The sequence below is a fragment of the Colletes latitarsis genome, chromosome 1 (assembly GCF_051014445.1).
Source record: "Colletes latitarsis isolate SP2378_abdomen chromosome 1, iyColLati1, whole genome shotgun sequence".
In the NCBI taxonomy this organism is placed as follows: domain Eukaryota; kingdom Metazoa; phylum Arthropoda; class Insecta; order Hymenoptera; family Colletidae; genus Colletes; species Colletes latitarsis.
The window spans coordinates 49,653,132-50,806,564 of record NC_135134.1 but is presented as its reverse complement, the minus strand read 5'-3'; the positions used below and the strand labels follow the sequence as shown (position 1 = coordinate 50,806,564).

General features: G+C 42.8%; 23 protein-coding genes, 1 long non-coding RNA gene and 1 pseudogene across 55 annotated transcripts; 10 read left to right on the top strand and 15 right to left on the bottom strand.

Moving 5' to 3' along the window:
* Nucleotides 1-67,367: 67,367 nt before the first annotated feature.
* LOC143344987 (uncharacterized) lies at nucleotides 67,368-158,180 on the bottom strand. The gene is made up of 3 exons (XM_076771643.1): nucleotides 157,485-158,180; nucleotides 139,325-139,510; nucleotides 67,368-67,478 (listed from the first exon to the last, which is right to left on the bottom strand). Exons 1-3 carry the CDS (start codon nucleotides 158,178-158,180, stop codon nucleotides 67,368-67,370), a joined length of 993 nt encoding a protein of 330 aa, XP_076627758.1.
* Nucleotides 117,165-117,266, bottom strand: LOC143345713 (5S ribosomal RNA; annotated as a pseudogene).
* A 73,784-nt stretch (nucleotides 158,181-231,964) lies between the features above and the next one.
* On the top strand, nucleotides 231,965-423,195 carry LOC143344976 (uncharacterized). The gene is given in 14 exon segments (XM_076771633.1): nucleotides 231,965-232,045; nucleotides 235,188-235,207; nucleotides 244,702-245,376; nucleotides 375,948-376,014; nucleotides 413,950-414,025; nucleotides 416,816-417,024; nucleotides 417,175-417,224; nucleotides 421,309-421,413; nucleotides 421,501-421,696; nucleotides 421,755-422,104; nucleotides 422,209-422,482; nucleotides 422,562-422,717; nucleotides 422,843-423,007; nucleotides 423,088-423,195. Coding segments are annotated over 14 exon segments (2,532 nt in total).
* Nucleotides 423,196-423,494: 299 nt separating this feature from the next.
* LOC143349271 (uncharacterized) lies at nucleotides 423,495-427,526 on the bottom strand. Its single transcript, XM_076780425.1, has 2 exons — nucleotides 427,432-427,526; nucleotides 423,495-425,356 (listed from the first exon to the last, which is right to left on the bottom strand). The coding sequence occupies exon 2, from the start codon at nucleotides 425,348-425,350 to the stop codon at nucleotides 423,920-423,922; it is 1,431 nt and encodes a 476-aa protein (XP_076636540.1). The 5' UTR covers nucleotides 425,351-425,356; nucleotides 427,432-427,526; the 3' UTR covers nucleotides 423,495-423,919.
* A 1,061-nt stretch (nucleotides 427,527-428,587) lies between these two features.
* Nucleotides 428,588-430,902, top strand: LOC143342252 (G-patch domain and KOW motifs-containing protein-like). Its single transcript, XM_076765963.1, has 5 exons — nucleotides 428,588-428,911; nucleotides 429,023-429,383; nucleotides 429,463-429,566; nucleotides 429,670-429,977; nucleotides 430,189-430,902. The coding sequence occupies exons 1-5, from the start codon at nucleotides 428,772-428,774 to the stop codon at nucleotides 430,689-430,691; spliced, it is 1,416 nt and encodes a 471-aa protein (XP_076622078.1). The 5' UTR covers nucleotides 428,588-428,771; the 3' UTR covers nucleotides 430,692-430,902.
* Nucleotides 430,903-431,052: 150 nt separating this feature from the next.
* Nucleotides 431,053-433,711, top strand: LOC143342318 (omega-amidase NIT2-like). The gene is made up of 6 exons (XM_076766056.1): nucleotides 431,053-431,098; nucleotides 431,190-431,336; nucleotides 432,147-432,331; nucleotides 432,422-432,590; nucleotides 433,061-433,294; nucleotides 433,477-433,711. The coding sequence occupies exons 1-6, from the start codon at nucleotides 431,053-431,055 to the stop codon at nucleotides 433,566-433,568; spliced, it is 873 nt and encodes a 290-aa protein (XP_076622171.1). The 3' UTR covers nucleotides 433,569-433,711.
* Nucleotides 433,712-433,835: 124 nt separating this feature from the next.
* On the bottom strand, nucleotides 433,836-457,222 carry LOC143342307 (uncharacterized). Of its 2 annotated transcripts, XM_076766043.1 has the most exons (5): nucleotides 456,935-457,222; nucleotides 449,324-449,533; nucleotides 447,715-447,863; nucleotides 440,787-441,003; nucleotides 433,836-434,854 (listed from the first exon to the last, which is right to left on the bottom strand). In XM_076766043.1, the coding sequence occupies exons 2-4, from the start codon at nucleotides 449,406-449,408 to the stop codon at nucleotides 440,833-440,835; spliced, it is 405 nt and encodes a 134-aa protein (XP_076622158.1). In that variant the 5' UTR covers nucleotides 449,409-449,533; nucleotides 456,935-457,222; the 3' UTR covers nucleotides 433,836-434,854; nucleotides 440,787-440,832. The 2 variants fall into 2 exon arrangements, with proteins under 2 accessions (XP_076622158.1, XP_076622149.1); XM_076766034.1 differs by having other exon boundaries at nucleotides 433,836-441,003; nucleotides 456,935-457,219.
* A 6,125-nt stretch (nucleotides 457,223-463,347) lies between these two features.
* LOC143344967 (katanin p60 ATPase-containing subunit A-like 2) lies at nucleotides 463,348-466,053 on the top strand. Its single transcript, XM_076771623.1, has 8 exons — nucleotides 463,348-463,407; nucleotides 463,569-463,639; nucleotides 463,990-464,169; nucleotides 464,278-464,545; nucleotides 464,638-464,806; nucleotides 464,897-465,009; nucleotides 465,191-465,390; nucleotides 465,690-466,053. Exons 1-8 carry the CDS (start codon nucleotides 463,348-463,350, stop codon nucleotides 466,051-466,053), a joined length of 1,425 nt encoding a protein of 474 aa, XP_076627738.1.
* Nucleotides 466,054-466,151: 98 nt separating this feature from the next.
* Nucleotides 466,152-468,105, bottom strand: Smn (survival motor neuron). Of its 2 annotated transcripts, none has more exons than XM_076762791.1 (6): nucleotides 467,936-468,105; nucleotides 467,269-467,451; nucleotides 467,027-467,141; nucleotides 466,628-466,922; nucleotides 466,403-466,473; nucleotides 466,152-466,334 (listed from the first exon to the last, which is right to left on the bottom strand). In XM_076762791.1, the coding sequence occupies exons 2-6, from the start codon at nucleotides 467,350-467,352 to the stop codon at nucleotides 466,276-466,278; spliced, it is 624 nt and encodes a 207-aa protein (XP_076618906.1). In that variant the 5' UTR covers nucleotides 467,353-467,451; nucleotides 467,936-468,105; the 3' UTR covers nucleotides 466,152-466,275. The 2 variants fall into 2 exon arrangements, with proteins under 2 accessions (XP_076618906.1, XP_076618829.1); XM_076762714.1 differs by lacking the exon at nucleotides 467,936-468,105 and adding an exon at nucleotides 467,652-467,860.
* On the top strand, nucleotides 467,739-473,480 carry Fdx2 (Adrenodoxin-like protein 2, mitochondrial Ferredoxin 2). 3 transcript variants are annotated; one of them, XM_076763069.1, is made up of 5 exons: nucleotides 467,739-467,879; nucleotides 471,206-471,711; nucleotides 471,974-472,086; nucleotides 472,331-472,463; nucleotides 473,017-473,480. In XM_076763069.1, the coding sequence occupies exons 2-5, from the start codon at nucleotides 471,563-471,565 to the stop codon at nucleotides 473,105-473,107; spliced, it is 486 nt and encodes a 161-aa protein (XP_076619184.1). In that variant the 5' UTR covers nucleotides 467,739-467,879; nucleotides 471,206-471,562; the 3' UTR covers nucleotides 473,108-473,480. The 3 variants fall into 3 exon arrangements, with proteins under 3 accessions (XP_076619184.1, XP_076619030.1, XP_076619111.1); XM_076762915.1 differs by having other exon boundaries at nucleotides 467,751-467,883; XM_076762996.1 differs by having other exon boundaries at nucleotides 467,753-467,879; nucleotides 471,177-471,711.
* A 93-nt stretch (nucleotides 473,481-473,573) lies between these two features.
* Nucleotides 473,574-514,604, bottom strand: LOC143340409 (uncharacterized). 2 transcript variants are annotated; one of them, XM_076762357.1, is made up of 5 exons: nucleotides 514,267-514,604; nucleotides 491,802-493,765; nucleotides 480,406-480,491; nucleotides 479,981-480,105; nucleotides 473,574-479,187 (listed from the first exon to the last, which is right to left on the bottom strand). In XM_076762357.1, exons 2-5 carry the CDS (start codon nucleotides 492,767-492,769, stop codon nucleotides 478,639-478,641), a joined length of 1,728 nt encoding a protein of 575 aa, XP_076618472.1. In that variant the 5' UTR covers nucleotides 492,770-493,765; nucleotides 514,267-514,604; the 3' UTR covers nucleotides 473,574-478,638. The 2 variants fall into 2 exon arrangements, with proteins under 2 accessions (XP_076618472.1, XP_076618562.1); XM_076762447.1 differs by lacking the exon at nucleotides 514,267-514,604 and adding an exon at nucleotides 500,179-500,280.
* Nucleotides 514,605-516,618: 2,014 nt separating this feature from the next.
* On the bottom strand, nucleotides 516,619-521,099 carry Ubqn (ubiquilin). Its single transcript, XM_076782765.1, has 7 exons — nucleotides 520,533-521,099; nucleotides 520,221-520,419; nucleotides 519,829-520,117; nucleotides 518,917-519,618; nucleotides 518,626-518,755; nucleotides 518,221-518,344; nucleotides 516,619-517,970 (listed from the first exon to the last, which is right to left on the bottom strand). The coding sequence occupies exons 1-7, from the start codon at nucleotides 520,632-520,634 to the stop codon at nucleotides 517,894-517,896; spliced, it is 1,623 nt and encodes a 540-aa protein (XP_076638880.1). The 5' UTR covers nucleotides 520,635-521,099; the 3' UTR covers nucleotides 516,619-517,893.
* Nucleotides 521,100-521,673: 574 nt separating this feature from the next.
* Nucleotides 521,674-526,847, bottom strand: Smg5 (Smg5 nonsense mediated mRNA decay factor). The gene is made up of 8 exons (XM_076782713.1): nucleotides 526,594-526,847; nucleotides 525,377-525,599; nucleotides 525,119-525,289; nucleotides 524,756-525,024; nucleotides 524,276-524,456; nucleotides 522,460-524,179; nucleotides 522,047-522,382; nucleotides 521,674-521,970 (listed from the first exon to the last, which is right to left on the bottom strand). Exons 1-8 carry the CDS (start codon nucleotides 526,665-526,667, stop codon nucleotides 521,903-521,905), a joined length of 3,042 nt encoding a protein of 1,013 aa, XP_076638828.1. The 5' UTR covers nucleotides 526,668-526,847; the 3' UTR covers nucleotides 521,674-521,902.
* A 902-nt stretch (nucleotides 526,848-527,749) lies between these two features.
* On the top strand, nucleotides 527,750-532,166 carry LOC143343672 (centromere protein I). Its single transcript, XM_076768812.1, has 15 exons — nucleotides 527,750-527,906; nucleotides 528,147-528,272; nucleotides 528,352-528,501; nucleotides 528,588-528,676; nucleotides 528,887-529,017; nucleotides 529,096-529,276; nucleotides 529,365-529,474; nucleotides 529,540-529,694; nucleotides 529,957-530,157; nucleotides 530,237-530,343; nucleotides 530,441-530,632; nucleotides 530,741-530,865; nucleotides 530,935-531,052; nucleotides 531,176-531,346; nucleotides 531,429-532,166. The coding sequence occupies exons 1-15, from the start codon at nucleotides 527,855-527,857 to the stop codon at nucleotides 531,501-531,503; spliced, it is 1,983 nt and encodes a 660-aa protein (XP_076624927.1). The 5' UTR covers nucleotides 527,750-527,854; the 3' UTR covers nucleotides 531,504-532,166.
* Nucleotides 532,167-532,299: 133 nt separating this feature from the next.
* Nucleotides 532,300-540,969, bottom strand: Ints3 (integrator complex subunit 3). 4 transcript variants are annotated; one of them, XM_076768775.1, is made up of 10 exons: nucleotides 539,354-540,385; nucleotides 538,348-538,946; nucleotides 537,698-538,259; nucleotides 537,330-537,525; nucleotides 536,713-536,878; nucleotides 536,091-536,636; nucleotides 535,922-536,015; nucleotides 535,476-535,843; nucleotides 534,831-535,398; nucleotides 532,300-534,619 (listed from the first exon to the last, which is right to left on the bottom strand). In XM_076768775.1, exons 1-10 carry the CDS (start codon nucleotides 539,426-539,428, stop codon nucleotides 534,545-534,547), a joined length of 3,249 nt encoding a protein of 1,082 aa, XP_076624890.1. In that variant the 5' UTR covers nucleotides 539,429-540,385; the 3' UTR covers nucleotides 532,300-534,544. The 4 variants fall into 4 exon arrangements, with proteins under 4 accessions (XP_076624890.1, XP_076624900.1, XP_076624880.1 ...); XM_076768785.1 differs by having other exon boundaries at nucleotides 536,713-536,851; XM_076768765.1 differs by adding an exon at nucleotides 540,668-540,969 and having other exon boundaries at nucleotides 532,416-534,619; nucleotides 535,922-536,636; nucleotides 536,713-536,875; nucleotides 539,354-539,913.
* A 1,262-nt stretch (nucleotides 540,970-542,231) lies between these two features.
* LOC143343680 (stress-induced-phosphoprotein 1-like) lies at nucleotides 542,232-545,517 on the bottom strand. Its single transcript, XM_076768824.1, has 5 exons — nucleotides 545,288-545,517; nucleotides 544,834-545,043; nucleotides 544,589-544,742; nucleotides 544,412-544,512; nucleotides 542,232-544,325 (listed from the first exon to the last, which is right to left on the bottom strand). Exons 1-5 carry the CDS (start codon nucleotides 545,309-545,311, stop codon nucleotides 544,086-544,088), a joined length of 729 nt encoding a protein of 242 aa, XP_076624939.1. The 5' UTR covers nucleotides 545,312-545,517; the 3' UTR covers nucleotides 542,232-544,085.
* Nucleotides 545,518-548,513: 2,996 nt separating this feature from the next.
* Nucleotides 548,514-706,286, bottom strand: Su(tpl) (Suppressor of Triplolethal). Its single transcript, XM_076768800.1, has 10 exons — nucleotides 705,396-706,286; nucleotides 659,274-659,321; nucleotides 571,982-572,106; nucleotides 571,175-571,291; nucleotides 569,390-569,626; nucleotides 568,559-568,629; nucleotides 568,289-568,498; nucleotides 566,808-567,744; nucleotides 566,378-566,555; nucleotides 548,514-566,277 (listed from the first exon to the last, which is right to left on the bottom strand). Exons 1-10 carry the CDS (start codon nucleotides 705,525-705,527, stop codon nucleotides 566,053-566,055), a joined length of 2,280 nt encoding a protein of 759 aa, XP_076624915.1. The 5' UTR covers nucleotides 705,528-706,286; the 3' UTR covers nucleotides 548,514-566,052.
* A 584-nt stretch (nucleotides 706,287-706,870) lies between these two features.
* Nucleotides 706,871-707,988, top strand: LOC143343686 (uncharacterized). The gene is made up of 2 exons (XR_013080000.1): nucleotides 706,871-707,085; nucleotides 707,359-707,988. It is a non-coding gene; the product is annotated as an uncharacterized LOC143343686 (long non-coding RNA).
* Nucleotides 707,989-714,122: 6,134 nt separating this feature from the next.
* Nucleotides 714,123-921,310, bottom strand: Unc-13 (unc-13). 8 transcript variants are annotated; one of them, XM_076768715.1, is made up of 22 exons: nucleotides 920,737-921,310; nucleotides 915,124-915,908; nucleotides 807,635-813,099; nucleotides 807,306-807,556; nucleotides 784,626-784,669; nucleotides 781,649-781,739; nucleotides 769,547-769,624; nucleotides 763,032-763,251; nucleotides 756,954-757,074; nucleotides 747,863-747,969; nucleotides 724,678-724,819; nucleotides 723,711-724,157; nucleotides 722,971-723,121; nucleotides 720,564-721,298; nucleotides 720,013-720,234; nucleotides 719,476-719,928; nucleotides 719,272-719,403; nucleotides 718,955-719,180; nucleotides 718,250-718,402; nucleotides 716,536-716,640; nucleotides 716,304-716,466; nucleotides 714,123-716,218 (listed from the first exon to the last, which is right to left on the bottom strand). In XM_076768715.1, the coding sequence occupies exons 3-22, from the start codon at nucleotides 812,625-812,627 to the stop codon at nucleotides 715,921-715,923; spliced, it is 9,132 nt and encodes a 3,043-aa protein (XP_076624830.1). In that variant the 5' UTR covers nucleotides 812,628-813,099; nucleotides 915,124-915,908; nucleotides 920,737-921,310; the 3' UTR covers nucleotides 714,123-715,920. The 8 variants fall into 8 exon arrangements, with proteins under 8 accessions (XP_076624830.1, XP_076624789.1, XP_076624812.1 ...); XM_076768674.1 differs by having other exon boundaries at nucleotides 807,306-813,099; XM_076768697.1 differs by lacking the exon at nucleotides 747,863-747,969 and adding an exon at nucleotides 740,366-740,472 and having other exon boundaries at nucleotides 807,306-813,099.
* A 48,657-nt stretch (nucleotides 921,311-969,967) lies between these two features.
* LOC143343644 (uncharacterized) lies at nucleotides 969,968-1,084,963 on the bottom strand. Its single transcript, XM_076768745.1, has 16 exons — nucleotides 1,083,849-1,084,963; nucleotides 1,054,617-1,054,646; nucleotides 1,048,573-1,048,675; nucleotides 1,045,466-1,045,712; nucleotides 1,015,634-1,015,757; nucleotides 994,770-994,889; nucleotides 992,165-992,334; nucleotides 990,910-991,103; nucleotides 990,443-990,475; nucleotides 989,731-989,849; nucleotides 989,401-989,587; nucleotides 989,093-989,290; nucleotides 986,547-989,000; nucleotides 986,357-986,460; nucleotides 986,078-986,280; nucleotides 969,968-970,165 (listed from the first exon to the last, which is right to left on the bottom strand). Exons 1-16 carry the CDS (start codon nucleotides 1,083,868-1,083,870, stop codon nucleotides 970,061-970,063), a joined length of 4,413 nt encoding a protein of 1,470 aa, XP_076624860.1. The 5' UTR covers nucleotides 1,083,871-1,084,963; the 3' UTR covers nucleotides 969,968-970,060.
* Nucleotides 1,084,964-1,107,564: 22,601 nt separating this feature from the next.
* Nucleotides 1,107,565-1,114,326, top strand: Pink (WD40 repeat domain-containing protein pink). 2 transcript variants are annotated; one of them, XM_076765275.1, is made up of 6 exons: nucleotides 1,107,565-1,107,763; nucleotides 1,108,024-1,108,134; nucleotides 1,108,252-1,108,485; nucleotides 1,108,893-1,110,847; nucleotides 1,111,103-1,111,220; nucleotides 1,111,323-1,114,326. In XM_076765275.1, the coding sequence occupies exons 1-6, from the start codon at nucleotides 1,107,677-1,107,679 to the stop codon at nucleotides 1,111,575-1,111,577; spliced, it is 2,760 nt and encodes a 919-aa protein (XP_076621390.1). In that variant the 5' UTR covers nucleotides 1,107,565-1,107,676; the 3' UTR covers nucleotides 1,111,578-1,114,326. The 2 variants fall into 2 exon arrangements, with proteins under 2 accessions (XP_076621390.1, XP_076621398.1); XM_076765283.1 differs by lacking the exons at nucleotides 1,107,565-1,107,763; nucleotides 1,108,024-1,108,134 and having other exon boundaries at nucleotides 1,108,352-1,108,485; nucleotides 1,108,880-1,110,847.
* Nucleotides 1,114,327-1,115,154: 828 nt separating this feature from the next.
* On the bottom strand, nucleotides 1,115,155-1,132,840 carry Cpsf6 (cleavage and polyadenylation specificity factor subunit 6). 11 transcript variants are annotated; one of them, XM_076765348.1, is made up of 12 exons: nucleotides 1,132,678-1,132,837; nucleotides 1,130,872-1,131,096; nucleotides 1,130,562-1,130,789; nucleotides 1,128,690-1,129,172; nucleotides 1,128,130-1,128,174; nucleotides 1,127,358-1,127,484; nucleotides 1,126,940-1,127,053; nucleotides 1,126,193-1,126,473; nucleotides 1,125,673-1,126,006; nucleotides 1,125,138-1,125,402; nucleotides 1,122,242-1,122,322; nucleotides 1,118,320-1,121,049 (listed from the first exon to the last, which is right to left on the bottom strand). In XM_076765348.1, exons 1-12 carry the CDS (start codon nucleotides 1,132,732-1,132,734, stop codon nucleotides 1,120,881-1,120,883), a joined length of 2,409 nt encoding a protein of 802 aa, XP_076621463.1. In that variant the 5' UTR covers nucleotides 1,132,735-1,132,837; the 3' UTR covers nucleotides 1,118,320-1,120,880. The 11 variants fall into 11 exon arrangements, with proteins under 11 accessions (XP_076621521.1, XP_076621463.1, XP_076621471.1 ...); XM_076765356.1 differs by having other exon boundaries at nucleotides 1,125,673-1,125,970; nucleotides 1,132,678-1,132,834; XM_076765369.1 differs by lacking the exon at nucleotides 1,132,678-1,132,837 and adding an exon at nucleotides 1,132,298-1,132,634.
* Nucleotides 1,132,841-1,133,694: 854 nt separating this feature from the next.
* Nap1 (Nucleosome assembly protein 1) lies at nucleotides 1,133,695-1,139,902 on the top strand. 6 transcript variants are annotated; one of them, XM_076765483.1, is made up of 9 exons: nucleotides 1,133,695-1,133,810; nucleotides 1,135,393-1,135,592; nucleotides 1,136,366-1,136,652; nucleotides 1,136,738-1,136,891; nucleotides 1,137,509-1,137,646; nucleotides 1,137,760-1,137,907; nucleotides 1,138,001-1,138,120; nucleotides 1,138,244-1,138,345; nucleotides 1,139,352-1,139,902. In XM_076765483.1, the coding sequence occupies exons 2-9, from the start codon at nucleotides 1,135,437-1,135,439 to the stop codon at nucleotides 1,139,384-1,139,386; spliced, it is 1,140 nt and encodes a 379-aa protein (XP_076621598.1). In that variant the 5' UTR covers nucleotides 1,133,695-1,133,810; nucleotides 1,135,393-1,135,436; the 3' UTR covers nucleotides 1,139,387-1,139,902. The 6 variants fall into 6 exon arrangements, with proteins under 6 accessions (XP_076621598.1, XP_076621603.1, XP_076621581.1 ...); XM_076765488.1 differs by lacking the exon at nucleotides 1,139,352-1,139,902 and adding an exon at nucleotides 1,138,557-1,138,868; XM_076765466.1 differs by lacking the exon at nucleotides 1,139,352-1,139,902 and having other exon boundaries at nucleotides 1,138,244-1,138,868.
* A 148-nt stretch (nucleotides 1,139,903-1,140,050) lies between these two features.
* Nucleotides 1,140,051-1,144,023, top strand: LOC143341987 (N-acetylglucosamine-6-phosphate deacetylase). Its single transcript, XM_076765452.1, has 7 exons — nucleotides 1,140,051-1,140,708; nucleotides 1,140,820-1,141,094; nucleotides 1,141,293-1,141,422; nucleotides 1,141,535-1,141,623; nucleotides 1,141,735-1,141,879; nucleotides 1,141,951-1,142,127; nucleotides 1,142,188-1,144,023. The coding sequence occupies exons 1-7, from the start codon at nucleotides 1,140,498-1,140,500 to the stop codon at nucleotides 1,142,370-1,142,372; spliced, it is 1,212 nt and encodes a 403-aa protein (XP_076621567.1). The 5' UTR covers nucleotides 1,140,051-1,140,497; the 3' UTR covers nucleotides 1,142,373-1,144,023.
* LOC143341979 (uncharacterized) lies at nucleotides 1,142,832-1,152,713 on the bottom strand. Its single transcript, XM_076765440.1, has 18 exons — nucleotides 1,152,647-1,152,713; nucleotides 1,152,197-1,152,511; nucleotides 1,148,761-1,148,887; nucleotides 1,148,621-1,148,678; nucleotides 1,147,743-1,147,813; nucleotides 1,146,785-1,146,961; nucleotides 1,146,476-1,146,574; nucleotides 1,145,517-1,145,615; nucleotides 1,145,351-1,145,449; nucleotides 1,145,166-1,145,264; nucleotides 1,144,997-1,145,095; nucleotides 1,144,785-1,144,883; nucleotides 1,144,609-1,144,707; nucleotides 1,144,384-1,144,482; nucleotides 1,144,210-1,144,308; nucleotides 1,144,018-1,144,122; nucleotides 1,143,484-1,143,743; nucleotides 1,142,832-1,143,309 (listed from the first exon to the last, which is right to left on the bottom strand). Exons 3-18 carry the CDS (start codon nucleotides 1,148,867-1,148,869, stop codon nucleotides 1,143,226-1,143,228), a joined length of 1,755 nt encoding a protein of 584 aa, XP_076621555.1. The 5' UTR covers nucleotides 1,148,870-1,148,887; nucleotides 1,152,197-1,152,511; nucleotides 1,152,647-1,152,713; the 3' UTR covers nucleotides 1,142,832-1,143,225.
* Between the last annotated feature and the right edge of the window lie 720 nt (nucleotides 1,152,714-1,153,433).

Here is a 1,153,433-nt window from a genome sequence, read left to right as displayed (position 1 = left end):
TTGCGTGATTTCGAAGGGGACGAGCGGACGATTCGAAGATGACTTTTATAAAAGTAGATAGTTACTAAAAGGCTTTGTGAAATGAAATGAAATACCGATTTAAAATAGAAGTCATCGACTCCCGGTGGCGATCGGAACGCGTCCTTAAAAAGCTCGAGGTCTCCCAGCGATTGGAATTTTTCTTGCCGCGGTGGCATTTGCGGAGGCGGAGACCTTGAAGTGGACAAAACCGTGGCGATCGCGATCGCGGTAAACGATCGTTCCCAGCGTCGACGAAAAGTGGAACAAAATAATTTAGCTGCGATCGGGGACGTGCTCTCCTGGGAGACACGAACAGCTGCAAGAAAGCGGGAAGAAAAACGGCCAAAGATGATTGACACTAAAGGTCCGTTTTCACGCAAAATCTCTCTGACTCAATCGAAACCTATTCCAACTCGTGCAACATATTATATGCAATTAAAAACTCCATATTAATACGCATATTTCGAATTCTTTTGCGACTCTACGTTAACCATCGCGTTGTTCTACATTTCGAAACAGGTTTCACAAAGATATCAAGCTTAACAACACGATTTTCCTCGATATTGTTCCCAAAGTTATCATCCACCAATTCCTGCAACTGCATAAGCAAGACAAACTAGTAGTATACAGGATGTTCGGGCACCCCTGAGAAAAATTTTAAAGGGAGATTCTAGAGGCCAAAATAAAATTCGTTAAAAAGTTATTAACGTCTAAAGTTTCATCAGTATTGAATTTTTTTCTCGAAAATGCGCAGGATTTCGGGGGTATGTGTAATGACCAAAAATGATTGTAATTGACCCCTGCAACCGAAAATAATTTTTCCAAAACGATTAAAAATTTTTTTTTTCCGTCGAAAAAATTCACACCTTCTCGAATTTTTTTCTAGAAAGTAGGTAGGATTTCGGGGGTATGTGTAATGACCAAAAATGATTGTAATTAACCCCCGCAACCGAAAATAATTTTTCGAAAACGATTTGAAATTTTTTTTCCCGTCATAAAATTTCACACCTTTACGAATTTTTTTCTTGAAAGTGGGTAGGATTTCGAGGATATGTCTATTCACCAAAAATGATTATAATTGACCCCTGCAACCGAAAATAATTTTTCCAGAACGATTAAAAATTTTTTTTTTTCCGTCGAAAAAATTCACACTTTCTCGAATTTTTTTCTAGAAAGTAGGTAGGATTTCGGGGGTATGTATAATGACCAAAAAGGATTGTAACTGACCATTGCAACCGAAAATAATTTTTTCAGAACGATTTGAAATTTTTGTTTTTGTTGAAAAATTTAGACACCTACTGCCTGTCGATTTTTCTTAAAAATTTGTTTTTCATTTTTAATAAGTTTGTTTGACGTTCTACAGAAAAGTTGTCTAATACTTTTCTGTAGGTACCCATGAGTTATACTTCAGAAAAAAGTTTCACTGAAATATATTTACAATCGCAGGAGTTATGGCTGTTTGAAAATTGGACCATTTTTATAGGGTTTTTCTCATTTTGCGGGGTCAAGGACCAACTTTTCGAATATTTTTGCGATTTGTACATATTCTCCATCAAAATACGCGTAGTTTGCTTTTCTAAACATTAAAATCGTCCAATCCGTTCAAAAGTTATGACATTTTAAAGATTCGCATGTAATTTCAGGGAAGCATTTTTGGCTTCACATTAGATTTTCGGCAAAGAATTTTTTTCTCGAAAGTGGGTAGGATTTCGGGGGTATGTCTATTCACCAAAAATGATTGTAATTGACCCCGGTAACTAACTATAATTTTTTTAGTACGATTTGAAATTTTTTAATTACGTCTAAAAATTTCAGTATCTACTCGAATTTTTTTCTTGAAAATGCGTAGGATTTCGGGGGTATGTGTAATGACCAAAAATGATTGTAATTGACCCCCGCAACCGAAAATAATTTTTTTAGAATTATTTGAAATATTTTTTTGTCGCCAAAAAATTTCAGCACCTACCTGAATTTTTTTCTCGAAAGTGGATAGGATTTCGGGGGTATGTGTATTCACCAAAAATGATTGTAATTGACCCCCGCAACCGAAAATAATTTTTCCAGAACGATTTGAAATTTTTGAATTTATTTATTAATAACTTTCCAACGAAGCCTCCATCAATAAATTGGTATTCTTGATTTTCGACTTATTTTGGCCTCCAAAATCCCTTATTATAATTTTTCCCAGGGGTGGCCGATCACCCTGTATACCTCCCTCGATAACGTTCATGACCAGCGAACGTTAACGAAGGTCGTATTTCTTGCAGCTTCCCAAATACGAATCCAACGTGGAAATTGAATTTTTTGAAGCAACCGAGTCTTTCGTACGCGCGTTTGATTAACGCAGCTTCGAGAGTGTGGTCTCGGAATGCTCACGGAATCGTCCAAATAGCAAGAATGCGGGTCCCGGGCGTTTTTGCGGTCTGACGGGGCCGCGATCCTCGACTTCCGACGAAATTGCCCTGCTCCGGGTGACACCGCGTCGCGTAATGGCCGGTTCGCGTCGCATTCCTGCACGCAAGCCCGCCAGGCGACACTTTGCCTAACGACAGGTTCCGGCGATCGACCGCGGGGACGACGAAACCGCCGTGGATTCGTCCGTCGAGGATCGCGATCACGCGACACACCGGTCTTTTAATAAATCGAAACGCCACCCCCGGTCACGTTCCTCGGTCTCGAAAATATAATATTACGTCTGCGCACCGGGGCCAGCTGTCGCCCCGATCGTGTCGCGCAACAGGATTTAATTCTGGGTTTTGCTTTCCGTGGAAGGGCCGGGACAGCGAAAACGAAGGAGGGAGTTAATTTCGGGTTGCTTTTTGCGCCGGACCCCGGAGAGAAATTGCGTCCAACTTGGCCTCCGAACTCGGGGCTGGGTGGATGGAACGACCACGCGAATGTATGTAAATTGAACGATACACTGTTTCAATCGTTCCTCGATCCGGTCCTCGAATTATCTCTTCGGGGTTGCTCGAGTGTTTCTCGACAGGGCAAGGTGGAGTTACCGGAGCTGAATTGTGTGTTTAACCCAGAAGGAACGGTCCCCGTCGTAGATAATTGCGAGTATAGTAGAAGCTCGATCATTGCGGGAAATCGGACTCGAGGATGCTTGCAATGATCGGGGCAACCAGTGTAATTTATCGCCAGGGCGTAGCGTCCCCAACCATGCTTCTAGCAAAATTTGTATTCGGTAACGAATGAAACGGTTCTATCGTTCGAATAAAATTTTGCTCTCCGTCGATGTTCAGGATACGCGTCTAGAACACGGGGCGATGGAGAGTAAATAGGGGTAGAGAGTAAATATCGAACTATTTTCTAATCGTCGCAACACGTGCGGTTTCACATCCAGGGGTACGATATTTCTTGGTATCTGTTCGCTACGCGACTCTAGACACGACATTACATACTATAGTAGTGGTTCCCAACAGGTGTGTCGTGACGACAGCGGGGGCGTGCCAGGGAATTTGTTATGAATTAATGAAAAGCCTTCGAAGGAGTTCCTGACGCTCGCAAATGCCACGGATAATACGTTTACGCCATCCGTTATTATTCGAAACGATCGTCTTTGAAAGCTTTGCACCGGGAGTTGTCAAATAGGAAAAGAATCGCGTACCTCGAAACGTTTGACCGCGTACTGGATAACGGAGGTTCGGATGGCGGAGGTAGCCAGGGGCGCATCAATCAAACGAAACTTTCCAACTCGTTCAGTTGAGCGCGTCTTATCGCAAAAACCCATCGAATCGTCGGCAACACGATCAATTAGTCTCGAATTTCGTCGAAAATGCAACAGGGTGCACCCTTTCAACGCGGAATTCCGGAACGGCAACAGACATGGGTGGTCGGGAACGACGGCGGCGGCTTCAAGGAAGTGTCTCTGGACGCTGTCAACTTGGTTACCTATGAGAAAATCGAGCGAGAAAGCGGTTGTCGCCGGCTGTCAGCCGCGTAATCGCGCGCCGCGGAGCGAAAATAGTTGACGCGTCTGCGGGTCCGACGCGACAGATGTTTCGCGTCCCAACGACACTCTTGTATTTCTGTCCCACCCAGTATAAACAAGCCGCGCCGACGATCGCCGTCCCGGAATAAAACGCTCGCCACCGAGACGGTGGGTTCGTCGATCGACGATCGATGATGCCCCGGCGCCTCCGCGCTTCCTGGATCGTTCCTCCGCGCAAAAAATCGCCGGATAAACAAAATCGATCGCGAGTTTACGAACATCCACGATTCTTCCCTTTTCCAGACGTGCGTTCGATTTTATACAGGGTGTTCGGCCACCTCTGTGAAAAATTTTAATAGGAGATTTTTTTTAGGGACCAGAAATGATTGTAATTGACCCCCGCAGCCGGAAATAATTTTTCCAGAACGATTTGAAATTTTTGAATTTAACAAAGCCTCCATCAACAAATTGGTATTCTTATTTTGGCCTCCAGAATCCCTCATTAAAATTTTTTCCAGGGGTAGTTGAACACCCTGTATACGAATTTTATCTGTGCCATATTTCGACTTGAAGATCGCCCTCGAGAATAACAAAGGAACTAAGATTTTGTTGGTCTACATTCCCGATTTTGTATTGTGAATCCTATAAACTCTCTTCTATTAGATTTTCTGAGACGGAGAAAACCTTAATTGTTCCTTTTTTTTAAACGGAACGTTTAATCTGTCCAATTTCTAAAAGTCTCCGCCACGCAGGACCATTTTCATGAAACGGCTTCCGGTAAATCGCGTCTAACGCAGAGGATTGATAAATCTGCAAACGGTTTCGCGGCGCTCGGAGGGAGGGTCTCCGGATTCCCGCAACCGTCGTTACGAGGTAACGATAGGATCGCGATGGTCGCGTTTCAATGATGGGACTTTTTGCGCGATTCGGAAAACGGCCCCGGCGGATGCAGATGGAGCCGGTTACGCCGGCTGTAATTAACAAGGCTGGCTTTGTGGTGTTTTGTCGCCGGCCGCGACACGCCGTGACGAGGGTGGAATTTCTGCGTCCATCGGGGGGGGACCCCAGACTATAAAACGTTCTTTGTGTCCACGGTGCAACCGAGACCGCGCGCGCTCGCCACCAGAGACAAATGTAAACATTCTCGCCGGCCACCGGGGCCCCGGAGAGTCCTCGAAACATCTCAGCGCAAGGATTACGAGTCACCGGACTGTAAACCAGCCTCTGGACCATTGAACCTGTCTGCGTTCGAGTCGCCTAACACGTGACACGTGACAATTCCTGACACCAGACCGTGGTCATCGCCATTCTTCATCGATTGTAATTAACGCCAAGCAGATCTCTGGGGCATCGAATCTAAAAAAATACTACGTTACTCTTCTCGCGGAAGAGTTCACGAATTTTTGTCAGCTTCCAGGAGCATTTTGACGAGAGATTCTGGATCCGGTGATTCGTCAGCGCCTCGAGGAAGCTGGCGAACATGTGTTTGCTTCGGAGGAGTCGGCCGTTCGAGTGTCATTATAATTCGTGTTCTCGGCTCGTGTTCCCCTGGGCCGTGGCTCTCCGTGCATTGTAATATCAATGACACGGAAATAGAGTCCTCGAGACATCCCGCTGAAGGGAGCGTGCTCGGGTCCGGCGCGTTCAGCCTCTCGGAAATATCCACTTTCGAGGGCGCGTCTCGGATCGAGTCTCCCGTCAAGAATCGCTCGTAATTTGTTTTCTCGAGCCCCTCCCGGCCGATCGTTCGCCGTGACCGTGGGTTTGTGTACCGATGACACCAGAAATAGATGCGAAAGGGCTGCGAGACCGCGACGATAACGTAAACAAAGAGGATTCTTGCCCGATCGGCCTCGATACGATTTTTACACACATCTTTCCACCATTTTCTACAATCTTAACCCTTTGCACTCCACTGGCGACGCTACGGCGACAAACATAATACGTACCATAGCTCGATTGAAGTTTCATTTATGACGACACAAACTGAATTTAGAAAATATATAAATAAAATTTAAGTTATAGGTATTCATATACATGTTTATGGAAAGAAGAATGTTTTTTTATTTTTAGAAATCACATCACATGATTTAATTTGGTATTGCTAATCGTTCATATTAATAAATACTCTCGGAGTGCAAAGGATTAATATATCACCCTGACGGGCCCAAAACCAGCCATATTTATTTTTTAAGTACCTCTGGAGATATAGAGAATATTATCGAGAATAGGTGCACCAAGTTTCATTATGAATAAACATTAAAAAATTGTTTCCAAAAGTCTCTGTTTCAGAGCATAGATTTCCTGTGAAAAACGCCACTAATTCAGTTGTAACGAGAATTTCTTCGTTCTTCTAACTGTTACGTAAAAACAATTCATTCGTATGCTTCTAATTCTAAGTCAGTATTTGATGTTCAACTGAGTTATATTATATGGAAATGGTCAGAAAAGAATGAAATCGAGACTCTCTGTATTTAAAAGTGTTGCACGCAAAAATTCGTGGCTATAAAGTAGGGATCCAAATCGTTGACGCGTCCTACATAAAGCGTTATAGTTAAACGGAAGCGGCGCTATACACGCCGCGAAGACGGAAGAGAAACGCTCGCTCGCGGACAGTTTTATTTACGAAGCGACGAGTCGATTCCGTATACAGCCGCGACGCGTGAACGCCACACGAGAATTCTTGTTTAGAGTTCCTCGAGCCCCGTTTCTTTTTTTGTAAACCATCGACGACGGAGTCGCGGAAGAAACACCAGGGGAATAAAAGTTCGCTGGAGAATTGTCGCGGATAAAGTTTCGACCGAGATGCCCGTTTCCTTCGATGCTAAAACATTTATGAATCCTCTTTGGAAAGGCATTCTTGCACCGTAGCGGAGGTATAAATGAAATATTACGAATTACGAGTTTTAGGAACTGTTCTCGATAGTCAAAGGTTCATTTAGTATTCGTGGATACTAGAAATCGACGATGATTGTTAGCTTGGTGAAAAATTGCATTGTACGATAAGGGTGTCGCGATCGAAAATGGATGAAGTTTCGAAGGAGTGCAGCGACGAGAGGAAGATGCAGAGAGTCCCACGATAAAGACCTCGTTCCCAAGCGTGGTAATTATTAGGATCGCGGAGGCCACCCGCGGCGTCGGACACGAATTCCAAAAGCTGATCGGCGTACGTCTTTCAGAAACGGGAGGCACGACTACCCTTTAATTCATCGAGAAAACCCTTGAGATACCGCCACCAACTTCTACTAGGTGCTTTCGAGTTACTATCGCAGACAGTAGAATTGGAGTCTTATAAAAATCTCCACCCGAATGACACGCGTGTCTTCGATAGAAAAAGAAGGTCTCAAGGGGCACGCAATCTGTCACACTGTCTCGTTACACTATTATCGGGGTAGTTTCAAAGTTTTATCTAACACATTGACTGCCACGTCACCCAAACATAAGGAGCTAAAACAATTAATTCTCAAGACCAGATGTCAAAGAAAATAAATCTAGATAGGAGTCTTGAATTTTAGTCTGTCAACAAACGATGGGTATGGTAGTTTCCAGTTGTCTGAAGCAAAGTTTCGTTTTAACCAAAATAACAATTTAAGAGTAATTTCTTTCAAGAAAGTTTAGGGAACGTTGAATCGACGCCCTCCGGGAAGGCACGAGAGGGCCCAGAAGGGCATAATTCATCGCAGGTCCGAGGGTCGGCGGTCGATTTCTCGAAACGAATAAAACCCAGCATTGAAAATCGAGTTGAATCGCGGCGGAGGGGAGGACGGGAGAGTCCCGGTAGCCATTTGTCAGGCGACTTCGGGGGCTACCCTCGTCGGCGCGGCATCCCCTTGGGCAGGGGCGCGACGATTAAAAGACAAAAGGTTCTCGCCGCGGTTCTTTTCGGTCTTCGCCTCGCGTCCCGGGGTCCATTCAGCCGCAGAAAAGGCCGCGGACAATGCTCGACCCTGGCTGCTCGTTTCGAGTTCTGTGTTTTAACAGTGTTTCCAAACACTCCCACCGTCGCTACCCCACGGGTACGCTTAACGTTTCGGTGTTTGTTCGCCCTGTGCTTTTGTGGCCACGAACGCGAGGCTTCGAGCCCCTTATTTTCTGGCAGCTACCGCCACGTTGGACCACTGCACGATTATTATCCATAAATTGTAAAGACAGAGACTTGATTAAATATTATTCTAAATCAGTCGAGAGAAAATTGGTTAAAATAGGAGACTGTCTTATCCTGGACCAAAGTATTAAAAGGGATTAATATTAAAATAAATGTCAATATAATTACCATTACATGATCTACGCACTTTCGAGAAAAAAATTCGAGGTGCTAAAATTTTTAGAAAAAAAAAAAAAAAAAATACTAAATTGTTCTGAAAAAATTACTTTTAGCTAGGGGGGTCAATTACAATCATTTTTTGTGAATAGACATACCCCCGAAATCCTACGCAGTTTCGAGAAAAAAATTCAGTAGATGGACAAGTATTTCATCGAAATTAAAACATTTCCAATCGTTCCAAAAAAATTATTTTTAACTTGAGGGGTCAATTACAATTATTTTTGGTGAGTAGACATACCCTCGAAATCCTAGGCAGTCTCGAGAAAAAAATTCAGTAGTTGGATAAGTATTTCGTCGAAATTAAAAAATTTCCAATAGTTCCAAAAAAATGATTTTTAGCTGGAGGGGTCAATTACAATCATTTTTGGTGAATAGACATACCCTCGAAATCTTACGCAGTTTCGAGAAAAAAAATTCAGTAGATGGACAAGTATTTCGTCGAAATTAAAAAATTTCCAATCGTTCCAAAAAAATTATTTTTAGCTAGAGGGGTCAATTACAATTATTTTTGGTGAATAAACATACCCTCGAAATCCTAGGCAGTCTCGAGAAAAAAATTCAGTAAATGGACAAGTTTTTCGTCGAAATTAAAAAATTTCCAATCGTTCCAAAAAAATTATTTTTAGCTAGAGGGGTCAATTACAATTATTTTTGGTGAATAAACATACCCTCGAAATCCTAGGCAGTCTCGAGAAAAAAATTCAGTAAATGGACAAGTTTTTCGTCGAAATTAAAAAATTTCCAATCGTTCCAAAAAAATTATTTTTAGCTAGAGGGGTCAATTACAATTATTTTTGGTGAATAAACATACCCTCGAAATCCTAGGCAGTCTCGAGAAAAAAATTCAGTAAATGGACAAGTTTTTCGTCGAAATTAAAAAATTTCCAATCGTTCCAAAAAAATTATTTTTAGCTAGGGTGGTCAATTACAATCATTTTTGGTGAATAGACATACCCTCGAAATCCTAGGCAGTTTCAAGAAAAAAAATTCAGTAGATGGACAAGTATTTCGTCGAAATTAAAAAATTTCCAATCGTTCCAAAAAAATTATTTTTAGCTAGAGGGGTCAATTACAATTATTTTTTGTGAATAAACATATCCTCGAAATCCTACGCAGTTTCGAGAAAAAAATTCAGTAGATGGACAAGTATTTCGTCGAAATTAAAAAATTTCCAATCGTTCCAAAAAAACTATTTTTAGCTAGTGGGGTCAATTACAATCATTTTTGGTGAATAAACATACCCTCAAAATCTTACGCAGTTTCGAGAAAAAAATTCAGTAGATGGACAAGTATTTCGTCGAAATTAAAAAATTTCCAATCGTTCCAAAAAAATTATTTTTAGCTAGAGGGGTCAATTACAATTATTTTTGGTGAATAGACATACCCTCGAAATCCTAGGCAGTCTCGAGAAAAAAATTCAGTAGTTGGACAAGTTTTTCGTCGAAATTAAAAAATTTCCAATCGTTCCAAAAAAATTATTTTCAGCTAGAGGGGTCAATTACAATCATTTTTGGTGGATAGACATACCCTCGAAATCCTACGTAGTATCGAGAAAAAAATTCAGTAAATGGACAAGTATTTCGTCGAAATTAAAAAATTTCAAATCATACTAAAAAAATTATTTTTTGCTAGAGGGGTCAATTACAATCATTTTTGGTGAATAAACATACCCTCGAAATCTTACGCAGTTTCGAGAAAAAAATTCAGTAGATGGACAAGTATTTCGTCGAAATTAAAAAATTTCCAATCGTTCCAAAAAAATTATTTTTAGCTAGAGGGGTCAATTACAATTATTTTTGGTGAGTAGACATACCCTCGAAATCCTAGGCAGTCTCGAGAAAAAAATTCAGTAGATGGACAAGTATTTCGTCGAAATTAAAAAATTTCCAATCGTTCCAAAAAAATTATTTTTAGCTAGAGGGGTCAATTACAATCATTTTTGGTGAATAGACATACCCTCGAAATCCTACGCAGTTTCAAGAAAAAAATTCAGTAGATGGACAAGTTTTTCGTCGAAATTAAAAAATTTCCAATCGTTCCAAAAAAATTATTTTTAACTAGAGGGGTCAATTGCAATCATTTTTGGTGAATAGACATACCCTCGAAATCCTACGCAGTTTCAAGAAAAAAAATTCAGTAGATACGCAAGTTTTTCGTCGAAATTAAAAAATTTCCAATCGTTCCAAAAAAATTATTTTTAGCTAGAGGGGTCAATTACAATTATTTTTGGTGAATAGACATACCCTCGAAATCCTAGGCAGTCTCGAGAAAAAAATTCAGTAGTTGGACAAGTATTTCGTCGAAATTAAAAAATTTCGAATCGTTCCGAAAAAATTATTTTTAGTTGCACAGGACAATTAAAATCATTTTTGAAGGAGTTTACGAGTTCCTAGAGAATCGGATGTCAATTGTCGATCCTCCAGCGACGAATTTAATCGAAACGAGAGTGAGCGGAGGTTCGCCACCTGTCCAGCGGCCACCGCCCGGGGGGGTGGGCCGCCTCTAATTTCGTACGAAGCCACGAGCAGAGACAAAGGGAGCAAGGGAAAGAGTCTGGCGGGCCGCTTGACAAGTAACAACGTCCGAGGAACCTCTTCTCGAGCATCCCGGGGTTTATCGGAGCTTCCTCGCCTAAAACGAAATCGCGTCTGGCCGGGGGCGTTTGGTAACGGGACAGTCTGCGTACGGCAGCGGAGTGGAAACCGGCGAGATTAATCTAAATAGCCCCCGCAAAAGGTAAAAGAAGAGCACCGCGGAGGAATTATTAGAATAATGGCCAGCTCCGAGAGACGTTCGGGAGAGAGCTATGGTAATGCGGACTAGAGAGGGACACGGCTTGCACGGATCCACCGGGATAAGCGTTCCAGGAGATGGCGCCCGCGGCCCTGGGACCTTGCCGGAGTACGGTCCACGCCAAAAGGGACCTGCACAAGCCACCTACGAGACAGGAACGCGATGGAAATCCCGGGGAATTGCTTCTTCCTCGGGGGTGCATCGTTGATTGCAGGCTCGTAGCGGCCCACCGGAGTACGAATAAAACGCGTGCACGCTTTTCTGCGATTCCGCTCGCGCGGTCCGATCGGTTGCAGCGTGTCGTTCCCGCCGGTAGTTGTCTTTACGATTGCGGTAACCGTTCAAATTGCCGGTTGTTCGGGGCTTAAGCTGCCCAGGAAGCCGGCCACGGAGTTGGAGAATAAAGATTAAGAGGGCTGCTTTGATCTCGCGGCAGCCCTTTGAGGGGCACAAGTGGACTCGCGCTCCGAGGTTCGCTCGGAAAAGTTTATCGTACCTTCATCGTTTCGTTCGAAAACTTTTGGAAGAGAAAACCATGGACCAGCTGAAGAGATTCGAGAAGAATCGTACGTAACGCGGAGTTAAATCGATTCTTCGCTGTTAGAGCGTTTGGTAGCTACGAACGGAACAGACGATAACGTCGAGCCTTTTTTCCTCCGCCACCCACGCGTTTCCAATCTAAACGAAACGTTACATATTTCCTACGTCCCATTTACCGTACGTCAGCTCGTAGTCGGTTGTTCCGTAACTTCCAGCATCGTTTATGCCAGATACCCTTCCCGCGATCCTAGCCACTCGACTCGAAGACGCGGAAACTTTAAATCTCACTTCCCCTAAATTAGTGTATACGTAGTATTGGAACACGTGTGTGCAATCTTTGGAAATTACTGATTTGAAAAGGTCCTTGCAGTCGTACTTGGAGTTAAGGTGCCATTTAAGCAGTTAGGGGTAGATAATTGACAAGAAGATGACCTCAACTGTACTTCTATTTTAACGACCTTCTGTAGTCGATGATTGCAACAGTATCCTCGTCTTTTAAATAGAATATGACGTAACCCAAGCTTCGTAAAATATAATAAATTTGTTTGCCTTGGTAGGAAGGCATGCTGCAGCGAAAGCGAAGGAATTCGAGGGGGAGAAACGAAGGCACCGATCGCGGAGAGCCTCTCAACAGTGGGACTCGAGGAGGAATCTGTAACCAGGGTGGCACGGTGCATCAGGCACTCTTGTGGGTGGCTGTACGCCGAGAAGAAGGTGGACAAGTTGAGTCCTGGGTCTCTGAAAGCGTGGGCGGGGCGGAGCACGCATAGCTCCCGGCCTCTTCTCTTCTCTTCCCTTCTTTTCCCGTGTGCACCTCGTCTACCTTCGCTACCCGACGTACAGCCACCTCCTCGAGCTCGGATGTTATATGTGCTCTCTCTCCGTGCCCCTTTCTCCATTCCGCCCACCCCACACACACGCCCGCCACCCTCTTCCTCGATCCTTTTATTTCCACCTTGTATCCAGGCTTCCACTACCGTTTTTCTCTCTTTGTTGTCTTCGCTAGAATCGACGATGACGTCGGGGCTTTAATGCTTCCAGGGCACAACCGACCACGAAACGTCGCGAGAGGGTGTACGCGCCCCCAGGGTACGAGATTCTTTCTGGCTCAACCCCCTGTAATCGAAATAGTCACGAGTGGAATAGTCCTGGTGGGAAGCTTTAGTTTCGTATCTTTAGTGTTTCTCAAACTCTTTCTCGATCTTCTACAGTAATTTGATATGCTTATACACGTGTTAAGTTGCATTTTCAATTTTCTGTATTAATAAAGATAGATTCTGCAAACACCAGGATCTAGACACCAATCAAACACCTGCACCTCGCTAGCCAACTTCTCACCGGTCCACAGTACAATTATAATAGAATCGTTGAACTCTGAATGTTTTATTTATAATGAGAAAACTAATTAGCTGTACGAAGCATGTTACGTTAATACAGGATTACGTTACTCCTGACAAATGGAAACATTTCCCCATTAAATGGAATTTATTTCCACTCAACGATGGTTCCCTCCGCCATACGTAAACTCTGACGATCCCCGAACTAGGAATAAAGATCCATTTTATTTGATTTCTGACCGCAGAAGTTTCGTTGGCTGTACGGTTAGTTATCGTTGGGGCACGATTCTGTCGGTGGTTTCCGTGTAACGCGGATGGCCCCGCGAGTCGAAAAGGGAAGACGCGAGCGCTGGCGAACAGCTGATCGCTCGATCGTGGCTACCTCGCGTGCCGAGGCGAGCGATTACGCAATTAACATTCGGTTTAATTACCTCTTCGTGGAGCTTAACGGCTAGGCAACGGGTCCGCCCGTTGCCCCGGTCACCGCCGGCAGCCCGTTCCTCTCGCGGAAGCCTGCCGCCTTCTCGTGTTGCTCCTCGTTAGCCAGCCCCGACACCTGGCCAGCTTTGCGCTCATTTATTTATACGCTGGCCGCGGTGTAATTGCGCCGGAGTATCGCGGCCGTGACGGTGACTCTCGGCCCGCTATCCGGTTTCGCGGGTTCCCGGCGAGAACAGTCGCGAACTCCGGGGTCCTTTTTATTCCTCCACTTCGTTAGAAACTGTCTCGAATTACAGCGTGGATCGCCTGCCTTGCATTTCTCGAGAAACGAACTCTTAAAGGGAACCGTCTCGTCGACTACCGATTTTGTACCAGACTTCTTATAAAATATTCGAAAGTGGAAAGAATTATAACACGTTGTTATGTACCGCGAACACCGTTCGGTTGCGTTACGTAATCCATTGTAACTATCGCAGTTCCGTTGAATTTATAATTCGCGATGAGCATGCAAATTATCTAGGTTATAGCAGCGTAAGCTGTGCCTTGCGTTTCCACCGTAACTGCGTATTTATCTTCAATTCTGCGTGTCCATATTCCTGTTAATCCCCCGATGCATATTGCATACAAACTCCGGCCGCGGTAAATGGCGTGTTACTATTATTATCGCTAAATAGCCCGTCGATGTTTAGGCTACTTTGGCTTAGCGTTATAACTCGGATTGTGCATTTTCAATTCCTACGTTTTTCCCGCGGAGTTCGATCTCCGTTGGCAAACGAGCGCGTGGAAGGGGAAAAATCGAATTCGGGCCGACAGATACGGCTAGATAAAATGTAACCTTTAGGGGGGCCCGGAGATCGATTTAATATAGCTGGCCGGAGCCGGCGAACTCCAACTTGGGCAATCCTGGCGCACGGACGGAAAGAAGTTGCGCCAATTCCAGGCTTGTCCCGATTGTTTCGACAGTTTCGGTTTGTAATAAGAATCGCCCGATATCACGAACTCACGACCACTGTAAATAAACTAGAAGCTTCTCGTTTCGTTCACCGTTCTACGAAACACGACCGCCGCGATGGTCATAACGCTGCGTTAATTGGAGGAACTTTTTGATACACTGACAGCCTCCAAAATCGAAAGACGCGGAACGGTGTCGATCAATTAAAAAGCAGCGAGAAGGGTTCGCGAGCGTTGGAACGAGATCGAAGAGCGAGCCACAAGCCCCCGGAGGTGAGCCAAAGGCGATGCCTCCCTTCCTTCAGGGGGGGCCTCTGACGTAATCGAAGAAGCCCAGGCCGGCAGATCACAGATTAAACAACACTCGAGTCCTTCTCCTCGATAATTACCCAGGCCAGGGTAATTGCTGCAATCCGGGAACGGCACGCAGTTACAGGCAGATAATTCAGCGAACGGTGATTCCGAGTCAGATTGCCCGGGCAGAAGTTACGTTACACGGCGCGCGCCTCCACCAAAGTTGGAATTGGTTGAGCCAGGAAATTCAGAGGGAGACCAGGGACCCCTCCCCTGGTGTACCGTTCTCGCCCCCCTCCTCATCCACCCGCGGAACACGATCCTCGTGAAATCGAGGCTGAGGATTACGCGATTCGCACCTGCGTGCAAGGGACACGTCGATTCATCGCTAAATTGTCTTTGCACGAGGGTGAGGCGATCCTATCGAGCGCTCGCGATTCCGGAGTAGCGTCCGAATTAAACCCCCGACTCCTAATATCAAGACCGAATCGCAGTTCGTGTTACTGGCCAGGGTTACCTGTACCTTACGGGCAATTTCTAATCGTCGATGTCGACCTCTGGCGCTTACGATGATTGCTATGGTTCGACTATCCGGTGAGTAATACAGTGTTTCGAGAAGTTGAGACTCGAGGAGAATCAGTGATGATTCTTAAAACGAACCCGTGGATTCGCAAGTCGAACATTGCTATCCTTTCGACTTGGGGGGAATGTAGTTCTTGTGATGTATTCAGAAAAGGTGGCATGCAATAACCAAACTCACTATCACTTTCTCTATACAGGGTGTTCGACCACCACTGAGAAAAATTTTAATGGGGGATTCTAGAGGCCAAAATAAGACGAAAATTAAGAATACCAATTTATTGATGGTGGCTTCGTTAAGAAGTTATTAACGTTTAAAGTTCCGACCGTACTGAATTTTTTTCTCGAAACTGAGTAGGATTTCGGGGGTATGTCTGTTGACCAAAAATGCTTGCAATTGGCCCCCGGAACTGAAAATAATTTTTTTACAATTAATTAAAAATGTTTTTTTCGTCGAAAAATTTAAGCACCCCTGTCGATTTTTCTTAAAAATTCGTTTTTGATTTTTAATAATTTTGTTTGACGCCCTACAAAAAAGTTGTCTAATACTTTTTTGTAGGTATCCATAAACTCTACTTCAGATAAAATTTCATTGAAATATATTCACAATTGTAGGAGTTATGGCTGTTTGAATATTGGACCATTTTTATGGCGTTTTTCTCATTTTGCGGGGTCAAGGACCAACTTTTCGAATACTTTTGCGATTTGTACATATTCTTCATCAAAATACGCGTAGTTTGCTTTTCTAAACATTAAAATCGTCCACTCCGTTCAGAAGTTATGGTGTTTTAAAGATTCGCATGAATTTTAGGGAAGCATTTCTGGCCTGAAATTATATTTTCGGTAAGGAATTTTTTTCTCGAAAATGGTTAGGATTTCGGGGGTATGTCTATTCACCAAAAATGATTATAATTGGTCCCTGCAATCAAAAATAATTTTTTTGGAACGATTTGAAATTTTTTAATTTTGACGAAAAATTTCACACCTTCTCGAATTTTTTTCTAGGAAATGGATAGGATTTCGGGGGTAGGTCTATTCACCAAAAATGATTGTAATCGACCCCCGCATCCAAATATAATTTTTCCAGAATGATTTGAAATTTTTGAATTTAATTGTTAATAACTTTTTAACGAAGCCTCCATCAACAAATTAGTATTCTCGATTTTCGTCTTATTTTGGGCTCTAAAATCCCGCGTTAAATTTTTTCTCAGGAGTGACCGAACACCCTGTATATATTTATTTCACAAAATGCAATCGTACTGTGTCGCGTTCGACTGCCTACTTATAACTGCGAACATACACCTCATCGACTGTCAACTGTCTATGTTACCCTCAGAATATATTACAATTCTTTATAAATATCTGTTGATGTCGAATTTTGTCTCTGCTGAATGTGCCTGGATATGTTTATTTTAAGAATTATAAACGCTTTGCTGCCTTAGACACCAAGATATTGGATAGTCCATCGAGCGCTTGCGAGAGAGACAAGAGCGTAGCCCTCTGGCGGCGAGTACGGGAGGCGTCACCACAGAATCATCACCGTACAGACAAAAGTTTGACGAATTGAAACAGTGCACGTGGCGAACAAATCACTAACTTTGCAATACTTTAACGATTCACTTGCCAAATAAAGAGCAGGACGTCCGTCGAGTGGCGTTTTCCCGACGCTTTATCTCGCGGGTATTCTCACGCCGAATAACGCTAGAAAGTTAACGAAGTCTCGCGTGCAAACGAAAGGGGGCCGCGTCCCCCCGGCAAGCACACGGCAATTTACCGAAATATTTTCCCGAAGGTAGAAGGGTCAGAAAATAAACAAGAAACGACTAAATACAATGTATCACGGTCGACGTGGACGCGGACGGAGAAAGAGCTCGCGTGAGCTAGTCCTCTCGCATGGAACCCTATAATTAAAAGCGAGCAACGTATCTGTCATATCTCAGACTCGTCCGAGCCACTCTAGTTCCATCCGCGCGGATGCTCCGCGCCGCTTTCACCGTCGTCGTTCTTTTTTTCTCCTCTACGCCTACTTTACGTTTTACTCCCAGGGCCAGCGCGGTAGAAAATTGCTAGAAATCACCGGCGTTATAAAAGTCGGGTGATTTCTTTCACGCGTCTCAGACGGATGACCCGAAATTGTTCCAAAGTCGATTCCGTAACGATACACGCGAGCTACGTGCTTCCGGAGGCCTCTCTCGAGTTTCTCTTTATGCTTAATCGCGAACGATGGGTGCTGATAGGGCGAATTAGAATCTTTTTCTTCCTATTTCTAGTAGCTGGTATACAGCATTTGGTCCAACGATTATTTCCAGCAACGCAGAATGGCGACCGATAAATACCGATTCGGCAACGCGGCGCGAAAAAGCGGCTCTAAATAAATAATGGATCGCACTTCGCCGCCACGGCGAAGCACCGATCGATCTTTGCGCTAATGTATTCAGCCTCTCAAGGATACAACCGGGCCGAAGACAATATTTTTAGGTTTGGCTTGGTCATCAGTTTGTAATTAAAAGTTCCCCCGATGGGACCGCGGCCGGGGCCCCGTGTCATTATTTCGAACCGCGCGGCGCCAGGACCCAGTATCTCATCCTTCTCCTAAAACACAGCGTGGACCGTTGGATCTATCCACCGGGTGTCGAAAACGCTCGTAGACCGAAGGTGCGCGATAATTATAACAGTTCGAAAACGGAAAACTATAATTATATACTACAGTAGAATCTGTCGAGGGAGTAATTTCCAATGGGAGGTATCTATGCACATTTCTGGAAAACAAACCCTCGTAGAATTTCTTCGGTCTAGATACTAGGCCAAACTATCGTCAAGAAGTAATATCACGAACGAGAGAAAAAATGTGTCCAGATTTAATTTTAAATAACCCTGACATTTTTGCACTGGTTACCCCCGCGAGAGGGTGAGACCACTTCTCAATTACCAGGATTCGAATCCATTCGGGTACCGCGACCAAGGAGAATAAGATCGTCGCAATCAGCCCCGGGACCGAGGCAAACGAGTTTCTGGTCGAAAGGACGGGACCACCCCATCGTAAGGGATCGAGATCCAGAGCAGCCGGGAACACGGCGTAGAGATCGCGCGCGGGGTGCGTGTCTAGAGGCCTTCTTTAAAAGCGTATACGCAGAGATGGGCGGAATGCCGGGCAACGTTTTATTTACGGCCGCTGGGACAGTTTTTAATTTGTTCTCCGGTCGGTCGGACGGGGGATGTCGGCGAAGGGAGAGAGCGCGAGCCGGGGACGCGTAGGATGAAAAAGGAACGAGGAGGACTAGCTCTGCTCCTCGGGTCTTTAAGGAGTTTTCGACCTGTTAGTCGTTAGAAGCCGAAGAGGCGTTTCTACGGTGTTGTGGCGCAGCCCCGGGGCAGTCGGGGGGCCGCGGAGCAGGAGGGGGGGGGGGGTTACGCAGGGCGAAGAGGCGGCGGCCGACGCTAATAAATCCTTAATTATAATTGCGCGGACGCGTGACGAGAATAACTCTTTGATTTAATTATCGGATCGTCGGTCGTTATTGGCGCTCGCCGATCGACCATTGGTCTTCGCGGCTTCTCGCTGTCGAGCCGGGGGTCAGCGGGTCGCCTGGCCCCCGGGGTGGAAGGATTTTATCTCATCTTTATGTTTGTTTAATTTGCCCAAAGTGGCGACCCTCGCGACCGGCCGCCAACGATAACCGGTGACCGAACGAGCGCCCGTATCGCCGATGCATGGGAATTAATCCGTGTCGCGCGGCGATTACACCGTCGTCGAGCTTAATTTAACGAGCCGTCGCTTCGATTGTCACAATCGTGTCGCCCCGGTATCTAGTTTTTTTTTCGCGGACCGCGTGACGGTCGCGTAAACAGATACGACGATCGAAGCTTTCCGTCGCCGGTCGCGCGGAACCATTACACATATTCGCCTTTCGAGGAATTTCTGCGCCACGAACGTAAAAACATATCCAGATTAATTTTAGATAATAGATTCGTTGATTTTAATATGACAAGACCCATAACGAGTCAGACTCGTCGTTGTACAGCAAGGGGTAAAACAAATATTAACGAAGGTTCCGCCGAACGCGCGTCTCGGTTTAATTAATCGTGGAAACGCGCGTTTCGTAATAAATCCCTTACGACGGACACGATATATTACGACGACGAGGCTGACCGGTCGTAAAAAACACCGACCCCACGGAACGCCGTTTCCCCGCGCGGTCGGCCATTCCGAGTTATTTTCTAGATCATTAGGCGACACCTTTTTTACGCGCGTCCAAACGATCCAGGGATGACGCTCCGCTCGGACTGGGCCGGTTAATTGCCAGGCGTGGCGGTCCAGGACTAGGTTTCTCCCTTCGGAGGGGGACCGTCGGGGGCCCAAATGCCGCGCGCGAATTGTCTTCCTGCCTCGTCAATTCCGCCAGCGTCGTCCGTGGTAATTGAGAACGGGTCCGCTGCCCGTGGCCGGCGGACGGCTATTTTTTATCATTACCGGGAATTCGGATCTGTCAAGATGTCCTGGGCCCGTGGTTGCGTTAATTACGGTCTCTGGGCCCCTCGCCAGCGCTGGAATAATTATAATAATCAGGGGACACGCCTCCCGGCTCGGTCCCCTTCTCTCTCTATCCACGTGGGTCCGTCTGTCGGTCCTCCCGTGGCTAGAGGGACAGCTAGCCCGGGAGTTTTCGGTATCGCGGCATCGGTTCGGCACCGATTCGACTTCGGCTCCGATCCACCGAGTGACAGGGCCGCGTAATTATTATTTGCTCGATCCCCGGGCCCCTCCTCCGCCCGATCCTCTTGTTCTCCGATCCGTAGCGCTCGCTGTCAGTCGGATTGCGCAAAAACTAATGCGCCTAATTGCCCCTCGTTCGCTCCGCGTCCCGTGATCGTGGTCCCTCCTCGCTCCTCTCACGATCGATTCGCGCTTCGGGCGATCCACCGACCAGAAGGATCGGCCGCGACGTCTGCCCCCAGCCTGGCCTGACCTTTTCTGTCTCCGCTGATTTACGACGACCGGCTGCGGCCAGAAATCGAACTGGAGCGATTTCGACGACGGGGCGGCTTTAATTACGGGGCCTCGTCGGGCCCCGAACGGTTCTTCCGCTTTAGGAGCCCGGCCAGATCGTACGATGGCGGAAACCCGAGTTTTAAAACAAACTGCAATTGATCGTTAACGAACCCAGTCGTCGATCGACGTAACATTTTCAAATACCTATGTCGAAAACAAAAGGAAACGTTCCTAATTCCTAATTACGTCAAGCAATCCTCGAGCAACACACATGTATACGCACACAGTCGACTGATCGTCTCCTTTAGGCGCTTGTAATAGTAAAAGGGTAAATCTTTAAACCAGGTGTCCTTGTTTCGCGTATCCACGAAGGCGCGCGAGCTTTCCCAAGCTCTGTGCCGTCAAAGGGGCCCGGTCGGGCCCATCAGTCGCGAGAGGAGCTCCGACGAAGCGACGACCTTAATGAAAACCACTGGGCCCACTGTCATTAAGGGGTCCCCCGTTCCCTTTCTCTCGGTCCTGCGGTCTTTGTTTCATTGGCTGGTGTCGGGGGCCCGGGAGCGCGGGCGCGCGGTCCGAGGGGGAGGAGCTGCGGGGGTCCGAAATCGTCTGTCATCTCCGAACGACTAATGGTCGCTTCACGCTGCTTCATTATATTTTCTAAATGTAAATTCGTACACGGTCCCAGGGCCTCTCTGTCTCACCGGCGCAGCGCCCGGAGGCCGGGGGGGTCCTTATAAAACTTGGGACTCTTTCTCCGCGCGTTGCGAACGGACCGTGGGGCCCGAGAGGGAGGCACTGGGTCCACCCGCGGGCTAGAGTCGCGCATCGTTGATTGCAGGCGACAGTTTATGGTCCTGTCTCGTCCTGCGGACCAATTAGCCCCCTAGCTTCCAAGAACAGGCCCGCGGACCCCCCTCCCGCCCTGCGTCTGGCGAGTCTCTACGGTCGTTTTATCATTTTACGGCCCGACGCGAGCACGACCACCGTCTCGAGCTTTTTTTACGGCGCGAGAAACAATCGACGGTTTGCTCGCAGCTTAAAAACGAAAAGTGCATTGGACACACACTGTAGACAACCGTGTAAATATATTTCTGAAAATTATTACCAGCAATCAGTGTGCTCTTCGAGACAGGTGTTAGGATTTGTTTAAACGTTATTTTTGGTATCGATCTGGTCTAAACTTTTGCCTTTCTGTGCCTTAGGAGGTTTTCCCTAATGTCAGCCTTTAGCTTGATTAGTGGCCCACGATTATTTCCGAGTCGATGGTTTTTGCTCCCATTTGTCGCATATGGTGAAACCTTCGAGAACCAGTTTGCCTTAATGCAGTAGAGACGCGTCGTTACTTACACAAGCCTATAATTATTTTTGGTGATCCGTATCTTAATTTTAGTGGGTCGGTATTTATAATATAATTTTCGAGCTTCGACGTAAGCGGATTTTAGTTTCGGAGTTGGAAAAAAAAGGTGCACCGTGAATTTCGCTTCTAGTTTCGATATTAAAGTTGCTAATGGGGATATGTACAGCCTTAACTTTTGGGGGAAAAAGAGAGCTAAAACGTTGGTCGAAACGTGGGATTATTTCTAATAAAGTACAATTCCACGCTGGCCACGAATTTCACGTTTATTCCGCCCCCGATATTTCGAGCGTTGTCGGTAGAATTTATTTTCGTAACGTTCTTAGCCCTAGAGTTATAATCCGCGCTGGTAAATTGTTGAATCAACCTGTTTTACAAGATGTAATCTCGTTGACATCGCATCCAACATCCTGGACCTGGAATTTCCTTATCCGACGTTGCATAACGAGACTTCATTACACCCGGACAGCTTCTTTCGACGAGTAAATAAGTCATTAATTATATTTTATTCTCGTTCACCGGCGATCGAGAAGAGCCTCGAATATCATCGCTGACAGGCATCGCGATCGCTGCATTAAAAAGTATTCCTAGTTTCACGCGTCGTTCCTCTGATAGCCGTCGAAAATCAAGGCAAATTGAACGAGCCCCGGCCTTGCGTAATTGCCGCAGTCCCGTGCATCATCGCACCAAAAATAAACGACATCTGTTTCACAGTGTTCGATCAACGACGAATCAGAATCCCATTCGATCCTTCTTAAATTACACCGGTGCTCGCCCATTAAATTATTAACTACAAATTATGGAAGAAGAGACTGTCAGCTCCGAGCACACCTCAAACTAATGACTGTCAGTCCTCTAGCAATAACGATCTTATCGCGAGTAGTTAGACCAGTCTGTGTAAACTCCATCGAGTGGACATTATTCAAACCAACGAGACGCGTCGACGATGTCTATATCTTGCGAAAGAAATTGATAATAAAATTTATTTCTGTACTCTGCGTGCTGTCGAACGTAAACTATGGAACGCTGTCAGGTTTGAAGACCGCACTGATTAAAATAGATTTCATTTTAAATCGAGCGTTAGAGAAGACAGTCCCATTTCCGAAATAGGGACTCGAGGGGCCTAGCGTCGCCAGCGAGCAGGAGGAATGCGCTGGGGGAAGAAAAATAAAAGGAAACTGCGGAGGTGGGGTGAAAGAAGAAGAAGAAACGAAGGGGGGAGGGCGAATCGCCCGAAGCTTGGTGGACGATGCGTCGCGGCTATTATCGGGCCCCGGTCTTTTTGCGAGGCGGACCGATCGGTGGGCCATTGTCTCGAGATGATTGCAACACGTTCGGGGCTGCTTAAAATATAGGGACCGAGGGCCCCCTATCTCTGTCCCCTTTCCTTCCAATTCGGGCCTCCCCTCCTTGGGGCCGCTCGAGCTGCAGCAGAAGCGGGCCCCGACCGGGCCACAGAGACACACACGGAAGGGCGGGCACCTGTGCCCCCTCCCCCCCACCCCCCCGCCACCGTCTACGTCGATGGAGAATATGGGCCCTGGTTAATGGGATCGCCCTGGATCGTCGTCCCAATATCCCTTGTTTTTGTTCACCGACTCCCCCTTTGTTTTCGTAATGGCTGTTGCATTCTCGTGGATTTCGTACATTCTGTATTGTTCGTACGATGCAACGGACTTTTCGAGTGGAATTAGATGGGTAGCATTATTTTCGTGGTCAAGAAGACAGATTTCGTAGATATTATTCGTAAACGATGTTCGAGTTCCATAGGGGCCTGATTCTCGATCAGGGCGCAGGGACACGCAGCACGGGGGGCGGTGCCCTTAGCCGAAGGAGATAGGGAGACCTCTGGTTAATGGGATCGCTGTTAGCGATGGACCCAAGACGCATCGAATCCCTTCGAATGTACGACGAAGGTATTATCGAGACCCCAAGAAATTAATCCCGAAAGGTATGCGAATCTAATTGGTCAACATTTTTACTGCACTGTTTCACCCTCGTTTATATCGACGTAAAACTCCTATGCAGAAAACCTTGCTTACAAACATTTTGCAAAACTGTAAGTGTTTCTCGTTAAAAAATTACCCTTAATGACTCTACGATATTTAATTTCGAACAACGTTTGAATGGAAGTAAAAAGATGTTTTATAGGAACGTTTTTGTCGCGTTTCTTCTAGAATTTTAGCCCGAATAATCGTATACGCGGTCGTCCAATACGGCTACCTAAAAACTCGCGAGAGAATCGAATGGCCATCGCTATCGTGGTGCCCTACGTCCCCCCCCGGGGGCCCCTCGACCGCCCAAAGGCCCGACTACTCTTTTCTTCGCTTCTCGATTCCGCTCGTACCGGACCCCTGGGAGAGTCTCGTGGGCTACCTCGACGACAACACCCAATGAACGACCGCAGAAAAACTCAAGCAATTTGAGACCCTCCGTTGCTTATTACCAATCGCCTCGTCAGTCACAAATTGGCTTGCCGGGGCCCCGGACTCGGCATACGCGCCCCCTTCGGGTCTGCCTCTCCCTCCGCCTTTTCGTTCCCTTATTCCGCGGTCTTCTTCTTCTTTTCTGCGCGTTCCTCTTCGCGGCTCCTCTCGGAGGCGCTACCACACACGCGGCCTGGGACCCGAACAACCGCATTTGCAAGTGAGATTGAGTACGCCGAGGTTGACGAGACGTTCGCACGTTCTTTCTCGCCCGAAAACCTCCACCCGAGAAACTATCGCGCTTCCAGAACTCTCCTCCCTTTCCTTGCGTTCCCCTTAATCCGCTTATTGCCTTACCTCCCTCCTTCGCGAAGATATTTACACGTCTGCCGGCTATTTACCCCGCCTAAAGTTGTTTTCAAAATTACGCCCGACATATTTATTTGCGTTATCGAATTTCGTGAACACATCAATTAACGTAACGAAATTCACACTGATACCTTTGGTAATATTACTTATAGAACTCCACTTCTTTAACCAGTCTACCCGTTTTCTCTTTTGCTCTTCGCGCTTATCATTTGTTTTATTTGCTCTACTGTTTCTTACACTTGATTATAGTTTCGTGGGTATCGAAAATTATGTATATTCCGGAAGATTCAGGGAATCGTGTATTAATATTCGCGAGAGGAAGGAACGGATCAATCAATTACCAGGAGGAGGCGGAGGGGTCGAAGGCGAACCGTAAATCCGCGACAATGTAGAGCGTGTACCCTTCTGACGCGCCGGCCGGGATCCCCAAGATGACAAACCAGGGATTGGCCAAGTTATTATTGGTTATTGATCGGTTATTTATTCAAATGAATGCAGATTACCGTGGCGGGTTTTCAATGCGCGGCCAGTTAGCGAGCGCAATGAATAAATTGCTACCGGGCGCGCTCGCGCCGATACTTAGCGTCGTGGCCCTTCAAGGTCCGACGTTTAACCGATACAGGCCCGCGCCGCTCGAAATCCACCCCGTCTCTATACTCGTTCTTTATTTCTATACTTGGCACTCGCACGGGAACTGTCATCGAAGTACTGATTTACTCAAACTCGTTAGAAAGAATAGTACGTATCAATACTCAGATTCGTTTCAAATTCAAAGTCGATCAATGTCGAATTTCATACGTAGAAAAATCGTAGTATAAACTGTCACTCTCTGCCTGCGTAGTCCCAGGTTAGAGGACTCAAGCGTTCATTGGAGGTGCATCGATGGGACTAGTTAGCTTACAGACTAGAATAGAGACTGTAGTTTTCAATAATCAACTTAGACATAACGAAACGAAAATTCGTCGAGATTCTAGATGGAAACACCGAGGCAGAAAACGGAGGCGCGAAGAGCGTCTGTTCCAGGGCCGAGGTGCCCTCGCCGCCCCCCTGTCGAATCGCTGACGGAGCCCGACACAGAAGTAACCGTCCCGAGGATCGCAGCCGGCGTGCATCCCACGCGCACGAATTAAAGGCTGCGCCTGGCTGGTTAGTCTTGATTTATCCCCGAGCATCGGTCTTCCAGGTTCTTTTGTTTCGTCGCCAGACCTAACCCCGTCTATCCCCGACGCCTTCCAACCCCGTGCCGTAATAATCCCGCGAGAACTCGGCCTAACAAATGCGCTGTTTTCAGTGCGCCGTGCGCCCAGTCATCCCGCGGGACCTCACGACGTGCCAGCCATTAGTCTAACCAGGAAACGTGATGGAAGGGTTCCCTGCGTGCCAGCCTAACGCCGGCTAACAAACATTGTTGTGACTTCCACGGGGTGAAACCGGGTATCCGTCATCCCGGTGATCTCACCTGCCCTCCCCCTCTGCCGCCTTTTCTTCCATCGCTTCGCAGTCGATCTTCGGGGGTCCTCCCTCCTCATCGTCCACGTGTTTCGTCCGCTCGGCCGTTTCGTTCCTCTCTTTTCACCGAGGTGTTCCACGGGGCCCCGGAGTCGTCCTCATCCACAATCACCGACGCATTGTCGGCCTAAGAGATTGCCCTCTGTGCCCGAGAGTTATGCGGCTGGAGCGGCTACGCCTCCTTCGGGACTCGAACGGACGCTTCTGGTGCCCGGTAACCTGTTGTTTCACGAGCCCTCGCCGTCATTGGTAGACCGCGATCTTATACGCAGCGGGGCCCGAATTCGTGCTACGATAGATTGCTGGAGATTACTATTACGTCCCTGTTGACGCTAGATCTACCGGAGGGGCACGAAATCGTTGCATCGTTCGCGAACAATGGAAACGATTTCGAAACGTCAACACACTTATCTGGTGGTCTCTATTATTTGCCGATGATCTAAACGCCCGAAGCTGAGTCACTAGACGTGTCGAATCCACGGCCACTCCTATTCGACATTGCCATCTGCGTGACCTTTGTACCGCGTCATCATTCGCTATTTTAAAAGGATCCCGTTGTCAGACCAAACATTTGGCTACCAGAGGCTTTCCTTTAAGAGTAGACGAAACTCGCGTATATCACCTGAAAGGCGATTTTCCTATCGAGATATTAATAGAGGACAATGGAGGCCAAGCACAGCGACCGGAGGAGAAGCGTGAGTCGTCGAACGCGAGAGACAGAGAGGGGGGGGAGGAGACGGTCAATAAAGCAAGGGGACGCTAATTAGAGAGCCATTAAAACGATAAACGATGACACGCAGTTGACGCAGCTCGAACGACATGCCGTTAGTTGTGTCTTCTTGGATAACCCCGGCTGATAAACTCCGCCGATACTCCACCTCCCGGGCCCCTCCTCGAACGGGAGCGTTTCGCGAACAACGACGGTAGTGTCAACGCACGTGTCTCGCATCAGAGCGAATCTCCGTCCAGCTTTGCGGCGCGCGGACTCGCGGTTTTTGCTTTCGGCCAGAGAAAACGTCGCTGCCTCCGTCGAGTGAACCCCCGTGACCCTTGTCCTTGACCGGGGAATCCGGGGACCGGGCGACAACCGAGACGCGACGACTAATTTCGGAACGCGATACGCGAGATCCGCTCCAATCGAACCGTCGATAGCTACTTGGGTTTATAGTTTGCAAGGTTCTTGAGACTAATTCATATTAGAGCAGGAGGCACGTTGAATTTAACGAACGTTCGAGGTCTACTAGAGGTATATCGTAGAAGATTGGTCTGCGTTATAGTAGACTCTCATTGCATGCTGATTGATTTTGTATCAGAAGTGTATTTAGGTTTTGGAGTATCATTTCCTGATATAGCAGGATATAGGGCTTTTTCTGTATGTTGGTTGATACTATAGCTAGAGTGTGTTTAAATTCTCGAAAAAACGTAGACCTCTTTAGCAAGCAATAGAGCAATATAGCAACCTGCATTCGTGTTATAGCAAGTGCTGTATAATGGACTCGTGAATCTGTCAGTAGAGTTTCGACAAACTCCTCAGATTTCTGACGTTTGCACTTCTCTTTGCTGGAGTAAGATCGGTTCAAACTGTTTGGTGCCATTACCGTTCGTAATAATTCATTTCGAAGGATCGTGATGGTTAAATTGGAATTCCATCGAGGAGCATCATCCTCGAGCAGCTCCCAAAGTACTCTTCCCGACGTTTTCCAGGTCGTCGATAATCAACGGCGGAAGACAGAGGGATAGAGGGGGCCCCGGAATGACTATGCCGATTATTGAAATCTCAGCGATCGGTCTCGCACGGCACCGAAGGCGCCGCAATTGTTTCGAAGCGAGAGCGGACCGGTCACTCATCAATATGGAGTAGCCGAGTGCCCAATCCGGCGGCAGCCCTTGGCCAGCCCTTTTGAAGGTTACGAGGCGGGCAGCGGACTGTCATTCCTTTGATTGGCTTTTAGAGAGGTCCACCTTCTCCCCTCGGCCCTTTGTTTCTCGTCTCTCTCGTTCCACCGATTCCACCTCGGTCCCTCCGGGTTCTTTTACTTTTAATCTGCGAGCGTTTTCGGCCCGACGAGGGACAGCGGCCTTTTTGCTCCCGACGGTAGGGCCACGTCGTCCTTTGCATGCATCGCGGCGCTCGTATCCATCAAGGTATCACTCCATCCCTCCAGATATCGCTGTGTCGACGCTCCGGTATCCATCGACGGGGGTCGAGAGTTGTTCGCTCTTTTGTCTCGCCTTTCAAATGCTCGAAAAGTAAAATGTCTTACTTACGTACCCGATAGATATTACAAAATATCGTCGACCATTCGAAGAGTCTTTATTCGAGAAGGAGTAAATGGTAACCCAACGAGGCCACGAAATCATCCGCGCCAGCGAGCAGCGGTCGTCGATATTCGAATGCTCGAGAGATTGGACGCGTATATTCGTATCGGGAACGGACGGTTCCCGCTTGGTCGACTAGAAACACCAACCATCTGGCAGGCCTCCATCGCGTTCGATCAGTGTGGCGCCATTCCGGGGGCGCGCGTTTCTTTTCTTCGACTGACGGGATTCCGTGTAATCGCGTAGCGGGCGCGTGCTACGAAAAAGATACGGATCTCTACGCGAACCATCACCCCGTTCGACGGCACGGGCCAACCTTCCCACACCCTGCGACGAGCCTACCTGAAGCCACCTACCTGGTAACTATGCTAACCTTGATAAACCTCTCGGCCGACCGCGGTTACGTCGACCAGCCCGGCCCTTTGTCCTGCTCGTCAAACACGTGTACGTTTCAGCGAAGGACGGGTGTTAAAAAGAAATATGGATCTCTCGAAATCCATCCTTTGGATTCCCTTTTCCCGCTGCCCCCACGACCGATGATTTCTTGTTCTTCTTCGGCGCTCCGCGGGGTTGCGTGTCGATTCTTTTACCATTTGTCCAACCACCGACCTCGGGATTATTAATTTAGATAACGAACGTCTCCCTCGAGATTTATGGATCCTCCACTTTTGGAAAATTGTGTAAAAGAAGTAACATAAAAATGCTTTATCGGCGACGCATCGAACGGATCGAATTAATTTCGAACAAGATTGGAATTAAAGACGTCTCGTACACGAGATATCTCGTGACCCGTACGCGACGTGTTAAAATTCAATTACTACCTCGTCAGTTTCCCTTCTCTCTCCTAAATAATTGAAAGACTCGGGAAGCAGAAGCGCCATCGGTGGCGATACGGCAATTAAAACCCCAGACGTATTTCCGTCATCCCCGACAAAGCGACCGGGGCGGCAAAAACACGCGTTGCGCCGGCGAAAAAGGAAGAAACGGTCCGTCGGGGCAATCAGGATCGCGCCTCGATAATGGAACGTTAAAAACGAAGTGCTCGATCCGCAGCTGCTTGGCCGGGTTGACGGCGCCCGAAAAAAAGAAGCGCCTCCTTTCAGCGCGACGCCGGGGCCCCGCGACGCCGTTCCTCGCGCGAGTAATTACTTCATCGGCGCCGTGGCGGAGCTGAGAAAGTCACGAACAGGGCCAGGTGACAACTCGATCCCATTTCGCGGAGTCACTCTTCTCGAGAATCGAGGAGTAGAAAGAAACGAGACGAGTTAGACGCTTAGGGGGGATTCTAACGATGTTATTACATTATATTCGGAGTCTCAGGGATCTATATTTTCTATTACTTTTAAATAGAAATGCGTCTATAGAGATATAGTTCGTGGAGAATCTGAAGCAAATTACGAATATTCTGAGCTAGTAAATTTTAGTGATTTTCATTGAACCACTATAGACTATAGATCGTACCATGATGAAGTTAGATATTATTGTTCCGCCATTAATGGGCAGTTCATTATTTTCGGAGTCTCAGGAATCTATATTTTCTATTACTTTTAAATAGAAATGCGTCTATAGAGATATAGTTCGTGGAGAATCTGAAGCAAATTACGAATATTCTGAGCTGGTAAATTTTAGTGTTTTTTATTGAACCACTATAGACCATAGATCCTACCATGATGAACTTAGATATTATCGTTCCGCCATTAATGGGCAGTTCATTATTTTCGGAGTCTCAGGAATCTATATTTTCTATTACTTTTGAATACAAATGCGTGTATAGAGATAAAATTGTTTTTTATTTTGGGATTCGTGGATTTGACTTGGATTTATAGCTCGTGGAGCATTTGCAGCAAATTACGAATATTCTGAGCTGGTAAATTTTAGTGTTTTTTATTGAACCACTATAGACCATAGATCGTACCATGATGAAGTTAGATATTATCGTTCCGCCATTAATGGGCAGTTCATTATTTTCGGAGCCTCAGGAATCTATATTTTCTATTACTTTCGAATACAAATGCGTGTATAGAGATAATATTGTTTTTTATTTTGGGATTCGTGGGTTTGACTTGGATTTATAGTTCGTGGAGCATGTGAAGCAAATTGCGAATTTTCTGAGCTAATAAATTTTAGTGATTTTTATTGAACCACTATAGATCATAGATTATACCATGATGAAGTTAGATATTATTGTTCCGCCATTAATGGGCAGTTCATTATTTTCGGAGCCTCAGGAATCTATATTTTCTATTACTTTTGAATACAAATGTGTGTATAGAGATAATATTGTTTTTTTATTTTGGGATTCGTGGGTTTGGCTTGGATTTATAGTTCGTGGAGCATGTGAAGCAAATTGCGAATTTTCTGAGCTAATAAATTTTAGTGATTTTTATTGAACCACTATAGATCATAGATTATACCATGATGAAGTTAGATATTATTGTTCCGCCATTAATGGGCAGTTCATTATTTTCGGAGCCTCAGGAATCTATATTTTCTATTACTTTTGAATACAAATGTGTGTATAGAGATAAAATTGTTTTTTATTTTGGGATTCGTGGATTTGACTTGGATTTATAGCTCGTGGAGCATCTGAAGCAAATTACGAATATTCTGAGCTAGTAAATTTTAGTGATTTTCATTGAACCACTATAGACTATAGATCCTACCATGATGAACTTAGATATTATATTGTTCCGTCATTAATGAGCAGATCTTTTGGTGGAATTTGACCATCGATCGAGGCTTTTTCGTGTCTTATTCGGTACGTGACGAGGTGGTAGAGTGAAATTCCGAGGCGGCAGAAGTTGTTCGTCGGTCGCGAGACCAGAATGTTTCCATCGGCCGAGAAGTATGCGGTCACGTCGACGGGACGACTAATGACGCCACGAGAATGATCCAACCCCATGCGGCTCGACCGTGTTGCGCAGTCGTCGGCTCGAACAAAAAGAAACCAGGTTGACTCGACCTGGAGTAAGGTCCGCGCCCCCTGGTGACATTTCCCATTCTTCTCGGCACGCCATTACCGGGTCAAAGCAGCCGCCCCCGCGGGACGCCGTCCGCCGACTCCCCCCCCCTCTCCCAAACCCCTACCAAGCCCACTTTCCAGCTTTTCTTCGAGAATATTCTTCGGTCGGTCCAGCTCTCGATGCCTGAATTCGTGGTCATCGATATTTCTTCCGCCTTTGAACGTCCCCAGTCTCTTTCTCCACGCTTTGGCGGGGAACAGGGTCCCACGGTACCCACGTATCCTTACTATCGAAAATTGTGTCGAGCTGCTCGATTTCCCCCCCCCCGAAGACTTTGACTCGACCTGACGAGAGGTTCAAAGGTTTTCAGAGGGGTAAAAAAAATCGAATTTTTCGGAAAATCCGCGAGTCTGGCTCGATTAAACCCCCGACGCGAGTATTTACCATTCAGCTGTCACAATGGCGCATCCATCAGCGTTAACCGAGCGGAGGAAGCGGTTTTATCAGCCGCGGATCGAGTGGCGCGAATCACTTGAACAACCAGCGGCGAAACACCGAGGCAGCGCGGTTGTACGCGTCGTATCCGCGTTGGTCCACGGGGTGGAGGAGAGGAGAGGAGGCATGGACCTCGTTCTCGTTCGTCGGCATAATAATACAGACGGCACGGAGCCGCCGGCTCGAAAAGCGAAAACCGCGAGCGACTCGCCGCCGGTGAGGAGCGGTAATGCATGCGATTATGCGGATCAATGAGCTATGGCCCTATTTATGGCTCTATCAGTCGACCGCTACCAGGACCCTCCGTTTCTCCTCTCTTTTTCCGCGTCGATGCTCCTCGCGTGACCGTTCGCGGATTCTGAATCGAATCCCGCGATAACATCATCCTCGAAAAACGCTGGTAAATGAAGTACAGCAAGAAATGATATTCGTATCTAATAGCAAAACGTTCGAGAAGCATTGCGTAGAATTTAAGAAACCAGGCCTCGTCCTGTCGAAAATTAAAACCGTCGGGGCGGTAAATGGCAGCCATAATGATAAGTTATTATGCAAATCAAGTTATGCTCGCAACAGCTTATAGCTGCACTTCCACATTGTACCGTAATTAACGTGTAATCCTTAATTCTTATTATATTAGTTCTATTACCCCCTACGGATCACTGTGTACAATTCCGGGCGTATCATTATCGCGTTAAGACGCTTCTCCCGAGTAAAAAATATCGAAACAGGAAAGACGTTGACAGTGGGAATCCCAGAATTCTAAATGTCCAATTTTATCGTATCCTGTCGTTTTTTGCACGTTACCACGAGCAAAGATCGTCAGAGTGTTCTCGGTGAAAAATCAAAAATCAAACAATTTCGCGTTACGATCCCGGGACCCCTTTAATATCTTTATTATACGAACGATCCTAATATCTTAATATTGCCCGCGCAGGGTGGTGCGCGAGTTACACGAGGGTCTAATGGTCGACTCAATTAAGACACCATTAGACCCGCAGCATTTACATGTTAACGATAATAGCCGTCACGATACATTCCCTCGGAACGATGTTCCGTGAGGCGCTCGGGCGTCCGGAAGTGTACGCGTCGCCGAGCGGCTGGTATAATTTCTTTTAATGGGGCCCCGAACCCTTCCGGGCACCGATACCCGGCCACCAATTTGCGAATCTTGTCTCGCGCGGCGGCATTAGCGGAACACTTTGTTGGTTCTCTTAATTGTCGACCGGCCAAGTACACTTTTACGATCCCCGGCGCATGCCCTTCCATCAACCAGGAACGAAGCCACTTCGTTCGTTCCCCCGAGATAATTAGCGATTCTTTGACTCGGGACTGCCGCGTTTCTATGAATTCCGAGATCGTGAAACTCCGACCCGGGAACCAGAGAACGCGTAAAGATTCGCGGCCAATCGTAACGTTCCTCTACACCTCGGGGGTTGGGGAAATTTTGCTTATTATTTAATCCATCGGGAGGGCGAAAGTTCGGAATAAATTACCTCTGCAATACGCAAGACATACTCCTTTTGCATGCTGATCAACATTATAGCAAGAGTGTATTTAAATCGTCGAATATTACTTCCTAATATAGCAAGATATAGCTCCCTCTTAGAGCGTGTTTAAATCCTCGAATATTACTTTCTGATACAGCAAGACGTAGACTTCTTTTTGTACGTTGATTGATTATATGAATCTTGATCTCCTCAGATTCCTGACTGCACTTCTTTTTGCTAACGTAACATCAAATCGAACTGTTTGCTGCCATTACTGATAGATATTCGTAATAATCCTAACGTTTCTCCTCTCCAGCTCAATGGCGGGGAAGTTTTGCGTATTATTTTAATCTATCGAGGGGGGCAAACGTTCAGAAATGACCTCTGCAATATGCAAGAATTTTTCTATGCTAGAGTCAACAGTTAGGGGATGAAATCAGAAGAATTGTCCCAAAATTGTTAATTGCACGCTACGGTTTCGATAAAATACCGAATGAGCAGACCTGTAACCGTGTCCCCCGGGGTCGATGCCATTAGTGGTTTCCGCGCGGTTTCAGGGAAAGCACGGTCGCAGAAAAAAGGAGAAACATTGATGGAGCACAATTTATTGGAGGGTAAAAAAGTCGTATTACCCGTGGATCAATCGAGAGCTTAACGATCGCGCGTTCGCTCGCCGATGGACGATAATTTCAAACGGCCCTTAACGAGCCACTCTGCCCGCTGAAAGTGCGTCAGGTGCAACGTAGGTGTCGTTCCTCCTTTTTGCGCAACCGGCTTTGTTAACACGCAACGCGGCCCACGCTGACGCACCGAGATTATTGTCAGCGGCGAACAATGGCCATCGGGACGTTGTCTCCTGCTAATCGAGCGTCGCCGCGCTAATTATCGAGTGCTAATTGAGTTGCGCCCGCTCGCCACACCGCCCGCGGCGTTCTGCGCCTCGAAATCTGTCTCGCCTCTGCTGGATGGAACGATTCCACCGGGAATAGAATTTTCTCCTCGAAAAAAACAACGCTCATTTTTTAATAATACTTGTAAATCTGCGATACGTTCCTTGGATCGTAAGAAGCTCCACGGAGGGCTAATTTTATTTATTTAATCACGGGATTAATTAGCAAAGAAAGAGATACTAATATAGAGAAAATCGAGTGTTATGAAGTGAAATTAAATCATGTGCAGAATCCATGTTCGATGGTGTTCTATGTGAAATAATTCAGAGCAAAGTAGTATTCTGGAAGATTTGATTATCGTATTTTTCGAAATTGAACTATAATTTAATTAACGACACGAAAAATACGCAGCCGGGGGCGATCGTGACACCTTGGCGAGCCGGTTATCGATGAATAGGAATCGAAAACGCGGGCGTGGGTGTAGGTTTCCTCGTCAGCGCTTATGCAAAGCCTCTGACGGTGGTGCAGTCTCCGCGGTCCTTGAATAATGCATACGGTATTCGCGCGTCCGAACGAAATATACGCGAACGTTTTGGCGAGTCCGCAGGTGGAACCGCACGGTTATTAGGATGATTTATACGAGGTGGACTGTCGGCTGGAACTCGAGGAGTCCGTTCGCCAGTCTTACTTCAGGGTGGCGTGTCCACCTCGACGCCGTCCGCCTCCCGGTGATCTCCCCTCGGGCCCCTGCTAAGTTCTTTAAGTATACACTATGTGTATACCTAAATTCTCGTTTAAAACTCGTGGCGTTTGTCTCGCGGCTACAACGCGTCGCGTGAACGGTCCGAGGAGCCACGGAGGAGGGCACACGTCGCCCTTAAGGAGAGTCTCTTGATCGATCGGGCCCCGAAATTAATTTCTTTGGGACGCTTGAGGGACAGTGCAACTATTTAATTGAAAAGGAAACGCGAGAAATAGGGAGAATATCAATTGTTTATTAAACAACGCGAGTTTCAATGGCTCCATAACAAGACATATGTGGGTGACATGATTTTCCACTAAGGAGCTAAAAGAATTCTAGATAGGACTCTTGAGTTTTAACGAGTCTGTAAAAATAAAGAAAGTTTCGTTTTCGTGGGCAATTTGAGGAGTTTGGTCTGGCAGCCAACGTGTTAATTGGAGCTTTCTGCGTTTGTATGGTGAATTTTACGATCGACAATTTATCGAAATTGCGACACATGAGCGTAAATTTCCAACGTCGAGAAATATGGGTCTCGTGTACAGTGCGAGCAGTCGTCACGAAAGAAAGGAAAACGAAATACGGAATATGGAAGACGGAAGGGGGTTGAAGAAATGTGGCGCGAAGAGGGTGGCACGCCGGGGCAACGCTATCATTAGAGAGGCCTGCAAAGGCGGAATGGAAACAACACTGTATGGTAATACCGATGACGCTTACGCACGCTTATTACCGTAATACTGGATAATAATTGCCAGTTCTGCCAACATTCATCAAGCGACGTCCGGGCTGGCGTGAACGTCGAAATGAAACGTCCACTTTGCGATATTGTAACCGAGACTCTGAAATCATCGTGTTTTAAACCGTCATTGGGATACGCAGCTATGGGAACGATAATTATCGCCAGGATAAACAGAAAATAATAATTCCTTCGAATCCAGAGTGCACAGAGCGTAGGAATCTTGGGAAATAAATTGCACGGGCCGCGAGCCCTGATCAAAATCGACACGGATACGTTCGCTTATCGGATTCGAAAATACGAGCGGCGAGCGGAGCTGTTAATCCTGGAAAGTCGGGGGTTAAGCAGCTTGAGAGCTCGGAGAGAGTCGAAAACACGCGTAAAATTGCGCGGGGATTTGACCCGGTGAAGTTATTAATGCTCGCAATATCGTTACCTTGTTATTTAAGGGATTCGCGGTTCGAGGAATTAGTGGATCGCTGGCGGAAAATTAAAAACGCCGATGATTCGATTGGAATTCGAGTGGACCCAAAACACGAATTGCAATTTTAGACGTTAGAAAGTGACATGGATCCTTATTGTGACTGTAAAATATAACAAACCTTCTCCATACTTTATTATTTCATTATAATTAACTCAACCAGGAACTACGGCAGAGGTTCTACTTAAATAAATAAGCAACGGTGATCCTCTTCTTGCACAGAAGTTGCGGAGGAATCGCGAGATATTTTAAGGGTAGTTGAACGACATCTTTTCTATTTGGACTCTATATTGTCCTAACATTTAACTAGGAACTAGAATAGATCCCACCTACATAATAAACTAATAAATAACAATGTTCCAACATCGCAATACTAGGGTCCTCATCTTGCACAGAAGTCGCTGAGAAATCGTGAGATGTTTTAAGGGTGGTTCAAAAATTTTTCTATTTTTCTGGAGACTATATTACCTTAATAACCCAACCAGGGGTTAACAAAGGTCCCACCTACGCAATGAACAAGTAAATAAATAAATAACGATGTCCTTACATGGTGATCGCAGGGTCCTCTTCTTGCATAGAAGTTGCGGAGGAATCGCGAGATATTTTAAGGGTAGTTGAACGACATCTTTTCTATTTGGACTCTACATTGTCCTAACATTTAACTCGGAACTAGAATAGATCCCACCTACATAATAAACTAATAAATATGTTCCAATATCGCAATAGTAGGGTCCTCATCTTGCACAGAAGTCGCTGAGAAATCGTGAGATGTTTTAAGGGTGGTTCAAAAATTTTTCTATTTTTCTGGAGACTATATTACCTTAATAACCCAACCAGGGGTTAACAAAGGTCCCACCTACGCAATGAATAAGTAAATAAATAAATAACGATGTCCTTACATGGTGATCGCAGGGTCCTCTTCTTGCATAGAAGTTGCGGAGGAATCGCGAGATATTTTAAGGGTAGTTGAACGACATCTTTTCTATTTGGACTCTATATTGTCCTAACATTTAACTAGGAACTAGAATAGATCCCACCTACATAATAAACAAATAAAAATGTTCCAACATCGCAATACTAGGGTCCTCATCTTGCACAGAAGTCGCTGAGAAATCGTGAGATGTTTTAAGGGTGGTTCAAAAATTTTTCTATTTTTCTGGAGACTATATTACCTTAATAACCCAACCAGGGGTTAACAAAGGTCCCACCTACGCAATGAACAAGTAAATAAATAAATAACGATGTCCTTACATGGTGATCGCAGGGTCCTCTTCTTGCATAGAAGTTGCGGAGGAATCGCGAGATATTTTAGGAGTAGTTGAACGATATCTTTTCTATTTGGACTCTATATTGTCCTAACATTTAACTAGGAACTAGAATAGATCCCACCTACATAATAAACAAATAAAAATGTTCCAACATCGCAATACTAGGGTCCTCATCTTGCACAGAAGTCGCTGAGAAATCGTGAGACGTTTTAAGGGTGGTTCAAAAGTTTTTCTATTTTTCTGGAGACTATATTACCTTAATAACCCAACCAGGGGTTAACAAAGGTCCCACCTACGCAATGAACAAGTAAATAAATAAATAACGATGTCCTTACATGGTGATCGCAGGGTCCTCTTCTTGCATAGAAGTTGCGGAGGAATCGCGAGATATTTTAGGGGTAGTTGGACTCTATATTGTCCTAACATTTAACTAGGAACTAGAATAGATCCCACCTACATAATAAACTAATAAATGTGTTCCAACATCGCAATAGTAGGGTCCTCATCTTGCACGGAAGTCGCTGAGAAATCGTGAGATGTTTAAAGGGTAGTTGAACGACATCCTCTCTATTTGAAGTCTACATTATCCTAACAACCTAACCAGGCATTAGAAGAAGTCCCACCTACATAATCAACAAATAAACAACGATGTCCCAATATCGCAATAGTAGGGTCCTCTTCACAGAAGTCGTGAAGAATCCTAAGATGTTTTGAGGGTACTCCTACCAATCCAACCAAAGACTAAACGTGGTTCCACCACCGGTAACGAACGGATAAATAAATAACGATGTCCCCCGACATGGGGGATCGCGGAGTCCTCGTCTTGTTTGCTGTAAATTTGATTATTCTTTTTCTTTTTTGTTCCGCGGTAGTTGTCGAGTGAGGTCGGTCCGTCGGTAGTCGGGCGATCGGGGAATTTCCGGCGATGGGGTCGTTACAAAACTTTTAACGGGTTCGAGAGGAGGTGCTCGAGAGCTCGCGGCAGCCTCGGTTGCAAGTTTCGCGTTGCCGCGGCCGAGCCGCGTGGCCGCCGCCCCCGCGGAGTGCATGCCCAACTTTCGAAGAACAAAATCAATTATGGAACGGTCGTTTTTATGCGCCGCGAAGTAGAGTGGAGAGAACACCAACCGGGGGAGCGGGTGGGGGAGGGAAAAAGGAGAAGAACGACGGCGGGGCCGCGTGATTATCGGTCGAACTTGCTGAACTAAGGTAATTCGCCCTTGGCGGGGGTCGACGCGTATTTGGGATTACCACGAGGATTATGCGCGGCAGGTTTTATTTTTCTACGCGATGGAATAATGGACCCCGGGGCCGGACCAACGGTTTTATCGACGTCGGTTAATCCGTCCGCGATTATCCCGCGGAGTCTTTTCGCCAGCGACGTCTAGACGAGAACTCTTTCGACTCGTTTTTTACCCTGATTAATATCCCGGGATGCTGAGATTCGCGTTTTTTTGAAGAAGAAATTCGGTACGTCGCGATACTCTCTGTCTGGTGATTGCTTTCTCCCCCGTTTTGATCGATCGTGCAAATGGAAACGGGGCAAAAGTAATCTCGACGAGGGAAGTTGCTTTTGGAAGACCTGTAGAGTCCACGTGGCCTCTGTGTCTTTGCATTACTCGAACGCGAAGAGAACTGCACTTACGACGCTTGTTATTGTATCTGACGTGACTCACAGTCCGGAGACCTTGAAAGGTCAACTAATTACGGTCCCAATTGTATGGAACTCGATTCCTAGACGCGTGGATATTCGATATTTAGAATTAGTAGAAAACAACTGAAACTTCGATTGCAAGTGCGAGGGGCGCGGCCGTAGCGATCTTATCTATCATTATTCTCGGTACAATGGAGGGCATTGTGGCATAACGCCGATGGAAAAACAGTACGTTATGGCAGCGGTTGTCGATAAACTCCGATCGACGCGAGATTCAATTCCCCCGGTGACTAACTTTCGTTATTAACGATTACCGACCCAATTTGTCAACGTTAACGGAATACACCGTGCATGCTATCCTTCGGTGATTTCGTTTCTAAATAAAAAATTTTAATATTATTACCGACTATAGCGGCTCGCAGTTGCGTTAAACGTTGAAACGTTTCATTTCGAGTCACGGAATACGGAAGATTCGAATCGATCGATTAACGTCCCGAGGTTCATCAGCAGTAAAGGAACTCGAGCGTTACGCTAATCACCGTTGCAAGGGGTTCTGGATCTAATTTGCGAGTGTCTTAGATCGGTCGACTCGCCAGCTGGATACGTACGACTCGTGGCACGCAGCTCTCCGGACAGCATGTGCTGGCTGGAGATAAGAGAAATTATCGTTAAAAACACGCCAGCGTGTCCGCTCCGCGTTGCCGGCTCCCTCATTTCCCTCGTTCGTACTTTGGGGGCCTTGTAAGCGGTCCCACTTAGCTTTTTACCGGCGAGTCCGGGCGCAGTCGAATCAAAGCCCATCGGCCATTATACGAAAGGACAAGGGTGACCGTCGACATCCGTAATTTCGTCGCGTTCGACCACGAATATGGCGCAAGAACCACGGGGAACGACCTCTTTTTCGTCCCTCGAAAAGCTTATAAGCCTGTCCACTTAACTTTATTACTGGCCGCCGCGGCGGTCGTTGCTTTCTCTTTATGATACCCGCAATAACGACATTCTTGTCAGAGTGGGAATCGTGCATCCGCCAGATCGAATTAAACTAAATGGAATCGAATCGATTCCGGGATAAAATAAATCCGATATTAATTAACCTCGGTGAACCTTGATTGGAAACATGCACCCTGTTAATCGATTCCGAGAGGGGGGGGGGGGGGCCTCGATTTCATTTCGTTTTCCAGAAAAATGTCTCCAAGTACGGAAACACCTTTCCGTGAAAGAACTGGCGAATCCCGGCTCGAAATAATCGAGAACAGAGGGCAACGGAGGTTCGAATTAACGATTCTTGTAGTCGTCCAGTTCCCACGATTCTATTCACGCAAGTTCATCAATCCCCGGGGTTCGTGCATTACCGTTCATCCCGTCAAAACAGCGGCGATTGATCGCCGCGGCCGCTTCGTTATCCCTCGACTTCCGCCCACTGCGTTGATTTATAGAAACGCGAAAGTGATAACGACTGGTGCTAAGCGTGCCACACCACGACGTGTCGCAACGCGCCGCTAATTGCTGGCAACGCAGTCCACGAAAGAAACGGTACCACTGTTACTAGACAGTTATTAACTGCGATCGACGGTACACCACTCAACGTTCCCCTTTATGGCCGTCTCATGCGAAATTACGCGGCTTCCCATAGGCGTAGCGCCGTTCCCCTACGTCGAATCTTCGCACGTTTCGCGAAAAACATTTCGAACGCTGGCCTCGACGACTCGATCGATCGAAAATACCCGAAATCCTTCGAGCATTTTGCCCAGAGACGTAAACAGGCAGCGCTGAACTGTCGAACAGCAACGAACGAGGTCGTTCACGGAGAGTTTCGACGACATCTACGCCACTGCGCGATGATAATGCGAGCACAAACGGATCTCTGTCCGAGCCCATCCATAATACATCGCTCCAGGCACGTTCTCCCGTTTTTTGTCACTGAATACGTTGACGGATGCGTGAAAGGAGCCCGAAGGACCCCCGGTTTCCTCCTCCTCGCGAACCAACGCAAATTTGCGGGCCGAGAATCGTCGTCGAGAGAATTTTGCAACGGCTATACCCGATTGTGCAAACGACGAAACCCTCGAAGGAACCAGATTTCTATTCCTGATAATTCTAAACGCCTTCCAATCGATAGTAATCGCGATATGGAAGTAACAATCTCGCGCGAAGCCACTCGAAACAATTAGAAACTTACGTTTGATATTTCATATTACTGTGCACCAGATAAGTGAGCATGATCGAGGTGTGGTAACGCGAGAGCATTGTATCTTATTTGTAGGCAATTCCGTACCAATCACATGTTCCTATTAATAGTTTGCGATCGATGGATAAACGAAGATAACCGACCCTCTAAAGTTCAACTGGTATTATAATATTACAGTGTTACTTTCGATTACAAAATCAATTTTTTTACGATCGTCGACGAGCCAGGTGTCGAAAATTTTGGGCGCGAAAGACAGAGAGAAACCGTCGAACGATTTTGACGTGGAAATCGCGTCGAGTTGCGCTAAGTGAAACGATAAGTTGCTGTAATAACTGTTGCGATATCATCGACATCATTAATTATCAGTTTCCCCATCTCGTCGACCGCATCAATGAAATTTAACGCAATCGAACGATTAAATGAGCGGAGCGTTGAACCTGATCGTATCGTAAACGAATTACCGGCAATATTATTTAGATATCTGACAGGTTACTAGACGAACGACGTGCCCGCTGGCCGATAGAATCCTGGCGTTACAAAATCGCATAATTCGCGACTCGATCAAACTGGAGCGATCGATTGCACCCACGATATTGTCTCGAAATTTTTTAATTGGAGATAAATTCCATAAGACGAACCCTCGAAAATTGATCTCTTCGAAACAGATAAGGGAAAGTGTTGCATTCTTCTCGAGACCACCCTCGAGTGTCGCAGTGTCGTATTCGAAAGCGATAAATTTCCCAAAAGACAAGTCTTTGGGGCCCCTTTTGGGAACACTTCCAGCATCGAATCTTCGCATTATCAAAGAGACCCAGTGACGCCTTAAATCATCCCGGTTAACGTCTAACTTCAGTGACACGAAGCGAGCCCCACTCGACCGTGAAACGAGCCATGTAAACAGAACCTAAATCACCCGAGGAACAGCCATGGACGTCCGTGCACGGTGAAATAATAACCGACTCAACAGACGGGCCACTGTGTCTCCCCCGCACCCCAAGTTCTTGTCAACGAACGACCCCTCGAGCTGCTTAAGTTTCCTCGAGGTAAGCTCGAGGGCCGTGATATTCGTCTGTCCTCGGTAACACGAGAACCACGTCGCGATACCCACCCTCGCAGCGACGTTTGCTTCGACGCGAACCTCTCCGTCGACGAACACCCCTCACGCACGCTTCCTCATTCATAAATTGATTCTAAAATCGCTATCTTGGAATCTAGGTTCGATGGAAATCGATGGAATCTGCGGGAGGGGGAAATTAAGGCTCGTAAATATATTTTAGTCATTATTCGACTGGTGGAAAGTTTAAATCTAAAATTAAAAAATTTTTAATCTGAAACCTAGATTCTAATTATACAGGGTGTTGGGTCACTCTTGGGAAAAATTTTAATGGGGGATTCTAGAGGCCAAAATAAGACGAAAATCAAGAATACCAATTTGTTGATTGAGGCTTCGTTAAAAAGTTGTTAACGTTTAAAGTTCCGACCGTACTGAATTTTTTTCTCGAAAATGCGCAGGATTTCGGGGGTATGTCTATTCACTAAAAATGATTGTAATTGACCCCTGCAGCCAAAAATATTTTTTTCAAAACGATTTGAAATTTTTTTTTTTCGTCGAAAAATTTAGGCAAATTATTAAAATTTTTCATTTTTAATAATTTTGTTTGGTGCCCTACAGAAAAGTTGTCTAATACTTTTGTATAGGTACTCATGAGCTCTACTTCAGAAAAAAGTTTCACTGAAATATATTCGCTATTGTAGGAGTTATGGCTGTTTGAAAATTGGACCATATTTATGGGGTTTTCCTCATTTTGCGGAGTCAAGGACCGACTTTTCGAATATTTTTCCGATTTGTACATATTCTCCATCAAAATACGTGTAGTTTGCTTTTTTAAACATTAAAATCGTCCAATCCGTTCAGAAGTTATGACGTTTTAAAGATTCGCATGAAAATTCGGGCCAATATTTCTGGTCAGAAATTATATTTTCGGTAAGGAATTTTTTTCTCGAAACTGAATAGGATTTCGGGAGTATGTCTGTTGACCAAAAATGATTGCAATTGACCCCCGCAACTAAAAATAATTTTTCCAAGACGATTCGAAAGTCTTTTTTTTCACCCAAAACTTTCAGCACTTACTCGAATTTTTTTCTCGAAAGTGGGTAGGATTTCGAGGGTGTGTCTAATGACCAAAAATGATTGTAATTGACCCCCGCAACCGAAAATAATTTTTTCAAAACGATTTGAAATTTTTTTTTCCGTCGAAAAATGGCACACCTTCTCGAATTTTTTTCTCGAAACTGAATAGGATTTCGGGGGTATGTCTGTTGACCAAAAATGCTTGCAATTGTCCCCCGCAACTAAAAATAATTTTTCCAAGACGATTCGAAAGTCTTTTTTTTCACCCAAAACTTTCAGCACTTACTCGAATTTTTTTCTCGAAAGTGGGTAGGATTTCGAGGGTATGTCTAATGACCAAAAATGATTGTAATTAACCCCCGCAACCGAAAATAATTTTTTCAAAACGATTTGAAATTTTTTTTTCCGTCGAAAAATGGCACACCTTCTCGAATTTTTTTCTCGAAACTGAATAGGATTTCGGGAGTATGTCTGTTGACCAAAAATGATTGCAATTGACTCTCGCAACTAAAAATAATTTTTCCAAGACGATTCGAAAGTCTTTTTTTTCACCCAAAACTTTCAGCACTTACTCGAATTTTTTTCTCGAAAGTGGGTAGGATTTCGAGGGTGTGTCTAATGACCAAAAATGATTGTAATTGACCCCCGCAACCGAAAATAATTTTTTCAAAACGATTTGAAATTTTTTTTTCCGTCGAAAAATGGCACACCTTCTCGAATTTTTTTCTCGAAACTGAATAGGATTTCGGGGGTATGTCTGTTGACCAAAAATGCTTACAATTGACCCCCGCAACTAAAAATAAGTTTTCCAAGACGATTCGAAAGTCTTTTTTTTCACCCAAAACTTTCAGCACTTACTCGAATTTTTTTCTCGAAAGTGGGTAGGATTTCGAGGGTATGTCTAATGACCAAAAATGATTGTAATTGACCCCCGCAACCGAAAATAATTTTTTCAAAACGATTTGAAATTTTTTTTTCCGTCGAAAAATGGCACACCTTCTCGAATTTTTTTCTCGAAACTGAATAGGATTACGGGGGTATGTCTGTTGACCAAAAATGATTGCAATTGACCCCCGCAACTAAAAATAATTTTTCCAAGCCGATTCGAAAGTCTTTTTTTTCACCCAAAACTTTCAGCACTTACTCGAATTTTTTTCTCGAAAGTGGGTAGGATTTCGAGGGTATGTCTAATGACCAAAAATTATTGTAATTGACCCCTGCAACCGAAAATAATTTTTTCAAAACGATTTGAAATTTTTTTTTTCCGTCGAAAAATGGCACACCTTCTCGAATTTTTTTCTCGAAACTGAATAGGATTTCGGGGGTATGTCTGTTGACCAAAAATGCTTACAATTGACCCCTGCAACTAAAAATAATTTTTCCAAGACGATTCGAAAGTCTTTTTTTTCACCCAAAACTTTCAGCACTTACTCGAATTTTTTTCTCGAAAGTGGGTAGGATTTCGGGGGTATGTCTAATGACCAAAAATGATTGTAATTGACCCCCGCAACCGAAAATAATTTTTTCAAAACGATTTGAAATTTTTTTTTCCGTCGAAAAATGGCACACCTTCTCGAATTTTTTTCTCGAAACTGAATAGGATTTCGGGGGTATGTCTGTTGACCAAAAATGATTGCAATTGACCCCCGCAACTAAAAATAATTTTTTCAAGACGATTCGAAAGTCTTTTTTTTCACCCAAAACTTTCAGCACTTACTCGAATTTTTTTCTCGAAAGTGGGTAGGATTTCGAGGGTATGTCTAATGACCAAAAATGATTGTAATTGACCCCCGCAACCGAAAATAATTTTTCCAGAACGATTTGAAATTTTTGAATTTAATTGCTAATAACTTTTTAAGGAAGCCTCCATCAACAAATTGGTATTCTTGATTTTCGTCTTATTTTGGCCTCTAGAATCCTCTATTAAAATGTTTCCCAGGCCGAACACTCTGTATATGAAATAAAATGAATAAATAAATGATTGGTAGCCCTCCCGAATATAAATACGAGTGCAAAGGGTTAATTCGTCCATTGGAAACGCGGTAAGGTGGTTCCAGAATAACGTATCGTTGCAGCGTGGAACTTCCGTGACGCGCGAGACGCTATCGCGGGCGTAGAAAGTCCGTGGCGAGTAGAAAGAATTCGGTATGCATTCGTGGAAACGATAAGTGGGCCCGGGATGTCACGAGAAGGGGTTATCGTCGGAGACGACGACGGCCTATGACATCGATCACTCCGTGTCGCTCGATGAACTCGGTATCGCTTAACATTAATTATTATTGCCTGGCCGACAGTTTTCGTGCGCGTCGTCGCGATAACCACGATAATCCCCGCGACCGGTCCGTTCGCCACGAGCGTCACGAAAATCGAACCGAGCTCCCATTGTGCTCCCCCTCACAATAGACACCGATACTTGCGTCAGCGAGCGCGCCAAACGCCCGTAAATTTGATCGGTATCTTTCCTCGAACCGTGCTCCGACTTCCACCTCGGAATTATCACCTGCCAAAGCCCCAGCAATTTCTCCGCGATGTTTGTTCGATCGACTCTCGTGACATTTATACGACGCTACCCGTCGACAAAAGCGAAAATATCCTTTCTTTTCATGGTAAAAAAAACAAATCTAATAGCCCTCTAGAGTTTCGGCCTTTTTCTATTTCGTACGCCACACGGAGGACAGTGTTTTTGCAAATGACTTTCTTATTAACCCTCATTTGAAAATTTATCTAATCCTCCATGTACCAAAGTCAACGTTAAGTAAAATAATTCGGTGGAGGGTTAACTCTCGGTCGATTGGATTTCTGGTAAACGTCCGCGGCTCGACCGTAGCTATTTAGCTTTTCAGCCATTCTCGAGCTATTATCTTAGAATGTTGGACACCGTGCAGAGCTGTAGGCGTTGAAAATAACAGAGTCGGAAGCCACGGGTACATTCCGGGGCGACTATATCCGTCGGGACGTTGGAATTCCAGGCTGTTCGCGATCGGGAGTCCCGGAGAACGCGAAATAGGAAATACCTCGACAAGCAGTAGCCAAATAAACCTAGTCGAATGAAAGGTACATAATCGGCGAACGTATACCCGGCAGCAACTCGAAAACGGCCTACTTCGCAGCACCTAATATAACACACGGTTCGATCGCGCGACCAGCTTTATGGCGTATACAGACCGTCGCCGCGGCTGCCGACACTTCGCGGGATAAACTCGTCTTGACAGAGTGCAGGTCCCCCAGGAAACGGCCGACAACGAAAATCCCGGCACCCGGAGAATTCCTTTCCTCGAGCGTCCCGCGAACGGGGGGGGAGGAAAGAAACCGAGATCAATTTTCCAGCATCCTCGAGGACCGTTCGCGGTGGTCCTCTCGAGATACGATGAAGATCCTCTTGACTCGCGGTCCCTTCCAGGAACAGAGTTTGGCCAGATGCTCCGCAGCCCCAGGGAATCCGTCCAACGAATATCTGTTCGATTCGGGAACCATTGTTTCGGGGTACGTCCAGTTCATGACCGGGGATGCTCGTTGTTATTAATACTGGAACTACCAAAGCAGTCAAAGTGATCCATTCGTAATTTACTTGTAAAAAATTTACAGAAATCTTCTATAAGAGTGTGTCTAGCGTTTTAATTTCTTTGGTAGAAGTAAATACACTATTACTGTTGGTAGATCTAATGTTAATGATTAAGCATGTGGATCGTTCGAACGAAGATTGAAATTTTTCTAATAGGATTTAACACGAGATATCTACAAATGTAGAAGTTTAAAACAGAAGCTTTAATACATTCACTGCCAGATCAAAACCGTACAATATTCTGCAAGACTAAAATTTCGATTTTAGACCATTGTAACCTACATAATCTAAAATTTGTTTCAGTACTTATTTTTGTAACTTTGCTGAAATTCATAAGTCTTGTACAAATTGATTTCCCTCGACATCTCAACGTGAGAATTCATTTTTCTGGTCCCATAGTGGTAAATTCTGTATGGTTAAAGTGTTAAAGAAGCTTATTTGTAGAATTGGTGAAATGGGAGCTTTGTAGAGGGCTGTCTCAGCCCCTAAATAATTCGTATCTTGCTTTAAGTATTCCTCATATTTTTGCATGTGAATTTTGCAGTTTTTTGTAATCTCGATCCTGGAATCTAGGTTCAATGAAAATCGCTAAAATCTACGGGGATACTGAATTATTCCCTCCCGCAGATTTCAACGATTTCCATTGAACCTACATTACATTTTACATTTACAATTTCCACCAATCTAATAACCATCAAAATACAGGGTGTTCGGCCACCCCTGGGAAAAATTTTAATAGGGATTCTAGAGGCCAAAATAACACGAAACCCACTTTCGAGAAAAAAATTCGAGTAAGTGCTGAAAGTATTGGGTGAAAAAAAAGACTTTCGAATAGTCTTAGAAAAATTATTTTTAGTTGCAGGGGTTAATTGCAAGCATTTTTGGTTAACAGACATATCCCCGAAATCCTACCCACTTTTTAGAAAAAAATTCGAGAAGGTGTGCCATTTTTCGACGGAAAAAAAAAATTTCAAATCGTTTTGAAAAAATTATTTTCGGTTGCCGGGATCAATTACAATCATTTTTGGTCATTATACATACCCCCGAAATCCTACCCACTTTCGAGAAAAAAATTCGAGAAACTGCTGAAAGTTTTGGGTGAAAAAAAAGACTTTCGAATCGTCTTGGAAAAATTATTTTTAGTTGCAGGGGTCAATTGTAAGCATTTTTGGTCAACAGACATACCCCCGAAATCCTATTCAGTTTCGAGAAAAAAATTCGAGAAGGTGTGCCATTTTTCGACGGAAAAAAAAAATTTCGAATCGTTTTGAAAAAATTATTTTCGGTTGCAGGGGTCAATTACAATCATTTTTGGTCATTACACATACCTTCGAAATCCTACCCACTTTCGAGAAAAAAATTCAAGTAAGTGCTGAAAGTTTTGGGTGAAAAAAAAGACTTTCGAATCATCTTGGAAAAATTATTTTTAGTTGCAGGGGTCAATTGCAAGCATTTTTGGTCAACAGACATACCCTCGAAATCCTATTCAGTTTCGAGAAAAAAATTCGAGAAGGTGTGCCATTTTTCGACGGAAAAAAAAAATTTCAAATCGTTTTGAAAAAATTATTTTCGGTTGTAGGGGTCAATTACAATAATTTTTGGTCATTACACATACCCCCGAAATCCTACCCACTTTCGAGAAAAAAATTCGAGTAAGTGCTGAAAGTTTTGGGTGAAAAAAAAGACTTTCGAATCATCTTGGAAAAATTATTTTTTTTTGCAGGGGTCAATTGCAAGCATTTTTGGTCAACAGACATACCCTCGAAATCCTATTCAGTTTCGAGAAAAAAATTCGAGAAGGTGTGCCATTTTTCGACGGAAAAAAAAAATTTCAAATCGTTTTGAAAAAATTATTTTCGGTTGTAGGGGTCAATTACAATAATTTTTGGTCATTACACATACCCCCGAAATCCTACCCACTTTCGAGAAAAAAATTCGAGTAAGTGCTGAAAGTTTTGGGTGAAAAAAAAGACTTTTGAATCGTCTTGGAAAAATTATTTTTAGTTGCAGGGGTAAATTGCAAGCATTTTTGGTCAACAGACATACCCCCGAAATCCTATTCAGTTTCGAGAAAAAAATTCGAGAAGGTGTGCTATTTTTCGACGGAAAAAAAAAATTTCAAATCGTTTTGAAAAAATTATTTTTAGTTGCAGGGGTTAATTGCAAACATTTTTGGTCAACAGACATACCCCCGAAATCCTACCCACTTTTTAGAAAAAAATTCGAGAAGGTGTGCCATTTTTCGACGGAAAAAAAAAATTTCAAATCGTTTTGAAAAAATTATTTTCGGTTGCAGGGGGCAATTACAATAATTTTTGGTCATTACACATACCCTCGAAATCCTACGTACTTTCGAGAAAAAAATTCAGTACGGTCGGTTAATAACTGTTTAAGGAAGCCTTCATTAACAAATTGGTATTCTTGATTTTCGTCTTATTTTGGCCTCTAGAATCCCCCATTAAAATTTTTCCCAGGGTTGGCCGAACACCCTGCATACACGCACATGTAAGCAGTAACTGAAAGAAAACATTGTAAAAAGGGTCCCTAGAATGAAATACTAATGGAAATATATGTAGAATAATAAAATGTAGGATGACTATATGGCGACATACGAGTGCAAAGACGTCGAATAAAATTTTATAACCACTATTATGCAACATATAACCTACCAAGTGACTATCAATTGATCGAACGAATTAACCCTTTGCACTCGTATTTATATTTGAGAGGGTTACCAATCTTTTATTTTACAGCCACATTTAAGCAGAAACTAAAAGTTTTGTAATAAGAGTCCCTAGAATGAAATACTAATGTAAATATGTGTACAATAATAAAATGTAGGACGACTATATGACGACATACGAGTGTCAAGTAACTATTAAGAATAGGAAAAATTTAAACACAATTATGGAAACATCGCAGGGCCACGAAGGGTTAAACGTTGAATCACGAGAGATTAACCGCGAGAATGGAACAGTTTTCTGTTGGACGATCCATCAAGCAACCACGGTCGACGAAAGCCCTCGGTTCTTCCGGCGTTATCTGTTTACAGGAAGACGATATTCTATTAAAGCGGGGCCAAGTAGTGTCACGTCGGCGCAAGCGTCCCCGGAGAATCAACCCTTTGCCGGTCCCTGCATAATCCACGACCCCGTTGAGACGAACGAAATTAGAGGCCCCTCGATCCGGCGCCAGGGGGAGAGAGAGAAAGATGATTTAGGGCAGAATTATCAGGAGGAATCCAATAACGAGGACCGCGGAATATGTACCGCAATGAATTAAGATTCGAGAGACCGTCCCCCGCCGCACGCTTTGAACAGTAACGAACGAGAATGGACTGTTGGATCGCCCGGAGGCAAATTACCGAAACACACGCGGGACCAGCGTATTTGCGATAAGAATTGGCTCGCGGGATCTGAGAACGAGGGGGGACGGGGAATTGCGGCGGAAAATTCTGACTGAAAATGTTTCAAACGCTTTATTTAGCGTTGCAACGCTTCGAGTTTCGAATCTCCCGCCTCGTGTAGAGCGCCAGTTTACCTAGATGGCGTTGGTGTTGCACGTACGCTTCTAATGTTAGGTTAAGAGTATTTAAACATTTGGGCATTTAGAGTTATCAATTATACTCTTACTTTTCATCCGCAAAAATGATATAATCTCCCCTTTCCGGTTTAATTAAGCTATTCAATATGGCGTACGCGTAGAAACGCTTACGTAAGAAGCTCGCGAACGTGCAGAAGATAAGCCCTTCGACTACGAGCGTTACCCTACTTTTAGCCGGGGCAAGAATTAACAATGCAGAGACCGATACGACGGAAAAGTATTCCGTCAATTATTATCAATTACGAAACGTCGGGCGGTGTCGTAATACGTCAAAGCGTTCGATTAAATAACGATTTCAGGTCGTTTGCTTTTCGAGGAATTCTCCTTGTCTCGATCCTTTTGCAACGATCTCCGCAAGCACGACGGGCACCTTATCGCGTACACGTTTCTGGGTATAGATTATGATGCAATAAAACGCATCGTTTATGGATGAACTTTATTAGCTCGTATTCCAGCGTTCCATTAAGTGTCCCAATGCGCGGAACGTTGCGCAGCACCGCGAAGGAAATATTTACTTCGACGAGGTGTCAATAAAATTTTCCGACCGTTTAGAGAACGGATGTTCTACCGTTAAACAAATTCCCGTGACTTTGAACGCCGCTATACGGGGGTTATGCGAGAAGATGGCTGCTCGATCCATCGGAAACAGACCGAAGCTAGGCTCTTTGACCCAAATAAAAAATGATCGCTCGACGTAGAAAAAATTTCTCGATCTCTCGCGCGAAGCTTCGTCCGGATGCAGGAATCGGGAAATAAAAGGACCGAAGTTGTTATGACAGTCAGCGGCGGGCCATCCATCACCGAGATTTGGTCTCCACGGGCCGGACCACGGACCAACTTATCCAATATTTAAGGTTTTGTCCCTCGCGGCCGGCCTGATATATCACTCGCATTAATATATATTTGCGGGGGAGATAACTCCGACCACGGCCAGGGGGCCCGAGGGGGGGGGGGGGGGGGGGGGCCGACCAGTCGCGCGAACGACGGCCAAGATTCGCAGCCTCTTCGCGAATAATGGATGCAGCGTTATTTATTGCTGCCCGTTCGGAAAAATGAATCCGTTCGCCAATGGGGGGCGTCGGTTTCCCTAAAAATTAATAAACTTCGACGACGCTCAACCTTTTTAAGTTTCTTATTTATTGCAATATTTATATATGTATTATTTGGACTTCTAACGGGCGATAATATCGAGGATACGACGTCGATTCGATTTCTGGCGCGATTTAATCGCCCGTGGTTCGTTTTCGCGAATTTTCGAGGATCGTCGAAGTGAAGGGCGCACGACGATCTACGGAAGTTGTAATTGCAGGGTACGAATGTAACAGGGCTCCCGGGTTGACAAGAAACGCGCCGATGCAAAATGGACGCGCGTGATCGGCCGAACGAGGAATTCTTCGGGGCCAATTAGGTTGTCCGGGGGGACGATAAAATGCAAATCGTCGGCGATGCTGCCCCTTCCGTTTACGAGACCCTTTTCCCGTCGCTTCTCTTTTCTTTGCTTGTCGTTCGCTTCCTGAGGACTTCAATTTTATTGGCCAAGAAACACGACGGGCGCGCGATTAAATTACCAAGCCGACGCAACGGTAACGAGAATGTGGTCGTAATTGAAATTGGATACGGTAAACTGCGGCGTACGGTCGAGGGTTGCAGTTTAGAAAATGAAACTTTCTCTGGAAACAGGAAACTAAGCGCGCGGATGAAGCTACCCCGCGATGGGAACAGTAAAAAATTGTATAACATTACACCTACCGTCGGAAATTTCGTTCTGATGCAAAAATTTCGTCGAGAAAACGCTAATTACCACCCCGTGGAATTGAAAATCACTCGGAGTATTCCAGCCGCGTTGAACCGACAATCCCACGAATAAATACGAATCGTAAAAGGTTTATTACGCGTGTCATAATTCACTTCGATCGTTCTTGCCCGCGTTTAACCTGACGATATTAAGAATAAGTTATCGATCCTCGATCGGGAGTATCGTTAGCGGCGTGTCTCTGTGGCTGCGGATCGCGATTTTTGCGATACGATTGAACCGTGCCCGCCGTTAACGCGGCCCATAAATCTGCCATCGGTGTCTTAAATAATAAGGCGAGAAACCGATCGCGTAAAACGGTCAATTTCATAAGCAAATCTCGCGACGATCGTAAAAGTTTCTTTCGCGATTCGCGCCGCTTCCGAGACGACTCGATTTACAGTGACGCGCGAGACCCGCGGCGCCGTAACGAAGTCCGCAATAAAAGATAAATGATCCGACGAAGTAGTTTATTTGGGGAACGTATCGTTTCCAGAATTTTATAGACTTACACGATCGTTAAGCTGAAAATCAACCGGGCACCCGTGTCTTCGATTCCGCGTCTCCGTCGTTCTCTTTTTCTTTTTACCTTCGATCTTTCCGAGCCGTGGTTTATTTACTTTTCTCCGATCGTCGTTCCACGGCGCGTAAAACGCCATTTATATTCGCGATCGACGTCTTTACGCTTGTAATCGATACGTTTTACATTTTTAACGCGTCTACGGAATATTGCGATAAAAAATCGCGAATTCTGCTATGCACGAACCATCGAGTCTGCTTTGTTGGGAGACGTTGGATAGGGTTGGACTCGCGTACAAGGGAAACTCTGTTACTGCAACGATACGGAGGAAGAGTGTGTTTAATCGAGAACAGAACCACGGTTCACGGGAGTCTCTAGGAGCTTGCGTTTACGTTTGTACGCGATTCGACACACTGTCTACCGGGATAAAGATTTTCCACCATCGGTAATCGATAGCTCAGTACGCGACTTGGTTCGATCGCGAGGGCCCCACTTCCAGGGGTTGTATTTTTGTTTCGAGGGACGGATCCACGCTCCGGGGAAACGTTCAATCTGGCTGGCAAACTAACTCAATTATCCGAATGATAATGACGCGGATCGCCGGCGAATATTACAAAGCAGTGCCGTTTTTCCCGCGTTCGTTCTCGAGTTCGTCGAAGAAACTCGACGGGCGTTAATCACGCGATGCTATTCTTTTTTCCAAATTGCACGGGTTACGCTAAAATTGTTGGCTTAAACTTTGAGCTGCGTGCGGTATTCGACCGGGCGAGGGAACGATTATGAAGCAAAAACGCTCCGGTTCGGGCGACCACACGCGAAACTAACGTCAGCCAGTTTGTTGCTCGCGCGAAAGTGGAGCAATAGGACCAAAAACGTCTCCCTGAAAACACGTGATGTATCGACGCCTGACAGCTCGGGGAACCGGGCCGTAACGTCGCCCAACGAACCGATTTTAATACTAAATTATTAGAGAAATTACAGTCGAGGTGGGGGCAAAATATTCCTGGTTTACGGTACGCGTCAATTTTACGCATTCAGATTCTAAACTTAACGTTATAGGACTCATAAATATTATTTAGCAATTTATGTTGAATTGAATTGATGTAACGATATGGATGTGTACTCTAATTAAAAGAAAAACTGCATTTCAATGCAACTGTCAACATAGCGAATTATAATAAAAATATGTGCTATCGAGACTAAGTAAACATGTCTTAATAATGTGTTTTGCGTCTTCTCGAAATTCAACGGAAAACATACCGGTGTCGGAGGTTATGGATTATTAATGACAGCTGGAAGAGAAAATATAATGTTGCACAAAAGATACTAAGACGCATGCAAAGCGCCAGGGAAGAAGAGATCGAGACCATTCGGCACACGTATCCGTTTACTATACGCGATGGAAAGTAACATTCGCAATAATAAGCATTCGCCACCAGCTGTCCATGTTAGCCATTTACTTAATTACAACCATCATCCTCCGTGATCCATATTACGTGCCAAACATGGCAAACACGAGTCGCACTCGTAATACAAATTACGGTGGAAACCTGACAGGAACGAATCTCGCGGCAAAACCAACTGCTCTCCGGCGTTATTGCTTAATATTTAACGTTTTTCAAATAAATTAGCCTCGGCGAACTTTCTTCTCACGATTCCTGTCTTCTAGCCTGTTAGCGATGGCGTAATGGGCGCTCGTTCACCCACTGCGATTCGCAAATTAATTCTAAGAATCGAAAATTGAACGAGCAGTGTTTCGATTTCGAGGACAATGTCGTTTCGTATTTTCGGTTTGTTTAATCTCGACTGGCGGGACACCCTGTAGAGCCGTGTTATACGGGAGCTTACTGTACAATTACTTCGACGTCAAACGTGTCGGGAGAGAGAAAGGGAGGCTTCATAATTCCATCGCGGAACAATTTCCACTTTGATCCTTCGGCATAAGAAAGGGGATGGGGGGGGGGGGGGCTAAAAAAGGAACCGAAAGGAGCTACCAGGAGGATTCTTCGGGGGGCCGTGACGCAGCCTCGAACTCGTTAAGGTCGTCGGGCAGAAGGGCTGGCTGTGTAGCTCGAAAAGCACCGGACATAACGCTAACGCGGCGCATACAAACGGCCGCTAATGGCGCGGATAGCTTTTGTTGTTTTTAATTAACCCTTTCTTTTAAGACGACCGGGGGGAACGGTAAAGCCGGGGTGGAAAAGGGTTGAGAAGGCGCTCCTTTCCTGCCTTATATACCCTTCGCGTCCCGCGGGGGATGTAAATATGCCGGGAATTGCACCTAGGAGACAGCCTCGCCTCCGTCGGTTCCCTGCAATTAAACCTTCATCTAATTAGCTCGACCGATTGCCGACGGACCCCGCGGGATCGACCGGAAAGTGATTTTACCTGCTGAAGAATTTCACCCGTTAAGCTCTCGAAGGATCCGTAGCACGGTCGTCGGGACCGTGTTTTCCATATTTTTAATTAGGAGGTACGAACACATTTTTAAATTAACGGCGGCTCGGCGTTTCAGGAATAATAAAGAACACAGAAGTTTCGCTTTGTTAAGACCTTGGATGGTTCGTTGGACGAAGCTTTCTGGGTTTATAGAGTGTAATAGAAGCTATCGGTTTTTCTCGGTTATTTCGTGTGGCTGTTCGAGCCGAGGACAAAGCGTCGGAGCGAGTAAAAAGGAGGAGGTTCGACCGCAGAAGAGGAGAGGACGTTGTGCGGTCAACGGGCTCTTCTCGAGATTAATGTGTCGCCTCCTATCACCGGTGATTGACAGCCCCGTGACCGCGACAAAGCGCCGACTCTCCGACGCGATTCCTCGTCCCTCTCTCGCGGCCATCTTTACGCTTTTGCAAACGTTTCTGGAACACCTCGTTTCGACACTAAAATTCCTGGATTACGTTATATATTTCCGTTGGGGCTGGTCGGTGCTTGGGAGGGATATTTAAATAAAATTGCGGGTCGTTTATTTTGCGTCCGTGTCGCCAGAGAAGAGGCAATCAATCCCAGCGCGGCAGATAAAGTGTCCGTCGCAAGAATTAATTACCAGCGAGTTAAAATAAGCTTATCAATCGCTCGATAAGGGGAACCGTTTCGGTACATTTCTCGCAATAATTCCATTCCAAGCGTATCGTCGTCACGTTCGCCGACGACGGACGATTAAGCGAGAGTGCTTCCTCCGATGTGCGCGCAAAACGACCGCCAACCGTGGAACGCGTCTTGTTATTGACACGGTTACAGACAACGAAACTCATCCTAGTCTATCTTAACCCTTTGCACTACGAATTATGTTTCAATTTTATTACCAGCAGCTGCCAAACAAATTCAATTAAATAATGTAATTTTCAAGTGTACGATGTCTCTTAGGTTTGGACTTGAAAAAATGCTAAGTCACATTCGACGTTGGAGTGCAAAGGGTTAAAGAACTCTATATTAAAGTATTTAAAAGGATCACAAATACCTTTACACTCAGTCAAGATCTACTCGACTATTAACTTCTTTTGCACAACAGATTTCAAAAATCATGTTCGAATCGGGAGTAAATATCAGTCGTACGAGAAAGTTAAACCTGACAAGCGACTCAGGTGATATAACGCTGGTTACAAGAAGCGTATAATTATTGATAGCGTTTACCAGAGTAATGCGAGGGAAATATATCATCGTGCGTATAAAGTGCGACGTCTATCTCGACGAGTGTGCACGCGAATGTCGCCGTGCATGGAATCTGGATTTGCTCGAGGTGTGTCGCTGTTTAAAAAGAAGCAACGTTGCCCGGTTAAGGGTAGCTTCGATCCCGTTATGATACATTTCGCGGGGGTCTGTTCGAATTTCCTTGCCGCTGGAGCACGTAAGAGGAATATCCGATCGCGGGCAGCGACGTTCGCAAAAACTGACCGCGCCTGACAAATGCTAGGGGAGGCGTAGCCGGACGTCTTTACGGATGAGAAACGGACGTCGGGGTTATCCGCGTTATTAAGTGCCGCGTTTCCAGCAGGAATAGCGCCATTTGTTTGGCCCGATATCGTTCAGGCTAATTCGCGTTTCGCTCGACCGGCCCGGACAAGAAGGTGTTACCGCCATTCTTGTGGCGTCCCTCACCAAACGCGTCCTTCTTATTCTTATTCCCTTAATTTCAGACTGTTGGTTGAATTTTTGATTAGAAGGCAGGATCGCCGTCAAAACTGTGATTATTTAATCGTTGCAGTTTGAAAAAAAAGGAAACGTATCGGCTGAACTCTTTTAACGAGAGGATGGGTCGTGAATTGGATTTATAATATTAAAATTAAAGATACCAAATGTTAGAACGACAACCAAGTTAAATAATTTCCACAGAAAGTTGTCTGGTCAGCGTTTACGTTCGATCTAGGCGTTCTACCAGGCTTACTCCCTTAATTTTAGACTGTTGCGTGAATTTTTGATTAGGAGGGAGGATCGCCGTCAAAACTGTGATTATTTAATCGTTGCAGTTTGAAAAAAAAGGAAACGTATTGGCTGAACTCTTTTAACGAGAGGATGGGTCGTGAATTGGGTTTATAATATTAAAATTAAAGATACCAAATGTTAGAACGACGACCAAGTTAAATAATTTCCACAGAAAGTTGTCTGGTCAGCGTTTACGTTCGATCTAGGCGTCCTACCAGGCGTACTCCCTTAATTTTAGACTGTTGGGTGAATTTTTGATTAGAAGGGAGGATCGCCGTCAAAACTGTGATTATTTAATCGTTGCAGTTTGAAAAAAAAGGAAACGTATCGGCTGAACTCTTTTAACGAGAGGATGGGTCGTGAGTTGGGTTTATAATATTAAAATTAAAGATACCAAATGTTAAAACGACAACCAAGTTAAATAATTTCCACAGAAAGTTGTCTGGTCAGCGTTTACGTTCGATCTAGGCGTCCTACCAGGCTTACTCCCTTAATTTCAGACTGTTGGGTGAATTTTTGATTAGGAGGGAGGATCGCCGTCAAAACTGTGATTATTTAATCGTTGCAGTTTGAAAAAAAAGGAAACGTATTGGCTGAACTCTTTTAACGAGAGGATGGGTCGTGAATTGGGTTTATAATATTAAAATTAAAGATACCAAATGTTAAAACGACAACCAAGTTAAATAATTTTCACAGAAAGTTGTCTGGTCAGCGTTTACGTTCGATCTAGGCGTCCTACCAGGTTTCTAGAACGTTCAATTCGAGTTTCAGACGGAGATGCTGGCGAACTAGCTTGGATTGCACAGAGGAGGATCGAGAAAGCGGGGCGCAGGGACTAAAGTGGAAGAGATTTATCGGTTCGGCGTGTCGTGGGCCGCGGAATACGGCCACCCATCCGGCCGATCGCATCGCGATAAGCACATTATTTAATTACCGTGAGTAATTATCGATTATTACACGGCGCGGCCTGTCCCGGCGCACTGTCCCGCCATTAATTTCACGAACGATCGGACGAAACACTCGTTACGCAGCACTCTTTAATCGGCCGGACTCGGCCAACCGATCGCGATTCGCCTTCTTCGCGCTCCTCCTTTTGGGACGCTACGGGGCGACAGGAAGCATTCCTTTCCCTCTTATTTCGCTCGAGCCACCGAGGGTTGCGCCTATAAATCACGGCTTCGAGGAATCGAGAAACCGGCGACCTCGAAAATTCAACGACCTTGATCGTAACCCGATCCCAAACCGTGCAGAAGCCTTCGACGCGTCCTCTGCAATTTCTCCAAGACGAATACCATTCCGAATCGCGTTCGCGTAATAAATAGTGTCGGTTTAACTACTATCCGAGGACCACCCTCGACACTGAGTCCCGTGGAGTCGCAATCCCGTGGAACGCGCGGCAATTCTCGGGATTAGGATTAAATATTGATGGCCAGCTTGATACAGATTAATGTGGATTCGCCGTAGGCTCGATCCATTCTCGCGACCCGAGAGTGATTTGTCTCTCCGGTGTGCTCGCCAAAAGGAGAGACAGAAAGCAACCCCTCTATCGTTCGCCCCGAAGGAGAAAGAGGATCGCCACCTCGGACGTTCCGCAAGATCGTCGAGGTCCTCTTATCTCCTTCGTTTCTCTCTTTATCTCCACGGATTCGCCACGGACTCCGCGATAGTCGCTCGACCCCGTTCCACCCTGTTATGATGAACCGTGTCGCTCGGGGAGGCCGCTCGGAACGAGATACGCCCTCCTCGGGGAATCTATTAGCGCGTCAGGGTACCGGACGCCAGCTTATTTACTCTCGCGATAACGTCGAATTACTTCCAAAGCGAACACGGTCCGGCCAAATGAAAAATTCTCCTCGACGAGGCTTTTTCCAAGATTCAGCGCGTCCATTCTCTTTGTCAGATTTTGGACGCAAGGTTTCGCAGGTTGCGTAACTCCATCTGTTGTTATATTATATTCGGTATCGAATTATATCGAAATATTTGCGAATATTGCATTTATTAATTTTCAACGAGACTCGAACTGTGGGATTTTTCATACGGGGGTCCTCGAAACTGTACTGAAAATATCGGAGAAGGTTTCTATATATTATTCTTAAAGTTTCTAAAAAATAGGGTGTCCGGCCACCCCTGGGAAAAATTTTTGTTGATGGAGTCTTCATTAAAGTTATTAACGACTAAAGTTCCAAACAAACTGAATTTTTTTCTCGAAAATGCACAGGATTTTGGGGGTATGTCTACTCACCAAAAATCATTGTAATTGACCCCCACAACTAAAAATAATTTTTCCAGAACGATTTGAAATTTTTTTTTTCCGTCGAAAAATTTCACACCTTTACGAATTTTTTTCTCGAAAGTGGGTAGGATTTCGAGGGTATGTCTAATGACCAGAAATGATTGTAACTGACCCCCGCAACTAAAAATAATTTTTCCAGAACGATTTGAAATTTTTTTTTTCCGTCGAAAAATTTCAGCACCTGATTTTTTTTCTCGAAAGTGGGTAGGAATTCAGGGGTATCTATAATGACCAAAAATGCTTGTAATTGACCCCTGCAACTAAAAATAATTTTTCCAGAACGATTTGAAATTTTTTTTTTCCGTCGAAAAATTTCACACCTTTACAAATTTTTTTCTCGAAAGTGGGTAGGATTTCGAGGGTATGTCTAATGACCAGAAATGATTGTAATTGACCCCTGCAACTAAAAATAATTTTTCCAGAACGATTTGAAATTTCTTTTTTCCATCGAAAAATTTCACACCTTTACGAATTTTTTTCTTGAAAGTGGGTAGGAATTCAGGGGTATGTATAATGACCAAAAATGCTTGTAATTGACCCCTGCAACTAAAAATAATTTTTCCAGAACGATTTGAAATTTTTTTTTTCCGTCGAAAAATTTCACACATTTACGAATTTTTTTCTCGAAAGTGGGTAGGAATTCAGGGGTATGTATAATGACCAAAAATGCTTGTAATTGACCCCTGCAACTAAAAATAATTTTTCCAGAACGATTTGAAATTTTTTTTTTCCGTCGAAAAATTTCACACCTTTACGAATTTTTTTCTCGAAAGTGGGTAGGATTTCGAGGGTATGTATAATGACCAAAAATGCTTGTAATTGACCCCTGCAACCGAAAATAATTTTTTCAGAACGATTTGAAATGTTTGACTTTAATTGTTAATAACTTTTTAACGAATCCTCAGTGAAGAAATTGATATTCTTGATTTTCGTCTAATTTTGGCCTCCAGAATCTCCCATTAGAATTTTGTGGCCGAACACCCTGCATATAAAAATCAATCTTCTTAATATGAACTCTCACCCTTCACCTGTGTAATCACAGAATCGAGGATTCAACTGTGTATTGGAGAATGAGATAATTGGTCTCTAAAGCGGATAGCATTTTTGCTAGTTAACTATCTTACGAACTTAATTGTCTAGTTCACAACCCCATAATTTTCTATAATAATATTTAATTCTATTGTCGATGGACCAAACGAAGGACTGCGATACTATTTTTAAATTCGAGGCGAATTTCGCGATGAGATTCCGGGCGCGAGATCCGAGGCGTTCGTGGGTCTTCCACGGGCGGGCTGACGGTTTACGGAAGGCGTCGCGGCGCTCGCGGGGTCGCGGGGAAGGGTGTCGGCCACGGGTCGACGCGCGTGTCGTCGCTCGAAGGCGGCAGTGAAAATGGTTTGTGCCAGAAAGTCTCGGATAAGTTAAACACGGGCCGCGGTCCGGGGGCGTCGTAAAGCGCCGCGGCGCCTTCGTGTTTACGCGGAGACGTCGAGGCCCACCAACCGCGTCATCCCTTTCCATCGACACTATCTGTTCCGTCTCCCTTTCTCTCCCACGCGCAGTCAGCTCGAGCCACAGTCGCGTCGTCTCCCTCTACTTATTCCGCGTCTATTTTCGACCGCGTGACAAATCTTCTATGCCGGCCGGATTTATCGAGCGACATTCTGGCCCGTGCCGCGACCATATGGTAGCCACGCGGGCTATTTTCGACCACGAGGTGCGATCCCTGCCTCCCTTCGACAAGTGTATCCACTCCGATCGCGAAGGAAACGCTCAGGTACACCCAAACCGCTCCCAAATCTCCCCAAACGCAGATTGGAACAAACGATTTCTTCTATTCTTCGTAGTGATTCGATCAATTTTGAAAAATGACTTATAATATCGACATTCACACTCTTGAAGAACCATGACAAATTAAATTGAATGAAAATGTAGTTAACTTACTGTTTGTTAACGGGGTGCTTAATGTTTAGATTTAATGTTATTTCCAGAATACTACGTCGTTTTGAATTATTTCACCATCGAACACTTTATGGCTTCCATGACCCTTATAATCGTTCATTCACGTGAATACTGCACACGGTTTGATCAATTCTATCTCCTTGTAATTGTTCACAGAGAGACTCAAACTTCATATCATTTAATTTCTGTTTACCTTTGTTACGATCTTCTATACTCGTGTCTCTGTATTAATGGGTATTTAACCCCGTGAATAAATAAATAATTTAACCCGTTGAGGCGGTATTTATTACAGGGTTGTCGTGGAAGAGCATCAAATTTTATTCTGCACGTTATTCCACCATACCTCTATGAAAATTAATTCTTAAAAACTATTAGAACCAACGTTTGAAATAGGATGTTCGTCAACTGGCAACTGCTATATTTAAAAATGTCTGTGAAGTGACCGAAAGAAGAAATAATTTTGAAGGGTGAGGAAGCTCCCAAAGAGATGGAGGACTGTGATTTACGAGCGCATATTCCGTCGCTGGAATTTGTCAGTCGTCCAGTGGATGTTCGTTCGACCTCTCGATATCGATCTTCCTTTGTACGCGTGGCTAGGAATCGAAATCGAGGCGGGGAAGAAAGGAAGGGCCGCGTTCCCTTCGCCGCGGAGAAAAACTAAGTCTTAATAAAGCCCAGCAAAGATAAATTGGTACATTAGCATCTCGGTCCTGTGATTCATGGTGACGTTTCTCCGGGCAAGGGAATATGATGTATCGTCGTTAACATCGGTTTCGTATTAGAACAAATAGAGGCGCGTTTCAGGCCTTAAAAGCCGCGACCTTAATGGGGTGAAACGCACCCCCTTCAGGAGAAGCTCCCGCCGGCGGAACGTTGTCGCGGTGACTTGTACTTTCGTTGGCCATCTGGTCGACGGCCATTGTTTCTCCGCGGTCCGTGCAATGGGGGGAGAAAGGTGATTATAAAAGGGACGCCTTTTCGGGTCTAACCAGAGACAACGGCGGTGGAAATTTCACACAAATTCACAGTGGCTAAGATTTCAAATAAAATTGCGTATACATTCGCGCGTGTTTCGTACGGAGTTCGGATTTCCATAATGGTTTCCGCGGAACCGAATCCCCGCTAATCGTTTCCGGGCCACAAATCACCTGGCCCCGTCGCGATTCTCCAAACAACGATTTGTGTCCCGCGTTGGTCGGCAATTACCCGGCAAATTTATTCGGGTTTCACGTGTAAACGCGCGAGCGTAAGATTCGACGTCTCGATATTGGCGAGAGACCGCGGGCGAAACAAAGGGCGCGACAGGGGGTGAGCAACCCCCGAACCAGGCGTAATTCACGGTTTGCCGGTGCATTTATTAACCGGCGCGCCGTGTCACTCCCGGCGACGCCTATTCCGATGATTTATCGTGCACGCGCCAAGACGCGTAAATCCCTTCCTCGCAGGGCCAGAGTTCGTCGGGCGTCTTCTGCTAGCCCACGGGCCGCCCTTCGTCTTCCAGCTGCCGTCGAATCGACGCTGCAGATGGAAACGCAGATGTTTCAGGTCGAAACTTTCAACCCTGTCGCGCGGTGCCTTCCTTCGCGCGCCCAAGGGCTCACCTTCGAACTTTTGGTAATGTCCTTTTAATAAGGGACTCGACGGAACGACCAGAAAATAGCCTTCGAAACGACTATGAAAAGTGAGATTAGTGATCCCATAGATTTGGGAAAACGACTGGGAATGCTATTTTCTATTGTATAGAGTTTGATTGTTCTTTGTTATATTTCACACACATCACTAAACGTAAATAAATCGTCATGGAACGTTACACTGTGCACCAACCTGTACTCGAGTTCTGTTCGACCTTGTTTTCGACGCCTGATTTCTCGAGGAGGAGAACTGACCCCCGATATCATGCGATCTAACCCCGTTAAACTTTCTCCTATGGGGGTTTCTAAAAAGTGAAGTTCGTGTCAATAAATCACAAACGATTGACGAGCTAGAAAACAATAGTATAGCCACCGGTTAACTGTGTCGAAAGTGCTGACGAGTATAGTCGTCGAGCACAGAGTAAGTGTCGCTGTTGAAATATTGCATCAAAAAGATAGGTTTATTTTATAAAACTCGTATAAAAATATTAGTATACTCGTCAAACACAGTTAACTGGTGAATGAAATAGAACCCTGATTATGTAATAGTGTAATAGAAAATTGGGTAAAAGATATTGTTTAAATGTAATACTTAACTTTTATTATTGCACTCCCATTACTAGCTCCTAATGCTTTCACCGTGTCAGTGAATTCAGGATTGCTGTAGCGAGACGTGGTTACGATTCGACCGATACAAACAGACTGAGGACAAAAGCAGCCGGTAGTCGTACTACCGAAGACGGAATATAAACATTACAGAGGACAACGGACACGAAAGCGTAAACGAAAACGATCATGCCATGCGAGGGCTTGAAACAATTTTCGAACTCGATTTCCTCGTAAACGAATGATATTCCTCTTTTATCTTTACCTAAGAGTAATAATATTATTATTTCGAAAACGGGACAAAGATAGGAGTTACAGGGCCATCGCAAACTCACCCTGTTCGAGGGAAATAAAATCTCGCCAGAGAAGTGAACAGAAACGTATTTGAGGGAACTTTCGCTGTTCCGCGAAGTAAATCTGGAATTTTTGCGTTAATAACTGGAGTCTCCGCCGCAGCCTCGTAGCCATGGGAAAAGTGGCTCGTACCCTTTAAGGCCAGCACGCGAAGCACGCGTTGAAAGAGTAAAATTCAGTCAGGCCTCGTACGTGCATCTAATAAATAGTTGGAGGCCGGGGCGATTAACCGTCCGGGGCGCTGCAGAATTTCTTTCTGCTCCTGGTATAACCTTAGACGAGCGGATACGCATACTTTAAATTCCGTTGCCCCTCCCGGATAATGCAGAGAGCGAGCAATTTCGCCCGTAGCCGGCCAAGGGAAAATCTACCCGAAGTTCGTCCCGTTCCAATACTTTACGTGCCTGGAAACCAGTCATCTGCGTCGTTAATTCGCGATCCACGATCCCGCACCAATTAACTGTTTTTCACCGGCTGTCCAGGGCCCCGTCCGCGACCCCTTCTCGATCCATCGCGTGCACCGCGATGGTCCTCGATCGTAGAGCCATCGATTACGCTCCGACGATGATGGCCATCGTTCCCTTCGTGCCGCCCCGTTCGAATCTATAAGCCTCCGTCGTTTTCTTTTCTAATTTCATACCGATTCTGCAGCGCCGCGGACGTTACACGATACGAGGCAAAATATACGGAAACACGCGTGAACTGCAGCAACTAACCGCGAAAGAAGGGAGTCCAGCATCGATTATCGCCGAGAATATTTCGATTTAAAAAGATTCGCGATAAAATTGTGGTACGACGATATCAAGGGGGGGTCGGGTGGAGGCTCGAGGGACGAAAGGATCATTAGCGGCGGACGGGTGAAAACTGTATTGAAGCGGCCCTCTCGAAAAGACAGACACGTCCCATCGATATAAATAAAGTATCGGGGAATAGAGGAGAGTCGGCGGCTGACACAGCGACGGGGCAAATGAAAAATGCCGAGACGGACGATCAATGTAAATATATTCATGACGTGGGGTGGATGCTCGCGGCACGGGGATGCCAGATATACGTACACGCATACGCGCGGGGTTTTATAGGATGGGGCTCGGGCCCGAGAGGACTCGATGGCACTTGGACGGCACATAATTCACTCTTTGGCAGCTCATTACAATTTAAAAAGGCCTTTGTCAGAGTGTACACTCTGACCGTGATTTCTTACGAGCTCACGACTTGCTCGCGCGTCAGGGGCCTGTCACCTTCGGGACAGCGAAACGAGCCTTCCTCGAGGACTCCTCGAGGACCGCGTCCTTCCACGAACGACCACCGAACTCCTTAATTTGCCCACCGAAACTGGACCTCACCCACCCACTTCCTCCGATATTTCTAGTTTAATATCGTTTCAATTTTCATTCGATCGTAATTAATTATATGAATTGTGCTTTGCTGGATTACTCTCGTGAAATTAAATTGCAGGATAACTAACAATCTAAACAATCAATTCTCAAGTTGAAACGTTAAAGAACATAAATTTGAATGGGCTTTATAAATTTGACTGAAGTTACGAAAATAAGTACAAGTAGTTTACGATTGTCTAAAATCGAAGTGTCAGTCTCGTACACAATTGCACGGTTCTGGACTGGCAGTGAACGCGTTAAACGCAACGAAGGAACGATTTGTCGTTCGTTTCGACGCGACAAAGAACCAACGACGATTTTTTACCGCGGAACCGGTCCGCGTTAAGAACAAAAGAAGCAGCGACGAAGCCTCGACCGCTCGGTATTTCTAATTTCCAGTCGAAAGAGAAATGACTCCGTTGGCGTTTCAGAGACCGATCCCGAACGATTCCAGGGATCGTCTTTTGTGAGAGCGATTTTGATGAATGGCACCGGATCCGTCTCGACGCAGACGTCGCGCGAACCATCGAAGCGATCGGACGAGAAAGAAGAATCGGAGCTACCCAGCGATGCTACGTTTAGTTTTCATTTCCTCAAATGCACGAATCGCACAAAAATAGACTATTCAACGATAACGATAATACGAGAAAACTTTAAAGAACCAAATCAAATGATCTAAAGACTGATCAATAAGTAACTTTCACGAGGAAAGACTCTGCTGAGAGTTCTGCATCTCTGAAAGCCTCCATCTAAGCTTGTTAGATAGATAGACTGATTCCATTTGTTCGTTAAACACGAATCTTTCATCCACGTCCGCGTGGAAACCCGAAAATATAAGTGACCGTGTCGGGACAGCTTTCAAAATGATCCTGAAGAGTCTGTCGAGGGTTGAAATTCTCTGTTCTTCAGGGAGGCTGTATTCTGGCGACCTGTCTTTCTTTCTGACAACACGGAGGGGGGCAAGAGGAAGAGGTTCACAGGAAAATGCAACTGCGTCCCCGTGGGACCAGAATTGATATGTATTCCGCGGCGCGTCCAATCTATCGCGGGTCAAGCAGCCGGAATTTTAAGCACGATACACACCGCCGTACATCGAGATCTCCCCCCACATCGACAAAGAGGGTGCTTTGTGCCCGTAATATACGCGGTGTCCAGATCAATTTTTAGTAAGGTTGTTTCCTTCGATAGATACAAGCATTTTTTAAAATAGGAAGCAGAGGTGTCTAACATTTAACCCATAAACAATCTTCGACTAATACATCAAAATTCAATAACTCTTGAATCATGTATTTCTTGTTCTTTAACCCTTAAGTGGATTATTGGGGCTCTCCACAAGTTTAAACTAATATTGTATAATATAGGTCAATTATTTGAAAATTTATGTAATTTTTATTTACCAATTTGTCACTGAGAGGCCACCGAAGGGTTAAAGTTTCGAGATCAATCTAAGACTAATCGTGACTTTCGAATGACGAAGCGATGGAAAAAAATTCTACCTCACGCGTTGAAATTACACTTTTCCAAGAACCACCCTGTTTCTTCGATTACGATTGTCCCGAGTTTAGCAGTCAGCGACGAACGCCCGGCCAATCGGTTCCGCCATACATTTGTAAAACTTACGAGGGCGTAAAGCTCGCCCTCTTATATACGACCGATACGTATGCATACACGCTCAAATAGTTGCGAACGGATCGCGTGCGCCGACACGGAGAAGGGTGGAGCGTTGCCCGCCAAGGGACGACCACTGGTCATCGTTGGAAAATTGAATTTCGTCCCTGAGGGCCGCTCGGATGAAGTATGCTGACAGTTGGAAAATTTGCGTTTAACCGTGTGCACGCGACCCCTTGCAAAATCTTCCACGACCTTGGAAGACGGACCCTCGGAATCCGTGGGTCTTGGATTTCTTCGTTGGGGGCGTTAAAAAAATTTCTAATTCGAGTGTTCCAGCATTAGCAAATTTACAGATACATATTACTCCTTTTTATTCGCGGGAAACTGTATTTCGAAGGGTGTAAATCAATTTTAAATAAATTCTACTTACCGTGGGGCACCCATCCGTGATGGCACTTCTCGCAGTACCGGATATGCTGCTTTCCAGGGGTGAACGAGTCGCAGGAACAGCCATTGATGGTGCACCTGATGGACTGAAACAGAAACGCAGTGACAAGGTTAGGTGAATATCGAAATCAGAAGGTCACTCTCGCTTGGCCAAAGAGTACACGTTTGTTTAATGCGACAGTTTGCACCGGAGTTTGGGTCGAAAGGGAGCAAGAAAAGGCGGGACGTCTTGGGGGTGAGTTTTATTCGCGGACTTTCCGTTAGGAAATATCCCCGGACAGTTTGGCGCGGATTAAAGGATCGTTGCCACGGGCTGGTCCGGGGGGAAAAAAGGGGGTGTGGTATTTTGAGTGACCGTTTGGCATAACGCCACCCCAGAGGAAGCTCGTAAGAGACGAGGCCGCTCGTCGGATTTTAAGGAACCGTGAATATTTTCCTGCCCTTCGGCGCGAAATTAACCCCTTGGGAGCCACCATCCAATCCGGCCCCCGCGGCTGAAAGGAGGCGAGCAACCTCCTGGATCGGGTATTACTTTATGTACGCGGCGGAAAAGTTTATTTTCCGCCGTTCGGAGTTACCTACAGGTATCCCTGGACCCGCAGTGCCTCGTCGCGACCGAAACAGCAGGGGCGGGGGAGGGAGGGAAAGTATTAATTCCTCCTCTTCCATCTTTCACGCGTTCGAAAGTTGCCCGCTAACAAACACGGGTCTGCACTAAGGGAAACTTTCGATCCTTATTAAACCGGACCGCCATCTTCATCGGGGCTGAGAGACACCCTTGCTGATCGATGGAAAATTTATCTTTAAAATTAGGCGATATTAAAGCAATTATCGCAATATTGGCGATGAATTCGATCGATTACGATTGTCATTTCTTGCAATATTCAAGGAAATATTTCAGTCTGAGTTATTGCGAGGTGATCGTTGACCTAATATTATACACAATAAGGCAAGTCCATCAGCTTTGCGTTAGCTCGATTATTTCTTCAAATATAAATATAGTATTCCATATTACGAGCACTGAGGACCTCAGTAAAAAAAAGCAAACATTTCCTAAACCGTTATTATATTTAAAATTTGACTGTTACCAGTCGAAAGAGCACAAATTTTCCTATAAATTTATAATATTTAAGTATTTATTTCCACATCAGGACAACTGGCCCAATATTCACGATTACAGATTCATACATCCAGTGTGGAGAACTGGAAGAGCTTCGTAGATCTACTTTTCAAAGCGGAGAAACAATTTAAGTGCCACAGTACCATAAACTGGAGTGTAAAAGGTAAACGAATTTTCGAATCGCACCTTTCTCTGGAACAAAAGAGTCCAGTTCGCCATCGCGTTGTTTTTTGTCGAGGGAGATTAGAAATGTAATCAGCCGGGATCGGTGTACGGCCAATAACCGCGAAATGCAAATGCGTTTCATTAGCTCGCGGAACAAGCCGATTAATCACCTCGAGGGCCGTTTTCAAAAACGTCGAATTGATGAACTCGTCGGCGCGCTGGCAGCTTTGTCGTCGTTTCAGGGCCTAATCGGAAGATATACGGCCGCGAGGGATATACAGAAGCTGCTCGCGGCGTCCTTAAGCGGGCAGTATTAAGCGGAGTAACGTCGATGATAAAACGCCGCGCGGCGGCGGAGAGCCGGCAATAAATGTTTCGTGGCTCGTAAAAATGTTATTGCCTCCCGTACGACGCGATAGCAGAAGACAGTGCGCGAAACGGGCGAACGGTATGCAAAAGGAACGAGGGACAACCTTCGTGTCCTCGAGGACACACGCTCCAAGCGTCCTTTACCTCGAGGATCCAGCTCCACAGAATTTCCTTCTTCTTTCTCTCTGAAAAATCATTACTGGAACCTCCTAAATCGCGTTGAGGTTGGCCATCGCGTGATTTTTAGACCCAGATACCACCCCCCCGTTAAAATCGACGAATCTTAAATATTATTATGTTAAATAAAGCCCAAGATGAGTGGTGATATTATCGATAAAAATTAATTCCAGCGTGTGAGACGCCCTCGGAGAAATCTAATTTCGTTCTGCTTTTTCTGTGAAAAATCATTACTGGAACCTCCTAAATCGCGTTGAGGTTGGCCATCGCGTGATTTTTAGACCCAGATACCACCCCCCGTTAAAATCGATGAATCTTAAATATTATTCTGTCAAATAAAGCCCAAGATGCGTGGTGATATTATCGATAAAAATTAATTCCAACGTGTGAGACGCCCTCGGAGAAATCTAATTTCCTTCTGCTTTTTCTGTGAAAAATCATTACTGGAACCTCCTAAATCGCGTTGAGGTTGGCCATCGCGTGATTTTTAGACCCAGATACCACCCCCCGTTAAAATCGACGAATCTCAAATATTATTATGTTAAATAAAGCCTAAGATGAGTGGTGATATTATCGATAAAAATTAATTCCAGCGTGTGAGACGCCCTCGGAGAAATCTAATTTCCCTCTGCTTTTTCTGTGAAAAATCATTACTGGAACCTCCTAAATCGCGTTGAGGTTGGCCATCGCGTGATTTTTAGACCCAGATACCACCCCCCGTTAAAATCAACGAATCTCAAATATTATTCTGTTAAATAAAGCCCAAGATGAGTGGTGATATTATTGATAAAAATTAATTCCAGCGTGTGAGACGCCCTCGTAGAAATCTAATTTCCTTCTGCTTTTTCTGTGAAAAATCATTACTGGAACCTCCTAAATCGCGTTAAGGTTGGCCATCGCGTGATTTTTAGACCCAGATACCACCCCCCGTTAAAATCGACGAATCTCAAATATTATTCTGTTAAATAAAGCCCAAGATGAGTGGTGATATTATTGATAAAAATTAATTCCAGCGTCTGAGACGCCCTCGGAGAAATCTAATTTCCTTCTGCTTTTTCTGTGAAAAATCATTACTGGAACCTCTTAAATCGCGTTGAGATTGGCCATCGCGTGATTTTTAGACCCAGATACCACCCCCCGTTAAAATCGACGAATCACAAATATTATTCTGTTAAATAAAGCCCAAGATGAGTGGTGATATTATCGATAAAAATTAATTCCAGCGTGTGAGACGCCCTCGGAGAAATCTAATTTCCTTCTGCTTTTTCTGTGAAAAATCATTACTGGAACCTCCTAAATCGCGTTGAGGTTGGCCATCGCGTGAGTTTTAGACCCAGATACCACCCCCCGTTAAAATCGACGAATCTTAAATATTATTCTGTCAAATAAAGCCCAAGATGAGTGGTGATATTATCGATAAAAATTAATTCCAGCGTGTGAGACGCCCTCGGAGAAATCTAATTTCCTTCTGCTTTTTCTGTGAAAAATCATTACTGGAACCCCTTAAATCGTGTTGAGGTTGGCCATCGCGTGATTTTTAGACCCAGATACCACCCCCCGTTAAAATCGACGAATCTCAAATATTATTCTGTTAAATAAAGCCCAAGATGAGTGGTGATATTATCGATAAAAATTAATTCCAGCGTGTGAGACGCCCTCGGAGAAATCTAATTTCCTTCTGCTTTTTCTGTGAAAAATCATTACTGGAACCTCCTAACTCGCGTTGAGGTTGGCCATCGCGTGATTTTTAGACCCAGATACCACCCCCCGTTAAAATCGACGAATCTCAAATATTATTCTGTTAAATAAAGCCCAAGATGAGTGGTAATATTATCGATAAAAATTAATTCCAGCGTGTGAGACGCCCTCGGAGAAATCTAATTTCCTTCTGCTTTTTCTGTGAAAAATCATTACTGGAACCCTCCTAAATCGCGTTGAGGTTGGCCATCGCGTGTTTTTTAGACCCAGATACCACCCCCCGTTAAAATCAACGAATCTCAAATATTATTCTGTTAAATAAAGCCCAAGATGCGTGGTGATATTATCGATAAAAATTAATTCCAGCGTGTGAGACGCCCTCGGAGAAATCTAATTTCCTTCTTCTTTCTCTCTGAAAAATCATTACTGGAACCTCCTAAATCGCGTTCAGGTTGGCCATCGCGTGATTTTTAGACCCAGATACCACGCCCCCGTTAAAATCAACGAATCTCAAATATTATTCTGTTAAATAAAGCCCAAGATGAGTGGTGATATTATCGATAAAAATTAATTCCAGCGTGTGAGACGCCCTCGGAGAAATCTAATTTCCTTCTGCTTTTTCTGTGAAAAATCATTACTGGAACCTCCTAAATCGCGTTGAGGTTGGCCATCGCGTGATTTTTAGACCCAGATACCACCCCCCGTTAAAATCAACGAATCTCAAATATTATTCTGTTAAATAAAGCCCAGGATGCGTGGTGATATTATCGATAAAAATTAATTCCAGCGTGTGAGACGCCCTCGGAGAAATCTAATTTCCTTCTGCTTTTTCTGTGAAAAATCATTACTGGAACCTCCTAAATCGCGTTGAGGTTGGCCATCGCGTGATTTTTAGACGCAGATACCACCCCCCGTTAAAATCGACGAATCTCAAATATTATTCTGTTAAATAAAGCCCAAGATGCGTGGTGATATTATCGATAAAAATTAATTCCAGCGTGCAAGACGCCCCTGTGACTCTTTTAAAGACTGTGAAGAGTGAACCAGAGAAATCTAATTTCCTCGAGGGATCGAAAGCTCAGGATGTTCGGCAAGATGACTCGAAAAGGCAATTCCCCGGGGTCTTGGATGCATAAAAACCGGAGACGAGGACTTTGTTTTATGCGAGAGCAGCCACCCTCCCTTGGCAGGCGACCGCTAATATCGCCATATAATCTGTCGCCGTTCCGAATAAATAACCCGCTGCGTGGCTAATAAAATTCGCTGGCTGCGAAATTTTGTCTGCCGGTACGTTCAGCGTGCGAACGTTTCGAGACGACAGAAGATTTCCCGCGAATACGGTTCCACGGTGGCACGGGACGCTGTCTGTATAAAGACACATGGCCGACCGTGGTAGCTCGCGCGTCGCTTCATTTGTCTTTATATTAGCTCCACGCGCCGCTCTAACGCTATAACGGCGACGACTCCCATCCCCTTTCGCCACGACGCCATGACACCTCACAGAAACATCTCTGGCGCGGAACCTTTCCTCGCGAAAGGTGCACGATTCGGAATATCAACGACAGAGCAGCCTCGTGGATCCGTAATATCTTCATTTTGAGAAGGACGTGGTCTGTTATTACATTATAATTAATCCTTGCTTAAATTAAGATTCTTCTTGGGGAGACACAATCTGTTATTATATTACAGTTAACCCTTGGTTAAATAACGATTCTTTGAAGATCTTCCTTCTTGATACGCAACAGCAATAATACGTTACATATTCTCTTTTTCTTTTTGGATAAGACTTGAAAATCGTACGAACGTCGTCCCAATATTTATAAAACCATTAAGTTTTAATGCCAGCCAATTTGATGAGAGTTTAAGGACGAACCTAGTTAAATTGTTTTCCCTCCCTGTCAGTCGAAATTCATTAATAAAAAACGTCGAAGTAAATGGCGAAACGACAGTGTTGGCGTACGCGTAATTAACGGTACACAAGGTGCGCGCAATCTCGATTTTCCAGACACGTGGCGTTACACGCGCTTCTCATTGTGTCGCGGCGTCGAAAAAGCCTCGCGGCACGCGCGTCGAAATTAGCGCCCGGGCGCCGTGGCAGCCGCCTTTTTTGCCCAGGAACATCCACCGCAGCCGTCACTTTCAAAAGACCCCTGTTGACGATCGATTCCCGCCTGTCGTTGATCGTGATCGATCGCCCCACCCTCGGACCCTCGAGTGTTTTCAGATTTTCGAAAGGGGAAGGAGGGACCATTGAAATTCCCTGGCAAGTCAATCACGGTACACGATCCTGGGCCTAAGATAACGTTTATTCAATAATTTACGATGAAATTAATTTCCTTTTTCGCTCACCGGGTATATCATGTGGCCCGAACAAACCGTTACGAGGCTGGTTTCTCAGAAACCAACAAACATGTATTTGCTTTCTCTAATTAAGCGGTGTGAGAGTCACGAAAATATAGTTTTCCGTTGTATATTGACTTTTATTTGATAGTCCATCTCCTGTACCATTAGTGTCAATCTCAATTTTAGGATTTGGGATGCATCGCAGGATATCACGACCAATGAAACCCCGAACAAAACGCGTTCGATATCGAGAAACCGGTGATGGATGTTACAACGTATTAGAGAACGATAATTAATTGCACGAATATGGATTACACGAATTACGCGAACGTATATTTCCAGTCGATAGCACCGGGCATTGATGATGATCGTCATCATTATAATCGCGACCGTACCCACGGCACAATGGCCACTGCGTATTGTTAAACATATCGCACGAACGGAGAAATTCCGATTCCGCGTGTAACTCGATAACAAGAGAAATCGAATTACATCGGGGAACAGCGACGGGGCAGAGGGAATTTGTCAACTACCGATAATAATAAAATACGAAAAATGAGTTATTTGAATTTTGAACGGCTCGACTATCGAGTAACATTCGAACCGTAACCCTGTTGATATTCGACCAGAATTGTTCGAAAAGAGAAAAGTTCGAGTTCCGGTTTCGCTATGGACGCGAACACAGCGGAGGCTGATCTGCCTAAAATTCGGTATACCGTTGTTCGAGTTGTAGCCGATTTCAGGATTGATTACACACAGAGAGAGAGAGAGATAGCGAGGCATTTCGAGGCACGAAAGTACGAAAATTCGACAGCACTCGGCGACGATGACGTCGATCCGCTATACCGCGGCCAAATCTGCCCCGGCGGATGTACTGCGCTCGTGTTTAATGAACGCAGCTAATCCCCCACTACCCCTTCCTCGATCTCGTCCCGTTCGAAATGCAACGCTAACAGCGGGCTGCGACTTGTTCATCGTTTGCAAATTAATTTGACCAGCGCGAATTAAACCTCAAGTATAAAGCCGGTCGAGCGGCTCGCGTCGACTGTTCCAACCCCCTGTTAATGAGTTCGAGGGTTTAAGCTGGTCTCTGCGTTTCGCTGATCGGATCCCTCGTCCCGTTTCCCAGCTTGCACCGACGAACTACCCTCGTTTCGACCGCTCTGAACCGAATTCGTTCCATAAAATACAGGTGACATCGGCCATTACAGGATTTATCGAAATATTAATATCACTTTGGTCCTCGAAAAATTCGGTAAAATATTTTTACAGCAAACGCTTTGCACTCACTCGAAACTGCGATGTAAGATATGGGTCAATTTTTCTGTATTTTGTCTCGACTGTCTGCCCATTGCTAGCTGTTTCTACTTACTTTATTGGTTTGTACACTTTTATAATACAGTTGTATGATATATGTAAAAGTCTCATTGATTGCGTATGTTATGAGATATTTCTTTGTATTTTGACTCGATTGGCTTGTCTGCTTGTTGGTTTGCACACCCTTTGATATAATACAGTTGTATAATATGTGTAAAAGTCTCATTAATTGCGTATGTTATGAGATATTTTGTATTTTGACTCGATTAGCTTGTCTGCCCATTGCTCGCTGTTTCTACTTACGCGAATGGTTGCAACCATTAACGGGGTGACTGTGTAATTTATTTTAATTAGTAGAGAATCGAGAATAGTCCTGAAGAACCTTGTAAAGCCACGATCGAAAGGGTTAATCATATTATTTTTATACTCGAAACTATGATGTAAGATATCGGTAAATTTTTCTGTATTTTGACTCGACTGGCTTGTCTGTCCATTGCTCGTTGTTTCTACTCACGCGAGTGGTTGCAACCATTAACGGGGTGACTGTGTAATTTATTTTAATTAGTAGAGAACCGAGAATAGTCCTAAAGAACCTTGTAAACCACGATCGAAAGGGTTAATCATATTATTTTTATACTCAAAACTATGATGTAAGATATCGGTTTTTTCTGTATTTTGACTCGACTGGCTTGTCTGTCCATTGCTCGCTGTTTCTACTTACGCGAGTGGTTGCAACCATTAACGGGGTGACTGTGTAATTTATTTTAATTAATAGAGAATCGAGAATAGTCCTAAAGAACCTTGTAAAGCCACGATCGAAAGGGTTAATCATATTATTTTTATACTCGAAACTATGATGTAAGATATCGGTAAATTTTTCTGTATTTTGACTCGACTGACTTGTCTGTCCATTGCTCGCTGTTTCTACTTACGCGAGTGGTTGCAACCATTAACGGGGTGACTGTGTAATTTATTTTAATTAATAGAGAGTTGAGAATTGTCCAAAGGAACCTTGTTATGCAGTTTCTTGGACGACGAGCCTAGGAAATAGTTTGCACGATTCCCTTGTAAAGGCACGATCGATCGAAAGGCAGCTTTCAATCGCATAGCTGGCTCGTTACGCGTAATGCACGGGCGTCGTTTCGATGTCCCACTAACGGGAAAGAAGCAATCGGCACCCCCGTCGATCGGTTAAACCGCACTGACGCGTGTTCGCGTCGGGGAAACGTAACGGGGGTGAAAAAGAGGAGCGCCGTTCCTCATCCAGATACGTTTTATGTGCGGCGGAATAATGAAATGCTAACAGCCCCGGCTACGCTTAGCATATTGTCGCGGCCACAATGGCAATTTGCGTGATATATCTGCCCGTTTTCTCGGGACGCGTTCAAATGTACCGGAATTAACTGGACGAACGGCTGCGGAAGAGCCAACCGGTTGCCAACGAAATCCCAAGAATAAATAATTCTTCCCTTACGCGAACTCGCGTGGGGGATGAAAGTTCCGTCAGATTTCTCTCTCGATGGAACACGATCGTTTAAAAATATCCAATCGACCCCTCGACGGTCGAATATTTTTCTACAAACGTTATTTCGACGACTTATAATTATAAATAAAAATTGAAATTATTCCCCCCTTCTGGCAGCATTTGAATCATGACCGCGAATTGATAAGTCCAAATATTATTTGCCATAACGGTACACGCGGAGAAAGAGAGGGTGGAGACCTGCGTGGACGATAAATATCGCGGCGACGACAAAATATCGCGAAATAAGAAAGGTTCGCCGGCCCCCGGGGGTTGACAGACGGCACCCCCAGGAGCACTAAGTCACGGGCTATGCTAACTTTCGCCCTGACCGGCCCCCCTCTCTATTTCCGACCGATGAAATAATATCACCCCGATTGCCGCCCCTGATCCATGTAGCGTAAAACGTCCCGGACGCCTCGGGGGCGGAACGAGGGATTCCTCGACCACGGAAATCGCAAAGGGACGTATATCTCCCGATGACGTGCGATTTTTGAGCCAACAATTTCCCTACAAAACGTTTCTCCTTCGCCCGAAACTCTTCTCGGGGGGTTCTTACATTAAGGGGTTAGGTAACTCTAGCGGTATGGAGAACAAGGCAATTTTTTAAGCTACAATGAAGAAAAAATAAGCAGTCAATTATCCTGAGACTGTGCACTGTAATTTAGGTATAACAAATATTGAAAGAAACCCTTGACAGTGTTTAAAGAATATTTGTAATTAAGCCTACACAGCGCCATGTTCCCGAGCCACTTCATTTTTTTATGCCTAACTGGTGTGCAGGATTATGGTGAAATATTCCATTAGCTATGATAAAAGCCCTTAGCATTGACGATGAGACATTTCAATTTGTATAAAAATGAACAATTTGGCAGATATTTGAAACCTAAAATCAAATTCGATCAAAAATCGAGTTTTTATTATTAATAGTTTGTAAAATTATTAGACAATTTTTTAAAAAACGGATCGTCAATGCTTAGTAAATATAATAGTAAAGATAACTGTAAATTTCCAAAGCAATTGATTGATTAGAACTGGAGTAATTCTGCACACCGTTTTGTAGAACATAGTTCCGAGGAAAGTGCATTTAAAGTTTGATATAAGCAGATATACGTCATTGTTTGAGGCCCTAAATTTTCAGCAAAAACATTGTTCCGACACTGGGACCTTCCGCATAACGATTTTAAGGCTTCAAACTATTATTTAAGCCAAAAAACAAAATATCGAACTTTTCAAAATTTTACGAATCGATGAAAATAAACCGTGCGTTACCATAGTGCGTAGTACGCATCGAGGAACGCGAATAAATAAAAATACTCGAGCTCTGTCGCTCGTCAGCGATGTTCTCAATTAAAAACGCGCCCCGATATCCGGCGATTCGCGATATTAAATCTCCCGAACGCGAAATATCGGGGCATTGTTCTCCTTATCGCATTAAAAAAGAAATCCTCGGCGCGTGGACGAGCGGGACTCGTGGCGCGATCGTCGTTTTATGGCTGAACCCGTAGGATTAAGTTCTCCACCCTCTCTGCCCGCGGTCGGTCACGACCCTCGGTTATTTTTCGCATTGCCCGGCAGCTGTAATAATGAGATTTAAAAAGCACCCTCTTGCCCGGCTACCTGTCGGCGCGCGAGCGTAAACGGCGAGCACGGAAACAAAAAAGGGAAAAAGAAAAGGGATCGAGTAATTTTCTACTCACCGAGGACCATTTCCCACGGGCACCGGGTATACCAGGGTTTTGCGGTTTTTAACAATTTTCCTAAATAATTGAGACTTACGGCCGCCTTTGCGTCCCAAATTATAATTGGCTTCCGAAGAGGAACCGCACAATGGGACTGTCGGCGAACGCTAATAGCGGCGACTCGAATGGAAAACCACTGAATGGAATTTTAGCGACCGAATGACCGTACACATTTTGCTGGAGAAAGTAGCGAACTTCACACAAGCAAGCTGCAATGATTTATTAACGTTCTATTACACCGTCTCTGCTTATACGGTCACTATTATTTGTAAACCGTATTTGTAAATATTAGAGCATTGTAATGTGAATATAAAAGAATATTATATATGTAATAAGAAGAAGATTATTTAATCATTCTCTGGAATCAACACATTTGATGCATTTATGAATTGTTTACTATTTAATAAATAAAGACTTTTCAATTACTGTTGGACGTAGAATTCATTTCGGTGACCATGACACGCACCACCCCTTCGATGGGTAACAGAGTTCCATGGAAATCGTTAATAAAAATAATCGCCACGTTCCAGGGGGTTCCACCAGCCACGGGGTTGCAAATCAGAGCACACTGAGGCGCGATTTGGCAAAGGAAGACCGTAATAATAATAATCGTAACGCGATATCGAATCTCTTCCTCGCGAGACGGGGTGGATTGGTCGGGCAGCTGCCCGCGGCAAGGATCGACGAGATCACGGCGCCCATCTTGGCCCAGGGTCGTCGAGGGGCGGCCAAAAAAATGACTAGACATTTTAATAGAGCGAGTTTTCATCTATCGACCCTTTTTCATCGGCAATTTCCGATTGAGTCCCCCGGGGGATCGATCGCCATTGTCTCGGCTTGACTTTTCATCTGCCACACCTTGCGATCCTTCGAACCGTCGACGAAAATGAACGGTAATGGAGTAATGGCCGATGGAAGCCGTTCCTCCGACGGGAAATACTGCCGCCACACGCGACACGTGACACTACGAGCCATAACCAGCGTCGGGAATGGGGCTTTTACGTCGGGAAATACTGCCCCTTAATCGCTTTAAACGAACCACTCCGATCGGACGTAATCTGGTGCCGTTAAGTGACCTTTCCTTGTGTGTGGACGAAGGGGTTGGTCCCCGGGCGCAAAACGGGGAAAACGTTATTGGCTCTCGCTCAGGAAATTAATTTTCTCCCGATAAGTACGCGACAATTTAAAGAAATTAGATTGGAGTAGATTTAACGAGCACGATAAAGTTGTGTCGCTACTATACAGGGTGTTAGGAAAAATTTTAATTGGAAGATTCTAGAGGCCAAAGTAAGAAGAAAATCAAGAATATCAATTTCTTGATCGAGGCTTCGTTAAAAATTTCAAATTGTTCTAAAAAAATTATTTTTAGTTGCAGGGGTTAATTACAATCATTTTTGGTGAATAGACATACCCCCGAATTCTTACGCATTTTCGAGAAAAAAATTCCTTACCGAAAATACGATGTCTGACCCTGACATTGCGATTCCCCTGAAATTTCGAAAAGTTTCAAATCGTTCTGGAAAAATTATTTTCGGTTACGGGGGTTAATTACGATCATTTTTGGTGAATAGACATACTCCCGAAATCGTAAGTACTTTCGAGAAAAAAATTCTTTACCGAAAATATACTGTGTGGTCAGAAATTTTTGTATAACTTTTTAACGAAGCCTCAATCAACAAATTAGCACGGATGTGAGAACACCCTGAATAAATGTAGATATTTTATAAAAATACTGTTTGGGTTGCTGTTTCGTTCGCGAACCCTTCCCTTTCGATTCCGAGAAATTTTTTATTTATTATTGGGCGTGATCCATCGTTCCGCCTTTGAGGATACGGCGGCTGTTTATTCGTTTTGGCACCGTGATTCCCGCTTCATTATTATAATTAACATCGCATCGAGGAAGTTTGCGCGACGGTAGTCTGGATTTCGTCAATTTCAGCAAGTAGCACTCAAAGCCCCAGTCGCGGAGGCTCGGATGGCCGATGGCTGATGGCTTCCTGACACGGGACGTCCTTTCTCGGTAAACGTGCCTTCTGCCCCGCGAACGGATCGTGACTGCGAACCTTTCGATCGGTTACGCCCATCGAGAATGATTAGGCGCCGTCGAATCTCGCGAAGGACGATCAGGCGCATCGACTATGACCTCCGAGGAAAGTTCCAAGGCGACCAGACACCGATTTACCCTTCCAGAAATAGACAAAATTATTTTCGATTTAGCATAGAATTTAATTCGGACGGTGGATCCGGAATTTAATCGTCAAATGGCGTCCGTCGAGCGATTTGCTTTATTTCAGTGGTTCGTGGAATTCGTTGGTCGCGGTGGAAAAATGTTCGCGGCGCTCGAACAGTGAATGATCGACGGACATCGATCCCGGACAACGCCGACGACTGCACACATCGGAGTTCTCGCGAGTAGAAAGGTCCTCGATCGAAAGGAACGTGTCAGCGGCTGTGAATAAATAATAACCGGGCGGCAATTACAGAATTCCAACAGAATTCCCGCGGGTGGAGCAAGGACTACGAACGGATCGAAAGGTCGTCGATGGAGAATGCGCCGTTTACCACAGAGATTTTGCACGATTCTTTACGTGAAACTCTATTGGTCGTTTGACATTATTTTCATGGTTTTGAATCTTCTGTTTCGAGGCGTTTGGATAAAAATTGAAAGTTTCTGGACACCAGGGGACCTCTTACAAGCTTTATTTGTACGATAACGCGTTGCAATTAACACATCGTCCTTAAAGTGGAAGTCGAGTCGCAAAGGCGGGAAATTTGAATCGTAGATAGGAAATTGTCGATATCGCGGGATCGTAGATGGAGTCGGTTCGTCTGGATCCTGCGGGGGATCGATCGCGAGCGTGAGTATCCCGGGACACGGTCGTTCTCAGGAGAGCCGCGCTCCAGAGGGAGTCGAGGTTTCTCAAATAAATCGGAATTTCAAAAGGATATTAAGGATGCGACGGGGCCAATAAGTTCCGCGGCTCGTGTTCGCCGCGTCGAGCATGCTCGGTCCCCTCCGATGAGTTATGAACGTCCCGCGGTCTTGTCTTTCGCGCGTATTGCACGCACACACGAACCTTCGAGGGCCTGGACGCGCGCTGCGTGCACGTGCGCCGCGCTAAACGAATAATAAACACGTGTACGTCTATGCGTAATAGACGCGGCTGCTTATACTTCATTGGCCGCGGCTACACGACCATAACTCGCCCGTTCCTCTTCTGGATTATTCGCCAGGAACAACACATTTTTATATCGACTAAAAAATTTTAAAAATCATTTTCCAGTTACCAAGTATACTAACGGTCAGTTAAATGGGAGCTGTGCTACAAGTTACACTCATTGTAAACTGGAATTGTATTCTACTAAGATTTCAGGTTTCAATTTTAATCGAGATCGTATTTCACATGCAAGTTGATATTGAAATTGTCCACGACCAACAACCCAGAAACAACACATTTTTCTATCGACTAAAAATTTAAGAAAATCATTTTCCAGTTACCAAGTGTACCAACGGTCAGTTAAATGGGAGCTGTGCTATGGCAAGTTACACTCATTGTAAACTAGAATTGTATTCTACTAAGATTTTAGGTTTCAATTTTAATCGAGATCGTATTTCACATGCAAGTTGATATTGAAATTGTCCACGACCAACAACCCAGAAACAATACATTTTTCTATCGACTAAAAATTTAAGAAAATCATTTTCCAGTTACCAAGTGTACTAACGGTCAGTTAAATGGGAGCTGTGCTACAAGTTACACTCATTGTAAACTGGAATTGTATTCTACTAAGATTTCAGGTTTCAATTTTAATCGAGATCGTATTTCACATGCAAGTTGATATTGAAATTGTCCACGACCAACAACCCAGAAACAACACATTTTTCTATCGACTAAAAATTTAAGAAAATCATTTTCCAGTTACCAAGTGTACCAACGGTCAGTTAAATGGGAGCTGTGCTATGGCAAGTTACACTCATTGTAAACTGGAATTGTATTCTACTAAGATTTCAGGTTTCAATTTTAATCGAGATCGTATTTCACATGCAAGTTGATATTGAAATTGTCCACGACCAACAACCCAGAAACAACACATTTTTCTATCGACTAAAAATTTAAGAAAATCATTTTCCAGTTACCAAGTGTACCAACGGTCAGTTAAATGGGAGCTGTGCTACAAGTTACACTCATTGTAAACTGGAATTGTATTCTACTAAGATTTCAGGTTTCAATTTTAATCGAGATCGTATTTCACATGCAAGTTGATATTGAAATTGTCCACGACCAACAACCCAGAAACAACACATTTTTCTATCGACTAAAAATTTAAGAAAATCATTTTCCAGTTACCAAGTGTACCAACGGTCAGTTAAATGGGAGCTGTGCTACAAGTTACACTCATTGTAAACTGGAATTGTATTCTACTAAGATTTCAGGTTTCAATTTTAATCGAGATCGTATTTCACATGCAAGTTGATATTGAAATTGTCCACGACCAACAACCCAGAAACAACACATTTTTCTATCGACTAAAAATTTAAGAAAATCATTTCCCAGTTACCAAGTGTACCAACGGTTAGTTAAATGGGAGCTGTGCTATGGCAAGTTACACTCATTGTAAACTGGAATTGTATTCTACTAAGATTTCAGGTTTCAATTTTAATCGAGATCGTATTTCACATGCAAGTTGATATTGAAATTGTCCACGACCAACAACCCAGAAACAACACATTTTTATATCGACTAAAAAATTTAAAAAATCATTTTCCAGTTACCAAGTGTACCAACGGTCAGTTAAATGGGAACTGTGCTACGACAAGTTACACTCATTGTAAACTGGAATTGTATTCTACTAAGATTTCAGGTTTCAATTTTAATCGAGATCGTATTTCACATGCAAGTTGATATTGAAATTGTCCACGACCAACAACCCAGAAACAACACATTTTTCTATCGACTAAAAATTTAAGAAAATCATTTCCCAGTTACCAAGTGTACCAACGGTCAGTTAAATGGGAGCTGTGCTATGGCAAGTTACACTCATTGTAAACTGGAATTGTATTCTACTAAGATTTCAGGTTTCAATTTTAATCGAGATCGTATTTCACATGCAAATTGATATTGAAATTGTCCACGAAAACGAAAGTTTCCTTTCAGGCAACTGGAAACTACCCTAATTTCTTGTTGAACTTATTCTTACATCGTTAAAATTCAAGAGTCCTATGTAGATTTTTCTGTAATCGATCATCGAGTCAATAATCAGTCAATTGCTCGTTGTTTCTACTTTATTTGTTTGTCCACCCTTTGATATTATACAGTTGCATAATAAGTGTAAATGTATAAAATATCATGCACGATATGTGTATCCAAAGTTCGGTCATAGCGATGACAAGATTCGTTCGAAGATCGTAGATTTATTTTCTTCACCATTTGGACTTGACAATTAATTGTTTCAGCTCCTCGGTAAAAAACTGACGTGTTAACGAGTCACAAGAGGGATTAGAACTGGCTACCTGGACGGAGGATGTATAGTGGCGGTTGACGAGCGTTATTAAAACACACGTCGAGGCGTGATTATCGCCAGGTCCGTACACACCTGGAGCTCGATCGTCGGGGCTTGTAATTTATCGCGATAGCAGCGAAGTACATCGCGGGGGAAGATCGATCAGCGGCACTGGGTTCGCGAGTCCGCGCCCCGAACGGTGGGGTCAGAAGGGCGAGAAGAGCCCTTTTCGGGACGGGGCCCGAACGAGTGTAACGCCAACCCCGACGCTGGGGCCCAGTCGATGCGTGATATATCGGCTCGTAAAAATCCCCCGGGAATAAAATATCTCCGTTGGATCTCGGGGCGAAGGTCGGCGTCGCCGAAAGGGCCCCTCGCCGCGGCGCACCGCGTTTATGGGTGACCAGGTACACGTATGCAAGGCCCTCGCGCACGTACCCGTAGGTGCGAACATTGTTAACAAGTCCCGTATTTTATACACTCCCTCAAGAAACAACCGACTGGCTGCTGCCAAGGGGATCATCCAGGGGTGCTCCGTCGAACGTTAAACTAGAAGCCTCTGTGACTTTCGTGAAACCTTTTACCTTGGATCTCCCCGGAAAGCTGCAAGTTCACAAACATATTCCCAGTAAAATGTTTCGAACGAAAATAAAAAAATCGTGGGATTAAAATCGCGATAAATGCTGAGGCTGCGTTTTCCAAACGGTCGACGTTGAGATTGCTCGTATTTTTGAAACGCGGTTTGATCGTTCAACGGTATAAAAAAAAAAGACTCAGCTTTTTCGCGTGCGCTATTTTTAATATTTGAAAGCCCCCTTTTCGAGTTAAGAGACGTACACGTTTGAATTTAGACGTCGATCTGGCGTCAGGTACGCAATGAACGCCGATTCTTCCCGGCCCTCGCGACGATAAATCTATCCCCCGGTAACGTTTCGCGCGTTCGAGCGAATTTCACCTGGACTACGGTCAGATTGTCAGCGAGGTTGGAAAGTTGATGATGGTATTCGAAAGCCGCGACTTAGATAAGATGCGGCATTGTCCCGGCCGTTCGCGTCGATCGGCGTTGAATGCGGCGCGCGTCGCGATTGATCGATACGATCGCCGGTCGCGCGGTGCCGTGAAATCTTCGAGACGCATAAACGCATCCAGGTCACTCGTCGCATAAATCGCCGGGGATCGGTTTAACTTGAATAATCGTAACATAAATAAAAGGCAGCCGCGTCTGGCCGGCTACGAGCCGACGTCCATTAACGCGCGTTAGGACGACGTTAATCCGCTGAAACGTATTTAAATTCCCCCGCTTACGCCACCGCGAGCGGACAATGTAAATAATTCTTGATCGATCGGATATCGATTGCTGTTCCGCGAGAGGACGATCGCGCATTTACATATAGATAGCGCTGTCAATGTAAATTATTACGGCGATAACCGACAGGTATATCAATTTATCCTCGTTTCGCGTTCTTTGTTTCTCTTTTTTAAGATTTCCGTCCGCGGCCGTGGCCGGGGCGACGAGAAAAAAATCGACGACAACGATCCTCGCGAGGAGAGGAATTGAGAACCACCTCCGGGGTCGGCGACGATATTTCCAAAGGCTGTTACACGAGCCGGCCATAATTTCAAGCGTAAACACTGATTTGGCACGAGCACCGCTCGCCACGACGGCGCTCTTTTTAACTGCGCGTTATGGAACAATGAAGTCTGTTTACCGTGATTAACTCCTCGCGCGAACGAGAGCAAAAGCCGACCGCGGCCATCGATTCACACTTCGCCGCGGCGAGCAGCGAACTTTAAACATCGACGGGATGAGTCACGGGTGCCGGGAGCCTCGCCTCCACGGGGAGGATGTTACCTTTCGACGATGCTCACCACCCAACGGGGGAATTAATTTTTATGGCAAAATTATTTCAGCTGTTGCAAAGCTTTGATATCCATCTGCACTATGGGCATTTCAAAACGCAATCGCGGTAACGATCGGGTAACCACAGGGTGTTCCCTAGCATATGGAACTAGATTCTACACATGAAAACGATAAAAAAAGTTCATATAAGCATACGTTCTATTCGATCTTGTCGAGTTACGGCGAGTTTCTTCTTTAATTATAAAGAAGGCACTTCCTCATGTATACCGATTCCTACCATGAACGGTTAAATGATCAGTTTCTTTGTTTTTCTCTTTTACGAGGCAGGTTTATTCGTAAGATATCCTTCTCTTTTATGTTAAACAATTTTTTAATTTTCATCGGATAGAAGATAAGACGCCATTGAAAATGAATTTTGTTCCAAGTCGATATCGTAGTTAGTTTTAGAGAAAACAATTATTTAAAAAAAAGTGCTGGCTGGTAATTATGTAAGCGTTTTGTATACAAATTTAAACTCATTTTCAATTAAATAAACAATTTATAATCAATAGGAATTGCTGAAACTTCTTTGGGTATGTAGAGTCAAAGTAAATGTTAAAATAAATATAGAAGATAATATAAATAATAATAGTTGATGTGGTCATCGGATAGGGGATGAAATGCCCTTTAAAATGAGCGTTTGTGAGAGTCGATAGCTTTATTAGTTCCGGAGATATAGCGATTTTAGTTTCAAGTCGATGCGGCGGCTAGTTTCGGAGATAGTGTTTGTTTACGTTTCATTGTTGCGCGCGCGTGACACTAGTAAACAGTGCGTAGTAAATTCTTGGGAATACTACGCCGGAACTAGGTCACGGCAGTCACGTACGCGGGGTAGGTCAGCACCAAGCACGTGCGACAAGGAGGTCCGACTCCGCTAGACGAAGACAAAGATAGTCGAATTAAGAAAAATTACCTTTTACATAAATTACGATATCTCGAAAACGGGAAGTCCGATCGTCAAAATTCAAAAAGCACTTTAAAGGGGAAGGTTCACAGCCGCCAACAATGGTTCAATAATTAATAAAACACTAGTAGTTTCGGAACTGCACGCGTCTAAACTTTTACTATTTTTAATACGCGTCAATGGCCTTTTCTAAGGCGGAAAGCGGAATTTAAAAAATTACTTTTTACATAAATTACGATATCTCGAAAACGGGAAGTCCGATCGACAAAATTCAAAAAGCACTTTAAAGAGGAAGCTTCACCGCCGCCAACAGTGGTTCAATAATTAATAAAACACTAGTGGTTTCGGAACTGCATGCACCTAAAGTTTTAATATTTTTAATACGCGTTAATGGCCTTTTCTAAGGCGGAAAGTGGAATTTTAAAAATTAACTTTTACATAAATTATGATATCTCGAAAACGGAAAGTCGGATCGACAAAAACCAAAAGCCATTTTAAAGAGGAAGCTTCACCGCCGCCAACAGTGGTTCAATAATTAATAAAACACTAGTGGTTTCGGAACTGCACGCGTCTAAACTTTTACTATTTTTAATACGCGTCAATGGCCTTTTCTAAGGCGGAGAGCGGAATTTTAAAAATTAACTTTTACATAAATTACGATATCTCGAAAACGGGACGTCCGATCGACAAAATTCAAAAAGCACTTTAAAGGGGAAGGTTCACCGCCGCCAACAGTTGTTCAATAATTAATAAAACACTAGTAGTTTCGGAACTACACGCATCTAAACTTTTACTATTTTTAATACGCGTCAATGACTTTCTCTAAGGCGGAGAGCGGAATTTTAAAAATTAACTTTTACATAAATTACGATATCTCGAAAACGGGACGTCCGATCGACAAAATTCAAAAAGCACTTTAAAGGGGAAGGTTCACCGCCGCCAACAGTTGTTCAATAATTAATAAAACACTAGTAGTTTCGGAACTACACGCATCTAAACTTTTACTATTTTTAATACGCGTCAATGACTTTCTCTAAGGCGGAGAGCGGAATTTTAAAAATTAACTTTTACATAAATTACGATATCTCGAAAACGGGAAGTCCGATCGACAAAATTCAAAAAGCACTTTAAAGGGGAAGGTTTACCGCCGCCAACAGTGGTTCAATAATTAATATAATACTAGTAGTTTCGGAACTGCACGCGTCTAAACTTTTACTATTTTTAATACGCGTCAATGACTTTCTCTAAGACGGAGAGCGGAATTTTAAAAATTAACTTTTACATAAATTATGATATCTCGAAAACGGAATGTTGGATCGACAAAAACCAAAAGCCATTTTAAAGGGGAGGCCTTGGTGCTTCTAACAATGGCTCAATAATTAACAAAACACTAGTGGTTTCGGAACTGCATGCACCTAAAGTTTTAATATTTTTAATACGCGTCAATAGCCTTTTCTAAGGCGGAGAGCGGAATTTTAAAAATTAACTTTTACATAAATTACGATATCTCGAAAACGGAAAGTCGGATCGACAGAAACCGAAAGCCATTTCAAAGGAGAGGCCTTGGCGCTTCTAACAATGGCTCAATAATTAACAAAACACTAGTGGTTTCGGAACTGCATGCACCTAAAGTTTTAATATTTTTAATACGCGTCAATAGCCTTTTCTAAGGCGGAGAGCGGAATTTTAAAAATTAACTTTTACATAAATTACGATATCTCGAAAACGGAAAGTCGGATCGACAAAAACCATAAAGCCATTTTAAAGGGGAGGCCTTGGTGCTTCTAACAATGGCTCAATAATTAACAAAACACTAGTGGTTTCGGAACTGCACGCATCTAAACTTTTACTATTTTTAATACGCGTCAATGACCTTTTCTAAGGCGGAGAGTGGAATTTTAAAAATTACCTTTTACATAAATTACGATATCTCGAAAACGGAAAGTCGGATCATCAAAAACCATAAAGCCATTTTAAAGGGGAGGCCTTGACGCTTCTAACAGTGATTCGATTATGGATAAAACACTAATAACTTTGGACCTACACGCGTCTAAACTTTGACTATTTTTAATACGCGTTGCTAGACTGTTCTAAGACAGTGGAAACTAAAGATTCTCTCCTTTCGTCTTTGCTATACATATATTTCCTATTTACATCGGAAGTGGGCAAATACGTGTTAAAGAAGAAGCTCGCCATAACTCGAGACATACGTTTGTAAGAACTTTTTTATTGTTTTCATGCGTAGAATATAGTCCCACATGGTACGAAACACCCTGTATGATATCCACCGGTGAAGAACGTATCGACGGTCCATCGGTATCGGGGAGAAACGAGGGGTGGAAAAAGGGGATCGAGGGTTGAGAAAGACGCTGGGGGCGGAGGAGAGCGATGCTTGGCCGGCACGCAGGAGGCCTTGGGCGCGAGAGGATCGACGAGCACTTACCGTCGACTCGCTTTATTTTACCGAAGTGCTTCCGGTTATTCCTCCCTCCCCCTGGTCGGTCAGGAGGTTAGGTTAAGGAGCAACGGCGGAGGCAGCGTTTCGACGCGACGCCCGTGCACCCGGGGGATGGAAAAGGGTTTCACCGACGCGGAGAGCAGACGAGTTCGGTTCTGTTCGGTCTGCTCGGTTCGGAGGAAGGGGGCGGCGAGAAGCAGGAGGACTGCGAGCCGTGGCGGAGGAGAGGACAGCGGAGAAGAGGTTAGAAGAGGAGAAAGAGGACGGAGAGGGTCGAAAGGGGATTGCTGCCTCCTGCACACTGGCCCCCGGGGGCGGGGTATTGATCCGGAGGCGGCGGCGGTCATCCGGCCGCTAATTAAATGCCAATCGCCAACCTCACCCCCTCCGTCAACTTCCCCCGCCATCCCCCCGTCCCTCCTTTGGCCGGCAGACTACCTAGCCGTCACCCCCACCCCTTTCTACACTCAATTCACCCTCTACTTGCTCCGCGCCTGGTCTCCCGTCCCCTTTGAACTCACGCGCCACCGCCATATCCTGCGATATCGCCATATCCTGAAAACCCAACCCTCGCCGGTCGTCGTCGTTTTGTTTCAGCCCCGACGATCCCGCTACTCGCGACAAGGCTAACCTTTATTTTGCCCAACGCGACCGCACCCCTCTTCCTGCGACTCCTCGTTCGGCGAACCAGCCACCCCTGCGGGAGGGTGTCCTTTTCATTGTTCGTCACGAGTCGTTATTGTATCGTAGATTCGGGACCGATTACAAGCTCGAATGGCGGAAGTTCTTAGGTCGAAAGTGGCGCAAGGAAAATAAAATATTTCTTCTCGATGTTTACGAGTAATTATGCAGAATCCGCGTAAGATACGGACAACAGGCAAACTTGGTTTTATGCAAACGGCTCGACTGCTTCGGCAAACTGCGCACATAATTCATCCCCTTTTGCATATTTCCCGCGCTCTCGCGAATAAATCGCCCTTAAAGAGTTTTAAGGAAACCCTGTAAACGTCTATCGATACAATCAGATCATTGCAACTTAATGAATCCCTGCAGATCTAACCGACAACAATACTTCATTCTGTAGCGATGATTATTGATTGGTATGGCTGAGTTTTTGCGTTACATAATAAAAGTTTTACCGAAAGTAATTCCTACGATTCTGATCGTTTTCATCGTCGTTTCGTCACACGATTTAGGCTCGTCTGTGTTTGACCCTTGCCAGGCGTCACGTGATAACGAGCGGACGAGGCCCGGGCCATGCATCATGCGCGCAAAGATACCGGAAAAAATATGGGAAGGGCTGCTGTTAATCTGTAGACGTCCACAGGAGAGAGGACCAAGGCGAGATACAAGCTTTTCGTCTCCTCGTGATTTACTCGAGTACTTTGCGCAGACGGCAACGAAGTAAACCAGTCACGTTCGGATGGAGTTTGGTGGATTCCAAAGGGATCGAGGGAGAGGCAGGGAGGGGGAACTGGCCCCGGATAGCCAGGAGGGATCAGCTGTGTTCTTCCCGAAAGTGGAGTCCCATGGGAAGTCAATCAACCGGCCTTTCTTCGTCTGCCGCGAAGGGGTGACTCGCGATTCCCGATCCCGCAGAAGATTCCGTTTGACCGAGCTCGTCGATACCTCGGTCAGCTTTATATTCCGCACCCGAACGTCTTCCCGTTAACGATTATCGCTCGCAGAGCTCCGGTACACCTCGCAGAATATCGTTTCGGAAGGATACAATCGATGTTGGTACATTGAGAAGCAAAGTAAACACTATCAGCTTCGATGGACCACTATTTAAACGCGAAAATTCTCAACGTTACACTATTTACATACGTAACACATCCCATCTTAACTTTGTTCCAGTAACTGATTCTTCCTGTACACAAATACAGAGTATTATTACACATGAAAGCAACAAAAAAGTTCGTATAAACACACGCTGTTTTCGATGACGAGTTGTATGTTGGTACAATTGTTTGGAAAGATATTAACCCCTTGACGTAAGATTTAATGTAATTTTTCAAACGTGTACTATTTAATTTTGTTCAAATTTGTTCGTACAAGGAATGGCCACGAGATAGAATAGATTTACGAATAAATCGTGAAAGTAAAAATGTGTTGATTTTAATGTATAAAACTTAATGACCAGCAAATGAATGAATTATGCTTATCTCACTGCTTACAAACAGAGCTCAGTATCTCAGTATTTATCAATGATAAAACGTCTCCAGGCCTGTGTTCAGATGCAAGCAGCTCATTTCGAACATTTATTGCGAAGGTGTCATAACTCGAAAACAAGATCGAATAGAACGTATGTTTATACAGGGTGTTCGGCCACCCCTGGAAAAAATTTCAATGGGAGATTCTAGAGGCCAAAATAAGACGAAAACCAAGAATACTAATTTGTTGATTGAGGCTTCGTTAAAAAGTTACTAATGTTTAAAGTTTCACCCGTACTGAATTTTTTTCTCGAAACTGAGTAGGATTTCAGGGGTTTCTCTGTTGACCAAAAATGATTGTAATTGACCCCTGCAACCGAAAATAATTTTTCCAAAACGATTTGAAAATTTTTTTTTCCATCGAAAAATTTCACTTCTTTTCGAATTTTTTTCTCGAAAGTAGGTAGGATTTCGAGGGTATGTTTATTCACCAAAAATAGTTGTAATTGACCCCCTTAGCTAAAAATAATTTTTCCAGAACGATTTGAAAATTTTTTTTTCCATCGAAAAATTTCACTTCTTTTCGAATTTTTGTCTCGAAAGTGCGTAGGATTTCGGGGGTATGTTTATTCACCAAAAATAGTTGTAATTGACCCCCTTAGCTAAAAATAATTTTTCCAGAATGATTTGAAAATTTTTTTTTTCATCGAAAAATTTCACTTCTTTTCGAATTTTTTTCTCGAAAGTGCGTAGGATTTCGGGGGTATGTCTATTCACCAAAAATGATTGTAATTGACCTCCGCAACCGAAAATAATTTTTTCAAAACGATTTGAAATTTTTTAATTTCGCCTAAAAATGTCAGCCCCTACTCGAATTTTTTTCTCGAAAGTGGGTAGGATTTCGGGGGTATGTCTATTCACCAAAAATGGTTGTAATTGACCCCCTTAACTAAAAATAATTTTTTCAAAACGATTTGAAATTTTTTAATTTCGCCGAAAAATGTCAGCCCCTACTCGAATTTTTTTCTCGAAAGTGCGTAGGATTTCGGGGGTATGTTTATTCACCAAAAATAGTTGTAATTGACCTCCTTAGCTAAAAATAATTTTTCCAGAATGATTTGAAAATTTTTTTTTCCATCGAAAAATTTCACTTCTTTTCGAATTTTTTTCTCGAAAGTGGGTAGGAATTCGAGGGTATGTCTAATGACCAAAAATAATTGTAATTGACCCCCTTAGCTAAAAATAATTTTTCCAGAACGATTTGAAAATTTTTTTTTCCATCGAAAAATTTCACTTCTTTTCGAATTTTTTTCTCGAAAGTGGGTAGGAATTCGAGGGTATGTCTAATGACCAAAAATGATTGTAATTGACCCCCGCAACCGAAAATAATTTTTCCAGGACCATTTGAAATTTTTGAATTTAATTGTTAACTTTTTAACGAAGCCTCCATCAACAAATTAGAATCCCCCATTAAAATTTTTCCCATGATTGACCGAACATCCTGTATGAACTCTTATGCTACGGGACACCATCATGTATCGCGCGTACGCGAAAAGAAGGCTAGCGTCGACATCCCCACCGTACACCCTAATCTACCAGTCTTCTTTCCGCGTAAGTACAGTACTCGATACAAAAATCGTACAAAACGATTGCTCGAGGTCTGACTTATCCGAACGAGCAGCGTTGTAGCTCGACGAACGTAGGGGTTAATCGAGCACAAGTTATCCGTCGAGGACGAGGAAGCAACGTCACCGGGCGATCATCGATTCCGCGAAAGTGGACGGGGCACTCGTGCACACGCGGATTCCACACACGCAGCTATATTAAATCGAATGCGAGCGCTTCCGAGGCAACTGGCTTTTTCAGAAGCGGGGCTCTCCCATTGGCGGTCGAGTAGCCCCTTCTTTATTCGAGGCGGTGTTAATTGGCGCGGAAGTAATTAAGAGATGGCCACCCCCGGGGGTCCCCCGCCTACCCCCCGCTCGTCCCTTGTCCCTTAGCCCCGCCAACCCCCTTTGGCTAACGAGCGAACGTTGCTCTGGGAGATGGCAGCGTCGTGATTAATAACAAGGTCCTCTCCAAACCTTGGCGCGCAGCCTCCGCGTCGAAAGGTTGTAGGTGAAATTCCTCTCGGTGCGCGCGAGCCGCGACTCCGCGACCGCTACGAGAAAGGATTTTTTCCCCTCTCTGCCTCCCCCCGTTCTGTATGTATATACACGCCTGTCTCTCGTTCTCTCGATCTCCTCTCTCTCCTCCGTTGTCGTTCCACGTTCCCCGTATCCAGTAATCTGCTCATCGATCACCCTCCGGTTAACGTGTCCGCGCGTTACCTCGGGAATCGACCGCCCGAGAAAAATGCACGCGCGCGGTTATTACGTTTATAATTGGGATTTCGTGTTTACGAGTCGACGCCCCGAGATCGATCGCGATCGAGTCGATCGTGGCGAAAAATTGGGGCAAGGTTGTAAATTAGAAACGCTAGAGATGGCCGGGGAATAGATGAAATTACTATCGGGGTCAAGCTTCGACATTAGCGGAGCAATCGCGCAATTTTCCCGGTCGGGCTACCGAAGGATTAATGTCAACGCGGATTGCGATCGTGCCTGATTATCTTCGTTTAGAAAGTATTCTAGAAAGGAATCGACGACCTTGAACACTTCGAAACGAATTAATTATTATCGTCATCCGATATCGAAGCGAAGAAATAGATTTGGTGGACGATAACTGAATTTTAATCGCCGACAGAGAGGATCCGGAACCGTATCGGAGCTGGCGAAGCGCCGCGCATAAATGGCGCGTTCCAATTTTCAAATTCCGCACCCTACGCGCCACGGATGCCAGCGCGGATATTTTTGCTCGCAATTCGGAAAAGAATTCGACGCTGCTGCAACGTCGAAAAATTTCGATAGGCTCGCGATCGACGAGCCTGACAGCCCCGTTTTCTTTAACCCCTTGTCGTACGATAACGAGTCTGACTCGTCACAATTATGAGGCTTCTCACCAAGTATTATACAGAGTATTACTGGACAAGTTGGCACCGTCGGGTAGTGGGTGATTCTACGTACAAAAATAAGTCGAAGAAAAGAAAAAAAATCGTTTGGAAATGTGTTGGTAATACCTTTATTATTACTCGGTATTAAGAAGTGCTGTATCAAAACTTGCAGATGTTTTACGACCATCAGATTTATGGTAATTACGAAACGCACTGTACTGTTCTCTGTATCACCCTTTAGTTTGGATGTCAGAATATAAACATTATATTTTGATCATACTACGGCTTGAAACAATTTTCAAGCTCGATTTTCTCGTAAACGAATGTTATTCCTTTTTCTCGGCTTATTTTCGTACGTAGAATCCATACCACCCATTATTTATACATTCACGAGGTATTCGTAAAGGAAATCTATTCATTTTCGTGGCCATTCTTCGTACGAACAAAATAAAATTGAATGGTATACGTATGAGAAATTACATTAAGTCGTACGTCAAGGGGTTAACATTCCTCCCACGGTGGGAGGGAAAAAGGAAGGAATTGTCTGGAGTACCGGGGATCCAGGGCCGTCTTCTAATCGGTACATCGGACGAAATTGTGGCCCCGGTTATTTCGTCGATCGGGAGGATCGATCGAGTGCTGGAGGGCAGTCGAGTGGGAGTCCGATCGAGAATAGGATCTCGGAGGAGAGCTAGCCGCGTACCCCGGGCGAAACGTAGACACATTTATATATCGATCGGATATTTATGAAGATTCGGGAAGAACGAACGATGATCCGCATCTGCCGCGCCATTAGCCTATCCCCCGTAGCTGGGGGCGCCAGGTGTGACCTCCACGGCTCCTCTGACGACGAAGAGCCGCGATAATCCGTACAGCCCCGTCGATCCTCGCCACGGATTGAGATTGATACCACTGTGTGGGAACCGTGCCTTTGTTACAGCGACCTGCTCTTACAGTCAGGTGAAAGAAATCATTGGCATTTTTCTGTAACCAGTCATCTCTGGCGATCTCTTTTCAGAGAAAACGATGATTTTGTTATGATTTTGTTTTCGTTAATATTGCAATTTACATAGAAAATGTTGACTAACTTTACGCGCGACGAATGTAATCGTCAAACACAGCTGACTAGTTAAATATTTATACGCGAAGAAAATCCAGTTGGTGCCTTTTTGTTCAATCATCTACTACCAGTTCGAGCACACTTTCTTACGAAATACTTCATGGAAACATATCTTTTTTAATCACTTTAAAACAATAACATCGTACATCCAAATTCTTTGCTGACGAGTGCAAAGAGTTAATTCTTCGTGTTTATTCTATATTTTAAGTAAACCTTAAGCTGACTGTAATAGAGTATTAAATTATTTGAGAGGCCATTTCCTCCGGCCAGGGGCAATTAAATCTAGCCGGTCGATGAAGGGAACAAAGCAGGCTCGTAGACACGCGTCCATCCCGACGTCGTACGAGAACGGGGTCAAGAATTTCCTCGTAAAGCACCGCCCTTAATCACCGAGCGAGGTAGAAGGGTGGTTGTCCATCGCCGCGCAGGAAATGACCTAGTTGCATCCACGCGGTAAAAAGATTTGTCGAGGTAACGGCATAATTTAGCTGCTTATCGACGCGGTCGCTTACAAAATGGCCCTGTTGTAGGTACGCCAGGCGGTTTTCCCCGAGGCGATACGCCGATCGAAGCCTCCTGCACGCAACAGGCGAGAGAAAGAGGCCCCCCTACCGAAGAAAACGGCCGGGAGGAGTCCTCGTCTCGGGAAAATCACGACTAATAGACGCTGTGTCGTCATAATTCGACGCTGATTGCCGGTCGTTGTCGCTACGACAGTAATTGACCATTTGCCTGTCAGGGTAATCGACGTCGACTCTTTCTTGGACGCTTCCTACGCGACAGAACACGAACAAGACACTGGCTTACAATTTCCTTGAATTCTCGAAACGAATGAGCTCTGATATTGGTCGAGTTTTCGACAATATTGCGTAGAATGTAGAATAACACATTTCTGCACGACCCGTTATCGGGAATAACAACGTTTTCGATATTTTCTCCAATAGTATACACTGCAGAACCCTTCTGACTAAATACAGTTTGCACAGAAATACATCCAATCTAGGTTAACCGTTGGCTGAACGCACACACGATACAGAACGATAATAAAAGCTGTTCTACATTTTCCAGGTCGTAACCACGCCAGGAAATTGTTTAGATAACGTAAAAGAATTTCTAACTAAATCGAACGACGAGGTGTTGATTCGCGCAGGATAAATCGAAGGGAAACGGGTGAATCCCAGATTTATACTCGAGAGAGGGATCGATCGTTGAACGACGGAACGCGAGGGATCCAAGGGGATAAGAGTCGTCGAAGAGAAAAGACGGAAGAAAGGGCTCGAAAGGGATCGTCGAAGAAAGAAGAAAGAGTGATTATACGATCTCGTTGGAATCCCCCCCCCCCCCCCACTGCCGTCCATCTTTTCTGTTTGCCTTTATTCCCTTTCTCCCTTCTTCCTCGTCTCGTCGGGCTCCTCTTCGCGAAGTCATTCCAAGATTTTGGCGCGTCATTTCCCGTAATGCGATATATACCGACGAAATCTCGAGCATCACTCCGTGGCTATTAATCTATTGGCTGGGCTCCAAGGCCAATGCACTACTCGATATACATATTCAATGACGGGATCGTTTGTAAAAGGCCACTTCCTGCGCGACCGGATCGCTCCACGATTTTTCGGCAACGACCCTTAATGGCCAAACTATTCCTCTTCCTCCATCCACTGTCACAGCGTGGTTTGTCACAGAAACTGACAAACTTTTATTTATATTCAGACTTTTGGGTAACGATGGCCTACTATGGTGGTGCTCTCGCAAGCGCTCGACCGATTTCCCAATATCTCAGTCGTCTAAGGCAGGGCCTGCTAGAAAGCCTTTCTTACGAGTCCACTAGCAGGCCCCCTTCTTTCCTTTTCTATTCTCCTACGATTCTCACGAGTATACAACACAGTTTGTTAGGAATCTCAGCCTAAATATTACGATTTAAGTTCCTAAGAAATAGTTGAAAATATTTTGTATCGAGCATTTAACATCACGTTTGCACCATCGTCGTCCATTCTCCATGATTAGTCATGAATAGGTAGAATTTTATTCGAATTAAATAATGAACGAGACCAACGCACAGAGGAATGTAATCCTCGCTTCTACTCGATTTGCTCGTTTAAATTTGTGTTTAGAGCGAAGCCACCGGGCGAGGATCGTCGTAGACGTCGAATCGCGACCCTCCCGTGACCGATTCACCCTCGCGACGGATGCTTACGAAGCAGACGTCAAAACATTCGTGAAATATGAGGGTGAGAGAGCCGCGGGAAGATCGATTCGACGCGGGACCCTCGGACGAAGGAGACGAGTGCTCGCCGAGGTGGTTCTTATTGTTAAAAGCCCGTAATAGATTATGCATTAAACGCGAGGCAGAATAGGAGAGATAGCGTAACAATGGATCAACCGCCGGCCCCCTCGGGGACCCCGTCGTACGTCATCCGTCGATCCTGAGATCATTATTATCCAGGGAGTACACCCGCTTCCTTCCTTCCGTCCTTCTCGAAAGACTCGCGTCACGTTTCGCGATCCGTTTCGACGTTTCGACGCCCGACGTGACCGGGAAACCGAAAGCCCCGAGAAACTTACCGAGACGCGACGACGCGTCTTGCGAAATAATCCCGTGAAAAAGGATCACGATCGAGTCGTGCCGCGATTGGGACCGTCTCTGAAAAAGTTGCAGCCTCGTTAGAGGTTCAACCTTGACCGTACGTCGACGTAATCGCCATTAACGATTACCTTATACGCCAGACACACCGGTGAATCATTGCTTCTATTAATTTCAAAATTGAAAAAAAACGAGACAGTCCCAGGGAGTTACTTAATCTCGCGGGTTCTTGATGCTCCGATGCGCTCGAACAATGGTATTCGCACTTTCCATTGCGTCTAATCTCGGTGAAAGCCGGAGCACTTCCACTCGGGGACCGTTTAAGAATCGCTACAAAACTGTACAGGTGGTAGCAAATCGTGAACTGGAGGGCTCAAAATGCAAAATGGGGTTGCTGGGGGTTGCTTCGACCATTTAACTACTTTCCTCCCAAGGAACCATTCTCGTTAGATTAAACAATGGATCAAGCGTGTCCCCTTTTGAAAGTCGAGGTTCGCAGAGCGTCGGTGTCTCGAGAGGAGATCGCAGTTCCGCTCGAATTACCGGCCATTTGGTCGTCGCGGAGCGCAAAAATAATGCATGTAATCTGGCCCGTGAAGCCGTTTGACCTCTCGTCCAGGGTATAAGGTCTAACCCTAGCATTACCAAAATCTCCCGGGCCGGGATTGAAGGTCCCGGTCGAGGGGACAGAACCGGACCAAGGGATAGGGATGAAAGCGCGATGGAGGAGGACAGAACGAACCAGGCCGCGATCAGGAGAATTACGGGCGAAAGCGACGCGACTCCATATGTGAGACATTACGCGAACGTGTAATTTCACTATTACGGCTAATCTGTTGACATTAGAGAACAGTCGGGCAAATTGTTGGGGTCCCCGGATCCGGATCGACGTCCGCCGCGGCTATTATGTTAAACAGTTTAAACTATTCTCCGAGCGGGCCAAACGACCACCGCCGGCTCACGGCGACGACTATTATTCTAATCTGTTCTGCAGGACGATGTGTGTCTTTAAACGCGGCGCTCACGGAGCCACGGTCCTAATCACCGTCCACCGCGCCACCCCCTTTCGAACCATCGATCCGCGGACCGATCACGCAAAATTCGCGTACGTGTCCCGGCCACTCTACGGTAATTTTCGACGATGGAACGTTTGGCTAGAACCTAATTCGTGGCAGGGGTCTCGCTAAAATTTGGGACGGGCAGCCGTTCGGTGGGCCTTTTGTATCGGATCTCGCGACGCTCGCTCAGGAACGTATCGTTCGAATTGGATTTCGAGTACGTTAAAATTAAGGGCGCTCCTTGCGTGAATCTATATTACGCCGATAAAGAAGAGGAAGAGGAGGGCAGGATCGCGATAATAACAAGAACGAGAATAAGAAATCGTTAACCGATCGGCCGTTTCGAAAGGAGGCAGCCGCGGTGACGGCCGACAGCTGGGAGACGGGCGCGAAACCACGATCCACGGGATCGAAAAACCGCATCTCTCTATCCCGCCGGGTTTCATTGTCGAGTCGTTACGTCACTCTTGTCGCTTCCACGGGGACGCGTCACGGTAACGTCGATTGTCGACAGTCATCGGGGACGATTGAGCGCCGCGACCTTCGCGCAATTAAAACCCCTTGAAGTTTCACGCGTCACCGATGAAAACGGTTGACAATGTCGACGCACGATGAATAAGCTTTTAATGTAACGGAGACCCGGGGCAGCTTATCCCCGTGGATTCCAGGCCCCGGAACCTGCGTCCTCTCCGTTCTACAGGCCGACTCAAAGCCCACCATCCGCGGTACTTTCGGCGTTAGATCCAGCTTCGAGCACCAGAAGATCGAAAGAAGAGATACACTTAAACTTCTACGAGCAGGTGGCTTGAAGGAAGAGACTCTTGAAACCGCTGTTCCGTAATTGACAATACATTCCCGACGAAAGATCGCAGGAATAACCTTTTCATCGGATGGGAAGAGATTAGCTTAGACAAAATGAATTGGTATCCGACAATCTAGTTACCCCGTACGTAAACTCTTATTATCCGTGCGAGTAATCATTGGTAGAGAAATCAGAGAACTACTATTATAGAGACTGTCCATTTATCTGAACCGTCTTCTTCTCCGACAGGTTCGTCTAAATAGATTTCTACCGTAGTAATAGAGTACCACTGTAGTCTGCAATCCTTAACCCCTCGACGCGACGAACGCACGGCGCAACGACCCACAAACTTTCGCTGGCGCAACAAACTCTTCGATTCGAGGAACAGACGAGCTTTGGTGCACAAGAACGATACATATTTCCGTCTTTTTTAATGAGTTTTCTTTGCTATTGCAAACGAAATATATTGTACGGACGTGAGGGGGTTGGCAATCGACTTTTGTAAAGTAAACACCAAAGAAAATTTCTTTTCATTTGACTTCCACATTTCCACAATTCACACTATCATGTCCACAACGAATGATAAAAGATGGCGGTGAGGAGCAGGTGGAATTGTTGGATCGCCCTGTACCCATTGAAGGAAGAGTTCGGCGCGTCCCGAACGTCGACAACGCGGAGGAATTGGTGATTAATGATTACGGAGTTGTTCGCGAACGCGACAACCGGGCATTTTCAATGGCGCGTCGCGGGCAACAGTTGCTGGAGGACGGTTAGGTCGTTCCTAATAACTGTTCCTCGCAACCGGGTGTCGGTGTCCCGGATAATTCCCTCGTTAATCAAAAAGACGAGTTACGACGACGTCGCGGTTGTCGCGACGGGATCGAACGATCACCAGGAGGCAGAGGCGACGTCGTCGCCGCGACTACGGGATCGACGTTTGCAAAGGCGCTTTGACGTTTCCGAAGGCTATGTTTCGCAGATGGCATTTATTAACTTACACGCGCGGTGTTTCGAGCCGAGCAGCTGTTTTCGGGCCCGTTTTCGTCGAACCAACACACGCCATTTTTTACCGTCACAGGGTAACTGTACATTTATGAACACGTTAGCACCCCGTAAAAAGTAGTTTCGGAATTTTGAACAATTCTGCGGAAGCGAAGTTCGAGAAGAAGCTGATTTTAGACACGTGTGAAGCAACAATGGACGCGGTCGAGGCATAAATTACGGACGATTGCTGGCATCGAAATCACCGTTTCGCAAGGTGACAAGCCAGGATTCTTTTTTGGCGCCCGGAATTTTTTTTTTCCACCGAAATAAATAATCGTATTTAGAGTTAAAGTAAACAATGATAATTCGGAGTAATATTCCAAATAACAAAACCGCTTCGTAATTTTTCACTGAAAAATATCCCCGTGGAAGAAAACAACTACTATCGAGATATTTCGTTTGAACGAATTTTTCCGATATTTGCGCGTCGATATTACATAATCAGTCCGTTTTTACGACCAAAGTTTCCGCGAAATTATATTCCAACGTGGAATGATGCGTTCCATTACCGTTCCACGGCTGCATTTCAGCTCTTGCCGCAACGTAATCCTGAAATAATATTTCGAAACTGCCCCCTGGCCTGCAGTTATTTTTCCAATCGTATTACGCCGGGGCTTACAGCTCTGTGCTCTCTAAGTGTGATTCGTTTTTCGAACACGGACGATCGTCGAATATTTGTTTGTTTACCTGATCGATAAAATGGGCGATTTAAGCGAAGTTTACTTTTTTCTAATCGCGAAAGCTAAGAAAGTAAAGGGTCCCCGACGTCCCACGCCGTTGAAAGGAAGGCGCGGAGAATAGACAGAGCGAGGAGAGTGTGAAGCGTGAAGACGGTTAGGGACTCGTTAGCTCGAATGATAAGTCGGAGCAATTTCACAGCTTGAAGCGCCGACAAAACGGACGAACGGATGCCACGGGAGACCCCGAAGAGAGATTCCTCTGAAACTTTATTCTTTGCCACCGTTCGAGTCGAAATGGAAGCGTCGATGGGACTGGCCGCTTACACAAAGCACCGCCGAGTGTTTGGTCTCGGATGAAACGCGATTAATCGAGATCGATCTTCGGCTAAACGAACGAGGGAGGAACTACAAAACGAACCCTTCGAGTCGTGAAGCGACGTCAACGTTGGTACGCGTTAACAGAAAATACATTAACCCCCTTTGAAAAACACTGGTACGAATCAGTGATTTAGGACTCTGCGTTGGGAGAATGTCGAAGAATTCCGGTTCTTTTTATAGCTTTAAAAATCGTATCATTATTCACGATTACGAAACGCGTCAAATTCTCTCTTTTTTACGCTGCACCGCAGGCCCGAAAAGATTAAGTTTCTACGTTGTGGGTTTGAAAAGGTTACGATCACTGGTTTAGACGTTAAAGAGTACTCGTCAGAAATGGAAAGGTCTGCCCATCGAACTTGGAATCGCAGCCTTGAATCGTGTCGATGCAGCGGCGCGCAAACTTCGTCGAGTTTGACCGGCCTAAGATTCTTAAAAATATATACCTGATGGAGAATTCGAGGTCTGAGTTGTGCACCGCTGCGGGATGCGTACAACCGAATTTACGCCGATTATTTCGTATTACGAAACTTGGAACCTTGATCCGAGATTTGGATCCTGGTCTGCGAACTGTCTGGCGCGCAGACGGACGATTGATGGCGAATCGTGATGTCGAATGATCTCGAAATGCGTCCCTGGCTGGAGACGAAGGATAATCGTCAGCCACTTTCAAGGTGCTCGTAGGATTTAGTCTTGCAAGCTATTAGAGGATACTAATTTTTAGAGGATACGAAACGATCAATTTCTTGAACGCGTAAGTGCATACGTAGTAAAGCGTTTTGACAAACGTTCGAACTAAATTCGAAATCACGACATAGGATACAGAACGCGTGTTGCAGGTGCATTATTGCTCATAATTATTCGAACACTAATGAGCTTTATCTTTACTAGGATCGCTTAATTACACGGTTTTGAAGTTAACACCCTATTATCGTAAGATAAATGTGTTTCCTAGCGCTTCCGTGTCGCATAAATAGAAAATGGAAAAGAATACTCGCGGCGTTCGTTCGAAAACTGCTGATTGTTCACTCCTACGTATTACTCATTATTATAAATTGCTCCTTGTTATTCGGATTATGTCTTCATTTGAAATTGCAATTACGGGTCGTTCCCTTGCAGTACAGACATTTCTCAGAAAAATACGCAGGAATATCGCGCGTGACTGTTATGAATATTGAAATCGACCCCCGCGTCGGTGTCGATTACCCACGCGGTCGCGTCATTTTCGTATCGAAAACGAATCCTAACGCGCCTAAAATCTCAAGAAAATCTGTTTCGAAGCGTTAAATAAATCAAAGGGAACGTTGCTATCGATTAAACGGCGGCGTTTCAAGGATTCGAGATTAGATTGAACGGCGAGCCGCTTCGATCGTCCAATATCCGGTTCTCCCCGGACAAGTTGATTTTACGATCCGAAACGTATACCAGCTTTGAGCGATTAACAGCTTTTCAACTATTCTTCGTGCAACGTTCGAGCAGTGTTTAAAGGCAGATGGACTACCGGCGTCCAGGATCGGACCGTAACTCTGCTTACGCTAGTTTTCCGACTGCTGGCATTTAAATGGCCGCTGGCGAGCGTGTCCGTTTAAATCGGAGCCTCGATAGACGGAGGTCGAACCGTCTGCATTCGAGTTCAGAAAAACGGGCATTAACGAGACACGCAACAAAGATCGCTGCCCGGGATCATTAATACGCGAGAAGAGCAGCGGTAGATCCTCGTCGTTTAATTGGAAGCCTCTTTCTAGGTCGAGGGGCGAGCGCTCGGTCGCCATTAGACAGGTACCGTGAAGAACCGGAAGACTTCGGTGCCGTCTCGTGCTCGAAAGTGAGAACGTAACGTTAAAAAAAAAAAAAAACTAATAGCCCCGGTGCGCCAGGATCGTTTATTACTCGCGGTAAATTACTTGCACAATTTTCTATTGACATTTTCGCGCGGCCAGATATCCATTGTTCACCTATGCGCCGGTTAATCGGTTCTGCTCGCTTTGGTCCGCGCAGTTCGTGATCTTGGATTGATATTTGAGTCTCCGTTAACCTTTAATGAGCGTTACTCGCGCGTTACGAGCAAATCTCGCGGAGCAACGGAGTATTCGTGTACTATAGTGCCGATATCGGGACGTTAAACTTTGCGCTGAATTCGTACGGCGAATATTAAAATATTTTTTTAACTCGTGCAAAAGAAACCCAGGATCCTGATTTTCACGGAGTATCTTTGATGAGGTAAAGGTTTCGGGAATTTTATTTATTAGTTTGTATTTAGCAGTCCCATTGCGCAACGTTGTTCGTAAGCCAAGTGTAATTTAAATTGCAGAGGGTCAATTTAAACGATCTACTAAAATTTCGCGGAAAACTCCTCGGCGTGAAATGATTCACTGGTAAACATCGCGATTCGAACGCTACCAGATAAAGACCATAAATCTCGGCAGCACGAGTTCAGCGTGAATTTTTCAGCCGCGGCTAATAACGACGATTTCCAATTAGTATCTATTACTGGTAACGGGCTTCGAGGCCGTATTACGCTTTGACCCGGCGCGTTCAATTTCCGTCCTATAATTAGATCGGTGCGCCGATATTCTACATAAACAAACGAAACTAAGAGCTTTCGAGCGTCTTTTTTACGCAAATAATTACGACGCGAATATCCAGAGAAGCCTCGAAAAAAAATACTTTCCTAGAGAAACTAAGTTTTTCTTAGTTCCTGTAAAAGAATACGTTTCGTTTAACGTTCAGGTACGAATCGACGTTTTAATAAATGAAAGTTGGAAGACGAGTCCTGGCTCCCGACGGGAGGGAAGGACTCCGCTAGCTCTTGGGATCGAGTTTTACTGCTTCGGATTGATTTACACGACCCGGTCGAGCGGAAGTCGCGTCCCTCTTTCGGCTTGGAAAATCAGCAGATTTCGCTGATTTCTCGATTGACCGCCGCATTAATGATTCTGCCGGTACGATGTCACTATCCTGCTGGAGAGACGGACAAAGAGAGACAGAGGGACGCGGGGGAGGAGAGAGGTTACCAAGTACCGTCGAGTATCCACTTCAGAGAGCTGGGTGGGCTAATTAGCGCGTTGCCTGGCAACCAGACGACGAGTACGATCTGCACTTTGCTCCGTTCCGTCTCTCCTCTCCGGCTCTCCTCTCTTTCCTTTCATCCGACTCCCACCTTTTTCTCCGCGTCCCGGGCTTTTCTCTTTTCCTTGGATCCTGCCCCTGTCCTCCCCCAGAGCCTGGATAACAGAGGCTCTTCTTCGACTCGCGATGAAAAATTCTTATACCGACCGTTTGACCGCGTTTGATGGCGATTCCTTCCACGGGAACCGACATGGCGTATTTTTGTAACAGTATGGCTAACGTGGTATACCCACCCACCCAACCAGTCCTTCATTTTTCCCAACAAACGAATATAACTCGAGAATAAAAACCGTGTTCCACGCGACTGGGCCAGACTGTATCATTAAAACGATTGGAGACAGAAAGGTCACGAGGCAAAATGGTTGCAAACTTCTGCATTCCACGATTCTATGCAATTATCACACAAGTTTAAATTTCCATTTTCTGCTAGCGTTTGCGGAAAGAATGCCTAAGTATAGGTTCGAAACGTATCAATTCCAAGTTTGTGTGCTCGAAACGAGATTACTTGGATTTACGAGTGCTGGATCGTTGCTCTTGGAACCGTGAATCCAGGAAGACCTCGACGCTAGGAAAGTCTCGAGGAATCTCAAGCTCAGACTTTCCTCCGGCGGAGTCTTTTACGGACATCTATATTATCATCGCGGTGCTATAAACGTACTCATTTCCGTCATTAAACCTTTCCCACGCGGTAACCATAGAAAGGAGCACCTGTTCCAGCCTTTCAGCGCGTTGCGTGTACATTCGCGAGCTCATTATGTAATAACACTCGCTGATTCCGGATATCGTCATCGATTCATCGCGAATCCACGTCGCAAAGTTCGTTCCAGTTCCCCTCCGATCTTCACGATCCCACTCGCCGATTCTCGAAACATGTGTCGGACGGGGAACGTTCCCAGGGAACACCTGGGCAGTTTTCGCTTCTACAGGTGAGACGTATTATTTAGAATTTAATGTAGGACCGGGAGATCCGAAAATTGGTCCAATAATGTGCTCGCGAAACTAGGATATTATCCGTTCTTTTCTATCGTCCAAGTGAAAAGTATTTTAACACTTTGACTGCCACGTAATCCATATATGTCTGACAAGACTCTTTACATTGGAACTGACATGGAAATGTCAAAGAAAATAAATTTGAATAGGATTCACAAATTTTACGAAAGTACTACAAGTTTCAAGTTACGTAGTTTGCGATTGTCTAAAATCAAAGTTTTGGCCTCGTAAGCAATTCTACCAATTGTGCTTTAATGTGGTTACGAAAATGATTACTAAATTTTAATTTGTATAGTTTACGATTGTCTAAAATCACAGTTCTGATCTCATGAAAAGGTTTTCAGTGTTACTACGTGAATGTCTATCGAGTACACGACTAGGTGGATATTGTTTGGAGTTTAATTTAGGATAAAGAGATCGGAAACCGGCGGCGTGGTCGGTTTCTTTCCTTCCCCCCCCTGGAGAAGTTGATTCGAAAGCTCGCGAAGGAACGGAGGAACGAGAGAGGAGCCCCGAAGGTGAGGTTGTAAGAAACAAAGCTGAGTGGAGAGGCTGGAGGATGGTCGGTTGAACCGGGTTACAGCATCGCCCGAAGACAGACGCGCTCGGAAACGTCGACAGATCCTCCGGCGGTCGTACAGGTGCGGCCGCGAGAACGCAGCCAGCTCGTAAAGATGCAAATACTCCGAACTGATGGACTCGTCAGCGACTGTCAAAGCGCGATTGCGAGAGGGAAGGGCGTTCCGTATACGAGCACGCTCCCATCAGAGTCCGTTGCCTCTCGCGAAAGAATATTCTGTTGCGGCTGGAAGATAAACAATGAGCCGCAGGAGCCTTTCTACGAGTTCTCGAGAAAGGATCCCCAGTCCTGCCTTCCTTCAGCGACCCTTTCCGCCTCGGTCGACGCCTCGCTCGCATTTTCTGTTTGCTCCGCAAATAAACCCTTCTTGGCCAGCCTCTGTCCTCCACGGGCCAAGACGAACGGTGATTCTTTACGGGAATCGGTCAAGATCTCGAGCAGAACTAGCCGGTATCGTATTTTCCGAACCGAGTTAAATACCTTCGATCGCGTTTGGTTAGGGCCGCGATGGCAAACAGCGCCCGCTGCCTAAATACGGCCATTACTCGTGGAAAAGCTGGCGAAAACTGCCTCGATAGACTTTTGTGGCTAAGGATGGGCTCGAGAGGTCGAATCGTGGGGAGCTCGATAGCGCGCCGTTTGAATTTGCCGCGTCGCGACTCGGGTGGCAGCACCGGTCGAGCAAAGATGGACGAAGGAATAACTTCTATTTCTAGGCTAACGTTTCGTATCTTTGCAAGTTCCCTTTGGAAATTAATAGCGCTAGAGATGTTTGTTAGATTCTTCTCCTAGCTCGAAACGTCGTTTTACCGAGTCAACCCGTTGTCGACACATTTTCGACGGCTTCCGCGTCCCCGACAATCGGCCATCGCGACACGGAGGATCTTTATTTAGGCCCCGACAGAGCAAACACAACACCTGGAACGAGCCAGACGTGGCTTTCTGGCGTTCCCCGTTGATCCCCGGTTGCCTCCGTCCCTACGTAAATAAATAAAACGGCGATTTTGTCGGACTCCGGCAAGCAACAAAGATGGAGCGGAGTCCCTCGAGTAATCCCGGCCGGGTCAACGTCGATTGTTGTTTTAAGGGTGTGAAACATGACAGGTGCACAATGAACGGTGATGCTGCAGGTGCGAATGGGACGGCTAACGATGGAACCGTGAAAGCCAGGAATCCTCCGCGTCGCGGGTCCCCCTTCCGTCTCTCTCTCTCACGCGGAGTCGAACGATGCGTGTAACACGAGACAATTTGTGGTCCCTCGCGGAACAAAGATTCCGAAGAATCGCCGAATCACCGCACGTCGCCGGGGGGTACTCGTCACGCCGCGTAAATAACCACTCGGGGTCCTTTTAAGCGGATCGAAGATGATTAAATATCGCGCGCGAGGACTCGTTGCATCGTCTTCTGCGATTGCCTCGGGATTCGCAAAAATTAATAACGTATTGCAATGATAGTCAAGTGTTTCACCGTTTCTCTTTCTCTGTTTACTACATTGCAATGACCAATAATGGATAAAATTGAAATCTTCATAATTTTTCTATCACTTTGTAGAATGGAACGCGAGAGACGATCGGTTGGCGATTCACGGAGGACGCGAGGAGAGGAAGGCGAGGAGGATTGAAAAAATGGAGGGACCTGGTTTATGAAGCACGATACCTTATAGGGCTACAATGTCGTGCGCACGTACCGGCCGAATGGTGAATGCGACCGACGCGGCAATGATAATTAATCAAGCTGAACGCCGTGGTGGCGCCCTCCGTGCAGCGTAATAACAGCGCGAGCTGTGTGGTCCATCCTTGTTCTTCGTCCACTTCGTGTCCCGCTACGAAACAGCTCTTTGAGCGCGGGATTATGCTGACACCCGGTCGTTGCCTGTTCCTTCGCGCGAGAAATTCTAGAAAGGCGGTTCCAGTTTCCGTCAACAGGCCTGCTGGAATATCTCTTCTGTCCCATCGCGCCACCGCGCTCCGGAGACAATAACCCATTCAGCTCGACGCCATCTTACTCCTCTCTCAACCCTTCGACTATAACGCTTGTACTACTATGTACCGTGTACATTTTTATATTTACGAATTAAATTCCATCGTACGAAACTGGCAGATTACTTTTTCAACATCCTTCAAAAATCACTAAAATTTAAATTGCAAGCTTTATCGTATTAGACCATAGTCTCTTGATTTTCATTTATACCCTACAAATCGTTTTGGAAAAATTATTTTCGGTTGCGGGGGTCAATTACAATCATTTTTGGTCATTAGACATACCCAGTTTCGAGAAAAAAATTCGAGTAGGTGCTGAAATTTTTCGGCGAAATTGAAAAATTTCAAATCGTTCTAAAAAAATTATTTTTAGCTAGAGGTGTTAATTGCAAGCATTTTTGGTGAATAGACATACCCTCGAAAGCCTACGCACTTTCGAGAAAAAAATTCAGTATTGGCGGAACTTGAAACGTTAATAACTTCTTAACGAAGCCACCATCGACAAATTGGTATTCTTGATTTTCGTCTTATTTTGGCCTCTAGAATTTTTCCTTATTGCATGAGTAAACTCGGAGACGAGTTCCAAAAAATTATAATTCAAAGCTCGATACATAGAGAGAAATTGAATGTGAAATAAAATAAGAGCACGGAATCGCGATCACAATACAAGGAGATGCTTTGGTTCAACGATCGAAGGCGGCCACGGCTATTCATTCACAGTCGCGAAGACGGAGAGACTCGAGAAGAGAGGTTACACTGTATTCCGACGTGTAATTGGGTCAACGACGCCTCGCAGTGCGTCTTTTAGGGCCGCTTTTGACGTACGAGCGATGCATCTTCTCGGTTGCGCAAAAAAGACCGTGGTCTCCTTCCCCTTCTCGCGGATCGTGCATGAAAGACGCGTTCTCGAAACGGGGAGAAAAAAATACCTACCGGCGGTATCGCGCCTCGAGGGTAATTGATATTAAGCGATCGACGTTGGAAAGAGCCGTTTTGATCAATTTCTCTTTCCGGGTCAGGGACGCGGATATTAAGATCGTCGTTCGTTGATCCCTCCCCAGTCTAAAATGGTCTATTTCTTGAAATTCGAATATTCCAGAAGTTATCCGAATAATATCAACGTAAATGATGAAAACGTGGATGTTGCTATGGAGATTCGTCGCGAGTAAACGGCTGGACGCGCCAATTAACCGGAATCCAGCGGAATCTATTACGATCGGAACGGGTACGCAAAGCACGGCCGATTGTTGCTCCTCGCGTTCGCAGGGAATTCAATTTGCCGGGAGAAAGGTGCGTTCGAGGCTGCAGGTGAAAAGAAGGAGAGTGAAGTAAACGAAGATCGAACGACGGGGGCCGTCGGGGAACGGGTTGCTCGTAAAATTCCTCGGGACTAATTGCCTGCACGGGCTGAACGTGCGCGGACACAGTGACGCGTCATCGCCGTTAATCGCGGGGTAATTAATAGGCGATCGTCGCTAATTGCGCGATCGAATCTCGGGGATCTTAATGGTGCGTGACGTTCGCCGATTTCCACCGCAATGGACCGCCGCGCGGTACATGCGTGAGTCGATTCATTCCACAGGAATCGCTCCCGAGCTGTGTCACCGCGACCAACAGGTTGCGATATAGTAAACGATTGGGAAAGAAAATTTGCAATAATACGTCTTCATTCCGCATCGAATCGGTGAGTTGGATATTTTTAAATGATTCCGTAAAACGCGAGAGCTCCTGGAGCTGCGCCGTGGAGACCAAAATGGCGCCTCAGAAGCACGTTGCGTAGGTTCTTAATTTGAAACACCGCAATATTAAAGAATCGTGATTTTTGCCATCGTTTGTAAAATAATATTCGAGAAAATATCACAGTCTGAGTTTTTGCAAGGTGATCTTTGACCTGATAATATACATGATAAGGTAAGTGCATCAGCTTTGTATTAGCTCGATTATTTCGACAATTGTCGAAATTATGAATTTTTATCTCGTGAACCTACTATATCTAAAAACTTAAGGAACATATAGTGTTCCATATTACGAGCACTACTATGGAAAATGAGGACCTCAGTAAAAAAAGTAAACATTTCGTAAACCGATATATTTAAAATTTGACTGTTACCAGTGAAAAGAACACAAAATTTCCTGTAAATTCATAGTATTTAAGTTTTTATTTCTGCGAGGAAGTGAAACCTGTATACTCTGATATTTGTGTCAATGGAAGGAAACGTGGATATTAAACGCATCGAATAAATGCGATTGCACCTTTACCATGTATCTCTAGTTTGTAAGGTTCGTGCAAAGCGGAGGTCGCGTCGAGGCCGCGGGCGGATGCGAGCCGGAATAAATGACGGCAGGGTGGAACGAAGGAGCAAAAGGAGGAAAAAGGGATACGAGGGAAGGGTTGCAAGCGCGAGGAGCCCGAGAATAAGACCGTGGCAGTGTGGGAGGACGCAGATTACGAGGCTGTCATTCCTCGTATAAGGCGTGAAAGGAGAAGCGTCCGCGGCGATGCAAATTTCGCCATCGCCGTGACAGTCAGGCTCGTTGACAGTCCTACGGTCGGCTGTGTTTGAACCCCCCCCTGTACGCCATCCCGCGACGACAGCTCGTCCAAACGCGCGTGTGTGAAATTTCACGTTGCACCAGGAAACGACACCCGCGGATTAGCATTTATATCTAGGCTCGCTGGGTCGCGAACGATATCGATTCGCGGCAATGCAAATTCGTGGGTCGAGAACTTCCTGACACACCCGTAAATGTCTTCGAACGTCTGGAAATACTAAAATCATTCTATCCAACGCGATATCCTCGACGCGACTTTTCGAAAATGGCTACGTTATCGAAAAGTCGTGAGAAATTTTTGGAAGATCGACGACACCGCGGATCGAAACGACGAGCGTCGAAATCGTGTGTGCACGCTCTTCGTTATCGATGATAACGTGACCGGGCGTAATGCAGAGATCGCGAGGGCAGCGAAGGTGCACGCGGGATCGCATTATCTGAAATGCACAGCTGCCGGTCTCCCACACGGGGTCCTTCGTGGCGGGAAAAAGAAAAACTCCGAGCAGCGATACTGCTCGCGTGATCACACGTGTGGCATGTTAATACACAATAAGAAATTAAGAACGTTCGCCACCCCCCTCCCCTTGCTCGGGGTTGCGTTTCCCTCGCGGTTGGATGGACTTCGCGTGGCCCCGAACTGTTGTTAAACCTCGAGGATGGAAAAAAGGACCGCGTTAATTCGGTAATTAAGATAATTCCGTTAACGGAACGGGCCCTTGAACGGTTTCCTTGCGTTACCATTTTCGCCTGTCCGTTAAACGCGCACGTTAAATGAAATTATTAGGACGCGGCGCGCGTCTTTTCCTTTTTTCCTGACCGTCTGCGCTCTCGTTTTTTGTTCCTGTACCGGGAGGCGCGTTAAGAATTTGCATATCGGGGAGTACGATATTATTGCTTCTTTGCTTCTCGATCACTCTGTTATTAATCCCAAATCGATACGGTGTACAAATTTCACTCGAAGCGGACTTTCGTAAGAGATCTCTGTTTATTTTGTGTCTCTAGGAATGGTTAAAGTGGCACCGTGTCACCCCCGGGACGACGATGCGTTGCATAAACAGAAAAAAGTCTCGGTGGATACGATACAATGGAACCTAAGGAAAAAGGTAAATGTGAAAACGCCCGAGGACGCAGAGGGGAACAAAGGCCGGACTCTGAAGATGGGATCCTTCAGGGGGGGATAGGGGAGACGATTACTCGTGCAAACGTCGACCCGGAAATCTCGATAATGAATGATAGATAGGAACGACGCACCACTGGACGGATGGTAGGAAAAGCTCGTACGTATAATGAGTCCGTAAAAGACGTTCCCGTGCAAACAGAGATTTGTTTAGCGCGGTCGGGACAGCTACCGGTTCGATCAAACAACCTGACCGGACGCTCAACAATGAAAACGTTTTTCGGCCGGTTCTGAGTCCACCTAGCGACGTTCGGGGAAAAAAGGGAGAAAAACGAGGGAACGCGGTCGAAAAGGCAAAGCCCGGGAGCTCCGGGACACGTTAACGACCCTGCAGGTGCTAATTGCGATGGCGGCGAGCCAAGGCCCCGCTCGTTTCTGGACGACGATTCGGGGACAACCGAGCTAAACGCTACGGCAAACAATCCGGAACCCGCGGGACCGTCTGCGCGCCACACAAAAGGGAAAACTCTTAACGCGCACCCTTTAATGGACGCTATCGATGTCGACGCGAAAGGACCACCTTGGGTACAGTCCTGCACAAAAACACACCCTGTTCGCGTCGGAAATTTTTACGTAGTTCCAAAGAAAATTAGAAAAAAAGGATCGTTGAAAGATGGCATCCGTTCCCTTGGATCGTCCCAGAGACGGTAAGATAGCACGAATGACATAACAAGCATTATTCTATCCCGATAAAGCGTGTTTATTAATTACCATTAAACGATTGCATCGTTGAATTATTGCGTCTATTAATCAGGCATTAATCCGCGACGCGAGCAACAGTACCTTTCCGTTCGTTCTCCTGTCAAATTAAGGGAGCCTCGACAAAGTGAAGCTGTACAACAACCCGTTACGCTGTCGGGCCCGTTACATGTGATTTTAACTTAATTAATCTTCCGCTTAATGACCAACCGACGTAACCGGCCAACGAAAGAGATAAACGGTTAACCATACATTCGTGTAACTAGAAATAGTAGCGATACCATCAATAAAAGCAACGGCGATCCACGCATCACTGTTTATGGATGGAAAGTCAAGTTAACGAAGAAGTCGTTCTCGAGTCTTCGCCGGCCGGTCTAATGGAACGTTTATTACGTCCCTTGCATAACAAAAGGAATTGCACGGTGTGGCAATGATTGGCCAGCGGAACAAGGCGTAGAGACAATGTCGAAGGAACGATGATACTTTTTTAAAAATTATCCCCTTTCCGTCGGTGTCTCGTTCATCAACCGCTGACTGTTGCTTTTTACCTTCTAGTTCTATCGATATTTACTCGACAAAGACGCAACGCGTAAAAGTTTGAACGAAAAATACCGCGCGAAATACGCTCGAACGAATTCGGTGGACGTTAAGGGATCGAAATAATAATTTTAAGAAATTTCCACGGTCCAAGATGCTCGGTTTAGGGGAACCTCGAGGGAAGAGAGACGTCTTGGCGTGTTTTCCATTTTTCCAGGTGTTAAAGCCCGAGCAACGGGCACAAACGACAAAAGGAACCACCCGCCGCCGGCATGAATATTCAGGGCGAATTTTGCATTTATTAAAACAACACGGGGAAACAGTTTTATTCATGCCGCTCGCATAATTACCGCGTCTATCCGAATACGTCTGTGTTTTCGGTATCGCGCAGACGGTGGACGCGAAAACGTCGCCCGCGGACACCTTCGAAACAAGACGGTGTCTCGAGAAACGAGACGGAAGTCGTTAATTCGGGCACAGAATGCATAATTATAGAATCGGATACGGGATCTTAATTTTAATTTATACGAGAACCTTTTCCCCCCGCTTCTTTGGCAATTATTATGGGAATAGAAAGAACGTCTAATATAACAAATTAAAATTTTTCTAAAATTCGTGCACTCGCGACGAGCCGCGTGCGGAAATCTCACGGCCCCGTTTACGGAGCGTGTTTCGTAAACGCTCATAGGCGTCGAACGCACGCGGTACAGCGATCGATTCAGCGCTCGTTAGCGCCCGCAGCAGTCAACGAGTCCCAATTATTTCCACTTACAAACCCTCGATGGCGTCGGAGAAACAAATTGTTCCTTGATTTCCTTTAAGATTTCAAGCTCCTGCTATCCACCTGCTACTGAACTCCATCTTGATAAAGAAAATTATAGTGTCCGCGAAGACTGTAATCATTTCATATCTACGACTAATTGAAGCATAATACCGATATCCATAGCTGGCATTTAACGTAAAACGCTCACAACAATGCACATGTGCTGGATCGTATCAACGTTATCGTGACAACAAAGATGTTTATTTAATCTTCGAACTCGAGGTGCTCTTATTTTGACCCTGTAAACCGTACCTCCGACGATCTACGGAACGTTCGACAAAATTCCCACGAAAATAAAACAACTTTCTTCCCATTTTCCGTCGCAGGAAATCGCTCGACACCCGCTAGCGCGCGTTATTCGGCCGCACCCTGTATACGTTCAAAGATCGTCGAGTTCCAGAAAGTGGAAACGCAACGAGCCGAGCGTAGTCCGGCAAAAGAGGAAAAACGGGACCCGAGAAATAATCCGCGTTGCGGTTTAATATTGCCTGCTCGTAATCGCTCGCGTGACACACCTATGTAATATATACCTATCGTACAGCTTACAGTATTATGACTCCGGGGAGATCGCCGTTGCGATTCCGATCTGGTCGTTTGTTTTATTCGCCGCTGAAACGTTACAGAAATCGGCGGCCCGTGGATATGTTCTCGCGTTGGCTATCCGTTCCGCGGCTAGTTGGAATTATTGATAGTCAAATTATCGGTTCGCCAGGCGTAACGGGCACTGGCGAAACTCTTTCCAAAGAAACTTTTCTATTCCAGTCTAATTGCACGTTTGCGAATCGTTTTACTTAATACGGAACGCGAACTGATCTTTCGATACATCCCCGTTCACAATATTTATGAATGTTTCAAAATGCTTCAAACCATGTATGTACTCGATACTAGTGGCTTTGCAGTGGTTGTGAAACTATTTCCAGAATTTAAGATCTCTCATTCGTGAGAAGAACATAGTTTGTCACCGTTGGGGGAAGTTTGTGCAAACAATCTCGATACTAGTGCCTTTGCAGTGGTTGTGAAACTATTTTCAGAATTTAAGATCTTTTATTCGTGAGAAGAACAAAGTTTGTCACCGTTGGGGGAAGTTTGTGCAAACGATCTCGATACTAGTGTCTTTTCAGTGGTTGCAAAATTATATTCAGAATTTAAGATCTCTCATTCGCGAGAAGAACAAAGTTTGTCACCGTTGGGGGAAGTTTGTGCAAACGATCTCGATACTAGTGCCTTTGCAGTGGTTGTGAAACTATTTCCAGATTTGAGGATCTCTCATTCGTGAGAAGAGCGAAGTTTGTCACCGTTGGAGGAAGTTTGTGCAAACGATCTCGATACTAGTGCCTTTGCAGTGGTTGTGAAACTATTTCCAGAATTTAAGATCTCTCATTCGTGAGAAGAACAAAGTTTGTCACCGTTGGGGGAAGTTTGTGCAAACGATCTCGATACTAGTGCCTTTGCAGTGGTTGTGAAACTATTTCCAGATTTGAGGATCTCTCATTCGCAAGTAAAACGAAGTTTGTCGTCGTTGGGGGAAGTTTGTGCAAACAATCCTGATACTAGTGCCTTTGCAGTGGTTGTGAAATCTGTTCCAGAATTGAAGATCTCTCATTCGCAAGTAAAACGAAGTTTGTCATCGTTGGGGGAAGTTTGTGCAAACGATCTCGATACTAGTGCCTTTGCAGTGGTTGTGAAACTATTTCCAGATTTGAGGATCTCTCATTCGCGAGAAGAACATAGTTTGTCACCGTTGAGGGAAGTTTGTGCAAACGATCTCGATACTAGTGTCTTTTCAGTGGTTGTGAAATTATTTCCAGAATTTAAGATCTCTCATTCGTGAGAAGAACAAAGTTTGTCACCGTTGGGGGAAGTTTGTGCAAACGATCTCGATACTAGTGCCTTTGCAGTGGTTGTGAAACTATTTCCAAATTTGAGGATCTCTCATTCGCAAGTAGAACGAAGTTTGTCACCGTTGGGGGAAGTTTGTACAAACAATCTCGATACTAGTGTCTTTTCAGTGGTTGCAAAATTATATTCAGAATTTAAGATCTCTCATTCGCGAGAAGAACAAAGTTTGTCACCTTTGGGCGAAGTTTGTACAAACGATCTCGATACTAGTGCGTTTGCAGTGGTTGTGAAACTATTTCCAGATTTGAGGATCTCCCATTCGCGAGAAGAACAAAGTTTGTCACCGTTGGGGGAAGTTTGTGCAAACGATCTCGATACTAGTGCCTTTGCAGTGGTTGTGAAACTATTTCCAGATTTGAGGATCTCTCATTCGCAAGTAAAACGAAGTTGGTCACCGTTGGGGGAAGTTTGTGCAAACGATCTCGATACTAGTGCCTTTGCAGTGGTTGTGAAACTATTTCCAGATTTGAGGATCTCTCATTCGCGAGAAGAACATAGTTTGTCACCGTTGGGGGAAGTTTGTGCAAACGATCTCGATACTAGTGCCTTTGCAGTGGTTGTGAAACTATTTCCAGATTTGAGGATCTCTCATTCGCGAGGAGAATGAAGTTTGTCACCGTTGGGGGAAGTTTGAAGCTTCCGGAATTGTTTCGCGCGTCTCGATTAGGTAACGTTCGGTTTAGAAATCGACGCCGGTTTCTCGTGGCATTTAATTCGATAATTAACCGCGCGGGATCAAAGGTTCGTCAAATAAGCGGCGCGGTAACGAGCAGGCTAGGATTAATTTAGGCATCGGCGGTGTCGGTGTCGATGTCGGTGCCGGTCGAACGGAGTCGCTTCGATTCCGCGTCATTTCCAACCGGCCGATCCGTGAGAAAGTCCGCGCGCGCCGATCGACCCGACGATAATACCGATGATCGAAATGCATAGGCATGTGTACGCCGCGTATTTCCGCGTCAGCGTTCAGAAACATGTCCATACCGAGGCGCTCGTTGCCCAACGATCCGGGGCCGATCGCCTTCCGAAATTGCTCGTTTCTGAGCGAGGAATTGGAAAATGGAACACGGGACCGATCTTGCCGCGCGCGTACTCTCGGGACAGTGATTGGCGCCGTGTCACGATTGCCTGCGAATTGCCTCGATTTCGCCAACCGCGGTTAGTAATGGCGGATAGTAAATTTCCCGGTCGTGGGGATCTCGCGCGTCTTTGGCAGCTTGAAATCTCCGGGACCTTTCCAATCAAATCACTGAAGGCCCTCCAGTTACGCGAATATGTATCGATATTACAGAACCACACGCTACAATGGTGACTGTAAATGAAAAGAAACCACACCGTGTGTGCAAGTAGTGCTTAATTATAAAACCGATAGATAAAAGAATAATAATGTCAACAATACGCGGTCATCTTGGTACTGACCGCGCCCAACGTTGCTTAACTTCGGTGATCGGACGAGAACCGGTGTTTCCAACGTGGCGTGATCGTTGACAAATTTTATTTTTAATTTAGTCAAAGATAAACCTTCACACGAAACAAGTTCCTTTCATTCATAGCGAGTCACCATTACGATAAAGTTTGTCAGTATCTGTCTACGATCGAGAGGGCCAAGTTTGGTGGAAGAGGAGACGCGTAAACAAGATGTCCGCGTATAGCGTTCGTACGAAGGGCGAGATTAATCGTCGTAGGGGCCGATCGTAGCCGGACGTTTCCTCCGGGCGGTCGATTTCCTGTTCGAGGCGATCCATCCTTGGCGAGGTCAGCCGTCGATCGGGCAGGCACGTCCGCGGGATCTAGTAGAAAGAACCGAGCCACCGCTTGCACGGCAATAAGACAAAATGGCGCGGTCAGGGAGGCTTGTTAATTGCAGTTTAGTGTTCTTGCTCGTAATTAGGTGGACTCGAGCAGCTGGTCGGAGCCGGCTCTCGCACGACTCTCGCTCCGCTCCCGGGATAATTACCAGCTAAGGCATCGGCCGTCATACGCCGAGCCGAGCCGATTCTGCTACCTGTGCCGTGTCCCGTCGATCTTCTGCCCCTCTACTTGCCTAGATCGCGCTTAGATGCGTGATTCGCGTGATACGTTCCCTTCTTTCGCGCCCCCGCTCGACCTCCTCTCGGCAACGCTTTCGGGGAATCGACGCGATCGGTATTTTTTCGTTCTACGCAGGAAAGCTGATTTTTCTACGCCATTTGGCGAATTTATGCAGCCTACAAAGCGACTTTTCAGGGCCATCGGCGCTTGAAAATGAGTCACGTACAGGTATCGCGGATTCCTGATAACGGGGAGTAAAATATCGCGGTTTCCGCTTCCACGGTAAAAGGTAAGTCACGATAGGCCCATTGTTCGCGAATGTGAAAAATGCTAATATACGACCGGGGTGGCGCAGGTGTGAAGTCGCATATTTAAACATCTTATTATATCCCCGGCGATCGGGTAATGTAAGACCGCATTAATTTCCACCCACGGAGGCAAACAATGACCCGGGGTCGACCGCGCCAGGTAGAGTGCTCATTAAAACCCGGGTGGTACCGTTTCTCCGTGTGTTACTCGACGATCAGATTGTACTTTCGATCCTTTCTCCTTCGTTCTTTCTCTCGGCCCGATCGAGAAATATTTGCCTGCCGCGGCTTATTTCACAAGACAACTTATCCCACCGTTCCTCGGAAAAATGGCCCCCCCAAGAGAGCCTGGACGTTAATGCGATCCGCGGTTTACGCGCGCCCTCCTCCGATCTACGCTCGATAATTGGCAGTACCGTTTGATGCGTCTGGTTATCGCCGACTTTACGTATTCACCGCCGTTTCCCAGTTCGCCTGCATTTTCGTTAACAAGCCTCCACGCGAAAACAAAGGCGCGATGCAACGGGGAAAATCATTCTACTCGACTCTTTGCATAGGAAGTGGTCATCTTTAAAAATCAACTTCACGTTTCAACGTGGTTCGACGATTTTCAGAGAGGGTCAAAGATCCCATGGTCTCGATTCGAAAGTACGCGAATCAAGAGTGTCGGGGCAACGCCGCCATTCATAACCCGTTGTCAGAGATTCGTATCTCGATTCGAGCGATCGACGCGCGCCTCGATCGACAGGCTTGTTTCCATTTCGATGCACAAACACTTCTCGCGTTACGATTTAATTAATTAGAGTCCGTGCCACGCGTTACTTACAGACAACCAAGGGAGGAACATTGTACTCGACGGAAAACAAAACCAATAGTTTATACATCATCTCTACGATACTACATTTATACAAGTATTCGTTATCACACCAAAGAACTGTATTCCGTCATCGATTTTAATAAAACGATGACGACAGCTTGGCTATTAAGAGATCTCGTCGAAAGCAATAAACTTCACTTCAGTGGATCTCAGATTCGTAGATCCGAGGTTTGCAACAAACTTAGGAAATAAATCCCCGATAAAAATGAGCGTGGAACGCTGTACTGTGTGCCACGGCGTTCCAAGGATTAATTAGCGCGCGATTAACGAGCGTCGCTCCGGGAACTGTGATTCTTCGACAGGTTACGAATCGGGAGAACTCCCGACAGGGCCGCATAAATTCTGAAATATTATTCACCGCCCGCTTCCTCTGTCAGAAATTTATCTGGCCGATCACCGGGAGGAAACATTAACTCCGCGCGTCAAAATCCCGCTGAAAATCCGCCGCGACTATTAAACCGTGTTTAAGTTAATGGCTCCCACGAGAGGCGTCACTCCGGGGCTTGATTGATCGATCGAAAGAATAAAACAAAGCCAAGGTTACTTTTTTTCTCCTCCGAATACCATCGAGTAGGCGAAACGAACGGATAAGATGGTCTTTCTCGTCGAGAGGGTCCACGGAAATGCTTCTTGTCGCAGACCCGCGTAAGGACGCACGAACGTTTTCACTTAGATTTATTTTCCGCGATGGAATCTATTTTCTACTTGCGACTCTCCTAGGCGCAAGACCTGGTTTATGGACGATCACGGTAGCCTGAACGCGTGTCACACCGGCGAGCAATAATAGCTCGCCACTGGACGGCCAGCGAAACGATTACGCGTCTAGCGTCGTTAACGCGCAGTCCTCTGCGTTAATCTTTTCGAAAGAGCCGGACGATCTACCGGCTGTTAAGTCGGGACGGCTAATGCCCGGAGATCTATTAAACCGTCCGTGACCGATGAGCCGGTGTAACGCGCGGGCTCGCTGCCGCGATTAAATTAAAGAATTACTGGGAACGGGGTTCCTGAAAAATCCAGAGTCCTCCACTGCAACCTCCAGAGTTCGCGGATCTGTCGAAAAAGTGTCTTTTATTTTATTCTAATTAATAGACCTCGATGGTGGCCCAAAGATGTTCTTCTCGGGCGTCGAAAGTATCTAAGAACATATTCCCAATGAATTAGAGATAAAATTCTGGAGTGCTTCTAGGGATCGGTGGCAGCGAGGACGGAGTAAAGAGAACAGTATGGAGGCGATACAGTTACCTTCCGCGACCATTGAGCGACGTTAAACGCCGTTGAAAGAAGTCGTAACAGTATTTACACGATGCATGCGTAACGACGTCATTACCAAGCGGAAGAAAAAAGCCGCCGTAGGAGCGGGAGCGGGCATTTGTCAGCGGGGACGCGGGGGAAAAAATGAGATCAGACAGGTCGGTCTGGGGGCCCCGTTGCCGTTTACACGGCGTTCGACAGTCCCGGACGATCCCGTAGCTCGACGGACAGGTCGGGCCACGTGCAATTTAGCGCGGCGCCATTACTCTTCGCGCGTCCCTCCGTCGAACGGGACAGAGTCTAATTGCGTCGAGCTGTAGAAAAAAAAAATTTGACGTTGCTCGTTAAGCACCCTGCAGTATCTCTAGCCCGAGGGCCACGGATCTCCTCCGGTGCACCTTCGACGCCGAGCGTCTTCCACGACGAAGATGCATTTCCCACGAGGATCCTCCGGGCTCGTTAGACGCTTTTTCGATCGACGCGAACCCTGCCCCCGAACAGCGAAATCGCCGAGGTTTTTTAAATTCCCCTCTACACGACTCAAACTCTGGCACTCGAACTTATCAAACAAAGCATAACCTTTGAGACACGGCGGGAAAAGAAGTTCGATTCGAATGAAGAGGATCGGTAGACGTACCAGAACGTGAAAAGTACCGGTGTTTCCGGGACTGGGAGCAACAATCATCGCAAGCACATTGTAGGCTGGTCGCTGGCGGGCACCCGCTCGAGTTTCTATTCAGACTCGGATCTTCCCATCGTCCCACACCGGACTGCCGGGCGAACGAATGGTATCGGCTAGGAAAAGGTAATATTCTCAGCGACCGAGTGACGAGGGAACAATGACGGCATTGTGCGCGGCGATCGTCTTAAGGGCGCAGCCAGCGCACGCGCGCCGGAAATTAGAAATACCGCGTTCTAACGTTTTCTCGACGGAGCCGTACGGGATCGATCCCACGAGTCGATTAACGGCGTATCGCGGAAAAGGTCGTCTTCGACGCGCGTCTGTGCCCTCCCCCGTCGAATCTGTCCGCGTTAACGAATAGAAGAACCACGCCCAACGCCGTTGCGGACCGTACACCTGCGCCTTCGTTGCATCCTCCGTTGCACCTCGTTAAAGACAAACGCCGAACTTGCCCCCAGGCGTCGGCCGTCTCCTCTGTCCCTATCCTCGTACGCTTCGCCGGCATCCGCGTAGGCGGTACGCCCACCGCGCGATATGGATTGCCGCGATCCACCCTCGGCCGTGTTGTTTTTGCAAACCGATACGCTAATTTGCGTATTGTTCGCCGTACTTTCGATCCTCGAACGCGTCGACCCGGGCCCCCTGATTGCTTCGCCTCCCGCGTCCGACGCTCTCTTATTGGGACCAGCGATTCTTATCCGACGCGTTCCACCACGGTTGTGACTGACAGGAGGGGAGGAGATTATGCATCGTTCGGAGTTCAGAATTTTCACATTATTTTTGGCTTCTTATTCTATCACGCTAAGGACTGAGAAAGATCCGTGGCGACGCCGACAGATGGCGCTCAACCTGTGCCTCTCTCGCAAGTGCTCGAGTGACCACTGACGAATATAGGTATTGGGAACCCAGTAAGACGTACCGACAGGAAAAATGTCTAATAGAAAAGCAGAGTATTTGTGAGTTTGTTGTTCGAGATATCCAACAAATTCGACAAACGGTATGCAGTACGAATGGTCCGGTGAATCCTGGCGTTAATTACACGCTATTGTCCGCCATGTCGCGCAGAGCTCGCCCCCGGAAACGGGGAACGGCGTTCCCCGAGCATTCCGGAATCGCGGCGCGAAAACGCACCGGTGCCGCGGCATTTTTCCGATCCCACGGACGGTGAAACATCCGAGTCGGGTTTTAAAAGCCGATTCCAACATCGGCTCAGCGGCGTCCGAGCGATAATTGCGAGCGGTCCGCTATCAAACGAGGAAGTATTCCCGATGAATTTTCCCAGGCGCAACGCAGCGGGCATCGGTTACAATGTAACGACGCCGGCGTCGATCCATTCCGCCGGATGCCAGGGATTCTAACGGCGGTCTCCCGTAACCCGGTCGAAACTTGGTACACGAAATTCGCGAATCGAACTGGGTTAGGTCCTGGATGCCTTGTACGTTCACCAAGCGTCGTCGTGCTCGCGCGCATTTACGTCCACCGTTCGATCCCCGAGGATTATCCGGCGACTTTTCTTAGATCCCAGCCACAGATACCGAGTTTCATTAAGAGGTTCATAGCCAATTAGCTTTAGTGGGTTCGGGGCCGAGTGATACGGAGCTGCCCGGTAGGAAGTCGTGCCGCGCAGCAATGCAGGAGGAAATCCCCGCGTAATTGATATTTAGGATATTACTCTTAAGAGCCACGGAGACGTGTAATCAGCGGATAACTGTATCCGCCAATGAGCGTAACTTTGAAATTACCACGTGGGATCGTTGCTCGCCGCGCCGCTTCCACGGGCATTAAACAAACGGCCTGTGCTATACTAACTCGCGCACGATGCCCGGCACCGCGGACTAATTTACGTGCCTTGCGATCGCGACCAATTTTTTACAGATCGGACGGAAACGTTTCGGCCTACCCGTGTCTCGCTCCAATCGTAACTCGGGATTCTAAACTAATTATTGTACTATAACCGTGCAGGGGATTAGGAACCTGTTCGATTATTTTTCATGCGCTTTTTGTCCCGGCATAACGAAGGAATAATCTCTGCTAACTCTGAATTAACCGGGGGACTTCTTTGTCCGTGAATACCGTATTAATTCACCGACGAATTTAACGATATCGAGTTCAGGTAATAAAAACTTTCTTTCCAAGGGTGCGGGGCTTAAAAATAGCAAAAGAGGGTGGAGAAGGAAGAAACGGTCCCCTTCGGGGTAGTCCTTAACTTTCCTCGCGACAGGCAACGCTGGGTCTGAGTGTCTCGAAAGCGCAAACGTTTCGATTAGCTGGATGAAAGTTTACAAACTCCCGGGCTCCCAAGACCTTCGAGTATCATCGATACTCGATGGAGATCCTTTTTAAATTTCATCGTGGTATCTATTTAAGTTTCGAACAAATACTGTACGAAAGCTGGTTCAATTTTCATCGAGATTTCGCGCACTAACGACGGGGAACGTCGATTTCCGCGATCGCGCGTATCTCTCGGCCGTTCTTCTTCCCATCGAGGCGAAGCCAGGCGAACGTTGGCCACAAATCTCGCCGAGAACTCGATGACATTTACGAGTAAAGACCATAATAGAGATATCTCTCTGTTTTCTCGGCGGAAAGACGGCCCGAGTTGTATCTTCCATCGATTCGCGCACGCACTTTCGCAAAACGGGCAACACGAGGCCGGGTCCGCGCGCGGTGGTTGCTCGTGTTCGTCCCGAGGGCCAACACGAAACAATGAACTCTGTAATTTTCTCGAGCAACGACGTTCCCCGGGACCCTTTTCACGCGCCACCATAGCCCAGGGCTGCCGCGTTTTTTTTCTGCCAGACACAAAGGCGTCCAAGTCGATCGCCGCGGAATTGAGCGATCAGGGATCTATCCGGCGCTCGATCGCCGCCGCGATCCGACGGAATTTCGCTCCCGAGGAACCGAAAAAGACCAGTCTCCGCGTCTATAACAGGACTCTCCTAACAAATCGTAACCTTGCATCGCTACGAGCTTCCAACGCGAACGAAAAATTATATTTCTACGATCGACCGTCATATTAACGCGAATACTTGGGAGACTTCAATGCGTGGCAGAACTGTAAACTCACTCTCGCGTAAACGGACGACGTTCTCTCGAAACATCGAACGCAAAGTGACCCTTATTGTCTTCGAAATTCCGCCAAAAATTCTACCGAAAGTCGGACAGGCGCTATCGCGTCGAAAATATTTCCCGCGCGGCCTGAAATCGCCCGTAATTTTTACAGCTACGAATCGACGTTTAGCCGGTGTTCGATTTTCAAAAAATAAAAAAGAAAAAACAAATCAATCGCGCTCGGGAAAAAACAAATCGTTCCGCGTCCGCCGCAGCGTCGAGCGCTCTCGATGCGTATTAAAGCCTAGTCCAGTTCTATGAACCTCGCGAAACATTTTGTTTCCCGTGAAACATTCCGGCGGGAATTTCGAGTAAATAAATGAAGGAGCCTCCGGGAGCTGGCGCGTTCGCAAGTTACGCGAAATTGCGAACAACGCGCCGATACGATTAAGCCAGGCGATGAAAAATCGAGTCGAAAAATCGTTCGACCCGCGTCGCGTTTTCGGGACGACGGATCCCCGAGCGACTTCCGAAATTCCAACCGCCCGGAATCGCGAGGCGCGAAACTGTTCCGATCCTCTTCAATTTCGAAACTCCTTGTTTGCTACGCTACGATCGATGTCGGCGTTAAAAATGTTTCGTTCGACAATTGAACGCGAAATAATTTTAGAAGAATTAATTTACAGAAATTATGAAATTTCACGTTTCATAGAATCCTACAGTTTATAATTGGGGATTTCAGAGCAGATTGATTTTTACAACGACTGTATAATGGGACCTCAGAAGTTATAATTAAGAATTAAAAAATTACGAGTGTACGATACGAGAAAAACTCTGGCACGACTACCTAAACAAGTTGCATCAAAGTCATCGAAGAAACGACCACCGTCGACACGTTTTTCGATCCCCTTGAGCAGTGGCAAGAGCGCGATTAAATAATATTCAGCGATCTCCGAGTCTGACAAACGACACGAAAACGACAACGTCGGCTCCGTTTTATCGTCTGTCGTTTCAGTAATCCGGACGAGTTCGTTTCAGTCGCTAAGCTGAAATTAACCACCATAAAATTAACCGATCCGGGGCCCGCGACTACCTTCTACGATCGAATCGCCAAGAAAAGTATTAAAAGTAGCCTTTGGCGATCGATGCGGATTTTTTTTCGAAACGCATCCTTCGCTTCCGCCCTGCGTAATCGCGACTTGGTCGTTCAGGTACGTTCGACACGGTCGATCTTAGCCACGAATCTCGTATTTCTCCAGCTGTTCGATAAACATCAGCCTACTATTCTCTCGTAAAAGCTAGCCAAGTACAAAATAAAACACGAGTCCTCCAACCTTTATTGCGAGACTTAAAACCGGCCACATTAAAACCCACTTTTGCCCTACGGTCGATTTCTGTTTTAGTTATCGCGATGGAGATTTTTCCGAGGCGTACAGATTTGTTGCGTTATTCAATTGTCAAAAACCGTGGCTCGTAACTCCTGAAATTGCCCCAAATTTTCGAGAGGTACACGCTCGAGGTGATTCCACTTTCGGCCGTGTCGTTAATCTCCGTTTAACGACGTCGCGTTTATGCTCGCGCTCGTCGCGCCACGATTTATGCAGATGCAACGCGATTCGGGACACGGACTGGCGATAATTTCATTACCCTCCCGACTAATTATGGGGGAATTAACGCGGCTAATTGCGCCGCCCCGCCATCGATCGAGATCCGATCGACGGATGCTGAAGGATGCTTCGTTAAAAACTGGGCTCCTCGGAGTCCGGGGCCTTTTGGCCGAAACTTCGGTATGCTTTCATTTATTCAACCACCTACGTGGAGTATATAACTACAATATTATGGCAAATTGCTAGAATAGATGATTTCCGTCTGTTTCAAGTTTGTTAAAAATATTGACCAGGACTGACGATCCACTCAATCACTATTGCATCGTTCAAAAACCGTGTGTTTAAACTGTATTTTTGAATTCGCATTAGAATTATCTATCTGATGGGGCTTTTCGTATCTCGACTAAATGAATGAAATAAAATTACGCAGTCGTAAGAGATATCTTTGGCTCTATAAATAAGTGTTTATATTAAATTGCATCGTTCAAAAACTGTGTATTTAAACTGTATTAAATTTGAATTCGCATTAGAATTACTTTTCTGATGGGACCTCTCGTATCTCGACTAAATGAATGAAATAGAATTACGTAGTCGTAAGAGATATCTTTGGTGGTGGCTCTATAAATAAGTGTTTATATTAAATTGCATCGTTCAAAAACTGTGTATTTAAACTGTATTAAGTTTGAATTCACATTAGAATTATCTATCTGATGGGGCTTCTCGTATCTCGACTAAATGAATGAAATAAAATTACGTAGTCGTAAGAGATATCTTTGGTGGTGGCTCTATAAATAAGTGTTTATATTAAATTGCATCGTTCAAAAACCGTGTGTTTAAACTGTATTAAATTTGAATTCACATTAGAATTACCTTACTGATGGGACCTCTCGTATCTCGACTAAATGAATGAAATAGAATTACATAGTCGTAAGAGATATCTTTGGTGGTGGCTCTATAAATAAGTGTTTATATTAAATTGCATCGTTCAAAAACTGTGTATTTAAACTGTATTAAGTTTGAATTCACATTAGAATTATCTATCTGATGGGGCTTCTCGTATCTCGACTAAATGAATGAAATAAAATTACGTAGTCGTAAGAGATATCTTTGGTGGTGGCTCTATAAATAAGTGTTTATATTAAATTGCATCGTTCAAAAACTGTGTATTTAAACTGTATTAAATTTGAATTCACATTAGAATTACCCTACTGATGGGACCTCTCGTATCTCGACTAAATGAATGAAATAGAATTACGTAGTTGTAAGAGACATCTTTGGTGGTGGCTCTATAAATAAGTGTTTATATTAAATTGCATCGTTCAAAAACTGAGTATTTAAACTGTATTAAATTTGAATTCGCATTAGAATTATCTATCTGATGGGGCTTCTCGTATCTCGACTAAATGAATGAAATAAAATTACGTAGTCGTAAGAGACATCTTTGGTGGTGGCTCTATAAATAAGTGTTTATATTAAATTGCATTGTTCAAAAACTGAGTATTTAAACTGTATTAAATTTGAATTCGCATTAGAATTATCTATCTGATGGGGCTTCTCGTATCTCGACTAAATGAATGAAATAAAATTACGTAGTTGTAAGAGACATCTTTGGTGGTGGCTCTATAAATAAGTGTTTATATTAAATTGCATCGTTCAAAAACTGTGTATTTGAACTGTACTAAATTTGAATTCGCATTAGAATTATCTTTCTGATGGGACCTCTCGTATCTCGACTAAATGAATGAAATAGAATTACGTAGTCGTAAGAGATATCTTTGGTGGTGGCTCTATAAATAAGTGTTTATATTAAATTGCATCGTTCAAAAACTGTGTATTTAAACTGTATTAAATTTGAATTCACATTAGAATTATCTATCTGATGGGGCTTCTCGTATCTCGACTAAATGAATGAAATAAAATTACGTAGTCGAAAGAGATATCTTTGATGGTGGCTCTATAAATAAGTGTTTATATTAAATTGCATCGTTCAAAAACTGTGTATTTGAACTGTTCTAAATTTGAATTCACATTAGAATTATCTTTCTGATGGGACTTCTCGTATCTCGACTAAATGAATGAAATAAAATGACGTAGTCGTAAGAGATATCTTTGGCTCTATAAATAAGTGTTTATATTAAAATGCCGACGCGTACGAATAATAATGAAATCGAACCGTAAGGGAAGGCACGATCGAGGAGAGAGAAATCAGAGACGAGATAGTCTCGGTTGCTACGGCCTTCCGCGGGTCGGAGAAGCCGCAGGTAATGCCTAGCCGCGTGTATCGAACTCTCGTCCACGCGGACGCGAAGTCACGACCTACTAATGAACGATTATGCTACAATTTGCCCCGGGACGGCAGCTCTCGTAATTTATTAAATTACAGTGATCCGTGCCCCGGCTCCGGGCATCCGGTAGTCGCCTGTCCCCGTTCCGCGGGTATCGCTTCCCGGCTCGTCGCTTTTCGATTTCGATTACGAGATCTCGCGGCCGATTACCGGGCGCGTCCGCGCGACGATTAAACGAATCCCATCGACGCTCCGGGGGAGACTGGTCCCCCTAGCACACCGTCCGTTTCGATCGTCAATTTTAATCGTTTGCGCGCAGAATTCGCCACGAATCAATTTCTACAAATAAAATCGAAAAAGTCGGGACGATTTCGAGATCTAAAACTATCCTTGCTGGGCACGATAATCGTTTTACTAACTTTTAAGAAAGACAGTGTAATTGTTATTTTCACTCGAGAAGGGGTGGAGGAGCGAGGGAACCGTGAAAAAGGACAACTCGAGGATCCGATTCCCAGTCTGACACAGTGGCGAGGGCAAGGTAGAAACGCGGAGGAAAGGAACGGCCCGAGAAGCGAAACGGACGAGGGGTCGAGAAAGAGAGGGGGAATCGCATTATTATCGGGGGTATTTACGGGAATTCGCGACGGAATCGTTGCGTGTCCGGTGCCGATGCAGTCATAAACAAGGGGCCATTAATTTAGCCACGAAGAATGCCCAATATCCTTCGAATGCTTTTGCGGCGATCCACCGATAGGCAGCTAACGCGCGGATAAAATAAGTTTAGGGGCGTGAAATTGGCAGTAATTTTACAAGCCATAACGATCTACTAAATCTGTAAAATAATTAAGGGCGCAGATGTTCCCGCCGGAGCACCAGACACCGACGTATCCTCCTCCCCCGCCGTCGCTACTGCAAAGACGCCCTTTGCGCCCCCTCCTCCCCCCGTTCTTGTTTCGTCCGCTTCGTTATTTTTTTCAACCACCCTGGACCCGCCGTTCCATCATCTCGACGACGAAATTTTCAAAGCACGGCGACTTCCATCGATTATAATTCGCTAATAAAATTAATCAAACTCTCGTCTCGATAACCTGTGCTTCCAGATAATAGATAAACATTGGTTAAAATTACATGCCAGTCGCCGAAAGGGATCCCGAACGGATACCTAATTTTCACAGCCTGTCACCCTGTCGTAACCCCTTAATCCCCTCGGTGCCAAGATTTGTACGACCATAGGCGTTTCGCCGTGGCTCGTTGCTCCGATCGACCGTACGCACACACGCCAAGGGTTAAGGTTTCGTTTCGTACGTTCAAATATACATTATAAGTTAATGTATGAGAGATTGCTTTAGCCGCTCGAGGTTGCCCGTTTAGTATACCGGTTTCAGACGTACTCACCTGTACCAGGGGGGGGATTTGAAACGTTCGTAATTTTAACTCCGACTTCCAACTATTGCTCCCCGCGTATTACGGGACGAGCCGTATCCGGTTTTGCGAAACGCTCGTTCGAAGAATATAATTTTAGATGGAAAAGAAGCAACGAGACGATCACGCCTTCCGCGTTCCTGGACGATCGTAATCGCGTAATCGCGATCCTTGGCCATGCGACAACCCGACATCGTTCTTCGAGCACCGGTGACAAGATTTATGTCGTTTTAATATCAGAGTATGCGCGGCGATTACCCCGGTTAAACGGCCCGACCTTTTTTATTAAACTCGCGAGGCTAAATAAATAAATAAATTTAAATTAACGCGCGTACGTTATTTTGTACGATTTTTATTTTCGCATCGAAATGTGTGTCTCGCGTTAAATGGGAATATTCGTTGTAAAGTATCATTGCACCTGACCTTAATTGACGATAATCTTCGGTGCACGTTTAGTCTAAGTGGGTAACACCCCGAGGGTAGAAATTAGGGTTCGTTGCTCGTGTCCTTAATAGAACATGTACTCTTCTCGAGTACACGTTCTAAAAGTCCTGGACATTTCCCGATAAAATAAAAATTGATTCTTCAGGACTGAGGTGTAGCGCTCCGACATAGAACAGGGACCATTTCGTATACCATTTATGGTAAACGCTCCAAGGATGCAATGGAAAGGAGGTCGCTGCGTCCTAAGGCAAACCTGAACTGCCGTTAGCAGTTTCGTAGATGCATTCTAGCGTTCGTTCGAAAAATGCATTCTTACAATTTCGAATGGAAACATAAAAATTAAGAGGTGTTTGGAATTATACGTAGCAGCGTACAATGGCGGTACAAATTTGTGAAAAGATCTCGTCGATGGTTCGGAGGGTGGAGGAGTGAATTTGATCGAGAATAGCGGGATCGAGGGTACCGCGACCTCAGAGCAGCGAGCGAACTGTCGCCATCGGTTTCCCAAGGTCCTTGCGCAGGCGAAAACCGGTCACGGTTTCCGGCGCGGCATTTTAATCGCGCGCCACCAGCCTCTCTATCGCTTACGTATCGGTGCTTACCGATCTTTTCCACGTTGCTGGAGGAGGAGGAAGGGAAGGTGGCCGGGCGGTTCTCGGTCGGTTTTTTCGCAACACGCGCCGTATTATTAATGGTGTCACGTATATGCCGGCGCGCACACACCGTCTCATCATGGACAGTAACCCAAGGCACAGGTAGATGGCAAGATCCCGCGGGAGTAGCATTCTTTCCGCTGATAAGAAACGAGGATACGAAATTACGGTGGTCGCGGCGAATTTAATAAAGCCCGAATTAATGTACCGCTGTTAGGCTAAGAAGGTTGTTTTCCTCCGCGGTGCCGCTGCTGGCTGCATCCGATCCGCTTTCTCTACCCCGAATAAAAACTTCAGGGGGATGCGTACGGGGCACCGTTAAATTACGCAATATCCCGTATTATTATACGCACGACCCCGATACACGCGGGGAAAAGGTTATTAGCTAAAAGCGGTGTATTAATTCGAACCTTATCGGCGCATGAAACATGGCCGCGCGTGACCGCCATGCAAAACGCCGCTGCGTTGTCACGCGATATCGCGACGAATTTATTTCACCTTTCTACGATCGTAACTTCGCCCTTTTCTCCAACAAATTCGCTCCATAAATTAACGATCGAAGATACATTATTAGAATCCACGAAAAACGAATCTGATCCGAACGAGATCGAGTCCATCCGCTCTGCGAGATTCCTCGAGCCTCGGGTTCGGGTTCGGGGCGGTCGGGAATCTTCATTTTTCCAAGCTCGACTCGCGAAAGCGTACAATTAGCCAAAGGACGACCACACGCGAGCCTCGTAAAAGCAACTGCGGCCCAGCGCGCGTTCCCGTGGCAATCAGCGCGTTTCTTCGCGCGACAATTAAGCGCGGAAGGACCAACGGGTGGACAAAGACGAGCTCCGGGCCGGACGAGCAGCAAAAACCTAACGGCTAACGATTCCTGGCTACCACACCTTAATGTCAGCGCTCGTAAATTCGGCTCGTTCTATTCTCGGATCCTCGGGCGCCGGACCGACCCCGGCCGGACGATTCTCTTCGAATTTATTTTCTAATTGTTGCTACGAACAAGTTTCTTTAAGCTCTCGTGGCCCAAATTCTGCGTTAAACGTTGAAAAGATAGCTCACCGTGCCGGGGGCTATCGTTTTCTCGGAAATAATTAACGAACCGCGATAAAGTGTCTTCCGTAGGATGAAACGTCGTTCTGTGCGTTCCATGAAGGGACGCGTTCACGAGGAGGCGGCGACATCCAACGCTCGGGCGAAATGACTTATTAGCGCGGTCGGTTTTCAGGCCTCGCGAGAAAGAGGACAACAAGTTCGAGAGGTTATTAGTCGCCAGTTGTTAGTCCTCGAACGATGACGACGCCGATCGGCGACTCCTAGCCTGATTGTGCATCTGTCGACTGATGAACGCACACGGGACGGACGTTGAACCGTTCGCCATTCCATTGACTGATGCGAGCCACTCTGCTATGGTGATTCGAACTTCCAGAAACTATGCGAATAAAACGAACGGGAATAAACGACCGGGGACGCGAGACCGATTTCGTAATCTCCCGTTATTATCTAGAAATAAATAAACTACGAAGATATCGGACAGTGGACATTTTTCTAGAGCGTTTCGTAGATAATTAACACTTTTTGGGGCGATGAAAAATTGCTGATACGAATTTCCAGGATCCGGGGTTCAACGATCGAAGTCAGCGAAGTTAAAAACCCGTTCAGTCGATGGCTGCCGATTTACGGTACCGGGCCGAAGATTGCTTATTAAGGAGCCACGCGAAGCTATGAAATAGAAAGGCCAGTGACAATTTGATAGATTGAGCTTTTTGTCGAGCGAGTCGTCGTTAGGGCTGGCACCAGCGAAATTATTGGGTTTTTTGTTCGACGACCGGTCGAATAACTAATAACGAGGCGCATGCCTTCTTGCTCGATGGTAGACGCTGTCGCTGGTCGGCGACGCTCCCATAGAAACTCTCCGACACCGGCAAATTAGGTTCCCACCGAGCAAACTTCAACGAATCTGGCTTTGAAAAGCACGGAAAGAGGATCGCGCTTCGTCCCGAACCATGCAACGTTCGATTCGTGCACGTTATTGTTTGTTAAATATTTTTTAATTTCATAGATTTTGTTGTGTTTGACACGTCTCTTAAAATATCGAAACACCCAAGAAATAATATTATGTATTCTATCTTGAAGGGATCCAAGATGAAAACTATAGAGCTACAGAATATTAAGAAAATTCCGACGGGACCGGAATTTAATATGGCTCGAAAACACACCCGATAATAGTATTTTATTATCCATTAAGCTACTCCGAGGGAAAAGGATGAGCGGGCCGAAAAATCGAACATAACAATACCTTGCCTCCTGGAACGTCAATTAATTGTGAAACACGAAATCGATCTCGTAAATGACCGGCTTTCGGATTAATTGTATTTCGATGGACCGCTCCTGTCCAAGTTTCATTTGCTCTCGATCGCGACCGTAATTGAAAGTCAAAAGGGGGTGGCCGTACCGGGGGTTTCGTTTAACGGTGGTCACGGCGAATATCGTGGCTTAGAATCGCGTGCAGATATAATCGATATCGCGGTTTAATTAATTTCGTGAAAAAGCTCGTTCGATCGCGCACTACTCGAAACGCGTTTCGTGCGATCGATCTTAACCTTTCCAGCCGAAGTATGCGTCTAATAGGCACGCATGATCTTTCACTCGGTTACCGTGTACTCGCAACGGCCGCCTTTAATCGACGCGTTTCTCCCTCGAGTCTAATTTGCCATTGATTTACGGCCGATTGCTTCTTATCCTGCGTGGTATCGTTCGAAACTGTAACAATTACGCACCGAACGTGTCTTTGATTCACTTGCATCGGCCGCATACCGACGTCGCCATTGTTCCCGGTACTTTTACCGACGAAATCGCTTCGTCTTTGTCTCCGTCGGTGCGACCTTTGCTCGAATATCGCGTACAGCGGTTTGGAATTCGAGATCGTTGCCTCGGGTACAGGGACATTCCACGAACTCGCGCGTACAAATCGAATTTTATGCTCGATGTCGTTCAAAATAGTGGACCTTGCTAACTTAGTTAAGTTGCCTCGCCTATTAGAGGTTACAAAGACCCCAAGAGTTCGTTCGAATAACTTGCATCGAGGACGCAAAACGGAGGTCACGGTGCAGCGTCGTAGGATGCATTTATCCCGATCTCTCGCTTCCACTCGATTTTCTCGCGTCCGTGCGTTTACGATCGATCCTTCGTCTTTTATTTTTCACAATAATCCATTTACCCGCGTCTTTGCGTACGGTGTTTATCCGCGCCGCAGTCGTTCATTAGCGAGCACCGTGTAAGACGAGTCGCGTCGATACGCGTTCAGCAAGGCCCGTTCGATTCCGTTCGCGTGAAACGCGTACATTAACGGGTTTACGAACAAATCGCTCGTTCCTCGAAACCCCCTGTTAACCGTTTTCATTTTACTCGTCTTCAATTTGCCCCCTGTACTTGCGCGCCCTTAAATTTTATCCGCGAACTCGCAGCTGCGTTTCGTCGTTCCCCCCACCTCTGCGAGCTCTCGACTTTGCACGCTGGAATATTTTTACTTTTCGCCGTCCTCGAATTCGGCGATGGAACGCCCCGCCATTAACGCTGGTCGCTGCCAACCGCGAGTTAACTCGCCACTGACGATTCGTCGCTGAAAGCTGGGAGAAATATCAGTGCGAAAATGAAATTAATTATCGGTTGACTCGAAGTAATAGGTAACGGGATGGCCCGATTCGCGGATGGGAAAGAATTCGAATTTGACGAGAGCCACGCGCGCTGAAAATTTACGCTTAAGAACACAATACTTTCCCGATCGATGATCACCGCCTGCTACACTGTTGATCGTCGAATTTCCATACCTGAACCTCGAACAGCATTCAAATTACACGCTCTCGTACGGTGTTAAATTCGTAAGTAGCGCTAACGTTCACGGCGATTTTTTTTTACGGCCTCGCACCTTTTAATAACTCCCGGCGTAACAATTGTCGAATTACCGGGACACCGACGGTACCGAAAAGAGGGGCCGGATCGGCTCCGAGAAATAACAGAATCGCGCGTCCTCGAAATAAAGTTTCCTGGATAGAGTCCCGTTCCCTCGAATGCTTTTTAAATGCTCGAACGAATCCAGAAATCTACATATTTGGATTCGCCGATCGGGCTCCCGGAGTCTCGTCGTTTAATTGCCGCTTAAATTCACATTACACGATGTCAATTACGATTTCACGGACAGTGGCATGCACCGAAAGGAATCCCGGCTACCGGTCGCGTCCGTGAAAGTCGGCTAATAAAAGAGAAAAAATCATTAACTAATCATTAACTGTAACCATTTACCGGGCGTACGGGAGAGATTCAAAGAGGGGCCGACGCGGTGACGAGGCACCGACGACCGGTGACCAACGGCTAATGACGATGACTTTTTGTCGTGTAGCATTTTTTTTATATATTTTTTTTTTCTCTCTCCGCCGACCAAAGCCACTTTTCACTGCACGCCTCGACCGAGGGAGCGACTTCGTCCCAAGCGCAATCTCTAATTACGGTTATTACGAAAATATTTCTTCGGGGCCGATCGGTACTTCCGTATTTTTTTACCCGCTGGATTACGACCGTCTTCTAGTTGTGCCGCGACGCTGGTTATGCTCGGCGTTCTTTTACTTCACCACGTCGTCCACGGCACATCGAATCCACGCGGCGCGATCAAAACGGGCCAAACAAATTTTCGATACCATTTTTAATCGGGATTCTACTCGCGTGGCGCCATCGTTGCTTTCAGAAATGGACAAAATGCGTCTTAAAAATCTATGCAATTCATGGAAATTAAGTGTCCATATCAAAAATTATCAAGACAATAAAGGGGGCAGACGCTGAAATTTTACGACGGAAAAAAAAATTTTAAATCGTTCTGGAAAAATTAGTTTTGGTTGCGGGGGTCAATAACGATCATTTTTGGTGGATATACATACCACCGAAATCCTACGTACTTTCGAGAAAAAAATTCCTTGCCGTAAATGTTTCCCCCGGAATTTCATGTGTATGTTTAAAAAATCATAACTTCTGAACGGTTTGGCGGATTTCGATATTTCAAAATGCAAATAGCGCATATTTTGATGCAGAACACGTAGAAATTCTATGAATGTGACATAAAAATAGTAATGGGGTTCCAGAGCTCCAGAAGTATAGACCGAAAAAATACACTGAATGTAACATTGGATTCGTACAGTTAATTAGTTTTCACGTTAATCGTTAATTATGCAGTAAAACCTTGACAAAAATATTTCTATAAACACGTAATGAGAAACGGAGACGTAGGAGAACCAGAAAAGCACGCTTCCAGTACTTGTCGCGGCAGTTGGACGTGTTTAGTTAATCGTACGCCTCATAGTTTATCGCCCTACGTAAGTTACATATGATTAATGATAATGATCCGGGGAAAAAAATCCGCGAAATTATCGTAGCAGCGCGCGGATGCAATAATGCGATTAATTGGATCGCAAGAGCCGTAATGAGATAAAGGCCTCGCATTGTAAAACACGATCTACCCGAACGGTCTAAGTGGAACATAAAAGTTAATTAATTCCAAAGGGGGTGGGCACTCGATCGAGCCATTTATTATTCTAAATAAGATTGTAAGGTCAGCCGCTAATCTACTCGGGCGGTTTCTCGAACGATACTGGTCTCGCGAAAAGATCGAATAATTTAATTCCACGTTATTTGTGCATCTAACTAAATTCAAAGAAGTACCTAGTCTTTAGGGGTAGCTGAATGTTTGCGGGGACTCTGTCCTGCTCACGTGCAGCGGGCTTATCTTCCGGCCTCGTTGGACGAACTATAGCCAGAAAGCATAGTAGGCGTTCTTGCTCGTACGGGTTCGAAACCCTTAACGATTCCGTGCAACGCGGCGGATCGACGTCGAGATCTCGCCGATGCTAGGGGACTGCAGTTCAGAAGGGTGATTCTTTCGCGCGGCTCGAAAAACGAGTAAAAGTAGAAACGAAGTAATTAGCGTTTCGAAAGTTTCCGGGTCGGGACTGTCGTATCGCGCGCGAAGTAGAACGTCTAATTGCGCCGACGTTTAATTAGATCGTTCGCGCTCGCGGTCCCGGCGCTGCCCTTCGTATCAAACTTGGCCTGTCCTTAACGATACGGATCAGCCTTAATTCACCGCCCTCGTCTGGCGGCATTAATCTCGCTTCTGCGGCCGCCGCGCCGCGGAACGATGGCTAAAATTACCGCGCCCCGTTAATTTAGCGCACCAAAGCCACGCACGCGCTCCTATATGCGCCTGTATATATATATAGCCGCATTGATTGTTTCGCGCGCCCACGATTGTTCCCTTTCGCAATCGCGATCGAGGGATCGCGCGACGCCTCGTTGCCTTTCCACGGATCGAGGGAAACCAATTTCAGGAGCTATTCTGGTCCAAACGTCCACTTTGTATATACTATTCGGTATTCAAGTGAAACGTATATATCTAAGTATAGACAATCTTTTTTTTTTTTTTTTAAATTGCGCAAGATAGGTTTCGGTGGATCCTATGTTTAAGGGTTAAGTGCAGGCTTAAGAAGTAGGCTAGTCCGTAGCGTAACCGGCGTTTCTCCGTCGATACTTATTTGGGATTTGTTACGAAGCAAGGCGGAGGATCGTAAAATCGACGTACGTTCGCGTTTTAGAAATTAGATTGTTTGCTCGCAGTGGCGCGCAACGAAGGTAGCATTTTCTAACTTTAACCGTACAATTTGTCAGATACGCGCGCTTTACGAGCCCCCGGATGAACGAGATTGTTTCCAGAGAACCGACGGAATTTTTGTTACACGTATTTATCGCCACCCGCTTCTGTTTAATCCGGCCGTTTAAGGGCTGTAAACAATTGTTCTCAGCCGCATTCTACGCGCCGTTAAAAATTCCACCCTGCAAACGCGAAGCCCCATCATTGTGCAAAGTAACTGTTGTATTTCTTTCTTTTAGATAACAGATTTATTTAAAATAATATACAACACAACTAAAAATAAACTCAACTTTGTCTCCTCGATGTCTTCCACAACCAAATCCCCTAACAGTAACGAATTCAAGTAAGAATAGAATGTTAAAAAATGTTGTGCCCATAAAGAAATCGTAATAAATATCGTAATTAAAGGTGTTAATTCGATCGTGACTTTTTCTTTAAATTTCGCGAAAATACGCTGTTGCTCGGCTGGTTTCTTGGGGGATTTCGTTCCTTACGTGGGCAGCCGGGCATAAATTATTCTTCGGCTTGTCAGAGCAGCGCATTTAATTGTGACAACGAGATTGATCGCTGCCGCGACTGCTCGGCCCGTGCGCGCCATTAATATCGCGGGACACGATTTACGCGTCGGGATAATGCATAATCGAGAAACAAAAGTGAGCGCATTGAATACACCCGGGACGCCCGGCGTTATTAAGTATTATATTTAAATCATTTGTTGGCGGCAGCATCGGTGCTAACGAGGGGCCGCGACAGCGGCTTAACGACCCGAGCGAGCTCACGCCCACGCGTTTTTATCGTCCCGCGACGAGGATCGTTTCGATCTTGACGAACGACCGCGTTTCTCGCCGCGGCCTTCCACGAACACCGGCGCCGTTGTCACAAAACTGTAAATTGAATATCGACCGGCCGCGGGGTTTCTGTGTCATGTCGTCGACCATTAAACACCCCCCTGCTGCCTCCGCCCTTGTGTTTCCGCGGCTCGAAAATTAGTTTCGTGGCCGACGCGGTCGCCGATCGAACCTCGTCGATCGACCTTCGATGCTCTTCGAGGAACTCTTCGTGTCACGCTTCGGTTAAATTCTGCGACAGGGTTGTTCCTGTCCCTTCGAACGGATATTCCATGTCTACAATAACGACCGTAGTTTCTGATAACTCGACAGTGAATTTCTACTTTTTAGACGCTACGAATCCTCCAAGAAGTTAAATAATTCCTCGAACGGTTTGAAGGAGATTTCACGCGCAATTAGCGGGCGTCGCAAAATATCGCCGATCACGTGTCAGAAAATTACACGTTATAGCAGCGAGTGAAAAATTACAAGACCGCTCTGGCAAAACGACCAGTTTCCACGCAGGTGACAGCGACGCGAGAGGAATTTTAATAACGACACCATAACCGATCCGCGTCTCGGTTCCTCTTTATTCCTGATCGTCGTAGACAGCCCCCATTATCGATCGCTAGATCGCGTTCGATGCAACGCTTTAATCCTGTCCATTTACAATTCCTCCCTGACAACTTAATCTAGCGCTGTAGTTTCACGTCGTAGTTTCGCGCGACATCGACGTTCCACCTGATAAACATACTCCATCAACGGAGACAGTCGGGGAAGCTAACGCGTGTTCCGTGGCTCGTCGGAGGAAACCGAACTTTCGTGTTACGATGCGAATTTCACCGATGTCACCTGTGCCCATCACGGTGGAATTGATTATCAGCCGGACTATGATCGATCTTGTCGGTGGTTCTTTGAGAATCTCGACACCTTTTACTCGATGATGTCTATTTAAATTTTCCTGTCGCGAGAGGACAATTAATTTTTTTTAAATATTGCAAGCTTCACAGGTCTCTGTGCTAGTTAAGGGTCAAGGAACCCCAGCTGCATCTACGCTAAGCGCAAGTATAAAATCTGAAGTAGATGAGTCAGACAATCTCCGAATCATCCGCGTTAATCCATTACCTAGATCTCGATTCGCGCTGAGCGAACCATTTATCCATCTCGCGATTTAAATTCTACGAGCAAACGAAGTACTTAATGGTTGCCAGCTTCTTGCAAAAATAGCGACGGCGTAAAAATATTCTCGTCGTTTCGACACTGAATTTTTCGAGTAATATAAACCAACAAACTACAATTGTAATGTATGATAGAATGGGTCGAATTGGTAAGTTTGTTCACCAGATTTAGGGTGAATTAACTTACGTGGAACGATCGAGAAATACGATTTTAGTGTTTTCGAAACGTCTTACCGTGCATATCGTCGGAGTCTGTCCGTGAATCTTGCTGGAGTCGAAGAAGTCCGGAGCCTTGGGTATCTCCGAGTGCGCCCTGGACGATAAAGGCGACGAAGCGGGGATGCTGCTGGCGTTCGACACATGAGTTGTAGGCAACGGCGCGCCCAGAGGGAGGTCCGGCCGAAAGAAGCACATTGGCCACTGTAACATAAATCGAAACACGTTATTTTGATAAAAAAAGCTAGCCCACCGTAATTAAATCATATTAAACGAACAAGGGCTGAAAGCCAGTTTCGTCTGCCCAGCGATCGACGAGCGTAAAATAAAAACTGTCTCGAACACGACTGTCTTCCGACGCTTTATCGCCCGGATAAAGATCGAGGTTATCGGAACCCTTTGACGCGATCGAGGGTTTTCTCCACGCGTTGGAGGACCGTTCGTCCGTCGTCGATCGTAGAAGAAAAAGATCCACGGACGGCTCTGGACGCAGATAAAGCTTGGATCGCGGTAGGGAGAGCCAGACATTAGTGTCGCCGAGTGAATATGAACCTCTCTAAGATAGATGACACAAGCCCCTGACCCCGTAAGAAGCGCACTCCCTTCGAGGTCGTCGCGCGTGTGGTCCATTGTAAGTGTTCTTAGAGAGGAGCCCGCCAAGAGGATGAAAAGAAGCAACGGCGTGTTCCGTTCACCGTGGTACGTAAAGACCTTTTGATCGTCCTGCTGGATCGGACGACACGAATTCCGCGCGATTATTCCGCTGATGCGTCCCGACAAAACGCCTGGGCCTCGGTGCCCGATGCGATCGCCTCGCGATACAACTCCAACGGGGGGACGCATTAACCCCTTCTCGACGCCATGGCGCGTCGTGGATCTCTTCCGGTGCTTTATTTAAAGAAAACTACAATTGTTCGGGGGAATATCCAAAACAGTTGGGCGGAGAATATTGTAACACCTCCCATCATTTGGCTGTAATAAAAAAACTAAAAAACTCTCGAATTATAGAAGATGGGAGTTCGTTCGAAGAGATGCACCCTCGCGTTTGGTAGATCGAAGTGCATGTAGCCCGTCGCTGGAGGATAGTACGAATCCGTCCGGGCCATGAGGATCTTACGTCACGTAGTGCCGTAATATCGCGTGTTTCGGTTATTTTCGAGCACGAAGATAGAGGAAGCTCGATTGGTCACGACACGGTGGATAGTTAGCGGCCGGGGTGGGGAGCGAGGGGCCACGGTTTCGGGGTGGTCTGGCGAATGTCTCTTGTCGTTGGCTCGCGGGAGTTAACGCCAAAACCGAAATAACAAACTCCTAAACTACGTGAGTTAACGCCGCACCGATTTCGACGCTCTGTTACTTTCTATTTATCGCCGCCATTCTGTACACCGAGCGAACGGCTAGCCGTAAACAGTGCCCGCGTAACGGAAATCGTTTCGCCCGACCTTGCTGAAAATGTATCAACGAAGAACGCCGTTGGACCGTTTCTGACCGGTGTCCCAGTTTCTCGCTTTTCCCCCGAACGTACCGACAGTTTTTAGAATTACGGTCCTGGGACGCACCGAGCGCAACGCAGACAAAAATAAGTCGTAAACGTACAATAAAATTTATTCGTACGGCGAAGAGAACGTTTCGAGAAAATCGATGCTCGCGGACGAGCGCGCATTTTTCCAAGAAAATATTATCCCCTGATTTTGCGAGCATTACGACCATGGAACGAACTCGGCAATTATTTAATTATTTGTACGAAACGATCGCCTCGCCTCTCAAAACATTTGGCGATAGGTCCAGGTTGGGCCTGGAATAAATCCGACACGTGGCGCCAAATATTTTGCGCATGTTCCCTCGTGCACATAAACGAACGAGTAATTAAATCTGAATATTTGTTTGCGGAATAATAAATTATCGACTATGATGTACTTACAGTTTTTTAACGATCGTCCAAGGATTCAGCGAATAATTATAGATTACTACGGCCTATTCTCAAATTAATACATTGTAGTATGAATCGCCGATATCAGGACACGGCACGTGTAATATCGACGGCCTATTTTTGTACGAGTTAGGGGAAACGTGGCGCGGGATTTTTCAAATTCCATCCCCGCGAGTCACCGGGAACAGTCAGCTGTACCCAAAGTAGACGCTTCGCGTGGATCTTATCGGGTCGAAGAAAAATATTTGCCTTGTAATTAATCACTGAGCCCCTCTGCGACGATCTTACGACAGGATTGCCGCGATCATAATCGTGATCTACGAACAGGGCGAGGGGTTATTTCTTCGCCCACCGAAAATAGCAAACGACCGCGTAATTCTTCTGGATACGCTTTTTTTCACAAACACCTAATGTTTTCTATCCGACCCTTTCGTTCCCAAATAATCAAAAAGTCGCGATACTTTCCAGATCGTTGGAACACAAAATTCGCGCAGAGATATTTTTTATTCCAGGTTAACGATAAACAGACCTTGTCTCTGTCGCAACGGGGACAGGAAAAAAAAAATAGGACGAAGATTAACATCGATAAGAGCTGGTCGTTGCTTGCTCTTCAATTTGACCCGGAGAACCCTCGCTTCGTAATCAGTAATCGTCGCTTAAGAATCATTAAACGGGCCCACGGCGTAATTACACGGCAGGACAGATTGCACGTTTCGAGGACGGTGTGGTTATCGATTGCGATCGACGAAATTGATTCGCGAGGCCGAACGGGGATCGGAACGATCGGGTAACTGGATACGACGATGGAAATCGGGAACGAGACGTCTCGACAAAACTCGTACGCGCAATTTAAATGGAGTAAATCCAAATTAAAAAAAAGAGAAAACCCTGACGACACCAGGACCCCAATCGCCAATGGAAATTAAGGAGTATCGGTTTCCTCGTAGCCAAGGGAAGCGACAGTGACGTGCCATCGCGTCGTTAGGGTCCCCCCCCAGCGAGGACTTTCGTAGAGGGTCGGTTACGCGTTTTAGCGAACATTAGGTTCGCGACGATGCAATTCCGCGACAGGGATCAATTTCGAGGAGGACACGCCACCGTCGTCACGGCAGAGCTACGCCTAAAAGCGACGCGGTTCAGGCTCGTGTTCGACCTATGCAAATCCCGCTTGTACACGCTCATCTTTCGAGCAGCGGCACGGGGCGGACATCGAAACCTCGATCGATCCTCCTGCTCGATAATGTCACGGATACCTTGTCGCGGAGGTCGCTGGAATATTTTCCTCGTCGCGATCGCATGCCCGATACCACGAGTGATCTCTTCCCCCTGCGTTTCAGCCAGTCATTTGGCGGACTCTTATGCGAACTAAATACAGCTGGACGCTTAAACCGTGTGTTTGTTAACTAAGCTAATTATCGATAGAACGATCTAGCTCGAGCCCATCGTTATAAAGGAACGAGTCTTGGTAACCTCGACAAGATCGTTTCTGTGCTCGATCATCGCGAAGAACTAGTCCAGGTGGTTTCTGAACTTTTGACATCCCCACTATCCGCGCTCCCTAGAGTTTCTGTGACCTCGCTATATTTCTTCCGGCGAGCGTGCTCGATCATCGGGACCAAACGATCGTTAGGCGAGGCGGGCATCCGGAGAATTCACGCATTATTTTCCGAACGAGGATCGTCAACCCAAGGATACCTAGGCGATCAGGAAGCGGCGACTCCGACAGCTGTGATAATTAGTCCGCGAGCTGTGCAACGAGGAGGAGACCGTGGAACGTGCAAGCACGTCGACGATCATCGCGTCGCTTCATCATCCGCGTCATTAATACATTGCCAGCGACGGTGGAGCGTTAATCTCGGCTGCCACGAAAAACAATCGACCGGCTCATGAAAGTTTCAATGTATCACCGCGTCGCGAAACGCCCGAGACGAGTCCGGAACTCCGTGCCCGTATCTATTTTCGACCCAGCCTCGAACGGTGCTTTTTCATTTCGGACGATTCTTGGCAGATGCCGTGGGACGACGATGATGGAGCGCCGGAGTGCCGGCCTCTGGCGAGCGTGTGGGAAGCACGTGGAGCCGAATATACATTTTGAGGCGTTCGATTACCGCATTTTGCGTTTTGCGAGCCTCGAGTGTCGCTGTCGAGTAGTACTGTGCGTTCGCGAAAAGGTGGCTGGATCCCTCCACTTTGGAGCTTTGCGCATGCGTCGTACGGTGAAAGAGGGGATGGGCGGAGCAAGCGTACTCCCCTGTCCCGCTGGCCAACTTCCGAAGAATGCACAATACCGAATGCGTTAACGACGAAAAGAATATTGAGAGAGCAATTCTGTAGCCCTTATCTCTACGAAAATACTTTACGAACGAATGGGATTCGAGGGAGACTTGTCTCGCGATGACGTGCATGTTAAAATCTGATATCGTCTGATGAATTAGCGGAGTAATCTGTCGCGGAGGACGCAGGTGGAACGGGGCTAACGAGCATGAAATTCGAGGGAGTAAAAGACGGGAGGAGAGACACGCACAGCGACACGATTTTCAATTCAGAGGAGTTAAACGGCCGGTTAGCCGGGTTTTATCTGATAGAGTCCTGACCAGCCGGTGTGACACGGACTTGTCACGCGCGTCACAGGCTCGTGACTCCGCGGCGCGACATCCGACGCTCGCGCAATCCGCTCGGATGTCGGGGCGCGCGTGCGACACGCTACGCGCCGCCCACTTCGTGTCCCGTAATTACCGACGACAAAGCGACCAGGCCATCAGCATAACGTGACAACAGAACGAGCTCTCGCGTCCTGCGGTGCACGGCCACGCACCACGACGACGAATTAATTTGCGCCGAGCACGAGCTCCAGACGATAACGATCGACCGAGATTCTTTTTTTGCAACGACCACGAAGATAACCGCGCCAGCTCGAGCGGGGCAAATTAATTTTCAATTTTCTGGGGCGCGGGTGCAATTTCCTACGAAGGTATATTACAGATACTGAAAAATGGATTTCGGGGATGGCTTTACGTTGCTTCTTCTTCGTTAAATAGAAGAGAATGTAAACAAAATCAGCGATCGGCGGACGGAATGGATTCACGCGATCGGGGCGTTGGCACGAAACGCATAATTCAAGAGAGACTTCAGCGCGGTAAATCCCCGAGAAGCCGAGATTGACGTTTCCCGGCGCGGAACATAATTATTATCTTTCTCGAGAGACATATGGGAAAATGCTAGCGCCAGCGCCGACGCCGCCTCGTCACCTGCGAGCATAATCAATCGAGTGGACGTGAGTCATAGTCGTTGGCCGGCCACCGGGGCCCTGTCGCCTCGAGATTACTTTGTATCGCGGGAAAGCAAGAATTTTCCCCGGAGAGCGAATGGTACCCGGCCTCGGTTATTGGCTATTAACGCGTTGGTCGCTGGATATACTACGGCTATTACAGGCTGTAAGCATAGAAATGGCCGCTTACGGGGGAAAGCTAATAATACGGAGTCCAATGTTATATTACAAATGTAACCACTTAGTCCACTTTACGGGTGTCCGATAAGAGTCGGTCTCGCGAGTACTTTCGACTTCCGCTTCCGCAATTTTCTGCGACGCTGCGGGCCACGCACGCCGAACGATCCTCGCGAGGGAATTAGAGAGGCTTAATGAGATTCGAGCCGCCCACGCGCAAAATACCGCCACGTTCATTTTTCGGGGAGGAACGATAATTGGAGAACGGAAGGGGCACAAGTTTCAATTTTTGTCGAGACTATAATTTCTTTCAGAGTTTTGGGAACTTCTGCCCTCACGCGCCATTTTTAAATTTTGGAATTCGTAATTTACGAAAATTAAATCCCATTGTGCTATGTTTGATATAGTTTACAATTTGCGTGGAGCTTACACATAGTTTGCACTTGTTTTAGCTAGGCCGTTTTATGATCCGTGTCTGATCAAAGCTACTGGACGTCCACATAACGACTGGTCTGTTAACGAACGTAGACATTCGTGAAAGTATAGTTGACACAATAATGACTGTGGTTCGTCAAATTTAATTTCCAAAAAGATTCATTCTTCTACCAAATCTCTGGCAAAAGTCCTACGATTTCGACGCAAACTCGGCGAGTTTCTTCCACTTTGAAAAACTATGGACGACCTTCGGACGACCTTGACGTCTCCATCGATCGTCTATATTCCTCCCGACTCTAAAATTACTGTAAGAGTCATTAATATCGTTTAGGTAATTCATGGCGCGGACGCATCCGCCGCTCGAGTCTCGCTGCAATATTAATCCGCGCGTCGGGGGCGCTAAAAACGGGGAGAAAATTCTCGCGCGAGGCGTACGCGCGTTCAACGAATAAAATGACGAGCAACCGCGCGAATGGACGCTCGAAGCTCGCCAGGTCGTATCCCTCGATGAACAGGATCGGTTTTTCCCTTCTTCCAGACCGCTATCCCCGACATTATAGCATTTCTTATTCACGCGAGACGCGAGCGTGTCCGAGGGACCGACACCGACCCTCCGAGTCGCGTCCAGGTCGTCGACAGAAGTCAGTCGCCTATGAGGTGCCTCTCGTCGAGTCCTCTGTTGCTAGATAATGGCCAGTCCCGGGGTAATAACAAACGAATAGCATCGAACGGTTTCGCTGAAATGGAAACGCGTTTAATGATAGGTCGGGCGCGTTGCACGCGAGGAACAGGACGTCGTTTTTGCGGGGAAAATGAAGAAACGGAGCACTCTTTCCTAGTACGAGTATTTAATATAATAAAAGATTCGCTGTTGATAAAATTGAAGAAAGCTTTATAGGTTATTGATAGATACACAGCGACTGAGGATGTCAAGTTCGCCGGAAGTCACGGTCGAGACACGTTCCTCGGAGTTCAATTAATTATACGCACGAATTATAAGCGGACAATGCTATCGCGAATCTCGCGAGACCCCCGGGGGTGCGCGATGCGACCACACACAACACGCATTAATTCTCCTATTACGGGCATTGTGGCGCTCGTGCATCGGCATTATTGGCATTGTACCTACGCCGCGTACGCCCACGGACGGCCGTTATCGGGTATCGAGCGTCGCGACGTCACTGCAGCCCCACCGTGCCGCTAACGAGCTGTCGTCGCCGTTATCTCTCCAACGAGTCTCCTGATACCGATGTATCCCCCTGTAATCATCGCCCCTTCGAAACACCGTTCCGACGATGTCGACAACTCCGCGCCGGGACAGCCTGACGCGAGGATGGGAAACAGCCTCCTGCGAATTTCGTTGGGAGAGTAATTTTAAAAATGGCAGACGAAACGTGACGTATTTAGAATACTGTGATTTGGAAAAACTTCTCTGAAAGCGATATGCCCAGGGAAACAGCAATCAGAGAAGAAAGATTTGTCATCGTAAAATGTCTGGTTATTTCCAAATTTATCGATTCTGGATCGTGGAAACGTGCAACCTGTTGAGAAGTCGCGCACTAGGGAGAGACCAATGCGAAGAACAAACCGTCGAGGACCGCGAGGGAACCCAATTAAAGCAGCGAACGCGTCCTAATTAACTCCTCAATTACGCGGTTCCCCCTCTGATTTCGGGGCAAACAAAGAAGACCGGTTTCAAGAAGCAGGGTCACCGGGCAACGTCGACAATACGTCCTCCCCCTTCTGACCCGTACGGGGTATCATCCCCCCGGGGCTCCGGGTACACATTATAATTGCGCATATTAAAATGGCGTCACGACTCTGCCATCCATCGAGCCAGCCATCTTTAATCAATAATGGAGCATCAGGGACCATGACAACAGATACCCTTTCCCGGGGTTTCTGTCTCGTGGACCCTTTCGTCTCGCCCTAGCCAACCCTACCCCCCCCCCCCTTCGAAAGGGTTGGAGTCTCTAGCAGAGTTTGGGTATTTCGACGAGCCAAGAAATCATCGCCACGATGGCATAGTTTACCCCGATAAGATATTTAGAGATTTATTTTATGTTTACGTAATCGTTTGAAACATACCAGCCTTCAAAGTTTGCTACTTCTTATATCCAATTTCCGTTCGATAGAGCCGTTTTATTAAACGATAATTTGTATCGAATATTATTTTATTCGGATCAGAGGCGGATATATGGACTGTAAATGGAGGTGGCGAAGGAGGGCCGTTGGCAGAAGCTTGCCAAGCGTAACGGCGTGCGTGGCACGCGCGAACCGAACACGCGTTTCCTCGCACGCATTCGTCGGCTGTCGGCACTCTGCGTGCGTGTCTTGGACGCGTACGAAGCGTCGATCGGCCCCGGCCACGCACCTGTCAACGTGCCATTATACGTCCGGTACTTCTGTTCCACGGGCGTCGCGCGTTGTTCGCGGAAATAATGGCCAGCCGTGATCTACGAGGTTCTCCGACCGTGGCTCGACCGTGGAACTGCCGCAATAAAAGCGCGCCGCGGGCCCAATCGGGGCCCGTTTACGATCCGCGGGCCCGAACGGTGGCCGCGGAAAAATACGCTGCCTCGGTTGTTTACGACGTCGAACCGTTCACGGAACACTGACTTCCCTCTTTCCGGTGCTATGAGAAACTGGAGCTACTCGAAGATTCGAAAATTCGGTGCAAAAGGGGGGATCGAACAGGATTCGATGAAATTTATTTTATAATATGAGCGACTTGTGCATGAGATTAAAATAACATAAGATACGAAGCTATATTTGTTGGATTAAATTCGTAAATGATGAGGAAAAAATGAAAGAGAGAGAAGCTAATTGTTACGCGTTTCTTTATATTGTAAGAAGGGACGTACCAAGATGAATCGAACTTCGTGGCATGCAGTGATTTAATTTTATAATATCCACGTAGAAAATAACGTATCAATTTCGAGTAGAATCGCCATCGATCTCGCTAGGAGCCCGACGCAGCCACCCCGAGGAATTAATTTCCCATCGAGAGTTCTAATTACGGCGAAATCGGCGGAAAGCAAGATAAACGAGTCAATCGAGAAACATGGCGCGTCGGCGCGGCGAGAGACACGGAATTAATAGTATCCGTGGCCAGGAACAAGACCGAGGCCTGGAGATTATCGTCGGCCGTTTAGGCACGGGTTACGACGTCACACGCAACACCGCGATCTTTCCACATATAATTATGTACCGTTCTCGATATGGTAGGTGCAGCGCGGGTCTTCACTCGGCAAAGCGTATCATGCAACATTATTAATGGAATTTATCGCCGGGCAAAAGGCGGTCGAATGGAAACTTTAATCTGTCCGTATTAACGAAGAACGAGAACGATCAAAGGTGATGCGGAATTAATTATCGAGAACGCGCGACATCGACGGCTGGAGGGTGGCTTTACGTTCGAAACAAGAGACGATTTGCAACGATCGTCCCAAGTATTTTTTATCGTTTCGTTATTTCCTAACATCCCCGTTGGTCACGGGTGGCACGATGCTGCGCGCCGTGCAGGAAATTATTAAAAGATTCCCAGCGTCGAGGCGACGACCCAACTTTCCGGTAACTCGAGAAACGGCTAATGTACGCAGTCCCGAAATTAATTATCGTCCCTCGAAACTTGGGAGCTCGCAATATACGGACAAAAGTTTCAGACGACTGCCTTCGAATCCACCCTTCCGCTGATCGGGTTTTGCGATACAAAATGTGAAAGATCGTGGTACCGTGGCCAGGTTTTCGTACGCGTTCTTCGAGCAATTCCGAGGGTGAGGTTGGGGTTAATAGCGGAAGGTCGTAGCGAAATTCCTTGGGCGTGATCGCGGGTAGGACACGAAAAGACGTGCTCACGGTGGAGGAGAACGAGTCAATCGAAGAGGCAGGCCGCGGCGTCGGCTGTGTTAACCCGCAAGATGGGTCGTGCGCGCGGCGAGGGATACGAAATTAATAGTGTCTATGCGCGGGAACAAGACGACGAGCGAGGCATTATCGTCCCTCGTTTGGGCATTGGGAGCGTGTAAAGGCATGATGCAGAGCCGAAGCGGCGCGGTCCAGCTCAAAGCGACGATCCACCATTGCCGGACACGCCAGGGGCGCAACAGCTTGATACATCGTTACACGCTGTTCCTTCCATCCTCCGTCTCTCTCCGCCCTTCTGTCTTCCTCCAACGTTCGATCCATTTCTCCGTCTATCCCGCTAACGGTATTTATTTCTCTTTATTTTACCTCCTCCACCCCTCTCTCTCTCTCTCGCTCTTCGTCTCGTTCCTCGTTTCTCCCTTCCGTGGTCTCTCTCTTTCTCTTTCACCCCGGCGTCGAGGCAGCCGTGGAACAGCGGAGTTGCTTCCTCCCCCTCGACACCCTCGACCTAACCCAAACTCGGCGCCGACGCGGCGCTCTAATACGATCTCACGATCGACGGGACCACGAGCGCCGTAAAGCTCGGTTTACACCGTGCCGGGGCAGCCGCCTACGCGATTCACCCGCTCTTTAAATCGTCCGGCTACACCGCGCCTCCGCGGGGTAGACAATGTCGCGAGACGAACACCGGGCCCCGGGGAGATGAAGTCGTTCCGCGGGCCCAGCGGGTACGAGAAATTATTATTCGCCCGGGGAAGCGCGAAACACGCCGCCACGGACTGTTTAAAGCCGGTACACGGTGTAACCTACGCGACTGTTGCGCCTCTCGCGGCGTCTTTCAACGTCCCCGTACTCCGGAAAGCGATCGGTCGCGCCGGACCGATCGGTTTCTCTGGATTTTCACGCGTTTCGTTAGAGTATTTGTATCGTTACAGACAATATTTATGATTGCTCCAGGTATCGGTAGGACTCGGAGATAGAAGTAAATGCAGCGTCGACGCTAACCGGTCCTATTATTTTTCAAATCGATATCAGTGTTTTAGTATCGTCGAATAGGAGGCGCCTGGGGAGTCCTGAGCCGAGAGAGCCCGAGTTCCATCGCTAGCGTCAGCGCTCGTAAAGCTGAATCGCGACCCTAAAGCAGTCGTTTCGTGCCTTTGTAAAGTAATCGGCACAGAACCCGGCGCGCTAGTCGGATTATAATAATGTTTACCATGCGACTATGACTCCGCGCGGTTTTAATGGCCCCATAAAGAATCGCCGGGTCGTGTTTGACCAGCCACCATATCTGCCTCGTTATGGCGAGAAGAAGGAGAGCGTTAGCCGCGAACGTCGTGCCACGGAGATCCTGCTTACGCGTTGAAAAACTGGAATTGTTAGCTGGAATTGTCCCCTCGCTGTCTCGTTTTATTTCGACGATAAATCGCGACACTGTTAAGAATGTTGATCCTGTTCCGCGAATGATTTATCTTCCACTGTTAACTCGAACCGACTCGCGGGATCCATTCGACGGATATTAACCCCCTGTGTTGACACCCGCGGAGCCCCATTATTTACCAATTAAATATTCTCGATCGCGGGCATAGCGATTGATTAACGACAGCAACCATGGTTACTGTGAAACCGAAAGTAGTACTTGAGTCGTTGAAATTGAACTTTTATAAACGCGAGTGTACTTCTCATGATCTTTTCGTACAGACGAGTGCACTTTGCGCACCACTGCTCTATGTCGCGCGGGTCAACATGTGAGAAGCGTATCTGCCCTCTAAATAGCATCGATTACTCTAATGGCCGTGATCATAATGCCAGCGATCGTCCAGCGCTGGTGGGTCGGTAGGTGTCAGAGATCGTAAAGCATAGTGGCGAACCGATGAACGGCCGTTCCGTGTCTTTCCAACGCAGCCTTGCAAGCGTGGAACCTTAGACGTATTACAATAACGTCGACCGAGCGTTTATGCGGCCCCGTAAGTGGGCTCGTAAAGAATCAATGTATCGTGCATTGTCCACGGTCCCTCGACGCGTAACCCCATTCAATTCAGGACCAAGCGTTTCGTAAAAAAGAATTACGAAACAGCACGTTTGTATTTCGTAGTTGCTCAAATTATTAAAAATTTCGTCTATGCTTTCCGTCGGAACGTAAGATCGTAGGAGTTACGGGGAAGTAAAAAATTTTTAATTTCCATCGATGGGAAGACAACTTCTCCTGAAGAGCGTAGAAAGGGTTAATTAAGGATAATTGCGCCTACGACGTCGAAATTGTGTGAAAATATTTGCTGCCGTGCGTGTTGCTCGATCCGAGCGGAACGCGTGCGTGCCAGGACGGATCCTCGTGGAATCTCCGCGAGATTTTAACGTCGAACCGGACCTCTCGAGAACCAACCGACAGGGGTTAGATACGAGAAAACGCGGAGGAGAAATGCACGCCTTTGCTTGCTAAAAATTCGTGTCGTGGAACGTTTGATTTAAAAAAACGAAGCGATCGAAGAAGACGCGGGTTGTTACAGCGAAATCGGTTGGATTGCCAGCGTTTCCATGGATCGTCGAGTTTACGATAACCAATGGACGGGAAAAGGGGGCATGATGATGTCCTGCGCGTGTTCGCGACTCCCTTCGATGCTGTAATCGCGTGGCTTTACGTGTCACTTTGTAGCGCATGAATAATTAATGGCCTGCGTTTATTTCTCCTGCTCGCTTTACGGCCTCCTGTTTTTCTCTCCCTCGTGGCGATCCTCTTTGATTTCGATACGCGTGTCCGCCACGGGGGGAGAAAAAATCCACTCGATCGAAGACTCCAGCGATATTGCAACTATTAAATCGTAAGGGTAAATTTCTGATAATATATCTGCTGTTGTCTGATACATTTTTATTCTCTAAACCGTAATAAATTTCGTCCTACGACCACCTACAGATCGACTTTACGCGAAACGCGAACGACAGTAGCAAAGATTTACATTGAAAGACGAGGAACGAGGAACACACGGATGCCTGGCTCCGGCAGCGGGCACTTAAATCGCTTTACGATCTAGAAAACACGAGCGGCCCGCGATTCCGGATTCTTTCGGCTGTCGTTACGGCAGAAAAGTTCCAGCGTGGTTCGGGCGGCCGATGGCAGCGAACAAACCTTGTCTAGCACGCTTGTTAACGATGAAAAGCGCGTAGCCTCTGCCGGCGAACCGGGCACAATGGGGCCCAAAACTCGAGAGGCTCGCTTTTTACGTCAGAATCGCGCTCCATTGTGCATCGACGCGAACGAAATACGCGCGCGTACAAACGGGACGTCAATTTTTGAAGGCGATTAAAAAAAAAAAAAAAAAAAAAAAAGAACGGAAACGAATCGTAAAAATTGTATTCGTCGCGAATAAAATTTGGCCAACTCGACCGAGTATCCGCGCCATGTGTTGCGCTCGATTGGACGCCCTACGGGTAGAAAAACGGATCCGGGGGCCCTGGTTACGGACGCATCTGGCGAGCGGAACCCGGTTCGTGGGCCCCGGGGGCCCCCGTTTGGGGGCGGGCAAACGCGTTCTCTTCTTTCGACGGTGTTATTTGTAAATCGACGCGGTTTTGCAAAGGCAGGTTATACTTACGCGCGTCCGTTTAGCGCTCGATGTCCTCTCATTTCGAGCGCCCCGGGCGCGCCAACGCGACGTTTGATATCTTTCTCCAGGGATCGCGAAACGCGAAAAAAGAATCGCAATTAACACGTCACGTCGCGCGTCGGGAGCTTTCTTCTCGACTCTCTACACGCTCCTTCGATTCTCAATTTGAAACGTACTACAAAGTTAGGAGCAATTTTTTTGCAGCCACCGAGTGCGCTGGCCGCGATGGCGGGTCGCCGAGTAAACAGTACGCCGGATGTTCCATTTCGAATCGACGTCGTATTTATGCATCGGACCAGGAATAACCGTTCAAGGTACGCGAAAATTACAAAGTTGGCCGCTAGACCGAGAATAGATGGGCTAATTACGCGTATCGGCGAGTACGAGACGGACGCGCGCGGCGCGATGTTTACAGTTACGCGCGTAATTAAATGTATATAATTATGGAAATTAGTTGGAGGGCTGGACGAGGAGGGAACGAACTGTCGTGACTGCGAAACGAGCCGTTACTTCCGTAACCGTCGTTATTACTGACGAAATTGTTAATCGGGGGTCTTGTAACAGTTCAATTCCGCTGTGCACGGCTTTCAGATGTCTCCGTGAGAAAATGTAACGCGTAAATTTTGTAAAGTTCGCAAGAATTCCTTTCCTATGCTCTCGATCGGTTCTATTATGCAATGGAAAGTCAAAAGTGTTATTCTATGGTAAAGCGGTTCACTGGCGTGCATTATCGCGCAACCGTTTCCCACATGTAAAATAAAAAAGGAAAATCACTCGCGAGGTTTTACTCGAACGCGTTTACATCGAAAAGAAAACACTCTGTTGAAAGTAACAAGTGTCCCACGGTGAAAGGCCGTCGTGACGCGGTTAGGCGTCTACTGCGGGGAAAAGGAAAGATCGGACCTGGAAGGAATCGGGGATCGTATTGGGTCAGACGTTTTAGGACCCGTTCCACTTACTCGCGATATCCCAGTTCTTCTCGACTTAACTAATCTCTCCTTCTATATTTCTACACATTTAATTCCGTCACTCTGAATTCCGTTATCCGAATTCTCAAACAGTTCGAAATAGACGCAACTACGAGCCATATTTAGCCGCAAGAAATTTCGTTTCATCTATCCTCCGTTTCCTTACGCGGTACACGAGATAAGTAAGTGCTGCCATCTCTGGATGGCAGCGGGGCACCTCCGCGCGTACTTTGTACTTCCGGTAAAAATTCTCGCCCGCAGCATCGCGAACCCCCCCCCCCCCCTACCAGTTGAATTTTTCTTCTCTTTCGTAACGGTACGCGAAGCGATTAAGATTATTGCTCAAGAAAAATCAATTACACTAAAAACCATAACAAATTTACTATCGATGTCGATGGACCAACCGCCTCCGGGCCTTTCCAAGCACGGACGATCGAAGCGTTCGAGCTCTTTGCGAGCGCAGGGAACGAGCAGAAAGCGTTCCGACAGGATCTCGAAATCGATTCGCCGTTTCGGACGCAGCTGCGCGATTTCCCGGCGCGAAATTTATAGACTGATTCGCGCCCCGGAGTTATCCGCGACCCGGAGGAAAAGACCGACCGAAGGGATCGGCTTCGATTCAATGCCCTTATTCGCCGCGGGTGTACTTTACGCCGCGTTATCTCGATACAGGTGCGTAAGTCCTACCGGCCGGAAGATGAACGATCGTTAGAGAGAGGAAACGGTATGCAGATGAGGGACCCTGGGCTCCGCTGCAACCGATTGCTTCGGACACTTTCGGCGCGGAAGCTGCTCGTTTTGGCGCGAACGATAGCAACTCGCGCCTTCTCACCGTGTTCGATAGTTCATCGTGCTGGTTCTTGGCTACATTGGACACGATCGTTGGAGACAAATGTAAAATAGCAACAAACAGTGTCTCAAAACTATCCACTTTTGGTATTAAATTTTGTCACTGTTTCTACCTAAACTGATGAACATCTTCGGAAAATTATTCATTATCCATCAAAACTCTGAATCCTCTTAGAAGCACTAGCAATAAACACATGCGCCAGTTGATGTAGCAGCAGTCCTCTTTTTTTAAATTATTTTCAAGAAGTTACCGAAACTTTCTGTTTTACGATTCTTACGTCCTTGCTAGTATGATTTACAAATCTAGCGAACCTACGACTTTATTAGTGAGACGGTTCAGATGGAATATTTAAAAGATTGTATTTATATTTTACTTAGAATACTTATCTTCCAATTCAATGTATGGCCACTGTTGTGCATACAAGGGTTTTGGTAATCGATAAATAATTACGAGCAAACGCTGGTTTCCTGGCGGAAGGGGTGAACGTCTAAGACACGCGAGTTATTTTGAATAAATTTTCGCGAGGGGGCAATTAGAGCCTCTCCCACGTCCGGTGGCGTAATTTGTAAAGTAGCCGGATTACGTCGCGCGTTATTTCGGTACGACGTATTGCATAACCATAGCCAGCGATACCCAGAAGTCATCGGCGGAACGCGCGCCGACGAGACTCGGCAGCACGCGCATCTATTTTCATGCCCCCGACATTATTATAATAATCGTTGAGCAAACCGTTCCGCGCTGGCCCGTTTCCCGGGCCCAGACGGCGCAGAAACGGGGCCTGCGCGCGTCGCCCGCCACCGCCGCGGTTCCTCTCTCCGCGAGGGGGTGGGGAAGAGTCCAGCGAGGCCCGGGCCCCAGGGCCCAAACCGACACGCTCGCGTGTAATCACTGTAATTTCGGTCACGGACCGCCGGTGTAATTTTTTCACCGAACGATCGCGAAGTTTCATTCGATTTCATTAATGGGGGGCCCGTGGACCCCGGGCGGTTATTCGCAGGTCGTGCGACGATAACGCGACGTGACCGACCCGCGACCATTCCATCCCCCGGAAACCGAGTTACACGTCGCTTATTCCTTCGATGGGGGCAAGCCAGGAATTCTGGGCCCACTTTTCTACAATGAAATCTCCAATACTCGAACGAGCAATTATCCAGATACTTCTCTACTTCTGTTCTTTACAGTGGAACTCTATTTATATGAAATACGTGTTAAACTAATTGGAGATTTGTTAAATATAATAAATGTCCTGTGTCTTCCGATCTCTGATAGATGGCAATGTTGTTATATCTCTCACAACACTTGTGTTCGGAAATGCTTAAGTTCGCGAATGAATTTCTTAGTAGTCCCTGAATTCTAACGATAGAACGACATCGAGATCCATCGCGGTCGATCCCATCGCTAACGACGATCCGTGCAGGATGCGTTCTGACCTCGATGGTCGTAACTCGGCTTATTACGTGCGAAATCGAAACGCAGATCCTCGTTTCTCAGTTCAGTTCCTCCGCGCGCGCGCGATTACCTTTCGTCGCGCCACTACTTGGACTGTAACTCGTTAATATCGACACGTACGCGAAGAATACCTTTTGTTCCGTATACGCGGAAGCAAACCGTCGCGATTTTACTTGCAGATTATTTTTAATTGCTCCGGACGTTAATGATCTATTGAACGCCGCTTTCTTCTGCCCGTCCGTGGCGCATTGTAAACAAAAGCGTATGCATTATGCAAGAAGGCGCAAGCACCGCGCGTTTAATCGAGAAACCGACGGATATATTTTAACCAATATTTTACCGCGTCGAGGCCCGCTTGGCGAGCGGCCAAACAGTTTCGCGGGTTCGTAAAGCAAAGAACAGGCCGAGGGCGGTTTTTTTAAACCCCGTCGCGAAAACTCTGCCCGCTTGAAATCACAGTGATTTCCGCCGACGGAACCGTGTCGATCCCTCGTCGGTACCTTTCGATATTCGACTATTCTCTTCTTAACACTTTTACTTCCACGTCACCCATATATATGAAAGTAAAACAATTCATTCTCAAGTTGAAATGTTAAAGAAAAAAATGAGCTTCGTAAATTTTACTCAAGTTACGAAAATGAGTACTACGACAAGCTTCAAGTTACGTAGTTTACAATTGTCTCGTAAACGGGAAAGAGAAAATAAATCTGACACAGTTCTTAAATAAAAATTCGAAAAGTAACAGTTTCAGAGACATTGTTGCGTTGCAGAGTTGATTCGAAGCTCGTTACTGCGACCAGACGCGTTGATCTCTACCATTGTAAATTCCGAAAGGTGCCTATTGTACATTAGAAATCACAATAGCGAGTTACTATATTGGCCTGAGAAACTATTCGCCCGATAGGATGCATTTTAATACCTGACGCGGTTCTTATAATTGCCAGATAAGGATCCAGAGTAATTGGAGTCGTATCGGAGCTTTTTAACGATGAGAAGTGATATATTGTAACGTCCAAGAGTTAGTATAGAAGTCGTTTCAACAGATCATGACCTTTCTCCTAGCTACGTTTTGTATCAGAAATACAACCCTCGGTTTCTTCGACGTCGTAGAGTCGTTGAAATAATTATGAGCGATACTGCGTACAGTTCGACGATGAACTTTCAATACTTCCGTCACAATTTCGCGCGTTAGCGTACTTTGCAACCATACTATAAATACTACAGGCATCAACGATTGGGTCGATCTTCGCCAAAAGAGACTGTTCTCGACGACACGAGAGAACGATGAAGCGCTACTGTTAATTCGAACGGGGTGAATTTCGCGACCCAGTTCGATTACCGTTGTTTGCGCAAAGGCAAAACAAAAGCATTCCTAAAAACCGGGAACAATTGATTGGAACGAAGCAGGATGGAATCGATACCCAACTAGCCAGCCGAAGGGCGTCCACGCGTTTCGGGGTGTCCAACAAATATAGACGCAAAAAATAAATTCTGCCTAAAAGCGTTGCTTCCGCAAAGTTTCGAGCGTGTTTTGGGATAGAATTTCTCTAAATATTCCAGAGATTAGCCCGAATCTCACGGCGCGTTACTCGTTGCAACCCGTTTCGCGATCGTTGAAATCGTTAAGAGACTCACAGGAATCGTTGGGTGCAGTCCGCGAAGGGCAGCTCCGCCCCACTTCCGTTGCCTGTTCTGGTACTGCGGGGCCCTGTAGCCGGCGTTGTTCTGGTGCCCTCCGTACGCCGAGCGGTGCTGCATCGAGGGTCGAAAGGCCGCGTAAGGCATTCCACGGTATCCGGGTGGTTTCCCGTGATGGTAGTCGGCGATCTCGAACCGATGTGGCTCGTGATGGAGGAAACCGTCGCCGTGCACTCTGAATCGTTCGTGATCGCGATCGTGCGCCTCGACTTTGCCCATCGACCTGTCCGGCGATGGCCTGGCGCCGGGGAACGACGGCGGGAGCATCGCCTGGGGCCCGTAGAAGTGCGGGAACGCGTACGAGTTCGGCAGACTGGTCGGTGGCCGGTAGCTCTGCGGCTGGGGCTGACAGTGGCCCGGTACCTCGGCGTTTCCGTCGTACTTGGCGGGAACGATCGGCTTCCGGTCGTAACGATAGTCCTGCCGCGCGGAATGGTACTCGTCCTGGGGCTCGCGCTTCACCTCGAACGCGTCCGTCGTCTCCGTCAGCTCGACTTTGACTCTGACGCGGGCGTCCGGCTCCGTCGAGTTCCGGTCGCCGGGGATCTCGCCCTTGGCGACCAGGCTCTTGGGCGATTTGCCGCGCGGACTCGGGGCCGAGTCCCCGTCGCAGCCCACGCTGCCCTGCTGCATTCTCCGGATGTTCACGCGCGACGCCCTTTCAGCGGTCTCATCGCGCTCCGGACTGCCGTCGATTCCACCGCGCCGACGAGCCTCGTCGGAATCCGAGCGACGGCCGGGCTGTGCCGCGCATCGTTCGACACTGGGACACCTATCCTCTTCGATGACGACACTCGGCCACGCACGAAACTATCCCAAAGAATCGCGTTAATCGTTAGCAGGATCCCTAGCGTCGTGGGGGATGCAACGCATCACTGGCGAACTTCATAATTCGAGAAGAATAGATCGCGACACTGGGTAAATTTCGAACAGTCTTTCCGAGAGAGTCAAGCGTTGTCCTATCTGCCCCGAACATAGGCTACCGCGAAAAGAAGAATCGCTTCCTGGTGAAGTGTCGTTGGCGACACATAGCTGTCAGCTGCAAACGGGTCGACTGGCATTCGGAGTCATTCATTGCCATGGAGAGGAACGCTTCCTCGTCATCGTCGATTAAAGAGAAAAGGACGCGTCACTGGTAAACTTGGAAGAACGGGAGAGATTGGGGTGGCGTTGGAGGGACATGTCGCGTGTAAAAAGTGGCTAGCTCGCATAGAGGCTCGAGCGGACAGAAGCGTTCGACGGCACGCAGTCGGTTGGTAGAAGCGGCGCTCGTATAGCAGAGGCTGGCTCGGTGCTTTTCGTCCGAGTGGAGGGGGTGAAGGAGGGGAGGACAAGGGCGGCGTGACAGTTTCCGTGTCACGTGTCCCCCGACCTTAGGCCCCGCCTACGACTCCGATTTTCCTTCGGCGGTCGGATCGTTACCTGGCCCTGTCGGGGGCCCTTTCCTCCTCCGTCATTCGTCGAGCGTCGGTCGCGCGGGTCGCTTCACTCCGCGCGGGGTGAGACAGAGAAGAAAGAAGAGGGTTGTCACTGGCAGCCGACCCGTAACGGGGATTGTCACCGCGCGCCACTGTTCGGGGGCTTCCTCTCCTCTCCCCAGCCCCCCACTCCACCACCACCACCGCCTCCGCCTCCTACGCGTACGGGTCGTCGAGCGTGAAGCACCGCGACGCGCGTTTTCACCGTCTTCCGCGAACTTTTTTCACGGTGCACTGCTGCCTCGAGAGTCACGGTGGATTCGGCGGCGACCGATGCCACTCTCGGGGGCTGTAACTCGCCTCGAGGGGTTGACGGGACGCGACTACGCGGTTCACCCGTCGCGACGACGACGCCCGGATCGACAGGCACGTCCACGCGGGCCAAATAACACCGAAATCGGCCGGAACGCAGCAGCCATACGTGGTATAAGGATGCCGGATTGCCTCGGTCGAGCTGATCGCGTACGAGTTTCGTTCCACGCAGCGTGAAACTCTTGGCGGAGGTGCGCGGCCACCACCAGCACCCGAGGACGCACGAGTCCGCCCGAACACGCCCGAGCACCGTTATATATCTTCTCTATACCTACGGAGTCGGCCAGCCGGCTGCCTCCCGCCTTCCGCGGTACCTACGCGGCCAGACCCACTTTGTGGGTTCACCTTTTGTCGGGGATATCCTACCGGTGCGCTTCTATTCACGGCTTACTACGTACGCTTACGCTTCTCTTCCCGGCGATGCGTCTACGCAACCTCTCTTAACGCGTTTTCTTCTTCCTTAGGCCCGTAACCCCTTACCCCTTACCTATTCAAGCCAGAGCTCTCCACAAACGTTTCTTTCTATCGTAATAATTCTGGTGCTATGACTTCTGTTACCAGCAATTTCGTTAAAAAAAAAAATAGAATTCAGTATGATAAGTCTTGCAAATCAAACTGATAAATCTTTTAGTCGTACGTGTAAACAGTAGACTGTGAGATTCCACACAGCGAACTATATTACTTTATTATAATCAAAAAAAGGAACAACAATGATAATTTCTAACCCTTCTCTCTAATGTCAGAATTTCACGAGCAGTCTTCCGTAGCATGTGAGAACCGGGTTCAACGATGAATTCTCCATATGAAAACAATACGAAGTACGTTTCTTTTCTCCTCTCATTACCGTTCTATTGCGTAGCGATATTACAGAAACAAGAACAAAGTCGTAAGCAAATTCATAGGTTATGCTCGCGAGCGAGGTGAGAGAATTCCCGCCATTTTTTGCAACGACTAGCGGCCCAACGCAGCGCCACCAACTACGCGATACCGAAATCTATCGATTCGTATCCGCGAAACGAAGCGCGTAAAATAATTCGCGCGCAAGTTCGATCAAGATCCCCCGGTGCCATTTCTGCTACGATTCTAGTTGCCAGCCTGAGAACGAAAGTGTGACCTGCCGTTGCCGCTTCTTCGTGCGATATATCCGCACTCTCACCGTGTTCTCACATGTTTATCGTCCTGTTTGTCTCTCGCCGTGCATTTCGAGCAATTAACGAGTTCCGCTAAAATTGCTCGCGTCCGATTAAAATTTAAACGATTTCGCCAAATCGTCGTCTGGTGGAATTAATATCCTATCGACGTTCTCTCTAACCTGTCTATTACTCGAAACGTGTTCATAACGAAATCAGAAATTACAATTTTGACGTTCGTGATGGATCGGTATTTAAAGATACGATAATCCACGCGTAACGAAATCTATCGTTTGTTTTATTCGACGAGGGCGCCCGTGCGTAATTACTCGCCAACCGCTGCCAACTTAACGGAAAGAAATATCGAGCGTGAGAGGTTAGCGAACACTCCCATTCCATTAAAGCATCATTAATACACGGCAAACACGCCGAGAAGAAAAGAACGATTATACATGAAAGAAACGCGAAACGCGCGGCTCCTTTCAAGTCGCGTACGCAACTGTCAGGCATCTATCGCGAGTTTGCAGTCGCCTCGATCGAACCAATATTCATATTTTTGTATCGATGCTCCGTTTCCATCGGCGAAAGGCGCGGTACTAAAATATTAAAGCTCTTAAAGTGGACGAGACACGAAGTCTGAGACAATATTAAACGCGAGCTTAGTCGACGATGAAAGTATCCGCGATCGACGCCGGAAATGGGAGGTCCATCGTTTCCGATTCCGCGTTACCCTCGGTTTTCGATGAGAACCGGCATTCGCGATTCCGTACGAGCCGTTACACGATATATCAGGTTACATATCCGTTGCGTCATGTAAATTGATACTCGTACACGGCTGAACACCACGGGCGTACATTTATTCGAGTGATAAATTATCGTAACGTCGAACGGTCACGCTTTCAATTCCAATTTCGCTAACTAGATCACCGGGCATCGACTTTGTCGGACGGGGACAGAACGTTCGTACGTTAAACAGTCGCCTAAGTACGCGGCGTTCTGCAACGGAACAATGAACGGACTAACGATCTTGTCGTTTACATGTCGTCCCCCTTGCAGTAAAGACCCATTATTCAACCGTATGTTTTCGTATCTAATTTCGCGTCAAAATCATAAACGTGCACGTTAAATAACAATGGCAATTACGAAGCCATTGGGAAGTAATAAAGATAGTCGGTTGCGTCGACCAAAAATTCAAATATCGAGCTCCATTTTTTATTGGAGCAGAGGGTCGCGTACTCGTTCCATATTCTTAGAGAGCAACTTCCGGCAGACTTACGCGGCTCTCACGAGTAACCGTACGTACTTAAGTCTACCTGTGCTCCGGTTTCCACACAAAAGGGACAGGAACCCTTCGTCTCCCTTCGCTCGATAGTCGAACGGGATTGGCCGAGGACGCGTCCGCGTATATGCACTTTCGCAGCGGGATGACTGGTGAGAGAATTCAATTTCCACCGTCGTTATCGTGCCTCCATCTTCCGCTCGCCTCGTTCGTTCCTCGTTTTTTCTCCGTCCGGACATCGAATCTCGTGCTCGGCGAAAGAGACGGACAAAATTCCGACGTACGTTTACTCCGTTACTCCGAAACGAGTCGAAATTTTTGAATTTTTAATCGATTCACCTTCCACGAACCGGTTATCTCGAATCCAGTTCACAGATTAATAACACGAAATAATAGTTAACCGCTTAAAGACAAATCCTATGCATGTTATATATCCCACTCTACTTAGTTCTCGACCAATATTGATCATTCGCTATGGACTTGCTACTCAGTTTCAGGTGGGATCCAAACTAGCCAGCTACTAAATAGCAGCACAGTAATTCCTGGGTGGTTAACCTCATCCAAGCACCGAACAGCGCTGTTTAACTTCGCCGATCGGTACGGAACTTCCACTTCAACTTCTTTCGTTTAAAGTTCCGTTTGATCACGGAATTATAAATCGCCAAAGATTCCTAACGAAAGTTCCGATGATTTTTCTTATTCCCTGTGTAAAGACTCTTTTATTCGCTCGTACTACGGATTTCTGGTCTCCTAGATGTCGCTAGCCTCCGTACGTGGTCACTCTCCAGAACTGTAGATCAAGTTTTCGAATGATACTTTGTGCGAAAATAATTGTAAACAGGGAGTTCTCATATTGGAAACTTTGACACACTCTGAGTTTTTAAACTGTTATAAAATCGATGTTCGGTCACGTTGGATGCAGGACAAGGGGTTCGCGTAAATAAATAAATAACCTGAAAGCTACTAAAATTTTTAACAGAGCCGAACGAACAACGTAGACGAGTCCTCCGTCGCTGAGTAAGATCGCCCAAGCACGCTAGGAGAACTTATCGCGCGGTAAGGTAAAAATCCACGACGATAGGAGTTGGAGAACATCAGAATCCCGATACCGGTTGACAGCGACGTATCGGGACCAAAAAATCGCCGGACGAGATCGGCCGCGACCTTTAAGCGCGGATGTCGATTTTTCAGCCGCGTTTCCCGCGCGATAAACGCAGTCGAGCCAAGCAAAACGATTATATTTTACGAGTCGGGGAGCGCTGGTCCTCGTTACACAATCGGGCCACGCTTCCCAGCTGTCCGATCGTAGCTCAGGATGGGGGAAACGGTATCGTAGGGCAAAGAAAAACAAGCCCACGTCAAGCGCGTACATCGATTACCGGCTTGTTTAGATTACACGGTGATACTCCCCGCTGAAACAGGCGGATCCTCCGAGAAATTAGTCCTATTTCCGGGGCTGCGCGGCGTCGAGCGTCAGTGACGCGAATTTCTAGGTTACCTTTCGAAAGTCAACGGCTCCGCCATGTGGGAAACACCGGCCCCGTCGACTATGCTACGCTAGAACCGACGTTAACCCTCCGCTTTGGTCGAAGCCATTAAATATAGAAAATTCGGGGAAACCAAGATGACCACAGGTTACGAATCTTTGGGATACTTCCAAACGTTAAAACAAAGAACATTTTCCGATGCTCGAGTTTCGCCACCGACACTGTTCGCGAAATGAAAAGAGGCGTTTTCGAATCCCCGTCTCGCAATCTGTTTTCCAATTCCCGCGCGATAAAATTCCAGCTTCCCATGCTCCCCCGACCCCGTCGAACCCCACGAAAGCCTGTAATTACTATATAGCGCGCGGTCAAAGGACGCCGGACGAAACGCTCGCGAGATACGTGCTATACCGCGAAGAATTTTCAGCGAGGAGCTACGCGGTCGATCCTGCCGTGGAGAGCGTTTCCTGGAAGCGATCGCGAACTGGGCGTGTGTCACCAAGCGGCCCGGGGACAGATCGAGCCAATGGGAAGGTGGGAAGGCGTGGATCCAGGCGGCAGAGGACAGCGAGCGGACGACACGGGAAAGAAGGGGACTCTCGAGCGACACGAACCGTCCCTCCGTCCCTCTCGACTCCTCGGACGCGTCTGTGTCGGTGATCGCGGTCGCACGGTCGTCGATTCGAGCGGTGGGGAGACCGCTGGAGGGGTTGTAGGGGAAGCTGCCGGGCGGTGGGGACGTCTGCGCACGCCCACTCGGACCCTGGTGGGGGACGTCTTGGGCTGCGCGGGTCGCGGCGCATGTGGCGTCCGCTCCTACTCGCAACGAGCTACGCGCGACAGACGCGGACTCGCCGACCGATCGCTCCGAGCCGTTTCACGGTACTCCGTAACGCTGCTTCTTGGCACTTTTTCTTACTCGTGGCCGCTCATACACAAACCGGCGTAAGAAAATAAATATCTGATTGTACACCGAAAACATGTGGAACGTTTGATCTTTGTCAAAGATGAATCGTTCAAGATGGGTTTCGTAGTCCTGTATTGAATTCAATTTAATCCCTGTCACATATAAATTGCATGCTACATATGTCGGAATTAACTGTCGCTGTTCTGCACGATTAGTTACACAGTAACATGTAATCGTTCGTACCGCAGCGTGGTCCAGTTTCGTGACATGCATCGAAATTAATTCAGTTTGCGTTGCGAAATAATAATTCGATCCTGGAATTAATAGCGTATTTTACTTGACGTGTAACTGATCGCTGCTGAATATAGGTCTGTGATTGTTAATTTCCAACTAGAAATAATTTGAACCGAGAGTGCCATCGTAGCAAGGAAGATACTTAATTTTATATTCTACAATGGGAGTCCAGAAATCCGAGCTTTCCGAAAACTAACTTTTCACTGGTTTGATCCTGCGACACTGCAGGTATCTTTGTTCCCCTTTGAATTAAAAATATAATCAATTTTCGCGAACGATCGTATTATTTTGGTCTTTATCTGTCAGCGAGAGCGTGCGCAAACGCGAGTCGGCTCGGTTCTAGTCGGTGGCTATGCGCATAAATTTCCTTACGGGGCTTCTTCGTCATGGATCGTGACCACGGACGTCTACTCGAACAAAATGACCGCGTTCGTTCAAAGAAAACTGCTCTCCGGCGAGAGGAGGACCGAGGAATCGACTCTGAAATTGCTTTTTAAAAATGCGCGGGTTCCCGTAAAACCTCGACTCGGTAAGATTACGCGTAACCGTGGCTTTTTTTATGCGAATCGAACGTCGCCGTATTTCTAGCTTCCCCACCACCGCCGACCGCCACCGATTGCATCGCCGTGCTCGTAGCTTCGAACAACCCGGCGAAAATTCGCTCTTCCGCTTTCGTGCACCAGCTATTTCTCGATCGCCGTGCGTGAAATTACAGATTTCGCCGAACGATACCGCGTACTTACACTGTTGTGCATCCAACTTGGTAGCAAACACAGGAGAAACGGTTCGAATCTTCGCAAGAAACCGACCCCTGGGCAAAAATTGGCAATCGCTTTCGCGTGATGGACAGCCCGGTCCATGAAAGTCCGTCCTCCAGCGATACTTACGAGTCCAGTTAATGCGTTCGACGCGTCTCGGGCGATTGACGTCTCTTAATTGTGGCTTTTCCCTTATCTACTGTCACCCTATCCCCTTGTTCGCGCGCGCTGCGCTAAGTCCCCGGGATTAGTCTCTCTATCACTGACGACCCACGTCGAACGCCTAATCTTTCCCTCGATAGCCACTCGCCTCAGGGGCTTATTGCATCGACCGATTGCTCGATACATTCCGCCGTCCGAAACTCTCTACCCGTTGTCGACAAATATCGCTGTCCGTATCGCTGGCACCGCGCTACGCTGATTCGCCGAATCTACGCCATTCCCGCGGCCCCCTAATTAATCACCGCCAGGTATTACGGATTATCGATCTCCGGATTAACGCGAACCAATCTGTTAAATAGGGAGCACGCTCGTTCGACTTACGAACAGATCCGCGGATCCGCGGCCGTTTCGCGGTTCGACCGTGATTCTCGATCTAAACGGATACCACCAACGTCCGACGATTTTCTGATTTCAGAGGTAAGAGTCGACGATGCCTAGGATGGGTTACACCTCGTTAATAAAACGAGAGTCAGAGACGTGAAATGTAATAACTATTTTTCGAGTCGACTTTGGAGGCAAATATCGTGGCGTAGTTTCGAGGCTATGCTAGGATTTTCGTGAATCCCGGCGATTTAACGATGAAAACCGAGGCGCGTAAGCGAATCCGGTCGGCGTTCGGTTTCGAGCGTGCTCGTTTGCGAGACCGAAACTCGGTCCAGCCATATAGTCGGCGATATTACCGGCGCGTTCACCGAGTTTCTTTTGACACTTGACATTAAAAGTCACGGGTATTCGTGCAACCACGTCCCCGTCACGTCAGGTTGACGGATCGGCGTGCGCACTCAGGAAATTAGGCAATTTCCGGACGGTGCTCGCTCGTGTCTGCGTTTAATAGCGGCTGAACAGTTACCAGTTCGGTGGAGGCAAGCCAGGACGACGAGCGGTATCGTTACGGGGCGAACCTTTCGCATACGAACCTCTCTACTCTCTTCTACGCCAGACGGCCGTCCCATGCTGGATCGATCGCGCCTCCGACTCCCGCTCGTCACGACTTTCGAACGCGTCGCAGTCCCTCGCTCTGCGTCTTTTCGAAATGCATTTCATCGATCCGTACACCCCCTCCCAGGTATCGATGTTTACAATAACACCGTTCGATGGAAGAATTTTTTGCAATGCAAGTGGCAGCTTCGAGGGTAAACAGTTCTGGATGCCTTTGTTCGTTTCGCTGATTCAATTTTATGCGTCCAACCCTTTCACGCGCTATACAATTGCAAGTAATTCCTCGAATCTGTGCTATTTAAGACGTACGATTTACTTTCAAATAATTTGTCGAACGTATACTATACAATTTTGTGTAAATTTGTTCGTACAAGGAATGGCCACGAAAGAGGACAGATTTGTTTTACGAATACCTCGTAAATGTAAAAATGAGTGAGTGAACTCTTGATTGTGAAACTTGACATCAAGAACTTGTAATTTGTTAAAATAATTTGTGGGGTTAATTTCGTTCGTAATACCTTGGAAACATGAAAATATTAGATTCTACGTGCTGCCTTATTATTACGACGAAATGAGTCGAGGAGTCAAAGAAAAATAATGCAGGAAATCGCGAAATAGGGGTTGAAAATTGACGTTTGAGAACTAGAATCGTTAAGAGTCTTGTCATATGGTAGCAAAGACGAAGACTAGGTCCGAGAGCCGCTCCTATCCGAGAGTACGAGAAACAATTCTCCGCCGGCGCGTATCCTGTCATTACCTCCGCAACGCGTGATAAAACGTAAAGGAAAACCTCGAACTGCTCACGTCGAAGCCAGTAACTATAATCTGCGACAGTGTCGTGCAGGCAGGATCGTTAGAAAAGGCGTAATGGAGCCCTGTGCGCACGGTGGTCGGTGTTGATAGCCCGGTACGGTGAGAGCGAATCCCGGGGTCAGCCTCGGGGTCGCTAATGACACACGCAGCCCCGCACACGCACGCTCGATCTGCCACACACGTTCGCTGTACTCCACCACCGTGCACAGCCGCTCCACAGAGATCCAACCTCCTGGCCGATTCGTCAATTTTCTGCGGATAGAAACTCGAATCGAACGCCGCTCGTTCGGCCAAAATAGACTAGCATTAAATATCCGCGGTTCAGACTCCTTTTTTCGATCTTCCTCTACTCGAGGATTCGACGTTTCATAGATTCTCTGGTAAATACTATACCCAGGTTAAATTTCTCGAGTGCCATTTTCAACCAGCGTGGAACACTCAAGATCGCGCAAAGTTACGTTGAGTAGCGGTGATTTCGAAAGGCGAAAAAGCGCGGAGAGGACGATAGGTTCGCGGCGATTATCCTTTTTTCCAGGTCATTTGGTCCCGTTTAGGCGGGCACGGGGCAATGTGGCTGAAAACCACGTAACACGACGCCGCGGCGCGCGTCTGCCCGGCGCTGAATTTCTGAACAATGCCACTCGGTTGGCGCGGGGCGTCGGTGTGCGTCCCGACACCGACGCACCCCGAGGCCCCTCTTTCGCCCCCGCGGGGGATACAAGCGCAAAATAGACGGGCGTCGGAACCGAAACGAGCGGAGCGAGCGTACCGGGAATCATGCGCGCATCCCGTACGAAACGCAAACGCGAAAGCGAAACGCGAATTGGCCTCATCAAAGCGAGCAAACAATGCTGGATGCCGCCGATGGCTCAACAACGTGTGGTTAGCCAAATCACCGTACGGCACGTAGCACACCGATGCACATCGAATGCCGAACAATGCTCGATGCACCGACCCAGGCGCCGTTCAGCGCCGTTCAGCGCCGTTCAGCGTCCCTCTTCCACCGCCTCTCTTTTAACGCCGCCATAGAGGCATTCAAGAACACCGACGCTCCGGCTCGCGATAACCCTTGTTTGTTTTCCTCGCGAGGGACCTTCGCGCCTTGGGGATTATGATTATCCCAGGCGCGAAGACCATCCGCGGCGGACGATTTTTCCCCGCCGATTCCGCTGAACCGTGACTCTTCCGCAGCCGTAACTCCTGCTCGATAATCTTCCTTTTGTTCCCTTTCGTTAAAACGCTTTATGGGAATCGACGATAGCGGAACGCGAGGTGTGTCCGTTGGATCACGACGCACAGTGTGCGAAAACGTACAACGCGGATGAAATGAAGCAAAATGGTATTTTTCTAAGTAACGATTATTGTTTATAGGAGTCTATATCGTTAGTTAATAGTTCAAGGTGCAAGGAATTGTTGGACAGTGGACAAAAGGAACAGATACTTTTAGCAATATACACAGAGAGAGTAAGAGAGTACCGAAGAGGTATGTAAATATACAGGGTGTTTGGCTACCTCTGGGAAAAATTTCAATGGGAGATTCTAGAGGGCAAAATAAGATGAAAATCAAGAATACCAATTTGTTGATTGAGGCTTCGTGAAAAAGTTATTGAAGTTTAAAGTTCCATACCGACCAGAAAATTTTTCGGCAAAAACAAGAAATTTCAAATCGTTTTAAAAAAAATTATTTTTAGCTAGAGGGGTCAATTACAATCATTTTTGGTGAAAGGACGTAACCCCGAAATCCTACTCACTTTCGAGAAAAAAATTCGTGTAGGTGGACAAATTTTATGAATAATTTTTAACAATAATTGTGTGGTCGAACACCTTGCATAAGGACAACTGTGTGACGTCATGCCGTCAAAGTAATTAGTTATAACGCGGAAATGAAGATGTCACGATTAGGGTAAATTATCTAACAGAAATCATCAAAATTAATGAGAAAACCTAACTACGTACAAATCAAAGATCGATTTCATCACTGTGCGACGCGGTGGCCATTGGTTCGGTCCACAGAATCGTCCTGTACAACCTATTCACCGATCAGGTGCGTTCTACAGTCGCTTATATTAACATTTTAGGGCTCCCGTCAAACTCTATGCTCGAAGTTACCCATATCCCAATCGTAAGAAAAACCACGTTTGATTTTAGCTACGCTCGAAGAAGATTTTTATGGTCGATAGTCTGTAACTTGAATAAAATTATGGCTTACCCTGTTCCTTCCAGTATGGTTCTGTCGTGGTCCCCAGTACGTAGGGCTCGCCAGTCCATCGCAGCATCGTTCACCGGTGTTTCAGGGCAGCCCCGCTCCTGGACCACCATAATTAGCGTTAATACAATCGCGTGGATGCGTGCTTGTTAGTTGTTGTTCTCGGAACTCGGGTTTCGCGTACCGAAAGCAACGGGTTTCAATTAATTTCGCAGATGGAAGGAAGCCATTCCGTGTCGTCGACGGGTATCGACGTTGCCCCGCGCATGTGGAGCAGGTCGAGATCGGCGCAGAAGAACCGTCTAATAAAAATGTTAATTGCACGGCTCGTTAGAAGACCCCCCGCAACGTCTGCTAGAAGTTCAGTCGGGGTCGCCTCGCGGGGAGTCCGACAGTATTTGCCTTTAAACCTTTTTTTTTTATTTCCGCCATTTTTCATTCGTTCCTTTTTATTTTCCCTGCGTTTCGAATCCTTCCGTTCGTTCGATTATTTATCATCGGATCGGCTCGTTCGCGCTGAATCTGGATTACGTTACTCCCGCTTCCTAGTTCGGAGGAAACGCCGGCTTAATGAGATCGTTCGATTTGCTCGCGCAGCGATGTTCGATCAACGCTCGCGATCTACGAACGCGTCCCGGATGATCGACGAGATCCGTTTTTCCCACGTGGGCCGATATCGTGCGGTCAATTTTTTCAACGTCGCGACCGATAACGCGCGCGATATATAGAAACGATTTACCGATTACGTTGGCTCTCGAATTTTTCTAGAACTCTTTACAACTCCACGCTAACGGAGAACTCCGAGAGTCTAAAACTCGCCCAACGTTTAAATATCTTTCACGATCTCTCGGCTGACCCCGAAAAGGGTAGCAGAGGCTGGAAAAGAAAGCCTATAGAGCCCGGTTTTTCCTCTTCCTTCGAGGCTTTTCCTCCTCGAAAAGGGGCCTGGGCGTTGTTTTTCCACGGAGGGATGCGCGGACTTTTTTCGTCGGCGGTCGAGGCCGAAAACTCGAGTATCTCGACCCCCTCCCCCTCCCGCACCCCCGGGGGGGAAGAATCTTGGTTCTTTTTGCGACGCAAAGAGTCAACGGGGCGGCGGATGGGTCGAAAGGGCCGGGTTGGGTTCGATCTAACCGGGAAGTCTTTCAGTGGAATCGACCAGACCGCGGAGAGAGCGAAAACGAAAACGGGGCCGCGCGTCCGAGATGCAACGCGTTTTGTTTCTGGCCATTCAGACGTACGTAGACCGCGGCCGACTTAGGCGGTGCACGGTATGTACACACACGGTATCCAGGGGCTCCACAGAGGAACGGGAGCAACGGATACAAGCTAGGAAGAGAGAAAGAAGCCCATTCAGGCATTCAGGCGGTCGAACCCTCCGGGCATCGCGCGCGCCGGACTCGACCCCGGGGGCCCCTCTTTCCTTTTATACATGTTATATATATTCGCCGGGTTTTAGGCGCAGAAAACTAAAAAGCTAATTTACTTTAAAAGTATCCGGGAGGCGAGCGCCTGGGAGAGCGCTTCATCAAACGGGGCGTTTTCAAAAGGCCGCGCGCCACCCCTGGGCTAATGCAGCCAGCGACAGATTGGCGGTGGCCGATTCCGCGCTCCTCTTTCTCTCGCCCCGCCGTCTCTCTCGCGAATGGTCATTTCGCTGATAGCTGAAACCGATAGCGAAAATGTCCAAACGTATCGTGCGCCGGCATAAAGACGTTCCGACCGGAACAACGAACGCAACCCCTCCGCCTGCTTCGTTTTAAACCAAAGCCACCCCGACGGGCCCCCCCCCCGACGACTTTGGAAATTCGTTAATTAATGGACTGGCCACGCGCGACCGGCGGCGTTCGATCATCGAATTTGCGTTCGGTAATTTGCCAAATTGAACGCGCTGGGTTCCGAACCGAAAGTTTCCGCGTTACGTTCGAACGATTGTTCCGCGCCGCGCTACCGGTTCTCACCCGCCGCGATGAATACACTTTTTTTATTCTTTTCGAGGAACGATTAGATTGTCCGCGTCACGAGCGCTTGTCAAACCGCGATTTCGCGATAGGCCTCCCGGCTGGTGAGCCGGTTTACGTAAGCTCGCGATTAATTATCTTCGCTGAAGATCGTGTCGGAGTTAAATCGCCGTCCGTGAAGAGTCGTTCTTCCGAAGCTTGCGTTTCGCGGCTGCTAATAAATCGCGAGCGTATCATCGCGGAAAAGAAGGCCGTGCCGTTTCTATCGAACCGTAAGCAGCCGTTCGTTTCAAATCGTGCATCCCGATTCCGCGTCCCGAACTCCGCGAAACGTTTTCGCTTGCCCGCACAGGAATTGCAGTTGCCTGCAGGACGACAGGAGGACTTCCTCTCTCTGTCGCGGCGTGCAACGAGGCAGTCACGGCCGTTACATAGTCGGTCGCGTTAAACGCGCCATTATACTTGTAAATTCCGAACAATTAGCCGTAATCAAGCACAGGAAACCATCGCAACTGGGTACGCAATTATTTTTAAATAAGATTCCAAGCCGGACTGTTTCGTAGGACTCGGAACGACCGTGATTATTAATCCGTGCCGCGGAGATCGTTAGGCAGATTACACACCGGACGTTGCGCGTTGCACGACCCCGTCCGTTGCCGCGCAGCTGCATCTCGGCTTTGACATCGCGATGATGATCCTCTTTCGTTCCGTTTTCGCGCCCGTTAACGAGCACCGCTCGCCGAATAATTCATGGACTCGCCGTTAAGAAAGTGCCAAGTAATTGCATCCTACGACGCCTCCGTGGCGCGACTCGTACGCGAATATCGACGCTAATTACTATGTAATGCGGGCCCCGATCGAGCTTGCGCGAAATTATCCGGCTTGCGCCGCTGTTTGGATCTTTACGGCCACCGCGCTACCGGCACGATAATTCCCGTTCATTTGCCAACTTCTGTTCTTCTAATGATTTTTGATCGCTCCATTACGCCGGTTCTGTTGCTCGGTTTGTCGCTCGACCGGGACACGAGGGACGCGTGGCAACGGGGACGAAGGTAATCGGCCTCGGGCCGTTCCCCGACAAGAGGAGACGCGCTAATCTCGCTCGACACGCTCAACGACTACACGATAATGAATTATGGAGGGATATTTTAATTGAATGCCCCTCGTGCACACTCGCTCCACCCGGTGGGTCCCAGTTCGCTTTGCTTACACCGCTCCGCGACCGTACAACGCTCGAGGGTGATACGCTTCTTACGAATAAGGTCAAACGTCGTTGGTTTCTTAAAAAATTCTATCCTTCACCTTTGCGTTTCTTTATAAAATAACCATTCTTAAGTCTAAATTCTTACAATCATTTTTGGTCGTTAGATATACACTCGAAATCCTACCCACTTTCAAGAAAAAAATTCGAGTAGGTACTGAAATTTTTAGACGAAATTAAAAAATTTCAAATCATGCTAAAAAAAATTATGTTTAATTACAGGGGTCAATTACAATCATTTTTGGTCAATAGACATACCCTCGAAATCCTAACCATTTTCGAGAAAAAAATTCCTTACCGAGAATCTAATGTGAAGCCAGAAATGTCGGTCCGAATTTTCATGCAAATCTTTAAAACGTCATAACTTCTGAACGGATTGGACGATTTTAATGTTTAAAAAAGCAAACTACGCGTATTTTGATGGAGAATATGTACAAATTGCAAAAATATTCGAAAAGTTGGTCCTTGACCCCGGAAAATGAGAAGAACTCCATAAAAATGGTCCAATTTTCAAACAGCCATAATTCCTACAATTGTGTATATTTCAATGAAACTTTTTTCTGGAGTAGAGCTCATCGGTACCTACAAAAAAGTATTAGACAACTTTTTTGTAGGGCGTCAAACAAAATTACTAAAAATGAAAAAGGAATTTTTAAGAAAAATCGACAGGGGGTAGGTGCCTAAATTTTTCGGCGAAAATGAAAACCTTCAAATCATTCTGAAAAAATTATTTTCGGTTGCGGGGGTCAATTACAAGCATTTTTGGTCAACAGACATACCCTCGAAATCCTACCCACTTTCTAGAAAAAAATTCGAGTAGGTACTGAAATTTTTAGACGAAATTAAAAAATTTCAAATCATGCTAAAAAAAATTATGTTTAATTACAGGGGTCAATTACAATCATTTTTGGTCAATAGACATACCCTCGAAATCCTAACCATTTTCGAGAAAAAAATTCCTTACCGAGAATCTAATGTGAAGCCAGAAATGTCGGTCCGAATTTTCATGCAAATCTTTAAAACGTCATAACTTCTGAACGGATTGGACGATTTTAATGTTTAAAAAAGCAAACTACGCGTATTTTGATGGAGAATATGTACAAATTGCAAAAATATTCGAAAAGTTGGTCCTTGACCCCGGAAAATGAGAAGAACTCCATAAAAATGGTCCAATTTTCAAACAGCCATAATTCCTACAATTGTGTATATTTCAATGAAACTTTTTTCTGGAGTAGAGCTCATAGGTACCTACAAAAAAGTATTAGACAACTTTTTTGTAGGGTGTCAAACAAAATTACTAAAAATGAAAAAGGAATTTTTAAGAAAAATCGACAGGTGGTAAGTGCCTAAATTTTTCGGCGAAAATGAAAACTTTCAAATCATTCTGAAAAAATTATTTTCGGTTGCGGGGGTCAATTACAATCATTTTTGGTCAACAGACATACCCTCGAAATCCTACCCACTTTCAAGAAAAAAATTCGAGTAGGTACTGAAATTTTTCGACGAAATTAAAAAATTTCAAATCATTCTGAAAAAATTATTTTCGGTTGCGGGGGTCAATTACAAGCATTTTTGGTCAACAGACATACCCCCGAAATCCTACCCACTTTCTAGAAAAAAATTCGAGAAGGTGTGAAATTTTTCGACGAAATTAAAAAATTTCAAATCGTTGTAAAAAAATCATTTTCGGTTGCAGGAGTCAATTATAATAATTTTTGGTCAATAGACATACCTCCGAAATCCTGCGCATTCTCGAGAAAAAAATTCAGTACGAGCGGAACTTTAAATGTTAATAACTGTTTAACGAAGCCTTCATCAACAAATTGGTATTCTTGATTTTCGTCTTATTTTGGCTTCTAGAATCCCCAAATAATATTTTTCCCAGGGGGTGGCCGAACACCCTGTATATTCATGCCACTGCATCAATCAAATTCAACATAAGTTGTTAAAAAATAATATTTACGTCAAATTGACGGCTTCCGTAGATCTAGTGTTAACATAAATCGCTGCGTTAAGTTTTTAAAAATTTCCCATGACAGGTTTTCGGTTTCAAGGAGCAAAGAACGACTTCGCGAAAAGGAAAGATCGAAAAGTTTCGGGGATTTCAATTTCGCGAAATGCCTTTTTTTGTTAAATTAGGGTCGAAGTTGCCCCCGTCCAAGGAACGAGCCACTTCGTCATCGGAGAGAGAAGAACCCCGAGACGCCGGGCGTCGATTAAAAGTTTCCGCAAGCCTCCGGACGTTTTGGCTCATTGGCTGCCCTGGCGAACCGAGAGTGACAGAGTTCCGTTCGCGACTTTTTCTCCCCGTTGCTTTTTCACGCGACTTCGCGCTAAGCCGATAGTGGAATTGCCTCGCGCCGTCTATTTCCTTTTGTTCCACCCCAGCCACCTTTTTTGCAACTATGTGGGAAATATATTTCCAACGATCGATCTACCAGAGTTTCTTCGAACTTGTGATTCATTGGGACGAAATGCAGAATTTTAGTGATTGTGTGTCTCTTGACCCTTTCACTGGGGGAACACTCTGATCTAGAATCGTCGCCATTGTTGATTTTAACAAATCGTAATTCGTCCCAAGCGAACGTTTAATTAATATCACTGATCCAGACATTGTAGACTCTAGTACCTATACGTCGAATCGTCAAAGTTTTACGAAACAATGGGTATTCTCGTGGCAATATGGGGAAGTTTGGGCTAATAGACGTCTTCTCCTCTTTAATGTCGGCGAACCCCATGGACCGAAATATCGATCCCACGGTGGAGTATACCCTACGGTTCTGAATTACCCCTACGTAGGAAAGCAAAGTGACGTCATACCATATATCCCTTCACTAGGTCAGTGTGCCGTTCAACGAAACGCAGTTTCCATTAGTTCGTTAATTTTTCATTCGTTAATTCGCCAGGCGTGCGAATAATGTGCTTTCCCCGCGAAAACCCGAGAACGTAATTACTCGACGAAGAGACAAATGTTTCCGTTCCGAACGATTTGCAAGAAACTACCCCCGCAATTATTATAGAAAGAGAAATTCAATTTACGAACGTAACGCGAATTTGTAGAACCTTCGCTAAAATCCTCTCGATATTTGCAATTTTAATCCGACTACGAGGATTTTACTACCGATTGTCTTCCACGGAACAATGGATTTTCGTTACATTCGAGCTTCGAAGCCTGGTTTTCGGGGTTTAATTAACGATAAAATACAATAATACTCGTTGTTTTATTATTCTCCATTGTACTATATCCCTGTCTTTAGTCGCAGAATCCAGGATCCAGGATCCACGTCAATTCCCAGGTTTTCGAAAATCGAATTATGGAGAGGGAACGCTCTCGTCCGATTTCCAATCGGGAATTTACGAGTATGGCTTAGAGATCGATCTTCATGACCGCGGCTCGTACTTACAGGGATTGATCCCCGCAGACGCGAGTAATTTATGCCACGATTTTGCACCAGCGGCGAAATTACAGCGTCGACTTTTATATCGCGAGATTGCGAACAAAGTATCGAAGAATGAAAACCCCGTGCACCACGCTTTCGGTTATTTCGATGGACGCGTAATAGGGTGGAAGCTCGATCGACCGATTTAATGGGTCTGCAGCAGCCTGAATGAATCGAGACTATTATACAACCTGAGTCCTTTGAATATGCAATTGCACTTTTTCTTTGAATCAAGGAAAAATGCAATCACCTCATTTTCCAACTCGAGACGTTAAATTTTCGAGTTTTAAGCCTATTTTCTTTTCACTTCTTACGCATCTCTGCGTTTTCGAGTTCTGACCGTGCACCGAACGGCCTAATAAACATGAAAAATCGTGAGCTCGAGGGTTCGAGTACTTTATTAGCGAGTGTGTATCGCTTGTATAATGACGCGAGCGTGAAATAGTTGGCATTGTATCGACGAATAATCGCAGGGTCCGAGGGTCGGGGAAAAGGTTGGTCCGCGCGAGCAGACATTTCTTATCCCGGATATCGATTGCTCGCTTCCCAGCGGGAACCCTCGAGGCGCGGTGGCACTAAGAAGGGCGCTGGCAAGGACGAAGGGCGAGAAGAAGGGTGTTCTCTTAGCAGGGGCGGTGTGTATCGCGGGGCATTACTTTTATTCCGTGTCATTTGAGCCCACACTCGGCCTCCCCACCCCCGTCGACGAACACGACCCACGGATGCAATAGATTTCTTTCCAAGTGGTTCCTTCTTGGCCCTCGAACCGGCACGACGACGTAGTAAGTCCTCCGGCGTCTCGTATCTTTTACCCCGTCGATACACTCCCGGGGCATCGTCGACTTCCTTTTGTTGTCGTAAATTCGAAATGGGCTGCGGCCACGGGACGCTCGAGGGTCTTCGAGCTTACGCTCTCCGCAACGACTACGTTCCTCCAACCGGTAATTAATCGTCGCTCGAATTCGTCCAGCTTTCGCTAGAGAATTTAGGCTCGAGATACCCTGCACCTGTCCTCTCTATTCCTCCATATCGCTGACCAATTCAAAGTTTCTATATTCCCAGAACGAAACTAGTTTTTTGCCAGCTGCGCGGCCGACAGCATTATCATGCTGAAACGCAAGATTTTCTCCAGCTACCCCATTAGCATACTTCCGAATTTGTTCTTGAATTAACCCCGAGTAACCGGTACTTTCCGCTCGACCGTGAACAAACTTGATCCCGGTGTTTCAGTTATACGCAACACCTGCTCGTAATATTACGGGCCCTCTGCTCGAGATTCCTCCCTTCGAAGGTCGCCAAAGTATTTCCACGCGTTTTCCCCCCCGTGAGTTCAAAGAAGCTCGGAAAAAATTAATTTTCGATCCGAACCGATCGTGTCCAAGGGGTGGTTCGACGAGGAAAACGATTTTATCGCGTTTGAGAACGCGATGGCGGCACGTCGGGGCCCGGCAAAGATAAAAAGGGACGTCTAATCGGCAGTTTCGCGAGTGATTTACCCAGAAAAGCGTGGCACGGACACGTCGCTCGTAAAAGTCCGTCGTTGAATACGCAAATGGCGGGGCAACGGGTACGAGGGGGGAGGGCGGGTAAAACGAGGGCAGGACACGGAGACGGCGGGATCGGTCCCACCGGTGGCAAATCTCGTAACGAGAGCCCGTATCTCGGCGGATCTTTATGGCCAGCAATTACGGGCTGGCAGAGTAGCGCGCGCGCGTCTTGAAAAAAGCTGCGAGTAGCGGCGTGCTCCGACGCTCTATGACCGTGGAATTATATAAAGATGAAAAGTTAATGGCGGTACGGGAGCCGGCGGATCGGCTTCTGCCCTAACCCTCAATCACTGGGGCCTCTTATGACCGCCCGCCACGATCCACCCGGGGAAAATTCTGGCGATCGCGGAGCATGCGACATCAAATATGCAACGCCCTCCGATCTACGATTATGCTCGCGACGCCCACGAGCGCGCCCGACCTCGTCACGCTTTATGGGACGCGGTTTGTCAAACGGAACCATCCCCGAGAACTTGAAACCCGATTCTACGTAAACGCCAATTCGACCTGCGCGCCGGGGGTGGGTTCGTTTCGAATCGATCTGTGTCGAGAACTGGCACTAGTCGATTTTAATTTTCGATTTTCGAGAGATTTTATTTATTCCCGTTAATACGGTGAGAGACACGAGTATAGAATGATGTGAAGTACGAGACTGACTGCGAATAATTACAAGATGCCACGTAAAGAACATTTAAACGATAGAATCGATCGAACCATGTGCAGTATTCGCGTGAATGAACAAAAGATTGTTAGATATTATAGTAGAATATTGTAGGAGTTTCCCACGTTTTTTAACGCCTTCTTCCAGAGTTATCCACATTCGCGAAATTCACACTGTTATCGGTAGAAGCTATCGCCGCAAACGTCGATCGCAAACGTGTACGTAATCGTGCTTATGCATCGGGACGTCGTGGTGGTAATGACGTTTGCCCGTTTTCCTGCCAATTTAAGCCCGTTTCACGCGCCGCGAAGACGCTAATCGCGGCCGCGGATCCCACGCGGTGATTCTCCGCGATGGACGATAAAAATCTTTAGCGCAGGAACGACACGGACTCGTCTTCGATCTTGTTTTATCGGACCCACGACTCGACGAGCGAGAATAAATGGCACGCGAAGTTTCGTTTTGGTGACATTATGCTTGGTATCCGGAGAAGTTCAGTTTCACCTGGACGCGAGGTTTTCGATTTCGCCGGAACGTTTACCGGTACGCGTGACGGGCTGGCGAACGTCGAGTTCCAAGTACCAACTGCCAAGCGACGTAACCTATCGGATAGGTGAATAATAAATGCGCGGGACACGGTCGGTCACGCTAGCCGAGGAACACTGGCTTGTCACTCGAAATGTCAGACGAGACGTCCAATGGGCCTGCGGACTACGGAGCCTATTAATTAATGAACGCCATCCGCCATCGCTGCCGCTGGCAAACATCTGGCCAGACGTACACGACCGACGGACATTTTCTGCGAAGACGTGCCGTGCTACCAGCAGTGCCATCGGTCGTTGCTAATTATACCCACGGAATTACCCTTTCGGGCCCTCGGGAACCGAACCGCCGGGAAAATCATCCGAGATTTCAATTACGGGCTCGATCCGTCGGGAACTGATTGCCACGATCGTCTCTGCGCTCTTCCAGAGAGCTCGCGTGCGATCCTACAGCGTGGGACGAATGTCATTTTACACGATAATTTCGTAGACGATCCAAGATAATTGCAGGGGACCAGCGGAAGGGAGGGAATCCGATCCGAAATTCAATTTAGATTTTTACCATCGCGCGTCAGGGGTCCCAGGGTCCCCGTTTCGCGTCGACATTCGTGCATTTATCGAATCGGAAGATCGAGCGAAAAGTCTGTAAACTCGAGGCGCAACGAAACGCCCCGCGACTTGAATTACTCGTTCGTCTCGCGTACCATGGTGGATCGGCGTAGATCTAATCAAAGATTCTTCCGCCATTAGCTGTCGGCGGTGCAGGGTAAACGACACCGGAAACCGGATGGTGCAATTCCTGGGGCGGCCCGGCGTAGGGACAGGTAACTGCAAAGTCGATTCTCCTCTCCGAGCCGGCTTATTCAATGAGACCTTGGGACCGTCATGCGTCCCGAGTCAGCTTCCGTGAGAAACGCCGGGGACAAAGTGCGCCGCGTTGCCTCCGCGACGGACGGAGAAGGCCTCGAATCGACGCTCGAAACACGTGTTACACGTACGTACGTGTAATGTATGCAGATTGCCCCGGAGTGCCATTATATGTCTCTTTCGCGCGGCCGCGTCCTCTTTTATCCCACCGTCAGCCCCCTGCGTTCTCCGCCATCTTCTCCTCGTCCGCCCACGACCGTCCTCTTCGCCGATCTTGCGGAAACCGCGATAATTAGCCTTCATTACGCAATAATCGCCGAGACGCGCGGCCATCTTCCTTCGGGGCCTCGCACGTCGACCTGCGGACGGCTACTCCGCGGTTCCGACTGACCCAACGGGTTAACAGACTCCTCTCCCGTCGTGCAACTTGCAATTTCTCGAATTCTTCGACATCGGAACAACTTCCAACACACTGATGTCCTCTTCACTTACCGGATTACCCTTTGTATACGTTTGAACTTCGAGAACATGATATTTTGAATACATCTCTCTTCTTTACAATTATACTTCTCGCGTTGGGCCTCTTCCATATAGTAAATAGAATATACATTTACGCTGTTGGGGTTTTAGAGGAATAAATTGACTCATACGCAAACGTTACCCTAACGTTGATTCTTTAGTGTATCGATAACCACCTTTAACCCTTTGCTCTACAATAACGAGTCTGACAGGACGATGAAGCAACACTCGTCACCGAGTCTAAATAAAATCAAATCTGCTCTTTTTTGTGATCGTTTGAAAAGTTATTTCGAATTAAATCCATTGCTACCTCTGACTTTACACAATGCAATTATGGATTATCAAACTTCTAACAGAGTTTTTCGATGGAATCGAACGTCTTTCCCCCCGTAGGAACAGTCCACTTCCGACTACCGATTCGATACGAACGAGATCGAGGGAAAGAGATCACGGGAGAGGACGGTCGTTCGTCGTTTAAAGCGCAACCGGGGCTATAACGTGCCGCGTTTGTCAGAGGTGAGCCCCGAAATACGTAGCCGGCTCCGCCGTGGGCTAGTTAAAGTTAGCGAGGGACCTCCGTATACCGCAGAAGGAGAGCTGCGGGAAGTCGTGAGGACAGAGACGGAGTCTGGCCGCCGCAGATTACTTAGGTAATTGGTAAATACGAGGGTTACCTTCCAGTTTTCACCAAGGGGTTGCCGGGACGGCTACGAGCCCGAAGTAAGATGCCTCGCGGGTTCCCTCCGTCTTATTTCTCTTCCTCCCTTGTCCCTGTCCAGGACCCCGCTCGCAGGATATTCGCTTTAAGGGGGGAAATGAGCCTTAAAATTGTTTAAAGCGGTCGGAAGAAGGGTGCTGAATCCCCTTTTGCGCGGGATGTAGCCCAAAGCCTTGGGGAGGCCTCGACACTTGCCGCGACGCGCGTCCTACCGGATCCACGGATCCGACGATAAAAGTCACCTTTCCGATCGCTGCGATTCATCCCGACGGACCTTTAACCTTCCGGTCGCGAAACGTTCTTCGCGTGTAAATTATTACTACCAACTGACATTCGTTGTTGGTTCACCGACGCAATGGCACAAAGTGGGAGCAGCAGTTCCTCTCGCCTGTATGTAAATTGCGATGGAAATTGGTTATCGGTTCCGCGCATTTTTACCGAACCTTTCGGTTATCCGTATTTTCCCGCGGTATTTATCGGCGATAGAACTGTTTTGATTGATCGAATTATCAGTCCCGAAGGAATGTACCCGTCGAGTATCGGGAAACGCTGAAATACAAACTATTCGACGGGATACCGTGCTCCTTCGACTTTCGAATCGATATCTTACGTTGCATTCGAATACGTTCCGTGCGTGTTCTGTGTTAATTGATTAATTTCTTTCCCGGACGCGGCGGTCGATCGTACGAGAAAGGACGACGAGCGGTCGATTCGGCGAAGCGACAAGATTCGCGGCAGCATCGGTTCGGTGGAAACGGAATGGATTACGAAGGAAGACGGCCGACTTGTAATTTCGTTTTCCTCGTGGAGGCTTCCGGCTCGGCCTCTTAATGAATAGTGATTAATCGCCGGTGCTCTGAGACCGACTCGCTGCCATTAAGCCCGTCAGAGCCGATTCCGTCGAAATAATTACCGGCACTCGGCGAGCAGCACGCACGCGCTAGCTCGCTCGCACACATCCCGACAAATCGCGGCAACACCGATCTCTTCCTATTCGTTCCCGAGCGTGGCTAATTTTTTAATTGGCCCGCCGCGAACCGAGGGGTGCGCGTGCTCGTGTGAACACTAGCGACCGTTCCGATCGTTCGTCAACAATGTATCGCTTTAAGCTCGATTCCCACTGGCGCACAAAGGATGCTTTAACGTCGCATTTCCTACCAACGTCCAAGCAATATCTTTGTTTTCCATTTTTCCTTAAGTAACTGTTCTGGCCCATAATTGCTCACCGCGAGGCCCGTCCCAATTATACCATCAAAAAATGTTAAATCAATAAATAAGAATAAATCCTTTTAAGAGGAATAATTTATACGCTGAGACCGACGCGAGCTATAATTTTTTATCTCGGGGAACTCCACCCACTCGATGCTACGGAAACACAATCTTCCAACGGCTCTCACAGTGATAAATCGACGACTAAAACTACCTAGGATTTTGCTCGTTCTTTCCTTTTTTTTTTTTCTGCGAGCATTATGAATGCGCACACCTACGATCATCGAAGCGCTTCCGCGTGCGCTACCGTGTTACGATCAGATACGATCTGGGGTAAATTATGGAAGAGTTTGTAGATAACGGCAAAAATGATCTATCGATCGAGGGCTTGATAGTCTCGAGGTGTTGAAAAATCCCAGAATAATGAAAATTAGTAGTCTTTCGATACGCGAATGTCTTGTATGCAACCGTCGAATCATTGCGATCTAAATTGTTATTTCGTTCGAGCGTCGAGAATTTTACAATAGATTGGGGGCGAACGGTTGCTTGTCGGATAGTGTGAAATGGGCCACACCTTTCTGCTAGTTTATTGTCTTGGTTGCAGGTGGAGGCGAGTCTGACCACTCCGATGGAGGAATTCTTGGGTGTATCTTTAGGAGGGTCTTGAGGAACTAGGTCCACGATTCCGTGGAACACTCGAGTCACTAGCGAGCGTTAGTGGGACGAGGATATTCTAGAAACGAACTCGACGTGCACTTTTTCGAGAATCTAATCGCGATGTACTTGATGTACAAGGTGTGCAGCAAAAGTTACTGCTGAAAGTTCGGTGTGATATTATTTGTAAAATTTGTTATCGAATAGAATATATCGTAATTTTATACGGTAATATAGATCTTAATGTTCTATAATAGAAATCACATTTATATTAGAGAATAGAAGCTGTATAATATTTACGTTTCCAGGTTGATCGAACAGGTAATTATCAAATGCTCGAACATCCTGTTTGAGAGGTGCACGAGTACCGAGAGCATCACAAGACTAAGCTAATAGAGTAACAGAGCGAATTCAACGAAGAAAGCAGGAAATAATATAACTGATAGCTATGTAACGAGGTAGACGAAAGATAGATAATAGAAACGTTGTCGGGTAATTGATACGTTGCCGAGTTATAAGTCATTTTCATCCGTCTGGAGCTAACCGAATACCCGTATACCTGAATCTTATAGTAACGGCGTATCGATAACAAAATTTTACCGAGACTGTAGTATAGCTATTGCTTGTACCAAAGGAAACTGCCACGGTTTCTGCGCCCTCTGTTCGATTTTCAAAATAAATACGTAATCAATTTTCGAACGAATTTTAACCTGGTGTCAGTTTTTAGCGAAAGCGCGGAAAGGAAAGTAAAGAGTACACGATCCGCGGAGTTTGTATCACCGATTCGTTGAAACTCGCGCTCCTTAGTTATGGCCGATACATTCGATTCTTCACGCATGAGTTCTCGCAAGCGAAGAAATTAATCTCGATATTACAAGCGCCCGAGCCGACTTCCTTGAAACCAGAAATGCACCGAGTGGAAGAGAGGTCACCTGAATTCTTCGGAGGATAACCTCTCGTAAAGTCAACAGGTCGGAACGACTCGCAATAATCAGAAAGGCGTAATCACATTTTAAAAGCCCAATTACTGGTGAGATAGATAGCCACCATTATTACGCCTCGGCCATATTATGCGATATTAACGACGTTGTGAGACGAAACGGAATAATTTTATTGCTCGATGCTCGACCACGTTAATATCGAGGATACACATGGTCGTGAATCAACATTGTACAGGGTGTCGCGCTAGAAATGGCCAGGCTCAATAGCTTCCCTATTCCAAACACTAGGAAGAACAGTTGGAACTGTCGATGAAGATTCAAAGGTACGTTGGGGATTTTAAAATATATTATTGGAATATATCCTTCCCAACGAAGATACACAATTTTCGCGAGCTGCTAGCTGTTATTCAAAGTAACGAATAAATATTGGATTGGCTGATTTCTAGAGACACCCTGTGCATTTGCTAGGGCGCATCTTCTTCGTACGGGTCGCATCTTCGACGCTAATTACTATCGCGATCCCACTCGAGGGAGATCCTCTTAAGAGCTCCCAGATTGATACACCGAGGATCTAAAGCAGGCCGGATATTTCGACAGCTCGAGAGGGTAGAACCGGAAGTAGCTGCGCGTGCCTTTCGATGGAACAGCCCCGGTATATTTATACACTGGAAGAGGGCGTCGTGCCATCCTGCTTTCGTTTCCTATTTGCTCCAGAGAAGATGGACGTCCGAGGAAACGCGAAAGAGTCTTAACAATACGTAATTAAAACGAATATTCTAATCAAATTCCTAACCCAAACTCAACTTCAACGCATGTACCTTGATCGTCTGTACGAAATTACAATTGTCCTTATCACTAGGTACTGTATCGATACGTCTTCTAATATTTCTAAGCACTATTAGTAAAGCTATTAATAATCGCGAGCACCAAGAAATTCGAACGTCTTCGAATCGTCGGGGTACCTTTTCTAGATAGCTAGCATAAACGCTGGCTAGGTCTACTAGGCAAAATACTCTAAGCTCTGTCGACGTTTCAACGAATGTTCACGCGTTTATAACCATTTGCTTACGATCCCAAGGACTCCAGGATCTCGGTTTAAAATTGATCTGGTTTCGAATGGCCGAGAATCTCGTCTCGTCTCGGGTGTTTCCGAGATCTGGTGCTCGAGGCCCCGGGTGGGCAGTAAAAAAAGTACGTGTGTCGTTAGGTAAGAGTTCCGTGGCGTCGTAAATCGAGCGCATCGCGACGCTAAGAGACGATTTGGATCGCGCGGGGCGCGGGGCTCAAGGGTTAACAGGGGCAACAGGAGGGGGGGAGGGGGGCTGTTGGGGGTAAAGGCTCACGATCGAACGGTATTTTATTTACGAGATGCAGCGGCGGCGGGCGTTGCGGGCCCGTACGGGTCGTTTTCCAGTCGAGCGATCGGCCGCGAGTATGAACGCTCCCAAGGATCGCTCGGGCTCTCTAAATAACGCGCCGGTAATAAAAGGATAATGACCAAAGAGAGCGAACCGGTGCCTCGCGAGACCGGCACACGATCGTGGGGCACCGCGAGAGGGGCCAGGAGATCGCAACACGCCCGACAAATTTATATTACTCCGGCGAGTTCGTGGCTTTCGGTAAAACCGCGCTGTTTTATGGTTGATCCTCGGGAGTCGTTACTTTCGCGAACGTGGAATTATCCCTGACGTCCTCTCGCGACTTTCATCGAGGAATTCTCGACGCCCCTGACGATCGTGAAACGAAATCGCGTCCATCTTGGAACCGGAGAACCCTGGAGACTCCCGAGGATACAGTTCGCTACTCGTCGGTCAGCGACCATTCCTTTTCAACTCTTTGCCATCGAACATTTTTCTTTCGTCAGGTCAAGGAGTACACGTTTGGTATTTACAGGCTGGAACGATGTGTTTACGAGCCGGAAGAGCGAATTTTCTATGTAGTCCGTAGATACGGAGAAATAGTTCAGCGGATAAGGTACGAAAAAAACGAACGAATTAAGATAAATGAGATTTATATACCGGCAAAGGAATACGAGATTTCAGTACTGCAGCGACAGCTTATGACGCGGAAGTGAACGGCGTCTCTGATCGCTGGATGGCAGTCTGCAGATGACTTACTCGTGCATTTCCGACACATAATGCGTTAAGGATGTGGGTACGGCTGGCAAATACCAGCTAACTTTCTCCGAGAAACAGTCTAGCCGTGCTCAATGCCAATCGACGCATCGTAATCCCGAAAGAACTGCAATTTATGGGCCGGTGACTTCGAAACCAAGCTAAAATACTCTCAAGATAATAAAACTGAAACGAGAACGAAAAGTTTGGGATTCGTCCAGTTCGAGGGATGAAAAGACTCTATCGTGGAAAACAATAATCGGGTGAACGTAAACGTCGAAGACGCAAGGTTCGTCCTCGTTTCCTGCACTCGCGTTTTCGAGGTTTTCGACGGAGTATTAAAATCCGTGCAAAAAACGCGTTCACCTGTTCCATCGGACGTTCCCTGAAAATTTACGCGAAGTAAGGTTAATTGAGTCGCCGTAATATCGTGACTCACCGTCACGGTATGCGCATCCCGAGTTTATTCCCGGTCAGAATCGGAGTAAATTTGAATGAATGGCCTCGTAATACCGGCGATAATGAGAAAACGCGGAAGGATCCCGTTATCTCGTCGACGATGACTATTTTTCCATGGGAGCGTCTAAGGGAGAGGCGGGCAGGAGCACGCACTTAACAGTGCCTTTTTTTTTCTCTATTAGCCGCGCGCAACAGGTATTTATTATTTTTAACGAGAAAATTGCATTCGCGGCTACGGCCAGATACGGGCAATAATTAATATAGCTCGACCGGAGAAACGGCCGATCGCGTTTTATTTATTCCGCTCCACGGTGCTTTACTTTGTACCGAGTGGATAGTTCGTCGTTCCACGGAAAGGGGATAACCCAAAAAGACGGAAAAACCACGAAGCAGATTTCTAGACGATCTTTAAAATTCCAGAAACTTTACTTGAATCCCAGAATACGGGGATTTACTTTAATGTTACGCTATGTACGGTCGGTTGTCCTAATATGGAATACGTTCCTGATTTGGAACACGGCAATATTGTCATTTGTTGCAACTAGCGTGCATATGTTCGAATTCCAAAGCAACACGTGTTCGTAAAAGAATATCGAAGAAAATACCGCAGTCTGAGTGTTTTCAAAGTGATCGTTAACCTAATATTATACACAATACGATAAGTCCATCAGCTTTGTGTTAGTTCGATTATTTCTTCAAATATAAATATAGTATTCCATACTATACTTATAAAAAAATTATTTTCGGTTGCGGGACTCAATTACAATCATTTTTGGTGAATAGACATACCTCCGAAATCCTATCCACTTTTGAGAAAAAAAATCAGGTAGGTGCTGAAATTTTTGGATGGGAAAAAAGACTTTCGAATCGTCTTGGAAAAATTATTTTTAGTTGCAGGGGTTAATTGGACGCATTTTTGGTCAATAGACATAGCCCCGAATTCCTACTCAGTTTCGAGAAAAAAATTCCTTACCGAAAATATAATTTCTGGCCAGAAATGTTGCCCGAAAATTTCATGCGAATCTTTGAAACGTCATAACTTCTGAACGGATTGGACGAATATAATGTTTAAAAAAGCAAACGACGCGTATTTTAGTGTAGAATATGTAGAAATTATAAAAATATTCGAAAAGTTGGTCTTTGACCCCGCAAAATGAGAAAAACCCCATAAAAGTGGTCCAATTTTCAAACAGCCATAATTCCTACAATTGTGTATATTTCAATGAAACTTTTTCCTGGAGTAGAGCTCATAGGTACCTACAAAACAGTATTAGACAACTTTTCTGTAGGACGTCAAACAAAATTACTAAAAATGAAAAAGAAAGGTAGGTTACTAAATTTTTCGGCGAAAATGAAAAGTTTCAAATCATTCTGGAAAAATTATTTTTGGTTGCATGGGTCAATTACAATCATTTTTGGTCAACAGACATACCCCCGAAATCCTACCCACTTTCGAGAAAAAAATTCAGTACAGTCGGAACTTTAAACGTTAATAACTGTTTAACGAAGCCTTCATAAACAAATTGGTATTCTTGATTTTCGTCTTATTTTGGCCTCTAAAATCCCCCATTAAAATTTTCCCCAGGGGTGGCCGAACAGCCTCTATACTAAGGGCACGAAATAGAAAAATAAGACGTAAGATTGTTTAATAAAAATGAGAACGGCGGTGGCGAGGAGAGCTGGTCGAATTCAGGGTCGGCGATGAAACGATTCTTGGCGGGGTCGTATCAATCGAATCTCGAGGTTGCGTGCTTGAGGTCACGGAGATGGGATGGATGGGAACAAGGCGATCGCCCCTCCCACAAAAAGCGAGCAAAATCGAAGCAGGTGCAATTGCCCGGCGCTCGGTGGGGTGGAGGAATCGTCGAAACAATTATAGACCGAGAGACCGATGGACGGTGGTGTGCAGTATGCAATTCTGTCCGGGGCTACCGTACTTATAATTGCTTCCGAAGCAATAACGTCCCGCGGAAAAATTCCGGCTCGAGACCACGGAAGACGGCATCGCGTGATACCATCCTCCGGGGCTGCGTTTCTACGTATTCGCAACGCCGCTCGTATTTTTACGACTTCCGTCTTTCGGGTCCGTCACGAGGAACGATTAATACGAGCACAGAAATCGGACCCAGCGATCCATCAGGGTGAAACCGCTTCCTGCGTCTGGGGTTAATTGCGAAAATTGTTCCGCGATGATCCTATTTATAGAAACCAACGAAACGCTTATATCGTCCTCGAAAAACAACGACGGTCCCCGCGCGTCGATATCAAAGCAGCAAAATCGAAATCACGCTCGAACGATTACCGAGGAACGCTCAGAAAATGAAGCAACGTCCGCACAATGTAGCGTCGAAACGCACGGCGCAATTACGCCGGACTCGTTTACTTCTACCCTCGATTCTCCTCTTACACGGTCTCGGTTTAACACGACCCAGAAAAGGAGGATCGTACGAATTTTTACTCTCGACGCGGTTACGAAAACCCACGTTGTACCGTGGATGGCCAAATTATTATTTTAAATTACTATTGTTGCTACATGTGCCCGAAATTTTTACTACATTCTTACTCTGCTTGTAAATTCGAGACTCTTGAAAATGATTCGTGCTCCCTAGAAGCAACTGCATCGATACATTTTGTCTATCTGTGCGATGAATATACAACAAACCGTTCATTAACCCTGTACAATGACGCTCGAGCGAGTTCGTGAGCTCGTGAAGCTCCCCGAATCGGTGGTCGACGAGTCAATAATATTTCCATCGATCCTGATTTCCGCTGGGGATGCTGACAAGAGGATCGGAGGAACGTGTCCCGAGAAATACGCGCGAGCTCGTGTCGGGACGATCGTGTGCAGCGTGTAAAAAAATCCCCCGACGGTCGGTCGGCTACCGATCTGAAAATCGTCCGGTAATCGCAGGTTGCTCGGACCACGAGCACAGGCAGCACGGCGATATGCCCGTGCACCGAGAGTGCGTGCTCCTCGGAGCGCAGGCACAAGCGACAATCGCCGGTTCCCAGCGGCTCAGGACGACCTCTCGGCCTCTGGAGAACGGCCGCGCCCACCGCCGCGCCGACAATTGCACCGACTGCACGTTGCACCGACTGCACGCTGCATCGCCACCGTCCACCGGACGGATCGCGGCCTTCCCTTTAACGTCCTGCCCCGTGACCGCCGCCCCTCAACGAGTAATGCCTTCCAACACGGAGATACTTTCGGGCCAACGTGGTTTTTACGAGCTCGGTCCATGCGTCCTCCGGCACCAGAAAAATAGCTCCGAGCAATTTCGACGCCCCTGAGCCTCGATAGAGTAAATGCGCCAATTACCGCGGCGGCAAGCCTCGGTTGCACTTTATTCCACCGTTCGATTTATTATCAAAAAATCGCGACCATTATCGACTCTCGAGCGTGTGCGTTCCGTGTATGTTGATACAAAAGGTATCAAATATAGAATGTGTTCGACCACCCCTGGGAGAAATTTTAATGGGAGATTCTGGAAGCGGAAATAAGACGAAAATCAAGAATATCAATTTCTTGACTGAGGCTTCGTTAAAAAGTTATTAACAAAATTGAATTAAAAAATTTTTAATCATTCTGATAAAATTATCAATTACAATCATTTTTGGTGAATGGACATATCATTCCACCGTTCGATTTATTATCAAAAAATCGCGACCATTATCGACTCTCGAGCGTGTGCGTTCCGTGTATGTTGATACAAAAGGTATCAAATATAGAAGGTGTTCGACCACCCCTGGGAGAAATTTTAATGGAAGATTCTGGAAGCGGAAATAAGACGAAAATCAAGAATATCAATTTCTTGACTGAGGCTTCGTTAAAAAGTTATTAACAAAATTGAATTAAAAAATTTTTAATCATTCTGAAAAAATTATCAATTACAATCATTTTTGGTGAATGGACATATCATTCCACTGTTCGATTTATTATCAAAAAATCGCGACCATTATCGACTCTCGAGCGTGTGCGTTCCGTGTATGTTGATACAAAAGGTATCAAATATAGAATGTGTTCGACCACCCCTGGGAGAAATTTTAATGGAAGATTCTGGAAGCGGAAATAAGACGAAAATCAAGAATATCAATTTCTTGACTGAGGCTTCGTTAAAAAGTTATTAACAAAATTGAATTAAAAAATTTTTAATCATTCTGAAAAAATTATCAATTACAATCATTTTTGGTGAATGGACGTATCCCCGAAATCTTGCACATTTTCGAGAAAAAAATTCATTACTGGCGGAACTTGAAACGTTAATAAATTTTTAACGGAGCCTCCATACACAAATTTGTATTCTTGATTTCCGTCCTATTTTAGCCTCTAGAATCTCTCGTTACAATTTTTCCCAATTCATCGAAGAATTCTCGAACGTGTTGAAATTAATAATTCGATCGAGCCAACTGTTGTCAAACCAGTAGCGATTTTTAAAAGTTGCATTAATTTCGCAGAGTCGTTGAATTAAATTGAGGCTCGTAAACATCGTTGCTAGCGTTCGCGGATGGTATCGAAGATGCTTAAGTACCCTGTTTGTTTCATCTTGTTACGCGAAAGCCGATTTTACTACCCTCGGCGGAATGAAGTTCGACCGTTTTCTGCGCGGAGAAGAATTTATAACACAGTTGAAGTCCCGAGAGCCTTTAAGCGCCTCCCATAACGTATCAATCGCGACGAAAGAAAAATGATCGTAGGTGCAATTATTAAAAAAAACACGTTCGACGAGGAGATCGTTTGGGGTAGATATAATTACTCGTGTCAATGTTTTTTTTTTTATAATTCGGCAGAAAAATGGAACGAATGGGCTTGGAATTCCTCGGTGGAGCAAGGATCGAAATCTCGCGCAAACCGTTACTCGAACCAGCTAGAAAACGTGATGTCTGTTCGCTTGGTGCACAGTGTTGCAACGACGGTCCGTGCTGCGCGTCTACGCGATGCAATTTTCAAGATCTCCGTGCGCTTGTCGAACAAGATAGCCACGATTCATTATCGGGGCTCGATCGTCGTTCGTCGTTTTACTCCCTTGCCGCGTTAACGATCGTAATTTTAGATTAAGCGTAGGAAAATATGTACACCTTTGGGGGATACCATGTGCAATTTCAAACCCGAAAAAATGTACACGAATCGTCGACAGCGAACTCCGTCGCGTCGCTGGATCACATTTACAAACTAGACTGTTATTTGGAATCATAGATCGTATTATTATTCGAGTCTGTTACTCTCCATTTTAAGATCCGTTGAAAATTTACCGATACACCGTTCGTTATAAGTTTCAGTAAACTCGTCCAGCGTTTATGGCGATCATCGAGAAATCTATTACCAGGGAACTTCGACAGGCAAAATTCTACTCCGTGCGAAATCCATCTTTGCTTCTACTGGCAAAACATTTCACGAACCCCCAGCAATTTATTCTATAATTTCGAAACCGCCGACGATCGATGCCTTGCCCCAGCGCCGCGAGAAATAAAGCAATTTTAAAGCGTCGTTTATCGAACCTCTCCTACGCGGCGCAGGAAATGTCGTGGTACGAATCGAGCGTTTGCAACAGTCGCAAATCACGTGGAAACGGTCACTGGAATGGAAATCCACGGATTTTAGGTGTCCCGATTCCGCGATCTCGCCGCGAGTTTCGCAATATGATTGACGCCCGTCGCGAAAACTCTGTGCTCGAGCCTTGTCGTAGCTGGCGATCAGCTATTCTTGCGATACGCGTACATACACGCTAGTTATTTACATTTTACACGGAAACGTTGCTTTAAAAGAGCTCAAACTCGAAGGGAACGTGTCTGTTCATTACTGGTTAATTCTACTTACGTTATTTGTAGATTCACGGTGACAGTCCTGGATAAATATGCTACCCGTCTCTGCTTCGTAGCTGAAAAAGAGACATTTTTAATTTTATTATCGCGGTATAATAAAGTGAAATAATTAAAATAAGAGGCCGACTCTACGAGTTATGGGTCTTAAAAGTTGCACAAAGGCGCGTGTCGTTGGAGTTTCTGTATTTCGGATATTTCGCTCGCGGGTACCGAGTCGGGAATTGGCTCAGGAATTACGTGGCTGGCGAAGTGCTCGGCATTCCAAGAAGCCGCGATCCGTTTGCGAAACGAATACCGTACCAGGACTGTAGAATTCACACGTAATGCCTGCGCATAGAGCATTTTTCCCCCCGTGGTGCACGGAAGCAAAGAGACAGAAAAGTCCAGCCACAACGCGGACGGACGGTGAAAGCAGTTGGAGAGCGATGCGAGCAGAAAATGGCGCGAGTACGGTCGGCGTCCTTTGCCAGGATTTCTCTTTCACTTTGGAAGAGCTTCTTCGGGATATCTGTTTTACAACCCGTGTCTCGCTCTCGAGCTAAATTCCGAACCGAGGGTATACCGTTCGTTACAAAAACGTTTCTAATCGAGACCTAGAGATTCCTAAGGATAGATCTGCTTCAATTTTTGCAAATGTTGCATTCGAACGTCTAGTCCAAGCACGCGAGGAAAAGTGGAAACTAACGACGGTGGTTATTTAATCTCGCGACTTCTTTTCGCCGATAGATCGGCAGTTCGAAGCCAATTAAAAACCAGGGGAATAATTGCGAGGTAGGAATGGCACAATGTAGAATGCGAAATCCTTCTTCGGGAAGCGTGGAAGAAGGGTCTCGGTTTTCCAAGAGCGGCTAACGACGGACGGCTGGTCATTTCAACTTTATTACAAGGGCGTTCTCCTGGCGAGATGAGGGAGACCGCACGGTACTAATGCATCGTCAAGTGCTAATTACAGGCTGCGTTGTGTTTCCCGGTAGTAGCGAGGAATTTTATGAAGGCTGCAACGCGTATCCCTTCGTCGTCCTCCCTTCGACCGTTCCCTTGGTCCTGTTACGCGGTCGAGTATCCATCCACGCTTTTACGACTGCGACTTCGTTTCTTCGATAGCGGGCAAAAACCGAGAACGAGCGTGGCAAATTACGGACGGACAGTTAAATCGACGCTGTGGGAGGATCGAACCGTGACACGCTACAGACGTTGCGTCTCAATATACATTAACGTTAATTCCTTCCTACTCCTCGCGTGGCACTTCCTTGCTATCGCCGCTGGATTCAGGAAAATTAATTACCGAGCAAGAGTCGTTCACTTTTCGCTACCATTATCCACCAGGAACATCTCGAGATCCGAATCTCGATTCGATCTAAATTAGGGCACCCGTCGAACACATATCCAAAGCTACGGTATACATTCCGCTACTTACTGACAAAACAATTCAAGTACGCGACAACAACGCTTCAAGATCTGGGGTATCGAAGTTCCGGAGCGGCGAAATCCAAACTAGAACGCGCAAGGAACGTAGCCAAACAGATGGAAACAGTGGCAGGCGCGCATTCCGCTTCCCGCTACGAAAACATTTATTCGAGGGAAACGTCTCAAGATCTCCGACTCGCGATAGGGTTCGCAAGGTAGTCGCCTCGGGATATTATCGATGCTGTTGCAAAGACCGCAAAGTGGCGGGTGTCCGACGACCAGGAGGGGGGGTGTAAATCCGGGCGTACCGTCGTCCGAGGGGAACGCGTTTCTAGGAGATGCCGTGGCATTCGGCAAAGGGGCAGGCCGTACTGACCGTACTTCATTACCCAGAAGGGCCCCCGAGCCTCACGGGTCATCCGTTATCATTTTTACAACTGCCGCCATTCAACAATGTCGAATAAACTCCGTTAGGTATTGCGGCCGGCTTGGCCCGGACCGACCGGTCCGCTGGGGGATCCAGAAGTGCCGTGCTTTTAAACCTATCGATCGCATCGCGGATCCACGCTTCCGTCCATCCCCCGAAATTTATCGCGTTCTCGTGCCCGGGCCCCCAACTCCCCGGAAATCTTCGTTTTTCCATGGCTTTCCGAGGAACCGATCAACCGTTTCGATGGCACATATCCATCAAACTCACTCAACCAACACACGAAAATCAGCGTAGAGTAAGAACCATCAGCGAATCCGACTACACTAAAGTTTAAATAGTGTTAAAGAACTGTGAAACTGTGTCAAGAACCACCACCATTCGAATCGTGACAGTCTAGTTATTAATAATTTGCTCCGCCAGGATTAGGTTTGATAGCAGAGTATCGTGAGTGTACGATTGATAAAAGTGATCGAATTGCGTATCATCGAGAGTTATTTTCCAGGAAAGATTCTACGAAGGCGTCGTTCGAGGTCGCCGGAGGTTCGAAGGGACCGTGGCAGCACGGTTTCGACCTCCGTGGAGGATCCGCGAGGCCTGGATCAGTCTCGGAACAAAGACGGGTCCTTTCGTGCGTGCGGCACTAACGAGAACAACGAACTCCGCTCGTCTTACTCCCTCATCCGTCTCTCCGTCCCCGGGTGTTCGTCCCTCCGCAGGAGCGGGAGAGGCTGCCGTGGAGTCATTCGTTACGAGGCCGCGAACAAGAGCAATAAACGTGTCGGAGTGCAGTAACGGGTGATACGTACGACGTGAACCCCGGCCCCCTCGACCTTCGCTTTATAGGTCTACTTCGGCACGACCCCCCCGAGACTCGATTTGTCAACTCGTTAGTGGAACTCGTTTAACCCCGGGGCCACGTTTCGTGCCATGGGCGCTGACCGTTCCCCCGTCCCCCGCTCTCCCACCCTCGCTCGATCCTCGTTACTCCTACGCCTAGCTGCTCTTTGCCCTCTCCGGCGCGATATCGTCGCTAAAACCTGACGTTTACGCCGGGCGTCGTGCCGTGACAGTTATCCGGGCGTCTGTTAACTCTTCTGCGTTCGTCGTTACCGGCGACCATTTGCACGAGTTCTCCGTGCGTCGAGACCGAACGAGAATTGTGAAATTCACAATTGCACGTAAGCTTCTGATCACGGTAGCAGCTTGCTAATCATTATGGTCAGGCTAAAGTAACAGCGTTGAACGTGATTAGCGTTGATATTCTCGCGGGATCCCTCGAACAGGCCAAATACCTAATAATACCTCGTTAATACTAGTCTTCCACGACTATAACCCAGAGTGACTCGCGCAACCTTCACTCTACACTCTTCGAATTCGCCTCGATCCTACTGTTACCGTCGATTGTAATTTCCACTCTACTCTAAGCAGTCTACTCTTCTAGCGACGGAAGCAATATGTAAATATGTACGAAAGCAATCCCCGATCGGAGAAAGCTGACGTTCCCCCAGGACGAATCCTAATTCGCGTCTCTGCAGTTTCCTGGGCGAGACCCTCTGTCGCTGGAGAATGTTGCGGAGGATCGTCGGTCGGGGCTCTCTAACGGGGTGCTCCAGTTATAACGGCCCCGGGTGCCACGGTGACGGATGTCGGACCGTACCCCATTACACGGAATAGAGAGCCATTGGTCACTCTGGCGGAACGTAGCTCAAATTGACGAATGGTAATGAGTTCGCCTTGTTAAAGCGACTACGCGCCGCTCCTCTGCTTTCGTGGCTCTCGGCCACCCGGCCGACCCTCGTTCGGGGTCGTTTCTGCTGGAATTAAACTTCGATACACGGCCGCACCTGCCGATGCGCCACGGGTAGGGGTTGCAACGACGATTCATCGCCGATGCAGAGATTAACTGGCCGCGCGAAAAACTCGCCGCGATTTTCGGGGAAAATTACCGCGCGGGAACGTTTTAATCGAAGGGGCTGCCCACGGAAGAAATTGCCGCGATCAAACAACGTATCCGGAGTCTAACAACGATGTTTCGGGGGTCCCATCTTTCGATACCTCTTCGAATGGACGGATGACGAGCTATTCGAACCTGTGACAATACGATCTGCAAAATTACCATTCCTCGTTCGAATTTAAAAAGCGTAGATTCCGCTGACTTTGACGATACTCGGAGACAGACGGGTGGAGGAGTATCCCGTGTCTCATTAGGGTGTTGCGTGTACCGAGATCGCATCGCTGTCGGGGCCCCATTATTCGTTTCGCGCGAATATTTACGAAGGATCGGAGACTTTAGACGAAATTGACATGCGACGATCGTTGCGACCCATCAGTGACGATGACACAGGGATATTAAACGAGGGAATCGACAGTGATGGCTACCCATCGATGGTTAAACATCGGTGTTGTCCCCTGGTAACTGATCGTTTTGTTCGCGCGTCACGTGCCCGTGCAGTGACCCGACAACTATAGAGTCGAATGTTTCTCAAGCCACGATGAAACGAGGAATTTCGTGGATGGCAATTACCTGTAGCACAAAGGTGTCGAGAACCTCAGAAATATACTTTGATTCTCGAAAAGTCTAACTCTTTTCCCCTCGGTAAATAATCCCCAAAACTTTAACGAAATCTCGGATTTCTCGCCTTCCAGCTTCCCCGGAGTAATCGACTGTTCCCGGGAAGGAAAAATCGGAGGTTGGTCAGCGAAGGTAACGTCGATATTCTTCCTCGAGCGTAGGTATGTAAGTAGGTACGCAGAAACGACGGAGGGCCTGGTACGGTGCAAGTCGTTCCTCGGCGGGCGTCCCTGCGCCACCCTGTTATTTTCTGGAGGGCAAATTATCTCGGGGCCGCGGTTGCAGCGTGCTCTCGATGCACTTGCCGCGGCGGCGGCCGGTCCCGTGCATTACCCCGACTAGTTGCACAGAAGAAGTAGCATCTTCGCGCACGTATCTCGAGCCACCACGGTGCATCAAGGCACGTCCTACTGGATTGCGGCTCGAACGATCTTGCCTTAGTGCTACCTGCTCTACGTATCTACGCCTCGACTCTCCCTCGATCCACGATCAACAAACTATATCTTTCCTCCAGATTCTCAGCAGCCCCTCGAATTCGTTTCATTTGCCAGCGAAATTTTAGTAATTTCGTTCCAACTTTGGTGTTTGTTTCGTTCGATGACCAGCACGCGTATTAGCGATCGATTCAGCGGTAAATAGAGACGTAGAGCATATCGGAGACCCGGAGTCGTTAACTATGACGCCGGGTGACCGTGAAGCCTTTCGATCGGGAATTATTATCCTCCGAGGAATTAATCTCCGGTTGGTTATTCTTGTTAGAGGGTTTGATTAGCTACAGACTCTCGCGATGAAAGCTCGGACGCCGATATTGTTGAGCCTTGATTAATGGCGACTCTGTTCGAGCCGCCTGCATTCTTTTAACGCTTGTATACCGTGGAAAATGGAAAAGGGCACGAGTGACCAATTATCTCATCGGTTATTTGAACCGTCCCCCGTCTGTGCGAGCAATTTCGCATTATTCCGTGGCTGGAACCTTTGATAAATAGTACCACCGCAATGGCGGAGATGGGCAATATTTTATTCGAACGATAAATAACCAATAAGGTCAACGTGTAGCTATTTATTCCCGACGGTCACTCGAGGGAACGGCGAAATTTCGTAGCGAAATATTCGATTTCATAATTGAATGTTTTTATTTCCATTTAACGAGCAACGATCCATTTACCTGGGCAACAATTGACAGTGAACAACGACTTTGCAATTAATAGCGAAAACGTTCGAACGCGATGATTAAAGGCGGTCGATTATTCAATACAATTATCGAATGTATTTGTCAAATCGAAAAATGACAGGTTTAATTTTAAACAGGTAGTGGAGCATTATAATTTCGAGTAAGAAACAATTTGGATTTCAAGATGTTTCCCGGCTTCCATGGAAAGAGAACTTTGCAGTTGGCAATCGACCGAGACGAGAATACTGTCAACTTGAAGATTTCGATGCAGAAACGCGTCAGTTCAGACGCAGTAGGTGTCTATCTGCGGTTGTAGGATATTTCTGTCGGAGAGAGCGGACGTTGGTTATCGCCGACGCATGGTCGCAAGCCTGACGCGTGTCTGCAAGCTCTTACTCACGAATGCGCCACGTTCGAATTCTTTTTATTCCCTCTGGAATAGTCGGACGTTTAGATAACGTGCTACCGCTCGTAACAGTGTCCGTTTCATCCGTCTAGACAGAAAGTGTCGAATGGAACGTTCAAGAGTCCACCGTTCCATTATGATTTCACGACGTCGAGATTCTAATTTGGGTCGGGCACTAATACCAGATGGAAGTCGCGAAAAGAATTTTCAGATCTTTCGGACCGTCGTGAGCACGCGTCAAATCGTGGCTAGGCCGTTTCGGAAACGTTACGCCGCGATTTATGTACGCGCATTTGGCTCGATGACGAACGAGTAGTCGTACGAAATCGGTTATTTAGTGTTATATCAGTGTCCATTATTTATTGACGCAGACATTAAAGTGCTCGTGTCTCTGCAGCCATCGAAAACTAGACCACGGAGATACGACATTATCGTTAATGGCTGTACCGAACGCACCGACTCCCATTAGCTCAGATTAGCCTCTAAAGAAGCCGTTAATGCCTCGCGTCTATCAATAGTGCGCGGGTTTCTTTATTGCGATCTTCGAGTCGCAATATTTTCTGAAGCTACTCGATCGCTTGACTCTCTTCCATCGTCGTCAAACTATACTGGACGCGGTGGCGATCTTGGGAGCTTGTTAATTATTGCTTTTATCATTTAAGAATGGAACGCCCAAACGAGGAGAGTTTAAAATTGCAAGCAGAGGCTGTCGATTCACGGAGAGATCGTTGGGAAGCCGTGGGTGATCGCGCGTGGACCCCGTGGCAGCGCGTGCACGTCGTCCCCGTTTTCTTGTCGGGCGTCGCCATCTGACGTCACCGGGGCTTTCATGAAGTGGCGTACGGTCTGCTCCCCTCTGGATATAGGATCAACCCGACGCTTCTTCGTCCCGTCACTCGAGATTGACAGCCCTCGAGAAGACACCGTCCCGGGCCGGGGACCGGAGACGAGTAGAACGGGACGGAGAACGTCCACCGGGACGCGCGATGAACAGAGACGAAGACGGACAGCGGAGGTCAGATAGCGAAAAGTATTAGGACGCCTCGAGACGCCGCACGAGAGCGTACCGACGCTCTGATACGAGCCAGAAGCCGACCGGGCGCGCTCACTCGGAACCGCTTTATCATCTCGTCTTAATTCGGGACTTCAAATATTTATACCGTCGACGGGGTGACCTCACGACACCGTCTCCTCCGATGGGTTCTATTTTTTACGCGGCCACGGCCGCTGATTTATACCGTCTGCAGTTTTAACAAAGTCCCGATCGAACCGGCTCCTCCGTTGTTGACGTTACCGAATTTAGACGCCCAAGGGCCGACGTGGACCTTCCATCCGCTCGTCAACCGCGATCTATCGACGACTCAACGGTTATAAACTATTTCCTCGCAGCATTTTCGAATTATTCTGTCGGCTATCGACTACCGTAATTTACGCAGAAACGAGCGGGGGTGTCAACGGTTTCACCGAAGAGGAAATCAACGGTGCTGGTCGCGTTTTTCTGTTTACAACGGGCTACGTGATCCCAGGGGGGGGTCGAGAATAGCCCTACGGCGGTCGAAATTCCATCGAGCCTGACTTCTCGAGGAATAATAGGAGCGTTCGAGTTCCGAGGCTCTGGCCCTTAAATCCTTATGTCGTTCCAACCCCTTCTCGATCCCCGAAGGGTCGCGGACGTGCGATGAAATCAACAGGAACAACAACCGCCATTGTACGGCCGGGCAAAGGCACTCGGTGCCTCGAGTGACATTCGTGAAAGGGTTGCGCGGCCCTTTCCACCCCTGTTCTCGTCTGGCCAGCCTGTTCTTTCGACCTTCTTCTTCGAGACGTACGGAATCGAAGGGCTCTTAACTACGGGGGCGTCGCCTGATTGCCAGCCTGTTATTGCCTGTCAATTGTTCCGCGTTCCACGTTATTAAATTAATATTAGGGGCAAACTCGTCGCGCCCTCCTGGGTCGTCCGGTTTTTCCTTTATTTCCCGACGATTTCCCAGGGGGATTTCGAACGCGCGGAAACCCTTTCGGGCGCGTGACACTTGCCACGGTCAACTGACCGATTGGATCAAACGACTGACCCTTTGCACGCATAATTCCGTTAACCCCACAACTACCGACGAAGCGAACAAGAATTCTACCTGTCCGAGTGTGAGAAAAGTGACAGTGGGAACCATTTAAATCACTACTGTTTACTTTAACGAGTTCATCGAATCTGTTATCATTCTTTCCACGCGATGGAAAAGCGTGTTCCATTTACACGATAAGTTCACGCGCAGGAAGTAGTTGAGCGTTCGAGGGCGACTACGAAGAAGATCTGTTACTTTATTCGAGACCCCGAGGCATCTGATAGTAATAACGCCTGTGCACTATCTCCGAAAGTCGCACGATCTCGTATTAAGCTTCGTGACGAGGTTGCAATTAATAATTAATGGCTCGGGGAAGGATAAGGAATTGCGTTTCCGTCCCGGGGTCCGCTAGCATACTCATCAGGGCGGCATATCTAGCAGACCTCGCTTGTAATGGATAGGTATCCCACAACAACAAACGTACTGGTTAACGCGATCCGAAGGCCTCGATGAAAATGGACTTTGTAACTCGAAACACGCGCAGGCTTGACTCGGTTGCTTTATTTTGCGAAACGATCGATTACAAGTGAAAGTTTCAACGTCGAACGAAGAGTGGAAGATTTCTCGATGCGTCGCGTTCCCCGTAATTAGGCTCCGGCGTCTCGACGACACAGCCCGAGGGTCTGCTCTCAAGTTCTCGTTTGTAGTAACTAAATGCGTTTGACAACGGAAGCTCGTGTCTCCCCTTGCCGCCTGTCTTAGCCGTGAGCTATATTCCTAGGGACCGTGGAATAATCGCGACTATATGCCTACGCTCGAGAGCCTTCCGTTAATTTGATCACCGTCTTCTTCCTAGCTACGTTCACTTTGAGCCGCGTCGAATACGCTGAGACAATGCTGAGACACGGTTCGCTGCAACAGTGCCTAACGCGTATTTTGACAGAGACGAAGGTTCATGGTCGCTGGGCGCAACCTGCTCCGCAACAGACTCCACAGGCAATCGGGAACCAGTTTTGTCTCCTAATATAATTTATTGCTCTAACTGTATCGTGTTCTTTTATTACTTAGATGGTTGATATTGATCGAGACTGTGTACGAATTTTCTTGTGAACCAAACGACCATTCGAACTTCGTATAAAAATTGATCGGAGCAGAAGAAGAACATTTTGCAAGGTCGACTTATTTCGAACAGAACGCAGCTTTCTTGGCCACGACGCACACGCACACGCACAAACGCGCACACCCACTCGTAGGCAACGATTTACGAGATATCGAGCGTGGCAGGACTATTATACAGCGATACTGTAAATATTGATTTTGTCGAGTATCGTTAGAGAGTAGTTTGGATAATTCGAGTCGAGGAGGACCGAGGCAGCCTGGACCTCTAGGAACGCGGATTCGCCTGAATGAGAGACATTGATGGCCAATAGCGACTAACGATGTTATGTTTAGAATCTGAATACGGAGATTCTGAACGAACAATCGAACGAGTCCGGTTCGACGCCGTGGACGTCAACGGAACGATCTATAGAACCTGACGACTGAAATTCGAATTAACGAGGACTTTAACGACCCTGACTTTTAATAACAATAGCGTGTATTAACGAGGGAAAGTAAGGATAATAATAAACAACGTGGAAATTTAATGTAGATTACCGCTATGGATTGTCGTAACATATTTTGAAACGAAGAACAACGTTTCCCTAAAAATCACCGATTTTAAATCAACTTCGTCTCCGCGTTTTACGGCGAATAATTGAACTTAATTACAAAGAAAATCTCCGGCGGAGAGATGCAGCGTTCGTAAGATTTCCAGCAAAGTTCGAAGGGAAAACAATTCCGAAGTTTGCTCGTGGCGATCGAACGGAGGGCAGGCTACAAGGGTAGTGAAAGAAGCGAAAGAAAAGGAAAAGCTTACGGCGGAGAGAAAAGAAAGAGTTACTAATGTCAGTCACGAACGCAGGACGGAATCTGTTCCAGCTGCCGGCCGTCTTTTAGGGACGTATCCGCTTACCCGTGAAATCTTCGGCCCTGAAATTAATAGCGTCGCATTTTTCTGCGCGAACCGAGAGTGTTACACCGCCGCGTCCCCGACGAGATTCGCCTTGGAAAAATAAGCTCGCGAGAGAAAAGCACGGATGGTGCACGTCGCTTTCCGAACGATACTTCGTACCCCTTGACGCACGATCTGATCCAAAATAATTTTGACCGTTTAATTTTTTTTGAATTTATTCGTACAAGAAAGGGATAGATTTGTTTTACGAATATCTCGTGAATATAAAGACATGAAGAACTTGTGAAAGTGAGTAATAGAACGTGAGGATGGAACGTATAGTCGAACCTATCTTATCGATAACTTTATCCTCAAATATATTAAAAACGAGAAGCTGACTGCCCTCGAAACGAACGAATACGATTATCATCGGTACCTTAACGCGTAGCATGAGACTTTGGGAGTTCGTAACTGTCCCGAAGAAGAGGCTAAATTGCTTCCGTCGCTGGAGATTTTCCCGAAGAGCTAGGCCTCCCTTAATTGCGCCTATTTATGCCCCTTTGCTTCCGTTCGGTCGAAAAGTAGTACGTGACGCGTTTGTAAAGAGAAAAGAGGAGGCTGGACGAAAGAAAGAGAGACGGACAGCCGGACCACTAATGCCCCGTGGCCTCAATCAAGAGCTATACCGTGCTCTCCGCGGCGTTTCCTCTGTTCTTCTCCCGTTCCGAGCACACCACCACCCTGCGTCTCAGGAGCGTATTGATCTTTGGGGGCGCTTTGATCTACCAAAGGGTCTGACCCCCTCCCCGGTCCTCGTCCCGCGTCCCTACGCCCTTTTCCGCAGACACACTCGTACGGGGAACGTCGACGCGAGCATCGACGCCGTCACGTCCCACGCCTAAGTTTATCAAGAAAGCTCCACTTTTTCCCCGATCGTGGTCGCCGCCGCGACAGAAGCGGCCGCGTAATTAGAAAAATGAGTTACCACGGCTCGAAGCGGTCTAGTTAGCGGGCCTCGATCGACGGGAGAGCCAACGAGACGTCAGACATTGTTTCGTCGATGTTTGGGACTCTTGGCGAACGTTCGAGCGTTTTTTTTTATATTTGCAAAGAAATCTCGATCAAAAGCCTTCTCCATCGTATCAATTGCCCTTATAATTTTAAGCAGAGCAGTTTAGGGTGGCAGCGAACGTTTACCCTGGAAAAATCCAACGCGTTTTCGATCCTTAGAAAGGAGAAGTATTCAGGGCCGGTAATGAAATTCCAGGGTGAATTCCAGCCCAAAAAGCGTGTCTTCGTAAACGTTCGACGGAAGTTCCACAATAATTGGCAACCGCAGAGAGGCAATTGCCTCGGGTCTCTGAAAAATAGCGATTCGAAGTAATTTAGCCCCGGCTCGCGGGCCCCCTATAGATCACGACGTTTCGCTCTGAGAATATTTAGGGAGTTAATTGCCGATATATTTTATTAGAACTGCGCGAGCAGCTACGCTGTCTCGTAAATTCCTTTCGCCCGGATGTCCCTGCATTTTAACTTTTACAGGGCTTATCCCGCCCCCCCTCCGCGCCCCTCGCGCGCGTTTCTAATTAAACACTCCGGCATTCGTCTGCCAAAAACTCGAAACTACGCCGAGCACGCCGGAAGCGCGTTCGTTTTCGCGAGAATTTGCGATTCGTTTCGCTCGAAGAAAACGCGTCAAACGGATATTTAACGCTGTCTCTTCCAGAGGCTCCTTTTAAAATCTCGTATCCACCTTTCTATTACGAAAACAATTTTTTCCCCATTCCTTAGAAGTAGTTTTCTTAGAACCTCCTCACTTCTCGAAGCCGTATCTTCAATGTCGTCGAAGAAGTCGGTGAATCGCGGTTTCCGTTGATCTCAGATGCCAATTCCGAGGCACACTTCCGTCTTTCTTAGACGATCGAATCGTTTCGCTTAGAAAACGTATTTTATATCGTTTGTGTCCCTTTCATATTACGTTGCATCGATCGAAGCACGCGTTGCACGGGCCTAGTTTATGTAAATATGGCGACGAGCTAAGTGGTGGCATCGGTTTCGACGTGGCCCCGAAGAATTAGGTAAATCGTGTGCAAATGGCTGGCCGTGACGTTTTCGTGGCCGCACGGTCTTAGGTCACGCAAGGTAGCAGCCAGATATTTGGTTAAATATTAATGACGTCGTTAAAACAACGCATTTGCGGTTCGTTAAACCGGAGGGGCGCGTATAACGACTGGCCGTCGAGGGCTAGCTTCTACGAGCTATTCGGTTAAACCACCCGGCCAGCGATACCAGGGCTCTTGGTTACCTTCCACGGTCCCGTTATATTCTTTACTGTACACCGGTTACATTCTAACGGCGCGATAAAACTTGTGATTAATTCCGCTCGTGCTCCTGTTCTCGATGGGTTCGATCACGAGCTCCTCGTGCACCGAGAAAAGGAAATAGTTGCGAAGACACAACGACACCACCTTTAAATATTTTGTATTTAGTGTTATTCGGGGGATGCAAAATTTCACAAGTTTGTCTCGTACGAGAGGCACGCCCCTGGGAAAAATTTTAATGGGAGATTCTAGATATTTGAACACCCTGTAGATACACCACGACTGTTTAGAAAGCGAAGGAAGTTAGATAAAAAGTTCGACGAGAACTTGCGTCAAATGAGAAGCTATTGCTCTCGCGATGGAGTTTCGAAAGTCTTTCGATTTGCATCTCCTTTGCAGGGATGACCATAAATCCGTCCCACTAAATCCACGCGAAGTTTCTTCGGATCCTCGTCTTTCTCCCCTTCTCTTTCGCCTAAAAACTGAATGTTCGAAAGGCGACGCGAGTATTTCAACTAATAATTTGCCAACGTTCCGTTTAGATTCGATGTGAGTTCGGGGCAGTCGCGAGTGCGTTCGCGGGGAAAAAAGCTTTCAGAATCGCCGATAAAAGGCGGGCTTAAAAGTCACGAAGTCAAGGGTTGAGCATCCCCCGTAAGAGGCAATCACGTTAAAAACATCGGGTCGACCCTCAAAAGCAACTGGTCCTGATCGAAGTCCACTAAACTCGAAAGCTAATCCCGAGGCAAGAGTCCCCCTACCCCGATGAGAGGGAGGACGGGGGTTGTCGGCGATAAAACTGTTGGCCACTATGTAAATTTTCTCGTCCACGCGTCGGCCCGACGAGATTCGAGCTCTCGTTTCGGCGGGGGAAAAAGAAAAATAAGACAAGGATAGCCGTCCCGGCGCGATAAAGTCGAGCGAAGGGCAGATAGGTGATATTTCAAGGGTGGCCCGCCCCCACCGCGAGTTCCTTGGCTCCGTGAGGAAGTAGGCGAGTGGACTAGTTAGGACGGCGTAGGGACAACGAGCATAAATTCTCGAGGAAGACGAGGGATGACCAGCCTGCACGCAAAGTCCCATGATCTTTTTCCACCCTGCTTTCCAACCCCCTCGTAGACCGTCCCTGGCCCATCTGCCTCTGCGATTCCCCGCTCTTGTTCACCTTTGTGGACACCGAGGTCGGTTCATCTCTGTTTTCAGAGAGATTTCAGGCTCGATTTACCCACCCCTCGCGAGTGGTCGAGGGCTCCTCGTGTTATCGGCTTTTCGACGAAGTGGATGGAATTTATTTGATCGAAAGAGGTCTGGATCTTGGTAATTTTGTTTAGATAATATATATTTGCCGTAGATTTCTAAGCTTAAATGCTTAACGATTCGATTCTAGGCTTCGAGTAATTCGCGAGAAAATACTAAAGTCTAAATCCTTTTCTTCACGAAAACTAGAGGCAGCCGAGTCGAGGGAAGAATGCACTCGCGATTCCTGCAGTCTGCGGGATTTCTACGCCATTAAGAGTAGAATTCTTTCAGCGCCTGGAAGTAACGTTAAATGCTAACAGAACGGTCTCTCGACGTCATCGTTTCCAGCCGCGAATTCAGCGTCCATTCAGCAACCCGTGGCCAGCGAATCGAAGCTTAACGAGTGCCCTTTTTCCACAATTAATGTTCCAAGACGCTCGGACGTTCCGTAGCAGCCGAGGAATGTCCCGGGGGGGTTGCTCCGGCACGCAAAGGTCGACAGGACGACGCGGCGTTAGAACGTCACACGGTGGACATTCTCGACACATACCGATCGACTCCGAAATACCAACCGGAATCTCTCCGGACTTCCTAGGTCCTTTCGTCGGACATACTTCGAATTCCAAGACGCCTCCCATCCTTCTTGCTTCCTTCGTCACCGAGATTCGTTCGAGATCGATCGTGAAATTTCGTAACCGCTCAAAATCGCTGAGAAATCAATTCTCGGACCAAGGTCTCGCGAAATAAATTCTTGTGAGAAAGGGGGAGTGATTTTCGGGGTTTTCGGTTTTGGAAAAGGACTGCCTCGTCGTCGAATTACGAGCAATAATTTGATTCGCGGCAGCCGGTCCGTGACTAGAAGTTATTACGAACGAAAGTGGAGCTCGTTTCCGCGAAGCCACGCCGGGACTGTCATAGAATAATACGGAATGCCGTTGTAAACGTCAGTCGGCGACGCGGCGGCGTTGATCGATGGCCACCCGTCAGTTGGCACCACTTTTAATTAAACCGCCCTCAAGATTAGCTCCCCTCTTCTTCGTCCGCGACCCCGACTCCTTGTAATTGTTTTAAATCTCACCCCCCGCGGCCAGGACGGACCCTGCTGGCACTTTAGCCGAGGAGAAAAATACCGCAGCCTGTCAGGGTGACAGATTCCGTAGGCTTCGTCGACGTTTATAGCCACGGAAAGGGGTTGCATTCTATCGCGCAGGATTTCTTTATTTTTCTTCTTAATTTGCTCGAGGATCAGCAACAGAAATTTTTCACCCCCTAGTCATCTTTTTCGAACGATAAATCCGAGTGTAATAATATAAATCTTGAGTCTGAATCTGTCTGGCCATCACTCGCTGTTTCTACTTATTTTAGTGTATGTAAACATCGACGGTGACATACTACTACCTAATCTCCGTCGTTACTATTTTATTATTAGTTGAAACAAATCACATGTATTATGTCTTTGTCTACTTTTACGTTATTCTGATGTGTCGAACAAAGTCGTTGAATGAAAATAAAAGTAGTACGAACTCCCGAATTTTTCAAGTAGACTTTCTCGAGAAGGTTCGTATTAAAAAATTGTACCCCACAGTTTGGATCGATTCCTCCGCGAAGAATCGCGCTACCCTTCTTCGTACACCCTGTATATCTCGATCGAGACGAAGGGATGACCCACTTGCGGAGGTATTATCGATTTCGCAGGGAATGGAAGCGTGGTCGGCTCGTTTGTAGAGCAATTAAGTCCGAGTCGGAAATCACTCTCTAAATGTACGGTCGGGCCGGTTGTTTGAACGGCTTTAATGCGTCTGAAATAACCGATTTTCGAACGACAACTTCGTAAAATCATTTTTTGAACACAGAGACACCATCTACTCGACCCGTTCCTCCGTGACTGTCTTTTTCTCGATTCAATGGAGCAGTATAATATTATTGCACCATCGAATATTACGTGTTTCGACCTTCCAGCGCGTTTCATCAAACCCTCAACCCCCGAAACCACAGTTAATCCCGCTTTCCCCGCGATACTATCAAACATTATCTCGATACGAGCGTAGTCCACTATAAAAATCAATCGTTTAATCGCCGATGCAGGCTTCCTACAGCGAGACGAACATTAATCGCGAAAATAGATTAAGACAAACAGGCAGCAGGTCGTGCGTTCGCATCAGAGCTAATAAGTAGAAGTACGCTGTACGCGGACGCAACATTGTGAACCTCCAGCGAGAACAACTTCCATTAAGATTTATTTCAAGTTTTATCCGTTCCATAAATCAACGCTTCGCTGACCTTACCGCCACGGAAAAGGTAAACGACCCATATATCTCTCGATACTCTCATTTGGGGCAACAATCGCGATGTATTTGGTCGAAATCCAGCTACCGAATATGCACGTTGCAATTTTATATTATATTCCTGCTTCTAAAATAAAGAACTTTATTATATATAATATTTCTTAATTCATTATTTATCGAACCCACCGGATGATCCCGGTAATTTCCATTAACTTTGAAACCAAAAATAAGAATTCGTCGACTTCGATTGCAAAGTTCGCGAGTTCCAAAGTTCCGCGCAATTTTCCGGTAAATATTCTATTTACTCGGTTATTCTAAACACACTGCGCGGAGCTGTAATCCTTCTATCATTTTCGCATCGCGTAACCCTCGCGTTACATCATCCTATTAACCAGCACCGACTCGCGTTTGAAACGATTAACCGTTACTTAATCCTCGCGTCTCGAGTTGGGCTACTGCTCGTCAAAACTACCGTCTAGCCGTTCTCTCTCTCTCTCTCTCCATCTTATTCCCCGGAGAAGTTGGCTAACCGTCGGTTCAGCGTTGCCCTGTCCATCCATAACGTTCGTCGAAACGTTGTAACAGCAGAGCGAGACGAGACGCACGGTAATTGTACGTGGCTAACTTACAGGCTGGGAATGGCCCCAGGGCTGCCAAGTATCATCCGGTTGTATCACCGACGCAACATCCGGCTGCAGACACCGACGGTGTACAACCGACGAAAACCACCCGACTCGAACAGCTATCATCCCCCTTCGTTGACTACAACCAACGCCAGAGAGTTGGGACCGAAGATATTCGATATCAGAGATCGAATCGCGGAAGATCAGAATTTTATTTTCGCCCTTTGAGCACCGGAGATCGTGTTTCCAAATTTTGCATAATTTTATTTTATGTCCCATGATATTTTTAACCGGCGAAACGCGATGTCTGGTTTCGATGGACGCTGCGGAGAGTCGAAAGCTCGACCCAGCTGCGGTCGATAGAGCTATCGATGGCTGCGTTTGACGTCGAGGAAGCACGGGGTCGCAAAGGGCTGTCTATCACCGGCGTGGTCCTTTGATCGACGCGGTCCACAGAGTCGCGATCAAAGAAACGCGGCGAGATAGTGCGGTTTTTCGTGGCCGCGGGTTCGAGTGGCGTGTTTATCGGCACGTCGAGGACGTTGGCCAGACGCCGTTGGCCGGGCGTCTATTTTCGCATCATCCTCGTGCACCGGCTACCTGTCTCGATGTATCTCGCGAGCACGGCCTCCGGATCGCGAACAATAAACAATCCGAGCTCCAAATTCCGTGAAATTTCTTGCAATTATCCACCGTCGAGTATTATTGTTTCATTCAATACAAAATTACCTTGATTTCAGAAGGTAAACAAATCCAAAATTATTATTGTTAGGTGAAAATATTGCTCCAGAAATTATTTCTAAGATACAAGCTATTTAGCACCTCGTCTACAGATACGAACGATCGACGTTCATAAATGTAGTATCGAACGTTTGGATACTTTGGCGAGGTGGGTTCGACGAGACCCGTCTATTTCCAGGGTGAATATCAAGACTGCATGTGCAACGAGAAGCGTCACGACTCCCAAGACAGCAGTTCCGTGGCCCAGCCAGCATCTTCGCGCTCTGCCTCGCGAATTGTTCGCGGTTTATGCACGTCAAGCCGCGGCAATTCGATGCAGCTACCCGTATACCAGCTGCCAATTTACGGTACGCCGTAATGTTAACCCTGCGCCGTTGGCTGGTCGGGTATTTTTGGGGAGAATGCGGTTCCGGAATGGCTGCCCGTAGTCCCGGGCGATAATTACTTGGACTGTGTTTCCGCCAGGAACGGCGATTCGCCTTTGCTATCGCGTTTTCGGAGCTACCGTAAATCGAACGCCCCTTGATGGACTTCCTGGTCTCACGATTAATCCTTTCGACCATACAGGTATTACAACAATTAAGAAATTCGAAAATATATCTGAAAATTCCAGAATTATCGAATACACAACTCTGACCCAGTCAAAACGTAATAAAGATTTCGGTAGGAGAAAGAAATAATTTGATTTCTGATAGTTAATTACTTGAGCCACTATTATTATCCTCACGAAACGTCACTTTTTACTTCGTAACCTTTTATTTGAAGTTCCAAGACACGAAATTTATCATTGAATACGTTGGAAAGACGAACGTGCTCTCAGAATTTTAAACAAAAATTTTTTAGTCATAATTGATGGAAATAACAAAACACGAGCTTCCTCGAAACTCTTCAATTACGAATTCTTTAAAACTTGACACGTTTAAGTATTAATATCGCTCGCCACCGACTTCTAAATGACTTTTAAATACCATCAATTTAAACCCAGAGATGGTTCGAGGGGATAAGAGTCGACTTCCTGCTGCTACTCGAATAAATACTAATTTCAACGGTATCGTAAAAAATTAATCTTCACCGGGTCGATATTCGGTGGCGAATTAAAGAGCACGGAACACAATGTATTAAGCGGGGCAGATGGGATCAAGGACGGTAGTAATAATTTACACGCATGTAAATCGCGAGCAACGACTGCCACTGTCCGCCATTAAATAACATTGTCGATGATACGCTTTAATTTATGATCGGAACGTAATCGTAGCAGGAAACGTATCGGGATAATTAGCCCTTCCGCGATCGGAATCGCCTGGCGAAATTATACGCGTCAAAACAGCCCTTCGTTTCGCCGCGAAAGCAATCGACGATGTTATGGGAATCGTATTACATCCAAATTTCGTTTCAGCGACCCAGTTTTCGTTTTGCACAAGAATATCCGTAAAGATTCGCCGATTATTTTGCGCGTTGTGCAAAAACATAGATGGACACACGACGTCCTGGATGCCGAGCACTCGAAAGGGTTCTTGCAGCCTCCGAACGCGAGTCACTCGAGAGGTCTGTCTCGACTGACTCACGCTCTAAGAAACAATAAACCGCTCACAAGTTTCCGAACCTGGTCCCAAACGTGCCTCGAGAAATTTATATTTCCGTTAGAGAACCAGCCGCCGATTTGTCACGATCGCCTTCGAACAACAAACCGTTGATTAAATTATTCGAGACCGATTTACGAACACTAAAAATCCCACGAAAGAAATATTCTATAATTTCACTTGGATTTAACTCTCTACCGTAATCTCAAAAGAAATTATTAAATATATAAAATATTTTTGAATAAAATAAACATTCGAACCAGAGATTACAGGGTATTATCGAGTAGGCGTTTACTGAAATCGTGGCAGAATCCAGCGACGGGACCCTAATTTTCGCGCCGGAAAATATTAAGTCGACCGTGTTTTACTTTGTCATCTCCGGTTCATCCCGACTGTCAACGGGGCTGCATTATGAATGCGAGGTAATTTAAAATTCATTACAAGACGACGTAGACGCACCCCCTTGGCCTGTCGAGGCATCGTTGTTTCCACCGTGGAGGGGATAATTGTTCGTCACTGAGAACCGTCCCGAAGAAGAGAGACGCCCAGCCAATCTGCCCTGCCCCAGCTTCTTGTTTATTTAAATAACAGAGGGTTAGGGGGTTGGTGAGCTTGGAAATGGATGACTACAAAGTCCCAGACGATCCGCTAGGAGAACGACTCGTGACAACCGAGGGAATCCACCTGCCACAACGCGGAACGTTGGCTGCCACTTTTTCGCCACTCGTCGCGTCCCAAGAACTTCCCTTTTTTCCAGATCGGTTCACGATCCCCACCGCGGGTGATTTTCTTCTTGGAAAACCTCGCGTGGAATTCTTTCTTCGCGATTTCACTCCCACAGCCACGACCCGCTTGTCCCGCAACTATTTGGGGCACGTATGAACGAAGCTGCTAGTCACCCTCGTAGAGCACCGAAGGCGGGAGGGTTGAGATCGATATGTCGGTTACTATCGAATATATTGCAAATTTGTATGGAACGAAACAGTTTTGGAATTCAATTTTCGACAACTTTTGTAGACATTTTTTCTGTAACAAAATTCTGCAATATTGTATCTCGTTCCGATTTTATATTGGGCTATCCTACTTTATATTTCAAGTTCCATAATTTCAAGTGACGAAGTAATGAAATTTGAAATTTCCAAATCAATTATCGGCCGGCGAAGGCCTCGTTCGACAAGTTCCCGTCGAAAGAAGGGAATAATGGAGGGCAGAGGAACACGGTTCAGGGGTGGATCAATCGCACCTCCCGTCCGGGATAGCCTCTTCTTTATAAATGAGAGAACGAAGGGGGTGGACGGGCCTGGGACGGGACGAGTTTCGAAGCTGCAGTTTAGATATTCACCGGTTGATTACCGTCCCGATGGGGTGGGCCCACGGAAAGGGGAATCCCCCGGAGGACGCTAACTCGACAACTGACAAATTAGCCCGCCGCCACGACGACACTTGCAAAATGGGTCGACAAGAAGATGGCCGGTTCGGTTCGAATTTGACGCCGCCGCGGATGAGATTCGGATAGGTAACGGCAGTCGTAGTCAATTTTCACGCTCGACAGGCTGAACGATCTCGCCCCCTTCCGGTTATCGGTCACCCCGGATGAGCCCCACGATCGGAACGGATCCATCGAATCCACGAGATCTTCGCTCGATCGACCTACTTTCCTTAAAAACTCTAATTCACAAGACTCGAAACATACAAATATTATTTCTCAACGTTTCCTCGACTAAAATATGCGATTGGAATAGTGTAGACTTTAAGAATAACTCTAGGAAAAATAGTTGGCATATTTTGCAGCTCTCCATTTACTAATTCCCTGTAGTATTATATCAGTTGGGAAATCCTTTATATGAAACGAGAGGAGGTTGTATTAATCATTCATCAACGATGATTAATTTCTCGTTTTCCTGCTTTCATCTTCGTATATAAACACATTTCAAACTCTTATGTTTGACGTGATTCATTGCTTGATATTGCGTTCATTAGCCCTTTGCGTGCTGCGGGCGCTTACGACGCGTTCGGTCGATCGATCCTCCGCGTGCGACGGACGCCCATCGGCGTTCAGCGAATACTCCCGGTAAGCCTAAACGCGAGACTCACGCACGCAATATACGACTCAAAAAGATATTGCTTTCGTCCTCGATCGCCGATAATTAAGAATCATTTCAGTATCAGTACTTTCGTCCGATATAGTCGGTAAAGTTCACGTGTTAAATATACTCTGTGTATCGCCAGTAACTACAGCAACACGTTGGAAACCGAACGTAATAGTCACACGAGCCATTACGGCTACCAACTTTGCCGGTTCGTCGTCAATTAACATCTATTAAAATTAACTATCATCGCGCGCCGTTATTAAACGAGATTCCTTCCAATTCTCTTCACCTTCGTGTCAAACTTCCACCGTCCGACAGAGGGTGGGAGAGAAAAAAACACGACGAAACTTCGAGGAACTCGGCGTTTCGAGCAATTATCGTTTAAAACGCGGCAACGAGAAATCGCTCAGAAATCAAAAGCGACGTCTCGAGTTCGCGGTTCCCGGTCGGGTGATTTCGAGCGGAGCCGGAGGACCGACGGGGGCGTTTTAAACCCAGGAAATTTCACGTCGGGACCTAAGTGAATTGAAAATAATAAAAAAAAAAGGTGGTACGAGCCGGACAAATAATGTCCAAGAACAGAACGTGGCCGACGGAGGGCGTCGCGGCCAATACTTTTCGCACCGGGCCTCGCAGGGGGTTGAAGGGATTGTTATTCGTGCGGCGTAGAGGCTCGGTGTCGCTTTCACTAGAGTCGGTTACTGATAAACGAGCGGTTTCACCCCCCTCCCCCCTCCCACGCGCTACCCCCTGAATGTAAACTCACCCTTCTTCCCCGACACGTTTCAACCTCGCGTAGACCCGCCACGGTGTAAATCGTTTTCCAACTTAAACGATCGTCGACGACAGACCCGGAATTAATTGTCCTGATTCCGACTTGAAGATCGGTCATGGTACCCGTCGTCGTCGTTAACCCTTTCGTTCACCGCTTATTCACCGGGACAAACTATTGGTTCCTCGAATATTTTCATTAAGAATAATTTCCATCGATTTACATGGAAACCAGAATCTTGTCGAAGGATCGTTTGCAAGAATAAAACGAGTAAACGAACCGGTTCGTAACACTAATATTTCTATAGGGGTTGATGTTTGTCTAGGATTACTTTTTCCGAACGTTCGTGTCGTGAAACTAAGCCACGGGCAAATCGAACGACCGGTGCCCGGAAGAAAAGGTCGTACACGACGAATCGGAGGACGCCAGGAGCTCGTTGGTGAGCGTACGTGAGCGTCTAAAGGTGGAACGTCACGTTCCCCGGAAGACCTCCGGGGAACGATGTCTCAAACGACCACGAGGGAACCACGGCGTGACGCACCTGCAACAAACTCCGTCCCGGTGTAAAAGTATCGACCGTCGGACAAGGGTGGGGGGGGGGGGGCGGTTTGTACGTGGCGCGACGCCCCGGCTACACGCGTGCCACCGGGACGATAACTTTGTCATAGCCAATTTATACAATTGGCATGGCGGCTCCTCCGGTATTTGCCACTGGGGACCCACGAATTTATGGCTAATGTCCCTCCCTCTCTCCCTCCGTCGTACGTCTCTCCGTCCGACCGTGAAAAAATAACCGCCATTCCCGCGCGGGAATGATGGCACGTCGCGATCGACGACCTCCGCGATGCTTCAAACCTGGCAGGACCTGGTCGTCGCCGTGATTAATCGAATGGCTCGAATCTAACCTAAATACTTTTAAATCCAGCGGTATCGCGTTGGGTACCATTTACCACCCCCTGCGCGGTGTAAGAAGCTAAATAATTACAGCAACCTGAGCTCGTGCCGTCTCGTTCGAGTGGATGTAAAAGACGGTAAAGAAATTAATCCGTAGAGGGTCAGAGCAAAGGGCCAAAGAGAAATAATCTCGATTGATATCAGACGGGAAGCAATGTTTGTTTTGATTGCACGGAGGACACATCCCCGGAGCAGACCTTTCACCCTTCTGTAAGGTTCCCCCTTCGCGATTGGTATTCAGCCGGGCGGATCCCCTGGATCCGTGTAACAGCGTGGGGGACATGTGTCACCGAGAACGATAGGTGGCAGCGGCCGGAAATAGCTGTTTAAAATTGCATCGAGGGCCTACCGTTAAAGGCACGTGCGCTTTTTAATGTCCCGACGAATGCTTACGATAATGTCCTTTAAGCTTTTATTAACGGTTAGCAACGGTACGTGGCCCGAATCGCCACGGCCATTCGCATGCGACATCACGAACTGCCCTCGGATATCTCCTTCGGGAGATCTGATAACACGTAAGACATTTATTTTTCCCGACGAACCGCACGGAACCGCCGATTCATTTCGCGTGTAATCCTTTTTGCGAGCACGGGACCAGATGGATTCCATCGCGAGCCTTTCACCGTTCACGGATTTCAATTTTTTATTAATTTTTTAAAGGTTCTTCGACGGTGAACGAACGTTGTTCCGGTGAGAAGTCGAGAGAGGAATGCGAAACAATCTGTAAGCAACGATCCTGACGCGACGCGGGCGAGCTCGTCTCGGATCAATAGGGAGGCAATCCAAAAGAGAAAGAGAAGTGTCCATTATGGCATTAAGCGCGCTAGAGGGTCTCGGGTGGTCTCATGGGGAGAAAAGTTTTGGCAATGATTAACCGAAGTCCGGTCCGAGGCTTCGATGAGTCGATGGAACTCGCTTCGGTTGATTTGTCGAGAATAATTATGTCCCGACGCCAACTTCTTGATGCGAAAGTTACGCTCGCTACTGTTTTCTAGAACCGTGATACACGTAAGCTTTAGACGGAAACGATTAAGGAAATGATTTAAATTTTCACCTTCTATTTCATTGATTTGGATTTTAAATTCGAATAAATTATTCGCCAAGTTATGCTAAGACAAGGACTCGCTACCAAATATCTACGGTTACTCGAACGTACCAACAGAACGATCGGTGGAGGTTATGATCTATGAACCTGACACGTATGGTTTTAAATAACCATGAAATTTCTTTGTAGATCGAAGTCTCCATCAAACTAGCACGCACAAGAATGTCTGGAAACAAGTAAAGAACATAATTCGCAAAAGGAAACGCGACAACTCGAGTGAGAACTTTTCTTAGATTTCTTATTATTTTAACATTGCATATCGATGGTATTCGTTTTCGTAGGCAATACTTCGAACAAGATAAAGAATGCCAATCCCGAGGAAGAAGCTTCTTCTAATTCGCCGATGGATCCCAAAATCTGGGAAAACGATTACCGTGGCCGAACGCCGAGACATAGATTCTAACTCTAGGATTTATAATGAATTTATCTAATAAAAGACCTAGAAAATAACGAATGTAACTTCCTACGATTTGTAATGAAACATTAAATCGATCAACAACATTTACGATCTGTTTCTTTTAGAAACTGTCGCGTTTCATTATACAATTATATATAAAACAGTTGGATAGTTTCTGATGGATTAAACTTCTAATCAGAAATAAGAATTATAAATTAATTCGCCAAATAAGTAATACACTACGATTAGTAATTAAAGAAATTAATTGAGAAATAAAAGTGAACCGATCGCTGGAAGTGAAGCGCGTATAAGTAAATCGAGGCAACGTTGATCTCGCTCGGTTCGACTGGTAAAAACGAGCGACGTGGCTGTCGAAAAAAGCAGTGAAACGAGCTCCGGAAAAGCAGACAGTCTGTCGAACCTATCAATAAAAATCCAAAGAGATCAATCGAGACAGAAAATTCGGGAAACTCGGCCGACTCCGTCTGGTCTATCGTCAAAATTCGCCCAGTTACCATAATCCCGTGGAATTTCTTCGTTTTCGATAGGCAACATGATACGAGGACACATCGGTTCCATCGAGTTTGCACGAGGCATTTTTAACCCCCTATTCCGGAGAAATCTGTCCGCAGGTCAGTAATTTCGAACATTCAGAACATCGAATTCGATGCGTTTCTACGTTTATTATTTCTTTAACGAATGTACCGAGGCGAGAGAACTTAAATAAATAAAATAAAACCGAAGCAATGGTCGATGGTATCGGGCAACTTTCTATTTTCCTATACTTTGTCCCAACGATAAGTACAAGAGTCGTACACGGCGTGAATCGCCGAGGAAGAGGTGGCTTAGAAAGATCAACTGATTCTCTCCTGATCGTAACAATCTTTTAGAACTAGTAGAAACTACCAGAACAACAAGGATAACCATACAAAACTATCGTACCTAATTTCTTAGGTCGAAAAACAGGTTACGTAGATTGTAAGTTTCGCGAACCAGTCTAAACCGTGAAACGCTTATTTCCACAGCATCGGTGAGATACGCGGGCGATGACGATAAGAAGAAAGCGGAAGGAGTATTTTCCTGGCTGAAGGATATTTTCAAATCGGGTGAGAAATTACATTCCTATCCATCGTATCTCGTATTCTAAGCGAAACGAACGAGCGAAAGATGAATTCGAGCAACCGTTTGGTCCCCGATCGAACCGTGCAGTGCTAACGTAACGCTTTGTAGCCGATAGGGCCCACGAAGCGCATGAAACGTCCTCGATTAATTACAAATCCGAGCACGAGGCCGTCCAGAGTCCCGAGACCGTTAAAATCGTCCTCGAAAGTGCAGAAAATCGCGCGTCGATTCTCGGTTGGAAGCACGAACATTTAGAAAATGTCTCCTCGACGAACCCGAACTTGCGCCCTCCGAATCGCGATCTCCTGGCACTGACGCGGAAAGTGGACGCTCCGATTCGTACGATCACGAGTTGCAATCCCAGGGACAGGAAGCCGGCGATCAGAGAGCCGAACATGCCAGAGAAGCAGGACAAGAAGGAGGACAAGAAGAAGAAGAAGAACAAGAAGCCCGTGATACGCACAGACTCCAACGAGCTCGGTGAAAACGTTCCTCTAGTGACCCAAGACGCGTTACGCGACAACCAGGACGTGAACTTCCGGTATCACTGGGGTATCAGGATCCCGGAGGAAGCGCTGACGCTGAGCAAAGAGGTGCACCACCTGGCCAGCGCGAGTCCCGATTACTCCAGGTTGCAGGCGTCCGCGACGTACGACTCGGAGGATCATCGAGCGACGAGTTCCTCGGACTCCGAGGGCAAGATCGACCTACCGGCTGGCCAGGTCGAAGAACAGCTAGAGACGAGCCACTCGAACTTGTCTGGCGACGGTACGGAGCCGGAGATTACGGAATCGATGAGAGAAATAATGCCCAGCGTAATGAAAGAGTCAGAAATCATCGACGAGGATTACAATATTCCCTTAGGGATGGACCTGGACGCTGAGATCTCCGCGTGGAGAGATGTCGCCTTGAAATCCAAGGTACCAAGAGACCCTGCCAACGCGAGATTGGACGACCCCATAGCCGTGGATATGTTCTCCATACGGCCTGAGCCACCGCAGCCTAAATTGGACGTGCAAGCGGTCCCGTCGACCAACGAGGACGCTCTGAAGGACGAAGAGGAGGGGATCGAGACACCCAGGGACGAGAAAACGAACGTGAAATCGATGGACGTCACGCGGTCAGGCAGCCCGCAGGTTCAGAAAACGGACAGCAAGAAGCTGCACACTCGAACGTTCCACGTTTCGCGATGGGGTGTTCACGGTCTGAACAGGAGACCTGGACTTTTGGAGACGTTAGGCGGAAACGTGTTTGCGTTGGAATACTCGACCAGTTCTGATACCAACTGGGGGAGGCTCAACGAGAACGTGTCGAAGGACGTCGAGAGGACCAAACCGAGACACCTGGTCGATACGATCGCCAATCCTGAGGAGGCTACCAACATCGACGCGTCGAAGGTTCCCTCCGTGGACGAGGCGAATCTATCTCGGGACCAGATGAGTTTCGAGAAAAATTCAACGGACGTCGACGGTTTTAACACCATCGCCGAGAGGGAGCTAGAGATATCGTTGAGCCACGCGCATCAGGACACTCGGGGTAGTCACGAATCGAACGTGTCCTCTCAGGAGTCGAGGAAATTCGAGAGCGAGGAGTTTTCCAGGTCGGACGAGTACCAGCGTAGCAGCTTAGCGCAGTACGAGGACGATTTTTATCCTGGATACGAGTCCATGTCCTTGGAACCACCCGGTACGTGATCACTTTACAGGTTTCTTGTGCCTTTGCATAGCGACTGCGTTACACGTGCTACATTTTTAGAGAAACCGTCGACCGATAGGAACAGAGAGGCTCGCTCGAACTTTGCCACGGAAGAGTACGATACCAGCAGCGGGGACGTTTACGACAAAAACGCGGAGGAACACAGACGCATGAATGAGAATTATATTAGAGACGGCGAATACGTAAAGATACCCGGCGATTCCTACCCCTACAGTCGACAGTACTTCAACATGTGGTACCTGAATAAAGAAGAAATCCCCATAGGGTCCTCGTTCGCTAACAACGATATGGATGTTCACGAATCCTCGACAACCGGCGCAAACACCGTCAACGAGATCGATATGCTCCCTCAGACACGGAAGATGTCTCACGACGCTCGCCTGAGGACGGAGGGGGTCACACAGGGCAAAGGTGTGAACGATTAAAGCGATAAGTAACTTTTGTCAACCTATGAAATCTTGGTTCCCTCGTTTAAAGTCAATTCGAAGTGTTTGCAAACTAGAAGAGTCTACTCGTTGGTTTATCGAACAGTGAATTTATGATTTCATAGGAATTCGATCGATTTTGTTGTGCTTTCCTGAACGATGACTAGTCGAATCATTTGCATGAAAATTGTCGTAGCCTTTTGATGATTGTCTCATATTGTTTACCATGTCGCCGAAACGAGAATAAATCGCATTCGATATAGAAACTGATAAAAGTAGCTTGTCCAATGAAATTATCCTTCTTCTACGAACACTTTCGAGTCTTACAGAACATCTTGGGGCCTATTTTCATACAATGCATGGAAAGATTTAACACGACAGAAGAATGGAATAGTACTTATTCTATACACTAATTGCAACTGCTCTTTAGTAAATATAATTATGATTGTTAAGGGAAGGTACTATTACGTTATTAGAAGCTTCCGCAAATAATTGTTTGTTCTAACGTATAAACAAGGAAGAAAAACCTTCCCCCGATAGTCATAATTAAGTTAATTTGTTGCCTCGTAACGCGTAACGGACTAACATTTAACACGCAATCTTAAAGCTATCACTTTCACACTTGATTGTGTTTCGTCTACCTTAGGATATTCCTTTCAGGAGTCTCCCACGGTACCTAGCATAATAATTACAAACTTTAATTCCATTTTACCCTTTACATATAATAAATGCACGCAATGTTTCGATGAGAACAGAAGAAAATGATAGGAGAAAGTCGATGGTGGCAACTGGGTCTATTTTTCTCAGACTTCGCTTTTGTCCGATTCTCTGTTTTCCTGCGATTATTCGTGGCGTATCGGTGTTTCGTAAGACTCGATACCGTTCTATTCGCGTTCTAACGTTTCGATTTGGTGATTTCGTCGACGACGGACCGCGGACGTCGCGCGAATCGCACGCGCGTTCCGTTCGGTGGGTCCAGGAAGTGGAGCCAGAGGACGCGTGAATGCCAGGAGATTAAGGGAGAGCAGACGGGGCAGGCGGATGAGCCGGTTCTGCGTGTCGTCTCTGGATCGACGGGTGGTGCCCGATTGCCTGGGACGCAACGAACCCGAGAAATACGTGTTGGTGCCCGGAACGAACGGTCTGTCCAGCCCGAGCAGGACACTCGTCGACGAGCAAATCGACCACTGGCTGTGCAAGGGCAACGCGCCGCGAAGGAATCACCGATGGACGCGTCGTGACGAGCCATTGTGACTTCCTGGTGAGTCCACGTACTCCGCCTCACGAGTGTCCCCTTCCCGATCGCGATCAACGAGCAACGGTCCCCAACGTAACAAAGATGCGACCTGTACAGGGCTGGGGACGTCTCGGACAGGTCACCTGGACGACTCGTTTACTTTCGGAATAAGAAAAATCTCGATCGAGGCTACGATGTTTACGTTACGTTAGCGCTGGGCGACGAAACCGGACCATTGACGAAATTTCGAACGATTTATACACGGAATAATGTATTGGTTGAGATATTCGTTAACAATATGTCTAATAATAGTAATACATGATAATTTATGTAAACAATCAGCTTGCAGCTTAACCGAATAATTAAACAATTAACTGACGGCGTGCCGGGTGACCAAACGTTTTGTTTCTGAAATATTATAACGGGGTGCTCGATTTCACTTATTTATATCATAGATTTATTTGCAATTTACATAAAGAATACACTCTGATCGCCAATAAACTATAGAATGGAAAATTGTATGTGTTTTTCAATATTTGGTTAATAATATCCAGTTCTGATAATTAAATACCAGAAACTCAGCACGCAACTACAGGAAACCTAACGAATTTGACCACATCTCATAATGGCGACTCACACTCAACCGGGTCTATGTCGAAAATCGACAGTACCGATAAATTCGAGGAGTCGAAACAACTCGTCGAAGACCCTTCGTCACAAGGAGTTTCTGAATCGTTTCCTTCCACCCACGGAGTCAATATTTCTAAACCCCATGCGAAAAACAGTAGGTTTTAATTTCGATAGAACAGGTAATTTAGATGATATTTATCGTTGCTGTTGCAGAGATGAACAAACTGGTGCGAAGACCTAACCTGATCAACTTGACGATCGACGAGAATCAAAACACAAACATGGCGGAAGGTATCCACATCGCGAGAAAAAAGGAATTAATGTGTAAACGTTCGAACAATTTTGTCGAGAATTTACATCAAATAATCTCTTGAGTACTTCTCGTGAACAATTATCGATTATTATTCCGTCGTTCTAGCGGTGAACAAGCAAGAGATCTTGAGAATTTACGAAATGAAAAATTACGCCTATCTTCGTCCCGAAGAAATGAAAAATTTGCATTTCAACGTTCGATTAGATTCCCGTGGAAAAGATCAAGAATCCCCTCCCAGTCAATGAACCGTATCAACTAGTACAAAATTCTAATTGTTCGTGCTTTGTCATTGTAAAACATGCGCGATTAGGTATCTACTTTGTATCGTATAACCTATAAGCTTCGTCTACATTACGTATGCCGATACACTTAATAAAATTATTCATTGTCAATGTTTCACGAAATATATAATGCTTCTAAGTATTACTCACTCATTTTTGTTAGCTTCCCATGTCTCTGTCTAAAAGTGTACTCGAGGTCTGCAACGTAGAAAGGCAGCTTACAGTTTTCACGACACAGGCATCTTGGCAGACATCTTGAAAATCGTACGAACACAGTTCCACACAACCACTGTCCAACTTGAAATAAGGAACGTGGAATTTGGCTATAGCTCGATTGTCTCCAACGCGATAGTTCTCGCCACGCCACGCCGGAGCGTAAACACTTTTAACCTCGGTAAACGTTTTCCCGAAACTTGTTTCTCGAACCGAACTTAACCTTGCAAAGTCCACCGTGTAAACGTCGCGTAGTCTGTTCCATTAGTAATTCCGATCTCCGAGCAACGAGCTTCGCGTAAGAAACGATCGCGAGTGACGTGCATGCGCAACAACCTAACCTCTACGCGACACGAGCTTTGTTCCCGGCCCATCGAAGTGAGTATATTACGATTTTACAACACGATTCACGATAAGGACGACTAGAAAACTTACTTTATCTGTAAAAGAACATCCGCCAAGAACAATTAAATACACTGGTAAGTTATAAATTACGATACAGTACTTTATTTTCGAGCTAAATGCGAGCGTAGAAATTCCGCGTGGCTGACTTCGTTTAAGCAACCGTCGACGACTCGGTAACACTTTACCGACCGATAACCTATTAACCAGCTTTTCCCTGCCAACGCTTACCAACCGGTATTCGATTGAAAATGAAAAATGTTACTAGCAGAGACAAAGTATACGAAGTATAGAATCTGACTGCTCGTGTTATTAAATTTAATTACCGTATATTAACAGAAAGTGGATAATATAGTAAGCACTTTCACAAAATTTCATGTAACATTTCTATGGGTACAACACCCTAACCTCTACCGGGGTCGCTAAAACGTTAATAATTCCACTTTTACAACGATCACTCGTGAGTAGAGTTTCGAGTTCGGTTTTTCACGGTCGTTGATCGTAGCGGAACTCGAAAATATAGTAACCGGTTCCCGAAATTTCCATCGACGATTAAAATCGAATGCTCGTTGGCGGTTCGTAGCATCGGTGAAATTGGCCACGCGCGACTCGAGAGCCCTCTCGATTCCCTGGATCGCCGAGGAGATCGAGCATTAATCCCGACACACACCTGTCGAGTCGAGGATCGTGGAACGCGGGGGGGCACAGGGGGATGATAAGGTGGAGAATGATCGGCTAGGTCGTTGGAGCGGACACGTGTACTTAGCCAGGCAGCGTGCATCCTCCGGGACGGTGAACGTCGGCGTTGTTCGTGCGAACTATCGACCCGGGCGCGAGATGCGTGCCTACCGGTCACGAACGTAGCCGACCGCCATTGCCCGGAGGCTGTTATTTCACCGCCGGCAACACCATCTCCGAATCGTCCACCCTATCTAATCATTCAAATCGCAGCCGTCCTAATCGCGGTATACGCAACGCTGGTCGGTCTTCTTTGGTTCCAGCCCTCGACCTCCGCGCAATAACGCGGCCAGGAATAATGTTAGGTTAGGGGGTCCGACGCCTGGACACAGACAAGGCATACAAGTAGACCTTACGCCTTGCAGATTTTCGTGGCCCAACATGGCCGCCATGTCGATCTAAAAATTTATAGGTGATTTTAGCGTACTCCTCTCGTGAATGTCAGTCGAGAAACTATTAAGACATTATACAGAATGGTCCAGCTAAATGGGAATCCCCTAGAATTCAAATAGGACCCAGTTCGTACGATCGGTTCTATAATTTCTGCGTTTATCCCTACTCGCAACGAGATACTCTGTATTTTAATTCTTTCTATTCGAGCGCGTTTGCATTTTTCTCATGCCAATTAACATGCTCCGTAGTATAATTTAAGATTAAATAACTAATTCAGGATAACGATCCGAGATTAACGCTAATCAAGATTAAGAACTGAACAATAAGAGACAGGTAGGCGAGGCCAAAACGCATATCCGAAAATCTTCTCAAGTGTACAAGTGTTTTCTCGTAAGGATTACGAAGTTCTTTATCGCAGTTTAGAATTACCTAAGGCTGCACACCAAATATATGCGGTACAGATTGACTGAAATAGATCAAGATTCTTCTGTATGATCCCATTTGTAAGTACAACACATGCGAACTAAACGAAAGAAATTACTCGAGTATTATTCGAGCGTATCAAAAAACCAAACGGTCCAAATCCAATTCTGTACCTGTTCCAATTATTTAGAGTACATAATCGTTAAGCATTTAATTTGTGGTATTAATATTTATTTAGTGGCATTCCTCGTTTCTTAATAGTCAATAAAATTGTAGGCGAGTTGTCGAACCTCGATCACGAATAGCTCCGCAAAGATCAATTTAGTATCCTCGTAATTTCGTGCAAGTAACAGGAAACGCGTGTAAACCAATTAGGTAAATTAACACATTATTCGATGCTATTAATTCAGTATTGCAGGATCGAACGCGTCAAATTACTCCGTAGGAACTTTTTAATGTAATTTACCGCATTCGCGACGAGAAAGCGAGCGAAAATTTATAGACCGAACTTATAGATGTACCGAGATAACGCGATGGAAATTGCATTCCTGATCATGAAACGTCAGGAAATAGACTGCTCCGGGGTACCGTGATTACGTGGAAACGACGACCAGTGACGTTATCGTTCCGCGATTCGCTCGTCAGGACGTCCCGTCCTCGATACTTCGTTTCTTTATTCGCGCGACTAACGGCTCCGGAGTAACGAGTTTCGCACGATCGGCACGATGATGATTCCTGTCCGAAGGACTCGGGAGCGGGAGAGAATCGCAGCATGGCAATCAGCGTATCGTTACGTCCGTAGATTTTTACCGATCGCGTCGATTCACCCAAGCTTTTCTTCGCGAGAGAACCGCAGATGATCGAACGGAATCGGAAGGTACCGTTCGATCTGATTTTTAGGACAATCGGCGTCGATCGGCGCAACAGAATTCGAAACGATTGTCGGATAACGAACACGAACTCCCGCAAACTCGGTTCCCCACGTTTATTATTAATCAAACATCCGTCTGGTTAGGATCTTCGACCCAATTCATTCTCTTCCTCTTGTATCGTTGAACTCGAAGACCAAACGTAACGATTGTTACCCAATTTAAGTCTAATTTTCTTGTGGTTACGCAACAGACGTTCCTGAGAGTTGTAGGAAGCAAACGGTGTTCGTACGTTGGTCGTTTGTTCACGGATTCGACGAAAATGTCGCGGGGGCTCTGTTTCCAGGAACCATAATTCGATTCCGCGGCGTTTGATATAAATTTTCGCGTTCGTGCGAGCAACCATAAAAGCTCTCGTCGGACAGGTACCCGAGCTCGGTCTAAGATTGGCATTGGTAGCAGACGCGGTTTTATTTACGACTAGAATCGCTGACTGCTCCGGGTTCGCTCCTCCTTGACCCTCTCCTCTCGTTCTCGCGGGGGTTAGAACGATCCTATCTCCCGACGTGGCCGCGGATCATTCCCCTTCGGAGTCTCTGCACTATAAAAGATCGCCCTATGGTTGTATATTACTCACGCCACCGTGTTTTCACTTGGCGCGGCGATCGGTGCCGATATCATAACTCCTTGTCGTACCGTCGTTCAACCAGCGAATCCGACCGACGACGAGGCCTCCTCCTCGTTGCGATAGCAATGCCGATATACCCGGCAGCCCCGTAACGCGAGGACGAATATCTCGATTAGATAAACTTTTGCTGCCAGCTGACCTTGACGCACCTCTGCTCGAGGACCGAATTCTAGAATAGCTCGAGGACTTTCGGACTTTTCACCTCCGCGTTTCGCTTCCACGAAATACCCGTTATATTCGTTCGAATTATAAATAATATTCAAGCGTTCTCGCCTGTCTCGCGTTGGTCTGCAATGTCTACGAAAGGGTCAGCGTAAAATAGGGACAACGGAGGTTCGATCGCGTACAAAATTAATTTTCTGGAAGGACTACAGTTATTTTATATCGCGGTCGGGAATTGCAGGGCAAATTAAACGGGCGAGACTCGCGTGCGGAGGCCCTGGACGTCGCCTGGTGGACGTCTCGAAGGTTTCATCGAGGCCTCGAGAGACGAGCGTAAAAGCCCGCGACACCGTAAACAAAGCAGCTTCCACGCGTTATTAATAATAACCGGAGAGAGATTTCGGCAGAGCGGCGGACGCGCTTTCAGCGTTTAAGTTGGCTTCGGCTCGTGACGGGCCGGCGTCGTACGAAAACATTCTTCGTCGATTTACTTTCGGGAATTCACGCATAAACGTTGACGTATTTAAGGGAGGCTGTAAACCATCTATTTCGGTGTCGTGCCGGGAATAATCGCACCGCCTCGGATTATCGGCTGCCACGGGCAGACCCGCCGCGTTCCACGACGACCTTCGATGCCACCGGCGTCGCCGATTTTAAGGGGAACGCCAATTAAAAAATTTCTAATTTTCCCACATAATTTTCTCGTAGTTAATTTCGAACGGAAATTCGATCAGCCAGCAGTCGTATTCCCCAAAGAACGCGTTTCTATCGCGAACACTGGCTTCGAAGGAGCCAACGGAGCGAACGGGGGGAAGTCGATCGTGAAATGGAGGAAGCAGGCAGGATCTCAGGATCCCGAGCAACCCGAGGATCGGGCTGCAAGGCGTCGCCAGGGCCTCGAGGCTCTGTTGCAAGTCACCCCCTGATCATTCGGTGCAGCGTTCGCCGCCGCGGTGCTCGTAGTGACATCACAAAAAATCACGGTGCCGCTTTCCGGGCCGGATATCTTTCAATTACCCGTTAATATGATAGGCGGCGGGCGTAGTTGCAAGTCACCGACGCGTCGTTGCCCACAGCCACGCACACACTGGCCACCGCGTGATTAATCGACGTCAACCGCAGACCACGGCGAGCAACCTCCGCAGGGAGTATCGTCGAACGCGTTGACACGTCGTTCCCGTGAATTTACGCCCCAAGAACCACCCCCTCCCCCTCCGAGCTGCACCCCCGAGTCAACCCCCTGACTCTTGCAAATCTAACCGCGAAGCAGACTGCTGCTCGGAACAGTTTGCTCTTTGCATGCTCGACGAACGCTCAACGAATGTTTGACTGTCTAAACTCGAGGATGGCCGCCATTTTTACTTGGGTTTCCAAATTCTACTGAATTCTACGTAGACAAAACGTCTCGGCTCTGGCGCGAAGCAAGTTGCTTTGTCCTTGTTGTTCGAAGAAGTTCGCGAAGGGCGAGCCCGATGATCGATAAGGTCGAGGAAACTTTGACGCGGGGCAATTTTCAACGCGTTAGCGGCAAGAACGCGAATGTGATTTATGATGCGGTTGAGACTTGTTTAGTATTTTTCAGATTCGAAGTTTCCGTGTTTCGGTTTGTTTGTCCGCAGTTTACGAGAATCGGAAAATTTTTTAAATTTTCATTCCAATATTGTGAAGTTTGTTGTGCTCGATATCGTCAATTTCGCGGACAGTTCGCTTCCTGCTATAAACAAAAATTTTAATTTTCTGTGCGCGAAACGTACAAATTGCGGAACGCGCAAATATTTTCGGAAGCGTCGCGCGCCATAAGCGGCCAGTTTATTTAATTCGTTTCGATAGCACTCGGACGACCGAGCATGAAATCACGCGGTGTCAGCGTGAAAAGGGAAAGTCGAAAAAGCGTCCAAGTGGCAAATCGAAATTCCGATACGGCGTACAACAAATTAACGCGATAATTTCATCCTCTTCTTAATCTGTTAATCTGCATCGAACGTATTAAATTTCGCTTCGTAATACGATAAACCGCGTCCATAATTTCCCCGATCCCAAAGTACGGTTATATGAATTTTACAATAGTTTCAAGATTGTTATTAGATATCTAATTTTGGATTCCAAGAGGAAAGTCCTCCGCTGGTATCCCGGTTTTCGCGGTACACGCAATTTGCCGCGATAAAGTCAGTGATCGCGAAAATGCTCGGGTACCCGATCGAAAGTGATTTGCCGTGCATCTGAGCTTCTCGTCGTTTTAACTGACAACTATATTCGAGCGTAACGACCAGCCTCGGAGGACGCAAAGAGAAACGCCGACGGAACTCGCCCAAATTGACCGCTTCGGCGATCGCTTCCTATTCTCGGTTCCTGCAATTTCGCGCGAACACGCGCGCTACGGCGGAAACACGTGAGCAGATCCGAACACGGGTCGGCTAAATACCTGAACTAATTCGAGAGAAGCACGAGAACAACGTGCTTTTCCCTAGCGAGTGACAGGGTGCCGGTGTCGTTTCCCATGATTCGTCCGGGGGCGGTGAAAAACGATTTATGGAGGACACGGTGTCGCCCTCGAGGAGCGCCGAGGGCTCTCCGACACGCGAACCCGAAATAGCCCAGTTTGGTAAACGAATCGCTCGTAAGAACCGCGATCGATGCTTCTTGATATTACGGACATGCTGCATTCCCATTATTATTCGCGACAGTTTTTATTTACGTTGCGTTTGCATCTGGAAATATTTCTATCGTATCGAGTTGTAAACAGAATTTAGAATAGTTGGAAACGAACAAACAACTTTGGCGCACGCATCGAGTAACTTTGTTTTTATTAGAATCAATTAGGAGGATGTAGGAGGAATCGGGAGGTTTGTCGCTGAGAATTTCGTGGACCGATTAGACACGGTTCGCGGGCCCCTAATAATATTCCGGGTGTAATGCAATTTGGTTCCACGGACGAACGGTAAGCACCAAGGCAGAGAGAGAAGTCTGAGACACGATCGGCTTATTCCACTCTGCTGGACGGCCAAGTAACACTGATGTGATTAAGCCCCTTCGCAAATTATGCCATTACACATTAGATAAACGTCTGTTTGACTTCGCCTCTTGGCACTGTTCCTCCGACGATGCACTTAATACCGATTTAAACACGCGCACACGAGCCTCCGCGAGCTTGCGACACGCTGTCGTGAAACTCGCGGAGTTCCTGTTTGAAAACAGGCCGTTTGTTTGTAGAGACCCCGGCTTTACGGGATCTCTGCAATTTGGTTATCTCGTGAATCATCTCGCGTGCCGTTTACCGATGAAAACGGCTTCTTTGAACCGCTCCTCCACCGTTCCTCTGCTTTCTTTTAAGAAAAACTAAATCGAAGGAACACCCAACGATACTTTTTCGATACTATAATTACTCGATATTTTATTCATTCTTCGCCGTGGTAAAAAGAAAATACAATTTCACCGGGGCAAACCGCTGTTTCGTAACTCGAAGATAACGCAGACGATAAGATATATTTGCAAGAATATTATTGGAGACCGTATTGTTTTTCTTAGAAGGTGTAGAAACAGATAATTGCTTCCATTTGTCCGGGGTGGGACGATAGGGCTTGATCAAAGTCGGAGCGCTCGATCATCGAGAATTCGATTACGATCGAGCGTTCGTCACGAGTACAATTAATTCTCGCCGGCTGCTCCGAAGATCGGAAGTTATTGCGTTCTCCTGCCCCGGTTAACGAGGAAACGATTTCGACAAATGCCACGGAAACTCTTCGCAGAATCGTCGTCCACCCTTCCTCGACCGATCGTTTTGTCCTCGAAACGAGACGAACGAAAGAAAGAAATTACGAACCTGTGCTGGCCACCATTACGGAGATTAGAAAGATTCCAACTGGAATAACATCGATCGTTAAGTTCGATGTGTAAGGATGTTACAAAGAACGTTCGAGTCAGAAATTACATAGAGACGGCGGATGACGCATACGAACGCGAAGGTTCTTCTTTTATCCTCGAGGATCCGATAAACAAATTGTCGAAGCGTTCCCGGAACGGTCGTTTTCTGTCGCGCGTAGGCTCGTCGGTTCCTTGGTGTGTCGTGACTATAAACAAGTCGTCGTTAACGTGGAAATAACAGCGGCAGCCCGCGGGCAGCTGTTGGCAGCGTGCCTCTGTTGACATAACTTGGACAAAGTCGTTGACAAAGTCTCTCGTTGGCAGGCTTTCTTTTTACGAGCCCGTTAGACCATTAAGCCCTGATAAATCTCTCTCGGGGAGCCCGACGCGACGGATCGTTACGCACTATTTTCATCCCGGTGTGAAAACATCGTTCGCCCCTTGTCTTTCCCTTGTCCCGTGGACCGCCGCGTGAATTCCTCCCTGTTTGTCAACCCGGTGGCCGCCGCGAGCAAACAAACATTCCGCGCCACCCGTTAGGCGACACACGACCGTCCCCCGGCAGCACGCGCCTTCTGCGCGACGATTATTAATAGTCCCTGCCCCGGCTAACTCTTTCCACGGCACTCAGGGATGGATCGAGGCTGCCTTAGACGAGAGACGATATCGATCTCGAGGGCTGACCGGCTGAAGAAGCCACGGGAAAAATTTTTCGGGGTGCCGGATTTCATGGCTGCTAGGATGTCTGATCGGAATTCGGTTGATGGAAGAGGACTCTCCCGGCTACGACGTTGCGTTCCTGTTCGGTAGCTTGCTCGGTGACTTTTTCGTTTCGAACGAAAAATACCAGTCACGATGGAATCTTTCTCGACAATCGCGTTGATTGGAAGTTAAATCACGAAAGATAATCCGTAGCTCGTTTCGAATGCTCCATACGACCTTGGAGGTTCCTTCGGGAAAATAAGTCCAGATAGACCAGAGCCATAAGTGTGTCGCCGCGAACACCGGAGTCTCGTACATCACGCGGAAGTGGTTGACGAGTGTTTGACTTCCCGAGACCGTACGCTGTCGTTCGAAAATAAAACGGAAACCGTGTACCTCGTTTTCACCCTCGTCTCACTGATTTACGAGCCAAAAAGCACGATAAAGGATTACACGAAGGAATCAGGTCTCGCGCACTTAACTCGCCACAATTCCTAACAGATTCCGACGTTTCTGTTCGCAGACTATGCTCGACGACGCGAGACAACGGCACAGCGACGCCACGGAATGCTCGCCCAAGAGCCTCGCGAAGAAGATCGAAGGGTGCATCGTCAGGTTAGCCATTTGCATTTTATCGTAACACTAAAAGTTCCTCCATTCGTATTTCGTCAACGTAAAAAAAGTAAACTCTGCAACTCGAGTAAAGAGGGGTTGAAAAAGGCAAAGAGACGTCGGGGAAACGTCGAAACCGATCGAGTCGAACGGGTTTCGGTTCTTCGGGGTCGAGAAGGGGTTGAAGGGTCGCGGATCGTTGACCATCCTCGCAGCCCAAAGGCATTCGTTGATTACCGACGAAGGAGAGCCGCGGGATTTTAATTAGCGGCGTTTGCTCTTCGCAAACACTGGCCAATCTGGCTTCCATCGTGGACGCTCGCGCGTGTGTGGAGCGGCCAGCCCGATTTCAAAGTAAAAATTTTGTCTAGAGTCTTTGACTCTTTGCCCGACGCGCGGTTTGTTCTCGAATTTAGCTGGCTTTGTGGCCGCGGTAAAAAATTACGATTTCGCGGCGGACCAAGTATATTTCTCTTTCACGGTTTCCAGCCAACGAGCGAGTCAACGTTCCAGCTTACTAAATTTATTTAAACGATCTTATATTTAAAAACGTTGGCAAACTCGACTCGTATTTTCCTCGTATTTCGTTCCGACTGAACCTAATAGAGAATATTATAAGCTAATTTAGAGAATATATACGAAGCGTTTTCCAACCAGAAGCTCCGGTTTTGTTTTCAAATGGTAGTTTGTCGGTGCGTCGCCGCACCTTGTATCCTTCGCGCGGACTAAACTATTTCAACCAAGAAGGAAGATAGAAGATGCGCTGTCGGTGCTCGTGGCACAAATGACCCCGTCATAGGGAAGAAATCATAGGAAACGTGTAATGCGGATTCCATACCGCAAGAAAGATCGGCGTAACGCCTCGCGGTCGCAAGAAGTCCGACAACCGAGTACTACGAGCGTACAATTCGCTGGTAGCCACTCTGTATCTCGATAAAAACGGCCGCAGATGCGAGAGGATCAACCGTTAGGCGATCGTCGAGGCGTTCTTCGTCTCCGTTCGGCCCAGGAAACGACGGAGGTGACGAGGGTAATATTTCAAAGCTCGTTGAGAGCCGGAGAGGACCCCGCGCGCGGAATGCCGGGAGTAATTTGAACAAACGTACGACAACGTCTCATTTGTCACGCGTGTGACGCGCGAACCGACCGGAGCGACAACGACTACGAGCCAGAAATACCGTCGATGGACACTTTTTTTCCTCTCGCCGTTCATCCGCGAGGAATTCGATCGTAATGAGCTACGCGGTGTCAAAGGGGTCTTATTTCCACTATGAAGGGACAAGGAAGATTGAACGACCGGCGACTTCATTGCGAGCGATTTATTAATACCAGAACCTGTCCAGACTTTGCTCTTAATCCCTCCGTTTCGAAACGATTCAAAAGTCCCCGGGAAAACGCACTTCTCGATTTTCTCTTGACGCTATCAAGCCGTAATATAGATATTAAAAAATACCACGGTGTAGGAAATATGCTCTACGACGTTGCATTAAAATCTCAAATTAGTGGCGGTAATACTTTTCCCGCAAAAAATTCGCGAACACGCTCCCGAGCGAGGATGTCTTTTTAAGTTGTGTAAAAATGTCGTCGCGTATTAAAGTCGTTTCTTCTCGCGACTCGGTGCAATCTCTCCGGAGTACGAGACGATCAGTGTCGGATAAGTAACAGCTCGAAGTAATCGCACGGAAAGGCGGATCTGTCCGTCGCGGAAACTACAAAAACCAGCACCCTTGTCGTGGGTGACGGGGCGATTTCGACGACCCTCGTTTTGTAAACTAGGCGCGAGGGAATTTCGAGCTAAAAAGCGGGTGATTAATGATCGTTGCTCTCTAAAAAGGTCGTCGCGTCCCACGGACCGTCTCTCTCGATCCTGCGGGACCGAGGAGTTCCTTAGGGCTGCTGGCTAGTAATTGATTCCGGATTACTTGTCGTTGACAAGAAACACGACCGTCACGCGATGACTCTTGACATCTCGTCACGCTGTAATCTTGTACGCGTCCCGCCACGCAAACGAATTATTCTGTCGGACCTTTTTACGATACTCTACTCCTTAATTTCCTCCTTCTTCGAGGAGAGATACGTCCCAGTCGTAATCTCCCGTCCGCCAGTTTTTAAGATCCTGCGAGAAAGTCTTGCAACAGTTTATGGTTTGTTTGATAACTTGAGCTAATATTTGTGGCATAGAAAATCTTTGAATCATATCGAATACGTGATGGAGATTTAGTTGAATTTCTAGTGAATTTTAATAAAAAATGCTTACAGGAAGCGTGGTTTGCTTACGATCGTCAAATATATCGCTGCACAACGTAATATTGTATACAGAGATTATGCTCGAACAATGGTCGAATATTCGGAATCATGTTTTGCCAGAAATTGCTTAATTATCGAATCGAATAAAGAGAAAGCGTACGTCTTTATTGCATTCGATCTGGTCGATCCGAAAACCGATTCCACCGTGTTCCACGTAGCGATGCAGCCGTGGAACACCGCGGAAGGAGCAGACTTTCGTTTTGCAAACGTCCCTCGATCAGTCACTGTAATTGGTACCCCCCTCGCGAGACGAATGTTAATATCTTCGAGCGCAGAAAAAAGCAGGAGAACAAATTGAATCACCGGGGCTCCGCGCGCGGGGCAAAAGGTCACTGGAAGAACTCGACCTTGTTCCCAACTCCGCGAGCCAACTGGCTAATAATTAAAATCCTTCGAGCGTTCGTTTTCCGTTCGAAATTAGCCGCGACCGTAACTACTCTCGTTAGGTCGTCCTCGGCACTGGAGGGTGGACGCAACGATGCGGAGCGCGTTAAAAATGAAAAATGCCGCGTCGTTTCTGGGTTACTTCGACGAGGAAGTTTCTCGAGAGTGCTGCTCAAGACTTCCTGTATTCGAATAGTCGAATACTCGAGCGGTAAATTAAAAATTTCATCGCTTTAAGGTCTACGAAGAAAATTAATTTTCGAATAATAGGCGAGCAAGATCGGTACCCCTCCAGGCACAATAATGGTATTGGGCTGCTAATGCCGGGATAATAATATTCGAGTAGCAATGCAGGAATAGTCCTAGCCCTGTTCGCGGGTCCATCGGTATCCTGGTGGCCGGATAGAGCCGCTTTGCATAGCGGTAGACGCGATTACAGTATCGGATTACGTTCCCCCACCTACCGCGTTTCGAGTATTAATGTTCATTTCGCGAACGCATCGCGACGCGGAAAAATTGGGGCGATTTGTGGTCGGGACGAAAGAGATTCCGAGAAAAACTCCCTTCGAACTCGATTTCAGGCGGAACGTCGACCGCAAATCGTTTTCATTTTTCCCGCCGGCGCAACCTGCGCCGCGCGCGTCATTTTCGAATCGATCTTAATCCTGTCTCGGAAGCTTGGCACTTTCGAAGGCGAGAAACTCGTGTTGCACGTTGCTTGACAAACGGAGCAATTTTTCTTAATATTTCTCAGTTTTTACGGCCAGTTTCTTATTCGAATAAAATCTTATCCCGATTCGGACCTGTCCCGTGCGCAAAGGGTTAACGGAAAGAAAAAAAATGTCGCCAAAGCCGGGTGTCTAGTGGCGCGCGATCGCCCGCGTCGACCCGTGCGACGTTCGAGATCGGTTTACACGAATCGAAAAAGTTGCCTCGCGTCTCCGCCGGGGCTCTAGCTGTCAGGGATAAGGACTGAAATAACAGAGACGCATTAGCGTCGCGAGGATCAAAGTGCGGGGAACACCGGCGGAGAGAGACGTTTCGAGGGAGAGGGAAGGAGAAAAACTAAAAAAAAGACGAAAATAGGAAAGCCACCCAGGCTGTCGTGCCCCGTGAGTTTAACGCGTACGTTAATGCCTGTCGACCAGCCTGGACCTCGTCCTCTATAATTAGCCTGTATTGTGTTACTCGCGAGCGGATTATTGCGCTCATAAACCGTTCATAAAGTTTTTCGGCGCGCCCCGTACGACGACGACGTTTGTTGTTGCTCGAACCTGGACGGCAGGCCTGCGCCGCGAGTCACGGAATTCTTCCGATCGTAATTGTTATCAATAAACTTCGCCGTGAAATTCCTACGCGCGACAGAAATTGTTATGAATCGACTTTATCTATGGACACACGCAACCGACCGTGCAATTTGCCCGCCGGTATTATTTTTCGCGTTCGAATCTATTTTTTTTTTTATCTAGGATCGGTGAAAGTTACGAACTTGTATATTTCGGCGTACGCGAGATACGCGAATTTTTATGGATTTAAGATCATAGAAAAATAAGAGAGGAGAGGATTTTTATATAAATTGATATTTTTTGTAACATCGAACTTCCGTTTACGACGAGACGTTTTCGTAGCGCGAGTTTCGTTGGATGGATAGATTCGTTGGCCGTACCGAAAAGGTTAAAACTACTTGACACGGTAATACGCACGTTCTCACGATTCTACAAATACGAGTATGACAAAAACTGTTCTCCGTGCGTGAGCGAGTCGCATCAGTCTTTGACAGTCACGGTCTGGACGATGCGCGTGCATCATGCTAGCCCGTGACTGTCACAGGATGGATACTTCAGCGGTTAATGCTAAAGACACTTCGAACATCTGCTGGCAAGAAATCAAATTTTTTGTTATAATTTTAAAGCTATTGATTGATATACCCACGGCTTACAACACCTTTTTGCTTATTATTACGAGTATGTACATGCACCGTGTCGTGCATGTCTCTATCGTGCCACGTACAAATTGCACAGTTTGACAGGCTCCTCTTCAAGGGCGACTCCTGGAACATCCATCTCAGAAAAATTGAGCAAATATTAAAATAGCTTCGCCAGTCGATATTTTGTTTATGTTTCCTGACTCGCTGAGCGGAGTGTACAGCCTCTATGGACCCCGGGGACCGTTTCTTTCGTTCCATCTAGCCACGGAAGGAGCGCGTCCGTGGGATTTGCGACGTTCGTGGACGGAATCCCATCCGGGCGCGAAAGAACGAGAAACGAGGCGATCCGCGTTTATTTATTTCCGCGTGTAATCCGTGCGTCGTAATGGATCTCGCGTTCGCCTCGACGCGATGCGATAAATCGCGCGGGCACGGTTACACGGGTGCACCGTAAACGAACAGAGAAAGTCGTAATGAGCCCCCGTCAGCCCGGCCAGGAATATTATAAAATGCGCCGCGGTGTATAAATTAAGGCCTGCTTTACCGGGGCAATAACGACTCGAATACAATTCTGATTACGTAATTATCCCAGAGACCTTGTTGTCTCGCCGTGGAAGCACGCGGAACGTAGCAATAAATTTCGACGGGGTTCAACGGACCCCCCTTCTGCGTTTCCCTTTTCAACCAGACTCCTTTTCGACCCTGACACGGTTCAGAAAAGCGTGCCAGGAACCATCGTACACGTGGATAAAATAAAAATAAAATTCCGAGTCTATATAATCGAGTTTTTTCGTTTCGTTTCGACAGGCACTTAAAGCGACGAGCGAGCAATCAAAATTTTTCTAAATTCCGAGCGTTCAGGGCAGAAGAAACGCTATAAGCAATTAAACACGTCGGTTCGATAGAGCAGCGTGATATGGTTTCGTCCAGCGACGGCGATTTAAGGCGGCAATAAACCGAGAAAAACCAGAATCGCGAACCGGGATCAATTTTGTTTTACGTTGCTCGTTCGAGAGACGCCACGCCATATTTTTCTTGTCGCGAACGGCCGTTGAAAGGACCTTGCAAGGGTGCAAAAAACCGGATCGTTGCGTCACCGGGTCGTTTAATGGTAAAGAAAAGACGGCGAGACTGTTATCAAGGATTGTATCGCGACGAACGTTATATCGATGAAAACATGAGCGCGACATTTATACATTATGCTCGGCGTCTACGCCCGCGGCGAGCGAGGCATCCTCTGTCTAGGACATCCTGCAATTTTGTACGATAAATTAACTATACGACTCCAGATACGATAAGTTACGAGCCGAGCGTCGATCGGGATTATTGACATTTTCGCTTGGAATTAATACTTTGTATTCCGCGCGCGTCCGTTCCGTGATTACGCGGCATTTATCCTGCCAATTATGCATAACTGGTTTCGCGAATAATTACGCCATTAATACGTGCTGGCCGTATTAGCCGGCCGAAGAATGCCAGGGAACGAGTCGCGAGCCTTGACATAGAAACGCCTCTTTACGCGACTTTAAAGTTCCACAAAATTAAACGATTAGACTTTCAAAAATCGAACCTTGTCTCTAAAATGTCTAAGCTTCGGGTAATCATCATCCAAGAAATTGATCGAACCTGCTGGATTTCTGCGGGCGGTCGAACGTTTAGGACCAGAAATTCCGGATCCCGGAGACGTCAGTTCCAGAACGCTGTAAACCCTGTGGAGCGTATTAGTCCCAAGATCGTGGATACCAAGATTGTTCAAACGCGTTGATCGATCGATAAGCAAGTTATTTAACAAGGAAATTTCAAGTTCGCTATCGTCCAGCAAGCTTGTAAGTTTAGTAGATTCGCATTACGTTAAGAAAAATGTTCGTAACTATGAATAGGAGGGCACGTGCCTACGTAAACATCTCTTACAGCTTTTTACGAATCCATCGTTAACGCGCGTTATAAACTACCCTGCGCGCGAGGCGAGGGCACCGATCCTGTACATAAATCTCGCTTAGCTTTAAGACTTAAAAGGACAGGGTAAAAACCGTATCCCATAGGACCACGCGTTCCTTCCAGGTCCATTCTAACGAGCTAACTGTAGAAGTAGAAAGAGGGCATCGCGAGTAACCGGAAAGTACATCAGTTACCGATGATCAGCGTTTCCCAGCCACTTTTCCCAACAAATGTACCCCGGCGTTCGAACAAGAACGCTTCGAGCGTGCTCCGAGCGGAGAGATTACACCAGTAGCGAATGTTGGCTCGTTGAGTAGAAGGCCCGATAGCGGTAAGCTCGTTAAGCTCGTGGCTCGTAGAGTCGAGAGGAGAATGACAGTCGGGTCCCGGTGTGGGACCGGTGGAAGCGTGTGTTCGCGGGTAATAAAGTCGCCGGACGTCCAAGCTGAAGTAGGTTTTGTCCTGTACCGATAATGGCGGCACTTCATCAAGGCTCCTCGGCTCTAACCCCTCTTCCTGCGGGACGAAAGCGCGCTAGGTGTACGTGTGTCCCGCAGGAGGCCATCTGTTTCGTCATTACCGCCGGGCAGTAAACCACCTCCCACCCCTCCCCTCTGCTCCTTGTCCACGTCCCACGGGTGATACATCGTGTTTTCTTATTTGCCGGACGTGCTGCGGGAAAATCGTCCGAGAAAATCGAGTGATTTGTCCGGGAGGTGTTAATGGCCGACCGTATACTCAGACAGTTCCTTCGACTCCCGGACGCGTCGTCCTAAGCTTCCCTCTTCTTTCCTCCTCCGGTCACGTACCAGCCACCACACGCGGTATCTTCTTACACGGTGGACGAAATTCCTCCAAGATTTACCGAAACTTGGTGAAAAATTTAAATTGTTGCTCGAGCTCGCGCGGAGACTACTTTGCATAATCCACTCCTCCATCGGAAAAGTCCATTAATCTCCGTCGATCGTAAAAATAGACGATCGTTCGGAGCACCCTTTTCGTCCAACTATTTCGAGGATGACGACAAGTCGCCGGGGAGCGAGGGAAAGGGCGAGAGTACGTCAAGAAGAGCATCTTCGGGAGCCGTGAACCTGTCAATAAGGTGGATTCCGGAGCCGTTCGCCGGTGACGGCCTAAAAGAAGCGCCGCTGGAGGAAGAGAAAACGAGAGCCGATCATCGTACTGACGAGGGGTTCGGTGAGGGCACGAACGGGGGGATGGAAGAGTGGATAGAACGCTGGTCCATGGGATCTCGGAAGCTCGTGTCGGCGTTCTCGGGGGCCGGCGTGACTTGCAGCTCGATTTCTGGCACAGAGAGCTGACGGATGCCCGGTCCCGGTGCTTTTCTTCGAATGCCGTATCGGGACACGATGATGCCAGCGCGCTAGTCATTAGGCGGTATCGCGCGAGAGATCGTTAAGGAGCAGCCTGTAAAAGGAACGCGCCGACGCCGGTGCCTCCTCGCTCTCCTCCGCCCCGGAGAGCTTTGCCCGCTTTCTATCCCGGGTGACGTTATGTAATTACCGTCGATGAAATACACGTCGATCGATGATACCTACCCGGGGGCCCCCGAGTGCTCTTGTCTCGCCGTTTGATCTGGCTGTTTTAATACCTTCGTACGCGGTCGTGCCGGACGCTGATAGCGTCCTCCGCGTCTCATCGTTCCGGTTGCCAGCCGGGGAGCTCCTCGACCCCGAACAAGGGGGATTATTTCGCGAGAAACGAACCATTCTTCGATCGGGTATTAAAATTAGTCTACTTGGGACGAATCTCTTACGAGAACTATAATTTATCCGTTCTACCGTGGCGTACAGAGTATCAATTTTATTTTAACGAGGATGGAATCTTCTCTCTGCCATTCCCAGATCGCTAAAGTTAGGAGATAGAAGGAATCGAAGCTCGAGCGGCAGAGCGTTCGTTGTAGCGGAACGAGGATTTTGTATCATTCTGGGACGCGTCCTTTGTCCGGGTGCCGAGGAATTAACGCACGATTATGCCCGGTGCGTTATACCGTGCCGAATGAAAGGCGCTCGAGACGCTCGGAGGGCACCGACGACGGACTCATCCTCCCGATCCGGTCGAGCCGCTTAATGTCGTCGTCGCGCAGGAATGCCAGGGAGTCATCCATCGGGTATCCATCAACTCCGATACCGGGGCCCTCGGTTCCAGTGGCTGGGTATCAGAATAAAAAATAATTTACAGAAAAGGAAAAAAACGAAGGAACGAGAGAAATAAAAGTAAACTGGTTACATTTGTCGGGACGACGCGTTGGACCGGGCGAGGGACGGGAGGGTGTGGCGTGACAAGAGGCGTAATTACGCTAAACGATTTCCGAGGAGGCCAGCACCGACTGGCTAACGATTGTAAATGCGGTGGCAAGAAGGATAGTCCCTGTCGCGGTGAGCATTGCACCTTTCAAGAGGCCGTTCCACGTCCTTGCCTCGTGTGAATCGGAAGATTAGCCGATTCACGGCGACCGTGGTTCTTGTATCGGTGACTAGAGCCCGCCGGTCACGGTGACCGGATAATGGAACGACCCGCTTTTCGACACGCTTTTCTTTCGCCCTGAAGTCGTTACGCAATCGCGCGAACACCGCCGCCAGCGAGGAGACTGTTGACCGAAGCTGAGTTCGATCGCACCGACGCGACGCTCGAAAAACGAATAGGCGACCCTTGCATAAGCTTTAAACGCTATAAATTAACACTGAACCTACCGACATTTCGTGCATACCCATTCCTACCATGACCAGTCAAACCAGTCTTTCTTTTTCTCTTCTACGAGGCAACGTATTTCTAATTTTTGCAGTATTTGTATAGAAAGTTATGCTTTGAAGTTCATTCGTAAGATATCTTCATCTTTTATGCCGCATGTTTTCTCTTAAACCATGCATTTTAAAAATCTCTACAGAAATATTCGATTTTACTCTAAATATGAAAACTTACAAACTATGACATTTATTTTCAATTAAATGAACAATTTATAGTCCAGTCTTATCGCAAACCAGTCGTATAATCGATAGGAATTGCTGAAACTTCTTTGGATATGCAACGTCAAAGTAAATTGCAAAATAAACATAGAAGACGGCATTAATTATAGTAGTAGTTATCGAATAAAACAATTTTTCGAAATTTTTATTATTGCACTTTGTTCTTCGGAAAGTACTCGTTAGCTTTTGTTCGGAACATTTTTTTGTCAGATTCGTGTAAATGCATCAAATATCGATTGTTAAGATGAACTTCATGTGAAGCGTCAAAGTAAATTGCAAAATAAACATAGAAGACGGCATAAATTATAGTAGCAGATGTGCTCATCGGATAGAGGATGAAATGTCCTTTAAAATGAGCGTTCGTGAGAGTCGATAGCTTTATTAGTTCCGGAGATATAGCGATTTTAATTTCAAGTCGATGCGGTGGCTAGTTACGGAGATATGAGGGTCCGAAGTTTGTTTACATTTCGTAGTGCGCTCGCGCGAGTTCATTCATCTCGCGCGCGTGACAATAGTAACAGTGCGTAGTAAATTCTTGGAAATACTACGCCGCACTAGGTCACGAGAGTCACGTCTCATGTGCGACAAGGAGGTACTACGCGACGCGTCAGACGGAGACAGAGATAGTCGAATTAAGAAAAATACCCTTTTACATAAATTACGATATCTCGGAAACGGGAAGTCGGATCGCCAAAAACAAAAAACCATTTTAAAGGGGAAGGTTTGCCGCTGCCAACAGTGGTTCAATAATGGGCAAAACACTAGTACCTTCGGAGCTACACGCGGCTAAAGTTTTAGTATTTTTAATACGCGTGAATAGGCTACTGTACACGCAACGGGCAGTGAGAGTCGAATTAAGAAAAATTACCCCTTCATATAAATTACGATATCTCCGAAACGGGAAGTCGGATCGCTAAAAACAAAAAACCATTTTAAAGGGGAAGGTTTGCCGCTGCCAACAGTGGTTTAATAATTGATAAAACACTAGTAGCTTCGGAGCTACACGCGTCTAAAGTTTTAGTATTTTTGATACGCGTTGATACACTATTCTAAGGCTAACGGCGAGATCGTAGCGGAATTTTAAAAAATACCTCTTTACATAAATTACGATATCTCGAAAACGGGAAGTCGGATCGCTAAAAACGAAAAACCATTTTAAAGGGGAAGGTTTGCCGCTGCCAACAGTGGTTCAATAATGGATAAAACATTAGTAATTTCGGAACTGCACGCGCGTAATGTTAAACTATTTTTAATACGCGTTGTTAGCCTGTTCCAAGACAGTGGATACGATATTAAACCACAGTCGATCAAATGGTTCGTGTTTTACATTACCGGGGAGGTTGAAAGTTCTCGTCGGCAGCCATCGACGGTGCAATATTTTAATGTAATTTATCCGGAACCGGCAGCAGAGGAGTGGAATTAGTTGCACAACAGCCTGGTTAGCAACTCGATACCCGGGTGGGAAGCGGAAACTTCGATACCTGACAGAACAGCCTCCCGAATTTGGAAACTTCTAAACTCTCTGTTGCAAGCAGGATAAACTCATTCCGTGAAAGACGCTGTACCGCGATCGGTGCTCGTTAAAATGCGTAATTGAACGTCGCAATTTACGAGCGTCAGCAATAAACAACTGGCCGGGCGTTCGAAAAGTTCGCTAACCAAAAGGACTTCGAGCAGGCATTAATGTCAGAGTGGCGAACGTTTCGATCGTCCATCCGCCGGTATAGCCTCGCGGAGGCTTCATTAGCCGACTTTAATTACAGGACGACCAAGATCGTTGTCGCGAGAACAGGAATGGCGGCTGGTTCGATAGACGCCCGGCGCGGACGATCATTTATCATCCCGAAGGCAATTATCGTAATTAATATCGCCGGCGTGGCAATCGTACTCGCGGATGTCGTTGGCGCCGATTTTTCTTCCGCGATCGCCGTGCGGCATCCGTTCAGCGGCACCGATCCACCGTTAATCAACGGATTCATCGAATTGCACCGATCATCGATCGAGCCGGGACCGCTAACCTCCCCAACTCCCTTCGTCGAAAAGATAATCGTTTACGTCTGCGTGGCATTTTATGGACCGTAACCAGGAAACGAATTAAATCGCTGGAAAAATCCGCGAACCGGTTCTCTCAAAGCGTCCTCGTTCGACGAACAAATAGATTAAGCGAGCGGCTTGATTTATTCGTTTCAGATCGGTGTCCCGTAAAATAGTAAAATTTATCGCTCGAACCACGGCAATTCCTTCGAGAGGAAATTGGCGACGATTCCATTTTTCGACAACCCTTCGCAATTAACCGAGCGTCCAAGAGGGCGTCTTCGAGGCGAATTAAATCGCACCCTGGCGTCGCAGTTAGAGGTCACGGGCGAAACTGACGGCAGTCGTTTCACTCGCGGGCCAAGAGGTTCCAGCAATAACATTAATCCAGGACGGCGCGGTGGCCAGGGAGCTCGTCTCCTCGTGGTCGACGTTAGGTCCGCGCAGAGCAATCCCCCGGTGGCCGAGATCTCCTGTGGCCGGTCGTATAAAGCAACCCCGTGGAATGGACTCGCGAGCTGTCTCGGCTCTGTCGCGGTTTGTCCCTAGACGGGATGCGGTCTGGACCCGAACCCTCCGTCCTCCTCCGGCACCTCTGTAATTTTAATAAGCCATATTACGAGCCCCTACCTACGGGAACGGCTTCCTTTTGTGCAGACAAAAGGATCTGTCCTCGGGATAACTCGTAACGATGCTATTTAACTTCTTGACGTACGATTTAATTTCAAATCATTTTTCAAACGTATACTATTTTATTCAATGGCCACGAAAAATAATAGATTTGTTGCAAGGGGTTGAAATTGAAGAGCAAGAGTTGCTTCAAATTTTGTTATATTATTGTGTCAAAGTACGATGTAATTTCTGTTTCAACGTTTCCCTGAGAACCGTAATGCCTCGATTCGTTGGGACAATGTAAAAAAAAATGTCGAAGGGTGTCTCCTACTAGCAGATTAGCGGATTACGCGTTTGTTCTTTCGTTCGTTTAGGAGATGGGGGTCGTTTGGAATAAATGGGATATCGCTTTAATGAATTTCCAGCGGAACGTCAGGAGGCGTCATCCCCAGCGCAGAAGGCAGTTGCTCGGGGGATTAAGCGGGGCAATCTGTGGCATTTTTTTCCCGCAAACGACCAGATTTTTATGCCTAATTAATCGTCGGATATCCGAGGGCGGGGAACAAGGATTACGGGCGAGATTCGCGCGATACCCGTCTTTCGGCGGGGGCGATGCAATGATTTGTGCCCGCGATTAGGAAATTACACCCCTCTTAATTAGATTTTATAGAAACGCCTGCGATAAATCCTCCGGGCCGTCCTCGCCGGGACGATTATTAATCGCGTCTATCGGACCGTGTCGATTGTTAGCCCAACAACGCGTGTAAAAATTAGAAATCAATGTTTGGAACGAAGAGTTATCGAGAACACCTTCTTCGGGGCGACGTATCGAAGTATAGAGAAATTTCATAAAGAAATGAAAGAAACTCGCGACGCCGGAAGCGGAGGAACGAGCAAGGGGGAAGATTGCCCGTAGTCCAGGACAGTTTCCGTTCTAATTTATCAATCGAAGCAACGGGGAACGCTACCGAGCATTTTGATAGCCCTGGAAGAAACTGCAGGAGCCCGAAGTTATCCGCGAACTTTCGAGTGCAGAGCCGGCTGATTTATCGGGCTCATTACTGCCAGGAAAGAGGGAGGACTACAGCAACAGCCACCCCAGCGGCGTGTTTTACAAGACGGCATTAATTGCTCGAATTAAATATGCACCTCTCTCCGTGGCGTAATTTATTTCGGTTTCCTTAAGCGCTTTAAGTCGTCGGGAACTCGCCGCCACGGCATCGCAGCCGTTTTCCACGGACGTTAATAATGGCCCCGTAGGATATTAATTGACGCTGCTTCTGCAAAAAGCTCGCGCCACGCTTTAATCTTGACCGCGGCACGGTTCCTCCTCGGGGACCAGCCACCAGGTCGACACGAGTCTCGAGCTTTTTCTTCAACCCTCTTATATTCTGTAAAATTCTATTTTTGTTTCGACGGGGGTTGAAATCTCTCAGGAACGATACGATACTTTTGAAGATAGATATAAATTAACCAAATGTGGAAATATCGTTTCAGGAACGCCTATGACGAGGAGCGACGAGCCCAGAAGGCGCTCTTCCTGCTAAAGGCGCGCGATCGACGGATCGCTTTCCTGGAGAAACGCGTGGCAGAGCTGGAGGACACTGCTACGTGTCTGCACGAAATAAGCCTGCGAAATTCCTCGGGAACGTCGACCTTGGGACGGAGTAAAGACGTTTCAGACAGCGACACGTCGAGAGACGTCGCGGACAAGAAAATATTCGAAGACGTTTCCTCGGAGCAACTGTCGGTGCCGCGATTGAAATTGTCCGCCTGTTCCGTTTCGAACTTGGAGACGGAGGTCTTCTCCACCCCCGCGATCGACCTTATCCACGAGAAAAAGAAACGTCAGAGTCCGGCGGGAGAGACCAACGACACTGTTGGTAAGATTCTTTCGAAGAAAAGCGAGTACGAGATCGAGGAGAACACGGATTCCCGATTCAAAGGCAAAGATGGTTCCGTGACGACGGACGAGAAGGCGGAAGGAAGCGTTCGTCGTGTTTTGTGCGGGAAACAGCAAAGATCGAGACTGACGAGGTGCTCTTCGAGCGTTCCGTGGATTCGGGGGAAGCACAGTCTCAGGAAGAAGCTTCGCGGTTTCGAGGTGAAAACCGGGAAACGGCTGGAGGAGCTGCCCGCTGGAGACGGACACCTGACGTTCGCGGCGTTCGGGTGAGTAAGATTCATAGTGCGGCCGTTCCCGACGGAACTCGACGCCATTGCAGCGGTTCGCAGTGTTTCCTTCGTTGGTCAGAGGATATTAAAAAATTCTGAACGAAATGTCAACGAATCGTCTCGTCCCTCCGAATTTATCGTTTCGCGTGGGTTGGATCGCGACGCGTTTTCAGCGGGAAAAGTAGTCGGTTGTCGGCCGTTTCCACAACCACCTGTTCAATTATGAGGGCGGTAATTCGAGCCAGAGCGTTCTGCGTCGAATCGATCTTCGCCTGACAAGGTTGGGAAACACTGATCGATCCGGTAGAGCACAGACGTGCGCTCGTAGGATAGATCTGGTCCGAGCTGGGCACGTACCGGACGATTTTTCCCGCTGGCCGGTCGATCCGGGCCCCGGCGCATAGACATGAAAATGCATGTAATTAGCTGAAATTGATGTTGAACGCGAGCGTGGCCGCAATTTTAATCGGCTGTCGTATGATAATTACGCGTGGCGGGCAGCCCTCGACCCACGCTGGATAAATCATCTCTCACTCTCGCTTCGACCGCTACGCTACGCTCTGCTCGCGCCATCGAGAGCCCTGCAACGATTCCCAGGTATTCATTTACTTCGTATTAATCAATGCGTGAAATTGATTACGGCTAGTCGAGGCCCCGTAACGAGGGTTGCCCGATCGGGTGGGGGAGAGAAACGTAGGCTGGGAAAAGAGAGCAGCTCTCTCGTTGCTTCGAGATCGGGGAAACGTAATCTTTGCCCTCCCGTCGCGGCTCGCGCTAGCCACATATCGTACTTTTCCTACCAAATCGTGTCTTTTTTCAGTTTAGAAAGTTCGCTACGTTTTTGATAATTTTAGACAAAGTCTCTACCCTTTGACGGCCATTGTCACGTATATGTGACTTCACCAGTCTCGGTTGGATCGTTCATTACATTTATTGAGTTTGTTCGGGATGTATTACATTTATAACTTTGGTCTACAAACGTTGATCGATCCACAAATCAATTTCTTTGCCATTTGACTCGCTCGAGTCACGAGAAAACCTTCTTAAGATAGAACAGAACGATTCTTGGAGTCAGTTTTAGAACGAACCTGCAAATGGACCGTTTAACCTGTCGTTATTGTTCGAAATCGTCTAAACAATAGAAGGAAATTGCTAGGACAAGGTTCGACGCACCGTGTGGATTTACAAGAGTCGATTTTAACCCCATCCCTAGCTCCATTCTGACTCGTGTTCGTTTTAAAATACTAGTTTTGGTTTCTATAGGAGCTACTTTGATTACATCCTGCAACGAACACTCTACGTTCGTCTTAAGCTGATGGTAATCTTTTGGAGGTTATTAAACGCTCAAGGTTTCCAATTTCTACAAATCTCAACAAACGACTCGGAAAAGTTCGACGTCGAGGGATAGAAAAATTCTCTAGGCCCTCGTAACTTTGAAAGCGACTCGCAAGAGTGCCTTTGCACAGTATTGTTCCGCGATACGTGCAGTTTCTCGGCTCCGAGTCGCGTCGAAAGGGCGATTCCAAAGCGGAGTGCGGATCTCGCGTCGCGTTATCTGCTCGCTCGAATCTCGGGATCGAAGCGTACGCGATGGACAAGCGAGTGGCTGCCAAGCTCGGTTCGCGGCAGCCAGCTTTAATTGGAGGTTCGGCAGCTCGGGTGAAAGAAACGCGAGACGTGCACGGAGTGAAGATGCCACTCGCCGGCGATTCCTCCCGATCACCGGGACGCACGTCGCGCGGACGTCCCGTTAGCTTTGTCACCGGCTGTCTATCCGCCGGGGGGGACCTCTTTTAATGTCCGGCCACAGCGTCACCGAGATTCTGCTAATTGGACGGTATAAATTCGCCGCCGTGCCGGAGAAACGGCAGCCACAGATCGCGATGGACGCTCAGCTCGAAGGGTTTCTCCACTCCGCCATATTATTCCCCTCATAATTGTCCAATAACTTTTTCAAAGAATTATGGAACAAGATCATATTCTCTGGTGTTAAACGCACGTTTATGGCTCGAAATCAGGACGAAAATTAAAACTGTGCAATCGATTTTATTATTCTACGAGATTCAAACATCGTTGAAATATGTTATAACTAGACTGCGGATCTTTATGCAAATTCACAATTTTATTAATAGAATTAGTGACATGGAAGCTTTGTAGTAAATATAATAAGTCACATACGTGAACGTAAAAGTGTTCCCACTGCCAACCACGTACACGAGTACACTTTGATTTATCATTACTCATAAAGAAATAACAGAACATAGATAAACAATGACGCTCAAAACAGAAATGCCAGTGGGAATAAGTTCGTGTAATTTGGGGTTGGAATGGGTTAAAGAAAACTGTGTCGAGCAGCTAGCTTGCATTAAAATGAAAGAATCGACGAGAGGGAGGAAGGAGCACCAGCGGAGAAAAATCGCGGAAGAAATGAATCTGTTCGGAGGAGGAAAGAGGAGATCGCGTTCCGGGCGATCGAGTTAACAGCCGGCGACCATCCACGTGGACGTCCGGAGTCAATGGTCGTTAAATTTAATGGGCCTGCTCGTTAATTCCATATACCGACGGTTTCGCGTACGCAATAACAAATTACGCAAACGACTCGCTCGGTCGAGCTGACACGCTTGTATTTTCATAATATTCGCTCGGAACGTCGTCAATTAAGGTCGTGTGTGCGACCGCCCGGCCCGAAACTCGAGCGAACCGGCGAATTTCGGACGACGGGGATTAATTTTGACGTAGCTACGTCGGCCACGATAACGCTCGTAACCAATATACAGGGTGTTCGGCCACCCCTGGGAAAAATTTTAATGGGAGATTCTAGGGGCCAAAATAAGACGAAAATCAAGAATATTTCTCGGTTGAGGCATCTTTAAAAAGTTATTAAAAAATTTCAAATCATTCTGAAAAAATTATTTTTGGTTGCAGGGGTCAATGACAATCATTTTTGGTGAATAGACATACCCTTGAATTCCTACGCACTTTCGAGAAAAAAATTCCTTACCGAAAATACAATGTCTGACCCTGATATTCCGATTCCCCTGGAATTTCAAAAATTTTCAAATCATTCTGGAAAAATTATTTTCGGTTGCAGGGATCAATTACAATCGTTTTTGGTGAATAGACATACCTCCGAAATCCTACCCACTTTCGAGAAAAAAAATCGGGTAGGTGATGAAATTTTTGGGTGAAAAAAAAAAACTTTCGAATCGTCTTGGAAAAATTATTTTTAGATGCAGGGGTCGATTACAATCATTTTTGGTGAATATACATACCCCCGAAATCTTGCGCATTTTCGAGAAAAAAATTCAATACTGACGGAACTTTAAACGTTAATAACTTTTTAAGGAAGCCTCCATCAGCAAATTGATATTCTTGATTTTCGTCTTATTTTTATCCCTAGAATTCCCCATTAAAATTTTTCCCAGGGTTGGCTGAACACCCTATATAGAAGGTTTCTTCTTTGTAATGAGCGCCTTGCATTGGGTCGTAACGCGCAGGATGCAAGATTCCGCGAGAGAAAATAAATAAAACACTTGTTCTCTCTATTTAATACTCGCAAGTAAAGTGTTCTATCGAGGTAGGCGTCTCGAATGGATCACCGTGTATGTTTACGGAGGATCCAGCTAAATTAGCATCGCGCTATAAAGATACGTCGCAGCGAATACTCGAGGTGATAATGTAAATAAGGACCGCGGGCCAATTTGCGTCTCTGGCACGCGCATAATTTAATTGTTGCATTATGCGGTCCTATAAAGATATTTACGAGCGATCGGCTTCCTAAGAGACGCTGCTTGATGGAAAGACCGGGGAACCGCGATTAACCCATTTTTTTTTTTCCACCTCTTTTCGTCCCCGGCGCGTTCGACCGGACTGTTCGATGCGATCTACGAACACGCGAGGCTCGTAAAGATACGAATATCTTCTTTTTTTTTCTTAATTGTTGCGCGTTAAACCGCGCGGAACGTGTAATTAGCTCGGACGTATCGCGTAAGTGGCGGGGCATTAACTGTTGCCCCCTTTAATTATTGTACGTCTCGAACTATGGGTGTTTAAGAGAAATCTGCGCTCGGCGATACACTCTGCTCTTCTTAGCTAGCGACAAATAAAAATTGCAGATGCGCGACTATTTTTATACTCGCGCTTTTAAGTTGTGCCGCGAAAGGTACATTGACTATAGTTTGCTATTCAAGGCAGGTGCGCTCAAACTAAACAAATTATTCCACGTTGCGACAGAAACATCTACGAGAAAGGATCCTTCGAGATAACTCTAGTTTTTAATCGTGACAGAAGCAATAGTAATCCGAACATATGTTAAGACTGTCTAGAAAATGTAAGAATAATATCGATAATATTTTAAACAAGTACACATTATTAATTGATAGGCTACAGGTAATTTATGAAATGTTTATAATTCTTCTTCCTTTTGATTTTGGTGTTTTTAACAATTTCAATGCAAATTTCAACTTGTTATGTCGAAGAGGAGAGCGTCCTCCGACAATTACTTAACCTCTGGCCCTTGAACGCGATTTCTAGATCGAGCCGTCGATCGACACTGTGCCCAAGGTCAAAGGTTATCGAATCACCGGCTGTCACGAGGCGATTTCGTCACCGTCGACAATTTCGCCGCGCAATGGCTGTCGGTTGGGTATCGAACATCGGATCGCGAGCTGCTCTACGATTTAAAGAGCGTCTTTCTCGAGTCGTGACGACTGGATCTGTTCGATCCCTCGGCCTCTCTCGTTGCGACACTCGCCCGAGAAAGCAAAAATACGGTTTCTGGTCCCTCGATCCTGTCGTTTCCGGGGTCGTTCCTCGTCCAAACGATCGTTCTCCCCGAGATCGAATAAATTATGCAACGTATTCAATTTGTAAAACTAATACCACGAGAGTAGAAGACGAAACTGTCGTTTGCAAATTCGTTTTAAAGAAGATGTCGTCCATTACGTTAACATCGTATTAATTTAGCATCGATGGGAAAGGAGATCTCATTTGTTACAGATATTTTTTATTCGAAAAATCTGCGATCCCATTGAAAATAACAAGATAGCAAGTTTAGCAACACTCCGTCGTAAAAATTTATTGCCTATTGTTCGGCGAAAGATTGTTGCCTGGCGAAAATTCATAGCGTTCGCGGTGAAAAGCAAACGCTGCTGGAGAACTTAATAAATATAATTAGAAGCCGGCTCTTCCCCGGTCGATTATCGATGCATTATCACCGACCTACGAACATTTCAGCAACGAAAATTTATGAGAACGTTGTTCAGACGGTTTCGCGCCGAACAATAACAAGTTAAACGGTCCATTTGCAGGATCGTTCCAAATCAGACTCCAAGGATGCTGCTATCTTCGAAATCACGGCTAACCTTTCTGTGTGATCGAATGTGTCTCGAGAGGCCATCGGCAAAAGGACGAAGGGAAGCGGATTCTTTGGAATTCCTGCGCGTCGATGCCGAGATAATCGGTCATATTAGCCTCTGAAATTAACGAGGAGCGCGGCTGCTCGTCATTGGCGGGGCTAGGAGGCTGGGTTAAAGTAGCCGATACCGGAGGAGACAGCCGCTATCTGCTGGCTGGCAGATTAGCGATCTTTCGAACGTTCCACGAGGACGAAAATGAGCGACGATCGGTGGTTTTATCGCGTCCAGAGGGCCGGGGCCAGACATCGACGAGCCAACGATTTGCATAACCGTCGAACGGGGACGTTGTTACCCCATCGGGACGCGACACGCATCTTGCGTTCCCCGGTTGTATGCAAACTGACGCGCGCAACAAGCTTATCCGCGACCCCGATCGTGATTCATCGATCCGTCGGTCTCTCTCCGTCTCTCGTCTGTCGTGGTTCGCCACCCGGTAGCCGGTTGATCCTCTTACTTTCACGTTCTCTTTCTCTCTTCCTTTCTCCTCCTTAATTCCCCAGATCGGCGAACTAACGAGAACGACGCCGCCGGCGCTCGCCCAGTAAATTACTCGCGCGAGTTCCTAAGAGATCCGCCGTTCAAGGTCCGCTAACGGTCGACCGTTACCGATGGGAATCGGCTCGAAGGACGAAACCTGGAAGGACGAAGCTTCCTGGATCGACGCGGCAACAACCACGCGCCAAAGACCACGCACGAGACCCTAAAACTAAAGATTAATTCTTTCTTAATTAAACACGAGACTTGTACATTTTTAGAATCGATCGCGTAACTCTTCTAACTACTCTTCTCGGAGGAGAGAAATCTTCGAAACAAATGTTGTTCTCCGTCGAAAGCAACAGAGATATTTCAGGGTCCGAAATATGACGTCTCACGCTGTATATTTTTAGTCAGAGTCTAAAGCTGGAAAACAAAATACACGGTTACTGTTTTCGAGACAGAAACAATAACGTCTCTATCTCTGTCAGGCAAGAACATATACATAATCTTGCGTGCAATTTTTTTTTTTAAACGATGGTAATTGAAAATTGTGGCACGCAATGCGGTAAATAGTTAATTCTTGGTGTTAACCGACGTTGACTAATATTGGCCATTAGCCGAGGGCCCACAGTTTCAGATAGGCCTCGTGATCGCTTAATTAGGCTGTTGCACGCTTAACTTGTTCTTCTCCCCTGCGTTGATGCCAATAAAAGTGGCTTCGATTCTATAACGATCGAAACAATCCCCCATCACCATTGACTTTTCTTTTTCGAACCATCCAAGCAAAGTTTCTCGACAAAACGTCCAAAATAAAATATCTATCTCGTATATTGCTCCCGCCGACGGCCCACTTTATATCTCGGTTATTTGTTTACGAGAAAAAGAGGAAACTTATCGCTATTAATTTTCGCTGGATTTTTCGAAAACCGTCGAGCGGTCGGCGCGTGGAGAGGGAAATCAATCATCGAAATCAATTTTCTGATTGGCCTTCCCCGCGAACGAAAGATTTTACACACCGTGAAAGGTGAAAGGAGGCTGACCAATACTTTCGCGCGAGGATGGTAGAACTATCCCGACAAAGTTTATAATTTATCATCGACGCATAAATCTGTACGAATCGAAATCGCGAGTGAGAGGTAACGTTTCCCAGCAGTGCCTCGTTCCTTAACCGTATCTGCTACGGAAAAATTAAAAGGTCTGCGCGATTAATCTATCAGGATCGACGTTCGTTTGCAAACTTTGCCTCCTTTTGCATCCCAACAATGATGCATCGAGCGCGGAAGAAAGTTCGTACAAGCGGGATATGGACGTCCGTTGCATTGTACCGTGTATTCCCGATAATTGAATGCCCCGATGGGAAACGGGAGGCACCGACGCATGAGAAAATACAAGAAGGTCAACCGACTAGTTCCGACATTAAGGCGACGATGTCTCCAGGAAAACCAGTCGTCGATTCCTGCGCGGTGTCTCGCGAGAACCGTAAGAAAGAAAATGATGGACGATTAAGGTCCGCCACTTTCTCATCCTTTCGGATCGCCAGGTTATCGAACTCGAAAAATAAGGATGAAAACCAGATCTATAATTCTCGCGGTCCTTAAACACACCCCTGTCCACCCTCCGAATGATCCATCGTACGCGAACGATGTTTTCCATTCGAAACACTCAGCGTGCTCGTCCGCTAATTCCATGCATTAGCAGGCGGTGCGCGACAAATGCACGATCTTTAGCGGAAAAAGCCCGAGTCGCATCCTCCGGGGAACTCGACGCAAAAACCTGTAGACACGATACAGGTAAACAGAACACAGTGATTGGCCGTATACGGAACACCGTAACTAGCGAGCCTCCAGTTCCAGTTTACTGAATTCGCAAATAAAACCAAGGCTTCGAGGTTGTAATTTTTCGTTTTTTTCAACGACCGGTGGACAATCGCGTTTACCCGTTTGGGGGAAAAGCAGAGCGTCCGTGGCACGAGAAGGAAAGGGGATCGAACGGGTAACCCAAGACGCGATGAGAACACAAGACGAAGACGTCCCGCAGAGACAACTAGCCGGGGAACTAATCACACCGGTGGCTGACGTTCTTAGTTCATCACGAGGACCCAGGGTAATATATACCAGCCCGGCCACGATCTCGAACTAATCTAATATACCCGGTCTCGCTACGAAACACCGAGGACCTGCTCTTCGCGTGCACGGACGTGTTACGGGCGGTACAGTCGACCAAACTAGTCCACTTGCATCGAAATCCCAGGAAATTGGCGAGCTTTGCGAGCCAGCGAGTTTCCATGGAGTGGCTGAACGTTCGTTAGGTTCGAACAATACCTCTACAACTTTTATTTCAGCTCCATTCCGACCGCGGATGGTCGAGTCGCGGCTTATTTTATTCCGCAACACGATTTATAAAGATTAACGAAGGATGAATCGCGTTCGACGCGTCTTCCTTAATTAGTATAAAATGTGAGACTCGTGCCAAGGAATCTCGTTAGGATTATTATTTGCGCATCGAGGCCGATAAATATTTGGTCGATTTTCTTCGCACATCCTACGCGGTGAATCAGAGACATTAATTTTAATTATTTTAAGTACTTTCCACTTAAAACACCGGTTTTACCCAGTCGACGGAACTGGTCCGTTCGCTATGAATCCCAGGAAGATTACCGGGCCCATAAATCTCGAACTCGTTTCAACGCGCAAACGCAAAAATAATACAGGAGGACATTGTAATTTTAAGCATACTTTGTGCGTAACGTACCCGCGATACTAGGCTACAGCGGAGTATACGTAATCCAGAGGGTCTATAACCCTGGAAGAATCTTGCTTTCCTGTACTCGTCTCGAGCTCGTTTAGCGTACTAACTCGACGCTGTTTAACTCTCGCTTTGGAAAACGGAAAACTCTTCTTCTCGTTCGTTGCATCTCTAAAACTGAGACTTGGACGACTTCATCTTCATCTTTCGTTCGGGTCAGAGGGTATATTTTTATTTAGCAATTCGTTCAGAGATCAGACTCGAAATAATTAAGTTCGTCCAGTCTAACAACCGTAATTATTGGAGAACATTCAGTAAAAGTTTGGGGTTGCTCCTCGAAACAAGAATTTAGAATATTATCTAGTTTCGTGACTTAAGAAAGGTGATAGAAAATGAGTAATTTCTTTTGATATCGAGAAAGCTGTAGGATTGGCTATAAAACGTAATTAAAAGCCCGATGACATAAGTTTTGGATCTTTTCGAATCGAACCCGTGCATTTCTCTTCGCGCAGATCGATTCTTCCCACCGTTCCGCGTCATTAAGTTATGAGCATTGAAAACGAGGTATTTCATGTTGCATGTTCGTATTGAATAGCACGATGTTCATGTTGAAATTGTATTCATCACACTGAATCACGTAACATTGATGACCGTGGTTACCGGGCGTCAAGTAAATAATGCGATTTATAAACACGTTTCGTTCGTTTCGTGATAGATTTGCGTGCCGCGCGCCTCTTGCTTCCCAGATTTTGCTTATCAACCGTGTTAGATTCGATCAATTTGAAACGTATCGTAATGATCTTTCCTAATAACGAGAAACTCGGTCGAGTGTAACTGCTACGCGTCGCGAGAACGCGATGAAAAATGCAACGTGGTGAGCTGTAAAATATTTGCGCTATAAATTAAACGTTCACGGCGCGACGTTCGCGCACCTGCTAGGATCGAGCAACATCTTAACGTAAAATATTAAATATTTCGTCGAACATCGCATTCTCGACGATCGTGCTTTCACGTACGTTTGTATAGAATTATAAGGAGAATCATTTAATATATAAAAAAAAACGTATAGTTTAATTAAAAGTAATACACCTGCAGAAAAAATGCGAGGTCTTCGAGTCAACAAATATCGTGAAATAAGCAGATCTTTCCAGGATCGAACTTTCGAAGGGACAGGTATAGATTTAGGTTATTTTGGTTATTTTGTTCGCCCCCCGTCTGGTCGTAGGCGTGGATGGAAGACGAAGGACGGTGGATCGGAGTATCCTGGGCGTTGCAGGATCGAGTGCACCTGAAATTGACCGCGGAAGAACTAGTTTTATCGACTGTACTCGGATACCTACTTAACCGCCCAAGGACAATGGCCGTGCTACCTTCGCAGTGAAACGCTATACACGATTATTTCGAGCGATATATCGCCCCCGTGAGCCAGGCTGCTGGCAAGACGGTAAAAGGACCTTTCGGGAGATCGAGATAGAGCTTATTGTCCCGGAACGACGCCGGGGCAGGTGTGTACGCTTAACAAATCGACCGTCGTAGCGGCGAGGCCGAGTACGACTTTCTTGCGCCTTCTTTTCCTCCGTCCCTCCTCCCTTCCTCTCGGCCACGACTCATTTTTGAGCGAGTTTCCGTAGATAAATCGCCTCTGTCGAGTCGCGGGGATCGCGGAGCGCCCGGAAATTCGGAATCCAGGACACCCGGTGGCCGCGAAAAGAACACCTGCCCGCGTTGATGTCTCTGACGTTTTGAGAGATGCTGACTAATAGGAGGCGAGCTTCTCTCCCCTTAATCGTCCATTGGACGTCGCGATGCAGATAACCGAATTCCGCCACTCGACTCGATTAATTAAATTTTTACCGTTCGACCGTACCACTAGTCTTTTAATAATGTCAACATTTTTTATTCTCGTCTAACGTGCAGTGTTTGTTTCGTTCTGTTATGAACCCTTTCCGAAGGCGCGAATCCTTGAAAGTGGATGACCCGACCTCGGTATCATCCAGGATACAACTGTGTTACTCTCGCTAGAAAGAATTTCATTGTGTCCTTAACTGTGCCTTCGATCGAGGCGTCTAAAAATAGCCGCCTTTGTTGGGAATTAATGAAGATGTAATTAAAAACATTATTCGAAGGATCGTGTACGGGAACCCGTAATATTTGCCCGAACGATAACGCGTGATTTACAAGGATCTGGGGCTGAACTCCTGTTCCGCCCTCGGATTCACCGCGGTGTCGCGGGAACCAATTAAAATCTAGAAAAAACTAAATCCCGTTTACTCGTGGCGCGCGATTAATTCGTCGTCGACCAATTAAGCCAACGATACCGAGGAATTAATTCGATCGCGATTCAGTTTGGAATGGTATCAATTACCCGGTTCCCTCGCTAATTAACAGCCACGCTCTTAATTGATTGGCAACGCGTTGACCTTCGCAGGAAAGTAAATTCGCAACCGCGCGTCTAATTACGCGACGATTCCGCGATGCCTTCCAGAACGGGACAAAATTTTAAATCGCTACGTTTATTCCACAGAATATTTAAATTTTTACTTTATCGGAGGAGGTCAATGGAAATTATATTTCGATCGATGTATGATAAAATTCCTGTAATATAGAAAATTCCATTAACCCCTTAACGCTTATATTTTTCGGGTTGACCAATGATCAATTTTCTGTATTGGACTTGTTAATTACAATATCGTATCTAACGTATAATTTGAAGGAAAACAAATATTGTTATCCGTTAAATCGTTAAATTAAACAAATATCATTTCTCAAAACAGTCAGACTCGGGCATGAGCGTTAAGGGGTTAATGTTCCACAAAGGGGTGGTACAGTCGAATTTTCTAAACGTAAGTTAGAAGTTAAAAATCAAAACTCGAACATCCCTACCCTAAATGGAGAGCAGGTCGAAAGATCGCGTTCATCGGGGGAAAGGGAAACGGCAGACGATACGTATGAGAAGTGTGGGATTTAGTTGGACGATGACGAAAGATAGAAGTACGAACTAATGAAACGAGCATTAGCAGAATGATACGAGACGTTGGTGCGGATCGGGTCGAACACGTACGGACAGAAATTTCGACATTTAACCTCATTTATCTCGAAAGCAAGTATAATACATGACGAAAAGTGTGTTTCTCAAACGGCTCGTCGAGATCTATAATTTGAAGTTAGTCTCGAACGGAGCCTTCGGCCGTACCTCGCCTTTACATAATTAGGCAATTTGTTATATGCCACGTACACTTTCTCCTAATATGCATAATAAAGATATTATAATAATAATAATAATTTCAAGACTCGTTGTCGTTTTACGCGGCTCTTCCCGTGAGAACCGGAGGACGAACGGGATCGACGCGCGGCGAAAGCCCGTTGCAGAAACGTTTTAAAAATCGGTCCAAGTTCTGCGCCGTGTCAGTGATCGATGGAGCGACCGGAAAGTATCGCGGTCGCGCGGCACGGTGCTCGAGAGACAATGCGGGAAAATTAAAACTGTCCTCCGGTTGGCAGAAATTGATTTCGCGGGAGCAGGTGAACGAGCATCGCGCGGCGGGAGAGGTTGCAAAAGTACAAAGTAATCTAGCTCGGAATGCCGAACGTCCCGAGGAGCGATCTACTCCCGAGGAGTGACTCCTCTGCTTTCACGATAACGAGCCACCGTCTATAAATCATAGCTCGGCGAGGATCGTTTCCGTGTAGGCCGCGGCTCGAGAGAGGCTAGGTCCGCGGAATTTTCTGCCCGCGAGTCTAATGGCTCGGCTTCTTCCTTCGGTGGACGTCGCCGCGTTGAAATCGAGCAACGTGGGAGGAAAGAAAATTGACGGACAGATTGGCCAGAGCGCGCATAAACGCCCAATCTTTCGCGATTCTTCGATAAAAAGCGTCGTTGTTAGGTTCCAACCCTTGGAGGTTGATCACTTCGAGGCGCTACGAATAACGTATTTTCGGGCACGTAGAATTATATGAAACTAGTGTGTATTTGTTTTGTATATTATGTATAGTGGAATGAGCATCCTGGAGGCGATTCGAAATGGAAAATGTCCATCTGCGACCCGGAGACCGCTCGTGAAAGGCGACGAGAAAGTTGCGGTCAGCGATGGTACTAATACCGTATCGATACTATCGATACCAGATAGCAAAGTAGCATTTTGTACGAAGATATCGATAGCTGCCAATTACATACAACGCGTACTATCAATTTTCGATATCGACGCCTTGATAACGCCTCGCGAATTCGATCGACGCTCCGCGGAGCATTGTGCACTTTCACGATGTACTATTTTTATTAGAAATTAATGCGATGAAATCACTGGTACCGTTGGCTTATTAAAAGTTCTCTTTCGCCGGTGCTGATAGTTGGGCGGATATTTTTATTTGCCACGAGGGTTGTAAATGAAACAAATAATCGAAATAGCAACTACGACGTGGAGGACGGTGAAATCGTGGAAAAGAAGCGTTCGCGACGTGACTCGGTCCCGCCCACACGCCCAACGCTTATCGAACCGCAGCCATCTGCAATTTAGGGAATTAACGCGGCGTTTTTTCGAGCTAGAAAGTGTGAAGTCGTTACGTCTTTCACCAACATGCGCGGATTTCGCGCGCTGATGGTTGCGTGTCGAGTTGTTGAACCCTCGCGTTCAAAAAAAAAACCTATTCTATTCGCGTGTATTTTTCAAATTTGAAAAACATCAGGGAATCTGTCTGGATTTTGTTGACGATTTTGCTCTTTAAAATACTGGCTGAAAGAGTTTTTACGTGTCACAGCGACGAAAGAAGTCAGTATGTAACTGGTTGTCCAGATAGAGATCGTTTTCGCGTTGCGAGACGCGACGAACGTCGATTTTTGGATTCGAGCCGACGGCGATCCCATTCGCGGAAGTCCGTTGCAAGACACTGGGTGCACGGGAGACGATTTATCAAGCAGCCCGGCGAAGCCAGTCGGGCTCGAAAGATGACTGGTGCATTACAAAGTCCTGCACGCTATGCACCAGAAACAAATCAAGACCGTTGACGATCAGAAGTGACTTATCTCGCGTGGAAGGATGCCTCGATCGCGATCGCATAAATCCAGGTCAAACCGAATGACCGACGCGATGCGCCGGAGATCACGGACGAGCTTATCGGGAACGAGCTTGAAGGGAATAAATTACGCGTTTCCACGTACCGCGGCGAAGGTATTTTTTACGATTGATCGAAAGTGTCAGCGGGATTTCATTTACTGCCGATCAGCGATCGATAAAAGCTCCAAGACTGGTAAAAGTCGTGAAATTCTATTAAAAGAATGGAATAATTCCAGACAGCGATTCGGTGGACCACCCTTTCCCGTAATTGCACGAGGATAGGTTTAATAAATTTTAACCTTTGTTTGGTCGATTAACCAAGGATCGCACAATTACGTGGAACTTGACAATCGAACGTTAAGACTGTCCTTGCGCAAATTACATTTTTTATCAAGATGTCGTATACGTCGTGTTTCCTATGAAAAACGTTGAAAAACATTGATTGCTTCGCTCCGATTTAACAAATAGCAAACCGCAGTATATTTTGTCGATGTAAAGTTGATTTACATCCATTTCCTGTTACTGCACCTGTGTCTATTGCAATTAATATTCTCTATTTTCTTTTACTGCGGAGTACAGTAAATGACATTAATTACTTGGGCAAAAACAACGTGGTTATTGGTGCAGTTGAACGGAATGACATTTCGCGCGTACTTATAGGGTGACTCATTTTAATCTATCGTTATTTCCCAATAAAGTCGTAAAATAGTATCGATAATTTCGCCTCGTTAGACACTGTCGACGCGTGGAATAAATACATGATTCGTTGTTATGGAAATTTGCAATCGATATATCGTTATGCGAACGATCTTTTCAAATATCTTCGATATCTTAAAATTGCTTTCCATCGTTTTAACGTTGATTATCATGCGTGTACGTTGACGTATCGAAATGGATTATCCAGTAGATCGAACGACGGTCGATCGGGGTTAAACGCATCGAAGAAATCGACTCCTGTTCTCCTTTTTTCGTCGCGTGCCTGTCGATGAGCCGCTGGTGACAGCTGACAAAAACTATCGACTTCTTGTTCCTTCTACCATTCCGACTTCGTGTCTCTAACGTTTTATTAAACGCCATGTCACATTGTGCTTGACTGCTTTTCCACGTTCAAGCACTCGCGTGGTGCTCAAGTTACACGATCGGTGGACTTTTAAAGGTACTCGAGGAACATCGACAGAGCATAACGTGTCCGGAATAAAATCACAGGGACGCTCGTACTTAAATTCATCGAATTCTGGCCCTTTCGTTAATTTTCCAATTCGAGAATCGGACATTACATCGAAAACTAAAAATAAATCTAGCAACTCGATGAAATCTTTCAAAGAGCGTAGTCTCTGAAAGATTGGTAAAGAAACGAAGTTGAGAACCGTTATATCCGACTTTCGAGTAAATATTGTTGGGTTTGCGTCCGTCTGCAACATTACCATAGTCAATCCGTCATACGATTTGACGTCCGTGAATGTTAACAGGATTTAACACACCGAACACGATTAGGTGTCTAAAAATTGTTACTTTGTAGAAACGCCTTCGCCGCCTCGAACAACGTATATCAAGGTCATCGACTCTTGGACGGGCCTTAATTGAACATTGATTATATCGTGGTGGTAACTAAAAAGTTTTAACAAATAACAAACGTCGACCGAAACTTTCGCTTCGTTAGTCGAGATGATGCTCGACTATCTAGAAACTAAAACAAAAGAACCCACTTGAATCAATCAATCTTTAAAGTTTCGAATTTTAGTTGGTCCCTCCTTCCGGAGATGTTCTCAACCGCCTCAAGTCTTAATATCGAGACAGTGCCCAATCGGATACAGGAGTTTTTACGCAACTGATTGTGAAATATGAGGGCGGGAGAAAAAACGACACTCTCTAACGGAATGATAAAGAAAGGCGCGTTCGTTGCTCGATCGATCAAATTCCCCGTGAGTTCATCAGAAAGTTATCCGTCGTAAATGGCGTCGAGGTGGGTCCGAGAGCGTCGGGATTACTTAAGCGGGCGCGAAACGCGACGACTTCTGACAGAAAATTCGTCCTGGGACGCGATACGACGTCCTTAAAAGGCGTGTCGCTCCTTGACCCGCGTCGCTGCTCGTCCGTCACGCTTGTCAGCTTTCGGGACACGGCTCCGCAACATATTATACACTCTTTGTCCGTCGAGACGAATTTATAAATTCGGCGAACGGAACCGTGCCTCCCCGGCGACTTCTTGACACGATTAGCTGCTGGAGATCGATACGATCGCGACACGCAGCATCTCGAAAAGCGAGGCCCAACGTTTCCAGTTGGGAATGCCCGATAGATTTATTACAGCGTTGTTTCGTCTCGGGGCACCGCGACAATCGAGAAACCGCCGGAAGGCGATAAATAAAACGTTTTTGAAATGGGTAACGCGCCCCCGTTGCTCCCGCTAGCGTATGTTGGCGGATTACTATTCGTAAAGAGCGAGCAATCAAATAAATCTAAATCTCGCCTCGCGTTACCGGAAGCTCGTTTCAAGGAAGCGATAAAAGTCGAACGAAAAGAAGAGCGGAGAAACGAAATGCAAATGACGGGGGATCGTTTCGCGGGATCCCGGGTAATGCAGCATGCAGGAAGAGGCGGCGAGGAGGCGTCGATAAGTCACTCTTAAACGGAAGTCGCCCGAAACCGGTTATTCCGTTCGCGTCACCCTTCGTACGCGTCTTCAATTATTCCACGGCGATCGTTTAGCGAAAACACATTGTATAAATCGTTCTGAAACGGGGTAAACTGCGTTTTTATGGCCGATCTGCGACGTCCTTCGATTTTTTATCGTTTGTGAATGTTTAAAGGAACTCCGTGCTATTTGTACACTAATTTTCCCGCTCCCCAGCCTCTGCGCTTTCTTCGTTTCCATTGAAATATTGCTCTACACCACAATTTCATCATCGGTTGTGTCATTTATCTAGCCATTATTTAGCCACTCGGTTAAATCGGTTTCGTAGCAACCTCCACAGCCAGGCATATTACGCAACTCGGTAAGCATTTCGTTATTTTCATCGCCGATGTTCTCGCTGATAATTGATTCCTGCGAGGTACGGTTTGATTTGCACCTGTGGATTTTAACAAACAGACAGATTCAACGCCGTGCTGCGATTCGTCTTCCGTACAATTTTAGAAAGAATAGCCGAATCGCGTGATGTAAATTATACGTCGACCGCGAGGCAAGTGGATCTTTCTACGAGGAAAACAATTTGGAAACGGAACGGAATGTTTAAACTCGCAGATTGCCGGAGGTAAAATGTAATATTACAAAAATTGCAATTCATCCTTTCGAATAATATCGCAACGGGAACGTTTGGTCTGACATGGTCATCGAAATAACAATTAGTTGGCTCGCGTCGCGATTGTAACAGTTAGAACGATTCGATACGTAGGGATCCCGCGTGATTTGCGTAAGAAATCGCGATTGTGGACAACCCAGTGACAGGCTCGCAATTTTCCAGCCGATGACGCGTCGTCCTCGATTACCGGACCAAACGAGTAATTGATTCGGCGCGTTTAATTTCACGAAAATTACCCGGCACGCTGACTGGCCGCGTCCGCGAACGCAACGGCCGCTAATGGTTATAATTTACAGAAACGGGACTGACTCGACCGACCGCATAAAGCACCCGAGAACACGGTTCATTATTCAAGAAGAGGCTCGCTGTATCTCTTCGCCGAGGATCTTTAGCCCGGAAGGTGTCTTTGCGTGTTTTCTGCGCCGGCGTGTAACGTCGAAAACTTCCGCTTTGCCCGCGAGACGAGGGGATCCCTCGGTCTGACGCGTTTGCTTGTTCGCGTGCGTCGAGGAAACCATTGTTAAAAGGAATTTTGTTTCCTCGCGGTACCTTATTAATCCCTGGGAATTTTTTTTTTTTTTTAAGTAGGCGTCTCGCTGAGAAAAAAATAACATTGATAAGTGGCAGGCTCCGAACGATAGAAATTATATTTAGGCGGTCGAGGTTCGACGATCAATTTTTCTAGCGTTTCTTTCGAACAGTTAACGAACACGACGAGAGATTACGCCGATTGGCCGAACAAAGAGGGCCCCGATCGCTTGTAAGTCTTGTAACTCGTGATTGAAGCAGCTTTATAGGTACACGCTAGAGTCGTTCCTTTGTCACGACGCGTGTATTCGTACAAACTCAATCGCTATTATTCCCTGCCGGCTGGCCGGTGTAAACCGGTTATCTTGATTTAATAACCGTCGATGTCATCCGAGTCAATCATCGCGATCGCAGGTACAACGCCGCGGCGGCCATCGGGAAGAACGAGGACGGCCAGGTTCCGGTTTTCATGTAACAATGTTTCGCGGGGAGGATATTTTTATACGTTCGAGGAGCGAATTTTTTAGGGAACCGCGTTCCGGTGTTTGACAGCGGGACGTCAGTTCGATAAGATCTGGAAACTATAACGAAAATCGAGACTGGGGGCTTGCTAGCGTTTACGTTTAGTCGTTTAGAATTCGAAGATGTAATTCTTGAAAACTACTGGGATTCCTTGGACCGACCGAGAGACACGTTTTACAAAATTTCGTTTGTTTGATCTTACGCTTAAGAGGTATTTGGCAACGACCTCGGTGGAGCAAACAGGTCGGATCAGCTGGACTGGAAGATCCTCCTACCGCTTTGGAGATCTTTCCTCGTTCGTCCTTGGTCGACGTAGCGGCTGTTCATCGAATCGAGATCTGTAATCGGCCAACCGTGATCCGCCGCACACGGTGACTTCTTTCTAGGAAACAATGTGGCCTCTGTGGACATCCGACTCCGATGATATCTGAGTATCGGTAGGATTTATTTTTTGCCCGGCGATATTTCCGTCCGAATTTTTATTCGTCCTTCTCGAATCCATTAACCCGTCAAGGCTGTCAATGAAATCTACCTGTCCTCTATTATTTACCCCTTCTACACTGTGCCCAGAAGTCCTTCGCCAAAACGAAACGTTATTCCGAGATAAAACAACTCCGTAGATATTAAATAATTCGTTTCATATCTCTATTTATTTTAATAAGTTCCCGAATGTTAGACCCCACCTGGTATGATTCTTGTTTACTATTTTGAACAGTTGATCGATTTGAAATATATCGCGACATTTTCTCATGCCCTTTAGAATTCTTCTATTAAAGCAACACCGAGCGTTATTCGGATGGCATTGAGAAAAGAAATCGTGGGTAGATAGAATCTCGGTTCCTTTAGAAAGGTGGACAAGTCAGAAATACACGGTCAGAGAGCTGTGAATCGTCAATATCCTTTCTCTCGAAAGATAACGGAAGCGACTGGCGAGATCAGATGCGTTCCCCGGGGCCCCGGCGGTCGGCGGGGCTTACAAAAAGCGACAATTTTTCAACGTACCGGAAACACGCACGAAAATTGTGCACGGCGGCGCATGAAATCGCGAGAGACGGGGTCGTGTAGCGTGTTTATCGACACGAACGTTATCGCGGTCGGATCTTCCGCGAAGAGCAGCAGTCGTTCGGGTGGTACCAATTTGTCGTTCCTTTATCAACCGTCATCTGATGGCGACCCGACACCGCGCACGGCCGAATGCAGCGTTACCTTGAAGTGACACCGGCCACAATGGGAACAAAGCGCCGTGGCGTCTTCGCCGGGGTTTTGTTTCATTCCGCGGTGGACAAGCCGCGTTATTTGTCATGCATTTTGACCCTCGCCGATTTCATCTTGGATATTTTTCTCTGCCTTCGCGCGCGAATTCTAAAGACCCCCGGGCCCTCGCCTGCCACTTCAACGTCCGCCAACAAAATAACGCTTGTCCGGGTGTACGCGAACCACCGCATCCGCGCCCAAACCAACATTTCGATATCCAACCTAATTTCCTCCATATTCACCACCAGAATTTTTCTTCTTAATTTCCCTTTATTACTTTTGTCTATTTACAAAAGATATTGTAGGATTTTTGCAATGGAGAATTATGTAACTGGACATCCTTGGAAAAATTTTAATGGGGAATTCTAGAGGCCAAAATAAGACTAAAATCAAGGATACCAATTTGTTGATGGAGGCTTCGTTAGAAAGTTATTAAGAATTAAATTCAAAAATTTCAAATCGTTCCGGAAAAATTATATTTGGTTGCAGGGGTCAATTATAAGCATTTTTGGTGAATAGACATATTCCTGAAATCCTATCCACTTTCGAGAAAAAAAATCGGGTAGGTGTTGAAATTTTTTGGCAAAAAAAGAAATTTTTCAAATCGTTTTAAAAAAATTATTTTCGGTTGCAAGAGTCGATCGCAATCATTTTTGGTCATTACACATACTCCCGAAATCCTACGCATTTTCGAAAAAAAAATTCCTTACCGAAAATCTAATATAAGACCAGAAATGCTTCCCTGAAATTTCATGCGTATCTTTAAAACGCCATAACTTGTGAACGGATTGAAGGATTTTAATGTTTAAAAAAGCAAACAACGCGTATTTTAATGGAGAATATGTAGAAATTACAAAAATATTCGAAAAGTTGCTCCTAAACCCCGTAAAGTCTGAAAAACCTCATAAAAATTGTCTAATTTTCAAACAGCCATAACTCCTACAATAGTGAATATATTTCAATGAAACTTGTTTTCGAAGTAGAGCCCATGGGTACCTACAAAAAGTCTTAGACAACTTTTCTATACGGCGCCAAACAAAATTACTAAAAATCGAAAACGAATTTTTAGGAAAAATCGACAGGGGATAGGTGCTTAAATTTTTCAGTGAAAAAAAAATTTTAAATCGTTCTAAAAAAATTATTTTTAGATGCAGGGGTCAATTACAATAATTTTTGATGAATAGACCTACCCCCGAAATCCTACCCACTTTCTAGAAAAAAATTCAGTACGAGCGGATTCGATTCGATGTCGAGATGTTACGATTGTAATAAGTAGACTGTGGATCTCTATGCAAATGGATATTTTTCTTAATAAAATTAACGAAATGAAAGCTTTGCAGAGGATTGTCTCAATATGTATTTCTTATATTTTGTCATCTCAAGTACATTCTCTACTTTGTGGTGAATTAAAATTCCCCATAAATGCGTAAACATTCGCATTGTAATAAGTATTTCGGGTGTTTCCGTTTTAATCTTCCCACCGTGATCAACATAGCAGTTCAGTGGGTTTGCGTGGATGTCTATTCCGGCTTTTCCCCAACCAGAATATTTCTTAAAGTCTATTTCTTATCATTTTTTGACGTACCGCGATAAAAAGCCACACATCTCGCTGAATATTATTTTATCGCACCAACCTCGAGCGATTTCAGCGATCGTGTCTATCTAGGTGTTTCGACAGAATTACGACCGGTGGTTCTCCCGTTCCGTGACCGCGGAATTGTTAGATCGCGCTCGAAAAGTGGTCTGGGAAATTAAGTGTACTCGAATGACACGATTCTAATGCGGTCGGAACCGGTTCGCCTCCGGTTCCGTGACTCGAAAAGTCGTCGACTAACGTCTTAAGAATTGTTTCGAAGATTAGGGTGCCCGAGCGACACGATTCCGATAAAATTGTAACTGGTTTCCGTTCCGTGACCGAGAAACCGTCGGATCGCGTTCGGGTGAAGTTCCCTCGAAACTCGATACTCGATCCGTTTTCGTTTCGGTGGTAACGAGTTCGTTCAATTTCGATCGTAAATTCCCGCCGGTTTATAATTATTTGTAATACAGAATAGCGATAGGGCGCTATTGTGCGAGGTACAATAGCGTTTCTTTGGAGTTTCTGGCGTCGTATTGGTGGGGATCGGCGGGGCTTGTGCAGGCTCTGGCCGAGCACGCGTGGCCGTCCGCGGTCTCAGCCTCGGGGTACCGCTTAATTGGCATATCAATCCCGGAGGAAACGGGAGATAACCGCGTCGGCGAACCAGAGGCGATCGAGGTCCCGCGGGTTAATAAAGTTACAGCCGCTCGGCGATTAAGCGTTTCGGCTGACGTTCGGGCCGCGTCGATTAATCGAATATGAAAAATCGCGGGCTCGAGCCGTAAACGGTGAAACCCGTAACCGGCGAACCCGTCCTGTCCAAGGCCTGAAATTGATATTGCATACTTCTCGGTCACGCGTGCTGTGGGAAATTAGATAACGGTGCGCCGCGGATGCCATTGTGCCGCGCATTTATTTATTTCCATCCTCCTCCAACCACCCAAACCAGCTACGCGCCTTCACGACCAACAGGGATGGTTACAGGCGTGTAATCGGTCTCAATAATTCAAAGTACGTAAAAGTAAAAATCATAAGATCATGAGTATCTTTCTGCCGTTGAAGTCGAATCCTCTCGATTCCCGTCTACGTATCATAAACAAAAGAGTCATCGACCTGGAGGACGCATTCATCAACTTGATTCGTTTCCAAAAAAGAGAACTCCAGGTGTAAAAGTTCATTCAACTCTTCCATTTACACAGGTGTTCTAAAACACTTTATTTGTTTCCCCATTCCGTAGGGAGGTCAGCGAGTGGCAAACGCACGACGCAAGTAGAAATAACGAGCAATGGACGGACACGAAAGGGGAATCGTACCGAATCGCGGCACCCAATGAATTTTAAACGTAGCTACGATGGACAGCAAGCGTACGTTGCACCTAATGTCACCTACCTAGTCGTTCTCGCAGAGACAGTTCGTGCACCGGGGATTCCACGTATGAAATTCCATTCTTCGTACGCGATCGATTAAAATGCAGATCGAGCCGCGCGTAACTCACCACCGGTTACACGCAACAACGATGGTCGTGTCCGGGCGTCGACGTTATACAAACATTACAAAAGGCCCGTCGCTCGGGCCGAACCGGGAAGAAAATTGACGTCGGTGGACTCGATCCTGCCACCGATATATCTGTTATAAAGTCGTTACGACACGGCCGCGGCGATATCGATACACCGGGTCCGAGAAGTACTTTGCAGAGATACCGATCTGCCGTGCGGTACACGATCCGATCTCGAGCGCAGCAGAGTCGTTTATGGTCTCGAATCGTGTAACAGCGATTCCGATTGCGTCCGCTGTACGATGCAAATTAATCGTGCGTCGTTATTATCCGAGCGACGGTCTCCTTTAGTCGGCTCGATCGCCCCGGAATCGTTACACGCGATCACCCTTTTCAGGCTTCTCTCTCTTTTTTTTTTTTTTTACAGTGCCTGTATTCCTCGATTTATACACCGATCGAGCGCTCGCCGTCCTTCTCTCGTTCCCTGGCCAGGCGATTCGAGAACTCTCTTTTTCCCGCGCGGCGATAATTCTAAACCGAGCATCCCCCTTCCTTGTTTCCGTTAATTGCTCGGTTAAACGCGTCGCGGTGGATCGTTATTTAGAGGCTCTCGGTCGTATTATTGCCGCCGGATCGGTTAATCCTGGAAAGAGGGAACCTCGAAAGTGTGCTTCTAGAAAATTATTCACGCCTTCCATAAATTAATGCAATTCCAAAGATTGTAATTCGAATATCGGGACGATCGAATGCCTCGATAGTTATCGATGTTTCTGTTTGTTCAACACGGCGTAAAAATGTCTTGGCGAATCGATTAAGTAGACGCAGCTGTTGTTCGTATTTCCTTTGTATCTTCATCTTCGAGGAACCGCTGACGTAAATATTCGGCTCGGCCTGCACGAGTGTTTGCACGTAACACTCGTATCTTAATTATCGAAAGGACCGTCTACGATTCGAACCAGTGCTTCTGATATTAATTTATCAGAGGAGCAGCGACAGTTATCGTCGCGAGGCGCAACCCTTCGCAGCAACTTTGCTGCCGCGCCACTTTAGTTGCAATTATAAATGAAATACAGGATACGTATCGGTAATTGCAATCTTGATGACCGTCCTTAATAACAGCATCGGTTGCAATGCATTTTTCATTCCGTTGACGTATTGTCGTGCACGCGGAAAAATATAGTTTTATTTCGCTAATTATACGCTAAACTTATCAGAGCAATACGACTTATGATTACGGACACGTCCTTGTATGCTTCTGCTATTAAACGTTGTGCATAAAAAAGAATCATTGAGGACCAATTGATATCGAATCGCAAGCTCGTAATCCATAAAAAAAGAGTTACGAAACAGATAAAATATTCTAATGGAGCGCAAGTTAACGGTGTCCTGATCTCTGGCAAATGTTCTTTTGATAGTTAGTCCGCGTATATCTCTGAATAATGAAATAATCTTCCACGTCCAGACTTTTTATACCGTTCTTTTCGCCATTGCACCGTCTACAAAATCAGGACTAATGACAGTACCATTTCGATTCGCCGCGCGCAAGACAAATCGTAATATCTTCTTGTAGGTATTCTATTTTTGTAACAGTTGCTGCCCGTCAAAATTATCGTCTTATCCGAGGCACGGGATCTAACGATGCCATTAATCATTCAAACGAATCAGTTATATTACACTGTATAGTTATTTAGTAGCTGTTAAGCAAATGTATCCGTCTTGCCTGGGACGGAAAACCTGAATAACTCGTTTATTGTTGATAGAGAGTTGCTGACACGAGTTGCTCGATTTCGTGTACACGGTGCGTAATGATATAGTTCTTCGTGTGTTTAAAAACATCGAACGGATCGATGTGGACTCTCATTCTCCATTAGTTCATCATCCTCTAAATGCTTTAAGTTGATTTCCATTTACCAATTTGGTAAAAATCAACATTAAGCAAAATTGTTCGAGATTGAGAGTCCACTTAAGGGTTAAATACAGATTTGAATACTGTAAACACGGTCGAATAACAAAAATTAAGGCATCGCCTTTCTCAGGAGTGCATACGTCGATAACTATAGCTGTTTCACGATGCATCGATCTAACGTCACAGTCAAGATCGAGGATCGCTACTCGAAACGCCAAGAAAGAAGGAATCGAGGGATTAATCGGACCGTACCGTTCCCCAGAAGACAATTAACCCCCGGTCGGGACGGTTTAACCTTCGCGGACCGAGGTTCTCGTTCGAGACGCGTATCCAGACCGGCATTAGAATCCGTTCGGGGTGTTCGGGAGAGGAGAAGGCAAGGGTGGGGGACGTTTACGCGCACGATAGCACGTAACGAGCAATTGGCAAGGCGTTTTGTTGGCCGAGCTAAAGCGAGAACACTGGGTATTTTTGAGTAATTACCGGTATCACGCGACGTTGAAGGTGTTACTTGGTTGCAAAGCCACGATCGGAACCCTCCTGAGCAGACCTCCTCCTTGACCCGTCTGTGTGTGCGTTACCGCCCAGTCTGGGTTTCCCTCGTCGCGCCCAACCCCACAGTGGTCGGAATTGAAGAATTCAGTGACATTTTAGCAAAAACTTATTTCGTTATATCAATATCTGGATACACAAAACTGGATGGTGAAGCTGCAAAATTCCTTACCGAATAAAAGTGAAAAGCACATATTACAATATATGACTCTTGTACATTGATGTCTTTATTGTGAAAACATATAATTGTTATCGTAATTTTTCTTAATCGACTTGTATATTAACATTCCTACATTACTGAGATCAAATTCTATGTAATTATTTTCTTTGGTTCAAAAGTTACACAAAAGTGTCACTGAATTTTTTTCAATTCCGACCACTGCGAGCCGCCGCCATCGCGCAGACGGCAGTTAAGCAAAACTTGGAAACTGGTAGTTCGACGGTCGCATGACTCCGATAAACGATTATGCCTTAACGGTCTAGCGGAGGGGCCCCTTAACGACTGGTTGCTTCATTGCTTTCTCACGACACCGCCCGACGACCGGGAGCCCCAGACCCTCGACGACGTCGTGGAAACGGCCCCCGTCACGGCTGCCGATGAGGTGCCAAGTTAATTGATCAAATTGCCCGCAGCTCGAGTGTCTTTTCTAGTTTGATGCCTGCAATCGCCCGGGAGGAGGATCGGGGAACCACAGTTTGTCCCGAGTCATCTGGTTACTTCAAAAACTCCACAAAACATTGAACCATCTTGTTAATCGCAATTTTAAAATTGGACGAGTTGTAAGTTCAATCGACGAGTGACTGTTTACAGTAATCTCAATCCCTAGTCATATGTTAAGAATAGATCGCGATTTGTATGTACGACTTGGTGATTTTCTAAAAGAAACTGAGAGAACTCGGAGGTTGTCACGGTCATTTAAGTGTGAGTCAAAAGAGGAGGATCTCTGTACTCGTAGATAGTTTAATTGTTGGGATCAGAATTCGTAGGTTCGCTAGGTTCGTGAATCATACTTGCAAGGAAAGTCTCTAGCTTCTTAAAAATAATTGTAAACTTGCTGCTACATCAAATGACGTACGAGTTTATTGCTAGTGGGTGCTTCTAAGATCGTTCAGAGTTTTTGCGGATGAAGAATGATTTTCCGAAGACCCACCTTTCAAAGGTGGTGGGTATGTAATGAATCGTCTGGTATTCGATTTTTGACGGGGGTAGGTTTGTAAAGATAATGGCGGACGTAGAGGACGTCGATGGTTTTCGCGTTTGCCTAGCATGCAGCGGCGAAACGGGGCGTACGCAATTGGCGGGAGGCTCTCTGTTGTGGTCTTCCGCGGCGTCACGCATCGTCGGCCACGCCGCAAATCCGCGATATCGCAAGGTGTGCCCGCGCCTCTGCAAATTGATTGCACCGCAGCATCGGGGACTCGACGAGCTCGCTCGTCTTCCAGGCGACCAGAATCCTCTGCAAATACGAGCTTTTTGCGGCGTTCCGCGTGGACCGCGTACCGCTCGTTCCGTTGCCCTCGCGTCTGATTAACTCTTTACCTCTCGCGGAGCGAAACTGTTTTTCTGGAATAGGAACGCTCCGCAGGATAATCCGCGCAAAGTGATTGCGAGCGGTGTTCTTGTTGTCCCGACCGGCGACGCCTTCGTTCGGACTCGAGGCGCTCTTTTTGCAGTGGAAGCCGGTAATTTAGTTAACCGGGAACCTGTTAAGTCGCGCGTTGCGCAAAGCACAACCGTAATACGGCGCTGGGAAATATTGGGTACGATCGTGCACGCGTATTCGCGTTCTTTCCCTTTGTATCGGATTTCGAGGCGAGAAACAACGATGACAGACTTTGTTCCAAAGCAGAGACGCGAGTCTTCGTTGCCGATATCTGGAGCCTGCTTTGCAACCACAGATCGGCGTTTTTCCCCGACCGCGGTATTACGGGGATGAAATCGACCGAGCTCGATCAGAGTCCCGATGGAGTCAGCCGGATCGATGAAAAAGCTGTTGGCATCCGGCGAAACCGATTCCAGCGACAACGTTACGAACGTGTACGCCGGTGCACGTGCACCTCTTTAGCGGTTTCCAATCTTCTCCCTTCGTCCAGCGAATCCGTATCCTTTTTCAGCCGCCCACAACGATGTTCTGTCAAAGTATCGATATTCGCCAAACACAACAAAACGATCGATTCGTTCCTTTAAGACTCGAGGATCCACTCGTCAGGTTTCCCCGTATTCGAAGTTAATATTATCTTAAGTGGACTCTCAATCTCGACTGAACTTTACTTAACATTGCTCCTTATCAAATTGGTAAATGGAAATCAACTTCCCTTCAAAGCATTTAGAAAACAACGAATTAGGGAATACGTAAAGTTTAGAAACCGAAGAAGCTTTCCTGTAAAAACCGAAATTCGACAATTGAGTCGTCCCGAAGAAATCGTTGGCCATCGAGAGGAATTCTAGGCGAGCCAAGATGGCGTTCGTTTTGCATAGAGGTGATCGGATGGGTCGTGGCTCCCGTTTCCTCGTGTTTTTCTCGGCTCCCACGGGACGAAGCTCGATCGCGCGCTCGAGCGGACACGCACGGTCGCTTCTGGCGCGGTCGATCGTCGTCTAGGTATTCCCCGTATTAATTTGCTCGAGCGTGCATAAGACAAAGCGAGCAAAAGCGCGGCTGTGTCGCCTCTTACCGATTGCCCGGCGATGATAAGAGCCCCGGCGTCCCACGGTCGCCCCTTTCTTTCGCTCGCCATCGGCGACTCTCGGTGATCCTTCTTCCGCCTGTTCCTCTCCATCATCGTCGTCCTCGTGGTCTTTTTCCCGGGCGGTCGGTCGATCGTACGGGGCGGCAGGGGGGAGGGGGAGACTCTCCTTTCTTTCGGGAGGCGTTCGTCGCCGTTCATTACGGATGGCTGCGTAGTCGACGACGGTCTTTTGTGCCGTCGCCGGTCATAATGACACCGGGCAAAAACTGTCAATGCTGCCGCGCGTATCGGCTTCCATGCATGCATTAGGAGCCTCTCCTCTACCGGGCTTTCTACGACACCGTCTCTCCGCTTGCCCTCCTGGGCCCCGCCTCGTCGACGACGCTTACCCACGATCGCTCGCTTCCATCGAGATACGAACTGATTCACCAAAATGACCCCTTTCAATTCCTCGACATTTCTTATTTAATGTTACCTAGTCAGAGGCTTGATCTTATAGCTATTATAATAGCCTCCTGTTAAATCATCTTTTGGAACAACTATTGCAAGTAAGATTCAGGATGGATGTCTTATTTCAATCTCAACTGTATTATTTTACTAAATGTTGATTTTGGTAAATGGAAATCAACTTTCCTTTGAAGCATTTAAAAAATAATGAACTAATGAATACTTACATCCACTTAAGGGTTAAATTACATTTACAAGTATACGAAACAAGCCCCAGCTTTCGATTTTCGAATTGTATAGCAGCGACTCGGGGCTCCTAGACTCGGACGCCAGGTCCAACTCTGTCTGGGACGTGCTATACATGGTAAAGGTCCGCGTTAGGGGAGGTTTAATGTTCCCGTACGGTACTCCTGGACTTAATTCAGGTGCAACGGAAGATCGACAGTTCCCAAGCCTCGAATATAACAGCTCATAAAGAATGGGTCATAAATAACCCGGAGTTTCTTGCGTATGACTGTGCTGTCTACGACGATGTTTCGCGCCGTTGCCCAGTCATAATGACACCGGGCAAAAACTGTCAATGCTGCGGGCGTGTATCGCCTTCCATGCATGCATTAGGATCGTTCTCATCTACCGGGCTTTCTACGATACCGTCCGTCGTCACATCATCTTCTCGGACACGGCTGTCTGCGCTCCATCGACCTGGCGTTGCGCGAACTTCCTTTCATCGGGGCACCAATCTACCGTGCTTGGAATTCAGATTTTATCGAAAATTACATACGTGTCATAAGAGAATATTTCAAAAGATACTGCATATTGTAAATAATCTCATTACCGATGGAAATGTAACAATAACGCTCACATTTGATAATAGAACGTATAATTGAGAAAAGTACAGAAAAAGAACACCAAGATCGACTGAGACAGAAGACTGGCTAGGTGTCGCAACTCTGTACCATCAATTACTAGACTAGAACTACTGGAATAGAATTAGGAAGAAATACTCAGAGTGTTATATTCTCATTACCGATGGAAATGTAACAATAACGCTCACATTTGATAATAGAACGTATAATTGAGAAAAGTACAGGAAAAGCAAACCAAGATCGACTGAGACAGAAGACTGGCTAGGTGTCGCAACTCTGTACCATCAATTACTAGACTGGAACTACTGGAATAGAATTAGGAAGAAATACTCAGAGTGTTCCAGGCTAAAAAATGTGTCCAAACCTTTAACTTCGATCTATAATGGAGCAAAAACGGTTTCCAATGGTGGAAGACGCAACGTAAATCGCGACCGTCGATGGAAGTTACATTTGATTACACGCGCGCGGAATCGAGCCATATTTCTTTCGCCGTAGGCCGCTCGAAAACGTTCCACGGGTCATCTAACAGTTAAAATCCCGAAACGTACCCTAAACAAAAGTAATCGACCCGCGATACTCCGTGACAAGGTTTTTCAAACGGCTCGAAAAGCCTGTTACACGGTAAGAAATCCATAAGCTTCTTGCTCCGGACGAGCCGTATTTCTCGATGTATACGAGGCGTCTTGTAAAAAAGTCGGCTTAGAAATCCCGATCCGCACGTCCGCGCTTCGAACGGTCACGCGTTACCGGCAGAAAATTAGATGACAGAAGCACGTTTCCCGTAACGGTACACTGTTGATAAACTGAAGAGGACGGATTGTCGCATTAGACCACGCGGCAAGAAAACAAATTACTCGAAACTAATAATGAAAGCACGCGTTCCGTAACGGTGTGCACGTGTGCGCGTATAAACGAGGGAATCGAGTTCATCGGGTTCGAAGCGTCGACGCGGCAATAAATCGTTCGGATTTGCAGTCGTTAGTCGCGTGATTCGATTAACCATTCCGCGTATGGTTAATGCGCTCCTATCTCAGCGAAAAACTACCGACGATGTTAGGCCACCCGATGCTCGAACTTCAAAAATTAGTTTTCGAACAATCTACTTTACCTACTGGTTCACGATTACTTTCGTACAATTGTATTTCTTTATTTACTCCTTTCGAGGCATTACGTTGATTTTTGAATTCTTAGCCACTCTACTGGTTCCTTCTTCCAAACTGTGCATACATAATAGTGATAAATACGTTTAATTTTAATGATAGAAACACACTAAGACTACTATACTGCAGACTGGTTAGACCAATCTTGGAATACTGTACATGGTTTGATGTTTTCAACCTCCAGGCCCAAATGATAGGCGTCAACGCGCGGTAAACAGACCAGACTGATGCTAAACTGTTTTTTAACGGGGATTATAAGAATCGTGACCAACTCTTGTGGTGTACCGATAGGAATTAAAACTCAATCACGATCGTCATTTGCTGTTACGCGAAGGGGTTAACCCCTTGACGTACGATTCACTGTAATTTTTCAAAGATGCACTATTTAATTTGTACAAGGAACGTTTTCGAAAGAGAATAGATTTGTTTTACGAATACCTCGTGAATGCAAAAATGTGTTCATTTTAATGTATAAGATTTGATGACGAGTAGTCCCATGATTGTGAAACTTGACATCAAGTACTCGTAACGAGTCAGACGCGTCACTGTTAACTATTCAATTCTATCATTTAAATCTCTCTTCAAATCTTCTTGTAATTATAACATTCATAACAATAAATTTTGTTTTTCCGTTTATCTTTGTTGTGTAGCTATCTTAATGGGTATTTAATCCCGTGCATAAGTAAATAGCGAATTTTTACGAAGCTCGTTGCTCGATGGGGACGGTTTACGGGGCGGTAAAAAATGAAATGACGGTGTATTGCGATCTCGGGAGTCGCGCAAGGATCTCGAGGACTTGGATAGGACGTTGAATCGCCGAAGAATGCACGGAAGAAAGGCCCCATCGCACGGTGATTAAGATCCTCGTATGGCGTTCAGCGAGCAAGAAACCGCGGCCGACGCCCGGCCGATTCCCTTTTTGCCGCTCTTTTTCCCTCCCCGGAAAGGATCCTGGCGACCGGCCGCGACAAGAGAGAGGATGAAACGGGACACTGAAAAAACATAGGAAGGACGACAGTAATCGGCTCTGATTATCGAACCCAGCGGACAGATTACGAGGAGGACGGACAACATCTGTTACCCCTTTAGCGGACCTCCTCGGCATTCCGCTCGTGCACGCTTCTCGATGGCGCGGAAAGTAGCTTGAATCCGATGTCCCGCAATTAATTCAATCTATGATCTGCTTCCGAGAAGCCCCGACCATGTCGAAGATTCGTGGAACAGCGGATCGATCAGAGAGAAATTTCGTGGGTCCGAACGGACCCAGTATTCGTCGTATCGAATACTCTGTGCACATATTCCGACAATAGTAACAGCGAACTAGAGTAAACTTTCTTTCGCCTTTCAGAAGAAAACAGTTAATTAGGCAACACGAGAAGCTATTACGTATTCGAAACACGAAAAGTATTGTACTTTCCGAGCGGTTAACTCGTCTAACAATCGATAATATTCGTTTAACTCGACTGCTTTCACCGACGATACAATAATAGTGCAAAGTTCGGATTCGTCGTTTTTGGTCTTGGAGTCGCAGAAGCGACTAGTTAAACGGCCTGTTTATGCACGATCAAACAGCGTCGAGCAAAAAATCATTTTACGTTAATTAAGTTTCTTCTTTGTGTCGGCGCGAGCTCCGTTTGCACGCATCAGGAGTCACTTCTTATTATTTAACGGCCCGTTGCGTTGGTCTTTTTATCGTTTATATAAAAGGGAAAGTTAAAACGGGCTAACATCGTTGGTCGACGTTAAATTGTTTGCGTCTATATTTGTTACCGGTAGAATCAGAATTCGGTTCGTTCGACGAGCACCTGCGGTATCGTTGCCCGGAAGGACGTTTATGACTCGTTCGCGGTTTGCACGGCCGCGACGGCGAACGTGCGGATCGCGCGCGGGACCATTTATTTATCAAACTGAATTACGAGGAACGCGACGTCCCGGATAGGTTTCTCGATAAATTACTCGACGCGCCGGCTGGTTCGTCGGTGAAACCGACTCTAGTCCTTCTTGTTTGTTCTACTCCCTGTTATCCCCTAATCAAGATCAAAAGCTGCTACGCGCGCAAAAAGCCGGGCTCCGGCCACCGTTGCACGGACTTGTTAAGCTTCCACGTGGTAAATTAGTGGCGGGCTCCTTTCGCGTCCGATCGCCGCTGCGACGATGACAAATAACGATAAATGTTCCGGAGGGGCTTTCCTAGATTCCTTTGAATCGATCCCGTAGCTGGTTAACACTTTACTGGCCATAATACGTACCGGGTGTTTGCGTTAACCCTGCCACGTCGTCCACAAATGGGTGACAGGACTTTGGACAAAAAATTACTGAACCCGGATACCCATAATTTCTAAATATTTCTTATACGGGGTGTCTTCTCTAAGAAAAATTTGAGTGGGAGATTCTGGAGGCCAAAATAAGACGAAAATCAAGAATACCAATTTGTTCATTGAGGCTTCGTTAAAAAGTTATTAACGTTTAAAGTTCCATACCGACCGGAAAGTTTTTCGGGGAAAAAAAAAATTTCAAATCATTCTGAAAAAATTATTTTTGGCTACAGGGGTCAATTACAATCATTTTTGGTCATTAGACGTATCCTCGAATTCTGACGCAGTTTCAAGAAAAAAATTCGAGTTGGTGCTGACATTTTTCAGCGAAATTAAAAAATTTCAAATCGTTCCGAAAAAATTATTTTTAGCTAAGGGGGTCAATTACAACCATTTTTTGTGAATAGACATATCCTCGAATTCTGACGCAGTTTCGAGAAAAAAATTCGAGTTGGTGCTGACATTTTTCAGCGAAATTAAAAAATTTCAAATCGTTCTGGAAAAATTATTTTTGGCTACAAGGGTCAATTACAATCATTTTTGGTGAATAAACATACCCCCGAAATCCTACGTACTTTCGAGAAAAAAATTCGAGTAGGGGCTGACATTTTTAGGCGAAATTAAAAAATTTCAAATCGTTCTGAAAAAATTATTTTTGGCTACAGGGGTCAATTACAATCATTTTTTGTGAATAGACATATCCTCGAATTCTGACGCAGTTTCGAGAAAAAAATTCGAGTTGGTGCTGATATTTTTAGGCGAAATTAAAAAATTTCAAATCGTTCTGGAAAAATTATTTTTGGCTACAGGGGTCAATTACAATCATTTTTGGTGAATAAACATACCCCCGAAATCCTACGTACTTTCGAGAAAAAAATTCGAGTAGGGGCTGACATTTTTAGACGAAATTAAAAAATTTCAAATCGTTCTGGAAAAATTATTTTTGGCTACAAGGGTCAATTACAATCATTTTTGGTGAATAAACATACCCCCGAAATCCTACGTACTTTCGAGAAAAAAATTCGAGTAGGGGCTGACATTTTTAGGCGAAATTAAAAAATTTCAAATCGTTCTGAAAAAATTATTTTTGGCTACAGGGGTCAATTACAATCATTTTTTGTGAATAGACATACCCCCGAAATCCTACGCACTTACGAGAAAAAAATTCGTGTAGGTGGACAAATTTTATTGATAACTTTTAACGATAATTTTGTTAATAACTTTTTAACGAAGCATCAATCGATAAATTGGTATTCTAGATTCTCGTCTTATTTTGGCCTCTAGAATCTCTCACTGAAATTGTTTTTCCTGTATACGGAAAAAAAACATCGCCATCGTAGTGGAACCCTGAAAGTTGAACAATCGTCGATGAGTTTTTTAAAATGGGTCCCAAAGTCGACGCGGGTCTGAAAGAATCCTTGCGGTGCGGTTCGATCGAGATGGATCACGGAGCGCCGGATAAAAGGACAAGATCCAAGGATTCAGGATCCGAGCGACACCGAAACGTCTCGCGGCGTCGTCCCGGCGATTTTGACAGTCGCACTGTCCCGCCATGATGAATGAAGGACTCGCGGGGAACGATCGACGTTATCGTAAATCTTTCCACTCGGGGCTATTGTGAAGTCACTCGTCATCCGTTTCGATCTTGTCGCGCGCGAGCGCCGCGATCGAGCAAAGTGAGGTCAGATCGCTATCGGCGCGGAAGAGGAGGGGGCGCCCGGACTCGATTCGAATATCCGATTAAGACCTTTTATATCGTCCGTAAATGTCGTGCAAGGCTGCGAAATCGCCGGGAACCCATCGTCCCCGCGGATCCCTATCCGCTGTCGTGCTTTTAAATCGCGAAAAGATTTTTGGGAAATTTAGGAAAGCGTGTCTGCTCGTGACAGTGCACGAAATAACTTGCGAGAGAACCGATCGTGCTCGAGCGATCCTAGACTCGTACAGCTGTCGGGGAATCATAGTTGCGCCCGTAACGCCGAAGTACAACGATTGCAAACGGAAGAAAGTAAATCCCATCAAGCTGACTTCTCTCTTGTTCGCTAGACCCCAATCAAGCAACACGCGGGGAACACGAAGTACACGTTCGCGAGCGCCGGAACTTCTATTTATTGCATCGCGCGAGTGATCGATTCTCCGCAGCGGGGAACTCGCGCCGTCGTCGTCGTGCTAATTCCGCGGAAATGCGGGCATCTCGAGGACTATTACCGGAGCCTTCCTCTCATTTCCGCGCCGGAACAAGAAAGAAGCTTCGTTAAGCGTGCTCGCCAAGAAAGTTCGTGTCGGGACGCTCGACTTTCTTTCTCTATGGCCGCGTGTTTCTCTTGAGCACCTTTTGGAACTAATTAATTCGTTCCTTGTCGCGCGACAGGGTGAGGATAGAACGCGTAAATCACGGAGTCCGGGTTGATGTTTTTCCGTGTAATTTGCAGAGATTGCGGGGGCGGCCTCGAAAATGGCAAGGAAGTTCGGATCGGATCGTTCGCTTCCGGTCTCCGTGATCGCGACCACGAATCCTGTGTTTAACGCTGTTCCAGGTTGTTCCTTCTATTTCTGGCGACCGTTGGATGGTTATCGCGGAACGTGGAACGGCCAGACACCAAGGTTAGAAACTGCAATCGGGCGCACATATCGATTTAAAACACCCCTTATCGTAATTCAGACGAAATCGCGGACGTACCCTGAGGGCGCGTTTACACTGCCACAACAAGCAGCGCGAGTAGCGACGGGTTTAAGACAGCAGGTTTTAAACACCTTCTATCTTTACATATGCAACTTAAAGTAAGTTGTATAGACACAACGAAAGGACATAACATTGCCACGAGCTCGTATTTATAGGTTCGCAATTTTAAGTTTATAGTGTAAAGGAACCCTCCTATCGCGAAACGTCTCTATTTCATATTCACTCCTCCGGTTCCCCTCTTCGTCGTCCCTCCGTGTTCCGAGACGCTGATATTAACGACACCCGGTAGATCGTAATTTTGTCACCCGACGAACGAAGGAAGGGGTTGTAAGGCTGCTCCTGAGAAGAAACGCGCTTTTAAGGGCGCCTCGGCGCGGCCCCGAGCTAATTGCATGCATTTTTAACGGCGATACGTCCTAATCGCCGACCGGTATGATGGAAACGCGTGCATAAAGCTTTACGCTCGCGGCACCCTGGGGAAAACGATCGAGGGTCGCGCCTCCTCTATCACTGCGCCCGAGCGCCGCTTTTTCTCCGGTCTTTTTATTCTTTCGAGAGCGGAAAGGGTGAAACGGTTACTGCGATACTTACGACGGAACGGGAGTTCCTCGAGGGGTGAGAAAATTCGCATCCACTCTTATTTTTTCCCCGGGATATTAAGGGGGACTGGTATCAATTGTTCTTAACTCGATTCGAGCGAAAGGAGAGTTTACGTTTTTAACGTTTCTTCTCCTGATAAGATTACCAAAATTCTTGCGTCTTTATCGCCCCAGGGGCAGACAGATAATTCCCACGAATGTTTCGGTGGCTTTCAACGGCCAGAGTATTCCCTTACAATAATTTTATAACGTTCAAACGAAGATACGCGAATCTTAAAAAACATTTGCGAAGAATCGAGGCGTCGAAGCAAAAGTCCACGTCCGCGACGGTCGCAAACTTTCGCCGCGGCGAACGGCGACCTATATAAATCGCGCGCTCCTCGTCCAAGGGGATTTAATGGACATTGATGTATCGACGATTCGGGGACGGTTCGACGGCCGTCCACGTGGCGTGATTAACGCCAGGCTGTCCGCGCGGCGACTGTATGCCCTGGTCGTCCAAGTCGAGGGAACCCGCGAAGGCGAGGATAACTCGACAATGACGTCTCACGGGCATTCTGGTGTCGCCGTGTAACGATACGCTCGGACCTTGTCCACTCGTTGGACGATCGTCCCTCGACGTCGGCTTCTTTCTCGCGACGCTCGTGCCCTGTCCCCGGCTTATCGACCTTATTACGTCGCGAACCACCAGCGACCTGCTGGCTGTAACTTAAGGACAGCCCGATCTCGAGCCTCGTTCCTCGCCCGAGTCCCTTCCCGAGGAGACGAATCTTCGACTCGCTGGCCCGTCCAACGCGTATCTCTCGGGTCAACGAACCCCTGACAGGTTCTCCTCTTATTGGAGACAATGTTTCTCGAAGGGATTTATTCATTTACGACTCTTTAGCGCGCGTAGAACATCGAACGTTCGGCCCGTAGAGTCTCGAAGGCGCCAAACACGCAAGTCACCGACGGAACGTTAACCAAACTACGGTTTCCGATTTCGGCAGGGCCCCTTGGAAATATTCCACGGGGAAGGCGTGCACGTGGGGGCCGGGGGACACGCACGCGTAGCGTTCGACGAGTCTCGTTGGCGCTCATTACTCTCTGGTGGCCGGCGTCATTTGTCTCCGGAGAATAATCGACGGAGTCTCTTGAAACGCCGCGCTAAGCCTCGCGAAAGAGAAAATGGCCGTGGAAGGGGGCAGAGTAATGGGGGCTGTCGCTGCGCGGAGTCAACGAGAGCCCTGCAATTATGTAATCGCTGTGTCATTGCGTTAAAGTAATTCCATTAGCTAACGAACGCGCCGTTCGCTGGAAACGAAAAACGTCGGAGAGAGAGAGTTCGACCCCGAAGAACACCGGTTACATTGTACCTCGGGGTCACGTTCTCACCTTCTGCTGTTCCGTCGGCTGCCATCATCCTCCTTTGCTCTCTCCCGATCCCTTCGACGCCGAGTCAATCGTATTGGCGATTTTAATGCGCTGTCGGGAACCCTTGGCCAGCCGAGTCACGCCGCGCACTGGATTCGCGCCTCGAACGACGATCTTGATCGAAACACCGGGTGGAAATTCTTCCTTATTTATTTCATCTTTAATTCTGTGTTGGTTACTCCAGCCCCGGATTTCAAGATTTTCATATCTAAAATATCGCTATAATTTGGATATATTTACGTCGATTTACGGTTCGGAGTCTCCAGTGTCTTGGAACAGACCTACAATGCGTATTAAAAATAGTTAAACTTTACGCGCGCACAGTTCCGAAATTACTAGTGCTTTATGCATAATTGAGCCACCATTAGAAGCAGGGAAGCTTCCCCTTTAAAATGCTTTTTGGTTTTTGGCAATCCGACTTCCCGTTTTCGAGATATCGTAAATTAAATGAAAGAGTAATTTTTCAATTTCCAGTACGATCTCTCCGACAGCCTTAGAATAGCCTATTAACGCGTATTAAAAATACATAAACTTCAAACGCCTGCAGTTTCGAAGACATTCATGTTTTCTGCATAACTCAGCCACCAATAGAAGCGGGGAAGCTTCTCCTTCAAAATGGCTTTTGGTTTTTGACGATCCGACTTCCCGTTTCCGAGATATCGTAATTTATGTAAAGATATAATTTTTTAAATTCCGCTACGATCTCGCCGTTAGCCTTAGAATAGTGTACCAACGCGTATTAAAAATACTAAAACTTTAGACGCGTGTAGCTCCGAAGCTACTAGTGTTTTGCACATTATTAAACCACTGTCGGCAGCGGCAAACCTTCCCCTTTAAAATGGTTTTTTGTTTTTGACGATCCGACTTCCCGTTTCGGAGATATCGTAATTTATATGAAGGGGTAATTTTTCTTAATTCGACTCTCACTGCCCGTTGCGTGTACAGTAGCCTATTCACGCGTATTAAAAATACTAAAACTTTAGACGCGTATAGCTCCGAAGCTACTAGTATTTTGCCCATTATTGAACCACTGTTGGCAGCGGCAAACCTTCCCCTTTAAAATGGTTTTTTGTTTTTGACGATCCGACTTCCCGTTTCCGAGATATCGTAATTTATGTAAAAGGGTATTTTTCTTAATTCGACTATCTCTGTCTTTGTCTGACGCGTCGCGTAGTACCTCCTCGTCGCACGTGAGACGTGACTCTCGTGACCTAGTTCGGCGTAGTATTTCCAAGAATTTACTACGCACTGTTACTATTGTCACGCGCGCGAGATGAATGACTCGCGCGAGCGCACTACGAAATGTAAACAAACTTCGGACCCTCATATCTCCGTAACTAGCCACCGCATCGACTTGAAATTAAAATCGCTATATCTCCGGAACTAATAAAGCTATCGACTCTCACGAACGCTCATTTTAAAGGACATTTCATCCTCTATCCGATGAGCACATCAGCTACTATAATTTATGCCGTCTTCTATGTTTATTTTGCAATTTACTTTGACGCTTCACAGGAAGTTCATCTTAACAATCGATATTTGATGCATTTACACGAATCTGACAAAAAAATGTTCCCAACAAAAGCTAACGAGTACTTTCCGAAGAACAAAGTGCAATAATAAAAATTTCGAAAAATTGTTTTATTCGATAACTACTACTATAATTAATGCCGTTTTCTATGTCCATTTTGCAATTTACTTTTACGCTGCATACCCAAAGAAGTTTCAGCAATTCCTATCGATTATACAACTGGTGTGCGATAAGACTGAACTATAAATTGTTCATTTAATTGAAAATGAATTTGTATACAAGATTTCTGCGGAATTAACTACGGTATCGATTCGAAACAAAATTCATTTTCGATCGAGAAAATGCTCGTCACGATCTGGCGGACGTTGAGCGGAGGAGAGAGTCCGTTTGGAAATCGGCGATTCGAATTCCAGGACGTAGCGTTATCCGGTCCCCGAAAGGCTCGCGCGACTCGTGATACACGGTGTCCGCGATTAAATCAGTGGTCCGCGATGTCACCTTCAGCGGACGCGGTATGCGACGAAGGAATCCTTGACAGGAGGTCGCCGGATCCTCGTGGCCCCCTGCGGCGCATGAATCACCGCGAGTCGCCTCGCCACGGCGCGTCTTGTCGCCCCTCGACCAAGGTGACAGCTGTCAAGCGGCTGGTATACGGCGTGCCGTGCGCCGTGTAGGAGGTACTCGTCTCCACGTGAAATCGGTTCTCTGTCCCCGTGTGTACGTACTAGCGTGCACACGCACTGGCGTAGACACCTGGCAGCTTGAACTCTCCTTTTCCTTTGGAACTTTAATCCCCGTCGGCGAGTGGACTTGGCAATCACCGACGATACGTCAGTACTCGTTTTTGTAGCGTATCGAGGAGGCAAGTCCATCGAAAAGAGAATTTCACCTGTACCTGTCTGTTTTATAAAAAATCGTGAATATAACGCGAGGGTAAACTTAGAAGGAACATAGAATTCTCGTCGACTTCTTCAGCGTTGATTCCATCAGATCGTCGATCGTTATGCTAGCAGATCCTGTTCCAGACTCGCTTTATCGTTAATTCCAAGGAAGTTAAACAGACATAAATATATAAAGCTACTTTTTTGGGCAAAAACGGTTGGTCATTAGAGGCTGTTTCCACATTCCAGCGATACTTCCTGGTCGGAACTCCACCATTTGTTCCTAGGCACGGGAGTCCTATGGCGTATTAATGTCGTAAGTGTTAGTTGGAGATGGATGATGCGACCGGTGGAGAAGAAGCGTAATGTTGTACGCAGGAACTCGGCGATAAAAACCGTCGAACTGTGTTTATAAAATAGAACTCCGCGCACTGGACGCGTAAGACGCGAATTAGAGGTAATGTCGGATGCACCTCGAGCGAGGGTACCGAAGATGACTCGAATCGCGAGTCGAAACGGTTCGAGGGGATCTCGAAAATTTGCTCGAGCAAGACCGTGATCCTAAACGAGGGCGTTTTTGTAATTTCATAGCGGTCGAGAGAACTCTTTAAGTATCATAGGTTCCCGGTGTCTCCGTGCCCGGTCGAAAGAAAACTACTCGTCCAGTATTCGTAGTTGCGCAGCGAATCGCGCACAAGGCGAAGCAGGACGGGTACTTTCGCAAGACTAGTTCTTGCAAGACGAAGAAGGAGGACGGGAAGAAAGGTGAAAAATTTCCCTGCGCTCGTTAACATCCACCTGTGTTCTCGCGCCATTGCGTGAACACACGCGTGCACCAGGCCTGGATCGCCTTGACCCGCGGCCTCGGCTACCTCTGAGGGATGCTCGTCGATCGCCACGCTGTAAACGGGAATTAAGATACTGGGTGACCGGGCATTCGCCTCTGATAACGCTCCTTTGCGTAGCATGTTCTCTCGATCCTTCCACTCGGTACGTTTGTTCGTTATTTCCCTATATTATTTTTGCTACAGAGTAGTCGAGTTATTAGAATCGTAGAATCGAGTCTAGCATTGTTGATATTTCGTCCTGGAGCTACGTAAATATGAATGAAAGCATGACGAGCTGTTTTCTCCGCTTCCAAGTCGCAACAAAGATGATCCTCGCGTTCTATTTTGCGCTTTGTGCTCCGATGCCGGAGTGAAAAGGAATCGCGATGCAGCCCGCGGTCTTTAAAGAAGTTGCAATCAATCTAGTTCGGTTGGACGTCTTTTAAGAGACTCGTTCTCGTAGTAGAGACAGTAGGTATTAAAAGACCTTTTCTGCTAAGTTTAGACTTTATTCGTAAACCTTAAATTCCGCTATTTGTCATCAGTTATCGAGGAAAAAAATGATGTCGTGGTCAAGAGAGTCCAGCGTGCGCCAGATAGGAAAGAATCAATTCCGTTTCGCGGCGTCCGCGCCTTTCGTTCTCCAATCTCGTCGCGGGCACTTCAATTTTCTGCCGGCCGTGCGGTCGATTAAATTTCACGGGTTCTATTCGAGACATCCACTTGGAGCACGAAACAAAAGGAAGAGGCTAATGCCACGTAACGTCGAAGCCTTCCCGTTATCGCGATCGGTTCCGCGGAACAATGTACTGTAAAGGCGACGCGCCAGGGGGCCTAAATAGTAGGACAGATCGGGGCACGGAAACGATCGGGGCACGTCGACGGATCGATCCGTTAGCCGGCGTTGCCCTCGGAATCGACCGTGATCCGAAACGTCCGTGCACTTTGTAGGCCGCGGCAAACTACGGCCACAATGGCCGGTTTCCGCGCGTGGTGCAGCCATTCCGCCGCGTGACTGGCGTTAGGTGTTGCCGCGTCTATCACGGTCGCGTACACGCTGCCACCCGGTAATTTACCGGCGAGACCGCGGTCGATTTCTCCGGGCGATAAAGCCACGCGAGAAGGAGACAAGGGAGAATCGCCGCGGCGAATAATTCAGCCTCGAATCTATTTTCCGCGCGGCGAGAAGACGAGGAGGCGCGGGCCTTGTATCTGGACGTTTGAATCGACCGCGAGACGGACGTGGTCGGGCCCGCTGTCCCTCCGTCGCGACTCACGGTAATGACAGAACGGTAAACCGCTACGGAGTCGTCCCTTGTCACAGCCGTTCCATCCAACTCTCGCCATTTCCGCTCAATAACGTCCGTAATAACGCGTCTAAATGGAAATTCCAGCGAAGAAACTTGCGAGCACTTGCGCGAGAGAGTAGGTCGAGCGTGGCCCTCTGCTGGCAAGCGCGAGAAGCATCGTCCCGTCGGTGTCTCGGGGACTCGTGAAGCGTACGAAGTGCAGAAATAGCGTGTCACCGGGGACGTAGAGTCCTTGTCCACGGAAATTCCGATCGATATCTGCCGAGTGTCTAATAAGCTCTCGAGCCCATCGGCTTCCAGGTGGATTCCCAACGAAGCGGAACAATAGAATCGTGCGGTGACCGCTCACGATTGGCAGCTACGGCGTCTGTGTACCGAGATGACCCTGCCACTCCGTAGAAAGCGACTATGTCATTCTGTCACGAAACTCTCTCCCCCTTGGATCGGCCGTTGGCCGTGTCACCGTTGTACGGCCGCCGGCCACTTCCCGTCCACGTGACTTCGTGACACTCGTTCGGGACCTGCTCTCTCCGTGACCGAACGACCGCGACAATTTCGCGATTTTGTCCGTCGTCGTCGCAATAAATTTCGCTACGAGCCCGACGCGTTGCATGCAAACTGAGCCAACGGATCTTCCAGGAACGTTTCGATCGAGCGCGCCGCCGCCGCCAAAGTGGAAAGCGAAACAAAATTAGCTCCGCGTTTAACGCGTTGATTGAAACTCGTAATATATCGTGTACATTAATCCTAATGGATCGAGCGTCAAGATTCGCTCTGCGAGTCTTGTTTAGTATTAGCTATCAATCGACACTCGGTGCGACGTATCGATTGTGCAACCATTCGAAGAAGGTATGCCTAATTCGCGATGTGGCAACGTTCCGATTAATTCTGTCGAACGTGGGAGGCCTGGTATAATTTAATTTAAAAATCGGAGGAATAATTGAGAACGGGACGTTTGCAAAAAGGATAAAAATAGCGAACGAGCAGCACGGTAGCTCCGAAACTTGTAGAACTCGACTCCGTGCGCCGAAACGTGCCAAAGTACTTAGAAAAGCTCCGTTAGTCCTAAGTTTGGCCGAAGAAAAGCTGTACGACTGCCAGTCACGCCAATTTCATCGACGATCGCAGGTAGCGCTGTCATTAGAAACTCTTCGACGGTAATTGCTCGCCGCGTAGCGTTGCCTAAGCGTTTGGTTTCTGCGATTGCCGCGGCGCGTTTCCTCGTTATCGTTATTTTCCTAAGAACCCGGCGTCGTTCCGCGCCCGGACGATGGAACCGAGCGACGATAAAAGATAAATCTATTACTTTCCTCGCCGCCACGGAACGTCGAAATCGCTCGAGCGAAGCGTCCTGTCTCGTGACTCGCGGTCGTCGTCGATCTCCCGCCTGCTTCGTGACCGCTTCGATTCAACCGCGCGAGTACAATTTAATAATTCTCGACTCGTAGGCTACGGACGCGGCTTTTTTCGCTCTTGGAACGTCTTCGACGAACGCGATACCCTTTAGCCCCGCTTTCCCGATCGTGCCTCGACCGTCGCTTGCGCCACACCAACGAACCTGCGATTACGAAAATCGACTACCGATTCTTTGTTATCCAAGAACTTCGTTCTCCAGGCGATCGAACTTGAAACGATCCACTGGCCACTGTTTCTACTTGGGCGCGAGTGCATACAATGAATCTTTAAAGTCGACAGTCGAGTATCGTCGATGTAATCCTACCGCGAATTTCAAGCGACGGGAAAACGACATTCCATAAGCATCGATGCGAGAGATAAACCAAGTATTCCTCCCTTTCCCATGAAAATAGTCGAAGCGTACGGCGCATTCCTCTCGCGGAACATGAAAGAAAATTCCGCGAACAAATGGCCGCGTCCCAAAGGCGAGATGATCTCGACTCCGGCCGGCTATCGATCGCAGACGGTTTCAGAGCTGTCGTCCTCGGCCGCGGCGCGCTCGTTTTATCACCGTCCGGTGCCGATCTATCGCGATAGATAGAGCCAGGGGCCGTCGATCGACGAAACGTCGAGGAGCGACGGAGAAAGTATCCTTTCAGCTGCTCGAAGGCGTGCGACTACCTTTCTTTACCGGTGCTAGGCCTGTCCACGGGCCAGGTCCACGGATGGTCCCGGAACGTGAGAGCCCCGACGACTCTTTACGACGCCAGCGATCGACGACGCTCACGGTTTACGGCCTGCTTTTCCACGCGACGTCGTAAACGTGCATACTTACGAGCCACGCGGCCCAATAACGAACTCAACCGGAGAATGGCGGTGACACGATCCGCGTCCGTGAATTTCGCGAGCCCTATCCACTCGTGGGAACACGACAGGGGATTCGAAACTGTTACGAAATAGCGAGACTCTTGTGTTCGTTTCTGTAACCTAGTGGTAACGTTGCGAGTGACGCGAAAATGGTAGTGGAAAAATAGGTCGAAAAATGCATTGTGGTAGTATTATCGGTTCTGGGGGTGTAGTCGATAAAATAGAGCACCCTACGGCGGTAGCTACGTTATCGACAGTGTTCTATATTTCACACCGACGGAGTACTCGACCTTGCCGGCCGAGTGGTCTGCTCTACCGACCAGATATTCTGTCTTACCGACTGGATACACCTCGCCCTCGCGGTTTCTTATTACTACTTATGACTTGTTCGACTTGTTACAACTAGGACACGATCGACATCTTGATAGCTTCAATTAATAACATATATACTTGTTGGAGGCCCGATGCGTCGGACAAAGCTGGACATCGTCGACGGTTTCGAGGATATTCGAGCGGTTCAGCCAGCATACAAGGAAAATAAATAATTCCCGGTAACCCGAGAGATCGTTCGGCGACAACCGGTGTATTTATAAAGGAAACGGCCCCGCGAAAGGCCACCGACGCGAGAAAAATATCGAATATCGTCGCGCAAATTGACCAACCAACATTGGAAGCAATCCCGATTATAACGTCGAGCTGTCAAGGGATTTGTGAAAGACGATCGATTCTAGCGGACGTTCCTGGCTCCATGTCACCGGGGCGACGTTCGATACGCAAACGTCGATAGTCACTTAGCGGCTCATCAGAAGCCGGTAATCTTAATTCGCTTATCGGATTATTCGCGGGGCCCGTCGATGAAGATGTTTCCCGCTCGAAAGATAATCCGGTCGGTATGGTAATTCATGAGTGGACGAACGTGTTGTCGTTTCGGCGTGCCCCTGTTCTTCCTTATCACCCTCGCGTTTGGTTCATTCGTATTTTTCTTCTTTTCAAACTGTGCCTGCAACCGGGCTGATAAACGTTTACTCGAACGCGTATACGGCGTCCTGGTAGCTATGTCAAACAGCGCTTAACGTTCTCTGTCACAGCTTGTGGACCCCCTTCAGCGTACAAAACTTAAGTACAAAACTGAATTGAAAATAGTATCAAAATAAAAGTAATGTTTCCTGAGAGGATTAGCGAATAAATGATACGATGCATCGATCTAATTATACAGGGAGTTCGGCTACCCCTGGGAAAAATTTTAATAGAGGATTCTGGAGGCCAAAATAAGACGAAAATCAAGAATACCAATTTGTCGATAGAGGCTTCGTTAAAAAGTTATTAACAATTAAATTCAAAAATTTCAAATCGTTCTGGAAAAATTATTTTCGGTTGCGGGGGTCGATTACAATCATTTTTGGTGAATAAACATACCCCCGAAATCCTACCCACTTTCGAGAAAAAAATTCGAGTAACTACTGAAAGTTTTGGGTGAAAAAAAAGACTTTCGAATCGTCTTGGAAAAATTATTTTTAGTTGCAGGGATCAATTACAATCATTTTTGGTCAACAGACATACCCCCGAAATCCTACTCAGTTTCGAGAAAAAAATTCAGTACGGTCGGAACTTTAAACATTAATAACTGTTTAACAAAGCCTTCACCAACAAATTAGTATTCTTGATTTTCATCTTATTTTGGCCTCTAGAATCCCCCATTAAAATATTTCCCAGGGATAAATAAAGTTACTACGATACACCTATATATTTCTTACTTATTTCACATCTATTGCACAACTGTGTAAAGGTACAGCAACATGTCGATTGAAATCCTCATAAATTCACAGTTTATCATGAAAGGTGACATATTAACTTCTAAAAATATTTAAAGATGTCATCCGGTTCACCTCAAAATCGGCATAAGTCGGTCAATTTTTCAAACTGTTCCCGAAACTTCGAGTTAAAAGAACGTGTGCGTGAAAAAATCGAGTTTCTAGAAATCGGGACGAATGGAGGTCGCGAAGTGTCTTGGGTGAGGTTTCCGTAGGCTCGTAGGACGCGATTTTCTAGCAGAATAGGACGTGGCGAGATAAAGAGGTCGTCGACCAAGAGTAGCGGAAGATTCGCGTCCGATAGCGCGTAGAACCCGAGGGAGCGGCCTGCTTCTCGTATTCGCGGGGCCCCCGGCTATCTGACGTCGCTGTCTCCACGTTCCTTCGAACCATAAGTCTCTCGCGTTCCGTCCCGCAGAAATGACCGGCACTTATCTCTGCGCGAACGCGATCGCCGGGTAACCGTCGTCCGCGGTTTTAATTGCTGGATTTGATGCAGATGGGGTCCGCCTAACGAGCCGGGGAGAGCTCGACCACGAACGATAGCCGATCGCGATCCACGGTTCGCTTTCCACTACCGGTCGCTTTTCTTTTCGTTCGAGGCTCCTGCTGGTGGCTTTCACGACCGGCATAAAATTTCGAATGTCACGCGACGCCGCTCCCTCGGCGAGGCTAATTCACCGTCTATCGATCGCGCGCGTCGATAGCGCCCCGGTAATTGAGATCGATGCGGATCTCCGATGATAAACGGCTCTCCGGAGCGTTTTTTCCGCGACTCGAAAGCTGCCTTGTCCGAGGGCCGCGACGGTTCGCGTTCGCGGTTCTGCACTCGTTAGCCAATCGTGAAGAGGTAATTAGCGATGCTTGTTGCACGCGCGCTTCTATAATTTCACTGTTTGGCAGCGAGATCGGGACCGATAATTGTCAATGCTTGGAAATTCTCAGTCATTCCTTTCAATGTCTTGGAAGATTGCTTGGAATAGAAATAGTCGGGCAGCTGGACGCTTTGACTCGTGTATGGATTTCACTGTTTCTTTGGATCTGTCTCTGGTGCTAACAATCGACGTTCTTAATCCCCTTTTGATGTCAGGTTCCGAAATCATCGAGCTTTATTTATTTGTTTGTTCGTTTGGATTTCACTGTTTCTTTGGATCTGTCTCTGGTGCTAACAATCGACGTTATTAATCCCCTCTTGATGTCAGGTTCCGAAATCATCGAGCTTTATTTATTTGTTTGTTCGTTTGGATTTCACTGTTTCTTTGGATCTGTCTCTGGTGCTAACAATCGACGTTATTAATCCCCTTTTGATGTCAAGTTCCGAAATCATCGAGCTTTATTTATTTGTTTGTTCGTTTGGATTTCACTGTTTCTTTGGATCTGTCTCTGGTGCTAACAATCGACGTTATTAATCCCCTCTTGATGTCAAGTTCCGAAATCATCGAGCTTTATTTATTTGTTTATTTGACGGGTAAACACCCTTTATGAAAAAGAGATGAAGCACAATTACGTGTACGTAAATACACAAAGGAGATTACGAAGTTAGAATAGTGCTTATAACTAAGTGTTCCAAAGACCCCAACGATTCTTTCTCTTGCGCAAACAGAATTGAACGGAATTGAAGAGTATACGTTTGAAAAATAATTTTCTCGTGGGAGAAACTCGCGTTTCGGTGTCCCCCGGTGAACCGTTAGTGGCTCCGTGGGGGGTTAACGACAGAGAAAATTCCTCGCGACTCGTTCGCGCCTCTCTCGTTAATTCGTGTCGTCGTCGCTTAATTGTCCCGGGGGATAATTGGACCGGTAGCCGCGAACACCGGTGACGATCGGGCGATGTCACGCGGCGTTCGCCGATCGAACTCGCTGCGCTCCGGAGAGGCACGGTTCGCGGAAGGAATTTGTATGGGCTCGATATTCAAATGAGAAGTCACTCCCGAGCACGGTGATTTTATCGATTCTACCGATACGTGAATTAATTACACCGTTGGACGAGGAAGCTGGATGGTAGAATGCACGAACCATTATGTAATTGGCGTATATTCTCGAAGAAAATTTTTCAAGTTCGCGGTGTTCAAGGCGATCCATAAATCCCGAATGTTCGAGCGTCTCGATTTCGTATCATTGGCCGTCGATGACACAGCTGGCAGAACAGTCTGGCCGCGGGGCTCGCGTATGCATCGAGCACGCCAAACGCAAACCGATCATCCGACGCTTAATCGGTGAATCGTTAACAGCGGGGCGAGAACCGATCCGCCTTTCTCCGTTTCTCTTCCTCGAGAAGCAGCAGGTTGCACCGATAAATGAATTGTGCATACTCGGGGCCACGGCCTTATCTCGGACCACTAAATCACTCGCCGGAGTCCAACGGTCGAGGATGTATTTCATATTTATCTGCCGAACGAACGGACGGCGGAGCGTTTTCCGGCCTGGGCTGCGCCTTGCTTCCCTCGCAGACGGAATTATGGGGCTGGAATTATTATTCGACCGGTTGACGGAAACGTTAACGGGCAACAGGCGATACCCCGTCCGCGTTTCACGTAACTGGCTGCCAGAGGAAAACTATCTTCGACGTTAATCCTCGTTCCAGCGCACCCACGTCGGGACATTTCCATATTCCATCGCGATAAGCCGGTGACCAGCCGAGGGAAAAACGAGACAGAGCCACACGGCCGAGAGCCTTCGTGGCTACTTTTATTTCGCTCTCTGTCCCGTCTTTTGTTACCAACCCCGGCAAAAAACCTGATTCTAACTCTGCAAAATCAAACGCACGAATATTATGTTTTGTAATCACTACGAGCTACCAAATAATAGCAAAGGGGCGTTAAATTTTTACAGACCCCCAACCCACGACTAAAGAATAGTTTTCGTACTTCCAATTGCTCGTAAGTTGGTCCACGCAACGCGAGACAGGTGATCCAAGAAGATCGTTAGAAGCACGAGATCCCTCGTTTCGATCTGCTCGTCCGCGAATCCACCGAAACCAATCACGGAGTCGTCCAGCGATCGGCGGCTGGTTAATTATGCTTTCACGTTCGCCGAGGCGCGCGATCATCGGCGAAAAATGCGAGACTTTCTTCCAAGATATTTGCGTCTAATGAAAATGGCAGGTGTCTACCGGGCAAAGGGGTACCGTTATAATAGAACAAAGTCGAAGCTTATTACGGGCACGCATGTCGTGAAGGAAATTAAACTGGCAGTTCTCACTGATTAACACTTCGCGGCGCAGTTGTGGTACTTAATAAACGCTACGTGTCGACGTGGAACGGTGATTAATGAATACCCGCGATCGGTCGAAAGTTACGCGGCGAAGTCCGTTGGACGCCTTGCTCGCCTAACCGAGCGCCTCGACGACGTTAAAATCGTGGATCCTTCATTTTCGAAGAAAGCGCGCCAATGTCATCCGCTGTTCGTTAATCGTCCGTTTATTAAACTATATAAATTAAAATTCTTAGAATTTTGAGTCCTATTCAATTTTCTTTTCTTTAACATATCAGCTTGAGATTTAATTGATTTAGTTCCAATGTAAAAAGTCTTGTCAAAGTGTTAAACGCCTTTTGCATTTTCTTGAACTCGAGTGTCTCGTAAGTACTCGATGTTAGATCCGATTTATATTAGAATTTTGGGGGGGTGATATCCAGGCTGAAATATCGAGATCTCGAGAAGCGCGACGGAGGAACCGGAAACGATCGGGAGGCCAGCGCATCGAAACGGGCAGAAAACCGATGCTTTGTCTAGCAATTATCGAGTTTATCGGACTAACCGCGGGATTACGTAAGAAGCCGGACGCGTGGATAATTTACGATAATGGCAGAGGCCATAATTACCGTAGAATGGGAGTCTCTCGAGTTAATTATGCTCGCACAAGCGTATGCTGTAATGGGGACCCTCTTCTTTCCTGCCGGAGCCAATAAACTGTAGTCGCGGGACATATTTTCGTCCTTCTCGTTTACGATCTTAATGCGTACGTTTACGTAAACGGAATCACGAAAGGCAGGTAGTCGATAAGCGGTCGTTAAACGCCGCTCGATGAAATATAAGGTGATTCAAAAGCGATGCCATAATGTCTGCCCGTTCCGTTCTAATTAAGGAGATTCGCGTTTAAATTCGATCGTTGGAAAAGTGCCGGCCAGTCCGTGGCGAAAAGAAAAGAAGCGATCTGACGAGGGAGGACAAAATGGAATTCCAAGCAGCCCCATCGATCAACGGAGGAGCCACGAGGGACAAACGTCCCCGAGGCAGGCGAGGTTAAGGTCGTCGCCCAACCATCAGAATTCCGCGAGCGTTACGCAACGTCGGGCAGATGGGGAAGGCGAAGTCCGGTGTCCCTTCGCGGACCAGCGACGATAAATTTTCATTCCCCCGTTGACCACTCCTTCCGCGCGGGCACCGGGGTATTAATTTTCTAATACGATTTCACCGTCTCGTTACGACTCTGGTCGTTCGACGGCCAAGATCTTCCTCGAAGGTTGCCCGTTCCGTGGCCGTTGCCACTTTGTGTCGTGCCGTACGCGGCGTCGTTAACTTAATCGCCGGGGAATACGACGAGGAAACTTGTTACTCGTCCGCGTTGCACCTGCCCGCCGCGATCCTTTACCCAGCGTTTCCTTTGATAATTTTTTAATTGGTACCGTTCGCGGGATCACCGATCCTCGATGGAAGTCGACTGTGATCTGGTCTAGCTGCTCTGGCCAAAGATAATTATTGCAGATTATTGCAACGTAGAGCCTCGTATGGGCGTCAATGGTCGCCGCGCAAGAAGGTTTGGGGACTTCCTTATTTTTGCCTCGATTGTTGCAGGAATTATATTACTCTGTTGGACTGTGGAACTATTACATAAAGCAATTAAGAGTGAAATTGGTATTCCCTATTCGACGAAAGATTTGATCTCTGTGGAATGGTTTCGAGACGTACAGGTGTTCGAAACACTTATTTATAGGGGAACCTCGATACTCGTAAATTTCTGGATAACGTCACGGATATTAGAGGATGTCCCCGGACGGGGGGAACGTGGACGATCGCAGGTTGAATCTGGATGGAACGAGGAGTAGTTACTAGGCCATCGAGGATATTAGCCAGGCCCGATAAGAAGCGGGTCCAATCAATTATCGCGGTGACTCGCCTCCCAAGAAGCGTGCAGGGCTGTAGTCGCATGGCCATTCAGGCCCGGTGACATCGTAACTCGCTGCTTCCGTGCGTAATTCAGCGCGACCAATGCGTAATGCGAGGCTGAAAGGGGGCTCATTTGTTACGTGGCTGCTCCCGTGGCAGCGAGGACACAAAGGGACCCCGCCAGGGGAAAAAGGCCAGCGATCCGGTAGTCGCCTACGGTACGACGATTTAAGCCCTACGTGCCGGACGTAATCTCGTGTATTTGCCATTTTTTGCCCCCTTTCAATGGGACCACGACGCTTACCGCGTTTTGATACAGCCGAGCGTCGCGGCGGGACCGTGGCTTACAGCCACTTTTATAGAAACTTTCCTCCAAGGCTCCACTGGGCTTCTTTTTAACTCAACCTTTGTTATACAAATTTTCTACGTCTCTCCGCGTTGACAAATGAATTATTGGGCCCTCCACAAGTTTAAACTAGTAATTGTAATCCTCCATTGGTTCATTACTTTCTGAATGCTTTAAAGGAAAGTTGATTTTCATTTATCAATTTGGTAATAATCATCCAGCAAAGAGTTTGAATGTACCTTCCAGGGGAATACAACGATATTATTGTTTTAAAACAGAAAGTGGAAAAACAGATATGTTTGCTTGGAGTATTTACTATCTATTTCGATAGTGTGTTTGAGTTAGTAATAGGTGGTCGAAGAAAAGTTCCCGAGTGCAAAGGATTAAGTAGAATAATCCAGTTGAGATTGAGAGTCCACTTAAGTGTTAATTCGATACCTATTAATTGTCAATCAAAAGTTTGATTCTCCCATACTAATACGTTTCTAAATTCACCCCATAATGAGAATGTAAAAAAAAGGTATATTTACTTCCAATTCGTGAGAAAGTGTGTTTGAGTTAGTATTAGGTGGTCGAAGAAAAGTTCCCGAGTGCAAAGGGTTAAGTAGAATAATCCAGTTGAGATTGAGAGTCCACTTAAGCGTTAATTCGATACCTATTAATCGTGAATCAAAAGCTTGGTTCTCCCCCATTATCAATGCATTTCTAAATTCACCCCATAATGAGAATGTAAAAAAAAGGTATATTTACTTCCAATTCGTAAGAAAGTGTGTTTGAGTTAGTATTAGGTGGTCGAAGAAAAGTTCCCGAGTGCAAAGGGTTAAGTAGAATAATCCAGTTGAGATTGAGAGTCCGCTTAAGCGTTAATTCGATACCTATTAATCGTGAATCAAAAGCTTGGTTCTCCACCATTATCAATGCATTTCTAAATTCACCCCATAATGAGAATGTAAACAAAAGGTATATTTACTTCCAATTCGTAAGAAAGTGTGTTTGAGTTAGTATTAGGTGGTCGAAGAAAAGTTCCCGAGTGCAAAGGGTTAAGTAGAATAATCCAGTTGAGATTGAGAGTCCGCTTAAGCGTTAATTCGATACCTATTAATCGTGAATCAAAAGCTTGGTTCTCCCCCATTATCAATGCATTTCTAAATTCACCCCATAATGAGAATGTAAACAAAAGGTATATTTACTTCCAATTCGTAAGAAAGTGTGTTTGAGTTAGTATTAGGTGGTCGAAGAAAAGTTCCCGAGTGCAAAGGATTAAGTAGAATAATCCAGTTGAGATTGAAAGTCCGCTTAAGCGTTAATTCGATACCTATTAATCGTGAATCAAAAGCTTGGTTCTCCCCCATTATCAATGCATTTCTAAATTCATCCCATAATGAGAATGTAAATAAAAGGTATATTTACTTCCAATTCGTAAGAAAGTGTGTTTGAGTTAGTATTAGGTGGTCGAAGAAAAGTTCCCGAGTGCAAAGGGTTAAGTAGAATAATCGAGTTGAGATTGAGAGTCCACTTAAGTGTTAATTCGATACCTATTAATTGTCAATCAAAAGTTTGATTCTCCCATACTAATACGTTTCTAAATTCACCCCATAATGAGAATGTAAACAAAAGGTATATTTACTTCCAATTCGTAAGAAAGTGTGTTTGAGATAGTATTAGGTGGTCGAAGAAAAGTTCCCGAGTGCAAAGGGTTAAGTAGAATAATCCAGTTGAGATTGAGAGTCCACTTAACGTTAATTCGATACCTATTGATCGTCAATCAAAAGTTTGATCCTCCCCATTACTAATGCGTTTCTAAATTCACCCCATAATGGGAATGTAAACAAAAGGTATATTTACTTCCAATTCGTAAGAAAGTGTGTTTGAGTTAGTATTAGGTGATCGAAGAAAAGTTCCCGAGTGCAAAGGATTAAGTAGAATAATCCAGTTGAGATTGAGAGTCCGCTTAACGTTAATTCGATACCTATTAATCGTGAATCAAAAGCTTGGTTCTCCTCCATTATCAATGCATTTCTAAATTCACCCCATAATGAGAATGTAAAAAAAAGGTATATTTACTTCCAATTCGTGAGAAAGTGTGTTTGAGTTAGTAGTAAGTGGTCGAAGAAAAGTCACCAAGTGCAAAGGGTTAAGTAGAATAATCGAGTTGAGATTGAGAGTCCGCTTAAGCGTTAATTCGATACCTATTAATTGTCAATCAAAAGTTTGATTCTCCCATACTAATACGTTTCTAAATTCACCCCATAATGAGAATGTAAACAAAAGGTATATTTACTTCCAATTCGTAAGAAAGTGTGTTTGAGTTAGTATTAGGTGGTCGAAGAAAAGTTCCCGAGTGCAAAGAATTAAGTAGAATAATCCAGTTGAGATTGAGAGTCCGCTTAAGCGTTAATTCGATACCTATTAATCGTGAATCAAAGTTTGGTTCTCCCCCATTATCAATGCATTTCTAAATTCATCCCATAACGATCGTATCGCGATTTTCAACCACTGTACCGAAGGATCGGATGATCTCTTCCGAGAAACCGTAAGGACGAAAGGAAGCGGTGTTTCGCCGAGAAGATTATCCATTATCGCCGAAAGACCACGGCGGAAAGGTTAAGAGAAGTTAAATAATTTGCCGGCGTACGATCGCGAATTCCCAAGCGGCGAGTTTAGCGCGTGGCGCCGCGTTTAAATGATTTATTCGCGATCGGCCGACACGGTCGCGACAAAAATCGCGCGCATTCTCACGCAGCTTGGGGCTGACTTTTCGATGGAATGCGCTTATACGGGATCGGGAAAGGAGCGATCGGGACAAACGCAAACGCTGGAATTCCTGACGCTTATTACTGAGGAACAATGCGCGGAACTATCCTACCCTTTTACCGCTTCTCGTTATTAGCCGGCGGCGGTCCGAAATGGCAAACGGCTACGAAGGGAAATTCGAGATAAAACAACGATACCCGGATTCCCCGGCGGGAGCACTCAATTAATCATTCGCGGCGACTTTTTCCGCGGACGATAGGTGGATAATTCGCGAAACGCTCCACGGTCTCAGGATTCCTCGAGCTTTCTGAACAGGGCGCGGTAGAACTATAGTTTCACTCTACTTATCCGGAATCTGTGGATCCAAAGTCTAGTGAAACGTCTTCGAATTTGGTGAGGAGGCACAGCTGTAACTCGAGAAGAAGAAACTTGACATCGAGAACTTGTAACGAGTCAAACTCCTCGTTATTCGAACGACGACTGTTCGAAATGAGTTTGTTGGGACGCAGGATGACGATCTGTCCGGTTTGACGGATCGTTTGCGTTCGCTTTTCTTCGTGCAAATTAATCTGCGAAAAGTTGTGGTGTAGCAGGTGATTTTGCAATGAGTTTTGACACGAGTTTTTGGTAACACTGTTTAAACTTTAATACAAAACAATATCTGTACAAAAGTGGTTCGATGATGTAGTGAGTGAAATTTTAATGTCTTCTGTTTGAGTTTTGTTTGATCAATTGGTTGCTGTTATTTTGGGGGAAGGTGAACTGTATGACTTTGGATTGGTCGGTTGTGTTGCGAGGGTGGATCTGAAAACATTTTTGAGAAATGTTGTTCAGTTAAAGCTAGTTTATTGCGGTGATTCGTACGTGATGTGCAGCTGTTGGTAAGGTCAAGTTTTATGGGACGGTTCTGATTGTAATTGCCGAGCCTAAAATATTCGGCTCAACAGAGTTCCTGGAATCAGTTTAGATTTTCAAACGCGTGATCGTTTGGGCGAAAGATTTTAGTCCAAGTCGAACAGCGGTTGTAGAAGGTTGTTGTTTCCTACAAATTTAACAATATGAACGTTTCTTCATGCGTAGAATCTAGCTCCACTACTTTTCTCGTCGTTTTCGCCTGGATAAGTAACAGATCGAACGAAAGTTGTTCAAACGCTATTTTACGATCCACTGTCGCGGAGGCGCGAGATCCCAGGTGGAATTACGTATTCCAGCGACGTAGGAATAACATTTCGAGCAGACGAATGGGTTGCCTAGCGTAGCGCGGATGATTTAGCGCGGACGATGTCACGCGAAGGCGAAATTCCAAGCGGCGAGAAGAGTCGGGGATAGGAAAGTAAAGTGACACGGATTGGCCTGACAACGGGACCGCTCTCTTTCCCTCTCCCTCGGTTCACCCGTGGCCTGTCGCAGCACCCACGACGCTCGAAGCGTGAAAACGCCGGATTAACCTTTGTAATTGTAGAATTATGTGGCGATTAATAACTCGACAAGGCGTGCGTGGGACTGCCGTGCTTTGTGGTTCGAACCAAGCGCGGAGATAATCATCGGTCGTGCCCGGAGCACAGACGATACGTACAACGGCTAACTATCTACACCTATGCGACTCGACAGGTACGCGTACAGGCCGTTCCAGAAACGTTGCGACACGGGGCTGTGATCGATCGATCGATTTTCAGGCTGGGGTTGTCGCGACTTGCCAAGTATTCACTCCTCGGAGCGGATTTTGCAACTTCACTTATACCTGCGGCTAATTGAAAAGCATTTAACCGCAAATCTGACGCTTCGCGGCCGAGAAAATGGCCGTCAAATGGTTGTTTTATCGTTGAATTGAAAACTGTTGGAGAAACGAGGAGGACGACTGCACTGTGTCCAGCGGCGCAGAGATCGATATCGCGACTGCTCGTTCCAGTTGTTCTTAGGGCTCGGTAAACCGGCAATTATTTTTCGATGCGTCCAGTCACGCCCAACCGATCTGCTCGATAATAGCGGGCACCGGTGTCTCATTAAAAGACAACACGGCTCCGAGTGCTATTCGCAGGAAGCCGAAATTTCGGAGATTACCGACGCGGAATCAGAAAAACGAGCCGTATAATCGATGCCTCGGCGCTCGAGGGCCACGATCCCAGCCATTAATTGGACCACCCTGTACAGAACGATCTAGAAACCGTTCGGGATGTCCCGGCGGAGTCTTCGTTCGAGCAATTAACACGTTCCGGCGCACAAAGCTGATCGAAAATGACAGAGTAGGGCCACGGTGGCAGCCTCGGTCGATCAGGCGCTCGAAAAGTTTTCGTGAAGCAAAAATGGACTACGATCTAAGAGCCAGCGAGTAAATTCAGAACCTATTCGCCCCGTTAGATAATCGTTCGCGAACTGTCTCGGCTGCTCGGGTAGAAACGTATCGGTGCACTGTCGTGCATAAATCACACGCGATGTAAATCTAATGCAACTTCTTCCAATGACTCATGCAATTGATTACTCAGGAAATTACCATAAGATTGACCTGTTAATCTCCCATCAAGCGAAACAGGTTTAATTAATACATTATTGCCAATTATATCTGCCCGTGCATCCACGCTGGATCGTTTCTGGTGACTCGGTATTGAAAAGTGACGCGAGCAATTAAGAATAATAATAAGTCGTGTTTCGAAGCTTCCTTCGCTGCTTCTTTGGTCGCGATTGTAGACAGAAACATTGTTCAATCTGTCATCGATAATTCTAATGGACTGCTCGGGTGATTTCTGTGAGGTTTCTAAGCGTTTGATCGTGATGTTACAAAATGTTAGTTGAATGGTCTCTGCAATTTTCTAAATATTACAAAACGCGAGTTTTACGAGAAACGACCCACGCGACGCGAACAGGAAGTCGCATAAAATCGAATCCTCCGGGGAACACGATAATGCGTATACTTAACTAGATATTACCCGAGGGCATCCTCCGCGTTTAAGTCCCTTCAATCACCTTCCGTTAGCTTTCGTTAAGGAAATTTGTAAAACTAACTAAAAATTACCTGTGTAAGTATTCTATTTAAATTCTATTTTGATTCGAGCTAGACAATTTTTATTACAGCCACAAGAGTCTAGAGAACCTTCTGCTGGGGGTCCAAAATGGTACCAGTTTGATTTCTTTAACGAGGATTATTATTAGATTAAAATGGGTTCTGCGTGCTTGCAATTCGCTGTTAGAATTCTGGAACTCAACTGTTCTACCTGAAATTCGAAATATTGCTTCCAATTCTAATGTAAAATCTGAGATTCCAAACATGGAAGCAAAGCACAAATTATTAGCGATTATTATTGGATTAAAATGAGTTCCGTTCCATTCGAGTTGAAATTCGAAATATTGCTTCAAATTCTAATGTAAAATCTAGAATACTACACATGGTAGCAAAGAATAAATTATTACAGATTATTATTGGATTAAAATGTGTTCTGTTCCATTCGAGTTGAAATTTGGAATATTGTTTCCAATTCTAGTACAAAATTTGAGATCCCAAACATGGTAGCAAAGCACAAATTATTAGAGATTATTTTATGAGATTGGATTAAAATGAGCTCTGTTCTATTCGATGTGAAATTCCAAATATTGCTTCCAATTCTAATGCAAAATCTAGGATCTTACACATGGTAGCAAAGCACAAATTATTAGAGATTATTATTGGATTAAAATGAGTTCCGTTCCATTCTATCTGAAATTCGAAATATTGCTTCCAATTCTAATGCAAAATCTAGGATCCAACACATGGTAGCAAAGCACAAATTATTAGAGATTATTATTGGATTAAAATGACTTTCGTTCCATTCGAGCTGAAATTCGAAATATTGTTTCCAATTCTAGTACAAAATCTGAGATCCCAAACATGGTAGCAAAGCACAAATTATTACAGATTGGATTAAAATGAGTTCTGTTCCATTCGAGTTGAAATTCGAAATATTGCTTCCAATTCTAGTACAAAATCTGAGATCCCAAACATGGTAGCAAAGCACAAATTATTACAGATTGGATTAAAATGAGTTCTGTTCCATTCGAGTTGAAATTCGAAATATTGCTTCCAATTATAGTACAAAATCTAGGAACTTACAAATGGTAGCAAAGCACAAATTATTAGAGATTATTATTGGATTAAAATGAGTTCCGTTCCATTCGATCTGAAATTCGAAATATTGTTTCCAATTCTAGTACAAAATCTAGGATCCCAAACATGGTAGCAAAGCACAAATTATTACAGATTGGATTAAAATGAGTTCTGTTCCATTTGAGTTGAAATTTGGAATATTGTTTCCAATTCTAGTACAAAATCTAGGATCCAACACATGGTAGCAAAGAACAAATTATTAGAGATTATTATTGGATTAAAATGAGTTCCGTTCCATTCGATCTGAAATTCGAAATATTGCTTCCAATTCTAGTACAAAATCTGAGATCCCAAACATGGTAGCAAAGCACAAATTATTAGAGATTATTTTATGAGATTGGATTAAAATGAGTTCTGTTCCATTCGATCTGAAATTCGAAATATTGTTTCCAATTCTAGTACAAAATCTAGGATCCCAAACATGGTAGCAAAACACAAATTATTACAGATTGGATTAAAATGAGTTCTGTTCCATTCGATCTGAAATTCAAAATATTACTTCCAATTCTAGTACAAAATCTAGGATCCAACACATGGTAACAAAGAACAGATTATTATAGATTATTGGATTAAAATGAGTTCCGTTCCATTCGAGTTGAAATTCGAAATATTGCTTCCAATTCTAATGCAAAATCTAAGATCCTGCAGATGGTAGCAAAGCACAAATTATTAGAGATTATTATTGGATTAAAATGAGTTCCGTTCCATTCGAGTTGAAATTCGAAATATTTCTTCCAATTCTAATGCAAAATCTAGGATCCCAAACATGGTAGCAAAGCACAAATTATTAGAGATAATTATTGGATTAAAATGAGTTCCGTTCCATTCGAGTTGAAATTCGAAATATTGCTTCCAATTCCAGTACAAAATCTAGGATCCTACACATAGCAAAGAACAAATTATTACAGATTATTATTGAATTAAAATGAGTTCGGTTCCATTCTATCTGAAATTCGAAATATTGCTTCCAATTCCAGTAGAAAATCTAGGATCCTACACATAGCAAAGAACAAATTATTACAGATTATTATTGAATTAAAATGAGTTCCGTTCCATTCGAGTTGAAATTCGAAATATTGCTTTCAATTCTAATACAAAATCTAGAATACTACACATGGTAGCAAAGAATAAATTATTATAGATTATTATTGGATTAAAATGACTTTCGTTCCATTCGATCTGAAATTCAAAATATTACTTGCAATTCTAGTACAAAATCTAGGATTCTACACATGGTAGCAAAGAACAAAGTTGTCGCCAGGTTGAAACGAGCTATAAAGAGTTGATGTGAGAGGGGTAGTAGACGTTTTGGATGAAAGATGGTGGATTTGTATCGTCCTGTAGACGCACGGAGGCTACGTGCGCATGCAACGGGCACAATTGCGCCGGGTAACGGTGGAGACATGGAAGACCAGGATGAATCAATGTCTCGGTAAGAGCGGTGGCAAGCGTGTCCCGGCTACGAAACAAAACCATCAAGGCACGTAACAGGTCGCAGAAGCGAACGCTGCGTGCACCGGGACGCTCGGACCGAAGAGAAACTGCGGGGAAGAGCCGTGATTCTCGTCGCGGCAACACGAGCGGCCGCCGCTTCCGCGTTGATATCCTCTTTGCCAGCGAGACACGTGCACCGCGCGCTTTATACCTCCGGGACAAGTTGCTCGACCAACCTTCCCGTTGCTTTTTCAAACCGCCTGCATTTTGTTTACGGCCGAAGACAGCGGATCTCGGCCTCGCGGACGTCGCTTCTCGCTTCCTTCGTCTCGATTTCGCGAACGCCACAAGCTCAAAACACGGTGAGATAAAATTGATCGAAGACCGCGTGCGAGATCAATGGGTCATTTAAACCCATTCGCAGACAGGAATCCCAGAACAATACTGGGAAGGGAAAGTAGGCATTTTCACTTTCCTCGCTGATCGTCGCATAAATTGACACTGGCTTCGAGAGTACACATCGCGCGCTGATCATCCGTGAACGCATCGCGAGGAACAATGTAATTTCAACGGTAACGATTTTTTTCGTGGAACTTGAACAATATACACGTAGCTGGCGTTCGAAGCGCAGACAATAACGTAAATATACATTTACGGCGTAAAACTGTGGAACAGACGTAGAGGAAGATATTTATTATTTATCGTTTCTATCGCTCTTGAAATGTGTATTGAAAGTTGAGCGTCGTACTAACCGAATCCACGTAGCAAGTAGTATGAGATGGCCATCGGTCGGACGCGTGTAAGTAGAATAAACCGTACTTAATTGCCCGTGACTTCCAGCGATCGTACAGGAATCGAGTCTCCATCTAATAAACATCAAACGTTGGTGATTGTAGCATCGAGGAACCGTCTATCGGACGAGTAGAATTGTACTGTACATTCTTGAGAAGTTGCCTAGAATTACTAAATTCTTAACTCTCCGGTCGATAAAGTAGAGTGGCGCTGTGATCGCATTCTCTCTTTCGAGACGAAGCCAGAGTGGGGCGCCAATCAGAGCCGCATTCCTTCCGCTAGGCAACATCTCGCGGACGCACAGTAGTCGAGCGTGTCCGGCCAATATTTCGATCGCGGGGAAAAATGGCGGGTCCGTCGGGCATTGTGGGTGCTCGAGGATCGCGCGATTCGCTAGGAGCAGCGAGGCGCAGATCGGACATCGGCGATCTCGGCGAGCGATCGGTATCGAGCAGCGTTATTTCTCTAGGGTATCGTCGCTACGCTCCTCTATATCGTCCCCGGTGTACTATTAATCGTCGACTCTCTCGGAGCGCAGACGTTCACCCACGCCGGGAGCCGGCCTCATTAAAGGTAGCCCGACACAGAGAAACGCGTGGCTACGGTCAGAAAGACCGGCGTGGCCGCCGCGCCGCTCGCTCCGGGCTGCTTTATACATCGCGCGGAATTACGCCGCAGAAAAGTCCGCATCCGCGCCGGGACCCCGCTAGTTAAGGCGTTCCAATATTGAGTTACCGCGGCGGCGCTCTCAAACGAACCGGCGAATTTATGTTTGCAAAGTAGCCTCCTTTCTTGCGTCGCCTTTTCTTCGCTCCTCCCAACCACCTCCGCGGGGTCTGGGTTGCTCTCGAGTCACGTGAGCCCTAGGTGACTCGAATTGTTCGTCATTTGCGTGATAAACAGAGTCGTTGAATCGTATTCTAGCGGAGTACCCCCACAAAAATGAAATTCGTCGGTGGAAGCTCCGGCTTTCTGTTGCTGACGAACGAGCTTGGTTCTAGATTTAAGTCTTATTTTTGCAGCAACGTCCGAGTCCTTCCTAGCGTAGATAACTTCCAGCGGCGAGTTCCCTTCTTGCTCCTCTTTAATCTTTGCTTGCCTCCATCTGGCCTCAATTTCTTGTTTTTTCTTCGCCGCTGGAGCTTTCCTGGCCATCGCAAATTCTCTCTTTCAAGGAGAACCGAACCGAGGAATTTATGTTTTCCAAGTCTCTTTTCCCCGGTTCTCTTGGATCTAATAGTCTTCTCCGCGACTTCCACGTTGCTGGGGAACGTGAACAGGCGCGATTATAAATTTGGGGTCTTCTTGTTTGTCCGGAGTCGTTACCTTCCACTTCTATGAAACGTGAGTGTTCCCTGCGGCGATCATTTTATTAACGAGCAGCACGGCGACAAGAAGAAATCAAAATTAGAGGATTAACCCTTTGGGCAGGTCCCAACGCTTTTAAGCGTTTCATTTGAAATTTACATTGACTAAAAAATAGGGCAATTTAAGCAAGCAGAGGAACAAATTCAATTAAATATCTGTTTTATTTACACTACTGTTATATTTTGTAATTTTCAAGTGTACGGTGTTTCTTTGGTTTGGACTTAACATAGGAGTGCAAAGGGTTAAACCTCCTAACGAATACAAATGGATATCTTTTCCAGCGCCCTCGTTTCCGCGTGTCCACGATCTCCCACCCCCCGGTATCGGCGGTTTAGACGGTCGCAATTTTCCCGGTTCGAGTACAAATAACCGTCCCCCTTTCCCTTCTGTCTCTGTCCACCGGCGCGAAATCCGTGTAAGAGTCGCCGGCTGACAGAACAGTGGCCAACGCTGCATCCAATTCCAATAGTTTGCGCGAGGATGGAGCGCGGTGCCGTAAGGACGAGGCCCGAGATCCGATCGGAGAGGCCGCAAATGGTAGCAGCAGCCAACCACGGCGACAAAAGGATCCGGGGCCCCCGATGAGTTTTTAAGGGGTTGCGGGGATAACGCCGCCGATCTCTCTAGCTTTTCGATCGTTATCCCATTTAGGGGAGTCGGATCTACGCGCAGCTGCGACGATTTATCGCGCGTTCTGCGTAAACCCCACGCTGCTATCGATCGTGCCACGATTTTTGGGACCCACACGTACACGGCGCTTCGAGACATTCACCTTCAACGCGTAATAACGTCACGACGTACTGGTAAAAACGATCATAGTATATTTAATAATTAGACCGTGGATCTTCTTGCAAATTCAGATTTTTATTAATAGAAATGGGAGGGGTGTCAGAAAGGAGAAAATAGGGAACCTTCAAAGAAATTTCACTAGAAATGAATAGACACAGGTGTGTACTTTGTAATTTTTTGAATGATCAAAAAGATCAAGAAAAGGAGGAGATCCGGAAGACGACCATCCCTTAATTCTAGAGATAAGAGAGCAGTTTTGAGGTGTGCATCGCCTTCGACTCTTTCGTTCGCGCTTCCCACAGTAGTTCTTCGAGAATAAAAATTGTCCAAACGCGAAACCATAAATTGGAGTAATTTTTAAACGAAAGTGGCCTAGATTTGGGCGAATCGAAGGAGCACGAGCAGTGGTAGGCGCCGTGTAGCAACGAAACGTTGCGAGAACCGTCGTCGCGGTTTCCCAGGTGCGAGCCGAGGCGTCCCGCGTTTCGAAAGCCTCCCGTTCGCGTTTCCTAGCCATCGTCCGCTCCATTATGCTCTTGAATGGCTCGTCAGGAGAAACTAGTCAGCCGCGGCGCGCCATTTTTCAAGATCCCGGCGAAGAAGCGTCGGCATACATCACGCGGCATTGTCTCCGTTGGCCGGGAGCGCGTAGCAGAGTCCTCCAGGCTCGGATTCGAAGCCCCTCTGCCCCCCTACGTGTAATGGGCAGCCCGCGCGTGATATATCGACGGGAAATTAGAACGCGGCGCGGTTACGCGACGATCTTTCCTCTCTCGCGAGCGAGCGGACTCGAACCCGCGCGGCGACTGTCTCTTTAAGGCCGAGAATTACGCAACGCTCGCCGATTGCGTTCGACGCGAGGGGACGCTTTGTGGGTGTTATGAAATAGATATCATGTTCCACGAGCATTTGTACGCGCCACCACGCCGCGGAAACGATTTTACCAGCTATTTTATCGGCCCCTTCTAACCGGCTATTTTCTTCCGCCGGGAGTAATCGACACCCGGAGCTTTTCGCCCGCGTGATCGCTGATCGAACGCCTGCTTGGGAACTCGAACTTGTCGCCGTTATCCCTCCCCACCCTCTCACAAATTATCGAATAAGTTAGTTTCGGTGCACGGCGATCGCGGAAATTTCTAAGCACGTGGGCGACAACGCGAAACGCGAGACGATCCAGCGTTTTTAACCAGGTGGACTCGAGTGGACTCTCGATCTCAACTGAATTATTTTAAATGGAAATCAACTTTCGAAACAATTATTAGTTCGTAGGAGGCTAAGGACAGGGTATGGGGAAACCCCCTGTGCCCAGAGCGTAGGCCGTTTTGTTCCTTACTGGAAAAGGGAAAGCGGCGAAGGGATGGCAAGGCCAAACAGGTCAGGTCATCGAATAACGAGCCTGGTGGCCGAACAGAGATGCCAGATTCAGCACCCGGTGCCCCGCTCACGTCAACGGCATACGATTCGGAATCTCGACTGCCCAGGTATTTTTACTTGCCTTTCCTAGAGTTCATTACTGAACTCTGCAAATTACTCCAGGTTTCTATTTGCCTCTGATGACTTCTGATGACCAGTGCTGACAAAAGTACAGAACTCCCGACAACTTTTGACACCATACAACGACTGTTACTGACTGCTCCTGATTACTGCTTGCCTCTGCTGGACTCTGCTGACCATCGCTTATATTTCTGACAACCTATAACGATTACTACTGACTTCTGCTAACCTCTGTTGGTCTTTGCTGATCTCTGTCAGCGTGTGCTTGTCTCTGCTGAACTTTCCTGGCCTCTGCCGAACGCTACTGACCACTGCAGGTATTTCTGATAATGTATAACGATTAATACTTACTGCTGCATGCCCCTACAAGTCTCTGCTTGCCTTTGCAGGTTTCTGCTTGCCTGTGCATGCCTTTGCTGGCCTCTGCTGAACACTGCTGACCACCCCTGATGCTTCTGACATCGTATAACAATTACTACATGCTACTGATCGCCTCTGCTGATCTCTGCTTGCCACTGCATGCCTCTGCTCGTCTCTGCTGACCGCTGCTGACCACCCCTGATGCTTTCGACAACATATAACGCTTATTACTTGCTACTATTCGCCCCTGGTGATCTCTGCTGGCCTCTGCTGACCACCGCTTATATTTCTGACAACGTATAATGATTACTACGACTCCTGCCTGTCTTCGCTGGACTCTGCTGACCGCTACTGACCACCTCTGATGCTTCCGACAACATATAACGCTTACTACTTGCTACTATTCGCCCCTGGTGATCTCTGCTGGCCTCTGCTGACCACCGCTTATATTTCTGGCAACGTACAACGATTACTACGACTCCTGCCTTCCTCTGTTAACCTCTGCCAGCGTCCCCTGGCCTCTGCTGACCGCTGTTGACCACCGTTTATATTTCTGACAACGTACAACGATTACTACTGGCTACTGTTTGCCCCTGCTGACCTCTACCAACATCTCCCGACGTCAGTTGACCATCGCTGACCACTGCTGACCGTTGCTGACAAATTGTGACACGATGTAATATAATATAATATGTTTATATGTATTAAAGTGTTGTATAATGTAAATCTATGGCAATAAATGATATAATTTCAAAGAATTCTACGTGTTCTCATCATTTTTACCCTTCTTTTCCTATCGAAATCATTCCCTTAGTTATAGGACACTCCGAATCTTTAAAAATTTTCTAAGTTCCCCGGAAAGATTTCAAATTTCCCGCCATTTCAAATTACGTAATATTACGTAACATTACGTAATCTTTGCCGAAAAATTCCGGCCGGCGAAATTTTGAAGAGCTATTACGTAATATTACGTAATTTCCGCCGAAAAATTCCGGCCGCGAGAAATTTTGAAGAGCTATTACGTAATATTACGTAATATTATATAATGTTACGTAATATTACGTAATTTTCGCCGAAAAATTCCGGCCGCGAGAAATTTTAAAGAGCTATTACGTACTATTACGTAATGTTACGTAATGTTACTTAATATTACGTAGTATTACGTAATAAATTTTCGCCGAAAAATTCAGGCCAGAATTTTAGCCGCGTCCTGAAACTTCTTGGAAATTTCAGGGATTCCGAGAAGTTTCAGGGACGTCGGTAAGTTCCAGGGATCCGAGAATTTTCAGGAATTCTTAGAAATTACGTCGTTTCTAATTTGGGAAAGTTGGAGAGGGAAAGAGGGGTAAAAAATGATGAGAATACATAGAATTCTTTGAAATTATATCATTTATTGTCGTAGATTTACATTATACAAAACTTTAATACATATAAACAGATTATATTATATTACATCATGCCACAAGTTGTCTGCAACGGTCAGCAGTGGTCAGCGATGGTCAGCTGACGTCGGGAGATGCTGGCAGAGGTCAGCAGAGGGTGGCAGTAGCCTGTAGTAATCGTTGTACGTTGCCAGAAGTAACAGGAGTGGTCAGTAGCGGTCAGCAGAGGCCATCGGAGGCCAGCAGAGGCATGCAGAGGCAAGTAGAGTCCAGCAGGGGCAAGCAGTAACAAGTAGTAATCATTATAAGTTGTCGGAAGCATCAGGAGTGGTCAGCTGTGGTCAGCAGAGGCTAGCAGTGGCAAGCAGTGGCAAGCAGAGTCCAGCAGGGGCAGGCAGTAGCAAGTTGTAATCGTTATCCGTTGTCAGAAGTATCAGGAGTGGTCAGTAGTGGTCAGCAGAGTCCAGCGGAGGCAGGCAGAAGTCAGTAGTAATCGTTATACGGTGTCAGAAATATAAGCGGTGGTCAGCAGAGGCCAGCAGAGTCTTGGAGAGGCTAACAGTAACCAGTCGTAATCGTTATACGTTGTCAGAAATTCCAGGAGTGGTCAGCAGCGGTCAGCAGAGGCTGTGAGAGACTAACAGTAGCCAGTCGTAATCGTTATACGTTGTCAGAAATTCCAGGAGTGGTCAGCAGCGGTCAGCAGAGGCCAGTGGAGACCTGTTGACAGGAGGTCGGATATTAGTTGTTCAAGATCGAGAAGGGAAGTGTGAGCCTTTCTCTTTCGAATCCCACGAGACGGTCCGAACTTACTATGGGCAGCTTCGGTGAATCGAGAAAGAGTGCATATGTCATTTTGTCTTTGTCGACCCTCCGAGGTCTTTCAGGTCGAACAGCAAAAGTTAGTTACAGCGAAGACTCCGACGAGGATTGTCACAAACACCCGCGTGCGCCCTAGTAACATATCTACAGTTATTAAGAGTGGGAGGTGTTTTATTTTCGGACTCCTGACAACGTCCTTTTTTTACCCTCTATATCCTCCCACAAGTTTAAACTTGCAGCGACCCCAATGAAAACACTTAAGGGTTAAGTGAATATGTTAGGAAAATCGTGGAGACTGTACAGTTTCAGGATTCATGCGAAGAGGGGCCAGAAATGGGGCCCAGTTAATTCAGTGTGGGGCAGCTGTTGACCACTAAGCCACAGATTTATGATGCGTTGATCCGGATTGGCAGCAGAGGCAGTAAAACGCTAGATGTGCAGGTGCCCTTCAGGAATTTACCGACAATGAGCAATTTCTTTGTCCCCAATCCAATAGTTAACGCAGTTAATTAAATTGACATTCCTCGCAGCTATCTATCGATAATTCCGCGTCTCGTAAACTCAGATTTGAAAGTCTTTAACCGTGTGCTTGATGCCGCGAAAAAGTCTAATCCTTAATTTCTTGACCCATTTCTAACGTGTTTCCAGGAGAATTTAGTAAACGTCTTGTGGTACGACGATTATCGTTTTGTTTTAAAGCCATCTTCTTCGCAACTGACCCCGTGTGACCTTCAACATTACTGCAACCACATGTTGCAGAGCCAGGCAGTTTCGTACGACAGACGAAGTTAATGTAAAGAGCCTGCAAAGGTCATCCCCGGGGTTCAAATACGTGGCAAGTTTGAAAAATTGATCCAATCCGCCATATTTCGTTTATCGCGTACCATGGAACACGTATAGGTGTTCCCGTCTTTCAACGAAAGGAGCACGATCGCGTTTTTTAAAATGGTTTTGTCGTTGAAACGACACGGGACGAATCAGTTCCGTACGATCGAGTGTAGCAATCGACCCGTTTAACTGAATTTCGATATCTCGAGACTTAATTTACGGGACAGTTTGGTCACGGTACGACTGTGGCCTGGTATTCAATGATCCACGAACGTATCGAGGTACCGGTCGAGCTTCGATCGAATCCCAATGGACCTTGACGGTTTAGTCACTCGGGGTCACCAGGGCAGCGTAGCTTTCTGGAGCTGTTAACTCCTCAAATCGTTGCCCCGCGACGACTTCGTTCCCGGGAGAACTGGATCCGCGACAAATTATCGAGACACGCGGAAACGCTCGTATGGAAGTTAAACGCGTAACTCATATTCGTAGCCCATTAATTATTCATTATCTAAAGCGCCTTCGATCCCAGTTAGTCCTCCATTAAGATAATCGAGGCAATAATCGACCGAACCGTGTTTATAAATCACAGCGCGTGTGAAAACCGATGATAATTAATTTAGATACGAACTCCGAGTCGTGATTCAAGATACGTGGTTCAGGAGTGATTATTTCTCGGGTGAAAAATCAGCGAAATAATTCGAACGATTCAGAGTATTTCAGAGTACTCTTACACAACTTTTTAATCATATCGAAGAAGAATACATGAATTACAAATTTCCAACGTGTCTACGGCTGACCAGAAAAATGCGATTCTACTTGGCGCGGAACGCGCGCTTCGTTCGCGGTGCTCCCAACGACCTGGCTGCAACGAGACGAAAAGGAACGCGGCTGGACGTGGAACAGATAAACTCGACACGCGTCTCTGGGCCCGTTTGAAAAAGTCCCAGCGTGACCGGGGAGATCCACGAACAGATGACTCGCGGAAGCGTCACCGTGCGAGCGTTAAGAGCGTTTACGCTCGATCGCGAAAAATCTCGGTTTTAATCGTCCCACCGTGTGTACGTATGGTCATCGTTACCTTTCTCACGCTCGAAGCGAGCGGGGACAGCAAACCGAGAAAGTCCCGGAGCCGACGCGCGATTTCTTATGCGCGGACACCGGTTACATCCTGCGCCGCGTTATCTTCTTATTTCACGTACACGCGGCGTGTAAAGCCCGTAAAGTGTCCGGAGTGAGACGCACCACCTGCGAGATCCTCGCGGAAAATGTCATGACGAGTCCCCGCCGCATGCCAGCGTACCGCCTCGATACCGGAAACGACCAAAAACGCCATCTTTCCGCAATTTTTAAGCAACCCGTAAACCTTACACTGCTTTCTATCGGAATTGGTACTTTTTTAAACACATTCACTGCCAGATCGAAACCGTACAATGTTCTGCAAGACCAAAATTTTAATTTTAGACTATTGTAAATTATACAGGGTGGTCCATATTTTAGGTCATAACTCCGTTGTTAATGCATTTACGAAAGGATGGCTCGAAGAGCACTATGTTTATAGGACCTTAGCACGTGCAATTAAGAATTGCATCCTTTCTTTAAATGGAAATCTATATTTTTGTTGCACAGACCATTCTTCATGGCAAAAATATTATTAGTTCTCGGGATATTTTCAAGAAATATCTTTATCGAAGACGCTGCTCAAACGCTTCTCTATTACATTGTAAATATTTCCAAAAACATTTACCTTTCTCGTTGACATTTCTTCGTAAATGCATTAATAACAGAGTAATGGATTGAAACAGTTGCATGGACCACGCTGTATGACCTAAAATTTGTTCTAATACTTATTTCTACAACCTCTGTTAACACTAGATTTACGGAAGCCGTCAATTTGACAACTTATGTTGAAATTGATTGATGCAATGACACGAATACATATTCTACTTAAAAGAAAAATCGTATTTTAAGGTAATCGTCAACATGAAAGGTATCAATAAATATACGTGTTATCAATGCCCGTAAATCTAATGTTAAAATCCACAAATCCTATCCAAATTTATTTCCCTCGACGTGTCAACTGGAGAATTTATTTTTCCAGTTCCATAGTGGAAAATACACCCATTTATGGGCGACATGGCAATCAAAATGTTGAAGTGAAAATAAGGAAAATAGCAGTATTTGGAATGTTACAGTTTCGATTTTTAAAGTTCACATTCTTTTACTTGGATAGCTCTTATCAAACCGATGTTTGACGATCGTGAAAGTTATTAAAAAATTCCGTGGAATAATTTTGCGTACCGCCATGGGGTAATTTGCCGAAGAGCAGACGAGGGGTATGTGAACCGAGCCTAAGCAAACGCAGCGTCGAACCGTTCGTTTTCATCTAGCAGCGCTCCTTGCTCGCCGGCCATTCCACCTGAAAACCAACGATTAACATTCGACCGCATGGACAGCGGGCAAGTTTCACTCGGTCGAGCAAATATTTACGATTCATAAAGCGTCTGTAAGCCGTCTAATTTGCGGGGTGATATATCGTCGAGCGTTCGACAGCGCGTGGTACGTGACGCGCGCGACCGACGCTCGATCTCGCGTGCAAATCGCGACGACAACAATTTCCCGTTAATTAACGAGAATCGGCCGGGTAATATTCGTGCGTACGCGTCGTTTGCGCAATTTCGACGAGAAAAACCCCACCCACCAAACACGATTCACTAAACGCGCGACAATTTTGACCACCCTTTAAATTGGATTTCGCTTTTCTTGCCCTCTGAGGAATTTATTGCACCGAAACGGAATGGAACAGGACTATCGAGCCTCTCGAATCGTACGAAAGTAATCGAAGTCGATCAAGTTCGTATCTTCCGATTGTTCGAATATTTTCTCACTTTGGTTTCTCCGTTCGGTGTGCTTGCCTCGGTTGCTCAACAAAGTCGGCTGTCTTTTATCAATTGCACGGCGACTCGTGAAAGTATTTCGAGATCTGCTTGCGAAAACCGCGTCCGCACGGAACCGTGAAATTCCGTTCGATCTGTTGTGACTAACGGCCGGTCGATTAATATAAATTGTTGCATGTTACGAGTGTCTAATTGCATCGAGAGGATCGGAGCGTAAGCTGCTCGCGGGTACCCGTTCTCCCGTTTCTCTGAGTCACCCGTGGCACGCTGCTAGCGATCTCCCATCGAGTATCTCCGATAAGCCCCGGGTTCGATCGTTTTCTTTTTATCGTTGCTCGTTTTTCCGTTGCGTAAGCGAAACGAGCGCATCGTAACGCGCTTATGTTCGTTCGCGGGATTATCTTCGAGTCGTGACTTTCGAGGCTCGATCGTCGATTTTATGGATCGTTGGCGTCCGAACGGGAAACACCGAGACCTAATTAGAGGGCGATGGGAAAAGGCTCCAAGACTTTAGGGGTTATTCTGAATTCGATCATTCTTTGACATCCACCGAACACAGCTTCGATTCTCCAGGCAGCATTGTGATAGTATCTAAATGTTTCAATAGCATTGATAGATTGGGAGTACCGTGCTCGCCATTAGTCCTCTTCTTGAATTTGTGCGTATCACTGTTAACAAAAAACACATTACCAGCACTGATCGAGCGCAGCATAAATTCTTCCGTATCGCGTCGTGTGTTATTTGTAATCTAGTGCCAGTCTCCTGTCATAATTACGAACCTGTACTATCCTGCTCGGCTGTAAAGAACCTCGAAAATCGCAGAATCACGTTCGAATTGATATCGATTTTATCGTAAAGAAATATCCTAGAATTTCTCTATCGCGCGTTAATACTCGTCGCAATCTGTATTAGAATTCGCGTTAGACAGATTTCTTCGGAGCGACCCCAGTTTTCAGACATCACGGACGAGTAAATCAAGCTTCGTACCGAATTAAAACTTTCTAATAGGAAAAGTGCACGCCAATGGATAACACGTTGTACGATAAACGGCACAGAGGAATTATCAGTCGAACGATTAAATGATTCGTGACTAACAGACAGCCTATCATCGAACCACTTGACGATCTTCTACTTAAATAGAGGAGTTTATAGATCCCTGCTGCCCGTGAACGCGAGGCGAAACCTTACTCTGTAGGCGTCGAGCTTAAGGATAGATCTCGAGTGAAAATTTCGACGAGCATTTCCTCGGAGATTTACGAACGATCGTGGAATAAAATTAAACGCTGTATATGATACAACGTATTTTACGATGACCGATTCCCGAAGTTGCAATCGAGGCTTCGATTAAACTCTCTGGCGCGTCTGAATTCGAGCCACGCGGATCGGTACGAACTATTAGAAAGTAACAGTTTCGATTACGGTGAAAAGTGCAACTCAATTTTAGAAACCTAAACTTTTATCCGTCGCCTCGGGATAAATGGTCGCTGCGGCGCGTATCATTTGTCATTAACACCGGATACAAACGCAGACCGCAATCCTCCTCGAAATTATAGCAAATTGCTACGCGGACCGTGCGATCGAACTTTCGACTAATCGCAACTCTTTCGCAGCGATCGATGTCCTTTCGAAACATTCGCGACTGTGTTGGTAACAGTTTGTATGCTAGTTTCTATTATTGGTTGTTAACTATTTAGATAAATTTTTGGAATATCTCTGGAACTGCAGCTTGTCCAACAAGAGGAGACAGCATAGGGATGATTTTTGGCCGTTTGACAGGGTTTGGACATCGTTGGAAGACGTTTGGAGATGTTTGAAGGACCCAAACTTGCGAACGATCGTGAAAATCGATCGATAGGGTGGTAGGAAGTCCGTTCCCATGGGCGTAGAGTCTGAACACAACGGTGACTGTGTTTGTAACAGTTTGCATGCTGGTTTTTATTATTGGTTGGCATTTATTTGGATAAATTTTTGGAATATCTCTGGAACTGCAGCTTGTCCAACAAGAGGAGACAGCATAGGGATGATTCTTGGCCGTTTGACAGGGTTTGGACGTCGTTGGAAGACGTTTGGTGATGTTTGAAGGACCCAAACTTGCGAACAATCGTGAAAATCAGTCGTTAGAGTGGTAGAAGGTCCGTTCCCATGGGCGTAGAGTTCGAACGCGATGATGACTGTGTTTGTAATAGTTTGTACGCTATTTTGTCCCATTGACTGACATCTATTTAGACAAATTTTTGAAATATCTCTCAAACTGTACCTTGCCCAACGAGACAAGATAGCGTACGAATGATGTTTGAGCGTTTGACGAAGTGTGAACGTCGTTGGAAGACGTTTGGAGCTATTTGAAGGGCCCAAATTTACGAACAATCGTGAAAATCAGTCGTTAGAGTGGTAGAACGTTCATTCCCATAGGCGTAGAGTCCGAACGTGACGGTGACTATGTTTGTAACAGTTTGTATACTATTTTTTGACATCTATTTAAACAAATTTTTGAAATATCTCTCAAACTGTACCTTGCCCAACGAGACAAGATAGCGTACGAATGATATTTGAGCGTCTAACGAAGTATGGACGCCGTTGGAAGACGTTTGGAGCTATTTGAAGGGCCCAAATTTACGAACAATCGTGAAAATCAGTCGTTAGAGTGGTAGAACGTTCATTCCCATAGGCGTAGAGTCCGAATGTGACGGTGACTGTGTTTGTAACAGTTTGTATACTATTTTTTGACATCTATTTAGACAAATTTTTGAAATATCTCTCAAACTGTACCTTGCCCAACGAGACAAGATAACGTACGAATGATATTTGAGCGTCTAACGAAGTATGGACGCCGTTGGAAGACGTTTGGAGCTATTTGAAGGGCCCAAATTTACGAACAATCGTGAAAATCAGTCGTTAGAGTGGTAGAACGTTCATTCCCATAGGCGTAGAGTCCGAATGTGACGGTGACTGTGTTTGTAACAGTTTGTATACTATTTTTTGACATCTATTTAGACAAATTTTTGAAATATCTCTCAAACTGTACCTTGCCCAACGAGACAAGATAGCGTACGAATGATATTTGAGCGTCTAACGAAGTATGGACGCCGTTGGAAGACGTTTGGAGCTATTTGAAGGGCCCAAATTTACGAACAATCGTGAAAATCAGTCGTTGGAGTGGTAGAGGGCCCGTTCCCATGGGCGTAGAGCTGTAACGCGACGGTCGACGGTCTCGGTTCGCCAGGCGGAAATTAGTTTCCGCGGTCCCGGTTCCTCGTGGTATACACATCGCGCTGTAGGTTGATGTATGGGCTACATATCGGCCGAGTGCGTGACCGTGCGTGACCGTGCGTGACCGGGACTCGCGTGCACCATCTCTCCCTTGCGAGTGAGTTGTTCCTCTCGTGGCGGCGGGGACGAAAAATATGTTAACAAGAACCGTGGACGCGCGTAGGGACTTCTAATTCCGCTGTGTCGCTCGGTCTGCCTCTCGCTTTTCTATCTCTAGCTCTCTCTCTCCCTCGCATCTCTTTCTCTCTGTCTTTCGTTTTACCGTTCTCTGTCTCTCGTTCCACGGCGCTCCTCTCACGGGTCAACGCGAGCATCGGCTGTGTACGCTCGCGATGAAGACGTTGCACAGCCCCAACAACGGTTCTTCTTGCTCGATTCTCAATGGAACGCGCATCTTCCGGATTGAATTAATCACGATGGAATCTCGATTATGTTGAGAGGATACTCCTGTCCGGAACACTCGAGGAACTTTAACGAATTCTTTTCGTTCGCCTGCCAGAAATGGAACAAGTCCTCGCGGTAGAGCAATAATAATGTTAATATTCCCTATTTCCACTCAGCTCTGTATCGCGGAGAAAGAAAAAAAATAACTGATCTTTTTCCTGAAAGTCTGGAGCAAGAAGACCTCCTTGATCAATGGCGCGCGAACCGCGGTCCGTTTTCTTTCCTCCAATTATCGGAGGCGTCTTCGGGGTTTGTTCTCGTAACGCGAACCATGGTTGGAGTTTACTTTAATTTCCCGTCTTCTTATTTTTCTCCCGAGCTTCCGACGTTCCATAGTCAAGAAGACCGCGTTAATTGCACGCACGAGCCGGGATCGATCTTCCTCTCCGGTTAACTGCCTTTTTTGCCGGCTCGTTTAATGAATGGTTGAATTTCATCGAGGTTTTTACGTATTTATTATTGGCACTCAACGTTGCGATTACGCGATCGAGGGATCGACGGCGGAAACTGGTTTCTAGGCTTGTTTGCCCTTTTTGGGAAAACCATTCATTCGCGTGGTTATTTATATAACCATTAGAATATTCGTCGTTTATTTTACGAAGTACCAGACGCGTCGATGGGCTTTAGTTGAGCGATCAACATTCTTTTTGTTTGACGATGGTCGATGTTAAATCGAAAATAATATACTTTTGAAAGAACAACAAAGGGTCGCCGCTGTGCTCGTCCAATGCTATGATTTTTCAATTATTCGACGAAACGATCTCGATCTCGTGTTTGGAGTCGTCGATGGAAATCGCTGGGCTCGCGATAAATTTGCGCAGATCCATCTGGCCACACCCAGCGAAGATCTCCGGGCTCCCTATGTTCGGCAGAAGGAGATAGAAAGTTATTTTCGTTATTAACGCGAGTTAGTCACGCGCTCGAAGGGTCAATTCGTAAGGAAATTTAATCGATCAATCACATCGGCGTCGACGAACCCTGCAGCACGATCTACAGTGTGTCCGTTTCAAAAACAACCCTTATCCGTCGCCTCGAAAAAGGGAACCCAAGATAACGGTACTTTCAAACATTATTCACTCCCAATAAGATTCTCGTAACAAATTGTAGTCGAGGAGTGTTAACTGTGAAAAATTGACGATTCCTGCTCGTAATTAGTAAAAGCAGCTTTCTAAAATTTCCTCCGATCCAGTTGCTCCCCGTTGACCCCGTCTCGGATATGCGCGAGTCGACCAGGCGGATTTCCCGTGAAAAAATAAAAGGGAAAAAAAGGGGAAACGGAGGCTAGGCCGCGAAGTCGGACAGCAAACGTCCCGGTTCCGCTTCCACGAGCGTCGAATTCGTTCCGCACGCGTCGCGGTTTTGCATCGGCTTCTGCGTGGAGGCCCCGACGGGGTCACGGGATCGACTTTCTCCAGGTAGGACCGTACAGATCGATAATAATCGACCGTATGGTTAATTGTCCGCCGCGAGACAGCGATCGGTCGCGCGCTACGCCTCGCGGTGAGAGTTCCGCGATCGGCCGCGATACAATTTATGGAAAGATCGGGAAAACGCCGTCTCGGACGCGGCTTTCACCTTCCTTTTTTTCGTTTTCTACGCGCCGCTGCCGCGACCGAAAAGGCAGATCGATTCGACGCAAGTGTTAATTAGCACGCCGCGCCAGAGACCCCGCTAATTGGCGAGAGCGTTTTCAGATACTGACGTCCGTAAACCTGTTCGAAGCCGGGCTCTTTGGAATTAGACATCAATTTAGAGGGTCTTGTATTTCCATTTTACACGCGCAACAGACACCTCTTTTTCCCCCCACTTACTGGACGAAATCGAGGCAAACGTAATCGATCAGAAGACAAACTCTTTAGTAAATATATAAAATGAAGAGGGATCGTTTGGACAAACTGGAGGAAACTTATATCAGGGTTTGACCGTATTGGACGAAGTGTGGCTACCTTTTCTACTTGGAAAGCGTTATACTCAGGAATATTAATCCTCGAAATTGCCGTGAACTTAGGTATTAATTCGATGCAAACATAATGCTCAGGTGTATGGACGTTGACATTAAATTAGAAGATAAATTCTTTAGCAAAAGCATACAGTTACATAAAATATACAGGGTGTTCGGCTACCCCTGGGAGAAATTTTAATGGGGGATTCTGGAGGCCAAAATATGACGAAAATCAAGAATACTGATTTGTTGATTAAAGTTTCAACCGAACTGAATTTTTTTCTCGAAAATGCGCAGGATTTCAGGGGTATGTCTGTTGACCAAAAATTATTGTAATTGACCCCCGCAACCGAAAATAATTTTTCCAGAACGATTTGAAATTTTTTTTTTCCGTCGAAAAATTTCACACCTCGAATTTTTTTCTAGAAAGTGGATAGGATTTCAAGGGTATGTATAATGATCAAAAATGATTGTAATTGACTCCCGCAACCGAAAATAATCTTTCCAGAACGATTTTAAATTTTTGAATTTAATTGTTAATAACTTTTTAACGAAGCCTCTATCAACACATTGGTATTCTTGATTTTCGTCTTATTTTGGCGTCTAGAATGTCCCATTAAAATTTTTCCCAGGGCTGGCCGAACACCCTGTATAAAAGGAAGTGGAATCGTTAGACTCCCGCAACCGAAAATAATCTTTCCAGAACGATTTGCAATTTTTGAATTTAATTGTTAATAACTTTTTAACGAAGCCTCTGTCAACACATTGGTATTCTTGATTTTCGTCTTATTTTGGCCTCTAGAATGTCCCATTAAAATTTTTCCCAGGGCTGGCCGAACACCCTGTATAAAAGGAAGTGGAATCGTTAGACTCCCGCAACCGAAAATAATCTTTCCAAAACGATTTTAAATTTTTGAATTTAATTGTTAATAACTTTTTAACGAAGCCTCTATCAACAATTGGTATTCTTGATTTTCGTCTTATTTTTGGCCTCTAGAATGTCCCATTAAAATTTTTCCCAGGGCTGGCCGAACACCCTGTATAAAAGGAAGTGGTATCGTTAGAAGAAACTGGAGAAACCGTATGGCTACATTTTCTACATGGAAAACGTTACATTTAGGAATATTAATTCTCGAATTTACTATTAACTTTCACTAGCTTAAAATCCGGACGCGATATTAATTTCTCGCGGAGGATTTCTCCGAATCCGGACGTCCTTTGCGATCGACGTTCGCAGCCGAGTAACTTTTACTCGCACCTGACGTTACAGAGGATCCATTGGAGCGGCTGATTTACGTATCTCTGGAAAGTGAGAGTCCACGGTGCTTTTGCGAGCGTGTTAAAGGCCACGCCTGTGGAAGAGAAGCAACGTTTCCCCGTCGGAGAAGTCATGCTCCCATGTTCGTACGCGGCCGCCGCGTCGTTAGAATATCCTTATCTCGCGAAGTCGCCACGGCACCGGCCAACGCTATCCTTTTATGGGATCTCGAGTCCTGTACGAAGGACGCGTTACACCTCGCGCGCGCTTCACGCTGATTTACATCGCGGCTGGAATTCGAGGGCTCGATCCCAGTTTCGGCGAACGGTACAACGAGCGCGAAAAAATATCAAACTTCAATCGAGTCGACCGCGACAGCCTATCTAACGTATTCAACGGAAAAATATTAATTCGAAGTTCATTGAATTTTAGATGCTAAGCGGGGAGGACAAAGTTCAAACGCTGCGGCATAATTGGAGAAAGAGACGCGAAATTCTGACGTATGACGGACAGGAACGGCTAGGTCAGATGCATATCTAGCAGCAGCTGAGTCATTAGAGCGTAACTGGGAGTTAGAGTGGAGTAGTTCACGTAGGCAGATAAGCACGTTGGATGGGAGAATTTTATGAATTAGACAGCACGCACCGGAGTGCCTCCGTTTCTTATTCAGCCATTCAGGCTCCTTGGAGAGCAGTTTGCTAATTAAATTTCCGGGTGGAAAAGAAGCCAGGATAAATCTTCGGTTCGAGTGTTTCGATCGAGTTTCAGACTTGGCGCGTCTGTCCATTAACGACTATTTCTACTTGCTTTCTCACACTATGCCAGATCACGCGTACGTGAACGCGTAGAGTATCGTAAAGTCGACAAAGGCAAACTGTCTTTCTCGATTCTTCGAAGCTGCCCAAAGTGATTTTAGACCGTCCCGTGGTCACATTTGCCTTCTTGCTCTTGAACAACTGAAATCTGACCTCACGTCAACCACATACGATTTGGAATCTCGACTGCCCAGGAGGACTGCCATTTTTACTTTCCGGCCTACGTAGGCTCACATAAGCAAAGTACCATAATGAAAAAGAAATTTTCTTTCAGGCTCTTCCTGGTATCTGCCTCTGCTAGCCTCTGCTGACCAGTGATGACAAAAGTAGAGAACTCCTGACAACTTCTGACACCATATAGCGACTGTTACTGACTACTGCTGGCCCCTGTTTGCTTTTGCTTGCCTCTACTAGTCTCTGCTTGCCTCTGCTGGCCTCTGCTGACCACTGCTGACCATTCCTGATACTTCTGACAACGCATAACGATTACTACTAGCTACTACCAGCTTCTCCAAGCCTCTGCTGGCTTCTGCTGATCTCTGCTTATATTTCTGGCAACGTACAACGATTACTACTGCCTACTACCAGCCTCTGCTGATCTCTGCCAACATCTCCTGACGTCAGCTGCCCTCTGCTGACCACTACTGACCGTTGCTGGCAACTTCCAACATGATATATATGTATTAACATTTGTGTAATATAAATCTACATCAATAAATGATACAATTTAAGTCAGTCTGCTTTTGTCGACTCTCCGAAACTCTACGAGCTCACGTACGCGTGATCTGGCATAGTGTGAGAAAGTGAAATGAGGTGCACCTGAGGCTCCGTCTGGCATCTCTGCGTCCAAATCGGGGATGCATTAATTTGTTTACGATACGAGCTTGTATTGGAGTTAAAGCTGAATATTCTTTGTCTATAACGAGGTTAAGAAAATCGAAAGTTCGCGAGGATTACGCGACGCGATTCGAAGGTTCGGTGTATCTCATAAGTTCCATTAATACGTATGATTGGCCAGAATCACGCCAACCCCGGGGCATCCGGTGGATACGGTGCAGCAGGGGCAGATGTTACGGGGGCCGTGTCACAGCATAAATCGCGAAACGGCCGCCAATTAGCCGGACGCACAAATTACAACGCGCTGAATTAGAAACCGGCCCCGCCTTTCGAGGAATTCTCGTCGATCGATCTCCGGGGCCCGATGATGCTAAAAATACGCCCACGTTGTTCGCGCGCATCAACATCGACGGGGTCCTGTTCGAAATTGACCTATCGAGACCGTATTTAGTTCGTTAACGTTCGCAGCCAATGGCGTCGTTTGTTCCCCGTCGATATTTATACAGGGTGTAGCAACGGATAGCAATCTCGCCTCGCTGCGTACCGTAATTTATGTACCGCCTTATATCTTTGTTCGAAATTGTCGTGAATTACCTTTCGCGCATACGTAACGAGAAACCTGTGCGTTTGGGACTTGATTTTACGGATTTGCCCATCGAAAGTAAATTATTTTCAACCCTCGCCATACAACGACGAGTCTCACTCGTTTGTCATCGAGTTCTATATGGACCGTTTATTTTGAAAGTGGTGCAAGTCCATTTACTTTTGTTTCGAGAAAATTGAATGTTAGCAGATCTGACAGTTAAAAAATATAGGTTAATTATGTGAAGTCTGGGAATGTTTGTACTAATTTATCAATATGTAATTTAATTATATAAATTTCTTTTAGGCGAATTTAACTAAAATAATGTAGAATTTCCAGGCTGCAAATGGACTTACACCACTTTCATAATTAGTCAATTGTAAATATCATTTAATTTCAATTTTGAAATAACAAATATCACTTAAAATATATCTCATATTAATCCAATTTTGTTTATAAATAATAACAAGAAATAAAGTAGGATTAGCATTTTTTATTTTGAACGTTAATTATATTTATATATTGTTAAACTTAACACAAGATATTGGTATTATTAATTATTTATGCTCTTCATGTGGCAGTGTTTTGAAATATTCATGATACACAGGAGGTATATAAGGTAATACCTTATATTTTTCGTATGTAATAGGCTTGGTATCGTGATACAAAGGCGCCAGGGCGATTTTTTCAAATTTTAGCGGTCTTCCCCGACATGTAGGTGATAAATTTAGTCTTCAATTCTGTGTCCTCCATTGATGTCTTATATGAAATAGTATACGGTGCAGTTTTGCAGAATCTCATCCAACATATTTGCAACCAATTTACTTTTCCTCCATTAGTGTTTCTTCTTATCTGTTTTTTAATTGCGTTTTGTAGATTTTTTGTTGAAACGAAATTCTCTCGTTTCATTTCGTGTAAAATAAATTTATTATGTCGCCTACATTGGTTTATAACGTCATAATAATCCTGTGGTGTGTCCAGGAAATTCTTTTTTCGTAATGCCATTTCTATGATACCAAAATCTGCATCGTTTGGAAGATACGAATGTCCGGAGAGTAAAAATTTATGATCAATTACCTCAATGTTATTTTCCAAAGACTGGACAACCCTCAACCACATCAACGCCATTTGTAAATTTCAATTTTGCCCAGTACACGTATCACTATATGCAATAACATAAGTATGGAAATTGGACTTACACCACTTTCATAATCAATGGTTACGTAATTTCTTTTACTGGCAAATTTTAAATTGAACAAAGCATTAGCATTTTTTAAGATATTAAATACTAACTAGTTATAAACAAAAAGTTTACACTAAATTAAGCATAAATCACATCATATCTCATTTTTTTTAAAAAAAAAGGACTTACACCACTTTCAAAATAAACGGTCCATATATCAAAATCAACACAGTTTTACATTCACGATGCACTCGTATTCTATTCTTTTTCGTGGTCTTGTACGAATTTATTTGAAATTAAATCGTACGGAAAATAAAATAGTGAAAATTGAGATTTTCTAGCGTCGTTCCTACGAAACGAATACCTCTGAAATCCATGTAAGGGTGTAATACTACGACAAAATGTTTGGTGCATTTCCCAGTTGTCTGCCCCGTGGAATTGGCTCCCGGAAGACGAGGAAAGTGTCGCTGAGGAAAGTGCATGAGTTGCAGGGCGAGGGAGCCGAGCAGAGACACCGGGAGGATCTCGAGGAAGACGCGAGAGAGTAAAAGGAGGACGAGAGGAGGAAGAAGGGAGACAGTGCGAGGCAGAGAGGAACGTCCACGAGGTGTGGTGGCAGGCAGGTGAGCGCGGGCGTGCCGCGTTTCACGTTGGCATTTGCTAATGGCAATCTCGCGGAAAGAGAGAGAGAAGGGTAGACCGTGTGGCAGAGGAGGGCAAAAGCCTCGGAGGAAAAAGTCATCGGGCGCGTTTATACCGGCATTACCCTTCTTTCTCTTAGCGCCAGGGGCTCGGGTGAGATACCCGGAGAATACGGACGAGCACACCCACCTACGATGGGGCCGAGCAACGATATATTACTCGCGCGCCTCGTGACACCTCACCTGCCGAGTCTCTCCTTCTGCCTCCCTCTCGAGCCCTCCTCGCCCTTCCCGCCCCTCCATCCATACAGGGTGTCCCGCTGAAACCACCATCACCCTCCTCGTCTCTCCCACAAATCAGAATTTTTAATCAACCCATGGCATAGCGGAACATTGAAATTTCTATAATCTCTTAGTTTCACTCTAGAGATCGACGGGTCATTTTCTATTCGTCGCTCGAAATTTCCATCTGGATGTTTACCGATCCTCCAAGTCACCGAAATATTCTACAACTCGAAAGTGTACTATTTGTGAGCTATCGTGAATTACCCAAAGTACAAAAAATTAATCTTTCGCAAAATACATCCACAAAGATTTCCAGCAGTTGTGGAGAAGTATTTAATCAAAGTTAGGAATTGCATTATCGACGATAAGTTGATTTTTTTATTTTCATCCCTCTTCGACGAACCGATCCTACGATCTTGAAACTTTGCACATAGATTTAGTGGACGGAGAGGGCTAAGAGGTTAGTTGGAAACGAAGAGTGGATGGATGGACACCCTGTAGAGGCGGCCTTATGTCGTTCCTCGCGATCTCGCTGGAGGTGGCTTCCCTCCGCGCCAGGCTATCTTTCCCTCTCCGGTTTCTCTCAGCCGGTGCTTCCTCGTGGGTGGATCAGAGCCCGGGGATACGTTCGCAGCCGCGGAACAAAGTGCGTCCCTTCCGCCACGGAGCGCATGGGCCCCCATAAAACGCCGCTTATCCCGGCCACGGACGACGACCACGCTCAAGGCGTAAATCGCGCTCACGGAAACGCGCCGGACAATCACGTGACAAGCAATGAACTTCGAGCACCGACCTTTCGATTTTATTCCTCCGAATAATGCTCGAGACCAGCTCGAACACAATGTACAAAGAGACTCGACGACCTCCGTGCCATGGCAAGTTTCTTTCGCGAGGGAAAGTTCCAAGATAACGTAACTCTTTCTTCCAAGTGTTTATTTATTACGTAAAAGGTACGTAATACGAGTCTAACAGTGGTGTAACTTCAAAACTACAAGTGCACTATTCTGGGAATAGTCGACTCGTATCATTTTGTAGAAAATGGTCTGGAGTTTGTCCCAAGTTCCATGATCGAGGGGTTTCTTCCAAAAGTTTATTTATAACGTAAAAGATAGAAGTTGAACTAATTACATGAGTCTAACAGAGGTGAACTATTCCGGAAATGGTCGACTTCATTTTGCAGAAAAAGGTCCGCAGTTTGTCCCAGATTCCAGAATCACCTTGTACACAGTCGTTCACGCTGAAAATCATGCGTCACTCTTGCTTACGAATTGGTCTGATATGTACAGTATGTACGTAAATGAAACACGTTTATAATTAATGCGAAACCCTGTTGGTACGACTATAAAACGGAACGCGAAACGTAAACTTGCGTAGATTATGGAAAAATGACCGGTCGTAAGGAGCAACGCTATGTAAATTTTACACGATCGCTTCTTAGACCGATCGCTTTCCCTCTACGGATTAATTTGCTTCGTGCTCGGATCAACGATTCTTGTTATTTCAAAACTCGACTTTATCGATCTAATTAACTCGATGTTCAACAAATCCAGAACTCTCGTTTTGTGTACAGATCGTTATTGGAAGGAGAAAAGGATGAAATTAACTTGTTCAGATAAGATCGGACGTTTACGAAGGAAGACAACTGCTATTCTAGCTTATGAAATATCGTGCCATTTTCTTCTAATCTTAACAGGAAGTTTCTTTCAGAATAGTTAGAGAGCGGCTGGTTTTAAATATTCCAATTGCAATTATGCTTTAAGGCCCTCTGTTTTCACATATGATAATGATACATTAATTACTAACCATTTAAAAAGAAACACCGAAAATATTATTACACCGATATCGAAATCATATTTTGTTGCCGCTGAATACCGTATGCGCGTTCGTCTGAAAATTAAATTGATATTCTTTTCGTTTCCCTGACCGAAGTCCCGCAAGGCCACATTGTGCAAATACCCCCGGTTGCGACACGCTCGTAAAAAGCATTGGCGACTCGCCGCCTGGCCGCATTAATCGGTAAATAATGCTTAATTAAATAATCCACGCTGAACCGTTAGAAAACCAAGCGGCTGTCGTAATTGGGCACGCGAAAGAAACCGGCAAGAAACTTATCGCTGAACTAAACTCGACGGTGGAACCGATTTCGTCGGTAAGAAACCTTCTGTTCACGGATAATAGAATTCTACCGTCCAATGGCGAGACGGAGAGATCCCATTAACAAACGAAACGGACCTCAATGAACTTAGATTCGAACTTATCTTTGATTTTACGGTCGTCGAACTCGTTGAGTCGACGATGCATTTTTCTAGCTGGAAAGCCGTTTCAACGCGTCGCCATAAATTCATTTTCGACAGTGCGTTGATTAATGTGGACTAACTGACGTTGTCAAAGGCTCGGTTCAAGTCGGAAAACGCTATATCTGTCTCGTTACCAGTCTCTCGTGCGTGAAGTTGCCAGAACAAGTTCAGATTAATGACCGCGGACGCACGGGGACCAAAACCACGCTACTCTGATACGTCTCGCGTCCTCGAATGTGTCTTGTAATTCAGCGTGGAGGGCTTCTTCGATCGCTCGCGAAGTATTTTAATTATTGTCGTTTAAATCTGGTGGATTTTCTCGCGTCAAAGTTCCTACGGTTTCAACATATACAGGGTGTTCGGCCACACCTGGGAAAAATTTTAATAGGCGATTCTAGAGGTCAAAATAAGACAGAAATCAAGAATACCAATTTGTTGATGGAGGCTTCGTTAAAAAGTTATTAACGTTTAAAGTTCCGTCCGTACTGAATTTTTTTCTCGAAAATGCGCAAGATTTCGGGGGTATGTCTATTCACCAAAAATGATTGCAATTGACCCCCGCAACCGAAAATAATTTTTCCAAAACGATTTGAAATTTTTTTTTCCTGTCGAAAAATTTCACATCTTCTCCAATTTTTTTCTAGAAAGTGGGTAGGATTTCGAGGGTATGTATAATGACCAAAAATGATTGTAATTGTCCCCCGCAACCGAAAATAATTTTTCCAGAACGATTTGAAATTTTTTATTTTATCAGTCACCTAGTTAGATTTTCGGTAAGGAATTTTTTTCTCGAAAGTGTGTAGGATTTTGGGGGTATATGTAATGACCAAAAATGATTGTAATTGACCCCCGCAACCGAAAATAATTTTTCCAAAACGATTTGAAATTTTCTTTTCCCGCCGAAAAATTTCAGCACCTAACCGATTTTTTTTCTCGAAAATGGGTAGGATTTCGGAGGTATGTGTATCCACGAAAAATGATTGTAATTGACCCCCGCAATTGAAAATAATTTTTCCAACAACGATTTGAAATTTTTTAATTTAATTGTTAATAACTTTTTAACGAAGCCTCAGGCAAGAAATTGATATTCTTGATTTTCGTCTTATTTTGGTCTCTAGAATCCCCCATTAAAATTTTTCCCAGGGGTGGCCGAACACCCTGTATACACTGTTTACAGAATAAATACAGATAGTAAACAGGGGTCTATCATAATTTAAATTTCCGAGTTTACGCAGCAATTTCAAAGCGAAGCTATTGGAAATAGGCGGTGGAATAAAAAAAACAATTATAAAAGGAGGAATAACTTTTAACTTAGCTTTTATTTGAAATACTAGGAAAAATTCATTCCGTACCGTCAGACCCAATCGGTCCTATACTTTGTCTAAAGAAGCCAAGCTAGGGGCACAGCTGCACCCTCTTGACTTGTATTTCGAGACGCTAAACGCAACATGCGCGTCGATGGTTTTTCTCACATAAAGAAAATGTTCTCTTTTGGAAGAGAAAAACCAACAGAAGTAAAGCAGACTGTTAGATTCCAAGATTCCCAGGGCCAAAAATTCAAAAGTTACACGCCGGGGGAACCTTGTATCGTCGAAGCTGGTATGGTCACGCACCCGTAGCCGTTGAGAGCCGTCATCGGCTGATCGTCTCTAGAAAGCCGAAGCACGCGATCCGATATCCCGCGAGAACGGTTGCGCAACGCGTGCGAGCGAGGACGGTGAAGATATTAGCAGAAGCGTAAAGAGCACCCATGTTCCCGCGTCGAGTTTCACCCGGAGCGTAGCCGTGGAAAGCGACAGAGAGCGACGATCTAATTCCTATTCTCGGGGTACGCCGCCTCGGGGCACATCGTGGCCGCCCGATGAGTTATGATATGCATACGTGGTCGCGCGAGCGCACGATCGATGCCCCGAGATCTCCTTGTTCGCGGTTCTGTAGACGAGGCCGCGGTCGCTACCTAGCGGCGAATCGATCTCGCGATCGATCGATGGATCGATCGGCTCGTAGACTACCTCTACCGTGGGCGACTCCTTCTTCTTCTTCTTCTTCTTCCTCCTGGTCGCTGGTCCGTTGAAACGTCGGCCATCCGTCACCGATCATTACGCGCCGCTCGGGCGACCGGATTTCAATGTCCTTGTTAAAACCGATGGAGCTCGCGGTGACCTACGACACGCCGCGAGCCGACGAGAAGATCGATGGCCCGACGATTTCGCTGACCTTTCCGCTGCGCGAGCCTCGTTACCATTTGTTGCGATTCCAGCGACCGTTGTCGCCGCGCCTGGAAACTCCGGAGGCAGGAAACCAAGACGTCTTTATCCCGTCTCCATCCCCCCTGTTCTCTTTCACCGACGAGCAACAGCCAGAAAATATCCCTTTCTCGACTAATCAAAAACCGAGCACGTTCTCGTAAACGTCAACAGACTCGATAAAAAGCAATCTCGCGATCGCGAAACTTGGCTAAAGGAAATGAGTTTGAATAGGCTTCGTGAATTTCAAGTTACGTACTTTACAAATGTCTAAAATCGAACTTGGTATATAATAAAACAAGGGACAGGCGGTGCTACGTACTTTACAAATGTCTAAAATTGAAAGTATTAACACTAGAACTACCAAAGTGGCCAAAATGCCCCGTTCGTAGTTTCTAATAAAAATTGTAAAAGAGTTATTCAACTGGAGTTTTGAAAATTTTATTTCCATTGCATTATACGTTTGGTGCAAATAAATACACTACAATTGTCGGTAGTTTTAATGTCAATATAAGAAGGGAATAGCAGACTAGATAATAAAGGGGGTGCAGAGTAAGAGGGCCCGGATTCGAACGAAACGGGGGACGAAATTGATAGGTAATTGGGGAGCAACGAACGAGAACGCGACCGTGTTCGTTATCCTGTTGTTCGTTATACGAAATAACTTTTGCCAGTCGGTGATCGCAGCGGTGTCCGCGTCGCGGGAGATAAGATTCCAGGATCGCGGCATCGGAAGAGCCGCGCGACTCCGTAGCCTGCGGTATCTGCGCCGTCATCTTCGCGGCATTCCGCGTAAAGTCGAAATCGCGTGGCTCGGCGCGGCTCGAAGGCGCTCGACAAGGCGGGGTATGGGAAGCCGGCGACATTTAGCTCGGCAATCGGTAGGACACCTGTGACATTTCATTAAGTGGCGGTCGCACGGCCGCGGCGAAGTAGTCAACGAACCGGGGGACGCGCGGCAAGAGAGGCGAAACGGGCGACAGAGGGGCCCGGAGGGGGAGGAGGAGGAAACCCAGGTGAGGGGAACGTTGGAGAAGGTTGGCGAAAAAAAAGGAAAAGAGTTGGAAGAAACGCCGCTCGGCGCAAAGTGGATTCATTATGCGGTGGCCCGCGGAATCCGGCATTTGCATCGCGGTAGCAGTCGCGATGCTATATACGAGGTGGACGCGGGCATTAGTTTGCGTCCCAGCGTGCCGTGGCACCCATTTAACATCGGTAACGGCGCGAATCGCTGCCCGTGGCTCCGAGACACTCCAACGTCCGACGCGTCCGGCGAAAAATCAGATCCACCGCCATCTTCCACGACCATCCAAAAACACCCTTCGATCCGGAGGCCAGACTTTTGCATAACACTGTATTGCAAGAAATGACGGGAATGTTGTCTAATACTTTCTTATAGGTGTCCATCGGCTCTACTTCCACACTAAATTTCAATAAAATCCATTGACTATTGTAGGAGTTATGACCGTTTGAAAATTCAACCACTTTTATGGGGGTTTTTTCACTTTACAGGGTTAAGGAACAACATTTCGAAAATTCTTAGAATTTCTACGTATTTTTCGCCAGAATATTTGTTATTTGCATTTTGAAACATTGAAATCCTCCAATCCGTTCAAATGTTATGATGTTTCAAACATACGTAGGAACATTCAGGGGAATCAGAATTTCAGGATCAGACATTGTATTTTCGGTAAAGAATTTTTTTCTCGAAAGCGCGTAGGAATTCGGGGGTATGTGTGTTGACCAAAAATGATTGTAATTGACCCCTCTAACTTAAAGTAATTTTTCTAGAACGATTAGAAATTTTTTTTTTCACCGGAAAATTTCTCCACCTACTTGAATTTTTTTCTCGAAAACGCGTAGGATTTCGAGGGTATGTCTATTCACCAAAAATGATTGTATTTGACCCCCCTAGCTAAAAATAATTTTTTTCCACACGCCTGTAACCATCACCAGAATTTAAATATTTAGAAAAGTGAACACACGCTTTGGTCGAAACTGTGATTTCAGGGGACCGGATCGAGAATCTCGTAGACCTTTTACGACCGCTGTAATAATGATAAACTATCGAGCGACGCGATACGTAATCGACAATTAAATTTTTTGCCCGCGGTCACTTTCAATTATAGTTATGACTTCATCGGTCGGTTCCAGGCCCGAAACCCGGAACCCGGAACCGTTTTCTCGATAGAAAAAGATTTCATTGTATTTGCGCGGCGATTACCGTCCGGGGCAAAAATCGCGCGAGAAGGAAACGACGCCAAAGTGGGACTCGTGACAGGATAACTATAGTGCGCAAGGTCTCCGCAAAGTTAATCGTCGCGCAAAAAACAGACGCTTTTTCTGCGCTCCGGCGTGAGTCACTTGTTATTAGCGATGAATAATATCGCGATAATGAGGCGAAAAAAGGTCTGCATAAACACGGCCATTAACAATTTATGTATCGACAATCTGGAAAATTGTATTCCGTTCGATTTGTCCAGATCGAGACATCCAACTACCGTACTAAAACAAGGTCAGTCAGTTACCCTAATATAGAATACGTTCTTAATTTGGAACATATATTAAAGCAATTGTCGCGATATTGCTATTGGCGATGAGTGCAATCGCGATCATCTTGAGTTTTTGCAAGCTGATCGTTGACCTAATATTATACACAATAAGGTAAGTGCATCAGCTTTGTGTTATATATTATTTAAAATTGACTGTTACCAGTCAAAAGAGCACAAAATGTCCTATAAATAATATTCCGTATTAGGGCAACTGACCCTATTAAAAAATTCTATTTCTATTAGACGGCGTGTGCAGGAGTAATCTTCTCGTTAAAATTAAGAAAGGCGAGTGGACGCTGGTTATTAATGTCCGCGCGCAAATGCATCGAAAGCATTCGCGATCGCCAAGGCGTGTCCCCTCTCGCGAATTCCGAATAATCGCGAACGAACGGTCGCGCTGGTATATCGCTCGAATGGTATGCGACGCTAGGGGAGTCGGAAAAATCGGCGCCGGCATTTTTGCGCGCGGCGCGTATTTCCATTGCGCGCGCGCCGAGTAACATCATAAATTTCCGCGGCTGCGTTGTAATTACCATTATTAAGTTCCCGCGCGCGCGCGTACCGCGGCGCGCTTTATCGGCTGGGACTTTTGCGCGCTAAGGTTGCCTCTGTCATTGGCCGAGATGGTACCGGATACCGATCTCCAGATGCTGCTAATTGAAAGCAATACCGGGCGTGTCTTTGGGACGTTGAACGAGTGGAGGATCGCGCTGCCGCGTGTACGGGCCTCGCCGAGGAAACGATTATCTCGGATTTCCTGCACGAAGTTATTCCAACTTTTCAAGGACCGAGCTCCACGACGCTGTAAACTATCGGAACTGAGGGAGAACAATCGCCTCTCCACATTTTTATCCTTCGTCCTCCGGTAGAGGTGCAACCCGATCTAGGCTAACGAAAGAATTGTATTGATTCAAAGTCGACAACAGATTCGTGTACTTCGTACATCGAAAGTGACGGTTACATTCGATATTGGAAGAGAAATATAAAATACGATTGGAAGATGATTGAGAAGGTAACGCAATTGCTCGAGTGCAGGCTTCATTGTCAGAATTCGTCTAATCTGCTGTAAATAATATTTGAATATAATAAAAAATTCTTGTTGGGGAACCGCGTAAACGCGTTGAATGATTTCAACAAGATCTGATGACTCGTGTAGCTTCGAAACTGAGATTCGAAATGGGAAAATTGTGTCTATGGGTCTTTTTGAATGAAAAATCGGCGCGCGGTAGCGAAGATCGCCGTTTGGATCGCTGGTCGGGGCTGTCATTGGCCGGGGCGAGTTAGGGGGCCCCTCCTCTCGAGGTGGCGGTAATTAAAGATATTATCAACGGTGCGTGTCGGGCGCGGAGCACGCGAGACGCGACTCGTACGCTCGCGTAGGTACCAGCGTTCCCGTGGTACGCTCGCGAGCGTACGGAACCATAACCAGTGCATCGCCGTCTCCGTTTGATTACGAAACGGCCGCGGACGATCGCCGGGTTTTGCTTTACGCTTTCTGGGACCGCGGGAACGTCGGAACGTAGCAGCGCGTTGCCTCGCTTTCCTTTGCCTTTCGCGACAGGAAGGAATGGACAAGGTGCACACGGTTACACCGAGCGCCGGGGCTCTTTCAGATCGCGCACCTACTGCACCGCTGGGATCAGGTTTCAACTATGCTCGCGGGAATATCAATCGATTCCACGGAATACGTATTGTGTCGTTCGAATTGGGTAATACCAAGATTAATGCTCAGTGTCACGGACTTGCCGACTCGCCCGGTTCCCTCGCGATTGCGCAACCTTTGCAAAGATACGCGATGGATTCCGGGGGCGCCCGGAAAGGTGGTAATTGGGCCTTACGAAATGCTTACAATGCCCGCTATATTTGCACGTATTTCTCAATTTTGCATAGTACCATGCAAAAGAGTATAGACCATTCTGAACCTCTGAAGGGACATCCTTTGAATGCACCCTCTAAGGAAACGCAACGATATTATTGTTTCAAAGCGATTATATAGGACAAAATACGTAAGCAAAGTGTTGGTTTGTTTCTTTCAAAAAGAGAAAGTTTCCCTTCCTTGGCTGATTTTTCGTCACAGACGTGCCCTGCCAAATGTTTCAAATAAAGGCAAAGTTTAGTTTAAAAAGTATTTGGACTGTATGTTTTGTTTGTATTCCATCGCCTATTTCCAATACAAAGATTGTAAAAAAAGATACGTTTGCTCGGAGTACTTACTGTCTATTTAGTAATAGGTGATCGAGAGCGATCCTTGAAAGAAAGAAACGTCGAGGAACATAATTCAGCGTTTGGGCGTAATTTCAAGGCGATCCGGAGTGTTCCATCGAGCGCGGTCGCGATGAGAAAAACAGGTAAAAGTCACTCGACTGGATTCTCGGCAAATGAAAGAGCCCCGCGTATAATTGCTCGACGATAACGGAGTTCTGCAGAATATTTACATAGAATAGGTACACATTACGCGATTAAATCGTTCAGAATGCTTAAAGGAACTCGATCGTTCGGATGCATTAAAACCACATTCTGGCTATCATGCCAGTCGATTTCTGCGCGATAGATAATTCGAGCTCGCAACGAAACTTGACAACGCGGATGCCCGTCGCTTCCCGAGATCAGATATTAAAAAGAAAAAGGGACCGACCGAAAGGTAAATACCCGTTCGTTCGCGGGGAGGAAAAAGCGAAAACGAGATTGATCAAGGCGGATCGAGACGGAAGAGGATCGCCGAGGGATCGTACGTTTTCAGAAACTCGCGATCGGTAATCTCCGTTCTCCTTTCGCGCGTCGAACGGTGAAACACGCGCGTTGACCTTTCGCAACGTCGAAGATCGAGGATGAGCCGCGTCGCTCGCTGGATCCTCGATCGACCTTCGTATTTGGCAAAGAAACTACGACATTGACCTACGTTCCCTTTCGCGTTTGGTCGACAAAACTCTTGATATCAATGGTCTAACAAATTGAATAAAATTTCGACGACGCTGAAATATTCTCGAGACAGAGATCAAATCAAACTTAATATTTTGTTGTTTACGAACGAATCTGAGATTTCTGTTCGCTGCTAATGAAATGATCCCTCGAATCGTCGGGACGAGTATTGAGCCATCATTGCGGATCCAGGAATCATGAAGGGCGGTTCATAAAACGTGGCTTCGTGGCGCGTTAGGGTTCCGCGCCGCGGTAATTTACAACGCTGGACACCGCTGCCGGTTTATTACCAGGTTGTTTATTTTACGGTTGGTACGCCTGTGCCTTCGATCTGTCTTTCTCCTCTCGTCTCGGGGCCTGCACGCGCACCTTCTCCGACGTTCTGTCTTTGTTCCTCGCGATCGTGCTCCCCGTCTTCCTCGTTCCTTTCGCGGGGCACCCACCGGAACGCAGCCCGACGACGATGGTCCTTTTGCCGTGCTCTCGATGACCCGCGAGCCTCCCCTTCCACCTCCTTCCCAACCTTCCCCGCGATCGAGTAGGCTAAGGAGCCTACATACACGGTTGCTTCGATCGAGAAATTTAGCTCCAAACAATTAACCCTCGAATATTTATAGTTCAGTAATGGAAGGATGAAGTTGGACATTCGAAGCATTTTTCGTCCGAAAGAACAAAACTTTTAGAAATACTCCGTTTCTGTCCGAAATATTATAAAGTTTCTTATTTATTATTGCTCGAGGAAAACACAGCCCATTTGTGGCAGTCGCGTAGCTGGCTCGTTGCGTAGAATACGACTAGCTTGAGCTTGCAAATTGGGTTCTGCTCGTTGGTTGTGTACCGCGTGCAACGATGCCCAAGATCGGCCTCGGACATTGTTTAAGCTTGTATACACGAGGGAGGGAGAACGGAGGCACGGAGGAACGCGGGAATTGGTTATGCGTTTCTGGCGTTCTCAAGAAACGCAAGATTTGTGGTGTTCGGAGGCTCGACCACCCGGATAACTTTATTCCCAAACAGAGGAAAGAATCTCCTCGAAAATAAAAATAATAAAACTATTATTTTTTTATGGAGTTCCCTAAAAAATTCAGTGGAACAGTTCCAAGACAGTGAAAAGTTCCCCTTTGACCCACGTTCTAACTTCACCGGTGACCAGCGCATTTATTTCGTACTGATAATTTTTAGAATGAAATCTGGGGTTCTTCCTATTATCTAGAGTACCTAATACCAAGGTTCCTGAATATTTAATAAAAATAACTCTCCGTCGATCTATGTCGTAAGTTCGAAACGGTGACCAGCACATTTATTTTGTACTGATAATTTTTACAATGAAATCGGGGGTTCTTCCTATTATCTAGAGTTCCTAATACCAGTGTTCCTGAATATTTAATAAAAATAACTCCCCGTCGATCTACATCGTAAGTTCGAAACGGTGACCAGCACATTTATTTTGTACTGATAATTTTTAGAATGAAATCGGGGGTTCTTCCTATTATCTAGAGTTCCTAATACCAGTGTTCCTGAATATTTAATAAAAATAACTCCCCGTCGATCTATGTCGTAAGTTCGAAACGGTGACCAGCACATTTATTTTGTACTGATAATTTTTAGAATGAAATCGGGGGTTCTTCCTATTATCTAGAGTTCCTAATACCAGTGTTCCTGAATATTTCACAAAAATCAGCTCCTCATCGATCTACGTCGTGTGTTCGAAGCGACGGTCACCGGTGACCAGCACATTTATTTTGTACTGATTACTTTTAGAACGAAATTGGGTGTTCTTCCTATTATCTAGAGTTCCTAATACCAGTGTTCCCGAATATTTCACAAAAATCAGCTCCCCGTCGATTTACATCGTAAGGTCGAAGCGACGGTCACCAGTGACCAGCACATTTATTTTGTACTGATTACTTTTAGAACGAAATTGGGGGTTCTTCCTATTATCTAGAGTTCCTAATACCAGTGTTCCCGAATATTTCACAAAAATCAGCTCCCCGTCGATTTACATCGTAAGGTCGAAGCGACGGTCACCGGTGACCAACACATTTATTTAATACTGATAATTTTTAAAATGAAATCGGGGATTCTTCCTATTATCTAGAGTTCCTAATACCAATGTCCCTGAATATTTAATAAAAATCAACTCCCCGTCGATCTATATCGTAAGTTCGAAGCGCCGGTCACCGGTGACCAACACATTTATTTGATACTGATAATTTTTAAAATGAAATCGGGGATTTTTCCTATTATCTAGAGTTCCTAATACCAATGTCCCTGAATATTTAATAAAAATCAACTCCCCGTCGATCTATATCGTAAGTTCGAAGCGCCGGTCACCGGTGACCAACACATTTATTTAATACTGATAATTTTTAAAATGAAATCTGGGGTTCTTCCTATTATCTAGAGTTCCTAATACCAATGTCCCTGAATATTTAATAAAAATCAACTCCCCGTCGATCTATATCGTAAGTTCGAAGCGCCGGTCACCGGTAACCAACACATTTAATTAGTACTGACAATTTTTAAAATGAAATCGGGGATTCTTCCTATTATCTAGAGTTCCTAATACCAATGTCCCTGAATATTTAATAAAAATCAACTCCCCGTCGATCTATATCGTAAGTTCGAAGCGCCGGTCACCGGTGACCAGCACATTTATTTAATACTGATAATTTTTACAATGAAATCGGGGGTTCTTCCTATTATCTAGAGTTCCTAATACCAATGTCCCTGAATATTTAATAAAAATCAACTTCCCGTCGATCTATATCGTAAGTTCGAAGCGCCGGTCACCGGTGACCAGCACATTTAATTAGTACTGATAATTTTTACAATGAAATGTGGGGTTCTTCCTATTATCTAGAGGTCCTAATACCAGTGTTCCTGAATATTTCACAAAAATCAGCTCCCCATCGATCTACATCGTAAGTTCGAAGCGCCGGTCACCGGTGACCAGCACATTTATTTAATACTGATAATTTTTACAATGAAATCGGGGGTTCTTCCTATTATCTAGAATTCCTAATACCAGTGTTCCCGAATATTTCACAAAAATCACCTCCCCATCGATCTACATCGTGTGTTCGAAGCGACGGTCACCGGTGACCAGCACATTTATTTTGTACTGATAACTTTTAGAACGAAATTGGGGGTTCTTCCTATTATCTAGAGTTCCTAATACCAATGTCCCTGAATATTTAATAAAAAACAGTTCGCCATCGATCTACATCGTAGCGCCGGTCACCGGTGACCAGCACGTTGTTAGCTCGAATTCTGTCCCATCGACCGTTGAAACGGGTCTGACGCGGATGAATCCTGTATACCGAAGCTGTCTGCCTTAAACGAGTAACAATCACACATAATTCCGAGGGGTAGAGGATCGTGTACGCGTCTCGTGGTACGTGCGGACATGGTCCGGAGCCGAGCGTATCGGACGCGCGTTCGCGGTCGTATTATGGGGTCAGGTACGCGAGAGAGCTACCTGCATCTCCGGTCGGTGCAGTCACGAGCCGCGCGAGCCAGGAACGGCAACGTGAAAACTTTGCTGCTCGCCTGCCCGGCCGCTTCCAGTCGCGCGTACACGCCGCGCCGACTGCTATCGGCTGCATAGGCGCGGTGGGTGTCGGTGTCGGTGCAATGCCGGGGCGTGTGAACGCTGTGACATATGCGGCGTGTCGCTTTCTTTAATCGCCTCTGGCCGCCAGTGCCTCTACGTACACCGTGCATGCATCCATTCGCCTCGCCTTCCTTCCACTCGACTCTCCTCGATCTCCTCGATCGCGAACGTCGCGCAACCGTGTCCACCGACGGTCAAAACCGACCCAACTAACGTCTATACTTCCGCAAATTCTTCTACCACACACCAGGGCACTATAGCAACGCCTTGGAATCAGATTAGACAACGTGCTGTAACAATTTTTATACGAAGGGGTCAAACACTGATCCGACACGAGGAATATTGTTATTCGAAAAAATAGCAAGCTTCTTAACGTTCAGATATTTTTCAAATTTACGCCCCGAAGGGCGCAGTCCCTTTTTTACATTTCTGAGGAACTTTCGAATTTAATTGTCTTGGAAACTTGATTTTTACCTCGACTTTGCTTGGTTTCTAATCAGCTGCACTTTCGCGACCGATCCTCGTGGCGGGGAAGGAGGAAGCGTCGGGAAATGTGATTTCTCAAAGAGCACCGAGGGAAATTGGAGTCTCCGCGTCGATTTGGATCCCTTTGAGGCTCCTTTCGCGGACGCGGAACGCGGAGCGTCGACTTATCGGGAGTCTCGCGGCGATTTGGATGAAACTGGGTTGCGCGTGTCGCCGGGGACAGCGGGAAAGACGGTTACGCGACGACGGAAATTAAAGTTTAACGTTTGATCGATCGTACGGGGTCGAGTCTCCGGCAACCGACGATCGACTCAAAATTTCCGTTCGATCGAAGGAACGGTACCGATATGAGGGAAGTGGAGCGCAAATATCAAAGAGTTCTGCAACGCTATAACATTTAACATCTTAGGAGTCGGGGCAGCCGGGTCGAAACTTGGCATGAAAGTTAGTTTCTCGAGGCTGTCAATAAACGCTGCATGTTTGAAGAAAATTGATGACCGTGGTATCCATTGTTGTGGGATCTGACGCGAACGTGCGCATTACGATAAACTCTCACGATTGTTTTAAGAACACCGGTACTCTCGTTTGCGAGGTAAAACGCTTGTCATTAAAGCGTGTCCATATTCAGCGCGGACGTCTAACAAGAACGTGTATATCCATCAATGCACGTGCATTTTCCTTTCCTAGAGTTTATCATTGTGTCTCTTACCATGATATAACCGATCCGCCGTCCCAAAACGGACTCTATTTTTGAAAATTACAAAATGCAAAGTGTAAATGTAAGTCGAAGCAGGAGATTTCTATCGGTGAGATTCGTTTGTAATTCCCGAGGAACAAGGCGATTTTATGATTTATCACTTAACCCAATAACTCGTGTACCTTCGATTCTTTCCCAACTCGAGTTCCCCGTCGACGTACCCACGCGGAGCCATCGAGCCGTGAAACCGGCACGCGATTTTTCCAGACGACTTCATCGCGCGGCCCAGGCCAAAGGACGTGGCTGCCCCGCGGACTCGCATAGCGCGAAGTTCCTCGCGCAACGCGTAAATTCGTCGTCATCCATCGTGCCGGCCGTAGTCGACTCGATGCTCGCTCGTAGATTAATAACGCGATAAATTCAACGCTTACCCAGGTGGGCGTGCGAGCCGCGTAGGAACAGGTAGACAGAACTACGTGCCCGAGCCGTTGCAACGCGTTTCACCACCGTGATCCTCCTTTCTTCGCGGTCCCCCCCCGTTAGACAGATCATTAACCAATACCCAATTAACGTCGCCTGGGTTTCCTTCGATCCGCGTGCAACCCACTCGAAATCCTGCCCGTTCCTTCTCTTAAAACTTAAAATCGAGTTCTGACTCAGAGATCGATTCGTAGGAGTCGACTTCTGTGGCTCGATCTTACGAAATTCGGCCCTTACGTGCGCCCGTAAAGTTCAAAGGTGCGTGCGTGGATTTTATTCGAGTCACCGTTCCTCGGGGGCGTCGACCAGTTTCAGTGAGGGCGAAAGGGTATCAAATTGCAAACCTCGGGAGCCTAACGCGGGGGGAACTAGGGCCATAAACTCGGGGCCCAATGGTTCATAATACGAATTATTGTCCGCGGGAGAAAGCGTCTGCGTCTGGGTAACCAGATGCTTCGAAACGCAAACTTTCCTTGCAGCTGGAAGTCGTTCCTGTTCGCTCAAAAGCGTCAACAGTCTCCGGGTTACGCAATAGTCGAGTTAGGATAACCAATGTAACGTCGCCTCGTTAGCTATTCTTTTTATTTTAGACAATTTCTCGATGCTCGAAGACCTTAACCTGCTTCTACCTTACATTCGTTGAACTGATTTAATTCGAGTTCCGATGGGTACCAAACATTCCTACAACAGACAAGATGACATATTTCTCTCAGAAAACAAACAATACGAAAAGTCAGAAGATAACATTTAAACGAAATTTAAGAAACGATCGTAGTGGGTATAATATCGAGGGAATCGACTCGTTCCTTGTTAAAGTTCATCGTCGTCGTGCCCCCCGGATGTGAAGTGTGTTTGGATCTAGATTCCTCGGCGACACTGGGCCTTTTTACGGCCAGATCCTGCAGATGCGCCGGGTCTTAAAAACGGAACGGTACTTTTACGAGCGCTCGCTGGCGGAATACTACTTTTTTCGCCGGAACAAGGAACAGATACGTTCGTATTCGCGAAACAAAGAAAGGGAAGTTAAGAGAAAAGGAACATAGGAAACTGTTTTATCGAGGATGCGCGTTCTCAGCGACACTTAGGATTGATCGCGAGGACAGCGTGGGGCAAGAGACACCCGAGGAGCGAAAAGGCTCAATTCCCGGCCGTAATAGCCGACGCATTATGTCAACCGTTCCCCGGACAACCGTTTATTACGGGGTTGCACCGCGATAAAAAAAACGCATTTTGCATAATGCAAGATAATCAAGCGGGACGGGTTCGGGACAGGTGTGCCGGCGCCCCACCAGACGCCATCATCCTCGTCGTTCTACAGAGTGGACGTGTAAATTAATAATCTATTAGGACATCCTTCCTTCTCTGCCTTCGCTTCATCTCCATTCCCTTCGTTTTATTCCCTTTCGCCTTGCTTCTCGCTTTATCGTCGCCTTCCTCTTCGCTTTTCTTTTTACTTTCGACACCTTTTCGGTCCTGATCCTCTCCTCGCCACCGGGCACATTTCGCCCATTCTTTATCAGACTTCGCGCTGGAGTTAATTGGCCCCAGTCCCACGAAATTAGTTTCGTTTATAGATTCGCTCGGAGGTAGGCTCTCGATCGAAACGGAGCTGTACGCGATTAGTTAAATTTCCCGTACTAAAAATCGACACCGAACGCGCTCGAATCGAACTAACGATGAAAAGAGCGACGAGTAGATCGATCAGCCCCAGATTTATCGGGTGTCGGAATATTTAATATCGAGGGCGGTTGCTCCTGGCCCGTTGGTTGGTCAATTTCCTATGTATTAGCAATGGACTCCTCGTATTTAACTCGTCTGTCCGCAACTCCTACATTATCCGCGTTTCCAGCGCTTCTTGATCGTCGAGGATGCCAGCACGGCGAACGAACGACGCTCCTGGCGACGTATTAACCGGCACGAACCTGGCAGGTTATCGTGCGTAGGTACGCGACTGGCGAAACGTCGGACAACGAGAAAGGATTAAAAAGAAAGGAATTAGTTCGGCCGCGCGAGATGGGAGGTTCCTCTTTCCACGATCTTTCTAATAATCCCCCGGATCGTTCGCTAATTCGGCCGTGACCGCTCGCTGTTACGAATTTAGCTGTTACGAATTTTCGTGTTTGCCAGGCGACCGTAAACACGGCCATCGCGACGAGATCCCCGGCGCATTCAATCGCGCGCCTTCGATGCCGATTTAATCTCGCGGTTGGCATTAACCCTACCGAGTGGCAGGATCGATTAGATTGGATCGACGCCCGGGAGATTTACGTAAATCATCGGGCCCGATCCTATCGATCTTACCGGGGTGTAATTTATCGCGCGACCGGTCGGGTCCCTTGATTTGTCGTTCGCGGACACTCGGCGCGGATACGATTCTCTTTTCTGGCCGAGTTTCGCTCCGGGTGATGCGCGAATAACGACAGTGACAAATTATTGTTGATTCTTTCCCGGCGAATCGATCGGTCTCATCGTTCAACTTGATCTGCACGATGCTCGTTAAATTTTAAATCGAAGAACTTGCTGTTTTGGTCACCTGGCATCGATAGTTTGTTATATTTAGGTTTTATGAAGTACCAAACGCCTTTCTATTGTTTTTTTTATACCTCGTGCGTAAGATACTGTGGTATTGTACTATATACAACATATTAAAATAGTGAATATACAGGGTGTTCGACCACCCCTGGGAAAAATTTTAATGGGGTATTCTAGAGGCCAAAATAAGACGAAAATCAAGAATACCAATTTGTTGAGACTTTGTTAAAAAGTTATTAACGTTTAAAGTTCCGACCGTACTGAATTTTTTTCTGGAAAATGCGCAAGATTTCGGTGGTATGTCTATTGGCCAAAAATGATTGTAATTGACTCCCGCAACCGAAAATAATTTTTCCAAAACGATTTGAAATTTTTTTTTTCCGTCGAAAAATTTCACACCTTCTCGAATTTTTTTCTGAAAAGTGGATAGGATTTCGAGGGTATGTCTAATGACCGAAAATGATTGCAATTGACCCCCGCAACCGAAAATAATTTTTCCAGAACGATTTGAAATTTTGTTTTTTCACCGAAAAATTTAGGCTTTAGTCGATTTTTCTTAAAAATTCCTTTTCCATTTTTAGTAATTTTGTTTGACGCCCTACAGAAAAGTTGTCTAATACTTTTTTGTAGGTACCCATGAGCTCTACTTCAGAAAAAAGTTTCATTGAAATATATTCACAATTGTAGGAGTTATGGCTGTTTGAAAATTGGACCATTTTTATGGGGGTTTTCCCATTTTGCGGGGTCAAGAACCAACTTTTCGAATATTTTTTGCGATTTGTACGTATTCTGCACTAAAATACGCGGCGTTTGGCGTTTTGAACATTAAAATCGTCCAATCCGATCAGAAGTTATGGCGTTTTAAAGATTTGCATGACAATTCGGGCAGACATTTCTGGCTATAAATTATATTTTCGGTAAAGAATTTTTTTCTCGAAACTGAGCAGGATTTCGGGGGTATGTCTGTTGACCAAAAATGCTTGCAATTGACCCCTGCAACTAAAAATAATTTTTCCAAGACGATTTGAAATTTTTGAATTTAATTGTTAATAATTTTTTAACGAAGCCTCCATCAACAAATTGGTATTCTTGATTTTCGTCTTATTTTGGCTTCTAGAATCCTCTATTAAAATTTTTCCCAGGGGTGGCCGAACACCCTGTATTTTAATGAAACTTTTCTCTGACGTAGAACTCATAGGTACCTACAAAAAAGTATTACACAACTTTTCTGTAGGGCGTCAAACAAAATTACTACAAATGAAAAACGAATTTTTAAGGAAAATCGACAGGGGGTAGGTGCCTAAATTTTTCGGCGAAAAAAAAATTTTAGAATCGTTCTAAAAAAATTATTTTCGGTTGCAGGGCTCAATTACAATCATTTTTGGTGAATACTCATACCCCCGAAATCCTACTCACTTTCTAGAAAAAAATTCGAGAAGTTGTGAAATTTTTCGACGAAATTAAAATATTTCAAATCGTTCTGAAAAAAATATTGTTAGCTGTGGGGGTCAATTACAATCATTTTTGGTGAATAGACATACCCTCGAAATCCTACTCAGTTTCGAGAAAAAAATTCAGTATGGTCGGAACTTTAAACATTAATAACTTTTTAACGAAGCCTCCATTAACAAATTGGTATTCTTGATTTTCGTCTTATTTTGGCCTCTAGTATTCCCCATTAAAATTTTTCCCAGGGTTGGCCTAACACCCTGTATACGCATAAGTACGAACGCGGAACAAGAAACGTAGCAAAGATAATAAACGTTACAGAAATCGATATACATCGAAATTGTTTTCACCATTATACCTTGCCGGTAATACTAATACAGCAGATATATAAAGTTTATTTTTAATGTAGAACTAACCAAAGCGTTCTTTAGAAAAACGTGAGTCTAAAATAAAGAGTTGCCCATCTTTCTCTGGTTAAATGAAATTTTTATCCGTATTGAAAGTTTGCCCTCCGGGTGGCCTCCGGTGGAGATAAACGACTAATCGAGCTTCCAAATGACCGATTCGTTTCGCCTATATGTCACGCGCTCGCAAAAAGTGCTGTACAGCAGGTAACACGCGAGAGAGAAGGTGGAGATCGTGTGGGATCGTTTCACGGTGCCCTTGAATGAAACGCCGCCGTGGGGTTATTCGATTTAACCCCGTCGGTTAAATGCAGATCTCGAGCGGCCGTGGACGACATCCACCGGTATGGCGTTTATGTAAGACGATCTATCCGTGATCACGACTTCTAGATCCCGGATGCCCGGTGCTCTTTCTGTGTCGCGTTCGCGATGCCCGTTCTCGCGATCGATCATCGTACGAGTCAATTAATCTGAGTCTCTAATTCGAAATTGCATCTCGAAGAAAAATTCCACGAAGTTAGTTCCGTTAATAATTTTCTTTTCTCTAAACACGATCGTCGACTACGAGACTAGTTGCAAGTTGTTCGTTATCGCGACTCGATGTAGCGATTGTTCCCTCTACGAAGCTTATCGTAACACAGGTTTCTTCTCGACAAGAGTCGTTGTAATCGAGTCTAACGTCGATGGGTGAGACGTAATAATTTTGTAACCAGAGTTCGATCGAGCAATTAATCACAGTGGAAAACAGAACCGAATGTGAAAGCTTTAATTGATCACAGAGAACAAGTTACTCGATAAAATGCTATGGACTCCTTATACAGGTCGAAGTAATAGTATGTAACGCGACGTATGTGAATGCGACCTATAGCGAACCCTGATATTCCCCGATCCGACATCTAATCGCGTTCGTGGCTGAGTTTGCTACGCAAAGCCTAATAGAGAAGTTCTTTCCTTCTCCTTCCTCGCGTCCATCGGTATTAAACGTTACCTCCTTGCGAACAATTATCGAATTAATCAATTACACTCCTTTCAGTTACCCACTTTATTCTGTACGAAGCTCGAGTAACTTTCTTTCTAATCTGAGACAAATTAGAAGCTATTTAACGTTCGCTAGACCCCACTTTTTATCTTTCTGCTTTGTTTCAGGGGATGAAATTTGATATTCTATTGACGTTAGTGCCATTGGTTTGGTATTTTTCGACAATTCTGACACGGTTTTCGAAATAGTTGACCGATTAAAGGGTTAATCGTCGAAACGTCGAGGCTGTTGGCACAGGGACAGCATCTAAGCAGCGTCTAGGAACAAGTGCGCGGCGTGCAGGCCGTGGCAGACAGGAGCCGGGGTAATCGATTCGTAGCGATCGACTTTCAACGTTTATCGGGGCAGTCGATCGTGGCAGGGCCCCGCGGTCGCGGATCTATCCGGCCGTTGAAACGATTTGCTTCGACGGGGACACGGAACGATCCGATCGATCGGTTCTAATCGTCGGGGAACGCTCGCGCGGCCTCTTAATGAGCCGTCCGCTTCAAAATGTCACTAACGCCGCGGTGAAAGCTGAAATTCGAATTCTTCCGGGGACATTTTGCAACGGGCGCGTGCCGCCATAGGTCGACAGGCTCGCAAACCGAATTTCGCGCCTGCGATAAACTCGAATCCCAAATAATTGGAAACTACAAACACAAATTCAACGACCCACGGGTTTGCAATATATGTAACTTATCGAATGACAAAGTCTGGTGAGACTTACTATCCATTGAGTAACCGTTCGAGTCCTGCGAAGCAAAGATAAGTACCTCATAAAAGGGAAATTTACGATCGTTTGCCGCGTTTTCGCGAAATATACCACAAGACTGCTGAGAAACACGTGTTAATCTCACGCAATCGTTGCTTTCGCAATTTGTTTTCCTCGTACAGCCTACTCATATTACCGTCATATTACCTTATGAATATTAAAATATTTCACGAATCGATGACTACCGTTCGTCGCTATATTTATTTCCGTAACGTGAAAATTCGTGAATCCAAGATTTATTCGATCTTAGCCATTCCGGTGAATTTCGTTAATCCCCTGATACGACGATCGGAGGAAGAAGGAAGTAAAGGGGTTTAATGTCGACCATGCTGTTTATTGTTTAATACGCCCGAGCCCCGGGTCTCTGTTCCTTCTGATGTTTCTGATAAACGAACGCCCGATAAATTATTCGTAATCGGTTTATTTCGAAATATTCTCGGGGCCGGTCGAGCCTCGTTCCCGCGGAATGACTCACGCGGTAATCTCTAAGCGGGCCGTAACGCACTCGTAACGACAATATTTCAGCGCCCGTTAAACTGGCCATGTGACACCGATTATTAGATACGGCCGTGAGCAGCTTGCGTCGCGCCTACCAGCGTCGTTACGGCTGACTTATCCGCGGATCCACGCGAGAATAAAGACACCTCGAGGCCTCTTCCACTCGCGGATCAATCGAGAGCCCTAGTCTTCCGTATCCAGTTGCTCGAAAACTTTCCATTCCTTTCTCTATCAAATTCACAAATTGAATTTTTCTTCATTTAAAAACATTACTAAAGTGATATCGCACTGTATTTTATATCTTCCATGTCCAAGGTTTCGAAGGATAGAATAAAGACACCTCGAGACCTCTTCCACTCACGGATCGAAACGATCCTTCCCTGCCTATCAAATTCACAAATTCAATTTTCCTCCATTTAAAAACCTTGCTATAAGAGAGAATAAAGCCACCTCGAGGCCTCTTCCACTCGTGGATCAATCGAGAGGCCTGGTCTTCCGTATCCAATTGCTCGAAAACTTTCCATTCTGTTCCCTATCTATCAAATTCACAAATTGAATTTTTCTCCATTTAAAAACATTACTAGAAGTGATAATCACGCACTGTATTTTATATTTTTAATGTTCAAGGTTTCGAAGGAGAGAATAAAGACACCTCGAGACCTCTTCCACTCACGGATCGAAACGATCCTTCCCTGCCTATCAAATTCACAAATTGAATTTTCCTCCATTTAAAAACCTTGCTATAAGAGAGAATAAAGCCACCTCGAGGCCTCTTCCACTCGCAAATCAATCGAAAGGCCTGGTCTTCCGTATCCAATTGCTCGAAAACTTTCCATTCTGTTCCCTATCTATCAAATTCACAAATTGAATTTTTCTCCATTCGAAAACATTACTAGAAGTGATATTGTACTGTATTTTATATTTTCCATGTCCAAGGTTTCGAAGGAGAGAATAAAGACACCTCGAGGCCTCTTCCACTCACGGATCGATCGAAACGATCCTTCCCTAGCTATCAAATTCACATATTGAATTTTTCTCCATTGAAAAACCTTGCTATAAGTGGTAATCGTATACAGTATTTGATATTTTCAATGTCCAAGGTTTCGAAGGAAGGTAACGACCGATTTCGATATCTCCGGAATCTCCGTTGAAATAATAAAATCCACGCGGGGCTCTCACGATGCAGGCGAAACGATCGGTACGCGACCGAGCGTTCACGATTTTACGCCCGCGAGAGATCGCCGGCACGATGGCAATTAGCCGATAGCCCGGGACGCTCGACGAGAAGGCGGAGAGGATGATCAATGATAATGATTCCTCCGAACGTGATCGACACGCTCGCTGGATCGGCCACGTGTGCCGCGCGGGGACGTCGATTGAACCCGACGCGGCGCGTTCACCGTTTCGATTCCTTCGCCCGATCGTTTTGACCTCGTGCCGATCGATAAACACGAATTCCACGAGGCCTAATCCCCCTATGCACCGACGATTTGCATCTCGATGAAGCGTGTCGAACGTCCCCGGTGATGGCCGCGGAGCACGCAGCCTACCGATCCGTTCGTTGATCCTCTCACGCTTTTGTTTCTCCGTTTCTGACGCACGCCACCACGGAAAAACTATCGACACGCCCTCCGTTCCTTCCTTTTTTTTGTTTTAATATACTGTTACGTTCTCCGTAAATTATACAGTGATGAACGATGATGTGTTGAACGAATTACTAAATTTTTTTACCCATTTTTAACTTCGACTCGCTACCATATTAATATTCGAGCATTCGGTATAAAATACGCCAAATAGAGACCGTTATCGAACGTAAGCTAGTCTCGTGCATAAAAATGGGAGAATGTGTAATGAAGTTTGGAAATTCGACGGGTACGGTGTCCATTATTCGTTCTTTCTGCTCGCGTTATTGTTCGTAATAATTAATAGCGATACGGTATTGTCAGTTTCGAGTGATTTTAATTAATTGGACGTCGATATTTATAAACGCGAAGAGAAGTAGCAGCAACGAGTAATGAACGATGGCGTTAGTCAAATTGTGCCCGGTTTGCGCGTTTTCCAAATCAATTTTCTCCGGAACGAGCCTCCGCGCGCGTGTGAAATTTTATTTCGCATTTTCGATTTACCGTTACGCGAAAAATTACTATTTGTATCGCGCGTTTCGAAACATCCCGCGTACAAAATGAAACACGTGTTTTTAAACGTTCCTACCCAACAGCGGCGAGATTTCCTTCGACGCGAAACAAAACTGTTTAGTATAATCGAGAGGCGATAGAGATCGAACGTAATGCAAATAGCGGATAGACAACGCGAGAGTCGTTCGAGTTGTCAAAGGCGGTCAGAGTCTAATATAAAAATCAAGGTTTACGAAGCTGCGTCTCGGGAGCATGATTCAGGCACGCGTGATGCAAACTTTGGATGACGCAAGATTCAGGTGACGTAGAATTTGAATGACGCAGAAAAAGATTGACTTATAATGAAAGTATTTAGATGGAAGCACCGATGCATTGCGTTGCAATACGCGCCGGCTAACGTAATTTCATGCATGTTAAGCAGCATCTGATCGTGATAGAATACATTTTTATTCGTTTGCTTTTATTTAACGTTTCTATTTCGCAAACGATTAAACGTTGCAGAGAGACAGAGTACAAACAAATGTAGTTTCCGTCGCTGATGTCGGATATTGGACGACGAACAAACGAAGAATGTCCTTTTCGAACGATACACGCAGGTAAACGCGTAATTACAGACGCATTATGGCGTTGTTCGAGATTGAATTAACGGTACGATGATTGATGCTCGTTGCAATTAAATGGCATTAGGCGAGCTTCCTGGATTCCCCGTTTCTACTCCTAAAACTTGTTAAAAAGTTCGTGTAAGCAGTTCGCCGTTCCAACGACGAATGCCCCCTCGATATAAGGAAACGAGTTGCTGTTCGAGTTGCACTATGATTATGTATGATCGCATTGTGTCAAAAGTTCGCACACCGAGATTATGAAATAACTCGATACAGTCGAGTTGGGTTTCGTTTGTTTCTTAATAAAGTTCTCACGTTTACTCCCACGTCCGCGTTCGTTTTAATCGTTCGCTCTTCGAATCGCGGCGATCATGGTATTTCGAGCGAGTCGAACGAATTTTCACGATCGCGGTAGAGGCGTGTCCATCGAATCGGACTCGAGACCGCGAAAAAATCACCCGTGAGCGTTGATTATTTCGAACAGTGGTGCACAAATGTACAAGATGATGATATTAACAACTAAATTAAAAAATTTCAAATCATACTAAAAAAATTATTTATGGTTGCGGGGGTCAATTACAATCATTTTTGTTCATTACACATACCCCAGAAATCCTACCCACTTTCGAGAAAAAAATTCGAGAAAGTACTGAAATTTCTAGACAAAATTAAAAAATTTCAAATCATACTAAAAAAATTATTTACGGTTGCGGGGGTCAATTACAATCATTTTTGGTCATTACACATACCCCTGAAATCTTACCCACTTTCGAGAAAAAAATTCGAGAAAGTACTGAAATTTCTAGACAAAATTAAAAAATTTCAAATCATACTAAAAAAATTATTTACGGTTGCGGGGGTCAATTACAATCATTTTTGGTCATTACACATACCCCTGAAATCCTACCCGCTTTCGAGAAAAAAATTCATTACTGAAAATATAATGTCTGACCATAACTGTCTGTTACCCTGAAAATTGAAACGTTTCAAATCATTCTGGAAAAATTATTTTCGTCTGTGGGGGGCAATTAGAATCATTTTTGGTGAATAGGTACACCGCCGAAATCCTACGCATTTTCGAGAAAAAAATTCGAGTAGGTGCCTACATTTTTCGGTGAAAAAAAAAATTTCAAATCGATCTAAAAAAAATATTTTTGGCTGTAGGGGTCAATTACAATCATTTTTGGTGAATAGTCATATCCCCGAAATCCTACTCATTTCCTAGAAAAAAATTCGAGAAGGTGTGAAATTTTTCGACAAAATTAAAAAATTTCAAATCGTTCTGGAAAAATTATTTTTGGCTACAGGGGTCAATTACAATAATTTTGTATAGATAGACCTACCCCCGAAATGCTACCCATTTTCTGAAAAAAAATTCGAGAAAGTGTAAAATTCAACTTACAAATTGCACGAATATACGTACAGTAAAGTAGATGTGACAGAATTTATGATTTCATCGCTGTTTGCTTCGTGTCTGATTCACTTTATAATCGAACGCAAAAGGGCTCCTCGATTAGTATAACAAAGATCGACGAGCGTTCCAAACAATTATTATTTAATTTTCTTTGTTTGGGGAGTGGAAAATTGCGCACCACTGATTTCGCGGGCGGCAGGCTGGTTCCCGAAGCCGTAGAAATTTCAATCGGCGCGCGTATCGCGGCCCGTAATCGAGTAATCGAGAGTCCGCGCGCTTTGAATACGCCATTGTGCGCGCGCTGCGCGGCGGAGAAAATAAAAAACGCGGACACCGTGCCGTTACGTGAAGCGGAGTCGTGGCTATTAACTCTCGACGAAATTGAACGAGATCCGATCTCGCACTCCCACGCGGGATACGCGCCGCGGAAATATCAACGGCCGTGGAATATAATCTCCGTGACTCCGGGCCGGCCGGTTATCACAGGAACCGGCGAAAAATGTCGCTCGTAAATATCCCCCGGTGCATTACCCGTTTCACAATAGGGGGAACGATCTATCGGGCCAGGATAACGTAAATCCGAAAGGGATCGGTACCGATTATCTCGCGGAACCGCGTTGATATTCCGTTTTAAGTGCACCTTTTCTCCTCGTTCCTCTTTATTTCCAACCAATTCCCCCTTATCTAGCTGGAATATTTTTCGGCCCGGGCGTATACAGGGTGTCCCACTTAGCTCGAACACCTTCGACGCCACCTCCCCGACGATACGAAGAGATCGAGAAAACGAGGGATCGGGAAATGCTATTTATTTATTCAGAATTAAAGTTTCGACGCGACGAAAGTCGCGGCTGGGTCCATAGAATTCTCGGGTCGCGTGGGCCCCCATCCACCTGCGCGCCGCGCACGGAACGGGGCCCGACGCTCGGACATAAAATCATCTTACGCAACGGCGACATGCCCGAGAGAACCTTTCCAGTCCGGCTGCATTACGTGCAAGCCCGGGCTGAATCGGGCCCAGGGAATCGGGCCCCGGCATCCGCGTCGCCGCGCCGGGCTACTCGCGACAAGTGCTCGTACCACTCACCGAGTGAGTCACTTCGCCGTGCTTATAGATAAGCGAGCCGGAGGAAGGCGGTCAGGCCCCGTCAGGCCTGGCGTTCAGGGGCCAGGGAGGGGGCACACGGACGCCCGTGGCCAGACGGAGACCGCGGAAGATGCTGGGAGCGAGAGAACTCGGACTCCGCGGACCACGGACCGATGAAATTTTTATTTAGAACAAACGGGGCCTACTGTTTATTTGAAACGTTGATCTACGATGTTTAAATCTCCGGGAGAGTAAAATAAACGAACGAGGAAGAGACTGGAAAAGTGAGGAACGGGAATGCGATTAATCTGGCCCAAGGGACCCCGGGAGCGCATAAACAATGGCGCGAGCGTTACAATGAGATTCAAATTGCCCCGCGCATCGTCTCGCGTTAATCTGAATTAAATAACACGCGGGATGATTGCGTGCCAGCGCGAAACGACGAGGCTCGAGGAACGGAGCGGAGGCAGAAAAGCGGATGGTCGATGTCAGAAAGGAGGGGAAAGTAAACAGAGAACCGGTGGAAGGGTGGAAACCGGTGAAATAAGACGAGAGAGAGGGCAAGAGGAAACCTGGCGATCGAGACGGAAGAAACCGATTCTTTAAAGAGAACCGTGCACGGTTCTGCAAATAAACGCTCGCGTTGGTCCTTTTAGAAAAGTATCGGTTGGTAGATCTTCCGATAGGATCTAGGGGAGATGCTAGATAGGTGAATATAGTGTTTGACTCATGATTGCGATGGACGGTGCAGCTCCCCATTCATTGGAAATTTTCTTTAGAGGAACCGAACGACGTAAATGAACAGAATAACAAACGCAGAAATTGAAAAGTGGTCTGCTCCGATAAAATTCTGACGTTTTGGTCGACGTTGTAGCATCTCTAAAGCTATCTAGTATTCCAATATCGTTAGTTGTGTCACGATGAAATCGAAGTCGGACGGTGCTTGTCAGCTCCCGATCGACTTAACGAAGAGGAGAAGAAGCATCGACTGAAATACGTATTCCACCGAAACGACCAGCGAAGTCGATCGGAATACGGTGTACACGGCGAATCGGAGCGAAGCAGCGAGAGCAAAGAGTAAAAAGCTGAGGCTGAAGGAGTAAGAAGAGGAGCAAGAGGGAGAGAAGGCGAGTCGAGGGGGGCTGTTGCGTACGGTCGCAGGTAGATAGGTGATGCATTGGCAGCAGCGGTCTCGACGGTGCGGTGCAGCAGCGTGCAGCAAAGTGCATTCGGTGCATTGCCGTGCAAAAGATAGCGGAGGCAACGAGGCGAGAGCGACACGGCCGAGGAGAAGGCCGAGAGAGGCGAGCTGAACAGTCAGCCAGTCAGGCAGGCGTGCCCGATGGTTACGGCAATCACCGCACATGCTCCCAAGCTCCTGACCACGAATAACACAAACGAAACCTTGCGTTCGACTGCTATCCATTTATTGTATCCGCCAAAGAAAACCTCCTACGGCTCCGTGTCCCTGCCGATTCAGCGACGAGCGATCGTTAATTGTCCCCGAGTAATGGGCCGGCTTGTCTTCTCGATCGTTCCGTTCCTCATTGGCGGCATTCGCGTCCGTACCGTTCTGGGACCTTTGATGGATGATTTCGGCTACATTTCGGATGGTATAAATGAAGCAAAACGGAAGGAAAAACGAAATACAGTGAAATTTCGATTATCCGGCATACTCGAGGCTGGGGCAATGTCGGATTATTGAACCTACATATGAACAATTTCTACATATTCTTTACTAAAACACGCGTTGTTTGCATTTTTAAACGTTGAAATCCTCCAATCCGTTCAGAAGTTGTGATATTTTAAACACGCGCAGGAAATTTCAGGGTCAGACTTTACTTTCTGTAATGAATTTTTTTCTCGAAAGTGCGTAGGAATTCGGGAATATGTGCGTTGACCAAAAATGATTGTAATTGATCCCTCTAGTTGAAAATAATTTTTCTAGAACGATTAGAAAGTTTTTTAATTTCTCCACTGTCGAGTTTTCTTAATTCATTTTTGATTCTTAATAAACACAACCAAGGGCAATGTAGTAATAGAATTCGTTAATAAAAAATAAAATATATAAAATTTCTACGCTTATTCGTCAACTGTTTCACGGCCACTGTCACGTATACATCCTTCATCGACCACTTTATAATAATATTCCTAGCATCTTCGTGTGTCCAATTTTAACGATCTCGATACAGATTCTGCTTTGCTAGTTCTTTAGTTAGGAGTTTGCACGGTAGTGCTCGAGTCCCTCGACGTATTCGTGTTCGCGAACGCCTCTCTACGAGCAATAAATCGCATTAGCGTCCAATTCATACGCTACGGGACATTAAAGTACGCGTTGCGTACAACTATTGCTCCCTGAAGCTTGAGATCAACTATCGTTAAATACTTCCAAGCGCGGCCGGTTGGAAGAAAACGATTAAACGACCGTTGCGAGCCGATGGGAGCCGGAGATAAGAGAGAGCACAGTTTGCTCTTACACCGGTCGCATGTAGCATTGTTTCATTCATAAATGGAACTGTTAAACCTGCGCTTTGTTTTCCACTTCGATTCCGCCTGCAATTCTATCCTACGCGAGTCTAATCAATCTCGCTACCAGCTCGCTTCGTGCCTGTTCGTCGTTTACTCCTAGGGCCCTCGTCCTAGCACCTCGCCCTGCGTTCTAACTTTATACGCCGCGGAAGAATATGGCGAGGATACGTCGGTCGTTCGGAGATCGTATTGCAGCGAGGAAGAGTTAAATCAAACTTGAAATCGATCCAGGAATCTTCATCGCGCCGGGTGCCCCTTGCGTTCAAGCGAATGCAACCGAACCGAAACTGCTTTCGATTTGTATTCGACAACTAGCTTCATTTGTCTTTCGTTTGGGCCGCGAAAACGGGAAGAGACATATTTTATTTAGCCTCTTTCAAACAGAGTGCTGCACCGCAACGTAATTCAGCCTCAAGGCCCATAGTATAACTTCGACCCCTGAAATCTTCCCAAATTTAGAAAATAACAGCATGTCAGATCGACCTCGAGTTTCTCTATCCAAGACCACCACCCCCTAGTTTCGATCGTCCATCCCACGACTTTTCCAAGCGCCAATTATAGAATTGTATCCTCCCAAATCTCTCCACTCAATCAGGACTCCTCTAACATGTAATGTTAAGTGAAAATTGCCATCGTAAGCAGTCCGTTCCAACATCGAGACTATAGAGAATCTAGAAAAGCTCTCCTTTAGTATAACTAACTGTAGAATTCACATAGTCTCTTGTAATCGAACATCCACGATACCAAACAAAGTTGAACGCGGAGGATATCGAGTTCTCGAAACGAATCGTTCGAAATTCTCGATCGGATTCCCGAAAGTGGATCCAGCAGACGTATTCCGTAGGATCGGTCGGAAAGAAGCTCGGATGATTCCGTAGCTGGTATTCGCGTCGGTGTGCGTGTGCGTGCCCGATCACGGTGTTAGCGCCGTGGGGCAAGCATCCACCTGCCCGAGCCATACGCCCACGCGGCGGGCGCGAGAGAAACAGAGAGAGAGAGAACTCGTTCGACGGACGTATGCACGCACGGAGCTGAACGCGGCGCATTCTGACGAGAGTGGCCCGCGGGCCTAACTCCGTTACAATGAGAGCTGCTCGTGGCATTCCGCGAAACACGCTGAACACGTCATCGTTCGAGAAGAGCGGCGAGCGACGACCTACGCTCCTGCTGACCGCTGGAGGGGGGGAAACGAGGAGAGAGTGACTAGGAAGACGCGTCGAGACTCGCGTGAGGGGAACAGAGGGGAGGAAAGGGAGAGTGGCTCGAGGAGGGGGCAAAAAATGTCTACTCGGGTGGAGCTACGAAGAAGGGTTGCTCTCGCTGGTGAAAATCAACCCTCTCGCGGATGCTTTTCCCCGGACTTAAAGGCGAAAGATCACGCGGAGCTGCGGACTCGTTAGCGATTCGGTGGACTTTCGCTGGCACGACAAAGGTATGGGAATTAACATGACACTCGGGCATGTCGTACGGAGCTGTACCTTTCTGACTTAATGTGGACGTCGTGAAAGCTAGGCGTGCCACGGAGAATGTTATAGACGCATCCGACTGCTCCAACATGAACGCGATAGTGGATTACCCATTGTTGTCGGTGTCCTCTTTAACCCCTCGCGTTACAGTTTAATTTGTGTCGACGTGTGTGTATGCCACGGTCGTGCGCCTGCGTCTCGAGTATACAACGGAAGCGTAATTAAAATGTTCGGAGAGCCTCTTTTGGACGAGTGAAATTTAAAACAGAAACGACGGAATGTCTATTGAAATCGTTTACTAGGTTTCGGGGGAGCATCACTTGCATGCAAATAAGATAAGCGTTAGAGGCTGGGACGACGAGAGAAATAGAAGAAGCAAGGTAAAAAGATGGAGGAAGAGGTGGCAAAGGTGAAGCAACGTGCTCGATTTTGGTAAACAAGGTTTCTCGATGGAACCGACGGAGCAGAACGAACCGGTAGCTCTCGAGGATGCCAGCAATCCGTAATATCGGTTCGCGGCTGTAACACACGTATTTACAGGATTTAGGCGCGGTTACAGGGGCCGGTTAACGGGGAGAGAGTAACGAGCACCGTGCACGAACGCGGCCGCGATGGAATTCGCGCGATCGCCACTCTCTACCGTTCTATCTTTTCTCCCCGTTCCGATAGTAGCCTCTTTTCATCGCGAAAATGCCTCCTTACGTGTGTTCCGCCTTCGGGGCTGCCCACCGATCCGCCGATTGCTCTGCAGCTCCCCGAACACCGGAGAGATCGATCGATCGTTCGTTTCGTCGCTAAAGATATTTTATTTTTGGAAAATCCAAAACAATAGAAACGCGAGAGACAACAGGAAAGAGCAAACTACTTTTGGAAGCTGGCCAGCCATTTCTCGTTCGTCGGTGGTCGATCGATCGCCGAAAAACGCGTCCGAGCCTCGTTATTTTCCAATTAATTCGTTCCCGATGCGCATATTTATGACACACGTGCCTCGAGAGATCGGGATTTCGCGAACCCGATCCGCGGCGCGTTGGCATTCCGGTCCGAATCTCCCCGAAGGGACAGGCGTTCGTCCCGCTGTCGGCGATTCCACGAATTCATCGTTCCCGTTCGCCTATCACGCGAATCACACGCAGGACGCGATGCCGTCCGAGCCTCGAATCACCGTAATTACCTGTTCGTCGTGCCATCGCGATATCCTGACGTCGAAACACGACGTCCTCCGCGTAATAACCGGTCGAATATAATTCCTTCCGCGCGACACCGTTTTTCAACCCTTAACGACGAAACGCGAAACGGAGAAAGGGACTTGGAAAGCGGAAACCGCCGTCTGTCCGGCGATCGAAACTGGTCTCGAAATGTAATCCGGTTACTCGTTTTCGATTACGATTATAAAGTAATCATACGGTGATTACACGGTGTTACACGGTCGTTACACGCTGTAATGATTTACGATTATGATTACACGGTGATTACATGGCAATAACACGGTAATAACGCGATAATTGCACCCGGTGATCGTATTCGTAAATTTTGTACAATTTTGCTCCCGATCCGAGGGACTCGTTCTTTCTATCCTCCCGCAACTAACTCTCTGATCTGAAAATAATTAACACTTTATCCATAGCTTGGCTCTCCGGCATCGGACCGGTTTTAGCAATCACGCACGATTCCCTTCTCTCGAAGCAGTATAATTTCATTGTGATTTATAATTGTTAGAATGTTATTTAATATAGTTTTCTTTTTTTCTCGCGGTGACCACTGTTGGACACCCAAACGTCAATTGTAACAGTTAACGGTCGATAACGTTGGACTCCCAAAAGACAATTGGATCACTTAGCGATCGGTAACCGTTAGCGGTCGATAAAGAGTTACGGGATCTCGATCGGTAACGCGCGAGAATGAATTCGATCGACCTGGGGGGGAACACCCACGCGAGTGGTCGCGCGTGATTGGGATTCTTTCGAGCGGTCGATTTGAAGTCGAGTCGTAAAGTGTCCCCCTCTCGTCCCGGGGGATCAGATAGAAACGCGAGTCGAACGGAGGGGCCCCGGTGCTCGGGCGTTTTTTCGCCGGGGCAAATCCTAATTGTATCTCGGTTTGCCTGCCACGGATTTACGCGGCGGCCTCGGGGGCCCCGGTGGTTTCCGTTCGGCTTGCGTGCGGAAATCTCGAGGGTGGTCGAGACCGATCGCGGGGCCCGGCCGACCGGCAGAGATGATTCCGTGATTACAAACTCGGGTGCCGGCGAATCTTCGCTTATTCCCTATTAATCTCGGGTACGCGATACGGCACCGCGATACGCCACGGTACCCCAGCCGATGAGTGATCGCCGATACCTTCCGCTCGGGTCAACTCCGACTCGTCTTCGTTATCCTTTCGGAGCTCCTCGCGGCCTCGTTATACCCTCCGTGGATCTCCCATGGAACTCGATGGTTGCTTAATTTCTTTTCTCTAGGAACAAACTGTGGTGCTGCTTTAGATGACCGAATATTGGGAAACCGAGAGCTTGCGAGAGAGACAAGTGGCGTAGCCCTCTGGAGGCGACGCCACAAAACTGTAGATCATTGCGTACAGTCTCCGGGCTTCCGTTTAAATAAAAACGACCGAGGGGGGTTAAAGGAGGCAAGGTTTATCGAATGGGGATCAACGAGGTCCGGCCTTAATCTCCGGTCGGAATCCGCGAAAGGTTATTATCCGGCACGCAACTTATTAACTGTCGGATTCGATGAGGCGGCAGGGATCGTAAATCGGTCGGGACTCTCGTAGGTTACCATGCGGGGTTTAATGTTTGTTTCGTGCTGGCGTATAAGTCGAAAGATTACCGTATATCTGCGGTTTATTAAGATAGCGATGAAACCGGAGGCAGAGCGCGTGGGGCGCGTACGCGTCGGCTGAGACCCCGAGGCTCCGGCTAAAGTCGATAGAATTTTACAATCCGGCGCGCATCGGGGCCGAAAGACTCCCGAGTATCGTATAAGGCGCGGCGTAAACGCGTAATTTGCCCTACGAACCGCGGCGAGAGAGCCTTCCGGCTTCGTCGCGCGTGATCTTACCGCGAGCACGTAATCTATTTCCCTCGAACGGCCCGGCCGTTTAACTTGGCTGTTTCCACGGCTTTCCGCGATCCGTCGTTACGTCACATCGCGAATTTAGATCGCTAACTAACCAAAGTGATTTTTCACGAGACGGAGCATCGCTTGTCTATTATTTATTAAAATGGCCCGAACAATGCTCCTGTACGAGCTGGTTTGAAACGAAGGGGACGGCTGACGTTGCATGACAGCAACCGATTACACCTCAGCGCATTCGCGAGCGCGTTAACGCGTGTTCGAGCGTAATTGACGCGCGGCAACAATATCGTCCTCGTTATGACAATTACAAGCGACGAACGATCTCCGTACGACGTACTTTTCGAACGAAACACCCATTTCGTTTAATCTACTGTTTTCATATATTAATTTGACACCATCGATCCCGAGAGTGGTTCGTAATTAGTTGGGTACAGTCGTTCCAGAAACTGTCGCTTGGGCGCGTTAATTGCGTCTAAGTCTCCCGTAGGTGTTGCGGCGCTGCAACCTGTCGGTACGCTTTTACCGTGGTAATTTATCGGTTCGCCCACGTAAGTCGAGATTCCATTAGTAAGCTTATTAATAGCGCAGGCTACGGCGGAGGATCGCGCGCAACCGCGCGGGAAAATCGTTCCGACGAGGACGACAACGTCCCGGCATCGATCAAACGACCGACGCGCGTTTCAAAATGTCTCGATCGTTGCGAAACGGCCATTAAGACGACGCGGGCACCGGGCATTCATGAATCCGCTCGTAGAAGCAGACTTCCGATAACCGGTGCCTCGATACGTCTGCAACAGAGACGAATTTAATGATAGCGTCGGTGCCTCTAATGATCCAGTAATTCGTATTACGCTGCATGTGTCTATCGAGAGGAGCGAAATAATTGGCGCTGCTCGATGATACGAGATAATCGACTTAAAGGAAGATTCTATTACGGCTGCTAATCGCTCGATGCGGTAATTTTTTTCAAATTAATTTGCGCAAATTTTTTAAATCGCGAAGAAACGATCACGAGCTTCTTCTCGTCTGACCACAACGCGGACCATTTTCCCTCGCTCTGGGCCCCCGGTCGGACTAGTTTGTCGACAGCATCGGCTAGATAAGGTGGCTCGGCGATGATCCGGTGCCTGTATCGCTAAATTGACGCTGATTCTCGGTAAATTACACGCTCGGTTGCTCGACGGTGTCTCCGAAATCGTGACCGCGTCGCGGAGACCGTGGCGAGATAAGAACGCGGCCGAGACTAATGGCGAGCACGAGTGATCCTCGCTTTCAGTGCACGGGTACGTGTGTCTGTGCACGTGCGTGTATCGGGTTATTAATCGTTGGCACTCTCGGCTCGACCGCTTCGAGCAGCGATCCGTACAGACAAAAGGAACAGCGAGATGAACTCGCCGTGACGCACCGTTTCTTCCTCTCTTATTTTCAATTTAATTAAGATCGGCTCTTCTGCGCTTTCGTTTCAATTTCCTGGGTCGCCCCGTTATTTATACGCGCCAGCTACGTTCCTAGCCGCGTTCGAGACAAATTTTTCGCGGCGATCAAGTCCTGGTAATTTCAATATTTCTTTCAAAATGGGGGCGTCGGGGAGACCCGGTGAACCGCGTGTCCCCAGAGATCGTTCGACCAGCGGAGAAAGTGCTTGTTCCGCGAGGACTCTCCCACACTATTTTATTCTCGCTTGGTCGAACACCGGCGCAACGCCCACTCGAAATCGACACGGGTGGTCGGATTTTCCACCCGGCACCTCCTTTTCCGCGTATCCGCCGATCGCGTGACTTGGACGCCGCGCCGCCGTCTTATTATCCCCCGAAAAAAAGCAACGCTAAGAGCCCCGTGAATCGATTAGGTCTCGTTCGTGGCGTTCGACGCGCCGATTGCCGCTATCTTGCGTTGTTTCGGTTTTACGCCACTCGGTAGCATTTGCACGAGTGTTCGTTGAGAAACTAATTAAAAGGGAGAACATGAAAAATGTTGACGGTGTAGCTGGATAATTAATATTACAAAAATCGCGAGAGAGAAGGATGGTACGACGTCGACCAAGAATTTCGAATGACATAACCGAAGGCGACCGGCGCAATTGATAGAAGTCATGCAAGGTTTCATGCTCGATTGCGAAAGCAACGTGAGAGCCAGTGACAACTACGGTCACTCGCGGAGGTGTAGAAAGAGATGTTACGAAGGCTGCTCGCAGCGAAGGTGGAATATCCTCTTCATTTGCATGCGACTGTGTCCCGCGACCAAGCTGCAAACGGACCTGGAGAGTTTTTATCCTTTTAACGCATCGATCGCCTCGTGTTTCCAATCGGGTACGCACCTATGTGGGCCCAGCTCGCGTGTACCGATTCGAACGCACACGCGTTTCCCGTTCATCCGCCGCCCGCGAACGCTGCATCGATTTTACGCGATACGTTGCGTACTCCGGAGAGATCTATCTAGTTCGAAGATGATTTAAACCCCTCGACTCGTAAGTTCTCCGTAGCGGATTCAAACGGGGGCGCGTTTGCATACGACTCGGACAGAGGACGGTGTCCGGAAGTTTATTAATCGAACAAGGGTCGTATACTGTTGGCGGTAACGCGGTATAGTCGTGTCGTAATAGATGGAAGGAGAGCCATCGCGTATTCACGGACTACGCCCCTGTCATTAACCCCGTTCACCCGACCTGGAATCTGGCTCCCCGAAAAAGAATCGCGTCGGTCGCCGGGATCCCGTAACGAGGCTCGGGCTCTCGCCGACAGTCGTCCAGATAACGAGAGAGCAGCGCGAGAAAGAGACGAACGCGCCGGTATCGGAGGGGAAAAACCGGACACGGGGGGAACGACACGGCCGAATGGTCCGTTCGATGGAACGCGCAAGAAAATCACGTCCGTTACAGGTGTTCGGCCGTGTTCCGCGGCGTAATCCGCTCGTACGATCTTATCTGGGGAAATTAACCTTCCGCGGGACCCGAGCAAGTCAGTCCCCGTGACATCCCCCCCTCTCCCACTTCTTCGTTCCCTCCCCTCGTACGAACCGGCACTCGCATACCATCGGTGCATCCATCGTGACGCGAGAGGACATCGAATAACGCGCGGTTTTCAAAGAGGTCGACCGGGGCCACTCCTCCTCGATAATTGCCGACTTCGTAACGGGCTGCGCGGCCGCGACCGCGATCGCTACAGCGCAGCTCGCGCGAGGTGTCCCGATCAACGATGATCCCACGGCTCGGATAAGTGCACGTCGTCCCCTCTGGTGAAAGGGGACTCTAACCCGAATAACACGAATGACAATATATTACTTGGTGCAAAGATGAAGATGATATTACTTGATTGATATTGCTTTTTTGTTCGGTGAAACTTTGATCGATGTATTTCTGAGATTCGTGCGATTGAAACGAGACCAAACACGGTATAGTTTGCGTTTAACACACGACTACGATCGCAGCGACAAAGTACGGTTGTTACGTGAGAGGTGACTTACGACTGATAAGGGTTAATATCGTCCATCGATTTTCCGAGTCTACGAGATTTTACTAAGAGAAACGCAGAGGCTCGAAGAAAGTTTCTAGGGGCTCGACCGTACGTCTCGAATTAATGTACCAGCGTCGGCGGCGCGTTCGATCCCAATTTTTCGTAAGTCAGGATACATCAGTATCGCCCATACAACATCTATCTTACTTAAGATGAGACGCGTGTATCAATGGCGGATCCTTCGTCAATTTTCCTCAAATTAGTTTTACTTTCGCAGCTAGCTGCGCGGAGTGAAGGATCGTCGAGTAGGAAAAAGAGAAGGAAACATAACTGTAGTGCGTTTCATCTTCGATGAGTTAGTTGGCCAGTCGGTAAGGCTACCTAGCGAACCCTGTCTTCGCCTTTTGCGGTCGAAGCTGCTATGGGATAGTTAACCAGCCATGTAGCTATTTCGTACCAGGCATAACGTAAACACCGGACACGCACAAGAACCAGTAATCTAATGGACGATACGCGCGTGTTCGTATCGCGAACCCAGGCGGAATATCGTGTGACGTTCGAGTAAAGCGTTGCAATGGATCTTACAAATTACCAGACGCGACATATGGCCGGGGAAAATAATAATTTCCTCCGGGAATTCGGGTATTTGGAAAAGCTAGCAGGATGTTTACAAAATCAGGTGGGAAAATAAGAAAGGCGAATCGACACGGGGGAGAAACTGGCGAACGAAAGAGGGGAGTTTGGGGGGGGGTCACCGGTTGTTTTCCAAGGGCTACCATCCCTGAAGAGCGCTGTAGGAGTCGGTGCACCGGCGAGTGGCCGGTCAAGTAGACGATTAATTTGTCATGCTCGGCCGTGTTACATGCGTGTACCTCTCTGGTGGCTTGGCACGGCCGAGTGATATTATACGCGCGCGCCAACGATTCCTCATATTACGCGGTCAAACCGTCCGCCATTAATATCGGGTGGGTTCACGGGGCGGCGAAGCGGAGGGGGGTCCGGGACCCCACGTCGGGAAACGCCGTGATTAAATGGCCATTTTTTTCGCCGATGATAAAGGATGCCCGGCTCGATTACCGGCGGACCGGCATTAAAACCAATATAACGAGCGTGCCCAGCGGTGCGCTACTCTTCGCGGCGCGGACGAACAGGATCGGCCATCTTCTTTTCGCCGTTCGCGGCCTTCTTTTCTCTCTCTCTCTCTTTCTCTCTCTCTCCGTCCTCCGGGGGACGTTTCGTTTGCTTTTTTTCTTTCTTTTTACGCTCGTCTCCCGCTAACCTCTCGATATTTCCACGGTTCGACCGGTGACGGCTGATGAACGACGTGTACGAGCCGCGAATGCCTCGTTAGTCAATTAGCCACTCGCTCGCTTTCGTCCAGACATCTGTTTCTTTGAAAACCTGACGGTCGCGGTCGGCTCGCCGTCGCGGGGAGGCGCCGCGATTGAGAGAACGGCTTGCCGCTTTTTTGCGCGGACGATCGCTTCTTCTTTTTAGAGGTTGGGAATCGCGAATGGACGCGCCGCTGGAGCCCGTCGCTTTCCAGCGCCGACGCTTTCAGGGTTGCCAACCGACCGGGGAACTAGGACGACTCTATTCCCCGGATGGCTACCTGATACACTCGCGCACGCTGATGGACACAATTTTTTATAAATAACACTACTGGCCGTCCGCAATTGTGGCTTTATTATAGATACGGATTTATCTTTCATTAACCTCTTAGGCACAGCTGAATGTGGGGCTGGTTTCTTTGTACGACAGAGTTCATTGAAATAAATTACAATTTAAAGATACGATACACCTACTTTAACTTTAACAATTTACTTCGAGAATTAGTAATACAATCGAGTACCATATATTTTAAAGCACGATACGATACGTAGACCTACTGACATACCGAGGTTGAGAATTCTAGAAAATTGTGAGGATACGAATCGACATGTTAAAAAGAGCATCTGGTATATTAACAATTCATACTGGACGCTGGCGTATCAAAAGCAAAGACTGTGAAACAAAATATATAAAAACGATCGTTTAAGCCACTATAGTGGCGCATCGTGTTAAAATCGGTAAATTCTGAGCAAGATCAAGATCACAGTGGGGAGAACTACTCGTTAGAATCCTCTGATTCCTTCATAACCGACTTCGATGGCCGATCCGCGCCCCGAACGGGTGGCAATTTGCATTGTAAGGGAAAAAAAGAAGGGATGGCTACCGCGGACGGTCGGCCAGAGGCCTTTGGATCGCGGTATGCGCGAAATACCGAGCGTGGCTGCACGCACGGAGCGGAATGTCAGTGCACGGGATTCCTCGTCGACGATTTCCTTCGGACGTCCCCGTAATATCCCCCGGTGGAAGATGTATGCGCGCGAAACCCGCGTTCGCTCCCCATGAATCGCCCGACGACCGGGACGCCGATGCTCTTTCTCCGTCGCGGCGAGAATTATCGAGGCTCGGTGGCCGGCGTAGAAATTTACTCGATCCCGGTCCGGGTGATAGACGATGCACGGAAACAGTCCTCTAATCGGCCACTTTGTTCGCGGGGAAATGAGTGGCAATCCGCGTTTCCCGTTCCCCGATAATTGGCCCCGTTTCGTTTAGCCGGCTCGCCGCGCGCTTAATTTGTTTAGCGTGCTTCCGCGAATTCCCTCGCGCTCCGTCTCCATTTTATTTTTCGCGGCAGTTATCGTATCCGAATACGTGCTAAATTTCCAAAATCTTGCGAAAACAATTCAATTTGTCGGAAACCCTGGAAGACGGTGCGATATTAACATTAGATTTACGGGCATTGATGTTTCATGTCGACGATTACCTTAAAATGCGATTTTTCTTTTAGTCAGAATATGTATTCATGTGAAAATAATATTTACGTGTTCTGCAATTTTCGTCAAATTGACGGCTTCCGTAAATCCAGTGTTGAAGAAGTCCCAACCGACCCGTCGACATTCTCCGAGGAGGTTTCGACGGAGGAAATCGCATATGCATTAAGGCCCCGATCCTCCGTCTCCCCGAGCAAACGGACGAGTCAGTCACCTTTAATGTCAAGCGAGAAACGTAAATTCCAAGCGGCGAGAGGTTGACAATTCCTGAACCCGAGCCGGAGAAACCTTCCACCCGGGGCACAGGGGATCGCCGGGTCTCGCTGGCTCCCCGCGCGACGCACACGTCGACGATTTTACGCCCGGTGGTCCACGAAAGGGCAAAGACCGAGTAGTTATTAGCAGAAGATTACCGGGCGCTCGGTCTATTACGCTACACGTTCGAGTGTCGCGTCGTTCTCCGGGGCCGTGAGAGAGCGGCGGTTCGACGATTCCGTCCCGCGGGGCAGAGCAGGAGGAGAACACTCGTTTTCTAACTGCAAACTATCAATCCACGCGCGCTCGGCTTAACCATCCGGCTCGGTCTATGATCCCAGTCATTACCGGCCGATGACGACATTACAGTATCGAATGAACCGAGACTAAACCGGCGAACGAGAATGGCAACTTCTTTTACGCGCTGTATCCTCTCGATGATCTCCGCAAGCGCGGCGGAAGACGCCTCGATGGCCACGCGTTTCGATCTCCGACGTCGACGGTCTTCGCCATTCTGTTACTTCAGGAAATTGTAATATCGACAAATTGATAAATATCGTTCGTTTCCCGTTAACGAAGAGGAGGTAAGAATCGAGTAGCACGCCCGATATAAAGGGAAGACGGTCCTGTATCGGTGGAAGAGCACCAAAGGCGCCCGACGCGGCCAGCAACGCGTTAATCGCCCAATTTTACGGTTATCCAGGAACCGTGTACGACGCGGCACGAAGTAGCTAACTAGATCTTCCTCTCCAGAACGGTATCCTGGTCCGATAAGCAATTCGCTAGATAGCGAGTATATAGGCTCGCGTTATCAGCCTCGACTAGCTATTTACCGTTGTCAAAGCCCACTACGCGAGCCAATACCGCGCCTGTACAGGACGACCGCTGCCATTCCGAGATAATCCTCTCGCCGGTGGTCCCGACAAACACGGAAACGATTCTCTGCGCTCGGACCACTGTCTCTGTCCTATCATTCGCTGGAAAAGGAACGTCCTTGATAGCTCTAGCGACTAGGAAACGGCTTTAAGCCTCGAACCACGTCGAACTCCATTTCGACTCAAAAGGGAATTTTCATTCCCGCTGCATCTGCTTAGAGTCGTCGAATAAAATATCGCTGCCTAGATTTTTCAGTCCGAGAAATTTGTTAGATCCTTCTACCACTGGGTATTTTCTCAGTGTCCAATTGGAAAGTGGATAGAGAAAGGTCCCAATAAAGTATTTCGACCCTTAACGAATGCGACTGCGGAATTTCCGGGTACCTTCGCGTTGAAATTCCAGCGCCGTAAGGTCGGAGCGTTTAGAACCTCTAAATAGCAACCGACGGTCCTGTGTTCTGTTCCCGTGCACATCGATATCGAGAAATTATTCAAATGCGATAGAGGCGGGAAGGGCTGGTGCTCGCATAGTCGTGCGAAAACAGTTTCGGAAAGTGTCGAGCGAGTATCAAGCTCGAAGGCATTAGTAGATGATACGCTATGCGGGGCTATAATCCACGGATTACAGACTAAGGTTACGCGTACTCATTCGACTGCATAATGCACGCAGATCGTGCAGGTCTCCCAAGAGCCGATGATAAGTTCCTTTCCATAGAATATCGTTCGACGGTTTGCTTAACCCCTTCGCGTGGCATTTAGCTGGACGAAATCCAAACAGACTGATGCTAAACTGCTTTGTAACAGAGATTTTAAGAATCGCGACCAACTCTTCTGGCGTACTAACACGAACTAAAACTCAATCACGATCGTCATCTGATAAACAGATTTATAATACAAACTTCGATCGCGTTTTAGAAGCGTTTTAGAAGCTAAATTCTAGCTGCGGACAAAACAATCCGCTGGAACGAGTCCACCCGCACACCCTTCCGAGATTTATATTCCATTAGACCTCTTTCTCCTCGTTCTCCGTTTCTACCGTACGGTTTTCCGGTATCGTCCGGTAAGACTTTATTTATCCACTCTTCGCGTCCCGCGCCCGGCCATAGCTCATTACCGGTTAATTACCGAAGTAAGTCTCCCGCTGCTGACAGCGGCGAGATGCTGCGTGACTCGCGGCACTATGTTTCGCCGGACGGCGTTAAACATAACTGTAGCAGAGCAATCCACGGAGCCGGTACAAATTATCGTACACCTCGATACCAGGTGGAAAACAGTCACTTACGCGAGGAAACTCACCGCGGAATTTACTTCGTTCGAAGAAACTGCAAGCTTGTCGGTATTGTCTGTTCCTACTTTAGCGCGCTTCCCGCGCCCGCTAGTAGATGGCGCTCGACCTGTACCTCTCTCGCAAGTGCTCGATCGACTCACCTCTTCCTACAGTAGCAAGCTACCACAGTGCACATTCTCTAACACTGTGACTATGTTCGATAAATACACGGAGGAACTATGCATCGACCGCGCGCTCGTGGTAAACAGTATTAATTGCGCGACACATTGCAGCACACGCGTCGAGCGGAGCAATTTGCCGAAACGAGCGCGAACGCGAGCACAGAGCGGAGGTTCGATGGAACGTAGCGAAGAGTTTGTTAACGAAGGCGAGGCGAGGCGACGCGCGAGCGCGAAAGCACGAGGGCCCGAACGTCGTGCGCGAGACAGGCCAGCTTGAAATATAACGTCCGGGTAATGAATCGCAACATTCAATTACGCATTAATAACAGGGCGGCGGAGACGGGACGGTCGATTATCTCGCGGCCGGACAATGTGCGAAAGCCAGCGGCTTGTTTTATAACAAACAAACTGACGGTTATAGCCGCGGCCGCGGACAGATACCATAAATACGGAGCCGGGGCGAGCCGACGGGGGCCCGCGCGGCGTTTCTGCATGCGGCGAGGATTTCCTTAATTGATCGGCCATCGACTTCTCCTTCGCTGACAATCTTATCAATGGACCATCGGCGTCGCACCGGCCGTCCGTTGCCCCCGCGTCTAATCTACGATATCTGCGCGCGAGCCGCGTCTCCCACGCCCGGCCGTTTCGTCCGCCTGGAAAGGCAACGCCGAGAAATATTTCCCGCTCGCCGGTTCCGCGTCGCCGGCTCAAATAATTAAACGATTCCTGACCGACGTCTAACGGCCGAGACAGCGCGGAACCGCGATCGTATGTGCGCGCCAACACCGAGCCTCGATGCGCGCGCATTACCAATTGTACTACTATAAGGAACAAAAGTTGCGATCTGCTATTCAGATTCCGACCACGCTCTCGTAATTGTGATTCTGACTACCTTGGTGTGCTAATTATCCCTATACGAGTGTACTATACGTCTCTCATTGTGATTAAAATTTTAATGGGAGATTTTACAGGCAAAAATAAGACGAAAATGAAGAATAGCAATTTGTTGATTGAGGCTTCGTTAAAAAGTTATTAACGCTTAAAGTTCCGTCTGTAGAACGGCAGTCTGCAAACAGCTACGTAGGTGTGATAGTAGTTCTCACTCGCAAGACTGTGAGGCTGTAGAGTTTCTCATGCTGAGTGAGGACCACTATCGTATGCACGCAGCTGTATGCAAGTTGCCTATCTACAGGCGGAAATTTAAAATTTTTTTAAATGACTGTATCGGTTATGTGCAAGTCAGAACAAAGCGTACAGTGAAATAACCCTCCAAAAATGAAGTTTCCCTTAACAGTAAAACTCTATGAGACTCTATGATTGTAATTAAGATCGTGATTAAAGATCCTGGACGACAATCGTATCCCGTCCTCTCCGATCCTCCATAGAGGCGTCGAGTCAGAGTCCGAACAGTCCGACCAATCTAACGGACAAAAGTGTCCAGTGAATCGGCAAGCGTGGGTGATCCGCATTTACCGAGGCACCGTTGCGATCGTAATATTAGCACGTAGGCATTTTCACGTGGACTTATCGCGTCCCCTTACGTGGGGCCGGCTCGTAAACTCGCGGATATTCGCGGCGGCGTGGCGCACAGAGCATTCTTTTAATTACGCCAACGAACGATAGAACCGAGGGACGACAGTCTAGTCGCGCGCGACCTTTCTAACGTCGCCTCGAGTTATAAAGGAAAAGAGTACCTCGAGAGTCCTGGCTAGCGATGGGTTGGAGACACGAACCAAAGATACGTGGATAAGTGGATTGGCTTTGCCCACTTGTGAACAATATAATAAATTCAGCAGATGTGTGCCTTTGCAATTAAGACTCAACAATGTAGTTAGTGAAAACAAGTTCCTGCCTCGTTTTACTTGTATTTTTTATTTGTGTAATACGATAGACGATAATAATTTAAATGTTCGTCGACTCGTTCGAACAGGCGTCCTCGATTTCCTGGTGATTTAAACCGTTAAATCTAGGCTTAACGAGCATTTTCGAAGCTGAAAGGTGCTAAGTAACCGTTTGAAATGCCAAATGTTATTAAAGTCGCGGGTAAACGCACCTGGCGAGTATTTGCATCGTCGTGCACGGGGACAAAGGACCCCGTAATCGTAGTCTTGCTCGTCGCCAGCGTTGTCGCCGTTATCTACGCGAGCCTCGATCGTTTCTCACCGCCTAAGTACATTCATTGGCGTAAGGAGCCTGCCTGTAATCTTGGATGTTAATCGGGCAACATCGACTTGTATTACGGTACAAAGTAATGTTGTAATATAGTACGGCCGGACGGTGAATTAGTTTGGACGTTCGATGAAAATTCAACGCGGCAGAGGCGCTGGCGGGATCGTTTATTAAATGCCCACCGATTAATCGTCTTCCGACTTGCATCAAGTAATCGCGCCTACAATATTTTAACTCGAATAAACGAACATATTCATTTTTTTTTTAATTTCAATAAAAATTTGAAACTTTGAAGGAATACACTTCTCGTTTCGAGATTCCTACGGTGTTAACTCTAATCAGAAATTAAGCTGTAAAAAGTAATAATAAATTTACGAGTGGCAATTACAGCAAACTAGCGCGAGCAACGAAAGAAAAGTCGAGACGTAGATTCGTTTCGAGCGAGAGATAATAACCGCTTCAGTCGGGTAATTAAGTGTTAAATAATTGCTTAATTGAATTTACAGGCACTCTGACGCGTTCGTGCCACGCTTCTGGATCAATTAGGACATTCCAGTTCGCGTGTCCACCGATCGAATGATCGATACTCGACCGTTTCGCGTTGATAAATTCGTTTTCCACGAGTGATACGCGAATCGTCGCGCAACCAGTATTTTAATTGCACGTTTCGAGAACCTGGCTATATAAGAAAGGTCCTGTTCCCTGTAACTTCGACGTTATTTAATTATCGTAATGCTGTAACGTAGTAAGAACCATCGCAGAATTGACAAATATCGTGAATCATCGTCGGTTTTATCAATTTGAGAAGATAGTTTTTAATTTTTTTGTTCCCGATTACGAGTGTTTCACGGGTTTCTACGCATTGCCAAAATAGTGTATGGTTTTTTTTAGATCATCCCGTCCGTGCAACGTGCAGAGAAACCGACGTGTTTTCGGTTCGCAAACGACCAACGTAATTACAGGAGGACCGCGCGTGCAGTTAATGAAACGCGCGAACCTCGGCGATGATTTGCGAACGACGGCTTGTAATAAATAATTACCGAAGCAAGACATCGAACGCATCCTTTTTTTCACGCGATTTTAACGACGCTCGACGCATGGGGAGAGGAAAAAGTAATCATAGCGCGCGGCGTAATGATTCACGGTAAATTCTTTGACCTAGCTTATTACTTTAATTAAGACCGGCGGAACGGTCGAGCGAGTGAGACTGAGACGCGTGACAGACACGGAATGAAACTTTAATCACGTTTATTATCAACGTTAATAAGTTGTTGTCCGTTCCTACTTTACGCGCGGCTTTGTTTTCGACAAAATGAAAACTTCGATATTTTTCTATACAGGGTGTTCAATCACCTCTGGGAAAAATTTTAATGGGAGATTCTAGAGGCCAAAACAAGATGAAAATCAAGAATACCAATTTGTTGATGGAGGCTTCGTTAAAAAGTTATTAACGTTTAAAGTTCCGCCTGTACTGTATTTTTTTCTCGAAAATGCGCAAGATTTCGGGGGTATGTCTATTCACCAAAAATGATTGCAATTAACCCCTCTAGGTAAAAGTAATTTTTTTAGAACGATTTGAAAAATTTTTTTTCCGTCGAAAAATTTCACACCTTCTCTAATTTTTTTCTCGAAAGTGGGTAGGATTTCGGAGGTATGTCTATTCATAAAAAATGATTGTAATTGACCCCCACAACTAAAAATAATTTTTCCAGAACGATTTGAAATTTTTGAATTTAATTGTTAATAACTTTTTAACGAAGCCTCCATCGACAAATTGGTATTCTTGATTTTCGTTTTATTTTGGCCTCTAGAATCCCCCATAAAAATTTTTCCCAGGGGTGGCCGAACACCCTGTATACGTACGATGATAATTAAAGGAAACTGCGAAACTAAGAACGCCTAGGAAATAATTATTTTGTTCAACGACTTTATTGCAGAACAACCGTGTTATTATATATGCAAAGTATCATAAACATTCATTTACCACGACGTGGAATACAAGATCTTGCGTTTGATTTTAAATTCTAGTGTTGCGCGTTACTTTATGGTTTTATTATTATAATGGCTGAGTGCACATTAATTTCGAGCGGAACACGCGAGAGAAAAAAAGAGGCATGCTTGCCCGCAATAAAACAACAGTGATCCCGACGCCTCCGAAAGAAATGACATTGAGAAGAAAATTTTTCTTGCAACATATATTCACCCTTTGCAGCCGTTCCAAATATGAATATAACATTCTTTCTCACCGTCACAACTGAACGATATAATTAGGGAGCCTCTTTCGAGCGAGATTCCCCGTAGTCACGCAATGGAATCCTGTTATAAGTATAAAATTTTCGATGAGACCAGCAACCCGTTGAAAAAGAGAATTATCTGATCGTTCACGAACTGTTACGACCACCGATCGAAAGAAACAGTTAACTTTTATTTTTCAAATTCGTTTCAAAAGTTATTCTCGTGGAAATGAATTATCGCTAGGAACATTTTGTTTTTTAAAAATCGTCCTTCCGGAACCGGCTCTTCGAACTTTGCACGATAGTAGTACCGCGGAAATAATTATTTCAGAATTTCCAATGATACCTTTGGCTTTATCCTTTCCGTCCGAATCTTTTGTTCGCCACTGCAAATGGCGCGATTCACCCTGTTCATTAAGTTCGAATATTACCTAAATTTCACTCCTAAAAGAACTAAAGTGAAATCACCGTCGCTAAAGTGATCGTTTCCTACTTATTGGCTGAAGAATGAAAAAAGAAGATTGCAAACGGGTGGAGAATCGTGGCGATCGCGAGGCTCGGGACGTGTGAACGGGGCCTTGTTCGCTGGGTGGCGGTGCGCGCGCATCTAGCGGTCCCACCGACACCAGCGCTCGGTCCCATGAATATTCATCGCTTTTCCGGCCGTCGCCTGGTACGCGAGCGTGCGTTGCTCCCAATTTGTCACACACCGTGGCATTATCCCATTTCGCTAATAAAGTAATATTACGGGGAAGAGACGTACGGCGCTCGCGCGAACTGATTCACTCTTCGATCCTTTTTTTTTCTTCTTAACTCTGTTACCATGGCGCAATTATGCAACTTAGTAATTGCACGGCGCCTTGCCCGCCAGGTAGCCGTATCATCGTATAACGAGACGCGACTTTATTACCGAGTTCCTTTCGTCCGGCCTCTTCCAGGTGTCTGACGCGGAGAAAACGACGAGTGTATTCCCCTGAAAGGACGACCAACGAAGAGGGTACGACATCGAGACGGACGAACGAGACAGAGACGTCGCTATCTCGCTATACAGGGTGTTCGTCGTAACGATTGCGTGCCTTTCGAACGTGATCTAAAATTCACTATTAACGTGTCTGTCTCAGAAATGGAATGTAAAAAATATTTGTATTATTACACGTTTTGGGACTAACCTGCTGACTTTTTAATTCGTGGACGTCTGAAGCAAGGGAAGAAACATTGAACTTGCTGTTCGTACAATTATAAACTTTGTAGATTTCACAATTTCTTTTTAAGCTTAAACGATCCTTGTTCATTTTTTCATGCGAGTTTAATCGATGTTGCCGTTTACGGCGAAGATTCCATTGCAAAGGGAAGAGCTTCAGAACGGCAATTTTGATATCTCTGACGAGCCACTTTCGGAGCGACCATCTGCGTTTAATGAAGATCAGTTGGAGGCATTAATTCTGGAGGATCCTCGTCGAACAACCCGCGAATTACGTGGTTCGTAACTAGTGGTACAATCGGGTACAAGATTTTATCAAAAAGTATTCGGTTAATTTTGCAAGAACGTTGCGATGAACACCCTGTACAGAGGGAACGCGACTCAGCGTTTGAATCATTTGATTTAACGAACCGGTAACGAAGGAAAATAGCTTAACCAAGCGTTTCGTCTGTGTTGCAGAACGATCGAGACAGGATCCACGCCTGATCGACGAGAAGGAAGACAGGAGATCCAAGACGGTGCCAAGGTAGGCTCTCGAGCGACTTTATACCCTCATTCTTCGTCTTTGGAAGGGTGAATTTCACGTGGTTTTCAATTTGTGAAAAGTATAACGAGAGGCGGAAAGAGCTATCGAAAAATAAACGGAATGGAAAACCATTGAGTATCCTCGCTGATGAAACGTCGCCTGGGTAATTACGTTTTTCTGGGGGCGGTCACGTCCGCTCGTCAAAGATCGTTTCTCGCGACGCAGATAGCCCGCGAGTAACCGCAAGCGTGTCCCGAACCGGTATGCCGGAATCGAAAAAAGCCGCGACAACATCGAGTGCGTGTCGCCGCGATTCCGAGGACACCGATTTCACGGCAGATACATTAATGCGGGCCCCGGACCCGTGTACGTTTATAAGTCCTCGAATAAACTTCCATCGGGACACGCCTCCCCGCTCCACGATAATTTACCGGGCTTTCTAAGAATCGCCGAGCCCACGGGAAACGCACGGAAGCGCTGCACCGATCGAATCGTTCGCGTTTTAAAGAAATATCGCGACATTTTCAGACCCGAATCTTTCCAATAATCGCAACGATACTGAACTTTGTACAGTTTTAACAGTTCTTTCCGGTAGGATCCATAATTTTTAATTAAAAGTTTCTAAAAATTCGTGGGTTCCTCCGGAGAGGCGGACGGGAGATCGATCGTCCCGATTGCGTAATCGGGGCTTTCGAGGCGGCGCGCAAGTCCTCCCCCTCGAAAAGATGCTCCTTTGCCCCGGAGCGCACTTAATCTTATCGCGGTCCGGGCTTTTGTCGGCCGGTTGATGCTTTCACGAAGCTTTCTTATCGGCCCGAGCGGCGCGCACGACTCAGGCTCGGCTCGCTTCCGCTTCGGCCCGGTATCGCGCCGGTATCGGCTCGTTTCCACTTTTGTCGTAGCCCCGCGAGAGAAACCGGTGGAGAAAATGCGCTTTTACCGGCCAACGATACGCGATATCCCCAACAATATTCTTCTCGCTATCGCCGTCCCCTATTAACGACGTGATCGGGCCCGTGTTCCTCGTTCCCGCGATCCTCCCCCAGCTACACGACGTGTTATTCCGCCCAACGCTTTGGCGACTCTGTCGCGGAAGATAATTATGTCGGGAGCCGCTAGAGCGTACGCATTCCACCGGCAACGCGCGTTAACCAGATGTTAAATCAGATTCTAAATAACCGTTTCGATCCTCGTGACCGCCATGTTTGTTCCTCCAGTGACGCTTGTATTCGGTATCTCTACAAGCCGTTATCGAAATTCTTGTTCGAGCTACGTTCATAATTGCGTACGGACGCACAAACGCTGATATTGTTGGTTTCGATTGCAGTCACGGATAAACGTCTGGGACCTCCGAGAAGATTATTAGTAGAATTGAAATCATTTGAGATTGACTCAGTTTGATCGTTCGTCGAGGTTTCGACTTCCCACGGATGGATCGTTGAAACGCAGACGAAAGCAACGTTCGTACGTTTCAGGGATCGTCGAGGAGGTGGAGGTGTAAATTGGGCTTTAAGATGCGTGTCCCTTGGACGGGGTCTGTGCAGCAGGCAAAGGGCCCGGTCGGGCCGGAGATTCACGAATCCAGGAAGCGTGTTAGCCGGAACGTCGCCGTTCCGGCGATGCATCGCGGGTTCAGCCGCATTGTTGCGGACGAACTGAGAACGAAACGGAATCTAATCTGATGGCGCGGCGGGTCCACCTAATGGGCAAGCCGTGTCGGGACACGCACCTCTGCTCTCCTCTCTCGTGTCCTACGCCGAGAAGGCTAAAGTCGTGTTCGCCCTGTCCGATGACGATATCACCCTGACGCAATCGCCATACGTAATGCAGCTCTCTGTGACTGCGCGCGATACACCGGGGATCGAGTGCACAACCCGGACACCGAGCCTAGGGTCAACCTCTGATGGATCTATGGGGCTACTCGTTCAAGGATTTCCCATTCTGTGCTTTCTACGCACGGGTGGTTCGTTCTTGGGAACTCGGGAGGAACCGAAGATCGAATCCTTTTGTGTTCAAGCTCTTGATCTTCTTAATTATAGCTTGTAAGAAACGTTATCGTTGGCGTCGAGGGAAGTGTTTAGGCTAAGATCAAATGCGTATCGAGAGACACTCCGCATCGAACTTTGGTCAACAGAAGTCGTTTATGATTTTTACATAGTATTAAATAAATATAGTGGAATCGTTAAGTTTAAAGTGTCCGAATTATTGAATCTAACCCAGACCTAACCATCCCTGACATCCTTACAAGCTTGAGAATAAGTTGGTAGTATTTGTGCAAAACTACTGAAGACCACTGTGTTGGATTCGACCCCTCCAATGTTAAATTAATCACGGTGGAGTAGGTTGATTGAATTATCAATTGTTTGATAACGAACACAACAGAACTGATCTGCCACCATTCGCCTTTTACAGCGTTAAAGGTTCGAAATTGAATATTTTGCGAACGAGGAAGACGAAGTGAGCGGGGACTGATTCAACCTGACGCGATTCCATGAATCTCGCCCTGGCCCTGTAACGCTGTCGCCTGTAATTCCCGACGCTTTCCACTCTGTAACGGAATTCTCTCGTTGCGGCTACATGGCGGCGAGATGCGCGCCATTTGTCCTGGCCATACCCGGCGCGAGGGAATCTACACTCGTTAGGCGAATAAATTCAATTGGAAAGCCGGCCTTTTTGCCGATAGCGCGACGCGCAATGCGTCTTGGCGACACTGCACGCCAGGCCGTGTTCGCGAAGGCATGTCGTGGCCGACGCCGACACCGGCTACGTACATGGAACCGATGCTGACGAGGAAAAAAGGTGTCTCCTAGCGGCGTCCGGAGGCCTCTACGTAACGGGTAGATTCGATTGAAATTTCACGCGGAAGCCGTGCATCGGGACGGTTTTTTCCTACCGCGTCTCTCGCGTGATCGATCCTGGGAGCGACATGGCAGTTTGAGAAATGGCTCCGAGACGCCTCGATCGGATGCAAGATTAGCGAATCGATGGTAGATATACGGAAGAGATACCCAAGGCGATAGAACAGGCCTGACCTAAATCTAACCCACGCGTACTTCGCTCGCTACGTACGTTCGAGTCATCGAACGTGGAGGATTTTTACAGTCTGGGTCGCTGCAAATGACGGCTGTCAGATTTTTGTCGCCGCGGTGACAAACGATAATTGCATATTGCCCAAGGTCCGTTGGTTCTACCTTAATCCAAAGTCCTAAACGGGGATTGCAAAGTGGAAAAATTGATGGCCCCGATAGACGGAACCGTGTGGAAACCACGGTCTCGCGTTAGGCTTCAACACCTGGCGGACGCGTTAGCTAACGCCGTGTGGCGCGGAGGATCGGAGCCGGCTCGACACCAAATTAGTGACGACTTCGATTCGTGCCGGTGTCGAGAAAGACTGTATATCGGTTCTCGATGGTCCTTTTAAAGATGGAAAGAGAGTGGCGGCAGCAAGGGAGAGGTAGCTTAGCTTCTGCACGCGAGGGCTCCCGGTGGCCGCTTGTCAGCGCTATCTTCGGTTCGCCTCGCGCACGTTTTCATGCCCCCCCGTCTCTCCTTTGGGGTCCTTTTAGCACCGTGGCAACAACATCCTCCTCGCGGAGGACGCGCATCCGTGTCTTTCGGGTGATGTATATCGAGCGGTTGGCGACAATCATCGGCGCGGATGCGCGCTCTCTCACGGAGCCAATTACAAGGATACTGCCGCGCGGGAGATCATTGCGATTTATTTTCTTACCTGGATCCCTCTCGCCTCCGACCGCTGCGAATTTCCTTTTCCCAGACCGATGGTCCTCCATCCATTCCATCCTCGCGTTGGGTGGCGCGGCCTTCTGAAACGAACAGTAGCGCCCGGTTATATGCCAACGTGTCACCCCGAATTTATGCAAAACAATGTAAACCGAAAGCTTTTAGATTTCTCGTCGCAGGGTTGTCATCGACAAGATTTTCCCGATTAATACGTGTCCAAACACGACGTCGTACGGAGGGTTTTTTATCTAGGCGTTGAAGTTATTTTTGCAAAATTTCAAAAATCGTGTTTGGGCTCATTTTCATCGGGAGAACCTCGCCAATTTATCCCTGGTACACGAAGATATAATAAAGCAATATTTTTGTATTATCAGCTCGTTGAATAACCCTCTTCTAACAGCAGTTTAGAGATCGAGCAAATACCTACGTAACTACAAGGTATCTTTAAAGCTATGCAGATTTAATACACGGTAGATATCGACAAAGGTCGCCAGCGATTCAATTTACATTCGTAAGCTGTCACGATAAGACGCTAATACTCGATAATTCCGACTCGTCTATTCTGAAAACATATATTTGAAGTTATTAACGATCCTTTTCCCTATTCCGTTTCGCAAAGCGTGTCAACCGGTATTTAAGTAAGCCTATCGGCAACAAAGCGTTGCTTTTCAACATATTAATACGCGCGCTACCGGTAAGAAGCGGGCAAAGATACGATCTTCGAGTTAAACGAACATGATACACCGCATCCACGTGTCCTGAATGCAATTTCACAGCGAGCCGGCTATCGCGAGCGAAGTAAAGAACTGTATCGCTGTGACGCCATCTCCGGGACCGATTACAATGAAAACCAGAAAAAAAAGAGAGAAGGATGATTGCGAGAATCTTGGCAATCGCCCTGGTGAAACGATTCCCGTCGGAGCAACGCGTCTTCGAGGTTCCTAATCGCGGAGCAAACGAGTCGTGAAGTTCGAAGTCCTCGGCGATGTAAACGGAGAACCATAGAGACGCAATAGAACCACGGTCTGATTACAACGTAAACCTTAGGTGGCAGTAACGACGGTTTCGTTCCCATTTACGGGAAAAACGTTTCTCTCATCGCGTGACCCGGCTGCGCTGTAAGACCGCCGATGCTCGTTGCACATGCACAATGCACACGCACGCGTTACGTACGCGCTTGTTTTCCCGGCGACTCGTTCTCGTGCTCGCGACCACGTTAATCAGGCCCAATTAGAACGGTTCGAATCATCGATCACCTCGCGATTTATTGGATTCGAATTTTCCCGCGAATATTCGTTTATTCCAAAGAAAAGTTGGTGATTACCAAAGCGCGAACGCCTCGTGTCTCTCGTCCAAACAGTGAACGAGTTAACGACCGTTCGTCGGGGAGCCCAGTATCAGGATATAAACGGTGAAATCTCGAGTTCCAAGGATGGTTTTTTTTAATCCGATTGCCGCTCGAACGCGGAACGAGCGTTCGCAAATAAATTGTCCGTGGAACGATTAAATGAATAATTCATTTGTAAATTTCATCAGTTACAGCGGGTTCGTCGCGCTCGCGCTCGAAACGCGATTCGGTTAGAAAACTCTCCGTAACGGAGGGAACAGATGGAAAGCTTCGCGTTATTTCACGTCATTTCGCCATCGTGTATCATTTACCGGCACGGACGGACACGCTAACAGACGTGTTAATGCGAAATACGACGGACGCACGCGACTTCGTCCGTGGCGGTTTTTGCGGTCGCAAGAAAGTAGCGGCCACGCGGCTAATGCTCCGGCATTCGCTGTCCGCAAAACACCACCGGTCTTCTTTGTTCTGCGCTCTACCGCTCTTCTGGTCCTATTATTTTCTCGTATACCTCGCGCGCTTTGGCCCCCTGGGCCCTCGATTACTTCTATCGAACGTAACAAATATTTACGGTTTAAAAATATTTTACTACGAGATGCAGATCGATCAAAAAGTCAGATTTCTAGTATTAAACATTGTGACTGTACGAGTTCCGTTCCCCAACATGGCTAACGAGTCGTAGAAAATACGTAGCTGTTTCAAGGAACAAAGAGAACATTTTTATTCGAAGTTGGAGGATCGATCGATGCCAACACGGCGTTTCGCGTTAGCTGTTTTAAGTATGGAATAAAACGGAATGGCTGGTGGAATTTTAAAATGGCTTCCGGTCTCCGTGACAAGTTCCCAGCGAAAGGGAGCCAAGGGCGACCGTCGGTTGTATCGTTGTAAACGCGGAAATAGCCGAGCGTTATTTCTTTCTGGATCGAGTTAATTGCGGTACGATATATGCATCCGTGGATCACGCGCTCGTATTCATCGCCCTTTGTGCGCGGATGGCGGAATATCGTCGGCGCACACGATCGCGCTTAACGGCACCGCGGAAATTGCTTTTTCTCCATCGCCACGGTGTATGACGCGATCAAGGATGCCCGTGAGAGCCAACGTGTCCCTTGATAAACGTGATTCGCCAACACACGCACACCTGTGCGCGACTAACGTCGCCTTCTCGTTGCACGCGAATCGCGTCTTAACGATTTCCTCGTGTCCTCCCTGGAAAATAATCTCAGCACGCGCGAAGAAATGCCGTCCCGGAACCGCGACGCGTTTCCAAGTGGATTCAGACATCATACTGTATCAAATCGGTAGGTTCGTTCCGTGGGATGGAAGGATCGCGAAAGCAGCGAATTACGGTACGCGGTAATAGTGATATAAATTAGCGTTCGTCTCCTTGGAAATTTATAATTACCTTTTTCTAGCGATATCGTAGAATTTTAAAACTGTAACGTAAGTCGTTTTGGCGTAGAGGCGGAGGTATAATGACACCCGACGGAGCAAAAGTTGCCCCCACCATGCACATGCTCGTCTCACGGCGCGGCGGAGAGAAGAAATCGGTGGAACAAGAAGCGGCAGAAGAGGGAATCGTGTTCGGTGCTCGTAACCATTATCACCGGTGCCCTTCTTCGATAGGGTCGGCACGAGGTCGCTGAAATAGCGACACGAAAGGGGCCCCTAGCGTCGATTTATGTGGCGGCGAGCGTCGGGATCTGCCCGTTGCTCTCTCCGGGACTTCTGAAGCGTCGATACGTACGCGCATCGATGCTCGGACGAGCCAGAACCGAGGCAGACGAGCCTAGGAGAAGTACCGGAACGGAACAAGAGAGAGAAATAGAGTGAGTTTGGGATGGGGAGGCGGAGTGGGCGGACGAAGGAAAGGGGGGGGAGGGCTACGGGCAGATTCACGTAGTTAGATCGTATCGGGGTGGCTGTCTCTGCTTACCGTGCTTACTCTGTGCTTACTGCGCGCACAGCCACTCCGTCTAGCTCCGAGGTATTTGATATTGACTTGCCGAGCCTCGACTTTGAACTCCCGGAGCAACGGGGAGCAACGGAGGCGGGGGCGAGAGAAAGAGCCGGACCGGGTCGAGCCACGTTTAATTAAAAAGCTTTCTGCGCCCCCGCGCCGCTTACTTGTACCCTTACGCGAGCCCGCGATATGTGCGGCACCGATAGTCGACACATCGGTGATACCGGAAGCCCGCCCCGTTGCGTTAAGTACACACCGGCGGGCCCTCACAAAGGAAATGGAATCCTTTACTTTCCGGGATGGAATTAACTCGGCGCTCGACCTGCGCGAACAAGCCTTGATTATTTTAAATCCACCCACCCACCCCCCCTCCGGAGTTCAGAAAATTTCAGACACGAGACGCACCTGCCTGACTCGAGATTTTTCTATCTGCATTAATTATAAAATTTCAAACAGCGGCTTTTGAGAAAATTCTACATTGGTCTGGACTAGAAATTTAAATATATAAGCTTCGTAGATTTAGCTTGATTCTTTTACAATGATTCAGATTTGACCCTGTAATGCGCGAATATTTTATATTTTTGTCGCTCGGTCTCGTTGCGAATTCTTTCGAAAAACACGGTCGGAAGAAGAGGGCTGTTTCGTTTGCTCGCGTCTACGTTGTTTCATCGCGGAAAACGCAAGCCCGGCAACGTTTTCCAGCGATAACAATTATCCACGAGAGACTTCATTACCCATTCGCCGCGAGCAGCTTCTATTCTTTATTTATGGACAAGCTCATTATTTCTGTGCAAGTAAGCATATGAAAAATTCTCCCTCGCGCGCCTCGCCCGCCTTTCCCACCCCCTTTCGCTTCTCTCGTTCTATCTTCCCCCGTTGCTTTCCCCCTATTTTCCCTGTGATTCTCGCCCGACGACCGAGTCGCGGTTTTTATTAAATTAGTCGCCTCCAGCCGCCTCGCGCAACCCCGTTCGCGATTGCCAGAATTCGCAGATACGTCGAACGAAACGGGTCTTTTTCAGTGAAACGCTCGTTAACAGCGTAGCTAAGATATCAAAACTTTTATAAGGTAAGATACAGCACTATATAGGTCGTCCTACGTCCGAATAATTCTAATTCGAAATTGGGTTTATCGTATCCACGATGATCGTTTCGAGTGCACCGTCTCCGTTCGAATGCAAAGAAAGGGAACGCGAGACGCGGAATCGAAGCTGGACAGAAACTCCAGTTTCGTGCTAGGCCGGCGTAGCCAGAATCGCGGGGAGACCGTCTCGGGATCGATCGAGAATCGGTACGAGAAATCTGAGAAATTTCCCGGAACGGTCGGAAGTAACGACACGCCGGAGCAATAAACTAAAGGCCCGTATATCGTAAACTCGGCTGGCCTCGCAATCAGCGAGGGAGAGTTACGTTCGCCGAGCGGTTCCCGACGCCACCGGCACCGATGCGCTTCCGGTACACACATCGGGACGCGCGAGATCCTCGGAACGATCGCGCCGCTTCCAATACGATTGCGCCGGGACGGCCACGACGACGACGACGACGACGACGACCGAATCGCGATAAACGCCGTACCAGGACTTATAAATGACCGGTAAATATTCATGTCGAGGCTGCGTCCGCCGGTGTTATGCAGATGAGCGGCTTGTGTGCATCGCGCGTATTATGGTCCCCGACGCCGGGTCGTCCTCGCTTCCACGGAAGCCGGACTCATCTTTCTATCTACCATCGAACATCGCGACACACGCGCAACTACGTCCCTGCCCTGGATAGTCCTGGCTAGGCCTCGTGTCTCCCCGCCGTTCCACGCTCCGTCACGCCCGGAAATAATTTATCGCGTCGGGATTAATTAACAATTTCATTGTAAATGATCGCCGACAAAATTATATCATCCTTCGTGCCTACGAGCCCCTCGACGACGACTATGGCTGGCTGGACAAACGGAGTCGGAGTTTCGAAATCAGACATGGAAATTCTTTTAATCGTTTGATAATCTCGTTCGATGCTGTCGTCCCTGCGAGAGAAAGACGGTTGTCGGGAGTCGAGGGGGGAACAAACGCCCTTTGCCGTGCATCAGCCAGATTCCAGCTCCTGCAAAATTAAGCGATCCCCCGTTGGATGCCTTTGAGAGCACAGGTGTGCGCCGAGTAACGCGCCATTTGTTTTTTCCCCATCGAGAAATTTGGTTTACTATACCCCCTCGACTATCGAGCATCGACTGCGGAAAGTTATATAATTCTTGTTGCGACGGAGGTCTAAATATGCTTTATTAAAAAGTCACTGGCCGGTCCGCTTCCGGGCAATTTCGTGCGTAGAGAACCGAAGCGTAGGAGGACGGGAACGCGAGAGGAGGAAGAGGGAGGCTGGAAACGAGAACGCGAGAGGGAGGATCGTAGGAGATTAGCCCCGGGAGGCTCCTTTGTGCAGCAATGAAAATGGCTTGTCTCAAAGAACCGCGACGGATACATTTTTAATTACCTCAAATATCACTCGGCGAGCTCGGCCAAGTTTCTTAATTAAATGTCGTATCGCGCCCGGAGGCCGACTTCGGGATCCTCCTTCGAACGGCGAAGAAAGCGGAAGAAAGAGAGGAGCGCCGTCTGCGGGATCGAAGATCCTTTGAGCCGCTCGGTAAATATTAGCTGTATTAATAAACGGGCTCGATCAAGCGCAACGAACGCTGCGCGATCCGAATTGCTATGCCAATTTGCATTGTTCCTCGGCCAAGAATAACAAAGTATCGACGAGCCTGATTTTCAAGATGACCGACGGGGGCTCCGCGGTACTCCCTCCGCTCTTGTTATCTTTATCGATCAAGAAGAAACCGTGGATTACCATTCTAACCCGTTAAAAACGTTCTCTTTATTCGAGTTGACGTTCTATTATTTCTTCGCCAAGTTTCTTCGCCCGGTTTTCGTAATTTCGAGTTTATGCAAAGGGGCAGAACCTCGAGAGAGATTCTACGAGCGAACAACAACGGAACGAACGGTGAACCGATCTAATAGAGAAGCAACAATAAGGTACTCCGGTAGAACGTTAAATTTGTCAGGAATAGGCGAGCAGCGTTCGAAATCGCCATTCAGGAAGCGCGAAAAGAGCACGATGGCTGGCCAGATACGGCCATCGGCGCTCGACTGGCATAAAATCATAACGCAATAATCCTAAACAATTTGTCGGAAATCCACGTGGGGCGGTCGAACGTGAGGGGAGCAGGCTACCTGAGAATTCTCAGGCCGCTACTTATGCCAGTCGTGGAATTCCGCGGTAATAGAATTGCAATATGGCCGGGCACCGTGGGTATATTGGAATATTCGCCGACGCACAATCATGGACTAGCCAAGCGACTGAATTTGAATATAACAACGGCCTCGCACTCATACACACCGGTGGCCGGGCATAAAGCACGACGGATACATATCTACGGTCGAATATTCGCCAGCGTGGCCGCTTAAAACGCACCGGGGACACGGTCGTGTTGCCTCGACTTCTTTTTCTTCACGGACGACGACATCGTGGCTTCGTGGCTTTTTAATCCAGTTCCCCGGGGCACCGATCACGAATCTGCGAAATACGCTCCTCGAATTTCGTCGCGACGGACTCCGACTTAAATAATATTCTCGGTCTAGTATTTCGGAAAAATCCATTCTAACTTTGCTATAATTGTAAGTAGAAAGTATTTTTCAAGAGGAAGTTAGAGATCGCGAGCGGAGCGCAAAGAGAACCGCTACGCAGAGGTAAAAATCCCACCGATGGTTGGGGACGGCGATGGGGTGGAAGGATGGTCTAACATCTGAGTTTCCGCAAATCCGGGAATAACGCACGGTAAATCCTGACTTCAAACAAGGCACAAGTTAGCGGTGTTTGCAGGTCGCCGCATACCTAGCGTGCACCTCTGTCGGATTGCTTGAAAATGCTAGAAATGGGCCGTGTGTAAGCCAGTGCAAACTGGCTGAAGCTACGGTGCCGGCTTGGGAACATCAAATATGAAAGCTCGCAATTATATAAAGCTAAGAGCGGCCTCTATCCGCGAGAGAAATGCAGTGCGAACAGCAAACAGCACGCAAACCGCGTTTCGCGCGGCTCTGCACCCTTTCCTGGCTACGAGGGGTGTACACGACGAAACGCCTGTTCCATTCTTACAAAGGACATTTCTCCCGTTACGAACACCATTGTTTCCCGTTGAATTTAATATAGCGACGAAGAAGCGAAACGAGCAAGTTGCGTTAATAAAAAATATTTAAAAGAAAATAGAAGGAATAAAGTACCAGCGAGTCGAACGGTGGATGGTCGCTTTCGTTTGCTATAATGGATGGACAAAGACGAAAGGGAAAGTCCAAGGAGTAACGAGCAATCGTACCAATAGAACACGCGGCTCCTAAACGCGAGGCGCGATCATTCTTTGTCAGCACGACGTGTCGCAGTCACACTGTGAACCGTGTTTGATCGATGCGATTCAACCTTTGGGCGAACCCGGGGAACCAAGATAATGAAAACAATCCGTTACGTTGGTACCCGTGCGCCCGGACACCGTCAGTGTCAATAATATTGAATACCCCATGGGAAACGATTAACGCGTTCCCTGCCGCGTGGATCACACATGCCCCACTCTCGACTTTCCCTTCAGGTTCTCTCGGTTCTCCCAACAAACACGATTCTAATATTTAGGAAGCTCCGGGAAGTCCAGAAAATTATTTTCAAACATTCCTCGACATTTTGTTAAATCATCGGAATTAATACGCGCGAATTTCGTAGAATCGATGGAGTAAATTATACTCGTTCGCGATAAACGCTGATGCATCGTCTACGAAGAACCGTGTTATTAAGATGGAAGACAAAGACAAAATGCGTCATCTGTCGCCGCGAGTCGCCGAAGCATTCGTTTAGCACGATATGCAGCGAAGGGGATCGTCGAGGCAACATCTCGCCTTGAAATATTCTTCCCACGCTTTTAATAACGGATGACAGAAGTCCTCCCGTTGTTTCGCGCCTCGATAATGTCGGCGAGCCACACGACACGCAGGGAAACGTGGCCGGCTATTAAATCAACGGTGACATCACGGGACACGTGGGAATCGTTTGCCAAGCCGGCCCGCGACAAAGGCTAACGCAACGGCGAGTAATTACAGTTTCCTCATTATTTTCCGTCGCGCGAATGCGGAGCACGTCCCGCGAAAACTCGGTGAAACTCTCCCGTTTGCGTAACAGCATTGTTTAGCGACGACACGCGCACGCGCTCGTACGCGACTCTTAGCAAAACACGCTTTCCTCGTAAACATGTCACGAAAGATTCGTGCGAATCCGTGGGTTAGCGGCGACGAACAATAGAAAAACGAGAATTTACTTTGTTAAGAAACGAGTTTGCATCGATAGTTGCACCTAGGCTTTAACGGCCAAAATTTCTCGATATTGTCGAATTCCTAAGTCGAGCAACGAAGATCCAGAGCGGCGGAAATTTCGGTGTTTTCGGTAGCGGAGGCTCGCGCGTACGATTCTTTCGCGGCTCGAACTTTGACCGATCGTCGACGTGCCTCGCGTGTCTCCGGTTCATCGCGCCAGGTCGGTGCATTTTCGAAATTGCGTAAAACGAAACGAAATTCCCGGCAGCGAGACGGAACGAAACGAGCGGAAGCCACGGCTCAAAGCGACCGCGGAAACCCAAGTTATTCGAAGGGAGCATTCTTACGGGCCGCGATTCAAATATGTCAAATATCTCGCGGCAAGGAAAAATTAAGGGGGTCCAACGTAGAGAACCGCCACCACCCCTCTCTTTCTACTTTGATTAAAGTATGTCGCGCGGTTTTACGCTTTGCCCGTGTAATCAGACTTTTCGACTTGCGGTCCACGGTTCCTTCGTCGGATGCGAGGGTGAATCCGCGATTAAGGGAAGCTTTTCTCCCTTGAATTTTAGAATTGCCTGCAAAGGACAAATACGGGCTACGTCTTGTCGAAATATTAGATCGAATTCCTTCGTGCTTCGTGATATTTTCCGTTGGAAAAAAGTCGAATGTAAAAATAGCGATACGATCGAAGATATTGTTAAAACAAGAGGAAATCGTTGTATAGGGTTACTTTAACTGCAATAAATTGCAGCGTATATTCCCGACATCTAATTAAAGCTGACCGTACAGGGAAAATTTGCCAAACAGAAACACGTTGTAATTCGGGAAAATTTGCTTGGCAGTGTTCAACATTGCCGCAGCGAATCAAGTATTCGAACGTGCGGTGGATTACACCTGGAAATTATTCGACCGAGCGCAGCGTTTCGAACAATGGCCGGTTTCTCGAAACACGAGCCCGCGATAAGCGGCTACAACGCTGAAAACCGTGAATACAATAACCTAAATAATCGTTAGGTAAACAATGGTAAATCGGTGCTGTTCGTTGCAGCGTTGTTTGCACGGGGTTGCTGGCCAACTGCCAATGCGATACAACTCATTAATTTTGAAAGTAATTCCCGGTTTAAAAAAAACACTCGAATCGTTCCCTCGCGGGACGACGAAAATAAGTTTCGTATAACTTTAAAAATTGTAACTAACCGATTAGCAGAACATCTAAACGGTCTTGTCGCCGCAACGAACCGGAAGACGCGTAGGATTAAGCAACCCCGTGATCCCAGGGCCAAACAGAGAGCGAATCAGCCCTCCCGGCACGACATTCCGCCGCGTCGGATTATAAATTATTTAATCAAGCTGGAAGTAAGCGGAAAGAAAATATTTGACCCATTAGGCGGAGCGAGAGGCGAAACGAGGCTGAAAGGGGCGGCGGGGTTTCGGGATAACGCGAAGCCCAAGGAAGAGAAAACAAGGGAGGGCTAGGTCAGGGTGGCTCCGGGCGGTAATAAGAACGACGGCATAGTTTTAACTTCTCTTTTATGCCGGCATTTTCCGCGGAGCTTGGGCTTTGTGCGAATGAAGGCACAAATTGCCGGGACGCGCCTTCTGGGAGACATTGAGACACCGGGGCTCGACTCTCTCGGCTTTTGCCCCGTCTTCGGCGATGTTCTCGACTTACGCCCGCTATCTCCTCCCTCGCTTCGTCGTCCTCTTCCTTTTTCCACCCCAGCCTCCCCCTCCCCCTTTGGCACGGTCGAATCGAGCTACGTAAAAGCTTCGTTGCGTAAGCTTCGCCTCGCCTCGTTGTAAATTCTTATAGTCGGCAGGAAGCCGCCTCGAGTCGACGTTGTTTGTTTCTTCTCGCTTCGGGGAAGTGGATGCCGGGTAGCTGCTCGAGATCCGATTGCGAGGCGCTCGAGGGTGGTTGTTAATTTTTGCGACTTTTACTTGTAACGCGCCGGTGCACGGCGAACTGCATCGTTCTTCGAGTCTGCTTTATTTATTTACCGGTTGTTACCCCGAGGCTTTCGGCGTTTTACGTAAACTTAACATTTTCACGAAATGTCTAGTCCCTTTCAGTTTAACAAGGAGATAATCGGATAAGGGTGGCGGGGAAATAAATGTTAAAATCGAGAACCAGTTCAAATTTACGATACACTGTCGCAGAATTGATTTCAACGAGTATTCTCGTTTCGAAGTACCGGTACTAACGAGCACGAAAAGGAGGAAGCGGAATAAGGGTAATAAAAATGTGGATGCAAGAGGGAAGCCAAGGAATGTCACAAGATGATGGAAAAGGGCCAGGACTCGCGGTCGAGTAATGGATTGCAGCGGCGTGTGTACGTACGGTATGGCCCCGAGATGCACTATCGAATGTTTTATTCATAAGCGTAGAACAAAGCCTGCCTGTTTATCCTGAGGACATCTCGATGTGTACGCAACGCCGCGGTGCTTCCCAGAGCCACGACGAGTTGCACTTACGCGTCCTCTAAGTGCAGTTGCATCGAACGCGCCGCAATGGTAGCGCACCTATCGCGTAATGTCTGCTCCGAATTATTTCCTACGCAGATAACGAGCCAAAATTCTTATTTAAAAAATCAAATACAAATGAAAATAGAGGTTACGAGAATTAGATATTTGAATCAGTTATCGATAATCCGAACAAAATCGTGGACGTTTCCGGTTCCAAAGGAACTCGTTCGCGGACGACGGGCAACAACTTTAAGGAATATACCGGGGAGGGACGACCGTTGCAGCGGCAACCACTTGTGGGTCTCCGTGAATTGCCCTAATAAAAATGTTACGCCGCCTCTGCTTTTTTTCGCGTGGGAGTCGGCCAACTGCCGGCCGAAAAAAGGAGCCCCTAGCAGCCCGGGACGATCGTACTCGTAGATAAACGCGAACGCGGTAGCTGGACCGTGGCCGTATCTTTGTCATTTGTATCTCCACGGGTGCACCCTGGCACCGGATGACAATCAAAGGACCACGCTCGCTTCTCGTTGCGGAGCCACGATGTCCCCTTTCTGGGACGGAGATACATTTCAAAGCGTTATTCTTAGAAGCGCGCCGTTTGCTCCGACCTTTTGCGAGCCGCGGCGATTCTGCTCGCCAAACGACGATCCACCGATTAGGGACGCGAGTATCGGTACCCGGTTGCAACCCCTCGAGTTACAATTTAGTTGGAATATTTTTAAATACCCAGTGTTATTTCACCCCCTTTTCCTGACACGCCACCAGTTACCGAATACCGTGCGTGGATTTCGCCATTCGAATCGTTGCTGGAAGGCGTTAGAAAATAATACGGAGATCAAACGGCCGATACCAGAGAGCCGACCGAGCGACAAAAGATAGAATCGTCGTCTGTTCCCAGTGCGGAGCGTCGTTTCCGGCCGCTAATAAATTCTAGGCCCCCGTGGAAAGGATTGATAAGGCGGAGCGCGTTGGTTGGGAAGGCAACGGGCACAGTCACGGCTCGCGAGCGGTTCCGTGAGCAAACTTCGTCCTCCCTTTGACCTCGTTAATTGTCATATCGCATCTCGAAGCTGAAGCTCTCCGGGTCCGTGGCCAGCAGGACGGTACGGGCGTGGGTGGATCGCAATGATTTACGAGGACCGCCGTTCCGGGGCTCAAGCCGGACTCTAGAGACGCTTCGCTGATAGCGTCAGAGCCACATAAGTCATCGAGACTATACCTAGGGGTCTATCCTTCTCTTTCCGTCTTCCTCCCTTTTTCTTTATTCTTTTTCCCTCGACGGTACCACCCCATCCCTCTCTCTCTCGCTCTTTCGAGCGCCACGCAAACATCCTATTCTTAATCTTCTTTGGTCCTCCATTATCGGAGCCCCGTGCTCCAATTATAACGGCCGCCGATACGGGGAGGGAATTATAATTGCTTTCTCTCCGGTCTGTCGCGCGATGGGAGCCGGATTCTCGCGTGTCCTCGATGAATCGGCCTAACCGAGGGTCCCCGGGTAATTGACAAATATTAATGCTCCGACCCGATGCCCGCGCGATACCGGATGAAGAATCGCGATCCCGAGCGCGAACGACGCTGGAAAAGCCACGTGAACGCGAAAACGTTCAGGCCACGGTAGAAATGGATGGATCCGTCGAGACGCGATCGCGGATTCGAGGGACGCTGAAATTATGATCCGGCCGGGGACGTCGTGTACGCGCGCGACAGTAATTACTACTGATTTATTAAACCTTTGACCTCCGCGGAGATGCATGCTTGCTGGGATTAACGGAACCCGGTCGAAACAACGATAAACCAAACGCATATTTGGTTTATGGTCCGCTCGCGAAATTGATATTACAAGATTCTCGTGCCTTTCTCTTTATGGAAGAACAACGATATTTCTAGTACGGTCTTTGAGCAAAGTTAGAGAAAAAAATCAATAACCGTATCGAGAGAGGGGACTTCCATTTAACAGTTTAATGAGTCTCGAACACGCTTATGGCGATACATAGTTGACAGAAGATAATAAACGATTTGATTAATTTTTCTAACTCTTTTATTTACCTTTTAACTGTGACCCTTCGCGGATAGTCTGAGCGCGGATTCGCCGGGGATTTCGTCGTCGTTCCGCGTGGCTCGCTCTAGATCGCGTTCTACGATCACGATCCAGCGACGTCGACTTTCCCGCGGGAAGGCACCCCGTCGCGTTTCGGAGTTACGTTAACCCGGCCGAATGACACCGTATTAGCATTTTCTAGGAGCGAACTTGCCCCGATCGAAGTACGAAAATTGCGAAACGAGAGAGCCGCTGATAGGCGTGAAAGTATGCCCGACCTCTTGCGTGCCTGATCACGACACCTCGCGTTACCTATTCCACGGTGTCAGGGGCCTCGCGTTAACCTGTTTCATATCGAGGGAAATTAGTTCCTGGATTTACGCTCGCGACGCGCTGGAATTTTCCGTTTAATGCCAACCGGTCGATCGGGCGCACAATTAACGAACGGAGGGTCGAGCATTCGGACGAATCGCTCTGAAACCATGGTAATATATATTATCAAGCGATTTTTCACTCTGCTATTCTCTTCGAACTTGTTAAGTAAACCTCGTAACAAGTATCGTAGATACGGTTGGCTGTTCAATTATGCTCTCCTATCACCCAGCTCGTTCGGTAGATTTTTAATTCCAGAAATAATTAGTGTTAATAGTTACGAGACCACCCCGCTACCGTTATCGTTATTATCGTCTTATCGTCGGTGAACATAGACGTGGCGCGATGCAACGGGTGGGAGGAACGAATCGGGCCCCGGTCGACGTAACGGCGCGATCGTCGATCAAGAGTCAGGTGTAACCGAAGCGGCTAAATAAAGCGTCGTCATTTCCAGCGTGTGTCCCAATTAAGACTGATTTTCTCCGTTTCCTTTCCGGTATTAGTGTCACGGTGAGCGCGCAATCTCGGAATCTACGGTATTGTGTGCCTGGCGGCCGCCTCGGCTCGTCCACTTACGATCCGCGCCATGAATATTACATGCCTTCTTACCCACCGGAAAGATAATTGTCAAGAGCTCTAAATACGGCCTGGAAACGGGTGGACAGAAAATGCATAATACATAACGCGACGAGAAAACGAAAATTTACGACGCGCATGGGCACCGTTCTCCGCGGAACGCGCTAATCTACTGGGTGACTTGCACGAACTGAATTAATTTGTCGTTTCGCGCGGTGAAAACCGTACGCGGGTTACGTATGCACGACGCCCGATTTAATTCGTCACATCCCGCTGACGACGTCGTGAACCTACCGTGTAATTTTTTTCGCGATTAATCTTCGGCGTGCCCACCCCTATCGTCATCCCCCACCGCTTTCAGACACACTACGTTGCCCTACTCAACTCTGCTTATTCTTCAAGACAATAATCGAGGAATCTTTACATAGAAAATTTTTAATTTCTTTTCTTTTTAGGTATCGGTAGACTTTCCCCTATTTTCCAAGAGGAAATAGAGGCAGATACTTTTCAAACGTACTGTGTAATACGGCGCACGAGCGTTAAGGGGCCAAGTCTATTTAAAATACACACGCTCGTGTCATGCATCATTAATTGCCAATGTTAAAATTAAAGCAGCTCTAAAATTTAATTAAAACAGTTTCGATCGGTGACCAGCTACTCGCGAGCGATCGTTAACCAATGATCCATGACGCGTGTACCTTAAATAGAGGTATGTAGTAATAGAATAGTCTACTGTATCATATTGTTGCGAGCCCTGGTCGATCGAGTCTAACGCGATCGTCCTCGCGTCGAGTGGAATTGAATTTTGGATTCTGGAGATCGAGGGGACTGTAGCTGGACTTAATTATGGATCGTGGAGTCCCGTCGATATAATGGCCAGGTTCGAAAACGCCGTAACCGACGGTGCTCGCGTCAGTGTTGATTTATGTCCGGGAAATGGGTCTTTGCCTGCGAGGCCTAGACCGTCCGGAGTTTCATCAGAAAACGGTCGGCCCCTATTAAAAGAGGAGCGCTCTGGTAGCGGAAAGTGGAGACGGCGCGCCTCGTGGCACGGCCAGACATCATAAACTGTTTATAAATCACCGGGCATATACCTGTCATAGGGTTTAACAGATGCGCGTGTGCGCCGGGGACGCAAAAACCGCGGCTTGGATAGCCGTATCTGGCGAGCCACGTACAGATCGTATCGTTTACGCGGATCCCGAGAGCGCCGACTCTAATGCACTCTTATGCACTCTTAACCGGGACCCGCGCCTAGATTTACGTCCGCCGGAACTTGGACCACGCGGTGCACAACCTGCCAGGAACGACGCACAGTAGGCTAGAATTCAATTTTATTAAATCGTTGTGCATCGAATAGCTGTGTCATTACTGCATTACCCATGGTTGTGTTTACAAAAAATCGAAAACGGATTTTTAAGAAATATCGACAGGGGGTAGGTGCCTAGATTTTTCGACGAAATTAAAAAATTTCAAATCGTTCTAAAAAAATTATTTTTAGCTAGAGGGGTTAATTGCAATCATTTTTGGTGAATAGACATACCTTCGAAATCCTACGCAGTTTCGAGAAAAAAATTCGTGTAGGTGTGAAATTTTTCGAGGAAATTAAAAAATTTCAATTCGTTCTAAAAAAATTATTTTTAGCTAGAGGGGTTAATTGCAATCATTTTTGGTGGATAGACATACCTTCGAAATCCTACGCAGTTTCGAGAAAAAAATTCGTGTAGGTGTGAAATTTTTCGACGAAATTAAAAAATTTCAAATCGTTCTAAAAAAAATATTTTTAGTTGCAGGGGTCGATTCCAATCATATTTGGTCAATAGACATACCCCCGAATTCCTATCCACTTTCGAGAAAAAAATTCATTTCCGAAAATATAATTTCTGGCCAGAAATCGTTCCCTGAAATTTCATGTAGATCTTTAAAACACCATAACTCCTGAACGGATTGAACGATTTTAATGTTTAAAAAAGCAAACTACGCGTATTTTGATGGAGAATATGTACAAATCGCAAAAATATTCGAAAAGTTGGTCCTTGACCACGCAAAATGGAGAAAACACCATAAAAATGATTCAATTTTCAAACAGCCATAACTCCTACAATAGTGAATATATTTCAATGAAACTTTTTCCTGAAGTAGAGCTCATGGGTACCTACAAAAAAGTATTAGACAACTTTTCTGTAGGGTATCAAACAAAATTACTAAAAATGAAAAAGGAATTTTTAAGAAAAATCGACAGGGTGCCTAAATTTTACGACGAAATTAAAAAATTTCAAATCGTTCTAAAAAAATTATTTTTAGCTAGAGGGGTTAATTACAATCATTTTTGGTGAATAGACATACCTTCAAAATCCTACGCAGTTTCGAGAAAAAAATTCGTGTAGGTGTGAAATTTTTCGGCGAAATTAAAAAATTTCAAATCGTTCTAAAAAAAATATTTTATGTTGCAGGGGTCAATTCCAATCATATTTGGTCAATAGACATATCCCCGAATTCCTATCCACTTTCGAGAAAAAAATTCATTTCCGAAAATATAATTTCTGGCTAGAAATCGTTCCCTGAAATCTCATGCAAATCTTTAAAACACCATAACTCCTGAACGGATTGGACGATTTTAATGTTTAAAAAAGCAAACTACGCGTATTTTGATGGAGAATATGAACAAATCACAAAAATATTCGAAAAGTTGGTCCTTGACCACGCAAAATGGGGAAAACACTATAAAAATGGTCCAATTTTCAAACAGCCATAACTCCTACAATAGTGAATATATTTCAATGAAACTTTTTCCTGAAGTAGAGCTCATGGGTACCTACAAAAAAGTATTAGACAACTTTTCTGTAGGGTATCAAACAAAATTACTGAAAATGAAAAAGGAATTTTTAAGAAAAATCGACAGGGTGCCTAAATTTTACGATGAAATTAAAAAGTTTCAAATCGTTCTAAAAAAAATTATTTTTAGCTAGAGGGGTTAATTGCAATCATTTTTGGTGAATAGACATACCTCCAAAATCCTACGCACTGTTTTAAATAAAATAGAATGCCTCGTAATATTGTCGCTTATAATACGAGCGTGTAATATCATTTCGTGCAGACCCCGGCTATTAAATTTAATCGCGAACGATTTGTTTTGAGTTCTCCGTTCACAATAAACCACTTTATAAGATCTCAGAGCACCGAAAGTCATTGTCACCGCGATCAGATTGCGCCGGCGACCCTCGGAATTGAATTATAATCCTATGATAATGTAAAAAGACGCGGCAGGTGGACACGCCGTGACCAGGAGCGTCCTCCTCGAACGGGGATGGGCCTGAGTGAAACAACCCCTGGCGAAACAGCAGGTGCGCGAATTAAAACGTGCCTGAAACGCATTCTAAATTAGGATCGTCTAATAATGCGCGAGTAATAACGCGAACTTGTTTTCATCGCGACATCTGTTCCACTGGAAGCGACAAATCCGTTGGAAATTCATTTACGTTATCTTCGCCATCCTGCATAATTGTTTATCGCTGTTCATATGGCGACACGAACGTTTTGAATAATGCATAAAACTTGCAGGGACCATTCGAATTTGCTTAAAAATTCAATTATTCGCGAGTACAGAATTTAATCTCTATAGAGAGAAATTGTTTTACTCGAAATTGATAAAAATATATTTGACATTAAGCGAAATCTCCTAAACTTCTTTTCTCGATTCAGAAGATTCCATAGCGAACGTGGTTCGAAGACAGGCCATTTTGTAACCATGCAATAAATCATTCGAGAAAATACTTTTTCCGGTATTTCCCACTTGCAGACCGAAATCAGTTTCACCGGTTACCTTTATTTCCCGACCGGGAACGGTCCAGCAAACGCGATTTCATTCCCGTCGGAGGCAAAACGGACAGAAATCTGTTCGGGTGGAACGGGCATGTAAATTCGGACGGGCTAAACTTTTCAATCTCTCAGACCTCCGGCGAGCTGACGAATTGCGAACGCCCTCGCTGTGACAGATGGATCTCAGGGTTACCCGGGCCCGCGTCCGCCCCTTACGCGAGCGTTCTTCCAACGGCGAACCGCTAATTTTCTCGGACAACCGCAAAACCGCAAGAATAATAACACCCCCGTTGAAACGGGCCGCATTAAAATGCACCAATAACAATCCTTAACCCAGCAAACCCTGTGATTACTTACGGATAAATCTCGCTGCGGTAGTCGAGCCACGCTCCCGATCTAGGATCTATCTGACCTACTAGTGCGCCACCCCGTCCCTTTCATACATTTTTAATGAAGTCCCTTCTCTCAGGTTTCGACCGACGGACCGCATCGATCATACTTTGACCCTTTCCTCGAGTCCGAAATTAAAAAATGCTTCTGCGTCCTCGCCTTCGCGCGTCGAGTCCATTTCGTGCGAGGATGGGGAGACCAAACTATTGCTTCCTAACCTTCTTTAGGCCATGGCCTACCTAACGTTTGCAATTGTATCAAATTTGAAGCGTTTGATCGTGAGAAAACTAAATTTTGAAGGCATCAAGGAATTAAAGAAGGTCGCGATATTCGAAGGGGGCAGGAAGATAAAGTAGACCGGGGGAGAAAGGTTCGATAAAAAGTAAAGAGAGAGACGTGAGGGTCAGAGGAGGCTCCGAGGGCCACGCGCGTATACGGACACCTGGCACCGCGATCCGTAATAGCTGCATAAATTTCAGGTAATAAACGACGACGCGAAACCCGCCGATGCAATTTCCTCGCAAAAATCGCCGGCTAATCGCCGCCGTTGAGTGAGTTGTTACGCCGCTCGCAGAGGTTTCCTCACAATTTTCCGTCGCTGCTTCGATTTTTTCCCGTCCGCCTCTATTAACCGACTATCCTGCGAACGCGAAGTTCGTTGATTGAACGAACGGTGACTGGGAACAGTGCGCGACCTGGCTTGGCTTACGTTAATTGTGTAATTAGCAGTTAATTACCGGGTTGCGTAATGAGTTCGGATTTTTCAGCGCAAACGTTCGCTGGTACATACCGTGGACCTTTTTCTTGTCTCGGGGTCGTTTATTGAAAGCAGCTCGTTTATGTCGCGGGTGGCAAGTGCATAATTATTTATAAGCGGCAAAGAGAAGAATAATGCCTGGGAATCGCATTAAAAAAAATTCCTGAATCGTCGTTTCGATGGCTACGGGTCTCTTATTAATAAGATGCACGCTCGGTTTCTTTTTCGTATTAAATTGCATCGCGTCTATGGACGCGAGCGGGGGCTTCATTCTTCCGCAGGAACCCAGCTGGACGTCTGTATCTCACGTTTCAATATATCTCAATTATATCGTAAATAAAATATGACCGGCTAGTTGCGTGCGCCCGGTAAATTGGCAGCCGAGGTGTCCGTTAGCGAACCTGTTCTCCCGCCTTCCTCTCCGTTCCTCTTGCTCCACGTCGGAGCGAGAAAGGTGTTCGTAACTTTCAGTATCGAGAGTACTTTTCGCCCTTGAATCGATTTTTCCATCGACACACGATACGCGCCGCGGAAAACCGTATCCTTTCCTCGAAAAGATCCGATTCCGTGCTCCTGCTCCCTCGACTACGCTCTGTACGCTTGCGGGTTACCGTTAAACGATGATTGATTAATGATGGGTTATAGGTCGGAGCTTCTCTTGCTCCTGTTTTCCTTCAATTATCGAGCACGGAATTTAAAAACGGGGAAGGTGAAAAACCAAACTGATGAATTATTATTTATTGTTATTAGTGAGGGGTTGTTCGGAGGCTCGTAGCGTTTCTAACAGGTGAATATTATTTTCAAAAACGTTTAAAATCCTCTTTAATAATAATTCTTCGTTTTAAAAATCCTATAATCCTATAATCGAGGCCCCCAAATAGCTCCTTGAAGGGATTCTCGAAATCGCTGAGCTGTCGGGGAACAATTTGGAAAGTAGGGACGTCGATTAATCGGTGGATCGGTGGTCGAGAAATCGCCGCGTCAAGAAGGAAAATCGATCGCTGTCGGATATTAAAATTTAAGGGTCCGCTCGAAAGTAGGTTATATTGTTGGCACCCCCGGCGGGCGCATCGGTCGCCACGGTTTTATACCCTAGCTGGAAGACAGAAACGAGCTGCGAGGGGTCGGTGGACGTTAAACGCTTTTAAAATTTAACTTTCCGACGAGTTATTCGGCCTCGCGCCGGAAATCCCCGCGAAAATTTACTTTCTTTTCCGTTTCGCCCGGCAACACAACAGATTGCCGAGGGAAATTGCCCTACCCCCTGCGAATCTTCCGCGCATTTCTGACGTTTACGCTTCATCGTGGTCCTGCAACGCGGCTAAATCCGTTTAAGAAGATTCCTGAAACTCGACGCTGTCTGAGATTGCCCCGCGAATTGAAACGATATTTCTCCTTTACGCGTTGCGAAAGGTGACTGGTAACATAATAGCGATAAAAAAAAATAATACCTATTTAAATCCCTGATTAAAACAAGTTTCGAATATAGGTATTTTCGTAAGGCAATAACGAAATTTCTGTAAAGGTTAAAATACCGGTATTTCGCGGAAGCGGGAACAACGCGTTAATTACCGAACTCCCGTCCTGTTTTCCAGCGAAACGCGTTAACAGCCCACGAAATTATCAACATCCACCCCCACCGTCGGCGTGCGATTCCTACGGGTGGCTGGTGTCCCGTCAGCCGAGAACAAACCATTTTCCGCGAAGGTGGCTGTAAGGCGGGCGCCGGAGGGTTAAGGTTATAAATAGTCCGCCTTCGGGAGGCAGTAAAGAAGCAACGGGGGGAAGGGAAGTTGCTCGGAAGAGAACCTTCGGTATGAGAGGCGGGGGAGTGGGAGAGTTTGTCAGCGAGAACCAAATGAAATTGTATTAAAGTTTCACCTCGCGGCACGTGGGACGAGGGGGGTGGAAGGGGCGAGACCGAAGAGGGATGGAAGCGACGCAGGCAACGAGCAAAACGACCTGGCCCAGGATATTAAAGCTTGTCGCTTTAGGACAAAATGAAGGCAAGAGTTCGGTGTTCCAGCCTCCGAACAACACTCCCTCAAGACGAACCGTCCCTTCGGAATATGAGATCCTTCGAAAGATACGCGCCCGTAAACTGTTTTTATACCTTAACGCGTATTTATGCGCCCCGGTATCCACCCCGCGTCAAGTTTTCGATTCTTCGTACCGAATGGGAAAAATTTAATAAACCCGTTGCATACTTTGCTGGAATCTAACCGCGATTCTAACGTGAAACCTGCCCAATTAGCGCCGTCCTGGCAACAAACAAACAACTCCGCGAACTCGGGAGAAAGCTTTCGTTTCCCGCGCGGCGAGGAAAGAGGAAAGAAAGGAAAAAGACGGGAAGACAATTCCGTTTCCCGGTGAATAATGCACGGGGAGCGCGGGCTGCAGCCAGCAGCGACATTATTCGCGCCGTTTCCCGAAGGAAATTAGGAAACGCGGAGCAAACGCAACAACCGTATCCACCCCCGACCCGACAGCGCGTCGGCCGAGTCACAAATGTAATATTCACGGAATAATACAACCCCCGTCCGACGTTTTCGCCGCGCTTTTTTCCTACGTTGAGCTCGCTCGACGCTTTAATAGAAACCGCCGGGTCCGAATACCGACTCGGAATTAAACTATGGAGATCCATAGAACCCGGCAGCCGCGACTCTTCCGACGATTTCGCTCTCTCGCGGTTTCGCCGCGCTACGCTCCACCGAGGATCGTTTTAAAGCGGCTTTTATTCCAGGGTACCAACCCCACGGCCCCGTCCGTGTTTCGCTAATTCAACAAACTGTATCCCCCGATCGCGAGCACTTTGCACCCCTTTTAATTCGTGTTTTATTTTGCGAAAAAGATGGCCGCCGTGGAGGAGGGTTTCTCGAGGACAGGACGGTGTCCCCGGATGAAGGATACCACGGTTTCGTCCGTGCTGCGTTCCGCTAACCGATTTGTCGCTGGTTGTGTACGCGATGGGAATCTGCGGACGCATGCGAGCACACAGGAACGCGCGGGCGTGCACGGACACTTGGCTCGTTAATATGTGGGGATACGGGTCTGATTACGCATAAGCTCGCCCCGGCCCCTATCTCCCCCCCGCATCGGACGCCAGAAAACCTGATACGGCCACGGCAGTTATGTATATCCCGTCCAGAAGTTCACAAAGACGCGAACCGACGTCTCAATTTTTTTTCGCGGAAGATAAGATTGTCCCGGGTCGCCCGGGACGACGCACGCCGCCCGCCGGACGACGCTCCTCCTGGAAGTCGATCCCGCTGCCCGGCATCGTTCATGCTACTACGTGACAACCTTGCAAAACCCCGGATCCGGTGACCGGGTGAAAGACGCTGCTGAACACCTTTGATCCAAGATTATTTTGTTAAAAGAGAAATTGTCGGTCGGACGGGGTACATCGGTCAAACGCGTTCGAATCGAAATGGGGGCCCCGCGGCACGCCGCGGCGGCAATTTCGAAACGTCAGACTCTTCGAACGTAGTCGTATTCGAGCGTGCGTTACGAAAATCCGATCGAAGGAGGTGCAGGGAAGCTATCCCCGGGTTCCGTCATCGAAGAATTCCCGAGCAATTTATTTTTTGCTCGCAAATCATTCTGCCCATTAGCCCACGCAGTACGATGTATCGGGGCGGCGCGGGGCATCCCGAGAAACAAGGAGATGGCCAAGGTGGCAGGAGACGCTGGAAGGAAGGGTAATCCTTCCGCTGATGTGTGTTACGAGGTCCACCCGCCCGCGCACTCATCATCACCGAGATAATGGAGTGGGCGGTACACGGAGAAGAGATGCCGGACGGTTCGGGACCCAGTCCACCGAGGCTCGCAACAAAAACCGCCACTCAACGACCCTGCCCCGACTTGCACGACCATAAAATCATCCTAGTTCTCCGCCACCCCGCCTCTCTTTCTCTCTTTGTTGCCTCCTTGCTCGGCCGACGTTTCTTCCCTCCTTCCCGCAAACGTAACGAACGACTCGACGATCGCGTGCAGGGACCGTGCCTCCTGATCCCTCGCGATGACAAGCCCAAGAGGACTCCTCCTCTTCTTTCTCTGCTCCCTCTGTTTCTCTGATTTCTACTCTTTCGGCCTCTCTCTATTATCTGCGCATCTGATAATCGACCCTCTGTCACGAGTACTTTAGGGGTTCGCCGTTACACAGGGGTGAAATTAACCGGTTGGCTTCGCGGTCCGTGTTGCTACTTCGTTGCTATAATGTTGCAAATCGTATATTCTTTGTTCGAATGTTTCGTAATGCTTTAAGAACGATGAAATTCACGGAGACCTTAAAATTGCAACGGAAGAGATTTGGATATTCTAATATTCGAACGATCAGGACCACTTTGTTTGGATAACAGAACGTTGTAGGGTATTGAGATAATTGGCGTTCGGATATAGGAGGCTTTACTGTATTATCATCTAGGATACAGTCTCGTGCCTTCTTATATGGACATGTACGAACTGATAAGGCGCGTGCATTGTTCGATACGACCACATATTATCTGATACGACCATACATTATCTGATATGATTATATATTGTCTTCTACCGTCAATTTTTGTATCCGATCGTACGTGACGATACGAATATATATTTTTCTGATAATCGTATTCGAAATTCGAATTCTTGGAACGAGACTCGGACCATCCCTAACCCGTATCCCTCCTCGAGCTCGGAAGAAGCGAGTCCTCCGGAGGGAGCAGCCCCTGACAGTCGATCGGCGACTGTCCATTGGCTCGAAAATTTTAATAACCCGAGCAACGATAGGTCGAAAGAGTACGCATGTCCAGTAGAGTGTCACCGCCGCGGCGACACGCGCTGGTGACACACTATTCCTCTTTCCCTCCCACGCGTTACACTTTGCTCGCTCGCTCTTTCCCTCGATTCATCGTGTCCCCGAGCAGGGAGGACCTAGCCTGGGATCCTGTCGAGGGTCTCGCGCAAGCGCCTTCCTCGCCAAGAGGTTAAGAGTGCCCTCCATTCTTCCGCCTTCGAGGTGCACCACCGCTGGATTTGGAGAACGTCTCGAGCAATTAGAGTTAAAGAACTCTTTTCGCCAGGGAGTAGATCGCGGCGCAAGAGATACGGCGGAACTAACGTGGCCTAAGAAAAAGTTAAATTACCGACGATCCAAATATAATTCCTACTTTTGCATTTACCTCCGAGTAAGGAACAATTGTTCGAGTTTCGGTTAGAAGTTTCGATCTTTACAGCTTTTTGGAATTTAGATAATTCATCCACGATTCTCTTTCTTTCAAATTAATATCAACGTCGAAAGACACGCTGAAACGATTATTTCGAGCAAGAGGAACGATGACCCAGACGAAACAGAAAGAAGAAGCAAAGGGTTCAGAGTCGAAAGACGCAGGGTTGGCGCGGGCGGGAGAAGACGGAGGATAGAGTCTGGGGATAAATTCCAAGGGAACAAGAGCATAAAGTAGCATCGACCCGGAGTGAAAAAGGTGGACGATGAAGATTCGCGGAGGACGGATGAGGTGACCCGGGAGAGAGGTACTCGACGGAGTCCAGCGTAGTCTCTTGGATCGATACGAACGGCGCGCGCTGTGTCCCCGTCCGCCATTGGTCATAGCAAAACCTAGACGTGCCTGGTTTTCTCCTTTCCTCTCTCTTGTCCTCTTCACCCTCTTCCGGCCAACCACCCCTTGGACTCTATCTATATCCAGTCGACCTAGCCTCGCTCACCCTTCCCTCTTTTAACTCCTGTCTACTTTATCCTTCTCGCGGACTCGACTAGACTCCATTCCCTCTCTCTCGTTCCTCCCCCTCTTTCGACGATGTCTCTGTTTCCCTCCTTCTAGCTTTTCCTACGTCTTTCTCCCGTTCCTTTTCCACGCCAGGCTTTCACTACTGTCCAGAGCATTTATACAAAGTGTCAATTCGTGGACGATACATTTTTTGACAAACTGGAAATAAAGAGATACCGTAGACCAACTGCCTAAGAACCAAATTTCCTAAAAAAGCGTTCTCTGCCAAAATTCATTGGGATCGATGAGGGTTGTTTTCGACATCGACCCGGAAATAGTTGACGATTTCTCCTAAGCGCAACTTTGTTCCATTGCGGATCGATTAGCATGCAAATGGGAATCGAAGACGCGATGGACGAGCGAACGAATATGAAAACGCGGGGATTACGTTACGGGTGACCTCGACCGTTAATGGCGGAGGTGAACGGGACAGTCCCACGATGACTGTCAACGACGCTGTGCAGGTTGTAAAGAGACGACGACGTCGGTTGCGTAGACGACGCGCGCACCACCAGTCGGAAACGACTTTTGAATATGGATGAGCCGAGGCACAGAAGCGGACACAGTCTCATGCTCGCTACGCGGAGACATAATTGCCTTAATTAACGCTAATATGTTAAGTCGCGCTGGTTTCTTTTGTTCATCGCCGTGCTGCGAGTCGGCGAGGACGTTCAAGTATCGCGAGGCAACCGGCGAACGCGACTAGACGTGATTCCTGCCGGTAACTAGGCTATCCTTATGAGATATCGACGTATGTGTTCAGATCTATGGATAACAGACCGTTCTAATTGCTATAGAAATGGTAATCGCGAGTGTGTCGTGCCGGAGTCGTTGCCGGGAACTCGCTGAACATCTAGGAATACAGGAAATGGTACTTTCGCATAGAAAGAAAGCGTCGCGTGTCGGGAACGAAACGCCCAAGTACTTGCATTATTGTTATCGACGCGGAAAAACAATTCGAATATCGTTTAAGTTAACAAACGAACGTTGTTTTAACTTCATATGAGAAATGTTCAAAATGTGGCCCGATGATTTTTACCGAACACCGATACAATCTCCAATTATTCCATCCGTCTCCTGGAATATTTCCACAATAACATTAATCTTCCTTCAGCTCCCTCCTGCTTCGCGTAACGCATTGTAAGACACTTACTGATACACTGATAGATTACGTTAGTAATCTGATGGTAAGCAGACCTTGTATGTTGATGAACACGATTGTGTGCGTTCACAAATCACCTGCTGTCATCGGCGGAGCACAAAGGCTCGGAGAGAGCAAGTTTGTTTTCAAATTTTAGAGTTCACGGTCGACTTAAGGCCCTCCGTACGAGATGAACGTACAATGCGTGGGAATTACTTTGACGTAATGAAACTGGATGGTAAATTAAAGACTCGCGCGTTATGGAGGAGCCTGTACAGTCGCGACAGGCGGTTTCAGTTGCTCATCCGGCAGCCTCGAATCCGCGACATCGTTCGAGGGTACCGAGGCGTGCCAAAGGGTAAGGAAACGGGCAGACCGGAGCAGAGGACGATTCTTCTTCTTCATCGGGGTGCCTCGAACTGCGTTGGAGAATGCAGATACATAAATTCATGAGCGGAGTAACAACCGGTGACGCCACGCTAGCTTCCGTGCCGCGGCGAAGGCACGGTCGCGCAGCGGCAATCGTATTCATGAACCGACACGGTAATTAGGGACACTAGCTCGCCTCCCAACCGGAAGTCGCCGCGAGAGAATCCTCCCTCCGCGGCTCCGTGGAACACCGCCGGAAATACTTATGCATTCCATTCGTTTCGTAAGAAAACGCGAGCAGTTCGGATCGCCCGAGACACACCGCATCGCCGGGCCCCAAAGTTCGATAAACTCTCGCCGATCCACGCCAAACCCCTTCCACTTCCATACTCCGACATATTGTCATCGTATCGATTAACTAAATAAAATTACTCGGGTATCGAACACCGTAAAAACCAAGTAAAAAGTATTCTAAACGATCTTCCGCGTTGAATTCAATTTTCCATCGCGATATCGGCGACCGAGCGACTCGAATAGTTTAAGAGCGTCGAGAGTGGTACCCGGGCGATTACCTCCGGCTCAATCTTCGACGAAACGTTTCCTCTCCCGGGAGGATCGGTAGGCGCGCGGAAACAACGCGAATACCAATTTAATCCGACGAATCAGCGTCCCGTTAGCCACTCGGAGGAGGTTTTTAATTCGATAACGGGGCGCGCGCTCGGTTCGCTTAGAAAGGAGGATGATCGTGGGACGTTGGCAGACCTAACGTACGTACGTATGGAGAGTATTATATGGGTGGAAGCCAATTATTCGTGCGGCTGACCCCGAAGGCAATGATAACTGCGGGCGGCGCATAATTTTGAACACCACGAGGCCGCCGCGGCAGTACGTAACTCTGCCGGCCTTATAATGAAGATATAACCGAGAGCCGACTGCCGAGACATCTTTACGTCCGAGAATGCTTGGCTTGTTACTCGCTTACGATCCCGAGGATGCCGGCGGTTCCGTCCTTCTTCTCCTCGTTCGACGTCCGGCGTCCTCGGATGGCGGTGGCCAGTTCGATCGCCCCCCATCCCTCGTCTCGTTTCGCGAGTTATCCGGTAATTTCATCTTGGAAAGCATTCGAACCGTCGCGAGCGAAAACTCCAAGCGAAACTGATTAGGAAGTCTTCGGTGACCGACAGATTAATTTTATTTTTGCCATTGGTTGATAAATATCGCCCCCATTCTCGGAGTGATCGACGTTGACCGTTGTTTTCTGCCCCTATGCGGCGGGGGAAGAGCAAAAAATCTCGACGCGAGACGAGTCGATCCCATCGCTACGGCAACCGCGACTCTCGAGCGTTCGTTCTGCGTGACGTCGTTGTTAATCAAAGCCGACGAGCAATAAACGAGCACCGCCATTGCCCCGGCCGTTTAAACGCTGGTCGATGACTGTCCTCGGGATCGCCGATCGATACGACCTTTGGCCCCGCGACTGTTAAACGCGCATCACCGCGCGAGACGATGGTTAACCGGTCGGGTCGGGCTTTCGTTCCCCGAGTTTATGCCACGCTGACGCGTAAACGCTCAATAATGCATAAGAAAAAGAGGGAGATTTATGTTGATCCGCGCGTCCGTACGCCAGACGAGATAATTGTTTGAGGTGGCCACGGTGAAAGGGAGCGACGTGGAATTGATATCGCGTTGTTGAGGCTGCGTGTTGCCGATTTTTACTCGCGACGTGATTTATGGTTCTATGATTGTTACGCTTCGTTATTACGTAACCGATTATTACGTCGGCGTCGGGCAGTTTAGGATCCTGTTTACTAAACAGTTACAAACTGCTGCCCCGAGGGGCGATTCTCGTCCGATTTCGCAAATCAAAGACAAAATACTTTGAACTCCTCGTAACCCCCCCCCCATTTGTCGTCTAGTAATCTCTATTTTCGAGAGAGAGAGGTATCTTCGAAAATGTTTGGAAATCGCTATGGTCCTCCAGTTTCGACCGTGTATCCACCCCACTAGCGCAAGAATTCCATCGAGCCAGGGTGCTGATACGGAAAAACCGTATCTCCTGTTCGTATTCCGCTGGGCGTCCCTTCGACAAATAAATGTTATTCGATATTCCATCCGTGTGTACCTGTTTCGCGGCACCGCAGACAGATTTTCATTTACGGATTGCAGATCGTTGTGCGGGGGATTTAAAACCGACGCGGTATCGCTGTATCAGCGTCGGGTTGAGGGGAGTGTGGGGAGGGGACCGGCCGGTTCGCGGTGTTCATTTCAATACGCCCCTAACTGAACGCTGTTCAATATTGACGAGTTAAACAATTGTCTTTGGAAAACTGAACCGTCCGCGTAACCGTTAATCATCCCCCTTCCCGGTCCATCGTTGCACGCGATCCCATAATAATTCGCGTCGTATACACACGCCGAACGGAGAAAATTCCCGGCCTGTAAATTTGTTAGAGACGCGCTGGTGCAAACGAAAAATATTAAATACTCGCCTGTCGTTTGCTACCGTTCGATCCGCGGGCAAACTGCCGCCGCGTGAATAACGCGAATAACGTTTTTGCATTTTGCGCGTTGCGTTTGGTCGCCGTTCATTGTCTGCGTTTTTACTCGCCGTGACGTTGATGTAAAAGTTTCCCGTATTATTTAACCCATCGATCTGTCGATATATTTTTCTTAACGAAATCAATTTGATGCACCGGAGCTCGTTCGCGACCGTGTACGAACGAACCGTACTACGATTCAATCGTAACAAAATTCCTGGCGTCGGCGGGGGTAAAAAACTAATCGATTTGGCGTGAAATGGCCACGTACTTATCCGTGTTGCCTTTTCGCGATCTTCTTATACCACGAAGGTGCACTCGGTCACCCTTAACGCGTTCAAGGGTTAAGACCCAGCCGGTGGCCAGCTTTCGCACAGTCGTCCGTCTCGTTCGTGGCCGTGGCCGTCTCCTCCTCTTCCGTTTCCCTCTCGTTTTGCTCTCATCCTGTTCATCTTGCGCCGGCCAACAACCTGGCCTGACGGCTGCGCGTAAAATTGGCCGGAACGCATTTTTCCATTAGGCCGGTACCCGAGCCACGTTACAAATTATAGGTGTACTCTCGTTGGAGAGCCCGATGAAACCGGGGAACCGATACGCGCTTGGCGTTTTCCTCCCCCTGCGAGTCCAAAGACCCACCGAACGACGCTTCCGACGATCGTATTATTGCCGGACGGCGCGTTAACAACGGCTAGACGCCAGATTCCGCTCGGAATTAACGCTCGACCCCGCCTGGCCTCCGACTCCACCGCGTCTCGGGACGGATGATTAATCGCGTCGATGAAAGTAGAACGAAACGTTGGACTTTTTCGCGAGACACCGCGTTCGACCGCTCCACGGATAATGAATGGTTTCCAACGACGAGACAAGTCGAACGAGACGCGTACAGAGCACACCTGTACAACAGGGACCAAAACTGTCGAATTTAAATAATATTACCCGATACGATTTTCAATGAACAATTAAATATTCTTAGACTGAATTTCCTGCAAATAATGCAGTCATAACGGGGATTTGATCGTTCTTCTATCTGTAATGCAATGAATACAAATGCATTCGACTGCCCCTAATTCAATAGAAGTGAAACTGGTTTTACTTGTTCGCAGATGTCTGAACATTATTATTGGCGTATCTCTACGTACTTTTACCAAATAATGGATGCACCATTGCACATGTACGCCAATAATACAAGTTGAACGGGGCACACCTGTATAGCAGGGATCAAAACTGTCCACGAATTTAAATAATATTGCCCGATCCGATTTTCAATGAACAATTAAATATTCTAAGACTGAATTTCCTGCAAATAATGCAGTCATAACGGGTATTTGATCGTTCTTCTAACTGTAATGCAATGAATACAAATGCATTCGACTGCCCCTAATTCGATAGAAGTGAAACTGGTTTTACTTGTTCGTAGGTGTCTGAACATTATTATTGGCGTATTTCTACGTACTTTTACCAAATAATGGATGCACCATTGCACATGTACGCCAATAATACAAGTTGTACGGGGCACACCTGTATAGCAGGGACCAAAACTGTCGAATTTAAGTAATATTGCTCGATCGGATTTTTAACGAACAATGAAATATTCTTAGACTGAATCTCGTGCAAATAATGCAGTCATAACGGGGATTTGATCGTTCTTCTATCTGTAATGCAATGAATACAAATGCATTCGACTGCCCCTAATTCAATAGAAGTGAAACTGGTTTTACTTGTTCGCAGGTGTCTGAACATTATTATTGGCGTATTTCTACGTACTTTTACCAAATAATGGATGCACCATTGCACATGTACGCCAATAATACAAGTTGAACGGGACGTGTACAGAACACACCTGTACGGTAGGAGTCAAAACTGTCCACGAATTTAAATAATATTGCCCGATCCGATTTTCAATGAACAATTAAATATTCTTAGACTGAATCTCCTGCAAATAATGCAGTCATAACGGGGATTTAATCGTTCTTCTATCTGTAATGCAATGAATACAAATGCATTCGACTGCCCCTAATTCAATAGAAGTGAAACTGGTTTTACTTGTTCGCAGATGTCTGAACATTATTATTGGCGTATCTCTACGTACTTTTACCAAATAATGGATGCACCATTGCACATGTACGCCAATAATACAAGTTGAATGAGACGCATACAGAGCACATCTGTATAGCAGGGACCAAAACTGTCGAATTTAAGTAATATTGCTCGATCGGATTTTTAACGAACAATGAAATATTCTTAGACTGAATCTCGTGCAAATAATGCAGTCATAACAGGGATTTAATCGTTCTTCTATCTGTAATGCAATGAATACAAATGCATTCGACTGCCCCTAATTCAATAGAAGTGAAACTGGTTTTACTTGTTCGCAGGTGTCTGAACATTATTATTGGCGTATTTCTACGTACTTTTACCAAATAATGGATGCACCATTGCACATGTACGCCAATAATACAAGTTGAACGGGGCACACCTGTATAGCAGGGATCAAAACTGTCCACGAATTTAAATAATATTGCTCGATCGGATTTTTAACGAACAATGAAATATTCTTAGACTGAATCTCGTGCAAATAATGCAGTCATAACGGGGATTTAATCGTTCTTCTAACTGTAATGCAATGAATACAAATGCATTCGACTGCCCCTAATTCAATAGAAGTGAAACTGGTTTTACTTGTTCGTAGGTGTCTGAACATTATTATTGGCGTATTTCTACGTACTTTTACCAAATAATGGATGCACCATTGCACATGTACGCCAATAATACAAGTTGAATGAGACGCATACAGAGCACATCTGTATAGCAGGGACCAAAACTGTCGAATTTAAGTAATATTGCTCGATCGGATTTTTAACGAACAATGAAATATTCTTAGACCGTAACGACGAATCTCGAGGACATTCAGCGCAACGGTCGAATATGGAGCAAACAGAATAAAACGTACTTTTGTTTCATCGAGTGGCATTAATAGCCCGAGCCTAATTATTCGGTGGATCATAAAACCGACCTTTACGATCCATCGACGCGTACCGCATCTCGCGTTGCGTGTCTCCGCACGAAACAGAAACGTAATTGAATCGGACGTCGTGCAATCAGTCAGAGACGCAATAAAATCACTTATCGTTAGAGCCGACGTAAATGTCGCTGTTAAATTACAATTTAATGCCGTTCGCGAGTCACGAGCTCCGGGGCCCCGTTGCCCGGCGACGGATCGGTTCGCGCGGATTCCGCGGAAAACCGGCAAATGCGATTTTAATGTCAAGCGGACCGCGTTTTCCACGGGCGTGTCTCTAACGAGCCGGCTCCGATCGCCCCGCGGCCACTTTTGCCATTTTGTAACATTATATTCATCCGCGGCCCGACGATATTCACCGCTATTCCGCGGCGCGTCTATTATAAATACGAGGTGACCCAGGCAGAATCGCGTACAAGCCGCGTAGGTCCACTTCGAAACGGAATTCTACGACTCCGTTTGCTTGGCCGTTTGAAAGTGGCTCGGCCGGCCAATCGGGATTTCAGCTCGTCCGAGTTGAAATGAAATATTTGTGAAAGCGGTCAGAGGGGGGGGAGGGGGATCCGAAATGCAATTATCCTCCACCGCCAATATTTACCAACGCGTTTAAACTCTCTGACGTTTTAATTCGTAAACGCGATTGTTATTATTATCGGTGCCCCGCGTATCCTTTGCCGCGGCGTACGGTTCTTTCTCGTAGTTAACGTTCCGTTTCCTATTGTTTCTCGCAAACACGACAACATAGTTAACTCCGTCCTGTAATCGATGTTTCGATCATTTTTACGTCTATTTGCTGACGTTGCATCGAAGACTCCGCGTCGAAGAGGTACAGTTTAAATTATTAACCGTTCAACTTTTTACACCTTAATCGCCGTAGATGCCTCGAACGTTTCTTTTTCTAGAAACGGAGCAAATTGCAGTGGCTTCGTTTCAAAAGGCGTGCAATATTGCAGAAGCAATCCTATTTCTAATCTATCCTCGTCTGTCCGTTATTTTTCTCCGGACAAATCGTCGCACGGTACTCGCCGGCGAAGAAAAAATAATCAAGAACGATCGGGAATGGCCACTTTCACAAGAAACTTGCTACGTACTCTTCCGATTTCGAGATTGCCCACTATTCAATCTTGCGAGTAATTTTCAAGATGACTCGCAGCTTTCCCGGCGCGAAAGCCATCGTGAATAAAAAATTCAGTAGAGGTATTATTATTCTAAGTAACGAAGTCTTCTTTGCCATACGAAATTATAATTAAGAGATTCGTTAAAAATGACATTCCTCCGCCCCCTTAGCTGAACACCATAAACGAAGAACGACGTCCTAAATTCGATGAAACCGTAACCTCACATTTTTTTTACGATTAATAAAGCATCTAAACGCAATTTTACGCGCGACTTAAAAACGTGGCTCGCGTTAATGACACTGGAATGAAAATATGGGTTCGCGGGGGGTCTGGAAGCGAGAGCCAAGGCGTGTACCGAGTGGCACTGATTTAAGGGGAGTCCACGCATTAAAACTGTAACGATCCCGTCGGATTTTAAGCGAACGAAACGCGACGCGGGTCGTTAGGGTGGTGTCTCGGTCGCGTTAACGACGAAAATCTTTCCATCCCCTTTTTTGCTTCGACGCCGGCCAACCGGCTCCTTTTCCGATGGAACTTCTTACGGGCAACGCGCCCTATCCCCGACTAAAAGGATTCGACAATAAACAACGGTGAGTCTCGAAATTAGGCGCGCTCGGTTACACCCCCTCGCCTCTCCTTCATCCCCCGTCTAGGACGATGCATTAACGATGTCGCGAAAGTTCAGAACAACAGGGCGAGGGTCTTTTAATTTTCACGCCTGGGCGTATCGAATTCCACCATAAATCTGTGGTTACTGAACGAAATTACTGCTCTTTGGTCTGCAAACTATTTTGACTTATTTGGTATACGAAGCAATAATCAAGAATGCATTCTTTTCAAAGTTACTCGCATATGTATAGTTCGAGAATGCAAATGCTTGGTCGAGCAATACATTCTTTGTTGAGAGTCAAAAATTACGAAAACAGCTATCCCTTATCCTCTTTACTAAATTCATTCAAAATGGCTTCGATAAGTTTGTGTAACCGCAAAGGAAGCGCGTCGACGTTGACGTAAAATAAGAGTTCAAAAGTTAAAGAGCAGTCGTTTCGTTTGCAACAATTTCTCCTTTTAAAATCGAACGCGGAAGGGTCGATTTCGTTGGGAATGATCGTGGTCGCGTAAAACGGGCCCAGTCTACCGTTCAACCGTGACCAGGTCGTTGTTGTTGCAGAGAACGGAGAGGAGTGCCGTGGTCCAGGAACAGAACGTAGCGTCCGTGAACGCGCAAGAAGCGCGCCTCACCGCGGGTAAGTGTATCTAATTACCCTTGCCGTTTACGTCAACGATTTCCAGTGATTTACGGCGAAATTGTACCGACGACCTTCGGTCCAGCGGGTCTACGGTTCCGGGAGGGAGGGCTGGCGGCGAGAGGGGAAGAGGAACGAATCAGCTAAGCGGTCCGTGGCTAAAAAACGCTAAAGGATTCGGTCATTTATCACGGCGCTGCTGCCCCCGGGGCACCACGGGAACGAAAAGGGGAGGAATATAATCCGCTGGACAGACTAATCGCGGACTAACTATCCACATATTATCTACAATAATTTCATGCTGCCGTGACCAGAGGGGGGGGGGGGTCCTAGCTTTCCGAAGACCGTCGCGTATCGACACGAAACTCCTTCTTTTCCTCTTTGACCGACAGTCATTTTTCAAATTTATTTATCTCAAATTGCATCAGCGTACAGCCGATGCTAATTGAAAGGCAGAATTTTTAGAAGAATTTATTACACTGTATAGAAGCTCGCCATCTTTATGGAATGTTAACTTATTCCGTTAATTAACAACAGTTTTGTTGCTCCACCGTTTGCTATCGAGGTATACGAGTCGTAATCGAGGTTCGATAAAACGACGGACTTACAAGTGTCCAGCGGTATTACAGAGTCCGCTCCCCAGTTATTAATTTAATCTCTAGTGGTGCAATCGCTTTTAAATTTCATAGTATGGGTTTTTAAGTGAAAAAAAGGTTAAACCAGGGAACGTCGATTTCTTTATCTCATTAATGGGACACTTGTTAATATGGAAATTGGTCTTCGCATTTTTGCGACTTACCCGGAGAATATTGTAAATTCAGATTTATTGCTACGGAATTTGAAACCGGTTTTGGTTTGCCATTTTTTACCCGACCCAGACCCCCGTATAATTTGTTAGAGATTGTTTGGAGTGTTTTCTGCGCGAGTGACAAGTTTTTCCAGCACAGACTCGGTAATAGCGTTAATTGTTAATGGGAGAAGCGTAACGCCGAGGACACATTTTTGCCCCGCAAGAAAGCAGTTTTACCTATGATTGCTCTAAGAGTAATAGCAGACTAACTTAGTAATTTATTCTTGGATACCCTAGACCACCCTGTTCTGGTCTTCTCAAAAAACAAATGGTAGTAATTAGCTAAAAAAGTAATGCATAATTTCTCGCGGTAGGTAGGACAATAATAATAGAGCGAAACATTTGCGTAACTTAATTTTCTCGTAATTGGCTGGACAGCGATTCACTTTTTCGTAAATTGTAATTTCTATAACTGAGATCTAGCAATCTTACAATGGCCAACAAGGTTGTTTGCCCGATTCAAAAATAAAGCCGAGATTTACCGCCTAAATAAGAAATAGAACAAAACGGGAGATTTTGTTCCTTCGATTTATGTTCTCTTTTTTTTTTTTTAATGAAGAAACCCCCGAATATTCCGCCTATCAATTCAGTCTGGGATCAATTTACAGAGTGCACGTTACGGTTTCGGTCAGCGAAACTCCGTTCCCCGACTCGCGTCAGGTTATTTTTGCAGGCTGCGGTCCGCGTTACCTGCCCGCGCAAATATACAGCCCGGTTCGCTGCAATTTTGAAGCCTGTCGCGCGTAAATAAAGCCAACTCGACCGTGGAAATTAATTAGCGTGCCAAGGGTTAAGGCGTAGGGAGAATTCACCGTCGCCGTTTAATTGACAAACAAATTTCATTAGTCGCTCGTAAGTTGCGACCCGAATAATTGACGACAGTTTATCGACCACGACTGCGATCGTTTCGCTAACGACCAACGCGTTTCTAAAACGGTGAACGACAATCGGCGACATATGGATGATCGTTGCAGATCTACGCGTTAGGGTAGACATTGTAACGCCTTAAAATTACAGTGTTGCCGAACTCCATCCATCACAATCGGGCCCATGGGACCCACGGTCGCTGGAGTACCGCCCCAACGTTTAAGTCGTTAGCAATTTCCTGCACGGGACTATTTTCGGGCCCAAATTCCATATGGTCCGATAATACCCGATAATACGGCCACGATGGTGATCGGAGAAAGGATGTTCGTCTTGTCCCTAAGATCGGATTATCCGTTCCAACCCTCTCTTTTGTAGAAATTTCGCGTATCGATTCGCTGTTTCGCCCCGATTGGGGACGCGCCGTGCAGCTTCGATCACTGTAATTTCGATGGAATCCCCTTTGTTTAAGTAAATGCTTCTCTAGAAATTGTATAGAAGCTGCCCTCCGCGGACGCGTATCGGTTCTAATTTTCAATTACTTGCGACCAGTTCTCGGTAAACGCGATCGGAATTAAAATAGGGCCTAGCGAGACACCGAAGAGAACGTTTTGTAAATTCGATTGTTTATCGATGCGAAGCTTGCATCGAAGCAGAGGGATATCGTTTTAAAATGGGTTTTTAAAAATAGTACATGGAACGCAAGATCTATTTTTAACGAGCTATCAAACGTAATAGCTTTCTTTTTAAACGTTCGAGCGATTTAATTTGATATCAACTTACCGATACGACGAATAAAGCGGTCGAAAAGGATGGAAATAACTGCACCAGGTGGCAGTAGCACTCGGATCACCTGCGGACAACGTACTCCTCCGATAACGCTTCTGAAACAATATCGAACGCGTTAGAATATTAAATGAAAATGAAATTATTAGAAATAGAAAATAATTTTCGAGAATTTACTTACCGAGTGAATCTCGGTATCCCTTGAATTTCTGAAGAAAGATAAATGAGCAACATAAAAAGAAAACGAAATCGTTATAAGCGTTGCGGTGATAAATGTTACATTTTTTCAGTTAGAAAAATTGACCCAGAAACGAAGGCTACCTTTACGCAAACGTCCGCTACCGAACCACAGCCGAACGAGAAAATTTTGCGAATTAACGAGGAACCAGCCAGCGTGAACGTTTATTTAGGACGAACAAAATCGTCAACATTTTGGAACATCGAAGAGGATCCCGCGCCTCAATGGCTGATCGAAGAAGCTCTTAATAGAGATATTGAGGTACGAGGATTTTCACCAAATGGAAAAGTAATTTTGTATGCGAAACAAAACAGAAAAAGAAAATATTACATTGCTCGCGTATTATGGTTAACGTTTATTTTCCATTTTTGCTCTCCCACGTAACATCGACGTCGAATCGAATCGAATCAGCGCAACGAGCGATGGACAAAGGTAGAAGCATCGCCCAGCAAGGAGACCGAGTGAGTTCGCAGGGAATAAAAGCCACGGTCGAGCGTTTTTAATAATCGAAAAAAGTCTGGTAATTTTTTTATCCGTGGGAAATTCGCGGGAAAAATGCCAATACGATTGTTGCTGGATTAATGAAATTTCAACGGAGAACGGTGTACACTGTACGGCGAAGAGTATGTTCAATGATAAAATGGAATTTACAAAAATATCCGATAAAATTCCGGCACGTAATCGCATCATACTGCCCCGGGGGAGGCGTCTGGTATTTTCGACTCTTCGTTTCCGTGAATTTTCAAAATAATAAGAACGACGGATCGCGTGTCAATCGTAACAGAATATCGTTTAATAATAACGACAAATAATATTACAATGTTTGGTACATCGGTCTAACACTGGTCGAGGAAGACATTTTATTTTAAACAAAATTCTCCGGCTAATCCGGCTGGTCATTCCAAATAAACTACTAATGTTTAGTATCTTATTTAAATAAAAATAGTCCTGCTTCCGAGCTCGAGATTTCGATTGGAATAATGAGAAATGAGTATTGAAACAAGTCGGTATAGTAAGTGAACGTTGAGGCCTTCTATACTACAACCGCGTGACTAAAAAGATCTCCAGCGACACGCAGGATAAAACACAACTTCCATGAGGCATGTTGCCGACCATGTGTCGCACAAACTACAGTACCGACTACTGACAAAATTACGTAATAAAATTTAATTACAGACGAGGTGTAGGAGTAGATCTTTCACCACAGACGAGGTATACGCGTAGATCTATCAACTTATGGATTTCCGCGGCCCAATCTGACTGCCATACCGACCTGAAAATTCGGAGGTGATTTTAGCGGCCTCTTCTCATGGATGGCGGTCAGTTGAGAAACTATTCGCTGAATTAGTTGAAGCAGCTGTAGTGTGCATAAATATATGTGAGTTGATTATAGATGGGATTAAAATTAATTTTTGAATCTGTTGGTAACGTTGCAAATGACACGAAAATGGTAATGGGGTTTCGAGACTCCATAAAAATGGACCGAAAAAATAAATTGGGTGAAAGATCTACTCGTATACCTCGTCTCTGATAATATTCTAGAATCTTTGATGAATCAATGAGAATCCAAACTATCCTAGCGAAGAAGCTCTATATTTACGATGACCTATGCAAAGCGGATCGCAGCCAATTTGCTAATATTATTTAGATTTTAATTAATAACTGCATTACCCAGCTAAGAGTTATACGATTATTAATTAAACGTTAAATAATATTACCCAGGTCTCACCACGAGGAGGTTGCTGCGAGTGGAGACCCGAAGGGAGATAGATGGAATCAAAGTTCCATCGATCTCCCTTTTACATCCTTAGAAACTAGATTAGTCGTGCCAAGTAATTATTTTGTTTAAAAAGGGATGAAGCTAAATTGTTGGAGACGCGACGCGACGCGATGCTGAACCGTGCAGCAGATCTTCGGATCGAATCGACACTACCCTTGGTAGATTGATTTCTATTTCTAGAAATCGATCTATCATTGGCAGGCGACTAGATCTTTCGGACAAACTGGACGGCCGATCACATGTTTCGTTCGACGAAACAGTGGTGACCAAAGCAAGAAACGAGAGAACGAGTCGAGAGAAGCTACTTGTTAAATAATTACTTGGCAATATTGGGAGACGCATACAATAGGGACTTAAAATTAACGTCGAAGCTCAAGTCTAGTCAAGTGGAAGCTAAAATTCGGACGATAGAAAGAAACAAAGTTCCTTTTACCAAGCAATTATGTGATTAAAAAGAGGGATGAAGCTAAATCGTGGGATACGCGACGCGACGCGACGCGATGCTGTACCGTGCAGCGGATCCGAGGATCGAACCTACTGCCCTTGCTAACTCGATCTCAACAAGAAAACAGAGAACTGCAACTCCGAATCGAGGTCTCCATTTCTCCAACGCAACCCGCCGGGAGCCCGAAGGACCCGACTTAGGCTGTCTGACAAAGAGAGAGTACCTGAGACGGTGTCGACTTCCGCTGGAAGGTATGCGTTTCCGCAGAATACGGAAACTCCACACCTTCCAGCGAAGTGCCGTTTTCCCTCAACCAAGCTTACCAAGGGAAGGCGATTAGATCTTTCGGACCAGATACACGGCCGATCACATGTTTCAATCAATGAAACAGCGGTGATCGAAGCTAGCAACGAGGGAACGAGAAAACGAGAAGCTACTTGTTTAATAATTGCTTGGTAGGACGCGGAAATATGTACAATAAAGAAATCTTCGACGTTAATTTTAAGATTCGCGACGAAGCTTAAGACTAATAGACTTAGAATTAAATGTCCCTCGGCGGTTGTGGCGTCTTACTTCGATGTCCCTGCGAATAATCCGAGACTAAAATTGATACACATATTAGTGACATACGAAAGGAAATTAAATAAACACCATGCAAACTAGACAAAGCGATGGAATAATTAGTTGTGCTGATGTACCTAAGAGTGAGAATCTATAAGATTCTCGATGTTAGACCTACCTAAGGAAATGTACAAAATTTACACATAATAAAAATAAAGTATTCTACCTATAGTTGCGTAACGAGAGTATAATGTCGAAGTAAACTAGCAAACGATTACGAAAATTATCTCAAGAACCATACAGATTTCAAAGACGAACAAAAACAAAGATTGACCAGAATTGAAAATCCAACGATGACATCAAGGAATGAAAATGTCCAAGTAAAATAGCAAACGATTACAAAAATTTATCCCAAGAACCATACAAATTTCAAAGACGAATAGAAACAAAGATTGACCAGAATTGAAAATCCAACGATGATATCAAAGAATGAAAATACCCAAGAATTAAACAAAATATCTTAACAAAATAGAACAAGAATAGAAATCTCATTCTAATTAGTGACATCGAAATTCATAAAATAATATACAAACAAAATACATAAAATAATATGCAAACAAAAATGGTACATGATCCAACACAATTATACCAATTCAAAAAATAAGGCAGAAGTAGAAATAGAGAAAAACATAATAACCAGATAAAACCGGGCAGTAAAACAACATTGAATTATGACCAAACAAATAAAATAAACTGGTCAGTTTTGTGATAGTAATATAAATAAGTAAAGTGAGCTTACTACTTGTTGAGCATTAGTTACCATTACCAAGGGAGCACCAAAGGTCCAGCTGTAACATAAGAAACGATTCGTAATTTAGCAAAAGCGATGAACAGTTCCATAACGTTCAATTGGTATCAAACGACAAAATAGAAGTGGGGAGAGCAATTTTAAATAGTTCTTACCAGTGGTCATCACGGTCCGGCACTGGTCAGTAGTGGTCAGTAGTCGGATGTGCACTGGTCAGCACTGGTCAGCACTGGTCAGTAGTGGTCAGTCCTGGTCAGTCCTGGTCACTCCTGGTCCCCAGTGGTCACCGCTCCACGAATGGTCTGACTCAGACCCGCGAGACCCGTTCCCCCTGGATGCTCCAGGGGTACTGAAGAATTTGTCCAGCGGTAGTCGTCGAGTGGGGAAGTCGAAGAGTGGGGAGACAGTGTCAACGTGAAGAGTTAAGAATCGCTTGGTCTAGAGAACAACGCTATTTCGATTGGTCACACTTCTTGACCATTTCTGGATCTTCACTGGACAGCTGACCTTGATGCCAACCTCACTATTGACCACCAGTGACCATAAGTTAACGACCCATTAAACCCATTAGGAAGATTAAAGTCTTCTTACGAGGATCCCCTTACAATTTGATGCATGATCTTTTTAACATTTTGTTCCACTTTGAAAGAGTGTATCTCATGTTATAAGACACTCGTGGTACAGGGATAGCGTTCATCCCACTAACGATAGGTCTATTCTTTACCTCGTATTTGTGTAATAGGTATACATAGGTTGGGAAATAAAAATGCATTTCTAAATCTGTTGGTGATGGGGTTTCGAAACCCCAGAAAAATGGGCCGAAAAAATACATTGGGTGAAAGATCTACTCGTAAAACTCGTCTGTGATAAAATTTAATTTCGCAGCCGACTATCGATATATAATATAAATAAATGGAAAATATACTAATTTAATAATCGACGTAATATTAGGTACGAAACAATCATATTGGACCTCGAGGCTCAACTATCTCGCGCGAAAAAGGACCTCGACGAAGCTCTAACGATAAAATCACTCGCAAAAGAAAAATATAAAAGGTTTCCAATTTAGTTTGATCACGATGCAACTCAAAGCTACAATTCTTAATACAATCGAAATAGATCGTATCGTTGATTTCTCCATAGATCTATGGAGAGTGTGAAGACGGAAGCTCGCAGAGAGATCGAGATGTTGCAAGAGAAAATTGTGCGTATTTGTACGTCCGTTCTGGAAAATTTCGGTCCTCGCGCGCTGGTCGAGAAGAATGGTAGCAATTACCAAATCAAACGTGGCAAACATTTAAAGTGCCACGAGAAGATTTCGAGTAAACTGTACAAAAAGGTACACGCTTGAACATAGAAACGCCATAACCGCGATAATTTCGTTTCGATTTTGTCAGCTGCGGATGGCAGTGGCGAAATCGAAGAAACTGAAACGGGAATTGACGTCGGTAAGGCGGGAGCTGGAAAACAAATCGAAGAAATACGAATCGATCAGCAAGTGCTTCGACAGGCTGAAACAAGAGACTGATACCGCCGAGACGAATTTGAACAAACTCATATCCGAGAACCTCGAGCTCAAAAAGAGTATGGAGTACACGCGGGAGTGGATGGAGCACAATGTGGGAAAGGAACATCACGAGAAAACCAACGCCCTACATTTTCGAGACGCGCAAAGGAGCAGGGAACTAACGAACCTGAAGAAGAAGAGCGAAGAAGACGTTGCAACCATCGCACAACTTCGTAATAAGTGAGTTTAGATTTCGTGAGAACTTCAGTGTTCTCCAAAATGGCGGACACGACGCTTAGAACGAGGTCACGAATGGAACTTTGAATTTTAAGTAAATACTTCAGGTTACTGCGATCGGAATCAGCGAATGCCAACAAGGGATTTTTATTAAACAGTTACAAAAGTCAATTGTCAGATCTGAACAAGGAGAAAGGACAGCTCTTGTCGAAGATAAGCAGCTTGGAAAACGAGATCACCGTCGTGAAAAACAACAATTCGCAACTAAAAGCAAAAGTATACGTTACTAATCAATCGATTGATTCGCTCTTATCGATTAACCGTGTTTAACAGATTTCAGTTTTGAACAACGAGAAGTCGAAGACAGACATTACGGAAAAGGTAAGGACGTATTTACGATAATAATGGGACATTTATCCTCCAAAGGGTCACGATTCGACTAATTTGGAAATAATTACAGATGGAAATGCAATGTGCTAATTGTAAGAAATGCGAGGAAACAGTGCAGCAGGAAGCTAATCTCATAAAAGCTGGCTACGAGAGTACGATCAAATCTGTAAAAACGAAAATGATCGCTGCAGAAGATCAGAATATCGAATTCTCGAAAGCTATAAAGGTCGATTTAATATCGTTAATAAAGGGTCGCGATTCCCCATTTTAATATTGTAAAATCCGAAGATCGTTTCAAAGAATGAATTCCTATACCAACAAGTTTACTTATCCTATATTGCTTTGAATTAGAATTTTTTGAAGAGGGTTTACGACTATCGTGACGGCCACGAAACACAAAGAAGTTCAAAAGAGGACGAAGCTAGCGAAAAAGAGGCACAAGAGACTGCGTGTAGTATTTTAAACATGTCACCGGAAGAACTGTCCGGCTTTATCAATGGAAAAACACCTAATTCGGTAACTCAATCATTCATATTCCTTTTTTCACTGAAAGTTAACAAATTTAATGGTTTATAATACTTAAAAAATTCTTATAGATCAACTCTTGGATACTCGAATTGAACCGAATAATCGGGAAACATAATTTCTCCGAGAATTTATCGAAGTTCTTGTTCAAAAAGACAATGAAAAAGATAAAGACGTAACAGAGGATCGAAAGGGCACCGATTCCATAAATATTTTTCAAAATCGTTCAACTGTATATTAAGAAACAAATGTACAATATGGTAAAAAGTTAAATACACGATTCTAATGTCTCTGTCTACGATCTCGATCAATATAGAGATTCAGTGTGTATAAAAGCAGTATAAAAACGATTGGAAACCGTCACCTACCCTGTAAATATTTTTCATTGATCCCCCACATCAAAACCCGATGTTAAAAGTATTTGAAGGAATTCAAAGTAGGTAAGTTTCTTTAGGCAATGTATTTGGTACAATGAAGAGTAAATGTATAAAACTACTACGATAAAATAGTAGTGAATATTAATACGACCGACGTTCCTCTTTAAATAAAATGCGCGAAACGTCGCGTATAGCATGTTTATAGTTCATAAATAGCGATAAGTACGTAGGAAAAGTAACGGAGATACCGCGGATCACAATACGTTTTATCATACTTCGCTTTAATTTTTAAAGCAAATTCGGTAAAAACAGTCGTCGTTAATTTCTATAAATAGGCTGCAGAAGCACCGAACTGGGCCAAAAAGAAAACCTCCAAAAATTAGAATAAACGCGATCGTACAACAACATTTTCCTAGCTCCCTAGATGATACACGATCATACTAAAATTCGCGGCTAAAGTTTCATAGAAAAAAATAGTATCTTTTCGTCCAGGTGTGTAAGTATTAAAAAAAAAAGAATTCGGTGTTCAATTGTCGCTCTGGAGCTCGCTGGAGCCAGTGGCATCCGGCGCCTTTTGCAGCTGTGCGCTCTGGAATCTCTCGTAACCGTTGCTATCCCCGAATATCTTCCTTCCAGGGATCCTTTCGTCGTCCTTCACGCTAACCTCGGTGCCGATCTGCACCGGCCAAGGTAATTTCCCTTCGTTTCTAACCGACACCTGATTAGCCAGCTTCCTGTCGTTCTGATCGAACGGATCGTTATTGCGGAGGCTCTCCAGCGTCGCCTTGCGTCGACTTTCATCCTCGGGATAAGGATAGGGTCTGTCGACGAAGCTGGATCTCTTCGAATAGGAATCGTAGCCGTCGTACAGGTGTCTGTACCGATATCTGCTGGGGTCCACGTTACCTGGGATGCGTTTGTAAGTCCCGTCCCTCGAGACAGGCGTTCTGTTTGCGTCGTAGGGTCTTGGATAGTTCCTCAGGTCCACCGGTTTCCTGACGATCTCTGGAAGCGTCGCGTAATAGATGATCCTCTTCGGTTTCGGCGTCGGTCTGCTCCTTCCGTAGAGGTCCAGATCCTCGTCCCTGTATCGGTCGTAGTAGTAAGAATAATCCTGAGGCATACGCATGTAGTATTCTCTCTCCATTCTGTAGCGATCGGGGTAGTAGTAGCTGTACCCGCGACGGTAGCTCAGAGGATCGTAGTCTCGTTCCCTCGCGGCGTTCCTGTACCAGGGGAAGTCGTACTCGTCGTAGCCTCTAGTCACCGGCATGTCCCGGGCCTCCCGGTGATCGTAGCTCCTTCTATGATGACTGGTCACGAAATCCGCCCGCGGAGCGTGGTAGCTTCTCGCGTTAGGACTCTCCTCGTCGTCCACCGTCTGTTGGATCATCTGGTCCAAACCACCGCGACGCGAGAACTCTATGGAGAGCGGCTGGGTCGACCAGGAGGTCTCCGGTGAACTCAAACGGACCTCCCGAACGTTCTTCGCGCTCGCGATCTGCTCCATCTTCGTCTCGTTCTCCGCGTCGCGTCGAACTCTCGCCACTTCCGGCCCGTCTTCGTTGTCTTCCGGCCGCAGGAACGCCATCAAGATTCCCGTTTCGACGTCCTCGAGCCCGTCGTTCGAATCATCGCGGTTCTCAAGGAACCGTTCGAAACGATGGCGCGAACTTTCGATCGGTAAAAAAGAACGCTCGGTCGGAGGAACGACGTTCGACTTTATCGACTCGGTCTTATCGAATTTCGAGGCCCTCTGAGCGTTTTCCGGCGGGTCCAGGCGACCGACGCCGCTCACGCTGCGTACTTCGAAAGCGGAAGCGTCCGATCGCGGCCATGTTGGATGACTCCAATGATCGGTCGTTTGCGGAACGACCTGCCATGCTTTGCCTATCCCCGTCGCGTTGATTGCCGACAGCAGAAACAGCAACGGGTATATTCTCAGGAATAGGCGCATGTTTATCTGAAAGAAACGGAAATTATAACGATCGTGCAGAAATTAAACTCGGGCTTGAGAAATATTTAATCCTGTGTACCGAAGCTCGTTTGATATTGTACGGAATGTAGATCGAAGCTTCTGACGATCGAATGGCGAGACGCAACGACGCAGAAACGATCGTTGGTTTAAATAAAGCATGAATACCAATCGGAGCTTTCACCGAAACGACGAAACTGTGAAAACACGACGACGGACGTTTAATGACCGTTCCGTCCGGTAGCCACGCGGTCAGATGAGATCGTCCTCGGCTGTAGAACCGTCAGTGTCCGATTCCCCATAACAAATATAATTTCCCCAGCCGTTTCCGCGGTATTATACCGAGTTCCGGGCAACACGTAGATCCGGTCGCACGATTGTTCACTCGACTACATTTACGGTGGCATTCTTCCCCGCGAAATCGAACTAGAATTCGAGTTGCTAATAGAATGTGCAACCGTTCGCGCTCTACACACGAAACAACGAGAGTTCAATGCACCATCGAACTGGATACCGATTCCGGTTATGAAATTTCGAGCGACAATGGAACCACGCCAAAAATTCCACTGTAACCGTGGACAGTGTGTTTTCCATTGATATCAGAAACTAACACGTTGCTGGTGCAAAATGAACTTTCATATTTATACCGATACTCTAATGTTTCGCACGCTCTTGTAACCATAAATCCATTCTGCTGCCATCTGATAATACATAACGTATTGTGTGAGTTTATTTCACCGAAACAATGTAACGTTCTGGTAGTTTGGAGATTATTATTTGTGACGACTGTCGAAGAATGGATGATGGTTTCGGAGTCAGGGACGTGGACCACTGGCGTACGAGGAGGAAAGATGAGGTACAAAAGTATGGGACCGATATCACTAGCGGAATAGAAATCACAGTTTATTTCGAGTGGTCCGGTCAACGGCGATACGACAACTGAGCTCAGTATCGAAGCGTTTAGGTTCGGTTCGATTCGAAACGGAGCAAAAAATTTATCGCACGGTAAACACCGGTGACCGTCGAGACGGTAGTTTACTGGCCTAACCGTCTCGCGCGTCGCGTCTGTTATTGTCTTAATAACGGCGAATCCGAAACATCGACGAAGGCGGATCGGTTCCGACCGGTATTCTGTCTTTGTCATGGTCTCTTAGCGTGCGCCTCACACGGTTTGCAGAACGTCAGGCTACGGATATACCCTCGAAAAAAAAACAAGGAAGTAAAGAATAGGACTTCTTGCGTTGCCATAGCGGAACAAATCTTTAGGAGGATCTTCTCCGTTAGCATCGGCATCACACGGTTCTACTCTCTGTTTTACAGTTACCAGTCGTTCCGGGACCGTTTTACTTTGCAATTACATTTCGGTCGGTTCCTTAATTGCCAGGTCTGGGATCAAGATTTCGACGATGGAGACAGATAAAAAACGACTCCGAAATACCGTAACGTCGCTGGAATTATCTAATTGCTTGCTCATGGCGATGATTTATCGAAATAGCGGCGAACTTAGCTACGAGACTACGTTGTTTAAGAAACATAGACTTTTGAATCCCCCTTTACACAAAATACGAGTTTTTAAAATATCAACAAAGACAAATTACACGAGCCCTTTATTAACTTTGTTTACTTGTAGTTAACATCATTGTAAAATAATGAAAAGTTTTAAATTTCGGGTACAAGTTGTAGGACCACTTATAACTCGGTGAATAAATGGATAAATGAAAAGAAAATCTGCCTTCCTGTGTAACTTACGACAAAAAGAAATCGACTCGACAATCGAGGGAGCAAATTTACCGAATCAAAATAATTTAAACAAATTAGATGTCTATCGATACCGAGACGTGGTTAAAATAAAATTAAGATTTACGACAACGTTAAAATAATTTATTAAACTGATCGTCTGTCAAAACTGAGGGAAACAACGCGAGTTCCATGCATGGTCTACGCAAAAAGGAATTGATTTGGGATTTCGAGGAATCAATATAAAATTAACGGAAGGAACGTACCGAATTTCGAAGCAAGTAAAAAAACAAGTCAATTGTTAAAATCGAGAGAAATGGTTTTACCTGAATACCAGAGTGTCCGCGGCTTCCGAATGTCGTTGACTGTCCGAAGCTACTACGATTACTACGCTCGACGAACTACGGCTTCCCGGTTTACCCCGGCTTCGTATCTGCATACCGTGCTCTTGTAGCTACTAAAACACGCTCACCCCTCTACCTGGATAGACCTTAACTACCGTTCTCAATTGGTCGCCGTTTTTAACTGTAATTCTTGTACCGAAAGATAGGTAAGTAAATGGCTTCCTCCGAGACGCGCCAAGAGGATCGAAGAAAATCGTTCGGGCAAGTTTATCGAAACGAGCAGAGTAACGGGTTAACGCGACATCTTTAACGGTGGAATTCTGGAAAACCAGTTTCCTGGAACGTGCAACAAGAATCCTATAACTTTTTCCATTGTACGTGCAGAAATATGCCGATTCTGGCACACCGCGATAACACGTTGCTCGCTATAATCGGTGCGCTATGTTTTTCGAACATTCTGGGAGAGGAAAACTTGGGTTGGGTCGTAACATGACCTTATTCGCTGAACCTGAATAAATAAACAAATTTCAAGGGTAAAGCGTTTCATTTATACGTGTGTGTAGGTACAAGGGATCATCTTAAAATGAACGATGAAACTTTTGTTGTATATTCTACTTGCTGTAATAATAAAAATGTTATCAATGTAGAAGCAAATCGGTTTCACTTTGTGTATCCGTGAAATAATTCGCTGGGTGTAAAAAAAGAAATAGAGAGTACACAGACAAAAAATAGAATAGCCCTGAATGAATTGCGAGCAACATAATACATAATAGCGCTGTCATGCGCCGCGGTGCATAAATTAGGGTAGAATCAAACGTCTGTAGTACAAAGATAACAATAAATAAAAGTCCTTCGCGGTACCAACAATTTATTATGTAATGAATCCTAAATATAATCAGAAAACATTGTTGTTTACATTTCATAGAGAACTAATGTCAACTAAAATTGTCACCAAAGCTTCCAATTCGTTTAAATCAAAAAATTGTCCAATTACTTACCGGAAACATTCCTTAAGGTACGTTTACACGCGGTTCCAAGGGAAATGTTCGTTCCATGTGAACGTATACTATTGATCCATTAAACAAAAATACGAACTGCTCACTATACATCACTAGTAGGTTACAGTAGGTTAGTGACTTTTGAACGTTACGTTTTCGTGTAGGTTCATGGACGTATCACTTGAACAATGTTTAAATAATTCTCAATTTACTCTAAATTGATTACTGAACCATGGTCGTGAATCAATGTAAATAATTTAAGTGGATATTTATTTATATTTTAAATGTATCGACTGTAGACACAGTCTTCTGATTACAAAAAAAATGGCAGAAGAAGGAAAGAAGATTTCCTTTGGCTTCGCGAAGTCCCTTAAAAAACCTGTTTTAAAGAGTATCGTGCCACAGGAGCAAAAAAAGATCGATTACATTGAGTGTCTCGATGAGAAAAATATTAAAGTAATAGGGTAAGTTAAACGGTAATAACTAACACGAATACCTAACCTCAACATAACCTAAAAAAGTAACTACACATTAACTGCTACAAAAGAAATCTTCAGAAGCGTTTCTTATTTTAGTAAAGAAGAGAAGAAGGATGAACCTCTTATTATACCTCTACTGGGTTCTAAAACCTGGCACGATAGGATTGTCAACAAAATTGATGCTGACATTTTTGAACCTAAAGCGGTTAAGGAGGAACCGGTGGATACTAAGCAGGAAGAACAGCCAGAGTTGACAAATGGAAACACATTGTCAAAAGATAGTGTAATAATAAAGCAGGAGCCTGGGGAGAATAATGAAAATAAAGTTGTTACTTTAGAAGAGCAGGCAGCTAAAGAAATTATCGAAGAACTTAAATCTAACGAGAAACAAGAAACTAAAACAAATTCTTTGACTTTGCCAATAGTAGAAGATCAATCATTAAGAGGCAAAGAACAGGTAAAATTAGCAGTTGAATTGAGTATGTTATCATTAAATATATGTATATTCTACTATTCTACTAGTTTCATTTTTTCAGTCGTCGTTAGAAGATTATGAAAAAATTCCTGTAGATGCTTTTGGAATAGCAATGTTACGAGGAATGGGTTGGCAGCCTGGAAAAGGCATTGGGAAAAATGAAAAGTATGCTCTTTGTTTTAAATAAGATTGTATGTTTAATACATATATTGTAAGATAATTGGAGAGCATACTTTCATTCTGTTATTTCTTATTATCATTGCTACAGGCTTGTGGCCGCTGTTATACCAGAATTACGTCCAAAAGGCATGGGCCTTGGAGCTGACAAAGTAACATCTCAAAAAAAAAGTAAAGATTCTAAAAAACCAGACGAAGAGCTCAAAATTGAGAAGGGAACTTTCGTAAAAATCATAGCTGGAAAACAAAGCAATAATTATGGTCAGATAGAGGGATTCGATGACGACGCGGGAAGACTTATAATAAAACTGGCTCTGGGAGGAAATTCTATATCCGTCAATGAATTCATGGTGCAGCCAGTCACTAAATCGGAGTATTCGAAAAATGCAAAAGTTCTAAGTTAGTATGGATAGTTAACTTTCACCAAGGGACTTTTGAAACAAAAAAATACGCTTATATTTATACGAAAATACTGATATAACGAATTTTTTAACGGTATTATAAATATCGAAAGATTTCATTAATTGTTTTAAAGGTCTCTCAATTATTTACAAAAAGTTTGATAAATATAGAGATTTTAGCCTTTAGTGTTTTATGGGGTTGATTTCAGATGCGAAGAAATACGAAGAGTATAAAGATAAAGAATCTAAGGAACTCAAGCATAAAGCAGTTAAAAAGAAACGATCTTCTTCCGAACATTCTGAAAGTAGCGACGACGATGATAGACGTAATGTTGATGGAAAAAGAAAGAAAAGTACTAAGCAAGAAAAGGACAAACATAATAAAATAGATGACAAAAAATCGAAAAGTCGGAAAAGATACTCGGAATCCGTCAGTGATAACGATAGCACTAGCGATCACGGGAAAAAAAAGAAAAAAGATAGAAGCAGATCCAGTAGCAGTGATTCGCACGAATTAAAAAAAGCGAAAAAGTCTAAGAAGTCAAAGAAACACAAAAAACAAGACAGTTCACCGGAAAGAGCAAGCAAAAAACATAAGAAAAAAGATAAAGAGAGAGAGAAAACGAGAGATAGAAAATCGAGAGATTCGACGGAGAAACGAAAACATAAAAAACGAAGAAGATCAAGATCTCGATCTTCCAACAAACGATAACACTTTTCGGGAACGTACTCTATTATTTTACTTTCGCGATGAATTGTACAATTTTGTTTATACACATTTTGTAATAAAACTTATTTTTACAAAATTATATTTTCTTTCTTACCCTTAGCTAGAAAATTACGAAACGCAGAGGTACATTAATGTAAGTTCGATTTTGGATATTTAAGTTATTATTTTAAATAACCACTTTACAAAATTGTATAGTGATAATTATTTGACAGATTATTGTCTATATTTGACTTGAAAAGGTTATCTACGAACATTATCATAAACGAGTTATTTCTAAATGTAGTTTGCTTACGTAATACCTGATATACCAAGTAAGCGTTCATACATAACCTGAAAAAATATCATGCTACGCGCAAACATCGTAAAACAAGGATTACGGACAATGTCGAGTATGTATGCTTACTTTTTCTGGAATATTGCTGACGAGACACAATAGAATATGCTACAGAACGTATTTAATTTTGCCAACATTTTTTCCAGCATTTCGTTTGGCGCTAGTACAGCTCGCCGTTGGCGAAAATAAATCTACGAACATTGCGCGAGCGGTTTCGTTCATCGAACGTGCGAAGCAACAAGAGGCTGACATTATCGTTCTTCCTGAATGTTTCAATTCACCGTACGGAACATGTAATATCTGTTTATTAATTCTTTATACTAAATTCGACTAAAAAGAAGGAAACAATTCTAAAAACGGACAAAGTACTCACCCTATCAGCTAAGCTTTCGCGCGCAAATTGGAAGTAGGACATTGAGTGAACAAGCGGGACCATGAAACATTTGTCTTCGATCCCTTTCACAATTATCATATTTCTTGTCAAATACTCACTTTTTATCACACTAGACACTTCACAGTAACGAAGTAAGCCCATCTTAGTAATTTTTATAGATATTATACGATACTTAAAGCACTTTTGGTGGAGAGAACACATTCGTACGAACTACCCTTGCCTGCGTTTCGAAAGCTACTGACGAAGTCGTTGAGTGACGAATCTTTTTTCGAAAATTCGCGTAGAATGAGATTCAAACTTTAATGATTTAAATAATCAGGGAATACAATTTAAAAATTATCCGAATATTTAACTATTATAAATATTATGTAAATATTTAACATGTTAAATATGGAACTAGTTTTGACTCATTTCCGTTTAGGCGGCAAAAGTACAGGAAGTGCTTATGCGTATAAACAAGACAACGAATTAAAAATCTCATTTCTTTTTTAAATGTTTGAATAAAATGTGTAAAATAATATAAAATATTTAGAGTTTTATTAATCATTGTAGTTGAATACTTAAATTTATTATGCCCAAGCAATAAACTTGCACTTACCTTTACTACGACACAATGTATACGTATAAAGAAGAGTTGCAAGTTTTTGTAATAAGTATATACATATATAAAGAGTTGATAGGATTTATTGATTCATATTTTCGAACGCAGCACATTTTGCAAAATACGCTGAGAGCATTCCGGATGGCGAAACCAGTGTTGCATTATCAGAGGCAGCCAAAAAGTGTAGCGTTTACGTAATCGGTGGTACGATACCCGAAAGGGAAGCTAATAAATTGTACAATACGTGCACTATCTGGGCGCCCGATGGAACTCTGATAGCAAAGCACAGGAAGGTAAGCAATTTTTTAATTTTTCTTAATTTTCTCCCATCGTAAACACTGTACTAAACAATCGTCTCGGGAATTTATTTTTTCTGTTACCAGATGCACTTATTCGACATCGATATCAAAGGGAAAATGACTTTTCGCGAAAGTGATTCGCTAAGTCCCGGCAATTCGTTAACAACTTTCGAGGCGAAGGGCTGCAAGATAGGCGTTGGCATCTGCTATGATATCAGATTCGAAGAAATGGCACGTCTTTATCGGAACAAAGGTACGGTCATCGTTGCTGTTATATTCATGCTCCAATTTATTATTCAGAGCACATAAGATATCATGTACGTATCATGTAATCTCATCGTCACTGGAGCAAGTTTTAGTGGATTGAAACTATTCCGTTACGTCATCTTCTATACACATACCGCATTCTGCTATTCTCCGTAGTATGGAAACAATTTCTTGTACATCCGTTGTTCCGACACATTTTATACCTTCGCAATTATTCTTTGTTAACTGAACTAATAAAAAGACTCTTACGGAGGACACGGAGGGAGAAAAAGTTATAGCAATAATTCTACGTCGAGTTGACCTTAAAATAAAGTTAAGCCCGGTAAAATATGACGACAGGGCTGCTTCGATATAAGACCCGCGTAGGGGTTAAAGTAAGTCGTAGAACGTGGTCCGAGAAATTACAGGGTGGCCGGGGTATTCGGAGTGTACATACTTCCTGTTTCTCTGGGTCAGGTTGCCAGATGCTGATATATCCAGCGGCATTCAATATGACCACGGGACCATTGCACTGGTCGTTGCTGCAGCGTTCCAGAGCAAATGACAATCAATTATATGTCGCTTGCGTATCACCGGCTCGTGGTTCTCCGCCCGGTTACGTCGCGTGGGGGCATACCCAGTTAACCAACCCTTGGGGAGAAATTCTTCACGAGCTAAATGCCACCGAGGACATGCTAGTCGCCGATATAGGTAATTGCCACTTTACACCGATACACGAGACCCGTCATTTCACTTATTTTCACTCTTAATCAACGATCGACGTCCTCTGCTCTGTTTCGATGACGCCATTTATTATAAATTCCTCTGGACACGGCGGGAAAGTGGACGTTGCTAAATTCGCAGATAAATGTACGATCATTCTTTTCTTTTAGATACGAAGGTCGTAGATGAAGTGAGGACTCAAATACCCACGTTCGCTCAGAGACGCACCGATTTATACGATACCGTTTGGAAGAAGGACTAACGCAACTAATTTTAAGCATGCTGGAGAACTACATTCGCAAAAATACTTTTTACATTTGTATTAAATAAAGCACAAAGCATATACAATTGAAACTTACCTGGAAATGACTTCAGAGGATGGATAGGTACATTACTAAGCAGGGTTCTGATTTATTAAAGAATGAACTTTCTTTTACTTGTAATAATCAATAAATGAATTTCTTCTCATAACTTGTATCCAAACACCAGAACCCTGCCCCAAGAACACGATGAAAGACACCAACCCGCGTCGTTTTCAGTATCTTTAATATCGATCGAATGAATTATTATAATATTTAATGGGTTCGGAATGATTACTCATACATAAAAGGCCCCTCGATGATAAAACGATGTAATCACAATTAAAGGTAGTTACGTATCATAGCAATATTAAATCTATCGTCTAAATGTTTACATTGAAGTAGATTAATATAATTCTCTTTACATGTAAACGTTAATTTAAAGTACAAGCTTAGAGAAATTGGTCGATTAATCACGATTAATACACAGTGTTCTCGACGGAAAAGTCAAAGAGCAAAAATGCGACGGCGCTCTAAACACGGAAACGCCACGGCTGCTCGAGAAAGGCAAGAGAAACACAAACCATCCAGTTAATGGTTCCATCGACGAATTAGGGTTAAAAATGACCCGGACCGTCGCGTCGACGCCAAAAGCCTTTCCTATCAGACTCCGCGAAATTACGGCTTCTTTCGGTGCCTCCGTCCGCCGTTCTTTGTTGCACGCGTTACGTATCGTTGCCAGAAAACTCCTCGCGAAAACAGAAGCAATCGATTCGAGTAACGAACGTCCCCGAACGACATAGTGCGCCCTAAAAGTCAAGCGGCCCGGAATTTAACGCTTCCCTAACAGCTTCGATCCCGGACTAATCGCGGACCGCGTGACTCTTTGAACTTCTTACAAATTACGGGTACGATATCTTAATCGAAAACGAGCTTAAATATCGAGCACGAACGGCTCGCCTTACTTTACATTTTTAAATAAAAAATAAATACTCTGGGCGACCTCGCGCTCGCGCGAAGCCTTCGTTTATTTTCTTTAAAAGCCGACCCGCCATAACCTACTCCCTTATCGTTGCTTTTACTTTAAATCTGCAATGCGTCTATTTACAATTTAAATTTACCTCGACCATCCGTTGAATCGACAGCCCTTTATAAATACCTAATGAATGCGGAACGTGCCTACTGCCACGTGGAAAACTCTCTCAATTTTGGCACACGTGATCGTCGATTCCATCGAGGCATCGCGTTTCTAAAAAAAAATCGACGAAATCGCTAAATTAAATTGTCGTTTAAAAATTGAAACGATGCCCCAGAGCATCGACGATCGCGTATACTGCTTTCGAGGACGTTTCTTTTCGCCATTTGTCTCCCTTTTCCCCTACAACGGATGCTCACTTTCCATAAATCGTAAGCGAAAGGATAAAGATGGACTATTGTCGCAGCATAATTCACGTTGGGATTTAAGCTCGGACTGGATTTGGACGCGTCTTCGTAGTGGATGATTAATTAATACCCTGTACGAGGAGCAGAGGATCTTAAATTAACACCAATTACTCCGATAGTTTTTAAACTTTCTAACAGTGTACCGATATTATCGCACCGTCTAGACGAAACGAAAACCAATTGTAAAAATCTGCCAGGAATTAAAATACCAGTTAGCGTAAATCAGAGCAAACGCTCGTCGTTTGCAAAGACCTCGAAAGTCTGACTTAACAACCCTAACAATCAAAACGTTTCGATACTATACATCGTATGAAAGTGTCGCTGGTGAAGTCGTATCGTTAAAATCTTACTGTTTCTGAAAGAAACTCTAATACACATCGAGACATACAGATCGTATACGAGATAAATATGCTCCAGGAGTCTATGTGTATGGGCACAGGAATGGAATAAAATTAATTCGTCGTAGAAATTTTTAGGAAGTACTTAACGTAACGTCGAACCACACGCACAGACGATGAATTCTTCTCGTTCTCGATCGCGTTTAGTCGCGTTCTTTCGTTTTTATCGCCGATCGCAGTTTGTTTAATTAAACGTCCCTTTTTACGTCTAATTGCAACGAGTAAAATTCGTTTGAAGTTTATCAGTTCGCGTGGGAACGTGTACAGGGAAATGGAATAAACTCAGGGGCCGTGAGTGCCGAAACATTGAGTCCCGCGACACCTGCCTACGGCCTTGCTCTTTTATTTTCCCGCGAAGCATGGACGAATTAAAATTGCTGCGCACCGAGCAAAGAAGGGTGCTCGACGAGCGTGGGCGTGAAAACGACAAAATCTTTGCCGAGCAAAAAGTCGAATTGAGTGGTAGACGAGTGTACCGCGAAGTTTACTTCATCTTTCGTCCATTTCTCGCTACCCACGCGGCTCGAAATAACGAATAACAGTTTAAAAATATACTGTTATTTCAAAATGTCTCCGAGACTTTGTAATTTCGATGTTATCGTGATGATTCGAGAAAAATTATTAAAAAAGCTCCCCTTTCGCTGTCTCCTCTGCAAGTTAGATCGTCGGTACGTGCATCGCGGCAGAAATGAAAATTTAACGATTCAAGGAAACCAGTTATTCCCGCGTTAGCGCAGCCTCGAACGATTCATCGTTCGCAAAGGAAATTCGTTGTCCGGTCGATAGAGTCAGAGGCGATGTTCATTCCTACGGCTAAAAAATTCAGCTCCCGCGAACCAGGCGAATTCGAATTATGCATGCACACATGAATAAAACAGGAACGCGAAGACTTCTTTTTTCCCCCCTCCCACCGGTTTCATACACAATTTAATATTTTAATTTCGTCGACGAAACTCGGATTTTAACGACTTCCCGGACCTTTTAGAGCAATTAAAATTACGCCCGTCGCGAAAGAAACGTAAGTATGAATAACGCGACATAATTACTGTAACCGCGGTCTTAACATATTTCGGCGAACGACGACGCCGCGAAACAACGAAACTCCATTTTCGTTAGTGGTTTAAATTATTACGCGGCGAGTAATAATTTCATCAATCATTCGTATTAGTCCCGTTTACGATAATAATCGAATAATACTCGTCGCGTAATTGCCACTGGACCGCTCTAATACAATCGGCGAGCTGTGTGCGTAAATAATAAAGCTCCCGTATGATTAAACCGATATGACATAAATAGAGGTCTGTTTAGTTGCAGTTCGTTAAAACATTAACTGACAAACTTCGTCGTCTTAAAGTGGGTCAGCGGAGATCAGTATTCTCGGTCCTTGAATAAAGTTTTGCGTATCGTGGCCGAATCTCCAAGATATATAATGTTGAACGTCAGACTAGCAGAAAAATTCGTTTCAACGAAATTCTGACAGTTGAAAATAGTTTCGCTAACTCTGATATTCAATAGCGTGTATCAAACGTCGCGCTTAAAAATCATGCACGGCGTTTGACGCCTCGTAACCGGATTTTAAGGATGCATCGAGTCCACGATACGTAATTTGACCTGTATTAGCAATCCAGTCGCTAAATATTATTCAACGTTCTGGTTTAGAACCGACGTAGATCGTCGTCCACGCCGCGATTGGCCATAATTGCGCCGACCATTAACGCGAATGAAGCCGAATAGTTGCTGAAAAGAAGCTCGCGATGAATTACTGCAAAGTAAGACTGCACTCTACGTTCGCGGAAAATCTTCGTGCGTCATCGAGAAATCGCCCCCTCCCGTGATTAGCATCGATAATGACACCGATAACGCGGAAAGGAAAGATTCGTTAACGCGGTACTTAACTCGTACGTAACAATATTATTAAAATTGAGTCCGCTGCAACCCTCTCTGTACTTAAAACTCTATGTTATACATATATTCAATGGATAATCGCTAGACTTAGTCGAGCATGTGCCTATACTTCGTCGATATCTTCTCTCGATAAGGATGGACGAGTGCACAGCTGCGCCCGATTAAATATGGACACATGCCATCTTCGTTTATACGTCCCCTCCGCGAGACTTAATCCCTTTAAAGCTGAGTTTTTCGAAATAGACCCAAAGCGTAACTTCGTCGGGCAGAAAATACAATTTCCGTATTTTTTCAATTGTTATCTCAGGATTCCCTGCGTCCCACGCACATACTTCGAGCGAGGCGACAAAAAACGCGTTTACGACCCCTACTCTCAAAGGATTAAGTCCGTTCCTTCGATCAATCTTCGAGGCTCGGTTCGCCAAGGTACGTTTAAACGCTTAGTATTATCTACATACGTCTCCTTTTGTATCGACGTTGTGGGTCCTACAGGTTTATTGTTATCGTTTGAAAGAGTTCTCGTAGCCCTGGTATCGCGATTGCCTTCCCTTCCGTCGCGTTCTCCACCCTTCGGGAATGCTATGTTCGGCCATCGGAAACACGTAGGCCGTCGAACGAATGGATGGATTGATCGGAATTAATTAAACGATCCCAAATTCCGTCGTCTTCAACTGCTGAACGAGTTCCTCCGTCGAGCAATGCGTCCAGTTGCCGCGAACTTCGAGAAATCTCGCGTACTTGCGACCAAACTTCGAGAAACGAGACGCTTAGAGCGTGTTCCGCGCAATTGCGAACGTGGCTTTGGATTTAGACTTCTCGCGACGCTTTCTTACAGCGAAATCAATCTTCATCCGACTCCTACTCTTTGAAAAAGAACGCTGGATATCGGATAGAGAACGATCGAGTAGAAATGAATTTGTTTAGAAATCTTATCAAGCAGCAGCGACCCTCAGTCGATCGACGAATTCAAAGCAGAAACAAAGAAATAAAACTATACAGAAAATTCGGGATATATTTCATTTTGATCGTATTTTTGAATATCTTTATTCCTTTCTTTTTAAAAAAAAGTAAACTTTCGACTTATTTTGTGATCGATAATCGTAAGTGTCGTGGACTGAGAACCACTGCCCTGGGTGGAGCTCGGTTAATTGCGTGACACGAATAATTTCAGGATAGGGTAAATGAAACCGTACCAGGGAGCTATTAACCGCGTACCTGCGACATAATTATAGTTACAGAGAATGACGTTTAATTTGCTTACGCGGCACTCAAATCGCAACTAAAGCCACGAGAATGGATCGACAAGTGTTCCGAGGTGCAAAGGTATCGAAACAATTTTAAAAATGAGGATAGTAATGTACATTGTTACGGAATTAGGCCTGCGACATTGTTCGACCATCGCGTTTCTAACGTAAATGATAAAAATACAAAGTGACGTTCGATCGTCGCGATCTTGCGGTCACGTTTCGGAGATTAAAGCGTCTCATCTGCTCGGATTAAACGAGGATCGTCTCGTTACTGTCCAACGGGACACGTCCATCTTCGTTCTCGCCATCGCGAAAGTTATACTCGACGCTGTGAACTATATCGAGCGTCGAGGACCAAATTTCTACTCGTTGTCGCCGCAAACTAATAGTAAATCTCGCGTGCACGATCGTCGAATCGGAATCGAGACGGTCGAAGGAAAAAGATTTCGTGTGTTCCGTCCAACGAGAAGGGTTAGCAAACAAATTCACGTTATACACATGTGCGATATAATACCTCGTCTCGTTGGACGAAGTATAGTTTCACGAGTACAACTTTCGAAACCACATAGAAATTCGTCAATTTTATACAGATTTATTTTCTGCAACGTCTCGTCTTGAGATTTGTTTCTTTTTTTTGAGTCTTTTAGTCCTGTTATCCATGTGTGGGTGACGTAGGAGTCAATGTGTTAAGCTTCTTGCATAAACGTTGCTCGTCGAACGAAAGTATTTAAAAAGGGATCTTAAAAGGGTTGATAATCACCCAACCGTGGATAGCGGAGCTGAACTTTAAAAGTGGCTGACTGTTAAAGCGTCAAACTCGGTGCTCGACGAACCCCGGCCTTTCCATCCGATGATCTCGATCGAGATTCGACCAGAACCGCCTCGAACGAGCCTTTCGACGGAAGGATATCGCTACTCGACGAAGCTCTGCCTAGTGATGGGAACGATACTTCTCGATCATAGCCAAATTCAACTTTTATTTATATTAAAAATTATAATTCGTGCTGATCGAGACTTAAAATAACAGTTGACTTTTATTTTTTTTTTAAATTCTGTTCGAAAATCACTGTCATCTTAACACTTTCGTAAAACATAGACACCTTACCATATTCTAAGGTTAACGACGGACGATTCGAATAAACATACTTACGAATATATAAAAATACCGAAGAGAGAACTACACACTGGAAGGACTTTAATCTCGAGCGATGAAAAAAATAGGTCAAAACTAGCTTCGACCATACTTAGAACATTTGATTCTGTTTACTAGAGTATCGATTATCGATAGCTCCTCTGTCGTCAAGGTACTGGCACCACCTAGCAATATATCCGGCGCGTATCGATGTTACGCGTCGATACCAAACGCTTTAACCCTTCGATCCATTAACACGCTTAGGAGTACTTCGTCGAACGATCGTTGACAAATTTCGCATCAGTCCCATCACTGGCAACGTTCGTCGTCGACGAACAATCGTTTCCATGCGTTACGTCTCGCGACGTTTATCACAACTTTATTATATCGCTCAAATGAAAAAATAAAACTTTCTGAAACGCAACTCTGCTCGTGGCCGCCCTCCGAGGGCTAATTACACACTCTCGACGCCCGCCGGCTATGAAACGCCTCGTTCACGAGGATAACGTTGTTAACCGGGACTTCGTCGAGGAAGGCAGACGACATTCTCCGGGCGAAACCTCGTCGCGACTTAAATAACTGGGTCCCTTCGCGAACAAAGTTCGTTGGAAACGGTTACTCAAAAAAATAAATCAACCAACTACGAAAGGAATCACGAAGAATCTAATAAACAAAAACCTTGATAAAATTGTCGCGTTCTTCCTCGATCGTAATCGATAGACTAAACGCGGCGTTTCATCCCCAGCACGCTATACCCCCCAGAGACGGGCAAAACTCTCATCCAGACGCAAAATTCCGAATAACAAACAACAAGAAAGGTGGGTGAACTTTCTTAATCAGACGTCGATGTATTTTAAATAAGCTTCGCGTGCCATTTGCATTTGCTCTAAGAAGCTTATATCACAGTACACCGCACGTACAAAAGATGAACATTTTACCCGTTGTTTGTCCCGGTAAAAATTACGATTGTAATTATATAAATTATCGTTCAATCGAAATTTCTATTCGTCGTTTGTTTTTCGAACGAAATTCTGCCCATCTCTGGCTGAACCGTACCTTTCCTTACTCCTGATGGCCGTGTTCACCGTCGTCGCCGTCGAAACTAGAGCGCCTTCAGCAGGGCGATCACGCCGAGCAGCCAAACCGTCCCGTACTCCTGGATCCTCGAGGATCCAGCGGCGATGATCAGATTCGGCCCGGTCCAATCCGCGTCCGAGTCGTCCAGACACTCGAACTCGCAGCAACGCTCGCCGACTCGAAACCTCTCGCATTTCTGCAGCATAAGATCGATTGGTCGGTCAATCGCCACGCAACGATGCTTCCGCTCACGGAAATCCAGGCCACGATAATAGGGAACGGACGAAACAAGACGTAATTTTCCAGTCTTTAACCCTTTCGCTCCGGAGAACGTCGAAATTTCCATAGACGAAAAATCAACAATAACGAAATCGCGCGGAATGCATCGTTTATCGAGAAAATTTCATTTAAATATCTAGCGTTACGAACAGACGGTGCTCCATCCCGTTGGAAGTATTTTAAATTGCATCGCGGCCGAATCGAGAATCCGATAGGGAAGGAAGCGTGAATGTCAAGAAATTCCGATATCGTCGACGCGAATATATTTTTTTCTGATGCGAGAATTCTCTCAAGTTGGCGCTATAACGTTCGAATTGAGCTCGATTAAAAAACGATCGGTACCGGATCGCCTGATTATTTTTTTGCGAAATTCTTTCGAACGCGTAAAATTTATGACCACTCGTATCGATGCTCTTTAAGCATTGCCAGTTTTCTACTAACCCAGTTCCACGTTTACGTACGTTCAAAAATATATTTTCACTTGCAATTTTGCCTTTCGAAGCAAACGAAGAGCTAATTCGAAAAGCTAAAGTTAAATTCGAGAATCATTTTACAACATTTTTACTCGTTAGTGTCTTCTTCGGTATTGCGAGAGAAAATTAAAAGTGACATTGCGAACGTGAAATTGATTTTAGCGATTTCTAATGGATTCGGCGCAGCTTTTGCGGAATTAATTAGTCGGCTATGAATCGTTACGGACGTTCCTGGGTTTGACACGCCGCTTCCAACGGTGGTTAAACATGAAACGATCAATTCCCTTTGTGCATCGGATGGAATAATATCGAAAGACCTGCGAGGGAAGTTCGCGTTCACGAGACCCTTGTTTCAGAGGTCGTACGTAAGACGAGTATTCTAAACGGGTCACGCTGTAAAATTCGTCAAGAAAAAGATCCACTCGCGAGCTAATAAACACTGCTACTCGCGGTGTTCATCCGTCAGCCATTGTTGGTTACGAGTCTCGGGGCGTATTCCCAAATGTTCCAAAGGCATTATGCGAGCATCCAGCATAATCAATCGCATCGGTGCACACGTCATTCATCTTCTCAGTATATTATCGCGAAGGCGAGATATCGATGTCGTGATGTGCATTCAAGAGAATAACATTTTCAGGTCGTTGGGTATTCAAGAGAAAACTCGAGTGGCAACACATGGGCGCACACGCACCCACACATCGTTGTCAACACCTATGGATACTTGGCTCGAAGCCTGCACTTCGCTTTAAGCTAACTCTGAACTCGGAGGGATCTCTGGATACCGAGTGGCGGGATTGTCCGTACGGACAAGAAGAAATAAAAATGTTCGAAACATATCAGGCCGTTCTATGTACCTGTTTCCCGCCCCAAAAAAGGCTCGACGCTGCCGCCGTTGCTGCAGTCCGCACAATTCATCCGCAGTGGCCTCGTATCTTATTGTGCATTTAATCGTCGACAACTGCGCGAAATTAATCGCAATCGAAGCGATGGAGTATGTATAGGGCGCGGAAAAGAAATGCAAATAGGGGTGGGCTGTCGAGGGATATTCTTCGCTGCCAGAAAGTTTCAGAAAGAGCCCTATTGTCCGTCAGGCACAATAGACACATTGCCTGGCATCTGACAGACGTTTAAAATTAAAAATAAATATAACGTCCCTCTCAAATTACGAACAAAAAGAAATCGAACAAACACGAAACCAGAAAGTTTCATCGAACTGAAACACGGTTCGTGCGTCGTGTTTTATCCTATCTATTTCGAAGCGAGCCGTGTAATAAAAACCACGGTGGAAAAAGACTGACAGCCACGGCGATAATCGAGAATTTAAAAGTGTAGCGAAAGGGTTACGCGAACGATGGGAATTTACGATGACGGGTGCGCGAGGCACCGCAATATCGCGTTCTATTTTCGTGGAAACTGGCACGAAGACGCAAGGAACTGCTCGACGAAATCGGCCGAGCCAAAGCGTATCGTGCAGGTATCGCGGGCTCTGCGTCGACGGGCACGCAACTGCCAGTTTCGTCGTTTCTTGTAAACGGTAGAAAGATATTGTAATTGCGCGAGATTACCATAAAACTCGTCGCATGCTGGGGGGCTGCTGGCCTGGATATCGTGCAACTGGAACAACACGCGTACTACGTGATTCGGAGGCGTTCAGGCGGAAGTTAAACGATCGCACCCAGCCCAGATAGCGAACCCTACTCCGCCATTTTCAGCTTTATACGGAGATATCTCTCGTTTGTTCATGTCGCGACGAAACTATGAAATAAAAACGAATCGGTTGAAATTGCTAAGCAACAAGTAGAAATGCTTCTTGTACGAGAATTTCAATTTTCGTTTACGAAAAGGTTAAAAATATTTACGCACGCGACTCATTCGCGCGTGATCCGAACGCCCACGTTAAAGTATGATTATTCAACGTTTTGCCTTTTGAAGCTCGGCGTCCATATATCCTCATGAATATTCATATCGAAGAGAAAGAAATCAGTGTCATACATATTTTCAATGACTCGACGTCACGGGTGTACGTTTTGTCGAATTAACCGACTGTGCAGAGGAATTTTGATAAAATCCGCCTGACATTCGTTAAAACGTATCGCGAAACGTGTCAATGGCAAAGGACTTTGTACGTACTAAATGTCAAAGTAATTTGACATCGGACTGTCCACGATTAATTTGAAAGAATTGCTTTTCACGCGAAACGAAATCACGTGTTTAGGTGTAATACGCCGTTAGCTGTGACACTGTGTGCTCCATATCGATCTTGCACCCTTTTCCACGCAAACACGGGAATTGCGTCTCAAATTGAATTCACGGTCCAAACATACCGGCGCTGACGTTTATCCCTACCAATTGTTTAAAAACGACGAGCACCGATGAGACTGAAATGTGTTTAGATACTATTGACGTCACCATTTACGTCACGAATACATTCCCTCCTATGGAACCGTTAAATGAAACAATTACGAACGGTTCGAGACTTATCGTGACACGCAACTGGTATATCGATGTGCGTCGATTAAATCGCGTTTGACATCCGTTCGTAATTGCTGTCAGAAATAAAATAAGCGACGATGTTGCGTGCAATAAATATTTCCGAAATTTAAAGGATAGAAAATTGTGGAACTTGATGCTTGAGTTTTAAGGGTAGCTGTGTGTAGCTTCGTAATTTCAATATCAGTTTGACATTTAAACGCAATGCTCTGGAATTCATACGTATCGATATTTTGTAATGAATATTCCATTGGATCAATTCCGTTACTAACAGTGTCCAGCGACGTTTGCATAATCTCTCGATACACGTGTAATCTTCCTATTGAAAATCGGATTACATTGATTAAGCTCAGAAACAAGAAACCCGTGAGAGATGCAGTCCATTAGGACTAGAAATTTCTATTACAGTCTCTCGTTTCGATATTACGTTACTCTGTTTCGACCTTTGCTGAACGCAAGTTCGCTTCGAAACGAACTTTATACTCTGCTCGAAACAGTTAGCTGTTTTATCTCATTTTATTTACACCCTTTCTACAAATTACCAACGATATGTCCGCCATTCTGTGGCTGGAGACACTGTCGAGCAATACTTTCTGTCGTTAAAGTCTTCACTGGCCACTCTGTGGATTTGAAGTCGCAATAGTTACGGGAGGCGTCGGAGTCTCGCTAGGAAAAAGATCTCGTTAGGGGCTCGACGATGTCACGGCAAGTGAAAATTTAATAAAGCGATTACCGTGTTACCAGCCTCGGTAATCGCGTTACGGCAATTCGTAAATAAGTTAGTTTTCTGTTTACGGAAACGGTGAATCCCTTTAGTCACGGAAGCACCTTCCATCGGTCCCCGACCGGAAATAATCTTAGTCCCGACGGTTATTTAAAATCGCACCGTTCGAATTCGCGAGCAAGTTTACAAAATTAAACGACATCTTCTTTTTATTGTCGCAGCAAACATTGCAACATTCACCGGCAAATATTTGAAGAGAAAACATTTACGTTCATCGAGATTTTATTTCCTGTTCTCAATTCTGCAGAGGAAATTTATATTGTGAGAATAATTGCTGATTCTATCTTATGAAAACTAAATAGTAAGAAGTTTGATAGTACAATATATAAACACAGTTACCCATAAAAGTTGACGTAAAGCAGAGAAAGAAATAATTTACAAGTTAAAGATTTACAGACGTAAATTCAAAGAAATTTTTTGTTATTCCGCGAATTCTTTACAGGGCGTAACGTAAAAAATTTCAATATAACTTTGTCTTTGACAATACTAAAAACTCGAGGCCAAAACGTCCGGGTCGCGACTCTCCAATCGCTTTCAATTAAATATTCGCGAAAACCGATCGGAAAGTTTCGCGTTTTCCAATTAACGTTTTCCGTCAAATCAAAACTCTCGACTTTCCATCGTCGCGAGCTTTGAACTTCATTTATCCGTTTTCAGTCTCAAGCATCTGAAAACCTTTCATGTCCAGGAGTGGCAGGAACAAGTTTGCGTTTAAAACGCATTTAAAACAGAAATCGACCGAACGTTGCGGAGGGGGCGGAGGGGAGTGGATAAAAAAAAGGTACGCGAGACGGGTTTGAAAAAGCGCGTTATACCGCGGATATTCTGTGCGTGACGTTCGCGAGATTGCTGAGATTTAAAGTTACACAGAGAACCGGACGAATTTCCACGGTGAAAACGTCGTTTCCATTTTTGCAGCCGGATACAGCGACGTTTCGAGTAATTATGCGATCGGCGGCAGAAACTCGCACGTGGCACGAAAACGTCCGGACGCTTTGTTACTGACAAACGTTCGCCGCGATCGGGAGATAATTTTTAATAAACGACGCGTGAAAGGAACACGACCGCGGAGTTCCTTCGGGAAATGCAAATGAGAACGCGAAATGGCGTTTTGATTAATGAGAATCTCCCTCGAAATGGTACGCGGAGTCACGCCATTGGGACGGTTTATTAGGGTTTCGCCCCAAAAATTAATTATAGCTTTTCACGACGCGTCGGTGAACGGGAAGCCAGATAAAAATTATTTGTCGCAGCCCGCGCGAAAAGAAAACAGCGCGATTGACAGCGGAGACACGATGGGTCGAGTGGACTCTCTAATTCGCGATTTAATTAAATTATCCGGCAATTTCATGGGCCGTGAGCTCAGAAACGTCGAGCTTTCGAGGGCAAGACGTTCTCGTCCCCTTTAGTCCGCACGAGTGGCGAGTAATTGACCCGTTAATTCGCAGATATTTTTGCGACGATTCAACGAGCCCGCACGGCCGGAAACCGAGGGCGTCGAGGATCCGGGAATTCTCATCCGCGAAAGCGAGCTCATTAAAATCATTTACACCGGTCGCATCCGTGTCGCGTAATCGATTCCGCGCGCTTCGATGCGGCGTGATTTCGTCACGCTTCGAATAACATTTCTCTCTTTCGTACGTTTTTCGCGCCGACCCATATGCAGCCCCGTTCATTAGTCCGTATTTCGACGAATAATAAGCGAAGAGAGGCGAAGAAACGCGAGAAATGGGAAAAATTCAGGTCCCCGCGTCTAAATATCTCGTTCCGGCGTATTTGGTTTCGATCGTCGTCGAATTTAATTGGTCGCCAGTTAATAACAGTCAGGAAAGGAATAGAATCGATTTCACAGATATGTAATACGATAATGTAGAAGAGATTTCATGATATATTGAAATCGATTGACTCGATTCGGAACGCGAAATACCTTGTATTCGAAAGATTGCCGGAGCTTAGGGTTTGAAGAACGCGGTTGACACTCGAGATACCAGCGACTGAATGGAGTATAAAGGCAAAGGTAAATAATAAAATGGTTAACCCAGTTCTGGTTATAGGTGTACATCGATCTCCTTAATAACTTCGCCACTCCAATTATAATAAAATATTTCCGTGAACAGATCTCAGCAGAAACGAAGACATCCTTATAGAGAGTTCAAGGAACTGGAACCACGTCGTTAACCCTATAAATATGCACCGATGCTTGAAAAAACTTCAAACGGTTTTAATCAAATAGATAGTTTATAAAACAAGGCATCAGTCCGACATCAGTCGAACTTTAAACGCGTTTTTCTCGAAACTACATTTTTCAGAAGGATAGGAGGGGTAACTCAGACATTAATAGTCCAATTGACGTCATCTTTTGAGCGAACTTTCCTTTATAGCGTGCCCGTAGCCGGAACCAGGATAATACTTTTATCTTCGTCAATTTTTTTTTTTATACTTGAACAAAGAGCGAACTTCTATCCAAAAGAATCGATTTTTGTATTCTGAAAATTTTCAATTTGTCCTGCTTCGCAAATTGAAAGTCCGCGAACGATTATAAAAAGCTTTGTCTTTTTTAACTAGCTCGATTTTAAGCGAACGTAATTTTTTCACCGTAAAGGTTCTTTTACCCTAACAAAGCATGTTTGAAGTTTTAATTTTCGAAACTTTCACGGGATATTCTGCACGTTTTATAAAGAAATAATCGAGTCCTTGAACCTCGTACCTACGTCGCCTCCTAAAGGATCGAAATATGTTCTCTCGAAGGGAATTTGAAGGTCCTTCCGGAAACGTGGCACGCAAAAATTCTTTGAAATCTCGCTGGTGGCTGGTAAAAACATTTCGAAAGAACTGTTCAGAGTGGGTGGGAACTAACATTGACTCGAATGGTTATACTTACATAGGGTGGCGAACAGTAGATGGCTTGACACCACATTGGCTCCGAATGATAGCAGACGCAGAGACTGCAAACCGCAGGTCCTGGCACATAGAGGAGACCGTGCCTAACGATGCCACCCTGGAAGTCCGTGCAGTTCTCCTCCAAGGCGCCTGAAACGATTTCCCCCTGAATACCACTGTAATACGATCGTCCGCGGTGCACTCGCAAAGGCGAACTTTTATTCGTGTCCTCTGCATTGCAGTTACACGGTTGCGGTTCTAAGTTCAACTAGTCTTCCAAATATATCCCGTGTTCGTCAACAGTCGAGGTCGACTGTACCGTAAACCCCGCGAAGAACAAAAAAATAATAGTTGAAGAAAAGTTGTAAGTAACGCCAAAATTCCGGAATTTTTCCTACTGGTCGAGTCCATTGTTTTCTTAACTTCATTACGAAAAAACTTATTCCGTTACCGTGGTAGTATTCGTACAACACGATACGTGAGTTCGTGAGTTTTATTTTTAAAAAAATTACGAATAAATTAGATTACGGAGTTACGGTGAAGTCCAGAATGGTAGGAGGATACTGGCCAGGCCACGGTGTGTTTCCGTGTCAGAGGCTATTTTCTGTAAAATTTTTTTCATGCGCGCAAGAAGGTCTGGAATTTTTTAAATTTCACCCTCCGACATTCCGAATTTCGCGTAAACATTTCACCGCCATTATTCTTCTCTATCAATATTTAATTCCTTGGAAAGAACAGGCGAAACCCCACTGCGACACGTAATTCGTAAATCTATGTCAATGTCCAATTGATATCGTCATCTTCCAAGGAACGGAAATATTTAGTCGAAGACCTACTCTTATTTTTGACTAGGACAAAAGACGTCAGAATAATTAACGCGCGTATAAATGTCTCTTCACCGTTCAAGATTGAATACTACTCCCCCAATACGAATGAATAATAAACTGAAAAACATAATGTTCTTCTTCGTGTCTACCCAACAATTAATGATTCAAACTACATCGAGAACGATTCCAGTCTCTCGAAAGGTTAATAAATAATTACTGCGAACAACAATCCTCGTGATAACGTTCCCTGGCCATGTGCAACGTCGATATTGTTCGATATATCCGGCAGAAAGTCAGCCGGGTAAATCGATCAATCGACGAGGCAATCGACTGTTCCAATCGAAGTAGATTGGATTTACAGTTTATGTACACGCGCGTACGTCACTGAAAACTAACAATTGATGAGTGCCCATTGGTCAATGAAAAACGAGGCACGTATTGTTTTATCACTTTCCAATCTCTCAATGAAATTGACGACCCACGCGCTGATTAATAAATTAAAAGATAAACATTTCATAAATGAAATTCTCTAACAAAACGTTTAACAGATGATCTCTGCGAGTCTTAATATATGTGTAATATAAACTATCAAAAAATATAGACACAATACAATTATAATTATTTGAAAAAAGTAAAAATCAATAAATATAGTTAGATCGGGGCACAAGTCGTTTATACGAGTCAGAGATCATAATGTACGGTTTGTTTCGATAAATGTGGGCCGATGGCGTATCGGGAATTCTTGGCAATTTCGCGTCTGATCGATCGCATAGTTCTACTCACTTGTCCTCGAGGGAAACATGAGAACGGCGAACAGGCAGAAAATCCAGGCGAGGATCCTCGAGTGGAGACTCGAAGATCTCTTCATGGTCCTCGATTGTCGTTGCGAAAGGACGAAGCTGCCGAGTGATTCGCAGCTGTACCGCTGGGAATCGACGAGCACCGACTATTCCAGCAACCTCCGTCCACGCACTGCAGCCAGAAGCATGTTATCTGCTCGACAGAAATCAGAATAACACGTTTTCCTCATCGTCGAATCAATTTCGCGTGGGACTCTACTGATTGATCCTAACGTGGCATAATGGTCGCGCGCGACCTTAACCGGCAGTTTGATTGCCCCTAAATGACTCCAATTATCGCCTGGGTTCTTTCGTGGCTAAGTTCTTACAATGTAAAACTAAGTAAATATATCGTTTGCCACGACTATGTTATTGTTACGATATTTCATTGAGATATTCCCATTTTCTCGCCTAACGTCTCTGTAAAACATCGAAAGTCCTATCTATCCGAAGAACCAGAGAAGATTACACGCATTTATCGTCCGAACAGGCTGTATTCCCAACAATGTAAATTTACATTTCCTCTGTACAACCATTTTTAATCGCATATTCGTTCCAATATCCCAGGTTTACAGTATCAAGTAGTCTTCCAAGCAACAAACGAAATATCGACATCTTCGAGTGCAACTCTATTCCAACTGAACGACTCTTCCAAGGTATTGATTTAATGTTCGACTTTACAAGTGCATATCGAACTTGTTACCACTCGATAGCTCGTTTGTTAGAATAAATTTCGCGTGAAATCAACGAAGCACTTTGATTCGCGATCGGCCCTCGGAGAGTCGGCAGTATTTCTCCTTAGAAAGAAATACACCAAAGTTTTCTCGGTTACCTTGCTTATAAATCGTAAAAGTATAGAGTCCGATGCAACAAATGTCTAAAAATTCGCAGCCATTAGTTCGGTGAAATTTATTTCCCAACTTTGCGTTTATTAAATCTATTCTCTGCTTACAATCGTGTCGCCAGTGTTCACTGCGCTATGTTGCTTGTCTTATACTAATTGTTTGCGTTTGCGTAATAAGATTGTGGCAAGGTTGGCAAACAGCCTTTGGCTGTACCTCTGCTACTGTGCAAATTATTCTTGTATACCAAATCGTAACTACTGTTTATAATAACAATACAATACTAAACTTTCATCTTCTTCTTGTGCATAGCACCCTATCGTTCAAATTACGTTTAAGGTAAATTATAAGTTAAGGATCGAGTTCGATTAGGTTGCATACTGAACAAGTTTTCATTCCTTCTAAAACAACTAATTTCATTTACTACGTCCGTGTTACTCGTTACTGCGTTTGTCCGTTGAAAGAAAAGCTTTTCGACGTAACCGGACCATCCGCGTTTAAAAGTAATTCAAACATCTAATATTGGACGTTCAGTTCGCGTTTAAATATTCCATTATATTAGTTGGTGTCTACTTGCTAGTCGCTCGGAGATGTGCTGCCGCAACGATTGCCTGTTAAATTATTTAGCGCTGCACGCCATTTGCAAACGTGTCGTAACTGACGCGAGCACGCGACTGCTGTGAAAACATCTGCGAACGCGTGACTATTAGTTGTGGAATTGCAGTACGAAGGCACGAGTAATAAATATTTATCATTGCATCAGTGGATATTTGTCGAGGTATCAATATCGCGGAATATTCGTTTCATCATTCGAGGAAAGTTTAATCGCAGCCAGCCGCGTGTTTCTTTAAAATCCGTCTCTTTTATCGTTTTCCCCCCTCTTTGCGTGCAGAGTAAAACAGTTTCCGTGACAACGAGAACGCGGAAATAAGCGTGCTGGTGATTCTGCAACGCGACGACGCGTTTTCGTTGAATCAAAGTCGTTGGAGAAGGCTCGACGCTTCTCGTTTCTTTCTGGTTCTTTGCTAGGGCACATCCAGCCACGCGACATTCCGTAAAACACTTTGAAACGCGAACGAGAGATTAACTTTCGCGGCTACGGAGACGCCCTTTGTAAAAAGTTTCGTTCTTTTCTCGATGTTAATTTAACGACCGTTTTCGACAGAGACATCAAGCTGCTCTCGATTAATCTCGTTAGCGAAGAAGAGAATATTTATTCTGGATTTCGAGAACCAATTCTGCCGACGCTTTTGACGATAGTCGTACGCCAAAGTTAACAATTTATTCGTTTCTGTCTCTCGACGAATCTTTTTACAAAAGCACCGACCGTTTACTTAGTTTCCGTAATGAGAACAGGAGAATTCCCGACTCGAATTCCAATTAAATTCTCTGATTTTCAGATTTAATTGGTCTTTTGGAAGGTGTGGGTTAGGTTACATGGTTGGTATACGTTTAAGTATTCGCGAATTCATTAACGCATTTACTGCGCTACGTGAAATATGCGATCCATATTTCATTCGACTCTTGCTGTATCTGCGTCCCAAGTATACAAACTCGAGCAACTGAAAAGGTCTACAGACGCAAAGAAAACAGAACATAAAAATTCAAGATTCTGTCGACCACGTGTTTGACACCATTATCTTAAAAAATTATTAGACAAGATTTTGAGAAGCGTTAAAATTTGTTCCAGTAAATATAATCTTTTTCTGTGTTCTGAATCTCGTTTGTAAATACCAGATTCTTCTACATGCAACTGATCGAAGTCGCAGCAGTTGCGTCGACGTTTACATAATACGTTGAATCGTTTGGTTTCGAAGAAAGTTCTTGTAAAACCGACGATAATACCATTGAACAACGGAAGCACTCTGACACAAAACTCTTACAAATAACAATGATGAGATTTATGATAAATGTAAGTATCTCTGCACGTCGTCTTTAAAAACAAATATGTTTTCAGTTCATTAGCGACGAGAATATTCATTGTATAGGTCTCTTTGCGTCATTAACAAAAAAAAAGTCTATTCTAATGATGATATTGTTATTTTAAGCCTTCGCACATCGACGTTTCCGCGCAATGGTCGATCAGCAACCTCGATTTATTTTTACGTCGCGTAAAACATACTGAACAGGATAATAGTTGAGAATATACCGTCTCATAATTCATATAAAACAAATATTACGTAGCTTCTGCCCTAAGACTAACAACGAGAATTTTTCTATATCGATACACGAAAGTTTGATAGTCATCGTTTCTTTTAGATTGAGTTTTAGTATTTTACATTTTTTAAGGTTCGTACAGCGTGTTTCGAGGCTTTCTCACCAAACTGCGGAAGTATACTTTACAAGTGAAAACGAGAGAAAAGTATTACACGAAGGTCAGCTATAAACACTTTTCTACGAAGTTATAAGCAACTATTGAACGCAACACGAAATAGGTAACAACGGCTTTTCCGCTGCAGAATATGAAACATCGATCGTGTTTGTCCTACCTTGCGTATTCGCATGATGTTTGACGTCCTGAAAATCACGATCAATTATTATCGATGGAAAACGATATCTTTGGATCCTCGTCTATAAAGTTAATCAAATACTGTAAAAGAAAATAAAGAAATATACATATAACATCAACTATCAGACACACTGAATCGTTTCAAACCAGTAAACATCAAGCAAATACGCAAATGCGATAAACGCGATCGATCTTTCATACTCCACAGTGAAAAGTTTGTTTGTTACCTACATTTGTAGCAAACCGTTCATAGTTGACCTTCGCATAATATTTTCTTCGTATGTCCACTTATAATAATAAACTCCTGCAATTTCACAGGAAAAGCCAGGGTCTGAGCGTTCCCGAAGAGGGTCACGCAATCTCGCGATAGAAACTTTGAATAATTAAATACTTGCACGCCATTCTGCTAATGGTTAATATTACAAAATTTCACGTTGCTTTAAATTTATCTTGCAAAGAGAAAGCAGCTCGTAACGCTCTATTTAAAGAAACTTCCTCGATACAAAGTGAAGGACGCGATCCCTCTTTCTACTTAAGTTTTAAACACGAAGTATCGAAGATTCGATCAATCGTTTGTTGTCTTCTTTCGTACGTAATATATTTGTAATTACTAAATAATCAGTTCACGATAGCCCTTGCAGAGTCGATGGCCTGCCATCGAGTACGCTTTAAAATTCCCTACGGGACGGAAACTCGCTTGAAATTGCTGGGGATCGTTGATCCATCGTCTGATTAAAAAATGGAATTACACGCGTACACGTTCGCGAGATCATGCACGAGCCCCAGCCTATATGTGTGTGTGTACAAACAGAGCCTCGAACTGGCCAGCCTTTGAACTTACAAGGGTTGCAGTTTGTACGTTAGCCTAATGCCACGTCGAGTTGCACGTAGGTTCGCGTGATTGCTGCCATATCTATTATTTACGCGTCACACATTCGCGGGGCAAACACGTCTACGGCCGGGCAATATTGTTTCTGCACTTTCGATGGCGAGAAATTTCAAATACAGAGCGAATTGTTCGAAACAAACCACCTAATCACCTAATTATCTTCATTAGTTACGACGGTACAATGGAATAATCCATACGTACATCATCTCGATCCTATTAACCCTCCATATAAACATAACGGTTCAAAGATAAACATTGACAGCCGAGATATAAATTCGAACGTTATTTTTAATCAAAATCGCAAATAACTTTTGTAAACAGATTACTGGTTATGCAAATGCTCTAAAATAAACCAAATATGAAAGTTATTTCGAAAGTTTCACAATTTTAATAAGTCGTATTTAATTATTCCCGACTTTCCAAGTATCAAGGTGAGGCTCGTTCGATATCAACCCGCGAAAGCAAGCTATGTCACGGTCATTAATTAATTCCGTGTATTATTTATTGTTTCATTAACAAGTCGGCGCGTTACAGTAATTGCTGGCTTCGAAGAGCAAAGTTCGAAACACGTCCCACTGATGATTCTACTGTTTAACAAGAAACTTTCGAATCGTATGGATACTTCTTAATCAAATTGTCTGTTTAATGACATTCCGAACGATCTAAAATGCGAATACAGTGTTACAATGTCGTCCAGAAACACTATCGGAATAATAAATACTTGTTTGTATGGAAACGTCACTTTTAATACCGCTTCGACGGAAAACAAAGGGTGCAAAGAGTGCATTAGGGAACGTGAACAATTGATACGTGGACCGTTTGCGAATCGAGTGTTCTGCAAACACAGAGAATAATTGAATAGTAGTGAGATTTCGCGCGTTTGTTCCGAGATTTTTCACATTTATCAATATTTTTAATCTTGCCTCGCGATAAAGCAAACTATTCGATGCAGAATAAACGATACTGAGATTAATTATAATTAGGCAGAAGCGAGCGTTGATTATAAAACTTGTAATATTTGCCAAAAAGTATATTCGTAACATAGTTCGTTCCATCGCGAGTCGAGTGCTGCGCAAACAAAGAAAGTTCACGAAAAGTGCGGGAAATTTAGTTTGTTTAATGCGAGTTTTGTGAATTTTCTAATCGAAAATGTTCGACTTTTGCATATTTTATTATTTCATTATTAAAGAACAAAAGAATTTTACTGTTCAATTAAATTGTTTCGTATATAAACGAGCACGTTGCATTGTCTTTGAGTTTTTATATCGTCTCGTTAGTGCATGCTTTCTGTTTTACCGCTCTCAAGAATGTAGTCGAGGCAGAAAGTCAATAAGTCTAGTTGGATATGGTACGTTTTCCAGATTTATAGCTCAACTTGAGAACGTGATTGTACGTGCATAGCAAAATTTCGCAATAAAAACGAAGAAAAAGTGGAGCAAGCATATGCCACCGAGTGGAAAATCTTTAACATCGCAGAACGTTTGAATTGAATTAAAGTCAGACATTAATCGTTACGATCACATGTGAAAGCAATCGAATCATAATTAAAAGAGTAGAATAATTCATACATTTTGATTCTGTGTAAGCGTCTTACGAATGGTAACCGTGTCTGACTTATGCTCGACTATATCACTGAATCGTGGCTGCCACTTAGTAATCAAAGTCAATCAGCGGTCTTAATCAAGTCCGACGAGCCAAAAATCTTATTAGTATAATAATTCCGTTCTAACTCCATTTAAAAAAAATATCGATGCCTTTCTACTATTTTTCTTAACGAATACAATTGTTTTCTTGTAGACAAATGGATTCTTTCATAAAAGTATTGTTCGAACTTTCAATTGGGGCGCAAAAACTATTTTCTGAAGAATTTTTTTATTCTTTTGTTGTAAATGTCACGCGAACTATTCATTTTTTCGAAATACGAAAACAATACTCATAAAAAAAGAATTACTAAGAATTACTACGATTCCTCAACGTTGGATAAATAATGTTAAAAAAGTATCCCGCCATACATTTCTGAAATATATTTTAGCAGACTACGTAAGAAGCGAAATATAAGAAAGAAAAAGAAATAATTAAGAACTCCTTTTTCAGTGGCAAGAGCAATTACGGCGAACGTAGATTTTATTCCTCGACCTATTCGTTTGACCCACGTTGAAGGACATTATAACAAATTCACGATGTATGTGTACCGTAATTACAAAGTCTATATTACACTTTTCAATTAAAATGAAATCCTCGCAAGGTAGAAACGTAAAGTCTCGTATTTTTTAAAATATTTTTCCCATTATTATTTTTAAACAGAGATGTAACCGTTCGTGACCATCGAAAAAATAATCATTCCCGTACAAAATTAACCCTGAAACTAATGGAAAAATTATCTCGTAGCGGCGATCGACTAATTACTTTCCTAAAATAAATTTCCCTCGTTAGCAGATTGAATTTTCAATAGGTTTTGTTGCTTTGTACGTATCGCTGGTCGCGGTTCCTTTACCACTCGACGCTCGAAAACATACGCGCTGTCGACAGCAACAGTACTATATGTGGCAACCCACCCTACACCCACAACTTTCGTCGCAGATATACTGAATTAACGTTTCGAATCTGTCGCGCGCGCGTCGACGCCTACATTCAAACGAACTTAACTGGTCAAACAAAATAATTGTCAAAACAAAAATTAACCTGACACGGTCCTTGCTAATTCATTAACATTCGAACTTTGTACGTCGAGATTTTACGCGATAATTGAATAATGTATTAAATTTATACGTAAATAAGTTTCGCGAATAATGTCACTGGCTTAGGAAAAGTTCTATATTAATTCTTTAAATTTTCCTGGGATTTAAATATACATAAAGGGAAATCAACCCGATTAATAAAGAATTATCATTATTATAGTATCAGTATAAGTCGTTTGGCTCCTACGTCGCATGTTTACAAAATTATAGATCTCCATGCACTCGATAAATTTAATATTTCCTCCGAGAAATCCTAGGTGGACAAAATTTATTCAATTTTATTCAATCTAAAACTTTCTTCATAAAAAAAGTTCCACAACCGTTTCGAGCTCCAATTTGAATATAAACGAACGCGTACCTCAAAGAGCATGCCATCGACGAATATAATACTATAATCAATGGACGCTCACTCGTTTAGACCACCGAAGTTACAATTTTCAAGAATTCCACGAGTCGAAAATCCTGATTTATTTCACTCGTGCCCCCCCACGCGTGCTCTTTACGAACAGCTGGGTAATTTCTCGTTCCAAGGTTAAACGTGTCCATAAATTTGGCGAAAAAAAAACGCAAAAATTACCTGTAAGGTGCATCACGCTTCCTCCGTGCCTCGTGTCTCCGAGTCCATGTGTTCCACAGCGGTCGTACTCGCAGAGAGACTGTTCGCGCGCAATTGAAGCAAGACTGGTCTCGTTTCCGGGCGAACACGAACACAGTGATCGACAAAGGCCCTGTCGATCTTGATCCAAGAGAAGAACGGTGATCGGTGGGCCTGGGTTGTCGCGAGGAAACGTGGACCGCGATTTGGCTCGACTACAGGCGCGCTCGGTGGTCAAACAGCGACTGACTGAAGCGAACTCTGTCGCAGTGTGAGGCCACGGGCCGCGTTCGCGGGTCGATCGAACACGTTCTGCGCCTCTCCTCGGCACCGGCGTCAAAGCCACCCCCGACGGCCGCAACGCACCGGTGCAACCGATGCACCTGCAACTCCAAAACAAACCGTGTCTTCGGGGAACTTAGCGGTCGTTGTTTCGAGCGGTCCCATCCACCGACGACCTTGAATCGTCTGCTCAAGTTCACCGTTTTCGATCACTTTTTTCTTACGGAGAACCAGTTTATTCGATGTTAAACAGCACCGACCACGAGTCGATTTCCTAAAACAAAGCATTGTCGAACGCATCGATCAATCGGAAAAATAGAACGCACGAAGCGTATCTTACGAAATGTGGCGCAATTAAGGGGGGAAACTCGTGTAAAATGGTAAAACGAGAAGTGATCAACATTTTTTTACAGCATAAGTGTTTGGTTCGACCATCTCTGGGAGAAATTTTAATGGGAGATTCTGGTGGCCGAAATAAAACGAAAATCAAGAATACCAATTTGTTGATTGAGACTTCGTTAATAACTTTTTATATGCTGGATAATTGGACTATATCTACATATGAAGTGATAAAAACGAGGTATATAATCACAGATCTCTGGCCACACGTTATATTTGCGGTAAGGAATTTTTTTCTCGAAACTGCGCAGGATTTCGAAGGTATGTCTATTCACCAAAAATGGTTGTAATTAACCCCTGCAGCTAAAAATAATTTTTTTAGGACGATTTGAAAATTTTGAAAAAATATTTGTATCTTGAAATATTAAAGAATATATATGGAAAGTGGCGAAAAGTTTCATCAAACATTTATGCTGTAAAAAAATTGTCAAATACCACGTTTAATTTTACCATTTTTCGTAAGTCTTCCCCCTTAACAGAATAAAAGAATCAGACCTGAAGAAACAGCAGCACGTGTACGAATCGCGTATAATGCCAAGGTTGTCCTCGTCCTTTCTTCAGATAATTGCTAGTTAGGTAACCAAGTAGCAATTTATTGGTCCATGGACGTCTGAAACAAACAGTAACCAAGAGTAAGCGCGGTCCTGATAACATCGATACTTTCTAAAAGGATACGATTTCAATTAAGAAATCGATGGACTTTGTTATAATTTAAAATCGACCGATACAAGGCATCGAAGTTTGGTCTAAACGTAACATCATGTTTGAGTTAGGGCGTAATTATAAGTTTCCTGAGAAGACAGTATAATATCCAAGTTTTTGTTTGATGGTTAGTTCTTCCGAAACTTCGTCTCGATTTACCCGGCGTCGAAAACGCGCAAATTAATCCATCTTGGAGGAAAGCAACTTCGTTTACTCATGATCGCAGTTTCGTTATGTAAACAGCTTCACGAAAGATTTTTTACTTATTTCTACAGACGCCATTGCAACTTTAAATAATACTAGCTTCAGCTGGAAGCAAAATGGTCGAAGTAGAAAGCAGGGCGCTTTCAGCATGGCGCAGTGTAATTTGCTTCGTTCCTTCGACGGCACGAAAAACAATAAGACGGAGGAGTCACGTAGGACACCGGTTAGCGATATAATGTGCTTCTTTACCGAGAAAGAAACTACGAAGAATGAAAAGTTTAATTAATTGATCGCGATTTCACCCTGCACGGATCAAACTTTCCACCGCTCCAGTTACATTCTTCGCGTTCTATGGGCGAAAGGAATCAATTCTGTCAAACTGCTGGTCGAAGGAACGTAAATCAAAATTGATTGGGGAATGGAGTTGCTCTGTTCTCCGTTTTTATTTCGTCTCCTCCCAGCTACTATCTAAAATTGACGTAAGAGCTTTTGTAAAACGGGTCAAAGTCGATGGGGAGCGTATCGAAAATTCTACCGTTTGCTGGTATAATGGGGCTTGAATCGAGTTTCGTACTTCTTAGGGCTTTCGAACGAGTAGAAGCACATTATAATGGAAAAAAAATTGTTTGAATATCTCTCTGCACGGTTCTGGAGTTTATTGCTAATATCTGTTTCGAAATCCGAGAGTTATCGTCCTGAACTTATGTTTGTTTAACGCAAAATATAATTGGTTTGTGTGAAAATTAATTTTGAAAATTCGTAGGACATCGAGTAGAATCGAGTTGGCGCGTCTGACCATATTCGACTCTTTCTACTTGCTTTTGTATTTAAAAGCATGGATCGTAGTATGATATTATCGGATATTCATCGATTTCTCTATATTCTAACTATTGGATCTAAAACCAGTTAAAATAAATAATGACATTCCACTGTCAACGTTTGCAAACGCTAATGCAAGTAGAAATATCAACCGATGGTCGGACGCGTTAGCAAAGACGTACTCGATCGCGTGCCCGACGAATTTTAAAAGTTAATTTTCTCGAAAGATCGCGATTATACATTTTCAATTTATACTAATAATTAAGCGATAAACTTTTATTTTCTGTTTCTTTAAGTTCATTCAATATCTTCTTTCATATAACGAAAATACCACGTAATTCACGATGTATGTTAATTAAAATCCTCCCATCGATCCGTTATTGTGCTCTACCTAAAATTAAATGAAAATTCATTCCCCCGATGTACCGTTTGAAAGGAAATAATTTCCGTGTTCGATAATACAACATTCATAATTAGGAGTGGTTCGAAAGAATGGATCGTTTCTGTTGTTCAATGATCATAATTTATCTTCCCGTGCAAACTCAACCTGCGAATATACATATTCAGTCCATTTATTGCTGTTTGCAATTTGCGATCCCTATTATTCGCCGATGAATGCAACATCTTATGCAACGCGCGTAATACGTAGAAACCTCGACAAGACGCCAACGTACACGATTTCATATTTCTTACTCGCAGCCATAGAACGAGCGCCTGCAGTCGACTTAATTAGCTGGAAATATTCGCGCAAGTGGTTCTTAGCAAATTAAAAATTACGACGCAGAACGAACCTTCGTATCGCGTAATTTTTACAAAGTACCCGTCGCTCGTGTATTATTCACCCGTTCGTTGAATTTAATTCCCGGATGAAACGCGCAATTTGATCGGCCGATTCCTTCAATGACGACCGACAACACGATATTTGGAACCGAGAAAGGATGATTGGGCTTACCCGTTTCAATCGGTTGTGGTTAATTGGCGGCAACGGTAATAATTCAATATCCATCCGGGTAATAATTGAGTACTCGTCCAGGTATAGGTTTAGCACGAAATCCTGGTATCATAGTTCGACAGAAACCTATCGAAACTCGATATCGATTTCGTTACGCAAATTTATTAACAGAAGTCGACGGAATAGACAAACTCGCACTTTTCTGTTTCATTCTCGGTGCTAAGAAAGATGTAATCTTTTGTTACAGGGGTCGTTCAATAAGTCCTTAGGAAATCTAAGACCTGGCGTTCGTAGCATCGAAAATGATTTGTTTTTAGCAAGCATCATGGCTCACTAGACAACTGTCAAAGTTTCAGTTATATCCACCACATGGTTTCATTTTTATCGTTGATCGAAGCAAGGAACTTCCTCTTGCATCAAGACAATGCACAACACCTGTGCAATTTCGATGGCCAAAATCATGGAATTAGTTCGAATTATTACAACATCCACCGTATTCACCGGATTTCGTCAAACAAAATTACTAAAAATGAAAAAAAAATTTTTTAAAAAAATCGACAGGGGGTAGGTGCCTAAATTTTTCGGCGAAAAAAAAAAATTTCAAATCGTTCTAAAAAAAATACTTTTGGCTGCAGGGGTCAATTACAATCATTTTTGGTGAATAGACATACCCCCGAAATCCTACCCACTTTCTAGAAAAAAATTCGAGAAGGTGTGAAATTTTTCGACGAAAAAAAAAAATTTCAAATCTTTCTAAAAAAATTATTTTCAGTTCCGGGGGTCAATTACAATCATATTTGGTGAATAGACATACCCCCGAAATCCTACCCACTTTCTAGAAAAAAATTCGAGAAGGTGTGAAATTTTTCGACGAAAAAAAAAAATTTCAAATCTTTCTAAAAAAATTATTTTCAGTTCCGGGGGTCAATTACAATAATTTTTGGTGAATAGACATACCCCCGAAATCCTACCCACTTTCTAGAAAAAAATTCGAGAAGGTGGGAAATTTTTCGACGGAAAAAAAAAATTTCAAATAGTTCTGGAAAAATTATTTTCGGTTGCGGGGGTCAATTACAATCATATTTGGTGAATAGACATACCCTCGAAATCCTACCCACTTTCTAGAAAAAAATTCGAGAAGGTGTAAAATTTTTCGACGAAAAAGAAAAATTTCAAATCTTTCTAAAAAAATTATTTTCAGTTCCGGGGGTCAATTACAATAATTTTTGGTGAATAGACACACCCCCAAAATCCTGCGCATTTTCGAGGAAAAAAATTCATTATGGGCGAAACTTGAAACGTTAATAACTTTTTAACGAAGCCTCCATGAACAAATTGGTATTCTTGATTTTCGTCTTATTTTGGCCTCTAGAATCCCCCATTACAATTTTTCCCATGGATGACCGAACACCCTGTATGTATATACACTCCTCGACTACTCAATATCCCGTCGTCCAAGGCAGAGACTGCTAAAAAGTCTTACCGATGAGCTTCTCGTATGGAGATCGTCTATCTACGCGTGATATCGTATCGAGGAGTCCGTTAGAAGCCCCAGGGGAAGCCCCGGAGACTCTCGTAACGTCCCACGGAGAAGAATATCCGGGGGCTAGTTGCCGCGACGAAGAGTTTTTAAAATACCCAAGGACGACGAATGTGGGGGAGCAGAAAGAGACCAGGAAACAGAAAGAATACGTTAACTTTGACACGCGGACCTGGCAGAAAAGGGGAAACTAGAGATGGTAAACATTTGGGAAAGACTTGCTTTGTTTGCTTTGATAATAAACTCGAAGGAAATGGAAATTTCCTCCGACGCTATATCGTTGCGATATGTACCGCGAGAGTGGAGTGAATAAACAGCCCTCGATTGTCTTTCTTAATAATTACGAAGGAACAGAAAGATCGTTAATTTTCAGTTGCTACAACTGTGACCCAATGCGGGGAGAATGAAAGGGCGTACGTATACCGATCGCCTGCAAATTGGACTGTTGCCATCTGTGATTGTCACCGATATTATCGTTCAATTATAGGAACAATCGACGCGAAACGAGCCGCTGGAACGCCCGCATTCAAAGTCAATCAACACGCCCCAACGCTCTTTAAGTCCTTTTCCCTTAACTTTCGGGCTCTTTGTGAGCCTTTATTTTCAATGCAGGTTAAATCCTTTCGAAACTACTATTCCAACGCGAATCGACCTATTTTTATTGTGCCCATCCGACGCATGGCGTCCCGTCGAGTCCATCCTTTTCACCCCTTTCATCCTGCATCGTCTCTTCGTTCGAGCGAGGACCCTTTCGAGCACTCGATAACCGTTGCGTGACTGGTGCTTCCCGGTACTAACGAGAGAAGTGCCCCAACTGTCTTTGATTTCATTAAGCTTTTGTCAAATAACGATGCACAGAATCGTGTGCGTGGAATACGAAACGTATAAACGATTAAATGGGATCCTGGGCCCTGAGATCGATTCTGCAATCTCTGTTAAAGACTGTATCGTTAACGAGCAGAAGATTCTGTAAAGAAATTCTGTTGCTATTACATTATATTGACTTAAACTATCGGAGGAAAAACTATTGCACCGTCATCCCCCGGCAGAACGTACGCGTTTGTCGAGAACATTTGATGACCCCGACTCGAAACTATGCCGCCACAAAGTTCTTTTCGATCATACATGATCGAGGCGTCATCTAGCGTCGAAGACAACGGACTATTTCTCGACAAACTTGGACGTTCTGTTCGTAGATAGTAGTGCAATCGTTCGTACAATGGCGCACTTTTTTAATATTAAAATAAACTGGATTAAATTTATTAAATAGACCAACGTATACAATTTTAAGTTAATATATATTACAAGTTAAATAATTAAATGTACAAAGTACTGATACGCATCACGATCCAAGAATTCAAGTTCTGTCGCCATAGCGACGAATCGATCGTGTTCTTTTCAAACAAGCGTTCGAGAAACAATTGACCAACGAGGATTAAATCTTTTTTACAATAAACGAGCGACAAAACCTTGTTCGATTACAGAACTTGAAACATCATGAACAGCTTGACGTTAGACGGATACGCAGATTGCGTTAATTACAATCTGAAAGAGAAGGTAAGAAAGATAATCTAGTTGTCGCATGGCCGTTGAAACACGTGTTTCAGAATCATTTATACCCGAATTAAAAGTTTCATTAACGTTTTACAACTGCCTCAATATTACACGAAACGGGATTTAATTTTAATTTTTTAACGAACGCGTTAATTCTGAATCAGGAGAACAAACGTGCTGAAGAACAGCGTCGACACCTTCTTCATCTTATAGTAGCCTATCTGGAAAATCAGAGGTAAATACTCGTGAAATTATAGTTTCTTGTCTTAAAATCGAAAGCAGCCAAGACGAACATAGCACTGATTTTATCTGTCTTAGTTGTTTTAATTGCAAAAATGAACCACAGAAACGCAATGGCGTCGCACGTCTGCATTTAGCCGTAAGGTTCACGATGTTTCGAACAATAATTAAATACTTTCCGACATATAACAAATAATATATTCAAAAAAGAGAACGAGGAATAATTTGTTCCTGATACTTTTCCCAAACAAGCCGATACTTTTGTCGGTTAACGACGATAGTAATTAACGAGAAGAGTACTAAAATCGAACGAAATGTAAGCTATAGAAAATCCATCGTTTGCAGTTTGACGGAATCCGCCAATACGCTTATAACAGAAGCACGTTTATGCCAAAACATTCAGGTTTGCGATAACGTGGATCTGGAAATGATTCTTCTGGAATACAACAGTTATTACCACATGAAATTCAACAAATACCCCATTCTGTGTAAGAGAGTCGAATCGTCCGGTAACAAGAACGTAATGTAAGCAAATATTTATTGACCGAATAGACTCTTTTATATCTCTGACACTCGGATATTTCGCTTTAACATTGTTTAATTTGTCACGAATTACAATCTCGAATTTTACAGAGAAACCAAGAAGAAATCCAACCAGCATAACAAGGCCAAGAATAAAAATAAGACAAGAAAGGAGACAGACCTCCAAACAACCAACTCTGATTCCAATAATGATATCAACGACGCAATCACGGTGAAGTCGATTTTTCACAACGAATGCGATGATGTAGCTGCCACGGTAAATGCTCCTCAACAATCATACTCTAAGATATCGAAGTCCATCGAAAATCTCTACACGACGGATTCCGAATTGCACAAGATGGCCGAGGTGATCTCGAAAGTAAGTCCTATTCGAAGCCAGGGCGTTTCGTACGTTCGATGCACGAGAGATTTTGATTAAAAAATTTCATTTCAAATTGTGCGCTTACGCAGGAAATTGTGCTAACAAATTTTAACGTTCACTGGGATGACGTGAAGGGCCTCGAGGATTGTAAAACAGCCATAAAGGAGGCCGTCGTGTACCCCTTGAAATACCCCTTTTTTTTTAACGAGAAATTTCCCCCTTGGAAAGGTATTCTACTCTATGGACCACCCGGCACAGGTAAACTACGATTGTTTCTTCGTGACAGCAATTAGGACTTTTACTCTAGAATATTCACAAAAAAAAAAAAAAAATAAAAACGATAAACAGGTAAAACCATGTTGGCGAAGGCGGTCGCAACGGAGTGCAATTGCACGTTCTTTAACATAACAGCCAGCTCGTTGGTCAGTAAATGGCGAGGCGATTCCGAGAAATATATTCGCGTAAGTTAACTTGCGTCCTTCTATCAAGCTAGTAACTTCCTTGTCGAGACTAGAATACCTCGACAAATAAAATCGTAATTATAAAAGGTATAGCCGATTAGGAAGGTCAAAAGTGTCCCTAAATCAAATTCATCTAAAACTTAAATCACAATTTACTAATACACGCCATTAAAACGGACAGGTTCTGTTCGATCTTGCCTACCAACGATCGCCCACGATTATCTTTATCGACGAAATCGACTGGATAGCCACGGAAATTGAGAATAGTCCATTATCCGAACCAGCAAGAAGATTTAGAGCCGAACTTCTCTCTAGGCTGGATGGAATAACGTCTCAAAACAATTCGAATATTGTTCTAATGGCCACCACTAATGCCCCTTGGTGAGTAGAAGCAATGCAACCTCGACCAAAATAGAGCATTTTAAAAATAATTTAAAAAGTTTTGCGTACCTGTATACGTATATGACGGGGGTGACGAACTTCACCGAGAACTATAAGAGTGGGGGTATGGCCCACGACTGGTGCCAGTTCATTGTCCCTGATGTACTTACGGATTCCACCTGAAACATTAGATATATAGAACTTGAAATTTGATTTACGTCATAACATTTTAACATTCTTATCCGTCATAGGCATCCTTAAAACAAAACTTACAGTTACAATTTTGTCTTATATATTAGGAACATAGATGCAGCTTTATTAAGGCGCCTGGAAAAACATGTTTACGTATCGTTGCCCGATTCAGATATTCGATCCCGTATGTTTGCGTCTTATATTTCACAAGATATAATGAAGTTGGAAAATATGTTAGATATGATTAACAAAACGAAATATTATTCTGGTGCTGACATAAAAATGCTTTGCAAAGAAGCGTGGATACTTCAAGAAACTCCGATTTGGATACGTCATGAGAAGAAAGAAGTATCCGCGTTGAAAACAAACTATGAAATCACAGATTTTAATTGTTTGGAACTAGCGCTAACATACGTGAAGCCCACAGCAAACAAATTAATATCTAAGTACACTACATGGAAAAATAATTAACAGAGATGAACTGACATATTTTAAAACACAAAGTTATTTTTACTTCTCTCGTTTGATGTTACATTCCATAGATGTCCTAAGAAGGAAATAACCGAAACTACTGTACTTTATTTGTTTATTATCAATTAATAGTAAATCTTAATAAATAAACACGTTCGTAATTCTTGTTCTATTGTATTATTTTATAAAAAGTATATTCAGAGTAGAAAAACATTTATACAATCAGCAATTTTTTCTTTTCTCCTGATTACTTCTCGCTTGTTTCAAACCATGATAATAACCTGCGAAAGAATGAAACGCGATTGATTAAAAATGTAACTGCTGTGGAAATTAATTATGAAATAATTACCTGTGTGAAAACCACTGATGTACCAAGACATTAACATACTCGAAAGTGCATCTGCGTCGTTGTCTGGAAGCCTGAAATGTTTCTTAATTAAAATTACATGTAATTGCCTGACTGAGATTCGAAGTTATTCAATTTCACACGTGCTATGTTAATTTTATTAGGATTTTTAGAATTTTCTAATAATATAAGCCAGTTTGCACAAAAGTACCTAAATTTTGTACTTACTTAGCCATCAACTGAGGTGGTAAGGGCGGTGCAGGCGGCATCATGTCTATCATTGAATTGAAAGATGATCCAGGCACTGAATACTGCTTGTCCATTTTTATTTCTTCCCATTCGCAATCCATTTTTTCTCCATTAGATTTTTTAGAGTTTGCAATTGTAGGAAAACTTGTTTCATCAATATTTGTATTGTCTTCATTTTTTTCTGCCAGAGCCGCTTTTTGCTGAGCTATTTGTCTTTGCAAACCTTCTGATTCTAAAAGAGAACTCATATCTACCTTCTCCGTGTTACCATATCCTAAACACATTGAAACAAGTTTCATTGTTACAGAAATCTATCTATTATATGCAATGTATTTATTAATTTTATTCTATTCGAAATAATCAGTTTGGAACCATTACCTACAAATTTCACAATACAAGTTCCACTGTTCTCAAATATCTTTGAGATTATAGCTTCATAAATTTGTCCATCCTCTGAGTACACTGCACGACAGGGTGCCCCAGTGATCCATTTCTGTACAGGCAAAACACATTTACCAATTATTGTAATTGGTAAAATAAGCACGACGATTTCAAGTTATTAACTTGATAAGTTTAAAACTGTATCTTGTATCGGAATTCCGATATAATAAAATCATAACCTTATATGGTTTATTTGCATGTCGAGATTGTATACAATTCTGTGACTTTTGTTTGGACTGCAAATTTTGAATGTCCATGCCCATTCGTTTAGTGACTTCCTCCTTTGCTAAATTCACTGCTTTATCGTACGCTTTTATCAACGCACTGTCATCCCAAACATCTTCGTTATCCGCATTTGTACCCTTAGAAACACAAATAAATATTGCGAAATGTATTCAAACATATTACTTCCCTTCGACAAAGCATTTATTTTTGTAAGACTACAGAAATCAGTAATTGCAATATTTTTTGCATTGTATATGTATATAACTAAAATATTAGTTTTATACAAGCTTTAAAAATATTGTAACCTCGATCCAATATTTAAAAACAAGTGCCATACATTTCCGTTTCCCCGGACAAAAAGCACATTATCGTCCGCCATTTTATACAAGCAAATTCATCCGAGTATCAAATTTATTCTCAAAAAATTTTCTGTTACATCAATTCAAGTCTGACAAACGGTAAACAATGGTTGCACTAAGGTCGATGGTAAATTACAAAGACGATAATTCTTAGAAACGGTTACTAGGGATGCGTTCTGTTAAGTTGCATTAAGATTCGTTTTCACGTATGTACTACTATTCGTAAATTTTATAGTTTAAGGTTATCTGTAGGTCAACATACACATAATTAAATTTGCCTTTTTGTCAGTTACGATAGTCTAGTAATTAATATATATCGTTCCATTTAAGAAAACGTCACGATTTTGAAATTTTGAAAAACGTCATTCTGATATTCTTTCTATCATCGAAAATAAATGAAATATTTAAAATACTCAAATTAGGTGAAACACCCTGTGCATGTACTACATACAGAGTGTTTCTTTTATTTTGCAGATCCTAATATTTTCGTTATTTTTGCTAGTACAAAATACTTTGTCAGGACAAATTTGTTTGGTTTCAGAACTGAGAATATTATGATTTATGTTTCTTTCTCAATGTCATTTTTCCCGAATTTTCAATTCAACGTGACTTTCACCATTGTTCGCTATATGATGAACTCTACATATTGAAGGTTATGAATGCGACAAGTTCAAGGCTGTCTCGTGAATATCTGAATTTCTACATAAATTTACAATAAATTCTCTTCTTTCTTTAGCTTTCGCAGTGACATTTATTGGTAAAAAAAAATAACTAAAGTAATACAATCTAAAAATATAATGTAACATGACAATATAATTAATAATATTGTACGACCGAAATTCGCAGTTGAATCGAGCGAGGACAAAGAAAAGTTAGATTGGTACATAGTCGTGACTTTAGTATACGAGCCAATCACAGTCAAGAACAGCTTCCACGCTCTTCTAATTAAAACTCTTTGTTCCAAGGTAACTTAGAGAAAGACCAAAAAAGAAAAGGGTTAGCATGCAACCCGTGCCCGAATCCAGTATCGTCATCTGGGCTGCATAATTTGTTTCATTTGAGGGGTATATGGCTCAATTCACGTTACCCCTTCTCCTTCACGGTGAGCTTCTAGTTGTCACACGACCGAAACGCTAAATGGTACATACATGTGTAGGTTATATGTCCGAAATTCGTTCCCAAAACTTAGTGATACATATTTAAGAAGGAATAGTCAGTTCGTTGGATCGATAATTTATCATAGTATTCAGGTATCGCGGAAGTATTACCAGATCATTGTTATTTCATAGCGATTCATACAACTCGTTGTCCGAGGATTAATCACGTCGAGGTTAGATGTTTCGAAAGGTTTAAACCGCTCCTTTATGATCGGTGACAAAGTGGTTGTGCAAACGCCATCTAATGTTTCAGCCGTGTGACAACTTGAGAAAAAAGGGGATAGGTTTGACGTGCCATATTCCCCTTAAATGGATCGAATTAATGATACACGCTCGACTCAAACGATTCTGCCCAACTATCGTTTCTACACGAAAGACGTTAAATGCGTTTCAACTTTCGATTGGTAGAATACGAATCGCCGATTTTGTTCTGCCAATCGGCAGACAGAAAGCAATTAACGCTTTCCGTGCACTTAGAATGGTATAAACAAGCTCGTTTCAACAATATCGTCGGGGTTAAAGTGAGAAAGTGAGGGCGAGTGAGATACAATGGCATCTTCGTCAAATTCCAGAGAATGGTGGGGATAATACGCGACAGTTAAAAAAACAGAAATTGCGCAACTTGAGAAACAGTACTGCGTTTGTGTATCATTAGTATATTTCCAAAGTTAGAATAATTATCAAAATCATGGCATTGAATCCTAAACGAAGGATACAACATTCGTTTGGCGAACGTTTACAAATTGTGCAGAAGCTGAACGACGGTGCGACTGTTGCTCAGCTTGCAGCCGAATATAGCGTCAACAAGAGAACTATATATCGATATCGAAAGAACGCAGCATCGCTTCGACAAGTCTCGGAAAGGCTGAACTCTATGGATTTCAAAAAAAGACCTACAGTACAATACAAAGATGTAGACGCCCGGCTACACACGTGGGTATTAGAAAGACGAGCATTAGGAGACAAAATAACCGATAGTATTATGCAGGAGAAAGCTAAAGAATTGCACGAGGAATTTGGCGGTACATCGAATTTTGCAGCTAGCCGCGGTTGGCTCGAATGTTTCAAAAGGAGACACGGTATAGGACGTAGGGGCTATCGAAAAAAGGGGTCTGAAGCAAACGAATCAACTACGAATAGACTTATAGACGAATTAGCGGGAGTATTGTTCCAAAAAGACGTTTACGAAGAAAATGTCTATAATATGACTGAGACTAGTTTAATGTGGAGAGTTCTTCCGCAAAGAATATTGGCTGACGATGAACGGCCGACGGATGAGAAAAGAATGAAAACAGAACGCGTTACCGTGGCGCTTTGTGCTAATATCACTGGCACGCACAAACTGCCACTACTTTTCATCAATAAATACCCAAATCCGAGAGCTCTGAAGCACTGCCGACACATTTTGCCGGTAGTGTATAAAAGTCAATATAACGCTTGGATGGACGAAGATATTTTCAACGATTGGTACACGAATCATTTCATGCCCACTGTTTGGCAGCATCAAGCACAGGGGCGACGAATGGGGAAAGTGATACTGTTGGTTGACAGCGGTTGGGAAGATATACTTTCTCAACAAACAGAGGAAGATTCCCAGGCGAAAATAATTTTTTTACCACCCGATAGGACTTCGATGGGTCGGGGTGTCATTGCAGAATGTAAACAACTGTTTCGACATAAATTACTCCATCGGGTATTTCGGTGTTACGATGGAGTTAGGCAATTTTACGCGGATTACGATATAAAAGACTGTATCGATTTAATTAGCGACTCGTGGAATGACGTAACGGCGGCGAACATTAAGAATTCGTGGGGGAAACTTTTGTGTCAATCGCCCACGACCGGAGACTTTGAAAAGCAGGATTTTACAGCCAATATTCAACAGGAGTCCGAACAATTCGCGATAAACGTTACATTCGAAGAAATAAAGGAATGGATTTCTGAGTGCGAGCAAGCAGAGTCGTCCGCCACAGAAGAGGACACAGTCGAAGGACCACATTGTGGAATAGAGGAAGAAGAAATCGATCATACATTTAATAACTTGGCGATGTGGGCGGAAACGGAACCTAAAGTTATTAACGTTCATACGCAATTTTTAATTGATTATTATAATCAAAAATAATATTCATACACAGACAGTTAAGCATGTGTTATAACATTTATTTTTATACCTCTCCTCTGACCCTCGATAGACCTAGATATATCGGATTTGGTATTATGTTTATTCTAAAAAACTTCATCCATCCGATTATTGTGATTTTATAACGATAATGTAAAAATGCAAAAACATATTATTTTTCTTGCTTCGGTGATTCATTAATTGAGTTTTCGATCGCATATACGTAGTAGATAACACGGGGCTTGTTTCGTATAAGCTGTTCCAGAAAGTGACGGGGATAACTGCGCAGACAGTATAAAAGACAATATAGACTGGACCTGCGTCAACTTGACAGGCAATATTTGTTGAAGACCTCGGAACATACGCTGATATTAGTTGCCCCCTGGTGGCAAGTCGGAAATACCTTGTCATTGAGCCTGTGGCACGTGCTTAGTACACGTCACACGTGGTAGGAAGTGTTTCATAACCTACTGTTCAAAGAAGCTCAACAGTATCGTATTAAAATGTGAAAGTTTCTGTACGAAATTCGATTCGGTCGACTAGTATTCTCCGTGATTCCTTCACAGTTGTTAGTGACATTAATCGTACATTTATGGTATTCTAACAGTGAAGAATGGCGGTAGTAAATAAATTTCAAAAGTTATCAAGATCGATTCTCGGTATCGCTTCGAGTTATTCAAAATACAAAAACGATACCTTGTTGCCCCTTTTATTAGCAACGAGGGGAACTTCGACTACGCCAACGCGTTCGGAGAAAGAAGAGTAAGTAATGTCGTTTTTCTTTCGTTTTATTTAGCATCTTTCCAGTGTTAGGTACCGATATAACAATTTGAAGAGATTGTGCGATATTATTTCATAAACTTCCTCGATAGTGTTTCAACGTTTTGACGTTTTCCGTTACGAGAATCACAGCATTTTTTAAACAGTAGGAATTTGATTTTTTCATATTCTACAGAACAGTTGTTGCAATAATATCGTACAAAATAATTTATGAAATTGTTAACTGTATTTCACTCATTCTCAGAGTGAATATAACGTTTGTTAAATCAAGTGGGGAGAGAATCAAAACAAAAGGCAAAGTGGGTGATACTATCTTGGATATTGTAGTAAATAATGAAATAGATCTAGATGGCTTTGGTAAGTACACATAATTTTAACAATTTTTCATGATTTTCACTCAATGCAAATTTGTAAACATATGCTTTGAGATTTATTGTGTAAACCTTAATTTCTAAGGGATTGATATGTGCTCAAATTTTAAAGATAATTATATTATTGCACATAGAAAGGGTCATGGTGTTTTTATTGTTTCCTCTATTTTATCGATAAACTATATTTCTTAAGAAAGATAGTTAATGTTAACATTATAGAATTTATGTAGGTGCCTGTGAAGGTACATTGACCTGTAGCACGTGCCATGTAATATTTTCAAAAGAAGTGTATGAGAAGCTTCCTGGTAAACCGACAGATGAAGAATTAGATATGCTTGACCTAGCATATGAGGTAACTGACACGTAAGTTGAGAATAGCAAAGAAATTTTATACATTTTACTTTTATATATATAATATTAATCCATTGAAAATATTATTTTTTTATTGTGCTTTTATTAATGTTTCATTCCCTTAAGATATTTGTGTGATTCTGTTGTCAAGTAATCTCCTAAGGCGGGGGGCACACGAGCGTCGAAACGACGTCCGTTTTTATGTCCTTCCTTGTCTTACAATTGAAGAGACATAGGAACGCCGATCGTGTCTGTCTTCGTTGTTTTCAATTGCAAGACAAGGAAGAACATAAAAACGCACGTCGAATCTTTACTTTTCTTTGGTCAGATCTTATGAAAGTAAGATCACAGAGTTGAATAAATTTTCGTAGTTTTCTATTCATGCATTTACATTCATTGGAATCTGAATGCCAATATTAACCTACTTGTAGAAGAAATTGAATTTCAAGTGTTATTTAATGAATTCTATAGAAAGTGTCGCATATTTATCAATACCTTATTTTATTAAGCAATAACTAATAAATTTCAAGAATTTTATATCGAGTTTTCCAATTATTGGTTCCAGGTCACGACTAGGCTGCCAAATAGTAATGACTAAAGAACTAGATGGAATTGAAGTAAAAGTACCATCGACGCTTAACGACCAAAGAGCGTGACGATATTTTATCATAGCTCTATAAGAATTTATATGATTATTCTGATGTCAGCCGCTGAAATTTAAAAATTAAATATACAAAATAAATAAATTTATTCTTTAATATAAAGCTGATGTACATATTGTAGCATATCTGCAATATTTTGTATGTAATAGTAAGAGCATGCAAAGTTAAAGATTTGTTACTCGTACGTTGCCACTGTATAAAACTAGTATAAATACAGAGAGACTAGAGTCTTTGTTTTTAGTACATCTTAAAATTAAAATCAAAATATAAGTCATATGTTTATCATACATAATTTACTTATGCGGTAAAATTTTTGTATAGTTGCATTCTGAATTTCCAACATTGTAAATAAAGTTACTCCAAAGACAAGCTTGTTGTGATTTTCTTTTCGATTTCCTTTGTTTAAAATTTTCGACTACTTAAAAATGTGGTACTTACTTTTTTCAACGAATTTCATGTTTTAAAACGTCTACTAAATACTTGATAGAACTTGAATCCCCATTATTTGTTCAGAATAATTTATTTTTTTCTTAACTAGGTACATACTGAATACATCTATTAAATTGGTATTTTGTAAGTACCAGTACATAAAGCTAAAACACTTTTGTACTATGCATGTTATACATGGACCCAACAAATAATTTAACTCATGTATTGTCACGTGTTGCGTGTAAAATGTTCTATTGCTACACTACTTACAGATTCGGTATAAAGTATACATTACGTTGTTATGAAATGTACATATTTTCATTTGCTTACTCTACCCAGTTCAAATATAACTCAGAATGTAAGTGATATATCTATATATTCTGTATCTTTTTATATACTATTTACACACGCAAGAGTCCGAGAATCATAGTGGTCTATGTCGGATACAACACATTTTTACAAAATCATGCTTTTGTATATTGTTTAGAAAAAATTCAGCCTTCCTGTGTTTTTTATTTTTATCGATTTTAATATCGAATTAACTTCAAATTTTTTTATTTACACCACTATGGATCTTAGTCCCTCACATATCGACCCGACCTCTATAAACATCACTTTAACAATACTTTGTAAAAAAAAGCTAATGCGAAGTTGTCGAATTTTTATGTCATAAAAAATCATTAACTCTTTTTTAAATGTTTCTTTGAACGAATCGGGCATTGCAATTACGATTAAACAATGGAAATTAAAGTACTCTCGACACTCTCTATTATACAAAATTTGTCCACGTAGTGTCGACAATTGTAAAGACAATAAACACCTTGTAAACATTTACCCTGTTAAGCAACGATTTATCGAAAATCGTAACACGTTCGCTACCATCATTCGGTTTAAAAACGTCCATCATAGGCCGCCTTGAATTCGTAGTGATTTTATTTAATATAGTATATGCGTTTAACTATGTACAAATAAAATTTATTAAACGGGCCAACAGAGTATTTTGAATGTGTCGAACATAATGTGACATTGGTCTTCTACATTATTTGTTTATATGGATATAAAAGAAAAAAATAATTGCAGTTACACGTATGTAACACATGGTAGCGAATGTGTTAAATTACAATGGAAAAAAAAATTTCAAAATAAATGTATGGGAATATCGAAACAAGACGATGAGACCTGGAAAGATCTAAACGAAAAAAAGGTCGAAAAATGTTGAAACATAGACTACTTACAAAAACAGTTACGAAATATCCAATTAACTTGCATTTATTTATTATTTATTATGTTATACCGAGAGGAAGTAGATTATCGTTAGTCGTATCAAACTCTCGTATTATTATTATGCATTTATATTTTTGCAATTATTTTGGTATAATATTTTGATATTGCGTAATCACAGCTGTATTATAAATACATACTTATGACTGTGTTGAAAATTTGACAAATCTAGGTACATGCGTCATTTGTAAGATTAGAAAATCACAAATTTTTATGACAGGCTTATTTAGGAGACCTATAATAACTGGCCTTTTCCTTCTTTTGTTTGTTTGCGAGTAGTACATGTTCTTAAATTCTTCGATTTCTGTTTTTTTTTTAGATCGTCGTATGTATTCAAATACATCGAATCGTATTTTTCCGAGTCTTGCGTATCGAATGATCATTGATTTTTCTTTTTGTTTTACACTTAACTAAGAAAAATTATAAATATGCTCACGTACAAATAATGTTCAATAATTCAAAAATAAACACTCTACTAATAAGAAAAGAAGATATATATATATATGATATATATATATATATTGTTATTCTTATAATTTGCTCTATACAAAGAATTGATTGTCTTTTACAGAGGGCACATGCAACAAAATGTATTTTTATTGCCGTTCGAATAACTCTAAGCGTTTAAGTCTAAACTTATATCGGTCTCCAACTTAGTATTTGTAATTATTGGAAGCGATTAAGCTATAGCCTGCATAAAAAAGGAACAAACACAAAGTATAAACGATTAAATAGTAGAATCAAGATGATTTACATTCGATATAAATCTGATGAAGTTCAAATCTCAAATTATCGATTGCCACGGTCTGATGACACGTACGTTTGCATACATTGTACGAGTAATACAATAATTCTACGTAGTTTTAATGCGATGCGTGAAATTAAGCTGATAATTGTAAAAGAAAATTAGAAAAAAATGCATACAATAAAAAACAAACATACGTTTAACCCCTTCGTGCACACGTCAGTTTGTTTCAACTTCAGCTTCTTTTAACCTCTAAATTAAGTACTGTATAATGTAGATTGGTTTCTTGGTCGATTCACTATTGCATTGAAAAATCACACTAAATACGATTACAAGTACCAGCCTCAAAGAATAAACCATAAAAGGAAAATACACAACTGATATTGTAACAATATAAATTGACTGAAACGATGGCGAACAATTTGATCGTCACGAAGGGATCAACTCGTTCGATAAAAATGGATTCACTCTATTTTTAATGGAATGCCCTTAATTATTTGTCAACCAACGACTCAGCCTTCTATACTTCGAGATTTGAACTCTGTAAAAGCTTCTTACACGTACGCTACGAAGAACTTGTAATCGCATGATCGCGCGATAGTCAGAATCCGAAAATCTTATTCTTTCGTGAAAACGAAAGTAACCTAGGACTAGAGGTTTCGCATGATTAATAATAATAATAAAGAAATGGCAAGATCCATGCGGGTATAAATTAGTTGTTTTTTTTTTTATGTGCAGACGTATCGTTTCCGATCCATGACAGTCAACGAGCAACTTCGATATTTTTAACAATTTTCTTTGTAACAATTTCGAATATTCAACTTGTTAGAAATCGACTTCTTAATCAATTTTGTAATTTAAGCTCGTCGTACGTAAAACGTTTATATTATCTTGCAAATGCCTCATTATTGTAATTCTTTCTTTGGAAACGGTCACTCGTTGTTCTCCCACGCCAACCAATAAATCAACTTTGCTGATTCCGTTGCAAATCGTTCGAAAGTTCCGGAACGTGCAACGAAGTTAAACGTAATTTTACAAATAATGTTTCTGCTCCAATGATACGACTCGACAAACTGTAACTTTTCGTAACTCAATCTACAACTTTTCCTTTTTAATTTTAAGTTGCTTCAGAAGAATTCAATTACAGTAGTACTCGCTTTCAAGACCGATATATTTTCCCCAGATTCAAGGATTCATTTCCTTTCAGCAAGTCGTGAGACTTCTCTGTTTCTCGCGTTATATGCTGTCATTTTGTTGCATTTCATTTTTTTTTTTTTTCACTGATTGTTGTCTACGAACTGGGATAGAAATTTTATAGATGAATAACTCTGAATTACTGATTTTAAACTGAAAGGATGCCATAAAAGTCATGGCATAACACACGACTTACATTCCAGCCTATAACATTTTAAATATTAACTTTCTTTTCATATAAAAATTTGTAAACCCTTTCCAAACACGAATAAATATATAAGCAAGATTATAAACTAAAATACTTTGTAGTTTCTTTACAAAAATCACAAGTACAGTATTCCCACGCTAGTCGACTAAGTCTTGTCCCCGCCGAAAAGATGCAGGAGTCATCTCCACCTAAATTTTTTTCTTTGATGTGGGATACTCGTCGATTTGCAGGGTCGGCAACTGTGGATCTAAAAAAACTGGCTGGCTGACCTTGAAAGCGACGCCACGTGGCAGCTACTAATGCAAATTATACAATTTGTATATATCTCATTGCATCTTTATAAAAGGATTATCGATAGATTGGTGAGACTGGTCAGACTATTTTTAATTATACGTAGTTGAAAGATATTTAGAAACAATTTAAATACATTATAATTAAAAATAGTCGAAACGAAGTCCCGTTTAAACTTATTTTGATCAGAATGAAATGGATAGATTAAAAGCAGCAATACAAAAGGAACGACCATCGCTTGTATCCTCAAAAAATGACATTCCTAGATATAGAAAACAGGCGTGGAAGTGTTAATTAATATCGGGAAAGTTATTAAATATGGTACTGTCTCGTTTCTTGCACCAGTCTGCGTCATGTCTGGGATCCGTTGGTGAGTTTTCTTCTCAAGAATCAACGGTTCTTTCACACAGATACGTCTTCGTGGTAGAAGTTGCCTCGTCACTCGTCACTGCCACAAGGTCGACTTTCCTAAAAACCCTTAACTTCTGAGAGCAAGACTCTTCAATAGACCCCAAGTCTTAAGGGATACTTGCGACGGTCTCACCACTACCACTGTTTATTTTCTTTTTTAACTTGAGGGACTATCGACTCGAGTGACCGGCAGCTGTGTAATTAAAAATCCATTTGAGCGGCTCGTTCGAGTTCGATCGGTTTCGAACATAAAGTCTCGCCCAAATGTCTCCGCAAGAAATCTGGCCGACTCGGTTTGATTGAAAGAAGAGGACCAGTACTGTACTATTGGGAGACGCAACTTTGAGACACTAAACGACGCACAGTAAGACAAGAGAACATCTGGCAAAAGTTCAAAATGCGACAATTCGAAAATCCAAAGGTTACAATATATTCTAATAGAATATAGCTTCTAAATTCAGCTCCTGGAGTATTAAAATGTATTTCTGAAACGTCCAGTAGATACTTTAGCGACATTACAAACTACACATGCTACAGGACGCTTGAGTTTATGTCTATACTAATATCGTTTATCGTTGCTGCACCCTACACTGTCGTATTCTTCGTTACGCGATCGATTTAGCCAATAATAACCAAGAACCTGAAAGTCAGTCATTTAGTTTTGGGGGTGTAGTGTCTCAACATCTCGTCTCCCAATAGTACCAAGGTTCTAGAACGGTTCAAATATCGTTGTTACTTTACCCAATAAAGATTCCCGAGCAACGCCATCTTTTTCAGGCTTCAAATTAGAGTGGATCCTCAAACGAGGGACTACTGTATTACCTATTGTTGACTCGCGCGAAAGGGGCAACCCCTTAAAGTCTTCCGATTCACTGTCGATGGACAGATTGCGAGGATCATTGGTCGCAGCGACTGGATCAAAGTAAAAGATCGCGGCGGCACACTGTTGAGGCTCCGGACTCGATCCTAGACCAGAGTGGAGAGTTCGTGGGGGCTGTTGGTGGTCGCGGCGCTGCTGAGATCCAGGGTGGCCGCCGGAAGTCCAGGGCTGACGCTGCCGCTGGCTTCTCGCGGTAGATGTTGCGACCTGTTCAGCTTGTTCCCCGGACTCGGTGGCGACCTGTCCCCGGGCGTGTCCGGCGGCGTGACGATGTTCCTGTGGCTGCTGACGTTCAGGTGATTGTGCGTCGCCGCCATTGGAGCCGGCGATGAGAGCAACAGGGGCGGTGACATCGACACGTGCCGATGATGATGGTGATGATGATAGTGCTGGTATTGCGCCGCTCGTCCGTGCGTCGGATGGTTACTGGCGTTCGTTGGGCCCGTCGGGGGGCCGACTTTCGTCGCGCAGCCCGAGTGGTGCTGCATCGTCAACGGGCCGCGGTGCTGTTGCTGTTGTTGCTGCTGCAGATGCGGCTGGCCGGTCTGATGCTGCTGGAGCTGCTGCTGTCGCTGAAGCTGGACCGCCGCCTCGCACTGTTCGCGCGCCAACGCCTTCACGGCGTTCGTCTTCTCCTGGAAACGAGGACGAGCAACGTTAGTAGGAGGCATGAGAAATCGCGAACGCCTTGGGAAACGTGTCCGCGACGGGCATGCCCGGTTCTATAGGTAACGGGTCGCCAGGGATTCGTGATGGGAATTAAAAGGTGCTTACGGTAAACGCGATATCGATGGGAATACCGTGTTCGATGCGGTTCACGTAAACGACTTAATCGAGCCTTATAGCTAGGGATGGGATCAACATTCGACACAAACACCTAAAATATCTCCGTTGCTTTTAACGACGAGACGAGACGTCCAAAGACGAAGGCCATACTTTACGATCCCATATAACGAACCGATACGAACAATTAAAACATTTTCACCTTTTCCGGTAATTACGGAATACATTACGGAATAAAGCACGAGGATTTATTTGTTGACTCTAGCTGGTAATTCTCACGCGGGTCAATCGCTTCGTATAATACGCGGCAGTTTGCAAACACTCGAAAATAGATACACGAGGTACGAAAATACACGCGAATTATGCGTACAGTTATTTATAAATCCAGTTCCGCGCTGGAATGCTCACGGACTGCCGTGCAGCGCGTAAATAAAAACCGATCGGTGATATTGACCGTTTGATATGCTAATAAGTCGCGATCGTGATTCCGCGTGATACCACTTTCCGGAAAATTATGCAAATACGAACGCCATTTCGTTACAGCAAATTTTACACAGTTAACAATATAAAGAGTTTTCGAAGGGGAACTATCTATGAATTATTTATAATAATATCGTGAGGTTGTGGAACAAAATAGATTCTTACCCTCTGCCACACGAAGACGTTGTGGACCATGGCGCATCCACAAAATACGATGCCAAGCCCAATGAAAACCGACGTGACGATAGCCGGTGTCGAATGAAACTGGATGAACGTGTATAATATCATGCCTGAAAATATTTCCAGACACGTCATAATACATACTTAATGCAAAAATGAGAAATTAAATTAACCGAAAATAAATACATTTCTACGTTTAGTACTGTAGTTCACCGTATAGTAGTAAATATGGTTTCTGTCGATCGAACGTTTCAACGCTAAATTTAAAACGCGATTCTAGGAACATTCGATGTATAGTATCGGACAATCGAGGACACTTACATAACTTTACAAGCCTTACTCTTCTTTCTTAAATAATTTGAATTAATTTTTAATAAGAACGATCCATAGTTAAGAGACACGTTTCTTACCAGTTAAAAAGACAGGAATGCTAATGAAAAAGCCTCCGACAGCGCATATGCGGCTGATGGACGATTTTTGCAGGTACTTGTTACTCCTGAAACAAAGAAAAATCAACGGAAAAGTGAATTTCGCAGTTCCACGATAATTGAACGAGTTATTTATAAAGGAACAAGTTCCAGTCGGCCAGTCCGTCGCATCTCAAATATTATCATTAACAGAACGTGGAATTCCAAGCGTGAGGTTGGTCTCGACGACGATTTTTTGGTAAACACAAATTCGTACCTTCTTGAAGACCACCAGAATCCAGAATCGTATAGCAAAGTTCAATATGGTACTTGTAGATTAAAATTAAAATTGGGTCCTTGACGATACTGTAATAGAAATAATAATTCCAAGGGAGGGGATAGAGGATCTATTCCGTGGATCTTAGAAGTAGACGTAAATTTATTATTGCTAACAAAATGAACACCATACGGTCGGCTATTGCGTTTGGCCAACCGCAAGTGGACTAATTTAAGCCGTGACCACAAATGCTTTCGCCGCAATTGGTACTTTTCCCCGCGCAACCATCGTAGCCACTTAACCCTGGAGTTAATTTTATTTTCGTGGAATTTGACTATAGCAAGGTCGAGGAAAGAATTAACTCGTTCGACGTGGGCTCATCCACGAAACGCAACTTCCATCGTCATGTACGAACAAAAATACGCGCGATAGGTTCGTTCCCATCACTACTTTCACCGATTACTGTCCGAGTCCGAGGATTCGAGTCATCGGGCAAGGAAACCAGTGGAGTTTCGACTCCCAAGTTGATTCTTTCGTCAGCCTGACTGTAGTATCGCGTTTCCCCTATCATCAGATTTCTCGACAGCGGATCGTCCGTGGAAGTCTGGTCGGACGTCCCGAGCAAATTTATGGTCGCGATGGAAACACGACTCGATGAATGTTTCTCAGCCGCGACTAATCTCTGCTCTAAGAACACTGCTGCCAGAGAACCGTTTCTTGGAATAATCTTCCTCGATTAGTCGTAAATATCTCTACGACGCCCTTAAGTACCCGTATGAGGGCGATTCTCCCTTCTTATATCGTGACACGCTCCGGGTGAGACAACAACGAATCGTTCCCAACGCTTCAATTGGACCTAATTAAGTCCCTGTTCGCGAACGTTCGGTTCGACGTTCTTGGTAACGCGTAAAAATTTCATTCGATCGTTCAAATAATAACGATCAGAAACTGTACTTTACGAACAGATAAATTGTTATGCTATTATTCGAATCAAATTTTGCCCGTCTCCGGATCGGAGCTCATCGGTAAAATATAGCACGTTTAAATGGAATCAGTGAAAGTGTTTCCGATGCGAAACAGCTTGTCGAGTGTGTCTACGAGAACGACTGGCTCGAATCCGTTAAGTACAACGATGAAAGTTAATGAGGATCGCTCGGTAAAGATTAGAAGTCAGAAGTCACATCCAACTTACGCCAAAGTTTCTCTTCGAAGGATCCTCGTCACGTTTCGTTTACGTAAATTCATTTCGTTACGGAGATTAATAAAGGCGCGTTCCAGAAGCCCGATAAATCGTTTACGAAATTAGTCTTTCCAGGCGAGTAGCCGATTTCTTTGGAAGAGTCGTCGCCGGGTTCGAGTGTCTATCGAGTCGAGTCGCCGGTTCTCGAACAAAAACGGACGAATCCTCGGCTACGTGCTGATTTTAAACAAGCCTCATTCGAACGGGCACAATGAGAAATTCCCACGAAGCCGTTGCTACCACCGTTTTCGAGGTCGGCGACCTCTTTGGATACGTTTCAAGTGCACCGTACCAATGAAATCATCCTAGACTAATTCCTACGACTCGGCTTTCCGCGAGGCGGCCGCGTAAATTTAACCTTCCGCGTTTAGGTATTCCTGTCGCGGTTCCATTTTCCGCTTTCGATCGTCTTCCCGCGAAACTCCGTGATGCAAAACCGTCCCGTAAAACTGATGCAACGTCTCCGGAGGATGGGAACCGAGGAGAGTGACTCGTAAATACGCGGTGTCTCGTTAGTAACGAGCGGAGTAAATTTGCATTCGATATTTTTCTCCAAATCGAGTCACGCCAATTTTTCTCCCAACTCGATGGGGATCGTTTAAAAAAAATTCCCCGACAACCGTAGAGGAACGCGAACCAAGCAGCGTCGAGTGGCTAACGAATCGCGTGTTCGTTGACCATCGAGATCGAACCGGTGATTTTAACAGTATTAGACGGTTCTTTGACCCGCATTTCGCGTCCAACAAATGCTCTATTAATCTACACATTTATTACGAGCGAAGTTGCCTGGTTACAAGAACGTTCAAACGTGTACAGAGTGGTCGGCCATCCCTGGGAAAAATTTTAATGAGAGATTCTAGAGAAAATATCAATTTCTTGATTGAGGCTTCGTTAAACAGTTATTAAAAAATTAAATTACATAACATCAAATCACTCTGAAAAAATTATTTTTGGTTGCTGGGGTCAATTACAATCATTTTTGGTGAATAGACATACTTCCGAAATCCTACCCACTTTCTAGAAAAAAATTCGAGAAGGTGTGAAATTTTTCGACAAAATTCAAAAATTTCAAATCGTTCTGGAAAAATTATTTTCGGTTGCGGGGGTCAATTACAATCATTTTTGGTGAATAGACATACCCCCGAAATCCTGTGCATTTTCGAGAAAAAAATTCTTTACCGAAAATATACCGTGACTTTTTAACGAAGTCTCAATCAATAAATTAGTATCCTTGATTTTCGTATTATTTTGGCTTCTAGAATCTCCTTTAAAAATTTTTCCCAGGGATGGTTGAACACCCTGTATATGGATCTATTACTAAAATATATTTTATTTTTATTTTTATTCGTAATTGACCGGCAAAGTCTGCGAAATATCGTTAAAATCGGTGTGAAAAGAGGAGCTGGTCGTTTGAGATTCCTCGAGAAGATTATGATCGACCCAATATTAAAAATCCCGTCGACGCTGCTGAACGATTTGTCACCCCCAAAGTGTGATTAGGAGTAGCGGGCGTCCGGGGCCGCCGCCATTCAACCGGATCTCGTTGATCTTGCTCAAGCAGGAAGAGTCCCTTGCCCTTTGATTTGGTACGAGGTTTCATTCATGATCACAAGGCGGGTGCGCGCGACGACACAGACTCCGACAAAACCGTCTGAGCCTATTCAGCCCGCCGTCAAATAGTTTCGCTCGAGGAGATGAATGGAGATAAGGATCGACGGAGAAGCTCTGGACCGCGACAATGATATTTGGTAAATCCTCTCGCATCTTTCCCGCCTGAACCAGGAAGCCACCGGATTTTCGAGGCGCGCGAACGCGTGTTCCCCGCACGACGTAGCGTTTTTCCTTCTTTAATGATTAATGTGGGAACGCAGACTCTTGACTTAAGGGGTAGCCGGAGCCTCAGAATTTTAAACATCGACCCTTCTTCAGCCTCGCATTCCTAGGAAGTGAATAGAGCAGTGGTTCTTAGACTGGTGATCCACGGACGCCGAGGGCACCGTGGATGTTAAGAATAATACGAACGAAAACCTTTACATTGTCTTTTTTATAATGATCAAGGACTAGAAGTTATATAATTCTATTCTCTAGTTCCTAATCCTCGGAACAGCGAGTATTCAGGAAATCCAAATAGAACGGAAGGAAGGAACGAATCCGTGGAAACATTGACCCAACAGCGGCCAAGAACGAAAATACCCTTAAAGCTCATCTATATTCGCTGGATGCATCATTAATTGACCTCAACGACTGCATTCGCGGCCCAAAAGTCACTGACCGATGATCCTTTTGACGGATATGCGGAAAATCACGTGTTACAAGGGGTATGGTTGCCTTCGTTTCCGGAGAACCACGCTCAGCCAGCACGCGTATAACAATTTACCTCGGAGATAGACGAGTTCCAAGATTAATGCTTCCACGAGCTTCATTATTCTGATTCAGGGGCTGGGACTCGGTCTCGTGGAATCGCCAGAGAAAACACAAGGTCTACGAAACACGGTTACAAACGGTTTCGCGTAAGAAAAATGATCGAAGGTGGATTGTGGCAACGTTAAGACACGAGGCTGAATCCAACGTAGATTCCTTGCTCGATATCGCGGGGTTTTATTTGAACAAAGTATCGTCGTAGCGTGTACGCAGTCGTAGTTGGAGAAAATGCGGGCAGCCTCTTGCGAAATGGTTCGCTGCGCGAGCGACAAGCCCACGGAGCAACGCCCAAACGAAACCCAACGCGGAATCGCATGAAACGAGACGCCTAAGATCAACTATTTGCGTCTACGGAATGAAAGGAAAGACGTCTGACGCTCCAGGCTAGGCTGACTTTAGGCTAAAATAACCTAGGTAGATACTCGAGGGTCCCGGGGGCAATATTTTTATTGCCATTTGGTCGGGGTTCTTGGAACGATCGGTACGTAGTTTGCTTTTTATCGGACTTTTCTTCCCCAAGAAAATTGGACAGCCTCCAGATCCACGCTGTATATCGACGTTTCCGTAATCGAAAATGTCCTGTTTACGAAAAGGTAAAAAAGTTTACGCGACGAATTAGAATGGTTTCGTTCCTCGCGACGCAATCAGGACGTCGCGATCGGGATGCACTTCCGGCCAGAAGCCACGCGATACGATCGGTTCGATCGCGCCACGCCAATTTCCGCGTTGGAAGCGCATCGATTTCCGAAAGATTCGACGCGAACGGGGATGGAAAAAAGTTAGCGAACCGAACCGGAAGTCGATCGGGATAGAATCGATATCGCGGCAGCTGCCAGGGAACATTATCCAACTGTTACGCGGCGATTCCAAGAGCATTTTCTATTTCACACGGATAACACTTTAATAACGAAAGTTATTTGTTTCTTGTGCGAATTATCGGTTCGTTGCATGAATTATTTATTCTAGCTGCATTATGTAAATCGTACAAATTAATGCCATCGTATAACATTATCGTTCGAATGAATTATTACGAAATCGTATGCATAATCTGTTCCAACTGGTTTCTGCGAATCCTATAAATTATACGACGCGAAGTACCGCAAGTCGAAAGTAACTTGTTCGATATCGTTTATTATTTAGGAGTGACTCAGAAGTGAAACTGACTTATTTAATTGTACATAAATTACAAGCAGTAACTGGTTGTCGTTATCAGTTATGAACGAACGTTCGTTCGAAGAAACGTGAATCTTTATCGTATTTTTTTTTTTAAGGTCATCGATAGTTTACCGATCATCTTAGCACTTGGTATAACGCTATAGATATTTAACGGACATTTAAAATTAATGATTTGATACCGAAGTCGATTAGACTAATACGAAACGGTACTTTACGTGTTGAAAAGCTCGAAGAAAATGATAGGGAACGACGGAAACGTATCGTCGGGCGATAGGCTTCTAAATGATCGTCGCCAGACGACACACGACGGAACGAGAATAGCATCGCGGATCGGCATTTCCACGGTGTGGATCGTAAACGGTTACTGGATGATGGATCATACGGGTGGATCGTATGGACTACCGTGGATGATGGATCATACGCATGCAAGAGTGAAACTCCGCCGATGCCTTCCGACAGGTGCTGTAATCGTGTCGGGTTAAAAGAAACTAACAAAGTCCTGAACATTGCGTTCGCACGATGATCCGGAAATCGGCATTTCGTGACCAAAATTCAATCTTTGCAAATTCAATCAAGGCAAATGTATACTTCCTTATTTATATTGCAAAAGATTGACGAAACTATGGATAATTATTATAATAAAGACTATTTTTAAACGCGTGTAAGGTCCGTGAAATAATTTCTGATGAAAAAGATTAGGATATTAAATTAGCTAACTGCAAGAGAACTATAGGTAATTTTTTAATAAATGGGTATAGTTTTCTGTGGCTCCAAGGAAGAAGAGAGGTCGTGGAACCTAGGTACCCCAAGAATTTTCATTCGTTTCATCGTTTTACCCAGGTGGAGTAAGGAAAGAGGAGGTTTAATGACTCCGAAATTAAGGGTGGCCGTGGAACCTTCCTAAGGGACGACAAAACCGTTACAGAACGACCGACTCGCACCTGTTCCTCGGCTAGACCGGTGTAACCGAGGCATTGTGCGCTTTACGAGGCTTCGACACCGTGACCGTTTCCTGACGCTTCTACCGAACCAAGTACAAGGTAAGTCAATAACAATCCCCGTCAGAAGTAACTTCTCGTGCAGAGTGTTTTGCAGTGAGTGTAAACCTGTGGTAAAAGGTAAAACCTATTTTACCTTTCCTAGCAGCGTTGGACAGAAATTATCTAAAATTCGATCTACTTGCAAGTTACACAGCGTGTGTCGCCTAACTATCGTCCCTTTTCGAACGATATCGTAGACATCGGGAAATATCCAGCAGGGATAGAACGAGATCGAGAGGGAGAAAAGGACGAGCACGAAGAAGGATTGAGTCATTATTACAAGACGTTACAAAATTTACGCGTGCAGGGTTATCTGATCCCCGAATTTCACACTGTGCCAGTGATCGAAGGGACGGGGCACCGGGATATGGCGCGACGGGATCCGAATGATCCGTAACTCGGAGATTTTATCTGTCATTAAAAAGTCCATCGCGTCCCGGTCGCGTCATTCGTTTTTCATCGATGGCCCCGGGTTTAACGTTACACGCGTGTCTGGTTTCTGTTCTCGGGCGGTTTCGTGCGTCAGACCGCGGACCCAGCACACGCGTGGATCTCCTCGGACTTCATCCCTCTTTCTTCTCTCTTTCACTCTCCGTTTCTCGAGTGTACCACTTGGCATTCCACGCCTTCTCGAATCTGGCGTCTAGAAACCTTTTTTTTACTCTTTCTCGGGACAGGGGAAACGGAATAAATTTGCCGGCTCGCGACCGGGCTTTAACGCAGTCGGATCTACGGAACGCAAGCTTCCGACACGACGATCGGGGTAAATCTTTAAAAGCGTGTAACGACTAATTACTGCGCGACTACATCGAAACACGTTTCGTCCGACTCTCCGTGAGCCTACGATACCCATTGACCTATCTACGCACTTGCGTTTCCTAAAAATACTGACACGCATTTGCAATCCACCCTGTACATCGTATCCAGCTTTCACTCGTCTTCGAGTCGAGATTGTCCGGCCAAAGGTAACCGTCAGTCTGTGAAGTGGCATTGTTACGAGAAAAGAAGCGCCCTCGGGTGCGTAGACACGCTCTCCGAAAGCACCGACGACTTTAATGGCAGGTTCCAACAACCGCGCCGAGTCGTTGTCGCTCCAACGCTGTTTCGGCGTTCGTTGAATGGTTTTCCTACGAACGAGGGAAAAAGCGAGCCACGAAACTCGCAGAGAGCCGGAGAACGAAAGACAAGCGGCTCGGCTAAGTGCCAGGCTCATTACTTAAATGGTTCGTGATAAGGGATCTCTCTTTCCGTTCGCCGAACACAGTCTCCGAATCACGACGGCAAAATGGGTGAAATTTGTATTCGAAATACTAATAAAATTCTTAATCGATTCAACGGTTCGTTTTTTTACCATCTTTAAATTATGAAATTGAAAATTGCTTCCGCTTTCGCGCGATGAAAGAGTTCTCTATTCAGGGATCCAGCGGAATCTTGGAATTGTCTGGAAAGCCCGGAGCCAAGTCGACGAACGATAACAGTGAATCGTGACAGCGAACACGGGGCTGCAATTTTTAATCGTCCGCCATATCTCGTCCGGCCAGGTACGCGCGGAAGCATTTTGTAAGCAGTCGGTTGGATGTAGGTTCTGTGATAACACGGGTTAAAAATAGGTGTCGCGGGACGATCGATAGCCGCAGTTATCAGTCAAGTCGACCTATTGTTCGAAGAAAAAAGAAAAAAAAAGAAAATGGAAAACGACGGAATCGTTTCCACGACGGTTCCGTTTCATCGTTCACCTGGCGCGGATCCGAGAGAGATTTCCGCTAGGAAGACGATCCTTAGACAATTATTAAAATTTCTTTTTAATTCTAGAAATATATTTTTAACAAATGGCACGACAGGATGTAGCAACCACCTGGAAGGTGGACATCGATTTCGATTATCGGAGCAGGTGTTTCGAAGAAATCTCAAACGACAAAACAAATCGTATAAAATTCCACGTCGGTTGTCGACTTCCCATCGTTCCACCGAAATCTATGTATCTTCTTTTGGTTTGTCGCTCGATTCGACTCCTCTTGTTATGCAACCTGTTCCGACGATTCTTGGTGCAACGTTTGATCGTAGGGTTAGTAACAAAGTTGCCACCCATCCGGTTTCCGGTCCGGACAGGCCGGTTTTTCCCTTAACTCGTCGGTTGCTGATCAAATCTCGCAAAAATCCGGTCCCCGTTTAAAAAATGTGGTTTATAAATGGGAAAAATGGTAAGGAAACTGTGCAACTTATGCAACCGATCGTACGTTTCTATAAACAATTAAAAATGGTACAGCGTGTTCGCATGCTTGCGCAAAATTCGCACGCGCGTTTTGTCGTAAACGGACATTGTTCCCGAGCAGAGTCGCGTATTATACGAAGAAACTGCATTTTAATTAACAGTATTTCTAAGCAGAGAAGAGTTCCTCTGCTCCTAAATCTTATTCTATGCTAATTTTATTATCTCAAATCGCAGTGCCCGACACGACCGCGCTTCGAAGATCAAAAGCTAATTTCACTCGTCCAACCGTCGTTACTTTCCTTTTCTCTGTGTTATTTGCTCTGAAAACATCGTACGAGAATTTCTTGGTGGCGAATCTGACGCTAGCATTATGCAAATATTGCTGTAACTGCACACGTGATTCGGTTTACGAGCATTTCGAGCAATTTTACTACGACCAGACTCGACACTTTGTCGACCGTATCAGTCGTGTTTGAGCAATCGTATATTATTATCCAGGCCGATGTGTATAACAATTTAGGTCGAACTGTAAAACAGCTCTATTTGCAGAAACTTACCTTTTCACCTTGCTTTCGTAGGTTAAAGGTACCTAATATGATCTAGCAAAAGTTAAATTCATCTCAAAGTAAACACGAGTTACCGATTAAACAGATTCCAGACGTTTAAGACCATTTAAATCCACTTGCAGGAAATTCGAACGAGAGAGGTATGTACGTAGCATTACCTGGTGCAGCATAAAAGAGAAGATAAGTATGTTTTCAGATCTTTCACATCGTATCCTACTTAATGGTAACGTTATTTCTATTTCGCGATACGCATTCACGCCCATTTCGTTACCACGAGCGCGAAACAAGGTTCAAATTATACGCTATAACTCGTAAACCAAACATTTACCTTACATCAGATTTATGTTACCCGAAAAGGTATTAGACGAGGTATAATTGAGGCAGTTGTTCGTTAACGACGATCCCGACTCGTTGCAAGTTCTTTATTTCGTCTTTCGCGATTACGAGGCCGCGCTCGCGAAATCTAATATTAATTGTTCATAATTTTCACAGCTAAAATGCAAACGAAAACAACGACTCACGCTGGTATGTAGAGCAGAAGAATGGGTTCGTGCGTATTGCAACAGGAACTTAGATCGGATACTTATCTATCGAGATAAGATTCTAAACGTACCGAAGATAGTGTTCCCGCAACAACGCCTATCCATCTTCATTCCCGAAGACGGACTACTTTCTTGAAACATGTTCGACGCAGTCGAATACGTTTTCAGCGCCGCGGCCCGTGAAAGGAAATTAAATAAATTGAGCAATAAATTGGAATTTTCTTTCTACCGCTCAGCTCCAGCGATCGGTCTACGAAAACGTTCTCTTATTTCACGTTTTAAAATCTATTTAAAACTTCCAGCGGATGATACCCGGTTGGTACTGGTAGCAATAAACAGAGCAGGAAGCAATTATACGAATTTATTGGAATATCAAGCTATGCATTTCAATAAATTTATATAATTGTTTCCTGCTCTGTTCGTTGCTCTTATTGCCGAGCGTATTCTATTCTATTATTATCAGGCGAGGAAAATAGAGCATTTCGGTTCAAGGTGCGTCACGAAACGCGTATTGTGTTGCGCGTGTGGGCCTCGCGTCTGGTAAAAACGGGTCACACGTACGGGGGTTAAAGTGACTTCGATGCACGGCATACAGGACGTGCATTTTTGCGTTTCTTCTTCTCGCGGCGTGAGAAGAAACACTAGACAGCTACGTTCCGCTGATATATCGCGCCGGGATACGAGACACCCGGCGTTTCAGCGCGCGGATAGGGCACGCATGGATGACTGGGAACTCTCGTTCCGGGCGCAAGGATAATCTTGATCGAGGACGTCGGCAACGATGCGTGATTATATAAATTAATGATAATCGGTCTTCGAGCGTCGGGCCTATGAGCATCGTTTCCGTTTCTTTCCTGCCTAGGAAAACCTCCGCCTGCCGGCTTACGCGCTTTCCTCGATCTTCCGTCGCGGATAGTAACGACAAACTATACATACGCGCAATTATCTCCGAGAAAATTCAACGTGCAAACACTTTTTCACGAACGCGATGCGTTCTCCAAGATGGCGCCCCGACTGCAACGCGCGTACGACGTTGCGCGACAAAGAAACGAATCGAAACGAACGAATAAGCGGCACGCGGCCTTCCAATGCCAAAGGATCTCTCTCCGGAGGCAATAATGTCGGTTCCGCGAATCGTCGCGCGCGTTTAGCATCCGCGTCGCGATTTTGCGCGCTCGCGAGCTCCCCGGACGCGGCAAAAGCCAACGTAAATTATATCGCGAGTAAAAGAAAAAGCCCACCGGACAACCGGCGCACAGAATCCCAGACACGCACGGTTACGCGCTCGCACACACGCAACGAGTTCTCTCGCGTCTACCATTTCAACGAAGCGTGCACCGAGCGTGCATCCACCTGCACAGCGCGAGTGCATCCCCCCGGTAAGGTTGCCTCGATAAAAAAGTTAACGGCCCGCGTTTAAAGGATTTCGTAATGACGCGCCGCGGCCGAGAGGTCGCGAGGAACATTATCGCGCGACGGTCGTTTCGAGCCCGGCGTATATGCTCCTTCTTATTGCGGTTAATTAATTACGGATCTTAGTTGCCGGCGGTCCCATTTGAACTGAAAAATAATTGAACTGGATTCCAGCGTGTCAAAGTCGCGTCCGGGGACCGCGGGTTACCGGTCCCCCTCACACCCCACCGTCCCCCCGTTGGTCGATCGCTGTATACGACCACGCCATTTTGGTTCGTCGGTTCGAGCGTTCCTCGCGACGCCTGACGAATACCGATATGACATAATCAATAAGACGCTCGTTAACCCTTAATAGGTGCTCGTTGTTCCTTCCTCAAATCTCGACAGTCGAGAAAAGGATCTCATTTACCAAAATCAACATTAAGTAAAATAATTCAGTAGGGATTGTGAGTCTACTTAAAACATCAAAAACTAGCTGCTGAATATTAAATATTAAAGAAGAAGCTACTCACCAGTGTCCCTGATACGAAGTCTTGACGAGCTTGACGGTGAAGAGGAACTGTATGGCGCAGACCAGAAGGCAGCACAGATTTAGGGAGAGGGCGAGGGCGCACAGCGCCAACGTCACCTCGTACACTATCGTGTACTCCTCCGGGCTGATCAAGCTACTCGGCGTGACCGTTAACGGCGAGATCTTCAGGAGGAAGATCAAGGAGAGTAGCGCCAGCAGCAGGGACACCAGACACAACAGACCGAGGCTGGTGAGGGTCTCTTTGGCCCCGGCCTCGTAGTCTTTGTGGTTCCTGGACAGGGACGAGGACCAGGAAGCGTTCAAGGGGAACGCGGTGGAACCACCACCGCCGGCTAACTGTCCACCTGCAGTCGCAGCTTGAAGCACAGGTGCTGGGGAGGGTGTCGTTTGACTGGGTAACCTGGACAGCCTGGAGATGTCGAAACCTCCGTTCACCTTGGGCCTGTTGTCCTGGTGCAACGGCACCTGCGACACCGCCGTTTGTCCCAACGCGGTCGTCACGTTGTTGTTGTTGTTGTTGTTGTTGTTATTGTTGTTGTTCCCGCCAGCCACGGGACTGACGCTGTTCACCGAGTGCTTCGACGTGGACAGGGTAGAGAGGTTCAAGGCGTGGGAGTGGTTCAGTCGTTGCGAGAGATTGTTCACGCTCAACTGAGAGTGGTTCAGCGGGTGTCTGTGCGTCGAAGACGGCGTGGTCGCGGCTTGGTGGGTGTTCACCGGCCTCTGCTGCGACGGATGAACCACCGAGTCGTAGACGTCGACGCCCCGTCCGCCGTTCGGCGCGCGTACCGTCCCGCTTTGGCTGTAGTGCTGGTCCTGATGAAGGCTGGAGTGATGATGGTGATGATGGTGGCCGCCGTGCAACGAGCCCGAGCTCGCCTGATAGTCATTGTGGTGATGCCTGGAGCCCGCTGACGACGGTTGCCCCGTTAGGATGTGCTTCAGCATTACTCGACACGCTGGGTCGCCGAGAGGAAGACTGCGCCTCTTCCTGCACCTCTACATGGCGCCACGCGTCGCGGTGCCTCTCTTCAGGGACTTTCAAACACGGGACACCCTTTCCTAAGACGCGAATCGATGGGTTCTCGGGACGATTACGTTCCTGGGCTCAAGGAGTTGCTGCACACCAGCTCCACCATGGCGACGGCGTTCATCAGGCAGCCTACATAGCCGCCTTCGCGCTCAGACTTCGTGGAAGCATCTCGAGCGCGAGGGACGCGCGGGTTCATCGACAGAGAGCATCGTCGCCGGGGACATGATCGCACCAGGGGTCCAGAATTACTGTTCGTGGTTCCGCGAATATCACTCGAACGGGGAGCAAGAAGCGTCCGATCGTCCTAGTCCTGCGACCGGGCATTTGTCTCTCATCCTTTCGGCTCACTTCCTCGACATTCCAGCTGTCTTATTAACACGTCCGCGATTTCCGTCGCCCCTTCCCCCATCCACCGTTTCTTCCACCGGTCACAAAAACTCGTCGACGTTGTCCGACATCAGGTGGAACGCACAGGAAGCGACATCGGTACGCGGATAATTGCGTCCAGGGTTCGGTCGCTTCCTCAAACCGACGAACTGGATTCGCCTCTGTCTTTCAAAGTCGGTTTACGCCTTCGGCGAGCGAACGATGCTGCCGCGACGGGAAATACCGTCGTATCTACGAACACGGTCGAATCCAGTTTTTCCGCGTATCCTTTAACGGTCGTTTCCGCTCTGGGTTCCAGCGATTCGTCGACGCGCACGACCCCGGGGACCCTTTCGGGGAGGGACGGAGTCACTGGAGACACGAGTCTTGGCGGCGAAACGAAACCACGATTAAGGCATGTTTAAATTTGCGGGACGACCTTGCCGATGAGAATAGCGGTTCGTTAGGGCGGCTGCAACCTCGGTCTGCCTCTGTGTCGATTTCCAGCGAGCTCGTCAGCCGGCATGGCTTCCGAGATGGTCCCTCTGAAACAGTCCGAAGATAATAATTAATGAACCGTCCGACCGTAAAAAGAAGGATAGATACCAGCCACAATCTACCCCTTACCCCTACCGTGACCCATTTCCATATCTCGCGTAGGGTCCCTTTCGAGCTTTTATCTCGTTCGAGCCGAACACGGGAAGTTCTGGAAATACTTTCGAGTTTCCGTGCGTCCGTAGGAATTTTCGTTCCCTACGGGGGAGTATCCTATTGGAGTTTTTACGCGCTACCGTACAAATTTAAGTCGCATTAAAATTATATTACGTACGTCGATAGATTCCCACCGAGCGTTTCGGGAGACGATAAAAAGTTACGAGCGCCGCGTAAGTCAATAAACAACCAGCAAATTACAAGGTGGGTTCTCATGGCGCGGTTGCATAAAGTTACGCGTCCAAATTACAGCATCGCGAGGCGCACGGGGAGGGGGACACGGTGGCAGGTTACTTCCTCGAGTAGTCGAGCGGTATATTTTCCGGTCGTTAACTTCCCCATAATGGGATATTAAAGAGCCGGGACGTTTATATCTGCCGCGACGACTCTGCAATTTTTCAACCGTTTATTATCAAATTACCGGTACGCGTATCATTTCCACGACGAAAATGTAACGACGGAGTCGTGCCCCCAGTCGTGCATTACGCTCGCAAGTAGCGCGATATGGGGCATGGAGTCTATCGTATATTGCTTTTTTTTTTATTAATTGTTATTCACGAATATTCCGTCTTGCCTCTCTTTCGCCTTCTCGTTCGACGAAACGTGCAGATCACGCGAGAACTTCGCATTCCGCGAATCATCACGCGAAAAGTCGTCGATTCGATCTTGTGTGCCATGCACCGTAGGGGTAGCGATTAAATCGGCAGGATATACTTTATTGGCTATTCCGTTATTACAGGCCGTGTGTCTGCGGGCGAATAGTCATTATGGATCGATGAACTCGATTGTAACGCGACGCGCCTTTGGATCGTACGGAGAAAACACGCTTCTGTGCTGCGTTCACAATAGAACCTGCTGTCGTCCTTCGAGCGATCCACGCGGATCGAGGGACGGCTTCGATCTTCGAGACGCTGAAACGCTCGGCGAATCGACGCGAATCGCGGAAAACGCGAGAGAATCCAACGTTTTCCACGTCCGTGTTTTCATCGTAATATAGGTCACACTGCATTGGACGATATTGATCACGCGATGCGTGCGTTTTCCATGCCTAGAAAACTATCGTTCGATCAATATTTATTACCTGTTTTAGAAATTTTAGAGCTCCTGGTAACAAATTTAAGTAATTGAATTTTTAAAATTCAAAGAAAATACGTTCTTGGAAGATGAAAACAGGACTGATCTATCCTCCAATTTTCCACCAACGGTTCGATTATTCTATTCTCGAAACTAATCGCTCTATCGAAGGGTCAGTTGCAGTTCTTTCTCGCTTCTTCGAACGAGCCTCGCTTTAATACCGTTACCCTCGTCCACTTAGAGGCCCGCAACGCTCGAGTTGAGCCGCGTTTCGGTCGTACGAGCCGGAAGATCGAGGCTATTCTCTCGTCTAAAATCGATGAATGGAAACGGTGCACGGAAGACATGCAAATCCCAATGAAATATTGATGTTCTTCCAAGCAATAGCGACAGAACGTAACAGGCCAGTCTACGATTGTACCGTTCGCGACGCTTCTGTTGCTCGCTTTCGAAGAAACCGACTGTTCTTCCGCCTCGGGCCCCCAGTATGCTAACGCGTTAACTATAACACGCGCCACCGATGAGATCATACCGAGTTTCATCCTATTACCAAATCGAGTAACTTCCTGCGTCTCGAGATGTAAAAAAATTAAAGATAGCGCACTCGAGCTGCTTTTTGTTTCGCTCGGAAGTGTAGATAGAGCCCTTATCGAGCTCTATATACGCAAAGTAGATCTCCAAACTTGATTTTAATTACGAGTAACGCGAACGTGTACCAGCACAAGCAACGAAAAGCAACAGTTGTGGTTTTTTTTTTGCAGCAACGTACAAGCACTTCCTTCGATCCAAAGCCGCGAAAGTCTTCGAACGGTTGCGGCCTCGATTTATCCGTAATTTCAACGCCAGGCAACGCAAATTGTTAATGCAACACCGAGCTTAGACAAAAACGAACGCGGCGTATACGTAAAAGGAAAAGCGTCGTCGATGCTTAAACGCCGGATACTATTATCGTCAGTTGACCGATAAGGAGATACTAGTTCGAACAGTGGCGTTTCAAGATCACTCGAGACTCGCGTCGCGAATCTAAAACTTTTCTGAGATTTAAGGCAACGTAAAGTCTGATTTGTATATTTCGCAAGTGGTTTATCAGTTTCTGAATCACGCTTATTAACACGTAGGATACTTGTTAAATAATGCAGTCGATTTTTGACTCGATTAAAATACCGTAGATAGCAACTGACCGCCTAATCAAAGCAATCATAACAGCGTGACTGCGTTAGTTATGATTATAGTTCCGATCCAGTTTCTATCTCTAAGTATTCGATCAATTAACATTGTAACTTTAGTTAGTCTCGTATAAATAATTCTTCCGTTAATATATCACTTACCTACAGACCAAATGACCGAATTAAAAATAATACAAACTGTGTTTAACGTGTACCGTTCCAACTCCTATTAGGGATTTAACAAGTACTCTATGCGTGAATTTAAACCGACCGAAACGAAAAATAATAATGGTAAGTACAGATTCTAAATTCCACTTCTAATTATAATTTTCTGCGCCTGAACTTTTCATGTTCTCTTTCAGAAACATTATTCACCTGGAAATTACCCAACACGATCGCGTCAATTGCAATTTCCTCCGAGTCTCACGTATCCTCTCGCTACGGTGCATAATTGAAACAAAAATTATAAACTATAATTACTAATCCAGTTCTCTTGATCTAAACTCTACACGAGTTCGCTAATTATCGCGTTGCACTATTTAATTTAGATTAGACAGGAATAGGTGCATGAATAAAAACAATTCTAATTACAATTAAACTTCAGTTAAATGCTACGTGCGTTGCCTCGTTATCGCAATGATGATGCTGCGAACCAAATAACAAAAATTAATAGAAACGTGTTTTTCTACGCTTCGAAATTCGTATTGTTGCTTTTCGAGGCGACTGTACGCGATTTAAAAACCGAAAATACGACTTTGCAACGCGAGTAAACGTCGACCGCTGTATATTTGTCACAGGATCCCTTCGTCGAATCGCTCGGGACAGAAATGGGTTAACAAGCTACGTCTCCGCGAACCGCTTCGACCGATCGAAACGTAAATTAACAAGAGACCATTTGCAATAGCGGTTTCTCGGTCTTTCTCCATCTAAATCGTCCATATTGGCTCGTTAGCGCGACGTGTACGCCTCCGTTACCCAAGGCGTCTCTCGTCACCCAAGGTCTGCTCAACGGTTTTGGATTTTCACCCGGGTAACATGACTCGGGTTCCCGCGAATCTCTGGACCCCCTCCCCCCACTGCTCCAGTCGCAGGTCCCCCTTCATCTGGCCGCGATGTTCCAGATCACGTGGCACGATCCTGAACCGCAAGGATCTGCGCAGCGAAGGAGAGCGAAGAAGGAGAGCCCGAGAGAGGCGGCACGGAGAGAATCTACACGAGGAGAGGCCGTTGTCAATAGCCAGACTTGACTCATAGAAACGGGTTCCGCTCGCATTCCGGACGTCCAGCCTGCCGTGGTCACGCTGGGCTTCGGGTCCAAGCTCACCACGCCGTATCTATACATATGCATATACACCTATATAGCGCGACTCAAACGCCATTTCTAGCTTTTTTATTCGATACCTCGGGGAACACCTGTAGTCCACCGAGCGGTCTTCGTTCGAAACGCCGCGGATTCGCCAACCGATCGCCTCGAGCGGGACCTACGGCCGTCCTTTCGACTCCCTTCGAGGCTCTGTGCATAGTTCCTAGCAAAATTGGACGGCTCGAAACTTAAAACAGTTCGATCGTGATGAAAATATCGTCAAATCGATGACCTCGGAGGCCTTGCCTTTTTACAAAGACCAGAGTACGCTCCATCGTCGCTAGAGTGAATTTAGATCTTGGTATTTTCTAATCGAAAGCCACAATTTATAAACGATAAACTATACAGAGGCGTGGGAACGCCGGAATTTTTTCCAACGATTTCATGAATTTCCTGAATCCGGGCCTCGGATACAGGAACATCGCGTTCTTCGTTTAATTTACGATACGTCAATTTGCTATTGAGAACCGACAACTATCACCGGTCCTCCGGTCCTAATTAGAATCTGCGCTTTTCCTGTCCATAAATAACCAAACTGAAAACTGCCAAGGCCACGCGGCGTGAAAATCCCAAATCTCCGAAATAACGAGAAAGTCACGTCCGTGTCGTAAAGTTGGAAACCACGTTGCGAACGTCAACCGAACCTTTTCGATGACGGCGCCAATTCGGAGTCGCGGTAAAGAAAAAGGTCTTTTCTTACGTAAGATTTTCCGTACAGCCCTCGTTTTACGAACTAAAGAATGAGAAGAAGGGTGTTCGGGAGTGAGACATAGAGTTCGAGTGTGAAATTGTGCAGAACGAGTTAACTTTAAGGTATCCCGTTTGAATAATGCATCGGATAATAAACATATCGTGTTATTCGATGCATTATTCCAATGCATTGTACGCTATTCCCATGCTAGATTTCGCGAGACACCCTGTAGAAGCGCTTGCACGTGCATCAAGTACAAACGAGTGCCATACATCATTTTCGCGTTAAAATGGCAAACGACGAGAATGGTTTGCTCGTTGCTCGTGATCGCGTCGCGAAACATGATAATTTTAACACTTCGAGGACGTAACTTCTCGCACGTGAGACAACCTGATTCGCGTATCGATACAGATTTCGTTACATTGGGGGGAAAAACGCCATTGGCCAGACCAATGTTCCTAGACACCGAGTAAAAAATAGCTATAAAAGTACCGCGTTTGACGATTTCAATTCGTTCCGATCTATCTAATCCCTGCTCTGCAAACAGTGCTCGATTGGCTCACGGTACACGCAATATACATACATTCATGGCGTGTACCGTTTGGAGAAGTGAATCGAAAGAACGTAATCTCCGATCTTCATCTTCTCGATTCGTTCCTCAGGGTCCTGTGCTCTCTTCATTATACCAGACAGAGAGGGAACGAGACGTGGTATCTTACGTTCTTACGAAACCTCTATTTACGCGCCAATTTAACGCGCAGAATCTACGGAACGATTGGAAGACGATGAATCAACTCGATCCGGTTGCTGCCAGAACGAATGTGTCACGAACCTATCGTTCTTCCCCCGTCGTACGAGTTCTTTCGCCAATATTTCTGTCAAAATCTTTCGTTACGATTCGCGAACCCTCAAAGAACAGGTTTCCTTCTCTTTTGCAAACGTTACGTTCGAGCCCGTCGCTCTTCCTCCCGGTTTCAAGAAAAGAATACTCGAGAAAGTCTCGAAACGTCTTGCACGACTGCGACCGAGAGCCTTCAAGATTTTGCACATTCCCGGGAGTCTTCAAAGCGTCGAACGTCTCAGTAGTCTCGAAAGTCTGGAAGTCCTAACAGTCTTCGAAGTCTCAAAGGTCTCGAGTGTCTATTAGAGATAGAATCTTCTTTGTATCTCTAATAGCCTCCAAGATAGTATCGGATAGACGAATCTTTCGAGTATAATTTCATCCTTTAAAATTGAACCGGCGAGTCCGCGAACGGGCACCAAGTGTTCGGTTATTCGTAAATAAAATTGGCCCGGACTCCGACTACAGCGTGCGCTCGTCTCGACTTCATGGTCGTTCCTCGCGAGGAACCTTTGAAATTAATCGATCATTAACGCTGGACTCGAATTGCTTCTTTCAAGCGCGTCCCGACGCGGTACATTGTCTGGGCCCTCGGTTCGCTGAAAAGTTCACTCGCGAACAATGCGTCCTATTCAACCACGAGCGTGTGTATACAGCCGCGTGTGATTTATGTTGGTTCCTGGCCGTGCATCCACCGGCTGGAATTAAATTACTTTCACGGGGCATTTGCCTTTGTGAAATCGATGCGATCTTTTTTGAGAGGCGTAATCTTATTATTAACAATATGCGCCGGACGTCCGTGTTTCATTAAATCGGACAATACGGGGCCCGAGGACCTGGTACAGTCGATCGTAAAAACAATAATTAAGCTCTAATTAACGACAGGGATAATTGAAGGAGCAAGCTCTCGATACGAACGTTCCCAAAATCAAAATATATCGCTTCCTCTATTAAGTAAAACGAGGAAATCTTCCTGAAACAAATCCGCCATTAATGGATCTAAGTACCCTGTTTAAATCATTAGGCGCGCGATCCTGTGTTTTTTTTTTTAAAAGAATTTCGCTTCTGATTTCCACTTCCACCGCTAAAAATGTTACACAAACTGTACGCACCTATGGTTCCACGTGGACAGTCGATTCCAAAACACACGAATCACTACTTTGACCGACGCGTGAGAATCATTTCTGCGTGTCCGTCGACGCCCACGCGTCGTGTGTGTTTGGCAAATGGACGGGGAGAAACGATAGGAGGGGGGGCGAACGAGACGGAAACCACAGTGCAAGACGGCGAATTTGTGAAATTGGATAAAACTGGCTCGGATAGGACTTCACCCGTCATCGAAGAAACCCCTCGTGGCGAATAAGCTCGTAATAATTCTAGCAACGCGTCCGTGGATCCAGAAAAGCCGCTCTCGCGTAACTCGAGCTGCTTTTTCTCGATTTCCTTTAACGCGCTCCGCCAGTCCGAGAAACTCGTTTCTGCGGAGCTCGTGGTCACGGAACAAGACCTCTCAACATGCATTGTTCGAAATACAACGCCAAGAATAATATTCGAAAAGAAACGCGCAGTCGTCTCGGGCCAACATTTTATTCGCGAACAACGAATACAAATTTTAGATTCATTCGAAAACTAACTTCCACGTACGTAGAAAATACATACTGTTGTTATTATAAATTTTATACAGGGAGTTCGGCCACCACTGGGAAAAATTTTAATGGGGGATTCTAGAGGCCAAAATAAGACGAAAATCAAGAACACCAATTTGTTGATGGAGGCTTCGTTAAAAAGTTATTAAGAATTAAATTCAAAAATTTCAAATCGTTCTGGAAAAATTATTTTCGGTTACGGGGGTCAATTACAATCATTTTTGGTGAATAGACATACCCCTGAAATCCTACCCACTTTCTAGAAAAAAATTTGAAAAGATGTGAAATTTTTGGGTGAAAACAAAGACTTTCGAATCGTCTTGGAAAAATTATTTTTAGTTGCAGGGGTCAATTGCAAGCATTTTTGGTCAATAGACATACCCCCGAAATCCTACGCAGTTTCGAGAAAAAAATTCGAGGTGTGAAATTTTTCGACGGAAAAAAAAATTTCAAATCATTCTGGAAAAATTATTTTCGGTTGCGGGGGTCAATTACAATCATTTTTGGTCAATAGACATACCCCCAAAATCTTGCACATTTTTGAGAAAAAAATTCAGTACGGGTGAAACTTTAAACGTTAATAACATTTTAACGAAGTCACAATCAACAAATTAGTATTCTTGATTTTCGTCTTATTTTGGCCTCTAGAATCCCCCATTAAAATTTTTCCCAGGGGTGGCCGAACACCCTGTATATTATCCGACGCTATATTTTCATGCTTGTAATTTATATTGTACAGAAATAGTTGCTGATAGGTTTCTGAGACACGGTTGTATTTTATTTAGAACGACGATCGTGTATTAAAAATAATTATATAAACAAAATGACTGTTCTCGACCGCGAAACATACGGAAGTATCGTTGGAATAAATCGTTACGAAACGACTCGATACTGAAATTTTTTATCTCGAATGCCTTGAATAGCTTATACTGTTCGAATCATTTCGCCCGAGGGAAGTACACGTTTCAAAGATGGTAATAACACGTTTCGTTTCAAGGTCGCGCGTTTATGGCATCCCGCGGAGCCGGGAAGCTAAAAAATCTTCGCAACGCTGAAAACTTAGAATTCAAAGCTCGTGATTCAATTAGAACCCGGCGTATTTAACGAACAGTATTTAATTGCATTTTCTATTTCCACTTTCTTTGATTACAATTTCTGTATTTCGCATTCCCCTTGGAGCTACGACGCGTTGCATCCGCGAAAAAAGATTCCACACCGCATTGCATATTATATTAATTACAAAATCCTATATTCGTTTACATACAATATTACAGTTAAGAAATTATGCTGTTAACGTTATTACATACAACAGATATTTGTTTGGACCGTCGTTCCAAACGTCCATTTATCATTCGATCAGCACCTGCCTACCCGATTAAGAAATGATATCACTGACGTTTTATGGCGTGTACACAATCAAGCCATTCTGAAGCGTCATTACGACCGAATACGTTACATGTGCCACCATTCACCTGTTGTGTCCGCGTCGAGTGCGAGTTCTGTGTAACAGTTTCCTCGTCGTTGCGTGTACGACATAATACAATATAATTTATTCGCTCTACGTTTACCTACTTCGAGGAAACTCGATATTATCGCAACAGCACGAGAATCCCTCCTAAGGCTGCATCCACGCAATGTTCCCCATTACAAGTACACGATGGACGAAATTCGTGGAAAGAATTTTGTGGCAATAAGCTAACAGACACTGTAATTTCAATCGAACATTTGTCCAACGAAAAAGAAAACCAGCGTTCAACAAGAATAACCACCACGAAAATGTGGTATATACTTTAGTAAGGTGGCGAAGCAAGTACTGATGGTAACCATTACGATTGAATGGACATTTTCTGGGTGGTCTATCGAGCTAGCCACCGTGTTGCAAAGAGTTAAGTCATCGGCAATCGTCGCCTCGCCAAGACGAGCCTTTTTTTTCGTTGTACACACGCATAACGCGGTTCAGAGGTTACGCATTCGACGCATTAGAAGCTGAACATCTCGAAAACTGTTGGTATTACGATAGTTGCGCGGCACAGCCTCCGTCGTTCGATTCGAAAACATCAAAAATTTCTGGAAAATCGAGGGGAAGGCTTTAACATTGGCGAAACGTCGTAAACTTTTTCCAGGAGGACCTAGATTGGCTTTCGCGAGGCGCAAGAAAATATAAACGAACCTCGAAGACCGTTGGCTACTTGTAATATTGACGAAACGTCGTAAACTTTCTCCGTCGGACCTTAGGTTGGACTCCAAAGACCCGGGGATCGCGTTCGACGAAAAAAATACGCGAGAAGCATCGTCGTAGGAATCTCCCGAGGACGCGAAGGTGCCGTCAGCTGGCTGCGATGTCGATAAAACGTTAAACGCTTTTCCGAAAAGGGGTCCAGGGGGTTTTAGAAGCCTCGAACGGTACTAACTGCAGGAAGTTATGCTCGCAGGGGTCGCGGGGGCGACGGTAAAATTGTCAGCGAAGCCTTGTGGCGTTCCACGAGCGCGGAAAAAGGAAGGACGGCGTTTTCCGGTCGCGACAGACGGTTTCCCCTGCCTTTCCGCGTAACGGGGGGTGAACGACGTAATAGGAACTGGAGGAATCCAAGCAACGACGCTAGATCAACTGCAAGGTCAATGATTTTCCGAGCGGACCGATGAACTTGCGCTTCGCGGGTACATGCACCGGAGTGCATCCGCGGAGAGCTACGACCAGAGAGGGAGAGAAAGAGAGAAGGCAAGGTCGTTGCCTAGATAACAGTTGCGAGGTACAGTTGGCTCGCATGCCTGAAACCATAAGACCAGACGTAGCAGAAGGGAAAGGACTTTGGGGAACGCCGCGAGGCCCTGCGCGACATGAATTATTTTTGCCCATCGGGTTCGACGATTTCCCAGCGTTACGCGCGCAGAAACAACGGGAGCACATCGGGGTAGAGATGGAGATTAATATTGGGATGCAAAATGTTACGATGAAACGAGAAATACGATGGAGGCCCCCGGAGAAAAGCTGGGCAGCCTTCGAGAACTTTAATGAGATAACCTGAGAGATCTGAGCAACGAGATAAGGTCGAGATATCGCCTATGTCTATAAACTATCTTCCGCGGGTCGTTCGATACTGCTTAAAAGAAGCAAAGAACAAGGTACATTCGGTTTTAGCGAGACTTTACGTGTTTACTAAGGGACGCTTATTTCTTGAGCCGTGGTCAGGGTAAACAAATTTTCTGTTCCACTCTCACCATGAAAATTATGTTAAAATTACATTGATTCGTTAAGTTACTTTATCGAGATTCCTATTACATCATGGTACCCCATGGGACGGATCTCTCGAGCTCCCAAGCAATACCTGTTCTGCTTCTTACCTCAATCCGATCCGTAACTATCATGTTACTCTACTAATGCTCGCTCCACCCGTTTACAATCGTCTCTCTCCACTTCTCGACGACTCCTGATACAACGATTCGTACGAGAGAAAAATCGAACGAACGGATGAGCCTTTATTAACGACCGAGGTCTTACGATTCTACGTGAAAGTTGCCTCGGCGACACGCAATTTCGAGTTATCCGGATGGAACAAAACCATACGTCGCGTGACCGAACCTCGTTATTTTTCATCTAATGGTTTAATTATCTTATACTTCGTTCGCAATAAAACTCCCTGGCTATTGTTTGATCGTGACGCAACAGTTCATAACGCACGAACCTTCCACGTCCCACCGAACAGACAATAAAGATTTCCGTGGGTGTAATTCTGATTTCGATTCTGGTACAGCGCTTTCGCAATTTATTCATTGTTCGCGGACTTCGGAGTTTCCACGTAACATCTACTTTTCGTCGACGTTAATAATTGCTTTTCAAAAAATCCGGCACACTGCCTTGTATCTTCGATATCCATATAAATATTCTGTTCGTTTTTACGAATTCCATTATTCGGTTCGCTCTTTACCCACTCCATCGAGTTCTGGCATCGGATATCTCGCGTATCTCTTCCAATTTGATCGCTACATTACAGAGTCCTCGTGTAAAAGCACACGAGTCACGAGACAACCCGATATTAATCGTCCTATTTCTCATTCCTGAAAACGAGGCTATCCGCAGTCAAAGTGATTCATGAAACCAGACTTCAGTATTCGCTGCGTCGCGGTACCGGCTTTCCCAATTCCAAGCCTCCTCAACCAAATTCCAGTATTAAATCACCGTCGAGTCGCTAAAAAATGCGACGCGAAAGTATCGAAAGACGGACGGTGAGCACCATTGTTGTCTAGATCGGTGATTCTTGATCCGAGGTGTACGAACACCCGAGGGGATCCATAGATTAGCCGTTTATTTTCATCGAGACCTCGAAGACAACGATTCGAATGAAATATTCGATGCTTCTTCCCTTCTATTAACTGGCTCTTTAAGACGCGATGGTATACTGTTATAACGGAGAGTAATCGCGCGATCGTACATAAATGCTTCTTTCAATGCAGTCGCGAAATTGCATCCACGGCGGGCAACACACGCGCGAGTCTTTCCTTGCTACCTGCTGGCTCGTACAGCGGCGTCAAAGCAAGTCGGAATCGCTTCAAGCGTATTTCCCTTCCGACGAATTCGCCCAGTCATTCCAACAATGTAGTTACCTGCATCAATATCTCCCCCTACCACCCTTGCTGTGTTTTTGCCAACGTTTACACTCATTATACTCCTTCGCGGAGGCACTTATCCCTCGAATAATAAATGTCTTCCCGCTCTCCCACGAGTTCCCTCTTCCTCGTGTTTGTTTCCCGAATGCCATCGTACGATAACACCGACATCGATCACCGGTTTGTGCGGGCCGCGATGCATAATGGCGGATTCGCAGGAGAAATTGGCAAATTGCAGATTTATTCGACTGCTTCTCTCGATCCCGAGAACCGTCTTCGATCTGGCTGGATCGTTCAACGCGAACGACTTTAATGGTAGACGACTGCCTAAGTGTAGAACTTTTCTGACTCCGATCGAAAAGGAACTCCCCTTGCTCCAGGACCAAATGTTGGGTAGAAAGGTCTGAAATTTCAGGGGATGAGGTAGAGAAAAATCGGGGGAAAGAAGGTTACATTATCGGCGCGATATCTCTGCTCATTCTCTTTGGTCTGGCCCCCATGCTTGGGAAGGACGACCAGGCCCAGAGTGATGTAAGAGAGATGTACCTACAGGGTGCCTCTTCTTCCTTCTTCTTCCTCGTCTTCCTTCGCTGTCCCTGGCGTCTTCGTCCTCCGTCTGAAACCCTCCTGGCTCGAATCGTCTCTCTTCATCCTTCGCGTGGATCCATTTGCTTCTTTCTTTCTGTTTCACGCTGGCCCGTTCGAAGGAAGCGCTCGTCCAGCCCTGGCCCGGTTGAATTTAACGTGGCAGGTGCCTGCTGAATGGACATTGGGCTCCGGTTTTTCGTTTCTGCTCTCTCTCTCTCTCTCTCACTCTCTAGTCCACTGACTTCTTCTTGCTTCTCTCGCGATCATCCTCCTTCTCTGTCTTCCTATGCCCAGCGTTTTCCAATCGTCGTACGATGGGGGAAAACAACCAAATTCTTGCGAAAATCAAAAACTTACTTTAAGGAATATTTAAAAAGTTTACAGTCGAAAGAAAACGATACTAAATATCGATCTTAAACTTATTACGTATTTTGTCACGCGTTCGTTTATTTAAAATGCAAGAGACGTTCCCGGTTCCTAGTTTTTCATCGAGTTCGACGTCGTTTTTGACTGATTTCAATGTGCTCGCTGTTCCAGCAGCACCTCGTCCAATTCATCTCGTCCTCGAAGAGATCTTCGACAGCCACGAAGCGAAAAATCGCGAAGAACAACGATCGAACTGGTGGAACTGGTGAACGCCGGTTTCGCGACTCGCGTCTCCGCTTCAAAAGGGCAAGAACTGTACGACCGGCGTGCTTCTGATCATTTACAGGGAGAGTCACTCTCGTTGACGAGTCTTCGCGTTACTTCTTTTTCCAACGAGTGGTCTCTCCAATCCCTTCTCCGATTCCTCGCGAATAAGTCAAGCGTCCAACGACGCACAATGGGACACGGAACGATCTCGATCAAAAGATTTTTCGTAACGTCGTCGATTAACTCTTTTTTTATTATCGAATTCGTTGCTCGGTCGGAGTAACGTTTTTGACAAAAATTCAAGTCTGATACGGGCACGTTAGGCCTGAAAAGAATATACTGAGTGGACAAGGGCCCGGTTCCCTAGCCTACTCTTTCACTTGCCGAACCTTAGCCTAATGCGACCGTATCGCGGATGGGAAAGTAAAGCACGTGCGGAGGACGCAACCGGCCCCGAGCAAAGGTAAAACGACGCCGTCTCGGCAGAATAGTGGGAAAAAAAGGAAAATTACAAAATTACAGCCGGACCCCGGACCGCACAAGTCGACGACACACGAAGCAAGAGTACTGGCCGACTTCCCGTAACCCTACGTTTCGCAGGACTTTGAAAATTTACGGAATACATTCTTAACCCCTAACGCCTCTTAACCCGCGAAAAATTATCGGTAATCTTTACTGGATTCCTTTCAAAATTTGTCTTCTTATCATCGATTTATTTTATCGAGCAAAGAAGAATTAGATACGCGTAAGAGGGAATCAAAGTCAACAAGAACAAGAAGAATTTATCTTCTTAACACTTTCGCGGACAAAACGGTTATGACAGTAGACAACCAAGCGTCGTTTGGGGACAAGCTGCAGCTGCTCTGGTTATACGCGTTATAACTGTTGGATCGCGATATTGTGTCCCGCGATGGGTCACTGTTTTCTTTTCAACGACCGAGGAAATAGGTAATAAATCTCAATCGTCTCAAAGATGGGACTTGGTACAGTTAGATCATACGCTGATATAAATTTTTGGTTTCTTTGAAAATTCGAACTGCTAAATTTCAAATCTGGCCCACCGTGTGGCCCCTCGGTGCGATCACTTTTCATTCCGCTTCCGTTTCCCTTTCTCTCGCTAGAACTTTTTGCTTCGAACGCTCTAGGCCGGTGCACGCGAAATGTCGTTTCTCCGCTGTTCGAACGATATTCCGTGTGATAACGTCGGTCGAACGATATTTCATTGTCAGTTACTGTGCGCCCGGATTAAAGAGAAAGGCGCTTCTTGCAACACGCGTGCATTAGTTTTCGGGTTGCCACCTTCTCGCATAATACAAAAACCAGGGGATCGTTGGTAATAAAATCGGTGTATTAGAAGACAGTAAACTGATAACTTATACCGTCATTTCTTGCGATGTGTTTTATTTGACGCGCGGTTCCGTTCTGCATCGAATAACAACGAGAATATTGTTTCCAATCAGCGTTGGGCAAAAGTTATTTACGAGGAACGAATCGAAGATCACCGCTAAACTAATCAACGTAATCCATAAATAATGTTTGACGTTTGCGAAACTAACGTAAAAAGTAAATAATTCGTCTTTGGGAACGGATAATATTACCGCGAGAAATACTCGACGTCGAGTTTCAAAACCCAATGCTGATATTTTAAATTAAGCCATCTGGAAGACCGGAAGTAACTAAACAATGAGCTCAGAGTTGGGATTTAATAGGAGCCTATTTTTACCACTGCTGAAACTACGCTATTCTTAATATCAATTTTCTGCACTTGCTAAGAGGAGATTAGTCGAAACAAGCAATTCTAAAACATTGTTTAATTACACTAGATTAAATTCGCGTTTACTTTATTTTCCAAAAATTTGTAGTATTTTATTGACTCGTCGTTGGGCCCGTAGCAGTTACTCTGAAAGGACTCAAGGTCGAATAAGTGTTTCGATCCAAGGCCAGATCTCGGTTTCCTCGATTTTTCAGCGTTTTATTGGAAATACGGGATGCGTGCGTAACCAACGCGTACCTCATAAATTTGAAGCCATTACGCTTAACAAGCCTGATATTCCTTTCTCTACCTTAAACTATTACTTGCAATACTTATCCTTAAGTATTCATACAGGAAGTACATATCGAATGCTAACGATCGCCGTTCGACCGTAACTGGAAAGTCAAGGAACCTCGTGACCGTCGCAAAAATATTTCTTTTTAAGAAATAGTTGCATCATACAGTGCAATCGCCATAATTGCAATACTGAAACCTATTCGCGCAGTTGAAAGTAATGTACTATTCTTCTTTCGAAGGGTATCGTTTCACATTTAGAATAAATAACTGTTTAATACTCTACGTATTTATACAGCTAAGAAAATGATTGGTAATCGATTCCGCGGCCTTTAATATTAACGCACTAAATTAAAACACACCCTAAAGAATTCGAAAATCAATTTCTAACGTAAAAACTAATTGACGTTATGAAATTATATAAAATCACACAAGGCATTAAAATAATGAAAGAGAAGTTAATTATCTTAATTTTTTTTCTCGCTGCTAGATCATATCGAAACGATCGCTCGAACTAATCGTAGCAAAATATCGATTAATTTTTTGCTTGTTTCAGTTTCCCTTATAAAATACTCCGACGGCGCTTTCGTTTTACGCGAGCTTATTTTTAAAAAATTTACTTACACGTGCAATCTTAGTTATCGCATATTTATGCAGATTACGTAGACTCGCGAAAAGCAAAAGTTAAGGAACAAATTGCACGAGTTTTCCTGAGTTTTTATTAGTCGTTCGTTATTCGAATCGAATTCTGTCCATCTCTAATCGAAACCGACGCACGGAAGAGTTGTTGGCTATCGTCGCGACACGCATAATTCGTCTCCTCTTCGCTTTTCGCCGTTTTCACTATTTCCTAACTCGAGAAGTCGCGACAAGCCGTTCCTCGTAAACGACGACGTAAACCCGTCGGTGTGCTTTAGCCTCTTAATAGTCCGACCTTGAGCCAGAACTAAGGAGTGCCTTTGCTACAGCATAACCTTCGTATACCTTCATCAGCAGGGCTCAACCTGCGACTGACAGCGTATTTTTGTTTCCTTCGCTCCACGCTAATTAAATTGAGGAATTCTTCTTGTCTCATTTCGAAATCTTTGTTCACGAATGATCCGTACGTATCGTTACGCGCGCGGACTGAAGATAAGCAAAATTACCGATTCGATATAAATTTATTACTTTCGTGCTATAAAAATTTAAACAGTTCCTTTACCTTCTCCATTTTACGCACTTTTCTCGTGGCTTCTATTGTTTTTAAATACTGTTTCGTATGAGTACTCTGATTTCCAACTCTCCCGTGCTTTCGTCTAAGCTTCCATTGAAACAACGTACGAGTAATTAATGATGAAGACCTTAAAAAAATAATATACTATCTATGTAGGTAGATACAATACATTTAATCGATTAAACAAAAAATCGTTTGAAAATAATACTAATACAAAAGAATAAAATAAAAATTATACGTAAATAAATTTTGTCATTAAAAAAGTCCTTTGGATTTCCGGTAACTTGACGGATTACACGTCTGATACTCTCGAAGAGCGATAATATAATTGTGAGAATCTTCGATCCCTAAACTGGATTACACCGTAAATGCCAGACAAGGTCGACAACTGCGTAATACTCGTCAAATCGGGGCGCTCTTTCCAAACAGGAAATACGAGATTAAACTTCTCCATATAGGATATGTAAATATAACATCGTGCTGCAGATTCTTCGCCGATAAAATGCCAGAAAATCGAGGGAGGTTCGACGAAAGCGACGCGCGACGAACGGAAACGGAAGAAAAGCTGTGCACGGTGATCTCTAACGCTCGAACTTGTCCGAAGACAAATTAATCTTCGCTCTGCGATTCAGCAGCGTGAGATGGAATGCGTTCGAGGGAGTAACGGGTACAAAATATCCTGCGTACACGAATCGCGAGGCCACCTCTCCTCGCCGTTCCAGGGACGACGTAAGCCATCGAAAACCATGGGCAAACTTTCCCATTATTCGATCAAACCTCTTATTTAACCCTTTCGATGTTAAAGCCGGACAGCGTACGCTCGAAACACGAAGTATACCAAACTGTTCAACGCGTACCGACAAACGGTTCGATGAAAACTTTTTAGATTGCGTGGGTGGACGAACAGACCGAAACGTTTAACTTTAAAATCTATTTTAGTATTAGAATTTGAAAAGGTTCTGTAAATAATTATTTCAAACTGTTGTACGAAAGTTCCGATCAAAACTGTGTCGACTGTAGGGCCGCGTGAATTTTTACTTAAATCGATATACGTGGTTCGATATAATAGTTCTGAATAACTATTTTAAGAACCTAAACATACAAGGTATTCGGCCACCCCTGGGAAAAATTGTAATGGGAGATTCTAGAGGTCAAAATACGACGAAAATCAAGAATACCAATTTGTTCATGGAGGCTTCGTTAAAAAGTTATTAACGTTTCAAGTTTCGCCCATAATGAATTTTTTTCCTCGAAAATGCGCAGGATTTTGGGGGTGTGTCTATTCACCAAAAATGATTGTAATTGTCCCCTACAACTAAAAATAATTTTTCCAGGACGATTTGAAATTTTTTTTTTCGTCGAAAAATTTAGGCACCTTTCTAAATTTTTTTCTAGAAAGTGGGTAGGATTTCGGGGGTGTGTCTATTCACCAAAAATGATTGTAATTGTCCCCTACAACTAAAAATAATTTTTCCAGGACGATTTGAAATTTTTTTTTTCGTCGAAAAATTTAGGCACCTTTCTAAATTTTTTTCTAGAAAGTGGGTAGGATTTCGGGGGTACGTCTATTCGTCAAAAATGATTGTAATTGTCCCCTACAACTAAAAATAATTTTTCCAGGACGATTTGAAATTTTTTTTTTCGTCGAAAAATTTAGGCGCCTTCCTGAATTTTTTTCTCGAAAATGCGCAGGATTTTGGGGGTATGTCTATTCACCAAAAATGATTATAATTGCCCCCCACAACCGAAAATAATTTTTTCAGAATTAATTAAAAATTTTTTTTTTCGTCGAAAAATTTAGGCACCTACCCCCTGTCGATTTTTCTTAAAAATTCCTTTTTCATTTTTAGTAATTTTGTTTGACGCCCTACAGAAAAGTTGTCTAATACTTTTTTGTAGGTACCCATGAGCTCTACTTCAGAAAAAAGTTTCATTGAAATATATTCACAATTGTAGGAGTTATGGCTGTTTGAAAATTGGACCATTTCTATGGGGTTTTTCTCATTTTGCGAGGTCAAGGACCAACTTTTCGAATATTTTTGCAATTTGTACATATTCCCCACCAAAATACGCGTAGTTTGCTTTTTTAAACATTAAAATCGTCCAATCCGTTCAGAAGTTATGACGTTTTAAATATTCGCATGAAAATTCGGGCAGACATTTCATACACCCGTATAGTATAACAGTTTCGAAGCTCTAAAACAAAATGACTGGTTCGGGTGCACTTGACTTGGTTTCGCGTTTCTCGAATTTTCTTTATGGAGTCCTGTTAAATTAATCGATTGCTCCTAAGATATTGCAGGCATCGTACAGTCAAGCGATAAATCAGGCGCTCTACATACATGTAGTAGAGTTCGTGGCATTTAATACAAAGAGGGCACACCTTTGCCTGCTGCAGATTGGACAACATATTAGCTAATTTCTAACCTCGTAAAATAAACTACCCAAAGGGTTGGTGTTTCATGATATTGTATGCTTTCTATTACCAAGTTCACCAACCTCTGGGTTCTCGTGGAATAAAATCCCTGGAAGCTTAATATTTTATCTATTGTTTAACCTCTATTATCATCTTCGTGGTTATTTTCGAGGTTTTGTGTACGTTTATATTTATTAAATTTAAAAATGTATAAATTATTGATTGAGTTAATTTTGAAGATCAAAATGTGTATTCAAAATTTCAATTGTAAAATAAAAATATTGCTGTCGACTACAGGTTCAGAGTCTTAATTTCATTAATTACTTAACACGTTGACTGTCATGGTAGTCTAATGAATTCGTTAATTATTATTCTTCATTGGATATACTTGTGCATTAATTTCATTAAATCTAATTTTGAAAAGTAATGAACACGAAAAAAGGAGTTGAGAACCCCTGCATTAAGGACCCCGTACTTGAAGAGAAATGAGAACGAAAACGAGTATATGACACGACAGTTATTAATATATCAATCCCTAATAGATATACATAAAAAAACCACGCGTAATATGATATAATTTCCATAACTAGATGCTTCAAGGCGTTCGAAGGCGAAAACTAGGTTATCACAGACGTACTAAATCGCGTAATCCGTTGCAGATTCAATGTCTGCGCGTCTTCGTGCCATAAGCAGGAAGAAATTGTTCGAGCAGAGTTCGACACGGGAATACGAAACGCGACAAAGAGAGTGAAGTTATGGCAATGACGTAAGAAACGGGCTAATCTTGTACGTGACCCCATTATTTATGCCAACTGTGAACCATTTGCCTGGAACAGCATCTGCCCGACGCATGGCTAAAATTCTTTAACCCTTTTCACGCTAAAATTTCTACGACAATTGATCGACTGTGTCCGCTCGTATCGATAATTCATTCGAGACATTAAGTACAGTACACTCCCATGATATACTATCGTCTCGTTGTAACGTTAATCATAACGTAATCGTATAATACAAACTCGTTTCAACGCTGACAATTTTATTCTTTTTTTTTTCAAAATTAACGACTTGGTTAAACTTTCTTTCTTACCAGATAAGATTTATCAATAATTACTTTCTCGTTATGGTACGTAAAACAAGAACTATGAAATGAACTGTAACAGTGCAGGGTGTTAAAAATACTAACCGCCAGTCACCGCATAAGACCAGCGAGCTACATAACACCAGATGGTGTTAGGTGCCATTCAGCGACCTTTCGTTCAAATAAATTGGATCATTGTTCAAATCCAATCTCAACAGATAACAATGTTTTTAACGTGTACTGCAAATCTGCTTACATTAAATTGCACCACATTATTAATTACATCGATATTCCCCACTAACGAGATCTTTAAAACGTGCTAACTTTCAGAAGTTCTTTTAAGAAACGGTTGGCGCCTAACGTATTTATTGATCGTATCTCCATGCGTAAAAACGTTACCTTTCTTCACGCCACGAAGGTGACACGTTTCCAACGAAATTCGTTTAACACTCACGAACTACTAAATAGGCAGGATGTAAACCTAAACAGAGCACAAGAATCGAACGGTTGAGAAAAGTCGTTAAAAATGATAAAAAAAGCGGTTAAACGTATCGACAGTTTGGTCACGTGATCCCACTAACGATCACATTTTTAAAAGTCAGTGCTGGAATAATATTGGATCGACACAGTGTCGACTTCGACGCGTGTCTAATCATTTTTCAATGTGCATTTCATCGATTTCGATTCATTGCTGCATCAACGATTCACAACCCAATGTGTTAGCTAAAATTGACTGCAGAAGATCGTGCGCAGTAATCGCTGAAGAATTTACTTAGAAAACCACGACGCATATTTGAATCGCACAACCTAGAGAATCGGTCGAACAGAAATTTTGTCGGTGTTTCTTCGCGACGAGAAATAATCGCGCAGAGTAGGGTTAGAAAGAAGCCGTAAAATGTAAGGGAAAGGAAAAAGGGCCCGTCGAGATCCGTCCCTGGCCTCGGTAAGCGAAACCGGGCGGGCTGCTAACTCACCTCGTGCCACATTCCGCTGGCTCTGCCAACGTTTTCGACGACGAGAATGCACCGCGTGCAGGGTCGGGAGCACCACCTTTTGCACCAAACAACACACCTGCACCACCCCGGCGCGGCACTTTTGCTCTTTTCGAAAATTCAAACGCGCACGTGAGAGCTCCAGCGGGCTTGCATGCCCGCAACGCGATTCGTCCGCGCTCTGTTCGCGCACACTCCAACGGGTTTTCTCGTAACTCACACAAGAAACGTCAATCGACCGTCGTGCTTACTCGATAAGCGGTATTACGCTACGAAGCCGGCGTTATGATCCAGTCAGACGCACACTACCTACAAACCGTGCGAGCGATCAACACAGACTGAACGCCGCGCCAACCGACTGATCGTACCACGGTGCAGTTCGTTGATGATGCGTGGAGGGGATGCGCAGATCATCCTTTCAGTGTACATACACGAAAGTATTCCAACGCTTACATTTATACATTCCAACTAATGGAATATATGTCAAACTGAAACATATGACATACGATGATACATATAACGAAAAATTACATAGTTAAGTAATTTTAATGGGAAATTGTCCCATCGTTTGTTTCTATAACAATCCTAAGTCTATTTTCTTTGGAGTAAATTTCTTCTAAGTCAACCTTCTCAATGTCTTCTGCTACTGTCCTTTCTTGTTCATCAATTTCTTCAATTTTATGCTCTTTTTAACATTGTGTTTGTAATGCTGGTCTGCACATTCGCTACTATGTAAGAACAATCTTTTAAATTAATTTTTGTATACTACTCTATTACTTTTTCTTCAAGATTGTGTTGAGATGTAAACAGAATTCTTTTTTTGAGCAACTTTTTTCTGTATTGTCGCTTAAAGCACTCGACGACTTCTTGAATTGACGGTTGTACGAATGAAGTTACATTAGGCGGCAAAAGCATCACTTATGTAAATTCGTCCTTCTCGTTAAAAGCATTGCAAAAAATTGGTAAATAATTGACTTATCTAATTGAGTTCGTTCAAGCTCATCTATTACGTCACGACTGTTAGCATACCCGTATTCGAGTACATCTTAAAGTTAAATTCGTCGTAAATTTATTCGTAAATCAGAATTCATTAAAGGATGAATGAATCTAAAATTTTTACTCGTTATTCCTGAAGAAAATTTGCTTCACTTCACACATTTATTGTTTTATTAAACTGGCATAGCAACCAATTAAACAAGTATTTTGATATATTCATATCTTTAAAATGTAATTTAGTTACCGACTGTTACGTGAATGCATAAAACTAATAGTTCTCAGTTAGAGTGCGCCGCAATCGATGCTTCCCGCCAAAATATTCTTTTGTTATATCATCGACTCTACATATATTTACTTACAAAAATTAAAATATATCCAAGAAAATTCTAAATTAAATAACAAAAGATATAATTTCCATAAAAATTTTCATTTCCACCGAAAAAGAGTTAAACACTTAAGTACACGATATAAAATAGTATTCAATTGTACATCTACTATACTAGTAATAAAGTTAATACTATAGTGCTAATAAATCATTTAATAAAGTAGAAATTTCGTTATATACGAAATAATCTGTAAAAAATTTAATGAATCGTGCATTCAAAAGCCTCGATAATAACTATAATAACGGAAGTGTATCGTTAAATAAGGTTAATTGTTGTAAATTGGAGTAGTATTAGTATCATACGCACTTCGAATCTTCTTCTTTCCAACGGAGATATGATTTTGGAAAATAAGACAGTTTTTCATAGGAATAAATCAGGAGAATCTGGAAGTAATGTAAGTGCAGAATTTCTTGTTTTGTCACAATCCACTTTACTGATACTGCAGACATCTCACGTTGTCACGTAAAAAAAACTAATTTCTTTTTTCCTGAAATAAAGCTTAGTTCTCAAATATTTCCTAAAATTTCAGAGATAATCATATCAGTTACTTTATAATAATCACCTTGTATATCCGCCCATATTCTTATAACAATCTTATTTTTTATGACAAACTAATAACGAATTTTTAATATATAATTATGTCACAATTATAAGAAAAAAATGTTATATAAACATAGGTTGTTTAAAGCTTTATTCAGAAGTTACAACAGACCTATGTTCATGTAACATTCATATAACATTTTTCTTTATGTTTAAACCCAAAGAATACACTGACAAAGTTTGCCAATTAAAACTTGGGACACCCTGTATAATAAATTTTACATAGGTTCCAGTCTATGTTATTTCTAAACATATTATTATGTTTAATACTCGCGTATCATCCACTTACAATGTATATCACTAAGGTAACTGAATAATATCTTAGACGTACTTGATAGTTAAAATTCGTCAATATGAATCAACCATAATTTTATTTTGTCATATAATCGCTTGTACAGAATACCTTGTTTAATGAAGTATACTGAATACACATAAAAGTTTATTATAATGCGCATGGATATTCCTGTAATCGTACATCAATCAAAAGTAGTAAAATTATAATTGTTTTTTTCCTTTTTCATCAATAAAGATAATTTACAACATTTACCATTTTTTCTTTCAATATATCTTAAAAGCTAACCGACGATTACATTTTCCAATTTAAACACATTTACATGTGACATCTCGTTAAATCGATTTTTCCGCGCGTTTCTCTATATAAACAACCTACACCATAGAATTCTCGATCATCACGCTACAAATCGCTAAATTTGTATCTTAAGACATGTAGTGCACAGTTACTTTTTTTTACGCATACAATAAAGACTAAGAAAACAAAAAAAGGTAAAACAATGTGCGTCGGCATAAAGATGAAACAAAAAAAAATTTCGCTTCTCACCTGCCACACGTACAAAACTTACATGGAAAACATTAATGAATAATTGAATACGGTTCCACTTTAAGCAGAACGAAGAATTGAACTATGATTTACATTAGCTCGAAGTTTTTAATTCGTAGTCTCGACAAGTCATATTCCTATATATCGAATGTTATTTAGTTAATTGATAATTACCCATACCCCCGTTTCTTTTGCAAATATATTAACGTTTCATGCAATACATTTACTAGAGTGATTATATTACGTTTAAGCAAAACAAATTATTCTCCATGAAAATTTGTAATCAACCGAACAAGCCAGAAGCATCATACTTATTTAACGGCAATCTATTTTCCATGCAGGTTCCATTGTTTCTAAGAAACACCATCAACATAATAACAAAGAAGGACACATCCCCCGTATTACAATCTAATAATATAAATCTTCTTGAACGTGTGATGAACAAATTTACACCGACGAAATACATTAACAGAGCTACTTAGTACTTTCAGCACATCGAGAAAACGTACAGAATAAAGAATTAATCTAGAAATTTCGAGAGTGAAACATGTGAACAAGTTAAACATTTAAATACCAGTACTTGTTTTTATCAAGTACGACCAAGTACCAATCCAAAATAAAAATGCATGTTGAACGAGTCAGTAGCGTGTATTCTGTCAAGAGTTGGGGTAGAAGTTTATAATTTTCTGACAGCCAGTTACCTCAAATATCTCTCACCACGCCTGTTGTAAGAGGTAAATAAGGAAAAACTAAAAATAGTAATGGAATAACAGTATTGCATATGGGTGGTTAGCTCATAGACACTTGTCCATTAGACAGTAGCCGTTCAATAGCAGCGTTTATATCTCCGAATGTGGCAATTAATGCTGAAAACGACACCAAAATTTTTTATAAATATTATATATTAATATACCATCGATAATATTAATTTTCTGTTTCTACTAACACGAATTAATTAATAATTGAAAGCATATTTCTTAATTTTAAAATCAATTGTGTTATAATTGTTTGTTAAAAAAATGTACCAAAACTATTAAATAACTAAAAGCATACCAATATTAAATACTTAGAGGTAAAGATGATGAAATCAGGTTTGAAGATTATACATATCGTTACCTTGTAAATTAGCGTCTCTATTAACAAACCCCATAGCCGTAAGCTGTTCTAACTGTGCTCTATAGCGCTCTTCTGGTGGAGGTACAGGTAGGCCATCCACTCCATCTAATGCCATCGCCGTTACCTGACAAAAGTAAAATTACTAATTGGCTCGTTTATACATTATTCACGAACTAACAGACTGCTCACACGATACGGCCATTTTACCTCCAGCACAACGCATGATGAAAGCTTATACACGTCACAGCGAATAGAGGTTAATTCATACATTTCAGAGCTAAACATGTTACGAAAATATAAAAAGGTTTTAACGCTGCTTTTAGCTATTACCGATTCGATAAAATGACCGAATCGGTCCAGAAACCGTATCATGTGAACGGACTGTAAAGTAAACAAAATATTTACCATGCGTGCCATAAATTGAGAGAATGGATCTTGCTGATTTGTATCCGTCGTTGGTTGCGTAGTTGGTGCACTTGGATTTGTCGCACCTGTATTTGGTGCCGTTGGTGCAGGTGGTATAGTCATACCCATACTAGAAAAAATTTACATTGATAAACTTTTAAACGTGACTAACTTTATCATTGGTAAAACTATAACATAAAATAAAAAAAAATCTTCATTTTTACGTTTCGTTCTTTTGATTTGAGGTTAAAAGATGAATTACAAAAACTAAACATGTATGTAATAACTTACTTTTCAACAAGTTCTGGAGCAACAGTATGTAATTGTTCCATGCCTTGTTGAATTTGCATAATGGCAGCTAAAGCATCAGGATTTGTAACAACGTTCTGAATTTGGGGATTCTGCATTTGACGAATGAATGCAGGCATCATGGCTCGCATTTGTTCTTGCATTTGTGGATTTCCCCGAAAATACGGATTTGCAGTAATCACCCTAGTGGCTATAGCTGGATCCGCTGCCATAGCTTCCAGCATAGATCTCGTGTACCGAGCTTCCAACATGTTTCGCACCATCTGCGGATGTCTCATAATTTGTCCCAAAAGACTTCGCGCCTCTGGTGAATTTAATAGAGCTATTCTTTCCAGTATGTCCGGAGCTGTCTGCTGTTCTGACTCCGACTCGTTGCTCTGACTCTGAGTCTGAGTCTGACTCTGATTCTGATTCTGATTCCAAGGATTTGGCAATGGATCCCTGTTTTCTTGACCCTGCTGCGGGTTAGTCTGGCCTTCTTGGCTACCGTTATTTTCCAGCAATGCTGTAAAAGGATTACGCTCGCTGATTGCAGCTGCAAGCATAGGTTCTTGAATATCGCGATACATGCGACGAAGTGCACTATAACCACCAGGAATGCTTTCCAGATTAGATAAAGCTCTGTCATGGGAACGCATTAATTCTTGTAGCATCGACGGACTGCGCGCCAGCTCCATTGTTTGTCTAAAAGAATTTAAACATTTATCACATGGCTACTTTCACACTGATTTTTCATATACGGTGAGTGAGTCCTTATGTTACATGAATTTATAGGCGCGCGGTTACGAGAGACATGTAAATTGTTATTTCATTTATAATTTTGAAGGATACCGATTGTGTAAGCAGAGGACTTTCTATACAGTTGTAGTACATTTTGGATAAATCTGTTCTTACCTCAACAGTTCTGGATTATTCAGCATATGACTGATTTCTGGATTGCGTTGCATCAGTTCTTGCATTTGAGGATTAGATGTTACCAAGTTACGCATATTCTCTGGATCATTCATTAGACTTTGCACCAAGGGATTATCTAGTACTTGACGCATCGTTTCTGGATTTGACAATAGTTCACGTTGCATACGTTGCTGCAGATCGATGAAATTAGCTGATCCCATACCAAGAGATCCCAGTCCCAGGAGACCTCCTAAACTGCCCAATCCAAATGGACTGGCGTTTATATCAGCTAAATGTAACAAAAACAAGGAAATGTAAATCTTTCACAATGATAGCATAGCATTTATGATAAATGAAGTTGTGATTGGATTCCTAACATATCACATTCTTACCTTGTGGTCTCTGAGAAGCAGTAGAGTCTTGACTTTGACTGGAAGGTGTACGCGGCGCCTTGATAACCAGATGAACCGTCAAGCCATCCTTGACATTATGTGTACCCAGTGTTTCATGATCTTTCATAATCTTCCCAGCAAAGATCAGACACAACTGTTCTGTTAGAGCATTAAACTTCTTCGCAACTGCATCTTTAAACTGTAAATTCCGGGAGAAAAAGTTTATTGAAGTTAACCCAACAATGACAAACGTAAGTAAACGATAAATCCCGCCTTTGAATAAATGTACAAATACAGAATTAAAAAACTTACATCCTTAATGCTCGCATCCTCCTCGATTTCAATGGTTTGTTTCTCTTTTGGCGTTTTGACGTTAACTGTGATTTTCTTCCGAGTATCCTGGCCTTCTGCCATCTTGAATCGGTAGATGACTCGTTACTTTCGACGCTTTCGATTCTCCCTCGTCGAGGGCCAATTGCGCACCACTTTTCACGAATGCTACAATTCTTTTTCGCACAACGGAAATTTCGTCCGCAAACCCGTTCCCAAAGAAACTACGCTCAATTTTGTTAACAAGTTATTCCAAAGAACCATAAAGATCACATAGAAGGGTCAACTTGAGCAGCTATTCTATGCTAAGCCATAATGCACGAGACGACAAAAGTACACGATGTGTCAACGCGTTGGTGTATAGTTTCTTTGCGCGCCGACACGTAATGCGTTTCCTTAAAAAAACGGTTCTTTCGTTTTTCTAGAAAGTACTTGCTAGAACACGTGAATTTCAAAACGACAATCTCATGCACAAAATAATTGATATTATTTACGAAAAACCACAAATCATTTTAGGTTAATAGATTATGTCGTCCTGCCACTATCGTAACGTTAAAACACTAACTAGGCGTATCCATGAACGTCATGCACGATATAACTAGATATGTACCGCATTATTAAAAAATGATGTATTTTATAGAAAAATTGTGAAATCCAAATAAAAATACTACACTTAGATAATAACGCGATAAAGACGAAATGTGTGTTATAAAAAATATTTTAACTCCATTTTGTCATCGAAATTCTTAAATTTTGAAATTAAGTCTTCGTCTAGTTTCCCAAAATATTGTTCCTAAAGGGCACTGTATGCGTATGTATTACTATACCATAATGATAATAGTGTCATAATTACGTCATGATTCATTGCAAAAGTATTTCCTTAATACGTCGTGTTTTACTGTTTTAAATATTATTAATGTTATATTATTGTTGCATAATGTATTTTAATGATAATAACATTACGTTTTGATGCTATGTAAACTCATCTACTCGTTCTCATCTTTTTTTTTTTGTCCAATGATTCTTCCGTATTAAAAACATCGCGATGGCGTATTCACTTTTATTGAAAAATATTTAGTGAAAAATACAGCTTTTTTTTAAACATAAAAGGCAATACGAGCGATTAAAAGGAAACCATTTTATTGTTTAGAATTCTTCCATGAAAAAAGATATTAAAGTTCCATTTTGGTTATGTTGTAGGAGAACCATCGATTTTCCTTTCTGGGTTTCCAGCCCTCTCAGACTCGCCCGCTCAGCTGACCGTATTTGCAGCTCTCAAGAAGGGTCAAGTCTTTTACTTTCACTTCAGTATGAGGAAGAAGCGGATGATCATCTTCATTAGTCCGATATGCTCAACCATGACTTTTACTCGACGCCTTCCATTTTGTATGAAATGACTCTATGTATTCGATATTGACGCCTATAATTCAATACCACATTGGACATGTAACAAAAGTTTTCTTACTCACTGATAATAAGGAAAAAAAAAAATTTACCTGCACTCTTTGCCAATCCATTAGGACTAAAAGAAAGGATTCTTTTGTCATCTGGGCTGCAACCTGTTAGCAATGTCACAACTGGTGTTTCTGCATCGTTTGTAATACCAACTTTCGTCTGTTGCGTAAGGTAGTGGCAACATTCGATAATTTGGAAAAATAGCCATGCTTCTTTATCTTTTGGCCTCGGTCCTTTTATGTAGGGTAACGTTAACCTCTCGTGAGGTCTTTGGGCTCGCAGGAATCTCGAACCTCGCTTTAATTGACCTTCCAACCATCGTGTTGCTTCTCTTGCACGGCCACTAATCCGTTTTACTTCGTCCAAAGCTGAAACGACTAAAAATAATACACGCGTTATTTTCATTTTTAACTAGAAAATACCATAACAATTTAAATATTTTTACACCGCTTACCAACACTAGGAATTACAACAATGAATTTCTTAGCATACACTAAACGCTTAAGAGCCGGTGTATGCTTTGCTAAAGCTTCGTGGTCTGGCACTAAATATGGAGACATAAGTCTAGATCTTAAACGAGTCTCCAGAGCACAAACTTCTGCTTTCAACCATAACTTTCCCATATGTCTCATCAACTTTCCACGCGAGTGATCCATTTCCAAATCCTTGCAGTTACCCTTTGTTACATTAGCAGCGTTCACATCGATCGTTATAAACATTTGTTTCGTTGGTTCGTACTTCACTCCGGCATCTTCGACAGAATTAAGGAAGTGCCCAAATTCGATCAATTTCAATGCCCTCAGCAAAGTTTCCTCCCGTTTATTCATTTTATGTTTGTACAGTATTTTCCAATTAAGCGACTTCTGGGCATCTTCCAACAGATTCAATCCTCTTAAATCAATATCTTCTGGCAATGGAATAATTTTAATACATTCCTTCAGTTTATCTACACTTGACAAAATCATGCTATCGTTCTTACAATTTTCTAACATCTTCGTATCGATGTTAATTAAATTCAATAAAATCGTAACGCGTTTCAGTAAAATCCGTGAACTTTTTCCACATATCCTTATGATATCTGGATTACTCCTTAACCAGTCGCAACATATTTTAATAGATGCGAGTATTTCTTTTTCAACCAATACGTTCAATACCTCCTCCGGGTTCAAATCTTGTTTTTTCAATTGGGCAATGTACGTTACTCTACCCGAGGATCCATTACTTTCTTCGAACGTAGTATTAGAATTAGTTACCGCACTTCCAGAATTAGTCACGGAATCTTTATCGTCGAGTTTTTTGTCTATTTGGGCATCGAATGCTTGTTCGCCGTTTTGTACGTGATCATTGATGTTATCGGTTGCTTCAACTTTTGTTTCCGTTTCCACGTGTCCATTAAGTTTCTTTGTTTCAGACTCGACTGTAATTTCTTTCTTTGCTCGCATACTAGAGCCTTCATCGTCTGTGACATCTTCCGATAATGCATCCTCTGATAAAACGTTTCCTTCGCTCAATACATCGTCCTCTGTCTCGGAAACGTCTGAATTTATCTCATCGCTGAAAGATTCAACGTCACTCGCGTCCGAATCACTGCTATTTCTTCGTTTTCGTCGTCGAAGTTTTGTAAGCAAACTTTTAGTTTTATCCCAAGTTTTCCGCGTACCATTATGAACTTCCCCGTTATTTTCTGCGTTTCTTTTTTTGGAAGATGTTTTATCGTCATTTTTATTCATAGGCTTATCAATTTCGTTTGAATTTGACTTTAGTTCTTTCATTACATCATTCTTTTCTTCGGCATTTACGGGTGTATTATTACATTCGTTATTTTGTTGCATTGATTGCTCATTTGACTGTAAAACTTCCGTGTTTGGTAACGGCACATCTATAAAAGACTCCTGTAGTCTTGTTATTGTAAATTGTACTAGTTGAGATAATATTGCCAATGTTATAGCGACCACACCTTGTACTTCGCTAGATTCTTTGCTTTTTAATTGAGAAATAGACATCAAGCATATAGCTACAATCTTAAATATCATGTCATCTGTTAAATAATTTACATGCCCATTTTTGCAGTTTTGAAGATACACTTCAATACTGCTTTCTTTTTCATTGTAATCTGTATCACTTGGTTCAGGTTGTTCCATACTCAGACAAGTTTCGATGCTATTTAAGAGATCCTGTGAGAAACGCAACGACGTATACATAGGAAAATAATGCACAAAAGTATAAAATTTATCAAAAATTTACACGTTAATATGTATTCATTTACATACTTGGCATTCCTGATTTATTCGGTCAGAATTCGGTATATCATAATCCCATAATTGTAATAAGGAAAATAATCTTGATACGCACATGTGTGTAGTGCGCTTTTCATCTGTGCAAATAGAATGAGTAACAATGGCTCTCTTTAAATTTCCTTCTGCTCCTTCAAATGGTTCAGTACATAAAACACTGGAAAGTAATTCTTATTATTCTAATTAGTTCTGTATTTTAGTTAGTCTAAAGTCATTTACAGTAATCCTTACAAAACATTTGTTAAAAATATCGATATAAGCGGCAAAAGTATAGTAAAGCTTTAGAAAATAATGATGTGTTGTAGAAATTTTATATATATGAAAAAAAAAGATATAACCTAGAAAGAATAAATGTTTCTGTATTTCTACAGTTGCAAGCAAACAATTGAAATTACTACAAAATGAAACAAGAAAATAACATTTTTACTCGAATATGAAATAAAAAGTTATTCCAACCATCTCATGTAGTGGTATACTGCATCAAGACCATAATTTTTATTGCCTGCTACAGTGCCCAATTGATTATGTGGTAGTCCAATATTTGGATCAATTGCTATAGCCATTTTGTAATATCTCTTCGCTATCATTGGATCCCAATATGGATCTAATTCTAATTTGTATCTAGCTAAATCCCCAAGGCATACCAAGCTTCTATGTATTAAGCGCATAACACACTGTTTTATTTCTTCTGTATGAACTTTAAATTGACTCATCTTGTTCTTTGCCTTTGGAAATATAAAAAAGAATAATGAAAAACTAGATTAGTTTCATTGTATATAATATTCGTTATAACTGATATTTTACACAATAAAAACTCACACTCGACAAACCAGTTTCATTTTGCATAAATGCAAAGTCAATAGCACCAACCAAATCCAAACCATATTCTGATTGTAGTTTCAGTATTAGGTGATGGTAAAATCCCACTCCTACTGCTAAATGGACAGATAACACTGCTTTTTCTGTTTCTGTCCATACATTACTTCGGCTCTATGATTACAGTTGGTAATTATAACATCTTTGCAAAAAGGATAATGAAGTGGATTTTATGATACACATTTGAATAAAAATGAATACCTTTCTCAACTTTTTAGCAGCATATACAGTATCATAAAATGCTTTCCTCCATAATAACTCCTCAGTTTTACGTGCATACCCAATAGGATCTTTAATTATTAACCTTACACAATAATCTTTAAGCTTTGCTCGCAATGTTTCCCCTGAAGGGGTAAATAAATCTGTTACTGTTAATGCACGGCTTTTTTGTTCATCTAATCTTTTGGCAATATCCGTTATACCCCTATTAATCAAATAAATTTTGAATCATTAATTGCATATATATTTGCTAAAGGTTCATATTATTAACAGCATATATACACACATAATGTATAAAAGTTATATAGCACAATAATAGATGACTCAAACCCATAAAAGACAATGAAATAATAATTCTTATATTACATTTCAACATCTACAATATGAATCATACAACATAATTAAGTTAATATTTCTTTGATTCAAGCTACCTATTTAGAGCATTGACCACAAGGGAATATAACCTAAGAATTACTACTTCACTATCTTCTATGACCTTGAATAATCTATTATTATACTTCATTGAAATCATCTTGATATCAAATGTTGTATAAAGGTTACAAAAATGTGGCACCCCATTTACAAAAGTCATGGTAATCTCTAGAACTCTATTATTTTTTCATCTACAAAAGATCTATTCTCCTATAATTTTCTATCACTAATTTGCATATTCTAATTTAATATAAAACTCAGGTAAAGTATATACAATAATAGAAGGAATAACCTAAATTCTATAATATATATATTCACATTTATTCATTGATAATGTTGATAAAATGTCTATCAATACTATCACATTACAAAGAGGTTGAAAAGAAACAGTATTTAAAACAAAAAAAAATAACGCAATAACAAAATTATCGTATTTTTATCATGACACTGAAGCTTAATTTTTATACTTATAAATTTGTTACATATCCATTGTTAGTTTATTTCGAATATTGGACAGGACAGTATAAATTATTCAGAAGTCGTAAACCAATTGCATAATTGTTCATCGTGAGGATTTTCTATGAGACGGAAGAAAAGAGCTACGCATAAAAGCGCGCCAATAGAAGATCGTACATAGATAGAGGTTATGTTAATGCAAAGTGAAATTGCGACACATCGATATCTCTTAAAAATGGGTTTTCTAGTGTAATGGGGGATTGGTGACGTAAATGAGAAGAATTACGATCTCGTGGAAGTTTTAATATTACTTGTGCAAACGTCTTGTTTGTTCGAGGCAATCAGACGTTCGGGCATCTGCTGCAGTATTATAGGTCCTCCTCATTTTGCTTCGATCATTTTTCACTTCCTGGCCGCTTCGTCATTATTCATTTTCCCGCGGTCTCCTGACACGCGCACCTCCGTCCCACGGTAAGAAAATTCGACATTCGCCCTTGCCTACCTCCAAAAACCTCCCACGAACTGCAGAGCTCAATACAATTAAAGGCATGCACACGAACATACAGTTTGTTCAACGGTTGTCGCAAGGAAAATCATCTGGAAATCGTTGCAGCAGTGTTACCAAATAATACGTTTTCGAACTATGGAGTGCACCACTTTAGAACAATTACAATTTAATAATTTATAAACTAGAACAGTAACACTAATGAAGTTCATTATAAAATTTTATCAACTGTAAGATTAACTTCAAGAATATCGAATGTTGAAATATTAATTAAAAAATCTGTAATTATATTATAGTGTATTATGGTCAAGAATAAACCATAGATGAGATATACGATAAACTGGACATTTAATGGAATTTCCTGTTTTACGATTCAAAGGACTCAAAGCCTTAAAGTATTCTAACTGACTTTAACCCCCTTACCGTTTTTATGTCATAATTCAATGTTATTGATTCAGAGCACTATTACCAATAAAAAGTAAAACGAATAACTTCAGAAAATAATCTATATTTCGCTTACTAAATAACATTATTGCAAAACTTCTTTTGTAAATGATGAGTCTACGAATACTTATGAGACTGACTGTACATCTATATCTATATACTATCGTTTCGATGACATAATATTTCAAAACATTTAGTTTCTTTAAAGGTAATAAAACGACTATTTAAAAATACCGGTATTTTATCGATACTCGTAATACCGATTCAATCTTTGGATATACTTCTTTAAATGATCATATCTACCCACTCGTCGTTGTCGTGTGCAAAAACCCGCCAAAACTGATTTCCATAACGTTTGGGTGTTTCATGACACTAGGATTTTGATTGGTGGAATGACGCTAAAAACCAATGAGAATCACCAATGTCATTTCATAAATTAGAAGACTTTCCACTATTTAATGCATTCAATGCCTCATTATATACACACTACACAGCTGACACACTACAAATGTCCGTATGCATGCAGCGAATGTACTATGCACGTGTTATACTGTGTTATGAACTTATTACACAGTAGTGCAACAGTCAAATTGGCATTTCATATTTGAAAAAATGTAGCAGCGATGATTAACGAAGAAAGGAATATTTGTTTAGAAAATTTGAAAAAACTAAAACGTAAGCGAGTAGGAAAGAAACCTACAATAACATTTTCTGTCAACAGAAAATTACAGACAATGAATTATTATAAATAAAGAAGTTGATATTGCTTGAAGTTTAGAGCTATACGTTTACGTTTTATTTTAAAAGGACTAATTATACTTGGAAACAGTATTAGTTATACCTCAAGCAGTATTACTTGAAGATTCTACATTTCTTTATTTTCGTTCTATTGATGTTTGAATCATATTTTTTTAGTTAAAGGAAAAGGTTATCAGGATTTTGAGGAGCTATTAAACACATTACAAGTGTATGCAACATCGCAAGGACTAGAAAATGAAGATATTAATTTGTTAGCAGATATTATTATAAACAGTGACTTAAGTTAGTATATTTTAAATGTTATAGAGAAACAAACAACAACGTTTTGATAAGTGAATAAACTAAAGAAAATGTTTAATAGGTGCTACTAAAGAGGTAGGCTTAATAAAATGTCTAGTTCCAAGATATAAGGTACCTGAAAATACTTTCAAATTAATTACTACTTGGTGCTTAACATCTGTGAATGACTTGCCAATTTCTGTGTCTATTGCTGTTATACAATGGATAGTTGGTAATATTATTTTCATTAAGTCATTAAATAAATTTAAGCATTCAACTACTTTGATTATCCATTGATATATATATATATGCTTTTAGGTTTATGGAATTATCAATTAGTAGATCAAAAAGTTATAAACATGTACTATACTGTTTTCTTTTATGTGATGCTGAAAAAGGAAAAACTGGTAATTATATTAATTAATTTATAAGTACACATATTTCAGAATCTATGTTGATGTGAACAAATAGAATTGAAATGTAGTATGGATACAAAATTTTAAGTTTCCAAACTTCTATTTATAAATTAAAATTGGACACATTTCATATGCAAAAATTTTAACTGCAATGATTATATTATAATTACATTACAAAAAGATTGTTTATTAATGTTTTAGGATAGGCATATAGCACGTCTTATTTATGTATTAACAAAACCAGATGATGTAACACGCAGAGATGTATCCAGACTATTAGTTTTACAAAAGAAGTATTCAAAACCTCAAGTGCATATAACTGCATTGCTATCGTAAGTAACCATAATTACAAGTGTTCTATCAACAAAATTTAATATCTAAGCATAAAATTTACATACAACATATTTCAGATTGTTCAAGACCTATAAACCTGAATTAGTTCCTGAAACAACTCGGTCAGTAAATATAGAAAGTGTGTGGAAACCAATACCAGAAATTCTGCAAAAAATGTTTCAAAATGCCAAGGATCGTTTAGAAAGTCAAGAAAGAGAAGACATGCATCTTCAATCATATGACTGGACAAAATTTCAGGTAACAATGCAATAAATACAAAATCCATATGAATATATTTAAAAAAAAAAAATTATATATATATATACTTTTTAATGCACTTTAATAGAAAATGAGAACAAAAAAAACGATACCACTGGTACCATCTGTAAATTACTTTCGTATTGGTTCTAGTATTTTCAAAGAGAAAGATACAAAATCCATTTTCGATATTTCTAGGTAAATACTCAATTTGTTTTAAATAATTTGTTCATGAATACTTCTCACATAATAAAATATTTCAGCATGGAAGAATTAGGATCATTGCATTTTAGCATGGAATTGCCATGTAATGCCATATCTCTTTTAGTTAATACAGCTGGATATCACCTTCTAACATTTTCGGATTTCCACTATCAAAGTAGATTTTCTTACAATCTCTATAATACGTTGATAAGAGGTATATATTAACATTATACCGACCGGTAGCCTATTAATCGGCTTTGTTGTTAGATTTAATTATCCTGTAATAACAGAAAGCGAACAATATAGTAAGGACTTTCACAAAGTTTAATTTAACGTTTCCATAGGTATAAAGAAAAAGCGCATATATTCCCGCGCGATAGCCTAGGGTCAACCGCTACCGGTCGGTGAAGTATTAAGATTTTGAAAATTTGCGATATGTTTTAACAAAATTAAACTTAATCGCTTTTTTATGTTAGCATTCATACTAGAAAACGAGAAATTTCCCGATGAAGAAATCAATGCATTACTCGATATGACTGCAGAATTTTCACGTTATATGCAACAGGGTATACCTGTTGTAAATCGTTTCCTCGACGAGTACTTCTATTTCAATACAGGAGAATATCGATCGAAACTTCTAATTTTATTACAATGGATGACATCAGCATCTATTAGCGGTATATTATTAATAAAATAACATTAATTATTAATTGACGTGTTATTCTGACCTATATTGTAAAAGCGCAATGTTTACAGATTTACAGGAAAAAATATTAATATATGTACAAAATATGTATTACGAATCGTCGTTAACTGAAAAATGTGAAATTATCAGAACTTTAAAAATATTAATTACAAATTTGGTACGTCAAATAGTAGATTGTTTTGTTATCCGATTATTTAACCAGGATTTTTTTTATCATACGCGAATTGCTCATATTAAAACGCTATTTATTGTAGTTTGTTAATGAAGGATTTGAAGAATGCAGTCAAGAGACACCTACGCCATTTTTAGGACAAATTCCAATGAATAATTTGAGGGATGTTGTTCTCATTTTTACTAAATTCTTTCAAGATCTTATCGTGTCTGGTTTAAATATACACTCTTATCACACTTTATTACTTTCAGAAGCGTTGTTATTTTATAATCAGGTATGTAATAAAATTAAACAATGATATAAATGAAAATATGTTTGTGTGATTATACATAATAACAAAACGTTTGTCATTAAATTATCTGTTTTCATTTAATATAATTAGATTTGTACATTGGAAAATCGAAGTTCTATACAGTTCTTCACAGTGGCACCTCCCGCAGTAATTTATGGAAGTTTTGTTTCAAAAAGTTGTACGATTTTATCAATGACATGTAGTTTGTTATTAAGGTATTTGTTTTTTAATTTCTCTTTTTTACGTCTAGAAAATGGTTTTTTAATGTCAACATTTTATTACAGATATCATGATATGAGTTTGCACTTTATAAAACGTACACCAGATGCGTTATTGGAAAAAAGAATCGAAACTGTATCTGTTTATATTGAAGATATTTTTGGCGTATTATGGCATGATGAGGTATGTAAATACAAAAGTAACATAAATCACAAAATAATAAGAAATATTAATATATTACGTAAAATAATTTTCATATTTAAAAAACTACGTATCTGGATACATTTTTTTTTTTTTTATTTTTAGTTATTCACAAAACAACGTAAAAAATACTTTTTAAAGAATCTTCCGCACGAAATACTAAAAGAGTTCGAACACTGTAAGATAAATAACCATTTAAATATTCTTCATCACTACGCAGTTTTGCCTTATAAATATGCATTAAAAACAGCAGGACTTGATATATGTACAAAAGAGGTGAAAATTTTCTTCTAAAATAAAGTACAAAAGAGAAAGTCTAAACAGATAATCGTATAAATAATTACGAAATTTTTTATAGGATGCTATGAATGTTGCTTTACAGTATTTTCCAACCGTGCATAAATTTCTTACTACATTTCAAACTGAAGTATAAATATATATATACAATATTAAAAATATTGTGGAGGTACAATAGCTTACAAATTTTATATCAAATATACAACCTTTTTATATTTTTATACTTGAAATAAAACCATGTATTAAATAAAAAAAATTGTTTTAAATATATAACACGAAAAAATAATAAAATGTTACCCCTCGAAACAATACGGTTGTCCCCAGTTTTCAAGAGCAAGAAAGAAAGGTTAGCACTCGCCTTCTTTCTCGATTTCTCGAAGTTGCGCGAAGTATCGAGTTTACGTAACATGGCTCGTGCAGTAGAATATTTCGACAACTTTAACTGTGACACGAAAATGCATTGAGTGGAAAATCTATACTGTACCTAGTCTGTGGTTCCATTAAATGATCCATTTTGCATCTTGCCTGTAATCTATAGAATTTTGATTGTTTCCAAAACAATTACTTTCTCGATATTCCTGCTTTAGTTTTAATTTCAAACGCTATAAGTGGTGAAGTCACATTGCCGTTTAAACCGATGATATTGAAAGTGATAGAAATGGCGAAGTCTCACCCCAATCCGAGTTACATTAACTAAACGTCACATGCAACGTCTACTATATACTTTGTCTATGGTTCAACGAATACTGTATTCACGGAATGTCTTATTTTCGTTGAATTTATCGTTGATACATCAAATCTTGTACATTGATGAACGAACGATTACTTTAGTATGCAAATACATGAAAAGTTAAACACTGTCTGCATTATGAATAAAAACGTAATTGTTCGGTACAGAAGTTAGGATACAAGCGGAAAAGAAAAATTAAGTGAAAGAGGAAACGAACAGGAATCACGTGTTTACTTCCGGTAATTTTTCGATGTATTTACATTTACGTGTATTCTGTGTGTACAAGATCGTTAAAAACATTAAATGTTTATGCTCGCGTTACGATAATATATTCATGTATTTACATGTGTATTCGTGTGTACAAGATCGTTAAAAACATTAAATGTTTACAGGTCTATTTTTTTTCGTATTGCCCCGCGCATCGTTAGTTTCGCTTTTGTCCATCTGTGTTTTCAACATCTTTCTCTCGTTCTCTCTTCCTCATATACACACACTCTATCACTCATTTTTGTTTTTATCGTACATTAATTTCACGTGTTTAATCATCCGCCACATTTTAAATATTTTTCACATAACGCCGCAGTTTATGTACAAGTAGAAAAGACCTAATAACAATATCGACTGTCATACCTTATACATACACAAATACAAATGGCTGGTTACGTGCATACACTATGCGCGTAACTGAAAAACACTCTTACCAACTGATACGCCAGATTTCACCTTATTTTTCTTATTTTTGTCGCAATTGCTTACGGATACTCGATAAAATTAGACTCATGCAGAAATACACTCTTTGTGAAAAAAAATCTCTTCAATGTCGAAAATGTCTCCGCGCACGTTCACATCCATACATCATACACATACACACGTTTCCGTTCTTTCTGGTATGTACAAACTAGAAAATACATAACGCAGCTACTCACGTGTACAAGTAACCGATTTTACAGGAAATGTACAGAGGTAAACGATACTTCACCCTTACGTTTTCTAGGACTTAAGTGTACATGACGCCTGGTTCTATACTTATGGAAGGTGTCTTAAATGATGTCAAATCAACGAATCGTGGGAGTAACGCGACAATAATCTAGGTAACAATACTAAATGATAATTAACATTAAATTCGATTTACAAAAAATACTAGGGAAAACTCTTTATAAATTGTAAATCACTTTAAAGACTCAGATATAATTGCGCGTCGGGATACCAGGATGTACATGTATCTCTCTCTCTCTCTCTCATTCACGCTCTCTCTATTTCTCACTCTCATTCTCTCTGTGAATGTAAATACATCGTAAACACTACGATTAAAAAGAGGAATAATCGCACTTTTTCAGCTAACGTCAGGTAATTCGATCGTTCGCGTAAAACGATTAATAGCAATGTAAAAAGATTCGCTACTTTGAACAAAACGATTCTTAGAAAAACAGACAACCTTCCATCGTGCAAAATATAAAAGTTCTTGCGTCTTGAGAATGATTATGCTTTACTAAGCGCAGACGTAAAATACATTTGGTCATAAAACTGTACGCTTCTTGCTGGAGCAAGGGCGTTCTTGATACATCCTTGATCTCCCGCAGAAGGTCCTTAATCCTAATAAAAAGCTATCAACGATTCGTACAAATTGCGTTCACAGTTTATGGCAACAAACGTAACCATTTTCCCCCTCGTTAGCTATTGTGTGAGACGCGAGAGTCTTATTAATAATTATCGTACAATGAACAGAACAAAATGAAATAAATTTCGCCAATACGATCTTTTAATGCCATACTAATCGCAAAACTAATAATAAAATTAAGCACAATCGTGCTTGCAATCTTTGACGTCTACCACAAGGTTGCGTGTGGGCGACTGATTTTTTTCCTTTTCTAGAAACAAAGTGATCGCGTAAAGAATTTTCGTCGTGTATCGCTTCACCCTTCACAATGTTGCCAGATTCAATTTTAAAAATCTTAAATTTATGCATTCATACATTTAAGAGTATATCAAAATAATTTAATTCGTGACTAGTTTTGCCCCTTGGTAACTTTATCTGACAGATACATGATAGCTTCGCAACTTCGAAACAAAGTCCAGAGTCGATTTGTCACAAGCTGATCTGTCACATGCATTTACCTAGAAAAGCTATAACCAGTATTTATAAATTTTCTTCTCGTTAAATATCACATGCATTCTAAATCTGTTTCGCGTTAGAATGCGCTCGACACAAATAACAAAATTAATGGAAATAGAGTCTGGCAACGTTGCTAATATACTGTGGCTGCGAAATATGTGCAAGATCCTTGTTATCGGTACGGTTTCGCATTTTCTCTCGACATACACTATATTTACAAGTCGCGCTAAATAAATCTATTATATATACTATATTATCTTACTATTCTTAAGGCTAGTTTAGCTTGCTGCACACACGTGACGTGGTCCATGTGACATTTGAAGACACTGGGTGGTCAGTCGCTGTCAGAGCCCACAGCATTAATCTTTTTTCTCTTTTTTGCTTGCTTTAAATTCACAATTTCCTCTTCCTACATTATAAAGATTAAATTATAGTATACATTAAAACACTCCGCGACAAAATTAATGGAGCACTTTGCAATCATCTGAAAGAAGCTTCGTACGACTATTCCGTATAATATTAAAAAATTTTTAAATTTGTTTTCTAAAGCAATTATGAAGTGTTCCTTTAGCTTTGTAGCAGAATGTTTATTATATGTTCCAAGTTTAGTAAATGCTTACCTCGCTGCTAGACGTACTGTCAAGATGATACCGAGGTAGCGGCCTTTTAGAACTAGACCTTTCCCTTGTATTAGCACCAGTTTTCCTATGTCCTTTCGCACCACCGCCGCCTCCAGCTGATGCCGCCGCATGTTTTCGTGCTGAGCTCGTTGGTGGAGGTGGAGGAGGTTCGTTTTCTTCGTTAACTTCCGCGAGGGCAAACAGATCTCCGTAACTTTTCCTTAAAGAGTCGCTACTAGCTGCTTGTGCTTGTTGCAATGCTCGTTGCATTCCCTCGGAATGATAAAGCTGTAATTCGGCAGAGGACGTACAATGTTGTCGCAATTGATCCAAATGGCCGAGAACTTGTTCGCCGGAAGGCGGACCAGGTTGTTGATTGTGCTTGCCGCCTGATCGTTTCCGTTTGTTTGGACTGGTAGCGGGATAACGGGTACTCAAAAGATTCGCAAGTAGCTCTCCAAGTTTCTCTTCGTAATCGCGACACCAGTAACGTAGTGTCGCTACAACGAACATATCTCCGTCCACATTTTGTCGTGCAAGCAATTGTCGCAGAAGTTCTAACGTTGGCCTATACGAAATCGTTAACGTTAACATAGTTCTACGAACTTTAACTTCGGAGTATCCTCTAATCACTGATTTACTTACTTTTCTTGTTTAAGCATAAACAATATCGACGTGAGTGCTTCCGCGTGATCACGAAATTGTAATTTAGTTAAAACAGGCAGTACGTAGTCGATCGGGAAATCGTGGGCAAAAATAAGTTGCCAAAAACAATATTGCTCGAAGGTTTCCCAATTTAAACTAGCTGTCAATAGTGATGTAAATGATTCCTTTTTTAACATTTTTAGGTGTCCCTGCATTATTTGACAGACTAATTCCTGTAGTTGACATGCGTCAACTGTCGATACAACCAAATGCAAGAGTTGAACATTCCCAAGGGCAACATTTTGGAAACCCGTATATACATCAGGCACAAGATAACACAGCATGAATATGTTGTCTTCATGGCAGAGCTGTAAAAGGAATTACGTATGTATTTTATAGAGACAAACGCAGAATATATTAATTTTTAATTTTAAGAACTTGCGTACCTTTAGATCTGACACTAAGCACGCATCCAATTTCTTTTCTCGATGTGTGCAAAAGTCTTTATAAACCGACGCTTTAACGTCGTTTAATACATTGCTAAAACAACAAGAATAATTTAATATGAAATACGATCGTTTCTTACATTTGTGTAACTTGTATTCCGTTACGAACCTTGGTTCACCTTCTCGCTTTTCTTCTTCTTTGCCCCAGACTTTTAAGAAGTAAAGCAGTAGGTAACCTATTCTTGATTGTATAGTTTGTATCTCTGCAAGTACTCGAGCTAACAATTTCCGCCTATTGTCTTCTTCTTTACATAACTGAAACTGGTTACGAAACATAACAAATAACGGCGTGCTTATACTATCAGTCAAGGCTTCTTCGTTCAAATTATCCGTTGGAAATATTTGAGATGTAATTTGTGACGATAAGATCGTTGATATACAAGAAGCCAATGATGGTATCGTTTCCGCATCTATTTCATCTTCTACAACCATTTGTACTATCCTTTCCATTGTTTGACACCTCACTTCATTGTCAGTTTCACTGTGCAAGCTTTCTACAGCAGTCCTTAATTCTTCTGGTTCTAAAATTATGTTTAACTGCGTCGTAATATCTTCTTTCTTCACAACACAATTTGCATTTTTTTGTTCGTTTTTTAATTTCACATTTGCTAATGGAACGTCGTCTTCATCTTCTTCTTCAACTTTAGTCACTATCCTGTAATATTACCGCGTATTTTGATGACGTTGTAAACTTCACCGCAATTTTACTTCGAAGCTAAAGAAATATTTACCTTAATGGCATTTCCTCCTCTTCGTCGCTGAAAGCCGGTTCCGGATCTTGATTTACATGATTATTTTCAACTGTTGTGTTTCCTGTATTCTCCAATGGGGCTCCTGGTGTCAGGTCCTTACTAAGTTCCTCCATTTTACCTGAATATATCGGAACCTTATTTCCTGCTTAAAAACATCATGCAAAATCCGAAGTTAGTAAGCATTGAATGTGCTTGTAAGCTCGAGGAAAGTGTGAAGAATAAAATCTGTTAAAAAATATTGCTAAAAGATAAATTTTAACACATTCGGTACGGGTGCATTCTACGAATGGAGGGTGCAAAATGGCCGTGAAAGCACTTCCGCTGAAATGAAGTAAATGAATATTGACGACTTAAATGACATAATACTATTATAGCCAACGTCCGTACCGAAAGGGTTAGGTTTATATGTATATTTACATTTAAGAATTGTGTGCATTTGTAGATATTTACATATATGAGTGATATTAAGTGAGGCACCAATTTTAATATGTAATATGTACACTTATTAATTTCGTGTGGAATGTTTTAATGTTTGGTGCATTATTTTGTGATAATCTACAATGAAATCTGCATGCAGTATTGTATAATAATTTTACCGGGATCTGCATTAGGTGGCAAGCAGAATTCCTTAAACGTCTCCCTTATTTTACTCCTTAGTTCGCGGTCTAACTTGGGACTGTCGAATAGTGGATAAAGACTCGGCAAAACTCGTTTTTCCAAAATTTGTCTTAATGATGAAAAAATTCCATTCCTCACTTTTTCTGTTAAAGGAGGATAGAAGTTTGGTATTATCTGTAAAAGAAAACACATTTAAATAGGTGTACACACAAAATTAAGTAGCTACTAGAGGTGTACGACAATCCGATGGTCGGAACAGATCGGGAAAAGATCATTTCGGGTTCTCAGACATCTCTAGTAGCTATAGCTTTTGTATTATGTCATTAAAATTAATTAATTTATTTACCCTGCATAAAAAGTCTAATAATGTGGCAGTGACTGGTGGATGAGACCTCATAGAATTGTGCATGACAAGAATTGCAGGTTCAATATTCATAATATTATCTTTCTCTGGTTCAAAAAATAACCAATCATAAAATAAAGCCAATTTGGCATTACTTGCAGCCACAGTTGATGTGCAAGTAGTAAACAACCATCCTATTACTGCCCAACGCGGAATAATATCTGAACACAACAACTCGTTCGTCGGATGAATAACACCAACAATAAATCGTATAAGATCGCATCTTAATGACTGTGATTCAGGTGTGGCCAGGTACTGTCTTTGGAACCAATCTTGGTACCGTTTATGATTACCAAAACGCACTTGACTCGTTAAGAACACTAGTTTCCTTTCCATATCTGGTGTAAGTCTTGATTGTAGAAACCTTCTAGAAGTTCGAGTTTGTAAAAGTTGAAGAACTCCATTAAAATTCGGACAAAGAGATTTTGGGCTAAGAAGCATATCCTTCCAGAGTGTTTCAAATTCTGAAATTCTTGCCACATTTTGTAATAAGCGTACCAAATCCCTAGAAATGTAAAATGTCATTTTATTAGCTTCACCTTTATAGTAGCTGTCAGCATGAACAAAAAAAATTTTTTACAAAAATTATGTACCTTCCAATAACTAGACAGTCAACCATACGTTCTCTTATTAGAGATACAGTGAAGGTAACTTCTTTTTGACGCAATCCAGATAGGTGAGGTGCATTATGATCTTCTATTAATCGCAAATAGGTGTAAACAATAGAGGCTACTAAAAAAGGAAACTTATCCAACCAAGATCGGTTTTCTTGAAATATGTCTAAAAGTGCATCTACTAAAAACAAATTTCTTGGTGAAATATCTCCACCAGCCGCATGCCTTAACAAACTTAAACAAAGGTTATCCACACTAGCTACACTGGTTCTTATCATTTCTCTCAGTAACCATAGTAACTGACTTCTGGTTACATCGTTCAATCGCAGGTATCTTTCAAGCACTAATTGATTAAGATGTCCTAACACAATTGCAAGACCATCGCGTGTAATTAAAGTCAAGTCTCTATAACTTTTTGCAGCACTTTGAGGATCTGTCAGAATAACTACTAACAATCCCAGTGACACTTCTTCGTGTGTTTTATCTTTACACACAGCATTGTTCAGAGTATCATGGGCTTCTTTCTCTGACAGGCCTGCAGTCAGGTTTTGAAGCACTGTATAACATCTGTCAAATTTCTGAAAAAGAAATAAACAAATAGTTAATCGTCGATATCAAATGATAATAATAAGAAATTAAAAATTATGAGTAGAATACTGGTAAATAATAATTACACAAGATTTGTTTACGATTTTACAATTCGTACTACTGTGAAAAACGGAAAACATGCATTTGCATCGTTAATAAAGATGTTTAGACTCAAGCATTGAAATACAGGTCGTTGCTGGAATCTTGGCAATTATCGTTCATCAGTAATAGACATGTATCAATTTCATAATTATGTAAATGATTCGAATATTGCCGCTAAGACGCGTGGTTCGACGTGTGGCGCCGCACGGTCAGCGACGTGCGCGACCGTCGCAACAATGGCGGAGCCCCTCGCACCCGATACGTATCCAGTGACTATTTCAAATATTTATGTTACCTCTTCCAAGTCGTCCTTATTCTCTATGCAACTCGTGCTGAGTAGCCGGGACGCGGGAGTTTTCGTTTGTTCCATTGCTGCTGGATGGCCCGCGGCCGTCCCGTGAACGTTATTCTAGGCCCTGTCGAGCCCTCAGCCCTCAGCCCTGTGCCCCTGGCCGCTTGTGCTCGCCTCCGTGCATCGTGATCGTCTCACTGCCTGTTCGTTTTCTATCTCTCTCTTTCCCCACTCTTCGTCTCTCGCGCGGTCTCTTCACTCTGTTTATTCCTTACCACGGACCACCCCGACTCTCTGAACTGTCCGATGCGATTGCGCATTGATACATGCGCCTCGTCGCTTCTCGGCCTCGCTTCGTGACGTGATCGTTCCCCACCACCGTCGCCAATCACCAACTTGACCAATCACTGCCCACCAACCCGTACACACTGGTGGACAATGGTGGGGGTACCGTAGAAAAGTAGTGCGACTTACAGGAACGTATTTATTAAGGGTGCGAACTGAGAGGACGGTCACCTCAAAGTGTCTGTGAACCTCTTGACCAGTTCGTCCGCCGTGCCAAACTGCGTATGAAAGGGTTTAAGACTTCTCACGTTTAAACAGTTGTTTTCAGATGTCACACGATCATGTATCGATTAGTCTTTTTTCTGCGGGTATTATGGAATTGTATACACACGAGTGCCACTCGTCCGTGGATAGTTCATTACGGTAAAAGCCCCAACGTTTGTTACCAATTAAATTCGTAGAAATGTGTTGCACTAATACGCAAGGATCATCGCGTGATTCGATAACATCATATATTATACCGTGTAACGGATAATAGTAATTGTTTTACGTGTTAGTCCGTTGATTTTGCGGAATGTAGAAACGAACAAATTCCAGCAAACTGTTGCATATATTTCGAAACTTCTCAAGAGGAGTAGAATTTACAGTTTGAACGTACGTAGTTTTCTTTTTAATATTCAAATAGAATTAACAAATTGGATAACGTAAAAATATCATAGGAAGAAAGCTACTAATGAAAAGTATGAAGTTTACTGAGAATAAATGTGATCGGTACCACGAGGTCATCGGCATCGCGACTTCAAATTACGTTGAACTTTATAAAAATAACTCGATCTTTGTCGCAATGACAAATACGATATAACTGTATAATCATGTTTTAGAACTAATCTTGTGTCATTCCTATTAAAGAGCGAACATTCTAAGGAACAAACACGAATGACTTGTCTTGGGAAAAGTTACGTGAAAAATTATGAAAATTTTTGACACTCGGGCGCGTAAATCTATCTCGTCGCTTGCTATATAGACACGAACCTGTGGCATCAAACTGCGCGTGCGCATATCCTGTGCGAACAAGAGCCAGCCGACTAATCGCATTGGGTGCCCCAGCCACGCTTCCCGCTTTTCGTTTCCTCGTGTTGCTTTGTGAACTTTACGTTCTTTCCGTATCCTGATCGTTTTGTGGTTGCGTACTTCGCACGAACGTACTGGGATTTGCGCATTTGCTGTACTCGTACCGAGTTAAAGACGTTTCGTTGGATATATGCAGTTGCTTCACACCGATACATCCGTGCACGTCAACCTAACCCCCAATAAGTGCAAGAGCCACGGACCTGACATTCCATTACGATGTATAAGGCTTTCCTCCAGGTATCCGTGGTGCTACAACCCTGTTTTCCTTTCTCTTTCTTGTACTAATGTTCGTTTCATAATCATTTTTGTTCCATTTCACTTATTAGTTTTTCTTTCTTGGTTACGATATGATTCGAGGAAATCTAGTCAAAATTAAGTTTTTCCAGATATTAAAATGTTACCGTTTTGTTTCCGTAAACATTGAATAAGATTAGGAAACAACTATGTATATCGTTTGATTTCTATATCAATTTTGAAGGCTGTATAAATAACATATGCTCAGCTGTTGTATGAATTTACAATTAAACCTGATTATAAATATAGTTTTCGGAATATTCGACTCTTAAATAAATTTTCACACAATCTTAAACAGAGTTTTCGTAACTAGGTATCATAAACTGTTTCGAAGAAAATAGTTTTGTTCACACTGTGTATGACTAAACCCCATTTTATTGGCCTGTAGTCATACGTATAATTTTACTTTGAACATGTGTTCCTGTGGTACTGTACAACTTAGTAATATAAATTTCTTTACTATAATATAATACACTTAAATGGAAGAAATAATATAATGATACGGGCAAATTAAATATTACTCGTTCGAAATCCTAGTGTAAAAAAGTCCAATATTTCCCAATAATTTCAAACACAACCCACAGAAGCGTACCGCTCGAAAGTTTTGCGAGAAATGACCAGACAGTACGTTCTGCGATGCTTACCTACTTGTAAACGTCAATGAACGCATGCGTATGAGTCCCGCGAATAGTCTCATCAGGATCGTATAAGATGGAGACAGAAAAGAGGGGAATGAATATGTATATCCAAAAATGTTATAAAAATCATTTTCCTCGATTTTACTAGCAAAGCCTCACACTAGTCACAACAGTTCCCCGTAAATGATCCCTTTCAGTTACAAGTCACAAAATAATAAAAAAAAATCAATCAAATGTTTTAACATATAAAAGAATATAATTGCAGAACGGATTTATTGATTTTTTAATATCTTATGCAAACTTGTCAGTTTATCTATTTCATCAACGTTCAGAATTACTTTTTATCGAAATTAACGTTATACATGTTCATTAAAGAATTTCATCTATCTTTTTAACTTTCTTGCGCTGATCTATCGCGCTGTTGAATTGCCATTACGTATTTTAATCACGCCATATAAATGTACATTAACTAATACGCGTTATAAGAAAGCTGACGTGATGTACTAGGTAGATTGAAATGTAACGTTCAATAATTATGGGAATGTTCTGTATTTTCGCTTTTATTGAATAATTAGCCAGGCTCGTAAACAGTTCGAAAGAATATGTACTTAAGTAAGTAACAGCTTGTACATTTGAATTTACACTTAACGAGCTCTCTGTGATCTTCGGATAACTGAGTCTTGAGCACCTGGCGCACAGCCAATGCGGTTGCGAAAAAACGTGTTATCGCTAACATCTCTCGCTAAGACGCTTACTATTTTCTTTTGTGTTTCGTCTCGTAGAAAACTATTTTAGGGTATTTCATGTATAATTACGGAATTTGACGAATTCGTATAAATGTAAGAAAAATTCTCACTGTGCCGGTAAAACCGAACAGCCCTTCCAATTGCAGTATGTAAAAATTATAAATTTTATTACAAATTTTACGGATTTAATACGCGTAAAAACGTTTTTTCGTATAAAGGTTATAAGTCCCAGTAAACGCTTTAGTTAATTGTAAGACGCTCTTAGTAAATTGATTTGAAGATCTAACAATGTGCTTGCTACAATATTGATTCATTCAATAGCATAATTCTTCGGTATTGATATGATAATACCATGCATAATAACAGGTTATAAATGGCAGAGCGTAATATACCGATGTTTGCCAGATTCGATGTGGTAACCATTGCGGTTAGGCAAAAACATTCATTAATCTATATAAAAAACGCATCGAGATAAATGAATTCGCGTACATATTTTAGGACATTACAATTTTTAGTTGTATGCACTTATGAAACTGTACTACGAAGAATGCTAGTGCTAATACATAAATATCTCGGTCAGTTAAGAAATATTTCAGTTAAATATTAGGCGTAATATAGTAATTGAATTTACATAACAATTCAACAAAATAATTAAATATATATATATGTCTCTATACAACACTATTAAACTTTTCAAATTCTATATATATGTGTAATTTGTTTATAAATAATTTATTTTGTATATTTCTACGAAGAAGTATCTAATTAAGTGATTTGTTAATGTATATATGAATTTATAATATTAAAAATCCTTGTCTATTAGTAACATTGGAATTTCTAATTTGTTTTAAAGGAGGAAAGATCAGTATAGTTAAGTGAAAAATTTGAAATTGTTGATTGTATATTATATCGTGAAGATTGGTAATTTTAATAAAAGGGTGATGTATTTTGTGTATTAGTTTTGAGATTCAAAGAACGTACTTTATCCTATATGAAGGGATCAAACAACTCTTAAATATTTGATTGTGATTAGTTAGAATCTGTTTGTGTTTATTAAATGTAGAAGTGTAGAGTTTTTAAGTTCAAGAACGAGATAATTCGTTGTATATGAAAGAGAATAACCTTCCAATAATTGGATCCTATAGTATAGTATATATGTAAAAATGTTAATGGCAAGTTTGTTGCCGATTTTGTTTATACGTTGAAATATTTTATATCATTAAATATTGTTGCAATTCGTATAACAAGCAGAGTTTTCGTCTCAATTTAGAATTTAGAAATATTTGTACTAAATAACTGACAATTATATTTTCATTGTAGCCTTACCTCCTATAATATATCTTAAACAGTTTGAAATACAATTGTATTTGCAACAGATGGACTTGATTATTAACTAGCGGGTTTGGTTTGCAATACAATTTTTTTAACATAAAATATAAAAAAGTGTGCCAAATCTGCACACAGTCTTAATATTTTAACATTATTTAACAACTTAAGTATAAAATGTAAACAGTGTGTATATTTTTCTGCCAATGCAATAACTGGTCGTAAACATTCAGATTACCTGAGATGTTAAAAAGTGTACGAATTTTAAATTTTAATTACACAAAAATGCATATGTATAATTAGTATCAAAACACACTATGATCTTCCTCTTTTAAATCTTTGTCGCGCTTGCGCTTTACTGTATTTTGGATGTTTCTCCTTATCATTGTTCATTTCAGTATCATCATCATATTCTTCTTTAGCTTCACCGAACAAATCCACTGGTGGGTCCAAAAGTGATTTTCTTTGACACTTTACAAAATAGCGAAATCCTTTTGCAATGCTAAAACCTAGCATTGCTATAGACATTGTTAACAAGGCCATCAAAAGGGGATGCTATATTCAATGATAAAAAAAAACTAATTGTTATAAATATTTAAAAAATTTTCAATTTTTGTAAATAATAATGTGGGCATATATACCGTTAATGTAGGTTTATTTGTAAAAACATAATCAGCAATTACAACCACTACTCCAAGTATAATACCAACACCAGCCCCAAGCCAAGGTATCTGTTGATCAGCTATAAAATAATACAGTATTACAGTCTCATGATAAACATTTTCAATGTAATAGTTTTCACTTTACACAGATAATACCTTGTTTATCTTTAATTAATAACCTGGATACTCTGTTCATTGCTTCTAAAATTGTTGGTTCATTTGGCTTAAGAGATAATGCTTTATTATAAGACTGAAGCGCTTCACTAAATCTAAATGTTTGTGATTCTATTTCACCTTTCCTAAAATAACCCTGTACAAAGATTGTATTAGTTTTCCATTGTGTTTTTCATTGTTTCTCATTTATGTCCATATAAAAAACATTAATAAAAATATGTATCTACCTTGGTCCAATCAGGTTTTAAGTGAATTGTCATTAAAGCATCCTCCATTGCAAAATGATATTGTTGCAATTTTAAAAAGGCAAATGATCGATTGCTATATAAAGAATAATTTTGTGGATCAAGTTTGATTGCATGTGTGTAATGAAACATAGCCTCTTCAAATTTTTGTTCTTTCACACATGCATTACCTCGTTCCTTGAGGCTTTGAACCTTCAATGAAATCATAATAATATAAGAAGAGAAATACGATATTCTGTGTCTTACACTCTATAACATCAAATTCTAATGATAAAGTATTTACCATTAAAATATGTATTACAATTCCAAGTTGATTTGTATTTATAATGAATCATTTCAAGTCTCAATAATGTTGTATATTATTTAAAATATTACGTTGATATTGATTAAAGTGCAGAAATATTAAAGTTCAGGCAGATAATCTACAAAATCTTACCTCTGCTTCTTGCGTACTCGACATATTTTACAGTAGACTTCGAAGATAGGTTATTTAAAAAAAAGTTTCACGAATTATTATCTAATTTACTCGTTATCATTGTCCTTCAAGTAACTTCTAAATAACCCTTTATCTATCAAAGATAGTCAACAATAAGAAGCAACCGCAACACCTGCCATGTCTTTCGAACCGGTAGGTGCATGCGCACCGACATTGGCATGCGATACTGCACTGCGCATAGTCCTCCACCCGTCGTCAGATCAGAGATGCCAGATTCAGCACCCGGTGCCCTACTCACACATGTCAGATCACGCGTACGTGAGCTCGTAGAGTTTCGGAAAGTCGACAAAGGCAAACTGACACATGCCCTCTTTCTCGATTATTCCGAAGCTGCCCGAAGTAATTTCGGACCGCCTCGTGAGGGTCGAGAGAGAAAGGCTCACATTTGCCTTCTCGCTCTTAACAACTGAAATCCGACCTCACGTCAACGGCATACGATTCGGAATCTCGACTGCCCAGGTATTTTTACTTGCCTTTCCTAGAGTTCATTACTGAACTCTGCAAATTACTCCTGGTTTCTATTTGCCTCTGACGACCTCTAATGACCAGTGCTGACAAAAGTACAGAACTCCCGACAACTTTTGACACCATACAGCGACTGTTACTGACTACTCCTGATTACTGCTTGCCTCTGCTGGACTCTGCTGACCATCGCTTATATTTCTGACAACCTATAACGATTACTACTGACTTCTGCTAACCTCTGTTGGTCTTTGCTGATCTCTGTCAGCATGTGCTTGTCTCTGCTGAACTTTCCTGGCCTCTGCTGAATGCTACTGACCACTGCAGGTATTTCTGATAATGTATAACGATTAACATTTACTACTGCATGCCCCTACAAGTCTCTGCTTGCCTGTGCTTGCCACTGCATGCCTCTGCTCGTCTCTGCTGACCGCTGCTGACCACTGCTGAGCACCGTTTATATTTCTGGCAACGTACAACGATTACTACTGGCTACTGCCACCTCTGCCACCCTCTGCTGACCTCTGCCAACATCTCCCGATGTCAGTTGACCATCGCTGACCAACGCTGACCAACGCTGACCATCGCTGACCACTGCTGACCGTTGCTGACAAATTGTGACGCGATGTAATATAATATAATATGTTTATATGTATTAAAGTGTTATATAATGTAAATCTATGGCAATAAATGATATAATTTCAAAGAATTCTATGTGTTCCCATCATTTTTACCCTTCTTTTCCTATCGAAATCATTCCCTTAGTTATAAGACACTCCGAATCTTTTAAAATTTTCTAAGTTCCCCGGAAAGATTTCAAATTTCGGAATCCCTGAAACTTACCGGCGTCCCTGAAACTTCTCGGAATCCCTGAAATTTCCAAGAAGTTTCAGGCAGCGGCTAAAATTCCGGCCTGAACTTTTCGGCAAAAATTTTAAAGTGCTATTACGTAATATTACGTAATATTACATAATGTTACGTAATATTACGTAATCTTTGTCGAAAAATTCCGGCCGCGAGAAATTTTGAAGAGCTATTACGTAATGTACTTTAAATTTTTGCCGATAAATTCAGGCCGGAACTTTTGCCGCTGCCTGAAACTTCTTGGAAATTTCAGGGATTCCGAGAAGTTTCAGGGACGCCGGTAAGTTTCAGGGATCCGAGAATTTTCAGGAATTCTTAGAAATAACGTCATTTTCAGGAATTCGCAGAGATTCCTGGCGGCGGGAAATTTGGAGAGGGAAAGAGGAGTAAAAAATGATGAGAATACATAGAATTCTTTGAAATTATATCATTTATTGTCATAGATTTACATTATACAAAACTTTAATACATATAAACATATTATATTATATTACATCATGTCACAAGTTGTCAGCAACGGTCAGCAGTGGTCAGCGATGGTCAGCTGACGTCGAGAGATGTTGGCAGAGGCCAGCTTAGGTCGGGAGATGCTGGCAGAGGTCAGCAGAGGCTGGCAGTAGCCAGTAGTAATCGTTGTACGTTGCCAGAAATAACAGGAGTGGTCAGTAGCGGTCAGCAGAGGCCAACGGAGGCCAGCAGAGGCATGCAGAGGTAAGTAGAGTCCAGCAGGGGCAAGCAGTAACAAGTAGTAATCGTTATAAGTTGTCAGAAGTATCAGGGGTGGTCAGCTGTGGTCAGCAGAGGCTAGCAGTGGCAAGCAGTGGCAAGCAGAGTCCAGCAGGGGCAGGCAGTAGCAAGTTGTAATCGTTATGCGTTGTCAGAAATAACAGGAGTGGTCAGCAGCGATCAGCAGAGGCCAGCGGAGGCTGGCAGACGTCAATAGTAATCGTTACACGTTGTCAGAAATTCCAGGAGTGGTCAGCAGCGGTCGGCAGAGGCCAGTGGAAACCTGTTGACGGGAGGTCGGATATTAGTTGTTCAAGAGCGAGAAAGGAAGTGTGAGCCTTTCTCTCTCTACTCCCACGAGGCGGTCCGAAATTACTTCGGGCAACTTCGGAGAATCGAGAAAGAGGGCATGCGTCATTTTGCCTTTGTCGGGTTTCCGAAACTCCACGAGCTCACGTACGCGTGATCTGACATAGTGTGAGAGTGCACCTTCGGTGCCTTTCTGGCATCTCTGCGTCAGATGTGGCGTGTTGAAAGAATAGAAAAAGAGACAAAAGAAGACGCCCGCCTCTTTTCCCAATGCTCGACGTCCCCTCTTTGAATATTGTCGTTGAAGAGATGACCTGTGCAAAAATGGGTCAACGAACTTCAAAAAATGAGCACACCTTTACATACGTTCCAAAAAGGAGGATGCAAGGTAACTAGCTGATACAGAATAAATCATGGGCTAATGAACAATGTTCCGGCTTTATAACCTCTTATCCGAATTTTTTAATTTTCTATTCATTATTCTATATTGTTATCTAACTAAAAATTTGTTCTCTATCAGTCGAATGAATCTATTTATGCGCATAATCAAGCGACGTTTTATAAATTTCTTGTTTGGTACTTTCATTGACTTTAAAACTGATTTCAAGAAAAAGCTGGAATGTAATGTATAGAAATTAACCTCAATACTTAAAACATGATACTTGTAAGACACGTATGGAAAATTTAAATAATAAGACGTCTGTATGTTTAGACACGTATGTATGCTGTAAATAAAAGTTAATGATTTATATAACCTATACAGCGACGAAAAGAATGAATAAAGGTAAATTGAAAAAGACCGAAATTTTATCATCATTTTAATGTTTGAAATTCTCCATTTCATACAAATTAAGTGGGGGCATTATAATACAAACTTAAAATATATACATCGATATTTCGTGAAACTTCTCAAATAGCTATGCAACTTATCCATCAATCCGTAATCTATAGATCTCTTTCCTTATTATTGATTTGTTTTCTTTCTTTTTGTATAGTTTTTTCTTGCTCGAACCTACTTCGTAATATACTGTGCAACGAAACTGGCAAGTCATTCGAATAAATATTTTTTTTTTTTTTTTAATTAACCGCCGCCAGAATTCTAACCACGGCCGATTTGTTGTATTTTGGTAAAAGCGTCCATAATATGGAGAATCGGATGCGAGTTCGTTTTTTTATTTAATCGGTTCGTCCTTTGACATGGACTGAATCGTTCGTATTTTAATATTTTTTTTCTCGTTCGTTGGTAACATTCTCGTCGACGAAACGACAGGCACTGATTGCGAGTGTCGAAGTTATTAATCTGGATCGATTATTATTTACATCGATCGTTCGAAGGACGATCGTTTATTGCAGCGTTGTTCACGATAAAGTTTCTTAGCTTACGAAGCTTCTTTCACTCTATCTCTAGTTATTATTCCTACTCACAGATGGACAAAATTTTGAAAAGAGGCAGGCATCTAAAGAGATACAGAGAACAGGGAAAATTAGTATGGTACGCGACGCAAATCTATTGTTATTACAACTCTGCTGACGATACGTATATTCTGCAAGTTGCATTTAGTAAGGGAAAACGAAATTAGGAAGAAAGGAAGTTTAACCTCGATCGCGTGTTAGGAAAACGCATCCTGTTTACGTAGGCCCTTTTAGGATAAAAACTGGCTCGGGATAATTTCAAGGTTGCTTATGTGTTTCGAAGAAAAACAGATGTCTTCGCGCCTCGAGTCGACAAGCATTTTACAAAACAGAAACCTTAAACCTGTTAACTAAGGCGAATATATACGAAGCATCCACTTACATTACATATGTATGCACGAATGCCAGTTGCTCGTCGCGTTGTACATATGTGCACGTTCACACAAACATAATACGGCTGGCAGAAGGGGAATAAAGCTGCGTAAGGGGATCGATGTACTCGTGAACAACACTGGTTTACCGTGAAACGTCATTCGAATATGCTCGCGACTTCTTCTCTTTCTTTGGATGGCTGAATTGTTCGTTTTCTACGTCCCGTCACGGTATACGCGACGAGGAATGAATTTTAGCGAAAATGTAATAGATGCAAGGACACTTTTCGCAATTAATATTCATTCCTCGTCGCGTAATACGCGAAAAAAGAATCGACGCAGCGGACAGATTAAGAATTCTTACGATTATTGAAGGACAAGCGGCAACGTTCACATTTTCGTCAAGTTGGTGTATTCATTATTGCCCAAGTGGGACGGAAGTCACGGATGATTTGGCACTCCTTGTTTTCGTTTTCTAACGTCTGTGCGTTCTTTCTCTTCCACTTTTCATTTGCGTGCCGTTTTTTTCGTTGAACCTCTCGTTTAATAACATTTACTCAGAGACGGGCAGAATTTAATAAAAAGTTCAATAGCGATTTATTTGACTAAACAGTTGCTCGGATAAACATTCATTCGATTCGATTATAATTTTTCTATTCGTTATTCAAAATCTTTAGACAAGGAATTTTGCCCATCTCTGCATTTAACCAGTAAACGTTCCAAGACGTTACCGGTTCTACTACGTTCAAAATGCTTCTTCCTTAAGAACCAACATACGATACTTCGGTTCTTCGATTCGATTGAACGTCAACGAAAGCATGAAACGATTTTCGAACGTAGACTCGAGCATTTCGTATCCGTTTGTTATAAAACGGTTTTCGTTACAGGTTAAAAACGACGGAATTCGATCGATTGGTGGCGACAACGGGATACACACCGTGCACGAAGAGCACGATAAAAATGTAACGGAAAGGAGCAGGCGTGGAATGAAAATTCGTTTTCCACGCGTTCGAACGCGATCGTGGGACTCGATCCGATTCTCCATTGGCATGGCCCGCCCCGAATCACGTGTATACGTTTTTCCCTTATGCACAACCCACATCAGTATTGTTACTCGTTACTGTAAATCGTAAGTGTAAATTGAATTTTTTTTTTTTTTTTTTTTGTCCACGCTTAAAATACATTTTATACATACTCCATCTACGCTCTCGCATATAGTCGTCGCCATATAATCGTCGTTCGTATCGATAAATCGTCAAGCGGTAATCGTCACCGAAAAAAAGAAAACACAATGTATCGTATATGTATATCGTAGGTTGTTCGTAGTAAAATCAACCAATCGGCTTATAAACTCGCTCTCTTTCTCTCCGCTCGTAAGAGAGCGTCTCAAACTCATCCTTCTCTTTTATCACGCTCGTGTGAATCATAACTTCGTCGCTCGCCGTTCTTTCTTTATCTTTCTCGTCGTGTTATATGTGGTTTTTCTTTTTTTTATTCTTTCTTTTATTTCTTCGCTCGATACTTTCACGTAATATGTATTTTAAAACCACGTACGTCTTTTTTATTTTTCTCTCTCTCCACATAAAAACAGAAGCACGCGGGGAGACGGCCGGAAGCGCGCGTGAAACAGAATCGTATCAAGGAAGCGGAGGAAGTTGTTTTGCGCAATAACGTTCCCGGTTCTGTGTGCACCTCGCACCCGATAACAACAAACCGGAGAGTCCGCCGCGGAAAAGGGATCTCTTTTTGATATTCGTGTTTCGTTTTACGTACATCGTCGAACATAACTATCGGCACAGAGCTGTTCTCGAAACGAAACTAATTGTAGAAACTATTTGACACACAACTGAAATCCGAATACGATTCATTTTACGTTCAAAACCTAAAAGAAAATATGTTTCTTAATAAATGCACAGATATCTCGCAATAACGATATATCCGTTTTCTCTTTTTTTAATTAGATTCGAATGAGAAGCGATAAATCTATGTTACAGTAAAAATAAAATGGTGATAATAATTCCTTTCGTATCTACGATTAGTTTTATCCGAGAATCATTCTGTTTCGTCGCATATGTTCGGCGCTGCGTATCGTATTCGTCGACGACTCGAGAATGTCGTACCAGGCACGTTTTTATGTTGCTTGGTCCGCGCGAGAGATCACTTTTCTCCAGTGTATGCACACCCAGCTTCACGGATACATACTGCACAGAAGTAATATGTTTTCCCTTTTCCAGTCTTTCGCAGAGCCAAGATGTTCCATTGTGTCGGATGGCATCAAGAAATGTATGAAAAGGGGGAAGACATAGTCTCCTCAAGCGGCATAAATCCGTGTTACCTACTGTACATACAACACCGACATGCTACGCGATGACATCCGTGGGGAATGGCCGTAGATTCGAAAAACAGAGGTACGAAAACCCGTATTTTTTTAATATTACGATGAGCACGCGATTACTGTACCGTTTACACGTAATTATCTCGATCATAGTCAAAAACATTGTCTCAGCATCGCGACCGAAATTTCAGTGGAATGTTTTCCATTTCATGCACGCCCAAGAAATATTATGAAAATTGAAATTTTATTCGAACAAACGACGAATGGGAACGACGTAAATATCCTCGTCCATTTATTAGATAAGTTATCGTAAACAGCTTTTCGAGTTTTTAAACGATTATATTGTTACGTATGTCCGTGAATGAGGCCACTTACTTCGGACCAATTCTATATTTACTCGTGACGATTATTCGATCGAATAGTTATTTGATATATATGTAACTATAATTTATAATTAGAATTCAAATGGCCAAAATTAGGGATGAAACGAATACTGTGTATTTGTAATAGCATTTTTACCGACTTAAAATTAGAACTTTTAATGTCTTGAGCGGCTTCCTCGTTACAGTCACGCGATCCTCCGATTATTTCGAACAACGTGTCTCCTTCGCTTGCGAAAATTATTACATCGTACACGCCCACGTACGTAACAGTCGTGTTTATGCTACCTAGACGTTTGTACTATTTGGATAGAACACCTGCTTGCACTATCCGAATGATATGATTGCACGAACATCGCGCTACTCGATTTACATGTTCCCCTTTGCTTACGCAGTGCAAACATACGCGCTTAAGCAATCCAAATAACAGATATATTCGTTCTCGCTGTTTCATCGTACGTGAGCTTATACTTTGCGAATTTCGATTGGTTTAAAGATGCGGTTACGAGTCTTCGATGCTGAATACACTGTCAGCCACGTTGATAAAATTCGATCGGAAAAGTTCTTTTTCTCTTTTTCTTTTCTTTCACGTAAAACGTTTATTTCTTATGCACTCGTCGTTTGGATCCAAGGATCATTCCCCCAGGACGATCGATCGCGCGTTATCACTTTTTGCGAAGACGAAATTTGTCTAAGCAGGTTAATAAATCTCGAACCGCAACATTGCACGTCCCAGTGTAAACTCTAGGATAATGCAATCGAAAGATTAACATACTTAATAACATTAATAATAATAATAATAATAATAATAATAATAATAATAATAATAATAATAATAATAATAATAATAATTAGGTAATTGTAATAATAGTAATAATTATATAATAATTGGCGGAAGAAGAACCGGGGGAAAAGAAACAGAATGAGAAAATGGAATCAACAGAGAAAGGGAAGAAAAAAAAAGAAGAAACGTTTGTCCGTTCTTTTCCCCCCCTCGTATATCTCACGGTATCCCAAAGTCGGAAAGAGATATACGAATTTCTCTTTCCTATCATTGCGAAATCATCGATGTGTGTCCCCTCCGTCGTCGATAATGTTCCACGCGTTCGTTCATCAGTGCCCTCCATTCTCGCCAACAATATTTAAATTCCTCTCTTTTATCCACGTTCTTTGCCATTTGTATATACTTTAATTAGTGAATATAATATACATATATATATTTATATATTTATATTTATATATATATGCATAGGTAATAATTGCAAATACAACTATGTAATGAATATACGAGCCTTTGTCAGGGGGAGCAATGCAGTCGTCGTCAATAAAAAGAGTCACGGGTTACATTATATACCTATGTACGAACGGATCCTCTCTCGTGGGACCGTCCCTACCGCCCTGCGTATGCATTTTCTGTACGTGTACGAGTGTGTATTGTTGGTGGTGCCCTCTTCTCGCTCGTTCGTCCGTCGGGTCGCCGCGAGTGCGACACGAAGGACGGAAAGAAAAGCAGCGAAAGGGAAAAGGGGGGGAAAACAACGCGTTTTTGTTCCTCCGTCGTCGTTGTTCCACCCTTTCCCCTTCCCTCTAAGAGGCAACGCGGAAAGGGATCACCGTACGGGACCTCCGAAGGACAACGTTGTCTCTCGAAGGACACAAAATGTTTTCCAGGCGCTCGCAAACGCATTCGCACGTATCGCATTAAGTCACGATTTTAATTAAATTCAGTCGTTCAAGTACGCGAGGCGATATACACACATTTAACAAGCGCTTCAGAGAACGTGTAAACGTTTCCCGTATTTCCTCGATAGTACGCAGCCAGAGACCGGCCTCGTAATCGTCCACGAGGGCAGAAGGCAATAATCATCTCGACGGAATCGGTTTTATCGGCACGTCGGTCGTCCCGATCACGCGACCGGTCCCCTCATTCGTTTACTTTTTTATTTTATTTATTTATTTTTTTGTTCTTTTTCGCTTTTATGATTCGTTACGAGCTAACCCTTAGTTTGATATGGGCGATAGAAATCATGCTTCCTCGTTCTTCTTCGTCCTCCTCGTCTTCACCGTTTTCGTTTCTGCCACCGCGAGATCTCAGTGTCGTTACGCGGTTTCTGTACTCTCTCTTTCTTGCGTAGCGCGAAGCTTCGTTTCTCTTTTTCTTTGCTACGACGCTCGAGCACCTTCAGCCGCAAGCCCCTCGGGTAAAAAGAGATTTTCGTGATCGGGCGTTCTTCGATGACCTCGATGCGGGAGGATCGAACAAGAATCTACGAGAGAACCTCAATTGGTTGTAAGATCATTATCGGCAACGTCGTGGGTCTCTGATAATGCAATTTGTTGTGAAGAAACGATCGTTCGATAGCCCCCGTCTGGTCATCGTGGAAGTCGCACGATGCACTCGAGCGAAGTTTGAACTCACTCGGTGCTTATGATGTACCATTAACTCTATTTGTGTACTGTACAACGATGTCGCATGCTTGTGTCATCGAGATTAATGAATAGTATGTACAAAAAGATCACGATCCGTTCGCGACTAAATCTCTTCGAATATCGTACGTATGCCTTTTTATTCGACACACGTGTCAATTCTTGAATTCTACATCCAACGATTATGCAACTACGTTCTATGTTTCTCGTTCGCAGGATCGATTTATACGTGCCGAGAGGTTAGTTCGCACGACGCGAAAGTATAATTAACTAAATGTTAGAATCGACGTTGTTCTAATTGTTACAATTATTTATTTCCTTTTTTTTTGTTTCGGCGTGCGCGCAAATCGTACATTTTTTCCCCCACAATTTCTATCGATATCCAGAGTACTTGTACGAACACCTACGACGATCTTTCTTTACCAGTGTTCCGTTCGTAACAACAAATCATTCGCGTCGTGTCGGAGAAACTATCGTTTCGTCTCGGTTACCGAACCAAATCAGACAACAAACATGGAATCAACAAAAGGGGAAAAAGGCGATGATCAACGGCGCGTCATTCATCCTGTCGCGAACCTGTCGGTCCAACAATGAGAAATCTGCTTCATCGAATCACCATCGAACGAAATCTATACGCAACCTACGTGTTACAAAATTCCTAGCATCACAGTTAGAAAATATAGTACTACGCGATAAACGGACATGTATACCGCCCTTCCGGTAACTCACTCGTCTTTTAAGGATCTACGATGTTAATGTTGAAAAATAATAATAACAATACTATGCAACGTTCCATAAGACGAAAAGCTGATTTAAACAAAAACCACGAGAGACTATTCCACGAGTATATACAAATACGAAACAATTTATACGAGTCACCGTTGCATATGTATATAAACAGCAATGAACCATTTCACAATTCTATATGCACTATATTTACAAAGAAAAAATGTATAAAGATATCAAATAAAGTAATACAAATAAAAATACATTTAAAAACTCGGAAACGTACGAAAAATGAGTGAAAAATATTCTTACAAAAGGAAACTATCGGTTAACCTGCTGAGTTGTCTGTGTCTATATTAGTAATATCGGTTCAAGATTAGTACTGTCCGAAGGTCCCGTCGATAAAACAAAATTATAGCAAAAATTTGAAGGGGAGTGTCCACACAATAGTTTGGTCACGTGACGAGTTAACCTCCAATTTCGTCGTCTCATGGAACGTGCTATAGCAACAATTTTTGAGCGCGAATCACTCGCCGGTGCCCTCGTATAATCTCCCCATTACGAACAACGACGAACCGTTTAAGAACTGTAACGATAAACGAATCTAGTTCGAGGCACTCGTTCGAAATATTTCTCGAGACAGGTATTATCAAAGAATCGCGTGCGATCGTTTCTGAAAACGTTCTTCGTAAGGATTCGCGCTGCGAGTTCGATGTGAATCCAATGTTATCGCGATGGCTACGTGTCTCTCGATGCCTCGCATGCTCGCGCGAAGAGGGAAAAAAGAAATCGCCGACTGGAGATCCTTTTTGCCGACAGAATTGCGACACCGGTGTGTGTCGTTCGTTTTCGGTAGCAGCCGTACGTATATACAAAACTTCACGGCACAGAACTAGTCGCGCGATCTATACACCAATTAATTAACTACTTAATGCACTTCGTTCGTACGTATTTGGCACGGTGTGGCACGTCGCGTGTATAACCGGCTAGAACCGTTAAATGCGAACAAAAACGAAACGTCTCTTGTTCGAAGGTGCAATCCCGTCCAGCCTATTGCTTATGAAAATCGGAGATCGAATCGAAAGAGCCTGGCCAGAAAATTCTAACGTACGAAAATAGTCGTATATCAAAGCGTGCGTCCTTTTTATCGGGAGATACGATATCTCCTACCACGTGCATTTCTTCAAACCGATGAATAGAAAGATGCGCGTAACCGGAAATCGGATATCGTGTATCGAGACAATCTTTTATATTTGATCTCGCTTCTTTCTCCTTTCGAATACGAATGTTTATTCGTCGATATTCGCGCAGCCAAGTAGGCGCATTAAGCTGCTATAGCCGTATTGAAAAAAAAGCCTTCGCGCGATAGAAATTGAAAAGCGAACAGGGGCGAATTCGTGTTCGAAACAGCGGAAGAACTTTTGTTTCCGTCGCTAAACCAACGAACAGCCTCTATTGCCCGTCACTCGACAGAATTATTTTCCAGTTCAACGAATTTATTGATCGTTTGTGCATCGATCCAACGTAACCTCTGTTGGTTATTTTGGCAATATCCAATGTTGTAGTTCCGTAGTCGTGAATCATTACAATGGACCTAACCTTAGAATATAGTGGTTGCGTGCACGTATTGCTGAATACATTTTGTCGTTAGGTAGTGCGACAGTCCGTATGTCGTTGACGAAGAAGCTCGACCATATTTATTCGTTGACAGTCCGTGCATATTTGTTTAGGAAAAATGTTTTAGATGGACATTTCGATGCTAATAGCGTTAGAATTCGAACAATGCAGTGCTCGACGATAGTTTACGAAAATTGCACGCCGAATGGAATAACATCGACCAGTCGACTCTGCAGCGCTGCTATAGCAACACGTTTCTAGTTACAAATAGAGAGAAGAATATGAGCTTCGCGCATCTACTATCGAATAGTTTTTGTAGCATTTTGAACTTCTAATAACACGTCTTGCGGGTCGTTTCGATTTTCTGATTAAATCGTTCTCCTCGCTTGGCTACGCTTCGATTACGATGAAACACAGCGGTCATATAAGATGTTACGCAACGAGAAATTTTTCTGTCCGACAGGGACGGTCGAAAGAGACAGTGAAGACGCAAAATGGAAGAGGAGGGAAAAGACGAAGAACCTACCAAGAGCCTTGGAATGACACTAATCAAATTTTATCGGAAATTTGGTCATCGAATAAACGAACCTTTGATAGTCTATGAACGAATTTGTTTCAGTCTCTGTTAGATGTTTCAAGCGGAAGTCCATGTGTTCTCGATGATATGGATAACTATTGCAAATTAAACATACCGAGTATCGACGTTGGAGAATAACCACGAAATACATAATTAACAATTACGAATGACATGAACGGTCACAGGCTCTGTAGAAGTATCGAGTGTTCGCGAAATATGTTTCGTTAATTGGGGAAAGACTGCAAGAAGTTTCGAAGTTTCTCGCGAGAAGAATGAACGCGATAGAGACCTCGTTCGCGAAGGCCATGCTCGAAGGATCATCGAAGCGTCGGGTCGTTCTTCGATCGATAAACGAACTCCCTTGCTCTTGACATTTTGCGACTATGGGCAATGAAGGTATCAACGATTCGACATTTGGACAGAGAAAGAGACTGTGAGCAGTACAGAAAGATCGACAAACACCAACGATGCCCACGTAAGAATGTACTTAACCTTAAAACCTACACGCGGCACACCGTCTCGCTTCGTTTTTACAGTTTCACTCGCCTAATACGCGATAATTATTCTCATTAAAAATTCGTCTAAGTGTATGTCCCTCCGATAATGATGCGTTCCGTGGCGCAAACGAGGAAGAAATGGAAATAAAAACTACCCTTTGCGTTCGACGCTTTTTTATTCTTTTTTTCTTTTTTTTTTTAATCATTTCTTTTTAACCAAATGTCGAAGCAAAGACAGTTTGAGAGTGTTTCCTTCCTCGTCGGCGCGTTTGCATGTATTGGTATCATTCACGTAAGAAATAATGCACGTAAAATTACACTAGGTATTATTGTATATATATATATACACATATATATATGTATATATATGTATATATATAGATATAGATATATATTTTTTTATATTATACGTATATATATATATGTATAGTCCTTTACTCTCGCTTCGCTAGAATTGGCACTTGGATTTTCTGTTTTTTTTTTTCACCCTTAAAACTTCCAACAAATCAAGAAAGAGTGAGTGAGAGGGAGAGAGAGAGAGACAAAGAGTTCGAGCATTTTTTTTCTCTGATGTCGTAGGCTCGCGCAGGTCGATATACTTTGATTCGCGAGAACTTTATCCTCTATTGTTTCTACTTCGAGTTAAATATCACTCAACGACATTTAACCGATAAGACACTACGTGTGTGTGTTTCAATGATCGGCGATAAGCGTGAATCGCTTTCCGCGATCTCGTTGGTTCAACGATCCATCGATTATTCGTTTTTATCTACGTAAACGTGACATTCTGTGCGCATCGAGGTTCGCAGAAATCAGAACGTCAAACGATAAACTCCGCAACCGAAAGAAAAGAAGGCACTACGTTTGCTGGGGCCAACGCAATAGAAGTTTCAGTCCGACCGACCGTATTATAGAATTACAAAAAGAAAGAAAAATATATGTAAAAAAAAAAAAAAAAGAAGTAAAAACGGAGTGAAAGTGAGGGACCGTCGTTAGTATTTAGAATTTTGATTCGTTTCAAAGGGTCGGAATAACGACCTCTAGTCTAGACGATACTTAACGATAATACATCGAAACGCGTGACCGTCGATCGCGATACGCGTTAAACTACCGAAGACATACTACGAGAACTATTTCTGACCGCAATGACGCTATTGGAGAAAATGTACGGGGAGAAAACGAACTCTCTCGGTTCGAACGGTTCTTCTATACTCGAAGCTTGTCGCAACGGAAACGATAACGAAGCCACGATGATCGAAAACAATCGTTACGAGTTTATCAAATGCATTGTTAAGAGCACTTACATTCGCGAAGACGTTACTTTCTGTACAAACTGTGCGTCCCGACAGTGTCGCGAGGAACGTTCCGCGAGCTTGAAGGAACTTTTATCGGACAAGCCTGTGAGGTTCTTCGTCTTCGTTTCGAGCATCCCTATGAGCATTCGTACGTCGAACAATCGTCGAATCTCGTTTTAGAAACGCGGCGTACACTAGAAGCACGTTTATTGCATCGTTTACTTAAGTCGCACTTGGAACACCTAGTATCTCCTACAATGTTCTTTGAGTGTCGTTCGGCTCAGTCTCTTTGGCACTGCTATACTCTTGTTCATCGATCGAGCCATCGAAAAGATGGATTGCTCGCGTGTCCACGGAATCGTCGAGAATCGCGGGACGATCGATAAATGTTTTACACTCTTAACCGATACTGTCGCAACCATTTTGTTGCGAGTTACATATACGGGACGATAAAAAAAAACATGGTGGTCGAGGACTCTAGGGGTATACAGTAATCAGAAAAATAACAAAGAAACACGCAGTCGACATAGGCCTTCGAATCCATCTCGACGATACACTAAAATCTGTTTTACTTTCGAGAATCAATCGTATACGATCTACCATTACGACGCGCAGGTTGACCTGCAACACTCGTTTATTTCTTTAATAGAATTCTAATTCTACGCCACGAAGATCTTAAGTACGCGTTGAAATGAAAGGTAGACGCTTCGAATACGTAGAAAGTCGAAACTCTCTCCTCAAATAATCATTGTCTTTTTATTTTGTCCCCGTCGATGTCGATTTCTAGACCTATGTTGATTGAACATTTATTGTCTATTCGTGAGAGTACGATATGCCCCGAAATTCTTCTTCGTCTTCTTTCTTGGATCACGCATACACTCGTTTGAGAAGGATAGTATAAACATTTCTCGTAGACTACTTAATTCGATCTATTACGCTTATTTTACTATCGGAACATTTGATAGCGATCGAAGTAATTATAGTTTTATTTGCATCGAGCGTTCTTACACGCGCGCCTTGGCGAAAGGGTTAACACGCGTTAATTGCCATAGCGGTTAAATACGTGCATCGCATGCAAAATTGCGTACTATTTGTGCAACGTTACGAAGTTAAAGGACACTGACGAGTTTTCGAATGTTTGGAAGAATTGGGTAAAGCTGATCGATCATTAAAAGTTCTTCAATTTGCGCAAAGGGAAGTTAAAGCAATATATTTTATTTTAATACGACGAATTGTTATGTTTGTATTAAGGAAATTAATTCTTGTTAATTTGTGGCAATAGACTTCCAAGGAATTTTCTGATGTATCGGAGGAGCTACCCCTTTAAAATCTTGAAAATCAGAAATATTCTATCCCTGGAAAGATTAGAAAAATTCACAAATTTAATATACCAATAAAACAACTCGGACAACCACCGTTTTACGTGGTTACTTGATCATTTCAGACAAAGTTTTATTCCGTATGTCACGTACGTTGCGGAATTTATTAATTTCGCGCGCTATTGGCAATCTACGCGTGAACGTTACACAAAAGGAAAAGTTTACGATGTGTATGATTTACGGACAAACTTTCTTTTTTTTTTTTTTTTTTTACTGAACCATCGTACACCGAAGTGGATATGTATGGCACAGCATGACAGTGTTGAAAACGACCGGGGAATGTTTTTTTTCTCCCTTTTTCCATGACTGCTTTTGTTTCCTTGTTTTGGTTTGCAATACGAAAGTTTGTTGAACTTTACATTTTTTTCTTTTTTCTGTATATTGTTTGTTTCTCCCATATTCGCCGGTTTTTGCCAGAAAAAAAACGGTGAGTGTAATGAATGAAGAATGAAAAGAAACGCATAAATTAATATTTCATAATTTTTATTACATACTTTTTTTTGTTGTTGTTGTTGTTTGTAAATGCAAGGAAAAAGTGAGCAAAAAATAGGATACCTATATTATTTATATCTACAAATCGGAACGTAGTCCAATTTATAACAACGAAATATATTAACCAATTCCTGTACCTTTAATTACAACCCATATATTCCGACGTATTCGATTTTACAATTCTCAATTTAACTATGAACACACACACGATAGATTTCAAAATCGTACATATATAATATACGATTTTATATATATATATATATATATGTATATTTACTTATTTATAATAGATATAGTTTTCTTTATATATATATATAAAAATAGGTTAGCATATTTATCCTGACGTTCTTTCCTGTGTGCTTTGCATTTCGTATAATTCGTTGCAATTAGTAGAGAATAGTTGTCAACACTGTGCCATGCATTCCAGAAGCGCTCGGTTAACCTTTTTCTCCGCGACATAAAAAAGCCAGGCGTTTTTAAAATTATCCCATTCGTCCGTGTGAAATGCACTTTAACGTTTCAAAATATACGCAAAGCCTTTGGACAACGTACAACATTTCTTCGATTGACATTTTTCAGAAGAACGGAAACATAACCAACAAACACAGTAAGGGGGATACGGAAAAACGAACGAGTCGATAATTTAAAAATCAGGTAAAATCAAAAAAATATTGTTTTTCTTTTTCTTATAATTTTTATACCCTGGATAAGAGTACAATCATAAATGAAAGAACTCTCCACATAAATAAAACAAAATTTCAAGTATCATTGAATAGAAAAATGTCGAACTGTCGATGCTCTACAACGTTCTAAAGAACTATGGTCCAAGTGTCTTTTGTAACGTAACAACTATTAATTTACTACGTCGCGGAGCGAACAAATTCGCCTCCATTGTAATCGTTGTCGCGAACGTGTGAAATCTATCGTATCGGGAGAATTTGTTATATAAATAACGCGAGGGGCTCGAATAAAAGAAAGAACTAAAAACGCAACGTGACGATGCGCGATAAAATTTCAGCGACAAACGTAACAGGGACCCCCTTTCGTTCTACACGACCCACTTCGATCACCGTCTCATGACCAATCAGCAACTTGTCGAACGTAGAATCGTCGATGATAATTGGAAACAATTGGACGAGATCCGATCGATCCCGGAATACTAATGATCATCGATGTCTAATTCTACGATTCTATCAAGCATACACAGTAAACGAAAAAAAGAAAAGAAAGAAAATAATAAATGTTTCGCATGCTTAAACGAAATGCGCAAAATGATTCAAATAACGTATAATCGCCTCTCGGATTTCTTTCGCATACACATCGGAGCGAATCGTAACAAACAAAAAGAAACAGAATTATTAAAACGATCGTGGATCGAATATGCGAGTTAGTCACGTCTGTGATGATCGATCGCATGCAGGAAGAAAGTTTAAATGTGTATCGTAAGAGTGTAAAAACCTTATCGTTTAAAACTATGGATGTACGGTATCGTGGATTATTCCATTGCTTGGCTCGCGATTAGTTAATTAATGAGAACGCGTCCAGGAAACAGATCGTTTCGTCGAAAACATTCACGAACACGCCGAATCCGCTAGGTTATCTAGCTTTACGATGTTTTCTTCTCTATAATTAACGATGTATGCGCGAATACAGGGTATTCCATAAATTGTGGGCATAATTCCTGAGGCGTCTTCAACGCACTAAAATAATAAAACAAGTTCGTACAAATATTTATCTATAATTGCAGAACAAGTCCAATCAACTAACCATTAATGGCCATTCCCGCCATATTGTCTGATTTTGTTCCACTTTACTATACCAATTTTACTTAACGTATTTACTCGTGAATTATTTTGCCGTATTTAGTTTATCAAAACTTTTAGTAGCTTCTTAAAAAACAGGCGGGAGCCTGGTACAACGTAACAATGGCTATCGTTTTAAACAAGGTCGGATACGAAAAATTTTTACATAAACTTTTTCTATTATATCTGTGTCTTGAACATAACCTCGAAATAATGCCCATAGTTTACGAAATACTGCACGTGTTACACCGAATCAATGCTAACCGAAGTTCCCTTTTCCATCGTCTCTCGTCTCTATTCGACCTATCGCTAAACTTGTTCGACCAAGTGCAAATGCTTATTGAATGTGAAACAAAACAGCACAACCAAGAAAGACACTCGTATTTATCGTATACGAATTGAAAAGGCAACGTCGACTAAAAAACAGAAACCGCAATCAAGAACAATAATAATAAAACGCACGTATATATAGCAAAAGATTAAAAGGACATCAGAAACATTAACGTCATAAACTTTCGTTACACATTCAATGGAAAACATTGGCTTTACAGGCTCGACCTTTAATTACACGTCGATACTTTTGGGAGTGAATCTAGACTGTAAAACAAGAGAAAAATGTTATGGGGGATAGTACGTTATTCGCGCTTTGTTTTCCAAGTTACAACGACTTAAAAAAGAAGTATTTTATGAACTATATGTTATATGTACATTAATAATTGGAGCATGTGTATATATTCAGTCGTCAATCCAATATATCGCTTCGGGAAGAAGCGATAGGCAGCATTCGATCATAGAATGCTTAATATACTACTCAATATAATTAGGGGTTCATATTTCTGGATGGAACGAATCAAATTTCAGAGATGAAATCAGTATTTGCGTATTTAAAATGTAATATTTGTACTGAATGTCTTATATACCATACGCTAGAGCTTTTAAAGTGATTTGGTAAGCGATGAAGTTATTCAAGTGGGCGATCTCCCAATTATTTTGAGCAGCGTGCTTAATCTCATCGATGGTAGAAAAGAAATTTAACAATCTCTCTATTATTAAGTATTAGATTATATGGCGACGCGGCGCCTGCTTTTCTTAAACGTGTCGTAACTTGGAGAATAAAAACCTTGGGCATCCTACGTTGACGTAACATTCTTTTCTTGTTTCGTGCTCCAGATTTAGTACGCTAAGTATTGACGCGCAGTTACAAATCACCCTGTATATATCTCTAACATATTCTCTCTTCGTTCGTCTCGTACGAGTTCTAGGTCCTAACGCAGCCTCGCGTGTACCTATCCTACCTATCTATCCGAACAATATAATATAATAGCAATAGCGTTGATAATAATATTAATAGTATTCATCGCCATAATAATAATTACACGAAGAAGGTATTACTTGCACGCGAAGAAAATTGGCGCACCTGTACATTGTATAACTATGTTATATCGCCGGCGACGATTAATAATTACTATGAAACTTGTAAGTCTCGTTATCTTGATACCATTACTTTTCTTTTTTTTTTTTTTGTATTTTCATGTTGCCGCGTGTAAAATCTTTGCAGTATCGATGACGATGGCGCTGAGCATTCTCCCTTTCAATGACTAATTTGAAATAGTAAAAAATGGGTCTACCTTAACGTACGATATACACAACCGGAATCACTACGAGCGATCGCGCGGATTAGAAGGGGTCGCGGGACCCTCGACTTCGACGCAGTCCTGCTTCACTCGCGATCGGTTGATTTGCTCGGTTATATATCACTTTATGGCAGGTAAATCTAAAAGAAAAGAAAAGAAAAAAAAAACAAAAAGAAACTGAATCCTCAACATCATGTTCGTCCTTTATCCTTGTCTGTTGTCTCTCGCGCGATCGATTCTCAAGTTGTGCCATTCTTTACTAGCGAAGGTAGCCCGAGTCCGCGACACAGGAGCGGGCCATGGTGAAGAAAACAAAGAACGAGGAAGTAACAATTGAATCGTTTTTACATTCGCGAAGCGTAAAGGTCTCTCTCTCTTGCGATAAACTATATTTAATCCACTTTACTCTTTCTCGAAGGAAAAAACACGAAACATATGGAAACGTTAAATGAAGAGAAAAAAAAAGAAAAATATGAAGGAAAGATAATGGCGAGCCGCGGCCGCGGATCGTCGTTCACGATCCTCGCGGACCGGCGCTCGTTGGACAGTCTGTGTGCTAGTCTCGCTTTTTTCCTCCCGGCGGAAAAAAGAAGTATAGTCTCCTCAGGACGTGGCACGTGATAAGCCCTTACTACCTTTTTGGACCCTCTTCTCGCATTCGCATTTGTTATCATCTTTTTTATTTTTCGTTACTTTAATCTACGTACTCTTAAACTGGACGACACACTTGGACGTGCGCACGGTAAGTAACTTATCGTAGAGTTAATTACTGCCTTCTCTTCGTTTGCCTTCTTTAATCGCCTTCCCTATTATCTTCCCCTATCGTCGGAGAACAAGCTCAGAAACATCGGCGTACGTTCAGCTGCGCGTGGTTCGTTAACACACCCCGACTCTCCGCGAATGCCCTTATCTCGTTTTCTCTTTTCGGATGGATTTTTTGTTTCCTTTTTTTGTTTTTGTTTTGTTTTGTTGATGATTTGTTTGTTTGTTGCAAACGTACCGATTGTCGTAAAGCCTTCGTCAGTGGTTAACCGGTTTGGTCAACGGTAGCAGCAAACGCGAGCGTTTTTCTCTTTCTAGCTCGCGGCTTGGCGCAAGTCGAAGAGATCGCTGTTCGCGCCAAGTCAAAGCGACGGTGTGATATCTTCGACCTCCGCGGGGGTTTTACAGCGTGAAGGTATTATTCTTTTTTTTTTTTTCTCTTGCGATGCGATGTGAACATCTTGCAACCCCGGCTCAGAGTGCTTGACTGTTTCGGCGATAGAACCCAGGAACCATGTGGACCGTAAGATCAGCCTTGGAACATGCCGAGAAAATGCAAATTCTGCGACAACGGAGACAGTAGCGTACCGACAACCGAGAAAAGGTAGAGGATAAGAGGCGGCCTTTTCAGTTTGTGTCAGTAGTGCAAACTGTCCATCTCCTTCATTTCGTTGCTACCGTCGGCGCTGTTCCCGGACGCCGCCATCATGCTGCCGCCACAATTCTGCGTGTCGTACTCGAGGACCAGTCGTTTGATGTGACTCAACTTCTCGTGCAGATAGTGAAACCGACGTTTCGTCTCTTTGTGCACGGGATCCCGTTTGGTTTCGTTATACTCGTACAGAATTTGTTGCCTTATTTCCTGCAAAAGACGAAAAAAAACAACAAAGAACAATATAGATCATCCCCGTTGAAGATCAAACAGCAGCAGTGGATACTTTTAAGAGGAATGGACGTAGTACCTGATATTCCTCCCAGTTTCCAGAGGCCTCTTCTTGTTTCAATCGTTCCTGAAGCTGCGAAAACCGTTTAGAAACCTTCGCCACTTGAGCATGCAACCTTCGATATTCTTCGTAGTCCGCGTTGAATTCCGCCTTGTAACGTCTTCTCTGTTCTGAGCTGCTTATTGTCGTGTAGTACCTGCACATAATTCAAGATGCTCGAGATGGCAGAAATCCAAAGTGCAAAAACAGGATTACGATCAATAGTAGATTCATAGAATGTACCTAAACCCTGACCCCTTTAAGGGTTGAAAAGCATCGCGTATCAAGTAATAAATACAGTTGGTAAACTAAGAGTGGCTCTGGACCATAATCAGTGTCACGAGTCTGACACTCTATTGCGAGCGTTAACAGCGATTCTCTACACTATATTTCTCGTTGGGAGACTCACGTGAGGTAGTCCGGATACTCCGATGATTTGGGACTCTCCGGTAAGTCGAGGCTGCAGGTGGAGGTGGTGACGGTGCTGTCCCCGGTACCGGTGTAATCGGTGCCAGCCAGGTCGTTGTAGGTGTTGCTGCTGGAACCGCTGTTCCTTTTCTTCGACTCCCGGTCCCTGTCGCCTCCGCGACCCCTGTCGTTCCTGTCGCTCCTGTCTCTCCTGTCGGCTAGCACGCCGTTCGAACTACCACTGTAACTACCCGTACTACCACCGTCAGTCACGGCACTGGGCATCGACCGGGCCACGAAATCCACGGCCGCGATGGTAATACTATCAGAAACGACCGTCGTGGACTTGGCGGCGTGATGATGACGACCGCTGTTCAACGAATTACTATGGGCTACACTACTATGAGAATTATGGCTGCTGGTCGCGTTGCTGCTGGCGTTGCTACCGGACGATGTCCCAATGATCGCGACGCTGACGTCCCGGTGACCGGTCCGGTTGTCCTCACTGTCACTGGTGGGCGTCGTGCACGGTTTCCCGCTCCCGTAGCTGCCACCCCGTAGCACATCACTGTTCGCTGTTCTTTCGGGCCTGTAATCGCCGCGGCGATCACGCTGATGCTGCCTCTGGTCCCAACCGTCAACCACACCGGTGCCACCACCACTGCCACTAGCACTACTACCGCCGGCTCCGCCGCCGTGAACTCCACTAACACTGTTACTATTATTACCACCACTACCAGCCGTCCTTCCGTTCTCCCCAGGGTTCGACGAGCCGGAGCTTGGCTCCGGCTTCTTGCAACGGGACACCCGTTGCTTCTTCGTGGGCAGTCCGTCGTTACCTTGAAAGTAGCCCGGCCGTTTGGCGCTCAAAGAGGGTGGCGGCGCCGTGATAGCCGGAGGAGAACCTGGATGAGTGGAATTCGGCGACTGTCCGCTACCTGTAACGAATAAAAACTGTGTCAAAGATGGGGTTCAAGCTTTCGTAAATAATGTGTATCAAAGAAACCAAACAACTACACGGACTAACGTTATCCACCGATTTTGTTTGGATAAATCCGACAGGGGGGAGGATTAGCAGTTTATATAATCGGGTTGGTTCGCATAATGGAAACGCACTGATTGTCTCTATTACTTTCATTCTGATAATCAGCGGTCTCGTTTAAGTAAGTGGATTTAATCATTTAGCTTATTAGTAACGTTTCAACCTCTGTGAACTGGGGGAATGACTTGCGAGGATAGTAGTTAATACTAGTAATACAAAACATATACTGAAGTATTAATGAGGGTATATAGGATACTGTATGTTTCCTTTTCCTTTAAGATCTTTAAAAATCTGTGCTTTCCATCATTTAATGTATTATTATAAATTTACAGAATGTTTAATAGCTTAATAGCTTAATAGTGATTCGGAGTATTGTATAAATATTAGAAAAATATATACGAACTTTCAGTATTGTACATATTGATAAAAGTGAATCGTACCGCTAGATCCACCGTCGCTGGAACCAGGAGGCGTAAGGTTCTGAGGTTTCCTTCTTTTCAGCATCGCCTTCTCCTGCTCGGTGTAGTAAGGCCAGTCTTCCTGCACGTCGTTCCAAACATACCTTTGTAAATAATACGTGTTATCCCTCATGAAAGCCACCTGCTTCAGGATCGTCGTCATGGCGCTACGCTCGCGCTCCTTTATACCCTCTGGAAACGATGCGCGGATTAGACAATTGCCAATTTTTAAGCCTCAGTTTCGATCCTTACCTCTATTTATGCGATCATACAATTCAGGCTTTTTGTACGGCCTCAAAGCGAGGAGATGTATGAGCCTCTCCCTGTCGATCAGAAAAGACATTCTATTAGTCAGAAGCTGCAATACTCTTGCGCGTGTTTCAAATTTCAACCACTGATGTTTCGAAACCAAAGCAAATTACAGGTTTCTTACTCAACAGTTGAAGAATTTCTAAACCGATACTTTACTTTGACAAAGGTAGGGAAATACAATTTTCAAACAAAAGATAATGCTGGAGATCTTAACCCTTTCGTTCCTATTACGGTAGAACTCCATTTATCCGAACAGATTGGGGACCAAGGCGGTTCGAATAACCGAATGGTTTGGGATAATAAGAGGTTACGGATCATTCCTTCTACCACTGTTTATTGATTCGTATAATACACGAGTATTATACGTCAGCAACATGATCGGGAGAATCAAGCACCCGTAACGACATTAGCTTCGTTAAATGGAGTTCTAGTTTATATTCATACCGCTTACGTGCTTAGAACCATTTTATAAATTGTTTTATAGAATCTTTTCGAAATTATTCGATTGGTACGAAAGAAATTTTCTCTTACAATGCTTCGTTCTCGAGATAACCGTATTTGATAACCTGGTTACGCGTCTGTTCGCCTCGACGTTCAACTCGAACCGTATGCGAGCCCCAACCATATTTTGGACTCGATTCTCTCGAAAACGAAGCCTCGTACGGAAAAATTCTATTCTTTCTTTTCGACTTGTTTTTTCACGAAGAATCACCCTCTGCCCAGTTGCACGAGGAATAACCTAATCGAGACGCGTTATCGGCAGGAACTTACTTCAACGGCCTGCGCATGACGTCCGAGACCTTTTTCTCCGGTTGATTCCTGGCTGGCGGAGGATTACTGACGGCTGGTTTGTAAGAGGAGGAAGACAGTCTGGGCTGACTGCCGAATGTTGGAATGCTCGTCGATTCCCGATGCCTCGAGTTCGATGGAGACGGTATGGGCCTTCCGGACGCTTTCACCTTCACCTTGCGCCCGATGTCCGGCCCGTTTGCCTTGATAACCCTGGTGCTGGTACAGGTAAAGAGAACGAACGATAAAAACGTTACCGTAAAGAATAGTTTTCTAAACATACTTTCGATACTTTCATCCAAATTAATTAATTTCAAGTCTTTCTTCGAATACTTTCTCGAGATCAATTATTGCACCCAGCAACTTTGTCTCAAAAGAAAAAGAACACAAATATCAAAATCAACAAAACTACAAAACCGAGTTTCTAAACGTGCAAATCCCGGAAAATTTCTTTAGCGAGCCTTGCAAGGATTCTTCTCGTGTTCTCGAACGCGTTGCGCAACGGGGGGCTGAAGATGCGGGGAATATTATAACGCAGAAGCGAGCACGACGCAGCGAATAAATATTCGTAATTAAAATTTCCAACCGTCGCGGATCGTCGCAAGTTTAATAGATGTCACGGGTCAGTATCGAACAAAACAATTCGTCCCCGAGCAGTTTAAAGAGACGATCTTCGACGCTGGTTCTTTCTGGACCGAGCAGGTTCACCCGATAATTCGTCGAATCATCTTATGCCTGGCAAAAGTGATTAATCGATCCCCTTTGACGCAAGCACCCGTGCCACGGAACGAAGCCCGACGTCGCTTTTGTTGTTACACGCGCCATTACGTAACCCGCTGCCGGTCGGATAATAATTCCTATTCGACGTCCGGGGCTTAGGCGAAGCGCTGGTGCAATGCTCCCCCGGCGGACGCCAATAGAATTTACGGCATTATCGGGGCTTTCGTTCTTTCCCTGTTCTTTTTTTTTTTCGACGTGGAAATCCGCCCCCGTTACGTGATTCGTTCGCGCGAACTGTGCCACGACGAACGCGGCGCAAAAACCGGACGAAGGGTTCCATCCCCGTGACGATGTCGCACTTGTAAGGCGCTCTTGGCCTTGACCGTGACGCCGTTAAACAAATTAGTCCCACCGACCGACCGAATCGATGAAAAATTCCGACCCTTCCAGGGGCAACGTACAACATTCACTTACGCATCAAACTTGAAGATTTTACCAAGGGTGTAAAAGCTCGTTACGTTTGGCAAACACTTTCTCGTAGAAAGTTTAAAAATTGGAGATCATCGTGATCGTTATTTTGAGGTTTTGTGGAAGGGGAAAGAAAAGGACAGCCTTGGACGTCGAGATATCGTGAATCGACCCCCACGGTTATGTAAAACGCACTTACGCGAAACGCATGCTTTGGGAGTTATTTGAGACAAGTTCCGTGACTCATCCTGCGTAAATAATAGCCGCAACCGTGCGCGTGAAGTTCTAAATATGCGCACGATGGACGGCGGGCATGCGAAACTCCGTTAATTTCTTTGGAAACGAACTTTCGACATTTAATTATCAAAGGATCGCGGTGAACGTCGGGTCGATAAAAAGCCACGGGGTTCGAGTTGTTTACGAAGGTGGAACGCGCACGAATATGACACGGAGGGTGCTCGAAATAGATAGAACGACCGTAAAGAGGGTCGATAACGACCGAGCGAAAGAAAAATCGGCCTCGTTCGAGGATCGATGGGTCGAACGTACGACGACCGCCTTCTCGAAAGGGTGACTTACCATTTATTCTTGTTATTCTCCTCGGCGACGGCCATTCGATGCCTGGTTGTCTCGTACACGTCGTCGTTCGCCTGTATCCGCATTTTGCACGGCAATGCGCCAAGACTCTCCAGACTCCTGTGGCAAAGAGAAAAAAAAAATTACGCCGATAAAGAATCCGACGGGGTCGCCCGTAATCGATCGCCGTCGATTATGTAATAAATTTTGATCGAACACTGGGGTGCAGCAACTGGGCGTATTTAAAGTTTTCAGAGATCCGTGAACAACCGTGTACTTGAGATTACAAGTCTAACAATATTATTTAAATATAAGTAAAATACTAGACTTGTATGCAAATGTACAAGTAGATTATAATTATGAGGATAAGGATAATAACGCTCATTTAACGTTAGAACTACCGACGATTATAGTGTATCGTATCAAAGAAATTAAAGCGATAAATATGCGAAGGAATGTATAAGGTAATAGAAATATATGTTTATTTGTTCTCTTGTAGAAATTACGGTGAACTTGCAAAAATCCTGTCGAGTAAATTTTATTCGGCTCTGCCCAGTAATTTCTCACAGTTATAAATCACGAATGGGTCTCTGGTAGTTCTGGCGTTAAATATGAATAGAAATAAATCGCGATTAGAAGGTAAGATTGAAACGTTCGCGTTTGATGGAGTTGTGCTCGTGCCAGTTTCTTCGTTTGTTTTAAATTCGTCGGTAAACACGGTAGAACCACGCTCGAGCAACCGTTACGATAACATCGGTAGCACATGGTAGGAGACGTTGAAATACAAAGGTGGAAAAGGGGGTTACTCACTTGGGGCCGGTCTGCTGGATGCATTCGAAGCCACCCTGAGGACCCTCGATGTCCTGGTTGCCGGAAAGGCTGAACGTGAAGCCCGCCGATCCATGGCTGGATTGCGTGGATGGAAAGGAGAGTTGCTGGAATCAGAACAACCGTCGGTTACTCTCTATGCGACTTCATCCCGCTAATAAGGTCGCATTAAATTACGAAACAGCTCCGTTAGTGTACCTGCTCGTGTACGTGACACGACCCGCCATATATCTATTCTCATATACCTATAGCCGCGGCTACCTAACCCCGGGTACATGGAGCCATATGCCGCATATGTATCCCCGCCTCTTCGTCTATCTATCTATTTATCTATCTGTCCGAGCCTTTGGAGTACGATTCGTAAGTAGGATGTAATCCTTCTCGAGTTAACGTTGCACTCAAGGATCCCGCTTCCCCCTTAAATCGCCTTCGCTCGTACGCTTAATTCGTATTTTCCATTACAAACGGTGCAATAATTTTAGTCCACCACGGCGATGCTAAGCCTTAACGCTAGATCTTCGTCGATTTTACGGGTTTCTATATCCAAAGTTACGGAACCGATAAATATTATTTGCTAGCAATTTATGTTGAATTCGATCCACGTAACGATACGAATATATAATTCAATTTAAAGCAAAAACCGTATTTTAATGTGCAACGAATGCCCGCGAGTCTGGCGTTAAAATAGTATGGAACAAATAAGTTCCTATAGAGGGAAATAAATGATAGAATGCGTCCTTAAGACGAGTTTAGTCGAAAATACGTCGGCGATGAAATTACAAAGGATTCAATTTACTGGTGTATGAGGGGGAGATGGGAGGGGATTAAAATTTCTCCGACTAGTTCGCGCGCGTCACCTCAAATTGCACCCAAACAGCGGTGATTAGAAGCGCTCTGTCAAATTACAGCAAGATCCAAACATAATTTAACTCCGGGGCTGGACGCTGGTGTTCGCCGGTTTCTCGTTCCACCATAATTTCGTCGGATAACAAAGGGCTCGTTTCCCCGGGGTTGGTGGTTATCGGCGCGCCAGATAATCCCTCGCGCGATCAACCCTTGCAACTAACGCGCGAATGCATTTATTCGTCGGCGACGAACAGAGGATCCGTCCAGTTTACAGAATCAACGCGTAACGCGCGTGTAATCGAGATACACTCGATTACGATGCTTCGATATTTCGATGTATTAATCGTATGGGTTCGACCAGTGATCGAGAGATTGATATCCTGGAGTCCTCATCCGGTTTCGAATGATTAATATTCCCCCGAAGTTTCAGGCTTGGTTTAGAATTTAGGGGTTATATAAATTTATTCAGATTGATTCGACAATCTATCTGTGTATTTACTTCGACAATGTCGATTGTCAATTGTATGTACGTATAAATAAATATCTAGTTTGCTATTGAAGGAAAGTATTGAATAGACGGTTGAGGAGTATACAGAGTGTTTGGCCACCCCTAGGAAACATTTTAAGGGGAGATTCTAGAGGTAGAAATAAGACGAAAATCAAGAATACTAATTTGTTGATGGAAGCTTCGTTAAAAAGTTATTAACGTTTAAAGTTCCGCTCATATTGAATTTTTTTCTCGAAACTGAGTAGGATTTCAGGGGTATGTCTGTTGACCAAAAATGCTTGCAATTGACCCCTGCAACTAAAAATAATTTTTCCAAGACGATTCGAAAGTCTTTTTTTTCACCCAAAACTTTCAGCACTTACTCGAATTTTTTTCTCGGAAGTGAGTAGGATTTCGGAGGTATGTGTATTCACCAAAAATGCTTGCAATTGACCCCTGCAACTAAAAATAATTTTTCCAAGACGATTCGAAAGTCTTTTTTTTCACCCAAAACTTTCAGCACTTACTCGAATTTTTTTCTCGAAAGTGAGTAGGATTTCGGAGGTATGTGTATTCACCAAAAATGATTGGAATTCAGCCCCGCAACCAAAAATAATTTTTTCAGAATGATTTGAAATTTTTGTGAGCAGGAAATGTCGCCCTCAGATATGTACGAGAGCTACCACACACTCAGTGACATTTAATGTAATCTAAAGCGTACAAAACACACGTGGCCTGAAGCAAATATTAATTTCTGCTATTATTAATAAACCAAACACTTTAAAAGTGAAGTCTCGATTCAGAAATTTCAACGCCTCCAACGCTTCTTAAAATGATTGTAAAGGAAATGGACGTTTCAAAGTTCTAGGTCAGCCATATCGGAACTTCCTCGGCGAATATAAAGTCTGTGATCCAACAGTCACATAATATTAGCTGTAAATGATGACTAGACGTCGCGTGATGCGTCCAGAACGACGCAGCTTACGCCTGCAGGCCTCCAGACACGATTAACTCAAAACCCCAGCCGTGAAAGCCTAAAAAGCCTTGACTATCAGTTCCGCCACAGACTAACCCAGACCTTCGTGAAAAAAAAAAACTGCCAGTCGAAGGAGGTCAGGGTTATCGCGATTGTCCCCAATTTCCTATAGTTCGTGCCGTCTACCGACGTGTACAGTGTCAATAAAGCCAAGCAGATTTAATTGCAGGTGCGCGAGAATGTTGGCACGCGTTCGCTCCGCGCGTGCAGTATTAAAACATAAACGCTCCTCGTCGCGATGAAAACCACACCCGTCGATTTAGAAACAGCACCAACGAGCTTAAAATTCGACTTTCCATTCGGTCTCGATGCAAATCAATTTTAACAAATTACATTCGAAGCGTTCTCAATTTCTATATATTTTTACTTCGTACGAAGAAACGTTTCGAATTAAATTTCGTCGGCAAGATCCTATTTTCTTCGCGCTGGTAAGACAGGCTAATCCAGAGTCGAGCCATCGGCATTAACGATTGTCCGAGAGAACAGTTGGGTCCATTCATCACCAGTCTTTCATACGGTATTTTTACATCATTATTAAGAAACACGCGTATTATACGTCGTTTCGTAGATGATGAATCACTCTGTTGCATAATTGATCGCGCTGAAAATAAATACGTATAATTCACGACATATCCATTGTAACGATGCTCGTTAGTTTACGACCTCGTTAAACAAATCCGAACGCGAAATTCGAATTTCGCGTCGATCGTCGAATTTTAAGGTAAAATCAGAAATGTCAGCCAATTTATTCCAACAGGTTTTATCCACAGCGATCTCTGTCGAGCACGCGTACAGCAGCGCGTGTTTTACCGTTATTTATTTAGGGTGCTCGTGCTCGTGTCACGGATCACTTACCGCCGGTCGCACTTTTCGATAGGTCAACTGGTTAATTAAAAAGCTTGAGTCAGTGCGCTGGAAAAGGCATTTATTTCCACGGTGTTACCGCGGTTTCTGGCAAACTATATCTTCGCCTCTGCTATCGCCTCGGTCAGGTCAAATGCTATCTGCTCGGTGTTCCGTTACGATCGACTCTGCATAACTTAATCTGTTAAACCTCTTAAGATCTCCGATTGCCAGAGCTGCAGTCGTTTCGAGCCTAGTTTCACCGACGTACACTTCTAAGCGTCTTATAGACTCCCAGATGTGGACAGCCGCTGACGTGGATCCACGGAGAAGGTGACAACCAGCAATCATCGTCCGTCTTGCGAAAACTGTTGAACCGATCTTAAACGATCGTAGAAAGCACCAAGATGTACAGATGCTACTTAACTGTGAGCGTATATGGCCGTAAATGATTCTATTCGATCGTTAAGAGCCAACGAGTAGTCGACGATGCTTGTATTCGTAGGAGCGGCGTGTTTACTTTGATACACGAGCACCAAGGCCATAAATCTAACCAGAGAGGTCTTGTATAATCACTATTAACCGGCGAAACTTCGGATTAAGAATGGCGTACGATGCTTTCATAACGAGCGCGGAAAGAATGGAAATAATTTTCTAATCATTGGAACCATTTTCTTCCGTTCCATTGATATACAAGGTGTTTGGCCACCTCTGGGAAAATATTTTAATGGGAGATTCTAGAAGCCAAAATAAGACGAAAATCAAGAATACCAATTTAGTGATTGAGGTTTCGCCAAAGAGGTAGGTCCCTAAATTTTTCGACGAAAAAAAAAATTTCAAATCATTCTAAAAAAATTATTTCTAGATAGGGGGGTCAATTACAATCATTTTTGGTGAATGGACATATCTCCGAAATCCTACGCATTTACGAGAAAAAAATTCGAGTAGGTGTCTAAATTTTTCGGCAAAAAAAAAAACAATTCAAATCATTCTAAAAAAATTATTTTTAGATAGGGGGGTCAATTACAATCATTTTTGGTGAATAGATATATCCCCGAAATCCTACGCATTTACGAGAAAAAAATTTCTTACCGAAAATATAATGTCTGACCATGAATGAATGATTCCCCTGAAATTTCATGCATATGTTTAAAACATCATAGCTCCTGCACGGATTGGAGGATTTTAATGTTTGAAAATGCTAACAACGTGTATTTTAATGGAGAATATGTAGTAATTCTGACAATGTTGGAAAAGTTGTTCCTTGACCCCGTAAAGTGAGAAAAACCCCATAAAAGTGGTCCAATTTTCAAACGGTCATAAGTCCTACAATAGTGAACGTATCTCATTGAAATTTAGTTGTGAAGTAGAGGTGATAGATACCTACAAAAAAGTATTAAACAATATTTTCGTACAGTCTGTATACTTGCCACTGCACGATAATTAATTGTACTTTTTATTATACTTTAATCGCGTCGAACCTACTTTCTTTTCAGAATTCTTTTCACGATCTTGAACAAATTTTTCATCCGCGAGCCATTTACGAGCCAGCTTCCCCCGAAATTAAAAAGACTTCGTTTATGAAAAATTCTATGAATCTCGGAGTAGTTGCAGAGTCGCGTAAAGATTTCCCACGCGTCGCCATCGCGTGCTCTCGTTAATTAATAATCGCGCTATGTCTCCAAAACTGTTCCTCGGCCCTCAAAACGTCCAAAATAATACCAACAAACAAATCATCACGGTTTTTATCAATTACGTTACTTAAAAGCTCAAGAGCCTGAAATTGCATCCTCAACAATCTTATGGCGATATTCGACGATTCTAAACAGTCGTTAATATTTATTATACTCGTGTGAGTGTAAACGTTACGATCGTTTCTTCGTTGCAATTGGCTTGGAAATCGTAGAATTCCGAAAAGTTCGTAATTATCGGGCCGTCGAAACGACGCGTTGAAGTATTTATCGAGTGCAACGGGTTAAATAAGGAGGGATTAAATACCTCGGGCACGTAAGTTATATTTAAACACTGATAAATCGTGATGCCAAGTTTAACTTTCTCGTGATAATTCGTTCCAAAAATACGCGTCCGTGAAAACGGCACGTTTTATCGGCCGACGAGCGCCAGAACGGCGTCAACCAATCGTCGTAGGCGATCGTCGATTCGCAACCCCTGCGGCGGGATAAATGATAAGTATAGCTCGATGCGTTTCGAAACAATATTTTGTCAGTTGCGTAGCGCGAAAATAACGACCGACCAGTACACGCGTCGACGCGAAAATAAATCTTCGTCGTATGATTAAAAGCATCCGCGAAAGCGGGTTAGAAAAGCGGGGTTCGCGTGTGCAGCGAAGGTCGATGCAGTGAAATTCTCAGTTTCGAGCTGACGATGCGACGAACGATGCCGTCGAAACGCCAAATGGCCCGGGACGAAACTTTTCGACGCGACGATAGAAATCTACGAGACCCGTGTGGGAAAACTGTCTTGGCAAAGAATTATTTCTACGGGGCTCGTTTATATCGGAGAATTTGGATCGATGGGTCTCCTTGAGGAGAGGGGGGTGTTCCTTTAACGCCTGCTTCAACTACATCGGGAATTTTAATTTTCAAAAGGCTTTTTTCAAAAGGATTTTGGTAATCTTCGAAAGTATCGAAATTAGAGAGGGTTTGGACAAATCGAAATTTAAAGTAAAAATAATCTAGCCAAGTTTAATATTACAGATTACTTTTTTTTGGTTGTTTAGTTGTCTTGATGCCCCCAGTTGTCTAGATTGTGAATGTTTATGCATTTATAGGAAATTTTAATTCTCAAAAAGCTACAGAATACGTAAGATACGGATTATTTTATTTTGGAGTTGAGATAACCCTCTATGAAGCTCCCATTTCCCATGTATGGAAATATGTATGGTATTAGAACTTTCCTCCCTCGCTAACAGGAATAATTACCGAAAGAACGAAAGAAAATTACAAAATATGAAATAGACTTTGGAAATTTTTTTCTGCACGATTTTACAATAAACGGTACATCGAATATATCTATAGATGCCTGGTATTAAAGTGAATAAAAAAATGAGTCGACACGTTCAGAAATATAAGTACAATACGCGACTCTACGGTTCCAATAACATAAAGAGTCGCCTTCGCTCGCACAATCGAGATTATCACCAATTGCGTAAACTTTCTCATTATCTTTCATATATTTTTGTTTTCACAATTGTGTCACACGATTCTTTGTTATACAATCGCGTCCACGGACGTTATAAATATACCCCAGCCGTGCGCAACATTCGACGAACAAAGACGAGCAAATCGTTCGACGTTGCAGTGGTGGAAAATCGCAAATTACACCGAGAACCGTATTCCGCGAACCCTGCGTTCGATAAGCATACTTTCGTTCCTTTTGCGAATATCATACGCGTTTCAGTTTTCGCCAAGCTCCTCATACATATTCGATAAAATAACGAGAGTAAGGTAAATTAAAAAATTACCTTTTTTCACTGGATAGCAATTAATTTTTGCCAAAACACAACAGCCTGCAAGAATTAATTTCAATTCGAAAAAAGGACTGCATGAATTTATTCCAATCCACGTTATAGATTCCTCGCGTTTTTATTGATGGAAATGGGAGCTTCACAGAGGGTTGTCTCAACCCCTATAATAATTCGTATCTTTAGAATTTTTAATATTTCATACAATCGATGATGAACACGTGTGGGTTTCGATCTTTGTCCTGTGGGTTGCAAGAAACCTGGCTTTCATGCTTTCGAGAATTAACAGTTCGCTCGAAACAAACAAGAGTGCAGATGCCCGTTTTTCGCCGATTGAATTTCATCGAAAGTCAGCGAGCCACGACCGAGGTACGTTTCGCAACGTCGAATGGTACCTCTGCCTCCTTGGCGTTACCCCTTCGATCCTTTCTCTTCCTCGATTCCTGCGAAATCCTTTCTTCTTTTCGCGGCGTAACGCCTCCTGACATTTCGGAATCGGTCAACGGTCCGACGTTTTTCGGCCGAGACGCGTCGAAAGCGGCAATTAGAATCGATCACGGTGCATGGTCGCTCGCGAAACGACGATGGCCGCGTGACCTTCGCGATGCATCGTCTGAAAATTAACGATGGCCGCCGGAACGATCGAGAAAACGATCGACGCACGGCCAGCCTCGAGGGAACACTTTTAAAATCAAATTTTATTCTTCACACGAACGAAATATTCCTCGAACCTGGATTAAAAAATTGCAATACCATTTCTCATGCTAAATTCAACGCACAGAACGGGATTTTTCGCGAACTGAAAACTTCTGAAATTTAGATGTTAACAAAAAAGTAAATCTGGATAGAACTCGCGAACTCGAGAAATGTAAGAAGCGTGGTTTCAAATTTCTTGAAAGTGAACATTCTTAACACTTTTCGCGAGTGGTTCGCGCGCGGAAACACCGGATCGAAAATCGTAATGCGCTTGCGAAACGCTCGTTCGCATGACGGTGCAGCGAGTTCACAACTTGCAGCAAAGGATATTGCGGCTTTCGATAATTTAACGCCGCCGCGGCTCTCGCGGGACGCTTGTATTCGTTTTCTTCAGGGCGATACGAAACCGGTCCTCTCGCTGCGCCGGTGACGAAACTACGGTCACGAAATTATGACAGAGACGTACAATTTCGGATATCGATACAGCGTAGCGTCCATTAACGCTTCCACTGCCACCCACATACGAACAACAGGAGGACTCGTGGACACTCAACAAATTAACTTTCTAGTTGAGATTTTGAAGGAAAGAAATTTTAACGAGGCTGCAAAGATACGTAATCCAACGACACCCTCGAATGTTTAAAATTTTCTTTTTTTTGCTGTTTTATTTTACTTAGTATTAGTACCTAACAGTCGTACGTATTAGAGTTCATGCTTGTCTTTATCTTCTGTTTTCGATTAAAATAGGAGATTTTAATTCTCAAAAATATAAGAAATACTTAACCCTCGAGTGTGCTCTCAATATCAATTGAATTGTTTTACTTAATGTTGATTTTCACCAAATTGGTAAATGGAAATCAACTTTTCTTTAAAGCATTTAAAAAATAATTGACTAATGGAGGATTACAAAAATTTTCAAATAATTACATTGACATATATTAAGCAATTATTAGGTTAAACTTACAGTGGCCCCAATAATCCACTTAAGAGTCAAAGTAAGATACAAATTATTATATTTGGGGGTTGAGGCAGCCTTCTACGAAGACTTCGTTTTATAAATATTCGAAAATTGATTAATAATAAGGAAAATAAAAATGTTGTGAAAGTGTTGAAAGTTACGTGGGCCATTTTTTATATTTCAAAGATGGATCCACGTTAAAATTCTACGACAAGCACATTCCTACGGTAAACCATCGATGAGAATGGATCGAGGGAAGAAAAGGGTTATCGGGGAAACGATGACAAGAGACAATCCGATCCGTAATCTTCGCGAAGGAAGGGATACTTTTCTCACGGACGTTCCCGTATCGAGGACACGGAGGATACTCCCCTCTCTTTTTGCTTGTTGAACGAAAGGTTGAACGCGAGAAGGCGATATGAAAGTTTCGTGAAGGGAGCAAAAGCCATTCGTTAAAATTTCACTGCGCGGAAGGTCGAGTGTCTCGTGTCACTTCGAGCAGAAAATATCCTGCGACGACAAATGGAGCGCTCTTTTATGTGTCCAGGGTGTCATCTTCTTGCAGCAGACACGTCGAACGCGCTGCTCGATCCCATAGATCCCTGCACTCGAGCATTATTACCCGTAACAGTGGTCTTTCAACTCTTATGTACACTTTTCTACATTGCAATGTATAAAAAAAGAAATTTTCTTTAGTGTACTTACGACTTCTACTAAATAAATCATGTTTGTCTTCTTTGCAATCGCTCTAAAGATATGAGTAAAAAATGGCTTTTGAAATATTGTTAATTATTCTGAAAATAATTATACGCTTGCTGCCACAATACCATAAGGTACGAATAAGTCTAAAATAAGCTTCGAACGCTGATTTAACGATTCTACGAATTTTGTAAAAATCCATAATTCTTTGTAGGTACATACAGGGTGTTCGGTCGTCCCTGGGAAAAATTTTAATGGGGGATTCTAGAGGCCAAAATAAGCCGAAAATCAAGGATACCAATTTGTTGATGGAGGCTTCGTTAAAAAGTTATTAACGTTTAAAGTTCCGCCCGTACTGAATTTTTTTCTAGAAAATGGGTAGGATTTCGGGGGTAGGTCTATTCACCAAAAATTATTGTAATTGACCCCCGCAACTGAAAATAATTTTTTCAGAACGATTTGAAATTTTTTTTTCATCGAATAATTTAGGCACCTAATTAGATTTTCGGTAAGGAATTTTTTTCTCGAAAGTGGGTAAGAATTTGGGGGTATGTCTATTGACCAAAACTGCTTGCAATTGACCCCTGCAACTAAAAATAATTTTTCCAGGACGATTCGGAAGTCTTTTTTTTCATCCAAAAATTTCACATATTCTCGAATTTTTTTCTCGAAACTGAGTAGGATTTCGGGGGTATGTCTGTTGATCAAAAATGCTTGCAATTGACCCCTGCAACTAAAAATAATTTTTCCAAGACGATTCGGAAGTCTTTTTTTTCACCCAAAAATTTCACATCTTCTCGAATTTTTTTCTCGAAACTGAGTAGGATTTCGGGGGTATGTCTGTTGATCAAAAATGCTTGCAATTGACCCCTGCAACTAAAAATAATTTTTCCAAGACGATTCGGAAGTCTTTTTTTTCACCCAAAAATTTCACATCTTCTCGAATTTTTTTCTCGAAACTGAGTAGGATTTCGGGGGTATGTCTGTTGACCAAAAATGCTTGCAATTGACCCCTGCAACTAAAAATAATTTTTCCAAGACGATTCGGAAGTCTTTTTTTTCACCCAAAAATTTCACATCTTCTCGAATTTTTTTCTAGAAAGTGGGTAGGATTTCGGGGGTATGTCTGTTGACCAAAAATGCTTGCAATTGACCCCTGCAACTAAAAATAAGTTTTCCAAGACGATTCGGAAGTCTTTTTTTTCACCCAAAAATTTCACATCTTCTCGAATTTTTTTCTCGAAACTGAGTAGGATTTCGGGGGTCTGTCTGTTGATCAAAAATGCTTGCAATTGACCCCTGCAACTAAAAATAATTTTTCCAAGACGATTCGGAAGTCTTTTTTTTCACCCAAAAATTTCACATCTTCTCGAATTTTTTTCTCGAAACTGAGTAGGATTTCGGGGGTATGTCTGTTGACCAAAAATGCTTGCAATTGACCCCTGCAACTAAAAATAATTTTTCCAAGACGATTCGGAAGTCTTTTTTTTCACCCAAAAATTTCACATCTTCTCGAATTTTTTTCTAGAAAGTGGGTAGGATTTCGGGGGTATGTCTGTTGACCAAAAATGCTTGCAATTGACCCCTGCAACTAAAAATAATTTTTCCAAGATGATTCGAAAGTCTTTTTTTTCACTCAAAAATTTCACATCTTCTCGATTTTTTTTCTCGAAACTGAGAAGGATTTCGGGGGTATGTCTGTTGACCAAAAATGCTTGCAATTGACCCCTGCAACTAAAAATAAGTTTTCCAAGACGATTCGGAAGTCTTTTTTTTCACCCAAAAATTTCACATCTTCTCGAATTTTTTTCTCGAAACTGAATAGGATTTCGGGGGTATGTCTGTTGACCAAAAATGCTTGCAATTGACCCCTGCAACTAAAAATAATTTTTCCAAGACGATTCGGAAGTCTTTTTTTTCACCCAAAAATTTCACGTCTTCTCGATTTTTTTTCTAGAAAGTGGATAGGATTTCGGAGGTATGTGTATTCACGAAAAATGCTTGTAATTGACCTCTGTAACTAAATATAATTTTTTCAGAACGATTTGAAATTTTTTAATTTAATTGTTAATAACTTTTTAACGAATCCTCCATCAAGAAATTGGTATTCTTGATTTTCGTCTTATTTTGCCCTCTAGAATCCACCATTACAATTTTTCCCAGGGGTGGCAGAACACCCTGTATAATACTCCAACACATAAAATTCCTTATATTGCAAGTGCCATACCGTGTAAAAGAAGTGGGTCTTGCATGCATAAGTGTCGTCTACGACGGTTACGTAGCACCAAGCGCGACAATGGCACGATTTATAGTTTTTGTCGTAAAAAGAAAAAACCTGACCGAGGTAATCGTTAATAATTCCTTCCTTGCGTCGTTAATAATTTCCCAAAGGCGATGATTCAATGCGAACGCGCGAAAATGCTAATGGCAAATAGGTTGAGCCGTCGTTGTAAGCATGATTCCTTGAAATTTGGAATTGAAATAACCTGTATTACATTTATCGAGGTCTAGGTCGAAAGCCAGACGCGCTGACTAGAGCATATAAAGGAGGCCAACCTATGGCGAACAATTTAAAACGCGATAAAAAGATAAAGAGTGTAAACTTCGTCCATGAAACGGTCGTAATGTAGGCGAGTAATAAAAACTAGAACAGTTTTGTAAAATCTGGGAAAGAGAAAGACGCCAAAGGTAATGCTTCGCACGAATCTCTATGTAAATCAACGTTTTTCAATGTAAAAACATTTTATATTACTTTTCCGGGTTAATCGGAGTTTCGCAACGCGCGGTCAAAGCGAAAGCAACGTTTGTCTCGTTTATTTGACAACTGGCAGTTACGCAACGAGGAATAAACGAAACAAACGGGGCGATGGAAAAATATATGTATCGAGGTTTAATTGTGTTTCGTTGTGTATTTCGTTGGACAGAAATGAACGCGTAAAAAAAATACCGCTCGCGCTCGCAGGATGGAAAGATGGACCCTTTTACTTTCGCATCGATGGTTTCGAATGCACGGGGAACGCTTTTGCACTCGATGCAGCTGACAAAGAGCCGTGAACGGCGTAAAGTCGAGTGGTCTACGCTATCAGAGGCCCCGATAAAAACGCGATAATCGCGACAGTGTTTCCAGGCCATGAAAGGAAAACGCGAATCGCCGACGGGATAATAATAATCTCTTTCCAAGCAAAACGTAGACGAAGACAGAAGAGTTTGTTTAAATCTCAAGTGATGCTTGAGACTGCGTAACGGTCCCTTTCCATAATCACCGACGCGTGCACTTGCAGATAGACTGCTGAAGATCGCATCGGAATAATCCGACGGAATATTAACATCCTCGATGCAAAGTGTCGCGAACAAAAGACGCCAAATTAACCCTTTACAGCACCGCTCGATTTTCAGCTCGCGTTTATTTTTCATTTACCGCGAAGCACAAAATATTTCTTAGAAGGCTAGGCTATCGATAAGACTTCGAAGACTGTTCCAACTACAACGAAGAAAATTGTAGGATAATTGTTTTCCGAACTAAAATGTTTTCGGTTGCAAATAACGATTACAGAGCAATAACGCTATCGTTGTCTCGCGATTGAAACAATAATACGGTTATCAGAGAATCCGTTAACAATAGCTAGATATTAAAAATTGTAATGCAATTTAGATTCCATTATCTCTGTTTATTCATGACCTATTGTATGCTTTTTCAGCAGGCAAAAATAATTCAAATCGAGGAGGGTTAAAGTATAAACTTGAATTTACCACACAATCCGTCCAACGCTTTATATACCCATTTGATCGCATGGAACGTAGGCTCGCGATGATTAGTTAACGATTTGTAATAATTATCTTGCTACAACTATTAAATACGTATCTATTGCGCAATACTCTGGCACATTAACCAGTAAGCGTGTTATTAAATAAATTGAGCAGAATCGAACGATAGGGTATAATTTAAAACAAAAGCATAGTATTTTTCGTAGTGTTGAATACGCAGACGGTACATCAACAATGATTTAATGCGTAATGGCTGCCAGATAAAGACTATTAAAGAACCCATAATTGAGCTCGATAAAAAGAATTTATTGATAGACAAATTATCATTATTGCTGGTCGTAAATGTACTGGATAACAGCGAAGAAATACGTACTCGTACGTTACAATGTTGCAACACGTTTAATTTATCGAACAGATATAACAGTATAGCGAACAGTTAAATTACATTTATTGGATACGCGAAAAATAAAATGTTTTACATAATTCCTCGTATATGTGGCGGGGGCGGATCCAAATCTATAAATAAATAATTAAAAAAATCCCAAAAACCAGCAGATCAAATTCTAAACCCACTTATAAGCTAAGATAAAGCACTCTAATAATTCAATATCATAGAACGATGAGTATCGTGCGACGTCTGTTCGCAGACAGTGTGTGTGTCATTGTTACGCAAGGCGAATTATATTCGTACTTAATATTATGCTACGAACAGCTTAACATTGGCATTCCGTTTTAATCGCGCCCGACAATGTTACAGACATTCGTGCAAACGGAACTCACATGACTAAATAATAGGTTGCACGAGGCTCGAAGATTAAAGTTAATGCTAATCGATGCAGCTCCAGCGACCACGGGTTGCAAATGCTCGAATATCGTAGCAACCAGTCGCGAGAATTTACACGTGTTTACCGGCGTATAGTAATCACGACTTTGCAGCGTTAAACGTACCGTGCTGATACTTACTGATAATCAAGTTCATGCAAATGCACGAAGAACAAAAGCTGCTGGCTGAGAAATCGAGCTTTGGTTGCTTTCATTATGTACTTCGATAGCAATTTTTTAATTTTATTTGAGCAAGTTATATCGATGTTGCACTCGTCGAGTCTAATATTTTAAAATTAATGTTACAAATTTATTTATATGATAATTTAATTCCCGAATACCTCCGAGTTATCATTTAATAACAACAGGAACGAATCGAGTTCGTATATTATACTTAAATTCAGTGTATCGCGTCAGAGTGGTTATTCTTGTCATGAAATTCGCTTTCAACGTATCAAAGCACGGTTGTTTCTCAAAAACTCTTTCCCATTGGCGGCATCCTCGATACACGGGGCCGTTCTTTTTATCTCGACAGTCGGTCTGACCGACGTAAGTACGTACTTTCCGCTTTCTCTAATGCGCGTTTGATTTATACGCACGCTTCTCACCATAAGCATCATTATCATAATTTTACCAGCTTGGCCAACTGTTGCATTCTTGATAATAATCGGGAACTTTCGAGTGCGCCTTTGTGTCCATCAGGGATCCCAGTCTCATAATTTCGTTAATAACTCCGACGACTTAATTAAATTTCCATTTTAAGTAATCCTCCCTTTTAGCCTCTTTCGTTCTATGCTGCGGCTACGGGTTACCAACTTATCTCGAATCGGTAGAAATTAAATCACTTAAGCCTGGGATCCAGTCGCTTATAAAATTTCTATGTACATTCAAGTGTTTTTAATCATTTTTCTACACCCTTTAAATCTTACGCTCGAAGTACATAATATTTTTGCGCCTGGAAAGGATCATCTTGCTGTTACAACCAAAGAATATCAAACTTCTTTTAATATTAATATTGGTCCGTTATAGACACGAGCCAGATCGCCCACCTATTCGCGGTGCCAGCTTCCAAATGTATTTCGGTGCTTAAGGCCGCAACAGCTGAGAGACGAGCCGCGATTGCTCGAATATTGCACGAATACGTAATAAAAACTCGCAAACACCACCGGAACGAAGCTCGGCAAAGCTCTCCAAGCGGTTGCAATTTCGAAGAAAATTTGTCCACCCTTCGATGGGGTTCAAACCAACGGGAACCATCGCGTAATTGGGGCGTAACGAAAACGATACGAGGCGTTAAAATAGGAAACCGATTGAGAAAACACACCGTACCGTTCATCTTTTCGCGTATTTTGCACGATGATCGACGATGGAACGAATTGCAAAGATTGCATCACTGGGATCGAGGCTGTGGGAACAAGTCCGATTTAGGGGATGACTTTAAAGCGTCTTCCGGTTCAACGACGCTTCCAAAGGAATAAACGACGATGAACTTCGCGCGACAACGCGTTCCGCGATGGCTTTTGTGAAATTTCTTTTGCTCTCCTTTCGGTCGCGCCACGCATAGAAACATGAAAGCGAACGTCGATCGACGCGGCGGCGTCCATTGTTCTCCGACGCCGGTGCACGCCTTGTTGCGGCGTCTCGGTCTTAATGACTCTAAGCAAAGCAAGAAACACGCGTTGCAACGCGAAAAGTAGCAAATGTAATTTAAATATTAACTTTATAACCGAACTGAATTTTTATTTTATTCTTCTTACACTTTCCATTCCGAATATTAATTCCAACTGACATACGCACGTTCCCCATTGTTATTTTAGGTCAGTCATTCTCTTACAATTTTACTGTAAACATGCTCGTGCTGTCTATAGCTTTCAACTTTATTCAACAAGCAATTACTCTAGATACGAGGGATGTACGAATTTTAATTTACGTGACTGGATAAACCCTAATCCGAGTCTCGAGCTATTATCCATAGTTTGGATTCTATTGCATTTCCTTACTTTTCTTCTCGTTGTCTAATTAATAGGCATCTCAATGGCCCAAACGATAATGCAATTAAAGTTATCGTCGGTCTCTGCTCCTCGCTTCGGTGGAGCAGCGATTCTGTGAATCCAGGAACGATTAAAATAAACGTATTCGAGGCATCGTTCGTCTCTTAAAATAACTGCTCTTCCAAACTCATTTAAGTATTTTTACGCTCAACGCATCGCCTGTTTGACGCGAATTCCGTTTCTTCGTGGCGGTTCGAGCTTCTCGTCGCGTTTCGGTAATCTTTTCGTTAAAAGTGTATGAGAATTAAAGTTTTCTTAGTTACGAAATTCTATTTAACTCGTATCAACTTGTAAAACCAAGATCGCGTATCGAGTGTGACATACGGCGAGAGACATATTAATCCTCGATGAAATTGCAGGTCGCATTGGGTCACGCGTTTTTGTTAGCGTTCGAAAGGTCTGTGACTAATCGACACTGTCCATATTTTCTCTACTCGTGCATACAATTTCGATTAATTCGTCCCGATGGTTTCCGCGTAAGTCAAGAATTCACTGTGTTACGTAATATAATTAATTTGTCATCTTACCAGTGACCACCGTGACGTATAAATGAAGTTACATCTCTATTTATTGGAAGATTCATATTTAAAAATATTCTTCGTTCCATTTTTTTTACGAGACACAAACAAAATTTCATTTTGTCTCGGACTATTAATTTTTGTTCGAAACTTCATTACGATCCAATGAATAACTGCATGACTCCTGGACGACGAGCTGTCCGCGGTCGTTGCCGTGCAGGTAATGCGTTAACCGTGTCGTCCACGAGCCGAGCGCGAATTCGTCGAGTCGCGAGAGTGACGCAACCCTACGGGCGAGCAAACATGCTCGTCTTTCGACGGGGGGACCAAAAATGAGAAAAAGAAGCGCGGGAGCGAGGAAAATAAGGTTTCCTTGAACGCTCGGTCCACGTCTGACCCGAATAACGCAATTCGGGAACAGGTCTGACCAGACGGGAGACTCGCGATAGACGAGATCCTCGAAGAGAGTGGCTTTCGCTGCCAGTCGTACGTCGGGTGCGCGATAAGAGATCAAAAGGAGGAAAACAAGAGAAAAAACGAAGCTAAAATTAACATCCAGCGTGTAAGTCGGGCTCCAGCTATACGCAAAATATTATTCGAACTGTGGATAACCAATAAAACCAACGTATAACGATTTATGCGAAGAAAGAAATTTAACACCACGTTCACTGTCCGGCCTCTTAACGGCGTATCCAAGAGCGTGGAGCTATGACCCGTATACGAGTCATGGACAGTGAACGTGTTAAGATTAGTTTTATGGTCATTTCTGGCCAAGCAGTGCATCCAGGTCTTTTTCAACGGACCGTACGTGCCCTGGATAAAAGTATCCGCGGAAGATGTACGGGGGGTCCGCCGTTGGCTTCATATTTCATCGGTCTTTCGTTATTCGATTACGTCACGTGCTACCCATGGGGCCTTTGACTCGGTTTCTCGTGGCTCGGCGATGGATCACGGGGAACTTTTCTCGTACGCCTCTGTCTCGATAAACCGGAGATTCGACCAGCTTCTCCGTTAAATGGCGGACACGAGGAAGGCGCGCCAGACGGGTCTCGATTATTACCAGCGAAATTTAATTAAGCACGAATGAGGCTATTCTCCGTTGGATCCCCCGACAGACACCGTACAACGCCGTACGAGTTAACCTATCAACGCGTACCATTCCAAAAATAGACCAAGCAAATTAAAATAATATCTTTCCTCTGAAACAAAAATTAAGCTCGTCATCCTTTATCGTTGAAACATGTCGACGCTTCGATGGTCGTCGGGTATGCGTGACTCTAGCTTTTCAGGTGCTGTGTCACCGTCCATTCAGCTTATAACGCTACACACACAGCGTGTAAACTAGCTCTTAAAGAAACATTTCTAATATCGAATCAGTATCCTATCCATGTTTACAATACTTTCCATGGTCCACGAAAGTCATCGAGTTTCGTAAAATTTATTAACTGGTTAAGTTTGTCTCTCGTACATAACCTCCAGAAATCTTTCACGTTATTCTTGGTAATATATTCTTTGTATAATTATCTGGAACGTGATCCTAACCGAAATGTAGTTGTAATCGAGAAGAATTGCGACTTGGCGACAATTCGGGAACGAAAGGGTTAAGATGGCGCTTAACGCTCGGAGTGGAGCGTGCACCCAGCGTCCCGACGAAGAGAACGAGCAAGAAAAAAAAAAGAAAAGACAACAAACGTAACCGCGATCGGGTGTCCCTGGCTGAGGATGAAGCGGCATTTGGCACAAGGTCGGCCGCGTATAGGTGCACCTTCGTTTTTCGCTCGCGCCGCGCGCGAAATAAACAGCGCGCTCGCGCGCAAAGTGACTTCACCGTCGCGTATTTTCGCGTCCCCTTTCTCGCCCGTTCGCCGTTCGAAATTCTCGAGCTTCGAGCGAAACGCGCGTCACGTCGTTAATTAACGTTACACGTTCGATTCGCGTTAACGTACGTTCCTGCACGCGCATCCACGGCGCAGAAAATAAATCGCGCCAAGTGAAAGTAACGCCGCGCACGCTAAGAAATGACGATCCGCCATGACACCTTGCCCCATTAACCCTTTCGTTCGCACTGCATCCAATATGGCGACGCGCTCGCGAACACCGAACGACATCTATCGAGTCCACCATTTCAACTAGGGCTAACAATCCGTCGAATTAACCGTATAATATTCTGCAAAAATAAAATTTTGATTTTGCACCGTTGTAAACTAGATAACTTAAAATTTGTTTCGGTATTTATTTTCGTAAGCTTGTTAAAATCCACAAATTCTATCCAAATTTATTTCCCTCAACGTCTTAACTTGAGAAACAATCCTGTCATCCGTAAACCTAACCCAGAAATATACTTGTTGAATTTATAAAATTTTTAACTCGTTCCTAGAGTAACGTTTATTTGTGTCTCCGATCCAAGGGGAATTTTACACGAATAGAATTTGCTCGATTCGGATATCGGGAGAATTGAATAATGCAGAGCGGTACGTGGATGGAAAAACTTTGGAAAGCACCGCAATAAACGGTTATTTCGGTCGCGGGGAGCTTTCCTGGCGTCGCGCGATATCACGTTCCGATGGTTGCGCGTAATCGAGCGATTACGGTAACGCGTGAAAAATGATACAATTGCGCGGTCGCGGGGAGAGCGTGGTCGCGCGGCACTTGAAAGTTCACGAATTAAATCGCATCGAGTGAAAGCGAGCGTTGCGACACGCGACATATAAAATTCGCTGCGAGGGGCTAGGATTTAAGGAAGTCCCTGAGTAACGCGTCTGCTTTCACGACTAATTTATAACTATCACGTACGACGGGGGTGAATCGCATTACCTTCGTTTCGCATCGCAGTTTTACTCTTTCGTTCGTACGGTACGAAAAACGACTCGTTCGAGGGATGAGACTCATGTAAAATTACAGCATAAGTGGGTGTGGTAATTGGGGATAATTAATATAGTCGAGAGATCTGGAACCTAATAATATACTGTGTTTGAAATAATTAGTTAAAGGTGGCGAACTGTCAAATATCGTTTTTCAGTTCACCATTTTACACGAGTCTCCCCCCTTGAAAGACGTAATTTATGCTGTGAGGGACCCTTTAAAAATATTAATCTCGTTTTTCGAGTAAGTTTGGAATACCTGATGAACACAGTGGATTTCTACGGTTTCGTTCAAGATGGGCCCGCGTTCTGGTGGCTGGAGGGGGTAGATAGGGACTCACGCGTTCCCCCACTCCTGGAGGTTGCTCGCGCTGCGCTGGCAGGGACCCTGTTCGCTTACGTCACTCGGCACGACTCGACCACGACTGATGCTGCCCAAACCGAATGGGGAAACCCAGCGCGAGGAGCATCGGAGTGGGGGAGAAGGCGCGAGTTCTCCGGGCGCCATAGAAACTTCCGAGAGAGACGAAAGCAACGGAAGCCGGAAACACACGATTGGTCCCGTAAAAGGAGTCGATAACAAGATCGAGATCCTATCGATTCGGGTGTTGGCGCCGTTGTAACCGTTAGCGTCGCCGACTTACGAAGCCCCCGCGAATCGGTTTACACGAACGTCAGGTTGCACGTACAAGTTGATCGCGGCGCGGATCATCCGGTCGTTAGGGGAATCGCGTTAGATGTAACAGCACGTTTCTATGGGCTCGCCTTATGACGAACGACGCGGGCAACGCGTTCCAGAAGATCTCCGAAAATGGTACTTGATCGATTCCGGACTCGTTCATAAGCGAAAAAGTGGACGCTCGTTCGTTTAAACGTCTTATTACCGGGTTCCTTACATTTTTCATCGCATTCTCGAGCCGCGTGGCAATTACACCCGTATAATTAGTTTAAACTCTTAACTTTCATGTTATCAATCGAAACAAACACGCCCGACGCTCCGTATGCAACTTTCTCGGTTCTCGGTCGAACTCGTTACGATATGTTCCAAACTGATTCAATCTGATTGCCGTTAATAAGCAAAATCTGAAAAGTGAGAGCACCCGAGCACGCAAATCTATCGCGAACTGAATGAAACGCGTTCGGTGTACCGCTCGGTATTACGTGATTTGGTATGATGAACACAATTTCACCGCGAAGATCGAGATATCGGATGCAACTTTTACAACGGTTGGAATTTTAAGGAGAATCCGAACGTTGCGTTTTCTCAAACTAGGTGGAAGAGACGTGTACCGCGGATCGAGGAGCACCCAGTTACCGAAGCTGTTTATCCGCTGAAAACTCGATTGGAACCCCGGGAATCGAACGAGTCCTTTAACGATCGCGCGTTCCAGCTCGTCGTTAACTTTTAACGTCAAAGTTTCGCAACAGTTCGCGGCCGCGAGCTCGAATCACGGATTACGCAACGGTAGCCCCAGATCCGGGCGCGAGCAATTAGAAACTCCTCGGGTGCGTTCATCGCCGTTATCGGTTTATTAAACTGCAGTTAGAAAATTTCGACGTTTCTCGGATCGTTTCGCAACCGCAGACCGCGTTACGACACAGTGGGAACCTTTTCGATCGATTTTACATAAACTGGCGATACGCTTTTAACCACTGCCCTGTCGTGATTCGACCCAAAACATGCAACATTTTATTATCTCCACTTTTCCACCGTTATTATTTGTCGTAAACGTGTTAAACATCGAAATACACCGGAATATAATTACGGTGCACGGATGAACTTTGGGTCGGGTTGTAAAACAGCTCGTGCCCTTTCACCCTGTTCGATCAAGTTCTCTTACGTTGCCTTGTTTCATTCAAAAAGAAATCTTGAGGGAGCCAGGCAGTCGGAAAATCGATTCTTTATCGAAAGTAATACTATTCAGAAATTACAGAGTTTCGAGACGAAAGGCTTAAAATAATTTGGATGATGTTTTAAAGTAGTTCTGCCCATTTATGAAGACTCGAGCGATTGCTGGCTATACACAGAATGCAAACAAAAGCTTTAATAATTTAATCTGGAAAATTGCCCCTGGAAAAAGCAGGGGTTATTTCGAGTATTTTGCCATTTAGTGCATTCGATTTACTTCATCTAGAGTGGAGAAATCACTGCAAAATAAAGATAATTTCTATTTGTTTACGTTTTAAGCTACCAAAGTATCGTGTGAGGGAAATTACTTATACCTAACCGTTTTTTTTTTTAACAAGCCCTTACAAGAAGGCTCAATCCGACTGCCTGGTTCCCTTAACGCACCGACGAGGAAGCTAGCCTAAAAACACAGAACTTGGAGTGTTTTTTGGGGCCCGAGTTCCTTCGAAATTCTATCCGAGAGACGAAGGCATGCGTCGTTTTTCAAGAGACTTAGCCTCGACGAATTAGTATTCCCTGGCCGGTGAGGACCTAGACCCAGTATCGTGGAATTGCCTAATACACAGCAGTGTGGCAAGTAATGCGGGGAATTGGGTTAGAAAGTGGCTGGCGGCGTTCGCGAACGAAAATACGGCCGACGAAAGGGAATCAGGCGAACCGAAAGAAACGACCGACAAATGGAACGAGAAACGATGCGATCTCGTCGGGAAACGGGACCTCGTTTCCCGCGGAACGATTCCTCGTTCCCCGTTTCCGCTCTCGATGCCTTCCGGTGGGAACGACCGACGGAATTAGCATCTGCGTCGCTTTGCAAAGAGTACCCCGCGTTTCTTTCGAATTATTCTCGTACCAGAGCCTGAAATCTCAGGAAAATTACGAACGCAAAGTGTCGTCACCGCCATTAATCGAGCAGCGTGTACGAGAGACAGGGTCAAGGCGATACGCGTCTCGACGTTCTAACAGGTGTATCTATCATCGTCGACTTCTAACGACATTGCGTTCCTTTTTTCACAGACTCATCGAAATATTCTTTCATTTAACCTTTGCCAATAAGATCCCGTTCGTTCGTGGGGAAATAATCGAGGATCGAGGACTATTTCGAGAAGTCGTCCGGAACACGTGCCTAAATTGTCGAATCTGTTTCGCGTGGGAACGAGCTTAATACGGAGCAACGCGAAACGCGTGGCAACTAGAACACGAGTCTCGTCGATGCTCCCGATAATGGCAGACGCGATGACTGTCGGCCGCATGCGGAATGAAGCCGATTCGGGAACGCGGCACAATTTAAAAGTGTCGACCGTAGACGCGCACGCACTTCGACGCGTGATCCACGGTGCATAACGCTCTGCTCGATGTGATTATGGCAACTGGGCCAGCCTATACAGGGTGCAAAAGTGCCCTGATACCATCCAACGCGCCTTCGTTTTTAAATAACAACGCTTCGAGGGAGTCTTACACTGTAAAACGCGTTTTTCCATGTTCTCTTTGCTATTTTTTTGTAAAGAGACTATGCAATTTCTTGCATCGACGTTTCGCATATATATTTATCACTGTTTCGGTAATATTCACAAATTTTTACGAGAAACAGTCAAAATTAGAAGACCTCAACACGTTGACTGCCGCGTGCACTTTTCGTGGTTTGCCCATGGTATCAATAAAAATGTGTTATTTACAGCAGATAAGGTGAGTTGTATAATCATGTTTAAAGCATCGTATTGATATTTACTCTAATTATATATTTTTATTATCGGTCGCGTCGCCGGTCACCGATGACCCCCACGTGTTAACCCTTATATCAATAACCAAAATAGTCACAGTTGATCAATAAGCGGGGTTTGATTTACATATGATTTTACTTCAATATTTTCATTAAATTCTTCCTTACTACTGTTTTCAAAGATTATAGCAAAGAATAGAACCATGTGAAATGATATATGTACACTATCAGAATCGACGAAAGAAAATTAGTTTTAGACATTCCTGACCTCCCTGATGGAATTTCGTTCTACCTTTTAACGCTATAACTCAGCTCGGTTACACCCTATCCACGAACGATTGATTTCCCGCGTTGCAAACGTCGGGCTGGAATCGCGCGAACGTCGACGATTCTTCGAATTCCAACTTCGGTTTTCGTTCGACCGATCCACGTCGACGTTCCATCGTTTCCGTCGATGGAGGATTCGCCGAAATGTGGCGGTGCACGCGAAATTCTGCATCCGTGGTTTCCGGATCCCGCGTCGAATAGCATCGAGAGCGATTTGTATCGCAAACAGTGATGTAATTACACACGAGAGCTCAGTGGCGTCTCCGGAAGAGCTCAAAGGGCCCTAACAAAGTCGTAGAAAAATTCGAGAATTTGATTCTTAAAAATTGTAAATATTAAAGCTCAACGAAACCAAAGCGAGTACGCAGATAAAAACGTCGAGCAAATATAGCTCTTTCGCGTATTTATCGAATACGTTACGCTCGACGGTATGACTTGTTTCGCTGCTGACGCGTTGCTTTTGGAAAACGTAATTCTGGGAATTGGATTACAAGCGTTTCGTGCGATCGATCGGATATCGATCTGTTTGCGTGGTTGGATCGCACGATTGTTTGCACGGAACAGATAACGAATGCGAAACAATCGGAAGAAAGCATTCTTTCGAAATAAGAGTTCATGGAATATCCTGTCCACCGTGCATTATTCATGCTTTTTCAATAATTGTATTGGGTCAAGGAATTATGATTCTTGGGCAAATAGCATCTACTGGCACGTTGACATCGTTGTTATTTACTCGAACACTCAATTCCATTTATTAATTCAATTATTTTCATTTTTATTTCACGCTGTACCGACTACATTAGTCCTTGTGTAATATTGTTTATAAATCAATAAAACGAAATATACGTAGTTTACTATTCAGCTACTTCGATAATTATGGTATCGGGAAACTTGGATTTGAGAGACGTGATTTCCAGTTAAATGGTTGAGAGCTCGACTCGAAAAGTTTCGTTTCCAGAACGTAACGACGAAACGCTGGTTGGCCGAGAGCGTGGAAACGTCAGGTGAGAGTTTGCATGCGACTTTTAAAAGCGAATCAAGGAAACGGTACTTCTATATAGGGTAGCTGGGAATGGGTTAAGTGACATCGACTACTGTTTATTAGTTAGTTGAATGTCTCAAACTGCGATCACCGAGAGAGAAACTAACTTCGCGAGCGTGAAAGCTTTCCCAGTGACGCACGCTGCGACCCCCTCGCAGTTCAATCCAAACGAAACTCTGGTAACGCGATGAAAATGAATAGCGATCGTTCGAACGAGGAGCCTGAAAGTGATTCTGGCGAAAAAAAATGTGAAAAGAAGCTATATCCATCGCCATTCCTCGAGAAATATCGTCGAAACATTTATTCCTCTTGGTGGACAAACCAAAATTACAATGTACTTTCACAAAGTATAAATAATACATTTTTCTCCTTCCTTACGACTTCCTAAATAATACTGTTTTATAATAATTACAACTCGAATTATAGACTGTATATTGAACGAGTAATATTTCGTGTCATTGGAAGAAAAACGTTTCAATAATTTTCAGTAAATCCTGGCTTATTTGCGACAAACGATTCGATTGGACCGTATTTAGCCAGGTGTCCAAAGGAAACTGAGATTTCTGGCCGCGTAACCGATTCGTAACGGGGAAGGAATCCGCGCAAAGGTGGTCGCGGGGGCGGATGGAGCATCGCCGACCGGAAGACGCCGACCGGACGCGCGAAGCGTGGCCCCCGTGCGCGAAATCTCGCGCGCGGCTGGATTAAAAGCTCCTCTTCGCGCGTGGCTCGCGTGTGATTCACCTCGTCGCGCGTTCGCCGGCGAGAAGAGAGGACCTACTCTATAAATAATGCGTTTTCTGACTCATCGACCGACCAATGTGCCATCGGGCTGCCGAATGGCCTCTAAAATCGCCGCGGCCTTTCGCCACCCGTCCGTTTCCAACCACCATGTCGATGAAGAAACCGATTTCCATGACTCCAGCGACGAGGCTTCTGTGGCCTTTTCGCGTTTCTGCGTTCGAAACCTCGTTCTAAGGTACTATGCGTCCACGAAAAGAAGTTCAAGCAAAGGAATGTGGGTCTGATTGGTGCCTGATACCCCACTTCGCGTTGGTTGGCCATTGCACGCGCTGTCCTCATTGGCTAACGGGTAATACTTCGCTAACCTCTGTACCGTTTCGCGAGTTCTCGTAAATGCACAGTTACTAATCTTTATAATGTAGGATTCAAAGATAATTGTATTTGAAACAAATATACAAACTGTTGGTTATCGCTTTATTTTTGGAGGTGCGAATGGTTGGTTATGAATACAATGTATAATGAATACTGCTCCGTATTTAGATGTCCGTACGAAGGTAAGGATTCGACTGACTCATACGGTGTGTGTTGACCTGCCACGGTATACTAATTATGTACGAAGGCGTTGGTGCTTTCCTACACGAAAAAATACCTTCAACCCTTTTGCAAATAAATTAACACTTAACAAAACTATAGCAAAAATTATTTCCCGCACTTTGGAGGTGCCTTGTCGCATTTCGAGAGAAAGTTTGATCCAAACTGACGACAGTCCCATCGGAATGAATTGACAAACACGAGTTACTTTTAGAGTTGCACGAGAATTCCTTCTCGAGACTATTACTGTACCCGGGGTCCCTGGAGTTTTCGCGTCCTCGGTTTCTTCGAACGAGCGTACGCGGGTCAACGTTCACGTTGATCTTAATACCTATTCTTTCCAGAGCACAGGATTGCGACAGGAGACGCAATTAGTCCAATGGAGATGCGATCGGGTTGCGTAATCGCAGAACAAGTCATTTTACACGGTCGCCTAGTTCGGCCACGGATCGAGCGAACGCGGTTTCGTGACACGGCGATGGTCGACGCGCCCGATTAGTGTGTCAGTAGGTTGCCGATTCCAATTGCGAGTCGGCCAAATTTGGCGCTGGTTCGAGGTCGGGGCGACGCGTGCCCGCGTCACGGCACTGCGTTTGGCGAAACGCGACCACGCGTTCGTTTTCGAACGATGACTATTGATGGTAAACGATAATCGGTTGAAAAGGAAATGCCACCGCTGCGCTTTGGAAACTCTTTATTTATATCGCGTACCGTTTCTTTTCTTTTTTAAATTTTTAATTAGCATACCGTCGACGCTCAAAGGACTCGGTTGTTTATTGAACGCGAAGGTGCGCGTAATCTTCCATTAGCACGCGATCGTTCAATTTCCTCGGGCGGTAGATTTCCACGATTCGTCCCACACACGCGGCCGACCACGGCTGTATCAAGCAACTAGAGTTATTACATTCCCGCGTTTATAAATTTAGCGCCATCGTCGCTTGAGCGTTCCCCGTGCCAGAGGGCCCGATAAACAGTCCGCCAAGAAAACACGTTTCGAGTTGCTCTCGAGAGGGAAATGTGTAACTGGCTGTCGCGCCGCGAGTAAAAGCCGCCTCCGTCAGCTGCCAATAATTTGCACACGAAAATCTCGACGACGACGGGGCGACGTGATTACGAGCCCGTGGAAAATGAATCGGTTTTACTTTCGCCTCCAAGTGCATTTCACGTTCGTAAGCAGAAGCTAATTAAATAAATAGTACGTTTCGTTCGCTGACGGTTTCGACATGAGTCCGTAAAGTGAAAATAAAAATGATATAACGCGAACGCGAGCCGTGCAAGTAAACAAGACGTAAACTTAAAATGAAACAGATTTAAAAGTTAAACAGCTGAAATATTATATTTGCGTTAAATACTATCGACGTACGATAGACGATTCAAAAATCAGATAAGATTACCGGTACCGGTATCGCCGTGACCAAAATAACTTATCATCGATGATGTGTTTCCTCTTATTTGTGATTCGAAATTTTTAAAGATAATCATCCAACAATTATATTATATCGAATGCTCTGCAACTTTGTTAAACTATCAGCTTATTGTTAGTCGAGAACCATTGTCTACGATCTGTTTGTTCAACTTCTAGTCGCGTAATCTGTACTGACTCGAGGAAAACCACTTGGTGCTAAACGAACGCCAATTTCACAATGTTGCACAAGGTAGACGTTGTAACACATAGTCGTCAAGTATCCACGCAGCATTTCTACCCAAACCGATAACGATAAAAGATTATTCGAGGAATCCTACGTCATCCGGCTTTGAGCGAAACTGGAAGAGAAAAATGTGACGCGAGCGATAACTGGACAAAGGGCAGAACACTTTTTATTATTATTCCGTAGGAGAGATTAATGTTAGATTTTCTATTCTCCGTAATTGATTTATCGATAGGCAAAGATAACGCGTAAGCTGAAAACGCACGTTCATCGCGTACCCTTATACCGTTTCGGTACCCAGGAATTAATAGTGTCATTCGTAACGCGCGTGCAGCAATAATGATGCAATTGTAACGACTAACAATAGGTAGCCAACGAATAATTAATAGTACCGCTTATTCAGTAATGGTCGAACGAGTAATTGGTAGTATGCATCGGTCGTTCAATAAATAACCAAGTATAGCGAAACAACCATAAATAATAACTTTCAGTCGGTAATCCATTATCGTCCCCGCCCTTGTGCCACTTCGTATAATTTTTCCATACTGTAAAACTCATTTCTCGCTGTTTCCGTATAACAATCGCGTATAATAATACAAAATTTATACAAGGAAACGATTTTCTTAGCTCTCTTAAATCACGTAAGTATTTTTACATGTTTCACTACCTGTAATTGAACTTTATTCCTTCCTCGAACTACCTGCATAATACTCTTTTCTAATGGCACGAACGCTTCAAAGATTCTTGACGAAGACGTATTTAATCCCCGGTAGACGTAGCTTTCCCATTCTCGCTAACGTTATGGTACTTTCCCAATGAGTAGATTAATTTGCGTCCCGTTCCCGTACTTGGACTTGTACGGCTCGCGTTTAATCGAGTCCCTGTTGTTCTTAAATCATCTTTCGAAAAAAATTTGCAAATCACCGTTCCACAAGGACACGGTCAGAATATTTAAATAGTTCCGACGGTGGGTATTCGAGCAACGAAGGTTCGTATAAGGAAGTTCCTATTGTATGTACAGTGAACCCTTGATTCTACGACCTCCTCAAGTTTCTAAAATATTAATGAGATGCATCATTGTCTTGCTCCTATTCACGTTTCTCCTAAACATTCAACAAGTGTACACGAGATTTATTATTTAAATGCGCGTTACATAATCTATGTATTATATTCTAGAAACGTTACTACGATTTATTATATACACGGTGTTCGGCCACCCTTGGGAAAAATTTTAACGAGAGTTCATCGATTTCTTGACTGAGGCTTCGTTAAAAAGTTAATTAACAAAGTTAAATTAAAAAATTCCAAATCATTCTGAAAAAATTATTTTCAGTTGCAGGGGTCAATTGCAATCATTTTTGGTCAATAGACATACCCCCGAAATCCTACTCAGTTTCGAGAAAAAAATTCGAATAGGTGCTGAATATTTCGGGAAATTAAAAAATTCCAAATCAATCTAAAAAAATTATTTTTGTTGCAGGGGTCAATTACAATCATTTTTGGTCATGAGTCATACCATCGAAATCCTACCCAGTTTCGAGAAAAAAATTCGAGAAGGCGTGAAATTTTTCGACAAAATTAAAAAATTCCAAATCGTTTTGAAAAAATTATTTTCGGTTGCAGGGGTCAATTACAATCATTTTTGGTGGGTAGACATACACTCGAAATCCTACCCAGTTTCGAGAAAAAAATTCGAGAACGTGTGAAATTTTTCGACAAAATTAAAGAATTCCAAATCGTTTTGGAAAAATTATTTTCGGTTGCAGGGGTCAATTGCAATCATTTTTGGTCAATAGACATACCCCCGAAATCCTACTCAGTTTCGAGAAAAAAATTCGAATAGGTGCTGAATATTTCGGGAAATTAAAAAATTCCAAATCAATTTAAAAAAATTATTTTTGTTGCAGGGGTCAATTACAATCATTTTTGGTCATGAGTCATACCATCGAAATCCTACCCAGCTTCGAGAAAAAAATTCGAGAAGGTGTGAAATTTTTCGACAAAATTAAAGAATTCCAAATCGTTTTGGAAAAATTATTTTCGGTTGCAGGGGTCAATTACAATCATTTTTGGTGAATAGACATACCCTCGAAATCCTACTCAGTTTCGAGAAAAAAATTCGAATAGGTGCTGAATATTTCGGGAAATTAAAAAATTCCAAATCAATCTAAAAAAATTATTTTTGTTGCAGGGGTCAATTACAATCATTTTTGGTCATGAGTCATACCATCGAAATCCTACCCAGTTTCGAGAAAAAAATTCGAGAAGGTGTGAAATTTTTCGACAAAATTAAAAAATTCCAAATCGTTTTGAAAAAATTATTTTCGGTTGCAGAGGTCAATTACAATCATTTTTGGTCAATAGACATACCCCCGAAATCCTACTCAGTTTCGAGAAAAAAATTCGAATAGGTGCTGAATATTTCGGGAAATTAAAAAATTCCAAATCAATTTAAAAAAATTATTTTTGTTGCAGGGGTCAATTACAATCATTTTTGGTGGGTAGACATACACTCGAAATCCTACCCAGTTTCGAGAAAAAAATTCGAGAACGTGTGAAATTTTTCGACAAAATTAAAGAATTCCAAATCGTTTTGGAAAAATTATTTTCGGTTGCAGGGGTCAATTGCAATCATTTTTGGTCAATAGACATACCCCCGAAATCCTACTCAGTTTCGAGAAAAAAATTCGAATAGGTGCTGAATATTTCGGGAAATTAAAAAATTCCAAATCAATTTAAAAAAATTATTTTTGTTGCAGGGGTCAATTACAATCATTTTTGGTCATGAGTCATACCATCGAAATCCTACCCAGCTTCGAGAAAAAAATTCGAGAAGGTGTGAAATTTTTCGACAAAATTAAAGAATTCCAAATCGTTTTGGAAAAATTATTTTCGGTTGCAGGGGTCAATTACAATCATTTTTGGTGAATAGACATACCCTCGAAATCCTACTCAGTTTCGAGAAAAAAATTCGAATAGGTGCTGAATATTTCGGGAAATTAAAAAATTCCAAATCAATCTAAAAAAATTATTTTTGTTGCAGGGGTCAATTACAATCATTTTTGGTCATGAGTCATACCATCGAAATCCTACCCAGTTTCGAGAAAAAAATTCGAGAAGGTGTGAAATTTTTCGACAAAATTAAAAAATTCCAAATCGTTTTGAAAAAATTATTTTCGGTTGCAGAGGTCAATTACAATCATTTTTGGTCAATAGACATACCCCCGAAATCCTACTCAGTTTCGAGAAAAAAACTCGAATAGGTGCTGAATATTTCGGGAAATTAAAAAATTCCAAATCAATCTAAAAAAATTATTTTTGTTGCAGGGGTCAATTACAATCATTTTTGGTCATGAGTCATACCATCGAAATCCTACCCAGTTTCGAGAAAAAAATTCGAGAAGGTGTGAAATTTTTCGACAAAATTAAAAAATTCCAAATCGTTTTGGAAAAATTATTTTCGGTTGCAGAGGTCAATTACAATCATTTTTGGTGAATAGACATACCCTCGAAATCCTACCCACATTCGAGAAAAAAATTTAGTATGGGCGAAACTTTAAACGTTAATAACTTTTTAACAAAGCCTCGATTAACAAATTGGTATTCTTGATTTTCGTCCTATTTTGGCCTCTAGAATCTCCCATTATAATTTTTCCCATGGGTGTTCGTACACCCTGTATATTTATAATAATGTATTTAGATTTGCCCCTAGGAGAAAAGAAAAATTTTTCTTGTCACTACTTGATCGAGGAACTACTGTGTGTAATTGTGTACTTCGTCCAGAGCAATTATATTAAGAAGGAACGTCTTCCTGAAGGCGTTTGTGGTTTAAATTGAGCGAATTAACGAACGAGTTCCAGCGGCAACGAGGAAGAAGAGGCTGAGGGCGCAACGGCGTGGGAAATAATAAGAAAAACGATTATCGATGACCCGCGCTAGGGGTTAAAAGGATTCAACGCGTCAGTCTGCCGGAGAGTTCTTTGCAATTCAATTCGTGTTGGCTGGCCGCGGTGCGCGCCTTTTGTGTTCCGTCGTCGACCACATGACTGTGACGTAAGCCAATGGAGGACTCCTTCCCATGGAAATCGAGAAAGGGGAACCCCACGACTCTTGGAACGCTAAATCTCTACGAACTCCGCGCGAAAATCCCAACGAAAACGTGACCTTTCACCCCGTCACTCGCCAACGTTTCCGATAGAAACGTTACAAACATTTGTTCCGTCGAAAGAAAAAACGTCCAGCTTCTGGACACAAAGATCAACTTTTTTTTTAAAGAGGAATTATATAGTTCATTGCTTTGAAAGATATTGTAATTTTAATACTGTGTATCTTCACTTGTAACGTACTGCTAGTCACAAAAACATCGAACCCGCGTACTTTCTTAAAGAAACTTGTTTACTAAAATTATGCAATTAGCAATTTTTATCGAAACGGGTCCCACTTGAATCAATAATCTTTCAAGATATGTTTGACAATTTTTCAATTCCCCGACGGTAGGAGTTGGTCAATGTTTATACAAAATATGTGGACAGGTGCGTTCTGACGTCCTCAACTTTGCAAAAACGTTACCCAACTAAGGAATGTTGTAGCGACCTGAACAAGCGGTAATCGCTCGCAGCAACGTCTAGGTTATGTAATGGATGAATTAGTCGTTGCCGCGGCTTAGAAACGATCGAATTTGATATTGTCGAAGCTTTTAAGAGTTTAGTCGCCAACCTAATTTCGAGTTTCGATAAGTCTAGATCGCTGCGAATCATTTTCGGGAATAAATTCCGTCGCCCTCTGTTCCGAGCGGCAGAAAACGATTTCATTTACCAACATACGGTAACACCGACCGGGTCAATGCTCCACGAAATTTTCCGTTCGCCGAAGCGAAACTTGCAAACACGAAGAGTCAGTCATGTTTTACAACGTACTGCTAGCAATCGCTTTGACGTCACCGTGAGACAGTAGCGAAACGCATACACGATACAAATATACATATATATATATATATATATAAAAGAAACAAAGAAATTCTCTCGTGTGCACCTGCTGCAATCGTTTCCAAGGATCGGGAGAACAATGCAGGAAACACGCTTTATCCAAACGCACAGATGTCGCGTTAAATTACGTCTTCGGACGCGTAGGGCAGGTTATTCCCCGTTTCGTGACATCCAAGTATTCCTATCTCGCGGAGTTATCGATCTGTTTGGTAACGTACCATCGTTCTCGTGCTCGTGATTCGTGCGCAGGAGCTCGTGCCGAATTGCAAGCTGCGCTTCTGTTCGCGAGTGTACGTGCACAGATAACGACATGTCGCGCGACCGATACGCGAAACCATACCAAGAAACCAAGTTATCGCGGCTTAGCCAAATATACTTATTTTCGTGAAAAGAAATATCGAAGTTTGCTTTTTTCTTCTTTGTCTTTCGACTGGCTTTCCGTCTTCGTCTCCGATAATGACCGAGACTCGGGACTCGGATACAACGCAAATGCCTTTTTATTCTATATCGTTTCAAACGTGCCACCAGATTTTACGTACCACTGCCTTTCGACGCGTGACCTACCACGATGGTCACTGATGGCCGACGTTACAAACTTAAAACACGTTAACGAAATATCCCTAGGCATCGAAACCTGACGCGGCAGCCAACGTGCTGATCTGGAATAACTTTGAGGTTAGGTTGAATAGCGATGCAGCTCGTCATCGTGTGAGCATGATTTGACGTTCGAGAAATTCTTAGTATCGCGAAAAACCTCGGGAACGTAACCGACTTATTCGCCACGACTGGAAGACAAGCATGAACAATCCAGCTACGACGAAAACTTGAGAACACGGCCGAATTTAGAACTCAAGGCTGTAATCTCGCTCGTAGAATTAATGATAATTAAAAGAAAGTTACCCGTATTGTAGTCAGGGATTATATGCGTATAAAATTCGCGTATGCGTCCCCGAAATAAGTACGCTTAGAACGATCCTAACCTCTTTCTACGCTGCTTTTAACAATTGCTACCATATTGTTCGCGGAACAACCATCGAATTAAGGTTCGATTGAATTTCTCTCGCATCGTTCGAGTCGAGCATAGGTAAAAATAGGAGAGAACAACCTCTAACAGCCAAATGATACATCCGATCCAAAGCATTCGATGAAAACGATCGTCTTGAGTCGTCGAGCGATCGTTATCGTTGTCTCCGTCCATCCAATCAACGGGCTCTACGAGAGAGCAAGAGACAGAAAGAGAGAGTTAACGTACGTTCAACGGCTTTTGAAGCTGACGCGATCGTGTTGGTGCCAGTCCGTAAATGTGAGTTGAATCTATGTAGGTACGTCCTTCGTATGCCCGTGCCTGTCGTTGTTTGCCAAGCCGAGCGTAATGTTGACGAGGAAGAAGGGGGCAGAGGGAAAAGGAGCGGGGGAAGAAGGAGACAGAGAGCCCAGGAGGGAAAAGGACAGGGCGCAAGTTTTACGTACCCGTGTTCCACTTGGTTACAAAAGACCATTTTCTGTCGCTTAACGTGAAACGGTATTAAAGTTATTTAATAAGAGCCACGCGTTTTTTTCCCCCCTCTCGAAACACAGCTCGGTACGCAACAGGAGACAGACTGTACACTTTCACGTGCTGCGCCGTCTGGAATGAACGATATTAACTTCGTTCCCGAAGCATGCAAGTCGAAAGTTCTGCCAACCAAAGGAACGTTATAAAATTATATTCGAAACGGCTTTGTGCAAATCCACGCGAACAGACCGATGCTTTAAATACGTATCTCGTTACGACGTTCGCGTTTATCTTGTCGCTTTTACCGCGAATTTTTACGTCACGAACTATATAATTGATTGCACGGCTATAACGTTTCGTGTTTAACATGTCGGCGAGGCGTGACTAAACTGTAAAACAACTCCGATATTATTATTCCCATTAAATTAAACGTAGAAATATGTTTAAAACGTGGGGTCTAACTTGCATGTTGCCGGATAGCGAGCAGATGGCGCTGTTAAACGGTTAACCGTTCGGTCACATTGTTCTCTTTAAATTCTATTTCAAGTTTCATACAAAGGATTACGGGGCTAAAAATATCTCGTCGATTAACCCCTTCGCTAACGAATTAATCAACGGTAGGAAAATACCCCTGTATTGTTTTTAATTTATAAATATATGTAAAAATTGAATAGAGGTATCTTACAGAATTGTACGTTAAGGCTAAAAATATTACGTGCAATCTGTTTGCCGATATCTGAATCGAGAGAGAAATAAATAAAAACTACATCAGTGTTTCTCAAACTCTGTTAATCATGGTACGCTTTTTTTTGTAAGTGCTGTTACAACGTGTAAAATACGGCCATAATACAGTACACCGTGGTCTGATCGATTACTGGACTATGCCAGCACATTAATAATCAACAAGAAATAATGTAGGAACTTGTAACGATACAAATATGTAAAATTTATTTTATTCTTTTTCATGGAACATTGGTTTACGTTACACAAGGAGGCAGTTTGGAATACGCTGTTCTAGATACACTCTGCCCCAACAACGTATATCAATCTCTTCGCCGAGAGTGTCCAGAGGCGATAAAGTAATTAATCACCGATGGATGATAACGGTTATTTGCACGATTGCACGCAGATACGCGGCTGCGGTTAAGAAAGCCAACAAAAGACAATGCTCGTTGCAGGTGTCGGTTCGGATAAGTACAGTGACCAACAAAAGTAATTAACACGGTCGAGTCATCGAGTTATGCGTAGGTTGGAAAAATGTACATTTTTTTTTCGAGAATATAATTCAGCTGCAATATAAATACACCATGAGCAGTGAATGTTAAGCGACTGTATAATAAAATGGGTTAGTAAGCCCAGCGATATACTATATGCGCCGTGACCTCGCGACAGATTCAGCGCCCTCCAGTAACTACATGACAATATGGTCACTCTGCACGCGTAAACGGATCGAAAGAATACAGTTTTTTTTTAACATTGCATGTAATATTGCAGGGTTAATATTATGTTAGATCTTCCCCGATCTGCGTGTAATTTGGCGACAAACTGCAGGCCGTGCCAATGCTTCTGTTACACGTCGACCCTGAACAGTTCGTGAAACAGAGTCGTCGATGAATCGCTGGGTGCCGCGAATCGTGTGCGAGCGTTCGAGCGCGCATAGGTCGCGCGAAAGGGTGGGGGATTCACGGAGAAGAAGAAGAGAGAAAACGTGAGGTAGAAACGCGCGGACGGAGGTACGGTGCCAAGGTAAAGAAAGTGAATTTCCGTTTTCTCGGCGTTCCGTAGAAGGCCTCGGCGAGCCGGAAGTAATTACGATCGGATTTCTCGCGGCGAAGACTCCGCTTTTGCCACACGAACGAGAACTCCGTCGTATCGTGGCCAGAGAAGCGTATATACAGGTTACGATCCATCACGGCTAACGACTGCCGGGAAATCGGTCTTCGATATGCCTTCTCGCTCGGTATCTACGTCTCATCTGTCTCTCCGCGAGCGACCTTTCCTTTCTACCAGTAAAATCGAACCGCGAGAAAGGCAAATCCACCGGAGGCCGGGGATGTTCGATAACGAATCGATTCCCTGGAAAATCGATCTCTTCCTTCGGCGATTATCGATTCTATAAACCGAAAAAATCGCCACGGATATACTTTGGACGATACGATCAGAGGTTTCGTAGTATTAATCGCCGTGATCGCGTTTCTGGGTTGAAAGCGAACGCGCGAGTGACGAAACTCGCGAAACCGATGATAAAGCGAAAGCTAAGGCGAGATAAAGACACGATAAGAAAACGTTGAACATTTACAGCGAAACAAAAGTAAGCGTGTTCGTGTAAGAACAATTTCATACGTAGATTCCATAAAAGTCGTTACGCTTCGGTGGACGTTCCTCGCAAGTTTCTTATTAGAGGGAACAAAAAGACGAAGGAGATGGAGGATAAAAGCAGAATGCTCGTTTTCCAGAGCCCTCTGGGGCGACCCACTAACTCGTTCCGTATAGAATCCCCGTAAATAGCGCGCGGTTTAGTCGAGAGAGTTTCTCCTCGATTTCGTTGTACCGATGCATCGGTGCGCGGCCAATGCGACTCGCGACGACTCATGCGCGACAAATTATTACGTTTGTGCATTCGCGTGTGCACACAGCGATTCTTCGACGATATCAAGTCCCCCCTCCCTCCCTCCCTCCCTCCCTCCTCCCTGTGTCCCCTCCACGTTGACTGTTTGCCCGTGTCCGCTGGCTGTAACGTTCTTATTATTATCCGCGGCGCAACACCAACGTCCACGATTGCGCAACGTCTTTTATTAGCAGACTCGCGCCGGGGCGGTCGCGAAATCGTCCCGATCGTTCCTTCGTTTGCGAGTTCCACCCGTTTGCCCGAGCTATTCGGGCTCCGCAGAAACGCGGATACAATGCGACCGTTACAAATTTAGACGTCTCGAGTGGCCGGTGATGTCTAGGTCGCGATTAACTTTCGCACCGTTCGCCTTCGGGAAATCTCTTCGAGGGCAACTCGCCACTCCGACGGTGTTACTCTTATATGGTACACACCAGGGCCGTCACGAAGGCAAGGGCAAAATGGGCACGCGCGCCCTTGGCCGTAGACGCTCCCAAAGTAAAATTAACAGAGTCGAATGAATCGATCTAAATGGCTTTGCAATTATTAACGTAAAATATAAAATCAAAATATTTGTATCGCGGTAATGCGTAAGGAATATACGACGAGTTCTGTTCCCATCGTTGCCCTGGGCGACAACGCTCGTCTCGCTAGCTCACAGTCAGTGGCGAATTTAGAAGAGGCCAAAGGGGAGGGGCAGGCTATAAGAAAATTGAGAATTCCAACCCTAGACGTAAATAGAAATATTAACATTTGTCAATACCTGTACACTACACCTGTGCGCGTAATAAAATTTCTCAATTTCTTATCTGCTCCCGTTCCTTCGATTTTCACAATCTTTCGAACAAGTGGCTAAACCCTTTATCCCGAACCACTTATATCAATCTATACACACATCTGTTCTCGAATATCTAACTTATCTCTCCGTATCATTTCAGGTTAGGCGTAACAGGAGCGCAGCTGAGCCTCGCCTTTACCGCCACTCCATATATGTACTTTCCGTCGAACGGTATAATAAATCCGATATAAAATCTTCCGAGTACATCCCCGGTCGAGATTCCACCAGTCTCGAGCGATTACAACGATGACTAAACACGTACGACCGATAGCGAACCGTTTAAAGTTCTTTTCACGGTGAACGATTCGCCATATGGTATGCGACTTCTAAGGACGTTGCGGATCAATGACGTACCGAGCGTCGGCTACTAGCACGTAGCAATTGCACGCTAATGCCGGAAATCCCCTATGAGTCAGTGGGTCAGTATATTTTCCGTCCGGTGTTCGGTGTCTCTGTCGGAGGACGCCGTGAGTTTTTTTCCGCGACAGTTCACCTTGAACGACGGCAAAAAGAAGTTGAAATCCTCGAGAGGCAGTGCTCCGGAGGACCTTGGAACCGATGCACGGTCTGTCGCTACCACACGCGTCGTGTTCGTGCGCGAACGAGAAGCGCACGTGCCTGTGTGCGAACGAGACGCGCGACAAACATATGCGCATAAAACGAGATCTCGGATCGTGGTAGATGATCTTTCCGCCTCGGAAAGTATGCGTCCACGCCGCATGGTGGCCGTTCTATATAATCGTCAACAGTCTGCCGGGGTCTCGATCTAATTACGAAAACCCCCGAAACCGTTAAACGCCACAATCAGGCTTCGTCGGGTGCCAGGTTATTACGTTCGAGTCGGTTATCCTCTCGATTGTTTGTCTCGAATGATCTATACGCGAAGCCGTCGTAGGCATGCGCATCTGCAGTGCACGTGTCCCCCCCTCCCCCTCAATGACGTCACCATTCCTGTGACGAGGGCAACGTTCTACGCGTGCGTGCCACCCATTTCTCTATGACGATACGAGCAGTCGGTGATCCAACTACGTCATTTCTTTACCAGTCATCGAAATCGATGACCTACCGTAAACAATTCGCACGCGAGCCTCTTTTCTCGAGTCGAGTTCGCTATCCGTTCACGTGCTCGAGAGCCTTCTTTTTCACTTTTCCTTCGCGGCACCTGGACGCCAGGCGAGCGGCAACTCCACTGCAGGGGGCTTTCCCCCTTTTTCGAACCATTTCCTGCCGTTGCCTCGAGCCAATTTACCGAGCAGTATCGTTGCCCTCGGAGTCGAAGATACGCCTTAGCGTCTACCTCGGAGCCAGTCCGCGAGTGGCTGATTTCACCAGCTGTCGGTTGCCTTTATATACCCGCCAACCGTGTCACGTGACACTCCACCACCCAGTGGTACTCGATACGCGCAGAACCGAGTGCAACGGTGTGCGCACGTACACACCACTACCCAGATACGCGAGGCTTCGACTCGACTAACGGCGCAGCTAACAACGCAGACTGTGCGCATCGAGTGCAGCCACGAGGTTTCGCGAGCGCGTGCGCTAGCAACAGAAAGAAACTGCGCAGGGGGGGGGGGCCGTGCGTTATGCGCACACGATGCAACAACGATGCACAACGTTTTAAAACGTCGAAATGCTGGTAGAAATTATAAATTTACCTAGAAGAGCCTTACGTATCGTTTCAAGGAGCGTTTTATACTTAATTATTTTTTGCACAATTTTCGTATCTTAAACAAATAATCCCCCGTGTACCTTTGTCGCGAGAAACGGTGACTCGATCGTAACGACGTTGAAGCTCTTACGTCTATGGCTGTTTCTAATAACGGTAAACGAAATTAAGGCACGGTCGTAGATGCTCCGTTACGACACTCTGATTACAAAGAAGTTTCAATCTTAATTATGAAATCCGATTGGTTGATTTTTAGCCAGGAAATTTCACGAGGCAATTTAAACTTTCTCTTCGGCTCGAATAATCGGGGAAACGAAGCGCAATCCTTCTTTAATACGAATTCGAGTAGAACCGGCAGACTATCCTCTGTGTAAAATAGTAATTTCGAAAGGATTACGAGAAACGGTAAAACAGTGAAAAAAAAAGAGGCAAAGAAGGAAGATGATGAGAAGAAGTGGGTTCGGGTTACGCTGTAAACGACCTTAAAGGCGGGTCGAGGAAGGCGCAGACCGTTGCGATAGTAACCTACATAGCGCCGGCAGGCACACTGGACTGCTTAGGCTTGTTTACAACGAGACGATACCACTGAAGACGACGAGTCGAGTTACGGTTATGAATCCACCGAGCTCTGATTCTCACATCCACGCGTGACCGATGCACCGTCCATTTATGGTTGACACGACTGTCATTGATGCTCCTGACACGTTACCCGGAAAAACGATCTACTATTAAATGGAATTCTCTGTATTCTGACAGTTTATGAAATAAACTTAAATAGATTGATGTTCTTAAAATGTCTGAGTATGATTTAACCCAGTTACTTTATCATAGATGCCATGGAATAAAAATAATATACAGGGTGTTTGGCCACCCCTGGGGGAAATTTTAATGGCAGATTCTAGCGGTCAAAATAAGACGAAAATCAAGAATACTAATTTGTTGATGGAGATTTCGTTAAATAGTTATTAACGTTTAAACTTCCGCCCGTAAGGAATTTTTTTCTCGAAAATGCGTACGATTTTGGGGGTATGTGTAATGACCAAAAATGATCGTAATTGACCCCTCTAGCTAAGAATAATTTTTTTAGAACGATTTGGAATTTTTTTTTTACCGAAAAATTTAGGCAACTATTCGAATTTTTTTCTCGAAAGTGGGTGGGATTTCGAGGATATGTGTAATGACCAAAAATGATCGTAATTGCCCCCTCTAGCTAAAAATAATTTTTTTAGAACGATTTGGAATTTTTTTTTTACCGAAAAATTTAGGCAACTATTCGAATTTTTTTCTCGAAAGTGGGTGGGATTTCGAGGATATGTGTAATGACCAAAAATGATCGTAATTGCCCTCTCTAGCTAAGAATATTTTTTTTAGAACGATTTGGAATTTTTCTTTTACCGAAAAATTTAGGCACCTATCCGAATTTTTTTCTCGAAAGTGGGTAGGATTTCAGGGATATGTCTATTCACCAAAAATGCTTATAATTGACCCCTGCAACCAAAAATAATTTTTCCAGAACTGTTTGAAATTTTTTAATTTAATTTGTTAATAACTTTTTAACGAAGCGTCAGTCACGAAATTGATATTCTTGATTTTCGCCTTATTTTGGCCTCTAGAATCTCCCATTAAAATTTTTCCCAGTGGTGGCCGAACACTCTGTAGAAACTTGCAAGGAACAATACTTTTGTTCGCATTATACAGTTTACAAATTTAACATCAGCCATCAGTATCAGAAGTACCAGTTACAACAAATTGCAGCGCAACGCATTATTCAACGAACAAAGAAATTAACGTTTGAAGTGATTGCCAATATGTCATTTTTCGCCTCAGCTGTGTAAATGTTCACGTTTATGAATCGTCGACAGATAAGTTCTGTCGCGGATCGCGTATCCGCGCGGTTATTTCTATTTTTTCGTTGCGCCATATTTTCCCCGGTAAATTGTTTAAACACAAAAACCAACGGCAACGATATCGACAGACACTTTGAAATATGGCGATAACGAGGAACAGCTGAAACAATTTCGAAGCGAATAAATTTTCGCGCAAACAATAACGTGACGTCAGCTGCAGGAATCCTCGATGCAAACGCTCTGCAAATCGAATCCTGTGATTAGATGGTGCACGCGTTCGAAAGCGGAACAAAAATTGTAATGCGTCAACGCGACTCGATGCTATACACACAGGTACGTTTACGATGATTATGCAACGCGTTCTGTTTACATATGTAAGTACGTGTGCAGGACAGTTGCTTTCCTATTCGATCCTGTATCGCGTAAAACAGTGATTCTAATTGTTTAGTAATAATTAAAGCTATAGCCGTTCATCTTTGATAACGTTACATTAAAAATATTTCTTTTTCGAGAACCAAAGAAGACTATTTTTTTTTACATAATTGTACATGACGAACAATTACATTTCGTGCATTAACAACAACTAATCTGTATCTGTGATTAGAAATCGCATTTGTAATTGTAATTATTAATCGTTGAATAGATTATATGTTGTTCAACACTGGTTTATCCACGCAGAGATTATCGATAATCCTTCAAGAACGATGAATTCATTCGTATGCGTGATGCAAATCGGATGGCGATATAATCTAATATTTAAATAGTACAAATATATGAATATTTTATTTCTCGAATAATAATATTGCAAATGCAAGCATGTTCTTGCCCATATTCCCATCAGATTACAATAAAGGGGAAACCGGATATTCTAAGAGCGCCATATTTTTTCTTTCTTATCGAAGAACGAGAATTCATGCCGCATCGATACTATCGAGGCTTCGGATCACCAAGTGAGGCTAGGAACGACAAAACAGCTTGCGCCATATGTTACGCGTTGCAACCTCCTCTTTCCTTGTACACAGTTCTTTCGAGACACTTTTCGGTTTGTTAACTCGAAAAATCGTTAACTTAAACAATTGCACTTTCTCGAGCAAATAGAGTAACTCGGTGAAAAATATTTGCACACTTTGCGAGCGAGAGCAATCAATATTTGCTGTTCACAAATTACTTCACGCCGCCTGATGCTTATTGTTACGTTCAAAAATATCCTTTCTGAAAAAATTACGTTGCAAACACCCCCTACCCTTTGAAATAAAATACGAATGCGAATAAAGCAACTGACAAAGAAAATTCCACCCATTCTGAATTTTTTTCTCGAAAATGCGCAGGATTTCGGGGGTATGTCTACTGACCAAAAATGTTTGTAATTGACTCCCGCAACCGAAAATAATTTTTCCAGAACGATTTGATATTTTTTTTTCCCGTCGAAAAATTTCACACCTTCTCGAATTTTTTTCTAGAAAGTGGGTAGGAATTCGAGGGTGTGTCTATTGACCAAAAACGATTGTAATTGTCCCCTGTAACTAAATATAATTTTTTTAGTATGATTTGAAATTTTTTAATTTCGTCTAAAACTTTCAGTACCTACTCGAATTTTTTTCTCGAAACTGAGTAGGATTTCGGGGGTATGTCTGTTGATCAAAAATGTTTACAATTGACCCCTGCAACTAAAAATAATTTTTCCAAGACGATTTGGAAGTTTTTTTTTCACCCAAAATTTTCACATCTTCTCGAATTTTTTTCTCGAAAGTGCGTAGAAATTCAAAGGTATGTCTATTGACCAAAAATGATTATAATCGAGTCTCGTAACCGAGAATAATTTTTCTAGAACGATTTGAAATTTTTGAATTTAATTGTTAATAACTTTTTAACAAAGCCTTCATCAACAAATTGATATTCTTGATTTTCGTCTTATTTTGGCCTCTAGAATCCCCCATTAAAATTTTTCCCAGAGGTGGCCGAACACCCTGTATTTCCTTGACCCTTTTATCTAACAGCGTGACATAATTTCCGAAGGCCTCGACTGTTTAATAGGAGGCGAACTGGAACAATGGCTTCCATCTACGAGCGACTTCGAGTAAAGTTCATAAATCCCGTTGTGAACTTTATTTATCCAGCCAAGGATTACTGACTCATTGCAATTTAATGATAGGTTGCGTCGATGATAACGAACAACGTGATAAGTATTGATAAGGTGCGCATATTAAGTTCCATAGAAGATTTTTAGGCCCATTAAAAGCGATAGCTGGCCTGCATTATCGACGGACGACAACGTCGCGGCGAGGAGAACTTCCGATAAACAGAAACGTGTACTTTGCACGCTGTCACGCGATTTTCCAGATTATTGTTTACACAGCAACAGGCTCTTTCTTTCTGTATTGTTTTTCTCTTCCTCTTTTTGCTCTTTATCTCGACAGGCGTTTAATCGCGCCAGGCTGATAAACAGAAACGCTTTATCTTCGTCCCGAGTGGAATGCCTCCAATAGACGATAAAAAGCGCCCGTGAATGTCTTCGAAGACCACTGCTTTGCATTTTAAAGCCGTTCTATTAATAAAAGTATCAGGTTCGCGTAACCCTGAATGGTGGCACAGGTTGAATCGAGTTTAATACGTTCCGCAACCGCGAACGATAAACGTTCGAAATCTTTCGAAATTTTATCGTATAAATTACAATACGTGCAACACAGGGCTAATCCCATGTTAGAAACTCCGTACAATCTATGTTCTCGAGATTAGATTTCGCGTTGAAAGGCAATAAATATACTTTTTTGCGCGCGTTTAAAAATAAAATAAAAATTCCACGGTTCGGGAGAACGATCAATCTTTCGACCGCTGTTCGGTGTTCCCAATGCTATTCGGTTTTTGAAAATTCGAAATCTCGCGAGAAATTACGAAAGATAGTTTCGAAACGATGAAAAAGAGACTAAAGGACGCGCAAGGACGCCGCTCACGCGTTTTACAAAATTATTTCGACCGCGTTGCGATTCGATTACGATTCCCGTTCGAAAATAAACTTTAATCATCCGATCGGAAGGTAAGTGCAATATTTAGCATGACAGAGGCGGCATTAAAATGAGCGTGGGCGTCTGCACGGACCCGACGATAGAAGGGATGCTGCTCCGCGTATAATCCGACAACGAGGCGCCGTCTGACGTCATCGACCGTCAATATTACACCCTTTCAGGGTTCTCCACCCTTCGCAGGACCGACCAACCCCTTTTTACCGTGCTCCGTCGTGCGTTGTCGCTCGTTTACGTGACGTCAGAAAATCGTAACAGGTTGGCACTCTCGGATTAAAATCACTACGCGTACAAAGTACCGTCGTACGGTCGCCATCTTGAAGCAAACGGAGTACGCGTAATTCGAACACTACAATTTCGAGGGTAGAAATAATATTCAGGATAATCAATACTTGGAATCTACGCTCCTTACGTTTCACTAGAGTCTTCGAATATTTTTAAAAAATGTCAAATCATTCTGAAAAAATTATATTCGATTGCAGGGGTCACTTACAATCACTTTTGGTCAATAGACATACCCCTGAAATCCTACGCATTTTCGAGAAAAAAATTCATTACCGAAAATACAATGTCTGACCCTGACATTCCGATTCCCCTGAAATTTCATGCGTATGTTTAAAGTATCATAACTCCGGAACGGATTGGAGGATTTTAATGTTTCAAAATGCAAACAACGCGTATTTTAGTAAAGAATATGTAAACATTCTGACAATCTTGGAAAAGTAATGCCTTGACCCCGTAAAGAGAGAAAAACCCCATAAAAGTGGTCCAATATTCAAACGGCCATAACTCCTACAATAGTAAACGTATCTCATTGAAATTTAGTAGGAAAGTAGAGCTCATGGATACCTACAGAAAACTATTAAACAACATTCCCGTACAGCGGCAACCAAATTTATTAAAAATCAAAATGTTCTTCGAACTCGACCAATTGTATTCAAGATTACTTCGAACCACAATGCTAGCAACAATTTACGCGTAATTTTCTTCGACCGACCCCATTATAAATTGGCCTTAATTTGGCCACCGTATATATAAATAATGCATCGAGTCAATCAACGCCGGTATTTTTATGTATTTAGCTACTTTAGCTCGAATCGATGCAACGATCGACCCGGTGCCGTCGTCCATTTTCAACTTTCTCCTCTTTTTTGGAAAGCGTTATTTAACGTAGACGTTAATTGACCGGTATGCCCGACGACCGTTGCTCCGCGCGATATTGAATTCGTTTCGTGCATTTTTCCCAGTCGTTCTTTCGCGACACGTAACGGGCTGTTGCGAAATCGCCAGGCCCCGGCATTACCATAGGCGTCGAAAAGCGCGTCTCGTTTCCCACGAAATGTTAATCGCGTCGCACCTGGTCATCGTCGAAAAAAGAAAAAAGACGAACGAGGAACACGCACACGCTACCGGCTCGACACAATGGACGATAATTCTTTCCTTTCGTACGCCTTAACGCAAATTTATTTCGCGTTTAATCGCTGCACTCCGCGCATTTCGATACTTTCGCTCCAGTACTTCGTACACATTTAACGTTACCATTACGCAAAATTGACTGTAAATTGAAAATTTCTTAAATTTGTTTTTCGTCCAACTTCCAACGTTTTTTCGAAGTACCTTTTCGCGTACGATGCAGTATCGGGTTGGTCGCTCGACGGCCGAGTAAAATTGTGCCAGGTGCCTCGATAAATTTCACGGGCAAGGGAGCGACGGCGCCTGAGCGGAAGAGGACTTTCTCGTCGCTGTTAATTAAAGCTTCCGATGACAAAGGAAGCACGGAAGAGTAACGAGTCCTGTCAAACAATTTGCCGGTAATTTCACGACGATGTCGGATCTCGAACGGGGAACGGAGACGTCGAGGAGGCGGCGGCGAGCGAAAGACGAGCGAGGCGGACGACGACGGCCGTCACAAAAACCCCCGAGCGTGGATCCTTTGTCGACGCGTTGCGGCGTCGCGTTTATTTCAGTCGGGGCGTCGCTATTTCTAGCGGCAACACCAGATCGAATATGCTTTTTCGTTCTGGTGCGCGACGAGTGACTCTCTCTTCCTCGACGGCCGTCTACCCGTCTCGCTTTGTCGCGTTTCGCTCGTGGCGTCCTCCTCTGCGTGCGATCCTCTCTCGGTTCGTCGCACAAAAATACGGGCAAAGAGAAAAGGTAGGAGGACGCGGCGGAGATCAGCTGTGTCGACCAACGTATAAATAATTCCTCGGCCCACTTCCACGGGCGCAACGCAAAGGCTAGTCGCAACCGACGGCGACGACGTACCGCGACGTCATCCGAGGCGCGTGTAAAACGTGCACGATGGTGTTATTTAATGCTCTGTCAAACCGCGGTTCCTATATTTCAACGACCCTACCCCGGTCCTTCCTCCCCCACTCGCGACGGACACGCACCCGGAGTAATTACACACTGTCACAAGAGAGGACAATAAGAGAGGTCTGGGGTGTCCTAAATCTTTAGTCAGAGATACCCGCGTAAGAGTCTTCTCAAGGTTTTAATTTTACGCGTCAATTTGACGCATTCAGATTCCAAACTTAACGTTATAGGACTCATAAATATTATTTGTTAACAATTTATGTTGAATTGAATTGATGTAACGATATGGATGCATACTCTAATTAAAAGAAAAAACTGTTTTTCAATGCAACTGTCAACGTAGCGAATTATAATAAAAATATGCATGTCCGTAAACCTAGTGTTAAAAGTGATAGAAAAATACCACTTTTTCAACGTTGACAGCCGCTGTCACGTGTATGTGACTTCACCGTTCCCAGTCACTGTGCCATCATGGATGCAAGTTATTACGTTTCTGTAGGTTCAATTTCTATATTCCAATTAACGCGGTTCATTGAATATTGAAACGCAAAACTCTGTAAAAATTCTTTTTTTTGTCGATACAAACTCTTATTCAATGGAGTGCATTACGCACCGTCACAAGAACGTAGAAAGAAAGAACAATAGGAGAGGATTGGTCTGGGTTAGGGTTAACTCTTATTATATCATTTTGAGAGAGGACCATGAATTTCATACTAGTATGAAGAGGTAATCCTAACGACAAGAAGGTTTAAGAGGAATGTGGTACAAGGAGTAAGTAGAATGTGGACTATAATGTTTGGTCCAATACTACTCGACAGGGAAGGCTTTTTTTCGCTGGATAGACTCCTAGGTGATATTCCAATCGCCTGGTTTCATGATTTACTATCAAGTTCAAAATAATTATATTTTATGTTAACTCTCTATGTGGTGGCTGAACAAATAATTTATATAAGATAACATAGAATTAAAATTAAGTAAGAACGATAAAAATAAAATCTTTACTAAGATTTGACAGCCTCTGACTTTCTAGTATTTGACGCGAATCTTTGGTAACGAGCTACTGGCGTTATCGGTGGTCATCTGGTGGCGGATGTATGGAATGGAAAATTTTGCTTCTTATCGACCAAGGCTCACCTCTTATCAGCCATTTTATATATTCGACACCAGATGACCACCGATAAGACCGGTAGCTCGCTGCTAAAGATTTTACTTGAATACTCCTGACGTCAGAATCTGTAAAATCTTATTGTCAGTGGCGTCTATGGCAAGGTTTACTGGGTCAGTCTTACCGTCGAGTTCAATTAATTTAACTCTTTCATTTTGAAGTTCTAAATATGGAATAAAATGTGTGATTAATCAGAGACACGATTACTTCCAGATACTTCCAGAGTTAATATTTCGAAATGTTACATTTGAAAAATTTCCACCCCGGTTTCTTTAGAAAATAATTGTCGAGCATTTGGGTATTCCCGAGAAAAGTTTCTCACAATCTCAAGAATTTTAGAAAACATTATATATTACACGCGTGCCTATGTAAATTAATACACACGTTCGTGCCAAATATAAAACCAGTTAAGGATGACTTTCGATCATCGACTGAGAAAATAAATATTTCTGACGCAACAGTAAAAATAACTTCAAGTTTAGAAAGCTCAAACATTCATTATTATATGCAAAACTAGAATCCACCGAAGCGACGAGTCGATAAACTGTTTTTGCATTCTTTGAAAGATGCTTCTCTCGCTTCTGTGACGATGTATTTAGAAATTCATTGAAACCTTGTTATAACCTTTGGTTTTCATAGACGCCAGAGGGAATCGAATCGGTTACTTACGACTCGAGAAGTGCCTGCTGTAAGTTGCTGTTTTGCTTACCTGCAACAGAGAAAACAATTTCGCGTCAGTACATTAAATTCAGAGCAATTCATAAATAAATGTTGCGGAAAATAATGTTCGATAAACGAATCTAAAAATTTTATTCGTTGTTTATTGAATAGGAGTTTCCGATCGATCGGTCTCGTTCTTACAATTCGCCTCTCCGCGTTCGTGCTACGCCAGGGATGTTATTAAACTCGTTGAACTATACGTGCAAACAACCGAAGACAAGCCATTCAACGATCAGGATTCTCCTAGAAACAGTAATTACGCGTTAATTATGCGCACGCGGGACCCGTGCAAAAGGTCGCCTCTGTGAGAACCCACTGGTAAACGGTCCCGATGATTCATTCTTTTATCCTCGATTTTCTCCGCCTGATAATCCACAGTATGCAGGTAAGTATAGCGTTGGGAATGAAACTACTCGGTATCGATTCCTAATGCAACGTGCTCGCCTAATCTTTGTGTGAATTCCCAGTCACATTCATTTCTGTAAACACTGCGTCATCCGTGCCCAAAGAACCCTGCGTCATCCTATACTTAATTAGGGAAACAATAAAGGCCACAGTGAATACGTACAGCGGCGCTTATCCGGGACAGGTCGGGGGACAGGACGGCTCGAATAACTGAATGGTTCGGATAATAGCGCGGATTATCCCTTCCATTGCTGTTTGTCGGTTTATATACGTAATAGAAGTTACGTAGAAGTATTTATAAGATACAAAGTTTAAATGAAAATGAAAAATAATATGGTGCTTCGTATTAAGGGAGTATTGCTGTTTAGACTGTCATTTCTTTGGCTTTTGTGATTTTTTTTTTAACGACAGGTAGGTTGTTTTGTACTAACATTTTGCAGGAATATTTATTCGTCTTATAGGTATGTACAGTATTTTTTTTATCAAAAAATATTAAAAATTGCGAGAGCTATAGCTCCTTGTTTAAAAAAACGCATTTAAATTGGCTTGTATGATATTTCAAGATCTAGCAGACCGATTTACTTCAAATTTGGAGAGAATATTCAGCAGACACGCCTTTATCGCTGGAACTAGAGATTTAAAAGTAGAAATTTGAAACTTGAAGTGTCGCTATTTTTTTATTTATCAGGATTTCGACTTCTCCCTAGTTTCTGTTATAACTACAACGTTCCTTATGAAGATACTTTAGCCCCCTCTGTTTCTGCACCTTTTCCAGAAGAGCCATTAAATAAGAAGTTATAATTCCCACGATTTTTAATATTTTTCCATGAAAAAAATATTGTACATGCTTATAAGATGAATAAATACATCTACAAAGTTTCAGTACAAAACAGCCTACCTATCATTAAAAAAAAATTACAAAAAGGGCCGTAAAATTGAGCAATATCAGCAATATCTCCTTAATTTAATAACGCGGTTTGTCGTTTAATTTTCCGCTAGAATTTACGGAGATGCTTTCATTAGCTCACCGTAGCGTTTGAAATCGTGGATATCAACTGCCTTTATCTTCGAGCGCGTTTCGATACTCTCGAACGGAGCGCTGGATTATCGAATCGCTCCGATACCGTAAGTATTGGATGGGCGAGCAATCGACGCCACCAGGCTTCGTCGGGAAAACTAGCAAGAGCGGTGGGGGAGTGTGGATGGAAACGAGAAGAAAGCCAATTGGCAATGAGATTTCTCATTGCTAAATAAGGACAGAACCGAGGCGACGATCGAGAATTCGGAAATCGGTTGCCAGCGGAATGTTGCCCGCGATCGGGCGTCATACGAGACGGTCTCTTTGCGAATAAGCCAAAAACCCGAGAAATTTTTGGATCGCGGAAAGTATCATTTCATTCCCAAAAATAAATAATCACGACAGTTCGTTTTCGTCACTCTCGAGAAGCAATCGAGGCGATGCCAATGAATTACCGTGCAATTATTTAAAACACACAGAGAAGTGCTTCTTCTTCCATGAAGAATGTCGATGTTGGTGAAAATTATATTGTACGAAATTTTATCATTGCTGTTCGAAAAGCAGCACCAATTTCCAAGAGATATAATTTTTCGTGCACGTGGTTGTCTCGCTGATTTTAACAAAACAAAAAGTTGCAAACAATCATGGTGCAAGAACCTGATAGAAAACTGCAGGACGCATTCAGATGTTGCGCACGGCGCATAGCAATGGTGCATAACGCGTTTCTGGTTTACTGCTCCTTTACTTTCAACGACACCATTAGCGACGTCGATTTGCATTCGCATGGCCTTCAGAAGGTATCGGATAGATCTGCAAATGAACAGCTAACGAGGAATTGTACAAAATGGAGTAGTAGGTGTTCGCGTGCAACGTTTACCGATGTTACGTCAATCATTGCTTATTCAGCGCGATCACGGGTTCATATTTCAAAAAGCAAAACCAGATGTAGAGACGCGTACACGGGGCGTGTAATAAGTTCGAGTACATGGAATTCGTTTTCTAAAAAAAAAAAAAAAAACCGAACGGTTAGGAAACTCGGTGGAAAATTGTCCGTTTATACAGCACATTAAGAAAAAAACGAGATTAATATCGTTTGGTTCGGAACGGAAGCAATTAGGAAGAAAATCGATCGACGTTGAGAGGAATAATAAACACAATGAAAGATAGGTTACTTTAACCGTGGAAATTTTCTCTTTGTTACATTACATTTTTTATTTACCATCGTGGCAGTATTTATTATGACTGGATGGTATTTTCTAGTGCAATTTACATACGCAGACGTTTATTAATCTTACGGAACGATCGACGAGATTATATCCGAGTCGATTTAGGAATTCGATTGTAATATTTTTAAACGCTCGAAGGAATAAATTCAAATTACAGAGACTCTAGTAACCAATACCGATCGCGATTAATATTCGCGTGAAAGTTATCCAGGATAGAAGTTGTTCAAACGAAATGAGATACAAGCTCGTAAGATGTAAACAATGGTAGGAAGATGCACGAAGACCGAAAGAGGTACAGTGAAACTCTCCCATTGAAAATGTTTTACTTCTATCGTGCATTCCACTTTTGTATTCCGCGGCGGCGCCGACGCTGCCAATAAAAAGGAAATCCTATTCAGAAAATAAGACTAGCAGCCGCGCATTCCAGTCCCGTGGAAACGGATCGTACCAACACCTGCGGAAAATAAATACAATACGTAAACTGTCCGTCCAGTTTGAGGTACGCCGAACAAACGTTACGAACGATTCACCGTTCGTCTGCGTACGATCGTCGATAAGATATAACGTCGCGTTAATTGCCCGGGAGAAAGAATTCCGATAAAGTTAGTCGCCTATAAAGAAACGCAGCGCGATAGTAACGAAGCCAAAGGAAATTCGTGTATGGGGAACAACGGTATGGCGAGCTCCATTGAGTGTAAAGCCAGCAAGGTAACGGTTTCCGGGCAAGGATGTGGCACAGCCTACATACCTTCGGCACGATGTAGGAGAAGGAGGTGGTAGAGGAGGAAGGGAGACCGCGGCCAGAAGAAAAGAAAAGGAAAGAGGCAGCAGCCACCCGGAGGCAGCGGAGAAAGATACGACGTCGAGAGGAAAGAAAGGAATAGAGACGAGAAAGAAAAAAGAAAAAGAAATGATCCGCCACTGGCCACACCGACGAGCGATCTTTCGAATGGCTTTTGGGTATTTTTCGTAGTTCGAGGGAGCTTCGTTCACCGCCAGATACACAAATGGCTGACCGCGAGAAGAGGATATCCGGTTACTTCCGAGACATCGACTGATTTTTTTTTTTTAATTTTTACACCGTGATACCGCCGTTAGAATCGGGCGAACTTCACGGCTAACGATTGCAAATTTTAGATTCGTTCGCGAATCGACTTCCGGTTGCATTTCGTTCGTAACTTGTGGAATCCCATTAACGGATTTTTCGAGCCTAACTAACGAGCGAATTCAGATGAATGAAATTACGACTGGAATTCTTGGGCGATTTCGGCTTGGAAGTTCACCGAGAACAGAAAATTAAATATAAAATAAAAACGTGTGGTATTCCTTTGAATTCTGTAGGAGGGAAATCACACTTGCAACGATAGTTATTTTTATGGACTAAACGTTCCCAAGGCCAGCAAGATTACTTTCCATGTTTCCACTTATCATAATATCAAGTGTGACTATGCTCAACCTGGCCACTATCGAATGCAGGTTGCAGGGACTGTAAGCTGTCGGAGAAGTATAGAAAACTGATGACTTCTACAATTTTAATAAAAATTAAAACTTTCCTATACGACGAGTGATTTTAATGATACAGAATCACTGCAACCTGCGTGTACTAAAAATGTGACAAGTATTTTTGTAATTAATACATTTTGTTGAAACTTTCAGGAGTTATATGTGGATAATATTAGAATGTTTTTCTCCCGTGTTATCGGAGAAATTGCTAGAGAAACACACACTTGTAATAATAAAACGAGAACGATTAGAATTGTCTTAGGTTTCGATAGTTTCGAGGTTTCGATCGTCCCGCCCTTGCTAAATATCATTTACGTTAACATCGGTGGCAGAGAGGCAAAGATGGTGGTCGGATTTTCAGCGTGAGCCACTGTAATTACATATGCACGGGAGTTCGAACCCAGCAAGATGGTCACGCACGAATTTTGTCTCTGTCCAGCGCACGGAAAAAAGGAAATACGCGGCAAGAAAAAGACAGGGAACGAGGCGAGCACCGTGCCGACTGACATGTTTCTTATGCGCGCGGAGTTCTGCAGTGAAAGGAAGTATAACGCGGCTGGTACATAGTTACTTAATCTCCGTTTGACAGAAACGAGGTCATTTTTATCGAGGCCCTCGTGGAGTCGATGCGAGAGTCCACCGCCGCCGCCACGGCGCGTTCCCGTAAAACGATTCTAATCGTGTGAGAGCCGCGTAACAGTCGTCCATCTTTCTCTTTCGCGACGAAACAGACTCGCGCTTTATTTCGACGTTATTGTCCGCGAAGCGACGTTACGCGTAATTACGGTTCTTTCGTGAGAAGAACGCGCCCATGCGTTCGCTTTCCAACCCAACCTCAAAGGACGCGTCTCCAAACGACCTTAAACACATTGTCAATTGTTCATTACGCTTCAACGCGACGGTCTGTAACATCGTTCCTCCTCGATTCGGTAATTTGTACCAGTTACGGGGCACGATTAACAACAGAATTAAAAAAACAAAAACTTGACTATACTCATCAATAATCTAATCTGTAGTAATTTAGTTTCAACGATTGGAAATGAAACTAAAATTCACTTGGTAGTTTGGATTATCTTTCTTCGAGCAATGGCGGACTTTCTAAGCGTCGAGCGATTGAACAATTATGACGTCATCGAACATAAACGCGCGTAATTTTCTTGCGCACAAAAAAGAAGGTATTGCGGAGGAATGCAATTACTTTGAAAACGACGGTAGATTACGAGGATGGTTATTAAGCTTGAAATTATATTTCGTTGTGGGCATCGGTTAACAAATTAAAGTTTCGAGCTGGCTATCGCAGGTTCGAAGATAAATATTGTTCAAAAAATGAGCATCGATCGACGAGAGGAGAACAATAATTTGGCATTTGTACGTCGAGTGAAATCGAACGAGCCGATCGTAACTTCTCGGTCGCGACACGCGATCTCGGTTAAAATTAATCTCGTTGCTCCCGCGAGGATCGAGGCGACCGAATTCGAAGCCCGTCTCGCGAAACTCACGAAAAAATTCCCCCGCCCCGATCGCGATAAATTCTGTTCCCCTTTTTTTTTTTTTCGCGGTCGCCATTAAATTTGTTCGTTGCTGGAGGTGAGGGCCGACGAGTGCAATACACAAGAACACTTTCGCCGACGTGCTTGCTTTTCCCTCCTGCCGATCTATAAGTGCGTGATCTCCCCCCTCCCCCTCCGTTCCCTTTACACTCAAACTCCCCTACTTCCCCTCCCCATTACCGACAAGTTGCAGGCTCTTTAACCGAACAGAAGTATCCCTTCCCTTTGAGAGACCGTCTCCCACCCCTTGTTGCCGTCGCCGTTTCCCTCCGAATCACGCTTCGTCGTTCTTTCTCTCGCCACCCGTCTCGTTCTGGCTCCGTTTCTTTGTCCCTGTCCCTCAAACGACTCTCCTTCTCCCGTCGCTTCTCAAGAATCCGGATCTAGTCTCAAGGTTTACATAAAGGAGCTTGGACGAAGCCCCCCGCTTTTCACCGCGTGCAATGATTAGCTTCGTTCTCCGCCGAACATTTTCTATTATATTTCGTTTGAAGACCCGCTAACGATCCTTCGGGGTTTCCCCGACGAGCCAGCTATACAGGGTGTTCGGTCACCCCTGGGGAAAATTTTAATAGAGGATTCTAGAGGCCAAAATAAGACGAAAATCAAGAATACCAATTTGTTGATGGAGGCTTCGTTAAAAAGTTATTAAGAATTAAATTAAAAAATTTCAAATCGTTCTGAAAAAATTATATTTAGTTACAGGAGTCAATTACAAACATTTTTGGTGAATAGACATACCCCCGAAATCCTACCCACTTTCTAGAAAAAAATTCGAGGTGTGAAATTTTTCGACGAGAAAAAAAAATTTCAAATCATTTTGGAAAAATTATTTTCGGTTGCGGGGGTCAATTACAATCAATTTTGGTGAACAGACATACCCCCGAAATCCTACTCAGTTTCGAGAAAAAAATTCAGTATGGTCGAAACTTTAAACGTTAATAACTGTTTAAGGAAGCCTTCATCAACAAATTGGTATTCTTGATTTTCGTCTTATTTTGGCCTCTAGAATACCTCATTAAAATTTTTCCCAGGGATGGCCGAACACCTTGTTCTACGCCGTTTACTTTTTCTATCGAAATTAATATTGGTACGTGCTTGACAATTTTTATTTACGCACAGTAACTTGGAAAATTGGAACGATCGATTTATTAAATGATTTTCAGAATAATTTAAGCAAGAGATCGTACCAAAAGACGTTCACCGTTACTGGGAAAATTTTCTACACTGTTTATCTTTTCTATCAAAATTAATAATGTGGACAAAAGTATTGGTACAAGCTTGAAAATTTGTATTTGTGCATACTAGTTTGGAAAATTTAAACGATTGATTTACCAAATGATTTTCAGAATAATTTAAGGAAGCAATACCGAAAGGGATTATTCGGAAAATTATACTGAAAATTATTTTATTCAACGACCTCGTTGCACGGATTTAGAGTAAAGTAAAACGTTCGTCTACGACGGTAATCGAAAATGTAAAAACGAGGCGTGCAAAGGTGAAGTACACCTGAAGTTTCGTTTGCAAAATTGACTTCAAATTATGTAATTACTACGTTACGACACGTACACTGTCTGGCAGTTTGCGCAAGAAAGACGCTATAACAGTAATAATAATAATTTCGCCTTATCAAATCACTGCTTTTATGCAACAACAAGAGATGTGGCCTAATCGCGCCCGTAAGACACAGTGGGATTGAAACAAACATGAATACCGTTGTCTTTTACAAGCGAAACTCAGGAGGAATTGTAGATACATTTTATTTATTCCGATGTTTTTAATGATCTCTAATAAAACGGAATGCAGGGCAAAAGTGAAAGAATAAATAACAGATTATGTCACTGCTCGGCACCATCTGTTTTACAACCAAAACTCTAATTATATTTCATTATATAATTCAGATCTCGTCTATTACGTTGGATTGCAATTTACTGTACGATGGTTTGCACTTTCACGCTCTCCTGGAATTATTATATCGTTTAAAAACATTCGTAGATATCACGTGGCGCCGATACAGAGGCAAGACAACAACCGCTTCCGGTTCCCCCTGCGGTCCAAGCTTCTATTTTTATTCGACGAGCAGTTACACTTTCTTTAACAGTTTGTCGTTTGAAATTTGTATCCGTATAAAAATGTCGACCACTTCTGTGTTACGTCGGAGTAGTTCTACCGGGTGTTTCACAACGAGCCAAGTACGAAAGAAGCAACGAGACTCGGACCGTTTACCGAACGATGGAAAACGAGCTGCTCTCTCGCCAGGCTACCATTGCGACACAATAGCCAGCCAAGTATATATATTTATATGTATATATGTACGCATATGTAGAGAGATTACTTTCTCTGCAGTGCAATCGCGATACGCAGGGTATGTAAACGGCGATATGTGCTCCGAAAGCGGCTCGATTTTAATTGAGAGCCTGGTCAAGAGACGGACGAGGGCTGAGAACCGCCATCGTAACTTCGTTTTCGTCGGTGCGCCTTCAAACTCGGACACGTAACCACGATATTATCGAACGAGTCCCTCGGTCTGCCAATTTCAATGAAAGTATCCAAACGTTTCGACATCTCCTCGCCCGGCCTGTATTTTTGTCCTTTTACACTCTCGCCTAACGATACACGGATTCCCGATCGCGTTCATTAAGAGGACCCCAAGGACTTTGCGTTTCGTGCGTCGAGAAAGCCAACTTTTTTACGAGCCAACAATCTTCGGAACGTCCCGACAAAATTTCACGCCCAAATTCTCAACGCCAACCAAGTTGAAACTTGATTTCGAATGTAACAACAATTTTCAAAGAACCTTCCAATTGTGTCGCGATGACTGAATATCATTAATGAAAATTTGTATTCATTGGTGCAGTCCACTCCCTTGCAAAGGTCAGTACTACCTGAGGACACTCGTTTATTACACCCCCCGAGCGTCTCGTTTCTATTTTTCCGAGCCTCAAAGCTCGGTTAGCAGAACACCGTCCAGCTAAGAGCAGCATTTTCGTTTTGTAAAACTACATTAATTAAATACATACCCCGGTCGAAACTCTGTTGTATTTATTTAGCAGATAAATATTCAACAATTGTATTGAGAATTGGCAAAAAATTGAAAACAAAAAATCGCCGATCAAGCTGTTCCTCTTCCGTTATAAATGCCCGAAGCTAACCCTTGTTATAGTCGTCGAATCGTAAAACTGTCCTTAAACGCAACGCGAACGACTTTTATTGTTCGATATGCACGACGACGGTCGTAAAACGGATAAAAATTCATACGTGAATAAAAATGTCTTTCTCCTTGTTTAAATAAGACAGACGCGTTTTGCGGAAACGATTCTCCATATTTTTCGCGAACGTCTGCACACGTCGAGCGAAACTGTTTACGAAGGGAAATAATTAACGACTACGCACGGAGATTTATCTTGTTCGATCGACAGTTTTATCTCGCTGTGTTTTACGAGGTCTACTCCTTTGGGACTAATGTGACTAATGGGGGGGCTTTCGAAACGTTTAGATTAAGTTAGAGGCTCTCGCGAATTTTTCAGAAATGTTTACATTCAACTTATAAACGCGGCTCGGCACGATTCTCGATGGAATTTTTTATTTCAACAAAAATGTTTGCTAATGTACAGACAAATGTATTCTTTTTAAATTAACGGTATTTTGCACAGCTTGTCTCTAAATAAAATTATCTAACCGCTAAATCTTAATAAACAATCGACTAGATTACTGCTGAATGACGATATTAACAACATTTTTAGACGAACACGTCCATCCGACATTGACACTGGTCGACTATTATCAACGCGGTACTGCTTTTTTTCATCTTGCTCAGGGTTATTAATATGCAAAAGAGAAACGATTACGATTAATACATTTTACGGCAGATACGCCGCCATTTATCGACACTTTTTTCGTGGTCGTTTATCGCGCAGGTCGTCAGCGAAGGCTGACCTCCTCGGAACTTAGAAAGGAATGTTTTCAGTGGTCAAGAGCGAGAGATTAGATTTCTTAATTTACGGTTATAAATAGACCGATAACCGTCTCGATAAACGGTAGATTCGACCACGAACGATGGGTCTCTACCTGGTACTTTCAAAATTTTCAAATCAACGTAACACTGGACCATGAAGAGCAAGGACTCCGGGGGAAAAAATCGTACGTGGACGAGGTGCAATAAACTTCTCGCGATACGCAAAGCGATTGCAGGCGCTGCCAAATCTGTTTCACGCCATTTCTCGTAAGGTCATCTTCGAATCAAAATCAATTTAACCGACCGAGGCCGTCGAATAATACATTTCCTTCGCGAGCACATCCGCTGGCAAGACTTTTTAATTGCGAACACGAGCTCGAAAATTTGAATATTATTTATGCAACTTGCTACATCTGTATCCAGGCCGCGTGTTAAGCAACTTGAAGTCAGTCTTCGCACACTTTTTCAACTTCGAAAAGCCAACGGAAGGCAACGCGTAACTTAATAAGCCTTCGAATGTGTGTTTTTTTTAAAACGAATTTCGTATTTTATTTCCTTGTTTACGCGAAACTTGGTCAATTTATTTGACCTACTGAGCGGCGGGGATGGAGGACCTTGAGAGGCCAATTAATTTCGTTTCGACAATAAGTACGCTAATCCCTCGTCAACGTTCGCTGCTTCCTGTAATCCAACGATTCCTGGCTAGCGTCCACGTTATCTGTGCTCTGACTGCCAACTGACCATTATTACCATTATTTTAACCAACTCTATTATTTATCTAAAATATCATTATTCGGTATATTGACCTGACACAATCGTTACGCGCGTATACACGTTGCGACATCGAATTATAGATTTGCGAGCTTCCAGACGTCTGGTCATCGATCTCCTTAGTCTTTCGACACATCTAGGTGTTCTCCGGGTGACCAGACGTCTCCAAGCTTGCATCTCCATGCGAGACGGGTATTTAGAATATCTATCGCGAACACGAGCATGTACAAGTTGAACACGAAACTCTTCGTAACTTAAAGGCAAGGTTAAATTGGCCATACGTGCGTACGAACTTGTCTCATTGTTTTCAACGGCATTTCTCACATATTAAGTTACGCATAATGAATCTACGAATGCCTTTTCAACAGTAACAAACTGTAGTCGGAGAAATTACACGATCGCCGGCGTGCGTCAAAGCTAATACGCGATTACATAAGACGCCGCAATTATCCGTCGATAATGTCGACTTAGCTTCGGTACAACTTCGATAATAATATTTCTGCCATTTACGAAGGAAACCTGGAAAAGTTTAAATAAAAGATTGCGCGATAAATTGCTTACTTTTCGAACGTTACCGTAAACGTAAGTATTTTTAAAATTCGTGGAACGTTCAAGTATACCAGAGTGGTCGGTTCAAAGTTCTTCGCGGTTGCTCATTTTTCATCTCCCGAAACTAGACGGTCCCATTAATGAGCAGAAAATACGATTCGTGAAACCAATGATGGACCTTTCGGAAGCTGCCTTAATTATGTCCGATTCTCTCGTTCTTGTTCCTCGCGAACGTTATGAAAGTCAAATTAGCTTCGCGAGCGATTTTTCTCGCGCGCAAAAACCCGAATCGACGCGTTCGAGAGCAACTTTGTCACCGAACACCGATTATTCTCGCGAATCCAGTCGAATAAATTCGAAGGAAAGCGTTCGACCTCCAAACTTCGACGACGTAATAAATCTTTGGTATCGCGAGACGTCGTTACCGCGCAGAAATTGCTTTCACGGGGGCCGACGACTTCAAGAGTTTGGCGTTCGCCTGGATCCCCAAACGAGAGTTCGTGCATACGTTCATCCATTAACCTCCTAACAGGGAAATTAATTTTTCGCAACGAGCAATTTTTCTTCGCGAACGACAACTTATTATCCGGTCGTCCCGCGAGTCGACGGTTCTTCACCTTTCGTGACCCCGTTTAAGTAATTTTTATTTCTCGTAGCCTTTGTTTTTATCGCAAGCAATCGATTCCAAAGCGGAAACGTACCGAGCTTTTTCGTTCCACTCGTCAGGATCTACAGTTTGAGGAAAAAAGTTTATTTCAAAACGACTATGAGTGTAAGATTTGTTTACACTAATCGCGACCCCCGTATTCTCAGACCGGTTTCATGGGCCTTCAAATTTCAAGGTTTACTAATATAACAGTCGTAAAACTAAGCAATAAACGTTTTTCTTACCGAATTCCGACTGTACAGAGCTGGAATCAGTCGATCATTCTCTCAAACAATTATTTAGCACTTACGATTAAATATTCTACGGCTGTTGTATTTTAATCTATCTTAGCGCCACATTTAAATTAATTTCTACCACTTTAGTTTAATAATCGTCCATAAATTTTTTCAACGGCGCGTAAAGAGTCGTAGGTCCGTTAACGAGTCCTTAAAAAGACATGAATTTATATTTAGACGAGCATAGTTCAGTTTTTGCAACCATAAACGTTTCGACCTTGACGCTCACATCCTTTTTAGTATAATTTGAGCACACTCTTTCATTGAACCCACAAAATTAAGAAACAACTCAACGAGAAGAATTTACACGTCTCGTACGTTTCTATTTCTTTTTATTCAGAGTCGTTAGTTTCTGACTTTGGTTTGTTTGTCGGAGGTGCAAAGGGCATGAATCAAATATTCCGATCGATCAGGATCACTGAAACGTAGGTTCTCGCGATATTGCGCAGCCACTTACTATCGTTACGTATCGCCTCTTTGCTCCGTTCGCCGGTTTGTTTGTTTTACGGACAGAAAGCGCAAACCTGTGTAGACTGTTTGTTTCTGTCTCGTGCACGAAGGCGAGCCGATCTGGCTTTATCAGGCAACACGGAAGGACCGTCCAGGTATAGTTAACGAGGAGAGTGAACGAGGTATGTCGAGAGCGAGAAACACTGAACGGACAGCAAGTGAGCCTCGACCTACCTGCGTTCAGCAATCGTCAGCCGAAAGCGACAAGACACGCGCGCGAGTTCAAATTTCATCGATTACGCAAATTTTATTTTCCATTTTTACGTCACCGTCACCATCATAGCGTACCGTGCTATCCTATTTACCGCCCCGTATATAGATTAGGCTTAATAGCAATCAAGGTCAGTGTCAAAGTAATCCCCGCGTCGCACCCTGCAACTAACTTTTCATTCAACGCAATCTAGATCGTTAGGTAACTTTCAGTGAAATTAAAAAATCTAGGCTACCGAATTACAACTTTCCTTTCGAACACTTGAAACAGAAACGTACGTACTTGCAAAGTTGCACGAACGTTGAGGACTCGTTTCGTCCAAGTTGATGCAAAGTTATGAAATTTTTAAACAGCTCTTCGCTCGGAACCGATTTTAAAATTCCAATTACTTTCCAATTAATTCGCTCACGTCCAAGAAAACATGCAAAATGTAATGAATTCTTGACTCTGCATAATTATTCAATCAATTCGGTTTATTTCAGTAACAGCTTGTGTTACTCGAGCGCAATAAATTTTGCAGCAATTCGCGATAAGTGGACCAAAAGGGGCTCTCTTTTGCGAGAGAAATTTTCGTTCTGCAACAGCGGTCTGCAACCTGTTGCCAATTTCGTGCACGGTGCGGAGTAATACGGTTAGAATATTAAAATAAATTTCAAGATTATGTGAAAATGGTTATTTTATGAGAAACAATATCAACGAAAGCAATCTCGAGATAAACGCGTCAAGTATGCGCGTTTGTATTGATCGCGTCCACGTCATCGACTCCTGACAGACACATTTTCCGCGGAAAACACGTCGGAACCGCTGTTTGTCCCACTGACACACAATTTAGCTTCCCGTCGCATCGGATCAAACGTATTGGACGTCGAACGATCGACGTTGGCGCACGGTTTGTACCGAAAAATCGGAAAAAAGTAATTTTCATTCGCTAGTAATTGATCGTACAGGCCACGATTAAGTATAACCTTTCGTACAATTATAAGCGTCGAAACGGGATCTTATTGCAAAATAAAAATTAGAGAATTTAGAGAAATACTTTTAGTAATGTTTCCTTTCGTTTTTCGGGGGGTGCAAATGGCCCATCGCGAGTCGTTTCCATCCACAGGTCGTCGACTAGGATCTCTCGACCCGTTGGCCATTTTGCTCGCAGGAATGGCGAACGGAAGAAAGTTACCGTCCGGTTATTTTGCTTACGACAGCGAATTCTAAACCACGGGGTCAGATAAGCGCGATGTTTCCTTTTGCATTAATTTGCCCCATCGGACGGGGACTTCCCCGGCGGCCACGAAAACACGCAAACGCGATAAGATAGGGAAGACCGAACGACGAAAGGCATCGCGCGCCGCGTTTTCCCGGTGTCATCGTGTTTCACGACGACAAAATACCGTAACGCGACGCTCTTAGGTTTCGATAACGCGGGCCAGGATGTTTTCGTGTGACGATAAGTTCTGCAAGTTCAACGAAGGCGTTGGATAAGTCATGAAACGAAATACTTCCTCCGGAACTCGACAACGAAACGGGGCGAATCTACCCCGTGAAACTTAAAACTTGGACTACGGGCTGTAAAAGTAACTATAGTGGCTTGCCTCGACTCGATTAATCGGCAAAAAAAATGAATTTTGGTCGTGCAACAGTCGCTCGTTTACAGAAACAGCTGTTCTGGTAGTTTGTGTAATCCAGATTTCGTCACATAGTAAATAAAGTATTGCTGTTAAGGAGGTAACGGATCTTTCATTTCTTTGTGAGAATTGCTTCGAATGTTATTTGAGTAGACATAGACATATTTGTGTAGATATCGCTCATCATTCATCCCCGGCAGACTTTCTTTCCCCGTTACGCCGAGCAATGGCCAGCGATGGGATCGAACTTATCGCGAATCATATCCAAACACGAGGATAGCAAGCTTGGTGGATCAGAAGCAACCCCAAACTGTTGATTTAAAACAGAAACGACGGTGAGGGTACGTCGAATGCTCCGACGATCGTGTTCGAAATAAAAATCGTAATCGAAACTTCAAAGCGCGCCATTGTTGCGCAAAAGTAGGAAAGTTGCGGTTTTCGATCGAACGGAGCTCGTCGAAAAATTTGGAAACAGTTTGGTACGCTTTGCAGTTCGTTGCCCTTTCCGTTACAATGATTTAGAAACTTCGCGGTTTGGAAATACCTCGCGGGTTTCCTACTTCTAATCAATTTTGTCCACGCGTTTGGGCTAGATTGCGCGAGGAAGCTAGAACACGCTATAATATGTTCTCGCGATCTCACGCTGACTTCGGAGTCAGGCTCGAGCCATTTCTTCCGGAATGGTAGCTCACTTTCCTTTTAAATAAAAATAAAGTTTCGCGCAAAGAACTTGTTAACGTTCTACAGACAATTGCGAAATTGTGGCGCGGATACTCGTATTGTTAATATTTTAGTAACGACGCCACTTCCCAGAAAAGAGTTCATTAAATAGTGTACGTAGGCAAGTTGAAATCGTTTCAAGAATTTTAATTGCATTGCATTACGATTTCACGCTGTACACTGGGTATTAGACATTGAAACCTCGTGGAGATTCTTTAATTTTCCATGGAATTTAACGAGACAATTATACAATGCCTCGAAAGATGCTCGCGAGCGACGAACATCTTTCCAAGTTCGACGATATTTACACTAGAAATGGAGTGATTTTATCTCGAGTCGGATCCAAATTCACGGTGGTGATTCATGCGATGAACATCTTTCGAGGTTCGATGATATACTAGGAGTGGAGTGATTTTATTTCGAGTTGGATCCAAATTCACGGTGGTGATTCATGCGATGAACATCTTTCGAGGTTCGATGATATTTATACTAGGAGTGGAGTGATTTCATCTCCAGTTGGATCAAAATTCACGGTGGTGATTCATACGATGAACATCTTTCGAGGTTCGATGATATTTATACTAGGAATCGAGTGATTTTATGTCCAGTTAGATCCAAATTCACGGCGGTGATTCATCGACGATGAGAATGAGAATGAGTTAGTTTATCGAACTCCCCGGAAAGGTTACGCAGAGTAGAATCGCGCGAGCATGGGAATCTGAAGGATTCTAGCGCGGATTAACGCCCCTGGATCGTTTCGTTCCCGCGGGGGTGGAAAACTCAGGCTAATTCGATGCGGAATAGCCACGGGAAACCCGGGGCGCGCGATTCCATTCGCGATCGAGCGTTAGCGCGCACAATGAGCGCGAGGCAGCGGGTTCGCCGTCGCGGCGGCGAGTGAAAGTCATTCGCCGGTAATGAATTCGGAATTTCAGTAACTATGCAGAGTTTCGAGTGGAGTCGGGTCGAAGAGAGACAGGCAACAGGTTCGAAAGCCAAGATTCGAGACGCGGTTGGACGTGGAAACGAGGCGGAATCGAGGAGACGAACGGAGAAACGAAGGAAAACGAACGATCGGGCCCAACGACGCGGAGGAGGAGTAGGGCACCGAAGAAAAGGAAAGGCCCCCGACGGGTAAAAGGAAGAGAAAGAGACAGAAGGAGAGCGCTCTCGGGCCCAGTAGGAGGGAGAAGGAACGAAGGAGACATTACGTGAGGCGCGGAGAGGCACGCGCGCGTGCGAACGATCGTTTCTACCCGCGCTCGCACGATCGCTCGCGGAATTTCCGGCCTAAATCGTTCCCGCGGCGCAGCTCGTACGACCTTGCGAGGATTTCACTCGAGGACTCGGAAAGCGAGATACGGGGGAAGCCCCTAGCGTCCACGCGCGGACCCAATTCCGTACCCCCGTTGGGCCAGGCCAGGGCCTACTCGATTACTTTTACCCTAGAATCAGTATTTGAAATTGGGGAACGCCGTGAACGTTACTCGGTAGCAATTTGGGTTGAATCTGATCGATGCAAAGGCATAAATGTGGGTTCTGATTAAAAGAGAAACGGAATTTTGATGTAACTGGCATGCGTCCCTCTCTAAGAGTGCTTGGGCAAAGATATTTGATCGCTTTGTTCCATTTTCGTTGCTACCGTGCATATTTCTAAAGAGACGACTTGTTACAATCGATGGTTATAAATACCTGTGACGATTTCTTTGGCAATTAACCGTGGGATTCGACAATGGCAAATTTCTGTGACTTACCTGAAACAAAAAGAGAATATCGGAGTTAGCGAGAAGGAAATCGTACGATTACAAAGCTCTCCTCGAGAAGCTCTCATCCTCGAGAGTTCTACGAGTGGACACCGGGGCTGTGTCTGCTCGTAACAAACGTACGCCGATTAAGAATTAGAAAGGAAGCTATTTCAATGGTAATGGCCGATCAGATAGGCATACCGGGCTTTTCGATAACTGTATTCGCAGCATTCGAATGCTCGACGTAGCAAGGCACGCGGTCGTCAAACTTTCCTTGGAAAGAAGGGACCAGACGCGTCGTTTCCCGAGACGGTACGCTTCCGGTTTTACGCTTATATTTCTTTTATTTGCCGCCCGTAGTCACCGCTCCAGACCATCGATCGCGCCTCTATCCGTTTCCAGATGTCTGAGAAACGAGAAAAATACGTATATTCTTGTTATCAGTATTATTACGTTTAGAACCTCGATGGAACATGACAACAAGAAAGCTACTTTTCTGTTGCTTAACAAACCATAAAATCGAGTCGAAATATCGCTCCGAACGAAGTTAAGAAATCGTTTGTACGTACACACCGTTTAGAAAGTATTAGACAAAATTAACGGTTGCGTCTGTTGATCGATTTAAGGCTCGCAGTAATATCGTTTATGTGCGTGTACCGTGCCACCTGCGGTATGTTAAAAAGAAGTACGTAAGTGGCACCTGCTACCGTGCGTGGGATTTTTTTGCCGCGAGGCGTTCGTTGGTCAAGTGGCGAGGAAATCGAGCGATTTTTAACGCAAGTTTGCATAACTCGATATTAAGATTAACTTAACCGCTCGAACCTAATTACATAGCCGACATCTACTTAAAACTTTGCGTTATGCATTAAATATCATATAGTTGTCGACGTTGAGCGACCTCGTTCTATTATAATCGCTATAGTTGCCAATTGATAATTTTGTTCTGCAGTTATCTTCTAAAGGCATCGCTCGTCGCAGTTCTTACTTTCTATTTCGATGCCTACCTTCGCGCAAATTCTGTTCCACTTTGCGTACAAACTTTAATACATAGGTATAACCCTCGTAAAACTATGCTCGAAGTGTCTTCTCGTCACAATCATCCACGTTGTCGAGTTGTTACAAGTCACTACCTACTCAGAACTTGGCAATAAGTTATTCTTGTACGTTCGAACTCGGTCTACTGCCCTCCTACGTTGTTCAATTAAGGAACACAGGTATTAAACAAAAAATATACAAATCTCGAAATACGATGCTACCTCTTGCATCAAAATAAGAATTACGAAGATACATTTGGATATCGCGCACAACTTTTTACTTCTGCGCTTCAAGGTCTCTGAACGTTACGCTTTGACCAGCATGCATTTAAATAATTACATAATAAAAATCGAGCACTCGAACGGTTAGTATACTGGGTATTATTAGAACAGGAGTAAAACCGAAGAATGAATGGAGGATACCTTCATGGCGCACCGATTCCAGCGATGTTCGCGAGATAGTTGCCACGGAAGGAACTGATCGGTCGTCGTAAGCGAAGGCAACGAAAGCCACTGGACCATTTGAGCGTCGCGATCGATTAGGCAAACAGGGTGTCGCGGATTAGACGGGGCTACAAAGATGAAAAGAGGACCTGTTGGGACGCGATCGATAAGTGTTTCATTCCTCCCTTCGCGTCCTATCGGCGATAATTAACGACGACGCGCCGTGGCGTCGTCGATTTAGAACGCTCCGTCGACGCCGGATGCTTACGTTTTTCAAGAACGCGTTGCCCAAGAGTAGCCTCTCCCACGAAAGGAAGTTTGTCCTCGATTAATTATACCAACTCCGATCGACGTTGTGCACGGGTCATCGAACAGACTCGTCGCTCCCGATATCCTTCACGACGATCAACAAAGACGATCACTTCTGAGGCTCCTCTCTTCGTTTCTCCAATAATAGATACCGCTACTTTCGCGTTTGACGATTCTAACGGCACGTCGGCTAACGATTATCCGAAAATCTGCGTAACGGTACTCGACTGACGTAAACATTCTCTTTTAAATGACTGTCGTCAAGTTCTGAAACGAGCTGTTGGTTCGAATATCTGCTCGATATTGTGAGAAAACGAAGCAGATCGCAATGACGTTTGGAATTCAAATCTGGGTTATAAGGCGACCGATCAATTATTGGAAGAGGAACTTGTTTGGGGTATCAACCATATAATGTACGATATCTCATTTAATTTTGATTTTATGGTGAACACGTTTATGACAAAAGTTATTGCGAGTCAAATTTAGAAGCTTTCTTCTCCTATAGAAATTTTTGGTAAAGTGACTGGTAGCGGAAATATCGGTCCCAATCTTCGAGACTTGTTTGGGGCATCAACTATTTAATGTACGACATCTCATTTAATTTTGATTTTATGGTAAACATGTTTATGACAAAAGTTATTACAAGTCAAATTTAGAAGCTTTCTTCTCCTATAGAAATTTTTGGTAAAGTGACTGGTAGCGGAAATATCGGTCCCAATCTTCGAGACTTGTTTGGGGCATCAACTATTTAATGTACGATATCTCATTTAATTTTGATTTTATGGTAAACATGTTTATGACAAAAGTTATTGCAAGTCAAATTTAGAAGCTTTCTTCTCCTATAGAAATTTTTGGTAAAGTGAATAATAGCGGAAATATCGTTCTTTCGAGACTTGTTTGGGGCATCAACTATTTAATGTACGATATCTCACTTAATGTTAATTTTACAGTAAACATGTATATAATAGAAGTTGTTCTAAATCAAATTTGGAAACTTTCTTCGTCCGTACAAATTTTTGATAGAATAGTAATGGAGTCTCTCTACAACTTCGAATCTATTAAATACAACAAATTTAGGGACGAACATCCCCCGAAGGTGAAGCTCTACTTACGCGACAGAAAATCAAGTGAAAAATGTACGTATTTAAGGTGGAAAATAATGCTTGTATTCAGACGATATTTCCCGTTCCGAAAATCGTTGAATAATTCAGCAAGTTTAAAATAAGCTTCGTACGGTATCGCGAATATTTTCGAGGGAAGTTTGCTCGCGAAGTTCAAGTCCGGCGTAGTTTTATTTCGATCTCGGTTTATCGTTGACCCGTCGTCCGACTTTGGATTGCTCCGAAGACTGATAGTCAACGGAACGCGATCGTTTATACCCCCAATTCGTCGCAGAAAATCGTTTCCCCCGCGCTCGCGGTTGTTTCAAAGTTCTCGTCGAGCCGCGGAGCGTGTAAAGAATGGTCGAATGGTAAATCCTCCTCGAGGGTTGAAATATTCATGCGTTCGTTCGGAACGGGGGGTTCTCGATGCAACTGGAAGGCACGAGGGCGCGCGTGCTGGGCAAAGAGGAAACTAGAAAAGGGGCCAGAAGAGGGAAACGCGCAAAGAAACCCTCGACCGAGCGCGGAGGACAGAGGAAGAAGCCTGCAAAGGCTGCGGACAGAGACGGAGAAAGAGACGGGACAGGGATTAAAATAAAAAAAAAAAGAAAAAAAAACGGGACAGAAGAGGCCTTTGGCCAGGAAAGGGAAACAGGAAAAACCGAGAACAGGAACGGCAGAAACGAGACAAAGATGGATGACTGGGCGCGAACCAACCGGAGAGGGTTCAACCCCTTAAAGGGTCTGCCAAGTTTCGTGGTAAAAAGAACGAATCGATTTGTACGGAATAATTTATAATGGCGTACCCGACGCCCCGCCAATTTCTTTGTACGACGATAATTTCCAACGTCTCTCGCGTACAGGCAAAAAAAGAAACGCAGAAATTTCTGCGACGAAACGAAATATTGTGGTTAAATTTTGAGAGGAATGGAAGAACCCCGTAAGAGAAACGGGGAAAACTGAATGTAGAGTGAACGGTGGCGGTGGTTAGGAGGGAAAGGAGAGAAAAAAAAGAACGTAAAGAAGCACCCGGCGAGGTAGACAACGCGCAAGGGAAACGGCCGTGCATATTTCATGCAAAATCGTCCTCTGCCTTCGGTCGGAGGCTTGCGTGCAGCACGTGCTCTACCCGCCGATAGCTCCCGTCGGCGTCGTACCGTGGAAAGCACTTGTGTGCGCCTTCAGCGAACTCCATACCTCGAGAGTCTACTGTAAGCAAGAGCCGGTGCATCAGAGAGGAGCGAACTTTACGAGCCTCTCCACCGAGAGCCGTTCCTTCCATCGCGAACCTCGGGGTACCTGACCCGTGTTACGGAGGGAGAAAAATTGTTTTTAAAGCGCAAAGTTTGACAACGCACTCCATCCGTCCCGGAGGAAGGCGATACTCGTTAGACGGGAGCTCGCGAACCGAGTATATTCGGTCGATAACGAATCGAACGTCCGTGATTAGATAGCGGTTGGCTGAATCATGATCTCTGAAGAGCCTTTCGAACCAGAGAAGTTGCCTTCAAAGCGCAAAGTACGATAACACGAGCCCATGGGAGCTGCAACGCTCGTTCCGTGAGGTTTGAGAACCGTTTGGTTGCTCGCTAATTGAATGATCAGCAAGATTGGATGCACGGACGATAGATCGCGAACGGGAGGTCAAGAAGGGAACGTTCTTGAGTGTTTCAGAACGAAATATTTGGCGGAGGATCTAGAGTTGTCTAAATAATAAATGTACTGTATAAACTGCAACGTGGTTCGATCCCGTGGATTTGAGAGTCGAATGTTTGATCAATGACTGATCGATCTGTTGTGAATTACGATATCGGAAACCAAAGAATGGGATACGATAGTAGAGGCTCCATCCATAGATCGGTAGGATTAAACGTATAAGTAAGTAGATCGCGAAGATTATAATTTAATATGTTACTTGCAACGAGATTTCCTCGAAAGTGGAAAAGTTTAATAAATAATTGACCGCTGATAGAGATTACAGGTGGCTCAAGTATACTGCTCGCAGAATTCGTTGCTTACAGACGGAAAGTATGGTAATTTAATCCACAATATCGCAACGTCAATCCGAAGATTTCACTCCGGAGAATTTATGAACGCAATATTCGATCGATCGATCAGCAGGATTAGGCGTACGAACAACGCATCGAAAGCGAAGTTCACAGACATCTGATCAACGGTGCTGGTAATGATCTTTGCGGAGAGACAAATTGCTTTCGAGGTACGATGTTTGACAGTACGCGATACAAACGGTAATTAAACACTGGAGCTGATGCCTGTTTGTTCTAATAAAGTGAATGTTATGCTTATCTTGTGTTTTTTGTGATTTCATAAGCGATAAAACTGAAACGCAATAAAACGGAGGTATATTTCTCTCAAAATAAACATGTTTGTGATTCCATTTCACAATGTTGCGTCGAAATGTACTTCGATAAAAAGTAGCTAAAGAATCCAAAGTGTTAAACAGTGTACTGGAAATTGTGAAAGGATAATCGAAGCAAACTATTTACATTCCCATTCTCGCTAATCGATAAATTGCACTAATCGTACAATATTGTCTATGGCAAGCTAACCGTAACCGTATTATCTATACACCTGGACACTGATCAAACAATCGGTTGGGTAACCAGTTGATCCGATATTCGGGCATCCGGTATAACCGGTTACATCCACGACGCTAATTAATTCCTGTGTCTTCAACAGATGTCTAGAATTCGTTGCGTCTAAGGTATCTAAGAATGTGAACTGGTAAACATCAAAGCGAAATCCGACGAATACCATAATACTTATCAATTTTCCCACGAAAAGAACGAAAGAACGCGTTTCGTTGCTGTACAGTTCACGGAGAATTCCCATTAAGAACGTTGGAAGAACTTTGTAGTTGTATTTTCTAAATAACATCCAACTTCGAGTTGCAATTTTTATAAAAATTTCTTGTACGTTTAAAAGTCAATAAATAGAATTACAAAAATTCCAACGAATGAACACGCTTTCGAGATGGAAATCGTCCCTCGCCAGAGACGTCCGTCACTTTTAAATCCGATTTTCCGTCCCCCGGGCACCTTTTCGACGTCATCGATTAGCAGCTCTAAATCTCATCGCTCGAGCGGTTAATATTCATGAGAGACGTCATGCATACTAAGTCAAACGCTTAGAAGCAGTTCCCAAGGAACAAGTGCGAACCGTTACTCAGTCGTCGGTTGCTTATCCGTCCAAAAAGAAATCGTGTTCCCCGTACAGACACCGGAAGCAAATGGACTACAGTTGCAATTACGTTATCTGTAATCATTATTTCACGAGAATTCTGTACCAGTGGTTAGATTCCGATCTACAACCGGGCTGTTGGTATTCCTGTTCTCGGGAGAGCGCAACAGGCAAATCGACGCTGTATCTATCGCCGATAACGCCATCATCGAGAAACTCCTACCCGAAACGTTGCAACGCGACCAAAACAACGTCAAAATAATCGTAATAAAACAGATTATAGCGAACGTACGATTCGGAAAAGAAACTGTGAAATATTTTAGAATGCATTCGGATGGAAGAACGATCTAGGAAAAAATCATAGAAAAGATTAGACTCTCTACGATTTCAGAATGGTAATGGCGAACTACGAACCGTGGCAACCACCATTATACACGCTTCAGGGACCACGATTATCCACTTGCAGTAAATTTGTTGAGATTTAAAAAACACTGATCCACCTGACCTCTCCGAAAGATTCGCCAACAGAGACTCTTGATAACTCCCGGTGCTCTATATTGTTCTGCTAGAAAATATGGAAGTCAGGCCATTGTCGAGCGACTAAAGAGAGATTTGCCATTCACGTTTGCTAGTAACAGGTTCTACGATCTTGCTAGCGACGATGTAAAGAGATCGTTTATTTTTCCAACGTGTTTATCGATGCTTCGAATCCTGAAGATCGAAGTTGCTCGGTTACAAGCGTTTGGCTATCGAAACCAATTTTCAGACTCGCGGCGAATAAAGCCTGACGGGGTGTCCGCCTTGAATAACGAGAAATTAAAAAAAAAAAGGTTTGTAGAATGGCGCGTGGATTCGCGCGCTCGCGTTGTGCCCAGTCACGAATGAGAATGAAATCGAACGACGCTGAAACCCGAGTTCCACTCGAATCCGAGATGATATCGGCCGGTTCGAAGCGGGTAATTTCGATGTGTATATCACACGAACGAAGGGAATCCAGTTTTACAGGTTTAAGATCGTTCGGTAGAACCGTTCCCACGTCACGACCACTCCAAGATACACACTCGCAAGACTAAAGATAGGACTCGCGTACCAAATTGCACCGTCCTGGGATCCGATCCACGATTCATCAGGACGCGCAGTGGGCCAACGTCTAATCGAAAATTAATATTTATCGGAAGGAGGTTCCCCGTTCGGTGATTTCATCGTGCAATTTGGTAACAGAACGAGCCCCCAGCGAGACTTCAGCGCGAATTTTTGCGTTACGACGCGCGCGAACTGGGTCAGACGATGTCCTATAACAACCTTGATTACGAACCGATCTTTACGGTGTCTAAAGATAGCAATGCTCGAACGATCGAACAACTATTGTCGACGTTATGCACTTGCGTAATATTCTCGGACTGTCAGATCGCTTGTCCTCGAGTCGAAGAAGGCTGAACGCGTCCTCCGAAATATTACGAAGTTTCAATCGTTTTCGAAGCTAAAATTGTACACCCTCGATACAGGGAGATATAGATGTCTCTAATTAATACCGCGATTGCCTGTTCTATATTTTAGATACGATTTATAAATATGGAGCACACGTAACAGGTTTTCGTTCGTAACTCGTACGAGTTTTTCGTGTAAAATTGCACGGCGTGAAGAGCCTTTAATTTCTGGCCTGAGCTACCTCAGATAGCTGGTCAATAGATAAGATTACTTGCGATACGATGGCTTATGAATACTTTATAAGTCAGAAACAGATAGATAAAGCTATAAATAATCCACGACAAAAACACGAATATTTTATGTATAGTTTGTTTTCATCGAACTGGATACTTCGTATTTACTACAGAATGAAAATTACAATATTACAGAAATTGAGTTTTCCATTGAAACAAGTATATCGATCGAGGGTTAAAATTTTTAGCAGCACTTAAATTGTGAACATGAAGCAACTACGGAGTCATTTGGAACGTATTTATTCTAAAATTCCAGAATGCTGTTTCATCGCATGACAAGCAAAACATGTTTTCGATATTATTTCTGTCGCTTTATTACCGAATGGACAACTTTTGGAGGAAATTGCAGAACCAGAAACAAAGGCGTTAAAAAATTCATACTGCAGCACGGGAGGAAGTGTTTGAGGTCAGCCAGAAATTACGACGCATTGCACGGACTATTTACAAGTTTACGTATTAATATCTTTAATATATGTAACACGACATGTAAAAGCAAACCTGTCGTTTCCAGCCGCTGACCGCACCTAAATCTCTAAATATAAATCGGTTGTAATTAACTCGTTCAAAGGTATTAAACATCGTTACGCGTATTCCAGAGTTTAAAAAATTTAAATCCCCTCTGTTTCGAAGATCACGAGTACCAGCACCATGGAAAGTTCCTTGTTAAACTCGAAAAGCATCGGTATGACGCAATTCTGTTATCGTCTCTTACGTAATCATATTATTGTGATTGTAGCAACATTCGCTGTTTGCGTATTGTGTGGCTGTATTGCCATAGATTTCTATGTATCTATAATTCGTCAAAGTTAACTATAAAATAAATATTTGTGTCGCCCATATTCTTGGCAGAAAATTTTCCCGAGTTAACAATGTATTTATAACGAGCAATTAAATCGAATACAAAATATTAAATTATCATCGTTTGCGCTCCTCTGTACCGATGTTTTTTCTCCTTTATTTAATCGTACGAAGATTCACTGCCATTTACCGTATTGTAATATTTGTATACGTATAAATTATGTTATTTGCATTCGCCGCGAGATAAGATGTATTAAATCGTTTTTATTCAATTTTTAACTGCGCGCGCATTGGTGTTTACGATCGAAAAAGTTACACAGCCTGTAATTGCAGAATTACAATTCAACTACGTTAAAAACAGTCGATTAAAGTAACGCGAAAAAAACATTATCTGCTCGAGAAAGATATTAATGACGCAGATAAAATAAATATTTGTATACTTCTCTTCGGTGTACGCGGTATGCACATACATTACGCACACAAGTATCAAAATAAGATTAGGTTTACAACAGAAGCGCAACAAGTTTTATATATATTTTTTTTAATAAAAGCAATCGATAAGGCCAACAAGTATACAAATTTATTCGTAACATTTCTTCGATTAGTTGTTTTTATCCGTTCGTCGTCGACTATTTCATCCCGTAATTGACGTTTTTATTTTCATTCGACGTCACATCAGATTTTAATCCTAGGCAAGAACTTCGCCCGTTTCTCGTTTACGTTCCGTAGAAGATCCCGAAGCAAACTCCGCCTCATCGAGTTTGTTGCTTTTAAAATTAAATAAATCTCTTCGTCGAATCAAACAATTTTCCACGTCGTTTCGTCATTTCGCGGAATCATTATTTTCAGCCAGTTTGCGCGATTTCGAAACTCAAGCATCTAATTTCTCTGACGCCCCGCGTGGCTTTACGAGCTGGCAAGGGGATATTCACAGCCTGGCAAAGGCCTTTGGGAACCAGTTTCGCCAGACATCTCGCTGTGCGTCTACAGAATTTTTTATTCTGCCTGTTGACCAAATGAAACGATGCCTTACTTTTTATTTCGCCTCGAGTCCTCTGTATTAATTTAACGTAACAATAAAAAGAACACTCTCGGAAGGTTGCAGGACACGTTCGTTCGTTTGTTGATGATCTGCCGTGGAAAGATCGCAGAATGATCGAAAGCGATCGAGGATGGAAGATTACCTGGGCTGGTGCGCGCTGGGGATAAAATATTCGCCAAGGTGCAACGATGTGATTCGACTCGAGATTTATTTACGTGTTTATTTACGAGAGTCGTACACTCTGTATTTAATTCGCGAACAAACATTAAATGCAATTCGAAGTCAGAAAAGTTTATTTAATCTCGAAATCACGCGTTCACGAATACGTACATTGGTCGAGCTTATTGTATTACAATTTTTCCATAACTCTACAACGTGCTGTTTTAAAGATCAGAATTATAATTTCAAACGTACGTCGAGAAATTTTTCAATCAAAATTACGATAATTTTCCCTGCTGATAACCATACGTATTCTCCGTGCACCATTTACATACGTGATTCGATGCTCGAAAATTTGGTGGTTTTGTTTGAAGAAAAATAATCGAGGCGACGACAAAGACGTACGATAGAACACGATACCGAATAGCAATGGTGAGTTTCATTCAAGATAGTCTTTCGGATAACACACGGGCTTCGGTGACATTGGCAATCCAGAAAATAAATCCGTTCCATCGCGGTGCGAGATAACGTTGCTACAGATACTATGTATGCAACTACAATTGCAAAGAAACGCGCGATGCATATCAGCGAAGTATGACTGACGCTTTCATGAGTTTCTAACAGGCATATCGAATGCGATACGATGCAACGATACGCGCGATAAAAGAATTTAACATTTTGAATGGGAAATTATTAATAAATTCTTCGAATAATAATAGATACATTAGACAAATTGTTCTCATAATTCACAGATAAAACATCTGAATTAAAATTTCGATTAATTCCATCTGCGCTTGAAACATTAATTCGATTCTAAAATATGAAGATAAATCGTTGCGTGAGACGAGTCACCGGAAAACAGCAGGTTTCGTGTAACGTACTTCGAATTCCCGACAAATTTGAATACGAGAAGGTCCGACCAAGTCGATTCCAATCGAACTTCGCGCGTTAGAAATATTGTCCACTCGAGACACGACCGTCTTCGTCTCGTAACACGAACAACCTATTATGGAGACGTCGTTTCTCAATTTATGCATATTTCTGTATCCATCGGGTTGTAGTTGCAAAACAGGTATTCGTGGTTTGCTTCCTTTCTATCGTCGCGAACCTGTTCCTTTTTCGATTCTAAATCAAAGGCGAAAGCAACAATTTGACACACGCAGAGAAAGCAAATTGGCCGTGTAACGCGTCTAAGGGACCGTCGTTATTTGCGACAATAATTCAACCCGTGAAGTCACACTATCTTTAACAACCATGAAGCAGACTAGATACGGGCCATTGCTTTCCGCCGAACGTATCAACGACTGCCTGTAAACGTTTCACGTGCATAATATAAAGGAGCTATTAAAATACGATTTCCTCGGATCGTTTCGCGCGCTCAAGCGCCCGACGATACTTTATTTTTCCGGAAGCGCGAACCGTCTCTTCAAGGCCGAAGTCGCGCGTCAGAAACTTCTTTATATCATTTATGCAACCTTCGTACAGCGTTTCTAAACAAAACCCACCGTCGGGAATTAACAGTTAGGGCGAGCCCGTTTAATACGTCCTCCACAAATTACTTAATCGCGGCGCATCTTCGAGGCAGAACACGAGAAGCTCACGTATAACTGGTAATTCAGGATTGAGAAATGTCAGCCAAGGAATGTGCCTTTATAAATAGAATCCAGCAATTTAGAGTCACTTTATTACTGAAAATTCTGTCACAACTGTACCAAAACTTTTGCTTCGGCCATTAGCGACGAACACCACTTGCGACAGTGTTTCAATAACGAAACGATGAAACTCCTTCGTACGAAGAAAAATATAAGAGAAAAAAAAGGACAAAGTGAAATGCAACGTGTTAATATTCTATTCGGTTCGAGCCTTTGTGCGTCGACGGAAAAGAGATTACGTTAGTTTGTTAAATCGGTTTGTCTGCATAATGTAAACGTAAGGTCGCGATATTATAGGGCACGTCACGGGCGCGAAACCGCGTGAATGAACGGCGAACGAAAAAGGGAGGGAAAATTAATGACGAGGAGCGCAACACCCGCATATCGCCTACGTGCGCGCAAGGCCGCAACGATAAAGATACACCTATATAGCCACCTCCCGCATTCGCGGCTTGCGGTTCCTGTCCGTGGCAACGCGGTTCGTTATGGCACGTTTCCATGTGGCCATAAAACCAACTGAAACGATCCTGGGATAGGGCAGTTTTCGGCCTAAATCCTGTTATACAATGTCCTGCACCCCTTTCGAGCCCGAAAGGGTGTCGATAGGGGAATCGAACGCTCTTTCAATGGATTCCGGGGTCCCTCCGTTTCTCCCGTATCCGGTTATATGGGCAGATCGCTTTAATCAAAACGCCCAAGGCTATTTTATGCCCCTCGACCAACTAATTCTGTACAACTTTCGTTGTACGATCAAAAATTCGATGCAGATGAGATTTCCAACTATGCACGACGTAGTCTAATCGTCTAACATCCTCTGTTTAATCTCCCTGGCCTTCCTTGGCACGGTAATGATCCTCAAAATGAACGTGATTCGCAAGTTGAACGTTTCTAGCCCTTCGACACGAGATAATATCGGTGTGCATGAACATCTGATCGATGAAAGTTTTCAGAATTTTTTAAAAAGTTATTAAAAAATTTCAAATCATTCTAGAAAAATTATTTTTGCTTGCAGGGGTCAATTACAATCATTTTTGGTGAATACACATACCCCCGAAATCCTACGTATTTTCGAGAAAAAAATTCGAATTGGTGGACAAATTTTTCGACAAAATTAAAAACTTTCAAATCATTCTGAAAAAATTATTTTCAGTTGCAGGGGTCAATTACAATCATTTTTGGTGAATACACATACCACCGAAATCCTACGCATTTTCGAGAAAAAAATTCATCACCGAAAATACGATGTCTGACCCTGAAATTCCGATTCTCCTGAAAATTTCCTGCGTATGTTTAGAACATCATAACTTCTGAACGGATTGGAGGATTCCAATGTTTCAAAATGCAAACTACGCATATTTTAGCAAAGAATATGTAGACATTTTAACAATGTTGGACAAGTTGTGCCTTGACCCCGTAAAGAGAGAAAACCCCCATAAAAGTGGTACAATTTTCAAACGGCCATAACTCCTAAAATAGTGAATCTATTTCATTCAAATTTAGTTGTGAACTAGAGCTCATGGATACCTATAAAAAAGTATTGAACTACTTCGAACCGCAATACTCGCAACAATTTACACGTAGTTTTTTAATGGACCCCATGCGTTTATCATTTCTCGCGCGACAGAATCTCGAAACTCCACGGAACGTCGATCGTTCCGTACAACTAAGATTCATTTCTAGAATGCTCGGTACGCAAACGCTTACGCGACAATTCCCGTGCATTTCTACATCGTCTTTAATTTTCACATTCGCCGCATTCCAGCGTTAAGAATTTCTCGACACTTGCATAATAACTAAAACAGAATCCGAGATTCTGCAAGAGCATATTTCCACTTCGAACGTGACGTAATCCCGGCACGGCTTCTGCCAAAAAGTTTTGCTCCCGATTTTACTGGAGCCGGCTGCGAGCTCGAGCTTTATCGGATATCGAATAAAGCGAAACGACTGTAAAGACTTCTCGATGTTTGCAAATTGCGCACGAACCTTAACGATAAAGTTCGAATACTTTCGATCGCGAGTAACGTGTAATTTGTTAAATTATTATTATATTCTCTATCGTTCGAATACTTTCGTTGCTGGTTGCGCGCTCTCGCAAATTTCTACGCTAGAAAACGAGGCAAAAGTAAGTCAGAAAAACGATTCGGAGAAGCGCGCGGTTCGGTCGAGTGCCCAAGAACTAGAAATCCTAAGGTCAAAGTCTAATTCGCCTAACGGTGGACGAGGCAGGAATATTTATGCTTCCCCGCTACCGAAATGGCGACCGAAACGGAGACGGAGGACCGTGTCCACGGGTTCTCGCGGCGCGAGTACGTCAATTATTTCGGGGCGATCCACTTTTCATTGTGGTGCTTAGGATTCGACTGTTAGGATGGCAAAGTGGGTCGCGCGTAAAAGTAACTGTTACGGCAGCGATGTTTCGCGCCGGTGGCGGTAGACTCGATGGAATATCGCCATAAGCGAAAAGAAACGCGTGTGCGTGCACGCGCTAGGAGGAAACGATCGCCGAGGAAAGACAATAAAACGCGAGAGATCGACTTCCGGTGGACGCCGGATACAGAGGCGATTCCCGGCTCGCGTTTTACCTTTTAATCGCCGCGAATCACGAGACTACGGCCCCGACAACCGTTCCCACGCGAAACTCCATGCTCGAGCTTGCCGCGGAGGAGTCAATGAATTCCATACTAATTAACGCTCGTACAATCAAATCGATGGAATCGATCAGCGAAGGAAAAGACAACGAACAAAGATTGTACACAATGTGTTAGAAATGAAACGACAAGTCTCTTTATCCTCTAGAGTCCTGGGGCAATTCATATATCGCACACAAGGACCTATCGACTCTCGTGGTATTAAAAAAAAATTGTGTCGATATCGCCAATAGCAATATACAGGATACCCTGGAAACTGGGGCACGCTGTGGTTCTATATAAGCAGAGACATAATACGAAAACTACATAGAGGCAAAAGATGAATTTTCTTATCCTATGTATATAATATTACACGATGCGAATCTCGAGTATTTCTGATAGCCAATTTCGATCGCGACAACGTTGACCACCACTGTAATAATATGTTGGTCTCGAATGTGTTAACACGTTGACTGTCCGCTGACCCACATGTGGGTTAGGTCGGTTTTGAGTCGAGAGTCCGCTGTATACAGAACAAATATTGCCCGTACGGGCTCTGAAGGATTTTTAAAAATCGTGAGACACGCCTACGTTGCAAAGACAACTATAGCGATGAGAGAAGATAGTACTTGTTATGAAAATCACCATCGAATTGCTCCACCCTTCCATCGTGTCTCCGTCCGGTCTCGAGCTAGCGACACGATGAAAGGATCTACTGTTATTACGTGGAAAAACAGACATATAACTACGCAAGGAAATTTCTTTTGTAGCACGAGACTTTAGCATGGGTTAGAAACGACCCAGAAAATTGCTCGTGTTTCGTGAAACATTGACGTTAGCGTCGATCTCGCGAAGACCTTCCAACCATGAATTTGTGCCAAGTTACAGCAACCGGAAGCGTGCTGATATGTCGCATGCGTTAAGAGTTCGTGGCAGCAACTACGTATCCATTACCCTAACTATCAGACGACGATCAATTTTACAACATGATAGAGCACCGTCCTCGTCGGAGAAATTAGAGATTTCGAGGCGGCGTGTACCTTGGACTCGAAGACGTCGCGCGAAATGATAGAGTCTCGAGATCAATGGAAGATAGATAATAGCAACTGCGGGTGACGTCGATGGGGACGATTTCCTGGGTAGAATCGCGTTCTCGACAGCGCCCCCGCGGAGCTCTCGGGAAAACCAAAGGCCGCGACGGCGTGTGTCCCGACGGAGCCAATAACGCTCCATTCCCGGATAAAATATACATACAAGCGGGCAGCAAGAAACCGAGTGAAAGGCAACAATGTGAAGGCGAGCGTGCGCACGCGGTCTACGTATGCTAACAACTACATGCAAAAGGCAGTCGAGTATCGTTCCGAGTACAGCGCTTTACGCGGCCCGACGGCGCCCGCGCGCGGAAAATTATACTTCGAGAAGGGACGCTGTCGACCGAGAGAGACGCGAACGATCGCGAAGAACGAGGACGGGGATAAACTTTGACGAGTTCGAGGAGAGCGGCGACGAGGGAGAGCAGTTTCAACGAGAGAAAGACAAGGAGGGGGTGAACGGTCGACGACGAGTGCGTTCGAAGAATAAAAAAAAAAAAACTCGGTTGGTCTCGGGGTACCGAGCGTTATTGTTGCACGTGAAATCGTTGGTCGCGCGTTGCGCATGCCCACCAGCGTGCACCGGACAGGTAGAATACGGCAGATCGAGGCAAGAGGTCGGTTCTCCCTGGACACGTCAGCCGCGACAAGGACGTCCACTAAATCAGCGAATTATATCGGAATAATACGTTCTAGAGAGACGTTTTCCTTTATTCGGAATACACTGTCGCTTAAAACAATCGGGACACTTGCTTGAAACGTTGTCCATCTGTTATGAGAAAGATAATCTTTCTGGGGAGGGGTCGCTACGACGAGGCCGCCATGTTGGTTCCTCTGTGCCCTGAGCCAGAGTTGGGTTAGGTCTGCGTTAGTAGATTATAATTAACACCGTAGACAAAGTGCAATTGAAAAAAACGTAAACACAATTAGTTACCGTTTCGGGTTCCGTTAAAAAAACTAAAATTTGCCCTTCGAGGAGTCCGTAGGGAGTTACGAGAGACCCTGGTACGGAGAATGCACTCTCATTTGCATGTTCTTCCGTGAAGTTTACTACTCGAAGGTAGCAAACAAGAAAGGAGCCGATACCTCGTTGATCCCTAATTTGTTATTTCTGCGGTTTCGAGGCACCGAGAACGCAAGAAGCGACCGATTCGCAAACATTTATTTAGTCGTTGAAAATAAAAGCTTACTTTTTCTTTTTTTCTCTTCGTTGCACGGTACCAGCGATAACGCGACGAAGTGAAATACCGTGTTCCGCGTGTAATCGTAAATCGACCACGGTCGGGCGAAATTCGTCCGGTTCGCTGAGTACGCGTTACTTTTTATTGCGTCTCGCGGAGGTACACGACGAACTTCGGAGTCGAGTTACTTTACTTTCCTGCATGTAATAATCGGCGTGCGCGCGTTCGCGTGAAAGTTTTGTGCGGTTAGTCGTTTACATCGTGTAAGACAGATAAAATATCGCTTTTAGAGGTTTCCCCGGTTTGGATCCAATACTTTCTACGCTCCCGAATTCCGACGCGTACAAACCGCGACGCGCACGCTTGCGCAACTTTCGACCCTGTGTAATTCCACGATCTCGACCGATGCACGAATTCTACCTCTACTCCACGGCGATTCAACGATCCCTCTACAGTTTCTATCTCCAGAAAAATTCATTTTAATACAATCCATAGAACTGTCGTTTTTTAACATTGTTCGACCATGCAAATAAATAAACCTATGTATATGTGTGTGTTAACTGAATTTGACTTAAAATACCAATTTTAAAAAGGACAACTTTTACACCCGATATTTTGTTATTTTCACAAGATAGATATTTGTTGTAAATACGAGCTGCACAAAGTTCCCAAGGAGGGTTAAATACCGAATTCGTGAATAATTAACAACGTGGCCGATTGAGCTGACGAAGTTGGCGTGACCACCTAACCCAAACCGAGCGAGAATTCCGAAACGAGCAACAAAGTAGAGACCAAGAGGCTCCGATTGGGGGACGCGAGAAGATCGAGAAACAGGTTGTTGGGAATTCCACGAGGCTTCCCATATAACACCTTGCATCTAAAAACATAGACGCGTAACCTCGAGGTACACCTTGCGCGACGTTATTATCAGACTTCCCGCCAAAACTCCCCGTCGAATTTCGAACGTACGTTTGAAACATATTTTACAATAAGTTCTACGAACACTGTACCGTAGATCTAGAGTCGTACGATTTGTTAAACTCGAGGAAAGCGATTTGCACACGCCTGACCTGCAACAACGTCGGAAGTATAAACAAACGGTTCGTGACACGCGACACAGGTGGTGCATGGTTGAGTGTAACGACCTATAAATAAGCAAATATCACGGCTGGAAATAAAATACGAAGGTGTCAGGGCCGGCGGGATCCATTCCGGCGCGTGTTTGGTTACCCGCGTCGTCGACGGGACGAAAATCTTGCAGAACCGAGGCGCGAGAACGAGAGGAACGACGAAAAGAGGGGGAAAAGATTAGAAGAGATGGGATTTCCGAAGACGAGGACCGTCGCCGAGAATAGCCGTGCGATAAACCACCGCGAAGAAAGGGGAATGGGCCTCTTCTTCGGCGAAAAGAAGAAAAGAGCAGAGCCGGTCGGGGGTGGCTGCTGGATACTTGAAAATAAAAAGAAGAAACGCGGATCGGGTGTCTGTTTATCGAGAAAATATAGGAGGCTCCTGTTGGTCCGTGATCATAATTAGTTGTCTTCGCTTAAATATTTTTGTTACGCGGTTATAATAGAATTCTTTCTGAAAGTGTCACTTCGGGGGTTGTATTTGTACATTGAAATAAATAAAAAACGTTACGATCGAGCATTTACAAAAGTGTCTCTTCGTTAAACAGACGATATTTATCGTAGCAACCAATTTCGAGCAGCGCGCGAATTGAAAGAAATTCGATATTCGAACAGTAACGTGTAAACGCTACGTCCGCGAACTATTTTTGGCGATCTGTCAATATGTTTTTAACGACGCAAATTATCGAATGGTTGGAAGGTCGCTGGACGTGCAGTTTCACCGAAAAGAAAAGAACGTAATCGACCCAGATCGCGCACAGCCGAATTCCCGTAGCGGCAGGTAAAAGTCCTTCCGGTAAGTATATTTGATACAACTATTTTTAGCGACGCGTACCCAACGATTACTTTCTAGAACGTCGGCGTCTCTTTTCCAAGGATTCCGGCACTGACTCAATCCGCTTCCAAGAAGGTGTCCTTAGAAAATAATTTTCCAACCGCCGTAGGCGAGGACGACCCTCGGGCTGCGCGTCTCGTACCGCGCGAAAAGGTCAACGTAGAAGCATCGATCTTCGGGGGATCTGCCGGAGTGGAAGCCAGTCAAAGGTCAGGACGAAACGTTGGCGTATGGTGCAGGTAAATGGAATCAGTGACTCGAACCGCATCCTTGACGCACTCGAGATATCTCGCGAAAACTCTGACGCCATCCACAGCTCGCTCGAGCAAGGTCTGCCCGCTCCTGATAATCGTGAGCGTTCTCCTTATTTATCATAATTCCATAATAAAGTACACGCAATTCTTCCAGGACGTGACTTTGTATATACAGGATTGCAGATTATAAAAGACGTCTATAAATTTTTCGAATCATGGTTAAAATACGTCGAAGCTTCGGGAGTGAATCTACTCGTTTGCATACTAATTCTATAGTTTCGAGAATGCACGGACGCGATATGTAATTTTAGGTTGTAATTCCACGTTGTGAAATCAGAATGCGAATGAAACCCACCGAGGAGGCTGCTGTACGCCTCTTCTGCAACGTGAATCAGCGAAGACAAAAGAGGAGGAGAGTGGGTGCAGTGTTTCGTGTATGAATACACTGGCTATGAATCGAGAAATTACACCTGTAGCCACCGTATGGAAATTTCGCGATCTACAAAGCGACCTAAAATTTTATTTAGTTTTTATTTTAATTTTCTCCGCAACAGGTGATTCCGAATTTGTTTTCCCGACTCGGTTTTAACGAGTTTCGTCGAGCTTGGTCACGATCGCCCGAAACGGAATAACGAGAAGAGACGCGACGATGGCAGAGCCACGACGGGTCGATCACCTTCTTTCCGTCACCGAAAAAAGATTTCGAATCCGTGATAAACAGCGAAGGCGCCGGAAAGGACAGGGCGTCCAGGGGCGAGCAGCTTTTACGAACCGTTCCACCGAGACGTCGAGGCCACTTTTTCGGCTCTGCATAAATAAACGGGGTCTATTCAGGCGCTGTTACGGTGTCCACGTTTCTTTTTCGAAATAGTCGACCTTCCTAAAATACACCGGTGGGGCCCAGCGAAACGTCCATCGCGGCCAGCGGACGATAAAGCTCGAGATCAAAGCGCGATCGCGAGGCCAACGGAAACAAACGAATACACGGCGTTTGAAGGGTTACGCCATCTTGCGACCCAAGGTAGACGACGTTCTAGATAACAATTTTTAATAGGGATTGAAGAAAGGAACGATAATTTATCTGATATTATATGTATACCTTTGTACCTACACTTAGTGTGCACTATAAATTGCTGAGAACTTGGCAAAGTCTTTCTTTCATATTGAGAAATCAGATTGCGTTTGGCGATATCTGTGAGCTTTATGGAGCAATTGGACCGTTCCAAGCAATTCTGGCGCCGATAGTAAGTTTCGCGGTTCCGGTTTGCTTTTCGATTTGATTTTACTGCATCCAATGACTACCGACCATCGAGACTCGGTATTTTGCAATTAAAACGATCGATGGAACAGTTAATCGAAGAATTAATCTCAGATCAGATTTATTGTCAATAATAGTAATAATTAGTAAGAGAAAAGCGTCGAAGAATAAATTCGTTCGGATTTTTCCGTCTCGCAAAGATGGCGTAACTCTTTAGTAATCGCGACGATCGTCGACGGCCTAGCATCTTTTATCACGCAACGAGAATCAATATCCTGTAAGATCAAGGCCTTCGACGTGACAGTCTTGATGAATCGACGTGCACCTCTAATTAAGATTGCGATAGACCGCACATCGAGAGCCAGATAACGCTAGACGATAAGCCGGTATCGCGCAGTAGACGAGAAAACAAAGTGATGTTTAAAACAAAAAAACGTCGATCCACGTTCGATCGGCGTGAAACTTCCGACGAAGGTGGACAAAATTCTCGTCTCGGATACGAATCTCGAGCAATGAATAAAACATAAACAACTTTTTACTCGCCACCGATCGAATACAAACCAGAACTCTAATTATAAAATATTACGATACGAGCGACCGACTGATCGTTGTAGTTATCATTTATGGCGATACAATTTTACACAATTTCTTTATTGCACCCTGACAAAATGCTCTTAATCCACGAAGGGTTAAACGGTACTTAAAAAATCGGTGACTTCCAGATCGATTCAAGGAAGGATGCGTATGCCGGAACCTAAAATGAAGGCATTGAAGTTCAGCCTCGTTATCCGATCTCCGGCGGTGCACAGCCTTCGAAAAATCGGCTGGCAACCTCTCCCATTCGCGTGGATCGCCAAGGACCCCCGGGGGCAGTGCGTTTCGCGGCGATCCGAGAAGGGATCGAACGTCGAACAAACGAATGGACGCTCGGACGAATCAACGAACGGCGAGCAACGGGAGAAAATGGTGTATAACCTTGCTCGAACGACCTCGATCGCCTTCACCGTAGTAGAAACCTTCGTTGCGCGGCGTCGTGCTTAGCGTCTACGGGCACGCGCGATATCGACTACAGGGATCCATCGATCCCGTCACGAAATGATCTCTTTCGCGCCTTAACTCGAGACCCGTCGATGATGTGTCGCCCCCCGCTCGTCAATCCCGTTTCTTCCTCGCGAAAGATGGCTTCCATCCAAACGTCCACCCCTCCACGAGATACCACACCGCTCGAGAGGCGAAACTCTTGCATGGAACCTTTGATGTTCGTCCCCTGATCCGTTCTTTGTATCCACGCGCGTGTCTCCGGTGCTTTTTATAAAAAAAAAGAGGTTACAGAAGCAGTGTAAACCACCAGGATATTACAAAGAGGAACTCTTTTTTCAGTAATTTGGTACCAAACGACTTAATTATTATTTTATTTCGAAATATAGGAAGGCAATATTACGAAGAGTAATTTTTTTCTGGTGGTTTGTCATCAAATGATATTACAAATGAAACGAGATTCTTCGCAGGGTCAAGACTTTGTTCCTAGATCGCTAGAAATTCCGCGTACTATCCGTGGATCCTCTCCGCCAGGTACACGCTCTGTTTCAGATTTTTCTAATGGTCTTCGAGTCTACTCCACACTTTACGCGTAGTTTGGCGCGTGACCGATTGTTTTAAAACTCGCGGCAAATAGATCGCGAGTTTAATACGTTTACGCAAGAGAAGAAAAAAAAAATGACAATTTAATAGAAGTTCCGAAAGTACGAAGAAACATAGGAGCACGAACAATTCCAGGAATATTATCCCGCTAACGGTCCAGTCATTCTTACAAAGAATGTTTGCTTTTCCACGGAAGCAACAAACCGCTCGTCATAGTTCTCGTAAACGTAGACGTTCCCGTCGATTTGTTCGCGTAAACAGTTCCCGATCGAGAAAAAAAGCTTAACGAAAATCTCCTTTGAGATATCACGTTCCAATTTCTAGAATCGCGCGCGTCGAAGCTCGCGAGGCGTTGCAACAGAGCAAAATGTCGTGCGTTCGCGAGCGCGGATCCACAGTTGCGTCACACTCGGAAGCGTAACGACGGTTTACACTTTCGAATTAGACGCGCAATCGGGAGCGTGCAACCGAGTTTTCGTAACGAATCGTCAAGGTGTCCTGGATCGCGATGGAGAAGCTAGCCGGAAAAGTTCCGAGAAAAGCGACACGCGGACGTCACGCGCGCTAAACGGCGGATTCCGCGGAAAACGTAAATCGCGAGAGCTCACGTGTCGCTCAGCTGGCGATACCGAGGCCGATTTTTTCCACCCGTACGCGCTCGCGTGCGTAATCGCGCGAACGCATCTTTTTCTAAGTCCTGCACAGATTCTCCGAAGGATTGCGTGGAATCGCGCGGGAGTTCGCGATTTCCGCGAATTTTTCTGCTCGAGGCAAACTCGGACAAATGGATTGCCCGGTTTTAACGAGAAACATTATCCACATATGATTTTATTTAGTGGATAGGTTTTCTTGGATTTTCAGAACATTCTCAATTTGTTTCTTCTACTGTATACAATAACACAAACTGAATTAACAAAATAAACGAATGAAATGTAAGTGGTAAGCTTCTATCTTCAAACTTTGTAGGAAGAGGACCGTAAAATTGCCTCCAAGTTGCTAAAATAAAACCAAATAATTTCCACGTTGTGTCGCCGCCATAATCCCGCGCGTCAACACGAGCGAAAGAAAAGAAACTTCTCAAACGTAGGCAAACCGTCGTGCAAACGATTAAGATAACTTTCTTCAAACGCATTAAGAACAACGAGGCCCCCGGTGTCCTCGTGGGACCGGAAACAGCATATTCCATTATCGGGACGAAAAACTATCCCCGATCCCAATTTACTTTGTCGATTACGAGTGTATCGTCCAACCGTTACAATCTCTGGCACACACGAACGATTCGACAGAAGTCGAAAGCCTGTACGTGTCGTCGTAGCGTCACAAAGCGAATATTTAAATAATAGAAAGCGACATTTCACTTACCCCTTCGTTTCCTAGGAACTGTATAGTAGGGTTCTGGCTGGTCTTGTTCTGAAACAGAAAAACAAGGTCCAAATTGATTTTACTGAATTCGTCGGAAATGCTGGACGATTAGAAGAGAATCGAGCGCGTTAAAAGAATCCATTACGCGATAATTCGAGTTATTGGATAAGTATTTCCATCTAACTTCCACTCGAAGATATCAGACGTTAATTAAGGATGTGTATCTTTTTAGTATTATCATTTTTCTTTGTAGTATACTCAATAAAATTGAGATTTCGAAGAAAGCTTTCATCGTAATATTTGTATGCATGATTTATCTTTATTTTCATGCAGTATAGTTGCCAATAGATTTTTGACAAAACTAGTAATAACGAATAGGATATAAGGGAAGGGGTATAAGTACGACAGGCTGTGTTATTCGCACATTAGCAGAGAAAAGAATGTAATTAATTGGTGTCAAGAGACCCATACTTACTTTCGTAAGCGACAAAGTAAAATGATGTGTTTCTCTTAAAATGTCTAGATGGCTCGTGAAAGTTAATAAGACTTAATAGCGAACATCTGATCCGACCATTAGAAAGAAAGGTTAATCCAATTACTGTCCTGTGATTAATCAGTGTCGTCATATCCATTATTTATGAGTAACTTCTCTCTAAAATTTTAGCTTCGCAATAGCGAAATTTGCACTGCATACTGGTAAGTTGTTCTCGTTTTTGAGCTCCTCTCGAATGCTTTGCAAAATGGAGTCTCACAATATTTATTTAAAAATCTGTACAAGCCTTACAAAAAACATAAACAGAATAGTAGCAGAGAAAGCAAAGCGAGTAATTGCTTTTGCAAGTCTCGGAGTAAAAAATCGAAGATTGACGACTGTAGTTTGTGTTTTTTTTTGGTATCGTTTTAAACTCGACGTTTACCTCGAACGTGGAAGTTTCCTTTTCTTTCGGGGGGAGTGATTCTGAAATAATTGGAAAATAATTCTAGTGTCTCGAGGAGGCTCGCGTAAACGATACCAAGTTAACGAGAAGAAAACGCCAGGTACATGGTCGAGCACGATCACGCGTATTTGCATAACACGCGTTGGCACTCTGGCAGAAAATTCTGGTCTCATTCAACCGGGGAAAAAGGAAACGCTCTCGTGCTTTCCAGACGCGTGCGCGCGTGCTTGCACCAGCATCCTCGTTACGTGCCCTATCGTCGACACGTGCACATAATTCGATGACAACGTGTGATATAACGGAAATTGCGCCGTCCCGAGCACCACGAATTTCCCAAAATTCTTCGTTACTGCTCGACAGAAAAATAAAAACAGAACGGGCCAAAAGTTGAATCGGCGAATGAGTTTCGTAGAGGGTTGTCTCAACCCCTAAGTAATTCATATCTTACACGACGTATTTCTTATAGTTTTGCGTATCAAGTGTATTCTGTATATACATGACAACGACATACAGCGAGACAATAAATAAATTTCGAAACGCACAGCCAAAAGTTGAATCGGCGAATGAGTTTCGTAGAGGGTTGTCTCAGCCCCTAAGTAATTCGTATCTTACACGACGTATTTCTTATAGTTTTGCGTATCAAGTGTATTCTGTATATACATGACAACGACATACAGCAAGATAATAAATAAATTTCGAGACGTACAAGTCCGTCTCTGGTCGTGAAACTTTTTAGTTCGAATGCCTGGGACTCGTAAAAATAAATGACGGTGGGATCTTGTAACGTGAAACGTTTCCCGTGTTACATTGTGCATGTACGACGATTTTGCGTCGCGATCGTTTGGAAAGGGAAAGTCCACGGTAAAAGCTTCGTGTTGCCTTTGATCGCCGAGCACGACGAAGACGCCCGTAAAACCGGGATGTGCTCCGATTGGTAATACCCTCGATAATCGATCGTATTCGATGATGATGCACGGAACATAGAACATACACCGTTTACAAGGAGTGCAGTTTAAGTAACATTGTTTTAAAATTTAACCTCGACGGAACACGTTTCGAATAATAACGAATATCGGCCGACAGACGATCTCCAATTTTAATGGAACCGTTTCCTTGTAAAAAGAATTTTGTACAAAGTCTAAGGATCTGGAAGGAAAGAACACCTGATTTGGGCCAAATAATAATTTGATGTTTTCGACGAGACTTCGGATCGTTTAGCGTTTCGATAAGAGTACAGAGACGCAAGACACGTAATTCCGTGTTAAGGATGCGTGGAACATTGCATCCGTCGTTGCTGCACGAGCGGACCTCTCACATTCTCGATTGCTGTCCTTCAAAACTAATACCGACGCGACGCTATTAAATCTCACGCCTGAAGCGACGCTCCTCCGTCGCGCGCGTCAAAATACACGCGCGAGCATTGACGTACGTATATACTCTTCGTGTTTCGGTCGCTGTCGCGATTTAACAAGATTTAAAAGCACCGGGGCTCAGAGCTGGCGACCGAACCAGACGCGAAGAAAGACAGAGAGAACGAAAGAGAACGAGCAAATAAATTAATGACGCAAAAGACGACCCATGCTCGGGGCCGTTAAATGCTTCGAACGTGAAACATTAACGCTTCGTAGACCGCTCGAATTCTGCCCCGTCGAATGCATCTTAACCTGTGGTCTCCCAAGTCCGATGTACTGGACGACGAAGTAAAATTTTCGCCCGAAGCAGTGGCTCTCAAAGAACGTTTACGTTCGATCACGAGACAAAGCAATAATTCGTATCTTCGTTTCTGTTTAATATTCATAGAATTTGGGCTCCTAGACGAGCTTGGAACGATCCTCCGAAAAGGGCGATTGTATTCCAATAATACGAATCACGGAAGTCGGCGGAAAGGAAACGCTCCTGATTTCATAGATTTAATGTAGTTCGTTTCCTCGTCGAGCTCGTTCATTTCGCCGTCGATATCCGGCTTATTAACGTGATTACGAACTCCCATTATATCGGATTATTTCCACTATATCGGGGGAAATAAATTCAAACAACGACGGCGTTATTAGTACTTTCATTCGATAATTCGTTTAATTATCGCTTTAATCGTGCACTATTTATTTGTTCGCGAACTCGCAGAGGCGGAAGCGCACCGTCGTCGACTGGATTGTTCAACTTTTTGCCCGGTTAATTACGCGCCGCGTTCGTTACGTTTATTCATTGCCCGATAACGCGCCGATCAGGCAAACGGTGATTCACCGGCTCGCGAGTTAGAAAACATGTCATTTTTAGGAGTTGCGAGTCTTGCAAAGCAACTATTGCGAGCAGGTGTGCAACGAGTAGATTAACATTTTCAGGTTATGCTTAAAATTCACGGCTGTACTTGGCCTTTGCGCAAGCACGTAATTACTCGGGCACGAAATCTACGCCTTCTACCAAATTATGCAACGACGACGTTAAAAACGAAATTGTTTCGAACCGTTAGCGAGACAACAAAAACATTCTGCACTCCCAACTTGGGAAATTTTTCAACTACCTACCCGATCATCGATTGGAGTTCATATTTATATTGAAAAACCACTTTGTATATTTCGTTTGATCTCCGCAAAGGCTAACAAAGTCTTGGTTTAAAAAATGTGCTGGTATCGTTTAACGAATCAATTTTATACAAATTATCAAAGAATCGTGGTATGAAAATTATTCGAGCTTCCCCCACGCGGCAATTTTATGAAATAACCCGACCTTCCAACCCCTTTACGGTGAATTGAATAATCTTCGTGTCGTAAAAGCTGGCTTTGCCTTGTCCGTCTCCTAAACACGTTTTTTCAATGGGAAACGAAACGTTTACAACGCGCCTCGAGCGGCCACGCCTCTGCAATAATTTCTTTTCACCGAAACCTAAAACAAAAGTTCCATTAACGCGAAGTAGCGGGCGAAACTTCGTTCTTGCCACCCGTTGAGCGATTCAGCTCGTTGCTTTCATCCGGTTACCCCGACGGGGAATAAAAGACGAAGGGGGTAGAAGGTTTACAACACCCGTTCGCAGACTAAATTCGTTTTGCCGGACGTGTTTCGCGTGTAAAGAGACGCAACAATGACGCGAATTTTACTGCAGTTAGATGAGCCGAATTCTTCACATATTTATCAACTTGGAACAGAGTCAGGCAAAATTGTTATCTGATTAGACTTGCCACGATACGTGCAATCGCTTTGCACGATAATTGGACAGTTATTGCACCCTTTTATTAGGCAATTAGTCGGTAAATATAACGCGGTTAAGTGTAATCGTATCGTGACAAATGTAATCAGATTCAAATTGTAAATTCAAAATGGTGGATTCTATATAGTCCAATTTTGATCAAACTTGGTAGTTAGGGATTTTCGAGGTTGCTAATTAAGACTGCGACCATACATAGATTCTAAGCGAAAATATGTGTAAAACGATGCACGAACGGCAAATTAATAAATATCAGTCGTTATATTTATGCAACTAGATTTGTTATAAGTTGTACGATCTCAATGCATAGTACAAAACGTTTCCTTAACATCTTGGTTAGAGTATAGGAATTAATTAACTCGGTGATTTACGGAGAAATTATCCAGCTGCTTAATACATTTAAAATAAATTATAGGTCGCAACTTTGCGCTTTCCTAAAGAAATTAAACCAATGTAATTGCAAATAGGATCGTTATAGTAATTAGTAACTGCTATGGGTTCTCTCGTTTTGAAAGAAATATAACGTAGAAACCTATTTTATACTTTTTCTAAGAGGATGTGATATTTATTGTAATTAGGATTTTACAGACAGGAGCCGCACTCTAAGACAAGTGGACCGTGTCGTTTCTTAAAAATTAATAAAATTACGGAAGCACGTGGAACCATATTGAAAAGAGTATAATCACGCATCGATAGCGACGAGTAAACAAAAATTTAAGATACAAAACTTTAAATATGTTAAATCGTAAAAAATAATATCATCCGACTCGGTACAAGTTTTTCAACGTATCTGTTTCATGCTTTATAGAAAAGTGTGTTAAGTTTAATAACACCCATTCTTTATAAATGTTTCATGCTCGAAAGTTTAAAAACACAACGACTGAATAATACGTTTTTCTAACGATTAAACACAACGCTATGCATTCGATAGCTGTAAACTGTTTTCGTCGTAAGCGTCTTCCGATATTCTTATCACAGAAAATGTTTAAAATCATTGTATTACAATGTAAGAATTTACCATGTACCTAACGTTTTATTCGGCGAACAAAGTCGTTGAATAAAGGAATACAGGAATAATTATTCGCGGATCGTCGATGGTAACTTGTGACTTGAACGACTCACGATCGTCGAGGAAATGGAAGGGAAATTACGTGAGCAGGAAACGAGACGTCGATCGGAAGCAGCTTGAACGAATAATTCGTCTTCCAGTCAGTGGAGACGGACGCTGCACGATGGTTCTACAACCTGTTGAACTTGGTTTTTAAAGGCACTCGGGGACTCGATCCTTGGTCCCTTGATAAATTATTCCTCGACGCCGGAGAGACGCGGGACGCGCGCATAATTTAACACGGGATCAACGTCGATTCGATCGACGACACTTTACAACTTCCTTCCCGATAATGCAGACAATTGAAACGGAAGTGAAAATAGTAATTTTATCGATTGGATCACACTCCACCTTTTTAGCGTAACCGTTAACCCCTTCCCTCGGGGTTTATTTTCAAACGAAAGTAATCATTTAATTTGAATGCACGTTTCGTATAAATGAATCTAATTGATTTCTTGAATTTGATATACGGATCACTCGAGGGACTAAGGGGGCTAGTAGAGTAACGATTCGTAAAATGAACATCGTTTCGTTGGAAGGGGTAGAAACGTTCATTTTACGAATCCAGACCGTGTCTGGAAAATTCTGAAAAGTTCCATCGCTCGAGTCGACGGGGTCCGATTGATTCGTTGCAGTACGCCGTAGGGGAAAGCAAAGTAAATTTATGGGTTGGCCGTTCGCGAGGTGCCGCGAACGCGAAATCGTAAAAGAAACCTAGCTCGGTGTCGGCGCGTCAACGTTTGATGTGTCCGGTTACATAAACGAACAGCCGCGTTCATGCATTTTGCATCGCATCCCGAGGCTCGCTCGTAACACCGCGGCCGACCACGAAATTCTAATCGGACACCGTTCGAGTGCTGGCTTGAAAACGCGCGAACGTAACGAGACGCAACGCGGCATTTTGCAACGATCGCGACCATTGCTTTTTGCCGTACGGAGACGGATGGCGGCGGGGCAACGAAAAATGAACAATGAAGAAAACACGAGTCACAGCGAACGCTTCGCGACGCGCGTAACGGATTTACCGTTTCCAACGACGGTGTCTAATTCTTGGAAAAGGAATGCGGAATTTATAATGTCACCGCGCGGCTGCCGTGGCAAGACAGCGCCGCGGTAATTGAGTAATTAAACGTAGGATCGCGCGTGGCGGCTCAGGACGAAGGAACAGAAAATGGGGGAGATTCGTGCTAAATTGACCATCTTAAAGCGTGCTTGGAACGTGGGACCATTTTATACAGTACCAAGTAAAAAAATGGACTTTTTTAGTATTTCAACAGAGAGCAAACCAGTACCAACTATCAAGAAGAACCACTATCGTATTAACTTTGGACCAAACAAAAGGGTGGATTCGACTAGCCGTTTGTTTGTACCAGAGTTTGAGGAAGTTGGGGAAACGGTCCCCCATGCGTTTCAGTTAACCGGGATCGCTAATGTCTAATATCGAGCAACTCGGAATTTTCTGAAGGAAGATACGTTTCCTCGATATCTGGGTTACCAATAATCGACCCCATAACCTCGTGAACCCGATTTGGCGTAAATGGAGTCGCGCGTGCCAGGGACGCATCATCGATCAATTTTCTCACGAACTCCTAACCCCCTGATCGAATATCTAACTTCCATTGTATCACCCTTCCCCCGTCGCCCACGCGTCGGTTGAAACCAAACTCGTTGCGTGTGCGTGAGGGGGGGGGGGGGGGGGGGGGCGTACGATTTGCATGAGGTTGGACGAGCCGGAGCTCGACGATCGTCGCGGAAAAAAGCAATTCGCCAAAAAATCGCCTCTCGGTTCAATTAATCGGTCGACGCGAGCGTGGTTGCCGGCTCGCAACAGGTAGGCAACGCCACCACGTTGCTACTAGGTATCCAGCGTCGAGAAATTCGGCAACGCCGCCAACTGGTTCACTTTCTCTCGGCCGGCGAACTCGCAGACCATTCTGGCTCCCCTAACCCCTCTCTTATGACGCGTGTGTTCTCCCGCGCACGCATGAACGAACACTGACGCTCTTGCGGGATCGCGCGCGCCACCTCGCGGCCCTGTGTGGGCGTGCACGTACACGCGACGCGCGCACGTCGTCGCCGAAACGCCTTCACGCAGTCTAGATCGTGACAAATCGATCCATAGATCCGGGTACGAACCGCGAACACCGGATCTCGAAAAGATCGGATCGATTTCGCTCGAATCCGTGTCCTGGAACTCCTTTAGACCGGTGTTCTCCAAAATTCTGGGCTGGGCCTTGCAGAGAAACATTTTTATATCGGTATTATATCGGATAACATGATGCTTTCTTCAGCCAATCGCCATTATGAAGCACGATCTTCCACGCTGCGCTTTCTTGCGGTACATATGGTGCACAGATACTCATTTCGGAGCAGCTGGCCAAGAAACCTTTTCTAAGAGGGTCGAATACCGAGAACCTTGCGAGCCAGAAGGCGATGACGAGGACATCGTGCAAAAAATTGTCAAACCCAGTTAATTTTTCGACCATCAAGACAATCCTTTTGAAGTAATTTTCCGAAGACTCGAAGGTTTAAGGAAATTTATAAAAGTGAATTTATTGTCGCGTTGAAAGTAGGTACACCTCTCGAGCTGCTTCAGCTGAACGCGTGCTCGATGCAGCAGGAGTCGCAACATTAACGTTACCGCGTCGAAGTTAGGCGCGCGAACGTAACATATGTCTTTGCTGTCGTACGTTTTGAAAGAACGTTAGACCGTACGGATAACTTTACGGTGGAATATAATTACGACGCTGTCGTCGGCGTAAAATTCCGATTTTACGATCATCGGCTTTGCCGCGGCGTACTGCGACAATCCGCGTTAATTGGACGCGCGTCGAATCGCTGTTCGATCCCCGACGAATTACTCCCGACACGAGCGCGTGCAGCGATCGCGTGCGTCCGATGGCTATCGATGGCGATTCCAAACCCAGTTTCGCGATCCACGGGGGCCACACGCGTTCCATCGAGGGCGGACAGGTGTCGACCCGAGCAAATCGCACTTCAAAAACCATCCGAACGTATCACTATTTTATATTCCGTTTGTAGTTGAACGATTGAAAGTTTTAGCACGTTGTAATCCGGTAGCTGCGCATCCACGGAATACTCTTATTCGTCGTCGAATACGGAATACGCAATGTACTTGTAATTGCCAGGTCGACGAATGCGGAATATTTTACCATTTCATGTTCGATAATCCCTTATCAGCATCGTAAAAGAAATGAACTTAAATACCAGCGATTATACGCGAATTGAAAGCGAAAGAAGAAAGTAATACGAAAAATTGAAGACGGATACGTATAATATCTCGATCGCGACAAGTTTTTCGCCACGTTTGGCAAGCGAATAACGCAGACCTGTGCCTAAATGGAAAGTGAAACAAAATTAGCTCCGCGTTTAACGTGTCGCTCGCGAACCCTACGCTTCTCGTCAAGTAGACCACCGATCCAGGGTAAATATTTATCCTGTGCGATAAGTGAGAAACGCGACGGTCGATTTCGTGGATCGGGCTATCTCGAGATCGTTCCAAGTTCCACGCGTCGCGAGCACGAGGCATCGATAACGAAAATACAACTAATTGCTATGCTTTTAAGCGAAACGACGTACGCCGATACCGAAAAGTCGTTTTCGTTCGTAACAAGCATCATCGATAAGACTGTTTCGGAGCGATCGATAACTATTATCTGTGATACAACGTCTCTTTTCCTCCAACAGCCACCATTACCGTGATTTCTACGCGATCTAGAATGCGTATAAACAAGTAGGGGTATTACGGTGTCGTTTTTATCGGGGTTCCCGCGCCATTTTTATCTCAAACGTTATGTTGGACGAGAATTAATAAAACGCGATACACGTAGCCGATAAAACACGTTGCTTAGTTAGCATTTCCAGTGGTATTTAAAACCTATCATAATCCCGCGTCGATACAACAATACCCGCGACGCGATCGCGGCGTTCCAAAGAGCGTATATGCAAATTATTCGCCAAAGAAACTACTTTTACTCGCACGTGCATCCCCGCCGATACTCGCACGGCGATGTTAATATCCGTGACGATGGGTTCTAGCAAACACGCTTAATTTCGAGCGCGTTTAAGCATTTTTATTCTTCATTCCGCCTCGAACAAGTTCATTGAAATATGGATAGAAACGACGCGAAGCAGACTCGAAGGATCCAGGACACTGACGGTGCCGTAATCAGAGCGATTAGGCGTGGCCGCGATAAGCACACCATATTCCGAGGTCGTTGCTTTAACGCGAGATAAATTGTTTCTGGATCTAGATCGATCCGTCGTCACTTTCGACGAGACCATTTGGAAATATGTCATTTTGAACGTCAACGATGGAACGTATCGTACGAATCGAAATTTTATAGGGGAAATTAACGTTTATATTTCTCGGGGGCACAAGCAGCGATGGATTGGATTTTTGGAACAAAAACGAATTCTGTAGGAAATTAGAATGAAATTCTGTTAATTACCAAGCGATGAATCTCGAAACGTTCAGCTCTTCTCGCGGACTCTCGCAATAATTGCTCGAATTAATTAGACGACATTGTTCGAACGATGGAACTATCCACCACGTTCTAACGAGAGACGATCATTTATCAAATTAACAAACCAAAGAAATACGTAAGATCAGCAACTTCGAGACGGTTAGATTTAACTTTCACCATAGTTCATAATTCGTTTATTTCGCGTCACAGATGACTTTCTAATTCGACTGCTACTTTTATTACAATTTCACTGTTTTCCGTGTGATTTATTGCATCCGATCGACTCGAAGGGAGAAGCCTAACGATACGCAAGCATATAAATTAACGCGTGCACGATACGCGTGTACGTTACCCTTTGTGCGAAGATATTGTTCGCCTAATCTGAACTTTCCTTTTGACAGTGCGTGTCAGTGTTTCTTCGAGCCGCCTTGTTTTTCACCGATTTGAATTACAAGGCGTAGCGCTGTTACTTTATTGCATCTGTTCGATAGTTTACCACTCGAAGGCTTCGAAAGCAAACGGAAACAAAAACGTTCGTTCAGCGACGTGGTCGAATTAAGGAGATCGCGCGAGAAAAATTACGCTTCTATTAAACGTTCCAAGCGATCAGTCATGCTTCTTCTTAGATCCCGTTCCTTTTATCTCTGACGTTTTTATATACCATACGTTCCAAGTAAATAAAACATATTTTCCAGGCATTAACAGGTCGTCAGGACATAAACTTCGCTAATAACGCTCGGAAGAAGCACGAGGTACGAATAATTTTAAAGTTAAATACTCCGCGGCTCAAAATTCACGTTTCGCGCGATAGTTATGGATCCATAAATTGTTTTCTGGAGATAATCCAAAGCTTGGCGTGGAAATGTTGCGGTTTATATTCGTACGGACTATTTTCCGCCCTTCGCGTACGGTAATTATACATTCAACGTAATTCTGAAAGATGAAAAACAGAATCGAACAAGAACGGTCGATGCGACGAAGCGTACCGCGAAGCGCCAAGCTGTTATTTTCATCGAAGACGTGACCAGATAATTGTCGACAGACAAACGACGCGTTGTGACAAACTCCCAGCGTTCACAATGAACCGTAAAGCGACCGTAAAATTCAATTAACGACCACGCGCCGCAAACTAAATGTCAAACGAACCCGTTCGGCTTTGCCGGTAAAAATTACGCCCGGCAGTTCGATCAATCGATTTCAATCGATTTCCAGGTCAAACGAAATGCACGGCGAAAGGACTCTGTCCCTCCTCCTTGCTCCGTGCATTGCGACGATCGGTATGCTACGAGGAATACATACTTAATACGCTCGAGCAGCGTGAAACATTAAAATTAACGCTCTCCTCGATAGTGCAAAATTCAATTACCGAGAATAATCTCTGGAATTTCGCATTACGCTTCTGTCGCTTTCGACGTTCGTTTAACGAGGCTTTAAACGCTCGACCGTTCGACGCGCTATGTTTAAAAAACGATCGAACACGGAGATCGATCGGAATCGAACGACCGTCGAAACTCGAGCAATTTTAGATTCTTAACGAAAAAAAATTAGGTGAAACTCGGGGAAAATAATTACGATGGAAATCCATTTATTGGAAATTTTATTTGGCACTCGACTATCTGAACTTTTCAATTCGCTTATCTAAACGTAAACTCCAATTATTTGAACGATCCAGTTACAAGCGATGCAAACAACGATAGGTTTTCATTGATAAAATTTTAAGAGGATTTCTCTATCTTTTTTTAAGATTTTATAATTGTTTAAATCGACCTTGTCGCTCGTCAAAAATGAAGACGAAAGGGGAAACGAAGAACGAAAGCTGGAAACACAAACCTGGAAAGTGGAAACACGTCTGGGTTAACGAAGCTCATTGTTCTGGTCTTTCAGTGAAATCCGAGCAATGTTGCTTTTGCACTGTTTGCATTGTTGCTTGGACAGCGACTCGAAACTCTATCTGTTCTCAGTTAAAATACAAAGAAAGAAATTCCAGCAAATCTGTTGCAATTCCAGAATCATCTTTGTGTATAATCGATTCAAGGAAGAAAACGAAGCGTTTAAACGATTAAAATATTAAGAAATCAAAGAAGAAGGTTCAAAACTATAATTTTACAAATTTGTTCTTTTGGATTCGCCCTTAAACGAAGCATAGAAAATAATTATTTCACGTCGACGCGTTCTAGACAGAAAACAAAAGCTTCGCGGAACCGTTCGAATTTCGTAAACACGTACACGCAGAAATATACTCGGCGTCGTAAATCACTGGAGTCAGCGAGCTCGAATTGACCTACCTAGGTTACCTTATGAAACTGTTAATACGTATAATGGACAGTGTCTACTTGGCAAGTTTCCATGCTACTGCGAACCTCGTCGCTTTCCATGCAAACTTCCGTCTTCGTTAAAGAGCGCGACGCATTGCTGACAGAAAAAAAAAAAAATGTAATCGAAAAAAGTGCAACAACTTCTATTGTCACGCTTCCTTTTTTTCTACGTTCCTGTGTCGTTTAAAATACCTTTAAACGAGTAATCTTTTACAGGATAGATTTATCGTCAGGTTTTTCCAATCGAGTGTACATTGGTTTCAAAATCACGCACCACCACAAATACATTTGGGTCGACACCAATCAGGTTGCTCATCCAACCGTATTCTGCTGCCAGAAGCTATAAAGAATGGTCCTGGATGAGTTCGCGACGAGCTAGAAATTCGTTTTGTCGCTCGTAAAATTTAGCCCTATTAATCGTTAGCTTGTTAGTTAACTTCTTCGAAAATTCTCATTTTTATTCGCAAGCTTTGGATAATATATTTGTCTCTTTTCAACCCCTTCGTACGTAGTACAAATATACAGTTTTCGATGCACTTGCTCCGATCGTTAAAACCCTATTCTCGCGTATAATTTCTCACAATACAGGAGTAATATTTGGAGTCTGATGGGCAGTAATGGCCGCCAGGAGGTCGAGCGATTTATTATCCAGGTAAAAAGATAATAAACTCCTGGAAAGGATAAGAAAAATGAAACGCACCGCGTAGAAATTCCGGTCGCCTGCATCGGTTTTCTAGCCTCTGTGCAGGATATCTAATCGGAGCACGGTCGGTCCTGGGCTACAATGGCGATGTCCTTTTTTCACCCGGGGTCACCTTGCGAGGATCCCGAAGGCGGTAAAAGAGGAGAAACGAAAACCGGACAACGGGGGAACCATTATTCTTGCGTTACCTTCTCGAGGGTGAAAGAGAAACACAGAGGCGGCCGTGTGGCGAAGGATGGTTTAGGGGTGTAGGTACGAGGGTGTCTCGTTTTTCCGAGTCGAGGATTCCGAATCACTCGGGTGCCCTCGTCGACTCGGTTAAACCGTAAGCTGGATGAGGGGTCTGTATCAACGCGCAAAGAACGCCGCGTCGGTGTCCTCGACGCTTCTACCTGTGTGCATCGGTTTGGCCGAGTGTGCGACGTTCCTGTTTACGTGGCGAGTACCACCTGCCTTATACGGGTGTATTATTCCGCCTTGGCCCCGACAATTCACACGGGGTGGCGTACACTCGGCGAGCCTCTTTAGAAACGTCATGTGCAGAGAGCCCTATCTTCGCCACGGATCGAAAAGTCCTTTGACCGCGACGGGGAACCGTGCAGACTCGCGACACACGGTGACTCGATATTGGATTCTTCGAGTGGGGTACATTCTGGTTCAGTCGTTTCGAAAAATCGATCTCTCGAAGCTTAAAATCACGAAAATATGCTCCTGAAATTTTTCATATCTCTAGACGATCGGAACTGATATGCACGGGGATATTAACGAGCGTATTATTTAACTTTCTTATCGTTAATTGTCACGAGACATTGCGTGCGATCAACTAACAATGAACCCCAACGCGAGAGAAGCATCTTTGGTGCGAATGTTCGCGTCCCGAAACAATGTTATCGTGTTTTTTTGTCGAGCACGAACATCGAATACCAGCGGGACTAGAGTTTATTGCTTTTAATTACTCGCTGTGGAGTATTTTTTTTTAAGTAAATAGAAGTTCGTATCGTTGTTCGTATTGCGATGCAAAGAATCGTGTATTCAATTTAAAAGGTGGAAATTGTGCAGTATGAATAGCTACGTGCCTCGAAGTCGTGTAAATATCATATAAATATTTATGTATTAATACATATTGATTCGAGATTACACGGTTAAATATTGAAAGAAAAGAAAGAACGAACGGTTTCGATCCTTGGAAAAAAATGTTACGAACGAAGTATAATTTTCCAAGAGATTCCGTCTGTTTATTTAGGAAAGGGGGCTTCTTTCCGACACGAGGGGTGGTTTTTCCTTCGAGGTCATAAATCCTCGTCGAAATCTTACCTCCCGGGTCGGATCACTGATCGTTTGTGCAAAGTTTCATCGAAGTCGGTGCCCGACGATTAACAAGCGTTCTCTTGTCAGTTCGATCTGAAACTTCAGACTATGCATACAATACTACCAGCTCGTACTTGAATCTCATTGTCGCGCGCGTCGTGGTCATTGTTCCCGCTAACGCGCGGAAATTCGATCGTTTCTTTGTGGCGAGGCACGGTAGTGTTTACTCCGGTCTTTAAACCGGACTGTCGGGGAATTAATCGCTGAATACGTTTGCATAAAGCAGCGTTTATGCTCTTTTAAAAAACGCAGTCGCGAAAGGACGTACGAAGGACTCGACGCGATCGCGTATTACCTCTCTGACGACTCAGTTCCGACGGAATAAACGCGCTAAAGAGTCGATTAGCACGTTGTCTCTCCCGGAGTCTATTGTCCGCCATATTTCAAGGCCCCGAGGGCAATTTAAAAATTACTGTTAATATTTGCACACCGCGGTAGGCGTATTTATCGCTAACGTTGGAAAGGTCCTTTTCGACCCACCACCCTCGATGGAGATGATAAACAACTCCCTTTTCTGTATTTTATATTTTGAAAATTGTATTGGGTCGTAGACAATATTTACAGAATAAGGCAGAGTTATATGATTTTTGTCACGTTGTGATTTTGGTAATTTTCCGAATGGGTCACGGTTTACGCAAGACACAGTGGTTACGTTGCTTCGTTGCAATAATTCAGTCCGCGGAATTATCTCACAATGTTAAATAATGCGATTTATTGTTTACTGGCCTGCAGTCGACTGCCGCGATATTGAAATCAGCGGAACGACTCGCAGTCGCTCGCGCAGCTGGCGGAAAAGGGTGAAAACGACCAAAACGGTTCGACGACGAAGAAAAAAAAAAGTCGTAGCCGCGATAATAAAAATCGTCGTCGAGGGAAAACAGTCTGCTTGGAAACGAGCAGTGTTCGGTAACGAGCGAGGAGACCGAACGATAAAACTGTAGTATTAATTCGCCAGATAAGTGCAATCAGAGACGAAGTAGCAAATAAACACGAGATTACTGGCGTTGTGAGCTCGGTCGCGCGAGACAACTACACCCTCCCCCGTTTACCCTCTTATTATCGTGAGACGGGAGTTTGTAATAACGTTATTAATGCCGGTGGGAACGCGGTGGCGGCGGTCGACCAGCATTTTTCGTTCCAAGTATTTTAATTCGGAAGTTCCGCCGTGGAATATTTCGGACTCCGTGCTGCCGGAGGAATGTTTACTGCATAGAATGCCTGCACGATAATTATCGACCTTTTTCCCCCGAAGCACGAGGAGAAAACGAGCCTTTATACGAAACGTAATGTATGGTTCTAAAACATCCGACTACCGTTCGTGGACGTTCGATTACGCAATGTTTAATTACCACGAACTCTTGAAAGGAAAAACAATCTTTACTCTATTGTATATTTGCACCAATAAATGAAATTTCTGGGAGTTGAACACCCTTTGAGAATAATATTTCAGCAAATGTATGATATTTAGTTTGTCGCTAGAAATTGTTTAAGTCGTATTTATATATATATTTACAGACACGACTCGCTGCTAATATGCGGTAAATCACTCGAGGAATTTTATGAGCCCACGCCGTGCAATAACGCGTACTGGCCATCGGGATACTCGTTTACGACCAAAAGAAAAAAAAAAAAAAAAAAAAAACATTTCGATGAAAGTGACGAGGGTCGTTCAATATTCATCTGGGTCATCAATTTAGCGGCTAACAGTCCAGGGAAAGAATACAAAAAGATAAAGAAGAGAAAACGATGAATAGTAAGTGTTTCGTTCTAGATCGGTTCGTGGAGTATGCCGATGAGATTACCTCGATATTCGAACGAAGGATATAAACGAAGTAAATCATCGGTAGACAATAACTTGCAGTAAATAACGCTGGGCGTACGAATCGCGATATAAAACGAGCCATCAGAAATTATTACATATAATGGAGGCTGAAAGTAGCTACAGTAGTACACTTTGCATATCTGGGAACGATGGCGATTTTTTTTTTATTTTTCTATGCTTTGACCTTTTTTTCTTTATCTCGAACTAAGGTCGATGTTCACATAAATTGTTCGAGAGCAAATGGAATAAACCATGCGACCCAGTCATCGGCCTACCTGCATTCGCTGGATACTAATCGCGCCGATGAATCATTCGTCAATGAGAATTAACAGTTTTACGCTTTTCGTTAGACCTTCGTAAGATTGTTACCAACGAATCGACGATGTTCTCTCGATAAAAATGAGTGCAAACACGACCACGTTCGGACCATTTGTAATTATACATAATTCTAATTTTTTTAGAAGCGATTCGAACAACCTATACACAAAAGTTGTCCAAACAGGTCGTGTTTGGGTTCATTTTCATCGGATAAACTTCCCCGATCCACTCGCGATACTTTTACCAAGGTACAACGATGAATGAACAAACTGTTGTTTTTAAATGACTCATCCTGCATGCAAAAACAATCACATTCGCCCGAGGCCGCGTGAATCAACGCGTCGTCCTTGCTGAGCAAACAAAAACCGACAACTCGGTTAAAAGAACCATGAACGAAGCAATTTTTTGCACAACAATTTGCACAACGATCGTTAATACGATTGTTTGTACGGTGATTTGCAAAGGGAATGGAATTATTATATAACCTGCTGCACGACGTGGCCACGTTAGGCGAAAGGGCAGTGTTTACATCTACGCGGGGCAAAATTGTTGCATACAAGCGGAGAGTACTACACCGATCAATATAATATTTTTATGTGCTCGCTAATCAACCGTCTGGATTTCGAAAATCACGAATAACAGGATCTTAAATATCCATCGCTTCGGATGTCCACTCGAATGGAGCGGAATTTCGTTAGACGCGATCGTTAACGCGTGCATTACGAAACAAGAGATAAGCATCGAGTTTACGTTCTAATCGGTTTTCCACAAACTGTTTTAATTAATATTAAGCTCGTACGTACGTTATTTAATTATTCTGCGCGACGGTTCCTACATACGTACTGCTATTAATACCATTATCTGCATCGCGTAATCGCGACTCACCCGTTTTAACGATGACGATACAAATTTTCTATTTCTCTTTTACTTTTACAGATTGCCTCTCCGATTACATAATTTCTGTGTACAATTTTTAACAAATTTTCGACTCGAAACGAACCAACGAATAATCTTCTTTGTCGCGTCCAGAGCTCGGTTAGCGATTATTACGCGAAATTAGCAACGTTCTCCGACATTTCGCACGAGCGACTACAGTTATTCGGGCATTCTTTCCAGGCGTTAGATTAGATTTCACCGTAGAGATTCTCACACAAGCTCGTCGTTTTAAATGTCCATTTAAATAATTCGCTGGGAACCCGTTCGAACGGAACACGTTCGGGGTTGGCCGTAGGCCGCGTAATGTCTTTTATTCGTTATGCACCACGCAAAAACTCTCCCCTAATTTTGCACAACTTTCCAGACGTTCGTCGAACGATCGCGTCGCGACCTTTACGATACGCGAACGGAACAGAAATCGAGAACTGCCGCGATTATAGTCGCCCGACCGAGACGACTGGCACTTTCGTCGGGTTAAACTATCGTGACGGATGCGCCTTGGAAGATTCAGTCGCTCGCTACCGTTCAATAGACTGTCGAGAGAACTTGTCTGTGCTCGAGGCTCCATTGTTCGCCAGTTCGCGGCGCGTTCATCGCCCCTGAGCGTTGAATTCTTTTCCGTTCCCGGACCAAATTCCCGCCAAACTTCGTCGAACAAATCTTAATTAGAAGCTGTCTTGTCGTCGCGAGGACGGATCTGTCGTCTCCTCGAACGACGTCCGGAAGCTACACCGAAGATTCCGTCGCTCTTTCATCAACGTTCGCGACTACCAACGGTATTTAATCGAGAATCTTCGTTGATATCCATTTATTCAAATTATAGCACGTCAAATAGAAGTATCGTTCCCAATGTCGGTCATATTAAAAAATATACAAGTTTAAAACGTAGGCCATCAGTGACCACCACTTCGTCATTTCGATTACAACTCAAGGGGAAACACCGACTGATTTTATTTGACTGATTTCAGGGTGGAAATTCTTGCTGGAGAAGACTGTATCGACGGTCGTCGAAAACAGATGCTGTGCGTGGCAAGATTTACGACAGAATCGATCGAATCGTGGAAGAAATTGTGGATATGGGGGATAAGACGGGGGGTGAATTCGAGGTACGAATTTTGGAGATATTCAAGAACTAATAGACATTGACAAAAAATTGAAATTTCCATGCAGTTGTATCTAGTGTATCCTTTCTTTCCCTGAGATAAACCCACCCCTCCACCTTCTTTCTCTCCACAGTCTATTCTTCGGTTTAATGAATATTGCAACTAACATACAATATATTATGTGTATATAAATCTATGAATTTTCTTCTCTTTATGATTTCCCTAAGAACGCTCGTCTTCTTTAACATATTTTAATGCAAAGAACACAATGAGAATACATACAGCATGAAAAATAAGACTTCCGGTGAACAATAGGCTATTGTATTTAAGTTTTTGGGAAGTTACAAATCACAAACCACTAGCATATTCGAAATCTTGGCTTGGCAACTGCCTCAAACTTCCAGCCCGCTCTATCGCGTACATTTTGTCTGAAACCGTTTCGTATTTGAAATATCAACGCAACTTCGACAAAAACCACAGTCAAGGCGATTTTGCAACTCTCGGTGCTTCGAGACTGTACCGAATAATATTCGTTGCGTATTATACGATTAGGAAATTTCAGATATCGTGAGATAATTTCTAGTTCCTTTCAGACGCGTTACACAGTTACGAAGTACAAGACGAAAGCACGTGTCAGAAAGCTAGTCAGCCGCATCGACGCTAGCTGCCTACGATTTATCGCTTTGGACGGATTTTTGTCGCTACGTTTCAATAGGATCTTCTCCGTATCGTTCTCGAACGTTCGAACTATTATTTTGCGCAAAAAGGTCTCGGTTTTTCTTCTGCAAAAATGGCGTAACCCTTAACTCGATTCGATGCATTTGCGTAACTCCTCTCGTCGGTCTGAGTCAGGACCGCGGAGAGACAGCATCGATTACGCTTGAGGTTCGATTAAACCGCGAAAGTTGAAACGTTCGTCAGTTCGGTTATCCGTGTTTCTCCGGGCAATTTCTTCTGTAACGACTCGATGATTTTTATTGCATCAGCATGGGCGTGCTTGGCGGACAAGTCTTACGTAAGGCTGCTCTTGTCTTATACGAATATATTGTTTCCAGGATCCGAGAGGTCGAAACTCTCGAAATAAAATAAACGATGATTCGTTCGACAAATGGCCGAGAAAAATATTATGCTCGTTCGGGGCTAATTAGAATTAAAGTTTCGTTACGTTATCGTATTTATCGTTTCGTCCATGGTCCAAGACGTAATTAAAGACGGATCGCGAGCGGACTCTTTTCAAGAATCGTAAAAATTCCTGAAGAATGGAAACTCTGCTCGCCGAATGCTACGTTCTCGGCTGATATTGCCATTATAAATATTCTTGGCTTCTTTTGAATGCGTAACCTTCGGTCATCGTGACGCGACGATTTTCTACCGCTAACCGATTACGACTCGAATAACAAAATAATATTGTTTTAAACTCGTTTCGGTTACGAGAGGCGCTGATAGATCCTTTCCTTCGGAACGCAAACAGCGAGGTCTGACGTCATTGTTATTATTATATCGAATTAATCGCGATCGAAGACACGTTTGCGAGCCGCCGAGGTTCGCGGGGAATAAACAAGATCGAGGGATCTCACGTAATTGCGTTTGTCTCTCGATTCATTGTGACAGACTCCCACGCGAATCGGGGTTTTCCGTGTCCAGAACGAGTGACGTTAACGCGGCCTCGAACGGTCGACAGACGAAGATAACGCGAAGACGACGACGACGACGACGCCGACGAACCCAGGAGCCGCGCGTTATCGATTCGTGGAAGGAGACGCCGGTTGCTGCGGTTTCCACGCGACGTCGACGTCGACGCCGACGCTGGACCAGCCACCATCAGACGTCGGACGCTGGTGCGGCTTGTCAGTCGAGATTCGACCACATCGACGACGCAAATGATGCCCGCGATGACGAACCGACGACGCTTTGGGTTTTCTCCGACAACACTGAGAAACTTTGCTTTATTTACGGTTCCCCGTTAGTCATCGATCTATTTATTTCCACGACAGTCCGTGCAAGTTTTTAATTTAGACATTTTCCAATTTTAGACCAGTTCGTCCGTTCATTCAAATCCAACAACGGATTTTTTAAACAGAGATTTCAACGAAAAACGGTGACAAAATTTAAAGATCTCTCGTATTTGTTCACTATTTAATAGCACGTTGTATATTTGTTATTAATTTTCTTAATATTCAGGGTGGTCGTAGCGAACCTCTCAACCATTTCTCCTATCTAGATTTATTTTGTTTACAATCCAATCTTGAGAATTAATTTTTTCAGTTAGTTGAACACTCAGAAAAATATCCTCGTCCATAGACTGATCGTATACATATAATTTTTGTATTCGAACTTTACACTTACGCTGAATAGTTTTCGAGGTCTCGGGACCATAATGGCGGCGTATCTTGCATAAGTGGTCGGCGCCAGGCGAAAGGTTCTCCAAGTATTAATGCAAACGTATAATTTATGAGAATTCACGTATTCGTTCATTGTTCAATCAGTGTTCGGTTGATATCTAAACTAACTTATTGAACCCGAGGAAAAAGTCCAGTTAGAAAGGCTGGTTCGCTAAATTACAAATTCGATTAACGCGGTTCGCCATGAAAAGCAAGTTCGATTCCGCGCATTATCGGTCCGCGAACGGAAGAACAGGTTTGTAATAAACCAGATTGCAACGTACGCGTGATCATTATTATTTGCAGGATCGCGAGGATGCATTTATACTTTTGAGCAATTTCAACGACTTCTCGTTTTAACACTGTATTAACAAAGCACTGAATTACGGTTAAGCACGTTCGTTCTGACAAATTAATTTTATCGTGGCACAGGGTTAATCCCCGTTCGTAACTGAAATGAATAAGGCAATTGGCGATTACGGGAGTGTTGTAAACGAAGCAAACGAAACGCGTATAGCTGTTTGCGAAATTACAAATTCTACTAATGGGTAGTTATTACGAGCAAGCATTATTCTTTACGCTGTCGGTTCGAGCGTCCAAATGAATCTCGAAAGTGCAATCGTGGAGATACTTTCGAGCAACTCAGTGCAAATGATCTTGCCCTTTAAGACTTTAAATAAGATCAGATCTGAGATTGTGCTTCTTTATGGTTACCGTGGTCAACGAAGGTGTTGAATGCGCAGAGTTAATGCAAAACTCTTGGCGGTAACGAGCAATAGAAAACGTATAAAAAAAAAAAAATAAGCTAGTAACACAAATTGCAAGATACTAAGCATGTATTTACCAAGTGACTCACGTATCGTGTCATGTAGATTACGCTAAAAGGTGGATGACAACTCTTCAACAAAATTTAATTTATTGCGATAAGCGTGATCACTCCCACGTATGCGGTTTGTACAGCTGGATTCGCCGCAAGTCGTTCGATGAGTCTCACAGTACAGGATATTTCATTAACGCCGTCGTTGAAACGTAGAGATTAATTAATTCCAGAAAATAGACAAGTTTCACATTGTTTACGTGTACCTGACAGTACGGAAAACATTATGACAACAGGATGAATCACTTGATCGATTGGTTTACTCGTTTAATTGAATGCTGTGACTGTCACCGAATGCACAAACGACCACATTTAGGCTGTAAAAATGTTAACACATAGTTCTAGATAAAAAGAAAATGCAAAGAAATTTGGAGTGAGAAAAATTGTAATTTCCAAACCAACGCTAGTATATTAAATGATCCCAGAAACAAGATTCTCGTTAAAAATTATACTTATTAGATCGTCGATTAGACTACCGATTGTGTCTTACACAGCGATCAAATATTTATCTATCGTATGATGAACCAGGTAAGATATCAGGTCGCGGAATAGGATTTTATGGGCGTAAAAATTGTCGTACGATTTTTCACAAAATTTTTTATCACTCCGAAGATATCGATACTGCTAGCTCGAGTGCTGTGTAACGTGACTACTGAAAGATAAGATGGGAATCAAATAACTATACTTTTCCTTTCCCTAATTTTCTGCTCCGTTAGGAAACACTGTTCGCTATTAAGATATACCGAAGCATAAATGAACCAAGGATCAGACCACTTAGGAAGTCGAGCGAACTTCTAGAGTTCAAAGAACGCCATTTGCAAACAGAGATAAAATTATGACTTCCTGTTTTCAAGGTACCCTCGATCGTTCGGACTTAAGATACCGATAAAGCATTATATAAATCTAGAAATTTATCGTGTTATTTTTGTATAATTACTTTTGTTGAAACTGTTACTTTTCCATCGTCATTTAAAAACGACGCGAACAAGCACAAGCGCTCAATTACTATCATCGCGGGGAACAATCGCAGATAAAAGGAAATTAAACTTCTTGGAAATATCAGTGACACTATCGCAAACTGTTTCTAATTAAATCACGTAACACGCAATTTTTCGTTTAAGAGAACCGTAATTTAAAAGCAACCGTACATCGTATCGAGACGTTGAACTAGTCTGATGGATGTTCGATGTGATCTTTCCAAAATGTTTATTTTCTGAGCAAAGTTGTTGCATGAAAAATTAAAAAAACCAGATATGTTTGCAATGGAGTTTTAGGTAGTATTATGCGGAAAAGAGGAGGAGTCGCGTACGAGGAGCCAGCGGCGATTTCTGACACGCGTGGGCGAACGGGCAGAAATGTCACCTCGCGACAGACACCCTGTAATTCGTCACGCCGCGGCGTTTCACAATCGCGGCGCCGTATTTAACATTTTAACGATTTACCCACGTACCCGTGTACACGTATTTGCGATCGGTATCGCCAACCCGAGAGCGGTTCGAGAGAGCAGAGTGAAAGGAGCGTTGCAAATTAGATAGAGGAACCGAAGCAGAAGGAGAGAGGTTGGGGGAGATAGGACAAAGCACTTTGTTCGTTTGATGAACTTATTTGCTTGGCATCGATCCGCCCCCGAATTTAGTTTGGGCCTGTTGACGACAAAACGGTTAACAGAGGACCAGGTCCAAACCGAGAGTTCTCTGCTTCTGTTCGAATTCCGCGAGAAGCATTTAATTACGATAAAATCGTGCAATGCAGATAGTTCGTCAAAGTTGAAAAATATAATTCGATCAAATTTAAAAGAAACGTGGACTTTCTCAGAAATAAAAATTTATATTTTTTCCGATCGTTAAACGGTAGAAAAGATTTTTTTTTTGTAGATGTTTGGAACATTTGGAGCAAATAACGAAGCTCTAATCTATCATAATTATCTTAGCATGTTCGCCGATAGAGTCCCATGCACGTGACACTCCCATTTCTCATGAGAAATCAAAGTCACGTATGCGTGACACAGATTATTTTTTAGTAGCCTAATTCCATATGTGTCTGTTAGCCTGGTTAGTACATTTATTTAAAAATTTCTCTCGCAAACATAGTAAAGAAATTTATGGTTCTTAAAATTTTTCGTTGCAGCACTGCCACCAACGAGTGAATTGATATAATTCATTGAGCGTTACGAAACTGTTAACAAACGGTCAATAAAGTCACGCTATCGGATAATGAATATTTGCTACATGCTAGATTAGTCCCAGGCGAGAACTATTAGGATTAAAACACGCTGTAATTCGTAAACAAAGTCAGATATATCGAGAGGCTTACATAAACTTTGCTTATTATTTTCGTGGATCGAATTAAATCTCGAAGCTATGCAAACATCTTCGCACTTGCTTGAAAATATTTTTATCGCTACGTCCGGGATAAACTTTTTTTGCTATTAAAAATGATGAAATCTAAATGAAAAGAGAGACACATTGGCACGCGCAATTGGCCTCTAATTGGTAGCCAGATAAACGCCACGCTCGTGAAAAAAAAATTCTGCCGTAAATTAAAGTCTAAGAAACTCAGTCCACGTTTCTAATCTCGGTTCCTCAAGTTTCTCGCATACGCATACTTTTAAAACATTATTACAATCATTTCTGCGGAAGTACCGCAAAGGATTCGTCTCTGTTAATTCTACAAAACGAGAATCGAATATTAATTTCGCATATTGCGTCCCCTTCGATAATGGCGACCGTGCGTCTGCAATAATCAGACTTTTTTCCTATCGGCCCGTACTACCTACACTGATTACACACGATTAGAGTTGGAAATTACGTTACACAATATAAAACATCGTCATCCGTTTCTATCTTATCTAGGTCTCAAAGTTGATTTCGTATTTCCTAACGATCAGAAAACGCACGACTGGCGGTCCATTACCGATTGCTTCCTGAATTGCAAGCTGATGGATTCTTTTTTCGATCGATAATCCAACTCTGATAATTCTAAACCAGAGGAAACCCTGATACTTCCCTCCTGAAGCTAGATCCCTGATAATTTCAATATAATCTAATGGAGATTAATTTCACAGAAAATGGTCCATCAAAGTAAGAGAAATAGTACGCGAGGAATCACAAAATTACAATTTAAGTGAAGATTTAGCGTGAGTCTTGTGAATTTTTGTTGGTAAACTGTTCGAGTGCTTGACTAGTTTCGAGAATGAAAATTGCACCCGTTACCAGAAGCAGCTAATCGAACCTCCAGTTTCCCGGATGCGTCGTCGATTTTGTTGCAACGATGGGCTATTTCAGACGTTACTCGTTTATTTTTTAAATCGAAATATGCAAACAAGAAGAACGAATGACCCCAGAACGGGTTGCTGTTCCGAGGAAGGGAACACTGAAGGAAACAGACGTTTAGAGAAGAGTTAACGAAGATCGAACGATAACGCCTGCCACGGATGATATTTTGCTATTCGATCGGTTTTAAGTGATAGACAAGACAAAGGGACGGTAGATGGTGGCGATAGTAGACCCGTAGAAAGTAGAGAAAACCCTAGAAACGGCGAAGCAAGCGATACATTAGCGGAGACAGGAGCTCGAACACCATCTGGAGCACCCTCCCAGTTCCTCGTTCATCAACCCACTATTTTCATGATTCTTTTACATTCGAGTCTTCCGTAAATACTGATACAACGGTGTATAAAACTCAGCCGTGATATTACATCGAAGAAAACTAGAATCTCTTCGATTACAGTCGCTCACGGGCGAAAGTAGTAGTGTACATTCCAAATATTGTACTTTCTGGTACCGACTAATGCGTTAACAAATATTGTACCGGCAAAGACAGTTTAAAACCGTCAGATAACTGGATACGGCGTAGACTTAGCGATTGAAACGTCTTGTCGCCGGTCGCTGTATTGAATTTTGGCAGGAAGGCTCGTTATTTATTCCAACGGTCGTTGCAAATTCGATCGACGAGCATCTTTCGCCTCCTGTCGCGAGAATTACGTTACAACGCGTTCCATTACGCGAAACGCGATTCCTCGTCTCGCGGGTCGCTGGTTCGCGACGAGATAACGATCGTCCGCCATTATCGTTCCCCATCGAGAACACTTTAGCGCACGACAGTTTCCTCTCTTTCCGTGGAATCGAGAGGCGTTTCGTAAGTGTCGCAAGGCCGGGAAAAAATTGGGTTCACCCCGATAAGATCCCACAATCTTCGCGGTCAAGCGAAGAGATATCTCGCTGATAACGATTCCGTTCCTTTTAACTCGTCGATCGATACGGTGGCTGTCGAATTTCAGAAACTTGACGGAGCTAGAGAGGTCAGGCGTTTCCTCGTCGAGAACTTTCCCCGAGTTAGCTGTAAATTAACGTATAATTCGTGTCCTCGTGCTCTCGTTCCGAGTACTGCAACTTACACGTGTCACGAATCGACGGAATTTGCATCGTATTACAATTTCAAATCGACGACTGTCATAAAATTAATTTTCATTTCTGTGTTATTTTAATTACTTTCGTTGCCTGTATTGTACAGTCGCTCGTTACGTCCTCGTTTTATGCGCCCGTTAAACGGTTCTATAATGAAAGTACGAGGAAGCAACAAAATTTCTCGAATTCCGGAAACATCGACGATTACTACGACGATGGAATTCGAATCAAGGTCCCCAAGCTTCTAAGGTTAAGGGCCTCCGCGGCGTTGAATAAGTTAGGCGATTTTTAACGCCGTATCGGCTTGAAACTTCTGGACCTAATGGACGTTAAAAGTATAATGCCTCTCTCCATGATACTAACGGAGCTAAAACGGTGTTAATGGTACGTTGCAAAATTTATTAGAAATCTCTCGCGAGGATTTTATTGTAAGCGCTAATGAAGCTCCTTGGAGGAAAGAAAGCAACCCCAATTCCTCAGCGTGCTCCTCCGTGTCATTGCAACCAGAACAGATTAATCTGGTACTTTCAGTTCCGAGAAAAGAAACGAACGACTCGACAAATGGATTATCTCTGTTCCGTACTCGAATAACGACGACTGCGTTTCGAACATCGATAATGCTCGTTTGGGAATATCTTATTAATTTCTTAATTCCGGAATCTTCGACATCGAGTCATCGTAGAATTATTTTCTCATTTAGCGAAGCTATCCATCTCGTTCGAAGCATTTCTTTTATTCGTTTGCGTTCATTAAGAACGATTTCCAGATTCGTTCGAGCCATTAACTCCGTGGAACAACAGAGTCGTAAGGAAAATGTGAAGCGAGGGTCGCAACCTGTCGGTAATACAAAGTAACGGAGCAAAATCGTTGTTACGCGACAGTCGAGTAGACAATAATTCCATTAAAACGTTAATTCTTGAATTATTACTCGGAGGCTGCGAATTTTGAATCGACGTATAATCGTTTAGACCTTTAAGAGTGATTTCTAGATTCGGGTAATTCGCTGTCGATGCACGACGAGCGGAGAAAATTTAAGGCGATTGAGATACACGCTCCTTTTACATAAATGCAAAGTGACGCAACAGAATCATCGTTCGACAATAGTCGAGGCTCGACTTTTTCGTTCGCCAGAAGACCTCGATAGACGAAAGGCGTCCCGATCTTCGACCCAACACGGGATTCTTCGTGAAATGGCACTAGGCACCGATCGAGCACGATCGTTATTCGCGCGGGCCACAACGTACGCTCGCAAAGTGCATCAATGGCAGGCATTTCTCCGACGAAACGTGGTTCAGCATTTTTCAGGGCTTTCCTTTGTGGTAAAACGTTCGTATCACGGGGCGAAAACACCTCAGATACTTTGAAACATATTTCGTTAATACGAAACGATTCATTTATCAACTATATTTTAATACGCCCAACAGTTCCTCGGATTAAGTAGAAAATGAACGTTCACCGGGAGGCTCAAAAGTTGTTTTCACCCCTTTAATCAGGTCGTTAGCCAGAGATAATGGACGTGGAATATTTTCCGTAGGATCTACATCACAACGAGGCGTCATCGTTGATCGTAATTCGGGGATACCCACCCTTGCAACCCGGCATAAGTTTATGGCGCGTTCGTTGCTTATGACCATGGTGTGTAATCCGGCCCATAAATCGCCGAAGAATTCCCCGGATAATTCTCGTGGAACTCCTAACGATCAGCACACCGTCTAGCAATAAAAAAAAAAGTTTACTGCCGTGCAGCGGTGTCGAGGACGACGCGATTCCTGTCACGAGGATCTATTATTGTACCGCGCGATTAATCTCCTCGCTGCCGCGAGTTCTCGCGGAGATAACGCAACCGGATAAAAAAGAATACGAGATGAACTTGAAACAACGCTGTTGCGCTCTCGTCGGTGTGTTTCAATCGCGCATCGAACGACACCTTTCCTCGAAATTTGCTCGTCGAGTTCCCATCAAATTGCACGATCAATAGAAACGGGCAACTGTAACCCAACGACTGAATTAAGAGCCTTCGAGGATCGAGGATTCCATTGCCTGCACGTTGCAACTAACCGAGACCTGGACGCACGCGAAACTTTCGACTTTCATCGCGTAAAATTCTACGGAGTCGAAAAATTTCCTCACTTCATAGAGGCATCTATTTGCAAAAATATGATACTTCAATTAAGATACGAATAGGGGTTGAGACGACCCTCTACGACGCATATAATACTTCAAGTAAGATACGAATTACTTAGAGGTTGAGACGACCCTCTACCTGACCTAACCCTCCATCACCAAAAGTATGAATTTGCTTACGTCGGAAATGACTTAACCCCTCCGAGTTAAAAAAAAATAAAAGAAGGCAAAATCGATGCCAACTTGGACAAAATTCTTTTCCAGGATATCCACTGTTTCGAATTTTCGTCCGCGACCCGGTGAACGAGTTGTTTTTGTTATCGCATCGTTCGCGTCGGGCGCGCAAGAAAGTTTCTTCCGCGGCGTGAAAAAATGTTAAGTGAATGGTCAGCGGCGTATTAGAGGCAACGACACAAGCCGTGACTTTCCTTCGGGGCCCCGGCCTTAACGCGTAAATCATCTCGCAGAAATTTCTTCGAGCATGTCCGACCTGTTTCCATCGAAAGCCGGAAGCGAAGATTGATCGGGGCTGCACGGTGTTCCGCGTCCGATTACGCGATACGAGCCCAGCGAGAAGAGTTTCCGTCGGAATTCGCGTTTTCGAACAGCAGGCAAAACCGCGAGCATGAGACAGATTGTATAAGAGTGCCGCAATTAAACGCTAATGACGTCTTTCTCCGCGGACGATCGTCTAATGGCTTAATTTTACGCGAGCCCGTGCACCCGTAAGCCATTTTTACGTAATCCGTACGAACCCCCGGAGCGTGTTCCAGGAACATCGTTTCGCGAAAGGAACGAAAATTGCTCGACTTTTAAATAAACGGAAAAACTCGATCCGGAGGCTCCAAAGAAGGACGCGTACGCGTAACGCGCGGCGCATTTCGTTTCTGCTACTTTTTTATTCGAAATAGTTGCGAGAAACTACGAAAAAGGTATTTGCTTTGCTTTGTTTCGAGCAATAATCCATTCACCATCGCCGGTATAAATCTTACATTTGTCACGAATTCAACTTATTTACTACATTCTATTAATTTAATATTACCGAATCATCGCCGATTTAATTGAATTTTTTACCTTCTTTCTTGATAACGCAAAGCTCTTGCAATTTTCAAGAAAGCCAAGCTAAAACTGAATCGGGAATATCAATTTTCTATTCACGATTTTAAGGATACACTGTTCATAAATGTAGGTCGTTGCGGTTCATTCCGGTAATTAAAGGTAGACCCGATAATTCTATAATCCGTGCACGGAGGATCGGTACACGGTTGCACGGGACGACTATGCTTCCTAAATGAATTACCAAAGGCCCCGAAAAGCCGATACTAATCCGGGGTTACGCGTAAAATTTTATTACCGCCACGGGGGTGGCTGAGAGTAGCAGTAAACGTGGCCAACGATGTCGCCTCTTTAATCGGTTTTTCCGAAAATTGGCTTCTACCGATTCGAGACAGGATGCCACGATCGCGACACGGGGTAGCATTAAATCCTCTGACTCGACGTTCTCTACGTCGTTCAATTTGTTGTCCCACCTCGTGTACAGCAATCGCGTTAGACACCCTAATGATGCGGGGGAGCAACGAAACAAGAGACGAAGAATGATAGCGTGGAGCAGAAAGTGATAGAATAATCAACTGCCTTATTTAATTGTTTGAAATTGTACACGCGTATGTTACGTTCTGGAACGAAGAATCGACGGTGAGTCGAATTCGAGAAGACGATATAAATTTGCCATTGAACAGAGTCGTTTTGTATGTACATGTATTGTATGGCTCAACAAGTTTAACATCCCAAGAGCACTGACTTGAACATGGAAGAGCGAATGATACGAATGAAACTAAGTTTGTAGCACGATTCAATACCGTTCGAAAGTGATACAACTAAGAAAGTGTGACAAGGGTTCAAATATCTTGTTTACCTTTTAGAAATTGTACACATGTTCTAGAACGAAGAATCGATGGTGAGTCGAATTTGAGAAGACAATAAAAATGTGTCATTCAGGAACATAAATCTATGTTTCTGTTGATAATATGAGCCCAGGTACAAATATCGTTCTCGAGGAGAGTTACAGCTTTTCTTACCAGTTTTGTGTTAGTCTCGACGCACCGAGTTTATAAAGGATTTTTCCGTAGCGTCGGACGAGCGTTGAATACTCCTATTGACGGAGTTGCTAATTAAGGTGAGAGAAACTTCACAGAGTGAAAAGAGCGATCGTTTTTCACGGAACAAGGACAGAGAGATGGAGAATCGAGCGACTGGACACAGGTAAAGACCTCGCGTACCGTTATTAAGGTCGTTAGCTCATAGCAATAAACCGAATTAAGGTACAGCAGGAACGGGTACCGAGCAATTGTCTTCCATCGTATTGTAATAAACTAAAATTATTCATTAGTCGTGTTACCATTTGGGATCGTTCGGTTACAGGAACGCGCGAGTATTGGTAAAAAGTAAAACACGCTCGCGTTGGGCAATATTACAGATTAGAAACATGATCCGCCGGATATGATTACCGTAATTATAAACCGATCAAAGGGATCCTAGGAATTGCTACTATCGAGAATGGAAAGGCCGCGAATTATACTTCTCTTCTTCAAAATTACAATCGCCAAGATTGCGTGCCCTGGCGTGCTCGTGTAACGTTTCAATAAACGTATCGGCGAGATCAATAAGAAACTCTTTCCTGCGATAGATCCGCGACGCGCAATTCGAAACGCAGACGTAATAATGCAATAACTGGAATATGCATCGTTGTGCATGAATTTCAGTCTAGACTACGTGGATAAATAATCTGCGCAGTCCCGGGAGTCTGTGACCTCGTTCAGAGACAAAAACTCATGTTCGCTGCATCTACTGCATCGCGCGCAATGCACTGCTCAACATCATATCGTCCGGTGAAAAGTTACGATCCACAACGCGTGTACTCCATCATATTTTTTCGACAAGACTACAACGTTCTTTTTACCGATTCTTTTAAAGAATGACTAATAAAACAAAAAAAAAAAATAAATAAAACGCACACGCCTTTCTAATAGCAAGACTGCGGTAAACTTCGATCCTCCAACTTGTAGCATAGTTGCAACAGGTTTCTTTATCTTCGTAACCTTTCCAACCGAACGATTCCAGTCTCCCAACAGTATGCTTTTAGTCACAGATTGCAAATGCACTCGACTACGTCTTAATATTATTATTTGTGGATATATACGTACGTACGTTTCCCTTTATTTGTAGTTCGTAACCACTATGGCCTTACGGCCACCTTTACTTTGTACGTACATCGAACAGGACTAGGATCGTACCGAGCCAAGCTTATTACTATACTTACTATCCGAATTACTTTACTATCCTCCGAGATACACTAATCCTACGTTGCATTTTGCGACCTCGTGCAACGATTTCGACGCAGCACAATTTCCAAAGACCACGCACCGTTAACGTTCGGCCGAGCGGACGGTTAGGCGCGGGAAAATAATTAGATTGGGTCGCAGAACTACATATTTCAACGCGTGCGTGTATTCTAACGGGAAAAGTCGACGGCATTCGACGCGAACCGGAGTAAAAGCAGAGGGAATCCCGGGGACTCCGGCAACGAGAAGCCACCGAATCCCTTTTTTATAAACAGCCCCTTCCTCGTTCGAGCTAGCTCGCGTAATTAGGCTCGCGTAACTCTACCTAGATAGTGTTGCATGAAAACAGCTCGACAATTATATTTCAGCCAGTGGACGACGCGTTCGATAAAGACGGTGAACCGTGGAGGGAGACGCGTTCCCAACAGTGTATAACGACTACCGCTTCGACCGATAATGATAGCTCGATTAATAACATCGCCTTCTAACGCGCGCTAATTAAACGTCTCAATAGTCACGTTGGTCGCTGTACGCGTTCGAGTTCGAATCTCCGGTCTCGTTTTTAGTCGACCAACCTCGATCCTCGTTTACCAAAAGCGAAATCGGCGAATTTTCATCGGAGTTGGACAAATTTCCCATTAATTTGCAAATCATTTTAGGTACCTTTGGAAATCAGAGCGACGGTCAGAAGCTAATTTCTGAAATTTGTATTTCTATTCGACGTAGTCTGGATTGCTTATTAGGAACGGTGAGTCGACTCGATCGACGGAGATTACTATTATTAGGATTATATCTTTATAATGCAATCGCAAGAAAGCGCGCAAACGCAACCACAAAATTATCGCAAGCAATGAAAGTGTAATTATGATAATATAAAACAGAACAGCGACGCGTCTCGATCAGGATCTATAATTCGCGGAGATTGTTATTATCACAGTGTCTTTATTACGCAAGTACTAGCGCATATATTATAACGAAGATTTTGCATTAACGCGCAAAGGCGTGGTTCGCTTAGAAGCTGCCTCGAAACCTCGATGTTATTATGCGAGATTGGAGTGGAACTAAGAACATATATATGGACGATACTAACGACACTCAAAAATAATATCGAATCTGGTCAGAGTAAGTTAAAAGAACACGGTTTTCCGGAACTGGAGAACTATGATAGCGAGATGTTATGTAGAACAAGAAACTTGGAATTTACAAACAGGTACGATTTCACAGATTAATGTTTCTCAAACTTTTCCAACCGCGGAACAAAGTATACACGATTGGATAGATCAACAAGCCCCTACCCATAATTAATCCCTCCCTCTTTGGAGATTGATCGTGTTTTATCATCGAAAGCTATCGATGCTGCACCAGCTGACTAAAAATTTGACGAACGAAGCTAAATATTTTATTCTGGCAACACCACTCTATAGAAATCGTTGTTCGTTTGAATTTTGCTACCCTAGGGACCCATTTTCGCGAGGTTGGGTTTTAAGAAAATGCCACTGGAGGGATAAATTTTTTCGATCGTCGTGTAAGAGTAACCTTTTCAAGTCAGATGGAGCGTCGAGTTCCTGAGCAAGTGCAACGGCCTTGAGACGAACTCTCCCAGCACCCGACGTCCTTAGAGAGAAAGGACGTTCTCGGAGGCCTTCCTCGGAGAAAGCATTTGCTCGCGAAATAACTGCACGAGACGCACACCGACGCAGCCGTCGTATTAATGACATTTTCCCTTCACCGAACTTTTTAATACGCTCCCGATCGAGAGAAAGAGAGAGAACCGTCGACGTAACTCCAGCGCGGATCGACGCTTTCGATCGACGGGTCCCAGTCGCTTCCTACAATCGATTACCCGATTTCCGTTCGTTACTTCGTGCTCCTATCTCCGCCATACTTTCGCTCATTGGCGCTGCCACGAGATCCTTACGAGCGAATTATCCGTCCAATTCCATTCAATCGTTGCAATCTGTAACCGAGTAATCTAGAGGGGAAACGAATTGCCCGTATGGTTCGTTGGGTCTGGATTTCATTCTGCATCTTCTATTTACCGGAGTGTATTGCTCTAAGTAATTCCATTATACACGCTGGTACGGGGGATTCGTTTGTTCGTTAACTGATTCTTGTTCCTCCAAAACATGATATATTTAGTTGAGCGAATAGGACGAGCGTTAAAGTTACTTTATATATGTGTAATATTATTTTATATTATTGTAAATCTTGAGAATCGCCGCAAGATCGGAGAGAAATGATTTTCCGAACAATCTCAAAAATTGTGCCCCGATTTTTCGTTAAAAATGAAAATATCGAAAGCTACAATTTTTTTTTTTTAGAGCGTTATACATCGAAAGCGGTAGATGCTCTGTAACTAGCACAAGTGCGAACTTAATTAATAGATAACAATTTGATAATCTAATCTCGCGAGTCAACTATCTGACGTGACCTCATAGATAAAGAGAAACGAGTCTAGTCTGATTTCGATTTCACTTATATTTTAAACAAATTTTAAACGAGGAACAGCATTGCGAAACTCCATGGATCTCTTGTGAAATTTCTAAACTTTCGTGGAATTGTATAATCGTTGCTATGCTCCTCTCGAAGCGTGCCAAATACGTGTTAGTAACGATAAATGCATTGTTTTAACGTACAGTTTCGCAAAGACTCGAAACACGAGGCATTGGAGCACTTCACGTTATTCGAGTTTATGTTTTTACTCTGTAAAATAGAGGGTGTTCGGCCACCCTTGGAAAAAATTTTAATGGAAGATTCTAGGAGCCAAAATAAGACGAAAATCAAGAATACCAATTTGTTGATTGAAGCTTTGTTAAAAAGTTATTAACGTTTAAAGTTGCGCCTGTAGATAGGCAAACTGCGTACAGCTGCGTACGCGTGATAGTGGTTCTCACTCAGCATGAGTTGTTCGCAGATTGCCATTCTACAGGCGAAACTTCAAATGTAAATAACTTTTTAACGAAGCCTTAATCAACAAATTGCTATTCTTGATTTTCGTCTTATTTTTGCCCCTAGAATCTCCCATTAAAATGTTTCCCAGGGTTGGCTGAACACCCTGTATATCGTCAAAACGAATCCCGACCTTTCGTTAGCGCGATCTAAACTAATTAGCGCGGAGATTACTAAAAATACTTACTACCACATATTTACTGATCGAAACGTCTAGCACGTCGTTGAGCTCGCTGTGCCAGAATGCACAATAAAGAGCTCGTCAAAATATTTAACACTTTCTGTGTTAAGATCTATTATAATTACACGCAGCACACCGATCGATTCGATGTTTATAAATATTTTTAATAGCCAAAATAATTCCCACAACCAAGAAGAGTTCATCACTTTTCTCCTACCTCATATAGGCATAGTTAAATATCCTCTAAAAAAAAACCCGAAAACAGTGGTCTATCGTTAAAACGAGGCACGTTATTCTTTCGCGAAGATTGCTCAGGGAGAAGCTAAAACCCCGTACATGGCGAGTAAATTGCACACGATGGGGTTAATTCCAGTATATCTGGCAATAAAAGTACCAATTAAAAAGCTTCCCAAGTATAATTACACAATGTATTAACGACGTCGCCAAGCCCGTCTCGCTCTTTCCCGCGAAAACCTCTAATAAACGATCGCGACGGCGCGGCGCTTCGTTAAATCGCTTCCGGAAGCCATTAATATCGATTTCCATTACGCGGAAATTCGCGACGGCCTCAAGGACGGGGTAATCTCGACGCCAATTCCCTCTCCGGCGCAGCTGCAAGGACGCTTCTCCTCGATAGAGTTTCCAATCGTGTTACGGGGCCCATCAAACCTCGCTGGATGGAGGCGGACGGTGAAAAACAAGCGAGGATAATAAGGACGGACGGAAACGCGACGGCGCGGCGACTGGCATCGACGGATCGCGCGATTTCGAATCTCGCGGGCTCCTCGATCGTTTCGTTTCGAAGGAAACCGCGATGGAAGTGCGTTTATAAACGCCGGAGAGGGATGATTTCACGCGTCGTCGAGCCTGTTCGAGCCACCTGACCGCGCGTCGATGATTATTGGCCTGGAATCGCGCGAAGAAAAAGCGACGGAACCGCGGGGATAAATGGAGAGAAAAAACCAATCGAACGAAGACAGGTCCGGAAATAACGATTCGATCATTACTTACCGTCCACTTTTACTTGGACGTTTTTAACCCGTTCAGAAACATATGTAAACATATAAGATGGATATGTACTGTATAGAAGAACTCTAAACGTGAAAACTGAAAGTCATCCTGAGCCTGTTAGGCAAAATGAATCTATAAAATAATTAAAATAGATTCTATTGTTCGAGTTGTGCATGACTGAAGATAACGTCCAAGAACGGGTGTAAAATCGTGGCAATCGACGCGTTAAAGCGCCGCGACAGCCAACAAAGACTCGCGTTAGAAATACTCGGAGAAAAGGAAGGAAAAGCTCAATCGAGAGAGTAGAAAAAAAATTTCTTTCGAGAGGAAGGAGGGAATTAAAAAGACAGCCAGGCAGTTTACTCGAGAAAGAAGCTTCGCGAGTGCATTCTTTGTTGCGGGTCTCGCACGTTTTTCGCGCCAACTACGGGAAATTTATGGTCTGAAAGGCTGCAACTGATACAGTGCGACGACGCCACGCGCGTAAATAGACGCATTCCATGCACGACTTTAACATATATCCTGCATACTAGTCGCTGAAATATATCTCGCGTTCAACGGTCCGCTTTCGTCATAATGCGCGAAAATAAATCAAACACGTACGATTGGGTTTTTTAATAAACGCAGCCAACAGCGTGCGCGCTCGCCTTGCAAATTTCGAACGAGGAATCAAACGTGAAAACTTTTCGGAGCACGTTTTAATAAATAAGAAAAGCGACAGAGTATCGAATCTCGTCAGCAAAAGTGTCCCATCCGACGTCGAATGGCCCGTCGCGAAAAAAGGAAAACTCATCGAACCGCAAACTGTTCGATATGAATCGATACCGGTTGCTTTTCGCGGAATAAAAGTCACGTCGAAACGAGAACATCTACGATCTTTCAAATTGCCATCGTCGATATCTCTCGAGCGTTATCGTCTACTCGATGGGTTCATAGCGAGTTTCATCGAGACTATTGGATCGTTACAAGCACGTCTGAGTTTATTCAACCCCTCGCCTTGTAATATCCAGACGAATCAGCGGGGACTATCGCTCGAATTTTAAAAAATTTCTCTGCATTTTGTACTGAAAAACTCGTAGAATTACTCGGTAAACAGAAAATGCAACTATTGTTTTCCACTCGACCTGCTCGCCAGACGTGTCTCTCTTTCACACAGATTGCTATCTTGCATATTTAGAAGTCCGGACAACTTTCTCAAAGAAAAGTAACTAGCAGAAAGAAAGTGCAGAAAATGTATTCAAAGCGTTCGTTGCATCCAAAAACCAAGCCTTTTCGATCCTCGATTTTTTATTCTTGCAAGAAGGTTTGACAAAACCATTTTTAAACTTCTGAACGATACAGGGGGTTTGGCCACCCCTGTGAAAAATTATAATGGGAGATTCTAGAGGCCAAAATAAGATGATAATAAAGAATACTAATTTGTTGATTGAGGCTTCGTTAAAAAGTTATAGAAACATTTCCGGCTATAGAGTATATTTTCGGCAAAGAATTTTTTTCTCGAAAATACGTAGGATTTGGAGGGTATGTGTATTCACAAAAAATGATTGTAATTAACCCCCGCAACTGAAAATAATTTTTCCAGAATGATTTGAAATTTTTTAATAATTTTTTAACGAAGCCTCGATCAAGAAATTGATATTCCTGATTTTCGTCTTATTTTGCCCTCTAAAATCTCCCATTAAAATTTTTCCCAGGGGGGGGGGGCGAACACCCTGTATAACGTTACGAGCTTTCCTCCGCATGATCAGGATGCAATTAAAAAATCATCGTCGGTTACACGAACGTGACTGCGGTTAATGGGAACCAAAATTTCTAGTATTCGTATTTCGTTCCTATCTTTCGTCGATCGGTTCGTTCGCGTCGCGTTTTCGCTCTCGTGAATCTCGAACAACAAGTGCCAGCAATTCCGTTGCCGTCCCGCGATTTCGTTTTGTTTTGTTGGCGCACGCGCTCCGTTCCCGTACCTTTTTGGTCGTTCGAAGCAGGTTTCTAAATTCGTTCGAACGGAGCGGAGTGCGTCGAATAAAATGGGGATCGAAAGAAAGGAAACGGGGGACCGAGCGCGGTTGCCAGGAAAGAGAAGCCCTTATTTCTATGTGAATTTCGTCGGACGCGCGTGAGACGAGCAGGTGAAGACGATGGGTCCCGCTTTCCAACTATCGTTTTAGGCGATTCAGGTAGAACGAACGTGCCGAAAAACTCAATTCGCTTCTCCGTTGATAAATAGTCTAGCATTTCAGGTGTTGGAATCGACCAACGTGAATCCGTATTAACGTTCGTCAATTTCCATACGTTAATTTCATTTAATTGCGTAACGATACGCGATTGCATCGATGCATCGCAATACCATGTTAATTGCGCATAAATTTAAACGGTATTACACGAGCTGCTCGCGTTTAAAACGTAATGTGTGTTTCTTCCGAATCTCCGGACGCTTCGTTCCTTTCGATCGATGGCAACCGACGATAATTTGCGGAAAAATCGTGTTCCTCCAGACACGGTCGAACACGCTGCTGATCAAAGTCGATTCTTATGGACGATTAGCAGTACGAGAAAAATTTCGATCGATCTCGTCTGCTGTTACGAGCCAAAGGAACATCCACGACCTCGCGAACCAGAGACGAAAGAGACGCGAACTGTTGATTCTAATAGATGAGCAATTCCATTCATTGATTATTTTAATTATGAAATAAATATAGAGTTTCTATTATATGAATAAATTTCTGCCCATTTCTGGACCACAGATTTATCGTACAGGCTGCAACGATAATTTATCAATTTGACGTACGTTGTTTTCCTCACGGAACGCCTCGTTCGATAAACATTGCCAAACAGTAGTTAAACGAACAATCGCACTGTCGAAAAAGTTTCCGAGCATAGGTTGCAAACACCTTTGCACAGAATTATAATTCTTGCAGAAGCTCCGGATACGCTTCCTTGTAATTTAGGAAATGAAAACTAGCCAAGAGTTAAATCATACGAATACTATGGGTAGCTGAGTGTTGCAACACCTTGGGAAGCCAAAAAGTAGCACACTAGCACACACTGATGGCTTAGCTTCTTGCTCCATCGTTAATTTCTTAACGAGCGTCAAAAAGGTACTATATCACTCGCGGCGCCGTGATTAATGGCACCTGCTTTGAATCTAAATCAGTACTACACGCTATATTGCCACTAATGCGTTGCAATACAAAAAATCGACAATACAAGACAAACGTACTCCGTACTGCACTTTCTTTCGTGCACCTTTTGGAATCCTCTTAATTTCAAAACAACCTGATACGAAAGAAGCTCGAATATTTTTGGAACAAACATTTTCACGTTTTCAGTCTCTGAAGAATCTAATCAGCGAACTACGGAACATCCGACGCAACAATACTGCGTTTCTCCAAACGATCGTATCGGGTTTTATCCGTCGATCATTCGACGCAAAAAACTTCGGTAGAAAGCACGGGTAGTCGAACGAAGGAAGATAACGAACGATCGAAATTGCTTTGAAAATTCGAGATCGCCGCGTTTGACATTATTCTTCGAAATCTGCGCCTCCTCCTCCCCCTGGATACATCCAGACGCCGTCACTTTCACTCGGCGTAATTTATTCTAGATCGCGATTAAATCGCAGATATTTGGCGCATGCGAGCCGTCCGCGGCGAAATAAGAATATGCATGGCGGCGACGTTACGAAGAAACGCGCGCATACGCGTTCTCAACGTTGTAATGACACTGAACGGGCGTAATTACATTTCCGGAACGCGTTCCGCGCTCGGGATCGTTAAGTTTCACGCTTCGTACGTACGTACGACGTTCGTGGATCGCATTATCTAATCGGGCTGATAAGCGCTCGTCAAACAGAGGGGCCCAATGACGAAGACGAACCGAGGAAAGCCGAGGAACGACGCTGGGAAATGGCGAGGAAAGTGGTGAAACAAATACATACGTATTACGGAGGCGGTGGAAACTTTATACGATCACCGATAAACAAATTCAGTCAGAACGTTGGGAGAAGATAAAGATCTGTCTTGGTTGTCCACTGGCGAACCTCCTTGGACGCCCTTTTCCAGACTTACTTTTACTTTTCGAGACCCCAAGCTTCGAGAAAATCAAACTTTTTCGAAAGACGAGAGAGAAACTTGCTCGAAGCATCGTCGAGAAAGGCCGATTTCTATTTCGAACGAACGCTTCAAAGCGTTTCCGAGGATCGGAGGCGCGAAAACTCGCGGCACTCGGGAGTCACAATAATCGGTGGCAACGAAAACAACGATCCGTTTCGGTAGGTTTGATCGAAAACGCCGTTCGTACGGTCGCGACAGGCGTTTGCTTGCGTTCGCGATGAAACGTCCGCGATCGTCGAAACCGACGCTTTCTAAATGTTCCGCTCGTTAAAAATACATACACGAGTGTTGCTTCGCTCTCGAACTCGTATCATTCGACGCCAATGCGAAAGCAAGAATCCAAGATGATTGATATACGCCGGGGCTCGAACGATTAAAGGATTGCTTACGAAATAGTTATCGTTTGATTAAGTTTCAACATCTGTTTACACCAATAGAATTCATTGCGTCCCCCAAATGTTGGTCGTGAATAATTCTCGCGAAAAATTAAGATAGAATTAGTCGATACGAGCATTTGTCCCAGATTAATGTAACCGATAGTGGAATGAAACGCTTTACATTCTTCGTGAATAACTTTATTTTATATTGATCACGCTGATACTTAAGAATGTATCGAATCAAAGGATTCGTGCATATACTGTCACGGTGTACCGAGTCGTTAAAAATACATGCTGATTGTATTAGTATCGATCAATTCTATCCTCGTGCCTTCTTATGTAAGCTATATCTCCCTTGAAAGTGTAACTATATTAAGAACAGAGCGTATTTCTTTCGCGTTTCTCGTATTGCACGAGAGAAACGAAACTGCTGGTTCTTAATAGTTCGCCATCGGTCGAACCGGCGCCATTCCGGGACGCCTTAATTCGAATCACGCTCACAGGCAATACTTATTCTCGGTTTGTAAAATTTCCAGCCGTCTGCGCGGTCGGTTCCCCCGGATCGTTATTCAAGTTTCGAAGAACAGCTGTGCTACTCAAAGGGGGCCCCACGCCTCTTTTCTTATTGGGTTATGCCACGTACCCGGCCCAAACTGGCCTCTGGGAGAGTCCAGGCCCCGGAAGGCCTGTGAATCTCGTTGCTTTTTAAAGAACGATGACCCGCACATGTTGCTGAATACGCGTTCCTTCCTTCGAAACGATTTTCGCGTTCTCGAGCCTCAACGAGCTAATCGCGAAAATGGTTTGCGCAACAAGCGACTTTAACAACCCCCGAATTCAAAATGAAACTAAAAAAATGTAAGGAACAGTTAAGTTTCACAAAGAAATCCTCGAGATATATTCTCAACTACGTTTCGCTTTCCTCTGGGTCGAATTTTCTTTTCGATTCTAGTTTATTCTTGCTCTCGTCACGTCGCGTGGGTTACCAATAATCCGCCAGTCGCCGGAAACGAAATCCGTTGTCGAAATAGAACGGCAGTTGTTCCCGTCGATTCCGAACTTGCTCGAACTGAAGGGGCCGAAAGACGCGAAGAGTCCGACAATAATCGGGTAATTTTAATCACTGTCGAAACTTTTAACGAGTGCTCTACTCTTCGTTCTAATATCGAAGCAAGAAGGAGATGACCGGAAACGAAACTATAAAAAATTTAGGGCAACCACTTTCCCATTCTAATCGTTGAGAGTGATTAAATAGTCGACGGAGAAGCTCGGTAGTAAAATATGCAGGAAAAAAGTGATCGTTGAAGAATAGTTACGAGATGAGTGAGTCGAAAGCGTGTAACTTCGGTTCCCAAAAAGTAGGTTCGTTCTTGGGCATCCAGCGTTCCCCTGCCATCTTGAAACAACACCAATCCCAGAGACCCGAATTTAAACTACCCCTGGACTACCTAGGGACGAGTCAGGAAAAGCTCGATTTGCATCTCGAAATGGTTGGGGCATTCTTGTCCATTGTATTCGTTCGCATGCAGACGTTCGTGATAGAGTCTTGATATTCAAGGTCAGTATCGTCGTTAACACGCGGCTCCCTGGCCTGAATTACTTGATGGCCGCAAAACTGCACTGCCACCGTCTCCTCGGCCCCCCTCGACCCACTCTCGCTCTTTCTTTATCAGCAAACGTTGCGTATTTTCCCCGTTTGCATTCGAGACGGTACCCTACGGTGTTCTCGGCGCGTAGGTGCAATATACAATCGCGGTGCAACTGTTATGCAATCGCATCGGGGACACGGGGACCAATTTCGAATTGTGCCGAGTCTATTCAAACCCCAAAGACAAAAAATCAAATGTAAACACTATTCGTTCGATCTCGACGCGAGCTGGTCGAGCAATCTTCGATCTTAGAGCCGAGAAATAAGAAAATATGTTATACAACAAATTGATTTGATGGTAAGGAAAGTCATAACAAACGATTTATCGCGTAAACAACGTTTCTCGCGCGTAAGTGCATGTTTTCCGCGAATAAAATTTATTTACAGGGAAAAAGAGAAACGCAAAGCTTCGCGAAGTTACCTGATAACAGGAAAGATAATTGTTTTAAACGACGCTAAGCTGAATTACCAAGATGTACGATACCGTTAAATATATGTATTCGTCGTTAATTTACTGATAAGAATTTTTCGAAGAAAGAATCGGAATTTGAATAAGAATTTTATATCGATCGACGACTGTTCGCTTGTTTGTTTTTATTCGAGCGAACTGTTGCTTCTTTGTTCAACCCTCTGCGACCAACATTATATTCGTGTGCTTTCGATTCGATCGATCGGAATATATTTAATCATACTCGCGAACATCGTGCAGTTTATACGTATGTTGTTATTTTAGTGTTTGAGGCTTATCTTATCAGACGGTGGCGCATTACATAATAAGCATAAAATATTCCTCTGTGGAACGTACGTATCGATTCAATTTTATATGGAAATGTACCTGGGGTTCCACGAACGTGTACCAATTGTAATAAAATTCAATGTCGAGCCGATCTCGTTAAACCGACTGAGAAACAGAGTTGCAAATACCGAGCTCGTCTCGATACAGGAACCCACGAAGAATTAAAGAGTTCCAGAAATTCGCTGTTCTAACGACAGAAACGCTACGGAACGAAGTCGTTTCACCGGCAGATACACCAATTATGGTTCAGCATAAGTCGAGACAAACGCATTTGACGTCTGAACGTTAGAACAATTTGCGTTTCCGCCTCGGCGCACAAAAGCGCCGTATGTGCCTTCGTTAACGAATTACGCGTTATTCGGTCGAGAAAGGCAGACAGAGTTTGCATTCAACAAATTCATTATAGCCCAAGGATAGGTACGTTCGTATAATTTTCCAATTTAAATACGTACAAATACAGGATGTTCGGCCACCCCAGGGAAAAATTTTAATGGGAGATTCTAGAGGCGAAAATAAGACGAAAATCAAGAATACCAATTTGTTGATGGAGGCTTCGTTAAAAAGTTATTAACAATTAAATTCAAAAATTTCAAATCGTTCTAAAAAAAATATTTTTGGCTGCAGGGGTCAATTACAATAATTTTTGGTGAACACACATACCCCCGAAATCCTACCCACTTTCTAGAAAAAAATTCGAGAAGATGTGAAATTTTTGGGTGAAAAAAAAGACTTCCAAATCGTCTTGGAAAAATTATTTTTAGTTGCAGGGGTCAATTGCAAGCATTTTTGGTCAATACACATACCCCCGAAATTCTATCCATTTTCGAGAAAAAAATTCGAGAATGTATGAAATTTTTCGACGAAATTAAAATATTTCAAATCGTTCTGAAAAAAATATTGTTAGCTGTGGGGGTCAATTACAACCATTTTTGGTCATTACACATACCCCCGAAATCTTGCGCATTTTCGAGAAAAAAATTCAGTAAGGTCGAAACTTTAAACGTTAATAATTGTTTAACGAAGTCTCTATCAACAAATTGGTATTCTTGATTTTCGTCTTATTTTGGCCTCTAGAATCCCTCATTAAAATTTTTTCCAGGTTTGACCGAACATCTTTTATACGTACTATTCCAAAGTTGGGTTACGACAAAAATAAATAAACAAAGAAATGTATTGATTTCGAATAGAATAAAAAATTTTAATTATCAACGGTTCGTGTTTCTTTGACTCGTCGAGTTAGAATAAAGCGCCCGATGGTTATTGGTAAATCCATCGAAGAATTATTGTATGCGCGCACCGGTTGTGCAAATTACACGTTCGACAACGCGAAACTAAAAATATTTATCCGCACGAAAGGACCGCGAGAGCGTGCGAGAGCTTCGGTACGGTTCGCGAGTATAATACAGCCGCTTCCTGATGTGGAACGAATAAACGCTTTACCGCATTCCGATCGCAATTTCGCGGATTCTTCGAGCATGCCGCTGTTTATCTGCTTTTCAAACTGTTTGCGCTTACGAAGCAAAACTTTTGCTCGGCTACGATGCGCGAGCGTCGTTGGAATCGGAAAGAAAAACACCGTGACGTTTCTTTTAAATCAGGAATTCTCAACGGGGGTCATATGCCCCCCTCCCCCTCCCGCGATGGGTCGCGTTCGATTTCTTGGGGGCCGCGAGACGGAGAAAAAAAAGATCGAGATGCACTGTTTTAAATAAGAGTCCGCCATCTTAACGCGGCATTTACAGAGGATAACGAGAAAACTACGCTACGATCTATGGTAATTTAACATCAAACGTCCTATTTTACACTAGGTTATTGCGTTATTCATAAACGTTGGCCAGCAGTGATTAAGATTTCTGTGCTCAACCCTTGCGTCGGAATTTGTGGACGCGCCTAAAGTGAATTTCATGCAAATTCGAACCAACGGTAAATATCTGCGCGGAATATAACGTACGATTCGTTAAATATTTAATGTGTACGTTTAGTCTACATTTTTTATTTAATTCGATGAGAATATTCTCCGGTAACATTGTTTCGAAATAATCTTAATTCCGCAAAGAGTCTGTATTCTTGATTATATGATTTGTACGGATAATAGAACATTTATCAGACTACGTTTAATCGAGTAAAAAGCGTAATTGATGGTATGTCGCGGATAGCGTTGACCGAACACTGAATCAATCGCTAATCGATATGTCCGGTAACATATGGAAAGGGAAATTTCACACTCAAGTTAAAAAACTGCAGATTTGTTTGAAATTTCGTGCACCGAACGAAGCAATATCGATTATTTTTTAAGCTTTATGAATCGAGTCGATGTCCACGTTTGAACACGCGTTGCGGGGGAAAAACCAACGATAAGCAACGATCCATGCAAAATCCGTGCAGATATTGTTCCATTTTTTTTCCATTCGACGAGATTTCTTTTCTACTTTTTTTTTTTTTAACATTACAGGTTAGTGTCGCCGATACGTGCGAGCCAAAATGTTACATGCACCGCGCTTGGCTTTAATGCCGATATTTTGACGAAAGGCACGCCCCTTTGACGACTTTACTTTCGAATCTCGTCCAAGAGGTTAGGATATATCGGATGGTGCAAGAATCAGCGATCGTGGTGATTTTCTGACGCTATCGCACGATCATACTCATGCCTTTTTCCCCAACAAATCCTATGAAACGTTTGTAATGTAAACGCAATGTTTCGCGAGACCGAGGAGAGCAGATGGTGGCCAAACATAACCTCTACGAAACTACGAAGTCACTGTCTCCGGGTGAAGCCAAAGAACGACTACCTTTAAATATCAACCAAGCCAGAGACGACAGGAACAACTAAAGAAAAAGCTAAGCTGCACAGAAATCATGCTTCGCTAGTTTAAAGCTGGCGACTACTGATAGATTATACCTGCGATGATTATCTATCTTCGCGACGTACGAATGCGAAAAAGTAACGCGATTCTCGATAAGTTATTCAGACCGGACTGTTTTTACGATGGAACGGAGAAAGCGGGCTTTTCGAACAGACACTGGAGCAGTCTGGAAGTCGATCTAACAAGCTAACTGCCTTGTCAGTCCTCTTATTACGTAATGTCGTTGTCAAACCATACGGATACATCGTAGCGATGCAGTCGAACGAGTCAAGATCGCGAAAAGAACCTTTGCGACGTTTTGAAACTGAATCGCGTTCGATTTTTGCATTAACCGTGCCCGAACAATGGTGAAAAATTGTGTTGTAGTAACCAGCTGCTACGAACCAACGTGGCCTCGTATTCGTTCGTTCTAGGATCTTTTCGTACTGGTTTCAACGACGCCGTAACACTTATCTCGGTTCGAATAATTAACGTTCGCGGTAATTTGAAAAAGCAAGGATGGTAGTTCCCTTCGATGGCCGCGGTAACGAAATTCCACACGAAATATGGCGAGCGAGTTGACGATCGAGTATCTCTTTCCTTGGCACGACATTACGACACACGTACGCACATACACGGCCGCTTCGTGACGACGTGCAGAGGCGCGCACATACACACCTATACACACGCGGAGCCACAAGCTCGCGATCCTAGCCTATACATAAGGAAAAAAAGAGACCGAGACGAACTGCCTTGAAATAAGAATAGGATTTACTCACCCGATTCCTCAGGAAGTCCTCGATGGCACGTTGCGCCGAGTCGGTGAGCTTCACAAAGATCAGAGACTTGTTTTCGTGAAAATTACTGTGCGACGACAAACCATACTGGACACCTGCCACCAGCGCCGCCATTTCTCTGTCTCTCAGCAGCGGGTTCTCTCTCGCACACGTCTCCCTCGTAAAAGCGCACACAGCTGACGACGTCCTTGTTGGTTAAACGAAGCACTTTTTTTACCTTTATGTTTTACTCCGCGATACGAAACGGCGCATACTATATTGGCGAGAAAACACTTGTCGCGGCGATATTTTCACCCATAGAACAAAACGAGTAAAGATGGAGAGAGAAACAGAAGGGAAGAGTAAAAAAGAAGTTAAAGAGACAGAGAAAGACATACAACCCCCCCGAAATAGAGGATTCTCTCACACTGCCCCGCAGCTCTGGCACACACGCGTCTTCTCTCGTTTCTCGACGTATATTTTCCTTTTTCTTCACGCTCTCCACGTTTGCCACTTCTTTACGCGGTTCGTTCTCCTCGTCACGCTTCGAAAGTGGTAGCACCCGCGCGTAAACCACCCTCTCGCACGTTCCTGGTCCTCGTTTCCTCTCAACCGTCACATATTAGCGCGCCGACACGTCTCATTTCAGATTTTCTCGCGATTGGGTACGTTGGAGAGAGAGCAGCGCCCGTCGTTTCGCCGTAAGGAACTACACAACTACACTTTCGAACGACCACCTGGTAGGCGGGGCTTACGGGAGAACCGTCGACCAATCCCGATTCGTGTTGAGATAGCGTACGACTGTCGACCCTACCGTCCTCATGCGGTCGCAGTCAACGATCGACTGATATTGCTTGCCTGTACCGTTTCGTTTCTCGTGTACTACTGGTGCCATCTGATTGTGGACTCCCGTAAGTTGCGTACAACAATACTTTCGAAAAATAATATAATGACCTCATCCACAAAATACAACTTTATATATGCGACACACTTTATGCAGGATACATTTATTGTATGTATAAACATAAAGCAACTATTTGTCTTCCTATTTTTCTCTGATTATTCAACAGTACATGTGTAATACTAGTTACATTAATCGCTTTTATCCATTTTATATACTTTACATTCGTTTGTGTAATATATATTTTGAAATTCATACGTTTACAGTCTTCCGAGTTTCATAAACTCTTTAGTAATGTTATTATTTTAATTAGTACGCAATTTGTATTATTTTGTATTTATCCTAGGATTTTTTGTAAAAACACTACTGAATTTGTTCACCAAATAGATCGTGCATGTCGTATTGAGTTTTTCACATTGTGGCAAATCATAAATTATACGTTAATTGAGAATTTACCTACTTCACTTTACTAAAATAAATATCCCTAGACGAGGACGAATCATAAACGCAGGCAAAAAGTCGGACCAATTGAAAACGTGATACGGGAAACTAACGTAACATAGCAGTATAATGACGCTTGCCGTAGCGTTGTTTCGCGTTCTTTAATAATCGAAAAAATTCTGCGAAATATGATACAGAATATTGATTTAATTAGAATGTTTTTCTTTAAAAGTTGTTCATTGTTCAGATACCGATTGTTTTTCATCGATTTTATTACATAATTCAAGTACGCATCACTCGATAGAAGTAACGCTCTGGCTTCCTTATTTTCGGGGCTTATTGTGTAAAAAGGTACAGCAAAGAGCAGAGATAAATGTATATGTTAAATCAACAATATCAAAATTTACTTACATATATTGCAAAATAGGGAGTTCTGAACATATTTTCTAAAGTATAAATGTTAATCTTTTCAACATTTCGTTAAAACTGTATCTAAATAACGGCAAAATTTATATTTGAATATGTCCAAATTATTTCTATCGTAAACCATTTACGACTAATAAGTATTTGTACCATGGTATAATAAGCGATATAATTTAGCATTAACTAACGTTATTTTTGCAGGAATAGTATGCCCATCGCCAAAGAAAAGCAAAAGGAAAATGCGAAATAAGAAGCTTTGTCATGTTGCCTTCTGTTTGGAGCAGTTCTTTGCCAAGCTTAATATTATTTGTTAGTATGGTATACAATCATTTCATATATACATTATACTTGTAAAAATATATAATGTTGGATTATAGCGAATGGTGGTATTTGTAGAATATCTGCCCTAATGATTATGTTGAAGCATATGTATTTCATTTCATCTCACATATTTTTCTATTAGAAATAGCTACTAAATTCTATTTCCCTTTTGGTTAGATTATGGCAACTCTAACCTCAAAAAAAGAATATATATATAAGTGCCTTAAAACATAAGTTATATGCAATTTTAAGTTAATTTTAATTTGAAATTTAATTATCTTTTTTTATTTATTGCGTTTCTTTATTTTAAATATATTGTACCTCTTTACATCGACATTCATTCAACGCCATATTCTTAATACCATCAATTCATCTACTTGTTTCTCAAATTTAATTTTTCTATTAAAGAAAGTTTCTAACTTTTCTTTATAAGCAAATGTATATAGTTAAAATATTTAGTTGCGCAAGGACTGTGGAAGAGGGTATTCGAGTAAAATATTTTCACATCGATAGGTTTTGATGATTTATTAGAGTCCCTGGATTACCTTCCCTTGAGGCAGCCCATTCCAATAAGAAAGCCATCCTTTCTCTATCTCTTAATATTTACCATCTTATATCGCATACACTTTTTGTTCCGCTGTCCATTTAAGAGCACCCTTTGGATATGGTACATTTATGCAAATGAGGAACGAGAAAACTGTGCGAACGGACAACGGGAATGAACAAACAGAAAATCAAATTACTTTTATCAGAATGTATAATTTATCTACCTTTTCGAGATAATTGTGCTAGCGTCATTCTGTTTACTTCCCTAATTTGCGGAGACACGATGGCCACATGTAGCGTGACGGTTCCGTTTTTAGTACATTAAGCGAAGCGTGCCGCGTATATTGGGTGGATAGAGCAAATACCACGCCATGGAAAATTCTGCCGAAATAAGTAACGCTTCCATCGTGTATCCGCAACGTGCAACGAGCAACGGCGCCCCAAATACTAAACGTTGTTAACCCATTTACAAAAGGTGGACGCGTAACATTCTCTCCGCGTAACGAGTGCCGTCTCTTTGGCAATGCTTTCGCTCCACGTGGATCTTGGACGAACGAAACGATGTAAAGTCCTCTTTACGATCAATCGATGTACATATAGTGGATAATTTTACGTACCCTTCGATATCTTTCGTACCAAAGAATTAAAAAAAAAACGAATGTCGCGGGTTAGGAATGAGCACTCGGCGTATTATAACGGACAAATATACGGATACATACAGAACATAGGAATTTTCCAGGTTTAATGGACTGGACGTTTAGAAAATGTGCCATTCTCGTTGCTGCTTCGCGTTCTCACTGGATTTGTCTAACAGTATCGCAAGTGAACCCTTCGAAAATTATAAAGACACCTAGCTGCGTTTAATTCGTCGGATTCTCGCTATTATTCGCTGAAACACGAGGCAACACCGGGTCGCAAATGTATATACCATGATCATGTATATGTACACTCGTCGTATGTATATATGTATATATATACATATATATATATATATTTCGTGTATATATGTATATATGTATGTGTATATATATATATATGTGCAGTCGTATGTGCAATATATTCTGCGGTTATACGATTGAAATGCAATAATATCTTACACGTGCGCGTAACTGTCGATGCAGGAAAATTATAGATTACAAAAATGTGTGACCGGAGGCAACAAATGGACGCTTCGTATAACGCCGGCGCGACGAAGAACACCCATGCCCTAATTACAGTGACAACAATGACTGTGATCGTGACAAAGGCGGAGATGATGGAGAAACAATGTCGACAACGATTAGCTGTATTAGTTCCGTTCTTCTCCTTCCTTTCCGTTGATCGCCGGTCGAAAACCTAGAGGCCTCCGATAGAACGAACAAAATGGTTGCAATCGTTACGTAATGGCTGGCTAACGTCCAAGTCAGAAGTATCTGACGTGGACGTTACGATGCGTGCTATCTACAGTAGGTATCCAAAGTCAACTTTGAACAACATGCGTTATGTATATGTATATCTTTACGGATGCGCGATTACTTCCGTGAAATTTAACATTTATGTGGACGCGTTGCATCGATCGGGATCGAATTATGTACACTCGCGTATTGTTCGGGGCCTCCAGGTTTAGGTTGGCCCGTGCTTAAACAACGTTCGTAACGTTCGATCAGGGCGGTGTAACATTTAATCGCGACTTAAAACTCTATCCGGTAACTCGCGGTAGCAACGATATTCGAGATGCGTCTCTCGCGCAAGACACTATGATATGATTGATACACGGTACGATGATTCGACAACGACAAAGCTTTGATCGACTTCCCTCGTTTGCCTTTTTTTTTTTTTTTATTCACTCTCGCGCGAGATCATCCCGTTTTACTGCTCATCGTTAGCTACTTCCGTCGATCAATAGACACTGCCGCGATAGTCTCTATCGCGATACGCATTTGTCTCTCACGCTTTACGTACGGCTTTGCCATTTAATTTATTCCTCTCCTTCGCTCGCTCACACTGTGTCGCGACGCGCGCGTTTCCTGACTTATCGATCGAACCTCGTCAACCTCTGTACGTGCCGCGAAATTACCCGTTTTTTTTTCTTCTTTTAAATACTTTTTGGACCGCTGATCGGATATAAATAATTTCAAACGACGAAAGGAAGAATTTTGAACGAATATCGATAAGCTTCGAAGGCCGGGAACGCTTACTCTTGTCAGAATATTTTAGAGAATGACGGACACTACCGATTCGCGAAGCCTGCACTTTCGATTAAGGTTCTCCCGTTGCGTGAAACACTAATCGATGATTGCCAAGTATGACGATGAAACGCGATGACGTTCACGAAGTGGCACGAAACAACGTTGAAATTTCATTCGAATCGTAATGACGGCCAGCTCGGCCAGAATTGTCAGAAGATCAATTAAGTATCACAGAGAACGAATGAGGTACGTGGACGTGGATCGGTGGATGAAATGAACAAATTCGATAAAATACCTGACAATGCTGACGTCGCGTGCGTCGTTCGATCGAGGGGGGTGGTAAAGACGATGATGCCGATTGATCGAGGGCAGAATCATGAAGTCGAGGCTACGGTGAATGGGGGTATATCAATCGTACAAGCGACTCGGAGAATAAAGCTCCCCGTGTGAGTGAACGAACGAAAGTGAAACGTTTATTAATAAAGACCTGGGTTTCGGTATCATAGGTATTATTTTCTTGTGTTGAATGTGCGTGTTTGACTCGGATACAATTGCTTTTAGGTTCACCTATACTCGGAGGCTGCGCAACGACGTGTCGTAATATACTCCTGTTTCTCCTCGTTCGCATCGAAAGTCGCGTGAAAAATTTTGATAACAACGGGTGGGGGGTACACTCTCCGCGGGGACGACGAAAATGTACTCTTTACTCGTTAAGATATAATTATCTAATAAACACGCAGTCATCCGCACGTACGCACAGAATTACGCGATCCGTTATTTATTTCACTTCCTCCCTGCAAACGCGTTTCTCGTCGCATGATTTACAAATTTACTCCTTAAAATGCTTTTACTTACGAAACACAAACATCCCGTCGTAATCATTTTTTTTTTCATTTTTTTTTTTTAATATATTTGTTAGGTACATTATATACGCGTCGTACGATTCTTCAAGCATAGTATTGTCAACGGTTGTGTATATATTTGTCCTTCTTTTTCGCCCTTTTTTTTTTTCTTCTTTATTTCATTTGTTCGTTTTGTTAAATGGTTTCTCCTGCTACACGCTTTCGCGGCACAATATAGCCCGGAGTGTGATCTCTGAATGATTTCCTTTCTTTGGTTCTGCGCCTGTGTCGGCGTACCGGACGCAAAAGTTCGCGGTGACATCTCGCGCTCTCGTCGAACAAGAACTACCCCCAACACTCGACCCTATTCCCATTGTACGTGCTCTTTGGAGAACGATAGATCGATTCGTGCAATGAGACTAATGGCTGTTTGATCGCGCGAAGAAGTAACTATATGGATCATGTATTCATGTCTTTTTTTTCCCAAATCCCTCAAAACCTTCGTGATATACTTGGATGATCTATGAAAATGTTTCGTCGAGCCGTAGACGCAATGATTCTCTTCGACGTCTCTGTTTTCGACTCTTGTTTAACACTTTGGGGACTTCTTTCTAATTCAAATATATTTAGAGCAATGAAATTTCACGTCTTCTAAACTTTCGCGGCAATTTTATAATAGTCTAATAGCAATGTGTAAATAATCACTGAATTGGTAATGCAGTGCGGAGAAATTTCCCAGTTTCTACGTCTTAACTGCATTATCTCGTATCCCAAATATGCGAGTTTTAATCATAAATTCGCAAATAATTATTTAAGTAGAATAGTTTTAGAGTCAAAGACGTTTGGAAACATAAGCGGGTCCTTGCAGCGTTAAACCTTCGTCGTAAACAGGGGTGGAGACAACGTTCGCCCCTCGTTAATTGTACGTTCTAGGTGAATAATGAGAAAACGTTCGCAATCATGAAACATTCGGGGCGGAAATGTCGCTTCTCGTAATCCTCGTCGCTCAAACGGATCACCGTGCACGCGTTAACGCGTTTACCCGCGACTACACTTTTGCGTCCCCGTTTTCGTATTCGGCACAATCGTATCCGTACTGTCCTCGTGATCGTTCCGGGTTGGCCATAGATCGCGACATCGCGACGATCGCCGCGGTGTCTTTCGTTTTATCACACACCGACGAGACTCTTCGGACGTTTAACGAGTATAGAGAATAGAAATCGAAATGTCTTTTAAAAGAGAAAAATACTGTTGCTATTGGGATCGTTTTGTATGCGTGCCTGTGTATTTATGCATGTATGTACGTGTGTGTACGTGTACCTCGTTTCAGACGCGAGCAAGTGTGTGTGTGTGTGTGTGTATACTTTAAGGGGTAATTATCACAGAATACACGAGATATTTTCATTAAGCTTACGAGATATTAATCGAAGCGGAGAGTAGGAGGAAAAATTGGCAGCCAACCCCGTCTACGAGGCGCGATTTTGCCGAGCGACCCGGAAATTCGACGCTCACAGCGTTCAACACAAAGGCCGTTCTCATTTTCGTCGACGGACTTGGTCGTGGGTGCCGAATTCGCCAGCCGTTCTTCGTAATTAGTATGTACTTAGGCAGCGGAGAAAATAGACACTTTTACAAATGAATATGGTGGCGAGACCGCGGACCCGTGTTTCTTGCTTTCGTCAACCTATCCCGTCTTCCCTTGTCCTTTCTTCTATTTTTCTCGTCGTTGTCCGTGTAAGCGGATGACGTCTGTTGTTGCTTTCTCTCGAAATCACGTTCGCGTTCTACTTAACACGTTGACGACCCATTACGGAAATTTCCGTGTTGTCTCGATCGAACCATAATAACTTCCGTCTTTTATTTTCCTCTACTTGCGAACGAAACTCTTTTCTTTTTTTTTTCACTGTTCTATCGAATCCTTCGATCGATATTATTTCGATACCAATGTTTTTCGAATAACCCGTGTATCGCGTGTACGATGAGAATTTAAATAATGTGTCGTGAACATGTTAAGCATCATTCAGGTGTTCTCCGATCGAACGGCACAGATCTGGGCACGTTTGGATCTAGGCGTTGTAACCGTGTCAAACAAACGAAAGAAGTTTAAACCTTGTATCTGAATTTTGTTCCACGGTCTTCCGTGACGAAGGCGCAGAGAAACGCGCGATACTTGAGGCGAAATTACTTGTAAGCCTGGATCCCCGCGCGCGCAACTCGCGGTGCAATTGATATTTCTGAGAACGTTTCGACAATGAGTTGTATCTATTACAATGTAAAGTTTAACGAAGAATATCGGTACATACACGACACGATGAAAAAAGTTTTATTTGTCGTAATTCAAATTTAAATAAAAAAATCCAACGAGCAACGCGTACGAATTTCTCCATCGTTTATCCGTGGTTCAAATTTTTAATATTTGATTTTATCTTCTCTGTTTCAGTTTCGAACAAGACGATTCGCGCCGTTGCGCGCGCAGCAACCCAGCCCGATGGCGGTAATTTCGAACAGTATGCGCGTGCAACGTGGGGATAATTTGCCAAATGAAATCGTTCTACGCGGAAAGATACCGAGGCCTGACCTGTGTCGCGTGCAGACGGTTCCGGACGTGGAAAAGCACCTGGTCTATCGAAGATGGCCGATCGTTCCTTTCCTGGGTGGCTCTCTTTCCTTTCCCCAGACGAAAATCCCGCGCTCGCAGCTACATCAGCGTTTAGACACTATACACAATACGTAAGTATATCTAGACGTACTACGTAGTAGAAACTTTTTTGGATATAATCGTGTAATCTCTGGAATTGTATATCTGGCCGGGCCGCGGGGAGGGGCCGGTGAATGAAATTCATTAGGTTCAAAGTCGCGTGCATCTTTGTGTTTATCGTTAGTCTCCTCCTTTTTTTCTAGTGTTCATTTTTCTCTTCTCGAAAGGGAGATCCGATCGAAGCTTCGCGCAAATACTGCGGCGTACAACGTCGGACGCGAAACGAAGGACACGGTCGCCTATCGCGTGGACCGTTTCCGTTTTGTAGCAGATCGAGGGACCATTTAACGCGTCCGCCCTCGGTTTTCCGGTGTTTCTTGATATTTTCTCTTTTGTTTCGTGGGGGAAGTCTCGTACGAGAGCCACGGTGCTCGATCGTCGCCGGTGAACCGTGACCACGAACGAACGACCTTTGCCACAGGATCTATATACAAGAGTAATATCGACGTGATATCAAGCGAATAGACAGAGAAGTATCGACGTACGTTCTCGAAGCTAGCGTTCCACCTCCTTTTTCGTGTGTACACCTGGTATTTTCTCCCTCCCCCACACAAAAAACAATGGTCGTTGGGAAAGTTGTCGAAGTTAGTCGTACGATTATTCGAGTTACCATAGAGCTACAACGATATAAAGTTTAATTTCGAAAAAGATTCGGGACGTCGGTTCGCGAAAACCGTACCGGTTGACGGTTCGAGACAATGGCTCTCTTCTAGTGTTCGCGGTGTTTCGCGCGGCTCGAAAATCGAGAGCGGACGGAGCGCTGTGATTCGTGCTTTGTTTAGCGGCAACGGGTTAAATCCGGACGTATACGACATCTCGTATCGAGGATGATTCACGGAGAGTGCTCGAAGCCTTCGAGCGGACCTCTTGTTGTTGTCATTCAACCACAGCAAATTCAGACTCTTACGATCTCATTTTGTTAATCCTTACGATAAGAACGTACTTTACATTACAATGCCTATTTATTACTAACGGCGCGCGGCGATCGGCGTCGCGGCGCGCCTATTTGGTCGTACGCAATGCTACGTTAAACTGTTATTAGAAAAAACTTCTTCGTCAACAAATTGTGTTTTTCACGTGGTTATCTACAAGTAAACTCGTCTTCCCGAACAAACGGCCTAAAACGTCGTCTCGCACGAGGGTCTATAGTTTTAAATAGTATTACATCGTCTCGTCGCGGCGGCGCGATATTTGTTTTTTTTTTTTTAATTTTTATTTTTTTCCCCGATTCGCGTCGGTTTCGCAGCGTTGCTCGCCCGTGTCGCGGTTACCCCGGCGATCCGTCGTTCCCTCCATCGACCTCGTGTCGCGTCGGAGGACGGTCGAGGTACGGTCGCGTTTTGGACGCACTTTTTTTTTTTATGGCTAATTCGACTCCTTCTCCTCGTCCCTTACATTACGAATATTACCAAATATATTGCGTACTGGCAGCACTGTTTTCACGTTTCGCGTCTATTCGGAACACTCTCCCAATACCCCGAGGGCTCTCGTATCCTCCCTCATCGCGGCACTTAATCGAATAAGAGTCCGGTGTGTTCTTCCGTGTTCACCAATCACCATCTTGTGAGCTTCCGTCGTTTCTATGCCTCTCCGGAGGGCGATCATCCTCGATCGTCCCTCTCTCCTCTCGCGTAACCCGTTTGGACGAACGTTTCGGGGCGCGTTCGCTCGAAACCGTTCCTGGGAGACGTCTGTCCGGACGTCCGATAATTTCGTAGATTCTTTCCTTGTTTTTTTCAGTAGGGACGGGGGCTGAAGCTCTGTGATTCGTAAAAAAGAGAGAAGAACACGCTCGACCGATGGGAACGGTACGTAAGACGTCGCGTGTCGCGTTCTCTCGTTCCCGAGACTTGTCTCTCGTCGAAACCGATTGGATTCGACCGATCGTTCTCACCGGCGTTTCTCTTGTCTGTGTGTGTATATTTTTGTGTATCTCGCGTTTGTTTCTCGATTCGCGTGTGACTTCCGGTGTAGCTCGTCAAGGACCTCGTGTATTCTCTCGACAACGACGCCCGAACGCCTCTGGTTTCCCCTGTGGACAATGCTCCTCCTTCACCACCTCCGAGCTCTTTCCAAACTCGAAGGACGCATCGCTTCGCTGTCGGCTTTAACGCTGTGTCCCCGAGCTTCAGGTGGGATTCGGCAGAGGCGTTTCCTGCCTGATGTCGCTCTTCAGCTTCACGAACTCCTTCGCGATCTCGTCGTTGTTCCTCTGCGAGAGGATCCTCAGGATCGTCCAGCCCGTCTCGTCCATCTGGATCCGTTTACCCAGCGACAGCCAACAGGCGCACGAGCCTTCCTCGACGATGTCCTTCAGCTGCATCACCGCCACACCGACCAGCCTGTCCTCCCTCGCGAAGCAATAGTCTTTCACGCATATGTGCAGCTCGTAGAAGTCTAGTTGTTGCTGCTCGTTGCCGATCATGCTGAAAACGGACCGAATATTATTTATACGTCTCGAACATCGCGCGTTATTGTCGATTACAAAATGTACGAATAGACTCCACTTACAAATCGAAGCTCTCGTTGAATTGCGGCGACCAGTTGTTGCTCTTCGACTTCGTCGACTGCTTCCTCTTCTTCCCGGTCAGATGAGGCCCGATCAGATTCACTTCGACGTACGGCCTGAACATTCCCGTGGCGAGCTGCCACTTGAGATCGTTCGCAGCGACGACTGAAACCGCGAGATTTGTTCGATGGTAGGTCGAACGGTTTTTGGAACGTGAAACAGAACGGACTGTACCTTTGACGGTGACCTTCTGTTCGCCAGTACCAGGATGCGTGAAGAGATCCACCTGAATGCTGACTTCGCCCACGGAACCTTCTTCCGAGCCCGCGGTATCTGGAACTTGATTAGCAACGATCAGATTTTCCGTTCTAATATTTCCAATATCGTACGCTAAGTGCTACGAGAGAGAAAGAAATAGCTTCGATCGTTTCTATTCGACGCTAATAATTCAAAGTCTTTATGCTAGGATTCTATACTTAGTATCTATTTCTAGAGCAGATTACATGCTCTAACGGTATGCATGAAACTTTGGCTTTTTGGGTATTGATCAGAGAGGATGAAGTCGTATTTGTCGCGAGCTTTTCGGAGAATTTGAAAACGTCGCGTCCAGAAGTTACAGAATTTCTTTCTTTGCTTCATCGTCTCTTAACTAAGGATTAGCCTGCCGCAAATCTCGGATCTTGTCCTCGGAACTTAGTGCATACGATTCCACCGGTGCTCTTTGTGCACGTACACTGCATTCGACAGTCTACTGTCTTTGTACTTTACGCGTGATCGTTTGTACTTTGTCGATAGACAAATCGACGCCGTTGTTGGAGCTTGGTACACTCCTCGGAAGAGAGATCACGTAGAATAGTGAAACGGTGAATTGGCAGTGATCGATCGAACAAAGTTTTATGTGTGTGTACGTGTGTTGCGTATCAAAGCCTCAAAGAACATGATCGAAGGATGCGCACTGTGATTTGGCAAGGTTCTCCGTAGTAGCAGCAACAGCGGCAGTAGTGATAGCAGCAGCGCTACCTAATACAACTATCGATCACCGAGAGGTCTTCGGGACGATTCTGAACCTTTCGATCCTAAGACTACAAGTCGGAACAAACTTAATTGGCCGTTCAAGGACGCCTGTCATAATCAGGTTTAACGCGATTTTATATTGTATCTCTCTTTTAAAAAACGAGGTCACAAAATATTAATAATACAAATGATCCATCGTATATCTTAAATACAGTGTCAACCCTGTGGTCGAGTCTTATTCTTGATAAATAAATATTTGTTCTTTTTTGTACAAATTCAATTGTAATTTTAGATAGAAATATTTGTCAATTCTTCATCCACGTGTAAAATCTACTCGATAGAAGACGGGAAGCAACAAATGAATTTCAGGCGATCTCGAGCGGCCAAATAATTCTGATCAGGCCATAGGAGGCTTAGCTTACGCGACGTGCGGAGCATCTACGGTCACAACAGCGCATTTATCATCTTTTGGACGCCTATAAGCGTTCGTTACACGCGCTGAATAGTTCCGCTGAACTTTTACAAGCTGTCATAGGACCGAAAGGACGCGTTGGCTGCCACGCAAAATTCTCGGGGATACAGAGAGTGGCATGAATACTCTACAGAATACTCTAGAACAAAATTTTCCATCAAATCGTTCGTAATCTTACTTGTAATGTAGTCTGCATGGCAAGCAACGCGTTAGATTAACAAAAAGGGAAACCAAATCAAGGAAGATTGTTATTTAGATTGCGAGAACGACGATTCCGCGCGATAACGGAAAAGAATAAACGCAAAGGAATTGATTGGAGATCGTCCCTGTTAGACACCTCGGTGAATAATGCAATAACAAACAGTCCACTACGTCCTAAACGAGCGGCTAGATTTCGAGAGTGACCGAAAGTCGGCCAAGAATTCCCGAGGCATCTGCTCTAAGGGTAGTGCTCTCTGGTACCTTGTCGACTCTCTCGACGTAGAGAGGGCTTGCTCTGGCGAAGGGGTTCCTCGAGGCTTTCCATACCCTCGGCTCCGTCCCCTTCGTCACCACCTCTCTCGCTGCTCATCGAACGCTGACGCTGACGTAGCTTTGACGCAGTGTTCAGCGGCACTGTCGCGACAATTTCGGTTACGTCGGTTGTATTTCATCGGGATACGAACGTGCATCGCCGCGTCCCGATTCTCGCGGCGTATTACGACAGTGGACAATGTGTGTTGCAAACGGGGCAATTCATTTTTTACTCAGAAAGATCGTGTATTTGTTTCCGTTGCAGAAATGAAATTTTGATTTACTCGACGCGAGGCAAAAGCCCCAGTAGTGATGCAACTGGTGCAATTACCTTGAATGTACGAAACTCGTTAGACCCTATCAATTTTGACGGGGACTCGATGAATTCGATTCTACGTAGACCTGTTAAAAATTTCGTGTGTACTTTGTGATAAACGGTAGAGGGAACGTGTGACAATTTCTATCCCTAGAAATTTGTTTAATCCTAAATGGATGAATAAGAATTGACAATGAAAGTAATTATGTTAATCAATATTCGATCCGCTGCTAATGCCTTTGAAATCGTTAGAAATTATTATATTACCTACCGGTACACAAGAAAATTTAGATTCACGGTGCTGCTCGATACAAATATATATTTAAGGATCACCTTACCTTGATTGACCTGAGATGTGACGAAAGTCTTGATAAGGGTGTCCGTGGTCTGCGTGTACAAGCTAAGAGCATATCGTAAGCTTTGCAGTTCCGGCGATTTCTCTAAGAACGTCTTCTTCAGACCGTTTCCGCCTGCGTGGAAGTACTGTTTGATGGTGTCGAGGGCGACTTCGAGAACCGCGCATTGTTTCGGCGAAAGGTTCTTCTCCACTTCCTTGGAAATATCCTACGCGCGTGAGAATTCTCATTATTGCCGTCACTTATTTAAAATAATGATACAAAGTTCGTGTCTGTCTTGATTTAAACAAACCACCCACCATTACTCCGCTCAATGCGTTCTTCACGTCAGGTTTGCCGGCCATGTGGTTCTTAAACAGCTTCGACATGTCTTCTATCTTCGCATTCGCCGCCAGATTCTTCGCGTTGTCTGTCAGATTCTTGAACATCATCTGTGAAATACAGAAATAGATGTAAACGCTACGATAAATCTTTCCATCGAGCTTCGATGATCAAAAACGTACACTCTTATCCGACATTGGCGGCAGTACGACGGTCTTCTCCAGAATCCTCATGACGATCTTCCACAGTTCTTTAAGCAGCCTCTTCAGCACCGTTTTCTCGCAAGATTCAGCATACAACGACAGACTTCCGTCGAGCAGAACCATCAATGGTCGCAGTACTTCGTCGGCTTCCACAGCAACGTTGTTCCTTTGAGCAGGTTGCGACATCTGCACCTGTCCGCCGCCCTTGATGGCCAGCAACAGGTCTCCCAACTCTTTTACGGAAGCAGTTATCCTTGGTTCCAAACTCTTCGCGAACAGCATCGCCAGATCGTCCAGCGCTCCGTTCAGTTGTTGCTGAAGCTCTTTCAGAATATTCGCTGCGTCCTCTTCCAGTTTTTCGCCACCCATCGACTCGAACATCTTCTCTAGTTGCACTCGCAGCTGCTGAATGTTGTTCATCAGAATGCAGGCCTGTGAAAAGGGTGTTATTTCTTGAATCGTTCTGGAGAATGGGATTATTCTACTCTGAGATTTGTATATTTGTCCAACACGTACGATTCGTTCTTCTTTCAGGTGACTCGGGAACTCCTTCTTGACGATGTCCGCGTAAGCGACCAACACTTTCACAATGGTCTTCGCGAACCTCTTCATATACCTCTTCCAAATCTCTGGATCGGGGCATTCTAACTTGGAGACTACGTCGAAGCATTGGGTTAGCTGAGTGAAGACGTCGACGACGGAGACGCTGAAGAGCGCGTGCTCGCTGCTCTTTTGGAACTGTAAGAAGTTTTTACGTGAGTAATCCTTAAAGTCAATTGAAATTCAAAAGTGAAATTCTAAAAAATCACTTAGTCACTCCAGATCAATCTCAAATGGTTTAGTAGACAATGTGCTTTCCACAGAACGAAAAAAAAAATACAAAAGACGTCACACTCTTTAAAAATTCGACACTGATAGTTACATCGATGAATCGAGATTTCGTATAGAAAGAAATTTATAGTTGTATCGTCTCCTTTGTAGTAATTTAGTAACTCCGTTGCTTCCTGTTGATCAGTCGAGAACCCATCGTACAAAGCGTTAAGAAAAAGGCGAGAAGGGCTACTCACTCCGTCCTTCTTGTCTCTGTTGAAGGCACCATGGAGATATTCTAGTGATACGTCGTCGTTCTCGTTCAGCCACTGCATCACGAACGGCTCGAACCACGCCGGGTACTCCGGCACCGCACCCTTGTACGGGGGCACGTCCTTCACGTAGTTGGTGTGCAACCACTTGACCTTGAAGTGGAGGTTCATGTAGGCCGAGGATTTGCACAGTCTGTGCTGCTCGTGCTCCTCCAGCGCGTACTTCATGTCGACCGCGAACAGCGACCACATAGTGGCCGCCGACAGTTGACCGATGTTCAGCTCCTGAGGAAATTGATTTAGCACGGGCGCGTAACTGTTTTTGTCCTCGTCGATCACCGATACTATCAAGGCGATCAGCTTGTGCCAGAAGTCGAGCGACTCCAAACGGGGTCCATGGTCGTCGGCGTCCCTCTTCCCCTCGCTCGGATCCACCTGGAACTCCCTGTTGTAAATGTCGTAGCAGTTCTCGAACAGGAATTGATACGTCGATCGCAGGCACGCCTTCACGCAGTCCTTCACCACGATGCTCGCCCTGGGCGGGCTGGACAGTTCCTGAACCTTCATGCGGAAGAACGTGATGCTCGTCAGCAGATCGACCGTGCTCTTCAGGTCCATCAGCTTCTCTTGGCTGGACGCCGGGAAGTTGTTTCTGTACATCGACAAATCGATCCGCAGAGAGTTGTGCAGCTGATCCAGCAATTTCACGAACTTTTCTTTCTGAAATCGGAGAAATGAACTATGAACCAGCACCGAAAATCTATTTCGCGGCTGTATCGAGTTTATCGTAAATTACGACGTTCGGTCGAATGGAAAGTTTAACTGCTTTGGCCGGGCATTTTCGTGCCCGGACGAAAGGCGAGCGTTTAGAAAGTATGTCGTACGTATTTTATTGGAAAACGTAGAATTGGGTCTTTTCGATGTGTAAACTCGGAAAAGAAAATGGAGAAATGTTCTGTTTCTGCAGGTGATTTTATATGTCAGGGACCACGAATTATTTCTATCAATTAGACTCGATTGGGTTTCCAACGAAGTTACGCTAGTCCCAAGATAGACGTTTAAATTAATTTTTCAAGCTATCGTTCCCCTTTGTTCTGCCGGATAGGGGTTGGAGGAGTAAGACGCTGATAATCCAGTGGGATAAGTCGACAGTATTGTTTACGGTTAGCAGGACTTCGCGTTCCCAGGGGCGTACGCGAGAAAAGGAACTGTTGATAGCGAGGATCAACAAGAAAAATGAAAATCCAAACAGAGGACGAAGCGCTTGATCCCCTGGGGAAGATTTACCTAGTATCTTTTAGGACACAATGTCATCAACAAGAATGATGCCAAGTACTCTCCTTCCTTTTCAGAAATAGTGTTTCTGTTTCCATTAAAAATGTAAATTTCATTCATGAAAATTGTAACAAAACCCATGTTGTTCGATTTTTTCAATTTTGTTGAATCGATTCTTTTTTTCAAAGAGTTGCTCGTTTCGTTTTTCACGTTTTCCTTTGACCTTGTTTTCCTAGCAGTACTCTCAGCCATTACCTTACAGGTAAAGTTGAATTTGCTAGTTCGTGGACATACGTTTCCAAAACGAGGAATTCATGCATAATTCAAGACGGTTGAAAACAGGACCAACCATTTTTTCGTTCCTATTTCGAGGATACTTTCAAAAAATTTACATCATTTTATTAAAACCGTTCCACCGCGAGTGCTGTAAGTTGCAAATTTTGAACGTTCATTTGCATAGTCAACAGTCCTTCGTTTCTGCGGAAAATCGTATACGATACCGGTGCTCTTTTGGTTTTTACGCCGTTTTTGCAAAATCGAAATTTTCTTCTTCAAACACAATGGCGTAATTCGATTATCAAAATAGTTGATTTTTCGTTCGAACAAACCGAAACTCTGTCTTAAAATAAAAAAATAAACCGAGACCTTAATTTCGTATAACGTGTTTTCGTCCTCGATCACAGATATTATGTACGTCTCTTTCCCAGTGGATCGGCGCCCGCGGAGTCGAGGCGAAATAAAAAATCTTAATTAAAATCTTAATTAGACTGGACGCTGTACCCGAGCGTCTTGTTCCTGGCGTTTTCAATTTCCCCCAGCTTCGAAAGACTCCGGCGAAAAAAGAAAAAGGCGGACGGTTGGGCAGAAAAAGAGCGAGCTTAATCGAAGGGTTTCAGAATGTAATTGATAGAACTACGAGAACACGTGTGCTGTAAAGTTTCCCGAGCAGCCGGCTCGAACCACAGTAGGAATAATGGATGGTTTAGGCTACTAGGAAATTGCACGAGCATTTCTCAATCACAATGTTCCCGTTGTTCTCTCCCTCGCTCTAAATACCGTCTCTTTTCCGCTACCGTACGAATAAACGTAGTCTTCGGTGTCCTACAACCGAACTCACCCCGAAGTTGCTGGCGGCGAATCTATCACTAGCAGAAACGGCGGAACTTGCGCTGGTGTGGGCATAGTACGCGTTTATGTTCGCCAGAAGGGTTGACATCGCTGCTGGTACGCCTGGACAGAGGTACTTCGTCGATAGGCAGTGGAAGTGTCTGAAAAGTTTGAAAGGAAACTTGGTTACTAAGAAAATACTGCAGAGGCGTTCGGGCATCGATTGTTTCATCGATACGAATCGACTCGTACCACTTTCTATAACTAGCTAAATTGATATAATAGCGTATACTTTGAAAGTTTACAAAGAACCTGACGTCTTCGATAAGGCTTGATTTTAAAGAAGCAGATATGACCCGATATTGCCCACCAGAAATCGAATAGATACCAGGACTCTCTGGAGGTCTCAGGATCGCTGGGGCTTCTGAGCTCTTCGAGACTCTAGGACTTTCTCGATATTTTTGAAACTAGTCTAAACGTCTAGACTCTTGAATCACTTCCGAATTCTTTGGAGTCTCGGGACTCTTAGAGGCTTTTCGGGTCAGAGACTCGACCAAATATGTCTTGCAATTATTGATGGTAGACACTATGGTACGCATCTTAGAAAATATGTCTAACGCTTCTAGAACTTTGGAACGGTGTTTTCCAATTTTTTTTTGCGGCCCTCTTGGGAGTAACTGAGATTCGCGGTTGTTTGATTCGCGGTTGTTTGATTCGCGAAGATTACGGAGAGGAATTGAATTTACTCACGTCATTGCTTGGTAGATGCTCTCGATGCCGTATCGCATCGCGAATTCGTCGACGAGTTCTTCCCCGGGTGGGTCGAAGTAGACCTTCCAGGCGTCGTCGCCCTTCGCCTGGGGCAGGCCCACCACGCCGTCGTTCTTTTCGCAGAGGCTGTGGAAGAGGTTCTCGTGCAGGCAGGTATACTGCACGTGGTAAGGCGCGACCTTCTCCTCGCCTTTGATCTCCACGCTGATGTGCAGCCTGATCGCCCCGGACACGGCGCTCTTGTCCGTCCTCTTCTCCAGGTTGTACCAGACGTCCATCTCGCCGCTGAGCGTTCTCACCTCGATGATCGTCTGCCCCAGGAAGTCGTCGCTCTCTCTCGTCAGCTTTTGCCGCAACTTCGACTTCAGGTCATTGTCCTCGTCCCAGACTCTCACTTTTATTCGGTCGGACGAGTTGTGACACTCGCTAACAACGAGAAACACACTTTTACTCCCGGAGCACCGAAAGTTATTCTAATTTCTAAACATTACAGATTTTCTTATCTGTCCACGACTTCAACGTTTCTTTAGAGAGCCATAATTCATGTTTTCTTAACCCTGACCATTATCTACCGTGAAATCAATAATCTACCGAGTATAATCCAGCGCTTCCTAGTACAATATTTGCTAGATCATCGAGGAATAAAAGTTGCTCTATCATTAACTTTCCACTTATCTATCGATCATAGCCGGGCGTCATAAAGCATCCGGATCTTAATCTGCTTCGTTTCGATACGTTTTGCTCGTTCGTTTCGGAAGAGCAATCGAACGCTCCGCGGCCGGAAAAAGCTAGATAACGGGCTCGCGCCGGAATCTAAGTAATCTTGATACACGCAAACGGAAGATTAATTTTCTCTTCCGACGTGTATAATGGTTCCCGTTCCCCTTTCGTTCGTACGAATTAACGGCGCCGCTGTATTTCCACGGCTGGCAATGGGATTACTCACAAGTAGAACTTCTCGTGCCAAACCGGATTCAATTCCTTTGGCATCGTCCTGGTGCGCTTCTTCACTTTACCGACTTGGACCGTCACGTACGGATCAGACGTGCCGCTCTTGTCTTTCGCGATCAGTCCCTGGGCGCAGATCACTGTGGAAGTTGCGCAAAACCAATGGTTAGATAATTGCCTTGCAAGCACTGCCTAACGCGATACGCGATCCGAACAAACACCGAACTTAGTCGAATCGAGTCTCACTAGTTTTCCTCCTTTCTCCATTTTTCGCTCCGTACTTACCAGGGAGGAACGCTCAAACGATACGGTAAACGATTTCGTATCTTCGTTACAACCTGTACCTGTTGCCTCATCCAAGAAAACGAGCGAAACGCGTCCTCGAGCTACTCTCGAAGAAATTTTGTTTCTCAATCTACCATTAAAATTTCAAGGATTCATATATGAACTAAACATTACTCCCGTTATTATTTTCACAATGAAATTTGTAAAGTTTGAGTTTCACGTTTCGAGGGTCTGATTCAGTTATTGTTTTCTCTTTTTGAGAAGTAGCGTAACCGAGGTAAAAATCGCGGGGGGAAACGGTCAGCGATAGATTGGAACAGCAGATTGCCGTGCAAGGGGTCATTAAAAGTATAGTAAAATAGCAGAATCGACGCACGGGAGGCGGAAGCGTCTACGCGGGAACGCGGTTTTAAGGGAGCTTAAGAAGACTCGCGTTAAAACGTGTTACGATCGCTTCCACGAGCACGATTCGCTCCGGAACCGTCCGGTTGATCGGTCGCGAATGGGGGATTGCCAGTTTCGAAACTGGGCCGCACCTTTCGCGAGGCAATGAAACTTTTAGTGGCTTTCTGCTCGTTCGGATTTCCCGATGTGCGTGGTCCGAGCGTGAATGCTGAAATAATCAGTGGATTACTTCCGTGGAATACTATACAGGGTGTATCGGATCGCGTGGCGTTGATTCTACGTAGCAATTTTCGATGTAGGAATACGTTGGAAGAGAAATAATACGATCGAGATTGAAACGTGTATTATTTTTATATCGATTTGTTTCGAATCGCCAAATTTAAACGAATTTCTCCGCGACTTCTAATTTGCTTGGAAATTCGTAAATCCTGGGATACGTCAGTAGTGAGCCGGGAGCAGTGAATTTTCCACTCGACACTGTAATTTTGAAGAAACGCGGTACAATTGCTTTTCCATATTTTACTACTTCACGCGCCATCAGGTTCTGCGGTTGAAGTCAATGCACAGAAACCTCGAGTGTAGTATATACGTTCGTTGCAGTCATTCAACCGTGAAATTCATCAAATCAGTGACGAAGTGCTCCCAGTGCTCCTAGACACGAAATTATTTTGTATTTTCTGTGCAGAACCTCGAGTACTGTTTACAGAAATGCAAGAATTATTACGTCGAACGATTGTAGTGAAAAATACATCGAATTGCGAAGTTCTGAATATGTACACAGCACCTAATCTGGTCAAAAAGCAAAATGCTTCTCGGTTATCGTGTTTAGGAACTTAATTAGATCTTTTTATAATTGTCTTTTTTCATATTTCAAAAAATTCCATTCTTTCGCTCGTGTTTGCCACGATTCCAGCGAACCGAATGGGAACTAATTTATTTTTCTCTTTGCTCGTCCGCTTTCACTTCGCAATCTCGGATAATGGACAACAGGTAACTGGACCGACGCTCGATTCAAATTACATTTACCTTTAACTCAGCGTAGCATGAAAAATCAGAATAATTAAAAAACATTACACGTCATGACAGGCACCGAAAAAAAAAATATTCTCCAACCGAACTGTACAAAATTCGCTCATTCTTCTCGTTCCTTTCAAAACCTCGGTTTCTTTCTTAACGCAATTTTGTTCCTTTCGTTTACCTAATTGATCCACGCAAAACGGGGAAAAATCTCGAGCAGATTTTATTCGAAACACGAAATCACGATTTGTGAAAAGACAATGAAATCGGAATGTTATATACTTAATCGAGACTTATGTATTAAAACACGGGAATTGATCACATTCATATATACATTTACCATTTATATTGTCAAACGATAATATCGATAGGCCCATGCACATCTAACAATGTAACAACCATCGAACAGAGCACTCAGAGCTCACATTTCTTGGCAGACACCTCGTAAGCGTGCAAAAGCTCGGCGTGAGTCGTGTAAATAAGTATGTACACTTATGCAACTATTGGCAGCCTGGTTCGAGGCAACGATTCAAAAATAATTCCATAAATAATTAGAGGATCGTATGAAGTAGTCTCGTCAGCTCAAATTTTATTTCAGACTTTTTACAGTATACAAATAAAATATTAATAAACTGTAATATTTTCTTTTTTCTTTAGTTGCTTCTGTATCCTTTGCAAAAAATCAAAATATACCTTTAACGAATTTCAAGATCTTTAATGTTAAAGTCACTCTTCCCGCGTTATCGATGCCTCGAAACAGACTAGAATAAAAGAAACACAAGTACACAGGGCCAGTCAACGATAACTGTTATCTGAATTATCAAGTCTTCTATCGATTTGATCAAAACATTCTTTTTTTAATTTTTCATGTTTTATATTTTCAGAGATATCAAGATCACCTTCGTCTTTTTAAACGAGACTACATTGATTGTTCTCATCGTAACATAATAGTTCAGGTTAAGACAGATACAATTATATCTTGATCTCAACTATTACACCTCGATGATATAATGTTTCTTCGTGAAATCAATAGAGAGCAAGATATTTCAGATATTTCTTATTGACTCATCCTGTACACAAGGTGAACTATCTATCTTGTCCACCCACGTTATTATTGATCTTAGTGGACTGATTCTTTATTCACGAGTATTCGTGAATTTATTCAGTGGCAAGGTACTGTACCCTTCGAAGCGACAACACGAGATTATTTTATCTCTTTTCAGTAAGTTACTTTCAATTTGTACATATATAAAAGTAAAAAATCATTTCATTTAAAAAATGGAAGACAACCATATCTCTGTAAAAAAGCCAGTAGCGAAACATCATTCAAGCATCGTGTGATTTCTTCTATACATCTTACGTGTAATTGTTAATTCGTATTCCATTCAACATAGTAAAATTAGGCAGTGCATCCTGTGTAAGACCTAAGTAATCGATAACATTGTTTCCCACAGAGACGAAAATAATTTCTAATATATACTATCCTCTAACGCTCCTAAAAAATCTTCGATCTAATCTTGAGCGGAATGAAACACAATCAGGAAGCAAGTGTACGCGTATTGTGCAGACAAAAGTTGATGGTCTAGCAAGGTAGTAAAAAAAATAAATATAAATCTCGGTAAGTCCACTAACAAAAATAATAGGGTTGGATAAGTTACGTTGTCAGTTCTGGGTTTGTATAGGTATACGGTTCGTATGTACATATAGAAGAACATATATTGGGATGGATTCGACGTTAACGTGCTGCGATTCGGACAGACGGACAGACACACATGCCCATGCTACTAACTCCTTTATTTCCCACCGCCGATTGCAGCGGGCACGATCGCCGTTGCTTCCCGTCCTCGTCGATCTCGTACCTAATTCTCGAGTGTTAATTCATCGAGTCGTGGCCATAATCCACTCCATGGTGTCGAGAGAGTTTGTGCGTGTGCGTGTGTGTTTGCGTGTGTTTCGTACGTGTCCTGTTCGCCGACGTGGCAGCGACACCCCGCGGTCGTTACAATTCCGCGTGGTACGCGTTGGATCGTTATAATTCGGCGTCGCGCGGCTAAACACGCGTCGAACTGCTCGCGCGAAGGGCAAACTAAACGGAGGGTGGCCTAAGGAGCGTCTCTCTTCTAAATCGATACTCTACGGGGAGAGAAAAGTACTCTAGAATTCGCTACGGGGCAGCAATCGCGGGGGTGGATACAGACTCGTACAGCGCGCGGCGAAATTCGTGGCGCGAACCGACGCTTTCTCTTAGACTTACTCGTAAATTAGAATCCATTAATAGTTTCCTGAATACTGAAATTTTTTCACTTCTTTCAATTCTGTATGATTCTTAACTTTCCTGAGTTCATCGAGGAAATGAAAAATATACAGAGTGTTCGGCCACCCTTGTAAAAAATTACAATGGGAGATTCTAGAGGCCAAAATAAGACGAAAATCAAGAATACTAATTTGTTGATTGAGGCTTCGTTAAAAAGTTATAGAAACATTTCCGGTCATACAATATATTTTCGGTAAAGAATTTTTTTCTTGAAAGTACGTAGGATTTCGGGGGTATGTCTATTCACCAAAAATTATTGTAATTGGCCCCCGCAACTGAAAATAATTTTTCCAAAATGATTTGAAATTTTTTAATTTAATTTTGTTAATAACTTTTTAACGAAGCCTCAATGAACAAATTGATATTCTTGATTTTCATCTTATTTTGGTCTCTAGAATCTCCCATTAGAATTTTTTCCAGGCTTGGCCGAACACCTTGTAATAGTACTTTTCTATGCACTGTCTCGAAACTCTACTTTTGGCTTTCTAAACTTTCTCCAAAGTTTAAAAAGCGATCTGGCTGTATAAATGAGTATTAATATCGCTTATTTTCCGTTCCTTGCGCTACGATTTTGCCACGTACCGACGACAAATACGTCAACAAATTTCGAGTCGGATCAATGCTCGTGAAAATCAAAGAAAAGCTCGTTTCAATCCACCATTGACCGTAGCCTCCAAACTAAATTTGCATAGAATATTATACCGCAGTTCCCATCAGCATTGTAGCTGGTGTTACCAATCAAACTTACAATTAGCCAGCTGTTCGATTGATAGTCAACAAACGGGTAACACGAGCGTATGACTGTTCGCCTCGAACCTCCGATGAAGCTATATATCCCCGCCAAATCTATGGAATAATAAAGCCATCGACCATGGTCGAAAGCTTTCACTAATAACAGTAGATAATGCTATCATTAGAGCAGATTTAATTTCAATTCTTTGGTCGAGAAATAGGGAAATGGAAAACTTGTAAAATCGTTTCCTTTCTGGTATTGTGGTATTATCGATGCTTTCCTTTTCGTTTTAGCGAGTTAGATCCGACTCCAAGCTTTGTTGTCGTGACTCTGGATTCAACCTCCTCGCGAACGTAACGGGGAAATTTATAGTTAAACTATAGTTAGATCGCTAAAGTCTAGATGGAAGTCTAAGCGGAAGAAAGTAGATAGTTTCTATACTCTATTGAAAAACGAGGTACTAAATCTGCACGTTACCGGATGAAATATACAATGATTTACTGATTGTGTTCAGTCTTGAATGAACGGTTATCAATTCGTCCACCTGTCCTTTCGGATTTTCTATAATTTGATGCGATTCTTCAATTGCACGTATATAATTCAAGAAAAGAGTAATAAGGCGATCAGATCAGGCACAAAGCTCGAATCGTTAAACATTCTTTTCCCCTAATGTCCATTTGCACAATATAAAATGCTCACCTAGGTTTATGAATTTGAATTTCTTCTACTAAATTCTTCGAAGACACGGTACAGATACGTATTCGGCATCTGGTATCGATTTTATGCGACGTCTCGTGTACTCTGCCATTTTCGTCGATAGCATCGTCGCTCGTATTATCTTATTTACATAAAACCAGGTAGTCTAAAGACAAACTGAGTAACTCGGTCGAGTAAACAAGACTGGGTCCGTATGATTTGCGCGAGAACGATTCCTTTCCTGACGCTCAGGGTCGAATTGATTCGGACGAACGTGTTTTTCGTATAAACATTCAAACTGTCGCGACAGTCTTGCAAATCCTACGCCATACGCTTCTACGACGTCTATTTGTAAAGTTCGCAAGTATTTCAGACTCGGAGTTTATCCCGATGCCGTCACCACCAAGCAGTTTGGCTCTTTTTTCGTGTATTCCAAGGATACGAAAAGTCTAAAACTCCAGAATCGAAAGACCTACATTTATTAGTATCAAGGTATATAAATTTCTCTACTATTTATATTGGCGTTTAATTAGATTGACCTGAAAAGATTAGATGTTAAAGTAATTGTAAGTTCAACGACAAATTGTGTTAATCCTGGAACTAAATTAGTTGATTATTTTATAGAGGCTTCAGTAAGATCTCCGTAATTAAATTTTTGCAACCCGAGAAGCTTGCAAACCGTCTAAATTGCGTGAGTATATAAATTGATTTTGTCTACTCGACGGATCTTCCGCGTCTCTTTAATAAAAGTTCGCCTTCTCTCCGTTTTCGTTTCATATTTTTCTTCGATTTTGTTGCGTTTCGGTCCTTCTTCAACATTCTGCTGGGACCAGCTGGGTTTCGCAGCTGGTTGCTCGGGTCACAGCGATTTTAATTTGCGCCCACTGAGTCAAGAGATTTGATTACTGGGTCGGAAGCGGAAGTAACGCCGACTGTTACCGTGCCCACCCTCTCACCCAGATACCTCCCACTCGTCCAAACGGTTCTGATCTTCCTTCGTCGACTATCCTAGTTTTCCTTGATGCTGGCCTATTCGAAATTTCCGTCTGCTTCAGGCGGAGAATAAAGAAGTCGTTGCTCCAAATTCGACAACAGACGAGCATCGTTCAAAGAGGAACCGCGTTTGACAGGGTTTGATAACGTTTGAGAGAGCGTTTCGCTTGTTCGAACACGCCGAAAAACGTTCAGCGATGAAACAATATAAATCCTGATAATTTTTTACTTTTTTAAGAAGGCCAGCAACCTCGATCGAAACCTTGACGAATTAAAACAATTATTTCATCGTATTCTCGACGCTCTTCAACGTCGTGAATTTTATGTAAAATAATACAATTCAATTTGCAACGTGAACTTCTTTCCGTTATTCCCCGTTCGAACGTACTTTTAAGGCATCCTGATTTCAGCGGATCAACTAGTATTTCAGGGAAAGAGAAAACCGTCGCGTAGCTTTTTCTCGGATTAAAGAAAGTAGCAGCGCTAAGAAAAAAGATTGGCGGAGTTCCGTTTCCAGGAAATCTGTTTTCGTATCAGTGGGTATTATTCGTAGCAAAAGCTCGTCGGAAATGTATTTTAAATTACTCTGTTTTCCTTTTATCGCTATTGTTCTCGCGACGCTACCTTTTACGCGTTTTATACTCACAGCCTTTGAAGTTTTGTTCCAAGAACGCATCGAACGACACTCCATTTCCTTACCGTTTCGTCCTCGTGTCTCTCCTCGACCACAGATTTCTCGATTTTCCTTCGTCTCTTCTATTTTCCTCCCGATAAGTAGCATTCTTGTTTCTGATTCTGTTTCTCTGAGAACCGAATCTCTTTTAGATGCGCAGAGATTTTATCGTTTTTGTTCCTCCGTGGCCCCGCAACTTTATTTCGTCCTCTACTTTTTCAAGTTCTGATTCGACTTCCAAGCGAAACCATTCGAACCCAGAAGTTGCAGAAGTTTCGTACTTACTCTTTGCTTGGACAGTTCGAAGCGAACTTCTCTTTGCAAAACGTCTTTGTCTATATTGCTTTTAGTCCTATTTTACGTCCCTTTACGTTTGATAAATAATGTAGGCTCGTCGACTCGTTTGATAGATTACATTTTACCAAGCGTTCTACAATAAATCCGATAAGCTTCGTTCAGATAAAATCAAGTTTCGATCGATCGAACGTGGATAATGGTTACTTTTATTAGCAATTGTGTCGTGGTTAGCGGCGATTAGTGGTTCACGTAGTTTAGTCGACACGATATCTTGCGCCTTCGTGGATTCCGTGGACTGTCCACTTTGTACCGCAAGCGGCAGCCATTTTAGATACAAAACTTTACAAGAGTTTGGATAGTTTAACTAGGTTTTGAAACTCCGCGTAGCAACTCGATCGGTCGATTCTGTTTATTCTACGATGCTCAGCCTTCATTGTCATCGAGTTTGCGTCATTTGTGACCTATAAGAAACTTACTCTCAAGCCTCAAACTAATATCTTTCGTTCTTCGTTCTCACATTTTATTATCGAATTGCCAACTTCTCTCATACATTCCCATAACTCTGCTTTCACCAAAGTATCGCTATTGTCAAGGTACATCTCCACCCTGCCTAATTTTATGTCTCTGCTCCCTGACTATGGCTTCGAGAGCATTAAGAGCCTAGACCAGAGGCCTATAACCTCCTTAATCCTGAGATTATGAACCCTCTCTTCGTTATTCGAGCAGAGGAAGCCTACTTCTGGTCCTTCTTACCGAGTCCGCGGACTTTCTCGAATATTCTGCACGCTTTACGGACCCGTACGACTCGTTTTCCACGCCTCGACGATCCTCCGCGACGTTTCCATCGACGGACCGTCCAGAGTTTCGGCCGCAGCTCGCGTCCATCGGCGCGCGAAACGAAAAGAGGAAAAACTGTTGACCCGTTTCGCGACGAGGCAGCAATTACTCTAATGATCGTCCGCCTCCTAGCGAGACTTTGGCTTCTTTCTTTCTTCCTCCGTCGCTCCTCGTCGCCCCGGGAAAACGTTTTAACTGCCATAATCGGTCCCGATGGCTATGGCGACCGATAAATTGGCAGCCTTTGACGCTCGATGCTCCGAAGTTGCCGCTAGTTTTTTCACTCGAAAACCTCCCCCCGCGTTGCTTCTTCGTTTCTCTTATTTCTGTCGCTATTAATTGGACCGAAAACGGTCGAGAGCAAGATGGAAAGAAGATCGAGCCCGATTGCAATTTAACTCGTTGATTAAGTCGTTGCGCAACGATGTCTTCGTCTTAATTGCCAATTACGTTTGTCCACGGAAATAGACAGCGCCCGGAAGCAACTGTTTACAGCGATTGTTCGTCCGCTCGTCCTTCTTTTGTTTAATTTCGCGTGGCCCGAACGATCGGGACGCCTCTTCGTCGCCACGATAAAGAGACATTCCACGGAATGCTTTCCTCTTACGCGTTTTTGGTATTCGACAAAATTAGAACGATTCGATAACGTTGATTCGCGCAAGTTTCCATCTGGGACAAGTTGAACGTTCCCGGGGCCAGTTCGGACAAACAAACGAAACTTATGTCAGCGGAATACCAAACTTTCTCGTCGCTACGGCTGATTGAAACAAGGTCGACTACAAATTATCAGGAAGTTGTTGGTTCGACGAATGTTTCCATTCGATTCTAATTCCCAGTTTCTGATTCCCCAACAAAATAATCTAAAATATTAAAGGAATTCCATCGAGAAACAGCTCCAAGTGAATTCACTCTTTCCATTAATAGAAACGGATCGTCTCGATACCCATTGTTCCCTCTGCTTCCCGCAAACGAGCAATTACTTTTGCAAGAGCTTTGTTTCCACCCAAAGAATTTCGTTTCTTTTTCGTATCCGGTCGACTACTTTCCGCAAACCTTTCTATAAACCGAAGCAACGGGCAATCTTTATTTTCGCCTAACGAAGGCCCCCACTTTGATGAATCTCGTTTCGAAGCTCGAGAGATATCGTAATTTCCAGCCGCGTTCTTCACCGGTTGGATTTGCTTCTTCTTTTCAGTAACCGCTGCTTTTTGTCCGGTTGCTTTTTATTTAAGTTTACGCGCTCCAAGGCTCTGAATAGAACGGAAGCCCGCGGAAACTTAGAACAAGGAAACGTTGCTCACCGCGAGGCGTACGTACTTTTTTCCCTCCCCCGTTCGTTTCTTTTTCTTCCGAGCCGTCCTATTTACTTATCTTCGTTTCGCCGCTTATTGCCCATCGCGCTTGCTATTTTTTTTGTTACACTTTCTGGGTTCTTTCGCTTTCAGTCGAAACCCGGCCGGAAGCCCCGGCCATCGCTCATTTTTTCGATGCCGGAAACTTTTTCGCGCGAGTTCGTCCGCTCGATTCGCGGCACACTTTTCCCGTGGCTCGTTTTTCGGCTTGCTTTTGTCTCGTGCCTTTCCTCCGACGTTGCTGTAATTTTCTATCGATAATATCCGTCTTCTGCAACCCACTTTTCACGGCAACAGATTCAGACAAATACAAACGAGACGAATATATAAATTAATTTGTAGGATAGAATTTTCTAGCCCAAATTTCGAAATTATTTACCATGAATATGTAAAGTTAAAATAGATATTACCACACTTCTCAATTTATTTGGGATTGCTCGTAGGTTGGAATAAGCAAATAAAAACCCCAACAGAATTTTTTGATCGAAGCTTGCATTAACGTCGACATTCTGTAGCAGATATTTTTAGTTTTCGTTGCGGAACTAAGCGAGTGTAGCGCGGACGAAATTATGTAGAACAAAAAAATTAAACACGACGAAGTACTCGAGATCAAAGCGTGCAATTTGACCTATCGCCACGCGTTTAAAATTCTACGTGTAATTTGCATCGCTCGTTCGAAGCTTTTCCGGTTTTCCCGTTCTCCAGTCAAAGGGAAACAACTTTTATTTATACGGTACGAGCAGGTAACGTGTTTGTTCACTATATTTCTTATTTGTCCGCGTATATTTCTTCTCAAATATTTATCTCCTCGTCCAATCAGAGCATCGACGTGGTTTTTAAATCGAGAGAAGTTTTAGATAATAAAAGCAATCCAAAAAACATGTATACGAACTTAAATATTATTTTACAGGTTTAATAGCGTAACTTCAGGTATTTAGTTAATAATATAAATTATTCGAATGGTTTACAAATGCGACGAACACGTACACGTATTCTTACGTGCTTCGTAAATAAAAATAACTAAAAATATTCGATGTACAAACGCACAAAGCAACGCGTAGTGTCTTTAATTATCCTCAGACTTAGATTATCCAATTTCAGTCGATTCAAGATTACTTGGAAACTTGTAATCACGACGTAGGATCAAAGGGATCCGAGGAGAGGATTACCTAAAATAACAGGAATTAATTCGATTCCACAAACGAGTTATTAACGAAATAACGTCCCCCGAGTAATTTCAAAGCCACGAATAAAACTGGAAAATTTCCTACGGCAGAGAGATAGTAGAATTGGAATTTTCTCGGTCCCATTTTTGTTAAGAAATTTCGTTCGATCGTCAAGGAAAACCAGTTTCCCTTCTGTCAGGTGGGCCGATCGAGATGGAGGCAATCTGTTCCCGCCCCATGCAAAGAGTTTTCTTTCACGACGCGTACGTCTGCGGCCGTAAATTCGCGCGCCGCGAGTTACCCGTTCGCATATTTCTCTCCTCGCGTGTTCCCGCGGGAACACCGCGCGGGAAATCGAATTCTTCCAGAATTTTCTCCATTCTGTTCTACAGTACCGACGTCGTTTCATCCCTCGCCGCGTCTCCGAGAGAATTTCTAAAATCTTCCGTGGAGGGACCTCGAGCGTGCAACGGTCACCATTTTGTTGCGGGAATTGCTTTATTTGCGCCTCCCTTTCGCGAATCTCTTCGACGAAACCATCTTTCAGGCCAAATTGATCCCTTTTTCCTCGTATCGTTTCGCTTCAGCGTTGTTAAATATTACTTCTCGTTTTACCATTTTACACGAGTCTCCCCCCTTAAGGCGTGTCGTCGTCATTGCGTTTGGTATCGAAAGTAACTTTATTTTACTCCGGAATAGTACAATTAAACAAGGGCAAAACTGAGAATAAATAAATCCAAAGGACCGTTCTCTGAAATAAAAGATGTCCACCGTACCGAACAAAGATGTGCTTCCGATTATTAAAAATAACAAATGGAAACTTACGATGATTTGCAGTTGCGTCACGGTGGGGTGGTAACCGACGAAATTAGGGTGTTGGACGCGTTTCGCGTACCACGAGCTAATCCGGAATTCGTGGCGAATTGCTCGGCGATCCGGCGAGCCGCGATCGATTCGCTCGTCGAACAGATTTCGCTAAATCGAAGACGAAAGAACGACGGAGGCAAGGCTGCATCGTCGCACGGATGTGACACACAGGTGAACGAGCCGCAAGGACTTGCACGTGTGCGCTGCAGCCGCTGCACTTCCCTGTACGTTGAACTATCGATCGTTTCGGGTCGGACGACGGGCCATGCACCGAGCCTCCCTACGTCTGGACGATATGTTCGCGGAGTCAGACGCGGAGCCTTGTAAAACTCGTCCATTCGTTTACGGTCCGTGCTCGATTGTGCTTAATCGCCGGCGGACATCGAAGTGTCCGCTCGATTCGTCGAGCCACTTCTCCCTTTATGCGCCGCGGCCGCTGAAGGCTCTTTTCGCTTCGCGATTTTCGGGTCAATCGAACGCGTACAGCCCGATACCTGAGCGAGAAGAACGGAAACGTGTGTGCTCCTATTCCTACGAATCTCTCTTCCCTTCGTTCGAGGCGTGTAAACCGTTTAAATAAAGCCGTTTGCTTTATTTTCGGTAATTTATTTCTGTTTTAGTTTAGATTCCTGTTTGCTTGTACGAACGAAGAGACACGGAGAGTAATTGTAGAATCTGGGACAAGCCGTAGGTTTTTTCTAAGGGAAGATGCAATGACTGATACGATGGAATTTCTCTTACTGAATTTTCAAAATTATTTTCGCTTGCGAGGGTCAATTGCAATCATTTTTTATGAATACACATGTCTTCGAAATCCTATCCATTTTCGAGAAAAAAAATCGGGTAGGTGCCTAAATTTTTCGACGAAAAAAAAAATTTTTAATTAATTCTGAAAAAATTATTTTCGGTTGCAGGGATCGATTACAATCATTTTTGGTCATTACACATACCCCCGAAATTCTACCCACATTCTAGAAAAAAATTCGAGAATGTATGAAATTTTTCGACGAAATTAAAATATTTCAAATCGTTCTGAAAAAAATATTGTTAGCTGTGGGGGTCAATTACAATCATTTTTGATCATTACACATACCCCCGAAATCTTGCGCATTCTCGAGAAAAAAATTCAGTACGGTTGGAACTTTAAACGTTAATAACTTTTTAACGAAGCCTCCATCAACAAATTAGTATCCTTGATTTTCGTCTTATTTTGGTCTCTAGAATCCCCCATTAAAATTTTTCCCAGGGGTGGCTGAACTCTGTATATTGGAACGGCTATCGCGTAGTTGATTCAGAATTGCATTCAAATATGAAAAAGTGGCTTTGTTCCCATCCCTGTTCGTTTACTCTTCCCGATCGTTGTTTATCGCATCGATTGCTATGCGAAATTCAATCGAATCTAAAGAGCTTCGGCCATTTCTCTAGAATTTATCAATTTTTGTTTCGTTCAACGCTGAAATTGAATTCTAGACCAATATATAAATTTCCTGAATGTTTCCCTGTTCGTTTAGTATCGTAAAACGTGGCGTTCGATGTGTTGGTGAAAAGTTTAATAATATTACTCAAGAAAGTAATCATTCCCAATATTATTTTTCATTGTTTGCAGTTCAATATTTTTATAAACATTTAATTATATTTTTTTTCATTGTTACTCTCGGCTTTGAACATTTTTCTCCGGAAATATTCGATTCACGTTACAGAAGAGCGTTCTGTATTTCATTAAAACGATTCAGCTGATATTGTGTTTCATTTTTTCATCAATTTCCTGCTACGTGTCTCCTCGTTTAAAGCGAAAAACAGTGATAACGTTTCTGGAAACTGGATCAGGTCTGAATAATCGAATGTCCCTGGAACGGGAGATTTTTTCAATTTGTTTAAAACCCACGTCGAACGCGAGCGATTGTTTGTTAAAAAACAGAAACCAGTTTGTTCGTTCTTGCGAAACCTTATCTCGTTTTACGACTGTATTTTCTTCTTAATAGTCCTTCTAATATTATTCGAATATTTCTACAAACATCCACCAGTTTTCCTGTTCGTCTATTTATTTAATTTTCCTATACAATTGTATTTCGTTGAATATTTATATCCCTTCTGGATGTAATTTTTGTTTAAAAACATTGTTCCAGGCTTGACAGATTGTCCATTACGCATACGGTTTCTGTCCCGCGAGTTATTAGACCGTTTCACAGTTTCCGTTTAAAAATATTGAAAATCCTTCCGCGAAATTACATTTAATAGTAGAATTTGTGTGTTGCTGGTTACGTTTTGCGGAGATCATCGTTGGCTCGAGCCGCGAGCATTCCATTTCGACGCTCCGGGGAGGTTTAATAATTTTCCTGCAATTGATTTTCGCCATTGTTGGCAAACGGAGAAGATAAAACCGTATTCGGCGTTTGCAACTCCATAAACGTATCCTTTTATGCTCGTAAAACGATAATCGGACTGTTCAAACAGCGATTCACGCTCCTCTCTTTTTGGCAATTGCATGTAATTTTCGGTCGAGTATTTTGCAACCTGAAAACGGTTTTTTACTCGACGGAACGGTATAAACTTTTCCATTTTCTATGGAACGATTTCTCCACTACACGATACGCGTTTCTGTCCTTTTTCCGTTTTCACTATAAATGCAAACAAAAATTGGCCTCGGGTAGCTATCAAAAATAATTTCTATTCGTTCCACCGATGTACGAGTTTACACAATCTCCGATCTTTTTTTATTCACCGTCAACATGGCCCAGTTACAGTACACAGATTCACGCGTAATTTTGCACAAAACCTGGAGACACTATTTTTTTTTATCTGCTGACATTCGTTTAGGGATATTTAACTTGTTTGAAAATGAAATTAAAAGTTAGATTTTTAGTTGGGACGTTGGTTTCATTGTTCGTTCGTCGCTCTACGATTCACCGAATGGCAACTATTAGATCGAAAACAATGGCGAAGTGTCTGAAGTTGCTCGGAGAATTACGCCCGCGACCAGTACTTGGCGAATGTCTCATCGATCTCGAAAGTTCCCGTTGCAAATTGCTCCGAGTGAGGAATAGTTTCTCGAACTTGGACTAGCTTCCGAACGCGGAGTACACGAGTCGTTGGATCGAGCGCGAAACGTGCGGTTGATTTGGTTTGCGCCTCGTCGCGTGACATTTTGTGTCTGACCTGATCAAAAATCGTGCGCAAAAAGACATGAAATCTTCCGAAACGTGAATTTGTGCCTTATTAAAAGAGAAACGTGGAATCGTTCGTCGGTCGCGAAACGTCGAAACCCACCATTGGCACCCGAGCAGCTTCGCAGATAAACTTTCTGGTACTCTTGATTAAAACCTTGAATCCTTCTAGTTAATCTAATGGAGAATATTTTGATTCGAGGAATTATTGTGTCGAGCAGTTTATTATGAGACGTTTTCCACTATTTATTATCCAATATTATTAAATTGCAAAATGGTAGATTTCTCTTTGCGTGATTCTTGTTACAATATTTTACAGCAGAATTATATGTATTGATATGTACTTTTCTTGGCACAAATGTAAATTGTATAACTAGTCAAATTTATACAATTTTACAACTAGTAATCAAAATTAATGGTTTCTCAATTTCGCAAGCGCAATCTTCAATAATTATTTTATAATATAATTCATTCCAAAAGCAATTTTAACGTTGATTCATCGCGATGTTACCACTATTTTCGTCGAAACATTATTTTAGGTTTATAATAAATTGCTCGAGACGAGAGACACAGAGATTTTAAGGGAGTTTCAAATCCGCGAAATAGAATCTGTCCTCGCGGAGGGTAAGTTCAAGCGCTAATCGTGTCGTTGAGGAAACTTGAGTGGGAAGGGATAATCGAAAAGCGTCGAAGCAGCGGTGCCCAACGGTGTTTCTCGACGATTCTTTGGATCGTACGAGCGAGACCAGTCCACACTCCCGTGTACCAAAAGCGTGTGTACGCGTGTGACGACATTTTTCACACACGACGGAGAACCGGGCGCCGTTCACGGCTCGGTCTCGCGGTGGAGAAACTCTTAACTCTCTAAGGTATCAGTATCGTGTCACCTGTGATGGCGATCTTGCAGGACCACTTGCTGGTACCCTCAAGGACGATCAGTTCGGCCTGCTCGAGGCTGTCTATGTGCGTGTCCGGGTCGACTGAAAACGTCGTGCTGAAAAGAAGACAATGTCCTCGTCATACGGTTCGTCCTTCGACAACCTCCCGTGTACCGACACTCTCTCGACTCTCTTTCCCTCGCGTCTGTTCTCTCGTGACACCTGGGTACCGTAGCAGAGGCCACCGAAGGACGTGGTAGGACTGTCTCGAGCCGGAGGTCGTCGAAAGTTGGTTCAACGTCATCCAGCAGCGGCGGCGGTTCAGCCCCAGACTAAGCGAGATCGTTTCGTAGGCTAAATGACCCCAGCAATATCGTGTCCAAGCAAAGCGCGCGTGTCTCACGCTGATGGCAGTCGCTCTTTCTCTCTGGGCTTAACGATCACGTGCTTTCTCGTGTAGGGGGTTCGCGATCCCGCGAGGGGGGGTGGTTACGGCGGGGAAAGAAGAAAAGCGACAGAAGAGAGAATGGTAACAGTTCGCGCGTGGCTTTGAGCGAGAATGAGGACGGTGACGGAGAAATGTGGGCCGAAGAATGAAAGAGTCGGTCGAGAGCTTCTGTGAAGGGAAGCGGTGACGCAGGCGGACACAGAGAACGTTCTTGAAGGCCGATGCGAAAGATACGCGATGAAGAGTAATGAGGAACGAGGGTTTGGAACGCGCGAACGTACAACCTCGAAATTATTTCTCCGTGCGTGAAAAGAGAAACGCGCGACGACCGACGATTTTCACTCGAGATGCTTTAGTTTCGATCAGGTTCCTGTTCGAGCAGAGTATGGAGTAACGATCTGTAAGTCACGCAGGATGATGCGCAGGAGGAACAAAGAATACAAACCTCAAAGCCTCGTTTGAGCGTCTGTTCAATAGAGATCTCCTCGAGTTCGAGATCGTTTGTTGAATTGAATTTCCTACGAATGTACCGAGGATCCGTCCATAAATAACAAGGATTGTTTTTGTTTGCAACGTCGTTGTGCTTTCGATACGCTTGCCTCAATATTTTCACATTTCTACATCGATATATATTATCTTTGATCGAAGTATGTTAATTTCTTTCGTCTCGTCCATATCGATGTTTCGCTTTTATAGTTTTCTTCGTTCTAGCGAATAAAAAAAAATTGCAAAAGAATCACTGTGGTTTAATTATAGATAATTTTTAAGGTTCACCAAGGGCTAGAAGCAGCCCTTCGATCGACCAAAAAGGGACCAAAAGATTGCCCAAATTCGAATCGTTTTAAAAAAATTCATTATTTCTTGAACAATCATAAAAATTTCAATATTTCTAAGGGTCCTCTTCAGTCCAGCCACTTTTCTTTCCTTTCTGGTCTTCGTATAGAACGTTTATTAACAAAATAATTCTGGTTATTTCTGGACGGTTTCCACGTACACGAAAAATTCCTCAGCCGTACGCCAAAATGGGAAACGCGCGCGACAAATATTTGAAGCGAAGTCGCGGGAATTCCCCTCATCCGAGAGCCGGTCTAGTTTTCGTTTCGATCCTCTTTGGCTCAACGGTGGACCAGAGAGTATTGTCTCTGCAGGAATTCCCTTTGAGCACGACGCCCCGTACCCAGGAATTTATTTTGACAGAGTTAATCCTCGCGTTTCGCTGCTTTGCATATTGCACGCGGCCCGTGAACGCGGCGTCGCTGATCGATCCGCGACGCATCGCGTCGTGTTCGAACCCCCGTACGGCGGCTGCGTGTAATTCCGACGCCACCTGTTAATCCCCGCGACGATAGAATTAGCGTCGGTTCGTTCAGACTTGGCTTGTCAGCGCGAAATAAGAAAACTTGTTGCGCCGCGTGGCGTGGCTCGTCGCCAACTTTCGAACCCTTCGATCCTTGGCTCACGAAATCTAGGAACGCCGAAGAGCTGCGTGGTTTTTGCGGGCGAACAGATTGAGTCCAACTCGAAGTCGAAGTCGAGAAAACGACGAGCAAATAGAGAAGATCCGTTGAAGTTCGTTTTTTGGTTCAAACGTCTAAGAAGACACGCAAAACCAAATGGAAAAGAAGAACGATTCTGACACTTTATATTAGATAATTATAATAGATCAGATCCCATAAGGCACTGTAAATATTTGTGATACTGTGAGTTATCTCCACCCTAATTATTAGAATTAAGAAACTGGAACCGGTCACGAGTTCACCGACTTTTTGGTCGTTCGAAGAGCAACGAAACGTCCAAGAGAGTATGGGTCAGTCTTTCCACCATTCACCGGTGATGAAACGTAACAAGAAAACAATTCGCCTCTTTTATTACCAGGTCTTGCAACAGCGGTTTAACGAGACGTAAGATCGTGAGGTAGATACTGGAGGAGTATCGTTTACCTCGGAAGTACGGGGTTCGTTTCGTGAATTACAATCCCCGGCTAGTTCCCAGACAGGTATTGCATCCGAAAAGCACGAAGGAAGGAATGCAATGTCGCTAGGAATCCCGACTTACCCGAAGAAACTTTACGCGTTTTCCTGGAGCAAATTTCAAACGAAGTCGGGCGTATCTAACGCGACGGATAAAAACTATGACACGCACACGAACGACCGTGTGTTTCTTTTATACTTTGGCGGTCGTTAAAAATTCGTTCTCTGATATTTTCTATCCGATGCTTAGCTTGTATCAAAAAGTAATTTCAAAGTCTCGGTATATTGCAAACGCTTAGAACTTCGAAGAATCGAATCTTGTCCAGAAGATCTTTTCGAAAGCTTAGCTAAGAGGAAGCTCGGGCGACTTGATTTATACGCGATTCGTAGGAGCGAGGGAAGTCAGGATCGACGAAAGAAGCGTCCAGGTAACTTGGAACGAAATTTCGACAACTTTAAGCGCAACAAATCCGGCTACATATCACGGTTGGCTGGTAGATCGGTTCCGATAAATGTCGCCATAGCATCGAGGACATTGGTTAGGCGTTGGCTCACGAAGCCGGACCGATAGAGCCGGCTTAGCTTTGACAATGGCAGCGGTATATGCCAACGGAGCCACAACAAGTTGCCATGTGACCTTAATGGACTTTCGATTGAATTCCTCCAGAGCAGAGGGAGTGCTAGCTCGCGCGATGGATAACCGCACGACATACGATACACGTACATGTTTGACGAAGAAGCACGTGCAACGTTAACCAGCTACATGCCGAATAAAATGTTCGTTGATCAACGATCGGCCGTCACGCGTTGGCAGTGCACGGTATTTTCAGTTCTCTGCTTCGAATAAGATCGATTCTTGTCCAAGTAACCCTCCTATAATGCGTCTCGATCGAAACTGTGTCGTATAAGAAGACTCGAGAAGTAAAAGAAAACATTTTGCAGTAATTGCTGGCGGTAGCCATTATCTTTTTAATTTTCTGCGAGCTCGTTTAAGAGAAGTCTTGCATTTTGCGGCCCAACGCACAGCAACCGAATTAGATTCCAAGCTAACTGCAAGGGAGAACAAAAGCTTCTAAATTTATCCCCCTCGACAGAACTGCAATTTCATTTTTTAGTTGTTTCAAGGAGAGAGAATGCTTTTAGTATGTACACGTGGGAGGATCGCGCGTTAATCGCGTTTAAACTCCCGCGAAACAGCGTTACGTGAAATCCATGTTATAGGAGGGTTGTGCATGTTTATTAACCCTAGGATGACTTAACTTTTGGGGCCGTTTGAGACTCTTCTCGATCGTATCGGATTCAAAAATAGCAATTTCATATTTCTTTTTGCGTCACGTACACACGTCGATAGATGATATACTATAATATTTACATTTTCTATTAGCGTAATTCCTCGCTCGAATTTACGCACTAGTGACACAGCTACGATTAAACAAAGCGAAAGATGAATGCAAAGTGAGCTGTAAATAACGTAGAAAAATACCCTAGAAGTCCTCCTAGGGTTAATTCTCGTTACAGTCGAAATCGTGTTCTCGAACGTGTTGTGGCATGATTGGAATTTTTGTACGTCTTTGTATCGAAACTATATTATAGAAGGGTTCGCCTACGTTTCCTAACGGTGCTCGGGATCAGTTTAGGATAACGACGAATGAAGTTTCTCTAGCCTCTATAGTATTCTACGCTCTTCGATGGAGAAGCTGAATATCGATGATCGTGTGACAAATATGAACGAACAAACTCGACTAACGGTACTGCAAATACTGGATATACTAGATCAAACACACGCGTAAGAATTACAAGACCACTTACCGGGAAGTTTGCTCGAGTTGATCGCCAACTAACGACTAAAGGGTTCTCTTTAGCGCAAGCCCCGCGATTACAACGATCCAGGGTAATTGGACGATCCGTGCTCGTGTTTCCTAATCAAGAACGTCTCTGATCGCTCGTTTCCCTTTTTCAGTGATTCGTAATCTGATGATTGGTCACCTAAATTCATCCGTCGCGACGCTTTGCGCAGGGAAACGGAAGAAAGAAACTCCCGAGGAACTTACCCCCACCAAACAATTACGAACGTTCTTGGTCTCAGGCTCGAAACCTTTCATAAATGGGATATTACGTATTTCATATCTAAACAGTGAAACATCAGTGACCAGACAAATACAATTACTCCGACTCGTATTCGTACACTGTAATGGGGGTGATTCACTATGAATGAGAAGAAACTTTTGTTTCTAGTCGTTTATTGGGAATGTTGCTTTTCTTGTTTGCAATATTAACAACCAATAATTACAACATCGATGGAGCGGAATAATAATAATTGAGACAGTATAGAAATCAAGAATACCTGTTTCGAAAATGGCACGACCCTTAATAAGTTTAACTCGTAATTTATTCAAACGAAAACCCTTCAATGAAAGAATGGAATTACATCAGATTCTAAACCAACAATTCATAAGAAACAAGTTTTCCCCATTTATCGAAGCGAATCGCCGCTATAGTGTACAAATACCAGCAACTGTATATCTCTAAGATTCTAAGAAATACGTATCGCAAATAATGGACACAGAAATTGCGCCCCTTTCTTGTCGGCATGTTGAAATCCGAATGGAAATCAGCTCGAAGAGGCTGTCGTTCTCCTGGATTTCGTACGAAACTTGGTATACGGAACCCATTGTGCCCTCGACTCTAAATTATGGCATTTACATTCGATTCGAAAGGGAACGGGATTCAGCGGATCCGGAAGGACCTGAACGGGGCCGCGATGCAATTTCCAAGAAACCTGGAACGTTCCGCGAAACGCGAAAATCGACGAACCCGGGGAGCTATTGTTTCAGTTCGGTAAATTGTCGATCACTGGGGGGATACGACCACCGCGTAAACTCGATTTCATCGATCTCGTCGTCGAAATGTTCGCCGAGTCGCAGAGCAGGAGCGACTGCCGTGAAATTGCCACGGCGAAAACCCGGAAGACAAAAAACGCCGGAAGCGGGAGAGACGGTGGTCCCGAAACGAGACGCAGGCGAACGCCTGGAAATGTCCAATTAATGTTCGCGCGCTAATGGCCGACCCGCGATAACGTTGCGCCCAGAGACGAATGTAAATTATGGAGGCGACACGTGCGCAACATCGACACGGTGTGTACATGCGCGCCTGTGTGTACCGTGTTCAACAGAGGTGCTCGAGTAATTGGACAGGATATATGGGTTAGGTGTGTTTCGAGGGGATGACGTGTGAGAAGTATGCACCCGTTCGTCACATCGTACGTACGATTTCTTCGTGTGTTGCTCTGTATCATATTGCTGGCGTGTGTATAGAGTATCCTTTGAATGCTGTGCCTTGAATTTCGATTGCTCTGTTTTTCGAACGTGGTCGGCCCGTGGTGCACAAAGACGCCGATTCTGCGCGAAAAAACACGTCGAAAATGTGGAGTACCGTTTTCACCTGGGATCCATCCTCCGCGAGGAAAACGATATTTTAATTGCGCGGCTGGATGGGGCATTTCACGCGAACTGGGACGCTTTTTGGAGCAGTGGTTTTCGATTTTGCTGAAATTTTAACGCGTTGCAGTCTTTGGCGATTTTCATACCGATCTTGGATTATTTCCGAATTTTTAAATTGATTTTATTCATGAGAATTTTCAATTATTTAAATTTAAATCCTTCCAAATGATGTTATCATATCGATTGGGCAGAAATTCCCTAATTACCCGAACAAAAAGGTACAAGGTTGCTTTAACTTTGCAACATTCTACAAACGCGTCGAATTTATAATAAAAAAATCGATTTCCTACCCAAGGCGACCGCTTACGCACCACGCCAGAAATTATTTACGTCGCGAAGGATACAACTCGGACCAAACGTGGGGTGGTGCAACAACGCAGGAGCCAATCGATCCTCCACCATCTTTTCGCATAAATGCTCCACATTTTCGGTCGCGTTTCATCGTCGAGACTCCGTTTCGTCCTTCGTCCGACACGCCCCCGTATCCTCGATCGAATTCTGTGTGTGTAGACTCGGTGGTGTTTTCGAATTAACTTTGTAATCTCTCTACGTCTACTTTCGCCACAACTACGAGCCTAGTTGGCAAAATGATACACGCAGGCGTTCACCTTGCACCGCGAGTAACACTACGTCTACCACATTCATGTACGGTTCGCGTACGCCGTACGTTGTCCTCGTCTTGCAATTGCATTTCTCTACACACACACCGGTATCGTTTTATGCCGGAAGTTTCTGTGTTACTTTGGCGTAGCGGAGACACACCGATGCGAACAGTGCAATCTACAATACGCACGGTTGCTCGCGGGGGCATGACATTTTGATTTTGGACGAGCGTCGCGGCGCGACGCGGACAATTTTCATTTCCCCCGGGTCGCGTGACCGTTTCTCCAGCGGAAAAATTATGGGGGAACGGAGAAACGAGATAAACGGAGGACGCACAGCGAGACAGAGAGAAGCAAGAGCATCAGGCGAAAATAGAAAAAAAAAAAACAAAAGGAAGGGCGATAAGGGAGTGCCAGGACCAGCGAGCCGGAGTGAAAATTGTCCCTCGACGCCGCGGACGCCGGTTCCAGAACGTCTGTAGCCGCTCTATGCACACATTATGCGAGGAACGGGTGCATTCCGACAAACGGCACAGCCAAATCGCTATACAATGTATAGAAATATATATATATATATAGATATCAATGTGACAGTCAAAGTGTACAACACAGCAGCAGCCGGCAGAGCGTCAGACGCCGATGATGAAAATAATAACGATCACAGTAAAGGTGAAACGGTGTAGAACGTAAAGAAAGAAACAATGGGGGACGAGTGGTCAAGTATAATACATGTATGAGCAAATGGCGAACGGGGTCGCGGGAAAGGGAAATAGATATATGGTCGAGGGTGGTTTGGCGCGCGCGTTTTTGCACAGAAAATCATAACAGTAACAATACATTTAGGCACATAGGTGGTACACATAATGTTATCGTATATAGACAGATGTATATAGTAATCGAGCGCTGCGCGTTTCATCGTTTCCGTTGCACGGATAGGGGTGCAAAAACCGGTCATGGCCGGCGGGCGCAACGAGCTGGCCACAAACCTGTAATGGCGATCTTCGCGGACCACTTGCTGGTACCGTCCAGAACCGACTGCTTCACCGACGTCATGTGACCCGTATGTGCGTCCTCGTCGACCCCGAAGACTGACCTAAACTCCGACGAGACTTTCTTTCACATGAGCTGTGCCAACGGCCTAGATCTCGTCTCCTACCTGTTCCTCCTTTCCCTCTATCTCTATTTCTACCCTTAGCTAGAAGCCACTTTTCTTGGGACGCGACCGAGAGCGTTCGACTCCCACTATTGTTCTCTTTCTCTTTCGCGTTCCATTGTGCGTCGAGGGTCGCGTGTAATGCAACGCCCCCGCTTGGCGCCACGTAATTGCATTGTGGGGGATGGCTCTGTGCGTTAAGGGGCCCCTAAATGGGCTACCCAGTTTCCACCCTCCCTGGAGTTTCTGTGATTTTAAACGGACTCTTCCCTCCCCCATTCGTTTTTCCTTTTTTCCTCCCCCGTACGATGGACTGTCTAACGTTCCTATGTACCAGAGATGATTCACAAAAATACTGCAATGTTTCGAGGATGACGCAGAGTGTTCTCATAATTTGTAAAATTAAAGAGTCCTATCTAGAAATATGTAGACAATTTTGACGAAAATTAGTTGCCATTTGCTATTTAAATTGTAATTTTAGCGAAAATTAAAATATATTCGAAATGAAACAAAGAAGTGCGCGCTTGAAAAGAGATCGCTATAGCTGACTGGTTAAGGGAACAGTTTGGTAATTTTAAATGAACTTGCGTGAAAGATTTGCTCAATTTGAGAAATTGTTTCTGTCAGACAATTGCCCTCGAAACAACACAATATTTAATGTTAATAATATCCAGAGGCGTTTTGCTCGAACGTAAACAGTGCTTCGTTTATGGACGCAACGAAGAATTTTCTCCAAGTATTTGTTAGAACGAAATGTAAAATTTCAATATCGACTCTGGCACAAATTGCCAATTAATCTTGATTTTCAAATATTTTATTAATTACCATCGACGATAACAATGTTCAGCTAGTTAATCAACGGGAAACACGACGCTTCATCATGGCTTGTTTACATGACACGCCAACCCTCTGCGCACGATGTTTCCCGACGAGGCTCCTTTTTAAGTTTTTATCCACCGGGTCGAAGATACGCGATCGGGGCAAAATTACATGAACGAAAATATGATACAACGAATAATTTTCGTAGAACTAGTCTAGGTTGAATACTTTTGTTATCAAGTTCAATTTCTTTTTTTGTAGACTAATGGCTGCTTTGGGTGGTGTGCCAATGCAAAAAAATTAATATTGTCAATTTTTATATTGTACATTATTATATCGTTGAAAAAGAAAGTGGAGAAATTCGAAACAGTTTTCGGTTACTTTTTATTTCTAGTTGTTAATATGTGTATATTACCCATTTTATGATTTTTTATTTGATCGTTTTGACTTGGTTATAGAATACAAAATCATTTTCCATTAAAAATAGGAAGCCTTTGATACGGAGATCTCTAATTTAATTTACGCGCAGAACGGTACACTCATACCCTGTTATATGGAATAAAACTATGGAATATAAATGTGATGGAAAAATGATGAAAAGCCAGATAAAGTGGATGGTGCATACAGCGAAAAAATGAAATCGATATATTGGAATGATCATAACTTCGAAACGAATGCGTGAAATGCGAAAGTTATGTCCTACGTAAAAATTGATATTCATATTGTACATAATAACCAATGCCTGAATGCTCGACAACCACAAAAAACTGCTAACAAAGATAATATACAATTCACCAAAATATTCAAAGTCCACGATTTCCAATTTTTCACTCTACGCACTTCCTCTATATCTATAACTTTTCTATCGTATTTCCCATAAATAAATATACCTCTACGGTTCCTTGAGATCCCAAAAAGTATCAAACTCGTTGCTTTCCAACACACCACTCAAACTAGCCCATTCTAGACACGGTAAATCTTTAATAAAACTGAATATTCTACTCTTTCCCTCGTATTCTCCGGTCTCCTCGAGTCGGGAAGTCTTCCCAGTCTTTCCAGGGTTACGGGTACGGAAAGTAGGGGGTGGGAATTTATTCGGGACACGGTCGAAATTTGCCCCTCGTTACCATTCGGCTGATAAATAACTCTGTTTATCGAAAAGCCGATATCTCGTCGCGGTCCCGCATAAATCAAGGGCGACGTTGCTCTCGCCATCGGACCGCCAGCATGCTACCAGCCCGATCGAGTTCATTGACGAATACTTTCAAAGCGTTGTGGACACGCGCTCTTGTAATTAACGCGCGCCCGGTCATCGATCAGACCGCTAACGAGGGCGTTGATTGCCCGATGGCATTCTACCAAAAGCCTACACCCTTGTCGTCGTATCTTCCACCCCCCTGGAGCCGTCGGGACGCGCGCGAACGAGATTATTTTTTCCACCCCATCCCTCGGAGAAGACGAGACCCGGCCTTGTGCAAGGTACGAGGTTTTCGGTTCGTTTCACGAGTTTCGCCCTCGTATCTTTTTCCGTTGGTCCGCAGTCGCCATTGCTTCGTCTCTTTGACCGGCCAGGTTCGCTCAAAGAGATTGCTATCCCGTCGTATTGTTCCCTGCGACGTACATGCTGCCACGATTCCGCTTTGTACGCCCGACGTCGAGTTCGAGCGTCGGTTAACAAGGCTCCTCGACGCCCAAATAACGCCGCGAATTCCTGGATCAGCGAAATTTTTTCGGGAAATTACGTAACGCGAATAAATTCGGCTACAATCGATACTTTCATTCGTATTTACGGGCATAGAATCGCATTAAATTTCTCGTTTTAAATGCAATTGGTCGGCAGTTCGTATTTACGTTGTAATATCTTTTATTGATTCGATTTCTAAAAACCGAGACTATAATTCACGGACGAAAAAGTTGAATTCCTCCCGCGCCTGGCTATATTTTAACGCAAGGTTTTTGTTCGGTGCACAGTATTCATCGAGTTATGTACATAAATCGATTCTTCTTATCATTTCGTATATAAAACACGTTCGCGGACATAAAAGTGCTACTGCATGGCCATGGAAAACATTCTGCTTTACGAGATATTTTATGTTTGTATATTTACTAGATCGATTTTAACGTTGAAATTGTGTTTATGGCGCTAGATCACGTATCGTCGATGGCCGTGGTTACGAGTATCGGTTAAATAATACTGATTTATAAACACGTTTCGTTCGGTTCATGATAGATTCCCGTCTTTTAGATTTTATATTCCGCGTCTGCTCGAGGACAATATCTAACCATAAAATATGAAATACCTCGTGAAATATTGTGATTTCAATGGTCGTGTCTCGACACTTTTATATGCAGAGTCGCGAGAGAATTCGATTTATATAAGGAGGATCTTTATTTACCATAAAGATGGCACCTCCTCAGAAATTAAAATTTCCCTCCTAAAGAAATACGTTTGTACAGTTTTTTTTAGAGATCGTGATATCTCATGTGTGCTCCTCGAGGAATCGTGATATTCCATATGTGTTCTTCGAACGATCGTGATATCTTACGTGCAACCTTTGGACAATCGTGACACTCCGTCACGGTGTGTATTTGTGCTTTACATTAATATTGATGTTAGCTTATCGGTGAGTTGCTATGTAGCGAAGATGGATGTGTTTGTAGATGATTGGTGGGTCGTATTTCCTCTAGATGTTGATTTATGTGGAGACGCGTAAGGAGAACGCAAATTTCTATGGTCCCTTCCCAATATTATTCTATAATATTACACAGAAATACACCATCGATCTAAGATTCCAGTTTATACTCGCGTTTCTCGAAAAACAATTTTCTCATAACAATTTTAGAAGTCATAAATTGAAATTAATTCTCACCCAAAAACTGACGTAAATTTCTGAAAGGCGATACTTTTTTCCATCGATCTGTGGTTAAAAAGAAACACAAGGGCCACGCTGAATCTTCGAGGGCAAATAAACGTTGCGTTTTATTTCGTCCCGCGCTCATTTGTTCTAACGATCGTAACGGCTATTTCATTAATTAATACCGACGAGAAAATACCGAGCGTTGCAATAACGAAAGCAGCACCTACACGTCGATCGATCGAGATTTCATCGATCCTCCGCGTTATCAGGTCGAGCAACTGGGCGGATTCCTGAGCGAGGAAGCAATATAATTAACCGTGGCCATCGTAAATCTGTTCACCGGTTGCTCGGTAATTTTTATCGTGATTTTAGATCATGATCGACGCAACTCTTCGATACTCTCGCCATTCGAAATTAAAATACTTTGGATAATGTCTGTTTGACTTGAAGCGAAGAAAAATACTCGCCCGAAGACAAACGAATCGTTCTCCGTTATTCCAAGTTCGAAAACTGTAAAAACGGATCGAAAAATTTAATATTCAAGCTAAACAATTGGCGGCGGAATCTATAGAGTTATTAGAGCTCCAAGCGCACGGAAGAAATACCATTCGCGAATCTCATAAAACTTTTAATTGGATATCCAATCGCGTTTCCAATCACGTTACGCAACGGCGGATTAAAATTATAGCGTATGATCATTAATTCCTTGGAACGGGTTCCCAAGCTGCCAACGGTGCCCGCGTCGCGCAATTTTCGGGAATTTCGACATTCTTGCGCACGCATAATCGCATTGTATCATTAACTAATCCGGATTAGCGTTGTATAATTAGGGAAACTCGGCTAATGAGCGGAGGATCGTCGTTAATAGCCTGTTGGATAGCAGTTGCGCCCGCTGATTAATTTCCTAGCGTGAGAAGACGCGATTAGGATGCCATCGTATCGATTATGCCGTGTGTGGCGAAATTATCGGCTCGATCGATTGCATTATTATTAGAGCTTATACGTAAGGAAGCCTTCGAATGTACGAATGCATCTCGTTGCTTTCGGGTAGCTGGCAACGATTTTCCCAAACTGCCGGCCACGGAAATTGCAATTCCGACCTATGAACGACCGGTTGATTACTTAATAACTGATAATGCGTCCGATCGATGCCCCGCTATTACGTTTTAAATCGATAGTACGACTTTATGGACTGCCGAGGCACAGAAAAATCTAATAGTGACTGAAGTAACAACCGAACGGAATAGATTCTTTTCTCGCCGGTAACGGTGCAATAAACGAACAGCTCGTTCTTAATAAAGAGCGAGGAAAAAAATAACTTCTCGCATTATTACGCGAAATATTACCTTCTTCGCGACGATAAAACAGCCTACGCGACGCTTAGTTTTGTATTTTCAACGGCGCCACTGCGAATTTAAACGCGTCCCTCTAAAATTTACTTCTATTTATCCTGTCGCAACGCGCGCAATGTTCCGCGCGGTTTCGCGGGTTTTACCGAGTAAACGTGTCACATTTTTTTCATATCGCGTCCGTTTTAAAATGTACGACGGCCGCGGAAAAAACAGAAAGCGCCAGATACCATTTTGCTCCGCGTTCTCGCCCCGGTAGAATAATATCTTGGAAATTGACTCGAGAATCGTTAATATAGAATGCGAGTATCGCGACAATTTACACTTCAGTTACAGCGGCTGTATATTTACCGCGCGCGAATGGGGAATAAATTTTGGGGAAAATGTTCGATGGAGACAGGCGAAACGCGTCGGAACACGTAGCTCTATTTTTCGACCGACAAAGTTTAAAAGCATGCAGGCGTATCGGTCGTAAAGCATTTCGTAAAATACGGGCACCGGATCGACGGGCAAGAGGATCACCGAAATGCCACGAGTACGCAACAGCGTTGTAAACGAACCTCTCGTGACGTTCGCTTCAATCATACTTTAGAATTCCGTGCATCATTGGAAGCCACCCAGGGATACACGAATTATTTCCTACGTGACCTTTGCCGTTCGCTGGTAAGAAAGCACATTTTGCCCGCGCGCTTGATATATGATTCATTGTTGAATCGTGGATGTCGGGCACGACGTTTCTGCGTGATGAACATAAAATGTGCAGAGAAGGAAACCGATCCACATTTGCGTAACAAGTTTCCGTGACGGGAGAGCCAACTCTTACGCGAACCAGCCACGTGAGCACTTTCTGCGATTGAAAGTTAATTCGACGGTTGGTATTTTAGTAAAAATTGTTACAAACTTCGTATATTGGTCGAAAGATAAATCGAAATTGTAAAATACAATTTTTCTTTTCGGTTACTGCTCCAAACACCCGACCGAATAGTATTCGGTTTAATGCATTCCCCAATGAATGTTAATCGCGAGCCATTTTTAAAGCGGTATAATTACAAACGTTCTTCTTTCGAAGTATTAAAGGATTTGCATTTCGATCGATGGCAATACGAACAAAGTACCCGAGCATTGGCAATCCCGTTTAATAGCTTCTGTTTACCAATTCGTAGGAATATTTGGTACAGAGCGCTGAGATTATTTGAATTTTTAACGAAACGCTACGGAATAATTCTGAGGGAACATCGCGGTTTCGCTATCGAAAGGAACAACTGTAAATCTGAACTGTTCGCGGGCACAGCGTTAAACGATTCTCTGTATTCGGGCTGATTTTCATGTACTCCGTGACGCAACGATTCGATAAACTCGAAGACACGGGGTGATCGATGTTCGCGACATCGTTGGGAATTCAAAAGGTTTATAACCGGGATCGTAATCCCGATTGATCGAGTTCCCCTTTACAAATCTGCATCCTCCTTTTGGCGTCGTCGCAAAGGTGCGACGAGAAAATCCACTGCGGATCTTTTACCAGAACATCCATTTATTTGACGCCCGTCAACCAAACGCCGCTGCTGTAATTCCACGTCGATGACGGTTCAAAAGCAAATTACCGGCTGAAAGATGGAATATTAAGCTCACAGAATTACCGATCTATGATTAACGACAAACGTAATACATCATCTTACTTTTCGCGTGGTGAATCTGACGTTTCTGTACATTGTAGGAGAGAACATTTTGCAACGTTCGTTTTTATACGAAAAAACTTCAATCTGAACGTTATAGGGAGGAAGCAACAAATATAACCGTTGCTATACAATACAAAGTGTAGTACAACGCGAAACAAAGCCGTCTGAAAGAACTAAGAAAAGTTGGACGAACCGCTGACTGAAGATGAAAACGCTCTGTACACATCGAACGTTCCATTGTTCGTCGTGGAAATTCAAATTTTTCGCGCTGATCAGAATTTTTTCGTCCCTCCTAAACCGTAATTTAATTCCTCGAAATATCCCTGGGCTGGCGAGTCGAGCAACTCCTCTCAAAGGAAATTAAAATTTCTAATAATTAAGAACTCGACTTGAAAAATCGGAGAGGATTTTTAAACGATGAATGGCTCTCGCCGTGCGTGATTAATGGAGCTTGTACATTTATTAAGCGAGAATTACGAGCATAACACGGGTAATCTAATATTCATCTCTTAGAAAATCTATTGAATGGATTTCTCTGTACCGGAGGGATCGCGAACTTTTACGGGGCTAAGTAGGTCAGTAATATCGGAGAAAAGTATCGTCTTCTTGCGCTTTAATCACAGCATTAATAGTCACAATGGCCGTGCATGCATGAATATAAAAATGCAGAGGACTTTCCGCGTGTGAGACTCTGTATTAATTTCGAGGAGCAAGCTTTGATCAACTGTCCTTTTATTCCACCGCTTCCTTGCGTTTAAGCTTCCGTATCATTTTTCCACCGGAAAATTAAGCGTTTCGTTATCTGAAAGTTCCGTTAACAGTCTATTAAATCGAATAACGGAGATTCAACGTTTCCAATTTTTTAAACCGAATAATTTCCTAGAAAATATTCTTAGCTGATTTCAATAAACGCTGCTCGTAAGACGCGTCGTTAGCATCGCGAAACAAATTCGTCTCGCTTAGAATGCACCTCGAGGCTAATTTTATTTTTTAAGAACCCGCTCGTAGGCATCCGCAACGACGAAATTGCTTCCACGACGTTCTTTTATTTTTCGGGAGACTAAGTTCTCCAATTGTTTCACGTATCTCGGGGCCGCATTCTCCGTCGCACGAGGCATAATTTCCCTCGTTCGTGGTTCGTGCCACGAACAAAAGGGTATCAAGCATTCTCGGTTTTCCAGTTCGAAACGCGGGTAGAAATATTTTTTAATTCCTTTGTTGTGCCGTGCTCGAAACCCGTGATGCGTGCATAAAAGACGCGGATAGAATACGCCCGTGAAATCGTTGCTGGATCATGGGCTGCTTCCCCGAGTTCTTTATTCCACGACGGCCGGGATCTAACCTAAATTCACCTATTTCACTGTCCCGTCGCGACGCTGAATACCGCGAATTTACGCGGGCAAATTCGCGGTCTTGGGAGGACGAACGTGGCGTAAGTAATGTATGCAAATGCAATAACTTTCGTGGATATACCGCAGAAATCTTCGCGACGCGTTCGAACGTATCTCGCAATTTCGCTGATCCATTTGTGTCGCAAATTACGTCGTTAGATCCGAATATCACCGTAAACGGTTTGCCAGCGAATTACGCGTGTAACTTGCTGGCTATTTCATGCTTATCGAATCGTACAAGAATAAGCAGGTCCTTTCCTGATATAAATATGAATCAAAGCGTCCTTTCCGTAAGTATTTTATGCTTATCAAAGCATGTACGAATAAGCAGGTCTTTTCCTTGTATAAATACGAATCGAAAAGTCCTTTTCACATTTGCGATCCCACGCTTGGTTATCGAGATACGAGCAGTGAAAGTTGTTTGGCGCACAAACGTCAAAGACACGTGTTTCCCGCGCGAACAGCTGACTGTGACAAAAGCAGCGCCGCGTGTCACGTTTGTGCTTGTATCTCGATAACGAAGCTTCAAACTGCAAAATGGTTAAGGACTTATCGATTTCTATTTGCACCAAGAATCGATTCAGAGAAAAGATTTGTCATTTAAGTAGTTCGTATACACGATTCGACGGAAAGTTGACCGGTGAAATTGGCGAGCAATGGCGACGGACGGATTATCCTCGATCCTGCCGAATGGATCGCAGCCGATCGACAGTTTCTCCCCTGAAATTCGTGCGCTGTCGCCGATCGACGGCGTTTTTCCGTCGTGTCGGCTGTGCTGCGACAGAAGAAGAAGGAGAAAAGAAGGCAAAAGATGAGCTAAGAAGGACTCACCGGATCAGCTCGAAGATCTCCGGCTTTTCTCGTTCCCTCTGCTTCATTCTGTCCTTCATGGCCGTGATTATGCTGTTCGCCTTATCCTCGGCCCCGTGTTTCGAGCTCTTCTCGGCCGCTCCTGAGAAAATGAAACAAACGCCGCTCGTGAAAACTCGTCTCCACGAAAAATTAAACGTTGGGTTCGGTGCAAACATTTTCATTCTACTGTTTCGAGTTCCACGTGAATTTCTATTAGAAATATTCATAAAAATGTCTAAAAGAACTTAAATTGATGCAATATCGGTAAATATAGATATATAAGATAGGAGAAAGGAAGTTTGCATAGACGTCTATTTTATTTCTTATATTTTACAGATTTACGTCTACCAGTGACGAAAGAAACTTCATTTTATCCCGTTTAAGGCATTTAAGTTTAATAATATTCGCTATTGGATTAAAGAAAATTCACGTGCTATTGTTCGATCGAGCCACCGACGGCAGTTTGGTGTAAATGCATGGGCAGGAATAATTTACGATAATGTAATTGGATCTGTTTTTCCTGTCGTGAGATTGACGGGTCAATCCTATGTTAATTCCTTTGGTAATCAATTGCGTGAGCTATTGGAAGAAGCTCCAGTAGCCGTTGTGTGTAGCACGTGGTTTATTCATGACGCCACATCGAGTAGCCAGACGGTTCTTAAACGAACGATTTTCCAAGAGATGGAAAGGTCGTGTAGGATCTATTGTCTCGCTTGATCGCTTTTCGTATTTAAATCAGCCAGACTTTTATTTTTAAAACATTCGATTATCCATCACCCATTCCCTGCTTTAGCTCTACGACGCAATCGTTAATTGAAACCTGACATTGTGATCACTTTTACGAGATCCTGTACGAGCAAAATAAACTTACAAATTGAAAATTAAATTAATTCCAACGCTATTGAACCAAATTACCGCGATATTTTGAGTAGTCTTACGTCTCGAAAGACGCACTTTTCAAACGTTTCGAGCCTATGCGTTTCTCGTCGACAGGAGCTTTAATTTTCCGGTGCGAGCCTCACAGAGAGGTTCCTCCACGAAAATGTTGTCTAACCGGAGCGGAAATTACGCGCACCGATCGTTCGGGTCGCTAGACACCGGAACAAACTCTAGGCGGTTCCCTGAGGAGGGGAAAATAGACCCTTTCTGGTGAAAAATAGGCGCGTGTTGGTTAACGGCGAATAAGCTCGAAAAACGTAGGAGTCGTGAATCGTGCGGAAATTTTGTATCCGCCTGGCGCGTCGACAAACGGTCCTTTCGATCGCGATGGAAAGCTATCGTTGCTTTTATTGACACTTTGACTTTATTGATAGATTGATAGATCTATTGGCCTAGCCAGCGTCTTCCGAGAACATAAAACCAGAAGAAAACCATCCACGGGTACAGTGACTGTTACGAAGCTGTTTTTCTTGACAGTTGGTATAGTAGATAAACAGTTGATTTGCTACGTCGTAATTCACACCTTTGCCCGGAAGCATCGCGGAGTGGTTTTGCTGCTCGAAACGTTTCGATTCGACTGTAGAAGGTGGGAATTTCGAACGTGGGTTAAATTCGTTGTGTTTAGAGCTCGCAAACGTGCACTTTGCGGCGAACGAGGTCAGTCTTGGGAGCCTGATGCCAAAGTAGAGCTGGTCCAGGGCCTGCCTGTTACCGCAAGATTATAAGAAGGAACGGGCGAGGAAGCGCTAATTGGAAATTGGATTAGCATTATTACTGTTTAGTACACGTCTAACAGATTCCTTTGATGTCCTTCGAGAACATATTTAGAGGCAATATTAATACAGAAAGGCTATCGATCGAATTTAATATGTAGAGAAGAGTTTGTACACTGACAGAACGAGGCACGCGAAAGGGATAATATTAATCTAACATTTATCACATTTTCTTCTAGTTTGCACGACAAAAGCGTGGGAATATTAATTTACGTAAATTCAGTTTCCAATCAATTACCGATCACGCACGAAACAATCATAATTCATGTTCGTCAAACGCGAGTGGTTACTCAGACTTCCGGCCGAGCGAATAATTAATTTAGCATCCGCCGAACGGATCCGATTTAAACAAAAATTCCTCGTACGGTCCAATTAGGCGTTGGTCGATCAATTCGTGCTTTCCATACATTTGTACAACCTGCAAAACATTTTGTCGCTTTGTCCAGAGGTATCGGGATTCTCATAAAATAATTCTCCGATTAAAACTTTAATCTTTGTTCTACGAGCAACCAACAATGGTTACTGTTATTTTAATATAAACTTTTCCATTCTTTGAGCACAATATGCATGTCCTTCTTGGTCAGTTGCGTCGATCGGTTTGTAGACTTCCGAATATTCTGGACTTCGTGTCGCGAATACAAAAACATTTTTAATTAAGCCATTTGGCGATTCTATGCGAAAGAGCGAATGGAAAATGTACGATGAAATGTTTTCCTACGATGGTTTGTTACCGAGAAGATTGCTTTTAAAACATTTTGCAGCGTGTGCGTGCTATTGAGTGCAACTCGATGGACGTGCCCGACCATTACTCGTTATTTCTACTTGCGTTCTAAACATGTCCGCCTCGACGAGTCTGTTTATTCCACCAGAGTTCAACGGCGATATTAAATCAACTATAGTAATTATCCCATTGAGATTTCAATGATGCTCGAGGTTTGAAATTGTATCTTACTGATACTTGGGGATCGATGCGTATTTATATTAATGACTACTTATGTTATTGGATGGGCCCGGATCGCTAATGAAACTCACGATCAATGGGAAACGCGTCAACGCACGGGGTTTCGGGTCACTAGTTTTTCACGATCGAGCTTCCCTCGCGGGCAGATTAATCGATCGTTCGACGAACCGTTTAATCTAGCGTCGATTTAATTGAAACGTTTATCCACGATGGCCGCTGGCGAGGAAATTTTGTAAATTCTTTCCCGTTAACGCCGCCACGGAGAGCGGTTCGACGATGCTTTGCAAAAATTTATATTCATTGTTTGGCGAAAGAAATATGGCGGGGTCGTGAATATAGCGAGGGTTGAAGATGTAGGGCGCTTGATGTCGAGAGTCAAGACACTCGGGGATAAGATAAGTGCCCCGGAGACGAATTCTGTCCACATTTTTGGACACTACGCTACGTACCAGTAGCAGCATTCTTCGTATTTATATTATATACTGTTATTAGTATCAGGATAATAAATAATTCATTATTTTCTTGTCGCTCCTGTTTAAAATTGCTTTAATAAATTTACTACGATCATTAAATTGGAAGGCTCGCCACAAACCACTGTCCAAGTAATTTTAGTTAATGCAGTGTATGCTTTTAATTATGTAGATACGTATTAAATGGGTTAACTGAATATTTCGAACATATCACACGTAAAATGAGGTAATTTATAGTTCATATTTCATTTATTCGCGTGAACGGAGAGTGGAAAATAATCTATGCGGTCTTTTAGTACTCGAGTATTTTTAAAAGAATGCAAGTTAGGTATAGTTAAATATGTAATTAGATAATTTTGAGGAAACCAAAAGCATTTTGACGTTTACCAACTTCGTTAATGCGAGTTATTAGTGTTCTTTCGCTGCATCGTTCTAATAAAAAATTATAAACATTGACCATACGTCGACTCGAGACACGAGGAAAGAACTTTTTTAATAATCTACAGTTTAACGGCTGTCCACGTGGCTTTATACTTTATAATGTATATAGTCGAGGGTCTAGAACGTAGTTATAAGCGTAAACTGAGAGTTTTTACTGCGTCTTTTTGTACAGTGTAACGTAGGCAGCAAAGGTTAAAGCAAAGAATACTCGACTGTGTAAAAAGAACTCTCTTGATTATGCAACAGTTCTCCCTTTCATTCGATTTTTTTTTTACTATTCTACTCGCAGCTGCACGTTGTAGAAGCAACGTTTATCGTGGTATTTCAACTTTTTCTTTCATTTTACTCGACTCGTTGGAAGTCTAACATACATTATAGAATAAATTATTTATTTTTGTATTGTGAAGTCGAGTTAGTATATTATTCCGCGATCGCTAATTTTCGAAGCAGGCGCGCTGACCGTCGAATTAACTGCACAGAAGACTTGTTGCGATCAAAACGCGACCGTTGTTACTAATTTATTACGTAGCATTAATTTAACAGAAGCGGACGCACGCGTCGTAAATTAAATCCGGTATCCAGCCGGATTATTGTTCGAAATAATATAGCAACCGTTCCCAACAATCTCCTGATTCAGGGAGAATTCTATACCACGAGAAATTAGTTTCGAGAAACTATTAAAACGCAATCATATTTCAATTCGTACCACTTTCGAATACTTCCACGCTTAAATAAGACTGCTCGCCAGATATTAATCTTCGAAACGACCCGAGTAGAATTGGTTTCCAAACTTCATAGCCTCGAAATAGGTTCGGGCGGAGTTAGTAATGCATTCGTAGATACATAAACCCGTACGACAAATTCTCTTTACGCTGGTTGTTCCCAAGATGGGCGAAGAAACGTTCCATAAATATTAATTCGAAACAGATTTGCAGGAAAAATTCTATTCGAATAGCGAACGACGAGCAAGCTCGATGGACAGTGATTTATTTAATCGTCGTGGAATATTTCATTCTGTAATTTATTATCAGAGACTTTTTTTTAGAAATATATTTTTTGGATGAAAATTCCCGGTAATTGGGCCAACTTCGAATAGACCCCCGGAAAATTCGAACAACCCTTCTCGTCTTGTTAACGTCAACAACGCGCTCGAAAATGTTGCGTTGCTCGCAAAATTCGAGCATGCTCGCTTTTCGCGGTCGCGTCGCAGACATTAGACGCGCTCGTTAATTACTTTCCTACCCGTGCCTCTGGCAATTAAGTTCGGAGAAACGCGGCATAATTTTCGCGCGTATCAACGTCGTTGTTCGTTAGTTACAGTCTCGGGGGTTTGTTTTGCATGCCGGTAACGTCCGCGACTTTCCATTCTGGAGGAACACGCGTACCAACGATCATGGTTAAACCAGTCGCCATTTTTTATCAATACGTATCGTCAAACTCGTGGAAATCGTTGCACGGTATGTACATTCTTAATTAACATTAACGTTAAGCATAAATGTCGGGTACACAATTAGCTTTTGGCTTTGTTTCGCATTTGCGCAACAGGGTAACATTTGTGGTCAGATTTTTAGTAAAGAATTTTTTTCTCGAAAGTGCGTAGGATTTTGAGGGTATATCTATTCACCAAAAATGATTGTAATTTACCCCTGCAACTAAACATAATTTTTTCAGAACGATTTGAAATGTTTTAATTTTGTCGAAAAATTTCACACCTTCTCGAATTTTTTTCTGGAAAGTGAGTAGGATTTCGGGTATATGTCTATTCACCAAAACTGATTGTAATCAACCCCTGCAGCTAAAAATAATTTTTTTAAAACGAATTGAAAATTTTTTGTCCCCTCGAAAAATTTCAGGGAAACATCTCAATGAATGATCAGACATTTTCCGTAAGGAATTTTTTTCTCGAAAATGGTTAGGATTTCGAGGGTATGTGTATTCACCAAAAATGATTGTAATTTACCCCTGCAACTAAACATAATTTTTTCAGAACGATTTGAAATGTTTTAATTTTGTCGAAAAATTTCACACCTCGAATTTTTTTCTGGAAAGTGAGTAGGATTTCGGGTATATGTCTATTCACCAAAACTGATTGTAATCAACCCCTGCAGCTAAAAATAATTTTTTTAAAACGAATTGAAAATTTTTTGTCCCCTCGAAAAATTTCAGGGAAACATCTCAATGCATGATCAGACATTTTCCGTAAGGAATTTTTTTCTCGAAAATGGTTAGGATTTCGAGGGTATGTGTATTCACCAAAAATGATTGTAATTGACCCCCCTAAACGAAAATAATTTTTCCAGAACGATTTGAAATTTTTTATTTTCTAGTAGGATTGCTAGTGCAATAAATGATGATTATTTCGTTAAAAAGTGAAATCGAGTCGAATAGTATGCCGGGGGGAAGTAGCTCGATCGAGAGTCGTATCTGGGATTGAGTTTCGAAGGTGAGAAAAGAATAAACAATGGGTACTCACTTTGCAGACAGTCCGCGTTGAGCAGGTCTTTGCACTTTTCGTGGCACTTGACACCGCACTCCGTGCACCGCACCCCTTGTCGAGCGATGCCCCAAAGAAGACCCTCGCACTCGTAGCAGTAGGTCGGCGACGTCGCCGTCCAGGTGACGAACTTGTGCGGCGTCGTCGAGGAGATCGGGTAGATCATAGCCTGCAGCGTTTTCTTGTACACGTGCATCTTCTGCGGGGGTTTCAGCGTTGCACAGCGTCGTTAAAATGCGCGCACAGAGAGGGGTCGTATAGACGGGAGTGCGGATGGGGTTGGAAACTGTTTCTTTAACCATACAACTCGAGACCTCGGCTCGCTGCTTACGCGACGAACTGATTTTCGATCCGCAAACATGCAAAGATCTTCAACGAAAAACAGTTCCTTCCGAGCGCCAGGGATATTCTCGACTTTCCATTTAAATGAAAACGATTCGTCCCGATGGGAAATCGACATCTCGAGCGGAATGGCGGTGCCCTTGCGCCGTTCGCGGAAGGGTCACTGTAAAAACGGATTCACGAGACGTCGATTTCGACGGGGCAGAAAAATTCTAATCGTTGCTTGCAGCGTTTTGATTCGAGCAGGGAGTCGAGGTGTCAGCATTCGCCAGTCAATACATCGAGATCGCGAAGGCGGTTTCGAACGATCTCCCGATCGCCAGAAACTTTATTTTTTATTTGAAAGACTCTCTAAAAATTCCAGAACAATTTTGTATATTATCGCGTCCGCGTTCTCGATGGGTCCCATTCGTCCCGTCTGTCATTCCCTCGAGCTCGCCTCAGACTTTTACGGTCCCATGCAGAATCAAACACCATTTTGCAAGACGCCCAGGCACTCTCGTACACGCTTGCCAATCACGCCAAATCTATCACGCGCGTATAGTTACACACAAGATCATAACGTGCCGGGAGCGTTGGTGCCTGCGAGACCTAATTACATACGCAATCCTGTGTACACAGATTAAACAGGGGGGGGGGGGACTTCTGGGTGGATGTTCAGCCGCGTGCGAGATTCGCAAGGATCTCCGTTCGAAATACGATGCCTGGTTCCGCACAGTATCGCGGCTGGCGTCCTTTCGAATCTCCTCTAACGAGGGGGCTAACAACGCGTGGGAGAAGCCAGACGAGGAGGCTAATCCTTTAACTGCTCCGGATGTGTGTGCTGCGCTTGTCGACTGTTTGCGCTGGCTGTGCAGTCTACGCAACCCCATGCACAGGCAAACCAATCATTTTTCTTCCTCCTATAGCTGTAATCCTTGTGCGATCGTCGCGGTTTACGAGCCGAGAGTGTGTCAAGCGGGCTCAAAGTGGGAGAAAGTCAGGTAAACGTCAGGTACGAGAATCGAATATGCTCGAAATATTCCTATTACGCATGCATTGACTTTCGAACTAACCCTGGATGCGACTTCAGGTCGCGAGCGATTTTATTTTTAGGGCTCGTAAGTAAATTCCTGTAGACATTTCATAGATTTATAATACATAATTACGGAAACGTCGGTGGCAAATTCACTTACTGATCTCATAATTATTCATTGGCGTGTCAGCTGAAATCACATCCTGGGTGAGATTGTCAGGGTTGAAGTAGAAGTATAAAATTGCAGAAGGAAGTAAACGTATTAATAGTAACAAGAACAGTGATTCTATTTTTTTTTTTGGAACAATTTAATTGAATTCTTTGTTTTAATTCGTTGTTAAATTAAATGTCCGCTTTGAAAACTGTTCAACGTACGAGAGAATTTTCGCGTTTGTAATTATGAATTACGTTATTCGCGTAGAGTGATGGAAAATTTCAGGCGCAAAAAAATTTACTCGATCCTACATGTAAAAGTCGATCGAAAATGTGGAATAACATTTTTACATAGGAGGCTTCGTTCCCGAGGAAATTAATTGTGAAAATTCGTCGGTCAGGCGTCCGACCATTATTCGTTATTTCTACTTGCGTCGGTGTAATTTGTAAAATTAGACGTTGGTACGGTATTGGCTGTTTCTCAGGGTTCCAAGAAATGATATAAGAGTAAGCTAGGATCGAAACAGATAACGCTATACCGTCTGCAGTGCACGAGAAAATAAATTCAAGTAGAAATATCGAGGTATGGTCGGACGAGTAGTAATAACAAGGTGAACGTTTGACTTTGATTTTCTCGAAAACGAAGGCCCCTATACGAAAAGTTTATTCTACATTTTCTACTCACTTTTACACGTAGAATCGCCTCCTTTTCCATTCGGTACAAAAGCAATGTTTGGTGTCTCCGGAGATCGAGTAGAAAGAGGGACGTTGAGAACATCGAACACGTAGAATGTCCCGATTGTTCCGGTTTCGATGGCTCGGATTTTTAAGAGTTTTTTAAACAGTTTTACGTGCACAGCCAGCGCCGCAGTCCTCGAGGATCCGCGCAGCGTGCAAGAAGAGCCCACGCGGTTCCTCGATGTTTTCAGAAACTATTTCTTCGTGTCTCTCGAATGCAGGACGGTTGGCCCGCAAGCTCCCGAGGTGCTTGGCCTCGGTTCTTTTCACTCGATTTTTATTCTTTCTCTCGTATCGACACATCGAAAAGACTTCCTGTCGGATGATCGAAGAGGGGCAATTGCGTTCGGGCATTTCTCCCTCGGAAAACAGTACTTTTCCTACGGACTCAACGAACATCCTTGCTTTCGATTCGTTCGCTTCATTCTTTTTTTTTTTTTTTTTTGTTTTGTGTGTTTCAAGTATCGGGGACTTTGAGAGAGAGAGAAAGAGAGAGAAAGAGAGAACACGTTTTCTAGGTGTCGTACTATTGGAGCGCTCTGCAAGGGATGTAAAAGCATCGATCCGCTAAAAAGCACTATAGGGGGTGACGCCGTGAGTTCGGGATGTTCCTCATTTTTTTTTTCACCCTCTCCGTTTTCCCCACCCCGCTCTTCCACGTTTCGCTGTCAGTGGTCCGCGGGGCCTCGAACTGCTCGCGTTGCAAACAAGCATTTTAGTCGCATAATGGGAAATTGCTTATCTGGGTACACGGAAACTGTGTTACAGAGTCGTCGACCTCTCGTAAATTTCCAGCTATTAAGTGCTGTTGTTTGAACCGGGTCGAAACGTACGGATCCTCGCGAACTGAACCGAGGACGAATCCCGAATTGTAGTTAAAGTTCAGACTCGCGTTTCCAGAATAAAACACTCTATCGATCGCTTGTAATTTTTATCTCTGCGTACAGTGACAGAAACGTACTATTTATAAATTTTTCAAGATAAAACAGTACCATATTTCTGCTTCTTTTCTGCGTTGTCGCTAGAAAACATTGACACTTACTGTCTTTGAAAATAAATTTGGACCAAAGAGCTTGAAAATACCGTAAATGTTTAGTGTGCTATCGTCCAGGCAAATATTTCTCTGGAGAATGGAAAGCACTGATAGTATCCACGGAATTAATTTGCAATTAGGCATCGAAGTTTGATATTCGATTGAAATCCACGAGGAACATCCGCCACCACGAGCAGGGATCGGAGAATCCTAGCACTAGCCTAATCACACCCGGTTTACATGACCACTGTAGCATCTCATGTCCACGAATTCCTATACGTGACCCACATACATACACACATCGCGATCGTACGTTTGGACCACTACGCTCGCGTATAGCAAATTCTCGCGACGAGTGTGTACAAATACTTTATGCATGTACGCATGACGTTCACCCTAGCCGCTAGAAGAAAACGACTCGTCTAGGATCGCTACGAACGTTGCTTTATCTCAGAGTCACAGAGCGTGATCAAACAGAAAGACAGACAGAAAGAGAGAGAGATAGAGAGAGAGATAGAGATAGATAGAGAGATAGAGAGAGAGACAAGAGAGAGAAGAGAGAGAAGAGAGAGAGATAGAGATAGAGAGAGAGAGAAAGAGAGAGAGAGAGGCAAAGAAAGACAGTAGACAGACAGGTAGAGAAAGTTCGAAAGTAAGAAAGAAAGAGGTAGAGAGAGACAGAGGTTGGGCCACACTTACGTGAAAGAAAATAGCGCGGAAATGAGGATAAAATGCAGCACAGTTCATGTGAAAAGAAAAAAAGTTATCAGAGGTTAAAGTCCAGCTCCACGAAGAGCCTTCACCGGATACGCGGGGATGCATGTCGCAGCTTAAATGTTAGATGACGCGTGTCTTACGTTCTAGAAAATGGCCGTGGATCTTAAGTCTACGGTCCTGAAACGGATCCCTGCGGAGGATTCGTCCAGAAACGATAATCGCGGAAATATTTGCACGGGACTGGGTGTCGGCGCTGAATTATGCCTTCGACGCTTACGACACTTTCCTAAACGCGATTGCTTTCAAGATTCTGTAACGGTCCGAGAGAATCGTTACTCCCCTTTCTAAGAACTTTTGGAATTATCTGTTTTCCGCAGCACGGCCAGTTCAAATAATAGACCGTCGATCGAGGATGCAAGAATTCGTTCGATTCAGAAACGACAGTTTCATACTGCTTTTCAGAGGCATATTTATGAAATTGGAATTTTAAGTGGAACGATATATTTTTATCGTATCAAGCTTCTCGTTCCGTGTGATCAGCCGTCTGCGAGATATTGCTATCAATGACTATAAAGATGAAGTAAAACTCTGCGAAGCTGAATACATAAGTTCGTTATAAGATCAAACTCGTGACTACTTTCGGTATTACGACTGAGCTTCGCAGACGCTTGGATCATAAAGTGCTCGCTACGACGCGCGTATAATCTACATTGGAATACAGAATAAAGTAGAATGTAATAAAAATACGTAGTTCCATTTAAAAGTTTATCTTGAAATTTAATTACACTGCGATTTGTTTTCCTTTCTGGACCAAACTCTGGTTTTGCATCTTCGATAATGTAATATCACTCTACTACATTTTCATGTGAAACGTATTTATCGATGCTGGTGGAACCAATATGGCTTCTAGGATCCAATATGGCTGTTCCCAGAGTCTTCATACTGGATTTGTCAGACTTGATATACACGATACACGACACGCAATATTTTACATACACGATTCTCCATTGAATTGTTATATTTTTACCATTTTTTAAGTTTTGTGAATATCAGGAATTTAGTACCGTGGGTGTCTAGAGTTTCGGGGAATTCTGGATGACTCGCAGGCATCGATGGTTTTCGGTGGCTCTGAGAGTCTCGAGAGTCTCGAAGATACCGATTTCAAGCATCTCTGATATTTCAAGGACCCCAAGCGACCTCTAGTACTCTCGATATCCTCAGGACTCTGTGGAATCTTTGGTGCCCTCAGGATTTCTAGAACCCACTACTACTCCTATATCTGACATCCACAGGGGCCCTATCGTCGTATTGGAATCCTTTATAGTCTCGATAGAAACGAAAATCTATAACATCCAAGATCTCCGACGAGTCCTAATCGTCTACATCAGGTCTGACAAGTTCAATGTTGAGAGCGTGTTCAATATCCAGCTCCACACATCCAACTCGAATGAAAACAAGGTCGCACCTCATAATTAGCTATATGCATCACGTTTCACTGATCTTTCACCAATACGCGCAAGCATCATGGAAACAATAGTATTCGTCAAAAGATAAATTTCTATAAATATGGTCCATTTAATTTTGTAACCTTATTGCGTTTCAACTACTATTAATCCTTTCTAGTCGCTTGTAAGTTACAAAGTGTAAAGAATCAGTTATTCCATTACACAGTTTATAATCAATAAAATTAAGATCGATAGAATATACCAAGTTTGAATCGACAAATAAGACTTTTTTATTCCCCGTTTCCACGATGCTTTCTACGCGCCACTGGAACGTATTTAAACTGGCCACACTGTACATGTCTGTTCTACGATTCCGGTTACCTGTCACCTTTTGCGTTATCTAGACACGGCGAGCACTTGACATTCGAAAAATCGTCGCTGATGCCTATCGTTCTCGCGCGATCTTTCAATCGGCGTCGAGCTCAACCTGTCCCCCTCGCGCGACACTTAGCGATCGACGCGGCCGCGTTTCGTTCGAGTTCGCCCAGCTATCTCGCGAAACGAAAATTAACTGTCAAGATTTCTCTAACGAAGCTCGCCGACAGATATTAAAATTCCCGGACTCGAGGAGACTCCACCGTTAATTTCAATCTACCCGAGCGTCTACTTTGCGCGGGAAACGCTCTTTACCGCCGCTTCGGGACAGGTCCAGGTTCCAGCAACCCCGGACGATTGAATCTCTTGATTATCTACGGTTCCGTCTCGACAAGGGCCGCGGTTCTCTTCTTTGACGCGTTTTCGCGATGAAAAACGATCGATCGGATCACGGCTTTCGATCAGATTCTTTCTACCACGGCGATCGGATTTAAAAGTCTTACGATCGAGAGAGACAGGATCGATTTTTGGCGACGATCGTTTTTCACGCAGAATGTGAAATCGTTTCGATAACTCCGTTCGCCGAGCAAAGACGGCAGATTCCTTTCGATTCGTTTAATAGACGAAGGATGACGATGATGCCTGAAAGGATAATGGTTAAAGGACGAATTCTTACCAGCTCCTCGTCGTTCAATGTCGCTCTGGGTACCGCCGATCTCAGACCCGCCGCGTTCCTCTTCGTCACCGCCATTGTCTGGGGAAAAGATAGAAATTAATGCTCATCTGATTCCTGAACAATGCCTTCCAGTCTCTCTATTGTGTAGACAGAGATAAAGAGCAGGAAGAGAGAAACTGAAAGGAAGAAAATGAAGACGAAGAACATGGTGATGACGTGGTAAACGAAAACGAAAATAAACCAAGAGATTGAAATTTGAGGTGAATGTGAATACACGAACTGTGTCTCGGTGTGGATACGCGTGGTGTACAGATCCTTTGAAACATCGAGATTATACAACGACAGAATAACGAGAAAAATATATGTTGCGTTTACTGTGATCGATTCTATTCCAGAAGAAAATTGAAAAACAACACTTGACATCGAGAATTACATTTGGCACGCATGTCTGTTTATCAAAAAAAAAGAAAAACAATTAAATGAAACTTTAAAGTGTAAATTTCTCACATTAAGAAGTGTTTATGCAATTTATACACGCATGTACTCTCATGCCAAATATATTTGAGACGTTTGTTTTGTTATTTACAAGTACTATTTACAGTCGTGGTAATGTGTGTTCTATTTACATTGTTCTAAAGTCGTGCTCTGAGCGTTTGTGGTAAGCTTCTCGATCTTCGATGCAGAGAAAATTTCGATCCAAAAAAAGTTTGCTTGCGATCGCGTTCTAGCTAAAATATACGATTCTCTATAAGCGAAAAATAATTAAAATTCCAAATACCGATGCAATTGATATTTTATCGTAGTCAGAAAAATATTTAAAAGAACGTAAAGATCGAAGAGCCGTACTCAAAGACGAACTGGTACAGTCGCTCGAAAACACTTATCCGTACTAAAACATCGTCTAGATAGTGATGTGACGGAATCAGTGCGAACGAGTCGAGTGAACCTGCGTCGTGGAACAAAGACGAGAAGATGGACGGAGTTTGGTGAAAGAAAAATGAAGGGTGGGGGGGAAGGTCGATGATGGAACGACGCGGACAATAGGACGAAAGATAATGAAACGAAACGGTCGGATGAAAATGTAAACTCGTACCAAGACGATGGGCGTGGAGGAACGGAAACGTGAGAAATACAAATTAATGGTGGAATGACGGTGAAAGGCAGAGCGAAATGGAAATGGTGAATCTCTACACCGGGAATCTAATCCAATTAGCTTATGGCGCCCGACAGGTGCGCCGCTGTAGGAATTGCGGCTGGCTAGATTTCAATTAAGATATTATGCACGGGGCCCCGTGCTCGGTGCATGCGCTACTGTACTCGCCTCCGTTGGACAGAGACGCTAATTCCGAGCACTAATTTCCGCGCGTCGATTCTCTCGTATTTTCTATCAGCTCTTCTACCCTCTTTAAGCGTGCTCCTGGCGTGTCAAGCGTTTCCGCACGGGGCACCGTGATCACCTCGAGCTCGCAATCGTACTTTTTCGCCGCGTTTCGATTCCGCAAAACCCAAAATTCTCGAGGAAATTACGCCAGAGGACGGATCCTCGCCACAATCCTGTACGATAAAATACTAAATTAAGAACGGTCGTGTATCTCGAGTCTTCCTCGAGACGATAATTAAACTTCAGTATTAAGTTTCCGATCCATTCAACTTGATAAAATTAAATTAAATATCGAAAGGGTGAATTTGAAAACGTTTGGAGTTTGGAACACGCAAAGTGCACGACCATCGTTAATCGAATATTTTATTTTATGCGAAGGGCATTATAAAACTAGTCTTTATAACATTCTATCGTCTGTTTTTAGTCTAATTCTTTTCTCCGTCCGAAGAACTTGGGCACACGCATGTCCCCGTTTCTTCAAAGTGCGTTTGCTGTCCCTTTCTCGCTTCTCCGAACAAAAAGGCATCGTTTTGCAGAAAAAAGGTAGAATTAGAGAGAAAGGAAGAGCGCCAGAAGGAAAATAACCGGTGCGTTGACGTATCCGCGATATGCGGTCGTTGGATCGTCATGTCTACGCGAGATCAACCGTCTAATTACAATAAAACTGCGATAACGCACCTACTGACTACGGTATTTCGTCTACTTGTGCATGCGATCATCGTGACAAAACAATCTCACGCGCGGGTACATTCAGAATATTAAAATACCAAATGAAACGTCGACGCGTCCAGCATCTTCGAGAGAATCTTCTCGTTTACAATTATAAATTACATTATTCCCGTAGAGTGGTTGAAAATTTCAGGCGCAAAAAAATTTACTCGATCCTACATGTAAAAGTCGATCGAAAATGTGGAATATCATTTTTACATAGGATGTTTCGTTTCCGAGGAAATTAATTATGAAAATTCGTCGGTCAGACGTCCGACCATTATTCGTTGTTTCTACCTGCGACGGTGTAATTTGTAAAATTAGACGTTGGTACGGTATTGTATGCTTCACAGGATTCCAAGAAATGATATAATAGTAAGCTAGGGTCGAAACAGATAACGCTATACTGTCTGCAGTGCACGAGAAAATTAATTCAAGTAGAAATATCAAGGTATGGTCGGACGAGTAGTAATAGCAAGGTGAACGTTCGACTTGGATTTTCTCGAAAACGAAGGCCCCTATAAGAAAAGTTTATTCTACATTTTCGACACATTATTGCACATAGAATCACCTTCTTTTGCATTCGGTACATGCAATGGTTTGGTGTCTCCGGAAATCGCGTGGATACGTCGACATTGTCATAAAAATAGACTTGTACACAGACTACGGCAAATAGTGACGAGCAAAACGTTAAATATCGCCGATGGGCGACAAACTACAGAACGTGCGAGCAACGCTTCCTTCGTTTTTGAAAATTGAAGAGTCGGAAAGCCCTTTCCTCTTCGCTAATTACAGCAATGCCAGTGCGTTCGGGGATAATTGCCTCCCGACACGCGAAACGAGGCACGGAACGCAATGTCGCTGTAATCCTTCGATTAGAAATTCTCCGTTACGTCGCTGCGAATTACGGCGCGAACATTTAAGCAGATTATCGCCGGTCGCGTTGCTCGCGCGAACGACGGGACGTGCATAACCAAAGTCGTCGTGGGGTTCGTTAGAACGTAACCAAAAGTGATAAACAACGAAAGGTTGGCGTGTAAACGTCGAGCTAGGTGCGAAACAAAGTCGAGAGAAAACGAAATGTGCGCTACGCACGAGCTGAAAACGTGAGAGAAACCGTGAGCAACAGATTCGGCGAAGCATGCGCTACGTACGGCGAAACAAGCCTTTTATTTAACTTCGTTAAGGAGGCATTTAATTAGTACCTTCAAGACCTGGAGGTAGAATTTTTGAGAGGTTTTTTTCAGTGAGTGGTTTTGTTTTTTTCAGGTGTTCAGGTGGATACAACAACGGGCGCCACAGAGAACAAACAAAGAAAATGGCATTATATGCCGGTTAGTACGTGTATCACTTGCATCTTTTTCTAGTATCTTTTCTTTTTTTGTCTTTACTTCTTTTCTTTTTTTTTGGTTTTAATGCTTTGTACGTTACGGATGGCAGACACATTAAGAGATTAGATACACGGGAGGCACGGAACGTGAATCGGGATCGACTCGCCGCCAAGAATAATCTTCCCTCGTCTCTGTGCTTTAAGTTTGATACGATTAAAAATTATTTATCGTTTTACTGGTCCGTGAAAGAGGTTTCTAATTATTCAATCTTCTTTTTTTTTTCTCGTCGCGGAAGATTATTCCTGGACGGTGAACGGGAAATCCGGAAATCTCTGGAACGCGAAGGCGCATTTGCATTTTCATAATCTTCGCGAGACGTCCCGGAAATCGCGTCTGATAATTAACGTTGAACAAAAGCCGGTTCCAGTGATTTCTCAAGGCTTTCCGTCGAGCGTCTGGGCTCTCGTTTCCGGTCCGATTCGGCAGGACGATGCACCTCACGGACGGGGGTGGTGTCAAGGGCCAAGGTTACGGTACACAACAATCAAGAGAAAAATTGTCGACATCGAACATACAGGGTCACAGACACGGGTCGATTTCTAAAGGGTTGACAATCGAGAGATTCGAGGCGGTACAGAAGGGAGAAAGAAAGATCGGTATTGAAAGATACAACGTGTCTCGAATTCCAGCACATTTATATGTATAAGTAAATCAGAAAATATCAGTTATAGATTCTGAAAATTTCATTCCTCGATAGCCACGAATTATAGATATAGTATTATGGTCTTAATAATTGAATTATTTAAATAATACCAACACTGATAGGAACACGCGATTGGAATTGAAATCTCATTGTTCGTTACGTCCACTTTCAAAGCGATAAAATTTTAATCTGAACGCTTTTACGCATTTGGAAATCAAATTTTAATTCCACGTTTAAAGCCGTAGTTCAACCAGTGCATAGCCCGTTTTCCTATCGCCACTTTCGAGCAATGACACGTTTTCAGACGCGAGAGGTGATTTAACAATAATTACGGAGATCAAACGTGGACGTATTAAATTTATTGCATTCAAGGAACTGGCATTGGTATCTTCAATACCAGCCCTGTTATTGCAGAGGATTGGAATTCCTTTCAAAGTGATGGCAGGAGACCATAAATCATCGTACTTGAAATTCTATTCTAAATCTATAATAAATCATAATACCGAAATCCCGCGATTTTGCATGGAATACTCTGACATTGTATTTCACTGCAGTCCTATATACAGGGTGTTCGGCCATCACTGGGAAAAATTTTAGTGGAAGATTCTAGAGGCTTCGCTAAGAAGTTATTAACGTTTAAACTTCCGCCCGTACTGAATTTTTTTCTCGAAAATGCGAAGGATTTCGGGGGTGTGTCTATTCACCAAAAATGATTGCAATTAACTCTTACAACTAAAAATAATTTTTTTAAAACGAATTGAAAATTTTTTTTCCCCTCGAAAAATTTCAGGGAAAAATGTCAATGTATGGTCAGACATTACATTTTCGATAAGGAATTTTTTTCTCGAAAGTGGGTACGATTCCGGGGGTATGTGTATTCACCAAAAATAGTTGTATTTGACTCCAGAATCTAGAAATAATTTTTTTAGAACGATTCGAAATTTTTTAATTTAATTTTTTAATAACTTCTTAACGAAGCCTCAGTCAAGAAATTGATATTTTTGGTTTGGTCTTATTTTGGGTGGCTGAACACTCTGCATACATTTGCTGACAGTTTCCTTAAAAAGCTTGCAATAAGATGATAAAAAAATAATTTATGAGCTTTTTATATAATTGATACAATTGATTTCCGTGACCATTAAATTCAGCCGAATAACGTGAATTTATTACGTGCTGTCGTTGAAATCGTTCGAGATAAAAAGTGGTTAAATACATTTTGTAACAGTGGCTGGCTAGAAACTCTCAACGTCGACGTTTCTCTTAATCCGGGTACTGATCTTCCCAGCTCCCTATTTTACACGCGTGACAGTAAACCGGGCCTCATGAATATTCCGGCAGCAATCCGCGTTTCCTTCGTGGAAATTATTTCATCCTCCTCGAATCTCTCGTCAGGGGAAACGAACGTAATTTGAGGGAAGTCCGCCCGTATCGGTTGCACTATACCTCACATATAATAGAACATATACCGGACGGGTCGAGCGAAAATCGATGTTTTCCTCTTGGCGAGACTTGGTTTGACGCCGCAAAACTTTTTTCCGCGGTCTCGTGAAACTTCCCGTTTCGGCGGGACCCCCGTCGTTTCAAGAAAAAGTATTTTAAAGGTCAAACTATCGGCCAGAAGTAAGTTTAGAGAGCCGTGTATATTGCAGGGTTCGTAGTTTCGGATAGTTTCGAATTGCGTTAGGGGATTACTTTGGTATTAGCTGGGTAACATGTGTATGTGTGTATGCTTTCAGAGATTGGAGAGTAAGTTGAAGGGGGGGGTAGAGCAGATTGAGTTATGAAATAGGCGCTCGAGAATGAGGGGAAATTTAAGTAGTATTGAACAGACTTGGGTCAGACCCGAGCAGAAATTTATATATTATTACATAAGAGAAATATTTAAATGAAGCGATTTATTATTCCGATAGTCTAATTTATAAAATACATTTTTTCAGAAACTGCAGACTTCCTATTCCACAAGGTAAAACGTTTAAAATTAGAATATTAAATTAAATCTCGCCCTTGAAACAAGTATCTCGAGCACGAAGTTGCATCGTGTGTATAATCGAATACGGTGATATCAGCATAATTTTCTAGAAGGTTACTTTTTCTGGTACAGATACCGAGACTCATGGAAATTTCGTTTCTAAATAGAATTCTGTGCTCCTTTCCACGTTCGTTTATTAAATGAATATTGAAAAACAAGAATCGTATATGTAAACATTTTCAACCATTAAATTGGTCATTTTAGTCAGAGGATTTCTGAAAACAAGACTCAAATCGATATATCGTCAAGCGAGACGCGAAAGCAATAATAGATAATTTCGATTCGATAAACAATGGTAGGAAAAATTCGATCACTTAGCAGCGTTTTGTATTCGATCGTTTTATTCCGTTACTATTTTTGTTTAGTCTATGGATTTCAGCATCGAATTTTTACCATGATAGAGCGTCGATATCGAGTGGATATTAATATTATTTTCTATCAGTTTTCGAAGACCACGTAAGAGTTACGCGCTCGGTTCGTAAGTAACGTTGCAGCGAGTATTTCTTTAAAACCCTGCACGATCGGGGGTGTACCTCGAGAGTTTCATGTTAAGTCGTTATGCGAGCACGCGAGCTTCGATGCTGCAAGGGCGAGCGTGACGTAAGCAGGCCGCTTTTTGAAATACGACGTCGTCTCGAGCACGCCGGTAATTGCTGTTACATGCTACGCCGCGTGTCCGACAGAAAATCTCGTTGAAGCTTTTCGCGGCGAGTGCGCCTTCCGCCACAATTAAGACGGTTTTTAGGCCACTGAATCGTTGTGACAGGAATCTGCCCGCGAAAATATTGTCCAGACCGAGAGAAACTTGAAATTCGACGCTCTCTTTTAGACTTTTAAGATTAAACCGTCCCTTAATCGAACTAGCAAAAATTCAATACTGAAAAATCGAGTGAATCAACGCACCTCAATACGAATATATTAACTACCAAAAATTACAGAAAGGAACTTTGAAAGTTTGGAAGTTTCAGTTCATTGATATCGATAGTTTTCAGATTTGTTTTATTTGTGAAACAGGCGACAGTATTTGTTTAGGAAAATCGACTGTGGTTGCACGAATTGTGGAAACAAGTGGGTTAATACAATATTTGTTAACTCTGTTTATTTTGTATATTTGTTATTAAGTGTAGGTATGGTTGGAATATACAGGGTGTTCGGCCACCCCTGGGAAAAATTTTAATGGGAGATTCTAGAGGTCAAAATAAGACGAAAATCAAGAATAAAGTTTCGCTCGTACTGAATTTTTTTCTAGGAAATGAGTAGGATTTCGGGGATATGACTCTTCACCAAAAATGATTGTAATTGACCCCTGAAGCCAAAAATAATTTTTTCAGAACGATTTGAAATTTTTTTTTTTCGTCGAAAAATTTAGGCACCTTCTCGAATTTTTTTCTAGAAAGTGGGTAGGATTTCGAGGGTATGTCTATTCACCAAAAATACTTATAATTGACCCCTGCAGCCAAAAATATTTTTTTCAGAACGATTTGAAATTTTTGAATTTAATTATTAAATAATTTTTTAACGAAGTCTCCATCAACAAATTGGTATTCTTGATTTTCGTCTTATTTTGGCCTCTAGAATCCCCCATTAATTTTCCCAGGGGTGGCCCAACACCCTGTATATTGCAATATTTTCTGTTAGCTCGTTTCACGACGAACCGAGAAAAGGAAACAGAATAGACTTGCTTCGAGCAGCAGTTTCGTGAAAAAATACAGAATATATTCGAAACTCGAAAGCGTTTATTTCCAATAACAATTTCCTTTATTGGAAAAAATACAATGGAAGCTATTCGATCGTATAAACCGCTCCAAACTTACTTCGTTGGTCGAGTTTTGGTTTGACGTTTGGTACAACTGTTTCTGCATGGCAGATAGGACCGAACCAAAATATACAGAATCGATAACCATTTTTGCTTCTATTATTTTCGTCATAGTCGTCTTTGTTTCTCTTAAATATTGAATATCAAAAATAAAATTACATAATATAAGGTCATTCGATATCACGGGAGATCAGCTTTTAATAAGTCGATGTAAATCATCTTTGTAAAAATTCATTCGCGTTTCGGGGTGGCTGATTGGAATATCGTTCGGGCGTCAAACAAACCGCGCCCAAAAGGGCCGACATTCCTCCGTTTGAATTTCAAATCGTGGCTTTTCCACAATTTTCGGTCGACCTGTCGAAAACGTAAGGGCGGTGGGGGGTTTGGGGGGTGGTTTGGTACACTTCGTTGAGTGAAGTTCAATTTTCACGATGCGATAGTGGCATCCTGCGATTTCTGCGGGGATTAAGTCGCGTTGCGTCGAGGTTCGACGCAATCCTTGGCGAACGTCGCGTTGATCCGCGCGTGTCGATTCAATCGTGGAACGACGACGGAAATGTTATTTAAAAATCGAGGATTTAAATTTCGTAAATGGTAATAAACTTTTGAATCGTTGATACATCGGCAACGACTGTGGACGAACGAAATAAATTTGTGAATGGGAGAGCAAACAACGCGAGAATAAATTGTTTATATTCGTGAAATACCATGTTGCTCCTAATTTGTGAATTGCTTTGGAAACGCAAAGCGCGGGTGTTTCGATAAATTCGATCGCTTTAAATTTTCCAGCTAAAGAATAAAAGCGACGCGTAGTATTCAAAGTCAATGGGGATCGTATTTTTATACACGCGATCGTTGTGTCGTCAACCCAAATTGAATCGCACGACATTTCCGGCCCACCGGACCGGAGATAACATTTTCGACGCGCGAACCTTCGATCGAAAATTTTATAACGTCGAACGAGCATACTCTGCAAAGCACTAGTGGACGGTGTGTACAAATAATGGATCGTTGACGGACGATTTGAAATAAATGCGCGCCGTTAATCCTCGACTTGTCGCTGGGTAACATAAATTTTGTCAATTCAAATTTAAAAAAGCGATTTCAGTAGATCATTCGTCGAACTATATAATTAAATTCAATTTCAACTTTTTAATCGTCTCGACTCTTCTTCAGGGGACATATTAATTTATAAGTAGCACGTGCGTGAAAAACGTTAATCCTAATATAACAAAAACATAAACATCATTTTTTTCAAAAGAAAAATTATTACTTTTATTTTTATATTTCATTGACGAAGCAAATTACACAAACGAATAAATTTACAAAATTCTGCCCCGCTGACTCTTGTCGTGATGCTGTTGTTTAAGAATTCAGTAGTACTGTATCGTATATGGTCAGACGGATAATCATCAAGAAGAGTACAGGCGTCAAAGCGAGATTTTAAATCACGATTGGAGTTTCCGGTGGGTCAACGATCGATTTATCGGCCAAATCGTCCGCAACGAACCATGGAAGAATATTAGGTTACCGAAAAAACGACGCAACACCATAACGCAGTACACGCAATCAGGTTGCACGACGAGGCGCGTCGCTCGATATCGAACCACCCTCGAGGGACCTGTCTGTTCGCGATCATTTCTCGAAGGCGGAGATCTGTCGATCCGCCTCGTCCCTCGAAGACGACGCGAACGGCGCGACAGTTATCGATCTCGCGACAGAATAGCCGCGTTCGACGTCGTCGTCATGCGGGGATCGAGATCGAGAACGGGAGATCAGGAAACGTTCCAAGGAACTCGTTAACATCCTCGACAAGGACACGTGAGGGGGGCGCGACAGGACTCGTCGAAACAAACAGTACTGCTTCGCTTCGTGCATCAATACGCGTATCGCCTTCTTGCAACTCATCGAGGCATCAGACTTACGATTCTTTAAAATATTTATAGAAAATTAATTCTAACGTTTATAGAGCTTTAAATAATTTTATTATCGGATTAGGTGGTTATAACCAACGCTGGCAGGGAATTTTTTATTTAACCCTCTATTTACTTTGATATTTCAGATTTATGGTGCTGCCAACCGTCATTAATATTGTTATTGGTTATCTCAGAGACATTATATAATCAAGACATATACGTCATATTGTGAAAAAATTAAAATTATTTGATAAATTAATTTAAGTTAAGTTAAAGGCCAATTTGTTTGAATTTAATCAGAGTCTCGAGTTTCTATTGTAAGAAAGTTGGTGGTCTCGATTCGATCGCGAGAAGAGAGACAGTACTGTCCACGCGAAGGAACGATGCAAACCGTGACCGATCCTGAACGCGAGATCGACGTACAAAGAAAGGACTTACACAGAGCGACAGATTCATCTGTTCCGCGGCAAGGACACAGAGAAAGTTGCACAGTTTTAGGGATCGGGATGGAACAGCACACTCCGACAGGATGGTCAAGAAGCACTGGTCACACGAAGCTTCGATAGGGCATCGGTCGTGGTCGTCGATTTCGAATCGTTGAATCGTCGGACGATCGAATTCGATCTCGTCCAACGAGCTCCCAAAAACGACCGTATTCGATCATTTCCAGAGCTCTCTCTCTCGTTTTATTTCTCGAAGCTCGAGAAGAGGATTCAATTAGACGGGGGATATCAATGGCGGCAAAACGAAGCGGATGAAATAAGGGGCAGCCCGGTTAATGCTCGCCTCGAAACGGTTTCTGAATTACAACCGCGATTCTGCGAGGGAATAGTTCCGGGGAACGAGCAGATAATTGAAATTTAATTAATTTGTTCCGCGGTAAAATATTGCCTCGAACGAAAATATCCGTCGAATTCAATTTACAATATTGCTCTTTGCTGTTTATGGATATTTCGAAGTTCGCGTTCCCGTAAAACCGATTTTTCGATTTTCGTACCAGTGTCCGATGTTATAAATTTTCTCATTAAATTTGCGCGTTGTATCTCTTCGAGTTTTACGTTGCTTTCGTCGAAGCGTCGAAGATGCTCGAGGAAAATGAAAGTCGGATGGAAAATTGATAAAGTTTCGCTACTCGTAAACGCGAGACGTAGATTTTGGTTTCACTTTCGCCGAGTTACGCGTCGCTACGCGATAAAGCCCGAATCCCTAATTGGAAAACTTTATTCGGCAAGTTCCGCGTCGTCGATTCCGGTCCGCGAGCGAACATTAGCGGGCATCTCGAGCGGAAAGTTGGCCCCCGGCGGGGCTGGAGAACAGCTAAAAATCGAACAACAGGTGTACTCGAGCCGCTGGTTCTAAAATACAACGGCGACTCGTTGAATTCGCGTATGGAAATCAGGACGGACCGCGAACTTTCTCGTAAAAGGTTATCGCGAGCGATCGCGGGGCGGCCATCGACGAAATTATTTCCTCGACACGTAATCGTTCTCGATCGATAACGACGGAACAAAAATTCACGCTTGTTTAAAGATAAACGGAAAATTTCGGTCGTACGGTTATTTTCGTACGAGAGGATCTATATCGAACTTCGAAGACGAGCTGTGTTATTTTAGAAAAGTGTTCCGGGCGTTTCGCCAAGCATTGCACGCGGAATTACATAGTTGCTCGAACAACGTTGTTTCGAACTTCGACCCTCCTTGACGAGAATTATTTTTGATCTTTTAAATATATAACGAACAGTGAAGTTCCAATGTTTGATTCGTGTAAATATCTTTGTAAAGAGTGGAGAATAGAGATTTGTGTGTTTTAAAAGAGATCAGAAGGTCGAGATTGAAGGTAGGGAACGCGTAAGGGAGCATAATACGAGTTGCGTCTAATTAAAGAACGCTGGCCGGTTAATTAACTCGTCGATGGAGTTTGCTTTGTCCGGGAAAAAATACGCGGGAACGTTCGACGACGACCACGACCAAGACGACGACAACGACAACGACAACGACGACGTCGATGACGACAGTGAACGAGGAGGACGACGACGATCAACCAGGAGAACGGTACACGTCGCTCGCGCTGTTTAATTTTCACGAATTATGGACGACCAACAAGCGATGCGCATACGTGTCTCGTATGTACACCTCTGTGTTGCTTGTATTAATAATACATATATATTCGTAGACGCGAGTTATCGTTAAACGGGATTAATGGACAATTGATTACGTACCAGCTCGGAGACCAATGGCACCGATTTTCGGCGCGGCCGAATGTCCGGCATGCTGTCTATGTTGCTGTAGAAAGGATTGTCTCCAGGATGTCTGAAAGAGAACACAATTCGTTAATTTAATAACGATTATACAATAATAATCGCCTAAACAAGACTCCTTTTTTCATGGATCGAGAGAGACTGTTGACGTTTATAAATATAAAAGTTATTCGTGAAAATTCTTTAATCACGTTTTATGTATTTCAAGTTCAGGAATATACATTTTATTCCTCGATAAGTTTCATTTAAATAGTTCGAGTTCTCAAATTACACAAGCATTTATTTTGAAAATCTTGAATTCGTCAAGTGATTTTATTTAAATTTCAAATTCAAATAGAATTAATTTAGCGGCGTAATATATTTTCGTTGTTAGGTGTATTTACGAGACCAATAATGCTCCAGAAAGATTTCACCGATTACAATTTTAGTATTACAAATATATATTTTCCTCGGGGTAAAAAAGGCTCATAAAAGGAGCATAATAACATTTTACGATCCATTGCGATGAATATCAACAGGTTTCCGGTGTGATATCGTTGCTCGCGGAAAGAGTGTGGTCGTGCATGATTAAAACTTGACGGATCGCTATCGGGAAGCCTGCATTTTACGTAATCGAAGTAATTTAGTAATTAAGTTCGTAGAACCTTCGAACCTCTAATCATCGGCTCGTTCTTGAATTTATGGGGACTTCGATAGTACAGCGATCGCGTGTTAGGGAGTATCTGATCGTAATAAATCTTTTCCAAATTAAACCGAAGCCCGAATCGATATTAGATCGAAAGTAATCGAACTTTCAAATGAAATTGGAAACTACGGCTTTGAAGACCTTGTCGTGCTACTTAGTCGATCGGGAATTTTAAGCAATCTTATCTCGCGTACTTATCCTGCCTTCTATCTTCTTTATTATTATAAAATACTTCCTGACCTCCCTTGGCGTTCGAACAATTTCATTGGAAACTACGTAAAGAATTTATAAAATCAGCTGGATTTTCTGAAAGTCGTAAAATTGTTAAAAAAGTTAGAAAAAGGCTAATCCCACTGCAAATATATTTACGTTGAAATTTAATTGCACTCCATCGATTGAAAAATCTTTGAATATTAAGAAGTTTTAGCACCATTAATATAAGGCGTCTATAAATACTGAAACCCGTGTCTCGACGATTTTTCGACCAAGATTTATAGTTTTCCGCGACGACCTAATTTTCCCTCGAGTTCACGTTTAATTACACAAACTTCGTTAACAGATCTGCGATTGAATGTCAGCCGAGCAGAACTTCGCTAAGTATGGTGTAATATAATCCATCACTCGGGGATGCTTCGCGCCATTATCGTCTCTCTATTTTTTAATTTGTTTACTCGAACAGAGGCCGTCACGCGAACTCGATATCACGCACGGACGAATTAAGATTACAGTTTTCGTTCTTTCGCAGTAAGACCCAATTTCGTCAAATCTTTATTCATCTATGAATCTACGAGAGCTAAAAGAAAAAAAGAAAAATTTCTATTATTTTAAAAATTCCAATTCTCCCCGATCGTATAATATAAATTCGTGTCCTTTGGAGTTTCTATAAGTAATCACCGTAATAGACGTACTCGACGAGCTATAAATTGATTCTATTTCTGGTAGAATGGAAGGAATCGAGTGACCAGTAATTCTGGTCGTAATGCGATCGACTAAACGTTGGACAAATAAACAATCGACTTTTACGACTAGGGAATTATACAAATGGTTCTTTGGCTTTCAGTCTGATGAACCTTGTCGTGAAAGGGTCAAGGCCGATCTAACGTCAAGTTACACGAAAGAAAATGATTTTTCAATCGATGGTTTATCAACACTAAGTACAATAAAAATAAAGAAACACGTAAAATAAGAATTTTCTTGTTATCAAAACAGGAATCATTTTACGTTCCGTAAAGCTTCGCGGATCTTTTAGGGAAACGACTCCGTGTATCGTGATTTATCGCGAGAAAGTCGTTAAGATCCCTCCACGTACGCAAAATGTTCTCGTACATTTTACGTTCTGGACGCGTTATTTTCGCGACTAATCCGCGAGCTCAGCCCACCGACGCGACGATTTGATTTATCGTAAAATGTGTCGGAAAAAAGAAACGTGGAGCTGAAAAGACAGCTCCGTCCTACTATAGCGAAGAACAGGCAAAGAGGACGTCATTCATGCGGCTAATCCGCCTTCGAATCCTGTCGTGGCAGGGTTCGATGACGAGATTCTCCGCCATTTTTCGAGCACGCTAATAGAAATTTTCCGCGTCAGATTTTATTGACCGGATGAAAAATGAACCCGTGAGATTTTCATTTTAGCTTCGAATCCTCCGGGAGGGGAGAACTGTTTCGCGGAATCAAATTTTCCTTATCAAATTTCCCGCTTCCTGCATTCGGGGACGCCGGAAAAAGGATCTCAAGACCCCCCCCCCCCCCCCCCCCCCCCCGGACGATGACAGTTCCCAAGTAAACGTGCAGCTTTTGTCGCCGGCAGAAATAAATAATTCGAAGCTACGATGACCGAAATACTTCTTACCTGCGTGTATGTGTTATTGTTATTTCGCGACTCCGAACAAAAGGATATTTAGAAAATGAGTACTATGTTATGAAATTTGTTTAGTAAGACGATGGTACCAGTTTCCATCGACAAACGATTTATAAAACTATTAAAAAGTTATACAATATCGATTCGAACGGAATACCTCGACTACGTTCTCGAAGCGAATTACGCAAAGTTAAAGAACGAACTGTGAAGCTATTTTTTCGTGCCGGATCGCGTACCAAACGATCCGTGTTTCAAATGGTATCCGATAGTGGCCGTTTTCCCGGGTGAAAAAAGTATGCAAAACCCGCGACCGAACAGCGGGGGAATCGGAAAATAAAAACTTCCCCCAGTGGACGAAGGGGTGCAACGATCGCGTTGAAGTTGCGTTTACTCACCCGTTCCCCCGTCCGCCGGATTCGCCTCCAGGTCCGCTGCCGTTCTAACAAACAAAAAAACAAGTTTATTAAAAAACAAGCCTAGTAACAGTTCGAGGAAAAACCAAACGGAGAACGCGCGTTCGCGCGAACGACGGCGCAGGCGTACGAAAAAATATTGTACACAGTCTTTGGGTTACGCGCGGCCACGGAAACCTCCGATCGACTCCCAAATCTTCGACAATTCACTTTGTTTTTTTCTCTGTTCCGTGGCCGTGCACGCACAATGCTTTGTCCCGTACACAAATCAGTCTCTTTCCGACGACTTAAGGGTAAGAAAAGCTCCGGATGAAACGGAGAATCGAGCACGGATCGGGGGCCTCGAGAGGAAGCAGTCGTTCGACTTGGCCTTCCAAAAAGACCAGAAAACGGGAGAAATTCCCGGTTGTTTTCTAGGAAACCTTTTTCTCGCCGTTTCAGCAGCTGTTAACTCGGATTAAGACCTTCCTTCCTTCCGACTGTTTTCTTCCAGGCCAGTCATTGTCCGCGAACGCGTTTTTGCCCGACAGTGGTCCGCTTCCGGGTCCAACGTCGTGTCAAATGCACCAGCTACTCCTGGTTAATCTCTCAACTACATCCTTTTTACCATTCGTTTGTTCCCAGCGCGGTCATTAATCGAAATACTCGCCTTAAGAACCATTGTGAACGGAGAAAGACGTTTCCACCCGGTGGGGTTAGATCGTCTCGATGTCGATCTCTTTAATGGCCTGTTTGGACGTTTAAAGCCGTCGCGAATTTACTCGAAACGATCCACTTACCCTCCTTTTACACGGGTATTTTTTCAAACACTCAGTCACCAAAACTTTTATCAATCGTTTATCGTAACTGTGTAGTGAAACGCGAGGACTAATAATGTCGTACGCGAAGAAAATTTATTTCACAAAGTTTTATGTATTTCTATTAATCAGAGATGGACATCGAAACACGCGACCAACCAAAACCAATTTTCCAGCGCGGTTGTTACTAAAAAGTTTCGAGCCCAATTTAAAGAAACGTATCGACGCCCCGTTGCGAAAAATTTCATTCGGATCTCGTTCGCCATTTTTGCAACGCGTCACGTTCGCTCCGGAAGCGGACCCTCGCCGAGTTTCGTTGTTCCCGCGTTCCTCCTCTCGTTTCCCCAGCTTCCGGTCTCCGTTTTTCGCGTTTGCACTCGCCTGCGCCTCCTCTCGTTTCTCTCTCGTTCGCCCGGTGTCGCACGGAGAAATGGAAGATTGGAGATAGTGTGTAACAGCCCGTATAAATATAATATCACGTACAATACTCGTAAATTCTGTCACGATAGAGATACAATATAAACTTATGGATAGCGTAACAAGTATAAGTATTTAGAGTTAGAGCCGCAGGTATCTTCGTCCCTTTGTTCGCCATCGTCGTTCCTATTCTTCTCTCTCGCCCAGCCTCCCCCAGTATCGTCGTTCGCTGCCCTAATTCTCACTCGTTCGCGCGAACAGTCGTGCGGATTAGGGGGTTTCTCTCTCGAAAGCTCAGACAACATCGGAGGCGTGACGAGCTATTTCGCATCAACGCGTTCTTTTCTCACCTCTGTTCGTTTGTTCTCTCGGTTTCATTTGTTCACGTTTAGCCACCAAGTGGGCGCCCCCGGTGGCGTCTCCGCGACGAAACACGATACGTCCCCGATCGAGGGATAATTTTCGCGCGTAGGTCTGGGACAGTCGTTGCGGTTGTAAAGTCGCGTAGCAAAAATAGGGAAGCGTTCGCAAATTTTCGATTCGTTGGAGCAAGTGCGTTTTGCGAAGCAATTTTTCTTTAGCACTCGAAACAACAAAAACGGATGGAAGAAGATGGAATGTTTCAGGATTTTCGATGAACCGTACCGATGGGAATTAAATCGACATTTTAGTTAACTATGGACTACGTTCTCCTTTCCAATATGAATTACAGTCATTAAACATTCGCATTAATTATCAACGGAATACCTTTTCTATATTGCCGACGCTAACCCAATAAACATGGTCGAAACGCGTAATAATTAAACGTTTACATTATCATAAGCGACTCGTTAATTCTGCAAAATTATGCGTCATCGAAGATTCCCAGGAAATACGTTTTACGCAGAATTGTTTCGTACCCTTTTTTTCCCCCAACGTTCGATTAAACGTTATGAATTTCCCCCGATTACTGTCGTCGAGTTCTTGCTGGACTCGAGAGAAACGGAATTTGTAATGCGAATTAATTTTCCCAGCGACATTTTAATCGTATCAGCCGAACGTTTCCATAGGATGCAAGGGAATTAAATCATCCGCGTTGCAAATAAACGGCGTCACATCTGCGCCGGAAATTGCATACAGAAATTACGTGTAATTGCAAACGTTTCCGGCGTGGAAAAATAACGGTGTAATACGGTCCGGTTTGTAAGGTGCAAAGATGCACAAAGGCTCTGTTAGTTGGCGTGGACCGTTTTAATTAACAACTATAACGAACAATGGAAAAATTACCTTCGACGAACGTTCGTTTCCGGACTAGGAGAATAATTAGTACTAATTGGCTGCTAAAATATATTAAATAATTGTTTCTGAAGCTATACTGATATCATTTGATACTTTTCGAGCGTATATTGCGCTGGTTTCTTCGCAGCTACGGTCGAATGAAACTCAATTCAATCATGGCTGACGTTACAGGCAAGTCTGGATACTGTTTTAAGGACGTGGAGCTCGTGTCTTTAGGTTTGCAAGAAAAAACCTGAGACAGAACGGACGGTCCTCCAAGTGTTCTCGAGCTGTTGATTTTGATTCGACCGTAGCTCGAGTGGATGCAAAATTCTTACAGCAATAAGACACGGGCTTATAGATCTCTCCGAAAGAAAGGAAGAAGAACGTAAACGTTTTATTTATACGGTGTACGAGCGGGAGTGCGAGATGAGATGTAAACGAATGATGCGAGGGAGCAGAAAGGTTGTTAAATCGCGTTTGTCGATCCTCGACGACGCGGAGACGCACTCGAGGGCTAGTTAAGTACAACTGATTAGTTACCATACGTTACATATCTAAGTGGAATAGCATCGCTTCGCGAGTATAATTCTGACAAGCGTTTACTTAACAACGAAAATACCGTGTACTTATACACCGCTAACAAGTTGTCCGTTATCTATTATTAGGCCTTAACAACGTACTTCCTTTAATTCTGCTTAAACGCTAAAACGCTGTTCGACCAGCACCGCTAAATTTACGCTACGATCGAGAAGCTTTATGAAATTCGCGGGGCTTCGACCGCGATTATCTGCGCCGATAGACGCGGTCGAACGATCCTCCCTGCCTCTCTCGATGATATGAATGCTTAAAAATGGAAAACGACACCGACGATATGAAACTGTGCGATAAGATGGCCGCTCGTCGAGACACCGCACTCACGGTACAAGGAACATCGATATTGACTAATTATTAATATCATCGTTCGGCGATATTTTCGCAGACAGAGTCCACCCTTCCCAAGGAACCCCGAAATCGGCCTAAAATCGTCTCTCGGACGTCCCCTTTTCGATGATTTCGTTCGACGCGCTTTAAACTACGGACTCGCATGGACCGCCATCTTGGCAGTGGTCAGGGCTCACCACTTGCTTCGCTTTTCGCTTCTCTAAGGTAAATTTTACGTATAATATTGTGGTAGCGATGCCTCGACGAGGTGACGTTCGTGACAAAGCCTTCTGGGATCGTCGTCGTTTCGTCTGCGCTCCAAGAGTTTCGCGATCGACGATTCGATGATGGAGAAACGTTACCGATTTGCCTTTTCTTTCTATAATAATTGCAAATCGGCCACGAGGTGATATGTGAATAGAGATTGATACGTTAGGAATGACTTCGAACTTTCGTCAACATTTCTCACGGCGCGAGCGTTCGCCATTTTCGCAGGTCGCTTTGCCGTCGTTTTTAACTTTTTTCTTTTAGCGTCATCTCGAACTCTTCGTAGATATTTACATGTATATCTGTTACTAGAATATTTGTCGTTGAATTTTTTTAAATTCACGAAATGAATCTTGATGCTCCATTGTCTGCCCTAACTGGTTTTTCAGACTCGTAAGACAGTGATTTGTAAAACATTATAATACTTTTCCGCCCCGTTTAACCGAAAGTTCACGTCAGCCTCGAGAGCAGAATGCGTCCAGAAAGTTTCCAGGCAACGTTTCAGCTTTCATTGTACACCATTGAATGCGCTACCATTAATTTCCCGTCAACCGCGCGATACAACACAAAGGGCCGAATATTATTCGAAACCATAAACATGGGAAACACTTGGGCGTGCGTTAATGAAATTTGCACGCACGTACCCGCTTCGGGCCACCGGATGAAACACAGCGCGATCCGGAACAAAAGCTGATGACTTTATCCACGGCGTTAAGCTACGTCGTTTAATTTCACCCGCGTTTTCCTCGAGGCGAATTCAATTGGCTCATTTCGTAAACGCACGAGAGCAAATTATAATCGAATCGCTTATCAAGGATCGTTGAATTTCGTGAAAATGACAGTATTCCCTCGTTTGTTGACCGAATTGCTTCCCTCGATTACTGTTCGTTTTGTTCTTAGAATACTTTGGACTACTTTCTTTGAGCTATTCTCTCGAAAGAAAAAGTTCGCCATCGGTTAGCGAGAGAATGCAATTTTCTTGGCAATCCCCGTGAAAGTTCTCTGATTCGGAGAAGAAGGGGAACGTATCCGCGACGATGATTAATTGCCAGCGACGAGGACAACAGAGACGAATGGGAAAAACTCCCGAGGATGCATCCGCGAGCTGTTTACGTATGCAAAGGACGCTGGTGTCCGGGTAACGTCGCGCGAAAGTCAGTTTTCGCGAGCTCCTACGTGGTTCAGCGGTTCCCTTGGTCTCTGAAAAGTCATCGCTGTCAACCTCCTTTCCGCGACAAAGGGAACGGAACGCCCTGGCCGGGCGAAAATTGAACGAACGCGGTTCTAAAGACGGAATTGCTTAGGTCCGCGCGCGGGAAACAACGCGGAAAGAACGACCGACGTTTGGTTAAAAAGGGGGATCGCGGTTGGTAATTTATGAATGGAGAAAACCGTCTGTTGTGGAACGGAAGACCGAGTAGGTCGTCTCTCAATGCACCCGTGACCCTCGCGCTTTGAGTGCCATTCTGGAATTCGACCCACATTTCTGCTCGTTTGTCCCCCGAACGACAATCGCCAAGAAAAACTCGGCTTCTCGGCCGTTGCTCGCGTTCGAAACGCTATATTACCGGGCCACGAAACGCGCGGACTCGATTTCGAATCGAGAGTGCCTCGATGCACGCGATACAATCTCTTTAAGTAATTTTTGAAACGATAGGTTTTCGGCTGTGTTCGTCGATTTTGATCTTTCTCTCGAATTTTTGGAAGCATTCTGCCCTTTGGCTGCTAATTTCAGAAGCGCGACTATCTCGACGCAGAGTCTCGAAATGTGCAACAACGTTCCCACGAACGACACGCTGCAGTGGTTATCTTTTAATAAAATTCGAGCCATTCACTGAAAGATATTTTAATATTTTCTACGACGGTAATCGAATACTATTTAAACATCGATCGAAGACGCATCGTTGAATCGCCAAGTTCCACGGTGCTTTTTAAAGGGGTAATTTCCGTTAATTGATTCTCGGATTTCCAGCTATTCCTCCTCCCCGGAAGAGACTCGATTATTGGTCTTTCGAACACATTGTCGGTGGGCTTGGAGTAATTCACGAGCAATAATCGTTGGATAGGCAGTCTATTTGCATACGGCGATCGTAACAATGATTAACGCGGGTATTCACAGCGGCGAGGCAATAATGCATCGTGAAAACGTCAATGGAAGAACTGCCCCTTCATTGTAAAGCGAGCGACCTCCGAGAATTTGCATTTTGTTCGATGAAGGGCTGCGAAAATAGCGAACGCTCGGGGACCTGCAGTCGATATGCATACGAGTAACCGATACATCTGTGGTTGGCGCTAATTTAAATATTGTCTGGCCGAAGAAGGAACAGACTCGAGCCACTCTTCGAAAAATTCTTCCTCCATTCTACCCTTTTGCGACTCGAGCTTATTTAAATCTGACTTCAATTCAATCTGTATTTAAATAAAATGGATATTATGGATACGATATATTCATTTTGAGTTATTCCGTTCGCAGATTCAACGAGATACAAAGAAATTTAAAGTTGTAATTTGTGGAAAGGAAATTACACGAATATTTTTCCCGTTTGAGTAACTTCTTCCACCGATCGAGTCGATATTTTCTTCGGTCCGACGGTACAGTTTTAGCGCGACAGAGGTAGAAATAGAGAGGTAGATGAAGATGTTGAAAGGTACACGAATACGCAGAGTACATGAAGATATTGAAGATGGAAAGATTGGAAAGGAGACATGGATTAGCGAAAATAGAAAGTTACGAGGACAGATATTGATAAGTGAATGATATGAACAGGAGTGATATGTAGATGATGTTAGAATGGTTACGTTTCAAGCTTAGAAGGATTATTAACCTACAAATAGTTTTACCATTATAGTCGACAGACTTCCGCCCTTTGTCCATATACAGAATTAATTTTTAAATAGGGCACTCGTAGAGGAAACATGAATTAACGATTAACGCAAAAGACAGGAATGAAAAATGAAATTGTCGAAAGATAAACAGGGGAATAATAACAGAGACAGCAAGAAGGTATTTTGAGGCCTGTGAACAGTCGAAGAACACGACTTGAAGAGAAGAAGTTGAATGAAGAAAACGACAGAGACTGGATACAAGAAATGGAATGGACGATGGTCGAAAGAAGTCTGATAAAACACGTGGAGCGCAGGCAATCGATAACATTAGCGCGTGTCTCTGCGATAATACGGCGAGATATACGCGTGTAATTCGCTTTTTCTCTCGTGCACGATGATATGTCGAGCAGTATGCGTGTAATGACAGTTGCATCGCGGCTAATTGTGCTAGCAGCCAGTGCGTAGATAGATCCACTAAGTTCGACTTAACGACGGGACCAATATCGATACCATTAATACCAGATTATTAAGTACCATTTCCGTACAAACGTCGTCAATTTTTGACATCGATCGAATAAAATAAGATACTGGTTTCGATACCTTCCGACTCGACGCTTTTCAGAACGTCGAATCTCTCGAAGCGTCGACACCTATCGAACATTTGGAATATTATCGATCAGTGTTAGTGTCTCAGATTCCGATACCTTTCGAGTACGTATCGTAATATCGACGCTCGGATATTAATTTTAAAAGCACGTAGCAGCGAAAGTTCCTCCACTTCGATATCGAAGCTCGAAACGAAACGCTCGGATGCAAATATTTTTTGTTAACTTCGATCGAGCGCCCCGCTATCGAATTCCTCGGAATATCGTGCAGATTTCGCGCGATCCCGGCATCCGACGGGTATTAATTCCGGAAGTACGCAGCATCGAAAGTTGATACCAAGGTTTCGGTGCATCGAGTCGAGTAGTTTGGTACGGAATTCCGCGAAATGTCAATACGTATCAGTCCCGTCGCTATCTGGCGTCCGTTTCCAACGGATCGCTGCGGTCTATCCTGGCGAACGTTCGTGCGCGTAGATCGATTATAATGCGCGCACCGATTAAAACGCGGCTTGGCCGCTTGTTGAATTTACACTCGACGCCGATAAGCCGTTTTACGCAGCTAACAAGATAGTCGGCGTGTGGCCCTCTCATCGACCGACGCTCGTTAACGTTTCCACGGTGCGTCGCGTTCGTCCAAGTTTAACGACGCCGAACGTCGCTCGAATTTCAGTCGTATGCAATATTTCTGTAAATCGCGAGAACATCGCCCGGGCGATACGCAGCCCCAATAATGGCTGAATCCCGCCCCCTACGGAATGGCCGCGTTTCCACTCTCGGTTTACACGATTCCCGTGTACCGACGAGGTTAATGACTCGTTGACAATTTTACGCCCACGCTGATAATGAAGGTTCGCTCCGGTGATTCACGACCTCCGTGCAACGGTCGCTTAATTAGTTTTTCGTGTACGGTCCAAGAATTTTTCAACGACATTTTCGCGAAATATCGCGTACGACTGGAACTTGGTGTTTCTCCTCTCCCCCGTTTACGTCCACCTATAATTCGCTGTTCAATCTTATCCCTATAAAGCTTAATGCTATCCGGTATGGGATAGTTTTAGAATTCGATGAATGTTAGCGTTACAAGCTAGAAAGAAGTTCGTTTAGAAAAGAGTCGCTGAAAAAGTGGGGGGGCTGTTAGCAGCTCGGTGTAAGGTGTAAAAGCGTTCTCCGAAACTCGTGTCGAAACCTCTGTCGAAATCATGTCGCGTTTCGCCGTACAACCCCGCGTGAAAATGAAGGCGTTCTTCGATGGGGATCGTGAGACGTTGATTTCTTGTTTCTCGAGGATTCGAGTAAGCAATTTTGCGATCGGAACGTCGAACAAATTATTACACGACGAACCTGACGTTCGATCATCTTTGTAAAGAGTTATGTACATTAGCAAACGTTCAAAAGCGTCGCAATAAATAGTTCTTGGACGTCAAAAATGCTTCCAGAGCTCGTAGAAAAGTTGTCGTCGAAAAGCGTACGGACATAATCGTACGAGAGGCCCTCGTATAGATCTCGATAGAAAATACACTCGTGTACGATCGAAAATTTATAAACGCCGGGGACGATACTCGAATAGTTCCTAGAAACTCCGAACGGATTTACAAATCTACTCGTAGAAAAGCTTCGATCCGGGATCAACGATCGTTACAAAACGTTCTCGTGGTAAAAAACGCACGCGTAGAAAAATCTAACCCCTTCGCCGATCAAAACTTTAGTGGACCGTTCTTTGTCTAAAAAAGAAAATTATCAAACGGTTCTCATTTGCAAGTTTTTATTTTGTTAATAGTCGAATTGGCTCTCGAATATCCAGGCTAATTTTAATTTCTTTTCCTCCTAGTTCACGCTATTGTCTTTTCGCGTTATTTTTTTTTACGATGAAGTCGATACGATGAAAGATTCTACGGGAACTGTCCACTCGATTCTCGCCTCTGGCGATGTAATGGGTCTCCGGGGGTGGTTGATACTTCCGGTTACGCGATGTAGGTCGCAGCGTGCAATAATTTTCCTCGTCGCAGATTGCATGGAAACGCGTGGCTCCGGTGTGGGCCAGTGATAAATGCACCAAGTTAAATGCACTTCTTAGATAGGTGGCGAATATTAAAGAGGATTATAGGATCTCCGCGACAGGCGAGTTGGTCCCGCGAACCGTTTGGCCACCATTTTCACGGCGCATCTCGCGAAAATGAAATTAAAACGTAAGCGTTAATATCGCGAGATTTCGTTAAACTATAATTATTGTAACGCGGGAGGGGAAGAATTATTGTTCGAACACGGTGAAACGCTTCGCGAGATTTCACCGGGGGCTGTTCGCGATAACAAATCCGCGCGTTAAATTTCGGGCAACCGGCGGAATATTTATCGACGATGTAGCAACAGATGCGCGAAAAGCTCGGCAAATTATGTGAGAATTTTACGTACGCGAAATTTAAGGCGCGCAGAAAAATCTCGGAAGTTATCGTGAGTATAAATCAAGAGGAATAATAAAATAAATAAATGCTTCTAAATCTCGTAGAATCGCTGGTTCGTAATATAGTAGGTTCAACGTATGAGATTATAGACACGTTTGCACGTATTTTACCTGCCTGTACTCGTGTAGAAAGTAATTGTAATTAGTAGACTGCGGATCTTTATGCAAATTCGTATTTTTATCGATAGAATTAATGAAATGGGAGCTTCGTTGAGGTTTCCACCCTTAAATATGATAATTCGTATCTTTTTGTCCTATCAAGTGTATTCTGCAGTTTTTTGAGAATTAAATAAATGCATAAACATCCGCAGTCTAGTTATTAGTTAACATGTAAATTAGGTAGAGAAGATTGCACGAGAAATACGAACCGAATTACCATTTTGGCACAGACCGGGTAATGAAAATGGGATTTTTGGATTTGGTGCAAGCTTTCGGGACGAACGGGGCTTCCCTTTTATTTCTTCCGGCGTTTATGACGTCTCTGGAATTGTTTTTTTTTAACGTTAACCAATTACACCGCGCGTCAAGGAGAATCTTCGCGGATGAGACCGTAATTGTAAAACGTCGTTCAAGAATTGCAATCTAACCGTTTTCGCGAAACGAGCGGGCTCGCGAACTTTTAATTGCCAAGTTCCCCGCAACGTTCCTTCGCCCACGTTTGTTTAAGTTTTTCATCCGTCTATCCCCTCCCCGTTCGTCGCAGGCTCCGCATTTGTTATTCCCTTAATTGAAAAATCCCCTTCCAGGAGCCGCTGAATTTTCGTTCTTTCCCCAAAGTCGCGAAGCCGTGCTCTAATTATTCATTGTTCTTTCGGCGGTTTCTGCCTCCGAGACCGGTTTACCACTTAAATTACTAAACAATTCTTTACCTCCGTGCCCCGAACTTTGACTCGCGTGTCGATGACCGAAACTAAGCGGTTCGAGGCTGGAATTTCGACTGCAAAGGCGGTCTGGAAACCGAACATTTTCTCCAAAACATTTCACGTTACTTACTTCGTACTTTGACGCTAGAGTTTTCAGGCGAAGTGCAATTTATATTCATTATAATAGCAATGTCTTCGTTTAAAGTTAGAAGTTAGTCGAATAAATCGGACCACGAAGAAGCTTCGTACAGTGTTCTTAACAAAAACCTTTGCAATTCCGACTAACATCGAACGTCTTCCAAAAGTTCTGATTACTAAATTCGAATTCCAAGGCATTTCTCGCGGTTCTCCGGCGAGTTTCACGGCCGGAGCAACGTCTCAGGATCCACGGATGAAATTCCATCTGGAACGTAGCCGTCATTTTCGCGCAGGCGACGCGTAACGATCGCGATAAACACCCACGTACTCCATTCCCCAAAAAAGCAACTGGACACAACCTTGGCGGTCGAGGCGCGGTTCCAGCGAACGACCTCGACCTTTCTCACTCTCTTCTCGCGATTGACCCCTGATCCGTCGCGCGAGACGCCAGAGAATCCTCGTTCCCTGCGCCCGCCGACCGAAAACACTTTGACAACGGTTATTCCCAATTTATCACACGGAAGCTTCTTACCCTACGTGTTATACTCTGTGCCCTCGAAAAACACGGCTAAACGATTTCGTTATATTATTAATTGACACAAATCTACCGCGTAGGCTATAGTACCGTTACAATACGTGTTAGAGATATACCTTTTTGTGTATGCGTGAACGAGAGCGTGTGCGATGTGTGGGCGCGCGCGTAGGTCGTTCGACGAGGAAGACCAGCGTCGAAAACGAACAAACGATATTGTTGCTCGACGATACTCAAATTTCTAGGCGAGTATTCGAGACTGACGTTCCGATCAAATGGCAAAGAGAGGCGAACTCTCGAGTCGCGGTTGGAGCAACGTTTCTATCGCCGCCGGTCGTAAACTCGTGGTTTTGCTGCTCTCTGACGGTTCATCGGCCCTTTTACAGGGCTCTGCTTCGCGGATATATCTCCTGATATTTACGAGTTACAAATACAAACTTCACTGGGCTGATGAAACTCGTTGAAAGGGAGGAAAATGTCCTTTAACGAACGTCTGGAAATCAACCGTAACCGGAGATAGCGAATTTTATTTTGCAAATGGGATCCCTAAATCGTTCTAGTCTTGCTTATTTTTCAAACGATGTCGGACGATAACATTTAGGGCAATGTCTTTTAATCTACGGAGTCGCGATACGTCGTCGATAAAGGTCTAGATTTTTAAAATAGAAAATTATTAGAAGCGTAAGACTACGTGCAGATATATTTCGATATCCAAAACATCACAGTTCGAACAACTGTCAAACTTTCATATTGTCATTTGACATGTTACTTAGATATCTCGAGTTTTGAATTTTTTGCGAGTCAGACGAATAATATTTCTATAAAATCAATCTTATCTTATTAATGTCTAGAGACAGTCTTCAGTTTTAAGAGTCTTGAGTTCTTAGGATCCTTAGCAAAATTAATGAATATCAAGTTTCTTGGAAGACCCAACGTGCCTGTGAAGGATTAGTATTCATTTTTCGTTTCTCTATAAACTAAATATAAATAAATTTTTCCGAGCAATGTAAATTCTATCTATACTAATCTCTTTACATTTTTCAAAAATTCACACAGAGTTCTATGCCATGCAATGATCGCCTGATCTTACTCCAAACTACTAACTCTAGGATCTTCTCGCCTCTAGGGACTTATTGTTCGTTGTAATGTATAAAATCGTCTCTAACACAAATTTTAAAAAATAGCGAATATCTCTACTTCGACATCTTTCGCGACGATCTATGATATCAGCGAAAGGAAACATTAGAAATAGTTTGGCACTAATGCAACGCGTTGCAGCTACGAGTATTCAAAATCTTTATTACGAAGCATGCCATCTTTTGTATTAAAAATTCAATTTATTCCTTGCACAATGCTCTCGTTAACGATCTGGAATTAATTTACACTAGAAATCAATAAATATCGTACATTGTCGATAAATAGAATTGTATATTATCGAGAAATATTGTAATTATTCAAATCCACGTATCGTAATTTCTAAATTACATCGAACCCCAAATAACTCGAGGCACACGAGTATATGTTTCTATCTAAAGAAACGAAATTCAGGAGGTTGTTAAACTTCGTAACGTTACTATACATTCAGTTTTCTTCGCTTAATTAGCCGACGACGTAAATAATGGAAGGAAGAAAGATCAGTAGAGGAAGGAGTCGCGATTAGATCTTCCGCTGAGAATAAATTACTCGTCACTGTCCACGTTTTTCTTCAGTATTGATCTTCCTTCCCCCTCGCAATATGTGTAATCGTCTAAACATAGATTTGCAAACTAAACAAAACTGAATATCTTCGATGTTTCTTTCAATGAGATTCATCAGTCCGTAAAGCTCGTACTAGTAATTTGTAAAAAACAAAATACTGTTTGAGTCTTTCGTGTGTAAAAATGCAGTCACTTTTAAAGATCGGGAAATTCCTGTTGAATCTATCTTTCAAAAATTATTTCTCTAATTTCGTAAGTGGCCTTTGCACGTTTTCGACGCTGCTTCGACTCGGTCTTCCCGTCGATCCCCAGAGATCTCTTCGAGAGATCGTTCCTAGGAATCCGCGTACGCGACACCACGGATCTAGAGTTTGAAGAGTTTTCGGTGATGCGTCTCGGAGCGTTTGGACACTCGTATCGTCGATCCAGAAGCCCCCTTCCCTTCAATTTTAGCTGCTCGACTCTAAGTAGGTACCGGTTTAATTGCTAATGATCTAAGCATGCATCGACTCCGTGATTTAATTGTTACGTGTCTGTGCTCGACGTATACGAGGGTCCAAAACGTCCACGAAAGACGGCTAAAAAACGTGTTAGACACAACGACACCGTGACAATATACATACACAATATCCATGACCGTTACAATTGTACAATATACATACACAGTTAACGTCTCTGGCCGCTAGTGAGGCGGCCATCGCTTCCCTCGATTCGTTTTCTTGTCTACTTGCATTTTAATTCGTTTCGTATAAAAGTGAGAAATGGTACACAATTGGTCTGGGTGTGTTTGTTCGTTCGGACCCGTTTCGAGGCGCCACGGAGGGGACGCTGTCCGGGGGACGGTTCTCCACCGGCCGGAAATCGAACGCCCTTTTGCACTTCCGGCTGGAAATAACTCGTCGAGTGATTTATGCGTGGCCACGGGACGAGACAGAACCGACTCCCGCTGGCTTTTCGAGCGTTTTCGAGGACATCGAGGAGACCCACTCGACGCTGTCTGGACAACTTTACTGGCTGGACTTTCCACCTTCAATTAGAATCGCCCCCGACAGACTCGATCGAATTAATTTCACCCTCGCTCGCGACCCACCTTTGGCCAGTTCGGATCAGAGTCGAGCGAATTTTATTTAGAATTAACAAAAAGCAACTCGTCTCGTTAAATTTATGCAAATTTAAAATTCACGATACTGATCGTGATAATGAGAATAGAAAATTTTGATTTTTGTCATTTTTCGAACGGTAGAGAGTCTGGGAACAAATGAATTCTCGAGAGGAAGTTCCGTTCCTTTGTTTCAACATGGAGGATTCGCATAGAAGACAGCATTTAAGCGAGAAGCGCTTCAGAAATTCGGGCTTGTGCACGATACGCTACGAAATAGAAATTCTCAATGCTGGAACGTTATGTAAGGTCTGAGATACTTCCGTGAAACGCTCGATCGCGTACGTGTACGTCTTGCTCGTTAATTAAATCAGCATCGATTAAGGAGCTCTGTGTTCCCCTTGAAAGGGGCTGCATTGGAATATGGCGAACGTTTCGTGGCTGCTGATGGATAATGGAACTGTAACTGCTTAGGCGAGACGCACCCACGGGATACACACGTCGATTCTATTCTGGCTGATGGCTCGTGGCATCAATGGTCGAAATTAGTTCACAGTGATTCGAATCACGGAACAATCGCAATGATTTACGCGTAACGCGACTTTTTATTTTCTTAGATTTTTCCCAGAAACTTTGCGAGAGAAACTAAACAGAGAAATTGTTACGAGTACAAAGGGACGGAGGTAATTAAAGAAAACGGAAGTTCGATGTGGTGGATAAAAGCACGAGTATAATAAGCTGCTGAAAATACAAAGATCCTGGAGGAACCAGGATTTCATGAAAAACGGAGGAGTATTTCGCAGACAGTTTCTAAATTATTGTTATACATTTTTACGCGAAGAATAAGTTGAGAGAGGCTGATCTCGAACTTCGCCTGACAATTATCTCGCAAAGGCGAACAATTAAAATAAGAGGAACGGGACAGAGTAAGGGACCACTAAAATGAAAATACAGAAAGAGGAGTTACGCAGTGTCGGTGAATAAAAGATGGCGGGTCTGGAGGCACAGTAGGCTGGGTGATCGCGAAATTCGAAGGGGGGAGTTGTAATAACGAGAAGAAAGGTAGGAAAATGAGACTTGGAATTTAAAAGCATGACGAGGCAGAGTAGAAACGGATAATTATGAACCAGTGGAATGACGGTTGGAACAAAGTATTGGTACGGATAAGATTGGCAATCCGAGTCTTACAATCTTTTGTTTTCGAAAAACAGTAAACTATTTTTACTGGCACTATTGAAAAGACTGCATCAGAGAGTTCCTTTCTCCCGCGAATGTCCTTACTATGATTGGTACGTGTCGGTGCATAAAATCTGAACTCACGTCCGAGTGCAATCTCGTTAAATTACACGGGCGAACGGGAAACGTTATGATTCAGGTGAAATCTCGAACCGTTCATGACGTTTCTTGGAAGCTAGTGAATTCTCGTAAAAAAGGACCTCAGGGATCGTTTCATCCGTTGCCAATAATCGTATTTTTTATTTTCGAGCGAATTCGTAATAACCAGATCCTATCCTCTCTCATTTTTCCACGAATGGAGTCGAACAAGGAGGAGGAATTTTATTCGAATAACAATACACTTTACAACAATGGACTTTTGTCTGGAGAGAACTCAAAATGGGTCATCCACAATTTGATTTCATATAATCTTAAAGACTGGGTTCAACAGTGCGTTAGTATTCTGAAAACTTCTCTACCTTTCGATTCGATTTTCAGAACTTGGGAAGAATTCAATTTCCCTGGCAAAAAAAAACGTTAACTTCGGAATAAATTTGCGTCGTTCAAGTGACTCAGAACTTCTCTATAGTATTCTATGTACTTCGAGGAAACGCGACGTAAATTTAAAGCGTGGAAAGGGATTTTCAGGAGCGCGGAAACTCAAACGGAATATCATCCGAATCGAAGTTCGCTGAATTTCTTTCGATTCGAGTTTGGTGAAATGTCAAGCGCGCATTCGGGCGAAACAAATTGCTGTTTATTAATGAAAGTAACGAGAGAGCACGTTTAATACCGCGAAGTTCCGAGGGAAGTCCAAAGGTTGCGGAAACGCAAAGATTGATGAGGGGGAAAAAAGGAAACAACGAAGGTTCGACGGTATAATTCAGCGTCGGCGAACGACATGCTCGACACACTTTTTTACGGTTATGGATGGCTTGTTTCTGAAAACTTGTTACTCGTAAAACAGACGTGCCCGCGGCTCGATTGGAAATTCATTGTCACCGGATTGATATTCTTACCTTCGTTCGAAGTTCCGCGTTCCGATGGGCGCAATAACAGTCGAATAACTCGAAAAGTTACACGTAAAGTAATACCCAAAGTTCCACCCCTAATTTTGCAAGATGACGTAGGATAATATCTCTGATTACAGCACAAGGTTTACCTAAAGGAATTTCCGGTCCAATTGGAGTAAAGATTCTCAAATTTAGAACGATTAAGGTTTACGGAGGCGGCGGATTAATTAGGTTAATGCGCGAAACGCGTTACTTACTGGTTAGGAAATGCGTGCAAGTAATTATGGGATCTGAAAATAAATGAAAGTGCTGGTAGAGCAAACTCGAGTTTCACTTAAAAATACTATGTGAAGTATTTTGTTACGAGAGTAATCTTATCGAACACTTTGTGTCTACGATTGTCTCCTCGTAACGAGCCATTCAAATTTTAATGAATGACTTTGATACGAGTTACGACATCCCCTCATCGAAAGAGGATCGTCGTTAAGATGTGGAATACATTTCACTGTTCTCCATCGAGTATTACGAACGTCGATTCATTTCGAGTATAGTTTCTCCAGAGTTCGATAATTGTGTCTAGTACAGGCGAGGGTTGAAAGGGATGGTCTTCGAGTGTATAATTAATTGCAAATGCTTCTAAAATGTACACTACGTTTCCTCGTGTCTGGATTGGCAGTGAGAAAGACAAATTCTGGTTAATAGAGCTCTGCATTCCTTCCAGGACTATTCTCTTTCGATCCCAGCTCTACATGTTACGAAATATAATCTCGACAGAAGAGTACACTATATTTCCTCGTGTCTGGCTTGACAGTTAGAAAGGAAAGTTAAAAAGAAAGAAAAATTCTGATTAATAGAGCCCTGCATTCCTTCCAGGGCTATTCTCTTTTGATCCCAACTCTACATCTTACGATGTATAATCTCGACTAAAGGACCAATTATTCGCAGAGCGAGAGTGAATTTCGTTCAACGTTCTGACACTTTGTCATACATTTTCCAACTGTCGACGAACAAATAAAAATTTCTGCGAACCACAAAAGGGCGTCGGAACTTTCGATACCAACGTGGACAAAGTCACCCAGACCAGAGCTACTTACGCTCGTTCACCCCCTCCTAGCCCGAGTATCCCACCGAAAACGAGCGCTACGACGATTATCCCGACGTTTTTGTTTTGTTTTTTTTTTTTATTTCTGCTGCTATCGACATCGCCGATGGCGCGGGACTCGAACGACGGTGACGGGCGGCACGTTTCGCCAATTACAAGAAGAATCGATCAGTCGACGCGATACGCGCCACGGGCCCGGCCAATTAAGTGAAACGCGTCGTCCCTGGCCAGACCCGTGCCACCGGATCCGCGGATCGTGTTGTCGTTGGGGCTCTCTCAGACTATCGATTCTCCCACGAGACTTTGGTCCTGGACAGAAGACGGGAAAAACTTTATTCGAATTATAGATAACCGATAACACCCACGCGCAGGTCCTCGCTTTACGAATTTAACTCACTGGGACATAACGACGCGTAATTCTGTTCGATTTGCACCTTTCCTTATAAATCCAATTTAATTACGTTGTATCATTCTCATTTTCAACGTTTGTCGCGTAATTTACTTTCAGACGAAACGATAAATCTGGGTTAATAAAATTAAGCTTTCCGCTCTCACGGAAGAGGGATCAAAATGAATGAATTCTCAAAGACAATTATTTGATATTTAAATTATTAGATAAAAGCTTTGGCCGTCTCTGATCGATGAATCTTCGAACACGACGACCATTTTCAGGAAATGAACGATAGTCGGAGCGAGCCCTTAGCCCGAAACCCGTTTCTCGGACTGCGAGCAGGTACATCACGGGCTTCCCTACCACTAACATCGAAGTTACGCACGATAATTGATTGCCTAGCCTAATCAGAGCATTACAACGCCCGCGAAGTCTTTAGATACGGAAGCATATACTTTGGACGTGTGTACGATGGCGCGCTCGTGTACGTCTGTAGTCGTTCGTGTGCGTGTCAGCGCGTTGTTATGCTTCTTGTTTCGCGCATACTGCGAAGAGCCATAAAGAATGTCCCTGGGCGACGTTCGCGAACCAATAGAAACTCGTTTCCCCCTAAATTGCGTTCTCATGTAAATAGCGCCCATTGATCACGAGTAGACCGCAGAGTTTGTGCATTTTAATACAGTAGAACTTCGATTATCATAGAGTCACACGGTAATTATGGCAACCGACTCGACGAGAAAGAGTCGATTACAGTATTTCCATTTTTGCCAAGTGGCGGACCAGACTTTCGTGCAATAATCGAGGCACTATTGCATGGAAACCCACGTTTCTGTACTGTTCTTGTTAATATCCGATTTTCCAATAACATTTTCCGAATCGTTCCGATCCGACATTCTCCTCGACTCTCCGGAACGCTCTTGTGTCAGTGTGTGTTGTGCGTGTGTCTGCGCCTGTGGTTCGTTCGATTATGGAACTATTGCGGCGTCGCTTTACGCCGACCGGTTATCGGTGCACGGAACACGATCGATCGTTTCGAGATCTAGAAACGGTATGCACGTCCGACGACCAGCACGTGGAAAATCTCGGCGCCTCGTCGCGCGTACGCATCCCAGAGGATGTTTATAGACAAGAATAAAACTCGGAGTAAAGAATTATTTTACGACAGCGAAAATTATTATTCGAAATATCGCGTTACTGATAAAGGAGCTCCGGGATGGTGCACGCGACTCGCGTCGTCCATGCATCCTCTACTCTCTATTACACTAATCAGCTAATATAGTTGTACACCGGTTACGTATACTACAACGCACGGCAACGATCGTTAGTCCCATCGTTCTCCGTTGTTCGCGTAACTTCGTCGATATCTAATTGCAGCTGTTACGGGAAAAACGAGCAGTGGAACGAAATGTGAAAGCGAATAGGGGGAGGGATAAAAAGGAAAATATTTAAACGATTCGCGCCTCGGATCGTCGATTGCGCGCGGCGTCCCGCGGGGATCCGCTCGTTGTGCGTCGTTGAATTAGCCGCGACGAGGAAGCGTTAGGCCAGAATTTTACGTGCGCTTTTTCCGCTCTGTCGTCGTTCCCGCTCGCGTTGTAGGCGATTACAAACGGAAGGAACCGCGTAACGCGAGGAACGCATTGTCCGCGTAATAACCGCGTCACGTGATTCCAGGCGCGGTATCGACTTTCGCGTTTTCGCGCTCGACGGAACGGAATATATTACGCTCTAGTGTGCAGGCGGAACACGCGACCAGGAGGCCCACCCTGAAAACCGCTCCGCGCTCGACGCGTTACGAGCCGTGTAATTATATCGCGGCTGATTTTCAGTCGCGCGTCTGTCGATGAGTAGTCACGCTTAATTATGTCCGTGAAACAAATCGGAAAAATGCGTACCACGATGCTTGTTCGAGGGCCCATGGTCGTGGATTTACGGCACTGCGTCCCTTCTTGCAAAAGGGGGGACGAAACTTTATGAAATGGTCGATTTCGGTATTAAAATTTTCATTTCTAATGACACAAATTGCAATTTTAATTATTAGTATTTGTAACTTACTAGTCCTCCATAATATAAAACGAATTCTCGAAGTGTATAGTGTTTAATTGTACAGTTTCCGGTTATTCGATTCGGCTGAAGAGTGGGAGTGATTCTGTTGCAAGTATCCGTACCCTTGATGGATGCAAGAAGCGAGGCAGTAATGTTACGCACACGATTGTTATTTAAATTGGCAAAATTGTATCGTATATAGTAAATGAACTAACAAATTTTCTTTTACATTCGAGGTAGCATCGGTGAAATTAAAATAATACTAGTTCTGAGTGAGAGAGGTTTGGACAGGAATATACTGCATAAGTGCTACTGCATATTCATAGTCGAGCTTTTTCTTTAATCCAATGGAAACGTAAAATAAACGAGAACGTCAGTTTTCTCGACGCACGCTTAAGAGGTTAAAATAGTAAAATATGCAATCGGGATTACCTTACTCGAATGGTCAGACCTATGTAAATTTTGGTATTCCTTGTTCGTAGTTTTAACCTTCTATTACGTAAGGCGAACTAAAAACAATCTCGGTCGTATTCAACGTGGAAAGTTTGTGGAATTTGCATGTGATATTTTCTTTTGGGAATATCTAGCAGTAGATTTAGCTACCCATTGCTCAGTTTCGGTATTAATTCGTGCAAATATCCAGGGAATAATTTCTTTTGCAAAAATTAACAAAATTATAAGATTGCTTAAGTGTGAATCGGTTCCAATGCTGCCCCGAAGTTCAAAGAAAGCTCAAATTAAAATTGAAAAGCAAAGAAGTTTGTCGCGACAACGGACCCCTACCGAAAACCCGCCCCATACACACGTTACGATTTAAATTAAGCTCCTTAGCACTCGCGATTACAAAATTTTGCAGAACGATCGATACGTACGAAATTCAGCGTGTAAATTAGAACGTCATCGGACTGTAGAACCAGTTCCTGTCGGCCGCAAGTCACCTAAATTCGTGAGATTGCAATTATGCCAATGGCTGTTCCCACCGATTTCGAGCGATCGATGAACGGTCGAGCGCGAAACGGAATCGTGTACCACGATCCGAGAATCCATCATTCCCCGGATAAATGTCATCGTGTTCCCGGCTGTAACGTGTTCTTAACGCTGTCCACGAGAATAACCAACGATCGTCGGAACCTGTGCTTCGACTCTCGCCTCTTCGGTTCCTCCGAGTTCCGCGAGCGATTTCATTCGACGCGCACGATGAACGGGATCCTCAGCTGTGCCTGCGCGATTTGTTTCTCTTCAACTTTACCTCGTTTCTCTCTATCTTCCTCAAGCCGTTGACCGTATCAAGTGTTGCGCGATTTGTGCGTTTCGCGTAGAGCGCGAGGATTCGAGCGATTCGGTAATTCGGAAGATGTCTGCTTAAAGTTTACCCCCTACGTTCGAAGGTGTGCGATCGAGCGAAAGATGAACGTGTTTTCTCCCTTAACACTACGTTTACGCTAAAGTTAGGCTACTTGTTCGGACGTCTTCGACGGCCAGAACCGCGACGCGACTCGTACTCGCCGCCAAATTTCATTTGGGAAGCGAATTCTCTCCTTAAGTACATAGTTTAATCCGACCAACGATTAATTGTACGTTCGTTAAACGACTCGGGCGTATCGTACTCGACGCTCTTGCCCCTCTTTCGTTTCGCTCCTTAATCGACAGGAAAGCCACAGAGAAAACGTAAATCGACGCGTTACACTGAACGTCTCTCACGCCACGCGTTTCAGAAACGTTAATTGACCAAATAATACTATCCCCGGCGAATTAGTTTCTCAGACCGCGCAGGCACGCGGCGTCTAATAATACTACCCTTAAAGCGTATCGATTATTAAAGCACCGTCTAATTAGTCCTAGGGTCTAGTAACCAGATAAGCCTCGTTTACTAGCGGCGCTGCGTTTCGTCGCGTAGAATTTATCCTGCCGGTTCTCGAAATCGATCGTCGTCGATCCCGATCACCGATCGATGCTCCATCGTCCATTCTCACAACCCACCCGCTTACGAGTATATTGCTTGGCCGAGCGTCGGTGACGCTGCACTTGTTGAATTGACTAGTACCATCGTTATACGTGTTTCGAGTTCGTGATCGGTCTTTTGCGCGTCGATCTCGTCGCGTCCAACGATGGACGGACGACGTAATTCCGCGTGAATTAATCGCAAAGCTTCACTTCCGCCTCCTATCGTACGTTTAGTATTGACTGGTTGCGCGTGCCACGCGCTGGCACGGATATTCGCGCCTCGTGCGCGATATATCCTTAAATTCGTAGGTTACCTCGATTTACAAGTCCATTCGCGTTCAGCGTACTCGATACTCGCTGGCGTACATCACATGGTCAACGGTAAATAAAGTCTACCGTGGTATCAAACGGTGTTGTTAAATCGTTGACAAAGCGTTAGGCGAAGGGTGCATCAATCCGCGGCGCGAGTTCCTAGACGATCTTTCAGTTTCGAAATTTTAATCTTCAATTAGAATTTGAACTCGCTCGTCCCCTCGCCTAGCACTCAAGTGTGTCAATATCGAGGACTCCAGGATCGTTACCGTATAGAAAAATCGACGTTCGTGGGCGTGTGCGTGTAAAGGTTCCGTATGTCTGGGTTGGTCGAAACAGAAATTGTGACTCGTAGAAAACCTGGTGGAACTCGTAGAAAAGGGAGACATTAAGATCTGGGTAATGATTCTTTAAATTGAACATTTCTCTCTCCCGTTCGAGCCAACGATGCGTACAAGTACCGATGTCAAATTTCGTGACTCTGGAAAGGCGTTCATTTAAAGAATCGTTACTGTATACCGTGACTGATTGCAGATGACATATCGATCCCGACGAAATATCCTCAATATTTACGAACATTCAATACAGTTACCTGCACGAATGCCCCACGAAGCTAATACAGCTCGGATGCGACAGTGATCGCGTCCGGGAAGTATTAGCCCCGTCGGTGAGCATTTAGATCTACAATTTCACCCAACCCCCGAATCTCGAGTACGCCTTACAAAGGTTTTCGTGTCCTCACTTTATCATGATACTCACTGCTGTGGGTCCCTGGGGAATAGCAGTCTCCTTAGAGGCCTCCTCGACCTCCTTGAGCTTCTCCTCGGCCTTGCGTTCCTTTAACGCTTTCAGTAGCTTCCACTTCGATCCAGGCGGACCAGGACTCACCTGGCCCTCCTTCAGTGTAGTGTCGGAGCTACCGCAGGACGAGGAATCGATTTTTATTTTCGGTAGGCTCAAGGTCGCCGTGGTGGCTGTCTCGGCGCTGCCGGCTCCGTCGCGCTCGAGGCCTTCAAGGACAGTGCTCTCTGAATCCCAAGCACCCGGGATGCTGACGGACACCTCGCTAGGTGGTACACTTACGCTACCTTCGCGAGAAAGGGACTCCGATCCCGGATGAATTTTCTCGCCGTGACGGAGGGTCGAGCCGCTCGAGCTGCGCCTCGACTGCTCCTCTTCGATATCCTTGGGCAGCTCCTCCTCTTCCTCCTCGTCCATCGACTGCACGGGGCTGTCGGGGCCCGAGGTCTCGCCCGACGAACCTTCCTCCACCGACGAGGGCGGCTTCTCCTTCTTGGCTTCCTCCTCGTTTACCCAGGTGTGGTAGTCCGTCACCCTCGCGAACACCGCCTCGATGCTCTCCGCGGACTTCCGTTTCGGTATAGGCTTCTCGTATTTGTCCCTCTCCTCGACTCGACGATCCTTGGTCACCGTTCCGTTCACCTTTGGCATCCTCGCCTCCTCCCGCTCCTCCTTCGGCGGTTCCTTGGTCTTCGTGGTAGCCTTCATCTTCAGCTCCTTCAGCACGAACGACATCTTCTCCTTGACCGTGTCGTCCGGCTGATAGTGCTCGGCCTCCTCCGACCCGTCAGCCGGCACCTCCATCTCCGCTTCTGTTTGCGACTGCATCTCCAGCCCCTCGAGCTTCCTCAGCTCGTACCGGTACCACTCGTCCTCGGAATCAATCGAATCCTCGGTGCTCTGTCGCCTGGACGACACCCTGGACGTGCTACGATAGGAATGCGTGCTCCGGTTGTCTTCGTCCAGCTCGCCGGGTCGCGACCCCGTCCACGGAATCTCGAGGGATTGCTGGTGACGCGGCATGAATCGGCTGCCCGACGTTTGACCCCTCGTGCTCGACGCGGACGGGCTACCTTCCGACGGCGGCGCCTCCTCCGATATGCTGGTCACCAATTCCGGCAATCTGGTGCTGCTCGACTTCTCGCTCTTCTCGCTCTTCTCGGACATGTCCTCCGGGTATTCGAAGCTCGTCTCCAGGGTCTGCACGGTCCCGTCCTCGGACTTCTTGTCGTTGTTGGAATCCTCGCTGGGCGGCTGTTCGTCGGACACCGTCGAGGACTGTCTCTGTCGATACTTGCCCAGAGCTCTGGACACCGCGAACTCCATGCTAGTGCCAGCCATCAGCGTCACGGGAGGCAGCTTCGGGGCCTTCTCGTTGGGCGCCTCGTCGGAACTACCCGTCGATCGTTTGATGTCGCCGACGGTTTGGAATATGGACGAGCCACCAGAACCAGAACCGGTGCTCTTTCCCGACGTTTCTTCCTCGAATCCACCCATCTGATCGCCTATGTCGTGATCCACCAGCATGTCCTTCCTCTGATCCTTCTCTTTGCTCCAACCGTCCTGGAGGACTTGCTGCTGCAGTTGCTCCTGGTGCTGTTGGATCTGCTGCTGAAGGGCCTGCTGCTGTTGCTGCAGGTTCTGTTGTTGTTGCATGTACTCGAGCTGCTGCTGCGGCACCTGTTGCATCTCATGAGGCTCCATGGGAATCGGGATGGACACCACCCTGCGTTTCGTGCTGGCTGTCTTCACTTTGGCGAATAGAGGCTGGTCCTGGTTCGCGTCGGACATCACGCTGTCCTCGTCCTCCGAGAGACCGCTCTGTCTGCCGCTGCTCCACTCTGTCTCGGATTGCTCGGGATCGGAGAGCGACTGGGACTGATGGCTACGTCTCTTGGCTTTCTGGAGGATCCCCGACACGGTGGAGACGAGGGTGTGTTTCTTCTTCTTCCTGGGTGCTTGGCTTCTACCTCGACCTCTGGCCGTCGTAGCTTCCGTGGCAGCCCTCTGTTGCTGATCCTGAGGCTGATCCAGGTCCTCCCGTCTCACCCCTCCGGGCAACGAGTGACTCCTGTGCCTTTTGCTGAGATGCAAGTCGGGCAGCCAGTTGCTCATGGAGCTCATCGCGTTCTTCAACGAAGAGCCTCTTCTGATCTTCTTCTGCACCTTGGTGTTCTCCGCCTCGTGGTCCTTCAGGTTCGAAGCGATGCTGATGTATCCCGACTGGGACACTATCACGCTAGAAGCGTCGTAGTATTCGCCTTGTTGGTGCTGGGATTGCTCTATGGGCATTCCTCCGCTTTCGTGGTTTTGCATGTACTGGTGCTCCTGTTGCCACTGTCGTTGGTAGCCGTCGGTGAGTTGCGCGCTCTCGGTGCTGCTCAGCCTCTGACTGTACGGTTGGTACTGTTGCTGGTAGGTCTGCGGGTAGCTCTGGTTCACGTAAGTGTGGTGGTACTGGTGACTCTGGTAGGCAGGCGGCTGAGGGTACCTTCTGTCCGTGTAGGGGCTCTGAGCGTAGCTGCCGTCCGAGGTCAACGATCTGATGCTGGAGGACGTCGAGTCGTGAGGTATTTGATCCTCCATCGAGTTCAGCCACGAGCTCTCCTTCGTCTCTGTTCGCGGCAAGTTTGCGTTCGTTGGGTAATAAGATAAAGCATCGGTAATGTTTCCTGTGGGGAACATCGAGAACGCGGCGGCCCTGACGGGTTTCTTGATGTGAGTCACTCCGCCAGATTCCGTGTATTGTACAAGATTGAAGTCGTCCTCGTAGATATTGTACTGATCCATGGAGTTTGAATAATAAACCGTGGTCGTGGCCTTCGGACCGTAGGTCCCAGAGCCGCTGGTGTACACGCTGGTGATGGCGTGCTGTCGATTACTACCAGCCACGGAGTAAATGGCCGGTTGGTCCGTCCTGTAGACGTAATCCAACGTGCAACCAGGCGCCACCGTGTCGTAGGTGTGCTGCAACGTCTGCTGACGACTTCGTTTCTTGGGGCTCTGGCAAGTCGTCGCGATGGGCGCTGGCGGGGGCACGAAGTTGTAGTCTTCCTTGGTGGTAGGCGACTTCATGGACGTGTACGCCGACAGATGGTTCATGGTCGCGGCGAACGAGTGGCTGGTGACCGCGGCGTTGACGCTGGCGAACGCGTCTCTGCCCTCCGGTGTGTCGTACAACGGCTCCTGCGTGATCACCGCGACGGTGGTTTCCGGCAGGGGCGGTATCGGGCTGTTGGATCTGATGGACGTTGTGCTCGGGATCAGGCTGGACCTGGCGTGGTCCACCGAGTAGGACGTGAGCATCTTGGCCAGCGAGCTCTTCGGGGAACTGGGCGACTTGTCCAGGCTGCTCCATCCGCTCATGGACGATAGGCCGGAATCGGACTTGGCCGCGACAATGTTCGCCACGCAGCTAGGCTTGGCGGCGTGCTTAGGCGAGATTCGTGGCGACTTGGGGGAGTGGGGGGTACGCGGGCTCAGGCGACCCTGTTCCAGGGACACGAGCTTCTCCGCGTTCCTGAGGAACGTGGGGCTCTGGGAGGTCTTGGCGTCCGCCTCTCTCTGCTCGGTGCCTGGCATCAGGAAGGTCTCCGCGGAGTCCTGGGGGGCTGGCGGGGGCGGCGAACTGGGCGACGGGCTCGGCGGTGTTCTACTTTCTTGGAATTCTAGGTTCAGTCGGGCCGCGCTGCCGAAATAGCCGTCTTGTCTGGTTCGTAGACCCTGGGCGCTGTGGACGCTGTGCACGCTGTGGACGCTGCCCGCCGACAGCGTGGGCGATGGAACCTTATCGGCGGTGGTGCTGTAGATGGTGGGCGAGGCGCATGTGACGGCCACGAAACTCTCCACCATCAGATCCGTCAGTTCCTTGTTCTCCGCGTAGCCTTTGGCGAAGCTCCCGACGTCTATGGGCAGCTGGATCACCGGCTCGGGACTCTTCTCTCTAACGGTGGCGCTGTAAGCCAGCCTGGGTGGCGTGTAGGTGCTCGAGATGCAGTCCAGGTTCGTCCTGGACGTGGACGTAAGTCTGGGCGAGATCGACCTGGTGGTGAAGTCGCCGTCGGTGGCCAGGCCGCTGTCGGTGCTGACTCTGGAGATCGACCTGCCCGTGGAACCTGGACTCTTGGAGAACGTCCAGCTGTCCACGTCGGTCTCCGCGTAAATCTTTCTGAGCTGCTCGTCTATGCTGCTCGCCTCCTCGGCCAGCTTCGCCTCGGCCTCGGAGCTGTACTGTCTCTTCGGTGAGTCCATCAGCCTGGACTGTAGCTCTATCAGGTTCTGTGAGTCCTTCTGCAGCTTGCTGGTCAGCCTGTCCAGCTCGTGCAGCTTCTCCAGAGCGACCTGGTCGATGGAGCTGAGCCTGGACAGCTGGGCGAGGTCCTGCTCGCTGACGCAGGGCGTGTTCCCCCGATAGCTCTTATAATCGGCTGCGCTGAACACCTCGCCCTCGTCCTCGTCCGCCTCGTCCTCCTTCTTCGTCACCGACTCCTGCAGCTCCTCCTTCGTAGGCTTGCTGGTCAAGTCCTCGAGCTCTGTCTCCTTCGTCGCGGTCTTCTCGAAGATCTCCGCGTCCTTCTTCCCGTTCACGTCCTCGTCTTCGGCCTCCTCCCAGATCATCCCCAACTGCGACGTCGGCCTGGACGTGTCGCCGCAGATCAAGTCTTCTCTGTAAGCGTTGTTCAAGCTCCTGTAGAAGGCCTCGTCGGGGATGTTGCACTCCTCCTCGAGTGTCTCCAGAGCGTCCAGGTTACGGACGTTCCTGTGGATGTCGGTGACCGCGGCTGCAGCCGCTGTATTCTCCTGCGCCAGGCCGTGCATCCTCGCCAGCTCCTGCTGTGCCAGCTTCTCCCTCAGCGCGTTCGTCTCCTCGATGCTCATTGAAGTGCCTATGGTCTTCGCGATCGCGTCCAGCTCGCCCACGGTGCTCTGCTGGTTGGCCAACGTCTCCTCCACGGTGTTGGTGGTCTCGTGGCTGCCGCCGCTCGCGTAGAACTCGATCAGCTGGCTGATCACCGTCTGTTGTTCGTAGAGGAGACCCTCCAGCTTCTCCAGCCGCTCCCACATCTTAATGTACTCCTGACTGAGGAGATCCAACGCCCTCCACGCGTACTTGAGCTCGGTCTCGAGTATGTTCAGCCTGGTTCCGAGTCTCTCCATGTAATCCCCGATTATGTAGTCGATGTTGCCGTCCGCGGTGGCCCCGTACGCTGGCACTGCCGGCGAATGCGCCCTCGGGCTGGCCGGGGCTGGCCCGCTCAGCTTCGTCGAGTCCATTTTCATGAAGTTTGCGTAACGATAACGCAATCTGTGGCTCACCCGCGTCGCCTATGCTTCCACGTTCCGACCCGATTTAGGCTCGCTGCGATCCCCGGGGCGATTCATCGCGCTCCAAGCGAGTTGCAATCTTCCATGTGGCCCGAGAACGAACACGAACGACGTTTCTTTAAGTGTCTCGCGGAGATCTTCGACGTTTGGGAAGTCGAACGGCGATGAGAAGCACCGTCCCCAATGACGATCTCCATCGTCGATTGTCCTCGATTATTCCTCACTCTTTCCGCGCGTTTATCGAACCACACACTGTACGATGTATCGTCACTGTGTCTCTGTGTTATTTTCGTTTCTTCTATACACTACGGCCCCATGCACAAAGTTTGAACGTTGTCGGGCGCGATCTTGACGAATCGTTCGAGATCGCGCACTCTGCGAATGGCACTTCGTAACCAGTCTCGTGTATTCATGCCGCCGGTGCTATCTGAAAAACAGGAGCAAACGGATTGCGTGGCTTAGTACGAGACAGGGCTCGCACCGAGTCATCGCTGACACAGTTTTCCATGATGACTTATGCTATCGATAGGCGTGCTCCTTATCGGGGAACAAGAACTTCAATCAGAAAGATATCCACGAGACGCTTACGTCCTCGAGAACAAAATCAACGTTGCGCCGTTGATCTCTTATTTCGCTAGCCTGGGTGGCTAGCGAGACATAAAACAGATTTAAGTACGAAAATTCTGTTACTCGAGCAAATTAAATGTACTGGAAAAGGGAAAGGTAGGAAATAAATCAATAGCTTGGATCTTTGGTTACGTTAGTGTGTTTAAAAATGTCTGGTGGTCTTTAAATATCGTAAGAACAGTTGAAATCAAAGTTGGACCGACATAGTTCCAACAGAGCAGAAGGCTCTTGCAATGTGAAGATATGTTTAATAAAGATTCGAGTAGTATTTTAGAATTTTTTGACGCTTTATTCGTCAAATTTAGAAGGCAGTTATTCCGATATTTGATCCGTGCAAACTCGACTCGACCACTGTTCGAGTTCGCGGTTTAAGCGGAAAAGTAAAATTGCACTTTATGACAATCGTAAAATTACACGGCGCGTCGCATGAACGAGAATAAGCGCCTGCCTTGGTCTTCGAGCGACATTGTGGTTTCACGAAACATCGGGGAGGCTATAAAGCGTCGGTTCTTGGGCGGAAAATGCGTTTACGAGCTGTTTCGCGGGTAATTTCTCTTGAATACTTTTCCGGGGGAATAATAATTGGAATTCTTATAGTCGTCGTCGAGCAATCCTTGCGATTTTTTTAATTATATCTATAATAAAAATGTCATCGAAGCCTATATTCTGTGAAGAGTTAACATTGAAGTAATTTTTACGAGAAAGAGCAATTCGCTAAGATTTTGATCAGTTAATGGAAAATAACTTTCGCAACATCGATCGAACGAAAACATGATTGGAAAAAGTTGATCGTTTCAAGCTTCCATTTTGAATACCTCTTACAACTGAAAGTAATACAGCGTTTATTATTCTTGTATTTCAAGTATTACCGGTCTATAGCAGACCGTCGGTTATAAATTCGATTTCGTCTCATTTGAATACCCGAAGGCGGAGAAAACGAGAAACGGTAAAAATGGAATAAATGGATATTGAAAACTTCGGTAGTCGTCCTTCTAATATTATCGTTCGTTTACAATAAAACGACGCGCGCCGTGTTCCCGTTATCGAAAAGAAACGTATCTACCGCGGCCGGATATTGCCATCTACCTCAATAAAGGACTTAAACGTCATCCGCGTATAAATGTGGAATCTCTTCTCGAGCACCGCCTTTATCGTTCCTTCTCAGTCTTACGTCCATTCTAGTCGCTGCGATTCGTCGCCTTTGTCGGCCAGTGTAAACACGGTTTCATAAATGCAATAAAAACGAAACTTCCTTTTCCACGGCTACGACCACCATCTTCCTCGAACCCGAGATTCCTCGCGGTACTCGTGTTTACATTTTTAATTTTCAATTTTTATCTTATCTCGTCTCCTGTCTCTTCCTCTTTAAATTACAGTTTTACGAGACTGTCGAAATTAAAATATATTAAAATTGCTTTCCCCCCCCGCAGTCATCCATTTTTAAATTATATCACAACTATGCATTATGTCGAAAGGTGGTGGTCTCCCACCCATAACCGAGTTTGAACCTTCTCTTATGGCAATCTGTTTCCAACTGAAAGTCACGTCGTACGTTCTGCTGGAATAGCCTTACTGATGAGTTCTCCAGCGAATCTACGACGAAACGCTATTATTTCCACTGCTCTTCCCACCGATCAGCTTGTATACCCTTTATCGGGGAAGTTTCAAATCTATTTCTCTTTTGAAATTCTAAATTATTTCCACGCTGAAGTTTATTATTTTTCTCTGGTAAGCACTCCAGGCTCTGTTCATCGCGAAAAAGACACTCAAAGAGAGGCGAAACATAAATTCTGAAGGTGTCTTTGGCTGTACGAAACTTTGTACGTTCCATTAGGATTACGTACGTTCCTCGACGCTGTAACACGTTCGTAATTTCGTACTTCTAGTTGTAAAACGTCGACTCGCGACAGAGGCGACAAGATCGTCGAGCTTTTTCGCTGACTTCGTGAAGAACGCCTCGGAAAGCCAGACTTCGGGGGGAAAAAAGCGAATGGAACGCGCTGGACGATAAGTGGCTCTTCGGATGATTCGCGCCTCCGCTGGATCCTGCTTTAATCCGGCTTAAGCTCCTCTAAGTCTTAATTCAGTTAAGCGTAGAACTGTGTAACCAATCACCAGCGGGCTCTCGAATGACGTCAAACACCTCAGGTTGATTAAATTCTATGACCTCCGTCTTTTATCTTCGCCGTTGGATCCGCTCGGTTCTCTTTGCAAGACTTCCAGTTATAAATCAGTCGGACTTTGCGAATCTACTGTACCAATCGCGTGTGAAATATAAACTATTCCCACTCTTGGAACTCATCTAACACGATTCTGCTTTCAGACGAATCATTTATTTACTGCAAAACGGATCGAGTAACCCATTAGGTAGAAAAGCAGTTCAAATACTATTCAGATGGTTTAATTCCGGCGACAAATTTTTGAAGCTGGACGAAGCGAAATATCATTATCGGTGGATATTTTCGATCGCGATTCGTTTCGCCGGGGTTGGTAGGATTTCGACGACCGAACCGGAGACAATTTTCCCATCGATCAGCGGGGACAGCATTCCCCGAGGTGTTCTCGAGTTAATTGTAACGGTCCAGACTATTAAATCGAACGTCGATGGGGCTTTTTAAGAAGAACACGTCATCGTATCCGCTCGCGGGGAATTTTCCAATAGCCTCGCGGCCAGCGGAATCCGGAGTAGGAAAGTTCCGTCGTGAAAAATGAAAAGGGAATTCGTTATCCCCGGGAATCGCGGGGAATCGTGGTTCGAGTCTGAAGAATCTTCGTCGGGCGAGGTTCATTAATCCGCGAGGCTGGGCGCGGAACTTTCCGACGAATTCGTAATCCTTCAAGCCGTAATGAACTGGATAACTATGGGGAATACAGCTGCACGAAACTGGGCGCGCGTGATTTGTGTTAGTAACGCTGCTCTCTGAAAAGGATCTCCGTGATTTACAATAATCAAGCCATTCCCAACCGAGTTGCATATACGCAACCAGCACGAACAAAGTGGTACACGAAATTGCGTTGAAAATATGGTGGCTGAACGCCAATTACGTGAACAGTTTCTTGTAGCTTCACGTGTGTAGACACATTCCTTCAAAGTGGAACAAAATGTTTAAAAAATCGTGCATTAAATTTTAAGGGGATCTTTGTGAAAAGTCTTTAATCGTCGACTTCGTGGTGGTTTTAATGGGTCGTTGGTTATTCGCTTGTTGGCGAATCCGCGATTAGAAATTTTCGGAGTGAAATAGCTATGAAATTGGCTGTTTCGTTGCTTGCGAAACAAAGTTAAAAAAAAATTCTGTTACTGTTTGTGAGAGTTCGCAGACTGCTGGAAAGCCAGAGGAGAAAGAATACGAGAGAAAATAGGTTGACCATATAATTATTCGTACCGTCGACCGGTCGACGTTGTTTCGAAAGTTTCCTTTGGCGCAGCCGGTGTCGCGCTTAAGCCGCTTAATGCAATCATAAATTTTAATTTTCAATTTTACCGCAGTGTCGAGAACTCCCTCCCCTGGAGTCCTCGCGTTATTCTTTTTCGCGGTAGGAATTGATTTATCGCCGCGAGACTATGTCTAATTAATGGATTTGAATTGGAGATACAGTTCAATGCGCCCCGACGAAGGAGCCATTGTCTTTTATATTTGCGAGAATGCATCGTTCTGGATTTAATGAGGACGAACGGACAGGTATTGAAATTCTTTCGCCGAGGCTGCGATTTCTAAGCGTGGAATACGAGTTTTTCTAGCAGTAATCGATGGATGTTGGTCACCTGATTCGAATAATTAACGTCCAAATGAATCACGACGAAGTACTGTGTTTCGAATGAAGGGAAAATACCAAAATGGCGATTCCTACTCTCCTCTAGTCCCCGTTTAAGTTCGAAGAAGGATCGAACGTTTTTCACGAACGCTAGGATAGTTTCTTAAAGTTAAACGGAGGGCAAAATCCCGGTCGTTCCCCCGTAGTTTAAGCTGGATTATTCGTTCTGGGTACCCAGACGACGCCTTCCAGCGCTACGCGTTCAAGGTGCACGAAGTATTAGAGCCTGGAGGGCCATTTCTGTCTTCCTGCGCTGGCGTCGATGTCTCCCGCAAAAATGGTCGACCGCCGACGGGCTACGAGCGCATTCAGACGGGCTAAATAATTAACCGACGGAATACCTAGGTGCCAGACAACTTGTACTCGTGACATTTGGAAATGCGGGGAACACGCGCGTCGAGCACACGAGAATCGGAATAAATTTATAATTATTAACTCGCTCGGAACGCGTTTAATAAATTGTGCTTGTCAGAATTCCGTCCTCCGCGAGTAATGGGGAAATATACGCGGCGTTATTGACACTGGACTCTGAACCGAAAGAAATCGAATAATCAATTTTTTAAGCGATAAAGTTTCAAGAATAAGTATCGTCAGCTCCGACAGTTACGATATCGAAGTCTTTCGCCACGTAACAACGTTTCGTTCGTTTTCCTATTTTAAAGTCCATCGAATCGATAAACGGAAGCGATGGAATGACAAACTGTATCAATAATAACGAGCAAATATAGACAGAGGAAACTAAATACGTGGTACACGAGCCAGTAATTGTCTAACGTGGATGGATATTGATTTAAAAATATTCTCGAGTTTAAAAATATAACGAGAGGAAATACAGATACGAGACAGTGATTTTTAGTTATCCGGATACGTCGATTTCGTCGGCGCAAATCGACTTTCGATCGAAATAGAAATATCCTGTCGACCAATTGGGTAAATTAATGTTCGAATCTCGATTGTATTTCTCTCGAACTTTACGATCGTACGGAAGAATTTTTCGAACTCATTATTAGAGGATTTGTAACAGGGAAACTCTATTTCCCACAAGAAAGGTGCTAACACCAGACGAGTCCTCGAACTTTCCTCGAGAAATAAAAGAATATACGTCAAACTTAAAATGGAATTTGATCGAGTTTGAGGGTTTCAATTTTCGCTAATTTCACGAACGGAAGAGTTTATTCGGTGTTTTTTGGCGCCAGTTTCTTCGTCACGTAATCGCGAAATAGGCGAATAATTTTTTACAAACGTTTCCGACGAGCGTTCCGCGTCGATGCTCGCGACATTCAAAGCTGATTCTAACTGGCTTCGTGCCTGTAACTATGTTTAGCATCTGTTAAGAAGCGTATCGAATAGATCAATGAATAGATAGTACTCGTGTATATTCTTTGTAAACTCTGTGTACGGCTTCGAAATCGTGTCGATTTTACGTCGATCCTAATGTGTTCAGGCTCGTCCACCCACGCTCGACAACGTTCGCGTTTGAATCAGAGACCCCATAAAGCTCCAGAGTTTCGTGCGCGAGGACGAGATCCCGCTTGGACGGTATTAATTTTTACCGTTGGCTGATGTTCGTCGTTTCCGTTGTGATAAAACGCTTATCGTCGTCGCAGCGCGAACGCGACGTCGCGTCGTAATAACAGGAGTCTAGGTGGCTTCCTCCGGCGTTTATTGTCCAAGAGACGCGGCGAACCCCCGAGGGAGATGAAATTGGATTCCGGTTGTAAGCTCCACGTACGGCCTCGACAAATCCCGGAAGCACACACGACGACGTCGACCGGAATTATGTTTCTCACGGGCGGCGAACGATACTCGCGCGATCGAAGATAACTTCTGCTTTCGTTGACGAACGCGCGAGCCTCTTTATGGCGGTCGCGTAATGCCACCCGGGGTCTTCGTTCGCGAATGTAACGTCCGACAGCGGAGGAGGAAAGAACGTTGGAAGGATAATGGAGAACTACGAGACCGGTGGTCCAATTTAAAAGGGCTCGAGCCGGACAGTTGCAACGCGGTTCCACCCGGATATCATCTTTCTTTCTTCGTGGAACGGGAGGGACACGTGCGTTATCGTTGGCTTTGAACGTGGACGTCTGGAATAAAGAAGTTACCGAAGGAAACTAATGGCGTGTTATCTCTGGGGTACTTCATCTTCAGTGCGTGGTAATATCAAGTCCAGTGTTGTTTCTATCCTCGTATCTTTCTACGTTGCTTCGAATCGAGCTGAATCTGGTACTACTCGAAAGGAGACGTAGAACGATATTTTATTTGCATGTGAAGTTATACAGGGTGTTCGACCAACCCTGGGAACAATTTTAATGGGGGATTCTAGAGGCCAAAATAAGACGAAAATCAAGAATACCAATTTGTTGATGAAGGTTTCGTTAAACAGTTATTGACGTTTAAAGTTCCGACCGTACCGAATTTTTTTCTTGAAAGTGGGTAGGATTTCGGGGGTATGTATAATGACCAAAAATGATTATAATTAGCCCCCCGAGCTAAAAATAATTTTTTTAGAACGATTTGAATTTTTTTCTTTTCGCTGAGAAAAGATACCTACCTACCCTTGTTGATTTTTCATTTTTAGTAATTTTGTTTGACGCCCTACAGAAAAGTTGTATAATACTTTTTTGTAGGTACCCATGAGCTCTACTTTAGAGAAAAGTTTCATTGAAATATATTCACAATTGTAGGAGTTATGGCTGTTTGAAAATTGGACCATTTTTATGGGGTTTTTCTCATTTTGCGGGGTCAAGGACCAACTTTTCGAATATTTTTGCGATTTGTGTACATTCTCCATCAAAATACGCGTAGTTTGCTTTTTTAAACAGTAAAATCGTCCAATCCGTTCACAAGTTATGACGTTTTAAAGATTCGCATGAAATTTCAGTGAAACATATCGATGGTATGGTCAGACATTACATTTTCGGTAAGGAATTTTTTTCTCGAAAACGCGTAAGATTTCGGGGGTATGTCTATTCACCAAAAATGATCCTAATTGACCCCTCTAGCTAAAAATAATTTTTCCAGAACGATTTGAAATTTTTGAATTTAATTGCTAACTTTTTAACGAAGCCTCCATCAACAAATTGATACTCTTGATTTTCGTCTTATTTGGGCCTCTAGAATCCTGTATTAAAATTTTTCCCAGGACTGGCCGAACACCCTGTATGTATCAGTATTATATGGTCTGAAATTTTGGCTCCGTTTCACCAGCGTCTAATAGAAATACCATTCTTCTTCCTCACTAATTATGGACGTTAACGTACATTGTATTAAGTACCATTGCATCTTATAGAATTTAAATTCAATGTCGTAAATTTCACTTTATCGTGTTTTAAACGAAACAAGTGCCCCATATTTCTCAAAGAAAATAATCCACTTCTACCCCCCTGCGCTTATTAATGCCTCCAAGAGGATTTGTTCCATTTATATTAAGAATATTTTGAACCTTTTCGAACCCCAAGGTTCAGATTTCAGTTTTTCCTGGGAACAGGGCGATCAACCATCCTTTTTACCGGTGATCAGATAAAGTAAAATTCGATTTTAGCGCATTAAGGTCGCCCCGGATATATGGAACGTGGCGTCGAAAAACAAGCTCGAGAATTCGCAGTTGCCACCGAGAAAGGCTCTCTTATCGACGCTGGAAATCGATCGTTCGGGAAATTTATTTCGCCTGGCCTTTATGGCTCGGCCTGGACAATTAGGTTACCGAAACGTACGGCCGTGTTTCCTCCCCTACCGGTCGATTTGGGTGAAAACCGGCGACTTTGCCGCGCGTTTGCGCTCGAAAGAAAGTTTCGAGTTCGTCCGAAGGGGGCGGACCGTTCGGGGCGTCTTTGGAAACTGCCGCGTTTCCGTCGAATTTTCCAGGCGCTGGGAAGTTTCTGGAGTTGCGATAAGGAAACAACGCCACGTATTTCTCCCGGTATTTGCGCGGACTTTTCGCGAAGTTTTCCGAGCGTCGGTGATAGCCGGAAGTAATGGGAAGAATGTCTGGTAAAGAGAGTTGGCATCTGTTTCGAATAACTATGTTGCAGGGAACGCTTCGACAGAAATCGCAAAGAATCCCGGTGCATCGGTGAATTCCACCTGCGCTCGTATTCCGACGATTATTAGGTTCCCTTGAAATTTTTCCGAACCTCCTCGGCGTTAGAACCATTGTTACGAAGTGTTCCATTTCCCAAACTTTCGGAATCTGTTTGAAACGCTCCAAGGGACGAAACGATCTCCCTCTTCCACCGAATTATGCGACTTGCACCGCGGCAAAGCAGCACAGCCACGAGATTAATCAAAGTTTTGACGGATGCTCGAGCGTGATGCGTTCGTGACAGGGAATTGACGTGACCGGCATTCGTGTCGCTGGCAAGTAATGTATCATAAAAATAGCATGTTAACCGTTTGACAGTACCACGGATTCCTCGTAATTTCGAGGCAGCCCGTTAAAACGGATATCGAGTTTAGCGAGCTCGTATCGTACAGAATCTGAAATAACAAGCGAATCTGAGGAAAGATTTCCTAGCTTGTTTTCAAGTTTTCAGTTTTTAGAATAAAAAGTTCCACGATACGAGTTCCAAGTACTGTTTCGCGCACAATTTCTTCTGTTTCGAAACGAACATCCTGCCTTTTAAAAATTGATTGCGTATAGAAATGCATTTTTTCGAATCTGGAGTATTTCTTCGAGACTTGTTTAAAGTAAATTAAAAGACTGAAATATCAGAAACAACGAGTAGCGGAGAATAAAATTTTATTCGAACTCCGTAATCTCCGTAAAAATTCTATCTGGATCCACGCACGTTTTCTTTGCACGCTGCGATAGTAATGGCCAACGTTCCAGTACATCGTTGGACGCTTACGTTCCGCGAAAAGACCTAACTTCGACGCGGAATTTTCACCGTGGTTTCGATGGCGGCAGAGTTAAAATAATCTAACGTATATAACGAAGGAACTTTAGATTCATTAGCGCACGCATTCCGGTGAAATTGAAATTAATAAAACCCAGCGTACAATGGGGCACGGCTCACGCGACGAACCGACGAAATTCGCATAATTGCCGGGCACATACGCGAATTTTAATTAATCCTAGCCGCGGCATTTAGGTTAATTATAAGCAACGCATTCCGCGTCATGTTATTCGTTAATATGCTTTGTAACTATGAGAAACTTATTAGCAAGCTTCGGGTTTCAAGAATGAACTCGATGTAATTGAATTTGCAAACCGTGTAATTTATTTTCTTTTCTCTTGCATATCGCTTCTTTTTGTACCAAAGGTTTTGATTAGGTGAAATCGCCCATGTCTGGCTGGTCAGTACGAAAGGATCTTTTTTGCAATTTCTGAAAGTTTCGAACGAATTTCCCCTCGAGTTTCTTCTCCCTTTTCGTGCATATCTCGTCAGACGTCGAGACCAGCCCTCATTATCGGTCATCCTCCCGGCGACGTAAATAACAGGAACGTCTAAATAACCCTGCCGCCGAGCCCAAGACGAATTTCCAATGGTTCGGAGGATCTCCTCGCGGTGGAGGACGTTCGCGAAGACTCGAAAGAGGGCATTAATTGCCGGATCGATCCTATTACTCGGTAGAAATACGACGCGAAATTGTTGGTTATACGGACGAACTCGTTTCCAATCTGCGGCTTTTATTGACCGTCGGTTTCGTTCCGCCAGGGTCCCGATTCGTTCGTCATTTCTCTTTCTTTTCCCATCGCGCAGGGCTTGTCATTCGATCGGTTTCACCCTCTATTTTTAACCCCGTTTAAGAGAGATGACCAACAGCCGGGTCAAAACGCAAGGTTCATCTCCAATTTATTCTCGAGCATAATCGACGATAGACAACATTTTCGTATAGTGTCAAACAAATTTACTAAAAATTTTTAAGAAAAATCGACAGGGTAGGTACCTAAATTTTTTTGGTAAAAAAAAAAATTCCAAATCGTTCTAAAAAAATTATTTTTAGCTAGAGGGGTCAATTACGATCATTTTTGGTGAATAGACATATCCCCGAAATCTTACGCACTTTCGAGAAAAAAATTCCTTACCGAAAATATGATGTCTGACCATACATTGATGTGTTTCCCTGAAATTTCATGCGTATGTTTAGAACATCATAACTCCTGAACGGATTGGACGATTTTGTTGTTTAACAAGGCAAACAACGCGTATTTTGATGGAGAATATGTAGGGATTCTAAAAATATTCGAAAAGTTGGTTCTAGACTCCGCAAAATGAGAAAAACCCAATAAAAATGGTCCAATTTTCAAACAGCCATAACTCCTACAATTGCGAATATATTTCAATGAAACTTCTTCCTGAAGTAGAGCTCATAAGTACCTATAAAAAAGTATTATACAACTTTTCTCTAGGGCGTCTAACAAAATTACTAAAATTCAAAAACGAATTTTTAAGAAAAATCGACAGGTAGGTGCCTTTTCTCAGCGAAAAGAAAAAAATTCAAATCGTTCTAAAAAAATTATGTTTAGCTCGAGGGCCTAATTACAATTATTTTTGGTCATTTTACATACCCCCGAAATACTATGCACTTTCGTGAAAAAAATTCGAGTAGGTGCAAGAATGTTTCGGCGAAATTAAAAAATTTTAAATCATTCTGGAAAAATTATTTCTGAATATGTTCTGTGATAATATCTGCGTGAATCGAGGGCGTCACCTGTTTCCATTTAGATGGTATCGGTGAACTTTGCATAGTACACTCCATTCTCTATTCAGATGCGTCCGTTTATGGACACGAACTTCCTCTCTGGTCCATGCTTCCTTTTTTAGTATTTTTCCCCGACCGTCCCCCTTTGAACGAAAGGTTATTAATGGCGGAAGTTGGACTTGGATTCTCCACCGAGCAAGTTATTTTCCTTGGAGTTTCTTTACGCCGGCGGTTTGGGACTTTGTTCGGTCTCGTCGTCGTTACGCTCTATTCGCGCGAGAAAAAAATGGAAATTGGACGGACGTGCTTTTCGTCGTAATTGCGAAGAATGCTTCGACGGACGTGCGCGAATACGACGGAACAGTTTCCAGAAATGTAAACAGCATCGTTGACAATGGGGCAACGTTACTCGTGTTGGAGTTTCGTTTATTTAATAACCAACTCAATATTTCTTCTTTTATTATTTTACGATGTTACGTATACCTTTTTAACGAACACCAAAAAAAGGTAAATAATACGTAGTAAGAAATATTTTTCATGTCACCGGTTGGAATCGTTCGCAAGAGACGTACAGTCCTTAGATTTTACAAATGGAAATTTCGATTTCCTGTCCAGCTAATGCTCCAGATTTGCCGTAACGATTGAACTGTAGAGATCTTTGAGAGAGAGAGACGATTCATCTATGGCTGTTTAGGACGAGGCTCGCCTATATCGACTCGATGGACGCGGTTCACCGGGTTTGCTCGTCACACGCTGAGATCTACAAAGCCCACGCGCTCAAACCCAGCAAGACAGCTCCTTTGCAAGCACTGCGACACGCGTTCGCGTCTTTCCTGACAATCGGAATGACATAATCACTCTGAGATGGAATACTGTACGCGTGCATCGGCACAGTCGTCAGAGAATAGTAGTCGTTGCGAAGCACGAAACGAACTGGTCGTTGTCGCGTCCGTGTTAATTGGATATTTCGACTATTTAGAGAACGTCGCGAACCGAATGGAATTTTCCCCGTTCATGATGCAGCGGCATTCGGTAACTTTTTTGCGGTAAATTTCACGTTTAATCGGCCTCGAGATAACATTGTGGATTTTTAAGCACATCGCGATACAGCGAACAGGGTACTTTAATTAGAACCATAATCTGAATTCGTAAAATTCCATTATCTCGGAAATCCCCCCGTAGACTCAAAGGTTTCCAGGACTCTGCTACAAACGTAATCTTCCTCGAACAGATGGTTTTATTGAATAAATTTGCGTTCCAGAAATTTTGATCTCTTTAACAATATTCTTCCCTCGCTCTAGAATCGCTTGTTATCTTTAAATAGTTCGTCAGATTAGCAGAGTATGGTTTATTTTATTTTCGAACTGTGGATTTTGTACAGTGTATGCTTTTCTGTTATTTTGAAGAGACACAAACTGTATCCAAGATGGTTAGAAATTGGTTCATCGAGCCAGAGACAATCTGTTAATATCTGTTCGAACAAACAGAATAGGGCGGATCTCGATGCAGCGAGTGAAATATATCTGTGCCTGGTCGGACAGGTAGAATTAGATCGTTATTGAGCAGACAGTAGAGTAGGATCATCTCTAACCAAACAAGTAGAACAGGACGTTGCACGATAAGACAAGTAGAATGGATCCGCGTGTGATCAACCGTTCGCTGAGCCGATTTAGAGCGAATCTGACGTAAATCCACGGTACCGGAGTCGAGCACCGGAGTCGAGTTTCAAACTAAACGTAGTAGTCGAACGAGTAGTCGAAACTTGGCTCGTTAATCGAATCTCGATGAGGATTCGGTTAATTCACCAAATCAAGAGCAATCGAGATTTAAGGAATTAACGACGGATCGAGTCGATCGAAATTTATCCAACCCATTTGCAATCAGTTTCAACTACCAGAAATAAGAGCACATAAATATAAAGAGCAAATAAGAGCATATAATGCGTCAAACTAAATAACAAAATAAACATAGAAGACAATATAAATTATAATAGTTGGTATATTCATCGTCTATCCGATGAAATGCCCTTTAAAACGAGTGCTTTAATAATTTATAATTAATAGAAATTGCTGAAACTTCGTTGAGTACATAGCGTAAAATTAGATGTCAAAATAAACATGGAAAAAGGTAAAAATTATAATAGTTGGTATATATTCATCGGATAGAGGATGGAATGCCCTTTAAAACGAGTGCTTTAATAATTTATAATTAATAGAAATTGCTGAAACTTCGTTGGGTACATAGCGTAAAATTAAATGTCAAAATAAACATAGAAGATAGCAAAAATTATAATAGTTGGTATAGTCATCGGATAGGGGATGAAATGCCCTTTAAAACATGTGCTTTGATAATTTATAATTAATAGAAATTGCTGAAACTTCGTTGGGTATATAATGTAAAATTAAATGTCAAAATAAACATGGAAAAAGGTAAAAATTATAATAGTTGGTATAGTCATCGGATAGGGGATGAAATGCCCTTTAAAACGAGTGCTTTGATAATTTATAATTAATAGAAATTGCTGAAACTTCATTGAGTACATAGCGTAAAATTAAATGTCAAAATAAACATGGAAAAAGGTAAAAATTATAATAGTTGGTATAGTCATCGGATAGGGGATGAAATGCCCTTTAAAACGAGTGCTTTGATAATTTATAATTAATAGAAATTGCTGAAACTTCGTTGAGTATATAATGTAAAATTAAATGTCAAAATAAACATGGAAAAAGGTAAAAATTATAATAGTTGGTATAGTCATCGGATAGAGGATGAAATGCCCTTTAAAACGAGTGCTTTAATAATTTATAATTAATAGAAATTGCTGAAACTTCATTGAGTACATAGCGTAAAATTAGATGTCAAAATAAACATGGAAGAAATCAAAAATTATAATAGTTGGTATAGTCATCGAATAGGGGATGAAATGCCCTTTAAAACGAGTGCTTTGATAATTTATAATTAATAGAAATTGCTGAAACTTCATTGAGTACATAGCGTAAAATTAAATGTCAAAATAAACATGGAAAAAGGTAAAAATTATAATAGTTGGTATAGTCATCGGATAGGGGATGAAATGCCCATTAAAACGAGTGCTTTGATAATTTATAATTAATAGAAATTGCTGAAACTTCGTTGAGTATATAATGTAAAATTAAATGTCAAAATAAACATGGAAAAAGGTAAAAATTATAATAGTTGGTATAGTCATCGGATAGAGGATGAAATGCCCTTTAAAACGAGTGCTTTGATAATTTATAATTAATAGAAATTGCTGAAACTTCGTTGGGTATATAATGTAAAATTAAATGTCAAAATAAACATAGAAGATAGCAAAAATTGTAGCAGGTGGCATGATCATTAAATAGGGGATGAAATGCCCTTTAAAATGAGCGTTCGTGAGAGTTGATAGCTTAATTAGTTCCGGAGATATAGCGATTTTTGTTTCAAGTCGATTGCGTGAAAGTATATTGCAAAATAAACATGGAAGAAAGCAAAAATTATAGCAGGTGTCATGATCATTAGATAGGGGATGAAATGCCCTTTAAAATGAGCGTTCGTGAGAGTCGATAGCTCTATTAGTTCCGGAGATATGACGATTTTAGTTTCGCGTCGTTGCGGTGGTCAGTTTCGGAGATATAAGGCTCGTTTGTTTACTACGGCCTTGTCAAGGTCGTTGACCGCGCGCGCACATTGAAAGTAGGTCAGTCGGCCAGACGGTCACGAGTCACGTACGAGAAAGAGAGGTCCGCGCGACGCGTCAGACGAAGACAGCGATAGTCGAATTGAGAAAAATTACCATTTACATAAATTACGATATCTCGGAAACGGGAAGTCGGATCGCCAAAAACCAAAAACCATTTTAAAGGGCAAGGTTCACCGCTTCTAACAATGCCTCAATAATTAATAAAACACTAGTAGTTTCGGAACTGCACGCGTCTAAAGTTTTAGTATTTTTAATACGTTTGTCTAGACTGTCGTAAGACGCCGCGAGAGATCACAGTAGAAATTGAGAAATTACCCTTTCACTTAAATTGCGATATCTCGAAAACGGAAACTCCGATCGCCAAAAACCAAAAACCATTTTAAAGAGGAAGCTTTACCGCTGCCAACAGTGGCTCAATAATTGATAAAACGCTAGTAGCTTCGGAACTGCACGCGTCTGAAGTTTTAGTATTTTTAATACGCGATTTTAGACTGTTCTGAGCCAATTGGAAACTGGAGATTCTTTCCTTTCATCTTCGTTATATATTCCCTGTTTATACGTTTAGCCTTAAATGATTTTAAACAAGTTTCCTCTGAATAACGTTTTAAAAATTCCCGAAGGTCCCAAAGAGTAGGAGATCTACGGCTCTGAAATATAGAACTCCAGAGTTCGTAGCGGACCATCTTTCCCGTTTAAGTTTCATATCGAACCCCCCGGAGGACTCCCGAAGGATCGTTTTAAGCCTGTCATCGACACGGAACCGCACTCGCGAATTTTCCCTGGTTTACGTTCCCGGCCGGAAGGCACGCATCGCGTCAGCCTTCCTTTGAATTCGCTTGCGCGCAGAAAAGCATTTCGAGTGCATCGTTCTGCACAACTTCCGGGGGAACGCGTTTCAAAGTCCCGCGGCTCGAATTTGCTGCGTGGCCTGCCGCGAGTCGCGTCCCGTAGCCGCATCAACCTTCCTCCCCCGTGAATGGGGGATCTTTGGTAAACTCGATGAAAGTAATATTGAAAGCAGCCACGGTTTCGGGGCCACGGCACCGCAAAGACGAACACTCGACGGTCGGTCGTGGCCGTTGCTCAACTATTTACCCTCTGATTTAATAAACTGAATTTTACTGAACAACATTTCCGGGAAGTATTTCCTTCTGGCAAGCGTTTCCACGCGACCCCAGAAGAATATTTGCCTGGCGCGTTACGTAACCAGAGTATCGCGAAGGCACACTGCGCAGAGAAACGGTAACAACAACGAAGACTTTCTTTAGGAAGACAAATTTACTTGGTGCTAAGCAAATAGCATGAACAGTACGTATGAAAAAAATCAAGATCCAGAATTATAGTCTTAATTAAAGATTCAACGATGACCGTACGTATTGTTTGGATCTTTTAAAAACGACAGAAAGCAAAGTGAACGATGCAATATTTTCTGGGCCACCGTGGTAGCCAAAATAGCAGCCTCGTAGCTTCCAGCGTAAAAGTGTCCTGAGATTCGCAGTTAAATAGATCTCCGTTCTTGGACGGAACATCTAGTGGTTCCACGGTCTACGGAAACGAAAGAATATACCGAATAGCTAGGAATCTCCCCGGAGTGGCTGTGGAAATATTTCCTTTACGTTCGTGTAACCGTCGCCGCGGAGGGACGCGGACAATTTCAAGCTAAAAGCTGTACATATTCTTTCGCTACCACGGTTACGTCGTAAAATTCCTTAGATAGCTCCAGGCAGAGGGGCGATGTTAGATATTGTTTGAAAGTTTCCTGGCCCGTAAACCTAGTTTTACTTTTCGGAAGGACTCGCGCGAAGACTTGTTGTTTTAAATAAAAAGGAAATGAAGTAAGGAACTTCGAAATCGTCTCGGATAAACATCGCGCGTAAGAACACTTAAAAGATACTCTTCAACCGGGAAACACTTGCACGAGTAGTCACTTGACACTTGCGACACAAGTATGCTTGCTTACTGTTCAAGAAGAAAAGCTTGGAAGACGCACGTCTCGCCTCGGGCCATGCACCCCTTTTATTCGATATCGCGGAACAATACGCGTACACGCGGCTCGTAATTAGGTTAATTACGACACACGGCCGTTGGGTTTTTGCGCCAGCGTCGGGTGCGTGTATCCATCGCGACAAAGATGATAATTATGACGGACGATTTGCCGGGAACAAAAGCGAAAAAAGCGCCACGATCACCGGGTAAACATGTTTCACGGTACACGTGTTCCCAATTAAAGCGTACAGAGGGAACACATTTATTAGTGTTTTTGTTATTTCGGTAAGCAAACCTTCGTTGTTTATTTTTCGCGATAAACGACCCAGCGCGATTTTATCCCTGTAAACGAGATGCATCCATTCATCTCGCCGCCCTTCCAAATCCCCAACGTCTCCATTTGTATTACCATTGACCGATAATGAAACGCTATCTCTCGTTGACGTATTGCTCCGGCTATTTGTCCTGCACGACGAATTTTGATCCCGCCATCCGTTGTTAATCGTTCGCGATTATTAATTACACCTCGATCGAGCGTTCTCGTTCGTAGAATTTAGGCTGATCGAGGAAGAGTTGACTGTTCCTTGTTGAAATTCTCCCAGAAATTCAATGCAAGTTGCGATATTTCAATTTGTCCGTGCATAGTAAAAGCAAAGATATTTTTCAACGAAGTTTGCTCGCTCGAAAGGTTCACTTCGGGTTCCCGGTTGTTCCGCCGGACGTTTCGTAATTTCTACTTTCGAATTTGATATTCGTGCGAAACTTTTTACGGCGAGTTCGTAGATTCGCATAATTCCGGGCGGAATACGCGCGGGTAATAATATCAGCCTTGCAGCCGGCGAAAAAGGCAGTTGCCGAAAAGTACATCAAACGCGATCCTTCAGCAGGATTTGAGGTCCAGTTCTAACTCTCGACGGGGATCAATATTCGGTAGCCCTCCGAAACTGTGAGCTTCCCTCTCTTTCTCGCTACCTTTCGCCCCCTCTCTGTCACTCGTAAATACTTCTGCTTCCCTTTCGTAAGGTATTCGCTCTGCCTTCAGCAGTTTCCCTTTTTCCACGAGCCTCGTGCTTTATCTTTTTCTCATCCCTCTGCCCATCCTCCTCCCTCTTGCTCACTGTCCACGCCTATCAGAATAAAGATTCTCTTTAGTTTCGCGTTCACCCACCGCCAATCTGTTTTATTTTCTCGCTCCTCCACCGACGTGTTGACCCGTCTGTTTAATACCATTTTCTCGAGAACATTCTCTCGACAAAGGGCCTCGTTCGCGATACCTCTGCAATCAACTTCTCACTTTACGGCAATGCAGCTTTTTCACTCGTTCTGCAGCCCTCGAAACAAGCGCTTGCAATTTTAAATTTCACATTTTTATTTCCGCGCTTTCGTACTTTGACCTTTGAACCTATTAGTTGATTCCAATTCGCATTTTCGAAATGTTTCTAAACTGAATCAACTTTTTTCTGTGAGCTCTGTATACAGGGTGTTTGACCACCCCAAGAATATCAATTTGTTGATGGAGGCTTCATTAAAAAGTTATTAAAAGATTAAATTAAATTTCAAATCATTCACGGAAAAATTATTTTCGGTTGCGTGGGTCAATTACAATCATTTTTGGTCATTACGCATACCCTCGAAATCCTACGCATTTTCGAGAAAAAAATTCGATTAGGTGCTGATATTTTTTGGCGAAATTGAAAAGTTTCAAATCATTCTGGAAAAATTATTTTCGAATGCAGGGGTCAATTACAATCATTTTTGGTGAATACACATACCCTCGAAATCCTAACCATTTTCGAGAAAAAAATTCCTTACCGAAAATGTCTGATCATCCATTGAGATGTTTCCCTGAAATTTTTCGAGGGAAAAAAAAGTTCTCAATTCGTTTTAAAAAAATTATATTTAGTTGTAGGGGTTAATTACAATCATTTTTGGTGAATAGACACACCCCCGAAATCCTTCGCAGTTTCGAGAAAAAAATTCAGGAAGGTGGGCAAATTTTTCAACAAAAATTGAAAATTTCAAATCGTTCTGGAAAAATTATTTTCATTTAGGGGGGTCAATTACAATTATTTTTAGTCAATACATATATCCCCGAAATCCTACGCATTTTCGAGAAAAAAATTCTTTATCAAAAATATACTGTGTGGCCGGATATATTTCTATAACTTTTTAACGACGTCTCATGCATGTGGTTCGGTTCCAGTCGCATTGTGTACTTTCTTTATAATATAATACTCTATTCAGAATTAATTTCTCGCATTATCCACCATTTTTCATGCACCCATCGCGACCAGCTTACAACTGAGCTCTTTTTCCCCCCGTCGGTTTCGTCGAACGTCCCGAGCAACGTTTCTCTCCGTTTCGTGGTTAAAAGCTGGAAGGGGTGGTTAAAGGGTGGAACGCTCCCGTTCAGCGAACCGGGCTACAAATTTTCATTCATCCCATCGGCCGTGTCGACTTAACCCTCGCGTCTGTCGGGTCGATTCCTCCGTGGCGGAACTATCGCTCGTCGAGATAAGCAACGCTCCACGGAACACCGATCTGTCGATATTCTTTTTGTTTTCGAAAGTCGGACAGCGGCCCCCCGACCGATTCGTTCATTTATCAACCATCCGTGTTCGACGATGAATTTTTCGTCCGTTCCCCCGACGATCTTCGAACGCGTTTTACTTCATCGAAATCGCGGAAGCGATGAAATTTTTATGGAAACGCCGGATGTAAGATGGCCGCGGCTGAATTAAGATTGCAGACCATCCCCGTTGATCGATCGCGGGGCTCGTCTTCTTGTTACCTTTCCGGCAAACGTGTTTGGTAGACGGATATTTCTGGACGTTTCGATAATAGTTCGCGGTAACATAAATCACGAAAACGTGTACAAGTTAGGTTCGTACGTATGGGATTATAAACTTCCGTAACACGTATTTCAACGGTTGCTTCGGGCAAGATTTACGAGACATTCTATTTGGTTTATAAATATATTGTTCGAAGCTTCGTGAATAACTGAAAATACTGAAACGATAGGCATGAACGTAACGAGGAATGACAGGCGTAAATTAATATGAAAGATACGTGATAAAAATCAGGCCAAATGGCAATAACAGAGCGCACGCTATCCACGCTTTGGTTATATTTTGTAAACCTCTCAGAGATTATAATACCGCGGAACCTTTTCTCTTCGTAAAAACATTTCGTGCAACATCCGAGTAATTACTGTTCGGAGTAATGCCCGTTTGATGTTTCTCTGAACGTGAATTTCTATTAAGTTTTTGAATAACGAGCAAAAGCTGTACACAAGTCGATAAGGTTGACTGTTTTGAAAAGGAGTCGATTAATTAATTACTGTTAATTCTATATGGATTTTATGGTTGTCTGATGAGAGTTTGCAAAATAATTTTGTCAGGTTTCAAAGGGGAGTTTGAATCGTACTTATTTATAGCAGTATCAGGTGAAAAGGTATTACGTTTATAGAGGTCATTCGTCTTTAAACTCTTTCGTTCCGGTCGATATCTTCGAAGAGGTAAAATATTCTGATAGAATCAATTCTAAGGTTCGTTCGACTGGGGCCAATTACTGTTTACCTCCCTAACGAAACGTATTCGAACGATCTCGATACGTAATCGAAACAAAGTGGCAATTGGAGCGAGCCTCCTTTCCGATTGTCATTTATTTGACCCTTCAATCCGAGCGAAGCACGGAAACGAGTCAGCCATCGAACGGGGATGGTGCTTCAGGTTCCGGGTACCCGTGTCGTCCACCGCTGAACTCCGCTCTCGTCGAGATAAATGGGAACGAACAAGTTTAAGTACAAAAACAGTACAGGGCACTTGTCCCAGTTTCACCGGCGTTTTCCGTTTGCTCTTCGATTCTTCTCGAGCGCACCGTTACTCACATAAATCAAATCGCGGATGTAATCACGGAAAAATAATCGGAATTCGCTCTGCATAGCGGCCGAGCACCAAGAAAGATCCTTTTAAAACTGATCGAGATATGATTAATCGTAGAGAAATCGTAATGTCTGTTTACAATGGAGGACCACTTGTTACTCGTAAAGTCACCTGGGCCATTTCCTGATAAAATCGATCACTCCTTCCATTTGATATTAAGAATTTTAATGAAATTAAAATATGGTATAGTCCATGTGAAATTGGGGGAGGTTTAAGTTATCGTTCTGTTAGTTTCGAATTTGTTTAAACGAATTACTTGAATTTCTTACAAAGTCCCCTGGGTCATTTCACGTAAAATCGATCACTCCTTCCATTTGATATTAAGAATTTTAATGAAATTAAAATATGGTGTAATCCACGTGAAATTGGGGGAGGTTTAAGTCATCGTTCTGTTAGTTTCGAATTTGTTTACACGAATTACTTGAATTTCTTACAAAGTCACCTGGGCCATTTCCTGGTAAAATCGATCACTCCTTCCATTTGATATTAAGAATTTTAATGAAATTAAAATATGGTGTAATCCACGTGAAATTGGGGGAGGTTTAAGTCATCGTTCTGTTAGTTTCGAATTTGTTTACACGAATTACTTGAATTTCTTACAAAGTCACCTGGGCCACTTCACGTAAAATCGATCACTCCTTCCATTTGATATTAAGAATTTTAATGAAATTAAAATATGGTGTAATCCACGTGAAATTGGGGGAGGTTTAAGTCATCGTTCTGTTAATTTCGAATTTGTTTACACGAATTACTTGAATTTCTTACAAAGTCACCTGGGCCATTTCACTCTCACCATTTGACGTTATGGATTTCAATGAAATTAAAATATAATTGCACGTGAAATTAAGGGAGAAAGTCGTTTCGATGATCTTGGATTTGTTCAAGCGACACGATTTTAAAACAGCTTTACTGTATTGATAAGATTTCTGTGTTTGAAGTTTCAATAATAAAGACGCTAAATAAATGCAGAATCGAATAGTACCGTCGTTTTAAAAATATTCCTCGGTTCGTTAGAGAATTGTTTTTCGTTTCTTGACCCGTCCAAGTGTACCGCCGGAGACCGAGTCGCGCGTCGAACGAGTTCGAAGGAAACCTGCGTCGTTTGCATATTCATAGCACGGTCGCTGGCAAAGTATAATCATTCGATTACAGATCGGGAGCCGAATTGATTTGCATTAATACGGAAATACGTTTCCATCGATCCTCCGTTTCGTATTCTACGCCCGTATCGCGAACCTTTTCCCCTTCGTCCGCCTTTATTTCACGGGGTTTCCGGCGTCCTTTTGCCTGCTTATTTCCGGATTCCGGATTTGAAGTCACCTACGACGCGATAATAGGGCCGCAAGGATGCAAATGGGGGGTTGGATCAATGGATCGATGGGTGACACGTCCAGGGGCGAGAAGAGCGAGTGGGAGGGGTCGACATCCCCCTACGGGAAAAGAATCAAGGACTTTTTTCGTGGGGGATCGGAGTCACGGGAGGGGGAATCCTGCTACTTCTAAGACTGATTACGATGGTTAGAAAGAACGGTTTAATAGGTTCCCCATCATCGTTCGCTCGGAAACCCGTCCGCCACAGGCCACGCTGCAGTTGAGCCTCGGTTTTATGACAGCATTTTTAGCTGCTCCTCTTTTACGAAAATGCTGGTTAAATTTTACCTTCGCTCGTATTCAGACTTCCCTCGTACGCATATTTATAATAATGCTGGTTTATAAAACGCAAATATATCCGTAAATGTATTTATAAAAACTGATCCTTTTGGTATACTTATTTATATTTGTGAAATTTATCAAAGTCACACAGAGTTATAGTGTTAAGTGTTCACACTCGGAGATAGTCCACTTTGAATACATTTTTCTAAAACTTCCACACGTTTCGTAGCGATGAAAGTGCTTTCTCAATTTCTTTCCCAGAATAGAAAATTCGATTTCTTTTCACCGACGAGCTCCAACCCCTTCAGCGAGAATCATTATTGGCTCCCGTAATTTAACGCAAACACAATTCGCGTTGCAGTACTCTGCCCGAAAAGAGTTCTCCGCAGGAACGCTATCAATAAAATTCGCAGCATAATGACGTTGTTCCTCCGCGGGATGCAATTTGAATATAAATTCCTCGGGGAGACTGGCCAAACTAGGATCCGGTCCGCATTTTAAGAATTCCTTTTTCGCGGATAGTGGAGCACGGGCAAAACGAATCTTTCAATTCTCTATTCCACGGTATTAAATCGAACCTAATATTCCAGTCTTTGTGACTTTCTATTCTCACGTATCGATTCTTAAATTTAGTCTTTAATCTAGAGAAGAATAAATTCCCATTATTAACGAAACAGTTCCTGTTCCGTTTCGTCGTGGATCGCGAAAACGCAATGACAAATGGCTGTACGTGACTGCACGGAAAACGTTCCTCTCAATTATTTCTTTAGCTTCGAATTAACGGGGAACAGTGAACGACGAATGACCGCGATCTTTATTAAACTTTCGCATTTTACCAATTGCTTCGAACTCATATTTACTGTGCAAGGAAATTATTTTTCAATAATTTGACGGCGAAGAATTATTATTATTATACTACGATAATTCCCTGGCGAGCCATTGAATTGGGTACGTAACATCGCGCGAGGTTTCATCTAAATAATCATTTACGGACGGCTGGGAACAGTCCAGACCGGTATTCTTCTATTTTGGCACCGGAAACCGCTGCCACTTCCACGTTTCACTTTCCGTCGCGAGCCAGCGGAGGGAAAGGGACATATCGTTCCAGCAATTTGTCGTGGCTCGCAATTTTCTACACTCCGTTTATGCGCGAGAAGACAGTACCAGATGTGGGAACGAGCGAAATTTAGTCTCGACAAGTTATTTAACGGGATTTCGAGGGCAATTGGCCGCTCGTTTTCGAGATAAATCGGACGGTCGACATTTTTCGGTCCTTCCATCGACGAAACGTACTTGTTTGCTAAAAAAAAATAAAATTAGACATTCTCCATACGTAGAATTTAAAATTGTATATTTGGTGTATGCAACGAGTCAAACAACCCGTGGAGACGTTTCTATATTCAATCGTAATCGATACTACCGCTCGACTATAGTTCGCACGAGATTACGTGATTCTCTCGGCACGGGAGGCGAACGATCGGTGTAAAAGTGTGTTTGGCTCGAGTTGTCGACGCCCACGCACGAAACCGACATTGTTCGAGCGCGTAAAGATCGCGAGAAGTAGGATAACGCGGTGCATAAATCAAGGAACGATCGGGGTATAATAATAGACGGGCTGGCGCAATCGATCGCCAAGCTGACGGTGGAAGAACGCTGTTCCGACTCGAGCAATCTCGGTTGGTTAACGATTATCCCTAAGTAAAGGTATCATTCTAAAGTAATTTCTTACGGATCGATGCCGCGAAACGAAGACGAAACAGCGATCGTAAAACGGCTCTTCGTCGGGACAGCCCCGGCTCTTTCGACCTCTTTGTGTCAAGGTTGCTTCGAGATCTTTTCTTTTTCATTTTTTCTTCTTTTTTTATTTTCCACTCCCGCGAAGAATCGTTTGGGCACGGTCGTCGTGCGTCGCGTGCAATTTCTATGCAAAATTCCGCTCGCGACTCGGCGTATTCGAGACCCCCACGATGAGGCGGAGCAGAATGCATCGTCGCGCGATAAAAGTGAAATTGTTCTTGTATAACGCTGCTTCGGGATATTGTATATCGAGTGGACGGGGCGTGTACTGGAATTAAACAGCGTTATGACCTCGTACTTAATTCAAATTAAGTTTTATTTAATAAATTCCACGACAAATAGAGATTACTTTATTCGTAGATATACAGGGTGTTCGGTCACCCTTGGGGAAAATTTTGATGGGAGATTCTAGAGGCCAAAATAAGACGAAAATCAAGAATACTAATTTCTTGATGGAGGCTTCGTTAAAAAGTCATTAACGTTTAAAATTCCGACCGTACTGAATTTTTTTCTAGAAACTGGCTAGGATTTCGGGGGTAGGTCTATTCACCAAAAATTATTGTAATTAACCCCTACAACTAAATATAATTTTTTTAAAACGAATTGAAAATTTTTTTTTCCTCGAGAAATTTCAGGGAAACATCTCAATGCATGATCAGACATTTTCGGTAAGGAATTTTTTTCTCGAAAATGGTTAGGATTTCGAGGGTATGTCTATCCACCAGAAATGATTGTAATTGGCCCTCACAGCTAACAATATTTTTTTCAGAACGATTTGAAATATTTTAATTTCGTCGAAAAATTTCACACCTTCTCGAATTTTTTTCTGGAAAGTGGGTAGGATTTCAGGAGTATGTCTATTCACCAGAAATGATTGTAATTGGCCCTCGCAGCTAACAATATTTTTTTCAGAACGATTTGAAATATTTTAATTTCGTCGAAAAATTTCAGTACCTACTCGAATTTATGGAGAATTTTAATTCTCAAAAAGCTACAGAATGCCAACAGGGTCGAGGTGCTTGAAATTGGGTGTTTTTTGTGCAAGTTTGCAGAACACAACAGAGAAATCTGACTTACGAATCGAGCCAATAACGTCGTTGTTTTATTCAGCGACGGAAAATCGAATTCGCGAGCAGAGGAAACGATACTACGAGAATGTCGATCAAGCTTCGCGTTGTCATTAGTCGAAGCATCGAGTTATCCACTTTCCTCTTTGTTCGTCGATCTCTCGCGGAGGTCGTCGTTGAAAGAGAAATGGCATCATCGGTTATATCAACAGGCAGGCCCGGTTGAAATTAAATCGAACAGAGCGCGATCAATCAGGCTTCCTTGTAACCGAAAACCCCCGTTCTCGATTCGAGATTCGAGCGTAACGATAATATCAGTCGGATTTCCTGCAACGTAGCAAAGAAGTGGACTATCCTACTAGGTTATTAGAATGGTTTTTAGCCATCCTTGATAATTCGAAATATCGAAAAGCTTGTGGGCATTTCTCTTGAATCTTGAGACTTGATTTCTCGTAGAGAAAATGCAGATTGTTTGGAACATCGAAGTATCCAAAAGTAACACTGTAAATAAGTCGAATTATCTGTTAAGCAACGAGGTTCGTACAATTATTAAATCTCCTCGATCTGGAGAATAAGAAAACTGTAAATCGAACAAATTCCTGGGGGAGTAATCGTCAAAGTTTTGGAGTACTATTTGATCATTTAATTTACTCGTTTGTACATCGATTCTATGGTTTCGTATCAATTTCGCGAGAGTACGTGAAATTTTGGGTTTCATCGTTTAGGTTTCGCGTTGCTAGTTTGGAATGCCGAAGGTAATGTAATCTGGAATATTCCAAAGCACAGGGATGCGGTTCTGCAATGTATATTGCAGTGAAGAGAAAATAGTAATGCGTGGAATGTGGATGCACTGTAAATATCTTGGTTACGACATATATTATTAAATTTGAGTCGATTTAAGGGAGAATAATTTGGTTACTACTTATATTTTTAATTTCATAAAATGAGGGTAGATTGGAATATCGCTATAACAAATTACCTTTTCATGCGACAATACTCGGACCAATTTGTACGACCGATGGTAAATAATATTTACGAGCCACGCGGTGGATGGAAATAATTATGGGGGCGACGCGAAGCCAGGGGTAGAATTCTGACCGATAGGTCAATCACCACTTCGTTCCATTCGAAAGGAAATGGAATCTATCGTGGCCTCCTTTACCAGCAGGAAATGGCACTGGTCTGTCCTCAATCAGGAACGGTAAAATTAGTCTACTCCCCTGCTGGATGCATCATCAATCCAGTGTCTCGCTACCCCTAACTCAATCGCTACCTCTGACCGATTACGGTCCATATTCCACGAGCAGAACCAGTTGAAACGACAACAGTGTCCGTATCGCGACACGTAATGGAATGGAGGGGTCGAAACGTACCGATCGAGTCATCGAAACAGAGTAATCAGTCATACCTGGGGCGCATGAATTATGTTCAAACGCGTAACTACGGTGTCGTATCTTTCCATCGATGTATTTCAATTAACGAATACCCTTTAGAATCGTATTAAATATGAATTAAATTGTTGGAGGCTTCGAGACAATTTGAAGTATCGGTACCTCATTGTCTTTTGATATTTTAGTGTCTCGACCGACAGATTAAATCGCAGTCTAAATGTGGCAAAATTTGTGGAAATTTCATTCAGACTGTGATTAAAATTATAGTACTTTATACGATGAATTCTATTCTATTTGTGATCCGAAAATTCACCCGCGATCGTTCAGAGTGAAGGTATTTTTGAGTCTCGCGAATTCTGCTTCAGGTACGATGCAACTGACGATCAACGCGACGTCTATCACGAAATATTTAGAAAGGAAGTTCGAAAATTCGGGCGCGTGGAGAATATTTATCGGATCGATTCCCTGGAATTGGTTCGAAAATACCCAATTGAAAATGATTGGATTACTGACGAGAAAAGGGCAGGAAAAGCAGTTCCAAAAGAGTACCAAATGAATAATACCGTTCGTCCGTAGATGTAAAATTTTTCTTGTCGAGTCAAGTGAGAATATTATCCAACGAATCAAACAAATTAATCTAAACAATTTATAGGAAATTCGTTTTCAAGATTTATACATATATTTGCCAATTCACCAGTCTCGTTATAATATTGTACGCTCGCATTTTTATACATTTAACCATGAATAAAATGCAAGGAAAATTCTGTTTTACACCGATACTGGTCAGACTCCCAAGAAACAAGAACCGGAGACACCTTGGAAACGCGAGAAGCACAGCCGCGAAGCAATCAGTGGTAAAAGCCCGACATCGCCGCGACTTCTGTTTGCCATCGCGCAAAACGCAAACGCAGACATACTTAAAACGGTTTTCAGTCGGCACTCTCTCCCTTAACGAACCCCGAAATTGTAGTCGCAATTAGAAGCATCGGGGCTCGCGTTATCCAGAACTTACGTTGCGTCTGCCCGGGGAATGGGATTAGACGGGCGGCCCTGGCAAGGTAAATACATCGTTCGTGGTGGCCGCGATGCAGTTGCAACTCTGCGCCACTGTCTCTACGTGTCTGCAGATGCAGCAGCCCCTGCTGCGGAAACGAGCGTCAAACGGAGAGCAAAGACCAGCGTTTCCCAACCTTCCACGAACCCCCCGACCGTCCTTTCACGAACATTCTCCGTGAAAAGGAAGCTCTCTTTTTAACGTTCGAACAGCCCTCGTGTGTCGGTACACGTTTTTCGACCCCATTTTTCCCCACCCCGACGATTTTTCCAACGATTCGCCTCAAAATGAAGGGAAACGAAGTCACACGGCATTCGCTTCTTCTTAAAAAATTAATTGCAGCGAAATTGCGCGAGTAAATAAAATAAAATTCCCCTTTTCTGGCTACACGCGTTTATAAACATTTCGTCAACATTCTATACTATGTACCGTATATCGTTTATCTATATTTTCTCTTACTAATGGGGATCTCACCCCCTGTAATAAATAAACAAATTGAGGAGTACCAATAATCGAATCAAGCTGTTTCGCGCGAGCGTTCGAAATATCGTTTACGCTACAGCGTCAACGCGCCCGAATGTCCCCTTAAAGTTCACAGTCGCGTCCCCTGTACCCGTAAAAGATCTCAGCGCCCCCGAGGGACCGTTATCGTTCGCGTTGGGAAACGCTGGGAGAGACGATCCCCGCCGTTGGCTACGAATTGCTATCTGTAATTCACTGGGTGGGACCTTGTTAATCCAGCTGCACTTAAAACCCTCGGCCCTCGTCAAGTATAAATCCTGGCAAGTCCGTAAAATTACGGAATACCAGTTTTGCCGGTCGCGAGGACGACAAAGTTTCCGCGCAGCCAGCGATCCGCGAGGACGATACGCCCGTGGTTCACGGGTTTCGAAATTCCTGGACCCTGGGCGAAACCATTTCAATTCTCTCCTTTTCGCGTCGAAACCACCCGGGGAAGTTTTGCTTGTTTGAAACGGTGCTTTTCGCCCGCTTTCAGCCCCATCGATCGCAACGATAGTCCCGAAAAGGGCATCGAAGGGTTAAGTAGAGGATCGTCTGATCGGTGATTAGATTTTCTCAAACTGGAATTCATCGGTGATTCTTGACACACATTTTATAGTAGTCAAGGCTCAGGCACGATAATTGTGTTACCTTTATTAATTTCTTTAATCTTACCATTTCGAGGGAAACCTTGCAAGTATAATTCGTCGTTTATATTCGAGCGTAGTTTAATGCTCTCTTCTTGTTTGCATCTTTGTTGGTTTACGATACGGTCGTATTTGTCAGCGATCATTAAGTAAGACATATTGTACGCTCGTCGCTTGACGATCTCGTGTTTTGCATAGAAGATCCCATGTTTTGTCCTGGGATCCTTGGAATTCAAGCATATTGCTCGTAACTTTCGCAGGTCGTTGGAGATGTCCGTCATTGTTCGAAAATCTACTCAATTCCTTCGACTAAGTCGTGTAACAGAATCACTGATACCAATTTAAGTGTTTACTTCGTTATTCAGAGAAAGCAGCGACTGGTTAACTCCGAACGAAGCAACTTTAACGTCGTTTTCTGATTCGCGTTTTAGGAGTTGCCACAATTATTGTTTCTGCGAAATAATTTCGCGACGAATTTCTGCGCCGGCGTTTTGAATGGACGAATTCTGGCGGCGTTCACGCGACAGTCCATTGTGTGGGAGCGGATCTTATCGGTTAATCGAGTGGCCGGAAGTCGAAGGTAACGCGGCCTGGCCGAGTGGCTTCGTTCATTAGCATAACGAGGTCGTTCTCGTGGTGTACGCGCTTCCGGGGCAGCGAGAGGCGAAATAAACACGAGATTCGTCGGTGTTAACGCGAGTAAACGGCGTCGTTAAGCAGGATAAAATTCAAACGCGTGGGCGGGAAAGATTTTTTCGTAGGCCCGTGGCCTATTAACGTTTCGGAGGATACGTGTTTTAGGTACGCGGGGCATTACGGATTAAGCGAGTGGAAATTTTGAATATATATATAATTTTGAATATGTATGAGGATGAGTGTGTGGCTGGTGGAGATAGCGAACGCGAGCTTAAAAAGCTTTTAGAGCTCTCGAAAGCAGAATATACAAAAATGTACAAGAATCGTATATAATATGAAAAAAGTGTTTCAATATTAATTTTTAATACGGTATGTTCGATATTAGCAAAATTGTTAGCGCTGAGAATAATTATAAACATACTGTGTCTGCTTGATTTATAGCAATCTGACAGCGACGAACGATGCCAAATATTTATTCATGGAAAGTGGGAGTATCCTAGATTGGAATATTCTAAGCGCGAAATTCTGGCTAGCAATCAATGTTTAATTCCCTCTGGTGAGGTTTTGTACCGATTAATCGAAATCGCCATTATGACGAGCCGATTGGTTGAAACTCGATAACGCTTACTGTCAATAATTTGCTAATAATATATATTCCCCCGGTCGTATTAATTTACCATGATCTCTCGATGATTCACGATAGAGAAATATTAATCTCGACAGCGTACGTTTCAAACGCAACTCCACGATTACCACTCGCTGTTTATCAGTTACCAATAATTAGATCACTGTCGTATCAAATTCACTTTCTGCTGTCTGACGAAGATGCAATATTTTGAAAGAAAAATAGCAAATGCTCTGTAGAATTGTTGCGTACTTGCGTGAATTCTTGGAAAATTACGTTTCGAAGGATCGAGTGGGCGCGGTCGCGCCTAACTTTATTAGGGTTGCGTTCCATCCAGGTGGCTTTGTTTGTCAAAAAACGAATCTCCATACGTTTCAATGGGCTTAATTGTCCTTGTTCGGTCCTCGACTTCTGGGTTTAGGTATTTTATTACAAAATTATGCTTCTCGAAACGATCCACGAGAATCTCGATTCCTATACTAAGAAAAATGCGAGCTACAGTAATTTTCGGAATTTTATAGCGAAGATTGCAATAACCCATCGTGTTTTCTTTATAATTTTTAACTTTAATATGTTTCTATATATCACGTTTTGTTTGCACAATCTTTTTTTAAAGAATAAACACGAGAAAAGGCAGCAGTCATTCGTGGAGTGTCTTCGAAATAAAGATACGGATATTGAAATATTTTCATCGTTTTTTAGTGCCAAGTATGAAAATATGTGCAAGCTTTTTGCCCCAAGGTGCAAGTACGGTAGCATATACGTATGCATTTGGACGCGAAATCTCGGAAGATGGGACAGGATTAGAGCCTGTTTACCATAAACATGATCACCGGTTGTATATTCAAATACAGTCCTCGTTACGTCAACGCCGCGGAACGTATTGTCGCATATGGGACGCAAGGACAACCATGATCAACGAGGACGACGAACCGAACGGTGTCGACCACGTGGCTACTTGTACAGGACGGAAGTTTGTGAATGGCGAGTCGCGTGTGCGTGTTGTACGACAGGTCCTCGACTAGAGTTATTAATTAACCCTAACTAGGCCGATCAGCGGGCGAGTAAGGCGCGTATTTGTCGAGACACAGCCCCGGTTATCGATCTTAAAATCCGTCCGCCTGGAATCCCGATCGAGCAAACAAAAGGGACTCGAATAGCTGCTAGTAAATTACTCAGCTTCGAAGTGTAATTAATGACGAACGAGCAAACGGATCTGCCGCGGAAAATAAGCGTCCATTTTGCCGTTGTTAACGACAACCGTGCAATTATGCGTTCCTCTGCGTGATCGTCAGAGAAGGGATCGAGTAGAACAACGATGACTTCCTCCTCGATAGAAAATATTAATTTGAAATGGATTTTCTATTATAAAATTTTCCGACATCTTTTAGTTTCGTGTGTGGCATATTTTAGCTGGATTTTGTAATCTCGATACGCGTCAAGTATTCAGCTTTCGCGTATCGAAGTTGTGCGCAGCCTCTCCGCATTGCACACCTGCATATCCCTTGCAGCATAATCGTGGAAGACGCTGCATATTGATGCTCCTGCGTCCGATTTCCACCTGCAATCTTCCGCGATTATCTCGGAGGCAAAAATTGGAATCATTTAGCATCCGACCGTGACGTTAAAACTCTTTAAACTTTTCAACTTGTGCGTTCCTTTGGTCCTTCGAAGTTATTTCGAAGAGGACTGAAATTTAAGCATCTATTCTTCGTTTTAATATTACTTGGACTATTATACTATTGCTTAGTGTAGCTAGTGTTGTTAAATTATAGATTTTTATATTTAAAATAGTCTTAGAACAGTATTACAACGCGTATTAAAAGTAATAAAACTTCAGACGCGTGCAATTCCGAAACTACTAGTATTTTATTAATTATTGAGGCATTGTCAGAAGCGGCAAAGCCTCCCCTTTAAAATGGTTTTTGGTTTTTGGCGATCCGACTTTCCGTTTTCAAGATATGGCAATTTAAGTGAAAGGGTAATTTCTCAATTTCCATTGAGATCTCTCGCGACGTGTTAGAAAAGGCTATTAACGCGTATTGAAAATACTAAAACTTCAGACGCGTGCAGTTCCGAAACTACTAGTGTTTTATTAATTATTGAGGCATTGTTAGAAGCGGTGAACCTTCCCCTTTAAAATGGTTTTTGGTTTTTGACGATCCGACTTTCCGTTTTCGAGATATCGTAATTTATGTAAAGGTGTAATTTTTCTTAATTCGACTATCTCTGTCTTCGTCTGACGCGTCGCGCGGGACCTCTCTTTCTCGCACGTGGCTCGTGACCATCTGGCCGACTGACCTACTTTCAATGTGCGCGCGCGGTCAACGACCTTGACAAGGCCGTAGTAAAAGTTCATTCACCGCGCGCGTGCACAAATCTTCGAAGCCTTATATCTCCGAAACTAGCCACCGCATCGACTTGAAATTAAAATCGTCATATCTCCGGAACTAATAGAGCTATCGACTCTCACGAACGCTCATTTTAAAGGGCATTTCATCCCCTATCCGATGACTATACCAACTATTATAATTTTTGCTTTCTTCCATGTTTATTTTGACATCTAATTTTACATTATATATTCAACGAAGTTTCAGCAATTTCTATTAATTATAAATTATCAAAGCACTCGTTTTAAAGGGCATTTCATCCCCTATCCAATGACTATACCAACTATTATAATTTTTACCTTTTTCCATGTTTATTTTGATATCTAATTTTACATTATATACCCAACGAAGTTTCAGCAATTTCTATTAATTATAAATTATCAAAGCACATGTTTTAAAGGGCATTTCATCCCCTATCCGATGACTATACCAACTATTATAATTTTTGCTTTCTTCTATGTTTAATTTAAAGTTTACTTCGACGCTATGCACCACGAAGAAGTTTCAACAATGCCTATCGATTATACTTGTCTCTGGTTTATAATTGAAGATGAATTTAAATTTGTATACAGGATGTCCGTGTAATTATTAACCAATATTTTTTCGTAAATCATTGTCTCCTCCGGAATTAACCCCTGGAATATTAAATGTCGGTTTAGTGTTAATATTGTGCCGTTTTAGAAAATTTCTTGCGGTCATCTATTTATACGTTTTTTAAAGAAGGCGAATGTATTAGTGGTAAAACTAGAAATTCAGAATTTAGTCGCAAGAAGTTTCACGATGCCTAATTCATGAAATTCCGAGTACGAAGCATGGGAATGTGGCATGAGAAACGACAAGTGGTCGGTGGTTTAGTTAAACGATTCAGGAACAAAAGAAGATTACCATACGGGCTTCAGAACAGAGCAAAACAGTGGACGATATGTGGACTAAGCTAATTAGGGTGGCGATGTAAATCTGCATGAACGAATGTTCATTCTAAATTGTAGTACCAAGTCTACCGTTTGCTTCCACATAGCAGTGGTACGGAGAATTAGGGGGCTAAATTTGGTTGAAATAGGGTCAAACGAGATACATCTGTAAGACAAATTCTAGTTAATAGTGTTTAATATTTACAGTTACTGTAAATTCATTTAAAATAAGATATTCCTTTCAGTAGTATAACTATCTATTTGTTCTCAATACGGAAAATTGGTCGATGCGTCGATGATTAATATTTCTGTTTCATGAAACGAAATGTAACGTGACACGTTACATTAGTAGAATCCGGCAAAGTGCAATATGATTAATAATTTACAATTACGATTAGCATGCTATAATCGTATAATAACCGCGTAATCGAAATCGTAAATCATTAAACGCTGTAATTACTGTGCAATACTGTCTAATTATCGTATAATTACAACGTGATTACATCAATCGTTAGTCGGACTGTGTTCCAACCAGGTTTGGTTATTAGCGACCATATCTAGTTTAATATACTTATTCTTCTAAACATACAGAAGCGAAATAAAATAATGGAACTCCTGCATTCGACTACACTCTATTTATAAAAAAAGATACTAGGTTTTCTTGTTTTCCATCGCAATTACTTAGTTCGTTACGATAGTTGTAATACTTGTACAAAAGCACATTAGGGACTTTTTAACAATCGCTGATATTTGATATCGAATACTTCAAAGAAAACAGGTTGGAATAAGACGTCGAAAGAAGTTTCTTCGATGGTTTCCTCCGCATTCTAATTGGTCGAAGGCAACGACGAAAGATGCTTCCTCTGTATAACAGGAATTTCATAAGATCGCGGAAATATTTATGGCAAGCACTGTGGTGCTCCTTCCAGAGGGAAGAAAACTCGAGCTGAAATTAATCCCATGTCGCTCGAAGCGAATAAAACGGTAAATGCCAGGTATTTCAGGGAAATGTGACAAACGCCGGTGTATTTTAGAAATCTTCGCGTTGCCGGTTAATTCGAAACGCCGTTCGAACGAACAATGTTTATCGGCTGATTCGCGAAACGTGTAACGCCCGAAGTAGGACAACTTGTAGCACAACCAAATGGAATTCGAAATGCTGCGGCACAGGTGCATATGTACGCGTCACGCGACAACGAGGCGTGTTGGTACAGCGACTTTCACGCACAACAGAATGATTGAGAGGGTCAGATGCAAAGGTATGCTGGTGACGTTTCGCTGAATGTTGAGTTTGACGCTTAAAAGCGACGTAGACGCGCGCGCGGGTACCTTGGTGACAAAGAGACACCGATTTACGATTTACGCGACGAAAGAGCGAAATTTCGTTTGTCGACGCAGAACACAATTTTCGCCGGCGTTACTTTGCGTCCTGTTGCGTCCGTTTCGTAACGGAATTTACGATTCTTTTTGTCTTACGTTCGACGCGAAGCGCCCGGGGAACGAGGACGACAAAAAACGACGCTGAAACGACGTTAGATGCAATTATCTCTCGCTGCAGAATAATTTCGCTGGCGAAATGCACTTTATTATCGGGGCAAATCTCCGATAAATGGCGATGCTCTTTGAATTTATTAATATTCTTGAAAGCATCCGTCTCCGTTAAGGCACGACAAATCCAATCTGTTTTAACGAGGAATTACAGAACGCCATTTCTCCAACGTGCGCGCGAGCGCGCAATTAACGATCCGATTTCTTTCGCGAACGCTCTCACCGCGTTATTATTTCCACGAAACACAAATTCACGAATTTCTCTTTCTTATTAGAGACTTCGAACAACGATATCGAGCTATATCTACGCAAATTAACTTTCCAGCAAACGACAGTCGTTTCTGTCGAATCTGTTCAATTAGGACAGCTAATTAAAGATACCACCCATGACTCGAACCCATCGAGAAAATTCTGTACGTATTTCCCCGTCCATGGAACGTTCAATTTATCACAAACTGCAGTTGCGTACCCTTAGAAAATACGAGCCAAGTTTTCATCGATTTCAAAAACTTGTATCTCTAATAGTATCGAGTTTTCTCGCGGCTAGCTAAACACCTGTTTCTTTTTCCATGGGAATCCGAAGGGATTGGATATGTTTCTCGTTAGGCACACATCGCGTGACCCGTTTTCCGCCCTTCGAGGCGAGCGGAGTTTCTCAAACTTCGACGACTTATTTCCAGCATGCTCGTGTGCATCTGTAGGCGATCGAAGGTCGTCACCGTGCATCATTTACGGGACAGGCTAATAAAAGCGACCTCGGAGGAGCTGCGTAGCCTACGAATCACGCGAGACTGTTCGATAACGCTGATTGATGTGTCCGCGATGCTTGACGGATCCGTCCGCGACCGGGTCAACGATGAATTTTACACCTGGGAATCGTTGGAAGACTATATTTCCAATTTCTTTTTTATCCGACGCGTCAACGGAAATCGATATTCCGCCATTAGCCGCAATAGAGGCTACGAGATTTCTGGGTTACGAATCGTCGATGACTTACCGATTTATATCCCTCGTCTCCCGTACATTCGATCCTGTTTGCAACTTTCTCGACCGCGTGGACGAGCAAACGTATTGAACGTTTGGAGAAATATCAGGCAAGCTCATTTTGCTTAGCCATAATTGCACAATGTTACGAGCAAACGCGTGATCTATTCTTAAAGGAGTATTGCTGTCTAGGCTGCCATTTCTTTGGCCTTTCTTTGTGATTTTTTTTTTAACGACAGGTAGGTTGTTTTGTACTGATATTTTGCAGAAATATTTATTCGTCTTATAGGTATGTGCAGTATTTTTTCCATGAAAAAATATTAAAAATTGCGAGAGTTATAGCTCCTCGTTTAAAAAAACGCATTTAAACTGGCTTGTATGATATTTCAAGATCTAGCAGACCGATTTACTTCAAATTTGGAGAGAATATTCAGTAGACACGCTTTTATTGCTGAAACTATTGAGTTTTACTATTTTTTTTTAATAAGTTAAAGACAAGGGAACGATTAAAAAATAGAAATTCGAAACTTGAAGCGTCGCCATTTCTTTATTCATCAGGATTTTGACTTCTCCCTAGTTTCTGCTATAACTACAACCTTCTCTATGAAGATACTTTAACCCCCTCTGTTTCAAATTATCTGGAATCCTGGAAGCCCATTGGAGCACCTTTTCCAGAAGAGCCATTAAATAATACGTTATAATTCCCACGATTTTTAATATTTTTCCATGAAAAAAATATTGTACATGCTTATAAGATGAATAAATATATCTACAAAGTCTGAGTACAAAACAGTCTACCCATCATTAAAAAAAAAAATCACAAAAAGGACCGTAAAATTGACAGTCTAGGCCAGCAATACCTCCTTAATTTGCAATTTTACTCTCATCTCCCGTACATTCGATCGAGTTTGCAACTTCCTGAACTTCTTGAACTTCCATTTTGCTTAGCTATAATTGCACAATGTTACGATAAAACGCGTGATCTATTCCTAATTTGCAATTTTACGTTTCTGTAACTAAGTTTGAACCATTTATCATTCCCCGCGTCTAAACTTTCCTCGGTTCTTTCGCCCTGATGGACATTGTTTTACACCCAGCCTCGTAACAACAACATCGCGTTTAAGTTTAAAAGCAGCCTGCACTTCGCCCCCGTACGCCGTCGCGTAATTATTCTCTGTTCGCGGTACGTATATACGTTGATTTGCGTAACAAAGGCACTTGCAACAATAACAACAAACGACCGCGCGTAAACAGGAGTTCCTTTGTTTCCCTGTTGTCCTTAATCGGTTTCGAACAGGCGCGAAACACACGAGAAGGAGCTTCGAGAAATTCTTTTCCGCGAGTTTTCTCATCGATGCACGAAATCGATGGCCTCGTTTCCCCCTCTGAACCCCGTGCACATCAGAAATACTTTTTGCGCGCAGAAACTTCCGTCCAAGTCGAACACGGACACGTGAATGTTTATTCGTAAACGAATAAATAGGGGAAAAGAAACATTTCGAAAGTGAACTTTGGGCGGGCTGCATCGAGCGCGGAAATTTCGTCGACCCATTTTCCCGCGACGCACGAGTCAAAGAAACAGATAATGGATGTGGCGACGCGACGCTTTCCAAGGCGAATCCACGGATGAAATTCAGATCCAGTTCGCTAAAGTCATGGGACCGTATATATTTCCGAACGCCAAGCTGTTACGGACCCGCTCGAGCATGAATGAATGCAGACTCTCGAGCAGGTGTTCTTGATACGTGTTTAGAAAACGACAGTGGCGTGGGATCCTCGGGTGATTTCGATTCTCGTCGAATTATTCACGTCTCCAGGCGGGAACTAATTCTGCTTTAAACGAATGGCAATCGCGGCGCGAACACTGCCCTCTGCTACAGTTATTTATAAAATATAATCGAGTCTCAAGCTGAAACTTTGAAGGAAATCAACTTGAATAGGATTCATGAATTTTAGAATTCAAAAATAATTCATGCAGTTTACAATTGTCTAAAATCAAAGTGTTGATCTCGTAAAAAATAACCGAATAATGTCTTTTGGGGACTGAAACTGACAAAAGATTCTATCGTGGGAGTAAAGAAAATTTGATTAAGACTTTGAGAATGAGAACGAACAAAAAGAAGCTGTATGGTATGGTTTCGCGAGCATATACTAGATACATACGTAATAAGGCTCTCTGGCTCCCGGTTTTCGCGGTACAGATTCCCTAAAAATTCAACGCGACCCGACAATAGCGAGCAAGTAGGAGGGTCTAATATTCACGAATATTTTTATCGACTCGACACATCAATTTCTTCCCTCGTCCAACATCCTATTTTCGAATATACTGAAATATCTCTCTATCCTGTCCCATATTCCGCGCACGTAAATATGAAACACTCGCTTTTATTATTTTTTTCACATCAGAGCTCTGTGTCTTCGCTGACAACTTTCAGGGGGATTCTTAAACAAATTCTGCGTGCACCGGGGCCACCCCTGGGAAAAATTTTAATGAGAGATTGTAGAGACCAAAATAAGACGAAAATGAAGGATATCAATTCGTTGATTGAGACTTCGTTAAAAAGTTATTAACAAAATTAAATTAAAAAATTTCAAATCATTCTGGAAAAATTATTTTCGGCTCCGGGGGCCAATCACAATCATTTTTGGTGAATACACATACCCTCGAATTCCTACTCACTTTCGAGAAAAAAATTCCTTACTGAAAATACAATGTCTGATCCTGAAATTTCGAAAAGTTTCAAATCATTCTGGAAAAATTATTTTCGGCTCCGGAGGCCAATCACAATCATTTTTGGTGAATACACATACCCTCGAATTCCTACTCACTTTCGGGAAAAAAATTCCTTACTGAAAATACAATGTCTGACCCTGAAATTTCGAAAAGTTTCAAATCATTCTGGAAAAATTATTTTCGGTTGCGGGGGTCAATTACAATGATTTTTGGTGAATAGACCTAACCCTGAAATCCTACCCATTTTCAAGAAAAAAATTCAGTACGAGCGGAACTTTTTAACGAAGCCTCCACCAAGAAATTAGTATTCTTGATTTTCGTCTTATTTTGGCCTCTAGGATCTTCCATTTATCCCAACGAGGGCTTCCAGAATTTGGAATACGCTCTCTACTGTCTAAACGAAGCCAAAGTGTAATAGTTTGGAGCGTCAAGAATTAAAAGAATCCAAGAAACTGATTTCTCGGAACTTGAACAATTTCGAGAAGCCCGGAATCGACGTCGAGCGATCGTGTTTCGAGGGAACGTTGATCGAAGACCGAGAGAAATTTTTCTTTGTGGCGAGACCCGCCTCGCAACCCGGTCCTTTTCGAAGCGTTTTCAAAGGAACAGTCCGATTGCAATCGCGCGCTCCGGAAACTTTCTCGCGTTGTGCAGAAAATGAGAGTATTTCTTTTCAAAATGTTCCGTCAAGTGTTCCTTCGAACGTTCCTCGCGCGGGATTCTGCGCGTGCAACGGTTCAGATTAAAGAAGAGCCTGTCCTTTGTGAGGCATTAGGTTATTATCGCGGCGGGATCAGTCTTTTGTCGGCGAAAGTAACCACCGCTTTGTCCAATCTTTCGACTTTCAACGAAAACATATCGACGGGATAAACTTCGTAGAATTGCAACTGTTTCGTGGTGTTTTTGGCCAAAAGGTATCGAGACATTTCCAAAGATTTTCCGTTGGTTAATGTCGTGAGGTTATTAGGATGACATTACGCACTATCGAATGTCTGGGAAACACTTATCAGCGACCTGCAGAACACGTATCGAATTGCGCTTCAAGTTCTTCCCTCGAACGCTGCGAGAAACCCCTGTCCAGAGAGCCTTAATGGAAGAACACCCTGAAAAGAATCGTTAATTTCGAGGCGATGGAAGAACAGTGATTCCGGAGAGGCTCCGCCGGAAGTTGGCGAACTTTTAGGGTGTCGTTTAAGGAACGAACTCCAATGAACTGATTACCAATCTTTAATTGGATCCGTGTCTGATAAGTTACTCGTTCGTATACATTTCAACCCTTAACGGTCCAGAAGTATTTTAAGTTTCCCGACCTCTGGGTCCAAGCTGTTTTTCATACGAAGAAAAATTATGTACCAAGTATAAAATAGAAGATATATACTTTTTTCAGTGAAAATTCATTGATATATTTTCAGAGTAGTAATATATGGCGACATTGGACCGATGAGGGTTAAAATAGAACGATCTTCATTAAGGCAAAGCAAATTGCTTGTTCGGTTCACTCGTTCGTAAAATAATTTCTCTTCGACTCAGAGAATTGCATTGATTTTATTAAAAAGGATCCCGTTTCGAAGACCACGAACAGCAGTTCGAGGCGATTCGTTTGCAAATAACGAATACGACGATATCGCAGAGCTTTACGCTGCAAGCCGCGTGCGTGATAATTTTAATTTTTAATTGGGCGGGGTGTGGCGGTCGCGGATGATCGATGGAAACCGGAAAAGCATCGGGTAGCGAGCAGTGGCCTGTAAAGCGACGCGGCGGGGCCGCGTAAAAGCGCAACGGAGTGTGCAGAGGATCGCGATGATTGCCTAGTTGAAAATGGAAGTGAGCGTTGGAATCTTGACGTACGTCCTTAATCTCGCGTTGTAATTCTCCGTCGCGCTGGAAACTGATGCGAACGAACGTTCCCCCAAACAGCGGGCGGCAAAGAAAGTACGGATAATGCTCTGCTTGAAATGCATGCAACGCCCCGATGCGCCCTCGTTCTCCATTACTATGAATTGTTTGTGGGCTGAACACGACGTTACTGGTTTACATGAAAATTCTATACTACGTTCCAGCCTCTGATATACGAACTTTATTACAGGTTCGACAAACATGTCTCTCGATCCATTGATCTTTATTTTTCATACAGTGTAACGAGTATTGATTTATTTTAAATATACAGGGTGTTCGACCACCCTTGGGATTCTGGAGGCCAAAATAAGACGAAAATCAAGAATACCAATTTGTTAATAGAGGTTTCGTTAAAAAGTTATTAACGTTTAAAGTTTCGCCAGTACTGAAAATTTCACATCTCGAATTTTTTTCTCGAAAGTGGGTAGGATTTCAAGGGTATGTCTAATGACCAAAAATTATTGTAATTGACCCCCACAATCGAAAATAATTTTTCCTGAACGATTTAAAATTTTTTAATTTTGTCGAAAAATTTCACATCTCGAATTTTTTTCTCGAAAGTGGGTAGGATTTCAAGGGTATGTCTAATGATCAAAAATTATTGTAATTGACCCCTGCAACTGAAAATAATTTTTCCAGTATGATTTGAAATTTTTTTTTTTCGTCGAAAAATTTCAGGGAAACATGTCAATGTATGATCAGACATTAGATTTTCAGTAAGGAATTTTTTTCTCGAAAGTGCGCAGGATTTCGAGACTATGTGTAATGACCAAAAATGATTGTAATTGACCCCCGCAACCGAAAATAATTTTTCCAGAACGATTTGAAATTTTTTAATTTAATTGTTAGTAACTATTTAACGAAGCCTCAGTCAAGAAATAGTTATTCTTGATTTTCGTCTTATTTTGGCCTCTAGAACCATTAAAATTTTTCCAAGGAGTGGCCGAACACCCTGTATATGTAACGTGTCTTCTGACACGTGGTAAGTAGCGTCCTTTCATCTCGAAAAGAGAAACTCACTCTGCGAAATCGTGGAAGCGTAAACGAGTGTGAGTCGACATTCATCTGTATCTCGATTCAATATACTGTCGCTACTTCTAACTCGAATTGAATAAAAGTAATCCCAACTGTATGCTTCTTTCTCGAATACTCAATTTTAATATAAAAAAAAGTCCTAAATTAAACTCTTGGTACATTTTCTAAATAAAATCAGCGTACCATTCATTTCACACAAGTTTCGCAGTACGTAAGAGTTTCAGATAATAAACACCCTTATTTTGCAATAAAATTCCCCGCGTTATTTTGTGATATAAACACTCGTCCAATCGCAGTAATAATTTTGATTTTAGCTCGAATAAAAACGAAGTCTACGTATCTGGAACGAACTGACCCTTTTATTTTCGCGAAACGCAAACTATATTTCCAATTCAAAGCTGTTCGAATGGCCTCGCTAATAAACAATATCCCCATTAATGATCGAGTCGTTATAGAACACAATGGAATTCGTTAGTTTTTTTATCGTCGTTCGATAATTCGTGCGGATCAGAAAATAACGATGTCTTCGATCGACCGACATTTGTCAATTTCAGTCTGTTATACGGGTCACTGCAACGTAGATTTCCCCGGGTAATTGTTCATGATGCATCGCTCAGCTGCAACCTACGCACTGCACGGTATCGCGCAATGCACAAGCTTTGCGCGCGTCCTCTGTGAAAGGATCCGTTCAAGCGAACGAGTCGTGCATACGAAACGCGTAAACAGTAGTCCAACCGTCTATAATTAATCGCCAAGCTACTTAGCCCTGCAATATTCAACGCGTCTAAGATCGATCAGATTACTCGCAAATCGCCACCCTTGCGACACTATCTACATATCAATATACAATTGCTTTGCATCGAGATAGAAGAAAATTTACCAAACCGATCCAAACGTTTCGATTTAGAATTCTATTTGTAAATTTTAATCGAGTTTCACTTATCTGGAGTTCGAGCAATGCTCCCATTACGTCCTTTAAAGCGGTTCATATGAAATTTAAACGCAGTCCAGATTTTCAAATTTAGATTCTTTTAAGAAACTCGCCAAGACATCGACTCTGACGTTCCCGCAGATATTTTAATAACTTTCGCGTAATTTAGTTACCATTCCAGCCCCGAGTAAATTTATCAGAATATTTACGGGAAGATGGAATAAAGTGTCAAAGTTGGCGGGAGTTACTCGCAAGTTCCGACACCGGGAAAAAGGAAGCTGATGTTAAGAAATTATTTTCACAGCCTCTGAATATATTCTTCGTAGAATCTTTCGGCTGTGTGAACTTAACCGAGTAACTTTGTCCAACAATTACTCGATCCGTCGAAAATAAATTAGTCCCCGAAGTGTTCTCGTTTATTCAGACTTTCCAAGTAGTTCACGGAGATCTCTGACCTCGGTGAAACACTCGTGATACTCGTTCAGAAGGCTGTTAACGGTGTAAACACCCATTCGAATCGTTCCCTATTAAACATTTTGTTAGGAATAAATCTCTGTAAATGATAGCCACAAAGCGGAAGGCTAATTAGAGGAACGAACGTTCCCGACTCGGGTTTCGCGATAACTTTGTATACGAATATTATTCCGCTTCGGTATTGTTCTTGTAACACTTAATAAATTATTATAACTTCCCCCAAAGAGGAACGAATTGTTTACGATAAGAAGATCACACTATAATTCTGATACTCTGCAATTATACGTTCTCGTTCGGTTTAAAGGAAACGTATTCGCTCGTACCTACCCCCCCAACGCTTTAGAAATTGAAATTCTCCATTGGAGACCAGAATTTCCTTCGGAAGAAGTTTCCCATGGAATCTTAGAATTCAATTTCGATAACACACACGCAGTCGTAAAAGTCTCTGGAGCCGCGGTCACATCGAGCCATCGAGACTCTCAGTCACTTTTCCCCGAAGCAATATCCGCGAGCATTTCCCCGGATACGAAGGTGCGACTCGCGTGGAAGCAGCGAAAGAAGGGTGCGAGGAAGGACGTTATCGCGTCGGGAAAATGGACAAAGCGATCGAGAACTGAAGCGTCTAATGCGCCTAGGCATTAAAAAGACATTACGGCGATTCGATTGGGACGGGTTACAAGAATAAATTTGCTCTCGACGACGAATGAATTTATCGAGGCTGCTGTATCGATCTTACCCTCTCGAAACCGTGGTTCAAAGTTTTCACCTTTCTCCAGGCACGTGGACCGTTCTCGCGCGACAGATCGAGGCGCCTCCACGGATCGATGTAAAATAATCCCGATCGACCGATGCTGTCAACCCACTTTGCCGCTGTCAGCTTTACCTTTTGGTACCAGGGTTTGACACGACGCTCTTTTCGTATTCGAACACCGAATATCTCGCCCCGCGTCGTTCTTTCAACGATGAAAGAAAGGACGAAGCGTTTGGGGACCCTCGATACCACCTACAGGGCTAAGTCTCGAAAGGAATTGCTATAATATAAGAATATTCTGAGAGTAGATGCTTCACAGCAGAGATGGGGAAAATTTTAATCGAACAGTTAAATTTTTAAGTAGTAGGTATCGATAACTGGTCGGACATATCGATTGCAATGAAATGGCAGATAATTTGCGCTCGATACTATCAATAAAAGAGTTAAAAAAGTCACGATTGTACCTCCCATTTCATTTTGGAAGAAAATTTTAAATTCAAGCTCTGAAGAACCATACAAGTATTATAAAAATTTGAATTTCGAACTGAAAATCACTTTCAATAGCAATAAACACACCTTACTGTCTTTGGGAACTCTTTCGAAATTCAGTAATGGACCGAGGACGTAGTATCTAAATTTTTAAGTAGCAGGTATCGACAACTGGTCAGACATATCACTTTCAATGGAGAAATAGATTGTTTTCGTTCGATATTGTCAACTAATGGTTTAAATAAATTTTTAAAATACGCTCCACTTGCCTCTGGAAACAGAGAAAATGTCGAATTTAAGCTTTGAACTACGCACGAGTGATTTTGTTGAAAAGAAACTATTACACTGTGAGATTCGAATATTCGGTAAGCGCGGTTGCAAAAAAGTTCGAATTCTTGGACCGAAAAATATGGCAAAATAATACGGTTATGACTGGGTATAAAGCGAACCTCTCGCGTTGAATATATTGGGCGCAGGTGTTACCAAACCTTGTTTTCCCATCGGGGACTTCTTGCGAAATTTTATTCTCTTTAAAGGGTTTCCTTTCCCCGTCTAATTCGTGATCTATTACGACCTGGAAGATGTTACGGAGGAATTACTTCCTACCAGGAAGAGACCGTTCATTTGAAAACGTGACAAGGATTATTTTAGGCAAGGAGACGTTAACCTCGAACAGTGACAGCAATGGCGGCTGAAGCTCCTACTGCTTCATTTAATTATCCGAACGCGATGCTCGTGCTATTTTACACCCCGGAAAATTCGTGTCTCATTGGTCGATGATTACTCGATGAATATTAATATCGTAGACGCTTAATATTTTGCCTGTTCCACTGTTCCCGTCGTACTTGCCTCGGTCTCAAGATTCTCGAGCACTTTCAATATTCATCCTTCGCCCAGAAGAGTTTTTATATTAGCATTAAACACTCGTGTCGTAATTAATTCCTTCCAACGCCAACATTGGCGAAAGAGACACTTCCTATGCAGGTATTAACGCGTCGATTTTATTAATTTTATTCAATTTTAATTCGATTCCAGAAAATTTCGCGATAAGGGTGTATTTTTCATATTTTTCAAGCAATCTGTCGAGAACAGATTTCTTAATAGTTTCCAAGTGCGAAGTATCATCGATCGCCACATAACGGAGGGGGGAGGAGGGAGGAGAAAACCGACGATTCGAAAACGAACAAGAGGCCCGTGGTATCGCTGAACACAGGATCCCCGATGCATCAATTCCTCTTAACCGCTGTCGGAAGAATGTTTCGCCGACGGTTATATTGAATTCTGGCGGGACGGGCGCCGATATCCTCGTATTATTTCTGTATCGTCGAATAGCAGAACGCCGCGCCGAAGAGGCGCAGCTTCGCCATTTCGGTCGAGTTCCCTTCAGCCTCGATCGATATCCTTCGACGAATACGTACTTGAACGTATATAGATCTTCCACTCGAGCTAGGCTCGGTCCATTACGGTGTCCCCGGTGCGCCGAAATGGCTAGCCATCGAAACAACTGGCACCCTGCAGTTCCCTTCGTTCCCCATCCTTCGCTACTCCATCTTCTTCGACCATTTTCTACTTGCCACTTACGCATTATCTCCTTCCCCCGTCGTTTCTCCATTAGCTATCTCGATACTTTTGCGACTATTGGTTATTTGCAATTAATTATTCTCTTCAACGTTTTATCAATTCATCGTGTTTACTTCTTAGTCTACTATCTTCTACGGCTAATTATTCGTTATTGACTGTGGACAGTGTTGAAAACAAGTGCTCAAACTTGATCCAACTTCTGATCATAGTCACTGATCTCTCCTCACGATCATCAAACTCTGTCAATCAAACTTCCCACCATTATCGTATAACTGCTGATGAATCTTCAAACTTGATCCAACTTCTGACCACAGTTACTAGTTTCTCTTCATAATCATCAAACTCTGTCAATCACCTTCAAACTTCTCATCATTGCAACTATTTTCTTGTCATTTTCTTCTAACTCCTAATGAATCTTCTTGACTATCAACTGTCAAAGACGAATCTTCAAACTTAATCAAACTTCTGACCACAATTACTAGTTTCATCAAACTCTGTCAATCACCTTCAAACCTCTCATCATTGCAACCACTTTCTCATAACTTTCCTGTAACTCCTGATCCATTGGGTCACTGTTGTTCTAATCACAGTGACTATCTCCAGTTCATAATCATCAAACTCTATCCATCACCTTAAAACTTCTCACCATTGTGTAATTCCTGATAAGTTGGATCCTCTTTATACCGACTAAGTACATTATGTCCTTGACTGTCGAATATCGAAGACAAGTCTTCAAACTGTAATTCCTGATAAATTGGATCCCCTTTGTTCCGACTAAATACACCATATATCGAATATCAAAAACGAGTCTTCAAACTTGATCCAACCTCTTACCACTATTTAGTCTCCCATTATCACCCTGTAACTAGTTTTTCATCTTCATCGTATAATAAGACGATGCCTTCATTCATGCTTCGATTCGAGTAACATCTTCTCGACTGTTGAACAACGAAGACCCAAAATCCTCTTCAATCTTGATCCAACTTCTATCCAACTTGCGATCACTCGACTTATCTCCGTAACAACACCGATCAGGCTTAATTCCAAGTTTCCTTATTCCCCGTATCATCCATCTTTCGATTTTCCTGCCCCAATTCCTCCATTCTTGTTTTATTCATCGCCAGCCCCGTTTGTCCCGGCGAACCCCGACGATACACACAGGTCGGCGCAACTTCCGGGAGCTGCAGCAGGACGTTTACGCTCCGGTGCGGCAAGTTTCCTGGGGGCCCCGGATAGCTGTCCAACGCGTTACAGAGCGCGCGCGCGAATAGGGCTAGGCTGCTGCAGAATTCAAATTGATGCGGTCTGCGGTGCAGCGGAACGTTGCGGCCGAGCGCAGCCCTTGAGGATGATGTTTCTACTTCGTTTCCTGCGCTACCCGAACGCCGTCTCGGATGTTTGGCAAATGGGTTTCCGGGTAAATTCCACTCGATCGCGCGATGAAGGAAATAGTTTCTGCTTGTGGACTTTAAACTTTGAAATGGGATAAAGACTCTCGGGAAATCGATCGATCGGAAGCAGGAATCCCTTTGCGATTTTTAGCGAAAGCTCTTCCACACTTTCCTATGCTTATACAATTTATTTAATGTAAATACCGTTTATTATTGACAAATCAACGTTTAATATTGATACACGTACTATTTTCACGAGAAAATATTTTTTTCTTATAGCTTTCTTTTAGATAATATTGATGACTATAGACTTTACACATTAAGGGCTTTCGTGAACTAATCTGACTGCCATGACGATCGGAAAATTTTTCCCCGAAATTAAAAAATTTCAAATCGTTCTAAAAAAATTATTTTTAGTTCAGGGGGTCAATTGCAATCATTTTTGGTGGATACACATATCCTCGAAATCCTACGCATTTCCGAGAAAAAAATTCTAGTAGGTGCCTAAATTCCGCGGTGAAAAAAAAAATTTCAAATCGTTCTGGAAAAATTATTTTCGTTTAGGGGGGTCAATTACAATCATTTTTGGTGGATACACATATCCTCGAAATCCTACGCATTTCCGAGAAAAAAATTCGAGTAGGTGCCTAAATTCTGCGGTGAAAAAAAAAATTTCAAATCGTTCTGGAAAAATTATTTTTAGTTCAGGGGGTCAATTACAATCATTTTTGGTGGATACACATATCCTCGAAATCCTACGCATTTCCGAGAAAAAAATTCTAGTAGGTGCCTAAATTCTGCGGTGAAAAAAAAATTTCTAATCGTTCTGGAAAAATTATTTTCGTTTAGGGGAGTCAATTACAAGCATTTTTGGTGGATACACATATCCTCGAAATCCTACGCATTTCCGAGAAAAAAATTCGAGTAGGTGCCTAAATTCTGCGGTGAAAAAAAAAATTTCAAATCGTTCTGGAAAAATTATTTTCGTTTTGGGGGGTCAATTACAAGCATTTTTGGTGGATACACATACCCTCGAAATCCTACGCATTTCCGAGAAAAAAATTCCTTAGCAAAAATATAATGTCTGACCGGATGTTATATTCTACTGAAACTTTTAAAAGATAATAACTCCTGAACGGATTGGAGGATTTTAATGTTTGAAAATGCAAACAACGCGTATTAATGGAGCCCCAGAAAAATGGGTGGAAAAAATACATTGGATGTAATATACTCGTATACCTCTATGGTGAAAATTGCTGTCGCTTGCAGCTGTTCGCAGATTGGCGTTCTACAGACTTGTTTTGGCCTCTAGAATCGCTCATTGAAATTTTTCCTAGGGTTGACTGAACATCCTGTATATTCTTTTCGTTACGTCCAATTAAAATTGTTGTTTGTTCAAGTACAAAACCGAGTTCCGGTCGAGTTAAAGCAGAAAGTAACGGTTTCGTCGAGGCATTAAAGTCTCCTGGGACGAATTAGAAGACGTCGATAGCAAAGGGAGTAGCATCGAGAGGTCAAGTGTCGCACGACCCACAGAAATACACCGTCGCCTGCACACGTGTGGCTGTATTTGTGGCGGTAGGGGACGATACGAGGCGCACGTGAGCGCATTCCTCGCGATGCAAACGTATGCACGATTACGAGCGCGTTCGACGTCACGGAATTTACGGCCTCGAAGAGCGTGTCTGCGCTGCGAATAAATAAAAATTTCCAAGCATAATACTCCGCGCGTCACCGACGACGAGGCGAAAGATTTCCGTGGAAGAATCCTCGAACGTGAAAACATCTCGAGAATTCTACTCGTGTTCCGAGAAGAGATCGTCGGGGAATCTTGGAAGTAAGATTAAGACGATTCCAGAAATTTGAAAGACCGTCCCTAAGGGCGTCGTATCTCGGGAATCCGGTTACTGTCCTACATTTCTCGATTGGAAATCAATACTCGATCACAATTTAATTACTCCTTTACTACTGTAGTTCATTAGTTCCCCGCGTCGAACTTTAAACTTCGTAACTCGGAACTCCGGGGCTGGCGATTCGAAGTTCCGACGCTCGAGGATTTCGAATTTGTGGATTCACGTGCAAGATTCGTTGGAGAAATTCCAAAATCGTAAATCCGAACGATACGCGATCAACAAGTTTCCGGCGTTAACGATTACCACACGTCGACGCAAGGCACGATGATCCACGAATGGAAAATAGAAGGATAGAGTCGGAATGGAATAGGCCTTGTCGTTAGCACGTGCAGTGCACGAGACGGCTCCTCGACCGGAATTTCAATTTCGCAACGAGATCAGTGGCGCCAGACCTCGTTGAAGAACAGCGGGAATATGAATAAGTCTACGGAATTGCAGTTCGCGGCGTTTATTTGACAGCTGACGCGCGGAATTCGATGCCAGCGGCGCGAATAATAATAAAAGCTCGATCAGTAGACCTTTTTATTATGGCGTAAATTTTTACGGATGCGTCGTGCGTGTGGGGATCTCGAAAATTTCATTCAGATTTAATGATCGGAGCATAGAAGCCTCATTTTTCTTTTTATTATGCATAAATAATACTGGTGCTTTCAAAAAAATTGGCTATATATTCAACATGCGAATAGCGATAAACATCGAAACATTACGTGCGTTCCAGATATACGTTCGAATCGTAAAATTACATCTTCGAACTTTGTCTGACAATTTTTCGTTTTTAACAGTACAATCTCTATCACGAACGTTTCGCAATTATGTTCTAATTACAGAGAACACGTACGTACAATGACGCAAAGACCTGAATTGACTTTGTTGCGACGATGCACGTGACTGGAAATGCTTTAACGGTTAATACGATATTGGAACCGAAGTAAACGAAGGTTTAGCAGCTGGAATTCGAAACTGTGATGGAAAATTCCTAAGGCGCGGTGCAGGAAAGCTAACTTTCTTTCTAAGAGGTATTTCGTTTCATTAAAACTCTGGTTTTGAAGCCAATGTACGACTCGCCTAATATTTTCTGAAAAATTAAGTACAGAGTCTAAGTAAAATAATTATAATCATGAAAATGGACTGGTATTTTGTATTGGCATAACAAAATTCATATACAAGTTAAACTAGTACAATAAACACATCTTATTGGCTTTGGAAACTCTTTTAAGATTTAATAATGGACCGAAGACGTAATATCTAAATTTTTTAAGTAGTAGGTATCGATAATTAGTCGGGCATGTTACTTGCAATGAAGAAATAGATCGTTTACGCTCGATATTATCAATCAACGATTTAAATAAACTTTAGAAATACACTCCACTTGCTTCCAGAAATAGAGAAAGTTTGAAATTCAAGCTCTGAACTATACAAGTATTATAAAAATGTTATTAAGAACGTTATCGAGAGGAACATTAGAATTTTGAACTGAAAATCACTTTCAATAACAATAGACACACCTTACTGTCTTTGGAAACTCTTTCGAAATTCAATAATGGACCAAAGAAGTAGTATCTAAATTTTTTAAGTAGTAGGTATCGATAATTAATCAGACATGTTATTTTCAATGAAGAAATAGATCATTTACGCTCGATATTATCAATCAACGATTTAAATAAACTTTAGAAATACACTCCACTTGGTTCCAGAAATAGAGAAAGTTTGAAATTCAAGCTCTGAACTATACAAGTATTATAAAAATGTTATTAAGAACGTTATCGAGAGAAACATTAGAATTTTGAACTGAAAATCACTTTCAATAACAATAAACACACCTTACTGTCTTTGGAAACTCTTTCGAAATTCAATAATGGACCAAAGAAGTAGTATCTAAATTTTTTAAGTAGTAGGTATCGATAATTAATCAGACATGTTATTTTCAATGAAGAAATAGATCATTTACGCTCGATATTATCAATCAACGATTTAAATAAACTTTAGAAATACACTCCATTTGGTTCCAGAAATACAGAAAGTTTGAAATTCAAGCTCTATAGCACGCAAGATAAATTTGTTCAAAAGAAACGATTACCCAAGTTAAACTAGCGGATAAAATTTTTCCTAACCTTGGTTTCGCGCCATTTGTCGATCGATTTATCCCGTCGAATGAATCCGGAAATCAGTGCAGGGATTACCAACATCGAGAGCAATAAATTCGAGCACGATCGATGCGGAACGTGCTAATAGCAAGTATCTTTATCGACGCGCAAAGGTACAGCCCGCGATAATAATGTTTGCCGTAGCAGCGTTCGCGTGTGCCAGCGTTTTAATTCAAGTAAATATTAATGGCGCCTGCACGCATCGTGTGCCGTGCAATTACGAAACCGTGTACACGAGAAACGATGCTGCTCTATTTAAAATAATTGTTTCATTATTCTCGCGAGAAACGCACTTCGCGCGATACGATTCGATAAACGACTAGTTTCAAACTGAACTGAATTTCCGCATCTTATCTGGAAATTTTAATCGACTCGTAATTCCCTAATTCGTAAAATACTACGATCAACGGATCGCGGGGCATTATTTACGGTCGGCGCGATCGATCGCGACGGTTTTCGAGTTAAACTCCAGCAATTTACACCGAAGGCGATACAGAACGACGAAGAATGGTGTAACAAAGCGGTAACGAAGGAATAATAACGACCGCCTTCTCATTGTACGATTCCAGGCGATTGTATCATCGCCGGGGCGGATGAAAAAAAGAAACTGGCGAAAAAGAAGCGCCCGGCGATCGATCGACGCTAAATATAATTATGGAATTTTCTTCTCATCGACACGAAGGGATCCATTAAGGCGAGCGCCCCTCCAGCTTTGAATGTTTCGAAGAAAAGGCTCTGGACGCTTTGTTCTTTCGGCCAGGTTCGCGATAAACGCCTACGAAACGCGACCAAGCCTGCACGAGTCCCTTCTCCCTCGACAACAGCGAAGTATCTTCGTAGTTACGTTTTGATAACCTTTTCTGATATAAACATTCTCTTGATTATTCGAATGTGAACTGTTCAAACGATGAGACAGATATTGCAACATTAAATGCTTGGATGGTTAAAGCAAGATCTGCTCGAATAATCTAACGCAATACGGAACGCGGTAATGTGTAATATTTCCCATTCGCTGATCAAACACCTATACCTCATACACGATCATTAGGATCATTAATAGCAGGAAAGATAAATTAATTTTTCATAAAAAGCACGTTTAGCCTCCCGTATATTTGAGGGTGATGATAAATCTTCCATCTTCCGGATTCATTAGCATTCAAAGCATATTTCTCAAAGTATTCGAAGCTATATTTTCTGACAAATTGTTTTCTTTGTATAGAAATTTAATAATACTCTTGTACCCGGGTCATTTTTATGATCAACGAGAAGGGATCTCGAAAAGAAAAGAAATGATCAATTGCGATAAACACAGTTTGCAGAGTATTCGTAAATTCGAGACTTTGGAATATGCTAGTAAAAAGGCACAGACAAAATGGTGGATGCAATTTGAACGGTACAAAATGACGAATACGGCGAATATAAAATTTTCGCTTCCCCTAACCGAATTCGTTCCTTCCAAATCGTCCGCGAGCATTAATTTCGTTTTAAATGGAACCGCGTGCTTTCACCTCGCCGTGGGTTCGGCTTGAAATTGATTTCGCAGAGAAAAGGACGGAACGGACGAGCAAGATCGATAAAATTGTCGCGCTGCTGGAATTTCTCCGATAATGACTCCGTCGTCAGAAAACGGGGGGACGACAATTTAAAACGATCGTGTGTGGTACTAACGAGAATCGGATGATAGATACGTCACGAACAAGTTCGAACCCCTGGGAAATCTAATTCAGCTCACGGTAAGAAGCGGCCGTGGCTACACGCTATCAAACAGGAAGATCTGATCCCATTGTAGCGTTCGACCGGAAGTCGAGGAACCAGACGTAAGAAATTCCCGTGGACAGGACGAGACGCGATAAGCACACTTCTAAACACCCGACCGCTGTGCCAACTTTCATGTCGAAATCGATACACGAATTTATTGAAAACTTCGTCGAATGATATTTTTATACGAACCCTGTGTCTGGAGGGTAGTCAACCACGGAAGTTGAGACAATCGAAATAGCGACAGGGGTCCCGAGAGACCCTAGAAACCGAGAGATTTCGTGGAATCATCGAAGTTGCTTCGTTCCAGAAAACAATGGTTTGTCGTGGACGAAGTTACGTGGAAGTTATAGGAGCAACATCGTCGTTGAAGCATTAATAAATTATTCAGTTGACAGAAGCCGCAATGGATACTAGGTCATGGTTACGTTTCGCGCGAGTATCTTAGGTGCTTTATTTACCGGCGAGCCAAGCCAGGGATTTTCTTTTTATTTAATACGCATCCGTTCGGAAGTAGCACAAAGCGTTTAAAAGAATGTCACACTATAGAAACGGCGCGCTATGGTGCGCGAAGTACGACTCCCTCGGTCAGTCACGCACTTCCATTTCATCCGGTCAACGGAACGAAGTTGAAAACAAATTAAAAATTTCCACGCAGAATGTACAGGTATCGTTTAAAGTTTTAATTCGCTTTGCTCGGCGTTTTAACTAGGGAATAATACATCGTTTTGTGAAAATATGACCCCCGACTTTTGTTCGAGTGATTTATCCAGGGCGTTCGGCCACACCTGGGAAAAATTTTGATGGGGGATTGTAGAGGCCAAAATGAGTCGAAAATCAAGAATACTAATTTGTTGATGGAGGCTTCGTTAAAAAGTTATTAACGTTTAAAGTTACGACCGTACTGAATTTTTTTCTAGAAACTGGGTAGGATTTCGGGGGTAGGTCTATTCACCAAAAATGATTGTAATTGACCCCCGCAACCGAAAATAATTTTTTCAGAACGATTTGAAATTTTTTTTTTCCGCCGAAAAATTTCACAAATTCTCGAATTTTTTTCTAGAAAATGAGTAGGATTTCAGGGATATGACTATTAACCAAAAATGATTGTAATTGACCCCTGCAGCCAAAAGTATTTTTTTTAGAACGATTTGAAATTTTTTTTTTTCGTCGAAAAATTTAGGCACCTACCCCCTGTCGATTTTTCTTAAAAATTAGTTTTTAATTTTTAGTAATTTTGTTTGACGCCCAACAGAAAAGTTGTCTAATACTTTTTTGTAGGTACTCATGGGCTCTGCTTCAGAAAAAAATTTCAACGAGATACCTTTATTATTATAGGAGTTATGGCCGTTTGAAAATTGGACCAGTTTTAATGTGTTTTTCCCAGTTTACGGGGTCAAGGATCAACTTTTCGAATATTTTTGCAATTTCTACATATTCTCCACTAAAATACGCGTTGTTTGCTTTTTTAAACATTAAAATCGTCCAATCCGTTCAGGAGTTATTACATTTTAAATATTCAGATGTTCATACAGGCGCAACTTTAAACGTTAATAACTTTTTAACAAAGCCTCTATCAACAAATTAGTATCCTTGATTTTCGTTTTATTTTGGCGTCTAGAATCTCTCATTAAAATTTTCCCCAGAGGTAACCGAACACTCTGTAAAAATTTTAAATTAGAAAAGAAATATGCATATTTGTGGAGTTTGAGAAACTTTTTGACGCAACCAGCATTACCGAATGTTGTACGCTTTCACCTTCGAAGTACAAAGGAGCCATTTCGTGCAAAGTCACGGCACTGGTAAGGGTACTTTTCGACGCAATGGCGAAACGACGCGGCCGGAAGGGAGTCAAAATTATTCTTCAGGAGTGCCCGTTTACGTCCCCGTGTAATCCCGGCACGCCTGCCCGCGCAAATGTCTTTTGCCATTTAAATTAACGACCTGACGCAAACTTCCTGCTAAAAGTTTAAACATTACTCTGTCCCGCGCCCTCGCCGCCGTTTTTATTCCCTCGCTGGCCGGTGCATTACGCTGCACGAAAGTCGCCAGGCTTTCAACCAGCGGTTTAATCGCCCCCACTTTATATAGCGCTGCCGTGAATCCGCTACTGCGTAAGCAAAACACTGGAGGAATCGATTACGTTTGTCCATTGGTCTTCCGATTCGATTTAGACAAATTTTATATTAAACTACTCCGATGATTCCGCTATAAAGTTACCGAAATTAGTAAAATTATGTCGAAACAAAATCAGCGCGGAAGCTCGGATGAATTCAGTTCGAAATGTTTCCGGACTGTTTGGTGGCCCTCGCCGGTTCCATTAAAAGTTAAAATGATTTCGAAACTTCCGGCGAAACTTTTTATCGAGACTCTTGGCTCGCGATCTAGGCGACCTAAACGTTACTAAAAATAGCCCACGTATTAATTAATTAAACCGCGAAGAAATTCCGCGCAAAGGGGACCGCGACGTATTTCGAAGGCTTGGGAACTATTATGCTTGGCCCACCCGGTGCTTTGAAGTAGACGCTCAGACCACGGAAAGAAACCCAGGCCAGTTTGTTAATTCTGGCTTCTGTGGTATGTGTGCGCAAGTTTGCGAGCTGTAGATTGCTTTTGAGCATTAAAGAGCTTCCTCGTAGACGCTGGAAGGTGCTTTTTCCGCGTCCTCTCTGCTCGCGAAGCCTCGAATGCACTTACGCCGTGACAATGGCTCGATCAAGCGACTCGTTAAAAATACCGATTAACGGTCCGATTCATCTTGGAACAATTTTCAAACGCGACTAAATGATTTTCAGAATGATCGTATCTCGTATACGTTACAATTTTATTTCTTCTTTTCAGTGCGAAATCGATGGCTCGACGAATGTTTTTAACGAACTCTTTTTGTATCGAATCTTTCAGACGCGAACGTTGCCGACCGAAAAGCGCACAGTCGCGGCGGTTCTTTCCCCTTTCCTCCATCGACGCTCAAATTGCTCGGTGGCTGTTTGTTATCCATCGACGTTGTTTTCATTCAACCTTTTCGATCAATCAAACGTCCATGGAAGGTTGTGCCTTTCTTTCGAACGTCATCGGGTTCCGTCGGAAACGGTTTCGAAATGCTTTCGTTGTTAGCGCGCGAAGAATTACCCGCGGTTTATCGGGCGAAAGTAAATATTTGCCATCGTCGATGAAACTGTAGTTAATTTCGGAACGTATGCTGCGAGGTATCGTGATTTATGTTTGAAAATCGTGTGTCCACGTTGATATTCGAATCAATCGTCGCAGTGGTGGGGGCAATCGAAAATCTGTTAGTTTCTACGTTTCAAATATCCTAAAATACGTTCAAATCGAAGTTAGTATTCGTTAATTGATACAAAACAAAGATGACAATGAAAAATGAATTCTTATTGTTATTTTCTTTATAATTTAAACGATTCCGATGATTTGAAAACGTTCCTCAGGGCGGTTCGATACAGAATATTAATTTTAATTGCAACTTCGATGCTGTTCGTTTAAACTGTATTTAAATAAAAAAATTTCCAAAGCAACGTGAAGCTTGTGTAACGAAAATTGCGCAATTTCTACTATCAGCGCGCCATTCTATTAAACCACACTCAAGGACGGAAGATTTTTCAATTTATTTTAATGAGGATTTAGTACTTTAGGATACTTCATAAACTTTCACAAAGTATGCACGTCACGTTTTGCTAAGTACTTCATTAAACTCACTTTAGTGGTCGAAATTAACGACTATCGTACGCCATTAACAGAGAAGAACGGAATAAATAAAAAAATTTTTCTTTTTCATCGCTATTTTCGTCAACGTATCAACAAATAACATGTTTATTTGATTATTAGATTATACGTTCGTGAAATGAAAATTTACACTGTTCGACTTAATATCAAATTTATAAATTATGAAAGTTTATTAAAGTGTTTCACCTGCAGCTGATTTCTCCAAGTAGCAGACGCGTGTTAAGACTGACAATATCGGCCAACTTAGATACAATCTTACTTCAAAAAAGTTGTCGCAAGTTGTGCAACACTGTCATATTTCTTTACCTCCATAATTTCAAATTAAATATAGTAAAAATTTCCTAGGCAACGTGAAATTTCATGTCACAACAATTACGCAATTTTTTCTATCCAATTACTCTATCAACCCACCGACCGAAAGACGAATTTTTCTAATTCATTTTAACGAGGATTTATTCTTGGTGAGAAGCGGATTATACCAAAATAAGACGAAAATCAAGAATATCAATTTCTTGACTGAGGCTTCGTTAGTAAGTTAGTAGGTTATTAAAAAATTAAATTAAAAAATTTCAAATCGTTCTGAAAAAATTATTTTCAGTTGCAGGAGCCGATTACAATCATTTTTGGTCATTACACATACCCCCGAAATCTTACGCATTTTCGAGAAAAAAATTCCTTACCGAAAATGTAATGTCTGACCATACCATCGATATGTTTCACTGAAATTTCATGCGAATATTTAAAACGTCGTAACTTCTGAACGGATTGGACGATTTTAATGTTTAAAAAAGCAAACTACGCGTATTTTGATGGAGAATATGTACAAAGTGCAAAAATATTCGAAAAGTTGGTCCTTGACCCCGCAAAATAAGAAAAACTCCATAAAAATGGTTCAATTTTCAAACAGTCATAACTTCTATAATTGAGAATATATTTCAATGAAACTTTTTTCTGAAGTAGAGCTCATGGGTACCTACAGAAAAGTATTAAACAACTTTTCTGTAGGTCGCCAAACAAAATTATTAAAAATGAAAAAGGAATTTTTAAGAAAGATCGGTCCAAGAAGGAATTTCACATTGTGTGGAACGTTTCCACGAGCCATCGCGAGGCTTTCTATCAAGCAAAAATTACTCTTTATCGTCCAAATTCTTACCGATGATCCGCATTCCCGTTCATCCGGGACCGATCTATCTTTCTCTTTACAATGCCCGTCGTAGCAGATCTTTTCAACCCCCAAGAGTGATTCCAATGCTCGAAAGCATCCTTTATGTCGTTTTATCGTTTTCTACATCGACAAGCCTCGTTCCGTATTCGCTTCCCGCGTCACGCCCTCCCACCGTCTGTTTGTCTTTCGTCAATGCCTCTGGAAGATCCTCTCGAGCCTCGCGACCGCTAAATATGGCAATTAGTTTCGCCTGACACTATCCATCCATCCCAACGCGACTGTTCGATCTTATTTTTCAATCGCCCGCCTCGATGCTCGTTCCCATTCCCGCGTCGCTTAAACCGTGCTATCGATCTTGCATCTGGATCGAAGGTCGATGTCGTAACTCGCGGTGAAACGCGGATTGGTTCTCCTCCCCTCCACTTACTGTCTGATTTGCACCGATTGGGAACCCGGGGAATCGAGTCACCATTTACCCCCCGCCTTAATTGCAGCGAAACTTTACGCTCGCGAGCGTTTCACTATTACAATATATTTTAAAAGTTGTCCGAATCTCAATTTCAGTTCCAAGGAACGCTCGTGCAGCGTTTAACTGTAACTTCTGAAAGCTGAGACGAATTTCCCGCGATAAAAATAATACGAGGTCAACTTGTTTTTGGGTGAACCAAAATGGTCGATGAGAGAACCAGTGGCCTCCATTCTCGAGGGTAATCACGAGTCAGCTGTTTAACGTGCGAGAATGCCGTACGATCTCGAAACGTGCTGTTTAATGCACGAGTGTTCTTGCGAGCTCTGTCCAGCCAATCGGGGGATCGCGTCAGTTCTTCCGTCTGTACTTTTTGTCGAAGGATAATCCAGCGTCCGATGAAAAATCGCGTCGTTATTACGGACGTGACGGAAGGGGTGAAAAACCCAGACCGCAAAAACGCAACGAGGGGAATGAAAAACGCGACAGAAGCTTCTTTAATACCTCGAATCTTTCATGCTCCGCTCTATCCACTTCGCGACGTCGTTCCCTTGTTTAATTCCACGACCGTGCCCGGTTAAATCGACTCGACCCACGGTCGATCCGCTTCTTCCCTCGATCAATCGAACGAAGAGATACCATCGAGAAACTCGGTTCCTCCCCGAACCGACAAATTAAATCGATAACGAACACCTTCGAACCGCGATTACCGAGCATTTCTGGGTCATCGTCTATATTTTTAAAAATATATGGAATCGAGTGGAATATTAACCCCTTAACACTCATATTTTTCCAAGATCAGTTTTCTGCATTGGACTTGTTTCTAAGCTACATAAAAATGCGGTTTTTGTTAATTACAATGTTGTATCTAACGTATAATTTAAAGGAAAACATGTATTATTATCCCTTAAACTGTTAAATTAAACAAATATCGTTTTTCAAAGCAGTCAGACTCGGGTATGAGTGTTGAGGGGTTAAATAGAGACGAGAACAAAAAAATTTCAATTACTAAAAGGAATAAATTGTTTACTATCAAATTTGACAATGAAAAATCATCGTCAAACGTCTGTTTGATTTTCGTGTATTCCAAAGTAATTGTTGTTTAATATTTAACGCATTTTTCTCGACTTTACGCGGATATTATATAGCATCCTGCCGTTAATATTGCCAACATACAACGTATTCAATCTTATCTTCATAAATCTTTCATATCTCTGCGCTAACTCTCGGCTAGCTCGCTCGCTGAATTATCTATCTTTATTCCGCTTCACCATACTTTCGAATTCCAGTCCTCATTTTCCTATCTCCTTATCCTTACAACTTCCTTCCTTCCGAAATTCGTGCTCATCCTACTCTGCTCACGAACGAGCTGTCTCCTTTCTAGATTTCCATTATTTCCTTACGTTGTCTCGTTTGATGCACTGTTTTTATTTGCACGATAATTTCGAGGTTTGCTTCGAACTTATTCCACGTGGACCAATAAAAAAATATCAGTCGTAATAAATGTTACTCGTTGAGAGTAATAAACACTTTACAACGACAGTGAGAAAATTCAGTTCGTTTGTGTGGGTCACTTGTCACCCGTTTAGATTTTCATTATTTCCTTACGTTGTCTCGTTCGATGCACTGTCTTTATTTGCACGATAATTTCGAGGTTTGCTTCGAACTTATTACACGTGGACCAATAAAAAAATATCAGTCGTAAAAAATGTTACTCGTTGAGAGTAATAAACACTTCGGAACGACAGTGAGAAAATTCAGTTTGTTTTTGTGGGTCAATTGTCTCCCGTTTAGATTTTCATTATTCCCTTACGTTGTCTCGTTTGATGCATTCTTTTTATTTGCACGATAATTTCGAGGTTTGTTTCGAACTTATTCCACGTGGACCAATAAAAAAATATCAGTCGTAAAAAATGTTACTCGTTGAGAGTAATAAACACTTTGGGACGACAGTGAGAAAATCAGTTCGTTTTTGTGGGTCAATTGTCTCCCGTTTAGATTTTCATTATTTCCTTACATTGTCTCGTTTGATGCACTGTCTTTATTTGCACGATAATTTCGAGGTTTGCTTCGAACTTATTACACGTGGACCAATAAAAAAATATCAGTCGTAAAAAATGTTACTCGTTGAGAGTAATAAACACTTTGCAACGACAGTGAGAAAATTCAGTTCGTTTTTGTGGGTCAATTGTCACCCGTTTAGATTTTCATTATTTCCTTACGTTGTCTCGTTCGATGCACTGTTTTTATTTGTACGATAATTTCGAGGTTTGCTTCGAACTTATTACACGTGGACCAATAAAAAAATATCAGTCGTAAAAAATGTTACTCGTTGAGAGTAATAAACACTTTGGAACGACAGTGAGAAAATTCAGTTCGTTTTTGTGGGTCAATTGTCTCCCGTTTAGATTTTCATTATTTCCTTACGTTGTCTCGTTTGATGCACTGTTTTTATTTGCACGATAATTTCGAGGTTTGCTTCGAACTTATTACACGTGGACCAATGAAAAAATATCAGTCGTAAAAAATGTTACTCGTTGAGAGTAATAAACACTTTGCAACGACAGTGAGAAAATTCAGTTCGTTTTTGTGGGTCAATTGTCTCCCGTTTAGATTTTCATTATTTCCTTACGTTGTCTCGTTCGATGCACTGTCTTTATTTGCACGATAATTTCGAGGTTTGCTTCGAACTTATTACACGTGGACCAATGAAAAAATATCAGTCGTAAAAAATGTTACTCGTTGACGCGGGAGTAATAAACACCTTGGAACGAAAGTGAGAAAATTTAGTTCGTTCTACTTGATAACCGCGTTCTACTGTGCGTGGTTCGTTGGATTCCATGGAACGAGGTCTAGATTCGGTTGATAACGTTGCGCAAATATGCTAATTAAGCCTTAATCCGTTAGATTTATTACGCAGCTAGCGACAGTATTTTATGTATTTCTTCTTTAACGACCAGTACAAAGGAAATGGAAATATAACCCTCCCGGGCGAGTAATTTTTCATCTTATCGCGAGGATAATTTATCATTCGAAATGTATTCGCAGAGAAAGATTTCTCCTTTCGTCGGTGAGCAACGTACAGCGAAATATGATTTTAATTTCGAACCCAATTATTAACGCTGGAGGCAGATTGTTCCGACGCGTGTTCCTTTGTAATTACATTACGACACGCGTATTCTATAAAGGGGTTATTATCGAAAAGAATCGAGCGTCGCGTTGGAAATTCAATTCGAGTCTATTTCATCTAGATTAATCGCAAAAACTTGTTAAAATCGTGTAATCAAATTCTCTCGCTACGGTTCAATAATTTATTACTTCCCTTTTTGTAGTTCTACTTGTGAAAATATCGCGCCAATACAACGCTCGACTCTCGGACGAACGATAAATTAAGTTTTACGATTTCTGAAAAGAAATGGTGAAGAATCGCGTTATATGTTCCATAGAAACTGATCGATCTTTCTACGAGAGACAACAATGGTTGACAAGTTCACACTATGAAGTCTGATTCGTTTTAAAAAAAACATACTTTTGTACACACGTATGAACGTTATACAGGGTGTTCGGCCACCCTTGGCAAACATTTTAATAGGAGATTCTAGAGACCAAAATAAGAAGAAAATCAAGAATATCAATTTGTTGATTGAGGCTTCGTTCAAAAGTTATTAAAAAATTTCAAATCATTCACGAAAAAATTATTTTCGTTTGAGGGGGTCAATTACAGACATTTTTGGTCAATAGACATACCACCGAAATCCTACGCACTTTCGAGAAAAAAATTCCCTACAGAAAATGTAATGTTTGACCATGCATTGATATGTTCCCCTGAAATTTTTCGAGGGAAAAAAAATTTTCAATTCGTTTCAAAAAAATTATTTTTAGTTGCAGGGGTTAATTACAATCATTTTTGGTGAATAGACACACCCCCGAAATCCTACGCAGTTTCGAGAAAAAAATTCCTTACCAAAAATATTTCTATAACTTTTTAACGAAGCCTGATTCAACAAATTAGTATCCTTGATTGTCGCCTTATTTTGGCCTCTAGGATCTCCCATTAAAATTTTTTCCAAAGGTGACCGGACACCCTGTATATTCGATACGAATCAAAACGTTAATATGCACACCCAAGGAAAATATATCCTCCGATCGATGTTCAAATCAATGTTTCTTTCGGAACTATCCAAGCGGTGTCTCATAGAGGAACTATTTTATTATTTATCGACGCAGAAATTACTCCCGGCTTTACGATTTTTTCCCGCTGCCATTCATTATAAGGTTGCAGGTTGAAAAGCTCGCACGTGGCCGTGATTAAAATTTACGCGTTGCTCGATAACACGTTCAACGAATTCTCGAATTTAAGAGGACTTTGCCGGGGATAAATTCACCGAATTATGTACGACTACCAATACTCCATAACTCTGTTTAATTCGACCAACGAAACGAGCGTTTATATTACGTCCTGCGGATGTTTAAAGCGGCCACATCCACGGATCGGGCATTTTTAACGACAACAGACAGTCGATGAGGTTATTTGATCGAGCCGATTTCTGTTCCAACAATTGCACGTTGGAGGATCATTAACATTATTACAGACAAAATTACTCTACTTTGAAACGTATTAAAACGAATACGTCGCATTCATAACAAATAACACGAGTGCAAAAGGTTGAAATAATGCGTCAAATAAACCGTGAAAATTATAACAAATTATTCACGGAACAAGCTGAGAGGCAATTTAAAAAAGGAACTCACAGGTACGAAATTAATACAAATTCGTATTAAAATTTTGTATATTGACAAAGAACTCTGAGGAGAGGTCTAAATTTTATGAAACACCAGGCTACGATATTCGGAAACATTTTATAAATTTTCGAAGTAAAAGTATCATAGAATGATGCTAGAGAAAATTAGAAAACGAGTGTATTGTTCTGTTCCTCGATTAGAAAATGAAATCGTAAAAAAAAGCACGCGAGGAAGGTACGGTGATTATTAAATTCGCATTTATTAACTCCGTGCGTTAATTGGGACGCTCAGCGGCCGCAGTTGCCGCGCCAAACTTAACAAAAGAAAAGCTGGTCGTCGTTGTTTACTTAGGAAATTGTTGCAGTCGAAGTTGCTTTATCCCCGTCACGTTTCCTCCCCGCGAACGACGCCAGCTGATAATTACGCGAAGTAAATTATCGACAGTTAATCAGCTTCAACAGTTCCGTGAGCTGAGCGACGCCCGTTAGCTTTGAACTCGTTAAAACTCGGTTCTGCTAATTTCGCGCGCGCAAATATTTTCACGAAAGTGCGCGGTAAAATTGTAAAATTACACTTCCATGAATATCCCACGTTTCTTTGCGCACTTCTTAGTTCCCACGGTCAAATTTCACTACGTTCGCCTCCGACCAGGACTCGCGGAGAAGTTGAATTTCAGCAATCGATAGAACGAAACGTAGAAAATTTTATTCCGTTAACGACGAATACCGAAGCTTAACTTCGCTCATCGGGAAGCAATTTCTCTTTGCCGTTTCACGTTGGAAAATTCACTACTCCCGCGTTACTCTGTCCAAGGTTATTCCGCAAGAACCAATAAATTATCTTCTCCTTTGTAACCGTATTTCCTCGTTCTCAGGTTTCATCATTTTTCCACCGCGATCGTCTTACCTTAATCTTCTCGAACTCTCTTCTACATCATCGCGGTGTTTCTACTTTATATTTGAGGAAGTATGCGAATTACGACCGACCAAGTGTCTGAGAGATTGTATTCGAAATGAATTTTCCGTAGGTCCGCGAGGAGAACTTCCGAGAATTTACGACGACGCGAGTTACAAATTAGTTTAAGCTTGAACAATGGTATCGAAAGAGTGCACCAATTTTACGTTCCAATTAAGCTAAATAAATTGCATGAATTTCTATTGGACATCGTCTTCGTCTAAATATTCTGTCGAGGTGCTTTAGAAATTCTGAAAGCGTGCATTTCCCGATGTTTCTTATTATGTTTCGTATTGTGCATGCAAGATGCAGTCCCGGTATAATCAAAGTTGCAATCCTGGCACGCTTCCAAAAAACGTTACGTTTTCATGGCTGATATGGCAGGAAGTACGGCCGTATCGGTTAAATCTTATTATTTTAATGGTTCGAGGACTCTTGGTTCTATTGTACGACGTTCGAGCAGAAATTTAAATAACCGCACGACCACTGATTAAATCTCGTTAGGGTTATAAGGTTCTGGTTGTACCTAAAATCAGTCTTAACTGCAGAGAACTATTTCAGAAACTTTTTCAAGAAAATAAACTCAAGCCTCGAATTTCCAGAGTGATAATAAAATTTTCAAAGCAATATAAAATGGGTATATTTTTAGTTCCAACGAATCTTTTAAGTACAGGTGATATTCAATTCACATTTATCTCTAAAATTTCTCCTGACCTGGATGTGGCTACAATTTAGATCCTCAAAATTGGACTATTGTGATAAGCTAACCACGCGGATCTTTGATCAAATCCTCTTGTGGTTGTAAAGCTCAAGATTGTCCATCACGGATGCAATTTGCAGGACTATCGTCCCTCGATTTAATATTGGTCAGTTAATTCACTTACCAATAGCGGATGCGTGTTGTGATTAAACGTGCGATTCAAGTTACACTGTCCCCAACGATCGACGCTGTAACGCGGATACTTGTCTGGGATTTGGGTTACGAAGATCGTTCAACTGACTTCGTTCCAGGACTTTTCGAAATCCATTCCATTCAGTGACGATTACTCCAGGATTCGGTCCATTGGTCTTTCAGACAGACGTTCTTTTTAATTAGAAAGATTTACTGGGCCTGTCGAAAGATCGAACTCTAATATTTCGGTTCATCCTTTAAGAGAGATGGAACATCGATCTTCCCATGAATAAATAACACTGGTCGCAACAGTTTCTTCTTCGTATTAAGCACGTATGAATTAATAAATTTACTAATGGCTTCGACAATTTTACTCGAAGCTAAACTTTTATATCCGACGTATTATTCGATCGAAGAATAATTTAAAAGGGAAATCGAAGAAATTTAAAGTGTCGTTTCGTCGTTTGCTTTACTCCTTCAATAGCTTCTTCTTCGCATTAAGAATGAATTAATAAATTTTCCAACAATTTCGATGATTTCAAATAAAAATCGAAGAAATTTAAAAAGTGTCGTTTCGTCATTTGCTTTAGTCCTTCAATAGCTTCTTCTTCGCATTGAGAATGAATTAATAAATTTTCCAACGATTTCGATGATTTCAAATAAAAATCGAAGAAATTTAAAAAGTGTCGTTTCGTCATTTGGTTTACTCCTTCAATAGCTTCTTCTTTGCATTAAGAATGAATTAATAAATTTTCCAACGATTTCGATGATTTCAAATAAAAATCGAAGAAATTTAAAAAGTGTTTCGTCATTTGCTTTAGTCCTTCAATAGCTTCTTCTTCGCATTAAGAATGAATTAATAAATTTTCCAACGATTTCGATGATTTTACTCCAAAATTTTCTATTCGACCGAAACATAATTTCAAATAAAAATCGAAGAAATTTAAAGCATCGTTTCGATGACGATATTCTCGTAAAAATCGGTACGCGAAAAATTGATGGATACACAGATCCTAGCGCAGCGTGGTCATGGATGGGCCTGTTTGCCAGCCCTTCGTCTCCTCTGGAGGTTTTTGAGCGGCTCGCTGGAATCGGAAATTACAAGTATTGCCACGTATCCGCGAGACCAGCACGTGCTTGGATTACCCGTCTCTATATCCGCGCCACGTTCGTCCATCGGGCGGGAAAAAAGGCGGTGGAAAGGAGAAAAGTTTCCAGAGTCACAACTCTTAATTACCGAATTAGACGTCCCGACGCTCGAATCGGAACATCGAAGTAAACGCCGCGCCAATTATCGACGGTCGAGTAGGCTGAATAATGCATAAAGGTGACGGGAGTATCGATCGTTGGTTCAGGTTATATTCGAACGACGCTATATCTTCCCCGTCATTACTATATACGGTCGAACGAACGGCATTCATTTTCAAATAAGGGTAGCGAATGGATATGCGACCTTCGATAGACCTTTGAACTTCTGGGGGAACTTGGACTCGTTATTAATAATCCTAGAGTATTCTAGTAGTGACAGAGTATTTCGACGGAGAGAGACGGCAAATGTGTGCGTGAGTGTGACTGAGATGTTTGAGAATAAGATCACGGGACGCGTGTGTGTACGCGTTTGCACGAGCTTGGAAAATTATTCTGTTTTGAAGAATAAAAAGAGCTTCATTTCTCCGGCGAACGAGCTTTTCGAAATGTGAAAAATTGGCCGTGCTCTCTAGCGGAATGTTTTTTTTTTAAATCGTACGTGGTTTTCAGTTATAGGTCGCGCACTGGAAACGCCAGCTGCGAAAGCGTTAAGTAATGTCGTTTCTGTTTGATGAAGTTTGGAACTGTTTCACAAGTACACAGACAGAGTGTTAGAGACTAACGAGTCAGACCTAGGGAGTTATAATTAAAGAGTTTATGGGAGTGCATGAATGTCGGTGTAATTTAATAAGTTCTTCGAATACGTTTGATAATGTTAAAATAGACCATGGCTTCCAAACAAATGTTTGTGTGAAAAGTTGTTCTATTTTAGAAAATAGCGAATATACGGATTGAATCGACGGAGGCACGAAGGAACTGTGGTCGTATGTATAAACGATATTCGACAAACACCTATGGGAATTTAACTCATACGGTGCAATGATATACCAACAGAAAAGATTCTAATATTCTAGGGACTAATATTCGTCTGTCTATATACTCACTGTACGATTTGAATAGAAAAGGGAGTCTGTTAAATTTATTAAACATTTATAACGTAGCGTGACTTTGAAGTTACATCCCCGTTATTTACATTTTTTCAATTCTAATTTAATTATGGATGCAGTTGAAAATTTGTGTCCATTGAAATTTACTTTTCAATTTATATTGAATTCTTATTAATATAATTTTTCTGAGAAGCCAGAGTGAGTATTCTACAACACGTGTATACAGGGTGTTTGGCCACCCCTGGGGGAAATTTTAATGGATTCTAGAGGCCAAAATAAGACGAAAATCAAGAATACCAATTTGTTGATGGAGGCTTCGTTAAAAAGTTATTAACGTTTAAAGTTCCGACCGTACTGAATTTTTTTCTAGAAACTGGGTAGGATTTCGGGGGTAGGTCTATTCACCAAAAATTATTGTAATTGACCCCCGCAACTGAAAATAATTTTTCCAGAATGATTTGAAATTTTTTCTTTTCGTTGAAAAATTTCAGGGAAACATGTCAATGTATGGTCAGACATTACATTTTCGGTAAGGAATTTTTTTCTCGAAAGTGCGTAGGAATTCGGGGGTATGTGTAATGACCAAAAATGATTATATTTGACCCCTGTAACTAATTATAATTTTTTTAATATGATTTGAAATTTTTTAATTTCGTCTAAAAATTTCAGCACCTACACGATTTTTTTTCTCGGAAGTGGATAGGATTTCGATGGTATGTGTAATGACCAAAAATGATTGTAATTAACCCCCGGAACCGAAAATAATTTTTCCAGAACGATTTGAAATTTTTGAATTGTTAATAACTTTTTAACGAAGTATTCTTGATTTTCGTCTTATTTTGGCCTCTAGAATCCCCCATTAAAATTTTTCCCAGTGCTGGCCGAACACCCTGTATAGATGTGTTAGATAAAATGTCTGGTTTAAGTACGGCCAGGGAGATTTTATACGTAGGAAATAAGGCATTTTATTCAGACGTTGGGAAGAATGACAGAAAGTAGGTAAATCCTTGGGTAATGAGAGTAAGTACCCAACACAGTCTAAGGGCACTTGAAACACCTTCTCTTCGTGGGCAGGAAGTCTTAAAACAGCTCATTCCATCCCCTATTCTCGCTCGTGTTTCTGTACATGTGCAGCGACATCTTTCACGCAGAGCCCTTCAGATCCTATCTTTTATAATTCGAAAAAGGTTCCATTAATTTCACAACTAACGATACTATCGAGAGAGTACATTTACCGATCGTGGAAGTAAATGTCACAGAAATTTTGAAATATTTGAGTGTACAAACTCGAAACCACGGGGTCGACTGTAATTTTAATGGCAGTTAGAATTCGAGTAATTTTTTTCCGAGTAACGAAGCATTTTCTGTAAACAAGTATCGCCTTTGTCCGCAGAAGCAATGCTCTACACGCGTACCCGTCGTTTATTCCGACAAATATTTCAGCACATTTCATCGTGGGCCGTTGTGCGTGAGTTCAAAGAATTTTTTCCCTTTTTCTCACTTTTCTTTCCTCCTTTCCACAACAGAGTTGAATTCGCTGTCTCCGCGCGCGTGCACGATTCAGGTTAGGCTTTAAAAACAGTGCTTCAACCGCAGCTCGCCCTTTACGCACTCGCGTGCACTTTTTCCTTCACTCGTTTTCGTAGAATGCGTCTGCACGCTTACGCGAGCATGACACAGATGCCAAGTAAAAATAAATAAATGACGAGACTTTAACCTGTCCACGTTCCATGTGAAAACACATTAATTATCTTTTTATTTCGATCGATAAATATAGCGTGCCCCTATAAATTCCTACCATCCTCCTCGTATCTTCGATAAGATTCCCGCCTTATAAATCTCGTTTTCTGAAACTTATGGTAAAACCCGTATTTCCTGGTTAATTCTACGGCCGCATTTTGTCGAATTACATCGGTACCATGCACGTGCAGGTGCAATTTATTAGCTCGAGACGCATATCCAGCGAAGAGGCGAGGGCAGATAGCGAAGGAAGATCGATGAGCCAGCCGAACGAAATTGGATTTTTTTTTAACACGGAAACGTCGATCCAGTGGCATCATTCATCTTGAGATAATGGACGCAGACCTAGTGTCGTGCTCGAGGAGGACAGACGCGACTAGAGCAGCCAGCATTAATCGATTGTTTGGGAAAAAAATAATCCTGGAACGCTACGAGCGTCGAAGAACTGGGATTCGTGACGTTGGAATCATTCCGCGGTAAATGGATCCGATTCGAAGTACATTTCGCTATTATCATTCTCGATTAGCTCCCAGCAATTTATATTAATCGCTGGAAATTTATCTGTAACGTATCCGTAATTTTACGACGACGATAAATAAATGTTTATTGGTCATTTTGAACCAGTGAAGTTATTTGTTTTACAGGGAAACGTGCAATTGCCTCCGGAGGCACAACAAATTTCGCCGTTAATATTTTCTTGCTAATTAAAAAATTTATCTTTCCATACCGTGGCAATTGTACGGCCAGCGATTTATCCGCGTAGTTATAATCGCATTTTCCCCAGGAACAATGAACTCCGATCGCACAGCGGTTACGATACCAAAAAGAATATTACTCGATAATATTTTTACTATAAATCGCAGATGTTTGGTGATAATTTAAATTCCATCTCTGTGATTCGTTTCACCGTACTCGCGTTACGCTGAAATACTCGCGTTAATGCGTAATAGTTTATTCAAATTCGATATTTCGTAACAATTAGGGAATCGATGATTATGATAATGACATTCTATCGGTGTGTAGATGCACACGAAAGTGACGCGTTCTTCTATCAATTTTCAGTAATTAAAATGATTTTCATTAATGCACGCTAGAGCTAGCTTACCACAGTGGCGATCGTCGAATCGAGGTGTAATTTAATTATATTATTCAAGGGAAATCCAGCTTTAGCGTTAATTTCATAACACGGCTGGCCCAGGCGTTTTCGCGTTGACCGACGTTAAAATCAGCTGAACTTTAATACAAACGGGTACTATAACCATTAACCTATAATTTACTACAGCAATTAGAGGAAAATTTACCATACAAACGTTGTACGATAAAAATAAAGTCGCCTTTATAAAAGTAAAGTCGTATTTTCTATTGGAAAAACTAAAGTCTCCAGTAATGTAAAATATGGTTTTCTAGAAGATTAAACACTTTGTTCCCTCTTATACAGTGTGTTCGGCCACCCCTGGGAAAAATTTTAATGGGGGATTCTAGAGGCCAAAATAAGATGAAAATCAAGAATACTAATTTGTTGATGGAGATTTCGTTAAAAAGTTATTAACGTTTAAAGTTTCGACCGTACTGAATTTTTTTCTAGAAAGTGGGTAGGATTTCGGAGGTAGGTCTATTCGTAAAAAATTATTGCAATTGCCCTCGCATCCGAAAATAATTTTTCCAGAACGATTTGAAATTTTTTAATTTTGTCGAAAAATTTAGGCCTGTCGATTTTTCTTGAAAATTCCTTTTTCATTTTTAATAATTTTGTTTGGCGCCCTACAGAAAAGTTGTTTAATACTTTTCTGTAGGTACCCATGAGCTCTACTTCAGAAAAAAGTTTCATTGAAATATATTCACTATTATAGGAGTTATAGCTGATTGAAAAATGGACCATTTTTATGGGGTTTTTCTCATTTTGCGGGGTCAAGGACCAACTTTTCGTATATTTTTGCATTTTGTACATATTCTCCATCAAAATACGCGTAGTTTGTTTTTCTAAACATTAAAATCGTCCAATCCGTTCAGAAGTTACGACGTTTTAAATATTCGCATGAAATTTCAGTGAAACATATCGATCAGACATTACATTTTCGGTAAGGAATTTTTTTCTCGAAACTGAGTAGGATTTCGAGGGTATGTCTATTGACCAAAAATGCTTGCAATTGATCCCTGCAACTAAAAATAATTTTTCCAAGACGATTCGAAAGTCTTTTTTTTCACCCAAAACTTTCAGCGCTTACTCGAATTTTTTTCTCGAAACTGAGTAGGATTTCGGGGGTATGTCTATTGACCAAAAATGTTTGTAATTAACCCCCTTAGCTAAAACTAATTTTTTTAGAACGATTTGAAATTTTTGAATTTAATTGTTAATAACTTTTTAACGGAGCCTTCATCAAGAAATTGGTATTCCTGATTTTCGTCTTATTTTGACCTTTAGAATCCCCCATTGAAATCTTTCCCAGGGTTGGTCGTACACCCTGTATGCAAAAGTCTAGTCGTAGCAGAGCAAGCTGTCACGAGAACGCGAACAGAAAAGGAAACAAGGGTTGATTTGCAAATTTTAAACGCGAGATTACTTACAGGAAACCTGTTATCACCGTGCGACGATCACCGTGCAACTTTCGTCTCGAAACAATTAAAGTGGCGTTACAGGATTCGTACTCGAAAAAATTTTCACGCTGGAAAGCAGCGGCTGCATGTCGCGCGTAATTGTTTTACAAAGCCTTGGCAACGCCCGGAATTGTAATTGCAAATTAAGTGCGCGCTAACGTATACTGGGGAAAAAGTTCGCGAAAAGAACGGTTCTCAAACCGTTTGAACTTTTGACACGTTCTTCCCGTAACTGAAATTACTTTCCTATCCTTTTTCCCCCGCTCGCGCTTTAATTTCCCTTTGTAAAAAGTTCCGCTTAAACTCGCTCGAAAATTTTAATTTCCTCCCCCCTGGATGCAGCCCTCCGATTTTCGAAGTTCATTACATTAAGCGTGCTAGTTGTTTTAAATCTAGGACGAGAGACTCGTTGGGAGTTAATTCCCTATTATTTACCACTGTTTACGATTTAAATGATTTTTTTAAATTTAATATAGTCCTCTATCTCCGTGAATTTTTCTTTAAACTTTTTTTTAAAGAAACTGAGTCTCCTATTTTGTAGGCATGGAAGTTATAATTTGTCCGAAAACGAGAATTCGAGGTACGCCGATCACGGAGATTTACCCTCGTGGAAGAACTTGGTTGATAAGCTCTGACTTATCGGAGCGTAGTCAGATACGCATCGAGTTCTGCATTTCAATCAGATATCGGCATTCCCATTGGACGTACCGTAACATCATCCGATTGTGTCGCCCAAATCGATTTCTGTTTATCGAATCCCTACTGTTAAATATGGATAGTGCAGACGGTCCCGATTTTATTGCTAAATTGATTATCTACGGATCCCGGCGTTTAATAACAGCCACGCGAAATTTCAATAAACTTTCGTCGTTATTAGCCCCGACTCGACGAAATCAATTAAGCGCGTTAAACGTGGTAAACGGGGCGCCTAGCAATTACGCGGCGATTCTTTCCCGCGAGGAATGCAAATAATCGCGAAGATACCTGAAATTTACGAACGACCGAATTTATCTCGAGTCTCGACAACGCAGACCGCGTAATTATTTTCGGAACTTCCGCAAGTCCGCACAAAGATATTTCTAATTCAGTTTTATTCAGCCTCCGAGAAGTTTCAAACGCAGATTTGATTCGAATCGTGTTTCCAAAGAAAGGTAAGAGCTCTCGCGAGTGCTTATCCGAGATCCAATTTGAATACTCCGTTCCAGTTGCACGCTCGAAAGTCTGCGTTCCTGTAAATGTTGTTAGTCGATCGAGAAACGCTGGAAACGAACGTAAGAGATCCGCGTTAAGCTTTCTCGCGGTGGTTGCAAACCCGGAGAGCTATCCAAAATGGTAATGGGGCGATTTCTATGTTCGCGAGTGGTTTTCGAACCGAAGTAACGTATATAGGGTGTTCGACCACCCCTGGGATAAATTTTAATGGGAGATTCTAGAGGCCAAAATAAGACGAAAATCAAGGATTTGTTGAATGAGGCTTCGTTAAAAAGTTATAGAAATATTTCCGGCCACACAGTATATTTTTGGTAAAGAATTTTTTTCTTCGAATGTGGATAGGATTTCGAAGGTATGTGTAATGACCAAAAATGATTGTAATTGACCCCCCTAAGCGAAATTAATTTTTCCAGAACGATTTGAAATTTTTAATTTCGTCGAAAAATTTGTCCACCTTCCTGAATTTTTTTCTCGAAACTGCGAAGGATTTCGGGGGTGTGCCTATTCACCAAAAATGACTGTAATTAACCCCTGCATCTAGAAATAATTTTTTTTTAAACGAATTAAAAATTTTTTTTCCCTCGACAAATTTCAGGGAAACATCTCAATGCATGATCAGAAATTTTCGGTAAGGAATTTTTTTCTCGAAAATGGTCAGGATTTCGAGGGTTTGTCTATTCACCAAAAATGATTGTAATTTACCTCCGCAACTGAAAATAATTTTTCCAGGACGATTTGAAATTTTTTAATTTCGCCTAAAAATTTCAGTACCTACTCGAATTTTTTTCTTGAAAATGCGTAGGATTGCGGGGGTATCTGTAATGACCAAAAATGATTGTAATTGACCTCTATATTCGAAAATAATTTTTCCAGAATGATTTGAAACTTTTCAATTTCGCCAAGAAATGTCAGCACCTAATCGAATATTTTTCTCGTAAGTGAGTAGGATTTCGAGGGCATGTCTATTCACCAAAAATATTCACCAATACTCTATACGAGCGGTTGGATTTCGTCAAATTTCCGAATTCTCAAACATTTCGAAACGTCTGGCGAACGATTGGAGCCTTCGAAACTAAACTGTTCCTTAAAATTGACTGCAACGAAGCCCCGACGACCGTCTCGAGGGAGGCGAAACGCCTTCCGGACGGTTTCTTCCTTTTTGTTCGCGCGGAAAACGGGAAAATTTCGCATCAGATACCCGCGGCGAACACACGATTTATCGCGGAATGGGCGATAGGGGATGAGGGGGTGTGTAACGGCTACGTGTAGCTGGGTTTCGCGAAGGTTTTCCCTCGCGTGCTATAGATCATCGCCCTAGGAAGATTACGGTCGTACGTAATCTCCTCGACGGGCTGTACAATTTTACCGGGATGAGCCGCGTATCCGACCATCGCCAACGAAACGTCGAATCGGCGGGGGCTTCTGGCGACACCGTACGTTCTCCGTCGTCGAAAGTGCCGAATATCGCGGCGGGAAAAAAGCGAGAACCGCCTTGTGACACCGGTGACACGCGAAGAATGTAATATTGACGGAAGGATCGATACCTCGTCGCTTGTCGACGAGCTTTCGCGCGAAATCCGAGCTTTCCACAGAGATGCCAGATTCAGCACCCGGTGCACTACTCACACATACCAGATCACGCGTACGTGAGCTCGTAGAGTTTCGGAAAGTCGACAAAGGCAAACTGACACATGCCCTCTTTCTCGATTATTCCGAAGCTGCCCGAAGTAATTTCGGACCGCTTCGTGGAGGTCGAGAGAGAAAGGCTCACATTTGCCTTCTCGCTCTTCACAACTGAAATCCGACCTCCCGTCTATGCCATACGATTTGGAATCTCGACTGCCCAGGTATTTTTACTTGTCTTTCCTAGAGTTCATTACTGAACTCTGCAAATTACTCCTGCTTTCTATTTGCCTCTGATGACCTCTGATGACCAGTGCTGACAAAATTACAGAACTCCCGACAACTTTTGACACCATACAGCGACTGTTACTGACTGCTCCTGATTACTGCTTGCCTCTGCTGGACTCTGCTGACCATCGCTTATATTTCTGACAACCTATAGCGATTACTACCGACTTCTGCTAACCTCTGTTGGTCTTTGCTGGTCTCTGTCAGCGTGTGCTTGTCTCTGCTGAACTTTCCTGGCCTCTGCCGAACGCTACTGACCACTGCAGGTATTTCTGATAATGTATAACGATTAATATTTATTACTGCATGCCCCTACAAGTCTCTGCTTGCCTTTGCAGGTTTCTGCTTGCCTGTGCATGCCTTTGCTGGCCTCTGCTGAACACTGCTGACCACCCTCGATGCTTCTGACATCGTATAACAATTACTACATGCTACTGTTCGCCCCTGCTGATCTCTGCTTGCCACTACATGCCTCTGCTCGTCTCTGCTGACCGCTGCTGACCACCTCTGATACTTCTGACAACATATAACGCTTACTACTTGCTACTATTCGCCCCTGGTGATCTCTGCTTGCCACTGCTGACCGCTGCTGACCACCGTTTATATTTATGACAACGTACAACGATTACTACGAGTCCTGCCTTCTTCTGTTAACCTCTGCCAGCGTCCCCTGGCCTAAGCTGGCCTCTGCTGACCGCTGCTGACCACCGTTTATATTTCTGACAACGTACAACGATTACTACGACTCCTGCCTTCCTCTGTTAACCTCTGCCAGCGTCCCCTGGCCTAAGCTGGCCTCTGCTGACCGCTGCTGACCACCGTTTATATTTCTGACAACGTACAACGATTACTACGACTCCTGCCTTCTTCTGTTAACCTCTGCCAGCGTCCCCTGGCCTAAGCTGGCCTCTGCTGACCATCACTGACCATCACTGACCAACGCTGACCATCGCTGACCACTGCTGACCGTTGCTGACAAATTGTGCCACGATGTAATATAATATAATATGTTTATATGTATTAGAGTGTTGTATAATGTAAATCTATATCAATAAATGATATAATTTCAAAGAATTCTACGTGTTCTCATCATTTTTACCCTCCTTTTCCTATCGAAATCATTCTCTTAGTTATAAGACACTCCGAATCTTTTAAAATTTTCTAAGTTCCCCGGAAAGATTTCAAATTTCCCGCCATTTCAAATTACGTAATATTACCTAACATTACGTAATCTTTGCCGAAAAATTCCGGCCGAAGAAATTTTGAAGAGCTATTACGTAATATTACGTAATATTACATAATGTTACGTAATATTACGTAATCTTTGCCGAAAAATTCCGGCCGGCGAAATCTCGAAGAGCTATTACGTAATATTACGTAATATTACATAATGTTACGTAATATTACGTAATCTTTGCCGAAAAATTCCGGCCGGCGAAATCTCGAAGAGCTATTACGTAATATTACGTAATATTACATAATGTTACGTAATATTACGTAATCTTTACCGAAAAATTCCGGCCGGCGAAATCTCGAAGAGCTATTACGTAATATTACGTAATATTACATAATGTTACGTAAAATTACGTAATTTTTGCCGAAAAATTTCGGCCGCGAAAAATTTCGGCCGCGAAAAATTTTGAAGAGCTATTACGTAATGTTACGTAATAGCTTTTTAAATTTTTGCCGAAAAATTCAGGCCGGAATTTTTGCCGCTGCCTGAAACTTCTTGGAAATTTCAGGGATTCCCAGAAGTTTCAGGGATGCCGGTAAGTTTCAGGGAACCGAGAATTTTCAGAAATTCTTAGAAATGACGTCATTTCTAATTTGGGAAATTTGGAGGGGGAAAGAGGGGTAAAAAATGATGAGAATACATAGAATTCTTTGAAATTATATCATTTATTGTCATAGATTTACATTATACAAAACTTTAATACATATAAACATATTATATTATATTACATCATGTCACAAGTTGTCAGCAACGGTCAGCAGTGGTCAGCGATGGTCAGCTGACGTCGGGAGATGTTGGTAGAGGCCAGCTTAGGTCGGGAGATGCTGGCAGAGGTCAGCAGAGGCTGGCAGTAGCCAGTAGTAATCGTTGTACGTTACCAGAAGTAACAGGAGTGGTCAGTAGTGGTCAGCAGAGGCATGCAGGGGCAAGTACAGTCCAGCAGGGGCAAGCAGTAACAAGTAGTAATCGTTATACGTTGTCAGAAGCATCGGGGGTGGTCAGCTGTGGTCAGCAGAGGCTAGCAGTGGCAAGCAGGAGCAAGCAGAGTCCAGCAGGGGCAGGCAGAAGTCAATAGTAATCGTTATACGTTGTCAGAAGTAACAGGAGTGGTCAGCAGAGGCTAGCAGAGGCTAACAGTGGCCAGTCGTAATCGTTATACGTTGTCAGAAATTCCAGGAGTGGTCAGCAGTGGTCAGCAAAGCCTGGGAGAGACTAACAGTGGCCAGTCGTAATCGTTATACGTTGTCAGAAATTCCAGGAGTGGTCAGCAGCGGTCAGCAGAGGCTGAGAGAGACTAACAGTGGCCAGTCGTAATCGTTATACGTTGTCAGAAATTCCAGGAGTGGTCAGCAGCGGTCAGCAGAAGCCAGTGGAGACCTGTTGACGGGAGGTCGGATATTAGTTGTTCAAAAGCGAGAAGGGAAGTGTGAGCCTTTCTCTCTCGACTCCCACGAGACAGTCCGAACTTACTTTGGGCAACTCCGGAGAATCGAGAAAGAGGACATGCGTAATTTTGCCTTTGTCGGGTTTCCGAAACTCCACGAGCTCACGTACGCGTGATCTGACATAGTGTGAGAGAGCACCTTCGGTGCCTTTCTGGCATCTCTGGCTTTCCAAGCTTCGAACGGAACGGTACGCTGCTTACGCCAGCGATTTCGTATTCCTGGTCGTTAAATACGCCCGGAGGAAACGTATTCCTGTCTGGTCGAAATTTTACCACGAATTTGCTATCGTATTTTTGTTAAAGAAAACCCAAACGACCCTGGTTACGTAATTATCGATCTGTGAACTGTCGTCCAAAAGTTTGGAAGCTGACACGGATTTTGGTAAAATATATCATTTAAGTAATCGTCGGGCAATCAGTTTCCAGAAGATATTTCTTTTATTTCTCCTGTGTTCTGTATCGCGGAATTGGTTCGACATAAAACCGTGCACGTGTATAGAACATTTCTGCCATTTGGAGCGTTGGAAAGAATTTTGTATGTATGTAGGGTAAGTCCGTGGGAGATAGCCCGGGCTAGTTTTCTGCATAAGTAATAGATGGTAATACTTCCTTTTCAAATGCTAATTTCGGTGAGAGCGGGGAGATAGGCATATAGATTTGTCGCGTAAAAAAGAACGAGATGATGAATAATTCTTTTTAATTTTATCAGAAAGTGTCTTTTAGTATATTCGGTGTTTATTTATACAACGAAACGAATAATCTGTTACGTTCTACATTAATATCTGAAGAGAAATATGGAACTATCGTAGAAGGTATCGACGATTTCAGACAATAATATTCTAGAGTGCAGTTTGACACGGTTAATGACAAGTATTATAGTTCGAGCGTGTCTATAGATCACACTTGGAAACACATTAGTGCCTTGACTACGCGAAATGTGCCAATATAACTCAACAAGTTTAATAAGAGCCCTGAGGTAGCGGCTTCGGAATAGACTAGTGACAGAGACCACCTGATTAGACTATCACTTAACTCTATACTATAGCAAATCGGTGTAATTCGACACTGTTTGAAACGAAACTACGGAAGAACGACGAGAACTATTTGTCAAACCGAATCCAGGCATTCAACATAATTTGTCGAGTTAAACAACGCGAAAATTGTAACTTAAAACGTTCTTGTTGTTTGTGGAGTGATCTAGCGTTGCGCTAAATAACAGCAAAGAAAGTATACAAGGGTGTTCGGCCACCCCTGGGGAAAAATTTAATGGGGGATTTTAGAGGCCAAAATAAGACGAAAATCAAGGATATCAATTTGTTGATGAAGGCTTCGTTAAAAAATTATTAACGTTTAAAGTTCTGCCCGTAATGAATTTTTTTCTCGAAAATGCGCAAGATTTCGGGGGTATGTCTGTTCACCAAAAATGATTGTAATTGGCCCCCGCAACCGAAAATAATTTTTCCAGAACGATTTGAAATTTTTAATTTCGTCGAAAAATTTGTCCACCTTTCTGAATTTTTTTTCTCGAAACTGCGAAGGATTTCGGGGGTGTGTCTATTCACCAAAAATGATTGTGATTAACCCCTGTAACTAAAAATAATTTTTTTAAAACGAATTGAAAATTTTATTTTTCTAGAAAAATTTCAGGGAAACACGTCAATGTATGGTCAGACATTAGATTTTCGGTAAGGAATTTTTTTCTCGAAAGTGCGTGGGATTTCGGGGGTATGTGTAATGACCAAAGATGACTGTAATTGACCCCCTCAACAGAAAATAATTTTTCCAGAACGATTTGAAAAATTTTTTTTTGGCCGAAAAATTTTAGCACCTACTCGATTTTTTTTCTCGAAAGTGGGTAGGATTTCGAGGGTATGTCTAATGACGAAAAATGATTGTAATTAACCCCCGCATGCGAAAATAATTTTTCCAGAACGATTTGAAATTTTTAAATTTAATTGTTAATATCTTTTTAACGAAGTATTCTTGATTTTCGTCTTATTTTGGCCTCTAGAATCCCCCATTAAAATTCCCCCCAGGGTTGGCCGAACACACTGTATATTAGAAGAACAAGGTAACAGTTAATTCGTAAATGGACGTAGTCGAGAGATTCCCGATAACGACCAATCTCGCAAAATCAACAGGACGACAGAAGATTTTGTTTCCACAGCGAAAAGAACACGGTCGCTTCGGAGCGCAACGCGACTTTATTTCGCCCGTAAAATCAACGAAGATCGACACGAAGATTCTCTGGACAGTCGAACAAAGCCATTAGGGACTTCTCGTCGAGATCGATGCTCCGTTAAAATAACATCCCCTCGGAATGACCTCCGATATTCGATGCTCGAATCCGTACGCCGCCTCAATAATTCACATGGCATTATGTACGTCGCTGGTTCGACGACCAAAAATATCTCCGACGACCGTGGACGGAACGGAGGCCGTAATCCGTGAAACTGTGTTGTCCAAATACACGAGAATCTCCCTGGCTCCACGACACTGTTTAATCCATCTTGCGTTACGGTACACCGCGCAATGTGTCGGCCACAAAGTGCCCGGGTATCAACCGGATACTGTATCTTGAACGCAAGGTGTCCCTTTACAACGCCCAGTTCCCGATAAAGTTCAAAACGCGGTATACCAATGTCCATAAAAATAGAATCCGTCCACGCTGTGTACGAAGGGACGAAACACACGCGATCAAATTCTTAAAGCAGGTCTGATCAGGGCTGACGATCGAACCAGGTGTTTTATATTTGTTTAGAATACGATAAATACGATGGTAATGTTTGCAATTGAGTATATAAACGCAACGTAAGAAATATCGTGCTGCAATATTGCAATTGTTCCGGGTCGAAGTTCTTGCGGTGGATAGTAAACCAGGAAGCTTTTGAATGTATGGTTGTAGCGTTGTCAGAGACGAGCAGAGGCTACCTCTCCGTGCAATATTAAGGCGGTTACGAGCTTTTTACAGTAGCTTTATTAACGCTAGATTCGCGCAGATTTCGTAGTTGAAATTACAGAACTCCGAGAACATTTCGTTGAATTTGATCGATCCTTAGCTTCAAAAATGTGCAAACGATGAGTTACGATGTCTGGGATTAGACTGGGAAATTTAATAAAAATTACGTTCTAAGTAAGCTTGAACAATTTGAACAATCCTTTACTTGAAAAATGTGCAAACGATGAGTTACGATGTCTGGGAATAGACTGGGAAATTTAATAAAAATTACGTTACAAGTAAGCTTGAACAATTTGAACAATCCTTAACTTGTGCAAACGATGAGTTACGGTGAATAAACTGGGAAATGTAATAAAAATTACGTTACAAGTAAGCTTGAACAATTTGAACAATCCTTTACTTGAAAAATGTGCAAACGATGAGTTACGATGTCTGGGAATAGACTGGCAAATTTAATAAAAATTAAGCTTGAACAATTTGAACAATCCTTAACTTGAAAAATGTGCAAACGATGAGTTACGATATCTGGGAATAGACTGGGAAATTTAATAAAAATTACGTTCCAAGTAAGCTTGAACAATTTGAACAATCCTTTACTTGAAAAATGTGCAAACGATGAGTTACGATGTCTAGGATTAGACTGGCAAATTTAATAAAAATTACGTTCCAAGTAAGCTTGAACAATTTGAACAATCCTTTACTTGAAAAATGTGCAAACGATGAGTTACGATGTCTGGGAATAGACTGGGAAATTTAATAAAAATTAAGCTTGAACAATTTGAACAATCCTTAACTTGAAAAATGTGCAAACGATGAGTTACGATGTCTAGGATTAGACTGGCAAATTTAATAAAAATTACGTTCCAAGTAAGCTTAAACAATTTGAACAATCCTTAACTTGTGCAAACGATGAGTTACGATGAATAGACTGGGAAATTTAATAAAAATTACGTTACAAGTAAGCTTGAACAATTGGAACAATCCTTAAATTGAAAAATGTGCAAACGATGAGTTACGATGTCTGGGAATAGACTGGGAAATTTAATAAAAATTAAGCTTGAACAATTTGAACAATCCTTAACTTATAAAATCTGCAAACGATGAGTTACGATGAATAGACAGGGAAATTTAATAAAAATTACGTTACAAGTAAGCTTGAACAATTTGAACAATCCTTTACTTGAAAAATGTGCAAACGATGAGTTACGATGTCTGGGAATAGACTGGGAAATTTAATAAAAATTACGTTCCAAGTAAGCTTGAACAATTTGAACAATCCTTTACTTGAAAAATGTGCAAACGATGAGTTACGATGTCTGGGAATAGACTGGGAAATTTAATAAAAATTACGTTCCAAGTAAGCTTGAACAATTTGAACAATCCTTAACTTGTGCAAACGATGAGTTACGATGAATAGACTGGGAAATTTAATAAAAATTACGTTCCAAGTAAGCTTGAACAATTGGAACAATCCTTAAATTGAAAAATGTGCAAACGATGAGTTACGATGTCTGGGAATAGACTGGGAAATTTAATAAAAATTAAGCTTGAACAATTTGAACAATCCTTTACTTGAAAAATGTGCAAACGATGAGTTACGATGTCTAGGATTAGACTGGCAAATTTAATAAAAATTACGTTCCAAGTAAGCTTGAACAATTTGAACAATCCTTTACTTGAAAAATGTGCAAACGATGAGTTACGATGTCTGGGAATAGACTGGGAAATTTAATAAAAATTAAGCTTGAACAATTTGAACAATCCTTAACTTGTGCAAACGATGAATTACGATGAATAGACAGGGAAATTTAATAAAAATTACGTTCCAAGTAAGTTTGAACAATTTGAACAATCCTTTACTTGAAAAATGTGCAAACGATGAGTTACGATGTCTGGGAATAGACTGGGAAATTTAATAAAAATTAAGCTTGAACAATTTGAACAATCCTTAACTTGAAAAATGTGCAAACGATGAGTTACGATATCTGGGAATAGACTGGGAAATTTAATAAAAATTATGCTTGAAGAATTTGAACAATCCTTAACTTGAAAAATGTGCAAACGATGAGTTACGATGTTCTGTAATAGACTGGCAAATTTAATACAAATTACGTTCCATATAAGCTTGAAAATAAATGATAAGGAACGTCATAAAAAAATTAAGCCACCCATGATTCTTGCATCGTAGAATCGAGTAAAATCTTTGAATCCTTGGACGATCTCTGTGGAGTTTGGTCGTCGTTCGCGCCTGGGAAATCGTCGCGAGTAGCGTCGGAACGGCCACGTGAATGGAAATCTTATTATCGCGTCGCGTCCGACGCATCTGGCATTTTCCGGCGAACGAGGGGGACGAGTCATTGGAAGAACGACCGTTGGAGGACGGTTACGATTGGATTTCGCTTCCGGAACCGTCGAGACAGCTGTCTCGTTATGCGCGCGGAAATCCGATCGGAAACGATGCTAATGCAATTTGTGGTCTATGGTATTTTATTTCCGTGGGATAATTTTAGAGGTGGCGAGTTTGCCTCTTGGACGCGAGTGCACGAAATAATCGCTCTCGACGATCTCGAACTCGCCTTGTTTGCCAGCGTTCAACAAATAACAGATTATCCGAGCTGTTATCGAATATTCCATACTCGAAGAATTCTACAGCGATATTCTGGGCCTGTCTTTTTCTTTTTCTAGATTTTCCGTAGAATACTAGTACCTAATGTATCGATGTTGCATCTGGTAAATGAAAAGATCTACACGATCTACACGAATCATCCGGGTCCCTCAAACTCTCCGCAACTCTGCTTCAATAACTAATCAGAAAGGGACCACAGGCTCTCTCCCAATAGTGGGTTTCTATCCAACAGCATCGAAGATACACAAGCATAGGCGTTATTGACTTCTCACAGACGGGACGAACACGGAAACAGGAACATGTTCGAGAGTTTGGGTTACATAGCACACGTTTACAGGGTAGAACCTCGGTCCAAATATCAATTCTACCGCGCGTTTCTCTACTACTTTCATCCCATTAATTGCTTGCACGATAAACAGTCACCCGCTGTAAACGAAGAGAAGTGAAATAGATCGAAATGTGTTACTTCGATCCACGAAGTAGTCTTCAGAATCGCCATTACGCGAATACGAGTGGGAGTCACTGCACACTTCGCTGTTCGAGGGAGGTTTCGTGTTAGCAAGAAACAGTTGATTGACGCTGACTCGTTTTACATGGCAGGATCGAGAGCACTCGTACTAAATCGATAAAATGACACGCGAAGAGGGGGAATAAATTCTAACTGTACACGTTTCTCGACAATATGCGTCTCTCGTTACCGCAAAAGTACAAGAATCACAGCTCGATAGAAAGGAAGAGACACGATCGAGATTGAAACAGGCGAAAAGAAAAATGGATTCGGATTCGAATGGTGTCTAGATAGAAGAACTGATAATGGATTATATGCATTTTTCCCTTCGTTCGTGCCCCCGCGTTCCACGTCCGCGCCCCCGTTCAACGGAGATTAATCTTCGTTTAATACCAGTGTCGACTTCATGAATCAGCGTCGCGAGATTTCGCCGGTCGTGATTTTCTTCTATGCAAAAGTCGCGCCGGCGGGATCCCTGCGCAAAAAAGCTTTCCACGGACCACGTCGGGATTTTTGTCCGTTTCGCCATGACGCGTTAGTCGATCGTTCGTGTCATTCGGACGACGGTGCAGTCGCGGACGCGAATATCGCGAAACGTACGATCGGCTGCGGGATTTGGCGAAAGCTAAAAAAGAAAAGGAACAATTTTTTCTCCAATAAACGGAGTATTCGTATTTCGTTCGACGGGGATGCAACGTAGGTATCGGTACGCGCGGATATTTCTGTCACGTTTGACGAGCAACGTCGAAAATCCAAACGAAAAGCATTCCGCGAACACCGATTTAATTTGTTTTAATTCGATTCGCGGAAGCCGGAGATTCTCTGTGAAAAACCGGCGGGAATAATAAATGCGTTGGAAATTAGATTCCAATGGTTTTGTATATTAAAGTGTAACGTATATTTGAACTGAGGTGGAACAAGTACTCGTAGGATGAAAATGTATAACCCTGTCCCTTTGGAGATATTGCTACAAAGTACGATGAGTATAATGCTACTTTTCCCTTCCTTTACTGTACTGTAGGAGTCCTTAAAGTTGGTACGAGAACGATTGATCGCGAAAGGGCACGAGACGATGACATTTTTAAATTTCACATGAAACATTTTGCCGAGACACGATACTTTGTAGTCGATGTAGCATTGCAATTTCACGACTGACGATTAAATTGAACTTCTCGTATCGGAAGCTTAGATTGAAATGTACATCCTATCAGAATTCGTATACTATTGTCAAATAAAATGCATCTTTCCCTTTTCCTCCATATTCGTGCTTATATATTTTACAAATCGTGCTATTTTATTCGAGATTATTGGAAAACTCTGTAGCAAAACGTGCACGAGAAATCAGATTCAACGAAAGAATAACTCGTGTCATTTTTCTTTTTTCGTCGCGAGAGAGACAATCGTTTGCGTATTTTATTTTCACTAATTAGCATAGCGTTGAACGAGGTTGAAGACTGTCATACTTTCTACTTTGTGGGATTTAAAAAATTGAGTGTTTTTTTTTGCATTTCCGTTTAGTATGTAGTCTCGAAAATACAAAAATTTTAAATCGTTCTGGAAAAATTATTTTCGGTTGCGGGGATTAATTGCAATCATTTTTGGTGAATACACATACCTTCGAAATCTTACCCACTTTCGAGAAAAAAAATCGAGTAGGTGCTGAAATTTTTCGGCCAAAAGAAAATTTTTCAAAACGTTCTGGAAAAATTATTTTCTGTTGCGGGGGTCAATTACGATCATTTTTGGTCATTACACGTACCCCTGAAATCCTACGCAGTTTCGAGAAAAAAATTCCTTAATGAAAATCTAATGTCTGACCATATATTGACATGTTTCCCTGAAATTTGTCGAGGGAAAAAAAATTTTTAATTCGTTTTAAAAAAATTATTTCTAGATGCAGGGGTTAATTACAATAACTTTTGGTGAATAGACATACCCCCGAAATCCTACCCACTTTCGAGAAAAAAATTCGAGAAGGTGTGAAATTTTTCGTTGGAAAAAAAAATTTGAAATCGTTTTGGAAAAATTATTTTCGTTTGCGGGGGTCAATTACAATCATTTTTGGTGAACAGACATATCCCCGAAATCTTGCGCATTTTCGAGAAAAAAATTCGAGAATGTGTGAAATTTTTCATTGGAAAAGAAAAATTTGGAATCGTTTTGGAAAAATTATTTTCGTTTGCGGGTGTCAATTACAATCATTTTTGATGAACAGACATATCCTCGAAATCTTGCGCATTTTCGAGAAAAAAATTCAGTACGGTTGAAACTTTAAACGTTAATAACTTTTTGACGGAGCCTCCATTAACAAATTGGTATTCTTGATTTTCGTCTTATTTTGGCCTCTAGAATCCCTCATTAAAATTAAATATACAATAAATGTATCCACAAAACCCGGAATTAATCGCTCTTTAATAGCCTGCAAAAAAAAATCACAAAGAAACATGCATCGACAAATTGCGTTCCGTCCAGCTTTCGATCGTTTGAGTCCATTGTGCGTCGTAACGAACTTATTAATGAATATTGAATGATCAGTGAATTGAACGATGGCTATTAGGATCCTCGAGGAGGATAAAAGCAAAGATTGAAAGATTTCCACTTTCCCAGAGCACGCCTTGCAATTCCTACCTCGATTCCTAGCTCTTTGGAGCAGCGATAATATCGTGCACCGCTGTAAACTGTTTGTTGCTACCACGAGATCGGACTGTCTATGAGATCGGCTGCCATCGGAACTGCGATTCCCTCTTACGGCTATTCCCTCGTTTCGCGAAACGAACTACGATGCTCGAGCATCGTTTGCTTTCGCTTCGGATGTAATCGTTCGGAGGGTAACGCGAACGCGTGCCTCGTAAAACGCAATTGACGCTGCGAAGGAAACGGGCACGATCGAGAACGAAACAACGGGCGGTAGGAGAGGGAAAGTAACCAGAAGCATGGAGGGAACAAAAAAGGGAGAGGCATAAAGAGAGCGCTGGAAACAGTGGAAAGAGTAGAGAGGGATGAAAGGGGAGGGAACGACAATGCAATCTGCGGAGGCCCGCGCGTTCACGAACACACTTGCTCCGTGCACCATGTGGCCAGTCCCTTTGATCTCTTGGAATACCCGGGTACGCTATTGTCTGGGGGAAAAACAACAGGAAAACACAGCGGGAGAATGCGTGAATGGTTGGAGAGGGATCGACAGGCGGATAAAGCTGGTAAAAATCGCGACGGGAAAGGACGCTGCCGGATAGTACCCGAGCCCTTTTCTCGAACAACTCGCCGGGAGATTCATGGTCGCTTAATAACGGCAAAACTGACGGCGGGCGTATTGTATTTCGAGGTCCGCGGTAATATCCGGCTAGAAACGCGCGGATCCGGGCCACAGCGTCGCGACGAATATCAAACTGACGGTATTCCCTTCGTTTTTTAACCATCCGTCAATTTTCATCGTTTTCGCTCCGAGCGAGAATCGTAATTTAATTAAAAGTCGAGTACTTTCTGTAAATATATCGTCCATTCGTACTTGGTGAATATCCGGTCGAAACTTATTAGAAAGTACGTGTCGAATGTAAAGAATTTGCTCCTCGAACGACAACGAGCGATCCGATTCACCCCCTTGCACTCGAACAGTTTTACATTCCACGGTTAATTCCGTTAATTTTACGCAAAATGTTACGGGGCAGCGCGACGATGAACCGCGAACGTTTCAAGAGCTAAATAAACGAGAACGCTGCGAGTGCACTGGAATTAATGAACGAGCGCGATTGTGTAATGAAGTTGCGAACTCGATCGAAAATTCCTTGAACGAATTTTACTTGCAACTCGCAGCGTAGCGAATCGCGTGGGAAATTTCGCGAAAAATCATTTGCAAATTGAAAGCTGTGCGTTCGTTTAATTTTTTCACGAAGGATTTAAGTACGATCATTCGGTTGTATAAACAAATTCGGAGACACTGGTGTACTGGTGTTTTAATAATTAATAGTATGGAGCTTCTTGGAAATAGAAGAATTTAAGTACGGTCATCCGGTTGTATAAAAATTGGAGACATTGGTATACTGGTATTTTAATAATATAATTAATAATATGGAGCTTCTTGAAAATAGAAGAATTTAAGTACGGTCACCCGGTTGTATAAGAAAATTCGGAGACACTGGTGTACTAGTATTTTAATAGTATAATCAACAGTATGGAGCTTCTTGAATATAGAAGAATTTAAGTACGGTCACCCGGTTGTATAAAAATTGGAGACACTGGTGTACTTATAATTTAATAATTTAATCAATAATATGGAGCTTCTTGAAAATAGAAGAATTTAAGTACGGTCACCCGGTTGTATAAAAATTGGAGACACTGGTGTACTAGTATTTTAATAGTATAATCAACAGTATGGAGCTTCTTGAATATAGAAGAATTTAAGTACGGTCACCCGGTTGTATAAGAAAATTCGGAAACACTGATACTTTAATAATATAATTAATAGTATGGAGCTTCTTAAAAATAGAAGAATTTAAGTACGGTCACCCGGTTGTATAGAAAAATTCGGAGACATTAGTGTACTGATATACTGGTACTTTAATAATATAATTAATAGTATGGAGCTTCTTAAAAATAGAAGAATTTAAGTACGGTCACCTGGTTGTATAAAAATTGGAGACACTGGTGTACTGGTATTTTAATAATATAATCAATAATATGGAGCTTCTTGAAAATAGAAGAATTTAAGTACGGTCACCCGGTTGTATAAACAAATTCGGAGACACTGGTGTACTGGTATTTTAATAATTAACAGTATGGAGCTTCTTGGAAATAGAAGAATTTAAGTACGGTCATCCGGTTGTATAAAAATTGGAGACATTGGTATACTGGTATTTTAATAATATAATTAATAATATGGAGCTTCTTGAAAATAGAAGAATTTAAGTACGATCACCCGGTTGTATAAGAAAATTCGGAGACACTGGTGTACTAGTATTTTAATAGTATAATCAATAATATGGAGCTTCTTGAAAATAGAAGAATTTAAGTACGGTCACCCGATTGTATAAAAATTGGAGACACTGGTGTACTTATAATATAATAATATAATCAATAATATGGAGCTTCTTGAAAATAGAAGAATTTAAGTACGGTCATCCGGTTGTATAAGAAAATTCGGAGACACTAGTGTACTGGTAATTTAATAATTTAATCAATAATATGGAGCTTCTTGAAAATAGAAGAATTTAAGTACGGTCACCCAGTTGTATAAGAATATTCGGAGACACTAATGTGCTGGTATTTTAATAATTAATAGTATGGAGCTTCTTGAAAATGGAAGAATTTAAGTACGGTCACCCGATTGTATAAAAATTCGGAGACACTGGTGTACTGGTATTCTAATAATTAATAGTATGGAGCTTCTTGAGAATAAGAGACGTAATTTCGCGAACGCTGAATGGCGATTACAGTCGGGAACAGTGAATATCGCAGAAAACTAGCATTTTCGGGTTTCTAACGAGAAGTTTCTCGTATTCGACATTGGAGAAGGCGAGGTACACGAAACCGCGGAACACCGATTACGCGAAAATTGTCACGAGTATTCTATACAGGGTCGTAACCGTTATTCCGCAATCGTCTCGTGGGTATTTCGATCGCCCCGGAAGCGACGTGGCGAGATTTCGAGAGAATGATTCGCGTAGGTGTTGCCTTTACTATTTTCGTACAGGTCAGAACGACGACAATGAAATATTCAAGTAGGTGGCCAGCGTAAGACGAGAGGGTCTTTCTCGTAACCTTTGGCTGCATCATATTGCGCGAAACCCAGATATAGTGTCACCAACGAGCCCTGATAAACGAAAGGAAGCGATGGCGTGTCCGTTATGAGACACCTTGGCGCAGTATATTTTCAATATGAAGCCATTTTGTGGTCGACGATGTCTGATTTTCTCTCGCGTTAAACGTAGTGACCCACGAAGCTGCACGGTATATTTTCCTTACTGGGTTTCGAATTGCGTTTCTTAGAAAATTTCTTTCGTCCATCACGATGATATAGAAAAGTGAAACGAAAGTCTAGGTAATCAAGTGTTTGTCAGTGCATAATTCGAGGACCATCAACGCCGAGAACTCGAAGATTGAAACGGATACGAAGAATACATTGCTCGTTTTAACGACGCGATTATTCTTTCTCGGGACGGTAAACAAACAATGGACGAAGCTTACACAGCTTTGTGGTATGTATTTAATAACCAACCTTCGAGGGGGATGAGAGATTGTTTTCCTATTTTTACGATCTATATTTATAAGTTTTCTCAAAGAAACGACCTTCGAAAACTCGATCGAGCCGGCGAACAAACACGAGACTTTATTGAATCCGTGTGCTCCGGCTACCCCGACGCGTTCCAAGTTCCCTAAACTCCTTCGTTTCGTAGATACTTATTATTTACTACCTCGAATGTTACACGTAGCGACACGCGAGATTCTCGATGCATCTTTCTCAGTGACGCGCGTTCTGTGCGTAAATTTCAACGTCGTTGGACTTCCATCGATTTTGAAAAATGAAAATTTCCAACCGGTTACATTTCGTTCGAAAAATGAAGTTAATTTTTCCTCCGGTGCAATTTAATTTAATTTGCTTTAAAACGATACGATTAATGAACATTCAAAGAACACAAGTATGCTGCGATCGTCTGATAAATTTAACCGAAAATTTTGAAAGATATTACACGGAATATTAGAGAATTCTTGCGGTTTCAATACGACGAAATGACCATCATATTTCCCTCGAATCACCGACGCAATATTGGATATCTATTTTACTCGACGATGTACAACGTGGAACCGTGGAGCGATTATCCCATTCGCCGCGATTTCATGCCATTAAATTCTCGGGAAGAAAACGAAATAGAAAATATTTCATATTACGAACGTTCTGCAACACGAGAGAATAATGAAAAATTACTGCGGCCATTAATTACAGTACAGAAAGTAGAAAACGCGGACGAGTCATTAATTATAAAACTTTGGTTCTGTTTCGATGTCGATAACCATCGTATCGAGTGCCTGTTATATTTATAAAATGTAAATAACTTCAACGTACAGTGCAATTTATCTTTCGTGGTTAAAAATATGAAACTACGTTTAAAAATATCATGAACGATGTACGTCTGTACGAATTACTTAATTTTAACTTCTATATTCGCAAGCGACGTTGATATTTAGAAGTTTTCTTTTAAACGGTTCGCTCCGCGGACGATTCGACGTGGATTACTTCGCAACGAAAGTGTTTCCTCGCGGTGCAAGTACGTAGCCGAGGTATTTCTTCTGTAAGGCGGATGAAAGACAAGTGGAACGGTAAGCGAAACGTTTCCAGTTGCTCGGAGTATAAAACGAAACGAGTTTCTTTTTAACCCTTTAATTCATACATTTTTTTTTCTCGAGCACGGATAAAAATTATCGCGTACAAAGTGTCGCGAAACTTCCAAAAGAAACGTTCAATTATTTTCGACTTCCGTTTGTGCACATTTTTAATAATTACAAATTCGCGCGAAAAAATATAGGTCAAAATAAATAGTAACGTTTCCTCTCTGGTTAAACACAAATTCATATAACATTTACCATAAAATTCGAATATTTAAACTTGGGGAACGAGATATTTAAAATCTGCGAAGCGTAGAAATAAAATATTTAATTAAGTTTTCACTTTTCCCGCGATAAAAGATTGGGATCATAGGATTAACGGAGAATAGCGACCCACTTGTGGACGAAACTCGGTGCGAATTTGACGATTGACAGGGCATATTACCGCTGCCCGAGTCTCTCGCGATAAACGAAAGAACCAAGTTAACGGAAAGAAAAAAGCAAAGAAGAGTCGGGATTCGGGGGGAACAATGAAAAACCTCGGGATCTGAGACGGTGAACCGGCCCCGACAATAGGAGTGGAAGAAAACGAGGAAAAGCGAATCTCCGCGGGAAGCGGAGAGAATGGCGAAACGGAGTCAACGACTCGAGAACTGCCGGTATCGATTGCAAATATTTAAAGTGCTAGGTCAGAGACGAGAGAGTGCTCGAACCGGAGCCCGCCCCCCGCGAATAAGTAAATAATGAAGCGGACGAGGGCGAAACAGAGTGTGTGCCCCGCGTGTCGCACAGGCTCGGTTAAACCGCTTTAGTTGCCGATGGAAACGAGTAGCTTTCCAACAACTTCGCGGCGTGTGCCATCACGCGACAATCCTCTTGTTCGGTCTACAATCATGGCCCACCAGCGTCGCGGGAACCCACTTTGTACGCATTAAGGAGCAAACGCGGGAATTTTCAACGTCATAAAAGTTTAACAAAGTCCATCTCCATTCTCTTTAACCCTCATCGAAAGGCCAAAACTGATTATCACGTTTGAGACTCGTGGTCAGGTACTATCCAGTGATGACTTGTTGGCTAGGTATCTACAAACTAAAGGGAGCAAGGGTAATTAGAAGGTCTACGCGCCGCCATAGAGGCCCACTCTGGCGTCATGCTGCATAATGGTAGGGTCTCCATAACCACGAGAGATACATTTTTGTCCTATTCACGGCTAGTATTTTGAGCGTACGGTCACGCCAATGCCTCTCAGTCTTGATAGTCTATCAGGATAGTACTATCCAGTGATGATTTGTTGGCTAGGCACCTACAAACTAAACGGAGCAAGGGCAAGAAGAGAAGGTCTTCGCGGCACCGTGGAATGGCTCGAAGCTGTCCATTTACAAATTTCTTTTTCTCGATACCTTTTTATTATCAGGGAAATTTTTAAGGGCCCAACCTCGCTAATTACCGAAGACAGTTTTATCGACGTTTGAATCGGCGCGTTCGAAGCAAACATGGTTCGATTATTTGGGAAATATACTCGCGACGGAAGCGAGTTTCGCCTTTGTGCACGCGATCCCTGTTAATCGCTAGAGGGGAATCATTAGGCGTGGGGTTGGAGCCGACGCGTCCCAGCCGGGAGAAACTGCGAACGCTAAACGCAAATTGGATCCCACGGGGATTCAATTTTAAAGCGACGATGCGAACGAAAACGGCGGAACATAGCGGAACGAAGATCTCGCAGGACGCGACGGAATTGCAAATTCGCTGGATCATCCGTGGACCGTTCCACGTTAAGGGGAGAACGGGGGGCCGGTTGGTTCGAGGACGGAGAAACGGGGGATTGCAGGTTGGTTAACGCGAGCAATGCCTCGGAGGCTGCATCCTGTTTTGCATCGTCGCTTATCGTCGGACCGCAGTCGATGTTCTTGAAACAATTACACGCGTCCTCCGCGCGGGAACGTCGCCATCAATCTCTCGTCCGATGGACGAAACCGTCGTCAAAGGCTCGACGTGGCTCGGGACGCTTTTAAGCGTCTCTTTGGATCGTCGACGGCGCCTGGTAATTATCGCATTGTCTGAACGGAGGATGCTGATGGCGATTCTGCAAAGGTTTTCTCGTTCGAAATTACACGAGACAGAATGGTGCTTGTGTATTCTTTTATACGCCAAATTAATTCTATACGTATGTACGGATATGTGAACATAGTGTGCAAAAATCACTTGTTGCTTACTGGTTTCTCAACCCCAATAATAGAATTTTTTAGAATTATAACGAGAAAGTTGATGGTACGAAGGAATAAATTATCAATTCTTTGATTTTTAGAGAGAAATGAAACAAATTAATTTCATACATATGTACGGAGAAAACATAGTGTGCAAAAATCACTTGTTGCTTGCTGGTTTCTCAACCCCAATAATAGAATTTAATTGAATGTTTTAGAATTGCAACGAAGAAGTTGATGGTACGAAGGAATAAATTATCAATTCTTTGATTTTTAGAGAGAAATGAAACAAATTAATTTCATACATATGTAAGGAGTAAACATAGTGTGCAAATATCACTTGTTGCTTGCTGGTTTCTCAACCCCAATAATAGAATTTAATTGAATTTTTTAGAATTGCAACGAAGAAGTTGATGGTACGAAGAAATAAATTATCAATTCTTTGATTTTTAGAGAGAAATGAAACAAATTAATTTCATACATATGTAAGGAGTAAACATAGTGTGCAAATATCACTTGTTGCTTACTAGTTTCTCAACCCCAATAATAGAATTTTTTAGAATTAAAACGAGAAAGTTGATGGTACGAAGGAATAAATTATCAATTCTTTGATTTTTAGAGAGAAATGAAACAAATTAATTTCATACATATGTAAGGAGTAAACATAGTGTGCAAAAATCACTTGTTTCTTACTAGTTTCTCAACTCCAATAATAGAATTTTTTAGAATTATAACGAGAAAGTTGATGGTACGAAAGAATAAATTATCAATTCTTTGATTTTTAGAGAGAAATGAAACAAATTAATTTCATACATATGTAAGGAGTAAACATAGTGTGCAAATATCACTTGTTGCTTGCTGGTTTCTCAACCCCAATAATAGAATTTAATTGAATTTTTTAGAATTGCAACGAAGAAGTTGATGGTACGAAGAAATAAATTATCAATTCTTTGATTTTTAGAGAGAAATGAAACAAATTAATTTCATGCATATGTACGGAGTAAACATAGTGTGAAAAAATCACTTGTTGCTTGCTGGTTTCTCAACCCCAATAATAGAATTTAATTGAATGTTTTAGAATTGCAACGAAGAAGTTGATGGTACGAAGGAATAAATTATCAATCGTTTGATTTTTAGAGAGAAATGAAACAAATTAATTTCATACATATGTGAGGAGTAAACATAGTGTGCAAAAATCACTTGTTGCTTACTAATTTCTCAACCCCAATAATAGAATTTAATTGAATTTTTTAGAATTGCAACGAAAAAGTTGATGGTACGAAGGAATAAATTATCAATTCTTTGATTTTTAGAGAGAAATGAAACAAATTAATTTCATACATATGTACGGAGAAAACATAGTGTGCAAACATCACTTGTTGCTTACTAGTTTCTCAACCCCAATAATAGAATTTTTTAGAATTATAACGAGAAAGTTGATGGTACGAAGGAATAAATTATCAATTCTTTGATTTTTAGAGAGAAATGAAACAAATTAATTTCATACATATGTAAGGAGTAAACATAGTGTGCAAAAATCACTTGTTGCTTACTAGTTTCTCAACTCCAATAATAGAATATTTTAGAATTAAAACGAGAAAGTTGATGGATACGGGGAACCAAATTATTAATTTTTCTTTGATTTTTAGAGAACTGAAACCTCGAGGTTGGAGATCCTTGGCCTGTTAAAACTGTTGAAAAATTTTCTGCGACGGTTCAAGTAATTTTGTTTCGACACCTTTTCCAGGAAAATTGCAGGAAAAGCATCAGAAATGCTTGAATAAGTGATAATATGACAAAGTATAGAGGGTGGATGGTTCTTCTCCGTCCGAATTCATCGATCGCTGCCAGCGTCAGATTTGCTACGCGTAATCGAGCGTTATCTTGATGGAAACGCGTTCCCTATTAAGCAAATCCGACAGTTTTATTTTCATTGTTGACTGCGATCGTTCCAGTCGCGAACGATAAACTACCACATTAATCGGTCGCGATCCAACGGCTCGAGGTGAATTATTTCTACACTGGCAAATAGAGAGGAAACTTTTCTATGGGCGTAGACCCAGTTTCGTCTATTGGCAGCGTCAGTGTCTCCTACGCTTAATACTGCGGTACGAGATCCATTTTTCTTCCTCCGTAACGATTCGATTCAGAACGGTTTGCATTTCAAACGAGAAAGAGGAATATGCCAGTCCTCCTTTTTTTGCACAAGATTTGCCTCTCACGGTTCTTGCTGTCCAATCCCCTGCACTTTTTACCCTTTTTTCGAGTATCGATGGATGGTACAGTGAATTAAATTCCATTCCTCGGGTAGCGCTTGGATCATCGCAACCAGACTACGATTACGCTCTATAATGGTTTAATTTTTTTTTACGAAACGATACGTAACATTTAAATCACAGAAAATATTTTAATAATTTGTCGTGCTTCTGACCGTGTTGCTTGCTCGAGTACGAAATCAATGCATTTTACATTAATCCTTGCAAACTCGTCGAAGCTAGTGCAATAACGGCTTTATTGTCCAACCACAAACAGGGTTTATTCGTTGTTACGGCTTCCCATAATTTAATTATAACTGTTAGTCAACTGTAACTATTAATGCCGCCCCCTTGGATACGCTCTGCATATTTAATACACTTCACCGATTACGACGCCGTATAATCGTTATTTTATCACCTATGCTTTTCTTCCTATCTGCACGATCATAGCTTGCGGCGAGGGATTACAGTTATCAACTGTGTAGCACCGTGCTACCTTAATATCATACTGGAATGATTGCAATCAGGAGCGAGCAATAGTTAAGGCCTAACGTTAGCGTCTGCAATTACCCTAGCTGAGAACTTGCTGGTGTTTCCCATCTATATCTTCGGCAAAGTCGAAGATAGACCTACATCGATTAAATAATTTACGTGATTACACTATCTTTGTATCTTTTTTTTTTTTGCGACAAAAGTCGAACGAAAATACGATCGAACGTTTTAAACGATTTTTATTCCGGAGACTTCGTCGAAGCTTGCTATTTCAAGAAGTGGATGTAACTCTCGCATTATATGGCCACATCTACTGTATATGGTACACACTTTTAGACTCGCTGTGCCAGACTTTCCCACAATTTTGTCGCATTCTGTATTAAAGAAGAAATACTTTATTCCGCGTCTCTTACGGCTGCGTCCTGCGCGTGAGTGGACTCTAGACTTTATTGCAAATTGTATTATAAATTCTATACTTGGTAGAAATACGATTCTATAGTAACTGGAGCGAGAAGGAACTGTTCTACGAAATTAGTTAACTTTTCCATCGATAAAAATTGCATCGAATAATCCACACAAATTATTGATTACTGTTTAAACATATCTGTCGATAGATTTGTATGGATATTTCACTAATTCCAGAAAAACAGAATCGTCGACTGGATGCCAGGAATGGATCCCGTGCGCCAAAGCGCGGTAAACTTCCTGTAATTATCTCGAAACCAAGATGTCCCGATCCCAAGCGTTAATATTCAACCACCAATCCAGGTTGGCCAACTTCCTCCGATTTCAACGATAATTAATATCCGCCGGTGTTGCTAATAACCGGGCCGGTCGACTCAGTTGGCAGTAAGTAGCGCAAACCGAAATTGGAACGCCGCCATTGCGTCGATTATCTTCGACCATGCCGTTCACCAGTTCAAAGCGTTCAATTTTTCATCGAGTGGTTTACCGTCCACGTTCCAAACGAATCGGGATCCACTTAAACTCGTCCCAAATACTGGCAACACCTTTGCTCGGGTCACTTTTGTAATCGCGGTTACGTATACACGACTTTACAGCGATTTAACGAACGATAAAATTTTAATTTGCACCGACCAGCAACGGCCAACGATATCTCGACGATCGAAAGGAAAGATCGTTCCAAGCTGTTTATTTTTGCCCCTTGCAGAATTACGGTTATTTAATGCATTTACAAAAATTGAAAATAAATTGGAGAATTAATATACAGGGTGTTGGGCTATCCCTGGGAGACATTTTAATGGGAGATTCTAGAGGCCAAAATAAGACGAAAATCAAGAATACCAATTTGTTGATGGAGGCTTCGTTAAAAAGTTATTAACAATTAAAGTTCTGCTGGTAATGAATTTTTTTCTCGAAAATGCGCAAGATTTCGGGGGTATGTCTATTCACCAAAAATGCTTGTAATCGACCCCCGCAAATAAAAATAATTTTTTTAAAACGATTTGAAATGTTTTAATTTCGTCGAAAAATTTGTCCACATTCTTGAATTTTTTTCTCGAAACTGCGTAGGATTTCGGGGGTAGGTCTATTCACCAAAAATTACTGTAATTGACCCCCGCAACTGAAAATAATTTTTTTAGAACGATTTGAAAAATTTTTTTTTCGTCGAAAAATTTAGGCACCTACCCCCTGTCAATTTTTCTTAAAAATTAGTTTTTCATTTTTAGTCATTTTGTTTGGCGCTCTACAGAAAAGTTGTCTAATTCTGTTTCATTGAAATATATTCACTATTATAGGAGTTATAGCTGATTGAAAAATGGACCATTTTTATGGGGTTTTTCTCATTTTGCGGGGTCAAGGAACAACTTTCCGAATATTTTTATAATTGCTACATATTCTACACTAAAATACGCGGCGTTTGGCTTTTTGAACATTAAAATCGTCCAATCCGTTCAGAAGTTATGACGTTTTAAACATACGCACGAAATTTCAGTGAAACATATCGATGGTATGGTCAGACATTACATTTTCGGTAAGGAATTTTTTTCTCGAAAGTGCGTAGGATTTCGGGGGTATGTGTAATGACCAAAAATGATTGTAATTAACCCCCGCAACCGAAAATAATTTTTTCAAAACGATTTGAAATTTTTTTTTCGTCGAAAAATTTCACCCCTTCTCAAATTTTTTTCTCGAAAGTACGTAGGATTACGGGGTTATGTCTATTCACCAAAAATGCTTATAATTGGCCCCTACAACAGAAAATATTTTTTCCAGAACGATTTGAAATTTTTGAATTTAATTGTTAATAACTTTTTAACGAAGCCTCCATCAACAAATTGGTATTCGTGATTATCGTCTTATTTTGGCCTCTAGGATTCCCCATTACAATTGTTCCCAGGGATGGCCGAACACCCTGTATATTGTCGATCTCGACCTCAGTTTTTAAAAGAGAAAATAATCACTCGTATATTTTTCTGTCATTGTTATCTGGATATTTTGAATATACACTGCGATATAAATAATTTCGTAATAATTTCGCATTCCTATCGCTAAAAATTTTAGAGCAGATAATAGGGCAAATAATTGATCTATCAAGAGCACAGTTTCCAAAGTACTTATTTAAATCAATTCCCCGACAATTTCTCGTTATTATTCATGGGGGTGGAAATTATTCATGGCAAGAAAGACTGAATAAGAGAAGCATCTTGACCCCGCTTACGTTCGATTGTCCAGCCACCTGTTCCCTTCGATTCGAACGAGGTCTCTCTTTACGATCGTTTGATCATCTAACGGAGGAGAGGGGGGAATCAGAAATATTGCATCGGAGTGTACGGAACATTAAGTCGGAGCTCTAATGGCGGACAATGAAGAGGCAAGATGGTAAATGCGAGGGAAGTCGGCCATGTCAACAAGTGTCTTGGCACGTTCGGACGGTTTTTCACACCGAAATGTCTTCCTGGCGAAACTCCTAAAGGCGTTTCGTTCTCACGCGATGCGGCCCGGAAATTACTGGAAGTGTCTGCCACTGCCAAACGGCCAAAAGTTTAACGTTTACAAGCGACGATCGCGTTCGCCGTTCGAATGATTTAGCGCGGACAACTTCTTCCCCCGTAACGTTGAGGGATCGCATCACGCGCTTCGTTTTACGATCCTCCATCATCTCGTAATATGAACCGTAAAAACCATACTGGTTTTTTTCACGCGACGAACACACAATTTTTTTAAATTTATGGACTTCTCCAAGTCATATATGAGAGCAAGATTCCTCTCAAATTAATAAAACCTTATATTTTAAAATAGGATAACCGTGCTAGCAAATTTAAACCCAGCAACACTTATTTTCTATATTTAGTTGGTTTAAAGAAAACAGAATTAACAAAAATTTATGCCCTTCTCGAAGTTATACAGGATGTTCGTCCAGCCCGGGGAAAAATTTTAATGGGAGATTCTAGAGGTAAAAATAAGAAGAAAATCAAGAATAATAATTTGTTGATTGAAGCTTCGTTAAAAAGTTATTAACGTTTAAAATTTCGCTCGTACTGAATTTTTTTCTCGAAAATACGCAGTATTTCGGGGGTATGTCTATTCACCAAAAATGATTGTAATTGACCCCCGCAACCGAAAATAATTTTTCCAAAACGATTTGAAAATTTTTTTTTTCCTTCGAAAAATTTCGTCCTTTTCGAATTTTTTTCTCGAAAGTGGGTAGAATTTCGAGGATATGTCTAATTACGAAAAATGATTGTAATTGACCCCCGCAACCGAAAATAATTTTTCCAGAACGATTTGAAATATTTTTTTTCCGTCGAAAAATTTCACACCTTTTCGAATTTTTTTCTCGAAAGTGGGTAGAATTTCCAGGATATGTCTAATGACGAAAAATGATTGTAATTGACCCCCGCAACCGAAAATAATTTTTCCAGAACGATTTGAAATATTTTTTTTCCGTCGAAAAATTTCAGGGAAACATGTCAATATATGGTTAGGCATTAGATTTTCGGTAAGGAATTTTTTTCTCGAAAGTGGATAGGAATTCGAGGGTATATCTCATGACCAAAAATGATTGTACTTGACCCTCGCAACCGAAAATAATTTTTCCAAAACGATTTGAAAATTTTTTTTTTCCTTCGAAAAATTTCACACCTTTTCGAATTTTTTTCTCGAAAATGGGTAGAATTTCGAGGATATGTCTAATGACCAAAAATGATTGTAATTGACCCCCGCAACTGAAAATAATTTTTCCCAGGGGTGACTGAATACCCTGTATATCGATGCAAGATTCCTCTCAAATTAATAAAATTTCATATTTTATAATAGGATAACCGTGCTAGTCAAATTTAAACCCAGCAACATCCATTTTCTATATTCAGTTGGTTTAAAGAAAACAGAACTAACGTCTGTCCACGTGATCATGCTTTCATAAATTTTAATCAAAGATCGACACAGCCACGTCTCAAAGAGTTATCCCCTCCTGAGACGACTAGCCAAGCGAACTAGATGATCCTGCATGTTTTATGGCACGGTGTCTCGTAGAATTTTCTTGTTGACTTCCAGAGGGGATGCTGCCGGAATCCTTACGGGACGAAACGTTCTTTTACCGTGACGCGAAAACTTAATTGGAACCAACGACACGGAAAGATTTGGTCACCGAGAAAAAGACGGGCAAACTGTGTCGAAAGAATTCCGGAAAAATTCTAATTACGTATTAAAATTACTGTAATTTACATTAAGTAATCCTTGAGGACGTAAACGTTCGTCGAAAGTTCATTTTCTAAAACTTCGATCGTTATTTTGAATCGAAGACGGTAAACGAAACAGAATTCCAGATTTAACGGTGAACATTCTATTTACTTTTAATGTAATAGATTTCCGTTCGTTGCTTCTAATTCTCGCCTATGGAATGAAGGGGTCAGCACACAAATTTCGTTAACAATGTTGAGGAACTTAAACAGTGAGTTGAATATGCATGGCTATTCCAGAGTACGGGGTGGGTTCAGAAATTCTCGAGCGAAAAGGTACAATACAAGGACGATGAAAAATTTAAAAGCTCGCATTCAAACGGGAACCATTGCTTCGACCAGTTTCTATGAAATGTAATTGTAGGAATATTCATTTCTAGCTGTAAATACACCCGTGGACGTATTAGAGAAATATTTCTATGAAACAACTGTTTTTTTAAGTATTTTCGAAGATGATCTAGCAAGAACAAATAAAAATCATATTATTTTCTTGTAATTTTTTTAGTGTCGGATAATAAGAATCTGTTAATTCGCGATGACAAATAATCGAGCACCGCGAATGGAGTAATTTCGTCGCGAGGAACAGGAATATCGCGACGTGGTGGCTGAAAATTCGACATTCATACGATGTTTAACGAAGAGAATAGCGACACAGCATTGTTCTTAAAACAATGAGCACCCTTGGAACGCATCATTCTCATTCTTAGATGACGTCCTGGAAGAAAAACACGGTCGCGATAAAGATAAGGAACGCTATACAGCACCACCTGCTGAATCACTCCGAACAATACATCCATTTTGAAGTCATTCTCAAGCCCTCAGACATTTCTTACAGTGAAATTTTAGTCGACCACGTTTCTGAAAAAATTTCTAATTCCCCTGAACGGAATTACGTCCAATAAAGAAAATTACTACCAAACGATTCGGTGCACAGGGAAGTCAGTACAGTCGAATACTAATGAACTCGACCAAAGAAATGCGTCTGAGTAGATTCAGTTAATTACTGGGTGGCGGAGGAAGTCTGTACGATCAGAAAAATCCAATGGAACGAATAAACTCGACTAAATCGTTTCGCTAAATTACTCGATTAGATTCTAGAGCGTACCCTACACAGTAAATTGCTAAATTACTCGTCATTCGACTAAATTGCGTGCCTCAACTAGCCGCATACTTCGCAGCGGTTTCGGTCACTTAGGCGTTCGATGCTTAAATTTACTTTACATAACTTCAATTTATTACTCTCTGGCAATTACACTGCAATCGTTCATTAGCTCGTTTGCAAAGTTCCGCGTAAAAATTGATGACCACAGAATGAATAACAATTTTTTACCATTTGAAATCGCAGTTGTAAAACGATACGAAGCGAGGGAAAAATCACAGAAATTCTTCGATATTGGGATTCCCAATTTCCACGAAGAGTGGAAAAAATATTTAAATGAAATGGTGCATGTTTCGATAAAGTTCGAGCCTCGAAATGAGACATTTACTTCTAAAAATAAGCGTTCGATTTTACTCTCTAGAACGCTAAGAATGGAGAGTCGTGGCGTCTTCTAACACAGATTAACTGCTGAACGTAATAGTACGTTCATTTCTAAAGATAACGCGAGGTCACAGCAGCGCGAAACGAGGAGCTCCTACGTCATCGTTACATCGTCCACTAAAAAATATCGTTCCACGAATCCGTTTCAGATTGTTTTTTACAGCTAAGTTTGTGCGTTCTTAACGCTAGGTTTACGGTACGCATAAATATTATTTTTTAGCAATTTATGTTGAACTGAATTGTTGCAATGATATGGATGTATACTCTAATTAAAAGAAAAACTGCGTTTCAATGCAACTGTCAACGTAGCGAATTATAATAAAAATATGCGCAACGATACGGTCAAATAGTACAAAAAATTAAACAAACCATTAAAGTCCAGAAGGATTTCGTAAACAGTCTGGTGGATCCTCGGAGGATCTTTAGATCTCGATTAGATTGAAAATGGGGTTTGCACCATGGAAAACTGTGCCAGCGAGCTCGTTGGGTCGAACGCTCGTATAGTAAAGAGTAATATAACTACTGCATCGCTGCCTTACCTTTGAAACGACGCGGAAGCCAGAGCTTCCGGTTCACAACGGCGAAGTCTTAACTGCAGATTAAACCAGGTACAACCATTGTGCGGGTCCAAACTCGAGGACCCGTCGCGCACTATATCTACAAATACGTTTCGTAGGCCGTTTACCCGCTCCTCTCTTCACCTCGCCCGTCTCTTCTTCGTTGTCAGCTTTCGTTTGTATCCTTCTTAGCCGGAGGTAGATTCAAAGAACCGCTAACAGGAGTGAAACCGCTTAAGACGAGTTAGAATACTAGTAATTGAACTAGGCGAAATACGTAACACGACGATACGAATAGTAATTGACAGCATTCGTTTCCTTTGGTCGTTAACCGCCGACTTGCGCAGCTTCGGTGTCTCGTTTCAACGTCGATATATGCTCGTTAAACTATTATTTACCAAGTAATTACCGTAGAATCTTTAAACTTCGAACGAGTAGATAAAAACAAATAGATTCGAGTCGCTCGCGCGAATTAATAATTATTCCTCTTTGATAGATATATTAATAATTCTCTCCGTCGATCCTCAAACGTCGACCGTCGATATATCATTAATTGTACGTTCGTTATCGTCGACGAACTCGCATCCAATAATACGCGTTCATTCGCTGTCGATATGTCGGCCTGTTCCCACGCGTTCGATTCAACTCCTCGTCGTTTCCATCCTTCACGGCGACGGGCTTCCTCGCGTTGGCGAGTTTTCCAAATTTCCCGGAGAAACCACTCCTCGATCGTGACACTGTTAACTTCCACTCGATCGTTCCGCCCTCTGAAATCGTCAACTCGATGCACCAAGGAATCGCGGGGAGCGGGCTCGATGCTCAACGATTCGTCTTTCCGCCGCGATTTTTGTCGCTAAATACGCTACCCCCCCGAACGAGCAGAAAATTTTAACGCGATCCTCGAGCTGCCACCGCGAGATAAGCGAACGCGTCAGCAAAGAAGGCTCAAACAGCCGTCCATTAAAAGCGTCGTTGGTTTAAACGTTCATGAAATTTTATGAAGTTTACGTCGAGCGATGCTTATTGAAAATCTGAGACCTTTTCGACCCGATACCATCCTCAGGTTTCATTTAATATAAATTATTATTCCGATTTTACGTTTAATGTAAATTAAAATTGCGTTTGAGAGCGAAGAATATAGGCAGTCAACGTTTCATGTAGCCATTGCAAAGTCTGGACATTGGGAGCGTTGCTGCTTTATTTTTAATAATGGAACTGAAAGGGAGAATGGCAGGAGTACGAGATATATTTTTATAATGGACGCGAGAAGAGCTTATCAATTATTAAATATTAACCAGGACGCAAAATACCTATATTTTCGTGTTACTAACGTGTATATTCAGGGAGATTCTAGAAATCATAATAAGACAAAAATCAAGAATACTAATTTGTTGATGGAGATTTCGTTAAAAAGTTATTAACGATTAAAGTTCCGCCCGTACTGAATTTTTTTCTAGAAAGTGGGTAGAATTTCAGGGGTAGGTCTATTCACCAAAAATTATTGTAATTGACCCCCGCAACTGAAAATAATTTTTTTAGAACGATTTGAAAGATTTCTTTTTCGTCGAAAAATTTAAGCACCTACCCCCTGTCAATTTTTCTTAAAAATTAGTTTTTCATTTTTAGTAATTTCGTTTGACGTCCTACAGAAAAGTTGTCTAATAGTTTTTTATAAGTACCAATGAGCTCTACTTCAGAAAAAAGTTTCATTGAAATATATTCACTATTGTAGGAGTTATAGCTGATTGAAAATTGGACCATTTTTATGAGGTTTTTCTAACATTACGGGGTCAAGGAACAACTTTCCGAATATTTTTATAATTGCTACATATTCTACACTAAAATACGCGGCGTTTGGCTTTTTGAACATTAAAATTGTCCAATCCGTTCAGAAGTTATGACGTTTTAAAGATTCGCATGAACTTTCAGTGAAACATATCGATGGTATGGTCAGACATTACATTTTCGGTAAGGAATTTTTTTCTCGAAAATGCGCAGGATTTCGGGGGTATGTGTAATGACCAAAAATAATTATAATCGACTCTTGCAACCGAAAATAATTTTTTTCAGAATGATTTCAAAAATTTTTTTTTTGCCAAAAAATTTCAGCACCTATCTAAATTTTTTTCTCGAAAGTGGGTAAAATTTCAGGGATATGTCTATTCACCGAAAATGCTTATAATTGACCCCTGCAACCGAAGATAATTTTTCCAGAACTATTTGAAATTTTTGAATTTAATTTGTTAATAACTTTTTAATGAAGCCTCAGTCAAGGAATTGATATTCTTGATTTTCGCCTTATTTTGGCCTCTAGAATCTCTCATTAAACTTTTTCCCAGGGGTGGCTGTACACGCTGCATAATAAAGTCTGATAACGTACTATTATTCTTGGTTTAATTCCATTTCCGCGATTGCATCGAACCGCAGTGACACAGTAGAACAATTTCGAGTTCCACGGGAGTTTTATCGGCGTCTTACATATTTCGTGTATCTCTTGGATCTTTCGTTTCGTCATTTTTATGGAACATTAACCCCGTGGCATCGGAATCACGTCTCTCGGGCGTGCATTTCGCGAGCCAAATATGTCAGGCACGTCTCCAGCACGTGATCGCTTTGTTACTATTAAACAAAGATTATTGATCCCGGTTGTATCGAATCGACGCTGGCCCCGTAATTATAAAACTGCCTTTAATAAAAATTTGTCCCTACTTTTTCGAAACACTAAAGAAACTTCGAATTCCCCGGAGGGCCATCGATCGTTTTTATTTGAAATCAAATTAGAATATCCCATCGTAATTTAACTCTTCCCAAAGACTCACGTAACTGGAAGCACATAGTCTATATTAACCATCGTGAATTTAATAAAAAAAATAACCAAAGAAATATTTCCGTAAAACGTTGAAATACTTTCGTTCCGTGTCACTTTAAGCAAACCTTTAAAGGGTCGAGAGCCAAGTGGTTGTCTCTGTATTGATGTTCTTCGTCGTTTTCGTTCCGTTTCGCGAGAAATACCGACATGCTCGTCGCGAGATATTACGTCGGCTGGGTAGTGCGAAAAAACAGCAAAGCTCTCCGACCCTCGACACTCAGCAAGTAATGGCCTTTAATGCAATAACACTGAAAGTTTAAACACGTGAACCTATTGCTGGCTCGCGTAGCGCAAAGTGAATGCAACGGTTCACGCAAAAAAACGGGTCCCGTGAATAATTATCGCTTCCTGCTTAACGAAATCACGATCAATACGAATTTCCTGCGCCTGTAATTACGATGGGGCAGGCATTACGTTCGGTAATAAGTTTCGATCCCTTCTAAAAGAACGTCGCTTCGCAATTTTGTCCTATTAAAAATTTTATCAAAAATTTCGAGCACGTAATTCTCAACGCCTCTCACCGATTGTGTACGTACCTACTAAATAAGTTTAAAATGGCCAACGTTTGAAAAAGCACGCGCCTTGAAACTTGGCGCGAACTCGTTACTCGGTATAATACTATTCCCATTCGCGACCATTGCGAAAAGTTCACGGGAAACGCAACGAGACTGCCAGCAACAGCCTCGATGCAACAAAGGGTGCTTTCTGGCGTAACGACGAAAAGGCTCGATCAATTCACGGAATATCGCGATCAAATATATTACGTCGCATTCCTAGCTCGGAGGACGAAGGCTTTTTAACCGTTTTCCCGTTTTACAGGCGCTCCGAGCAAAACACACGACACGTTGCACGGCATCGTAAAGGTAACCGCGAGCTACGCCAACTTGGTTTCTGTCGGGGCGAAAGCGACCCATTAACATGGAAATAAATCTTTATTTCGTAATAAAGAAACGCGATTCGCCGCGAAAGCGTTTCCAAAGCGTCGTCGTTGAACGAAATTCTTTTTTAAAGCGTCCGCGAAACGATACGTAAATTGATACTCGGTGTTCTCCGAAACAAAAGGGTGTAAATTTTATTTTCGTGATAAATTCGTTGGTTGTAGGAATAATTTCTTCGATCAGACTTTGAAAGACTGTACCTTGCATCGTCTTTATAGAAAAATTCAAAGATATTTCGTGGAACTCAGCCACAGCATCGATTTCTTCGTAAAAATCATCCCTCTGCGCGCACGCAATTACGCTCGTTGCATGATCGTTTTCGTTTGATAGAGCCGGAACGAAATACCACATTAAAGCGAAAGTCTGCTCTTTGAAATGAAAATTTCGCGAAAATTTATGACGACCCGTCGGTGATCGATCGGGCTACGGGACAAAAAGGAAAATAGGAATATCCCAAACGTTCCGACTCGCGTGCACACGTGTGTCTCTCTTTGCAGCGGAGTTAACGCGCTATTGACCTGCTAAACCAATTTCCGGGGTCGGAATTGCGGGAGATTTTTATTAGAGAGAACCATCGGATGAACCCGTTCGCCTCTGCCTACGTAATCCCCGTGCCCGCGCGATCGTGAATCGATCAAACAAAATCATTTCAACCGAAATACCAAACTTCGAAATCGGTCGAAACGTCGAGGTCGAAAAAATTTTACGTTCCTCGTGCAAATTGATTCCATTGAAAATTTAAAAGTCACAACGATGAAAATGTATGTATTTGGTCCACTTTGGGAGACTGACGCATCAGTGGTCGATTATGAACGTGGATTTAGCGAATAAGTGTTAATATTTGTCTCAGATTTTCAAGTTACACTAGTTTTATAGTTACAATTTTTGAGTCGCAAATAGAGCAGTTTGACCATTGAAATTGGATCATTGGAGATCAATTCAATAAAAAGGGACCAAGATTCAGATTGCAACGGAATAATTCAGATCAGAGCAATGCATTTCGACACGCGGTCACACAATAGAGCCAAAGTAGGTTATTGGCGTCAATATTAGCGAAATGAAAGAGAAATCAGATAAGGGAAACAGGAGCGACGACGAAACAGTGAATTCAGACAGTCGACCATGGGGCACGCAGTTTGGCTTGGAATGGCGAAATGTTCCTTTTCTAATTTTATTTTCTCGGAAGAGGATCGAACGTCCTCCTCGAATCACGATAAATTCTCACTCGGATCAAGTGAAACGAGGGTTGAAAATACAGTGCAGAATATTTCCCGCCGGTCTGTGTCGAAAATGGAAATAAAGTATTCGCGCGACCGTAAAATTCTCGTTCGGTTGCATAGCGCGCGAAGGATCGAAACGGGAGTCTTCCAGCAATTTGTTTCATTCCTCTCACGTTTCCGCGTCCCTAAGTTTCCCCGAGTTCATCGTCTTTTTACCGGCGAGCCCCCAGACACTGAAAGTTCGCGAAACGGAAGAAACGCGGGGAATTCGCATTATCGAGGATTCGTCTCCCTCGCCTTTCGAAGAAGCCTAGCCTCGACCCTTCCCGGGGAGTCGAAATTCCGCCGCTCGAAAGGACGCGGAAGGTTTTCCCCCGGTCGGAATTTTAATTCTCGGTAATCCCCCGTCCCCTCGCGGGGGCAGCGTACGAAGCGGAATTTCGTTCGGGGCATCGATTGCTCGCGCTCCCCGCGACACCTTCGAATTCCGGATTCGACGAGCACCGAAAATACTGCTCGTTGGATCGCGTCGAGGAGCACTGTACGCGTCGACGTTCCCCGCACTCACATCACGATCACGCAATTTCCCGGGCAGCTTCACCCGAGACGAACCGCGCTCCCTCGTGAAAAGCCACCCTCCTAGCGGCGATCGACGGACAGAGGCTGGCTAGCGACGGCCGACCAGCAGCCGTTTACATCTCGTATTCCGCGGCTTCTTCCTCGCCCCCGCGTCGAATCCCGGTTGCTTCTGGCGGAGGCGAGCCACGAGCACGGGAACGAGCTCACCCTCGAAACGCACTCACTCGACGGATCGGCCACGCGCGCACACGAGCCTCCCACGCCTAGGAGCCGCCGTTCGCGAAACGACTGAACGCGCGGCGTCCACGTCGCGGCGTTGGAAGGCCGTTCACACGGAAGGAAGCCCTGCCGGCGTACACGGAGCGCCGTCGCCGGCGGGACGTTGCACGGACGCCGACGCCGGCACTTCCTCGTTATCATCCCCGGCCTATCACGCCGTTAAAACGCCGCCGCGACGCGAAAGTCGACTGTACGCGCGACCAACCGAATGTGGGGCAAGGCTGACCCACGCACACGCGTCGACGTGTGGCCCGCCGTAAGCACCGGCTCTCGCTACTGCCGGTCGCCTGGCACAACGTGTGCCTCCGCTACTAAACCGCCGGTCCTCCCCCCCCCCTTCCACCCCCCACGCGCGATTCACCGCCCGAAGAGCGACCCCCTCCACGCGCGACGACGACGATCAACCGACGGAACCACCACCCTCTTGCATCTACGCCCGCGTGACTGCGACTGCGCGCAGTGGCGTACCGCGCCGCGGGCGCCCGAGCACCCCCACCCGACCGCGCCGTGGTTTAACCGACGGTCGATTTTTTTCCGGGGACGCCTCCGCCACGGGGAGCCTCTCGACTCGACCTTTTCGACGTCGTTTTCCGTTCCAGATTCTATGGAATTTTAAACCTCGTATCATCGATGCAGCGTACCTTTTCAACCCTTGTCTCAACCCTTAAATGCATGATCTTTTAATTTTGACAGAGAAAATATATTATACAGGCTGTTCGACTACCACTGGGAAAAATTTTCATGGGCGATTTTAGAGGGTAAAATAAGATGGAAATTGGGAATACCAATTTGTTGATCGAGGCTTCGTTAGAAAGTTACTAACGTTTAAAGTGCACGAGATAGTGTGCAATTTCAATTAAATACGTTTAGTATTGTAGAAGTTATGGACGTTTGAAAGTTGGACCATTGTTATGGGGGTTTTCTCACTTTACGGGGTCAGGGAACAATTTTTCGAACATTGTTAGAATTTCTACATATTCCTCGTTAAAATACGCGTTGTTTGCTTGTTTAAATATTAAAATCGTTCAATCCGTTCAGGAGTTATGGTGTTTTAAACATACGCATGAAATTTCAGTGAAACATATCGACGGTATGGTCAGACATTACATTTTCGGTAAGGAATTTTTTTCTTGAAAGTGCGTAGGATTTCGGGGGTATGTGTATTCATCAAAAATGATTGTAATTGACACCCTCAATCAAAAATAATTTTCCCAGAACGATTTGAAATTTTTAATTTTATCGAAAAATTCGTCCGCCTTTCTGAATTTTTTTCTCGAAACTGCGAAGGATTTCGGGGGTGTGTCTATTCACCAAAAATGATTGTAATTAACCCCTGCAACTAAAAATAATTTTTTTAAAACGAATTGAAAATTTTTTTTCCCTCGAAAAATTTCAGGGAAACATATCAATGTATGGTCAGACATTAGATTTTCGGTAAGGAATTTTTTTCTCGAAAGTGCGTAGGATTTCGGGGGTATGTCTATTCACCAAAAATGCTTAGAATTGACCCCTGCAACGAAACATATTTTTTTTAGAATGATTTGAAAATTTTTTTTTTCTTCGAAAAATTTTTGCATCTACTCGAAAGTGTGTAGGATTTCAGGCATGTGTCTATCAACCAAAAATGATTGTAATTGACCTCTGAAATCGGTAAATAATTTTTCCACAGTGATTTGAAATTTTTCAATTTCGCCGAAAAATTTAGGATGTCTCAAACTCTCCGAATCGATAACCAGTGAGCTCCAATGCTTAAAATAAAAACAGAGAACATTTTTTGTCATTCTTTAATGGAGAATGAACCTGTTAAAGTTTGATAACAAATGCACGTTAGCCAACAACAGACATCGACTTTCCGATTGTCGCTCCATTTTCAAGAATTTATGCAGAAGACAGGGGAGTAGAAAGTCAATTCTTCCCTAACGCGGCGACGAAACTTTTCACGAAAATGTTTACTATTTTACTCAATCTCATAAACTCGTTCGCCGCGAGAACACGCATAGAAAATTGATGTTTCCCACAATACGCGTTTCTTTAATGGCACGTATGTCGAGAAAGTGAAAATACACGGGTAACTTGGTACGCCACTGGGCGGATATCGATCGACGAATATCAATCGTCCAGCAATTCGAAACAAATCACTTTTGAATTCAGTTTGTTACGTACGAATTTATGTTAGATTTGAATATTCGATCATGTACGCATGTATTTAGGCTTTCGATTTAACCGCCGTGGTCGAGTAATATTTTAGCCATTCTCGCGCGATTTTGTTCACTGCGATTTTTATTATTATTCCGCTTAGTCTGGAGAAAAATCGAGTTAAATTTTAGAAGAATATTTTCGCTGAAAAATCTAGGTACCTCATTTCATGAATCTAATGTTTTCATACAGGTAATATATACGTATTATACGTAACAGCAAATATAATAGCAAAGCGCGGTAGAAAATCTTTGCGCCCCTTTGTTCTCGAATTGCACAATATTCCCAAGTTCACCGTATTTTATTAATCCCACGCGTACGGCGTTCAAAGCAATTCGTTAAGTCGCCATTCCACTGTACAATGTGCTCCTCGCGTGTCATCCGATGGGAATACGCGAGTGGATTGCGGCGCAATGCACATTTATACAACGTAGAATTTTATTAAGACTCTTCCCTGACCCAGAATACGATCATTTATCGCTAATTCGTACACACGAGTGCATACGACCATTATTATAGTTTCAGCCGGCTAATGAAACTCACGGAAACAAGCAAGTAAATCTGAGCAGACTCTGAAACGCGGGCTGATCCTATGAAAGATATTTCACGAACTAAAATTCTTGCTTGCATAATAAAATGATGAGGCTATTTAACCAGTTAACTGTGTCGCTCCGTGTTGAAAGTGCGAGTTTCTGTGTGTCACGAAAATCGATCGATGACGAGTATAGTCGTCAAGCACAGAGTAAGTTTATTTCATAAAACTCGTGACAAAAAATCCTGGCACTTCTCCGTCAACTGGTTAACGAACTACAGTAAAATCATTAGAAGTATTCAGATATTTAAGGATGATTTGTGAAGTGTAAGAGTCTCGAGGCTCTTCAGAGGGCCTAATATTTAATTTGGTGAATTAAAATACCGACCATTGCAAAGCTAGGTATAAACAGCGTACAATTTGTGGATTGTTGGACGAAACATCCCTCGAATATGTTACAGATTCACGTACGCCTAGCAGGTGTTCCCGGAGAACAGCACTGGCGCCCAGATCTCGCGAACGCAACGAATAGCGAGCAACGGAGCACGCAGAGACGCTTAAAAGTCTATTTCCCTAAATCGAAACGCCTCCCTCGCGTGCTGCATCGCGTCGGGTTTATCCGTCGACTCCATCACTGACTCTCCCGCACGGTACGGGCGCAACCGGTGAAAAATTGCGCTCTACCGAGCGCAACAAAGCGGCCAGCTTATGCCGCGTGCCCGTAGCACACGAACTGTGTCACGTTCAACAGTTTACCCCGCATTCAACAGCCGTCCACGGCCGGGGAACAGCTCCGAAATGCACCTCGGCGCCAAAGACAACAACAAACATCGGGGGAGGACCCTCAACAGCACGAAGCGAGCACGAAGACGCAAAATCCGACGAGACAATGCCGGGTGAAATCACGTAGCCGTCGTGTGTATCCTCCGCGATCGCATCGATCGTCGTGGAAAACGAGGAAATTGCGCGCGGTCCCCGCGAAAATGGAGTCGCTCGGCGAAAGATACGAGAGCCAACGCTCGAAATCTCTTTCACCCACGTACAGCGTTCCCCTCCCGTAATCGGCCGAGCGCAATCAGGATCGAAGAAGAATTTGTGCTTTGAGCTTTGGCTTTTATCGGGCTTGTCGTTGTTTACTCCGTCTGGTATTGCACCGATGCTCGTATAGGTACGGAAAGAGGGTTTTTCTCGGTGAAACTGTAAAAGCATAACTACGTAGCTTGAAAAGACTCTTTTTTAATGCGAAAGAATCTTCGAGGAAATTAACAACGATTCGACCAAGTCTTCAAATATTTTTCATAAATAAACACCGGGGTGGAGGAGCCTAATCGCGTTGCTACGTGACGATTAGATGGCTGATGCACTCGTCGCTGTAAGAAGTACGGAGGTCCTTAACCCGTGACCCGTTTGTTTATCTTCGAAATTTACATTTCGCGGCACGTAATCGTGTAAACCGACGGAAGGTACGCTGTACCGTTCCTAAGAAAAACAACGGAAATGCTCTATTCGACTGCTGATGTTTGCTGAACACAGTGGTAAACATTTTACCCGTTAGTCGTTACGCGTTGTTACGCACGGTTTGTGGCACACAATGTTTGGACATGAATTTTCACGATGCATCGTTAGTCGCGGACTGAAATGACTGATATGTAGCTGGTTTATCGAGTTCATCCGGAACTATCAGTACTATCGAACAAGAGATGTTCCACCAAATTTAAATATCCTGACAGTCGCGAAAGTAGTAACCTTGTTGTGCAATCTCTCTTGCACGATCTTAACTATGTGCTTCGGATACTTGCATTCCTCTCGAGACCCGGTACCAGCTAATAAACGTAAAACACGAAACGCCATAAAAAAACAGACCTTCGCATTTCCTAAACTACAGAAAGAAAATCAGTATGGCCTCCTTGGTACCAAACGACTTGAAAAATTGCTCTCTCTTATAGTTCGATATTCAAGGTGCTAATTTTTACTGGTAATTTATTACTAAAACACACATTGCACTGGTCGGTATTAAACAGAAACAATCGTTTAAAATGTAGGAGTGATTTAATAAGATCTATCGTTTTGCAGAAAAATCTTTGCAGAAAACAATTTGAAAAATTGATCTCTCCTATAATTCGATATTCAAGGTAATAATTTTTACTGGTACTTTATTACTAAAACACACATTGCACTGGTCAATATTAAAAAAAAACCTATCATTAAAAATGTAGGAGTAATTTAATAAGATCTATCGTTTTGCAGAAAAATCTTTGCAGAAAACAATTTGAAAAATAGATCTTTCGTATAGTTTGATATTTAAGGTGCTAATTTATTACTAAACCACACATTGCACTGGTTAATATTAAAAAGAAACTATCGCTAAAAATGTAGGAGTGATTTAATAAGATCTATTGTTTTGCAGAAAAATCTTTGCAGAAAAAAATTTGAAAAATTGTTCTTTCTTATAGTTTGATATTCAAGGTACTAATTTTTACTGGTAATTTATTGCTAAAACACACATTGCACTGGTCAATATTAAAAAAAAACCTATCATTAAAAATGTAGGAGTAATTTAATAAGATCTATCGTTTTGCAGAAAAATCTTTGCAGAAAACAATTTGAAAAATTGATCTTTCTTATAGTTTGATATTTAAGGTGCTAATTTATTACTAAACCACACATTGCACTGGTCAATATTAAAAAGAAACAATCGTTAAAAATGAAGAAGTAATTTAATAAAATCTATCGTTTTGCAGAAAAATCTTTGTAGAAAACAATTTGAAAAATTGATCTTTCTTATAGTTTGATATTTAAGGTGCTAATTTATTACTAAACCACACATTGCACTGGTCAATATTAAAAAAAAACCTATCATTAAAAATGTAGGAGTGATTTAATAAGATCTATCGTTTGGCAGGAAAATCTTTGCAGAAAACAATTTGAAAAATAGATCTTTCTTATAGTTTGATATTTAAGGTGCTAATTTATTACTAAAACACACATTGCACTGGTCGGTATTAAACAGAAACAATCGTTAAAAGTGTAGGAGTAATTTAATAAGATCTATCGTTTTGCAGAAAAATCTTTGTAGAAAACAATTTGAAAAATTGTTCTCTCCTATAATTCGATATTCAAGGTACTAAATTATTACTAAACCACACATTGCACTGATCAATATTTAAAAAAAACCTATCATTAAAAATGTAGGAGTGATTTAATAAGATCTATCGTTTGGCAGGAAAATCTTTGTAGAAAACAATTTGAAAAATTGATCTTTCTTATAGTTTGATATCTAAGGTGCTAATTTATTACTAAACCACACATTGCACTAGTCAATATTAAAAAGAAACAATCGTTAAAAATGAAGAAGTAATTTATTAAGATCTATCGTTTTGCAGAAAAATCTTTGTAGAAAACAATTTGAAAAATTGTTCTCTCCTATAATTCGATATTCAAGGTACTAAATTATTACTAAACCACACATTGCACTGGTCAATATTAAAAAAAAACCTATCATTAAAAATGTAGGAGTGATTTAATAAGATCTATCGTTTGGCAGGAAAATCTTTGTAGAAAACAATTTGAAAAATTGATCTTTCTTATAGTTTGATATCTAAGGTGCTAATTTATTACTAAAACACACATTGCACTGGTCAATATTAAAAAGAAACAGTCGTTAAAAATATAGGGGTAATTTAATAGGGTCTATCGTTTTGCAGAAAAATCTTTGTAGAAACTTGAGAATAGCGTCGTGTGTAATTTCTAGGGCGCATCGATCGCCCGGAAAACCAAGAAAATTGCACGTGCCGCGGCATCTACGAAAATGGAGTCGCTGGCGGAGGATGGAAGCGAGCGGTCGCTCCTTGGCGTCCCTCGACGTACTCTCTTTTCCTGGCAAGTCCGTTCGAAACCTTTTCTCCGTACGTCCGCGTATTCTCCGGAGAAATTACACACCCCGTCCCGCAGCGGTTCGACGAGAGAAAGCACGGCGATTCGCCCGAAAGGCGCGCACACACCACGCGGTGTGTATTCAACCAGTGGCGGCGACGCGCGAATAGAGCCGGATGTTGACCCGACGTAGGAGGGCCGCGGTGACTCTGTGACCGATCTTCGACCCTCCGCCATCGTACCTCTGTCACAGAAATGTCAAACTCGCTTTAAATCGACGGCTAATTTGCGTTTTCCTGACCGCCGATCGCGCTCGACGATTCTATAGATTGCCAAACTCTCCGTTTTCCCCCGGAAATCAATTTACCCGCGTTCCCGAGTCTCGCAGAAAACCTTTCGTCGCTTGGACCGTTGTAAACTCGAGAAGTCCGATGATGTTTCAAAACTCTCCGGAAAAGGTTTGTTAAGGGGCCGGAAATCCCGGAATTTATGTACAAAATTTACACCGATGCGCTTGGAAAATGAGTGGGTAATACGGGGTAATGGAGGTCACTGAACCGCGTAAAATGTTCCTCCTTTTATCTTCGAAATAAAATTGCAGCCTGGCCCAGATACGAAACTCGTCCTGTACAGGTGAACATTATCCCCAGCAATTTCTTAAATTCTCCAACAATTAACTTCGATAATAAAAATTGACCGAGAGTACATAAACCATCGTATCGATGCAGTGATCTTTTCTGTGCTAATAAATATTACGATTTTCTTCGAGGTAGAGCAGGAAGTAGAAAGCGACGTGCGCCGTAAAATCTGACGGATCGTGTCGCGTGTCTGACGTGGCTGGCTCTGTCCCCATCGAGAGGCCGAGCATTTGATCGTCGGAAGACGTTAGGCCGAGTCGTGGCGAGGGACGAGCGACCCAGAATACGCTGCGCGACGGAAGAATGTTCCGTGGGGCTGGTACGACGCCGTTGCAAGAGCGACGGAGCGGGAGATACGTGGGAAATGAGGAGGCTAAGAGGGACGCGATGACGGGGGCCAGAGTGGGAGGAAGTACACGCGGTAGCAGCCACCACGTCGTATACCAACGCCACTCCATATTGATTTTCCGGGAGGGAGGGGGAGGAGGAATAGGGGTGAAGAGCGCGCGCGAGAGAGTCGGAAGAACGGTGGAAAAGGGACGAGCCTTGGGGGGGAGGAAGAAAGAAACGACCAGAGGGAGCGAGATAGTTAAGTAAAGAAGGGTGGAAAAAAGAAGTCAGAGGGCGAGAGGGATGAAACGCGTGCAAGGGGGGTGAATTTAGCCGCTTTCTCGCCGTTAACCAGCGCGAGTGACCTCTGAAGTTAAGTTCGACGAAAATGGCGGTCCGCACAACGGGCCAGTGTAAATGTTTCCACGAACTGTTTATCAAGGACTATTATTTGGATCGTATATTGCATTCTAACGTGTTTGAAATTCTCGAAATTCTCGTCGGAATTACAAGTCTGGATCTTCGTCGCGAGGAAATCGAAAATTTGTGTTTACTTTACCGAGAAAGGATCGTAATCGAGAAAAATTCGTTTCGAGAAAAAAATTTTGTTCATTCGAACGTAGGAATTTAATATATTCTCTGTTTCAAGATCTGACTTCTGAGTAAAAGCATCATAATAAATCAAAAAGTACTGAAAATAAAATATGTGCTATTTATTCTTCCTCGTATTACTAAACGAGAATTGTTTAAATAATTCCAACCGTCCCCTTTCACGAAAGAATTGACGTTAGTTACTTGTATTATTATAGTCTCGCGTAATATAATCATGTAGTAATTGATCTCATTCTTCTAGAAAAACTTGTACCATTTCAACCTCGTTCGAGATTTTCTGCTTTCGAATTCGACGCTCCGCGTTTCCCCAGAGGTGCTCGATTGGATTTGGGTCCAAAGATTGGCTCGAATAGTCTGAAACTTTCATTTTGTTTGGAGACTACCTTCGAATGTATGCGTAAGGTCGTTGTCCTGACATTTTTCTTTCAATCTATCGCAACGAATGTGCTTTTAAAGTGTCATCGAACATGACGCCCGTTTACGATGCTCTCGACTCGTAAAAGTGGACCAAATTCTTCAGGAAAAACTCCCTACAGCTTAACGTCGCCTCTATCATTTTTTTTTTAATACCTCCTGGGTCAACATTATCTTCTTGAAAATACCAAAAAAATATATCTCGATATTAATCAAAATATGCATATTCTTTCACCCGTTGCAATCGACCACGAAGCAGAATATTCAATACGTAATTGTATTACAACGATATCGAATCAAAGCTTTAACAAACCAATTACTCGTTCAATTAATTTTCCAAGTTGCATAAAACTTTCGTACGAAGACCTCGTGAGTGGGATAATTACTGAAAGGTTCCGTTTATTGCTTTTACTTCCCTAGTAATTTGATCACACGAAGGGTGATATTTTGCAATCAATTAATTGAAGATTGTATTTTCTTCGGTCGTAAAGAGTCCGTTTCAACACAGCAAATTGTAATACGCGTATCAACAAACTTTATGACGAGCTCCTTAATCGTTCGACGTTCAAACTCGATTAAAGTGCGCGATTAAAGTCGTAAAACTTCACGACGCGTAATACAAAGTGTGCCCTGTGCATAGCGTATTTCGTGTTCGTTCATAATGAATTTAGGTGGCCAGTCGCGACGTTTCTGTGCCGTGAGTTCGTACGGCACTGAAGCCAGCGGATCGTTTTTCGTTCCCAGTAGTCGCGCTCCGTGTCTGGTCAGACGCCTTCGGTTCCGTTCGTGGACGATCGTGGAAATTCGTGCGCCGCCTATCGCGAAAGGTCGTCTTTCGTTGCGTGTTAGCATAAACCGCGCGATTAGGTACTCGTTTCGCCGATGGTGGCCCAAACCGATGTTCATCGATCTCGACGAGGGACTGTTCTTCTTTCGGTGTTGCACGATCATCGACAACCTGTTCGCAGACGATGCAATCGATAGATACCGTTTGATGCAATCGATTCCCTCTTCGCGTACAAATTGAATCTGGCAATGGTGCGCCGGGCGTTTAATTAAACTTGTGCTCGCTATAAATTTCGCAGGGGCAACGGTTCCGATCGCGCGTCGAAACACGGTCGATTAAACTTTCATGGAAAATCTCATAGCGGACGATAATCATTCCGTTCTCCTTCGAGTTGCCTTTTTAATACGGATTACGTTGCCTCTACGCGTAAAACGCGACACGGAAAGCGTCGGTCGCGTCGTTCGCCTAATAGGTTTCTCCGTTATTAAAGAACCTAATATCCACCTGGCCGGATTAAACGAGACCGCGTTCTAATTATGGTACGCGCGAATGCATCGGGCCCTATTTTTATTCTAATTACGGAAACTCCCACTTAAATACGTACGGGGACCGATTACGAGGGAATTTACGCGGCCCGTTTGTTCTGGCGAAGCGAAGAAACTGGACAACGTTGGAGGATAAAAGAAACAAGATTCTCGCTCGAATAAATAGAAGTGACCATCGATTTATTTGGCAACTTACAGTCGAGTTTTTAAATATTGAATTTGAAAAAAGTATAGTTGCACTTCCAAAGAATGAAGTCGTGGGAGAAACAGACATTATCGTACCGTTCAATTTATCACTGTTGTTCTTTTCAATCTATCATCTAATTCAAGATATAATGAGCCCTAATTGCACGACCCATCTAGTTCAATTGCGGGTCAACAACCTCGTGACAGCAATAAATTAAATATTGTTTCGCTTTGATGGTGTGCATTCCTTTGTCGATCATGAAAAAAATGTACAAGGTGTTCCGTCAACCCTGGGAAAAATTTTAATGGGAGATTCTAGAGGCCAAAATAAGACGAAAATCAAGAATAGCAATTTGTTGATGGAGGCTTCGTTAAAAAGTTATTAAAAGATTACATTAAATTTTAAATCATTCACGAAAGTTCCACCTGTACTGAATTTTTTTCTCGAAAATGCGCAAGATTTTGGGGATATGTATAATGACCAAAAATGATTATATTTGACCCCTGTAACTAATTATAATTTTTTTAATATGATTTTAAATTTTTTAATTTCGTCTAAAAATTTCAGTACCTTCTCGAATTTTTTTCTCGAAAGTGGGTATGATTTCGGGGGTATGTCTGTTGACCAAAAATGCTTGCAATTGACCCCTGCAACTAAAAATAATTTTTCCAAGATGATTCAAAAGTCTTTTTTTTTCACCCAAAAATTTCACACCTTCTCGAATTTTTTTCTCGAAAGTGGGTAGGATTTCGGGGGTATGTCTATTCACCAAAAATTATTGTAATTGACCCCTGCAACTGAAAATAATTTTTCCAGTATGATTTGAAATTTTTTTTTTCGACGAAAAATTTCAGGGAAACATGTCAATATATGGTCAGACATTAGATTTTCAGTAAGGAATTTTTTTCTCGAAAGTGCGTAGGATTTCGGGGGTATGTCTAATGACCAAAAATGATTGTAATTGACCCCCGCAACCGAAAATAATTTTTCCAAAACGATTTGAAATTTTTGAATTTAACGGTTAATAACTTTTTAACGAAGCCTCAGTCAAGAAATTAATATTCTTGATTTTCGTCTTATTTTGGCCTCTAGAATCCCCCATTAAAATTTTTCTCAGTGGTGGCCAAACACGCTGTATAATTATACGTCGTTTCGTTAAAACGTGATATCAAAAGACAAAATTAACAATTTTATTACAATCGAGGGAAAGTAACCCGAAAGACGATGATGAAGAACGACTCCTGCATTTGTATTTCATTTTAATTTCAAACCAGCGGACAAAGTCGTCAAATAAAAAATGTATTATCATCCAACCAAACGTTCCGATCGAAAATGCGGGGCAAATATAAGTAATATCGTCCAGCACGTAATATCGTCATTTGCAATATCTCGAAAACAAAGTATGCAGCGATATTTCTTCCCAATGAATGAGCCTAGGAAAACATTATAATTTCAACTCCGTGCAATCAACGAGTAGCAAGGAAATATTTCAGCGAATCTTGATGGTACAAAAATGTACCAATCGCGAGTCCAATGACTCGAAACACACACGCACTCCGTAAATGTTTAACCTCGATTTTTTCCAAGACGAAGCTACGCATGAAAAAATTTTATTCCACACTTTCGACTCAGTTTATCGCAAGAAATCGTTCAGTTGTTCGATGGTACCGCGAATAACGAGAGGTCCTGCGTAAAAGGACGAGATAAAAACGCGAATATCACGTAGGATGATCGCCTGGCGTAAAACTCGGTTACGAATTCGTCGACTTGGCGTCTTTTCAGTCGTTCCAAGGAACGCGACGGAATAATGGCGTTCCCTGGATGGTACTTGGACGAACTTTCGCGTTACGAGGGCCGATAGGACGCGTAGGAAAGTGACGCGCGGAACGAACCGAGAGGACACGTTCGTTTTTTTTATCTGGCGCGAAGTTATCGCGCTCAGGTGCAAGTCGCCGCGCGAAAATAAATCAGGCTTGACGAACTCGTGCTTGTTAGCGGCCCGGTCGGGAACGTTCTCGTTTTAGTAAACTGCCAAGGACTTCGTGTACGAGTTGTTAGCGCTGCACGGGGATCGCAACGTGACGTTTCGCGGGGCGAAGTTGGTCAGCGAATCTGGCCTCGGAATTTTTACCATCGCGGGCGTATGAAATCTGCATTGTCGACGCGTTAATTTCGACAGCAACTCGCGAATTTCGTTCCCCGTGAACGAGCGAAATTACAGACGAGCCGGGGAATTCATATTGTACGAGGGGACCGGCTAAAAATTAATACGAGAGCGATAGAAGTTGAAATTCACCGTCTATGCTTTCGAGCGACGCTCTACGGAACTTTGGCATTTTAATATTTACGATGATACGTCTGGGGATGAAATACAATTAATCGAAACGCGTTCCCCATCTAGCTGCGTATGAAGCATAATTGTGTCGAATTTTGTGAGAGCTACCTAAAATGATTCGTACGTTATTTTAAAGCAGAAGTTTAAGCAAAATATCGAATAGGTAACATTCTCTTTGCGTTATTCAGAGACGCGACCTTCGTCTTGAAGTAACTAGCGCTCTCATTTTAAGTTAATACTTTGCTTGAAATAATGAGGAAAGCTCAAGAACTGCATCCTTGGTTGCGAGGGTGAATTGTCAACTGTGACGTATTGTCTTATCTGAAATTTTAATCGTACTCTCGCAGTCTTTCTTTCCCATTTCTATTTAGAGATACGTCTACGAAAAGTTTCATGTGTTTCATTGTCACAATAAATGTTCGAGAGAAATCTCGAAGGTAATTTATTGAGAAAGATGGAATTGGAGATAGGAAGCTTGCTGACCACTAATGAACATCACGAGTAAAGAGCGAGTGATATGGCTGCAAGATAGTCAAGAATATGACCCGAGCACTTGTAGGTTCACCGAATCGATACAGTTCAATGCTCAGGTCTTTCGTAACTAGTGTAATATTGCCAAGCAAGTGGAAGTAATAGGATTTGTCAAACGGGACCCTTCAGCGAGCAAACAACCCTTACAAACGTCAGACGAACTTGAACGTAACAATTCCACGAATGTATCAATATTTCGATCTCGTATTAAATAAACATTCAGAAACAGCTGACGAGGAATTACCGATAGAGGCGGGAGCCCTGAGTCGGTAAACATCGCGTAAAAAGTTACCCTCAACTTCAACGGAGGCCTCCTTCGCAATATTTGCGATCCACTTGCACGGGATAATGACCGTAAAGGCACTGGGAACTGTTCAGTTTATAATAACCGTTTGCTCGACGACACTTTCCGCGAGTATTCTCGAACAGTTCGCAAAGTAACGCGAATTGCCACGAAATATCGACCGTCGTGTTTCAACTCGAAAAGTCAAAGGTGAGATCAAATTGGAAAGTTTCGACGAGTCTCTTACACGAAACGGTTTCGCCGAGGCTTTCCAGAACTTCGCGAAAGTCTGCGAAGTTTCTGTCCGAAACACTGTCGATATTGATAAGAAGATGCGTTATAGCTCGCGTCTCGTCTGCGCCCCGAGAGCTGTCGATTTCGGTTTCCGCGTTCTTCTACGCTCGATATTTAAACGACAAAAGATTCTCCACGATGGGGATGCACAATTTTTTAAAATTCGTTGCCCCGACAATCGCATTAACAAATTGACGCGGTACCACGAATCGATCCTTTCTATCGAGTTCTCGATTTAAATTCCAGCGGTAATGGCTGGAATCGTAACTCATCGTGTCTTTCGACGGTCGATCGTATCGAGCTCGTCGAATAAGAAATTCAATTGTTTGTCTCGTTCGAGCACAGACGGAATTTTGTGGCATTTCGCTATGCCCTATTTAAACGCCGATGGCTCGTGAAATATGCACGCGAATCGACGTGTACTGCGCATGCAACACGCAACGTGCCGCTTCATTATTGTTCCCCATATTGATTCATAGAGTATCGCGCCCTAATCTCTTCCCGGTAAATATACCCTCCCTTCCGGGAACACAGCTTTCTTCGCGGTAACGGCCAGATGCCATAACTCGTTATCTTAGTAATCGACCGCGGTCTTCCTGGGTAATGCAAACAGGAATTCCGCGTTTCGATCGCTTTGATTATTTCGTCTTCGTCCTATTTTTAAATTAAACAGCGAAGGAACCAAGGTTGCTCTCGCGTTTGTCGCGAAATCCATGCAAAAACTGCCACCTTCGCTTGGACGATAAAATCCTGACACGGAGACAACAATTCTTCTCCCTTTCGACGAGTTCTTTTTATTATTGTTTTACTAGAATTGCTAGGCCACTCGTTCGTCGTCGAGCCTTACAAATCAAAATCAACACACTTTTACATTCACGAGATATTCGTAAAACAAATCTATTCTTTTTCGAAGTCATTCTTTGTACCAGCGAATTTAAATAAAATTAAACAGTATAGGTTTGAAAAATTATTTGGAATTAAATCACAAGTCTAGGGGTTAATAGTTGCAAAAGTTAACCGTGAAATAAATTCTGAGACACAGTCTCGCTATCTATAATAAGCACGCGTAGGTATTAAATTGAACGACGTGTTGGCCGCCTTCTGCATCAGCATTTTCTACGTCATCTGTTATGTGGAGTGTTCGGTCTATTGAGCGTCGCGGCGGGATAATGCGTTTTGAATTAATCGCTGAAAGAAAGGGTCCCCGACTCGAGCGACGAGGCAACAGCAGGGGCGTTTTACTGTCTCGATTTATTCTTACGCAGACTGGCCGTCCGTCAATTATGCCAGCCCTCGTAACGGGAGTCGATAGGTCGAAAGGAATCCAAGGACCGGGGGTCAGTTTTCCACGCGAGGGTGCGTCCATTTTGTCAGGGCTTCCATACGCCTTGGAAAATACGAAAATCACGGGAGCAAAATGTAAAATTTAACTAGAAATAGAAACTGCACTACGCGAGTTAGAATAATATCCACAAATCGGTCGATGCTTGTAACATAGTGTTATGATAGCTTACAAATTACGTCGCTGCATCAACGATGCGATCAATCTTGTTTGTTCGCATGCGAATTAGCAAAGTTAATTATACGATTAATTGGGTCGCGTGTCTCCGTAGTTAAATTTATAAGCTCCGGGAGTGTAACGTGGTGTTTTTTTTTTTTACACAAAATTAATTAGCTTCGAAAGAGCGCAGCAATTGATTTCGAGAGAATCCGTTAATGAGCTCGGACAAGTAATTTGCTATTCCCGTATTCAAAAAATGTACCTTTCGCGGAGGGGATTCAAACTTCGTTCGATTTCGAAAATATCGTCCAGAGGCATCGTGCATGAAAAATTGCTCTCGTTTTCTGAACGACGGGAGCTAATTACGTGCTCGAGAAGTCTGGGCAGCAACGAGGGATTTATCTTGTCCCGCCCTTTTTTTTTTTTTTTCGTGCCTCCTGTTCGTAAGACGGGCTTCGACACGGCAAAGTCGCAAGATTGCACGGCACATATTAGCCAGCTCGGCCCGTAACAGTTGCGGACTAGTTTGCCCGATGCATCAGACGAAGCTCGTTAAGCAATCCGCGGTGCTGCACATGCGTGCCAACACGGATCGTTACCAAAATTAAAGGACTGCCCTGTCCCCTTGTGCCCGGCGTCACTTTTTGTCGCTATCAAAAGCGACAGCGACAGCTCGACGACCCGTTGCGCCGCTAAATCAATTTTCGCGAGACACGGATCAGCTTATCCTTTTCTTCCGTCTGCTCGCTTCTTTTCCACGCTGCCCCGATAAAAGAGAACTGCCCTTCGCGAACGGGGCAAGAATTAATCCCCGTAATGAGCGTCGATTCTCAAACCAGCGTTTCTATGGAGTTTCAGAACCGTTCTGATTTTCGAACGGCGACAAAGTATGGCGAAAATACAGAAATTCGAGAAAAGCAGGGAATATTTAATCACCGGTAAATTGAACTCTTACGGAGCTTGCGTTTGCTCGAGATTAATGTTTTATTATTTTTCAAACGCGCCCCGTACGTGCACAAGCTTTCGCGACAATTATTCGAGATTAACGAGAAGTCATTATCGCCGATAAAATTCGTCTTTAATTACACTTTCCGGTCGGGATTCGGTCGTTAAATTACTGGATGAGTTGACACGGAAAATACAATTTAGATCGAAGACCGTGGGCCACTGTCGGTTGCTTGGGCTCGGCTATATTAATCCAAAGAATGACTCGTGTCGCTCGTAAACTCCCGGATGGCTTTCGAGCGATTTCACGCGCACTTGTATTACTCTCTAGCACGAAATTCGACACGATTCTCGATACGCGGCCTACATACCTACTATTCGATATTATCCGGGTAATTATGATCCCTGGTCGGTCCAATTAAAAAACTGTGTCACAGTATCGAATGACAGTGTAATTAGACGCCACCTGCCCAACGACACAAAAGGGAAGCATCGACACGAAGGTGGAATCGAAAGGAATTATGCGTCGTGCTATGTTTGTTTATATCCTGATAGTAATTAACGAGGAAGACGTTTGTTGAATATTTATTTAACAAATAAATACAACAGCAGGTTTAATCTGAGATATATTTTAAGTAGGGTATAACAGCTTTACGAAAACGGAAATGCTGTTCACAGTTTAAGAGTTTTACACCACTGATACAAACTTTCCATTAAAAGTATACGAATAAAATGCTTAATCTCAACAACGTTACATGAATGTAAAATGATTTCACAGGGAATCAAAATTGACTTCACAATTACAGAGAAACGTACAATCAATACTGTCAACATCTTTTAGAGAGAAGCTCATTTACTTCCTGATTCACGAGAGCAATCCTTGAAAACATATTTGTCTACCATCTTCCAGCCAACGAAGTTTGCACCTGTCGTTACGAATGCATTATACACAGTATAATACTCCAGCAAGAACTTTATTAATAACAGACTGGCGTCGAGCAAAAGAAAATGGATGTAAATTTGACGGACCGCTTGGCAACGATGAAGCTTCGAGAAGCTCACGCTTAAAAGTTGGACGATTTTAATCAGGCGGATTCCACGTACCCATTGCCCTCGAGTAGTTTAATAAACACGATCGCTGTAAGATAGTCGTTAAAGAACAAACGAGGATTTCGTTCCACGGGTGGCTCGAGTAAAAAAAAAAAAGTCGTGTTTTCAGCATCGTGAATCATCCGATTAAACTTTCATGACGCCTCGTTCGGGAAGTTCGTCGACACTGGCAACGCGGATTCGCGCGAAAATCATGCTTTACCGTTTTCCCTGCTGCACGAAGGTAGACGAAAGATGCACTCCGCTGTGAAGAGATAAAGCATCGAGCACGTTCGCGATAAACAAGCATTAGCGGGCTGCTTTTTCGGGATCCTCAGTGTTTCCTGCCAAGGAACGAATATTATGAAACGTTGTAAGTTTTGTACCCTCGGATGGAACAACTACTCAGCGCGGATAAGCTGATTTCTGCGAGAGTGCTCCGCGAACGAAGAACCCGATCAAATTAAATTAAATGTTCGATCGATCGCGCTTCCAGACACGGCCCATTCGATTCAACGATTAGAATAATAACCGTCGTCTACCGAATTCTTTTTGCTGGAACATAAATTCCATATCGTTCGGAAGTTGCTGGATTTTCGCTAGACGAGGAAACCATTAACGTTCCTTTGGTTTATACACGCCACTCGAGAATTTTATCGCTTAATAAAAAGAGGAGGCAAGAAGTTCTATCAGAAAGTGTTCTATCCTGTTCCTTAAAGTCCGCTTAAGGTTTTTGACGCGCAGGAACGTATAAAAAATTCCGAGTTTCAGGAATTATTCCTTCCGTCTTTCTATGAGGAATTACTCGTCCAGCTCTGAAATAATTCCCCGTTCTTGAATCGCAGCGAGACTGTCAGCTCGAGACTGCTTAACGAGAATTAAAACCCAGGAATAATATTGAACCAGTTCTGTAAGAATCGGAGCAAGTTTATCTTCCGTGCTGCGGGAACAAATAAACTCTCGGAGCTCTCTGAACTTTGTACTTAGCATTCTGTTGCACTTCAGGCTCGTTTCCATATTTGCACTTTGATCCAATACTTTGCATACTTCCCGCCTTGCATTTCTATTAGCCACGGTATAATCTTGATCAATAATGAATTAAGTCTACGTGGACGTCGATACGACGAACGCGGACGTGTAAATTTCGTCGAAACGCGCCGTCGATAAAAATAATCAGTTCTGGAAATATTTTATTTTCCCGCGGTGGGAGGAGATTTAATATATTTCGGTCGGGCATGGAAACGCATATTAACAATTTACGTTCGTTGATGAAGCATGGCGGTGATTCGATAATGTTCGAACGGGGGAAAGTGGGGACTGTTTTGGAACTCGAGTTGGACGATACGATATTATTCATAGGGTTTTAAATGAATATAAATATCCGCATATTTTGAAAGGGAATTTTAAACGAAATTCGCAAATATCGGGGTTACTGGAAAATGTTCAACAAGCCAACGACTCGACGCTGCCTGTATTGTAAAATAATCGATCCCGTGCAACGCGCCTCATTTCTCGAAACTCCGCCGTAAAGTTGAGATCTTGACCCAATTGAGTCACAAAAATTTACAGTAAATTAAATAATTATGCCGTCGATTCCAAATAGGCACTAAACCGCAGGTGCTAGTCAAGATCACCAAGTTTTAACCAACTTTCACGACCTTAGTTTCGGAGATATTCGTAATAATACTGTGTTCTGAAGCTTTGGAATAAGTTTGGATTAGGTTCTATACAGGTTTAGGCCACATTTGGGCTATCAATTGAATGGTTGAGTTTGGTGTGATTTGGATTTGTGTTATAACAAGTTAATATATCTGAACTACATATATAATCTTAAACCACACCTGAATCAAATTCAACCCAAATCAAAGCCAAACGCAATTAATTACCTTACAGTGGTCGGATTAACAATAGTAGCCCCAAATCTGATCCAAACGTACCGCAAACGTTATAAATACGATACGTGGTGTTGGAAATATTCTATGCACATTCTATGCATATTCTAAATTAAATTCTAAAAAAAATATGTAATGTTGAAATTAATTATTTTTAAAGCCTGAGGCCAAACGACAGTTATCGAAACCAGATTTTAAGGTCGTCGGAATATAGAATGGAATATCTCATTGTTTATCTGTTACATAAATGGTCCCTGTCGCCAGCCATTCTATCTGGAGCGATTCAATCGACGATGGACTGTAACGTAAGTGCATAACGGTTAAGCGTTCGTCGTTGCAAGTGCATTTCTAAGGAACTTGGCCGCACTATCAAGAGACAGAACGCAGAATCAGATAAAGGATTAGTCGAATGCGGGGTTAAACCGGGCGCCTAACGACGAGGCCAGGTGCAAAGGTCTACGAAGTCCGAAACTTTCGGTAATTAAAGCGCGATATGCCTGTGCACTGTGTCGGGTATAATTGCCAGTAGTTAAAGTCGAGGCCCGGCCCAACGGCCGCAGCCCTGTGGTCGCGTTACGGCAAAACCACACCGGAGAAAAGTAATTTATACGGCCAGATAGAGACAGGAAAATGTCCATTCGGCTGATGTCGCCTACGAAATCGCGTTGTCATCGTCGGCCCAGGCAGAGATAATTGCGAGACGAAGGAGCTGCCTTTAAAACAGATTTCGCCAACGAAAATTCGTCGACACCCAGTTTAACCCTTTGCAATGATAAATATAATTTTAATGATAGAATTTAAATAAATAAATGTCTGTCTCAGCAGCTCCTTTGTCCAGTCACGCTCGACATTGTTTCGAGTACGAACCAAAAAGATATCGTACACTTGAAAATTACGAAATACAACAATAGTGTAAATGAAACAGATATTTAATTGAATTTGTTTAAATGTATCCTGCTTTTTAGTTGACGTAAATTTCAAATAAGACACTTGGAAGCTGCTGGTAACAAAATTTAAGTTGATTGAGGGTTTGTTAAAGAGTTATAGAGACATTTCCGGCCACACAGTATATTTTCGGTAAAGAATTTTTTTCTCGAAAGTACGTAGGATTTTAGGGGTATGTATGTTCATATAAAGTGATTATAATTAGCCCCTGCAACTAAAAATAATTTTTTTTTTCGACGAAAAATTTCAGGGAAACATGTCAATGTATGGTCAGGCATTTTCGATAAGGAATTTTTTTCTCGAAACTGAGTAGGATTTCGGGGGTATGTCTGTTGACCAAAAATGCTTGCACTTGACCCCTGCAACTAAAAATAATTTTTCCAAGACGATTCGAAAGTCTTTTTTTTCACACAAAAATTTCACATCTTCTTGAATTTTTTTCTCGAAAGTGAGTAGGATTTCGGGGGTATGTGTATTCACCAAAACTGGTTGTATTTGTCCCCAGAACCTAGAAATAATTTTTTTATAACGATTTAAAAGTTTTTTTTTTCGCCGAGAAATTTAGGCACCCCTTGTCGATTTTTCTTAAAAATTCCTTTTCATTCTTAGTAATTTTGTTTGACGCCCTACAGAAAAGTTGTCTAATACTTTTTTGTAGGTACCTATGGGCTCTACTTCAGAAAAAAGTTTCATTGAAATATATTCACTATCGTAGGAGTTATGGTTGTTTGAAAATTGGACCATTTGTATGGGGTTTTTCTCATTTTGCGGGGTCAAGGACCAACTTTTCGAATATTTTTGCAATTTGTACATATTCTCCACTAAAATACGCGTAGTTTGCTTTTTTAAACATTAAAATTGTCCAATCCGTTCCGAAGTTATGACGTTTTAAAAATATGCATGAAATTTTAGTGAAACATATCGATGGTATGGTCAGACATTACATTTTCGGTAAAGAATTTTTTTCTCGAAAGTGCGTAGGATTTCGGGGGCATGTATAATGACCAAAAATGATTGTATTTGACCCGTGTAACTAACTATAATTTTTTTAATATGATTTAAAATTTTTTAATTTCGTCTAAAAATTTCAGTACCTACTCGAATTTTTTTCTCGAAAGTAAGTAGAATTTCAAGTGTATGTGTATTGACCAAAAATGATTATAATTGACCCCCGCAACCGAAAATAATTTTTTCAGAACGGTTTGAAATATTTAAATTTAATTGTTAATAACTTTTTAACGAGGTCTCAGTCAAGAAATTGATATTCTTGATTTTCGTCTTATTTTGACCTCTAGAATCCCCCATTAAAATTTTTCCCAGTGGTGGCCGATCACCCTGTATATTTAAACGTGTCTCGATTTGCTCCGACAGCATTGTCTTTCGCTACCTGAGAGATCGAAGTTAATTATTCATGGTTTAATCGAACTTGACGGGGTCCTTAAATTTCCAGGAAGAGGGAACACCAGCTCCTTCGTGGTAGAGCGTATTCGAAACATTTTCGCTAATTAAAGATTCCTCGAATCGATCTCATCGGTTGTCGAAGGTGGTTTCGCTAAGGTGATTCGTTTCGCAGTTGCGTTGTTCCGAGAGTCGAGGGACGCCTCGTAAACGCAGCGTGGTGCCAAGATAGAGCCATAAATCACCATCCCAGAGCCTAGAAAACTTTCCTCGCCCTGTGAAAATTTCACGAAGGTCGCGAATAAATCACTCGAACGCGACGAAGACGTCGCGGAACGTTTTATACGGGACGAAATAATTGTTTTTAAAGAAATATTTATCGTTCGGTTCCCCGCTCGACGAACGAATAATAAATATTTTTAATTTCTCAATACGGTGAATCGAATTAGCCACGAAAATATCGACACTCTTCTAATTTGCCCGATCTTTCCTAGCTGCCTTTCAATCCATTAAACCGACGAAGACATTTTACAATTTCCGTCGCTTCGCGAAATGTAAATAATCGGTGAGAAGCGTCCCGACAACGGCAAACGTATCGACAGAAGCCATTTCGCGTGTATAAATTTCTGACTAATACACGTCGAAGGAAAATAGAATACTCGGGAGATTGAACTTCCGGCGTGCATAATGTCTCTTCGCCTGGATGTCAGGTCGCCTCGATACCGTGCATGTGTTACCGAGCATGCTCGCCCGTTCTATGGGCGAAGTATCGCAAAGTGCAAACCGCTCGAAATGCACGGCAAACTGTAAATAAAATACAACGTCCACCGAGCGTAATACTAAATCAACGTTGAAACAAAGATCAACGCTGTCTCGTTTGAATTTATTTGCTTGCGATCGTAATGCCCATGCAGAAGGTAAAATTGTAATTCACCCAAGGTATTTCATAAATAAACGCTGGCTGTAAATATTTCTACGAAAATAAAAATTTATAGAGAAATATTTTTACGAGGTGAGATAACGGCTATTCCACGAATTTTAAAACATTTATTCGAAATGATTCTTTTCTAAATGTAACCTTTTGATGATCAACCGCGATCCAGGCAACAAAGGTTGCCAACCTAGAGACAAGACCAGGCGGACAGGACAGAGAAGAGTCATCTCTTAAATCACAGTGAGGGAGGTTTTTGCTTGTATTTCTTTTGGTATCTAGCACCTACCATATGTTACATATTCTACCATTTATGTGAAAATATGGCATCACAATCTCCTAGACTGTGTAGCACGTATGATATCCGACAAAAAAAGTAAATAATTATTAACATTGAACTGGCGCCACCATTAGAAAACAAGAGACCCATTAAGGGAGTATTGCTGTCTAGACTGTCATTTCTTCGGTCTTTTTTTGTGATTTTTTTTTTAACGATAGGTAGGTTATTTTGTAGTGACATTTTGCAGATATATTTATTCGTCTTATAGGTGTGTACAGTATTTTTTTCATAAAAAAATATTAAAAATTGCGAGAGTTATAGCTTCTTGTTTAAAAAAAATGCATTTAAACTGGCTTATATGATATTTCAAGATCCAGCAAACCGATTGACTTCAAATTTCGAGAGAATATTCAGCAGACACGCTTTTATAGATTTAAAAAAATATTGAGTTTTACTATTTTTTTTTGATACGCTAAAGACAAAAGAACGATTAACAAATAGAAATTCGAAACTCGAAGCGTTGCCATTTCTTTATTTATCAGAAATCTATAATTCCCACGATTTTTAATATTTTTCCATGAAAAAAATATTGTACATGCTTATAAGATGAATAAATATATCTACGAAGTCTCAGTACAAAACAGCCTATCTATCATTAAAAAAAAAAATCACAAAAAGGGCCGTGAAATTGACAGTCTAGACAGCAATACCTCCTTAAAGTATGTAATACTTTGCTACGTTCGTTTCTGTAACATTTTCGAAAAAGATTAAATATATAGGATTATGCAATAGACATTGGAGAGCACGATTGTTTCTCTAATTTAGTAAAATGTATTGAAATAGTGGTCCGTGTAAGAAGACCTATCTTGGCAACAACAGAGATTATATGGCACGTACGAGTCGATATGGCGACGGAGAATGATCCCATAAGTTATTTCTCGTTTCGGATAACTGTCACTCGGAACGCTGCTCAGACTGGTCGCTCAAGGTAACGCCATCGCGCGTTTCGGCATCGCGTGCCCCCTCGGAGTTCCACCCCAAAGGAAACGACGAGACGCGAGGGGTGATTTTATCGAAGAAAAAAATAAGGAAGAAACTGCGTACCGGGCTTATCGTCGGGCTACACGGGGCTTCGTAATAGTGATTGAAGCTCGGATAGGATACACTTACGTGAGACTATGAAACGCGGTACGCACTTATTAAATGCATTTATCAATTCCGACTCGCCCCTAATTTCGTATCAGGGGCTGGCAAGGGGCGCCAAAAATGCTAGCTTTAAAGTAAAAGTAGGCAAACGCACGCGAAATTTTAATATAAAATAACAGCAAATCAGTCTTGTTGTTCTATACTACGTAAAAAAGTATGTTATATGCGGGTAAATTCTAATTTTAATTAACCTGCGACGTGACACTGGTCGGGCACTGTTATTTTATTTAGTTAGCTAATCTTGTCCACTTTTTCTATTTTTAAATTTAAATTTAAATTTAGTGTATTTCGTATTAGAACGTAAATGTCTCTAGCTCGACTAATAGTGAAATTTATTAAAATATAAATCTATTCTAGTTCGGCTGCCATCGCTCCTCCACTGATCGTTCAATGAAGTTTGAATTAAATTCACCCGGGCCTATGAAAGTACATTTATATTCATTACGTAGAGTGCGCGAGGTTGTAGATGAATTTAATTTTCTATGTAGGATCCTAATGATATTTTAGCTTGATTTTTACAACAAAGTAAGCGTGCCTTGTCGACAGAAAATTCCTATAAATATCCACCGTACGGTTTACGTAAAAATATAAACTCGCAAATTATCGTTCTTTAATAATAGGTACTATTTTGTTTCGTCAAACTTCCCCTGCGAAATTTATAGACAAAATGTGGGATAATACCGGAAACGTTGGGGGGAACGAAATAATACAAAAATAAACAAGAGTCCATCTTCTATTTGTAAATACACTATTTCCAGTGGTATTACGTTATAAAAAAGCATGCATTTTGCGGCAAAACGAATACTGTTATATTTTCCTGTCTGCAATCTTCCGCCTCAAACACGGTTTCATTTCTCTATTTCACTGCGCGCGATAAAAATTCATTTCCAGCTCGAAATATTCGATTTGTCTGAGAGCAAACAAATGGAGATTCCGACCTTCCTATTATACGACAACTGACAGACTCGATTCAATTTCATATAACCGAGGAATATTATACATGCACGTGGTGATCTAAAAATTAGTAATAAGCGAGATTCGTCGATATGAAAGATCAGATCGAAAAGGATCGTAACTAATTCCGTGCAAGTTATTTCCTCGAAGGGAAATGGCTGCACGAAATTACCCTCTCGCCGAAAACTGAACGTCCCTCGTCGTGTCCGCGTCAGCTCGATATAAGCGGAAAGAGAAAACCAATTTCTCGCGGAAGATTTCTTGTTACTGTTCGGGACGGAGACGTCGACGAAATTCCGGGTCGATGAAAAGTCAACAACCGAAACGATTCGGTGGACCGATAGCAGTTTGGCCGGCCGAGCGTCAAGAAAAGTCCACGATAAGTGTACCTTCGCGTCGACGACGGTGGAAACGATCGCTTATTTTCATGGAAGCTCGATGATTAATCACGGTGGGGACCACCGCGGGGTCAAGAGGGCGAGCAAACGATCAAAGAACATTTTGCTTTGTCAGTGGCAGTCGTCGTTTCTCATCTCGATCGCGATGAAAAGAAGCATTGTTTTATCACGCCCACGCAAAGTTACCGTAAGTAATGGCTTGATACCCGACGCGGACAAACGATTCCCGCTATTCGGATTTATAAATCGACTGTACCGCGATAGAATTATTAGAACGCGGACAACATTTTCCGCGGAAACTGATGCGATTAATGAACGGGGAAAATTGTTACGACGTTCCTCAAAATGGAGTTATAGTATCTACCATCGACGTATATTCTGGGTGTGGTTTTTTGCGATAAGAATATACTCTGGAGAAGCTACATAATTGACGAGACTTGGATCCCCGTGAAATATTGGTCATTAAAGGTTTAGGTACCGCGTGGCCGCTGTCTAGATCATTCTCATAAACCCTGCTCTTCGCTGGAGAATTTCGCAAGCTTAGGGATATCGTTGAAATTTCAACAACGCGAGTACCACGGTTTACCCATCTGCATCACGTAATATCTTCGCGTAAACTTATACGTGTACACGTGCTTCAGGACACAATATTATAATCAATATAAATTTGATAGCGAGGACCTTCGAATTTAAAAAATTGTGATTTCTCTAACAAACGAAGCGATACGTATTCTCAAATTTCTCAAAATTAGATTTTAACTGTTGCGCCCCCGAGCAGGAGAGTCGACCAGATATTGCAAAAATTCCAAATATACATGAACGCGATCCAATTTAAAGCACGTCGAAACAGAGGGGTTCCAATTTCGTTTCGTTTTGCGTGGCCCCACGGCGCGATTATTTATTTTCCTCGAGAAACCGAAAGGATAAACGAACGTAAGTAAACGCGAGAGACTTCTGACACAATTTTCGTTGCGTTTTAAGCGGCGGTACCGAGCCAAGTAAACTTCACTGGCTTCTTATGTTTCGCGGTGAAAATATTACTCTTCGAGCGCGAACTGCTGTATTCGCGAAATATTTTCGAATACAATGTTTCGTTTCGTAACGGAACGTGACCAGCGTCGCTTTCGCGCGCCACAGTCCCGATGGAATGCAAAATACCGTACGGTTACAGCTGGAAATTTAAAACTACGATGGCCACTCCGCCGTGTAAACAGAATTTTGAATAACGAAAAGGATAAAAAGGGGGAGAACCGATCCCGCGATTCGTAGTTCTGGATTTTAAGAGAAAAACAGTCTTGGTACAAAGGAACGGAGGAAAGAAGCACCGCGAGGCAACAATCTGCTTAACTCGACCTCGATGGTAAATGCTAAAAGCTCAACTGTGAGCGTAATGGCGCCAAGTGGTTGGTCGCTACGCGGTTGATGAATAACGAACGGTGAATTTGCTGTTTTTGAGATTCGAGCAACAAAGGAAACCACGGTAGAGCCTCTTTTATTCGAACGATACATTATTCGAAACATTGTTGAGTGAAAACATAGCACAAAATTGGGATATGTTTATTTTTCCAGTGAAGAAATTAAATAGAATTTCTACAAAGTTATTTATGGGCTTCAGTTCTGTTTAATCGAATGATTTAGTGTGACTCTGTGACTATGCACGATAAAAAAAAAATGATTCAAGTAAACGCTACACAGTTTGATAAGAGCTGTCCATAAAGTAAGTATTTCTATTAACATGAAATTGCTTTCTAGCGTATATTGGTTCTACCGTACTTTCATTTACCTGTGAGTTTCTCGCGATCGTGACAGGCATTATCCAGTCATATATTTTTTCGAATGGCATGTCTTATCTGATTGCCTGACACACGGGGGTACGCTGTCGAGGAACTCATAATTTAAAACGTATTATATGTCTGGGTTTTCTCAATCTACCATCGGGTTTACGTTTCGTTCGTTGGATAACGCGTGACAGACGTTAAAGGGAATCTCCACGTCTCTTATTAAAAATAATATTTATGCAGAGTGAAGCACTGAACACATTCGGAATTGTTAGCTCGTAAAATGTATTCGAAAGTGTAGTGTCTTTAGTGTAGTAATAAATGTGTCCAATAAATAAATTGACACTTAGGAGAAATAACCACCCTTATGATTTCTGAGCAAAGTATTGTCGAGGTTGCGAGGAATATTCAAAATGTATTTTCCGACGAGTCTATTACAGCGGTTGAAAATTGTGATGTGAAACTTTTCCAAGAAAATCTTGCAAGGATGACAGCACGAGATGAATTTGCAACAGAGATGGAGGCTCCATTATTGAACGCTACTTTGCCGTGCGGAAGTTTCTTTGGTAAAGAAAATATCTGTAAAAAAATAAAGAGTTCCTAAATGCAATGTTCGTATGCAGAAACTGACACACTTCGGGCCTCGGACTTCGTATCTCACGAATATCTTAAACATTTGATACCCGTTGCATTCGGTGCAATCTCGTTTACAGTATTTCACGCAGATAGCGTAAAGGCGCTGTTTAAAATAAGTAGGATCCATTTCCATATCTCCTAATGAATCCATGGAAGCAAGGTTACAGTTCATGCGACGAGCTCCTTCCTTGGAGCCAGATAATTTTTCTTCGACTTTAATGCAACGAATAATGAAAGTACTTTGATAATGTTAAGTGCTTTGCGCCGTACGGGAGTAAATTGTAACTTGGGACGAAATAGTTCAAATTAAGAAAGAATTAATAATAAATCGCAAGAGTAAAATTCTGTTACTTCTGTATACTGTATTCTTTTAATTAATTTTGTAGATATAAATATGACAGGGACGTGTAACTAGAAAATCCACGTAGATTTTAAATTGCTTTTCTCAAAATGGAGGACACGTACAACAAGATTGTATTAGAAATTTTCCATCTATTTTTGCACGTAGAATCGCTATTTTGGTTGCACTGCTAATAGTATGCATAAGTTCACGTTAACTCGTGGCTTTAAGTTAACCAATGCTTAAAACTTTGTTATGGAAAATACTGTTTCACGGTTTCACGGTTCAAAAAAGAAGACAAGAAGTTTTCTACAGGCTCGGGAAAAGGTCAGGCACGTTTGAAAAAACTAGTTTTCACCCCAGTTAGGTTAATTCGACTTCGCGGATAAATCCGATTCGCACGGACTTAATTGATAATTGATACGGTGGACTCTTTCGCTCTATCGAAAGTCGGGGGTCGAGGACGGACCGCAGCGTCGAAGCGAAATCCGCTTTTATACTTTTCGTCGCGATTGCGAAAAAGGAACAAAAGTCCTCCGTCGAAAAGGGGGAAAAACAGCGACAAATCCGCGGAACGATGCGAACAGTTCTACCGCGTGGAATTGCAGTACGTTTGGTAAATCGAAATGAAAAGGTATTTTCGAGGAATTAAATTTTGTTCGATCGAGATATTGAAATTTTGCTTTATTTTTGTTGGTCTTTTCGCGCGGTGACGTTTTAATTTAAAACGTTATTTAGCAGGAAATTCGAGAGTTTAAAACGTTCAAAATCAACGTTGTAGCACGTTTCTTTACGTTAATTTCATTAACGGCGATGTCGGTAATTTCGCGTGGGACGAGTTAATAATTTACTATTCGTCGATTCGAACTTTTTCCGCCCGTCACGCTAATCGTCCCGTCGACGGCGATATTCATTACCGGCGTGTAAATAGTCATCGTTGGCTTTCACAGTGGCTCTCTGGCGCGAGAAATCAATGTTCCCTGGTTCAGCGACCTTCGTGCCGTCGACATTTTCAAAAATCTCCGGCGCTTTGGCGATCGTGTAATCCATCATACCGCGGTATTTACGCGCAACCATGAATAAAGCCTCCGTTTCCCCTGAAAATACCATTTCAATCTAATTGGGCTCTTCATATACTAACGGGAAATTCTGTTTTCTGAGGATACGATGAGTTTATGCAACGCGCGAGATCATATGGCTGCCATTGTTCCTACACGGTCGGTTCCTCCAAACGATAGCTGGTACCAATTACGTAATTTAAATGAGAGAGTAATTGCAGAACGGTCGTTTTCGTTGGATGGTCAATTAAGGACTGTGACCAACCATTGCGAACCACGAATCTAATCAGGCATCTACGAGAGAAACAATTAACTGCATTAATTGGACGCTGGAGCTTCGTGTTTTCTATGTTGAAAAACTATTTATTCGTCGGTCTGACGGAGTAAAATATATTTTAAGAAACAGACATCGCGTAGCTTGGAAATTTTAAAAAAGCAGTGGAAATGCTGAGTCACGTTATCGAAGTTGTATACGGAACAGCCGTTGAAAACAAAATAAAAAACAACGAAACGAAAGTTAATCGTAATTTGCAGGCACCACGTTACGTCGAGATATCTACTTTCGTATTTTAATTTACTTTCACCATCGCGTGCCGGGCATTCAAAAAATCGCGATGAAAGCTTCCCGATTCCAGCCTCGCAGCTGAAAGCAACCCAAATATTTTGATGCATTTTTGGGGAAGCGGTGTTTAAAACTAGAGAAAATTCTACGAAATGTTGCTCGACCCTTGTAAATTAATTCGTTACGAAGATAAGGGAGATTTATCCCGCGGGGTGTGTGTTAATCTGCTTTGCTGAGAATTTATCTTCGTGTTTCGTTATTCGCAAAATTAAGGTACGAAGGACGATACAATCAACCGCTGGAACCACGAGAAACGAAATTATTCGACCAAGCGCGCTTAATGTTTTCTGCAAACAGACCTGGCGACGAAATTAAAGCAACCCGGAGTTTGTACAGTTCAAGTACTGAATACAGATTTTGATCGAACGAATTAAAACTCGTACGTTCGAAATCGATCATCATCGAATGGAGAAGAAAATTTATGAATAAAACTAAATCACCCATCACTGTATTCTTTTGAAATATTTTCTCTTGCTAAGTAGAAGTGGGCAAACTAAACTTTCTCCAACTAAATAAAACTCTAAGGAAATTTTTGATCACACTTCCTACGTTCTCATCTTCTAATTTGTACTTTTTCGGTATAAAAGAGTATGTTACAAAGCCGGTGGCAACCCGAAAACGTTCGATGACTTTCATTCGACAGGTTTACGGTTTTTCGATCTGTGGATTAGAGGCGAGCGGACCAGCTACTATTGCGGATGTCAAGATTACGTTATTACGGTATTATAAATTGCTGCTCGAATGACGACTGCGGTGTACGTGCCGCGCTCATGCGACTGGAGTTCAAACTTTCCAGGCCGCGGTCGTTCAAACAAACTTTCAATTACGAGCGGTAAAAACGACACGGACGGGTTTGGAGACCTGCCAAGAGGTCGCGAGCGCAACACGTATACTCGGCTGTTGTACCATCGTCATCGTATAAGCCCGACATCATTTCCAATCATTGTCCTGGCTGGTCGTAACCGAAAACGGTACCGAACAGAATCCCTCGAAATTAACAAAAATCGACGTACATTTCTCATTTCGATAATATTTTACTCCCCACGTGTGTGAGGATTATTGATTTTATCGTCAACGAACTGTGGAACTGTAGAGATAAAGATTAATGAGGGATTCTAGAGGCCAAAATAAGACAAAAATCAAGAATACCAATTCGATGATAGAGGCTCCGTTAAAAAGTTATTAACGTTTAAAGTTCTCCACGTACTAAATTTTTTTCTCGAAAAAGGGTAGGATTTCAGGGGTGTCTATTCACCAAAAATGATTGTAATTGACCCCCGTAACTGAAAATAATTTTTCCAAAACGATTTGAAATTTATTTTTTCCGTCGAAAAATTTCACACCTTCTCGAATTTTTTTCTCGAAAGAGGGTAGGAATTCGGGGGTATGTCTATTCACCAAAAATTATTGTAATTGACCCCTGCAACTGAAAATAATTTTTCCAGTATGATTTGAAATTTTTTTTTTCGTCGAAAAATTTCAGGGAAACATGTCAACATATGGTCAGACATTAGATTTTCGGTGAGGAATTTTTTTCTCGAAAGTGCGTAGAATTTCGGGGGTATGTGTAATGACCAAAAATAATTGTATTTGACCCCTGTAACTAATTATAATTTTTTTAATATGATTTGAAATTTTTTAATTTTGTCTAAATATTTCAGTACCTACTCGAATTTTTTTCTTGAAAAAGGGTAGCATTTCAGGGGTATGTTTATTCACCAAAAATGATTGTAATTGACCCCCGTAACTGAAAATAATTTTTCCAAAACGATTTGAAATTTATTTTTTCCGTCGAAAAATTTCACACCTTCTCGAATTTTTTTCTCGAAAGTGGGTAGAATTTTGGGGTTATGTCTATTCACCAAAAATTATTGTAATTGACCCCTGCAACTGAAAATAATTTTTCCAGTATGATTTGAAATTTTTTTTTTTGTCGAAAAATTTCAGTGAAACATGTCAACGTATGGTCAGATATTAAATTTTCGGTAAGGAATTTTTTTCTCGAAAGTGCGTAGAATTTCGGGGGTATGTGTAATGACCAAAAATGATTGTATTTGACCCCTGTAACTAATTATAATTTTTTTAATATGATTTGAAATTTTTTAATTTCGTCTAAAAATTTCAGTACCTTCTCGAATTTTTTTCTCGAAAGTGGATAGGATTTCGGGGGTACGTGTAATGACCGAAAATGATTGTAATTGGCCCCCGCAAACGAAAATAATTTTTCCAGAACGATTTGAAATTTTTGAATTTAATTGTTAATAACTTTATAACGAAGCCTCCATCAACAAATTGGTATTCTTGATTTTCGTCTTATTTTGGCCTCTGTATATAGAAGGCAATGGGGGAGAACAGATAGATTGTAAGAAGGAGGATTTACTTTTTTTTACGACGATGAAATTTATATTTAATTCCTGTTCCATCTATAACATTTTCAACATCGATTCGCTTTTGATGATCGATGATGTTGCTACCGATGTCTCCGAGTCTATCAGTAAAAGGTTGGAAAAACAAAACCTCGAAAGATTTCTATTTCTATTCCACGTTGGAGTCGACTACGAGTCAAAATTAAATCCAGACGTTCACTCTGTTTCACGAAAAAGGACAAGGTTGCAGCAGCTTTGGCGGCGTGGATCCTTTGATTCCGAGCCACGGTAATATCATCGACATCGCGGAATGAATTAAAGATGACGGGAGTCGGCGGGCGAGTGTTTCGACGAGAGTCGTTCGTCGAAAATGGGATGTTTGCGATCGTAAGACGGGACTGGGTTCCCGAAGAGCGTTCGCTGGCTTATCCCGGGAACGTGTGGCCCTCTCTGTCGAGGAATTCCGGCGGATCAGAAGTGGAACGCGCTGGATATACGCCCGGCTAGATTTTCGGGTAGTTCAGAAGCAACAGCGGAAAGCACTTAAAAGCGTTTGAAACCGGAGTATTTCGTTCCTAAAGCGCGAGAGATACGCGACTGGAGGAGGGGGAAAGAAACGGGTCGAGCGACCGGGAAAAGAGACAACTTATTGCTGGCGCGATTTATGGTTGCAGGGGGACGGACGGGGGGGGGGGGGGGGGGGGACAACGGGCAACGGGGGGAAAAAAGAAAACGGGAACATCCGCTTCGAGGCGCGCTTAGATACGTGTAACCGTTCTCACGCCGTTGTCTTCGTAAAAGCTACCATTGTCGCTTTTATTACTGTCGCTCGACCGTTCGAGAATCTGCCACTTTCGTCTTTCTGGGTCGTGCTTCCTCGACTGGGGTATCCTCCCTTCGTTCGCCACCTTGGCGCGCCCCGTTGCGTTTTCTTTCGCGCCTCGACGTACACTTTGACCCATCGACGCGTTTACGTCATCCCCGGTCAGTCGAACAACATCTCGGGAGACGTTGCAAAACCACTGTACAGAAATAACAAGTTCTTTCCACGTCGGGTCCGCGGCCACGGAAACATATCGCGAGCAATCGATCAACTCGTTTCGTAACCTTGGGGGATGCAAGAGTCTCTAGAACTAAATCGGGCAGCGAAATATAAGCCAACGATCGATTCGTTCTCGCGATATACTAATGCGCTGGCAAACTCGACGACCACTTGCACATATAGAAATATTTTCACGGGGAATAAGGTTGTTCCGCGATCCAGCTTCGACGATGGTCGTTCGGTACACGAGGGATTAACTGACTTTAATCAACTTGAACAAGAAGCACACCGAGACTCAGGAGTGGAAGGGTTGCTGAGAGATACACTGGCTAAATGATGCTTCGAAGTAATCAATGTCTTGGAGACTGACGTTGAGGAAACTGTTGCAACATGAAAGCGAAATCCGATACGCGACTGGCTTTGTACCGTTGCTTTTATGGCGAATTAAGAGCTATTCCGAGTGGAAATTTTGTTGCAAAACACAACTGTGCACGGTAATGACCGATAACACCAGTGAGGATCGTGCACGTAACTGTTTGTATTTTTACGGAAAATTAAATTTTCCATCTGTTTCTTTGTATATCAGATCGTAACCATAATACGAATTAACGATAACAACAGGAGGCGTTTACGTCATTTCAGTAAATTACGTTCCACGTTGGAATTTTATCCTTGTTGGCAGTGGAAATTGTATGAACAGAGTCTTGAAACTACACTGTTGTATTTCGAACTGTGAAACGATACGGAATAAAAACACGTGTGTACGCTACGATGCTCGGAACGAGAAGAAATACATAACTAATTATCTACCGTAGGACTACCATAGGTGTCGCGATTAGTTATTACTTTTCATATTATTTTTATACTTGGACAAAGAGTCTGTTATTATTTTTAAATTCATTGTTTACCAAACGTTTTCATTTACTTTCACCATGATCTGGACGTTAAGTCGCAGAGCGGGGGCAGTGGGGCATCGGGACCAGGATCGTTCGCGCTAGTTTTCGTCTCGATCGCGACCATTTCCGGCCAGGGTCGGCGCAGTCAATCACCGTTCCATCGAATCGAATCCTCGACGGGGAGCGGAGAACGCGCGGTTAATTGTTTTTCAGACGGCAACAGCTCGATTAATTGGTCCCGTGTCGGGCGGAATGCCTGCTTAATGCCATACCGGCTGATCTATTAGACTCTGTTCCGTTGACTTCGCTCAGCGCGGGCAAATCAATCCGGCTGAATGCGTTCCGACGCCGAATCTCGAATCTCGGGGCGGCAGATTGTCCCGTCACCTAGCTACGAGCGAAGTTTCCGGGGCAGAAGTCAATTCTCCAGATTCCCCGAACGGCGGCTGACAGATTGCCGAACACAGACAACCACCCGGCGTACAAGGAAGTTATGAAATCGCGAACGGGACCCCCCGAGCCGTTCGATTTTCCGCTCCAGAGGGGGGATCCGAAAGAAAGTGTTAGACGTGGTAAATGATCCTTTACTTTTGCAGAGAGAGTGGAGTGAAATTAGTGGCATGGGATCGCGGAAAACGACAGAGACAGAGGTCGAAAGATCGAATTTAAAATCATAACCAACTTCTGTTGTTCCGTGATATACGTGGAAAGCACTTTTTAATCAAGATAGGTTCGGCGATGAACTGCAATTTACTCGAGCCGCGCGGAAGAATCTCCGCAAGTACCGTTGGCGCGTTAAATCGCGAGCAACTGTCCCCCTGTCTCCCTCCGTTATTACCAGCACCGCTATCAGAAATGTTTTATTGCTGGCGTCCCAGTTTTCGATCGCATTTAGCGAGCACCGATTCTCCGTCGAAAAAAAGCTCACCCGACGATTCACCGACTCCGCGGATGCTCCTTCCAATTTTTCCTTCTATTTTTTCAGCGCTACTTCGACGATACGTCCGACTCCTCTCTTTCGTTTATTTCGTCTCTCTCGAGGTTTCCTTGCAGGACGGTAAAACGCACAAAACGCGCCGCGTCCGTCGACCTGCTGGCGACAGCAATCAGGCGTACGATCTCCGTCGCCGGCGGTGATTTTCACGAAACGAGACTGTGGAATACTTCGTGTCCAATTTTATCGTATTCACATACTCCAACGCTTCGATAGAATCGAGTACGGTGAAAGAATTTCTTTTCTCAGATTTTTAACGAGTTTACAGATGTACCAAGGGACTGGCAAACGGCTACTAAATTTGTAATTACGTTCATCGGATAGGGGATGAAATGCCCTTTAAAATGAGCGTTCGTGAGAGTCGATAGCATAATTAGTTCCAGAGATATAGCGATTTTTGGTTCAAATCGATCGCGTGAAAGTAAATTGCAAAATAAAGATGGAAGACAAAATAAATTATAAAAGTAGTTACGTTCATCGGATAGGGGATGAAATGCCCTTTAAAATGAGCGTTCGTGAGAGTCGATAGCGTAATTAGTCCCGGAGATATAGCGATTTTTGTTTCAAGTCGATTGCGTGAAAGTAAATTGCAAAATAAAGATGGAAGACAAAATAAATTATAAAAGTAGTTACGTTCATCGGATAGGGGATGAAATGCCCTTTAAAATGAGCGTTCGTGAGAGTCGATAGCGTAATTAGTCCCGGAGATATAGCGATTTTTGTTTCAAGTCGATTGCGTGAAAGTAAATTGCAAAATAAATATAGAAGACAAAATAAATTATAAACGTAGTTACGTTCATCGGATAGGGGATGAAATGCCCTTTAAAATGAGCGTTCGTGAGAGTCGATAGCGTAATTAGTTCCGGAGATATGACGATTTTAGTTTCAAGTCGATGCGGTGGCTAGTTCCGGAAATATAAGGGTCCGAAGATTGTTTACTTTTTCGCTGCGGCCTTGTCAAGGCCGTTGACCGCGCGCGCACATTGAGAAAGTAGGTCAGTCGGCCAGACGGTCACGAGTCACGTGCGAGAAAGAGAGGTCCGGCGCGACGCGTCAGACGGAGACAGCGATAGTCGAATTAAGAAAAATTACCATTTACATAAATTGCGATATCTCGAAAACGGAAAGCCGGATCGTCAAAAACCAAAAACCATTTTAAAGAGGAGGCTTTGCCGCTTCTGACAATACCTCAATAATTAACAAAACACTAGTAGTTTCGGAACTGCACGCGTTTAAACTTTCAGTATTAGTAATGCGCGTCAATAGGCTTTTCTAAGACGAAGAGCGGAATTTTAAAAATTACCTTTTACATAAATTACGATATCTCGAAAACGGAAAGCCGGATCGTCAAAAACCAAAAACCATTTTAAAGGGGAGGCTTTGCCGCTTCTGACAATACCTCAATAATTAACAAAACACTAGTAGTTTCGGAACTGCACGCGTTTAAACTTTCAGTATTTTTAATGCGCGTCAATAGCCTTTTCTAAGACGAAGAGCGGAATTTTAAAAATTACCTTTTACATAAATTACGATATCTCGAAAACGGAAAGTCGGATCGTCAAAAACCAAAAACCATTTTAAAGAGGAAGCTTTACCGCTGCCAACAGTGGCTCAATAATTAATAAAACACTAGTAGCTTCGGAACTGCACGCGTCTAAAGTTTTAGTATTTTTAATACGCGTTAATAGCCTTTTCTAAGGCGCCGCGAGAGATCACAGTGAAAATTGAGAAATTACCCTATCACTTAAATTACGATATCTCGAAAACGGAAAGTCGGATCGTCGAAAACCAGAAACCATTTTAAAGAGGAAGCTTTACCGCTCCCAACAGTGGCTCAATAATTAATAAAACATTAGTAGTTTCGGAACTGCACGCGTCTAAAGTTTTGGTATTTTTAATACGCGTTATACACTAGCCTGCTGTAGGGCGAAGAGGAAGATACGAACGAACTTTTGCGAAAACAAACGGTCGAGCAAGATTTACAACAGAATGCAACATCGATGCTATTTTCTACGCTCGGAATTTCTGTACCCCCGACTCTCAGCATTCTCAGTTTACTCGTACACGCGTGGGAAAACTCGAAAACTTAATTGAAACTTGGAGAATGTGGAGGACTCGACATTTCTTCCTACAGCCCACAAGGGCGCACTGTTTGTACCTACGGAGTCCCGGAACTCGTTACGTGGCAAATAAAACGTGTCGTTTGCAAACGCGATAAAATATACTTATTAGTAACGGGGCAACAAAGTTTACATATAAACAATAACGAAGACTCGGACGCGAAGGTCTGTACTTAGATTCTGGTTCACGGAAGTGAAACTACAGAGCCCGTGTACTTCGAAAAGTATTAATTACATAAAGGAAGTGTTCCATTTGTTTAACGATTCTTTCTAAATACAAGTGACCATTATTTCTATTGTTTAATGTAGCCTGTTTTGTCGCAAAATTAACGAGGTTACACCAAAGGGTCGATTTATGGTCCTTATAAACAGAATATGCAATTTTGCGAATATTCTATGAATATATTAACCGTCTCTCGCTATCACGTACTCTCGAGTCGCACTAGATTATTTCTACCTACAAAGGAGACGATTTATAAAGTGGTTAATTGCGAATCAACGTGCCTGAGTCAGCCGTAATCACGAATCGACGTGACTGGGCTATAGTTTCAGATTTTCTCCACAACTTCCACTAATTGAAAACACGTACACTTCGTGCATATTGAAGATCGTAATTTCCATCCTTGACTCTAAGCTTCAGCGACTGACTCGTAATATTCTCGCATTCAAACACTCGAACTCTGTGCTTCGAACGTTTGCAATCTCTGTCAAACATTCCATGGATTTCGAGCTTTCGCGAATTCTGTGGACGAAACGTCCCGAATGCTTCGAAGGAAACTGTTATCATCTGTTTCTCTGCATCTCACTTCGATAGTTAGTATCGAAGCACAGACGTCGAAGTCACGAAGTACCGCCTTGAACAGATCGGTGCTTACTTCGAAAACACGCGAACGAAAAGCGAACGGATAACTTGTAGATTCGACATTCGATCGATGCCGAAGTCGCGATTCGATCGAAAAGTAAAAACGAATAGTCGACCCGCGACGCGGCGAGGGCTCAATTTTCCACCTGATTTGTCGCGACTTATCTTCGATACCATAGAAATAAGCCTGTGATCGAGATGAATCGGATCCTACGATTACGATCTCTCCGAATGACTGACTCGAACGATTCAACGACCCGTTACAAACAGTATTTTCGTTAAATTGACTTAACCCAAGCATGTTAGAATTGATGTATATTTTCTATCGTAGGCTTCATTACTTATTTATTTTGCAAACATTAATAATTTTATCATACACAACACTCTTTACTTTCCTAGTTTTTTCTTCTAATTAATATTTCTTGAAACAACAATGCCTATCGCTTCACGATCGAGTCGATCGAACTTACGAGTACGCGACGTCTGAAATGATCTACTCGATCCACAGACGGTCGCGCGGTTACTTCTGCGGAATGTATTCCGATCTCAGTCTAAGCTGACTCGTATTTTATGCAAATGATTTGCTAGGCCAGGGAATCGCCAAGTTATCGAGCCGGAATCAAGGAGATACCGTTCTCCGTACCCGCGAGAGATATCTGCAATCTCAAACAGAAATCATCCACCGCGTCCATTCTGTACTCCGTTTAATCGAACAACCGTAAATTGAAACGACGATTTTTCAACGTTTATTTCCTCGAGGATTCGCGAACGATCTCAGCGAGCTAACCGCGTGCGTAAATTCCGTTCCATGTTCGCGTTTAAAGCAGGAATCTTTAATTTCAAATGAATTTAGAGAGCCGTAAACCGAATCCACGTCTGCTCGAACGGATCGAAAACGAGCAGCCGGACTTTGAGGCTAGAATTACGATAAAAAAATCGACCAATGAATTTTATTTCATCCAACGGTATTTCCGTGTTTCGACGCGTATTCTATCTACGCTCGTGTAAAGTGTAAAACGGCCACGGGTTATCCGTAAATCATAAATATACGATTAATCACGATTACCCTCTGCGTAGCCTCGGTCTTGAATATGCATGAATCGTTCGATCCGTTAATACCGACGATTCTTTAAATTTATCCTGTGTTCATGCAACGCCAGAGAATCGTAAAAAGCGTCGTTTTTGTAGTTCGTCGATGGACCAAGTGCTCTTTGGAGGATTCGACTATTTTATTGGCGTTAATATACGTGCAGTGAAGTTACAGTTATATTCAGTGTTGAAGGTGGAACAAAATTTCAGAGAATTAATCGCTAATACGATGCTCGGAAGTTGGTGTTCTTTTCATCATTGATTTCGATGAACGTAACATCGAATCAACGCGATATTTATCGCGGATTTTCTTCGAAAGAAATCGAATAAACATTAATTACGATGTACGAGGTCGCACGTAAATTATGGGCGGTGCCTTACACGCTCGTTTGGCCTGCATTTAGCTCGCGCTTAATTAATGACGTCGAGCTCCCTGAAGTTCAAGTTTCTCGCCTGCTGATTTATTCATCAGGCAATAAATTCATTTTCCTGTTCTCCGATCTATGCAGACTCGTATCTACGTATGTCGTGCCATACACTTGTCTCGCCATCTATTTACACTCTTTTCTAGCGTGTTGTTTGACTTCCATTTAATTTGTTTATTTCACTGAACATTTGACCAAATCGCCTCAATTACCTTTTCTAATTTTATTTTATTTCATAATGTTGCCTGTTTCGCGAAACATTCAGCCGTACGTAAATATTGCCATTCATACGCGTAGTTTCGAGAGGATTAAACTAAATTTAACTAGCAAAAGTATAATATTCAAAGCGGGTCGACGCTTCGTTATAATTTTTCTTTGGGAAAGCGGATTAAAAATAATACTGGAACTTTCCCATTTCGTACCTTCTGCATGAAATTCGTTCATACGACTCGCGTATTCAGTTTTCTGCACCTTTTGCAAAACTTGCTTCGCTGGTTTGCACGAGACTGTTTTCTATTCGGCGTATCGAGCAAGAAATTGAAGCTCTGCAAATTGAAATCGTAATACCAAATTACACAAAAGTGTCAATTTTACGCGAGGTGACACGAAGTTATCTTACACGTCCATCTCGATAAACATAAATTAAACGTACAACGTCCTACATAATCATCTAGATTGTACGTATAAATAGAATTCGTGACAGAACTATATGAAAACTGGTCGTCCGTGTAAATGAAATTGACACGTAAAATTATCCGAGAATGAAATTCCCTTTCGACGCGTAATTTTCATTTTGATATTGAAATTTCCGTTTGTCGATGGCACTCTCGAATAAAACAGGCAATAAAAATTCATCGACCGTCCTTTCCTAGCAATTATTTCGACATAAGCGAGCAACAGTACTCGAGGAAGTAGACGTAAATCCACTGGTCCCGTTGATATTCAAAGTTTGTTCCCCGGACCAGTGCCAAATCACAAAAGAATATGCTGGGAACAGCTGTGGGACCGCGACAGGGGTATTTCCTCTTTCGAAACTTAATGTCCCGGCGTTCACGTGACGTTTTCATGCCCGGATCTTTCTTCGCGAAGTACGTGTTCGCCTGTCGAGCTCGCGTTGATTAATTGATCCCTCAAAAATGCATGCACAGACCGAACGAAGTTAAACTTCCCGTGGCTCGCGCGATAAAGATCGAACAATGACTGGACAATCGCAAGCGTTCGTGTTTACAACGATTTCATTTTAACCTATTTGTCAGTCCATCTCGGACATAAAACGTTGATAAAAGTCACGCTTGCACGCGGCTCCCGGGATTCCACGGCAGAGTTCCTGCAGCTTTCAACTTTATTCCGGATCTGATAATAAAATGGAAAAGTTAACGAACGATCCAGATCGCCGGGAAAATTCCTTTAATTTTCGTTCGTCGTTGTTCGCGCGGAAAGCGAGAGTTCGTATTACCGAAATAATTTTTAGAAATTCCGAGTACCGAATTCAACTCCGAACTCGCAAACGATGCGTGCATTCGCGGAGTTTAAAAGTAATTTAAATCGACGAAAGATGAACAGCTTTGCAAGAAATAATAAGTAAACCACTGATTATCTTTATTTTTATGCAAGATATAGAACAATCCTGCCAATCGATAGCGACGTATTTTCTGGCAGACCTCTCGTTTTCCCTCGGTTATTTATACTTAGAATCATATTTTTAGTTCGTCCCACCAGAGTGAAAAAACCAATAACGGTTTCGATCGCAAAATAGACAGGGTAACTGTCCTAGTAATCAGAAGTTTCTTAAATCGATAAATGTTATAATTAATTTCTTTAAAAGTCTACGTTCACGTACACACGCGTTCCAATGAATACCCAAAACAAACGTGCACCTAATGAGAATGTGTCGATCGAAATGGTCGTGGAGTCGGACACTGTGTTCCAAGTTTCACGGACCATAGAATTCCGCGAGTTGCTTGGACTCGACAAGTTGTTCTGTGTCTCGTTGACGGAATTTCGAACGAAGGACGCTCGCGTGCCGGATTTACGCGCAGAGACGCAGTCGAACGAAACCAAACGGTGTGTACGGCCAGAGACCGTAATGAAGCCTCCATCAAATTGCACGAGACAAATCGTCGGGACGGTGTGATTCACGGTAAATGCAATTACCAATACGCGGAACGAACCACTGATTTCCGGGACGGCGTTTGCGTCGGTTAACGGAAGCACTTAGCCCGTACCAACGCGGAAAAACACCAACGTAATCGTTTAACTGGATAGCGATTAAAAACGGATTCGATTCTCTGTAATGCACACCCCATCGAACCGAATCGAACTTCGTCGTCGCGTCACTGTGTTCATTTCAAGTTAATGGAACAAAGAACCGCCGCTCTCGTTGTTTATTCAGCGATTTTTTGAATTTCGTCAGCGTGGTTTACGACACAGTTTGAACTATTCTTTTTTCGCGAATGATATACAGAGTGTTCGGCCACACCTGGGTAAAATTTTAATGGGAGATTCTAGAGGCCAAAATAAGACGAAAATCAAGGATACTAATTTGTTGATTGAGGGTTTGTTAAAGAGTTATAGAGACATTTCTAGCCACACAGTATATTTTCGGTAAAGAATTTTTTTCTCGAAAGTATGTAGGATTTTAGGGGTATGTCTATCCATAAAAAATGATTATAATTATCCCCTGCAACTAAAAATAATTTTTTTAGAATGATTGGAAAATTTTTTTTTTTGACGAAAAATTTCAGGGAAACATGTCAGTGTATGGTCAGACATTTTCGGTAAGGAATTTTTTTCTCGAAACTGAGTAGAATTTCGGGGGTATGTCTGTTGACCAAAAATGATTGTAATTGACCCCCACAACTAAAAATATTTTTTCCAGAATGATTTGAAATTTTTGAATAACTTTTTAACGAAACCTCAATCAAGAAATTGATATTGTTGATTTTCGTCTTATTTTGGCCTCCAGAATCTCTTTTCTAGAAAGAAAAGTGGAAGTGAGAAACGGTTGCATATTTTACTATGATTGATAGTGTAATTTCTCGATTGTACTTGACACTAATAAAGTTGAACTATGTTTGAGACCCAGAACAAAGTCTCGTCCAAACTGCAATTGCATTCTGCAGTTTTTTTGAAAATTAAAATCTCCCAAAAGCGCACAGACATCCACAGTATAATAACAGAATCTACTGACGAATTTTTCAAACATTCTATTCTAGTTATCGAGGGAATCTAAGGTATGTATTCGTTAGGTACGAATCGAATTTGCCTGAGTCTGGTTGAAATTTCGTACGAAGCCTGGCGACCCCGATTCGACGGCAAGAAGAGTGTCTCGGTGCATGTATTTTCCAAATATACCTGGCATTGCAACGCAACAGCCTTAGCGATAGTTTAACAGCCTGGTCTCGATCCCACCACTCACTCCTCCACATTCAGGCCACTACCTCGGGGATCTTATTAAACTTGTTGAGCTATATGTGTCCTATATTTAACTTAACACCTTTAGAAACGGTTCCACGCTAACGTGAGATTGAACAGCATTAGTACCGTAGGGAGACGAGGTGGATGAATCTGATGAGTGTATAGAGACGAGCGTGGATGGATTGGTGAGAGTCTGTGAGACAATAGAATACTCCCAACCATCTAACACTTTCCGACGACCGTAACCCGCATTCCGTCTAGAGCAAACGTCTCAAACTTTAATCAATACCGTAATCAAAATATTAAAAAATTCAAACTCCAAAGTGTTCTTTTCATTTCATTTACCTATAAAATAAAATTCTTCTTTCGCTAGGTACTTTGAAAAAAAAAATTATTAAAATGGACCTAAAAGTTTACGATGGACCAATAAGAATGGGAATGGTGGCTCGTAACCACAATATTTATCTCGTGTATCGCGTCGTGCATCCCTTGTTTCACCAGCGCGATTATACAGAGTATAGATCGAACGCGTTTCGAGGTAGATTCTAATATTTATAGTGCCTGGATGGCCGCCAAATGGCGTATATTAAAGATTTCCGCACGTTCGCGCCATAACAGTCCCATAACTAGTCGTTCGTTTTCTACCCTCTCGGGCGGAATTACGAGAGCGCGTCACCGCTAATAAAGCGACGTTCGCGTTACTGCGGGGGTGATTATTCGGAATTAGAGATCATCATCGTGCCCTACCGTGATACATGCTCCCGTCGTCTCGTTCCTTCGAACGATATTTACGCTTTCTCGAAACCTACGGATCGACGTGGCGAATAATGATCCGAAATTGACGCCGTTACCTGTCAATTTGCAGAATCGCAATAATCCTCGCCCGCGGACGACAGGGAACGCGTATAATGAAATTTCTGCGAGTGTTTCCACCCGGTTCGACCGTGTTTGAATTTTTCATGACACGCTCGAACCGACTACCCGTGAATTCTAATTCACGTAGCAATAAACAGGGGTGAGTGTGCGAAATTTTACAATTTTACCAACGACAGTTTCAGTTCCAACCATATTCGGAATACTCGATTTTTATCTTGCACAGGAATTAAATCAGACTCGTATCGTCTTAGTGTTTAAAATAAATTTGTTTCGATGTCTTGAGATATATTTAATTTCACGTAACGATCATGCATACGAGAGAAACCTTCGAGATTCCACGTATTTTCCTCTGGCGCGGGCACAGATTGGATACCTTATCAGAAAGCAATTTTGTTTCTGCCAGAAAGTTGCGCGAAGACGTGCCACGGGAGAGCCCAACGTTTCGCGCGTTTGATATTTCGCGTGTCCTCGATAACATCCAGATAAAAAGGTGATCACACTTGGCATACCGGGTTTCTCTTTATGGAGGAAGTTCCATCAAAAAACGAAAAAAAAAAAAGAAGCAGTATCAGCGCGCTCGAGTGACGGGGAACGTTACCCCTGATTCGTTCCGCGATACCAAACGAACGACAGAGTTCGGATAATACTCGCGTCGAAAAACGAACCGAACGCCAAAGACAATGGCGAAACGATGAAAAAAAAACGTAACGGCTGAGGAATTTTTCCCGTCGACATATTTTAGATCAACGATTATTCGAATCTGCCGTCGCTTCGTGCGATTAAAGTCCCTCGTATTCCGTCATTCCCGTATCCCCAAAACTCCGTTGCCCCCTTGTATTCCCAACAGGTCGATTTTCTCGTAACCATTAAGCTTCCGACCTTAAATTACCGCCCATTAACTCAACGTTTATGAGCTACCAATTTCCAAATTGAGCTGGGGACGTTGCTCCGTAACGCGTCCTCCGAAAAGCCTCGATTCGTTAATCGAATATTCCAGAAAGACAATTTAGCGACATTTTATCCAAGACATCTTCGCGAAAATTGTGACTCGAGACCCGAAACTCGATCCAACTTGAAGTTTCGAGCAGGGAAGCGGTATTTCCTTTTTTCGCGAAACTTCAAAGTATCCAAAGTTTAATTTACGAGCGTTGTACAATCGGAAATCAGCCAACGTTAAACTACTTTTCCCCCCACTCTCACGTTTTGTCCCCTTTGAAAACGAAATTACGTAATAAACCAGCGAGGCTTAACGGTTTCTCTATCCAAAATCACTCGAAGGAGAAGAGAATAGAGCAACACAGCAGAAACGATCAAATTTTCACTGATAAATTCTCTCGTGCATGGCTGTTCGCTGGCGCTTTTATCATTTGAAAGCTGTTAATTGGCCCGAACGAATATCGTCGATCGATGATACAAAAAAGAAAAAAAAAAATACAGCAATTGGAATGTTGTCGCAGCTTGCGATTAGAGAACTGCTCTTTGTTTTTGAATTTCGTGGATTTCACCTGCCGAAGCCGCGGGCATTTTTCTTTTTTTTTTTTCGTTTTTTTAAATTGCGAACTGTCAGTTTGTCGATAGAACGATACCTTTCTTCCAGGCATATCGACTAGATTTTGTACCCGCGGTGCCAATTAAGCTGTTTCGCATCGTTCCACGCAAATTGCACCAGGAATAATTCGGTCAGTTTATCGTGAATTTTTAATGGTGCATACGTAAAATACGCAACGCAAGCAAATTGTACGTTCGAGATAGGTCTTTGCTGTTACGAGCCCTTTCTTCCAGAACATAAAGTCTGATTTTTGCATGAACGCAATATCGTTTAGCCTCGTTCCACGATGGCCTCGGTGTTCGCGGTAATTATGGTGCCGGATAAATCTCGGAAACTTTATTGTACGCTGTGATCGCTAACGAACTTACAATGCTAGGATTGATTAAAAATTTCAATCACAATCGAAACACAGACCATTTCTCGATTGATAATTTAGAGTAAAAATTAAAAATTTGAATTCTAATTTCCCTTCTTGAATGAAAAACTAAAATTATTGAATTCGATTCGAAACCTTACGCGCGTCCTATTGAATTTCCACGAAACAACCCGATTTCGGTTCGCAAAAGTACGGTCTCAATCCCATAATCGATATGTACGTGTCTGGAAAGAGTTTCCTGCATTCAAACTTGCAGCGTACAAGGCATTCTACAAAATAGAAATACGACACGGGCAAATACAGGGTGTTCGGTCAACCCTGGGAAAAATTTTAATGGGAGATTCTAGAGGTCAAAATAAGACGAAAATCAAGAATACTAATTTGTTGATGGAGGCTTCGTTAAAAAGTTATAGAAACATATCCGGCCACACAGTATATTTTCGGTAAAGAATTTTTTTCTCGAAAGTACGTAGGATTTTAGGGGTATGTCTATTCGTAAAAAATGATTATAATTAGCTCCTGCAACTAAAAATAATTTTTTTAGAATGATTTGAAAATTTTTTTTTTCGAAGAAAAATTTCAGGGAAACATGTCAGTGTATGGTCAGACATTTTCGGTAAGGAATTTTTTTCTCGAAAATGCGTAGGATTTCGAGGGTATGTCTGTTGACCAAAAATGATTGTAATTGACCCCTGTAACTAATTATAATTTTTTTAATATGATTTGAAATTTTTTAATTTCGTCTAAAAATTTCAGTACCTACTCGAATTTTTTTCTCGAAAGTGGGTAGGATTTAGACGGTATGTCTAATGACCAAAAATGATTCTAATCGTCCCCCGCAACCGAAAATAATTTCAACAAGATCGTCATTGTGAAATATTAAACATTAATTGTGAATGACTGAGTTAAATCAGCCACGTCGAAACCAGCAAAACCATCGATCCAGTTTGGGAACCAGAATCATTAATATATCGTAAACGACTGGAACTTGGAAATTTATCAGTAAGTTTTCTCTGTCGTTTCTACGATTCGAACGTCCCCGGGCTCGAAATTCGTGATTCGATATCGTGAACCAACCCCACTGGGAAAAAGAATGAAAAAGCTTGAACTTGGATGAATCCTGGCAGTACGGTTCACGTCAAGACGGGGCACGGGAACAGACGAGTCAATTAACCAGAATTGCAAAGTAACTCGAACGCCATTCGCCGGCGGTATCCACGCGAAGCGCATATTTGGTATTCGTATCGGGGTAAACCGAGACCACGTTCCCGGATTTAACGGCGATTTAGCGAGGAGAACGCCGCAGAACATCGGGGTAAAATGTAAATCGTGTCATCGGTCGTTTCGATGGTCCACGGTTCCCCGAGTTAGCGGCTGCGGAAAGAGTGCTCGATATTCCAGCGAGCAAACGCTACGAGCTCGTTTCCTAAAATCGTGTCCGTCGGTTTCCAAAATCGTACTCCCCCCCTCCTAACCAGTAAATTTCGTAACGAAATTAGTAAAAAGTACGGTCGACGCATTGGCAACCACGTCACCCCTTCACAAGTGACGTGATTTGTTCACCGTAGTGCCAAAAAAATTAATTTTCAAGATTACATGTTAAAGAAAATAAATCTTGAATTTTAACGAGGCTATAAAAATAAGTTCTATGAGAAATTGTGGGTATTCTAGTTTTCAATTGTCTGAGACCAAAGTTTCGTTTTCTTTTACAATTTAAGGGGCTTTGTTAGTTTTATCAGTGAAAAAAGAGAATGAAAATATCCAATAGATAATAATACATGATAATATTTAGTAATAATAAAATTGGTAGAGATTAAACCTGAGAATTCCATCGTCAATGCAATTTAACTACGATGTCTGACTATTCATCGATATTTCTACTTGTATTTATAGCTGAACACATTTATGGACGATATTTTACAATAAGTTACGGCTTCCTCTATGGTAACTAATGAAAAGCAGCACGAACAAATAATGCCGTATCGCCGTCAATATTTTTTAACATCGATTCAAGTAGAAATAACGATATATGGTCAGCCACCGTAGCCAATCGTGATCGATTGCACGTGTACCTGACAAATTTTTACTATTGACTTTATTTGCTTGTAAAAAATACAATGTTCACGTAACATTTGAATTCTTTTCGATTCGTTAGAGTGCAAATAAAACAATAAAAAATATTTGCCTGTGAAACGTTTTCATCAAGCATATATATTTTTCGAAAATCTTTCGAATAGAAATCAGATTATTTTCTGGGCTACATTGGGCTATATTCACGCTCGTTCGGTGACGTAAAAATATTATATTACTTTCGTGACGTGTAACGTGTCGAGGAATTATTGGATTGCAGCTCCAACCATTCTCTGCGCGAGTCCATAAATCTTTAAAAAATCACGATAATTTCGAATCGCGATAAACTGTCGAGATTTTCATCTTCGCGTGTCAGTCCAACTTTGACAAATAGGAACGTTCATATTTAATCGCAATCGTAATCGCTGTGACGAGTTGCGCCATCGTTGAGCCTAGAGAAACGTATTATAAAAATAAAAAGTTCGTCCAGACTTTTCTGATAGGTCTCTGCTGTTGTATTACTCTTCCCGAGTAATGAATCATCAGATTAACCTAATTTTTGGCGTACATCACGCGCTAATATGTTCCCGAAAAAATTTGGAATCGTAACAATGTAAAATTCTGGCACAAAACGTTCCTCTGAAATGCGTGCAAAACTAATTTTCGTACACGTCAGGTGTAACCTATCGTGCGTACCATAATACGAGGGATGAACTTAAATTCTAGTATTCGTGCCGTTTTTACCATTTTTCGCATCAATTTACATAATCTAAATACAGTAAAACCTCGATTTAGCGGACTAATTGGGGCCAAATGGTGGTCATTAAATACAACCGTTTGGTAAATCCAATTTAAGTACACACGAGCAGTGTGCGTACATGTAAATAATGCAATATTGAAAGAATATGTAGCCAAGCGTAAAATTCGAAATTAAAAAGAATTTCTAAAGTTACAATTTATAGTTCGAGATTAAAATAATTTTGTGGAGACAACAAATACTATATAATTTGATAATGCAATATGAGACCGTTGAATTCTGTCCATTAAATAAAAAACGAGTTAAATCTGGGTTCACTAAATCGAAGTATTATTGTATTTGTTCGTCGTAGACGGTTTAACAAGTACGACTAGTGGAGCGAAGTGAAGCTTTGCTTTCTCGCTCAAGTGACTCTCTAGAGAGAAATTGAGTAATATTACTAAAGCATTGTTCGCTGCTTATCATTTTTACGACGACCGGGGAACACTTACGTTTAACGATTTTTCGCAAAATCTTCATCCGCAGAGGATAGTATGTTATTCCTGTCGTATCGTGAGTTTCGCAGAGGGTTTAGGAGCTAAGCATAAACCGACGTGATCGCATGGCAGACATTTATTCGAGATCGTAATAATACGACTATCTGCCCTATTCGACCACCGCCATAATTAAGGACAAAGCACTGTGCGAAGATAAGACTCACCTGCGACCGTCGATTTCACGCACCGGATCAATACGATTCTCGAGAAGATCGAACGAATATAGTTACTCACCTGCAACAGAAAACAAACACATAAATATGTAGTCACACGAGACAATTCTATTTGTCGTTCTACAATTATAAACGAAGTAACGTCAGACTTACGATTGATAACTAAACGTACATGCATTTATGCATTCGCGCCATGGTATATCTTCTACCGCGAAGGACATTTCATTTGAAACCCGACACACATTCAATTAGTCAAATGTCAGAACCGACTGTCAGGCGACAGCAAACGTACAAGTATTTTACTTGCTCTTAATGAAGATGATAATAATAATAGCAATGTTCTTACTTTTACCTTTTATAAAATCCAACATTCAGTGTCGAATGTTAAAACACTGTGGTACAATACGTAAATATTGGATGGGAATTCTCATCTCATATTTTACTAAACAAAATCTCACTTTCATACCTCGAAGTAAAGATAAATACAGCAAGCAGAGAATAAATAATTTTATTCCACGTAACGTACACGGTTACGAGAATTCACCGTTAAAAGTTACGGGAATAGAGAAGTTTCTATAAATAGAAACGAACATAGCATCGACAGGTCTATTATTATATGCAATTAACCGCGTTTAAACGCGCCGCTGTGAACACAACAAAGCTCGCTTGTAAATATGAACAGGCCGGAGAGGCCGTTTTAATTATTCCGTCGGTGCTCATGAATAAACACGAGCGCCCGGGTACGACGTCGAAATTGTCTCTAGAAACATGTGCTGGAAAACGGCATACGGACGAGTAAAATAAAACGGTTCGAGGAGAAGGAAAGTATAATTTCGCGGTGTAAATGAAGAGCCGCTTGGCGATTGCGCGCGTAAACTATATTTTTTAAAAGAAACTTTATTCCGAAGTTAAAATTACGGGTTCGCGGAGTAAGGAACTGGAAAACGAGGAAACCGTAAATTGGAAAAGCGAGCGATTATCGCGGAGGAGAACTTCCCGTAAAACTTTTACTCGTTTTTAAACGTAAATTCTGAAAGCGTAGTCAAATAACCGAATCGACGGTGAAATTTTCAGCCGCACGATCGTGAATTTATGCAACTAGAAAGTATTTGGATATGGTTCGGGACAGAACGTTGTATTCTGTTAATGTAAACGTTAAACTTGCAAAGGGACAGGATGTTGAAGTTGAGAGTCGCGGAACAGAGTATCGAAGATGATATGAAACATTTCAAAACCATGAAAGTCGATCCTAAGTAGTCCAAGCTTACAGAATACGATACCGGGCACAACAGCACTTAGCTCGTGATACCCAAGAACCTGGGATACGTGGAATACGATACTAAGAAGTCGAATGTACGGAAGTCGATTACGACCGTTTCGTATCATACGAATCGATTTCGAAGAATCTCCAAGCCGTAGGATATCGATATTGCGAATAGAAAGATCGTGGAAGTCGAATTAATATTACGACAAGATGATGATTTAACACAGTCGTCATTGGTTATTGGAACAGCTGTGTCTATTTCTTTTTTATTCAATTAATATGCAGGCTTAAATGGGCTGAGATCCATTTTCGAAAGCGGTAATTTTTCTTGGAAATTAATACACTCGACGATAATACAATATTAAATAGAGATTCTAGAAACTGTGATACTTCATAACTCTGGTAATCCAGAACATATATTGTACCAAGAACTTTCGAAACACCGCTTAATCTCTAATATTCTCTGGGACTTGTCCCTGTGATGTCCAAAATCTCTTTGGGACACTTGATATTTCCCCATACCTTTGATGCCATCGAGGTTCTTGGAACACGTCGATACCTCTGATGGTCTCGTGATCCTTACGAGAGCATCCAATGCTATTGCAACTCACGGTGCATCCAGAAGCATTTAGTATATCTGGGACATCCGGAATTCCGAGAAATCAACTTCCGTGATCCTAATGTGTTTAGAATTGTATTGTATGATACGTCACGTTTGAACCCGCAGAGTCTTTGATCTCGACTCCCATCAATACTTCCTCGGAATCCGTGTTCCGTAGCTCCAAAGATGGGTCACTGACCTACGAACCGACTCTAAGATTCACAATATTTGTTTCCACGACTCTGAGGCCTCCAAGTGGAAACTTATCCTTTAAAGCCTGGTATTACCTTATAAACTGAAATTCTAGATATCGGTCTCGCGTCCTTCGTATAACCAAGTTAGTGTCTCGTGTTCCGAGGGTCAGTGATATCGTACTAGGTAACTGTGTTATCTTGAGTAGCAGCTGTCGTCAACTGTGAAGGTTACGAATGTCGAGTTTCGCGTTTCAACCACAGTTATAATTGTTTCCCTCAATTTGTACTTTCTGTTACTTAAATTTAAAATACTTTAATCCGAATAAAAATATTTGAACCGATGTTATTAAATTGCGTGGCATTAGAACATCATCTACTCAGAGTTTATCACTATTCTCTGGCGTATAATAGCATTGTTAGAGACACGAATTGCTGCAAAGCATCCGTTCAAAGGGCATCAAATTGCGACCAAGAATTAGCGGATGTGTTAATTGCAACGTAAGCCAGCCTATGCTCGCGTTTGGATCAGCGAACACGGCTGCAATAGTTTCTAATGAATCCTAATCGCCTGGCATTGTCGAGCTATTCTAATAAACACGCGAAATTTCAACCGCGTTACACACAAACTGAATATTTCTCGCTTCGTCTCTCGAGAAATTGAAAATTGCTAGTAGAACTCGTACTTATTTTCTCGTTTCGATCTTATTATCTTGAGAATCACGAGGCACGTTAAACCCTGCATCGAAATTACTATTCGAGCCCGATTGTATTTACTGCTGGAAAATACACGGATTTCTCTAACCGCGGCGAAACTAGTCTGCAATTACAGTAGCTGATGGCTCCACTCGAAATTGGAAAGGAACGAAACACTACGAGTTTCATCGAAACGTCTTTCTATTGAAACATTTGTAACCTCGTAAATTTTTCAAATTCTTGAAATTAATACAAATTATTTCGACAACTTCTACATATTCTCGTCTATGCAATGGTTCGTTAAAAATTTGCTTGTTCTTGAGCATTGCAGTAAGGAATAAGGAATAAAACGAGGCTTGTTATAAGAAAATCACGATTTACAATTTCTTTCTTACAAAATTATTCTTTTAAACGAAATCCTGAATGGTTAAAATTTTGCTAATGATTTGAACAGTAACCTACAGTACTTTTACCTCCTTAATTAACTCTAGAGCTATCGAAGCTTCCATCGTGTTTTCTGTGATAAAATTAAATTGCTAGTGCTTTTCCTCGAACCAGGATCTTTTCTAACAGTACGTCATTGGTTGTTCGATATTTCCAGGAGCTTCGCTACGATTACCCGTCGAAACGTATAAGAGGCAAAAAGAGAAACAACGCCCCCGTCGATGTCGGAATACGATTTCGTTCACGTTGAATTTAATCGGGGGATTTCGCCCGCGTCCTTTAACCGGAGACGTCTGAAACGATATCCCGGATACCATCGCGCGGAAGGATCTCATAGAAGGGTTATCCACGGGGTCGAGGCGGTGGAAATATTGTGAGAGCAAGGGGAAAGAAAGACAGTCGTCGTCTCGTTTGCCTGGCGGAACGGATAAAGGAAGACCGGTTTCCGGGGATCTGAACCAGAACCAATCGGGCCGATTCAACAGATATGAACATTCTCAAAGGGACCGTGGCGCCCCTCCTTTAATTTCTTTTTCGCGGGGCAATCTCTTCTGTAAATACGAAATCGCGGGAGCCATTGCAAATTGAAAGGAGTTCGCTACGAACCGCTGTGTTTATTCGATGGATAAAAAGCCAGGCGCAACCATGGATGTTTCGCTTCCATCTTAGACGGATCTCAAAGGTAAGGCGAAATTCTATCGCCTTCCAGGGCACCTTTCGAGGATACGTCTCGCAGAAATACGCGAAAATGTTCACGGACCGAGGTGAATTTTGATCAGATCCTCCAGAGATTCAACCCTATCACGGGGTTAGTGAAATATTCATAGTCGGTCCGAGAGCAAAAAATGTTGCTTTTCACTGTTTTTTCTCCTCTTAATTTTCCATATAATTTCCCTCGAGATTAATGCGCTTGGTTCGCAGTCGTCATACTTGTTTCGTAATACGATTTGTCAAGATCCGAGACACTGGCTTTCCGGCTGCGACTGTCGCTCCTTTATTCGTTGAAACTTTTTCGGTCACCAGAGACTTCAATTTTGGGAAATGAACTAATTCGGGCTTTGAAATTTTCAAATGTCATACTTTGACTGCCGCGTCGTCCATATATAGGCGACAGGACTTTTCACTATGGAACTACAGCAATTAATTTTCAAGCTGAAACATTTCCACTGTCTTAAAACAGTCCAACAACACGTATTAAAAGTAGTTAAACTTTAGACGCGTGTAGTTTCGAAGCTACTACTGTTGTATCAATTATTGAACCACTGTTGGGAGCGGTAAAGCTTCCTCTTTAAAATGGTTTTTGGTTTTTGACGATCCGACTTTCCGTTTTCGAGATATCGCAATTTATGTAAAGGTGTAATTTTTCTTAATTCGACTATCGCTGTCTCCGTCTGACGCGTCGCGCCGGACCTCTCTTTCTCGTACGTGACTCGTGACCATCTGGCCGACTGACCTACTTTCAATGTGCGCGCGCGGTCAACGACCTTGACAAGGCCGTAGTAAAAGTTCATTCACCGCGCGACGTGCACAAATCTTCGAAGACTTATATCTCCGAAACTAGCCACCGCATCGACTTGAAATTAAAATCGTCATATCTCCGGAACTAATAAAGCTATCGACTCTCACGAACGCTCATTTTAAAGGGCATTTCATCCCCTATCCGATGAACGTAACCACTTTTATAATTTATTTTGTCTTCTATGTTTATTTTGCAATATACTTTCACGCGATCGACTTGAAACAAAAATCGCTATATCTCCGGAACTAATTAAGCTATCAACTCTCACGAACGCTCATTTTAAAGGACATTTCATCCCCTATTCGATGCACGTATAAACTCGAAGAATTCAAACGTTAGAAGTACGTTGCCGGGTAAAAGGAAAAAGAAAGACTCGTCATTTATCCTGGTAGGATGGGGTATACGTGAAGTGCTGGTTTAGTGTTAACAAATAACAGAGTCGGTATAATGACCTTCATAACAGTGGTCGTAAAGCAATCTGGCAAATAAGCCACGTCGAAAGTAGGGTATCGCGTTTAACAGCCGGCTCATTTGTTACCGTGGCATCTTGGTAATAGCGCGAGTCAATCACGCTAGCGTTAACAAGCGCCCAGAGGATTACCCGCACCTTGAAGAGCTAGGCAAACCGTGGCTACGGCTGACCGCTGAATCAACCTAATCCCAGATCGATCGTTTCTACGGTCCTTATCAGCGTCTCTTCTCGTTTGAAGCATCGTTCGCGGCGAAAGCGTACGCCGCGTTCGATCGCACGTTCGCTCGCCGAGAGGAAAAGCACGCGAGTGCGTGTCGAGCGCCGTTATGAATATGTTCGTCTACGAAACATCGGCTCCCTCTCGTGTTCTTCGCTCCTCGAAAGTGTTATAATTATACTAGACAACGTGCTACGCTCCAGAGAGGTATACTTATGCGCGGGATTGATTCTAACCAACGACGTTACGAGCGGAGCATTGCACACTGCACGAGCGTGAATTAGCGCGCGCGAACAAATTTCAATTTGCTCGTTTTAACCGTGTGAAAATAATACTCATTTTTTCTCCCGCGTTTGCAAAGATTTTACCACAAAAATACTCGATAAAATACTGCAGGATCAATCTACGCATAGATGGAATACATCACGAGAATTATTTCTGTTTTACGAAGATTTGAATATATTTTTATCGCGATATAACCGTGAGATATTATTTTACTATTCGAAATATAACGAAAGCAATGCACACCGCGACCGGGAACTTCAACTCCGTGCTATTACGAAGTTTAGATGGGTAGCCACGAGTGTTCAGTTTATAATTCCAAGACCCTCGACCGTTGAAAGCATTCTCTCATCGAGGAAATTCTGATTGTATGTACGTATTATTGTAGTCGCGAGATTTAAATAATTATTCGAGAATACTCGGTTCAACGAATACTTTGGGAAGTTTAATTTTAAAATATCGTGCTCGCAGCGTCTTAAACACCGCGATAAACGCGTTACGATTTCATGGTCCCCCGTGGAACGACCCCGAGAAAATCGAAGATACGAAAATCCGCGACGACGCTATATGGTCCTAAGGTTCTTTCTCATTTCCTTTTGGGAACCACAGGAAGTGCACAGGTGGCGGGATCGAACTTTATCGCTGGCTGGCAACTTTCTCACACGTACTTCCGGGCTCCGTGCACCGCGCTATATCAGCTTTTCTCGGGAAAGTCGAGCAGCAGGTACAATGGGTATCCTGCAGTCGCAATGCCACACGAGGAGCATATATTTTTGCGGCTTTATCGGTTGGAAGGAGATTGCCGTATTGCCGGCGCGACGATAAATTCTGATTCTTGAAGCCTCTTTTGTTTTTCACGGACCGAGAAGAATCGGGACCCCTGAAAATGGATCCAGAATCCGGAGTCTAGATCTTCCCGTTTGTTCCACGGATTCATCTAACCGATTAAGCCTCCGAGATCGACGAAACTCAACACAAACGAATTATAATTATCGTCTTTAATGAGGATGAAATAAGGGAAACGATAGCTAGGCAAATATTCTGACAGAATTCGTTCCAGTTCCGCCGCTGCGCGTACCGACAAAGGTGGACACTTTGTTTATTAAAAGCCTTTGTACCACTGTGTACATACATTTTTCCGAGGAAACGGAGTTATCATTCCCATCCTCTGCGTATCGCTAACTTCAAAAATTCTCTTTGTACGGTCCAAAGCAAACGGGGGAACCTAGGATAAAAATTAAAAGCTTCAACGAACCTCGGGCTTCATGGTGTGCATCGCGGGAAGAAAGCAGAGACTGCTAGGTCTGCGCGACCTTTTCTGCGTAAAAATATGCAAATTTTCAACAGTGGCCTACCAGCTAGAATCAGAGCTACGAGTGCCTCCTTTTAGGATTCCTAAGGGTCCTTTCCGAAGTTTCCGGGGAACCGTTTCGGTGGACTTCAAACGGCCCTTCCACTCGTTTTCCACTCCGATGACTGTGGTTTTAAACTATGCGTCGTGGGAAACAAATTTTGACCCGAGATGACACGAATTTGAATCTCTATTTACTCGATGTAACTGCGAGGATTCAGTCTGCTCTATCTTTTAAAGTTTGTTTCGTATCGGAAAGGAGGTTTCCCCGTTACATAAATGAATAAATAAGTCTACCAATGGCCTGTCGCGTTGGTCGTACGAACGTTGACTTAAGTAGCGCCTGAAGAAAGTGTGTATTTACGGTGCAATATTTACAAGAGCAAATATGTAAAATATTTAAAAGTATTTTGCATACGAGAGTTGCGTGCCTAAAATATATGCCAGGGCGATAAACATTTCAAGAGGCGAAAGAAATTTCAAGAAGGTATCGATACGTAGTAGGAAAGCAAAACACGAGAGAAAGAGAGACTTCAAAGTATGAGCTTTCCCGTCGGGAATAACGACGTAGAATTATTTATGAATCACGTACGATTGACTTTCGAGACATAGATCTATGATTTCTTACTGTCTTTAGTTTAGTCGGAATCTTTAGTCAATTTGATTCGACTTGTTTATCGAACCATTGTCTGACGGGGAACTTTAATAAAAAAATTGTAATCATTTTGCTTTCATTATGGGAGATTCTAGAGACCAAAAAAAAAGACGAAAATCAAGGATACTAATTTGCTGATTGAGGCTTCGTTAAAAAGTTATAGAAACATTTCCGGCCACACAGTATATTTTCGGTAAATATTTTAAAGTATTTTTTCTCGAAAGTGCGTAGGATTTCGAGGGAATGTGTATTGACTAAAAATGATTTTTTTAGAAGGACTTAATTTTTTAATAACTTCTTAACGAAGCCTGAATCAACAAATTGATATTCTTGATTTTCGTCTTATTTTGGCCTCCAGAATCTTCCATTGAAATTTTTCCCAGGGGTGACCGAACACCCTGTATATTTTACAACAAGAATGCATACTAGAAGAGCAAGAATATCATTAAATTTTGAAGTGCTTCTCCACGACTACGTAGAAGCGTAATATGTATGTCGTATCAAACTATGATACAAGTTTCAACCTTCATATCAGAAATTGATCGTGGAACTTGGTAGAAACTGGACAAGGCTTCAACGGATAAGTAATTAGGTATTGATTATTAACTTTCCGAATTCTAGTTTGTCTTATCGAACTTTTTATCACAGTTAAACTAGAATGGAAAAAAAAATAGTGTCACGTGTAAATAATAGTGAGGTTCTTCCCCTGAGGATAAACATTATAAAGCAATAAATATGGGCAAAATTGAGACACGAACGACCGCATAATAAATTTGATTGTTTAACCTAATTAATGCCGCACAAAGACAATGGAAAATTCCCACCGAAAATCGAAAAATTAATTTCTATCGCGTTGATTAAAAGTAGCATTTATTACCATAGCTTATTACAGAGAATATATTAAAATATTTTGACAGTTTTAACGTGACGTAACGATTTATGTGCCAGTAAAATAGTTACAATTAAATTAAGCAAAAGTTAATAATTACAGCACGGTCGAGATCGCCAGAAGTCTTAGAGCGAATTGTTTAATAACTTTCATTTTACAGCGTAAACTTTGCCGCGTAAAACTGTCCGTCGTGAATTTCATAAAATGATATTTTCTCGCGAGTAGTCGAGAAAAGTAGATGAGAAAAGAAATAAACTGATGAGATATCGTGGAAAGCACTCGTCTAATTAATTTCATAACATCGCTGTAACTACGTTAACAATGAAGTTAACCTTTCTCAGAGGATTCGTAAAGTTAATCGCGAGATAATCTCGTGGCTCGGAAGTTCTTAAGTATCCTGCTTATTCTATTTGTTTCAGTCGACTTCATAGTGAAGACAAATTTTTAACTTCTCAAAGTGGAATTATGGAGCGTACGGAGTTCACGGTCATAAAATTGAAACACCAATTGTAAATGGAATAAAATAAAGGACGTAATTGCGAAGATACGTAAGCTCTAAATCTTTTCTTCGGTGATTTGTACGTTTTTAAGATGAAACGAAGTTTCTATCGAGCAAAGGGTTGTTTTAAAACACTGTATTACGGTATCGAAATCGCTCTTCATCGAATTAATTTCGTCCTGTGATTCCTTCGAGCAAAGCGTCTACTTTTTTCGAGAATAAAGAACACTATCCGTAACAACAAACACAGGGATGGGTGTTGAGTAGAGAATGCAGGCCACCTACCGATAGAGCATCGTACGAGGCAAAGGGGCGGATGTACCATGAATATTTCAACCCCCGTAAGTGTCTCTCGCCACGACTGCAGAAGCTGTTTCAAGTTTAACGATGCGCTTCTAGTTTTAACCCTCCCCCACAGTGTCCTTTGTCTACGGTCGATGACGCTACTTTTTTTTATCATACAAATACCTCATCGATACCGACGATAACGAACGCGACGATCGATTACATTCCGACTGTAAAAGGCAAATTTTTATAGTGCTTTAACTATAAATAGAGCACTGAAAATATTTAGCTTCGTATAATATTTTAACTCACACTGTACTTTCGCGAACCAACAATAAAAAAAACAAAATAACCCTGTATGTTCCTATTGATACCATGCAATTTTTATACACAGCAAATAATTTATGAGTTATTCGAAATCCTAGCGTTACGAAACTCGTCCTATTTATCACAGCCACAAATTTTCGAGATTTTATAGGAAACGTTTCATGGCTTCAGTTATTTTCACTGCGACAATAAGTTCCCTATTAAGTTTCCAGCGAAGCTATTGCAGTTATATAAAAAATAGTACGAAAAGAGAAAGAAGAAGAGAATTTACGTTTGATATAGGGCGTGAAAAAGCGAGAAAAAACCGTGGTCGCAGCAAAGTACATATTTTATTAAAATATACGAGGACAGTTTACTACGCACACGCGTCGAGTGTTTAAGCAACAGACATTGCAACATGATCGTGACATATTTTTATCCGCGTAGAGGCGGCTCGTAATTCCTCGAGAAACGTAAAAAAGAAAAGAAGTAGGTTGGAACGTGACTTTTAATCTGCTAACTCGTTCCTCGTACAGCGGACGACTCACGGTGAGAAAATAAGTTCGTAAGGAATCACGCGCGTAACACCAAACCTTTCTAAATTTTACAACTTTATCTCAACGCTCTACAATTCCCGGATAACATCCAGTAACAGTATTTTTTTCGTTAAGCGTCCTACATTTCATGCACAAATTGTTAATGGAAGCATTAAGTAGAAAATAAGCTTCGATCGCGTTATTAAAGTATTTATAGATCAAAGTAACTTTTTCTTGAGCACACCAACTATTTCGCAGCAATTTTGTAAACCGTAAACATCGGTTAAAAACCTGGTGCAGCATGTTGAACCGTAACCTTTGTAAAGCGTAAACCTATTTTACATAAATCTTTCGTCTCGCCTGCAAAATATAAGCGCGCCTCGAGTTCGCGATTTTTTAAAACCGTTCTAAGCCAATCTCGATCTATGATTCCAGAAGGTAGAAACGTTTGCACGGCCTCCACTTACGAGATCACGCTGCAGGGTTTTAGGACTGAAGACCATCATGCGTCTCTGCTTCTTGATGAGTTTGCTGAGCCTCTGCGTTCTTTGAGCGCAAGTCAGGGGCTTCCCGGGTACGTGACACTCATCCTGGAGCTCGTCTTCAAGATCCTCGACGCTCTTTTCAACCGGCGGGCTGTGCCTCGGGGTCACGGTGCTCAACGGGACAGCCTTGGCGATCAAACTCTCGCTCCTCACGCTCCACGTGGATGCACCGTACCTCTTCATGTTCATCAGATCGCCTATGCTGCCTCTGACGTACAGGTTACCCAGCTGAAGGTTCGTCCTCGACAGGGCCGGCGAGTGAGGTAGCGACTCCGAGCACTTCTCCGTGGATCTCACCACGTCCGGCAAGATCTGTTTGCTTTGCAGCTTGTCCAGGTCCGACAACGAGGAACCTCTCCGTATTCTGGGGCTGGGTAACAGATTCTTCTTGGATATTCTCTCCTTCTCGCGGTTCACGCTCTTCGACGAGAGCGACGACTTCATCGCGAAGAGACCGGCCTTCAGCGGGAACAGCAACGCCCACTCGATGGACTTTTCGCGCGCCTCCATCGCGAACTTATCTCTTTTTTCGATAGATTTATAAAAGAAATACCAGGAGACTACAGGAATTTACGCAACACCATCGCGAACCACACGATCAACTAATTAAGAGAATTTCCGCAGCACGAGAATATCGTTATCCGCGCGATAACGCGGCATCCGGTCAGCCCCGGTTATCAGACTTCGGAAGTGTCAATTTGCGTTGAATAATTAGCCGACAGTTTCACTTCGAGGCGACCCGAACGGTCAGAAGAACGATATTTCCACCCTGTTCCCGGCACGTTAACGCAGAAGACGACGGATAAGACGAGCATCCTGCCTCGGGGAGCACCGCGATCAGACTCTCTGACAGATCGTGCGGGAATTAAGGCAGAGGAGGTGGTCAGCCCCTGACGGACCTCTTGGTGATATTTTCACTTAAGTTAACACGACCCCCCGTGCAGACGTACCCTCTGCGCGCTATCGACAACACTTCCGTCTAATAAAAGCCTAATAACGATCGATATCGTCGCCTCTCTTGGCTTTCTCTGCTTTCCCCGGGGCCGATTCCTCGTCACGGTTCGCGGAACCCCCCCTCTGCCAGGTCTGCAGAAGAATCGAGAGACCTGGTCCCGGGTGTCGAGAAACACTTTTCCCGGCCGTTTCGCGTCGGTCGACGTCCGGTGAACTAATACGATACTGAAGGATGCCAAGTTCGTTCGTAACAACAGCGTTGATAAACGAATGGTGGGGAGCGAGAGACCTTGTCGCGAAGGTGATACCACTAACTCTGAGCTGCCAGACCGATATACGGGCTTCCGATTGCGACTGGCCCGACTGGCCTACATAGATTGCGGCCCTACGAGGCCCTGTCGCGGGAGAAGAACGCGCCAGGGAACGTGCTACGCCTTCGAAAGAGGATTACACGGTTTTTTTTAGCCAGAGTTCTTACGCGGAATAGCTGTAAATAGCTGTAGAATACACACCGTAGCTGTGGAACGATGTAAACAAGTTGAAAGGAAGGTGATCGTATCTACATAGATGGCTGAAAGAGTCGCTTACCGTGCAAAGAGTAAATAGTCGTTTCAATAATTCTGCGAAGTTGTATGATCATAGACAGTATGATTATAGAATCTTGTAATCGAGTAAATCATTTGGAATATTTTCTGAAATTGTCGATGCGTAATGACTGAAACAAAGTGACGACTGTCTTACGTCACTTCTATATTTATGCAGTCTGTGGTTCCATATTTGCACAGTTGCAATATCATCTGTTGTCCAAGGTTCGTAGCATCGTATCGGGGAAATCGATGAAATAGAACATCGATTACTTTGCGAGAAATAATTTGAAATTTAAAATTGAACGACTCGTAAGAATCCAAATGCACGGAGCATTCTTCCGAGATGCGTTCTACATAATTTTCGTACGACATATCGTCGCAATTCGATGCAAAGAAAATCGTAAAGGTTAGAGATATTTGAAGAAGAACCCGTGGGAACTCGAATAAAGTGCAGACAGAGCACGGTCCAGGAAGAGGGTGGCGCATTTTTATGCGAACGATAAAACGACTCGTTGCTCGGGGAATTCGCCAAATATGAAGTAACGCCGCGGGAGCGGTGTCTAGAAACAATAAAAAGGCTATACGCTTGAATCGAACAGAATAGAGTATAAAGGTAACAGCTGCTGACGTTTGTGAGCTTTTGCAAATCGCTTCACTCTCGGGTTACAGCTAAGAAAAAGCATCTCGCGTGAAAATTCTTTAAATAAATGGTTCTTAGAGCGGTTCCTTTTCGGCGACGAAAAATCTGCCATAGAATAATATCTACCGTAACGAAAAGTGAACTAAAATTCTTTGCAAGATATGCGTTCGCGAGTGTATCGATAAACAATGCGTTATATTTAATTGTACCGTCAGATTTCCGGTTTAAAGAAGCGAAATCGATCACCGAAGAATTGCCCATTTTTCGTTCTTACTTCATTTCTCGCGAATGGTAGGAAATACGAGCAATTTAAAAAGAAAAATCACTTCTTTCAAGCAAATTTATCGTCTACCGAAGCTATTTGGTTTTTCATCGATATATCCACTATAATACGCGAATATATAAAAACGTCGGAGCACTTTGGTCAACTGTAGTGGGAATATATTTCTCCGTATTGTGCAAAAGTTTTCTATAGTCACGCGAATAAGTGGTAGCTGTTAATAAAATTCTAAATCCGCCTGTATAGTTTGTATCCTGCAGTCTATTAATTTTGAAAAATGAAATAAAGACGAAGAACCAGTCAAGAGGACGTTTATTGTTTCGATATAGCCCGCATGATCCTAAATTCTTTATCTTTCCTTCCTTCGATCCCGCATATATTCTCGTTATCTTTGATCGTAATATCCCACACGTAATAAAAGAGTCTCTCGTAACATTAGACCCCCGACTGTCCAAGCCTTTTTTTTTAATTGACTCGTTCGTTGACATAATTTAAGAAAACCGTCTGCCGTTCTATTTAATATACAAGTAACGTGCAAATAATATCTTTTACTTCAACATTCCTTCGTAAGTGATAAATCTGCAAAATGGAGGGTCTACTTTTCCCCCAATTAAAAAAGTAAATACAAAGAGTGCATCATCGGAGCTACGTCTTCTCGATCGATCTTGCAAATGCAAATTATTCGCATCTATCGATCCCCAGTCTGTCGTTACAATTTTCAGAGCCGGACTGCGCGTGCAAACAGTCTCGTCGCGAACGAGCAACTTCTCGCCGCTGTTGGCTCGACGAATTTACATTTTCCATCGCAGGGGCGAGTTTCTCAGCCGGTTGATCGACTACGATGGCTCCCAGGAGCGCGCCAGGTGCGTACTTAGGGCGCCACGATTGGGCGACAAGGTTGCGTTAATGGAAGTTTCGTGTCGCTCGCTGTTAATCCGCCACTCGTCCCTCCGACGAGCCATTTTCAAGGTGACTGGCCGCCCGATAGCTCGCACTTTATTCTGACGGGGATTTCTTCCGGCGACACGGCCCCCGATTTCGAAATCTTTTTCCCCGCATTTTTCTCTACCTCTTCTCGTCACGATAATCTCGTATCTTCCACCGTGGCCGTCGATAAAACTTTTAATGAACATTCGTTGTACAGTTCTAACGGCTCGTAAAGATAACGATGGAACTGTTCGTTCGTCGACGTAATTTATACGCACGTCTCTGTTCTCCGGGATGAGGGTTACGCGCGATGATTAATACGAGTCAGGTTGCAACGACAACGTTCTCTCGTTCGTAGAAATTTAATCGATCGGGTTAACAGGCGGGTAACGCAATTTGCAGACGTTCATATTGATTACACGTTGAACGATCCTCGTGTAAATTCTAAGCGAATCGAGATCTTTAATTAAGATGAATCGATTGGGCCACGGTCGCGTGAATTTATCCACGTCTGAAATGCAACCGATCGTAATTTGAAAGCGTTTATAATTCGACCGGAGAGCGTCGATTTGTAGAATTCGAAAGACATTCGATTTACCGTGGAGACGTTTGCCATCCATAAATCGTTCTTGCGTGACTCGGACGCGCGCTGTGACTTGCGAAAGTGGTATACGGACTTGCAACCTTCCGATTCGCGATGAATGATGCGTTACACAGGCGATAAACCAACGGAGAACCCGTAGATGCAGTCTTCAACCGTGACAAGAGTACGTGACAAACCGACAAGCCGTGAAGGTAATGATTGACAAGGCCAACGTTGTATCTGCGAAGGACTGCCAGAGAAATGCGGGTCGCCGGCATCCAGTGGCCGCATTTTTCGGAAGGTCGCCACTCAGGTCGTTGACTATCGTTTCGATGAGACGGAAAGCTATTTTCGCTCCACTGCACACCTATACAACCATCTCTGTGCAATTATTTCGGTCTCAAAATGTAGGCATCTTCGACAGTGGCACTTCGATGTACATAAAGTATAAGTTCTTCGTTCTTTTCATATCTTGTAACATGTAGTTATTGCATTTTGTGCATCTTCCTCAAAATAAATTGCTCTGATAGCTTGCGTTGAGTAGGTTAAAATTGTGAATATTAAATTGGGGGACAATATTAAAGTATCAAATTTAAGTCATGGAAAGTGCAAACTCAAATGTTTGGGCAAGTTTGGTAGTTATAAAGACTGATTTTCTATGAAACTTCACAATTGTTGCTTCGACCTTCGAATTATATCGCATTTCGTTGTCACTACTTTTCGACAGTAAAGAAGATATCACCCTTAGATCAAAGCCACCCATTTAAATCGTGGTTACACTCTTAAATTACAAATAGATATGAAAAATACCGTTTTTGGAGGCCTATAAACGAGTGAGAAGAATTTTTTCTTACTAATTTACAGATCCACCAAAACAGTAAAACTTACATCTTTTATAATCCAGAAGTTACTGGCACAAGGACTGCTTTCTTCCATAAACTAAAAAAGTAGTAACAACTAAATGCAAGATAATTCTCAGATAGAACCAACCATCGTATGTAACAAAGTTTTCTTGTGAGTCGTTTCTTATGAAAGAAGACTTCCTAAAAATATTAAAAAGAGTATTTCGAAAAATATCCACTTTATAAACTTGTTCGTAAAACATTTCTCGTTGCTTAAAAATCTTCAGGGTTTGGTCAAATAAACCTCCATTTTCGTTTACGAGTGTTCCTATCGGCAGAAGCTTGTTCACGCTGAGTTATACGTTCATACTGATTAGAAAATGAAATACATCTTGTCGTGGTACTCACCCGCAGCTGCATGACGATTTGGTTGTACGCCCAATGCCATCGTTGCCTCGATGTCATCTCCGGCCGTTCTTTCAGCTGCGTAGGCATTGGTGCAGCGCCGACCATCTCGAGAAGTTCCTCGTCCGGTGGCGGTTCGGGTGGGCTCCTCGGTGGAGTGTCCATCTGGACGCTCTCTTCCAACGATGCTTGTTTCGTTATACTCCCTGTCGTTCGACAATCCATAAATCAACAACCCAGAATACGTATAACTAAAAATACACGCTACGACTGCGATCTTACCACGAGGGCTGTCCGTGTGCGACATGGGCGGTGTAGTTTTGTACGCGTCCACTAACGAGTCCTCTCGAGAAGTGCGAAGCATCGCTTCATCGGCTCGCTCGTACCTTAAAGAACGATAAAACCATCAAAACCCTCCCGAATCTCTCAAAGACTTGATTCACCATTAATTTCTAAAACAACGCGCGATTACCTTTCGAGAGACTCGTCCCTCATCTTGTAATCGTCGTTGACCGCGTTGCTCAGAGCAACGTCCGGCTCCTCTATAGACTCTTGGTCTTTGAAGTATCCGCGCTGATAACTTTCAGCTCTGGAGATCGGTTGCGGGGCACTGAAGTTCTGCCCATAGCTGCCTCTCTTCTGATACGAGTCCGACCTGGTCAGGGGTGGCTTGAATGTCTCTTGAGTGGTCGAGGAGAACGAATCCTTCCTGGTCGGTTGGGTGTACGAACCCTTTCTGCTGTAGGACTCTTCGGGGAAGTGATCGGACGCGTACGAGTCCCCTCTGGTCAGTTTCGGTTTCTGTGAGTGCTGGCTGTGCTGGGAATGCTGACTGAGCTGACTCTGGTGCGAGTCCTTTCTCTGCGGCTCCTTGGGAATGATCTCCGGGTACTCCTCGTCCTCGATGGTGTCCTCGTGATAGGACTCGGTCCTGACCAATCGTTTCCCGTTCGCCGTGCCCGTCACCGTCATGTTCGACGTCACGTGATTCGACGTTACGTGGTTCACCATCGTCGTAATCGGTTGCACCGTGGTCGACGGAGATTCGATCAGGGTGGGAACAGTAGGAATGGAGTCGCCGGCTATCGGATACTCGCCCACCTTCTGCTGGATGCTACGAATCGAGCTCACCGTAGTGTCGATGGACTCCTTCAACTCGTCGTCCCTGGACTCCAAGGAATCGGTGTTCTGTTGAACGAGCGGACTCGGTTCGCGCTTCTCCAGCTTCTTCCGTCTGGTCAGCCCAACCGCGGACACTTCTTGGCTCTCTTGGGTAGGATAGAAGTAATCCGACTCGCTGGATTGGTACCCGTTGGTTCTCGTCTGACCTCTCGGTGTGGTCACCGACAACTCTGGCACCTCGCTCTGTCTCCTTTCCGTGCTGGCCACTGGACTCTCCTTGTAACGCTCCTCGAACGATCCTTGATAAGAGTCGTGATAGGAATCCTCGTACTGATCCTGGTAGTCCTGGTATTGATCCTGATAATCGTTTTTGTACGGCGCGCTGATCGTCTCTTCCTTACTGTAGGGCGGCTGATAATCGACGTAGTCTTTCTCGTTGCTGTACGTGTCCTCGTAGTTGCTTTGAGAAGTAACGGGCACTTGATTGTAGGTATCCTGTTTGCTGTAGGCGTCTTGTTGGTTGTAGGTATCTTGTTGACTGTAGGTATCTTGCTGGTTGTAAGTATCTTGTTGATTGTACGTGTCTTGCTGGTTGTAAGTGTCTTGTTGGATGTAAGCATCTTGCTGATTGTACGTATCCTGTTTACTGTACGTGTCTTGTTGATTGTAAGTGTCTTGCTGATTGTACGTATCCTGTTTGCTGTATGCGTCTTGTTGATTATACGTATCGTGTTGGTTGTACGTATCCTGTTTAGCGTAGGTGTCTTGTTGGTTGTAAACATCCTGCTGGTTGTAAGCGTCCTGTTGGCTGTAAGTGTCCTGTTGGTTGTAAGTATCCTGTTGGCTGTAAGTATCCTGTTGACTGTAGCTGTCCTGTTGGCTATAGGTGTCCTGCACGCTGTACGGGTCTTCGTTGTACGCGGTCTCTTTGTACGTGTCCTGATTGTACGCGTCTTGATTGTACTTGTCCGGATAAGCTTTCTGATAGCCGGTCGACGTATTTATATTGTACTGCGAATCGTATTGCTCGGGTGGGTACTGATTATAAGTATTTGTCACGTTGTTTTGGTCGTATACGCTCGACGGCACGGACACGTCGTAATCGCCGTATTGCTCTTGGTACGCGTCCTTTTTGTACGAGTGCGTCTTCTTCCTCTCCTCGTGCACGTTGTTCTGCTCGTAACCCATCACCTGGTAATTGTCGTCGGTACCCGTTTTTCTATATTGATCGACGGTTTCGCTAGCGTATTGATCGTTCGGCTGACTTGCGTTCGGATATGTCATGTCCTGATACGTGTCCTGATAAACTTGAGCGTTCTGTTGAACGTAAGGCGTTTGGTACTCGTCTTTGTACGAGTTCTGTAAATACGTCTGATCGTACGGATCCTGCGTCTGCGGCTCTTGATACGAACGACCGTACTGGTCGGCGACCTGGGGCGTATAACTGGACCCGTATTGACTATCCTCGACGTACTGAGTTTTCCCAGGCGCGTGGATCTGATCGTAGCCGCTCTGGTCGCTGTATATGCTGTCAATGTAGGTATCCTGAGGTAAATTGTCTTGGCTACGATAAGCGTAATTATAGTCCTCGTTGTAGTCAGACTTGTAATAGCCGTCCTCGGAGGGCGTTCTAGTCTTTGGCAGTTGCCTGCTCGGCGTGGCAGGTAAGGAGGCAAGCTTACGGCTGATAATAACGTTGCTGGGTTTTGTTGGTGTCGGAGGTAGTTTCTTTCCCGTCCCTTCTTGTCGAGACGTCGGTCGTTGTTGGGGTTGAAGCGGTTTTCGACGACGGGTACTATGGCCACTGTAAACCGCGATTCAACGCATTATTAAACGACCCGGATTTTGTAAATGTAAGAACGAGTGGGAATCGAACGGAAAGAGTTATGATAATACCTGTAATTGAGTTCGTCGGATTCGTAACTGCGTTGTCTGGTAACCGTTGGTCTATAATCGGGTCGATGAATACCGATGCTAGATGCAGGCCTCTGTGGAAGCGTTTTTCTATTCCGTTTGTTCTCGTAGTAGATACTTGTTCCTAAATACCACTTCCCTCCGCTGTCCCACTGTCTGTCCTCGTCGTCTTGACCGTACCTAGCGACGCGAACGATATCAGATACAAACATCGGATGGAAAAACCAATATATCGCGTTAATAATAGCACGAGAACCAAATGAAAGACCGTCGATATTCGGAACATTTACCTTTCGTCCTGATAAGTGTATCCCGTGATGCTATCGTAGTATTCATTGTATCTAATGTCCGTCTGACATTCCGGATACGTGGCACTCATCTTCCCGACTCTTCCGTCGCTGTTGTATCCATCAGCGTAATAAGAGTGATCGTCGTACAAAGTCATCTGCCTTTCTAGAGACGGCCGTCTATGGGGACCTGTTTACGAATGGAAACGAACAAATTATTTATGACTTTGAAGGAATACGAATCCCGGGCAACAGAGTGACAGCGTCGTTCGATGCGATGAAAATGGAGATTAATTAAAGAGCGAAACACGAGCTGCGTGCTCGAGTTATTACCTCTGCGTCTAGAAGTGCTCGTCGTGGTGCTCGGGTAGTACTCCGTATCGCTGTAGATCCTTGTTTCGTCGACTCTTGTGCCGTGATAGTCGTAACCCTCGCTGTACCAGCCGTCTTGGCTGAAATGACGAAACTACGATGAGACAAAGTCGCGTTAATTAGAGAGCAGCGATAGAAGCGTAGACGAAATGACCCGAGATAAATGACGATGCTCGCTGGAAGTATGGCTTGGCAAAAAGACACTTCCATCGACTTCGCTGATAACTGCAGCGACACTGACTGCACCATGCAACTACCTGTGGATGTTCAGTGCATTCTCTTTGGCCCATTTAACGCGATCTATAATATTATCGTAATTTCCATCGACGTTCTCTATTTAGTTTCGTCGCGTGTACGGTCCCTCGTGACTATGAACGCGAAACGAACCATCCGCGTGAAGGATTTCGTCGAGTGATCGCGACGAGCTAAACTATAAGATCGTTGCTCTATTCTGTGATCGAACGTACACACGTGCCTGGCTTGTGCGCGATGTAATTGCATGTAAAAAAGCTACGTCGTTGCCGGTGCGCCAAGACACATGATCAAACTAACGGTGTGGTACGCTAACGCAAAACAAAAATGTTGCTAGATGAATCGTGTGATCTAACATTCGATAAATGCGATGAAAATCATTGAATTTCTCACGAAATTTGCTGGGGTACATATTTCGTACCTGTCCTCGTAATCCCACGTGTGCTTCCGTCGTCTGTATCAGGCAAAAAACAATAAACGATTTTTTTCAAGTTCGTCCCGATTGACGGACCAGGGCCGTACAACAGATCTCGAATTGAATTTATGAACGAGACACCAGCAGAGAAATCAAAATATCAGAATGTCTCTCGACAAAGTGCACGACCCTGTTGATCTTCGTTTCTCACTAATCGACTATAAGAGATCATATATAAATACAACGTAATCATTAGTTTTGCAAAGCAGACAAAGTCATAGAGAAGAAGAAGAAGAAGAAGAAGGAGAAGAGGGGTAGAAGAGTTACTATCTGTTTTCTTTACGAGTACTGTCATTCGATGTTAAAGATACAAGTATTGCTGTAAGGGAGAACTGTTTGCTTCTTGTAACGTGTGGACTCTAGATCGATTTCTGTGTGTACATTGTGCTTTAAGGCTCGTAAATGTGAAATACCTGTATTCCTTATAGTGTCTTGGTCTACTATTGTAGAAGAGTGGCTCGGAAGATTCTGAAGCGTGCTGAGACTGAGAATACCTTTGCGGTGGACCTTCTTCGGGATACGGTTCGTCGTAACGTGGACTATGGCCCGATCCACCGTAACTTCCGTAATTACTCGGAGCTAGTCTGCCTCCAACTGTAGCCGGAATCTAGCGACACAAACGATTCTCTCGTTAATTTCTTCTGCATCGGGAACTTTCATGAATTAACCATTCATAATTCCATTTGATGAAACGAGGTTTTCCAAGAAAACCTTTGTCTTATAAGAGATCCACGAGAACCAAAGTGGACCAACCTCGCGAGACTTAACTTTGAATAATAATAATAACCACGATGGATCGTGCGACGCAACTTTTCGAATTAATCGATCGCAACGTTTTCGTTAAAAATTTATAGATATGCCTGCCGCGGAAATACGAAAGTATTATAAATAAATCATACGCGTTGATTTCACGTTATAAATTCGTGTATGGAAAATTTATGGTTGGCCCACTTTTGCATTCATGACCTCGTATATTATACATTCGTGATTAGGATTTTATCGCGACGACTGTTTATTTATACAATCTGGCTCGTCCGCGTATGTGAACGAATTTACGATGTAAATATTTCGTACTAGATTTACACATATGTACCTCTTGCTCTTGTAATTTCTAAATCTACCGATTACACAATTATATGCAGTAACTAAAGATATACTTGGCAATTTTCGCAATATACCATGGATATAAGACACATACACTTGAATTTAAGAGGTTTGCTACAACCTAATACATAAAGTAAAACTTCGGTTTGAGGACGAAAGCCAGCGACCCGACGTTAATAGACGACTTCCAAGTAGAGTTGCCAGACGTAGTCCATTCTGGGGTGCATTAACCCCTTTCAGAAGCGATTTACACAAAATATGCTTTCTTAACAATCACAACTGGGATACGTAAAGTATCCCTGTTTAATATTACGTACACGATAAAACGAATAAAGACAAAATTTATATTTCAATGTTCTATAATCGGGAAATTTAATTATGGATATTCACTCTGAATTTTAGCAATTACTCCCACGTTAAAATGCTTAACATAATATAAAAATATAAACGTGTGCACCGATATTACTGAGAAGTCTAATTTTTAAAATGAAATCGACTCGGCAATCTTGGATTTAAAGTTAATAGCTATCAGATAGAAATTGCGAAGTATCGATCAATCAATACCTGATGATCATCCCTCTCGTAGCTATTTTCTCTCGATGTCTCGAGGGATCTTTGAGGGGTAGCCAATTGGTTGGCAGCGGTACGAAACTGCGAAGCCGAGCTGTTCGCACCTTGTCCGCCTACTGGATAATTCAGGTCCGACGTGTAGTCTGAATCCTCCGAGTAACCCGCTGAAAGGCAATTAAAATTTCAAGTTACTACGTGACCGGACCTCCCGGTACGATCGTCGTAACGACGTCTTTCGACGGTCGCGTCACGACGCGAAGAAACATTCCCGCTAATTCGCGCGAACGAAATCGCCTTTCCTTGCGGGGTCCACCGAAACGCAACGGTGAAAATTAAACACACGCGTGACAATCAAGCGACACGTTTGCCCAAAACTAAACGTATCCATCTGCGAACGACGCTTCTCGAAAGGGAAACGATCGTTGGAACGAACCACGATGAGTTTTATTTATTTCCACGGCGTCTCGTCGCCGAAATAGTAAACGACGCGTAAACGACGGAAAGGAAATGTAATTACGAGCGACGGGCGTCGTTATTTATTTCTCGCCGTTTCTTGAGTGGTAATTCGAGATCCATTGTTCTCGATAATCCGTTTCGAAAACTTCCCGAAGTGAAATTGGTCGATATTGGACGAATCCGAAAAATGGAAATTGTGCAACAGCAAGGGGGGGGGGCAGGGTAAATAGAAATAATTAATATCCATGCGATTCGTTGATTAACATCCAGGTATTTGACGTGTCAGCAGGAGAGTTTTAGTATTTTCAACTTGTCAGAAGGGGTGGGGGGGTGGTGGAAGGTGTACAATGGAATTCCATAAAGGGGAAGAGCGAGAATAGGCGGCCTGATAAACTGTTTTTTTTTTTTGTTGTTTACATAAACAAGGAAAGATATATGAAACTGTCATCATGCCAAAGATGTGGTGATCATTGATGGCGAGAGAACTTTAAAATAGGGGTGAGAACTCTTAGGGGTAAGTTACCGACGATTTTCGATGGTCGATAACCACAATAGGAGCGACGTTTCATACTATGCTTGTTAGATGATGTTATCCACGCGCAGGCTCCGTGGATAATGCAATTACAATTGCATAAAGCATTCTTATGGTCGCTGATCGCAGATAAAAAACTAGCATGGCGCTGAATCGATTTTTATGCGAAAAGCTAGGGTGGAACCTTCTTCTAGCCTCGCCAAAATAGCGTTCGAGCAAACTCATTCTGAAAATCGTGAATAAAATTTACTGCCGTAAATAAAACAACCGTAAACGTATTCGTTGTAGTTAGACGAATACAGAGCGATTCGAGAATAGTTGAACTATTTAAAAAATGGATTACTTGGTCAGGTTGTTCGAGATCGAATCAGATCGAAAGTATATACATTAACGAGTTGGTTTTAATCCCGTTTTTTGGACGAAATTTAGTCACCGAATAATGCATTTTCCAAACTGTTCGATCTTCATTGGCTCGGCCTGGTACATTTATTCCGAATCGTGGTCACAGTCGCACACAAAATTAACAGAAAAACGTATCAACGACTTCTGTGCACAATTAGACGTGAAAACATAAAAAGTGCTGCATAATAAATTTAAGAGAAAAAAATTATCTCCACGTTTCAAATATATAAATTTTTAATCGTGACGCAGTGAATACAACACGTTTTATTAGATTTTTCTGTGCAGGTCGTGAATATAGGTCAGACAATGTAGTCACAGTAACGAGTCACGGAATGAAAATAACGTTGAAATTGATCAGAACAGAGCTTTGCGATTCTCCAACGTAAATTTATTAATGTTGTAGTCGGATGTTTCCCGCGTACGGTACCAAAGCTAAATAAATAATACCACAAACTGAAATAATAAAGTGCCACAACAGAGAATAATATTAACGCAAGCAGTGTGTACTTCTCAGCGGCCAATTCAAATGAAACTCATACTTCCACGAACGACGCAGTTATTGCCAAATTGCGTCCACACGGGGCGTACCAGTAATCGTGAAACGATGAGGCGATTCTTTGTACGAAAACAAAATAAAAATTTCATCCAAGATACTGCTCCTATCATCGAAGAAAATTTAACTTTATAAAGAGCAAACGGTTTAATATAAATATCTATGATCAAACTTTCCAACGGTACGACGGATCAATATTATCGCAAGATTAATAAATGAAGGTGCTCGACGTCAGTTTGAATTTTAATTCGTCCCAAATGGATCTGTCGGAAATCAGATCAAATCAGTTCCGATACTTTGACAGCCTCGTTAATTTTCCACGTCTAAGAACGTCTTAAAAATTAGCTCGACCGTAGTTCGAAGATACAAATACATTACGTAGTTCCTAATATTGATTCCAAACGAAGGATAACAAAAATTCCATGATATATTTCTTCAAGTAAGAAACCAGCCCCGTTTGGGTGGCGGCACGATTACTGGTACACCCTGAGAATACGCAATGCGCCGCGGCCAAAAAGGAAACTGAAATTAGCGCAAGCTACGGCGCACGGAGTAATCGAGTCAAGAGTAGCAATTGATCGGGGACATTCCTCTCGTGTTAGAGAGTATTCGAATAAAACAGCAGCCACTTAGACTGTAACTTGGCGAGTACTTACAGTGGCCTATATTGTACAATATCTGTCGTCGTGCCTGTTCGGCTCGTGCTTCCTGGTCCATCATGTTGTTCAGCATTTCCAGCTTCCTCTGCAGATCGGCCGCCTCCGTGTTCTCGGGGTCTTTCGGAAAGATAGACATGGGTGGGGATATTGTTAATCGCGTCTTCTCGACGATCTCTACTGTCTCTAATCTGCGTCGATTACGTTCGCAATTTTCTTTCGTTTCTCGTCGAATCGTTCTCTTTCGCGTTCCCGCGGACGCTCGAGCGAAAATTAGAAAAACCGTCGCCTCTCGGAGCTAGACACTCTAACGAGCTTACGGGCAGTCGTCGGAGTTTTCTTCGCGCCTCCGATGGGACGCGAATCAAGCAATACGCTCCGTCTTAAAAGGGAACTCGTGTCGCGCGTTCTTTATGCATTACGCGACCGCGATTCAAACATCGTACACGTTGCTTGGAGGTTGTGACGGGACAAAGCGTGTCGCGGATCCATTAATCATCCCTTGATTGCGCTTCGCGGTCCAAGATCTCTCTTCGTTCGGAAATTTTGGCTATCTTCAAAGTAACGAACGCTCGGACCGCGTGTCCCCGAACGAGAGAATTTCCAAATCGCGCGCAATAAATTCGAGTAACCGGTGGCCACTTTGCAGCGATTAGCAGTTTAATTAGCGCGCGCGATAAGTCCCGAGACCCTTGGCATCCCGAAAAGTTCGTCCACGATTACCGCGCGCCACCGATGTCTAATTTATCCTGAGCCATAATTATGTGACGCTGCGCAGGCCGCGTTTCTAAGCCGCGTAAATTGACCTGCGGTCCCGCTCGCTTCGGCGGTTTATTAATATCGTGGCCGAACGAACCGTAGCTCCCGTCGTCCTTTAGAGATTTCCTCGTAACGCCAAGTGGGGTGGATCTGCGCGAGAGCTTAACAACGATTTATTACGCAACCCCCGTCGACGTGTGTCGAAAACCCTCACGGAGCTTAAGAAATGGGTAACGCACGCGATTCGCGTTCGCTACGTCTATGGCGAATCGCTTTCGCGTACGGTGCATCGATATCCTGTCTCGCGAGCGTACGTCTTGCCGTTTCGAGGGGGCAACTTGGCCCGCCGGAACTTCGAGCAGCTACTTCTAACTCGATATTCGCGCGGGGGCGGAAGCAAAACTAGCAACTTAAGCCCTAAATGGAAACTACGTACGCGTACCGATCATAAGTTCGCCAACGCTCCTCTATCGTTTAAAATTTCTGAGCAATTATTTTCTGTCTTTGTTTCGTGGAAAATTTTGCCATCTGGATTTATGCTTTGTTTTCGTTCGACGTAGGTTTCGAACGTGAACACTCTTTTCAGGCTCGTAGACTTGTTCATGTAAGAATTGTACTCTATGATATTAAAACCGCCCCTTAAATAATTTGCATTTCTGGTAAATTGACCCATTCTTTCTCGGTCTCTTTCTTTACGTAAAAGTGGGCCATCGGAGTTGGTCAGAGTTCAACTTTTCTAATTTTATACGTTTTCTCGTTTAGCGCAACTTTTAAGCATGGATACGTTCCTTTTCAAAAATTAATACGAGATAGCGATCAAAGTTTGATAGAAGATCTGGCTTTTCGATTATATGATTAGATAGCGGAGCTTGCGGATATAATAAGAAACAAATTTATCAGCGTCGATCAAACGTCTTATGTTTAATTTCAAGAATTACTCATTATTATTTCTGACTACATTTGGTTAAATCTTTTTATATATAATGCATTGATTGAATAATTATGTAGAATCGATAATAAAATTCGTCAAACTTTGTCCATTTCACTGAACACTGTAACGAATTACGCGGAAAGTACATAATTGCATTGTAATGTTGAAACCGAAATTTCATTACCTCTCTATTCCATAATGTGCTTCATTGGAAATCCAATGAAAACAATCCCTGTAAAGTTTATCGAGGAAATTTTACAGCATTTGCGAATGACGTATTCGTAATGGGACATTTAATAGCTTTGCAAGTTGACCACAAATTGTTTAATTCGAATAGAATAATTTATTTGTTTCAAGATAATTATTCTCGTTTCTCTTAAATTTCAACAATTAATATTTTTCATAATTAATTTAATGCTTATTTTAACTTCATTTTGAAACTTGGTATGAAAATAATAACCGTTAAGTTGGTCGAACAAACTCTGCTAAAATAATAAACAGTTATCGTTCATTATTTATTCATCTGCATCCAGCCATCCAGAAAGATACACCAATTTACGGTATAAAAGTTTCGTTCTAGGTTCGCTGGTTCTTCAGCGAAGCTTAGTCAGCAAACTATGTCTCTGCTCTGTTTTTATCTGCACAATTACCAGCCTATATATCATTTTAACAATTTTTCCGCATTATGGTAATAACCGACTTTAACGTATACAACCGACAGTACACCTTTCGAGTAAATATTTTAATTATATTTTCAAATTCCAAAGTTCACATAAAATTCTACTTTCGACGCCAGGTCGATGGCACCTTTGAAGAATTTAATGGCGGCGTGAAGCACGTTTCATAAATCATACTCGTTTGAAGTACAAGTACGAAGTTTTTTCTCAATATTCTACGCTCTTGTAACAATGGAGGTTGTTTTGAAACTTATGGTCGATAGTGTACGCGGTCGTGCCCATTAATCATTCACGCTATCGACAAAAATTATGCGTAGAACTCGATATCGGTGAAAACGAAATATGCGTAGCTCGTGTGGGGAGTACGTTGATGCAGACTTATTGCTGGTTGCTTCAGCAATCAGGACCGAGTATCGCCACCTTAAGACGTGATTAGGTTCAAGCCCCAATTCGTCGCGATAAATGTTAAATAAACCACGCTCGCGCCGAGAAAAGAACTAGAAGTACCGTTAAAAATAAATGGGAAATAAATATTCCAATCTTTTGTCCCGCCTATTTGTTGCATTATAAAATAGCGCAATCAGATGTCGTGAAAGTTTTAACGCCACGATTAAGGATACAGATTCGGATTATTTCCGTGACTGACCCACTTTGTTTATTGTTTTCGTTGACATAGAATTCGAGCGTTTAGAAAAAAATCCTATGCAAAATTTATTCAGGCTGGTTTTCTAGACAATCTGACGGCGGATCATCGATCGCGTACTCTTCCTATCGATTGCTATGAACCAAGAAGCTTAATAAAGGAACGTTTGGAAAAATGTTGCGATAAAATGACGAATGAGATAAGAATAGATAGGATTCTGAAAAGCAGAGGTGTAATTAATAATGAATTAGTTTGTAGGACGTTATAGCGATATAGCACGCAAGAATTTTTCATTCAAGTCAATAGGAACAACTTTGATTTGTTCGTGTGATACTGTAAAGTGTTCTGATTCTTTCGTCGGGCTTCAGACTTTTTCGTTGATCAGATATTCGTTTCGATCTGTTTTCTGGTATCTCTGTCCACATTTTTGTCATCGGAAGCGCGTATTTATTAATACTTTACTCAGTAAATTTAATTTCTTTCGTAGAAACGTATCGTGCATGTATATCGTGCATTCAAATGCATCTAAGTCACGCGAGTGTTACTTTTATTGTCGACATTCCGTCTCGTGTGTCATTCGAAGAATTATTACTCACACGTTCGAGAAAATTATTATCCAGAAAGTCCCGGGTCCCGGGTCGCGATAATCACAAAATTGCAAATTTCTCGATCGATGCTACAGGGAGGCATGATTCAAGAAAAATATGAAAAAGTCAGGTATATGTTACGAGATTAAACTTTAAAATGAGAGCGTAATCGTATCAAATAAATTTGTATATGTTTGTAATATTTATGTAAATGTCATATGTGTATCACTTGTGTATAAAATCAGTTGCATGTAACAATGTTAATTGTAAAACTATAAAGGTACTGAAAAAATCTTAATTTGATAACTTCGTTTTATTCGCACAAATTGCTGCCAAAATAAAAATTTATTCTCAAGCAATATTTGTAAAAATCTTAAAAAACATTCGCTAATATAATTCTACTATCAACAAGAAAGCCGTGACCATACTCAAAAAATTAATGCATCTCAATTATCTAGCAGAATAATTACAGTAGCTTACCTTCGTACACGATTAAGTAAACGATTTAATTTTTCCATCGCAAATATATTTAAACGTTATTTTCATACGAAACTTGGATACTGAATAATATATTTTCGAAAGTGTTCGATTCATATTGAGTCAACTTCGTAGATTTATTCAAATATTATAATCGTAGCCTAAAATAAAAATAACACACAACGTGTTGATGACTTTGTAGCACGCAAGATCGATCCTTCTGTGTAGGATTGTACATAGAATTTATACGACGCTAAATTTAACAAGAAAAAATACTTTTTCCTTGTCGATGAATTTTAAACGAGTGTATCTAAAAATATAACTTTATGAATATTAATTGAATACAGTGCTTCGTTAGACTTTTACTTTCTGATTTCATAAGATAAACAAGTAATAAGAAAAATTTAAATAATACGGTTTCGAATAAGTTCACAAAACTCTACAAGCGTGTACGTTTATCCGATCCATTCGATGCGCTCGATCAACGCGATTAAAACTGCCATCGAATAATCATCCTTCCAAATTTAAAGAAACGCTAATACGCTCGAGTACCGGAAAGAAAATCTTGTTAACGCTCAACAGTTAATGCGTTTCAATTATCCAAGAAAATAATTACAGCAGCTTACCCTCGAACGCGATTAAGCAAACGAACTGTTAACGATCATTAAGGACCAACGCCGGCGAAGCCCTTCTCGAACCGAAGGGAGGCCCCCCGTGTCTGGGGAGTCCTAATCCCCCCGTTCTCGACAAAAATCTCTCGTAATAATATCAGAAGCGTAATACGCCGCCACGAGCCCATTAAACTCGGATTTGAAGTAAGCAAAAAAAAAAAAGAAAAAAAAAGAAGAGAGAGAAAAGGAAATGAACTCGATGGTCTCGAGCGGCGACCCTGACCCACATATTTTGCGTTCCAACCCTTTCCAGCGCCCTCGGGCCACCCGGAGACACGTACAAATCCGCGGTCCCCTCCAAACGTATAATTCCGTCCAGCGAACGACAACGGTCGGTCGGTCGTCCCTCCCCGGGTGTCTTTAGCTTATTCTTTCTCGTCTTCACTCGAGGAAGGCACCGTTCGCTGTTTCTAACTTTGGTCTGGATGCAATTAAAAAAAGGGTCAAGCCCTGGCAGGAGAGCGTCTCGGCATCGCGAGTAGTTCTTTTCTTTGAGACCTTCCCAGTCCCTGTTTGGCAAGGGTTTCACCGAGCCAACCCCTCTTCCTCCCCCTCCTACTCCGCCAACGACGTCGTCGTCCCACCGCCTCCGAGTGCATCGAGGTCCTCCACCCTGGCACTGGGACGTCTCTTTAAAGTAAAGAAAAAAAAAAAAGTCCCCTACCGACTCCGCGCTCGAAGCATTCCAACCCCCCCCCCCCCTCCCCTCCCCCTCGAGAGACGGGGATCAAAGTATTTTGCACTTTCTCGCTCGCGTTCCCAGCGATCGATCGCTCGAAATATAAATGCAACGTAAGTAGCAGCGACGGTAATGGTCGGACCGGTAACAGCTGGCCGTCGATATATTGACAAACTTCGTAAGGGGGAGACAATGGGAAAGAGGAAGCATCTCCGGAGGCGTCTTTGTCGACTGAAACTGTCTTTCGTCTTAGCCCGCGAGTTTCACTTTATGTTTTTGTCTTTGTCCCGCCCTGTCGCGACTGTCGCTGCCGGGGATTCCCCGTCGTTGGTTTTGTTTCTAACGAGCACGCGGGGGGGAAGAAGTATTGTTGAATCGTACGGAAACTTTCCCCGAGCACGGGCTCGATTGTCACGTGTGACGTTCTTTTCGAGCAACGGGACGGAATTTAAGATTCTCTTGTTAAACGTCGCGCGAACTCGATCGAAAACGTAATGAAACTTGTCGGTTTCTTGAAGGACAACAATGTACGTAACGCGATCTATAATAAGAATATACTACCAAGATTGAATTATTGAATCAGTAGAATCCCTGTTGTGCTCTATCATTGCACAAAAATGTTCGAATTTTGTTCATAGAAGTTGAAATATTCGCAAATATTATTTTGTATCTTTCCAGAGTTTTCAAATCTTTGTATGTAATTTCATTTGTAAAAGTTGGTACAAAAGTAGATGCAAAATGTAGAATAAAGTTTCTGTGCACGAGACTTCTTTAACGAGAAGATTAGTGGGGTAGACATGCGATTAAATACAACTCGACCAGCGTGTCTGATCGTCACTCGTTATTTCTACTTGCGCTACTGTTTGTAAATATTGACGACGATGTGGTGTTACGTGTTTTAACTGGCTCTAACTATGTGGAATGTTGTAAGTCCAACGGAAAAGAGATATCATCCTGCCATCAATGTTTACGTACACCAACACGAGTGGAACCAATGAATAATGGTCAGACGCATTAGCCGAGTCCTAATCAATCGCACGCGAATCCGAGGAACTTTCGAAAGAGATTTCCCCGAATATAGTGTCTCAGTATTCCTAAATTATTATCAGATTGAAATTCGAATGATTAATAGAATGATTGGAACTGCCAAGAAAGTAAGATATACAGGGTGTTCAGCCCTGTGAAAAACCCAAAAGAATGGTCCAATTTTCAAACAGCCATAACTCCTACAATAGTGAACGTATCTCATTGAAATTTAGTAGGGAAGTAGAGCTCATAGATACCCAGAAAAAAGTATTAGACAACATATCTGTACAGCGTCAAACAAATTTATTAAGAAAAATCGACGGGGGGTAGGTGCCTAAATTTTTCGAGGAAAAACAAAATTTTCAAATCGTTCTAAAAAAATTATTTTTAGATGTAAGGGCTAATTATAATCATTTTTGGTCAATAGACATACCACCGAAATCCTACGCACTTTCAAGAAAAAAATTCCTCACCGAAATGTCTGACCATACGCTGACATGTTTCCCTGAAATTTTTCGGCGAAAAAAAAAATTTTCAAATCATTCTAAAAAAATTATTTTTAGCTAGGAGGGTCAATTATAGTCATTTTTGGTGAATAGACATACCCTCGAATTCCTACACACTTTCGAGGAAAAAATTCGAATAGGTGGACAAATTTGTCGAAAAAATTAAAAAGTTTCAAATCATTCTGAAAAAATTATTTTTGGTTGCGAGGGTCAATTACAATCATTTTTGGTGAATAGACATACCTTCGAAATCCTACGTACTTTCGAAAAAAAAATTCTTTACCGAAAATATACTGTGTGGCCGGAAATGTTTCTATAATTTTTTAACGAAGCCTCAATCAACAAATTAGTATCCTTGATTTTCGTCTTATTTTGGCCTCTAGAATCTTCCTAATATTAATAATAGTATCAATTGCTGATCACGCTACACGACCCTCATATTTTATTACCAGCTATTTTTATTATCAGTTTCCCCACTGTATTTTATAAGTGAAACTTTATTATACCCCTAAACGTATACTATAAAACCGAATCCCGGCAAATACGATGGTTTCACCGTACGTTGTTCACCCACTACATGTAACCGCTAACGAGGGATCTGTTTGCGCGCTAAGGGGAAGTCGCTAGGGGTAAGGAAACGTTTTGGAGGGTGAACAGAGGGTTACGACTTGACCTGCGACAAACTCCCAGGCCGCAGAGCGTCGTGTTTGCCTGCGACTTTAATGCCGCGTGTTATAGTTTTAAAAAGTACGTGCCACGGCGGTGCAACGAAAATTACTCTAACTGTACCGAGGGCCATTATCATTAAAACCAGTCGAAGCAACGTTTAATTTTCGTAAAGAAAAATTTCCTTCGAACACGAGAGGCCGGTAGAGAAACGTCGAACACAGAGTCGCGGGCGTTTCGAAGCCAGCGAATTATTCTTTAGCCGAGTATCGCCAAGAAGTTGCGGACGCGGCGCGAGTTAATCAACTTAATTAAACTCTCCGACCCGGACCGTCTGTTTGACTTTTAAAACAGGGCCGTTGCATTTAGACCTTTCGCCCTTCGCTCGATATTGTTCCATCCCTACTCCCCGGCGATGGATTAATGTGCTTCGAGTCGAAAGAAAAACGATAGCCCGCATACGATGCGCGCGCAACCGAGCAGAGATACGGGGAAAGTTTAAATCCCTGAAAAGTCGTTTCCGTTCCGCTAATCACCCGCCGCCACATTTACCTCTAATCCCGGCACATCCGGTTTGGCCGTTCGGGCTGTCTGCGCGACTCGCTGGCCGGCCAAAGGCGTGTAATTAGTCTATTTTTGCCGACCAAAAACTTTGTCGCCGACAAGGAAAATTAGAGCACCTCGCTGAAGAAAGGTCGGCGGTGCGCGAAAGCAAAATAACTCAAAGAACGTACGACTCCCGTGGCCCTTTCATTTACACGGTGCCCATATTACCGTGGGTTTGGGACTATTATTAAAAAAATTTTTTAATTTACTTTTTCACGATTTGAATTACACGAGGAGTCGTACTCTTATGGAGAACATTCCTAATTAGGATCCGAAGCTTTTTTAACCTTTTGACAGATATCGATGCGCCTTAAAGACACTGGAAGGTCAGATTTTTAACGAGTTTGGTGTTACAAACTGCAGGTTCGTGCCACAAAATTTCGGACGGCGTGTGTTAACAGCAGCAACCGATGTTACAAGTTTTGGAACTTATAAGAAACGTGACACGATACTTGAGACTGGATTTGCTGTTCTGAAAAAGCTACTGCGGTCAACACACGTAAAATAAGAAGTAAAAGTTTTCCTATTAAACAGATGTTCGACCATTAAGAAATCTGAGGCATTTATTACGTTGAAATTAATTACGCTTTCGACTCGAGAGGAGAATCAGAACAGACTACAGCTCACACGAACTTTTTATCGTCGTTCTTACGTGCCATATTTGTAATATATATTCTGTAATAAATGTTTATTACTGTGTATAGTTAACTTTCTGGGTTCGTATAGGTGTATAAACTGGTTGACTGTGCGCAGGCTGTTATTTATTTCCGTCGGGACAGGATTGTTCGTTTCAAGCAACGTGTACGTTCGTCTTAAATAATGTATCGGTTGGATTTCATCCATAGTACACTATTGTTCGTGGACCGGATGATATAACGAGACCGACGTATCCTCGCAAAAATAGCTTTGCTCGTCGAAGAATAACGGGCGTATTTTGAAACTGGCTGAAAACGGACTCGTCCCGACATTTAATTGCATTTATGCTCCTTAATTATTACGGGCATCCTTACCGTAAGAAGCGAACGGACGAACAAATACACACTTCACGATGCTAGGTCATGCGTGAATAATGTCTAGCTAAGGGTTTTTCATTCTAATTAAATCGGTTAAACCATACTTAAAAGTAGAACGCATCATCGATCAGCTGATGTCGCTGAAAGTAGTTTTCGGCGTAGCTCGTCTAATAATTCGCGCGACGCAGTGCCACTACTTCGAGCTTCGACGTCGATGAAAATCGTAATACTTGGTGTCCCACTAATAACAGTCTACCAGAATATTCTCGTTGTTTAAAGTAACAGGAGGAATTGTTTTTAAAAGTTATATAGCTTCGAGGTCGATATTATGCAATAGACTCTTTGTGAATGGAAATGTAGAGGAAACTTAGAGGGTAGTTTCGTTTCTTTAAATGAGGACGTTTAGTAACATTAACAATATAATTAATATACTGACTGAGACTTTCAAGTTCGCATTCTACTTACTCGTAGATAATTTCTCTTTACCAAATACTATAGTTTCTTTCTTTCTACGATACGTTCGATGCAAAGAGAACTTGTTTACATCGAATGGAACTATGCGAACACCTGGTGCACCAAACTTCTCCGTACTAGCCTACGAATACAACGAAAGGCGCTGTGTACTGTTCGACTTCCGATTGGTCGACTGCGCATCACATTCTACCAATGGGAAATTAGAACGCTGATAACGTGTTTCGTTGCATCTGTGACGAACGAATAGTAAACGGTTTAGAGAGTCATGGATCATCAAAAAATTGAAAATTGGACACTCTAATTTGAATATTTTAATTTTTATATTCGTGACACTCTTGAAGACACACTGAAAGAAACGAAGTTGTTCTATAAGTCTTCGCACCATTACGCCCAAAGAAATAATTGCAATCATATTTACGTCCTCCTCAGAGCTATACAACATTCGTATCCGTGAACTCTGTCCTATTATTAAAAATAGCAAAAATATCGAGGTGGTTGTCTCATGGCACACCCTGTACATGAATAGTCGTGTAGCAAACATAGGAACAAGAAAAGAATCGGAAGAAAAGGGGATAAAACTTCTACGGACAAATTGATAACTGATTACAGTGTCGCAGCCATAGCTCGATGCATCTGCAGGTACCCTCTTTCACATTTTGAGCATCGGAAAAAGATGTTCCGCATCAAATCGAGATTTGATTCTCTTGCTAGAATTGCAATTCCCGCGACCATGTATGATTACACTCGTATCGTACATTCTTGTATATCTTTTTTTTTTTTTCTTTTACTTTTCTCGATATTCCCCCCGTCTTATGCTATCGCCGCGCCACTGCGTGCACGTGCGATTATGGTGCGCCGAAAGTGTGAGTTTGTGCTCAAACAAAATTATGCCTGAAGGGAGGAAAAACTCCAAGAGTTTTTTTTTTTTTTTTTACCTCGGTCGATTCTACGTTAATATCGACCAATTGAACGGAGTTTCTTCGTACGTTTCGTACGCGCGGTTTTGCAATTACGTCGAAACGATCGAGCGCGCGAACACTTACGGTAATTTCGCGCGCCGAAGACGGAAAAGAAAAAAAAACGATGTCACCGTTCCAAGTCAAAATTAAACGTTCGACCCGATTCCATTGACGGTATCGCGGTGTAAATGAATGATTCAATGAAAAAGAGAAAAAAAAGAGAAAAAATCGCAAACGCCGCGGTGAAACGACCTCTTTCAATCGATTATTCACCGCGACCGAAAATAAGACGTAAACGTGGGTCGATTCACTGGCCGATATTCGAGCAGGAGTCTCTTCCTTTCGCCTCATCGCAACTCATTACTACCCTATAAGAAACTCCTAAAGGGATCAAATGATGTTCTCTTTCACTACGTGCTTCACTCAACAACACGGTGCTTCTTTCAAAGGGCACGCAACGTTCGGTTGCTACACTCGGCCAGAGCGCGCTTTAAACGAACTTTCTGAGTGGAAGGATTGAAAAGAAGCAAAAACAGCCCGAGCAGTCTCGGCGAGTCGCTCTCTATCTGTTTGCACGTTGCGAGCCCGTTCCGTTTCCTCGCGAAGCAGTGAGTGACAACGACGCGTCACGATCTCGTGACGACGTTCGATAAAAAGACAGACAAAGTTAGAGAGACAGATAGAAACAGGTAGACAGAAAAGGCTAAGGGAGCAGGGACAAAAAGGGAGCCTGTTAGCAGAGAACGTTCCGTCGCTTTCCACGTCCGACAAATTGACACTCGGGCGTTTCTTCGAAAAGATGGGTTCCGGTTCGAACAGGCGCTGTTCGCCGGGACTTTTGCTGTCCTCGGTGGAAATTTACTTTAAAATTTGTTACGACCCTTTAGATTTGCTCCGTTCGGCGTGGAAAATAATTTCTACTCGGTCGATGTTATTTGCTAATATTTAATATCATCATTGAAGGAACTAAGAGATATTGATCCTGTTAGATAATATGCGAGAAGCAACACGAAGCACATATAAATAACAATTTACTTTTGGTGACAGACAGAAATACTTTAAATGAAAATGGGAGTTTAGAGCTACATTCGTCGGAAAACTAATGAATTCTGAGACATTCGATTACTTAATTAATCTCGAACGACTTCGTGATCATAGTTCACTGAACTCGTTCTTCTTCAAATAGAACTATTATCGACGTCAGTTTAAGTTAGTCCCCCTCGAAACCAAGGAAGATTTGCTCGAAGCATTCATATCCTTCTCCAAAAGTAATTCAATTATTCAGATGGCATGCCCTAAGTGCTTCGCCCCGGTATATGGTGTCGACACGGAAGCTACAAGGAATCTTTTTCACGCTCTTGCCCCAAAACGAAATAAATCATTAATGAATTCAGAAACTCTTCTTCCCGCTGAATTTGAATTTGGCGTCGGGACCGTACAGTTTTATTCATAGATTTCCATTTCTGAAGCAGTGATTCTACCTCATGAATAATGCCTGGAGTCTTTTTTCTGTAAAGGCGCGTGCCGTTTCTCGAAAAATTCCTTTAATAACCGGGTAATAATATGACTAGCGCTTTTCGAATTCAATTCATAGAGGGCATTAGAAATTCGCTAGTGGGCGCAGAAATAATTTCGTTTACCACACGAAACAAATCCATACGGTGGTATAAACAGAAAATTTATTAATGTAAAAATGAAATTCACTATGCGATGCGTCCTCTTTTTCCGAGAGCTCGACGACCGGTTCGGTTCGCATGCAGAGACGCGATAAGCGACAAAATGTCGTCCCCGTGATCGCGGTTAACAAGGAATAATAGCGACGAGCATCGGGCCAACCGATATTACAGCGGCCAGTGATTTTCGCGGTTGAAAACTCTGGCCGGGCTTTCTGGCTAACGCAGCTACCGGTGATAGCATAATTAAAGTCGTTTAATCAAGCGTGAAATCGTATCAAAGTACGCCGGTAACGACCGAAACGAGTTTCGATAGCGTGACCAGCCGCCAGCGTGTCCGACACGCGTGTGCAGAGGATTCAAAGGAGGCTGCACAATTAAATTAATGAAACGGGGGGTCGAAGGGAGACGCGAAACCAGGAACGCCCGGGAGACCGAAATTCGCGGGTGAATAAAAAATGGAGAAACGACGACGAAGCCGCGGGAACAACGGAAAGTGTGTCGGCGAATATGATGCAATCCTGTCGCCGAAGGGAACTCATCTTCGTCGATTGGACGGGTCGAAGTGCCAAAAGTTCACCGTGTTTACGGGATTTCTACGATCCCGTGGAATTTCGCTATTCGATCATTTTTTTCGTCCGCGCAATTCCGAACCGGAATCTTGGCGTCGAGCTGCGGAATTACTTGAAAGTAATTAAATTCGTTCGGATGTTCCGGCGAAACTTCGATCGATGTTTTTGCCTTTTGTCCGATCACACGTCCCATTGGCGTAAAAACTTTCCTCTTTTACTGCTGGTGAATTCGCAGATTCGGATATCGTCCACGTTTTCGAGCGATCTTCCAGCAAACGGCGATCCTTTCTTTGCCTTTCGACTCAACTTCGATGGGTGATTCTTTTATTAATCAATTGGTAAGCGTTATTTAGCTTTCGATGATTTCGTAGAAAGGATTTATTAGATTTATTTTCCTTATGGAGATGGGCGTAGCTTGGTATGACGATGTGCTAGCTACTGATAAAGGCGTAGACTGTCTATGATACTCATTGTCAGTCTACTTTTACTAAGTGACTAATCTAAATGACCAACATCTACGATTTGTGAAATGGTGGTGACTAAGCTGCCATGATCGAGTGTCAGCGACGATACCCAAAAACGTACAATTCTTCGTCGCTCCGTGCGCCGTGATACAGAATCGAAATTTAATTCTGCGATGATCCCAACATGATGCACTTCTAGCGATGAATTAATGGACGATTCGACAGAGGAAATTGAATTACAGATTTAACGTTAGACCCATAGTTGGTTCCAGTTATAACCAAAGTATAAAATATGAAACCATGTTACTTTATAAGTTTCTATACACAGAATCATCACCGTCAGATATTGCATTTGTATTGCATACTCAGTCTCAACATCCCGACGCCTCGAATTCGCGTCGATTTGAAATCAATTCGGGCCCGTGTGATCCTTCTTTCCTCGATAAGTGAATTCCACAGTCGTTCGACTTCGTCGCCTCGAAAGCTCGCGCTTCAAACGCGTTCACATTTTCTTCAAATTAATCGCGGCTTTTGCGTCGCGCGGTATACTTTCACGGTCTGGCATAAATAACGTCGAATCACGAATTTCAGATCGTCGTGGCGTCTCGCTCGATTCTCTTCTTCCCTTCGACGGAAAGTAATGCACAACTTTCGTGATTAACGATGATGGGTTCCCTCGGCGCTCGCTACCCGGTACTATCTAAAGCGGTTTTCGATATCCGGCGAACCGACCAATCGTCGACGCGGCGCTCGATCTGAAACGGTGAATTAAAGGCTGGCAGGAACAGAGGGGGTGGGGGGTAGGATAGAGTTCGGGGATAGAAGAAAGAGAAAGAAGGTGTAGAAATTAGAATCGTAGTAGAAATCTCAGGTGCAGTGGCTGACGAGCAAGAAGGGGTTTATGTAATCGCTAATTACGTACAAACAGCGTGGATTCCATTTCTCGTGGATCGTGGACTCGCTTCGAAAACTTTTATCGAGCCAAATCCCCGGCAAATCTGGCTCCGACGATAACGCCCCGGGAAGCTACGATCCCCGAGGACTACGAACGCGGTGATCCTGTTTCGCGGAAAATCTGAGACGCGGACTTCGCGTTTTCCGTGTTTCGATCGCGTCCGCACGATCGACGAGAAATCCACATGACGTGGAAGTCAGATGCATTGGTCAGAAAGAACCAGGATATTAAGCGAAACGAAGATCTCGGGATCAAGGACGATCCTGAAATCAGGACGGTCCTACGATCGGGACCAAGGATCTTGACGAGGGTACCTGAGCCACACATGGGCCGGGCTGCTCGCAACTGCATTGCCGTTTCACTCGTTAGCAGGGCTTTCCATCTCGTTCGTTGTTCGCACTTTCCTGATTGGTCAGAGACTGATCAGACTGAAGATCCGGCCGTGCATGATCCGATTCGCGATCATGTCCTAATTTCTTAGCCCTCGAACGTTCGAGATCTATCGCGCGCAAGCGATTACCAAAAGCGATCCTTTCGATTATCGTTTCGAAACACTTCGAAGCAATCTTCTTTGCTCTGAATTGTGATCCCGCGTACGTGCAAAAGGAAGCTTCCGATTGGTGGAACGTGATATTATTAATCTCGTTCCACCGACTGGAAGCTGCCCAAAATATCGTTCTATCGGTCATAATTACTTTCTTCGATTACAGTAGTACGACACTGAAAAGTGTTACGAATCGTTAACTGTTACTTGGAGCTATTGTCTGTTTGTTCGAGGCTAGAAAGCACCGGTTACGTGCATAATTTATGTGACCGTTCGTATACGACGGCACAAAAGCGGAGTCTACGAGTCAGTAATAAACGGAGAACCGAAGATATAGAGAAACAATGAAACTTTCAATTTGTAGCCAACGTTTCTACTCGCGTTATTTCCATCGAACTTCTGCATACATAACAATTCCGTAGCGCGCGAGAAAAAGGTAGAAAGAGGTCAGAGGTATAGAAATTTTCTTTCTGTTCGTACTCGTAAAAATTGTAACGTCAATTTTTCGTTCTACAATAATTTCTACGGGTCGGAATGGACCCAGAGTCGGTTTCGCGAGGGTTAAATTATCCTTGCTTCCCCCTTCGATTAAAAGGCGTTATTCGTCATAAAATCGGAATCGTAAAGCGCTCGATAAAAATGACTGGAAACCGTATCGCGATAACGATACGACCCCCAATATCGCGCGAAACGCGGAAGTTTTAAAGTCGGGGTTCAGAAGTTTCGATGCGCCGAGCCATTTCGAAGATTCCGATCTCTTTATCGTGTTTGATGAAAATTCCTACGAGCAACTGTATCGCGTGGCTCGCAATTTTTCACTCACGGAGCCCATTTTAGCCCAGCCACCGATGATGCGATTAAACATTCCGTTTAGCGACGAGCACCGACGAGCCTCTGCGTCGCTGGCCGATAGTCATCTTACTTTTTTCCATCGTCATGAACGCGTCTCCCGAACATGTCGATACTTTCCACGATAAACAGACTCTCGACTGCCGTCGATGGTATCGCGCAAGTTTCCCTCTATCTATTTTCTGATACTTATTTCTCTCCTCTTTGTGCCATCGAAACGACGGGAAGACGAGGATGGCGGAGAGGAAGAGAACAGAAACGCGGCCAGGTCGATCTTCCCTCTCCGGAGGGAGGACGTTCAAGTGCAATGAAAAGGGAAAGACGAGAGGGAAAAAGGAAACAAACGAAATAGATAGAGACAGGAAAGAAACGGGGAGGGACGTATCGCTCAGTTCTTCCGCGAGAAGAGATCTTATCCAGCGGTTGGAAAACCGTAGGAGTAACGTCGATGCCTCGATACGCGACTGCATGCTTCGACTAAGCGAATAGCGATTGGAGTAACTGTTTAAGTTAGGATACAAGAGCATCGAGAAAAGGATTAATATCGAAACTTGGGCTTCAATTATAGCAAATCAAGTCCCTTTCTCTGGGAGAACCGTCCGGTAATATCACTCGACCGCGTAATCACTGCCCAGCGATATCACAATTCAGTGGAAAGCAAAGGAAGTAGTAGGAAAAATAGTTTTGAAAGGACCCATTACCGGGTGCTTGGATTTTATACGAAACGGAGTAGAAACTGAATTGTATATAGGTGTACAGTCACTTGAAAATAAATCGGAACGGAAGAGGTTTAAACTTTTCTTCCGGGACGCTTACGATAAAATTTGCATTCAAACCGAAGTCCATGCTTTAGCGTAGAAAACGCCAATGAAACGTATACGAAATACGCCGGGGAACAGTGCGGCGGTATTCAACGAAATTCCATTAAACTAGTTGGCGCGCGGTTTGGAAAACCGAAGGAACACTCGCTAAGAGGAAAATGAGAAAGCGAGGGGGAAAAAAACGAGGAATCACAAGAGAAAGAAAAAAACAGGATGAGTGGTAGGCAAAACGTCAGCTTTCGTTGCCGGTAGGTTTATTATAAACGGCCTCGTTTTTCTCATTTCGCAACACGGTCAAGTGGAGCATCGCGTGGCGAAAAATAATTTGCGCCTTTACGCCAAGGGACGACTGTGCTCGCCGAACCGACGTTCTTTCGAACGGAAACTGCTCGCCGGAGGAGCACAGTTTTCGCGCATGAATTTACAGAATCGGTCCTCGAGACGCGTCCCCGTCGACGGCTAAATTCTATTTCGTGTTATTGCAAATTCGAAGACGGGATATGAAAAAAGTTTGACGATCGAAGTTACGATTCAAAAATGAAAATGTTTCCGCGGGTCGTCGAAGCGTCGCGCATTTTTACCATACGGAAATGAGATACCCAAACTTTTTCAAAAAAGTATTATATTTTTTTATTCTCGATTGACAAATTTGCTTGAACCCAGATCGGGAAACGTAAAAAATGTAGAAGTTTTTCGAATTTGTTGAAAGTTAAAAAATTCGTAAACGAACGAGAACTCGATAGATTTTTAGTGATGATAATAATAGTAGTTTCTTCGAAGTGTGCCCCGAGTGTCGCGTTCTGAAATGGAGGATCTTCTCGTAGGATCCGTAAGGAGACCAATTTTTTGCGTTCTCGGAATCTAAGAAATCCGAGTGGCCAAGAAGAAACGCGGTCGAATCGCAACATGTCGTTAACCCTATTTCGAGAGAGAGAGGGATCGATAGTAATGGATCGCTGATGTGTCGGTGACCGGGGAATGGATGAAAGCACGCTACTTCCGGGAACGGGGGAACCGGACGAATCCTTCTCTATCCATCCCCCGGGAATAAAGCGTTCGATGGAAGTCGTTGCTCGCTTGCCACGTACTTACGCAGAAATCGCAAAAAACGAGTCGAACTTGTTGCTACGGTTTGAAAAATATGAGGGAAACAAAATGAAACGAAAACAACGAGGCGAAAGATAATCTCGATCGACGTCGTTCCGAATAAATTCCTCTCGACGTGAAATCAACGAAATGGAACCTTTTTGCCCAGTGTCCATCCTTCGACATTCTTTGGGTCTCTTTTTTTCAAAATTGTTTACGTTCCCGGTCTGCCGTTCCTTTTAAAAATATCATTTATCTGTTGCTCCAAATCAGTTAAAGCTACGTTCTAAGCCACGAGAAGCCGGATTTACATTTTTCTACAGTTATTCAGGCACTCTATAAATAATGCATGGGGCGCTTGCATTGCAATGCGTACGGTTGATCAACGAATCAGATTGACGTCTTTATATAGGCGTTCATAGCGATGGTATTCTTTTCTGGCACGAAAGTCAGTCATTGCATTTAGTATCGATCGTTCGGGATTAAGAAAGTTGCAACGTAACGAGAACAAGTAGAATAAAGTGATTTTAAATGAACCTGTACACCGTTGATTGGAAAATGCTTTTCCCTGGAAGAAAAGCATTACTGTTTTACTTCTCGATACCGTGTAGAGCGAGAAAACACGGTAAGTGGTTATTGATTTTAACAAAAATCGTTTCAGGCAAGTGCTGCATAATTTATACGCGACTACATAAAACTTCACTCAAATTATTTTTTTATCGTTTTTATGATATCCAGCCACTATACTGATCTTCTTTAAGATTTTTTAAAAATGTAGCTCTGCAAAATATGAGTAATGAGCAAAATCTTCAAAGGAAATATCTCTCCAACAAAATTTATGCAAGATGCCTGCTCCAGTCTAAGACATCGTTCCCTTCTTGACTTTACTACAATTACTCTGTACAGGGAATGTATTACAGGTTTAGCAAAATTTCATCTTAAACGTATAAACAATATTATCAAAGAATACGTAGTCTCTTTTAAGTTACGTCGCGCCCCACGATTTCCAGACAACCGTAAATTTAATATTGCAAGAGCTCGTTTTGCAAAGTCGAAAGTACCCTTTCTCCCCATCTCAACAAAGAGCGAGGCTAACGAACAAGTCCACGGCCCCAAGCCCACTTTCGATTTACGTTAATTTTTCAGTCGATCGTACGTGATCGTATACTCTGGTTTCGATTGCGTTGCAACAAACAGAAACGGAATGGAAGTTGGTGGAAACTTGGCGGATCCTTTCTGCTTTGTTCGGAAACCGATTCGAGACTCTGCCCAGCCACTTGCCCCGTAGTTTTCCATTCCGCGCGTTCGAAAATACCCAGACGTCGGAATGATCCTCGAGGCACGCGCGTACGTACGTTACGGAGCATCGCGCCGCGAATATATACGACGGAGGAACGAACCGGAGGACGCCGCGAAGCCTCGACAAGTTTCTAGACGTACTCAATTAAAAGTTCGAGCCGCTCGAACGAAGCGGCGCGGGCCAGAATCCATTCTGTCTTCATTTTTTCTCGAGTGGGATCTACGTCGATCACAGGCAATGGCACGATCCGCTGGCATTTCATTATCGCCTCGATTACACGAGTGCTCCTGGTTACTGCCAGGCAATTTCACTCGACCCTTTCGCGATTCAACCGCCGCGACGCAAACCCAACCCTCTGCCTCGAACGTCCCGTAGGATCGCGTTTCCATTTTCTTCGTTTAACCTCTGTCTACCTCTTTCTTCCGGCGATTTAGCGCCAAGGTTTGTTTCCACCGATTACGACCAACGGATTTCGATCGTTCGCGGCGCCGACGTTCTTCCTTCCTGGTTCGCTTTTTGGCAATCGCTTCGCGCTCGACGATGTCTCACGCAATAAAGAGCAATCTACTTGTTTCGCGTCACCGTTCGTAACTGTCGCAATGGAAAGCATGGCGCATATTGCGTGCACCATGATGACCTTCTCACTGGGAGTCTCTTCGGGGAATAGATAAATGAATAGAAACGGTAATCGTGACCGAGCTGGGCGGCAATTTTGCGAGCTAGAAACGTTCTTTGTCGCGAAATTATGGGACGAATCGAAGCGTACGAAACTGCTGATGTCAAAGGAAACGGAAGGATCGTGCGACATTTCGCCATCTGAGACGTTGCTTTTCAGATACTGCACCGAATAGAATCGAAAGATATAAAAGTTCTACGCTAGTTAAAATTTGCATGTTCTACGTATTCCGTACAAGTCACTTAACGCAGTCTCAGATCGTAAAACGGTGAGAAGACTCGTCAATTTCCTTTGAAATAAGGAATTCGCACGCGTGAACTTGTTCCATCGTTTCGAGACACCTTATATAATCGACTCGAAGGAAATATATACACGACCTCGGTGAAATATTGTCACAGCGAAGCAAGTCGACAAGTTTACAGATTAACGAACGGAAACCTCACTAATTCTTCGATTTAACTCGACTAGTATTTAATTGGAATATTAATATAGGCACCGATTAAAATGGATTCTATGTGCTGACAATTTTCGTCGGGCGTCGCTTCAATATGCAGAGGTAATGAAACGATTAATAAAACAATCGCGTCGCGGGGAGTAGCCAAAAATGTATAAATAACAGTCGAATCGTTTAATTCAAGTACGAAAGCAATCAAAGTTTCCATTTAAACGGGCAGAGTTTACTTCGATACACCGAGTCTCGGTTAATAACAAAATCGTATTAACGTTCTTCCACGCCTCCGTCGAAGTCGCGAAACTCTGCATTTACGCGTAATATTTTGCTCCTTTAAGTCGACTGAATTCGTTCTTACGGAAGCCTTAAAAAGATCCAAGTGGTAAATAACGAATCCATATCGTGGAAGTAGAATGAACTAGTGAAGATTTCCAGTATGACGTCGTCCATTGTCATTAAACTCCGTGTAGAATCCATTATGCTTGAAAAGTCGCATGCTGTGTTCGGATAATGGTTTCTATTTCGAACTGTGAAAGTTCAGAGGTCGTGTACCGATCGCGTAAGACGAACGTCTCGATCGAACCAATCTCCTCTCGTTAATATCTTTTATTATTCGAGTATATTTTTACGAAATCGCGTTCTACCGATAGCGTTACTTTCTTAACGTCGATACAATGTTTCTATTCATTTACCATTACGATGCGGGTACACATACGTTCGCGAGCACGTACGCTTACATACGACAGGCATGCTTCACCACTGGTCTACATCGAATAAGGAGAATTTTCTGCTGACTTACCGAAAGGAAGCTCCAAACGGCAGTCTATGAAAAGAGTGTGCCCGGTTGGCTTTTTTGTGCCGATGATTTCGGCACCTTTCATTTCGAGCTCCGAATCGAGACTGACCCATTGTCCGGGACCCTCCTGAAAGAGAAATTCAGAACGCCAAATATTAGTAACAAGATATCCCAGCGAAGCGCCGTCCCATTACGGAATAATTGAACAGATTAAACACAAAGAGATGCAAATGCGCGTAATCAAGCTCCGCGGGAACTCAATTTCAACTTATTGTGTCCCATAAAATCTCGAATATAATTCTGCCTCGTGAACATCTGTAGCTGCCCCGCCGTTCAAAAGATTCCGAGGTACGCTTGCACGTCGCGCACTTTGAAAACGAACCGACTTATTAACACCCCTCGACGTACGATTTAATTACAATCCTTCGAACGTGTAACGTTCCGATTGCGTTGTAAATTAATTCGTGCATGCTCGTGATTTTAGATTTCAAGAATTTATACTTGGCTATACTACGGGAACTTGCGTATGTATCCGGGGCGTTAAATCGTCGACCGTTTCTCTCTAAAATCACCGATGCACGTTAACGCGATTAATGCAATACAAGACGTGAATATAATATACAAGTGCTCGTTAGCGCGCGAGAGATTCGAGCACGTTGAGTTCCGTTAATGTTCCATCTAAATTCTAATCCTCGTACAGGCTAGCGGATCGGTATGTGGCGACCGCCGGGATATCAATCGATAGGGAAACAGTATCTTACTTCGCTTAAATAACACTATGAATAAATGAATAGGATTGCTAACACTCGACGGTGTCGCGTCGCTGGTCACGCGATTATTCCTCGACCGCGGAATATAATTCGAAACAATATCTCACGAAGCGATGAGACCGCTCTAATAGCACGCTCGTTAATATCAGTACGAACGCTGCGTTGAGAGATCGAACAAATTACGGCCATAGAATGACGACAAAATTTTGGCAGAAGAAAACATTTGTGAAAACCGAGAGATAGATTGAATATTCAACGAAAGGGGTTCCACTGAAACAATTTTGGATATTCTCACTTGAGGAAAATTGTGCTTCTCAAGTACAAGTCAAAACCATGGGACGTTATTCGATTCGAAAGCGTAATTTCTTTAATTTAAAAAGACGCATAAAGATTGACCTCCAGACTGAAACAACCTCTCAAATGTGAATATATAGTATGGAAAGGGGTCGTTTCGGCTCGAACTGCGTACTCGTCGGCGTTCAAGTGGATGCAATTATTAGATACGAGCCCGGAGGGGTAATTTACGTAACTGAAAGTTACTTCGTCGAAACCATTCTTTGCGCGATATATATTGGATTAATGCCGGGGCTGTGGAAGCAACGGCGCGGACTAGTAATGGCTATGTACCCGGGGGTACAGGCACGTAACGCGTGTACATAAATTCTGGAAAGGTCTCTCTTCGTGCTACCCCGGTGCTCTCCAGAAATGAGCTGCGAAGCACGGCTATCAAAGTGCGCGCCCGGCTGTTTGCAAATGGCAGGTCCGTAATTAAAGCAATTCTCTTTTATCCGCAGATGCCGCCGCCGACGCCGACGCCGACGCCGACGCCGTTTGCGACTTACAACTGGAACGTCGTATTTCTTCCGCGGGCACGCCGAGCTAGGACTTAACGGCGTTTCGTCTTAATTATTTGTAACGAGATCACGTTGACAAATTAGCTCCTTGCACGGGGCGGACCGATCGAAACGAACCGCGAGGGTTCGTGACATGCGACGAGATACGCCGCCTCCGCCTACACCGAATGCTCCTAACTCGCTGGCATCCCTTGATTGGGCCAAATTGTCCGTTCCGTCGTCGAAATTGAATCTCGCGATAAATTCGTCTTGCAACGAGACTTTCCAGCGTGTTGTTAAAATAATTCGTTGCGATATTTTAACACTAGATTTACGGGCATTGATCGCACGTATATTTATCGATACCTTTCATGTCGACGATTACCTTAAAATACGATTTTTCTTTTAATTAGAATATGTATTCATGCCATTGCATCAAACAAATTCAACATAAGTTGTTAAAAAATAATATTTACGCGTTCTGCAATTTTAAATATGGAATCTGACATCCGTCAAATTGACGGCTTCCGTAAATCTAGTGTTAAAGGCAACGATGGATATATTTATTCATCCCTTTTTGTTCCAATGGTATATTGATTAAGTTCTACATACGTGTTTCTCGATATTATATATTGTATAGAACCTTGTGATATAATAAAAAGGCGAAAGATAATGATGGTTATAATCGAAAGTAGCGACAGTGATATATCCAACGAATTAATAAGAAAATCAATCTTTTCTTATTCTATGCCTTTCCTGGCGTACGAGAAACTGTCATTATTCTTAAAATACTTGTTCCTTAAGGTCATTTTCCAAAGATAAATATGGACAACGTAGGTACACTCAAGGGCTGCCTCACCTTTAGTCTTTAACGTAACGGCACGTGGCTCTGGCTTTCCAGAGCTTAAGATGAGCTTTAGAAGAACAAACGAAAAATTGGAAAACCTGAACACGTACGAGCGACAAATTGTTATAACAGTTTTGTCGTGAAAATATCGAAAACAGTATGTTTTTGTACGATCTTCGCCAATGTTTTCCAAGATTAAACCCGGTAATAATAACTGAGGGTATTTTGTCTCGTTCGCTTTTCATTTGCTATTTCAAACCTATTTTTCGATTCTTGATACCGTGCTTGTCCAGAAAGTGCCACATGTTTTACTGCCGCAGTGCACAGGTGGCCAAAACGGGGCATCCTAAAAGGTTGGATACGGTAGAGAGAATCTCGAAATTGGACTCAGGAGAACCGTCGCGAAGTAGATCAAGACAATAATATATAGAATCAAGAAGAAAGTAAAGAGAATAAAACATACAAAGACTGTTTACGTTAAAAATTCCGACTGTACGACCTATTTAATATTCCTTAAAAAAACCAAGCCTTCCTCGTACATTCCACCGCTACTGAGAAATATAGTAATAATATTCGCAATTCCGAGAACTAATATTCCGCGGCAATAACGCGACCCCGCGCTTTCAGAACACGATAACAAAATGCATAAGTCTCGCTCTAATTAACAGTCGAACTTTTGCGCGACGGTGTTAATATGTCGACAATAATAACAGATTTATTCGACCAACGAGGCTGGGCGACGATGATTCCCGGCGAGGATAGAAGTTTAATTCGTATCTACGTGTTTCCACCAATATCAATTCCATTCATGCATAAAGAGCAAGTTTGAATCAAAGTTTCGTGCAAATGTTTCCACAGCGTCCGCGTTTCGTGCCTGGTAACACGGCTGCCGGCATTGATACCGTATTGACGCGTTTATGGTCGCCGTCGCACGGCGCGCACTGTCCTCCGCGAATTCGTTGCGCCGCAACTAAGATCACCGACGTCGCGTTATTGGTACAAACATAATGGAAGCACGGGAAACGTAAATCCAGTCCAATTGGATTACTACGACGCCACTTCCCATTTACCGCGCTGCCTCTGCAAGTAAAGACACCTGCCTGCACCTGTTGTATCTACCCGAAATGCATTCTCCCGCTGTTGATTTTCGACCGACATACACGCGATATTCTCATGAGGTTGCTGTGATTAGTTCGCCCCGAATCCGAGTCGGCTACCAACCCGCTAAGTGCATTCGTAGCTCGACACGGAGGTGAAAGAATCACGGGAGAGTTGCCAAGTACGTATGAAAATAAATCTTCTGTTTTGAGAATTTACAATTTCATTGATACTTGGTACTAATTTCTACGCAAACTAATATTGAAACTTTAAACTTCGTCTCTGAGATACCTATTATATTTATACATTAAACCTACTACCAAAAAGGAATAACGTATTTATGTTCATTCTATAACTCACGGTTCAGACCATAATAAATTTTACGCTCGCCTCGAACACCACAACTTTCATAAACCCATAATGCACATTTTATGCACTGGATTAAGTTTTCTATACGCGCTTCTTTATTAAAAGAAACGATGACGGTTTACGATAGGTGCGATTCGAGGAAACTTGCGAGATCAACCTTTATAGTCATTCTAATACAAACATAAAACAATAACCTGATTCTATAAAAATATAAACTCGCCCCTATGTTTAGAGAGATTGCTTTCATTGCAGAATACAGATACGCCCGTAAAATTACGAAATTCGAAATTTGATATCCACGAGCAGTACATAGATTAACACGAGTAATTTTCGCGTGTCGAATATGAATCAAATCGTTGGTATGCAATGGCAATTAGCCGTCGGCGTCGAGCTAACGTTGGAACGTTAACAAATCATTAAAATTAACCGCAATCGGCGCGCGGTCGTTATCAAATCAAATGGATTGTTATGCGTGATTACGGAACCGTAAAAAATTCAATGGATCGCAGCGTCGGAATGGGTGACGCTGTAAAACCTCCATATATTTGGTCGTTTGAAAAAAAAAAAAAAGCGCAACCTCAAGCTCCAGCGGATTTGCGGCTTAAACGCTTGGTGACGGCTGAACGATCGAATCAATCACGCTCGAGCGAGACCTTTGTTCCCGTTAATTTGGATTTTTACGTGCAGAACCGATCCTTTTCGACAATCTATTCGTATATTTAAAGGTCATCTGGCCTCTCCACTTAACAGCACGCAGGAAATCGAACGCAGGAATTCGTTAAAAATTCGCCGCGCGATCCTGCAATTCAATCTCCGTAGATCCAATTAATTTTAATGGTTACCTCGAACCAACGATTCTTACTCTCCTTATCGCGATCTTTCGTAGCTTATACGACGTTTACTATAATTATTTGTGATCAAGAACCGTACGAGGTTCATTTTTTTAAAACTGTATGGTAATACGATCGATAAGGCGAATCGAGGATCTGTCGTCAGCTTTATTTAAGGAAAAACAGACTCTGCGCATCGTAATTATTTGCGTCATAATTTTAATGGGTTATATAATCTTCGTAATTAGCTTCTTTCAAAATTTGTTAATGCCTGCGTGAAAAACCACGAATCTGCTGCAAAATACCGTGGTAAAAGTGCTTGATCCGAAACAAAGGAAGGCGAAATTTAATAAAATGAAAAATCACTATAAAACTTTTATGCATGCTATTCATTTGCCATCACTGTTAAATACACATACTCACGTTATAAAATATACTACTGAAGTCATAAAAATGGAATTGAATTTAGAAACCCGTGAAAGCTATTAAAGAAAATTAAATTTTCTAAGAATACAAAATGGCTGCAATAAAATCTACGAGAGTTTAATACTTGAATAAACTGAATATAAAAAGAGAGAATTTCTTCGTTTACTGAATACTGTTTTCCGTAAAATTGTCGTTTAAGGGGCAGGTCCGGGTGCCGCTGTCTCAGCTTGCGAAGAAAATAAGGATTGTTTTGAAAGGAACCGAGAGAGAAAAACAGATTTTTCAAACGTACATCGACCAGAATGGATCTGTTTATCTCGAAAAATTTGGCGTGAATAATAGGACGACGGAGAGGAAATAGTAGCGAAGATGGAGCAGAGCCTAAGGTGGGCGATTCCGTTCCCAGCAACGCGGAAGCATCTGATTTTAAAATAACAGAACAATTTCCAGGAAGGTGAAATACTGGAAAAACATACGGATGAACGAAGACGAGTGGTTGTTGGTATATCAGAAAATAGCTTGTTGCAATATTAATTTCCTCGGTAACTTATATTTTACATCGAGGTGCTGCAGTTACAACAGGATAGATTTCAGAATAGAAATTTGAGCAGTTACACCCGAGACATTGGAACAAGGACTCTAAAACGAGACACCAGAGACGGAGAGTCCATCTAAAACGTCGGAACAGGGGACTAATGTGATCGAACTTGCGAGAGCAGTATTGGTACCCGATAAAGGTTGGATTTTCCCTCAAAGTCAAAAAGCAGCAGCAAGGGTGGTTCTCAGATGGATCGGCGAACACTCGTGCAAAGTTTCGCGACATCTCGTGGAACTCAGTTGTATAGACGAACGCGTAAGATACGATAAAAAAAAAAACAGAATGCGTGCAGCTGAATAACGCCAACCTTAGGTTCGCGAAAGACGATACAGGGAATCTCAGGAATCTGAGGAGCCTCAAAGGTTCCAGGCATACCGGGAAATCCGTGGGGTTGAAACCGGCACGGCAAGACTAAGGTTTCCGGAAAGTTCTGGAGAACCTGAATGTACCAGCAATTTCAGAGGTCCAAAGGATCTCGTGGTTGCAGGAGAGTTTCGGGTCTTCAGGAAATATCTGTGATTCTGAGATGTTCCTGGGGTCCAAGGTAGACATAATCTCCGGGACCTCTGAGACCTTTGGAACGTCTCTACATCCCTAGACACTCCTAAGACCCTTAAACTTCCTCGTGGTTGTTGATGTCCTCGAGGTCTTGGGACTTTCTCATTTAGCGCAACATTCGGTACCACGACGGTCTTCAACTACTCTGTGATATTCTAAAACTGAGATATTGCCAGGGTTCTGGGAACCAGCAGAAGTCTCAGATGACTTCAGGACTCTGCATTTGCCTCGTGGAATCTTTGGTGTCTGTTTAGAGCAGTCTGGATCCACTTCGAAACGCGTAAAGATCGTTTGTTTCTTATCCTGTAAATCTGACATCGTTTGTATTCTATCCCATGAACGTTTTATCGAGCTCTGCTATTTCGAAGTGGCACGAATCCGAGTTCTATGTATCCAGAATCGTCAGTATTCAGTTTCACTCCGTAGTATGTATATCGAGTCTCATGGGTGCAGGAATCCTGTTCTACATGCTGGATCGTGTCTGGAAGGTTTCGTGTCGGCGATGTTATGTGTCACAAGCCCAAGATCGTTAGTATCGTGTTCTCTAATCTTGCAACAATGTAAACAACGCAAGTGTTGGCTCGAAGGTGTCAATAATAATTATATACTTTATTTTTAACATTATGTTATTGTCGCGAGTATTCAAAATTCGCCCATTCATATAATTACTCTGCTTCTGATAGTTTCCCGAGTATACTAGAAAATATACTTTCGACCCTCGGATTTAAGGGCTCTTTACAACCCCTGAACGTCGACGTCAATGAAAAAATATAAAGTTTTATTAAAATCGACTGGTCACACTTGAGCGTGGTCCCTTGTTAGTTGAATTCTGACGGTGTAAATAACAAAAGTTTGTAATAAAGAGCTCTCGACAAAAAAGCCCGATTTTCCATTAATGGTTGCACCTGTTTTAATGGAGAGTAGAACGAAACGTTCGAATAAATTGCGTTTTTCTGCCGTGCAACACAATTTTTGTTCATCACGCAAACTTCTGTGTCTATGGTTCTCTGTTATCGTACAGTAAGTTTCCACATTCTGGCGTTATTTTACACTTGCAACTTTCATTGCTAATGAAAATCTCCGATAATGAGACTTGTGCGTACTTATACTTGACGCTCGAATACTTGTTTGCAACTGTAACTGCAAAACGTAACTCGAACGATGAGTTTAATTCGCTAACTGGAGATAGATACGATTACATAACTTTTCGTTGTTAAGTATAAACGGGAAATTGGCTATCCAAGTCGTTTTCATTTTTCGTCAATATACGCGATAATTCTAATAAATGGCAGTTTTAAGTGCTTCGTATTTTTTATTGCATGCGCCGTTAAGAACGCCAGAAGCAAGTAATATTTATTGCTCGACGTAAGTGATTGTTTCTGACGTTCGACACGATATTATTGCCAAGAATACGCTTTTAGGAGTTGCTTAGTCACGCAAAAAGCGAGTTTTATTTATCGCTGTGCAATAAATAATTTTTATTAGCTCCAACACATTTCGACCAGGCTAGAGCAGATGCCAGATAATATACATATTTTCGTCAGAAATAGAATCTCGTTAGTTACGCGGCTAATGAACAGGTGGCTATATTTTACCTTTCATTCTAATTCTTGTTTTATATGTATCAAGATTATCGAACCACTTTCGTACCTAGTAATAAACAAGTAAATTCGCGTGTAATTTCAATGGTAATGATATTTCCAAATACCTTAGAGAATTATTCATGAATTGTTTCAATGTAATTGTAACAACCGACGCAAACTATCGAATTCAAGCTCGCATTGTGCTCAGGAAAACACAATTCGAAATTATCGTTATTACTCGTGGGAATAATCTTCAATTAGCGAGCATTTTATTCCACGCAGCATGGAAATTGGCAAGAAAATCAGACAGTTACGCTAACGATCGCTTCGACTCTTTTATTAAAATCTATCGAACGTCGAAAACGACGGTAAGTCATTTCTCCGTGATATTAAGCGTAAACGTGCAAGCAGCAGGGTATTGATTTTTCTCGCATCTCGACCGACGTAGAATTTAATTTTCTAAATTGGTCATGAGAAAGACGAGAGAATGAAAACGTTCCTTGAACCTCGAAAATGAAAGCAATAAAATCCCGACGGCGAACGACCGGCCGACAGGAAGGAAAATTGTCGAACGACGAGGAACGAGCTAATCAAAATGACTTTTAACTCTACGGCGACGTCTGAAGTTAAAGCTCAGCGAATAATTGCTTCTTCTTTCAAATAATCGTCCTCGACGTTCCGGGAACCTGCACTTTGTTGCATTTTCCAAACATCATCGAAATTGCAATGGATTATTCATTTATGTTCGTCGTAACTTCCGGTAAATGGTATTTACGTGAATCGAAATTATTTAACGTTGGTGTTAGTATGATAAACTCAACAAAATATACAATATTTGATACCTTTGGACTTGATATAAAAAATATAAAAATTATATTGAAGATACTTGGTCGAATATCATATGGAAAATTGCAAAAGAAACGTGTTACTGTTGAATTCGGAGGCCGTAATACCACGATTCGTGGGCGTATGGCGTTATCGAGATTTGTTGAATAGAATGTACAGGGCGATTCTCTCGCCAGAGGCCCCAAGAGCAGTCACGATCTATCCGATCGAAACAATGTAGTGACATCAAAGGCCGATACCACCTGTCAACGGCGGCTATCGTCAGAATGACGGCTGTACACGTAAGGTCAAGAGTGCGAAAATAATAATGATTAGTTTGGCATCAACCTCTCGCCTATTGGAAATCAATCATAATTCATTGACAGACACGCATTTGATCGAACAGCTTGCGCTTCTTATTCCTGGCTCCTGGATTCCATTAAAAGTGTTAAAAAACATTATGCTTGTTTACTTTCAAACTCTAACATCCAGAAACCGATCGAGAAATTAGGGTGAACATAACATTTTTGGTAACAGAAGCATCGTTAGATCGGTAGACCTAATGACGTACTAACAAGTACGTGGCCACCGACAAGTTTCCCCGTTAACTTTCCCAAAACCGCAAGTATAATGATTCTACTGTGCACCTCGATGGACGCTATAAAATGGTAACTTTGTTTCTGGTCAACGTAGCGACGATCACCGGAAAGTAGACGACATTTCCAGGGCTGCACGAAGTAGCAGCGCGGGTTGCCGATTCTACACGATTATGGTGCTACGAGGAAGACGCGAATTAGGTTAGCAGTCACGGAGACTGGTGTGACGCAAGCCGTTCCCTCCCTGGCTCTTCCGGTTTCAATCTGTTTCCGAGCAACCCGCGCCCAATTATCGCGACGATCTTGCGAGAAGAAATAAGAGGCTGTCGGCCGAATGGGAGTGCAAGTCACGAGGGAGAGACATACTTGCCTACTGCTGCATAGACTGGAAAAGCAAGGGGCACGATCGATCTCGTCCACTTACGAAACCAATATGTACTTTCATCAGCCGTCGGGGAAAAATATGATTTCTCAACGAGCTTCCGCCGCGGAGGAAACAAGTTTTCTTCGGTTTATCGACTGCCGTTCCCGTCCACTCTCCTCGCCATCTTTCTCTAAGTTGGACAATTTCTCAATCCCAAACTGAAACAATGGCCACTACCGGTGGACGCTAACCCCAAAATCTAATGGAAATTCCCCTAGACGGTTCGATTTCCAGCAATTCGAAGCAATCCTTTTGGAATCGACGGATTGGAAGTGGAGGATAAATTTCACGGACACCTTTTTCTCTTAACTTCTCGTCGTTTGATTACTTTCTCTGGGGCCACCTAAAAAACGAAGTTTATCGCGACCCACCAATGACAGTTTAAGACTCCAAAGACCCGTATTCCTGGGGGACGTAGATTATTACTGTAGAAATATTTGAACGTGTCTCACTCTTGTTGATTAATCGACTGTATTCTTGTATCGACCAAATTTTAATCAATATATACGTTATTATTTAAAGAATACCTCTGTAATTACATAGTGTGTGTTCTGTAGACATATCTCCTACGAATGTTCATTTTTGAGGGTATACGCTATTGTGTACGAAAGATCAATGATGAGTAGCCAAGAACTCCGGGAATAATGCATGCATGTATCAGCATAAATCAAAACGCCTTAATTGATGCGACAGCTACACGTATAGTATAAACAACGGGGTTCTATATCGCAGAAGATGGATTGCAATTTGAATTGTAACATAATTTATCATAAATTTAATCTGCTTGGTTCCTGTGTACCGTTCGCACCTATTGTTCGCTCTGTTGCAAGTTTCACTAAGTTGTCTTCGCCTTTAAATTTAGATTTTTGTACCGAAACTGATGATTCAAACTTCGTTTGTAGAATGAACGACTGGACAAGCCAAAAAATATAATTTACCAAATCTGTCGCTACAGTTCCGTAATTTGCATTATGCAGGGCATATTATATCGCGTTGCAAACTGATATTTTGTACGTCCTTACGATATTATAATACTATTATCCCAGGTTAATCAACGCGTTCCTATCTCTCGTTGATTCGCATTCGCGGCACGAACAAAATAACCCGTCGTCGAATTTCCGCGTCTACATTACTGTAAATAATTTCATCAATTTAAAGCGAAGCAGTCGTTGACAAGATCAGCGAAATTAGGCGGGCAATATTAGAGCACGATCCTCGCGAAATACGGAGCGAAGGAGTGCAAACAGTTTGCAACTCGTTTATTCGAACTGCGCGAATATCCATGTCGGTTCGATAATGCGGACATCCGTATTATCTGGCCCCATACGACGATACAATCGTTCGAAATAATCGCAAGATTGTATCGTCGATTCGGTATCTACACGAAACAGTATGGTCGTGCATGCAGCTAGTTTATATTCGTACGTTCTTTCAAATTTTATTCGTTTTCACGCGACTCGAAATAAATATTCGATATTGCGCCATTATGTTTGAAATTGCATTATACCCTCGACGACAGCGAACGATGAAAACTCTGCTCTGACGTCCGACAAAAATTCAAACACGATCACTTTAGAAATTAATTACTATTTCATTTTTACGATTAGTTGTATAGACTTTTCACTATCGGGCACGTTTATAAAGACAGTGGATTTTGAACTATTTCTCGTAAGTCGTCATACCTTGCAAGGGATTCCACGAAACTGTATGTCTAGAAGACTAAACTGACCTTAAGTTCACTTTAACACCCCCCACCTACAAATCAATCTTACCCACGACGCCGACATTCTCTTTCCCAACACTTTACGTATCAATAGTCTTTCCATGTGTCCTCAAGCTTCGTCGATAATCGTATCAGTCATTTCGTAAGGATTCATTATACAGGTCGATTTAAAATTGGAGGCCACACTTTAGGGACGTTCAATTTATGAAAGATTCGCAATTTCTTTTAAAAACTGTAACCCATGAAATTCAATGAATTTTTACATATTATTCAAAATGATCAATCACGTTCTTTAACGAAGGAAGTTCGGTATAGTTCTAAATACTGAATAAAAATTTGTCAGAATGTTGGAATATTATTTTTCGTAAATAAGAATACGTGGGCAAAATTAAAATACAATGGAGAAGGTGCGCAAATATAATTCTTTTTAACGATATGAACGTTACCTGGTACGTCCGGGAAACGACACAAAACAGTTTTAAACCGCGACAAAGAGGACAATGGTGAGACCGTGTTTAACAGACAACAGCCAAGCCGTAAATAGAAAACAGTTAGGTTCCAGGTTACTTTTTCGCGCACGCGACGATGTGACCGACACGGTTCGTAATGTCGTTTCGTGTCTATCGCGTCCCACACCCTATGCACTTGTATCTTTTTTGCAAGCCACTCGTTGCCTGTGTCAAGGTACGTGATCGTCACGTCTGTGAAACATTCGAAACAAAATATATTATACATCTGACGTATAATATATTCTTATTCTGCTTCTTTTAAAACCATAAATCCCTCGACACCTAATTCCCTTCGTTCCATTTCCTCCCTTCTTCTCTCGAAAATCACCTATCAAAGCAATAGAAAAAAAATGAAACGAAAATAGGCCGCACGTTTGACGCGCGTGATTCAAAATATTGCTTTGTTTTATAAATAATTAGGAATCGGATGTCGGCTAATATCGTCGCAGTTGATCAACAATATTGGCAATATTATTGATCGCGGGAGGGTCGCTTTTGGTTCCCTTTTTCCATTCGTAAATAAGACCGCATCTCCCGATTTCATCTTGAATCCGGCTGGCTCTACGTGACACAAAGGTGGTTCTTACACTTCTGTCGTCTCATGCATAAAATCCTCCACTCTGGCAGAGTATCCTATCTACGTAACGTAATACACTTCAACTCTGAATTTCATACCATCAACTCTTTCACCACGCTAGGCTAATCCCTTCTCGCCATTTCTGTTTTTCACTCCATCAAATTCTTTGGATCCCTGACACGCGCTACACTTTCCTCTTAAAATCCGATCATATCCCCTCGCTGATATTTCTTCGGAACGTGTGGATAAAACATTCATCCCGAATAATTTTGAATCATTTTTATACAGAGTGGTACAACTGGGAAGGGATCGAAGAACAATCGGTAGAATTGACTTATCTAAAATCGTAGCTTTCGAATATTTCAATATGATTGCAAATCGGACTAAAATTCAGGATAAAAGACGTACACGCAAAAAGATAATAGAGACACTTTTACGTTGATCGCAGAGTTCTGCGAGGCAACGCTTGGAATTCCAAAGCTGGAAGCTTATAACCTCCTTATCCGTGGATCACGAGCATTGTTTCTATCCCCTGACTCCATCATTTCCAAGGAGTTTCGCATTCAGAAGCCTTTCTTATCTTTCTGAATTACAGGAGGCATAGATACTTCAAAGACTCTTCTTGACCCAAGTACATCTGTACTATATGATACGATTGCAAGGGTTTCTTGGTTTCTTTCTGACGATCCGCAGTAATACGAACAATAGTCGATCAATTAAAAGAAAACCGTTCAAATTACTCACGTTTATCTCGAAAATACTACTCCAACACGTTTTGACGTGGACTGCAACACTAGCTTATCTCGCGATCGACGCAATGATTTTCGTACAATTCGTATCAACAAGGCCAACGAACGACGACGTGTATTAATGTCGACCTAGCCAGGGACTGTCGTGTCGTGCAAAGACAAACACAGCGCATTCTTTCCTTCGGTTCGGAAATTAAGAACCGCGATAATGAAGCCGTCGCGCGTTCCTGCGCGCGTCTCGCGTGTCTGCAGCCCTTGCCGCAACGAACCGTTGTCTTCGTCGCTGCAAGGCACTCGTAGACAATGAAAACCGATCGCGTGAATGACACTCGTGCATCGTGTGAACAGTCACTTGTGTGGGATCGGGACCCCCCAACCCAAGAAGAAAAGAAGTCTACAACATCAGGATAGGAGCGGTCCGACGGCGTCTCGTTGGAAAAACGGCTGTGCTCGTCAACGACGTGGTCTCGTGTTCGACTTCCACCGTCCGCGTTCTTTTCCCCCTGTATTCGGGGCACGGGGAGTCCCCTGAGGGTGTCACAACCCACCAGGAAGAAAACTTCCTCGCGTTCGCTAAAGACTGGCGTCCCATACTAGTTCCTTTATGATTCGGATAACGATAACTATTTCTAACCCTACGTCCCTGGTTAGTGGTTCGTCAGGCGGAAAATCCTGTTACTTGGGGGGGTGATTCTGAGCACTTATAGCGAATAGACACTCATTTTCCTGTTCTACTTGATTTTTTTCATGAGATTCATTTGTAAACTAGTTTTTGAGGCTGTATTACAGTATTTGAGAATTGAGATGGTCTATTCTAGTAATTTTGCATAGTGAAGGATACGATACTTATATGAGGGAATAGACTCTAGGAAAATAAAGAGAATTGACGATGTGATGTCCCAAAGAAGTTGACGAAAGAAGTACATTGCTAGGACGACGAGGCTGATGGGCATTCTAAGGTGGATGTCGCGTTTCAGGGGTGGTCGAGTCCGGGATCAAGTGCCCCCATCGCAAGAAAAAAAGGGGTCTACCGCATCAGGATGGAGGAGGTTCGCCGATGGCACATTGAAAACGTGGCTGGTGGCCAATCCCGAGGTCTCGAGTTCGAGTTCAACAGTTCCCGTGCCCTTCTTTTTCCTCGACTCCTACACTTGTCTGAAATTACTCATGAAGGCTCGTTAAGGGACTCGTAGAATCAGAAGAAGTTACAGATGCAATTGTCTCTGAAGTTCCAAGATATATGAGCCCATTAGGATCCGGAGTTTTAGACATGGTTTTCACTCGGATTTCTCAGTCTGATCTTTTTTTCTTTCAGTCTTGGACAAATCGTTCGCGGTATAAAATATACTGACATAGATTGCTGCTTCGTGAAAATAAATCTATGCAAAACGCGAAAGATAATTCGGCGACTTCTGGCGCGGCCGTAACGGTAGATTTATTGGTCAATCTTACGTCAATGGTTTAGTAATCAATCGCATGGGTTTATGAGAAAAGTTCCACCGCATGCTGTACGCCATATTTGTTTTATGCATGGCTGTGCACCGTCCCATTTCACCCGAGCAGTTTGATAGTTCTCAAACGATATTCTAACGGGTGGATAGGTCCTGCAAGACATATTGCCTCGCTCGCTCGTACCGCGGATTCAAATTGAATAGATTTTTATTTTTAGGGCCGCGGAAAGTTATTTGTTTAGTCGACATTTATTCTCGGTGATTGAATACTTGAATCGAACAGATTAAATCATAGACGATTGTGCAATAAATACTGGTGCACAGAATCGATAGAATATTCGTAGCAACATATTTCTATAACGCGATACAAAATTAAAAACAAACTCATGACACACCAGGAGCAAACAAATTACAAATTATCGGATAATGGGGTTGTTTTCCAGGATCGAAACAACGAATTCTTGAATGATCTATCTATAACTCTTCCGGAAACCGCGTAAACGCGGCATTACGTGGATAGAGGTTGCCCACTTAAGCGGAATACGTGTATATTCATCACTCGCATCCGAAGACACGCGCTCCTACGTCTGACGTTTGCAGGCCTGCATCTACTTACAGGCACATTTGTTACGGGCGACAAGACCGACGATCTGTCTGACATGTGCAACGGCGTTTCTCCTCGCGTGCAGACATTATTTTGCTCCGAGTCGACGCGAAATGCAAATCATCGGAAGACGAACGATAACGCGTTACGCTTAATCGAACGAGGAAATAAAACTACGCGGAGATGTGCGATTCTCCTATCAGAGTCAATCTCCTGGCTGTAATTAACGACGACGACGTACAGCTACGAGCAAAACCGAACCCTGCAGAATTTCCAAAAATATCAATAGCGATTTAGATACACGATATTATACTATTTACGTTTCTTAAATCCCTGAAAATCACATCTTAACTGTACTCGGTTTCGAGCCTCTTTCGAACTCTTTTTTACGTTTTCTCAAAGTTGTACGTTCTTTAGTTCGCGAAGAAAATTAATACATAAACTAATAAAATATGATGCAAAGTTGAGCGTGACGAATACACCTGTCGATCGAATTGTCAAAGTACCTATCGCTCGCCAATAATGTGGATACGGTATTGCTGAAGATCAAATACTAGCGGTCGAACATGTCCTCCGTTGAGGGGAACTGTCGTGGGTGGAAGAACGGACAAAAGAAAAGAAGGTAACAACCCCGATGTCGGTCGTTCATCAATTTCTCGAGTCAACAATTCGCATAACGAAGGTACGCGGACTCCCCGTGATGAGCAAACAAGTAACTCAAGCTCCGTTTGCTCGCTACAAATGAAAATCCGCCGAAACGTTTGACCTCCCGACGAGTTCGTTCGGTCCGGAACCCTCATAACGAGCGAGCCCTCGACCACGTGTCGATCAGACGTGATTTCTCGAGGATTAGAGGAACGATTTAGAACCGTCAGCGTTCGTCCTGCTTTTCCATGGCGTCGAGAAGGAACCAAACACGGAATGACCGAAAACGGGATGAAGGAAAACCGATCGATCCACGACATCCTGGTTAGTAAAGAATCCTTCATCAGTCTGGATATTTTCTATTGATCACGAAGACGTTCCTCGATCTCTTTTCCATCAAAAATATATCCCAACGTATGGGGATCCGTTTCAGCAATCGATTGGGATGGAAGAAATTCGTATACGCAGGCTCGTTTGACCTTTCAAATCGAGTTATGATTATTTTCGTACTCCTACGATTCTTAAACCGTTCACTGATCTTTGACCCGCATGCGGTTCAGCGAAGAGTTAAAATAGAAAATAAAGACTTTTAAAAACTAAATCTGAAGATTAAGATGACGTATTTCTATCAGAATGTGCTAGATCTGCCTTTCCATGGCCAATTGTTCACATGCCTGGGAATATCGATCGTTGAAAGGTTAGGTTTGGTTAAACCAGGTACGCATATGTTGCCGTACGATCGAAAAGAGTGGAAAAAGCTAGTCGAGCGAAAAGTATTCCCTCATAACTGGGCGTGCAACGAGCGAACCCTCGACCACGCGTCGATCAGACGTGATTTCCCGAAGATTAGAGGGACGATTTAGAGCTGTCCACGCTCCTCCTCCTTCGCCGCGGAACCGAGAGGGAAACCAAAGCGGAATAGGCGAAAAAGGGATGAAGGGAAGCCGATCGATCCGTGACTTTCTTTTGCTCTCTTTCGGGCCACTCTGCTTAGTAAGGAATCATCCATCAGTCCGAGATCTTCCATGGATCACGAAGATGATCCCGGATCCTTTTTCCATCAAGCTCAGAGATAGCCTACCCCCCTCGGCGCCGTTTCTCTTCGTCTTACCGGGATGTTTATGCCCGTCGATATATTTTCGTAATTTTTCTCTCTTCAACGCCGTTGGTCTCGCGCGCGATTCGACCGTCGTTTAATTCTATTCGTCCGTTCTTCGAACATCGAACAAAAATTCCCCAAATATCCCCGATTAACGGGAAGTCCTTCCGGCGGACCGAAGAGGAAGAGGACACTGTTGACGGAGCACTCTTGAGCGAGACTTAAGCCGTTAATGAAAATGCAAATTTCGAAAAGTAATCTCCATCGGCGGAAAACTCGAATCGCCGTGGGATCGATCTTCTTATCGTGCCCGTCGAATCGCTACTCCGGTGCATTATTTTTGCTATAGCGGCATAGGTCAGGTACGAATAATAAGTCAATTTCTTATTCAGCTCGGAGTCCGTATCGTCGGGGGTGATTTCCAAGCAAAGGTAGAGAGACCAGAGTGTTTAGAAATAAGGTTTCTCGGAATGCGTGCTGGCGCTGGAGTGGCTGAGTGACTGTTACGAGGGTATGTATATTTCTAAGTGTGCGGGGGCGGACGCCCTTAACCCTCGAACGGAGAATGGTCGTGGCAACGACCCGAAGGTTCGAACACGTAGTTCTTTCTTTTATACCCGTTTCAGAATATACTGGTTGAAGAGGTTTAGGAGTCTGCGAGGCTGTAAAATATGGGATTCTTTTAGAGCACCGTTCCTCCACCGAAGGGCAATCTCCCCTCTGGGAGAAATTTTAGCGTTCTCAGCTGACAGGATTGGGATCGTGTAATGCAACGTCTTGTACGTTATGCAAAATATGCGAGATTCTAGCTTCTTCTTAATTCAACGAATTAAATAATCGATCTCAGGTTTTTCTAGAGGAAATTTTTCGTTTGTTCTCAGACACTAGATCTGTATACGACTTAAAGTACGTATGCTTCACACTAGAATTTTAAGCATAAAGTGAAAATAGATCCATGATCATTGAGTGTCGATGAACATATACGCTGGATGTTATTATTGCAAGTAAAAACTGTTGATGGATGATGAAATCAAAGTTACGAGACAAGAATTGGGTTTGCTTAGTCGAGATTTCGTTATTTACAGGAACTACGATTCTTCATGAGGATGTACAGCAGGTTGAAGAAAGGGAAATGCAAGGGAGAAATCACGAAAAGAAATAGGAGACGTCTGAGGCAAAACAGGTTGGATTTCAGGGTAGTCGAGCGGAGTCCCCTAATTTATAGTACCCCCTGGCCCGTCTACTGGCGTAGGGAAATTGTCTTATTTAAGAAGTCTCTTGCGTAGTCGTTTCGTTCTTAAGAACACGTTCTCTTAAGTGGTAGCAAATGTGCCCCGTTCAACTGCGAGTTTGCAATGCAACGCTTAACGCAGATTGATGCGAGGAGCGTGGCGGTACTGCAGTTGCACTTTACCGTAATCCAGCGAGTCAGTTACTGAGTATTAGGTCGTCCCATAAGTTCGCGCCGTTCGATATTCTTAAATTCACGAGAATAATGTTCGTAATTTATCAGGGGAAAATAAAATTTTTCGTATTACGTTTCATCGCAGTCTGAACCACTTAATAAGGAATGAGAAATGAATTTCATACAATCTTCAAGCTTTTTAGTGGGTAAACAAATTTTAAAATACCAACGGAACAACAGTGTCGATTAAAACAATGATATCCCCGAAAAAGGGGTAGCTTCGTTTGAATCATCAAACAAAGGGTGTACTATTTTTTATAAAACTCCATAGCTCGTTTAAAAATTCTGTATTTATAACCCAATAGATTCATCGCCGTTCGCTAACGAAAGCTGCTTTCGGCCGAACTCGTCTGCTTAAAATTCCACCAACATTCCCACCCACCGAATTCGTGAGCGACGCGCGTTAACAAGGAACGGTTGCACACGAAGTCGCGACAGGAAAATATTTCACGAGCGTCGGTACGAAGATATTATTCCGGCTATTCGCGAAATATTCCAAGCCGCGGCGCGCAACGCCGAAAGGAAGACCGAAGCGTTTCCGGAATTCCTTTCGAAAGGCGCGCTTTTCGCGGTTCAACTTTCATTTTCAAGACGTGACACGTCCCCGTGGCTGGCAAAGCTTTCTTCGAGCCGGGGGAATCAAGGATTTTGTCGTCGCCGCGACGTGTGCAGCCCCGAAGCAGCCAGAAATGGCAGACCGTCACCGCGCGCGGGACATGAAAATGGTGGCGGAGGGGTGTCGGTAAGAGCTTTGTCAAGCCTCTGTCAGGAACGAGTGAGTGTGCACGAACACCGGGTTACCCGCAGATCACTAACACACACAGGGACGAATCAGCGGCGATGCCTGTCCGCCGCGATGTCTCATCGTCATCCCTCTAGAGTTACTTGACATACCCCAGTCAGCGCATTTCTAATGTGAATCGAACCGGTCGTACGTGGATCTCGCGTGCAGCTTTATGAATATTTTAAGCCAGGCTTGACCCAGATTGTCCTCGCAACAGGAAAAGCAACCTGGCCTCGGCTACGAGCTGGTTCACTTCATTCCTCAGCTTTTACTTGTCTTCCTCTTTCACCCCTTTTCTTTCATTCTTCATATTTGCCCTTCTCCGTCTACCTCCTACACCTCCTTCCCCCCTTTTGTGTTCTCCCGTCTCTTTGTTACGCTCTCCGTCGTCGCGTACGTGCCTCCACATCCTCCTCGTTCACCATTTCTCATTTACTCTCGTTTACCTCTGTCTCTCTTTCACGCGACGGCCCTGCATCTGCCGTTTCCTTCGTCTCCGTCTCTTTCGTTCCTCGGCAGCCTACCTTTCTCCATTTTTCTCGTCTAGCTCTTTTTCTCTGTCACCGTCTCGTTCTCTCTCTCTTTCTCTTTCGCCTATCTACCCTTGTCGTTCGTCGCTGGCGCTGGAGCGCCGGGGCTCGTCGATCGATCGTCCAGAAACATGAAAGAATGAGTTTGCCTGTGATTCATCAATCCTCTTTTCTCGTTGGCCAACGCGTTTCGAACAACCACCGGAAAGGATCATAACGTCCGTGACGCGTAACGATCGCTATAAACAGCGGAAACGAGTAGAATCGGATGCTTCGTTCTTGCGACGAAAACGCTAGGCAAACAGTTTCTTTTTTTTTTTTAATAACAACCACGAACACGCAAGGTTCGCAGCGATTATCGCGTCCGCGGGAATGCAACCTCGGTAAAGTATCAAACGATCGAGGCGAACGTACCAGTTGTTCGCTGTTTAACCCTAATCCTGGCAGGCTGTGACTTTGGATCGCGTATCAAGTTTGCGTAACTGTAGGCTTTGCGAGCAAATTTCTACAGGATGCTCCAATAATCGCGATGCATCCGAAAAGGGGGTGATCTTGCGCAAGAGGATACGTCGAAAATGTGGAACACAATTTGTGTGTACGATGCTTCTTTTTCGAGGTAGTAGAATATATTGAATGTGCAAACGATTAAGCTGGCGCGTCTGACCATGTTTCACTGTTTCTACTTGCGCTGATTCCGGAGTCGATTTTCTCAAGAACGTAGAAAAATTTTCCATTTACCTTTCGATGCACAATAGAATTGTCGAAAGTAATAAGGGAAACTCTTGTTAAAAAGTTAGTATAAGCTGCGTTTGTTAAAGTTTGAACGATGTTCTCCTTGAATGATGGTTACGCCCATTTAGTTGTAAAAAATAGGTAACGATGAAAATAACATAATATGCTGTTTTGGTAATCCCCGTAACTAATTGCCCGGTACTAATATCGGGAATAAACATCTACTCTTGCCAAAATCCCAGCAGCGTTCGTGTTATTTGCAATACCTTCTGGCTTGCCACGCATTTTGTTGGTAACGATCCAGTTATTTGAACGTTACCTTCCAAACGGAAAAACTCCGCGTGTAGTTTTCGTACGTTGAAATGCTCAGCGAAAACTGTAGTTGCGTTCGATATGGCGTTCGTATAATACTAATCGGGTATCAACGATTGAAGTTAGCCATTTCGATGATATAATCAGTTTTTTGGGAAGCCCTAACACGCGCGTCCCTTTTATTACATATGATAACGCGTCGCTGCTCGACTCTCTGTCCAAAGCGGTATCGCTCGGTGTAATTTCGAATATAAAACGTGGACGTTCTCCAAGCTCCCGTCGATCCGAATTGTCCTCCCGACGGTGTTCCTTTTCTCTGTGTGGGAGTCGACTGCAGCGCGCACGAGCTGTTTCGACGCGCTGGGAACGCGTGCTGGGCAAATCCAGGAAATCTTTTGTCAAGGTCGTTGCCACAGTCCAGTTCGAATGTGTGCACGCAGCATAACGCCGCCGTAAAGCTACGTCAACCACGTCGCCTTGGCTTCCCCGACCGTTTCATTGAGCGTTGCGAGTCTGGCTATGCGCCAAGTGACGTCACCGGCAGAAGAGACTCGGGGATTGTCAGCGGTGATGGTGATGGAACCGTGGTCGGGGACAAACCGAGATGCGCGATAGCTGGCCCGAAGCTTCCACGATGGCTTCGAGTCGCCTCGAGTCCAGAAAAAACCAAAGTAATGCTGGCCTTAACCCCTGCGTTACCCGCGCCGGTGATCTCATTTGTTCAGTTTCTTCGCCTCCACCGATGCAATGCGGGGACTGACGAAACCCTCACGCGTTACTCGTTAAATAAAAATTATAGTTTAGTTTATAGAATATTTCTTACTCGACGGATTTCATTATTGTTTGATACCAGCCGGCGTCTTCGAATTGAATCGCACGGTTCGAAACGGTCTGCTTTTCAAGTATGCTAACAAATACATTAATCAATTAACAAATATCAATATGAACGAGGAAATAAAGATTTTATAATCGATGTTTATTCTTCGCTACGTTTTATTCAGGTCCCAAAACAGACTAAACGTTTCAAATATATTTGTATTTAATCCTCTACTCCATAATGTGACCCAGTAAACACAATCCTATTAAAGTTAATTGAAGCAATTTTACAGGATTTATGTACGATGTTTTTTTCATGCGGAGACCTAATAACTCCGCAAAGTTCAGCCACTTGTTATTTAGTTAAAATCTTAATGAATTCACGGAAGGGCGAATAATCAGAAAATCTTTCATTTTTTTAGAAATATGGTATGTAATAAAAGTATGTAAAAAGACTGTTAAACAAAATCGACTTTGATGATTTATCGAGTATACGAGTAATAAAGATGACCCAACATCGTTCGAGGTGTCCAAACGACTTGAACGTCAGCGCAAGTAGAAATAGTGATTGATGGCCAGACGCGTCGGACCAATCCTAATGAATTCCACTTGTAATCTGACAAATTTTCAAATTCAATTATCTCGAAAACGAAGCCACCGACGGAAAAATGTTATTCTTCTTTTTCGACTCGTTTTTGCGCATAGAATCACCCCTTGCCCGTATATTTCGAGTGAAATGAGATTTTCTGAATATAAATGGTACAGTACCAAATTGAAAAGTCGTTTCTATACGTGTCGATATCACAGAAATTATAGTCGAACGAATGAAACTTGACAATTATGTATAATTTTGGAAAGTATGAGGAATAGTGTCGTGCACGTTACATCCACCGGCGAATATTGACATAACATTTAATTGATTCGTGTGTTATGGTCGTTACGCACGGCTTTTAATTTTTATAGCGCGACCGTGATGGCCGCTACGCGCGGCCTTTCGACCGTTAAGGGTTAATTAAACGTTCCGGCTTCAATTTTATACGAGTTATCGGAAAAATATCTGTTAGCGAGCGCGACGGACAGCCGGTGGCAGTGTTACAAAACATAATGCGGGCGAACGCAGGGTTAAAACGTGAGACGTTCGCGCCACCGCTTTAATTCAATTTGTCCCATTGCTCCGCGAAGTTTCTGGTAAACGCAGCGGCAAAGTACTTCCGCTCCCACGCGCGCCGAGGCGTCATTATTGACCATTTTTGCAATTTCCATGCCGAACTCCCACGAGCGCTATAGTTCCCTCGATACGCCGAACGAATTCCTACGTTTCTCTTATTTTACGGCCGGCATAATGCGCTCGTAACGCCGAATATTGCGTATATCGCCGGGACGTTTAACACAGGGAAACGTTTAACGTTCGTAAAATACCGGGGGCGAAGTTTGTTTCTAAGCGTCGTCTGAATTTGCTCCGAACCGTGTCGCCTGGCTGTGAGTGAGCAAGATTAAGCGATTACTTTTAATTAAAAAACTCGTTTTTGTGCCTGGAATCGTCAGGGATGCATCGAATTTGAAAAAGGTGCGCCAACGTCGACAATAAAATGCGTGTTGCAACGATAGTCTATCGTTTCCTCGAACGCTTACAAGGAGATTACGACAAATCAGTGCGAGAGGGTTGCGACGGGATAACCCGAACAGCGACACGAGTATTCGAGTGTGTATAAAAGAAGGGGGCGGGCTGCTCCCGCACGTGACTGAATTGCACCCCTATCCGAGGTAAGGCTGCCCTCTAATTTAATTTGTTCGACCCTCCGTCGAAAGATAAGATGCACTTGGTGCACTTCGTGCGGAAAAAACAAACAGGGCCTTTCAGTTTTCACTTTCTTTCTTTTACGCGTTCGCGCTTCCCTCTCGTCGCGATGTCTGGTCGCCCCCGCCTTCGCTCGTTGCAACTCCATTTCGAATTCACGGGCTCGAAATGCAACGTCCTATTCAAAGGTACGTTGTACAGGCACACGATTACTTTGATAGCATTAAGACGGGGTTCCGTGTTCGTTCCGGACGAAATCGACTTTTTTACTAATTGCATTTCCCGGGCGCTCGAGGAGATCTTGTCATTTTTTAAAGTCGTATCGGATACAATTTTTTAAGCTTTAAGACTTTACCATCTTTCTTGACTCGGTGTTAATAAAATCTATTATAGGAATTTGTAAACAAATAAACCTGAAGTGCTTTCCAGTTTCAAATATTATCGTCTGATTACATCATGCGTACAAGGGTAGTTACGTATTATATACGAGAAGCCTCTTAGACACTGGTCAAAATTCTCTATAATTTCACTACTTATTTAGGCTTTTGTAATGTTTTCGTTTTCACAATCACAGCAAAAGCTTTAATCACTGTAAAGCAGTTGTTTACTTTACGATATATTTTGGTGTATTTCAAGCAAAGTAATTCCCCAAGGTTCGAGAAGACAATGATCGTGCGAGTGTAAAGATTTCGAACGACAAAAGGAAACGAACTTAAAATAGTGGCGATAATTTAAATGACGGGAAAAAAGTCTTTGGAGGATGCGCCGGTCGTCACGCCCTCGTTTCTTACCCTCGTCTCTCCTAGATAAAGAAGCCGTCCAATTTAATTAGCATGAATTCCCCTTCATCGTCGTATGAAAGTGCAATGGACCGTATCTCACAAATGAAGAAAGAATGGAAGATAAAGGAAATTCCTAGGTCGAAATTCTTCCCAGGGAAATATTCTGGAGGTTGAAGAACCTCGGAGAACAGCCTGAAGATTCCCGAGGTAACCGATCTTAATTTCGCCGTAGCTTTCGCACCTTTTGTTTCAACGACGTCGTTGAGGGGGGGGAAAAAAATCTTCAGACCTTTTTCACTACATGTGAAACGACTTCAACGGAGGCTACGTAAACGAGGAAACTATATTAAAAAATTATTCATGCTCCTCGAAAGACTTTCATTAAACGAACTAAACACTTTGATCGTAACAATTTTAAATATCTTAAGATACTCCAAATCTCTTGTCTATTTAAATGTTATAATTGCAAATTATTTGCGCGAGAATCCAGCCCTTGGGTCGTGAAAAATCGCGTTGCAGAGCCAATTTGTTGCTCGACGTTTAAGAAGCGTGCAACTTTGTATGCAAATCGATATCACCGAGTTTCCCCGGACCGTGTATCTTACGGAACGAAGGAACAGCCGACAGAGCGAACGATAAGTGAAATTACGTTACCAAGCAGCATTAACGTCCGGGAGTTAATTATTAATAGCGTGAATTATCATAATATGAATTGTAAATCCGTCGCGGACCGAGCCGGGAACGCGAGTCGTCGAGGCCGTCATCGGACACGGTATTCACAATTTTCCGACGATAATTATTCGGCCTTAGGTTCCTACGCGAAAACTCCCGTCTCTTCGAATACGAAATCGATCGTGGATGAATGGCCTCGATATTCGCCGGGGACAATGCGAGCAGTTCCTTTGACAGCAAAGGGGTCCCTCTGCGTGCAGACGTTTCGTTCTTTTACGAGTTTGACTTCTAGTTCATCGCGAAACTTTCATCGTTCTTCGCTCGCCGACCGATTTTCCAACGTGGTACTCTCGGTGACGGAAAATGGCTGCGGCAAAGGAGCCTGCAGGAAGTCGTTTTTCACGGAGAACGCGTCGCGAAACGACGTACTGATCGACGGTCGATCGATTCGCTCGACATTAACCCCTTAAGGTGATCCATAGATTTGTACGGAAAAATAATATTAATACATACTTTCGTATGCTCGTAAAATAATTTTAATTACTTATGCGTGATCTCGTCGTTAGTTTCTTGGGAAAATAAAATTGACATTTGTTCTATAAATGTCAAGAGCAAAATGAGTCCACGCTCGAAATACTGATAAACAAAGTTAGCACGCACTTCGAGTGGATCTCCTGCGTTGTAAATATAAAGTAACTGTTAATGCCGATTAACAGAGACCAGTTTAAATCTAAGATCGATTATGATGACCGGGAAAAGCTACTTGCTGTCGAGTTACCGAGTTTCCGGCACGAGTGCGAACGTGAGCAGCGAATAAACGGATCGCTCGTACGTGTTTCGTGAGTAGCATGATAAGCCGTCGTGATTTTTCCTACGCGAAAAGAGCAACCTTAAGGCTTTTTTCCAGACCGTCGAAGGTAATTATTTTAAACGTACGACGTACCTACGAAAGGGAGCAAACGCTCGTGCGTGACACGTCCCGCTTTTGCGATTAGTCGTTATCACTACGACGACAAATTAATCGCGACGAAGGGTAACAAGATGAATCGGAGATCGAATAAAGTGGTACAAACTGCCGCTCTGTCGCTGTTCTTACAACTTACTCGTACACCGTAGAACAAAATTAAATTCGAATCGGTAGACCCTCGTTACGCTTGTTAATTGTCAATTGATTTCAGGAGGCAGAGTTCCAGAGTTACCACGGGAATCGATTGCGTCGATTAAGACGCGAAACGCACCGTTGCATCGGCACGTGCAACTCCAGCGTGCACTTCCATCCAAGACGGCACTATTAATCCTCCGAATTAGCAAGAAATATTACGCCGCCGTAGCATCGTGGAAATTGGGAGCGGATAATCGAGAAACGAGAAACAAAACCGAGTTAGGAAAATCCGCGATTTGGCTAATCAAATAATTTGCGTACGCCCTCCCCGCGGATAGACGATTCGCGTTCAATCGAGGGGAACTTTTTCGCTGGCAATTAAATTAATTCCCAACGAGGCGGAAACCGACGACTTCCGCGGACGGAAATTTCCAGATATTACATTTTATTTCCTCGTCGGCGCGGCGGTCACGGAGGAGACAAACACGATGTTCGCCCGGTAATCGCGTTATTGACCGGCTTGGACCGATGCACAGACCAATCCGGAGCATTCGACGGCATCATGGAAGCTAACCTAAAACTCGTTACACGCTTCCATCTGCCGTAGAACTGCCGTCAATTGATTCGGGCTCGTTCCGCGTGTAAACACTCGTTTCAGTTTCATTTCGCGTGCGCCGATACGCGGGTATTCCGCGTCTCGATGATCCACTCGATCCACGCGTGATATTTCGTCGATCGAGAACGCCACTTCTGCGAAACTAACTCGCGCGAACGAAAGAGATTGCGTTACGACCGTTTGAACCCATCGTAAATCTGAGGTCGCGGAAGAATTATTGAAAAATCTTGACCATAAAAGGTATCACGCTGCGTAGAATTAATTAACAGTTAATAAGAAAATGTATGTTAAAAAGATGAACTTGACCCTTCGAACAAAATAGTTTTTCCTATTTCTTCAAGGTCCAGAAATAAGTCCATCGATCACTTTATATGAATTGCCCTATACTACTCACCTTGAGGATGTCTGAAAAGGCTTCCTTTCCAAGTTCTAAACACTTTTTAACTGCGATAGAATTCTACGAAAGTATCTGGCCAAGTTTAGGTACATAAGATGTATTGTCGTTTTCTTTACGACGGTAGGAGACACTGGCGATATATTTTATAATGATCAAACATGTCTGCTTGACGTTATATAAATCCCACGGAAGTGCAATGATCGTAGCGAGGTCAAACTTTTGCGGTCTCTCTAGACGCTCTCGCAAGACTGTCGCGGACGAAATGTGCTTATTACTCGGAAAGGAAATGTTTCGAACCATTTCTCATCCTCGAGGGGGCAGAAATAAGTTTCGAAAGTCTAACAATTTGTTACCGAACGATAAGACAACGTTTGTGGGTCGATTAAACAAATAATACATTTCAAACATCCCGTCATAACCGGACTTATAAAATGTATATTATAAAAATTTTATTAGGGTTGCATTTTAAGTTGGTTTTAAAAGTAGCACCTTGCCTTATCGAACAATATATATTTTCTTGCTTTTGAGTAGCAAAGACGTTAAGACAATAATATGCTGCATGAAACGACTCGATGAAAAATTGCGACATAATTTTTACGTTCCCTATCGAATTTTTGATCATGCCGAGTTTTTAACTGTGCAGTTGGCGCTTATCGTTTACGACTCGCGTCGTCAACACGTAAAATACATTCTTTTTTATATAAGCCATTAATCTGATAATCTACGATGTTCCATGCGACCTTACTGGAACGCAATTTATACTCTGTACAGTTTATACAATGTAGCATAACTTCACGTGAAAATTCTACGCGTAACAATAGCGATAAAAATTTATGTATGCGTTCGTTCTATTTAATATTATTGGTTATTCGATACTCGGTCTATTTCCAATGCGAAAATATCCCGTTATAGGAAATGTGCATCGAAGGTAAGACAATTTGAGCCTCGGAAGTAGATTTATCGCGCCATTAATTACGACGACGATCTAAAGCAAAAATCTGGAAAAGCAATTAGTGTTTACGTCGTATAAAATTATAAGTTTTCGTTCTAATAATTTTCAAGAGTGGAATAACCGTTTAAACGTGTCAAGAGAACACGAGGTTGAAAAAATATCGATCGGAACGTCGATTGTTAATACTTTTGGGCGCTCGACGCGTAGAAATGTTCGTCGAACGTTCTTCTAGACGCTCGTTACAGACAAACGATATCATTTTACAATCCGCGGCCCGTGTGGCAGCTTAAAAAGTACCATATTTTACGGCCTTGCAGGCTCCTCTACCTCCTTAAACGCGTCACAATGTCGCATTTTCCGCGCCCCTGTTTCGCCACACTTTTTTCCTCTCTTACAAAATCGAGGTTCACGCTCGATGGAGCGCGATCCCGCGTCATTTACGAGAAAATTGTTGGAAAAATAATGACGGAAGAGGTGTGGCCGTACAGTTTCATCTTAGCGCGAATAAACCGTTCGCGGCACATTCAGCGACGTTTCGACGCGGCGATTGGTTTCAAGCTCGCGTCCTCGTATAAACCGCTCGTTGGATCTTCCATTTGAAGCTGACGTTTTAAACTTCCTTTAAAAACAATCCCCTCGTGTCCAAAGTTAAGCAGTAAACACTGCAAAGTCGAGTAAACACTGTCGTTCTCCGAGGGAGCTGTGAGATCTATTTACCAAATCCAAGATTGAAATCGCTACTTCGAAACTGTGCTCTGTGCATTCCAGATCGAAAAATTGAATGTCCCCTTTGCATCGAACATGTTAACGCCCACGCATTCGTGACTTCTTCGATTTGTCGCCATTTTCACGATGTGCTTTCGAAACCACACGGTGAACCGTCGAAAATGTAAATAAAAAGAAATCGACTTCTTTCGATCGGGACACGAGGAAACTTCCTTAACGGAAGAAATTGTACTCTTTCGTCGAACTATAGCGCCGCTTCTCTCCAGCATATCGTATTATCGGCAAAGTGGAGAAGCGATTGCCTCCAGCCGTGATTCCACTTTCTAGTTGCTTAGAGCTAGATCCGGATTGATTGTGAGATACTGTTCCTTCGAAACGGTTAGGCGATACGATATCTGGGTAATAGTTGCTTAGGAATAAGCGACACGTTCGTACGATGTGTCTTGGATCATAGGAATCACGGTTATCCAGGATCAATCGCCAACACGAGAACTGCTGCTTAACGTTTCTGAAAAGGAAGTCGCTGATACTCAGATTCTAATGAAAACAAGTACTCTTTGTGATTTAATATTGCACAAAAAAATGAAATCGTTTCGATTCGTTCAAAATCTCCAAACGAACCAGTAAATTTGCACAATCCCAAAACTATATTGTGGATTCCATTAAAATCTGAAAGTCACGTTGCCTGTAAACAAAATTCTTGATCATTTTAGTCCCCAATACTTTTCCCTTCCTTTCTTCGGTTCAACGTTACACGCATTGCGAGCAACGTACGAGGGGCGTTCACAGTGTTCGTCGTCAACGTACACGATTGATCTGATCGCGATAATAATGCCACGTGTACGGAATATCGGGACGCTGCTTAATCGACGTTCCCAAATAATAGAAACGCTCTCGACGTTGACTCGGATAATCGAGATTTTACTGCACCGCGTTTGGAAGCATGACAGCGCAGGAACGGGCATGATTAGAATTAATCCGAAAGGCTGCGCGCTAAGACAGAAATTCTAGTTAGGTGCATGTATCAATTAGTGTACCGTGTTGGTGATGTCTGGTGGCTGTGTATTGCTGTTCGTGTCGCGCATGCTGTCAGGGGATATGTGTCGTTGTTCTTGTTTCCCTGTCGATATCGTGGCGGATGTATTGTAGGACTGCTTAGACGTTACCTCATTCATGTAGGACACTTCTGATAATGGGACGTAGTAGTAGCCCAGGAAACGATCCCATAGGAAACCCTTGCACCAGACCTCGACCAGAAGGCCCGTATTCATGTCGTTCGTTTCGCTAGATAACAAACGAAATCGTGGTTAATTTCACATGAGCTCGTACGTTAAAATACTATCGACAACGAGTGAACAATACGCAAATATTAAAGTAAATCAATATTGTATACACGAGGGTCCTTATTTTTTATTTTCTTTTTAGCGATTCCCAAAATTGTGACACTTGGTGACGAGATAAATTCTACCGAATTTCAGAATTTTCAGATTGACTATTTAAATTTAACTACACGCACAAAGATGATGAAATTATATTTGTCGACAATGAAAATTTTTATGATACAAAAACAGTTCGTAAACCTTGTTGAAATCGATGAAATTGATAGTCCACGAGGAAAAACAAAAGAGAAACAATTGTCTGCGATACAGTTTTAACTTGTAAAAGTTGGTTGGAACTTCGACTATATGTTTCTTAGTATTTGCATAGCCGATGCGAGTGCTCTAAATAGAGGGAAATTGATCGGTACATCCCCGGGATTCTTATTTTTAGGCAGCTATTTCGTCACTGGTTAAATAAATACGATTTAAAAGCGGCCCGTACACACGTAGACGAGCGTCAAAGGAAAAGTAGGTTAAAGGTTCGCAACTTGGCAAGTAAGGATTTAGCAGCGCCGGTAGGGATATTTCCGAGAGCTAAGATCCAAAATTCTCCTATTTTCTACCGCCGCGACTCGCGATTGTCCTCCTTATATATTTTCAACGCTCGATCAATAGCGTGTTCTTCATCTCGAGCACTTGACGCGGTCTTATTCTCCCTACGATAAAGGAAACGCTCGAGTGTGATTAAAAATGTAGCCCGGGAATAAAATTAATCGCCTTCCACCGTGAAACAAGAACCTAACAATATTTATTAACACTATCTCTAACTCTATCGACAAGATTCAAATATTTATTAACAATCGTTCTGCATCGAACATTTACAGTTTATATATTCTTATATTCTTAACGACTTAAGACTCAAATGGTGGATTTAAAATCGAGTTGAGAAAACGTATACAGATTTCCTATCTGTGAAAATATAGTATGCACATACTAGGCTACCAAGTTATTTATTTATCCATACCACAAGCATTTACATTTATGTGAATTATTCACGTTCCTCGATGAACCCGTGAATAATTGGTTTTCCTTGACTCTTTCATTCCCACTGGTGGTCGTATGGCCACGTATTTAGAATTATTGAATAAAATATTACTGTGGTCTATATTTAAAAATCTGTGAATATGCATTATAAACTACTCCTAGTTTCGTACAGTTGGCCCACATTTAGAAACCAAACAGTAATATATAATGTGTTATCGTCAGCCAGTTAAATGATGTTAAAATAGAGTGATAAATATTACTGTAAATATAAATTTACGAAACTACGATCCTTGAAATATTTCAGTTGAATTTACGAATCGATACGTCTTACAATATGCGCGAAAATACGGACGAATAATTCTTCCCTGTGGGATTTAAGTAATTTTGTAATGAAAGGGTTAAGATATTTATCTCGTTCCTTTTCGTTGAATCCGCCTAGTACGGTTTGGGTTCGTATTTCACCGGAAATGTGGATCACGTTCAGACTGTTGCATAACTCGGCACAACTTGATAGACCCCATTCGTCTTTAGTGACCTATCCTAAGTCTTCCACGAACGGGAAAACGACACGATTGCAAGCTTTCCCCGCGACCGAGCCAAGGATTCTGCGTCAAAACTTTTCGCTACAGGGATACCAACTTGTCGCCGCGAATTCATTTGGCATTTTCATAATCTTTATCTGCCCCGAAGAGCTGTTAATCTCCCTCTCTGATAAACAGATTTCTCTCTTCCTCATAATTTTTAAAATTAAACTCGATTCCTTTGAGCGCAATTAAACGGTACAGTCTGTTAATTCTGAGACACTCTACACTAATATAAAAAGATACGTTATATAAACTTTCATTCAAGACCCTCGATCCTCCCATGAATAAAGAAACTGCGGAAATATGGATATAAAAATCTGTCTAATAATAAAAAGACGACTACAAATACTAAAACGACGCGTTTGCGTCTCTCCCTTTTTTATAAATAAACCAATCACGTACCGCGACACACTTCCCTGTCCAGGGCGACGCGAGCACCAGGGATTGATAAAGCGCGAAAAGGCCGGTCGACAAAATCATTATTAAGCACACGATTATATCGGGTCACGGTTAAAAAAGAAAACGAATCCGCCTCGTCGACCGGAAGGAACCGAGAAATCGATAAACGAAGGGAAAAATATCACGAGAGCGAGGGGGAAAAAGATTAAAACGCGAAACATAACTCGCGATTAGCTAATCGCGCTATCGTGAACGCGCTATCCCATTGTGCTGGCTAAGCACCTATTTATATATCAGCTATGGATCGGATTACCTCTTAAGGGGGTTCGATAGTCGATCGCGAAACTCCGAGTTCCACGAGCCTTGACGCAAACTCGGTAACGAACGCGCACACTCCGATGGCGACAATTCCTGCCGGCCCTTATCATTTTTATTCAGCATCGGATATTACCCAGTTGGATAAAAAGTTCTCGCGGACCGTGGAACCGTCGGGAACGTACCGTGGATCGTCAAACTTCCGATTCGAAATTTAAAATTCGAAATTGAAATGCTCGCTCCCTACGTCGCGATCCAAGTCCCTTTTTCCATCCAATCGATCGTGGAAAACTCTCGGGAACCTTCCCAACGATCGTCGACAAAAATAATTCACCGATTTCAACAAGGATGACGCGTTGGAAATGTTCGATAATTCAAAAACAGGAACAACACCTTTAAACGATCGTGACAGCGTTTAACGCCTAAACCCCTCGAATTGTCCACGAAAAAGAAACATTTAGACAATCGAAAGTTAGTACTCACAAAAGAAAGTCTTGCTCCCAGCATGGATTGGCCCCTTTCACAGTGACTGTCGTTGACTTCACGTTCTGCAGCTTCAGCGTTACGTAGGAGTTGAACTGTTCCGCTGAAAATCGGTGTTTTTTTTTTTTTTTTAATCGGGGCTCCATGACGCGAACCGACGCCTGGCGATTCCTGGCGATCTCGATCGTCGTTCGACTTCGATTGATCGGTCGAAGGGACACCAGCCACGCGCTAGGTCGTAAAAGGAACCTGTCCCGCGAAAATGGAAACGTCGACGTTGACAAATACTCCGCGCTACGGTCGACCGCGAGGACCGCGTCAAGTTATCGCGGCGGCGGGCAAAAATTATTTACGACCGGATAAACTGGGATTTTATTCCGTGCGCTCGATAAATTAAATGTTGCTCGGCCCGGTCGCGTCGCTCGACAGTTTTTCAACGCGTCCTTCCGCGTAGGCCGAAGCGTAGGTTGAAAACTTCGGTCGCGGGCCTGCCCGTTACAACGTAATTTGAAAATGATTATTCCATTAATAAATTACCCTACGCGGAAACGATTTTCAAATAATTACGCGTTAATGGCAACGTGAAACGTTAGTCTTTGTTAGCGGAACGAAACGTTTAATTCACTGACTTTTCAACCCCCCTCGGCGCGGATAAATTCCAAATAAAGTTTATAACATTATTCAACGTACTACGCGAAGCGAGATTAAAATAACGAAAGGTCACAGGACCACGATTGTCAAAAACGAGGAAATCGACTTCAATGTTGAACAATCGCGTAACTGGTTTCTCACGACTGATGAATTATATTTGTATATTTTTTTTTTGTTTTATTATGATTTTTGAATCGCTTTTTCCACTTTTACTTTTTATTATTTAATAAAATTTAATTGTAAAATATTTAATTGTAAAATATTTCACATCATTTTTATGAAAGTTAATTACTGCATTTGCTACAATAAACACTTTATAAATATTGAAATATTGATTAATACTTCGTGTACACGAAAACAAGAGAATAACCATTTGAACATTTCCCTTGTATCCTGGTATTTACAGTTTTAATTAAAAAATATGTTGAACTCCAGTTTACACGTCAAAAATACGGATCCCAAATAATCATAAAATAGAAATATTCTGATTCCAGATACTAATTCGATAGAAATTATTTCCTCATTCTATAAATTGGAAAAACCAAGCATGCAGGGTGTTCGGCCACCCCTGGGAAAAATTTTAATGGGAGATTCCGGGGCCCAAAATAAGACGAAAATCAAGAATATCAATTTCTTGACTGAGGCTTCGTTAGTGAGTTAGTAAGTTATTAAAAAATTAAATTAAAAAATTTCAAATCGTTCTGAAAAAATTATTTTCGGCTGTGGGGGTCAACTACAATCATTTTTGGTGAATACACATACCCCCGAAATTCTACTCAGTTTCGAGAAAAAAATTCAGTACGGTCGAAACTTTAATCATTAATAACTGTTTAACGAAGCCACCATCAACAAATTGGTATTCTTGATTTTCGTCTTATTTTGGCCTCTAGAATCCCTCATTAAAATTTTTCTCAGAGGTGACCGAACACCCTATATAAGGAAAAATATGCATAGGTTATAAGATCAAGCGGATAAACAGAAGAACGTAATACCCAGGCAAGGTTAAGCAAACTACAGTTAATAATAAAATATTACCCCGCCAACGAAACGTTTATGTTCGTTATAAAAATGAAATAAAACGACGTCTGTATAGCACTGCGTTACTCCACGGACAATTAAATGTTATTTATGGAAACTTCGTGCACTTTGAAGCGTTCTTCTGCATATAATTACACAGAAATGAACTACTAGCGTCTGGAGGAATATTGTCCGATAACCTCTCAAAGCTTAACCCGTCTAACAACTTATGTCGTCGGAAAACATTTATAAGCCGACGTCGTCGAATCGATAAGAGGCAGGTATACACACATATAAACCTTCCTCGAGGAACCAGCCATCGTTTCTCAATTTACGAAGGATACGGACAGTCTTTCGACCCATCTGTGCGTCTAGAAAGCGTCTAGAAAGCAGACGAACCGTAAAATTCTGTGAGCCTTCGCCTGCGTTGTCCATGCACGAGTGTACCATTATTCCGTCCGCAAACTATCGATCACACGCGAAAAAGATCTACGAACGAGACTCTGTATGTTTCAGAAATCAGGAATGCCGGAAATGATTCGCGAATTCGACGTAGAAAAAGTAACTCGAATCGAAGAGAATGGAAGATTTTGCGATAAAAGAGATCATTAGAACGAAATGAAGGTAATTGAGAGAATTGCAATACGTCGAAGGTAAGAATTATTCCAATGTGAATTTTAAGCACTTGGGAAAATCCAATTCTGATCCTGGAAAATTTTCCAACCGTTCGAAGGAGCGGAACAATTTCCATTATCGATGAATATTTAATTGCAGTTAATGTAACGTCCCTCGGACAAGTTAATGACGATTACGAAACGCTGTCGTTTGTTCGAACAATTGAAATACTCGTTACAGCCTTGTTTCCTCTGAAATCATGCTGCAGTTTCGCGTTGTTGCGTATAAAGAACGCTTCAGCTTGACTCGCGTGACGTATTGCCTGTCCTCGCGATTTCCCGAACAGTTTCTCATTTATGCGTCCGTAAACTCCGGTAATTCGGTCTAGTAAACGTGAAAAACGTACTTAAAATTCGTCGTTCAAATACGCGTATATTTTAATATCTTTTTAATCCATCCACACTACTGGAACGAACAACGCAATACAAACGTTGAACGTGCTAAAGCCTCATAGCGGCCAATCTGTCGCGATAAACGACGCGAAATGCAACTAACGCGATTGAAATTAAAAACCGTTACATTAGAGAAGCCCATGGTATTTTCTATGATTTCAGAAAAGACAAGCTTACGTTCGTGGAACTTGATACCGCTCCGATTTCATGGAACCCAATATTAACAATGTTGAATCGATCAGACCGGACAAAACCTCAGAAAATTCAGCGAGTATAATTATGATCTCTGGATCTATACAGGGTGTAGAGCCATTCCTGGGAAAAATTTTAATGGGAGATTCTAGAGGCTAAAATAAAACGAAAATCAAGAATATCAATTTGTTGATTGAGGCTTCGTTAAAAAGTTATTAAAAAATTTCAAATCGTTCTAACAAAATTATTTTCGGTTGCGAGGGTCAATTACAATCATTTTTGGTGAATAGACATACCACCGAAATCCTACGCACTTCCGAGAAAAAAATTCCTTACCGAAAATGTAATGTCTGACCATACGCTGACATGTTTGCCTGAAATTTTTCGGCGAAGAAAAAAATTCTCAAATCATTCTAAAAAAATTATTTTCGGTTGCAAGGGTCAATTACAATCATTTTTGGTGGATACATATACCTCCGAAATCCTACGTACTTTCGAGAAAAAAATTCTTTACCGTAAATATACCGTGTGGCTGGAAATATCTCTATAACTTTTTAAGAAAGCCTCAATCAACAAATTAGTATCCTCGATTTTCGTCTTATTTTGACCTCTACAATCTATTAAAATTTTTATATCATAGGTTATAAATTTGTGAAATGTCGCAACGCGTCAGCAATTGAAATATTCGTGACGATCGGAACGTTTCGAAGCATATAACAACTACTAGGTGGTTTTCAGATCTGCGGGGGTATCAAAATAAACGCGTTAAATCCGAATTAGTGGGTCTTAGTACAAACATTTCACAGTGTGTGGGAGTCGACAAATATGACTTGGAAATGTGCAAGTACTGACATTTCAGGGCGCTTAGGAATCAATATAAACCAGCGTCGCCCGATGTGGGCGTCAGCGCCCACCTGGGAAGCGCTGAAGTCTTCCAGGGGGACGATAAAGTGGCAACGAACTTTATAGGGGCGTTTGGGCACGTTGTAGATCAAACAGAATCACCGGAGCACTTAGGTTCAATTTATCAATTCAAACTATAGTCATTACACTTCGAGAAATATTCGCGATTAATTTCGAAAACTCTGTTTAATGCCAAACGGTATGATTCGAACACGCTTTTGTCCAAGGGAAAGAACCTCAACTTCTCTCATAATATGTTTGCAATATCAAGCATAGTTGGTAGTTTTAAACATATAAACAATTAAAGTTACATAGCTCTTCGCGTACTATAAGTATAAGTACACGTTACGGAAGTTGCAACAACCAAGTCAGATAATTGCAAGACTTGCAAATCACAGGTCTTGGAATCGATTCTCGCTAAACAGTTTCCTATCTCTTTTAATTTTATTATAGGAGGAACATCGTGCAAAATGTAGGATGATTAAAGAATTATTAGCGACTGGAACAACTTTCCTGAGAGTTATTCTATCGAAACTTTTGCTCCTCACGTTGAGTAGGTTACGACGAAAGAGTAAAAAATGGTCAAAGTCAATCTTTTGAAAACCTCTGCCTAGCCAGGACAAAATATTTTTGCAACGCGCGTAATTTGGGATTGTTAACGCGCGAAACATCCCAGTTTATAAAATGTAAATTACACGTGTTTCTTAAACCCTGTAACGGTATCAGGCAGCAACGTCTGAATATCCATTATTCTCGAGATTCAATTTGCTTAAACTTAGACACGCAAAGACTTATGATACGAGCTGATACCAGTGACGTCTCGAGATGAAACATTAATCCAACGTAGCCTGCCGTCACGATTCCCGACATGCGACGGAAATTTGCGTCTTTTTAAACCGTGACGCGTGTACAATGAGAGAACGCGAGCTATATAAACGTTGAATCCCGTAGTCGATCTTCCGCGCGTGACGTTCGCGGAAAATAATGATTCTCGTGGCTGTAGCCAGCAACGACGGCACACGTGCCGGCTCGTCGTTTGCGGTACACAAAAAGACGCGGAATATGAATGCAAAGTCACTGAAAGTCTCAAGGCTTTTGTCCGTCACGGCGGGATGCCGTGAAACAACGCCAGGCGAACCGTCGAGAAACGTAACGGGAAATTACCGCGATCTGGAAAGTTTAAACGTTAAACATTTTATATAAAAGGCCGCTCTTGTCACGTGGAATTTATATCGCGGTAAATAATGCAACGCTAGAAACCGCGACTCTACGCGAATAGCGAACGGTTGATTTTCGTCCCGTGCCAGGCGGATTGTTTCGCGTTGAGATAAAAAAAAAAACAGAAAAGAAAAAGAAAAGAGGAATGTTTCCGGCCGATGTAAACCGCTCGAACGAGATAGCGCATCGCACGAAAGTGAGAAATCGTTGAATGATAAATAGGACAATTTAAACTTTGAATAATAAATAGACGCGCGTTCGGAGCCGAACAAACTTGAACACTTTCGACGAATCGCGTGAGACGCATGCAACGAACGCTCGAGATACACATCGTCGTTGCCAACGACTTGAATATTCAAATTCTTTCCCTTAAAATAGCATTATGCGAGAAGGGAAAATCGTCCTTGTTAGCGGCACTAATCGTTTCTAAACGACAGTGCAAAAAAAAAAGTAAAACGAAAACGGAACTCGCGAAAAGTTTCTTATCTTTTATAATTCCAAAGGATTCGAGTCAAGATATTAACGAAATAAACTATATTTAACGAGTGTCGAAGTGACCCGAAGCAGCGTAATTTGCGTGTTTCGAGAGAAACGTCGGTGAGGGAGGTAACGTTTCACGTTGTCGCGACGATCTTTCCCACCGCCGCGGAAAAATTATTTCGGCATGAACAGAACATCGCGATATTCCGGTTGAGAAGTCAGGTAGCCTTTAACTTGGAACCGTTCCAATCGGAGTGCAACAAATTTTGCGCGGACTTCAGAACTGGAGCGTGAGTAAGGGTCCCCCGGTTTTATGAAAGTATCGGGTTCGATTCCAATTTTGGGGAACAATCGAACGACGACGGATCCCGTTCGCAGTTTGCACGCGAGTTTTGCGCCCCGGTCGTGCAAGCTTTGAGAACCAGCCAGGAACAGCCAGACGCAGCTTCGTTCGTTCCACGTTTCCGGATCCCCGATCGATCCCGTCCTCTTCGTCCTGTCCTTTCGCATACAAACCTTCCTCGCAGACGAACCGCGCCTTCTTCACTGAAACAGAGAGATCCCAGACGAGCGAATCAGTGATCCGCGGATTCATTTCGCCGGTTTGCTTACGGGACGCCCGGGCAACGTACAATATTAACAGTTCGCGGACCGCTTTATTTCGCTAAATCAACTCCGAATGAACCTGCGTAACCGAGCACGTCCCCGAATGGAATTAAATCGAAACGGCTCGATTAAAAGCATACGTACATACGCGGACGGACTTTCGGAATAATTACAACGAAAGTGGGTTATTCCACTTGTTTGTCTTAACGCAAACCGATGGATAATTTCATTTCGAGCCGAGATCCAACGGAGACAGAGAATCGGTAATTGCGTTTACATAAATATTAACGCGACGCGCTTCGATCTTTTATTATCCACATTACCGTTGTATAACGTTTAATCTAAAAACAGAAACCTTTAGCAGGACCACATGGTAGAATTTATTGTTTAACGAATTTTTATATTCCCAGAGCCACGCCCGGTTGAATTTGACGATCGGTAGAATCGATCGGTTCGAGTAAGATTTTTAGTGTCCATAGACGGTTTTTTTTTTTTTTTTAAATAGCTGCCACTTTTAAATGCATCTCGACGCCGAAGACATATACGCGGAAATTGAAGCCGGTCCTCGTGAATTCGATTCCCGACGTTCCATGATTTTCTATTGAACATCCACTATCTGAATAAATCAATTCGCCGCAATTCACGTGTGACACTTCACCGACAATGAGCCTCTGCCTTGAAACGGCTTCCATATATGCATTTGCTGAACGCGTAGACAGATAGTCCTACATCCCACAAACGCACGCACACACGGCGATCAAACTGTTCGAACGCGAGAAGGGAATTCAATTTCTTCCGGGAAGGGAGGGGGGGAAAGCATCGGTAACGACATATAAAATGCACTTGACCGAGTGCACTCGTATCGATAGAAAATCGAGTCCCCCGCTAACGAACCAATAGATCCAACGATGTGAAAATTATCATTATTACGCGCTCACCGTAAGGTTCGGGGTAAGGTAATTAATTGCCTGTGCCTTAACGAGCGTGCGCGGAATTACTCGTTCTACCAGATATTCGAAAACAATTTACTCGGGATACAATAACTGTTGTTGCCGTCACCTTCGATCCAATTCCTTGGAACCGGAAGCTGTTGCTCGAAGGTCCGAGCTGACCCGATGTTATTAAAGGAATTCGAAAACTGTGTCACCGCGGGGACGAGCAAATTTACGCGTTCTGGATAAGTTGTACGTTTATGGGTGTTTCGGAAAGTTTAGGGGTACATAATACACGTAAAAATAAGCAAAACGGTCTTAATAAATATAGATTCAAACAAAGTAAACACAATACGTGTTTACTACAAAAACACACATAACAATTATGCAATGATCTTTACGAGGTAGGCATTATTGCAATGCATTTTCGTTCTTTTATGTCGGTTTCCGTACAATGCTAGTTGACCTCCATAAAAGAAGCGTATTAAAGCATTTCTATTCGAATAATCGCTTCCTTAAAGTATGTCGGAGCGAAAGCACACTCCGAAACAGCCAAAGCGAAACGTTCGTAGTCACGTGTTGCTATTTATTCGATGCGAAATTCATTGTGCTCTATGCTGCGAGTGGTTAAATTCAGGGCAACTCTATACAACCAACAACTTCGATAATTAAATAAAACATTCGTGGAGTCGAAATTTGCTACGAATCGAAATAAGATAATCTTGCCGCGCGATGATGCCAAACTCCATGTTGCATTGACGACTCGCGAAACGTTAACAGAGTTAGAATGGAAAGTTTAATCGCACCAACTGTTATCAGACTTAGTACAATCAGGCTTTCATTTGTTCCTTTCTATCTGACGCAAACTTTCAGACACGATTTCGAAATGCTGAAGGAGTTCGAAAAGTCATTAATCGTACGCTCTCGAAATAGTACGTAACAATTTTAAATGTGGCTAAAATACAAGTGTATGAATATATATATGTTCTTCTATCAATATTTCGAAAGAAGGGAATTTATACCACTCTTGGAAAAAGATGTTCCATTTTCTTCAAACAGATAAAGAAACGCGTTCTCAATAAAAATGTTTTCTTTACTTTATACCTGCTGAACGAGTATTTTGACTTTCATATTCTCCAGACGACCAACCTCATATTTCGCACGCTCGGCGCAGACTTATGGTAAATTCTTGGACCACTCTCCCTACCTGTTGAAAACAAACTACAAGCGACACGAAAAACCGAACGCGAAGAACGATAAACGAAGATAGACTTCGAACTCCGATATTCTTGCCATTAAAAGTCTCCCATTTGCACCGGCATTACTTTCGAAACGATACAACTTTCAAATACGATAATATAAATATAAAATGCGATTCTCGTTGGTTATTATGCAAATATTCCACGATGAGTGCCGCGATATTCTACTAGGAACAAAGTCAATATTCCACTGGGTCAAATATTATGTCGTGCACGGGTAATAAACTGCTTTCGAGAAAAAAAAAAAAGTTAATTTGAGTTTGCTTCCTGACGGCCCACGACACGGGACTTGACGCAAAGATGTAGTATAATACAACGTGGCTACCCCGACATTACAAACGCTGCTGTTTCAACACGTTTTATCGAACTGTAGACGTTCCGATTAGACTTAATAAGATTCAAAGAGGCCTCTAGGTCAAACAGTCCAAGTATGCGTGAATTACTATATCCAACGAAGGTATAACGACAGGGTGATACGTGAATATTGTCGCCATTTTCTGATTGACCAATACCGACGAACGTGCAATAAGACAACTAGATTTTAATTATGAGCTTATATTAAACATTACAAGAATTATAAATCATATTTAATTGTCAGTGATTATACACTATAAAAAGAAAGAAGTTATTCCTGACAAGAAGTACGATGTAGCTTTCGAAAAAATCCTACAGTTTGCTGATTAATAATTCTTATTTCGCGTCACGAATAAACGAGACGGCTCGAGCGGTTTCTCTTTAGATATTCAAATTGAATAATTCAAGAAGGACGATAATATCGCTGAAAATTGAATCAAGTGGAGCACTTAACGAAATTGTGAGCTCTGAAATTTTGAAAGGGACTATTCGGAATAATCAACCGCCTGTGTGAGAAACAACTCTGCGAATCAATATTAATCATTTTACCGTAGTCGTATATCAGTTGGCAAACATTACCGAAATAATGAAAATACATAACTGGATGCTGCATTCATCGAGAGACGTTCAGAAGCTTCCGCGACTGGAAATAACTGTTGTGTTGCAAATCAAACTCACGTCTCGGGTATAATCGTTTATTACCTGCGATGCATCGTAACCTGGGATCTTTGGACAGCTCTACGCTTGGACCCGACCATGGGATATTTCCTCATAAATTATTACTGTGGCTGATTTCTAAAAGAAACCAAACAACTTTCCCCTCCTTCGATGCAACACCGACTATTACCTAAAACTCTATCAATAACTTGTTTTCGCCGTCCTCCGGTATTTTGATAAACACCTTATCGTTGGAAATTTTCTAATTTATAGGGAAACTCGAGCGTACGGATCTGCGTGGGCACCGACAATGATCTTTTTTTACTACGCATCTAACGGAAAGGTTACGAAGCGACCCGTACGAATAACCTCTCGCGCCAACGCGGTTCGTGCTTCCCCGTAGCTGTGTCTACTCGTAGACGAGCAAGCAATGTTCTAACGAACCAGGAGAGACTTAAAGCAATGACCTGTACTAATAAATGCCAGACAACGCGCAGGAATCTATGCGAGCGAGTAACTGGCCTAAGGTTAAATGCGATACACAAGAATGGCTTCACCAAAGTTGCCCGTAGTACACATGCAGCCAGCATTCATTCGTATAGGCGAGCGTGTAATCCCAACTACCGTACGACGATAATCGAGAGTATTTATTCCGTCATTCGAAAAAGTACTTTGCTAACGCATTCCGGGTCCGATCTCCCCAAAAGAGCCATAGTTCCTATCGAGTCTATACCTAAATTAGTCCAATGTTAGATTCTGTGAAATCTGATTGGTCCTAGTTCCTGGTCGAGTCCGACCCAGGTCAGTTTAGTTGACTGGATCGCGGATCGAACGATCAAAGTGAATATAAACGCATTCGAACGCGATTTCATTACGCGAAGTTGCGCGTTTCGGAACACGAATGGGTATCCCGCTACTAATTTTTCAACGTTAACGCAATTGCTCTTCTAAACTGCACGTAACGTACTCCCCCGATTATGCAATAGGCCAAGGGAACATGAAACGGCATTACGATTCCTGGAAACTGTAATTCCACGAGTGCATAAAATACAACGGCTCGTTCAAGTTTCATTCGGTTCGCATTGATTTTTTTCGGGTGGGCTTTCAACGCGTACGATACTATAAAATTGTATTATTCCATAAAAAAAAAAAAATAATACCCGAGCAGTCAGGGATATAATTTGTTTTTCTTCTCTTTTCGTACAACGGGAATCCCCCGCTTATTTGTTTATCAATAATTCAACGTACGCGTTTCAATTCGTATCGAGAGCGGCGAAATAAAAGCCACCACATATCGATAAAACTAGGATCGTAACATTTATCCTGGAGCTACGTCGTTGTTTGTATTGGGGCACAAAAATGGCACGTACACAGCGTTGGAAGTTTTCGTGAAACGATATCGGTAACCGCGATGGGGGAATAATAATTTAAAACGGGCATACGTTTCGACGTAGCTGGCACGAATATGTGTTCGAGGCTCGCAACAAGCGAACCATGGATACTACCAACAGGTGCATATCACTTAATTACCTTTTCTTTTGCGAATTAATTACTTTCAGCCACTTAAAATTACCTGGGTTCGCGTACATGATGCCGTTTGATATCTATAGAAGTTGGCGTGCGGCCAGATACGATTGAAACCCAATATGCAACGGGGAAAACCGGGTAAAAAATTTCCCTGCTGCTAAATCGAGTCTAAAATTATTAAACGGATCAGAACCGTGACATATTTAAAAAGGCGATACGATACATAAAGGGTGATTTGGTACAGACGCGTGGTACTTTCAAAACTAAACATAAATGTCCAGTTAAATTTCGAGCAAGTCGCAGGAAACTAAAGCAGCTTTAATGATTTAAGTTAAAGTTGTACCTGCAGGTTAATTAGACATTTTTCATCGGTGTTATATGCTTCCAAATTCTATGATTATCTTTAGAAACCACGCTACGCAATATCTTAACGAACTTGAACGTCATTAAACCTAGCGTAATTAGTGAAACTTTATTGTTATATTCTGCATTGCAATATTAGACAAAAGATAGCGAAACACGATCTGCACCTGCTTCGTTAATAAATATAATATCCTTCGCGTCGTTCGTCAGTAATTTTTAAATGCTTTAAAACGGGTGTTACGTTCGTCCACGGTTGCACTTTTGTTATACGTTTTTTCTTGATTTACACGCGTGGTATCGTAACCTAACGGTGCGTCCTTCGATGCTACAGGATATGCAAATGAACAGCATTCCATCACGTCTCATACATCACGTTTATCATAATATTCTTGCACTAGTCTGTGCAACGAGACCGTCGAGAGTTTCTGTAATCAAACTTTCATAGCGCTCCGCGCAAAACAGCGGAAAATCCGTACGTATCAAACATTATGGAACCTGCGTCGCTACACGAGTCATTTCAAACGCTAAAAATATCATTTCAAAACTGTTACACGCGTCTTTTGGGACAAAAACGGAAAACAGAAAAGAAACCTACGGCAACGCTAATTGTAATTTTCCACACAATCGCTTTCCGAGATCGTATCGAGAGAGTAAATCCGTGGGAAACGACGGTGTCGAGAACCGATTTAGAAGGGATCCTCCAAAGAGAAAATTGAGTGTACGCGCGCTCTTGCGCCCAAGAAGAAAGCAACTCAAGAAAAGCATACACGTCCAGGCTCGGTTTTTAAGCCTCTTCCGCGCCTCGAGCACGAGAGTTGTAAAAACGTTTCCCGGCCGCGTCAAAGAAGCCTCGGCCCAGCATCCGCGCGAGGAAGCCGTCTTCGAGTAATGCGGACAAAGCGAAAACGTCCATAAACTAAAAAGCGCGGCCGCGAGAGAGGGAGGGTTGCGACAAGCGCACACGGAGCGGAGGGGCAAATGATGGTCGAGGAGCGACAAATTCCATGGAAAACGCGCCAAGGGTATATCTCCGTGCACGAAGTTACGCGTGGTGTCTTTTACCTTCGAACAACTCGAGACAATAGGCGTCTACGTATGAATACCAGTCGAGAAGTTCTTGTCGGCGTTCTCGTCGTCATTGTGTCGCACACCGTGTACCGCATTGTATTTGTTCCACAGCCACCGCGTACGTGCAACGTCGCCACCGTGTGTGGGACCCTGCATACGCTAATGGGATACTTTCCACCCTATACTTTTTCTACCCCCGGCGGCGCGCGTTTCAATGCTATGAAAACGCGACCTGCAGCCGAACCGACGACGAAGCCGCGAAACGTCACGGAAACCTGACTGTTATTTATTTATTAGTAAACTACAAACACGCACGATGCACAGTTACTAGCGTGAGTACTAAACTTTGACCTTTGACGCAATATCCATTTGTTTCAAACTTCTATGAATCGTTGATGTTAGTACAAAGTCTGTTTTTTATTAAATTACAAATTTTATCCTCGTCGAACGATCTAATATAAACAGTAAAAACGTAGATTTGACTACCATTTAAGAACGTTATTCCGTAGAACACGGAACAAGGGTCCACGAGCTCAAAATGCGATGGAGATCGTGCTGTAACCGTATATGCATAATCTCTCCAGGTACGACACATCATCAAAGACTTAAAACACATAAATTTCAAGGGGTTGTATGCCTGTGATGGATCAAAGGAATTTCATCTGCCCTACGAGCGAGGAAACACGCGATGAGAAGTTAGAATCTTTATACAGTTTTTTATCAACTCGTACCGGTTCCCCTTTAACAAGTCGAAAGACGATATTGGCATTTTTTGGAATTTGCTTCGACGAGGTGGAAACATCGACTCCATAAAGGTCGAAAAATGACGAGATTATCAGAATTGTATGGAAAAAATATGATTCGTGTCTCGTGTCTCGTGTCTCGTGTTCGTTGCCTCGTTCGTCTGATTTGAAACCGTACGACTTTTCCCTGCGAAGAAAGTTACATCACGGAGAAGAGAAAGAATTACGATGAATTGCTCAAGTTTGAATGCAAAACATTACGATGAAAAATATCTAGTACCGTGCGAGGGAATGTTTACAATACAAATGGAGAAATATTTGAGTGCTCGTAACATTCTAGGAAAAATGAAATATCTCTAAAAATTCCACATACGTTATGGTCTACAACAAGCAGATAGTTTTATTAAAGAAAAATATAGAATAGCTCAGGTCATCAAACCGTACAAAAATTTATTATCTGACTTAGTTACCAGTCACCCTGCATGTTAGTGCCGTTATTTATAACCCAGCTGTATTAGAGACAATATTTACGTGCCGCGTAAATCCGATAAGTTATCAGACCTTATCAAGCCATCGTGGATCCTCTGATGGTCGGCGTGCGTCTCCCTCGAAATCGAAATCGACCTCGACCATCATCTCACCGAGTATAAAATGTTAAAGCGTCTTCGTCGAGGATCTACCCCTCTCAAGAATCGTCGCGAAGGAGAGGATTGTCCCCTGGAGGAAGCAGTCTCGAGCATTTTGGGGTATTTCTCGTTTTATTTGGACGAAAAAGTGTTTCGAATTCCTGGCACGGCTACCCTCGTACGAAGATAGCTATCGTATTCTAAATAAAAATATAATTTAACCACAGTACGCTTTGGAATGTAAATAAAAATAGAGCGGTGGCTTATATAACTGCGATTTTTGTTAACATACGACTATAGAAGAAGCTTTTACGACCCGGATTCTGACAGTTAATACTGGTTGAGGCTTCCGGGTGTAAGAAGTGTCCTTTCAGGAAAGTGTTCCGACGTTCTGCAAGCATCTAGCTTCTTCAAGGGTCAAATGACGCACTGATATGTCTCGCTAGTGGTTTTATCGTTCCGTATCGAGTGACCTTTAATAGATGCTATATAGAACATATTTGCGATTCGTCAAGTCTCTAATAATATAAACTGTAGTCATTTCAGACAGTGGAGAATAATAAGTAATCAGCAAAATCGAAATATGTACAGAGATATTCTAATAAGGGAGATATTGTTATGAGAAATAATAATTCTTCAGAAATCTTCGATTAATCTTTGTCAGGTTGATTAAATGACGTCCAAAACACGGACATAAAAGGAATGCATATTTTTTAACGAAGGCAGTTACTCTTTGCTCGTTTTCATGTGTCATTAATGAGGGCGGAATATGCACGTCACCGATATCTTATCGATCTTATCGCGTAATTGTAGGTATATAAATATATTTTATATATTTCCCTTAAATCTTTTATCGCGACATATAATATGTAACACTGTCTGTGCAGGATCGATCCCATCGAACGATGTTTCCCAAAGTCGCGATTTACTCGTACGAGCATCTAGCAAACTTAATTTACAAATTTAATTTGAAACTTTTTGAAATATCAGAAAATTAGTGAATTAAATTCTAGTCTATAAATTAAAAAGTACGAGAATATCGTATCGGACCGTAGAACAAGCAAACAAGAATGGTCGAATATTAAAACGCCCAGGCCTGTGACTGGTCGAGAATACACGAATGCTTACTCGAAACATGGAAAAAGTTTTTAAAAATTTCTTCGCGAAGCTGAACGGTGGGAACGCGCGTCGAGGAAATTCCGTTGGCAAAAGAATTCCACTTCGATTGCACGAACCAACATTTTTCATACGGATGACAATAAAAGGAGAACGAACGACTTTCGTCGCGACATTCCATATTTTCCCTATCTGGTTTCTATTTCAATAGAAATGTTATTCGCGTACCTCCGGCTGATAAGCGCAATAGCGATGGCGCGAAGAAGACGCGAAACGTCCGGGCGTCTCGGGAATCGCGTGTTGGTCGTGTTCATTACAAAGAACTAAATGCTAAAAAAAAAAAAAAATGGATGGAACGCGAGGTCGGAGGACGATGCAAAAACGAGTGAATCCCCTCGCGAACTTCCCTTATTAGATTCCAGCGATACGTAAGTCCGCGAGCGTACCAGCGCTTTGTCGTTGTTTCCTTATGAAACGGCGTCTTCCCGTAGTCGCATGACGCCGAGGATTACGGCTGGTTCGCATGTGCCTGGCGTACAGACGATTCTGCAGGATCGCTGCACAGTGCCTGTGTTCGTTACGAACGTTCGTGTACCGTTACATGGACGAAAAAAAAAAAAAAAGAGTAAAATGATTCGAACGGAAAGTTTAATGAGGCGATATCGAAAGAAGATAAAGGCTGCGGTCTGGCTAGATAAGCCATTGATTTTCAAAAGAACCAATCCAGAGGAAACTCGGGACTTTCCAGGGACGTTAAAAATTACAGTGGATGTATTCTTGTTGGGATCACTATCGCTGTACAATTTTAATTCGACAAACTTAATTTTTCTTAATGTTCGAGAATCAGAATAAATAGCAACACGGTATCAGAAACTAATAAAAAGATATGGAATAAAGAAGACCAAAGTTAAGTGTAAAAATTATGTAAGAATGAAGTCGGGATTGGTATTGTGCGAAACTATAACAAACGCGAAAGAGTGAACATATTTTCGACGAGGCTGACAAGTTTTACGCGAGCGCGATTGACCTTTGAATTCTCTTTCGTAGCGAGACACAGGTGCAGCGCCCAAGATTCATCGTAATTACGGAATCGCTAATGAGATAAATCAAAGGAGCCTTCGTACCCTACGGAACGAATTAATTACTTCAGTTGCGAAGTTACGTGCTCCGCTGACGATCTTACTCGTGATTTCAACGGGCGATTCATCATCAATAAAACTACCGGCAGACATTAATGAGTGTAGTCATTACGCAGAATCAATAATACAATTCGGCCGTTCTACTTTAAGCTGCATCGCGAAATTAATCGCCCGTACGGGATTATTCTACGCCGAATATTGAACCAAATACATCACTGGGCATCGTGTATCCGAAATGTCATTGAGATTAGCGTCGCCGTTAACGCTAAATAATAACGTGCACCGAGAAATCGATAGTTGTGACCTTTGTGCGGAGGAAAAATATCGAATTATTACGTAACGATTTCGTATTGTACAATTGTTTCTCTCGAATGACAATATTCGATATCGAATTGTATTGTAAATTGTGGGAAATGTGTCTATGTATCTTTGAACATTGCGATCTTTATTATTTTATCGTGTCGATTTAATTTATTATTATGGTATTCAAACAGTGATATTTTCTAGTGCGTACGTTGTAAAAAATTCCACAGTCGTGTACGAAATAGAATTGAAAGAAAATTTTCAATAGAATTCACGTGCAGAACGATGTTCCTTTCCAAAGGAGCTCCACTAATCGTTTAGAACGCGGGAGGAACAATCAATGTCTATAAATCTGACTCAATGGCGTTCTAAATGTCCCAGACACGACATACGAGGAAGATAAGATAACTATATTTGCGATTATCGTACATCACAGTTTTTTTTCGGAATCACCCTTAAGTGAACATATGGCTTTATTGATGCGACATATATATTCTAAGAAACAACAAACTACAGCAATTATCACAATGCATTTACTAATTATTTGTTGCTGATACTTTATACGTTATCGCTTTTATTATATTTTAATATAAGAATTTACTTTGGAATAGTAAAGTAAATAAATTCAATATTACAAAAATATTCGAATACGTAGAAGAATATAATAATTTATTTATTACGATAGTATCAGTCTCTTGTTAGATATCCTTTATAACGACGTGCTGTAAATGAATATCTCCTGAATATTGCGATCCAGTAAATGCAATATATCCTCTGAATAATTAAAATCCCGTGATTACAAAGAATGGTGTAATACTACTCAACAATTATATAATAAATATTCCTGGACAATACGTGATTTTGTCTTGAATCGTTATTCTGGTAGAATTTTAAAATGTTTTCACATTCATAAAAATCAACCCGCTTCTGTTGTTGAAGCACACCACTTTTTGTCTATCAAATCAAATAACATTTAATTTACTTTTGTCTGCAAATATGATATTCTAACACCATATTTGTTCTTTGAAAACGAAGTGCTTGGAAAACATTAATATTTTTTCCAACAATTTATGCACGTTTCGTGCCATTAATCATTACGTAAAAAACTATACGAATTAACTAGATAAATTTTATGTTTCTACTTTAGTGTAAGTGCTTTCACTCGTCAGAAAAGAACTAATTTGCCAAACTCATATTAAGTTTATCTACGTAGCAATAATACACGAAGTACTGTGGTATCCGAATGTTAATACGAACCGTTCTAATTACAATTTAGCTTCCGTTACGTTTCGTGCTCGGAATGGCGACACGCGATTATACGATACGTTCCGCCAAAGTGAATCGAACGAATTCCCGAGATCACAGATATGATGTCTTATCCCTTTTTATCGTAAGGGTTCCCAAAATCCCACGAGAACCAATAAAACGGCGTCAGCTCCCTCCCTCGATAAAGCCAAACAGTTTGATGTCCCAGAATGAGATTCTAATTTATTCAGACCCCGGTATCGGATGATACGCGCTTTCCTTACGCTTCGTAACAATTTCCACCTACGAATCATTTAAAAATACCACTTTTCCTACGATTTCTATTTTCAAAACTTCCAAAACGAGAATTTTTAATAATTGACCCCCACAACCGAAAATAATTTTTCCAGAACGAATTGAAATTTTTGAATTTAATTGTTAATAACTTTTTAACGAAGCCTGCATCAACAAATTGGTATTCTTGATTGTCGTCTTATTTTGGCCTCTAGAATCCTCTATTAAAATTTTTCTCAGATGTGGCCGAACACCTTGTATATTTTGTATTATGTTCTCGTGTTATCGTGAAATACAATATCACGTACTCGAAACTTACGATTTCATGCAAAGCGATGAAGAATCGCATTCGAAGCTCGTATAATCGATAAATCTTTGTCCTCGAGTATAGTCATCAATAATGCGAACAGTATGAAAATACGGAGCTCCTTTACTGCTACGATAAATTACACATGAAAGGAAATTTTTCAAGCTCTTTTTCGCTTTCGTTAATATCGGTCGTTGAACTCATAAACTAAGACAAATCGATATCGCAGCCCCTGTGTTTCGTGCCAGATAAGACCCTCGAATATTAAGAATTCACCGTGTAAAACACGCAAATTCACGATTCGCCATCTGACGACGCAGCTTTACCGTGGAAAGCATACGATTCGAAAATTAGAAATCGCTTCAACCGCACTTTGCATTTTTAAGGAAATGGTCGTTTTTTTTTCGACTGAAACGTAAGCATTGGGAAATTTATTCTAAATAAATGGCAAGATCGATCCCCCCGAGGTTTTTACCATTCGTTAGACACGTTTTTACAAAGTAAAAAATATTTTTCTTATAGCGACTGAATAAATAATACCGAGGATATTATTATTTGAAGATATTTAAAATGAGTACCAAACCTTTATAATTTCCAATTTATAAAAACCCAAATTGCGTTGTATTCTGTGGACTCGCAAACTTGTTTAATATTTTTATTGTAAAAAGGAAACGACCACTCCTTAATTAAACCTATCATAAACAATTCGTTCGTGTGTTTTATTTAATTTAAGCTAACCAGATTTTTGTTTTACTATTCACACGTGTTGTAAACCGTTTGATGCACTTCTTTCGCTTAGGCACAGCAAACATTTTGCATTAACGAGCAGTAAATATTCTAAACGCTCCCGAAAGGCACCACGTATATTGCGGTATTAAGCTTGTGGCCTATTACCGGGAAAATTGTGCAACTACTTACGCTGAGAATCCTGCTGATAAGGGCAAAAGTAATTACAACATCGGAGCATGAAACTGAACAATCTTCAAACGAACGTAAATTTTCTCTAATAAGAAATTAAGATTTACGTTTTTTCACTGTTAATAAATTCATTCCTTTAATTTCTTTCTTCTCGAAATAATTACATTTATGTACATTATAAAAAATGTGCAATGTCCTGAAGCAAACGAGAGTGTAATATATTTGCAGTAATTCGTCCAAATACAAATACATATTTACATGTAAATAGTAAATAATTTATATTGTAGATTCAAATGAACAAATTTCCAAGCTAGCGAAACCGACTTTCAGTATCGAAATTACCCGTAATATATTTAATAAGTAATGCTTTCAAATATATTACCCTAGCAGAATTTTAAGTAAAGCGAAAACTCATCAATATGTAAAGTTCCGTTGAATATTTAAAACAGCGCTTGGTACTCTACGGATATTGTAAACGCCTTTCTGAAACTGTCAATTATGCAACTACAATTACAAGCTCTACGCAATTACGTATTTCTGTTCAAATTTAAAGGAAACCTATTCACAATTAAGGAGAGAATAAACTTCCATTATCGGAAATCATCGCACTTATCGGTTGCCAGAATAATAAAGGTGAAATTACCAGTTTATTAAAAGTAAACAAACTATTCTGCTTTCGTACAACAAACGCTCCCTCGTAAAAGTTTTCGCTCTACTCGACCATTGATCCGTTTAATACCACCCGAGTTGATCATCGCGGAAAATGGTTCGTAATGAACTTCTTAATTTTGCAAATTATAAAAACAAAAGCGCGCGTATTATGGCGTCGAATCGATCGAAGGTACGAAACACGCTAACGAACCAAAATTGTCTAATTAATTTGGCAAGAATTCAATACGTCTGGTATTGGGGGAATTTTCTCTGAATATAATTCCAAATTTAATAATTCTAATTGCTCTTTCGTCTTACAACACATGCGTCAGAAAAATTTTAAAAATAGAAGGAGTAAAGTTAAATATTTTACTCAGAATATACTCAGACCTTTGCAGAGGAGCATTTTATTTGATGGTCAACCAGTTTGGCGCCAAGAGGGTGGATAACAATTTTTCCGAAATTCTCCGCATTGCAACCACTCGAGTTCGCACGCAGAAAACTCTGCCCTAAATATTTAGCCACCGAACGGAGTCAATATACAGGGTGTTCGGCCACCCCCGAGAAAAACTTTAATACGGGATTCTAGAGACGAAAATAAGACGAAAATCAAGAATACCAATTTCTTGATGGAGGCTTAATGGAGGAAATTTCTTGATGGAGGAAAAATTATTTTCGGTTGCGGGGGTCAATTACAATCATTTTTGGTCATTATATATACCCCCGAAATCCTACCCACTTTCCAGAAAAAAATTCGAGTAAGTGCTGAAAGTTTTGGGTGAAAAAAAAGACTTTCGAATCGTCCTGGAAAAATTATTTTTAGTTGCGGGGGTCAATTACAATCATTTTTGGTGAATAGACATACCCCCGAAATCCTACTCAGTTTCGAGAAAAAAATTCGTTACGGTCGAAACTTTAAACGTTAATAACTGTTTAACGAAGCCTTCATCAACAAATTGGTATTCTTGATTTTCGTCTTATTTTGGCCTCTAGAATCCCCTATTAAAATTTTTCCCAGGGGTGGCCGAACACCCTGTATGTGTCCAAGCATCCCTTTTATCTTCGATGGCTGGCTTGGCGACACCGAGTCGCGCGTATTCTTTCTATTTAAAAATTTCGCGTACCGAAGCGCAAATAAAAGTAACAAAGAAAGAAGAAACGTTATATTCCATTGATTGCCAGAAACTATTTTTACAAATTAAATTCTACCCTTAATAACTTGAGGAGTGCAATAAAAACAAACACCCTTTAAATAATTCTACGTCCAGAACTTTTCGATTATAAAACAACTTAACTTAAGACAGAAAAGAAATAACATAAAATCGAACAATACGAAAATGATCAATTTTCTACATTGAATAACGGGAACACACGATTCAAACGGTGTTCGCGAAAACAAGGGGATGAAAAAAATTTGCTCCACATTTTTCGACTTATTTTTAGACGAAGAATCGCCCTCTCTGGCCGGTTGTAGAATCTGTCTCGGCCCGCCTCGTACGATGCTTCCCCTAATAACACGGAAATATGCATCGACAAGACAAAAATCTCTGGCGAAGTTCTGTGTAAAAACGCGCAAAGAGAACGGTATAAAATTTTAAAGGGAACAGAGGTTCCGTTGAATCTGGGCAATTGGCCGTCCGCCTAAATAGTTTATATCGTGCAGTACATTTACGTGGAGAAGGCTGGTAATGAGCGGCCCCGACGGCCCTGCACTTAACGGAGTTTCGCTCTCCTGTCCGATAATTCGTTCGATAATATTGTTTTCGCGCGTAATTAACTCCCTGGCTAGCACGTGAACCCGCCAGAGGCCTTCGTTCAACCCTCTTCTGTCGTGAAATTTTCGATTGCCAGCTGCTCCATAAAACCAATAACCGTCAACATTGTTACATACGTGCACGGGCACGCGAAAATTACCCGCTACGGCGCGGACGTAACCCGTGAGAGAAACGAGGGGGGTGGGATGACGTGGACGCGTTTCGCGAAATAAGGCGAGTAGACGGATCGACGTCGATAAGAAGAGATAAGGGAAACGCTGTTACGTACCGACTCCGCTCGTAAACGGCGTCGACGTTCTCGAGAATCTCACGTATGGAGGAAAAGTCGGCAGAAGAGTTCTGGAAACACGTTTACGGCTGCATCCGTCCGACAGAACGGAAGCACGCCTTGTAATAAAAATATTGGACCGGCGCTAGTGGGGAAACGTTGCTAACGTTCTGTTTCAGACGCTTTTCAACGTTCCGACAAATCGAAGATTAATCGGCTTAAGTAACCTGTTGTACGTCTTATCTCGACAAATGAAACTGACATGCGGAAGTGTCTAATCCTTTAACGGGTTAGTCCTGGGGAGACGAAGCGTAGCGTTGAAACTGTATACGAACGGCTTTGCGTCTATCTCTCGTTACACGAAGTCGGCGTGGACGGGTTGGTGCAACGGGCCGTCTCGTGTAGGAAAATAGATGAAAAATATGAGATAAATTTTTTTTCGTGCAGGATCTCGTTACATGAGAAAACTCGAGTTTGTAAATTAATCGGGTACGCATTGGCTTGGGCACAACTTGGATTTATTTTCACTTGTATTACTGTTTGTAGGATTAATTATATTATGCCGACCCCAACTAGACAGAACATAGTCAAATCTACGAGAAACTGATAACACTATACCGCGTTCAATGTATAGAGTCCCAGAATAAGTAGAAATAGTCGATAATGGGCCGACGCGACTGATCTGTTTTCGATCAGTTCTACTTAAAATTATATTACATAGAATCGATTTTTTTGAAAACATATTCCACATATTTTATTTATTTTTACACAAGAAACCACCCTAGTTTGTTTCTGAATTTATTGAACCGACAATCGACTGTGTTTTAATGTGTTTGCAACTGTTCCGATTTCGACGCGTCGCGGATTGTTCTTCGTTTGACGGAAATAAATAAAAAGAAGAGAAAGGTAAGACAGGCGATCGAGAGATACGGAAAATGGAAGAAGAGACGAGAGAATCCATATCCTGGTTGTCTGGAAGGCAGTCAAGCTATTGCTGTCTCCGTATTCTCTTTCTTCGTTCAACCTGCCCCCTCCAGGGGTTCAAAGCACCCCATTTATAATGACGATGCCCGTATCCTTAACCAAGGCCGATCCTTCCTGCGGCTACAAACTCCCACAGGATCCTCATATTGGATTCCTACCCTTTCCACTTCAAGCCCCACGATACCTAGTTATCCGGCTCCGAACGTCAGAAAATAGAGACGTATCGCATCGTTTACAGGTCTATGACCGACAAGTACATATACAATCATTAACGATTTATCAGGGGTAATCGCAACGGGCGCATAACACAAAACCGTTACCGGATTCGTGAGGAACGATTCCGCTAATGATCCTGAAAACGAAATGTACGGGCTAGTTAGGCTCGTGCTACTTCTGATCGTTGTGAGACTATCTGTGCAATCGTAAACTGTACAACACTCTGCACGGTTTTAACTGCCTCTTCCTGAAACGGTTTTCTGGTAATGCATATTTATGACGGATACTAAAGTTCGTTTCGCGTGCAACTTCCGCGTCCTGAAGAAAAATGTTCTCGACGCGAAAAAACCTAGGCGTCCCGGCGTTAAACTGTCCTCATAATTGGAGGATCGTACTCGCGAAAATTTCGTCTAGTTTGCAAACTATTATAAACTATCTTTAATTAGAATGAATCTTCTTGCGTCGATAAAACATTTTTAACAATTTCTATGGTACAATATCGATAACTTGTCGGTACGAGTGCCTTGGAAATGTCGCTTTCAATCCCGCGTATCTCGAAAACGTGTGACCATGTACGACCAAAAGAGCGACATTTCTTAAAAGAACTTGTTGACACCTACGACTCGAGGTACGACTCGTTAAAAAGCGCGTTTCTACTTGTGGTCTTGTTCTCGTTAGAGTTCTTAAATCTATGCCCCACATCACCCAGTAAAGTTCACGGTACTACACAACAGGTACTATTTTACACGCGCTTCACGATTCCAAGAAACGTCTGAGTAAATTTACTATCGTAACGTCTCAGAAAGTTATTGGTCGTTACTGACAAGTAACGTAATGTTTGCCCCATTTAAATTTATCTTCGAAACTATCGATGATACTAAAAAATATTTCTATACTCTTTAAAACTTCTATATTTTTCAAAACACTATCTTATCTGCACGATCTTGCTAAAAAAAGAAAGTTTCACGAGCGATTGACGTTGCAAATTGTTTAATTTGCTTGTTCATTAAAGCAACGCAAATCCTACTATTTAATCCTCAATCTGTGAACTTTATTTCCGTTGTTCCGCAGTATCCTGTACTAAACCCAAATTATAAAACCTCCATCGCCCACCTGCCGGGAGCTTAATACTCCTTCTTTCCTGAAATCGTGAAAATAATACGAAAAGCTATCTGGTACGTCAAGATTAAACCTTTCCTCATCTGTGAAAATAAAATTTCGCCATTTTTCTCTCCGACGACTATGGTCAAGTTTTTGAGAACGTTGCAAATTATCTATTCTATGCTTGGCGATTGATAGTTGCTATCTTTTTAATTTATATTGTTCTGGATGCAAACATTTTTGCATTAAACGTTAAACGATTTATATGTATATTCGCTGTTCCAGCTATTCGCCTCGCTGTCGATGAAGAATTTGAGACGTTGCTTAAAATAACACGTCGTCCACGAGAATTTATGGCCCCGGGTCGACCTGTATTTTTCTTTTCATCATAAATTTCCAGGTACCTTAATAAATCGAGTGCAACTTTTCGATTCTGACTCAAAATACACAAAGTTTTATACATAAAATCACAACAATCGCGTGCATAAATTTTTGTCCGTTATTAAACAACCACGAATATGAAATAAATAACAGAATCGGTATTACGTACGACGGGTATCCTGAACTTTATCAATGGTCGTGAAACTAAGCCGATAACCAAAGAATTAAATAACGCTCGGATTATGTCTGCGAAGCACAGAACCCAGGAATCTACAAAGGACGAAATTGCTAAAAGGCAAACAAAATTATTTAAAAACGATGCTTCGTCGTCTAAAGAAGGATTACATCATGGACCAGGATTGGCTGATTGAAATTAAAATAAGAAGTTTCGAAACTTACTTAAAAGCGCGACTATATAAAACTTTACTCGTTGTACCGATGTTAATAAAATTTCGCCCTTATATTCTGGATCAAAAAGTTTGACAGAAAAGACCTCTTTTCTTTAAAATGCCAGTTTCGATAACCTCGTTAATTTAAAAAATTCTATAAGCCGATGAAAACTGTATTAAAAAATAATCTCTCTGAAGTTTACATTATTATTGTATGTTTTATTCGTAACAATAAAATTGATTTGCTCTGTTTTGTTATCTAAAGGCGACTTAACGTTTTAATGGCGTCACGCCATTATAACAGGTTCGAAAAATCGATTCCTTTTAAAATTGTTTTCTTACGTAAAAGTTTTCAAGAGTATTTTCAACCTAATTCCCACGTGGAAACTCGAGAAAATAACGGAGATATAACATTTTTCATCGATCGAAGGCGTGAAACCTTATTGTCCGAGAATTTTAACCTTAACACTACAGCACCGGCATGAAAAAGTTGAGTAAACTTCAACCTGGATGTTATATGCCCGATGCCTTTTCAGGACACTAACATTTTAAGAATCTTCGAACTTTTAACATTAAATTTAGTGCATTTTACAACGCGTAAACGTTCTTGGAATATAAAGCAACTGTACACGAGAACAAAAATAAGAAGAAAAATGTTATTCGAGCGATGAATCAATGCCAAAAAAGAAAACAGTAATAATTCACTTGCCAGGAAGATCGCAGCGATATCGTGGCACTATTAATGACAGCGCTGGCACATTACTACATATTATAACAGTTACGACCATTACAATCGACGAGGAGACCTACAAATACTGCTGGAATCAAGGTACCCACCTTGTGTATATCGATGTGCAGCGAGCATTTCGCATACATCAACATAAAAAAAAAAAATCAATAGATAAAATACGCAAATCTTGTTGTGACTTCGCAAACTTCGCAATTTACGGCGTTGGAATATCTGGCTAGAAGCAAGTTACAAAATTACGTACATTTCCAGATATACGTATATCTAAGGTTAAACTTTAAAAGTGCATCTCTCGAAAAACTTTATTCTTATATATCAACGCGTTACACGAGAATCTCTTTTGCCTAATATTCTGCATTAATACTTGAATAAAAATACAAGGACAGTGAGTTTGAAAAATATCTGACCCTTGAAGGGATAATGTTAAAAATACCAACGAGAATAGAATTCTTTTCAAATTCACGACTACAACAAAAATTTGCAATTATTTCCTTTTCTACGTAATGTTTAAAGCGTATACTGCTAATATGTCAATTAATAATTCAGTGATGATGCTTTCACGCTAAAGAAATCACAAACTATGCGTTTTCATTCGGCCTTCATAGTTGCGCAATACTTTAACGTGAGAACCAGACGCTCGATGAATGTACATTATGCAGTTTAAAATGTCGGGAATGAAACATTCGCGTGTAGACAAGCCCGAAAACCTGGAATTTCCAAGTATCATCGAACCACCTGTCGTACACCTACATGGTATTAACTGCCGGTCGATTTAGAGCGCATACCTTTTCGGGACTATCCTAATATATCGGTGTCGGGGCACCGGTGTAGGGACACAAAGTGCCAACGCCAGCTTAGATCAAAGCGTTCCTAAAGTTCATTCCGGGCGAGTCCACAGCGTATCGTCGATGTCAACCAACCGGGATAGTTTCGCCGAAGATAAGCACAAATTCTACGACGTGTAGACCCTTCAGATGAGGGCGATTCTATGGCCGATCGTTATTTTTAGTGACCGACCGCTCCAAATCGTTTTTCATTTGCTTGCCCGCCCTTTCAATCAACTTAAGTGAACCTGCACCGTGGGACCGGTAACCCGAAGAATGTCCTCGTGAAACGGAGCGCAAGGATAAAGAAAGCTTTTCGAAATTATTATCCGAGAGTGCCCGTGGCCCGTCAAAAACGAAACTCGCGGCGTGAATTTTCGTTCGCTAAAGCTAAGCTGCTTTCGTCGCCTTTGGAAATTGTACCATTTGAAACCGGGAAAACGACCGATCGATTCTCCGGAATATATCGAAAAGAAGCCAGCAAAGAAAGCAATTTGTTCGAGATATACAGGGTGTTCGGCCAACCCTGGGAAAAATTTTAATGGGAGATTCTAGAGGCTAAAATAAGACGAAAGTCAAGAATATCAATTTCTCGACTGAGCTCTCGTTAAAAAGTTATTAACAATGAAACTCAAAAATTTCAAATCGTTCTGGAAAAATTATTTTCGGTTACGGAGGTCAATTACAATCATTTTTGGTGAATACACATACCTCCGAAATCCTACCCACTTTCGAGAAAAAAATCGAATAGATGTTGAAATTTTTCAAATCATAATTCCCTTTTCTTTCTGCATACGAAAAGAGTTCTCTATACGCGTCAATTTTAGAGAGTTCGTTGCGAGGAAGAGTGATGAACCTTTAAATTCACCGTAGATTTCGTTGCGTGCAAAGTTTTTTAATCTTTTGAAAGGCGTTTGAACGCGAATCGTTTTTTACGGTAAAACCATCTTTACTTTGTCGTCCATTTTCTAGCGTAAGAGAATCATCGAGGAAATTGAAGTAAAGCCTGTGAAAATAGAGAGTTCGTCCTTTAAAATGACACCAGGAAGATAATTGCCTGGCTTCTATTCGCGAAGTCATAATAGTCCAAATGGCAAACTGTTCTAATATTGAAATGTTACTCGTTATTTCGAGCTATTTCATTCCACGGAAGACGAGTTTCTTTACGGAAATCAGCGCCAATTTTCCGCGACGCGTGCACAGGTAACTAATTTATTGAAAATACTCGAATTATTTTTCAACGAAGAGAAACAACGTCAAACTCCATTTAAAGTGCCGTCTTCGTGCCACTCTGGCCGAAGGAAACAATCGAATTGGGTGGAGTGTCTCGTTTTAGAGAGCCCGAGAGAAAATGCCCGGAAAATATCGTTCGCGAAGGAAGACGAGATCTACCTTCGTTTACGAATGGTAACTATGGAACGGTTTCCTTGCTCGATAACGTTTCCTATTCTCATTCTAAAGGAACTTACCAGTCGACTATATTCCCACCCACACGAGCGTGTGTGTGCGCCACTGTAAACAGTCTAGGATACCGTAAATCACCCACGGAACTTCTCACCTGAGCAGTCCAAGCTAATCGAGCACCAAGAAGAAACAACAGAAACGGAATAACACGAGGCACCGAGAAGCGACATTGCTATGAAAGCGAAGATTCTATCGAGGGAAATTCACGGAATCGAAACGTCTGCGGCCGCGTATAGCTCGCATGCAAATGCAATTTCATATTCCTGTTATGGTCTCGCATTGTCTAGAACGCGCGGAATTAAATTCTTCAGTAAATAGCAAGGATATCGGGTATCGAAGATATCTCTCGTCGTTACCTGACAAAGAGACCCAGGCTTCGTGTATTTTAACGAGCAATCTTTCTCGTTAATCGTTTCCGAGTTCGAAATTTCTTGCTCCGCGTTTCCACGGAACGAATGTAAACGAAGGGTACAGTTTATTGGAATTGCCGACGAACGAGCAACAATGGTTTAATTTTTCGTTCCCGCGCTGTTATTCCGCTGAACGCTAATAACTCCGTGCGTTTAAAGACGACGCGCGACGAAACGTTTTTTGCGTTTTTGTTTTCTCCACGAAACGCGATCGTTTATCCATTCGAAACAATGAAACGCACGCGCCACCGTTCGTAAACGTTCGCGTGCATTTTTGTTTTCGAATACGTGTAACGTACGTTACAGAAGAAACATTTTGGCTTCGACGAGAATTCGAATTTTTGCTCGACGCGAGAAAAATACGATAAATGAAATGATAGTCGTTCGAACGGACAAATAAAAATTTATATCGTCGGTGTCAGGAAATTTACAGAAGAATTCGCTTCCAATTTCTGCTTTACTACCGATCGACGAGAATTTTACGCGTTGACGGGAATACGGTTGATGATGCATTCGAAAACGAAATTTTAGCACATTCGCATTCGGATCGTATCTTATCTCCGTATACGAAGTACCCAATTTTAATTTATATAAAATACTATACAGAGAAATTCTAGAGGCCAAAATAAGACGAAAATCAAATATATCAATTTGTTGATTGAGGTTTCGTTAAAAAGTATTAAAAAATTAAATTAAAAAATTTCAAATCATTCTAAAAAAATTATTTTCGGTTGCGGGGGTCAACTAGAATCACTTTTGGTGAATAGACATACCACCGAAATCCTACGCACTTTTGAGAAAAAAATTCCTTACCGAAAATGTAATGTCTGACCATACGCTGATATGTTTCCCTGAAATTTTTCGGCGAAAAAAAAATTCTCAAATCATTCTAAAAAAATTATTTTTAGCTAGGAGGGTCAATTATAGTAATTTTTGGTGAATAGACATGCCCTCGAATTCCTACGCACTTTCGAGAAAAAAATTCGAATAGGTGGACTTTGTCGAAAAAATTAAAAAATTTCATATCGTTTTAAAAAAATTATTTTTGGTTGCAGGGGTCAATTACAATCATTTTTGATAAATACACATACCCCCGAAATCTTACGTACTTTCGAGAAAAAAATTCTTTACCGAAAATGTACTGTGTGGCTGGAAATGCTTCTATAACTTTTTAACGAAACCTCAATCAACAAATTAGTATCCTTGATTTTCGTCTTATTTTGGCCTCTAGAATCTCCCATTAAAATTTTTCTCAGGGATGAGTGATCACTCTGTATAAAAATGTATCGGTTGCGTCTTGCGCGATACAGTGTAGTAGCAAATACTAAATTCGATCCTCGATGCCCATACTTTAACAATATCAGTTCGCTATTAGTCAAGATGTACTCCGGACCGTTTATGGCCGGTAATGTATTTCGTTTCTCTCGTGATGGTAACGATTCTGCGTGCCGTCAGACCGAAATAAAGTTTGGTCGGCCTTTACGAGTGTAAAATAGATTGTCCTCGTTATTGTAGGCGATGCATCTCCATTAACGATGACACATTTCCACGACATGGTGAAAAACGCGGGCGTTCAAATGCAACGTTGTTCCCTTTCTAAGTGCGAGTTGCAAAAAGTAGGTCTCTGGCGGAGAGACATTGTCATTGAAAATATTATACGCAGTGAATGGGGGGAGAAAAAAGCTCAAGCGGAGGATTTGCAAGCGCGAATCCTTTGAGTGTACAACAAAGGAGGGGGAAAGAAAAATGAAGCGTGAATAAAAAAAAAAAAAAAAGAAGGAATATAATAGTTCGAGTAAACAGTAGCCGGACTCTTCTCCTCGCGTCTCTTTCATTTTTATTCGATTCGCTCGATTCATATACTGTCCAACAAATTGCCCGTATATCCCGTACAAAATTTATCGTCGAACGACGCTTTAACCTTTCGGTTTTCACGCGTCGTTACATAAAAAATGTGCCCAGAAACGTTCGCGAACACTTCGTCAACGATGATTACCCTTTGTACGTCTGCAGGACAACGGTTCGACCGAAATATTAACAATCCTTTGACAATGATACGCGTAGGTGATCCTTTAAATATACATAGAGGCGTAACGCAACGACCGCGTAAATACAGGATAAACCGCGGGCCGAAGGCACAAAGCGTAAAGAATGGAATACACTAGAAGCACCGAACAATCCATCATATTCTTTTTCTGTCAATAACATGTCGTTGCTCTGGGAACTCGTTCTATTCTGTTTCTCACCCTCCCGAGATTTCTCGACGCTGGCATTGTTACATCTACGTGTTCTTTGTGACGATAACGGCAGGAATTCGTACTTTCATGTTCGCGAACAAATTAACGCGACTCGCGTTCGCGCACCCCCGAACACACTGTTCCCTAAGAAAATGTTCTCGACTGTTCCATTTTCTTCACTTTCATTTTTATAATAACTCGCGAGGCACACGTAATCAGAAGCGCCGTGAAAGCATTCCTTTATTAGTCTCGTTTCCCTCGACGTATTTGGATTTCGAGGTGACCTGAATAACCTGCGTCACCGCGCCGTTCAAAAATATACACCTAAAAATATCCCCAACCATAATCCTTCAATCTCAATCGAACCTCGTCCGATGTTTATGTCATTTCCTCATCAATCTCTTGGATGATCTTTCCCGGCAACAAACGGCGGACTAAACGCCATCGCGGATACGGTATCTTCGGAATGGAATAACAAAGGAACCCGAGACGTCGACATTTTTCGTCGAATCAGACGACCTATTTTTATCGTCAATACACCAGAGGCGAATAAATAAAGCCACGGGCTCGAACTGTAGTCACCCAGCAATAAATAACGCAGGCAACATAAATTCTTGTTACATTTAAATTTCATCCGTGTAATCTCCAGAACTGCAAATCCTGAAGGATTTTCCTATTAATCTTGCTCGAGTTCTCGGGCACTGGTTCCCCATCAATTCCAAGAAAATCAATGTGCGGAAAAATACATCGGCCCTCGTACTCGTCGATCCATTGCACGTTTCAAGTTCAAAGAGAAACCGTTTTCGGATTCGACGTTCAAATCCTTGCTTTGTAACTAATAAAAAGAAACAGAGATTCGCTATTTTCGAGGAATTATTCCAATTTACGATGCGCCAAGATCTCGATTTACCGGCTTAAACCGGGATACGAATGATCGAATAAATACGAACGAAATATTAGAAAACTAAATCAAATATGTTTCCGTCCCAAAATATATCCAAGCGACAGATACTAGAGCCGTGAAAGTAGTCAGCAAATAAATAGGGGGGAAAAAGTTCGTTTAATTCGAGTCAGTGTCGCCGCGATGGGAGCAAAATTTCATCGAAGGTGTGAATCAACCGACTCCTGCAGGTGCTACGAGCTCGGTCACTAGCTCCGGCAGACGGGTAGAGGTATATCGGTACACGTTGGAGTCCATTGCCATCAACATTACCATAAATCAAACATCTGGCAAGTTATTACCCGTCTTCCAGACTGACAGGCAAAGGAAGATCTAGGTGGAGCTAGAGATCGTTCCTGTCGGCCAATGTATGCACAGGAGTTTACGTTCCCGTAGCACCTCGTAGCTACATCGCTGGCCGGGCGAACGAGAGGAGAGTGGAGTTGCGTGGTCGTGATGGCAGCGTCGGTGGAGGATACGAGGATGAGAAGGGGTGGGAAGAGCAGCGGTAGTAGGGACGGTAGGTGAACGGTAGAACCGGATGGGCGTGGGGGGTTGGCGGTGGTTGAAGAAGGGAATGACCCCGTGTACCGGGGTCAACCGTTGCACTATGCTCTCCTCTTTCTCCTCTCTCGGTGTCCCGTAGCCATAGACGAACACTCATGCGCTTTGTTATCAGTGTATACCGACTGCGTACTGTCGGAGGAACGTTACCACCTGAATACACCTACGCGCGGCCCGTGCACGTGCGACTACGTGACTAGATGAACAGGAAGACCGTACGATATTTATGGCTAGATATGGGACAGAGATAAAAGAACCATCGGGAATTACTTCCATACCGCCGTTTGGTCAATACGTCCTTAGCGTTCGGCTCGTGCCGTTCCTCGAAAAGATTGCTCGGAATATCTCCTTACAGCCATGGTGTGCGTCAGCATTGATTTTTCTACGGAAAGCGCGACGTAGAGAGAATTTTATCGACCGCGGTTGATTGCCTTCGCGCTGACTTCTATCTGCCTCGAATTAATCAGAAACGCCTTCGGTCACGGGCGTGATTTCTCTAACGTCGTGGATACCGCGATGTCATACAGTTCGAACGTGCTTAAATTACAGTAGCTGGTGCAAATTGTTCGGAAAATTGGTTTATCGTGATAAAAATATAGGCGTCTCTGATTTAAGCGAACCGTCAAAAAGCAAACACAGCTACGGCAGACGGTATAAATACGGAATTCGTATATTTGTCCACGGAAAATAACAGAGACGGAGAAAACGTATTATTTGCAATTTTTTAATGGATTTCGATTTACGTGATCTTCTAAGAACCGTGCACGAACTTTGTTCTCCTTCTATTCGGGAAAGCATAAGCAACGTCTGTACATAGACATGAATGCAAGCAAAAGTTCACAGTATATTTTGAAAGATACATTAAAGAGTATCGGCGGTGGTCAATGGCCGAGCTTGACTAACCCAGAAATATCTTTTCCAGTAACTCTTCTCTCGGTGGTTTCTACTGCTGGGTTAAGTCGTTCAATAACCGGACTACGCGAGCCTGAATACAAAAGTCGGAATAGAGAGAAAATCCCAAATATTTCGTCGTGAAGTTAATGCCACTCCAATATATTGAGAAATGATGTTAATCTGTATATCGAAAAGAAAATGAAGACTAAATAATAGCTCGATATATACTGCAGTCTACGAACAGGATTAGAGTTCGTTGACCTCTGTTTCAGAACTTACAATTTCAAATTTAGTACGCGACTGACGTGGGAATCCGTCTAATGCGATAAATACTTAGTAAGATCGTTGAAACTAATTAAATAAAGGCAGACTGATTGATAACCGAAGCGTGGGTAGTTGCTCATTAAGCTCTATTCAAGAAGTAATCAAACAGAGAAGAACAATTTCTGACATTTACTTGCAAAAATAGAGAAAGGTTAACCCGATCGTGTTACTCGATACCAATGAAAATATCACGTCGACACTTAACACTACTCCTAGTTCCCTCTATCCCCCATCTACGAATGGTTTTCCAATAAAAAAGACATCCTATCTACCTGGTACCGACCCTCGTTGTCCGAAACGTAATTTCCAACTTTGGTCATTTTAGTAATTGCTATCGCGTGAGAGTCGCAGTGTAATTTAAAGTTGAAAAATAATTCGTACCGCTTACACTTTTTTAATCAAAATATCCGGGAAGAAAGAAGGCAACGGCCATTGAACCGTTATAGAATTTCTATAACTTTTCAAACTTATTTTCCACGCTTGTACTCGGTTGTTTGCTAAGCAAATATCTTCGCGAACTGAAGACATTTGCTTTGCGTTTCGTATCTTTTTTATTCGCTGGATAGCAGCTCTTGTATCTAGGTATGTAATTTATTCACCTGAGAAATGTTTTCCAAGTAAAACTCATTCGTGGAATTCAACAGAGGAGAATGAATAGATAAGAATAAGCGAAAGTTACAAACCAGAGCAAACATTGCGAGTTTGTCGGATTAATTATAAATTTACGCGCAAATGTAGCTAACAATTATTTCCTGTTCTACTTCTAACGTATTTGTACAGTGAAAAGGTTACTCTGAAATATTTTTATACCTGTAACTTTACAGTGTACAAATTTTTCATTGGTTTAGATTAAGAAAATAGTTATCTAAATTATAATTTAAAAATATACGGTTATATATTCTATATATAGAAAGCAGAGTATGAGATTGCGAAATGCATGTCAAGTACCGCTGCAGGTGCAACCCGCAAAAAGGATAGAAAAACGTCCAAGAACTGCAGAAAAAAATGCTAGTTATTTGAAATAAAACTGAAATTTACCAGAAATATAAACTAGAATTCGAACTTTTATTCGCTGAATAATAGCTACGTAAAAAGAAATTTAGCTCCATTATCGTTTGTTATCGTTTGCAGCAATTGTCTCAGAAAAATACGTAACGAAATGTGTTTCTGTGCTTGAAGCACACCGTAGACGAGTCGGTTGTTATCTTTGACGTTAATATAATTAAACTGTTCATCAATTAACGTTCCATCTATGCATCTCGGAAATTTTTTTCTCGCTACTGCACCATCGTTCAAACGCTTATGTATATCTGCAACTCTGCTTAGGATCATTCGCTTCCCTCAAACAGCTTATACAAAAAAGGCAAGGTAAAGTTTTAAATCTGACGAGGGCGCTGTAAAATATTCGGAACGTTTCGAGGCAGCCATCCTTGCACAGTGCTCTAACCTTACTTTATCGCCAGCTCTATGACTGCATTTCACGGTCTTCCAGGAGATTTCGAATAAACCGGCGTGGAAGAAAATATCTTAATTAACGGCCGCACCGTTATCCCAAAAACAACTACAGCAATTTTCGAAAACTTTGACCTCAAAATTTCGTTGCAAAACTTTAACTTTAATTACACGATATGTAGTAAGATGCGTACAACTTCTTACATTTCGCGCCAATAACGTTTCATTCACGACTAACCATTCTTTAACGTGTGCTCGTGTCTCATTTTTATCATCACGTAGTATCGATATATACTTTTTCCTTTATTATTCCATGTGGTCCTTCAAAAATAACGAAACTGCTTAATTTAATAAAATGATACCAAATAAAGCTTGTTTTAAGAATAACCCCAAACTAAAGGTAAATCTGTTTGCCTTATCGTAGATGCCCTTTATCGAGCTGAAATTAATATAAAAATATTTATCCTGCTTGTTTTAATATATGTATTTACGAAATTGAAGAGAAATAACAGTTTGATAGAAATTCGAGTAACCTCGTGGAGGAATAAATCTCGCGTCGCGAATAATTTAATCGAATAAAGGGTGACGTGCTCGTTCGGTCGTTTGGAGCCGGCGTCCTCGAATATCGCGGAAAAAGGAAAGAGCGAAATAAGAAGCGGAAAGACTCACCCGTGACGCTGAGCAGCGACATGTTCGAAGATCTTCGGGTAGATCGGCTTAACGCTGAGAGTTTCGCTTAATTGGCCGAGCGGCACTTGACGCGGCGTGGAGATCCGTAGGAAAGTGATGCAGCTATATAACGAGACACGCCGGATCGAAGGAGCACACTCGCGTATACGACGGTACAACCCCCTTTTCCGCACCGATATTACTATTTTCTTTCGCACTGTGCGCCTGGTACCACGTATAACGTGCGAATACGGGACACGCGTGTGTTTATACGTGCATATATGTACTCGTATATATATATATATATGTATGTATGTATATAATACGTATGTATATATATGTAAATATTACAGAGTAAGGGAAATAGAAGAAGAGAGAAAGAGAAACAGACAGACAGACAAACAGATAGAGAAAGATACAATATGTATATATGTGTCGCGATATGGCGCTACACGTATCGAAATTTCAGGGCAGGAGTACAAATGCAACGGGCAGTCGATATCACACTTCTCCCGTTCTTTTGTTCTGCTTTTTTTTTTTCTTTTTTTTTATTATTATTCCTCTGTGTGTGTGTATGTGTGTATTCTATGCTTCTTCCTCGTTCGACAACGCGTTCACAGCGTGTCCTTTAACGAACGACCGGAGTTTCTCCGTCGTCGACCGGCACGCGTGCACCGTCAACAACGAGACACGTAACCTCTCTTCCTCTTCGCCGGCGAACCTTCTCAAAAATTCGCGGTCGTGCCACGGGCACTCGAACCCGTTGAACTTCTCTACACGCGCACTCTTGTTCAAAAAAAAAGAAAAGAAAGAAACACACTGTGCTTATATCCACGATACGAGATCACGCGCGTACTTCGTTCCGTAATTCCCGTACAGTGAGAAAGGGAGAGAGAGAGAGAGGGAGAGAGAGAGTTATATCTCCGTAATATGAAGCTCCCCTGAGCTGGACCCCGATCGCAAACGGCGATCGACGCGCTAATTCGTCGCGATTTCACTGTCGTGCACGAGGATCGTCCCGTTTCACTCGTAACCGTTCCGCGCTAACCGGTACCGCACGAGTCGCACCCGCGATTATCGTCGACTCGTCGTAACAGCGTAGGGGCTGTTGGTCACGCGCAAAATCGTGCACCTGGCACGTTATTATGCCGGTTAAGGCGGCTGCTGTCCACGCTCGCGAGCACCGTAACCTCCTCTTCTAAACCTCTCGGCGCGTTCGCGCGTTCCTGTTCGCCGTGTACCGCTGCTTCCTGTTGCTCCGCCGTGTTCGGTTCGGTCGATGCTGCTGGGGTCGTAGTGGTAGCCGTCGGTGCCGCTCGCTGCGTGTCGTCGTCGATCCTCGCTATCGGCAGCAACGAGTCGTCCTCGTGGTCTTTGGCGAGCGTGCGGCGGTCCGGGTTTAACAGAGAGACGGCGATACCAGCACGAGGGCAGTAGCGATAGTAGTATGGGAACGGCAGCGCCAGCGCGACGCAGCTGCTGGTCCTCCGCAGGTCGGTGGCCACGGTGTCGGTGTCGGTGTCGGTGTCGATGTTGTCATCTACCCGGCCGGAACGGGGCAGCATCGCCGTTGCAACGCGGGGTGCTTGTTCTGACCGCTTTTGTGCACCGTAGGTTCGGCCGAGCGCCTCTCGCTTCAGGAGGAGCGCCCACCGTGCCACCTTTCTCGTTATTATCATAGTAGCAGGGGCTGCAGTGCATGCGCCGGTTTGCACGTATCCCGTGCTCGTCAAGGAACCGTGCACCAACGACAGCCGCCTCGTCTTCGTCGTCGTCGCGAGCCACGACCGGTTACGGGCATTTCACCGCGATCAGAGATAAAGAGGTGAACACGGAACGGACACGGAACAAACTATACGAGTGGGGGGGTGGAAAGAAAAGAAGAAATAAGGAACACGCGAGGCGTATGTGTGCGTGCGGGCAGAGCTTGCGGGTGACTGGTTGGCCCGGAGGCACGTTAAGATCGGGGTTTGTTAAACAAAAGAGTGAGAAAAACGGAGGGAAAAAGGAAAGAGGAAGTACGAGGGGGACGTGAGGGGAGCACAGGGGAGAACGAGTAGCACGCACCACAATGAAATCAACGAGGAACGTCGCGAACGGGACGATCGAGTTCACACTTTGGCTCCTATGTATAACGCGGTGCTCGCGCTGATCGCGACGTCCCGTCGTATCGCGCGTCGTTTTCTCTGATTGTTGGCGATTTACGGTGCGATCGACGAGATTGCACCGTGGCCGCGGACGTGTGCGGTGCTCCGGATGCACAGCCACATTAATGCGGTCAAACGTTGTTGCGAACGTACGCGGACTGCTCGACGTCGAGCACTGTGCGGACGGAGACGCCTCCGACACGCCGCCGCCATCTTGCTACGTCAAGTAGGTTGCATAGCGCCGACGCCGTGTCGCCGATGGTACGCGAACTACGTCGACCGTGGCCGATCGTTTCGACGAGCGGCCACGAATCAGCCACCCCTTTCGGCTGTCCTCGCGTAACTGCCGTGCATTTCGCTCCGATTGTTTCCTCATTTCTAATTCGACGTTTCTGTCGACGATTACACGCTCGATTGATGCTCGGTCGACCCTCTTCTCGGACTATTCCGCGACGTTACTCCGTACCGTCGCGGATCAACCGACCTCGGACCTCGTTTCTATCATATTTTTCGTCGTTTTATTCCCCCGATGCAATACGCAGACGCGTGTACACGCTGTTAATTATTGCGATAGGCATCGTGCCAGATAGAGTTTAAACGCCTTTCGCATACAGGAATCCCCACGTGGAACGTTACACGAGAAATTGATTAAACGAGGCACGCGTTCGAGTTCGGAATCTGTATCTTTAATGGGTTCGTTCCTTCGGTTTCCGCTCGAGCGCTTCGTTTATTCTGGCGTTCTAATGCACGGGGCAGTAGTTCCGCCGCTATCTCTGCAAACGAGCACGAGCCTCGGGAAAAGGTGTTCGAGTGGTTTCCTCCCGCGTTTCAATTAATTTCCCGGCGTTATGAAATCGATTTAAGACGCGTCGAGCCACCAGGGACGAGTAGCTTCTCTTGAATTCGTGTTATCGTGAATAGTTTCAGCTCTTTAATACGCTCTGCTTAAAGAAATGCTCCTAAACGATGATTAACCTTCGCGTTAAGCGGGTATTCTACTCTAGACCTTCAAAAAACCACTGTTTTTTGTCTTCATTTTCATGAAACTTTTGTTTCGAATACGAAAAATTGGTGACAACATGGTAATTGTAAGATAACCGTAAAATTCAAAACGCTCGAAGATATAACAGAAAGATGACTCTCTATTCTATTATATCCTCATTTGCATTTCATGAAAGATCTTATACGATTAAACTAATCACCAAGTTTCAGTAGCAAACTTCGTTTTGGTGCACACGATTGCTTGCACAGATGGCGCACCAAAGACTTATAATTCTTGTCGAACAAATAATATAAAAGTATACGAATAGTGTATAAATAGATATTACTTTACCGGAACACATAAATAAGAAAAGTTTGAGAAAACTATTATCAATAATATCTGAATAAAATAGGAGCCTTGATTTCAAGATTCTACGGAAGAAGACCACGTCGAACCCAAAGCTATTTCGTCTTGAATAGAAATCTCTAAACACAGTTCTTTCATACAACGAGCAACGTATAACATCGTTCATGTTTTCAGCTCGAAATGCATCGAACCTGCGCATTTTAGATAGAAGATTCGTTGAATTGCTTGAATTCACGGTATCATGAATCACTTCAGTCGTATTCCTTAATGCACCCTACATAAGGAAATTTGTTTAGGAATAAGATTAACTTCCGATCAAAGCCCTAACTGTCTTATTTTAAATAATAATCTTTAATTACAATTTATTCCTACAACAACTAAAGTAGAGCATCGTTCGTTCTTTACGTTTAAAATACGAGTGGCTTCTCTTGAACTCACGATATCGTGGAACGTTTTAAGATGCTTCTTTAATTTAATGTACCCAAAGAAATCGTCTGAAAGGAAGTTTAATCATCGTGTTAAATCCGAAGCTACCTGCTTATGAACAACGATCTTTAACCATTTGGTACTTGGCCTAGAAATTGTATCATTGATGCACCAGTGGATTTCACGTGACCCCAAACATAACTTACATAAATACGAGTGATATGCTTTCTTGATTTTGTATGATGCAATTTTCTGACTAATGTATGGCTCTCGTAAATACATTACTTGTGCTATTTGCCCATTGATATTGCACTCGTAAAGGCAAGGAAATTTGTCAGATACAGAACAAAGTCTTCTAAAGTAAAGTGGAAATATAAATACATGATCGGACAACCGTAAAATATTCGTTTCTCGCAGATAGCCATTTTACATTTATGTCAACGTATATTTGTTTCATTCATGTTCCTGAAAAGTTCATTCAGCTTTCCATTTATTGGAAATTTTCTCTATACTGTAATATAAATAATCTATGAGTAAGAATACTACTTCGATGACAAGGTTGAATGTACGTGTATAAATTTCTTACACCTACACTTTGATCGAAATAAACAACGTGCTCCAGTAGAGACTAACGGATTCAACTATCTCTTTACTTTACGATATGTACGACACACTGGATAAGAAGACATTGGAGTGCATTCACCGTGAGTTACTTGAAAGGTATACAAAAGCACATGCATCAGGTGCTGTGCATTTACTAGTTATAAAGTAATATTTGCGAACTGGGATCTCCGAGACCTCAACAGAGTACTCTAGAGTTAAACATAAACCATGTAACGAACAACTTATAACACGCATCACAGTTTACACTAAAAATAATTCGTTCGTACAGGTAACTTCTGTGAAATCTCAATGTCTTGGATCGTTTCAACCGAGTTTCCATAACGTATCCTGCCTAAGGAAGTTTTGCAAACTGGAAGATCAACCTTCGTATAAAATCCGAAGCTATCGCATCTTGAACAACAATCTTTAAACGCGGTTTCTTCGTACGACGAACAACGTATAACACCGTTCGCGTTTTAGACCCAAAATACACGCGCATTTTAGGTAGAAAATTGGTTTGTTCGTACAATTGCACGTAAAGCGTTCACAGCTCGCGTGAGAAGCGACCGTAATATAAAGTTGAACGAGCCGGGGGACACGCAACGTCTGGAATTTTCAGTTCTTGCGAATGGCATCCGAAATAGAACGGCGTATCATCCGCTGGACTAATGATATTCTCGATACGATCGTGATATAAAACTTTATGAAAATCTCCTGCGAATAATTTCGACTGGAAACGATATTTTCAGTTACGTTCTATAATTCCCTCCGAAAATCCGGCTTAAATCAACTGATATACAGACGGATGTAAGCAGATCTACCATACTGAAGTATCAGTAACAGGTTCATTACTCCCTGGCTGGCACACGCGTCGAATGCTGACTTGTACTACTGTGAAATCGTTTCGCTTACTCCGTGGTAATACTACTAGGTCGTATCCTCGGGTACGACAATACGTTGCTATGTAGTTACTGACATGTCTGACCATACAGTTACTAAACCTACTCGATCTCGTGGAACGTGTTACACCGCGTTATACGACACGAGCAACCGCTATTGAAATATTACGTTCCCGTCTGAAAACTACAAACGAAATAATATTCGTATCGCGTCGTGAAGTTAGCAACAGGCTATGAGTAGAAAATAAATATTTATGTGGCGTATGCAACATTCCACGTAAGTGCAGTGTGTTACGTACCGCGCGCTTCCGATAAATCAACTTTAAAAAGGAACAATGCCGATGTGATGTGCGGTAATTTAACGGCGGGAGTTATAAATAGACTTCTACGCCGTCGTGATATCAATAAGAGATATTCTGTGCACAGTACCCTCAATATACTCGTGCACGCTAATATAGTCTTTACATAGAATTCTTGAACAGCGTGCAGAATTACACGGGCCCCGACTATACAACAAACGAAAAACAATTATCTTTTTACGTAAATATGCAGTCTGTAATAAGTAGCAAATACGAGTATCTCGTTTAATCTGAGTAGATTTTAGACTACGGGGCCCAGAATTTCTGGTTACGTTACTGATGTCATTGAACGCAAGAAAGTTAATCGAAAACATGCTACACAATTTTTTCATAGGAGATTTTTCCACAAACATCTGTTGATGTATCAATTTCGAAGAATTGGCGTGTCTGACCATTGGTCGATATTTCTACTTATTTTTGTGAAAACATTGTTGGTGGAACGATATTATCTGTTTCGATTGATTCTGACTAGCTAGAAAATAGTATCGACAGAATACAGGTAATATCATACTAACAAACAATAATATAAGTAGAAATAACGAGTAATAGTCGGACATGTTAGCTAATTGTAAGTGGAACTCGACGTGCATTCACAACTTTTTCAACATTAATTTACTTATTTAAATAAATCGTCGTATTTCCTCCTGTTTCGCCTATAATATGTCCTTATTGCAATTTGACGAGACTATCGAATCGTTAACTAACAAGAAGTACAACCGATTAATATTCGTTACGAAACATTGTGTTGCGAATTCTTTTCGGTGTTCCGGCTCGGATTCCATTTCGTATTTCGTATAATTTCGTATCTATAGACAATGATCAGCGAACCGAATATAGTCCTTACGTGAGCCCGGTATATAAATACATCGCGAGCCACATAACAGGCTCGCTGGACCTCGTGGCCCGTACCGAGAAAAATATTTCTGAAAAGTAGTCTCGGTATACGGTCGAAGAAAAGCGGAACTTTTGTGGCTCGCTTTCAATGCGTCGTGTTGGTGGCCGTCTTACTCGTTTCAGGCATCACACGAAAACCATTTTATCCGGATCCTCTCTCAACTCCTGCCCCGACATCTGATCATTCGCCCACGTCTGCCATCCTAAGTGCAAGAATGACGTAATATACAAACGCCCCCTTCTGCCCCCAACTACCACTTCGAAACGTCTTATTTCTATCTATTTTTATCACGCGCCAACCATTGCGTCGAACGATACGCGTGTCGCTACGGTATCTAGTTTCCATATAAACTCGAAAACCGTAAAGTGCAAAAATGCGATGTTTACTGGCTCCTAGAAAACGATCGTACAAAATTTTCGCAATCGACTAACGTTCGATTCGTCGTTGGAAGATCAAGAGCGAAACAGGAAGAATTTTTATGTTATTAATCCGATGTTACTTTTGCTGCAGAAAAATAATAATACAATCGTGTAGAAAAGCAGATTTCCGATTGAAAATAATGAAATTATTTCGAGAATGCGACGGAAAATAGAAACGTTGAAGTAAAATTCATAATAGATCTTGCATACAACGCTATGACGAATTATAGGTACGAAGTTGTACAAAGAAATTGATTAATATTCGAAGCAGGTTCCAAGTGGTCTTCCGCAAGACTGAAACTTGCGATAGAAACCGCGCTACGTTCATTTTCTTCATCCAACTTGACGAAACTTTGCCAGGGAAGTTTCTTCCACTGATTTCCCTGGGTTCCATTGTGATACGTTGCCTTTTCCTTGAATGGAGTAACCGCTCTTGTTACAGCTTTATTTAGTAATTTGATTGTCAGTGGTTCTGCGCGACGTTGTTTTTGAGGGTGTTTGCGATATACAAGCGCTTTGTTGGTTCTACGCAGACATTGAGGATTCCACAGAAACTGATACGACGCAAAACAAAGTACGATGCGTAGGACTAAATGGAAATTTTTATAAATCCCAACGAACGGTTTTGCAACGATTCCCCCGTCTAGAAACGTATGCTTGATACAAAAGCTCCGCGACGATAAAAGTAAATATCGACCCACACAGATATGCAAGCGCGACATTTATAATTCACGTTTTGTACGACAATGCGGATAAACGAAATGTTACGTGTAATCCAGACTTTATTCCAACCAAATTTAATTTTTTCCACGACAAAGAACGATTCGATAAACAGCGAAATGAATAAACCAGAAGTGAGCTAAAAAGTGGGACCGCGATGTCTTCGTTCTTTTCATAAGCGGGATGTTATTTTGTCAGCTTTGAAATATTCGTAAAATTTAACAACCCAAAAACAGAGTGGAATGATTTGCCAAGAACACGAACTGACTTCGTAACATAGACTTTTTAAAAAAATATGGCATGAAACCGACATAAAATTCTGAATAAATATTTATTCGAGCAGAAACTTTATCTTTAGGAACGTATGTGTGAATAATGCACGATAAAAGATTCTTTGACGTATTCGGTCTCGCCTTAAAAGAGCTTAATATATTTATAGGCCAGAGTCCATTTCAACTTGGTAGAAAAAATAAACTACCAAAAGTAACTCTGGCTCATCTGGCCTACATCCAACCACACCAATCCTTCCTGACCCCTACAGAATTGCTAACACAATTCCAAATACATACCACAGCGCCAGGAGAGGTCTAAAGTCGCCTGAATCTATTTCATCATAATTGAATCGTTCCCGGTGTGTATCGAACCCTTATGAACTCCTCGGGCATGCTAGAAATCCACGCTCGGATATGTTGACCATTCGCGTAATCCTTATTACGAAAACCTTTGCTGACATCGACGTGTTTACCGAGCTAAATGCAACGATCGTTATTATCCGTGACTTCGTTTTGATGCGCGAGTACTGATTCAAGCAACAAAACAGTCAATAGAATCGATCCGCCAGCATGAAAACGTGCACTTACGGATAGCATAGTCATGGAACGCGATAGAGGTATAAATGGATGAAAGAAAGATCAGAAATAAAAGGAATTGGACGCGTATTAGGTCAGACGTTTTAATCAATCTTCGTAAAACCTACGACAGAGTAAAAGTTAATCGACACTAACCACAATCCCTTTACCCGTGGTTCTACATTCTTCTTAACCAGCGACCAATCTTTCTTTTTCCCTGTAACGCATTGTACGGGAGAGTTGCCAAAATTGACTCGCCTAAGATGGCTTATCTTATATTTCCTATTCGGTACTAATTTGAAGACAAATTACCTCGGATATTACTGCGGCATTTTTGCTAAATTCACTTAAATTATAAATCGACTCTAAATATGTTTGTTTTACAAAACCAAAGTCTATATAAAAATTTATTTAAATATCATAAACATCAGTGGTTTCGGTAATTTTCCACGAATTTATTTTGTGCTCTTTTTACGTGCTTTTACGTAGGAGATCGTGAAAATTTTTTATACGAAACAGAAAATAGAAATGAATAGTTACTAAGAGAATTATTACTTATCCGATTCATAGATTCAAGTATTCTTTTTCTTCCGATTTGTTTTACGCTTTTGAATTCTCGGAGTCGATGAACGCGGGCTTTTTGTTAGTGAAAATAGAAAAGCGAGATGCAGGAGAGGTTCAAACTCCTGGGAAATACACACAAGCGTTCGTAACTTATACGAATGTGAGGTGAGCATTATTCACAGCGTATGTGCACACCTGGTCATTAGTTAAAGGATATGTGTTGTAATTTTTAGATCCTGCTCTCGCGAAAAATTGTTGCAACCGTAATTTTGAAAAATATACTCACTATTTCTACGAGAATGTCTTAGTATTTTGACGCGAATCTAATTTTCAACATTTCCTCTTGTCGTGGCTCTTATTGTTCGATTAATCTGCACGATAGTACTTCAAACTTTGAATAATAAAGTATTTATACATCGTTCTTATTAATAGCAATGTACTTTCTATTAAGGGGTAATGATAGAAAATTGAACCATTTTTGAGGTTTCACACTTTTTTTGAGACTCCCCCCATAATACATTCGCACCTACGTAAAAGCAAAGTAATCTCTATCAAAGAATTTCACGAATTTAGAGCACAACCGATCATAAATCATGGTTTGCCGCTGCTTCATCTACGATTTATGAAATATCTACCTACGTGGGCTATTACGAGGCGCAAAAGGTGCCATTTAGTAGTGGTAACCGTATCGATTAGCCGGGCAGCCAGTTTCGTTAATGTTGACACGAAGAGATCGCCAATGCCGCCATTCTAAGTTACACGTCATCCATTAATTGGGCATGTATAACATTCCATTACTATATTCCCAGACATCTATCCCGACGAGAACAGCAGTCGCTACGTTATGACGTCTATCCATCACTGATCGACATTGAATCATCTCCATCGCGGTAAGCACAATTTACCGCTGTATGAAAATAATACCTCGACCCTCTCGAGGAGTAAAATTTACGAAGAAGAATTCTGCGTAAACAAATTCGAGATACGATATATTTAAAAACTGGTATATTCATTATCAAATGTACGAGTCCATCTAATCGATACTTTTTGATCGATGGAAATGCAAAACCTTTTCCTCATAAACGGTTCCCATGTGTGATGATTTCGCGAGGAAACTTTACTACCCTAACAGTCTCTAAGCTCGTCTTACAGTGAATATTGTACGACTACAAGCATCGCCCAGGAATGGTGCACCGTGCAGAGGGAAACGTCGACGGGAAGCAACGAGATAACTTTGTAACAATAATGCGAAATGCGTTCGCGTGTGTCGCGTAACGCAAAACGAGGGAGCGTGCGCGGCGTAACTATGGAAAACCGTGGCCAGAAAATCGGATTCGTTAAGCGCGATGGAAAATCACATATTTCAAGTCGCGCCCGATCGATGCCGTGGTTTATTACGGTCCGGATGCACGCAGGGAAACACGGCATTATGACGGCACGTGAAAGGAATGCATAGAATCGAATTACATTAATAAACGTTGGTTAATCGAATCGATTAAGAATCTAGACACGCGTTGCCCTGATTCAACAACAACGCTCGAACCCGATATGTAACAAATTAATTGCCGTAAAACTCGAGGTATTATTGCAGCGAACAGGGATATCCCTTAACAAAGGCGAGACACAAGGCGAGCGTTTTGTTATCACGCCTCGCGCGTACCGGTTTATAAGCGAACGAAATTTTCACGACGCGTTAATTTCCTTAACGAATTTTTACGAAATTTAGCCACGTAAATAACCGAGAATTTACTTTTTAAGGGATGGTAGCTTCGATTGATAGACCGTCGACTGTGCTATATCCCTTCGATGTGATTGGTTCCTTTAAGAATGCATAAGACCGTTCGAGGCTCGACATCACGTGCCGGTCGAAGGAAATACAACAAAAGCGCGATATAGATCGTCAACAAATCTAAACCTCCTATCGATCGACACAAATGTCTCGACGTACGTCCCACGTATTGCTATTCGCGTATGTAGATTACTTTTCATTCCAAAAAAGGATATTTTCTGTCGCGACGCAACAGAGATCTCTATAGATGATTTTCGTGAATTTCTTACAATATTTTCAAGTTATTCGTCATACATTACTTGGAGGCAGAACTTTCGATGACTTTACGGTGAATAGCCTCGCGTGTTTATGACAAATTCTGCCCTTAAGTAAACGAGCGTTCCATCTTCCTACGTTTCGCCCGCATTTATTTTCATAATCCAGATAATTAAATCGAGGAGATTGACGGGATCGAACTTCCTTCGATCTCCTCGTTCAGTTCTGCCAAGCAATTATTTTATCAAAGAAACTGGGGCAAATTTTCGAGAGATTCGACACGAACCGCGCAGCAGGCCCTACGGTCAGTCAGTGTTATAACGTATAGTTCGGTGCTATAACGCACAGAAGTACTTAGGTTAATGAGCCTTATAATCTCCTTGATCCGAAAATCACGAAAGAGATTCAGCCCTGGTGCACCGCTACCAGGGGGTAATGGACTCTGAATAATTAGTCCTCTCATCGTTATCTGAGTCATAAAGGAACGGATCCAGTTATCTCGTCAGACTCTGATCTGTGTAAAAAAATTTCTCTTAAGCAATTCGTACTATTGGAGTGTCGTACAACTCACTCGAGGCTACGTCCCTTGGGCCCAGGGGGTCAGTACCCTTTCTCGAAGAACAAGAAGATCGATGTTCTCGAAACTTTCCGCCAACTTGTTCAATGGTAGTATTGTAATTTTTTACTGCATCGTACCATTATATTTTACTTTAATTCTTCTTGCTTAACGGTACAATACGCTTCTCTTTATTTCGAAGGCACGCGCGACGACAGTTTGAGAGACCCTGGTCTAAGGTAGTTTTAAGGTCAAAGTGTACAAATCTCTGTGCTCTGTTAAGCAATTATTGAATAAATAGCTCCTTTCGCACGCTATCTCGTTCCCCACTCCGGTCGTCGGAGCTTGTTCGAAAGAAACGAGTGACTGATCCAAACGATCAGTGGCTGTCCTATGGTGATCCGATTCAAGAGATAGATTCTTTAATCGCGGAGGAGTGGGTGGCTACGCGCAACCGTGTCTACGGAACTAACCGACACTGGGGATCTCTCTCTGTTGTCGGATGTCCTAAATCGTGGCCACGTTGGCGCAAATAGTGGCGAACTAACGAAAGGAACGGGCGTCGATTATCTTACTCTTCGGTCAGAATCGCTAAGAGAGTATCGAATCGACCCTTCGGTCCGTGGGTCTCGTCCCTGAGAGAGTCGTACAATTTCTATAGACTTTATTCGGGAAGAAAGACAAGAGAAAAAGACATCGTTGCGATCAAATACGCTTTGAGTCAAGAAAAGTCGTAAAGTATCTGATTTCTGCGATTTAAAAGAGAAGGCCGATCGTTCTGAATCCGAACGCCCGGAAGGTGGTGTCGCCAGAGGGTGGAAGAACGTTCGAGATCTTCGGATCTGAAGGTTATAGGCCACATGTCTCGGTACTATTAACGTCACTGCGGAATACAACAATCAATGATCGTAGAGGCTGCTGCATGATTCGTTGCCGCGTTTCGTCCAATTTTCCGCATTTTCTTTGATAAAACGATCGATTGTTAGAACTTGACGAGAACGGTAAAACAGCAGTTTTCAACCTACGAGGAAAGTACGAGAAAAATTTCAGAAGCTCTTTTACGAAAAATCAAGCGTCTTAAAGGAACGTGGATGGTACGAACATTGTTTAAGAGAACACATGAAAATCGTATGGTAACACGTCTGAACTGTAAGGGGTGTATTTTCCATTGTTCCCACTGAAACTTACGTAACACTTCCCGTGATGTAAACGCAGAATGTAGATGAGCATTGTCGCGGAGAAGGACCATCTTCCTCAGTTTCTCGGGTCGTTTATTTTTTATGGCTGCTCGTAGACGTTTTAACGTTTCACAATAGTCAGATGCATTGATTGTCAGTCCCTGAAGCATGGACTCGATCCACGAGAATCTTTTAGCGCGTACCTCAAACTTGAAAGCATTTATTTTACGACGCAATTCAGTTGACACTCGGTATACATCACCGACAATGTTGCATCTACGTAACCATTAAACGGATACTAGGTTTCTCTTAAAACAGAAGTTACTACGGATGAATATGTAACCATACATTCATATTGCTATAAAACTAAGGATATTGTATAAATTAGCCTTATATGCAAATCGCATTTTTGAGAATCGTAAACAGTTAAACATTTTAACATTTCAAGTTAAAACATTCAAAGTTCCGTGCATTCTCAGATCTTACTTATATCTTTCTTATATCTTAAGTACCTATTCTAATTTTGCTGCAAACAGAAACTCGAAGGGAGATGGATGGAATCCAAGGTCCATCGATTTCTCTTTTATGCATATTATTCTTAGAATAGAAATTAGTTAACTAAGAAGGTAGAAGGAATCCAAGTTCCATTGATCTTTTTCTTGCACGTGCATTATTCTAGCAATCAAGATTACTGAACTAAGGAGACAGAAGGAATCAAATTTCCTTCGAAAGCTTCACCATCCCGTTCAACTGCAGATGGTACGGCGTGCACAAGGAGCAAGGGACGACTCAAATTGCATCCCTTGATCGTTGTGACGATAAAGGGGGTACCAAAGACGCTGGTCTACTGAGTGTAGACCAGCAATGGCGGCGGTGTCAGCAGGGGTAAGCAACTCTTAAGGTTTTACTGATCCCTTTACAGCGCCACAGACGGAGTGCCACAGAACTAAATAGGCTGAAGGGTTGATGGATGAAAAAAAGAGGTATTCATGGAGGGAAATTCGAATTCTGTTTCTCTACGTACGCAGGCTAATGCACCGCCCCCGTGAACACGAGCCTGGACGCTTCGAACAACTTCGGGGATTCGAGAAAGAAGGTGAACGAGAGGTCGAAATATGCAAGACACATACAGCATTTAGTTATACTAATTAAGTAATGCGTTATATCACAAACAAGGTATAAAACCACGTCTGTAGTTACACACTCCACTTGGTATCAATCAACTTTCACTTGAAACATTTACGTAAACAACAAATAGTTTATATTTACAACCTAGGTTCAGCTTAATTATTCACCAAACGGCAAAAAGCTCAAGTTTATAGAGAAATAATTCTCACATTGCCACTAAATGGCGCCACCAACTTTTTTATCGAAGCAACAGAATTATCTTCATTACCGACCGACCTGGACAACTCCCTCTACAGATAATTAACCTTTGGTTGGTATCACGTGTGGTCACAAACGAGATGTAGACACAGACTAGATATGCAAGTAGACTTTTCACCTTATGGACTTTCGTGGTCCAATCTGATTGCCATACCGTCCTGAAAATTCGAAGGTGATTTTAGTGTCCTCTTCTCATGGAAGGCGATCAGTTGAGAAACTATTCATTGAATTAGTACTGATGGGGAGACAGCTGCAGTGTGTAGATTAATAAAAAAGGCAACCCAGTATTATCAGACGGCAAACCAGGAGCAGAAATTTTTCGGCGAAAAAAAATTTTTTCATATTGTTTTAAAAAAATTATTTTCGGTTGCGGGGGTCAATTACGATCATTTTTGGTCATTACACATACCCCCGAAATCCTACTCAGTTTCGAGAAAAAAATTCTGATGTAAAGTCACTCGTATACCTCGTCTGTGAGACAAGTGCCTAGTCGTGACATCTAACGCATTTTTTAGGTCCATGGGGTTCTAGAGCCCCATTACCATGTCGGTATCACTCGCAACCTTACCAACGGGCTATAGAAAACGATCATAGCACTTATGACGGTAGGAAATGAAATTAGAGGAATTCTTTTCTTCTTCAACAAACTGAAGCTATACAGATCAGAATCTGGCATCAATTGCGATTGAAAATTTAGCAACCAGAATTAAGTCGCGGTTCAAAATTAAGAACAGCCGTCTCAGGCACCGGAGGACTTCAGCTGATGCAGCTAAATCAGCTGCTTTGTAATTGTTGGATCCTACCCTGGAAAGTAAACGCGAAAAAATAATTGCAACACTAAAAACAATCGCGATAAAATTCATAATATTATATTTACAACGCGAATAATTTTTATATTTCGCAACGCTACTACAAACCACAATTCGTATTTATACGCAACTCTACCCTGGAAAAGCAAACGCGAAAAATTCTCATTGTTCGCAACACTAAATGGAACTTTACAATTAATTATTTACAACTGTAACTAGGCAAAGAAACGCGAGTAATTCATACTACGCAACGCTGATAACAAACCGCTATCAAAATTCTTATTCGCAACACTACTCTGAAAGAAAACGCGAAAAATATTCATCGTTCGCAACTCTAACTGTTATCGTGATATACTGATCTTATTCGCAACGCTATCCTGGAAGCAAACGCGTTTGTTATTCATATTTCGCGACACTAATAAAATCGCGTATTATTTAATACGCAACACTAATTTTACTAATGTGTACAGCCGTTCCAGGCTGCTTCGTGATGCTGGAGAAGGTACCATCTGAAAAACTACAAGTACTACAACTACAGGCGACAACAGTGACATAATAGGAACATGGAATGACTCTCCATCCTCATCCAAAGATGAAGATGAAGAACCATTTGTTGCAGCCCACTCTTGCGACAGTTTGTCAGGGCCTCTTCGACTCCATCGAGTCTCTTCTTTCTTCGGCGGTCCTGCCAGAGCCTGAAACTTAAACCTACGCTCGAGATTCCAATACACAGTCCTCCAACGATTCTACGAATCGTTATCGGACCAGGTGTGGAGAAACTCGAGCGGGACGAGCGTTTCGGGGATCCTACCGCGAACGAACGCAACCGCGAAGAGCGACTGTAAAGTCGCGCGATTCCAAGAACAGAAAGTAAAACCAAAACAAACGGTACAATCCGTTTGGATCGGCTAACGTTTCGATTCTCCAAATCGAACTACAGGTACAGGACCTGTGGCAGTCCTGCCCTGACCCTACCTACTTATATCTAACACACATACCAGAAAGCAAGTTACCTACCTACCTAACGCTATATTTAAAAAATTGCAAAACTCATTCTCGCAAACGTACGCTCCACGGTTCTCACACATAATGTCCGGGCGCAAAAGCCTACACTAGAGAGGACGCCCCGGGGTTCCTCCGACACCCGAACATTCCACACAACATTCACACTCTAATGTGTACGTACCAGTACCTGAAATCAACCGACAAAGACTAGCGACCATTGCGTATTTCAAGTAACTTTCAAATAATAGAAGCTTTGATAAAATGATTTTCTGCATTCTGCTGTTTAAAATCAAGAAATTAATTGCATCTATGTTTCATTAAATACTTTATGTTATTGTCTTTAAACTTGCAAAATGTATGAGCAAGATGAAATAGAATTTTATTTGTAAATTATATTAAAGTTTTAAAACGACGCAATTTCACAGCCTAACCACACACACACATGTGAAATTGCGTCGCGCACGATACACTAATTCAATGTCAGTCGCACATAGATATTATTAGAAATTTTTAGAAACTAAGTCATCGTGCTCGTTGCCTTCGCTCACGCAAGTAGCACCTGGGCACTTGGGTGAGTTTAGGCAATGAACACGGAAAGGCAACCTGAAAATCCTGAACTAGAAAAAATGGTTACTGTAAATACTAGCGCATAACGAAATAGTATTTATATATTCTTTCTTATTTTATTTCTTTTACTGGACTTTACATTTCTGATAAATAGAGAGCAAAATTTTAATATACAATAATAATGAAAAATATTATTAATAAAGGAAATTATTCTGATTAAAATTGAATTTTCTAAGACAAATGACTTTACAATAAAATAATTTACTTTGAAAATGTAAGGAAAAATTATTGAAGCAAACTGATGAAAATATTTAACCCTTGGGCAATTCTGTTGTCAAAGCGTATTTTTTTAAGATGAAAGTAGTACATAATGCATGTTACTTTGACTCAAGAATTTACCCATCGCGAAACGTCTTTTTGTACATGAATGTAACATCAACTTTTTGAATAAAAAAAGACTTTAATGCCTTCGATAATAAGTCATCAAATTATATTTTCATATGAAGCACGGACAATATAAAAAACAATCAATATTACAAGTCAAAGAATTTATTTTTATGTTCTGACAAATTTCACGTTATACTAAAAATCGCGGAGTACAAAAAGACCCTAACCTGATCTATAAAATAAAACAATATACGTATGTTCCTATTCACGGGTATAAAAAATACCCGTGGTCACTACTCGCCAAAAATACTACGTATACAACCGGGCACCCGTGTTGTTTCGGACCTTTCGCCCTACAACATGATTGGGGACCGGAGGGACAAAAATCACATGCGCCTCACCAATCGTTGACTACGACGACGACGATGCTGCCCAGTGAAATACATCAGCCCAAGTTATCTGCATCGTCCTGCTGGTTTCCAGGATGTAAGGATGAAATCCATAGTCTGTAAAGCACAAGAAAACAATCATAATCTACTGTACAAATTATAGGTATACATCTAATAAATTAATATAAAAGATACTACGTTCAAAACTAATTACAGGCTTTTGATCATTTGAAAAATTTTAAATCGTTGGCAAAATTTGAAAATATTATTTTTTTCTAAAGGTGCAGAGAATAAAATAGGATGATACTTACGTTTTTTATTCGTAGACTTTCGCTCAATACAGATATATTGCTGTTTGATGATGCACTGATTCTAACACCGGGGTCGAGTAATTTTAATTTTTAAAAGAAAGATGAAAAAGAAATATTGAAAAAATAATAAACTAACGCGACCGAAAATCAAAGTCGGCGAACAAGAGGCTCTACTATCGCGATTTCGAAAGCAAAGAGCCACGACGCTCTGGAAAATATATAAAAATGCGCAATATACACTGACTCGACCTTCGCGTGTGCCTAAAGTATAAACGAAACTCTACTCGAAGCAACTGTGCTTCGAAAAACAATCAACTAATCTACGCAACAAACACTGACTCTACCGACCGCATTGCGCGCGGTCACTAAAATTTCTGGAAAAAATACTGAAATAAGAAATAAGAAATAATTAAGTAATCACTCAGACATCTCTATTTATAAATTTAGTATTAAATTTGACCGATAAAAACACAAAAATATGTAAATCATATGCAGGTACAAACTCACTTGTAATGAAGTTGATTCCCCCAATATTCCATTTTCAATTCCTTCCATTTGCAATTTCCAAACATGGCGTCGATTGCATGTCGATAGCGTCCCTCCAGTCGAACTCGACAATCGAAATCTGTAACAGCGATAAAACACATATTACGATTCAATGCGTTAAAATAAATGTACCTACAACTTAATTAAACGTCCACTGAAACCGAAATATGGTCCATGAATTGTTAATTATGTTTACAGACTTCATAATTGACGACGATTATGTATAGGAAGAGCACGTACGAAACAGATCAAACATTTTTCGCGATTCCGATTGACTTGAACGTCAGAAACGTGTTAATATTAAACGAAAGCACTAACAGACAGTAAAGGAAAGTACTACGAGCGATTTGGAACATTAAGATGACAATAATTAAGAATTACGTACCTCATTAAACGCAAAGCCTGTCACTGCATCTCATCACACGAGTTTCCAGAGGACGAATGACTGACAGGAACGGACACGTCTCCCGCGGGGGGCAAAGGGTGGGGAGCGGGGTAAGATGGTCACGTAGTCCGTCTCGATGTGTATTTCGGAAGAAAAGATTAAACCTTATATCTCGAATAACTGAAAATAAATAAAGTAAATACAGAAAATAAATACAAATAGATATCAGACTAACAATTAATTAATGATTTATTGTCTTTATATCCTTGTGACGTCACAATGAGTAACAGCCAATCACAGGCGCTGTTTCAACAAGGAATATCGATCTATTAATCGACACACAAGTAACTAGATCGATTGAAATACATTATCACTATTTTAATCAATGCTTTTTATACAAATTTTGTGAATGCAACAACAATAGACAAATAGTATATATAGAATATAGAAAGACATTCATTTTTCACGATGTTTTTCCTTTGCGTCATAGGACTCTATCTCCCACTAAATACTGCCCTAGTCTATTGCTTGTCTGTATCTATTTCTTTTGTATTCTCCAGTATTTTGTAAAAGTAGTTTCATTATTACCGTTGCTAGCATTCGTAAGTCACGGTCAGTCATCTGATACGCTTGTTGTTTTTTCAACGCTCGGTTAGATTCTCGCGACACGAAAAAAAAAGTTGCTTTACACATCTCCACTATGCATTGCCTGTACCTTTAATCCGTGTATTACGAAAAAATGTTCGTCTGAGAAATCTACGCCACACTTCGTTTATGTCTGTACTACCAACTTCTTACCATAAATCAAGCCCAATGTTATCGATAGAGAATCAAGGTAGATTTTTATGTAAATCTAGTGAAAACTGAAATAAATAATTTTCGAAAATATACTATACACAAAAGGAACATTTATATGAGAAACTGATTGCAATTTAGATTAAAAGTCAATATTTACACGTTATATGTTTCTATAGTTATAATTAATATATTTCAATCGATCTAGTTACTTGTATGTCGATTAACAGATCGATATTCGATGTTCAAGCAGCGCCTGTGATTGGCTGTTATTTATTATGATATCACAAGGATATAAAGACAATAAATCATTAATTAATTATTAATCTGATATCTTCCGATATACAACGATAATACGATATGCCACCTTCCAATATGTTGGACTCGATTTCACCACCCTTCCGGTGCACCCTTTATGTTAGCGACTCTTACAATGAAAAATTCGAACAATTTTAATGTATTGATTTCAATATTTACGCAGGAATTGAAATATTCACGAGATTAAACGATTATAGAACGTATTAAAATAATTGCGTTGACTTTAGAAATGTAAGGACGTTTTTTTGAAATCCAAACTGACCTAGCGAAGAAACTCTATATTTATGATGACCTATGCAAGGCGGATCGCAGCCAATTTGCTAATATTATTTAGTTTTTAATTAATAATTGCATTACTCAGCTAAGAATGATACGATTATTAATTAAACGCTAAATAATATTACCCAGGTCTCACCACGTGGAGGTTGCTGCGAATGGAGACCCACCCTAACCGAATCCCATCCACCCTCCATTAATAAAGAGCTTCTGTGACCAACGATCGTTGGTCGAGGAAGCAACAAACGAAAGTGCAACCAGCGAAAGGTGCACAACCAACGAAGAGAGTATTTGAACCAAAACGAGAGTTTGTATTCAAATAGAACCCTGCCTGACATAATAGTTAATACAATAGATAACGTTGGTTGAAGAAGCAATAAACGGAAATGCAACCAACGAAGGAAACAACCAACAAAAGAATTTTCTGAGAAAGAATTTGCCTATAAATGCCCCTCAACAAAACAACAAAATATAGCCTGCCTGATAGAATAGTTAATACAGAGAACTAAACTCCTGCCTAACTATAAATCTAAATTAATTCACATCCTACCTATCTGATTATTTAACAAAATACATTAAAATATGTACCTCTGTTGTATCTTGTGTTTATCCCACGATGATTTCCTGAAACACAAACAAAACAATATGAAACAAAATTGTAACAATTCTTAATTCTTACTTCTGTAAACCTAGAACTTCCATAGGAATATGCTCTGTAACAGAAATTTAATAGATTAGAAATAGAACAAACAAAAATTTGACATTCGTAAAACTACAGATACTACAACTCCTGGCAAGTGTAGTGGCAAAGTAAAAATAGTACATAATATATGTTACTTTGATTCTACAATGTATTCGTCGCGAAATATCTTCTTGCACGTAAATCTAATGATATATTTTAATAAGTAAAGAAAGACTTTGGTTATCTTCGATATCGAAGATACCCAAAGTCGTAAAATCAATTGTGAAAGTGAATTTAATTACTGAAAAATATAAAGAACAATCGGAAACTACACATTTGACACTAATTTTAAAATGAATATAATTATAAGTAAAAGATATTAGAATCATGACTCTACTTCCGATCGACGGTACGATATTTGTCATACTAAAAATCGCGGCGTGCAAAAACATCGCACGCTTAAATAAAACGCGACGCGACCCGACGCGTGCTCATAGCGTGCAGTGAGTGTGGGTATCAAATTGATCCCCCCCGGCCTTGATTATCAGAAAAGCAAGTCACGGTTGAAACTGGTCACTCTACTTCTCTACGTACACCGCCGGGTCCCAGAGAACACACGATTACAAAGGGACCCGACTTAGTACTGAGAAAGGACCTGAATCAAGACCTCTCGACGTCGGTTATGCTCTTTTCCGGATAAAGAGGAGAATAATCCCTCCGCCAAGGCCCCACTTAAGCTGAACCAAGCTGCACCGGGGTTGAAGCGGTTAGAGTTATCAGACCTACTACACAGGTGATCACGTGTTTCATTCCAATAAACAGAGGTGATCGAGCAAAACTCTCTGGTCCTTTCAGTCGAGACATAATCTCGGAAAGCGAGAACCAGAGAACGAACGAACGAGAGAAAATGATGTATGTACTCATTATATATTCATTTTAAAATGAGTGTCAAATTTCAAATAATTGAATCTACTATGACATTTGTCATCTCAAAAATCGCGGTATGCAAGAAGATTCGAATTTTAACCAAAAGATCCGAAGATAAAACAATATACATGTGTTACTACTCGGTCATTACACTTGCCAAAGAGAGCACGTATACAACCAGTCACCCATGTCGGTTAGGACCTTTCGTCCTAACCGACATGGGGGCCGGAGGAATAAAAATCATATGCAACTCACGAATTCTTATTGTTACTCACAACGGCCCGGCATTGGTCAGCATTGGTCAGCATTGGTCAGTCCTGGTCAGTCCTGGTCAGTCCTGGTCAGTCCTGGTCAGTCCTGGTCATCAGTGATCAGCCCAGTTCACTAATAGCCAGAGGTAGGCCCCCGAATTCGCGAGACTGAGTGAGTACGCTAGCAGTGACTCTTTATATACCTCTTCCTAAGGTGGAAGAGTGGGGAGACGGAGACCAAGTTGACAGTTAAAGACAATTTGGTCTACCGAACAACTATTTCGGTTGGCCCTACCTTTTGGATTCCTGGACCTTTGATCTTGATGTCAGCCTCACTGTTGACCATCGATGACCATTACCCAATCGTTGTTGACCAGCGAATAACCAACGACCCATTAAAACCACGACCAAGTCGAAGATTAAAGCCTTCTTACAAGGATCCTCTTAAAATTTAATGCACGATCTTTTTAACATTTTGTTCCATTTTGAAGGAGTGTATCTCAAGACTAGGAAATAAAAAAATAAATGTTAATCGGACATCGCGGATAATAATTTTATCACAGTTAGAAGTAATATAAAAAAGTCTTTCAGTAATTAACATCTTGTTGTTTATGAATAATACGAACAATAGATTGACTCAGTTTTGCACCACGTCCAATATTTGACAATATTTAATATATTATTCATTTTTAATATTTCGTCTACAACCCTTTTACTTGCAAAACTTCACTAATTCTCTTTGACATACTTTCTATTCACTTTTTACAATAATCTGGAGATATTTGTTCCCATTGTTCTTGAATTCTGTTATGCAAATTCGTGATTGAAGTTGGTTGAAAGTCATATAAATCCCGAAGTCGTCTTTTCAGTAATCTCCATAGATTTTTTATGGTGTTGAGATCGGGGCTCTGTGAAGGCCAATACAAAACAGAAAATTTTTTAGTATTGAGCCAATTTTTCACACTTTTAGCAGTGCGCTTAGGGTCTCGAACATGCATGAAAATTACATTTTCATTCGCTGAAGGAGTCATCCGCCGAGGGACATATAATTCCATGTACATTAGACATAAGCTTCGTCGCGAACTTTAAAATTAACGTCGAAGATTTCTTTATTATACGTATCGCGATTCAACGTTATTGATTTAATTTAGAATAAGAATTCAACGCCGCACATAGTGAAAAATAAAACTAAGTATGCCGAGAGTTACTTATTTGAAAGTGATTTAAACCTAAATCGATCTATATTCGACGAGTGGATTTGAATTTTTGTGGAAACTTCACACACAATGAAATATTTTTGTCGATTGTTACGAGAAATAGAATAGTTTATATTATTTGCTATGGAATTAATTATTAAATAATTATATTATACAGTTACAAGTTATACAACTAATTACATACTGAATAATAATGGCCCAGGTCTCAATTCGAATTCCAATCAGAGATTACTACAGAAATAAAGTACAAATTAAAATCAAATACATTGCTGTAAACACATCTAATCATAATTAAACAATAATTGATGTACAAGATACGTAATTTCTTGTTGTAATTTCAAATTCTTGAAAAACTCACATTCGCCTTCTTTCTCGAATTCCCGAAGCTCTCCGAAGCAGTTTCCTTTCGCCACCCAGTCTGCCATCTAGTGACACCGATACTGTATGACTGTATGGTATTCCGTGTATTTAAATGTCAAAATTTAGCAGAGTTTATCTCGGTTAACCTTTCTCCGTGCATATTAATTTTAACATTTGCGTTCTCTTATAACGAGCGGGATTTATACAGACTATGCAGGAGTTTCCTTACGTTTTGTCAGAATACGAAGAAATAAATTCTCTTCTTTATAAACCTATCAATTCGACCCAACGAATCAAGGTATTTGTTTTAAACAACGAAATTATTCGTATTTAATAATAGTAAATAAAACGATACGATATTCATTTGTCAATATTTACAATATTTTTATTGATTAATCTTTTGTCCAATACGTGCAATGTGAATCTAGTTGTTAGATAATAATTTATTATTATTACAGTAATTGTACTGTTGCTTGTAGAATTAATCAATGTTGATTTAAATGTCTACAGTTTCATTGCTATGCTAATTAATTATTAAGTTTTTTCATTACTTTACAGTACACATGTTTCAATACATCTCCCAATTACATTATATTGGGTTCAACCAGTGGCAGTATTTACCTGTTTTCAAGGAAACCATGCTCGTTTTTACAACTAATACCTTTATCAGTACGTAAACTTTTTTTAATTTTTTACTGTAACAAACTGACTAATTTGTATCAATATTAATTTTGATATTAATTTTGCTGCAAAAACATGTATTAACAATGACATTTATAATAATAGGAAGGAGCAGTTTCTCATGTTCTCATATCACCTGATGAAAAGATAATTGCACTGGCAACAATACGTAGAGTGGTTTGTTTGGTAGCTTTGAAACCTACGCCAAAATTGATAGCCATTTCAATGGAACATAAAAACGAACAAATTAACTGCCTTTGTTGGAATGATAATAGTTCTGAAATATATATTGGAGATTGGAATGGCAAAATTTCCATTATGACATTATCCATTTTCACTGTAAGTCTTTGTCTTTGCTTTTTCAATTGGTTCCATTCGCATGTCCTACATTTTTCTGTTCATACTTTGCCACTGTGTCCTACAAGTTAAAATAAGACTAAAATGTGATATAGCAAAACGTGTATAAATGCTTTGTTAAAAAGTTGTAACAACTATGAAAAATGTGATAATGCTATTCCTACCCACATGTATCCATGTCATATACTCTTATGCAAAACTTATTATTAAACGAATTTGTTAAGAGAATACAAGAAGACCAGTTTTCTGGCTTCCTAAATATATTATTTTTATTCGTAGAACACGCTATCGAAGTATAAACGAAAAAATGAAGGGCATCCTATATAAATGGAGAATTACTATAAATACTAACAAATAAATTATATTAGAAACAAAGTATAACGTTTCAGGTAAACGGCATGTTCCAAGCACCAGCCTGTACATTAATGAATTTAGATTCGGCCATTGTGCAACTTAGTTTCTCTTCACCTTTATTGCTAGTATCGACCTTAACTCGTTGTTATATATGCGATACGGTACAAGAACAATACAAGCAAATAGGGAATAAAACACGTAACGGAGAATACGGCGCTTGTTTCTATAAAACGTACCTTACAAATACTAAAAGTACCATAATTAACCAAAAGGAAGAGAAAATCAATAGAAAACGTTCCTTTAATTTAATTCCCGAGGGTATTAGTAGCGTACAAGTAGAAAATTTCCCTCAAATATTTTGCGCTCGGCCAGGTTCTAGACTTTGGGAAGTGTCTGCAAATGGACTTGTTATTAAAACTCATCAGTTTAAAAAAGCACTAGCTATTCCACCTGTAACGATATGCAGACCGAATATTAGGAAATCCTCTTGTCAGAAGCAAATGGAGGAAACTTGGGCACCGCAATCCGTTATCTTTTCACATTTGTTTGTCGTAGCGGAGAAATATTTATTTTGGTATACTTCTAATGGTCTGTATATAGTTGATCCTCTGACCGCAACAGTAGTACTTTGGAACAACGAATTCTCGAATATAAGTATGGCAGAGACTATAGAAAACAGAATATATTTGATGACCTCCAACGGAGAATTTCATTGTTTAATTCTGTGTTTCTTAGATTCTCTAATATTACAATTGTACAATAGGAAGAAATATTACGAATGCTTAGAGACGTGTCTTTTGCATAAAGTACAACTGAAGACGTTAATAAAGAGTAATGAGATTAACAAAATATGTGATATCGAAAACAAGTTTGAAGTACTTAAAAATGACGAGTTGTCGACGCTGTTGCATCCTTTAACGCTTCTATTGGAATCTAATTCTAAGATAAGCCCAAAGAAATTAGATTCGGGTATCGTTGTCGTTAATTCTGGAAATTCGGACTTGCGAGATGAGGAAAACTTTAAATACAAGTCTCATTGTTCCTCGCAAAATAACGGAAGTCCTTGTGAATCCGAATTAACCGATTCGATCAATGAAATAAAGGAAGATGAAGATGGAAATTGCAATACAACAAATAAAGTAGAAAGTAATGACGAAAAATTATCGGAGACTAAACAAGAATTGAATTCGAATAAAAGTGCGATGCAAAGAATACAAACAGATTTGGAAGCTATATACACATTAATTCGAGACATTAGACTATCTATGAACGAAGGGGAATTAGAGACAATAATGTCACGCATAAATTGGAGAATGAATGTTATCAGAGATTCGTACGAAGCATTAACCGATTTAAAAAGCTTCGTGTATGAAATCGTAAGGAGCGCAGAATTATATTATTTCAGTACTCTGTTAGAGAATACTCGAACACAATTAATTCAATCGACCGAAAATAAGTACATTATAAAACAGATAATGAAAGCTTTTGTTAATATAAATGCACAAACCTGCAGTAGGTGTACCTGTGGTAGTCCATGCCCAACAAACGAATTAGTCGAGCCAAAGTTCCTAGGGATTGGTAGACCCTTTCTTAAAAGATTTGTAGTTGAAAATAAAGAGCAATGTATAAATTTATGTAACAGAGTACCTTACATGTGGCGTGAATATTTACCAATGTACGTGGAACAGCACGGTGTACCGATGAACGATATACTGCAACAGTGCCTTCAGATTAGAGACAGTATTGTGCTTTCCATTCTGTTGCCTTTATTGGATGAAAAACAGTGGAACCTTGTCGCAATGTATGTAAAAGAAATAGAGAAAGGACAGTGTCTATTCTGTAGTAAATCTATAAAGAATGGAAACAACGAAATATCAATAAAATGGAGTAATGTGATACATGAAATTATGAAAAAGCAAGGACCCGATGTTGCTATGACGCTATTAGTGAAGTTGGAAAAGATTATACCAAATGTTCCTATTGATAAAAGGTAAATTTTCTTATGATTTTACCTATTGCAATGCTTAACACGTTGAGTACCAAACGAGTTTTTCATTATTTAACATTACGATTATTTAAAAATTTACGAGTATTAGGATTAATTTATTACATTTAGATACCACAAGATTTTTATCTTTATTCCCCATATCAAAAGGACTAGGCATGACACTCAACGTGTTAATATGAAATTAGGAAATAATCGCTAAATACACATGCTTTGTAAATCACTTATAATTTGTTGCAGTATATTTCAGTCGCTTATATTTACAAAGATCTTATATCAACATGGAATGAAACGTGTCGTTAATTTCAATAAAAACACTCTCGGATCATCCGAATACAGCACAATATGTTCCACAAAGGTAATCGATCCTTTGATCAGAAAACGTTAAACGATACATTATAAAAAATACAAAAAAGTACATACACGCGTTGCTTATCCTTGTTTTTTTTTTTTTTTGTAGATTCGAGATCAACTGGTAGAAGTTCTCGAAAATGATCTAGATAGACCTATTAATAAAAACATATTTGGAAGCGGAGCTCATCATTGGGGGATGCATTTTCAAAATAAACACGCGACATGTCCCTGTTGCACGTTGTCCCTTCAGACACCAGTTCTGTTAGGTAACAATGGAATTGCAATATTTGGTTGCGGCCACGCTTATCACGTAAACTGTATGATAGAAAAGAAACTTACGACCTGTAATCTTCATTCTTAAATTGTATATACATATATGGCAAACAACAAATCTCGTAAAAGGAACTATTGACGCGTAAGCGTAGCTCTCGTAATGATTTTTAAGCGAAAAAATTGCACGTTGCTCGTCTAGTCATAGAAATACAAATTTTTCGCGTGTACTTTTACAAAATACGAACAATTAGCTTTATAAGCACATATGTAAATTTATTGTCCTAATACAAATCTTTGTCGCAGACAAATTTTATGATTTAACAATGAACTGTTAAGTGAACTTAGAAAATAAACGTTTATGCCTGAATCTCTCTGGTGATATAATTAAATTGTAACTAATTGAACGGCGTTGTTAAAACTTTGTAAAATACAATTTTGTTTTCGTACAAAACTAAATAGTAAAAATGATAATGTGTATCATACTTGTCACACAAGGAATACAAAAGTTATACTTTGAATCAAAATCTAGCATTAAATATTTACACAATCAATTAAAATGCATAGATTTTACGAAATAAATCATAAGAAACTGAAATTATCGTAATAATTGCCAAAAATCATATAAACTTCATAAACCAAATAATGTGTATTGACTTTGTTAAATATATTTCCTAGAAAAATAGTATTCACGCCGTTTCATATTCATGTATCTGATTTGTACTTATTTACTTATCAATTGTGTATCTAGTACATTTATTAAGCGATGCATTCTAATTTCAGTTCAACACTTACCTTACGTGATATTTTTATTGTTTAAGTATAAAAAAGTTTATACAGGTTAAGGCATTCTTCCTCTACATGTAAAAAAAGAAATTGTTGAGCAAACAATCTCTTCAAAGGACTTGTAGTATTCTGATAAGTCCATGTTTGTACACTTCCTAAAATTTTCAACATGAAAAATTACATATAAATAAGATTCAACTATTAAAACGTATTCACTTCTTTTTGTAATTATTTTCATTCATCTAGAACTCCTACTGTTACTCGTGTAACTACATACAGATTATGTAGTTCTGTTATACATTATTCTTGTAAAACGATAAATTATCATTAATTAACGATAGGAACTAGTTTGTGAATACGATGTTTGTATAATCAAATGATTACGTTTTTAAATGTTTCAGTGATGTTGTTTGTAATGCTGCAATATTTATTTGAGAATAATCAATAAATCTCATAGTTTATTAATACAGCATTCATTTTTATCGTCTAATATCATGAAACAACACCCGAGTATGTTGGGTAGAGAACTTAAGTACGACATATTCGGGTAGCTTCAATAGTATTGCATAGCGAATCCATACCCTTGGGGTAAAAATGCTAATATATATACTTTCGAAAAGCAAAAACTCTAAATTATATGTATTTATGAGACATATTATGTCACGATTTGTAATCTGAGAAATAATATTGATTGGCCAAAATATTTTGTCGTCGTTTAGCAAGAATAGAGGGTGCATTCCGGCAGTCTCGCACTCGCAGGTAAACGAGCGGAATATTCAGTCTACATAACCTCGTTCCATAAGAGAAATTGTTGAAAATAGAGATTTCATATATTATTATATCAATTTAATCGCTACTATTGCTCAAAGTATAATTTCTAAATGAAACAAAACCTATTCTAACGATTAATTTTACCGCTCAAGTCCACGAATGTTTTTACCATCGGCTGTACTACCATAACCGATCTACTTTTAAAAATACGAAATATTACGATTATTAATACAATTGATGACACTTATTACTTCGTAATTTTAACTATAAAAAAAAGTATATAAAGCATCATCAAAAGGAACACAATAATTTTATAAGAAAAAGTGAATACGTTTCTGTTATCTTTTCACAAATCCTTTGAAACCAAAGCTGAGTGTTTTTTTTTTTTTACATCAAAGAAGAAATGTTTTATAATATTTAAGAACGCCTCAATTTGCATAGTTTAGTAGAAATTTTTGTTCATAGAAGTATATAGTAACGAGCTAAAAATATTATCGAATATTTCAAATTACGGTACAAATTACGGTACATAACAAACTTTTCGGATTGAACACATTTGTTACATTAAAAATTAAAAAATCTCAAGTTTCTAATTGTATCGAAGTTAAAAAGACACTGCTTCATCGATAAATACGTTACGATTGGATTATCGACGATAGTGCTGATGTTCGTAATCGACTAGATAAATAACAGCCTGAACTGTCGCATAATACTTAAGTCTATTACAAATTTTTACAACTTCTCGATCATTTATAACTCAGAATCTTTGCAATACAATGCAACGAATCTAAATGCAAAAGTAGAGAATACTTTTTAATATTTACACACGACATAAGATATTGACTATTATTTCGTTTCCTCATTATAAAAATTATGATTTTATATAGTTATAGAAATATCTTTTCATAACATACTATGTATTATGTAAAGCTTCGCATAGCTTATTCCTTTTTAGAACAAGAAAACTAATTCTCGAGTTTTGTGTAACTAATTTTAACTGGTCAAAGATCATTATAACTTTAATATTTACACTATGAATTCGAAAAATCTATTCCATTCGTTACAACACGAATGAGCAACATTTTTCAATTTCATATAAATACAAAGTGATCAATTTATTAATGTAATTAAAAATCCAGAAATTCTAATGTTACTAGAACACAGAATATTTTTTTTATAAAAGTATTGTACAACGATGTTCAAATTTCTAAGATTCTAAAACTACAATATCATGTGTGTTTCAAGTCTCCAAGTGAAATTTGAACATCTGAGAATTCGTAGAACCCAACATGTTAGTTACAATAAATGTAACGACTAAATAAAAAAGATACTTATATCTACATAAACCATTGTCGAAATAATATTCAGCGATTAATTATTTAATGCAATTGCCTGCATTCGGTTATTACAATCTTCTCTTATCAAACGAGTTGAATAAAATATTCGTTCCAAATATTTTAGTAAATAATTCGATAAGAGAAATATTAATAAATAGAAAATGAGATCCAATAATTAACATGTTAGTGAACTACTCAAATTCTGAAAGGCAGTCTCAATCCTTTTAGAACTATATTCTTGCTTACACAATTAAAGCAATTATCTATCTATAGTCTAGATTTGGAAGGGTTAGGACAAGATGTCTGAACAAAGTTTTTTTTAGCTCGTGTATCATTCTAAGAGCACAATCGTATCTGCTGAAAGTACTGTACAGAAAGAGGTGGATCCAGAAAGAGGCAATTAGAGCTGTATTCTGTGATACACTTACCCCTTAACTCCATACACATTTCTCCTGGCAATTTCTATTTCTGATTTAATAAATATGATAGGCTTAAGAAGTTACAAGACATAACATGCTATGCAAAATAAACGAAAATTGTAACAAGTAATTGATGCATGATAAATATTCGTAAGTCAATCACCTAAGAATATAAATTCTTCACGCCAACATTCAGTATATACGTATACGCAGTATAATACATTGTTCGTCGAATTCAAATAGATTATTATAAGCAATTGATAATAATAATTGTAAACGACTTACTGTTTGTTGTTGAATTGTAAAAAAATTATTTCAAAATTTTACAACAGCGTTTTAATTTACCACGAATCTGAGCTCAATAATAAAAAAAAAAGCACAAAAAAATATATATTTCTCTTCGTAAAATCTTTTGATACTATACTCGTATTATGTACATTTTAATGAGATCACAGAAGAAAATTCGTAGCTTATATGTAACTTCTTGTCTTTATACAAGTACATACTTATTTTTAAGTTGCAGAATGTAAAAATGTATATATCTTTTGTATCGTTAAAAAATGATAAAAATCACGTACTTTTAATTGCTTTGTTTTGGTGTGTTTTAAACATCGTTTTATACATTGAACACAAATTGATCTCTTTATAGTCGTTTACAAACGCTTTTATAAATTGCACATTTCTTTTTCGAAATTATAAATTCATCATTCTGCGAGATCGATAAATATAGACGATATATATTAGTATAACACTGTGAATACTGATATCATTCTTTTCTTTTTTTCTGATTAGCGATTTCTTTGTATTTCTTCTGAAAATTTCTGAATTCTAAATGAAATGTAAAAAAATTATATATTAAAGAATAGTTATGCGTTTGCATTTCGGTAGATAACTTCATATACGCTAGTATACTTACTTACAAAAGTTTGTCAATAGGTCTTTCTTTGAGATTACAAATAATTGTCATTGATTCGTGAGACTATTAAGTACTAACAACTGTTCTCATCATAGTGTTACACAGAAGCTACTGTTTTATATCTTCAGCTTCTATATTATATTCTTGACATTACCGCATAGAGTTTCATATTATGCAGAGTCATACCTTACTCGTAATATTATTCAGAATAAAACGCTTCCTGCTTCTAATTCTCATTTCCTACCACGATCATAAAATTATAATCCTAAAATTTCTTTTTGCATTCTATAATAAAAAATATTTACTCAACTGCGACTTTGAATAAACAAAATATAATTTCTATAAATAGCATATCGTGTGCCATTAAATATAAATTATTAAAAAAATAAACCTACGTTTAAAATGATCTCACAGCTCTTTGTACTCTCGATAAGAAAGAAGTATTTATAATTATTCATTTAAAACGCAATTATAATTGGATAAAATAATTATTTTAATTATATTGCTTACACGACGCAAAATAATCTTTATAACCATGTATTATCACGGAAAAGATTTCAACCAATTATTTAAATAATCAGATATAGAAAAGAAAAATGAGACCAAATACCACTACATACAAATTTGAGCAAGTTCATTAATTTCTGACTGTACCATTGTGTTTTAAATGAATAATTTTCATTAGCACGCAAAAGAAAAATTCGCACGGTTAAAAATATGAAACAAGTTTAAAAATAAAATGTTGTTGTTTTATGCCAAAAATAGAAGGCAAAGTTTCATTATAATTACTTCGATCGTTTAGATGTCTGTTAAAATTGAAACCTATTTGTGTGAAATTAAAATTCAGTAAATCCCGGCAACATGAAGCAATGTTTCCATTCAAGAAGTGATTGTGAAAGTAACAAGAAAATCAAAATGAAGGCGATCACTGCATCGACAATTCGTAAGTTGCAGTAAAAGCTCTCAGTATCGGAAAATTGTCTATACAAAAAGAGTGCACACAGTATGCTAACAAATCCAGGAGAAGTAAGGTTTGTTGCTGTGTGCATATCTCGAAGGACTTTAAAAACTACGTTTACATTTGATTGCCTAAAACTATACTTATAGTCAAATTGTCGTTAGGAATATGATTCCTAAATATTAATTTCATTGTACTTTGTCAATCGTTGCGAGAGACTTTGTTATTAATTTGGAATGAAGCTTCAGTAAAATAAAAAACACTCGCTAACCCTTTGCGATCTTTTCTTGTTCGTAATATAATTTCAATATTTTCCTATCGTAAGAGTAACTGTTTTGTTGCGAGATGATTCGATTTTTGCAAATCGAACACAATACTTTTAAATACGTTATTGGTACTTTGTCAAGGAAGGAAACATACACTGCTCAAAATAATTAAGAATTGCCTAGTCATAAGTAACTAGTATCTGTAACAAATAAAAAATACTTGAAAAGCAGTGTACCTTCCTCTAATACAAAGATCGAAAATATGAACGCGAAGAAGATGTCTACTTTCGACTTTCGACTTTCGACTTTCGACTTTCGACCATGTTATTCAAAAGTTCTTTGTTGATCAACTCCTGCGGTTTTAACATTCCCGATTCCGCCAAAATCGTAGAACTCGATCAACAATAAACTTTTAATTATGCTTCATGCGAAGAATCATGTGGATGTACTAATGTTGTTTACAGAATCAAGTATAGAAAATTGCAGAATGAAAGAAACTTTAGGCAATATTGAATTGACACACAACATTCGGACGGTAGAGTGGCAACAAATAATTAACTGGTTAGTATCACAGCGTACAAAAGTATCTTCAGTGCAAATTAATGTATAGCAGCACAAGAACTGAAGAGACCTTTATAAGCACCTCTCTGGTTCGACAATGTAGTCAATATTTTAAGAACTTCAATCTTATGCAAATTGGATAGTCGTTAAAAAAATATTACTCTCTCTTTCATCTCTGATATTTGATTCATTCTCCAGAATTATTCAAAAACGTAATCAGTCTTTTACTTTGAGCAGTGTATCAGTGTAATTTTAATATCGATCGAGAGAATTTGCATAATGCAAATTATCCTTACACTAACACGACAATTATTTTTCTCTACTTTTAACTTAATTAATTTTTCTTCATTTTGTGTACATTTAACTTAATCCGAACCGAGTTAAGACAAATTAACACAGAAATAAAGAATATAAAATAAGGAATGTAAAATAATATTGGTGTCTAAAATTGGCTATTTAAAAAAAGCATGGAATCGCAAAGGATTAAACCATAATAAACCAAACAATTAGACTATGAGTTGGTCATGCTCGATTCGGCATTTCTTATTGCTACACCTGGTATAGTATATTTCAGTAACTACGTATTTTAAATGGCACATTGAAACATAATCATTTACGAGACATACATGATATCATGCAATGTGGTCTCGTTAAGTTTACAACATAAAAAACGGAATTCCCTTTGTTTTCGTACGACTGGATTTAATTATCTTGTATTATGCTCTGTGGGAGTCCCTCGTCCGTCTCTTGGTACACGTTAATAGGTACCAGACGCTCAGCCCTTTGCGGTCCTCTTTCCTTTTCATAGTCTCTAAAAAAATGATCCGATGCGTTAAACAAACATTCACTAAAGCACGAAAATTCGTGCAACGACAAAACCAGAGATTCAAGCATACAAATAATAGCAATTGCTAATAATTGCAAATAAAATTATCCAAGAAACGCTATCAATCGTTCTCTTAATTACAGACGTTCTTATGTTAGACTACAATTAGACCGTAAAGGGTTCAGCTAGACAACGAACTATTTAATACAATAGAAATTAATATATACAACGTAGCCTCACAGAGCAGTTATTACTTGTATTATTTGTCGTATTTTATAAAAAATCCCTTCGAAAGGTGAACCGTTCATGCTAACGTTCAATACTTTTGGCATTTTTTCCTTCAGGAAGAATTTAGCTTAATTATGTGATCGACAATCACAAGTTTTGTTCAGCAGTTTGTAACTCTTTCATGCGTGCGAAGTGCTCGCGATAACTTCTTACATTTGTATTTACTATACAATGAAATATAATACTGAGTAACCACCGAATCGACAAAATTAATAACAAACATAAGAAGTCAATGAAAAGTGAATTCGAAAGTACATTTGAAAATTAAAATAGGTTCGTCTAAGAGATGAAATTTAAGGAAAGGGGATGATAAGTTTTAAAACATCATGCCGAACATAAAATAATATAATAGTAACGTTTCGTAGAGCCCAAAACATGAAAGAGTTTAGCTGTTGCATAAACGTTGTTGGTCTTTAACCTTCATACAATCAAGAGCATAATATTTAACTATGAAGTTCTTTTTAAATACCGCACACTTTCAAAATATATAACTATGTATGATTGGCATCATATTTATGACACAAAAATAAATCAACAAATATCCTTGATAGAATCTTGATTAGACGAGGATTAAAATGTATGCTCGGTAAACTCTTAAGAAAATTAACTTGCAAATGGTACAGGAGCTGCTAGGCGACTCGGGCACCATATAAATGGGCAAGGTTGTTCTGTGAACATATTACGCTTTCACAATACTGTTCATAATATTCAAGTTTCGATATCGAATAACATTTGAAATAAATATTGAGAAACAAGGTAACACTGTGAATAAAAACCAATTTCCCAGAATTACCAATGCAAACACATAAAATTAATACATCTTTCCAGTTTCCCTCAATCTCGACGTACACAGGTATTTCTGCGAAATTAGTTATAAAATAGTCGTACCATGTGCGAAAACTTCAAATATTTATCAAAGTGAACGTTTCACTTCTACTATAGGATCTCGTGGGTGATATCAGCTTTTGGAACGAACCGTAATCGTTGTTAAAATATTTCACCCAGGACTGCACTTTCGACCCCTAACGCTGTTGCGAACACCAAAATACAAAAAATGAATTCGTGGGGACCGAAAGTGCGGTTTTTCTCGTGTTCTTTTTTAATCGGTTCCACCTTTCGAGTAATCTTGGGGATGTATAGCACAAGAAAACAAAAATAACATTTTCAGGAGATTGTGTGTACTGATGAATAAAGTAAAGACACGTTTATCACGTATATTTTTCTTTTTTTTGAAAGCGTATATATGTATTATATTAAGATACAATCTTGCATCGTCACGGAGCTTCAGAAGATTCGATGAGTCCACAACAGAGGGGTGCCGTCTTCGTTCTTCCAGGAGCGGAGGCCAGCAGCAGCAGGACCGTTCTCCGCGTTCTTCAGCTTGTCTGTAAACCGCAACTGAACACGACCTCGTTTAACAACCCTCGTAGCGGTCTTGTGTCACACATATTGTGTATTATCATCGACAACACACCGCTATCTCTCTTTCCCTCGAAACTAAACGTATACTCTCCTTAAACGTTACATAGAGATATATGTATGCATGTGTGTACGCGTTTCTTTCGCATTATCAGTGTGATATATATATATATAGTGTACGCTGCATAAAAAGAGAGAAAAAAATGGTGACTTTAAAACAAATATATACGTAAACTCTACAGCGTCCCGATATATATATACGTATATATGTATGAGAATCCCATAAGAACCCGTTATGGTAACTTGATAAAACTCGCGGGTAAGTTTATAGGCTCGAAATACATCCGAAATTGGCTTTACACTTTCCCGGCCGAACCTTTATTTTTAGATGCTTTACATACTGATGAACACAGTTGCGCATCCAAAAATAGACGTTTAACATGATATATGATTTCCATGCAGTCAACTATAAGAAATAAATTAAAAGACGGTATATATGAATACAATATTTGAACTTGTAGACAGATATAGATCTCTTTTATCAAAAATGCTTTTTCAAATTTGTTTAATGACCTCATTTTCTCAGAAATTTAAAAATAAAAGCATTTTCATTGTATTAAATCGATTTGAAACTAATCAGTTGACCAGGAAAGTGATAAGATACTTTTAGAGTTAGGTGAACAGTATAAACATGTGTCTTCATAGATCCGTTTCGTTTGAAATTTTCCACGAAACAAGCTTGCACGAAAATCAATGACGAGATCCTGCGAGACACTGGGGTTTTACTACCGTGTCTTGCAGCAGTTCTTCTTTCTTTGAAAATCCATTTTGCGCTGTATACTAGTCTTTAATGTCTCGAACGATGCGATGAGTCTCCACGTTCGTCGCGACGATCTCTTTCTCGTTCTCGTTCCCGTTCGCGTTCCGGTTCTCGTTCTCTCTCCGATGGTCTCCGGCTTGATTCTCGTTCTCGATCTCTGTCTCGTTCACGCTCTCTGTAGCGATCGTCATAATACCTACACAAGTTACGTCAGCCAATTATCTTACTTTAGCGATGTATTTTTTATTCTTTTCTCTTATATACATATATATATTTACACTTATCTTTACACTATTTCTCTAATTTTACGCTATCCCTCTTTCCATTCCGTTTTACATTGTTCTCTGTTCACATTGTTTTCAACTTCATTGTCTTGATTTAATATTTTAGTAGATGTACAGCGTGGTGCATAACCGAACTAATAAACACGCGTTTCCTAAAAAGTATTATCTATCTCCATCAACACTAAGGAATTAGAGCAATAAATGTAAGTAATGTATTACTCATGGTCACAGCGTTCTTAACTCATTTGCATCGTACAAAAAAATAAAAAATAACACCCGCATAAGAAAAAGGTGGAAACAGGTGACAAAATAGTATACATAGTTTTTTAAAATTCCCTTTAAAATATAATCTTCTATGAAAACCTATGAATAAAACATTTTATATTTATTATACATATTTTGAACGTTTCGAAATTATTTATGCATACCGTGATTACTAGCAATGCATTGATTCTTGATATTTTTATTATCGTCTATTAAGTACGAACATAAATAATAATTTTCATTATGCGTGTTATTGGTTCGGCTGCGTACCGTGCGGTATATTATTGACCACTTATTGAAAACAACAAGTATCGCAAGAGACAAATATATTGTGAAAAGCAGCTACATAACTTTCTGCATAGAATTCCAATTCTTTTTGCAACTAAGCAAATATTTTCAACAGAAAATGTAATTATAACAAAGAAAAGCTAAGAATTTCGTACGATCTAATGAATTGACACTTATTTTTTAAACTATACGATGCAAACAGTGACTCTAAAAGTCAAAATAATGAAAGAATTCGCACAATTATAGTCTAATGTACCTTTGTCATCGTTATGTGCATGTGAAAAGACAACTAATGTTAGCTACAACGATAAGCTGAATTCTTGGAAAGTTCAATGTGTTAGTTTTCACCTTTCTTTCCATTTTACTTTATCGGTTTAAATCTAGACGTTCCTACCAAAGTTTTCTTTCATTCATGGAAACGCTATCACCGCGATAACATATATGATTCTTCACACGTATAGTAAATCTGTTTTAATCGTTGTATTGGACAAAATTGAACTTTTTACAAAGTCTACATGCATTCACTTTAATGAAAAAAAATATGTAAATTACCTAGACGCCTTGGAAGACGAGACGGGAGGCGTCTCTGGCGGTTCTTCTTTTACTCGAGGCCTGGCTGACTGACGTGTTGTACTAATGGAAAATGCATACTTCGTTATGACTTATACGGTTACCAGACTTAGTACGTTGTTTTAGATAAAACAAATTACACAAGAATATATTCCATTTTTCTTTTGGTCATTATTTATAAACGACCGCTTATACTTTGATGAATTTTAATGAAACATCATTTATACCAAGATTTCATACTTATGAAAATAATAATAATTATTCATAGAAACGTTTTCTATGTACTGTCAAAAATATGAACTAGGTTTAAAGAAAAGTATACCGTAGCTATTTAGTAACAAATTTTACTAACGGCGTGGTATACTAATTGATATAAACTACAATTACTAGGGTTGTACGAGTGCATGTATACACTCACGCACACACACACAATCTTGTCCAAAAAGATTTATAGTCAATCGTTAAACCCGGAATCATATTTGAATATGATTAGGACAATACAAAAATGATCGAACTCAAAACTTAAAAGTAAGAACTAATCCATGTTTCGATTGTTATGTTTAATGTATTCGGATATGTTCTTGGATTACGACTATCTAATTGTGATAAAATATTAGTACATACACTACTTCAAAACCCACAAATTACAATGTCTCTTTAAATAAAAAGTACTAATACCCTATTTTATTATACAAATTAAATAAATACTCAGTCACGTTAAAACGCAAACAGTACATTTTAGAATATTATTTTCCGCGATCGAAGTATGTAAATATCTCTACATTTTGTCGATGCATTTTCTATAGTACTTCCTAAACGATGTAAAAATTATAATAATTATGTTTCACGTACTCCTTATTTATCAATAATTTGTAAAACATATTCTGTTGATAATTAACACGTAAGAATTAATTATTTAATTTGTGAACTGTTACTCCCAAAATTACTAGCAAGCACTTTTTCATAGAATATTTAACCAAAAACAAATACTTAATAAATTTATAATGCAAAGACAATGCATTAGATAAGAATACAAGACTATAATTATATGAACGAAAAGTATGTTTAACAATTTACTAGTTCATAAATTAAATAATCTATCCTTTTACTGTACTTCAAATACATTTACCCTGAATATTTATATACTAAAGTATCCTATGGATATTAGTGCTATTCAGAACGTGTAGCAAAAATATTGTATAATACATAACTCTAAATATTGAATGATCACAATTGATGAAAGATATGTAATGATCTTACATATTTTCCGAGATTCTGCTCTTGAAAATAATATTATAGTTACATAGAAGAACACAAGAGAGTAAAATGACATCTAATGTAAAATTTGTCTTAATTCATTTTAATCATCTAGATTCATTGATTTAATGATTACAAATCAGAGCTGTATTATTTATTCAGCTGAACAACTGAACATTTACCGCCACTAAATAAACACCTTGTCTACACATATATTTTTTTTAAAAGTAAATACCTTTTTATAATGTTGGTAAAAATTGACTGTGCGTAAAATGTACAGTTCTCAAATGCCAAAAGGTCCCCTTACCCCTCCGCCCCTATACAAATTTGTATTGCTTATTGTGCATGAGTATTTACATTTTCATTCATCTTTTAGCATCACATGGTACAGACAAACATTTTATAAGAGATCGACAATGATAATTTTGTTTTAAAACAATTTTATAAATTGAATTTTAGTTACTAAAAACGTTATAGTAGTAAATTAATATTCAAGTATTGAATTAGGATTTACTATCATATGTTAAAATTGTTAAAAATTTTTAGGACTTTTAAAGTATACAAACATCCAATAGGAATTAATATGTTAAGGTAAAATAATTCTTATTTAACCCCGTCGCTGTAAAGGTGAGCAATTGCTTGCTCGATTAAAGTTAACACATTTTCAATTATTAACTCTTTCAAATTGCAAAAACTCGTTACTCGAAGAATAATATTATCCAAACGAAAATGATTTGGTAGAAGAATAGAATTATACAAATAATAATTAAGTATAAAATACACCCTTTAAAATTTGCTACAAGAAAAGGGTACATTTTTATTTTATATAATTAATAACTCCTTATGTATACTAGACTGTGAATTGTTAATTATCGTGACTCGACTGCGCGAAAATTATTCTGTGATCTTTGTGTATATTTCACTAACCCATTTCAAAAAAATCAATCAATATAAATAGTACAGGAACACGAAGAAAAACGACAACAAACAGTTATAATACCTACCAACAGGTAAGAATCATTTCACCTGAATGTTTCATTACCTGAGTAACTATTACTAACTGTTTTACAATAACTTTCATTTACAGATAGACGTTCGCATTAATAAAACGATACATACTCTTCCAAATATCGCCCATTGACTCGTTACATTATTATTTACTTAATTTACTTATTTCTTCGCGAAACATTTAACTACTTATATCTATATTCAATAGTCACTAGAGTCAAATTGAATGAATTTCATATGATAAAATCCTACCTAGCTTCGTTTCGAATATTCGAGGAATATATGATACAGATGATAGACTTAACCTTACTTAATGTATCCTTGAAATAACGATATTCGTTTATAAAAAGAAAACAAAATTACAGCACGTGAAAGTCCTTTCGAGACAGAATTATAGTTTTTAACGTATCGCAGTAGTAATACAATTCATTACAACGCGGACTATTCGCTAATAATTAAGTTTATCGTATCTTTTTTTAATCGATACGCGTACGCATTATTGCTAAAGCTGTCAATTAAGCTGGCTGGTCAGTAAATCCACGACTGAATTGGATAAAAAGACATACCCAGTAGCGATAGTTAAAATAATTATGTAAAATAATATTGAGCTTACCTTTCTTCTCTGCTTCGCTCTCTATATTCGCGATCTCTTTCACGTTCGCGATCCCTCTCTCTGCTTCGTGATCTCTCGCGTGGATATGGTTCACTGTAATAACGTTCTCTGTCACGATCACGATCCCTTTCCCTCTCGCGATCACGTTCTCTGTCGCGTTCTCTGTCCCTGTCCCTGCTTCTTTCTCTGTACTCCCTGTCGCGACTCCTCGATCGCTCGCGTCTCCTTCTGTGACTGCGTTCTCTGTCGCGTGAACGCGAACGTTCTGCAATGGTTCATTAAACGGATTAGAATTTAAAAGAAATTTTTATTAAAAAAATATCGTATAAGTTAATACTTTTAATTCTGAAAAACTATCAGGTTGAAAATTTCAAAAGATCGTTCTTATCAAGTGAATTATGATTATACTAATTATTTTGATTTCGGTACCACACAATCTCAGTATTACATCGATTTCATTATAATGGTAATATGTATGCTAATTGCAAATATGGCACGTATATCCCGTAAAGAAACAAATTAATATTAAGCTTACCTCTTCGTGCAGAACCGTAACTCTTGGTTTCAACGCCGCGTAAAGTGTCTTGAAGAGAACTGATTAAAATTTTGCATCTGTCATCTGCAGCGACTTTCGATTGCTTTATCAAAGAAATGGCCGTGACCAAGGTCTCTATGGCGCTCGCGTATTCTCCTGCTGCGGCATCTGAAACTGCTCGAGCAATCGCAGAGGAAGAAACTGTTCTATTTCGACTCATTATTTCTTCAAATTCTTGTTCCGTCAGCGGAGGTGGACCTTCCGGACGATGGTCAGGTCCTGGTGCGCCATATGGTGGCTGTAAAATATTTTTTACACTTTTTTGTAGCATACTCTGAAAAAATTTTTCAAAAGACTAATTACAAAATTAAATGTGTTCAAAAAATGATTGAAATTCATATATCGTGAAATGCAAATCGATTTAATTGCGGTTTTAATGTATTTTATATTTTACTACTACAGTGAATTAAGAATTCTTTCGATAGCTAGAAATCATAGTAAAGGATAAAGTGCATTATACCTGTGTTGCAGGTGGTCCGTACCCATGTGGCGGTACATGAGGCGGGCCATGAGGTTGACCGTGTGGAGGTCCATGAGGTGGACCATGAGGTGGTCCATGAGGTGGACCATGTGGTGGTCCATGAGGTGGACCAGGAGGACCTGGTGGATGTTGTCCTGGATGTTGGTGTGGTGGGCCTTGAGGAAAGAATGCTGGATTCACGTGTGGCGCTGGTCCTCCTGGCGGTCCTTGCGGTGGTCCCTGAGGCGGTCCTCCGTGTCCAGGTGGGGGTCCCCCTGGACCTGACAACATTTCTGATCAATATCTACGTTAGCTTGCAACGATATATATCGCAAGCTTTCAAAGACTTTATTTCTGCAATTCATTTAACAACTCGCAGGCTCTTTTGCTCTAGGATATGCTTGCACAATACAATGAGTAAGTGCCAAATTCGTTTTCTGAAATTCATTTCTTCAAAGCAGGTAAGTATTACGTTCCAATTATAATTTTGAAGTTTTATTTTTATTTCCAATAGCTATTTCTCAGATTATCTTGTGAATTTTTGTTATCGTTCGCATAATATTGGAAAATGTTTTGTTTTAGCGACATTATAACATCAAAAATAAATTTATTTTTCATGTTATTTTTGTCTGAAACACCTTGTACCTTCATACTCCTAAGCATAAATTTCCCTCAATATCATGCATTACTGTATAAAAAATGAATAATAGTGTGGTTAATATTCAATGAACGTCCTAAAGTTCTCACCACCCATAGAACCTGGAGGAGGTCCTCTCTGTGGTGGGCCTTGACCAGGTTGTGGGCCTTGCATATGTTGATGTTGAGGGAAACCTGGTGGTCCCTGAGGCCCGTGATGCATTCCTATGCACATTGAATAATGACATCAGTGAACTTTTATAATAATTTCATTACATAGTAGTACTTTGTTACTTAAAATGGTCTATTATAATTCATCATGTCACATTTTGCATTCGTTCTACATCATAATTCCGATACTTCATAATATACTTTACAATCATAACTATCACACATCTATTCTATCATGCAGGTTACAAACTGTGAAAAAGAATTTTATAATAATAAATGAAAGGAAGGAAAAATAGAGCATTCAAAGTTCAAGATGTTTCAGGATATTATCTACTACAAAGTGAAATATTTCACATACCTGGTGGCCTGTTCCATTCAGGGCGTGGCTGAGCACCTCTTGGATCGCCCGGAGGTCCACCAGGATGTCCAGGTGGGCCACGTGGTGGTCCTTGACCAGGTGGACCAGGTGGACCACCATGGAATTGCTGAATAGAGATTTAGAGATTTAAAAAATTCACTAAAATATTATTCGCGTAAAATAAATGCATAATGAAAATTTATTTTCCGAAATTTAATTAATAAATTAGACAAATTAATTAATTAGTAATAATTATATATTTCTGTAATAAATAGAGGTAATCTTATACTAAAACCTTAAGTTATCAGAGCCAGTTATTAATTTTCATTAATGACGTTTCATCAATGTGCTGATAATTAACCATTGAACAGACAGAAATGAAACAGTTTAATAGAGAAGCTTTTCATGTTATATATATCTTATGCACTGTAATATGATACTATGAACTTCATATAAAATAAACACTTGCACATGATACAAGTAATATTATTATAATCTTTTAAAGTTTGAATATTAAACACGTTCGTCCAAAAGAGAACAGATTAGAGAAAACATCACAAACATTTTTAACGAAGATCACAAAATACGTTCGATCTTGAGTAGTTTAAAACTGACAAACAAAAAACTATGAAAAATTTAATACTTAAAAACTGGTAATGTTAATAATCTTTACCCAGATCTTCGTATTCAAAAACAAATAGGTATTGAAAGTTTCAAAGAATGGAATTCTTATAACGTGAAAAGCGAAAAAACAACACATTGTGTGTGTTACCTGTGGTATATGGTAACTGGCTTCTGAAAGGTCTCTAGTGCAACTCTGTTTACGCGGAGTGTAAGACATGTAAGTGCAAAAAATATTCTTGTAACTTGTATCATAATAACATAAGATACAGAATTTAGTAAAATTAAAATTTATATAGAATCCTGTAAATACCAAAAATATTAACTTCAATAGTCATGTGCAGTAAATGCAAATATTTCAAATATTACTATTACGATAGTAACAAAACTTCTAATTTAACTTTTCGACCCACTTAATACTTATAATTATGAACCATTTCGAAAGTAATGTTAATAACCACCTTATTAAAACAATAGTTAATTATTTGCACTCGATTATTCGATTGGATTATTTAAGTTGATCTTTTGTATCAATATTTCCTTACTTTGTAAAAAGTTATAACAAGAATAAAATCTTTAACAAATAAAAATTTTTTATATGTATAAACCCATTTCAAATTGCCCATAATATTCCGAAAATCAAAAAATAATTATCAATTAACAATTACGTGCAGTCAATAATGTTAATACAGCAGAAATTATAGCGCATACCATTCCAGGTGGTCGATGTTGACCAGGACCTGGTCCAGGTGGTCCTTGCTGTGGAGGACCACCAGGACCACTTGGACCTCTCGGTGGCCCAGGCGGACCATTAGGTCTCGGACCATTCCATGGCCCTTGTTGATATCCAGGAGGCGGTGGACCTTGATTAGGATGTCCAGGTAAAGGATGATGCGGTCCTGGTCCAGGACCCATCGGTGGACCGTGCATACGCGGTGGACCTTGTTGGCCAGGTCCACCTGGACCCGGTGGACCCATACCTGGAGGTGGCATTCTCTGAGGTCTCACGCCCTGTGGAGGACCCATCATCATCCGCGGACCATGATTTTGTTGCGAATGTTGAGGATGTTGGGGATGTTGTGGATGTTGCTGATGAGGTGGCATTGGTGGTTGATGTTGGTGTGGATTATGGGGGCGTTGACTTTGGCTCTGCTGAGGAGCTGGAGCTGGACGTGTTTTACACTGAGACTCAAACTGAAAACATGAAAAATTTTCAAAATTAGGATCATTAAACTTTCATTTATTTAGCTGGAAAACAAAATAATTATTGAGGGAATAGTTAAGCCTCAAAATCTTTGAAAAACCATTTTCAATCTACTATAAATTGATGCGAGGTCGTCTTCATGTTCTTAAATGACACTTTATAACGCGATAGTATTATAGGACGTACCAAGACGTTCCCTGAAGAAAAAAAAAAATTCTGGACAGAATTGGACAAATTTTATTCGAGTACAACGAATACACATTTTAGATTTATTCATAAACTGGCTGTTGCCTATGGCTTCCCTCATCTGGATGTCGATTTAACCCTTTCGGGACGAGCACCAATGCAGACTAGACGTTTCTTCAGCAGTATTGATTATATCTAACAATTAGGTCAAGGATCTTTATTACTTTTTATTTAACTTAATAGAGGAAATTACAATTGTACACTGAAACCTTTATTAACACTTTGATGACCGCATGTTTTACACAAAGTCTCTTATCTACTGTTAACGATTTTCGTGAGTTTCAATTTGATGAAAGCTTCCTAACTGTTTTCGACCCGAAATTTTTAAATTCAACATTTTATAAACACTCAAATATTAACCTTACATAGTTTTATCATTAAATAAACATGCAAATATCAATTTTATCAAATCACATAGCTTGTCGGTATCGTCATAAATATTAGAGAGAGTATCGTCATATCTTCGTTATCCTCAGAAATTTGTATTACACATTACATTAGAATTATGAATTCATATGAATTGAAAATTGTTAACTTGTGTATATTTAACTCGACGATATATTGATTGCTACTTTCGATGACGATTCGTTGATCGATTTGATATGAACAGCTGAGATAACTTTCTATACTAATATTGTAAAAAAAAATAAGAAACACGGGGATGCTAGGGAATCCGTTTATGAATTACGCAAGAGTTAGTATATAAATAAATCTAAAAGTTTTATTCATTATTCGTCAATATTCGTGCAATTGTACCTCTGGATACAATCTTAAACATAAATATATTTTGTACATATAAAAAATGTACTAAAATAAAGAAGAACAAACTATAATTTTCTTTAGCAAAGGTTTAAGGAGTAGGATAAATACAACAAAAGTAAAAAAAAAAAGGAATTGGAATATAGAAATACTTATTAACACGTTCAGTGCGGAAAAGATATACAAAGTGTTCATTGCCACTACTCCTATTTTGCATTCATTCCTGGTCATTTTCAACCCACACCAAACGTGTTAAAATCAATTTCTAAATTTATGAATTTTAATACAAGAATCAACATTTTTCAGAAATTTATCAATTATTTTTCTCCTAAGACAATATATTTATTTACGAATAATATAAGTACATTACTTACTTGATTCAAGGCTTGTTTAGTAGGGAATGTTACTACTGGATTCTGGCCATGCAATTCTTTTTTAGGCAGTCTTTCCATACATATCCTCATACTTTGTTCTGAACCAAGAGATATAACACAGAAACCCTTGGATTGTCCATTTGCTCGATTTTCAAAGAATTTTACTTCAACAAAATCAGATACACCAATACTTTGCACCACATCAGTTATATCTTGATCGCTTGTCCACTGTAACAGACATCAAATGTCAATAAAATCTGTGTTACTAATTACTACATATGTAAAAATGAATCAATACCAAGTTACATACCCAAGTTAAATTGCCAACATATAATTGATGGCGTCTTCCAATTTGGTTTGGTTGAATATTATTTCCAAGCTGATGATAAGGTGCACTACCATTTGTTTCTTCATTTGGTGAAGTTGTATCACCTCCACCATCTCCACTGTTTCCTGTAGAAACACCACCGTTACCACCAGCAGGAGCTGCTATCACATCATCATACAGATCAACTCCATCACCAGCAAACTCATCCTAAAAAAGATTATTAGAAATGTATTATGAAAATGTGAATATCATGGAGGAGTCATATTGCAATATTAGTTATTTTTATTGCTGCTAGAAACTCTGTAGTTAATATGTTGACTGCTAATTTACATCTACAAAATATGGAAAATTTTTTGTGGTATTTTTCTACAAAAGAATTACATGAAAATAATATTGAAAACTATCATTGGATTGAAAAAATTCATTTATATATATATGTATATATATATATATATATATATAAAAAGGCATAAGCATTGTTATTTTCTCTTCAAGTCATCATGTACAAAAAGACATTTATAAATATTCAATTAGTTCAATTCTAAAAACAATAATCAATATTACAAATTTATTTAGATTTACATTCAGAATAAATGATATATTAAACTGTTTTTTTATTTGCATTGCCATAAAAATAAGAATATTTTAAATAATGGGTAAATACAAAAGTGAATGCAAATGAAATAATATTTTGTGTTTAATACTGAAACTTAAAATCAAATAAAATAGAATTATTTTGTTATGGATCCTAAATTATCATTGCTTGAAATCTCTTATGACGGCAAGAATAAGATACTACATATATCTATGATTAAAGACATATTGCCTAAATTCATGCTTAAATTTTATTAAACAATTCTTGCTTACATTTATGCAGTCCTCAAGAATGCGCAACCCAAAGGCAGTCCTGCATTTGGTCGCATACTCTTGGGGCCTATCTGCTTGAAGCACAATAAACTAGCTTTGGCTGAGGTCCTTGACACATAATAATGCAAAACAGATATTTCAAATTGTTGTATTTTATTTAAATAATATCTTGACCCAACCCTAGCTCATCGTCTACTTTAACCTGATTTTTACCGTCACAAGATTTTTCAAATATTTCAAAATTAAAAATACATTCTAATCGTCATTTTAAAAACGCAAGCCAAAAATAAAATATATTTAATTCATATTTTTCGACTATACAAACAACACCATCTTATTTCGTTTTCGCGTTGCTTTCGTGATACTATTTTATTTGCATTGCTTTGCCGTCCATCGCCGGACAAAATAGTATTTCATATTTTACCCAGCTTCGCGTGAAAGCAATAAAAAACGTTTCGAGGAACAACCAAACAAAATATTTATCAAAAACTACATCGACGAACAAAGCGGAAGAAACACTACTACACGACATTCGCCTTACCGCTAACACCATTTTGCTTTTCTTGCCGTGTATCTGTATTACACGTATTCGCTTTAGCTTTCCGATGCGAGAAACGTGCACGAATTAAATCAACACTAACTGTACAACAGAATATTAGAAACCGTTTATCAGTCGTTACAGTCGTACGCAACGGCTACACGCCGCGATTGAAACGCGAGCTAAAAATCGACGTCCCACTTCAACAAGATACGGGCACCGCTTACGAGCAATCGTTACCATCTCTCCTCCATGACGCCGGACACCCCGCTATACTGACGCGTTTTTCTCACAGTTTTGAATATTTATCGTGCGAGCAACCGATCAACGATTATGTATATCGACCGCGTGGTTACTTATTAACAAAGATGAAATCGAATTACCTGCGCGAAATCTTGCTCTAGATCGTCGGCGTACAAATCAATGTCACCGTCCGCCATTTTACGTACACCGACGCTCACTGCATTTGACGAAGGCGCCAAGCCTAAAGGACCGACGATGTTGTATAGGAGAAAACGTGTTAGCGAATTACGTTCCGTTTCTCGTCCCAAACGGACGTGACGTCACTGTACGCCATCTTTATTCCGTTTCGCGATAAACGATAAAACTGAAATGCGCACAATTGAAACTACATCACTGTTGCCAATCTAAAGAACAACGAAAAAATGTTTGAAAAATTGAATACTCTTTCTTTGCTTGAAAAGAGGCAAAAGAAATGTTTCTTGGATCTTGTTACAAATTTCCATTCTCTTCGCTTCTTACGCTAATTTTTAGCAACTGTTTACAATAGTTGACACGAATTTATTTTTCAGAATTTTTACATTCTAAATGTTTGCCGCCACTGAAATGATTCCGTTGTCTTAATTAATTTTAATAATAAATTTAAATTTCTCAGAATTATGGTATAACCTGGAATAAAGTAGAACTGCCAACTAATCAAAGACGTAGGAACTTTTACAATAACGTTCTTTAAAATATTCTCTAAATATACATATACTATTCAACTACGCATTTATAATGTAAAAATTCCAATTCAAACTATAATTTTGAAAAGAGTAATTGTATGTTCGAAATAATGAAATAATTTTTATGTATAATTTCAATTATTTGAATTAAATTTAAATAAAATTTGAAACGACTTTTTGATACTCCGTTATAATATTTGAATTTTTCGTATCGTTCTATCTTCTTTTTTAGCAAATTATGCGTGAAGATTTTAAAAAAATTTTTCATTAAAACACCAAAGACTATTACCAACTATTTATTTGTATAAAATAGAAAAATCTTTGAATTTATTGTCGTTCGGTGCCTACTAGATTTCAAACAGATTTGCGTTTAAGAAAAAAAAAAAGTAAGGTTAGGGAATTTTAGAATTGTATGATAGCAGCACTTAGTTCGTATAGAAAAGGACAGAAGGGAAACTAATTTCGTATCGTGCGACTTACTGCAACGAAACTACTGACACAACGACTGGTTCGTTGTTCGTTTCCTCTTGTGATCAGCTTCGATTTGAAAGGTATGTTTTTTATCCATATTAATGACTCTCCGTTTTCGTTCAGACATTTTCGATTAACGCTTCCGCACGGAACCAACCGTATCATGTTTTATTCACAGATTTTCACTCATTTATAACCCCGAAAATCTTTGCTTTTTTCATCTGTCCCATGTGTACGCACTTTTCTGCCTTGAAACTGAATTTCAGTAATAGTGTTCACGAGCTGTGCAGCTTTTTTTAAATAAATTAGTAACAGAGCAACAGCCTGTCCGTGAGTACGATAATCATAATGCAGTAGGATCCGCCGAATAATTGACAAATTGATATAATTTCCGCTTTTTTCCCACAATCTCTGCGTACCCTAGCAAATAACCTTTCTCCCTCACGAATATGGTGATTTTCAAATGTCAGTGTAACGTCGCACAAAAATTCTACGGAATTAATGAAATTTTTCCATCACGTGCATTTTGTATTTCACGTATCGTTTATTTCATGTACACGCGTGCACGCAATCAATATTTAAAATATACATAATGCACGCACGACGGAAAATGATATCGCAACGTGCAATTGAATTTCGGCACATTTAACAAATTGTGACTTGGCTGTATGCCATGTCCTTAATTCATTTGTAAAATTATCGTTTAATTTCAATTATCCACTGTTTTTTATTTTGTACACAAACGTTTGTAAATTTAGTCGCTTTGTTCAATATATTCCTATCTCTCTTTTTTTTTTTTTTAAATTTACAGTATATTTTACTGAGTAAATTAATATAAAATATAGATTGTTGTTTTTTATCAATATTTGTTATTTCAATTTTAAAGATAAATGCCTTGAGACACATTTAATTGGTCAGATACTTTAATTACTGTCAAAATGATATTACAGTAATACAGAAATAGTAACTGAAAATAAAGATTAAATTTGTAATGTTTTATACTGTTTTAAGTAAAATAATTAAATAATTTAAGAATGTGTATATTAAATATGTTTGCAAAATTCTATATAATTTGAAAATGTCTTTTGATTCAATATTTCATATATATTTATCTCATAATAATGATCATTTGTATAGATTCTATTTGAAAATTAATTATATTCAAATGTTATAATAAAAAAAAGTTCTTAAAAAGAAATTATATGATACTTTTATACATAAATGGTTCTGTTTCATAAAAAAAAATAAAATGCTTAAACTAATAGAAATACCTCTTTTCTTCTTTGCACATAATTGCTTTAAAAGCCTGTATTTCAAGTATTTTAATCCGAATAAAGTTTTTACATTGTTTAACACGAATAAGATCAATTTTAGATTTACACATTTTTGTTTATGAAATATACAATTGCTCATGAAACAATTTAAATTTATTTTTGCAATAATCAATTTAGTTGTTAAAGTAAATAAATGTCTTATTGATATTTAGGTAGTAACAATAACAAATTATATGAAAAAAGAGTAATATTTTTTAACCATAATCTAAACTATCTAATACTATCTAAAGAAATTTCAAAAATTGTTTGAAATTTTAATGATTTAAAGAAACATAAAGTACTTCTTTTTTTATTATAGCAATGTCAAAAAAATTTTATTGTTTTTTAGCGTTTTATTTTTTTTAAAACGAAACAAATCTGGATTATAGTACAATGACAACTGATCCAAAGCGCGCTTCCAATAATAGCGACATGGAATCTATTGAAGATGAAGATGATAACAACAGTATAGAGCTTACTACCCAAAATTTACGTAAACACGATGTGTTAGCTGCTCTGCAAGATCGTATTTCTGCACCAAGATTGGAGGTATTCAAATATCATATAAACTATAAACAATTTTTGACAATCCAAAAATTAGAAAGTACTAATTTTTTGTTATATCAAAAGGAATACATTGAACTTTATTAATTCTATTACAAATTCCAAATTCTCATAGAGCAGTATTGTCAGTTATATATTGGTTAAAATTTTTGTACTCATAATTTAACTGTATATGTCTGTATTTCGATGTAAATTCCACCACATCTAATAATTGGAATAACTATTAATTAAACTCATAATTAATGTATATGTAAAATGTAGACATTGCTCCATATCAGTAAGTATCATATGTCTTTTAAAATATGTTATCATTTAATTAAGTTCATACACTTTTTATCCTTATTTTCATTTCACTTGGTGTAATAATTTAACAATTTTCGATTATGTGCATTATCAAATTTTATGCTTTTTTACTAAGCTGTTAGTGTAGATCATAAATCGTGCACCACAGTAGATTAGAAAACAATACGCGGAATTACCTATGCAGCAACCACTGCTTAATTCATAAAAATGAGAAAAGTGTATGTTTTATATAATCAATTGTTCTATTAACAATTAATTCTGGCTATTTTAAGTTAGAATGTTAGGTAACCAGAAAGTAATATATTTTAAAATAGAAGACCTTTAAATATCAATGTAAAATATTAATACTCATTGTAAAAAGCTCTTCTCAATATTACATTCAATTTGCAATAAATAGAGAGACTATTAAGTTATGGATTAAAAATTATATTTTATATGTAATTTTTAATTTTTAGCAAATGCAGTCTCTTCCAGCTTCTGTAAAACGCAGAGTTAAAGCTCTGAAACAATTACAATTATTTACTACTAACATTGAGGCAAAATTCTATGGAGACATACATACTTTGGAATGTGCTTATAACAAATTGTACGCTCCTCTTTATGAGAAGAGGGGTGAAATAGTGTCAGGTGCTTATGAACCAACAGACACGCAATGCGTATGGGAGAGCGACGACGAAGACGAATTAATTAATGAGCTAATAAAAACAACTCTTGAAGGGAATAAGGAAGAAAAGAAAGAAGAGTATGTTTATTAAAAATTTCAATTTACTTTGTTATATTGATCTTCGTGAAATTATAATATCATTAATTAATTGTAACCATTTTAGAGCTGAAAGTGAAGATGTTAAAGGCATCCCAGAATTTTGGCTAACAATATTTAAAAATGTTGGAACATTGGCTGATATGGTTCAGGAACACGATGAACCAATACTGAAACATTTACATGATATTAAAGTGAAATTTCTTGAAGCTAATCCAATGGTAAGTTGTCTGTTCAAATAAAAGAAAGAGTATTAAATTGTAAAATTTCCATTTTACTATACAGGGTGCGTCCAAAAGTATTGTACAAGCGTGCAGAAGGAGATTCCTTGTATAAAAATAAATAAAAAATGTAGAATAAAATTTTTCCTTCCGAGGTTTCTCCATTTTCGAAAAAATCGATTTAAAAATCCACTGCACGTGTTTACATTTGCATAACTAAGTTACGGTCCGTCGGACAATATACAATGTCTATAGTATTATATGTAAAGCTGTCCCCGTCTAATTACGGATACATCTATACTCGTTAATGCGTAATTAATACTGTGTACCAATAAATAGAGGTAACATAGACCGGACAGTATCGTACATTTAAAAATGTTTTAACGAGACGTGTGTTGCTTCTTAACGATTTCGAACAGCGGATTTTCACCCCGATTTTCTCGGAAACTAAGCTTCGGAGAATAAAATTATATTATATAGGTTTTATGTATTTTTACATAACGAATAGCAGTTTGTACGTATGAAAAATGGACAGCATCTAAAATGTAAAATAAGAACAAGTAGAAAATGTGAAAAGATAGTTGAATTACATTCAAATCTAACGAGGTCTTTTGTAGGGTTTTGTCCTTGAGTTCCATTTTGAGCCAAATGAATACTTTACTAACACAGTTCTAACTAAAGAATATATCATGAAATGTACACCTGAAAAAAATGATCCGTTCAGTTTTGAAGGACCTGAAATATATAAATGTAAGGTAAGTAGGTAGTTTTAGCCAAAATAAACTTTATTTCGTATCTGTGGCAATGAAAACCATATTGTATAACATACGATTTGCACTTATATTTGTTGTGACTCCTTCTTTAACAGGGATGTACGATCGATTGGAAAAAAGGAAAGAACGTCACAGTAAAAACTATAAAAAAGAATCAAAAACATAAATCTCGAGGGTCCATACGAACTGTAACGAAAACTATTCAAAATGATTCATTTTTCAACTTTTTCAGTCCACCAGTTGGTAAGAGCAGATAATAGTTTCTATTCTTATATTTTGTTTCTATATTTAAATTGATGCGCTTATAATACAATTTATTGTAAATTGTTCCTTCAGTGCCAGAAGATTCAGAAGCCGAGATAGACGATGAAACTCAAGCTTTATTAACAAGCGATTTTGAAATTGGTCATTATATTAGAGAGCGTATAGTTCCTAGAGCTATACTATATTTTACAGGTATCCCTTTCTACTGTTTTTTACAAATCGAAATTAATATTTAAGAAATCTTCCAATGTTATTGTTTATCTAGTTTTTCTAATACGATCGATCTATAATAAATAAATTTTGATACTATTTCAGGAGAAGGCTTAGAAGACGAGGAAGAAGATTATGAAGAAGATGAGGATGACGAGGACGATCCTGAGGGTGAAGACGAAGATTATGAGGAATCTGCACCATCAGGTGGGAAACAACAAGGCAATAAACCTGCCGACTGTAAAACACAGTAGAATTATATACAAATTAAGATAAGAGAAAATCGTTCGTGCGTACAGTAAGAGACAAAACACACTAACAAAACTTGACCGATAACTGCTTAGATATCCTGTGCCCGTGGCTCCAACGTAATCCTGTTCGTATCAATCATCTAATCATATCATATCTCCTATTCCAGATCAAGCCTAGACTCTTCGACATACCAGTGACAAAATTATGCGTACCCTTCTTTTAACCGACGTTGACGATGAATAGAAATACGGCTCATTAACAGCTAAGCTCTAATAATGTCATATAAGTATAAACGATTGCGCTCTCAGCTCTACATAATAATCATTGTCATTTTTAATTGCTTCATTTTATATTGTATTGTTACGTTTATATACAAACGAGAAAGTTAGTTGAATTTTTTTCAAAACGCACGTTGATCTATGGACAAATTTTTGGGTACTGTTAAAACATTTTTAATACAAAAATTGAGAAAACTGCAGACAGCGCTTTCTTTCTTCTTGCCGTATTACGATGTAGTGCCATATTTTCCTTTTTTCTCTGATTAAACCTGTTACATTATGGGAGAAAAGTGAGAAAGATATTCCAGCTCTGGTACAAATTGCGAAACTGACGATATTAATAGAGGGTGTTTCTTAATACATAGGAAATATTTCAAACATGGATTCAGTACTGATAGGCTTAAGAAATTTATGTACACGTATTCCCGATGTAACCTTGTTATTAAGTTACAATCTTTCACACGTTTTATAAACTATTTTTAAAGAATATGTTTAAAATAGCTGTTTGTTAGCTTACACGCGCATCTGAATGAACTTGGTGTAGTTATCGGGAGTATTGCATAAATGATACATTTTAGATGACCCTATAGATAATAGTAGAGTTGGATATAGCTTTTAAAATCTAATTGCTTATTTCGAATCTAAGCGATTAGTCTTATATTATACATTCTATGCTTTTCCAGAAGCGAGACCGAGCATCATGAACGATATGAAATAATTAACATCTAAGGAGATTTTGTTTAGCAACTTGTGTAAATGATTTTGTAAAACATTGTGAGTGGATGTTCCTGTTAATCCTTCAGGCAAAGTGACAAATTATATTATATTATTGTCAATGATCCTTGACCATAGATTAATGTTAAATTGCTGTTAAAAGCTTGAACAAACAATGGGACAAAGATACTGTTAGAATATGAAAAATAATATATCTTCAAAGCAAGGTTATATGGGGTGTATGTTTATATAAAGTTCTGTTTCGTTGTTTTGGAGTTCTGAATCAATTCTTGTAATACATATTAAGAAACGTTCTGTGACCCAGAAAACATACAGGCTGCTGTATGATTTACTAAACATTTTTTTTCTCACAAATCATTTTTCCTTAGGTTCATCTAATTTCCTTAAGTTACATAAAAATACAACTCTTTTTATACAAAATTGTTTTCAATTTAATTTGTTATAGACTTGAATTATATTGGCCATGTTATCCACATAATAAATTAAGTTTGATATCATATTTATGTTGTGCATACGTATTTATGAACTTAATACGGTAAGTACTAAATTTCGATATTTATTTTAAAATAATTTCTTTCGATATTCTATCTATCTATACAACATATTCGTTTTAATACGGGCGGGGACACGTTTAAATGACTTTGTGTATTGAAATACGTCTAAAATAATGAATAGAACAAATTACAACAACCTTATTAAGTATTCCTGTAACTTGTATCCAATATCTCTTAAGTACAAAATATGTACTTACATTTAATTCCATCGATGAAGAAAGACATAACACTGTTCTAGATTATATAGTGTTTGCTTTCTAAATTTACGAATAACTTAATAAATTTGTAATACATTTTTTAAGAACTTAGACGTTTTAGAAAATATGGTTTGACTCTGAATCAGACTTACGTTCAGCGACATCTTGAAAAAAATGTTACAGTCATGAAAGTCTATGGTACTTGACATAATTTCGTTTTCTGCATGATTTGATAACTCTACTCGCGACTGATAATGCAAAGCACCGAGTAACATACATAAGTATGTTTTTGCGAAATATACGTCGTGTGTCTTGACGCATATAATTTTTACACCGTACCGACATGTCGCAAAAGGACCAAAGAATTCTAAAACAGTTTCACAATTGTCAAATTTTACGCGATAGTAAGATTTTGATCGAAGATCTATGGGTTCGCGACGGGAAAATTGTCGATCCGGAAAAAATTTTTTACGACGAGAAAGTAAAACCAGACGTTAGAATCAATTGTGATGGAGCGTTGATTTCGCCTGGATATATCGATCTTCAAATTAATGGTACTTAATGTAAATACGTATCATTTTTATCATAAACGTTATGATTTATATCTATCAGACAAGAGAATTATTGTGTTAATTAATTCTTATAAATAGAATTTTATTTATCAGGTGGCTTTGGCGTAGATTTTACACATAATGTTGATAATGTACAGGAAGGAATTAATAAAGTAGCTAAAAAATTATTAGAATTTGGTGTAACATCATTTTGCCCAACTTTAGTAACATCGCCTAACGAAACATATTACAAAGTATTGTCAAAAATAAAGAAGAGAAATGGTGGACTCCATGGAGCAACTATATTAGGCATTCATTTAGAAGGACCTTTTATTAATCCAAGTAAAAAAGGAGCTCATCCAGAATGCTACATTAAACAATTTGAAAAAGCAAGTTATTTAACGTTTTTAATTTGTTTATTGCATATAAACATAAACACAAATTATTAAACATTATTAATAGATACTTCAAAATCAATGGAATTATTCATTGCTGTTACAAGTTTAAATTTATATGATCTCTTCACTGTTTACTGAATATCAATATATTCAACATTTTTTTGTTGTACCTCAAAATCTACATTTCAGGGTTTTGAGACATTAATTGATACGTATGGATCTTTAGAAAATGTATGTCTTATTACACTGGCACCAGAACTTCCCAATGCTCAAACAGTCATTGCAGAATTATGCAAAAGAAACATTAAAGTTTCTCTTGGTAAGATGCTAAAGAAGCTGCACAATTTTGTTTTTATTCCTCTAATTTCCTTGTATTTTCTTGTTATGCAATAGTCTTTAAAATCAATTTCTTTCTTATTTAAATATTTTAGGCCACTCCATAGCAAATTTACATGAAGGAGAAGAAGCTGTAAAAAGTGGAGCTTCATTCATCACACACCTTTTCAATGCAATGTTACCAGTAATTATTTAGAATATAGAAACAATTTTATTTTTATATATATTAATAATTTTTTATATATAATAATAAGTTTTTATGTGTATAAATAAAGAATAAATTTTGTATTTATAGTTTCATCATAGGGATCCAGGATTAGTTGGTCTTTTAACATCTGACAAAATTCCAGCTGGAAGAACCATTCATTATGGTATAATAGCAGATGGAATACATACTCATCCTGCAGCATTGCGTATAGCTCACAGAACACACCCTAAAGGTCTGGTTATTTTTCTAGTATTGCAACAAAGTTTTCTTTCAAATTGGTGTGTACAGTATTTATTTTTTTAGGACTTGTTCTGGTAACTGATGCAATCTCAGCCTTGGGTTTAGAAGAAGGCGTGCATCAGTTAGGACAATTAAAGATAGAAATGCGCATGGGGTCTGCATATATTGCTGGAACAAATACTCTGTGTGGCAGTACAGCAGAAATGTCAAAATGCGTGCGACGTTTCAAAGAAGCAACAGGTAATTTCAATGCTACTATTTAATTTTAAACTTTTAAAATTATACAACTATTTTTTATAGATTGCTCTGTGGTAGAGGCTTTAGAAGCTGCTACTCTTCATCCAGCACGAACTCTCGGTATAGAAAACAATAAAGGAGTCTTAAACTATGGAGCTGATGCTGATTTTGTAATGTTAAATAACAGTTTGGAACTGTTATCTACATGGATTTCAGGAACATGTGTACACTCGCAATCACATTCGTAAGCAAATGTATTTTAAATGACTTAATTGTTGTACTTTTTCACACAATATCTAATGGTTATGAATATCATTCTAGCCATATTAAGGTGCATCTGCATATTCATATACTAAGATTATATATTTTGTATACAAAAACTTGTGTAAAATATGTTTTGTATATTTTTATATATATACAGATGTTTATCGATCATTCGTATTACCGTGCTCGATATAATTGATAAGAATAGTCACTTTAGATGGTTCGGCTATTTTGCATACCCTATTATAGTTTAAATAGATCGGATCACCTAAAGTAATTCTCCTTGCGATTTCAGTAGATCGCTAATATTTCTAACAATATATTTCAAATATAACAATCCAGTATTTGTTTTTTATAGAAGTTTTCTATGAATGTACTTAATAACGATCAACATTTATCATAACTTTACTAATTGTAAAAAATTCAATGATGAATGCTTTCGATATATTGACAAATAAATAAACATTTATTTTGTTAGCTCAATCTTTTTCAACATAAAATTTCTCAGAATATCCTTAATATAAATCTCAAAGTAAACGATAAAAGTTAATTTTCTCTGTTAAAATGTATTGCTTTATTATAATCTCTAATACAAATAATAGCGTTAAATGGCATATTATTTTTCATAAAAATACTTTTTCTTTTTAATGCGTACTTAATGAATTAGCAGCACCAGATTTTGTAATCAGTTCTGCAAAGCGTTAAGGAAAGATTTGTCCACGCGTTATGTTGCCACTTTCCGATAAAATATTATTTCTGTTATATCGTTGATATGTAATTTACTATCTTAAAGTATAAAGTATAATGACGAATACCAACCCCCACAAGGTTTTTGTGTTAATAAACAACGTCCTTCAGGTTGCATATATACGGTGAGTGTCTAATGCCAAACGAATGTGCTGGAGGAATATCAAGAACTACCTGTAATCAATAACATTTGTAAATTTCGTAAAAAATATTTTTACGAAACTAAAAAAAAGCTATCTGAAAATTGCCGAATTTTTTCTATGAATTTTATATAAAATATTGAATGGAAAGGATATTTTTAACCGTGCATTGCTGTACTGCGATTAGTGGGACACGCTATGTATATACTTTTTCTGGACAGTGTGCTCCGGGTCCTGGAACCTGTGAATGATCGTCAGGCAGCTGATAGCGAGAACTTATGCTATAAGCGGGACTTTTCATTCTAACTGCGTCTGGCTTTACGGCTTCGTACGTTCCAGGTCCGGGAACCAAAACACGATCATCCGTGAAGACTTTCTGTCTACCGGAAATCGAATAAGCCGGTGCCGTTTTCTTGTTGCCCTCCTTCGTTCCACCAAGAGCAGAAGGAATGTTGTAAACATTTGGAGCTGAAACAGAACGGAAAAAGAAAGCGTACTTAAACAAGACAGTACAGATATTCGTTTTCTGATAAAAAATTTACTTTTTCTTGAAAATTGTTTTTGTAATGTCTTGCAGGGTACAAAATTTCAGTAAAATTATTTTCATCGTTGTACACGTTAGAAAGGATTGTTTGAGACGAAGAATAATGTTTCTAAGCATACGTACACGCTACATACTAGCATTACAATGTAAAACAATATCGAAGAAGCTGACATAAAAAAATAAGTATTGTAGATTTACCTGGAATATCGTCTGGTCTATTTATACTTGTCCTGAGACCGAAAGTAAATCGTAATGCTTTTTCCAATAAAAGCATAGCTTTTTCTGGACTGTATTCGCCCGGACCTTTAAAGGGAGTATTGTGTCGTTATATCTATTGAAAAAATGCATACAAGGAAATTAAGAATAATAGATTCTAGTGCTTTATTGTACCTGGTAGAGAATCTGTTTCGTGTATATCGGTTTTAACGCCAAAGCTGTATCGAGGAGATTTGTTTAGATTTACCTTTTCCGGATGGTAACTTCCAGGCGCTGTATTTTGTATAAAAAATTTATAAACTTTATGCTTGATAAATAATAACGCGAAACTTGTACTGAATTACTTGCCAGGTACATCGTTAGGTTTGTCGACGAATGCCTTTAAGCCGAAAGAATACTCGGGAGACTTATCAAAATTGACTTTTTCTGGAGAATAGGTGCCAGGAGCTACAAGAATTAAAGCAAAAATACTGATGTAAAATGTACCAAAAATTGTTTGAGACAAAAATTGAATATCATACGTCTAATGTCACCCACAATATTACAATATTATGATGACCGAAATAAATTCACCTGGATTGTCGTTAGGTTTTTCTGGTGTACCACGTCCAGATAAACTGTATTGAGGCCCTTTATCTAAATTTACCTTCTCAGGACTATATGTTCCCGGCGCTATGATAATGAAAGGAACGTATAAATCTCTCTACTACAAGTCAATATCAGACACCGATAATTTTCATATTAATCACCTGGATTGTCATTGAGTTTTTCTGGTAACCCTTTACCAGACAAACTGAATTGAGGACCTCTATTTAAATTTACTTTTTCCGGACTGTATGTTCCCGGTGCTGAGAAAAGCCAAGTATTAAAAACAGAAAATTTGTGTATAAACTATAAAATGAAGGTTAAAATAAATCGAGTAAAATAAATACGTTATAAATAAAATATTTTTTTCACTGACCGGGGTTATCGTTTGGTTTTTCAGGAGGAGCCTTCCCGCTCAAACTATATTGGGGACCCTTGCCCAAATTAACTTTTTCGGGATAGTAAGTACCAGGGGCTGTAAAGAAGGTTCATACTAACAAGAGGATCCTAATACAAATGAACTCTTCTTCGAATAATAATTTTACCTGGAGTATCATTCGTTTTCTCAAGGGGGGTCCTCAGTCCAAAAGAAAATTGCGGTGCCCTATCCAATTTTAAGTTTTCTGGGCAGTACGTACCTGGCGCTGAGAATAATTTTTTTATGTCGCTTAACTTTCAAATCGGCTCAGCTATGCGGAGAACGTGCATATAAAAGATTTTGCATATATACCAGGAGTGTTGTCCGGTTTCTCTATACGACCCTTTCCTGTGAGACTATATTGAGGACCCTTGTCCAAGTTGACTTTTTCAGGACTGTAGGTGCCAGGTGCTATAACAATCACCGTGTCGATAGTTGGTCGACAAAGTGCTAATCCAGGAAATTATTTAATAATTACCTGGAGTATCACTTGGCTTTTCGAGAGGAGGTCTAAGTCCGAAGGTGAATTGCGGTGTGTTGTCCAATCTTACCTTTTCTGGGCAATAAGCTCCCGGTGCTAATATTATAATGGAAGGAAATATATATTAATCGAATAATAAATATAACTATCGTTTGTTAAAATTTACCTATCATTGAGCATGTCAAACGAAATGGACAACCCTGTGTATTTAATAAATTATCTGCACTCATTTCCATTTAATCGCAATATATCGAAGGATTAAACGATTTAAATTATTATAAATTCTTGAATTTCTCTAATAATCAATATATTGAGTGCAAATTGTTACACATGCAGCGTGATACAATTATTTATTGCATGCATTGTCGATCTACACCACCTCTGCTGCAAAATATTAACAATCCACGTAAAAAGGATAGTCGAAATAGCGGGGATGCGAAATTAATAGTTTACCAAGCTGCTAATTAAAATAAGTAGCCGAAAATAATTGGCAGGCGCAACTACGGAAGAGTAACGTTAGGAATACCTAAAGTTTAATAAAGTTTATTCTTCGAAGATCGATTATCTCTGCATTAGCGTAGAGCTCTTCGACAACTAATGATCGGTTGTTCACTGTGGCATCGATCTTCCGAAGACATCGTTTTCATAACTTCTGTCGCAATAAATTTCTTTTCTACAGTCTGCCGTAAGAATCATCGCTAAAGATATTCATTACTAACAAGGAAAGTACCCAAACCATTTCGATACCAACTCATACAAATACTATTTTGAAACGAGTATTTCATTGAATTATAAGAAGATAGTATTTTAAACGTCGAAGGCAATTTATAAGTAAGCTCTGACCCTTTCGGAACACGCGAAACCGATTAACTTCGAACTACGATTAGTAATTTTGTCTATTAGTAGAAAGAAATAGATAGAATCGAATACGAGGACTTGGCGAGTTTCGTAATTACCAGGAATATCGCTCGGTTTCTCCAATACAGGTTTTACGCCGAAACTGTACTCGGGGGCTTTGTCGAGAGTCACCTTTTCAGTGCAATAGTCGCTCGGTGCTACGATCAAGATTTAATTATCTTCGGTTTTTCAATCAAATGATTCAGAAACGACGCGCTACAATTTGTTCGTTTTAAAAATATTTTGACAATCATAATACTTTAATACGAAACAGTTTAGATTTCTTTCACAAATATCCACTGCATTATACGGGGGTTGATCGATAACCGAGTTGTACATGTTAAGAAGCATGTGGAACGTGTACGTACCAGGCGTGCAGCTGATTTTCTCGGTTTGTGTTTTGATGCCGAACGAGAATTTTGGCGAACTGTCTAGAATGACCTTTTCAGCTTTTTCCGGATTGTAATCGCCCGGTGCTGGTGTCGGTTCCTCTTTCGTGGATTTCGTGCGGCCGTGCAAAGACGACGCCGGTGCTGCATCTTTTCCTGCATAAAGAAAATCATGACAATGTAGTTTTTTAATCTCTACAAAAATGTATTGACGTATTCATGCCCTAAATCTAATATTTAAAGAGCTAATAACACTTTAAAGTATACTGTTCGAAACACCGTATAATATTGGAAAGTCCACGATTGTTGAATTGAAAAGGAACGAATCTAAACTAGTAGAATTCGAGAAAACAGCGATCAAAGCGATAATTATCTTCGGAAGAGCGTAAAATTAGCGAAGTCCGACCAATTAGACAGACGACGCAGTAATGAATAGTGCATCAAGACGAGCGAAAGTTCGAAAAGCAATAGATACCTTTCAAATATTTATTTTAGATACTTTCTCATAATACGTTTGACCATGTATAAATTGTAACTTTGATTTCCTAGTTTCCAAATAATAAAACCATTATATTTTATATCATTCAAATAATCCGTAATAATTAGTTGCGGAATTAAAATTGAATAAAATAATAAACAGAAAATAGTGTGTATCTATTCGAACGAAATGCAAGGAACGTTACAACGCGCCAAGTTATTAAATGGAAAGCGAAGGAATTTCGCGAATGACGCCCGCTTTAAGGACTACATTCTTGCGGAGTATCGCTGTTCTGGAGTTTGATCGATACCTCATCTGTACACGAAATACAACTGTTCTCAGTATTCGTTTCGAACTTTCTCAATCCTATCACCTCGACTAAATTTCCTTTCGTTAATTCAGCCTTCCATCGCACTCATTAACAATAATTTCTACTGCTTTCGCCTTTATTGTACTCACCTTTCGCGCTAAGTCCAGAAACATTGTATTGACCAGGGCCTGGTCCAGGACTGTTGTTTTTTGCTGAATGTCTAAACATTTTGATAAAATTTAATCAAATACTTTTTTTAAACGATGGATCGATGTATAGACAACTTAAAAAATACTATTGATGTAGTTATTATAATAACATTTGTTGTTACGTTTCTCGTGCTGGGTTTAATAATTTTTTCTTTAAGAAGTAAAAGAAAATACGGTATTAACGAGGAATCGATATCGTTAAGTATTGCAATTAACTATCTAGGCATCCCGTACAATAGGAAAGAGAAGGCCACCGTCATGTAATACTTCAAATAAGGAATCTAATACTTTTTAAGCCCGAACTAGCTGTAGAAGTTAGATGTTCGCTAAAAAAATCCTCGATCAGAGCTGAGTAAAATTTACAATTTGCCAGTATATGTAATACTTCACATTCATCTGTACAAAAAATAAAAAGGAACGACAAAAATAATATTATAATTAAACAATAATAGGAGACTTAATTCCATTCAACATGCAATTATAAACATTTCCATACACCATTTGAATTCAATCATAGGCGGGTCGCGATTAATACGACTTTGAGTAGCGTGACATTCGATTTATTACGAGTTTTAAATAGATGCCAGTTCGCATTTAATAGGAGTCAATAATTCGATTTAGATTATATAATCTGACAGTTACAGAGCCATCATTATTGACTCAATCATCATTCAATTATGTATGCAAAATAGTACTCTGTTCTGCGAAAAATGATCTCTATTCTTGTTCTCTATATTTTTATCACAATTCTGCAATAAAATTAATTTTATGTTTTTACAAACAAAACTATTCGTTTATAATTGATATTATACAAGTACCTGCTGCCAAAAGAGAAGGCTGGTGCTCTGCCCCGCTTTGAATCGGGAACGGTTTTCCCTGAAAGTTTGATTCATAATTTGGCTCGTCGTGTGCAAGATATGAATTCAAACGAGCATACAAGGTGTACAATTGCACGTACCAATCAGCGGGGGCAAAGTTACACAAGCTGGACCTGGACTGGTATATTCTGCAGCGATGGGGCCCCGTCTTTTAGTGGGTGTCCATGATCTCTGCGTCATGCCGCCCATACTCTTCGCACACCTTCTCTTAAAACAAAAATAAAAATAAATATTTACTATATGAAAATAAGTTTTCGAGACAATTTCTAATTTACCTAAAAATATTCAAATTGAAAATGTTAAATCGAAACTATTAGAATTTAAACCATATTAATAGAAACCGTGTAACTGTAAAATTGGAGCCTGGTTGAGTTTAACCGATCTTGTTTAGCAACTTAATTTATTCTAAAACAATTATCCCGATCGACTAATACACAAAGCTGATTTCTAGTTTCTAAGCCTTGGCATATTCTCGACTACCGTCAACCGGTCCGTCAAGTTCAATTATCGAGAAGAACGTTCGCGTGTTTATTATACTTTTTTCCCCCCTTCGCAGGGTAACGAGATTTCCACGGAATTGTGCAACGAACGTGGCCTCGAAAGACGGGCCACAGAAACGACTCACGAAGTACCATATAAGAGTATGTCCATGATGGGTATCCAGAATCGCCCACCATTCGGCATTGGGACTGAATAAAACATGAATATCACAAATTGTATAGCGTTTAAACAACCCAAATAAATGCAGGTCAAACGGCATGACTCACGGCCTACTTGTAGTACTTTATATATGCGTATACCAGACTAATAATTGTAACTGGAACAATCTCCGAGTAGATTTGGATTATGAAAATTTATGTGTATATTTAATACAGATCTCGGAAATCTGTTTACTCCAGGATAAAAATAGCTTGTAGGAACCACCTTGGCATCTTTTGGATACCAATGCGACTATAATTTTTTCTTTTTTGTAATCGAAATAATTGCTGCCAGCTTCTATTATTTTCTTCTATTTATTTAAATTATTTATTTTCATCTTGTTCATAGATTTACGAATATTTATTTCAATTCGAACGTGAAATAACATCGGGAACTCTTTTCTCCGATCTAGCGCCAGCTCTATATTAAAGGAGATCTCTCGACGATCGAGTCACCTATGCGTCAAGGCAAAAAAGTTAAATATCACGCGACCGAGTTACGTACCAGTATTATACGAGACGTTTTCGCGATTATCAAGAGTCAATCATACGTTCGATCTCGCCCAGTATGGCGGACATCAGGGACTCTGGATCGGTTGCATATGCGAAGCTTCTCATAAGGCAGCTAAACATGAACCGATAGAAGGATCTACGCAAGATGATTCGAAGTTTGACTCGACTCTCTTTGCACAGTCGACATAAGATTAGAAAAATTATTACTTTTTAGTAGACACGTTACAAAGTTAACAATAACATATCTAGTAAAAAACACATTAAGACGTAAGTACTTCGAACGCATTGCAATCGGTCGCAATATGTTAAGAATAAATCGGAAACATAAATGATGCCTAAATTAAACCGGTCCAATTTGAGCAACCAATTACGGTATCAATTTACGCAACTCGACCGTCGGACTTTTTACCAAATACACAGCGTAACTTCTTTATTAAGACCAATGAGTTCGTCGTCGGTATATTATAAAGTAACCATATCGCGTCACAAATATATAAAATATTACAATATATTTGGAGTCTGAATCTGGACACTACATCCATCCGGAAACCACGAATCAAATTCAAATCTCAGATAATACCTAATACACCTCCCTACGATCTCGTAATGCAAGTTTTTTTTCTTTCAGAAAGAACAGAATGTCTGGAATGTATCAATGTTTTCCCTTAGAAGGCGAAGATTTTGTCTTCGGCGAATCATTCGTCAGTATTTACTCACTGTTGCTCTTGTTTTGGTCATATAGAGTGCGAGCTTATATACACATGGCTTGTACGCGCCTCTATTACAAGGCTTTCGTCTCCGTATTCGAGCAACGAATATATTTTTACGTGAATGCAAATAGGAATTAACATTTGCATACGATCGTGCATACTTCCCATTAAGACACGGTTGCACGCTATTGTTCGAAACAAGAAAGAACTTTGTTTCGTAACCATCGGTTCATCGTTTGGTGTAATCGCGTGGAGAAAGTGGCCAATGGATCAAGAAGCAATTGGTCACCGGGTGAACCACCCAATTCCATTTTTGTTCATGACTTTACATGCTGCGTGGATTCAGATTAACGAGGACCAGTGAATACGTCTCGATACTTTTCCATATTCGTGGAAACGCTAGGTGAAAAACATTGATTTAATTAATATTTGAGAAAGTTATTCCGAGAAAGGAATCACGAACTCCATTAGTAATAAAAATCAACCTTATCGGAATAAGATGCATTTTCCTATCTCGTTATCAACAATGCGAATGACATACTTGTATTTATCTAGCTAACGTCACATTGACGCGAGATAAGCAAAATTAGCAACAGTTATGAGCCGGATACTTTTTTTATCGTTTGTATTTGTGTATTTGTTTGCTATTGTTTTCGCGTACATTAGACTATCGACCACTAGTGTCATAAACAGATAATCAATAATGATTTTTACTCTTTTGCTAGATTTTACGAGTAAGGGAAATTAAATTACACCAGTTCTTAAAGCAGAAGACCGTTAATTACTTTGCAAATCAAAGTTATCTAGATATTTTTTATTTATTTCTGTAGGTGCCATAGCTCTCTAAATTCTCCGATTCTATTTAAATTCATTTAAATTAATGTATTAAGAGACGTTTACCAAATTTCTGAGACAATTTCTATATCACGCGTTATCAAATTATTTGCAGAAATTTAATTCCTTTATTACGCGAACCATCGAATTTGTATGGATAACGATAGCAAGCTGCGATAAATAACCATTTATGCCTTTGTAATGTTGCCGGCAGTAGATTCGTTAATATAAGGCGATGACATAATATTTGTTTACGGCACGCTCCATTACTCAGAGTTACTCATCGTAGTTGTTCACTGGAAAGGTGTAATAAAGGTGAAAATATCCTTGACGATCGCGCGTTAGATTAACGACATTTTTTTAATGAAAATCAAAGAAGTATGTTTTATACACAGGGTGTTCGCTGAAATATTAACCATTACTGTCACAAGTCACGATTAACTATAAAAAATATTTTACAACGAGACTCAATTGTTTCAGATTATACATATACGTATTGTTTCCAACATTGGTAAATTTTTCTTCAATCAGACGCGGGTAAAATTTTAATTCGAATAATAATTCAAACATAGCGTATAGCAATTTATTAGATTAAACAGTTGAATCTGTTATTTTTTGTGAAATATTTCATTCTCCAACTCAGACTTTATATATTCGCTTATCCTGTACTAAAATTTGTATATTCGAAACTTTTACCTAATGTTGCCCAACTCTGAGTTTCGCGAAATTATTATAAAACTTAAATGGAGATTGTAATTTACCTGGATTGTAGGAAGTTAGGACGAAGTTTATTGAAACTGTCGATGGTGCGAGGACCAGCGAGATAAATTAGTTGAATCCAAATTCGTCGCAACAGTTGTTTGTTGAAGTAGCGCGGGAGCACCGATTAGTTTTAAAACGTGCCTGCACCTGAGACGTATCCTCGAGTGACTGAAGATTAAACGTTGCGGTATTGCAGCATGTGCTTCCTTATCCCCACTACCCCAACAGTAATCTCCGCCGTGATTGAAAATATCCAACGCATGCGCTCCGCGCTTATAATTATCCTTTTCACCGGTGGTTCTTAAGAGGGTATCCTAAACATGAGAAAACATTTTTTAAATTTTATAAGAGCAAAACTACTTAAGATAACAATTTAACATTTTGCACCATTATTTGTACATATCTTGTTACAAAAATACACGATAGTTTTAAAGATTCAGGCTACTTACGCGATCGTTGTAAAAAGAACGTACTCTTGAGATTTACATGATTTCAGCACCCCTCGGTAGATCAACTCTGAAAAATTAAAGGAATTATTAATACTACGTAAAGTGAGTGTGGCTATGGCTTCAAAACTCAAAAACTGACGAAATGGTAGCTTTTTGAAGTAAACGTATCGATAATTATGTAACTGCGGACTGAGGTCTTCTGTCCTTCATTGATTTAAAGGTTTAGCTTATATTTGAAAACTGAAAACAAAGATGCTCTCTGCGAAGTTACGTTCGAGATATCGTCGTAAAGGTATCACCTTGACTCCTTTATTGGATATACTCGATTTCACAAACCCACGCACCCTAACGTTCTCGGACGGCATCCTCGACACTTTCGACCTTGTCATGTCCTGTTCTTCGAGCAAAAGTCAGCTAAAATTAGGGACTCACGTTATCGTCATGGATGACGATACGTAGAAGCGAATGTAAGGCCTGATTCCGTACATATGTAATAATCGAATAAATAAAAAAAGAAATGGTTCCCGTTCGATCATTAATTGCTATGGAAATCATACGATAGTTTCTTCTACTTTACATAAATATACAATGAGTCATAAATATTTTAAACAGACTTGCACCGGTGTTAGCAGAACACAAATTATGCAGCGCAGGGTTAAGACCTTGAAATTTAGTCTTAGCTAGCATTAGATGGGATCGTGTGTCACACTGTTAAGCAATTATTAATTAAGTAGCTCCTTTGTGCTGCCTCTATTGCTCCTCATCCGGTTATCATCTGCATCTAGAA

What these genes read in the sequence shown, in the direction of transcription:
- Smg5 (XM_076782713.1), bottom strand. Translation starts at nt 526,667, where the DNA reads ATGAGGAGGACCTATAATACTGCAGCAGATGCCCGAACGTCTGATTGC. An exon ending in CAAACAAGACGTTTGCACAA is followed by an intron (nt 525,600 to 526,593) that starts GTAATATTAAAA and finishes TTTGATTAATAG; the next exon opens with GGGTATAACGGATATTGCCA. An exon ending in TGTTGTAATTCCTAGTGTTG is followed by an intron (nt 522,383 to 522,459) that starts GTAAGCGGTGTA and finishes TATTATTTTTAG; the next exon opens with TCGTTTCAGCTTTGGACGAA.
- LOC143344967 (XM_076771623.1), top strand. Translation starts at nt 463,348, where the DNA reads ATGAACAGCTTGACGTTAGACGGATACGCAGATTGCGTTAATTACAAT. An exon ending in ATTACAATCTGAAAGAGAAG is followed by an intron (nt 463,408 to 463,568) that starts GTAAGAAAGATA and finishes ATTCTGAATCAG; the next exon opens with GAGAACAAACGTGCTGAAGA. An exon ending in GCCACCACTAATGCCCCTTG is followed by an intron (nt 465,391 to 465,689) that starts GTGAGTAGAAGC and finishes CTTATATATTAG; the next exon opens with GAACATAGATGCAGCTTTAT.
- LOC143342252 (XM_076765963.1), top strand. Translation starts at nt 428,772, where the DNA reads ATGGCAGAAGAAGGAAAGAAGATTTCCTTTGGCTTCGCGAAGTCCCTT. An exon ending in GGCATTGGGAAAAATGAAAA is followed by an intron (nt 429,567 to 429,669) that starts GTATGCTCTTTG and finishes TCATTGCTACAG; the next exon opens with GCTTGTGGCCGCTGTTATAC. An exon ending in GAAAAATGCAAAAGTTCTAA is followed by an intron (nt 429,978 to 430,188) that starts GTTAGTATGGAT and finishes GGTTGATTTCAG; the next exon opens with ATGCGAAGAAATACGAAGAG.
- LOC143343644 (XM_076768745.1), bottom strand. Translation starts at nt 1,083,870, where the DNA reads ATGTCGCTGCTCAGCGTCACGG. An exon ending in TGGGAGCAAGACTTTCTTTT is followed by an intron (nt 1,045,713 to 1,048,572) that starts GTGAGTACTAAC and finishes TTTGTTATCTAG; the next exon opens with CGAAACGAACGACATGAATA. An exon ending in AGACACTATAAGGAATACAG is followed by an intron (nt 990,476 to 990,909) that starts GTATTTCACATT and finishes TGCCTGATACAG; the next exon opens with ACGACGGAAGCACACGTGGG.
- LOC143342307 (XM_076766043.1), bottom strand. Translation starts at nt 449,408, where the DNA reads ATGAAGAGATCTTCGAGTCTCCACTCGAGGATCCTCGCCTGGATTTTC. An exon ending in CATGTTTCCCTCGAGGACAA is followed by an intron (nt 447,864 to 449,323) that starts GTGAGTAGAACT and finishes AAATCGTTTCAG; the next exon opens with GCGCCTTGGAGGAGAACTGC. An exon ending in TCTACTGTTCGCCACCCTAT is followed by an intron (nt 441,004 to 447,714) that starts GTAAGTATAACC and finishes CTTATGCTGCAG; the next exon opens with AAATGCGAGAGGTTTCGAGT.
- Ubqn (XM_076782765.1), bottom strand. Translation starts at nt 520,634, where the DNA reads ATGGCAGAAGGCCAGGATACTCGGAAGAAAATCACAGTTAACGTCAAA. An exon ending in AATAATCCAGAACTGTTGAG is followed by an intron (nt 519,619 to 519,828) that starts GTAAGAACAGAT and finishes AAATTCTTTTAG; the next exon opens with ACAAACAATGGAGCTGGCGC. An exon ending in TAGAGACGCTAATTTACAAG is followed by an intron (nt 517,971 to 518,220) that starts GTAACGATATGT and finishes TGTCGTTTTCAG; the next exon opens with CATTAATTGCCACATTCGGA.
- Cpsf6 (XM_076765348.1), bottom strand. Translation starts at nt 1,132,734, where the DNA reads ATGGCGGACGGTGACATTGATTTGTACGCCGACGATCTAGAGCAAGAT. An exon ending in TGAATGGAACAGGCCACCAG is followed by an intron (nt 1,127,054 to 1,127,357) that starts GTATGTGAAATA and finishes CAATGTGCATAG; the next exon opens with GAATGCATCACGGGCCTCAG. An exon ending in ACGGACCACCTGCAACACAG is followed by an intron (nt 1,126,007 to 1,126,192) that starts GTATAATGCACT and finishes AAATTTTTTCAG; the next exon opens with AGTATGCTACAAAAAAGTGT.
- Fdx2 (XM_076763069.1), top strand. Translation starts at nt 471,563, where the DNA reads ATGGCGGTAGTAAATAAATTTCAAAAGTTATCAAGATCGATTCTCGGT. An exon ending in AATAGATCTAGATGGCTTTG is followed by an intron (nt 472,087 to 472,330) that starts GTAAGTACACAT and finishes GAATTTATGTAG; the next exon opens with GTGCCTGTGAAGGTACATTG. An exon ending in GCATATGAGGTAACTGACAC is followed by an intron (nt 472,464 to 473,016) that starts GTAAGTTGAGAA and finishes TATTGGTTCCAG; the next exon opens with GTCACGACTAGGCTGCCAAA.
- LOC143349271 (XM_076780425.1), bottom strand. Translation starts at nt 425,350, where the DNA reads ATGCGCCTATTCCTGAGAATATACCCGTTGCTGTTTCTGCTGTCGGCA.
- Pink (XM_076765275.1), top strand. Translation starts at nt 1,107,677, where the DNA reads ATGCAGGAGTTTCCTTACGTTTTGTCAGAATACGAAGAAATAAATTCT. An exon ending in ATTCGACCCAACGAATCAAG is followed by an intron (nt 1,107,764 to 1,108,023) that starts GTATTTGTTTTA and finishes ATTACTTTACAG; the next exon opens with TACACATGTTTCAATACATC. An exon ending in AATGTTCCTATTGATAAAAG is followed by an intron (nt 1,110,848 to 1,111,102) that starts GTAAATTTTCTT and finishes AATTTGTTGCAG; the next exon opens with TATATTTCAGTCGCTTATAT.
- Ints3 (XM_076768765.1), bottom strand. Translation starts at nt 539,428, where the DNA reads ATGGAACAAACGAAAACTCCCGCGTCCCGGCTACTCAGCACGAGTTGC. An exon ending in ATAAGGACGACTTGGAAGAG is followed by an intron (nt 538,947 to 539,353) that starts GTAACATAAATA and finishes TTTCTTTTTCAG; the next exon opens with AAATTTGACAGATGTTATAC. An exon ending in TTTATGCTTAAACAAGAAAA is followed by an intron (nt 535,399 to 535,475) that starts GTAAGTAAATCA and finishes GATTTCGTATAG; the next exon opens with GCCAACGTTAGAACTTCTGC.
- LOC143341987 (XM_076765452.1), top strand. Translation starts at nt 1,140,498, where the DNA reads ATGTCGCAAAAGGACCAAAGAATTCTAAAACAGTTTCACAATTGTCAA. An exon ending in AAACATTAAAGTTTCTCTTG is followed by an intron (nt 1,141,423 to 1,141,534) that starts GTAAGATGCTAA and finishes TAAATATTTTAG; the next exon opens with GCCACTCCATAGCAAATTTA. An exon ending in ACGTTTCAAAGAAGCAACAG is followed by an intron (nt 1,142,128 to 1,142,187) that starts GTAATTTCAATG and finishes TATTTTTTATAG; the next exon opens with ATTGCTCTGTGGTAGAGGCT.
- Smn (XM_076762714.1), bottom strand. Translation starts at nt 467,693, where the DNA reads ATGGCGGACGATAATGTGCTTTTTGTCCGGGGAAACGGAAAT. An exon ending in TTGTATTGTGAAATTTGTAG is followed by an intron (nt 466,923 to 467,026) that starts GTAATGGTTCCA and finishes CAATGTGTTTAG; the next exon opens with GATATGGTAACACGGAGAAG. An exon ending in CATCAGTGGTTTTCACACAG is followed by an intron (nt 466,335 to 466,402) that starts GTAATTATTTCA and finishes ATTCTTTCGCAG; the next exon opens with GTTATTATCATGGTTTGAAA.
- LOC143343680 (XM_076768824.1), bottom strand. Translation starts at nt 545,311, where the DNA reads ATGTCGAGTACGCAAGAAGCAGAG. An exon ending in TAAAACCTGATTGGACCAAG is followed by an intron (nt 544,743 to 544,833) that starts GTAGATACATAT and finishes ATCTTTGTACAG; the next exon opens with GGTTATTTTAGGAAAGGTGA. An exon ending in ATTAATTAAAGATAAACAAG is followed by an intron (nt 544,513 to 544,588) that starts GTATTATCTGTG and finishes ATTATTTTATAG; the next exon opens with CTGATCAACAGATACCTTGG.
- LOC143341979 (XM_076765440.1), bottom strand. Translation starts at nt 1,148,869, where the DNA reads ATGGGCGGCATGACGCAGAGATCATGGACACCCACTAAAAGACGGGGC. An exon ending in GCCTTCTCTTTTGGCAGCAG is followed by an intron (nt 1,147,814 to 1,148,620) that starts GTACTTGTATAA and finishes CAAAATGTTTAG; the next exon opens with ACATTCAGCAAAAAACAACA. An exon ending in AAAGCCAAGTGATACTCCAG is followed by an intron (nt 1,145,450 to 1,145,516) that starts GTAATTATTAAA and finishes TGATTGTTATAG; the next exon opens with CACCTGGCACCTACAGTCCT.
- Unc-13 (XM_076768674.1), bottom strand. Translation starts at nt 812,627, where the DNA reads ATGAAAATGGACTCGACGAAGCTGAGCGGGCCAGCCCCGGCCAGCCCG. An exon ending in TTCCCCAGGGACCCACAGCA is followed by an intron (nt 784,670 to 807,305) that starts GTGAGTATCATG and finishes TTTGTTTGTTAG; the next exon opens with AACGGCAGCGGACCTGGAGG. An exon ending in GAGATCTTCGAGCTGATCCG is followed by an intron (nt 747,970 to 756,953) that starts GTGAGTCCTTCT and finishes GTCGGAGTTTAG; the next exon opens with GTCAGTCTTCGGGGTCGACG.
- Nap1 (XM_076765466.1), top strand. Translation starts at nt 1,135,437, where the DNA reads ATGACAACTGATCCAAAGCGCGCTTCCAATAATAGCGACATGGAATCT. An exon ending in CTGAAATATATAAATGTAAG is followed by an intron (nt 1,137,647 to 1,137,759) that starts GTAAGTAGGTAG and finishes CTTCTTTAACAG; the next exon opens with GGATGTACGATCGATTGGAA. An exon ending in AGCTATACTATATTTTACAG is followed by an intron (nt 1,138,121 to 1,138,243) that starts GTATCCCTTTCT and finishes ATACTATTTCAG; the next exon opens with GAGAAGGCTTAGAAGACGAG.
- LOC143340409 (XM_076762357.1), bottom strand. Translation starts at nt 492,769, where the DNA reads ATGCTGAAGCACATCCTAACGGGGCAACCGTCGTCAGCGGGCTCCAGG. An exon ending in ACTTCGTATCAGGGACACTG is followed by an intron (nt 480,492 to 491,801) that starts GTGAGTAGCTTC and finishes TCTTTGTTTCAG; the next exon opens with GAGTAACAAGTACCTGCAAA. An exon ending in ACGTCTTCGTGTGGCAGAGG is followed by an intron (nt 479,188 to 479,980) that starts GTAAGAATCTAT and finishes CCTCGTTTCCAG; the next exon opens with GAGAAGACGAACGCCGTGAA.
- LOC143342318 (XM_076766056.1), top strand. Translation starts at nt 431,053, where the DNA reads ATGCTACGCGCAAACATCGTAAAACAAGGATTACGGACAATGTCGA. An exon ending in ACGTCTTTATCGGAACAAAG is followed by an intron (nt 432,591 to 433,060) that starts GTACGGTCATCG and finishes TCTCTGGGTCAG; the next exon opens with GTTGCCAGATGCTGATATAT. An exon ending in CATGCTAGTCGCCGATATAG is followed by an intron (nt 433,295 to 433,476) that starts GTAATTGCCACT and finishes CTTTTCTTTTAG; the next exon opens with ATACGAAGGTCGTAGATGAA.
- LOC143343672 (XM_076768812.1), top strand. Translation starts at nt 527,855, where the DNA reads ATGATTAACGAAGAAAGGAATATTTGTTTAGAAAATTTGAAAAAACTA. An exon ending in ATGACTGGACAAAATTTCAG is followed by an intron (nt 529,277 to 529,364) that starts GTAACAATGCAA and finishes GCACTTTAATAG; the next exon opens with AAAATGAGAACAAAAAAAAC. An exon ending in CGTTGTTATTTTATAATCAG is followed by an intron (nt 530,633 to 530,740) that starts GTATGTAATAAA and finishes TAATATAATTAG; the next exon opens with ATTTGTACATTGGAAAATCG.
- LOC143344987 (XM_076771643.1), bottom strand. Translation starts at nt 158,180, where the DNA reads ATGCAGCAGGGCAGCGTGGGCTGCGACGGGGACTCGGCCCCGAGTCCG. An exon ending in GACTGCACCCAACGATTCCT is followed by an intron (nt 139,511 to 157,484) that starts GTGAGTCTCTTA and finishes TTTATGTTACAG; the next exon opens with TGGCCAATGTGCTTCTTTCG. An exon ending in AGACTCCGACGATATGCACG is followed by an intron (nt 67,479 to 139,324) that starts GTAAGACGTTTC and finishes TTTCTGTTTCAG; the next exon opens with TCCATCAGGTGCACCATCAA.